The 1,153,433-nt window shown below is 43.1% G+C and overlaps 1 protein-coding gene and 2 non-coding genes across 3 annotated transcripts; all 3 read left to right on the plus strand.

Annotated features, from left to right (window-relative positions):
- The first annotated feature begins 109,057 nt into the window (after positions 1-109,057).
- LOC126471563 (neuronal cell adhesion molecule-like) lies at positions 109,058-870,876 on the plus strand. The gene is made up of 3 exons (XM_050099792.1): positions 109,058-109,176; positions 599,790-599,971; positions 870,748-870,876. Exons 1-3 carry the CDS (start codon positions 109,085-109,087, stop codon positions 870,819-870,821), a joined length of 348 nt encoding a protein of 115 aa, XP_049955749.1. The 5' UTR covers positions 109,058-109,084; the 3' UTR covers positions 870,822-870,876.
- Positions 367,285-367,361, plus strand: Trnas-uga (transfer RNA serine (anticodon UGA)). The gene has a single exon. It is a non-coding gene; the product is annotated as a tRNA-Ser (tRNA).
- Positions 426,053-426,126, plus strand: Trnas-cga (transfer RNA serine (anticodon CGA)). Its single transcript has one exon. It is a non-coding gene; the product is annotated as a tRNA-Ser (tRNA).
- Positions 870,877-1,153,433: the final 282,557 nt, after the last annotated feature.

Below are 1,153,433 nucleotides of genomic sequence, written 5' to 3' on the forward strand. Positions count from 1 at the left end.
TTCATTGGGAAACTTATCGACAATTATTTCCGTGCAAAATTCTCGAATGGAACATGAAGAGGGGAAGTGACAGTGCTTGTGGAATTCCCTTCCTTCTCACACCGAAAGATGCCCCGTGGCGTACAGATATAGATTGCTCAGGTTATCGACAGTCATATTGTGTTCCAATATTATATGCTTTCCTATAGTCCCATATATATCTAACAAAGGTGGGCTCTGAAATCTATATTTTTAAGAGCTGTGATCACGGTTTCATCTTCGTTGCTATGAATCAAATCTCTTCTACTACTAGCTCTTTGCTGTTAAGAATGACCTACGGAATACAGTAAACACATGACGCCACTGCAACAGTACTGGGTTATTAAATAAATAAAAGGTACCTGAAATTGTTGTTTTGTTTGCTATTCAGTCTCCACGTACGACTATGATAATTATAAATCAAAATAGTCAAAAAAGGCTCTTCCTGTGTTTCAGAATGCGTGAATGGTTTTTAAGAGTTGGCTACGTAAGTTTCTAGGGACCAAATAAACGCATTTGTCGTAATTACTCTTGAAAACTAGTCTCAAAAGGTTAATAATTAAAATTCGCAGGCAGGATTACGCTGTGAAAAATAATTAACGTTCACAACTCACGGCACTTCTGATTTAAATAAAACTAAGTTTATTATTCTATTTTTAATACTGAATCAAAGTAACGACTGTGCGAGAGCTTAAAATAAAGGAAAACCAGCGCAGTATCTCACTTGAACTAACGCATTAATTCGAGTAAAATCTCGGAATATGTTCACAGTTCATACAGTGTCTGTTTTAAATTAAATTTCCACATTGCTGGGCCGATTAATTCCACAAGTTCAAATTACTCTCAGATAATCGCGGATATCTTTCAGAGCTCTGCCCTGTTCACCTAAAGTGAATTATTCTGAGTTCGCAAGCTAGCTCACATGCTGCTATACACTCAGGTGACGAGAAGATGTGTTCAATACACCACACTGCCGTGTGTGAAGTCGAGACGCACTAATTTATGTAGGACACTTGCGGATAATCAAACCGGGAAACAGCACCAAACTGGCCTATAAAATCCACCTACGCTACAGTGCATACGGCCTGCAGGGCATTTTGCGTAAAATCGACCTTGAATATGTATAGATCATTGCTATTGCTCTTGCTCTTGCACTTACAAAATATAAAATTGACGTTAGCATAAACTTCAACTCAAAATATTGTGAATTTAGCAGCATAAATTTAATTGTTAAGTAGTGTTGTTTGTTTAGCCTGCTGACTACGAATCTGTTGTCCTTGGAAGGAATACGTTTAGACAGAATTGTAAACGTCTGGATAACATGAACGAAAGCATTTTTTCTTCCATTACTCTTAAGGGGAAATTTAAAGTAACCATGATAACGAAATAGCCCACAAAGTTGGTGTCGTAAGATAGTGAGAGGACAGTGAAAATCTCGCTCGGAGCGCAAGCGCTGTAACTTAAGTGCCTTTTGTTGTTTCTTTTGAGGTTATTTTCCATCTTGATATACTGCAAGTGTCCTATATCAAATTGTTCGTCTCGTCTTCCTCTACCACTCTCTGCTACGTTGTTAACACGTACCTTACCGCCCTGTTAGTGCACTTATAGATGGATCTAAAGGTCAATAACTTTACAGACATTGATAAATGTAGTCGCCAAGTACACACTGTGATGCTTGTGTAAACCCCCTAAAGGCAGGCTGAGGCACCACGTGCAAGAGATTCGTGGTTTGTGGACTTGGAACATTGAGAGAATAACTCAGTGGAAGGTAAGAATGGAGAGGAACTGATAACGTTTACTGTTCTTTGGCAGAGATATACAGTATTAGTGAAGCATGGTCTACGAAGAGATGTTGAGGTCGGAACGGTCAAAACAATAGGAAGAAGAACGACTGCAAACCGAAGAGAAGATAGCGCTATGATTTTAAGTTTGACGCTACAACAAAACTGAGAACGTTACAACGTATCAGAGGCTTGATTGACCTGACAGATTATTATGACAGACCCTTCGGATGAATGTCAATATGTACATTGCTGACCTTTGAAACTGCAACAACATGAAGGCGGCATGCAACAAAACGTCAAATTGACATGGAACGTACTACATGAAGGAATATTCAAATGACTGATATTTTAGCGCAGCTCCTCGTGTTAGGTAGAAGTAATGCCATCTGGATTTTTATACAGGGTGAATGACGTGAAACTCGAACCGCAAATATTGCAGAAATGGAAAAAGCTATTGATGTGCGATTTTCACAGCGTGGATTGGTAGTCAGGGGCTAAAATTGCTAGTTAATCAACAGTTGTAATAGTACTTACAGACTGTATTTTTTGTGGAAACATACAGTTTTTAATGGAACAATGTCTATTGACATTAACAAACGGAAAGTAGGGTACATTAGGATGTCGGTGGTGTTTGTTGGAGGATCCTATCGCGAGTCGTTTACGAGATACCGTATTTTACAAAGTTCCCACACAGACACTTGTATAATACAAGTGGTAGCACACAATAAATAACACCATAAGTGCGAACACTAATTATGTGGTTTCTGATCAGTAACGAAACAACGGATCATCAGAGATTGTGTTCAAAACGACCACCAGCAGCGGCAATGCGCGCTTCAAGTCTGGTATGGAATGACTGCTCCACACGTGTTAGCGTTTTAGCGGAGGTGTCCGAGTAGGCTGTAGTAATACGTCGTTGCTTATCATCGGCGTAGTTGATATTCCCCTGGAAGACAGCGTCTTTCAGCTTTCTCTACAGAAATAAGACTGCAGGCACCAAATCCGGCGAACAGACCGACCAAGGTACAGGTCCTCTACGTCCAATCTAACGACTTGGCAACAATTCACGAAGACGTGCTTTATTACTTCGTGCACTATGAACTGGACAGCAATCATGTTGGTACCACATGTTCTTCCTATTCTGCAGAGAAACGTCTTCTAGCATTTGTGGAAGATGATCTGTTAGGAGATAGCGATCTTGTGAACGTTCAGTGTACCGTATATGAATAATGGACCTACGAGGTGAGGGTTCATTATCCCACACCACACGTTTACACTCCATGGACGCTGCGATTTCACCAGACGAAACCAACGGGGATTGTCAGCATACCAATAGTGCGTGTTTCGGCGGTTTACCTGTCCATGATCAGTAAATGTGGCTTCATAACTAAACAAGATACATGATACATATGGAGTATCCTGTCTTAATACCAATGTAAAGATGTTAACACGATTCCCATGATAGTTTCCATGCAGCTCTTGATGCACAGACATGTGATAGGGATGGGAGCTGTGTCGATGGAGAAAACGTAGGACTCTTACCTGACTTATGCCACTTCCTCGTGCGATTGCGCGGCAGCTAACGTGCAAGAATATTAATTTCGCTCTCTTCTGCCGTCACTTGTTTCCTGCTGTTACGTTGTCTAGGTGTTACACTACCACTTTCAGTTAACTTCGGACTGTCACACACTAACTGGCTAGCAAGTCGCAAAGCACTCAAGGACCACACAAGCACGCTGAAAACAAACACAATAACATCGTACCTACCAACTAGGCAGGCTGAATGGCAGAAGCAAGCGTCGCTGAGGAAACTTTTCAAAATATGAGATCTCGTAAACGACCCGCACTAGAATCATGCAACAAACAGCACTGACATTCTGATGTAGCCTGCTTTTAGTTTTCTAATGTCAATAGACATTGCGCCATTTAAAAAAGTGTATTTTTGCACAAAAATAGGCTTTTTAAGTATTATTTCAACCTGTTGATTCGCTAACAATACGAGCCCCTTACTACCAATACACTCTGTGGCTCTTGAGACTTGATCAGTATTTGCAGTGCTAATTTTAGACAATTCACCGTGTATAAAGAAAGATCACACAGTATATTTGGCGTCCAGAAATCTGATCTGAATGTTGGTTGAAGCAGCATGGAATGACGTATCTGTATCTGGCATCGAAACTCAGTTCTACTCGTGATCGTCCCTACCCTCTAGTTGTCCAGTGTTGAAGTTAGTGATGTTTGGAGTAAGTTAGCAATTTGTGTGGCTTGTCACATTTTCACAGCACTTGTCACACTGAGATAGCGACACATTGCAGCGAGTGACTGTAACAGTCGAATTTTAATAACCAGTTCTGTTAATAATAAAAATACTCATCTTTTTTGTTGCACTTCTTTGTCGTATGTTGATGGGTCGTTGTTCTCTTCTTTTCTGTGGTTCAGCTTTTTTATAATTGTCTAGAGGATGATCGGGCTATTACTTCAATAACAATGCGAAATCTAGTGGACTTTCTGCACAATTACACATATTTTCCACTCATTTCACTTCACATTACAAAACAATAAAACACACATAACTCGCGTTCCATCCTCGCACTTCAGACGTGCGCAACGAACTGCACAAAAGAACAAAGATTTACCTCTAACATGTAGCAAACAAATTACTGTCATATATCGATCTATTTGTGCAAAATAATGTTTCGAACTGTAAGTGGGCTGTTTACGTTTTTATGTTGGCTAAAACGGCTCTGAGCACTATGGGACTTAACATCTTAGGTTATCAGCCCCCTAGAACTTAGAACTACTTAAACCTAACTAACCTAAGGACATCACACACATCCATGCCCAAGGCAGGATTCGAACCTGCGACCGTAGCGGTCCCGCGGTTCCGGACTGCAGCGCCTAGAACCGCACGGCCACCGCGGCCGGCTTTTATGTTGGTAACGTCACGTAGCACTCTGTATGAAAATCACCATATGAAACATCCTCTTAGAAAAATTTATGAATTACTGTGCTGGCAAACCCCTTACGTTATTTGATTTTGAAACAGCTGAGCAGAACTTTATTCTGATCAACAGTAAACTGACACACAATACCTTTCTTTAGCGCAACACAATCTGACTTTCAATAATCCCTACAAAACAATGGCCCTGACTAACAATAACCTATACCTTTCATGAATCACTTACCTCACAAAAATCTTCGTTACTCGAACTACCGCAATACAGCGAGCGCCAATACTGCCAACTGAATAAAGGATTCTAACTACTGAAGACACTAACTACTGATAGGCATAGTTAGCAAATGAAATATTTTGATAGAAAACAAACAATGTATTTACCTTAATAGTGTTCAAAAGTCATAATTTATATATCAGTTCATGACATCCAGTTTTACAAGTTTCGTCTTTCTGGCGGACACGCGTCCAGATCGTCCGCTCTCAAAACTCTGCCATCTCTCTCCCCACATCCACCAATGCTGGCGGCTCACCTCCAACTGCGCAACGCTACGCGCTGTTCACATCCAACTGCCCAACACTACAATAGCGAATATTCCAACAATGACCAGCCACAGACTACACACAGCACAGCCAGTGATTTTCATACAGAGCGCTACGTGACGTTACCAACTAAAAAACCTAAACAGACTATTTACAGAACATAAATTTCATAAATAAAATACAATTAATTCTATATCTTTTTTGATAATTCCATAATCATCACTGTAATTACATTAAGTATTTAGAAACGTTGACATTTAAACATTCTCACATACCCTAGTAGTAGTGGATTTTTGGTTTTTACGTCTTCACTGTGGTACCGTTCACTTCCTATGATCCAAGATCGGATAATACATACATCTCAGTATAGCCAGTTTTATTACAGACTCCATTCCCAGCCGGGTTAGAACAGTTGTTGTAGGTAGGCATGTGTGTATACTACATTTCGCATCCTGTATACCCCAAATTCCTAAAAAGTTTGTGGACTCTTCCTACGACTCACTGTACACAAAATAAGGAAAACTTCATTATTTGTTTCTATTTCTGGTGTTGCTATATTATTGGCCAGCAGTACGTCAGAACAGTAGTAGTGACTGTAGCAGTTTTTGGGTGACTGTGTCGGAGACTTTCATACTGACCGAGAAGACTCAAACGTTGTATGAAACTGCTGGTTAACACACTTCATTTCGCTTTCAACGAAGTGCGAAATGACTAGGTAAAGGAATTCCTTTCAGCTTGTGGAGGTAATTAGATGCAGATTGGCGCAGGCCGGACAACTTGCCGGGCGTAACGAGGCCGGCAGGGCTGGCCCTGCGGCGTGCATTGTCAGGCGGGCAGGCTGCGGCGCGCCACAGCCGCTGAGTCAACAGCGGACAGCGCCGAGTCGCCGGCGTCTGTACACAGCCGAAAACCGCGCTCTCGTGCTACTGCGAGAATATCCACACCGAGCTACATGTAAGCCCCGCACTAGCTGTACGGGAAAAAGTTAACGAAAAGGAAGACAAGTTTGTTCTAAAAGAGGAATAATCGAAAAATACGGATTACTGAAAACCCTGTGGACATTACATTCAGCAGTTTGTAAGCATTATTTTCAAAATGTATCTCACTCTAAACATAAACGGCTGTCCTTTCATAGAGATTACCAGTGAATTAGTCGTTGAAAATTTTCGCCCGTCGTGGGTGGACATTTTAATTCCAGAATGATATTTTCACTCTGCAGCGGAGAGTGCGCTGATGTGAAACTTCCTGGCAGATTAAAACTGTGTGCCGGACCGAGACTCGAACTCGGGACCTTTGCCTTACGCGGGCAAGTGCTCCACCATCCGAGCTACCCAAGCACGACTCACGCCCCTCACAGCTGTCCGCGCTTGTCCGCGAAGGGCGAAGGTCCCGAGTTCGAGTCTCGGACCGGACACAGTATTAATCTTCCAGGAAGTTTCACATCAGCGCACACTCCTCTGCAGAGTGAAAATCGCGTTCTGGGAACATCCCCCAGGCTTTGGCTAAGCCATGTCTCCACTATATCCTTTCTTTCAGGAGTGATAGTTCTGCAAGGTTCCCAGGAGAGCTCCTGCAAAGTTTGGAAGGTAGGAAACGATGTACTGCCAGAAGTAAAGCTGTGAGGACGGGGCGTGAGTCGTGCTTGGGTAGCTCAATTAGTTGAGCACTTGCCCGCGAAAGGCAAAGGTCCCGAGTTTGATTCTCGGTCATGCACACAATTTTAATCTGCCAGGAAGTTTCGCCATTTAATTAAAAAAAGTGTACTAAAACATAATGTTAATATCTGAATTATACACGTTGTTTCAGTAGATTCATTCTACTTCTCAAGACTATAAACTCTACATGAATGAAGATAGAAACTGGAGGTGGGTTTGAACATAAGCATAGAAACCATAATTTTACTTCGAGGCCAGGTGTGAGTTGTTTGTTCCTATGACTGCCGGCAAGAGTCTCCATGGTGTAGCTAATACGGTCGCTCGCTCTCCAGTCCAGGAGGCAATAACGCAGAAAGAAAACAGGTTCTGTAAATTCTGCTTGAACTGTTTTAATTCGGATGCAACTGTGCGGGGTAATAATACGGCACTGAATCTTAAGCCTAGTTTACACGACGACATCGGGTTGCGCCACTCGTTGCGTAGAATGAGTTGCACGAAAATCGTTTCGTATTTGATTGTAGACACGCCGAAGCCAGTATACACATCAGTGTCGTCGTTTTGTGGGTTCCTGAGTCGTGTCTGAAATGAAAGTTTTGGCAGCTGCGCGTCGCACGAGTTGTGATGGGAGTTAAGGTTTGTTGAGTGGAATCGCTGCACTAAAAAAAAAAAAAAAAATAGGAAACGTTTTTCGATTCGTGGCTGGATGAAGAAGTGACGTCAGCTCGGTTGCTCAGCATCCTTGCTGAAATAATTTGTAATGGAAGATCCAAGAAGTTCGTTTAATTATCCTAGAATGTCACCAGAACTCTTCACGTTTCATCTAAATAGAGTTCATTATACGATAAAGAATAAAGATAGTATAATGCATGAAGAACTTTCGCCAGAACTGAAATTACATATCATATTGCGTGGATTACAATCGAGAACACTCGGCATGCTATATGATGCGGTTTTAGTTGGTGGTGACGCTTTTTCATTAACACCAATAATTCTTTACATTAACAGTAATAATTATCAACATTAACAGCACTAATTATTCGAAGCAGGCCGCATTAAGAAGAGAATGGTTTGCAAACTACGCTCTTTGAAGATAGATCTGTACAGTGGCAATATTTCAAAATTCAAACATATGTGGATGGGGAGCACTGCAGCGACGTTTTAAATAGATGAATATTGAATAAGGAATGGTGCTTCTTGATTTGTGTAGCCTTCCCTCCTGTCAACAATATTCCTTATAAAGTCGGCCAACTCGAACGGTGGAATTTTAGTCTTGTAGACGAGAGAATTTCCACAGCTAGAATTGCACTTGCTTGTATCTTTCTTAATTCAGTTGTATATGTGCTCCTAATTCAATAAATTTTGCCCTGCAGTTCAGATAGTTTGACAGTATCTGTGTTCTGATCGAATGTGACCATCTCAGGAGCAGCAATATATTGCTTATTTTTGTAATCAGCATTACTGAAATCCCACAAACACCGATGCAAAGCATAGATATCCAAAAAACGAATATTATTCTACGTTCCGCACTCCATATTTCAGTTTGTCTACTCTCTACGAACACACATAACCTCAAAACTCATGCAACTAGTGTCGCCAAAGTTGGAACACGCTGAAAGTGTTTAGTTTCACCAACGAGTTGCGCAAACGCAGTGGCCGGTAGCGCAGTGTCATCGTGTAAACTAGGCTTTATACACACCCCGAGGGTCGTGCAGATCTCGCATTGCACCATTCTTCTCTACGGTCTCCTGATCTCATGGTATGAGATTTTTTCCCATCGTCTTCGAAAGACTCCATGTATGTGCTTCCCTTTCTCGTCGAAATGCGACATCGCATAGCAGCGGTACTGAGTAGTTCGCCAAAGCATGCGTCGAGTTCAACCCCAGACTGGATTATATGAATGCATGGTGTCTGTTCTTACGGACCTGAACGAAGGAACAGACACCTCTCATTCATATATTGAGTCACCTCGATGGGTTATGACCCCAGCACCTTCAGTGCGAATGTACAGTCACGTTCGAACCCCTGCGGGAATCTCAAAGCAGCGAGCATGGGAGTGCGGAGAGGGGGCGCTAGGTGGGAATATGAGTAGGTCGAGGGGCGTACCGAGATAACACGCGCAATTGGGATAAATGCTCCGTCCGGGTGGCGGAGTGGATAATGAAGCTGCCTAATAAGCAGGAGAGCGCGGTTTCGAATCCTTGTCCAGCATATATTTTCACTCGGCGCCGTTCATTAGCAAAAAGTCCCAGTGCAGCTGACATCATGAGTTCATTCCCTCTCATTTCCTTCCCCCCTGTCCCACCTTCAGTTTACACATTCTAGACTGGGTATCTGTCGTACGTCCAGTGGAGGTCATATGAAACATACGTGAAAAATAATGAAAACTTTGATCTTAAAAATAATTGCATAAAGTACTCCAGGGTTGTATGTGCATGCATGTAAGATATATACCGTCGTAAAATGATTATCTTGAAAATATATTGCAGTCTAGGCAAAAAGCCGTGTATGGCGCCGCATTTACCCACACGAGCCCGCCTGCGGTCGACCGCTCCGTTCTGTTGTGCGTATGACGAGTAGTCGAGCTCAGCTGCTGCGGGAACAGAGTGCGCGATCCGCGATGCGCCTTGGAGGCCCTACAATCTTTGGGGTACCCGGCGTAAGACGAGATTCGACAGGGCTTGGTGCAACAGGGAAACATATAGCGCTACGAAGGCCACCACACACGAGCGGATTTGCTTTCTGAATGGTCGGCACTGAGAAGCGTTGAAGCTTTGATATGTTAGAAAGATGTTCAGATGTGTGTGAATTCCTAAGCGACCGGAGGTCATCGGTCCCTAGACTTACACACTACTTAAACTAACGTATGCTAAGAACAACACACACACACACACACACACCCATGCTCGAGGGAGGACTCGAACTTCCGGTGGGAGGGATCGCGCAGTCCCTGCATGGCGCCTCAAACCGCACGGCCAATCCGTGCGGCAGGACGTACTTGATCTTCCATAAAGAAAAATAATTCGTAATACCACTAAAATAATGGATATAACACAGTAATCCTTAATAGAACGACACACATAGTACAAGCAATTTGAGCCCAACAGATAATTTAGTGTCTATATCGTACAACTGTGATGCCACGTAGATGCCAAGAGCATTAGTTTCGAACTGTGACCCCTTTTTACAGAAGTCTAATATGTGCGAAAAACCACTTCATAAAGAAACATACTTACTATAACATGCAAGTAAGTAAATTCCAAGAAGATAGTTTAACGGACGTAATTCTCTTATATGGTTTACACGTAGGTTGTATCGCATCAAGGCTGTATCACATGAAGGCTTCTGAACAATAAATAGATCTAGTATGCAATGGCCGGCCGGTGTGGCGAGCGGTTCTAAGCGCTTCAGTCTGGACCGCTACGGTTGCAGGTTCGAATCCTGCCTCGGGCATGGATGTGTGTGATGTCCTTAGATTAAGGGGCTCCGGAAAGGCTCAAAATCATGAAAAGTTCAATTTTTACTTTTTTGCGTTTTCTGAATCTGCAGACTATTACCTTTTAATAGATATATAATTTATTCAATCCCGAAGACTACAACTATTTTTAAATTTTTTTTGAAATGTGTTCTACATGTGCGTGACCCATTGTGGCGCTGTTAAACTGCTGTCAAATGGTGTTATTATTAACGTCCGTGTTCATCAGGTACATTTTAGTGATGTGAGATAAAGTATGTGTTGTGGCTAACCTGTGATGGTTCAATATATATCGCTGGTGTGATTGTCGATTGTTTCATGTTTATTTACTCTGTCGTTACCTCGAAAATATTCGTAATTAATTCTGTTTCTTGAGTCTCTGTTTTGTTGAAGTATAATAATGAGTAAAAGTAAAGTTATTAGAAATCCTCTGAAGGCTTTTAAGAAAAGGAGAAATGTTGGAAAGCCAAAGGTATGTGTTATTACTGTAAACAATATAGACGATAACCAAGTGAGTGAACCTAACCTCTCAAGTACACCTGCCCATAGCAGTCAAAGTTGGAAAGAAAATACTTCACAGAAGAAGCTTGGTTCAATGAGTGAAAACTATGAATGTTTTATGGGCGAATCGGATGTGAACGAAATATTTGATAAGTCGGTTCTCAAAGGAATTTTTTCAAACTGTGTAAGATGTATTCATTGTAGTGAAGTTGGTCTGGAACTCTCCGTAATAAAGCACGTAGGACTTGCTAGTGAAATACAACTGAAATGTGATAAGTGTTCATACATGACCACCTTTTGGAACAGTGTTGCAGTAACTGCAACTAAAGAAAATGGTAGCAAAATCTACGAACACAACAACGAGCGATGCTTGCTTTAGACAAGGAACGCCCTCGGGCTGCAGACAGGGCTGTAAAGAGTCTAGAAATACAAGCAAGAGTAAACAGGAGGAGGAACAAGAGGAAGCTGGAGGAGGAGTTTGCAGAGGATGAAGATAATCCATCCTATGGACCTGGAATGCACTAAAAAGTTAATCCAATCTTTGTCGCTCGATTCCCAAAACTTTTATTTTCTCATACTAATTACATGTTTTCTAAGGATCTTCCAAACATATTTGTTTCAAACTTTCAGTAAATGTTACACAGTACCGTCTGCATAATTTAACACAGCCTTTTTCCAAAAAACTGTATATTTTTGAATATATAAATAAAAAATTGTAAAAAAATGTTGTGAATTTTCATTACAATTGAAAAAAAATCATCTTTAATAACTGAACTAAAATTTTGTAAAATCCCTGTGTTAAGTTGTAGCCCATATTCCAATAAATAAGCTGTAAAAAGTTCAACTTCTTACCTCAAATACTTTGTGAGGGAAGATGTAATTTATAAGCGTTATTTTAACATTGCAAGTATAGGGCGTTCCGGAGCCCCTTAATTAGGTTTAAGTAGTTCTAAGTTCTGGGGGCTGATGACCTGAGATGTTGAGTCCCATAGTGCTAAGAGCCATTTGAACCATTAGTATGCAATGTTAGTGATTGACACTTTTCTGTTAGTGAGGTTATGGAAGGTACCGTCACGACTCACGTCCCATCCTCACAGCTTTACTTTTGCCAGTACCTCGTCTCCTACCTTCCAAATTTTACAGAAGCTCTACTGCGAACCTTGCAGAACTAGCACTCCTGAAAGAAAGGATATTGCGGAGACATGGCTTAACCACAGTCTAGGGGGATGTTTCCAGAATGAGATTTTCACTCTGCAGTGGAGTGTGCGCTGATATGAAACTTCCTCGCACATTAAAACTGTGTGCCGGACCGAGACTCGAACTCGGGACCTTTGCCTTTCGCGGGCAAGTGCTCTACCAAGGTTCGCAGGAGAGCTTCTGTAAAGTATGGAAGGTAGGAGACGAGGTACTGGCTAAAGTAAAGCTGTGAGGACGCTGCGTGAGTCGTGTATGGGTAGCTCAATTGGTAGAGCACTTGCCCGCGAAAGGCAAAGGTCCCGAGTTCGAGCCTCGGTCCGGCACACAGTTTTAATCTGCCAGAAAGTTTCAGCAGGGCCTTAGTTGGATCCGTTAAAGACGATCTACAATTGAGGAAGGAGGGTGTTTATAAAATTCCCTGTGAGTGTGACTCTGCATATATAGGTCAGACGACACAAACGGTCCACTAACGCTGTGTAGAACGCGGAAGACACACCCGTCTGCGGCAAGCTTTCAGATCAGCAGTGGCAGAACATTGCATTTCCGTGGTACATTCAATGGAATACAAATGGTTCAAATGGCTCTAAGCACTATGGGACTTAACATCTGAGGTCATCAGACCCCTAGACTTAGAACTACTTAAACCTAATTAATCTAAGGACGTCACACACATCCATGCCCGAGGCAGGATTCCAACCTGCGACCGTAGCAGCAGCGCGGTTCCGGACTGAAGCGCCTAGAACCGCTCGGCCACAGCGGAAATGGAATACAACAGCACCAAAATTTTAGCACCGGTTTCCAGCTTCTGGGGCTCTGTAATTAAAGAATCCGTGGAAATACATCTTGTTAATAATTTAATGAATCGTGACAACGGCTTTCAGGTTGATAAAAATTGGAATCCTATTATTAAAATGATGCGGTCACAACGTAATCGACATGCTCAGTCGATACTTAGCGATTAGTTTGTTCTTACTTTACCACTGAGGGCAGCACACACAACTTGGCTGCCTCGCGCATGCCCCCTTCTAGCGCATGCGCCGTAAACGGCCAGTACGATTTCGCATGCGCGGAATACGCTATGAATACCATCAGGTCTCTTCAGTACTTCGTCATCTCACCTGAGGATGGCTGGACGTCTCTGGGCCAAAATGTCGTGGCAGAATGTTGATGTGATGAAGAATTGCGCCGGGAAAATTTCGGAAGTCAAATGAAATGTCATGTGGCTAGGGCCTCCCACCGGATAGACCGGTCGCCTGATGCAAGTCTTTTGAGTCTGACACCATTTCTGCGACTTGCGTGTCGATGGGGATGAGGTACTAAAATACTCTATAGAAAAGACTTGATCACATAATAACACTTTTATTGTTCATACATGGTTACCGGTTTCTACCCGATGTGGATCATCTTCGGACTGATGACGTGTGGAGACGATGGCACAGAGCAGGCATTATGGATATCACTGACTGATATCGATATCGCGAGCGATAATCCACATCGGGTCGAAACCAGTCGCCCTATGAATCGAAGTGTTTAATACGATCAAGACTGGTATACGTAACATTTTACTATTCATATGGAAGATACGGTGCAGTGAAATCGGATAGAGAATTTCGTTAACTTTCATTTATTTTCCTTGGTTTTCAGGTGGGAATGAATGCATAATTATTTGCATGTTATTATAATCAACAAATCGTGTAACATTACTCTTAACTACTTAAACGTATTGAAAATTATGTATCTAAAGACTACTGTTCATTATTCATATAACGTTCAGATTCTGTATCTAGACAGTGCTGATGGTGGTGGCAAGTTCCTAGTGAACCAAACTACTGACGTCATTGGTCTCTAGGCTTACACTCTACTTAATCTAACTTACGCTAAGGACAACACAAACACCCATGCCCGAGGGAGGAGTCGAACCTCCGACGTGGGTGGGGGGAGGGGGGTGAGGCGGGTGAGGGGGGGGCGCGGGCGAACACTGGCGGGGAAAAAAAACACCTCAGACCGCACGACGATAGCGCTGATCTGGCGATCTCAGACGACACTTCAGTTGCTTTAATTCCGTACGGAAATTACTCATTTCGAAAGTTCAAAATGGTTCAAATGGCTCTGAGCACTATGGGACTTAACATCTATGGTCATCAGTCCCCTAGAACTTAGAACTACTTAAACCCAACTAACCTAAGGACAGCACACAACACCCAGCCATCACGAGGCAGAGAAAATCCCTGACCCCGCCGGGAATCGAACCCGGGAACCGGGGCGTGGGACGCGAGAACGCTACCGCACGACCACGAGATGCGGGCCATTTCGAAAGTACTAAGATACGTACAAGCATTACTCTTACTTTCGTCCTGCTGCCCTTCCGATAGCCGCGGTTACTTTGAGGACGGTACAGTGTAATAATGGCAGTGCCTCTAATGAGAGAACACGGCAGGAGCCATAACCCGATTTCCCAGAAACTTCGCCCAGTGGAGGAGGGGTCAAAATAAGCGAACACGTGTCTCGGCTTATCCGTAGATGTTGACCGCTTCTAAGTAAACGACGGTCAAGTTTTCGAGATACTTTATATGCCTCAATTATTCAACCGAAGCGGTGGCGTAGTGTGTAGCGTGGCGGCTTTACTGTTTTGCACTCCGTGTTCGAAACCCGATTATTATTTTCCGTTTTGTTTTCCGTTTATCTACACATGTCCGTAGAAGATAACTACACAAATATTTTGCATAGTGTACTGAAATAATGGAGTCCTTATCCGTCTACTAAACTGTATGTCTGGTGAATGCATTTAAAAAAGAGCAATAAATGAATGGGAAAGATATTTTAAGTTGTTTCCGACGAAATTCTTGTAGTGTACCTTTATCCATAATCAATTGCAAGCGATACTTTTCAGTAAAGTGATTCATTATGCGTGGTTTGCCACGAAATTATTGCCAACGCGTGAAATGTTCATCAATGTTAAAGGGCATTTCTTTCCCGAGTGAGGTTCATTCGAAGAAATGTCACTGCGCGGTGCTTGTGGTGTACCGAGTTTCTGTGTTTAGAATATTTCTACGATCTGTATCACCCAAAATAATGCACAAAATCTTCCTGAAGAATAGACATAAAAATAAAATATAAGAATTAATGTAAGAACTGATAAAGAATATGAGAATTTCTAAAGGTTGTAATCCCTGAAAATATCATCCACACATAGATAATATAATAAATGTATGACAATTATTGTCATAGCCAGCTGTACTTTTGCAGTTAATATAACGCCCTTGTATCCTCTAATTTGATCAGAAACATTCGTGTAGTAAACTTCTACGGACATGGGTAGATAAATGAAAAATAAAATAAAATAAATGAAAACAATAATCGGGATTCGAACACAGGGCACAGAAGTAAGACGCTGTAACGTTAGCCACTGCGCCACTATTTCGACTGAAGTTATCGTGCGCTAAAAGGAATCTAAATTACGTCGGAAACTTTGACCGTCGTTTTCTCAGAAACGGTCAAGTATTTATGCATATGATGGGGCACGTGTTCGCTTATTTTGACTCCTCTTCCATTGAACGAAGTTTCTGGAAAATCTGGTTGTAGAACTTGCCGTGTTCTCCTCGTAAGTGTCGCCTGGTAAGATCTGACAGCTCGCCATGACACCTTGTCGGGAACTCTGAGAGACTGCGCAGAGCGACTCGAGCAGCAGGCGTGTAATCTCGCTTCCACGTGAGGTGCGCCTGTCATCTCACAGTTAAACAATGGCCGAGGAGCACTAGTGGATCTGCCGCAGCTGGATGCCGCAGGACGTTCTATTCAGTCACATCGCCGTGACACCTGACTTCCATACATATCATCAACTACAAATGATAATATTTATGGTGTGCCTAGTGGACTTCTGAACGAAACGTCTTACCTGAAATAATTAAAAAATTTACGATGCTTACTCGAAGTGCATAAATAAAACACTGAAAAATAATAATTTGAAGCTATGAGTTGATGTTAGAGGCTAGAAAATATTTTATATGTGGAAAACGAAAGGTCTGTTCCGTTCAGCAAACGTACGATTGCCCTGAGATGCAATAGAGGGATGAATGCTGCCGCTGGTGAAACCATATGAAAGCTCCATGCAAATGGCACACCGATGTGAATGTTATCTGATCCCTGCATGGCATGCGTGTGGGAGAAAGACTTTGAGAAGCAGCACGACACCTCAGACAAACACAGAAACACGTTGTGAGCTTCTAGTTGTTAGATCTAACGGACGAGTCCATTGGGACCCTTGTTTATTGTTGGAGGAGTTAACCTATTCAACGAACCCTCTGCGTTGAAGTACAGGCAGAAAGAGAATTATTTTCAAAAACTGAGCACCAATGAGGTAATCACATAAATAATTTTATCAACTGAACAAACACTGATTTTGGCCTTGTTTCACAATTTTATTATTGCACGACTTTACAGTAATGTATTTGAAAATATTGGTGTAACCCGAAACCTTGTTCGTGCAATAATAAAATTGTGATACAAGGCCAAAACCAGTGTTTGTTTAGTTAATTTACAATGTTTCGCCAAGAATCCACAGTTGATTCAATTATAATAAATGAATTTATTAATAAAAATATGTCATAGTTCCTCAGTCTCTATGTTCATCAGGAAATTAACCACGAAGCGTGCATTAATTTATCGATCTTTTGACCTTGGCGAACAACGGATACTAGGCATGCAGTCGATGAATTTGCAACGAAGGAAAATTAGCGTTTAATAGAAGAATGGGTAGCTCGAATGGTAGAGCACTTGCCCGCGAAAAGCAAAGGTCCCGAGTTCGTGTATGATCCGGCACACCGTTTTTATCTTCCAGGAAGTTTCATATCAGCGTACACTACATTGCAGAGTGAAAATATCATTCTGGAAACATCCCCCAGGATGTGGCTAAGCCATGACTCCGCAATATCCTTTCTTTCAGGAGTGCTAGTTCCGCAAGGTTTGCAGGAGAGGTTCTGAAAAGTTTGGAAGATAGTAGACGAAGTACTGGTAGAAGTAAAGCTGTGAGGACAGGGCGTGAGTCGTGCTTGGGTAACTCAGTGGTAGAGCACTTGCCCGCGAAAGGCAAAGGTCCCGAGTTCCAGTCTCGGTCCTGCACACAATTTTAATCTGCCAGGAAGTTTCAGGGTTTAATATCCTGTCAATGACGAGGCCGTTAGAGACGAACTCGAATTGGAGAATGATGGGAAAGAAACTGACTGCGCGCTTTCAAAGAAAACACCATCCTCTCAGATACGAGTCCAGTGTCTTGCCATTGCACCATCTTGCTCGGTCAGTGAAGTATCAACAGAGCTAAGCTTTTCGGAGGCATGATATCTGCGTCCGGAGTCTGCGTATGTAGGATAGTAGAGAGGAATGGCGTAGCCTTCTGGTATACGGCTAAAGAATGACTCCCATACTGGGCATGTAGTCAGTCCCGTTCGGCACCTTACCTTGCAGGAGTTGTGCGACAATGGCTGATACTCCAAAATACCATGCATTAGATCGCAACAGATACCGGCGGCAAATGTCAACTAGTATTATGTGGCTGCTGAAGGCTTCCTTGTCCAGAGTCAAAGTGATTACGACTCGTCGAATTCGTTGCAGATTCAGAAGACTCTCATTCTCTTGCTTTTGAATGAGGCGTACATTTTGCGAAGTTCCATGGACGTTCAGTGCTGAACTCCGCTATCAGTATGAGGTCAATCAGACGAATATGACGAATCACTGGGTCAGCCCCAATCATACGAAATCGATGACTAAGCGAGATAATAGTGCTCTCCTCCAGTACAGAGGCTTACAATACCTCGATTCTAGTATCTCTGTCTGTCCTCTGTGGCATCGAGACGTATTTCGCTGGGATCGTTACGTTCCTCGCCATTTACGAGCATAATTACATCGTCTCCGCTGTCTCTTTCTTTCGCTTCGTTTCCTGGCGACTCGCTTTTGTGCTCTCGACTGGCAACTTCTTTAAGGCCGTTTGCAAAGTCCGTAATTCGTTCACACAGCCGGGAGTACCGAATGGTTTCAGGTGCATTCGTGTACATGAAAACATCGGTCATTTTGCGTGCTGGTCGTGTGCTGTAGACAGAGGGAGCAGCCTTAAGTGTTTCTTTCAAAAGCCTCCTAGTGGTTCTTCCCGTTCAAGCCTGGAACGAAATTTTCTTGATACTAAATCACTTCGTATGAAGGCTGTTTTCCAGGACTTACAAGTATATGTCATGTCGCGGGACAACTTCCGTAGGCGATTTTCTTCGTGTGTGGCAACCGTATACGAAGTTAATTCCTGCATATTTGCACCTTAATGAAGAAATGACTTATTGCCCGCATTAGGGCATACGTAAGGACATTGTGTGTCATCATATCAGACTAGCCCCTTTGGTGCATCACACGAGGCACGAGCTCTATGACACACACAGGACTTTGACACATCATTGATGGAAGATGACGATTTCCGGTATCGTGCCAAATGAGAAAGTCCTCTGAAAGTTTGCAAACTCAATCAGGAATCAGCCATGACGAAAACATGCTTCCATGAACACAAACATTTGGTTAGATATGTGAAACTTAGTGTACTGTAGCAAGTAATGAATGCTTCGCATGTAACTAGTTGATTTTCATACTTACCTTTTCATTAAGCATTCTGTTTCCTTCACTGTGTCACAGCATCATACGTGCTTTCGTTGTTAACCATTTTCAATACCAATTCTGAGGTTATAAAATACTAACACAATGTAAAAACAACATCAAGCATGTATTTTAAACACTTGGATACCTTCGTTTAAGGGGTATCGAATCTGTATTACGTACCAGTGACGACTGGATCTCAACGCGATTGGTTTTATTATTTTCCTTGCAGCCTGATTGTGCGAACAACATACTCTGGATCCTGTATCTATTTTAAGTTTGAATCCTCTGGGAATATATGCATGCTGTATTCTAACAATAAGCCTACCGTGATGCAAAAACCATCGGAGTTGTATGAGCACCTTCATGTTGTTTCAACACGTACCAGTCCGCAGCTCGTGGTCGTGCGGTAGCGCTCTCGCTTCCAACGACCGGGCTCCCGGGTTCGATTCCCGGCGGGGTCAGGGATTTTCTCTGCCTCGTGATGACTGGGTGTTGTGTGATGTCCTTAGGTTAGTTAGGTTTAAGTAGTTCTAAGTTCTTGGGGATTGATGACCATTGATGTTAAGTCCCATAGTGCTCAGAGCCATTTGAACCATTTGAACACGTACCATGAGGACTCACGAAGAAACACGCCGCTCTTCTTTGGATATTAATGCTACGTCACTGACTACTACCGTCCCAAGAAGAGTCACGCAACATATTACTTTAAGCGTTATATGCCTCGCAGCATTTCGTTGACGGTGAAACTAGAGAAACTAAATCTGGCATGGGTGTCTACTCACAGTTGGTCCCCCGGCACACAATTCGTGAATGGAACAGGAAGTAACGAAAATCACTGTGTACCCTCTGCCACACATGTTTGGTGATTTGTGGAGTATAGACGTACATGAAAATGAGGTGTAGTTGCACCTGCAACTATAAAATAATTACATCCTAATGCTATTCTGTTCCAGTGAATCTAATGCATACATCTCCATAAAATGCGATATGACATTCTTTAGAGCCACCATATGTGCTGCGCTACACCTTGTTTCTCGATGAAAAGGTGACACACTGAACCTACTGTAATAGTGAGAATGATAATATAATTCGCTGTCGAACTATTTTAGACGTATGAATGTGAGTAAAATAATTGTTATACGCATATGTTACCCAACTTCTCCAAGAATTACATTACTTCTGCACCATTTATGATGGACGACAAGACAAGAATCTGTTACCTATTTCAAAAAGTTTATTTTTGTATTCGGAATATGTTATACCGGTGATCTGAGTGTAACTCGTTCGAAACAGTGTGGGAAGAAATTCTACTCAGTAATGTTAGAGAGGCGCTGTAATACAACTTCTAGTTGTCATGGGGTGCACAAACGCAGTGGATTAAAAGCAAAATCTTTGTAGTATGTTGCGGAGTGGCGGTGTAGTTCTCTGTCCATGGCGACACACCTATCCGGAGTACTGATACCTACGGTTTATAGTGATGTTATAGAATACGTTAGCACACAAACTAAATTGACGATTTGTGTCAAACAAGGGAACAACATTCCTACCCAAACCACTGAATGAAATAACTCTTAATCCTTTCCACACTGCTGGTTTTCCACGTTCCAAAAATACAAATTGACTTTAATTGTGGCTTACAAATGTACATAACAGGCTGCCCTCCATCCTTTATCTATTTCCGTTTTCTCCGCTTTTTTACATTTACATCTTAAGATTCTAGTCAATACATTACATTAAACCCTAGGATAACTTGTTCCAAGCGAACCTACACATGAAATACAGGAGTTCACGTTTCTTATCACATCCGTGTCCCCTACCCTCGATTCTTGCCAACTGATTAATCTTTGAGAAGGTAGCGTCTGGTTTCACAGTATCCTCAGATAATCTTCTCCGATACGTTTCGGCAAATTTTGTCGTGAATCGTCTACTTTCCCCTGCGGCTTCTATGTTATAATAACGAGAAATGACAACAACATCCCGTTTCTAGGTCACAGACTGCTTTTAAAACGCCCAGAGCTTTCCCCACCTTACATTCCCTTAAGTCAATTATATTTGACAAAAATTTTGATACCATGAACTCCACCCTCCAGTAGGTTTTGGGCCCACAGTCTTCAGATCTACATTGTTACCATCATTCTTATCATTTAACACTATATAATAGAAATTTTCTAAGTAATTTATGTTGTACCTTAATAGTGTCTGGAGTGGAAAAAGTTGAGAGTTTCTTCGATTTTCGTCCCTGCTGAGCACTAAACGTACATGGTGACCTAAAAGTCTGGTAATATTTGAAAATTCAATACTATTCGGAATAATGTAGATAGAGAGGTAAATATTGAAATACATTCTTGAAACGACATGAGGCTTTATTGAAAACAAAGAAAGTGCTCAAAATGACGCTTCATACGACACAAAAGCAATAATTAGCACAACAATTAATTCTTAGTAAATACTATGTTCTTTATAACAAATGCTTAACATGTCGAATGGCATTCATCAACAAAACCTGTAGTCGAGGGACAATGTTGTGAACAGTAGACCCAGTGAAGTCGCGCAGCGGTTAGCACACTGGACTCGCACTCGGAAGGACGTCGTTTCAAACCTAAGTCAGGCCATCCAGATTTAGGCTTCCCGTGATTTTCCTAAATCGCTCCAGGCAAACGCCAGGATGGTTCCTACGACAAGCCACTGCCGATATCCTTCCCCATCCTTGACACAAATCGAGCTTGTACTCCGTTTCTAATGACCTGGATGTCGACGGGACGTTAAGCCCAGTCTTTTAGAATCCCTAATGAGGTCCTACGATTGCTGTACACTTGCGACTTCAGGTAACCCCACAACAAATAATCACACGGATTGAGGTAGGAGGGCCTGGGAGGCATGATGGAAGTGGTGGCTCAGCAGGCGATCCTCACCAAACAATGGGCGCAACTGATATTTCATACGTGTAGCAATATGCTGTGGAGTGCCATCCTACATAAAAACCGTCCAGCAGGTGATTATCAGTCAGGCTAGGGATTATCCGTCACGCTGACAGTTCGGAAAGCAGCGCACTGCATTTCCTCAAAGAAAAAGGGTCTGATGGGACAGATGACCGTAGCAGTCTGGTCCCTTTAATCCCATAAACCAACCAACCAACCAACCAAAAAAGGTCTGGTCACGACTGATGTGGTAAATCCACACCACACCGTAGCTTTCTCGTCATGGAATTGGGTTTCCACGACAGGTCTAGTATTTTTGGTAACCCAGATTCTGTAGTTATGGGTGCCGACGGACCCTCAGATTGTAAAATGGGCATTGTCGGTGCACAACATATTGGACAACCAATCGTCATCTTTCCCCATTTTTTTGAAGTTTCTTTTCTGATAAAGTCAACATGCCGCGATTGCTGGCGCGTCTGACTCTCTCTGATCCTACAGCTCATTTTGGACACGGTTCTCACGCAGCTTCACTGACGTGTTGCTGTCCAGGGCCATCAGTTGGCCAGTTTTTGCACTTTTTTTCCTTCCAATAAAATCTCATGTCATTTCATGCATGTGTGTCTAGTTTTACCTCTCTACCCACATTATTCCGTGAATTAGTGCATTTTCAAAACGGCGCTATCCAAAACCATTGCCGAGACAACTGCGATGCACCACGGACCATAGATGACAGTGTTGAACGACGATTGTTGAGACGTACGGATGGATGTGCAACTGTCGAGCAACTGACTGCCAGTTCAGAATGAGAATCACGGCTGAACACAATGGGGCGCCATTTATCAGCTGTCCATGCTTACCGGTCACTGCACCACTCCAAACGAAGCCGTTTCTCTCATGGTATTAACGAAAGCCAATGCAAGGGATCGCAATTTCCCGGTCCGGCTGCTGATAGTTTGCGACCAAACGTGTGGGAGGACGCAGAAGGTCGCACTGGGTCCACTGTCTGATGTCGACTGCCAGGCGCAGATGTGAAGGGGCTACGATGTTCCCGGTACACAATGCGCTGATCCTCTTTTGTTGAGGTCCGATATTGTCGATCGGAACCTTGATGAGGAGAATACATGCAGTCCAACATTGGGCCAAATTTACATCCCAGTGCCCAACATATCTGGATATAGCACGATTCGACCACCCAGCCAAATGGAGAACCGTAATGAAGCGCCTTTTAAAACACTGTAACTTGCTAATAGCACTGTCCGACATGAGAATGTGTAATTGCCTTGTGTGGTCACTTCACATCTGACACTGCTGACGCCCCTTATATACCTTGCCAGGCACCGTAACAGTACTGAACACGAACTACACAAACGCAACATGATGACCATTCTACCATCCAATCATTTGCAAATCCACTGATGCTGTGTAAGCGTAAGATGTTACATTTGCATCCGTACATGTGGTCTGATACTTCACGTTATTTGTTGCGATCTATCCGTTCTCGGAACTATTCGTCCTGCTAGTACCTTTAAAATGATTTGTTAATGTAACGGGCAGACAACATTCAAACTACAGAAGCGTGGGTTTACTTAGTCGGTGTGAGAGAATCACAGAATTGCTCAGAAACTTCCACTGGGCGACGCTTCAGGAAATGTAGATCTTTATTCTAAAAATACCGAGAGGCCTGTGTCGTGAAACAATGACTTCATCTTACACCTCACATGACCACCATGACGATAAATTTAAAAGAATTCCAGGGTTTACTGAGGAAAATCGACAATCTCTCTTACCTCATACTATCAGTGGGTGGGACAGGAATGAAGGATAATGATTCGAGTACACTGTTTATCCTCTGCGTGATAGCTTTCTGAGCACAGATAATCACTGATTAGGTGGAACATTATTCAAAATTCCCACAGTGGTTTGAAAGTAGTAAGAGTAAAGTTCAGTTTAGATTACTGGAATACCTGACTCCTCGAGTTAGAACCACCCTTGATCCAACACTAATCATATTTACGCAACGGACTTCACAACGCTAGTCATCAAACTATGGCCCCCCAGAAGTGGCCTTCAGATGGGAATTTTGGCATGAGATTCCTATTCTTTTAACGTCCTTTCGAATCACGAGAAAATTAATAAATTTATAAATGAACTGGAAGAAATAGGTACTGAGATGAATAATTTTTCACCTCAGACTTGTTTTATAACAATATCAGACATACAAAAACACAGGAATAAAACACTTGTCAAACAGATTCGGAAAACACGAATCAACTTTGACGCTCAGGCACGATATCGGCGGTTAAAAAAAATGGTTCAAATGGCTCTGAACACTATGGAACTTAACTTCTGAGGTCATCAGTCCCCTAGAACTTAGAACTACTTAAACCTAACTAACCTAAAGACATCACACACATCCATGCCCGAGGCAGGATTCGAACCTGCGACCGTAGCAGTCGCGTGGTTCCGGACTGAAGCGCCTAGAACCACTCGGCCACCGCGGCCGGCACCGGCTATCGGCGGTTCGAAAGGTTATTTAATGGGGAGGGGCTGTTCAAGTTAAAACGACGCCTCTGACAAAATAATAGCAATGTAAATGTTATCTGACTATTATGTATTGAATTGGCAAGAATTGTGAACCTCTAGTTGGCAGTTCAATACGATATACATTGGGTGAAATACATGTGCTGCAGATCGAATGGACTCGACGCATTGAGAACTCTACTCCTTAAAGGAAAATCCCTAATACGCACTGGTTGCAGATATTCTCCCCAATGAGCTGCTGAATGTGTGATATGGAGTCTATTCGTAGGTGCGTAACCGCTAAAACCGTAAGCAGTGCACCCTTTCACCAAGTGGAGTGGAGAATCCCAGTTGGCGTTCGTCAGCAAGCAAGACCGTTTTCTAATTGGGATCTATGCCTAATGCTGAGAAAAATCCTCCCCTGAATTCCTTCTCAACACCATCGCCCTTAGCTGCGTCGCCAGAAATTATCGTCTCCAATCGTCGTGCGGCGAGCTAAATAGCGCCAATGGCCCTCCTAGGCACGGTATAATGTCTTCTCCCGTTAGGGAAGCTTGCCGCTAAAAACTATGTACACCCACAAAACGTGTTCTGACGTCAAATGCGGTCCCGTTACTGCGCAAAGATCGTCCTGCCTGAGAAACGCTTTGGCGGCTATAGGCTCCCACGCTAGCCTGGTGCCAGCGATTCACCTAAAAATATCTCCCCGCGGCAGACAATGATCCTCTTCCGAGAGAAGCAAGCGCCGGAGTTCCGGAAACGACATCGTAAATGGCCAGCGTCGCCTGGGCCGGACAATACGTCCCGCAGCTTAACGCAAGGCCCTGGACGATGCCTTGCAGTCTACCGGTCGCTCACCTGGCCTCTCATGGGATCAGTCGGTCAAACATGAAAGGCACCGAACGCCACCAGTGTCCACAGAGCGGTCACCGCTTTTGTGGCTACCCGGGAGAGTTGGACGTACGTTCCGAGAATCTAATCGTGGGCCCATCTCGGCCGCGTGTTTCGTCGCACAGCGTGATAGAAGCATCTCACACTCGTACTCACCGATACGAATGAAGACTGACACACTAATTATCAGTTGCCTCCAGCTATCTATCCTAGCGGCATAAAAACTCTGTCATTTCATGTAACATATTCATTTAATTACCATGATGGGTCACTACAAAACTGATGTGGCGAAAATGCCTCTGTGCTGATTATTTAATTAGCAAAGATGAAAGGAAGAGAGCCCAGATGCCTACCTACTATCCAATTGCGGCCAGTGCCCGCCAGGGGCTAACTGCTGCTCCGAACATGTTACAGAGTGGACAATTTATACACAATGTGTACAGGGTGCTCAGCAACAGTCCAAAAATCTTCTAACGGTGTTGCAGGGTAGGCTGTGATGCGAAATAATTGTTAAGAAAAAGTTCGATATGTTGCACCCTTTGCGAGTTAATTAGCATTGAAGTTAACCAATCAAGGTATTGCGCTAATAAATTCAAGTCGCCCGCCAGAGACGGTGCCGCTAAACGTGTTCTGCGTTTGGTTTCCCGAACCGGAACGAGAGAGCCATCCAAAAGTTGGACATGGGGCGGTAGTAAGGATCGAACCTAGCCAAAGGCTGTCCAGTCTTGTGAGCTATCATTTACCCTATAAGAGACCGAGCGAGGTGGCGCAGTGGTTAGCACACTGGACTCGCATTCGGGAGGACGACGGTTCAATCCCGCGTCCGGCCATCCTGATTTAGGTTTTCCGTGATTTCCCTAAATCGCTCCAGGCAAATGCCGGGATGGTTCCTCTGAAAGGGCACGGCCGACTTCCTTCCCTGTCCTTCCCTAATCCGATGAGACCGATGACCTCGCTGTTTGGTCTCTTTCCCCAAAACCAACCAACCAACCAACCCTATAAGAACAACTGACACTAAGTTTATCTGGGAGGCCGCGTAGATTTGTATCCACAGCGGCCTGATTGGCTACCATCAGACTGGAAAAAGGCGCGAAGTATAGAATTTTTTTCGTAACAATTATTTCACAGTACAACCTGTCTTGCAATACCCTTGCGAGCTTTTCGTACTGTTTCTGACTACGCCGTATAAGAGTAGTAGAGACGAATGGTGAATGTGTCTAGTGACGATAAGGGCAGCGTGTCAGGATGTCTAATGACATTAACAACTTTGACGAAGGGCATATTGTTGCAACCTGGCACCTGGTAGCGAGAAGCTCGTGAAAGGCGAAGCTGGTTGGCTTTTCGTGTACTACCGTCGTGACCATCTATAGAAATTAGTTAAAGAACCGTGGAACCACGAGACGGCCACAAGGTGTGAATGTCCACGCCTCATTAACGAATGTGTAGGTCGGAATTATCCTCGCTCTGTAGCGCAGGACAGGCAGATGTGAAGACAAAGTATAGTGGTTCAGGCACGTATGTTTCCGACCACACCTCTCAGCACACGTTGTTGAACTTGAGGCGCAGCATCAAACGACCACTACACGCGAACATGTTGAGCAGTGTCATCAGCTATAACTGTAGTGGGTACGGGATCATCTAGATTGGACCGTGGATCAATGGAAACGTGGTTGGTACATTGGTACAGGGTATCCTCGCCACGCACCGTATGGTAGCTTACGGAATATGTATATAGATGTAGAAATAGATGTAAATGGATAAACTGGTAGAATTAGATGTAAATTGATAAATTTTGTTACAGTAGGTCCGATGTTCGTATCGGGATCCGTCGTCATTGAGGCTAACGACTGCTCGAAACGTACAGCGCGCCACAGACTCAAGCCCGAAAAGCAGGGTGTGTGAGACATTTACCTTGGCTTCCGTTGGACTTGTCGTAGCAATCGAAAGCCTCGCTACAGCTGTGTGCTACCTGAACATTATTGACGACCATCTGAATACCCTCATGCATGATCTTTTCACCGATAGCGATGGCGTCTTCCATCAGGATAACCGTTCGTATTACAAGGTCAGGATCGTGCTACAGCAATTACAACAGCACGGGAGTGAACTCATATTGATGTCTTGGCCACCAGTCCCGACGTGACACATGTGGGGTGCCCGTAATTTAGGGGAGTTGCGCGACTGACCTGTGCACATATATCCGGTGATACATACCTCTGTAATCCAACCAAAGATTTTTTGAATCCATGCCAGGCAGAAGAGCTGCTGCATTACGTTCCAGAGGTGGACCAGCAAGCAAATAAACAGCTGGTATAATGTTTTAGCTCATCAGTGTAGATGTAAGTCCAGACGGTCTTTGAAATAGATCGAACTGGTCACGTGCCTGTAAAATGTCAGCAGACAAAATACACCAGTGGTATCAGAGGTTATTGCTTTATAGTTTTAGTATATGCTATAGAATTTCACTCGTATTTCTGATTTATGTATGTTACGTTCCTTAAAGCGCAATGATGTCTCATGAATTAGCGATCTTCCATATTATGCCCAAGGATTCTCGAAACGACAACATGAGACAAAGACGTTTTCAACGAGGCTCTTTTATACGAGAATAGAAACTGTTATTAAAAGCAATGAATCGTCATTTATCAATAAAGTTAGTCTGCAGAAAGTAGAGAGAAGACATAATTTTCGGCGTGTCTGCTTAATTTGATATTTTGGTATACAAAACTGCAGGAAATTATCATCTTGTATGATTCTTTGGCGACAAAACTGCTTTGACAATTTTTAGCTCAAGTCATTGTTTTCTAAAGTAAAACATTGGAACGACCATCACAGGACGTAATAAAAAATTCCTGCACTAATGACAGAAATATTCCAAGCGGATCCATACATTTCGATTCATTCGAAATTTGCAGAAACAGATAAAGTACATAAACGAAAATAGTTTGAGAAATAATTATGATTGTATGGTGGAAGTACAATGGCGCAAAAACAACGTTCTAAGGATTGCCCCCATTAGGAGACGAACCATTAGGCACAGAAGCATGCCTTAAACGTTGGCCAAATGGCTATAATAGAGAAATCATCAAGGATGTAAAAAGCGGCTATGATATCCTGCATTGTATGAGCAAATCAGAAATATGATTGTATCGAATTAAAAGTAAATTAAATTTACAAAAAACAATTTACGTGAACTATCAGTGACTACTTATATCCCCGTCTAGTCGATATTCCATTGGTTCCCATTTGCGGAGTTCATTTTAGAACAGTTATGAAAATTATTTGATAATTCTGCTAATACAACAGCTATTCATGGACATAGCACAAGGTTATTGTCAAGTTACAGTCCCAGTCTTCATCTTAGAACACCAGTACTTGCTAACAAAAAGTATTAGTTACATAAAACGAATGTTAGAAATTTAATATAACCTCCACATTTTAGGAACATATTGCAGTTAATTGTTGTACGGATGAAAGAATGACATCAAGCGGCTAATACACTCCTGGAAATGGAAAAAAGAACACATTGACACCGGTGTGTCAGACCCACCATACTTGCTCCGGACACTGCGAGAGGGCTGTACAAGCAATGATCACACGCACGGCACAGCGGACACACCAGGAACCGCGGTGTTGGCCGTCGAATGGCGCTAGCTGCGCAGCATTTGTGCACCGCCGCCGTCAGTGTCAGCCAGTTTGCCGTGGCATACGGTGCTCCATCGCAGTCTTTAACACTGGTAGCATGCCGCGACAGCGTGGACGTGAACCGTATGTGCAGTTGACGGACTTTGAGCGAGGGCGTATAGTGGGCATGCGGGAGGCCGGGTGGACGTACCGCCGAATTGCTCAACACGTGGGGCGTGAGGTCTCCACAGTACATCGATGTTGTCGCCAGTGGTCGGCGGAAGATGCACGTGCCCGTCGACCTGGGACCGGACCGCAGCGACGCACGGATGCACGCCAAGACCGTAGGATCCTACGCAGAGCCGTAGGGGACCGCACCGCCACTTCCCAGCAAATTAGGGACACTGTTGCTCCTGGGGTATCGGCGAGGACCATTCGCAACCGTCTCCATGAAGCTGGGCTACGGTCCCGCACGCCGTGAGGCCGTCTTCCGCTCACGCCCCAACATCGTGCAGCCCGCCTCCAGTGGTGTCGCGACAGGCGTGAATGGAGGGACGAATGGAGACGTGTCGTCTTCAGCGATGAGAGTCGCTTCTGCCTTGGTGCCAATGATGGTCGTATGCGTGTTTGGCGCCGTGCAGGTGAGCGCCACAATCAGGACTGCATACGACCGAGGCACACAGGGCCAACACCCGGCATCATGGTGTGGGGAGCGATCTCCTACACTGGCCGTACACCACTGGTGATCGTCGAGGGGACACTGAATAGCGCACGGTACATCCAAACCGTCATCGAACCCATCGTTCTACCATTCCTAGACCGGCAAGGGAACTTGCTGTTCCAACAGGACAATGCACGTCCGCATGTATCCCGTGCCACCCAACGTGCTCTAGAAGGTGTAAGTCAACTACCCTGGCCAGCAAGATCTCCGGATCTGTCCGCCATTGAGCATGTTTGGGACTGGATGAAGCGTCGTCTCACGCGGTCTGCACGTCCAGCACGAACGCTGGTCCAACTGAGGCGCCAGGTGGGAATGGCATGGCAAGCCGTTCCACAGGACTACATCCAGCATCTCTACGATCGTCTCCATGGGAGAATAGCAGCCTGCATTGCTGCGAAAGGTGGATATACACTGTACTAGTGCCGACATTGTGCATGCTCTGTTCCTGGGACAATGAATTCACGGTGTTCTTATTTCAATTTCCAGGAGTGTATATCGGAGATTACCTGATGTCTTCTTGTCTTATAGATAAAAGTAATACTGACATATAGCTTACTCTTACCCGCAACTGTAGCAATAGGAATGATATTTGAATAAAATCGGAGCAATATCCGAACTAATATTTAACATTCTATCAGCTGCACATCACCTGTGGTGTTGTAATTGAACATTATGTATGCAATGCCTAGATATCTGTGTCGTGCGTGAACTGGCCTTGAATTAATCCTTTATATTTTGGTCGCGAAGTCGTATAAACTCCATTTCTTGAAATGAAATTTCGGCGATACAATTTTCGGCCATCTTCCGAGTGACCTGACAGATGAAAACGACATCAGTCACATTAATGGTTCAAATGGCTCTGAGCACTATGGGACTTAAAATCTATGGTCATCAGACCCATAGAACTTAGAACTACTTAAACCTAAATAACCTAAGGACATCACACAACACCCAGTCTTCACGAGGCCGAGAAAATCCCTGACCCCGCCGGAATCGAACCCGGGAACCCGGGCGCTGGAAGCAAGAACTCTACCGCACGACCACGAGCTGCGGACATTCACATTAATAACAGATGCTATTGCTAGAGTGCTATAATATCATTTGGAAGAATTTGGTTTCTGCTGCTGCACGCACGATATGTAATGGATCGGTCAATACGCCGCGAAAATGAAGATGCGCATGGCCTTGAATTGTTCAGGCATTCTGTCAGTAAGCTTTGTAACGAGAAAGACATGATTATGGCACCAGTTCCTGTACTACATTGAGGTCTCCAAAGCTGCAGAGTTATTGACATGCAGGCTTAGTTTTATTCTTCAGTGTATCGCACTAACAAGAATATTAGACATGTCACAGTACTACAGCTTAACAACAAAAAAACATAATATTTCTATAGAAGGATTTGGGTACCTACATGTCTAGTTTTACAAGATTGGAACAAATAGTCGACCGTGATCTTATATTAGAAGACATCTCGGCATTTACCTGAAGTAATTTAGAGACACCACGAAAAATAAATAAACCACGAAAACTGGATGGGGATTGGAGTCTCCATCCTCCCGAAAACAACACTTGTCTATTAAAAACAGTATAACTGCACTCGGTTTATCCACAATGTATTATACCGTTTTGTTTCTACTTCCTCCTAATGAAAGCTGTTTAACAATGTAAAAAGTTATTGACCCATTGTTCACACATTTTTCGACAGCAGGCGCAGCACACACAACAGACATTATCAATTGGCATCGGGACGATCACGATGATTTTTCTCTATCCATTTTGTGTACCGTAACTTCACATTCGTTTGCCTGACATGGAGAGACACCATCCGTCCGTAATGAGTAAGAAGCTGAACCCAGGAAGAAAATAAGATGTTAGTATGTACATTCCAGAAAAGAAGCATTGTAGTGAGAAAATGTGTTGTGAAATGACAAAGGTGTTTTATGATTATTTACTTGTGCCACATTTTTCACCAAACTCCTAATCCATGTTATATGAGTAATTCTCCCCTGGATAGAATGTAATACTAAACATGTGCATTTTAATGAGCTTTTTAAATAAATTCGTTTTAGTAATCTCTTCAGTCTTCTGAGATAGTTTATTTTGGAAATGCATTCCATAGTGGAAAAAATGTTTATGTTTATTCATTATTGATACGTTTTTCACTCTAGAGCTTGTTCTATAGTCACTAAACAGACATTTACAAAGCGTGCGTTTACTATTTCTGCTTATTATTCTTAATACCCTTTTCTGTAATTTTAAGACTGTGTTCTTATTTAGAGTATTCGTTCCCTAAGAACGAATTTCATTGCTACATACTGAGCGTATGTCTGAAGAGTATTTAGCTAAAAGGCCCTGGCTGTTACAAAGTAATGACAGGACTCTAAGAGGATAGCACGTTCATGACGTTCTGTTTCCAAGCCTCTTTTGTGTGTTCACACTAATTCAGTCGATATTCAATATTCATTCAAAGGAATTCTGCGTTTTGTACGCTGTCTATGAAGATAACATCTACATTTAATTTTAAAAAATATTTGTGAACGGTGCTTCCCGCGCAATCGCGTCCATATGTGTTGTTCTTAATGACAGGCCTCAGATGGAATAGCGAAACCACTGTAGGGCAATTGCAAGGCGTAGATCAATGGCAGGAGCAGATACGTGTAATGTACCCTAGCGAGACCAGTATCTGTTTCCACTTGGCGGGCACAAAACTGGTGGTGCTGCGGAGGCATGGGGCACTATATCTGCAAGCTACTTTTTTTGCTGTCGGGCTTGGCAGACCGCAAGGGCGGTAATGCCCTCGTGTGCCCTCTCCCTTCTATTTCAACACCACTGGGACATCAAAATAGCCAATGTATCTGCCAACTGGTCAGTCGGCAGCAGAATTTCGCGCAGACCCTCACTGTATACGTAACCATTCTACCTTCAGCGGTGGTGCTATTGCAAAGTACGTTTGCGAGATTTTTTCGTAATCTCACACTTTGGTAACCAACTATTTGATTACCCGTACACGTGATACCGTTAGTACCTCTATGAATAACCTAATACCTTATAGTATTAGAGAACATTGTGTTTGTCACTGTAAACGGTAGAATATATGCATGTACAGTAAGGGATCGTCAAGTTGTACAACAAAACGAATTACAAAACATGGCACATTTAATATCCAGAAAAGCGTATATAAGAAGTTGATATACAGACATTACATCAAGTAAAATTACAAAGTTACGCGCCAAATACCAGAATCTGTACATAGTTATGTAACAGTCTTGCAGGGACAAGTATCAGTCTATAATAAAGTACAAAAAATAAAAACTTATAAAGGATAGGAATACACCAGATCACTGTTTACGTAATGTACGTAATCATTCGAGCTCATAATAAATAGTGAAACATTAGCATCTGCGCCAAATCTTGAAATCGTGCTCAAACACTGTTTTCTTTTCGGGTAAATGATCTAACGTGATTTGAGAGAGTGAGCTTTGGACGCGAGTAATTTGCTCTCATTGATAAAGGCGAGGAAGGTCAGCGTATAATATTCGCTTTGACGCCTAAAAAGTTGTAAAAATATAAAATACTATTTGAGGATTGTAAGCCATAGGACAGTGTGAGAGTACAGTTGAAAGTAGTGCGGTATCATGTAAATATTTTTTTTTTTTCACTGAACGTTTGCTTCTTCCGTTTCTACGATGTACATTTTATGTAATTGTACCAAAGTTCTTCAAGCATGCCTTTTCATTCATTCCTCTTGCGGAACCTTTGAAAATGGCGTAAGCCGAAACGTGTAAGACAGAACAAAATTAATAACTATCGTCTCAAAACTAATATAACTTTTTGAGTGAGTTAAAAACGCCCGAAACATCTCATAGAAAACTTATGCAATTTGCTGCTGGTTAATAATTTAGAACAGTAATGATACTTTATTTTTATGCATCTTGTTTTTATATATTAGCCAGTTATCTTGTTCTAAGTTGTGAAATTATATGCCTACAAAAATGGGGTAAATACATTTACTAACCTTTTATAAAGTTAATTTAATCTACATATCGGGGAAAATTCGACAAAATAGGTTTCTAACAATTTAACAAGAAATAAACAGTGCTTGTTTCCTTGCAACAACCAGTCTATATTTATGTTTCCAATTTCTTTTTTTATAATTACGGGAGGTGCGCATTTACAGAAACGTGACCTAAGCTAGTTGGAGTTTGATGTATCTTCTAAATATTTGCAATTCCTCTTCTATCTCTCTGTAGCTTATACACTGAAGACCAAAGAAACTAGTAGACCTGCCTAATATCGTATAGGGGCCCCGCGAACACGCAGAAGCGCCGCAACACGACGTGTCATGGACTCGACTAATGTCTGAAGTAGTGCTGAAGGAATTCATACCATGAATCCTGCAGGACTCTCCATAAATCCGTAAGAGTATGAGGGGGTGGAGATCGTTGCAAGGGATCGCAGATATGCTTAGTGATGTTCATGTCTGGGGAGTTTGGTGGACAGCGGAAGTGTTCAAACTCAGAAGAGTGCTCCTGGAGCCACTCTGTAGCAATTCTGAATGTGTCGGGTGTCGCATTTTCCTGCTGGAATTGTCCAAGTACGACGGAAACCACAATGGACATGAATTTGTGCAGATGATCAGACAGAGTGCTTACGTACGTGTCACCTGTCAGAGTTGTATCCAGACATGTCATGGGTCCCATATAACTTCAACTGCAGACGCCTCATACCATTACAGAGCCTCCAACAGCTTGAACAGTGCCCTGTTGACATGCACGGTCCATGAATTCATGAGGTTGTTTCCACAGCCGTACACGTCCATCCGCTCGATACAATTTGAAACGAGACTCGTCCGACGAGGCAACATGTTTCCAGTCATCAACAGTCCAGTGTCGGTGTTGGCGGGCCCAGGCGAGGCGTAAAGCTTTGTGTCGTGCAGTCATCAAAGATAAACGAGTGGGCCTTCGGCTCCGAAAGCCCATATCGATGATGTTTCGTTGAATGGTTTGCACGCTGACGCTTGATGACCCAGCTCTGAAATCCGCAGCAATTTGCAGAAGTGTTGCGCTTCCGTCACGTTGAACGATTCTCTTCAGACATCGTTGGTCCCTTTCTTGCAGGATCTTTTTCCGGCTGCAGCGATGTCGGAGATTTGATGTTTTACCGGATTCCTGATATCCACGGTACACTCGTAAAATGGTCGTACGGCAAAACCACCACTTCATCGCTACCTCGGAGATGCTGTGTCCCATCGCTCGTGGGCCGACTATAACACCTCGTTCAAACTCACTTAAATCTGGATAACCTGCCATTGTAGCAGCAGTAACCAATCTAACAACTGCGCCACACACTTGTCTTATATAGGCGTTGCCGACAGCAGCGCGTATTTTGTCTTTTCACTATCTCTGTATTGGAATACACATTCCTATACCAGTTTCTTTCACACTTCAATGTAGTTCCGCAATTTGTATCACCACAGTCGTTTGTTTCCATGCAGGCCGTTGCAGTTGTAGAAATAGTTAATCAAGGCGGCAGCGCGTCAGAGCACAGCATTTCGTTTATGACTTGACACTAAGTTCTACCTAGAAACGTCTTATTTTGATTTGCTGTGTATCTTTTAGTTCAAATTCTTAAATTTTTTGGGTATTTGTGTATATAGTAGCCACAGTTCCGCGCTTTAATAACGGCTTACCGCAGCCAAGAGCAACCCGTGCGACGCGCGGGGCTTACTCAGATGCATTCGTAAGCTCGCGGACCCCTTCGTCACGTGACACGACAGCAGCGCTCCTAGCGCACTGTCAGAACAATAGCGTTCGTGAACCTAGTGTTGACGGAGTAACGCACCGAAATCAATGGCACCTGTTTCCCGACAAACCACGCCAGGAGTTTCCACTTTTCTGTCTAACGGCAGCCCACAAATATGACAATCAACCGCGTTGTTATACAAATCTTCATTCCCCTTCGATTTGGTCATGGGAATGTTGTCGCTATAAAGCTTATGAACCTCCCATGAAAATTTTTCGGGCTCAGTGAGCAGACAAACTGCAGGATTATCCCCTTCGAAAGATTTGTAGCAGTTAAGACTGGAATCATATTACGATACAGTTTGGTACGTTGCCACACATGGTACGTGTGTAAGTTATATGGGACCCATGACATGTCTGGATACAACTCTGACAGGTGACACGTACGTAAGGTGGCATGTGAGGCTGTAGGGTCACCTTCAGAGCGAGTCACAGGAGCGAGGAGGCATTCAAAGTCGGCGTATTCTACAAACGGGCATCGCTCCTGGTGGTGAACATTCTTAAGCCTTATGAATTTGTTGTCTTCAATAGACATAAAAATACGTACCGGGTCCTAGGAAGCACAGTCTACTAGATGCCACGTTAATAACTGGTCTTAGGAGAAATAATGGAGACACCTTAAGCAAATAAGTTTTACACGATGATCAGATGATAGTTGGGAGGAAAGGAGTCGCGACATGTCTTTGTTCCAAATATATTGATAATTATCACCTTGAAAGAAGAGCAGCATGTTTACATATAGCTCACGCTCACAGGCAGATTTTGAGAAAAGGAGGGAGCCGACGACATTATGCTTGCCTTGCTCATCTGACTTGCTTTTCTTCTTCTCCAGTCAGTAATCATTAACCGATATTCCGATATTCTGCTCCTCAAATTTAGATATGTCATGGATGTTGACGGGGAAATCGATACCATCAATGTTACAACACCCACGTGTATTATCACCTACATGGTATGTAGTGGGACGCTCAGGATGATCCCTTCGATCATACTTTCTTTCGAAAGCCAGGACTTACCATGCAAAACAAGCCTGATCTTTTCTTTTTTCGACATTAATACATGCATGCTTATTAGCTATTTCTTTAGGGAGCTTAATGTAGCTAGACCCTCCATTTACCGGATCGTAGACATGTGCATGGATGCGCAGGTGTCGTATTCAGCTGAGTGCTTCAGCTGGCCCTCTGACTTCCATCTCGGGAAACGGGGCCAGCATAGCACTCAAGGTGGATTTACGAAACCACTCAGCGATTGATGTGCTCCGCGTTATCACGCCATTTTCCCCCCAAAGATAATGAAGAGCTGTCTCTTCAACACCAGACTAAACTTTCGGGGGGAACGATAATGCGATGCATAGCACCACCACACTGCATTTAATGGAAGGATACCACGGATCATTGACTACCTTGAGGAGCTCCGTTTCCCCGACAGGAAGACACGCCCGTCGGCCGGTGTGGCCGTGCGGTTCTAAGCGCGTCAGTTTGGAACCGCGTGACCGCTACGGTCGCAGGTTCGAATCCTGCCTCGGGCGTGGATGTGTGTGATGTCCTTAGATTATTTAGGTTTAAGTAGTTCTAAGTTCTAGGGGACTGATGACCTCAGTAGTTAAGTCCCATAGTGCTCAGAGCCATTTGAGCCAAGACACGCCCTTAGAAATCCAACAGGGTCGCGGTACACTCCTGTTTCCCGATCCTGGTGAACGAGATTTGCTCCTGAAAAGCGTCTGCTATCACCGAGTACTCTAACTGCGGTATGGTATCATTGACCTGATGTCCTTCACTAACAGGGCGGGACAGGGAACTACCACTAGTCGTAGGATCTTCTCTATTACTAATGCTATAACTACAACTAGGTGGACAGGGGTGTGTGCTGTACCTCATGCGATCGACGAGGGCGTGATGGTGAAGGAGGAGATGCTGCGGAATCGGGCCGCTGCGAGCAGCCTGGTTGCTGCAGCCCTAGCCTGCTAGCCTGAGGGAGGGCGCACCGTGGACGCCAGAGCGATGCTGTAGCGGCCGCGGCTCGGGCAGGGCGGGGGCGGCGGCGGCGGCGGCGGCGGCGGCGGCCGCTTCCCGCGTGGCTACTAGAGGTGCCCTTACAGGTGAGGCGTGCCTTACCGGGCGCCGCTTTGATGAGGAAGACGGTTTAGCTGCCACCGGTATGCGCGCCACACCGTGTTGTGACGCGACCGCTGTAGAAGGAGAGATAAAATAAATAATAGTTAAGTGCATTGTTTACTGCTGCTGGCGCAGTGAAAGAAAGAAGTCTGACGTTGACATGGTTACAAGCAGTGTGAATAAGTACCTTTTTCGCTCTGGCTCCAGGTATATAAACAAATGATCAGGCGACTCCTCCGCACCCTCGAAAAAGTCATCATAATCATCATGTAGTAGAGCGAGATCTGAGCGCCTTTGTCGGACCTCGTCTGTCTCCCCTACAACAACAACAACAACAACAAACAAGATGTATACGCCGATTTGTTACAGAAAAAACTTCCTACACTAGTACCACCACTACCAGAGTTATGTATTTCTTTTTCTTGTTTTAACTTACATGTATGCTGCTTGGGCATCTCATTATTTGCTGGAGGCTGTTCCTGCATCTGATGATGAACAAACTCCAGCTGCCTGCCCAGCAAATCCAAGTCCTCTAGAGCTGTTCCTGTAGCAGGACGAGACATAATTTTATTTATTTTGAATGTCGAGTTACACTGAAAGATCACACACGGATGTTTTCTTCTATGCTTATGTGGGAGCTGTTGTCGGTTATCTACATCTGGGAGCTGTTCCATGTAGCGTTGCTGCTACTGTAGTAGATAACTTTTTCAGCCCCAGCTCTGTATCCAGCTCAATTTGCATTTGCTTCAAGTGATCTAGGAAAAAAGAAGTATGAAATAAAAAAAATTTGAATCGGTACTATACAAGAACAAATTACAATGAAAATTATACTCACAAGACAATTCTGGCTGTGAACCCAACACACGAGGCTGGACTTCCAGACTCTGTTGTGGTCCAGCCCCCTCCTGTCTCTCCTCACACTCCAAGAAAAATCCTGGAGATGTGAGACGGAGTTAATAACGCGAATTTAACATACACACGAAAATTTACACTCAAAATAAAATTATTTACTCACTTGGTAATACTGTCTCCAGAAATCTAAGCCTGTTCCCACTACACTCTGAGGTGTTGCTGCAACCACTTTTCTTCATCTTGGGGGTGGAGAGAAAAGAACTAGTAAACACACACAGACACGATAGGATACACAACAAGGCGGACTGAGGACGATGAAGGTTGCTTGTGGGATTATATATAGACCAATGAGAGAGCTTCATTTGAATGTACAGCCAATAAGAAGCTTTTATCCAACGTCACTATTTCTGGAAGGGCTTGATGTGACCATCATCATCTCTCTCCCTCTGTCTCTCTCTCTCTCTCTCTCTCTCTCTCTCTCTCTCTCTCTCCGAGTAACAAGAATGTCTTTATGATTAAGCATGCACATACATGAGGGAGGCTTTTAGTGGTGAGAAGTTTATCATTTCTGAGATGAACATTGAAAGCAGGATAATACAATTTCCAGGAAGCATAACACATGATGCCTCATTAGGACCATCAACAAGAATGCAATCTGTATTATTCTGGGCTGTTTTCGTGGACAGGCCCTGTTAGGATCTCGAGGCATAGAAAGCAGTAGATCAAATTCCTATAGCGCGAGCTGTGACATCGGTATCCAAAGGTTTCACGTGAGCGGGCTAGACGTGTCTCGCATGTCTCGTTAGGATTGCTAGGAACAATGCACCCTGTGATATTCTGGAACAGGGTTCTGTAGCACAAGCTGTGACGTCAGTACCCACAGGTACCGCATCAGCAATGGTAAACACATGGGCGCGCTGCCCAGAGGATGACTTGGCACTTATTTAGATATACATGTGACATCAGTATACCACTCGAAGAACTTTAACAGTAGACGTCAGTTTCACATGCTGTTGGCAGTGGCGCGACCCACCATTTTTCGCCCCTCCATGCCGCCATCTTGGATTACGTCATGGGGAGGGGGGGAGCGACAGAGCCCTCTGGTGGCTATACTGTGTGCTAGGTCTGTTGGACTCCAGACCTTGTGGTTAACACACTTGATGGTGGTACTGCCCCCAACTGCTTAAATAAAGACTGCATGTAAAATTAAGATTAACATCCATCCTATCCAGCAGCCCAACACAAGCTGAGTCCTTTTCCCGCCATTCCCCCCCCCCCCCCCCCCCACCCTGCAGACCGACAGACCGACATCATGTATTACGTCACGGGAGGGTTGATGGCGTCCTCTGGTGGCAGTGCTATTTACATGGTTAGTTGGACTCTGGACCTCAGGGTGAACACACTTGATGGTGGTACTGCCTCTAATTGTTTAAATAAAGACTGAAAATAAAGACTTATGTCCAGCACAGGCCGAGTCATTTTCCCGCCAATTCCTAGGAAGAGGTGGCAGCCGGGTGACTTGGTTAGTGGAGGTAGCGCAAGTGCCCTTTTGTCCCGCCATTTTCTTAGATTAGTGGAGGTAGCCATGGTGTGTTGCATGGTCCTGATGGAATTTGAACTTCCCACCATTTTCTGGGGGAGGGGAGGGAGCGTAGCACTTTCCCGATAGTGGTACTCGCATCATCAGCTGACGTCACGGCCGCCATCTTGGATTTCGTCATGCAGTGTTGCCAAGTCTACAGGCCGCCATCTTGGATGACGTCATCGCCGCTATATTGGATATATCTGGCAACAATGAAGAGTGGAGCAGAACAAAGTTTGCCCTACTACTAACATGGAGGTGGAAGTGATAAATTAAGGGTGTGTAGGTGTGTTACTTTTGTTCTTGAAAGCAAACCACCGTAATAGTTCTGGATACAGTTTTTGTTCTTTATGACAGGTTTTCAGTCAGCATACAGTCGAATGTTTGATTGTGTCCAGTGATACCCATTCCTTCTAGTAGATCTGTTTTTCTGGTTTTGTGTGTGGCTATCGTGGTCCTTCCAAGATCAGATAACGTAGCCCAAACACATAACATAGTAAGTGTATATATTGCCCATACCTGATACTAAAATTTCTTCCCTCTTGTCCAAAAGGGTAGCAGGGGCCGGAATTACAGTAATTAAGATTCGACTCTTCTGCCTTTGTGTATAGTTGTCAGTGTATTATTGACATAATATTGTTCTGTAGGATGTTATTTGTGGAGAAACTGGACTGCTTGGTTAGCTGAGTGGTACATGCTTGCTTACCATTCTGCAGGGCTGGGTTCGATTCCTTGGCGGGTTGGAAATTTTCTCTACCTGTGGGCTGGGTGTTGTGCTACCATCATCTCCGACACGCTAGTCGCCCAATGTGGTGTCACCTGCCATAGGCGATGGAATTTCCCCAGACGGGGCCAACAATGCCACTTGATCTTTCATTTTTTTTTTTTTTTTTTTTTTTTTTGCCAGGAAACTGTTTTAAAGTAGGTTTTAGGATTAAATTTTATGTTTTACGTAAAATTTTTCTCAAGGAAAGGATGCTGACATCCTTGGTCTTAGTTTGCGAGGACTTCAAGTAAGGAGTATAATTCAATATAGAAATTATCAGTGGATGCAAGTATTAGCAGTTATTTTCCTCAATAGTTTTTACTATGTCTATATCATGTTGTTGTTTCTGATCTAGTCGCATTTTTTATACTGTCAAGAATTGCTCCGAAGTATGTAAATTTATGTTGTCTCAGGTGTCATGACTATTAGTGGACTGCTAAATCTGTGGTGGGTGATTCACTTGAGAGCTGAAACATAACATTGCTATCTTCCGTCTTTATTTCACTATTGAGAAAACTAACCGCATTCTAGTTTTGGTTTTCTACACTTACGATGGTGTCACAGAGCATTTTGTTCGTCTTCAAAGGACTGAATTACATCTGCTGTGCCGGCAAAAATATTCAGGACTCTTCAAAATGTTTTCTCTAGTAAATAATGTTACTGTTTCCTATAAATTATTCCTAAAAGAGTATAACACAACCTAAAATTAGTTAATAAGCCAGCTTTAATCTATTATGGTGGACGGATGTTTGATTCCCAGCTCCATTTTCAGAGTTGTATCACAATGAAAGACGTTCCACTAAATTTATCTGTATGCAAGCTATGCTCAGTAATATAGTCATTGCAGCTGAGTGCAAAGTTAATCAAACGGCGGCCGTGTCGTTTGGCACTAAGAAATGAAATGAAATGAGAGACTCATTCGAATCCGCGTGCCCCGAAAAAGAATTGTGTAATGAAATCATCTATCATTTTAATTGAGCGAAACGTGTTTCTTGATGGAACATAAATAAAACGAAATGGCCTTTATTATCGCTTTGTCGCAGAAATGTGAATAAACACACGGTGGCTTTTGTTGCTGGTTCCACAGGTTCATGTTGCTAACAGCTGCCCACGCCGGCCGCGCTGTGTTTTTACCGGTGTTTCCCAAAGAGAAGGCGTTTGTTTATTCTTCGAGACGCGGCAACCCCGAGGCTGACTTGCAGCTCGTCTAGCCAAAAGAGACCGACACCTCGAGGGCCGTTTAGTCGAAAGCTAATCTACTGAAAACGAGACACATTTACCCTCCTCTCACAGAGTGGGAGGGTGTTGACGCAATCAGCAACGTCCTCTGTCGAAGTGTACGTAAACAAACTTACAAGCGGCCCGTATCGTCAGAATGGTTTGTCGATTACGATCGTAAAGCCCGCTGCACACAGGGACAGTAGTGGACCACTAGCCGGTACTGGCCGATATTACAGACAAATGTTACTCTGTACCTCTAGTAATTATCCCTCCACTGTGCCAGTGTGTAAGGCTACTGCCGACCAGCAAACTCGAGCAGGTTTGAGTTTAGTGGACACCAAAGAGTCAGTAACATGGTTACTTGGTCTGATGGCAACCGTTGCAAAGGTACTGGCCACCAGTAAGGCATTACACGCCCTTGAGGGAGGACTACTGTTGTGCGTATTATACTTTCATTGCGGAATGCCTTCAATATTCGAAGAAACGCAGTCAGAACCAGCTGTTAGTGTAAAATGGTGCGCGGATATTGTACATACACTGAAGCGCCAAAGAAACTGGTACAGCCATACGGTCGGCAACGCCTATATGAGGCAAAAAGTGTCTGGTGCAGTTGTTAGATCGGTGGCACGTTATGAAGATTTAAGTAAGTTTGAACGTCGTCTTGTAGTCGGCGCACAAACGATGGGACACAGCATCTCCGAGGTAGCGATGAAGTGGGGATTTTCCCATACGACTATCTAACAAGTGTACCGTGAATATCAGGAACCCGGTAAAACATCAAATCTCTGACATCACTACGGCCGGAAAAAGATCCTGCAAGAATGGGCTCAAATGGTTCAAATGGCTCTGAGCACTATGGGATTTAACAGCTGAGGTCATCAGTCCCTTAGACTTAGAACTACTTAAACCCAACTAACCCAAGGACATTACACACATCCATGCCCGAGGCAGGATTCGAACCTGCGACCGTAATAGTCGCGCGGTTCCGGACTGAAGCGCCTAGAACCGCTCGGCCACTGCGGCCGGCTGCAAGAACGGGACCAATGACGTCTGAAGAGAATCGTTCGACGTAACAGAAGTGCAATCCTTCCGAAAATTGCTGCAGACTTCAGTGCTGGGCCATCAACAAGTGTCAACGAAACGTCATCGATACGGGCTTTCGGAGCCGAAGGGCCACTCGTGTACCCTTGATGACTGCACGACACAAAGCTTTACCCCTCGCCTGGGACCGTCAAGACCGGCATTGGACTGTTGATCACTGGAAACACGTTGACTGGTCGGACGAGTCGGATGTACATGTACGGATGTGGAAACAACCTCATGATCTATGGACTCTGCATGTCAGCAAGGAACTGTTCAAGCTGGCGGAGGCTCTGTAATGGTGTGGAGCGTGTGCAGTTGGAGTGGTGTCGAACCCCTAATATGTTTAGATACAACTCTGACAAGTAATGTACTATTGTAATGTATTGTTGTCTGCGGATGACAAGCGAGGACAAGCTGAGTACACTTGATTCATTGGTTCTTCCATTGGGTCCCACGTGCGTATAGAAACTTACAATCAGCGTCTACCAATGTCAAAAGTAGAACACAGTAAACTCATTTGTAGTTGTGCAACGCAGATCAACTCCCAGACGTTCCAAAATATTTTTGTTTTCACCCATTCCTCCGATATATGAGGAAATATTAGTTACCAATAGAAATTTGCAAGTGCGTCCAATCACATTAACACAAACGTTGACAGTTGTGAGTGCTGTTAATTATTGGCAGTCTTTTAATTTCAGGTTGCACCATCTGCCTATGCTAAGAATGATGAAACTGGTGCATCTGATCCTTAGACTATTGACATCGTGCAGAACATCGAGGGGTCATCACAGGCCCCAACTGTGCCTACTATTCCAACACCCAATCAGAAAATAACGGTGTGTAGGCAAGTTGGCAAGAGCTGAGGGTGCCATTGAGAAGTTACAGAAAATATCGCAGAGTCGCCCGTTAGCTTCAAATAGACCTCAGCCCGACGACATTGACGTATTCGGAAAACATGTTGCAGCTCAATTGAGGGACCTTCCCTTGAACATAGACTTACGTGCCAGGACCACATTCAGTCAATATTGACAAAAAAGGGACTGAAATGGCTGGAAGCCCCACATCCATCAACTACTCCGATGTTATCCAGAATCTTGTACAACGCCGTTGCTTCATATGACGAATTTATACCTGAAGAGATTTTCTTCACAGACATTTACAGTAAAATGTGATTGTCTGACAAACAAGTATTGTTCTCTGTCAAAAACTTTAATAATAAATTGTACTAAATGAAATTTATATCTTTTGTTTAATCGCCTCTTTTATAGTTGTCATAACTGCTGGGAGTGACAGCCCTAAATGCATATCCCAATTTCTGCATTTATTTACTCTTTACGTACCAATGTTGCTAAGACTGTACTCCTCTATTCAGAAATTATTACATGATACAAGAGATTGGTCCACTCTTGTCTTTTCCTATGCTATAGGCTAAATGAACTAGTTAGCAAGGAATAACTTGTGAGATAGTACTTTCATATATTCTTCTAATACTGTAGTTATTGCTGTAAGTACTTCCGGCATAAAACTTGAAATTATGTTGGCTGATATTCGAAACATGATGGCTAGAATTTGGTAACTGTTTTCACTAACTAAAAATCGTAAGGCAGCTTCAAGTTTGGGACATGCAGGTGCTGCGTTTCTTATTAGAGTATCTATTTTTGATATTTTAGTTTCAGTCAAATTATATAGTTCGTTAAATTGCCCCAACTCATTCTCATAATTTTCTTGTATTCTAGAGGCTTCACCTTGGCAAGCTCCTGAAATATTGTAGACGAAGCTCTAAGCTGATCTCTGCGACAGACCAAGTCTTTAAGGAAACAGGTCCTATTTTTGGTTAATTTTTTAAGCACTTCCGTTTGACAATCCTCAGACAATGATTCGCTCACCAAGTCCACACACAAACTAGCTACTGGTTACCACTAGAAGAATTTCAGTGGAACCTTTTACTGTCTTCGAGTGTAAGAGTACTGTCCCTGCAGTGCATTGGCCACCAATACTGGTCGCCACTACTGTTCCTATGTGCAGAGGGCTTAAAGAACTGCACGGAGCGTGCTCGGGGACTCGGCACATATAATGATACACTGATGGCCATTACAACTTCAAGACTATGAAAGCGGCGTCAAACAAACGTGAAATTGGTATGAAGGATATGAAATGCTCGGGCGTGTAAATGATTAGTATTTCAGCGCAACCGCACAATTTATGTAGGTGTAAGACCATCTAAATTCTGCATACAGGGTGCCGCAGAAGGAACGATCAGTATTCAAGGATGTGAGAGGAATTATCATTTGAAGCTAATAACTTCATATTGACATATAACTTATTCCGAATGGTTTCCGAGACAGAAAACATTTATTGTACATTGTTATTTATTTTCTGTAATAAACCTTTCTACGAGCGAGCGGTTGTATGATATTGCTAAATATGGAGCTATTGTATCAGCATACTTTGAAACGAACGTGACGTACATAATGTGGACCTGAGGCCTTGCCTTTATCAAATGTTTTAAACTGTTCGCTACACTGAGGACATTTACTTCTAAGTTACTCATGTTGGTATTCTGGAATACTGAATTATTATTCTTTTGTGAAGGAATTTCGGAAAACCGCATTTAGTGACTCCACTTTAGTGGCATTTTCATCAACAAAACCACGATTGTTATCGCACAGTGAAGGTTTTGGCTGCGTCTTCCCGCTGGTGAACTTTATAGTCTACCACAATCTCTTACGATCTTCTGCCAGATTTCGAGAGAGATTTTCGTTGTGGAAACTATTAAAAGCTTCTCGCATTGACGTTTGAGCTAAATTTCGAGCTTCTGTAAAATTTGGCCCATATTTGGGATTTTGTAGCATGGAATGGTGTTTCCATATCTGTGATGCAAAATCAATTCGACTCCATTCTTTAGCATCGCATTCTATATAGCCCAAAAGCACCTATAAATTTATTGCCGTGTTCTTCCCTTCTAATGTACACATACAGTGAAAAACTCCGATTTTGCTGTCCTTCGCGGTTTTGTAATTTTATTGATCAACAATAGTTATAGGGCGCCCAACAGTGATAGGCCTTCAGTATTAAGTGACATTAAAGTGAGAGCTGCCTTTGAGAAAAGCGGTTGATCTTGATCTTCGCTTTGTCCTGGTGAAACCGGGTGGCCAGGATGAAGTTAAATTGTATCTGGAGAGGGCAACAAGTATGCCACTACGATTCACCAAAATATCTGTGAGCAAGGTTGGATCGTAGTCTCACATTCAAAGATGATTGTCAAGAAACAGAAGCAAAAGTATCTGCCCGGAACAACACTATCCGTAAACTTACTTAGGGCCCACAGTCAAACATGCTCGATATATCTGCTCTGTAACTGCGCTTCTCCGCAGCAGAACACGCAGCACGAATTTGGCGAAATTCCATACACCGGAACAGATGCATACGGCGTCGACTGAGACAGGACGCATTGTGACTGGCTGCTTACGGCCAACTCGTGTAACCGAAATTTATCAGATTATGGGTATATCGCCCCCTGACATCCGCAGGCGCAGAAGTGGAGAAAAAGAAGCAGGAAACAGAGTCCAGACACGCCCTGTTTGGATATGAACCACAAAAATCTAGGTTGAGGTAATGCAGGAGTTTCATGCGCACAGCATCAGCAACTCCATCGGTTCCTGTAGCTCACCGAACAGAGCTATGGCGAAATTGATTAACCGAAATGGTTGGGGAGAATATCAAATAGGAACGTGCGGGCTTTCATCTTCCCAATGCGACATGGAGGGCTCTAAACCGATTGAGGACAGGAGTGTCACGATGCAAGGCGAAGCTCAGGAAGTGAAGCTCCATGGCTGAAGATGCTACTGTGCGCGTGGTGATCTGCAGGACCCGCATCATCTTCTGGTCTGCAGAAGCCTGCCCGATCCTTGTGCCACAGAAGATTTGTATGCAGCGAGTGATAAGGTCGTCGAGACAGCAGAATTTTAGAGCCTACACTCTGTCTAACAAAAAATCAACAGCTCTGGCCGAATTTTGTTATTAATTTTATTATTTTCTATTATCTAAATTCGGGACACAATAAAAGTATACACAAGTGAAGAATATCCTGAACGAAATGAATATTTAGTTTTTATTGACGTGAACAGCTTGCACATTACAGTAATAATTTAAACTATAGGTATATTTTCAGTCTAAGGACCGCCACACTTTATGTGTGCCTTGCAATGGCGTATTGTGCGACAGCCTGCCAGACAGGCGAGTAGAACCCTTCCAGTCAGCCTCTACTTATCATTAGAGTCGTAGGACAAACTCGGATTGCTTCAAAGATATGGAAGGAAATCGGTCTTTCCCTTTCAAAGAAACCATCCCCGAATTTGCCTGGGTGATTTATCGAAATGACGGGAAACCTGTTTCTGGATGGCGGGACGCGGATTTGAAACGTCTTCCTTCCGAAAGCGAGTTCAGCGTGCTATAGCCAGTGCGCCACTTGGCTCGGTAGTGTCCACTGAGGACTGGGACCCTAATGGTTTCATGTAACCATCGCCGCCTTCCAGCAGACGTGCTGACCTCTCAGCTACGGAAGCACACATTTCCTATTTCCCCCAATGAAAAATCTTGCAGTAGTGAGGTCAGGTTAACCTGCTGGCTGGAAGATAGGATTTCCACTTCTAATGGAACGCTGGGCGTCTCTATTGTGATGTCGCTCACGGACATTAATATGGTGTGCCGTCGTTCTGTAATCACATCCTCTCGTGAAAAACAAAAGGTACAGTCATCAAAACCTCTGCCGGCACATTTAGAATGAACACCAAGTAATATGCAAAGCCAATGGGGTGGCAGAAAATAACCCACCAGCGTATCCGAGAGTGCTAATGCCCTGCTTCCTGGACTCGGGTAGGCGCGCCAGCCACGGATCGAATCCGCCTGGTGGATTAACGACGAGTGCCGGTGTGCCGGCCAGCCTGGATGTGGTTTTTAGGCGGTTTTCCACATCCCGCTATGTGAATAGCGGGCTGGTCCCAAAGTTCTGCCTCAGTTGCACGACTCACAGACATTTGAAAACGTTCGCTCTATTTCATGACTTACACTAGACGCCGACAGCTGGGGTACACTACTTCCGTCCCGGGGGATTCGGGGTAGCGCCAGGACGGCCATCCGGCCACCCTCTGCCATTAACACTGCCAAATCTGTACTAACAACGCCTACCCCGCGTTGGAGCGGGACAAAGGTCTCGAGAAAGAAAGAAAGAAATATGGAAATGGGGTGACAGAAAATAAGTTCCTGTTAGTTGACTATGTAAAATTACAGCCCACAAATTGATACAGAATCTTTGCTAGTTATCTGTAACGACCGTGGTGTGTCATTCCAGACATGACTGTTGCTGCAATTGAAAGCCGGCCGCGGTGGCCGTGCCGTTCTAGGCGCTCGAGTCCGGAGCCGCGTTGCTGCTACGGTTGCAGGTTCGAATCCTGCCTCGGGCATGGGTGTGTGTGATGTCCTTAGGTTAGTTAGGTTTAAGTAGTTCTAAGTTCTAGGGGACTGATGACCACAGCAGTTGAGTCCCATAGTGCTCAGAGCCATTTTTTGCAATTGAAAACGTCAACACTTTCTGATAATTCATTGGAAAATCGACTGGCAGGACTGAACTCTGGCTTAAAAGTCATTTATTGCTGTTGCATGAAAAAGTTGTTTATGACAGGTGTGTCATTTGCGCACGATAATCTATACCGTGCATTTCATGGGCAGGTTAAGTGACAAGGAGTGTCTCACGAAAATTTTTTTCATTTTTACGTGTGCCTATGAGCTTGGTGTATTGATCGAACAATGGAATATTAATTTAAGTCGACAGGCAAAGAACGTGCAAGGTGGCGGAAACGTGCGAACCACATTTCTCAATACTGACAGCTTAAGTGAACAGCTCTCCCCGCGATAGCCATCACAGGATAAAAATATGGAAAGGACGAAACTCGCAGTAAATTTCTCATTACTTCAGACCCCAGGAATCAAAATATCGCATGGCACTATGAGGTCACCTATTCTGAATCTTTCTCGCTGTTTCGGGATACCGATGAGAGAATGGAGACACATTCACCTGATAGCCTCACAATAATACATTAGCCACAGGTTGCCTGAAAAAGCAGCACACGGTATTCAGATCCACACAACTTTGATACAATACAGGAACGGAGTTATACCGAGCCTCGAATAGTTTTCGATCGTAATCCATTAAGAAAGAAACGTGAATATTACTTCTGCTCAGTATCTTTGGAATGTCAGTGTCGTTCGCAGTTGAAATGTGCAACACGGTGGAAAATGTGGTGAATCAGTGCGTTATATAGATGTATGTTTTCACTTAAAACCAATGTTACACAAACCGAGCGAGGTGGCGCAGTGGTTAGCACACTGGACTCGCATTCGGGAGGACGACGGTTCAATCCCGTCTCCGGCCATCCTGATTTAGGTTTTCCGTGATTTCCCTAAATCGTTTCAGGCAAATGCCGGGATGGTTCCTTTGAAAGGGCACGGCCGATTTCCTTCCCAATCCTTCCCTAACCCGAGCTTGCGCTCCGTCTCTAATGACCTCGTTGTCGACGGGACGTTAAAACACTAACCACCACCACCACCAACGTTACATATACAGAAGGACGCAGAGTGTTACAGGGTGAAGTGATGTAGTGCTATGTCGGGAGCTGCCAGGTCCTGTTGAAAATTCTACGTTTTTACTTAAACTGCTGAATGCAACTCAACATTACTGAATGCTGCTGAGTCTGCTGAACCTACTGTTACTTCACTCGTCGTTATCATTAGACTAAGCTACTGAATTTTCCCTGACAAATACAACTCAAATTTATCCTATTCATTTATGACCCACAAAATACAAACGCAACGCAATCTGACTGCAAATAATTAACACAAAAGAATGGCTCTGAATTAGAAGAAATCCTAACAATAACCTACACTTTTTTCATGTCTCACTTACCTTACAGAAAATCTTCATGACACGAACTACAGAAAATATAGCAAGCAGCAACTACAGCCAGCTAAATAAAAGATTCTAACTGCTGTAGGCTCTGACTACGAATAAGCATATGGTTAGCAAAGGAAAGATTTTGTTGCAGAGCAAACAATATATTTAGCCGATTTTACCTTAATCATGTTGCATCCAGTTCCAAAAATTATATAATCGTCAATAATTCCACATACCAAACATTCGCAAATACATCATCACTTATTTTACAAGCCATTTCCAGTCACCACTAAATCTCCAAGACGGACACACGTCCAATCCGCCCGCTCGCGCCTGCACTTCAAACCTCCATCACTGCTAACTATTAACTTCCAACTGCGAATCCGTCCAGCCACAGAGTCTCTTAACAGAGGGCGCACAGCGCTGTCAGTGATATTAATGCAATTTAAAGCGCTGCCAACCTAAAAACATACAAACAGGCTACTTACACAGTCTCCTTACCATCACCCTGGATTACGTTTTTTCTGGAATCCATACATCCTTTGAGGATTGCATGGATGAGTCTTGGAAACAAAGCTACATCCGTTCCCTTCTCCACCCTTATATACATGTGAGCTACCTTGCCATCTAAAACGACCTCTACGTCGACATCGATCTGACGTTAAACTCCAGCCTGCATGTTTCTGTAATGTATTCCACAATAAGCTGCAAAATTCATTTTAACACATTATCAAATATCTTGGAAAATTAAAATATCGGCAATAAGTTTCCACGAAGGTGAACGTACGCAATTTTTATACGACGGAAATTTTAGTTATAGAGCAGCATGTGACGTACAAAGTCTATCATCAAAGTGAGCCCTCCACGATAACTATATCAATGCACGCCAGGATGGTTCCATTAGAAAAAACACGGCTGTGTGTTCCGTAATCTAATCATCCGGTCGGAAGCGTGACATTAAACCCAAATCTTCCTTCCCCCTTCTCCTACAGTACGGTGAGGTGGAAATGGTCAGTGGAATAGATGTGTCACAAATGTCGTTTGTCGACGAAAATTGTGACCGCTTTTTCGAAAACTATTTCTCTTTACAAACTGTAAAAACTGATTGAGTTCGACGCTTCGGAAAAAAGTGGTGAATAAGAATTTAATGAAAACAGAAATGGATAAGAATACATAGAAGGGTGAATCAGAACCTATGTTGGCACCAGCAACCTCGATTTCTGCATGTCTGGCTGACTATGGACCGATATTTGTGTTCCTTTTTCGCCATTTCTTTAGATTCATAGCTCGAAAAGACAGAAGCGCTTCCAACAGCATCATCTAATGAAGGAGCTGGGTACGTTAGACGATTTAAGATTACTCACCAATCCGTGAACTTCACTCGAACATTGTAACCAAAAGTGACCGCTCTTAAATGCGCAATAAAGGTTCCGGGCAGAGTATTGTCCCATGCTAAACTGCTTGATAAATACATAGAAAATTCTGCACTGAATCTCGGTACGTACTTATTTATGAAATAATTATAGCTGTACCCCAGTTATGAAATTCTGAAAAAAAAGTAACATCTGCGCAACTCTCTACTGAAATTGCGATATATAGTTCTTTCGGCCTCAAACACGGCTGTATTTTCTTAACAACATTTCCCCCATGACTATGGCCATCTGAACTAATACCTGTGACCTTAATGCAGTAATTGTCAGATTAACTGCATTGAATGTCATGCTGGCATTGTATCAGTTATTAATAACTGTCACTCATTCATATGGCATCCTTCACTGTGTCCTGGACTGTATGCCTGGTAGTGAATGCAATAGCCGGAGTTATAAAATTAGTCCACTTTCCCACCTTCCCGAACTTCAGCGTGCTATGACTCTAAAACCTGATCCATGGCAGCGCTAACAAATGAGGACTAAATGAACTCCCTGATAATGTGCAACGATTAATGAATAATATTACGGCCTAGACAGAAATGTTATCATCTAACTGCGTAGAGTTCAAGCTAAAAGATCGTAACAGCTCAGAAATGGTGAAAATTGACACACATGGAGAGTATATAAATTCATAGGACTAACAATTGTCCCCACGAATCACATAATTAATCTCACTCAAAACAATACATTTCGTTAGATGAAGTTTCAGGCATTGTAAATTATAGAAGGATAATCAGTTGAGTAACGCAAGACTACAAATCACAAAGTCATTACTGCTGTCATTGAAGAAACTTTCACTGTCCACAATTACAGATATTGCGCCTCTTGAGTATCTGGCAAACCTTAGGTACCTCCGATTAATGCAAAATAAATGTTTGCCGAATGAAAGTCTGGCCCTGGCGTATCGATATTTTCAGGACACAATCCAAAATTTTATAAATTTGTAGTAAGGCGTTATGGGACCAAACTGCTGGTCATAGGTCCCTAAGCTTACACACTACTGAATCTAACTTAAACTAACTTACGCTAAGGACGACACACACACATATATGCCCGAGGGAGGACTCGAACCTCCGACGGTCAGAGCCACGGCGACCGTGACAAGACGCCCTAGACCGCGTGGCTACCCCGCGAGGTGACACAATCCAAACCTGAACTAAACATTAATGTGTAATACACTAGTTGAAAAATTGGGCATTGCTCGGGTGTCCATCTCGCCACTTTCTATTAGATACGAAAAAAAAATTAACTATGTCTATAGTGAAGTATCTAAAAAATGTATTTCCATGTATTCGTGAAAACGCTTTGCAAATTACGTAGTAGACGTACAAATAAATATGCAACATGTGCAAATCTATAAGTGCAGTATCTATTTAAGAAACGTGATATCGCACAGATTCTATACGTTGGGTGCAGCTGCTTCGCTTGTCAACAAAACGATTTTGTAAACCTCTCTATGGAAACGCCTGTTTATGGCTATATAGACGGCTATATTTTTCGTTTACACTCGCTTGCCCTACGCAGTTGAAAGCTGTCAACAGCACTGCCAGGTGTCAAGGATTTCCTCAATCCTTCCAGACCTCAATTTTTTTCTGTATGACAGGAAATTGTTCTTTATGATGTAACGGTCTTCGGTGATTTTTTAATGATTTTAGATGCAATATTTAGGCAATAATAAGTACCCGTTTTAAAATTACACGTTTCACACTTGACTTCATTTTACGTCTAAAATAATTAATTTTGAAATATTCACTGTTGTAATAAAAAAATTGAATATTCAATAATTACGACGCACAATAACAATATTGAATAATACACTGGACTGTGAGGTATTGAATAGGATTGGGGAGAAGAGAAGTTTGTGGCACAACTTGACTAGGAGAAGGGATCGGTTGGTAGGACATGTTTTGGGACATCAAGGAATCACAAATTTAGCATTGGAGGGCAGCGTGGAGGGTAAAAATCGTAGAGGGAGACCAAGAGATCAATACACTAAGCAGATTCAGAAGGATGTAGGTTGCAGTAGGTACTGGGAGATGAAGAAGCTTGCACAGGATAGAGTAGCATGGAGAGCTGCATCAAACCAGTCTCAGGACTGAAGACCACAACAACAACAACAACAACAACACTGGACTGTAACTAACGAACCACTTCAATATATTCTGATGGCCACAAACTGCTGCACGCCGCTGCGTTGACTTGTTGATATTTTTATAGTAATGCCCAACAGTTGGCAGCACTTGTGCACGATGAAAAGATCGAACATTCGCAAATGCTTACGTGAGATTTCCATTGGGGAAAAATATTTCTGTTGCAGCTGTAAGACACAGTAAAAGTTAACATACACAATTGTAGGCAGTGGGTCTGAAATGGTTAAGATGACTCGACTGTGAAAGTGTCTTGGTAGTAAAGAATAAATGTATTAAAACTTCGTGCATGATGAGGCATTTTTCACGTATTTCAGTGTTCATGACGTCACACGTCTCGAACTATATGGCTTACAATGATATATTTGTGTACATACATTTAGCGGCCTACGTTGATACTGCCTGCGAAAATTCTTGCGAATTCAGTCGTTTTTTTCTCAGGTTACGGGATTTCGGGACGTGCTGTAATGTCATTTATGACGATAGGAATGTGAGAGCAACCCAACATCCAGCCCCAAGCAGAGAGAAATCTTCAATCTGCCCGGAAATCGAACTCTGGCCCCTTTGTGTAACAGCCTGCGGCACTGACCCCGGGACTATCAGGGCGGACGAGAATACAGTTCGTGGTACAGAAGTAACACATTGAAATGTTTTTCACCCACTCATTGCTTGTGACGTCATACCTCCTGATGTATGATACGTAGGTGGTTTTTATCCCGACAGAAATTGTTAGCTGGCAGTAAGGGATATGTGTAACAAGTTTGGTTGAAATCGGTTCATTGGCTTAGAAGGAGATCTGGAACACACACACATACACACACACACACACACACACACACACACACACACACACACCGACTTAGATGGCGCAGTGGTTCGTACACTGGACTCTCATTCGGGAGGACGACGGTTCAAAGGCGCTCCCGGCCATCCTGATTTAGCTTTTCCGTTGTTACCCTGAAGCAATTCAGGTTTCTTTGGAATGCCACCGCCGACCTCCTTTCTCGTCCTTTCCTAATCCGAAGGGACCGATGACCTCGTTGTTTGTTCCCCTTCCCCGAATCAACAAACCAAACACACACACATTCATACATACACACACAGATATATATATATATATATCATAATACGGATGGATTATGTTTCACTTTCTTCAACCGAGGCTGCTGGGTGCTCTTTGTCTGCTGGTAGATTGTTGCCACGCCTTTCGGTACTAGCTGCTATTCATTCCACCACCACAATCGAAAATTGCGTGGCTCGTTCAAATGCAGAACTTCTGTAACATTGTTATCCCAATCATTAGAACAAATAAATTCCGTCACTTGTGGCACCCTTGTCCGCCCAGCAGTGATTATGTACAGTAACCTCCTATGATTAGGATATATTTTGAGATACAAGTTTGACTGTCGTATTAGGATTTCGATCACAACGGCAGACGTAATACTTTTGCTCATACAACAAGTGATGCCTTCCACACCCCATCTTCGTAGATGGGACGGTGATGATTGTGACAACCTGTGTAAGTGATATTAAAATATTCGACTTTTACGAAGAGTTGAATAATTCCTCATACTAAATGTTTTCCTAAGGTATCCTCCATATTTTTATGTGTCAGGTGATATATTTAGATCTTCCGATGAATCAGTTGCCGGCCCACCGCGGTGGCAGAGCGGTTCTAGGGGCTACAGTCCGGAACCGCACGACTGATACGGTCGCAGGTTCGAATCCTGCCTCGGGCATGGATGTGTGTGATGTCCTTAGGTTAGTTAGGTTTAAGTACTCCTAAGTTCTATGGGACTGATGACCTCCGATGTTAAGTCCCATAGTGCTCAGAGCCATCTGAACCATTTAAATCAGTTACCGAGGAATTTAACCACTGACAATATTTTGGAACGCCCAGACACCACACTGTGTTACATACGCTCATGCAAGCATCTAGTTGAATTAACAGTTCACATTGGCTGTGATCTTATGTGAGCAGTTTCATCCAGGGTCTTGCTTCGTGTTTCCAAAATATTATCAGTGCTGACATTCATATCTCGGCAATGAGTTCATAGAAATAATCCACATCTGATAATTTACGATAATGTAAGATACCTCCGAAACCTGTAGTGTGAATAATAAATCAACTAGTGACAGAGGTCGAATATTTCGTTACGATTGTAATATATATTGAATATCTGTCGTGGTTAAATCCATTTTAGGCATATCTGAAATATAAAACGTCAAATACTGTCTTCTGTAATGATCAATTTACACTTTTACCAATAAAATAATTTTAAGTTGATTGAAAATTGGAGAGGTGGGACAATTATTTTCAGTTGGGCCTAAGATTTTCAGAGTTAAATTTGTATGTATCAGGATTGACAAATGTAACGAAACGGTAATAAAAACATTTCTCCTCGTGCAATGAAAACATAAACTATCATATAAAACTTTTCAACAAATGACATGTAGTAGACTCTGACATGTCACACACTATTTTTATTATATTCTATGAAATTTGCTGGGGCATAGACGGATAAGTGACAGTCTATTGCTGGAATGACACGTATAGTGTTTTACTGTGATGCTGTACATAATTCATTTGGTTTTAGTTGAGTTGAGGCTAACTGGTGTATTCTCACATTTATAGAAAACAATATTCAATGATTGTAGTGAGTAGGTTGTCAGTTAATATCTTACGTCTGTCTACATATTCGTAATAGCATGCAAATCTTTCTGCAGTTTTCGTAAATGGAGAGTCCCAGGCCGAGGAACTGCCTCAGGATCTTTTTTTTTTTTTTTTTTTTTTTTTTCAGAGTGAAGTCAAGTCCCGTTTAGCACTCACGAAGAGAACACGCCAAGTGCAGCCATGCTATTTCCTAGAAAAGTAGCTCAGTGAAAGAGGGGTCAAAATAAGCGAACACGTGTCGGTTTATCCGTAGATACTCGCCGTTTCTGAGAAAACAACGGTCAATGTTTCGAGGTACTTAATGTGCCTCTTAGCCTGTAAAGAGCTTAACCGAAGCGTTGCTACGGTGGTTATGTCGCTGCTTCACACTTCTATATCCCGTGCTGGAAACCCGATTATTGTGTTTGTTTTTGTTTCTCATTTATCTACCCGTGTCCGTAGAAGATTACTATTCGAATATTCTCTAATGTATGTTGATTGAAACAACGTTCTCCTTATTCCTCTACTAATTATCCGTCTGGTGAATCCATTAAGGAAAACTACTGGAAACTGTTTTCGATTAAATTCCTGCAGAGTATCTTTATTCATAAACAACTGCAAGCGCCAGTTTTAGGAAAAATGATCCGTTATGCGTGGTTTACATCGAAATTATTGCCAATGCGTGAAATCTTCAGCAATATAAAAGACATTCCTCTTCAGAATGAACACAGGAAGAAATGTCACTGTTGCAAACTTGCCTTCTCACGATGCTCGTGGTGTTCGGAATTCCTATGTTTAGAATGTTTCTACGATCGGTATCATCCAACTGAATGCACTAAATATCGTTGAACAATAATGATAAGAATAAAATGTAGGATTTAATATAAGAATTGATATAAGAAGGAAGTATAAAAATACGAGAATTTAAAAAGATTGTAATCAGTGAAAATACCATACACTCCCCCCCCCCCCCCCCCCACACACACACACAAATGCACAAACTTTGCGAAAACCAGTTGTAATTTTACACTTAAAATAACGCTTTCCCATCCCCTCATTTGATAGAAGACATTCGTGTAGTAATCTTCTACGGACATGGGTAGATAAGTGAAAAAAAAACATTAAAATAAAAACAATAACCGAGTTCCGAACACGGGACGAGTAAGTGTGAAGCTGCGACCCTAGCTACTGTGTCATCGCTTACGGTGAAACCACCGCATGTTAAAAGGCATATAAACTACGGCGGTAGCTTTGATCGTCATTTTCTCAGAAACAGTCGAATGGTTACGGATAAGCTGAAACACATGTTCCCCTATTTTGGCCACTGTTCCACTCTCAGCAGTGTTTCTGGGAAATCAGCTGATGGCACTTTCCGTGTTCTCTCTGTTAGTAGCTAATGCCCTTCTAAGGTTAAGGGCCAGGTATCGGAAGATACAGCGCTGCCGAGCGTACCAGCCACTCACCACGGTATTGTCTGAGCATTGCGCACCGCCCACTGTGAAACCCAGTGGAGAGACTGTACTGTATTTCGCATTTGGTGTGGTCTGCGAGTCTTCCCAGGAAATCAAATAACGTAGAGGCAGGACACTTCAGTTCGGCCCACTCGGCGCGCTTAGCGATCCAGCGCATCCAGGCGTAACTGTTTAACAAATGAAGTTTGTTTCCAAGTTTAGAAGTCCTTCCCAGAAGCGAGTGGTAAGACATGGAAAAGCAGCTTGGAGAAGCGTGAGGAACGACGAGGCCCAAGTCTTCACATGGGACAACCAGCAATAATTTAGCAGAGGGGAGGAGCCGAACACTGATTTCCAGGAAGTACAAAACGTGGAGCCAGCCAGCATACTGGCTAGCAAAGGGGAACGTCAGGAAAACTTGCGAAGAGCTAAGTCCTCCCATAGATTAACATTGCAAATTTTTTATTTATTTACTTCCATGCCACTGCTCAGAGTCTTGTAAAATTGTCTGATTGATGCACCGAAAGGCGCAGAAGCGATAGTTAGTTTGGATTGCAAACACTGTTACTTCTGCGGCCGCCGAATAGAATATTTCTTCTCCGGCCGCTAAACAGAACACAGTTCTACCCCGAGAGCGATGAGAGATGACTTCCTCTCCGCTAGCAACTCTTAGCAGCGGATCATGACTTCTGATCAGCTACATGCGCAGTTAATAAGATGACGCTAGCTTAAGCAGACGAGTAAGGAGACTCAGAAGATTTTGCTAGGGGCGATGTTGGGACTGAGTAGTGGTTTAGGATTTTTTATTTCGTGGAGTGTTTGTGGCACATTCACTTTATTTCTCGATATATTAGCGTGCCTTAGTAAACCAACCCTTCGGCGTTACCACCCAATCACTGACGAGATACCTCAAGTTACTGTTTGTACAGATGATTTATAAGACGACAGCCTCAAGCGTCCCCCTAAATTCTGGTCTTTGCCAAGACTTTTGTATCATCCATGTTCAACAATTATTTAACCTGTCTCCTTCCGATTTCTGATCCTCAACCAGATCGTGTGATTAAATTCATGTCAGTGTTTTCTAATTGCAATTTGTCACCTATTAGATATGGAATTCGGTTTCGCTTGGAAATTCGATAACCTATTTGGCACTAATGAAATACCAGGTGATCAAAAAGTCAGTATAAATTTGAAAACTTAATAAACCACGGAAGAATGTAGATAGAGAGGTAAAAATTGACACACATGCTTGGAATGACATAGAGTTTTATTAGAACCAGAAAAGCACCCCATATTGCTAGACGCGTGAAAGATCTCTTGCGCGCGTCGTTTGTTGATGATCGTGTGCTCAGCCGCCACTTTCGTCATGCTTGGCCTCCCAGGTCTCCTGACGTCAGTCCGTGCGATTATTGGCTTCGGGGTTTCCTGAAGTTGTATCGTGATCGACCGACATCTCTAGGGATGCTGAAAGACAACATCCGGCGCCAATGCCTCACCATAATTCCGGACATGCTTTACAGTGCTGTTCACAACATTATTCCTCGACTACAGCTATTGTTGAGGAATGATGGTGGACATATTGAGCATTTCCTGTAAAGAACATCATCTCTGCTTTGTCTTACTTTGTTATGCTAATTATTGCTATTCTGATCAGATGAAGCGCCATCTGTCGGACATTTTTTGAACGTTTGTATTTTGATGGTTCTAATAAAACCCCATGTCACTCCAAGCATGTGTGTCAATTTGTACCTCTCTATCTACATTATTCCGTGATTTATTCAGTTTTCAAATTTATACCGACTTTTTGATCACCCGGTATATTACTATCTGAACAACCCAAGTCTCGAGTTTCTTTAGTGTCACCTTTCTTAAATACATTTTGTCCGTTGCACACAAATCAGTGAATTTACATGACCCTATGGAAGTTTAAGTCTTATGACAAACCACCGACCACTCGTTATACGCCCCACTGCGCCCACTGCAAAGTATTTACAAATCATCGGAAGGTTTCAAAACAGTATCTATGACGTATAAGGGCTCAAAATAGCCGCTTCAGACATTCTTGGAACGGAAAAGATGGTTATATGAGTTGACTCATCGTATCAAGCAAATGTTTAGGAACCAGAAGGACATTAACCAGCATCATTGCCTTTCTTGTAACTTGATCGTTACGAAGAAATGAACAGCAGTACATCTTTTCTTAAGTAGCACCCAACATTTTTATATGGTAATCCACTTCCTTTATAAGATCTGTTGAGAAACGTATCGCAATGCATCATCCAAGTAATCGTAATGTTGTTGAAAACGTTATACAAAGTTGACTTTGACGCCGTGGTAGCAGCACACGTTATCTCGTTCAATTGCGGAGTTGACAGTAAACATTTGGAAACAAAATGAAAATACTCTCCGGTCATTTAGTTAATATGCGTGAATAGCATCCACACCAACGAAGGGATAGTAGAAATGGTACTTATCTACGGAGAATGTAACAGGTATGGAAATGGTGACAGAAAGCGACCTACATTGGTTTTAGGAATGCCAACCTCCTGTTTAAGCTGTTGTGTGCTCCCATGTTGAGTCGTTGCAACAGAAGCGAGAACAGTGAATTCGGTGGTTTCGTCTGTGCGAGCTCTACGACGGTTGTGTTGCTGCGGTTGAAATTTCCCGTTTCCTGAACAAGGGGAGAAAACATCCGTTGGGAAGATGGGTTCTTCTCAGCATATCGCTCTGTGTAGATTTCATCTACCTGAGTAGCATTACGCCTGACTTCGACCACAATAAAAGGAAACTTACTATTTATGTAACATCTGATGGAGAACTCCCTGTACTGTAAACAAAATACCGTTTATAAATACTACACTGCTGTATGACATGTACCCGCATTGTAAAAAAGAAAATATTATTGCAATTACCGTTATGCTAATTTATATTCTCCATAGATGAGTGAAACTTCTACCTTACCTTTGTTAGTTTACGTTGCACTCACAAAAACCTTCATCTGAAGACGGTGGAAACTGAATAACCTGTGTGTTATTTTCTTGTGTTTCCCCTTGTTTACTGACACCTCGAACAAGTGGACGAGTTACGTTACCTCGGGTACATGCACACTGAGCTAATATAGGAAAGCTAAAATAAGTTTTTTATTACATTTCTACTAACGTCATGTTTACGTGAACGGTACACTTGATATGTTTTTGAACAGGTCTTCAGGAGAGGAAATGAATTGTCAAATAAAAAAATACAGGGTGATATTTAAAAAAGACGCACTGCAGTTCATTTATCTTCTTAATAAAGAACGTTACAAGAAAGACAAACGTGCTGAAAAATGTGTCCCGGTAGCTAAATAACATTTGGTTGACGCATTTTTTATCTTGTGTCTCGATAAAAAATTATTTGCCTGAGCGATTTAGGAAAATCACGGAAAACCTAAATCAGGATCGCTGGACTTGAGATTGAACCGCTGCCCTCCAGAATCCGAGTCCAGTATGATGCAGTGTCCTACGGACTACAGTAGCTGTCTAGCACGGCTATTAGAAATTTTAGTTGATCTTCATATTAATTTCTGTAAATTGCTATACGAAATTCTCCACGTAATACATACATCCCCAGTAAGATGCGTTGGCTCATGAGGATGATGATTATGGATTCTCCTACAAAAGTACTGAAAACTATTTTAAATACGCTGCTGGGAGACATACAAAGTTTGGGGTTTGATCTAAATCAGTTGCTCTTCTACAGACAGGTTATCCAGGCCGCTTAGAAGTGAAGTGGTCTGGTGACGCGACTCTGAAGAAGCGGGGAAGTCGTATCGGAAGAGTTTAAAGAACAAGAGTGGTTAGATATCGACATCGGGGCAGTAAAAGGGGCTGCTCGGCATGAAAACAAAGTTCCCGGCTGTCGCCGAATTCCGCAACGGCGTTCTTTGTCTGACTGAAACAAAAATGCCAAGAAGTTCTTGTTATATGTGACAGCAGTCGACAGAGCCAGAAAATTTCTGCCGTTTTTCATCGGCGACTGGCTAATCGACCGTGGTGTAGCAAAATCAGAAGTTCTGAACTCAATTTTCAGAAGTTTCTTCAGTGGGAGATATAAAGAAAGCATTCCCGAATTTCGCCGTTGTCAGGGACATCGTATCACTCGTCCGCGAATCGATTGAAACAGTTGGTATAAAATGCTCGACGCAGTGACACACTTTCATCTCTTTCAACAATCTGTAAGATCGTGATCGCCTCAAATAGATCTTGCAGCAAGCTCCGCACGTTAGTGCGAGTTCAGTGATAAATAAATACACTCATTATATGAAATCCGTAGTCAGTAACCTACCTTCTATACCGTGTTCACTACTCGCAACTTGTGTAGTCGCTATGTCTGGCCTGGACCCAATTCTCTATGAAGTACCTGATATTTAAATGAAGTCTATAGACAATCTGAGGAATTTGTTACAGTGAATTTCTTGGTGTTTAAGTAACATCAAGCAAAATACGGCACACTAGGTAGAGAGGGGTGGTGGAAAAGAAAGAGAGAGAGAGAGACAGAGATGGGAGGGGGAGATAGTGGAAGGTGCAGGGGCGGGATGGAAACAAAAGTATTGTTATTTTGCTTGGTGTAGTCATATGATTTCAAAAATGTAATTGACAATTTAGCAAGAATTTGGAACAGAAAATACCATGTTTGCAAGTATACTTGGCCACTGGAAGTCTCATGTGCAATTTTCGACTCTTTAACGTTATATACCTCGCAAATGTAGTTTAGTGTAAGATTCACTGGACAATAAAATACACCTTTCAAGGAAAATGTCAAGTGGTCTCAGTAAGCAATAATATTCCGGTTGAACGTTTAAGAACGCAAACTGTGATGACTTCTTACTCAGCCTTCAGCGAACTGTTATAAAAAAAATGGTTCAAATGGCTCTGAACACTATGGGACTTAACTTCTGAGGTCATGAGTCCTCTAGAACTTAGAACTGCTTAAACCTAACTAACCTAAGGACATCACACACATCCATGCCCGAGGCAGGATTCGAACCTGCGACCGTAGCGGTCGCGGGATTCCAGACTGAAGCGCCTTGAACCGCACGGCTACGATCTGTTATCAGCTAATAGTTGCCGAGTATGTAATGCGGTGACAACGTTTAATGAGGTCTAACGCATTAGAACGAGAAGCATATACAGGGTGATACAAAAAGGTACGGCCAAACTTTCAGGAAACACTCCTCACACACAAATAAAGAAAAGATGTTATGTGGACATGTGTCCGGAAATGCTTAATTTCCATGTTAGAGCTCATTTTAGTTTCATCAGTATGTTCTGTACTTCCTCGATTCACCGCCACTGGCCCAATTGAAGGAAGGTAAAGTTGACTTCGGTGCCTTTACAAGTACGACACAACATGTGGTTCATGCACGATGGAGCTCCTGCACATTTCAGTCGAAGTGTTCGTACGCTTCTCAACAACAAATTCGGTGAGCGATGGATTGGTAGTGACGGACCAATTCCATGGCCTCCACGCTCTCCTGACCTCAACCCTCTTGACTCTCATTTATGGGGGCATTTGAAAGCTCTTGTTTACACAACCCCGGTACCAAATGTAGAGACTCTTCGTGCTCGTATTGTGGACGGCTGTGACACAAAACGCCATTCTACAGGGTTGCATCAGCGCATCAGGGATTCCATGTGACGGAGGGTGGATGCACGTATCCTCGCTAACGGAGGACATTTTGAACATTTCCTGTAACAAAGTGTTTGAAGTCACGCTGGTACGTTCTGTTGCTATATGTTTCCATTCCATGATTAATGTGATTTGAAGAGAAGTAATAGAATGAGCTCTAACATGGAAAGTAAGCGTTTCCGGACACATGTCCACATAACATATTTTCTTTCTTTGGGTGTGAGGAATGTTTCCTGAAAGTTTGGCCGTATCTTTTTGTAACACCCTGTATATATTCAGTTTTTAGCTCATTATAAAATGTGCAATTTTCTTAGTAAAATGGTCTGCAAATCTCTTTTGAACTCACATGAGAAGTATTTTATTTATTTACATCAAGTATTACCTGCACACGTTTAAAATTTTAAAAATTATGCTTGTATTACATCAAGGGCAAATGAAGTCGATAACTTTTTGTATAAAAGGCTGCGGATTGCAGTGAAAAAAGCGAAATTACTTTGTTACTGTCGAAAACCATATCATAACTTTTCATAATTCTAAAACTTGTTGTATTGGGAGTTAGTTTATCTTTTCTTTTTTTAGAAAAATTGAAGATTCTAACAGATAGGAACTGTGAAGGAAAAATTGGTGGAAAGGAGTCCACTGCAGTTACTTCCATTTCCGGTTAATCCATGAATGGAAGGGGTATTTGTTACACTAAGTTCTTAGGTGATAAGGACTCAAAAGCATATAACACTGTAGCAGCTGCTCTGCCTTATGGTTACAAAGCTATCATAAAATTGGAATGTGTAATTCACTTACAGAAAAGAATGGGCACCAGCTGACGAAGCTGAAACTAAGTTTGAGAAATAAGAAGTTCTCTCATGGTAAAACCATAAGGGGTAGGCTGACAGACAAAATTATGGATGAATTGCAACAGTACAATGTGACGGCCATTAGGAATGACACTGCTGATCTCTTCAGAAATATTGGCTATATTTTTCCACAAACAGTCAGCAGATAACAAACCATTACATGAACTCTTTCGTCCCGGAACAGATTTGGTGCAAATGGTTCAAATGGCTCTGAGCACTATGGGACTTAACATCTGAGGTCATCAGTTCCCTAGAACTTAGAACTACTTAAACCTAACTAACCTAAGGACATCACACACATCCATGCCCGAGGCAGGATTCGAACCTGCGAACACAGAGGTCGCGCGGGTCCAGACTGAAGCGCCTAGAACCGCTCGGCCAGTCCGGCAGGCAACAGATTTATGGAGCAAATATCGCAAGGCACAGTACCCGATCACTTCATACACCCTTAATCATTCCATCCCAGCAGCTACCAAGGAACGCATAAACCCCTTTGACATAGGCCTGACACATCCTAAATGTGCACAACTTTTTAAATATCGAAGAGTCTTGATCGCACAGATTTTTATTAAGCGTTATACTTTTAAAAATTTCGTCATGTGACAGAAGCCGTGGGATAAGGTGCATAAAGTAATTAACGCTGAAAAATGTGAGTAGCGTAAGTGTATCTTTGCCAAGTTGTCCACTATGTTCCGGCATGTAGTTAGTCGTTATGTATGGTTTCTTTGTAAAGTTACCCTTTGATTTTATTCCTACGGTCAATACTCTCGCCAACTAGCGGCCTTTGTTTACTTCTTACAAAATTTAATCGCCAAAGTCAGTTTGGCAGTGGTTCTCTTCGAACAAACGGTACTGTCAAATACACGTGTATAACATGAGATATGTATTATATTCAATTTATATGCTCACTTTTGTGAATCTTTTACTAAAGTTTGATGTAAATGTAAGTATGACGTTAATTGATAATTGTGTATATGAATCACTAATATGCAGACTTATGTTAGTATGTATATATTTGCTATCGTTAATTCCATTGCACACTTTATCCCACAGCTTCTGTCTGACGATGAAATTGTGAGACGCGTAACGCTTAGTAAGAGCTGTGCGATCAAGACCTTTTCATCTGAATGGCCGCCTGACTCCACCATGTATGTATTTCTCCATCAAGGAGTGGAACATCCCAAATTAGTGAGGAACTGTCCACATGAACAGACTCGGAATCCAAATGAGTCTTTCAACAATCTCAAAAATCGGGCAAGGTGGCGCAGTGGTTAGCCCACTGGACTCGCATTCCGAAGGACGATGGTTCAAACCCGCGCCCGGCCATCCTGATTTACGTTTTCCATTATTTTCCTAAATCTCTTCAGGCAAATACTAGAATGGTTCCTTTGAAAGAGCACGGGGACTCCCTTACCCATCCTTCCCTAATCCGACGGGACCGATGACGCCGCTGTTTGGTCCCCTCCCCCAAATCAACCACCCAACCAACCAACCACTCACAAATGGACTCGCATAAAAACAAATGGTTTTCCTGGGAGGAAGGCACTAAAATGTGACGGAGAGGGGGGCTGAGATGCTGTTATTGCTATTAATGATGGCAACACTGGCAAGCCGGAAGAGTTACCATGTATGAGAGTTAATCCTGTACTAAACTGCATTAGGTAACTTCAACTGATGGACAAGGTGTGCACCGGAAGCACAGAATGCAGCAGGAATGGCTACTAGGGATCTCAGAAGTGATAAAAGAAAGAGATCCTTCGAAAATGATCAAGAGAATGAGAGGCAGTATGGCGCAGTCATTCTTCCCGCGCTCCGTACTTCAATGGAACGGTAAAAATCAGTTATAACTGGTACAACAGGACTTACCCTCTGTTATGCATTTGACAGTGGTTTCCAGAGTGTAGATGTAGTATACTTCATGCCATTCCGACGCCATCTTCATTAGTGGTCAGGATTGTATCTATAATGGGCAGTCAAATGAAAACGAGATGGATAAACAAGTTCTTAGAAACATGTTGACGGTTGCCTGCGGAACTATGATTCAATCTAACCGTGCTGCTCTTCGCTCGAAGAAAGACCAGGTCCACGAATCTGTTTCATCAGGGCTCCAAAAATATGGAAACGGAGGTGGAGAGATGGAATATGTATGGAGGATGCGTAAGGGCATCCCAGCGAAACTTATGCAGCGCAGTCGAAACAACCCTGGAACATAATCCCGGAAATTATCCTGAAACAAAATGATACCTTCTGTTCGCGGCATTTCGACTTGATGGCGCATTTCAGTTTTTGCAAAATGCCCATGTACCGCTACGCGTTAATTGTGGCGTAATGTTCCAGAAAGTCAATGAGCAGCGGGCCCTTCCAGTCAAAGAAAAAGGTTATCATGACTTTGCAGGAAATGGCGTTCCTGTTTTTGCCGACTGCACTGTAAAAGCTTCGCTGGGAAGCCCTTACACACATAGTTCCGATAATTCCTCATGCGATTTCCATACATTTGGAGGCTTGAAGAAATACATTTGTTGCCGATGATTTGCTTCGGACGAAGAGGTGCTCGCCTACGTACAGTCGTAATTCCGCAGGCCGGCCGCTGTGGCCGAGCGATTCTAGGCGCTTCAGTCCGGAACCGCGCTGCTGCTACGGTCGCAGGTTCGAATCCTGCCTCGGGCATGGATGTGTGTGATGTCCTTAGGTCAGTTAGGTTTAAGTAGTTCTATGTCTAGGTGACTGATGACCTCAGATTTTAATTCCCGTAGTGCTTAGAGCCATTTTGAACCAGTTCCGCAGGTAAACATAAACATTTTTCGATGAAGGCATTGACCGGCTTATCTCACAGTGGGATAAATGTATTAACAGCTATGTCACTTACTATTAAAAATTAAAGTTTGCCGACTTTCTTCTCTCTCTCTCGTTTCCATTTCACTGCCCCTCATTCTGAGATATGTTCCGCCATGCGCTCAGATTTTTGTCATATATGTTTCCTATGCGAATAATTCATTAGCCTCGTTATTTCGATTCTTCGATTTCTGGTTAACAAGCAGACAGCGATGTTTCCAACTTTTGTGCCCCGTCCAGCCAGCTGTGCGAGTGACATGTGCGAGGTACTTCATTCCTATGCGCGATAGCCGGCGCACCGACAATATTTCGCTTCGCCTTCTGTAATGTATCTCTTCCGATAACTTTATTTTTTCGACTGTAATTAATTAATGGCATTCATTATACGGAGCGTGACTGTTTGCGTAAATTAATGTGTGTTTTTTAAGCACACAAGTGGAAAAGAGAGATAAACTTTATTCAAAATTTTATTAGTATTTTCCCGAGAACAATGTATTGAAATGAGCCCATTGTGTGCTCGTTCCCGCGGATATCAAGAGACAATTCTAGTCTGCACCTGTGCGTCCGCGTAAAAATGCTATATTCCCGCTTTTGTTTTTGGAATCACGTAGGAAAAACTAAGCTTACCGAATGATAATCAGAAGCCCTCTAAGATATGCTCCCTCTGTTCATTCTCTCTCGTCAGCTATGTGGCAAACTTATTTACACTTACTCCTGGACAAAAAATAGAATTCGTTGGGAGAATTAAAGTCAATTAACCTGATTGCTAACAACGGTAGGTGTAAACGGTAGCCGGCCGGTGTGGCCGTGCGGTTCTAAACGCTTCAGTTTGGAACCACGTGACCGCTACGGTCGCAGGTTCGAATCCTGTCTTGGGCATGGATGTGTGTGATGTCCTTAGGTTAGTTAGGTTTAAGTAGTTCTAAGTTCTAGGGGATTGATGACCTCCGATGTTAAGTCCCATAGTGCTCAGAGCCATTTGAACCATTTTTGTAAACGGTAATTTTTCAAAACTTTGTCACCAACTAATTGTCACGAAATAAATACTTCATGAGATTACTACCAGTACAAGTAAAAGATTCTCGGGGTGCCACTTGATGTGTTTTGCAATATTGCATACAATCAGACTTAGGTGCAACTGCTTAGTTCAAGGGCCAATGAGATACAGAGTCACAAAAGCTTAAACAGGGACTGCAAATGGATATGCCTGATGGGATCTTGCAGTGCGACAGAGAAACCATGGCGTCTCTGAGAATCATTAGGGTGACTTTTACATATACACATTTTTTGGTAGTATTTCGTTCTGCTCAGTATTTTGTTAAATATGACGATATTTTGACATAATCGTTTCAAATTCCTAGCTTTTTGAAGCGTAATCTAGTAGTGAATTACTTCTTTTTAAATGTGTGTATGGCAGCCGGAGTGGCCGTGCGGTTCTAGCGCTGCAGTCTGGAGCCGCGTGACCGCTGCGGTTGCAGGTTCGAATCCTGCCTCGGGCTTGGATGTGTGTGATTTCCTTAGGTTAGTTAGGTTTAAGTAGTTCTAAGTTCTAGGGGACTGATGACCTCCGATGTTAAGTCCCATAGTACTCAGAGTCATTTGAACCAAATGTGTGTGTGTGTGTGTGTGTGTGTGTGTGTGTGGAATCTTATGGGACTTAACTGCTAAGGTCATCAGTTCTTAAGCTTACACATTACTTAACCTAAATTATCCTAAGGACAAATACACACACCCATGCCCGAGGGAGGACTGAACCTCCGCCGGGACCAGCCGCACAGTCCATGACTGCAGCGCCCTAGACCGCTCGGCTAATCCCGCGCGGTTCTTTATAATTAATAAAGGAAAAGGATTATGAATGTTCGTAGGTAACAATGAAAGATATAACTACTGAAATTAAATCAGCCTTATTGTTCACAGTTCAAGAAACAGAACAATTGATGACTTTTACTCCCCATACACGGTCAACTATTAAACCAAATGAATGTTCTTGCCTTGTAGCAACTGAGAAATCGTCGTAACGAATACGCTGTAGAATTTCTTCACGTCTCAGATGTTGTGGACTAATAACGGCTCGCCATGATGTTAACCATGGCCGTTGTTCATGAAGTGAAGTGCTTGTGTTGTAATTATTTCACCACAACACTGTCCGTAAATTCTTTCATCCGCGACTAATATTTTTTAGAGATGACTTATAATCGCGCAAAATGTTGCCAAACCACTTCGTAGACAATCTGGTTAACGTTTCGTCTCACGTAAATTCACGTGTCTTTTACTTGACCTTTATATGCTAGCCTCACTTACTCAACACAAATGGCATTTTTAGGTAGTCTCTGCCACCCGAATATGATACGGAAATGGTATTAAGTGGCTGATATTAGTATTTAAGAAAATATTTGAGTTGTAAGCATGTTGGCACTAGCGCATCCACGCGCTCCCTGCCCCAAGCTAGCTGAACGTCGTTTCTGTTCCTTCGTCGCTGCTGAAAGCTCACCCAGATAAACGCGCCAGGGGAAAAGACAACGTACTTCCACCTGCTTACTTAAGTGACTACTGTAAATTCAGATTTTTCAGATATCAGATAGTAACATAGTGCTATGAGCTTTATCTGCAAGATAGTATCGATTACATAATATCGATTTTTAAAGATGCAATATAAACAAGAAAATGTTTTAAATCTTTATGTTGTAGTCATGTATTTTGTGGCATTACGTGGGAAGTGGGTGCTTGAAAACCATTAGCTCCTCTACTTTCCCATTCGCAAGCTCTATTTTCTGTAGGTGCATGTACATACTGTGCAGCATTTAGTGGAGGGTGAGCTCTAGGGATTTTGTGACTAACTCTTTCTGTGAAGCACAACGACTTTCTTGTAATGTCTGTCACTGCAGTTCGCTGAACAGTTATGTGACACTATATGAGTCTTTCGTTTTTATTTGTATTTCGGGTGAACATTTTGTTTCACATCTTCGTAACTTAGAACTTGCACAGAGTTTAGTAAAGGCTGTACGTCTTTATAAATTGAATAGTGTATGTAGTGGCCTGGCAGTCTCGTGAAACTACTGATTTTCGCAAATAGAAAATAAGAAAAATATAACCTTAGTATAAAACCGTTTTCAGATATTTCAAGATATTTCATATCGATTGGATTTTCCAGGTAGTACTTTGTTAGTTACTTGTACACACTCGTGTTGTTTCAGCATCCTTAAACTTCGTGCAGGACAGCTAATTCCACGAAATATACGTTCAAGCTATGTCCCTATCTTTCCTTATGTCGAGTGACAAAAAGACCTAGTGTGGAAGACTCAAAGATCCATGCTTCCCTGCCCCGCCCCTTCATTAAAGAAAGGTCTTAGGGTTGTAGTCTCGGACGGCATCTTAGAAAGTAGTAAAATTTCGTCTTATTGTACACAGGGTGTGAAAGAGTTTCCTAATTTATCGACTAAGGACGACGTAGAAGCTTTGCAGGGGATAAGGGCGCGAGGAAACTACCCTTCAGCCGTCAGTGAGATACAATAAATTATAACAAGATAAGGAAAATGCAGAGATTGGACACTACTACGAGTATATGAACTGAATAGTGATCAACAAAATGTTTGTAAAGTCCTAAATGTTGAATAGCGCCAAGAATACTGATCGCATCGGCAAAGTTTTGGGAAAACATGGTGTTGAAACTATTTTAATCTCTCCTGTAAAACTGATGACTCCCTTAGAAGGGTAAAATATGTACGCCATCCATTGGCAACAGCTGGCGTGTGCGTTATTTTGTGCCGTTCTGGGCCAATATATTTCATAGACCACGAAACGAGGTATTATCGTCCGTCCAGCCACGCATGAGAGGAATTATAGCTTTCAGCATACTGATAAGTCGATCATAGCCCAACACACGTTATAGTGGGGAGACAGATACAAAATTTAATGGACTATCGTTTTAGCCAAGACAATGCATTTCATTCGCGCTTGTTTTGAGAGTAAATATAAATATGTAAATATCGTAATATTTTTAACGGAAAAGAAGATGGAGTTAAGTAAAATATGGATGTCGACCTTGCACAAAAAGAGAGATTCTAACGATCGATGACTTGTAATCAGGAATGATGTCACCGGTCAGAGATAATTATTCATTCGGAAACACGTGAGAAATAGAAGCGTCCTCTTCACTGAAGATGTCTCCCGCAGACAGGAACGAAACTTTAGTGAATAATTTGATACAGGAAGTGTGGCCTCTCAGCCCAGATGTTTTAACAGAAACGCGAAGCTTGCATGAAATCAGCACTAAAAGTCGGTGGATACTAATGCATGTCACAGATATGATAGAAGAGCGCGAGGCAGCCTTAATATCGATACGATCTTATTACAACGGTTTAAAAAATAAATCGGAATGCGAGTATAGCTTTACGGATACCGGTAAGCTCTTTCTGAGTGGGTCTTTTTGTTGTCGAACATTCGATCGACTAAGATTTTAACTTCTAAAAGCCGAATACAGAAGTACATATTGGTAACTAAAAAAAAAAATATGTACCCAGGATTGAAGATGTTCGTTTATTGCGAGCGTCGTGCAGCACATTTTCAGCTTTCGCAGGGATTCGCCTGCTCCAGATGGGAGGCGCTGCGGTGTGCATGGTGGTAATCGCGGCTTGGGTCCTGGAATTGATTCCGGGGTCAGCCACCCGCGACTGATAGCTCCCATAAATCAATGTGACCGGCTGCCGTGATGACTGCGTGAGCCCGTCTGTTGTCGATTCATTCCCACCATGCCATGGCGACCCTGTTTCCAAGGACCGTTCATTCATCTTATACGCTTAAGCCCTACACGCCTATGCACATTCCCAAAATTCATTTAGAGAACATGATTCTTTTTCTGGTGTGAACCTTCAGCTTTGTAGCGAGGTGCACTTTAGTTTCGAAAGTTGTGGACGACTAAAACTGAGTGCCCAAACAGGACTTGTAGAACAACGGTCTGGATTCGAGTACTAAATCAACACACCAATTTAATCTGGTAGGAAGTTTCAGTACGTTTCTTTACTTTTTCATGTACAGTAAATGAAGTGCAGGAAATTTAAATTTCTTATATTCACAAATGCGGTCACGGAAACTGACAACGGCTGGGAGAGCCCTCTATATCCGCATCCAGTGACGCCTATGGGCTGAGGAAGACACGGCGGTCGGTCGGTACCGCTGGCCCTTCAAGGCACGTTCACAAAAGCTGTACTTCTCAGTTTGTGTGAGATCTAACCAATCACTTATTACATGCAAATATGGATTAAATACGATTTTCTTTCACTTTACAACTATCAGCTATTTTATTAACGTGTAGGGGTGTGATATACTCACAAATTCTGCCGATACTCATTATTCTTCGCTCGACCGGCGCCATCTATGTGTAGCGACTTCTACACCCATACTTGGGAAGTCACCGTACGGTTTGTGGTGGAGGCTACATAATGTACCAATGTACCGATGTGAATGCCATTCTCCCCTTAGTGCTGGGGCGGCGGGGGGGGGGGGGGGGTGGGGGGAGGGGGGGGGGGTGAAGGTTCTCACTGCACTTAAGTACTAACTCAAATTTCTCTAAATATAGCGTCGTGGTTATTACACGACGTATTTGTTGGAGGGTGTAGGGTGTTCCTCGGAATTCATTCTTTCGGGAGTACCTAAGTCTCTCAGCGCTCGCTGCATAGCATCTTTCGTCTTAGTATTCCCCCCCCCTCTTCTCCCCCCCTCCACCCCTCCCTCACCCAGCAATTTATTGAGTGTTTCTGAGAGAATCTCACATCGACTAAACAAACCCGTAACGAGCCGTGCTACTCTTCTTTGAATCATTTCTACCTCTTCCGTAAACCCAAATTCAGTAAGAATTCCAGATCGACGAAGAATATTCAGTAGTTCGTCGAAAGAGGATTTGTAAGCGATTTCTTTCGTGCGTCAATTATATTCAATTACGATTATTCCGAGAGGTGTGAGTCTGTGAATGAGCGTTCCACAGGTATATTTATGTGGCTGTTCCAAATGAAACTGTTCCGAATCGAAACTCCTAGGTACTTTCAGATCGTGACTGATAAAACAGACCGTTGACGTAGTCGGATAACAAATATTTATTTGTGTTAATAGGCAACAGTCAGATCTGCACCAAGCATCTAAGCAGCGAAGATACCTTTGACAGGGATTTCTTCGGCAAAAGTAGTGGCAACTGGCATAAATCGACACAGACAACCAGACAACAAACGCGATGAGGTCGTTTTCTCTGGTGTTTTGGCACATATTTGCATCTTTGTTTTTGCAACGTATAGGTGGAGTTAGCCCAAACAAATACTTATCACGTCTTTCATGCGACGCCCATGGTTTGCTTCCAAATAAAAAAATTAAAAAAAGTGTTAAAAGTGGAATTTTATGTGCACATTCGACAGAGCGGTCCCAGATTAGTTTAGTGAGATATTCATTTTGCCGATATGTATTAACAAAGTCAGCAAAATACGAAGAATAAGCAGTACCCCGGAAGTGAGCGACATCATCGCGCAGGACCGGGCAGACTGCTAACGCCGTGGAGAACCGCGCCACTCAGTTGCTGCTGGAGTACTGGCTGTTCTTCGTGTTTTACTGTTCCTGTTAACACGTATCGATAAAACAAATATTGTACTAGACTTATACGGCAGCGCTGTATCGAATGGGCACGTAAAATTCTGATTTGTGAATCATTTTGTTCGAAACGGGAAACAAACCGATGCATTACATCGACGCCGGGCCTCATATGAAAGACGTGATGAGCAGCAGTTGTTTGGGCTAACACCAGCTATACGGTGATAAAGTGTAACAGCAAATATCTGACGAAACACGACAGAAAATGAGCCTGGCGACTCTTAGGAGAGACAGCCTTTATGTATATGTGCGTATATACATATGTATTGCACCGCAGATATTGCGGAAATGGAAGGTGGAAGTGATATGTGGTTTTCACAGAATGGATTGTAATCAGGGGCTCGTACTGTTAGCCAGTCAACAGGTCGCAATAATACGTAGAAAACGTATTTTTGGTGCAAACGTCCACTGTTTTTAAAAATGGAACAATGCCTGTTGACATTAACAAACTAAAAGTAGGATAAATTAGAATGTCAGTAGCGTTTGTTGCAGGAATCTAGTCGCTTACGAGATATCAGATTTTGAAAAGTTACCACACCAACACTCGTACAATACCTGTGGTAGTATAAAATAAAGAACAATATAAGTGCATACAATAGTTACGTGAATTCTGACTGCTAACGAAACAACTGGCCATCACAGGTTGTGTTCAAAAATGGTTCAAATGGCTCTGAGCACTATGGGACTCAACTGCTGTGGTTATCAGTCCCCTAGAACTTAGAACTACTTAAACCTAACTAACCTAAGGACATCACACACATCCATGCCCGAGGCAGGATTCGAACCTACGACCGTAGCAGTCGCACGGTTCCGGACTGCGCGCCTAGAACCGCGAGACCACCGCGGCCGGCGGTTGTGTTCAAAATGACCACCGGCAGCGGCAGTACACGCTTCCAGTCTGGTATGAACGGGGGAGATGTCCAAGCAGCTTGCAGTAACACATCGTTGCATATCATTGGATGTAGTTAGTATGTCCTTGTAGACATCGTCTTTCAGCTTTCTCTGTAGAAATAAGTATTCAGGTTTCAAATGTGGGGAACGGGCCGATCAAGATACAGGTCCCCAGCGTCTAATCCAACGATTTGGGAACCATTCGTGAAGACATGCTGTAGTACTTCATGCACTACGGGCTGGACAGCCATCATGCCTTCTAGTGCCTGGATAAGATGGTCTGTTAGGAGGCTGCGAAACCTGTGAGCGTTCAGTGTTCCGCCTATGGAAAACGGACGTTTGAGCTGATGGTTCACTATCCTACACCACAAATTTGCACTATATGGATGCTCTTGAAGGAGAGGGGGGTGTGGGAGCTGATTATTGCCATGTTATCCCAGATTTGGAGGTCGAAGATGTGAAAGGTGCTGAGGTCGAAAATGTGAGGACGGTGGAAAAAGTGAAGCACCGTGACAAGAATTGCCTTAATTGTAGATCTACACAGCACCTTTAAAAGGTATGTGCTGAGGATGGTGATGCGATCCCCTACGTACATGGTGAGGGCCTGTGTTTGAGCTTCGAGCCATGGGGAGCCAAGCTTTTCGAACATGCACCTATTGCTCATCGAAACGAAAGCCCTAGTACTCAGCTGGAACTCGACATCCCGATTACGAATACACAGATGAACAAAAAGTTTCTTTGGCTTTTTCAAAAACACACAGGGAGGCTGAGGGTGACTGACAGTTCGGGATGACTCACATACAGTGGAAATGCTATAGCACGCTTGAACCAGGAACGTCTCTTCAGAACCCGATCTGATGGGTATCCATTGCTTCAGAACCATGGGTGGCCATTTCAACGATGGAGCCTCATTATTTCCTTGAGCAAACGTCTTGAACGTGCCCAGTCTTCACGTAAAACAAACATTTGGATCGCCGGATGTGACAGGTGTTCCGGTCATGAGAAGGACTAAGCGCGTGATTGTGATTTGCCACCGTCACGCGCTTGCCGCGGGCGTACCGTAGGCTGCTTACGGTGCCCGGTAGAAAAAGAGACGCCACGTGGAGAAGACCGACCGGTGCCAAGAGCGGCAACCACAAGCAGCGACATTTACAGCTCTGCGGTTCAACCAATTCCTGTGCCTCGGTTATAGGACTGACATTCTCAAGCGAGGGGTCCTATAGTCTGACGACTTCCGCCCGAAGTCGAGAATCAATAACATTATGAAGAAGAGTGTCCTACAACATGGCATCCGTCTATGAGATACAAATTTGCAGGTGTGGGTCATATCCAGTAACTACCGATAGTACGGTTATGTGGTCGCTTTGTTTGAAAGAACTTAAACTTCGCAGCGGCGAACAACACCTAGGACTCGAAATACCTTTAGAGAGTGGCAATGACCTCCGCGAAACGAACTGATTCCGGCTGAGTAAGGGGCAAAGGATTAATGCAAATGAGCGAGATATCTACGTCAACCCAAGAAAAGAAATATGAACATTGAACATCACGCAAAAGTGTGAAATGGCGGCAGTTTGTATTCGACCCACTCCTCTGCGTCGACGTTGAACTTGTGGAATGGCAGAGCCACCGGTGTCTGCTGCTGTTGTCGTCGCCATGAGCGAGGCCTTGATACAGGGCTTGCTGCAGAACTTGTCAGTCCTCAACAGCAATGTGACCTTGTCCGTCAGTTGAGCGAATTGCATCGACTGAAACATAAAAAAGTTCGTACAATGACACAGGTTCCTCGTTTTGGGCGTCCACCAGGGTGAAAAAGAATAAGTGACAAGTTAAAACAAGGGTCACGAAAGAAAAATAGCCATAGAGGAACTCCGCAAAAGCTTAAAACTAAACGCCGTCTATTCCCGAAGAAAAAAGGAGAAAATGCACAATGATCCCCCATTGGAGGTGATTAGACACAGAACTGGATAGTGAGGACGTGCCACCGCTTCAGAAAATGGAAGCCAAAACAAGAACCAGCCCCTGTCGCCACCAGTTTGTTTTATCCATGAGTGGAAGTGCAATAAATAACAGAAGGCGTGAGTAATCAGCACACTTCATATCTTTACAAGCGAAGACAGAAAATGGAACAATACGAAACTTCAATGACTGTGCTAGCGATGCCACAGAGACGGCGATCAGCAAAGTTCGTGGTTGAAACCAATGGTAGGATTGGCGGGTAAAAAAATCGCAAAACAGGCCAGTCCCAAGCAGAGTTGAACTCCAGATGAGGGCGATACGGCTGGCGAAGCGTCAAGATAACAGCAATAGCATAGTCCAGGATAGGAATGCCCAAGAGCGGTGCAACTTGTGCTTATGAAGCCCTGCCGCCGTAGGAAAATGTCTGTCGGCGGTGAGCGTACAGTGGCGTGGCACAACAGCGCCGGCGTGCAGCTGTTACGCCGGCCAGATGTTGCTCTCGCTGTCTGGCTTGGCGGAAGCTGCTGACCGTAACATGCGTATAACGTGTGACATGGGGCAGGCGCCATGGCGTAGGCATTGAGTACTGCGCGTTCTTTCATGTATTTAATGTCCCAGTTCATACATACCGATTAAAAGAATATCGGACTAGACTAATTTGGGACCTCGTTAATTCCGTTTAAAAATCATTTTGTTCGTAGCAGGACATAAACCGACGCTGGCCGTCGCCACTTGACGTCACATTTAAGATGTGATCAGAAGTGTTTGTTAAGGTAACTCCAGATATAAAGTGCAGATTGCAGATATACACCGAAACACCTCAGAAAATCTATATGACGGTTCTTACGTGGGACACACTCTATCTCTAGCCGCTAGGACAGTTTGACCAGATAGTATGTGCTGCTGGAGGTACGTAATGTTATAACCTTTCCCACCTTCCTCCAGCAGAATACAAGGAAGTACTGGAAGGTATATTGTCTTCCCGACTTTCACGCCGGCCGGAGTAGTCGAGCGGTTCTTGGCGCTACAGTCTGGAACCGCGCGACTGATACGGTCGCAGGTTCGAATCCTGAATCAGGCATGGATGTGTGCGATGTCCTTAGGTTAGTTAGGTTTAAGTAGTTCTAAGTTATAGGGGACTGATGACCTCAGAAGTTAAGTCCCATAGTGCTCAGAGCCATTTGAACCATTTTGAACAGACTTTCACATCACATCCTTGGGACTCTCTCATACAGTGTCAACTAGTACGTGTTTGGATACTTCTGATAAGGTAACGTATACTATCACAGAACTGCGAGTGTAGTATATATCACAGCTGGCGTAAAAATGATCACTTTACAGGTACTGCTATATCTACAGCTGCATGGATACTCTGCAAATCACATTTAAGTGCCTGGCAGAGGGCTCATTGGACCACCTTCACACTAACTCTCTATTATTCCAATCCAGAACAGCTCGAGGAAAAAACCAGCACCTATAGTTTTCTGTGCGATCTCTGATTTCCCTTATTTTATGATGATGATCGTTTCTCCCTACGTAGATCGGCGTCAACATAATATTTTCGCATTCGGAGCAGATAGTTGGTGATTGAAATTTCGTGAGAAGATTCCACCGCAACGAGAAACGCCATTGTTGTTATGATCTCCACACCAAATCCTGTATCATCTCAGTGAGACTCTCCCCTATTTAGAGATAACACAAAACGCCACATTGTGTACCGTGATTCGTCACTCCGCAAAAACGTTATCCCACTGTTCAATCGTTCAATGCTTACGCTCGTTACACCAAGTGAGGCGTCGTTTGACATTTACGGCCGTGATTTGTGGCTTGTGAACAGCCGCTCGACAACGAAGTCCATGTTTTCTCACCTTCCGCCTAACTGACATAGTACTTACAGTGGATCCTGATGCAATTCGGAATTTTTGTTTGATAGTGTGGATAGATATCTGCCTATTACACATTACGACCCTCTTCAACTGTCGGCGGTCTCTGACAGTCAACAGACGAGGTCGGCCTGTACACTTTTGTGCTGTACGAGTCCCTTCACGTTACGTTTGCACTTCACTATCACAGCGGAAACAGTGGACCTAGGGATGTTTAGGAGTGTGAAAATCTCGCGTACAGACGTATAACATAAGTGACACCCAATCGCCTGATCACGTTCGAAGTCCGTGAGTTTCGCTGAGCGCCCCATTCTGCTCTCTCACGATGTCTAATGACTACTGAGGTTGCTGATATGTAGTACCTGGCAGTAGGTGTCAGTACAGTGCACCTTATATGAAAAAGTGTGTTTTTGGTGGTGTCCAGATACTTTGTATCACATTAAGAGAGTCTTGCATAGAATAGAGTTGCACAGATAGCTGAATCAAACTAGTCTTCGGACTGAAGACCAGAACGGCAGATATTATAAACTGATATCAAAGTTAATAGATCACGAGTGACTTACTTGGACTATCCATTGTTCCGTGTCTGTACTCGTATGCTACTGCATTTAAACACAATAATTTTCTGCGTGCTTATAACAGTAAACTGCTGGTAGTAAACAGTTGTCTTTACGATAAAATGAACTTTCCACAAAGGTCACACATTATAATATGGAGGCTAGTTTAATTGGAAAGTCATTGCAAATAACTTAAAGGAAGCAAATAAGTCCTTGCTTTATTACTGTTCTTGACACACAATCTATAAGTGAGCGGCTCTTGCAGTAGTATTGAGTCATTATACCCATAGTAAAATTATAGGCATCAATGCCCGACTTGCACTTTTCCACTACAAGTTTTCAGTCTGTGGCCTCAGCAGTGCCACTGAGTGTAGCTGAACCCCAGTGAGCCGGAAAGACACCGGACTAGCATTTGGGAAGATGGTGGTTCAGATCTCCGTTCGGTCGTCCACGTTTATATTTTCCTTGCGGTCTCTAAATTGTTTAAGGAAAATGTTGGAGTGATTAGACTGAAAAGATCACGGCCGATTTCCTTCCCCAACCCGAGTTCGAGGTGCGTTTCTAAAGGTCATGAACGGGATGTCGCACCCTAATATTCTTTTATTCTTTTAATTCCACTACTAGCCTCGACATAAAGATTCTGCACTTGCCCCCGAAAGGCGAAGGTCCCGAGTTTGAGTCTCGGACCGGCACACAGTTTTAATCTGCCAGGAAGTTTCATATCAGCACACACTCCGCTGCAGAGTGAAAATCTCTTTCTTGAAAGATTCTGTCATTTACAAAAGGCGGGATTTAATCAGAATTTGTTAAAAGTGAAGCAAACTTTAGTATCAATAAGGCCATGAGATTATGATGAACTGAAATAATTGAGTTGTATTGAACTATTGAGAAAGCTGTTTCTTTCATCATTAACAAGTGAATATGAGTTGGCAAATATTAGCTGAATGGTTCACATAGACAACATAAGGGCTCCTAACTGCGTATGGAGTAACGTATCATAGCAGAGTCCCTAGCTCCAGTATGTCCCTACATTTAATCGAGATATAGCGTATTTCCATACCTGACAATATTTTGCAAATTTCAGGGGGTGTCATATTCTGATGCGCATCGTAGTCGGCAAACACGGAACACGAGAGGAGGGGCTGGCTTAGACCGCCGGCTGAATGTGTGGATCGGCAGCGATCCAGTTTTCACGCAATTTTTCACGTTCATCAGTCTGAGTGGTGTAGGGCACTCTACGGTTCCTCTTCCCCCGCTTCCATCGAACTATGTCGAACACAATTTAGTTGCTTTCGTTCTTTACATGTTCCAGATCAAAGTGGCGCACATTGTTTTTGTACCATTGCTGCTATAAAGAACAAATTCTGCTCAGGTTTCCCTGGATAACTATTTGAAGAGTACTGCATACCGAAAGGGAAAAAAAGAAGATAGTTAAAAATACGGAGAGGAAACAGTTACTGTTGAATCACAACAGGAGAAATCTGGTAGAACAGTTTAAATATCTTGGAGAATGGATAGATCCCAACGCATCTAAAAAAGGATCCTTGCACTCAACAAGCGCTCTTGGTGTCAAACGTAAATATGTGACAGAAAGGGAACCCCCATCACCGAAAGTAATTGCTGTTGTGTGGTGGCTTGCTTGCACGCAGCAACTACACAGCCTCATCACACGGCGTAATAGGGTAAGGCATACGCTAAACGAAAACATATGCAACACAGGATACGAACAGCTTACAATAACTTATTAAAAGAAATATTACATAACTTAACTGCAATCTGAAGATGGTGAGTGTCAATAGTTTAAAGTCGACTTGGGCTAAACTGTCTTTAACTCTGTTCTACTTCTGAATTTAGTGAATGATAACTATGAACAATCGTAGAATTCCCAGTTGGGCTCTTCTTGGCATCGACTATAGACACTGCATCATAACTTGTTCCATAGATCAGGAATACGTCATTTCTTAATGATGTGGAACGTGTCAGTTTAACATAAATTTCCTTTACGTAATATAATTTAATATTTTTTTTACTCTTTCTGTAGTCTTCGCTGTTGTCATACTATACACTGGTTACAGAATATGAGTCATTTTGTCAGAATACGTTACCGTAACAAGTAAATGTGATGAATAGTGAGAACAGCCGAGATACCACATAGACGTCTACAGAAATGAAAACAACAAATAATCTGGTGTGAATTATATTACAACGAAGGAATTCAAGAGTAAAGACTTCAGAAACGGAACACAACTTCAAAAAGGTTAAAGACATAGGTTCTGACAGAGCACAGAGAAACTGATTGCTTCATATGTTGCAGCTTATGTGACAAACTATTATGTTTTCGTCATTTCCTTGGGAGTGTTCCAATTCACGAAACGATACGAAAACCTATATCGGGCTATGAGGCATATCTCACTCACCTACCAGTCGTACAAATTAGGTGCGTCGATAAGAGATTCCTATCATATGGCACACGTACTGTCACTAATGCCGTGTATGTCACACCAGACGCGTTTTCCGGTGGAGGATTCGGTTGACTTGTCATCACAAATTTGCTGTTCCCATTCGAAAGCCACTTTCTTTCGGCTGCTAATACAGTAGTTTTGCAGATTCAACTGTCATTATAGGTCCCTACCTTACACCTTACTGTTCGAAACGAACGTTACACGACGACACAGACACAAATTTGAATACAGCGAACAGCGGGGGATGGTTCAAATGGCTCTGAGCACTATGGGACTCAACATCTGAGGTCATCAGTGCCCTAGAACTTAGAACTACTTAAACCTAACTAACCTAAGGACATTACACAGATCGATGCCCGAGGCAGGATTCGAACCTGCGACCGTAGCGGTCGCGCGGTTCCAGACTGAAGCGCCTAGACCAGCTCGGCCACAGCGGCCGGCCGAACAGCTGGGGAAAACTATAATTAGCAAGAGAGAGGTCTGAGCACGGCTCGCCCGCTTCGCAGTCCAACACCAAAACCACTTATTCTCGACACCACTTCTCAGCCCGGCTGCTATATATTGGACTTCTTATTCTTGGACCGTTCACTACTTTTATTTTGCTTTTTTCCACAGTCCAGTATATCCTTTTCCACTTTTAATGATTGATCTGTGTTCAGCTGTGACGAGCTGTCCACTGGCCCTCTTGCCACCAAATCTGAGAGGGGTGCGACGGGGAGTTTCCTTTGTGAGTGCAGCCCTTGGTCGGCTTACATCCGCGTTGGGTGGATAGGTGTCCACTTGGGAACTGTTTGTCACTTCTGGGGGAAACATTAAGTAGTCAGTGTTATGTATACCTTCCATGGCGTCTGACCATAAATATGTTGCATCTCTCTGGAGACTGGTCCTACTGAATGGCACCCTCTCTGTGTATGGATGTTTACCGTATCTTCTGGCGGACATAGCAAATAACCTACAAACTTTCCAAAGGTACAGTCGTTGTTCTTCAATGCTATTCATTTTACTAGACGCTCTGCATCCAGCAAAATGCCTCATACTGAATAAGAAAGATCTAGTAGAGCAATTAGGGGCCAAATAAAGCATGTTTCAGAGAAATCTCTTTAGTCGAGTGAAATAAAATGAAGTTTGCAGAAGATAACTCAGTTATGATCTATAGCCACGTTTGGAGAATGTTAGACACAATTAGGGAAAAAAGAGGGAATTAAAGCAGTAAAATAACACTTGAATCGCAATCTAGAGAATGCCGGTTCGGTCTCCTGTCAGTGCTACCAGATTTAAGTTTAGCTTGGTTTCCTAACATAACTTAAGGTATGTGCTGGAATAGTTTAGTCGGAAACAACACGGCCGATTTCCATCCTCATCCTTCACCAAATCGAGCCCCTAACGTCCTCGATGTCGACGGGAAGTTAAACACATCTCTTCCTTCAATATGGAAATGATAACTGCTTTCAGCAGTCACCAGATATGAATGACATCAGAAAGATTGTGCACTCGGATATTTGTCAGCTTTTTGACTAACGCCGGCCGGAGTGGCCCAGCGGTTCTAGGCGCCACAGTCTAGAACCGCGCGACCGCTACGGTCGCAGGTTCGAATCCTGCCTCGGGCATGGATGTATGTGATGTCTTCAGGTTAGTTAGGTTTAAGTAGTTCTAAGTTCTAGGGGACTGATGACCTCAGCAGTTAGGTCCCATAGTGCTCAGAGCCATTTGAACCATTTTATTCATTTATTTTTTTAATTTTTTTTTTTTTGACTGACAGAGAAGAAGTCGCCTCTTTTTAAAAAATCGACGAAGATTTGCAAGATGTAGGCTTCTCACATGGCAACATCATGAAAAAAAGAAATTAGATGGACAAGGGAGTTTCAGGCAAGGAAAACAAATAAGCTCTTCGCAAGAGATAGAATACTAGACCAATTTTAAAGGTTTCTTTAAGAAACAAGGTTAAACTACTGGAGTCTTGGAGGAACCGTAAAAAATGTAGAGAGAAAACTTATTCTTCTAATGGTATAGTGTTAGTAAACACTTGTGACTTGTGGCATTATGAGCAATTCCCGTCTTTTAACCTTCCGTTAAGGTAAGAACTGATGGAGTTCTCAGCCAGAAATGAAATCTCAACTTTGTTCGAAGACCTTGTTTGGATACTCGTTACACAAGAACGCGATTATTTGCGAATACTCCTAAGCGAAAAGTAAACGGAAATACCGTTACGCGTCAAGCGGCACATTCTTCTTTTTAACTTCAGAAAGGTAATCAGGTTTTTATTGAATTTGTTTAGTGTATCGCTGTGAGCTGGATGTTTACTGAAACCAATCGATAGGGAGAGGCAGGGAGGAGGGTGACTGGCGTTGTGATTCACCCGTAGCGATGCCCGGGGGGCCAGTTAGCCAGCAGTGGTGGGGGTCGGCTGGCGCCACGCGGCTCTGCAATCAATCTGGTGGCGGGCGGCCCGCCGCCTCTTTTAACGCGACACTTCCTGCGACCGCCGGCTACACGCCCCCCGCTCCTGCTAGAAGCGCGTCTTGGCCGCTCATCCGTAATCGTATAACTCTCCAAAATTTCATCACGATCCCCTGCAAACTATCATCTGTAATCTGGCAAAGGTGACAGTTCTGGAGTAGTTTGGTTTGGTCTCGTTTGTGTGGCGCTGAACTGCGCGGTCATCAGCGAGCTCTGGAGTAGTGTAGAGCTAGAAGGACGATAGTGCACCATAGTTGACACCATCTGAGACTACGTGTCTATCCTCGAGATGCATGGATCTTTGTTTTCAAGATATTTAAAATGTAAATTATTAGTGAAATACTGTCATTCACTTTTTCTTCTGTGATACAATATACTGATCAGGACTCTGTTAGCCTGATATCGCATAACCAGGTTACGAATTTCTTGTTGCGTGATATCTCTATCGTTTTCTGCTCTTCCAAGTGTTTCAGTAAAGGGTCTAATCTGTATGGTAGACTAACTTTGTCTTCTTTATCTTCTGGTGTGGTGATGTCTATTACGTAGTTCCTAGCACTCGAGAATGCTGCGGATTCATTTGCATTCATTTGACATGTTGTGTATTCTGCACTCTAATGATATTAAACAGATTGTACTGCAGTTATCACTACACAATCATTTAATTATCTATGTTCTATTGTTATTTTATGCTAGAAACTATGCGCACCCAATTTTGCATCCTGCGTCTTTTCCTAATCCTAGCGTCCGTCTCGGTAATTAGCAAAGTAAATTTCTATTGTATGTCTTGATGAAGTTATTGTCAATCTTTGTCTCAATGTTTTGTAATTCTTTACATGGCTTTTGCCGATGGATAACACACTTTTTTCATTTCAAGTTGCTCTTACACACAGTTTTATTTTTCCGCAGATAAAGGATCGCTGAGAGGTTGTTTATTCCAGTACGATGTGCCCCCCATATATATTACCTAAACATATTGAGAATTTTGATCATTACTTTTGCCTCGATGTTTTAAAGTTGGAAATTTTGAGAGGACTGTAATTTGAGACGGTGGAACAGAAACAAGGGGCTGCCTCAGGTAAGGCTGCTTCTCTTTGAAGACGATGACTAGACTTTAACGTAGAAGCTAGAACAGATGTCTATTCACCGATATCTGTAATCCGACTAAGATAGAAGTCGGCCGTGCCCTCAGGAGCTCAGTTCATCAACATACCTGACGATGGTGACATGTCTGATCGCTGAAATATTGTGCCTGTTGTACTCTATGGACCGGCAGTACACCCTTGGAGTCAACAAATACATCGGGGGAGCTGAATAATCACAAACAAAGACGTATTTCGTTCATCATGATATTAGAACCTGCAGTATGTTGCGTAGGACCTTGCCGATCACTTATTGATGACTCAGAGTTATTGAGAGCTTCTGAATCTTTTGTATTAGTTTTCCGGTAGTTCCATATCAGGGGAAGAGTTTCTACTACTTCGTATGCTCCAGGAACAATTTCGTAACTGTCCGATGAAAAATATCGACGACTTGTTCCTACCTGTGTTCAAAATGGTTCAAATGGCTTTAAGCACTATGGGACTTAACATCTCAGGTCATCAGTCCTCTAGACTTAGAACTACTTAAACCTAACTAACCTAAGGACATCGCACACATCCATGACCGAGGCAGGATTCGAACCTGCGACCGTATCAGCAGCGCGGTTCCGGACTGAAGCGCCTAGAACCGCTCGGCCACAGCGCGCGGCGTCCTACCTGTGTAATGGATACATTCCAGCATCCGCATCTCGCACATGTTGTCTACAGATATTGTGGCTGTGAGTGCAGGGAAATCAGTGAAGAGATTTACATCACTATCAAGATTTGGGAAGTTTTTCTTTTCGTGGCATGTAGCTTCAGAATTATTGTAAATTACATAATCCACAGACGCATAGACCGACGAAATATTTCCGTCCAACGGAAACTGCAATCTGGATAGTATAGTGCCTGTTTAGGCAGTTTGTAATTTTAGTGTGATCCGAAGAAGGCCTGGTTATCCGCGCTGAAACCTAGGTCAACATCCGGTTTCTATTTGCAATCGAGGCGGATTCTTTATATTCATTCACTTGGAGGAAATGCTGGATTGATTGTGTTAGTAAGACATGGCGGATCCGTTATGCACTAGCACGTTGTCAGTAATGACCTACATACTGGAAGATTTGTTGAGATTATTTTCATCTTATTTTTTTAAATTATTACTTATACAACCTGATCAGACTAGGGCCATCAAGTTCTTCCTTATGTCTCCTCATTCTGAATAAATCCGAGTTGTTGTGCAAATGTTTTTCTCTGTAATATCTGCAACACCAAAGAAACGCGTCTCAAATATCAATAGTCTCATTGACCTGAACGGTACTGTCACATACAAGACACTATATCTACGGAATATAAAGACCATCATTTCGAAAAGAAATTTTGTAGAGGCATCTTTGTCCATAAAATAAGTTATACGTAAGTGTATCAGACAGCTGGTTCTGGCCCTTGACGGAAAATAGACGTTAGAAACATTTTTGTATCATCCTGGGAGTACAACGGAAGATGCGGCAGTCTTACAGTTCCACATCAACGAACTATAAATAACACCCTATGTAAAGCAAAAGCGATTCGTTCATCGTGCTCAGACAACAGCATAGGCATATCCACATGCTTTAGAAGCAGTGATTTATGCTGAAAAGCCAAAGAAACTGGTACACCTGCCTAATATCGTGTATGGCCCTCGCGAGCATGCAGAAGTGCCGCAACATGACATAGCATGTACTCGACTAAAGTCTGAAGTAGTGCTGAACGGAACTGACATGAATCCTGCAGGTCTGCCCATAAATCCGTAAGAGTACGACGGTGTGGAGATCTCTCCTGAACAGCATGTTGTAAGACACCCTAGATATGCTCAATAATGTTCGTATCTAGAGAGTTTGGTGGCCAGCGGAACTGTTTAAACTCATAAGAGTGTTCCTTGAGCCACTCTGTAGAAATTCTGGACATGTAGGGTATTGCAATGTCCTGCTGCAGTTGCAGAAGTCCGTCGGGATGCACAAGGGACATGAATGGATGCAGGTGACCAGACAGGATGCTTATGTACGTATCACCTGTCAGAGTCGTATCTGGACGTATCAGGGGTCCCATATCACCCCAACTGCACACACCCCACACCATAACAAAGTCCCTACTGGCTTGAACAGTGTCCCGCTGACATGCATGCTCATGGATTCATGAGGTTGTTTCAATACCCGTACGCGTCCATCGGTTCGATGCAATTTGAAACGAGACTCGTCCAACCAGGCAACATTTTTGCAGTCATCACCAGTCCAGCGTCGGTGTTGACGGGCCCAGGCGAGGCGTAAAGCTTTGTGCCGTGCAGTCATAAAAGGTACAACAGAGGACCTTCGGCTGCTAAAGCCCATATGCATGATGTTTCGTTGAATGATTCGCAAGCTATCACTTTTTTATGTGTTCGGTTGTGTCCGCAGCTCGTGGTCGTGCGGTAGCGTTCTCGCTTCCCGCGCCCGGGTTCCCGGGTTCGATTCCCGGCGGGGTCAGGGATTTTCTCTGCCTCGTGATGACTGGGTGTTGTGTGATGTCCTTAGGCTACTTAGGTTTAAGTAGTTCTAAGTTCTAGGGGAATGATGCCCACAGATGTTAAGTCCCATAGTGCTCAGAGCCATTTGAACCATTTTTTTGTTCGGTTGTTTTGGGGGGAGAAGATCAAACAGCAAGGTCATCGGTCTCATCGGATTAGGGGTGGGAGTCGGCAGTGCCCTTTCAAAGGAATCATCCCGGTATTTGCCTGTAGCTATTTAGGGAAATCACGGAAAACCTAAATCAGGATAGGAGGACGCAGGATTGAACCGTCGTCCTCCCGAATGCGAGTCCAGTGTGCTAACCAGTGCGCCACCTCGAACGGTACTGAAACCTAAATCAGGATAGGAGGACGCAGGATTGAACCGTCGTCCTCCCGAATGCGAGTCCAGTGTGCTAACCAGTGCGCCACCTCGAACGGTACTTGTTGATGGCCCAGCATTTAAATCTGCAGCAATTTGTGGGTTACTCTACTGTCGCGCTGAACGATTCTCTTCAGTCGTCGTTGGTCTCATTCTTGCAGGATCTTTTACCAGTCGTAGCGATGACAGAGATTTGATGTTTTACCGAATTCCTGATATTCACGGTACACTCGTGAAATGGTCGTTCGGAAAATCTCCACTTCATCGATACCTCGGATATGCTGTGCCCCATAGCTCATGTGCCAAATATAACACTACGTTCAAATTCAGTTAAATCTTAGTAACTTATTGTAGCAGCAGTAACCGATCTAACTACTGCGCCAGACATTTGTTGTCTTATATAGGCGTTGCCAACTGCAGCTCCGTATTCTGCTTGTGTACATAGCTCTGTTTAAAAAATGGCTCTAAGCACTACGGGAATTAACATCTGAGGTCATCAGTCCTCTAGAGTTAGAACTACTTAAACCTAACTAACCTAAGGATATCACACACATCCATGCCCGAGGCAGGATTCGAACCTGCGACCGTAGCAGCAGCGCGGTTCCGGACTGAAGCGCCTAGAACCGCTCGGCCACAACGGTTGGCCAAATCTCTGTATTTTAATGCGCAATCCTACACCAATTTCTATGGCGCTTCAGTGTATACGCTAGTGAAAGGCTCGTCCTCTCCCTTTCTTTCATTTCGATACTCTCTGCAACAATAACTATTACTCAGGACTAAAGAGGATGCGAGAGGCGAGAAGACCAAGAAAAACCACTTTTAGGTGAAAATTTTGCATTACAACGGATTGGGCCTCTCTAGAGCTGAATGAACACGTAAACGGATGTGCTGTCCTTTTTTATATATTTTTTCCCTTCCTTTGAAGCACCTGTTGTAGACATAAGGGTACACTCTAGAAACAAAGTGATTGCCGGTGAGAAAGAGAAGGCCGACAGAGAGTTTGTTTCAAGAAGTACGCTGATGGCCAGCAAGTGGCTACCTGGAGGCATCTAGAGATCGTGGACAAAGAGTATGTGTTTGCCAGCTTTCCAATCACATGCTCGTATTTACCGGTACCTCTGCGCGCTCCCTCGGCAAAGGAGGGCCTGCGACGAAAGGCCAAATTTGAATCGGGTGACGGGAGAGAAGATTTTCCGAAAACTTATTTGCAAACCGCATTGGAGAAGTGCCTCTACACAAAAGCAAAAAGGGGGAGGAAAAAAGCAGTGACTGGTGTCACCCCTGACATTTAGCGGGCGCGTAGCCGTGAAAAATGCTCGCAGCTGGTCCAAAAGCCTCTCTGGCGCATACTTGGCCAAGAAGAATGTTATTTAGCTGCTTCCGTTCCCTTGTTAACTGAGCTGTAAAATGAAGAGCTCGTCTGGGATGCACACAGGTATAACTCGCAGCGCGCCGGCCCCTGCAAAAGTGTCAGAACGACTTTCATTCTCGGCGGACGTTGTATTCCCGCGCATAACGCTTTGTCCAGACACTGGCGAATATAAGCTTTCTTTTCCAACTGAAGAACGAAGATCATTTTGCCTGTGGCGCCTGGAGTCATTCGTAAAACTCTTTACACGTCCTAATTCTGTGAACGGTTGTGGATTTCTCGAATTGTCTGACACGTGTATATAGAAACAGCATTATTGAATCAACTCAGATGGCGATAAAACTGTGTTTGCGAACTTTATGAACGAAAGTTTGGTTCATCATACATTCTGCCTTAACTGGCTGCCAAACTGAAACCTAATATTTAAGAAAGAATCAATCAGACTACCGCGTCGAATGTCACAGAGTTTCAAAAGCAATAAGCAAATTTGTATTGTACTACTCGTAGGAAAACGACGGTGTTTTGAGTTATATAACTGAAATTCACTGAATGCTCTCTGGACATGGAACTAACTGCATGATCCGAAAATTGTCAGTTGACCCTAAATAACGAAAAGTGTGAGGCCATCCACATGAGTGCTAAAAGAAATCTGTAAAACTTCGGTTTCACGATAAATCAGTGAAAGCTAAATGCCGTAGACTCAACTAAATACCTAGGAATAACAATTATGGCCAACTTAAATTTGAAGGAACACATAGAAAATGTTGTGGGGAAGAGTAAATAAAGACTGCGTTTTAATGGCAGGATACTTAGAAAATGTAACAGATCGACTAAGGGGACTGCCAACACTACGCTTGTCCGTCCTCTTTCAGAATACTGCTACGCGGTGTGGGATCCTTACCAGACAGGACTGGGAGAGATCATCGAAAAAGTTCAATGATGGGCAGCATGTTTCGTATTATCGCAAAATAGAGGAGAAAGTGTCACTGAAATGATACAGGGTTTCGGACGGACATCATTAAAATAAAGGCTTTTTTCGTTGCGGCGGAATCTTCTCACTAAATTTCAATCAGCAACTTTCTCCTTCGAATACTAAAATATTTTGGCGACAGGAAGGGTATCCGGCCGCTCTCTACGACTATTATTGACAAACGCAATAATTAAGATGCCGACACGGATACGGTATAAAGGTCAGGAAGAAGAAACTGTTACAGGTAACGCAATGCCCTCACTTCAGCATTTTGTGTCTTTAAATTCGTTGAATATACAGGACATACATTATTACAGAAAACAACAAGTTACTTTGTACTTGATCTCTATCATAAAACCAACCTTAAACTCTAACTATACTATTCTCTCCCTCCCTTTCCTCGCAGAATCATAAACTAAAACAAACTACAAGAGGCGTTTTCTTATCAAGAAGTTTCACGACGTCCATCTCCCCCGCGTGCGCTTTTGTTTTGTTACCACCATGTCAACTGTAGTAAAAGCAAAAGAGTATTTTCCCATTTCGTGCTATGCATGACTAAAAGTAGGTCTTCTCTTTCTAAGTTCGCGCACAGAGTGCATGTATCTATCCGTTACTTGAGAAGAAATCACAGGTAGGTGTAGTACAAGTAATTATTGGGTATTTTCGTCTTTTTCAGTCTTCACAGCCAACTTAGGCAGCTTCTTAGTTCTTGATGGTCACCACTCATGGCTTATTTTCCTATAAGTAATCATGTATTAGCAAAAAAAAAAAGAAAAGAATAAAAATGACTCTGAGCACTATGGGACTTAACATCCGAGGTCATAAGTCCCCTAGAACTTAGAACTACTTAAACCTAACTAACCTAACGACATCACACACATCCATGCCCAAGGCAGGATTCGAGCCTGCGACCATAGCGGTCGCGCGGTTCTAGACTGAAGCGCCTAGAACCGTTCAGCCACACCGGCCGAAATGCATTGGCAGTTTCAGTATTCTTCGATTACTATACTCTTTGCTTCCTTGTCGAAAGTATATTAAAACACTTCACTTTCAACTTGAATGACAAGAAGTATCTATGTATTTTATGTTTGCTTCGAACAAAATGCAAACATACTTCGCGCTCTCTATTCCAGATTCTGTATCCCATCTTCAGTGCTTTCAACACGGCCACTCTGACAACAACAGTTAAACGTTCATTGTTATTTTATTATTATGTTAATTTTCTCTGATACAATATTTGTCAACAAAAAGTTGAAAATCGAAAAGAATTGCACGATAGATCTCCAGCAGAAGTACGAAACAACAGGTTTTGTGCTCTTCGCTGTCTATCCTATCTGCGTCTATAATAATAAGAAAATCATGAATGAGATTATGCTGCCTGTGTAAACCTAGTGAGATGCTAGCACCATGATCAACACGTTACAGTCATGGAATGTGCGGCTGGTCCCGGCGGAGGTTCGAGTCCTCCCTCGGGCATGGGTGTGTGTGTTTGTCCTTAGGATAATTTAGGTTAAGTAGTATCTAAGCTTAGGGACTGATGACCTTAGCAGTTAAGTCCCACAAGATTTTTAAAAAATGTTACTTTCGTCACAGTTTAACATATAACTTCAGCGCATGATCTTATGCATGTTTACTCCCAGTTACGTGCCTGACTCGTCGTGCAGGTAAGCGCTACTACATTTTAATTTATGGTTTAATCAATTAGTTTGCGTTTCAGTGTAATTATAGTTGATTACTCTCTTGTCAAGATGTGACCGGAAATTACAATATATTTTTATCAAGTAACACTTTCTCGTAAATAACAGTATTATCTACTAAATACGCGGGATTGTTAACACTATGCACTTAAACGATATTATGTATTGTGAACGACTGAAATTACTTGCGTCACTAGATGATTCTTCGTCCAGGATAACGCGCTGATCACTGTCATGAAAATGACAGAGAAAATAACCAGTCACACTACACTTTTATGATATTTCAATTTACTTGCGGCTCAGGACTCACAGAAATAAATCATTAAGTTTATGAGGGTACCGAAAGTACAATACATATCCGTTACCACTTTCAAATAACGAAGGTACCATGTTCGCCGAAATACTGCATAAAAGATTTCAACGTTGCCCGTCGAATCGTTAACGCTAATTCTGCCACCTCTTATGAGAATTTCTAACGCTATTCTGCAAACGCACTATTGCTTTCCCCATTAGTTTATCATTTTGTCGATTATCTGCTGCGTGAAGAGTTGTTTTTCAGTGAATAACTGGACAATTGCTGACGAAACTATGTAGCCTGCTACAAACTTCTATTTGCTTTGGAGCATGAATCTCTCCCATTTAGAAGGTAAAAGCTTCTGTACTCTGTTTTGTTTTTGTTTGTTAGACTGACCATACAATTCTGATCGTTACAAAACAAGCAGAAACAAAAGTTTCTGTTCAATTTAGCAAACTCTAGATTAACGTAGTGGACTCGTAAATATAAATAAACGATTGACGTTACTTCAATTGTAATTTGTTTACACGTACGTAAATTACGAGTCTCTTGAGTCCAGTGTTTACCCCTATATACGGGAGATCTTTGTAACGGTGTTACTGGGTTGCTGTTGACCGATGTGAATGGATTCTGTAATGGTACAATCGCTTACCGTTAAAATTCTAGCAATTCCAGGCGTTGTTCTCATTATAATAACAAATTAGGTCGTGCAAGTGTTCAAATATTTCCTTAATGGAAACGTAACTAAAATGTGAAGTAATGTAAGATAACAGAAGGAGTTGAAAAAGTGGGGAAAACGTATGTCGAGTCCAGGGAATAATGCTGATTAAAAATATCAACAGCAGGCCCTTAGTGTAGAAATATCATAAAAATGAATTATTACGATTTTTGACGGAACAATCGTTGTATATTTTTACTTGCTTCTAGCAGTCGTTCTATCCAGACCAGCCACGGGTGACGTTTTGACTGTAGCTACGTGTCACTGTGTAAGAAGTGGGCCGCTATCTGAAGCTATGCTGTCGTGATGGGCAAAAACAAACGGCGAGCAAACAGTTCCTGAAACTTCTTATCTGAGGTCGATACCCAAAACTGAGTAAGTCATAGAAGTATGTGAGGAAATTTGGTACTGTCCTAACCTTTTGCAGTGATAAGCGGCATGAGAATTCAGAAGGCAATTCACATCACTGCGTTGAAGACAATTATATTCACAGGACATGTTGCCTAGAACTGAAAAAGTATTATCATGGGTTCTCTGTCGGCAAAATATTCCGAGTTGGTCCTCCATTCCGATAGTCGTCAGGGGACTGATAAGTGGAAGGTAAACATGAGGAAAAGATCGAATAACCAAAGAAAGTCTAAGAGTTGGAGTGTGGAATGTCAGAAGAATGAATGTGGAAGAGGAGCAAGAACATTTGGAAAGTGAAATACAAAACCTCAATCTAGGTATAGTGAGAATCAGCAAAGTGATATGGCAAGAAGCTAAAGGATTTCTTGTCAGACGACTATAGAGTAAATTCTTCATTTGTGTGGCCATATTGTCCGTAGTTGCCTTACAATTCTTGAGGGTATTTTGTTCTGTCGTTGCAACTAAATAATTAACTAAGTAATGAAAAAAACCAACCAAATAACACCAACTCATACAACTTGAACTACTACAAAAAATGGCATACAGTGACCTACCAGAACAAATTCACACACAAAATAGGTAACATATTCAAAACACAAGGCATAAACATTGCTTACAAAACAAACAACTCAATACAGAAGCACATCTAAAAACTGAAATCAAAACCAGACAGATACCAACAATCTGGTACCTACCAGCTCAGTTGTAGAGATTGTGAAAAGCTATACATTGGAATGACTGGTAGGACATTTAACAGAAGATATAATGAACACATCAGAACAATTAAATACGGTACGAACCATTCGGAATTTGCAGATCATCTGAAACAAGAACACCATAGACCAAGCGATACTGAAAAAGATATGAATATCACAAAAATCAATAAGTACTGTCGCCTCCTCCCTTTCCAAGTAAATTTCCAAATATGTAGAACATTAATACAAAATAAACAGTTGCTCAGTGACCAAATAAATGTTGGAAACCAGATTGCATATATAATAATTGATGAAATTACATGAAAAAGAGCCTTTTCTATACTTCACCCCCTCCCATTCTACCAACCCCCCCCCCCCCCGCCCCCACTCACAATTTCATTTCACTTCTTGCTCCTCACCATCTCCTCTACCTCACACTCCATCACACTACTGTACACTTACGACCACTGATCATGGTTTCTCCCTCCCCCACACCAAAAAGAAAAAAAAAAAGAAATAATCCCTCCATCATTATTCCTTCCCTACTCGTACACGGTATATAAATACACAGTAACATAATTAAATAGAATTACGCACTTAGAATAATTTAATAAAGAAAGAAAATAAGAAGTAGTGTTGTAGATCAAAGACAAAATAGTGGAAAGGTTATGTTGGAAACACTACAAAACACAAACCACAACACATACTTGAAGTACAAAAACAAGCAGAATACAGTTTGTTGTGAAAAACATAAGAAATGCATAGTGCTGCAGAACAACTAAAAATTAGCTAAAAATTATCAGTGCCTAATGCAGAAAAACAACGATATGCTAGCAGACGGCAATTCCTGATGTAAACGAGAAATCACGCTAAGATCACCGTAAGTACAAATCAACATACTCTTAACGAACTGTTTTTCGATCTTAAAGCAAATCAAAATGTAAATAACTTCATTACAGACCACTGATGATGCTTTACCTCAATAAAGCGTAACGTGTGGGGAAAAAAAATCACGCATTTTTGTAGCTGCAAAGACAGAAAAAAAAAATACCCTCAAGCCTATACAGTAATATAAAAAGCTTCAGAAAGTGGTATAACGGGACTACGATTTGTTATGAAAACATGAAATGTGTTCACAGTTGCGAATATGGACGGCATTCAGCTGTATAACAGAATGACGGCATTAAAAATTTGTTCCTGACCGAGACTGAAGCTGGATTTCCCGCTTATCGCGAGCGGTCACCTTACCGTTAGGATTTCCGATCAGAATTCACGGCCAGCTCCAAACTTCCATATGTCGTGAACTATGGGTCATCATTTCATGTTACAGCTGATGGCTGTCCATATTCGCAAGTGCGAATACATTTAATGTATTTGGTAACTGCTGTAGTCGCCGCAGTGCCTATCCCTTTGGACACGCACGCATATCCACAGAACCATTTCATCGTAATTCCGAATAACACAAGCACTGCAATATCGTATTGTTATGAACAGAATGGTACGACAGAGACTGGGTTACTGTGCGCCATTTAGTGGCAAGTTTGTTCTCATCAGAGTCGACAGCAAACCAATGCCAAATAAATAGTTCAGGTGTACATGACGACGTCACAAGCAGAAGATGAAAAGACGGAGAAAGTACATGAGGATATTGAATGAGTAATTCAGTACGTAAAGTGAGATGATCTAACAGTCATGGGGGGTTGGAACGCGGTAGAACGGGATGAAATTGAAGAGAATTGGGAGAATATGTGTTAGGCAGTGGAAACGAAAAAGGAGAACCACTAGTTGAGTTCTGCAATAAATTTCAGCTGGTGATAGCTGAAACTGCTCAAAAATCACAAGAGGGAGTGGTATACTTGTAAAAGTCCTAGGGAGACAGCAATATTCCAGCTAGATTACGTCATGGTCAGAGGGAGAGTCCAAAATTAGACATTGGATTGTAAATAGTATCCAGGGGCGGATATAGACTCGGATCACAATGCAGTAATGATGAAGAGTAGGCTGAAGTTTGACAATCATACGGAAGCTTCAATATGAAAACGAGTGGGATACTGAAGTAATGAAGAATGATGAGGTGCGTTTGAAGTTCTATATATTCTGCGATAGTGAATACCACAACAGGCAATTCGGTTGGAGAGAAATGGAAATTTCTAAACAGAGAAATCACAGAAGATTGACAGAGAAATCTGATCAAAGGTATCCTCAATAGCCGAAGCCAGAGAAGGTAGTAACCCTGTACGCTGGGGTCTGTAGTGAGGTTGACGTTCTGATCACCCTAAAGATGATCCATTGGATTTACGTCGGGATTCTGGGCAGGTCAGTCCATTTCAGGAACGTTACTGTCCCCAAACCACTGTCGCATACATACTACTTTAATACAGAGTGTTCTGTCACGAGGGACTGCTACGGTCACAGGTTCGAATCCTGCCTCGGGCATGGGTGTGTGTGTTGTCCTTAGGTTAGTTAGGTTTAAGTAGTTCTGAGTTCTAGGGGATTTATGACCTAAGATGTTGAGTCCCATAGTGCTCGGAACCATTTGAACCATTTTTTTGCTCTGTCACGCTGATACAACGAATCATCGTCTCCGGAATGTTTCTCCATTGTTGGCAGTACTCATTGCTGCAAAATGTGTTCATATCCTTCTGCATTTAGTGTTTTCTTAAGCGCAGCAAGAAGACCACACACTAACCGTGTGAAACACATCCACACCGTAATACAACATCTTCCGTACTTCACTGTGTGCACTACGTATGATGGCAGGTAATATTCTCCAAGCATCCGCCGAACCCACACCCTGCCACATGGTGTAGCGCGATTCATTACTCTGAAGCACTCGTTTCCTGTAGTTCACTGTCCAGTGCCGTCGCTCTGTACACAACCTCAAGATTACAGAAATGTGTGGCTCGTGCATTGTACCCCATTCTTTTGAACTCATTGCGCACAGTCATTATGCTAGATGGACTACTGGTGGCGCCTTTGAACTCACGAGTGATCAAAAAAAAATGTTCAGATGTATGTGAAATCTTATGGGACTTAACTGCTAAGGTCATCAGTCCCTAAGCTTACACACTACTTAACCTAAATTATCCTAAGGACAAACACACACACCCATGCCCGAGGGAGGACTCGAACCTCCGCCGGAATCAGCCGCACAGGCCATGGCTGCAGCGCCCCAGACCGCTCGGCTAATCCCGCGCAATCTGCTTGTACCGTGTGATCTTTTACAATCCCCTCAGAATGTTGAAGGGATCCCTGTCCGTCAGTAGATGAGGCCTGCCTGGTTTTGGATTACTTTTGGTTCTTCTTCCACTTTTCCACAATACATTCACATCACCAACATTCGACGTAGGCAGCTTTAAGAGGGTTGAAATGTCACGGATCGATTATTCAGGTCACTTCCGACGAATAGTCAGTGGGCTCCCCTGACCGATCCACTCTGCTGTTACTGATTCTCTACTGACAACACAACATTTCCCGCCTTCTGTTATACTGGCGGGTCCGTCTCTCGTGGCATCTAGTGGTCAGTTCCGCATTTCATATGTGTCCGTGTCACTTCTGATCAGATAATATAGGTACAAGGAAGAGAACTGCGAAGAAACGTTGGGAAACAAACGAAGTACTTCCGTTGATCAACGAAAGAAAAATGTACGGAAATGTTCAGGAAAAGTCTGGAATACACAATGTATTCCAGACTTACAACAATGTAAGTCACGAATGAAATAAATAGAAGGTTCAATTTAGTCAGGGCGAAATGGCTACAGGGAAAGTGTGAAGGAATCGAGAAAGAAGTGGTTACGGGAAGGATTGATTCAGTATACATTAAAGTCAAAACAACCTAAATTAAAAGCCAGCCGGGGTGGACGAGCGGTTCTAGGCGCTACAGTCTGGAACCGCGCGACCGCTACGGTCGCAGGTTCGAATCCTGCCTCGGGCATGGATGTGTGTGATGTCCTTAGGTTAGTTAGGTTTAAGTAGTTCTAAGTTCTAGGGGACTGATGACCTCAGAAATTAAGTCCCATAGTGCTCAGAGCCATTTGAACCATTTTTGAACCTAAATTAAAAGCATGGGCCTCAACAGTAAGAGTGCAGTGGAAATTCCACTATTAAACGCAGAGGAGAGAGCGGATAGGCAGACAGAATAAAACGAAAGCCCCTTACGAGGGTAGAAATTGTCTGATGACGTGACAGAAGAATAAATTTGGGTCAATAGGGAAGACAGGAGATCATATATGCTAAACACTGACAATAAAAAGCGACAGCATGGCACGGCAAGCTAAAACTGGCTGTAGGTAGGAAAAACTGTAGAGAAACAGAGAGACTGGAATACATCGAACAAATACACTGAAGAGCCAAAGAAGCTGATACACCTACCTAATATTGTGTAGGGTCCCCGCGAGCACGCGGAAGTGTCGCAACACGACGTGTCATGGACTCGACTAATGTCTGAAGTAGTGCTGGAGGGAACTGACACCATGAATCCTGCAGGGCTGTCCATAAATCCGTAAGAGTACGAGAAGGTGGAGATCTCTCCTGAACAGAACGTTGGAGGGCATCCCAGATACGCTCAATCATGTTCGTAACTGGGGAATCTGGTGGCCAGCGGAAGTGTTTAAACTCAGAAGAGTGTTCCTGGAGCTACTCCGTAGGAATTCTAAACGTGTGGGACGTCACATTGGCCTGCTGGAATTGCCAAAGTCCGTCGGAATGCACAATGGATATGAATGAATGCAGGTGATCAGACAGGATGTTTATGTACGTTTCACGTGTCAGAATCGCATCTAGATGTATCAGGGTTCCGATATCATCCCAACTGCTCACAACCCACACCATTACAGAGCCCTCACCAGATTGAACAGTGCTCTGCTGACATGCAAGGTCCATGGATTCGTGAGGTTGCCTTCTTAGCCGTAAGCCCGCTTGATAAAATTTGAAACGGGAGTCGTCCGACCAGGCACCACGTTTCTAGTCATCAAAGGTCCAATGTCGGTGTTGACGAGACCAGGCGAGGCGTAATGCTTTGTGTCGTGCAGTCAGGAAGGGTACACGAGTGGGCCTTCGACTCCGAAAGCCCATGTTGATGATGTTTCGTTGAATGTTTCACACGCCGAAATTTGTTGATTGTCCATCACTGAACTCCGCAGCAATTTGCGGAAGGGTTGCACATCTGTCAAGTCGAACGATTCTCTTCAGTCATCGTTGGCCCCTTTCTTGCAGGATTTTTTTCCGGCGGCAGCGATGTCGGAGATTTGATGATTTACCGGATTCCTAATATTCACGGTATCCTCGTGAAATGGTCATAGGGGAAAATTCCCACTTCATCGTTAGCTCGGAGATGCTGTGTCTCATCGCTCGAGCGCCGACTTTAACACCACGTTCAAACTCACTTAAATCTTTATAACCTGCCATTGCAGCAGTGGTAACCGATCTAACAACTGCGCTAGACGCTTGTTGTTTTATACAGGCGTTGCCGACCGCAGCACGGTATTCTGCTTGTTTACATATCTCTGTGTTTGAATACGCATGCCTATACCAGTATATTTGGCGCTTCAGTGTAATTGAGGATGTAAGGTGCAAGCGCTACTGTGAGATGATGAGGCTGACACTAGAAAACAGAAATGATCTTGAGAGGAAGTTCATACGAAAGTAGAGATAAGATCACATGTAAATTGAAGGTGGAAGAGGGGAGGAAGTAAAGGAAAGGAAACGGACGAGTGATGTCAGGTGCATCGGGACTTTGCGCGGAATCAGCGACGACGAGTGAAAATGCATGCCACACCAGATTTCGAACACAGGATCTACTGTTTACTAGGCATGTGCGTTAACCTACTGCGCTACCCGTGGACAGTGTTTAGCGACACTGCGCTGATTATCCCAATACGCCTCTCGGCCGATCCACATTCCCACCTAACGCCACCTATCCACAGACACTGTCCATTTCTTCCATGCTCGCTACTCTTGACATTCCCGGGGGTGGTCGAACGTATTTTCTCATCAGCACTGAAGAAGGTGGATTCGTTTCCCATCGAGGCTAATCAGTTATATGAATGTGTGGTATCTGTTCTTTCGGACATGCCCGAAATAACAGATATCACGCATTCGTATAAGAGATAAGACTGTAACATGAATTAGTATGTATTTCGTCGCACGGAAGTTTGATAAAAAATGTAGGATTTAAAAAAAAATGTGACATTTGAAAACGACTAATTTTCAAGGTTCAGAATTTGTGGGTTTTTGTGGTTAACGATAAAAATAAGTATCAAGCATTGTAATTGGCGCCGTTTGCTATATACCGTTATTGACATTTAAAAGACAGGTGTGTGAAGCGCGAATGACGAGGTTGGAGTGTTCTCAGCTGAATGCAGTAATCTTTGCTGAACATGGGCGCTTTGCAGGGAAAAAAAAGGAATAAATATATTGAAAGATGAAAGATGACGGTAAGGCTTAAGGCAGCCACACTACTTGACTTAAATGCCCAGTGACAATTCTTTCATTTATCTAATTTCTAAATTCTTTATCATTTCTTGCTTATTCTTGGTGCCCCGGCTGCTTTTGTCTACCTTTCCAGATGGTTTTGATAATTCTTTAATTGGATCCTACTTTTTGTTGTCCCCCTTCGAGGTTTTCCATTGCTTAGCTTCGCTTCCAACACATGACATCTTAATTAGGCCGTAATTCGTTGTGTTCAGCTCTCATTATCCAAAGACTGATTGATCAGTGTCCTTTCGTCAAAATTTTTGTTATGTTTTCTGTCCGATAATTTTTGCTCTTGGACTTCTGCAGTTATCTGTTGTTGACGTACGTTCATCTTACCTAAAAATATAATAATTCAACAGAAACGTACGACGTGTGTTTTTTTCGTCATTTAGTTCACCCCTTATATCGCTGTATGTTCGAGACATGGTTGCAGGTATCACACACATTCACACAGTTTATCATTACAAAAGTCACTGATGCTGTAAATCATCCTTTCCTTTTTTTTTATTTCAGGTCTGGGTACCCTTCGACCCACTTTGTAGTTTGGTTTCAGAGCTCCAGTGAGCTTTTTTTCGATCAAAATGTGTTCAGATTATTGCAATTTTACCTTCTCGTTTCCTTTGATAGAAGGATTCGAGGATTTTCCCTGTAACTGTATCTATGTTGAGTTTTTATCCATTTTAGCTCATGTACCGATGTGAAAGTTTTGTCGTTGGTACAACAGACTTCGTTCGCTCTTTTGGATGATATGTCTGTGGAATATCTACTTTCGTTTCCTCATGGTACCACACAGTTAATAAATATTCTAGTGTATACTCACATCACTTTCCTTCTTGTAAACACAATTTTCTTGCAGAGGTTCAAATGGTTCAAATGGCTCTGAGCACTGTGGGACTTAACATCTGAGGTCATCAGTTCCCTAGAACTTAGAACTACTTAAACCTAACCTAAACTAAGGGCATCACACACATCCATGCGCGAGGCAGGATTCGAACCTGCGACCGTAGCGGTCACGCGGTTCCAGACTGAAGTGCCTAGAACCGCTCGGCCACCCCCGTCGGCTTTTAGAGGTCTGAGTATATTACTGGTAATTTTTGTTTGTCTCCTTACCATCGCCTCGAACTTCTTTTTCTCTCCTTCTCAAGTCCACAAACTGGGCTTTATATATATTCGACGTTTACTAATGTGATGCTAAACTGTAATTTATCCACAGTTAAATATTTCTTTTCGTTTACTCTCTTTGATAGGTTCTTCACTCGCTGACTAGTGGCTAGTGAAGTAGGTCACACGTTGTTTGGTGATTTTCACAATACTCGTTGAAATGCACGAATTACAATGTAAAGTAGTTTTCTTTGCGGAGTACCCTTCGTGATCGTAATTTCATAACGCGTGTAACTCATAATTGAACATCTACCATTCAGCCTTCCTATGCGACAAAAACAGTGCTAAACGCGAGAATTTCCGGGTAGAACTGTACATCCCTTTGTAATGCATGGGGCCCGCAAGTCGCGACTCATGCGCGGAGGTAGGATACCTCATTCCACCGTGCTGTCGACTCTCCGGGGACAGCAAGTTAGAGAAATCGCATTTTTAGAGCTGCTCTTCCCTCGTGTCACACTTTACATTCTTACTGGGCACCGGGACTTGGCACGCCGGTCACGCGCGCCATATACGGAGAAACCTCAGAACACCTCGGCGAGTCGCTGAATTTTTACGGATGTCGACTGCTGCTGCCGTGGCCGCGCGGCGTTCGTCGATCCGGTCTGCTCCCCCAGCAGATCTTCACATTCCGTGGGAGTCCCAGCCTTTACCTCCTCTATCGTCTTATTTGTCCTCGGGGCGGTTCTCCAGTTAAATATTTTAGCTCCCCCCTAACACGATCACAGCGATTTTGTACAAGGACCAAATGGTTGCCCTTCCTCACATCCTGACAGTGTTTTAGAAATCATTTGCCGTTGCATAAATAACTGATAGCCGTTGTTTCTAGTTTGTACACTACTGGCCATTAAAATTGCTACGCCGGCCGCGGTGGTCTAGCAGTTCTAGGCGCGCAGTCCGGAACCGCGCGACTGCTACGGTCGCAGGTTCGAATCCTGCCTCGGGCATGGATGTGTGTGATGTCCTTAGGTTAGTTAGGTTTAAGTAGTTCTAAGTTCTATGGGACTGATGACCACAGATGTTAAGTCCCATAGTGCTCAGAGCCATTTTTAAAATTGCTACACCACGAACATGACGTGCTACAGACATGAAATTTAACCGGCAGGAAGAAGATGGTGTGATATGCAAACGATGAGCTTTTCAGACCATTCAGACAAGATTGGCGCCGGTGGCAACACCAATAACGTGCTGACATGAGGAAAGTTTCCAACCGATTTCTCATACATAAACAGCAGTTGACCGGCGTTGCCTGGTGAAACGTTGGTGAGAAATGCGTACCATCACGTTTCCGACTTTGATAAAGGTCGGCTATCGCCATTGCGGTTTATCGTATCACGACATTGCCACTCGCGTTGGTCGAGTTCCAATGACTGTTAGCAGAATATGGAGTCGGTGGGCTCGGAAGGGTAATACGGAACGCCGTGCTGGATCCCAACGGCCTCGTTTCACTAGCAGTCGAGATGACAGGCATCTTACCCGCATGGCTGTTACGGATCGTGCAGCCACGTCTCGATCCCTGAGTCAACACATGGGGACGTTTGCAAGACAACAACCATTTGCACGAACAGTTCGACGACGTTTGCAGCAGCATGGACTATCAGCTCGGAGACCATGACTGTGGTTACCCTTGACGCTGCATCACAAAAAAAAATTTAAAAAAATGGTTCAAATATCTCTGAGCACTATGGGACTATACATCTGAGGTCATCAGCCCCTAGAACTTAGAACTACTTAAACCTAACTAACCTAAGGACATCACACACATCCATGCCCGAGGCAGGATTCGAACCTGCGACCGTAGTGATCGCGCGGTTCCAGACTGAAGCGCCTAGAACCGCTAGGCCGCACAGGCCGGCCGTTGCATTACAAACAGGAGCGCCTGCGATGGTGTACTCAACGACGAACCTGGGTGCACGAGTGGCAAAACGTCATTTTTTCGTATGAATCCAGGTTCTGTTTACAGCATCATGTTGGGCGCATCCGTGTTTGGTGACATCGTCGTGAACGCACATTGGAAGCGTGTATTTGTCATCGCCATACTGGCGTATCACCCGGTGTGATGGTATGGCATCCCATTGACGGCACTTTGAACAGTGGACATTACATTTCAGATGTGTTACGACCCGTGGCTCTATCCTTCAAAGCAATGTTCAAATGTGTGTGAAATCTTATGGGACTTAACTACTAAGGTTATCAGTCCCTAAGCTTACACACTACTTAACCTCAATTATCCTAAGGACAAACACACACCCATGACCGAGGGAGGACTCGAACCTCCGCCGGGATCAGCCGGCCCTACCTTTCATTCGATCCCTGCGAAACCCTACATTTTACCAGGATAATCCACGACCACATGTTGCAGGTCCTGTACGGGCCTTTCTGGATACAAAAAATGTTCGGCTGCTGCCCTGGACAGCACATTCTCCAAATCTCTCACCAACTGAAAACGTCTGGTCAATGGTGGCCGAGCAATTGGCTTGTCACAATACGCCAGTCACTACTCTTGATGAATTGTGGTATCTTGTTGAAGCTGCATGGCCAGCTGTACCTGTACACGCCATCCAAGCTCTGTTTGACTCAATGCCGAGGCGTTTCAAGGCCGTTATTACGGCCAGATGTGGTTGTTCTGGGTACTGATTTCTCAGGATCTGTGCACCCAGATTGCGTGAAAATGTAATCACATCTCAGTTCTAGTATAATATATTTGTTCAATGAATATTTATCATCTGCATTTCTTCTTGGTGTAGCAATTTTAATGGCCAGTAGTATATTTGACACTGTAAAAGAGCCACGTATGCTGCAGTAGTTTAGATTGAGGTGATATAACTACAGTTTGTGTTCGACAGGCTTGAATGTTCCGTAGAGAAAGCTCTGTACGATTTCTTTTGCCATCCTTGGAATCTGTCTGCAGTGACTCGACATAGGCAATGATGTTAAACAATAACATTGATTCCTTTTCTTGGAGTATCTCCCGTGGGCGTGACTGAAAAGTAAATGTCTGGAATGAAAACAATGGGTGCAATATATTAATGAGAGACGTTGCTTGCATCTATCCTTTTTGGAACGCCAACCTTCGACAAAACTCTCAAACGTTATGGTAATTTATGTATCTGGATCTCATAGTGTTATCTATAACACAACATTTTCTGTTTAAACAGTCTTGTAGAGGGAAATTAATCTTGTGTGATGATCAGAAAACTGAATTTCAAGTTTTTATATTTTTGAATAAATCACGGATTGTCGATGTGAGAAAAAGTTGTTTCAAGCATATACCTTTTTCAGTTTTTAGATATGACGTGCTCAATTTTGAAATCGAATACACGTAATTAATAGAGTTTATCCGACTCCTTCCCTGGATTCACAGAGTGTATAATTTTCAGTTTAGAAAGTGACTATCGAAACCTGATTGCCCATAAATCTCTCTGAATTCACAGCGTGGATTATAAAAAGAGTTTAAAAAATTCTGCTTTGAAAAAACACGTTTTACCGTCGTTAGAGGAAACAGGTAGAAATTTCATGGAAATATCTACAGATTTTGGACTACAGATATTATGTACATAATACTTTAATTAAATATGTAGTTTAAAAGCATATACTGATGTTCGTGAAGTTGTCTGTCGTTTGCAATACAGCTGATACTGCGGTATAGTTGTAATCTGCAACTAATCAGAATATCACTACAGTACATTACTTACATCACAAGAAAATGTTGGGCCTAGAATGAAACTGATAGTGACTATTACTGCTATACTTTCTTACTTTATTTTGATAAATTCTACTGCCAACAGTGCTATGTTAATGATCTTTTTTTATTGTTTGTTGCTGAGTTATTGTATTTCTTTTCGAAAACGTGTCTGCTTATTGGTTGTGAGGACATGTTACTTGTAACAGACTTTGTAAATTACTGAGCGTGCAATGGATGGGGTGCGGTGCACGTAGTTTATTTTTACTTACTTTCGTGTTTTCCACATTGCCTTGGATCCATGGAAACTGATCTCGTATAGCGTCATGATAACATGGAAAACACAAAAAGTGAATAAAAACAAAAATTGTAATTCATAGATGAACGATAACTTAGATGAGTTGGAGCACTTGAAAATACCAAAGACTGACAGAGGATCCAAATTTAGTATGAAGACAGGACAGATAAACTACATAGCAACACGCAACGTAAATACCATCATGCAGCCAGGGAAACTCAAAATTCTGACAGATGAAATGGATCACAAATTGATTCTGATAACTCGACTTCGAGGAATAAGAAACACTGATTAGGAACCTATAGAATCACAGGTATATGGAAATTACAAGTGAATACAAGGAGCAAGGGTAATGAATCATGGTCCACAATTCGGAACTGGATATGTGGTCAGTCTGAAAATAACTGAATCCGTAACAGAAGTTAAATCACACTCTCCCATGCTATCAGTAATAATTATAAAAGCTCAAACAAAATACACGCAATAATGAATGCCCACGTCCCAACTAATGACAGAAATAATGAGACGACAACAAACATAAATAAAAATCACACCAACATTTTGATTGGAGTTTTTAATACCCAGTGAGGAAGCGAAATCAGATATAGAGACATAATAGGATAATGGCCAGTACAAAGAAGAACAGAGATGACATAAGACTGGTGGAATATTGCGGATGACTTGACCTCAAAGTTAACATGCTTCAAGAAGAGACCAAATAAGCTTAAAACTTGGAAAAATCCAGACTGGAAAAAAAGTGAATGGCAACTCGATCATATCTGTATGGATAAAAATTACCACAGACAAATCTGCAATGTGAAAGTTCTAAGAGGAACAGTTACACGATCAGATCATTAGACGATAAAAATTAAATTCACCCCACTGACAAAGAAAAAAATCCCAACCCAAAAAGAAGGGAACCAACGACCATCATAAATTGATGAATAGCAGGGAATATCAAGAACAACCAAGGAATATAAAAATAGCAGATGATACAGTGCTAATAGTTTCCCAACTGAAACAAGCAGCTGAACAAGTAGCCCCAATAATTCCAAGCAATAAACGCAAATGGTGGAATTATGAATGTCATAAAAAAGTGCCAGGTAGACACCAAGCCTGGTTAGAGTATCACAGTCATAAAGCACAAGACTCACGCTTCAGACTCGTAAAACGAAGTAAGATAACCCAAAAAAGAACAAGAAGGGTTAAACGCCACTACCACAAAGACATACATGTACTTCTAATTACAAATAAATATTGAGAAAAAAACTCAAGGGATTACTACAGATTATTTAGCAAGCAACTACAAAGAAATAATCCTCCAATATTCATATCAATGGATGAAAATAATAAGTAGACCCACAGCAACAGAAAAAATACAGAAATTTTAGCAGAAACATTTATAAGTTACTAAATTGCGAAGATTCCCCAGATCTATTGCAATACCCCCATTAAAAAACTAGCAGAAAACATAAATCCACCCACAGTGCATGAAGTCTACAAAGCTCTGAAGGAGCCCAAAAACTACAAAGCAAGTGGGGAAGCTATATCATTTGCAGACTGTAGGAAATATGCAGCAGAACCAGTGAAGATATCATTACCCAATGCAGAGTGAAATCTGGAGCAAAAAAGAACTACCAGAACACTGAACTATAGCTACCCATATATTTCATCCACTACATACAAAAGGAGACAAATCAAATCTAGACAAATATAGAGGATTTTTCCCATTTGGATGTCACATATGAGATCATGGCAAGAACTGTATATAATCGTTGTAAAGATCGCATTGGACTGGAACTACGAGAATATGAAGAAGGATTTCGGACCTGTAGAAGTTGCCTGGAACAGATAATCACTTTGAAAGTCGAAGTCGATTGCTAAAAATGAAGACAAAAGCACTAAGTCATAAACTTCGTAGCCTTCAAAAAAGCTTATGATTGTATCTATAAATCTTTAATGATGAAGATACTAAGTAATTTCGGACGCCGTCCCAAATTAATAAAAATGATAAACTTAGCTCTAGAAAACACCAGATGCAATGTAAAATTCAGAGAAGAAATACCTCAGTCGTTTACGATTAAAAGAGGCTTAAGACAGGGAGATGATTTATCGCCATTAGTTCTGAACTGTGCTCTGGAGTACGTGACGAGGGGATGGTGCGAGGAAAATCCTAAAAACATAAGATATGGATCCAAGAAAGAAAAAATAAACTTAAATTTCTTGGGATTCGTTGATGACTTTGCGTTACTAACTCATAACATTCAGGAAAAGAGAAATCAAATAACAGGCCTAGAAAATATAGAACAAATATAGGACTCCACACATCATTCGAGAAGACTGAGATAATAGTAGCAAATTTACTAGTAATCAACTGCCTAACAATAAGTAACAGCAAAGTAAAAATAATGGAACAATTCAAATACCTATGAGAAATATACACACAACTCGGACGAGAAACCTGCATGGCAAGAAAGAACTAATAAAACGATAAAAGCTCAAAAATTAACGTGGTTTACATACAATAAAAATGCCTCTCGCTAAAAACTAAATTGAAACACTACAAGACGGTGGTTCAACCAGGGGTGACATACGAAAGTGAAACTGTTTTCATTGTCACCCAGAAAAACAGAACTGACAAAATACTAAAAGTAGATAGAAAAATAGCTAGAACATGCTCGGACAGTGCCAAATGAAGTCGTGCTCAGCTAACTGGGATCTTTTACAGGTACTATACAGAAGGTAAGAATATCCTTTTTGGTCACAGTATGAGAACACCAAAAACTAAATTAGCAAAAAAATTACGAAGAAACTTTGGAACATGAAGCAACAAATCGTATGGATAAAGAAAATCAGGGAGGATATGGAAGGGCTAGAATTAACCCTAGACGATTTGCAAAACAAAGCAGAAAATATTAAAGAAATCGGAAAACATAAAAATAAGACCAAACAAAAAAACAGACAAACGACATGCAGTAAAAACGGTATTTACAAATGAGAAACGACAAAAGGGATCAGTACGAATGAATAGGTACTGGGCAATTCGGAAAGAAAACATATTGAATGAGATGACCAGAAAATGACTGACTGAAGTTGTCTAATGAGGTCGTAAAAGCAGAAAGATAAGAAGACGAAATTTAATTATACCAGCTTCCTTTTTGTAATGGAGTCAAGCCGAAGAAGTCAATAACTAAAGGTTATACATAACTAAAAGCGTTACGTGTCACTGCAGCTAGAACAAAGCGATGACATTCAACAACAAAGAAACTATTTATGTAGAGTGAAATTATATGTAAAAAATTATTATAAAAGGTATGGTGTGGATAAAGAAGAATTAAGGTTTTCTTTCATTGACAGGATATTGTATTATTTCATCTCATTTACAACTTCAAATGGTTCAAATGGCTCTGAGCACTATGAGACTTAACATCTGAAGTCATCAGTCCCCTAGAACTTAGAACTACTTAAACCTAACTAACCTAAAGACATTACACACATCCATGCCCGAGGCAGGATTCGAACCTGCGACAGTAGTGGTCGCGAGGTTCCAGACTGAAGCACCTAGAACCACTCGGCCACACGGGCCGGCATTCAACTTGTACTGAAAATGCTATATGTGATTCATGAAGCATGTATTTGTATGTTTGCAGATGTGCCAGACCCACCTGGTCGGCCTTTGATCATGGGATTCACATCAAGGACTGTCAATCTGTCTTGGGCGCCCCCACCAAACAACCACAACCTGCCGATCACACACTACCTGATTCACATGCGGTAAGTCGCCGTTGCCATCGCACTGCTTGCTTTATTTTCTATTGCTGATTATTTTCTCTTGTTTTTCGAATCACTACAGAGCAGCCCATAGCAAATTGTGAAGGATATCTGAAAAAAAAATTGCCATATTGTTACAGGAAACAGTAATGGTCAAAAAATAATTAAAAGCCCTGTAGACACATGTCCGGAAATAAATACTTCTGTCGAGAACGTTCAGTACTCAATACTTGTGGGACTCCCCTTGCCCAACTTAATTGAGAATATCACCTCTTATTTTTGGCGGTGATAAACATTTAGTTACTGGTGGGTAAAGTTCAGAAAGTATGACGGACTAAGATGCAACTGTTGATTTATTATTAACTTTGCGTAGTACAGTTATGAAATTAAGTAAGATAAAATCATGCCACGAGATTCTAGCAGCAGCTTGGGTGCAGAAGTCATTCTTTCTGGGACGACATTCCCTACATTCGCACGAACGTTAAACATTATTGGCGCACAGGGCCGAAAAAATATTACGGCAATATCATATCTACATGAAATTTTCACTCTGCAGCAGAGAGTGCGCTGATATGAAACTTCTTACACAACAAACTATGTGCTAGACCGAGACCCGAAATCTGGATCTCCCCCTTTCTCGAGCATGTGCTGTACCAACTGAGCTACTCATAACCCGTTTTCACAGCTCTACTTCGGCCAGTACCTCGTCTCTTGCCTTCCAAACTTCACAGAAGTTCTCCTGCGAACCTTGCAGGACTAGCACTTCTGGAAGAAAGGATATTGCGGAGACACGGCTTAGCCACAGCTTGGGGGATGTTTCCAGAAAGGTCGAGCTCGGGGTCTTTGCCTTTCTGGGGCAAGGGTTCTACCAACTGAACTACCTAAGCACGACTCGTCACTCGTCCTCGCAGCTCTGCTTCCTCCAGTACCTCGTCTCCTTCCTTTAACTCACTTGGTGCAGCAGCAGCGAAAGTCCCGAGTTCGAGTCACAGACATTCGACTCTAGCGGCCGCACGAAGCGGACGTGCGGTATTTCCGCTTGCGAGGCGTGTGAGCGAGATTTTGTTTACCTTTCTGAGTTCATCTGCGCGGGTGCCAGTCTCTATCTATCATGGCGAATAAATATAGGAATTCTACATTACGATTCAGCTTCTGCAAAAAATACGCAAGATCGGATGCTTTGGAAGTGGAATGCTTCCTCTGTGGAAATGTTAAGATCCTGGCAACGGAACTTCTAGGAATAAACCTTTCCATAGTTAGTACCACTGTATATGTTAAAAGGTGATTAACAACTCTGCGAGTGAGAGGATTCTGCTGACGACAAGACCCGGCCTCCGTTTTTGCATTCGGACGAGAACGTCGGTGTGGTCACAGTGGAACATGTGGGTGTGGGGACCCAGACCGGATGGGTGCTCGAGCTGCCTTTTGAGCTCCCGTCCGATGACGTAGTGGCCTTCCGGCCATACGGAACATACATGGGCACACGGCGGAACGATGGCCACAATTAAAGGACATTCTTAACGGGGTACGTCAAGTCACTATTAATTTCAAGAGCCATGTACCATCGCATCTGACCAAAAGCCATTATCTGCCGGGAGCTGCCGATTTACGATGGTCAGCCACGGACCTGTTCTGAATTTGGATAAGAAGGTAACCTCCGGCGAGTTGTACGCATCGACAGATTACTCAACTGCCTACTGTCAGGCAAGCACCGTCACCGGCGATGGCAGTGCTACCGGTCGCTTATGCGACGGTCCTCTCTGTACCGCCTGAAGATCGGCGGGAAGCGGACACGTTAGTGAGTCGGGACGGCCTTACCCAGGAAAACTCGGAGGAATGGGTGGCGGCGACGGGTGACGTACCTCATTCGATCGTTCCTCCGGCATCAGTTTAGTCTTTGGGTGATCATGCGACAGGTACTGCAACAGGAATCGATTGCCTTATTGTTCCGACGAAGGCTTTTTTGGCGGACAGGCGTGACTCCCTCTCATCCCATGAAACGGAGGAGTGGTCACTCAGATAGCGTTCCCCAAAAAGAGCAAGAAGTAGCGCCGTACGACGTCTGCACGGAATGTTTCCGAGGGCCCTGACGATGATCTGGCTGAACAACCGAACGACGCCTAGGCATCTTCGCAACTGATTGAGGCCATTAAACAACATCGGAACTCCACCTATCGGTGCCTCCATCAGCGTAGGCATGTGATGCCCATCTGGAAGGCTCAAATTCGGCCGGTATAACAGACAAGGCTGCTGTTTTGGTGCCAGCGAAGAGTGAGGACATGTAAACCGAAGCGCCACTGGTTGCTCCTGCATCGGGTGATGGCATTAAGGAAACTCCGGACCGCGTGGAGGGTTCGCCGGTGCCCGAGGCCAAGAACTGATGCTTGATGACGGTGAAGGGAGCTTGGCGGATGGGTGCCTCCACCAGACTGATCCCGCATCGATGCTGACTAATCCTGGCACACACTGCTAGGATGGGAAGCAGTGTCATGCCTGCCGAAATGCAAAGATGAATACTGACGATGTACGTTCACCATTCGAGAAACGTCTTCTAAAGGAGATGATTTGGGCGTATGATATAGGCATTTCATTGATGCAGGAGGTTCACTTCGCTGCGAAACCGCACGTCGCTAGATACCGGTGCTATGCATCTCCTGGGGATCATAATGGCGCCGGGGTAGCCTCTCACAACCGTGATGGGTTCTCCATCGATAACGTCCGGTATATTCTCTGTGCCAGAGGAATGGCCTTCACGACGTTGGAAACAAGCATAATTAACATTTACACTGTGCCGGATTCTTGAAAACGGCGAGACAGGGCACGCTTTTATGCAGAAGATATTACCTCCTCTTCCTTGTACGTCACGAACATACCGTCCTTGGTGAGGATTTCAATAGTGTTCTCAGCCAGAAGGATTAGTGGCGACAACCCAACATCTACCAGCACTCTGTCATTCGAGCACTTGCGCTTCGTGACATGTGGGAGGTGCTCCACGGAGATGCCCAAATGAAATAATTTGGCTAAAAGACTGGATCACATTTATACATCTATGAGCCTTGCCGTTGCTGTAAAAGATATGAAACGTTGGGTTGGTTATCGATGTTTCCCGATTACAGCGCCTACATCTGTAAGGTTCTCCCACGCTGGGAAGTGTGGAGGAGTCGAACCCTATGGAAGATCAGTGTTCAAAATCTCCAAGATCTCGACTGTCGGCAACAAATAGTTGTGACAGGCATGTGAAAGGCGAACAGGATTGTTTACGGCTATTCTTGATTGGTGGCTCGATGTGCCACACTGGCGATCCGACGTACATTAATCATATACAGAAGGGAGATAGCAGCATAGAACCGAATTCTACTCTGCAGCACTTAGCGACTTGGATGACTGCCCACCAGGACAGATTCAGGGAGTATTGGTGCGTGCATGTCACCAGAACGTGATATTGAATGAGAGTTCCTCGATATACTACGCTGTGCAAGAATGGAACCGACGACGTCAGCACTTCGTCACGGAGTTGATCACCTGCCGGCCACAAAGGGTAACACGTCAGGCAGAAATTGTCAGTGCATTTCTGAAGCACTATCAAAACTCCATCGGGAGGATGATAGCTCCATCGAGGAACCTCGATCCTACCGGCATACATGTCTCCTATGCCCTTATACGTGTGGATGCGGGTGCTATGATAGAAGATTTGAGCAGCGACGAAGTCTGTGAAGCAATCGCCATGGGTGCTATGTACAGATCGTCGGGAATCTATCGGCTATCTGGTGAATTCTTTGGAGCCTTACGAGTCGAAATGGCTCCGACATGGACAAAAATGGACAACGAACTGTTGTTACAGCCATATATGTCGATTCTACCAGCATTTATGGAAGGTATACCGGTGCGAGTATATAAGATGTCGCTTGGGGTACCGCCTCATCACTCTGCTTAACGCAGACTATAAGATTTTCGCCCGGCTCGTGTCTCTGCATTGTCGCTTGCACCTTAGTAGAAACTTTTCCCCAAAACAAACGAGTCTGGGTGGTGCGGCGAACGTCGAAACGGCCAGTAGAGACTGCCGAGATGTGACAGTAGTGGCCAAGGAGTGTCAGTTTAAAGCGGCAGTTGTGGCGGTTCATTTTGATAGCGTTTTCGACAGGTTGCGCAGTGAGTCCCTACACACGATTATGGCAAATATGCGATTTCTTGTCTGCATCATTGGGATGTATTCACGAAGGAGCACAGTGTTCGGTTCTGGTCGATGGACGGGTCGCAGAATCAGTCCCTATTCGCCACTCGCTCCGACGGGGTTGCCGCTATTATTGTTATGATAGCGGTAGCTCTGGAAATGCTCACTGGGTGGCTGACGAGCGCACTATCAGGGGTCGAACTAAGGTTCAAATGGCTCTGAGCACTATGCGACTCAACTGCTGAGGTCATCAGTCGCCTAGAACTTAGAACTAATTAAACCTAACTAACCTAAGGACATCACACAACACCCAGCCATCACGAGGCAGAGAAAATCCCTGACCCCGCCGGGAATCGAACCCGGGAACCCGGGCGTGGGAAGCGAGAACGCTACCGCACGACCACGAGATGCGGGCTCGAACTAAGGTTTTATACTTCCAGATGTCGAGCATACGTAGATGACCTGTTGCTACTTGATCTGTGCAAGGGAGGAGGTCGCAAGAGTACTTTCGGAGTGTGGAGCGGTGACGGGTAGTGTAATTATGGAAAAATGGCGGCAATGCAGAAGGGGTGAGTCCTCACGCTGGAAGAACTGGCACCTCTTCCATGCGTTCAACAATTTCCCGACTCTGCATTGATTTCACCCCATCCGAGTACAAATCCGCGGCGGTCAGCTACCGCCGTATCCTGCGGCTAATGCATGGACGATCTATCGACATTTCCTAGTCTAGCTCGACCGATAGCAACGTGTCACATATCTGAACACATAAGTGGCTTCTCGGATGATCCATATTGCATAGCTGCTGCCGCGGCCTACTGTGATCGGCCGGCGTCTACAGGCGGGCCTGGGATACTTTCTGACGGTTGGATCGCCCATAAAACTGAAGTACGAAACTCTTGCCCTCTTTCCAAGAGAAGAAGTGCTCCGACTCTGGAACGTTCGCAGCAGTGTGGATGCGCTCTTCATGACTGCCATGTTCAAACAGTGACGCGGCAGGGGTGAATCTTTTACGTACCACATACTGGACCTTCTTCCCTCGAATCTCTCATTCCCCTGATGGCGGTGCCTAACATTCCGCCGTCATTTATGCATGTGTCTTTCTCTATCGTGGCACTTAGCTACGTCCGCGAACGCTACCGCCCTTTCCGAAGGATTTTAAGGGATTTTTGTTATGAGGTATACACTGTCACGTTGTTGAACTCAAATGCCCCAGGTTGCGGTGCCCTGCGATGTACACCGGAGATTCCTCCCATAATCGGTAGGGGCCACGCGTTACTACATAGCCTCTGAAAAGTTCAACACCATTCAAACGGTTCACGATAGTGGACTGCGGGACACGCTGCTCTGCTCTGCATATCAGAATCTGGACATCGACAGTCACCACCTCAGTTGTGGAGCAATTGAGGTTGTCTCCCTCCTAGCACGCCAAATAATACACTCCTGGAAATGGAAAAAAGAACACATTGACACTGGTGTGTCAGACCCACCATACTTGCTCCGGACACTGCGAGAGGGCTGTACAAGCAATGATCACACGCACGGCACAGCGGACACACCAGGAACCGCGGTGTTGGCCGTTGAATGGCGCTAGCTGCGCAGCATTTGTGCACCGCTGCCGTCAGTGTCAGCCAGTTTGCCGTGGCATACGGAGCTCCATCGCAGTCTTTAACACTGGTAGCATGCCGCGACAGCGTGGACGTGAACCGTATGTGCAGTTGACGGACTTTGAGCGAGGGCGTATAGTGGGCATGCGGGAGGCCGGGTGGACGTACCGCCGAATTGCTCAACACGTGGGGCGTGAGGTCTCCACAGTACATCGATGTTGTCGCCAGTGGTCGGCGGAAGGTGCACGTGCCCGTCGACCTGGGACCGGACCGCAGCGACGCACGGATGCACGCCAAGACCGTAGGATCCTACGCAGTGCCGTAGGAGACCGCACCGCCACTTCCCAGCAAATTAGGGACACTGTTGCCCCTGGGGTATCGGCGAGGACCATTCGCAACCGTCTCCATGAAGCTGGGCTACGGTCCCGCACACCGTTAGGCCGTCTTCCGCTCACGCCTCAACATCGTGCAGCCCGCCTCCAGTGGTGTCGCGACAGGCGTGAATGGAGGGACGAATGGAGACGTGTCGTCTTCAGCGATGAGAGTCGCTTCTGCCTTGGTGCCAATGATGGTCGTATGCGTGTTTGGCGCCGTGCAGGTGAGCGCCACAATCAGGACTGCATACGACCGAGGCACACAGGGCCAACACCCGGCATCATGGTGTGGGGAGCGATCTCCTACACTGGCCGTACACCACTGGTGATCGTCGAGGGGACACTGAATAGTGCACGGTACATCCAAACCGTCATCGAACCCATCGTTCTACCATTCCTAGACCGGCAAGGGAACTTGCTGTGCCAACAGGACAATCCACGTCCGCATGTATCCCGTGCCACCCAACGTGCTCTAGAAGGTGTAAGTCAACTACCCTGGCCAGCAAGATCTCCGGATCTGTCCCCCATTGAGCATGTTTGGGACTGGATGAAGCGTCGTCTCACGCGGTCTGCACGTCCAGCACGAACGCTGGTCCAACTGAGGCGCCAGGTGAAAATGGCATGGCAAGCCGTTCCACAGGACTACATCCAGCATCTCTACGATCGTCTCCATGGGAGAATAGCAGCCTGCATTGCTGCGAAAGGTGGACATACACTGTACTAGTGCCGACATTGTGCATGCTCTGTTGCCTGTGTCTATGTGCCTGTGGTTCTGTCAGTGTGATCATGTGATGTATCTGACCCCAGGAATGTGTCAATAAAGTTTCCCCTTCCTGGGACAATGAGTTCACGGTGTTCTTATTTCAATTTCCATGAGTGTAGCTAGTAGCTATTATCTCCGTGTACCGCCGCATGTCATTACACCTGAGTCCTTCATTCACCCAGACGTAAAGTACTTTCCGACAACTAAGTCACGGGCTGTCATTTCGATCAAAGAGCGAACGATTAAGTATCTTTACGGCGATGATGACAAATGGCGTCTCTATTACCGAAATTTTCTACAAAATACTTATGACGATACACAAAGATGGTCCCAGTATTGGAAAACTTTCGCGAAGTTGGGGTGAGTCAAGTGCATATGGAGCGCTCATTTTTTCGTTTATTTTCCCATTCCCGCAGATATTTTGACACCTGGACGGCGCCGACCCTCTCTGTCCTTCATATTTTCAATTACTGGTCGGTTTTTTGAGGGGCACAGTGTTTATTTCCTCCCTGTATCGCCAACGATCGTGCTGATAGTGATGGGGACGCCGTGGCCAAGCCTCTTGTGTCTGACTGACCCCTGCCCACTCTGCCCCCACGTGCTGCTGCCACGACGGAGGGGTATCAGTTGGTTCTCCTCCATTTCTCAGCTATTTGTTACCCTTATATTCATCCTCCTCGCTTATAGTGATGCGATTCCAAAGCACTTTTGACAGCAGGTGCGATATATAAATGTTTGTCTTAATAAAGTTATACTTTCCTTTTCGTTGTTTTGGTTCTCCATGGCAAAAAAATAATTAAATAAAGAGGAAAAAAATTGCTCCGTACAGACGTGGTGAAATGTAGACACAAAGTCCCGAGTTTGAGTTCACACATTCCCTTACTTTTTAAACTGCATTTCGGTTGCTGTTGAAGTTATCAGTCCGATGTAACCTCAAAAGTAAAAAAAAAGTTAAAAAGTTAGTAGATTACTTACACGTGAAACGCAAAGGTCTCGAGTTCGAGTCTTGGACTAACATACAGTTTTGATTAGCCAGGAAATTTCAACAGCATATCTGATTGTTGTAGGCAGAGTGGTTTAACCACGTGTTTCCACTACTCACAAATGTTATATTTATTCTCCTAAAGATAGAGGCGCAGCAGTGGTAACCTCATGAAATGTAGGCTCTCTTCTTGCTAACATTCTTCGCTCGTTTCTTATTGGTTGTGTTTATCTCTGTAGCTTGTCTGCCGCGTCCCGGCATAGTTTCTGTGCACCAGTTCTTTTTCTTTCGGCTTCGGTGTTGCCTGCGTGGCGCAGTGCATATGTTAACGACAATGCTAACACCACCCCACACATTTGACTTCAAATTTGTATGTCGCATTCCAGAAGAGTTTCCTCTACACCAATTTTTTTTCGTTTGGCTTCGGTTTCATCAGCATGGTGCAGTCAGGACAATATGGGTTTAGTTAGCTTCAGACTTCATAGCAGAGATGAGAGTGAGGAAATCCCCTTGGTTGGGATGGGTGTTCGATTACAACAGGTTGGTAATTTTCTTGGAATTTGCAGGATTGATCTGCTGGAGTAGCAAAATATTAGAGTAAGTCAGTTCGTTTATTGTTATATCAATGCATTTGTTTATAGAGGTGTCACACCAGAACCCCTTAACAGAGTGTCTGATGCTTTCAATAGTCACTAGGAACGGCCTTTATTAGAGGCGAGTGCTTTCATTGCCACTCAGCCTGCTAACTGGTTTCAACAGTCACAAGGAAGGACGCTTATCAAAGACTGACCACATGGCCTAAACCGTAAGCCATGAATACTTTGAAATAATTCACTATCAGTTAGAGGCCACTTATCCTACAGCAAAAGAGACAAGTATCAATCAGTAAGCTCTTCCTGCTATTCACTGAAATTCTTCTAACTTAATTCTTTGAGATAGAGACAGATAGTCTCTGTTCAGTGTTATTCCAATGAATGCTGAAAATTGTTACTAAGCTCATAGTTGCCGTGTGTCCACCATGGTCCATCATCGTCCTCTCACAGTTGGAGTGTCTATTGCTGTGGAGCATTACTGCACTCGGCTGCTTGGATTACTCGCCGAGTCTCCTTCCACTCCACTACTGTCATCCCTGGTGTCACTGCACTCTAATCTGCCCCTCACTAAGCTTTTATTTCGGTCTACAGCGATCCTGTGTGTACACGGCCCTCTGCGATATCTGTCGGGCATATTCTCTCGGAAGCTTTCCTCGACATACCCGTTTGACCAGCCTCGGTTAAAGGCGCAACAGTCTGGAACCGCGCGGCCGCTACGGTCGCAGGTTCGAATCCTGCCTCGGGCATGGATGTGTGTGATGTCCTTAGGTTAGTTAGGTTTAAGTATTTCTAAGTTCTAGGGGACTGATGATCTTAGAAGTTAAGTCCCATAGTGCTCAGAGCCATTTGAACCATTTTTGAACCAGCCTCGGAGAAGCAAACACTGTCCAGCAGCTTTGAGGCACGTTATATGCCCCAGATGTCCTGTTTAATTTCCCTGTGTGAGTGAAAAACCAAGCGCACTTTTTCCGTTATGATCTGACATGCAATTAAAATTATTGACATTTTATGATCTGACATACAATTAAAATTAGTAACTTTTCTATGCTTTTGACATCTCCCCGCAAAATCACATTAATGTGCATTATTCAAAGTGCCGTTTAAATTTTCTTTTTACATCAATTGTCCGTTCTACTATACCTAAAAGAAAACATCTTACCGTAGTTACAAAGTCTTTGCATCCATTTGATCTTGTTCTATATCTGAAAGGAAACATCTTATTGTAATTAAAAGTTTTTACATCCATTTGACCTTATACTGCACTTGAAAGAAAACATCTTAAAATCTATTTGTAACTACCACTTGGTCATTTTGTTTCTCGGGTTTCTTTCATATATGACCGTTTCCTCCACTGTCTGTACTGCTCGTAAGGATATTCTGTTTATTTCCGGTGCTTGAACTACTATGGTCTTGAGAGAAATACATTGGCAGCGGTTCCCATTTCTAGGTTCGTCAAAAAATTTCTTGTGTAATTATTTGCAACAATTGTATTTTGCAAAGCATAAAGGATGTAGTAATACAAGTAATTAAACTTATGGTCAAATATGTGGCAGTGGAATAAATCTGCACCTTCTTTTCTCGTTTTTATCTATGAATTTATCAGTGTTTTCTATTCGTTTACCCGCTGCTAGTATGTCTTCTAAGTTGGATGTGATATGCTTTAAATGCAGTTCAGATTGTATTTCTGAGCTACTGATTTTTATTTCCACTTCGTTACAAAAATCTAAGTTCATATTCACATCTGATATTACTTCTGTCCTGGTATAGTTTGTCTGTATCACGTTGCCTGATCGTGTACGTATGATCCACGTCCTTTACAGTTTTTCTCAAATTTGAATATTTCTGTTTCATTTAATTTAATATCCTTTGCTGGATACGTGCTGCACAAAACAGTGATGTCTTCCTCTTTAAGTATTACATATAGCCACTTATTAATGCCAAAAGTAGTCCATGAACTTCTTGCTAATGAAATCATTTTTTGGCTCAGTTACTGGCTATGCGCTCTTTCAGAAATTTCACCACACTATCCTCCTGGTTGTACAGTGAACTAAACACATGTGTTCGTTAAATATCCTTCTTTGATTGTCCATTTCTTTACAATTTAATTGATCAAGTGGTAACTTAGTGCAGTTTCTTAGTGCCATCTACCAGCAAATATTCCTTCTCTGTTTCAATGTAAGCGTTTTGTTCTGTACCAGAACTTTACTTAACTGGAACCGGTAACATTTTATAGATATTAAAATCTTTGTTTTCAATTAGTTGAGTACTATTCAAATAGCCCAATATCCCATTATTTACAAATAAATCTAGATCCATAATTTTCAATAATTTATACTCATATTCTTCTACTAGAAGTGTAGGAAATTTTAATTCTCTTAATTCATTTTGAATTAACATTTCATATTTAACAATCTGTACTGGATTTACAATTTGAGGAGCAAGAATGACCTTTTCAGCGTGAATTATCGCACTTACAAATTGCTCGTATTCCATACTTACTTCATTAAATAAATCTGCAATTGCAAAAGTTTTTCATTGTTCGTCATGAATGCGGCAGTCCTGTTGAGCCCATGATCTGAGCTACTCAGAAAAAAATGGAATAAATTGGTCTAACATATTCATTCCATTTTTGAGTAATTGCCCATTGGCCGCGATGAATCTATGGTTTTGTGCAAACCTGACAATGTGGCTCGGACTACAGCCAGTTGTTGTTGTTTGGACAATTTCAGCAGCTGTTCTCATCTTGACACCATTCTACAGCTCTGCGTTTTGTCATAAGCAGCGTCTGCCTCGTCTAAGGTTCCGAATCAAATTTGACTGATTTACACTACAAAGTTAAGAATACGTCTTTTCTTGTTTCTTTATTGGCGTTGTTAATTGATTTATGATGGATTTGGTCTCCTGCAATGGTTCTAAATTGTACGTAAGCTCGTTAACTGGCATACTACATTCTACTTGGCTAATGTTTAGTTGATCCCGTCCCTGTTTACATTGTTGGATCATTTTTAATCCTGTGCTTCTTACATTTTGAAATTTTTCATCTAGTGCCCTCAAATTCACATAGGTTACCAATTTCCATGTCGTACTGGTTATCTTGATGTCGCCTTTACGGTGCTAGTATGTCCCAGGTGATATCTATATCGCGTAAATCTCCAAGATACCAGCCATCTTTCCGTACCTGTGATAATTATAGGTTCACCATCTGCTGATGGTAATCAGAAGCCAGGTTATTGCACTGGATGGCATCATGATGGGTCTGTAAGCGACATCCTAATCTTACATTTCTAACTTCATCTTAGTTATAAGGTTCCAATATATTAAAATTTACTTTCCAGTCTTGTCTCCTATTTGTCTTTATTACTATGTTTTTGGCCTCTCTCACTACTCAATGTGCTTCTTGCATCCTAGCTTTGAACTGATATAAATAATCCTCATAATCACTTCCTATCGCGGCTGTCTCCTTTTGTAATATTCTCTGTAAATTCACTGTTCTTCTAAAAATTAATTGAAAAGAATTATACCCTGTGCTGCTACGTCGTTTACTATCGAAAATAAAAGTGCTATAGGGCACCCTCTTGTCCCAGTTCTTATGATCGTCATTTATGAAATGCCTCAAATACGCCATCAGCGTCGGATGTGTGCTTTTCAATGCTCCATTTGTCTGCAAGTGGATTGCGGTTGTCCGTATCTTCTTTTTTCTCAGTAATCTGCGTACTCTTCTAAACACTTCATCTAGAAAATTAGAACCTTGATGTGTCAATACTATTGAAGGAATACCATACTTTAATACAATTTCTTCAATGAATTTACCTGCTACTGTGTCTGCGTCTTGCTTCTCTATCGGAACCGCTACGGTAAACTTGCACATACCATCCTGAAAAGTGAAAATACATGTCTTGTCTTCTGCGGTTGTATTTATTGGACTGGCTATATCCGTATGACATTTGTCAAACATGGTTTCTGCCATGTCCATAACAATTAATTTTATCTTGGTCTTACTTTGTGTGAATTTACTTCATTGACATTTATCACACTGTTTAATAGTTTCCTCGATGTCCCTTTGCATTCCCTTCCATGAACTATATTTATTTAGATGGTCCATGTTCCTATGAATCCCTTAATGTCCCCCCAATGAATTGTCATGTACTTCCTTCATAATTTCGGCTTTCTGTTCCTCACTTAGCTCTAACATCCTCAAACTCAGTAACCTCAGTTATTCTTCTAACTGGCTCTACGTTTTCGATCACCTGAGCTTATTCATCACTTTCTCACATTCTCCTTAATTGATTTGCACTGGTATTCAGTGTTCCTGGATTGTTAATCTTGTACGAACATTATTATAATTTCAATTTCCATTTTAATAAACGCGATGATGGTTCTTTCGCATTAAAAATAAATAAAAAAAGTAAAAAAGCCACGTTAGTGGCTTGTAGGCTGTTACTGTATTGAATTTCCTTCTGTACACGTGTGGTCTAAACTAAAGTTCCATAAAAATTCACATGTCTGGCTGCAACTTCAGCCTGCGTTCCGTTACTCTGTCAAATATCTCGCTTAATTTCTCATTATGTTCTCTTGAAGAGCTTCTGTAACAGATAATATGGTCCAAACATACTAAACATTTTTTTCCCTGTAATCCTGACAATGCGACTTTCATTGATCTCTGAAATCTACTAGGTGCTCCTTTCAGATCCATAGGTATACTCTTGTGCTCATACTGCTGATAATTAGCACAACATGCTGTTTTCTCCCTGTCCTGATGTTCCATCAACTTCTGCCGATATCCACTGGCTAAATGCAATGTGGAAAAGTACTTAGATTTTCCTATCTCATCGAGAATTACCGATATATCTCCTTTACCTTACGATAGTCACTCACCAACCAGTATTTTAGTTTTCTATTGGCATCGACGTTTCTGGGAGCTGATAATACTGGCGCATTCCATGGTCTTAGTCTTTCTACAATAATATCGTCCGCTAACACTTTTTTCTGCACGTTTACGTAATATCTTCTTTCGGGATTCTGGTATCTGATACGGACTGACATTTACAATCTTGCCTGTGTTCTCGTACGATTTCGAAAGTGTACGTTTCACTGTCTTTGTAAATGACAATCTGTCACCTTTTAAATGAAACACATCATAATATTCACTTCACAATTTTTTACTTAATATTTCTCCTTATCATTTGAGTTCTCCGTACCTGAGGCGTCTCTGCCTGCGCTATACAATTCCTGTCATCCGATGCCGGATCCAACGTTTCTGTTACCCTCCTCACTGTTGCTCCAACGTATACGGGCTTTGTAATTAAGAACACGGAACTCGCATCACACACTACCTCACTAGCGTTCGTCATACTAATATGCATTTACCCTGAGTATTTTGTATTCGAGCTTCTGATATCTGTACACCCAATGTCACTTCTTGTTTTGTCGCTATTATATTTTGACCTCCCAGAACCATCTTCTGCCTTCTGTCTTTTCAGTCAGATCCTCATGATGTGTTCTTCTCTGGGTCCTGTCGTTTCCTTTGATTCATGGCTTTTCCTTTCTTTTACCGGTGTCGTATCGCATCGTTTCCCCTCACAGAACTCGTTTAGCCTGTTCTCATTCTTAGTATCTCCTTGTAGTGATCCCTTTTGTATCTTACAGTTTCGAGGTTTCTACGCCCTTGCAGTACTTCCTTTTGTGGTACTGTCAATATCGAAATGTCATACCTGTTCTCTGTTATTTGTCTCCATTTATAATCAGTGATGACTCCCCGGTGTTGTAATACATCTCTACCTAATAGACCACTATATGGGACATCTGTCCCATTTTATAACACATGGAATGTATGTTTGCCTAACACCTTTCCCGCTATACTTAAATTCATTTTTGCTGTACCCATCGTATTCTCGTCTACATCTACATCTACATACACACTCCGCAGTCCACCATACGGTGCGTGGCGGAGGGTACCCCGCACCACAACTAGCATCTTCTCTCCCTGTTCCACTTCCAAACAGAACGAGGAAAAAATGACTGCCTATATGCCTCTGTACGAGCCCTAATCTCTCTCATCTTATCTTTGTGGTCTTTCCGCGAAATGTAAGTTGGCGGCAGTAAAATTCTACTGCAGTCAGCCTCAAATGCTGGTTCCCTAAATTTCCTCAGTAGCGATTCACAAAAAGAACGTCTCCTTTCCTCTAGACTCCCACCCGAGTTCCTGAAGCACTTCCGTAACACTCGTGTGATGATCAAACCTACCAGTAACAAATCTAGCAGCCCGCCTCTGAATTGATTCTATGTCCTCCCTCAATCCGACCTGATAGGGATCCCAAACGCTTGAGCAGTACTCAAGAATAGGTCGTATTAGTGTTTTATAAGCGGTCTCCTTTACAGATGAACCACATCTTCCCAAAATTCTACCAATGAACCAAAGACGACTATCCGCCTTCCCCACAACTGCCATTACATGCTTGTCCCACTTCATATCGCTCTGCAATGTTACGCCCAAATATTTAATCGACGTGACTGTGTCAAGCGCTACACTACTAATGGAGTATTCAAACATTACAGGATTCTTTTTCCTATTCATCTGCATTAATTTACCTTTATCTATATTTAGAGTTAGCTGCCATTCTTTACACCAATCACAAATCCTGTCCAAGTCATCTTGTATCCTCCTACAGCCACTCAACGACGACACCTTCCCGTACACCACAGCATCATCAGCAAACAGCCGCACATTGCTATCCACCCTATCCAAAAGATAATTTATGTAGATAGAAAACAACAGCGGACCTACCACACTTCCCTGGGGCGCTCCAGATGATATCCTCACCTCCGATGAACACTCACCATCGTACCTTGTGTTACTCCTTTTAACTTCCGTACTTCTTGATGATTTACTGATATTTAGGAGGTTTATGAGTCCTCTTGAGTATATTTATATGTGTGCCTGTATTTACAAAACTCTTCATTTCTGTAGAGAATTCCTTGCAATAAGTCCTCATCATATTATTTATTGCCTCGCGCCTTCTACTCTCACTTTGGGCCATTTAACGGTGGTTATGCACGACTGCTGTCTGTCTATTACCACCTGTTTAACTATTTCTTACTATTATTATGCTAATTTATTCCCCCTGAAGCCTGGTTCTGTTTTTTCACTGACATAATCGCGCCCTCTTCTTGTTGGGGTATCTCCACGGCCTCGCCTAAATTCAAGTTTTCACCTCAACTGCAAACAGTCGTTTGTATTCTGTCATTGGCTAATCCATAAATGAAAAATGCATGGCCTAGTGCATAAAATCTAGAGCACCTTCCAGCTGTTCCCCATCCGTTACTCTCGTGATGGCAACCATGAACGATTTAAATAGCTCATCTATCATATTTCCCCAAGTATCAATTGATTCACCTGTGTATTGACTGCCTTTAAACATACGACAAGCATAGAAATCTATAGTTCTTTTATCAGCTAGTTTCTCACTTGCAGCTAATTATTCGTGTTTTCCCTTACTTTAAAATTTGCTCTAGCATTTCCTGTTGTATTACACTTCACAGACTAAATTATAATTTTGTATCCTCGATTTTAACGACTTCAAAGAATACTCTCAATTGTCTCATGTTACTATCAAATGTCTTCGAAACCAAAACCAACGCATCCGCAGCAGGTACGTTAACGCTATTGGAAGACGTAATTTTGTTAAAACCCAAGGGAACTTATTCTTAGTTCCTCGCACTAGCTAGTCTGTTCTGCTGCTTTGCTATTCCCAATCTTCCTCGGGTCTGCTGGGCTCTGCTGGTCCACTGTGTCTCGGGCTCTGCCACTCATGTAGTCTACTGGGCTTTCCAGAATCTTGGGCGCAGCTACTCTTGTATTCTGCTGGGCTCATCAAAACCTCGGGCGCTGCTTAATATGTATTCTGCTGGTCCCTCTAGAATTTCGGCCGATGCTATCGTATAGCCTGCTAGGCTCTATTGAATATTGGGCGCTGCAACTCATACAGTTTGCTGGGCTTACCAGAGTCTTGGGCACTGCTGCTCTTGTATTCTGCTGTGCTCTTCATAATCTCTGGGCTGCTACATATGTATTCTGCTGATCACTTCAAAAACTCTGCCGATGCTACTCGCAAAGCCAGCTAGGCTCTGTGGAATCTTGGGCGTCGCCACTCGTGGTAGTTTTACGGGCTTTCCAGAATCTTGGGCGCTGCTACTCTTGTATTCTGCTGGGCTCTTCAGAATCTCGGGCGCTGCTACATGTGTATTCTGCTGATCTCTCCGGAATCTCGGCCGATGCTACTCATGTAGGCTGCTAGGACTATTGAATATTGGTTGCTGCCATTCATATAGTTTGCTGGGCTTTCCAGAGTCTTGCGTACTGCTGCTCTTGTATTGTGCTGTTCTCTTCAGCATCTCTGGAGCTGCTACCTATGTACTCTGGTGGTCCCTCCGGAATCTCGGCCGATGCTACTCGTGTAGCCTGATAGGCTCAGTGTAATCTTGGATTCTGCCACTCGTGGTAGTCTGCTGGCCTTTCCAATATCTTGGGTGCTGCTACTCTTGTATTCTGCTGGGCTCTTCAGAATCTCGGGCACTGCTACATATGTATTCTGCTGGTCTCTCCAGAATCTCGCCCGATGCTACTCGTGTAGGTTGCTAGGCTCTGTGGAAACTTGGGCGCTGCAACTCGTGGTAGTTTGCAGGGCTTTCCAGAACCTTGGGCGCTGCTACTCTTGTAATCTGCTGTGCTCTTCAGAATCTCGGGCGCTGCTACTTGTGTATTTTGCTGTTCTCTCCGGAATCTCAGCCGATGCTACTCGTGCAGGTTGCTAGGCTCTATTGAATATTGGGTGCTGCAACTCATATAGTTTGCTGGGCTTTCCAGAGTCGTGCGTGTTGCTGCTCTTGTATTGTGCTGTTCCCTTCAGAATCTCTGGCGCTGCTACATATGTACTCTGGTGGTCCCTCCGGAATCTCGGCCGATGCTACTCATGTAGGCTGCTATGACTATTGAATATTGGTTGCTGCCATTCATATAGTTTGCTGCGCTTTCCAGAGTCTTGCGTACTGCTGCTCTTGTATTGTGCTGTTCTCTTCAGCATCTCTGCCGCTGCTACATATGTACTCCGGTGGTCCCTCCGGAATCTCGGCCGATGCTACCCTCGTATTCTGCTAGGCTCTTCAGAATCTCTGGCGCTGCTACATATGTATTCGGCTGGTGTCTCCAGAATCTCGGCCGAGGCTATTGGCGCAGTGTGTTAGGCTCTGTGGAAACTTGGGCGCTGCAACTCGTGGTAGTTTGCAGGGCTTTCCAGAACCTTGGGCGCTGCTACTCTTGTAATCTGCTGTGCTCTTCAGAATCTCGGGCGCTGCTACATGTGTATTCTGCTGTTCTCTCTGGAATCTCAGCCGATGCTACTCGTGCAGGCTGCTAGGCTCTATTGAATATTGGGTGCTGCAACTCATATAGTTTTCTGGGCTTTCCAGAGTCGTGCGTGTTGCTGCTCTTGTATTGTGCTGTTCCCTTCAGAATCTCTGGCGCTGCTACATATGTACTGTGGTGGTCCCTCCGGAATCTCGGCCGATGCTACTCGTGTAGCCTGCTAGGCTCAGTGTAATCTTGGATTCTGCCTCTCGTGGTAGTCCGCTGGGCTTTCCAGTATCTTGGGTGCTGCTACCCTCGTATTTTGCTAGGCTCTTCAGAATCTCTGGCGCTGCTACATGTGTATTCTGCTGGTCTCTACGGAATCTCGGCCGATGCTACTCGTATAGGCTGATAGGCTCAGTGTAATCTTGGACGCTGCCACTCGTGGTAGTCTCCTGGGCTTTTCAGTATCTTGGGCGCTACTACTCTTGTATTCTGCTAGGCTCTTCAGAATCTCGGGCGCTGCTACATATGAATTCTGCTGCTCTCTCCGGAATCTCGACCGATGCTACTCGTGTAGCCTGATAGGCTCAGTGTAATCTTGGATGCTGCCACTCGTGGTAGTCTGCTGGCCTTTCCAATATCTTGGGTGCTGCTACTCTTGTATTCTGCTGGGCTCTTCAGAATCTCGGGCACTGCTACATATGTGTTCTGCTGGTCTCTCCAGAATCTCGCCCGATGCTACTCGTGTAGGTTGCTAGGCCCTGTGGAAACTTGGGCGCTGCAACTCGTGGTAGTTTGCAGGGCTTTCCAGAACCTTGGGTGCTGCTACTCTTGTAATCTGCTGTGCTCTTCAGAATCTCTGGCGCTGCTACATGTGTATTCTGCTGGTCTCTACGGAATCTCGGCCGATGCTACTCGTATAGGCTGATAGGCTCAGTGTAATCTTGGACGCTGCCACTCGTGGTAGTCTCCTGGGCTTTTCAGTATCTTGGGCGCTACTACTCTTGTATTCTGCTAGGCTCTTCAGAATCTCGGGCGCTGCTACATATGAATTCTGCTGCTCTCTCCGGAATCTCGACCGATGCTACTCGTGTAGCCTGCTAGGCTCAGTGTAATCTTGGATTCTGCCTCTCGTGGTAGTCCGCTGGGCTTTCCAGTATCTTGGGTGCTGCTACCCTCTTATTCTGCTAGGCTCTTCAGAATCTCTGGCGCTGCTGAATATGTATTCGGCTGATGTCTCCAGAATCTCGGCCGAGGCTATTGGCGCAGCGTGTTAGGCTCTGTGGAAACTTGGGCGCTGCAACTCGTGGTAGTTTGCAGGGCTTTCCAGAACCTGGGGCGCTGCTACTCTTGTAATCTGCTGGGCTCTTCAGAATCTCGGACGCTGCTACATGTGTATTCTGCTGTTCTCTCTGGAATCTCAGCCGATGCTACTCGTGTAGCCTACTAGACTCTGTGGAATCTTGGGCGCTGCCACTCGCGGTAGTCTGCTGGGCTTTCCAGAAACTCAGGCACTGCTACTCATGTAGTCTGCTGGGCACTCAGTAATGTCAAGCGTTGCTACTTATTTAGTCTGCTGGGCTCCCAGAATTCTGGGCGCTGCTGCTGGTAAGGCCTTCTTCTTCTTGGAGTGAGACTCAGTGACACAAGTGCTATATTTTATTCTCCAGCTTCCAATGTTTTTTGTTCCCATTATTCACCTACTTCATTACTTACCACAGTTCGCTAATGCCACTCCACACATCTGAAACCAAATTTGTACGTCGCATTCTAGAATAGTTTCCCTACACCAATGGTTTTTCTTTTGTCTTTGGTGTTACCAGCGTGGTGCCGCCAGGGCGTTAACGACAATATGGTTTAGTCAGCTTCTTTGCCAAACTTACAGCAGAGATAAGAGGAAGGAATCTCCTTGCTTGTGATGGGCGTTCGATTACAACAGGTTGGTAATTTTTTTTGATTTGGCAGGAATTAGCTACTGATGTAACAAATTATTACATTAAGTCAGTTCGTTTATTGTTCTATCAACGCATTTGTTTATTGTGGTGTCTGACCAAAACTCCATAACAGAATGTCTGTTGCTTTCAATAATCACTAGGAACAAGGTTTATCAGAGGCGTGTGCTTTCATGCCACTCGGTCTACTAAATGCTTCCAATTGTCACTAGGAGAGACCTTTATCAGAGACGAGTGCTGTCACTGTGACTCAGTCAGCTAACTACTGGACACTTGGCTCAAAACATAAATCATCAACGCTTTCAAATAATTCACTGTCAATCAAGGGCCGCTTGTGCTATAGTACAAGAAGAGAGTACTAATCAGTAACTTCTTCCTGCTATTCATGTGTTCTCGTTGTTAAAGTGTCTGTTGCTCCCTGAGGTGCTGATGGGCAGCGTTACATCACTCCGGTTGCTTGGATTACTCGCCGAACTCCTTCCTCTCGACCACTCTCACCCCTACTGTCACTTCACTTTAATCTGCCCCTCTCTGAGCTTTTATTTCCTTCTATAATGATCCTGGGTGCACATGGTACTCGACGATATTTATCGGGAATAGTCTTTCGGAAACTTACCCAGACATGTGTTCGTCTTAATGTTTGACTATCATTCTAAATTGTAGTCGTAATTCTTCCATTACACTTGTTGGAAAGTTCCCTATCATTTCACCGACCTCGACCCTCGGCGATGCCGGTGACGTGTCTAGTGCACTACTTGCAAGCATTTTTGACCAGCCTCGAAGAAGAAACAGTGTCCAGTTGCTTTGAGATTCGTTATCTGCCTCCGATATCCTGTTTAACTTCCCGGTTTGCGTGCAAAACCCGAGTGACTTCTTCCGTCATGATCTGACATGTAATTAAAATAATTAACATTTTGTACGGTCATTACAAGTCTTGTAACTGTGATGCTGTTAGGGATTGCGTCTCCTACATCAGCAATTATCGTTTTGAGATTAATAATTTCATGGAGTGTAAGCGAGGTATACAGTAAAATGCAGTCCAGATATTCAACGGCGGAAGTGGTAGACATGACATTCTGCTACACGTTAGCCAACGCAGTTAATCGGTAGCCATATGTCACGTTCGCTGAACTATATCATCAACGCTGCATTCCAAGTGACCGATGAAGTTCAGTATCGTGTCCTCCCCGTTCACACGGTATTAAAGCGCTGTATTTGTAGGTATGGGGACATTTGAAGGCATTGGTGCATTTTACACCCATGGAAAACATGCACACGTCATAGGAGCGTCTGTTTCATGCAGAGTTACTGCAAAAAAAAAAAAACGGTGGGAAGGAAGATTAGTATTCCACATGTAGTCAACAACCAGGTCACTACAGACAGAATACAAGCTGAGAGTTGGGAAGGATGTGGAAGGAAATCGCCCGTGCCTTTTCAAAGGAACCATCCCGGCTTTCGCCTTCAGTGATTTAAGGAAATCATGGAAAACATAAATCTGGATGATCTGAATGCTACCGAATGCGGGTCCAGTGCGATATCAACTGTGCCACCTCTCTCGGTACTAAGTACGCGGGCACCAGATGTGTTCGTACGAGTTGGTGACTCTTGGAAGAGGGGGCTTAAGGATAAGTAGTAACCGTACTGGGAAGTTACAGTAGTTCAACAGACAAAAGGTTATTATACGGCACGATGGCCTGTTTCCCAATAAATATTTTGACTGGGCTTTCTTCTAAGTTTGATCATTACTGTCTCGTGTAAGAATATGGGACAGTTTTCAACACGCTGTATATGACGCCAAATATGCACAATGGGTGACAACACGAATTGTGACTGGAGTTCTGAATTTAATTCCTTCAAAGCCACAGAACAGGAAGAGATCACTACGTTAAATAGGCACATAATTTTTAAAAATATCTAAAGCGACATTCTATTTAGAAAGTGAAAATATTGTTACATAATCATACAAATGCAAGAAGGGCCAAAAACTACAGTTTTCGAACGCAGTCTACTAAGATCTGATACAGCTGTCTCGGACCTCTGAAGCAAATGAAATGCACCAAATGTTTAGAGTCTGATGGCTTGGGGGGCCTGGCGCCTCCATAGTTAGCGGAGTAGCCTTCCCCTGATATTTCTTCTTTACAAACTTCCGATTTCATTCACTTCACGTATTATTTTAATGTACGATTTCTAACGGTGTGTAAATCATATAGTGTACGCAAAGAAATGGATGAAATAAATTTATTTTCATTTAGAGTAATAAATTTCATCCTCCAAATTCGAATAAATTTGTCACAACACATTCCTTTGCAAGCATCAAACGTTCTAGCGGACATCTGACTATTTGTTGAACAGTGTGGGACGTAAAAAACGTCAAGTTTCACTTTAATGTCGATTGAATGACTTTCCAGCGATATTACATCTTCTTTTCTGAGAAAGATGTTTAAACCGTTGTAGAGTCTAAAAGCGGCGTCAGACGTGCCTAACTGGGAACTTGTTCACCGAGATGTCGAGGTGTACTCCCCATATCGCGAACGCCTTGAACCACACATGCGCACATTGCCACGCATCAGATTACTCTGTGTAAAACGAATATCCGTCGTTCAGTAGCTCTGTAGAATGGAAACCCATTGGGCAATATTAATTAGTGCAGCTGAGATTGTGGTGTTGACGTGTGGCGGTATGTTAAGGAAGAAGAAAAAGAAGGTAGAGGACGGTGTCAGAGCAGAGATACGTGAGTATTATTAAGTTTAAGGAAAATTTCATTTAACAACCTGCTATTTTAAAACTTAACAGTATTGTTTAACATACTTTTCTATGTATTTGAGAATTCTATTGAAGTTTGTTGTCGTTGATGTAGGTATTGTATTGCATTGTATGTTAACCGGGGGCCTAGCAGCAGTGGATCACAGCGCCACAACGACTACCGTAGCTCACTTCACCCCTGCGCCGCCCCACACCGAACTACCCTTTCAGGGTTATTGTGGGGTTCGGTCCCCGGTGGAACCCCACGCCCCCCCCCCCTCCCCACGGCTAACTGGGCGGGCTTGACGTAGGTATAGTGTGGCACAATCATAAGTGGCAGTCTTGCTAATAGCACCATCTGGAAATTTCGAAAATTTCTGTAGAATGTCGAATAAAGACTTTTTCAACAATAATAATGTCAGTAATGACAACACAAGTATCACGAGAACCCTGTTACTTTTTACTTGAGACCAATTGTTTGTTCAAAATTAATTCTTTTTCAGTTTGTTTGTAAATTATTTAGATTAGGTATCTGCAGGGAGTGATAGCGACAGCAATTTCTTCCTCGGCCCTCGTTTATGTGGACCACAATATGGAGCACCGTCCGCCGCCCACTGTACAGTGGCTTGTTCAGTGTACATGTAGAAACATAGAATCATTCGGATCAGAAGATGATGAACGATAACTTCTAAAGTCAAAGAAATTATCAACGAAAGGAAATAACAAGCGAGGGAATACAAAAGAAGATTAATTTAATGACAGTTTATTGTATAAGTGTATTCTCACAATTGTTGTTATTGTTGTGGTCTTCAGTCCTGAGACTCGTTTGATGCAGCTCTCCATGCTACTCTATCCTGTGCAAGCTTCTTCATCTCCGGTACCTACTGCAACCTACATCCTTCTGAATCTGCTTAGTGTATTCATCTCTTGGTCTCTCTCTACGATTTTTACCCTCCACTTTGCCCTCCAATACTAAATTGGTGATCCCTTGATGCCTCAGAACATGTCCTACCAACCGATCCCTTCTTCTGGTCAAGTTGTGCCACAAACTTCTCTTCTCCCCAATCCTATTCAATACTTCCTCATTAGTTATGTGATCTACTCATCTAATCTTCAGCATTCTTCTGTAGCACCACATTTCGAAAGCTTCTATTCTCTTCTTGTCCAAACTATTTATCGTCCATGTTTCACTTCCATACATGGCTACACTCCATACAAATACTTTCAGAAACGACTTCCTGACACTTAAATCAATACTCGATGTTAACAAATTTCTCTTCTTCAGAAACGCTTTCCTTGCCATTGCCAGTTTACATTTTACATCCTCTCTACTTCGACCATCACCAGTTATTTTGCTCCCCAAATAGCAAAACTCCTTTACTACTTTAAGTGTCTCATTTCCTAATCTAATTCCCTCAGCATCACTTGACTTAATTCGACTACATTCCATTATCCTTGTTTTGCTTTTGTTGATGTTCATCTTATATCCTCCTTTCAAGACACTGTCCATTCCGCTCAACTGCTCTTCCAAGTCCTTTGCTGTCTCTGACAGAATTACAATGTCATCGGCGAACCTCAAAGTTTTTATTTATTCTCCATGGATTTTAATACGTACTCCGAATTTTTCTTTTGTTTCCTTTACTGGTTGCTCAATATACAGATTGAATAACATCGGGGAGAGACTACAACCCTGTCTCACTCCCTTCCCAACCACTGCTTCCCTTTCATGTCGCTCGACTCTTATAAGTGCCATCTGGTTTCTGTACAAATTGTAAATAGCCTTTCGCTCCCTGTATTTTACCCCTGTCACCTTCAGAATTTGAAAGAGAGTATTCCAGTCAACACTGTCAAAAGCTTTCTCTAAGTCTACAAATGCTAGAAACGTAGGTTTGCCCTTCCTTAATCTAGCTTCTAAGATAAGACGTAGGGTCAGCATTGCCTCACGTGTTCCAACATTTCTACGGAATCCAAACTGATCTTCCCCGAGGTCGGCTTCTACTAGTTTTTCCATTCGTCTGTAAGGAATTCGCGTTAGTATTTTGCAGCTGTGACTTATTAAACTGATAGTTCGGTAATTTTCACATCTGTCAACACCTGCTTCCTTTGGGATTGGAATTATTATATTCTTCTTGAAGTCTGAGGGTATTTTGCCTGTCTCATACATCTTGCTCACCAGATGGTAGAGTTTTGTCCGGACTGGCTCTCCCAAGGCCATCTGTAGTTCCAATGGAATGTTGTCTACACCGGGGGCCTTGTTTCGACTCAGGTCTTTCACAATAGCGAATACAATAACGAAAGGACGAGGAACGATTGCACAACCAAGACGGCTTGAAAGCTGAAGCGAGGTGTGGCCGGCGTTCAAGAACACGTCTAGACAAGTCTTCCACTTTGATGAGGCGCAAAATAGGCCGACGCGGTGCGGGAAATGGTGAACACGCAAACTCGGCTGTCAACCCGTCCTCACTATTCAGAATAGCTCGGTACTCGTCAAATGCGTGACCGAGTGTCGTCGGACGCTCAATACTTACTTAGCCTTACGCAATAATAATGAGCGCCTGAGACCGGTATTAACGGTGTGCGCAATATGTTGAAGACTGCAGAACTTATTAAAATTCTGTCGGCCTTCTGTCTATTGTGCAGTATATTGCACCGTGAAAGAGTGGATCTGCGCAGTCCCTGCGGGGACGGAGAGAAATGAAATGCGCTCCGAACGAATTTAGGCGAAAAATTGAAAAAAGTAAATGTCAAAAGATCAGGACGTGGGTTGGAAGATATATGTGAAAGCACCATACGGTACATCGTGTACCGAAATTCTTGATTAGTCAGGAAACTCCAGATGCCTCATTGTCTGCAATAGCAAAGGAGACTGAAAATCGTGATGGTATGACAGTAAGCAGAACTTTTTATCTCACCTGTAGCAGTTCTCGGAATTGATAAATAAGAATAGGTTATATTTCCGGTGAGTTGTTGTTGTTGTTGTTGTGGTCTTCATTCCTGAGACTGGTTTGATGCAGTTCTCCATGCTACTCTATCCTGTGCAAGCTTCTTCATCTCCCAGTACTTACTGCAACCTACATCCTTCTGAATCTGCTTAGTGTATTCATCTCTTGGTCTCCCTCTACGATTTTTACCCTCCACGCTGCCCTCCAATGCTAAATTGGTGATCCCTTGATGCCTCAAAACATGTCCTACTAACCGGTCCCTTCTTTTTGTCAAGTTGTGCCACAAACTCCTCTTCTCCCCAATTCTATTCAATACCTCCTCATTAGTTATGTGATCTACCCATCTGATCTTCAGCATTCTTCTGTAGCACCACATTTCGAAAGCTTCTATTCTCTTCTTGTCCAAACTATTTATCGTCCATGTTTCATTCCCAAACATGGAAGAAACGTCCATACATACTTCCATACATACTCACTTTTCCGGTGAGTAGACATGTTTATTTTTCTTGCAACAGTTGTCGCAACACATACATGGGGTCAAGTAAACTTGCTGTCAGTAGTGGAGACGGGAGCACATTTACGTGGGTTTCTTTCCAGAATTTTTAATTTTTTTTTTGTTTTCGGTTAGGTTCGTCGTGTTTAAAAATGTTTAGACTGATAACATGGGGATTGAAGTATAATTTGCTATGTACACTTGTTACTCAACATGACATTTAAGAGTGCAAAATAATTTTGTATAGGCTCTAGTCGAGTGCGTAAACGTGCTCCTTTTATACGGTAGGGTTACGCACCTTGGGAGGCACGTTAATGTACATCATAGAACACAGTAACTACTAAACAAAACACACTACTAAACTTTTCCATTTTTGTGGCAGTAAATAAAATTATAGTCTTAGGTGCACCAGTTAACATGGCAAAACACAACTATTTTACTGGTATTAAACAAATTCATTGGCGAACTTCACCCTGTTAGCATAACATGGTCTAGATGAAAGCTTGAATTTTAATTAAAGGCATATTCATCATCAATGTCCTAGCTACAATTTATGCCCCCAAAAAATAATGTGTCTCCTGTGGCAGAATCGTCGTGAGTCCACCTTTTACACATAAAGTACTGGACCTATTCTTGATTTATTTTTGATTTGTTGTATAGTTACAAGAATTAAATACCAAGGCAATTTTCATCCTCTTCACCAGACTACTGCAGGTTGTAAGAGAAAGGAAGAAGAACTATGACGTTCATTAAGGTGGGGGTGCTTGCAAACAGCCGCTGTTGAAGGACTAGTTTTTAGAGGAAACAGTTGATGGAGGAGGAGACACAAGATGATAGACAATATAAAGGGAGGTAGAAATTACGGGACCTGAAGGATTTGGCGGAAGACAGGAGAGCACAGAGAGTTACCAAGTGAAACCAGCCTTTGGGCAGAACATTAATGATATCAGAAGTAGGCCTATCAACACATTTCCTTGTTCTTGCTTTTAGCAGTTTCTTGCCCTTACGTGTGGTTCTGTCAGAAAATTATTTCTTTCTGTATAGGTTCAAACAGCTTTTGTAGCAGTTTCTACCTTTTGTTCTCCTGTGGCTCCATTGTTTTAGACAGCAATTCTAACAGCGGTTGTCTTTCCTTGACTGGGGTACCAGTGAGACTGGAAATGCTAAACAGAGCGTAAATGTGCCGAAACAGAACTGCATAAATGCGCCCCACTGTCATGTTTAAATTAGTTTCCAAACTACAGTAGTAACTTCCAGGTTTTCAAATTTTGCAAATGTACCATGTAAGATATAATAATCCCCTCTAAACGAACATATGAATATAATTATCTATTCTCAATTATTAAAGATATGCTGCCTAGGAGCTTCGATGTTTGAGTAACAAAATTTACTCACCTTGCACAAAAACACAAATATGTTCTTCGCTCTGACAATAGAAAGGTCCGATCCGACATATCGAAACCTACATTGGATTTTTTCACACGGGAATACTACACCGAAAGAAATAAACTGTCAAACTTTTAGCTGTTTAGGCGCACGGCAAATATTTTTAACAAATGTTGAAGCTACTCGTTTTTGCCGCACGAAGAACCGATTATAACAGCATTTTGTGCGGCCTCTCATTCCCAACGCGCAATTCGAAGACGCAGTCGTTATAAGAGAATGCACCGCCGCTTAGAGGGACGTCGAAAGTGCAAGCACGCGGATTTTAACACTTGAACCATACCATATATGTCTCAAATAATTAATTTTTTGAATAGCTTGAGTTCATATTGAGAGCTGAACTGTTGCAGATGTAATTATTATACAAGTGGCTAGTAGAGGAAACAGAATAAAGGCAGTCTCTGATGTTACATTAGAGACGACTTTCATCAATCGGCACTTTAAGTTGTTACTTTAAATATTTTGTAATAATTCCTGTATCACAATTCTTACGATAATTTTTGAATAATGATGTAGTCTTCTGACCGAAGACTGATTTGATGCAACTTTCCATGCTACTCTCTCCCGTGCAAGTCATCTTTGAATATCTACTGCAACCTACATCCCCCTGAATCTGCTTGATGTATACATCTCTTGGTTTCCCTCTACGATTTTCAACTCCCACACTTCCCTTCAAAACTAAATTGATAATCCCTTGATATCTTACAATGGTCCTATCTACCGATCTGTTCCTTTAGTCAAGTTATGCCACAAATTTCTTGTCTCTCTTCAGTACCTCGGCATTAGTTACGTGATATACCCTTCTTATCTTCAGTATTCTTCTGTAGCACCACATTTCAGAAGCCTCTATTCTCTTCTTGTCCAAACAGTTCATCGTCTGTGTTCCGCTTCCATACACTCAGAAAAGGAATACTAACACTTAAATCTATATTCGATGCTAAGAAATTTCTCTTCTTAAGGAACGCTTTTCTCGTCATTGCCAGTCTACATTTTATATCTTTTCTAACTGTCTTCAGTAGTTAATTTTCGAAACAATTTCTGCTTTTATTTTGCATGGCAAGCAACTCAATCATTATTCATGCGAGTTCCGCGTCGTCGAGTGGCGACATGTTATCTTTAGTCCACTCAGCGAAGGAAAATTAGGATGCGTGTCAGCGTGGGAGAAGAGGAACGTATAAAGATCACTTTTTTATGTTTCCTGTGAATTATTCGAAATCTGTGGATTTTAGCGAAAATGTTTCGTAGTAGAAAATTAAACTACATTAAATTTCCCGTAAAAAATGTACTATTCATTTTTTCTGTCGGGCTACGAGTTTCCACGGTCCAGGGAATGGAAATAGCAGGGAGTGGAAATATCGGAAATTATTAAAAATAGTGCTTTAACGGTATAAAATTAATGTTTATTGTTAAATTAAGTGGGTTAAAAGCAAATATTAAATGCGTGCGTACCATTTCTAAGTGTATTAGAGTCCTGTTAAGGGATAAAATGTGTTCTGGGTGTGTAACTGGATGGAGGGCAGGGGAGTGTAACGTAGAAGCGTGAGGGAGAGTAGGTTGCCAGATTACGGTCATAGCCTTTTCTTTTTCATAGGTCTGCAAACTGAGCGAGTATGCGAGTCTCCACCTTCCGTACCCCACTACGTCGAAAGGAGCAACTACATGGGATTTCAGGAAATTACACCGAACCTCCAGCAGCTCCTGTTATGAACCAGTGGCGACGCGGTGCGCAGACGTGTCCAGGGAATGTTTATTTACTACAAAGTGCATCAACAGTACATGGAATATAGATATGAATTACTAATAAAATTAACGCAAGAGATGAATATGGACAGATTATACGTAAAACTTTGTACAATATTCTACACTTCTAGAGGATAAATTGATTCTTAGTCATACTGTACGGCAACTGTCGCGTTTTTCTGGGAAAGACAGCTTCCCACACCACAAGAACTCTTCCCTCTTCAGTTTGCGGACAGCAAATTCTGTCCACTTGTCTCATTTGAGTACACAAAATACGAGGATTGGAACTTTAATAGTGGCAACTACTTATTTACAGCTTGTACAAAATAGATACGTATTTCAAAGTTTTACTGACTTTCAAAGTAGTCACCAGCATTGTGTATAACTCGTTGCCAGCGATGTGGAAGCCGTAGGATACTCTTAGGAGTGCCAGTTGTGTTGACAGTTCGAGCGGCGCGGTTTATTGCCCGACGAATTTGTAGCAGTTCTGGAGCGAATGCCGTGAAGTGTTTCCTTCAGTTTAGAAATCGCGTTGAACTCACGAGGGCTTAAGTCAGGGGAGTTCAGTAGGTGGTATAGCACTTATCAGCCCCATCAGTCATACAAATCAGTAAGAACTTGCACTGTATGTGCTTGCTCATTCTCCTGCAAAATGATGGCCAGGTCCTGCAGTAAGTGTCATCACTTCTGTCTCTATGCTGTTCATTTTTGGAACACAACCAACGACCAGCTCAGAGACAGAAGTGATGACACTTTCTGCAGGACCTGACCATCGTTTGCAGGACAATGCTCAAGCATGTACAGTGCAACCTGTTCCTGATTTGTTTGACTGATGGGACTACTAAGTGCTATACCACCTACTGAACTCCCATGACTTAAGCCCTCGTGAGTTCAACGCGATTTCTAAACCGAAGGAAACACTTCACGGCATTCGCTTCAGAACTGCTACAAATTCGTCGGGCAATAGATCGCGCCGCTCGAACTGTCAACACAACTGGCACTGCTAAGAGTATCCTACGACTTCCACATCGCTGGCAACGAGTTATGCAGAATTCTGGTGACTACTTTGAAGGTAAGTAAAACTTTGAAACACATATCTACTGTATTTTATACGAGCTTAAATAAATAGTTGCCACTATTAAAGTTCCAATCCTCGTAACTTCACTGAACTCGTGTTTACGTAGTGGAGTTAGTTTCAGATTATTAAATGAGTAATTATTCGCAGTTTTTAAGTGGGCTATTACATAAATAGTATGCTGCCAAACGTATTCGACCATGTATATTTCATTGTTTCCACTGTTAATAGCTGGAGTACTCTCCACAGCATGAGAGGTTTCAAATGCATCTACCCAGCCTCAGCTTTCCCAACATTTTAAGTGGCCCAGAGGCTTTAATTGGGTCCCTCTGCTATAGAAGTAGGTCATCTATGTGTTGCAGAACTTCAGATCAACCTAAGTCAGCAATGCACTACAGAAAATTACTGATCTAGATTCAGAATGATCAGCCCCATTTCGTCAGTCATATTCAAGACCGCTTTGCAAGATATACGGTGGACGTGTAGTAAATGGCTCCAGTAAGTGGAGACCACTCTACAAGTACCAGCAGTTTGTGAATGGAACAGATTTATGCAAGCTATCAGCAACACAATTAATGGTAAAGATGTGCAGTAACTTTGTAGTCGAAGAAGAGGGCTGCTTTCCTCTCTTGGCTGTTCTGATTGGTCACAAAAAATGAGGATACCTTCGGAAACTGGACTCATAAGACTGACAAATCGATTGTGGTATAACACTGATTTTTATGATATGTTTGATATACCTGTCATCACTGGCGATGATGAGGCGCAGAGGTATAGCGAAATTGTGCGTGACCCGTTGAAGTGTCGGAACATCGATGCTGTCGACGCCCTCATGAATGGTTGTTTTCCGCTCAGCAATGGTTTTCGTGTTATTACTGTGCACCTTGTATTTAATATAGTCCCAGAAAAAGAAGTCGCATGGGTTCAGATCCGGAGAATATGGCAGCCAGACCCAGCCAGTGGCCTGTCGGTACCTCAGAGCCAGAGTGCGGTCCCCAAAGTGCTCGTCCAGGAAATCAAACACTCTCCTTCTTCGACAGAGTCGAGCTCCGTCTTGCAAAAACCACATCTTGTCAAAATCAGGGTCACTTTGGATAATGGGGATGAAATTATCTTCCATAACTTTCACGTACCATTCTGTAGTCACCCTGCCATCAAGGAATATCGCACCGATTATTCCGTGACTGGACACTGCACACCACACAGTCACTTGTTGAAGGTCAAAAGAGTTCTCGATCCCTAAATGCGGATTCTCCGTTCTCCAAATGTGCCAGTTTTACTTATTGACGAACCCGTCCAAATGAAAAATGGCCGACAACAACACAATGCGTGCACATGTCCATACAATTCCCATCATGCCCCGCGGCCAACCGCGTAGTTTAAACGTTCTAACGCAAACCGCTCAGAAGTTATGACGATTTCATTTCATACAGTTCAACAACTGTCACTCTGTATTAACAGTTATGACGATTACTTTTAAAATAATAAACAGTGCACTTACATTTTTCCATTTGTCTCGTTTTCCTTTGAATGCCCTTTATAACTGTTGATGGCCGAAGTAGAGAGGATATAAATCGTGGACTGACAACGGCAACAAAAGCGGTTCTGAAGAAGAGAAATTTGTGAACATAGAATATAATTTTAAGTGTTACTAAGTATTTTCTGAAGGCGTTTGTCCAGAGTGTAGCCTTGGACAGAAAAGAAACGTGAACAATAAGCAGCTGAGGCAAGAAGAGAACAGAAGCGTTTGAAATGTCGCGTTACTGAAGAACGCTGAAAATTAGATGGGTGGATAGCGTAACTAATGAGATCGCACTAAATAACGTTAGGGAGAAAAGAAAACCGTGGCGTAACTTGACTAAATGAAGGGATCGGTCGATAGGAAAAATTCTCTTACATCGAGGAATCGGCAGTTTTTATTGGGTGGAGGGGAGCGGGGGGGGGGGGGGGGGGGGGGGAAAGTAAAAACTGCAGAGTGGGGCCAAGACATTGGTATAGTAAGCAGACTGAAATGGACATGGATTGCAGTATTTATTCAGGGACGAAGAGGCTCGTGGAGAGCTGCAGTAAACCAGTCTTCGTACTGGAGACCACCACCACAGCAACAACGTACGTATTAATGAATATACGTAGTCTTCTGAAAGTTCCTCGACCGAGCAAGGTAGCACAGTGATAGGACATCGAACTTCGATTTAGGTGGACGGTGGTGTAATTCAAATGGTTCAAATGGCTCTGAGCACTATGGGACTTAACATCTATGGTCATCAGTCCCCTAGAACTTAGAACTACTTAAACCTAACTAACCTAAGGACAGCACACAACACCCAGCCATCACGAGGCAGAGAAAATCCCTGACCCCGCCGGGAAGGTGGTGTAATTCCCTGCATGGTAGTCCAGATTTAGCTTTGTCGTGGTTTCCCTAAATCCCATAAGACCGATGTCGGAGAATTCGTTTGGAAAGTGTCTTGTACGTCGTCGCTTATGATCTAGTCGTCGACGGGACGATAAACCAGAAGGTTCCTTTTACCTAGTTCATTGATCTTATACAGACATTCCTCTATACTTCTGTGTAAATGACACATCCGTTTCGGTTCCTGGAAAAATAAGCGTAACTAGCTTATAAGTCACAGCACTCTACTCAATTGGTGCTGTAAATATGCTTTGGAAGTGGTAAGCGGATTGACGAGTTCAAGGGAGAAATTTAAAACCGTAGTATGAAAACCGGACACACCCAGTTTGCTGGAACTTTCCCGATGCAGTTTCTTTAGTTTCACTGCGTGGTTGCGAGAACATTTAATTCTCGATTTGAATACATATATAGTGAAAAATAAACTGTCTAAATAAAAAAGTGAGTGACGTAGCCATTCTGTGTCTTTTACTGCTGTAGCAAAAAATGACTCTGATTACTATGGGACTCAAATTTGAGGTCATCAGTCCCCTAGACTTAGAACTACTTAAACCTAGAGACATCACACACACCGATGCCAGAGGTAGGATTTGAACCTGCGACCGTAGCAGCAGCGCGGTTCCAGACTGGAGCGCCTAGAACCGCTCGGCCACCGCGGCCGGCCTGCTTTAGCAATCTCCAGTGGTTATATTTCCCTGTAATTTATGTAAAGAAATATACTATTACCTGTTGGTGCGTTACCATCAACACAGTTGCGTATTGTAATGGTAGCAGGTTATCATCTACCAGTACAATGTATAAAGAGTAATTCTTTACTACCAGAAATATATTTGGAGCGTCAATTAAAAAATTATCTGTTTCATGTGGCTCTCATTATATGCCTTATTAGTTTGACAGCCTTTTACAAGCTTTCAGACTTGCATCTTCCTTGAGCAACAAGAATTAAGCAATATCGATATAAAATTATTAATTCGCGCAATAACGGATTTGCGATTACCTTTATTTTTCTATTCAGATACCTGATTTAATATCTATAGTGGATATTACTGATCAGAGGAAATTATGCGATTGTAGAAGGCAGGAAATAAGACTAAAATAGGTGTACAAAACACAGACGCGTAAGGAACAGTGCTTTAATACACTATGAAGACCAAAATCAAATATGTTACAGCGTGTCCAGCGAGTTTGGCGCTTTCCTGTTTCCATACAATGCACTGATTGCTCATCACCCATATTTGTCATATATTGGGGCAATGATTATAAAAATGGAAGACCTTCAACTATAGGTGACGGATTTACATGAAATTTCGCAGAGATATATGTTACTAAAAAATACAATGGGGAACTTATTTTGGTTTTAGGTTCAGTAGACCACATATTTTGAGGAAATCGATACAGAAATTGATTCCGTTGGGTAATTACAGATGTCTAAAGGCATTTGCCGATCCGCTCGAATAGGCAAAACTTCTCTTTTCATTTAATAGTGAGAGTCGTGGCACATAATAATATTTCATGACTATTAATTGGGTTGATTTAACTGCAGGCTCAAGATGGTCAGTCAGAGTGAGTTATATTCATTGAAAAATGTGCTATACCTTACTGGAAAGAAGGCACGTTTGGGGGATTATGTTCGAACGAAGCTTAAAACAAAAAATCAGAAGAAAAAGACACTGGTGAACGCGTCATGCTCCAGATCTGTGGCTTCAGGCTCACGTCTATCCCCCAAATTTGATGGAACTTTATTGCTGGTAATCCTTTTCCTACTAAACAATCAGCATGTGAATATTATAAACATTTTATTTCACCTGTGTGGAAAAACTTTTACAATGGGTCATTCATTTGTAATATTTGGTAGAGAAAAGTATTGTTTTTCTCCTTTTTCTATGACTATTCCCAGCAGAACGCTTGCAAAACGAAGGAACGTATAAGCTAATATTAGGCTAAAGTTAGTGGACAATATTGTTTGGAGTTATTACGCTACAGAATTTCAGGATTAATGTAATATAGGCCTGTAGAATTAATCGGGTAATATAGATATCACGAATAGTTCCCATTGAGTTATAGGTGATGTAGCGATGTTTAAATGAAATTATAGTACGTAATGAGGAAAATAACTTACTATACCGACATAACCTTTATCTTGTCATAGTGCGAAATGTTGGAGCAAATATTTTAATTTAACTTTATTGTTCTATAAAATTTAGTTGATATGTTTTGGAAAGAGGAGTTCAGTGATACAGCGTTAGTTAAGATTTGCTTGAAATTTTCTAGAAATATTTTTCTAAATGTAAAATGGAATTGCCAAACGAAGTGACATGATGCTATTTGTCCTCTATTGAAGGCGTAAACATCGCTGAAAAGGGGCCGTACGAAATTCCCCTCACGATTTGATTCATATTGACAGGGGTGCAGGGTACGACTAGGACTTAACATGTAAACAGGAAGACGTAACGCTCAACCGTTTTCCAGGAAACTGAGTTTGAAATTTTTAAGAGTGCTTATGTACTTTGTAGGATGGGCAATTTGGAAAGAGTCTGAAACCGAGCGAGTAAGAGCTTATTTTCACAAGCCCGAGGTCTCTGGATCGAATGTTGCTGACGGTAAAACTTTTTTGTGAGGTATGTCCGGTGATATGGTTCGATAGGCGTGGTACACAGTGAAAATTTCTGAGGATCGAGAACCGTTTATGAAAGAAAACCAAGTTTTCGGCCAACATGAGATGTACTGCACCTCACAATAATCACTGTTTTCCATGTTTCTTCGATCAGTATCATCTTTATTTGGGCAGTGCTTCATAGGTTACATATTATACTTGTCACATTTGTAGATGCAATATCATGAATAAACTGACCATACTAAACTGATTGAAATTTCTCTTCATTTCCAACCTCTGTAAAAAGAAATATTTTTCTCCATTTCTAGAATAAAGTAATAGATGCATCATTAAATACTCATAATTCGAAGTCATAATAAATCTGTTATTAGGATTACGTGGGAAAATTCGTATCGGTAGTGATATTCGACCAGAGACTTAACGCTTATGAAAATAAGGCCTTACTTGCTCGGTTGCGGACTCCTTGAAGCCTTGCGACCCTAAAAAGTATATAAGGAGCCCAAAATTTTCAAACTCGAGTTTCTCGATAACGTTTGAGAGTTCCGCCGTCCTGTTTACATGTGTTGAAGTCGTCCTATTCTTGTCCTGCTCACCCTGTCAGTACGAGTAACATCGATGAGGGAAGTTCGTACAGTCTCCTCGTCAGTGAGATTCAAATAAGCCGCCAGGTCCGGACAGAATCCAACAAAGATTGCTCTACGTCATAGTCCTCTTACTTAGCTTGCATTTATCGCGAACCTCCTGCCACGCGCAAAGTCCCGAGCGACGGCAAAAAAAGTGCATGGATCTCCTGTTTATAATAAGGGTAAAAGAACGAACCCGCAAAATTACAAACCAGTATCCTTAACATCGGTTACCTGCAGAATTCTTGAACATATTCTCAGTTCGATTATAATAAATTTTCTTGAGACCGAAAAACTTATGTCCTCGCATCAGCATTTTCGAAACTCAGCCTTCCCTTTACTCAAAGATAAGAGCATATGAAATAGGTTCCCAGATATATGATTGGCTCCAAGACTTCTTAAGTAATAGATCCCAGTATCTGTCCTCGACTCCGAGTGTTCATCAGAGACAAGGGTATCGTCAGGAGGGCCCCATAGAAGTGTGATCCTAAAGCTGTTATTATTTACGTACATACATGATCTGGTGGACAGGGTGGAGAGCATTCTGCTGTGGTGTACGGGAAGATGTTGAAGTTGAGTGACTGTAGGAGGATATAAGATGAGTTAGACAAAACTTCTAGTTGGTGAGATGAATGGCAGCCAGCTCTAAATGCAGAAAAATGTAAGTTAATGTGGATGATCAGGAAAAACAAACCCGTAATGTCCGGATACACGATTATCAGTGTCCTGCTTGGCATAGTCACGTCGTTTAAATATCTGGGCGTAACGTTGCAAAGTGATATGAAATGAAACGAGCATGCTACGATTGTGGTTCGGAAGGCGAATGGTTTAGTTCGTTTGTTGGGGGAATTTTTTGGAAACTTTGGAAACTGTTGTTCATCTATAAAAGAGACCGTTTGTTCGTTTTGGGGAACACAAATGAAAAAATTTAAAGAACCAGCGTTTGAAATTGATTGCAGAACGATTTTCCTGCCACCGACATGCATATCTCGTAAGGACCACGAAGATATGACACGAGAAGTTAGGACACATGCGGAGGCATAAAGATAATTGTTTTCCCTCATTCTGTCTGCGAGTGGAACACGAAAGAAAATAAGAAGAGTGAATTTACACTATGTGATTAAAAGTATCCGGACACCCTGCTGAAAATGACTTAAAAGTTCGTGGCGCCCTCCGTCGGTAATGTTGGAATTCAGTATGGTGTTGGCCCACCCTTAGCCTTGATGATAGCTTCCAATTTCGCAGGCATACGTTCAATCGGGTGCTGGAAGGTTTCTTGGCAAATGGCAGCCCATTCTTCACGAAGTGCTGCACTGAGAAGAGGTATCAATGTCGGCCGGTGAGGCCTGGCACGAAGTCGGCGTTCCAAAGCATGTCAGAGGTGTTCCATAGGATTCAGATCAGGACTCTGTGCAGGCCAGTCCATTACAGGGATGTTATTGTCGTTCAAGCACTCCGCCACAGGCTGTGCATTATGAACAGGTGTTCGATCGTGTTGAAAGATGCAATCGCCATCATCGATTTACTCTTCAACAGTGGAAAGCAAGAAGGTGCTTAAAACATCAATGTAGGCCTGTGCTGAGATAGTGCCACGCAAAACAACAAGGGGTGCAAGCCCCCTCCACGAAAAACGGGAGCACACAATAACACCACCGCCTCCGAATGTTACTGTTGGCGCTACTCACGCTGGCGGATGACGTTCACTGTGCATTCGCCATACCCACACCCTGCCATCGAATCGCCACATTGTGTACCGTGATTCGTCACTCCACACAATGTTTTTCCACCGTACAATCGCCCATTGTTCACGCTCCTTACGACCTTACACCAAGCGAGGCGTGGGTTGTCATTTACCAGTGTGATGTGTGGCTTATGAGCGGCCGCTCGACCATAAAATCCAAGTTTTATCACCTCCAGTCTACCTATCATAGTACTTGCAGTGGATACTGACCCAGTTTGGAATTCCTGTGTGATTTTCTGGATAGATATCTGCCTATTACACATTACGACCCTCTTCAACTATCGGCGGTCTCTGTCAGTCAAAAGACGAGGTCGGCCTGTACGCCTTTGTACTGTACGCGTCCCTTCGCGTTTTCCCTTCGCTATCACATGGGAAACAGTGGACCTAGAGATGTTTAGTAGTGTGGAAATCTCGCGTACAGACGTATGACACAAGTGACACCTATTCACCTGCCCCCGTCCGAAGTCCGTGATTTCCCCAGAGTGCCCAATTCTGCTCTCTCACGATGTCTAATGACTGCTGAGATCACTGATATGCAGTACCTGGCAGTAGGTGTCAGCACAATGCACCTAAAATGAAAAATGTATGTTTTTGGGTGCTACTTTTGATGACACAGTGTAAGTTGTAGTGGTAAAGGGTAGCGTCCGCTACTCATCATACGGTGACTTACGGAGTATGAATTCAGATGTAGATGTAGATTGAGTGCAGCAGTATTTCACACTGAATATAGAATCTAGTGTTTGCGTTTGTGACAATGTGTGACAGGTACGCTAATGAAGAGGAACTTCATAACATTTCCGTTTGCGGTAAATGTGATAGGTTATTGAAGGAAGCCATCAAGCTGTTTAATGAAAAGTATTCTAATCAGCCGCTCACATCACAGTTAAACTTACAGGCCCATTAAAGCAAAATCTGCACAGAAGACCTTAAAAAATGTCATTTTGGGGAACTCCTGTTTCAAATGGTTTTTAATATTGTAAAGAAAGCGTAATCTCTCTATAAAAATAAACTCATTTCGATGTATCGACATGTCAAAATATACAAATACTAAAAATATAGAAAACTGCTTGTCCCATCGCATACTATCGTTTGCTGGAAACTTAGTTGCGATGCTTGAAGCCGTATATGAAGAATTAAACGTGTGATTTACTCTTTATGATCGTGGAATTAATTAAACAATAACTTCAAAAAATAAAACTCCGACATTTGTGTGTACTCACTATGAATGAATAAAATTTCTTTTAATATTGAAACGGATGTGCAGAATCTTACCTAAAACGCCAGAAGAACTTTAAGTCGACTCGGTAACAGCAGAACATGATGCGACCAGTAACACCAGAGAAACACACCAGCTGACTACAGCCATTTAGATCTAAGCAAAACTCGGAAATCTATTATGTCGATTTTCTTAGAGTTGCAGTGTTGATTAATAAGCGATTAATTTTCATGTGCAAAATCTGTAAGAAATTTAATTATATCAGTGGCCCGCAACTGCCGACCTCCCCTCTTCAGATGTAGTCATTGCCTGGCCGCCTAGACGCTACAGATGGAGTAACAGCTCTGGTTGCGGGCAGAAAGGGGAAAGGAATCGGCCGCATCCTTCCCCAAATCATCCTGGCTATTGCCTTAAGTGATTTAGAGAAACTATTGATATCCTAGCTCTGAGTGTCTGGACGGCAATCCAAATTGCCTTCGTCCAGAGCGCGAATACAGTACCTTACCAACCTTTGGTTGGTAGTCTGCTCTGGAGCCGAGGCATCGTACATTCCTCAGACTGCCGAAAACGACAACGCCAGTGGCATACGTCTTGTATTCTCAGCAAAAGTACAGCTTTGGCAGAATTCGTTAACCGTGGCAAATTGACAATCAGGTATTTGTAAACTATATTTTTATAATTTTATTAAAATTCCTTCCCTACATACTTCTCCTTGAGCTCAACAGCATTACTTATCCTTACAGAGTTATCGCTACCCACGACTTGTCCTTTAATTGTGTTTCTAAGGCGAAGACGGATGATTATTCCGGTATGTGCTAGGACGTGGCTTGTAAACCACCTAACACAATATTTAGTGTTGAGAGTTAACTAGATCGTTAACTGAGAGAGCATTTTCCATTCGTAACAAATACATCTGCTTCTTCCTAAGCCACCGCGTTTCGGAGCAGTAATTATTCGTCGAAACTGTGTGCTGAAATATGAAACTGGATGGACACTCATAAATATAACACCTATTTCTTTGGATGATTTTCGGTAGAATTCAGGTGCTCAAATATTCACCATACATCTTGTCAGAACATGTTTACAGTCATGTCAGTAACAGAATAAGGGCAAAGGTAACTGGGAAACTATTCTGATAGCTGTCAAAGCCTATAGACTGTAAATAAATTACCAACGTACGCAGTATGGAAATGCCGAATATTAAAGTGGCTTGTGGAAGCCCCGGGTGTGTTTGCCAGTAGTCCATGGATACAATAGTACTCTGCTGTCATAGTCAGCGTTTTAGAGTAACAACAAGGCACAATAGCGAAGGCAATACGATGCGATGCCACACAGCAATAGAGCCGCCAACTCTGTGAGTAGACTATCAATAACTGCCATCGACATCGCATTATCTGATTATCGCACGCGGCTCAGTTAGCAACAAGCACTTATTTCAAAACGAACCTTAATTAATCGATAGAAGCTTCTTGTTGGTTGCTATTTCAGCTCTCTACCGTTCCAATGTTTGACAGGTCACGAAATGTAGTTCTCTCCTATGTGTAAATTTGGGGCTGATTTTGCCCTTGCCCCAACAACTACTTCGACAACTTCGTCTGTTTTTTCGCATGCTCTCTTTTGAAAATAACACTGCATTATTTTTAAGATGAAATAGGTGAATTGTGTTTTTTCCCTAATCGGAAAAATGAATAGTCACTAAAGAAGCTTTTAAATCAGTAATGTTTTCCATAGAAAAAAAAATGGCTCTGAACACTATGGGACTTAACATCTATGGTCATCAGTCCCCTAGAACCTAGAACTACTTAAACCTAACTAACCTAAGGACATCACACAACACCCAGTCATCACGAGGCAAAGAAAATCCCTGACCCCGCCGGAAATCGAACCCGGGAACCCGGGCGTGGGAAGCGAGAACGCTACAGCATGACCACGAGCTGCGAACATTTTCCACAGAAGATGCATTGTCTGACACGAGTGCATTACGGATTTGTTCTGGGTAGGTTAGTTTTTCTTGGTATTCCACAAATTAGAACCTCTTCGTCTTGGGATGTTTCTAAGAAAACCGAGGAGATGGCTTTACTGGAAACGTAATACCCGAAACTTCATCTTTCTCTGTTGTCTATTTCCTTACATAACCAATATGCGTCATACTGAATTCTTCAGCCTCATTTAATTCATATTACGTAAGCAAATTGGTAGTGGGACATTGAAGAAATATGTCTTAGGAACACTGAGAATAATACGCTAGTTCAAATGTGCCAGTAATGAATGAAATTTGTTTCCTGTCAATCACTGATTGTTGTCAAAAGTTACGTATGAGAATAACATCTGTTTGGATCTCATATTGGCCTTTCCTACTGTCACAGTGCTGGAAGTTAAAATCTAAAGCTACCAGTACGTTACGAACAACTGTAATACGTTATGAAGTCTGTATTATTTTCAAAGTGCGCCAGTAGCTAGATGGTCTCTTTATAAAAATGTCATTCGGATGGCTTTTGTTTTTTGTGGTATTGTATCCAAAAACAAACGTGGCCTGACAATGTGGGAAACGAAGGTTTCTTCTCATAATCCATACTTGTTTTTAGATTATGATGATGAGGTCCCATACTCCAAGGAGCGTAGGGAACGATGAGGGAGACCCGCACCGCCGACTAGGCAAGGTCCTAGCGGAGACGGTTTGCCATTGCCTTCCTTCGACCGTAATTGGGATGAATGATGATGATGAAGACGACACAACAACACCTTGTAATCTCGAGGCAAGGAAAATCCCTGACCCCACCGGGAATCGAACTCGGGACTCCGTGCACGGGAAGCGACAACGATACCGCAAGACCACGAGCTGCGAACTTAGTTTTAGATACAATACCACAAAAAACAAAAGCCACCCGAACGGCATGTTCATAATGAGACTATCTAGCTACCGGTATAGTCTGAAAATCTGAAAGACTTAGTAACGTATTGCAGTTCTACGGGGGAATCTCTCATCACGGACCCTTATTTCAACACTGCCGTAATTTTCGGTGTTACGGGCAGATTATTATAAATTATGTGTACCTTTGGAAGTCATTCCTGGAAGCTGGAGAGATTGAATAAAAGTCCCTGTCCGTTCTTTCCACCAATCTGTCGTCTTTTATAGTCGTGTCCCGAGCGGAGGAGACAGCTTGTCGTTCGCGTGATCTTCTTCAGCGGAGGCTGCTACGCTGTCATTTCTAACCTGTGATCGTACCTTTTGCGGGATGCCACTTGCCCAGGTTAGTCTCTGTATCTACTGAGGACAAGATCTGTAGTACTGACAATCATGCTAGGCAACACTTCACGTTAATGTTGGTTATTATTCAAATATTCACAAATTTACACTATCATTTACAGCACTCGACATAGCTTTCTTAACTGTATGGTAACTTTTCCACCCAACTTCCGAAATATGATACACATTGATACACATGTCCGGCTCTCCGGCACGCACTAGACAGACTGAGTATTACATATTCACAACTAAGTTACGCCCGATATAGAGTACAACATGTCCGGCTCTGAAGAACACCCGAAACAGAGTGACTATTACATATTCACATCTAAGTAATGCACGGTACAGAGATACGTGTCCTGCCCTCCGGGACGCCCGAAACAGAGTGACTAGAGCAGCCGAAGTACATTAGTGGCCATTAAAATTGCTACACCACGAAGATGACGTGCTACAGATGCGAAATTTAACCGACAGGAAGAAGATGCTGTGATATGCAAATGATTAGCTTTTCAGAGCATTCACAGAAGAAAGGCGCCGGTGGTGACACCTACAACGTGAAGACATGAGGAAAGTTTCCAACCGATTTCTCATACACAAACAGCAGTTGACCGGCATTGCATAGTGAAACGTTGTTGTGATGCCTCGTGTAAGGAGGAGATACGCGTATCATCGCGTTTCCGACTTTGATAAAGGTCGGATTGTAGCCCATCGCGATTGCGTTTTATCGTACCACGACATTGCTGCTCGCGTTGGTCGAGATCCAATGACTGCTAGCAGAATATGGAATCGGTGGGTTCAAGAGGGTAATACGGAACGGTCTCCTATCACTAGCAGTCGAGTTGACTGTCATTTTATCCGCATCGCTGTAACGGATCGTGCAGCCACGTCTCGATCCCTGACTCAGCAGATGGGGACGTTTGCAAGACAACAGTCATCTGCACATTTCAGCAGCATACTGCACGACTGCATGTTGCAGGTCCTGTGCGGGCCTTTCTGGATACAGAAAATGTTCGACTGCTGCCCTGGCCAGCACATTCTCCAGATCTCTCACCAATTGAAAACGTCTGGTCAATGGTGGCCGAACAACTGGCTCGTCACAATACGCCAGTCACTACTCTTGATGAACTGTGGTATCGTGTTGAAGCTGCATGGGCAGCTGTACCTGTACACGCCATCCAAGCTCTCTTTGACTCAATGCCCAGGCGTATCAAGGCCGTTATTACGGCCAGAGGTGGTTGTTCTGGGTGCTGATTTCTCAGGATCTATGTACCCAAATTGCGTGAAAATGTAATCACATGTCAGTTCTAGTATAATTTATTTGTCCAATGAATACCCGTTTATCATCTGCATTACTTCTTGGTGTAGCAATTTTAATGGACAGTAGTGTACTTCGTCTCCCAGGCGCGCCAAAGCGATCCGAAGGTATCCGAAGCACTTCGGTTGCAATTTGTTATTCTTACGTTTCTCAAAACTAGTGAAATTTAATAAACAAAAACAATAGACTCTTAGGGTAACCATGAGAGATTGCCGTACTAAGAACAGGGTAAAATACAATTAAAAGTATATAAATAATTAATAAGAGAAGTTAGGCGTTTTGCCTCCTACCATCCGTACGTGTAGACCAATCAGAAGCAATTTCAGTACAGTTAGCGGAATCTCCAACGGGACTGGTACATACTTTATCATCTTTCGCTTGTATCTCACTCCACTTTCGTACCATGTGCTACTTCACGTGTATCAAGCTGCATCAAGGCGAGTTTCTAGCGAAATAAAAATCTAGAGGCAACAGCCAGGAATATCACGTTAGGTGTCGGACATTCTGAATGTAACCACGAATGTGGCTCATTTGCATACGCTTCACCTGCATTGTTCGCGCTGAAAATGCTTCTTGGTATATCTATCTGACGTCCGTAATATGCACGGGTAACCAGTTATTCTGTGTATGATACATGTAACATTTTATTGTCCGAAATATCTTAAAATGAGAATCTTAATTACTGGGAGGATATCAACGTTAGTATAAAAAATTCCTTAATTATCAGTTACGAAAAATTTTTATTTAGATAACATGGGACCCGTCGGGGCATAAATAAAGAGAATATGGTCCTCTTTAAAGGACTCTGACAGAAAAGAGAGGAATCAGCTGAATCCTCATTCCTCACCAAAACTCTTGGCACGCGAATATTTCATGCTCTTTTATCACATAACTTTGTAAATCCTTTTACCCAGTCATTTTCTGCTGTTAAGCCTTCATACTACCCTCGACCGGAAAACTTTAAAAACGTTGGTTTAGGGCGATGGGAGAAAACTGATCAAAGTGGACACCCTTCCCCGAAACCGGCGTGTTTCTTCCTATCCCATTTGAAGCTGTTTCCTCTGTAATTAACACTCTTCTGCCTTTCTCTCCCACTGCCACTATCTCCTGTCTGTCATTTACACTGTCTCCTGTGTTAAAGTACATACCACAATCAATGTATTCCTCCCACTTACACTGTCTCCTTTTGTGTTTCTTTCCCACTACTACTGCCTCCTTGGCATCTCAAATTTCCTCGGGGGGGGGGGGGGGGTCCAATTTATTTTTCTTCCTTTACTTAGGTGTTTAAAATTTCGCTCCAAAATGCTCCCTCGGCTATACTTCCGTTTAAAGATCGATGATCATCGGGGGGTGGAGGGGGAGGGGGGGATGAGGGAGTTTCAAGACCACTCCCCGCCCTCAAGAGGCCTATGCATGGTCTCCATTGTTCACACTACTACTATCTCCATCCATTTCTCTTCCTCTTTTACTGCTACTGTGTCTCACAGACTATCACTATGTCCTTTCTCTTTGGCTCCCACTGCTATGCACTTCATCCATCTTTCTTTCCCTCTCACTGACACTTGCTCTCTAGTCATCATTGTCTCCTCTCTCTTTCTCTCCCAGTGACACTGTCGCCTCTCTCTTCCACCGTCACTGGCTCTCATACACTCATTCAGCGCAAAAAGTATTTATGTGTTTACAAACCATTTTGTTAAGGGAGAGAATTGAGCATGTGAGAACTGTGATAGGGAAGGCGAATGGTCGACTTCGGTTTATTGGAGTAATTTTAGGAAAGCGTGGTTTACATGTAAAGGAGACCTCATATACGAGGCTGATGCGACCTATTCTTGAGTACATCGAAGCAGTTCAGAAGCGGGCTGCTAGATTTGTTACCGCTAGATTCGAACAACACGTAAGTGCTTCGGGAACTCAAATGGGAATCTCTGGAGGGAAGGCGATGCTCTTTCCGAAAAACTCTATTGAGAAAATTTAGAGAAACGGCATTTGAAGGTGGCTGCAAAACGATTCTACCGCCGCCAACTTACATTGCGTGTAGGGACCGAGAAGTAAGATTAAACAAATTAGGGCTAATACGGAGGTCTATAGATACTCGTTTTCCCATCGCTCTATTTGCGAGTGGAACAGGCGAGGGAATAGTAGTGATATGTGAAGTCCAGTCTCAGAAAGTACTGAAGGGATTGGGATACAGTTTGCACTGATGGGTTGACTCAGGAGGAATGTATGTGTATATAATTTAATTCCGCTTCACTAGACAAATCGTCTGGCCGGTAAATACAGTTAGTGATAGTCGTGAGAAGGTGGGCGTGTCTCTAGTAACTTACAAATTATTTGTTGCAAATTGGCACAACTATGATGAATTAAAGACCTCTGCCTCGTTTTACTTATTGTATGTGAAGGCTGATCTCAGGAAGTACTGGTAGATAGAATGATTCATGAGGAAAGTTTCTGTATGTAATTTATACTACTGAAGTCGTTCCGGCGTAGACACACAATGCTGCCCATACGAAGCAGGGGCTAGCTAGTTACGTATATTTTAAATTAATTGTTTGCAATCATTTCACTATGGAACTATCGTACCTTACATAATGCACTATTTTGTCGCTATGAAAGTACAGGAAGCTTTCGAAATCCCTGACAGGTAACACCTCTACGCCTGATCAGGACGCGGCCTAGGTGCCACTGTATGTCAAGCAAAGTTCTAACACCTCTCGCCCCACCCGATGTTTCGATCTGTCAGTTACTCGTTTCTATTTTTCCAACTCCATGTGTACGTTGCACGACTAACACTCCCAGACCAAGAGATTACACAGAGAAGTTGCTTATTCACAGCCTGATGATTATTCCCACAGTTAATTTTTCACACGTTATAATAACGTTGAAGTATATCCTGACAGTTCGGCAAACAGTTTTAATCTGTTAGCATGTTCAATAGCACCATATATTTCGCTAGAGAGTGAAAGATTAATTCTGGATAAAGAGCTTTACTGTAGCCCCTGATATTTCGCTTTCACAATTAATCCCACCCTGTAGTGCATAACTTTCTCCATTATGAATGTCGAAGCATTATATTTAGGTTTATCGCACAACCCAACGATACGACTGCATTAATATCAATATGGATTTGCAAGTGACGTGCTTCTGTGAAAGCCAAGCGATAACAGGTTTTTTTCCGATTATTTCTGAAAGTTAGCTGTCCCACTTATGTAACAGATCTCGCGCAACTCAGACTGTTCCTCGCGTTATGTTATTTCGTTATCAAGACAAGGCTCAAGATCCTGAAGTGGCACATGTAAGGCGCCACCATTCGTTAATTGTCGATTTAATTGCTAGTACTTTGGAGATAGAACACCCCAAATACTAAAATCTGCTAACGTTGTTTTTGAAGTACCACTTGGTTCGCGAAAGGTGGGATTCACAAATTTAACTCTATTGTTGTTGTTGTGGCCTTCAGTCCAAAGACTGGTTTGATGCAGCTCTCCATGCTACTCTATTCTGTGCGAGCCTATTCATCTCCGAGTAACTACTGCAACCTACATCCCTCTGAATCTGCTTGCTGTATTCATCTCTTGATCTCCCTCTACGACTTTTGTCACCCCCCCCCGCCCCCGCCGCCGCCAGCCCCCCCCCCACCCGCCAACCACCCCCCCACCCCCCACCAGCCCCCCGCCCCCGCCGCCCGCTCTCCTCTAGTACTAAATCGGTGATCCCTTGATGCCTCAGAGTGCGTCCTACCAACCGATCCCTTCTTTTAGTCAGGTTGCACCACAAATTTCTCTTCTCCCCAATTCTATTCAGTACCTATACTTATGTGATCTACCCATCTAATCTTCAGCAGTCTTCTGTAGCACCACATTTCAAAAGCTTCTACTCTCTTTTTGCCAAAACTGTTTATCGCCCTTGTTTCACTTCCATAGATGGCTACACGCAATACAAATACCTTCAGAAATAAATTCTTGACACTTAAATCTATGCTCGATGTTAACAAATTTCTCTTCTCCAGAAACGCATTCCTTGCCATTGCCAGTCTACATTTTATATCCTCCCTACTGCGACCATCATCGGTTATTTTGTTTCCCAAATAGCAAAACTCATTTACTACGTTAAGTGTCTCACTTCCTAATCTTTCTTCAGCATAACCTTATTTAATTCCACTACATTCCATTATCCTCGTTTTGACTTCCCTCCTCTTTCACTGGCCGTAGTGATTGCTTCGCAAAATATTATTTCCATAGTCCCAGTACGGAAGTTTCACTTCCGCTACAGCATTTACATGTACAAAGCTGACACCTGATTTATACATTTTCCTTAGTAAAATCTCATATTAAAGTGAAATGGAACAGCCCAAGAAGAGCTGAACACAAATACGTAGTAGAGAATGACAAAAGAATAGAAAACTATCAAAATGTAATTGACAACAAGGAAATAGCCGCTGGCAGTGCTTTGATAAAACAAACCGTAACAAACGCATGGAGTGAAACAGATACTGACAGCTGAATAATTAACTGAGTAATGAACGGTAACCTGAAACTGACAGACAAGTAAGCAAGTGCGACGGTCGGAGTACATAATCCGAGCCCATCAAATTTGATGGATCTCTGTGTGCGTACATGTCACGGTCATTTGATGAAACTGAATTTCCACCTTATTTAGAGTAAATTACCACACTCTCACAAAAGGGATCAGCTTATGAAGAACGCTACATTATGACGGAATTCGTGCTCATTTTACCTTATCTCGTGTAAGGTATAGCGTTCATATTGTCGCCTACATATGGCGATTGTATTGGCCTCTATCACACAGTGCATATATGAATCAGTATCCTTTCCGTTTGTCTTTTCACTAATTTAGTTAGAAATACAAGTTAATTCACAGAAAGGGGATATTCAAGAATTTAAATTTTGTTATGAAAAAATGCTTTATATACATATTTTATTTAAGTCATTTAATACCAAAAATCACGTCACTTTGGAATACATAAAGTAAATTTATATCTTTAAGAAGACACCTTGCAGGTGACTACCATTTTTGTGCAAACATTTCTGCAGTCTCTTAGATAAAGTATGCACGGATCGAAGTTACATATGAACTGGAATTTCAGCAGTTACTTCTCAGATCTTAGCTCTCAGTTCTTCTGTTGTACAAGGTCGACAACGATACATTTAAGATGACCACATAGGAAGAAATCGCACGTCGACAGATCGAAATTATTTGCAAAACTCGTTGCTAGCCCTAATGGTGACGTAAGGCACAGTCATTTATTGAATGGCCGTCCCATACCGTAGTCTCACTTGCAAGTTTCGTGATATGAAGTTTTGTTATAAGAAACCAAATGCAATAACATTTAAAATCATAACTCTATCGAAGTTTCTATCGTTTTCTCTTCATTTTCGCTAATAATACCGAGCTGTGCTCTTTGTAAAGCCGTACATCGGCTGCCTGACGTTTACGTGCATAGATTACTTTCAAGTTCTGAGGACAAGCGCAGTATATAAAAAGGAAATAAAATAAAGCTGTATAATAAATTCATGCAAACGACGTTTACTCTTTCCTGGTATACTCTTCCCTGAGGGCGAGATACCACATGGTGTCTGACAGTATCGACATCATCAGCCAATACAACCATATGCTGGATACTTTGATATTCACAAAAGATGTCTGCCAAACAGTTCTAAGCAGCTAGAGCGTCATGGGACAGAATATCAGAATATTTCCTGATGCCGTAACACCAGAAGCAGGTTTCACCACCTGATAGCGACAAGTAAATTTTCAGTGACTTATCCCCGGTGGTGATAAGAGGACGAAAGATGTACCGAAGTAGGTGGCGAGTTCGGAGAAAGAGGGAAGACCAAGTGTCCCATCACCAGTGAGGATAGTCTGTAGAGGGGGTCGGCAGAAAAGAGGCTGTCAGGATTGCCACAGAGACTAGAGCAGACAGCGTTCACAGAAGGAAGTGTTATAAGCGAAGGCAGCGAATGCACAGAACTGCGATTCCTGTACCGAAGAATTTACGCCGGCGGAAGTGGAAAGTGTTATACCACTAAGCTCTACCTCGATATATGGCAAACTTTGTAAAACGTTCATCACATTACGAGTATTAAATTGTTAAACACTCATTCCATTTGGAACTGATGCCCATCATCACCAACTTCAGTACGAGATAAGATCCCATAGGCTCGAATTCACTCTTTATGTGGCATGGAAGCAAACAGCTTCAAAATGCCATCTTGACGAATTTCTTGCCGTGCATAAAACACGTAAGTTTATGTTCCTAAAGGTTACTGGCTGGAGTCTGGTACTGAGGTACAAGTCTTATCATCACATCTCAGAAACGCTCTGTGGTTGACAAAAAGGATTCGTACAATCCTCAGGTGTTTGTGTTGAAACTTCAGAGGTAGGTCTTGCATTACGCTGCTAGAATATGCTATTTAGTACCCTGATCGTGTACAGTATGTAAAAAGGGTTTACCATTCCTGCCAAACACTGGCGAGAAGTCAACCTCCGATAAAAAATTACCAAATCAGTCCTGTTGTCATACTCCACAATTCCCCCGTATAAGGATTTCAGAAATTGTGGAGGTATGGGTCTCGAGAGTTGCTGCTTCCTGTGACCTTTCATCAGGTCAGCTGTAGACACACTGGTGTCGTCCTAATAGAAATGAAGCTAATTGCCGAACACCACAGACAGCCACTCAATATCTATGGCTGTACACAATGCAAGTATCTACACTACAGGCCATTAAAATTGCTACACCAAGAAGAAATGCAGATGATAAACGGGTATTCATTGGACAAATATATTATACTAGAAGTGACATGTGATTACATTTTCACGCAATTTGAGTGCATAGATCCTGAGAAATCAGTACCCATAACAACCACCTCTGGCCGTAATAACGGCCTTGATACGCCTGGGCATTGGGCAAACGGAGCTTGAATGGCGTGTACAGGTACAGCTGCCCATGCAGCTTCAACACGATACCACAGTTCATCAAGAGTAGTGACTGGCGTATTGTGACGAGACAGTTGCTCGGCCACCATTGACCACACGTTGTCAATAGGAGAGATCTCGAGAATGCGCTGGTCAGGGCAGCTGTCAAACATTTTCTGTATCCAGAAAGGCCCGTACAGGACCAGCAAAATGCGGTCGTGCATTATCCTGCTGAAATGTAACGTTTCGCAGGGATCGAATGAAGGGTAGAGCCACGGGTCGTAACACATCTGAAATTTAACGTCCACTGTTCAAAGTGCCGTCAATGCGAACAAGAGGTGACCGAGACGTGTAACCATCACGCCGGGTGATACGCCAATATGGCGATGACAAATACACGCTTCCAATGTGCGTTCACCGCGATGTCGCCAAACACGGATGCGACCATCATGATGCTGTAAACAGAACCTGGATTCATCCGAAAAAATGACGTTTTGCCATTCGTGCACCCAGGTTCGTCGTGGAGTACACCATCGCAGGCGCTCCTGTCTGTAATGAGGCGTCAAGGGTAACCGCAGCCATGGTCTCCGAGCTGATAGTCCATGCTGCTGGAAACGTCGTCGAACTGTTCGTTCAGATGGTTGTTGTCTTGCAAACGTCCCCATCTGTTGACTCAGGTATCGAGACGTGGCACGATCAGTTACAGCCATGCGGATAAGATGCCTGTCATCTCGACTGCTAGTGATACGAGGCCATTGGGATCCAGCACGAGGTTCCGTATTACCCTCCTGAACCCACCGATTCCATATTCTGCTAACAGTCATTGGATCTCGACCAACGCGAGCAGCAATATCGCGATAAGTTAAACGCAATCGCGATAGGCTACAATCCGACCTTTATTAAAGTCTGGAACGTGTTGGTACGCATTTCTCCTCCTTACACAAGGCATCACAACAACGTTTCACCAGGCAACGCCGGTCAAGTGCTATTTGTGTATGTCAGCACGTTGTAGGTGTCTTCACGGGCGCCAACCTTGTGTGAATGCTCTGAAAAGCTAATCATTTGCATATCACAGCATGTTCTTCCTGTCGGTTAAATTTCGCGTCTGTAGCACGTCATCTTCGTGGTGTAGCAATTTTAATGGCCAGTAGTGTATTATCTACGATATGTCGTCAGCGGTAACCGACGGCTGACAACTCGAGCTCTTCCAGTCAGCTTCCAGTGATATGTTTCCGATGTTTCGCTGTGAAACTTCACCCTTCGCGTCTGCCCTGACTTCATCTGTTGTCACCCCACAGTTCGTACAAGCCGGATGATTAATCCTAAGGTAAGCAAGGTACTGGAAACAGCTAGAAGTCGTAGTTAGTGTTTTTTATTTACGGTTTCACTCTTCAAATGAACAAGAGCATCATCATAATATTCACTGTAAAGGATAAAAATTGAGATAATTTAGAAAACTTACATTGTCGTTACGTAAAGTACATATCTATTACCAGTATAGTGATTTACGATTAAAGTTGACTGACAGCACTTAAGATTGCGTTTAATGTTGTCTGATGGCACTAAACGTTAAACTGGCTATACTACAGTACATACACTTACGTTTAAAGTACATTTAAAGTACAGTAGTAACTGACAACGCCAAAGCTGCCTGCTCTTGCTAAATCCTAAGATCTTCCCATGTTGTAGTCCTTCTGGAAGGACTCTTTTTGCCACAATGTTGCCATCAGTCCATCTCGCCACCATTCGTGCACTCATTGCTTTGTCTAACTGTCTGTGCTACCTATCGGTATGATGCCCCCATACCACATATTTCAATGACCGGACAGTTCTCAGAGTCCGAGACATGCGATAAACCGCAGGAGCGCGTCTTCTAGGGATGCTGTCTTGCGACATCCACCTGAAAATTCCCAGCAACGTTACATAGCCATCATATACACAAACATCTCTTCATTTGGTGGAATGGCTTTTTTTGGTAGTGAAAATAAGCTCCACAAGGGTGAAATTTTAATTAACTGGTCCCATAGACATGGAAATACGGGAGTATCAGTTTGGCAGTATTCGTTCAACGTGTTCACAGAGTAAAACTTTCATTTGACTCGAATGACGCATTACATGAGCAACTGATACAACATTGTATTACTCTTAGTCCCGCCACTAGATTGATAATTTGTGTAAGGTAAAAATACAGTTTTAATTTGCTTTACATAATCGTGACTTGTGGACCGCCGGGGAAATCATTCACAAAGTATGCACACGTTCGTCAGATGTGACATTTGTTTGAATCTGCATGTGTAAGTACTTCAGACGATCTCAGTTATGACTACTGTGTTGTTAGGAACGGGAAATCCTGAAATTTACCAAATTGGATTCTTCTACAAGCCACTGGTGCTTAAAACATTTCAGTATGAAAGGAAAAAAATCGTAATTTACAAAAGACAAAGCGAAATGGTTATGACGGGTGCATCTAAAAAATTCTATTTCGCTGTGTGTGTTTTCGACTCGCCCTGAAATGAACATTTTCGGAATTTTAACAGTAATTCACTGTGCTATGCACAACGACTCTCTTGTTGCGTCTGCCACTGAAATTTGATAAACATCTCCCTGGCACTATTGCAGCTAATAAACGAACTCGCCACTCTTCTATGGGTATTCTCCATTACCTCTATCAACCTGACATTGGAAGGGTCTCGGACTGCCGGGTAATACTAAAGACTCAGCCGACCGCGTGTTTTATAAGTTATTTATTTCATGTATGAGCTATATTTCCTTAGGATTGATCCAAAGAATCTGTCTCACATAGCCCTTTCCGACAAGTTATTTTATGTGGTCGTTCAACTTCAGAGGCCGCCGGATGTTTTATTGTTGTGACTGTTACAGCGATTGATCCCTAACTGTATAAGCAAACGAAAATGGGTTTTGCAACCATTTTATGAAAAGTTTATTACATTGGTTTAAATTGACCATGAAATGCTTGTCACTGATTTCGAGTGTTGCTATTTATCGGTGAAAGATAACTGTTCTTGCCGTTATTCCATCGAAACTAGAGATACAATTTCTTACCTGTAGAGTACATAGTATCATTCCATAATGAAGAAAATTAACTTGCCTGTCATTAAAAACTTCACCATTCCGACCAATCAAATCACCAGTCAATACATACTAATTAAAATTGTTATCTGATTTACATTTTGACTTTAATTAACATACCAGCACGTTGAAGTTACCATTTAATTCAGAATTTTGTAAATCGTTAGACTTTGGCTATAAACTTATGTAAAGTACAAGAAACTTACTTGGTACTGGTTTAGCGGAGACGTTACCTCCTTCGTAGAAGCAAAATGCCATGATACGTCCAACAATACACATATTGTTTGAGCTAATTGTAAAAGCAGATTGATAATTCGCAGTAACTGAATCACATCTACTTTCATATAATCCTATTGTGCTACCAGCAAGGAACATACTTAAAAAAATATAAAAAGTATTATAAGGTATATAAAGAAGTTATGTATATTACGTTTGAAATATATGACACATAGTTGTGATATATAAAAGTAATGGGCTAGTTTTCACATTTTATAGGATATGCTATACAATCAAAGTAGTGTCTATTTTAATACGAGTTGATTATTTAACAAATCTTCTGGATTTAGATGGGAATGTCTATATGTTTCAGATTCTTCTAAAAGTTCGTTTTGTTGTCTGTCGATTATGTGCAAAATTTTCATTTTCAGCAGAGATGGAGGACGAAGGGTGTGTTTCTCGATTTTGAGATGTTCTGCAAACGTTGACTTATATGACATTCTCACTGTCTTTGCTGAGTAAGTGCACACGAAGTAGGGTCTTAAATGTCCTCCCTGTCTGTCCTATATACTAGTACAACTTTTTTAAATGCCTTTGTTATACTTTTTATGTACTTTTATGTATGTTATTTGCTGCTAGCACAACAGGTTGACACGTATGTAGATGCGATTCAGTTACTGTAAACCGTCGATCTGTGTTTACAGTTATCACACGAAACATGTACATTTTTGGATATATCATGGTATTTTACTTCTCTGAAGGTGATGCTGATATATGTTAAACCAATAGTAGGTAAGTTTCAGTAATACAGTTCTTATACTTTACACAAGTATATAGCCGAGGTCTAAAGATCTATAACACTCCTAATTTTGTAGGCTTCTGAAGATCACAAATTAATTTCTCGAAACCGCTAAAGCAAAATAAAATCGTATTTGCAACTGACGACTGAATTTTTCTCTGAAATACATGCAGTTGCATAAAATTACAACCACGAATAACGTAGCAGCAATTATTTGTGCTACACTTGACATTCCCGTAACTTGAGCTTTTACCTCCCTTGTAATAACTCTATTGAGTTTATATCTATGGAGGGACAATTGTCATGGAAATTACGCAGACTGAATGTAAAATTGAAGCGAATTAAATCAATTATTTCAGCCACAACAAGCAAATAAAAATGAATTAATTCTCTTCCGTGTGGCAGAGCCGGACATGTATATAATTGTGCAACATTTACGAGAAAGGCCGTGAATATACTGGAACAACGCGGAAATTTCTGGATATTTCTGTTACACACACTCTCTCTCGTTCCAGCAGCCATCATCAACGGGAACGTCTATATTATACTGTTCATACCACCAACACTGTTTTAAGGAAATCGAATCATTTGCAAAGACTACTGGAATAGTTTTTGTTTAGGACGTGCCTCAGTGGCAATTTTTGACAATTGTGAGAAAATTCAAGCAGAATTAGATCGGGGCCAGTCTAGATGAGAACCTGAAACATTTAACTTTTCAGAGTCATGCCTCTGTGTTCAAGTTTTGGTATTTTCCAAACCTAATCTGGTTGGGAGTCTTTAAGTTGGACCTAATTTATTCTTTTTAGTGCCATGAGAAAGTTTATGCACTTCACTAATCCTGAGTCCTTTCTTGATTTCCTCGAATTACGCTAAGTACAGCCTAAGCTACTATATTTGTCAGTTGGCATCAAATCTCTTATTCCCATTACATCCTAAAATACAACAAAAATTCCAAACAAATGGGAAAAACCGACACATACGTAAAGGACTCGGGACAATTCAATGAAAAGACATAGCTAAAACATGGACCTCACGACATCCTGGTCAGCTCTGATGTTTCTCCTTTGTTTACCAAAGTGACACTCAGTCACTCTCTGGAATATATCAGTTCAGTTTTCCCACAGGCCATCACCAAACTATTTCATGTACTTTATATAGAACAGCGATCTCTATGGGCAACTAGAAAGCATCGCCTTTGGTAATCCATTTAGTCCATTTGTTGTCGGTTAATTCATAAGGCGTTTTCAAAGACAGGCGATGGATTTGGCACCTCGTAAAGGTAAGGTGTGGTACAGATACATTGATGACACTTTTGTCATGTGGAGCTATGGCGGGAACAAATCGGTGACTTCATAAGACACCTGAACGGTCTCCATGCCAACATAAGATTTTCTATAGAGGTAGAAAAGATCAACAGCTAGCATTTCTAGATGTGCTCGTTACAAGAAATGGTGAAAACCTGGAACGCAGCATGTATCGAAGAACGAAACAGGGACTAATGCCTGCACAAACCCGAGCCACAAATGAGGAACCATTAGCACATTAGTAACGCTAATAAGACGAATATGTGCGCCATAGCATCTCGGACTTAAGATGCAACATCTGGAATACATTCTGAGGTGCAATGGTACTATAGCAGTTGCATGAGACGTGGCACGATACCTGAAACTCGGCAAAGTGATAAGTCGGAGTGATATGTTGGGTACGATCTTTCTGGCATACATCCCAGGATGACGGAGAGAAGCGGCCGTTAGTGCACAAACGGTATTGCGTAAAGACTACTTACAAACCAACCAAGAAGATCAAAGTGTGTATCACATCGCCGAAGGTCGAAAGGGACCGACTTGCCATGTCGGGTATAGCTCGCACACTGTGTACATATGGAAAAGTCTATATTGGAAATACCAGACGATCCATCAGTACCAGGATTATCAAACATAAAAGTTATTGCAAGCTGGAAGCAGAGTTGGAGCAAACGCCATGTGATGCCGACTACATAGCTACTAAAATTTCGCTCACACACAGATTCTTGCTGTAGAGAAGAAAGACCTATCTGCCAGTTTGTTCAAGAAAGCTATAGAAATCCACTAACATGACAACACCTTTACCAAGAAGGAAGAAGACCACAAGAGAAACGGATCCTTGATTACTGTGCTGCAGCGAACGGCCGTTTACTGGCGTCATGGGAGGAACCACAGTGACTATGAAGCTCTCAGACGTTGGCGTGACGGGTAGGTACGAAGACATGCGTCGAGAAACGGGATAACCCTCAAATTTAAAAACTTAGAGAAATTCCATTATTAAACTCATGCACTATTAGAAAAATGTTTCATAATGATACGAAAGTTCTCTCTCCCATTTCAGTGTCACTAAAATAAGAAATGTGTAACCATTATCCGAATTTAATGCACGTTACAACTTTATACGGTGCGGGATCTAACTTCTATTCTATGACCGACAGCTCTCTTTCAAAGAGAGCAAATTTTGTGGTCGTTTTGAGTTAGAAACAACGGATGTGACAGTTAAATAGGCGTATTACAAAAGAAAATACTGCTGATTTGCGTGCTTATCACACAGATTAATTCCCTGTTTCACACAAATTAAGAATACTATATACTTTTTGTTTAAGACCGAGACATTTAAATGAGCTGAAAATCGTCATAGTCCAATGGACGATAAAAACTTGAAAACGTGTGAGTAACGTATGTAAGTGCGTTACAGTATTTTTCAATATTTGTGAAATATACTATCTAACAAGTAGCTCATCAATGTGCACTGCTTAAAGGCACCTGAGCCGGTTCGTCGATTGCCGCCTTTCGCAGCAATTGACACCTCGCAGCCTTTATCCCAATCTTGTGTGCCGGAACTTCTCCCCTGCCGATAGCAATCTCTTGCTGAATTAGCTACTGTAGGAACCCGAGTTTGGTCAGCGCACACCTGAAACTCACGAAGAGCCATTAATCAGAGATTGGTAAACTGGATTACAGTGTAATTTTTATCCATCCCCCAAGATTAAATCTGTTCACGAACAGATGATTCTCAGGATTTCAGATTTACGACAGTCCGGTTCTACACTACACATAATACTGTTTCACATCGGTAAATCGGTAAGCACTCACCAACGTGTGTCTCGAATATTATAGAGCTCGATTATTCTTTTATTTATTTTCAATTTACGATGTTCAGCGCTATGACAGCTATGGACATCTTTCCTGACACAAATCAAATATCAGTGAATCATGTTTCACAAATGATGTACTAAAAACTATCGAACTGAGAATTTTAAGTGAGATGGAAAAGAGTGGAAGTACTTTTTGCTAAAATCTGCAATGAAAAGATCCGTAGAATTACAGGCAATTATCGAATATGAACCATTTTTCTTAGTACGGAGTAGACGTACTTTATACTTAAGGGTGTTTAATACATTTAACTGAATACAAGTAAAATGCCAAATCCAAAAATCCCGTGGAATCCATTTTCTATTCAGGAACACTTCATACGCTGCACGTTGAAACGTTATATATGAATATTTACAACAGACCCTGGATTGCCGAACTCATATCGCGACAATAATTTTTGTTGTATCGAATCGGGAAGCTAACTACACTTTTTCAGACATAACGGCAAAGGCACTTGCTCAGTTGTCCTGAACACATTATCGAACAACTAGTCTGACAGCGCATACATTACAGAAATATTTTAAATAAACATTCTAGCTACAAATTGAACCAGTTTTTTAGACAAATTCATAAAAGCTACAGCGACTGGCTTTTCGAGACGGCGAGATGAATAATTTACTTGGCAGAAATTAGAAAATGGTCAATCTAGGCCAATTTTCGAGGAGTGCTCGTACGGCGTAATTGGCAAAGGCGATTTCCCACGATAGCCAGGACATCCGCCTTCAGACAAATTTTCAATTATCACGAAAGCTGCATAATTACGCGGCAACGTCGATAGCGAATTGATTTCATTTATTCTTTTCATTTAAATGTTTCTAATTGTATTAATACTTCCATGAATTGCGACTCCCAGCTCCTAAATAGACACGCTATTCCTTCGTATTTTATAATGCTATTCACCCACCTCCTCTTAGGTCGTCGACTTCTTCCTTTCTTATCTCTTAGAATCCAGCAGATAATGTCCTTGGTGCATCTGCCATCTATTCGCCTAAATAAATGTGGCGTTTCTCTCCGTTACAATTTTAATGGAGTCATGCTATAACGAAACGATCTTTTCAAATCGTAAATATTTCGTCAACTAAATTTCCGTTACTTCCGCGAGCGTCTACCTGAACTTGGCCCAAGAGCTTGTAACTCCACCATATGAGTTTTACACTCTTCGCTTTGCATTTTCATGCCGCTAGTGTTCTCAACGCGTTCAAAACAAACAGTAAGAGATACTTGAACATACTTATTACAGATGAGGGAAGGCAGCTAGGTACGGCTGGGGCCAGGAACAAGGAAAAACCACATTAAAATATGCACTGTTGAAGGTTTCTGTACTCTTCATGTAATGGAAATAGCAGTCCACCTACAACGACTCCTTAGGGCCTGCAAGCTGCAGCGTTGATGTATGTCATTAGGATTAACCTAGCTCTTCAAAGCACAAGTACTGCGTGGTGATGACCGCATTTCAGACAGAAATGCCTCCATCTAACTGTTTCAGTAGTTCTTCTCGGCAGAATTTGCTGCAAAAGTGTCTCCTCTATCACCAAGAGATTTTTTCTGATACCTGTGGAAGCTTCACTCGTTTAATTCCCTCCCAACCCTTACACCTCCTGCATCCCATCTTCACACCAAACGACACTGAATTGCTAATTTTATTATCTCAGCTAACATTAAGCCGGCAGCAAGAAGTATTTTAACTTGTCCTGCGGAACGCAGCATTATGCACGCCACGGTAATTCACCGGGCAGCTTTTACATGCTAACCTCTTAGGCCGATTTCACTCACCGCTACCCTATGTAAGCACCCTTCCGTGATTATGAGTTGAGGGCTAATTCCTTAAGTTTCTAGTAGCGTTATGACAAAACCATCGCACCTACTAAATAAGTAGCCACTTTTACTTTACATTGCGGTCTCCATCCGTTGGCATTTTTTCTACATATCTTCAGATATTGCAACTTCATGTCTCCCTATTTACGATGCGTCGATTGCATGTTTCGTACATACTGTAGGTACGTGCTTCTGTGTGAACTGTTCTTATTTGCTTTTACGCCTTCTTTCTATGTGGTAACACAAAATCACACTACTGCCCGCTATTACAAAATCCCTACCCATGAGCATCATGTCCGTCCGTGTCATGTCGTTTAAACAGACGTTTCATTGAATATCAAGCACGGATAATAGCGAGCGAAGCGTGAATGCTAACAGCAAGATACTTGAAGCCTCTAGAATTCATTTGTGAAGTGAATAGAATTCAGCACTTTACGGGAACGATTGTGTAAGGAGACCTCCTTAACATTTTGGGGAGCACTCATGGAAACGGTCGCCTTATTAACTATGCGCATGTGTTAACGTACATCGTAAATAGCGTGAGGGAACGGTGCAGAAAATCTGCAACGCTGGGCTAGTGTGTGTGTGTGTGTGTGTGTGTGTGTGTGTGTGTGTGTGTGTGAAGGGTGAGCTCTCACGATAACCGCTGCAGCGATACCTGGAAGACGCTAAAGCACTTCTGTTAGAAGCAGAATACCGTTGATATGAAACCTGATCCCAGGCAACCCAACTGAAAATTTAAAAGAAAAAAAAATCTAATATGTATCAGTACGTTGTTGTTGGCAGCGAAAGAAAAACAGAAAAGAAATTAACGGTGATTATGACCCAAGATAGCGTAATACATCTACATCTACATAGAAACTCCGCAAGCCACCGCAAGGTGCGTGGCGGAGGGTACCTTGTACCACTGCTTGTCATTTCCCTTCCTGTTCCACTCGAAATTCCTACCCTTTTGCACTTTCTTCAGTTTAAATCTACAGTTCGTAACCAATAAATTGTAGTCAGAGTCCACATCTGCCCCTGGAAATGTTTTGCAATTTAAAACCTGGTTCCTAAATCTCTGTTTTATCAATCTGAAACCTTCAGGCGTCTCCAGGTCTCTTCCACGTATACAACCTTCTTTCATGGGTCTTAAACCAACTCTTAGCTATGATTACATGATAATCTGTGCAAAATTCTACAAGGCGGCTCCCTCTTTCATTCTTTCCCCCCAGTCCATATTCACCTACGACTTTTCCTTCCCTTCCTTCTCCTACTATCCAGTTCCAGTCCTCAATGACTACTAAATTTTCGTCTCCCCTAAATGTCTGAATAATTTCCTTATATAAAGGGTATTGATGGCTTTATTCCGCTAATAAGAATGACGAGGAACCGCCTTCTCACTCCGTCAGGTTACCGTTCGTTTCTGGGGTCACTGACCGCATAAGCAGAATTTTAAAGAAAATGGTATTCAGGCATCTTTCTTTAGTCAAAACAAAATAAAAGCCTTTTTCCGACGGAAAATGGATGCACCTGAGTACCTCCACAATGCAGGCGTCTATCAAGTGTCATGTGGCTGCGGCAAAGTGTATATAGGCGAAACGGGAAGAACTGTTAAAGAACGCATTAAGGAACACGAACGGTACATGCGGCTGAAACGAAGTGCAAAATCGGCAGTAGCGGAATATCACGAGAATTGTGGCTCTGACATCGATTTTAATAACGTACGTGTACTGGCTAAAGAAACAAACATTTATGGAAGAAAGGTCCGAGAAGCGGTTGAAATTCCTAAGAATGCAAGCCGGCCGAGGTGGTCGTGCGGTTATAGGCACTGCAGTCCGGAACCGTGGGACTACTACGGTCACAGGTTCGAATCCTGCCTCGGGCATGGATGTGTGTGATGTCCTTAGGTTAGTTAGGTTTAAGTAGTTCTAAGTTCTAGGGGACTGATGACCGAAGATGTTAAGTCCCGTAGTGCTCAGAGCCATTTTGAACCTAAGAATGCATCTTATTTCAATAGAGAGGACGGCTATAGGCTTCCGGCATCGTGGCTCCCCGCCATCACGGAAGTAAATACGCGGCCGCGATGTGTGAGCGGTATGAACAACACACTGCAAGTCACCTCGGCGGACAATAATATTCTGGGTAAACATTCCCCCTCTCTTGCTCTGTCTGTTTCGAATCTAGCCACTGATGACGACTAACCAATAGCGGTAGCAGGCATTTCAACTAATAACCCTTCTCCAGCATAAATGTGCAACAGTGCCTTTCTAACCAATGACGATGGATCGCCAATGGTATCCACAGGAGATGAGCTACCAACGCCCCTTCTTCTGTATCAGAGCGGGAATATTAGCCTATGACTATGGTCCACCAATGGTAGCCATTTGAATTTTAACCAATACTATCATTTCTCCAGCACGAACGCCAGAAAACTCTCTTTATAAGTGGACGCGACACTCGTCTCTGACAGTGTTCTAGCAGTAATGGACACCAAAAGATCCTGAAGAAGATCCCAGCAGAGGGGTCGAAACGTCGAACATTTTAGGAGAAGCATGACGCGGCCTATTAACACAGAAGATTTTAACTTTAATTCCTAGTTACTTCTGCATGCTAATAATCTGCATATCCAGCCTGCAGTACACTTCATGCCAATTTGACGTTTACTGCTCGCTGCCTTCGTGGTGTTGCAATTTTAATGGCGAGCGGAGTACGCAAGCCATTAAGGCATGTCACGTCTCTTCAGACTCGAAATGTGCTTAAATTCTCCTTTCGTCCGCCATCTTGTCGCTCCGTGATGCGCATAATCAGGCGCAACAAATTTCACGTCAGATGTGCATCTCTGTACAGCGCCACTTGGGATCGGCTGCGCCCGCGGCAGCTTTGAGCATTATGGAAGGCACCGCAATACGCGTCTCCGAGCCTCGCCGCGGTAGTAGGTGCTTACTAATGGATGAGACGGCAACAGTTAACAATGGGGCACGTTAACAGTGTCGCGCCTGGCTGCAACTCCTCGGTCGTGGGCGGAGATTTATGGGGGCTGCCAGCTCCAGTCGCGTGTACAACCCAACTCGCTGTCATCAGCCTTTCAGCCCCTGTGACGCAATCCGCCGCTCGCCTCTCAGCCGTGCCAATCTCTTCGTTGTAGCATACTTGCCGCAGGCGGTATCTTGCGCGGCTTATTTGGGGAGCTGCCAGATGCCTCCCAGTGGTGGAGACCTGATCCGCTTGCCACTGCACTCTTCTGTTAATTAGCCTCGACTGACTGGCATTTTCAGGGTTACGTACCTCAGTCGGCAAAAACAGAACTTTTAGATTATCACTTCGTTGTCCGTCTTTCCGTCTGAGCGACTGGTAAGACTCCTTTATCTCAGGAACTAGGAGAGGTACTAAACTGAAATTTAAGTAACATACTAGGATCTACAGTCCCTTGGCAGTGTGAAAAACTTAAGTTTCTGAGTCCAAAGAAATTAAAAGGTGCGGCTATTTATATCACATATTTGGCTCAAATGGCTCTGAGCACTATGGGACTTAACTTCTGAGGTCACAGTCCCCTAGAACTTAGAACTACTTAAACCTAACTAACCTAAGGACATCACACACATCCATGCCCGAGGCAGGATTCGAACCTGCGACCGTAGCAGTCGCGAGGTTCCGGACTGAAGCGCCTAGAACCGCTCAGCCACCTCGGCCGGCATATCACATATTTCGATAGTCGCAAAGGCACCCATCAAAACCTACAGGGTGACAATAATTGAGCCGGCCGGTGTGACCGAGCGGTTCTAGGCGCTACAGTCTGGAACCGCGCGACCGCTACGGTCGCAGGTTCGAATCGTGCCTCAGGTATGGATGTGTGTAATGTCCTTAGGTTAGTTAGGTTTAAGTAGTTCTAAGTTCAAGGGGACTGATGACCTCAGCAGTTAAGTCCAATAGTGCTCAGAGCCATTTTCACCATTTTTGAACAATAATTGAACTATATGAAATAAAATATTCATGACTTCTGAACGGTTTGCGTTAGGAAGTTCAAACTGCTCGGTTGGCTGCATGGTATAATGGGAATTACTATGCGCCGTATGGTTTGGTTTAACGAGGAAGCCCACTTTCATTTGGATGGGTAAGAAAAATTGTCGCATTTGGGGGACTGAGAATTTGCATTTCGCGACCGAGGAGTCTCTTCACCCTCAGCTGGTGACTGTATGGTGTGCAATGTCCACGCACGGAATAGTTGATGCGATATTCCTTGATGGCACGGAGACTACTGAAAGTTACGTGAAGGCTTTGGAAGATGATTTCATCCCCATTATCCAAAGCGACCCTCATTCCGACAACATGTGGTTCATGCAAGACGGAGCTCGACCCTATCGAAGCAGGGGAGTGTTTAATGCCCGTTATGAGCATCTGGGGACTGCATTCTGCCTCTGGTGTACCCAGAGGCCTCTCGCATTGGCATCGATTGGCAGCCATATTCTCCGGATCTGAACATATGTGACTCCTTTTTGTGTGGCTATATTAAAGACAGGGTGTACAGCAATAACCCCAGAACTATTTCTGAACTGAAAACAGCCATTCAGGAGGTCATCGAGAACATCGATGTTCCGACAGTTCAGCGGGTCGCGCAGAATTTCACCATTCGTCTGCTCCACATCACCGCCAATGGGGGCAGGCATATTGGGCATGTCGTGACCTAAATCCGAACATCTGTAGTGACGGTTACATGTTGAATGAAGTGTGTGAAAGTCGTAGTTTGTAACTAATTTACGTTTGTTTCGTATAGTTCAATAATTGCCACCCTGTAGAAACCAGCTGTGGACAATGTACACTATACATGTATATTGGGCCTGGTGGTCTATCGATGAGTGAATGCCTGGAAACTGAGAGCTTAGGACCACGGATTATTCAGTCTTCGTTTTAACCTAGCCTTCACATACCAACGATGTGATGAGTCGCCAGAAGCAATACATATCTCGGATTCTACGTTAAACTGCAGGTCCCCTTTCCCGGTTGGATAACTGGGGCAGATTAAGGAGACGGAAGCAGCCCAAGTTGTGTCCAATACAATGACTGGTACCAGGCGTCTGAGCCACACGAAATTATAATTAAGTTTTAATGGTGCCCTAAGACCGCGAATCCTACTCGCTCTAGTCCTGTTTTTATCTTGACTCCGGTTATAGGTGTCGCAAAAGCGCGTTCGTAGAAAGGCGTACTAATATAGAATTTTTCTGATATAGCCCTTTAAATTTGAAATTTGTATTCTGAACTGTCGCTGGATAAGAAATAACTCTAACAAAGATAGGCGTCAGAGACCCTCAAACTTCTAGTTGGGTCTCAGTTTCAGAAGGTAAGAAAAAAGAAAGATTAGGGTTTAACCTCCCATCGACAACGCAGTCATTAGAAGCGGAGCACAAGTTCGGGTTGTTTGCAGGACGGGGAAAGAAATCGTCCGAGCCCTTTCGAAGGAACCATTCAAGCATTTGCCTATTTGCCTGGAGTGATTTAGGAAAATCACGGAAAACCAAAATCTGCATGCCCGGGCGCGTATTTGAACCGTCGCGTCGTCCTCCAGGAGGTGACTATTCCCGTGTGCTAACCACTGCGCCACTTCCTTCCTTTCTTTCTTTCTTTTTTTGTATTATCACTAGTGTGCTACAAAAGCTCGTATACTACACTATGACATGCTTCATAATATCGAGGGGAAGGTAAGTGAAGCCGGTCCTCTTCGGCCAACAACAGGAAGAAAAACAAAAGAGCTCGTCTCGTTACGACGTAAGGACACTCCATGTTGCTACTCGCTGCGAAATTATCGATGCACGTCTTATCGTAGCAATGTGGTCCTGTAGGTAGTTCAGTCTTAACAAAAGGTTTCGTGGTTCTGCTTCTACGCACCTCTGTCGGTGAAAATGAAAACGTGGCTTGACAGTACGGCATCTGCATGTACATCTATACTGCACAACCCCACGGCATGTTGTCGAGAGTACTTGGATACTTCTGACAACTCCAACGTGCCATTCCATCTCTGTTTACTGGTCCATTCTCGAAAAGTACGTGGGAGAAACAACTGTTGAAAATTAGCGTATCAGCGTATAGCGTATCAGCGTCACGGTCATTCGGCTGTTTTTGGAACATGGCCACTTTGAATTTCAACAGCAAACCTCGCAGCGACGACAAAGCCTCTCTTCCCATTGAAGATGAGTGGGCATCTTCGTAACACTCCTTTGCGTAATAAGCGACCCCGTGACAATATGCGCACCTCTTCTTTGGATCTTCTTTATCTCCTCGAAAAATCTGCCTAATGAAGATGCAGGCTCTGGGGAAATATTCAAGACTCGGTGAAATAGGTGTTTTGTAAACCACCTCCTTTATGGTTGAAACAAATATTTTTAGTATGCTTCCAACGAATTTCATCCTGACGTCTGACTTTGCTACTCGCTTTAAGAGGACGTTGTAGTTTATGACCCTCCGGACGTTGCGGTTGTTAGTGATTCCATCCTATATAGTGTAGTCCAACATGAATGGAACTTTCCGGTTATTTATGAGCAATACTGTATTTATATTTACTTGCATGTACAAGCTGACTATAATTAAATTCCTCTACTTGAGATTGCTCCCATAAAGAGTAAACCATTGAAAGAAACTCAATTTAATTTCCACATGAGAGGGTAAAATTTTTTAATTGCTCACTATGTTTGCGTTCCAAGCTACAAACGTTGCTCGGTGTGAAGTTTGTACGGATGCCATTCCACAACTATTCGCAGCATGTTTCGAACGGTGGACGATGGAATGTGACTCAGCTTGTGCGCTGTTTGAAGATCGCGCGTTGCGTCCAGTATTCTCAGCCACGGCAACAGTAACTTTTTCAACAATTATGGCTCAGTTAGCCGTTGGCCTCGCGCAGGGGCAATTCCCAGATCGCCAAAACTTCCGATTCATGTTCTTCAACCCCGGTACGGGAAGAGGACCTCTCCGTATTCGTTTAACGCGTCAGTACTCGCAAAGACACTTTAGGCAACAGACTGAGCAAACTGAAACACCAATTTTAAACCACCTTTGCTACTGTCCTTCCTCCATCAGAGTTATTGAACCATAACGAACTTTTTAAGAGATTCTTAGACTATATATCAGACTGGATATTGCGACAGTGAGCTTCTATACCCTCCCATGGACGTTCCCACTACAGTACGATATCTCTGTGTTGTTCAGTCTCTGTCTTAAGGAGACTATCGTATTACTAGAAAATTATGTCACCTAGGAGCACATTAGTTTGTTCGAACCACCCCTTACCTTTTCTGTCCCTAATAATTTAATAGAATTCACCTCGTTACCAATTACAATCGTGTGGTTTTATGATCCATTATCAGCTGTCAGGAGCAGGTGGTCTTGTGGGAGTCTGTAACACTTGTACGGTAACACACTTGTATGGAGAGGGAATGTGCACGGAGACCAGGACACTGCAGGCAGTGGACAGGGTGTTACAGAAGGAGGATGAACCGTCATATCCACCGCTACCCGCTAGGTATTCTGGAGAAGGCCAAAGTCCATTTCTTGCACCAAGTTCCCCGTCCTCGCACCACTTCTTAATGTGCGTGGCTTTCACCCAGAGTTCAGTACTGCAGTTGATCTCTGACAAGTACTTTGTTATAGTGCTGAGATAACTAAGTTCACCGAGACCACCAAAGGGAAGCCTTTACTGATACACACGTGCATCAGTATACAGAGTGTTACAAAAAGATACGGCCAAACTTTCAGGAAACATTCCTCACACACAAAGAAAGAAAATATGTTATGTGGACATGTGTCCAGAAACGTTTACTTTCCATGTTAGAGCTCATTTTACTACTTCTCTTCAAATCACATTAATCATGGAATGGAAACACACAGCAACTGAACGTACCAGCGTGACTTCAAACACTTTGTTACAGGAAATGTTCAAAATGTCCTCCGTTGGCGAGGATACATGCATCCACCCTACGTCGCATGGAATACCTGATGCGCTGATGGAGCCCTGGAGAATGGCGTATTGTATCACAGCCGTCCACAATACGAGCACGAAGAGTCTCTACATTTGGTACCGGGGTTAAGTAGACAAGAGCTTTCAAATGCCCCCACAAATGAAAGTCAAGAGGGTTGAGGTCAGGAGAGCGTGGAGGTCATGGAATTGGTCCGCCTCTACCAATCCATCGGTCACCGAATCTGTTGTTGAGAAGCGTACGAACACTTCGACTGAAATGTGCAGGAGCTCCATCGTGCATGAACCACATGTTGTGTCGTACTTGTAAAGGCACATGTTCTAGCAGAACAGGTAGAGTATCCAGTGTGAAATCATGGCGGTGAATCTAGGAAGTACAGTACATACTGACGAAAATTAAATGAGCTCTAACATGGATATTAAGCGTTTCCGGACACATGTCCACATAACATCTTTTCTTTATTTGTGTGTGAGGAATGTTTCCAGAAAGTTTGACCGTACCTTTTTGTAACACCCTGTATAATCGACTATACCAATTAACAAGAAGTGACTTACTGGCATTGTGTAAACTTCAAAAACAGTAAAGGCAAAGGAAGACTGTCCACAAAATAACACAGTTTTAGGGGAAGGTCGCCACGTTTGTATTCAAGACGAAGTAGTAAATGAAGTTCAAAAAAATTGATCAAATGGCTCTGAGCACTATGAGATCTAACATCTGAGGTCATCAGTCCCCTAGAACTTAGGACTACTTAAAGCTAACTAACCTAAGGGCATCACACACATCCATGCCCGAGACAGGATTCGAATCTGCGACCGTAGTGGTCGCGCGGTTCCAGACTAAGCACCTTGAACCGCTCGGCCACACCGGCCGGCGGAAATGAAGTGCGAAAACATTCTGTCAGCACAAAGAAGTGGGCAAAGGAAACAGACGCTACAGTTTCACCAGTTTACGATGAAGACTTTTTAACATTGTGCATCCCTTTCAGCAACTGTGATAATTGAACGTGTAACACGTCAGCATCAGTTGCAAATAGAAACCAATCATTACCCAGGTTTCAGCCAACATAATTTGGCCTTCTTCAGAAGCCAGTGACACCAAAATATTGTATGCCAACGTTTGGCCATGTCATGTACAAACCTGTAGCACCGTAGTAACCAGTCATAAATCTGCATTACTTGGGCTGAAGAGAAGCAGCAAGCCCCACTGCGCGGGCGAGGTCGGTAGGCCGCGAGAGCTGCGCCGGAATTAAACGCGGCGAGCAGCTGTGTACCGAGCATCGCTGATGGTCATGTGCATGCGCATGTGGATATATAGATACATAAAAGTAGCTACCTTTACCTTAGCAATTGGATTAATGTAACCATTAAAACCTTTAATGGCGTAATATGTAAAAGAAATTACTTCTGAGGAGAATCTGTTATAGGGGTATCGGTATAATAATTTCAGATCGTCGTAGCTGTGTTGGGAAAGTATCAGAGCTGCAAGTGCTAATAGAAAGCACTAATTCTCAAACAGTTACAGGCAGTGAAAGCTAGCTACAGCCGGAGATACGTTGAGCCACAATTTTTGAGGAGGATCTAACCATGTTCAGAAGGAATAGGCTAAATGCTACTGGCTGTGACGACTGTGTTGCTTTTAGAAGTAGTTTATCTTGTAGTGAAATTGAAGTAAATAGTTTCTCTGAGTTATTATGGGTAGAGGTCATTCTTGGCACCCGGAATAAAATAATAACTGAATCCTTTTTCCAGCCTCCCGACGCAGATGATAAAATTTGCTGAAAGGTTCAAAGATAACTTGAATCCAATTTCATACACGTACCCGACTCATATAATTATAGTTGTTGATGACTTCAAATTACCTTCTGTATGTAATATATTGTAAACAGCTGTGAAAACACACTTGACCCCTTAGAGAGAAGTAATCCTGGATCCAAAACAAACGAAAAATATATCTATTCAAAAAAGCTGTCAAAAATTCGTTTGACGCCTTCCTGAGAGAAAATCTCCACTCCATCAAAAGGAACAATGTAGAGCAGATGTGGCTTGAGTTCAAAGAAATATTATCGACGGCAATTGAGAGATTTATACCGAATAAATTGACAAAAGACGGAGCTGATGCCTCATGGTACAAGGAACAGGACAGAACACTGTTTGAGAAACAAGGATAAAAAAAATTACAAATACAAACGAACGCAAAATCGCCAAGATTTGCGATCTGTCACAGAAACTCGAAATTTAGCGCGGACTTCCACGCAAGATGCTTATAGTAGTTTCCAGAACGAAACTTTATCTCGAAACCTGGCAGAACATCCAAGGAGATTCTGATTGTATGTGAAGTGTGCTACTGGGGAGAGACAATCAGTGCCTTCTCTGCGCCATAGCAGTGGACATACTACCGACGACGCTGTTACCAAAGCAGAGTTACTAAACACAGCCTCCCGAAATGCCTTCACCAGAAGCCGAAGTAGATATTCCAAAATTCGAATCAAGAACAGCTGCCAAACATGAGTAACTTAGAAGCAGATGTCATCGGATTAATGAAGCAACTTAAATCACTTAGTAACAGCACGTCTTCCGGTCCAGATTGTACAGTTAGGTTCCTTTCAGAGCATAGTGATGCAGTATCTCCATACTTAACAATCATATACAACTGATCGCTCAACGAATGATCCGTACCCAAAAACTGGATGGTTGCACATGTCTCACCAGGGAAGGTAGTAGGAGTAATCTACTATATTTCAGACTCATATCATAAACGTTCTTATGTAGCAGTGTTTTGGAATATATATTGTGCTCAAACATTATGAATTACCTCGAAGAGAACGGTCTATTGTCACATAGTCAATACAGATTTAGAAGACATCGTTGTTGTGAAACACAACTAGCTCTTTATTCACATGAAGTGTTGAGTGCTATTGACAAGGCATTTCAAATTGATTCCGTATTTCCAGATTTCCGGAAGGCTTTCGACACTGCACCTCACAAGCGGCTTGTAGCGAAATTGCGTAGTTACGGAATATCGTCTCAGTTACGTGACTGGATTCGTGATCTCTTGTCAGAGAGGTCACAGTTAGTGGTAACTGATAGAAAGTCGAGTAAAACATTAGTGATTTCTGGCGTTCCCCGCTGTAGTGTTATAGGCAGTCTATTTTTTCTTATCTATATAAACGATTTAAGAGACAATTTGAAGAGCTGCCTTAGATTGTTTGCAGATAACGCTGTCATTTATCGTCTAGTAAACTCATCAGAAGATCAAAACCAATCACAAAACGATTTAAATAAGATATCTGTACGGTGCAAAGATTATAAATTCATTCTAAATAATGAAAAGTATGACGTAATCCACATGAGTGCTAAAAGGAATCCGTTAAACTTTGGTTACTTGGTAAATAAATCAAATCTCAATGGCCTAAATTGAATTACGTACGTAGGAAGTACAATTACGAAGAACTTAAATTGAAATTGGAAAGAACACGTTGAGAATGTTTCGGAGAAGGCAAAGCAAAGTCTGAGTTTCATTGGCAGTACATTTTGAAGATGCAACACATCTACTAAAGAGACTGGCTACCCTACGCTTGTCCGTCCTCTTTTGAAGCACTGCTGCGCGGTGTGGGATACTTACCAGATAGGATTGACGGAGCACATCGAGAAAAGTTCGTAGAAGGGCAGCACAGTCTGTATTATCGAGAAATAAGGGAGAGAGTATCTTGGACAGGGTAGAGGGCGAGGACTGGAAATCTTTAAAACGAAGTCGTTTATCGTTGTGGTGGAATCTTCTCACGAAATTTCAGTCACAATCGTTCTCTTCCGAATGCAAAATTATATCTTGTTGATGGGGGTCTACACAGGGAGATACGATCATCATTTTAAAATAAGGATAATCAAGAGCACGGACAGCTATACGTGTTCGTTTTTTCCGCGCTGTTTGAGAGTGGAAAATAGAGAATTAGTGTGAAGGTGGTTCGATAAACCCTCTGCCAGGCATTTAAAAGTAATTTGCAGAGTATCCGTGTAGATGTAGGTGTAGATGTAGATTTAGAGGAGATTTGAATCTGGGGTCATGTAAAGAGGAGAAATGTCACAGGATCCGTTGCTTTCATTGATGTATATCAATGATCTGCCACTAAACATGACAGATGACTCAAAAACCTTTCTCTTTGTAAATAGCACAAGAAAGATGTGAAACTTCGTATAAATGATGTAGCTAATAGAGTAGTAGATCGTGGCGTTCAGAGAACAGTTTGACCTTTAAATGCAACAAAGCGCAATGAATGCATTTTCTGATACGGAACTCTAATACAAAGGAAATTTTGTTTTCGAAATTCGGTGAAACAGTCTGCCAAGTCTACCATTTTAAATTCTTAGGCCTGAGGGTACACAGAAGCCTTTATCGGATGTATCACTTTAGGACTTTGTGCAGCAATGACAGCAGGTATTTTGACTGTAAAAATGACGTTCATTGTCCCAAGTTTACTTTGGTTACTTTCACTCTATTATCTGGTATGTTGTTCTGCTTTGGTGCACCCACCCGCAATATTCCTAGCCCAGAAAAAGATGCTTAGTCTGATCTACAGTGTGAGTTGGCTGAACTTCGTTGCTCAGTTTCTAAGTCGGCCATCCATGTACGTATGTTTCAATATGCGACTTGTTGTTGAAAATACTGTGACATTAATTCAGTGAACACTAGACGGAAAATCGATGCACACTTGGAGAACACTTCCTTAAGCGCTGTACATCAAGGTGGGCACCAATCAGCAGGTTTCATTTTCAATACGCTTCCTGCAGAACTGCCTTGTGGCAAAATCCTAGCCTGTAGAGATGCTTTTCGCAATATTCTATAAGTTTTGTCTGTAATGTATTATTTAGTTTTATACGGTCTCACAATTTTTATCGTGTTCTGTTAATTCTTTTGTCACCAAATTTTCTAATCAGCTTTCCGTACAGTATGTACTGACTCGTTTCGTGACCATTGCCGTGGTTCCATAGAATCTAATAAATAAATAAATGAATAATTGAGCATTTGATGGCAAGTGACAAGTTCTGGCAGACTTGGATGGGTGCTCAGATAGTATAATGGTTAAGACAACACCCCACGAATACCAGGAAATTCGGATTCGAGTTCGCGTGTGATCTCTTCTCCTAGTAGCACACGTAAATGTGCACGTGCTTAGTCGTTAATTATCAGGTTGTCGGGATGGCCTACCTCGCTTCTTTCATCTGGCCCTTTGTAATAAGCCCGTCCGTCCTCCGGTTCTCGCAGCGCGATACCGAATTTCAGCGGTGTGCTTCACCCCATAATCGCGCATTGCTAATGGACTGAAGCACTACATAGATGGGCAGCTAATAGCAGCAATGAAATTAGCTCACTGAGTCCCCGGCGAATCTTTTTGACCCCGTTTTAGTGAAGGGAGTGCGGGTGGTCGGTGAGAGACACAGGGCTGTAATGCACCTACCCGGCCATAATTTGGCCTTTCAAGCGCCGCAGCCTAACGCTATAGTCTACTACCCGCAGCCAGACAAATTTCATTACAGGTGCGATAATGGCTCTGCCGCAACATCCAGTACTAAAGTCCCTTGACGCCCGTACCACTAAGAGGACGGAAATAGAAGAGGTGCTGAGACATCAGCGTACTGGTTCACAACTGACTGCATATGACCTCGAATTTCTAGCTCAAAACGTTGCATAAACATTTGTTTTCTCCATAATCAAGCAACTGATCACATTTCTTCCTAGACATTAGTGAGTGACGTAATTTGGTGGGCTCGAAGGCTGACATATACCTCTGAAAACACGATTCGCGGCTTGAATAACGCTTCGGTGAGCCAGTTCTCTTCTCCCAATCTTTAGTTTTTAATTAGTGCACTCGTATGTGCTTCAGACTAAGTTGAGATATAATGCCAGACTTCAGTGTAATCTTTTCCTCGTCAAATGGTTAAAAATCGGGCGTCACTGAGGAGACTGACATATGTGTACCTGAACTAGAGACTAAAAACTCCTGGGTCCTAAAATAGCGAGATTATTTGTTATTCCTTAAATTCATGTCCTGCCAATGATATTTAACCGTGGGGCAATGATGCCACCTGTTACATTCTATTTTATGAAAAATTACAAGTATGCTTTGTATTATTTATCAGACGTGATTCTCCTTGTTCATGCAGAACAGTCTGACTGCTCAGCAATTAGTCCTACATAGCGTTTATCACACTTCTTATCGACTGCATCAAGCATTACAATGTAGCAAATGAATGCCGAGAGAAGTCGTGACATATGAAACAGAGCATCACTGCAAACTTAAACTTATAAAAAAGTTCACAACAAACAAAAACCAAAAGAAGCCTAAATTAGCGAAATGAGGCCCATGTGTGAAGTGTTAACCGAATTCGAAAGTACAATTCTATCTACCGACTTGACAGAAAATCCTAAGAAGTTTTGGTCTTCAACAGTGTACTTACTTTTTTCCACCTGTCTCGTTTACATTAGACCGCCCATTACAGGAGTAGGCGTTCGGAGCGATTTAAAGTGGAAAGACAACATAAAACTAAGCGCAGGCAAAGCAAATTCCGGACTGAGATACAATTGAAGGCTCCTCAGCAAATGTAGTCCGGCAACAAAAGGAAGTAGCTCACAAAACACCCGTTCCACCAATTCTTGAATAATACTCGTCAGTACTGGATCCATATCACATAGGACTGATAGAGGAAATATACACTACTGGCCATTAAAACTGATACACCACGAAGATGACGTGCTACAGACGCGAAACTTAACCGACAGGAAGAAGATGCTGTGATATGCAAATGATTAGCTTTTCAGTGAATTCACACAATGTTGGCGCCGGTGGCGACACCTACAACGTGCTGACATGAGGAAAGTTTCCAACCGATTTCTCATACACAAATAGCAGTTGACCGGCGTTGCCTGGTGAAACGTTGCTGTGATGCCTCGTGCAGGGAGGAGAAATACGTACCATCACGTTTCCGACTTTGATAAAGGTCGGATTGTAGCCTATCGCGATTGCGGTTTATCGTATCGCGACATTGCTGCTCGCGTTTGTCGAGATCCAATGACTGTTAGCGGATTATGGAATCGGTGGGTTCAGGAGGGTAATACGGAACGCCGTGCTGGATCCCAACGGCCTCGTATCACTAGCAGTCGAGATGACAGGCATCTTATCTGCATGGCTGTAACGGATCGTGTAGCCACGTCTCGATCCATGAGTCAACAGATGGGGACGTTTGCAAGACAACAACCATCTGCACGAACAGTTCGACGACGTTTCCAGCAGCATGGACAATCAGCTCCGACACCGTGGCTGCGGTTACCCTTGACACTGCATCACAGGCAGGAGCGTCTGCGATGGTGTACTCAACGACGAACCTGGGTGCACGAATGGCAAAACGTCATTTTTTCGGATGAATCCAGGTTCTGTTTACAGCATCATGATGGTCGCATCCGTGTTTGGCGACATGCACGACCGCATGTTGCTGGTCCTGAACGGGCCTTTCTGGACACAGAAAATGTTCGACTGCTGCCCTGGCCAGCACATTCTCCACATCTCTCACCAACTGAAAACGTCTTGTCAATGGTGGCCGAGCAACTGGCTCGTCACAATACGCCAGTCACTACTCTTGATGAACTGTGGTATCGTGTTGAAACTACATGGGCAGCTGTATCTGTAAACGCTATCCAAGCTCTCTTTGACTCAATGCCCAGGCGTATCAAGGCCGTTATTACGGCCAGAGGTGGTTGTTCTGGGTACTGATTTCTCAGGATCTATGCACCCAAATTGCGTGAAAATGTAATCAAATGTCAGTTCTAGTATAATATATTTGTCCAATGAATACCCGTTTATCATCTGCATTTCTTCTTGGTGTAGCAATCTTAATGGCCAGTAGTGTAGAAAATCCGAACAAGATTACTGCTCTCAGATAATCAACCAGCTGCAGTGACAGGCGCTGCAAGAGGAGCGTCTTACATACGGAACGGTTTACTGTTAAAGTTCCGAGAGCGTACGTTGCTAGAATAGACAACAAATTTATTGCTTTCTACTACGTATATCCTGCGAAAAGGCCACGGAAATGAGACAGAGAGATTCGAGTGCACTCAGAAGATTACCGGCAATCGTAATCATTCTCGACTGCAACAGGAAAGAGGGGAAGTGACCGTGGACGCAAAGTGTTCTCTGCCACAGACTGCGTGGTGTCTTGCGGGTTACATATGTAAATGTAGACACGCAGCGTTGAGTACTATGCTCAGGTTCAAACTCATATGGAGACCTACAGACAATCACTAGTCCCGCATCCCATTCGAGAATCCAACAGGAGCCGGCCGCGGTGGCCGTGCAGTTCTGGCGCTGCAGTCCGGAACCGCGGGACTGCTACGGTCGCAGGTTAGAATCCTGCCTCGGGCATGAGTGTGTGTGATGTCCTTAGGTTAGTTAGGTTTAAGTAGTTCTAAGTTCTAGAGGACTTATGACCTAAGATGTTGAATCCCATAGTGCTCAGAGCCATTTGAACCAATCCAACAGGAGTGGGAAGGGTGGGAGGGGATGGAGATAGTAGTAACCTCTACCACTCTCTAAATCTAAAATGTTCCTTTCCGTAGTACAGATAAACATGTAAACGATATTCTCGACGTCTTAACGCTGGGATCGTATTTATGATCTTTCATTGGTTATCATCTTCAGTACAAGATTAATCCGAAGAACGTGATGAACAAGAAATATATAAACTAAGCATTCTGCAGAGAACCGCCAGAATATGAGAAATACAAAATGAAACGGTACATAAGAAGTCTATCGAATAGGAAATATCAAAAGCAAGACAATCCAAAATATTCTCTTTGTCATTATGTAATGCACACCATTATCCTTCCTCTACTCAGGAACTTTTCCAGAAAAAAGTGAGGCACGTAAAGCAACTAGAGAATACGGGCTTTTCTGCACATCAAAGAGCTTTCAGCGAGAGTCGAAGTTGCTTGCTGTTTCCAAATGCCTCAGGTAAACATAATTGTAGTAGCCCTTTGGATCAGGACTTTGCTGTTCCTTATCTTTATAAAAGATTTGGGAGATAATATGAGCAGTCGTCTGTGGTTGTTTGCAGATGACGCTGTCGTTTAACGACTAGTAAAGGCATCAGAAGATCAATATAAATTGCAAAACGATTTAGAAAAGATATCTGTATGGTGCGGACATTGGCAGTTTACCATAAATAAAGAAAAGTGTGACGTCATCCACATGACTGCTAAAAGGAATCCGTTAAACTTCCGCTACACGATAAATCAGTCAAATCTGAAGGCGGTAAATGAAACTAAATACCTAGGAATTACAATTACGAACAACTTGAATTGGAAGGAATACTTAGAAAATGTTGTGGGGTAGGCAAACCGTAACAGATCTACGAGGACCCTGCCTACACTACGCTTGTCTGTCCTCATTTAGAATACTGTTGCGCGGTGTGGGATCCTTGCCAGATAGGATTGACGGAATACATCGAAAAAGCTCAAAGAAGTGCAACATGTTTTGTGTTATCGTGAAATAAGGGACAGGGTGTAACTGAAATGATACAGGATTTGGGGTGGACATCATTAAAGCAAAGGCTTTTTTTTTTGTTGCGGTGCAATCTTCTCACGAAATTTCAATCACCAACTTTCTCCTCCGAATACGGAAATAATTTTTTTGACGCCGACCTACAGGGGGAGAAATGCTCACCATGATAAATTAAGGGAAATCAGAGCTCGTGCGGAAAGATACAGGTGTTCGTTTTATCCACGTGCTATACAAGATTGGAATAATAGAGAATTGTGAAGGTGGTTCGATGATTCCTCTACCAGGCGCCTAAATGTGATTTGCAGAGCATCCATGCAGATGTAAGTGTTCTACGCATGCGACCGATTCTTTGTTTCTACATTGCACAAGCCATTTTAAAATAACTGTGTAGAAACATCGGAGGATGTAGTTTGTAACGTTATGCGTATGTAGGCGAGCTAACCCACCGCCTACAAGTGGTACGAGGTAAGATGAATTGGTTGTACAGTTGAACGCTAGTATGCAAGGGCTCAGGGTGAGCAGCGGCCAGCCGGGCTAGATCACCGTCTCCGGCCAGCAGTGCGCAGAGACAATGAGCGAGTCGCCAGAAACTGGTAAACCTCAGAGCTCGGAGTTTGGACGGCTGATGCTCGCGTTGCCTTTGTGCGGAATGCGCTCCAGGAAATGGCGGAGTCTTAGACACTCTTAAAGGTGGCTAATTAACAGCCCTTTGAGATTCGACAATAGCTCGCATCAAATATAAATGTAAATCTGAATACATCTCAGATAAATGAGGTGCATCCAGTGACAAAACAGCATTTCAATATATTTAAAAGGCAGAAGTTAATATTTCACAGTAAATAAACATTTGCACAATGAACCTCTGAACAAACAACTTTTAAATGCTTTGTGCGATTTCAGCATACGATATCTCATATGATAGCGTTGCACTATAGCTATCATTCCTGAAAGCTAGGTATCTGTATCTATTTTATTTCTTGATTTATTACGTCTTTTATGTCTCTTTTAGAACGCAAATGATTGTCAGAACACATTTACACAGGAAATGAATACTGTATGACAGCCTCACAAGCTGTCACACTTGTGTAGTTATGGAATGAACAGTTTACTATTTAGCCAGTGACTTTATTTAAATGCTGATTCCAAGTGCTATTAATAAACTGTGCTACTTTAAAAATGGTCATGGCTCTGAGCTCTATGGGTCTTAACATCTGAGGTCATCAGTCCCCTAGACTTAGAACTACATAAACCTAACTAACCTAAGAACATCACACACATCCATGCCCGAGGCAGGATTCGAACCTGCGACCGTAGCAGTCGGGCGGATCCGGACTGAACCGCCTAGAACCGTTCGGCCACAGCGGCCGGCAAAAATGGTCACTCCCATTTATTACCGGACACCACAACAGAAAAACGGACTTAGTTTTCGCGAATCTTTGATACACTACTGGCCATTAAAACTGCTACACCAAGAAGAAATGCAGAAATGCAGATGATAAACGGGTATTCATTGCACAAATATATTATACTAGAACTGACATTTGATTACATTTTCACGCAATTTGGGTGCATAGATCCTCAGAAATCAGTAACCAGAACAACAACCTCTGGCCGTAATAACGGCCTTGATACGCCTGGGCATTGAATCAAACAGAGCTTGGATGGCATGTACAGGTACAGCTGCCCATGCAGCTTCAACACGATACCACAGTTTATCAAGAGTAGTGACTGGCGTATGACAAGCCAGTTGTTCGGCCACCATTGACCAGACGTTTTCAATTGGTGAGAGATCTGGGGAATGTGTTGGCCAGGATAGCAATCCAGCATTTTCTGTATCCACAAAGGCCCGTACAGGACCAGCAACATGCGGTCGTGCATTTTCCTGCTGAAATGTAGGGTTTCGCAGGGATCGAATGAAGGGTAGAGCCACGGATCGTAACACATCTGAAATGTAACGTCCACTGTTCAATGTGCCGTCAATTCGAACAAAAGGTGACCGAGACGTGTAACCAATGGCACCCCATACCGTCACGCCGGGTGATACGCCAGTATGGCGATGACGAACACACGCTTACAATGTTCGTCCACCGTGATGTCGACAAACACGGATGCGACCATCATGATGCTGTTAACAGAACCTAGATTCACCGAAAAAATGACGTTTTGCCATTCGTGCACCCAGGTTCGTCGTTGAGTACACCATCGCAGGCGCTCCTGTCTGTGATGCAGTGTCAAGGGCAACCGCAGCCACGGTGTCGGAGCTGATTGTCCATGCTGCTGGAAACGTCGTCGAACTGTTCGTGCAGATGGTTGTTGTCTTGCAAACGTCCCCATCTGTTGACTCATGGATCGAGACGTGGCTACACGATCCGTTACAGCCATGCAGATAAGATGCCTGTCATCTCGACTGCTAGTGATACGAGGCCGTTGGGATCCAGCACGGCGTTCCGTATTACCCTCCTGAACCCACCGATTCCATAATCCGCTAACAGTCATTGGATCTCGACCAACGCGAGCAGCAATGTCACGGTACGATAAACCGCAATCGCGATAGGCTACAATCCGACCTTTATCAAAGTTGTAAACGTGATGGTACGCATTTATCCTCCTTACACGAGGCATCACAACGACGTTTCACCAGGCAACGTCGGTCAACTGCTGTCTGTGTATGAGAAATCGGTTGGAAACTTTCCTCATGTCAGCACGTTGTAGGTATCGCCACTGGCGACAAATTTCTGTGAATGCTTTGAAAAGTTAATCATTTGCATATCACAGCATCTTCTCCGTGTCGGTTAAATTTCGCGTCTGTAGCACGTCATCTTCGTGGTGTAGCAATTTTAATGGCCAGTAATGTATTTAGTTTGGGGATTTTGCTACCATTCTCGTAACGCTCTCGATGTAACTTTACAGTATTCGTTAAGGCTATTTTCTGACTGTATTTTAAATGAATATCTTAAGACCACTTTCCTTTTTTTTTTTTTTTTTGAGATGTCCTTTCTTAAATAAACATTATTCAACATAATTCCCTGTCGTCTTCATCAGTTACAGACGTTAGAACACAACCCTTTTTACACTCCTGGAAATGGAAAAAAGAACACATTGACACCGGTGTGTCAGACCCACCATGCACATGCACGGCACAGCGGACACACCAGGAACCGCGGTGTTGGCCGTCGAATGGCGCTAGCTGCGCAGCATTTGTGCACCGCCGCCGTCAGTGTCAGCCAGTTTGCCGTGGCATACGGAGCTCCATCGCAGTCTTTAACACTGGTAGCATGCCGCGACAGCGTGGACGTGAACCGTATGTGCAGTTGACGGACTTTGAGCGAGGGCGCATAGTGGGCATGCGGGAGGCCGGGTGGACGTACCGCCGAATTGCTCAACACGTGGGGCGTGAGGTCTCCACAGTACATCGATGTTGTCGCCAGTGGTCGGCGGAAGGTGCACGTGCCCGTCGACCTGGGACCGGACCTCAGCGACGCACGGATGCACGCCAAGACCGTAGGATCCTACGCAGTGCCGTAGGGGACCGCACCGCCACTTCCCAGCAAATTAGGGACACTGTTGCTCCTGGGGTATCGGCGAGGACCATTCGCAGCCGTCTCCATGAAGCTGGGCTACGGTCCCGCACACCGTTAGGCCGTCTTCCGCTCACGCTCCAACATCGTGTAGCCCGCCTCCAGTGGTGTCGCGACAGGCGTGAATGGAGGGACGAATGGAGACGTGTCGTCTTCAGCGATGAGAGTCGCTTCTGCCTTGGTGCCAATGATGGTCGTATGCGTGTTTGGCGCCGTGCAGGTGAGCGCCACAATCAGGACTGCATACGACCGAGGCACACAGGGCCAACACCCGGCATCATGGTGTGGGGCGCGATTTCCTACACTGGCCGTACACCACTGGTGATCGTCGAGGGGACACTGAATAGTGCACGGCACATCCAAACCGTCATAGAACCCATCGTTCTACCATTCCTAGACCGACAAGGGAACTTGCTGTTCCAACAGGACAATGCACGTCCGCATGTATCCCGTGCCACCCAACGTGCTCTAGAAGGTGTAAGTCAACTACCCTGGCCAGCAAGATCTCCGGATCTGTCCCCCATTGAGCATGTTTGGGACTGGATGAAGCGTCGTCTCACGCAGTCTGCACGTCCAGCACGAACGCTGGTCCAACTGAGGCGCCAGGTGGAAATGGCATGGCAAGCCGTTCCACAGGACTACATCCAGCATCTCTACGATCGTCTCCATGGGAGAATAGCAGCCTGCATTGCTGCGAAATGTGGATATACGCTGTACTAGTGCCGACATTGTGCATGCTCTGTTGCCTGTGTCTATGTGCCTGTGGTTCTGTCAGTGTGATCATGTGATGTATCTGACCCCAGGAATGTGTCAATAAAGTTTCCCCTTCCTGGGACAATGAATTCACGGTGTTCTTATTTCAATTTCCAGGAGTGTATTAAATTATTCGTTTATCTCTTATATTTCTGTGTATTTTATAAACGCGCAATTATAGCGAATGCATAGACTATTTGACTGCACGATCGCAGTTACAGCTTATTATCTGCAGTGAATTAGCTGCGCGGCATGAAAGCAGACGTGCGCGGCACGACTCTGTGACTGCATCGAACTGTTCTTTTTAGACAGAGCCGCGCATAGCCCCAGTACCTGAAGTACGAGTAACCGAAGGTGAACGCGCAAGTGGTTCACTCGTACGGGATGCTATTTAGAAAAGCAATCACTCAACAGTAAACGTTAGGTACCGTCGCCAAGTCCCTTTGATATCAATACTTGAAACTAGTTTACACCTGTAACAGAAGATAGCTGTTGACTTTCTAATCTCTTTTGTAAGGACTGTATTTACACAGGAAACGTCCAAGTCGAAAGAAGCATCCATTAGCACCAGATTCTGAACTATATTTTTAGTCTTAATTAGATCAGTAAACAATCAGTTTTTCGCAACACGACTCACACGTCACGATATTTTCGATGCTGATGAAAGTTACGATGACAAACGAATTTCCCTTATTCTGGCAGCACTCCATTACCATTTCTTTTCCAGGCAGTAAGTGAGAGACAGATACCGGGTGATCAAGAAGTCAGTATAAATTTGAAAACTTAATAAACCACGGAGTAATGTAGATAGAGAGGTAAAAGTTGACACACATGCTTGGAGTTACATGGGGTTTTATTAGAACCCCCCCAAAAAAAAAGTATTGCGAGACGCGTGAAAGATCTCTTGTGCGCGTCGTTTGGTGATGATAATGTGCTCAGCTGCCACTTTAGTCATGCTTGGCCTCCTAGGTCCTCACACTGGACTCGCATTCGGGAGGACGACGGTTCAATCCCGTCTCCGGCCATCCTGATTTAGGTTTTCCGTGATTTCCCTAAATCGCTTCAGGCAAATGCCGGGATGGTTCCTTTGAAAGGGCACGGCCGATTTCCTTCCCCATCCTTCCCTCACCCGAGCTTGCGCTTCGTCTCTAATGACCTCGTTGTCGACGGGACGTTAAACACTAATATACTCCTCCTCCTCCTCCTCCTCCTAGGTCCTCAGACCTCAGTCCGTGCGATTTTTGGCTTTGGGGTTACCTGAAGTTGCAAGTGTATCGTGATTGACCGACATCTCTAGGGATGCTGAAAGACAACATCTGACGCCAATGCCTCACCGTAACTCCGGACATGCTTTACAGTGCTGTTCACAACATTATTCCTCGACTACAGCTATTGCTGAGGAATGATGGTGGAAATATTGAGCATTGACTGTAAAGAAAGTCATCTTTGCTTTGTCTTACTTTGTTATGCTAATTATTGCTATTCCCATCAGATGAGGCGCCATCTGTTGGACATTTTTTGAACTTTGTATTTTTTTGGTTCTAATAAAACCCCATGTCATTCCAAGCATGTGTGTCTATTTGTACCTCTCTATCAACATTATTCCGTGCTTTATTCAGTTTTCAAATTTATACTGACTTTTTGATCACCCGGTAGAATCAGCGTAACTCGAGAACGAAGTGTTCATTTATGCCATGATCGATTTTGTTACCACAACGTTGCTTTACTGTAGAGGAGGTGTTTCTCTAATGAATTGTCTATTCCGATGACGAGGTGTCAAGGAATTGCACATGCAGGACTGTAAACAAACAAACAAACAAACACACACACACACACACACACACACACACACACACACACACACACAGGTGGAGCGAGAGAGAGAGAGAGAGAGAGAGAGAGAGAGAGAGAGAAATGGACTCATGACCCAAGCCCTACGCCCTGCAAATAAATATGGATAATTACATCTTTGTGCACAAAGACGGTAATTAATTATGTGACTGCATGCGTAACTGGCTGTACCACAGTACCACATTTTTTATGGCCTCCTTTACATGTTTCACATTCCTCGTAAATTACTACACAGAATAGTTAGTGTAGTTTTTCTGGTTTGATTATTAGTTTATTTTCAGCTCTAAATGGTCGTTCTGTTTATCAAACAACACACTGCCGACAGTACATCAAAGCTGACACTTCGATATTCCTAGTGATGACTACAGATATACAGTTGTTGCACCGATAACGGAAAATGGTCTTTCCACTGTGAAGAGATTAATCAACTGTAATGAGACCATATAATCATAATTGGTTTCTTTTGCGTGAGTTCGTCTTTGACGGGTTCAGTCTGTCTTCTTTAATTACATACAGAATTTTTTATTTTATCGCGTTCATATTGACGTGATCGTTCAGACAAATAATGCAACTCTGGAGCTCAATAGGTTTTAGTTCACAATTAGATTCACTCTAACTTCCAAAACACTAACAAACATCGGAACGGTTTTCACAGCATATCGTATGTACGAGGGAGTGCTGAAAAATAATAGTTCCGTATTTTTTATGGAAGAAAAGCAGACTTTATTAACATTCTACATCTTTGTTCTTCATGTCTACATATTTATTTCTCAACATAGTTACCATGGCGACGAACACATTTCTCCTAACGAGAGACCAGTTTGTTGATACCGTCACTGTAGAATGTTTGACTTCGTTGACGGGGCCACAACCTCAGTCTGCTTTCACCGCTTCGTCACTGTCAAAGTAAAGTCCTCTAAGGTGCTGTGTAAGTTTTGGAAACAGATGAAAATCGGATAGGCGGAAGTGACTGCGTGCAGGATAGTGGATGACAGTGAAACCAAGGCTTCGGATTGCTGCAGATGTCACAGTGTTCTTGGATGTTCTGGCGTTGTCCTGTTGAAGGAGAGGGCGCTCCATGTGTGGACGAACTCTTTCAATTCAGAACGCGATTGCAACACGCTCTTTCTCACGCACCGGAATAGCTACGCTACGCACCGCCATGTTGCCTGCTACTACACGGAGTTCTCTAGCGGCATGGGGTTACAACGTGCCTCAGCGAAGTGTGGAAGCAGACCGAGTAATATGCATGATATGTAACACCTGAACCGATATTGAGAACAGAACTGGAGGCATTACTTTTCAGCACGCCCTAATAGCCCGTTCTTTTCTTAGCAAACTCATTATTCCTAGTAACTATGGAAGGAGAATTTAAGCTGTTTTAGGTTCGTGGTTACCTCTAATAACTGTTCACTGACTTGTAATTTTTGTTTTCTTTAGTGGAATTTGTGCCACAATAAATACACGTGAGACGATGAAACTTTGTGCCGGACCAGGACACGTCTCTTTCACTTCGTTCCTTCACGATTCACGGAATCACGTAAAACCTCAGGTTGCCGTCACTTGCTCTCGTAACTTCCAATACTTTATTGCAAATAAGTATTTCAGAACTCTAACTGAAGTATGATGGGTTTACAGGATTTACTGGAAGTGTGAAGTTATGCAGTTGCGCAACAGCTGACTCTATGATAGGACCTGTGAAGCTGAGCTTGTGCAAAGTTGGACATCGAGTGTCATAATTCCTTTTTTTGTGCAGCTATTCTCAGATTCTAATAAGATATAATCTCTGAAGATTAAGCAGTAGCTTCTTGAAAGCTCACTAAGTTTGTGTCTTTCTCGAGTTGTAGTCTGAAAGTTGAAGACTGATTCTTACAGTGTCTGTCTCTCAGTGGCCTGCAGACAGTTCCCTTCTCCGACTCAACTCCAGGACTTCTTTCTCCCACATTCCATCTATTTTGTTTCTCACATGGGACTTAACATCTGAGGTCATCAGTCCCCTAGACTTAGAACTACTTAAGCCTAACTAACCTACGGACATCACACACATCCATGCCCGAGGCAGGAATCGGGCGACAAAACCTGGTCTTTCACCCTTTTCCTCTTCTTCCAATTCAAGCAGGTTTACTTACCTTGCCATATAAGGAACATTTCAGCGTTGTAGTTACCGAATATATGAAGTCGAGGAATCCAGGGAAAGATTTGAAGACTTAGTGTCCTCTTTATTGTGCAGATATACAGAACCATTTATGGAAACCAAGAAAAGACCCAGTGTTTGTACAAAGGCAGGAGCTTCCATCAAAACGTATAGGATGGCTTTCCTGCTGACGCAGGGGGAAATCGCAACAGAAGCTACAAGAGGCAGCTGGGGCCAGGGAAAGCGATGGCTCGTCATGCGTACAAAAACAGCCTGCGGTTAGGATAACAATTCACCGGCCCTCAGAGCTCTGCCATTACCACCGTCCCCGCAGTATCCTCAGTGCCGCCGCCACCGGCTAATTGCAAAATCACTCCCCAAGAATCATTGCTTAAGCTTGAGCAGTTCACTGCACAGACACTTGGGCGCTAACGCAGACGCAGACTACAGGCAACCTTACTACCATCCAACACAGTATAGAAATTAGCCTCTTAACTACTAAAGTCAGTTTCGTGTTTCCTATACTAGGTCAGTAAACAGGTCTCTCACACAGTCCTGTCTTTATATGCAGGGCTAATGTAAATAACCGCACGTTAAATAACCGAGTGTATGATATTTTTATTTATTTCACAGTTGCAACGCCTACAGAATATTGATCTTTTATATTTACATTTACGTCTGAAGATAAACGTACATGCACAAAACAATAGAAAGGATTTCCCTACAGACATTTTATTGACACTCGAACCTGGTGGTGTAGAGGTAAAGAGCTTGCGCGGAAATCAGGAGGTCGTGAGATCGAATCCCCGTAGCGCAGGGGCTGTTTAGGCCTGTATCATATCCCTGACAGGCGATAGCCAATTCTGTCGGCTCTCAAATGATGCTGTGGCGCTGTTGTCCTACGTGCCTTACAGGAGTGTTGCTGGAGCCCCTTACACCACGCTCTCTCTCTCTCAGCCACTACCCAGCTTTCGGACGTCCCGCTTCACTTCTTTTGCTTTCGTTATTCTTTCCTCGAATTGAGCTATGTTCGTACTGCGATATTATCAACGTGCTTGACATACAAATAGGCGAACTATGGCTTTCTTCAGCAGCATACGTCATCGAATATGGTTGTAGGGATGCATCCCCACGTCGACTGGGGTGCTGTCTGGTGATCAGTGTGCGCTGCTTATCTTGCCACTGACTTCCGCGTGGTACCTTACGATCAATGGGAAGCAAGTATGCCGGTCAGGCCCTCACGGGATTCCCCTTGGAGACATCCCGTTGTTTGTCTCCTGTGATGTTCTGAAGACGGAACATCGCCTTGTGTGCCGATGGGCGATGGCTCTGTGTCTGTTTCTTGGTGCTACTGTTACTGGCCCTAATTACCCATACGATTCATCAGATGCTTCCTCATCTGCTCCTTTTTACGGAAGCGGGATACTTCCCACAAACGAAGAGAAACTCCTTGAAGCCGGCCAGTGTGGCCGAGGGGGCTCTAGGCGCTTCAGTTTGGAACCGCGCCACCGCTACGGTCGCAAGTTCGAATCCTGCCTCGGGCATGGATGTGTGTGATGTCCTTAGGTTAGGTAGGTTTAAGTAGTTATAAGTTCTATGGGACTGATGACCGCAGATGTTAAGTCCCATAGTGCTCAGATCCATTTGAACCATTTGAAACGCCTTGAAGTGGATTTGTGGAGTGGCAGTTTACTATTTGTCCGCTGACGGAGAGAAAAATGTCCTTAATTTTTGGCACTACCTTAATGAACGCAATTGTGCAGTTATCTGGAATCCCAAATACAGATAAATTTTCTCCAGTTTCATTTGTAGTGTCACTTAATAGTGTCTTTCTTAACTCATCCCAGATTTGTCGTGTTACTGAAATGAAGAGTTGATCCGGCCCTTTTCCACTCTTGGGGCCGATTATTAAGAGATCATTAGATTGTTCCTCTCCGAAAAAAGATGCGTCGATAATCCAACCGAGTTTGGTGACTTGACGCTCCCTCCTCCTCGCGACGATTTTCACTGTTCTCGATAATATTAATAACAATTAAAAAAGGAAAAATAAATAAATGAATCAATCATTGATGTTCTTTGTACCTCTAATCCACGTTCCCTAAGCTTTCCTTGGTACCTGTAGAGAGGAGGAGGAGATTAGTGTTTAACGTCTAGTCAACATCGAGGTCATTAGAGACGGAGCACAAGCTCGGGTTAGGGAAGGATGGAGAAGGAAAGTACCGTGCCCTTTCGAAGGAACCATCCCTGCATTTGCCTTACACGGTTTAGTGTAATCACGGAAAACCTAAATCAGGATGGCCGGGCGCAGGATTGAACCGTCGTCCTCCCGAATGCGAGTCCAGTGTGCTAACCATTCGGGGTGGAGGGGGGAGGGGGGAGGGAGGGAAGGGATGGGGAGGGAACGGGACGTGTTGGCCATACCTCGGGTTGCCACCCCTGTCCACTTTGCCCCCACCACTCCCTTTGGGCTCCAGTAATTTTCCTTTATAAGAAAAATAATCTCAGTCGAACCACTGATTTTTCAGTTTGCGGTTTAACCTAGCTTTTTCCTATCAGCGGTGTGAGGAGTCACCACAAATTACCAAGCGCCTACCACGCCATAGCGGAGAAGTGAGCCACCTGTTCCCGAACGGAACCCGGCATTTGCAGGTACGACATGAATACTGGCCTAGTAATTAGAACGTTATGAGGAGCGACGACAGGAAAGCGAAGAACAAACTAAAAGTATGTTTAGTTCAGAGCTCCTACTGTATGTGTTGAAAAAATGTATTTTGCAATTTTATCAGGTTTGATTCCTTAGGGAAACAGTTGTGCACAGTAGCCATAGTAGTGAAGGGCACAGCAATTAAGTCGCAAATAATGTTTATCGCATTTCTAGATTTCGGTCATTGTGTGGTCACCTTCAGAGCTGTAAATGTAAGATAAAACATGAAAGATACATATTCCCAACTGGACTATTCATGTCAAAGGTTGAGTTCACAGTCAGTGAATCAAACCTGAAACAATGACGTTGGATACTCTTCACCATCGAGGGCAGGATTTGTCTGACCAGAATGATTGTCGTAGAACAATGTGCACGTCCCAGATATGTTGCGTCGTGGGTGGGTCAGCCATGTTATGAGCCGGTATCATTACGAATGTCTCACACATGCTGTCGATATAGAGGGTAATCTGATGGTTATTCAGTATCAGGACAGGAGCCACCAGCCTACTGTGCAGAAAGAACAGTCCTCATTTCGGCGATGGTTTCGTATTTCAAGACGATAATGCACGAGCGAGCACACTCTGCGCCCACTTCATCCAGGAGCCAAAAATCAACCGAATGGAATGACCTGTGTTATACGCCGACATGAATGACTGAGCATGACCGTTTTCATGTACCATGGCAGAACGCAGCCTCACATACTGATGACCTCAGCACAGAATTTTATCTTTTGCATAATCATTCTGTACCCAACACTTGAACGCTGGATTGAACTTGATTATACAGAGCTGTAGGCATTCTTTGGTCTACTAATAATAGCCGGTTTGCATAAGGCACGTGGGAAGCCTCTGAGTTAATTTTGGCCAGAATAGTCGAGCCACAGTGAGCTTTTCAAAATTTCCTGACATTTCGATGTGGCTCCGGGTCGATAATAAACTTACAAGGGAAGAAAGAAAAGCTGCATGTGGATCAAAAGGTGATTCTATAAGGGCTAGCCGACGCTGTGGAGCCCTACGAGAGCCACTTTGATTTATGCTCAGTTGATCAAGAGCAGACGACCAAGCAATTTCGCTTCTACTTCGTAGGGGGCTCGCCATTACAGACTTTGCCTTTGTTACTTCGATGATAGTGTGTCCAACTGCTAGCTTCGATACATGAACAGCTTCGCACCTACGTCCTCATCAAGCCTAAGTTAAGTGTATGTCTTTGGCTAATATTCTCTATTAAATGTGCCTTTACTTACTTGAAGTATCGAAGTGCTTTACGTCACCTACTCCTACTCGCTTCCTTCGTTCGGCCTATTTTGCAGATCACGGGAGCAGACCCACGCGCCGCCTTCCAGGCGGGATACAAAACTTCCAGGGGACTGTGTCCATTCAACGTGTACATTCCTTCGGAACCTGGAAAGTATGGGATAAAAGTGTGGGCTGCTGTAGACTATGAGACCATTTACGTCATAAACGCATAGGTGTATACGGGGAAATATGCTGAAGGAAGGGAAATAAGTCAAGGGAAATGAGTGGTACATGATATAGTTGATCACCTGAAGGAAATGGTAGGAACATCACCACTGATAACTTTTTTACAAGTTTCGATTTGGGACAAGAGCTTCTTGTTAATAAACTGACACTTGTGGGAACTCTTTGGGCCAACCGAAAAGAGATACGAAAGAAATTTTGCCATCAAAACAAAGGCGCCAATTATCAACCACTTTTGGGTGCGCACAGAATAGCTTTGTATGTTCCTACACAAAATAAACCATTCATTTTGTTGTCTACTCCACACCAAATATTTGATGTAAGTGTGAATGAGCACAAAAACCTGTAGTAACAACGTCCTACAACTCAACAATCAGGATTTGATACAGTTAATAAGATGGTTAGACGTTAGTCAGTGAAATGTGGAACATGAAGGTGGCCACTTGCTGTATTTTTTGATATACTAGATTTAGCATGTCTCCATGCTAACGTTCTGTAATGTAAATTTTTATGTTATATGAGAAGTAAAAATGCAAGAAGAAAATTCCTCTCAGAACTAGGGAAAGAACTAGTCAAACCTCACATTGAACGACGAATCCTGTCGCCCCAGTGCAGAACACAACGCATTCGTTGAGCAATGATATCTTCAGGCTTCAAGGTTCTTCTAAAGGAAAAACAACACGATAACCGGAAAGCCCATGTTCCAAATCTGAAAAGAAAACGGTGTAATTCCTGTCCAAAGTCGAAGGACAAGAAAGTGAATCAACAGTGTGATTTGCATCACAAGTTTTTCCGAAAAGAACATGCTATGTTAAGTGTGTTGTGTAATGATTGTTCATCATATGACACGGAGAGCGAGTAGGAGTGTATTTCTAATAAAATTCCGTGTAAATGATATTACACATAATACTAATAAATTACAGTATTGTTGCATAGTGTGTGGATTACGAATATTTTGTGTTAAAATAAGTTTTGGAACGAAACAAACTAAACAAAAAAATGTTTTATTGTTTCAAACAAATGTAGTAAATAATTACAAGTTATATACAACTTAATTATATTAAGAAACTATGGAGCTGTAATATCAACATCGGGAATATGTTTCTCAACAAATTATAATTACTTTTGTGGATATATTTCAAATTTTAACTCCATAAAGGGGTCAAAAAAGACCTCAGACATACAATATGTTTTTCCAAAGCTGATGCCATGCGAGGGGTAACTGCTCATGCTTGTCTGGCAAACTGCGATGCTCCAAAACTGCTTGTAATCTTGTTATGAGAGATTTTGTCAAACTTTATCCGATACAGTCGCTAGGTGGCAGTGTAATAGTACATGGCAGTCGTAATCTTGTCAGTGTGCTACATACTGTCTTCTGCCTCTTACAGACAGGAACATGAAGTACGATACAGGTTGACCACTCATATGACGTCATGTGAATGGGTTTCATAAGTAACCAGAAATTCGCTTGTACGCATCATAAAGAGCAATATCTCTCAACATCAGATACATGTAGCACTTACAAAACACATACTATATACACATAAGCCAAGTCCACTAGTCACCTTTCACACTGAATAATTCATCGGAGGAGAGACGTGGCAGCACTTCAGAGTACAGATTACCTTATAAGGAAAGGCACAAAGGTTGCCGAATATCACGGTAACAAAGCACACATCGCGTGTTGGCAGATGACGACTGCCAAGAATACAACCTGTCCAACTATCTTGTAGCTTAGGTGCATCTACAGCACTTCCTGGTCAAGGGAGATGTGTGCCAAACATATGTAATGGTGACCTCACGTAGATTAATTACGTCTCTTAACAAAAACTAAACAGTAACAACGATTGAAAAATGATATATTGCAGTGGCTGTGTTTTTCTGATTACGATGCAAAGTTCCTTAGGTCATGCAAGCATGTCGAAAGGAACTTTGCATCGTAATTAGATAACACAGGCACTGCAATATTGTATTTTTCTGCAGGTAACGGGCAAGCGACTTTCAAATACAACGTCTGACCTGTACGAGAATATACATAGTGGATGTACGAGTACAGGTCGTAGACGCATGGTTGACGACTTATGGAAGTTTGAGTCGTGCACGGACAGCCAGATGGTAAGCCGACCGCTCGTGATATGCGGGAAATCCGGGTTTGAGTCCAGGTCTGGCATAAATTTTCATTAACGTCATTCCATTCCACAACTGATGGTTGTCATTATTCGCAATTGCGAATACATTTAATGCACTAAAAATGAGGTCAGTTAAACGAGGAGCATTGGAGCTTGTAACTATGAGTAATTCTCGAAACATTCAAAGCGGTAACTGGTGCCTGTTTATTAAAATACTGTTCATATTTTGAAAAAAAAATGAGTTATCGAATCCGATAGCCTCTGTTTATTAAAAAAAATTTGCTCATTAGCGTGCATGTTACGTTCTAAAATATTGAGGAAATTTTCGTGAAAATCGTGAAGTCGGAAGACGTTTCCAGAACAATAGTTTAAGTCTCAAAGTCGAACAGCTAAACAAAGTTATGCATCTGAGTATCACAACCCATTAACCGACACTTTAATCGTCAAGACATTCTGAGTCTGAAATACTGCGGAAGATAAGCCACTTTTAAGTAAACTACATTTTGCGACCTTCCGCTGAACATTACACAAAACCAGTCTCAACGCTGAAACCGTCATTTCATCGTAGCCAGACGTTCACACAACTGTTCTCGAACGGCTCAGCGGCCAAGGAGCGGAGTTCTATAGTCGAGGAACTGAACTATTGGGAGAACGTTCAGACCGTTGTATACAGAGATTTGGTGAGTGTGTTCAAAAATAGTGCCACATATCTGTGTCACTTTGAAGTGTAGACCAGTATCCAGTAACAGTTACTTGGCCTGCCATAATAATGTGGAACTTACTTTCTGAAGTACTGTCGTATTTCAGTATTTAATCTACTACACACTATAGTGTGTTTCGGTGAACTCGCTCTGTTTGTTACTGCAATGGATTAATTAAGTACTTAACTTGGGTTTCACCTATAGCGGCTGCGTAATTCTTCAGTTCTGCAGTAATGAAGTAATATGATAGCGCTCGTAAGTTGCTATCCCAAAACGTCAAATTAATGATCCCTATTTGCGTATAGCTCTTGATAGTTACAGGACCAATGAGTCTGTCATGTACTTAATATGTCTTTCCCCTCTAGCGGCTGCGAAATTGTTCAGTTCAGCCGTAATGAAGTAATATGATAGCGTTCGTAAGTGGCTATCCCAAAACGTCAAATTAATGATCCCTATTTGCGTATAGCACTCGATAGCTACAGTACCAATCAATTTGCCATGTAATTGGATAGACAATGAAGTGTTTCCCATTTTCGTAGCATTTATGATTTAATTACACTTGTAATGGAATAGTACCGGTTGGTTATAATCAAACTTTCCCTGTTTAGCACGTTATAACACGGAAACTAATTACCGTACGAGTACCAAACTTGGTAGCATTAATATCCAGAACATGGGGTGCATGATTTCCATGCGTCACAGCGTCACCGTCCATTTCCAACTATGGCCTCCAGGTGCGGAGATCAGTCATCGTGTATCATAGTCTCACACACCTGACCAGTTGCAACGCACTTCTTCACGTGTCAACATAAGCTTCAACAAAAGGAGCAGGACATTATTGGCGAATCTCTAATATAAAAACAACAGTAATGCTGCAGCTGCACTTCGAGAATATCGCCTACTGAAAGGATTACGGAAGGGTTCAAATTCAAATGGCTCTGAGCACTATGGAACTTAACAGCTATGGTCATCAGTCCCCTAGAACTTAGAACTACTTAAACGTAACAAACCTAAGTACATCACACAACACCCAGTCATCACGAGGCAGAGAAAATCCCTGACCCCGCGAGGAATCGAACCCGGGAACCCGGGCGCGGGAAGCGAGAACGCTACCGCACGACCACGAGCTGCGGACATTACGGAAGGGTCCTCTTCCTCCACCTGCTGTGCGGAGCATGATGAAGAAGTTCGAATCAATTGGAGAACTGGGCGTCGAACCGAGAAGAGACCGACGTCCGGTTGCACCACAGGTGGCTGACGAAATCGGTGTTGCTACGGCAGACAACGTTGCGCGCAATTCCCAGTCGTCAGGTAGTGTGCGTGCTGTGTCACGACGGTTGAACATCCCGTGGTCACTGTACGGAAGATGCTTCCGCGCGCGTACACGAATGGAACGGGTGAATGAGGGAAGTTTAGAGTTTAACAGGTCGTCTACAGAAACATCATTTGAAACGGAGAAATGCTCGGACTGGACAAAGATGGGAAAGGAAATCGGCTGTTGCCCCATGCCCCTCCCCCTTTTTCCAGAGGAATCGTCATGAGACTTTCCATAAGCGATACATGGAAATCTTGCAAATACCAAATCTAGCTGACAGGACGAAGACTTTAACCCCGCACCTCCCGAATGTGAGTTTAGTGTCTTCTTACTCTGCTTCATTGCTCGGCAGTCACATGCGCCCAAGTTTATTGTGAGTAACGCCACTTCACAATGGAAAAGTCAGAAAATCGTCGCTTTCGTAATTTTAATAAAAATAACTGGTACCAACTGCCGAACTTTAAGGCTGGCTGTACGAAATTATTCGTTAGAGATCCTTGTTTACTACTGCTGACAAATTCTTTTGCAATGCAAATACAGATTTTGTGAGAGAACGGCATATACGGGTACGATAGATCTCGATTATCATGATCTAACTGTGGCCTAGAAAGAAAGGGTAAAAGTAAAGTCTGTGCGACGCAGCTCAGAGCAGGCTGTTTCAAGTCAGCTACGATATCGCACTGCCTGCGTTGTTAAGGAGTACAATGCGATGCTTCTTCGGACATGGATCCATGTCCGACGGAACAGGCACTGCAGCGGCTACAGCCGTCATTAAATATATGAAATGTATTTACAGTTGCAAATACGGATAACCATCAGCTGTAGAAAGGAGTGACGAGAACGAAAATTTTGTGCCCGACCGGGACTCGAACCCTTATTTCCCGCTTTGCGCGAGCGGTTGCCTTAAACGCTTTGGTTATCCGTGCAAGACTCACGGCCAGACCCAAACCTCCGTGATTTGATTGGAGGCGTAACATTGCCACGGGTAACTCCCTGCGATACACGCAGTAATCACCTGGTGCGAGAGGCGGAGTTTGCTGTTTCCGTTGGCTCTAATACGTCTAAGTGCGGAAACTGGTCATTGCCTCATTGCGCACTGCTTCCTGGTCGACCCTAGCTGCAGCTTTATTTCATATTAAGCCACTGAGCTCGTTCAACGACACCACAATAGCCTTTTAACCACAATGAAGTAATTCTGCCACTTGTTGAAGCATCTGATATACCAAATAGTTGCTGGCGTTGTTGTCAAGCTATGGACACCGTGGAGAACTGTGTGAATGTTTTAGGGCTACGTTGTTCACTTGTGGGGAAGAAATTACCTTGTTGTATGGAAATAAACAAGAGCTACAGTACACTAATCTCGGAAGGGGAGGGGCTGGATGCCGTAGCCTGCCGCGTTGATATTTCTCAGGAGAGCTTTGTGAGATTCCATATTAACTAGGCCTGGAACTACGGCCGTCAAAGCAATACTATCAGTTTCATACAAATGGGAACCAGGGCACGTGAAATTTCATACGAGTCTTTTTTATTTCTTACATTTATTTACGCTATTTATGCACCTAAGGGTAAAGATAATGTCTCCATGTAGCGCGCTTCCAGTAGTTAAACGTAACGTAGACTCCGTTCACAGGCGCTGGCGGGTCAATCGGTACCGACCGACCGCCGAGCCGTCCTCCCTCATCCGCTAACATTAGATGCGACATTGAGAGGGGCACCACTCTTTGTCATTTTTCGTGACCTAGAGCCGCTACTATTCGACAAAGTAGCTCCTCAGTTGTTATGAGGCTGAGTGTCACCTGTTCCAGTCCTCCCGCCAAGGAAAAATTTTTGGCAGGACAGTGAATCGAACCCGTGTTCTCCGCACTGCAGTCAGCCACTCTGACTGCTTAGCTATGCAGGGGGACCCACTGTCAGTACAACAAGCTTTAATCGCTTAATGCGGCTGCAGCAAAAAAAAAAAAAAAAAAAAATGGTTCTGAGCACTATGGGACTCAACTTCTGAGGTCATTAGTCCCCTAGAACTTAGAACTAGTTAAACCTAACTAACCTAAGGACATCACACATATCCATGCCCGAGACAGGATTCGAACCTGCGACCGTAGCGGTCTCGCGGTTCCAGACTGCAGCGCCTAGAACCGCACGGCCACTTCGGGCGGTCGGCTGCAACACCAAGAGAGTTCTTCTGAAATACGGTAACCATTTTGATAACTCAATTATCAGTTCCAAAGAAACTTCTGTAGGTTGCTTCTTTGTACCTCAGAACTCCGCAGTCCGCGCTGACATCTAGCCGTCCTACCAGCTATAGCTATAGCAACTATAAAGTCTCCTTAGTTATGACTGCAATACCTCTCCAGACACGTGACCGCACTATCGCCCTTTTCTGATCCAGCACCTCCTTGTACGTGGAAGATTTTTCCGTCCAATAACATCTAATCTGCTACCAGAATCGGCAGTTCATCCGTACTTTCATGTTCATCCTGCATTACTACCAACACGATGCTAACTGGGAGCTGACTGCTATGGATTTGCTGGAAGAAGCCACACCATCACCCTCGCTTCCCTTTATTGTAATACGATCAAAAAGGAGTGATTTCTTTTTTTTTCTTAATTACGTCCTATAAGCAACAACGGAGAGATGGGCAATGAAATCACCTATAATGAAGAAAAGTAACTTACGTTCGTCATGAATCACATAACCAATAATTACAATAATGGGTTTTACAATTCAAGCTGCAAATGCTTTCCATGATATATGAACTACAGAAACCCTTGTAGGTAATATTTACATTCATTACAATTCTGTGAATCTCGCTGTCAGCACCTGAAACCACGACTTTGGCTGTCCTCTATCTCCTGGAGACACCCACTTGTCTAAGAAAACAACAGCTTTAAATTCGGGAACCCCATTTCTTAAAATAAGTCTCACTTAATAGCTGGTGTGCATTGCTTCCGTGTGTTCCCAGTTGGGATAAGTAAGACTACACATTTGAGCTGTGCTTCGAGTAAGCTACGATTGCATAGTTACTAATGATCTTCTGGTCCAAAAAACTTTCGAAATATCAGGAAGAACTTAACTTGCGTCGTGTTTCATCCAAGCGAGGCATAATTCACCTTTTAACAGTGCACAGTGCCTATCTCGTGCTACTCTTTAGGATCGAGCACGGACAACGCGGAACATACTACTGTAGTGCACTACGTATTTCCGACCACACTGCGTGTAAATGATCACTGAGCAGTCATATTACAACTCTGGAAAACGACAAGCTTCTCTGTCCACGCGGTCTCGCTTCATTTCTTTACTTCTTGACGTCAAGGCTCCACATACGCAGCCTCAGAGTAATCTTTTTTGTTGCATGAAGTTGCTCAACCACCATCAATTTTTAGGATAAATTTTTTTTCAAAAGTGACTGAATATGCAATTTGTATATGGATGTTACCACAGTCAGCAAGTTGTGATACAATGTTGTCCTTCAACGATGTTAAACGGCCCGTACCAATTGAAGTTCTCTGCAGTTCATTTTCACAAAAATCCAAAGTAACTACTGTTGGTACAGAAAGGTATCCTTTACACAGGAACACACAATCTCAATAAGTTGCCAGCAGCCACAAAACCGTTAGCTAGCAACAAAGTTCAGTTTAAGAGGAGCCTAAGGGATTTTTTGGTGACCGACTCCTTCCATTCCATTGATTAATTTCTTAGTAGAACCAGCTCATGAGAACATGTTACTAATAATATGGAATAATACGAGTATTCGTGCCGGCCGGTGTGGCCGTGCGGTTAAAAGCGCTTCAGTCTAGAACCGCGTGACCGCTACGGCCGCAGGTTCGAATCTTGCCTCGGGCATGGATGTGTGTGATGTCCTTAGGTTAGTTAGGTTTAATTAGTTCTAAGTTCTAGGCGACTGATGACCTCAGAAGTTAAGTCGCATAGTGCTCAGAGCCATTTGAACCATTTGAACCGAGTATTCGTATAATCTGATCGCTGTACAAATTCAGTGCAGTAATGGGATGTTTATAAAAAAGTGTTGTAAAATGATGTTTCTGTTTAATGATGGTCGGCTATAATAGCCTAATAATTATCATGTGCATATCGGTGTATCGAATGTTTACATATTTTCTGTCAAGTTTGCTATTAGCTTATGAATTAATATATTCTTCAGATTTTTTGTCTAATTCCACATCCATGAGGACCCACTTATTTGGGATGTGTGGGAGGTACGTTAGCATATTTGTTTTTCTGACGTGTTCTACATCCTGGAGGATCTCCTCACTATGGGCCTATTGTAACGAGAAGTACATCTAATCCAAACGGTTAAGTCACGCATGGGTTCAGTGGACGCTTCTTGCGTTGTAGGGGTAGGTGGGGAGGGGTGAGGGAAGGAGGAAGAAGAGTGCGAATGTCACCCCTTAAATATAATTTCCCGTCAGTATCACTTTCAACGTGCCACAGGTGCCAAAAATGTTAATAATAACAATAAAGTATATTACATGTTTTAATAGAATGTTAATTATTTGTTTGCATCAACAGTTGGCTCGGATTACAGCAAACTGCAGTTCAGAGAAACACATCATCAGGAAAGTACTCGACCGAAAATTCAGAAATACATTACTTTTGCTACTCATTTAAGACCTATAATAGTGACAGACTCCCACAACTTTGAGAACGTCATGATTGACACTACATAAAACCGAAGTATGCACTTACCACTGTCAATATTTCACTTAGCACTGTAAATGTGAAAACAGCTGTGTGAGCGTGTAATTGTGGGTGGAAGCAGTTCCTTCCAGTTGTTTTCATTTACCTTCGTAAAAGCGAGTATTGCTGTTTTTTTTTTTTTTTTTTTTTTTTATTGAAACATCTATTCCCATCGATCCTGTCTCGTCTAACATCCTGTGATTTGCCTGTTCTACCTGCGGATTCAGTAACCGAGTCGTATTTGTTGTTGTCAGCATGTATGATTAGCTAGTGGACTGGTCCCCTTTGTGATTGCAATGTTTTCTGAAGCTGATCAGACCATAAATCCGTCCATGTAGGCAAGTACATTAACAATTTCCTTCCTTAAATGTAACTTGTGATTTTCTGGAATTGCTTGTCATGCTACTTCATTATCTAAAAATATAAATGCTTATATTTAAATGTTCTATGGGGACCTGTTTTAGATGACCACGTCACATGTCCACGTATCTACAGGAAAAGAAATAAATAACTGTATAGAAAGGTAAGCGTTGCTCGAAAAAAGTGAACTTGTGAGTTCGAATCATTTTTAGGGAGTTACTTCACTCTATAAGAAAGAATAGGAATATGTGGTTCGGCAGCCTCCGTTAGACAGTCAAGCTTAACAATAACAAGAAATATGTGTAGGCTCCCGCAGGCTGGTAAGCTATGTGTATGTAATAAATATATTCTCCTGGAGTTATTTATTTGGAATAGCCATAAATCGTGATGTAAGTGTCTGTAACCGGACGCCAGTTGTTCCGTAAACGCAGGCACCTCGTTCAGAAGGCTGCAATTGCGGTTTCGCTGAACTGATTCACTTCTGCGAAAGCCGAGCGATAACGGAATGGAAACCTGCAGTGAAAGTGCTTCGCAAATGGTACGTCAACAGAAAAAGTCTTTCTTTTTGCAAACGTAACTTCCTAAATATATTTGCTTTGTACCACTGGACAGCGATAAATTACAGCCTGAAAGTAAGGGCCCCGCAGAACAGAGGCTAAACTTCCAACGCCAACTACGGTTTAGTCTTCACTGGAATTACTGCTTCCTTTGAAACTCCATCGACTGTTAAAATTTATTCCAACAGAAAGAAGTCTGACGGCGAGGAGGCTCATTCACATTCAAGGCCCACGAAGATCGCCGCTGAAACAACATCTGCACGTTCGCCTTCTTGGTGTCACGTGCGACCAGTCTAGTTCTCTCGTTTCACAGTGGCGTGCGCTTCTGATCATACCGTGTGGCAGTTTCCTGTCGCGAATTGCCAATATTGAACACTATAAAACCTCCAACAGAGGAAGAAATATGAGGACAAAATTAAGGGAACACAGTCGAAAACTGTAAATCATCGTAAAACAAAGGAAAGAGGAGCCACTCTAGAAAAAAACTGCCAAAATGTAGAGAAGAGTATCGGTACGCATCATTGCACTTAAAACTGAAAGTCTTCTGTTGTTAGACACCTTTCATACCATTTATACGTGCGCACATTACTGAGCACTTCTCCGTCTGCAGAGGCCTTACTCACTTATGTGTCCGCTACTGTAGCTTATTTTTAGAGTGGGACTGTAAGGCATGACTTAAATGTTGTACCGAACAAAATAACATTGGTCGGTACTGTAGTGGATTCTTAGCTTTAGTCTGTGGAGGGGGATGGGGGGGGGGGCAGAGATGATAGTACAACACATAAAATATCAGATCACTTTATTACGTATTGAACAAGATGAAATACGTAATATTCTAACAATCCATGTCCACAGGAATGTCATGAAAATTCATTACTATCTCTGAACATTAATGTATCACTCGATATAGAACAAGATCCTAGTTTCCTCTCACTGAGTACAGTGACTAAACTTTTGTACAGAGTTCTGTCCAACACAAGTGTCGCGCTGCTGTTTCAGTAGAGAGGTGATGCTGTCGTCTGCGGCGATGATTATTGTCTGGGCTGAACGGTACTGCGCTTACACGTTAGGTAAGCGAGCTGATGCAGTGGCGTATGGGAACTCCTCTGGCGTGCCTACGCCACCGTCTCCTATTCGTCATAACTTCTGGCATCGAATATGTCTACTTGTGGTTCCGTCGTGAGGTACTAACCTTACCACGCTACCTTTCTTCGGACGACATCACATTCAGCCACTCGTCTACACTCTGAGGTGAACCAGACAATAAAAACGCTTGGTTTGCACAACCGGGTAGCGAGTGCCGCATGGTCAGTGGACAAAGGGGCACATACTATTTTTCCGGATCGTGCTGCGAGCGCACTGTTTTACCGGTTGCTTCTGTGACGATGTGCTGATATGTTTAGTCTAGACTCTTCGTTTTGTGGTTAACAAATGGGAATGACATCATTCTGGGTTATGAAATAGATGCTTATTTGCGTAGCTGCGCTTTCTGCAACACCAGATGTATTTCAGCGGGATACTTTGGAGTTGTATTCAGCGAGGGCAATATTATTTCTACACAGAAGAGTCAGAGAAACTGTTACACCTGCCTAATATCGTGTAGGTCCCCCAGAGAACACGCAGAAATGCCGCAACACGACGTGTCATGGACTTGACTAATGTCTACAGTAATGCTGGAGGGAATCGACACCATTAATCCTACAGGGCAGTCCATAAATCCGTAAGAGTACAAGGGGGTGGTGATCTCTTCTGAACAGCACGTTGCAAGGTATCCCAGATATGCTCAAAAATATGTCTGGGGAGTTGGTGGTCAGCGAAAATGTTTCATCTCAGAAGAGTGTTCCTGGAGCCACTCTGCAGCAGTTCTGGACGTGTGGAATGTCGCATTGTCCTGCTGGAACTGCCCAAGTCTGTCGGAATGCACAACTGACATGAACGGATGCAGGTGATCAGACAGGATGCCTACATACGTGTCACATATCAGAGTCATATCGAGACGTATCATAGGTTCCATACCACTCCAACAGCACACGCCCCACACCATTACAGAGTCTCCACCAGCCTGAACAGTCCCCTGCTGGCATGCAGAGTCCATGGATTCATTAGGGTGTCTCCATACACGTCTATCCGCTCGATGCAGAGTCCATGGATTCATTAGGGTGTCTCCATACACGTCTATCCGCTGGATACAATTTGAAACGAGACTCGTCCTATCAGGCAACGTGTTTCCAGTGATAAACAGTCCAATTGTCGGTGTTGATGGGCCCAGGCGAGGCGTAGGTTTGTTTCGTGCAGTCATCAAAGGTACACGAGTGGGCCTTCGGCTTCGAAAACCAATACCGATGATGTTTCGTTGAAATGGTCGCACGCTGACACTTATTGATGGCCCAGCATTGAGATCTGCATCAATTTCCGGAAGGATTGCACTTCTGTCAAGTTGAACGACTCTCTTCAGTCATCGTTGGTCCCGTTCTTGCAGGATGTTTTTCCTGTCGTAGCGATGTCGGAGATTTGATGTTCTACCGGATTCCTTATATTCATGGTACACTCGTGAAATGATCGTATCGGAAAATCCCCACTTCATAGCTTCCTCGGAGATGCTGTGTCCCATCGCTCGTAGGCCGACTATAACACCACTTTCAGACTTACTTAAATCTCGATAACCTGCCATTGTAGCAGCAGTCACAGATCTAACAACTGCGCCAGACACTTGTTGTCTTACATAGGCGCCGGCCGAAGTCGCCGTGCGGTTCTAGGCTCTGCAGTCTGAAACCGCGAGACCGCTACGGTCGCAGGTTCGAATCCTGCCTCGGGCATGGATGTGTGTGATGTCCTTAGGTTAGTTAGGTTTAACTAGTTCTAAGTTCTAGGGGACTAATGACCTCAGCAGTTGAGTCCCATAGTGCTCAGAGCCATTTGAATCTTACATAGGCGTTGCCGACCGCAGAATCGTATTCTGCCTGTTTACGTATCTCTGTATTTGAATACGCATGCCTATACCAGTTTTTTGGTGCTTGAATGTATGTTCGAGCTCACAGTTTCGTTGGAATACGTGGAAATCAATGGTCAATTTCTAGTCAGTTACCCTGGCGTGCAGGTTGCGTATCTCATTGCTTTTTTATTCATTAGATAGTATCACAGCAGTTAATACTGATATGGATGATATTCCTTGTCTTTTATACATGTATGTTTATGTGAAGACACATGCTCCACTGTAGAGGACTTGAATATGTAACATGAGATTCTGTTTTCATTTTCTGAAAAATACGTATTCAGTATTCATATAATTTGGGTTTATTAAGAACTTATTTTTCACCCCTTGATTTTTATTTAAATCTTTACATGTTTTCACTTAAGAAGTACTTTCTCGAACGAATTACGTTTTGCTTTCACTATACTTCAAGCAGAGAGGGTATAGCTGGCTTCTGCAATGAGTGTGCTTTGTTATTTTTAGTTCAAATTTGCGGCTAGCCAGGTATATTGGTTTTCATCGGAACTTGAAGGCTCGTAGTTACAGCGATTGAGTCTAGGATATTTTGCTGTCACACTAGCTCAGGTCTTCTAAATTGATGAGGTGCTGTAAGATTCAGAGCGCAAACAAATCTGCACTGCACGAATTACACTTACAGGATGTAATCCATAGACACAGATACTGACCAGCCGCAAAAGACCTGTTAAAAGAATTACTGTTGCAGTTTTGTCTTGGTTTAGCTTCTGTTAAAAGTCCGTTGCACTGCGAAAAGGGTACATGTCCCTTTTAAATCTAAAACAATCATATTGGATTTGTGCATTTATGGGGTAAGTTACGTATAAAGGAAAATTACTCAGGGCATTGAAAACTGAGGCCACAGCCTGTTATGAATTCGAAAGTTAATGTATAAAGCAGGGACAGGTATTCAAAGTACTTTCACCAAGGAAGTTGGCATAACGCTGAGAAACTCAAGTCGCATTCGGGAGGACGGCGGTTCAGATCGTTGTCCGACCATCTAGATTTCGATTTTCCGTGCTTTCCCTGAACCACTTAAGGCAAATGCTAGGACGACTACTTTGATAAGGAACGGCCAGTTTCCTTCTCCATCCTTCCTCAGTCCGAACTTGTGCTCCACTCTGATGACCTCATCGTCGACGGTACGTTAAACCCAACTCTTCCATCGTTTAACGTATTTTAACATTGTTTTTTTATATAGTCCCTTGACAATGCGACAAAAAGGTGAGAAATAATTCCCTAATATGGTATAATCGCTCAGGCCTTGAAAGTGTTGTAAGGAAGAGTCTACTTCCATAGAAGCAGGAATATAAAGTGCTCTATTACCAGTCTGTTATCGGAGAGAGAAAGCACTTCTGCAAGCACAAAATATAAAACAGAGTAAAATAATTGTAAAACGTACTTTAAACCGTCTCCCTTCGGCGTCGGTATGGTTTCAGATTCACGCAGAAATGTATACAAGTAGTGGAACTACTTTTAATTTGTGTAATGTATTGGTTAACCAAGTTAGAGCTAATTTCCTCTTTATATTTTTAGTTGTGATTGAAACTGTTCTGTGAAACATCATTATGTAGCGTCGGCTGGAAATTAATTATCTGTCTTGCTCTTCATTTACCAAGGAATTCAGAGCAACACCATGACTGCCTTGTACCTTCTTTAAGAGTTCACGTAACAGTTGGAAAAAGCGTGTAGTAAAGGGTTTTTAACTTATCTGAGTAATAAAACAGTAATTCGTCTAAAGCTACATAATAATATTATCATGTTGCAGTTATGTAGCAGATTGTGCACTCGCTCCTAGAATCACACAGAGCTTGCTTAATGAAGAGTAATGGAAGGAAAACAGCAGATGAAACAGATTTCGCGATATGCACGGAGGGAGCTTATAACAAGCAGAGCAGACCGCCGCTAACTTCTCTTATTTAGGAGGCGAAATTACTTCTGGACGTAATCGCTCTTCACATAAAGGCGGACGCTTCGTTAGAAAGAACCAATTAATAACATCAAAGGACGCTAACGTCCAATCGCAGTTGTCAAAATCCTACTGCACAGTGTGTTTTCCTGCCAACACAAAGACTGGTCAGGTAGAACAACTAGAGTGATATTCCATTATTCGAGCTGCCGTACATTGAACGTCCCGAAAGAAACTTTCACTGTGCGGAAGAGGCTGCGAAATAACGCTTCCTGGATGATTAAAAGCGCGTGCCAGCCAGGCTGAGAGAGCTAGGATCTCTAACTCTACTTTCTAAACTAACACGCAAACCTTAAGATCACGTGTTACCGAACTATAACAAAACTGCACAAATGGAGGAATGTCTCCATATCTCTGCGAACCAGGCATATGGGGATCTTGTAAACAATTAGTATGGCACTGTTGCTACCTTTCTTAATGTTCTCGTTAGACGACATTAATGGTCTATTTGAAATTTCCGTTATTTGTCGCACTGAAGTTATATGTCTACGTGTACACTCTACAAGCCACTACACAGTGTCTGGTGGATTGTTCTCCAGATGCCACTATCTTTTCTTCCATTTTACTGTTTCATTAGCGAATGATAAGCAAAGACTCCTATTGCCTGGATTCAGAGATCACCCTGCGTCTCACATCCATTGTCTTCTCTAGTTGTAGACATAAGTCGCTTCCATATCTCGAAAGTAAAGCCACAGTAGACATGCTAAGTACATTCTGGTCTTCCTCTTTGACCTTCCAGGTATTTCCCTCTGGAACTCTATTACTAACGCTCATATTCTCTGCAATCAACATACCCAACCTCTTTGCTCGTCTGGTCGTGCTTGAACAATGATGACCACAGGCCTAACAGGTGAAGCATCCCGTGTGGTTAAGATGTGCTCTGACGAATTGGTAGCGCCTTGTATCTGTTGTAAAGGCGTAATGGGACAGTCGTGCAAGCATTACTACAAGTCAGTTGCCAAACGGAAAATCGCGTCCGTCGTTTACCATCGGATGTGGATGAATCGGGCAGATCATGGTTATCGCAAAGCGAAGTGACGTAAGGCACCCCAGGGTACTCCAAAGGCACCAAAAGTGTCTCCGCCTTCTCCACAGGTCTCCCAATCCAGCTGCAGTCCAGAGTAGCAGTCAGAAGCTCTTCGACCGTGGCCAAAGCAGCTTACACCAGTTGCCGGTTAGCGATCAATTCCCTTACATCTGTATACAACAAGTCCAATCCCCAGCACTCTACCAATCTGTAATAAATACAGAACAACACAAAGGAAGATATTAACCCAGGCAAACCCCATAAGCTTCTGCTAACCCAAACAATAAGAGTCTAGCTGAAGTCTACCGGGAGTTCGCATAACAACCACCAATGTTTCTAGAAAGAAATTTCACTCTGTAGAGGACTGTGAAGTGGTTTGAAACTGGAGAATAAAACTGTGTGCACGATCGGGATTCGAAACTGGGACCATTACCCTTAGCGAGTAAGTGCCCTACTGACTGAGCTGTCCAAACACGACTCACGTCTCAACCTCACAGCTTGACTTTCGCCAGTACCTCAAGTAAATCTCCAAAGGTAGAAGATGAGGTGTGCTGGCGAGTTTTGAGTCGTGCTCGAACAGCTAGTTCGATAGAGCACTTTCCCCCGAAAGACAGTGGTCCGAGTTTAGAGTCCCGGTGTAGCGTACATTTGTAATAAGAGAGAAATATTCTTACAGTACTGTTGTGCTGCAGGCGGTGCAAAGCGTCACTGCTCCAATTTTGGACTGTAAAGAACGAAAACCAAGGCAGTAATTACGAGCTCTAGTATCTTTTGGACGACGATAATGCTAAACTCTTCAACCAAATTAGTAACTGTAGGTTACTTGATAAAACCTGACGCTGAGCATTTCCACAACGCATAAAAATGATAACCAAGCGATTACTACGCCCAGGAATGATTTGTAAGAGTTCAACTATCATGGAACCAAATTTTAAGTAATAAAAATCACCATTTGTAGTTTGTTTGGCGTGAAGTGGCATAGTATGAGAAGACTTCCCAGCAGTAGAGCGGGCGTAGCCTGTTTCTTGTAGTCAGGGAAATCGCTTATTGGCTTGTGCGAACCGTGGCAAGTAGACTGTTTGTTCACATCATAAATAGTCAACACAGGGTCATTTTACGTCAGTTTAAAGAACACCAACCTGAGAGGTCCGACTGGGGGGCAACGCTATACAGATTTTCTGGTAAGCAGAGGGTTTATATAGATGCAAGCACCCTAAGACACATTTGTAGAATTTACAGCAAAAAATAGCTACAGATGCGGTAATCCTTGCAAGGTCTCAGCAACAAACACGCAGCTTTCCATTCGATGGTCCATCGCCACATATCTGTTCCACTATGTGAATATGCCTTTAGGAACACCTACAGATCATCAAAAATTTCGCTTCCAGCAATGCTTACACCCCTATATTCATTGACAACGTAGTACAAAAAACTGAAATGCACCACTCCTCTATGCTGGCCAAAAGCAATCAATCAGTCAGTAGTTACGAAACCTGGTCCCATATATTGTCAACATTTCAGATAACCTTGAAAAAATAGTCCTGTAATTACTAATCTGCATTTTATAGTACAAAAAGAATATCAAATTTTTTACCCGATATTACAGACAAATTTCAACCCTTGGCTCAAGGTTGGCTCTGAGCACTATGGGACTTAACATCTATGGTCATCAGTCCTCTAGAACTTAGAACTACTTAAACCTAACTAACCTAAGGACAGCACACAACACCCAGCCATCACGAGGCAGAGAAAATCCCTGACCCCGCCGGGAATCGAACCCGGGAACCCGGGTGTGGGAAGCGAGAACGCTACCGCACGACCACGAGATGCGGGCTTGGCTCAAGGTGGTGTGAATGAAATAACATGCAAGCAGCATGAAAAATTATATACTAGTCGGTCAGTCCCATTCGTGGCAATTAGGTTATCTGAACATGACAGAAGTTCGAACGTAAGGAAGAAAGATTCAACCTTTGCTGATCATCTTTTACCAGAAAACCGTTCGTATGATGTAGAGTGTGAAGCTCTACATTCTGTTAAGAAATAGTGGAAATCAAGAAACACACGACACTGAATGCCAGGTTAATATGAAATGATCAGACTCAATTTCCTTCCTATCCCTAAATTAAGTTTTTATTATAAATATTATCTAAAAATTGTAAATTCATCTTATATCTTACCAATGGTTAAATGGATCTCCATATAAAACCTTTGTTTCCACCTTATAATTGTAGTTACTGTAATTACTTCCATGTGGCAAAAATATTTAATTTTTCCCATGTAAACACTACATCATTTTTGTACCTTCTGCACAAATAATGTGTGTGCAAGTCGTTTATAATTTTTATCTGTATTTTCGACATTCGATTGTCACCTGGAGATAGCCTCAGAAGTTCATGATCAAATAAATCTAATTTCACAGAACATTAGAATGCGTTTTCCCATTTAGTACTATTATCATCTTCTGCCAAGTTCCAATGGAAAATTCAATTAATGTTATGTTGTTTAAGTCAGAAATCAGTTATTAACAATCCTTTCACATGTTTGTGTAGTGTTACTTGTTGTTATTTCGCAGATTTCCGTACACATTTCATTGTGACGTCACATTTAGAGAGTAATTCCTGTACCTTAAGTACTACTTTCAAGAAAGCCAGTGTTTGGCTGCATCACCTTGACTATTCCTAAATTTCTCACGATAACGAAGCAATAATCAGGCTGCAGAGAGACATGTAAGTGATGTATTACGCAGAAAGAGTGTGTCCTACAACGCAGGAAACTATCTGAGATTTACAAATTAAACCACTCACACTGTACACATGATGACAGTAACGAAGCCAATACCCACCTCGGTGGCAGTACAATAAAAGAGACGTGTTTAATCATATGGCTAACTCTCGTGGTATGTGTAACATCTATAAAAACAAATTCCAAGTAAATAAAACCTAAAATGTGACTCTGCTATGATTTTCTTTCGGGAGAACGTCTCTAATAGTGCCCTTAAATTTATACGTACAGCACAGATAGGTGGGAAGCGCCCTACTTGTTCCTAAACAAAAATCAGACATCTACCATTACTATTATCAATGAAAAAACTTACTCGTCTACCTTGGTATTTTCCGACAGTAAGAAGAAAAATCAAGACTAAAAGTTCCGTTGCAAAAAGATACGGCAAGTGTAGCTCTAAACTGGATGCACGGTCTTGGGACCGTGAAAGAGAATCCTTGTTCATTCCAGCGCCTGCTACGGAATGGAAAAGAAATATTCCCTTTTAAAATAACTCCTCTTGTCGCAGCGATGCCCCTTACACTGTCAGAAATGATGAAACCGGTGCGTCTCTGGGCTATTTACTTTTGCCAGTCGTTTTGCACGAACAATTGCTTCTTCTACTGAGTACAGCTCCATAAAGCGATTCTGTTGTTATTGCTTCTCCTTTACATTCTCTTCTCTCAGAAATTCTTTTTCTTTGTAACAGCTGCTTCGATCTACAGACAGTCTCACTGAATATCATTTACTCTAAAAAAAATTTCATTTTAATTACTCAATCTAAAAATATTAAAGCGAAATAACTGTTATTCGGATACAAGGGAAACAGAAAAGAAAGAAACTGCTGGATTTGTAGCACAGCTACCTGAATTAACTTCGTGATTGTAGCTCATGTGGAAACAAAGTTGAAAACTACTTGCACAGCACTGATGATCTTGTCATAGCATATAGTAACTGCTATGAATGAGAAAGTTGATATTTAACGGCAGTTATCTTAGAAAGGGTCCGAAAACCTGAAAAACGGAGAAATTTTGAAAATTTTAAAATCGAGTTATTAATTAAGTACAAGTATATGTCCATAATAACTGACTTTCGGACTTATAATAAGACGTAGAGTTCTATTTTTTCGCTATTCTTCAGCAAAATACGCGTTTCAATTAGCATAGGCTTACAAAGAGACCGTTTCAACTCGACAGTACCAAGTACTGTCAAAGTAGCAACCGAACTGATTTTTATTTGCTTCTCACCTACCTATTTAACACATTGTGTTATAAGAAGGGAAGCTACAAAACTGTGAACGACTAATAATGAATTAAAAGTCGGAAAGTACGAAGAAATAGAAAATAAATAAGCCAATTAATAAAATGTTGAAATAAATTAGTTCAGTGTCGTTTGCAGTTGGATGACAAGACGCTATTTAACGACATGAATTTAAGACGAAATGCATGTCTTAAAAACATCAACTTCCTTTTCACTCACGAGACATATTTCTGGGATATGCGCCAAAAATCTATTTGTGTTTTTAAAAGAATCTTATTCATTTAAAGCTCACATTTTGAAAAAACACGATTACGCACTCACTGGTGAATTTTATTCTTATTGCAAATTTGCGCAGGGTCTATAGACAATATTAGAATGTTCCGAGACACGGGATTGGTGCACTTATAACGAGTAATTTGACTTTTTCTGTCTTTCGTCTCTACACAATATGCACATCTTTCCGTCTTCTTAACTGGTGGTTTCACTACTCCGCCTGGATCCGATGTTACTAGTGTATTCATTGACTTCCTTATCGCTGCTAAATGCTTTCACAAATTGATGAGGAACGTCCGACGTCTCATTTTTTTCCTTGGTAGCCGGCATCATCCAAATTATGCATGCATTCATTATGTTGAAGAATACCACCAGTGATTAGCGTCTTGTTTTTCTCTTCACACTGCAGCATGGTGTCTTCTGGTCCATGGTGTCAACGCCGCCCTTTGTGGTACTGTATGTCATTATAACTTCAGGCTTCTTTACTTATGATATAGCCGTTGGTTGGTCATGAAGAGAGCTAAGTACGGCAGCTACATTGCTCTTCTTAGGAACATAAGAAGCTATCATCACAACTCGTTGAAAACCAAATAATGTGGGGTATACTTCACGTCCTTAAGGTGTAATAAAATTGGCAGGCAGTTCACCATTGTTGTTTACGGATAGTACCGACTAGTGTCAATTCTTTTAACAACAAGTAATGACCTAAATCAAGAATTGTAAAAATATTATCACAGGTGATATTACCTCCAGACTTTTTAAGTTCAATCCCAGGGTTTGCACAATGTTCTCTCCAAGTCACACAACTCTGGTTTCTTCATCTTACACCAAATACGGTTTCGTCTTCCAACAGTATCTTGTTGTTCTGTCACAAATTTCCCAAAATTTTATCCCCCATCTGCCAGATTTGGATGAGACGTATTGTCGGAATGCAAAGCGACCTCGAAATGTGACCAACTGTTCATTCAAAATCATGCACCATCCTGGAATGTAGGCATCCCTTAGGATAATTTCCTACATCTCAAAAAGTTCTCTGATTGGTCCCAATTTGTCACTTGACCTATGTTCACGTCGGGCCGCTGCCTTGTCAAAGCGCAACACCCTCAGAATAGCATGGAAGCGGTTGTAAGACATAATTTCATTGAACAGTGGTCGGCCATTCTCAACATTCCGGAGTTGATTGATATCTTCATTTCCTGACCTGTAAACTTCAGTCAGGATGCATATCTATATCCACCCAGTCCTTGTTAACTATTCGACCTTCCTTGTTGGTCGATATACACACTTTGTCGATGAGGGGTACACCTAAGAAAAACATAAAACAAGACTCTTAGGTATCACAGTTCCTAACCGAATAATTTGTAGGTCCCTGGTCTTCTTTCACTACATCCTTTATGCTCCGTCTACCAGCTTGAGGAGTTGTAGCCAATATTTCATTCCTATTACGAGAAATTAATAAGTCACACTCAACAGAATTTGCACTAAACTGTTCTTCTCCATCTTCGTAAAGGCTTTCTTCATGATCATCAACTTCGTGTAGTTCTGAGTTTTCAAAGGTCAACATCGCTGGAAGATTCAAATTCACTATGAGGGTTTCCGAAACCAGAAGACTGCTCCAACATTTCCCTTATCTACTCGCTTGATAGTCCTTTTCTCCGTAACATTTTCCGTTTGTGAAACTGACAACTGTACGGAAATAAACGTGTGCTTATCACAAGGAGGACTGTTAAACGCTGAAAGAATAACAGCGCGAGTCATCAATGCAAATAACATAACAGACGCTGCACAGACAGACATCTGGTTGTTCAAACATTTCTTCTAACAGCGCCGGCCGCGGTGGTCTCGCGGTTCTAGGCGCGCAGTCCGGAACCGCGCGACTGCTACGGTCGCAGGTTCGAATCCTGCCTCGGGCATGGATGTGTGTGATGTCCTTAGGTTAGTTTGGTTTAAGTAGTTCTAAGTTCTAGGGGACTGGTGACCACAGCTGTTAAGTCCCATAGTGCTCAGAGCCATTTGAACCTTCTAACAGCGGGGGCTTCTGAGGTCTCTACGGGAGGAAACGTGCACCAACAATTTTTCATAAAAGCAATTGGTAAATTCTTATATTTTTTCCAAAATTGTGAGTAACTTGACTAATTAGGAAAAGTCATAAAATTTCATTAAAATAAAATGTATAGTTACTAATAGAGAAGATATTAAACATCACGGACGGACCTCTGAGGCCCAGTGGTAGGTAAAGCGTGAAGGTCGAGGAAATTTAGTGAACAACCTGCTAGCTCAACTGTAAACTGAATTTTCTTATGTTACGAGCTTAGAGGTTGCAGTAGTAGTCGTACCGGTCCACAAACACGGCACACCATCAACATATCAGAACCAGAACATTAGGAAGTGATTCCTATTTAATGTTATACAATACACCAAATCTACATCAACAGATCCATTACATTAATTACTCTTCCCTCAACACAAAAATCCAGATGCTGCAGTGGTAAGGCACTGGGCTCCAGCTTTGGAGTGCGGCGTTTCAAATATCCTTCTGGCCATCCAGATTCAGGTTTTCTACATCTATATCTAGATGGATACTCTGCAAATCTCATTTAAGTGCCTGGTAGAGGGTTCATCGAACCACATTCACAATTCTCTGTTATTCCAATCTCATATAACGCGCGGAAAAAGCGAACACTTACATCTTTCAGTGCGAGCTCCGATTTTCCTTATTTTATTATGGTGATCGTTTCTCCCTATGTAGTTCGGCATCAACGACAAATTTTCGCATTCGGAGAAGAAAGTTGGTGCTTGAAATTTCGTGAAAAGCTTCTTCCGCAAAGGAATACGTCTTTGTCTTAATGATGTCCACCCAAAGTCCTGTATCATTTCAGTGTCACACTCTCCCCTATTTCGTGACAAAACAAAACGTACTGCCCTTCTTTGAACTTTTTCGATGAACTTCGTCAATGCTATCTGCTAAGGATCCCACGCCTCGCAGCACTATTCTAAAAGAGGACGGAGAAGCGTAGTGTAGGCAGTCTCTTTAGTAGATTTGTTACATGTTCTAAGTGTCGTGTGAATAAAACGCAGTCTTTGGTTAGCCTTCCCCACAACATTTTCTGTGTGTTCCTTCCAATTTAAGTTGTTCGTAATTGCAGTTCCTAGGTATTTAGTTGAATTTACGGCCTTTAGATTTGACTTAATTTATCGTGTAACCGAAGTTTAATGGATTCCTTTTAGCACTCATGTCGATGGCCTCTCAATTTTCGTTATTTATGATCAACTGCCAATTTTGCACCATATAGATATCTTTTCTAAATCGTTTTGCAAGTTGTTGGGGTCTTCTGATGACTTTATGAGTCGATAAACGACAGCGTCATCTGCAAACAACCTAAGACAGCTGCTCAGATTGTCTCCCAAATCGTGCATATAGATAAGGAATAGCAAAGGGTGTATGACACTACCTTGGGCAACGCCAGAAATCACTTCTGCTTTACTCGATGACTTTCCGCCAATGACAATGAACTGTGACCTCTCTGACAGGAAATCACGAATCCAGTCATACAACTAAGACGATATTCCATAAGCACCCAATTTCACTACAAGCTGCTTGTGTAGTACAGTGTCAAAAGCCTTCCGGAAATTCAGAAATACGGAATTAGTCTGAAATACCTTGTCAATAGCACTCATCACTTCGTGTGAGTAAAGAGCTAGTTGCGTTTCACAAGGACGATGTTTTCTAAATCCGTAATATCCCTAAATCGTTAAGGCAAATATTGGATAGTTTCTCTATAAAAAGCACCATATTTTTCTAGTCGAGCTTATGCTTCGTATCTAGTGACCTCACTTACGGCGGGGCATTAAACGCTAACCTTCTTTCTGTTTTCTGTTCTCATAGAGTTTCATTAACTGAAGTTCTCAAATATCGCATCACCATATTCCCTTCGTCAGGCTCTCTTCACCGTGCTGTGAATCCAAGAGTGCTGGAAACAAAAGAACAGAGACAATTGTAGAAACAGCCTTTTACACAAACGCTTCGTAAATTTTCTCTGTTATTGAGATGAAATCTTTTATTTATTCTCGCACACAATCACTCAGAATGCAATAGGCGAAATATATGACGGGGCTATTACTGTACAGATGACGGTTCTAGAGACAAAAAAGTCCCTAGTGGTGGCCGTAACGTCATTTTTTTGTCTTCCATGAGTCGTGTCGCTGTTGGTAGGGCACGGTTACCCCGGCTGCCTCGTCGTTGCTGAATTACTGCACATTAAACCTGCATCCTTGCCTTCGTTTACGACTATGAAACGACATTTCCTTATTACGAGAAGATTCCCCCCAATGGAAAGCTTCTCATAAAAACTATTGCTATGTACCCTTTACATTTATATTATAGTGTCGAAATAAATGTGTTGTCTGATAGGTTGTTGGAAAAAAATTGTCCTGCATTTACAGTATTATCTTAAGATTTTTATTTTTCTTGCATCGTAACTCTGTATGTATCTGTTTCAGAATCACACGATTTCGATTTTAAGGTCATGACTGTTCCAGATTCATGTAGTTGGAGAACAGAGGACACATTAATTTCCCTGAAATTATTGGTATACAGACAAAGTGTTCAATCCATCTACTGTCTCTCATCCGCATCTTAAATAAGTTTTTTAAATGTACAATCTACAATAAAAAAATTTGATGCATGAATTTAGATCAGTTTATCGTAAATTGTTGACTTCCCACCAACGAGACCGGTATCAAAAAATTATCATAGTTCATTCCACGAAGAAGTTTCTGAATCTGTGAGATTTTCAGATTTGATAGTAATGTGTATAAGAAAACAACTAATAATTTATTGCGACTCTCTGTGTATCATTCTATTGCTCTACCTCTAAGGCGACACTTTTTACAGCATCGAAGCCTATTTTGTCACACCCCAAGTGTCACATTTTTATTCTGCCTTTCGTCATCCTGTAAGCTTCATCTCCCGCTATCTTTTCCTTAGTCAGTCTCCCTCATTTCTCTTCGCAGAGATCCATTTCCGTGTCACTTGTGGCAACCTAACCTCTGGTAACGATCTTGTATGACTATACCATGGTAATTGCTCCTCCTCCGTAGCATCACAAAATAATGTTTTTCCCAGTTCTCATTCGTCTCTTAATTTCTCTCACTCTAACTTAATCTCATAAAGCCCCCCCCCCCCCTCATTCCTCCACAGAACCCTCTCTAAAAAATATTTCCTTCATTTCACAGCCGGCCGGAATGACCGTGCAGTTCTAGGCGCTACAGTCTGGAACCGAGCGACCGCTATGGTCGCAGGTTCGAATCCTGCCTCGGGCATGGATGTGTGTGATGTCCTTAGGTTAGTTAGGTTTAATTAGTTCTAGGTTCTAGGCGATTGATGACCTCAGAAGTTACGTCGCATAGTGCTCAGAGCCATTTGAACCATTTTTTGAATCATTTCACAATCTTGTTTCTCATTTTTTATTCGAAACCTGTTAGTCCGACCTGTGGATGACACTACTCTCCACAAATGACTGGGGTATATAGATTTTTATCTTCTTCATGTTATTAGCGTTGAACAAGGTAGAATTTGGCGTTTTGTTATGATCTTTTTTAGTCCCACTTAACGAAGCGCATCGTTTTGGTATGTTCCCAGGCTAGCCACATTTTGAGTGAGCACCTTTGAGGTGAGTGGATAGTCTGTCAAAGTCATGACGATAATAGCTGTTGCAAGAGTCCAGTCTCGCCTAAAGTTCTTTTTTGTATTTTTGTCGTGTAAGTTAGCTTAACATGTAGACGGTTCTACTGTTCTATTATTTCTTGGAGCTAGTATTGTTTGCATTAATAAGAGATTGTTTGGACTACGAGCTAGTATTTTATCCAGGAACCCCGAGTGTTAACTACGCCGCGTAACCCACATGGAATTGATGCCACCAGGTTAGCGGGAAGGAGCCAATTCAGTGCTAACGACCCAGGAGCACGGAATGCACGATCGCAGCGGACGCATCCAGTCCTTGGGGAAACACGTAGCCAATCCCGCTTCACTAGAAAGTACACCTCAGACCATAATTTTCAGTTGCGTGTAGGGCCACCAAGCTGCCTTCTGAATGCACAGTTCAACCTCAACGCGTGTGACAACTGAAAGACCTGACATATAGCGGGGACACATCGAATGCTGTCAGAGGACGTGACTTCTAAATGATTGCTAATGAGGCAAAACAACACATATCAAACTGTAAGACATATTTTAACATTGAGAAAATTTGTAATAAAAACCCTGTGTTTCTCGAATGTTTTCTCCTTCGTATATCATACATTACACCATGTTTCTCATTATTAACTTCTGTGATAGTTCTACGAATAAATATTTTAACAAAAGGAGGTAAAAAAATATTTTAGTATCGACACGCAGGTAATGGCGGGGATGACTGCCACGTCATTTACTACATGCGTTTCTAGTTTAATGGCAACTACTCGCATCTAGTATGAATTACTCGCTGCAACTGATATTTTCTGGCTGAAATATGTTTAGGGGCATTTTTAATGATATAGTGAGTTGTTAACCGTACACTGCTCAGAATGGAAAATTGATGATCCAAAATGTATAAAAGGAGGATGGTACGAATTTAGTGCCATAAAACAGAGCTCTGGGGTGCACTCAGCCTCGTGATGCCAATTGAGGAGCTACTCGACAGAATAGTAGCGGCTTCAGTCAAGAATACCATCATAATGACCGGGGGAGCGGTGTGCTGAACCCACGCCCCTCCTATCCGCATCCTCCACTGAGGATAAACCGGCAGTCGGATGATCACTGTAGGCCACTCATGGCCGGAAGACAGAGTGCTAAAACAGAGCTCTAAAATCTTAACTAGTTCTCTGTACCTTTGTTGTATTTCGCACTGGTTCGATTGCGTGAACAAAAACTTGACGAGCTGAACAATGAGTAAAGAAAGTAACATTTCTTTCCAATAAAGTGTTTAAAGTTAACTCTGTAATGACTTAGTGATTAAAACACGTAATCTTGTACTTTTATTTATAAATGAACATTTTTTGGCATTTTGATACAACACAAATTACTGAACTTTACAATTAGAAGTAATATTTCCGTTTAGAAATTGTGATAAATCAACGCATTTAGCTGTTTTCGGTTTGCTGTAATAATTAGCCCAAAATGCCTTTCTTTTATTCTTAAGCACACTTGGGGCCAAACCCATTCCGCGCTTTGGGCGCTCAAATACATCTCAGATCGGAAGAGATCAGTATTTACATACCCTCCTCCCTTCATTCAAGCTGATGATGTTTTTATGAAGTCCGTGGTTGAAGTAGCTCAAGATTTATATAAAACGTGTGTTTGCGTGTATGTACGTGTGTGTGTGTGTGTGTGTGTGTGTGTGTGTGTGTGTGTGTGTGCGTATGTGTGCTGGGTGATACACTAAGGATTTTTTTTCACTATAGGCCAGTTTCAACCCTTTTCCTGTCTGAATCAATGTTGGGATAAGTAGGTAAGACAGAAGGACAGGGGAGTCAGCTGGTTTGCTAAATAGATCCTTCCTCCATCACTGCTGGGCCTTTGCGTTTATTTATTCACACGACGGGACTGTAAACATTCATCCTCCTTATCAGCAGTTACGTGAATCGCCGGCCATCCGACGGTGAGTCATGAAACATTTTACAGTGAGAATAAGTGTCTCGAAACCAGTCGTGTGAATAAATGAACAAATATGTTCCAACACTAACAGTGCAAGTAATTTCTTACATTTCTTCTCGTATCCCGCCTTGGATTCTTCCCTGCATCTAATGGTTCAAATGGCTCTGAGCACTATGGGACTTAACAGCTGTGGTCATCAGTCCCCTAGAACTTAGAACTACTTAAACCTAACTAACCTAAGGACATCACACACATCCATGCCCGAGGCAGGATTCGAACCTGCGACCGTAGCAGTCGCGCGGTTCCGGACTGCGCCCCTAGAACCGCGCTTCCCTGCATCTCTCGTTGTACAATGTTGATGCACAGTACCGCAAATGCATCATTACAAAAATGAAACCAAAATAGGGGAACATTTGTTGATTGCGGTGATCACATCACTGATCGTCAAATAACTCAGTGGGATTACTTTGTTTGAAGTACGCCTGGTCATTTACTAGGGAAAGAAGGCGAACGAACTATGTTGTGTTATATAAACAAAAAGCTTATTTCTAATAGAAATAATATTTTTGCGTTTGAAATAAAACAATACGTTTGTTTTATGATAGCCATTGTAGCTATTCTTGGCAAAACCGAGATCGTCATATGAATGTAAAACGTTGCGATAAAATTTGTCTACTGACGAAATCTTGTCGGGTTATCTGCCGAGTCGTGACGACACCTGAAGATGACGACTATCGTCGAAACGTTGCAACAGGGCAACGTCGATAACCAGAGAAAATGTCATTAAGTAAACTCGCCTAGAACGCCTGCTTCCCCAGAAATCTGTCTACTGTCTTCTCAATAGTATTTTTACTTCTTCATTATCAGTACACCAGAAACGCGTGTCGGCGAGCTTTGCTGGTTACTTATGTATAACATCACATTGAGATAACTTCCACACGTTCTTTATGCCGTTATACAAAAATACAGTTTTCAAGATGACATCACAATTAAGTAAATTTCACTGAGATTATTTTTGAGCGCCTTCTAGTACCCATGACTGACATTCGAATATAATTTGGATTAACGGCCATTTAGCATTATGGCAAGCATCTATATCATAGCGGAAACATAAGTTAACAAGCACGTAGTAATCTCCGAGTGTCGCTTTTTCCGTAATATCAAAGCTATTCCTGCAGTCGTTAAGAGATTAAAACAAATTACATGATTTGTTCAACTGTTTTTAATGTGAAGTTTGAGTATGAAACCCACCACGCCGAATTTTTTTTTAACCATTTGTCGTGTATACAAATCTTTGCTCTTCCAAAATTGTTTGCTATCCATACCAGATTTAATTTGCAGATATGTTTTTTATGATTGTAATCGTAGGTTCTATTATTAAACACATTCGACGGACGATAGTTACGTAAGTTGCTAAAACTTAATATTCGATATTTCAGTAGTAGTCACAAGGACTTTTGAGATATTCTTCGTATCTGTACATTGAAAATGACTTCGTGGCTTTCCGCTGCAGGTAAATTTGCTTGAAAGTCCGGTTGACAAGTAGTCGCTGTCGTCGCCGCCGCGACACAAGACTGGCATTACGTAACACGTATTAGCTGTAAGCTGATGACGGCTTTTGTGTGTCTGCCGGAACTAAAGGGTTTTAGTCTTGGAAACAGCTTCGAATGGTGTTCACTAGAGCGCTCTCGCGCCTCCATTATTTAGCTTCCTTACTGTTCCTCCGAATCACTCAGAGAGAATGTCTGGCACTCCTTAATGAAGACTGCGCTCGATATTGCCGCCTCACAAAGTCAAACGCGATGTATTCCGCCTTTAATACACGCGCAGCAAAGGCCTTCGGCTCTGAGAGCGCTAGGACGGAGCCGTGATTGAGGCAAGGCGGAAGCGTTGTCCACCAGCGATAAATACAGCGTGTTTCGCAGAGAGCTTAGCTCTTCGTAAATCTGCGAGATGAACGGAAACGGCTCCATGCATTTACGCACGAGTTTCTAGGCCACACGTAATTGCGTAATTTAGCCACGGCGAAGATAATTACTGCTACCAACCGACTATGAAATTGCCATGCAACACCAGTAGTGTCCACGCAAACGTTTGATCGATACTGCCGGTCGGGCCTATTTGACGTACATTTTAACCGACACGCCACAGGACCGAATGAATAGCGACTCTGTCAAATGAGCGAACCCAAAAGAGCATTTTATTTTCCTTATTTGAGCATATGTCATTATGAGAACAATTTGGTCGAAGCTAATAATCCGTTACGACTGTTGTAGCTAATGTGATCCTTTTATTATATCACAACAGCAACGTAACAGTGTGTCTTATGTCTTGATCCTACTGTTTTCCTGTGGGTGAAGACCATAACTAAGGTGCTTTAGCAATCCATATTACGTAAAATAACCCCGAAATGAAACTTCCTGGCGGATTAAAACTGTGTGCCGGACCGAGACTGGAACTTGGGACCCTTGCCTTTGGCGGGCAATTGCTCTACCAACTGAGCTACCCAAGCACGACTCACGCCCCGTCCTCACAGCTTTATTTCTGCCAGTACTTCGTCTCCTACCTTCCAAACTTTACAGAAGCTCTGCAAGTTCTGCAAGTTTCGCAGGAGAGCTTCTGTAAAGTTTGGAAGGTAGGAGACGAGGTACTGGCAGAAGTAAAGCTGTGAGGACGGGGCGTGAGTCGTGCTTGGGTAGCTCAGTTGGTAGAGCAGCTGCCCGCGAAAGGCAAGGGTCCCAAGTTCGAGTCTCGGTCCGGCACACAGTTTTAATCTGCCAGGAAGTTTCATATCAGCGCACACTCCGCTGCAGAGTGAAAATCTCATTCTGAACCCCGAAATGGTTTAACTCGATTCTTCGATATTAATTAGATTAACGTAATCTCTCTGTAGACCTGCTCTGCAGCTCGTAGACTCGAATAGTGGCGAAAATTATTTTATACACTGATTTTAAGGCAAGAAATCGATTCGGCATAATATGCTGTTAATAGGATGTAACGATGACTTTAGGGGTGGTGTACAGGAAGTGAGGAGTATCTTGTACGGCTTGTACAGATCAGTCAGCAACAGTCTCGCTAAAATTAATGTATTGCATAATTTCAGCGATAAGTGAGCGCCAACATAAAGCATTGCTTCTAACACACGCTGCCAAAGGCTGAAGGCACATAATCAAATAAGTGTCATGTGTTACTGAAGGAGATTCTGAAGAGCACATGAAACTGATAATTACTTAACACTACAGTAAGTGCGCGAGAAAACTGATATGAAATGAACATTAAACAGCAAAGAAAAGAAGGGACAGCAGAACGTCCTCATTGACTACCAACCGATGGTTATGTAAATTTTATGGCAAGTAACTGGCGCGTTTTTGCTAACTAATCAACAAACCCACACGAATAATCTGGTCAGATTATGAATGTGATTTCTCCAGATAAATATAAAATAGATCATCCCACATACGACAAGTATTGATATCACAAAACACTGGAATAACTCTTCCAGCACTCATTTTAGTTTCTCAATGAAGCGTAAAATAGTTTTCAGACATCATGACAAAGAACTGTGGGTACACTTGCTACTAGTCAGTATCCACTACATTCTCAGACTTTTTTCAAACTATTGCTGTACTGATTCGTGTCTCGGTCTGGCGCAGTAGTATGAGAATTTAGTTGGTGCAGATCGTTTTCTTTTTCCTTTTCTAGAAAGAGGTAGCTGCCGTTCCCTTCCCCTCGCTAATAACGCACTTATGTACAATTTGGCACGTTTATTTACGTTCACGGTCACTGACGTTCTTTTTATCACAAGTCTGTCCTCAAAAATTCTTCCTTGAAAAGACAGAGACAGAAGCATCAGTAGCGTCGTTTCATTCTAATTCAACACTTCCTACAAGAGAATGCTTAAACCACCTGCCTGGACTGAGCTCCGTTGGAAAGTGGGAGACATTATCACAAGTGCTTTTCAAAGTAACGCTATCGTGACATCTCATGGGCCGAGGCGACTTTTTTCGAAGTTGAGTGATGGTGTTTTTCGTCTGTGCTGATATATGTATCTCATGACGAACTGTGAGCGGAGAGGTGCCTCTGTAAGGCGATGACTGTAGCACTCCTAAGTGATGAGGTAATTCTGTGTGGTATGAGTACTTAGGTTTTGTTATTCTGCGGCACTGAAGTAGCAACTAATTTGCTGTCCTATGGTACGTCTGTCTGCTGTTACAATCCACAGTTTCCGACCAAGAACTCAGTCATCAACACGGCTCCCCCGACGGCATTTGACTCGCGGCTGGGTTCTCTAGATAGAAGTATCCTAGGCACAACTTTGATACAACACCACTTGAAATGCCCACTGCCTAGAGGACCTGGGAGATGTAGTGCCTCGTTCTCCACCGTCTGATCTGTCTGCTATCAAATGCATTGGTATCGCGCGTCTTGTCCGTCGTATCACCATGTCGACGGCCAGTTGAGAGGTTCATGAAGTCCAAGGAACGTAACACGCCCAACTATTGGATCGGCCCTGGATGCAGCAGCTACCTCTAATTAGATAAGACATGGCTGCACTTCAAAAGTATTTTTTTCTGTTTTGTTTTTGCCTTTTCCCTCCTTTTTTATACACCGAACGGCAAAGAACTGGTACAGGCATGCGTTTTCAAATACAGAGATATGTAAACAGCCAGAACACGGCGTTGCGGTCGGCAACGCCTATATAAGACAACAAGTGTCTGGCGCAGTTTTTAGATCGGTTACTGCTGCTACAATGGCAAGTTATCAACATTTAAGCCAGTATGAACGTTGAGTTATAGTCGTCGCACGAGCGATGGGACACAGCATCACCGAGATAGCGACGACGTGGTGATTTTCCCGTACGACCATTTCGCGAGTGTGCCGTGAATATCAGGAATCCGGTAAAACATCAAATCGGCTACATCGCTGCGGCCGGAAAAAGATCTTGCAACTGTGGGACCAACGACCAATGAAGAGAATCGTTCAACGTCACAGAAGAGCAACCCTTACACAAATTGTTGCAGATTTCAGTGTTGGACCATCAACAAGTGTCATTGTGCGAACCATTCACCGAAACATCATCGATAAGAGCTTTCGGAGAAGAAGGCCAACTCGTGTAACCTTGATGACTGTACGACACACCGCTTTACGCCTCACCTGGGCCCGTCAACACCTACATTCGACTGTTGATAACTGGAAACTTGTTGCCTGGTCGGACGAGTCTCGTTCCAAATTGTGTCGTGCGGATGGACGTGTACGGGTATGGAGACAACCTGATGAATTCATGGACGCTACATGTCAGCAGGGGACTGTTAAAGCTGGTGGAGGTTCTGTAATGGTGTTGGGCGAGTGCAGTTGGAGTGGTATCGGACCCCTGATACGTCTAGATACGACTTTGAGTGGTGACACGTACGTAAGCGTCCTGTCTGATCACCTGTATCCATTCATGTCCATGGTGCATTCCGACGGACTAGGGAATTCCAGTAGGACATTGCGTCACCCTAAAAGTTTATAAATGCTACAGAGTGGCTCCAGGAACACTCTTCTAAGTTTAAACACTTCCGCTGGGCAACAAATTTCCCAGACATGAACATTATTGAGCATATATTGGATCCCTGTTCATAAGAGATCTTCACCCCGTCGTTATTTTCCGGATTTATGGAGAACCCTGCTGGATTCATGGTGCCAGTTCCCTCGAACACTACTTCAGAAATTAGTCGAGTCCATGCCACGTCATGTTGCGGCACTTCTGCGTGCTCGCGGGTGTCCTACACGATATTAGGCAGGTGTACCAGTTTCTTTGGCTCTACAGTGTATATATCAAATCCAGGGTATCACAAAAATATTCATCTGATTTCACAGGACGATACCATCTACACTATATGATCAAAAGTATCCGCATACCTCTATGTAATACGGAATTCGCCACTAGATGTCACGAGAACCAACCCCGCCAGTATAAAAGGAGGCGGAGATTGTAATGTTGTCCATAGAGAAGAAGTAGCAGAAAGGGGAACTCAGTGACTTCGAACGTGGACTAGTCATAGGATGTTACCTGAGTGACATTTCTAAAGCTTCCCAAGTTGGCTGTTGGAAATGTTACTGTTAAGAAGAAACGAAAAGCAATAATTACAGCTAAACCAAACCAGACAGTCGAGGATTTCGGAAGGTGGTTGTAAAATGTCGAATGAAATCACCGGTAGGAATCACTCGTGAGTTCCAAAGTGCCACCAGCAGCCCAGATAGCACAATGACTGAACGTGGGGAGTTCAAATAATGGAGTACATTGGTCGAGCAGCTCCACATAAGCCAAACATTTCTGTACTTAATGTTACGCAACGCGTAAGATGGTGTAAAGAGCGACACTACTGGACAGTGAACGACAGAAGACGAATGATATGGAGTGTTGAATGACGCTATACCATGTGGCAGTTCGACTGAAGGGGTTGGGTTGGGCGATGTCTTCATAATGTTATCTGCTATTGTGTGAAGTGTCAACAGTGAAGTATTGAGGAGTTTGTGTTACGGTATAGGAGTGTTTCCTATGGTGAAGTTGTGGTCATCTTATTTCACTTAAGAAAAACGTAAATGCGGATAGATATGAACACATTTTACGGCAATGTCTTCTGCGTACAATGGAAGAAAGTTTCGGAGACGGTGATGGGATCGTATCTGTGTGAGAATGCATCCTGTCATAATGTAGCAAGTGTGAAGAAATGGTTTGTGGATAATAACATTTCTGAAATGTAGTTTTGAGATAATTTAATTTTCCGTGAGACATACGAGTCTCAGCTTTATCTACATATCTATGGGGTTGGATTGGAAAGTTTTAAGAATGGATCCGCTACTGCTTACTGGGTTGGCGGGCAAGTACGTGGAGGGTGGGAAGTGAGTCAGTGCCTTGTCCATCAACGCCCTCTGACAGGAAACTGCGTTTCTTTTATTCAGATCGTTGTGGCAGCTGCTTGAGTGCGGGCCAGTCAGGGCTTGTTGCCGGATTCTGTCTGCGTGAAAATGGAAGTAAAAACGGAGAAATGAGTTTGTGTGAAATTTTGTTTTAAAACCGAGAAATTAGCTTCTGAGACTTACGAACTATTAAAAACAGCTTTTGGAGATAATTGTATGAGCCAATGAAATGATTTTGTCTCGTTCAACAGATCTGAAAATGGCCACGAGTCATTTGAAGATGAACCACGGTCCGATCATCTTCCACCTCAAAGAAGAATGAAAATGTTGTGAAAGTTCGCGAGTCGCGCGGGATTAGCCGAGCGGTCTGGGGCGCTGCAGTCATGGACTGTGCGGCTGGTCCCGGCGGAGGTTCGAGTCCTCCCTCGGGCATGGGTGTGTGTGTTTGTCCTTAAGATAATTTAGGATATGTAGTGTGTAAGCTTAGGGACTGATGACCTTAGCAGTTAAGTCCCTTAAGATTTCACAAAAATTTTTTGTTTTGTTTTTTAAAGTTCGCTACTCAGCGCGCCCAGATCGTAGACTTACAATTAGGGAGACGGCTGAAGAACTTAATTTAAGTTTCTATGTAGTTCAGGTAATTTTTACTGAAGATCTGAACATGTGTCGAGTGTCCGCTAAATTCATTCCAAAAGTATTGTCAAGTGACCAAAGACAATACCGACTTGAAGTGTGCCAAGGATTGGTTAATTGGACTAAAAAGACCCAGATTTGTTAAACAGGGTAATTAACAGGCGAGGGATAGTGGGTATATGGATATGATCCTGAAACCAAACTGCAGTTTTCGTAGTGGAAGAGTCCAGGTTCACCAGGACCGAAAAAAGCACGGGAAAGTCGGTCGAAGGTGAAGACAATGTTGGTGGTTTTTTTCGCTTCTACCGGTATTGTGCATCATGAATTTACCCCTGGAGGACAGTCAATTAACCAGGAATACTACAAGTGAGTCATTGACCGATTGCGCGAAAAGGTGCGGAAGAAACGCCCTGCATTGTGGAAAGACAGGAGTTGGGTCCTACAGCATGACAATACTCTGGCTCATTGTGCCTTCTCCATCGTTGAATTTTTGACCAAATTCAAAATTCCTGTGCTTCCACAACCACCATATTCCCTGATTTTGCCCCTGCGGACGTCTGCCTGTTTCCTAAACCGAACCTGAAGAGGGAAGCGATTTGACTGGATTGAAAACATTCAGGCAAATACAGAGAGCGTCGTTAACACACTTCTGGAAAAAAAATTCCAGGAATGTTTCCAAATGTGGAAAGACCGATGTGTTCAGTCAGAAAGGGACTATTTTGAAGGAGATGCATCACAGTAGCATGTAAGTACCACCACTGTACAATTACAAGCCCATTCCTAACACTTTCCAGTCACCCCTCGTAACACTCCTGGCTAGTAAACTGGAGACCCAGGTTCAAGCCGTCGTTGTGGCACAAATTTTAATTCATTTCTTCAGCTTCTGTCACTATCGTAGATTTCTGATATGCACTGGCCTACCCAGATTCATGGCTTGAACACAATGGAACAACTCCGAGATGAGTTAGAACGCAGACTTTGCTCCATACCACAGCGTCCAACATCATTACCTTCTCTGGTTTCGGAAGAATGGACTTCGGCTCCTCCATAGATACTCAGCCACCCCATCAAAAGCGTTCCCAGCAGAGTTCAAGCAGTCGTTAAGTCGAATGTTGGACACACCCCATATTAATGTCCAGTAACTGGGTCTGGATACTTTTGATGAGGTAGCAGACGTGAGTGAACTCTGAAACTTGCGTAACATTTTAAATTACACATAGTCTTACAAAATTTATATATTAAAGAAAGCTGTACCTATCTACAAGGTTATATCTTTTACGCGCACGCAAATAAAACCCTGAAGTACTTTGTACCATTATGTTTAGGATCAAAATTTCATCTGCCATTCACAAATGCTCTTCGTACCCTCCAACAGGCGCACGACAAACGTCCAGACGATACTCAAATCCGTCCCATATTTATCGAATCTGTCTGGAGCTACCGCATCTACCACTGACGCTATGCGGCGTGGCAGTCCATCCAGAGTTGCTGGAGTGGGAGGCACTTAAGCGGAGTCTCGCACAAATGCCCAAAGAAACTAATCACATACGGCGAGATTAGGCGTTCTTGGAGTGCAGCGGTAACCTTAGACATCAGCACGCCCATTACGGTCGATGCATCGTTGAGGCAGCTCACTGGTAAGAAAGCCTATTTCATGCATTGTCGCTCCGTCCTGCTGAAAGCTTAATTTTGTGTCAGTTTTCTGTAGTTGCCGAAAAAGCAAAATATCCAGTATCTGCAGTTACTGTAACCGCCCGCTACGGGGAAAAAAGCGAGAGAGAGAGAGAATGTTGTTAATTTTTCCTCGGTAATCGGAGCTATACACAGAAAGCTTTGAAGGATCTGCAGTGCTCAGCTATAATATGTGGTTACTGCGTTCCCAACGCTCTTATGCTGTGACGTTTCACTTTTCCACGCAAACGGAACGTAGCCTCATCACTTTACGCTAAACGTGAAAGAAAGTTTGTATCTTCCATTGTGAATTTTCACTCTGCAGCGTAATGTGCGCTGCTATGAGACTTCCTGGCAAATTAAAAATGTGTGCCGGACTGACACTCGAACTCGGGATCTTTGCCTTTACCTTTAAGGCTCTTGAGTTCGAATCTCGTTCCGGCACACAGTTTTAATCTGCAAGGAAGTCTGATATCTTCCATATCCATTTCCAAAATGAATTCACGAAACTCTACACGTTGTTGTTTATCACCATCATGAATGGCTTATACTGAAACCTCTCTTGTGGAAGACAAACGTTGCCGCAACATACGCCAGACACACGCATGAGGAACGGCTAGCTCTTGGCTGGGACGACGAGAAGGTTTTTGTGGGCTAGGTGTAAAACTCTGCTACATGTGCTCTACGTATTGATCAATTTGTTGATTCCCTCTTATATAAATAGCCTGTGTCTTGAAATTGCTTGTACCATCGTCAAATGCTTTGAGCTATGGGAGGTGCAGTGCCGTACTCTCAACGATAACCACGCCACACAGTTGTAAATGAGCAGCCTCCGTTGGAACGGAGAACGAAAAACGCTTTTTGTTACTGTCTTATCGCCATTTCGACTCATTGCACACTGGATATCCAGCAACTGAGCGAGCTAGCTGGCTGCAGCAGGGAGTCTGGTATCAGAACCAGGCAACCATATGAACCGGCCACTTGCAACTGGTGTTAAGGTAAACTTTCACACCGCCTGACGAAAGAAGTTAAGCATCCACGTGTTGATTACAAAATCACGTCAAATTAACAAAGAATTTGGCAGTATCACTCAACATCTGAAGTTGTTACTGCCCCCTTATATACGCTTCCAGGCCTGCTGACAACAGTAATCACGAACAACACCAATGCCCTCTACCTGTCACAGAAAATGGCATCTCTAATCATTCAATTACCTGACGACGGTATGCACATGTACAAATTTACTTTTTTTCTATCAGGCAGTGTAGTTTCGGTGCGTAAGTTAAATACCTATCCACCATTCTACTTTCATTTATGCAGAACATGTAGTCATGTGAAATCAAATGAATCTTTCCTGAAACATAACGATTCACTGTACTTCCTAGGTGCACCAAATATTTTCTAAGAGCGCAACATTACAGCTACTAAGTCAAATTTACTTACGGGCTACACTTAGTCATTTAGGTCCAAGCAGAAATTCTAAAGCACCGTGACTGTTCTGGAGTGGCGATGAAGCCCAAAGCATCTGTGGGACCCGTTGCTCTGGGAATTGTGTGTGGAACTCGTGTGGCACAGCTAGTGTAGCGAGATAGAAGACAGAGTCGCAGCTGAAATACAAGTACGTTCCCCTACGTGGCGTCTGACAGGACGAAACACGCAACTGCAGAGACGTGAGGATATCAGCCACCAGCGACGCTTTGCAATCATTCTGGCTGTCCTGAGGGGTTTCTGCCGGCAACCCACCACACCTAGTACCTGCTCTGCTCTCTAAGGTTCACTCCGTACGGAACGCCAGCCTCAGGACAAGGATTCCTTACGGTAACCTCACTTGGATGGATATACAATCCTCCCTAATACCCAATTCAGTGCGGTTAAAATATGTTAGGGCAATGAATTTAAACGTTGTTTTGAAAATAAATGATTAAAATATTCACATACAGGAGTATCTCGATGATTTCAAGTGCTGTGAAGAGTGTCTGGCTCGAAAAATCTAGAAAGAAGAGCTTCAGTCAACAGAGTGAATTATGTACATAAGAAGGTTGAAGAAATGGAGATCGGAATTTAACCTAATGTCAATAACTAGGTTATTAAAGTTCACATTGAAGAAATATGAGACAAGACATTATCAAGATCTAACTATCAAGACTCCCGGGTAATCTCCTACAGTACGAGGCTCGTTCAGTAAATAATCTTACATTTTTGTGTAGCCATTATTATAAACACGAAGACGCGCTTTTAGGTGCCGCCAAACTAATGGTTGCTCTGCAAGTTTGTGAAGTTTCGAACAAAATCGAGCAGTAACGATCAAACAAAATATGGCATCTAAACAAAACACACGTTACGAGAAACATACTGTAATTGAATTCTTGGCTAGGTAAAAAGAAAACGTGGTGAACATCCATAAATGTTTATGTGCAGTGTATTGTAAAGATTCATTTCATAGGGGTAGTGTTGCAATATGCTTGGAGAGAGTTAAAGCTCTGCAGGTATTGGTGAGTATTGCAAGTGCGTGTGCAATAATTGAGAATCTTGCGTTTTCAGAGATGTGCTCAAGACGAATTCCTTGATTGCTCACAACAGACCACAAAATTCAAAGAAGAGCCGTTTCATCCGAGCTGTCGGAGCAGATGGAGGCCAATAGAGATGCCTTTCCGTCACGAATCGTTACAGGTGACGAAGCGCGTCAATTTGGACTCCATTGCCTCAACCATCCCGTAACCCACACCTGGTGGCCACGGATCTCCACCTGATTTAGAGAACTTAAGGATTCTCTACATGGGACACGCTTTGAAAACGATGAGAGCGCAATTCGAGCAGTGACAACATAGCTATGAGCGCAGGACAGAAGCGTTTACCAACAAGAAATTCAGGCTCTTGCTCTTACCATAGAATGAAGTAGAGACTACTTAGAAAAATTATACACGTAAAAAAATGTTGGTAGATGTTGTCACCAAATTTTAACTCTTAAGAATAAATATGGTATGAGAAAAAAATTATCGTATTACCTATTGAACGAACCTCGTAATTTCGTAATTTATGGAAACAAAGGAAAACCTTGGCTTTTATTGCTAGACGGGTATTCCAACTTCACATTACCCTACCATAAGTCCAGTGCCTACATCTGTTCGCACGGATTACGTTTATAGAATGTTAAACGATATAGTTCTTTGTTGTACAATTTAGTGTGGAAATGAGGCAGAAACATATCGATAAGAATAGGGAGATGGCACCATCCTTCTGATTATACAACCGTCCTTAAAGAGCAAATGTCGACGAATCACTCGCGTCTAATACCTCCAACATTTCATAGTTCTCTTATATTCACGCTAAAATCCAGTCCGGAAAAGTGAGCAAATCATTCGCAACTTGTGCCATATGCGGCAGTGTATTGTCCTGTAAAATGATATCCGGGTACTACAGATAGTGAGGCCGTTTCTTTGTTTAACCTGGTCGCAGGCTGTGGTTCAAAATTAACAGCTTACAGAAAGGAGCAGCCACAATTTCCGCAGGACCCTGACTCATTTTGCAGGGCAATGGACGGACACAAATGGCGCAAATTGTGATTTATTTCTTCGATTTGATACTGTATCACATCACCCATCACATTCCCGGACTTTAGCCTTTACGAATTGTTACAGAGATTCGTCAGGCCATAGACTGTTCCGCTCGAAATTTCAGCGCAACTGGCGCTGGAAACGGGCTATACGCAATTGTGATGAGTACTTTGAAGGACAGTAAAACTTTGTAACATGTATCTATTTAGTAAATAAATAGTTGCCACTATTAAATTTCAAACTCTCATATATTTCTATCTTGTGTGTATCAGGAACATAATTATTGTATGCTCTTTACCAACGAATTTCAGTACTCACATAAAGTACCCGCGTTTAAATACAAAACAAAAACACGATCAATTTCTAAATATTCTGAACAATTATCACAACTTTCTGTAACATCATTGAGTCCATTTACTCTGTTGATTTACAAATTCGCTTTCAAATGGTTCAAATGGCTCTGAGCACTATGGGACTCAACTGCTGTGGTCATCAGTCCCCTAGAACTTACAACTACTGAAACCTAACTAACCTAAGAACATCACACACATGCATGCCCGAGGCAGGATACGAACCTGCGACAAATTCGCTTTCAAACAAATAATACTTTATGTACGTTAAAAACGTTGTTTCTCTGATTAGCTTGTATAATTCTCTGTGATATGCACTCCTTTTTTGTTCACTTTTCGTTTTCTTATATATAAGATTACAAATAATGCTTGATTTTTCTGTTAATGTTTTTGCGTTTTTCTCAAAAACTATATTTAAGCATTGGTGCTTTGGTGCGATCGTATTTGCCCTCATTAGAATCACGCGCGACGGAATCCGTGACACGGCCGGACGTGTGTTTTAATTTTGGTAGACTTGTCAGTGAGTGGGACACTGTCTGGCAGCCGCTACACGGGAGGTATTTCATTTCGCCCTTACGACCTTTACGCCGTGCGCCATACGAGTAGCTGTCCTTTCCCTGTCACCTCGGTGAGGCCGCAGTTCGCAGTCGACACCACCATCTTCCAGAAAAGCTAGTGGTCGCATTAGCGAGATTTTTCCATACATGAGTATCTTCCATTCATTCTCCTGGACAAATGTGCCTCCCGCATCCTCTTGTTTTTAATTACAATCACAATTAGGTCATTAAAGAGAGAACACAGGCTCGTATTGTAAAGGATTGCGAACGAAATCAGCCGAGCCATTTCAGAGCAAACATTCCGGTGATTGGTTTAAGCAGTTTACAGAAAGCACAGAAAACCTAAATCTGGTTCAAAAGGCTCTGAGCACTATGGGACTTAACTTCTGAGGTCATCAGTCCCCTAGAACGTAGAACTACTTAAACCTAACTAACCTATGGACATCACACACATCCATGCCCGAGGCAGGATTCGAACCTGCGACCGTAGCGGTCGCGCGGATCCAGACTGTAGCGCCTAGAACCGCTCGGCCACCCCGGCCGGCCCTAAATCTGGGTTACTGGGATTTGAACTGTCGTCCCACCGCAGGCGAGTGCCTTACCAACGCACCCTCTCTCTCGATATCCTGAAACCAAAGTTTAAGTTTTAAGCTTTTTCAGAAAAGCGTCTCATTTCTGACTAAACTGTAGTGCTCCAGAACTACAAAACCTCTGAATCATTCAACTACGGAAATACTTGTGTCAGTACTCAAAACACATACACACACATTTGAATTTTCAAATGACGATCCTGAGGTACGACAGGAAACAGTACGGTTTTACGGCGGAGTGTTTTCGCACATGTGGGCGGTGGAGTTCTTCACCCGAAGGTGGCTACCACAGATGGCCCTCAGGAACTCGTTGTCTCGAGAAGCGCTATCGATTCTCGCTCCAAACGTCTTGATTTACGGGCCCCTGGATATTCTAAATCACTCCACGCGAATGCAGGTACGATTCCTTTATACAGCTCGCGGGCCATTGCTTTCGTTCTCTAACACAACGCGGACCATAAGCAATCTGTCTTGAGAAGGGCCTTACAACAAGATATCGACGGACAGCAAAACACGTGGTGCGTGTTCACCGCTATCATCACCTGCTACTGGAAACACATTTCGACAACCCGTATTCCACGATATACCAAGGAAAATAGTTTTCGTCATCTGCTACACAGTTTACAGATTTGACGTTCTATCTTCAGTAAACCACAATTGCAATGTGTACTTTCATAGCTGCTTGCGGCCTTTGTTTACATTTCCTTAATGTTATGCCACCCTGCTCTCGTTCCAAAAATACGAAACAACGTAATCCGACATTACAGGATACGGGAAATTAATATTGTTTCAGCGACGCAGACGGGTTCCACAGCCGAAATTAATACTGCATTAAGTTTCTAGGGAATACTGACGCAACTACCATTATTTAGAAAGCCATCAATTCAATAAGATTAAATGAAAGCACCGTGTAAACTGGTTTCTGTTTATCGTTCATCTTTCATCTCTTTTTGCCCCTGTATTTTCCCTGCTAAGCCGTCAGAGATCCTGCTATTGAAGTAATTGAAAGTTGTCCTCCATAGCTATTGTTGTTTATGAGTTGGCTTCGCTCAGTTTTTGTTCTCTTTTCGTGTTTTCATTATATATCCAGTCGCGCGATAAACAATAGTTCAACGTGAGTGCCGTACGATCTAGAATGGTAAAGAGGAAAAACGAAGGTCTGTACATACTTCGTGTAAGTTTCCAGTTCTTTCTGAAATATTCTTTTCCGAATGAGATGTTGTAACTGCCTTTTGAAATAAAAGCAAAAGTGGTACATCCGAGACGCCTTCGCTACCCGTTAAGTTTACAAAAAACAATGTAAAGATGTTTCTGAAAGCTCTTTTATCATTAAAACTGTTTTTTTTAGTTTCTACTTGACCGATCAAAAAAAAAAAATGGTTCAAATGGCTCTGAGCACTATGGGACTCAACTGCTGAGGTCATTAGTCCCCTAGAACTTAGAACGAGTTAAACCTAACTAACCTAAGGACATCACAAACATCCATGCCCGAGGCAGGACTCGAACCTGCGACCGTAGCGGTCTTGCGGTTCCAGACTGCAGCGCCTTTAACCGCACGGCCACTTCGGCCGGCGACCGATCACCATTTGTTGTTAGAATTCACTTCATACCTTGCTTACGAGTAGAAGTTCCTTACAGATTTTAACATTTACATTCTTCCCTTTCCTCTTCAGCAGATTTTTAATTACTCTTTCTTGTTGCAGAGCATTTTCACTGTTATTTCTGCAAAGTAACTGAGTGTTCATCAGGTCTAATGAGTGGAGATATGACGAGTGGTACTTCATAAACTGCAGAGGGTTTCTTGCTGAAAATATTACTTGTCGCTTGCCGTACGGTACACTTCTCAGTTTATTGAAATTTGGCAGTACTCATTTCAAAAATACTGCGCACTCTCCCGATACGCCATACCAGACAGACCGTCATACATAACATCGTAGCTTTCCAAGTAGATGTCACTATCCTTGTATACTCCTTCCTCTGCTTCATTTGTCCCACATTTGCGCATGGAGGGATTATTTCTTCACGAATTTACCGTTGTCCATGGGATGTCATGTGAATGTGCACGAAAGTTTTCTAAACGTCTGCGAATCGTGTAACTGAGGCGAAACTTGGGCACCAGTTCGGTATTCACCAGGTCGGTTGGGGGAAACAGTCTAAAAACCACATGCAGGCTGAGCAGTACACTGACCTCGGTCGCTAATCCGCCGGGTAGAATCGATCCGCGGACGTTGCACCTCCCCGTCCACGAAGCGACGCTATAACACGCACGGCTACCCGGCCGAGTCGATGTCGCTATCCTGGTACACCTTCACGTAAACCGTGATCATGTAGTTAAACTATAACAGATAATTAATAAGACAGACTTGTCGCACACATTTTTCGGCTCTAGAGTAGAAATCTGCATCACACTATCTCGAAAAACCTGCAATGTACACTTAAAAATACGCCTAAGTGTTGTAAGATCTGTAATTCTAAACATATCTTATTCATTAATGAGATGTACTGGGTGACAGTTATTGAACTACATGAAAAAAAAACGTGAATCGTTTACAAACTACGACGTGCACACCCTTTATTCAACATGTAAACGTCACTACAGATATTCAGATTTAGGTTATGCCAAGTTCGATATGCCTACCATCATTGCCGACGACTTGGCGCAGACGAATAGCGAAATTCTACATGACCCGTTGAAGTGTCGGAACACCGATGCTGTCGATGACCTCGTGAATGGCTGTTTCCAGCTTAGCAGTGGTTTTGGGGTTATTGCTGTACACCTTGTCTTTTACACAGCCACACAAAAAGAAGTCGTATGTGTTCTGATCTGGAGAATATGGTCACCAATAGAGGGCCATGCCAGTGGCCTCTGGGTACCCCAGAGCCAAAATACGATCCCCAAAGTGCTCCGCCAGGACATCAAAGTGTCACCTGCTTCGATGGGGTCGAGCTCCGTCTTACGTGAACCACATCTTGTCGGAATCAGGGTCACTTTGGGTAATGGGGATGAAATCATCTTCCAAAACCTTCACATACGGTTCGGTAGTCAGCGTGTCATCAAGGAATTGCACCGATTATTCCGTGACTGGACATTGCACACCAGACAGTCACCCATTGAGGGTGAAGAGACTTCTCGATCGCGAAATTTGGTTGCTCAGTCCCCCAAACGCGCCAGTTTTGCTTAATTGACGAACCCATCCAATTGAAAGTGGGCTTCGTCGCTAAACCAAACTATAAATGCGCATACTAATTCCCATCATGCCCCAGGGCCAACCGTGTAGTTCGAACGTCCTAACGCAAGTCGTTTCTTGGGGGGGGGGGGGGGGGGGGGATGGAACTGTAATGAGAGAGATAACGTTTACGGAATACAGAATAGTGTTACAAGACTTATATTTGAACTTGGTGCTAAGACTTCTCCGAAAATGTCCGGAAACATTAATGTCATCACCAGTCAAATGTCTGAATAACTACCTGAGAGACATGTACATAAACATTCAGTAAGATTCTGGAAGGAACCGACAGGGTGTGGAGCCGAGCCAACTCCAGTGCGTGGTTACCTGCGCTAGGTTTCTCAGCTGAGGATCCGTGCTGCATACAGACAGATCGATGTAGTCCCACTGATTCTCGACTGGGTTTAAATTTAGGAAACTTGGTGGCCAGTGGAGTACGGTGAACTCACGCTGGTGCTCTTCAAACCACGCACACATACTGCGAGTTGTGTGACACGTTGCATTGTCCTCCTGGTAGATGCCATCGTGCCGAGGAAACACGGACTGTGTGTGGGGGTGGACATGGTTCCCAAGGATAGATACATACTTACGTTGATCCATTGTGCCTTCCAGAATGACGAAATAACCCAGGGAATGACACGAAAGAATTCTCTAGACAATAACGCTTCCATCTCTGGCCGGCATCCTTCCGACAACTGTTGCAGCGTGTTTCACGCCGTGCACGTTAACTCCCATCCGTTCGAAGGAGCACCTGTCGCCAGTCAGTGGACTCCAGTTGCGGTACTGATGGGCAAATTTCAGCATTCGTTGCCGACGAACAGCAGTCAGCGTGGGTGCATGAACCAAGTGATGCTGTGGAGGACCATAGCCAGCAACGTTTGCTGAACGATCGCTGAAGAGACACTGTCGGTAGCCTCTTGGTTCAAAAATGTCTCTGAGCGCTATGGAACTTAACTTCTTTGGTCATCAGTCCCCTAGAACTTAGAACTACTTGAACCTAAATGACCTATGGCCATTACACACATCCATGCCCGAGGCAGTATTCGAACCTGCGACCGTAGTGGTCGCGTGGTTCCAGACTGTAGCGCCTAGAACCGCACGGCTACTCTGGCTGGCCGCCTTGGTATATTTGGGTGATCAGTTGCTCAACAGTTGCACATCTATTCCCCTGTACAAATCTCCGCAGTCGTCTTTTCACGCCTGTCATCTGTGGCCCGTGGTGCACCACAGTTGCCCAGGCGACGTTTTTGGTTAGGGTCGTTTGCCATTTACGTTATACTTCAAACACGGCGGCATGCAAACAGTTTACAAACTTAGCTGTTTCGGAGATGACTCCACCCTTCGCCTGAAAGCCAACATTCACACCAGTTATGTGCAGTGTCCCCTGCGCGCCCCTCCCCTCCTTCCACCATCCCCCCCCCCCCCCTTACGGGCACTCTTCGTATACCCTCCAGTGCTAGCGCTGCCCGCTGCCGTCAGTAAGTGATTATTGTACGTTGACATAGAACTTAGGCGGTGATCGCATTAATGTGACTGGACCGTGCGTTTCAACAACTGTATGACAGTGGTTAAAAACTGGCTCTGAGCACTATGGGACTTAACATCTGATGTCATCGGTCCCATAGATCTTAGAACTACTTAAATTTAAGCAACCTAAGGACATCACACACATCCATGACCGAGGCAGGATTCGAACCTGCAACCGTAGCAGCAGCGCGGTTCCTAACTGAAGCGCCTAGAACCGCTCGGCCACAACGGTCGGCTAGTGCTTAAAAACTTCACTGTTCCTCAGATGATACGAGAACCATTATTATAGGGCAAAGACTAAAACGAAGAACTGAAACAATATCAGTAAATAAAAATCTGATACATTGGTTGATTTGTACTGAAGAACCTGCCACAGTAATTTCAGTGGCTTCACCCTATTATAGAGGAGTTAAAAATGAAAAACTTTTTGTTGGCTAAATGTTCCTACTCAATAGAAAACAATCTCTATATTAATCCTTAAAATTAATCTGTTTTGTTACAATGTAATCTTCATTAGTAATGTGAGATTTGGTGTTTCTTGAATTTATGTCACTAACATTTTGAACTGTTTGTAGATCTTTGATTCATCACTTTCTACTTATGAATTAGCCGATGTCAGAAGAGTTCAGTCCGCAGGTTTTCTGTGTAAGGACACTGTCGACATAAAAGATCAAAAGACAACGATGCTCTTTGTATCACTGTCGCTATTAATCATACATGTAGTGTCTGTATGTCCGAAAATAATCTTCCCACCTATACTCCAGCTATATAGTCAATCCTTTGGCGACGAGTCCGTCTTTTGGTGAAGTCACTAATGCACATACACACGTTGTGAATCTTTTGACTCATTCCCCAAGGAGGCTGTAATCTGCCGAATGGAATATCTTGCAAGTCAGCATGCTCAGGACTTGCTGGAACTTAACAACGTGTTGCCGCATCAGCCAACTTCCATGACGTTTGTTTTTGGGGCGCTCAACTGCGCGGTCATTAGCGCCCGTACAAAGTCCCAATTTTTACGCAGTCCAATTTGTACCCAATCCAATCTAGCCACTGTCACGAATGATGATGATAATGATGAAATGATGAGGAAAACTCAAACAACCAGTCCCCGGGCAGAGAAAATCCCCAACCCGGCAGGGAATTGAACCCGGAACCAAGACCACGAGCTGCGGACACCAACGTCGATGAGTGACACAACGTTTCGATCCTGCAGGCAGCATGCAAACGAGGAGTCTGGTACGTTAAATGCGCCGTGTGAAGCAACACGATATTGAATGTTAGCAGCGGCATATTATGATTTATCAGATGTTCAATTACTTTCGGACAGACTGCTTCTATTTTTGTTATTGTTTTGTTTTTATTTCACAGTAAAATTAATTAGTTTTTTGTCAGTTAACTTCAAAATGCTGTAACTATAGCACAACTCATCTGTGTAACGTCCTGCGCGAGGAACCACGAGCAACATCCCATCACGGAATCTTGAAGCAGAACGAGGCAGACTTGCACAGAATGAGAGGGCGAACTCGGTGGGGTCGGTGTGCGCTAACGGGGCAATTTCTTTGAACGTCGTTATTTTGGACAGACGATAACGCGCTTTTGGCCGTGAGCCATGTGTAACCAAATTGGCAGCTGGCCAAACTTCATTAGGCATGCGGGCCGGCCGGCGAGCGGCGAGCGGCACGTAAATTAGCTGACGAGCGGCGTCATCGCCGGCCACAGCACGCATCCCGCCAGGTGCAATAAAATTATCACCCCGCCCACTGAAACCCAGCCCCTCCCAACCATTACTTACTACCTCCTATCAGTAGCTACGCCAAGTACTTGGTTTTCTGCAGTCTGCTTTTATTCGAAATGTTTGATGTTTTTGCTGGAAGAACAAATAATTTATTTTGAGTAGACTGGATTGTCTTGAGTCATGAGTGATATAGGAACAAGCCTCCAGTTCCTTCCTCAAGATCCTATCCTAGGGTCTGGAGCAGCGTCAGCGTTCTAACTCATCTCGAAGGTGTTTTATTGGGTTCGTGACGGGACTCTGGGCAGCCTAGTCCATTTCAGAAATGTTGTCCACAAACCATTGCCTGACATTCGCTGTTTTATGACAGGATGTATCTTCATCCCGACACAATCAATCGTCGTGTCCAAAACATTCACCTACTGTATGCTCTACATAATGGTGCAGAATGTGTTCATATCTATCCGCATTTAGCTTTTTCTTAAGTGTAGTAATGAGAGCACAACCAACCCACAATAAACATCCCCATATCGTAACACCAGCTGCTCTGTACTTCACTTTGGCACTGCATCTGATGGCGGGGAACATTCTTCAGGCATTTGCCAAACATACACTACTGGCCATTAAAATTGCTACTCCAAGAAGAAATGCAGACGATAAACGGGTATTCATTGGAAATCAGTACCCAGAACAACCACATCTGGCCGTAATAACGGCCTTTATTCGCCTGGGCATTGAGTCAAACAGAGCTTGGATGGCGTGTACAGGTACTGCTGCCCATGCAGCTTCAACACGATACCACAGTTCATCAAGAGTAGTGACTGGCGTATTGTGACGAGCCAGTTGGTTGGCCACCATTTACCAGACGTTTTCAATTGGTGTGAGATCTGGAGAATGTGCTGGCCAGGGCAGCAGTCGAACATTTTCTGTATCCAGAAAGGCCCGTACAGGAACTGCAACATGCGGTCGTGCATTATCCTGCTGAAATGTAGGGTTTCCCAGGGATCGAATGAAGGATAGAGCCACGGGTCGTAACACATCTGAAATGTAACGTCCGCTGTTCAAAGTGCCTAAATTGCGAACAAGAGGTGACCGAGACGTGTAACCAATGGCAACCCATACTATCACGCCGCGTGATACGCCAGTATGGCGATGACGAATACACGCTTCCAATGTGCGTTCACCGCGATGCCGCCAAACACGGATGCGACCATCATGATGCTGTAAACAGAACCTGGATTCATCTGAAAAAATGACTTTTTGCCATTCGTGCACCCAGATTCATCGTTGAGTACACCATCGCAGGCGCTCCTGTCTGTGATACAGCGTCAAGGTAACCGCAGCCATGGTCTCCGAGCTGATTGTCCATGCTGCTGGAAACGTCGTCGAACTGTTCGTGCAGATGGTAGTTGTGTTGCAAACGTCTCCATCTGTTGACTCAGTGATCGAGACGTGGCTGCGCGATCCGTTACAGTGATGCAGATAAGATGCCTGTCATCTCGACTGCTAGTGATACGAAACCGTTGGGATCCAGCACGGCGTTCCGTATTACCCTCCTGAACCCACCGATTCCATATTCTGCTAACAGTCATTGGATCTCGACCAACGCGAACAGCAATGTCGCGATACGATAAACCGCAATCGCGATAGGCTACAATCCGACCTTTATCAAAGTCGGAAACGTGATGGTACGCATTTGTCCTCCTCACACGAGGCATCACAACAACGTTTCACCAGGCAACGCCGGCCAGCTGATGTTTGTGTATGAGAAATCGGTTGGAAACTTTCCTCATGTCAGCACGTTGTATGTGTCGCCACCGGCGCCAACCTTGTGTGAATGCTCTGAAAAGCTAATCATTTTCATATCACAGCATTTTCTTCGTGTCGGTTAAATTTCATGTCTGTAGCATCTCGTCTTCGTGGTGTAGCATTTTAATGGCCAGTAGTGTAAATAGTTCGATCAGATTTCCACATGGTATAGCTTGATCCACGATTCCAGATTCCAGATTACTGGTTTCCAGTCGGACACTGCCCATTGGAGTTGGTGCTTATACCACCTCAAGGGTCACTTAATTATGACTACAGGAATGTGTGCACTATGGGAGCTGCTCAACAATTTAATCCCTTCTCTTAAACTCCTGCGCACAGACATTACGCTAGTTGGACTGTTGGAAGCACGAGCACGAGCACGAGCGATTCATTCCGCTGCTTTCATGCGATTTTTTACAACCACCGCCCGCATGTTCGACGATCCCTGTCGTCAGTACATGAGATCATCCTTGTCTCGGTTTAGCTGTAGTTGTTCCTTCGCGTTTTGAGTTCACACTCACATCACCAATAGTCGATTGTGGCAGCTTTGGGAGGTTTGAAATGCTCTCGTTGGATATGTTACTCAGATGACATCCAGTGACTGATCCACGTTCGAAGTCACTGAGCTCTGCTGTTACTGTTTCTGTACTGGCAATAAAATACTCCCCGTCCGTTTTTAAAGTATCGGGTCCGTCTCTGCTGATATGTGATGGTCCGTCACACATCACATACACACACTGGATACGTATGACCAGATCCTGTATACTGCATTTGTACGGCACTTTCCCCGTGGTACTAGAATCATACAATTCAGCTGCATCGGAATAAACACTCAATAACAATTACTAGTGTACAGCATTAATTATATGTGTATTCCTCGCTCCACTCGCGAAACGAGCAGCAGAAAAATGGCTATGCTCTAGGCACTTTGATCTCCCTTATCCCGTTACGGCGTCGTCACACAATACACACGTCAGCGGCAGTACAACTGTTTTACCGACCGTTTATAATATTAGTTCTTTATACCTACTAAATACAGTTCCGCAAAAATAGCTCGACCCTTCATTCGAAGCTTAATATAAAATCCCTGAGCACCTCCATGACGATTTTGCGTCGCATTAAACAGCTGGTTAGAAATTACGCGAAATAGCTCTGAGTTCTTTCGATTTCTTCTTGGAATAAGAGTTATTCTGGATCACAAATGCTTGTTCTGTATTCGAGAACAGGTCGTACAGTGAATTTTTATGAGGGATCCTTTGCAGTGATGCAACATTTTCGCATTTCGTATGGTATTTGGAACGTTATGAAAAGACTTTTAATTGAGGTGGGGGAATCCAGTGGGGTGGAACTAACTAATACCACACTAGAAAGATATTGCCTTTTTCCACACGCTTGTACACATTCTCTTGCATTTATTCACATTCGTGAAACGTTTAAGCTTGTAAGTCAACGCAGTCGTAACATACGGGCATTTATATCGCATATTTCGATAGTGGCGAATCACTCGTCAAAACGTATTGATAAACTGTTTATATACATCACTACGTTCGTTCGGAACCTTAGAGTGCGAATCCTACTCGCATTTGTCCTGTATTTTTAAAGGCCCTTAGTATATTTGTGTGTCATTTCTCTCTATAAATTGCGTCAAATGAAGAAAACGGTTATTTAATTTTCCATGGTATCAGTTAGTTGAACTGCGTCTTACAGAAATTTTTCTCAACACAGTTCGATGTAGGAAACATAAACCTATTTTCTGAGAACGATACGCTAGGAGGTGCATCATAAAACAGCTATGGTATTGTGTACTCAGATTTCTTACCTGTTTTAGTGTTTGGCACACGTGCGCGGCCTCTTAGATTGAGCCCGGAGAACCACTGGAGACAGCAGCCCGCATGATTGCTATGCCTCGGTCTCTTCAAGCGTGAGCACAAAGCCCAGCCCAGCCCGCGCTAATTCAGATTTCAATTATCTGATACATATGCGCTACGCGCTTGTTCTTCAGCTTCAGGCCTCGGTGATTCCATGCTGGTCGGATTATCCCTGCGCGTACAAACTTGGTCTGCGGGCGGCTGCTGTTCGGTCGCTTTTACGTAATGCTGCTGTCCATAACAGGTAGCGTTCCTCACGGCTTCCATAATAAACGGGAGCCTTTTAAAAATCCCCAACGAAGTATTAAAGAACGTTAATACGCAAAGGTACGCCAAATTAAATGCTGGGAGAACTTTCGGCTCCCGACACAGTCGCTACGTTTCGTTTATAGCTCTTTTTTTTCCTTTTACCTTTTTTGCAGCAAAGTAAAAGTTTGTTGCTTTCTATGTCGTTACAACTGGATTAGTATGCAAACTCCATCGATTTATAAGGCGAGTGGGATCAGCTATACCACCAACGCGTTTGAAACCTGTTTCCACGTTCGGGGATGCAAATCGTATTACGTGCTTCTGTGAGCACAGTAAGCGAAACGTGGGATGAGAATCTACTACAGTCCGCATTGGGGAAAAAAAACTGCACTAAAATGTGTAGTCTAGGGGGAAACACACTGACAAACGTAGTCTTTGATCAGTCTGCAATAACGTCGTCTCCATAGATCACCCGCTTAATGTGCAACTATATCACTAGGTCTCACTGTTGCTGAGTGATAACAGCACTTCATATAATAATGCTGCGCAATTCCGGCCCCAGACGATCCAATCCGTGCCGACCGACCACCATACTATCCCTAGCCAGTGACGTAATTTGGATGTGATATGGAGAGGCCTGTGGTGATCACAGCGCGATCCCTGTCATTGTCTGCTATGCAGGCCTCGAAACCGCTACTTATCATTCAAATAGCTCCTTAACTGGCATCGAAATCCTGAGAGGACGTCGTTCCTGTCCACCCACCAAGTAAACATCCTTAGAGTTGAACCCGGGTCCTCTGTATGGCAGTCGGCTAAGCTGATCACTCAGATACGGAGGCGGAAAACTGTACTACGTTATATACATAAAATTACAGTGATTATTTTGACAATACATCTGTTTATAGTATCTGAATTTTCAATGAAATATAAATAATTTCTGCTAATGTTAAACGGAGAAATGTGATACGTAGGCTCTAGATATGATGATCACTGCAGTGACAGGCCACGTCGATATCTGTTCCTAATAAGCTGCTTTCTTATTGTAATGGACGTGTCAAATTTTCCAGCACCTCAGTAAGTGGAGAGATAAGGGATATAAACAACCATTGTTGTGCAACGGATCTGACGCACCGAGGGTTCCGGCGTTCGGAATGGTTCGATATCTACGAACTTCCAAAATGCTGGAGTAATTGCAGGGCAGCAACTTGTGTTTATCAGTATATCGGAAAAACTGCCAAAACTGCAAATTTCACTATTATTTACTTCATGACTTGTTTCGGATCGGGACCCATTTACATATCATCCAGATAGTCAAAATTGCATTTCGCAAAATATAGGAACCTTATGAGGATAACGAACTTATACGTATAATACAGCGCAAATAAACAGTTACAGAGCATACAGATAACAGTTCTGTAACTCTTTAATCGCACTTTTTTATACGTATATATTTGCTATCTTGACGTGGTCCTTATATTTTTGGAAATATCATTTTAACTATCTGGATGATATGAAAGTGGGTCCCGATCCGAAACAAGTCACCAAATAAATGAAAGTGAAATTTGCAACTTCTGCAATTTTTCCATTGAAAGGTTCTACATTGCCTATTACTACAAACTCTGCAAGTGCCCTATTGATCACATTTAGAAGAAACAGTTGCAGAGGACACTCATTTTCGCTTAAGTGCTTGGGTCTTGGGGATACTAGGAAATATGTTAAAATGCTCGGTGTGGTTGGTTGGTTGTTTGGGGAAGGAGACCAGACAGAGTGGTCATCGGTCTCATCGGATTAGGGAAGGAAGTCGGCCATGCCCTTTCAGAGGAACCATCCCGCCATTTGCCTGGAATGATTTAGGGAAATCACGGAAAACCTAAATCAGGATGGCCGGACGCGGGATTGAACCGTCGTCCTCCCGAATGCGATGCTCAGTGTGGTGCCGGAATGAAAAGGCGAAGTTGTATTTCAATACAGGATTTAACACAACATCGACGGATGCTCATTACAAATGGACAAAGGTGGGGAAGGGAATGGACCGTGCACCTTAGCATCTTAGGGTAACAAAAATTTAAATATTCTAACGGGGCTCTGAACCCTCCTCTTCTCAAATAGGACCTGCATACATCCAATTCTCCCTCCCGAAACAACCGTACGTATCCACAGCCAATTTTCACAACTGGAAAACACCTCATATCAAGGAACGCTACGTGTGGATAAAACAGTTCTATGTACAGGATGACAATTATTGAACTATATGAAACACCATCGTCATAACTTCTGAAAGTTTTGCGTTAGGACGTTCAAACCGCATGGTTGGCCGCGGGGCATGATGGGAGTTAGTAGGCGCATGATGGTTTGGTTTAGCGATGAAACCCACTTTCGTTTGGATGGGTTCGTCAATAAGCAAAATAGGCACATTTGGGGTACCGACGAACCGAATTTTGCGATCGAGAAGTCTCTTCACCCTCAATGGGTGACTGTCTGGTGTGCAATGTCCAGTCACGGAGTAATCGGTGCAATTCCTTGATGACACGCTGACTACTGAATGGTATGTGAAGGTTTTGGAAAATGATTTCATCCCAATTATCTAAAGTGACCCTGATTCCGACAAGATGTGGTTCACGCAAGACGGAACTCGACCACAACAAAGCAGGAGAGTGTTTGATGTACTGGAGGAGCACTTTTGGGGACCGTATTTTGGCTCTGGGGTATCCAGAGGCCACTGGCATTGGCCTCGATTGGCCGCCATATTCTCCGGATCTGAACACAAGCAACTCCTTTTTGTGGGGCTCTATTAAAGACAAGGTGTAGAGCAATAACCCCAAAACAATCACCGAGTTGAAAACAGCCATTCAAGAGGTCATCGACAGCATCGATATTCCGGCACAGCGGGTCACGCAGAATTTTGCTATTCGTCTGCGCCAGACCATCGCCAGTGATGGCAGGCATATTGAACATGTCATAACCTAAATCCGAATATCTGTGGTGTCGTTTACATGTTGAATAAAGTGTGTACACGCCTTAGTTTGTAACTAATTTACGTTTTCTTTTCAGTAGTTCAATAATTGTCACCTATATTGCCCGTCAGCCAGCACTAGACAAATTTCGCTCGTCTCCCTGCTTATTTCCTTTTCTCTTCGTCCCTGCAGATGGATAAACTAACTGGAATTCACAACAGAAACAAGTGCCTGGTCACAGTGCGGTAGATCTCATTTACTAATTAAATTAAACGTCTGGGATGCCATTTTGAGAATTAATTTCCATATTGATCTTGCTACACTCAACAGACAGAAACAAAATAATATTGGGAGAAAAGTAAGACTACTGTCCACAGCCTGTGCTTCTATACACAATACCAAAATAGTATCCTTTCGAGACGTTGTATGGAGATCAACCTGAACCTGACCTCAACTGAAAACCAACACGTTGGCGTGCTGCAGAAAGATAAGCGCAAAATCCCCATCGGTTGACTCAGAATATCAATTCGATAGAGTGTTATTTTATAAATTACCAAGTTCATTGCACTTTTATTATGTCTTAACAATAGCTATCTCAGGGCAGATCTTCCCATCGGTCATCAGTGGTTTTATTTAAATTCTTAACAGAATGATTTGCGGTTTAATGTCGGACTATACTGTGTCATTTCAAGTTCAGAGTCACTCATCTCACTTTAAGTGACACAGGTAGGGCTCCCGCTGAAGGGATCTGCTGACTTGGGAACGCCCCTTCTGTTTGGCTATTGCAGTCCTGTCTGCCAGATCTCAGATAAACCTCTCTACAATTCAACATTATTCCTTATGAAAAAAAGCACATGCTTGTACAGTTTTATAGAAATGTTACTCCGTGACTTATATATTACAGTACTTCAGGAGATGTAGAGATGAAGTGATGTAAGGTGAAAAAGCGAACAACTTATTAGCAAGCGACCAGTGAACTATAGGTTGTTTCATTTGTTTCTGAGAGGGCCTAAGTGGAGGCTGTTAATTCAGTTATAAGCAGCCTTCCAGAGGGGAAATACGCACTTCACGCATCTAACCTACCAAATGGTCTCTGCTAGCTACTTCAGCTCATACTACTGTTGTGAATTTTGTAGCTGAATGTTACTGTTAATTCAACCCAAATACCCACAGTAGCATAATATTGTTCCTTAAAAGTGGCAGATTTCACGCTTATTATTTATCGGCTAAAAAACTTCCCAGAACTCAACAAATAAAACATTACCAATAATATTCATTAAGTGTATGTTACAAAATGGTACGAATATTTGTTACAGTTCGATGCGTGGCACCTGATGTCCTAACCCTAACACAATAAAATCTAAATAACTTAGCTGTCTCTTGGCAGCCTATGATATTGTATCATTGATAGTAATGTTCGCAGACATTCGGTTGCTGGTCCTAGTTCCCGATTAATTGGTGATTGCTATGTCGAAATGTAGACTTCAAGGAAGTGTACTGAGATGCCTGCAGGAACTGAACTGAGCTGTCTAATTGATGGTCTGTCTAGTGTCGCTGGCGCATAGCGTTTTGTGAACGTCGGCGGAAGAATTTCCATATCCGCCAGTACAATGTTGAAGCAATGTATTCCAGGGCTGTCCACACTATTGGTACACGTAGACACTGAAGAACGTGGCGTGGAAGGAGAAAGAGGTCCGCCTCTGTGAGTGCCATCTGGACGCTGCTGCACGGGACTCCAACAAACACCATTAGATGGCTTGCAGAGTATGACGTAGATGTAGATGTAGATGTAGATGTAGATGTGGAACTGAGAGACTGAGCCTGTGTGGTGGCGGCCTCTCATGCTATTTGCTCTGTACGTTTTGCTTGACACACAACAGTTCTATTATACTATTATCATACGTATAATCTCTGAAGAATAGGTCCTCTTATTCCTAATTTATTAAAAGAAGAAAAGTCTTCCTGTATGCATATGGATTTATAGCGTCTTGCAGAGTATGTTGAGTTGATGAATAGTATTTCCGATTGGTGTTCTATATGGGACAGTGAGAAGTGTTCAAGTAATCATCGTAGAAGGAGAAGTATCTTTCTTTGAGTAGCCGTAATTATGGAGTTATCCGAGCGAAGTGGCGCAGTGGTTAGCGTACTGGACTCGCATTCTGGAGGACAACAGTTCAAATTCCCAGCCAGTCATCCAAATTTAATTTTTCCGTGGTTTCCCTAAATCGCTCCAGGCTAATGCTGGGACGGTTCCTTCGAAAAGGGCGCGGCCAATTTCCTTCACCATCTCTCCATACTCCAAGCTTGTGCTCCGTCTCTAATGACCTAGCTATCGATGGGGTGTTAAACTCTGATCTCCTCCTTCTCCTCCTCGAAGCTCTAAACAGCTACGCTAAACAGAATAAATAAATAACTTCTTCATAAAGAGTTGCTGCCAATTGATAACTACTGCACGATCTTCCGTATGGCGAAAAGATTTGAGGGGGACGCGGATCACACACGGTTCTCGTTGGTGTTAATAACGTCTTCGGAATCTAAGGTTCGGTTCCATGATGTTGACGATCTTCAGCTATAAGAGGGCTGTTCGGAAAAGGTCCGATCGGTCGCGAAATGAAAACCACAGCTAAAATCAAAATATTTTTATTCGCAACAGTTAGCCACACACTCCAGCTACTAATAGTCGCCGCTCCGACTTAGACATTTATTGTGGCGTTGTACAAACTTTCCAGTACCCGCATCACAGAAAGTAGCCGCCAGTGCTTTCAGCTAATTCTCTACGCTGGTCTGCCTTTCGTTGTTTGAGGGAGAATGTAGTCTTCGTCGCTAGCGGTTCATGTGAACTGAGATGAAGAACGTAGGGGCTGCATTGTGAGTGGTCAAACACTTCCCATCGAAAACGCTGCTGGAGAGTTCATTTCCACTAAAAAAAAGAGTCGTATGACTAGGGCCTCCCGTCGGGTAGACCGTTCGCCGGGTGCAAGTCTTTCGATTTGACGCCACTTCGGCGACTTGCGCGTCGATATGGGGATGAAATGATGATGATTAGGACAACACAACAACCAATCCCTCAGCGGAGAAAATCTCCGACCCAGCCGAGAATCGAACCCGGGCCCCTAGAATTGACAGTCTGTCGCGCTGACCACTTTTTCTTCTTCTTTTTTTCTTTTCATTTTGTTCGGTATTGTTCGTTGCGTTTGGTCTGGGCGGACATCACAAGACATCCGTTAAAGTTGATCGTTGATTCCTTTACTCAGTTTTTTATTACAGAGGGCGAGCAGCTCTATGACCGAACACGATGAGCTACTGTGCCGGCGTGAGCTGAGATGAGCCACTGAGCTACCGGGGCCGGACTCATTTCCACTGCAGAATGCGGCTGAAAGTTGTCTTGAGGAAAGGAACGCATGATATTTATGTTATATGGGCTGCATAGCTTCAGGCGAAATCTCTCACCAGATCCACATACTTCGCGAGAGAAACTGTTGTTTTAGTGCTTTCTACGTGATCGCTTTGCGCTCTGAACTGAAAAGAGCGACGTGAAGCGATCGACAGGCGCGCTACTATGTAGGAATCAACATGGATTCCGGAAACAGCGATCGTGTGAGACCCAGCTCGCCTTATTTGTTCATGAGACCCAGAAAATATTAGATACAGGCTCCCAGGTAGATGCTATCTTTCTTGACTTCCGGAAGGCGTTCGATACAGTTCCGCACTGTCGCCTGATAAACAAGGTAAGAGCCTACGGAATATCAGACCAGCTGTGTGGCTGGATTGAAGAGTTTTTAGCAAACAGAACACAGCATGTTGTTATCAATGGAGAGACGTCTACAGACGTTAAAGTAACCTCTGGCGTGCCACAGGGGAGTGTTATGGGACCATTACTTTTCACAATATATATAAATGACTTAGTAGATAGTGTCGGAAGTTCCATGCGGCTTTTCGCGGATGATGCTGTAGTATACAGAGAAGTTGCAGCATTAGAAAATTGTAGCGAAATGCAGGAAGATCTGCAGCGGATAGGCACTTGGTGCAGGGAGTGGCAACTGACCCTTAACATAGACAAATGTAATGTATTGCGAATACATAGAAAGAAGGATCCTTTATTGTATGATTATATGATAGCGGAACAAACACTGGTAGCAGTTACTTCTGTAAAATATCTGGGAGTATGCGTGCGGAACGATTTGAAGTGGAATGATCATATAAAATTAATTGTTGGTAAGGCGGGTACCAGATTGAGATTCATTGGGAGAGTCCTTAGAAAATGTAGTCCATCAACAAAGGAGGTGGCTTACAAAGCACTCGTTCGGCCTATACTTGAGTATTGCTCATCAGTGTGGGATCCGTACCAGATCGGGTTGACGGAGGAGATAGAAAAGATCCAAAGAAGAGCGGCGCGTTTCGTCACAGGGTTATTTGGTAACCGTGATAGCGTTACGGAGATGTTTAACAAACTCAAGTGGCAGACTCTGCAAGAGAGGCGCTCTGCATCGCGGTGTAGCTTGCTCGCCAGGTTTCGAGAGGGTGCGTTTCTGGATGAGGTATCGAATATATTGCTTCCCCCTACTTATACCTCCCGAGGAGATCACGAATGTAAAATTAGAGAGATTAGGGCGCGCACGGAGGCTTTCAGACAGTCGTTCTTCCCGCGAACCATACGCGACTGGAACAGGAAAGGGAGGTACTGACAGTGGCACGTAAAGTGCCCTCCGCCACACATCGTTGGGTGGCTTGCGGAGTATCAATGTAGATGTAGATGTAGATGTAGACACACTGCCCAACACATCTGTGCAAAGTTTCATCCGATTTTCACAGTGGTTTCCATTTCGATCCTAATCGGACCTTACTTTACGAATATGCCTTCTACCTAAGTGCTAGTTCCGGAAAATATGAGTACAACCTCGCTGCATGTGAACACTGACTTCGGTTACCTTGTCACAAAAGACGCGGAACAGAGTTTTCAAACTGAACTGATCTGAAATGCAAGCAGCTTCATTTGCTCACAAGACATATTATCCCCTTAGCTCAGATGATTACTTCCATCTTCAATCCTAAACGGTATGGTAATAATATTTCTTTATCTAAAAATAATTTGGGCATAATTGTAAAACATGCCGTAGACTGGACTTAACACACAACTGCAGTCCGTAAGAAGATGTCCTTGTCTCTCCAACCACTGCAGAAATAAAAGAGAGTACATCCTCTCAGGTTTAAAAAGAAATTTATCTTTCAAGAACTCTCATATAAGGACACACGCCGGATGGAACTGGCGATTAACGCTTGAGTGGGAAACATTTGTGATGTTTCTTTTTTCGACCATATCACCCCCGTCTACAAACAATTATCGTGGCTATCTGCAGATAAGTACAGAGACTATCACACCTCCGTTTTCTCAAGCATCTGCTGAAACATTGCACTCCCTATAACTGCAGCATAGCAGAAATACTCGTTCTCAGTAAAGCATAATCTTCGCTCCTCCACCAATTATCACAGCAATCTTCTCAAAACAATTTTCTGTATCAGGAACGCGACTCTCGAGCGATATTACCAAAATTATCAGAGAAATTAAACTCCCTCTCAGCTTCAGTAGCCAACTAACGGTTCGCCTTCTGCCACAGTAACTGTTTTTGCCACATACTTGTCTGCAGACCACTGTAGTCACCTCCAACCGTTCCCTCTCCCTTGTCCACATAGTTCTCTGTTGAAACAGCCATCCATTTCCTAAGAGCTACTGTCACTATCACTGTCATTTCAATCTTCTCTTCTGTCATTGTCCTCGTAATAGTATCTCAGACTCTAACGGGACATCCTCCTCTAGCATTACATTTCCTCAACAGTAGTTGTCGATACCAGTATTACTTTTCGAGTTTTGGACAGGTCAGTATTATCTCAGCTGCTTTTCTGAAAACTTTCATATAATTTTGTACAGAATATGTTATATTTAAAGCTAAAATTTGTGAAAAGGAATTACTTTATTTTCGATGTTACAATCGATAAGTACTAGCTCTGAATGTATCGTTGAAATTATTTTTTAAAAAACATTTGAAATTACGAATTATTTGGCACACTTAATATTTACATGTGTAATTACGCAATCTAGTAGTGTTTACTTTCTGGATTCATTTATGAAATAATAATCGAAAGTAATAGAAATTCATGTGTCAAGAAAAACTGTAAACCCTTGGGAATATGGTTATTACCGCAGAATGAAATAGTAGTAAGCATGCCTCTGGTCTGATCGGATGTATTTTTGTACTTTGGACGGACAGTGTAATTTAGGCTTTGTTAATGTGAAAATTCTGAAGACTGTATGATATACTACAAGGTGTACAACTTTGCTTCCGCCTTTTCTTCCCCAACATTTGAGGCTTTAAGGGTATACGGAACGCCCTATGCTTACAATGTTAAATTGAGCTAAAAGTTAGGAACATTTTCTCATTTGTTATTTGGACGACACTCTTGATTTTTTCACAGAACGCAGAGATATGTTCTGCTTTTATGCTGAATTATTAATTTTGAAAAATAATGTATAGTTTTTCAGATATTTTATTTTTTGTAAATGTTAAAAAAAGTTATACATTTTAACAAGTATTTTAAATTTTACATCCATTAATACAATATAATTCCACATATCTTTTAATTCAGATATATTAGAAGGTCTTAAGAAACAACTACAGAAAATTTCATCTTTCTACTATAAACAGGCCCTGAGAAAATGTCCCTTATACACAAAAAACTAAAGTTACGGGAAATTAGCTTCAAAGTTTTTACTTCAGTACAAGCCTGCTCTATAGCATGTATCATCAGAATCGTCCAACAGCTTCCTCTTGATGGCTCTGCTATGCTGTCTAGCCATCTTTGAATATACTTTTATGGCATTATCTGAAGACCTGAGCCGTTCCTTGACCAAACAAAGCATAGCTGCGGCAGTTCGTAGTCCTACACAGAGCCCCAACTTCTGCAGAACTTTGCACTTTGTTATATTGCCCTGACTGAATGATGAAACAGCATCATAAACGCCAAAGTGAAGTGTGTTTATACCCACAAACACAGTTTTAGGTAGTCTATTCCATAACACATGGTTCACACACTCATTTGGATTTTGAATCCGGCCATGAAGACATTTCTTTAGTAGACTAATATCTGCGAGGTCTCGGAATATTGGTTTTATTTCATCCATTATGGCAGGTGGAGGGTGATGAGGGTGATTGTATTGTTTCTTAGTTATCTTGCCTCTGTTGTACTTGCACCAACTATCGTCTCCTTTTGGACATAGCCCATGTTGGGGATTCTCATTGTTTGAAGCTGTATGAAAAAACGGAGCCCAGACTGCTGTTCTCATTAATTCTGCATCTGCTGTATTCTGTCTTATTGCTAGACCATAGCACTTCTGAATATGATCTATTGTAGCATCTGTCAGTCTATTTTTTCCGTCTAAAGTTTTTCCATCGCTCAATTTCTTGCCTTCCAAGCTAGCCTTGAGCCGTCGAAGTCTTGATCCCATCCTTTTCTGAACATGGCCAACACACTCCAGTTTGGAAATTTTCACATCGTTACCATAGGGTCTCAGTTCCTCAATTTCTTTTAAAACCTTTGAGTCACCATCTCCAAGATAATTTATGTATCTAACGTTGTACCATTTTACTGAGCGTTGATAAATACTTCTTACATCAGCAACTTCCATACCACCACTTGGCCCATAGTAATTTGCCATGCACTCCTCTTCATGTTTAGTTTTCATTTTCTCCTTGCATCTGCAATGCTTGGAAAGTATTGCCACATCAACAAGTGTCCACACTTGTAGCTGTTATTACACCATTCAGAGATGTGTGGCCTCTCTTCTGCCAGCTTCCATCAAAAGCTATGGACAAGTCTCTGCTATTATTATTTTCAACAACTGCTTCCTCAACAGCATCTTTCATGTTTTCCTGTGCCACATCTTCTACAGCAGAGCCTATTGTAATTATGTGTTTTTAAATTTTGAAGGTGGAGGAGGGAGGTTCATCACACCACACAACATGGCACCTGCAGCCCTGCCCTTTCCAATACACCGTAATCCATAAACCAGTCCAATGTTTATATCGTATAAAATGATTCAAATGGCTCTGAGCACTATGGGACTCAACTGCTGTGGTCATTAGTCCCCTAGAACTTAGAACTACTTAAACCTAACTAATCTAAGGACATCACACACATCCAAGCCCAAGGCAGGATTCGAACCTGCGACTGTAGCAGCCGCACGGTTCCGGACTCCGCGCCTAGAACCGCGAGACCACCGCGGCAGGCTATATCGTATAGTTTACCTGTATCTGCCGTAACATGTGAGGAATTGAAGAAAGCAACACTGTGTTTGCAATAACTGCACATCAACTCTAATTCACAAGCAAGTCCTACATGTAAGTTTGTTTTCAATGAAACACCACATTTTCCACATTGTTTGCAGCACACATTGTTCTCCAAAACGTCTGATAATAAAGAGACGTTAATTACCTCATATTTTGTAGTCCCAGCATTTAGTTTCTTGTATTCTTCTTCAATTCCAACAAGTTTTCTTCTTGAAGCACTTTCCGGTGTAGTGGCAGCAGCATCACTCAATGTATCATTACCAGTGTTGAGGTTAGCCGCTACTGGGACATTAGATACTGATGAAGATGAATCAGACGAATTTTTAGTACACTTTACTTTCTTGCGCCAATGTACACGCTTTCTAAATACCTTCAGACTAGGTCTTGGCATGTTGAAGGAAAGAAAACTCAATGACTTCTCCACATACGACTTTCACAACAATGACATGGATGTACTCACAAAGGAAACAATACAAATGGTGCAGAATCTATTGTCAACTGTCTAGCAGTGTAGCCAACAGAAAAGCTAACTCTCTTGTGCTCAATTATATCTCTGGCAAGACTGTCTATATCAGGTATATTTCGCGTCTCATATGCAAGGTGCGGAACATCGTGTGTCGAAATTATTTAAAAAAAAAATATTTAAAATAGTTCTATTCACGTCATCCAAATATTTTATACATGGTATTAAACGGGAGAGTCTAAATTTTTCGAAAATGCATTTACCCAAAATTTGGTTTTTTCATCGAAAAACTCATTCCGTATACCCTTAATGAAACAAATTGGTTACACATGTATCATTCAAATTATTTTCCATCGCTGGCCCACTACTTTCTCCCATCTTTCGGGCAGTGTACGAATCCCGCGTTGAAGAAATTGTTCATCTTTTGAAGCGGTCCATGAATCGCTCCAATTTATGACTTATTAATTGTTCAAATGGCTCTGAGCACTATGGGACTTAACAGCTGTGGTCATCAGTCCCCTAGAACTTAGAACTACTTAAACCTAACTAACCTAAGGACATCACACACATCCACGCCCGAGGCAGGATTCGAACCTGCGACCGTAGCAGTCGCGCGGTTCCGGACTGCGCTCCTAGAACCGCGAGACCACCGTGGCCGGCCTTCTTCATGAGATCGGAAGTGTTGGTCAGCCAGGTCATGCGCCATTGATCTAAACAGGTGATAGTCAGAGGGAGCAATGTCTGGAGAATACGGCGGGTGCGGTAGGACGTCCTTTTTAACGTTTCCAAGTACGTTTTAACCTCTTTTACAACGTGGGGTCGAGCGTTGTTGTGCTGCAAAATCACTTTATCGTGCCTCTCGCTGTATTACGCCCGTTTGTCTTTTAATGCTCTGCTCAAACGCATTAATTGCGTTCGATAATGAGCACCTGTGATTGCTTCACTTGGTTTTAAAACCTCATAGTACACGACGCCGAGCTGTTTCCACCAAATGCAGAGCATAATCTTGGAGCCGTGAATTTCGGTTTGGCCGTCGATGTGGATGCATGGCCGGGGTAACCCCATGATTTTTTGCGTTAGGGTTATCGTAATGAACCCATTTTTCGTCCCCGGTCGCAATGCGATGAAGAAATCTCTTCCGTTTTTGCCTCTGAAGCAACTGTTCACAAACACACAAACGCCGTTCAATGTGTCTTGGCTTCAGCTCACACTGGACCGAACTTCCATCTTTCTGAATCATGTCCATAGCCTTGAGACGTTTTAAAATGGCTTGCTGTGTCACTCCCACTAATCGTGCCAATCCTTGAGTATGACGCGAGTCTTCACTCAGCAATGTCTCCACCTTCGAAAACATTCTCTCTTGCACCACTATGCCGGTCTACGACGTTAAAATCACCGTTCTTGAAGCGTTGAAATCACTCACGACACGTCCTTTCACTAATAGCGTCCTTACCAGAGGTACTTATGAGCATTAGATGAGACTCATCCACTGTTTTCTTCATACTGAAATTGTCGTGTCACCACCAGACACCACACTTGCTAGGTGGTAGCATTTAAATCGGCCGCGGTCCGTTAGTATACGTCGGACCAGCGTGTTGCCACTATCAGTGATTGCAGACCGAGCGCCGCCACACGGCAGGTCTAGTCTAGAGAGACTCCCTAGCACTCGCCCCAGTTGTACAGCCGACTTTGCTAGCGATGGTTCACTATCTACATACGCTCTCATTTGCAGAGACGACAGTTTAGCATAGCATTCAGCTACGTCATTTGCTACGACCTAGCAAGGCGCCATATTCTTCAAGAATGTATTCTGAACAGATAATATTGTGAATCATGTACCGTCAAGAGCGACGTTCATCATTAATGGATTAAAGTTAAGTATGAAACTAATTACGTCCGCTTTCTGAATTCTAATTCCTTGTCATGTTCCAGACCTCACGTCAGTATAGTCCTTCCATCCTCACGCCAGCCTGCGTGAGCCAAAACGCGTGAATTTCGGCTTCCTCTAGTAACACGGTGTTGGCTCTTCTGCCAACACAACAGAACCAAAACATTAACACCTCCCGCATGTGACGAGAATTAGGCTCGTAAACTGACATTTTCAATCAAGGACAACTTTATGATGCAGACACAAATCGACTAACGTTTGAATGAGGTTATGTTGACCGAAGTCTTATCTAACTGCCTGACATCTGCGATCTGTTTCTTTCGACCGCTACTTACGGTTGTCACCACCTATCGGCAAAGGGCGGAAGGCGGAAGCAAAGGTGTACACTTTGTAAAATGTGACAAAATATATTAACTTAACAAAAAATTCTGCAACTACAATCATCCAATTTATTTAAATCAACTCAACCATGAGGACCGAAAATGGGAGAATTTCAGCTTGAAGAATCAGACCCATAGACAAGAAAACTGGAGCCAGCTCTACACGAAAAGCAATGTAACTATAAAGTTTATTGTAATCTTCGCTCTTGTCCAATTGTTCACAAAAGACTTTGCTTATTGTGAACAATAGCTGCAAGTAGGAAGGAGGGGGTACACTACAAGGCGTACGTAACTCAACTACAAGTACGCATTGAAATTGAGAATGCTTTCTAATACTTTTTATATGTGTAGTTCCTGGTCCGCTGCAAGAGACAATATGAAGGATCGAATCTGGTGATGATAAACAAAAAAAAAAAAACAAAAAAAAACATAAAATAGTGTTTAGTTATAGATTCTTCACTTCAGTTAGGATAGCAACATTCTAACTTTCGTAATCGCAAAATAATTAATAACTCTTTTTTGACGCACGTTTTTGGCTTTTGCGGACGAGCAAGCAATGAAGTGAGAGAAATAAATTCCGCTTTAAGCAAGGGCCCGCGCATGGCAGCAACACACAAAAGGATGTAATCCGGAGCGCCCCTGGTTTCGGTGTGGCAGAGCGCAGCCTTAAACAGCGCTACCGGGGGACAGGACGACAGGCAGAATTCCTGCGGCATTAGCCGATGTTTGTGGTGTAGCCCCGCTGCAAACAAGCCTGCCTGCGCGCCGGCGAGCCCCTGCAAAGTAAACCACGCCGTGGAAACTCTTAATGGGTAAAAGGGTTTTCACTTTCCTGCCTCATTCTGTCTGCAGATTTTCTGTCAAACGTTTTTCCCTTCTTTACGACCGACATATTCGCCTGTCACTCGATAGTACGTGCCTGCAATACTCGACGTTAAGCGGGGACTCGCCGTACCTCCGATCAAATTGTAATCCTCCCGGAGCAGGTTTCAGACCGCTGTAGGGCTAGTTTGAACGTGTTTTCCCCCTCTGTTTGTCTGGCGTCTAGAGTCTAAAGGTAGGAGGGAAGACTGATTTTGTTTAAACTCCGATGTACAAGTGATATGGACACAGATAAGGTAAAAATACGGGAAATTAATTTATTTTCATTTTTACAAACGTTTTACACATACGATACCTGCGATTTATCTCGATACAAAGTCATTTATAGAAACTTAACAAAATATATTTGTAAACATTTAAAACAAAGCTCTTTGGTGACAGAAACTTAAACTCAGATTTACTTCCTATGAAAAAGAGAAAAGTATGTTCTCTCTGGTATGAAGCGCAGGAACATTTTACATGCGCTACACTGGACAAATGTAAGTACACTAAAACCCTATAATATGCATTTTGGTCTATTTTTCTGTTCATTGTTCAGCATTCGAGGCATATCTGCTTAGAAGTTATCACTCTGAATGCTACAGATGCTAAAGTTTTTCAACTCCCCTTTTGCTGATGGACTACCATCATGATCATCTTCATCTCATTTTCTGCCAACCCAAAGGATTTAAGATTTTGAGCAACATCAATCTTGATACCGCATGATGTCTTTCCGCATAAATTCATGGCTTTGTGCTGGTGTATCATGAGTACTGTCCAGTTGCTCTTTATGTCACTGGATACATTGCCACTACTTTATCTACGAGATCCACACCGTTCATGCATGTGTTGTATTTTCAGTTGCATTTGGCACACAAGTTTGCTTCTTGCAACTGCTTGCTCTGACATGTGTCTCCATTCTGCACCTTGTTGCTGGACCTCACTCAAAGGTACCCAATCGTATTCTGAATCAGATGACGCTTCATAAACTGCTGATGTTGGTGCTACGATAGCTGATACAGCTATCTGCAGAAGAAGTTGAGGTTGATACAAACTTCTTCTGCAGATAACTCAAATTCTGAAATATTTCGGTCCTCCACTGCCAATAATTACACTATTTCTTGGTCAGTTAGGCATCCACTTAAAATGGGATTATTGTGTTCATTTTTTCGTGTTACTAAAATAAAATAAATTCCTTACGACATGACAGCCACATGTTTTTTTATTATTTTTCTGCTCATTTTTGGCTATTTTTGAGGAGAGCACAAGGCTTGTTAAGAAACGAGCAGACCCATGCGTTCGTCCCATGGCCTGGTTTGACCACAGGAGGTCACTCACAGAGATTCTAAAGAAGGGAAGTGGGTCTCCAGGGCACTGCGGTTTGCGGAAACCGCTGTGGTAAACCATGCAACAAGCTTTGGCGGCAAATGCGGTTTTCTCCTTTGAAAGCAGCTGCTGCCAAGCCACTGCAACTCCCTAGAGTATAGCTGGGTGTGACAAATTCACCTTCTTATGCACAGATGAAAGAACGGTCACCGCAGTAGTGCTCGGCCACCGTGAGAAAATTCGTTGCCTTTTTCTCCAGATGTTGTTATCTAGTCAAATAAGTACTGCGTACAACAATGCTTTCTTAGGTGCAAAGCATTTGACCCATGAGCGGAACATGGCTAGCAGCTCATACCAACCTCTTACATGTGAAGATGCGTTCTGTGAATCAAGTGTGGGAATTTTCTTCGGGAGCTCCTGTATGCACATAGATAAAGCGAAATACTTGCTGGTCACTGCGGCAACGGCTGGGTTTCATTCCTTCTATGTGGAGTTTTTCTAGAAATGGGGAGTTATGTTTAGAGGAGGATAATTTTTGAGCTCTTCCAGACCTGCCGTGGAGGCGGAGAGACTTCTGGTTCTGGAGCTCATTGGTGCAAAGTTTTCCCGATTTTTGACCAAGGCCGCGCGGGGTAGCCGCTCGGTCTAGGGCACCTTGTCGCGGTCCGTGAGGCTTCCCCCATAGGAAGTTCAAGTGCTCCCTCGGGCATGGGTGTGAGTGTTGTCCATAGCATTAGTTAGTTTAAGTTAGATTAAGTAGTGTGTAGGCATAGGGACCGATGACCTCAGTAGTTTGGTCCCATAAGACCTTACCACAAATTGCCAAAATTTTTGACCAAGCGTCGCATTTGACATTAGCACTACCCATTTTCTGAGCAGCTCAAAATTTCGTAATTTGCTACATCATTCATTTTGCCTGATGAATTGCTTTCTTTTCTTTCTTTGCATTTGCGAGCTGCACAGATTGGGAAAGCTTGTAGAGTTTCCCAAGCAGTCTTCCACGTACATGAGGTACCTCCCCCAGAGTTAGAGGGATATACATGATTAAACTGAACTTCTAGAGAGCACTATGTTTTAAAATTTTTGGTGACGTTGTGCTCGTTGTTGGAGTAATTCCTCTGTCAGTTTTACGAGACTTTACGTTCATTTCGTTGGAAACTTATTGTCTGTAATTTTAATGTGGTATGTATCGAGATCTTAGAGCAAATAAATGTCTTATTAAACTCATAACTGATTAGAATTTCAGAACCAAAGTATTGTCTTACGAATGATCCTGGTTCGGCTACCTTCTAAAAGCGAATATAATTCGTGTACTCGAAATTTGTTTGTTTCATTGCGATTACGTTCCATTGCAAAGCTGGTGCCGATCCTTTTTATTTAAATATTAATTGTGACTACTTTGATCTGTGGTTATGATTGACGAGCACTATACTGAGCTTCTCAGAGATGTGATAAAGGCAGGCTAGAGAGTCCAAGAAAGATAGGCACGACAGGTTTTGTTCAGCTTAAAATATGCAAATGCAAGGGAACAACGTAATTTAACAGTGCAGAACGGAAACTCACAAAACGACATTTATCAAAAAGCGAAAGTCAGAAAACATGCCGCTGTAACCAACCAAACGACGACAGAAAATTTATACCAACTGAGCCTTGAGATATTAAGAATGATAACCACAGGTAAATAAAACATTTGATCATTAAGGACAGTTTCTGAGTAAAGATATTTATTTAAACGATAAATAAATATGTTTTAAATCTGTGAAACTGTAAAAGAAGACGAATATTTACCTTTCTTATGTCCCGACATGTTGCACACAATCGTTAACAGCTACTTTCTAGATTGTGTTGCCACCTATGGATGGCGCATGGAAGTTGTAAAAATGACGAACGGAATGCGTAATGTATAGTCTGCCATACTGGCAGGCGCTCTCGCCCCAGCGGTCGAGAAACAACCAAAAAATTTCACACCGTTGGTGCCCTGTGATACTTACGGACGATAGAGGCTTGGTGAACCCTGCGATAATCTTGTGTGTGGTTAACGGCTAGGACGAACATTCTGCGCATAAACCTCATCTCCAGCCGGCCGAAGTGGCCGTGCGGTTAAAGGCGCTGCAGTCTGGAACCACAAGACCGCTACGGTCGCAGGTTCGAATCCTGCCTCGGGCATGGATGTTTGTGATGTCCTTAGGTTAGTTAGGTTTAACTAGTTCTAAGTTCTAGGGGACTAATGACCTCAGCAGTTGAGTCCCATAGTGCTCAGAGCCATTTGAACCAAACCTCATCTCCCTGGACAAAATATGAGCCATCTCTTAAAAGATCTCACAGGTCCACATGGAGCGCTGTAGGTGTTATAGGACTAGTAGCAGCATACGTCGTGATCCTTAACGGCAATGAAGTGGTGTGTATGTGCCAGTCGGTTGTATGGAGTAGGATGGCAGAGAGGAGCTATCGTATTTGAAGGTGCCCATGTCCACACTGTGAGTAAACGTGGACTTTCAGACCTATCGAAAAGGAATGATGTACCACCGACAGCCATATAACACTCCGCAAAAAGATTCGTCGTTCTCGTAAAAAGTACCCAACCGAGAAGAGCCGGAGATGAGTGTCGTGCGTTATCAATGGCAACTGCATTCAAACCCAACAGGAACTGCTGCTGTCAGAGGATGCATGCCTGTTTCACGGTGAATATTCCGAACTGTATGGAACGGACGTTTGGAGTTGGCTAACTCGCTAAAGGCCATTACTCACAGCGACACATGAAAGTGTGTGTATTAATGGGCCAGACAACGTGGAAGCAAAGTATCTGCCTGGAGACGTGTGGTGTGATCCAGCGAATCACTATTTTTGCCTGTTTCTAAGTGACGCAAGCCTTGGGGCGCATCGCTGGCCAAATGAGGTGATAATCCGCAGTGTGTGAAGAGTTTATTTCAGGCCACAGGAGGTTCTGTGACCTTTGGTGGACATTTTTAGTACATTGAGTTGGACCCACTCATTCAGGTTGCCGTGAACACGAATCATGATGTTTATAACATCATCAATCGGTGGCCAGATATTACCCTTTATACGATATCTGCATTATGAGTATAATTTGGACTTCCTCGTCTGCTAAGATGACAAACTGCCGTATTAGTAGCGCTGCACGCGTATGTTCCTGGCTTAACGAACATTCACGACTGGTATGGCACCTCGACTGGCCCGCTATATCACCTGAACAGAAGATATGAAGATACTAACTGTGCTCGAAAGAACAGATACCATTGGTGACCGTGCAGCTTCTCTAGAATAAATTATAATTAATTGAAACCCTCAGCTGCCAACAGGTGTTGTTCATATACCGCGATGGGGACAGCTGAAAATGTGTGCCCCGACCGGGACTCGAACCCAGGATCTCCTGCTTACATGGCAGAAGCTCTGGCCATCTGAGCCACCGAGGACACAGATGAATAGCGCAAGTGCAGGGACTTGTCCCTTGCACGGTTCCCGTGAGACCCACATTCCCAACTGTCCACAATCTACATACGTAATGTTCCTAATAAATATTTGCCCATTTTCACCTGTCCCATCGAGGTATATCAACAACACCTGTCGGCAGCTGAGGGTTTCAGTTGATTATCATTTATTCTAGAGAAGCTGCACGGTCATCAACGGTATCTGTTCTTTCGAGAACAGTTGCTATCTTCATATGTAGTTAAATGGCTACCCGGCCATTGACCTTCGTTTGTGCCAATGCGCACAGGTTGTCCGAACTCTTACTGGAATCGTCACCTCGGTGTGCAAGAGTAATGAGTGGACGGGCAAATATTTATTAGGAACATTACGTATGTAGATTGTGGACAGTTGGGAATGTGGGTCTCACGGGAAACGTGCGAGGGATAAGTCCCTGCAGTCGCGCTATTCATCTGTGTCCTCGGTGGCTCATATGGATAGAGCTTCTGCCATGTACGCAAGAGATCCCGGGTTCGAGTGCCGGTCGGGGCACACATTTTCAGCTGTCCCCATCGAGGTATATCAACAACACCTGTCGGCTAGCTGAGGGTTTCAATTATTTATCATTGAACAGAAGATGTCTGGGACTCTTTCGAAGAGCGGGTGAACTGCAGGAATCACATTCTACTGGATCTAGTCATCAGTAAATAGTTTCAACGGAATAAGAAAGATTTGTACTCTCTTCCTCATCGAATTGAGGTCACTACCAAAGCTAGAGGCGGTAACTGATTATTCGCCCGGTGTGCTTACGTTGGTAACATATGTCGCGAGCAATCATGGGAATGAAATTGAACGGATAGTAGCTGATTTTTAGCAGCAATTAGCTTATTATTGGGACGGTTTTCATATAGTGATCATGGTAGAAGGAAATAGCAACTTGACTACTACTTTGAATTACTTGCGGTCAGAATGTAAGTAAATCTTACAGGGTGACAGTTATTGAACTATATGAAATAAAATCGTCATTACTTCTGAACGGTTTGCGTTAGAACGTTGAAACTGCACTGTTGGCCGCGGGGCATGATAGGAATTTGTATGTCATGGCTTAGCGACGAAGCCCACTTTCATTTCGATGGGTTCGTCAGTAAGCAAGACTGGTGCATTTGGGGGACTGAGAATACGTATTTCGCCATCGAGATCTCTCTCCATCCTCAACTGGTGACAGTATGTGTGCAATGTCCCATCAAGGAATAATCGATGCGATATTCTTTGACGCCACGGTGACTATCGAATGGTACATGAAGGGTTTGGAAGATGATTTCATCCCCATTATCCCAAACAACCCTGGTTTCGACAAAATGTATTTCATGCAAGAGGGAGCTCGACCCCATCGAAACAGGACAGTGTTTGCTGTCCTGGAGACCACCGCATTCTGGCTCTGGGGTATCCAGAGGCCACTGATATGGGCTTCGATTGGCCACCATATTTTTCGGATCTGAACATGTGCTACTCCTTTTTGTGGGTCTATACTAAAGGCAAGGTATGCAACAACAACCCCAAAACCATTTTTGAGCTGAAAACAGCCATTCACGAGGTCATAGACAGCATCGATATTCCAGAACTTCAGTCGGTCAGGCATAATTTCGGTATTCGTCTGCGCCAAGTCGTCGGCAATGATGGCCGGCATATCGAACATGTCATAACGTAAATCCAAATATCTGAAGTGACGTTTACATGTTGAATAAAGTGTGTGCACACTGTGGTTTGTAACTTATGTACGTTTTTCTTCATGTCGTTCAATAATTGTCACTCTGCAGTTACGGGTAATTCATCGTTTGCTGTAGCCAATTGAAACACTGAATGCATAGGAAATACGTTAGGACAACATTTTGATAGACGACACTGATCATTAGACAGCAGAGTTCCAGCTATTTGTGTTTTAAGCTTAATAGTACAACTTGCAGCAAATAAAAATATACTCTTACAGCAAAACAGGATTCACGGGTTACACTACAATTCACTACGATCCACGTTCCGTAACTACATTCGTTGGCTTCGTAAACTTAGAACTCAATTGAAAACTGATAGATGTATACAAATCTCGGTCTATAAGACAGGGCATTCTATCACCACTGCCAAGATTTCATATTGAAATCAGAGTTTCTTTTTACATTTGACGGGTTCGTCAGAGACTACCATACTGCAATGACTCAATTTGACCTAGAAGTCGGGTTGCGTTTCAGATTGTTTATTGTTTCTTGGTGAAAATGCTGCAGCCTTCATACGGTGGTATTGCTCTTACTTTTTGTTCTACAAAGAGGATAGTAATGAAGGTAGGCCATCCTTAGCGCACCAGTCAATATTTGCTCACCGCACACGAGCTATTTGCTCTGTCACTCTATCCCTCCCAAAAAAGAGTCATTAGAAACTCAGAAATATCAAAGGAAAAGGGAGAAAACCAGCCTCAGTCTTTCTCACGTTAAGTAATACAGGCGGTCCACGGTAAACCCAAATAATGACGGTTGAACTATGAGTGGAATGAATTCCTACAGTGAGCAAACCTAGTGTCCACATGGCGCATTATCCCAGTCGATAAGTCTTTTTTTTATTTAATGTGATGCTGAGAATCATTTATGCAAAACGTTGTAGAAGAAAAATATGTACCGACAGCAAGATGTGTCACAACATTAGTTATCAAGCCTGATTGACTTGAATCTAAGAATCAGAATAAGAGATGATAGTTGCTTCACTTGACACTTCCCTTGACAAAATTCATATAGTCTTAGAAAGGAATGCGAAAGAACAGGTTATGCTAACAAGGGAACCTCCCCATCGCACCCCCCTCAGATTTAGTTATAAGTTGGCACAGTGGATAGGCCTTGAAAAACTGAACACAGATCAATCAAGAAAACAGGAAGAAGTTGTGTGGAACTATGAAAAAAATAAGCAAAATATACAAACTGAGTAGTCTATGTGCAACATATGCAACATCAAGGACGGTGTGAGATCAGGAGCGCCGTGGTCCCGTGGTTAGCGTGAGCAGCAGTAGAACGAGGGATCCTTGGTTCAAGTCCTCCCTCGAGTGAAAAATTTAATTTCTTTATTTTCGCAGTTATGATCTGTCCGTTCGTTCATTGACGTCTTTGATCACTGTAATAAGTTTAGTGTCGGTGTTTTGCGACCGCACCGCAAAACCGTGCGATTAGTAGACGAAAGGACGTGCCTCTCCAATGGGAACCGAAAACAGTTGATTGCAAGGTCATAAGTCAACCGATTCCTCCACAGGAAAACACGTCTGATATATTCTATACGACACTGGTGACGGCATGTGCGTCACGTGACAGGAATATGTTGTCGACCCACCTAACTTGTACACTTGACGAATAGGTAAAAAGATTCTTCTACCTTGCCCGATTTAGGTTTTCCTGTGGATGTGATAATCACTCCCAAAAAAGTGATGAAAACATAAGAGTTTGTCACATAAACTGCAACAAATGACTGCAACAGTCGCACAGTTTTCCCTGTGCTCTGTCAAAACATATGTTTTTAACGTTTTCAAATTTTTCCGTGTGTAGACCGTCAAATTCTGCATTTGTCCAAGCAAATCTGAACACGTCCTGGAATTTTGGAGAACGAAGTTGATTGTGTGTATGTGTGTGCCTGAACTTTGATAATTGTCTGAAAATAAAAAATTAAAATTTTCACTCGGGGGGAAGACTCGAACCTAGGTCCTCTGGTTCCAAGTTGCTCACGCTAACCACAGGACCACGGCACTACTGAGGTACTACTATCCTTAATGTTACATATCTTGAGCATGGATTACTCAGTTTGTATATTTTGCTAATTTTTTTCATAGTTCCATACAACTTCTTCCTGTTTTCTCGATTGATCTTTGTTCAGTTTTTCAAGGCCTATCCACTGTGCCAACTTATAACTAAATCTGAGGGGGGTGCGATGGGGAGGTTCCCTTGTAAGAACATTTGTCTTCCGGTGCCGTTAGGTAGCACGTATCTGTTATCTTGCTCTCATCTTTCATCCTGTGTTTTCAGTTTCATTAAGACAACTGTATTACAACACTAGGTTAATATATTAGCTTACAGGAATGAAGCTGGTTGAAATCTCAGTTTGCTGCATTATTTGATCTGGCCTCAACACTCTACTCCGGCAAATGTCTCATTTGCTGTTCCAATACTTTGTCGTGAGAGGCTACATGAATCCGCCTGGTGAAGCGACGACGTGGTAAGGCACTGCAGAAGGTCGGCGACTCAAATCCCCGTTCAACCAACCAGGTTCAGATTTTCTGGATTTTACTAAATCTCTTTAGTCGAATACTGGGACTGCTTCTTTGGATTGACACGGCCTATTTCTTCTCCAGCCCGACTTTGTGCTCTGTCACTAATGGTCTCGTTGTCGACGAGTCGTTAAACCCTGGTCTCCCTTACTTTCTTTTTTTTAACTACATAAAAACTTGTATTAGGTGTGGAACATTAGGGAGACTGTGCTCACAGTGAAGTTTAAAAATCCAATGCAATGACTCTGTACAGAATTTTTGTTGCACAATATTGTTTTCGTGTAGCCGTTCTTGGAATGAACACTTGTATTGTACAGGGTGCATCAAAAAGAATCATCCGATTTGATACGTCTATATTTCTGAAACTAATAAACGTATACAATGAATTTATTTTTTTGATGAACGGGAAACTCAAAAAGCTTTTTGTACCTTTTCGTAGATGTTCAATATGCATCCCTTGAGATGCACGGCATATGCCAATGCGGTATTCAGATTGTCCCCACAATGCAGCCAGCATGTCTTGAGGCCGGCCAGAGTGGCCGAGCGGCACTAGGCGCTTCAGTCTGGAACCGCGTGACTGCTACGGTCGCAGGTTCGAATCCTGCCTCGGGCATGGATGTGTGTGATGTCCTTAGGTTAGTTAGGTTTAAGTAGTTCTAAGTTCTAGGGGACTGTTGACCTGAGAAGTTAAGTCCCATAGTGCTCAGAGCCATTTGAACCATGTCTTGAGTTACAGCTTCCACATCTGCTGTTACGCGATGTCTCAGTTCATTATTGTCGTTGGTAACGGAGGCACATAAACAGAGTCTTTTATAAAGCCCCACAAGAAATATCACATAGAGACAGGGCTCAAAAATGGCTCTGAGAACTATGGGACTCAACATCTGAGGTCATCAGTCCTCTAGAACTTAGAACTACTTAAACCTAACTAACCTAAGGACACAACACACATCCATGCCCGAGGCAGGATTCGAACCTGCCACCGTAGCGGTCGCGCGGTTCCACACTGAAGCGCCTAGAACCGCTCGGCCACTATGGCTGGCCATACAGTCAGGTCTGGTGACCTTGGAGGCCAGTAATGTAAGACTGAATCGATTGGTCCAGTTTGACAGATCCATCGTTCAGTAATCCTTTGATTTAAAAATTCCCTCACTTCCAGAAGCCAGTGTGGCAGTGCCCCATCCTGTTGATAAATGAAGTCATTCGAATCAGCCTCCAACTGTGGGAAAAGAAAGTTCTCAAGCATATCGCGATATGTGCTTCCTGTAACAGTGTTCTCGCCACAGAAAAATGGCCCATACACCTTATCTCAAATAAGATAATAATTTTTTTTTAATCGGATGATTCTTTTTGATGTACCACGTAATACTTAAGAGTTTGCTCATTTCAACAGTACGTTGTTCACGCACGTATCACAAATAACATAATAGATACGATTTTTTAAAACGGATTATTATTTTTAACATATCCTGTGCTATTAGGCTAGTGTTTATTCACGTACGCGTACCAGTTAAGCGTACTGCAGTGCTCCGATGAGACGAAATTTCTGTACTTCATGCTCAGAAAACGGCAGTTCTGAATTAAGCACAGTATCACGCGTGACGCTAGGCACGAGTGTCTATAGAACAAAAAGGGAAACAAAACATCATTGTAAAATATTTCTTTTGTTTCGACGGATCCTTTCGGACTCTTCCTGTGACGATTGCATATCTACTTTTCAGATCGAAGCCACTATTAAAGATACTCCGAGTAATGCTTACGGCAGTACCACTGAGTTTTGCAACGTAAAGAATAGTGCAGGCGACAAGTCGTTTGCTTTTATTCGTGGCTCTTACTCCGTTCGTGTTCGCTATTCTGCAAATGAATCGCTCTTTAGCAGACCCGATAATAGCTCCTCTCGACAATGAAATTATTGTCTGGGCCCTTTGACTCCTGTCCCCGTTACTGCTTGCGCGTATAGCGCCCTGCTGAGAACTTTGAACATGAATTAGCTAACAGTAATTAACCTTGCATCCGTTTCTGCTGCAGTCACCACGTTGTAACTTCGGAAGCAGCCTTCCAATGGCAATTAACGTGTTCGAATCGCGAGGAATGAAAGCATGTCAGTTTTGTATTAGTTTTCTGTAAGTTATTAGAAATAGTGTCATCTAGTTAGAGGTTAAACTGAACGTCAATACGTAAACCGTGAACATATGCTTCGCATCAAGGACAAACAAGCAATGATGATGTTGACGTTCGATCATTTGGCACAGAGACTTTGTCACAGATATCATGCATTCTTCTATGTATAATGATTTTCACTAAAATTATTGTCTATAAACAACAGCTGTCATTAATTTTAACGTCTTGTAACGCTTTTCCTTTTATCAAAGTTGCTCCTAACTGCTAACCAGAAAGTAATATGTGCTATTTTCAATTGTTCTTGTTACTTTCAGTGTGTCTTTTTCTAAATGTTACATACTTTAGATAAAAATTATCTCCGGCTGGTGTGGCCGAGCGGTTCTAGGCGCTGCAGTCTGGAACCGCGCGATTGCTACGGTCGCAGGTTCGAATCCTGCCTCGGGCATGGATGTGTGTGATGTCCTTAGGTTAGTTAGGTTTAAGTAGTTCTAAGTTCTAGGGGACTGATGACCTCAGAAGTTAAGTCCCATAGTGCTCAGAGCCATTTGAACCATTTGAACCATAAAGATTATCAACGAGATAGTGCCTCATTTATTTTGAAATCCGAGAATGGATATTACAGTCGTTAGAATTAAGAGTGTCGAGAAACAACGAAAGGGATCGTCAGGTTTCCGCTCCGCAATGTGGGTTTAGTGTTACAGCAGGTCCACTAAAAATTTAAGTGACATTAGAACCAATAAATTAACGAAACATCTTGAAAGACATAATTCACAAAATAAACGTTGTAGTCTGTGGCGAGTAATACTAACAAAACTGTGACAAATACGTGCTTCTTTTACTTACGCTAGTTGCCACAGCACACAGAAAAAATTACAAAATTACCTACAACATGGCGTAGCGGGAAAATAGTCCTTAACAAATTATTTTTGCAGGAACTTAGTTGGCCGGGGTGGCCGTGCGGTTCTAGGCGCTACAGTCTGGAACCGAGCGACCACTACGGTCGCAGGTTCGAATCCTGCCTCGGGCATGGATGTGTGTGATGTCCTTAGGTTAGTTAGGTTTAAGTAGTTCTAAGTTCTAGGCGACTGATGACCTCAGAAGTTAAGTCGCATAGTGCTCAGAGCTATTTGAACCAGACAGGAACTTAGAAATTGTCTGAAATGTACGAAGTGGACGTGTGAGAGGTAAAGTATCAGCGCGATAAAGCAGCATACGTAGCGAGACTAGGTACTTTTAATGATGGTGTCGATGGAAGTACGCAGTGAGTGACGTTAGTCAAGGATCAGATATTCGGCTCGTAATTACGAGAATGACTCGAGCGTTCTCCGTCGGGCCATCCAAATTTAAGTTTTCTGTGATTTAGCAAAGTCGCTTAAGGCGTATACTGGGAGGGCTAAGCCCGTTTCCTTCCCCTTCGTTTCCGTACTCCATCGCGATTGCAAGTTAAGTCCTGACCATACTCCCTCACTTATAACGAAAATACGGAGAGAAGTTGTCAGGTTGGCGCAGAACTGGCACATATGAAAATTAAACTAATATTTTTCTCTTACAGTAGTATGTGGGGGGGAGGAGATTAGTGTTTAACCTCCCGTCGACAACGAGGTCATTAGAGACGGAGCGCAAGCTCGGATGAGGGAAGGATGGGGAAGGAAGTCGGCCGTGCCCTTTCAAAGGAACCATCCCGGCATTTGCCTGAAGCGATTTAGGGAAATCACGGAAAACCTAAATCAGGATGGTCGGAGACGGGATTGAACCGTCGTCCTCCCGAATGCGAGTCCAGTGTGCTAACCACTGCGCCACCTCGCTCGGTAGTAGTATGTGATGTCTGCTGAATAGTTTTGTTTATCGGATGTGTCCTACATGAAAAGTCAACAGCGAGAGTTTTTTGTGCAAGAAGGGAGCCTCATTTTGACAACCAAACTTACATGCAAAAACCAGAAGTGCGAGTAGGTCTTGCGCTGTGAGCGCTCCGTACAAACTTAATTTCGTGTATTGGAAGTTCGTCTATAGTTTTTTGATGAATAAGATTGCGAGCATGAGAATTTGTTACATAAGTGGCTTTATCTTTTTAATGCATTGACGTAGAAGCTTATATTTCGTACACTGCCAAGATACCATAAACATTTGTATTTCATATACAGCTTGACAATTATTGAACTATATGAAAAAAAACGTAAATTTGTTACAAACTACGGAGTGCACACACACGATTCAACATGTAAACGTCACTACACACGTTCGGATTTAAATTATGACATGGTCGATACACCTGCCATCACTGGCGATGATGTGGCGCAGACGAATAGCGAAATTTTGCATGACCCACTGATGTGTTGGAATATCGGCGCTGTCGATGACCTCCTAAATGATTGTTTTCAGCTCAGCAGTGGTTTTGGGGTTATTGCTGTACACCGTGTCTTTAACATACCACAAAAAATGTACTCGAATGTGTTGAGATACGGTGAACATGGCGGCCAATCGAGGTCCATGCCAGTGGTGTCTGGGTACCCCAGAGCCAGAAAGTGGACCCCAAAAGTGTTCCTCCAGGACATCAAACGCTCTGATGCTTCGATGAGGTCGAGCTCCGTTTGCATGAACCACATCTTGTCGGAATTGGGGTCTTTTTGGATAATGGGGATGAAATCATCTTCCAAAACCTTGAAGTGCTGTTCGGTAGTTACCATGCCATCAAGGAATATCGCACCGATTATTCCGTGACTGGATATTGCACAACACACAGTCACCCGCTAAGGGTGAAGAAATTTCTAGATCGCGACGTGCGGTTCTTCAGTTCCCCAGATGCGCCACTTTTACTTATTGACGAACCCATCCAAATGAAAGGGGGCTTCGTTCCTAAACGAAACCATCATGCGCCTACTAATTCCCATCATGCCTTGCGGCCAATCGTGCAGTTTGAACGTCCTAGTGCTAACCGTTCAGAAGTTATGACGATTTCATTTCATGTTTTTCAATAATTGTCACCCCGTAAATTTCAACTTGATGCCACTGTCCGATCCTGGTAAAAGGTGGTCGTAATAGACGGACAGACAGACGGACAACAGAATGATCGTATAAGAGTTCCTTTTTTAACGATTGAGGTACGGAACCGTATAAACGAATATCCCAACATGACGTGAACATTAATAGGAATCCAGTCGATTTTTTTCGCTGATTTTCTACTCTCGTTAGATCTTAAGCCTATATCCACCACTTCACGCTAGCAACAAAACGCCATCAGTGCAGTGGATAAACGCCTGTGCCTTACATCTACATCTACGTGATTACTCCGCTATTCACCATAAAGCATCTGGCAGAGGGTTCAGTGAACCACCTTCAAGCTGTCTCCCTACTGTTCCACTCTCGAACGGCACGTGGGAAAAACGAGCACTTAAAATTTTCTGTGCAAGCCCTGATTCCTCTTATTTTATCGTGATGATCATTTCTCCCTATGTAGATGATGGCAACAGAATGTTTTCGCAATTGGAAGAGGAAATTGGTGATTGAAATGTCGTGAGAAGATCCTGTCGCAACGAAAAACCCTGTCATAGTGAGTAATTTTTTGTGGAACAACTCAATAACAAAGTTGAAAGTTACAGACAAAATGTGCACATGGTGGCATTTCTGCTACATGGTGGCTGAACAGCTAGACTTTCAGTACTCATTAGCAATTACCTGCGGCGAGCCGGCCGAAGTGGCCGTGTGGTTCTAGGCGCTGCAGTCTGGAACCGCGAGCCGCTACGGTCGCAGGTTCGAATCCTGCCTCGGGCATGGATGTGTGCGATGTCCTTAGGTTAGTTAGGTTTAACTAGTTCTACGTTCTAGGGGACTAACGACCTCAGCAATTGAGTCCCATAGTGCTCAGAGCCATTTGAACCATTTGAACCAACTTGCGGTGAACTGTGGACACCGCTCGAAGTTCGTTGCACCCTCACATGCAGTATGTGAGGAGCTTGCCCAGTTTCTTTTCAATTTGAAGCCACATCGCAGAGGCTGCCTTAAATTTTCATGTTATTCTGGGAACTGAGCCGAACTTTCCGCAATGTTCTATGACTTTTTTATGTTTCTGTTACTAATACGTGGGGTGCGTGTAGTATTTCCTTGACAAAGTTTCTGTTATACAGATATCAGTAAAAAGTACAAGTAAAATTGTTCCGAAAAATTTTGGTGACTCCCCAGTGAGTGCTGATGTATAATCCCATTGAACAAGGTTTTTTAAAGAACGAATAAATGGAAATGAACTTGAATATTCTTGTAAATCTTACGGATATGCTATACGTCAACATATGTGTAACACTTTTTGCGTCAACGGGAACGAAAAACTATGATATTCGTTAAAGTCATATTCAGAGTTATTGGTCATTAATCAGCATAATGGCAGAGTCTGACATTGGAGAGCAAAATACCTAGTTTACATCAGTAAACTAACTTTAATCACAGAGATATGAACATTCGCTATACTGAAGATCCTCAAGAGACGTACGTTATATTCAGGAATAAAATGAGGCGTTTAATAGGTAATACCGTTCTTCTTCTTCTTCATATTATTATTATTATTATTAGTATTGTTATTATTATGTGTAATCTGTCTGACTGAAAATGTGAGTCGCAGTAAAAGTGTAACACTTTTCCTACCGCGACCTGTCGAGTTCTTTGTTGCTGGTAAGGCTGTGATATTATTTAATGATGCCTACGTAACGAATAATAACAATTGCTGTTTTGTCAAACGCGTTTCCAGTCTATTTTAGGAACAACGGTGAGTGACAGGAAAACTTAAACACAGGGTATTCATCTTATGAGCCGTCAGACGTGTTTTCTCTGGCGTTTCGACAGATATTTACAATTTAATTCTTGCAATATGGAGATGGAGTCAGTTCAAACAAATATTACTCATCATGTTTCTCTTACGACGCCCAGCGTCGACGGAAACAGTCGGTTTATTCCTCGTTACAGAGAAAATGATTACTAAGGTGCAATTTTACATGCCCACTTGGTAAAACGGTTCGAAATTTGTATGGTGCGGTATTTATTTTCTAGGTATGAACTAGCTGGGACAGTAAAACACGAAGAATAACCAGTACTCCAGCAGAACTGAGCAGCACTGCTGCATTGCTTTATCAGTCAGGGCGGACCAGGGCGGCACGCGAGTCTTTGCTGGAATGCTGGTTATACATCGCGTTTTGCAGTCCCTTTAAATACACATCGATAACAAAAATATCGCACTAGACTAATTTGGAACAACTGTATCGAGAGGGCACGTAAAATTTCACTTTAAAAACCATTTTGTTCGTAAAGGTAAAGAAACCAACGGTTTCCATCGTCGCTGACATCGCATGAAAGACGTGATGAGCAGTGTTAGTTGGGCAGACTGTAGCAACACAATGCAAAAACGAAATTGGAAATACCTGCTGAAACACCAAAGAAAATGCGCCTGACGACTCATAGGAGAGACACCCGATATAGGGCGAACCCAAACTTCACCGCCAGGCTATCAGTGGTGTTCAGGGGTACCTTCTGACTATTGTAGATCGGTTAGTGCTGGTACAGTGACAGGTTATCAAGATTTAAGTGAGTTTGAACGTTGTGTTATAGTCGGCGCACGAGCGATGGAACACAGCATCTCCGAGGTAGCGATGAAGTGGGCACTTTTGCGTACGACTATTTCACGAGTGTACCGTGAATATCAGGAACTCGATTAAACATCAAATCTGGGACATCGCTGCGGCAGGAAAAAGATCCTGCACGGAGGGGACCAACGACGACTGAAGGGAATCATTCAACGTGACAGAAACTGCTGCAGATTTCAATGCTGCGTCATCAGCAAGTGTAAGCGAGCAAACCATTCAACGAAACATCATCGACATGGGCTTTCGGTGTCGAAGGCCTACTCGTGAACCCTTTATTAGTGCACGGCACAACGCTTTACGCCTCGCCTGTACCTGTCATCACCGACATTGGACTGTTGATGACTGGAAACATGTTGCTTAGTCGGACAAGTTTCGTTTCAAATTGCGTCGAGCAGATGGATGTGTACGGGTATGGAGACAGCCTCATGAATTCATGGACCCTGCATGTCAGCAGGCTATTGTTGAAGCTGGTGGAGGGTTTGTTTAGTAACTCTACTTTAGCAGCACTGTCATCGATAGTGTTTGCATTGATGTCGCGCAGAGCAGGCATTGATTTTGTCTTGCCGCTAGCATGTTTTATATACAACCAGAATCTTTTTGGATTTTCTGGCAGGTTAAGATATATTGCAATAATAATTATTATTATTAATGGTTAAGGAAGCTTGCTCTTAGTCTGGGCTCAAACGCACGTTCTGATATCTTCATTTAGGTAGCTCAGGATTTTTGCACATCGTTTGAGACGAATGCTGGAATAGGTCCGTCAAAAAACACACGGGTGATTTCCATACGCATTTTCGTCAAAGTGAGTTAGTGCTCCTTCTCTAATAACATCGATGTCGACGGGATGTTGTGGGCCCTATTCCTCCGTGCGTCGAAGTCCCAGGCGAGGCGGCGGGCGCCACTCTCACCTGCGGGCAGGATGAGTCGATCGATCACTCGCTGCGGATTACATAATTGCCGACCGTGTATTCAACACGCGCTTCTCGCCGCCAACACGTTAAACGCTGACCACATGGGACGACGGATAACCTGCCAACGCCTGCCCAGCGATTAGCCGTGCGCGCAGTATCAGATGCGCGGGCGCACGTTTCCTGATTCCAGCTTTGCGTGCCTCTGATTTCAGTACGCAGCCTAGGCGCCAGTTCCGTCGCCTCGTGTACCCCTGCCGACAAAGACGTGACTGACATAACGACATTTGCCCGGCAGTGAAACGTTATCACAGCTGCAAAAGCAGACGATAGCTGTCTTCATACATCAACAAGTGTCGCATCACTCCCATGTGTCGTGCTGGTGCGTTGCCGTTGTGACTGTCACTGTACCGATCGGAAGATCACCTCTGACGTTGTTTGTAAACACACAGTTACCGTGAGCGCTACCTATGGATTGCACACTGAGGCGTTCTGCAGCACTTCAGATTAAAGTAAAGCAGCACTAAAGACGCATTAGAGATTGCAACGTAGCAAATTATTACAAGTTGTTACCTTGCATTCAAAACAAAGCTTGCCGTGGAGCCGGTAGGAGAGGTAAGGTTGCTTCTCACACTCGCACAGCTGACGCTGGCAACAGTGCCAGGCGAGCGATGTACTTGAGTAATGCTGCGTGCATTACGTTACAGATACTCTGTTCGAATCTCAAGAAGTACTATTAAACATTAATCGATCTTTTTCAACCTTTGTACACCAAACTCTATGGATAACACAACCATACTTCTCAAATTTAAAATAAATAACTTCAGTACTTTCGGAGACACAAAGTTTTAGTCGGCCGGGGTGGCCGAGCGGTTCTAGGCGCTACAGTCTGTCACCGCGCGACCGCTACGTCGCAGGTTCGAATCCTGCCTCGGGCATGGATGTTTGTAATGTCCTTAGGATAGTTAGGTTTAAGTAGTTCTAAGTTCTAGGGGACTGATGACCTCAGCAGTTATCCCCCATAGTGCTCAGAGCCATTTCAACCATTTGAACAAATTTTTACCTAAAAGCCATTATAGTCGTGATGGCATTGTGAAACTGGGTTGGGAATGTAATCTATTCATCTATAGTATCAATTGAAACTACAACCAAGAGGATAGGTTCATATAATCTATCTTTCTGGAATTTTCTTTAGTTTCATTGCCACAGATTTGTGACGTAATTAACAGTACATTGGAAAATGATTATTTCGTTGGGTTTTGGTTGTGTGAGAGTTATGAAGAGAGTAAGAGAGTGAATGAAGGACATACGTGAAGTCAGAAAGCAACATTTTATTAAAACCGTGTAAATGCAAGCGTGAGAAAACCGAGCGAGGTGGCGCAGTGGTTAGACACTGGACTCGCATTCGGCAGGACGACGGTTCAATCCCGCGTCCGGCCATCCTGATTTAGGTTTTCCGTGATTTCCCTAAATCACTCCAGGCAAATGCCGGGATGGTTCCTCTGAAAGGGCACGGCCGACTTCCTTCCCCATCCTTCCCTATTCCGATGAGACCGATGACCACGCTGTCTGGTCTCCTTCCCCAAAACCAACCAACCAACCAACCAAGCGTGAGAAAGTTGTGCAATAGAGGAATTTGTGAAATATGTCCGAATGAGCTTGATTCTGTAAAAGGCAGCCAGAAGGGGCGTTGAGAATTAAATTTATCAGTAATTTATTTTGTGGAAAGGAATCTTATTATGTTTCCATTAAATTTTATCTAATTTCGGAATTATGAGGTTTCTAGTCTAAATGATGTGTGGTAATCTGATTGGCTAACAGTAGAAACACCACAAGTGTAGAAGTGCTCCAGATGATATGATTGGCTGTTTGACATACTAGCCAATAGGAATTCAGCATTTCCCACGCGTGTGAGTAGGGCTTGGTGGTTCAGAGCTATGAGTCGATATAGTCTTTCGGGAGCCGTCTTCTGGTTAACACCTATGTTAAATCACGCTGATCAAATTTGTACCAAAATGAATAAATCAACGCTTTTGATCGGTTCTCATGTAGATGATCAAAAACGACTTCACTGTTGAGTATTTTGTGAAAGTTTGAGCTTTGTATGTAACTTATTTTAGCAGATTTCACGTGTGAACGTTTCAAGTCGTATATACTGATGCGCCAAAGACACTGACTGGTATAGTCATGCGTATTCAAAACAAAGATACCTAAACAGGCAGAACACGACGCTGCGGTCGGCAACGCCTATAAGATGTTAGATCGGTTACTGCTGCTACAATGGCGGGATATCAAGATTTATATGGGTTTCAATGTGGTGTTATAGTCGGCGCAAGAGCAATCGTACATAGCATCTCCGAGGTAGCGATGAAGTGGGGATTTTCCGAATGTAAAGTGAATATCAAGAATCTGGTAAAACATCAAATCTCCGACATCGCTGCGGCTGGAAAAATGTCCTGCAAGAACGGGACCAACGGCGACCAAAGAGAATGTTTCAGCGTGATAGAAGTGCAACACTTCAGCGAATTGTTGCATATTTCAATGCTGTAGCATCAACAAGTGTCAGCGTGTGAACCATTCCACGAAACATTATCGACATGAATTTTCGGAGCCGAAGGCTGCACGACACAAAGCTTAACGCCTCGTCTAGGCCCCTCAACACCGACATTGGACTGTTGATGACTGGAAACATGTTGCATGGTCGGACGAGTCTCGTTTCAAATTGTATCGACCGGATGGATCTGTACGGGTATGGAGACAACCTCATGAACCCATGGACCATGCATTTCAGCAGGGGACTGTTCAAGCTGGTGGAGGTTCTGTAATGGTGTGGGGTGTGTGCAGTTGGAGTGATATGGGACACCTGATACGTTTACATACGACTCTCACAGGTGACAAGTATATAAGCGTCCTGTCTGATCACCTGTAACGATTCATGTCGATTGTGCATTCAGACGGACTTGAGTAATTCCAGCAGGGTCATGCGACAGTCCAGTTATACTGGCCACCAAACTCCCCAGACATGAACATTATTGATCATATCTGGGATGTCTTGCAACGTGCTCTTCAGAGAGATCTCCACCTCCTCGTACTCTTACGGATTTATGGACAGCCCTGCAGGATTCATGGAATCAGTTCCCTGCAGCACTACCTCAGATGTTAGTCGAGTCCATGCCACGTCGTGCTGCGGCACTTCTGCGTGCTCGCCTGGGCCCTACACGATATTAGGCAGATATACCTGTTTCTTTGCCTCTCCAGTGTATATGCAAATAAGCTCACTACATGAAGTTCTGGACCTATGATTTTCGATTTGGAATCGACGCGAATGTGTATTTGTGGTGAAGGGCGTCTTCTCATCATTTGGTACTTATTTAAACAATCACAAATCGGATGTATTAATACTGACTGTTTTCAGCGGTCTACTGAGATGAAGTAACATAACTGCGTAGTTTTCTTGCGACACAATTACTGAGGGATAGGACACGGACTTGAGTATTTTCAAAATGTACCAGTTATATGATGATTCAACATAAACACTTTTTGAGTTCAGCGACAAAACAAAGGGAAACACTGCTTATGGGATTAAATGGGACTTAACATCTATGAACTACTTAAACCTAACTAACCGAAGGACATCACACAACACCCAGCCATCACGAGGCAGAGAAAATCCCTGATCCCGCCGGGAATCGAACCCGGGAACCCGGACGTGGGAAGCGAGAACGCTACCGCACGACCACGAGATGCAGGCTTATGGGATTAAGAACTATGACTTTGCGTCTGAGGCTAGATTACATTTTACACAATAAATTAAAACTTCAGGTACAGAGTATCCTAAGCAAAGAAACTTACTGGCAAGAAGTTTCTGTCAGCCTTGCCATAACATAATTCACACACGTGCGGGTGACTTTACGAAGGTAACAGCAGTCTCTAACGAACTTGAAATTAACATTTTGCGGCAGAATTGCTTGTGAGTATGCGTCCTTGTTAGGAATCGGCGATCTTCTCAGACTCAAACATCCAAAGCAAAAATTGGTTCAAATGGCTCTAAGCACTATAGAACTTAACATCTGAGGTCATCAGTCCCCTAGACTTAGAACTACTTAAACCCAAATAACCTAAGGACAACACACACATCCATTCCCAAGGCAGGATTCGAACCAGTGACCGTAGCAGCAGCCCAGTTCCAGACTGAAGCGCCTAGAACCGCTCGGCCACAGTGACCGGCTATCCAAGGCATGTGACATAGTACAATTCAACCTTCAAAAGGACCTTGGAATCCGTTTATGGCAAAATCCAATTCTTGGATTTTGCTTACGAATTGCTACTGTTGGAGAAAACGGGAAATTAAAAGAGTAGATAATACAACCACAGTACTGCCACATGGTGGCAGAGGCTGAATCATTATTGTTATTCTTTCCAGACTTCTCATATTGCCGGCACTTTGTTAATTTTATGTTGTTCTACTATTCCTTCATGTAACAAACGAATCTCGCAAACCGTTACCTACAAAGCCAATTCAGCATAGATCTCCTAGGCAAGTGTATCTTTAATATTAGATCTGATTATTGTTTGTGGTTGTTCACCGCACCATGTACCTTTGAAATAAGGATCATTAGGTGGCGTACTTCCCTTCTTGCTGTGCGATGTTTTTAAAGCAAGTGTTACTGTGTTCGATTAGAATGTGAAAGGATTTCGAAACATTATTAGGCGGTTTAGGCCTTTGACGAAGGGGCAAATCGATTAGTGTAAGCGGAGTAGGAGGGATAATATTAGCACTGTCTAATCGTGAGCACATACATTCCGTAAATCTTGACCCGAATGGGGGCGCGAAGTGATGGCAGCGTGCGTAATTCAGGAGCCGCGCCACCTAGAAGGTGATTGACCATTTCGCGCGCCAGTAGGCAGAGAGGGTTAGTAGTGATACTGCAAGAGACTCAGGCTGCGTCTGCTGCTTGATGCTTACTTATTAACACAGTGCATGAAGACGATACATTCCAGGTTCGAGTTGCATTACTGTGACCAGCAGTTAGTGCCAGAGATGGGCAGCGTCCGCAACACACACGTAGGTTAGGGGGGGGTGACAGTTGACTCATCATGTGGCGGATGCCTGGAACTATATTATCTGGAGACCTTCCCACAGTTTCGTAAGCGGTAATTCACAGAGTGATCATAAATATCCAGGGGGTTCAACCGGTTTAATACGAGTATCGAATAGATTTCGACACTATAGAAATATTACATTACCGAGTATTCTTGGCATGTAGCGAGATCCATTATAGAGCGCCTAGAACCGCTCGGCCACAGCGGCTGGCTGACGGAGATTAATCAAACCGTAAAACTGTTTGTGAAAAACAGAACTAAAATCGAGTTATGCAGTGCTTTATCAGTTTTTCGTGTGTAGCTTCAGAAGCAATCGCCCACAAAACAAATCATGTATTTTTACATGTGATTTATTTTTATTAAATCAAAACAACCATGCATTTTTGCGATTTCTACTATCTGTAGAATTGTAAGAAACACACAAAGAGCTGTGACGTAACAATACACATTTAATACTTTTTAATATCAACATATTTTTAAATGAAAATTTATCATGAGTATGAAATCAGATCTCTGCATGTGTGCGAGGACTGTTAAGAAACGGAAGTTCAACAGCATGTTCAGGGTTTATTCCTAATCTTTCTACCTGGCTAATGTTACCTGCAATACTAAGCTATGCAGCGCTAGTAGTACAAACAGCAAAAATATTTTTCGCTACTTATGAAAGTTGTGGGAGTCTTGGGCACTTTTGCTTCCATCAATCAAGCAGTCGTTCGTCGTCGAGCCAGACGTGTCAACTTCTTGATACAGACGCACATCGCCGTAGCTTTGCGCATCATCTACGTCGTCGCGCAAAGTGTCGTAATCATTTCTGGTTCTCTTGAATTCTCTGCTCATTTCCTCGTCCAGTTGCTGGTTTTCATTTGCCCTTTGTGGCTATCTCCTGCAAAGAATTCTAGCTAGGATGTGATCTTCCTTTTCTGCTGGAGATGACATCTCTACTTTAAAAGAAAGGGGGAATGATGAAAATGGTGACCTTTCTATTCATTTGAACATTAGCTTTCATATGAATGTACTGCGAAGCTTTCGTTGCCAGTTTTTGCTTATTTCAAACTCGTCCACACCACTGACTACACCGGACAAGTGTTGCATTATTCTCGAGTAACTTACGAGGCAATAATACACGGCTGAGTCACATTAATATGACCATAGTCTATGAACCACGTCAACTTGCAGTAGCTACTCAAAGACGGGAGATGGCACCACTACCAGTGTCGGGGAAACGTGGACAACAGTGCAATAGTTGTCATAATGCGGAATCGCAGCGACTTATCTGACGTCCAAAACACCATCATCATTGGCTTTCGGCTTCAAATGGTTCAAATGGCTCTAAGCACTATGGGACTTAACATCTGAGGTCATCAGTCCCCTAGAACTTAGAACTACTTAAGCCTAGAACCACTCGGCCTCCACCAGGTGATGAAATGTTTCTTGGGGAATGGCAGCCCATCCTTCACGGAGTGCTGCACTGATATCGATGTCGGTCGGTGAGGCCTGTTATGAAGTCGGCGTTCCAAAATATCCGAAAGGTGTTCTATAGGATTCAGATCAGGACTCTGTGCAGGCCAGTCCATTGCAGGGATGTTGTTGTCTTGCAACCACTCCGCCACAGGCCGTGCATTAAGAACAGGTGCTCGATCGTGTTGAAAGATGTAATCGCCATCCCCGAATTGCTCTTCAACATTGGGAAGCAAGAAGGTGCGTAAAACGTCAGTGTAGGCCTGTGCTGTGATAGTGTCACGCAAAACAACAATGGTTGCAAGCCTCCTCCATGAAAAACACGACCACACCATAACACCATCGCCTCCCAATTTTACTGTTGCCACTACACACGCTGGCAGATGACGTTCACCGGGAATTCGCCATACCCACACCCTGCCATCGAATCGCCACATTGTGTACCGTGATTCGTCACTCCACACATCGTTTTTCCACTGTTCAGTCGTCCAATGTTTACGTTCCTTACACGAAGCGAGGCGTCGTTTGGTTTGTATCGGCGTGACGTATGGTTTATGAGTAGCCCCCGGGTTCGATTCCCGGCGGGGTCAGGGATTTTCTCTGCCTCGTGATGACTGGGTGTTGTGTGATGTCCTTAGGTTAGTTAGGTTTAAGTAGTTCTAAGTTCTAGGGGACTGATGACCGTAGCTGTTAAGTCCCATAGTGCTCAGAGCCATTTTATGAGTAGCCGCTAGACCATGATATCCAAGTTCTCTCACCTCCCGCCTAACTGTCATAGTACTTGCAGTGAATCTTGATGCAGTTTGGCATTCCTGTGTGATTTTCTGGATAGATGTCTGCCTATTACACATTACGACCGTTTTCAACTGTCAGCGGTCTCTGTCAGTCAACAGACGAGGTCGGCTTGTACACTTTTGTGCTGTACGTGTCCCTTCACGTTCACACTTCACTATCACATCAGGAACAGTGGACCTAGGAATGTTTAGGAGTGTGGCAATCTCACGTACAGCTGTATGAAAAGTGACACCCAATCACCTGATCACGTTCGAAGTCGTGAGTTCCTCGTAGCGCCTCATTCTGCTCTCTCACGAGGTCTAATGACTACTGAGGCCTCCGATATGAAGTGCCTGGCAATAGGTGGGAGCACAACGCACCTAATATGAAAAACGTATGTTTTTGGGGTGTCCGGATACTTTTCATCACATAGTGTACGTGTCCGGCCGTCCACAACGCCCGAAACAGGGTGACTAGTGCAGCCGAGATACGAGTACTTCGTCTCCCAGGTGTGCCAAAGCGACCCCAAGGTGTCCGAGGCACTTCCGTTGCAATATCGTTAGTCTTATGTTTCTCAAAACAAGTGAAATTTAATAAACACAAACGATAGACTCGTAGGATAACCATGAGAAATTATCATAGTAAAACTGGGTAAAATACATTGAAAAGCATATATAATTGATAAGAGAAGTTAGGCGTTTAGGCAACTAGCACCCGAACGTGCCGACCAATCAGAAGCATGTTCAGTATCGCTTGTACCCACTCAACTTTTGTACCATACGGTACTTCACGTGTATCAAGCTGCATCAAGGCGAGCTTCTAGCAAAATAATATACTGGCAGCCACAGCCAGGAACATCACACATTAAGATAGTTAATTCGAAGGTGACAGCTTTCTGGATGAATTTAATGAAGCTTAAACTCTCTTCAGCTCGAAATGGATGCACGTCTTGTTCTTCATGTTGCACAGTGGCTTCCATGAAACTATCGCGCACGTCCAGTGGCACATATGCAGAACTGCACGAAGGGTAAATGGCTCGCAATTGCTGTCGCTAATATTCATAAAAACATGCAAATTCCCGATGATACGCAACGAGATCATGAAAAAGAAACAGATGACATCTAGGGTAGATTTTATAGACATCATTCACGTCTATTTCACCTATTTTTAAGCAGCGCTTCTTCTGTTGGTACGCGCTAGTCTTCGCAGAATTTCGTGTGATCATGCCTAATCAAATTGCTATTTCCCGATGATGACCTGTATGACGGCCGCCCCCGGTGGCTGAGTGGTCAGCGCGACAGAATGTCAATCCTAAGGGCCATTAGTGCGGCTCTCGCAGCCGAGCGAAGCAGACGTGCGGTGTGTGCTCTCCGCTGTCAGAGAGAGCCCGCGCGCCTTGTTTACTTTCTTCGGCCGACACTAACGTGACGCCGTAGCGCTACAAGACCATGGCAAACCAATACAGAAGATCAACCTTGAAATTCACATTTCGGAACGACTTTACCCGACCAAAGGCGCTCGAAGTCGAACGCTTTTTAAAAGAGGAAGCCAAGATCCCGGCTGCCGACATTGTCGGCATTCACTTTTCGATCGTCAGTAGCACGGTCTATGTAAAGCTCATAAACGAAACTACATGCGACAAGGTGCTTCGTGAGATGAAACAAGAACTCCGCTTCTGCCACGCAGATGGCAATGTTGGCAACGTCGAGGTCGGTCATGCCGCAATGGGACTGCGGACTATCCGCATATTCGAACTTCCATTTGAACTCCCGGCGGCAGAAGTTGTAGCGGCGCTCCGCCCCTACGGCACGGTACACGAACACGTGGCTGAAAAATGGACCCAGTTTAAGACGTATCCAGTACACAATGTAGTACGCCAAGTGCGCATAGATCTCCAACGACACGTGCCATCCTATCTACAGATAGGAGGATGCCGGACCATAGTTATTTATGACGGCCAGCCGAAGACGTGTTCCGGATGCGGCAAAGAAGGACACCTTCGTTCCGAGTGCCTCCAGCGTCGGATCACACAACTCCCATCGAAGGACGTTGCACCACCAGCGGCGAAGACTATTCTACCCGTGACTTACGCGGCGGGGCTCACGACGTTCTCCACACAACAGACACGGCCGACCGCTTCAGCGGTACAAGAATCACTTTCCACGGACAAAAACCTGGATGATCCGCCGACCTGGCCAGTGGTGGAAAATAGTACTACGACTCTGGAGCTACCGACCGCGACAGACATTGACGCCGGCAAGATGGCAATTGATTCCCTTATTGTACCGACCGAAGCGTTTGTTCCGGCGGAGCGTAAGTCAGTGCCGTCTTCTGACAATGAAGGCCATGTACGGAAACAGCGATCACCGAAACGCCGAAAGCGCCGTCGTCGGACCGTGTCGGAACACAGCGGTTCGCATTCGGCCGGGGAAGAACAACTGACCACTCAAGAAGCCAGCCGCGAAGCTGAGGCTGTTTCCACTGACTCCAACCTTGCAGAACAGACAGAAAAACATGCAGCTTTCGAACATCAGCCCATTGACAGACACAGTGAGCAGCGGGAAGGTACCAGTGCAGGCAGCGAAGTCGCCCGGTCCCTTACTACCAAACATTTCGTGGCTATGGAACATGAACAGACATCCGCGCCCGGTTCGTGGGCCGAGGACGTCGAGACACAAGATCCCGACCCGCGGCCAGCTGAGGCGCCGCCGGACCATGCAGCATAAGCAGCCCAAGGAGGACCGCGTTTGGCGGGGGGTGACATCACTTCCGATGTTCGCTTCTCTCCAACTTCAACATGGATAACCTCGCCCAAACAACGTGTTGCCAGGCTTACCGCCTGGCGACAATGAATATCAACATGATCAGTTCTCCTGTCAAGATCCAACTTTTAAAAAAAACCATACGAGCCATGGGAGTTGACTTTGCTTTCCTACAAGAAGTGAAAACGACTGCACTCCCGCACTTTTACGGTTATGCCACACATGTGACGCCCGGTAGCCCTGCAGACACCGGAGTGGCAATATTAGTGCGTGAAGGTATAGAAGTTACCGACGTCACGTTTCTTCCCTCCGCGCGAGGAATAGCATTTACGGCACTCAACACCCGATTCATTAATGTTTACGCGCCGTCGGGTACCACAAGACGTCACGACCGCGCCAGATTCTACTCCACAGATGTCGCTCCCCTTTTCCTTGGACGATACGACCACAGCGTCTTCGCCGGCGATTTTAATTGCGTACTTCACCCCAAGGACCAAATCCCACATTACATGCCTTGTCCGGAACTGGGTGCGATGATCCAAGAACTTCACTTGTGCGACACGTGGGAAAAAGTCCACGGTAACCGCTCTGGCCACACTCATCTTACCAGTCATTCGGCCAGCCGACTTGACCGCATATATGTGTCACAAGATCTCACACAAGGTGTGGTGGACGCCGAATTATGGCCTCAAGCCTATTCCGATCACAGTGCCTATATCTGCAATATACACCTACGCCCCCAACAAGTCTGGCGCAGCAATGGCTTTTGGAAGCTCAACATAACTCATCTCCAGGACCTGGACTGCCGTCGGCAAGTTGCAGCAACGTGGACTGACTGTGAACGCCGCCACCCACGATACACCTCGACCCTGGAGTGGTGGCTCCTCTGTGCCAAACCAGCAATCCGTAGGACACTTATGCGATATGGCAAGGACGTGACTGCGTGGCATCGACAGACCCTCGATTTTTACTATGCGGCACTCAGGGACCTCGACGCCTTACCCCCTTCCCCGGAGAGACAACATGACCAAAGCAGAATCAAGGCTCACATACTATCATTGACGAAGCGTCGACTAGAAGGTGCAGTAGTCCGCTCGCGACGGCACGATCGAACGGTTGCAGGGGAACCCACTATGCACCACGTTGTGGCGGATAAGCGCCGACAACGCCAACATTTAATTACACAACTCAGGACATACGACGGTCGCTTATGTACGACCCAAGCAACCATAGTAAAGGCGGTGGAGGATCATTTTCGTCATCTTTACAAGGAAAGAACCGTCAATGACGAGGCCACTACTGAAGTGTTACAGCAGGTAACACGTACTATCGACGTGGCTACCGTGAATGCACTAACAGAGGAAATCTCACTCGAAGAAGTCGAAGACGCCTTGGACAAAGGCGCGGCCAATAAATCTCCTGGACCTGATGGATTGCCCATCGAATTCTACCGGACTTTCCGTGACATCATGATGCCTCGCTGTGTTATAATGTTCCGCGAACTTATGTCTCCAGACTGTGTTGTGCCGCCAGCGTTTGTAGAAGGTCTCCTCATACCAGTACACAAGCCAGGTGGAGGGCTATCGATTAACGACTATCGGCCACTTACAGTGCTGAATGCCGATTACAAGATTTTCACCAGGATTATGGCGAGCCGTATTAAGACGACTTTGCCGATGATCCTCGCTCCAGAACAGACGTCGCAGGGGGGAGAAGCCAACATACACATGGCCACCGGTGACTGCAGGGACTTAATAGCGATCTCTTCTGCGTGCCGTCTGAGAGCGGCGATCGTCTCCGTCGATTTCAACTGCACCTTTGATAGAGTGCACCACAACTTCCTCCTACGAGTGATGGACTGTATGGGATTCCCCCCGGGCCTCATCGACACCCTACGGCGTCTTTGGACCGCAGCCAGCTCACACGTCCAGGTCAATGGAAGGACGGTAGGACCAGTACCCATTAAGAGGTCTCTACGACAGGGTTGTCCCCTTTCTACCTACCTTTATGCAATCGCACTCGAGCCACTCCTAGGGGGCCTTAACCACCGCCTATCTGGCATCACGCTGCAGGACGTCACCTTTCGCTATAGGACACGCTGACGACCTGCTACTGCTGGTTCGTTCCAATGACGAAGTTCAAAGCGTACTAACCTGGATTGAGCGATACGGACAGGCCGCCGGTAGTCTTCTGAACATCAACAAGTCGGCGGCGTTGGACATTGGGCGTGGTCTCGGACCGGAAGCCCTCGCTCCCCTCCCACCAGTTTCTGATCTACGATATTTGGGAATCACGTTCAAGAAAGATGTACGTAAAACAGCTGCAGCAAACTACCGACGGTTATTACAGATCATACGCGCCATGGTGCGACAGAACCTGCTCCGGAACTTGAATCAGCTACAACGTGTTGAATACCTGAACCTCTACGTAGCATCAAAACTCCACCACGTGGCACAGGTCCTCCCACTACCGCTGCAGATAGGTCGCCGGCTTCAGGCGGCCTTCAGTTGCTACGTTTCCGCAGGTCATATCTTTAAAGTACGATACGACACTCTTACCCTGCCAGTGCACAAAGGAGGGCTGGGATTGGTCAACGTCGGGGCGAGAGCAGCTGCCCTTTACATGAGCAACATGAGGAAACGATGGAAAAGTCAATATACCTCTCTCACGGGTCGTTTACTACAGGTTCTGATGCCAGCCTCTAACGTCCCGCCGGTATCGGTTGCGCACGTCGCACCACAGCTCTCCCATGTGTCGACCTTCATTCTTGATTACAGCTATGTCAGCTCGAACCTCTCCGCCACACGTCCACCAAAGGCGAAAGATTTTTATACCAACCTTCTGCGGGCTGTTCACCATAACGTGGTGGAAAACAAGTACCCTACGGTTCACTGGCCAAGAGTGTGGAAAACGATACACCACCACTTTCTGTCATCCACGGTGCGTTCGAAGTGGTATCAGATCGCCAACAAAAAATATGCCACACGCCAGCGACTTCACACTATTGGACTGGCAACTCCCCTTTTTGCCCAGATTGTCACCTTTTGTACACCGATGAACATCGTTTTACTTGGACATCATCGTCCGGAGTTTGGCGACTAACACAGAAGATATTGGCTTGTTACCTCCGGGTCACACCTGATATGACTGACCCGCAGACCCTACTCTGTCCCGATGAAACTTACTTTCCGGCTGCAAAATATCATGCGCTTACATGGCTCAAAGGACTTACCGTCGCCTACATCTTGAGCGACGGAGAGAAAGAGCAGCTTGATTACTGGTGGTTCCTACAAAATGCTCACAATGCCCTCGAAAGCACACCGAAATACCGTACGCTCTTCGCAAATTATTTACGCAGCGTTTTCGTTAACCCCCCACTCAGCTGGGGAGTGCCAGGCTGTGATTAATGTGCTGTGCCGCATCACACTAACGGCTCAACGTTCTGCCTTGTCAGCCATGACCAAAGGAAGAGACAAGCTGCTGCAAGGATACTGTTTTCCTTGAGGCACTAGCGATGCAGAATGCCTCCGTTGCAGATGCCCTTCAAAGGCGCTATTGGAGATTTCAGATAACGATGGCGAGGCTCCAAGTGGAACCAGTTACATTATTGAAGAACCTTTTAGTTAGAATTACATCAGTGGTTTATATTTTTATTTTTTGATTACTCTTTTATGCCACCTTTGTTGTTGTAACACTTACTTGTAACACTTAGTTACTAGAATTCTCATTTGTACACGCTCCCTAAATGTAATCATATGACAAGTGGCGGTGGCACTTAGGTTTTTTTATTTTTTTATTTATTTATTTTTTTAGTTCCATTTTCCTAAGGGGCTTTTTAAGGGAAAAAAGTGGTCCAAAAAGGGGGTAGCGTCTAAAAAAATAAAAAAATAACAAAAAAATAAAAAAAGTTGGTAGAGCACTTAAAAAAGTCTCGGTCGGGAAAAAAATAAAAAAAGGGGCAGCGTCTTTTTATAATAAAAAAATAAAAAATAGAAAAAAAGGACTCGGGCTCGATTCCCAGCTGGGTCGGAGATTTTCTCCGCTCAGGGACTGGGTGTTGTGTTGTCCTGATCATCATCATTTTATCCCCATCGACGCGCAAGTCACCGAAGTGGCGTCAAATCGAAAGACTTGCACCAGGCGAACGGTCTAACCGCCGCGAGGCCGTCGTCACACGACGTTATTATACCTGTATGACAACACGTGCTTTCAATTCACACACTGAGCAAATCAGTAATAAGAGCGCTGTCGTGATTTTTAAGATTTTAATGCACTCGATGGTCATTTACGTCACATATATTAACTCTCGGAAACTCACTCTCCAAATCTTCAAAAAAATTGTTCAAATGGCTCTGAGCACTATGGGACTCAACTGCTGAGGTCATTAGTCCCCTAGAATTTAGAACTGGTTAAACCTAACTAACCTAAGGACATCCATGCCCGAGGCAGGATTCGAACCTGCGACCGTAGCGGTCTCGCGGTTCCAGACTGCAGCGCCTTTAACCGCACGGCCACTTCGGCCGGCTCCAAATCTTCGTATGAACTATCTACATTTATTGAAAAGTACGTATGGAGCCCTCACAGTGCGAGTCCTACTCGTGGTTATCCGGTTTTTCGTTTGATAACAACTGTGCCAAACTTCGCTTTTTGCTCTCGGTCTTGGGTTCTCGAGAGGTCTAAGTTCCCTCTGCCAAATCTGCCGTGTTATATCCTGCAATCTGGAACCGGATAACGCAGCCATTCCTTCCTAGCAGAATCAACAGTGAGTTCAGAGATCAAAAACAGCAGCTCACCGCAAATAATGAAGGGAGCTCCGCGAGCGCTAGCAAACGACGCAAGAACTGTCAGTTGCAGAGCTCCGCGCGAAACGCGTTATAAAGGCACTTTTCTTGGGAAGTTAACACTGTGGAGCCTTTTGTCCGTTACAGAGCCGCTCAGTCGCGCAAATACGAGAGATATCCAAATGGCAGCGCAGCGCGCACAGTTGTTCAACACACAGCGCGGCACGGCGGCCGACATTAGAGTAGCCATTTCGACGGACACAGGTATCCGACTGTACCGCTCAGAACCATGTATACCCGAGAGATCCGACTCGGCGGTGTAGGTGACCGCAAACAGGCCACGCTGCTGTCACGCATCATAAAACCCGATGCGCCGGCCTGCATAACTAGAGGCGTACCCGACCGTGCGGGCCGTGTGCAGGCCACTGATAAAAATATTGTTCCTCCTAAGAGTCGCAAGGCGCATTTTCTCCTGTGTTTCGGCAGATATTTGCTCATCGCGCCTTTCGTGCGACGCCCATTGTCGCCAGAACGTGTCGCTTAGTTTCCCGTCACAAACAGAATGATTTTTAACCGTAATTTTACCTGTCCATTCGATAGAGCAGTCTCAGAAATTAGTCTTTGCCATTTTCATTTTATCGATATCTATTAACAGACAGTAAAAAACGAAGACTAGCCAATACGCCAGCAGTGACAGCAATGCCCTGGCTGCTTTGACTTCTACCACCATGCAGCAGTGCTCAGGAGGTACTGGACTACTGATTAGGTGTATTTTGACACACGGTGTGCAACAGCATTTCTGATGCATATTACGTGACGTATGAAACATTCTGAAGACTTCCCATCAGCCGGCCTGTGTGGTCGAGTGATTCTAGGCCCTTCAGCCTACTGTCACAGGTTCGCATCCTACCTCGGGCATGGATGTGTGTGATGTCCTTAGGTTAGTTAGGTTTAAGTAGTTCTAAGTTCTAGGAGACTGATGACCTCAGAAGTTAAGTCCCATAGTGCTTAGAGCCATTTGAATCATTTTTGAACTTCCCATCTAGCAGCTGGTCATAAAAATGTTATTCGAGAATCTATTGTTCCTGATGTATATTAACGATATAGGAGACAATCTGGGTAGCCGTCTTAGATTGTTTGCAGATGACGCTGTCATTTACCGTCTTGTGAAGTCATCAGATGATCAAAACGACTTGCAAAATGATTTAGATAAGATATCTGTATGATGCGAAAAGTGGCAGTTGATCCTGAATGAAGAAAAGTGTGAAGTAATTCACATGAGTACTAAAAGAAATCAACTAAATTTCGATTACACGATAAGTCACACAAATCTGAAGGCTGTAAATTCAACTAAATACTTAGGGATTACAATTACAAATAACCCAAACTGGAACGATCACATAGATAATATTGTGGGTAGACCAAACTATAGACTGCGATTCATTGGCAGAACACTTAGAAGATGCAACAGGTCTACTAAAGAGACTGCTTACACCACGCTTGTACGCCCTATTCTGGAGTATTGCTGTGCGGTGGGACTGACGGATGACGTCGAAAAGTATAAAGAAGGGCAGCTTGTTTTGTATTATCACGAAATAGGAGAGATAGTCTCACAGACATGATACGTGAATTGGAGTGGCAATCATTATAAGATTTTACTTTGCGACGGGATCTTCTCATGAAATTTCAATCACCAGTTTTCTCCTCCGATTGCGAAAACATTCTGTTGCCACCCACCCACATAGGGAGAAATGATCATCGCGATAAAATAAGAGAAATCAGGGCTCGAACAGAAAAATTTAAGTGATCGTTTGTCCCGCGTGCCGTTCGAGAATGGAACGGTAGAGAGTCAGCTTGAAAGTGATTAATTGAACCCTCTGCCAGGCACTTTATTGCGAATAGCAGAGTAATCACGTAGATGTAGATATGTATATACAGTGTATATCGTAACTAGCAGCGAAAACTGGTGCAGGTGAAATTATCCGGTAACTACCAACTTGCCCAGCTTGGAACAGGTAGTACTATGTATCTACAGCTCGACGATTTCTCTAGCGCAGCGGTAGTAAATTATATACACAAACCATACTCCTGAATTACTCTATCTATAAGTGAAAACTGTATCGAAATCTCTACAGTAGTTCCTGCGATTCGCCCTCACGTACAGACAGAAACCACGGCGAGGGACTTTAATTCTATACATTCAGAAGAAGAATGTTCCAGTATGGGTTCAAAAACGAGCCTATTGCGAGATAAATGCGTATGTGTGATTACGAGCTACCACTGAAGTCAGTATGAAATATTTTCCTAGACGGTACAAATATATTAGAAACGTAAACTTTTAGATTAAGATTCCGTTTAATCGGTCTCGAATTTTACCCATGCTTTACCTTAGAAAGAAACACAATCCTTATTGAGCACGTTACAAGTCACAATTTACTCTTTACTCGTACTTGTCCTAGTCATCTCTCTCGCATCGGGATACAGTATAACACTTTCCGCGGCAATCAGTTACTAACCACAGAAATTAGACTAACAGGTGAGTTCAGTAACTAGGCAAGGGACCAGGAAATGTTACTACACTTTTCCTTGAACCACGACTGAGAACTAATCTCGTAACGCAACAGGCAAGTTACTGAACAACCTGAACGCCACAGAGCGCTGCGCCGAACCCAGGACGAGTTTCTGCAGGGCTCTGATATGCAACAGTTGGGCTAGCTGTCGCACCCTAGACGTACAGCTCAGCATGCAGATTCAGAGGACCCATCGTTCAAAATTCGCCGTTGTTGTCTTCATCTCTGACAAATACAGCCTCGATAATCAAGACGCGAAACAAGAATATCGTCCACGAATCAGTATATCAGTATATAACGGAAGAACTTCGGCTTGCTCTTTCTTTAGTGGAGAGAAACACAGGTTTTTTTCCGAGCACAATGTTTTCTCCACTAGAACGCTTCTCATTACCTTTAGCACAGTATGTCCTGAGCGCTTTGAATATTTTCACTTGGTTGATTTGAAACTTGTGAACTTTTGATAGAATTTTCAATTTGAAAACTAATTTGGCCGCTCTAATTGAGCTTTACAAACCAATGAATAATCAACGATGTCCCATGTCTTCAAATTGCTGTTTTTCAATTACACATGGCTCCACCACTCGTCTACACTGTTTACTGCACGAGAACAGACCATCTTAATGGTTTTGGGATGTAACCACTGTGAACTAAAGTTTCCTATGCCAGATGTCTGAGCCTTGATACACACACACACACACACACACACACACACACACACACACACACACACACACTTTTTACTAGAAAAATTTTAACAATATTTGACGACTGCAAAGCTTAATTGCATCACGCCGAGCATAATGCATGAATAAATTAGTGTTTTAGTGCCGAAGTGCTACAATCCTCAACAAATGGAAAAATAGTGTCCCTTGATATCTGTTACTACATTTGAGATATTTTTACCGAATCAGCTTCTGATAAAGCAAATGTGGTTTAAACTAGTATAGGTTTAAAATTATATAATATTCTTGAAAAAATATACACCATGTACTTAACAACAACAAAAACAACAATAATAATTATTATTATTATTATAATTACTAATTATAATAACAATAACAACAATAATAATAATAATAGCAATAATTCACGACAGTGATAACTACAGGAATATGAGTTCGGTGTCATCCTCATTGCAGTGGGGATAACACAGGGTGTCTGACATTATCGTCCTCCATAAAGAATAAGGGCACGTGACTTTTAATTGCCCATCTACGATTTTTGAGAACTTAGGAAGTGTGTCTTCCCGTCATTTGAGTATCTGTGGTGGTTCCTTCTGCGATGTAACGTACTGTTTGTGTAATACGGATTGGAATAAAATGAAGGGAAGAGAGGAAGACGATAATCGACACGGAACTTCATCTATACAGTGAGACTTGGCAGCAGCATTCAATGTCCACGCTCACACTCCACCATAATCTTACGTAACACCTCAGTTGAGGGAAAAAGTAAATTATTTTTTAATAGGTTGTAAAATTGTGGTACAAAATCTGAAATTTATTAATACACTCCCCATTTGAATCTGACTTTTTGTTTGGATGATACGAAATTTTCAGTCGAGCGGAAAAGGCAGAATTCAGAGAGGAACACGGAAGCCATGTTCGGCTATTGTTATGCAACGTAACGAGGCACGGCCGCTCTCAGGCGGAAGCCATGGCATACAGAGGGACACAATGTTCTAGAATACTGGTGTAGGCATACGTTCAATGAAAGCAAAAGACAAGGTGCAGTTTAAGTGGAGAGACTTTCCCCTATCCCTGCAGTGGGAGACACCCGATAGTCCTTGAGTAAAAATGCGGTTTGGTTAAGAAATACACATCTAAAAACTCTCGCAATTTTTTTCCGAGTGAATATAAGCGTCATCACTATTAGATGTAACCAAAGCATTTTAATTGGGGGTGTGATGAAAAGTTACGTATCTAACGTCACAGACTAGAAGAGTGTACAAATAGGGGGCCAATGCTGGTGGGGTATAGCTTGGAACAGATCATGTTGCTAGAGGTAGGACAACTTCAGTGGTGCAATAAGTTGAATTTGTACTTTATCTGATGTGACAAAGAAAAAAAACACGTACAGTTACATGGAAAGTGACCCTGACTGAGTCATAAAATTGTTATTTTGAACGAAGGAAAAAAGTATATATTTGGCCGTGGTGAGCTCAGATGAAAAAAGCGTACTGTATCACGACTCTCCACTATAGTGCTAAGTAGGGCGATGCTCACGATATTGCTGCATATGTGGGTATGTGTAATCACGATCGAGTGAGTAAGCATACACTGGTGTCAAAATTAAAACAACAAACGGAAATTTTGCAAGGTTGCGTTTATTTTGCAGCCAAACAATATAAACCGGTGATAGTAAAATAGAAACAATGTAAAGAATACAGAATGTAAATAACTGCAACACAACGGTAGACAAAAATATTACACGTTTCTTCCAGCTTAACTGATTTGCACACACATTCCGACAACTGGCTGAAGTGTTCAGTATGGAGTGAGACCATCACTGGCAGCAATACAGGTGTGACGACTACGGGATGTGCTGTGAATTATATCATCAGTCTCACGTTGAGGCAATAATGCCCTTTTTTTGTACAGAGCTGCTCACATGTTTTGGAGAGTGGTTGGTGGATGCTGGCGTGATGCATCCCGTCTCCCTAGTGCATATAAGACGTGCTCTATGGAATTCAAATCGGGTGAGAGAGTAGGCCACGCCATGTGTGCAGTATCTTCCGTTTCAATGAAAACATCAACCACCCGTGCTCTACGAGGTCGAGAATTATCATCCATAAGTGCGAAGTCAGGGCCCACAACACCACGCACCAACCGCACGATGTCCCGAGATCTCGTCACGATATGAGACAGCAGTTAAACCTAGGCGATTCACGGCTCTGAGCACTATGGGACTCAACATCTTAGGTCATAAGTCCCCTAGAACTTAGAACTACTTAAACCTAACTAACCTAAGGACATCACACACACCCATGCCCGAGGCAGGATTCGAACCTGCGACCGTAGCAGTCCTGCGGTTCCGGACTGCAGCGCCAGAACCGCTAGACCACCGCGGCCGGCTAGGCGATTCACGAGTACAGTTCCATGAATAGGTGTTCAGTGGTGAATATTATCACTGCCCCCACCATTGGGGATCCACCTCGATATCGGTCTCTTTACACAATGTTTGGGTCCCGAAATCGTGTTCCCCGTTCCCTCCACACACGAATCCGTCGAGAATTACTCTCCGGACCCAATCGGGACTCGTCTGTGGAAAGAGTATTGGCCCACTTTTGTCCTATCTTGTTGACATGTTAATGACTCCACTCTATACGTTCCATTTTGTGAAGACACGGCAGAGGTACACATACAGCAGGTCTTTGACAATAAAGACCACTCTGCCGAAGCAGTCTGCACACTGTTTACCTCGATACAAGACGTGGATGCTGCGAGGTCAGATGCCAACTACCGTGCAGTACTAAGGCGGTACCGTCGTGCCCTTACAGACAAATAAAGGCCCTATCTTTCTGATGTCACACGTGGTCGGCTATGACCTGGTCTTTGGGATAGAGGTTCGGTCTCTATAAACTGTCACCACGGTCTCTATAAACTGTCACCACGTCCGAGAAACAACAGAACGATTCACATTAAGCCATTGGGCCACATCAATTTGTGGCGGTCCTGCTTCCATTTCTTCCATGGTACTGCAGCACAGTGAAACTGGTAGCCGTCTTCTCTGTGACATAAGGCACCGGGCACCGTCTGTGGTTGTGGGACTACCCAACAAATATTATCTCGTTTGATAGGTACCATGACGTCATCGTTGGCGTGGTTGTCCGTTGACCAGAATGCCATTTTCAGTGCAGAACTCGTTCGTACAGACAGCTGTTGACAGTTTATATGATTATATAGTGAACGAGACGCAGGAGGTCGAAACAGCGGTTTGTTGCTTTATTTTTGGACACCAGTGTAATTTCAGGGGAGAATCTGTCCTGAATGATGCACAGCGGTATTTCAGTATTCTGACGTCTGGTGTAAAGTCCCACATGGCAGAATATTTGGTAAAAGTGTTGTTCGAATGAGTGGGTATAATGTGCACCTTTTACTTTATATTTCGCTGCTGTCGCTACTTCGTAGGGAGTATAGTGGGAATACGCTTACTCAGTATTAGTGACTCCCTTGAAGGCTCCTTGAATTCTTGTGTGGAGCACGTATCTGTTTTATCTCGGACATGACAGCTATGTCCACTTAACTAGAGAACACACGGCCTCAACAGCGTAGTCTTTACTGGCCAACCAATCTTTTCCTAGGCAGATCATTTCTTTCAAAGTGTAAACACGTGCGCCAGGAGCGCAAAGTAGAGCTTGAGCAGTCAAGGTCAGACAGGTGAGCTTTTGCAGGTATCAGCGTCGCAGAACGTGCCGACTCGCCGAATCATGTAGGTGGGTTCTCTCTAGAGCGTGAGTGTGCGCGGCTGCTGCTCAGCCAGCAACCACTGTATACAGTTCTTTTGCGTCGAGACGTTGTGTATGAGTAGCACTTTTCACCTAACCTGTTGAAATCGATGTGAAAATTCCAAGATAGGTGAAGAAATTGCAATACCAACCCGGAATTAAACGATGCCATCCTAGGTGCCCAACACACTTTCATGCCTACAACACACTTTCGTGCCCTCGTACCACCAGACGTTGCGAAGAGGGCGGGAATTCACACCGGAACGCTGGCACTCGAAATTAAACGAGTGCCCAACACAACGACTTTCGCGTGCCCTCATACCATCAGACGTTGCGAAGGGGGTTGGAATTCACGCCAGAACGCTGGCACAAAGGCCAGTTATCAGAAACGTCAAACTGGTAAATATAATTTTCTTTCCGGCGACGTTATTGTCAAAGACTTTAGCATTAGCAACAAAATTTTAATCTGCTGAGGTGGCTCGATGTATAACGCACAGGATTCGCATCCGGTAAGAGCGGGCTTCAGATCTCCATTAGACCATCTAAGTTTACGTTTTCTACAACTCTCTTACGTAGATTGAGACAAATGATGGATTTGTTCCCCCTGAAAAAAGGTGCAGAATTTTCTTACCCTGTTCATCCAGTCTGTGCTCCACCTCTTAAGAACGATTCGTCGACGGTAAGTTAAACCCTAATCTTGATCCCTTCTTTCGTCAACTGTTATTTTAGATTTCCTTGATGTATGATGATTTTGAACAGCTCTGGCGTATTATTCTGTTTAGCGTCGTCCAGGTTTCACCATGTTTCGGCAACGTGACAAGTTGACGAAACATCACGCACATCAATGGCTGTGAACTGTCTCCCTCCAACTCCATTTACAGCTCGCTGCGACAGTTTAGCAACTTCATGAACGTATACGGCACCATACTAAATAATTTTCCGCTAAGATATAACTTCAGCGTCGTGGAAATAATATGTAGCAATGAGTCAACGCTGTTAGAGAAATAAGTAACATACGAAGCACCTATTAGTGAAAATTATTTACATGATATCTCTTTATATCGGTTAACATAGCATAATAAACAATTAGAATAGCTGCACTAGGCAACTACTATCCTGGCTACGTGCTGGCTAGCGCATAGACTTCCATACCCTATGTCTTCTCTACTGTCTTACACTGAAGAGCCAAAGAAACTGGTAGATCTGCCTAATATCGTGTAGAGCCCCCCGAGCACGCAGAAGTGCCACAACACGAAGTGGCATGGACTCGACTAGTAGTGCTAGAGGGAAATGACACCATTAATCCTGCAAGGTTGTCCATAAATCCGTAAGAGCTGGTGCAGATCTCTTCTGAACAGCACGTTGCAAGGCATCTCAGATATTCTCAATCATGTTCGTGTCTGGGGAGTTAGGTGGCCATCGGAAGTCTATAAACTCAGAAATGTGTTCCTGGAGCCATTCTGTAGCAATTCGGGACGTGTGGGGTGCAGCATTGTATTCCTGGAAATGCCAAAGTCCGTCAGAATGCACAATGCACAGGAATGGATGCAAATAATCAGACAAGATGCTTGCGTACGTGTCACTTATCAGAGTTGTATCTAGACCTATCACGGGTCCCATTTCACCCCAACTGCACGCGCCCCACACTATTACAAACCCTCCACCAGCTTGAACAGTAGCCTGCTGACATGCAGGGTCTATGAATTCATGAGGCCGTCTCCATAACCGTCCATGCCCATCCACTCGATACAATTTGAAACGAGAGTCGTCCAAGCAGGCAACATGTTTACACTCATCAACAGTCCAGTGTCGGTGTTGACGGGCACAGGTGAGGCATAAAGCATTATGTCGTCCAGTCATCAACAGTACACGAGTGGGCTTTCGGTTCCGAAAGCCCATATCTATGATGTTTCGTTGAATGGTTAACGCGCTGACACTTGTTGATGGCCCAGCTTTGAAATCTGCAGCGATTGGCAGAAGGGTTGCACTTCTGTCACGTTGAAAGACTCTCTTCAGTTGTCGTTGGTCCCGTTTTTGCAGGATCTTTTTACGGCCGCAGCTATATCGGGGATTTTATGTTTTACCGGATTCGAGTCATCATGGTACACTCGTGAAATGATCGTACGGGAACATCCCCACTTCATTGCTACCTCGTAGAGGCTCTCTCTCATCGCCACTTTCAAACTCACTTAAAGCTTGATAACCTGCCATTGTAGCAGCAGTAAGCGATCTAATAACTGCGACAGACCCTTTTCGTCTTATATAGACGTTGCCGACCTCGCCGTCTTCTGCTGTTTGCATATCTCTGTATTTGAGTACGCGTACCCATACCAGTTTCATTGGCGCATCAGTGTATAACGTACACTGTTCCCCTATATGCCTCCCTTTAACGCTTTTGTATGAAGAACGTGCTAGAAACACCCGTTACCGTCGCAGTAGAATCTTTTCTGTCCTACTCTATCGTTCAGCCACTATCTAGAAGTCCGTCTTAGTAGCAAGAACCGGACTCTGTCATAACCTCCCTCAGTATACTAGGAAAATGAATAAAATCTCCAGCTTCAGAAGACAGTTAATGACACACAAACTATAGCAACAATGATCATTACCATTGTATCTGCACGCACTTGTTACCCGTGTAAAGCCTTCTTTCCAGCCAGATGGGCCGGCCGAAGTGGCCGTGCGGTTAAAGGCGCTGCAGTCTGGAACCGCAAGACCGCTACGGTCGCAGGTTCGAATCCTGCCTCGGGCATGGATGTTTGTGATGTCCTTAGGTTAGTTAGGTTTAACTAGTTCTAAGGTCTAGGGGACTAATGACCTCAGCAGTTGAGTCCCATAGTGCTCAGAGCCATTTTAGCCAGCCAGATGTTCCTCATTTTTAAGTAATCTTAGCTGGTGCAATCTCCTTAAATTTTATTTCCCCACAACTTGATATAGGACAGAACATCTATTTTCTACACCTGTAAATTTATTTTATATCTGCCACTGCCATTATTGGTATTATTGTCATTATTATTTTTATTGTTATTACTACTATCATCACTATTAGTGGCAGTAGCAGCAGTAGTACAACTACTACCTGTGTTATCACTGTTAGTTCATAGTCAGTATTACTTACACTGCTACTACAGATGCTTATATCCTTTTAGTACTACTTGGCATGTTAAAATTGGTATTTCTTAGGTAACTATGATGTAAAAAGGTACTCTATGTGTGCAACCCCGGTCCGTAATAAGAGAGGGCTTGATGGCTCTAATCAGATCAAGTTGAATAAATAAATAAAATACAGAAAATTGTATACCGGCCGCGGTGGCCGTGCGGTTCTGGCGCTGCAGTCCGGAACCGCGAGACTGCTACGGTCGCAGGTTCGAATCCTGCCTCGGGCATGGGTGTGTGTGATGTCCTTAGGTTGGTTAGGTTTAAGTAGTTCTAAGTTCTAGGGGACTTATGACCTAAGATGTTGAGTCCCATAGTGTTCAGAGCCATTTGAACCATTTTTGAACAGAAAATTGTATACTACATTTGAATTATTGATCTCTAATCGCAGAAGACATTGCAAATTCTTATTTTCTGTCCCCTGTGGTACTTACAGGGAATACATGTCCAACGCAGTGTGAACGACGATAGGATCTCCTTTTAGATATTTCATAACTGTCTACATATCGGCATCCATTACCAGCAGCGTCTAATGGTTGGTACAAAGCTCTAGATATGTCGACGAACAGTGTGTTTTTCGTTGTAGAAATAACCTCAAATTAAGCCAAAGCACGGGATATTTCAGGAAATAAGTTTACATAAACTACAAAATTTATAAGCTCTTATCAATGTGCAAGCTCTCGCATTAGTAAATAACTAATATAACGATGTAGTTAGTACCAGCTTATTAATGCTAACAAGAAAATTTAAAAATGAAAGATTCATTATATTGTATTTTTATCACACATTACTTTAGATCGATACCTACGTTTGAAGGAAATGTGAAAAAAAACCCGTGGAACTACAGCTCTGTGAACGAATTGCGTCAAATGTCGATAATTACATCACACACATGTCGTCAACTGTCTCGCAGAGGAATTTAATTTTCTCTGACAATGAGTTTGAAAGTTAATCATGTTGAGCTTCGCGTGTCACTTGTCAGTCAAAGCTGAAAGCTGACATATAAACATCGACATTAAGGACACGGATTAGCTTCGAAACGTGCAGAAAATGAAGTACATTCATCCCTGTGACAGGTAAGTACTTTGCAACATTTCTTTCCGGTTTCATGAAGTATACACCTTGAAATTCTATCAGTTTTGGGACAATCTTCAATAGTGTGGACTCTGAAGAGTCTTTCAAACACCGAAATTGCAAGTCAATCATTTATTAAATTTGGATAACTGGATTCGGAAAGACTATGTTAGCATCTTCGGATCTGTAATAGGACAGAGCCAAAATTGACAGGAAAAACAACTAAGTAGCATGATATAACACTGTCCACAAATATTTTCATTTACCACAATATATGGAACAACAACACAGCTGACTGAGAATCAGCGTAAACATTCTGTCATATAAGCTCAGGAGGTGGCACTGTGGTTATGTGAGCTGATGGAAGCTTGGCTATATTATTACATACAATTGTTTTATGTTAAACAAAGTCCAACTGCAATTTACGACTTATATAAGCCAAGTCCGGAAGCATACTAATGTTGAGATTATCTTTAGAGACTTTTTATAAAATAACATACTTTTAAGAAATTACATTATTTTATAATTTTAAAAAATTATACCGTCGAAAATTAGAAGACATTCGATTTAGGTTCTCTATGTATATCTAATAGTAATAGGAGTTAAGCTAAAACTTTATTATATTCAAGACTGCATCGATATTTACGAGTGCAATTAAATATGTCATGATTAAAATTAACACAGACTGCATCTAATTTCTTTTCTCACAACAAATCGAGGAAGTTTACGCTTATTGTAGTGTCTTGTGTAATTTTATTATCGTAAAAGAATGATGTTTTGATAAATTTTTATTGCAACATGACACCTAAATTTTTATTTCATTATGACACCTAATGTCTAAGTCATTTTAAGTACAAGTCATACATCGATTAGAAACGACAACCATCTTAGTTTCCATCACATACACACATTAAATTCATAATATATGACGAAGACCACGAATCAACATCTATATGCTACATTTATGTCATTATGAAAGTAATGCAATGTTCAGTTACATCCGACTCATCACCCGATGTCTATGTGAAATCTAGTAGATAATTTATTTTTGGACTGTTACAGTGTTAAAACCAGTTGAATGTGGTTTAGGCTACATATATATACATAATATAGAATAGCATGATGCTGAACCTATTACTATCCAAGGATAGCTTCGATATCAGTGTGTCAGCTTTTCTACGTTATTTGTGTTGTATACATGATGAAAATTAAGTTGTTTGTCGTTTCTACTGATGTATGGTGTTCACTTAATGTTCATCAAGACACCACGTGGTGATTACAGGTATATTAATATCTCATCCTTTTGCTTCACAATGATATTACATAAGACACAGTAGTAAGTGTAATTTGTTCCCTTTGGTTATGAGAAAATAAAGTTAGATATAATCTGCGTTAAATCTCTCATGACATACGGGCGCACTAAACCGTCTGGTTTGCTATGTGTTTTTGTGTTGTATCGACAAAGTGTAGTTCCCTAAGTGCCGCCACGACTCATTATCTTTTCGTAGATTTCAAAGATCCATTAAGGTATACCGCAATAAAATGTAACTTTGTCACACACGTATTTTTAGAAGATTATTTCTTGTGATCGTAGCAACGTAACGAAGTATTTACATCAGTAACTAATTTGATAATATCCACAGATTATCACAGATCCCGAATGCAAATTAATCTGGGTGAATTTAAGCATCAAAGGTAGGTCACAAATGATAATCTGATTCTTTTGTACATCGCCTGGGTCAGGAGCTCTAATGGTAGAGAGCTTCAGAGAGAACTGTCAGAATATTGTTACTAACTTTCCTGATCACGCCGTTGTAATAGAGGGTGAGACTTCAACTTCCAACCGAGCGAGGTGGCGCAGTGGTTAGACACTGGACTCGCATTCGGGAGGACGACGGTTCAATCCCGCGTCCGGCCATCCTGATTTAGGTTTTCCGTGATTTCCCTAAATCACTCCAGGCAAATGCCGGGATGGTTCGTCTGAAAGGGCACGGCCGACTTCCTTCCCCATCCTTCCCTAATCCTATGAGACCGATGACCACGCTGTCTGGTCTCCTTCCCCAAAACCAACCAACCAACCAACTTCAACTTGCCATGCATAGATTGGGAGCGTTATGCGATGAAAACTGGTGACAGAAACAGGGAACCGTGTGACATTGTTCTGAATGTCTTGTCCGAAAATTACTTCGAGCAGATAATTAGAGAACCAACTCGAGAAGATAAAGTCGTAGACCTCGTAGCGACAAACAGACCTAAAGTTATGAAATCGGTTAACGTAGGGGAAAGTATCAGTAATCATAAGGATGTTATAACAACTATGATTGAGGTTAAGAAAGGCAGAAAAATATTTTTGCTTAGAAAAAGTGACAGGACACAAATTGCAGAGTATCTGATTATCCCACATCAAATATTCAGTGCTGAGGACAAGATATGGAACACAAAGGAAAAAATTCAAAAGCATCGTTCAATATGTTTTAGGCAAGCATGTTCCGAGCAAGGTCTTAAGAGATGGGAAAGATTTACTGTCGCTTAGTAGCCGTGTCAGAAAACTGGTCCGTAAACAAAGGGGGCTTGATCACAGATTCAATAGAAGTCATAACCTAGCTGGCAAACAAAAACTGACCGAAGAAAAAATGAGCGTAAGGAGAGCAATGAGTGAAATGTTCAGTGACCTTGAAAGTAAAATTTTGCTAACCGATCTCACAACAAACCCAACTAGGTTTCGGTCTTAACTGAAACCGATAAGCGGTTCGAATTCATCTATTCAGTCACCCAGTCACTACACAGGCAGCAAAGCGGAAGGTAACACAGAGAAGCCGAAATACTGAATCCAGTCTTCTGAAATTGTTTCACTGCGAACGATTGTAATACGGCCCTTCCTTCCAGTCATCGTACGAACGTCGAAATGGCAAATGTTGAGATAACCAATCGCGGAACAGATGGGAACTTATCGACTGGAAAAAAGCGCAGGTCATACCGTTCTCAAGAAGGGTCGTTGGACGGATGCACATAATTATAGATTTATATCTTGTCATCAATGTGTTGTAGAGTCATTGAACATGTTTCATGCTCAATACCTATGACGTTTCTGAGGAACAAACATCTTTCTAAGAAAATCAACATGCATTCCGCAAACATATGTTGAGAAACTCAGCTCGCCCTGTTCCTCCATGAGATTCATAGGGCTGCAGCCAACGGCGCTTTGGTTGATGCCATGTTCCTTGACTTCAGGAAGTCATTTGATACCATCCTCCACTACCGTTTAGTGAATAAAGTAAGAGCTAATCGAGTATTGGACCGGTTTTGCAACTGGATTCAAGTCTTCCTTGCTGACAGAACTCAGCACGTCGCTTTCAACGGAACAAGATCGACAGACGTAAAGGTAATTTCCAGAGTACTTCAAGAAAGTGTGATACGACCGTTATTGTTTACAATGTATATAAATGTTGTTGTTGTTGCGGTCTTCAGTCCAAAGACAGGTTTGATGCAGCTCTCCATGCCACTCTATCCTGTGCAAGCCTCTTCACCTCAGAGTAACTGCTGCAATCTGAATCTGCTTACTGTAATTATCTCTTGGTCTCCCTCTACAATTTTTACCCTCCACGCTTCCCTCCGGTTCTAAATTGGTGATCCCTTGATGCCTCAGAATATGTCCTACCAATCGATCCCTTCTTTTAGCCAGGTTATACTACAAATTTCTCTTCTCGCCAATTCTATTCAGTACCTCCTTATTAGTTATGTGATCCACCATTCTTATCTTCAGCACTCTTCTGAATCACCACAGTTCAAAAGCTTCTATTCTCTTCTTGTCTGAACTGTTTGTCGTCCATGTTCCACTTCCATCCATGTCTATACTCCATACTAATACCTTGAGGAAGGACTTCCAGACACTTAAATCTATACACGATGTGAACAAATTTCTCTTGTGCAGAAAAGCTTTTCTTGCCATTGGCAGTCTACATTCCATATCCCCCCTTCTTCGATCATCATCAGTTATTATATATAAATGACGTAACAGAAAGCGCCGGAACCTCTTTAATACAAACAAAGTCGATGTCTTAATTCGACAGCTATAAACGTTAAAAATTACTTAAATATGTCAGAAAATTTGTTTCACTGTCCGTTATAAATTCAACGAAAACCACGGAGCTATATATTAACTCGTTTTGTACATATTTTGGATGGATTTTCTTTGCTGCCTCATCCTGTGTGTTAAAGACAACTGAGACGTGAAATACAGACCTCACTGTGTTGTATGGCAAGAAACAAAGGTACTGAAAGATTAGAGGGCAAATAAAAACTCTTGTTGCTAGCAAGTGTTTACCAGAGACAAGGGATTTGACGGATCAAAGTAACCGAACAGGTTCTTCGTCCAAGCAGAAGTGCGTTGAGAGAAATAGTCCCACTTGATTGCTCTGGGGTGAGACAGCGGTTTCACGTGAGGGGGCGGATGGACGCTCGGTGTGTTTAGTCCTCAGGGACGGGCCTCGAGTGCCCTGCGACGTCTTCCCGGCTCACTCCCTGTTCCATTTCCACCGCTCTGTGTGTGCTCGAGATAACAGCCTCGACTGAGCTCAAACGTTGTTCTTAACGGGCCGACATCGTCAGAAGTGAAAGTAACTTCGAGAGTGTACCCTGAGGAGGAATCATGGGCCTTTACGGTTCATATACAGTATGGTCAGAAACAGTCTAAAAGGATTATAAAGGTGTTGCAGGGTGGGTTGTGCTGAGAAGTAATTGTTAAGAAATAAATTCGATACAGTTTCCGAGTAAAGAGCGTAGAAGGTAGCCAATCGTGACATTGCGCGCGCAAATTCAAGCTCCCCGTCAGATATAGTTCATGTCTATTATTCTCTCACAGAACACGAAGCTGCTGAGACTTTGGATCGCGTCTGATACGTACTACCGTCCCAGGTCCTATTTCTTTATCGCTCACTTGTTCGGATTTAGGGAACCAAACGAAAAACACGTTTGGAGATACCGTCTCTGGCGGGCAGCCTGAATGTGTGCGCGCAGCGGCCTGATTGGATAACTTCAGTGGTACCTTACTTGGAAACGGCGCTAAACGCCGAATTTTTTCTTAACAATTTTTTCTCAGCACAACCTATGTTATGCTATATTATGTTAACTTGGGATCTAGAAACGATGGAGAGGCTGCGTCCCCGCCGCAGCCGCAGTGGTCCACAACTCCACGACGACTACCGCAGTCCACTTCACCTCTCCGCCTCCCCACACCGAACCCACGGGTATTGTGCGGTTTGGCCCCCGGTGAACCTCCCAGGGAACGTCTCACACCAGACCAGTGTAACCCCTATGTTTGCGTGGTAGAGTAATGGTGGTGTACGCGCACGTAGAGAACTTGTTTGCGCAGCAATCGCCGACAAAGTGTAACTGAGGCGGAATAAGGAGAACCAGCCCGCATTTGCCGAGGCAGATGGAAAACCGCCTACAAACCATCCACAGACTGGCCGGCTCACCAGACCTCGACACAAATCCGCTGGGCGGATTCATGCCGCGGACCGGCGCTCCTTCCCACCCGGAAAGCCGTGCGTTACACCGCACGGCCAACCGGACGGGCTAGCACAACCTAACTTGCAACACCGTTTAAGCTTTTCGAACTGTTTCTGACCACTCTGTGCAAATGATCCGGTGGATAAAGTCTAAAGCCCCAGTACGCTGTTCGTGGATGATGCTGTTGTAGGTGGTAAAGTTGCAGCACCAAAAGACTGTACAGAATTGCAAGAAGACCTACAGTGGGTCACAACTTGGTGCAAAAATTGGCAGTTGATCCTTGACGCAAGTAACGGTAACGTATTTCGCGTAATTCTGCGGAAAGCCTGTTCTCAGCCAAATACACGCTTTATGAATTGGTGATCAATTGCGGGAAATACTAACAACCATAAAATATCTATAAATGCGCGTCCTGACCGTCCAATGTGGTACAAACGCATAAAACGTGTAGAGAAGAAAAGAAGATGGGCCAATCCGAATTTAACAAGTGTATAATTTACAAAAACGGTGCTTCGGCACATTGAGTATTCCCAGAGCGTCGTAGAGTTATTCATAAAACTATAGTGGTGGACACTACAAAACTGGCACTGTCTGCATGTCAGAGATGCAGTGTTTCCAAGTGTTTGTATAAAAACTCATCAGTAATTACACTGAAACGCCAAAGAAACTGGTAAAGGCATGGGTATTCAAATACAGAGATGTGTAAACAGGCAGAATAGGGTACTGCGATCGACAACGCCTATATAAGACAACAAGCGTCTGGCGCAGTTGTTAGATCGCTTACTGCTGCAACAATGACTGGTTATCAAGTCTTAAGTGAGTTTGAACGTGGTCATATAGTCGGCGCAAGAGCGATGGGACACAGCATCTCCAAAGTAGCGATAAAGTGGGGATTTTCCCGTAAGACTATTTCACGAGTGTACCGTGAATATAAGGAATCAGGTATAACATCAAATCCCCGACATCGCTACGGCCGGAAAAAGATCCAGCAAGAACGCGACCAACGACGATTGAAGACAATCGTTCAACGCGACAGAAGTGCAATCCTTCCACAAAGTGTTGTAGATTTCAATGCTGGGCCATCAGTAAGTGTTAGCTTGCGAACCGTTCCACAAAACGTCTTCGATATGGACTTTCGGGACCGAAGACCCACTCCTGTACTCTTGATGATTGCACGCCACAAAGCTACGCCACGCCTGGACCCGTCAGCACCGACAACTGGACTGTTGATGACTGGAAATGTGTTGCCTGGTCGGACGAGTCTCGTTTCAAATTGTATAGAGCGGATTGACGTGTACGATTATAGAGACAACCTCAAGAATCCATGGAAAACTGCGTGTCAGCAGGAGACCGTTCAAGCTGGTGGAGGCTTTGTAATGGTGTGGGGCATGTGCAGTTGGAGTGATATGGGACCCTTGATACGTCTAGATACGAATCTGAGAGGTGGCACGTACGTAGACGTCCTGTCTGATCACCTGCATCCATTTATGTGCACTATACATTCCGACGGACTGGGATAGTTCCAGCAGGACCATGCGACACCCCACACACGGCTCCAGTAACACTCTTCTGCTCTTAAAACACTTCCACTGGCCACCAAACTCCCCAGACATGAACATTATTGAGCAAATCTGGGATGCCTTGCAACGTGCTGTTCAGAAGAGATCTCCACCCATTCGTATTCGTACGGATTCATGGTGTAAGTTCCCTCCAGCACTACTTCAGACATTAGTCGTGTCTATGGCACATCGTGTTGTGGCACTACGTGCTCGCGGGGGCTCTACACGATGTTAGGCAGGTGTACCAGTTTTTTTCGCTCTTCGGTGTAGCTTACAAGACTTTCTGTAAAAATGTTTCGACCCTCATCAGACGTCTTTCGTACACACCCAGCTTTTAAATAGTGATATATCATGCCTCCTAGTCACAATCCGACCTAGATGTTCATCTCTAATGATATTCTTACCAACGGGAGGTAAGCCCTAAGCCTTCGTTCATTTCCTATACCGAACAGTTTGAGATTATCGGAAATTTGTAGGGGTCGGTCCTCTGTCACGTACTCATTGCACTGTGCGACATTAATGGCTAGTTGACAATTTAACCCGCCGCAATGGCATGTGTACCAACAGTCTGCCGCTTAAAATACCGACACCAAACGGTCGACACAAAGCGGTTCACACCCGTTGCAGTGCTTAAACGTATAGGCCACAGTGTGATCGAAGCTGTACTACCATTTATAGCATGCTGCAGAAAATGTGACCAGCCGATGCTGTGTGGCCTACTGCCACTTCTCACTGACGTTTCCGCTATATCCGTTTCTAGAAGCGACATGCTCTATACACGCAGAAATGTCACCGTTTAACAAACCCATTTCACGGAGAATTATTATTCTTCCGTTTCTCAATTCAATGACATGCTGAAATTGTGCCCTTTGAAGTAAACGAGACTTTCACGTTTTCACACTGATTGACGGCTTTTCACTGCCAAACGAGGTGGTGCAGTTGCTAAAGGCACTGTATTTGGCAGGTCTGGAGTAGAAATCCCGGTCTGGATATACGGATTTGTTTTCCGTTGTTTTTCCGAAGCCGGTTAAGGTAATTGGTACCTCTCTAAAACAATAAAGAGAAAGGGGAACTGCCAATTTCCTTGCTTATCAAGTTCCAATTGGAACATGTGCCCGTTTCCGATTAGTTCTTTGGCTGAATTTTAAATTATAACCTTCGTCTCTTTTCTGGCACTTTAATAAATGATCCATGTCGTTTCTGTTCACCCTCGAGGTGCCGTGTCTGAACGCTTCGCATTTCTCTGCAGTTTTAATTACTTATTGGAGGTACACTGTTCTTTATGTTCACAGACCTCGAGTTCATTCGCAACGTATTTTGTGGTTAACACAGTTTCCACAGTTGTTAGTGTCTGGAAGTGTAAGTGCAGATTTGCTGGTAATGTTAAAGATAGTTGAAACATAAAATTCTATATGGTGACTGGAATCTTAAGTAGCCTACATTTAGAAATGAAATAAAAGACTAATATTTTAAAGTGCCCATTTTAAATTAGAGTTAATTGGTACTTCATATTAATATGAGCAAGCAGTGAAGGAAATAAAATAAAAATTTGGAATAGGAATTAAGAGACAGCAAAGGACTTGGAAGGGCAGCTGAACGGAATAGATAGTGTCTTGAAAGGAGAATATAAAATAAACATCAACAAGAGAAAAACGAGAATGATGGAATAGTCGAAATAGAGCAGGTGATGTTGAGGGAATTAGATTTGGAAATGAGATACTTAAAGCAGTAGATGAGCAAAATAACTGGCTATGGCAAGGAAAGTGAAGACGAGAAATTTGTTAACATCGAGTATAGATTTGTGTGTCAGAAAGTCTTTTCTGAAAGTATTTGTGTGGCACGTAGCCATGTGTCGAAGTGAAATATATAGAAATTTATATAAATGATCTAGTAGAAAGCGTCGGATGCTCTTTAAGGCTACTCGCAGATGAGGCAATTGTTTATACCAAAGTAGCAACGCCAGAAGACAGAAATTGCAGAACGACTTGCAGAGAACTGATGAATGGTGCAGACTCTGGCGTTTGACCCTCAACGTAAATAAGTGTAACATATTGCGCATGCATAGGAAATGAAATCCACTACTGTACAGCTACACTATTGACGACAAACAGCTGGAGGCAGCGTCTGCAGTAAAATATCTAGTCTAACTATCCAGAGCGACCATAACTGGAATGACCATATAAGACAGATAGTGGGAAAAGCAGACACCAGACACAGATTCATTGGAAGAAATACCCATGAAGGAAGTGTCTTACAAGGCGCGTGTTCGCCCGATTCTTGAGTACTGTTCATCTATCTGGAATCCCTATCAGGTAGGGCTGATAGAGGAGATAGAGAAGATCCAACGAAGAGTGGGCACGTTTCGTCACGGGATCGTTTAGCTGGCGAAAGAGCGTTACGGAGATGCTGAACAAACTCCACTGGCAGACGTTACAAGAGAGGCGTTGTGCATCACGGAGAGATTTACTATTGAAATTTCGGGACAGAACTTTTCAGAAGTAGTCACATACATCTCGCGTCTTGACCACGAGGAGAAAATTCGAGAAATCAGAGCCAATACAGAGTCTTACCGACAGTCATTCTTCCCACGCACTGTTCGCAAGTGGAACAGGGTTGGAGGGATCAGATAGTGGTACGAAAAGTATGATGTAGATATAGATGGACGATAAATACGTTAGACAAGAAGAAAATAGAAGCTTTAGAAATGTGGTGCTACAGAAGATTGCTGAAGATTACATGGGTAGATCACGTAACTAATGAAGCGGTACTAAATAAAAATGGGGAGAAGAGGAATCTGTGGAATAACTTGACTCGAAGAAGTGTTCGGTTGATAGGACACTTTCTGGGGCATCAAGGGATCACCAATTTAGTATTGGAGGGAAGCGTGGAGGGTAAAAACCGTAGAGGGAGACCAAGAGATGGATACACTAAGCAGATTCAGGCAGATGTAGGTTGTAGTAGATACTCGGAGATGAAGAAGCTTGCACAGGATAGAGTATCATGAACAGGTGCATCAATCCAGTCTCTGGAATGAAGACCACAACAACAAACAACTAATGTCTGCTCCGAATAATCCAATTCATCTGGGTAGTGGGGAAATTTTAATGCCTTTTTCTCCAATAAAATACTTACGCTGCTTCGTCAAAACATTTGTGAGAAATAGTCGAACACCAGCAATATAAGAAAAACAGGAGATAGGATCCTTCATGTGAAATTTCACACAAGAAGGTGTTGCCTGACCGATATAAAACCGACCTGACTATGTAGTGTGCGTATTTATGACGGCCTGCGAGTCGGCGTTTAACACGGTAAGTCTGCCCTGTTCTTGGCAGCGAGACGTGATTCCAGCGCGCTCCAACGAATTTATCTTCTCACCAAAGCAGCGGTCGGGACGTTGCTCCTTTGTAGTCTAGGCGCCCTTTAAAGGGAGAAGAGCGACTTCCAATCCCTTTAAGAAAGTCGCCACCTCCACTAAAACAGAGTTTCAGCCTGGTAGCCCCGGTCAAAGGCGATCTCATTCAATTAACGCACTTCCACCGTGACCTTAATGAATGTGCAAAAGCCAAGCACGCTTCAGATCGCGACAGATGGGAGTATTTTGGTGGCCTCCCGTATGAGACGTTAGTACGTCAGCGTGCTTCCCATTGCTCCTCGGTCATGATCCACGCAGTTAATAGTAACTGAACGTCTGCGTCGGAATTATGTCAGCAACGAAGCATCGCTTGCCGGATAAAATGCGTCATTATTCATCAAAAACGAACAGGAGAAAACCTCCAAATTAGAGCCACAAAACTATTCAACCATAAAAATAGTTAACTAGCCGCCTAGTGAATTAAAATTAGCTTTACATTCTTCACCTTTATGACAGAGTGTGTGGGTGTGTACTTAAAGAAATTTTGGATACGTGAGAACACTAGGAGCACAGCCGGTTTCAGAGCATACAGTTTCACTACCTAATGCCTACCATCAGCTTTAATGGAGTCACAAGAAAATTATGTGTTTCTTTTTTTATACATCAGCATTCAGTTTTCTCTAAATGGATAGCTGTTGTAAGTTACAGCCTATAGTATTATCTGTAGTTCTTATACTTGAATATTGTACATCTATAACGGTAACTCGACCATGAATGGATTATCGTAATAACCACCACTACATTCATAATGCAAACATTACGTTTCAAACGTTGCTGCTGAATTCTATATAGTCAACTTAAGTAAAAGTGCTAAACAAGAGATAGAACAGCAATATTTTGGTAATATATGTTTCTGATTTTTTTGGTTGTGAAATGTTACTACACCTGTTAACCTCTTTCCACTTTAATTAAAGGTTCTCACCTTAAGCTCCTACAGAAGTGTAATATTAACCCTAGTGGTACCAACGTATTTTTCATAACACGCATTTCCAAGGGGAGGGGGGGGGGGGGGGGGAAATTTATACCCACCAAAAACAAAACAAAAAATTTAAAAACTAAATTCGCTAATAGTTGTAGACTTGCATTAACAACATACTTTTTAAAGAGATACTGATGTGTAGGTGGTGTTCAGAACATGAAAATATCATTTAAGTTTTCATCTGTTGATCTTTCCTCACTGTTTCTCGCTTTTCCACTATCCAGTCAACTTCTCCATACTTGATTGCTTGTGTAGTGCTGCGATACATTTCTGTAAACTGTCATTCATCATATTCGATAAAAACATAATGAGGAAATTGCATAACACAACTTTAACAAGCAGGTTTTTCTTTAATTCCATACATTTTTACTATACTCGGATTATTATTATTATTATTATTATTATTATTATTATTATTATTATTATTATTATTGTATACTCCTCATATGCCACGCATATTATAACGTCGTGTCATGATATCTAGTTAGATCTAAGATAAATAAATAAATAAATTATTGTGGCATAGTTTGACATTACTTGAGACAATGCATACTTAGTTTTTAATTATTCAAGTTTCATGATACAATAAAGTAGTGCACTGCCATATTACCACATTCTGTGTGTTTGTTAGCACAATAGTTTCTCTTCAACAAGTTTCAAAGCTTAAATATACGAGGGCGTCCTGAAACGTAATACTTCAGAATTTTTTACGTAAAAACTCTAAGGTTTTGGAACAAAACAAACATTAGTAACATTCTATATCTTTAATTTTTCATGTCTACATACTTGCAGCTCTCTGCCGCTAGAGGACTTAGAATTGTAGCATTTAGCATTTAACACGCTGGTATGTAACGTAAATATGTCGGTGCATGAGAAGCAGTGTGCTGTAATCGAGTTTCGAATTCGAAGAGTTCGTTCACAATGGCGCACTCTTTCCTTCGTCATGACAATGCCGGAGTACACACGACTGCTAGGACATTCAGCAGTCCGACGCCTTAGGTTCACTGCCACCGACCATCCTCCATACAGTCCCGATTTGGCCACATCCGATTTGCATCTGCTTCAACAGCTTAAAGGACACTTTCGAGAATTTCACTTTAATAGTGATGAAGCTGTACCAGCAGAGGTAAGGTTGTGGCTGCGTAAACAAAGCCAAACATTCTACACTACTGGTCATTAAAATTGCTACACCAAGAAGAAATGCAGATGATAAACGGGTATTCATTGGACAAATATATTATACTAGAACTGACATGTGCTTACATTTTCACGCAATTTGGGTGCATAGATCCTGAGAAATCAGCACCCAGAACAACCACCTCTGGCCGTAATAACGGCCTTGATACGCCTGGGCATTGAGTCAAACAGAGCTTGGATGGCGTGTACAGGTACAGCTGCCCATGCAGCTTCAACACGATACCACAGTTCATCAAGAGTAGTGACTGGCGTATTGTGACGAGACAGTTGCTCGGCCACCATTGACCAGACGTTTTCAATTGTTGAGAGATATGGAGAATGTGTTGGTCAGGGCAGCAGTTGAACATTTTCTGTATCCAGAAAGGCCCGTACAGGACCTGCAACATGCGGTCGTGCATTATCCTGCTGAAATGCAGGGTTTCGCCGGGATCGAATGAAGAGTAGAATCACGGGTCGTAACACATATGAAATGTAACGTCCACTGTTCAAAGTGCCGTCAATGCGAACAAGAGGTGACCGAGACGTGTAACCATCATGATACGCCAATATGGCGATGACGAATACACGCTTCCAATGTGCGTTCACTGCGATGTCGCCAAACACAGAGGCGACCATCATGATGCTGTAAACAGAACCTGGATTCATCTGAAAAATGACGTTTTGTCATTCGTGCACCCAGGTTCGTCGTTGAGTACACCATCGCAGGGGCTCCTGTCTGTGACGTAGCGTCAAGGGTAACCGCAGCCAAGGTCTCCGAGCTGATAGTCCATGCTGCTGCAAACGACGTCGAACTGTTTGTGCAGATGGTTGTTGTCTTGCAAACGTCCTCATCTGTTGGCTCAGGGATCGAGACGTGGCTGCACGATCCGTTACAGCCATGCGGATAAGATGCCTGTCATCTCCACTACTAGTGATACGAGCCCGTTGGGATCCAGCACGGCGTTCCGTATTACCCTCCTGAACCCACAGATTCCATATTCTGCTAACAGTCATTGGATCTCTACCAACGCGAGCAGCAATGTCGCGATACGATAAACCACAATCGCGGTAGGCTACAATCCGACCTTTATCAATGTCGGAAACGCGATGGTACGCATTTCTCCTCATTACACGAGGCATCACAACAACGTTTCACCAGGCAAAGCCGGTCAACCGCTGTTTGTGTATGAGAAATCGGTTGGAAACTGTCCTCATATCTGCACGTTGTAGGTGTCGCCACCGGCGCCAACCTTGTGTGAATGCTCTGAAAAGCTAATCATTTGCATATCACAGTATCTTCTTCCTGTCGGTTAAATTTCGCGCCTGTAGCACGTCATCTTCGTGGTGTAGCAATTTTTATGGCCAGTAGTGTACATCTGAACGGTTGGCGTTGGGACGTTCAAACTGCACTGTTGGCCGCGGAATATGATAGGAATTATTATGGTTTGGTTTAGTGACGAAGTCCACTTTCATTTGGATGGGTTCGTCAATACGCAAAATTGTTGCGTTTAGGTGACTGAGAATCCGTATTTCGGGATCTAGGAGTTTCTTCACTCTCAACGGGTGACTGTGTGGTGCTCAATGTTCAGTCACGGAACAATGCGATATTCCGTGATGATTTCATCCCCTTTATCTAAAGTGACTCCGATTTCGACAAGATGTGGTTCATGCAAGACAGAGTTCGACCTCATCGAAGCAGGAGAGTGTTTTATATCCTGGAGGAGCACATTGGGGACCGCATTCTAGCTGCGTGGTACCTATAGACCACTGGCATAGGCCTCAATTGGTGGCTGTATTCCCGGATCTGAGTACATGCGACTCCTCTCTGCGGCGCTATGTTAAAGACAATGTGTACAGCAATAATCCCAAAACCATTACTGAGCTGAGATCAGCCATTCAGGAGGTCATCGACAGTGTTGATGTTCCGACACTTCAAAAAAAAAAAAAAAAGTTCAAATGTGTGTGAAATCTTACGGGACTTAACTGCTAAGGTCATCAGTCCCTAAGCTTACACACTACTTAACCTAAATTATCCTAAGGACAAACACACACACCTATGCCCGAGGGAGGACTCGAACCTCCGCCGGGACCAGCCGCACAGTCCATGACTGCAGCGCCTTGGACCGCTAGGCTAATCCCACGCGGCACCGACACTTCAGCTGGCCATGCAGAATTTCGCTATTCGTCTGCTCTACATCATCGCCAACGGCGGCAAACATATCGAACATGTCATAACCTAAATCTGAATATCTGTAGTAACGTTTACATGTTGAATAAATTGTGTGCACGTCGTAGTTTGTAACTAATTTATGTTTTCTTTCATATAGTTCAATAATTGTCACCCTGTACAACCGTTCTTCCTGAATATGAAATTTTATCATACAGATATTTAATTTTATTATATATGTATTTTAATACAAGGCGGCAGACGGTGAACACAACTTAGATTCCACAACGCTGCATTTTGAACATAAATAAATTATCTCATCACCATCTGAAAGACAGAAGTCTCACATTTGAACTTCATGTGAATGAAGGTTTAATTATGTAATTATTGCTTTCATTCACAGTAAAGTATATGTTCTGGATTACAACTAACGTGATGGCAAGTGCCCTTTACAGAAGACGTTAATATTTGTAACTTGCTTAGAAACATTTAAACCAAAGAAATAATACGTTTCCATCAGAAACCAATACGCAACTATTATAATACGCTCGTTCTATTTCTGGATCATTTTCCTGAGTGTTAATTACTAGTGATTATGTGACAAACAGAACACAGCAGTGAGTTTATTACTCAGGTATGTTAGTTCAGTTCATTACAAAATATCTATCAATATATTGTTGTTGTGGGTTGGCAGGAGAGCCAACACCGTTTTACTAGAGGAAGCCGAAAGGCACGCGTTTTAGCTCACGCAGGCTGCCGTGAGTTCTGGAACAGGACAAGGAAATTAGAATTTAGTAAAACGGACGTAGCTGGTGGAATACTTAACTTTAATCCATTAATGATGATCGTCGGTCTTGGCGGTACATGTTTCATAATATCAATAGTAACTGGTAATGGCGCCTTGTTAGGTCGTAGCAAATGACGTAGCTGAAGGCTATGCTAACTATCGTCTCGGCAAATGAGAGCGTATTTTGTCAGTGAACCATCGCTAGCAAAGCCGGTTGAACAACTGGGGCGAGTGCTAGGAAGTCTCTCTAGACCTGCCGTGTGGCGGCGCTCGGTCTGCAATCACTGATAGTGGCGACACGCGGGTCCGACGTATACTAACGGACCGCTGCCGGTTTAAAGGCTACCACCTAGCAAGTGTGGTGTCTGGCGGTGACACCACAATTGTATTTAATCATCTAGTGGCTTTCACATTGAATCTGCAGTTCTCTTATTGTGTGTGGGCTAGAATTTGTTAGTACTTTTCATTGTTCTAAAGTAAAGACCTCTTTTCCCACATTAAAAATATACAGTAATGTGCTGCAAAGTTGTAAAGTTATATGAGCCATAGACAGAGCTTTGGCTTTTCCATTGTGCACTCTCCTGCTAACAGAGAAGCGTGAAGTTCCTCCTGCATCTGGAACAATGCTCTTAATGCTCCAGGAATATCATTATCTGGTGAGATATATTATTTTCCTATCTTTGGGTCTTACCACTTATACAGACACATTTTATTCACGACTGCGAACTCGGACCATTTTTGTAGTGTTAGAGAACGTAGTAGCATTATAAACTGATTAAAGCTAATGTCTCATTAAATCGAAGTGAATTTCTTCAAAATGGTTCAAATGGCTCTGAGCACTATGGGACTTAACATCTGTGGTCATCAGTCCCATAGAACTTAGAACTACTTAAACCTAACTAACCTGAGGAAATCACACACATCCATACCCGAGGCAGGATTAGAACCTGCGACCGTAGCAGTCGCGCGTTTCCGGACTGAGCGCCTAGAGCCGCTAGACCACCGCGGCCGGCGAAGTGAATTTCTTATTTTGGTTCCAATGCAGCTGTTATTAAAGATAAGAACTAGCTACAGCATAAAATTTACGAGAAAATACAGTTGACGAAGTTTATGAAGGTAACCCACACAGCCACAGATCACGGATATCGGTGTGAAGAGCCACTCAGTAGCTGCAGTAATCATTAAAATCATTAAAAGAAGATTGAAAATAGTTCACATTTTATGTTTTTAGATTTCGGAAGAACATTGAAACCCAGCTTTAATTAGCGAATTAATTACAATGGACCCCTGAGTATTGCAACAACAGTTAAATACAAAAGTACTATTGGTTACAGCAGTGGCCATACATATGAATGTCAGCTATCATGGGAATATCAGTACCATTTCTTATTGACATACAGGTTACTTACATTGTGGCTGCCATTAAATAAATGTATTTTTTCTTCTTTTGTTAGATTTCAGTTCAAATAATAGATTACTACATCACAAGTAAGAGTGCAGGACAATTTAAAAAATTTTAATCAAAGTGATATTGCAGTCATTTCAATTTCTCTATTAACTATCTATTTTCCTATAAATTCTCAGATTTTCGTGGCTTTGACATATTAACTCTCTCAGGCACTGACAATCTGCTGGCGAGAATTACGTAGTAAGACGGAAAGAACTGGGGATGAGAACGACAGGAATACAATGCAGATAGTTAAATTACATTTCCCTTTCTATCAAGCATGGTGATCAATAGCTTCCTTTATCTTTCTTTCTGGCAGTTTTCTCAGATGATGCCTTTGATTCCGTCGCATATATCGATGTCAATTTTGCAGTTGTCTACGTGTCTCTGGTGTACATTCAACAGACTGTACTTCCCCAGTGCTTATTAGATCTCATTGGGTCAGATGCTTTTCCGTGATCTGGCAAATTTATTTTGATTTTAACGCTGTGGCCGGATGTCTTTCCTGTTACCATAGTCAGAGAGATGTAACGTGCACGTCCTGTCTGTCGTTTTTTGTGTATGTTATCGTATTTTTTAACTGTTTGCGTATTGTATTTTCTGGGGTGGAGATTGGAGCAACCCCAGCATTCACCTAAACGATTGTGAAAAACCGCCTAAAAGCACAGTTAGGCAGGACACCGTACCACACCAACGGCTGTTAATCTGCGCGACCGCTACGGCCGCAGGTTCGAATCCCGCCTCGGGCATGGATGTGTCTGATGTCTTTAGGTTAGTTAGGTTTAAGTAGTTCTACGTTCTAGGGGACTGATGACCTTAGAAGTTAAGTCCCATAGTGCTCAGAGCCATTTGAACGTTTTTTTTATTTATTTAATTACTTATTTTATTATATTGTTAATCTGCCGCGCATATTCTATCCGGATGTAGCTCACTTCACTGTCTCGCAAGCTAGCGTTTTACGCTATACGAACAGCTCACATGAATTTAGATGACTCGACCACTAACACATGCAACACTGTGTCCAGGTGATATTATGTATCATCGACATTCTAGATCAAAAAGAAAAAAATGAATCCTGTTTTGGTTAATAAGGAGTATCAGTGAAAATTTATAGCTGCCAGACAGTCATACAGAGCCATAACGGCTCTTTCATGTAAAAATAAATAGAGCAATGGATTAAATTTCAAAAGTGCAGCTGGACTTTGTTGATTTCTCTACTATTACCTTCGCCAATAAATTTATAGCCATCTTCCAAGTGATTAATAGAGCCGTTTAACGACAGACGGTGAAAGAGAATTTTTCGTTTTATGTGTCAAATAATGTGGCGATGTGCGCCAAGGACATTTTGAAGTCCGCAATTTCTACATGTTAGTTGTATGTCGGGCTGTTTCTCGACCCCATGAAAGACACAACGTTGTCTGCGGTTGCAACTGCATACCTACCATAACTTCTCTACTTGCTCCCACACGAGACAAACAAATCCACAGCTGGGGAGCTCACGTTAAACAGTCAAACCAAACCTCATACCCATTCAAATAGACAAAAAATTATTACGACCTTGGCAGATTTCGGAGCAAGTACATATTTTTAAATTAAGGCAATAAGACGTATGGGAAAAGCAATAAATATTTTAAAGAAATATGGAACATTTGAATTTCTAATGAAACGAGACTTAATTCTTACGGCAGATATACAGGAACGCTCTTTGTTACTTCAATTTTTGTTCGATAGTTACGGCATCATCATCGACAGGTGATAATGGGATGCACAGGTAAAGTCCTTTTCGGATATTCTGAAAAGTATGTCAGAAAGGTTATGCGAGATCTCCTGTTAGTGGTACAATAATGGATTTAAGTCCAAGAATGATTAGTGACTTACACATTTCTACGTACATGTGCATACCTGAAACTTGCTGGGAGATTAAAACTGCGTGCCGGACCGAGACTCGAACTCGGGACCTGTCACCGCAATATCCTTTCTTCCAGGAGCGCTAGTTCTGCAATTTTTGCAGCAGAGCTTCTGTGAAGTTTGGTAGGTAGGAGACGAGGAACTGGCAGAATTGAAGCTGTGAGGACGAAGCGTGAGTCGGGCTTGGGTAGCTCAGACGGTGGAGCACTTGTCCGCGAAAGGCAAAGGTCCCGAGTTCGAGTCTCGGTCCGGCACACAGTTTTAATATACTAGGAAATTTCACATCAGCCAACACTCCGCTGCAGAGTGAAAATGTCATTCAGGTACAGGCCTAGTTGTTGTGCAGCTGGTATATAATACTAGCTGTAAAATGTAAATTCTATTAGTAGTGTCAGCTATCATTCGTGTTATGTTAAAGGTCTTACCTTATTGGATATAAAAAGTATGGAAACCGTTTTAATGAATATCAAAACCGAAAAACGTCTACCGTCGTACAAAATGAAACTTGTACTCCGTCCGTCATACTACGACGATAGACACACAATTTTTGCAGTACAAAAATTTTAAAAAAGATAAAAAACACGAGAAACTATGATTTATTCTATAATCTGTCATTCAGCAACAGAAATTGTATATATTAGTTATCCATCTCAAATTATTATTCACTCGTTCCCTTCCTTAAGTTTAGAAAGTTTAATTTAAAATGCTCTAGTGTTTATGAGCATTCATTTAGACTACGCAGTTTGGTGCGCGACTGACTGAATCCGAGTTCAGTAGTTCAGTATTTGCGAACTGAAATATCTGTGTATTTTTTTCAACTTCCTGCATGGAAGCACGTAATATGCAGGATCATACGCAAAACTGAAGAACAAACTTTCAGTGATTAACCAGTTGTTTCTGTTTCAAGTACATTTCTATAATCGCTGCTACTGCCATATAAAACTAAAATAACGGCTTTCTTCTGCGGGTGAAATTTTATATCGCAGTTTATAAATGAGGTTTCAGTGCTGTCCAGAACGAATCGTAACTTCAATTCAGGTACATTCGCAACATTCTTTGCTATGAAATATTCTCTGTATATGCACTGAAGCTCGCTTGCGCTCGTATTATATTGTCAAAACTCTAAATTTTATAAAACATATGATAAAAGTACCCTCGTAAACCGTATCAGAGTTTATAAAATATCTTTTATGAAAGGTATTTGACAATGATCTTCTGTAGTGTACTACAGAACTTAGCGGCCTTTCTTTTCTACTACATTCGAGCCATACAACACCGAAACAGGCTACCTAGTAACTTGCGTATAATTCACAACCATACTGCAAATAAGAGGAGAGGAAAGCTTTTCTCGCTATCATCACGTAGCATCTCTATCGGCGTACACATTATCTTCCTTCTGTCCACCAGAAAATCAGTGAAATTGTGACATTGATGGTAATTTCCCAGCCTCCTGGTTCCTCTCTGTTTCTGTTCTTTTTTCGCTTCCACAGCATGTGGTACCTCTATCAAATTATTTCTCGCTCTTCTTCGGACCACTCAACATCTTCCCCACATCTATTTCTTTCTGAACTGATCCTATGCGTTTTTCTTAGTATGACACTACTGCCATTAGACAGGCACGTTATGTTTGGGAAAGTCACTTGCCATAATATTAATAACATTGACAGAACCTGTAGTTGTTACCACAACAATTATTATAATTATACAGATCGTGTTGTCATCAATAAGCACAGCAAATGAGTTCACTATTCCGGGTTTCGTATTACTAGTAGGACGCTTACCAAGTGTCTATAAATGCGTGATATATCGGCCGATACTGGTACCAGAAGGCCTGAAGGTCTTAATTATTTGCCTGGTAAAACAGATGCTTGAAGAAACCCGTGTAGTTTGTTTCTCATAAGACAGAGTAGGCTTACAACTGCACTTATTATTGTTATTCTAGTGTTAGAAACATATTCATTTACACAGTTAACAAAGATCTAGTACGTTCTCCGAGACTTGATATAAGCCATCGTTCGTGCAGTAGTAGTACTGATGTATATGTTTACCTCTCCACAGTCGCAATTGACGCTGTCTGCTTCTTCGTAGCCTCATTTTCCATATTAATCCTTTATCTGCCCACATATGATCTGTTAGTTGCAATTGGAACAGTAAGTAGCGAATCTTTCTTTTTTCAGAACACGTCAGAAATTTCAGCACATGCTCCTAGATAAACTATGGCGAGTTACCTTTACCGTCTGGAAAATAAATAACTTTCCACGTGTGTATCTTGACATTTTTAACAGCGTAACACATATTCCATGAGATTTCTGGGACAACAGTCTTGACCACGACGAAATCCTTTTTGGATTCGATTGTTGAGGAAATTTTGGAAGTATGGAATGCTGGCTTGGGCCTGGATAAAGAGGGAGACGCGTTCATTTCGTTAGTTAGCTCACAAAGACGAACTAATGCGTGCCACGTACAATGAAAGTTAGTTTGTTAAATCTGACCATAGAGTTTGAAACCCGAGAGCGCAAAGTCGGCAGGCGGTGTGTGTGCTGTACACTCAGGTGACAAAAGGCATAGGATGCCTCCTAATGTCATGTCGGACCTCCTTTCTTCCAGCGTAGTGCAGCAGCTCGACTTGGCATGGACTCAACAAGTCGTTGGAGGTCCTGTGCTCAAATACTGAGCCATGCTACCTCTAGGATTTTGTGTATGAACTGACCTCTCGATTGTGTCCCATAAATGTTCGATTGCTTCATGTCGGGCGTTCTGGGTGGCGAAACCATTCGATCGAATAGTCCAGAATGTTCTTCAAGACAATCGCGTACGATTGTGACCCGGTTACATGACATCTTTGTGTGGGAACATGAAGTCCATGAATGGCTGCAGTCTCCAAATAGTCGAACATAACCATTTCCATTCAATTATCGTTTCAGTTGGACCAGAGGATCCAGCTCATTCCATGTAAACACAGCCCATACCACTATGGAGCTACTACAAGCTTGTACAGTGCCTTGTTGATAACTTGGGTCCATGGCTTCGTGGGGTCTGTGTCACATTTGAACCATGCTATCAGCTCTTACCAGCTTTGGACTCATGTGACCAGCCACGGTTTTCGAGTCGTCTAGGGACCAAAAGATATGGTCCTGTACCGACGAGAGGCGGTACAGGCAATATCTTGTTGTTAGCAAAGGCACTCGCGTCGCTCTTCTGCTGACGTAGCCCATTAACGCCATATTTCGCCGCACTGTCCTAATGGGTACGTTCGTCGTACGTCCCACATTGATTTCTGCGGTTATTTCAAGCAGTGTTGCTTGTCTGTAAGCACTGACAACCCTGCGCAAACGCTACTACTCTCGGTCATTAAGTGAAGGCCGTCGGCCACTGCATTGTCCGTGGTGAGAGGTAATGCCCGAAATTTGGTATTCTCGGTACAGTCTTGACACTGTGGATCTCAGAATATTGAATGTCCTAACGATTTCCGATATGGGATGTCCCATGCATCTAGCTCCATCTACCATTCCGCGTTCAAAGTTGGTCGTGCGGCCATAATCACGTCGGAAAACTTTTGACATGAATCACCTCAGTACAAGTGACAGCTCCAGTAATCTCCACCAGTAAAATGCTGGTGAATATGGCTGCATTGTTTAAGCCGTCGCGTCGAGGACAAAACTCGACAACACCAACCAGCAATCCAGAAGTTTCGTGGAATTAATTTTTAAGCACGATTCTGTGAATACTGGAGCAAAGTGGCTCAGTGATAAGATAAAGGCCTCGTATTTGAGAGGATACCCCGTCCTGCCATCCAGACGCATTTTATCCTGAATGGATTAGGGCGAATTTCGGCGTGCAAACTTTGAAAAGGCGAGGCCGTTTCCTTCATCATCCTTCACCAGTCTAGGTTGTGTTCCGTCTCTAATGACTTTGTTATCTACGGGACGTTATCTGTTTCTTTTTGTTTCGAAAATTAACTGACATAAATTAGACCGAATGTTTCGAATCACTTTGAGTTCGCTGGGCATAACAACAAAAGCTTCAATTATCTCAGTACGTGGTGAAACAGGTTTCACAAACCACTTCTCTGTCCTTATTTCACGCTCTCTTCTGTCCCTCTGACGGAAATTTGATCCCTCATCGAAGTCATTGTAACAAGAAGCACCGCTAGATAAACGAAATTAGAAGGTGTCTGGAGAAATCCGTAGACACCGAGGAAGACGCGATTTAGAACATCCTACGTAATTTCTCCGAAATACGAAACTAGCAGTTGACCGCTGTTAGCCACGCCGCTCGATCAGGTTAAGTACGTAACAAGAGATTAACTGTGGAGAAGGTTAAAGGTCGAGCGGAGTAACGCGGAAAGCCGCATGAGGGTCGGGGAGGGATGGGGGGGGGGGGGGCGGAAGGGGGGAGTGGAAGGGGTTAGAGCCACACTCCGAAACACACGACTAGGAATTAATGCCTCCGCCCTATCCATCTCAGGTAGGCGCGTAAGAGAAGGGCTTGTTTGCAGCAGCGTGGCCGGTTGCCATCATTCAGGACGTATCGCAAGCCAACACGCCGGCCGCTCATGCCATCAGTAATTTGGCAGCCGCGGCGCCGGTAACTCCTCATCTAGAACGCTCTTGCCCGCTAATCAGTTGGCACACGCTTTCCCCCCTGTCCCGAACAGGTGGATCAGACTGCAGGCTCACACACAGAATGTTCTGCTTATAATACCTTTGTAAGTACTTCACACTATATTTTCCAGTCCAGCTAGAGCTTACAACTACTTCACAGCGGCTGTTATTTTCCTGAGTAACTATTCTCACTCATCGCTTCAGTTTATGAGATACATTTCTTTTTCTTCATTTTTATGACAAAAGAAGAAATTCCTGCACTAACAGGGTCAGGTGTTCGAAGGTCGTTAAGAAGATAAACCACTAAATTATGTTGGCTGTCTGATAAGCGTCGATAGTTCAAATAGTTCTTCCCCGTCATTTTACACAGCTCAACTCGAAGTTACAAGTTCCAGTAGTATTTGTACGGGGTGAAAATTACTGACCTATATAAAAAAAAACGTGAATTAGTTGCAAACTACGGCGTGCACATACTTTTTTCAACATGTGAACGTCGCTATAGATATTCGAAATTAGGTTATGATGTATTGGTTCTGCCTGCCATCATTGGTGATGAAGTGGCGCAGAAGAATTGCGAAATTCTGCATGACCCACTGAAGTGTCGAAACATCGATCCTGTCGATGACCTCCTGAATGCCTGTTTTCAGCTCAGAAATGGCATAGGGTTATGTATCTACACCTGTCTTTAATGTAGCCGCACAAAAAGGAGTCGTATTTCTTCAGATCCGAAGAATATGGCGGCCAATCGAGGCCCATGCCAGTGGTCTCTGGGTACCCCAGAGACAGAATGCGGTCCCCTCAAGTGCTTCTTCAGGATGCCAAACACTCTCCTGCTTCGATGGGTTCGAGCTCCGTCTTGCATGAACTACATCTTGTCGAAATCAGGGTCACTTTGGATATTAGGGATGAAAGCATCTTCCAAAACCTTCAGGTACTGTTCGGTAGTCACCGTGTCATCAAGGAATATCGCGCCGATTATTCTGTTACTGGACATTGCACACCACACAGTCACCCGTTGAGGGTGGAGAATTCTCGATCGTGAAATGCGGATTCTCAGTGCCCCAAATGATTCAATTTTGCTTAATGATGAAACCATCCAAATGAAAGTGTGCTTTGTCGTTGAACCAAACCATACAGCGAATACTAATTCCCATCAAGCCCTGCGGCCCACGTTGCAGTTTGAAAGTCCTAACACAAACCGTTCAGAAGTTATGACTATTTTATTTCACATAGTTCAATAATTGTCACCCTGTAGGTTGTCTCGAAACTTGTCTGACATTTCCTTAGGATGAGTTCCCTAAATCGCCACCGTAAATGCCGGAATGGGCCCTTCAAACAGGACCAGGCCGTATTTCTTTCAAGTCCTTCCTAAAAAAGAATTTGTGCTCGGTCTCTAATGACCTAGTCGGCGGCGGGATGTTAAACTCTAATCTTTCTGCCTTTTTCCGTATGCAGATAATATTGCTTATATATTGTTTTGAATATAAGTCCATGGATTATCCTCTATTTCACTCACGAAGATGAAGTAGCATTTCTGAGTCGTTCCAGAAGTCCCCTTCCCACGCTTCGTGGTGTAATTTAATTACAGACCACTGATGATGCTTTACCTCAATAGAGAGAAAATCGGCTTGTGAAAAAAATCACGAATTTTTGTAGTCGCACCAACTGTCCGCGAACTGTGTAGACGTAATTCTGTACCTGATCGTAATTTAGCTGTTTCTGTATCGTATGTTCTGAGGCGGAAACTGGGGACCAAACGTGCTTGGAGAACCGTCTAAGAACGATAGCCATGCTGGGCTGTGCATCAGCCACGGTCGCTAATACGCCACGCGTATTCGATCTGGGTATCGCTCACGTTCCTGCCTTGCAAGCTAGCGCACTACGCGTTGTGCTATACAAGAATGGAACTTTCGTCTTTCAGTGCTCTGACATATTGTTTTTGCAGTATCATGTCTCGTGTCTGCTTCATCTACTTCCTCTTCTCTTTGCATTATATTCTCATCAAGTTCGTTTGCCTTGAATAGCACTTCATATACAGGCTGATTCAGATGCCCCTACCGCTGTCTCTAATGCAACCCGCAATGCTGTTGTCGGCCTTCATAAACCACCCGCTAGATTTTCATATTGTCTCACTCACTACGTGCATGCTTTTAGGCCTACAGAAAAAATGAACAGAACATATTTGTAGGAAGTGTAATACAGTTAAATTTTGTACAAGGATACGTTTTCGCTGGAGGCAGTGGCGTTGTAATTACTCAAGATCTGATTACGAAACTACTTTGTTTGTAAGGCTAAAGTTTGGCTGAAATCGTCAACGTAATTATTGTTAGAGTAACGTTTACAAAAGTCGTTTTCACTCATTACCTTCAACGTCACTTTTAAATTAATAATAAATTAATATAAATATTAATATGAATTGTTATTATTAATATATTGTTATTAATATAAATTAATATTAATATTAGTAAATTTAAATTAACAATAAATAATTAAGAAACGAAGTAGCCGACTACCCTGATAGCCCAGTCAATCGAGACGAAAACAGGACGAATATCGAGTATAATTCGTCTACTGGGAAAATGTTGTGCATTGGTAGGAGGCAGTGGCACGAACAATATACAAGATGTCCTGACTGGGGAGGGGTGATTGTCGGGTGGAGGTGCGTTTGAATGTCATTTTTTACGTTTCTCTTGAATAACCCGAAAACCGTGGCCTCCGGCGAAACGCCGAAATTTAACTGCATTGAATTTCACACAAAAAGGTCCTGCTCATCTTGTCTGTAGGACTAATAGTTCCGAGTAGCGAGCGAGATAATATGATAATCTCGTGCGTGGTTTATGAAGCCCAGCTACAACATTGTGGTTGGCATAAAACGACAGCTGTAGGAGCAGCTGAATCACCTTCCTATGAGCCTTCCCTTCTTTGCGTAGCACTAGCTTGGCATATGGGCGCTTGATAAACACGCAGTCCTCTAATTTACCTTTATATATATTAGGATCTTTAGTAGGTTTTAATATATATTTATGTAATACTGTGACGTCGTCCTTACAATCATAGGACAAGAACTTGGTAAGAGAAAATTTACACAACCCCTCATAGCCCCAGCAGACAAGAAGTCGGAGAGAACAGATGTAAAATTGGCGCTGCTCCGTCAATGGAACTGTCTGGCGTGGTGGGGTTGTGGTGGTCAAAGGCCTTTCATCCCTAAACGCCTGCGGCCGACGCTATTCAAAACAAGCCGCTTTCACCTTCATAGCCGGACCATACTTCCTCTCTAGAGCTTCATTTCTCACCGCTGACTCGAAGTTGGAAACATGAGACAAACTGCTGGCACTTGGCAGTCTGAACCTTCATGTGGTAGCAGGTGTGGTTTTCTGATCCAAAAAATTACCGTGGCTGAGGAAAATGCTCATAGAAGAAAAAAAAATTTAATGATCGTATGGCATTGCTGGCTGGGAAGCCCTATCCGGAGAAGTTCGGCCTCCGAGTGCGAGTCTCATTTGACTCAACGCCGCATTGGGCGACTCGCGTGCCGGTGATGAGGATGAAATGATGATGAGGACAACACAGCACCCACTCCACGAGTGGAGAAAATCTCCAACCCGGCCGGGAATCGAACACCGGCGCGCTGAACCGCTGCATGGCAGGCAAGCACGTGACCATATTTTTTCTTTTAATTTTTCGTTGTGTTTAGTCGTAGCGGACATCACATGACATCCGTTAAAGTTCGTTATTCATCCCCTCACTCAGTTTTTTTATTGATTTGTTTTTTAATAGGGAAGAGTAGCCAGCTCTCTGACCGAACACGCTGAGCTACCGTGCCGGCACCATCCGGCTAAGCAGGTGGACTCATAGAAGAAACAGGGTGCATATTGATAGGAGGTATTACAAAATAGCGTAATTTTTAACAAGACATAGCGAAAAAATACTGGTGTATTCTTCATCACAAGTATCTGCGAATATAAAGAGGAAACACTGCCAGATAGAGTACTGTTCACTGTAAAAAAAGAATGGTAGTGCATTCTACTAATGCACGGGGATCATTTGCCGAAAACAAAATATTAATGGAAGTAAATTAGTATCTGTTCCTCTCGCATGTAATGTAGCGAGTTCTATAATCGTCGATATAGTCCGTAGCTGACGTTAGAATGAAACTTGGATGTTCTGGATTCCAATTTAACAAAGGCCTAAACTTCTTGAAATTGCTCAAAAGAACAAGGGCATGCTTAACAAAGATGAGGATTGGCATGGAGACGGAACTGCCGTTTTGAATTCGTCACCTGGCTTGGCCATGAGGTCCAGAATACAGACGACACCACCCCTTGAGTTTCGGTGGTTGCAGCGGTGGAGAAGCAGCTAATAATTTCGCCTCGCGGTTGTTAACATTGACGGTCCGAAATTAGTGGCTGAATTCGCTGCGGAATGTACGATTTCCTTAATTAATTAGTTAACGATGAGCGACTCATGTACCTCGGAATTTTATTCACAGTTCTTCTTTCTCTTGCCAACAAGATCAAATAGTTTGCCGACTCTTTTTCATTTTTGCATGTACATACTGATGAGAAATTCAAATAAAAGAAGCATATTACTTAGCTTCTTATTTAAATTCAGCTACTTTTGCTTTTCATATAACTGCTAGTCTTGGAAACCAACCAATCAACGTCCTGGCATATTTTCCATATTTCCACTCAATAAAGTCTTATGGAGTAATATTCTGGAGTAACTCAGCAATTAGAAAGAGAGTACTGATTGCGCAAAAGAGAGCAGTAAGAATAATATGTGGCGTTCAGTCACGGTCGTCATATAGGTGTCTCTTCAAGGAGTCAGGCATATTAACTTCACCATCACAATACACATATTCGGTAGTGATTATTGGTCATAAATAATCCATTACGATCTGAGAAGAAGAGTTATGTCTATACCTACAGCACTAGAGGAAAAAAAGTGTTCAAATGTGTGTTAAATCTTATGGGACTTATCTGCTAAGGTCATCAGTCCCTAAGCTTACACACTACTTAACCTAAATTATCCTAAGGACAAACACACACATCCATGCCCGAGGGAGGACTCGAACCTCCACCGGGACCGGCCGCACAGTCCATCACTGCAGCGCCTTAGGCCGCTTGGCTAATCCCGCGCAGCACAAGAGGAAAAATAACATTTATTGTCCATTACGGAAGTTGTCAGCGGCTCAGAAAAGAGCTCAATATACAGGAACAAAAATTTGTGTTAGTTTGCCCAATAACATAAAATGTCTGACAGATAGAAATGCAAGTATTAAATCTAACCTAAAATCACCTCTCCTGAATAACAGCTGTTACCGCATGTAAGGATTTTTATTTACAAACTTATAGCCGGTAAAAAAATCCTCGTGTCTTTCTAGAGGAGTTTCGGGCACGGCGGAACCTCGATTGGCTGCGGTCTTTCTAGAGGAACTCTCTGTGAATTACAGAAAGTGTGGCAAACCAAGCGAGATTTATACCTCGATCCTGTTCAAGGGAGTGCAGTGCCTTGCACTGAAATAAAAGATCAGCCAGAATGGCGAGAACTGAGTTACGATAAAATGCAGGTGTGCCTACACTCGCAAGCAACGGTGACTTATTGAAGACACTACTAAGGTCGTTTGTGAGCGGGCATGTACGGCATAACACACCGACGGGTTCAAATGGCTCTGAGCACTATGCGACTTAACTTCTGAGGTCATTAGTCGCCTAGAACTTAGAACTAATTAAACCTAGCTAACCTAAGGACATCACACACATCCATGCCCGAGGCAGGATTCGAACCTGCGACCGTAGCGGTCGCTCGGCTCCAGACTGTAGCGCCTAGAACCGCACGGCTCACCGACGGGCTAGGACTGGTTCTTTGTAGTGTGTTTTAACGATTTTCAGAATAATTCTCCTCAGAGAAACTTTAGTTTTAGCTTGTATACCTTGAGTCTATGGCTAATATAAATATTGTGTCTCGCACTGTTTGTATTTTTGTAAGTGTTCTTCATTTCATTGTCACACAAAGACAGCAAGGGTCACAGTGGAAGATGAGTTAAACCTTACCAACGCATGGACTTAAGAATGAATTGGATAACAAAATCATAATAATACACCGCGTATCGCCCAAAAACCACTGGAATTAGACCTGCCACGCAAATCGTGGGCCGGCCGAAGTGGCCGTGCGGTTAAAGGCGCTGCAGTCTGGAACCGCAAGACCGCTACGGTCGCAGGTTCGAATCCTGCCTCGGGCATGGATGTTTGTTATGTCCTTAGGTTAGTTAGGTTTAACTAGTTCTAAGTTCTAGGGGACTAATGACCGCAGCAGTTGAGTCCCATAGTGCTCAGAGCCATTTGAACCATTTTTTTGAGCAAAACGTGGCCATCGTTAAACAGAATTAGAACCCAGATGAGCATATTTTTCGTACAAATGAGGTAAGCAAACAACCCCACAGACTCACAGAACAGATCACAGAAGAACGACCCTCAAAATAATGTGATTGATTAGAATATTTCTTCCTGGTGACCCACAGTTCGACAAATTACGTAAAGACACTAGATGTTCGTTCGTAACGGTTTATATTACAGACCTAAATTCTGTTACTACATCTGTATACGTATTTGTAAAGTGTAAAAAAAAAAATACGATACAGTTAGTTGTCATACAACGAAAATGTATTCGAGAGCTGATCGGAACTATTTGACAGTCCCACCTCTGCGGAAAGTTGACAGCCTTGATAAATTATACATACGCCAATCGCTTTTGAAGTGGCTCCTCACTTATATAAGAGGAGCTGTATTTATTTGAATATTGAGTCGCTATTATTATACATGTTCCGTGAGACGATGAATGATGTAGAGCAGTTGCTTGAGTTCATTGAGGCCGAGATGCCTGGAGTTTAGGCCTATCGTAGAATCGCCAGTTGGACGAACAACCGTTACCCCGAAACGCGGGCGAAAGATGCCTGAAGACTCGCTGTCTTGGCGGCAGGAAAAATCGCTTGGGGCCTATTTGCCGGAAACATGCTTACGTAAAATCGACTCGAATTTCGCCGAGGAGAATGTGTGACAGCTATTGTCGTTAACGTCGAGGAGATTTTCTGACAAGTATTCTTGGTAACTTCTATAATTAGAGCAAAGTTTTCCATAAGATTTTCATTCTACTGAAACTCGTGCTCGGCTAGTGGCACAATTTGCATCTGCACCTTTCGGATTTTACGTGCAAAAACAGACACCCTCCTTCGGATTTTACGGACAGAGTCTGTCAACCTTAAACAGCTCTGAATTGGAACGAAACCTATTATTCACCGATGTATCGAACCTTGGCCTAAGATTAGTTTTAATGGATTGACAAAAGTCTCTTTTCGTTTGGATTTTACGTGCCAAAGACACGTTTTTCTGGGAGGTTTTCGAAGCGCACCACATGTGTGTTTCGAACTTGTGCGAATTGGTTCATATTTTGTAAGAGGTTAGACAAGTGCATGTATTTAATAGTCGTCCTGCTGCTTTTTGAAAGCATTAACCGTGTCCACGATATAAGCAACATGGTTCGAAAGAAAATACAAAAACCTGTATCGGATCAATCGTCATTCGAGTGAAGAAAAATCTACATCGGTTGCCAAGCGATGATTGTCTAATATCAAAATTATGGTAGAGTAAAAGTTCCTGTCGTGGCAAAAAGAAAAGGTTTAATCATGGGCGGAATTAGGGATGTAACAAGAATGGAACTAGCTTTTCGACATATAGAGCAGTTTCAAAGGCATTTAAATCAAATTTGACATATTTGCGCTTTTTTACGTGCTTACTCTACTTCCCCAGAGCAGTGAACTATCTTAGACCCACCCCCTGCTACATATATGGTGAGCTGTGTAAGAACAAGCAGACATTAATTTATGTCCTTCTAGAGAGTAGAATGCATCTACAGTAGAAAGTATACAAGACTGGGGGTGCATCGGTAATAGGAAGTATCCCAGAGTGGGGATGCATGCATCCTAAACTTAATGACACGTTGTGTTATATTGCACGGCATGACAAATGTCATGTTGGATAATATAGTGGCATGTGTAATACTATACGACATGACATCATCCATCATATTACCTTACTTGATAGGACACATTATATAACGTGACAGGGGTACTAACAGCAACAAGTAAAAATGCGCGAATATGTCAAGATATTTGGTTTGAAAGTCTTGGAAGCTGCCAGATGAATCGAAAAGTTAGTTCGCTTCTTTAAAATCCCTAACTCTGCCCAGGACACATTCGCCTTTATTTGTGCTACAATAGGAGCATTTTTCATTGTGATGGTCATATAGACAAGAATTACGGAGAACATTCGTAAAGAAATTTGAGTACATTATGCTGTATTACGATATAGCTTCATGTGTATTACAACTGAGTGACTTTTCCCTACATATTACGTGATAATTCATGAGATTTTTAAATTGACCTGAGAAGTGTACATTTCGTATAAATATTTATTTGGCTCACCAGATATAGAACGGCAGACAAATACGTCCTGCCAACCTACTACCATGATTTTTAATTCACTTCAACATCCTATCGAAACCACAATGTTAGTCCGACAAGGATGGGGAAGAAAATCCTCAGTGGGCTATTCAAAATAACAATATTAATATTCCCTGGACTCTTCTTGTTCTCGGTATCATTCTGTATATTCCCAGGATCGGCATGTTAATCTGGATTTGGCAATATTAGTGATAGCGAGTGGCAGAATGCCCTTCCTGTCGCCGTTCTTTCCGCGTCTAGTGTTATCTCACTTCAAAGCGTGACAACGTTTTCGAAATGTTTGCCAATTGTGTCACAGGACGTGGGTACCAACCCGGTATTCACTTAGTCGGCTGTGGGAAACCGCCTAAAGCCACATTCTGGCTGCCCGGTACACTGGATCTCGTCGTTAATCTGCCGGGCGGAATCCATCTGAGTCCGGCATGTCTCTCTGAAGCCCGGAAGCGGAGTGATAACACGTGTGAATATCCAGGTGCGTCGACACAGTCCCCTCAAATGGTACGAGGAAACCTGACGAAACCACACTTAGAATGGACAGACAAGGAGACGCACACCGTTTATTACGAATTCTAGTCTACCGTCTTATCAGTACACCACCATTTTTGAAATGCTAGCGATTTAAGTGGAATCGGAGAACAAACGAAAGGGAAATCGTGGTTTTCAGGACAGATCTTAATATTTCCAATTTAATTATCCAGCGATACAACGAAGCTGAAAGGTCTACATCTACATTTATATTCCGCAAGCCACCCAACGGTGTGTGGCGGAGGGCGCTTTACGTGCCACTGTCATTACCTCCTTTTCCTGTTCCAGTCGCGTATGGTTCGCGGGAAGAACGACTGCCGGAAAGCCTCCGTGCGCGCTCTATCTCTCTAATTTTACACTCGTGATATCCTCGGGAGGCATAAGTAGGGGGAAGCAATGAATTCCATACCTCATCCAGAAACGCACCCTCTCGAAACATGGACAGCAAGCTACACCGCGATGCAGAGCGCCTCTCTTGCAGAGTCTGCCACTTGAGTTTGCTAAACATCTCCGTAATGCTATCACGCTTGCCAAATAACCCTGTGACGAAACGCGCCGCTCTTCTCTGGATCTTCTCTATCTCCTCTGTCAACCCGACCTGGTACGGATCCCAAACTGATGAGCAATACTCAAGTATAGGTCGAACGAGTGTTTTGTAAGCTACCTCCTTTGTTGATGGACTACATTTTCTAAGGACTCTCCCAATGAATCTCAATCTGGCACTCGCCTTACCAACAATTAATTTTATATAATCATTCCACTTCCAATCGTTCCGTACGCATACTCCCAGATATTTTACAGAAGTAACTGCTACCAGTGTTTGTTGCGCTATCATATAATCATACAATAAAGGATCCTTCTTTCTATGTATTCGCAATACATTACATTTGTCTATGTTAAGTGTCAGTTGCCACTCCCTGCACCAAGTGCCTATCCGCTGCAGATATTCCTGCATTTCGCTGCAATTTTCTAATGCTGCAACTTCTCTGTGTACTACAGCATCATCCGCGAAAATCCGCATGGTCCTTCCAGATGGGTCCGCAGCATGAGTTATGTTAGTGAAAGACGTATTATATATTTTCCTGTTTTATGGTGCACAATGATTTTATTAGCTCGTTATTTAAATACACGATGGGTGTCGTTTCGCCAGTTTGCCATTTTCAAATTATCCTGCGATATACTATCTAATTCTGAAGGACTGCCACTCACGTGTAGGTGTTTCGTAATTTACCTAAATCGTTTAATGAGACTTGCGGGATGGTTCGATCGTAAGGACGAGGCCGATTTACTTCTCAGCCCTTCCCCAGTCCGAACTTGGGGTAGTCTCCTTGTCGACGACGGGTTGTTAAACCGTAATCTTCTTTTCTTCCTTAATTTACGGAGTGAAGGATTATTAAGAATTGAAATCCTACCGACACTGAGATGATTGAAGACGGAAGACTAGCCCATTTAAGGGAAAATAAATGGCCGTGACTAGCTGTAAAAACCATGCTGACATTCTTATTACGCAATTTTGAAATTCTAAAAAGCACAGAAAAAACAAATCTAGATCACCGGACGTGTATTTGAGTCTTACCCTTCTGATATGCGATTCTAGTGTTTTGACATTAATGCGCGAGTAGCGCAAACCTGATTGAGCATACATTCAGATAAGTAAATCCAACAAGAATGGATTTCTGTGGCAGAACATTTGCAGCATCAGAGAGCTTTTCTCTGCTTCCGCAGCATGAACGCGAGGTATTTTTGCGTGATTGACATCCTCGGGTGCGGAGTCACACGGGCGCAGACAGTGACGACTTGGCTACGCGGGTGAAGCGTCTTTCGGCGAGCGCGGATTTATCACGGCGCCATTCCCTTAACTGGGTAGTATCGGTCACAATGCGAACGGAGACTTCCCCGGGACGAAAGTTGTGCGCAGGGAAACAAGTCACGTATTAAGCTTGAATGGCGAAGTTTCTTGGGCCGGGCCGACGCGGGAAATGAAAGGCCCGAATAACTCACCGCAGACGTCAATGCGGCGGCCTTTGTACGCGCAGCCGCGCAGCCAAAAGGGAAACGCCGCGGAAGCGCCTTGTCGCGAAACAGGCTGCAGCTAGCAGCAGGCGCATCGCACCGGCTGCACTCTTTGCCGCCGCCACTGTCGCCATGCCATTTCAATTACCCACGTCGCGGAGTATATCACCCCGCCACCGACAATGCAGCACAAACCGCGACAAATTACAGCCGAGTAACATATAATATTTTTAAAAATTTTGTTCATATTTTGCATCTTCAAACGTGACTGTATTCAGTACACTGGAAGTATGAATTAAAAAAACCGCTTCCAGAAACACTTATCGCTTTCATTAAATAAACTATGAATTTCGGACCTGTGAGTCGATCATCAGGTATAATTTGTCTTAATACATGCTCTATTTTTTCTCTTGAATGAGCCGGCCGTTTTGGCCGTGCTGTTCTAGGCGCTTTAGTCGGGAACTGCGCGACCGCGACGGTCGCAGTTTCGAATCCTGCCTCGGGCATGGATGTGTGTGATGTCCTTAGGTTAGTTAGGTTTAAGTAGTTCTAAGTTCTAGGGGACTGATGACCTAAGGTGTTAAGTCCCATAGTGCTCAGAGCCATGTCAACCATTTCTCTTGAATGAGATCAAATGCATATTCCTGTTATGAAAAGATTTTATGTTAGGTTATGAATTTAGTAAGTCAAACGCGGAAAATATGTGCGAAATAGTCGAAAAATGAACAGTGTGAACTGACCACATAGTGCAATACAAGCGTTTTTAACTTCTCGGCCGCGGTGGCCGAGCGGTTCTAGGCGCTTCAGTCCGGAAACGCGCGACTGCTTCGGTCGCAGGTTCGAATCCAGCCTCGGGCATGGATGTGTGTGATGTCTTTAGTTTAGTTAGGTTTAAGTAGTTCTAAGTTCTAGGGGACTGATGACCTCAGATATTAAGTCCCATAGTGCTCAGAGCCGTTTTTTAACTTCTTAGCACCCCCATACATTCTTTCCTCCATCCTGTTCGTAAATATCGCCTCACTCAAGAGGCACATTTACGTACACATGTTTTTAAACACTACACAGATTTTTCTGCACATGGTGTAATCGAAGATGAATTTATTCGTAGTGCCAGAATCAATGGTAAATGAACAATCAGATTTCGCAAGCCACAGTTATTTCAGCAATTTGAAAGACCTATCCTAAAGTTACTGTTTAATAATTAGATCTCTGGCGCTACGAATAAATTCACCTTTGATCACACCATGTACTAAAACATCTCTGAAATGTTTACAAACATGTGTAAGCAATGCGCCTCTTGAGTTAAGTCATATGTACGAACAGGATGGTTCAAATTGGTTCAAATGGCTCTGAGCACTATGGGACTCAACTGCTGAGGTCATTAGTCCCCTAGAACTTAGAACTAGGTAAACCTAACTAACCTAAGGACATCACACACATCCATGCCCGAGGCAGGATTCGAACCTGCGACCGTAGCGGTCTTGCGGTTCCAGACTGCAGCGCCTTTAACCGCACGGCCACTTCGGCCGGCCACGAACAGGATGAAGGAAGGAATGTATGATGGTGCTAAGAAGTTAAGAACGCTTTTATTGGATTATGTGGTAAGTTTACACTGTTCATTTATCCACTATTTCCGACATATTTTCCGCGTTTGACTTGCAAAATTCATAACCTAACTCAAAATCTTTTCATGTCAGGAATATGCATTTCACCTCATTCAAGAGAAAAAATAAAACATGTATTAAGACAAATTACACCTGACGATGGACCCACGGGGTCCGAAATACATCGTGTATTTAATGAAACACAAGAAAATGTGTCTGAAGGCGGCTTTTTAATTCGTACTTCCAGTGCATTTATGCAGTGTTAGTTAGAGAGAACTCCGTGATCGTGGAAAACAGTTTTAGATATGTCGAATGTAGCCCATCTCGGGAAATGTTATTGATGAAAGATTTTCGGGATATCAGTCGAGTGACAGCGTCGTATTCTAGCAATGTTCCAACGAGTTTCAAAAATGGTTCAAATGGCTCTGAGCACTATGGGACTTAACATCGTAGGTCATCAGTCCCCTAGAACTTAGAACTACTTAAACCTAACTAACCTAAGGACATCACACAACACCCAGCCATCACGAGGCAGAGAAAATCCCTGACCCCGCCGGGAATCGAACCCGGGAACCCGGGCGTGGGAAGCGAGAACGCTACCGCACGACCACGAGATGCGGGCAACGAGTTTCCTACCCGTCATCTTCAGCCGAACAAACATTGTTACAGGACGACGCTGTCACGCGTCTGATATCCTGATAAGATTTTACCAAGATATAACTATTTATTTTCGTTGTATTGCTGTTAATTTATTACGCACAACTAGTTTCGAATAGGTAAGCACTCGTCGTGATTCAAGTCCTGTACTACGTTTAGTAGATGAACTGAAGAAGTTCTGCTACCGTGGAAGTTTAGTAATGAATGACTGGTGAACACATTCTTAAACATAAGGGCGTTCAAAAAGAAACGAGCAGGAAACATAATATCAGAAACCAGTACCGGTATGTCAGAAGTATTGACCCTGGTTGTTGAGATACTTGTCCCACTGTGACACAAGGCTGTGAATGGCTGTCTCATAAAATTCCCGGGAATGCGGTGTTCCACACGTAAAGCTGGACGTCGTCGTCCGAGGGGAATCGTTTACCCCTAATATCATTTTTAAGGGGACCAAAAATTGCGTAATCACAGAGAGAGAGGTCCGGACTGTATGGAGGGTGGCCGAGAAACTCCCATTTCAATTTCTGCAGGAGTGCCGGGACTGTGTTGGCCGTATGAGGCTTTACATTGTCGTGGAGCAGAATGACCCCACGGATGAGATTGCCTGGTCGTTTTGATTTGATCGCTTGGCGAACGGTGGTCAAAGTTTGCGAGGAACTCTGGGCATTCACTGATGTCCCATGCTGCAGGAAGTGAATAAGAAGGGGGCCATCTCGGTCAGAGAAGAACGTCGGCATAACCTTCGCTGCACACGTGTGGATGGCCTTGGCTTTTTTTGGTGGTGGTGACCCTGGATGCTTGCACTGGAGACTTTCTCGTTTTGATTCTGGTTCGAAGTGATGACACCATGACTCATCTCCAGCCACTACTCGTGTCAGGAACGCATTCCCTTCCCGAATATAGCACTGCAGACGAGCAAGAGATGTGGGCCATTCGACATGCTTCCTTGTTTGGTTGAAGACTGTGGGGCACCCATTGGGCACACACTTCGCGCATGTGCAGTCGTTCCTTCATGGTGGTGTGAACACTTCCGACGATCAATCCGACCACGGCGGCTGTGGCTTTCACTGTCACTCGGCGGTCCTGTGTAATGAGAGCGTCCACCAGCTGGACGATGTCATCGGTAATGCAGTGTGGTGAAGCAGACCGTGCATCGTTGGCTAACGACACCCGTCCTTCCCTGAAGCGCTTGACCCACGCCTTGACCCTTGCAAGGAACATGCAATGTCCGCCGTACACTTGTGACATTCGTCGATGAATGTCCGTTCGTCCTACTCCTTCCGCTGTCAGAAAACGAACAACACCCCTTTGCTCTTCTGCTGACGTCTCCAGGTGCAATGCGACTGGCAGCGTTGGACGACTGATGCATGCTGCTGCTAGCTCTGGACTATTATGTGAGGTGCACGCGTGCCCTCTAGCGACGGGCTGTGAACTTCCACGCTCTGGTCGGAACCACACCTCGTTACACAGGGCACGATATTACCCTCCTGTGACTAGTCTGCGCATTAAAGACTCCAGCTCATTTCTTTTTGAACGCCCGTTATATATGGAGACCATTTTAATTTCATTATACCCTTTTAATGTCTGCAATCTTTTTTCTTGCTGATATTCACAACAGTTGTATGGAGTCCTAATTTGTAATATAACAATACAGCGTCCATATGAAATCATCCCACTGACTGTGAGAGTATATTTAACAACAGATATGTTCTTACAAAGATTTTAAATCTTCAAGAAATACCAATGTGCTATACATGAAAAAATAAACGCTTGCTGCGTCACCCACACATTACTAGTTTTGTGATGTGATAGTCACTGCGTTAAACGAATGCGTTCTCCATTTGCTAGAAGCAATGAAATCACAACATTTTGCACCAATATTAATAAAATTTATGATGTCATAACAAAATACTCTAGTTTACCTATTTCGAAGACGCACTTAAATACGGTATATATCGTTGCTCCTAGCAGCAGGAGTTTCTACGAGTCGAGCCCGTTAAGTAGTCTGCCTTTAGGATATGCAACGTTCAGAATGCTGACGCATAGAGTGCGTGGAATCTGGCTGTGATCGACTCAGGACCGCAAAGACTGCTCTGGTCGACAACCCAGCAATGGTAAAAAAAATTTGCAATATTTCAATAACTTACGTGTAATCGTCCGCAAAGCGACACTGGAACGAAAGCAGGTACTCAGTGCGGGCAACGTTGATATCGGGAAACATGTCCCCTGAAACGCCAGCGGAGAGATGTGGATGTCTTAGCAGATAAGAGCCAAGCATCCCGCTCTCCTCCTCCCCTTTTTCTCTTGACCAATAAGAAACAAGCTCCCCCAACCATCCTCCTGTTAATACAGGAGGAACTGTGTGGATCACATCAGTCATAAGTTGGAGAAAAGGATACCAACAGCCACAGATCTTACTAAAAATTTTATTGTTTAAGCAACCATAGTCAATGTTTGATTTGCGCTATCTTCAGGCTCCTGTGCGAAAAACGAATGGAGACATCGAAACACTGGCGCACATAGAACAGATACCATAGACACTGAACCGGGTTCAGTGGACTTCTATATATTCGACGTGTAACCCCCCCCCCCCCCCCCAAAAAAAAAAAACTGTGAGAACGACGGTTGTTTGGGTTCTTCCATTCGTTTTTCGCATAGGAGACTGCAGTTGATGCTAACGAAGCGTCAAAACTGGTTACTTAAATAATAAGTTTTAGGAAGAATTACGGCTGTGTGTATCCCTCTTTTACGTGTTAGTGATCTGCGGCAGTCCAGCCTCCACATATATATGATCGATCTAGAAAGACGTGCCGGCCGGGATGGCCGGGCGGTTCTAGGCGCTACAGTCTGGAACCGCTCGACCGCTGCGGTCGCATGTTCGAATCCTGCCTCGGGCATGGATGTGTGTGATGTCCTTAGGTTAATTAGGTTTAAGTAGTTCTAAGTTCTAGGGGACTGATGACGCCGACCGAAGTGGCCGTGCGGTTCTAGGCGCTGCAGTCTGGAACCGCGAGACCGCTACGGTCGCAGGTTCGAATCCTGCCTCGGGCATGGATGTGTGTGATGTCCTTAGGTTAGTTAGGTTTAACTAAGTTCTAAGTTCTAGGGGACTAATGACCTCAGAAGTTGAGTCCCGTAGTGCTCAGAGCCATTTGAACCATTTTTTGGACTGATGACCTTAGAAGTTAAGTCCCATAGTGCTCAGAGCCATTTTTTAGAAAGACGTCAGTCATGGTCAGCCAGCGCTACCAAGTGGAACAAAAAAGAGTAGAAAGACAATTAAGTTATCACAAAACAATATTTCAAACAAATAAAGCATGCATTATTAGTGTGTGATGTCACCGTAAGGCTCCCAAACAACTACGAAAAATGCTGTAGTATATACATGTCACCACCACCCACTTGCAGCTGAGGAATTGCCAAAGTACAGCAAAAATAAACTATTTCAAATTTCCCAATCATCAAATCTCCTATGCCACAGACACCCCCGCTGAGTCACAATGGTCACAATGATTGTAGTTTATTGCTGTATTCATAAAAAATACGTAATAATGATTCCATCACGGTGGTCAGGCTGTCAACATGATATAGTATAATTGTCATCGCTAATGTCCCAGAATATCTTTTTAGTATGGTCGACTTAATAACCTATTGCTGAATGGGGAAACTTCGCTGTCACTAGAGGCATGACAAGGCGATTGAATGTTAAAAACGTATCATTAATGGAAATATTCTCGATATTTAGAGAGACGTGTAATAGAAAATTGTTAGACTGCTTTTAACTCTGATTCGTTTCAGTGTCCGTTGGTTGTTGGAATCTTGGGAAGATGTCGTCTTACAGATCCTCATATTCCGCCGGCGAGTGATAAGTTAGCAAACGCGTTACTGGCGTCTGCGACCGTTTGGCGCATCCGGAGAGGGAAGGCTTTTCAGAGCTATCGTTCAGTAGTTGCCCGCCATTACCGACAACCAGCGAGCGCACGGTGTCTGCAATGTGAATACCGTGAGCTGCATATACAGGGTGTTACAAAAAGATACGGCCAAACTTTCAGGAAACAATCCTCACTCACAAAGAAAGAAAATATGTTATATGGATATGTGTCCGGAAACGCTTCCTTTCCATGTTAGAGCTCATTTTATTACTTCTCTTCAAATCACATTAATCATGGAATGGAAACACACAGCAACAGAACGTACCAGTGTGACTTCAAACACTTTGTTACAGGAAATGTTCAAAATTTCCTCCGTTAGCGAGGATACATGCATCCACCCTCCGTCGCATGGAATCGCTGATGCAGCCCTGGAGAATGGCGTATTGTATCACAGCCGTCCACAATACGAGCACGAAGAGTCTCTACATTTCGTACCGGGATTGCGTAGACAAGAGCTTTCAAATGTCCCCAGAAATGAAAGTCAAGAGGGTTGAGGTCAGGAAAGCGTGGCGGCCATGGAATTGGTCCGCCTCTACCAATCCATCGGTCACCGAATCTGTTGTTGAGAAGGTACGAGCACTTCCACTGAAATGTGCAGAAGCTCCATCGTGCATGAACGACATGTTGTTTCGTACTTGTAAAGGCGCATGTTGTAGCAGCACAGGTAGAGTATCCCGTATGAAATCATGATAACGTGCTCCATTGAGCGTAGGTGGAAGCGTAGGTGACGAAACTAAAATGAGCTTTGACATGGAAATTAAGCGTTTCCGGACACATGTCAACATAACATCTTTTCTTCATTTGTGTGTGAGGAATGTTTCCTGAAAGTTTGGTCGTACCTTTTTGTAACACCCTGTATACAGGCTTGTCGGTAGTTCCCTAGGCTATATATTACATATCTATTTCTATGTTATATAAATATTAAAAATATATGGCCTAAGTCCGTCCGAATGTTCATTAGAGTATCTTATGAAAATTTGAAGTAAATTGGTAAAGAAAGTTTCGATATTTTTCGTAATAACGGTTTCCTGTTACATATTAAATATATTTTTTTTTATTTTCTTCATATATTTAAAATAGTTATATCAAACAATTACATATTCGAAGGGAACGTTGTGCGAAGATTTCAAGTCACTCGGCCACTACTTTTCGAGTTCGCGAGCACAAACATATGCTGAATTTTCGTAGATAACTAGCAACCCTGCCCGGTCTCGCACGGCTAGCATTAAGTATCTACGGCCAGACTACATGTGTATCGCAGCGTATTTTGTTTGCGGGCCGCTCCGTAGCGTTATGAATAAATTTCAGAAAACAACGTTAAGAAACTGAATATCATAACTTTCATATAACTTGCGTGATGTATGCAGTGCACGGCAGGAAAATTGTCTAGAGGTACGAATGTTGTGTGCTCCATATTGAATTCGCGTTTCAGAGGACACTAGAACATCATCAGCATAGAATAAAGTCCAGGGTGCGGTTTTCTGCAGATGTCTTGTGACGGTATCCGTGACCGTGATGAATAGGGGAGGCCAGAGAGCACATTCCTGACGCAGCACACGTACAGAAACAGGAAACTCGCCCTCAGTCCAGCAGTTGACTGTATTCGTTCTCTTCGTGTCATGGTAGGAGAGTCTGACCCATCTTACTAGTTTCTCAGATACTTCATGCTCCCTCAGGCCAAGCCAGATCAATTCGTGCGGCGCTCGGTCAAAGACCATTTCGAGGTCGAGGAAGGCTTAGTGTAGGGGCTTTGACTTATGGCGGAGTTTTTCAATAAGCAGGCGCCCGGCATGGATATTATCTGTTACCCACAGCTCTTCACAAATCGATGTTGATTGGTGGTGAGACTAATAATTTATGGGATCTTTTTGTCTTATACGTTCAAAGACCCCTACGTTGTATGTATTGGGCAATACTTGTCACATTTATCCGTATTATTCCGACTGCTGGCCTTCAAGTAAAGTACGACCTGCTATCACTGAAACTAAGATTCTCATGTGCAAATCTTGACTAAGAGTGCACGATCATATCACAAATGGTTAAGTTCGTCAGTTATATGGAGTAGCACCAATGGTAGACAAGATGAGAGAATTACAATGAAATGAACACCTTTAGCTGCTTACAGGCGTTGACATACGTCAACGGGGACAGATGAAAATGTGTGCCCCGACCGGAACTCGAAACCGGGATCTCCTGCTTACATGGCAGACGCTCTATCCATCTGAGTCACCGAGGACACAGACTGCAGGGATTTATCTCTGGCACGCCTCCCGCGAAACCCACATTCTCAACGTATTGTCCCGCACTACATTCGTAGTGCCCCGCCCATTATACTCATTACTCGCGGCGCGTTGCCGATTCCCGTAAGAGTTCGGGCACTGTTTGTGCATTCGCACAGAACAAGAAGATGGTCAAGTGCCCGGTGAGCCTTAACTATATATATACTAAGATGGTATCTGTTTTTTCGGACATGTCCGAAAGAACAGATACCATCTTAGTATATATAAGATGAGAGAAAGTCGTCTACTATGGTACAGGCATGTTCTTAGAACAAATGCAACAACAGTGACAAAGATTGATTTTAGTTTGAGAGTAAATCGAAAACGGCCAGTAGGAACACCTACGCAGCGATGGCTTCAAACCCTGCACAAAGATCTCTTGACCTCAGACCTGCACCCAGATCAGGCAGAAGGTGGGGTATAATGATGATGGAGCCAAAACAGTGGACTCCGCCAGCATACGGGGCATGGAAGTAGAAGAAGGCGAAGAAGAGTAGGAAGAGGAAGAAGAAGAAAAGACCGTAATAACAATGATATATGAAAGCAGAAAAAGTCATACCCGTTACCTATATCACAGTGTAAACAAGTACAGACCTACAAGAAAGATGAGAAGACAGAGCCCGGAGAGGGTTATGATGCATCACAGGCTAAATAATTTTCTTCGGTGATCCCTGGTTACCGTGATGCACGTTCCCCATTATTTGCTTATTTTATTACGAGTATGTCATTTTCATTTAGTTGCGGACGGTATAAAAGTAGCGATAGATGTCTACAAATATGAACGGAAGCGAAACGGCTGCAACATAAGAGATATGGGCACTGAATCATTTTTTGACTGCGTGAAACAAGATAGAATCTGACATTCACTATCTGTGAGAATTATGACACGAGGCAAATGATTTGTGGGCAAGTGCGAACGCTCACCTGAGGCCGTGTGTATATTCGCAGTGAAGAGAGGAGCGCTCATGTGTGAAAAATTAGAGAGAGGATTTGGAGCTCAGTATTGATACGTCACGATGATGACGCATGCACTCTCATGATAATTAAATAATACAAGGCATTGTCTCTAGCTAGTTGTTGCTTTATAAGTGATATGTTTATATGAGGAAATAATTTTAAAAAATCTAGTCCTTGCCTTTAAGTATATCAGGAATGGACAGAAGCCAGCTGCATGTGTAACCTCCCATCGACAAAAGAGACTGAGCACAAGCTCGGATGGGACAAGGAAATGGGCCGTAGTCTTTTCAAATAAGCATTGCCACATTTCTTTTAGGTGATAACTGAAACCACGCCAAACCTAACGCTGGATGGGAGGACTAGGATTTCAAGCCCGAACCGAATGTAAGTTTATTGTCGTCACCTCGCTGGAAATAGAGGTAATTTTGTAGAATCGTAATGATAGCCTCCTAGTTGGAGCTATAATGCGTTGTGCTGTTAACGTCTACATGGATGCAGTTATAACAGAGAATATCAATTACAGAATTTCAGGCAAATATCGTATACGACTGTCCGTCATGTCTTAGGTTAAGCGACGATCTGACGACAGAAATTGCGTCTGGGTAGGATAATTTTGTGGTTCCAATTTAAAATAAGTGGTGGGGTGCAGATCTTAAAAAAATGGGAACAGTGCGAAAGATACAGTGATACTGGTTTAATCATTTACTGCCGAATCAAAGCAAGGAATGCTTACGAAAAATCACAATTTGACCAGATAAGGTGAACTAGGCAAATAATTGAGTAAGAATTTTGCAAAAACTAGTCTATTTTTTTTAAATATATATACAAACGTCTCAGTTCGACGGTTACGAAATGAGCTGCACTACCTTCTCTGACAAAATTAACAAATAACGTTCCTTAATTTCGGTTCTTATGAACGGCATTATCGTCGAAAGAGCGCATCAGAGAAGTTGTCTGTTATATCTTGTAGCATATCCTGAAATGCGGTTTCGTCACTCCTAACATGTTACAGCTGTATTTCACTATTCGGATGATAACCTAAAGTTACCGAAAGTTCTACTACAGCAAGAATGATGCAAACCCCACTATCCTAAAGGAATGAGGTCCACGATGAAACACTGTAGAAAGATCACGGCTGAAATTCGTAAACCTCTTGCTACACCATTTTGATATGATGCAATTACGGTTGACCATGGTCCTTCTTCTACGATTGTCGAAACATAAAAAAGTTATTTGTCGCTCAAGACAATGCTAACGATGGGACGTTAGTCTACTACAGTAAGTAGATAACGAGAAATTTAAAAGGTCTAGACTTCGTTGTCCTAAATTTTGTTCTTTAATTCTCAGTAAAATGCTTCCATGTATGTACAGTACGCTTCCTGCGAACGTCGAAAAGATTCCACACATATTCAGCTAGTCTTGAAGACGATACATACGTCACATCGTGCCTCACAATCGCCTTCCTCCCTTCGCAGTATTCTATGAATTTTGAAACGATAATCAAGTTAAAAGCAGACACCTTACGCAATATCAATTGCTTTATAATTTCATATAGTGATCCACACATAATGCTGTTTAAACAAATGAAGTTTCAAGATAGTTTATATACGGCAAGATACATTCAAGGAACAGAATTAACAGCTTAACATAATTCCTTACGTGAACGGTTGGTGAACAGTTTGATGGTAAAAAAGCAGCTCTAAAAAAATTGCCTAATAGTGTCATAATATGTATGAAACGCAAGATACAAACGAAATACATTTATTTACATTCAAAGTACTCTCCAACGGTATTACACAGTTCTGGAAACATTTAATATCTTGCTGGAAATCACCAAAGAAACCTCCTTTCCCAGTGGATCAAAGCGCTGATGTTAAACGTCCTTGAATATTCATTACGTCTGCACAACGTATTCCTTTCAGAATTCATTTGAGGCAGGGTACAAAGAGGCGTCTGTAGGTATCACGTAACTGATGTACATCTCCATCTAAAGGCGTAAATTACCTTATGGTGTGTAGCACACGGTGGTTCCTGCACAACTGTCACCCCACCGACCCTCTCCCGTTCCATTCAAGAATGGTGAGTGACAGTTGACAAGCCTCCGCCTGAGTTGTAATTTCTCTGACTGTCGTCATGTTCCTTGTTCACCATACATTATGTTGCCTGACTCTTCATGGAATGTACGCTCTCGGAATTTTAGCAGCACTCTTCTCCGTGATGCATAACGCCTCTGTTGCAGCGTCTGCAGCTAGAGTTTGCAGAGCATCTCCGCAACATTCTCGCGCTTAATAAGCGAGTCCATGACGAAACACGCCACTTTCCTTTGGATGTTCGAAAAGAGTTAAGTAAGATTAGGCGGAAGGGGACGTTAGTTTGTGGGTGGCCAATCTCGTACTGTAGACTCCAGCTTCCCATTCCATACAACACTAAGCGGACAACAGCCGTTCCACAACTGCTTCGGAGAACATTGCGTTGATCGTTAGACATTCAGATATAAAGTTCCAGTTCATCACGTCGTTGATCCCGGGAAACATTACTGCATTTTTTCTATTCTGGGCTTTCCGGGAGTGGCTCTAACGGCGACATGGTGAACCAGAGAACAGCATACTATCTGTGTTGTGTTCTGCTCATCAACCAGTTTACGTTGCACAGTTATGTATAAAGTCTTCCACACACGTAAATATTAGTGAATTTCAGGGTTCACGCTCTCATTGTTAACATCCAGTTCGTCCGATATTAGCCTCACAGACAACGTCGCATTTGAGCCAGCCTCTGCCGCACCTGTTCCATCTTGTCCATAATTATACATGTAGACTGCATAGCGAATGATTCACTTCACCAGTGCGTTAGAGAACCTAAAAGTGTTTGTGCTATCCAAATACAATCGGAAGAATACGTCATAATTTACGGAACAAAAGGCGGTTGCAGCGTAAAAATGCAGTGGTTTAAAATATTATAAAGACGATGGTATAAATGTTTTAAACAAAATGAAGAAAGGTAAAAGAACGAAACGCTTATTCACATAGAAGTGACAACAAAAATTGGCTGTTTGCTTTATTTCTTCATGCAATTCACTCCACAGCCACGGAGCTCAATCAACAATTACACAGATAAATTAATCGAACTTCGGTTTCCATGCCTTACATATGTGAGTCATTTGAGTATATAACTTTCAACGTTCTACATGTAGGCGTTTAAAGCTTAAGACACCTTTAGACGCATTCAGCCATAGGAATTATTTCGTCGCCGAATAGCTTTATGTTAGTGTTCCACGCTAGAAGACGTATAATCTTTTCCAGTGAAAATGGTTCAAATGGCTCTGAGCACTATGGGACTTAACATCTGAGGTCATCAGTCCCCTAGAACTTAGAACTACTTAAACCTAACTAACCTAAGGACATCACACACGTCCATGCCTGAGGCAGGATTCGAACCTGCGGCCGTAGCGGACGCGTGGTTCCAGTCTGAAGCACCTAGAACCGCTCGGCCACTCCGGCCGGCCCGAGATGATCTAATTGGCTGCTTGACATACTAGCTAATAGGAATTCAGCATTTCCCGAGCGTGTGAGTAGGGCTTGGTGGTTCAGAGCTATGAGTCGATATAATCGCTCGGAAGCCGTGTGCTGGTAAACACCTATGTTAAATTGCGCTTTTCCAATGAACAACTGGCAACTTGGAAAGACATACAGGCAATGATTCTAGTGTTTCACTTCACTGTACTTATTCTCGAATAATAAAGAACAATAGTGAAAAAATTGCATTAGGCCGTTTGCTGTGTACGATTCCTAGCAAGTAGCTGACATTCATTTGCCGCGCCGGCATCTGCAAAAGAATGAGATCGTTTTCTGTGTAGTAGCCAATCGCATTTTATTTTATTTATTGTTTTATTTATTTACTGATTTACTTAACCTGGCAAGATTAGGGCCATCAGGCCCTCTCTTACATCTAACCAGGCATTCTACTTATTTTACATTCATATGTTTTAGAAGGTATATTAAACTACATCTAGTACCAAAAGTGAAATAAACAATTAGAAAGGTACACCTGGAAAAATACATACATATAGAGTTTATATTCGTAGATCATAAGTACTGTTATAATTAGACATTATTGAAGAGACAAATTTTAGATAGGAGTGCTGGCAGCAGGGAGTATGAGGGAGACTGATGGTGAAGGGAGGAGAGGAATAGAGAGACATGATGAAACATAATTAAGGAAATACAAAGGAAAAGAAGATTGCGTGGCTAATAGAGATAGATGAAGAGGAAGGCATCTCAGGAGCAAGATAGGAGACGCTAGCTTTGCTATTTGACAGATGAGAGAATTGGCCTGGTACATTAATTTTATGGAGACCTTTATGAGGATGATAGCAGGAAATGTTTCAATTTCTTCTTAAAAGCAGCAGGAGATTGAATTTTGCGCAAGGTAAGGGGCAGTTTGTTCCAGAGGCGGACAGCGGCAACTGAGAAGGAGTTTGCAAAAGTTTTTGTTTTGTGAGTGGGCACAGTTAGGATACCAAATAAGAGTGACCTCGTGTTTCGACTATGATGGCATGACAGGTTTTTAATCTCTGAAGCAAGGTACTGGGGTGCTTGCGCGACGAGGAGTCGGTGAAGTAGACATAGAGTGTGGTAGTCACACAATTTGTCCGGCCGCAGCCACCCTAGCTCGGAGTATGAAGCACTAACATGATCATATCGGCGAATGTTGCAGGTGTAACGCACACAGGCATTCATGGTTAGCTCTAGCCGTCTTTTGTTTTCACTACTCGTGCCTTGTTGAATCACATCACAATAGTGGAGGTTCGGTAGAACGAGTGCTTGCGCGAGCTGGCGTTTCAAGTCCTGTGGAAATATGTCCCGAATCTTTTTGAGAGCATAGAGACAAGCAGACGTCTTTCGGCACACTGCGACTGTAGTCTCCGCCAAGTTGAGATGCTCATCCAAAGTTGCACCCAAGTTCTTCACTGTTTTCTGATATGGTATTGGAGTACCGTCGAGCAGAATAGGAGGTAGCCGTTCGCGGAAATCTGAACTTATTAATTTCTGATGGGCTATTAAGATTACTTGCGTCTTTTTTGCATTTAGTTTAAGCCCCAGGTTTTTCGCCCATGTCGCTACTGAAGACAGATCATCATTCATCTGAGCGATTGCAGTGTTTACATCTTCAGGTCTGACGCTTAGGTAGAGCTGGAGGTCGTCAGCATAGAAATGATATTTACAGGAGGACAGAACCGACGAAATATCGTTGACATATAAAGAAAACAAAAGTGGTCCTAAGACTGATCCTTGTGGCACTCCCGAGGAAACATGTTTCCAGGAAGATTTTTCATTTACGCAGACAACACATTGCTGTCTGTCTTTTAAGTAGCTTTCAAACCATCGCATTGCACTATCAGAGAAATTAAACTGTTGCATTTTTCTGAGCAATATGTCAAAGTTAACAGTGTCAAAAGCTTTGCTGAAGTCCAGTAGCGTCAATATTGTTGCCTTTCGATTGTCGATGGCATATTTCAGGTCATCAGTTACTTTAATTAGAGCAGTGTTTGTGCTGTGATGTTTACGGAAACCGGATTGAAATTTGTCATATAGGCTGAATTCATGCAAGTGTTCAGTGATTTGGTCATGAAAAATATATTCAAGTGCTTTGGAAACAGCAGGCAGTATGCTAATTGGTCGGTAATCACTAGGCAGTTGCGGGTTTTCGATCTTAGGGATGGGTCGAATTATGCTTCTTTTCCATGCAGTGGGGTATATTCCGTTCACGAGGGAAAAATTAAATATGTCAGTTAAGACAGGTACTAAGATATCGGCAACATTCTTAATCATGGTTATACCGATACTGTCGTTGCCTATTGCATCAGAAGAGATTCTCATTATTGCTTTTCTTGCCGTATTTGTTTTTACATGTTTTAGATGGAAGGTATCGTTGTTAGTTATCCTGTTTGGGGATTCTTGTGGACGGTAATTATCAGCCGTGCAGAGAAGAATTCATTTAATTCGTTAGCTGACACATGAATAGTAGTTTCCGATTTTGCCTTTCCGACCCCTAAGCTATGGAGATTCTTCCATAGTGTCGAGGGCGTCAGATCGCTGCATACAAGGGAGCGAGCGTGCCTGATTTTAGCATTGCGAATGGATTGTTTCACTCTGTTCCGTAGCTTTCTATATTCTTCGAAACGCTCGGGTTTCGGATCTGCCTTGAAACGCCTGTGGGCAGCATCCCTATTAGTCATCATTTGACGTAATTCAGCTGTCAGCCATGGAGCAGGAGATTTTCTTACACGGATTGTGCGCACAGGTGCATGTTTGTCATAGAGGGCAGTGAGTTTATCACCAAGTTCATTAATTTTGCCGTCGATTGTAGGTTCTCTGATTATTTGAAGCCATGAGATTTCTGAGCAATCGGCTGTTAGAGCGTCAAGGTCAATACGTTTCATGTTTCTACAAGTTATGTAACGCGATTTGATCCTTGGGGGCTGCACAGAGTAGGCCAGGAATATTACATCATGTGCTGAGAGGCCAGGGGCCGATGTTTGACCAACATCTCTTACTTTGTCAGTCTGTTTCGTTGCGATTACGTCTATAAGAGTATGACTGTGCGCCGTATGGTGTGTAGGTTGTAATGGAAGAATGTCCATGCTATTGCAACTAAACAGTCTTCTTAGGTTTATTGCGGAGGGAGTGTCTCTTAGCAGGTCTATGTTCAAGTCACCCATTACGATGACATGTTCGTATTGACACTGAAGTGAATGTAATTCCGACTGGAAGGAACTCATTGAGTTTATTTTGGCGGCTTGTACACGACGCCAGTCAAGAATTTCCGACTTTGTATATTTATTTCAATGAACATGAATTCAGCCTCTTTTTCTTCAGCAGGATTTGACGTACATAAGACTTTCGCTTTGAGATCTGTTCGTATATATGCGCCGACCCCGCCACCTCGCTTTTTTTATCTGTCTGCCCCAAGAAATGTGTACCCTGGGAGATGAATAGATACAGAGGATATGTGTAGTTTCAACCACGTTTCGGATAAGAGGATTACGTGGTAGTTTAGTTGGTTGAAGAGGAGGCTAAGTTCTTCGTAATGTGCAGGTAAATACTGGATGTTGCAGTGAGCTGCTAAAAGCTCTGACGCGTTCCGCTGAGCAGCCTGGAGTAGGGTGGCAGACTGGTTTGTCCCTTTGTTAGGCACTACCTGCCGCGAGGGGCACTGGCCGGTGCTTCCGCCAGGTGACATAACACAGGGGTGTCCGAGATTTTGCGCACCCTGTTTGTGAATCCGCGAGTGCCGAAAGAAAGGCGACTGCAAGAGATTTCCTGAGGTTGCGGGAGTATAGAAAATGGATTAGTGGTATTCGGTGCAAGGAGAATATGACCAAAATAGTGACGGCTGTGTGTCACTGTGTATCCTATGTCGTAAGAAGAGAAATGTAAATAGCGTATTTGAAACAGGTTAGGGTGGAAATAAGGGAAAGGGGAGTGATTTAAGAGGCCCATGCTGCCAGCAGAGAGAAGTAAGCTTAATAATTAATAGATTATCGTAGGAAGCTAGAATTAAATTGAAATTTACTAAAGTGATACTGGTAGTGATTATCGTAGGAAGCTACAATTAGATTGAAATTTGCTAAAGTGATACTGATGGTGATTTTTAATATGAACAATTTAAACCGAAGCGATGGGTGATTAATGAACTAAAGGAGAGACTAATAATTGCAGTAGAACTATTACAGAATGGAAGAGAATAAACTGAGAAAATGAAAAAAAGTATTAGCAGTAACTAAAATTAAGTAATTGTTAGAGCTACAGACACAGAAAAAAATAGTGAAAAGTTAATACAGTTACAAAAACAATTAGTTGAAAGTACAAATATGGGTATAATTAAAAAGTTAATACAATTACAAGACTATAACTGAGTCTAGGGCTGTTACAATTTGCAAATGGTGTTAGGTTTGCACTTCTGGCTCGAGTAGCTTCACTTAATACTATTCAGTTCTGTCATGTTTGTGACTGTCTTCTGCCCAGCTGCTGTCTTAATGATTACTCTGCCATCCTGAGTCCACACATTCTGAAGACCGAAATGGGATATGGCACTGTTTAAAATCTTTAGCCGTTCGTGTGTCAGATCTTCTCTTGTTGTAAGCCCTGTCCTTGCTAACTTCTTCTTCTGGGTAAAGATCTCTGCCCTTTTTTGGTACGAGACAAATTTAATTATTATTGGACGAGATTTGGTAGCACCTGGTAGTTTTCGTCCCACCCGATGGCTTCTGTCAATGTCTGCCTTGGTGACTTCGACACCTAATTTTTCACGCGCAACCTCTATAAGCAGGTTGTCTGTGTCTTCTTGCCCGCATCTCCTGGTCGTGCGGTAGCGTTCTCGCTTCCCACGCCCGGGTTCCCGGGTTCGATTCCCGGCGGGGTCAGGGATTTTCTCTGCCTCGTGATGGCTGGGTGTTGTGTGATGTCCTTAGGTTAGTTAGGTTTAAGTAGTTCTAAGTTCTAGGGGACTGATGACCATAGATGTTAAGTCCCATAGTGCTCAGAGCCATTTGAACCATTTTTTTTGTGTCTTCTTCCTTATTTTCTGCTACTCCAAACAGTCGTAGACTATTTCGCCTTTGGTACTGTTCTAGCTCGTCTGTTGCGGCAGATAGTTTCACTTCCAACTCTCGTGCCTTTTTCTCGTATTCAGACACAGACTTTTTTAGTGCTGTAATTTCGGCAGTATTGGCCTCAACAGTATCACGCATTTTGGCCAATACTGCTGCCGTTACAGTATCTGATATAGTGCCTGCTATCAGATCGAGATTGTTTTTATCGCGAAGCGCAGCGTTTACCTCAGAGCGGACCAGCTCCGCTATACCGGGAGCCGCGGCCACACCTTCCGCCAAGAGCAGACCCGCCGCACCTGCTGCTGCCCCGCTGCTGGCCGCGCTGCTGTTGACTCTTCTGTTTACCATTTTCTCGAAGATATTGGCGGAGCACAGAAAAAAAATAGCACTACTGCACAGAACACTGTTGTTTACACGATTTCCACTTGTACTAGACAACACCACCTGCGAGAACACCTTCGAATTCAACTAAATTTCGCGAGCCGAACTTAACACGTGTTACACTGCAGCCGCCATGACACGTATCCACTCTTCTTGTTATTTTATGACACGAAAAGCACCGGAAATACAACTACATACTTAATAGTACAATACTATAGTGTGAAACATCATTTGTGTGTATTTGATACTTCAAAGGTCTAAGTGTATTACAATTTACCGCTGACATATCTCATTGGTTGGTAATCAGCAGACATACACTTCTCGATGTATGGAACTGTTACAACATCCAAGTCCTTGAACATCGGATTGTCGATTAAGAGGAAAGGAAATCTGGAATGTCCTACGAAAGAGAACCGTCCCCGCATTTTCCTTAAGTGATTCGGAAAACCACGGAAACCTTTCAGTCTGGACAGCAGAACGAAGATATGAATCTCCGTTGTCGCGGGTGTAAGTCCAGTGTCTTACAACTGCGACACCTCATACGGCTGCTGATCGAAATATTTTTCACTAAGAATTACGGAACGTATTAGTACGTGTGACAGTAGTGTAATACAGAGATTAGTCTGTAAAGTAATTCTAAGGTGTGTTGTATATTAACAAATCATAGGCTGCAGTTTCTTTTAAACATCTGTCGTATAGAGTCACAGTACAGAATATACTGTTTTCCGTCATTATCACAGCATCAACAAGAACAAAACGTCGGAAAGTGGCAGAATAATGTGATAACACATCTCACCTTATCAACGCTGTTTTTAAAGCAGACAGAGATAATTTTCGATCAAAGATGCAGACGTTGAAAATGGATTTCTGTAAGGTAAGAAGCTGAAAAATTACTCTGATACTGAATGAGTACTTTCAAGTTAAACAGCCATAAATTTAAAATACAATCGCCTCAAAAAAATGGTTCAAATGGCTCTGAGCACTATGGGACTTAACAGCTATGGTCATCAGTCCCCTACAACTTAGAACTACTTAAACCTAACTAACCTAAGGACAGCACACAACACCCAGCCATCACGAGGCAGAGAAAATCCCTGACCCCGCCGGGAATCGAACCCAGGAACCCAGGCGTGGGAAGCGAGAACGCTACCGCACGACCACGAGATGCGGGCACAATCGCCTCGATCTAACGTTATTTTGTATAGGTCAAATAAAGCAACACAGTTATTCAGAAAATAGCGTTGACACCAATACGTGATAAAACGGTTAATCGCACTGATCATTAAGCTTCGCTTAATTATGAAACGCATTTGGGCAGTGCTGCACAATACGTTGTGTGACTGGAATGAATAAAACATAATCCGTTTTGTGCGTGTATCATTTATCATCGCGGACTTTGCATCGAACTAGAGTTGCATGTTCGCAGCTTCAGTTGAATATTTTCTGTAGTGCTGTTACTTTACGAGCTCATTTCTGAGAGACAGTTGAAATGCTTGTTAGGTACATGGAAACGTGCATCTACCCAGCAGAAGGCGCTCTATGCATGATACGACTTACCTGTGTTCACATTAAATGTATTCGCAATTGCGAATAATGACAACCATCAGCTGTAGAATGGAATGACGACAATGAAATTTTGTGCCTCACCGGGACTCGAACCCGGATTTCCCGCTCTTCGCGAGCGGTCGCCTTACCATTTGGCTACCCGTGCACGACTCAACGACCAGCTTCAAACTTCCATATGTCGTCAACCATGCGTTTACGACCTGCACTCGTACACCCATTATGTATATTCCCGTACAAGTCAGACGAATCGTTTGCCCGGTATCAGCAGAGCATAGCGATATTGCGGCGCCTGTGTTATTCTGATTACGATGCAAAGTTCCTTTGGACATGCATGCATACCTGCGTGTAGGTTGCTCGGCTGCTTACGTGTCCGTGTTCAGAAAGGAGAACTCCTGTGCACTTACTATTGAAATTCTCTCCACGTGGCTCAGTTACCCGTATTAATGAATACTGACGCGACCGATGCAGAAAGTAAAAATTTTTGTCGCAAGGGGAAACAGACAAAACTTCGAATCGTTCACCTTACTTCACTGAATCTGTCACAGACGATCGTGTCAGTGTTGCGGATGTATTCGTCGACGCAGTTGTACCGATGTCACAATTTCGCTTCATAATTTTGAAAGTTATCGACACCATGGACGCTGCTGAGCATCATAACTGAAATACAAGGATTGGTAGGAAACAACGAATTTCTATTGTATGTATATAATATAGTAAGAATAAATTATGATTAAATTTTTTGGTGATTTGGGGTACACATTCCGTGAAATTTACGGTGCTGCTACCTCTGGCAGTAACAGTGTCTCTGGCATCGAGTCGAACTGAGGTTGAATGACAAACAGGGACACGTCATTCAACTTCTGGCTCCATGCACAGATTCGTCAACAATGATACTAAACGCAGAATCAGGACATTTCTGGAAAGACGAAATATCACCCCTCCTGAGTGCAATTTTATTGGGCGCACAGCTGTCTGTGCGCTGCTCTCAGCTGCAGCGTCAAGGGAAGCCAGATGAATAGTCACCCTGATGACAGCCTATGATGTTCCACACGTCGTCGCACTTGTTTTGCCGCAAACAGGCCCATTTCCTGAGCCAAGACACGTGACGTGGCTGTACGATGCTGCACTTCTGAGCGTACAACGTATCTATCCTCTCGGGCACTAGTCTCGTGAGGGCATCGAGATCCTTCATGACGTTCAACAGGGCAGTCGTGAACGCACCGATTCTATACTGGAATGAGCGTCGTGACACCTCAGCCAATGCGAGCAGCAATATCGCTGAATGATAAAGTGCAGTCTCGTTAGGACAAGATCCTACCACTATCGAATTTCGACATATATCGGTAGACATTTTTTATTCCCACACGAAGGAAAAAACGGTATTCTTACAAACAAACAACATTCAAATGCGATTTACAAACCAGAAACTCGATGTGTAACACTTCTTGTATACGGAACGGAGGCAGCATTACTTCTACTTACTTTGTTCGGTTGTACTGAAATGTTAATGATTTCCATATCCAAGCAAGAATTACACTTCACACGAGTTTCACATTTACACATGCCGACTTCAGGTCGTTACAGTTTTAACGACCAGCAGTGTATTTAGCGTAATTGTGCACAGAACCGATATGATGAGCGTTAGTACCTCTGCCCTCCGTTACAACTGTTGTGTGTGCCTCGTGAGTCATCATTTGGGATCTCTCTAGCAGTTTTATTGCTAGCCCCAAAGCATTAGAAATTTGAACGTCATCTGCTTCTAAGATCTCGCCAGTGTGGCAGGATGGTGGTGGCAGCTTTCTGCTTCCGGGGTGGTTAGCTCGTCGAGTATCGAACACGGCGCCCTAGGGGAACGAGGCTTAGCTGAAGCGGCTGTTAAGGCTAAATCCGATTACCGGGCTGCGGCGCCAGGGGAGGCGGCCGCCGTCCGCACGCCCTCTGTTCATAACGCCTCGCCATTTCTCTGTGCGAAACAACTCAGTTACTCCACTTGATTTGTTACCATGCCGGAAGGCCGGGCCTAATAAATTGGCTTTGATAATTGTTTCTTGCAACCGTTTACACGTTAAAATTTTGGCGTCTCATTGACACCAGCTGTCATCAAAGAAGGAAGGAACGTATTTACACAACGATGCACACCGCCACTTTAGTTATTGCTGAATTTTATTCTGCGCCTCGGATGTCAGAAGTAAATATGGAAGAAAGAGCAGTGTTTAACGCATCGTCAACGACAAGGTCATTAAATACGGAGCACAAAGTCGGATGGTGAAGGAAATTAGACGTACCCTTTCAAATACATCATCTCGGTATTTCTCTAAAGTGGCACTAGAGAAATCATTGAAAACATAGATCCGGATGGACGGCCGGAGCTTTTGAACGTCGTCCTCCCGATTACGAGTCGACTGTGCTAATCGTTGCATCGCCTCTCTCGATCGGGTATCTGAGATTTTAGCGACTACGACGCTACTGCAGTGAAAGACACTACCAAAGTCCACAAGAACATATTGTTGGATGACAGTAAGCAAATGCAGGAAGCCTTGGGCATAATTTCCACCCAGTGTGATAAATGAGAGCTCTCTTTAAATGTGGATAAACGTAGTGTAATGGATGCAATGAAGGCATAGAAACAGCCAGTACCTGAATGAGATTTTCACTCTGCAGCGGAGTGTGCGCTGATATGAAACTTCCTGGCAGATTAAAACTGTGTGGCGGGCCGAGACTCGAACTCGGGACCTTTGCCTTTCACGGGCAAGTGCTCTGCCAACTGAGCTACCCAACCACGACTCACGCCCGTCCTCACGGGACACTTGCCCGCGAAACACAAAGGTCCAGAGTTCGAGTCTGGGCCCGGCACACAGTTTTAATCTGCCAGGAAGTGTCATATCAGCGCACACTCCGCTGCAGAGTGAAAATCTCATTCTGGAAACATCCACCAGGCTGTGGCTAAGCCATGTCTCCGCAATATCCCTTCTTTCAGGGGTGCTAGTTCTGCAAGGTTCGCAGGAGAGCTTCTGTAAAGTTTGGAAGGTAGCAGACGAAGTACTGGCAGAAGTAAAGCTGTGAGGACGGGGCCTGAGTCGTGCTTCGGTAGCTCAGTTGGTAGAGCACTTGCCCGTGAAAGGCAAAGGTCCCGAGTTCGAGTCTCGGCCCGGCACACAGTTTTAATCTGCCAGGAAGTTTCATATCAGCGCACACTCCGCTGCAGAGTGAAAATCTCATTCAGGTACTGGCTGTTTCTATGCCTTCATTGCATCCATTACACTACGTTTATCCACATTTAAAGAGAGCTCTCATTTATCACACTGGGTGGAAATTATGCCCAAGGCTTCCTGCATTTGCTTACTGTCATCCAACAATATGTTCTTGTAGACTTTGGTAGTGTCTTTCACTGCAGTAGCGTCGTAGTCGCTAAAATCTCAGATACCCGATCGAGAGAGGCGATGCAACGATTAGCACAGTCGACTCGTAATCGGGAGGACGACGTTCAAAAGCTCCGGCCGTCCATCCGGATCTATGTTTTCCATGATTTCTCTAGTGCCACTTTAGAGAAATACCGAGATGATGTATTTGAAAGGGTACGTCTAATTTCCTTCACCATCCGACTTTGTGCTCCGTATTTAATGACCTTGTCGTTGACGATGCGTTAAACACTGATCTTTCTTCCATATTTACTTCTGACATCCGAGGCGCAGAATAAAATTCAGCAATAACTAAAGTGGCGGTGTGCATCGTTGTGTAAATACGTTCCTTCCTTCTTTGATGACAGCTGGTGTCAATGAGACGCCAAAATTTTAACGTGTAAACGGTTGCAAGAAACAATTATCAAAGCCAATTTATTAGGCTCGGCCTAATGGGGTGCCATAGGTTACACGTCTCGGTCACCTCTTGTTCGCATTGACGGCACTTTGAACAATAGCCGTAACATTTCAAATGTGTTACGACCCGTGGCTCTACCCTTGATTCGATCCCTGCGAAACCGTACATTTCGGCAGGATAATGCACGACCGCATGTTGCAGGACCTGTACGGGCCATTCTGGATACAGAAAAGGTTCGACTGCTGCCCTGGCCAGCACATTCTCCAGATCTCTCACCAATTGAAAACGTCTGGTCAATGGTGACCGAGCAACTGGCTCGTCAAAATATGTCAGTCACTACTCTTGATGAACTGTGGTATCGTGTTAAAGCTGCATGGGCAGCTGTACCTGTACACGTCATCCAAGCTCTGTTAGACTCAATGCCCAGGCGTATCAAGGCCGTTATTACGGCCAGAGGTGGTTGTTCTGGGTACTGATTTCTCAGGATCTATGCACCCAAATTGCGTGAAAATGTAAGCACATGTTAGTTCTAGTATAATATATTTGTCCAATGAATACCCGTTTATAATCTGCATTTTTTCTTTGTGTAGCAATTTTAATGGACAGTAGTGTATTTACCGCTCGCTCGTCGGAAAGACGCGAATTTCACACTAATCCCCTGCCTACATGTCGGTGTTTATATTCCCGCATCGGAGTCGCGCTATGTTGCGTATACGCTGCAGCAACAACCTCAAACGGAAACTTTTCGATAGACCCTTATTTTCAGGAGCAATTCTAAGGAGTAAATAGAACGACTACGTAAAATCTATTTTGGGACTTGCAGCACGTCTGTAAAGTAAGTCGCGTAAAAGACGGTAGTCGACCATTTGTAGAGCGTTTGAAATCATTAACAAGTAGGCATCAGAACACACATTGAACGAATTGATCGTTAAATATCGGTAGAGCTTATATGAAACTGCAGCAAAGATATTCTATAAACTGGGAATCTGTGCCTGTGTGGCCGAGCGGTTCTAGGTGCTACAGTCTGGAACCGCAACACCGCTGCGGTCGCAGGTTCGAATCCTGCCTCGGGCATGGATGTGTGTGATGTCCTTAGTTTAGTTAGGTTTAAGTAGTTCTAAGTTCTATGGGACTGATGACCTCAGCAGTTAAGTCCCATAGTGCCCAGAGCCATTTATTTGGGAATCTGTAGAAGGAATGCGCCGTTCCTCTCGCCACACGCAATTGTGTGAATTCAGAAAAGCCGTATTCGTGGTAAACGGTGATTCTGCTGGAATCATTGTACATCTCACGTGGGCATCGTACGAGTAAGAGAGATAGGGAGCGAATAGTACCATATGGACGCTCGTTTCCCCCTCGCATGGTACTCAAATGGAATACGACACATAATCGACAATAATGGTATGAGTCACACGCTACAATGCGCTGTACAGTGGTTTGCTCAGTATATTCGTGGATATATAGTAGCAGATAAGCCATTTGAGGGTGATGAAAGATACAAGGTCATAAAACCGTTACGTAAGTGAACAAAAGTTTGGCGGCGCGTCAGCATGAGTAGCATAGTATAGGATTCCTCATGGTCTTATAACCCGATACATTTTACAAATTTGCTCAGGTCCTTAATTTTCAAAAAGCACTGCTCATAAGCAACGTAAGCAGAACTTGCGCACTGAGAACAGAAATCTTACTTTGTCGCAATCCCGTTTCAAGCAAGACGCTCAGAGGGTATGACAGCTCTTCTTTACAGAAAAATGCATCGCCATTCAAGTGACTATGTTCCAGGAAATACCTTAATTGTCCGAATTCGTTACACATCAGTGGTTTCACCGAAAAGATTGGTTGAGACAACAGTCATCGAGTCCTGCTAGAAACAACTTGATTTGCCAGCTTCTCCAAAGTTGTTTGATACGTACCTAACATCCCACTGAAATCAACACATTTATTAACATCATGGTGCATACAGCTTAACTCTTCTGAATAGTCTGAATGTGAATTAAACAAGGCCGTTAATTATCATGTAGATGCTACGTCAAACGGTACAGTCAAATTATCACTTTTTGCAAAAAACACAATATAAGAGAATTAAATGGTCACTTAAATGCAAAATCTAAACTAAGAAAGTTAAAGGGTCACTTAGACACAAACTCAGAATTGCGGGAGTTTATTGACCAGTTAGACGCAAAGTTCATACCAAGATAATTAAATGTTTACTTAGATACAAAGTCAAAAGGCAAACACTTGTTGATGGTAAGAGTTGAATTGTCGGTCAATAGCTTCCTGGTGACCAACTGAGCTCGGAAATAAGTTGCTGAAGTGGAGCTGTTACGGAGGAACTTGTTCAGCAACCATAACTGTCAGCTTGGAGACGTGTGGCGTCCTAAGTACAGGGTGAGCAGAAAGCTGCATGTCCCGGTCTCTTTTTCGGAAATGTGATCGGCGTGGTGAAATAGTGCGGTCTGTGGCGACGTTGGTGCGACCGGTCTCAGTGGATCGTCCAGCAAGCTAGACTATAAAAGTGGTATTTTGAAGCTGAATTCCGGCGAGTAGGCAACCCAGCAGATCTGGCTGTATTGCGAGAAGGAATACGCCCCAAGACACAGCTCTTGGATAGTTATGTCTTTAGTATCTATCAAACTTCACTAGCGCCTCGTTCGTAATAACTGCTTTTCTGGCAGAGTATTACTTCTGTTCGAACATGGAAAAAGGAATGAACCAAACTAGATCACAAATACGGCTATTAATACCTTCATTTAAGTAAATGTAACTGCAGGTGTCTGTTACAAAGGTATATTTCTCGGGTCATATTTTGATGAACGTTTAGGAAAAAAAAAGTTGAGAACCACCTTCATCTCTAATGCCAATTATGTGACCTTCCAATATGATTCTAAAAAATAGAAACGGGCATTGTACATTTTACGTGTTGCGTCATTGGGCGTAGAGAAACGGTGGTTAGTATGCGCCAGCGTCATGTGTGGGCCACTTGTTGTTTCTCGAGTTTGCCGTTAGGTGGAGAACGTATGCAGTGCTTGGAAGATTTGATTGTTTGAGGGAGGAGACCAGACAGCGTGGTCATCGGTCTCATCGGATTAGGGAAGGACGGGGAAGGAAGTCGGTCGTGCCCTTTCAAAGGAACCATCCCGGTATTTGCATGGAGCGATTTGGGGAAATCACGGAAAACCTAAATCAGGATGGCCGGACGCGGGATTGAATACGAGTCCAGTGTGCGCTTGGAAGAAAGCGCAGACACTACTCCGCCATTTGCTACAACTTAAGTGATGTAGCTGCTGAATTCATATCACAAATTTTATTTGTTTTTGAATGTTAAGCTCCGCCATTTCCTAGAACTTGAGTGATGTAGCTGTTGAATTCGTGTCACAAATTTTGTTTGTTTTTGAGTGCTGAAGCAGGTGAACGCTGTAAGTTTCAGCCTCGGCTTGCACCATTGAAGGTTCGAATGTAGACGGTACTGTAAAGACAAAATCCCGCTCGCTCAAGTCGTTTTCTGTTTCCGCCACGTTTTAATATGTAGTGTCAGTCGGTTCGAATGGGCCATACCAAAGACGTGTGCTATGGGCCGTATAAATAAATCTCTTCTTTGTTTTTAGGGTACGATTACAAGTTTCAAGAAAAAGCCTGATATTGACGGTCGAAGTGAGTAGTTTGAGACTGCAATGAAGCAATCGCGTTTGGAAGGCGAAATGATCGAAAGGGCTGACGTTTGTTTTAATTTTCGTAGAACTACACTGCAAAGGAGATTAAAATTAGCTGCAGGGAGTCCGCTGGTATCTACGACACGTCAGCCGGCTGTGGTTTTCCAAATCAGCGTTCTTGGTGGGAAATTTGTTGAGGAAATTTGGATCCAGTTTGGAGGCTGGGGCATCAACTTCGTGCAGACTTTGAAGGTTCATTATATTACAATGAAAATATTTTATTTTACTTTCAACTTTGAAATTACACGTGATTTAAATTACTTGATAATTGACACGTCATGCATTAGAGCAGGTTTACTGTAATCAGAGCGCTCAGCGTCACTCCCGAACAGTTAGTTGTTGCCAAACTGCCAAAACAGTTACTCAGTTCCCTTCCAATTCCTTGTCCGTTTTTCTTTCTTTATGTGTTTGGATCCCGAATCCTGGGTCAGGCCCTTTTATTTCGTATTTCATCACACACACACACAGAGAGAGATAAGCTTCGTCTGACATTACGTGAGGCCGAATTTTTTGAAGGCGGCAATTAATCGTTGGACTGGGTCACCAGAGGCATAAATATAACGACGTTCCACTGTGCAGTGGCGTGGCGCAATGGTTAGAGTATAGACTTGACGTGTAGAAGGTCGTAGATTCGAATCTTGTCAAATGATGCAACATTCTTTTTAATTTCTAAATCTTACCAAAAGATGTTGATTGTTATTTTCATTTAATTAATTGATTTAAATATTTTTTATTTCTAATACTTTGTGGCGTCATTTTCAAAATAGTATTGAGTTGTTATTTGCTGTTATTTTTCTTCCTATAATTATTTTCTCGTTTGGAATCTGCTTGCGTCGCCTATAATCTGCAATCAATTGCCAACCAGGGCTGCTCGTCTGTAGGTAGTGTGGCAGCTCGTGTTGCAAATGTGAGGATAGTTTCAGGTAACCGATAATAGCGAGAAATTACAGATAAAGGTTAACCTTAATCGCTATGAACATTGCGACCGCGATTTTAGTTCCGCCGCAAATTGTCGGTCTCAGTTTTCTGGGATAAATTACATATCACAAGGTTGTGGTTAGGCTAGGACATGAGTTTAATTCGGGGCTACAAAACGTGTCGCCGGCCGCGGTGGTCTAGCGGTTCTAGGCGTGCAGTCCGGAACCGCGCGACTGCTACGGTCGCAGGTTCGAATCCTGCCTCGGGCATGGATGTGTGTGATGTCCTTAGGTTAGTTAGGTTTAAGTAGTTCTAAGTTATAGGGGACTGATGACCACAGTAGTTAAGTCCCATAGTCCTCAGAGCCATACAAAACGTGTCGTCTGCCCAGTTCAGTCATTGGTCACTTAAATTGAGCTGTCGACAGAGCATCTCGTATTTCCGTCCATCATGCCTCGCGGCGGCTGCTTCCAACATTGCTCAGCGTTACACAACAGCAGCGTTAGTGAAGTGATCCGCCGTGTTTTTGTTGCCTGCAACTGAGTGGCAGCCGGCAGCGATTGTGGAAAACACTGTAGCGGCAAGTGACAGACGTCAACTATCAAGCAATTTTAATCGGACTATGTAAATATTGGTTAGCTAATCTGTATCGTGTGAAAGAACCAAAATATTGGTTTACATAATAATATTTTCGCTTCTGTTGTAAGTTTTTACTTTTTTTTATTATACTGAACTTTTGATATATAAACAGGTTACATTCTTTGTGAAGCGCAAGACTTCATTTTTAATTAAAAGCCTACATTTTATTGTATGGCCCATACTACCAGACACCTTCATTAACATCTCGAATTGTGTCTTATAAAATCCCTTCTTGCTGTGTGCCGTTTTGGTTAGATTTTCTTTTTCCACCATTCACACATAAAAAAGTTGATAAATAAAGATTTTATGCAGTTACACCTCATTTCAAAATAACAAGAATTTTGTACCAATTTCGGATTAATTGGCGAATAATAGTGAGGGTTCTTTTTTTGAGTATTTCGGTGTAAGTGAGCCCTGATCTTCAGTGGCTCGTTACTTATTAGAGGGCGGCCCTGGTAGTGCAAATGCAGCACGAAGAAAGTGGCTCGTTAAAGATTAATTACATTTCATTCGATTCCCTAAGTCCATTTACTTTTGTATCTGTATTGCAGTGAATATATCTGCACGACACTGGTAAAGTTGAAGGTACGCACTGTGCGTCTTGTTTTGAAACATACTTGTTACAGTCTCTTACGCTACTTGCTGTTGAAACAGTAACGCTCACTTTATTGGTTCAAATGGCTCTGATCACTATGGGACTTAACTTCTGAGGTCATCAGTCCCCTAGAACTTAGAACTACTTAAACCTAATTAACCTAAGGACATCACACACACCCATGCCCGAGGCAGGATTCGAACTTGCGACCGTAGCGGTCGCGCGGTTCCAGACTGTAGCGCCTAGAACCGCTCGGCCAACCCGGCCGGCCTCACTTTATTCTATGCCCACAAGCTTGCATTCAGTACCGCTACGTTTTGTCCCTGGTCTGTTTTTCGATTATGTTAGTGGAACCTGAACAGCGATGCACAGCACTATGGATGGTTTACCTGATGAGAAGTTGGCCAATATGCACCTGATGTATGGGGTTACTACACACAGCAAAAATGTTTTGCATCACCCCGATTCCCAGAACTCCTGAAGATAGACGTTGACTGTGGATATTGTATCACAGACACAGTCCCTTTGACTGCTCAGAGATGTCACTAAACCCGCCCAAAGATGTAAACAACCATGCATGAGCAGCGCCTATTAGACGGAGGGGGTCCGACAGCCGATCAGTTCCAGTCATTCCACTAGGAAGGAGGTACACAGCTCGTGTTGTCTGTAGTTCAACCATGCCTAGACGGTCAATATCGCGGTTCGATGACGTCCGCATTGTTACTTTGTGCGAGGAAGGTGTCTCAACAAGGGAAGTGTCCAGGCGTCTCTGAGTGAACAAAAGCGGTGTTCTTCGGACATGGAGGAGATACAGAGAGAGAAGAACTGTCAATGACATGCCTCGCTCAGGCCACCAAAGGGTTACTATTGCAGTGGATGACCGCTACCTACGGATTATGGCTCGGAGGAACCCTGACATCAACGCCACAAAGTTGAATAATGCTTTTCGTGGAGCCACAGGACGTCGAATTACGACTCAAACTGTGCGCAGGAGGCTGCATGATGCGCAATCTCACTCTCGACGTCCATGGCGAAGTCCATCTTTGCAACCAAGACACCATGCAGGGCGGTACACATGGGCCCAACAACATAACGAATCAACCGCTCAGGACTGTCATCACGATCTCTTCACCGATGAGTGTCGCATATGCCTTCAACCAGACAATCGTCGGAGACGTGTTTGGAGGCAACGAGGTCAGGCTGAACGCGTTAGACACACACTGTCCATGATGAGTGCAGCAAGGTGGAGGTTCCCTGTTGTTTTGGGGTGGCATTACGTGGGGCCGACGTACACCACTGGTGGTCATGGAAGGCGCCGTCACGGCTGTACGATACGTGAATGCCATCCTCCGACCGACAGTGCAACCATATCGGCAGCATATTGGCGAGGCATTCGTCTTCATGGACGAAAATTCGCGCCCCCATCATGCACATCTTGTGAATGACTTCCTTCAGGATAACGACATCGCTCGACTAGAGTGGCCAGCAGGTTCTCCAAACATGAACCCTATCGAACATGACTGGGCAGATTTAAAAGGGCTGTTTATGGACGACGTGACCCACCAACCACTCTGAAGGATCAACGCCGAATAGCCGTTGAGGGGTGGGACAATCTGGACCAACAGTGCCTTGATGAACTTGTGCACAGTATGCCACGACAAATACAGGCATGCATCAATGCAAGAGGACATGGAACCGGTGTGTACAGCAATCTGGACGACCACCTCTGAATGTCTCGCTGTATGGTGGTACAATATACGAGGGTTATTCCAAAAGTAAGGTCCGATCGGTCGCGAAATGGAAACGACTATGAAAATCCGATAAAGCTTTGCACAGATGTGTTGGGTAGTGTCTCTAGTATAACCCCAGTTAGCATCACGTCGCTCTTCTCATTTCTGAGCTCGCAGTGAGTGCGTAAAGATGTCTAGAAAATAGTGTCTGCCGCCAAGTACGAGGGCCTGGTGAGAAATTTCGCCTGAAGCTATGCAGCCAACATTACATAACTGTCGTGCTGTTTCGTCTTCACGACAATTCTCAGCCGCATTCTGCAGGGGCAATGAAGATGCTCCTGCATCGTTTTCAAATGGAAATGTTAGATTACCCACAATACAGTCCGCAATTGTCTCCCCCTGAGTTTCATCTCTGGTCACATGAACCGCTGTCTTTGACGACAACATTTTGACACAGACAACGAGGTGTAGGCCAGCGTGGAGAATTGGCGGAAAGCACTGGCGGCTGCCTTCTATGATGAGGCTATTGAAAAGTTGGTACAACGCTATGACAAAAGTCTAAGTCAGAACGGCGACTACGTAGAGAAGTAGCTGAAAGGTGTAGCTAATTGTTACAAGTAAAACATTTCTGATGTTCACTGTGGTTTCAATTTGGCAATCAATCGGACCTTACTTTTGGAATAACCCTCGTACAATGTGTGGTTTTCATGAGCAATAAAAAAAGCGGAAGAGATGCTTATGTTGATATATATTACAATTTTCTGTACAGGTTCCGGAACTCTCGGAACCGAGGTGATGCAAAACTTTTTTGATGTGTGTATATGCAATGGAACAGCTGTTCCAGCAGGGATGGCAAGGATATCACAGCAATTGTTTTATAAGAGAATTGTTGCTTTACTCTGCGGTTCGTACTGTACGTTCTTGTGATTGCACTGCTGGCTTTTTCGTTGCTGTGTAGGTGTTTTCACAGAAACAAGGGTAATTAGGGTATCAAACCAAATAAATAATAATTCTATTCCTACTCCCTAACAAGCAATAGGATCTCATGCTTCCATATACCAAAATACTCAAAAACTACTTCCTAAACTACCTCCAGAATTTTTTCGGGATTCGCGTGCATTGTACATACCGAGACGGTTTCCACTGGAAAATTCAAAGCTCCTTTGAAACAATCGTTTACCGATTCTAGATTCCTCTCGAGACAAAGTCTAATCATGTCTCTCACTCACGTGTAGGCCATCGAAGAGTTGTTAAGTTTTCCAGCTACAACACATTTATGTAATGTTTTCCCCGTATACCATTTGCTGTCACACTACTTTTCTGTTATTTTCAACTGAAGATTTTAATCCTTTTTGTGTTTCATAATTCCTTCTTATTCGGATTTTTTGAGCAGTTTCGGGAAGGGCCTGAAATGTGCAACACAAATTACCCTAGGAAAAATCTACATAAACGGAGAACCTGGGGGACGTGAGCTGAACGCTGGAACTCTAAACTCTGCTGTAAAATTTGCGGTCTGCGTCTCGTAACAGTTATACCTGTACTATTTCGCCCCGATGCAAGATATATTATGAGTGTGAGTGCTGGCTATGTTCTTGCCCATTCGCAAAACACTTGCTACGCTTTCCGTCTAGAAATCCATAACAGCATGTATATGACCTGCTATCTGTTATTTCAACAATGGATTTTCTCTACTTGATTTGTTATATCGCGTTAAATTTGAGGTGTAAATTAACTTCGTCTGTGGAAGATTTAGAGATACACTTGAGTACTCCAAAGACATACATCGGATATGTAGACTATAGTTCCACAACCTGAGCCTGATTAGTAATGAATAGTTGTCGCTCTCCTCAAAGAATATTATTGTCCAACGTCTCGTTGGCGACGAAATCATTAGAGACAAGGCACAAACTCGAACTGGGGAAGGACGAGACCACAATTTATAAAGCCAATCTAATTGCTGCCTCAAGTTTTCCTTTAAAAATATTATCTTATGTTCTCCAAAAATAACCCATTATGGTCTGCGTACGAAGTAACATTGTCACCTCAGCAGAGGTTGTTCGTCCCGCTTAACTGCCTCCAACGAATATGCAGTCTGTGTACACGCTGCGTATAGCAGAGGAATCGCGTGTTGACCGCTGGCAGCCGCCGAAGAGTGTCGGCGCAATGCCGTAAGCTCCCAGTTGGACATGCTTCCTTCCTGACTCCTTTGTGGGCCTATTACCTAAATGTGCAAATTTACATTTCTAAGATCATCACATCTTGACCCCGCGAAGAGTGACTGGCGACTTTCCAAACCATCCTGCACGCAAGCAACTGTAACATATGCCAAAAATAAACTACTTATGACCTATGAAAAACCCGATCTTCCATTTGAACGTGTTTATAGGGTCGTTTCAAACGTGAAGGGCTGGCTCAGTGTAAGTTATGCGGATCCCTCAAGGGGTATGACTCACTACTTGATTGGACACGGGCCACACTCGAGCCATGAATATAATAATGTAATTAGAAAAATGCGGCCTGCAATAGGATGTAGACTGCAGCCTGTTCTAAGCTACGCAACATACCAGTGTTATTTGTACAGTAAGTAAACCCCACGCATTGATTAGGCCTTAGGCCGACTGCTGCCTACAAGGCAGGACGAGGAGTGGTCTATGACGGTGGTACCCATCATCAGCATATCGCCAGTCCCTCCAGCCGTAATTGGAAGTAGCTGAATCCTGAGGGTAGGGCTGCTTCTTTATTCAAACATCTCCTCATGCGCGCTCATCAGCCTGCGTAGACCCGTTCCAGACCTCTCTACCTCAGAAAAAATCCTGACGAGGTACAAGGAATCGAAACCGAGTCTTTCTGCAACGACAGCAAAGACGTTAGCGATTCGACCGCGGGGGCGATACAGTACGCTTCGTAAAACGCGTTATTGTAAAAATAAACGTCTGAACGAAGCTTAAAGATGTCTACATCTTGTTTATACTGACAAGAAAAGCTCTGCAAGTGTAGATGAGGACGGCTGCTACTTTTTGAAAGGAAACTGACCTGTATTTGCCTTAAGCTGTTTAGAGATACCTCAAAAATCATAACTGGATGGTCGACCGTGGATTCGAAATTTCGTTCTCTAGATTGGCATCTTCTCCTCGATGCCGCACCCGTGAACATTCGTCACCATCGCCAACCCCTAATCTACTGCCAACGCTAGACAAAATTTTTTTCATCCCTCCAGCAGCTTCTTCGACTTCGGCTCATACAACCATCTCAAGAGTAATGTCAATTACGACGATACTTACAGGGTGACAATTATTAAAGTGTATAAAAAAACGTAAATTAGTTACAAACTACAGAGTGCACACACTTTATTCAACAAGTAAACGTCACTGCAGGTATTCGGATTTACGTTATGACATGTTCGATATACCACTGGCGATCATATGGCGCAGACGAATAGCGAAATTCTGTAAGGCCCGCTGAAGTGGTGGAACATCGATGCTGTCGATGACCTCCTGAATGGCTAATTTCAGCTCAGCAATAGTTTTGTGGTTATTGCTGTGCACCTCGTCTTTTATATAGTCCCACAAAAACGATTTGTGAGGCGGGTGGGTGGGGTGGGGGGGGGGGGGGGTGGAATAATCTTCCAAGACCTTCACGTAACGTTCGGTAGTCAACGTGTCGTGAAGGAATATCGCATCGATTATTCCGTGACTGGGCATTGCACACCACACAGTTACCCTTTGAGGGTGAAGAGACTTCTCGATCCCGAAATACTGATTCTCAGTCGCCCAAATGAGCCAATTTTTCTTATTGACGAACCCATCCTAATGAACGTGGGATTCGTCGCTAAACCAAACCATACCAATTCCCATCATTCCCCGCGACCAACCGTGCAGTTTGAACGACCTAACACAAACCTATCAGAAGTTATGACGATTTTGTTTCATACAGTTCAATAACTGTCACCCTGTTCGTGAGGACAACACGAAACCCAGTCCCCGGGCGGAGAGAATCTGCGTCCCCACCAGGAATTGAACCTGGGCCCGTTCAGTTAGCAATGCGCCGCGCTGACCGCGCAGCTACCGACGCGCACGACGAGCGGCAGTGTCTGCGGCAGCAGGCTCTGCTGGCTGCAATCGGGCTTCTAATTTCTGCTGCGGCCGCCGTGCGGTCAGCACTGGCAGTTCGTCTAATGCTGGAAACTGTTACACCATCGGGCGTCAATCTGTATGTCATTTCCGGGGGCAAATAGACCGACTAGCTCGCGCTCTTCTTTTGGACCAGCAACACAAATGTCAACACGCAACTGCTGACCAGCCAACCTGAGATGCCATCCGTGAAAATTATGTCGGCTAGAAAGACCGTGTGTCTTATGAAACAAAGGTAGCGAAAAGCTTCAAATTTATGTATTTTAACAAAACTTATGGCATAAATGTCATAAATTCAGCTCTTTCCAACGTTCACTGGGTCGTTGGAAACATTCGATCAATTTCTGATTTATAGCTTCGCATTAGAAGCGTTTCGGCTCTCTTACCAAAATTTTAAGTTATTAAAAGTATTTTATGATGTAGTACAACATGTTCTTACGACTAAAACATGAGATTGCTTAAAGTTTCCTCTTCCCATTGCTACCAATCATTGTTCATATGTTTATACTCGTACAATCAGTGGTCAGCGATTGATTCGCTTCTTGTTTTCGTTTTAGAAATTAAACCTAATGTTGCTAACGTTTTTGTGATTGTAGAAAATTGTGATATACGGTTTCTGTTTATATTTATTTTTTCTCTGGTGGTCATACTGTGGAGATCATTGACAGTGTAAGTAAGTATATTTAAAGTCACTGTAACGTAAATTAGAGTTTCTACTAGCGCTTTTAATAGTGGTATCAAAATGAAACAACTGATGCAGCATGCACTTTTGATATAAATTTATTAAATTTAAGGCCCATTTTTGCTTGTTGATTAGGACTATAATTTGTTTTAGGCATTGTGAGTCTATGGGAGTTTCGAGATGTTGGATTGTGTCTAGGGAAAATGCGAAAGTATTTTCAAATACTTCACATGGAATGGTGGGTGATTGCAAACTGTCTCCCCCGGTGGTTACAAAGTGCCTTCTGTGAAGATATCATTACCTGATTCTACTTCTTTCTTCGTGGTGAAATAGTACAGCTTCGAATATAAAATCTGTCGGGCTGGGCTAGCACTTGGAGGTGTGACCATCCGGTCTGCCGGGCGCTGTTCGCAAGCGAGGTGCACTCAGCCCTTGTGATTCAAGCTCAGGAGCTACTTGATTGAGAAGTAGCGGCTTCGGTCTCGGAAACTGATATATGGCCGGGAGAGCGGTGTGCTAACCACATGCCCCACCATATCCGTATCAAATGACGCCTGTGGGCTGAGGATGACACGACGGCCAGTCGGTACCGTTGGCCTTCATGGCCTGTTCGGGAAGAGCATAGTTTAGTTTAGTTCGAATATAAAATATGTCTCGTGGATGTGACAATTTCGCGATATCTTCGTCTCTGTTTTTCTGTCATGGTTACGAATAACACCGCACTCCACTGCTGACGATACTTCACGAGGACATGCTGAGCCTCTTCATACACTGAAGCGCCAAAGAAACTGATACAGGCATGCGTACACAATTATAGAGATATGCAGAATACGGCGCTGAGGTCGGCAACGGATTTTTGAAACAACAAGTGTCTGGCACAGTGGTTAGATCAGTTATTGCTGCTACAATGGCGGGTTATCAAGATTTAAGTGACTCGCAACGTAGTTTTATGGTGGTGCACGAGCTTTGGGACACAACATCTCAAAGGTACTGATGAAGTGGAGATTTTTTCCGTACGATCATTTCAAGAGTATACCGTGAATATCAGGAATCCAGTAAAACTTCAAATCTCCGACATCACTGCGGCCAGAAAAAGATCCTGCAAGAACGGGACCAACGACAACTGAAGAGAATGGTTCAGCGTGACAGAAGTGCAAACCTTCCGCAAATAGTAGCAGATTTCAATGCTGGGCCATCAACAAGTATCAGCGTGCGAACCGTTCAACGAAACATCATCGATATGGGCTTTCGGAGACTAAGGCCCACTCGTGTACCGTTGATAACTGCACGACACGAACCTTTACGCCCCATCTAGGCCCATCAACACCGACATTGGACTGTTGATGACTGGAATCATGTTGCCTGGTTGGACGAGTCTCGTTCCAAATTGTATCGAGTGGATGGACGTGGATGGGTGTGGAGAGAACTTCATGAATCCATGGACACTGCAGGTCTGCAGGAGACTGTTCAAGGTGGTGGAGGTTCTGTTATGATGTAGGGCGTGAGCAGTTGGAAAGATATGGGACTCCTGATAAGTCTAGATACGACTAACGGATGACACGTACGTAAGCATACTGTCTTATCATCTGCATCCATTCATGTCTAATGTGCATTCCGACGGACTTGGGCAATCCCATCAAGACAATGCGACATCCCACATGTCCAGAATTGCTACAGAGTTGCTTCAGTAATACTCTTCTGAGTTTTAACACTTCCGCTGGCCACCAAACTCCCCAGGCATGAACATTATTGAGCAAATCTGGGATGCTCTGCCACGTGCTGCTCAGAAGAGATCTCCACCCTCTCGTACTCTTACGGATTTATGGACACCCCCGGAGATTTCGTGGTGTTAGTTCCCTCCAGCACTACTTCAGACAATAGTCGAGTGCATGCCACGTCGTGTTGCTGCACGACTGCATGCTCGCGAGGGCCCTACGCAATATTCGGCAGGTTTACCAGTTTCTTTGGCTTTTCAGTGTAATAGATGCACAACTGACCTGATAGTGCGATTCACTTTCCTCAGTCACCACTCTACTGCAACGTCATAGCGTTCTTCAAACAACGGCTAAGTGCAGCAGCATCGTGGTTGGGTGATACGATATCCACGAAAACAGAAAATTTGTCTATCTAAGTGTTTACATTCGTTAGGACAATCTGAACAAATGGTTCAAATGGCTCTGAGCACTATGGGACTTAACACCTGTGGTCATCAGTCCCCTAGAACTTAGAACTACTTAAACCTAACTAACCTAAGGATGTCACACACGCCCATGCCCGAGGCAGGATTCGAACTTGCGACCGTAGCGGTCACGCGGTTCCAGACTGTAGCGCCTAGAACCACTCGACCACCTCGGCCGGCGACAATGTGAACAACTTGATGTCTTCTGTTTAAGAAATCACTTTAGTACAGATAGGGGATGTACATCTGCACATACGATTTTTGCAAGGCAATAACTAAAAGGTAACAGCAGTAAATGAGTTCTTGGCTTCAGAAATATCTCGTGTAAAACGGGAAGACGAACACCCTGTTAACGTCAACGCGTCGCCCTTTTTTCTGGAGAGATAATAAGTGCGAAAGATGTTTGTTGTGATAAAGCCGTCGGTTAATTCGCGGCGCTTCAGTGTAGAGAATTGTGCTGTGGCGACTGAGGTAAGGAGGGCGCTTAGAGTGAGTGGCAGCTGGGTCATAGAAGAGCGCTCGAGATAAGGGATGAGGCGGGCCGGCCGCTCGGCGTGTCGGAGCCGCGCTGGCTGACAGGAGACACTTTCCATCGGCTGCAGGGCGCGGGCCGCAGCGCTCAGCCGCGGGTAATCAGCCGGGATAATACCACGTGCAGTTCTGCCCACGATCGATCCACGTGCGCCGCTTCCCAGCCGCCCTGCCGCCGCCGCTCCCGCCGCCCTGTCAGGAACTTCGTGGCAAACTCAAAATCGTCCGCCAACCGTCTTGAGGGGCCACCAATCTAGGCCCGATCCTCGCCTGCCGCACTCCTAGCTCCTACAGTGCCGCTCCAACTCTCTCGCCTTAAGTAATTGTTGCGTGTGCCAAATTTTTAAGTAATGTTGGAGACGACGAAAATCTACCTCCTTTTTATCGAGAGGATGGGCAGGACTTTAAAACTGAGAAGTGAATTATTAAAAACCAACTACTCACCTTAGCTTTGCACGGATAGCACTAGCGAGCGGTCTAGGCGCTGCAGTCATGGACTGTGCGGCTGGTCCCGGCGGAGGTTCGAGTCCTCCCTCGGGCATAGGTGTGTGTGTTGATCCTTAGGATAATTTATGTTAAGTTCCATAAGATTTCACACATATTTGAACATTTGAACGGGTAGCACTAAGCATCTACAGTGGTCGATTCGTCTGACATAGCGATAACAAATTTTATACACAAGCGTTCCTCGTGAATCAGTCTATATATTGGTGAAAACCGCATCAAGACTCCTATAGTAGTTCCTGAGATTGTCCTTCACATACAACCAGAAAAATGAGGCAGGGGACTTCTATTTATAATACTAGCTGAGTATCTGGTCTTGCCCAGGTAAATAAGTATGTATACCAGCTTTCTATTACTCCATCTTCTCCTCCCCCTTCCCTCTGTGGATATTCTCCTTTCCCATCTCTCTGTCCATCTCCTCCTAGCAGCCGGCCGCTGTGGCCCAGCAGTTCTAGGCGCTTCAGTCAGGAACGGCGCTACTGCTACGGTCTCAGGTTCGAATCGTGCCTCAGGCATGGATGTATGTGATGTCCTTAGGTTAGTTAGGTTTAAGTAATTCCAAGTCTAGGGGACTGATGACCTGAGATGTTAAGTCCCATAATGCTCAGAGCCATTTCAACCATTTTGAACCTCAGATGTTAAGTCTCATAGTGCTTAGAGCCATTTGAACCATTTTGAATCTCATCCTTGTCCCCCTCTCTCTGCCCATTTGGTCCTACCCCTCTCTCTGTCTGTTTTTAACTGCCTCTCTCTTTCCCTCCATCTCCTCCTACCTGTCTCCCTGTCTATCTCTTCCTCCTCCACTCTCTGTCCATATTCCCCTTCCCCTCTATCCATTTCGTCCTTCCCTCTCTAATTCCACCCTCCTCCCATCTCTCTCTGTCCACTTCCTTCTCTTTCTTTTCGGTGACCATCTTCTCCTCTCCCCTCTCCCTGTCCATCTCCTGCTCTTCCCTTTTTCTGTCCATTTTCTCCTCCACCTCTCTCTTTTCATCCGTCCTCCCCCTCTCTGTACCTGTCTCTCCCCCCCCCCCCCAACCTGCCTCTGCCCATCGCCTCTTTCTTATCTCTGTCCATCTCCTCATCTCCCCTCTCTCCGTTCATTTCCTCCTCCCCATCCCCCTCATCATTTTGTGGCGGTTGTCAGAGGAAATAGTCTCGTGAAGATTTAAAATTATGTGTAAAATTTGGCGCTCTCATTCTCAAATACTGGATGACTAAAGTTTTGGAATAAGCGCGTCGTGGGCTACGTTGCTTTTTCACCCACACTCCAACCCCTTTGACAGGTAGGTGGTTCTTACCCTCACAGCAATTCTCCCCAGATAGTAAGTAAACATGTGTCCCAAGCTTCGTTGATATCGGTCCACTGGTTTAGGAGGAGATGGGGAATACACACACACACACACACACACACACACACACACACACACACACACGTCCAGTATACATTATATGGTCGTATAGATATGTAATGATTGTAGTCATCCTACGCTGAAATATGGACTGTTTACTTTACGATTTTCCAGCCAGATACCACAGCTCTGTAGCTGGCCACGTCGTGGCTCCCATCGTTGCCACGCGATGTCGCACCAAAGACCAATTACATATGGAACGGATAGCAATACTTATAGTACACATTCCTCGTTTTTATAATTATCAATTAAAACATAAACGTTCCCCTTCAATCAATCTTAAACTGAAAACAGTATCAAAATGATTACAGTATTTCCTAAGATTATCGTTCACATAACGACACAAATACGCGACGGGGGCTTTCATTTATAATACAAGTAGAGACTCGCTGAATTTTCGGTGTAGAAAGAAAATCAATCGACGTACAGATTGTGCTGGAAGCAATCGGAAAGTTGCTCATCGCTTCTCACACAAACTATTATTTAAGAACAAACGCTATTTTTGTTTACTTCACAAAGAAAAACTCGGAAGAACATAACACTAATTAAATCATACGTAAAATGATCAGAATATAAAGATTTCACGGAGCTGGCTCGTTTAAACGAAGCACATTGGCCGTGAATTTTACGGAATGTTTCAGCTGTCAACGAAGATAAAGACGGTAATAACTTTGGAATCGCTGTACGTACTCGAGGCTCAGCTACTAGGTCTACGAGTATTTGCGAAATATTTTCCAGCAAATGTTGCACACTTATTTCCACGTACATATTTGTCACATATCAACACCAACCAATAAGTTCAAATATGGCTCTGAGCACTATGGGACTTAACATCTGAGGTCACCAGTCCCCTAGAACTTAGAACTACTTAAACCTAACTAACCTAAGGACATCACACATATCCATGCCCGAGGCAGAATTCGAACCTGCGACCGTAGCGGTCGCGCAGTGCCAGACTGAAGCGCCTAGAACCGCTCGGCCACCACGGCTGGCTCAACTAATAAGTCTCCCACTTGATACCAGCTCTGACACCTGCATACTGTAAACAGTATCAAAATGTCTACAGTATTTCCTAAGATTATCGTTCACATAACGACACAAATACGCGACGGGCTTTTTAATTTATATACATCTGCATTTTTGCTTGCAGACACTCTGTATGTGACTTTTCCGTGCACATCAAAAAATCATCCCGTATAAGGTAATACGTGTGTGTCAAACGAACAGTTGATGGAAGATGTGATCGCCGGCCGGTGTGGCCAAGCGGTTCTAGGCGCTTTAGTCTGGAACCACGCCACCGCTACGATCGCAGGTTCGAATCATGTTTCGGGCATGGATGTGTGTGATGTCCTTAGGTTAGTTAGGTTTAAGTAGTTCTAAGTTCTAGCGGACTGATGACCTCAGATGTTTAGTCCCATAGTGCTCAGAGCCACTTGAACCACTTTTTGAAGGTGTGATCAAGTTGGCAGAATAAAACAGGATAAGAAAACGATAGAAAAGGCAGCTATATCTAATTTTATGGAAAGACCGTATCTGAAAAGGTATAAAGAAGCGATTGTACAATAGTTCCTTGAAAAGCACTGTTCCATTTGTGGCAGAACCGCAGTCACTGACCAAAAAAACGTTAGAATACTCCACACAGTGACAATGATGTAGTGGAGAAAGCCTTATATAACCACAATGATGGACACAGTAAAGAATGAAGAGATCAAGCAAATGATGGAATTAGTTTCGGCATTGGAAACAGAATGGTACGGCCTTATGAGACGTGTGGACGGTAGCAGAATGCCTCAGAAAGTGTAGCCATGGAGACCTTCAGTAAGCCGGAAGAAAAAGGGGCCTAGCCTGGACTTAAGTACAGGATACAGAGGGCAGAAAATACTTGTACAAGTACAGAGGTGTTGATATTACATTGCGTTATAAAATACCAAAGTAACAGGATGTCCTCAGACTGAGTTTCGCCAGGAAGAGAATGTCAACGGAAGTTTCAGACTGATATCGCCCGTCTCGATTGTACTACACACTTTTCTGAGTATTGTGTTGGATACACACTTCGAAATATATGGATGATGGCGTCGTACACTGACACGATTAAGCAAAACATTTAGAAACTGCACAACGTCCTACCATTATTAGCGTTCACTAAACGAATCCTCTTCTATAGTACATTGCTAGAAGTAGTTTATGATTGCAAATTCTCGGCAGCCTCTATACAACGCATGCACAGTATGCAAGGATCGGATATGTTACAGGCTGTACGGCCAGTACAGAAATTAATGTTCTGTTGTTTTGTACATGAATGTAATAAAAAGAAAGATAGTACCCCACGTCTGACAATATTTAGTATTCTTATTTAGTGTGCACAGTATAGTAGGATGCAAGGGCAGATGCGGATGTACAATTAATGCACCCAAATTAATGTTAAAACTAGCCCGTAACTTCTGTAGCACTCAAGCACGTATGCTTTACTGAGTGGACTAAAATTACAACATCTCATTCTAAATTTTAATAGAGCGTCCGTCTTAAAAGCTCAGAGACTGATATTATTCCTATCGTATAAGTGACGTCAGCGCTGTAAGTATGATGGGAGCTTGAACTAACAGCGGTAAACAGCAGTCTAGCAGTCAGCTGAGAGCAGGTAGTGTGAAGTAGTGGACATACGGCAGTAGTGTGTCAACGCCACAAGTCGCAACAGAGAAACAAATTTAATAGATCTAAATCAAGTGTTCAAGACATTCTCCAGAATGTTTTGTCGAAGAGAAAAGTGTGTGCAAAATTAATCTCGCACACGTTTAGTCACCAACAAAAAACAACGGACTCCTGGACTCCTGCCAAGACTTCACTGAAATGAAAAACTAGGGGGGTTATTTTCTGGAAGAAATCATCACGGTTGACGTGACTTGGTTTCATAAATGAGCAACTACCACAAAACAACAAAACAGAGAATGAATCTCTGATGATTCGCCAAGATGGAAGAAGGTGCAAATGTGACGCTCGAGTTGAACAATTTACGAAAGAACAACTTTTCTGATATGGTTATATAAGGTTCTGTGCGTTGTATTCAGGTGATGGGAGACTATGTACAACACCGGAAGCATTTAAACTACCATCTTAACTTTTCTCTATTTCTTTTATGATCCAGTCTCGAAACGTTTTGACTGACGGGGATGTATTGACCACAACTGCATAGCATTACTCGACAATACTGCGGTAGTTAACTGCCAATCCGCTTGTAGTTTCACTTATTTAACAAAGAAAATGGTGCCTGGCAAAACAATGAAGCACCCTGCATAGGAGCAGAAAACTAATCTAAATTTCATGCGTCGAGAGACTACGTGGCGTTATTTCAGTGGTGACACATTCGAGTTAATTCTACAAAGAACTTGACAGCGTAAACCCACCTGACAGCAAGGCATTCTGGGTGCTTCAGTCAGGCAGTGTATAATACATCAATATGCATACGACACTCGTATGGCAGAGAACTAAAAGTCTCTTGTTTAGATATACGAAGAAAATTACGACGGTTGGAGAAACCGTTTTATATACTTCTCTCCTACAGGCAGGCGCGGATCTAGGGGGGGGGGGGGGGGGGGTGCAAACCGGGGTATCTGCCCCGAGTGGTAATTTTAGGGGGCACCAAATTCATACTCATGAGGAGAAAAACCTTGTTTCACAAAGCGCCTAGCATCCAGCGCACCCTGATCTGTCGATTATTCATATAATTTAGAAACGCATCTCTGTTGGTTTTTGAACCATTTCTAAGCTGATTTCTAAACGAAACATAAGTTGATTTTTGAATGTGTGCACAATGTACGTGATGTTTATGCAAGAGGCTGGCTGGCTGGCTCTGAGCACTATGGGACTTAACATCTATGGTCATCAGTCCCCTAGAACTTAGAACTACTTGAACGTAACTAACCTAAGGACATCACACAACACCCAGCCATCACGAGGCAGAGAAAATCCCTGACCCCGCCGGGAATCGAACCCGGGAACCCGGGCGTGGGAAGCGAGAACGCTACCGCACGACCACGAGATGCGGGCTGCAAGAGGAGTTCACGTCGCATCTAGAAATAAAAAGCTCTCTCGCAGACAAAAGGTGACGTGGCTGTACTGCCTGAGTCGAATAAACCCAAGCGGGTGCATGCCACTCGCTATTTGCTAATGTGGTTGATTGAGTGTCCGAACGGTCAGCGTTGTTATAATTACCAGCGAAATCCATAGATTCAGAGTACCAGAGTGGAAATAAACGACTAACGGGAATAACAGGTAAGAAAAATTACGTATTATCTTCTCGGTGTATCCAAGGAAATGAAATTTTGACAGAAAATTTTTACATGATCGCTACACTACTAAGGGCCAGTTCTGCAGTCCACGGTTAGCAGCTGCTGACATTCTGTTCTCGGAATAGCCGGGAAACGCATTGTACTAACACGTAACAAGGCCGAACCGGAGAATAAACGAGCGGTAACTGAACCGTTGATTCTGGCACGCTTAGTGGAGATAAATGGAGAATAAGTTTTGACAATGGCAGGAATAGTTAACAGAAGTAGTAATGACAAGATTGTTAGAAAGAGGAAGGAGAAGAAGTGCAGCGTTTTCAGTAATCGACAACGATATTTTGATTTTCATGTAGCAAAATGTTTGACGAATTTTAGTGAAGTAATAGATTCTTTCGCAGATGAGAAAGCACGCCGTCTACGGCTGTAGCAAGATTAGAGAGAAAAAAACGTTGGGACATAATAATAGAAGAAATGTGTACTGTCTTGTTTGTATCCTGTCTTTTCTGGTTTTATGTTTCCTACATTCACTTTTATGTCACACAGAAGAGAAAGTTATACGCTAATAGACAAAAAAGAGTGCAAATTTTCTGAAGCGTTCTTATTTTCCCGGTTACAAGTAATCCTACCCGGTATTAATTGTGAGTATTTTTTAAGGAGGGGAGGGGATGTCAAACCGGCCGACTGGGAGCAGGGGAGGTACCACAGAACATTTTACTTTCCACTACCCTGAATATGGGCTTCCATTACAAAATATACGCGTTCTAATTCCACAGAGCGAAATACAGTGACGTGCGGTAGAAGAATGCTGTGTAAAGAGGCATGGCACTGCACTTTGGCACTCTTAACATCAAATAACATGTCTTACATTTTCTCGAACGCATATGCTTTCATATATCAAACTCTTCAGAAAGATGTGCGCTACAAAATGAACACGTTCTTGAAAAATCTATTGTTTCAAAAATTTTTATGTCCTATGTCCAACGCTCGACGGGCATGGGGGTGGGGGAGGGAGGGAAGCAGGCACCTTTTTGCCCTGGTTCGGGAATATCGTAGATCCGGGGCTGTCTACAGGTGGAACAAATGGTACGGGCCATACGATAATACAGTTATATGAGCTTTCGGGCTATAACGACGAATTTCACTTATGAAATTTATCAGCCGAGTAACAGAGGCACTCTGATGCAAAGTTTCTACAAGTCCCCTCTCGTCATCTCTCGGTGACGTCCTGTGCTCCGGTATGAAGTCACTTTTTATGAGCCTAGCCCGATGGAATCCGCTGTCAGCCAACGTCGTGCACGGGGTGCGGTGGTAATGCAAATCCAGCGTGAACGCCCCAGCTGACGGCAACGCAAGCGGCGAGCCGACGATATGGACTCGACGTCTGGTTTCCCCCCTCCTTCCGCTGGCCCCACTACCGCCCCGAACTCTCATATCCGAGGGCACGCGATACGTTCGCCAGATGCTCCATCAGTGGAGGAGGTGTGCTGTCCAGAATCTATAGAAGAACTCTGCTACAACACACCGACCCTTCGCCGGAAGACACGAGGAGGAAACCCGTGGAACAATGGAGTTATTCGTCTGACTAACCGAAAAGATTTCATCGGCGATAGAAGTGCTACAGTCATAAATTTCGAGATCTCAGTTCAACAACCAGTCTGACCAACCTGATTCACATTTTATATTCTAAATCAGGATGATCTTTAGATTTAAGGTTCAGAAAATTTCTTGCACCGTTCAAGGTACTGAGAAAGCTAACCGATGTCTAACGCGATGCTAACTCGAATACACAGTGGAAATTTTGAAAGAATATTTAAACTGGTTCTGGTCGTTTTTCGTGCAGAGCTGTGTAATAACGCGATACTGCAGTGCCGGTCTTATTCTGATGACGATACACTGCGGCGACCACAGTCGTTACTAAACACATCAGATGAATTCGCAGTTGAGAATAATGACTATCATCAGCTGTAGAGAGGAATTACCACAATGAAAATTTGTGCCTCGCATGCGACTTTAAAGCACAATGTCTGATCTGTAAGGGAAATGATGTGCGAGTACGGATCGTAGGCGTATGGTTGACGATATATGAAAATTTGGATTTGGCTGTGTATCGTGCACGGATAGCCAAATGGGTCCACGAGTTCGAGTCTCGGTCCGGCACACAGTTTTAATCTGCTAGAAAGCTTCAAATCAGCCCACACTCCGCTGCAGAGTGAAAATATCATTGTGCACCATCCGCGATACCGCCAGTACTATGCCAAAATTTTGGGTAGTGCCTTCTCCGATCCACCCCTGCAGCTTGGGTGTCCTAGGTATGAGAAGGTGGTTTCAGTGAGATTGTGTAGTACCAGGACTCGATCCAATATATCGGCAAATGCAATATTCTTCGTGAAGACGTGCCCTGAACATGCCTGACTGCCTTGGGATTCAGTGTGCGTCTACCCACAAGTTGGCGGATGCCATTTTGTCTGTCCTGCCAGGAGGGCGTTTTCTTTAAATTCTATAATTCCCTTTTTATTTTGTTTGTTATTGATGGTAATTATACATAATTGTTTTTAGCCTTAAGGGCGTCCTATGTGATCTCAACACATATATAAAAATAAATAAATAAATTAGTATGATACACGATCTGAAAACAAAAACCTGATATCGCAAAAGTATACTTATTTACATTTTAAAGAAATATTTTTTTATTTTATGCAGAAGGCCGTCATTTATTTTAGAACACCAGAGATTTTAATTTTCTTTGTCAAAAAAAAATCCCTTGTTCGAGAAAAAAATGGGTAGGCGACCGCTCGCGGTAAGCAGGAAATCCGCGTTCGAGTACCGCTCCGGCACAAATTTTCACTGTCGTCATTCCATACTACAGCTGATGGTAGTCATTATTCGCAATTGCGAATTCATATCATCTGTTATAACGCTGTTTAACTCGAAAGATATAGCGAGAAATGGATAAAGTTTCACATGCGCAACGTAGTTTTCGCCGATGTTTCTGAAGCAAACTAGTTAATCAACCTTAGTACGGAATTCTGCAATGCTACTGAATACTGCGTGCAACGAGTCCCATCTTACAGATGGAGTCTCGTGCATTGTATATCGATTTGCGGTTTGTGCGATCTGAGTCTAGGTATCCAGAAAAATGAATTTTTAAGCCCTAATCGTTATCGACGATATCACGTACAGGACCGAACTGAATTCATGGGTGCCGGCGTAGCTGCATTCATTGATAAATTGTATCACTCATATTTACCGTGGAGCTGGAAATATTACACAAGGCAAAATATAGTGCGTGGTGGTACAAAGATTGTTCGTTTCTTGTTGAAAAAAAGTTGTTTAAAGTAACAAAGATTCGTGAGAAAACCAGTATTCGTCTTTAATAAGAACGTCCGCGTGGTTTAGTGCTCAAACAAAGGGAAATTTGAATTCCATGAATTGACGAATGCTGATACTTTTTCAAAAGTGATCTAATATAAAAAGACTTTGATTACGATTGCAAGTCGTCTCAGATTTTACACAACGGCCCTCATCTTTGTAATACTAATACAAAATTTACCAGTAATTGAGAGAGAGAGAGGAACTGATTGGCAAGAGGGCTCACTAATGTGAGAAGCACAACCAGACGTATATCCACTTTGGTTCTAAGACGAAAGAATCCTGTGTCCCACTACAGCTCAAATAAACACGACATGGAAAAAATTACTCCATGTGAAAGATAATTGCCGGCCACTGTGTGCTGTCCTTAGGTTTGTTAGGTTTAAGTAGTTCTAAGTCTAGGGGACTCATGATCTCAGATGTTAAGTCCCATAATGCTTAGAGCCATTTGAATTTGAAAAATGATTCAAAAGTATCACGTCCTCCACGAAATGTAAGTACACACGCGTGGAAACGCGGTTTCAACCTATAGGATGTACCAAACTCACCTGAATGTGTGCAGCAGCACAGTGAAACAACAGGAAAGCGTCCGTACGAACGATAAGAAGACTGAGCCCAGAGTAATGTCCCTTCCGGCAGACCATGCTCTCACTAACTGCAATTGGCGCGAAGCTTCTGATTTACTTTTACAAGGCAAAGTGCTAGAGCTCCAGAAGGTATATCAGATATGGCTACACAGATATGATGTGGCAGCGAATAGCCAGGCCAGCCTGTTAGAACTGCGATACTTTGGAAGAAAGCATATGACTGGCGAACGGCTTAGTTGCGCCCTAATGACACAGGTCAGCGAGATAGCCGACATGTTTCATCTGCACAATCTGTGATTAAAGAACACAGTGATGCACGTCTTTCTTTGATAAGGCCGCAGTTGGTTTGCCATTTCCTGCTTCATATTCTGAATACATTTTAATTTGCGTAGTCATATAGCTTTATATAGCTATGGAAATGACATTTAATCATTATAGAAACCCGTAACGTTGTAATACATTCCACATAGCTGGAAAAATAGCTTCAAAAAAAGTAGCAAAATCGGAAATGCGTTGATAGTTGCAACTACAGAATCATATCCATTTCTTCGAAAAAAAATGTATCTGGTTTACTATTTGTACTTCCAGAAGGCGTGAAATAATTCGCAGGACTCTGCCCCAAATCAGTCCCTCATGCTAGACAATGCTTTGAAATGCTCACTCACCATGGAATTCCATACACAGTAACCTTCCAGTTTAAATGCTGTCCTCATGACAACCGCGCTCAGATGTGACAGCTCCAATAGGCAACCCTCTCGCTACTATGCATGGGCACCTGCATCCGGACTCTGTGAAACTTGTGCGTTTTGGTCGTGCCTGTGATTTTACAAGTTATGCAGTGACATTTTACTTCCATTGTACATTCATTTGACAGAAACCCAATTGAAGTTACCAAAAGAGCCAGAGTGAACAGACAATTGGGTCTAGGATGTCACCTCTTATCAGTTTAGGGACTGATGACCTCAGTAGTTTGGTCCTATAAGGCCTTACCACAAATTTCCAATTTTTCCGTATCAGTTTTAGTTCTCTTTTGCTTCCCTATATGAAAATCGAGTAACACTTACTTATTTACCAAATTCTATGTTATTAAGTCTCAAAACAGTTAATTAGCTTGTTAATTCCATGTTGCATATGTGATTGGCCTGATTTGTACCTAAATGATATAGAATAGTCAACATTTCCTATGGCTAAACTTCGTGTCTCATCAAAGCCGTGGTTTCTGTTCAGTCGTTTACAAGGTGCAATGTACTGGTTACACGGAACATAAGTAAGAAATTGCAACCAAGTTCAGATCAGGTGCAGTCGGGTATCAGTTTTACATGAGAATCCGTCCGGCACAGTAATCCTTGCGAAGTCCAAGTATGTTGACGTGTTTGTCGTATAAATAACAGCAGGATCAGAGTGTCTGAGCGCTGATCAAGCATAACACGCGAGGGGGCCAAGGCATGTTGGCATCTATACTCTGAGTCGGAAGAAACTGATTGGCGCCACATGGGAAGACGGCGAAAACTAGACCACATTCATCGATATCTGAATCGGAGGCTCCTGCTTCCTCAAAAAGTTTATCATTGCCGATTGATAGGCCCCTCTTGGGACATAAACTTGGTCATAAAATGGAAACAGCGTGCGACAAGACTCATCCGACCCAATGACATTCTGCCATTGCACCACTGTCCACGTTTTATTGCTTCGGCACCACGTTTTCCTTTTACGGTCATTTGCATCACTTATGAGTGGTGTTGGAATTCAAACTCACCCTGCATTTCCCTGCTTATTGAGCTCCCACGGTATTGTTTTCGTGTTGACAGGAATCATGAAAGCGACATTCAATTCTGAAGTGACTTTTGCATCCGTTGTCCTCGTATTTTTCGTCACCATCTTCTTCAATGACCCTCCTTCACGATCACTCAACACACAGTTTCATCCGCGTTTTGACTTACCGAATGATGGTTTTCCGCTTTTCCCTATATATGGCATAAATCTTCGTCGCAGTACTTCTTGAAACACGAAACACATCTGATACGTTGTTTACAGAAGCACCAACCATACGAACACAAACAATATGCCCATTTTCGAATTCACTTAACTCCAACATATTGTACTCACAACTACATAGAACATTACTCTGACCACGCTTGAGACGTGCATCATATAGAGGACACTGCACCGTTGCTCTTCGTAGTCAAATACAATAATGCAACCTGCAGGCTTAGCTGGGAATTGCATTTATGTTCAAGCATGGGTTTCTCGCCGTGTTTCGCGATTTTTGCCCTCTCTCTGTACTGAATTCCACAACTATCAAATTGATAATTCCTTTATCCTGGATTTTTTTTAGAAGCTGCTATGCCATCTGTAGCATGCTCCATACGTAAAATAACTATATTCTTGTTAGACATTGCGTATACCTTGTTCTTATTAATGTGCGGCCTGTTGTTTAACGATAAATATGCAGACATTTTAATTTTTACCTACTCTATGAATTTTTAATTCAGTCTGTTCGTATTTTCCATTATTAGCCCCTTTCCTGCATCAGAGTGTGTTCATTGCTGTGTTCCCTAATGTTTACAACGTGACCTTCCTGTCGTTGCAACAGTGAGACGGTATGAAACCTGATGCATAATATTAAGTTGTGGTAGACAGAGCTCCTTGCTGAATACAGGAAAGGTTGGCTTCACCTCTTACAGATTTGATTCAGTGTGAAGGTGATATCTTGTGTGAAGACAGTTCTTCATTTCATTGTCCGAAATGTGTGTAAACCGAACGGACCTGAACAGATGTCTCTGCAAAAACACAGAGAGAGGTCAAATAAGAATGATACGATATGAAACGGAAAAAGGTGTTAGGGACTCATTCTGCCATGTCGACCGGCAATTGATGTTCCATCGATGGTTACTTCCCAGTCACGTGGCATACCGACCAATTCCATTCCCTTTGGTGACAGGAGCATTCTCACTAGAACACACTGGCTATACCGTAATATTTGAAAAGTATGGAAATGACAGAAATTAGTACAACTTACCGAATCAAAGAACAATTCTTGCGCTCAGTCCTTTGAGATATAAGTGATTTCGTAACCAGATATGGAATGGTTGTTTCTGTTGTGGTCTTGAGTCTAGAGAATGGTTTGATGCCGCTCTCCATGCTACTCTATCCTGTGCAAGACTCTTCATCTCCGAGTAAGTACTGCAACCTACATCTCTCTGAATCTGCTTAGTGTAATCATCTCTTCGTCTCTCTCAACGATTTTTACCCTCAGCGCTTCCCTCCAATACTAAATTGGTGATCCCTTGATGCCTCAGAATGTGTCCTACCAACCGCGCCCTACTTTTGGTTAGGTTGAGCCACAAATTCTCTTCTCCTCGATTCTATACAGAACCTTCTCACTAGTTACGTGATCTACCCATCTAGTCCTCAGCACTGTTCTGTAGTACCACGTTTCGAAAGTTTCTATTCTCTTCTTGTCTAAATTATTTATCGTCCATGTTTGACTTCCACACTTAGCTACACTCCATACAGATACTTTCAGAAAGGACTTCCTTTCACTTAAATCTATACTCGATGTTAACAAATTTCTCTTCTTCAGAAACGCTTGCCTTGCCATAGCCAGCCTACAGTTTATATCCTCTCTTCTTCGACCATCATCAGTTATTTTGCTTCCCACACAGCAAAACTCATCTACGGCTTTAAGTGTCTCATTTCCTAATCTAATTCCCTCAGCATCAAGTGATTTAATTCGAATATATTCCATTATCCTCGTTTTACATTTTTTGAAGTTCATCTTATATCCTCCTTCCAAGACACTGTCCATTCCGTTAAACTGATCTTATAGGCCCTTTGCTGCCTCAGGCAGAATTACAATCTCGTCGGCAAACCTCAAAGTTTTTGTTCCTTCTCCTGGGATTTCGATTATTACTCCAAATTTTTCTTTTGGTTCCTTCACTGCTTGCTCAATATACAGATTGACTGCTGAGGTAAGGTACAGCCCTGTCTCACTCTTTTCTCAATTTCTGCTTCCATTTTGTGCCCCTCGACTCCTTTAGGTGCAATTTGGTACCTGTACAAATTGTAAATAGCCGTTCGCTCCCTGTATTTTAAACCCCTGTATCCCTGCCACCTTTCGAATTTGAAAGAGGGTATTCCCACGAAGATTATCAAAAGCTTTCTCTAAGTCTGCAAAAGCTGGAAGCATAGGTGTGCCTTTCCTTAACCTATCTTCTAAGATAAGTCGTAGGGTCAGTATTGCCTCTCGTGCTCCAGCATTTCCATGGAATCCAAACTGATTTTCCCCGTGGTCGGCTTCTACCAGTTTTTCCATTCGTCTGTAAGGAATTTATGTTAGTATCTTGCAACCGTAACGTATTAAACCGATAGTTCGGTAATTTCACTCCTGTCAACATCTGCTTTCTTTGGGATTGTAATTATTATAACCTTCTTGAAGTCTGAGGGTATTTCGCCTGTCTCATACATCTTGCTCACCAGATGGAAAAGTTTTGTCATGACTGGCTTACCCAAGGCTATCAGTAGTTCTAATGGAATTTTGTCTACTCCCGGGGCCTTGTTTCGACTCGGGTCTTTCAGTGTTCTGTCACATTCTTCACGCAATATTATATCTCCCATTTCCTCTACGACCTCTTCCATTTTCATAATAGTGCCCTCAAGTACATCGCCCTTGTAGAGACACTCAATATAATCCTTCCACCTCTCTGCTTTCTCTTCTTTGCTTAGCACTGGTTTTCCATCTGGGCTCTTGATATCCATGTAGGTGGTTCTCTTTTCTCCAAAGGGTTGGGTTGGGTTATTTGGGGAAGGAGACCATCGAGATCATCGGTCTCATCGGATTAGGGAAGGAAGTCGGCCGTGCCCTTTCAAAGGAACCATCCCGGCATTTGCCTGGAGCTACTTAGGGAAATCACGAAAAACCTAAATCAGGATGGTCGGACGAGGGCTTGAACCGCCGTCTTCCCGAATGCGAGGCCAGTGTCTAACCACTGCGCCACCTCGCTCGGTTTTCTCCAAAGGCCTCATTAATTTTCCTGTATGTAGTATCTATCTTATCCATAGTGATATATGCTTATACGTCCTTACATTTGTCTTCTAGCCATCCATGCTTGGCCATTTTGCACTGTCTGTCGATCTCATTTTTGAGACGTTTGTATTCATTTTCGCCTGCTTCATTTACTGCATTTTTATATTTTCTCCTCTCTTCAGTTGCATTTAGTATCTCTTTCGTTACTCAATGATTTCTACTAGCCCTCGTCCTTTTACCTACTTGATTTTCTGCTGCCTTCCGTATTTCATGCCATGATACACGTGTATATTACATGGAGGGCGCATAAGTCGTGAAACAGCATTAATTTAGCGAAAAGCATGCTAAGGTGTTGTCACTGAGACTTCGACGTCCAACCTCTCATATGCATAGCCGTGCAGAAAGGTAGGAAGCTCTAACCAGAGCTCAGGAAGCTGGTGAGGAATATTGGTCCATTTAAACTGCAGTGCCACTTGTTCATAACTGTACGTGATAAGCTGCGTACTCTCAGGCGCCTGTAGCTAGGCAGCCAGGTGGTACATCAAACTCTCCCTTGAGACGGCCTGTGAACGACGGTGTACCGCTCTTGAGAGCAGGCCTACCTGAATTTGCGCAGCTCTGTCGACGCTGCAATAGTTTGTAAAAGAACTTCCGGGATTTCTGCAGAGACAGTCTCCTGCAGGTGCCTCACAGTGTGGGACTGAAATGGCGCAGCGATTGGAAACGTCTCCAAACTGAAGTACACTGGACAATACGATTCGTGTGAGCAAAACGTTTATTTTGTACACAAATTCAAAGTGAGATACTGGCGGTATATGAACCAAACGGGTTTCGAGTCTAGCCATTGTGAAATTGTGTCAACAATTAGATCAAAGCCGCCCAGACATGAGAGTTGATCATCAGGAAGTCCAAATTTTTCTCCACCGTATTTGCATTTTCTTGTCAATCTGAAAGAAATTTTGCGACGATGAGGCGTCACATAACAGTTCTCGAGTGGCTCTGTGACTAAGGGCGTGTTTTAATCGTCGAGGAATTGAACGATTAGTAGAACGTTCCAGCCTCTTTTTTTTTTTAAAAAAAAAAAGGTGCTTGCTAAGTATTTTGAAATATAGTTCCATATATCTGTGTCATTTTGAAGTGTAGCGCAGCAATCAGTAACTGTTACTTGGAAAATTTGTAGTAAGGACTATGGGACCAAACTGCTCAGGTCATCGGTCCCTACGCTTACACACTACTTAATCTAACTTAAACTAACTTAAGCTAAGGACCACACACACACCCATGCCCGAGGGAGGACTCGAACCCACGACTTGGTCTGCCATGATAATGTGTAATTTACGTTTCGATTTTCCCCTGTATATACGCGGCGGGAAGTCGTACACGAATACAGCCGAAGGAACTCCGTTACGTTGACTCCAATTCTTCGAAGTATTGGTTCTTTGAAGAATAATTGGGCGTCGTTACAGGTAAACATGTGTTCCACTGCGTTGTTATCACAGTGATAAGTACATTGTTTTAGGTGATAGAGAAATACCAGTGACATACTTCAGTCGGGAGCGTGTGCGTTCACATGCTATGTGACAATGTGCAGAAGCCTTCTGGTCATTGACTCCCCGTGCATGATACAGATGGCTTTTTCTCAGTTGTGTGTGTCGATCTGATGAAGTGAGAAACGAAGGAATCACACAGTGACAATCATTCCAGGTTAAAGTTTCACTTTGTGTCTGTATTACAACAATGTATGACTGGAGAAGCGCCGGCCGCTGGTGGCCGAGCGGTTCTAGGCACTTCAGTCTGGAACCGCGCGACCGCTACGGTCGCAGGTTCGAATCCTGCCTTGGGCATGGATGTGTGTGATGTCCATAGGTTAGTTAGGTTTAATTAGTTCTAAGTTCTAGGCGACTGATGACCTCAGAAGTTAAGTCGCATAGTGCTCAGAGCCATTTGAACCATTTTGAACTGGAGAAGCATTTCCGTACTATCATTATAATTTGTAACTTACTCTGTGAGCCACTGTTTATGGTAGAGTCGTTCGTGTACCATATTACCAGTATTACCTCACTCTAAAGGCATGGGAATTCAATATTATATACTTCGCACCACAATCTCACTCCTTTTCATTGCATTCCATAGTCTCGCTTCATTCAAGTGTACCAACGGCCTTACCTCATTAAATACACAGGTTCTCGTCAGATCGCCGAAATTAAGCAACGACGGAAGTAGCCAGTTCGTGGATGGGTAAACGTCTGGGTACAACAGGTGCTGTTGGCTCCTTTCCCTTTGCCGTTACGGTAAAAGGGAGTAAGGTTGGTGACGTAAAGCCCTTGATCACCAGCCTTGGCCCAAGTGACCTGGACTAAATTCCAAATTTCTCTGGAGTGTCTCATGAAGTGAGCCTACGTGATGTTGTTGATGATGATTCGTTGCCTGATGGGGACGATAAGATTCCCGGCGGGGTCAGGGATTTTCTCTGCCTCGTGATGGCTGGGTGTTGTGTGCTGTCCTTAGGTTAGTTAGGTTTAAGTAGTTCTAAGTTCTAGGGGACTAATGACCATAGATTTTAAGTCCCATAGTGCTCAGAGCCATTTGAACCATTTTTTGGGGACGATAAGCTACACTACACTACACTACACTGCACATACACCCGTTACAGTCATATATACTTACCAAATACATGTAAGCACACAACTCTCACACTTCACAAAGGGAAGGTACCAGTTGTCGCGAAGGTTAGGAAAAACCTATCCAGTTAGGCGCCTGAACTTGGCTTCCTGACTCTCCTAGCCAACAATGCCATACGACTTTACATTACTCTATCCAAGTGCTCATATTTTCATATACTGTTGCAGATATCAGGTATGATAAGAACACAAGTAAGGGGATTGCACAATGCTAAAAATTTCTACTGCAAAACGCTTGTACGTCTAGAGTAAATCACGTGAATAAATACATAGCTACTACTAAGTGTTTCATGCAACTTCCTCGATGAAATAACTTCTTATTATCTATTATGGAACATCACTCTAATATGGTAACTAAAGTAGAAATTGGTCTATTTTCCTGAGTATAGTTTTGTTGATGAACTGACTGAGTCTAGTTATGAGGAAACCTACAACTAAATTTCATTACAAACTACGAACCGAAAAGACCCCGAGGTAGACCAGCGTCTGCTCGTGGCAACATGAGAAAGCAAACAACAACTTTATCAACAATTTTATCGCATATGCATGTCTTCCTGTACGCAGAAGAGCTTAAATTTCCGCCACGCACCACAATTTTGCCACGTCCATTCAGCCTTTGCCACTGAGCACTGCGGTTGGTCCGTGCAAAGACGTCGGCAGCCTATAAATAAAGCACCAGTCGTCGTACGGCTTCCGGAGTTAGAGTGTACCGCGAATGTTCGGAGGCAGTTAGTACGGGTGGTTTTGAATGCTCGAGCAAGGGCCCGAGAACGCTGGTGCCGAATGTTCGATTTCCATGAAGCCTAGGTTTATTTATAGGGCTTCGCGGCGACAGCCGATGCCACAGTCACTTTTAATTATGTTCTCTAAATTGGTCAACTAGTTGTTCACGCCGCAGACTGTTAACGTTTTAGATTCTGTACCGAGTCGACAGAGAGAGAATTTTTGTGTCGGCGTCTATGTGCTCCGATGAAGCCATATTTCGTGTATGCGCCGCACGAAAGAGTCTCAGAGTTCGGGTGCCGGAGCTCCAGAAGCTGCAAATTACCATCAAATACGTACCGTGTATTTTTTTGTTTGCAGTAAAAATTTTCTATCGTTGTTCGTCCATGAGCACAGTCAATCCTTTCGGAAAACTTTCCTTTTCTTTGAAACCGTGCCCCATTGCATAGATCACTTGATGCATAAGGAGCGCATTATCAAAATTTTAGTTACGACAGTAGGAGCGATGGCCTCACAGTGGCCTCCATTAATTTGTTTCTGTGGGACGAAATTTACAGGGCTATGGTCGGATACTACCAAAAACTATGTTCTATGTATTTTGACCATTTTCAATGACATTGCGCCACATATGATTTTTATACATCTTACAAGCCAGAAAAGTTATTTACAGTCAGTGGCCTCGCTATTTTTATTAGCTTTATTCGTTATGCTATTAATGTGCGTGAATATACAGATCTTACCTTCAGTCTTTAATTCTTGAAAAACTACTCACATTAGGATATTTCGCCACAGACACAGTATAAATTTAGCTGAAAATCGATGTATGTACCTCCCTTGTAAGTCTAATTGTGACGACGTGAGCAATAACAGTGCTCTTTCTCTGGTGAGTTAGTCACATGGATGGTTTCTAATGATAACACACCTATTTCCTGATATCTTATCACGTAGAAAATCTGCAAAAGTGATAGGTATCATGTCCGAGAGGGAGGAGGAGGAGATTAATGTTTAACGTCCCGTCGACAACGACTTCTTTAGAGATGGAGCATAAGCTGGGATTAGGGATGGATGGAGAAGGAAAGCAGGGAAGCAGCCGTGCGCTTTCGAAGGAACCATCCCAGCATTTGCCTTAAGTGATTTAGGGAAATAACGGAAAACTTAAGTCAGGATGGCCGGATGCGAGTTTGACCCGTCGTCCTCCAGAATGCGAGTCCGTTGTTGTACCAGGTATCAAGTACACCACGTCAGCATCGCTGCTTGTAAGTGGGACGATATTCAATATCCGGGAGAGTACATTCCATCATGACAAAACTGTGCGAACTAATCTCTGAAAGGAAAAAACACTTTGCATTCTTGAAAGCCTAGTACGAGACTACTTAATATTGTTGAAACAACCAGTTTGAGGAGATGTGTTAGGTATGGTGGTAGTAACTGCGTCCAGGGTGCGTTCATCACACAGTATTCGAGAAATAGTAGAGTACGATGGGTCAGGGAAAACATTTGATGAGGACATTATGTGTCCTTTGTAGATTACGTTGCATCCACAGTCAGTACGAGGTAGGTTATAAGGTTCATTGTCACCCATAGCGTCATTTGATGACAGTAGTGAAGACGTCGTGTGAAAGGCAACGTTCAACGGCGGTACAAGTAAGTCCAACCATGTGCTACGTCCCAGCGATACGGTGGTTATCTGACAGCAAGTGCCGAAAGCAACGAACCAGATGAGTGCCTATTACTGAAACATGAGGTACTAAACAAACTTACATAGTGGGACGGAAAAAATAAAGGGACCTTTCACAAAGATTAACTAAAGGAAGACAAATTGCAAGCAAGATCTTTAGCCGTTTTAATCCAAATTACCCCTGTAAATGTGTCTCTCATCGTAAAAATGATACGTGTATGCTCACGTAACTCCACAATGTACATCCTAAAACCCAATGACAAGAAAATGATTAACTTCAATGGAAAGTTTAGAACCATTCATTGCTGCAGGACATGTCTTGACTAGCTCTGCAACTCACACTTTTCTTATTGAGCTGAAAATTGAACTTAAAATAAGTAAATACTGAACATAAGGCAGTTCATCGGATGTTCATTTCGATAAAAGCAGTTCATCGAAATACATCGACGGGAAAAAATAGCAACACCAAAAAGTAATTAAAGTTGAGTAATGAAATTTCGGGAACACATTTGTTTAGATAACGTATTTAAGTGGTTAATATTGCACGATCAGGGGTTAATGTAAGCGCGAGATAACGCATTGCAAATGTGAAATGCTCGTACGTTAATAACGAGTAAAACTGACAGAGTGTTGAATGCAAGCATGCAAACATGCGCGCATTGTGTTGTACAGGTGCCGGCTGACAGTTTGTGGGATGGAGATCCACGCTTCTTGCACTTGGTCGAACATTACAGGGACTGTTAATGCTTTTTGTGGATGACGCTGGAGTTGTAGTCCGGTGATGTCCCTTATGTGCTCGATTGGAGAGACATCTGGTGGTCGAGCAGACCAAGGCAACATGTCGACACTCTAGAGCATATTGTGTTACAACAACGGTATATGAGCAAGCGTTGTGCTGTTGAAAAACAGCCTCTGGAATGCTGTTCATGAATGGCAGCACAATAGGTCAAATCACCACATTGATGTACAGATTTGCAGCCATTGTGCACAGCATAACCATGAGAGTGCTCCTGCTGTCATACGAAATCGCGACCCAGATCATAACTCAAGGTGTAGTTCCACTGTGTCGAGTACACAGACAGGTTGGTTGCAGGCTCTCAATTGGCCTACTTAGAACCAACACACGGCCATCATTCGCACCGAGGCACAACCTATTTTCATCAGAAAAAACAACAGACCTCCACTCTGCCCTGCAATGTGATCTCTCCTGATACCATTGAAGTTGCAAATGGCGGTAGTTTGGGGTCAGTGGAATGCACGTTGCAGGGCGTCTGGATCGAAGCTGTCGTTGTAGTAACCGACTTGCAACAGTTCCTTATGTCACTGTGGTGCTGCTGCAGATGCGGTATAATGCGCCAGACCAATACGACGAACACGATGGTCTTCCCTCTTAGTAGTGCCACGTGGCCTCCCGGAGTCTGCTCTTCTTGCGACCATACCTTCCCATGACCATCGGTGCCATCAATCATGTACGGTGGCTACATTTGTACCAAGTCTTCCTGCAATATCGCGGAAGGAACATCCAGCTTCTCGTAGTCGCATTGGTTGGTTCAAATGGCTCTGAGCACTATGGGACTCAACTTCTGAGGTCATTAGTCCCCTAGACTAATCTAAGGACATCACACACATCCATGCCCGAGGCAGGATTCGAACCTGCGATCGTAGCGGTCTCGCGGTTCCAGACTGCAGCGCCTAGAACCGCACGACCACTTCGGCCGGCCGTAGTCGCATTACGCGACCTCGTTCAAATTCAATGAGGTGTTGATAATGGTGTCTTTGTCACCTTAAAGGCATTCTTTTCTAACATCAACTAGCTACGTCCAGTCTCAGAGGTGAATAACGCCCACGACCGTTGCAGCGCGTATTTAAAGTAAACCTTATTTGCATCCTCATACTGGCGCTACTGGCGCCACTCTTACGCAACTGGCGCTAAATTTGAATAGACATCATCTTTCAGGTGTAAAAACACGCGTACCAACTTTTGTTTTTGTCGCACAACTCCTTTCTTGGGTCTGTGATTTTTTTTCGGTCAGTGTATGCTGTGCTCGCGCCTTCTGTGGTTAGTATGAATATAGTTCCTAGGACCAAAAAATGACTTCAGAAGAAAAAAATTCGTCAAAAATTTTAATTTTACTTCAGTTATTATTCAAAAAGAGACACAAAAATTCATGGACGTTATAAGCGTGTATCTGCTAAGGAAACAGGTGCGGTACACACATTCACAGAAAGCATGAAAACTGGCCCATATGTTTTATAATCCCTGTAATACTATTTAAAGTGTTGGAAAGTAACGTAAGAGACGACCTCAACACGACCAGATGACTCAATGAAAATTAGGTACTGATCTTGGTACATTCAAACAAAGACGCGTTTCGAATACAGACATTGGCTTACTCACATGGATTCCCAGTTACTAAAGTATGCTCCCCAAACATACACGAAAAATCGCCAAATATTGAGTCTTACCAATAAAACGGAAGTCAGCAACGATCTCACGAATAATCCTGTACTCTGCAGCTTAGAAGTGTTCATCTCAATAATACATAAGCCAAATATCTGAACTTTACAAATCATAAGGAGACAGTACGACGTTAAAAGGTTCAGGCTGCAACCAACACATGAGTGTCTGGCTGTCCACAAGGCCCTGCCAAACTTGAAACCCTGCGCCAAGCAACCTGATTGACTGCGCTCAAAGCACAGCTTGAAGATCAGCTTTCTCCATTACTCAGACAAGACAAGACTTCCCTTATAGACGAAAAGCGTTTTCGAGTCATGTGAGTGACACGCAAATCGCGCACTGATGGCTAACATGAAAGACGTATAGCAGATGGCTTTCTGTATCTCACGAAAACCTAACTTTCAACAACTGTCTTATGGGGTGCAATCAAGATATATCCCTCAGCGGCCAGCAAGTCGCTCTTATGAACACTGGAAAGGTAAAATGAGATAACGAGAACTCCCACAAAGGTTTATAAACAATCATTCCTTTCGCACTCCATCAGTGGATTAATGGAAATAATCCTTAGTTTCTGGTCAAATGAAAAAAGTCTTTCACGAGGTACTTTATAGTTAACAAGCGCGTATAAATGTACATGTCTCATAATTTTTCGGACGAAAAAGCACGTCTGGGAATACTAATAGAATCACATATAAATGTAGACATATAGAGTGTTCACTTAAGTTAATGTAATACCTACAACTTTTGAGGTAGAAGCGATTTAGATCGATGAGGCCGATAGCTAGTCACTTGTCCATGTACTACGAGTATATGGACAACTACGAGTTATCATAGTTGACATACTATACTACGAGTTCTAACTTTTTTAAAGAACCAACGCCTTAAATAAAAGGGTATATGATATTTCGTTTCACCTAGGATACGTAATGTCATAATACGGGTATCGGTATGATAGTATGACCGCTGTCCTAAAGTTCTACTCTAGAAAACAACTAACCAAAAAAATTGCTGTGTTTGAAGAGTTTGCAGTTTGTACTTACTAATTTCAAATCAAATACCGAAACGGCAAATAGGGGATTGTGCGTTTCGTCCGCAAAACAAGCGATTAGCGGCGTGGACATCAGTTTTATCGAGTATATCGGCGGCGCGCAGATAAATGAAGCGGCCGTGTAACGAGTTCTGGTATCGCGGCGTTGTTCATCAGGGCCTGATCCCTCGGCCTCAACTTCTCTCTCAGAGCTAAAACTTTCATCTCCGGCTAGCCCAACCACTTCCACATTTTCGTCTCTCCCACTTGCCGCTTAGTTCCAAATTTTCACACAGTAGGGACAAAAAGCTCTACTTTCTCAGCTCCAGCAGCAAAGATTGTAATTTTTTACAGACTATTTGTCGCAGTGATAACTCTTATATCGTTACCGATAACGACTGTGTGAGTTTCTGTGGAAAATAAAACTTACGTAATATTCTGTCGTTCCATCTTGTGTAAATGGAATGGGGCTGCGGATGGTCAAAGATTTTAATAAAATAAATAAAGATAGCCGTAATTTTGTTAATTTTTTCATTTAACTATCAGTCTCGGTGCCCGAAAATGATGTCAATGAGTCACCTAAACTGGTAGTCAAATATAATAATTAATACAATTACCGCTGTAGGTATTTATTTTCTTCGCGTTGCCTAATATTTGATTACGTCAAAATCTGAGTACTTGGTACGTGACAGAAAAGCCACGTCCTTGATCTTCATCACGATTATACTTACTAAACACGTTCACCTGCCAGTACAATCATGAATGGTGACTTGCGTTCAATATCAAAATGATCTCAAAATGAACTGCAGATCGTTAAACTGAACCGAGAAGTAGTCTTTCAACATTTTCGTGCAGCAGTTACTTGCATTCTCGTCTATTTTAACCCACCGCTCTATCAGATCCTATCAAAAAACAGCGTAATGCTAGATGTATGTATAAAATCTGCGTCTACGTCTATGTCTACATCTATATACATAGATAATCCGCAATCCATCGCACGGCAGGTGGCGGAGGGTTTGGTGTTTCACTCGCAAACAGAGCGAGGGAAAGCGATTGTCTACATGCCTCTGTATGAGCCCTAATTTCTCGTATCTTATCTTCATGGTCCTTACTGGAGAAACTGTACAATGTAAGAAATACGTCTTGCCTTCATGCAGTTAAAAAATTTATGACATCCATCTGAAATAAAACGAAACTAGTCCACATACTAATCCTGCCAAATACCTATAACTATGATTTAGTTCAACAAGACACAAACAACAAAACTACAGACAACTCGAGATACCATGAATGCTTGCGTAAGATACGAGCATAATATTCGGATATTTCATCATGTAAGCAATTTTCCCAATCTCACTTTATTCGAGTGAATACGTGACGTGATACTCACGCACTTGGTTTTATTTACCGATTTCTTAGCCACTGAACTCCTCGGTGTCTATCTTTGCATGTCTAATGTCGATCATCATTCCGTAATTAGACATTATCTGATGTATCCAGTATCATGGCTGTACCTGTACGTAACACCAAATATTTCTCCATCCCAGTCTCCATTTCATTGAGTCATATCCGCCCAGTTACTACCATCAAGGGTCATTTCGATGTCCATTGCATCTCCATCATAACTATTCCAATGAGTGCTGCTTTCATGAGGTATGTGTACTTACATTATGATTTTCAAATCCAGTTATTTCATCGTAACATTCTAAAAATTACACCACTGATCTATAAGTGTAAAGTACAAAGGAAAGGCTGTCATTTGAAACCGGTGGGACTCGTCAGAATAATAATTGATGAAAAGTGAAAGTGCTTATTTACATGATTTCATCTAGTTTAAACACCGAATTTGCGGAGGACAATGAGTACAACCCTCAAGAAATTCTAGTTTCCAATACATCTCGTATTTGATTACGCTCAATAGTCAGTGGCCGTAAAAGTAACACCTGTTCCATTTGTGTAATAGCAAAATTATAAACTAAGGCAAAATGAGTATTGAGCTCGGCCTGCAGTCATTCTGAACTTTCAGTAGGGGGCCATATTACAGACGCTGTGCGTCATATAAACAGGTACTCTTAAAATTACGGGAGCCCACGTTCCAATATAAATCAGAGGCTACATAGCGTTCTGTTTCACACAAGGGCCGTAATAAATGTGACGGTAAAACTACAAGTACTCAGAATTACACGTCCGCGCATCATGTATGAATAGTGTAGGATGGGGCTATCGTGACAGCAGTGTATTATGAATCTCCTGTTACGCACCAAACGGAAGATTCCAGTGACCGACGGCCACCTGTGGATGTGGAATGCAAGTGTGACTTTTGAACAGACAGTACTTCCTAAGGGCAGTAAGTATAATTGAAGATAATATATTTTGAATAATTACTTTAACCGTACATGAGAATTACAGAGGCATTTCACTTTTGCCGATAACTTACAAAATTTTATCCCCGTGTCCTCCAAAGAGAACACGAAAACAGCTAGAACATACAATTTCAGGTTACCAAGCAGAGTTTCGACCTAATAGATCGTGGCGAGAACAGATCTTTAATCTTAAAACTATTTTAAAAATTAAAGCAATCAGGTCGAAACGAATAGTCTGCACATTTGTTGATTTTAGAAAAGCATACGTTTCTATAGATAATCTCTATGCCGTATCCTAGAAGAATGCGGACTACATACCAAAACTCGAAAACTGATCGAACAAACACAATCAAAAACCAAACCAAAAATTAAATTCATAGATGACATTTTGGAACCAGACTTAGTTAAAGCAGGAGAAAGACAAGGAGATTGGATCTCGTCACTATAAATCAACATAATTTTACACAAAGTAATGAAAAAATGGGAAATGGAACTACGAAAACAGAAATTTTTTAAGCCAATCGAACTAGGAAGAGGTCAAGGAAAATTGAACGTTCCATACTTTAGCATTTGCAGATGACTTGGCGATCCCAAAAAATGGTTCAAATGGCTCTGAGCACTATGGGATTTAACTACTGTGGTCATCAGTCCCCTAGAACTTAGAACTACTTAAACCTAACTAACCTAAGGACATCACACACATCCATGCCCGAGGCAGGATTCGAACCTGCGACCGCAGCGGTCACGCGGTTCCAGACTGTAGCGCCTATAACCGCACGGCCACTCCGCCCGGCACTTGGCGATCCCAACCGACAGTGAAGAAACAGCAGTAAAACAAATCGAGATCTGCAAATCTCCTTTGAGAAGACTGAATTCATGTGTTCCAAATTAGATATTCCGAAACTTAAAAAAAATGGTAAAATCAACAGAATCAAACTCTTTAAATATCTTGGTGAAATTATTGTACCAACAGGAAACCAAACAATAGCACAAAAAACAGTTTGCAGAAAATGAGGAAGGCGTCCAGACTTGTTACAGAATTGTTATAACAAAAAATGACTGTCAAAACGCACTAAAATCAGACACAAAGAAACAGTAATAAAACCGACAGTAACAAAGTAAGTGAAACACTCTCATTGAATCGAAAACTAGATTTACAAGAAATTAGGAAAGCAGAGAGGAGGATTATTAGAAAAATTCTGAGACCACGATACACACAAGGTGGGTACGGACTGCAAACCATCGAGACAACAGAAAAAGTATCAAACACCGAAATCGACCTCAGAAAGAGACGAATGAATTTCTATGGACACCTAGACAGGTTACCTGGAAACAGACTAACTAAACGTCTATTGGACTGTGTGACATCCCGTAAGGCATCAATACCTTGGGAAATGATGTTAAGAAGGATTTGACAAAAGCAAAAATTGTTGTCACAAACACGTCAGACAGGGATACATTCAGAAGCAAAATTGATAAGTGGAAGATTATTCCAGAGATGGAACTAAAACCGTTCCGACCAAAGTGGACCGAAGAAAGAAAGAAGGCCTTCTGTTAGAAAATGAAGAAATATTGGGAAAATAAGATGAACCCTAAGAAAGATTGAAACTCACCTGCTTATCCTATGGGGACATTCGCTAATAATAATAATAATAATAATAATATATGAAGGTTTTGCTACAATACTGTTTATCTAATACTCATCTTTTGCGACCATTTATTCATACAAATATATCTCATCTAGTTGTTTCGACCATCTCCCAGGTTTTTTTCTGTAGGTCCTTCTGAAATAAAACAACTAGAATCTGTAATAAAAAAAGCTCCTACATATGAACTAATCGTCATACATGTAACAAATCAGATATAGAAAACACTGAAGATGCCTAAAACAATTTGGTAACAAGTATTTGATTAAAAAGAAAACGAAAATTCAGTTGAAAAAGACGAGTAACAGTTATTTTTACATCCAAAATAAGCAGCATTGGACTATCAACTGATGGAAAGACTGTGAAAATATTAACAAAATAATACTATCGCAAAATTAAACTTTTCTTCCATCGTTCCCCTTAACTACAGTCCTCCATAATCTGTTATTCCAATTAAAAGAGCCTGCCTCGGTTTTTCCTCTGAGGCAATAACATGAAACGGAAATCACTTTTAGAAACGAAAATGTACAGCTCTTTGGTTGCAACAGCGACGGAAGGAAATCCGCGGGCTGGGAGAACACACATCTTCCACGGGCGAGCGCTCGCTGCAGCGTGATGAACCATCTGCGGCCCACGAGTTTAAAACCAACAAGCAAAACCACGACCGTCAATCTGCCATCGTAGGCAGATTTTTTTTCCACCTCCGATGGGAGTTGCAGCAGTTCGCAACGACCGCAAACACAGTGACAAACTCCAAGTGACGCCCAGTACAGCACCACACAACAGCATGTTTTGCGCCTTATTAACAATGTTTAAAGCTTTCTCCAATCTTGTGCCACAGAAATTGACTTTAGTCAGAAAATTCTGTTTCAGCGCACGTTCTTCCTGCACCACCTTGAAGGATAGTTCTTGACACTCGAGATATCTGGAAAGAGATGCCTCTGTCCGCAATACATCAATATACTCAAATATTTCGAAGCTGATCATCAGATTGCGAGCATACCTGACTAGCTTCTCTTTGTTTATCTGAAAAAATTTGAAGCAGTTAGCGTATTCCAATTCTTACTTTTCAGGATGTAAAATCTTCGCGCATTTTCTATCATGATCTACTTATGTACCGGTTTCGAGTGATTTAAATCGCTTTGATTGCGATTCTTTAATCCAGAATAAATAATTCTCATAGAAGCATCTAAACAATTGTTAACCCTTTAAACGGACTTAGCTGAGTTTAATACGTAATTTCAATTTCTCCTAGAACAATTTTAAGGCACGAGAAGTATAACAACAAATTTAGATCGTCACGTTAATCGCGCAACGTTTTTGGCGGTGATTTAATTACTTTACAGACGGCTCACAGTCTGGCACAAGTCCATCAACTGGACATTAGATCTTCCTGTTTGCGTGTCTGTAGTATCCGATAGTGAATTGCATCGTCTTGGTGGTTGTAATGTATATATTTGTACATACTAGCTCATACTAGTGTCGTGTTAGTGTTGCTAGTGGAAGAGACTGAAGAAGATGGAACCTATCGCCAGCATATAATGTACTCCTTTCGGTTAGCACCAACCTTAACATCCCCATCTCATGGACATATATCTTCAATAGAACCACATGCCCTCAGTGCACTTGACACTTCTTCCATGTTTGGAATTTAACTCAAGACACTGGTGCAATGATTAGTACAAAGGATGATTGGACCACTTACTCTGCTCCCATTGCCGGCCAAATACTGGCGATGAAAATTTCTTATACTTGCAGAAACGGAAACATCTAACACTGAGCTAATTTTGTGTGTTCATGTACTTCGTTGCTCGCTCTATGAACTGTTGATGCTGGCAGAATTTGGGGTCGTATTTTAGATGTCGTGTTTGAGATTCTAGAGTCGGTGGAGACAATGTGCCCAGATTGTGCTATCTTTATCTATTTGTTTTCGCTGCAGAATGAAGATATTCCCAAGGTTTCTCCAGGCATTTCGGATCTTAACTATATCGGTGCACGCTCTTTCTACATATCCTCTTATGTCATGTTCCCATTTCCAATAGATCGTCGTCTAAGTTGACCATTTCCTCAAGGCATCTACTATTCATTCGCCTGACTGCAAGTCTTGTGCACCTCTGTTTCATCTTCATTTCTGTCATAAATATCTCTTACAGTCCCAAACGTTCGCTGCTACATTTGCTTTTCTGTATCTTCTTGTACTTTCCTGCAAATACCTCTTCACTGCTCGGTGACCAACCATCACTATAGTATCGAGACTCCATATCTCACCGTCTTAAGTGAACACGACAATCACAAATTGTTCCACTTCAGACGCTTTGGAACTTGAGTTATTAAAATCCCGAAACTTCCTGGCAGATTAAAACTGTGTGCCGGGCCGAGACTCGAACTCGGGATCCTTCCCTTTCGCGGACAAGTGCTCTACCATCTGAGCTACCCAAGCACGACTCACGGCCCGTCCTCACATTTCGAGTCTCGGTCTGGCACACAGTTTTAATCTGCCAGGATTTTTCATATCAGCGCACACTCCGCTGAGGAGTTAAAATTTCATTCTCTTAAAATCCTACTAAATTTGCTAAATGAGCTCCAGGCCGTCTTGACTCATCTGTTTATTCTTTTTCTGTCCGTCCACTCACTGTCTTCAGCTGCCCTAAACAGAAAAAATCATCAATTGTGTCTTTTGTCTCATTGTCAGTTTATATTATTCTCTTTCCAATGTGTTGAACGAATATTATTTTAGTCTTATTATCACTCTGAAGAGGCAAAGAAACTGGTACACCTACCTACTATTGCGCAGGGCCCCCGCGAGAACAAAGAAGTACCGCAACACGAGTTGGTATGGACTCGACTAATGTCTGAAGTAGTGCTGGAGGGAACACACACCATGAATCCTACAGGGCTGTCCATAAATCCCTAAGACTGCGGAGGTGTGATGATCTCTTCTGAACATCACGTTGCAAGCAATCCTTAATATGCTCAATAATGTTCATGTCTGGGGAGCTTGGCGGCCAGCGAAAATGTTTAAACTCAGAACAGTGTTCCTGGAGCCATTCTATAGCAACTCTGGACGTGTGGGGTGTAGCAATGTCCTGTTGGAATTGCCCAAGTTCGTCGGAATGCACAATGGACATGAATGGATGCAGTTCAAAAATGGTTCAAATGGCTCTGAGCACTATGGGACTTAACATCTATGGTTATCAGTCCCCTAGAACTTAGAACGACTTAAACCTAACTAACCTAAGGACAGCACACAACACCCAGCCATCACGAGGCAGAGAAAATCCCTGACCCCGCCGGGAATCGAACCCGGGAATTGGATGCAGGTGATCAGACAGGAAGCCTACGTACGTGTCACCTGTCATAGTCGTATTTAGACGTATCAGGAGTCCCACCCATATCACTCCAACTGCACATGTGCCACACCATACAAAATGGTTCAAATGGCTCCGAACACTATGGGACTTAACATATGAGGTCCTCAGTCCCCAAGACTTACAACTACTTAAACCTAACTAACCTAAGGACATCACACATATCTGTTCCCGAGGCAGGATTCGAACCTGCGACCGTAGCAGCAGCGTGGCCCCGGACTGAAGCGCCTAAAACCGCTCGGCCACCGCGGCCGGCTAAACCATTACAGAGCCTCTACCAGCTTCAACAGTCCCCTCCTGACATGCAGGGTCCATGGGTTCATGAGGTTATCTCCATTCCCGTAAACGTCCATCCGCTCGATACAACTAGAAACGAGACTCGTCCGAGCAGGCAACATTGTTTCCAGTCATCAACAATTGAATGTCGGTGTTGATGGGCCCAGACGAGGCGTAACAATTTTGTATCCTGCAGTCAGGAAGGGTGCACGAGTGGGCCTTCGGCTTCGGAGGCCCGTATCGATGATGTTTCATCGAATGGTTCGCACGCTGACACTTGTTGATGGCCGAGGAATGAAATCTGCAGTAATTTGTGGAAGGGTTACACTTCTGTCACGCTGAAAGTTTCTCTTCACTCGTCGTTGGTCCTGTTCCTTCAGGATCTTTTTCCGGCTGCAGCGACGTCGGAGATTTGATGTACGAGGGCTATTCGGAAAGTAAGGAACGGTAGGTCGTGAAATGGAAACCACACTGAAAATCAAAACTGTTTTACTTGCAACAGTTAGCTACAACTTCCAGCTACTTATCTCCATAGTCGCCGATCCGACTTAGACGTTTGTCGTAGCGTTGTACCAACTTCCCAATACCCTCATTATAGAAGGCAGCCGCTAGTGTTCCCCGCCAATTGTCTACGCTGCCCTACAGCTCGCTGTCTGTGCCAAAGCCAACGGTTCATGTGAGCAGAGATGAAACACGGAGGGAAACAATTATGGGCTGTATTGTAGGTAATCAAACATTTCCAATTGAAAACGGTGCAGGAGCATCTTCATTTCCCCTCCAGAATGCGGCTCTGAATTATCTAGAAGAATAAGACGCACGACAATAATGTAATGTTGGCCGCATAGCTCAGGTGAAATTTCTCACCAGGCCCTCGTATTTGGCGGGAGACACTATTGTTCTAGGTATCTTTATGTGCTGCCTGTGTGCTCAGAACTAAAACTAACGACGTAACGCGATCGACAGGCATACTAGAGACACTGCCCAACACACCTGTGCAAAACTTCATCGGCTTTTCACTGTGGTTTCCATTTCACGACCGATCGTTCCTTACTTTCCGAATAACCCTCGTATTACCGGATTCCTGATATTCACGGTACATTCGTGAAAGGTCGTACAGGAAAATCCACACTTCATTGCTACCTGGGATATGTTGTTTCCAGTCGCTCGTGCGCCGACTATAACACCATGTTCAAACTCACTTAAATCTTAATAATCTGCTGTTGTAGTAGCAGTAACGGATCCAAAACTACTCCAGACACTCGTTGTCTTATATAGGCATTGCCGCCCGCAGCGCCGTATTCTGCCCGTTTTCATACCTCTGTATTTGAATACACATGGCTGTACCTGTACCTTTGTCACTTCAGTGTATTAACAAGCCTACTTTCAAACTATTTCTGTGAAGTTTTTCCACTGTTTGTGACGTCCGCATCCGTGGCTGAGCGATAAGCGGCGATTCTGCCTTGTTTGCGGAGTGGCCGCGTTGGATGGCAGCACTGCCAGGGATTACACCATGGTGGCAGGACGGAAGAGGACGTGCTAGCCCTACTGAGGTCAGCTGAAGAGCTGCTCGAATGAGAAGCAGCGGAGCCTCGTAAAGCTGACAACGGCTGGGACAGCGTGTGCTGACCACAAGCATAAAATACGCTATTGTGGATGATGACATCGCGTCCAGGCAGCAGCGCGTGGTCTTCAACGGAGGAAGCTATTTACGTTTTATTGATTCTTCAAGTTTATCTATACTAGAGGCGCACGGTACAGTGCCACCAGAGAAACCTGCGTAGTTTACGTACATTCCATTAACACGTATTACTTCTTTTTCCTTGTTTAGGGACCTGAAAACTACTCCTAGAATGCTGAGAGTTATTTTAGTAATATGGAATCTCCTTGTCCTAGTCCTCTTTTAATTTTTCGTTCCCACTGTTGTAGAGAAGTCTAGTGAAAGCTTTAGCGTTAGTGTTCATCAATGTGCACACTGAACATAAACTGAAACCTCACGTTTATACTGAGTGCACCAACTTCAGCCTGGATAATCGCCTCAGTTCGCCTATAAAGGTACCCAGGGTGTCTCTTCTCTGAGTCCATAAACAGCTGAAGCCACTGAATGTTCATTAGATTCCGTAGGACCACTAAATTGCTGCTGGACTCGCATTCGGGAGGACGACGGTTCAATCCCGCGTCCGGCCATCCTGATTTAGGTTTTCCGTGATTTCCCTAAATCACTCCAGACAAATGCCGGGATGGTTCCTCTGAAAGGGCACGGCCGACTTCCTTCCCTCATCCGATGAGACCGATGACCTCGCTGTCTGGTCTCCTTCCCCAAACAACTCAAACCTAAATTACGGGATTGTTGATTGCTACGCTTCACGCATTGCATTTTAAGGAGTTAAGACTTAGAGCAAGTGATTTAGGGGGTCAGTGGAGGTGGATGATAGTTTGTTAAACAAGAAGTAGGCGCGCAGCCCTGTGAATGCGGCTGTACTCTTTTTTTCTCAGAACATATTATTGTCAAGAGTCAGTATTTGGTGACAGTATACATCAACATGTCTTGCCCATGTTCTATTTTCGTATATAGTCTCGATCACGTTCTTTGGCCGTACGGCAACGTTGTCTAATAACATGTATTCCCTGCTGGTAAAAGCTCTTGTCTTGTAGGCGTAGCCATGTTTACACTGCATTACTGACACTCTCGTCATCTTCAATGTGTGTTCCCCGAAGAGGATCTTTAAGCGGCCGAAAGAGATGGAAGTCCGAGGGTGCCAGGTCTGGACTGTAGTGTGGATGAGGCAATGATTTCCAGCCCAGTTTAGAGATCTGTTCCCGGGTTCTCAGACGTGTGTGGGCGTTCATTATCGTGTTGGAGCAAGATTTCTGCTAGGTTCTTCACTAATCGAACACGTCTGAAATGGTTCGTCAGTGTATTCAGAGCCTTCACCTATGCCTCTGAACTGATGGTTGACCCTCTTGGCATCACATTCACGAAAACGACGCCATCACAATCCCATAAGACTGTCACCATTATTTTTCCGGGAAAGGGGGATGTCTTGAATCTCTTCTTTTGTGGTGAATGATTATGATGAGACTCGACTCTTTGAACTGCCTTTTTGTTTCCTTAGCAAAGTGATGCACCGAGATTTCGTCCTCTCCGCCGGTCTCAAAATGCCCCAACAATTCAGATGAAATGTGAAATGGCCTTTCTTTGAATTTTGTGGTCCACTGTGAACATTCGTGGAACCCATCGTGAGCACGTCTTTGATTACCCGAGAGTCTCGATCATTAGAGACGAACTTCCAATGCTGGTCAACAACTATAGAGAAAATTGTCGAGTTGTGATGCACCGGTCGGCATGAATAATGGCACCCACACGATTGAGCATGACTTCAGCAGTGGCTGTGACAGGACGTCGTGAGCGTGGCTGATCGTGGACCTCTGTTTCTGCATTTCCCGAGGCTGTAACTTTCTTTATCCATCGCCCAGTTGTACTCCTCTCAACTGCAGCATCGCCATACACTGTACACAAACGCTTATGGATGTTCACCACGGTATCTTTTCTGCACACAATAATTCAGTAACAGCACGCTGCTTGTAGCGTGATTCGTATGTAGACGCCATTTTGACGTTGTACTACGGCTCTGCCAGCTGCCAGAACGGTTCGAAACTTCACCAGCGCACAGAACAAACGTCAAATATGAAGCACCAATGAGGACATTTGTCTATGAATGTTACTGGCGTTTTAAAACATTGTGGGGCATTACTTATAGACGACCCTCGTAGCAGAACGTGGAACACTTGTTCACCAGCAGTGTTGAAATAAACATGTTTATGTTTACGCTAAACTGAATGAGTGGGTCGAAGTACTTGAAACAGAAATATTCCCAAAACATCACAGAAGTGCTTCCGACGAAACCTACACTCCGCACAAAGTGCGGGTTAAACGACGTCTAGGCCCATCGATGCACTCGCCGCACTGCGTCATCTGCAAAGGCGAAATGGTGATTCATCAGACCGCACTACACATCTCCAGCTAGCTACAGTCCACTCTCTGCGTTGCCTGTACCATTGCAAACGTGCTGTGCCACGTCGAGCAATTGCTATTTGCAAGATAACCGATCTCATTTGTCCACTGTACGCAACTCTCTTCGCATTTTCTTCTCGCACGGTGGTTGATACGGATTAGCAATGACTGACAGCATCAGTTGCTGTCGTGTTTGCAACCGTTTATCAGGGACAAGGTGGAACGGTGATCTCCGATCCCTACCAGTTCTGCTCTTTTAACGGGCACTGTTCTCACGTAACGTTACGTTGCTGCGAATGGTTAACGACCCGTGTAGAAACGATGGACAGTTCGTGTTGATACACCAGAAAATCGGGCTATTTTCTTCACGGTGTCGTCACGGGTACACCGAAACACGTTCACTGCTTTCCGCCACTCATCCGCGTCTCCACTTCAACCCGTATAACTGCAGTGACTCCAGACAACTGACTGTCACATACACATCACTTACATGTCAGTGGCTGAAAGTAACAAGACCAACTGCTACCAGTTCTACATCGTTTATATCGCTACAAAGCGAACAGAATGATCTTTCAAGGGGTGACGTATGCAGGGTGATCAGAAACAGTCTGAAAAACTTTTAAGGGTCTCGCAGCCTGGTTTGTCATGAGAAATAATTGTTAAGAAAAAGATCCGGTAAGTTGCGCTGTTTCTGAGTTAGTTATCACTGAAGTTAGCCATAATGCAATTAGTGTCAGTTGTTCCCATCCATAGGGCAGGTGATAGCGCACTAGACGGGTCAGTCCTTGGCTCAGGTACGATCCGTACTACCATCTCATGTCCAATTTCTGCATCGCTTCCTTGCTGGGTTTTAGGAAACCAAACAAGTAACACGTTTTCAGACACCACCTGTGGCGGGCCACTTTAATTTGCGTGCACAACGGCCTGATTGGCTAACTCCAACGCTAATTAACTCGGAAACGATGCAACGTATATACTTTTTATCTTAACAATTATTTCTCAGCGAAACTCACCTTACAACATCCTTACGTGCATTCTACACCGTTTCTGACCACTCTGCATTCTTCAGATAGCTAATATCGATGCTCTTATGTGTATTGTAACATGAATTTCAGTAATTTGCCATTAGAGGGTACAATGGATGGGTTCAAGCCGGCCGCAGCCCATTGAAAACTCGTGGAGCCAACTGAAGGTAATGAGTTCGTTCTATTATTCTCATTTTTCAGTTTTAATTTATTTCTTCATTTTTTATTCGTATAAAACTGTAATGGAAAGAAAAATAAACACTGATGGAAAAAACGCAACAACAACAAATAATAAATGTAGAGTAATGAAATTTAGGGAATACATTTGTCTAGGTAACATACACTACTGGCCATTAAAATTACTACACCACGAAGATGACGTGCTAAAGACGCGGAATTTAACCGACAGGAAGAAGATGCTGTGATATGCAAATGATTAGCTTTTCAGAGCATTCACACAACGTTGGCGCCGGTGGCGACACCTACAATGTACTGACTTGAGGAAAGTTTCCAACCGATTTTTCATACACAAATAGCAGTTGACCGGCGTTGCCTGGTGAAATGTTGTTGTGATACCTCGTGTAACGAGGAGAAATGTGTACCATCACGTTTCCGACTTTGATAAAGGGCGGATTGTAGCCTATCGCGATTGTGGTTTCTCGTATTGCGACATTGCTACTCGCGTTGATCGAGATCAAATGACTGTTAGCAGAATATGGAATCGGTGGGTTCAGGAGGGTAATACGGAACGCCGTGCTCGATCCCAACGGCCTCGTATCACTAGCAGTCGAGATGACAGGCATCTTATCCACATGGCTGTAACGGATCACGCAGCCACGTCACGATCCCTGAGTCAACAGAGGGGGAAGTTTGCAAGACAACAACCATCTGCACGAACAGTTCGACGACGTTTGCAGCAACATGGACTATCAGCTCGGAGACCATGGCTGCGGTTACCCTTGACGCTGCATCGCAAACAGGAGCGCCTGCGAACGGTGTACTCAACGAGGAACCTGGGTGCACGAATAGCAAAACGTCATTTTTTCGGATGAATCCAGGTTCTGTTTACACCATCATGATGGTCGCATCCGTGTTTGGCGACATCGCGGAGAACGCACATTGGAAGCGTGTATTCGTCATCGCCATACTGGCGTATCACCCAGCCTGATGGTATGGGATGCCATTGGTTACCCGTCTCGGTCATCTCTTGTTCGCATTGACGGCACTTTGAACAGTGGACGTTACATTTCAGATGTGTTACGACCCGTGGCTCTACCCTTCATTCGATCCCTGCGAAACCCTACATTTCAGCAGGATAATGCACGACCGCATGTTGCAGGTCCTGTACGGGCCTTTCTGGGTGCAGAAAATGTTCGACTGCTGCCCTGGCCAGCACATTCTCCAGATCTCTCAGCAATTGAAAACGTCTGGTCAATGGTGGCCGAGCAACTGGCTCGTCACAATACGCCAGTCACTACTCTTGATGAACTGTGGTATCTTGTTGAAGCTGCATGGGCAGCTGTACCTGTACACGCCATCCAAGCTCTGTTTGACTCAATGCCCAGGCGCATCAACGCCGTTATTACGGCCAGAAGTGGTTGTTCTGGGTACTGATTTCTCAGGATCTATGCACCCAAATTGCGTGAAAGTGTAATCACATGTCAGTTCTAGAATAATATATTTGTCGAATGAATACCGGTTTATCATCTGCATTTCTTCTTGGTGTAGCAATTTTAATGGCTAGTAGTGTGTTTAAGTGATTACCATTGCAACATCACAGGTTAATGTAAGCGCGGGAAAAGCCATTGTAAATGTGAAATAGTGGTACATTAATAACTGCTGTCCCGGCAGAATATTGAATGCAAGCACGCAAAAGTGTATGTATTGTGTTGTATAGTTGCCGGGTGTCAATTTGTGGGATGCAGTTCCATGGCTGCTGCACTTGGTCGGCCAATAAAGGCATGGTTAATGCTGTTTGTGCACGACCTGGAGTTATCTCATGATGTTCCACATGTTCTCGACTGGAGACGAATCTGGTGATCGATCAGATAAAGGCACCATGTCGACACTCTGCGTAGCATGTTACGTTACAACAGTGGTGTGTGGGCGATCGTCGTACTATTTGAAATCACCCCCTGGACTGCTCTTCGTTAATGGCAGCAGAACAGGTCGAATCAACAGAATGACATACAAATTTGCAGTCAGGCTGCGTGGGATAACCACGAGAGTGGTCCTGCTGTCGTATGAAATCGCAGCCCACACCTTAACTCCAGTTGTATGTCCATTGCGTGTAGCACGCAGACGGGTTTGTTGCAGGCCCCCAACTGGCCTACTTATAACCAACAGACGACCATCACTGGCACAGAGGCAGAACAGCTTTCATCACAAGACACATAGACCTCCACCCTGTCTTTCAATGATCTCTCGCTTAACAGCACTGTAGTCGGAAACAGCGATAGTCTGGGGTCGGTGGAATGCACGCTATAGGGCGTCTGAATCGGAGATGTACTTTAACTAAGAATTTCTAAGAGTTCGTTGTGTCACTGTGGTGCCAACTGCTGATCAGACTGCTGCTGCAGATGTACTATGAGCAACAGCCATATGCCGAACACGATTGTCTACATCTTTATCTACATCTACATCCATACTCCGCAAGCCACCTGACGGTGTGTGGCGAAGGGTACCTTGAGTACCTCTATCCGTTCTCCCTTCTATTCCAGTCTCGTGTTGTTCGTGGAAAGAAGGATTGTCGGTATGCCTCTGTGTGGGCTCTAATCTCTCTGATTTTATCCTCATGGTCTCTTCGCGAGATATACGTAGGAGGGAGCAATATACTGCTTGACTCCTCGGTGAAGGTATTTTCTCGAAACTTCAACAAAAGCCCGTACCGAGCTACTGAGCGTGTCTCCTGCAGAGTCTTCCACTGGAGTTTCTCTATCATCTCCGCAACGCTTTCGCGATTACTAAATGATCCTGTAACGAAGCGCGCTGCTCTCCGTTGGATCTTCTCTCTCTCTTCTATCAACTCTATCTGGTACGGATCCCACACAGATGAGCAGTATTCAAGCAGTGGGTGAACAAGTGTACTGTAACCTACTTCCTTTGTTTTCGGATTGCATTTCCTTAGGATTCTTCCAATGAATCTAAGTCTGGCATATGCTTTACCGACGATCAACTTTATATGATCATTCCATTTTCAATCACTCCTAATGTGTACTCCCAGATAATTTATGGAATTAACTGCATCCAGTTGCTAACCTGCTATATTGTAGCTAAATGATAAGGGATCTTTCTTTCTATGTATTTGCAGCACATTACACTTGTCTACATTGAGATTCAATTGCCATTCCCTGCACCATGCGTCAATTCGCTGCAGATCCTCCTGCATTTCAGTACAATTTTTCATCGTTACAACCTCTCGATATACCACAGCATCATCCGCAAAAGCCTCAGTGAACTTCCGATGTCATCCACAAGGTCATTTATGTATATTGTGAATAGCAACGGTGCTGCGATACTCCCCTGCGGCACACCTGAAATCACTCTTACTTCGGAAGACTTCTCTCCATTGAGAATGACATGCTGCGTTCTGTTATCTAGGAACTCTTCAATGCAATCACACAATTGGTCTGATAGTCCATATGCTCTTACTTTGTTCATTAAACGACTGTGGGGAAGTGTATCGAACGCCTTGCGGAAGTCAAGAAACACGGCATCTACCTGGGAACCTCGTGTCTATGGCCCACTGAGTCTCGTGGACGAACAGCGCGAGCTGGGTTTCACACGATCGTCTTTTTCGAAACCCATGCTGATTCCTTCTCGTTAATGCCACGTGGCCGTCTTGAGGCCGGTCGTTTGCGCCCATACTTTCTCGTGACCTCCGCTGGCAGCAGTCATGTACAGTGGCTAAATTCACGCCGAGCCTTTCTGCAATATTGCAGAAGACGCAGCCAGGTTCTCGTAGCACTCTTACACAACCTTGTTCAAACTCGGTGAGGTGTTGATAATGGCGTGTTGGTCGCCTTAAACACATTCTTTACTAACATCAACTCATCACGTTCAGCCTGAAAGGTAACAAACGCTCACGATCATTACAGCGTGTCTTTAATAAAGACTTATGCGACTGGCACGAAATTTGAATGGACATTACCTTTCAGATATAGAAACACGCCTGCCAACTTTCGTTTCTGTCACACAACTCCTTGGCGTTGTGATTTTTGTTCTGGCAGTGTAATTAGTAGTGTCATCCTAAAAATTTGAAATTATCAACTGCAAAAATTTATTACAGTATATCGTTTTATTAGTTATTGAATTCTAAGTCCCTGGCATTATCCTGTAGGTAAGTCACAGTAGTCATGTCAGGTACACAACACGCGAATAACACCGTGCCTTTGTCTGGCATACGTGGCCCCTGCTAAACGTCTGATACATCTCCGGCAACGCTGGTGCACAGCGAGCGACATAGGCAGCCATAATTACGTTGTCAGCCACACCTGACGCGCCGCACCCACCCGACTGTATCGGGCCAATCGTATTCCGGGCCCGCAGCGCATGCCTTCTCACACACTATGATTAATCTCCCTTTCCACCCATTGCTTTCGGTTTTTCTCGATCTACACCTGAGTGCATGTGACCTGTACATTTACAATGGTAAAACTGTTTACATAATGAAAAGTGATTGCTAATGTATAGTAACAAGTCTGTCAAAACTAGAAGTGTTTGTTGTTGGGCTTATCGTTTTTGTGTGTGTTTGCATATTAGACAAGAGGCCTAGTGCCCGGGAAACAGCTTCAAATTACTCTGTTCTTTGATTCCTTAGTCCATTTCACCAGTCTCAAAGTAATTCACCAGGTAATCAACATAATTTTTGTTCATTATTTCAGTTACAATGCGATCCAAATTAAACATATTAGTGTCAGGTAACTACTTTCCATTCATTTTCCTTCTCAGTCCTCACTTTACTGTCTTAGTGTTGGTTATGCTTTACTGTCAGGTATTATTTTTGTGCTTGTCATTTCGTCTTTGTTGAAATCCCCTGCTCTGAAACATGTACCCTGTCTTTGGAAAACGCACAGTATTCTTCTCTTCAACAATCGACGTCTACTTACGGTAAAATTTTATTATTTTGTAATTTAGGCTGTAAAATGTGAGTGACTGGCATGTGTAACAGTTTCTATAGCATCTCATATTGTTACCTCTGCAACAGATTAAACAATCATTTTCACAATCTCTGATCATTAATTTTTATCTTCCAAGTAATAATTATCATTTAGCATCACCCAAACCAACAGCAACCGCCTAGTCTCCTAAACTTTGAATATTATTCCCTGTTTTTTTCATTACAATTAAATCTCTCGATTTGTTTTTTCCATTAACTTCATGAGACAACGGAAGCATACATGCAGAGAAGCTAAACAGCGCTATATATTTAACGTTCTTGTTAGCAAAAATCAACATACAGAGAATTTTCACCGGTACATGAAAACCCCGGGGATTGTTTTACGCAACAATATTTTAAAAATATACTCTTCCATTTCTTTTCGTAATTCAGACAAAATTCTCTACGTTCAAGTTCAGGACTCGAAAATATTGACTAATCACCTCAAAAACATGAGTGTTACGTTTCACAAGTAGGAAAATAACTGTAATACTTTTCTGTTGAAATAGTCCCAGCTGCAAGGAAATATCATCTATTGTTTCAGATACGTATATCAGATGCTTGACGTACAGCGCACTTTGTTCCTCTATGGGAAATACGAAGATTCCGCAGATACACGATTTACAGGAGACACGATAAGTACGGCATATTCTGCGGTCTTAAAAGAACTTGAAGTCATTGCCTCTATTCAGAACAGTAAGAGATGTCGTGTTATTTTCATACCGCTGGAAACTGGGGACGCCAGCTGTGAGATATTTTTTGTTTTGGAGAATAAAGGTCATTATTTAACTGCTGTTCTTCCATTCACATGTATTTATCGTTCTAATTAATTTGCTATCGACTTCGAAGCAACATCGACTTCAATATTAATGCAGTTTCGCACTGTGGTCTGTGTGATACGCCGCCGCAACAATATCCTGTTGTTATACCGCAGCATCCTATAGTTTTGTAACTGTAAGACACCTTGCAGCCTAATTACCTACAACACTATGGTGCGATTACCATAAAATATACTGTCTGGCGAAAAAAATTAAGTACTCAGAGCACTTGGCCGTGAAAGGCAAAGGTCCCGAGTTCGAGTTTCGGTCGGGCACACAGTTTTAATCTGCCAGGAAGTTTCATATCAGCGCACACTCCGCTGCAGAGTGAAAATCTCATTCTGGAAACATCCCCCAGGCTGTGGCTAAGCCATGTCTCCGCAATATCCTTTCTTTGAGGAATGCTAGTTCTGCAAGGTTCGCAGGAGAGCTTCTGTAAAGTTTGGAAGGTAGGAGACGAGATACTGGCAGAAGTAAAGCTGTGAGGGCGGGGCGTGAGTCGTGCTTCGGTAGCTCAGATGGTAGAGCACTTGTCCGCGAAAGGCAAAGGTCCCGAGTTCGAGTCTCGGTCGGTGCACACACTTTTAATCTGCCAGGAAGTTTGACATCAGCGCACACTCCGCTGCAGAGTGAAAATCTCATTCTCGAGACATTATGATACTTGCAAATGAACTGAATTTCTTTAATGTCTTATACATTTGACCTGTTTCTAAAACAGATATTTATGTTAATTTTCAATAGCTTCGATTTCATAATGTATTTAACTAGTAACTGGTTTTTGATAACAATTCTGCTTAGTTTGGTTTCACTTACTAGTGTGTAGAAGAGTGATAATATAACAGATTGACTATTAAATATAGTATTGGCACGACTTTCCAACTGTAACGCTTTTAAAATCCAATAAGTTATTTGTTCCTAGGAACGCTTTTTTAGCACTTGGAAAACCTTGCTTTTCTGGAGTATTTTTCTTTTAATTTCTGAAGAATACTGCGGCACACCAAAAGTAAACACTGTCATTTAAAAATGGAATAAGAAAACTTGATAATCTTCTCGTATGGAATTGAAAAGTGTTCCAAGGTACAACACCATCCTCTACTTCATATTGAATGTACGTTATAAGGTCTTTTGTATCTGTATGTTCAGATGAACCTGACGCCCCCCTCCCCCCTCATTGTTATGGGAATACAGTATCCTTTTATGGCAGAAATAATAAATAAACGCATACGAATAACCGAATTTCTCTGCTGCCAGCTGTGTATCTCAGTAGGTTGCACGCTTCTCATATCGGTAAAGGATGTGTTATTTTGTACGGATGGCGAGCTGGCGGCTGCTTTTGCGCTGGCTGGCGACGTGAAACGCTGCACCGACTAAATGCGAACTGCGACGGCCGCCACCCCCAAGTGGCACGCGCGGGACATCAAAGGCCCCCCTCACGCTGTAAGAAATCTCAGCATTTTCCTACGGCACGAGTTACTTCACAGCCGTGTTTGACGCTCTCAGCATCCTTGTGTCGAACCGTTTTGCAGGTTCTTCTAAGCCAGAAAAACTCCTCAAGTACGCCCGTATTCTCCCAGTCAATCCGTAGCGCTTTGTGAATATCATTTTGTACCACCATTCTCTGCTTTCCTCTTTCATTAGAAAATGTAGCAACCCAAATATTGTTCGCACAGTGCAGGCCGGTATTTGCAGCTTGGGTGATTTGTGCTAGGCCTTGGTTTGAGGCATAATTCAGTGCCAAATGGCTCATCTCGTACTGGTGGAGGTATCATCACAAGCTATATAGACTCAGATAGCAGTTTCAAACTTAAACAAGCGCATTTGATACAAGTTCGTAGGCTTTCACGAATAGTGTACGTTTGAATAAAATCGTTTTGGGTATCAGACCGCATCATTATGGAACGCTAAAAACAACAGAAATATCGATGTTTCGGCTGTCTCTGCAGAGACTAACTTAAGGACGACTAATTTCTGGATCTAGTGATGACCTTCCCCTATACAGGGTGATTCACGAACATATGCAAATATTTTAATATGTTATTCTACAAGTAAAACTAAAGAAAAATGTTCTTATAAAGATAGGTCCGCAAATGTTTAGTTACGGAGTTACGTCTAATAAAAGATATTGCCTGAAATTTAGTTCAAATGGCTCTGAGCACTATGGGACTTAACATTTGAGGTCATCAGGCCCCTAGAACTTAGAACTACTTAAACCTAACTAACCTAAGGACATCACACACATCCATGCCCGAGACAGGATTCGAATCTGCGACCGTAGCGGTCGCGCGGTTCCAGACTGAAGCGCCTAGAACCCCTCGGCCCTGAAATTTAGTAACTTCGATAATATGAAGCCATTTCAAAACTGTATGAGGTTAAAGAAAGCACAATTTCAATTTATTATGTTGTTATTGATTTGGTGAATCTAATAAAACATGTCCCAGATGTGTATCAGCAGTAGTCTTCCAGAACATCCCGAGAAGCAAAGATTACTATAAAAGTAAATTTGTTTACTTTCCATATACATGCCGCCGCGAAAGACTCTGAGGACACTTCTCTAAATTTACAGAACAGAGTTTCGCGAGAACTAATTCGCCTCTCTTCCAAGCTTCCCCATTGAAGTTTACCAAATATCACTACAGCACTTTAATTAGGGCTTTATCTACTATTTACGATGCTAGCTCGGCGTAACTGAAATCATCAGACTTCCGTCGTCATGTTTACTAAATAACGATTCCGTAGGCTGGAACAATACTGAACAATTCGTCACACTAACGTCTTGCATGAGATTTCCTCTACAAATGCACTGCAATTTCCTATGGCCTTACGACTGAGTCTGGTTCTTCCATACATTTTCCCTAATAGTGATTTTACATGATTGTCCTATTTCATATCGCTTCATATCCTCTAAATATTTCTACAACGTAACGTACGACAGAAGTTCGCTAGTAATCATCGGGTTCCTTTTCTTTATTAGAGGTAATATCGTACATTGAAATAAGCTTACCATTCGCACACTAAACCATCTGACAGCGCCGCTGATCTTATTTGACAATTTTGTTTTGTGTACTGAGAAAATTAAAGCTCTTATTGCGCTCCCTTGGACCATGGTAGCTGTTCATTTCGTTTCTATTAAACGTTCGCTGCTCAGTGCAACAAACTGGGAGTACAGTATCGAATGCATTTCAGATATCTACGAAGGTGGAACTTACCTGTTGCGAGATATCTTGTTGGAATTAAGCAAGCTGTATTTGACACGAATCGTTTATCCTGAATCCGCACGAAATCTCTGAAGATCATCATGGTGAGTGCGTTTAGTGTGGTGTCTAGGAAGCCTGCATATTAGGTTCGATGGACAAATAATGAAATTGTCGTATTAATGAGTTTTATTAAATTAACAAAATTACAGTAGTTTGCTTTTCCAATTACACAGATTTGTCGCAAGCAAAGGGCGACGTGCAAGTAATCACTCTTCTTCAGGATAAACATTCCTAAGTCTGTGCTACATAGAGTGTACAAGCGAAGTGATCTAGCGTTGACGGTGCTATCGAAGTCTCTGATCTTGAAGCTGCTGTTGAACTGGGCCGTCATTCGCGGCGCTTGTGTGCTCTTTACATAGTGGCCGCTGCTGTCGCGTTGTCGTCCTGGAAGCAAATCAGGTCAGCGTGCGATTGGTTGACTTCTTTTCGCAGCCTTCTCTTCCCTGTCGTTTCCGACTAGCGTGCCGGAGCTTGACTTTACGCCGTAACACTTAGGATATGGTCTAATTTAACATTAGGCGGGCATCAGAAATTCCGTGCATGCAATTCACCGACTGCGCTCAGTTTAGAACCCTCTATCATTCATATAATTTGACCCTACACCTTTGAGGCACCCTGGGATAAATGACTGTAGTGACTCATTATCGATAGTAAACTGTCGGACAAAAAACAGTTGAAGCAACCAAAAAAGGAGAAGGACACGAAATGAAACTTTACGGGTTGGGACGATATTTCAAGTTATTCAAGTGATTACAAATAGAGTCAAAATCATGAAGAACTCACAGGCATGAGCCCGCTTATCAATACGACGCTGCACCGCGCCTGGCCTGAGTGCACGCGTTGATTCGGTTCGGAAGGGTGTTACAAAATCTCTGTAACGTCTCCCGAAGCAACGTGGCCCATCACTGTCAACTGGTCCATGATATACTGGCTACTGGGATGGAGTTAACGTCAGAGATGCTCCCACCACTGTTCAATTGGGATAGATCCGGCAATCTTGCCAACCACAGGAGTTTCTCAGTTCCAGTGAGACAGATCATAGGGAAACATGACATGAGTGGACCAGCATAGTCGTATTGAAAAATGGCATCACGAAACTGTCGCAGAAAGATAAGACGCATGAGGAAGCAGAATATCCTTGACGTATTCTTGTACCGTCAGAGTTCCCTTAATTACCACCAGCCGTGACCTGAAGTCAAACCCGATGGCTCTTCACGCCATGACACCAGAAGTAACACCCGAGAGCCCCTCCAAAACACTGGAGTAATTGAGTCTCTTCCCAGATAGGGAAGTACACAACTTCGATTCATCGCTGATCACAATGCTACACCAGTCATGAGAAGTCCATACTCCCCAGTCACGGCACCACTCCCAACTCAGCCGTTTATGGTGTGGCACCAAGCGAGGTGGGGCAGTGTTTAGCACACTGGACTCGCGTTAGGGAGGATGACGATTCAAACCTGCGTCCGGCCATCCAGATTTAGGTTTTCCGTGATTTCCCGAAATCGCTCCAGGCAAATTCCAGGATGGTTCCTTAGCAAGGTCGCGGCTGATATCTTTCTCCATCGTTGACACAAATCGAGTTTGTGCTTCGTCTCCAATGCCCTCGATTTCGACGGGACGTTAAGCCCAATCTTCCTCCCTTCCTTCGTTTTGGTGTATTGTGGTTGGTAGCCTACGCATGGTACAGTAATTCTCTAGTCTGTCTGCTGCTAGTCGTCGACCGATGGTGCGGAATGACACAGTTTCCAGGAGTCCATAAATTGTTCTCGGATGGCAGGGGTTGCAATGTGCTTGGGTCGCAGTTCGCAGATTGTGCCTTTTGGTGGTCAGACATGGTGGACCGGGAACTTGATGACCAGTCTGTCTGGCCACACCGCTGCAGTGTAACACCGGTCCGCCGTCAAATCCGAATTCCCCCTTACCCTGCTTACTTAGCGGTTTAAATTTCAACTCCCGTTCTTATTTTTCTACAAAATTCTAAAATTCGTCTACTGAGTTGCTAGGACTGTGCACTAGATCCCACTGCAAATTTTCCCGTAACCGCCTTTTCAACGTCCTAATTTCTGTAAGCACTCCAAATGGACGTTTCACATACATTAACCTCGCAAGTTTACGTTTACAAAAGTTCACGTTTACAAAATTCTTGCCGTATTTAAATGTTGGCCCATTCAGAAACTCAGTTTGGCGTCGCGTTTGCTTCGCTTCGTTAAAGAACTTGTTCAGAAAACTGCGTTCAGATATTTCGTTGGTAGTGAACGTATCACTGTGTATATTAGCCCACGATTGGGGCTCACCTTTCAAATTTCTTTTCACGAATTTTATCTTCACCTCGTCGGACATTCTCCTTATAAAACCATTTCTGCATGCTAGAAGAAAATTTACTCGGTGATATTTCCCGTCGTCTCCAAAACATTTGATCGTTCGCGAGTTCATCCACGGAACACTGATCACTGTAGAGATTTGATGTGCAGCTAAAGAATTCAAGTCGCTTTTTATTTCATTGATTTGCTTTTTAATTTCACCATTTTCAATTATAATGCCAGATTTTACTTGTCGGATAAGTTGCTAATAGCCTCTGTCGTCTCAACCATTACCGAGCGAGGTGGCGCAGTGGTTAGCACACTGGACTCACATTCGGGAGGACGACGGTTCAATCCCGTCTCCGGCCATCCTGATTTAGGTTTTCCGTGATTTCCCTAAATCGTTTCAGGCAAATGCCGGGATGGTTCCTTTGAAAGAGCACGGCCGATTTCCTTCCCAATCCTTCCGTAACCCGAGCTTGCGCTCCATCTCTAATGACCTCGTTGTCGACGGGACGTTAAACACTAACCACCACCACCGTCTCAACCATTACAGCATCTTGTCTACTCATACGATTCCTTACATTGCCTCCCAGATCTGCCTGCAATTTCTCCGCCTTATCACTGAAAATTTCCTCCGCTTGATCTACCTTAGAGTCAAGTATCCCAACTTAATCAGAAATTTTGCCCATTTCATCCAGAATGGTTTTTAATGTTCCATCTATCAATTTCTCGATTCCTCTAGCAATTTTACCTACTTCGTCTTTCACAACCGAAGCTATTTCGGATAGAACCGAATCAATTTTTGAATTTACATCACCCATATCGGTTTTAACAGAATCAATTTTGGATCCTAATCCTCTTACCTTTTGCATTAATTGCGACATCATGTCTCCCCCAAATTCATCTCCCTTGCCTGATTTTGGACTATTTACCCTACTAAATGCACCTCCGATCACGCTCTCCCGCTCCGACTTTGGGCTAAGCAGCTCGCTAGTATTTTCGGACGCACACAAACTGGCCGACTGCTTAACATTAGCGACGTCTATTATTGCCGATTACACTACAGAATCATACCTAATCTCGCTATCAGTGCATATACTTAGGTTTGTCGTGCTGGATTTTTCTTCCATGGAATTGCTGTCGATGTTGCAGTTGAAGCAGACGCTGAAGATCTCGATGAATCGCCGTTGAAGATGCCTCTGCTGGCAGAAACCACGTGCTTTCGATGTCGCCTCTTCTTCCACGTTACTTTTTTTTATCATTCCTAACCACTGCTAAAACTCGGTACACACAACTGTTGCAAAATTCGTAGCTCACAGCCCCCACGCAGACCGTCTCAACTGCCACAGACTTGGCACCTAGATCACAGAATGTCGCTAACTGTGAGAATTACAACTGTAATTCCACGACTATTAAAGAAATCTGATATTCAGTCCTGAAGCTATCTCACATTTAACTTTCGCGAGAGGTCCTGCCTATCGAAGTTTAGATAATACTTTTGGAAACACTTTTCAGAATTCAAATCCAATTCTAAGACTTTCCATAATTCATATACCGCAACTAACACTTTCGAAAATCCAAACCTGTTCCAACACTTTGCAAAATTCTTATCTCCCAACTAACACTTTCCAAATTACTATCCCAGACGAGTCCCCAATAGCGAGTTAACATCGCAAAGATGTTAGTGCTCACATGCAGTTCCTCTTCGTCGAAATGTCTCGGCTCAAACTCGGCTAGTGTTTGAACCGCACGTGTCGCATTACACGCCCTAAATTAGACACAAGTGACCCTTTGGGTAAATTGACTGGCTGAAGTCAAGTTTGCGAAATTGTATGAAACATACAACGTTAATATAACATATAACAACAGTAATAATAACATCGGGAGCTAAATAAAGGACCCTTAAATGATGTAGGCCACACAGTTGTTATTTGGTTGGAATAATGTCTATTCAGAAAGCAAACTCATAGAGAAAATGGCCCTATTTAGAATTAATATTACACTCGAGCCCATATCCATTTAACACAGTTCGATCATTCAAAATCTCATCGCGAATTACAAGGCCAGTTCACCACCTTGTTAGCTACGCGACAAGTTAGAGTTCACACCAGGCGAGTGGCTGCTCACCGTTCAGAGACTAAGTCCCGCGATACCACACAAGTCGTTTCACTTCCTAACTACCTAAAGGCCGACCGTCTGCTTTCGCGTCTCTACCAGCACTGTTGCTCTGCCCGTCCCCGGCCGCATTTCCCGCGCGCCAAACATTCTTGCACAACTGACTAGGGCAGTTCCCTTTTCTGAAGCCGTCCATCTGATTGCCTACAGCTTATTTTACATTTTAACATATTTAAATAATCAAAGCTTGTCCACTTTCACGTTCTAAATAAAGTAACAATAATATCCATTACATAATAAACGTTAAATTCTTTTACATAAAACCTATACAATTTCCTTCTTAACTCTGAATCTCACGGCCAGTAGCTTTGAATCAATGTGCTTTATGATAAATAAGTAAAGAACAAAACTAACAATTATGCGCTGAACTTTACAACAAATATTCTATTACCTAACGATTAAATAAGGTGTCATGCTGCCGTCGTTCAATGTGTTTTGTGTGGAGGAAATGATCATCTGATGCTTAACTGAAAAATCTGATAACATAAATTTACTCCATCTCTTAAACGAATAAAGTTACAGAGTTGATATTTACAACATTTGTCATTTTAATGATTCGCTTCCATACGAAATTTCGATCGTTAAGATCGACCAAAGCATTCAGATTTTAGCATTCAGGCCTCTGTTCCAAAACTTGTTAATTTCGCTTTAACAGTAAATCCTAAACTATTATAGATATGATCAATATTGAAGTTTTATTGGGATCACCATGAAACTTTATGGAGGATAGTAGGTTAAAATTACTATTGCTGCATTCCCTGAATTACTGCAGAATAAATAATTTTCATAAATGTTTCCCTTTATGGCCGATCTTAGATCCTCCATATGTAACACTTCTGCGCCTTCCTGCCCACAAATACCTTCTACGGAGTTTCTCTATGACGTAGGTTCCCGTCTGTCCCGCCCGCACCCTACAGCGCTTAGGCCTCATTCGGCACAATAGACGCCTGTGAATTTCCCTATTTCGTGGTGAATCTGCACTCTTTGTGGCACATGGCCCTGGATGACAGGGTTCGTTTCACAATTTCCGAAGGCTGTCTCTTTCGACCATATACAATAAATGAGAGGGAAATGCTCGTTAACGCACAAACTAGATACGAAACAAAAAAGAAATATACTCTCGCGTTGATGTTGACGTCCATCTGGACGCCCTGTACAGTTATGTTCTGGAAGTGAGAGAACGTTTTTACAAAGACGGCTGTATCATCCATAGGGTGGTACGCTGTTGCCATCTGGCTGTCAGTGCATGCGGCCGGCATGCTGGCTTACAAAGGGAGGACACGACGTTGAGATCACAGATTTACTTCAAACTTTATACACCCTTAGTAGGCGATCAGAACAACGTAACGTGCAAGTACACTACTGGCCTTTAAAATTGCTACACCAAGAAGAAATGCAGATGATAAACGGGTATTCATTGGAGAAATATATTATACTAGAGCTGACATGTAATTACATTTTCACGCAATTTAGGTGCTTAGATCCTGAGAAATCAGTACCCAGAACAACCACCTCTGGCAGTAATAACGGCCTTGATACGCCTGGGCATTGAGTTAAACAAAGCTTCGAAGGCGTGTACAGGTACAGCTGCCCATGCAGCTTCAACAAGATACCACAGTTCATCAAGAGTAGTGACTGGCGTATTGTGACGTGACAGTTGCTCGGCCACCATTGACCAGACGTTTTCAATTGCTGAGATACCTGGAGAATGTGCTGGCCAGGGCAGCAGTCGAACATATTCTGTGTCCAGAAACGCCCGTACAGGACCTGCAACATGCGGTCGTGCATTATCCTGCTGAAATGTAGGGTTTCGCAGGGATCGAATGAATGGTAGAGCCACGGGTCGTAACACATCTGAAATGCAACGTCCACTGTTCAAAATGGCGTCAATGCGAACAAGAGGTGACCGAGACCTGTAACCAGTGGCACCCCATACCATCACGCCAGGTGATACGCCAGTATGGCGATGACGAATACACGCTTCTAATGCGCGTTCACCGCGATGTCGCCAAACATGGATGCGACCATCATGATTCTGTAAGCAGAACCTGTATTCATCCGAAAAAATGACGTTTTGCCATTTGTGCAGCTAGGTTCATCGTTGAGTACACCATCGCAGTCTCTCCTGTCTGTGATATAGCGTCAAGGGTAACCGCAGCCCCCATTTGTTGACTCAGGGATCGAGACGTGGCTGCACGATCCGTTGCAGCCATGCGGAGAAGATGCCTGTCATCTCGACTGCTAGTGTTACGAGGTCGTTGGGATCCAGCACGGCGTTCCGTATTACCCTCCTGAACCCACCGATTCCATATTCTGCTAACAGTTATTGGATGTCGACCAACGCGAACAGCAATGTCGCGATACGATAAACCGCTATCGCGATAGGCTACAATCTGACCTTCATCGAAGTCGGAAACGTGATGGTACGCATTTCTCCTCCTTACACGAGGCATCACAACAACGTTTCACCAGGCAACGCCGGTGAACTGCTGTTTGTGTATGAGAAATCGGTTGGAAACGTTCCTCATGTCAGCACGGTGTAGGGTCGCCACTGGCGCCCACCTTGTGTGAATGCTCTGAAAAGCTAATCATTTACATATCACAGCATCTCCTTCCTGTCGGTTAAATTTCGCGTCTGGTGCACGTCATCTTCGTGGTGTAGCAATTTTAATGGCCAGTAGTGTAGTTATGTGCATTACTCAGGCAATTCCGAGAGAATAGCAAGAGAAATTTTTGCACTTCTATTATGTACCTGATGTATCTGTGAGTTCAAAAATGGTTCAAATGGTTCTGAGCACTATGGGACTCAACTGCTGAGGTCATTAGTCCCCTAGAACTTAGAACTAATTAAACCTAACTAACCTAATGACATCACAAACATCCATGCCCAAGGCAGGATTCGAACCTGCGACCGTAGCGGTCTTGCGGTTGCAGACTGCAGCGCCTTTAACCGCACGGCCACTTCGGCCGGCTATCTGTGAGTAGGTGCGTAGTTTACAGTTCATGATGGTCAGTGCTTGCCGGCACGGCTGCTCAGCGTGTTGGGCCAGGGGGTTAGCTGCCCTTTGTAGTAGTAGTAATAATAATAATAAAAACCCCTAGTGAATGGACCAAAGGTGAAGGGGTGTCATGGGACTCCCACCCCGAATATATGCAACAAACAATAACGAACAAAATTAGATGAAAGAAAGGTTAGCGTTTGAGCTACGTAATACGAACGTGTACGACGCGACGGTTCGATTCCGGCTTACATCTTTTTCATCACTGGTCACATTATTCAATTTATATGACATTTGAGAGGTAATATAATTTTTAAAAAACCACGTGTATTTGTATGAGTTTTTAGTGAATTTCGTGTTATTTCACTACTTACTATTTTTAATTAGATTTAATTATGAGAACAAACATATTTATAATTCTCGATAAATAAATGAAGGAACGCATAGTATTCCTGAAAATGTATGCCTGTCGTGATTTGCGAAATCCCTTACACGTGCAGTTTGGTACGGTACCTGGAAATACTTTGCACCTCGATGCCTCGAGCTGCAGACACACTCTGCAGGCCCCATTTGGCAGTTAACCTGCGTAGTGATGAGACATTGCTAATGTAGCAAGAACGAATAGTGTGCGTGATACATGATTTCCGCAAAGCCTTGGCAGGCATCCTCAACTTGAAAATGGCACCTGCATCTTTTGTGTAAGACCCCTACGAGCGTTTGCATGAGCACATGTCACTACAAAATTTCTGATTACTGGTTAACTTTAAGTTGAAAGTTTGAATAACGTAACTGGAATGGTAACGGAAATAAGACGTTGCTGTGAGACCAAGTTAAGAATTTTATATTACAACAACATTTTATTTAATAAAATCATGATCACTCACTTTACTTAATATTACGGTTATATGGAATGTTGGCCCGTCAAAAAAAAATAGTAATTTTATGCAATCTGACTATCTCTCTTAACTAAGATGACTGTAGGAGCCATCACGCAGAGCATCTATACTCACCAGAGTCTCAGCAGGGAATACCTAACCGTCTCCCCTCGTTCGGGGTCCACACACAGTGGCCGGAAGGACTCAGAGAGTCTGCACAGCGGTTAATTGCCGACCGAACGGGGCCTGCTAACGCGCGAGGAACTTACGTCTCTCTCGTCCAGTGCAGTCGCACTCTACCTAATACAACGGTTGGCTACACTGCATCTCCACATTCACTGAACCCACAGCAGACAGCCCACGCATACGTCAGCATTCACATCTGCAGACTATACTAAGAGTGATAATATAACATAATTCCGAATAAAAATTCCGTGAGTGTCAGAAGAGCACCCAGGTGTGTTTTGAGCATGTGACTGTAGCGACTCACATGGAGCCGTTACAAGTGTAGGTGCAATTTTTTAAATATCAGTAAATTTACACTTGTCCTACAAAAATGAAGGCTTGAGCGGGAGTCAAACCATCGCCCGATACAAGTACGTGTCACAAAGCTCGAACACCAACCACTTGATCACCATGAACTTTACATCTACATCTAAATCTACATGATTACTCTGCAATTCACATTTAAGTGCTTGGCAGAGGTTTCATCGAACCACAATCATACTACATTCCACTCCCGAACAGCGCGCGGGAAAAACGAACACCTAAACCTTTGTGTTCGAACTCTGATTTCTCTTATTTTATTTTGATGATCGTTCCTACCTGTGTAGGTTGGGCTCAACAAAATATTTTCGCATTCGGAAGAGAAAGTTGGTAACTGACATTTCGTAAATAGATCTCGCCGCGACGAAAAACGTCTTTGCTTCAATGACTTCCATCCCAACTCGCGTATCATATCTGTCACACTCTCTCCCCTATTACGTGATAATACAAAACGAGCTGCCCTTTTTTGCACCCTTTCGATGTCCTCCGTCAATCCCACCTGGTAAGGACCCCACACCGCGCAGCAATATTCTAACAGAGGACGAACGAGTGTAGTGTAAGCTGTCTCTTTAGTGGACTTGTTGCATCTTCTAAGTGTCCTGCCAATGAAACGCAACATTTGGCTCGCCTTCCCCACAATATTATCTATGTGGTCTTTCCAATTGAAGTTGTTCGTAATTTTAACACCCAGGTACTTAGTTGAATTGACAGCCTTGAGAATTGTACTATTTATCGAGTAATCGAATTCCAACGAATTTCTTTTGGAACTCATGTGGATCACCTCACACTTTTCGTCATTTAGCGTCAACTGCCACCTGCCACACCATACAGCAATCTCTTCTAAATCGCTTTGCAACTGATACTGGTCTTCGGATGACCTTACTAGACGGTAAATTACAGCATCATCTGCGAACAACTTAAGAGAACTGCTCAGATTGTCACCCAGGTCATTTATATAGGTCAGGAATAGCAGAGGTCCCAGGACGCTTCCCTGGGGAACACCTGATATCACTTCAGTTTTACTCGATGATTTGCCGTCTCTAACGTTCAGCACCTACGCACAGGTACATCAGTCGCGCAATAGACGCGTAATACTTCTCTTGCGATTTTTTCGAAATTGTCAGCGTAGCGCACCTTTCTACTTACACATTGTGTCATTTTAATGGCCTACTAAAGGTATACAAAGTTTGAAGCAAATCCATGATCCCAACGTTGTGGTCTCCCCTTGTTAGAGTTAGCGCGTTCAAGCCACAGACAACTGATGCAGCACTGACCATTCTCAATTACGTTAACTGCTCTCCCTGGTCAGTTTCTCTGCGGCTAAGTGCCGTTTGTTGCTAGCCGCGGTCACAGTGTTTAGCTCTATCAATGCATTTCAGGATATTACGTATTCATCATAATTTGGCGTCACTGGATTTTGGGACGCGGATCATTTTATAACAGCTTAGTGTTAACAAGCTGAAGTTGCAGAGGAATGCTGTCCTGGCAGAACGCTAATTAGATCTGCGTTAAATTCCTGCCTCGTGGCATTTCCACGCCCTGATCTCAATCGCAGCGTAGGTACTCATACGCACTAAATACTCCCGAGTAAATAGGCTACGCGTCATAATCTGTAACTGCCAATACGGATCGAACTTCGTGAAATGCTACGGCATTAACAGCTAGCGGTTCAGCAGGGCACAATTTGGCTGCCGTATGTAGTCGGTTATGTGCAAGGTCTCACAACGACTGGAACTCAGAACACAAATTTTCGGATACATTTCACTCACTGTCATCAGTCACTTTCGTAACTATGACAGATAAAGCTTCTCTCATTTCTGGTATGTCGGTAGGACTTTTAACACTAAAAAACTTGCCCACTTCTGAAATATGGGTACATGCTTTTTGGTCATTACAGAATTCTCTCGAATTTCTGGGAATCATCATCTGCGACTCGGCTAAACTGCAGATTTAACATTACCAACTGCGACAGAAAGTACTGTCGTTTTATCGATTACGATACATCTTGGCGTTTCTTGGTTGTCACGCTGCTCATTATGGTGATTCCTTGCTGCAGCTGCAGTTTCGTCGCTATTCTGTAGTCGAGCTGGATTCGATCCTCTACAAGACAGCCCGAAGCAGTGTTTTCAATATTTTCTGTCGTTTCATTGTTCAGCCCTCGCCGAGCTGCAGAAAGCTGCCGCACCAACACTCTGGTGCAAGGATCCCGTCTCTAATCCCCAACACACCATAAATACGTCACCAGTATATGCGCAAGTCATCCCTCGCCAATTGTCGTAAGGACGTCCCTCCTTGCTGCACAATGGAGTGACAACAGTAGTTTACCATTTGTCTGCGGGCAAGGAAAACCTGTAAAGCGTGCTGAATTTTTATTCAGTGCTACTGTAGTACACTCATAAGAACACGTCCATTCTATACTACAGGTGTGTACTTCTAATCTTAATCCCAAAAATATCAGCCCAGAAAAGAAGTATTTTTCTGCGCTGGAAGAGAAGGAAAAAGTGTGAACTTTGAATTGCGGCAAGATTTCCTCTCCAAGATTGGGAGCTTCCCAAAGTCTATGGGGTAACACAGCACCACATGCAGTCACAGAGATGATGTGGCTGCACAACAAAGTGACAAACTGGATATATGCAAATTACCTTGTTTCAGTTCTTGGCTCTTTAAAGCCGATTCTACCGGCCAGTGTGAGGGTAGTTTTGGAAGGTTTCCCACATTCATCATGTCGTATACTGCCACTGCACTACGTTTTACCTAACCAATAAGAAAATTGTAGCTTGAAAGACAAATTTTGTTCAAATTCAGTTACGCCACTCACAATAGAAGCTATGAAGCATGAATGTAATGTCATAAATTCGTTAATATGATCAGTTTTATAACAAAATAAATTTTTTTAGGCGGCATCAAAATGTTATAAGCCTTTTTAAAAATTCATTCCCATGTTTCTCTACCTCGAGAAAAATAAACATGGCAGTTTCTCAATCGAGTTGACTTTTTTACGTATTTTGGACTTCAAATTTTCATTTTCATTCTAACATTATGGAAATGGATTACATTTTTTGTGAATGTTTAGCGCTTCATTTCATAACACATATTCCCTGGATTTAATCATGTGAGTCAAAATATTTGCGAACATTCGGAACTGAGGGACATATTAAACGTTAACAAAATACAAATCATACGTGGATGTAACTTCAGATCGTTCAATCAAAAAGGTGGCATACATATTCATATTAATAACATAAAACATGTGCTTTGCATGTAATATTGAAGTATACATAATGTTTAGCTACCAAAGCAATCTACTTTTAAAATGTTAAGCAGCTATCGATCTTTTTAGAAAAAATAAGTTTTGTGTATTTCTTGTCACATTTAGTTTTTGAGACACGTCTTGTCACAGTTATGTGAAACTGTATGAAACTGACACTTTGCCCCCCCCCTTGGAAAAATTCCTGCGGTCGCCCATGATACTGGTACACATGCAAATCGCAGTCTCAGCATTGTACAGAAAACCGCCTCCGTAGGCAAAGGTCACTAACGCACGCTTTTGCGATGGCGCTCGATCCGAGGCCAAGCCGGTTCGAATTCTGGAAGTGATAAAAAGTTTTCACTGTTAATATTTGGCCGACGATGGGAGGAGAGATGGTGGAGTAAAGTTCCTCATCACCAGATTTTGCGCCAGTGTACTGATTTACATGCCTAACCTGTCTGCAGTGCCTCATGAAGTGAGGGCATGTGACACTGTTGATGCTGATCTGTCTGTCGGATGGGGACGTTAAGCTTTCATCATCATCTTCATACAACACAAACATTACGGTCGGGACAGGAAAACAGAATTGCAGTGGGGCAAATTGCAAATAAATAAGCAAAGAAACTGTTGTATAGAAGCAAGAACTTGCAGCCCACTGATAAAGCGAGTTCCTTAATCACCTTAACACAGTGTTTCTCAAGAATACGGCCTATCTTCGAGGAAATGGCACCCAGATAGGTGCACTTGATCTGAAGGATTACTATCTTCTTCCCCATCACGTACCTGCATTGAATGCTCTACGAATTTGTTGCGGAGAAAATCCATTCACTTTAAAAAATGCTCTTGAGGTATGTGAGCTCTTCTTGAAAATTATCTTTATCGGATATACAGTGCGCCCTATGCACTAAGGTCTTAAGGACACCTATTATCTGTGAAGGGTGATGGCAGCTATTGGCATGTAGATATAGATTTGTGTGCGTTGGTTACCGGTATACGGCATGTCCTAATGTGCCATCAGCTTTATAGCGAACAACATCCAAAAAGGGAAGGCAGACACCTTTTTTAATTACCATTGTAAATTTGATACTAGCGTGGATAGAATTCAAATACTCAAAACATCGATCTAATTCATCCATCCCGTGCGGCTATACCACAAATGTGTCGTCCGCGTACCTCCAGAAGACCGTTGGTTTAGAACTTGCTGAGTCAAGTGTCTTGTCCTCGAGGTCTTTCATGATTACATTAGCTACCAGAGGGGAGAGGGGGCTTCCCATAGCGACGCCATCAATCTGCTCATAAAATTCACCATTAAACTGATAATAAGATGATAAAAGCACATGTTCAAATAATGCGTAATGTTCTTATCAAAACGTTGCCCGATAAGAGATAGAGTCCTTTAAAGGTACCTTGGTGTATAATGATACCACGTCAAAACTAACAAGCACATCCATACTATTTATCCTGACATTGCTTAGTCTCTGAATAAAATCGTAGAATTACGAATGTGGTGACTACATTTTCCTACCAATGGTTTTAATAAGAAAGCTAAATATTTGGCAGAAAAATACGTTAGTGAACCAATAGTGCTCGTTATAGGTCTCATAGACAAGTCCTCTAGACGCTCATCCTTACCCATCTTGTGAACTTTAGGAAGACCATAAAATCTCGGCGGTACTGCACCTCGCACTTTTAAAGTTCTGATGACTTCCTTTGGTAGTGATGAAGCGTTCAGCAAGGCAGCAGTCCTTATTGTCACCTTGTTGGTAGCATTTTTGTTAATCTTCCAGTATACACCAGAGCTAAGTAGACCACATATCTTTTCCTTGTAGACTTCCTGAGGCAAAAGGACGGTAGCATTACCTTTATCAGTACGCAGGACGACTGTGTCAGTATCCTCACGCAGCTTTCGTATCGCACATCTTCTTTCCTTGGAAACATTACTTCTATTTGGACGATGTTCCGTAATTGCTCGACAGGTTTCACGTTCGATTTCTTCATCAGACTCCTCTGATAGGGGTCGGACAGCTTCTTCAATGGCGCTGGTGAAAGATAATATCGGCAAAGTCTTTGGAGTAGGGAAAAATTTAGCCCTTCACTTAAAACAGATAACGTAGTTTCGACCAGATCCTTACCCGTCAAATTTATGACAGGACGTCGTACAACAGACTCCACCTGAGAAGGCTGTCTTTTTGTAGCCACTTCGCGATCCCAGTCAGACTTAACCCATGTCGTGCCATCAATCCAGTCCCATTAGTCAGGATATAAAACAGCTGCTACCTTCAAATGCAGCTGATACAGGTATTCAGAAACAATGTCCAACTTCCGACGAGTAAAACGAATTCTTTCTCTGGATCGAGGATAGGAACCAGTTTCCGGAAACGTCATCCAACGACGATACAGCACGGCGTCAGCGCCTGCCATTACGGCACCCCTTCGGAAGCAAACGTCACTTCGTACGCTGAGGGACCGCAGGCGGAAAGTCTCGTAGTGTCGTTTGTTATTTAATGATCGCGACTAATGTCCACGATCGCCAGTGGAAAAGATTGAGATAGTTGCCGTGGAGAAAGGCCTTGTCTCCCATGTATGCGATGTTGTGTGTCATCCACCAAGGCAACACAACATCGCATTCACAGGAGATAAGGTCTGTATACACTGCAGGTAGCTCCATCTTCTCCACTAGTGATCGTGGCGATCAGTCGCGATCACTGAATAACAAACAACTTTGCGTGCCTTCCGCCTACTGTCCTTCAGTTTACAAAGTCACGTTTGCTGCCGAAGGGGTAGCCTAGTGTCAGGGGCTGGCGCTTACAACTTCGACGTTTGCTAGCGTCTTTGGATGGCGGAAACTGGTTCCTATCCTGATTTGTTCCTCGAGACACCCTCTACTAAACCTCGAACTTTTCGCAACATTTCTGGAATACCCTGTACTACAACAAAGACTTTATTCAAGTCATCCACCATAGGGAAAAATGTGTTGCAATCGAGGGTGAATATATTGAGAAGAAATAACTCCATCATCATGTTCGCCGGCCGCGGTGGTCTCGCGGTTCTAGGCGCTCAGTCCGGAGCCGCGCGACTGCTACGGTCGCAGGTTCGAATTCTGCCTCGGGCATGGATGTGTGTGATGTCCTTAGCTTAGTTAGGTTTAAGTAGTTCTAAGTTCTAGGGGACTGATGACCACAGATGTAAAGTCCCATAGTGCTCAGAGCCATTTTTTTCATCATGTTCCACGGTCGCTGCTTGCTCTTTTCTAGATGATAATTAAAATTTTATATCTACCCTTCGCATCGTGTTAAATGCTACACTCGGAAGGATTCTTTCCACGGATCAACTGTTCAGATATATCACTTGGAGTTTAATGAAGCTCCCCCGTCGGACAGAGATTCATTGTCCGAGCCCACGGTGGAAATATAGTGTGATGTGATCTCCGCCATACCTCACGACAGAATGCACTGCTGGTATGCGAGGGTAGGCGCTGCGGTTTCGAGCCCCGGCTGAGTTGAGTTAATGTCGTTTTTGCGCCGATGTCAGCGCGTGCGCGCATAGCTGCAATGCAAAACCCGCAGCGTGCGCATCGTGTTCAGCATTAAACTATCTGCCGCCACCAAAGCGTACATTAATCGTTTTAAGGCACTACGCACTGAATAACAACATAAATTTTACTCGAAACATTGTCCTTTTGGTTTCGGTCTATATCTACATCTAAATCTGTCCTCTGCAAATCACTGAAGCGCGTGGCGGAGGGCACTTTTTATTGTACCGTATATTTAACTTTCTCCCCGTTTCAGCGCGTGGGAGGAATGATTGCTTGCGCTCCTCTGTTCGAGAAAAAATATGATCTTTGCAAACCGAGCTCGAATCTTGCCCCGCCAATGAAACAAAGCTATCAGCTCACTTTTATTTTGAAGAAAGCCGAAACATGTAGCAGGTACTGACTAGTACACAGTCTGTCCGGAGCCATGGGCGAATTTTTGAGCTCAGTTAGATGGTGACCAAGTCGATGCGTTTATATTTCAAATACATTTCTACTAATAAGGAAAATTTTCCACACTGCAGTCAGTGGCTTCTCATAACCACCCATTCGGTATTATTTCACTAACGGCTCGTCTACAGAGCGGAGTGTACTGTAACGTTTTTGCTTCTATTATCGCATACGTTCCGCTGTTAATTAAGGTATACCATCTATGCTATGAAAACAATACACTCCCATGCGGCACATCAAATATATCTTAGGCATCTATAGATGCCTCCTCATGTAGGATAACGTGCTACGTTCTGTCTTGTAGGAAGCATTGGATCCTGTCGCAAATGTGGTTACATATTTCTTCGAAACGCACATTTTTTAGACAACGCCATTATGATACTTAGAGTCACCTTTGAATCTCTTTCCGTAAACTGTCACACACTTTGACTCAGAGGAGTTGCTTACTAACAATTCCTTAAACAGAACTTCCAGTTATCTGTCAGCGTAGCAACATAGTGTGACTCATCTCGATATTTACATATAAATGAGTTTCTTAGTCAATGTACCTAGAAAATTTTTCCTACCCATGTAACAAAACTACAAAGTTTAGTTAAAACTGAGATATTGACAAGGGAGAACTCCATTATTTACACAATGCTTAACAAATTTACTGTAAAACACAACATGCGTTAAAACTGATTCTCGGTAGTCAACAGCAGCAACCAGCCATAGTTCTGTTTGATTTACTGTATTAAAACAGCACCACTGCAGGTTTTGAAATATATATTCATCTTCAAACGGTCTGCATGATTTCATCAAAACACGTGGACGTGGACTTTAAGATAAGTTAGTGCGGGGTAAACGATAATTCCTAGTTTCAAAAGTGTAACAGTGCGGGTTACTTTATAACGACAACTTGTAGGGTCATAAGCATTGTCACATTTCTGAAACTATGTATTTTTCTTATCCCAGGGCAACTCATCTATAAACCAACGTCTATGTGTCTTAATAAAAACACTTAAGCAATTTGAAGATGGACGAATAATATGAAACCGGAACACACCATATAAAAGGTGGTTGCTGTTGTGTCCAATGAACATCCTGTATCACATAGCAGCCACGGTTCTCAAGAAGTATCATTATTTAATAAAAATGCAGAAGGTGGTTTTGTCTCTCAAGACAAATCTTAAATAAATTGTAAGTAGTTAATTTACTATGTCTTATAATAGTATCGCAATGGCAACACCACTACACACATTTTAATAATTTACTAATATCGATATGCATACTTGTACATCTACATCGTAACTCCGCAATCCATCTTACGGTGCGTGGCGGAGGGTACCCCATACCACTACTAGTCATTTCCTTTCCTGTTCCACTCGAAAACAGAGCGAGGGGAAAACGACTGTCGATATGAATCGGTATGAGCCCTAATTTCTCGAATCTTATCTTCGTGATCCTTGCGCCCAGTGTATGTTGGCGGGGGTAGAATGGTTCGGCAGTCAGCCTGAAATGCCAGTTCGCTACATTTTCTCAATAGTGCTTCTGGAAAAGAACGTCGCCTTCCCTCCAGGGATTCCCATTTCAGTCCCCAAAGCATCTCTATAGCATTCGGATGTTGTTCGAACCTACCAGTAACATAACAAGCAGCCCACCTCTGAATTTCTTCGACCTTTTCCTTTATTCTGATACTCGAGACGTACTAAGAAATAGGTCGCACTAGCGTCCATGCGGTCTCCTTTACAGATGAACCACACTTTCCTAGGATTCACCCAATAAACCGAAGTCGACCATTTGCCTTTCCTACTACAAACCTCACATGCTCGTTCTACTTCATTTCGCTTTGCAGCGCTACGCCCAGATATTTAAACGGCGTCATTGTCATCATAAGTGTTATGTAATACTTTTATAATTTTGTGAATATTCCCCTTTTATCCTTTCTGGAACAAGCCTGAAACATACAGAATTTCAAACCTGTTCCATACTCCCATACACTGTGCGAAACATTACTGTATGCCTTCTCTGAAAATTACCTACAACAGATAGTTCGAAAGCCAACTGATGATGGAATGTATTGGCTGTAATTGTAACAAATAGACCTGACATCTTTGAGGATGTTCTTACTGAAATTGGTAAGAGCAACCATGCAGCGGTAGTAGCAACAATGACTACCAAAGTAAAATAGTTCAAATGGCTCTGAGTACTATGCGACTTAACTTCTGAGGTCATCAGTCGCCTAGAACTTAGAATTAATTAAACCTAACTAACCTAAGGACATCACACGCATCCATGCCCGAGGCAGGATTCGAACCTGCGACCGTAGCAGTCGCTCGGTTCCAGACTGTAGCGCCTAGAACCGCACGGCCACTACCAAAGTAAAAAAGGCAACAAAAACAAGTAGAAGGATTTATGTGTTCAGTAAGCCAGATATAAAGGGGCAGTAGTGTTTTATCTCAGTAACGAACTCTAAGGATTTAGCTCTATAGAGGAGCATATAGCTGTCGCTCAAGTTCATAAGAGTAGTTAACCATTCGCTGGAAAGATATGTTTCTAGTAGAACAGTTCATGATGGGAGGTACAGTCACTGTAAACAAACCTGTATAGAGAAAACTACTTCTGTGTAATACGTGTGAAACAAAGCACAGGCCAAAGATGGAGGGGATGATGCACGAAACGCCTTTGGCTGTCGAGAGGGCAATACGTGAAGCGAATACCATAGCAGAAGATTATCGATAGATTTCTCAGAAAACCTAAAGAAATTCTGGTAGTATTTAAACGTTGTTTGCGATACGAAATTTGATGTCCATGCACTCATGGATGAAAAAGGAACTGAAACCGTGAGTAGTAAATCGAAAGCTTAAATCTGTAACTCAGTTTTCAAATGTTCCTTTAGAATAGAAGCTCGAGCAGTATTGTCCCAATTTACTTCCCGCACCACTGCAAAAGTCAGTGATACTGGTATTAGTGACAGTTGTTTTGAGAAACAACTGAAATCGTTAAAATCAAAAAAATCTCCTGGCGCCGATTGTGTCCCTATCAGATTACATACCGCATTTGCGCCTGACTTAGAACCTCTTTTAACAATTATCTACAGCAGATCACTCGAAAAAAAGCGTGGTCTGTTGTTGGAAGAAAGCACAGGGCACAGGTCACACCAGTCTTGGAGGTAGGGGAGGAGGGGGAGTGTTTGGAGGAAGAGACCAACCCGGGATGTGCCTGGAGCGATTTAGGTTGAAATGGCTCTGAGCACTATGGGACTTAACATCTTAGGTAATCAGTCCCCTATAAGTTAGAACTACTTAAACCTTTGTAACCTAAGGACATCACACACATCCATGCCCGAGGCAGGATTCGAACCTGCGACCGTAGCAGTCCCGTGGTTCCGGACTGTAGCGCCTAGAAGCGTACGGCCACCGCGGCCGGCAGCGATTTAGGGAAATCACGGAAAACCTAAATCAGGATGGCCGGACGCGGGATTCCACCGTCGTTCTCCCGAATGCGAGTCCAGTGTGCTAACCACTACGCCACCTCGCTCGGTCCACACCAGTCCAGATGAAGGGTACCAGTTTCTTTGGCTCTTCAATGTATAAGTTGCATTAAAAAGAAATGTACTGGAGGATGTCAAATGAAACCCTCTGAAGGGATCATAATGCCACTATCTACGGAAGAAGGTGTGGTCGCTATAATAGCTCTGAGATCCAAAATTCGTTGCTGGGGGGAGATGGGCACACACACAAGTGACAGAGAGTAAACGCATGCGTCGGTCGACTGTCCATTGCACTCAGAGGTGAAACCAGAGAAGTAGAAGCCTCGAAAGAAGTACAGACAGGTGTGGTGCGTCTGCTTGCAGTGAAATGAGTGTGCGGAACGGAAATTCATTGAAGAGTGGAAAAGAGTGCGGAGAACACTGCATGTACGTTGCAATTCCTACGCCCAATACGACCTCTGGGGCACCGTAACTCTCCGGCCTTCAGGAATGAGGACATCCACCTGCTGGACAATGGTATCGGTAATGCGGTGTAACGTTTCAGATTGTGCGTCACCAGCCAACGATATCCGTCCTTCCCTGAATCGCTTGTGCCACGCCATGTCCCTTACTACAGACATGGAGTACTCCTAATACGTTTGTCATGGTTCGATAAATTTCTGTTCCTAGGGCTTCTTCCGCTGCCAGAAAACGCACTACAGCCCTTTGCTCTTCTTCTGAATCTCCATTCACAGTTTTCAGCAGGACTGAGTGCGGTTGACGTTCATGTGGGTGTGCGTCCATGTCCCTCTAGCGGCGAATTTGGGGCCTCAGCGCTCTTATAGGGACCACACTTTCCTCGCAGGCAATGGCATTACGATCCCTTCAATGGTTTTCGTTTTACTAGCTGCTATTCTTTTCTTTCTGAATGACCCTTATATAATTCAGACGTTACGAGTTTCCTAAATCCACTACAATTTACCGCTTGTGCTGTGCCAAAATTACCTTTGCGTGTTAGACACGAGGGCTGTTCGTAAAGTAAGCTCCGGTGTGTCGCGAAATGGAAAACACAGTCAAAATCAAAAATTTTTCATTCGCAACTGTTAGGCACACCTTCCAGCTACCTCTCTAGATAGTCGCCGCTCCGATTTAGACTTTTGTAATAGCGTTTACAAACTTTCCAGTACCCTCGTCGTAGAAAGCAACGGTCTGTGCTTTCCGCCAACTCTACTCTGGTCTGCCTTTCGTTGTTTGTGCCAAAATATTGTCATCGTAGCCAGTGGTTCATGTGAGCAGAGATGAACATCGGAGCGAGACAATTAAGAGCTGTATTGTTGGTGATCAAACACTTCCCATCGAAAACGCTGCAGGAGCGTCTTCATTGCCCCTGCAGAATGCGGCTGAGAATCGCGCTAAAGAAAGAAACGCGTGACATTTATGTTTTGTGGACGCCATCGCTTCAGACGAAATCTCTCACCCTATCCACATTCTTGGCGGGAGACACTGCTGTTTTAGGAATTTCTACGTGATCACTTTGCACTCTGAACTGAAAAGAACGAGGTGAAGTGATCGACAGGCACGCTAAAGACACTGCCCAACACATTTGTGCAAAGCTCCATTGGATTTTCACTGTGGTTTCCATTTCGCGCCATATCGGACCTTACTTTCCTAATACGCCTCGTATATCACAACCAACTCAGTTCACAGTATATTTTTCTTCACTTCTCGGCACCTTATGGTAACTAACACTGAACAATCTCGTTTTTTTCTGAACACCTGTCGTTGCCACTCATATCTCTCAAATTTCGCCCTGAATTATGGCCAAAGGAAGGTTACGCTGTGTCACTGTGACGTCACATTACCGAGGAATTCGGAACAGACTTGGCATAACGACAGTTTGGCACAATGCTAATCACGTTATTTCGTGCAATTTCAGTTTTTTCTCGTGTGACTATACTGAACCGAGACCGAGAAACGAAAGATATACCGCAAGAAAATCCATTAAATTCGTGTGGAAACGAAGTATTTCTCTTTTCATCGACTCTTTGACGAGAAAGACTTCTGTATCAAATTACAGCTCCCTGAATTCCATCTTTGAAAGGAGTAAGAGATCACACGATGGTAAATTACGTGGCTTCTAAGAGCTAGACGTGAAAGCTGCTGTATTCTTCATTGAGTCAGCCTGAGCAGTAATCGGATTTATCAGCGCCACTGCGCCTTATGTAAGGGCCGGACGGTCTTTCTGGAGTACTGAAATCTTGTAAGCGTAAAATGTCTTTTGCGAACTAATAAAAGACGAGGGGATCGCCAGAAATTCACCGTTTGTCTCAATTGTTAACGAATAGCTTATGAACTTCATTTCTCCGTGAGTACTTCGGCACTTTCAGACTGGACCATATCGCAATGTCACCGTCACTGTAGCTGAGTGCAAGTATTAGCTAAAAGTTGTTTACCTGACGTAAAAATAATATGACAAGATACTAGTTTCCATAAATCGTTCTTAAAAAGTCTTTGAACTACTGATCAAAAAATGTTACACCGAAAAATGTGAGCGGGGTAAACCGAGGCTCAGAAGACAACTTTTCGCGGGAGATGTAAATTCGTCTTGTGGTACGAAATTCCTCTGTTGTTTCTCATTCAATATCACACATTTCTGTTAACTGGTACAACGCAGCATGTTTGTTCATCGGCCCAAGTAGTACTAGCTTATTGACAACTGCATTACGGCGCAATCAACTACTGACGACGTTTTGAGAGGACGGTTGAAAAAACTAGAAAAAGCTTAAAAATGTGTGTGTACGAGAGCTAGCGCCGTCTGAAGGTCAGTGCACCAGCCTCGCAACATTGTAGCTATACACACACTACGAATGAAGCTGATGCTGTGTTTGGTAGTGAAGTGCGCGTGCTAGCGGTAACGGTGAGCAGGGGGGAGTCCAATTAATCCTGTGAACTTTGTTAAGCTGCACGAAAAGGCACGTTCAATTTACGCAATGGATAACGAAGATGTAATTATATTGGAGGATAGGCCACTTACATGCTTTTTACATGATATCGTGATGCAAAAATGCAGTGGGGACTTTACAGAAATATATACTGGCATGTTAGAGAGGAACATTGGTTGTGAATCTGACGGCGAAGTACAGACAAGCCATGTATTGCCACAGGATGCGAAAATAATCAGCAGTGTAGGAAATTTTCAATTCTGGTGACTGAAAATTAATGCGTTGTTATCAATAACAGCAGATTTGTCATTTTTTTCATAAACTGGATGTTGCTCAAGTACTATTTTTCAAACGTCTCGGGATTCCAGTGTGTGTGTGTTTGAGGTTGACGGGCGCTAAACAGCGTGGACGGGGTTCCAGCTCAGCACTTCTGAAGATTCATGGTCTCATGGAATTTGTGATTAACGACAAGGACATTATACACATAGCACAAACCAAACAGAAAAATGAATTGTGGCTACATAATAATTCTCTCTCTGCGGTAGAGAAAGATATGCTCTATTCTGCAGGATACAGTTTCGACAGACTTTCAGCAGAACTGAAACAAAATTCAATGAAAGACCCCATATTTCCAAACCTGATTTGAGAGCCCTCCTTGCATCTTTCTCATTTTATTTTGTAAAGAAATACTTCTTAAAAGCCTAGCAAGTAATACTAAGTTGTATATTCTTATGCTTCTAAATTATTAATTAATGCTTAGTTTTACCTACTGCGATACACCCGTGATTCTGACAAATAAATGCATCCACGTATGAGGAATGTTCTTTTTACTTTGTTAGGATGAATTATATTTTCGGCTTGTCGGATTCTCTGCAGATGCAGTAAATTTTATTTTCACGTCTTAGTTTCCATGTTCGTTTATGTAAACATAAAGCATTTTTACGTGCAGCACAAGACATTAATTATAGATACAAACCAACAGGATTTATGTGCTAAACACAAACCAGCCGTCTATGCAGTATGATATTCATATTATTGTTGGCCAATTCGCTCAGTATAATACTAGGTTAGTGACGGGCAAGTGCACACAACGCGCTTTGAACGTAAACAGGGCAACGATACTACATAATGTACACATATGTTGAGTGTCAGCACCTGATTCTTATTCCGAAGCGCAGCATATCAATGAAATCAATCCAGAAATTCCTTTTTGTGTTAAAACACAGTTTTCTCTGTCAAAAACGCATAAAAACTGTGCTTGTTGAACTGCATTTTTCATCTGTAATTTTACAGACATATTGCTGAACACTCCAATTAAAATACAATAAAACCATGTTTGCTACATTGAAAGGTCCTAATTTGTGAGCTTTAAGTGGTAAATAATGAGATTTCATCATTAATTTATTTACAGTGTCCTGTGCTTTGTGCTTGAGTAGTGTTCACCAGGTTTTGCTATGAAACAACTCTGAATGTTGTATCCTCTTTATACCCCATTTATTTTTAATCCAGGCTATGTCTGTAGTTAACGAAACTGTATAGTATCATGAGGATAATGTTCATTATAAGTACGAACATAAAGTGCGATTAGCACATAACATGGAAATCCAGATTACAAATCTACAAAATTAGGCGCTTTTCAGTATAGGAATAATTTGATGTTTCTTCAGAAATATTTAAAAGCTGTGAACTGAACTGCATCTTCAGTTGGAATCCATGGAAACCGAACTGTCAATGTGCCCATGAAAACAGAAAGATGGTTATAGCTGAAGACACCTATTATCCGGAATATATAAATTGGTTATTTTCCATATTTGCACGGCACATTATTTTACATCTGAATAACCTTTCCGTAATGCATTTCACGTTTCGTTCTCAGACGATTCATCTAGATTCAGATGCATTATAACGGTGCTTTACTTAAACTCTGGCCGGCCGGAGTCGCCGAGGGGTTGTGTGCACTTGCTCGTCGCTAACCTAGTACTATACTGAGCGAAGTGGCCAACAATAATATGAAGATCATACTGCATAGACGGCTGGTTTGTGTTTAGCATACAAATCCTGTTGGTTTGTATCTATAATTAATGTCTTGTGCTGTACGTAAAAATGCTTTATGTTTACATAAGCCGGTCGTGGTGGCCGAGCGGTTCTAGGCGCTACAGTCTGGAACTGCGCGACCGCTGCGGTCGCGGGTTCGAATCCTGCCTCGGGCATGGATATGTGTGATGTCCTTAGGTTAGTTAGGTTTAAGTAGTTCTAAGGTCTATGACCTTAGAAGTTAAGTCCCATAGTGCTCAGAGCCATTTGAACCATTTGAACTTAAACTTTGTTGTTTCAGTTCATATTTTTCCGTGAATATACAGTTTAAGCCTACTGAAGCACCAAATCGACAGTGCTATAATTTTCACCATCGTATGACTGTGAAACAAAGTGTAGTAGCACTACTCTTATTTAGTTAATTTTGAGTTCAAGTTTGTGTAAACATACATTCCTTCTTAACAGCAATTCTTAATTCCTCTGATCCCTATTACTGTTGATGCTGTACTAGAGTATACTTTAGTAAGAAGGCAATCGTTAGGAAATTCATCATCTGCATCCCTGCTTCATTCATTTTCAAAACTCACTATTTTTTTTTAACGTGATACTATGCAAAGTTTCACTCTCTTCAAGGTTTCAGGCGCCAGTACGGTAGCTCAGCGTGCTCGGCCAGAGGGTTAACTGCCCTCTGTAATAAAAAGAAACTGTGTGAACAGATAAACGATGAACTTGAGCAGGTGTCATGGGACGGGCGCCCCAAACAAATGGAAGGAAAAACGACAAACAAAATTAGATTAAAAAAGGTCTCTTTTACGGTGCCTGGTTTCCGATATTCTACAGCTGTATTGGATATTAAACAGAAATTGAGAATTCGGAAATCAGTGATTCACGTTTCTTGAATACAACGTGAATTCTTTCAAACGAAAGTGACTTCATTTTTCTCTTAATTATGTTTTTTCCTAATTTATACGTCTATTTAAAACAATTTCACACCTGTCGTAGTGAGTTTTTGTCCACAGCTTGTAATACGCTGAATGGTACAGTGTTCCCGATAACAGTCGCTTTTAGTAAGAGCTGTGATCAAATGTAGCCTACGTACCAGGACCTTCCTGTGATCTTCCTGCAGCATTGTGGACGAATGCTGAATACTTTGTTGATTAGTTTCACAAACGGTTCGTTCATTTCTCGCTCGGGGAACGAAAATTATTTCTTGTTTCTGTTCTCTTTCCTATTTAGTTCATGCCTTTTCAACGCTCTCTGTTACATTATTTTTCGTTTCCGTTCTCTTTCCTATTTAGTTCATGCCTTCTCAACGCTCTCTGTTACATTATTTTTCTGATTTTTTTACGATATTTAGTGCTATAGCTGCGATAAAAACACTGAAACTTCTCGCAATGTCATCGTATGTACAACTTATTTATCCGGAACTTGTTTCGAGGCTAAGCCATTCGAGATGTTCCTTCCCTGTTATTTTTATATGAGGTAATTGCTGATATTTCTCTGCTAACGATTTGAAAGTGTTACATGTAAAAATAAAGCTCATCGGAGCGATGTAGAGAAGTTCCACAAAAGTAATTCAAAACAAGGTATATCCGCAGCTCGTGGTCATGCGGTAGCGTTCTCGCTTCCCGCCCCCGGGTTTCCGGGTTCGATTCCCGGCGGGGTCAGGGATTTTCTCTGCCTCGTGATGACTGGGTGTTGTGTGCTGTCCTTAGGTTAGTTAGGTTTAAGTAGTTCTAAGTGCTAGGGGACTGATGACCATAGATGTTAAGTCCCATTGTGCTCAGAGCCATTTGAACCATTTTGAAAACAAGGTATTTGGGTGCATAAGAGCTGGAGAACGTCATATAATCGGCCTTGGAGAAATTATTTGTGTTACTGATTTCTGTTTTGTAGAGAGCGAAATTCGTGTGGAAATTCGGAGACTTCTTCCTGTTGACTTCCTCTTTCTCACAATCAATTCGTTTACCGTACTACAGCTATCTCTCAGCCCATGCCTCTTAGAGCGTGATAGCTACGCTAGTTGGAGATGTTCTTGGCTCCTAGTCAGATTTCTCAATCTCACAAGGTGGTCCATCTGATACATACCAACAGGAAATGAATTTCATGACGACAGAAGATAACAACGTTTCCACAGGACCAGCCAGAATGAGCGCCAATTGGTGCGCAAGTGAATCTAGATCCAATTAACAAATCAGCATTTCACCAATCTTGTGATGTAAATCGTGAATGACTCAACCATAAACAGATATCAGTCACTACTATTTGTCTTTACGTATTTATTTTCTCGGGTGGTAGCTTTTATGCTGATGCATGGTCACCATCAGCATCTACAATGTTACTTTCTATGAGGCACTTTCACCACTCTTAGGTGCTGGATAAAAAAGTAATTAAATTTACATGAAACTACTGCAATACTGTTATAGTACCACGTGAATATCAGACGCGGTGGTCCCATAGCCCTTCTAACTACCATCACAAGTAAATAAAAATGCCAGTTATTATAATAACTTTACATCATATTTCGATACGTTCCTTACAAATTTGTGTTTACCAGCATCAACACTTTGGCGAAGATCTGACAATGAGTTACGAATTGAATTTTTTTGTAAATGTCACCATGTGATAACAAATTTGCAATTGTTTGAAAGCTAGCTTGTACCAGAATATATTTTTGGAAACAATAAAAAGTGATAAGTTGCATTTTCTGTCAGAATTGAGCTATGTGTAGTTTCTCTCGTTTATTTTCCAAAAAGATTCCAAAAAGAAATGAAAAGAGGAAAGAAGAATAGGAAGTTTGTTCCACTATATTAATTGCTTAGAATTCTGATATTTCTTGTAAATAATATTAGGGTATCTTTTGATGATTCCTGAATGATAAACTAATTCTTAGCCTTGTTGAAAGTAGTTCGCCTACTCTACTGACGAAACGTAAGACACCAGGGCATATTTATCTTAAGAAATATCTTCTCGATTTAGTTTTTCAGTTACTGATATACAATTAACCAATAGAAGTGCTTCTTATTTGACTCAACATTGGTACCTGTACAACACAGTAATACGAGCCCTTTAACCCAATTTCCCGGAGTAGTGAAGCATTTGTGCAATACTGAACTAAAGTTCGCCCCATATATTTGTTACAAGGAATAGTATGAGCACCCAGTTAAGCCCATCTTTAATACTACATACTCATTATCATCTTCTTCACAATCACGTATCTAGTATGCATTGCTGGATGAATGATTATTCCATGCATTACATCAGCAAAACGCATTCATGTTACTCTCGCATGTTTTCTTATGTCATTTGTTAACATTACATCCTGTGTTGCTTTACTCTTTACTTAATTTTGAAACCCAGAAATGAATTTTATACGATTTCTTCATACAAAGCTCACGTTTCGTTGGCATAAGTCAACACTTCTATAGGTTTTTAGTGCAGAAGGGTAAAGAGAATGTCAGTGCATCAGAAATCCGTCAGGCAACGTAGTAACATATATATATATACGAAGACGTACGCATTTATTACAATGTGTTCTATGAGTGTATAGTACAACGCGTGGCAAATTAAGAACTTTTTGTATCCTACAGTTTTTGGTGGTTGCTTGCTGTGTTAAGAGATGATACTGAAGTTGCAATACAAAACACTTTATTGACTGCACTCATTCACAATGATTTTGGTCTCAAAAACAACACCCGGCTTTTTGTGGGGATCTGCTCTACCCAGTACAACACAGACAAAATTTATGACTTTGTTCAGAGAATAATGGAACATGTTTTGTGTTCTCGTATTATGACGTTCTTAGATAATACAAATCTCCTTCATCATAACCAACATGGATTCCGCAAACAGAGATCATGTGAAACTCAGCTCGCCCTATTTGCCCAAGAAATTCACAGTGCCGTAGACACTGGCGAGCAGATTGATGCCGTATTCCTGGACTTCAGGAAGGCATTTGATACGGTTCCGCACTTACGTTTAGTGAAAAAAATACGAGCTTACGGAATATCGGACCAGGTTTGTGATTGGATTCAGGATTTCCTAGAAGAAAGAACACAACATGTCATTCTTAACGGTTCAAAATCTGCAGATGTAGAGGTAATTTCGGGAGTACCGCAGGGAAGCGTGATAGGACCTTTATTGTTTACAATATACATAAATGACTTAGTTGACAACATCGGTAGCTCCGTGAGGCTATTTGCAGATGACACGGTTGTCTACAAGAAAGTAGCAACATCAGAAGACTCGTACGTACTCCAGGAGGACCTGCAGAGGATTAATGCCTGGTGCGACAGCTGGCAGCTTTCCCTAAACGTAGATAAATGTAATATAATGCGCATACATAGGGGCAGAAATCCATTCCAGTACGATTATGCCATAGGTGGTAAATCATTGGAAGCGGTAACGACCGTAAAATACTTAGGAGTTACTATCCGGAGCGATATGAAGTGGAATGATCACATAAAACAAATAGTGGGAAAAGCAGGCGCCAGGTTGAGATTCATAGGAAGAATTCTAAGAAAATGTGACTCATCGACGAAAGAAGTAGCTTACAAAACGCTTGTTCGTCCGATTCTTGAGTATTGCTCATCAGTATGGGACCCTCACCAGGTTGGATTAATAGAAGAGATAGACATGATCCAGCGAAAAGCAGCGCGATTCGTCATGGGGACATTTAGTCAGCGCGAGAGCGTTACGGAGATGCTGAACAAGCTCCAGTGGCGGACACTTCAAGAAAGGCGTTACGCAATACGGAGAGGTTTATTATCGAAATTACGAGAGAGCACATTCCGGGAAGAGATGGGCAACATATTACTACCGCCCACATATATCTCGCGTAATGATCACAACGAAAAGATCCGAGAAATTAGAGCAAATACGGAGACTTACAAGCAGTCGTTCTTCCCACGCACAATTCGTGAATGGAACAGGGAAGGGGGGATCAGATAGTGGTACAATAAGTACCCTCCGCCACACACCGTAAGGTGGCTCGCGGAGTATAGATGTAGATGTAGATGTAGAGATATTTTGCTAAAAGAGACCAGAGGTCTCCAGTGTAACTATTTATTCGGTTCGGTTCCGCATTTACCCATGCTTGTGTGAAAATACCTTGACAAAGGTGAGCAAGTCTGTAGTATTCAGTTAACTCAATGTACAATACAAAAAAAGCGCAATACAATAAACCCTTGACGGAAAACATACACATTGATTACAAAGCGTTCTATGTGTTTTATGAGCGTATAGTACAACACACGACGTATTAAGAACTTCTTTATCCTACAATTTTTGGTGGTTGGTTGCTGTGTTAAGAGATGATTCTCAAGTTGCTGTACAAAACACTTTATTAACTGCACCAATTCACAATGACTTTGGTCCCAAAAACAACAAATGAAAGGTCGTTAGTAATCATTTGGTGTAGCAAACAGAGTTTACTGACGTGATAGCAGACCTGCGGTAAGCGTCATTCCTTATGGCTGTAGGACGGCTTTCATGAAGGGCCGTGTCGCGTGGAATAGCGTAGGCACGACGGCGTGCGAAGCAGAGCGGAGCTTCCTGGATTGTCCCGGGGAGTTCTGTTACATGGGCGACAAGGGTAGCAGGCTCCTGGCCCGGAACTGCGAGAGCAACTCAGTCGAACTGAACTGTACTGCACTGGAACTGGAACTCAGACTTGAACTACAAATGGCCTGCTGGAGGCCGCGTCTGGCCTTATGTATCCAGCAGGCGCAAGTGCGTTTGCATCCACGTGATATGACGTCGATGTTTGTTCTTCGACAGCAGCGTCGCCGGTTTCCTCGTTCGCGCGCTGCTCGGTAACGTAGCTGCTGCCCCCTGCTGAAGCCTGTAACAAACAGCGAGTAAACATTATGTTTGTATACATAACGGTGTTGTGAAATGTGCTGCTCGTCTTGCATGAAGCAGATGTGTATACACTCCGCTTTTAACTTGCCCATCCTTGCCTGTTAGACAGGAAGGCAAGATGCTGCACATTAGCGGGCGAACGGGCAGGCTGCGCTCAATCAAACCAGTCTAAACGAATCTTACTTTTCTGACCGTTAACCGCTGTGTTACGCTACGTAACAGTTTATTCTGTACGCTATCAATGCAGTATTAACAGTAGTTTCGGAAGTTGATGACTTTTTTTAAAATTCAGTGTATAATCAGACGAGGCTCAATGAAATAGTCATTCTGAGCCATTGTAGTCCAGATGATGGTGGATTTTGTTTGCTCTTTTTTTACTTTTCGGCGTAGAGTCGGGCTTATTTATTTAATTAGATTTGAACCGTTTTTTCTGAAAATTCACGCTTTTTCGACAAATACTTGCTGTTCTCAGCTCTAAACACTATCACGTCACGTCTAACACATATCTCTGTAGTAAGCAGAACCGTCTCTGGAAGTCGAGATCCTACGCACCTATGAGCGTGAAGATGTATATTATACCGTAACGCCCACTAAGTAAGGTTTTAAAAGTCTTGTTTCTGTAACATTAATGTGTTCCAACCAAATACGGTCCCAGTTACGCCAACTTTAATTACTTTTTCCGGATCTGTGTTGCGTGTATGCTGAATTCATTCTAATTGGATAAAATAGTTCATTATAAGTTTCCCAAATGCGTTTTAGCGAAGTCGATGTTCGTTTTTCATATTAAGTCAATCTAAAAAGCAAGTGTCTTTTCTTTCATACCACGCTTTCGTCGCACTACGTTGCGTACTACCAGAATGTGGTTTTTAATATCCACCGTGCCAAACGTTTTTTCCTGTTTCAATCAATGTTTGCTCTAAATTTAGAAAGCCTATATAATGCTAAATTACCCTAAGTCCCCAGCACAGCCGGTCGGAGTGGCCGAGCGGTTCTAGGCGCTACAGTCTGGAACCGCGCGACCGCTACGGTCGCAGGTTCGAATCCTGCCTCGGGCATGGATGTCTGTGATGTCCTTAGGTTGGTTAGGTTTAAGTAGTTCTAAGTTCTAGGGGACTAATGACCTCAGCAGTTAAGTCCCATAGCGCTCAGAGCCATTTGAACCATTTTTGAACCCTAGGACACATTTCCACACACTTGTCAGCCACTAAGCCTTTGTCTTCTTTCAAGATAATTTATGGAGCGAGGAAACTGCTGTTCAAATTTATAAGATGTCGTAACATATTCGAGGCTACAGAATCAGTGTTTAGTAACTTTTTACATGATTTTCGTTGCGAGACACTTACTGATTTGTTTAAAGCTGCCTCATACACACACAACTTTTCCCATGCTTGACTCTGCTTGGTAACTGGTATATGTTCCCCAGTTCCTAATTTCTCCTCCGTCTCATATACGGTTCATTTGCGCAGTTCTGCCCGCGCCGTTATGATAAGCGAGCTGTAGTGAAACTACGTACGCAGACATATACATTGGGATGACAGCACAACCGCTTGTCAGGTGCACCAGGCTCAACAAGTGCCCTGAGGCTTGACAGATTTTCGGGAAGTTGGCCTGATTTAATCACTGCGTTTCAGTACAATGTACTTTTGTGCCTACTTTGCGGCAAACTGAGCTGCTGTAATGGTTGTGGCGGAGATAGGGGTAGGCAAGCTGGAAGAAGAATTTGTACGCCTCTTAAATGGACACGCAATCGCCGAAGGAGAGAGACTTCCGGGCAACGGATAGGCAACTCTGCATGGCAGAGACATCGGACGGGTAGCGGATATATGCGGCCTGTTGGCGACGTACAACAGTTGTTTAAGGCGTCAACCACCATAATCAGGGCAGAGTGTACAGCGACGTACCACCGACTGACTTAAAAATTCAAGTACTATGACGTGGTTGCCGTCGTAGCGGGAACACCTCTCCCACTACATTCGGTGAACTCGTACACGATTCCGTCGACATTTGCGCTACTGTGCAGATACACTGAAGAGCCAAAGAAACTGCTACACCTGCCTAATATTGTTAGGGCCGACGAGCACGCAGAAGTGCCGCAACACGACGTGGCATGGACTCGAATAATGTGTGAAGTACTGCTGGGAGGAAGTGACACCATGAATCCTCCAGGGCTGTCCATAAATGCGTAAGAGTACGAGGGGGTTGAGATCTCATCTCAACAGCACGTTGCAAGACATCCCAGATGTGATCAATAATGTTCATGTCTGGAGAGTTTGGTGGCCATAGGAGTGTTTAAACTCTTATGAGTGTTCCTGGAGGGACTCTGTAGCAATTCTGGGCCTGTGGGGCGTCGCATTGTCATGCTGGAATTCCACAAGTTCGTCGGAATACAAAATGAACATGAATGGATGCAGGTGAGCAGATATTACGCTTACATACGTGTCACCTGTCAGAGTCGTATCTAGATGTATCAAGCTCCTACTACACACGCCCCACACCATTACAGAGCCTCCACCAGCTTGAACAGTCCCCTGCTGACTTGCAGGGTCCATAGATTTATGTCTCCATACCCGCACAGGTCCATCCGATCGATACAATTTCAAACGAGGCTCATCCGACCAGGCAACATGTTTCCAGTCATCAACAGTCATGAAAGGAAAGTCCGAAAGCCCATATCGATGATTTTCGTTGAATGGCTCGCACGCTGACGCTTCTTGATGGCTCAGCACTGAAATCTGCAGCAATTTGCAAAATGGTTTCACTTCTGTCACGTTGAACAATTCTCTTCAGTCACCGTTGGTCCCATCATTCCGAATCTTTTTCCGGCTGCAACGATGTCAGAGATTTGAAGTTTTACCGGATTCCTGATGTTCACAGTACCCTCGTGAAATGGTCCTACGGGAAAATCCCCACTTCGTCGCTACCTCGGAGATCCGTATCCCGTCGTTCGTGCGCCGACTGTAACACCATGTACAAACTCGCTTAAATCTTGATAACTTGCCATTTTAGAAGCAGTAATAGAGCTAACAACTACGACAGACACTTGTTGTCTTATGTAGGCGTTGCTGACCGCAAGGCCGTATTCTGCCTGTTTACATATCTTTATATTTGAATACCCATGCCTATAGCAATTTCTTTGGCTGTTCAGCGTGTTTTCAAATATATGTAAAATTACAAATCAGGTTACGGAATAGAATGAAATGCAGCTATTCTGTACCGATCCACCGGAGACCACGGGACCCCTATATCAAAACTCATATTTTTGAGCAAGCTTAAAAATTTTCTCGGCGGAGTTCTGGTCTTTCGTTTACAGGCTTACGCATAGGAGCCAATGTGACCTGAATAACATCCACGCTAACTAGGGAAACCCTCGTGTCATATGTGTTTGCTGCCGTAGAAAGTTTCACGGATGGAAGTTTGAACCGCGCAGTGATCAGAGTGATGCGAAGCAGAGTCAGGAACAGCGCGCCAGCGCCGGCGCGACGCTCAGCCTGGGGACCCGAGATCCCGCGAGACGGCTGCTCGTGAAAGCGAGCCGCCGGCCACGGTTTCTTAAGAGAGAACCTCTCCACCCTCCTCCCGATAATTAAAGTACGCGTCTAGTACGCTGCGTGTCAGCAGCAGCTCCTTCCCTATGTCACGGATTACTTCACCACGCAATTTTCTACTTCGAGTCAAGATTTCTATGACACCCGCTAGGAGTCTATCTCTGCCTGCTGCCTTTCCTGCTCGTTCTACGCTAATTAATTTTCACTCTACCATGATAAATCACACCACGTCATAACTTAAAGTGGAGTAAATTACCCTCGTCAGAAGTTCTTTGTAATATAAGCGTGTTTTTCCTTAGGTGAATGCAGACGTGCCTCTTCTGTTCTATGGAAAATACACTTTACTTTCAAGGACATCAGATCGATCATACGAGGATGAGTCTAATGAAAACCTTAAATACTTTTTTAAAATATTATTCAGTTTGCAGAAGTGGTACAAAGCTGTATCACTTTTCAACATAATCTCCCCCACGCTCAATGCAAGTCTTCCAGCGCTTACAAAGTGCATAAATTCTTTTAGAAAAAAATTCTTTTGGTAGTCCGCGCAACCACTCACGCACCGCGCGGCGTACCTCTTCATCAGAACGGAACTTCTTTCCTCACATTGCGTCTCTGAGTGGTCCAAACATATGGAAATGACTTGGGGCAAGGTCTGGTGAGTATGGTGGATGAGGAAGACACTCAAAATACCGATCTGTGATTGTTGCAACTGTTGTACGGCCAGTGTGGGGCCTTGCAGTGACATGTTGCAAAAGGAAACCTGCTGACAGCAATCATCCACGTCGCTTTGATTTGACTGCAGGCCGCAGATGATTTTTTAAGAGATCTGTGTATGATGCACTGGTGACAGTGGACCCTCTAGGTATGTAATGCTCTAAATTTTTCGTCCCAAAAGAGAGTGAGCATAACCTTCCCTGCTGAAGGTTCTGTTCGAAACTTCTTTAGTTTTGGTGATGAGTAATGGCACCATTCCTTGCTAGCTCTCTTCGTTTCCGGCTGGTGGAAGTAACGATTCTTGCAAGGGAGCTATCACCTTCTCGTTCAAAGCGCTGAAGAAGTTCTTCACAAGCATCAACACGTCGTTGTCTCATTTCAGGAGTCAGCTGCAGTGGCACCCGTCTTGCAGACAATTTGTGGAACTGGAGCACATCATGCACAATGCAGTGTGCTGGACCATGACTAATCTGTGAAAATGCTGCAGTGTCATTCAGTGTCACTCGGCAGTTTTCCTTCACTATGGCTTCAACTGCTGCAATGTTCTGTGCAGTCACAACTCGTTGTGCCCGACCTGGACGAGGAGCATCTTCTACTGAAATCACACCATTTGCTAACTTCCTACTCCATTCGTAGACTTGCTGCTGTGACAAACATGCATCACCGTACTCAACCTTCATTCGTCGATGAATTTCGATAAGTTTCACACCTTCACTACGCAAAAACCGAATAACAGAACGCTGTTCTTCCCTGGTGCAAGTCGCAAGTGGGGCGGCCATCTTTATACTGACACTGCGACGTTATGTGTGCATCTGCACTATGCTGCCACCTACAGGCCATTCTGCACGCTGTTTGTAGCATGCTTACAGACAACGGCGCGAAATCTCGATTTGTTATTAGATTTAAGGTTTTCATTTGTCTCACCCTCGTATGTACATACACTATCTGAACAAAAGTATTCGGACACCCAACGTAATGCGGCATTGACCACTAGATGTCACGCTAGTATAAAAGGACTCGGACTATCCATTGCATGTGACCTGAGCAGCATATCCATCAGAGATATTTCAACGCTTCTAAAGCTGCCCAAGTCGATTCTTGGTGATGAGGCTGTGAAGTGGAAACGCGAAGGAACAACAACAGTTAAACCAACACCAGGCAGAGCTCATGTACCGACGGACTCGGACTGTCCAACATCGCGGGGGGTGTTTGTAAGAAATCGTATGAAATCGATCTAAGGAATTACTCGTGAGCTCCAAAGGTCTACCAGCAGGCTGGCTAGCGCAAAGACTGTGCTCGTAGAGTTAAAAAGAACAGGGAAAAAGGATAAGCCACACAGTTCTGTGATCAACGCTAAGCGACGCTTGAGCTGGTTTAGGGAGTGACTCCACAGAACAGTAGATGTCTGGAAACGAGTGATATGGAATGATGAGTCACGTTATAACCTGTGGCAGTTCGACAGAAGGGTTTGGGTTCGACAAATACCTTGAGAACGAAACCTGCTATTACGTTTACTGCCGACGATGAAGTTCGAAGGAAGACGTTACGGCATCCGAATGTTTTTAGTAGTTAGGTTGTGATTCCCTCACTGCGGTTAAGAAAACTCTAAATGCGCAAGGATATGAATACATTTAACAGCGTTAGGACCAATACTGTTCCTCATATACATCAATGACTTTCCCAGTAGTGTTACTCATGGTGAAAAATCCTCTTCGCTGATTACAGCAATACTCTAGTCACTGAGAAAACAAGAGAACTCCTTGCCGAGAAAGCAAATGAAACTCTCAAGGAAGTTTATGATTGGTCAATAAGTAATACAGTCATATTGAACATAAAGAAAACTAATGCCATGAATTTCAGTTTGAAGAGGAAAAATGACAATGTTAAATTAAATGTAGGTGGCACCTCTATAGACTGTGTAACAAATGCAAAATTTCTAGGAATGAACATTGATTCTCAGTTGAAGTGATGTAAACACACAAAGGTACTTGCAAACAGAACGTCATCAGCATGTTATGCCCTTAGAATCCTATCATCAGTGTGTAACAGGCAGTGTCTTTTTCTTACATATTATTCATATGTACACTCGATTCTTAGCTATGGCATTCTTTTCTCGGAAACAAATGCAAAAAATATGAACACAATTTTCAAACTCCAGAAAAGAGCCATAAGAATAATAACCAAAACTACTAGTCGAGCTCATTGTAAAGATCTGTTCAGAACACTGGGGATTTTAACTGCTCAATGTAAATACATTTACCAGTCAGTTGTGTACATCAAAAATAACATTGGTAATTGCTGCACAAACAGCTCTGTCTGTGACCATGCAACAAGAGTTAGACTCAAATTACATTTACCAAGAAAAAATAAACATAAAACTCAAAACAGCATTTTCTACCAAGGAATAAAACTGTAAAATAAATTACCGAAAGAGATTAAAGAAACTGCAAAAATACACTTATTTAAAAAGGCAGCTAAAAAGTACCTGTTATGCAATACATTTCACACATTGAAGGATTACTTCGCTAAAACAGAGTAGGGGTTTGATAAAAAAATGTTATACAAATAAATAATAATAATAATGATTATAAAATATCCAACATTCCATATAACACCTTTTTTACTTCTTTTTTTCCTTTCTAGAAATACTTACCCCCAAGCTATGCATAGCACAATACTAACACCTCTGCCTCTGTCTGAGCTCAACATCTCACTCATTATGCAGGATAGCAAATGGGAAGTTGAGGTACAGAAAATGGAACAGAGATCACCAGAGTGTGTGTGTGTGTGTGTGTGTGTGTGTGTGTGTGTGTGTGTGTGTGTGTGTGTGCGTGCGTGCGTGCGTGCGTGAAATGAGTGAAGTGTTATGAAACAATGTGTGTACAGTGTGTGCAGTGACTGACAGTGAGATATGAGTGAACTCTGTGGCATTACATTATTTAATAAGTTATTTGTAAAAAAAGTATTTTATACCAGAAGTAAATCCAATGATTGTCTCAAACTATAAGTCTGTATGTATATGTGTATACGAATTAGCTTATTTTAAATTGATCTAAATTTGAAAATACTTTGACATGTCCTATATCATTGTAAAAAGATATCTACGGATGAATAAAGCTACTATTACTACTACTACTGTGTTCAGTAAAGTAACATTTCGTAGATGGTGATTGTATTTGCAATACAATGCTCCTTGTCGTAAAGCAGTATCAGTGAGGCAATGGTTTGTGGACAGTAACATTCCTGACCTGAACATAATGGAACATCTTTGAGGTGAATTACAACGTCGACTTCGCTCCAGCCCCAGAGTAAGACATGACTACCTTCTCTCGTTTCGGCTTTTAAGGAAGAATGGGATGGCATTCCTCCACATACACCTTGCTGAAAGTCCCACAGGAGAATTAGAGGTGTCATAAAAGCGAAGGGCGCACGCATCCGAACTAATGTCGACAAATAGGCGTCGAGATATTTCTTTTCATATAGTGTACGCACAAAGTCGACAATAGATTTAAGGCTCGAGCTCGTAATTATCTCAGTTTTCTGTTATCAGAGAGTGAACTCAATACATTCCTCCGTTTAGCAGGTTTATGTACACACCGAATTAAGCCAACGTTTACCGGAACGTCGTTCATAGTAACGTAACAGGCTTTTCAGAGGACTGTTTAATTTAACTAATCTGTCACACCCGATGTGGAAAGATCTGTATCGGTTGTATTTTATTAATACTCATGTTTGCAGTTGCGCTTTAAATACAAGTCACCGTGTCAATCTACGCCGCTGCTGGTAATAAAATGCAATTAAAATGCTATATTTGAATTAATTAAGAATTATTTAATATAACCTCATTAAAGTATTAATTACTCGATGGAACATTTTATTGCGAAAAAAATTTTTGCACCCAGAATGTAAGCGAATGAAATGCATCAGCAAGTTGTTTGTACAGTTTTATTTTTTAAGGGAAAATAGTTATTTTTATTCTTAAATGTCATCCATATTGTCTATTTTTTCAAACTCAGTCACATCAAATAACTATAAATAGCGATTCAAAACCACAACAACTGGAATTCTGCACACGACACCTCTGAAAATTATATTCTGTTTATTTATATATTGTGAAATCATATTACAACTGTGGTTAAAGTTCTCATTATTGTTCGTTTATACTTGAAACTGTTTCTCACCGAACAATAATGATAGTCATAACGGCTATTGGGACATGATTTACCTCGTAGATACTGCTCGATTTAAATACAACCGATTCAGACAGACGTGGCAGATGCTGCTTCGATTTCGTATGAAGCAGGAGTATCAGTTATGGTCATATGCTAGATGATCTTTCTTAGTAATTTTAAGTAGACGCCATACTATCCATGTTGGCTTGGACCACCGCTGTGATGTTTACTTGTTGTATATGAAATAACGAGTATGTAGTTGATAATCTTTCGATAAATTAGCAGCTTTACATCTAATACCGTGTAATTCTACAACCAGAAAACGCACAACCCTTAACGTGTAGCTGTTTCTCTATGCATGGTACTGGGGCTATGCACGGCTCTATTTGGAATTTACGCTTGATGTGGTTCTAGTGTTGAGCTGTACACCTCCGCTTTCATGCCAGCAGCTAAACCTGCTGCTAAAATGTAGTCATAACCTGTGATCCTGCAGTACAGTTATCCAAGCAAGTAATGCGAAATGTTAAAGAAAACAAGTTGCTAAATGTAGAATAATAAAAGTAAAACATGGAAGGGCTATATTCTACTGAATAACTGATGTAGACGACACCAAAAGGTGTAAGTGGAATGATCTGATTCATCCAGTCCTTCGGACATAGAACTGTGCAGAATGGTGGCCATACAGTAAATAATTTAAACACTGAATAAAAAACACTAATTGGCAAATGCAATGAAGCTTGCGTAAATACGTAATTAAAATGGTAGCAGAAACCCCAGATGCTATCTAAACATCACTGGTACGAGAGAAAGGCCCATTCCACTGACTAAGAACGACTTCTTCGCGAACTCATAAATGCTTAAAGTCCACTTATGGCGATCAGCGTATTATCACACCCGAATTCTCGAGCAGATTCTCATACCTTGTCCAGAATTAACTCCAAAAATTCAAACGAAATAAGTTAAAGTACAGTCTTATACCTTATCTTACGCCAATCTAACTCCCATTTGACTCGAATATTTTATAAGAACAAACGAATGTTAAAGTAATCGCGCGGCAGTCTGCCGCCCAAAATCTATCACTTCTACAAGCTTGAAACCGCACAATGAGCTCACCAACATGTAACCTCACGACCGAACCGTACAAACTCACCACCAGACAGAATGACCGGGAGCCTCTGCTCCCTAGCGTTTTAAGACCTCGCTTTCCCCCACTAAAATGTATAACATATTTCTACTTAAAATACAGAAAATGGACCACCGTTCGGAAAATAGTCATATAACAGATTTGACATATGACTTAAATAATATTTCTTTTTCTTGCAGTACCATGATGACCCAACACACTACTCTATATATAACAGTTAAGCATAACTAATTAAAGCATGAATTATGTGCATGCTAGTTTGTGACAAATAACAGAGGAAAGTTGTTAAAACATGTAAGACAGTAAATTTGGTTTGCTCAGTAGATGCGTCCTTTCACACATTTAGCGACGGCATCAAATATGAGGAACAATTTATCATTTTTAAATTACGAGTGTTTTTTAATATTGAACGAATTAACTTTTGACTACATTAATTAGAAAACAAATAATAATCTATAAATGGTAGGGAGAGATACAATAAATGCAATACTGCGTTCATTTGCTGTGTACCTATAGAGAATATGATGATCTGATGCATTTACGTAGTTAATAAGGTATGAAACGTAATAAATCAGAAAATAGAATATGTATGAATGTGTGGATTTCAGCGACGCTAGTTAGAGTCCTAAACTATCATATAATACCTACTTTGTTCAAATCACATGAAACCTTAATCAGTTATTAGTTTTTAAGATGTTTTTAAGAAAGTTCATTTAATGTGACTACCTAACTTCTGTAGTTTTCACTACATTATTAATGTTTCAATCGGTGCACCTCAGTGCTGTGACTACCCTTATATGATTGTATTTGCGCTACTATGAAACATCGAACTACTGAATTTCGATATATTTCAAAGGAGTCATATTGCGTCTCGTTTCGAATGCCACAATCTCTGGAGTTACATCCATCATCCACGTGCTGCCACTGAGATCAGCCATACTCTCCTCACTCCACCGTATTTGGGTAAAACACAGCCTCCGTTCCCATAACTCGGTATCTCTGCCTTGCGATCACTCCCTGCCCGCACGCTCTCGCCTCGGCCTGTACTTAAAACTCCCATGGTTTCAATGATTGCTCGCCAGCATATGAGTTACGTTGCAAATGGTATCGAATATAAATAAATATTTTTATTGAGGTGCTGATAGGTGTTACTGCATTGATTGCGTTTCATTGTTATATCTAGAGATAAAAACGTCTCGGAAAGGACTAAGAAAGGCAAAGGTCCCGAGTTCGAGTCTCGGTCCGGCACACAGTTTTAATCTGCCAGGGAGTTTCATATCAGCGCACACTCCGCTGCAGAGTGAAAATCTCATTCTGAAGAATGTTACAGTTTACCAATGTAGCCTAACAAACATAAAACTGAGATGCTAAAAGTTCGTTCACAAAGGAAAACCACGATATGCTGTCATTACTCGCTCGTCATACAGGTGCAAATATGGGGAATATTGCTGATATTGAAAACTGGCTGATACTGCTAAATTTCTCTACGCCTTGTAGCTCATGGGCTCCATGTACAGTAACTGATACACAGAAGACACCTTGACTGAAAAAGAGCACGGATCACACTCATCTATATAAAAAAAACGCAGACTTGATGCAGATAATGATCGTCTTGTAACATTTACACTTATCTATAGCAGAAGGTTGGAATTCTAAGTACGGACCTGGTGGCCAAAGAGACCTTCCCTATGGCGGCCAGCACACAGTGTCACAACTAAGTGCACCCACTTCATCCCAAGCATTCTCGCGTTGGTGACACCCCTGTGTCATTCGAATTACGTAACTATCTGATATTTATTGATGACACCAATTTCACAGTGTGTGAAATCAGCAACATAACAACCATCGATAGTAGCAGGACCAACCACATAATACAACAGAAACAAATTTCAATTTTTCTTTACCAGTGCATGATGCGGCAAGCTCTATTATATCATCACAGCTCCATTATTTTAATAGGAGGGGTAACAGGTCTCCTTTAGTGGGATTTCTTTGGAAAATAGGCTGATTACAGTACTAGATACGTTCCTCAGATCATTCTGAATTCAATATACCGAGAGCGTGATGAAATCCCCAATTATTCTATTGCACATACGAGGAGATAAGTTGGAGCAGTATCATTATCTGATCACCAAGATCTCTAAACCTCCAACCGATTTTTATTCATTGGGTTAAATGAAGACATAAGTATATTGTTTAGTTCAATGTTTCACACTTATTGGACGAAGAGTATGCACAACTGTTCCTAATACAATAAATAAATCACATTCGGTTTCGACCATTAGGCCATTATCATGTGTCCAGGAAGTAATTCGCCTGAACAGTTGAGATGACAACTGACTCTGAATAATGAAAAGTGTGAAGTCATTCACATTAGTACTAAAAGGAATTCTCTAAATGTCGGTTAGACAATAAATCACACAAATCTAGGGGTTGTAAATCCAACTAAATATCTAGGGGCTGTAAATCCAACTAAATATCTAGGGATTATAATCAGGATTAACTCAAACTGAAACGATCACATACACAATGCTGTGGATAAAGCAAACCAAAGACTGTGATATTCCATTGAGAAAGTTCAAAGAATGGCTGCTCGTTTTGTATTATCTCGAAATAGGGGATAGAGAGTCGCCGATATAATACTAGAACAAAGGCGTTTTTCGGTTTGGTAGGATCTTCTCATCAAATTTAAATCACCAGCTTTCTCGTCAGAGTAGGAAAATATTTTGTTGGTGCCAGCCTATATTGGAAGAATTGATCATTGTAATAAAATAAGAAAAATCAGAGCCCTCACAGAAAAATTTCAATGTTCATTTTCCTCGCGGGCTCTTCCATAGTAGAATGGTACAGAAATAGCTTGAAGTTGGTCCGATGAATCCCCCCACCATACAAATAAATACTTCAGTCCTTTTGTTGTGTTGAGCAACGTATTGCAGTCTGTAGCGAGATTTCGCTATAGATGAATGGTGTAGCGCTTTTACACAGTGGCTTCCAAGTCGTAATCCCTACCGCAATATTTGGCCAGTGCAGTGGGTAATGCTGCAACGTAGTGTCAGCCTCCTTCACTGCAAACAACGACTTCCCACCGGCCCTCGTAATAACACTGCCACTTCTGCTTGGTTGACAAATAGCTGCTTAATACTGTAGAATTATGTGTGGCAATAATTTCCCGTCCATCCGAGGTCGTTTAACAACGATTATGCTCATTTTAATCACCACCCAATACAGTACGTGGGCATCCCACCACACATTGCTTCACAACCTTTCCGACTCACAAATAGAACTGTTCTGGAACTTTCTGTCGCAAAGTTTCTCTCGCCTTACCCATCGGCGAGGAAGTCCCTTTATATTTTAACTTAAGCCTGAAGCCATGACTTGTACAACTTTAATTACAAAGTTTCATAATACTTTTAAAACTAAGATCTACTCAACAATATATAGATATTAATACAAAAACATTATTTACAGCTACACATTTAAAAACACTGGCCGAAAACGTAAATTTAATGAAAAAAGAAATACAGCAATAGACAGCAATTTACACCAGCAATAAGCCTCACAGACACGAAAACTATACAAGTAAAAGTAACATAGTACATAAAGTGTTCATCAGATGACTCTCAGAATGTATCTCCGTAGATACTATGTAACAAAGAGAGAAGCTTACAGAAGACATGTAGATAAGGAATATGAAATGATTGGTCACATCATGCTTAATGATGACCTTATAAGGGACCGCAGAAATGCAGTAGAAGGAGCAACGTAATACATTTTCCTGAGAGAGTACAAAGTGCACTGAAATTAGTGGTAGGCATTTTGAAAGTTTATTACAAAGTAATTGAAACTGATTCCTACCTGTATAATGCATTTCAAATTTCCGATAATGTATCGTAAACTGTTGTTTGTTTATTATGCTCCTTTGAAAATGTATTATAGCTTCACGATTAATACCAGTTACCAAATAAAAAATTTGCTAACGATAATAAGCCTTTGCGAGCATTTATCTCTGGAGCACATGTCTGTATTTGTTGCTTCAAATTACCATCTCTGCTAGTTACCGGAATAATGACTTTTCCTCCCGGAACACCATCCATCGTTTACTTTCTTAGAGGTTCGGTACAGTAACTTGTGGATTTTTAATTACGTATTTAACAACATTACGATACATCACTAGATTGTAGATAGCTAGGCAAGATGAGGGCAGTATTACGACTCAAACTCCTGCGGCAAAGCCTTGATAAGTGGGCAGCTTTGAAATCCAGTACGAGAACCAGACAGAGTAAGAAAGAGAGGTAGGGAGATTTTTGGAGAGAAATGGAGTGAGGAAGGGAGTTGGGGTGGAGAAACAAGAAAGGAGGCTAGAGAGAGGAGAAGGATGGGAGGGAGAGAGGGAGGGGAGGAATAGAGGGAGGGATAGGGAGAGGGAGGATGAGACGGGAGAGAGAGAGAGAGAGAGAGAGAGAGAGAGAGAGAGAGAAAGATTCACTTTATGCCTACAAAATTCTCTCAAAAGGCTCAAGTTCCCATTTCACTCTGAATGTTAAAATATGTCCGAGATAAATTTGTAAAAGAGCGTCAGCCTGTTCTGCAGTTGTCACGGAGCACGCTAAAGGTGTGTCAGAACTGAAACGATGCAGCAAAATTTAATGGAAATTTAACAAGTTTACGAGCTAGAAGAGCTTGAATAAAACCTGTGCTTTCTGCACTCGCTGAAAGCGATGAGGTTGCATTATACTAGGGAGAGAAACATAATAGTGACCATGTACCACAGATGGGACGTTATGTGTTGAGGTTGAGGCCATCGTATTGCCATCTAATGAGCCAATTGCCACGGTACATGGCGAATGAGAGTATATTTTCTACTGCTGAAAATCCAAAGGAGGAATTGTTCTCTTGCTTCATTAAACAGCGATCGCGGAAAGCGGCCCCGAGGGCTAACAACCTTTACATCCAAATGCGCTGCCGAAAATCGAATGAAAGTCTTCCAATTAGTGGCAATGCGTCTACACATTTTATTCCTTTTTTGTACTCTGCTTACACGAATTTAAAAATGATGGCACCACTGGCGCAAATGCTGCGCAATTATTGTGTACTGATTGCCATCGGAAATAAATATCCTTTATCTACCCAAAATCATTAGACTCGGACATTGCGTTTAGGCAGTTATTCGTTTCGCTACTTCGTGATCTTGTTTTGCATTGTGATGAATCTGGATGAATTCTAAGGGAGAGGGCTTTCATATCATTGAGTTAATTCGATATCTTTGTTCCATAGTTTACAACAAATGCAACTATTTCAGTAGCAGTCTCTTTCAGTGTAATATTTTCTTCGTATATGTTTCCTTAACCTACTGATTTTCAACACAGCATAGGAGAAGGAAGGAAGGAAGACGACAGTTTAATAATGTCCCGTCGACGACGATGTCAGTAGAGTGGAGTACAATCTCGAATTGGGGATGGATAGGGAAGGAAATCGTCTGTACCCTTTCAAAGGCATTCGACCTAAGCGATTTTAGGGAAACCGCAACCCTAAATTTAGCCCAGTTAAATGGAGACCTAATTGAAAAGCTTACATTTGCAAATAGATCTGAAGTAACTAGGTTAATACTTCATTCTGAAGCCTGTGACAGCTGGTAATCACGTCCCATCTGCTGCAATGAATGACTCCGTCGGCTTTAAATACTGGAGATACTGGTCAGGAAAGTGTCCATACAGGTACCCACATAGTTGTAACACGAAGATGCGCGTGGAAAACTGGACAGATCGGGGACAGGAGGCGGGGAGATTTACTGTAGGTGCTATCATGCTCTAAAGTATCCGAACGACCTGAACTGTGTTCCGCCTGTTTTTCATGCAGCCCACATAACGTAGCTCTCTTTCAGATTCTGCAATCTCTTTTCGGAGAGTCGTTTGGTTCAAATGGTTCTGAGCACTATGAGACTTAACTTCTGAGGTCATCAGTCCCCTAAAGCATAGAACTACTTAAACCTAACTAACCTAATGACATCACACACATCCATGCCCGAGGCAGGATTCGAACCTGCGACCGTAGCGACCGTGCGGTTCCAGACTGTTGCGCCTACAACCGCTCGGCCACTTTGGCCGACAGAGTCGTTGATTATACGTGCTTGTTACCACTAGAGAGCACCGTTCTTTATGTCAGCAAGTCCAGATATAGATTAATACCTTGATAATACAATATTGGGAAAAACATTCTTAGAGATGTAAACTCAAATTTATTAGAGCAAGTGGCATTCGTCATAGATTAGAATCTGAAACAACTAATTCTTGCGCATCAATCATTCAGCAGCCCTTAGAAAAAACTAAACATTTTTTTTAATAAGGGATTTAGACAAAATATCTGAACTCCGGAAGTCCTATGACAGTTCGAAGTATTTGTGCTCCATAAAAGGTTTTCCACCCACATACTAATGGTCGTTCCAGTAGATAGTTTTCTATAAACCAGTTTAAGAAATCGCTGTTAACAATGGCAAGCGCACTTTGGATACCTCAACATTAACAGCGTATCACCAGTAATTTAATTCGACTCATGATACATTACCGGATCTCTAACACGGCATGTACTGCCGTTGTTCTCTAGCCAGAAATAGACGTTGAACATCTATTGTTTGTTCGCTGGTAGCATGTTTGACTAGAAGTAGCGCGACTACAAGTTATGTGGTGAATGGGAGTCCAACCTCGCACACATGGTCAGAAAGACACGTTAACTAACATACTACTTTTCACCAGTAATCAAGAGAGGCATGTCTGAAATTGAAATGATGTGATGTAAAGCTCGTTGTCTCGCCAGGAGGCACCTATCTTTATTGTTTACAACACACCAAGAGATATTAAAAATAAAAATGATATTTCACAGTTACTTCGGTGTGCAAATACTAGAGCCTATAATGAAATAGTATTTCTGCTCTGGACCAAGAATCGATCTCATGTACGCACCTTTCGTGGATACGTCGAGGAGTTGGCAGTCTTGGGGAGAAAAACGATATGAAGGACCTATATCGTCGTGAGAGGGACACATCGTGCTAAACGGGAGATCCGAATTCGAATCCCAGTGCAGCACCAAAAATTTGAATGCCGTAAGTTGAAATAAAATATGAGTCCCGTGACCTTACATGACCATTGATTTACTAAATAAAAGTTCTAGTGTAAGAGCGCTTAACGATAACAGTTTCTGTTTGCTGCGACTTCCGTCTCTGTCATGCCGCAACTTGTCGAATAGATAGCGAAGGGATATCATGGTTAATATAGAATCCAAACTATGATACAACCTGACGTTCTTCACTTGGGATTAGCAGAGATTAAGGAGGTCCGTTCGTGCATTTTACATATGGACACCTGAAGTGGCACATATCAAACAAGACTCAGTCGACCAGACCACTCAGGATCACACATGATAGGCTCATAATTGTGTTGCAACAGAAGATGCGCGACACTATATGAGGGTTCTGGCTCCCTGGAAGTGGACTGCAGCCGGTTCATTACTCGTATGTCGGTCTAGGGATGGATGCTAAGGAGCAGGTCGGTGCTGACACAGAGAGCGAAATAATGAGAATCACACGTAACTATAGTTTACTGAACTTCACTTCAACAAGTGTCCGCCCCGACAGCTGAATGGTCAGCGCGACGGACTGCCGTCCTAAGGGGCCCGCTCAGGGACTAGATGCTGTGTTGTCTTCATGATCATTTCATCCCCATTCGGCGCGCAGGTCGCCCAATTTGGCGTCGAATGTAACAAGACTTGCACCAAGGCGGCCGGACCTGCCCCGTAGGGGGCCTCCCGGTCAATGACGTCAAACCCTCATTTCCATTACTTCAACAAGTCCAACTGCTTTCCAATACTTCCTCCTCACAAGTATTTTAGTCGTTGATAATAGAAACAGAGAGATGATGCTGTCTAGCAGACATCAAATTCGCCGAGTGAATTCCACTGTCAATGCCGCGTCTTCCTGTGTGCGATTGGTGGTGGTGCTACTCGCTCATGCAGCAAAGGGGGTACCTTCGAGCTGGCCGTGGGTAAGTGGTGCAGCCACCTGAGTTATTGACAACCTCTTGACATCCACTCCCTGGCATGGTGTCGACAGCATTCAACACCATAAAACATTCATTTCCTTGCTCCGTTGTAATTTGGTTCGGCCGCATAGACATTCACCGTCTACCCTGACTAATCAGACCGTTACTTCGACTCAATACTTCCACTAAGCCCAACGAAAAACGCCTCCTTTCTTTTAATGACTGCCACCAGAATTCGCGAATCACATCCGTGACACTCTCCCCCCTATTTCAAAACTTTCCCTAATCGTCGTTCCCTCCTTCTTACGATTTCTACGCCGATGCGATCACGAACACTAGTCTTCCTCTCTACCTTAATAAAGAAAATTAAATGAATTCGAACTATCATAAAGTTACACTGAAGCGGCAAACAAACTGGTATAGGCATGCGTATTCAAATACAGAGATATATAAACAGGCAGAATACGGCGCTGCGGTTGGCAACGCCTATGTAAGACAACAAGTGTCTGGCACATTTGTTAGATCGGTTGTTGCTGCTACAATGGCAGGTTATCAAGATTTAAGTGAGTTTCTACGTGGTGTTATAGGTACCGCACGAGAGATGTGACACATCTCCGAGGTAGCGATGAGGTGGGGATTTTCCTGTACGACCATTTTGCGACTGTACCGTGGACATCAGGAATCCGGTAAAACATTAGATCTCCGACATCGTTGCGATCGGAAAAAGATTTTGTAAGAACAGGCCCAACAACGACTGAAGAGAATCGTTCAGCGTGACGGAAGTGAAACCCTTCCGCAAATTGCTGCAGATTTCAGTGCTGGGCCATCAAGAAGCGTCAGCGTGCGAACCATTCAACGTAACATCATCGATATGGGCCTTCGGAGCCGTAGGCCCACTTGTGTACCCTTGCTGACTGTACGACACAACGCTTTACGCCTCGCCTGGGCCAGTTAACACCGACATTGGACTGTTGATGACCTGAGACATGTTGCCTGGTCGGACGAGTCTCGTTTCTAACTGTTTCCAGCGGTTGGACGTGTACGAGTATGGAGACAACCTCATGAGTCCATGGCCCTCCATGTCGGCAGGGGACTGTTCAAGCTGGTGTAGACTCTGTAATGGCGTGGGGCGAGTGCATCTGGAGTGATATGGGAACCCTGATACGTCTAGATACGACTCTGACATGTGACACGTACGTAAGCATCCTGTCTGATCACCTGCATCCATTCCTGTCATTGTGCATCCCGACGGAGTCGGGCAATTCCAGCAGGACACTGCTTCACCCTACACGTCCAGAATTGCTTCAAAGAGGCTTCAGGAACACTCTTCTGAGTTTAAACACTTCCACTGGCCACCAAACCCCAGACATGAACATTATTGAGCATACCTGGGATGCCTTGCAACGTGCTGTTCAAAAGAGACCGCCACCCCGTTGTGCTCTTATGGATTTATGACAGCCGTGCAGGATTCATGGTGTCAGTTCCTTCGAGCACTACTTCAGACATTAGTTGAGTCCATGCCACTTCGTACTGCGGCACTTCTGCGTGCTCGCGGGGGCCCTACATGATATTAAGCAGGTGTACCAGTTTCTTTGGCTCGTAAGTGTATATCTCGCTTCTGCTGTCCTAAGCGTACTGCAAATTACAAAAGATAATAATGCACCTGTCGAATTTCTGAGATGTTAAATGTCACACCAGTTTTTTTTAAAGTAATGTTCAGATACAAATCAGATGCAGTCCAAGAAAAATTGGATTTCCAAAAGTAAAAAAGAAAAAGTAACTAGTGATAGTGCTGTAAAGTTTTCGACTTCAACGTATGATGTTAACGACAGTTTTATCTTCAGAAATCATCTGGTGAGTGTCGGGATGGTTTCCTCAAACAGATTACGGCTGACCTTTTTGCCCCTTCATACGAACCAAATGATAAGTCTATAAAAGACCGCAATCTCTAAGAGACGCTAACCTGTACCTCTGTCAGCAAGATTAACGGCTTGTATTATCCAAGCAGCGTAGACAGAGGAGCAGACTCTCACAGTAGTAAACTTGCGACTGCGTTTCATGTGGAGTAGACAGGTGTCGGCGAAATTAGTTGCATTTGTGCATAAATGACAATTATGGTAAGGATGGCTGGTGTGTAGCATCACGAGAGCTGAGGCTGACATCTGCTGTAATAGGGTTCCACACGTCTGTCGAGCCCAGGTGTAGCCAATTTCCATCTCCTTCGAAGAGCGGCCGGGGTAATTGTCAGAGAGCGCTTTGAATGCTGTCTTGTAGGGAAATGAATCTCTTGCGCTCATGCTGAATGCTAATTATCTCCGTTTCCGGAAACTTAATTGAATTTCTCTTCTGATAGCTAATCGAAGCGTCTCGTATGCACTTCGGTGGAACAAATAACTATGGCTAAATCACGTTGACGGAACTTATGGTCTTTTGTCGTTGCCGTCATACAAAAAACTTTGTGGCCTCTGCTCGCGAAAAGCACGGATTAAGTAATGAATCAGCAGCGCTACTCCGTTTCCTATCTTCAGTCGACTTGTTGCTATCTACAATTTACTGCTATTGCTGCCCATTCTTACATGACGTATTAACGTGAATATCATTTTATTTATTTTAATTTGAAGTCGAATGATGAACTTCGCTTCGCCAGGAAGAGGGCATATGCGCCACTGATATAAGAACAGTTATTCCCTAATACCATTCTGCTATCATAGTGTTTAGATTTTACACCTTTATAATCAGTTCAAAAGTATTCCAGACAGATTAAAATTGCACGTTGGATCGGCAGTCGTAATCGAAACCTTGTCATTTGGACGACGAATTCTGTTAATAACTGAGATATCCAGGTACGCCTCAAGAACAGTCTCACTGCTAATAGTGTTTCCTAAAAACTAAACTCCGCCCGAATATGCCATGGAGACCCCAACGGGACCGACCGGCCGCCGTGTCATTCTCAGCCCACAGGCGTCCCTGGATGCAGATATGGACGGGCATGTGGTTAGCAGCGGCCGTATGTCAGTATACGAGTCCGGAGCCGCTACTTCTCAATCAAGTAGCTCCTCAGTTTTGCCCCTCAAGGGCTGAGTGCACCCCGCTTGCCAACAGCGCTCGGAATGCCGGATGATCACCCCTCCAAGTGCTAGTCCAGTCCGACAGCGCTTATTATAGTGTTTCCCACTTATCGCTAATATGGAGCCAGTCTCAGCATATCGTGGAACCTTCGTTAACCAGCACCATATATTATTCGTCTCCTCTCCAGTTTCCACACCCCTCCCGATAACAACTTCCTACTTTTCATCAGCATTTATGTTTCGGTAACTACAATATTGTGAATATTATATCTGGCTTAAATTTCTTAAATTGGATTTATAGTTTTTAATACTTACAACTGCAATTCCAGCTTTGCCGATTACTTGCCTAAAGTACCTGCTCCTACACGTTTTTGTTATACCTCGGTGCTGATACCTGCTTTGCGTAATTCACAGAGAGATTACAGCTTTTCAGGGCATCTAACACAGATAAGCAAATGAAATGGAATATAGCTCATTGTAATAAAACTGCACTTCCATCACAGATGTAATTAAAATTGCTCGGCATGGCATGTGAAGATATTTCGGCAGCCCTAGTTTTGACTGCCTGACAATGCACAATATCTTAGACCACCTGATCGTGACTAGGTTATCGGAATCAATGTTGAGGTCCCTCTGTCTTCGAAGCCCTGGAGGTACTGGGCTTTCGATGTGCCGCCAGTATTTCTAGTTAGCTGAAACCACCGTCTCCGGGTCACGTCCGTCGTGATAATCATCTTGATGACAATAATCGCGATCACTAACCTTGAGATAATAGCATTGGAAGATGAATCATAGTGAAGCAGACGACATACTAGTTCAATAGTGTGTAACAATACCATTCAGAATCTTCTGCCCCTACTCGACACGAGTAGCTTACATTAATGCCATCACGAGACACTTAAAATGGACTCTGTTCCACTGGTATTGGAAGTCAGGTACCTGGCAAAAGATTGACAGTGAGTGCATGTACCAGCTGGTTATAATTAAAGTGCTCACGTTGGGCCAGTGTGGGCCGTAATTATTGCATGGCAGCGAAACTTCGTAGATATGCTAATGAGTTAATGTGAAACCGATCTGCGCTAGGAAAAAATTAGTTCCAGGTGCTAATCTGGCGTTTTACACCATCTCGCCGACGTCTGCGGTGCTCATTTTGAACAAATTGTTTAAGCGGTAGTTAATAGTAAACTCAACATTCTGATTTTCTTACTTATGTTCCTTTTCTGCTGACGTCCCGTTCCTAATCCATTACGTATGGAAACATTTCTATACGTTTTTCTTGCATTCATAGCACCAGATGTGCACCCTGTAGCCAAAACTGGAACAGTTTATTCCTGTGTAAACTGGTTCCGCTTTAAGGCATTATAATGTCTAACCAGTTTCGTTTCCATACGATAACATTCCATTAGAACTACTGACGGCGTTGGGAGAGCCAGTCCTGACAAAACTCTACCATCTGGTGAGCAACATGTATGAGACAGGCGAAATACCCTCAGACTTCAAGAAGAATATAATAATTACAATCCCAAGGAAAGCTGGTGTTGACAGGTGTGAAAATTATCGAACTATCAGTTTAATAAGTCACAGCTGCAAAATACTAACACGAATTCTTTACAGACGAATGGAAAAACTTGTAGAAGCCGACCTCGGGGAAAATCAGATTGGATTCCGTAAAAATATTGTAACACGTGAGGCAATACTGACCTTACTACTTATCTTAGAAGAAAGATTAAGGAAAGGCAAACTTACGTTTCTAGCATATGTAGGCTTAGAGAAAGCTTTTGACAATGTTGACTGGAATACTCTCATTCAAATTATAAAGGTGGCAGGGGTAAAATACAGGGAGCGAAAAGCTATTTACAATTTGTACAGAAACCAGATGGCAGTAATAAGAGTCGAGGGGCATGAAAGGGAAGCAGTGGTTGGGAAGGGAGTGAGACAGGGTTGTAGCCTCTCCACGGTGTTATTCAATCTGTATATTGAGCAAGCAGTAAAGGAAAAAAAGGAAAATTCGGAGTAGGAACTAAAATCCATGGAGAAGAAATAAAAACTTTGAGGTTCGCCGATGACATTGTAATTCTGTCAGACACAGAAAAGGACTTGGGAGAGCAGTTGAACGGAATGGACAGTGTCTTGAAAGGAGGATATAAGATGAACATCAACAAAAGCAAAGCGAGGATAATGGAATGTAGTCGAATTAAGTTGGGTGATGCTGAGGGAATTAGATTAGGAAATGAGACACTTAAAGTAGCAAAGGAGTTTTGCTATGTGGGGAACAAAATAACTGATGATGGTCGAAGTAGAGAAGATATAAAATGTAGACTGGCAATGGCATGGAAAGCGTTTCTGAAGAAGAGAAATTTGTTAACATCGAGTATATATTTAAGTGTCAGGAAGTGGTTTCTGAAAGTATTTGTATGGAGTGTAGCCATGTATGGAAGTGGAACGCGGACGATAAATAGTTTGGACAAGAAGAGAATAGAAGCTTTCGAAATGTGGTGCTACAGAAGAATGCTGAAGATTAGATTGGTAGATCACATAACTAATGAGGAGGTATTGAACAGAATTGGGGAGAAGAGGAGTTTGTGGCACAACTTGACAAGAAGAAGGGACCGGTTGGTAGGACATGTTCTGAGGCATCAAGTGATCACCAATTTAGTATTGGAGGGCAGCGTTGAGGGTAAAAATCGTAGAGGGAGACCAAGAGATGAATACACTAAGCAGATTCAGAAGGATGTAGGTTGCAGTAAGTACTGGGAGATGAAGAAGCTTGCACAGGATAGGATACCATGGAGAGCTGCATCAAACCAGTCTCACGACTGAAGACCACAACAACAACAACAACAATTACAGCCCACAGTAGACCTCTGTGAGTAGCTGCTCTTTAATTATAAACACCCAGTATATGTCGAAATGCTACGACATGGTAAGGAAGTGTTATACTGGTATGACGCAAAATATACGTCTGTATCGACGGGGTGCCCCTTTTAGTCTTGGTTCCTCTAGCAGCGCGCAATGGTACAATGGCGCCAGGAGTTCAGACTGCAGAGATGGTGATCTTTTCGCGAGATTTACATAGGAGGAAGCAATACATAAGATGACGCTTCTAGTTAAGCACGCTTTTGGAATATTAACAGTAAACCAAACGATGACGCGTGACGCTTATCTTGTAGCGTCTTCCACTGGAGATGGATGGGCATCTCCACAACGTTTTCGCTCTCTCTAAAGGAACCTGTAACGAAAGGTGCAGCTCTTTTTTGGGATCTTCTCTATTTCCTCTTTCAGTCGTATCTGATAAGCGTCCCAGATTGGTGAGCAGTACTCCAGTGTCAGTCGAAAGAGATTTTTGTAAGCTATCTCCTTCGTGGGTGTCGTGTGGACTGTTTCCATGGATCTCAGTCTTGGATCTGCCTTACTTACGATTAGTTTTGTGTGGTCGTCCCACTTTTGTCACTATTTACGCATACTCTCAGATATGTAAAGCGCGTAACTGCTACAGTGATTGTTCACCAATCGTATAATAAACCAGTAATGGGTGTTAGCGTCTACATACGCAAAAGTCGTTACATTTGTTGATAATGATGGTTAGCTACCCATCCCTGCAACAAGCGTCCATCGATTGCAGATCTTCTTGAATTTCTCTGTAATTTTCTAGCGCTGCGACTTCTCTATTTAAAACATCCTCTGAAGCTGTCCACTAGACTGTTTATATACGTATTGAGCAGTTGAACAGTAGTGCTCTAGTAACACTCGCTAGGGATATTTCCGAAGCTACTTTTACGACATCAGATTTCTCTTAATTAGGAATGTCATTCCTTTCAGCCGAATCCCAAACCTGGCCTTTATTTCTGCACGCTTGTATTTTGTTCATCAGGCGTCAGTGTCGAGCACCTTCCGGAAACACATTAAAACAATTAAATTTTCAGTATTTGTGATGCGTTTTTAAATTTATAGGTGCTCTTGAGATTTTTCTGTGCTCCCTCAATGAGGAAACGGGTCACCTTAAGTAGGCTAATATTTTACTTAGGTGTTGCAGAATTTTTTTTTAATTTTGGTATTGGTTAGCTCATCTTTTTGTAGTACTGCGCCAAATGGGAATCATAAAAAAAAATAACTCCTCATTTATATACTCAGCATCTACTTCTTAGTTCGAATATGATAGCACATTGTAAATACGAGGTTTCATACAAAAGCCGGAGCTGCTACGGTATAAGGACGCCTACTCACAAAATGTCGCGTGTGGCAGGATCTCAGTGCTCCGTGCAGTCTAAAGCAAATAAATGAAACGAAACACAGAGGCCTCGTCTAATATTTCGGATTGCTTGTGGGTGGGCTGGTATCCGTTGTAAAGCTAACAGCGACCCCGAGCCGGGCTTTGTGCGTCAGGGAATTGCTGGGTGGTGACAGGTGCTTCTATAGGTGACCGTTTCCACGAAAGCGCGCTCCACCCCTCGCAAGCACAAATTACAGGCCGAGCGAGCGTCACCCCTCCTCGCCTGACATTTGCTGCTTTGAAGTTGCCGCCTCTCCTCTGCTGACAGTAGGCGACCTCAAAATAACCGGGTTTTTAGTTTCCATATTGATTGTTTAATCATTTACTTGCTGTATCAGTCGTGTGACAATTAGTAAATGCAGAAGTTTACACAGCTTCCGTAAAGCGTAAATCGACAAATTTGTACAGTCATTAAAACAGCGAGTATCAGAAATATGCGGCAGCTTTCAACAGCTTTTCCGATTTCCGACTTATTAATGATTAAAAGGTGGTAGTAGTCTTCGTCTTTTGAGTTTAGTACCTCTGTTTATTTTCCAGTATGGTTACCACTGGCGTGCAATGTCGTGTGATTTCGTAAATTGAAAATCGCTCATTAAATTACAAGAAAACGCAACGGAATTTAGAAATAATGGCTTCACACGACAGGCATGGAATCTATTGCCTCACAATTCCCTGTTCAAGCCACATTTTGAGTGATCTTAAAGTAGGAGTGGGTAAATGGCGTCTAGCACATGGGGAGAAAAAAGAGCAGTGAATATCCTTTCATCATATTTGTCATTTGTTAACTTTCAAACCCACCTTTCTCAACTCAGTCAGCAGGTATCAAAACAAAATAAACATAAAATTATGATTACGTAATAGACGGGGAAGAAGAATTTTCAACACACATCAGCATTGGTAAAGGATGGTAACATTAGTGCACTTGGGAACTTAATAAGCTCCAAGTATTCGCAATACCTTCATATTTACATCAAATAAGCAAGAAAAAATACAAGAAATGGGAACACAACTAATGGATAGTAGCATTACAGGTGAAGCAAGCTGGGCACAGAAACTACGTTCACCATGATCACCAATGATTCTCACAACTATTAAAGTTCTTCCATGGATTATCTAATGTCTCTTCAAAGACTGGCGTAGCAAACTGCGGCATGGCAGCATTTATCACCGAGCCGTCACCACAAAATCATTCCTCGAAATAAACAGAGAAGATTAGGTATGGATATCCGTATTCATTCTGCTCAGCCTCGAAAGATCTGACCAACCGTTAGAGTCATAAATTGATCCATGGGAAACGTTTATGCCCTGCAAGAAGAAAGGTAGCAGATCTTAGCAAGATTTTACACTGCACACGTCAGTAAGGAGTATTAATAGTATTCGAGGATGAATTCATGTAACTCAATGGACACCTGTATCGGATTTTGAAACGACTGAACCAATCGTGCCCAAATTCAACTAACAATAGGAGGAGGAGGAGGGGATTAGTGTTTAACGTCCCGTCGACATCGGAGTCGTTAGAGACGGAGCATAAGCTCGGATTACGGAGGGATGGGGAAGGAAATTGGTCTCGCGCTTTCAAAGCTCGGATTCAGGCTTTTGCCTGAAACGATTTAGGGAAATCACGGGAAACCTAAATCAGGACGGCCGGACATGGGTTTGAACCGTCGCCATCCCGCTCGGCTTACGATAGGAAAGCTCATAGAAACACGTCTTACTCACCTTCTGGCCACCTATTCTCTTTATTCTTTAAAAGTTGTAGAAAGTCACCTTAGTCCTCTCTTGACCAGTGCGTTTTATAAGTTTATCACAAAAAAAGAACATTCCGGCGGCTCCAGACACTCGCCCAATCTGGTTGGCAACAGGAAATCGCCGAGACCAATGTGTGTAGTTCCCACCGAATCCTACCGGACAAAATTCGAACAAGTAACCCAGTGGGACTTTCCCCAGCTTCTTGTGTGTGCTCTAAATTGGCCAATCGTATTTTTTAAGAGGACCGGCAAGTTTGTTACCCATGGCCAACCCAGACCACATGCCATGTTTGAAAAATAAGATTCAACTGAAAAGAAGATTCAACTGAAAATAAGGTAAAAATAAATGCCCAATTACTCATTCATTCACACATTACAGGGCTTACTCTTAAGGGGAAATATTGTATAAGGATGATGCAAGACGCTGACGTAAAATATAGTGAAATGAAATTTATGCACAATGGTTCCCTAGCCAGTCTTTCTTCCAGCTCTCATTTTATACACAGCAACACCAGCCTGTTAGATTAAGTGAACGTAATTTATATATTCCTGAGAAATACTGTGTGAAAGGGGGTTCATACAGTATCATTCCATTATGATAAGCTGCCTCAAAGAGAATAAACCAGCTATATAAGGCAGTGAGTCAGTGGGAGACGAATTTACTTTTTGCTGAATCTCTTTCATTGATGGTATCAACAAAATAAAATCATGAAAGAAGATCGTTTTTAAGATTCCGTAATGACCCCCGATCTAGTCAAAAGCTAGAACGAGCAGAGAATGACTACTACCATTTACTGCTTCCTGACACGTGATTGTATTTCTGCAACTAACTCATTCTTGGCCATTCCCCGAAAAGTGACTATATTTTAAAAATTAGTGCAATAATGGATCCGAGGCATTTTGCATTACAGTATCAAAAATATTCACATTAACAGAAAAACGTACCTAAAGTAGGCTGATATAATATTCCTCCTCCTTGAATCCGCATAAATTACGACGCATTACAGTGTTAGGCGTCTTAGAATGTTCATGAGTAGCTGAGTTCATAACTGCATAGTAGCGAGAGTTTGAATATTTTCTGCTAGATTCTAGCAATTATTGAATTTGCGAACAATTATGAACAGCTATAAGCGGATATTGTGGAACTGTAAGATGTTCAGTCAACACTAACTCAGAAACAAATAACTCTCAGCTACGTTCGCATGCTTTTTTCCTTATTTCTGTCAGACGAAACAGGCCGAAAATTTTGCACACGACCTATTGAAAGATCCCACATATTTAAAAGAAGCAGAAAGTAAAACTGGCTATATAGCTGAAGGTTATTGTTAAAGCTGAACAGTGAAAGTTAGACAAACTTGAAATTCCCATTTATAGCTGATTTCCTTAGACGCGAGTTTCTGTGATATTCACATCGTAAAACTTCACTATTTAATGGAATACGCTAAGTACCATTGGGCATTTAATTTGTTGAGACAACAAGCTGCACTGCACGGAGTACACTGCAAAAAAATGGCTCTGAGCACTATGGGACTCAACTGCTGAGGTCATTAGTCCCCTAGAACTTAGAACTAGTTAAACCTAACTAACCTAAGGACATCACAAACATCCATGCCCGAGGCAGGATTCGAACCTGCGACCGTAGCGGTCTTGCGGTAGTACACTGCAGTTAGGTAGTCAACATGTGGTAGTGTAAGGGACATTGTTTCCAAACCGAATTGAAAGATCACGTATGTAGGATTTCATTAATTTAGGAGACCATGAATGAACAGCTATTGTAACAAGTAGATCTGTAACAACAAACTGACACAGTGATGAAAAGGAAAAGAAAGACATTAAATTTTAGACACTCTTGCTTTCTCAGATTTAATTTTTACGGTAAATGCTCGAAATTTCTACCTCCAACCTCGTTACAGTCTTGAAATGATGGTAAAAATGGTTTCCTTGCCCCCTCAAAGATTCCTAGCATGTCGTGAATGACTGTGTCGACCTCGATTGTCTACCGCACCCAGGTCACTGATTGGCTGTCATTTTGCGATAGCTGCTCCACAACGGTGCATTACCTCGTAAACTCAGTTTATTTCGACGCCCCCTACCCTGATCTGCCTTTATTATAGAAGTTTTGTGCTCCCCCTACACCTTTAGATGGCGAATTTGTCGTTCTACCCATAAGGTACACTCATCAACCATAAAACCCATCTACGCATCAGAAGATTCCTCGATAATTTGATCACATTCTGCTTACAGCTGATTAAAATGAAAGTTTCAGTTATGTTCAACAATATTGTGAAGAGGAAAGATTAATAACCACCGTAAATATGACATGATCAGTTGCAGACAGGGACAACGGAAAGACTGTTTGTTACACATGAGCTTTCGGCCAGAGCCTTCGTCAGAAAGAATGACACACACATTCACACAAGCAAGCACACGTCACGCACACACGACCGTATTATGTTCAGAATTTTCATACTAACAAGCAGAATTATTTGTATCACCTGTGCCTTAAGTGAAACTTACAATATAGATGTCTTGTTACACAACAAATATTACAGATATTTTATATCTTGTCTTTTCATTTTGTGTGGTTACGTGGGTTTCTTTCGTGCATATTTACTTTTCGTCCTTCACCATAGGAGTTCCTTTATTACCTTAGAACCTCCCTTTCATTTCCTCATTGCCCCACAGATTGTTATATTACAGTTTAACTAAGGCACTGTTTCTAGTCAACAGGAGGTAACATTGGAATACGATAACTATTGAATAACAGGGATACCACTAGGCTTTCCTATCTAGAAAAGAAAGAAGAAAATTTTGCTGTCCATGTCTACCCCAGCGCAACGAATGAGTTTTCCTAAACGTATATTATCAACTGACAGAATTTAGTGATTATGACAGTTCCGTACCGTGAGGCACAGTAAACGTTCATCGGCGTTTATCGTACATAAATTTGTTACCGTGTATTGATAAAAAATCTTACAAATAATGCAGCGGGTAAATAAGCAGCAGCAAATTGTTTACACAGCTGATCGTAGACTCTTACTCATTCATGCATGCTACCGCCCTTTCTTGGAACGTTTACTCAGCCAACCCAAAAGAGGTCGTGTCCTGCGAGGCGTTAGACTAGTACCCCACCCCTAGCAATTCCACCTTTGTAAAATACTGACTCATTACATAATCTCATAAAACATTCATCTTTCTTTCAAAAGAGTCATTTATTTCAGAAGTTTTTATTACTTCAGGTCACTCACTGCTCGGTTCTTTGAGGAAAGAAAGAGCTCATCATATCTGGAATGTGCCGGTCCAGCTCCCTCTGGCTTCACAGATCGCTCCCCGTGCCATGTGCCATAACTGTCATTACCCGCTCAAAGACAAACATGACATTACAGTTTTCAAACTGCTGCCAAATCGATACCCTACATTTCGTAAAAGTATTAATATTTAATTTTTTATTTATTGTCAATTATTGAACATTTCCATTTTGCACATCCGTATCCGTTTTTGATAGATTCCTACTTTTATTTTAGCAGCCTTAAATTAAGTATCCACATAATTACTCGTCCATAGATCTCTGAAATCGCTAGACCGCTACTAACTTCTTTGTTTGATTACCGTTGTATATTTTGTCTCAACTTAACAACATTTATTTTTATTTTACTGGATTTAAATTGGATATACGTTAATAGATCTCTGCAGCCTCAGCGTTATTCTTTGGTATGCGTTGTATATTTGAACTGGCTTTTGCCGCTTTAAACACATAGACAATTTTTAAAAGGGTAACAGTAGCATTTCCACTATATTTGGAAAACATCACGAACGGGAACGCGTCAAATGAGTTAGCAGAGTGTAGCATCTTGCTCTGAGTAGCTGTTTTTCCGTTCACTTTCATCCTTTTGTGTTTCTACTTCGTACCGGCAATGCTGTGTGTTTCATGCACATGTAAACACTCGATAATGGATTCTTAAGGTGAAGATCACTAAGAAGAGATCTTAATAAATTATTCAGCCCAAGTGGACTGATGTCGCCTTCAAATCCATCAGGTTTAAGTAGTCCTAAGGTCTAGGGTACTGATGACCTCAGATGTTAAGTCCCATAGTGCTCAGAGCCATTTGAACCATTTTTTCAACCTCCAAACAGCCCCATTGTATGCAGGTTTTCTGGTAACACATGTTGACATCAACAGGGGTTGCACGAAGATACGGAAACACCGTGAGAAATGTACGTTTCAATATAAATGCAGATGCCACCCAAGCCTGCACGTTGCGATGTTGTATTTGACCACGAATGGCACAAGTGAAATGTATTCAATGCGTTTCAAGTGTCATTCGAGGTCAGGACAGTGTTCCGTGTAGTTGTGAATGCGTTATTTCGCAGCTAAGTGAAATAGAACTTGAGCATTGTTGATGATCTTATGGTGGGTAGTATAAGTTATCGTCTTTGAAGAGGCGCCGAATCGAAGGTTTATACCGCGTACGAGGAAAGTGGAAGAACATCATCTGCAAAGTCACGTCGCTGATGAAAATGTGTGTAGAGTGATCATAACGGATAGTGATTGAAGAGGATTATGACGAAAAAATTAGAGAACTATAGCTGCAAAAGTCACCGCAGAACTGATTGTCTACACTAGCGAACCCTGGCAGCAAACACGAAAAGAGCTCCGAGCTTCAGAAATAGGGAACTGTGGGGCGAACTGGATTCCGAAAACCACTCATCAGTGATGGAAACGTCCGTAACAGGAAAATGTGGTGCCGAAGACATAAAACCTGCGCTATCACTAATGGAAGAAAGATATTTACTCCAACGAGTGTTGTTTCACGGACCCGTCGGGTTGGCCGAGAGCGCTAATGCGCTGCTTTCTGGACTCAGGTAGGCGCGCCGGCCCCAGAGAGAATCCGCCCGCCGGCTTAACGACGAGAGCCGGTGTGCCGGCCAGCCTGCATGTGGTTTTTAGGCGGTTTTCCACATCCCTCTAGGTGAATACTGGGCTGGTCCCCACGTCCCGCCTCAGTTACACGACTCACAGCCATTTGAAACACATCTGCACTTTTACATGATTTCCTCTAGATGCAGACAGATGGGGTACTCTGATTCCATCCTGGGGATACGTTGTGGCGGCAGGAAGGGCATCTGGACACCACTTCAGATTAACATGCCAAATCCGATTTAACCACGCCAACCCCGCGCAAAATGCGGGACAATGGCGCAAGCGATACATAGATAGATAGTCTTGTTTCGCACTGATTCGAACTTATGGCCGAGAGTGAAACGTGATGGGAGTTCCGTGACGGTATTCCATATGCCCCATGATTACTTTGCAAGGTCGCATTACTGCCAAGGATTATGTGACCATTTTTGGAAATCAGGTCCATCCCATGGTACAATGTTTGTTCCACAATGGGTGTTCCAAGATGACAGAACCCCTGCTCACATAGCAGGCATCGCCTAGGATTGGTTTTGTGTAGATTAGGAATACCTTTCGTTCCAATTGATTCCTAGGCAAGAGATGGTCTACGATGTAGAACATATCAGAATACCAATAATACACAATAAATATTTACAATGAGAAAAAAATATGATAATTTACCTTTAAAAGATACCAAGAGTAATGATCGTCATGGATGTGGAACAAATACTAAATAGAAAAATCATATTTACAATGATCGCTTTATTGCACTGAATTTGTGCAGAAGTCAGATTATACTACCACCCGCGTTGTCTGATATTGTTAGAAACACGCACACATCAGTTTGCTCTGCTAAGAAATTCTTCATTGAAATACGAGCACGCGCTGTCGCATTTCCTCTGGGTACCACACCAGATGACAGTATCATCGAGCCTCTGTTGGTCTATTGGAGAGAAGGGTGCGAAATCTCCATCCACCTCCAGTATTGCCATGTTTTTCAGAAAGAAAGGTATAAGATTCCCTTGAAAACCATACGGGCATGCGGGACCTGTATTTATCCATTCCGAGCGACTGGGAGCTATTCGGAATGCCAACAGGTTTCCAGCGCCGTATATGGCATGGTAATGTGTTGTGTCTTTGGTGTTTCCGCATTTGTCCACCCCCTGTATCTGGAGCTGGTATTTAGTATATCAGTAGAGCGCCGATCAATGGTCTCTAATACACAATTGTCCGCCCCTGGTAGTTGAGCAGTCAGCGTCCAGGAATGTCATACCTCACGGCCCGGGTTCGATTCCCGGTTGGGTCGGAGATTTTCTCCGCTCACGGACTGGGTGTTGTGTTGTCCTTATCACCATCATTTCATCTCCATCGACACGCAAGTCGCTGAAGTGACGTCAACTCGAAGAGCTTGCTCCAGGCACACGGTCTACCCGACTGGAAGCCCTGGCCACACGGCATTTCCTATGCACAATTCTCATGAATATGCTTATATTTCCTTTTCATCCAGGGTTTCCGGTAAAGGTTTTTGTTTGGTGATTGTTATGATATTGGGGAGTGGGAAACAATCAAAACTTTGCGTAATGTTCGTTCCTTAGCATAAAATAAAAACATATTGCTTCACTTTAATATGGCCATAGATAGCACTGCAACTTACTAGAATCGAGTATCCACAACGTCATCTGATGACTCTGTCAGATGTGCTCACTTCCTGCTGAGGACGCTTCATTTATTACACTGCCATGAGATTGCACTGTTACTGCGTCAGCTACGTCCCATGTCGGAATTACCGTATCTCTTACAAAACGAACAATCATTAGTACAATTCCAAGTGACACTGCAGACCAGTTTTTAGTATTAGTCATTGACTAAAATAAAATTCTAGGACCCTCACAGGTCCCCGATTCTGTCATGTTTATAATACAGTGAAGAGACAAACAAACTGGTACACCTGACTAATATCGTGTGGGGTCCCCGTGAGCACACTGAAGTGCTGCAACACGACGTGGCATGGACTCGAATAATCTCTGAGGCAGTGCTGGTGGGAACTGACACCATGAATCCTGTCCATATATCCGTAAGAATACGAGGGGGTGGAGATCTCTTCTGAACATCAAGGCATCCCATATATGATCAATAATGTTCATGCCTGGGGAGTTTGCTGGCTAGCGGAAGTGTTTAATCTCAGAAAAGTGCTCAAGGAGCTGCTCGGTAGTAATTCTGAACGTGCGACTTGTCGCATTGTCCTGCTGGAATTGCCCAAGTACGTCGGAATGCACAATGCACATGAACGGATGCAGGTGATCAGACAGGATGCTTACGTACGTGTCACGCGTCAGTGTCGTTTACGACTATCAGAGGTCCCATATCACTCCCACTGCACACGCCCCACGCCATTGCATAGCCTCCACCAGCTTGAGCAGTTCCCTGCTGCCATGCAGGGTCCTTGGATTGATGAGGTTGTCTCCACACTCGTACACGGCCATCCACTCGATACATTCTGAAACGAGACTCGTCCGACCAGGCAACATGTTTCCAGTCGTCAATAGTCCAATGTCGGTTGTGACGGGCCCAGACGAGGCGTAAAGCTATGTGTCGTGCAGTCTTCGAGGCTACACCAGTGGGCCTTCGGCTCCGAAACCGCATGACGACGAATTACCGTTGAATGTTTCGCACGCTGACTCTTCTTAATGGCCGAAGGGTTGCACTTCTGTCATGCAGAACGATTCTCTTCAGTCGTCTTTTTTGGTCCCGTTCTTGCACAATCTTTTTCCTTCCGCAGCGATGTCGGAGATTTGATGTTTTACCGGATTCCTGATGTTCACAGTGCACTCGTGAAATGGTCGTACAGGAAAATCCCCACATCGTTGCTATCTCGGAGACGTTGTGTCCCATCGCTCGTGTGCCGAGTATAACACCAGGTTCAAACTCACTTCAATCTTGATGAACTGCCATTGTAGCAGTAGTAACCGATTAGTAGCTGCGCCAGACACTTGTCTTATATAGGCGTTTCCGACCGCGCGCCGTATTCTGCCTGTTTGAATGTCTCAGTATATGAATAAGCATGCCCATACTAGTTTCTTTGGCGCTTCAGTGTATATCGATGTAGCCCAGTGGGCATGGTGACGAAGGGGCTAAAAACCTACAAAAACTAACAAAAACTTCAAAAGAGAAATTAAACCAAGTTTGGTTGGTAGTCTCCATTTGACTTACAGATTCTAAGTATTTGGTAAGTTACTAATGCATTGCTATCGATTTTTTAATTAATTAACATTAATTAAACTGTCGAAAAGCAAGTTGAGTAGGGTACTCTTACAGACTTCGTGGGTAAGTCCATCCCCTACAGAACCTATCTTGTCACTTGAAATGATGGGGGGGTTCTGACTTCCAGTAGCCTACATGGTAGTAAAAATGGTTCAAATGGCTCTGAGCACTATGCGACTTAACTGCTGAGGTCATCAGTCGCCTAGAACTTAGAACTAATTAAACCTAACTAACCTAAGCACATCACACACATCAATGCCCGAGGCAGGATTCGAACCTGCGACCGTAGCGGTCGCTCGGCTCCATATTGTAGCGCCTAGAACCGCGTGGCCACTCCGGCCGGCACATGGTAGTAATGGTGCGTGTAGTATCCAAAACTCAAATCAGATGAGAAAACTCGAATCACATGAAGAAAGCTGGCGAAATACATACGAGTAAGAAAAAAGATTTACATTAAAATTGGCGCATAATTTCAAGCACTTTTATGTTTTAGACGAAAATATCCGTTTTGTTACACAAGAACCAGCTTTTACTACGCGAGAATGTAGGTTACGACGAACAAAGAGCATACCATCTCGACGATTCGAAAAAATATAATTTGTGTTTTTTCAATCGATATTTGATTTACAAAATGAGATGACAAACCAACAAAATTGAGAAGTGTACCAGAGCAGTTATTACACTGACGTGTATTCCCAAGTATACGAGACCGGATTATCAAGACAAACTGTGGGATCATTTCGATGGTGATGCCAACGCCGGAGTGTAGCAGAACGTACATGAGAGCAGCACAGAGCATAACGCTCTGCTAATGGAACCGCCGTCGTTCACCAGTTAACTGTGGCGCGGCTGCCGCGATACGGAGAATCTGGCTCCCATTTCCTCCGTCCGTCCTGGTTTAGTATTCCACAGCGTAACTAAATCAGTAGTAGCTTACCGGACCGGTCCCTCAATAAACGCTGATTGCTTCTTCGCTCGCTGCTAACCCACAGAAAAATAGCCGGACTTCTACTGGCTTGGCTATCAGCAAGTTGCCACAACTACCGCCAATCACTGGCGCGTCTCCGATTCCAGTCTTCGCCACTTTATCGCTATTCATTGATTCATAAACCTTCTCAATAATATGTGTTTACCTCACTTTTTAAAGCGCTCCATTCCCGTGTACTGCAACTGAAATTTCTAGAGCAGTGAAATAACTGTTTTGACGTTACGATAGTAACACAGAGCAAAAGCCGCCAGAAAAAAACTTAAATATGCGAAAGAATCACATTCAAAACACGCAAAAAAGCAAAACTTAAGGAGCTCCGTGTTACGAAAAGAGAGAATGTCACTTTTCTGTAACGTTACGAAAAGAAGAGCTACCGATTATTACATTTATTTCTGACAGATATTTAACCTGTTTCACTGCAGTCCTTCATAGCACAAGTTCCCGTGTCGGCTCCGCGTATCGCCATGGCTAATGTAATATGTCTTTAGAATGTTGAAAACTCATCTCCTTATCTTCACGGCTCTCATGCAAGATGACTCATGGCTTACACTTCACCGTGTGAGCTGCAGTTAATCCAACTATTAAATTAGCAAATTTATTGTATTTTTATACGAGTGACGTTGAATAAATTTCTACCCCATTAATTTTATTTCGAAGTTCTAACTGTTTTTGCTTACTGATTTATCTCTAATGTCAGTTTAACAAAAAAAAATGTCTCTGAGCACTATGGGACTTAACTTCTGAGGTCATCAGTCCCCTAGAACTTAGAACTACTTAAACCTAACTAACCTAAGGACATCACACACATCCATGCCCGAGGCAGGATTCGAATCTGCGACCGTAGAGGTCGCGCGTTTCCAGACTGAAGCGCCTAGAACCGCTCGGCCACAATGTCAGTTTAGCTCTTATGCCTGGAGCCTTCTCTTTTCGGGCTATCCAGTCGTGCCCCCCGACTTGATAAAATGGGTTTTTGAGATACAAACACCATTAAGCTGCGTACAAAATAATCTCAAAAACGAAAATATTAGTTGCCTCTTCAAGGAGATGCTTGTCACTTTTAGTCTCTATAGATGGTGTACAACATGTACCGGCCTGTCGTGTGATCCTCCACCGTTGACATAAGTCACGAAAGTGACGTGGTGCGAATGTGCCAGTCGATTGTATGGAATCAATTTAGTTAAGAGGGTCGACGTGGAAACGTGACAGAAATATTGACAGGAGCTATCTAGTTTGGACGTACTCGTGACCATACTATGAATTAATTTGCCCTGTTTGTTGATGTAGCAACGTGTACTCTCCGACGTGTCTGCAAGGAATGTTGTACCACGCGCAGCTATGTCACACTACATAAGAACAGTGGTTGTGAACAGATCTTAACTGACAGAAGCCTGAGAATGGGATCTTGTCCTGTCAGTGGACATGGGTTTCAAATCCGACAGAAGTTGCTGTTGTCAGTGACTGCGGATCCATATAATACAGTTTCGAACGAACATTGCGAAGGGAACTGCGTGTATTGGACATTTAGTATCGGGTACCTCACGTTGCTCCCATTGCCAAGTAAAGCTGCACGCCTTCGTTTGGCCAAACAGCACGATAACACGAGAGCAGCTGACTGGAGACACAGGGTGCTCCGACGAAACGCGACTTATCCCCCTTTCAAAAGATGGAGGAGGTCGAGTCTATCGGCGGTCCAATGAAACATTTAACTTGCAGCGTGTAGTTTAAGCCGGAGATGGTTCTATGACGTTTTTGGGATGTTTTTCGTACCATAATTAGGGCCACTCATTCAAGTTGCCATGGACTTGATGCATGATGTTTATCTCAACATTCTCGATGAATTTCTTATACATTTTCTTGACTAGTATGATGTGTACACCCTTTTCTTCCAGGAGGACAAAAGCCTTGATTAGAGTGCTGCACATCTATGTTCATAGTGTAACAAACACTCAGACACCCTACTGAACCTAAACGGCCCGCTAATCCGCCGATCATAATCCCAACGAATATTTCTGGGACAGTTTGTAATAGTGGGTCAAACGTGTAAGAAATAACATCCCCACCATATGGTAGGTCTACGTGATATAATCGACAATGAGTAGCATCAGCTGGTTACAGCAATACCTGTGCACTCTGTTGACTCTGTTCATCGCCGAATTGAGTCTGTTATCAAAGCAACAGACGTTATTATACGGTATTGGCGAGACGTCTTCTGCAGGGTGGGGTGGGGGGTAGGGTGATAATATTTTGTTCTCTGTATTTATTTAGTCTTCAGCTGGTGTCCGGGAACCAGCCTATCACCTAGTTGATAGCGATAGCTGCGACAACGTGTACCGCGGAGTGTTTCGGCATATGATTTTGTACAGTTGATATTCTGTTGGAAGGTGACAATGGCTTTTGATCCCATATCGTGATGCTAAGTTGTCACCATGTTTTTGCGTAGGTATTTTGCAAATTCCTTCTTACAATCTTAATGTTAACCGTTGCTAAACAAAGTACATTTGACCTACTTGGATCTGATCAACGTCATTGTAAGCTCCTTAAAGTTGGGCTGTCCTAACAACGATCGAAGAATAAACAAATATTTTACACGTGGCTTACAGGAGTTTCCTTCTCAAAACTCATTTACTACGTACACGAAATGTGCGAAGTACGATACATTCGAAATGTTAGTGGTCCATAGCGCAGGGAGCGAAATTGTGCTTTAAACGTAAAACTCGAGACACTTATTATATGTCCCCGTTTGACGGTGTATTGCGTCACGGACATTACGAGACATAAAAAGCGTTAGAGATTAATCAAACATTCACAGAAATTCCTGTTCCGTAACCCAGCGTGACTCGACTAACTTAGTATGGTCCTACATGTGTACTTCTTGCTCGATGGTGTCCCAGATGTGGTCAGTGTGACATGCCATGTAGTCTGGGTTGGTGCACTGTCTTGCTGAAGACACATGTTACCCCCCTCCCCCCCTCCCGTCCGAAATAGACAAATACACAAACAAAGGGACGCACATGCTCGGACCGCAGCTTCGTGTATTACTGACACACGTTGATAACGTATCTCACATGACAGCCGGTGCACACCGCCAGCTACGCAAGAAGCTACAGTTAAACCTGGAGTGTAATCCGCATTCGTTTTTCGTCTTCGTGAAAATCAACACCAGAGTTAAGAAAACATCACGCCATTGAGTAGACAACGCACCTTCAAATTTTTAGATTATTTCCTACATAGTGAACAAGAAAGGAAACAACATTTTCTGAAGACTCGAAATTCATACATCAGACCACGTCGAAGCAGTAGCAAGACGAAAGAGAAATATGTAGGTTGCATTTTTATTAACGTGTCGTGAAATAGCGTCTCATAATGATACCGTTGAGCTGTCTGTACAATAGTAGGGAAGAACATTACTTCAACACGAAACTGTTGTTTTGATTTATTGTAGATTTTTACGTGTGTACTCTAATTCGTATGTGTCTACTACTAGACTGTGTTTTACATGTCGAAAACATCAGCAACCAGCTGTAAAAAAAGAAATGTAGTTTCTTAACCGATCCTTGGCACTTATTCCCCTTCTTCGGAGGGCTGTACGGAAAATACAGTACAAAGAAGTAGAAGTAAGATAAGAATATCAAAAATGGGGAAGGAAAGTTTAATATTAGCTAATGATTGAGAATTGTCTCTCCAATTACTTTAGTCACAAGTTCCAGCCCCATGATGTGCTTCGCACTTTGTTTTTGTTAATAAGATCCCTACCAGCAAGCGATTGACCTCATTACAGCTGTTTCGAGGTTAGTTCCCAAATTTCCCATCCATAGCGACACTTATCGTTAATATTAACCTATTTTATTTATCATTAGGTTTTTATATTACTTATTTCGTTGCTTATGTCCACTTGCAGTTTTGTTTATGCCTTATGATAACTATAGTTGTGTACGGTTTTGTTTTATTCAAATGGTTCAAATGGCTCTGAGCACTATGGGACTTAACAGCTGTGGTCACCAGTTCCCTAGAACTTAGAACTACTTAAACCTAACTAACCTAAGGACATCACACACATCCATGCCCGAGGCAGGATTCGAACCTGCGACCGTAGCAGTCGCACGGTTCCGGACTGCGCGCCTAGAACCGCGAGACCACCGCAGCCGGCTTTTTGCTTTATTAACTTTCATCCTCACCCTGACACCTACTTCAAGATATGCACGTCATTAGCTGATTAACTCCAGTTCTGGCATGATGGCGGTTCTAGGCGCGCAGTCCGGAACCGCGCGACTGCTACGGTCGCAGGTTCGAATCCTGCCTCGGGCTTGGATGTGTGTGATGTCCTTAGGTTAGTTAGGTTTAAGTAGTTCTAAGTTCTAGGGGACTGATGACCACAGTAGTTAAGTCCCATAGTGCTCAGAGCCATTACCATTACATTCTGGCATGATGTCTGGTTTTACTGTTTGGCTTTTTTATACCATTTGTGCACAGGCACTATGAACCACATGTAAGCATCTATGAGCTCTTACTATATTTATGGATTCTGTGTGTATTACTTATTGCTCCTGTAATTTTTTAAGACCACAGTATTTTCCTGTTTGCATCTAATTGTTGACACTCGTAAATGATCAGGTAGCCATTTTTATCTTCATATTTTTACAGTTTTTAAACTTTTCGTCCTTGATTTTGATATTATATCCTGACCTCTACTTATTTGTGATGTATTTTCCGTATACCCACTGCTCGTGGTCTCGCGGTAGCGTTCTCGCTTCCTGAGCACGGGGTCCCGGGTTTCATTCCCAGCGGGGTCAGGGATTTTTCGTGCCTCGAGATGACTGGGTGTTGTTGTGTCGTCTTCATCATCATCGTTCATCCCCATTATGGGCGGAGAAAGGCAATGGCAAACCACCTCTACTAGGACCTTGCCTAGTAAGGTGGTGCGGCTCTCCTGCATTGTTCCCCTACGCTCCGTCACGGAGTATGGGACTTCATCATCATCATCATTTTCCGCATAGTCTTCTGAAGAAGATGCAGGTTAAGAAAATAAATTTCTTTTATCCAGCTGGTTGCTGATTGATTCGATATATACCACTACAGTCGCTGAGGATGGATAAAAAACTAAATTGTATTTTACCTAATGTTACGGCCCATCCATTCAGTCATCCAATCGAAGATGTATGAGTGCTTCACTTATAACGATACTTCCTTCGACACACAAAGAAGAGAAAATCAAGTATTCTTTTTCAATCTCTGTGTAGTTTCTCTGAGTAATGTGTTAGTTAAGAGGAATGCTGCAGAGCGGTTTTTCTTGCATTTCTCACAATTAACTTCAGTTGGAAAGAAGCATGGAGAATTAAATACGAATGCCATACAGCTATCGAATATTTCTGAGTCACAAGGAATTACGAACGCATACTTGGAAAAATATTTTCGCGAATGGAAGAGGTTATTTCGTTTCTGACGGAACTCATTAAGTCTCGATGAAATTACATTTTAGAAAGAGGAAGAAAATATTAAATCATTACACATAAACCGAAACTTCTGATACAGCGCTATTCAACTCAAAAATGTTCAAATGTGTATGAAATCTTATGGGACTTAACTGCTAAGGTCATCAGTCCTTAAGCTTACACACTACTTAATCTAAATTATCCTAAGGACAAACACACACACCCATGCCCGAAGGAGGACTCGAACCTCCGCCGGGACCAGCCGCACAGTCCATGACTGCAGCGCCTTACGCTGCTCGGCTAATCCGGCGTGCTATTCAACTATTTATCTACAAGCATTGCTTCTTTTTCGGTTAGTAATTGAGCATTATTTGCACAGTCCAAGCTAATCGGAAAATTAACGTAATACTTACCACAAAGAAGCTCAGTATCTGACTGACTGGACTTTCATCTGTACAAACTGAAATGCGAAGTGAATTATTTCCTTATGCTATTTTAGACAGCTTCAGTTTTCTGTTCTACATTGCAATGAAAAGTTACACAAAAATATCACACTTTTCGCTAGAAAAAAAAATGGTATTGATCGTATGGGCTTTCTGGCCGGGAGGCCCTGTCTAGGCTCGTTGGGCCGCCTGCTGCAAGTCTATCTGTTTGACGCCATTTTGACGACTTACGCGTCTTTGGGATGAAGAAAACGTGAGATGATTCGAACACCACAGTGTCGCTAAGTCTAATTGATGTGCGTGTTAAATTATACCCCTGTGTTGTCTGGAATTTGTATGTAACGAATTTCATTTTCGCCAATACAGTGCTGTTTCACAAAATAAATTTGGCAATTTGGCGAACTCTTTGTCAGTGAAAAAATGAAATCATACAGTTGTGTGAAAATTCTAATGTCGTCATGAATGCTCATTTAGAATGAATTTTTGACACTGCAGCGGGGGGCACGCTGATATCGAACTTCCTGGCAGATTAAAACTTTGTGCCGGACCGTGACTCGAACTCAGGACCGGTCCCGAGATCGAGTCTCGGTCCGGCACTACGTTTTAACCTACCGGGAAGTTTCACGAATGATTTTGCTTTGCATACTGTAGCGTTATCAAAATTTATTATAGTGTCTGGTAAATTCTCTGGCATGGGGAAAAACGTCGAAACTTACCAAGGCTATAAAACGAGAAGGCATGGAGTAATTTTGAGGAACATTTGAATGTAAGTATCGAATCTCACCGTAAAAGAAAATTACACTCCTGGAAATGGAAAAAAGAACACATTGACACCGGTGTGTCAGGCCCACCATACTTGCTCCGGACACTGCGAGAGGGCTGTACAAGCAATGATCACACGCACGGCACAGCCGACACACCAGGAACCGCGGTGTTGGCCGTCGAATGGCGCTAGCTGCGCAGCATTTGTGCACCGCCGCCGTCAGTTTCAGCCAGTTTGCCGTGGCATACGGAGCTCCATCACAGTCTTTAACACTGGTAGCATGCCGCGACAGCGTGGACGTGAACCGTATGTGCAGTTGACGGACTTTGAGCGAGGGCGTATAGTGGGCATGCGGGAGGCCGGGTGGACGTACCACCGAATTGCTCAACACGTGGGGCGTGAGGTCTCCACAGTACATCGATGTTGTCGCCAGTGGTCGGCAGAAGGTGCACGTGCCCGTCGACCTGGGACCGGACCGCAGCGACGCACGGATGCACGCCAAGACCGTAGGATCCTACGCAGTGCCGTAGGGGACCGCACCGCCACTTCCCAGCAAATTAGGGACACTGTTGCTCCTGGGGTATCGGCGAGGACCATTCGCAACCGTCTCCATGAAGCTGGGCTACGGTCCCGCACACCGTTAGGCCGTCTTCCGCTCACGCCCCAACATCGTGCAGCCCGCCTCCAGTGGTGTCGCGACAGGCGTCAATGGAGGGACGAATGGAGACGTGTCGTCTTCAGCGATGAGAGTCGCTTCTGCCTTGGTGCCAATGATGGTCGTATGCGTGTTTGGCGCCGTGCAGGTGAGCGCCACAATCAGGACTGCATACGACCGAGGAACACAGGGCCAACACCCGGCATCATGGTGTGGGGAGCGATCTCCTACACTGGCCGTACACCACTGGTGATCGTCGAGGGGACACTGAATAGTGCACGGTACATCCAAACCGTCGTCGAACCCATCGTTCAACCATTCCTAGACCGGCAAGGGAACTTGCTGTTCCAACAGGACAATGCACGTCCGCATGTATCCCGTGCCACCCAACGTGCTCTAGAAGGTGTAAGTCAACTACCCTGGCCATCAAGATCTCCGGATCTGTCCCCCATTGAGCATGTTTGGGACTGGATGAAGCGTCGTCTCACGCGGTCTGCACGTCCAGCACGAACGCTGGTCCAACTGAGGCGCCAGGTGGAAATGGCATGGCAAGCCGTTCCACAGGACTACATCCAGCATCTCTACGATCGTCTCCATGGGAGAATAGCAGCCTGCATTGCTGCGAAAGGTGGATATACACTGTACTAGTGCCGACATTGTGCATGCTCTGTTGCCTGTGTCTATGTGCCTGTGGTTCTGTCAGTGTGATCATGTGATGTATCTGACCCCAGGAATGTGTCAATCAAGTTTCCCCTTCCTGGGACAATGAATTCACGGTGTTCTTATTTCAATTTCCAGGAGTGTATATTAATACCTGATGCTGGGAAATCGTTAGAATGGAAATACTAAATCTCTCAACAAGCAACAGTGAAAGCATATTGTGTTGTATTCCTACCCACCCCGTTCAGTAATGCAGTTAATGTTGAAAAAGTAACATATATGTTTCGAATGACTTTTCCAGATGTCGTCGTAACGATTTACTACGTGGTGTCATAGGAAAAGTCACCTGCAGAACAGGAAGAATATTTATTTTATGAAAATGCTATCTAAGTGAACGACTGGAACTGATGTGTAAGTTTTATCCAAAGATGTTTTCCTCGAATATCAGTTTGGATCATTTATATTGTTCAGTGGTAACAAGAGATCCTTCTGGTGCGTTAGGCGGTACCGTTAAATTTATCTAGAACTGGTATATCATTTAAGCTAACTCATAACGCTAGGACACATATTTCTACAGTCTCACTAATAACAGCGTAAGCTAACTGAGATCTCAATAAGCTTTTTAACGGACCGCCAATAATTTAAAAAGCACAAAGTGCGTCACAAAAGCGACTTTTTTAAAAAATATATCTCAGTTCATTGAAGGAGACCTCGTGCAATATTTCAAGTACTCTTCATTCTGTTTGCTAAGTACAACGTCATGTTACAATGCTTCATGTAGGATTTCCATAACAGAGTGCGTGCATAACAAATGTTGCCCAAGGTAGAGGCATTTAGACAATCTGTTAGCATCACCTAGACGCTTCCGTACGCTACATAATTCCACTGCAGATGCAACTGCCGAGAAAGTTTTTCTGCTGAAATCTCTTAAGCGGCTCACGGTATGAGGCGAGCGCGTTACTTTCGGAGCTTGACGTGAGACGTGGAACGTGCTACTACGCTGGGCATGCCAATATTTTCTGGCGATATGAAGAAATTCGACGCGTTGAAAATGCGGCCCACATGGAACGACAGGGGGATTCTGCGCTCATTCGCGATGGCCTCAGGGGAAGTAGGGCGCAGATGTGATGCGCGGCAGCCGGGACTCAGCCACTGCCTTCCTCGTCTGAAATGATCCACTCCTAATGATTATTGGCAGCAGGCTTCGTAATATCTGCCACGTTTTGATTTGGTTCTAGTGGAGCTGAAAATTTTACTTCTTTCCTATTGTGGCGTCACCCTGTAAACTCATTATGAGAGAAAATTATGAAAGTATCCCCACTAGCTGAACTTCTAACTTTTCTGTTCAACTAAGAGAATGTCCTTAGCTCCACACTAGTAGGAAAGCGATTGAAGACGTAAACAAGAATCTTTCCACATGATTAGAGTGTGACATGTGTTGCAGCTGTGGCGATTGTCACTCCATAGTCACAAATTTAAGGAATGTGTGAATCGTTAGTTTCTTTTACACATAGAGCAATACCACATTGGATTATATATATGTTTTGGAGGTTAGCTCCTTCAGATTAAATATGTCTACACCATCTCATTAAACAATGGAAACTAGACTACTAAATATCTAAATACCTCGTTAATTCCATGTTCCAAACCCCAGTTGCACAATTATTAATGAAATGACATGAATGTGTCGGTTCAAAGGCTAAATATACACAATTCATGTGTATGGCTACATACTGACTATTTACAGAATATTAAAAACAGCAGCATTTCAAACTGAACAACAAACATTGCAAAATTCACTCTGATAGTACAAACATAATTTAACTAGCAAATGTAAATGCACAAGTGAAACATATATTAAGAACAAAGTTGAACCTAATTATACAACAGATCTAATAGTTTTTTAATTATGAGTTCGTCTGTACAGTACGAAGAGGGCAAAAAAAGGTTTTGTTATAGATCCAAAATATCCTTTGCTTCAGTCAGACATTTTATGTTCTTCAACAAATAATTTTGAGGCTGCGTATTTCACACGTTTTTCAGTTACTAGCATCTTTTATGGTAAGTAATGTATGTCGTTTGTTCAATTGATTTTATAAGTGAAGAGACTACTAACCTTGACGCCTGAATTATTCAAGGCGTGCATGCAAGATAACTGTAACTAAGCACTACAGTCTATTGAGACTGCTCGGTTTGTCCAACAAATAACTTCTGCAGCTACATTCAGATCACTCCAAATGGTGACTGGTATTTCGGGTACCACTATAATTTTCCGCTTTTCCTGTTCTATTTGAAAATAGCACATGGAAGGAAAAACTGTTTTTCATCCGGAATATCAGCATTTATTTTCCAGTAGGAGAGAGTTTTGTACTTAGAGGATAATGGACCTAGCAACACATGTTGTTTCTTCGTCGATACTTCAGTCTGTTGACTGAATTTAGAACGGCACAAAGGAATGCGCACTGGAGACCGCCATAAGCAGTTTCCACCTTTTTCTACAGTTTTTGTTGTTGTTAGGCATGAAATTGTGTTTTGTGCAGCATTAGCAAAAGTTTCGCGTTCTACACATTTTATTGTCGCGTAACAAATTGATGCTAGTTGGAAAATATTGTTAAAACTTTAAGTATAGAATTTTATGGTGAGTAAAACGCTACATATTTTTCGAACTTTTATAGATTTTGTGGACAGTTAAGCCACACTTTGTCGGTCGTACTGCATCTTGTACGTTGAAACAGGAGGTCTTTTGCCATGGGTGACACTTGCGAAAGAATTGAGTTTCTTTAATGTCCTAAGCGTTTTGCCTGTCTTGAAAATGGGAATTTCTGTTAGTTTCGAACAGCTTCTGTTTCAAAACATATTTAACTTGTATTTGATTACATTTCTACTTAATTTGGTTTCACTTGCTGGTTATTGGTATGTAGTAGAGTTATAATGTAACAGATGGACTATTAATTGCTGTGTTGAGAACATTCTATCGATTGCAACGCTTATAAATTTCAACTGAGTATTTGTTCCTTGGTCATAACCATTGTGTTCCTTGAAAAATGGTTTCAAATTTGGAAAAGCTTTAATTTTCCTGAGCAATTTTTGTAATTCCAGAAATGGTTGCATGCCCTCATTTACAAATGGAATACGCATACGGGTGAATGCCAATATTTACAAGTGGAATATGAAAGTATATTAAACTTCCAGAGCTGATCTAAGTAGAGGTAGAAGTATCAAAAGTGCATCCAGGTAGAACACTGTCCTCTACTGTCCTAATTATGTAAATTTCAAAGGTTCAAAATGTTCAAATGCGTGTGAATTCCTAAGGGACCAAACTGCTTAGGTCACTGACCCACTTACCCACTACTTAAAGTAACTTAAACTAACTTATGCAAAGAACACACACCCATGTTCGAGGGAGGACTCGAAACTCTAGCGGGAGAGGCCGCACAGTCCGTGACACTACGCCTCAAACCACGCGGCCACTCCGCGCGGCTTGTAAGTTTCGGAAACAGTTGTTGGTAATAATCCTTGATGATGAAATTGCTTCGGAATGGCAACTTCATTGCATTCTCTTGTGTCTTCACTTAAACTGTTTGACCTCATTTTCTCCCCCGTATTTAGGAAGTTATCATCAAAAGCATCTTGCAACTTCTAACTTATTTATTGAAACAACAATCATTCAGTTTAATAGTGATTGTGTCGTGGAACTCAATGCAGCCTGCTCTGGTGGTGGGGGAGGATTATCGGCAGTCAGTAGTTGTGAATGAATTCGGTTATAAATTAACCTTCCTAGTAGTTTATAATATATACTGCGCACAGGGGCGATAATGTTCTGGATGAAGCTGATCCTGATTAAGTGTTTAAGAATACCAATCAACTGAGGTCATCTGTCTTCTATTAAGCCCCACGACAGAAATAGTGTCGCCAGCTTGCGTACAGAATAAATTCTGTGTGCGAGAAAGTGTTCTAAACGTTTAAGCAGCGTGTATCTGCAGCATAACATGGGAACCAACCCAGTATTCAGTTAGTGGGACGGTGGGAAAGCGATTAAAAACCACATCCAGTCTGGCCGGCATACCCTGCTCTCTTCGTTAATCCGCAAGGCGGATTCGATCCGGGCCTAGTACACCTCGCCGTCCCGGAAGCGGTCGCGTTAACACGTGCTGCTGTTCGGGTGGGTTTTCTGAGTGAAAGCTAAGGTTCTTTCATTTTAGACCTGTAGCGTGTAGACAACCTCCAAGGGATGGTATATTTCAGGCAACGACCCCCTAGAACAAAGTGGCTGAAAGAGTACACAAATAGAGATCTAACTTGATATCACGTCTCTCCCGACCAGAATACAAGAAGAGAAAACCTATGAAAGTTCTTCTCAGAACGCATCAACAGCCAAAATACAGAAAACCAAATCCGCGTCTTCCATGTAAAAGCGGAAGGTATGAGCAAACAGAAGAGTAAACGTTTGGCCTGTTAGCTGCAGAGCACAACACGCACTGCTGTACGTTCTGCAGCTAATACGGATTCTTTGCTTCATCTCGCAATTACATGAAATTCATTTTTTTTTTGCAATACATATGTTTTTCTTTTACTTATTCATGAACGTCTACTCGTCTCTGAATTATCTTTTTTAATTTTGTCTATGTATTACAAAAAAATTGTATTTTTCTGAAGACGAAATTTAACGTGTTCTGTAAAGTACTGTATAAAAAACCGTAGTGTGAGAATCTTAAGCAAGACTTGCTGCAACCTGCCAACTTGAAAAGTCCTGTGACGTTCCATATTCTGTGTCACGTCGGAGAAAAATCACTTAAATGGTCCAGGTTTAAAAGGATTAACATCCTTTGTCTCACGCATCCGGTGTCAGTATTTGTAACTGAAACGCCGCTAAAGTTACGACGAAATCTAGGCTTCCTTAGCATTTTTATATGCTTCGCAAAAACTCCTTCTGTTACCACGGTGCATCTTTTCTTCTTCCACAACAGTTGGTGGCGCCGTGCAAATATGTATCCTTGCTCTTTAAATACTAGCTCTGAAGCAATTTGCAGAGGATTATACAACGGTGAAGACGCAGCGAGATTAGATAATGACTAAAGGGAGAAGCAGAAAAGTTAGAGGAAGGTACGGCGCGCAGGATGTGGACCACGGCCCGGTATAAATGGACGGTTTTAGCTCGCGTAATTAACAAGACGCGGATGTTAGCGGTCCGCCCCCGGGACTAGAAAACTTGCTGCAATCTGCGCTTCTACAGCGCTCCCTCCCGTACGGACAAAACCTCAGCCATGCGTTTATTCACCTCTCAGCGCTAATTTATCCGTATCAACAGAATTACCCGAGCTCTGGAGACCCACGTACATTTACGTGGCCATTTTTGCACCTAGTATTTTACTAGTCTTTTAGAGTGAGAACGGCGACGAAGTGTTCAAGGTATTGAATTCGCGTTTCGGAGGAGCAGATTCAAATTTCAAATCCCTGTCCAGACTCAGTGCTCCGTAATAACCTCGTTCCCGACAGCACGTTACTATCCACTCTTCCTTCGTTGTCGCAGCACATATGCGATTGGTGGTAGAATTTAATACGCCAGGAAAAATCTCTTCTGTTTCTAAATATCTGCTGCGTAAGTCGCCGTATAGAGTGTGGAGGAAAATGCAATTGGTTCTTCTTGTATCACCATCATTTCCTTCATTTTACTGTTTGAACCGTGAATGGTGTGCAAGCATAACGTCTATCGGCATGTCACCATACGAACTCCAACTCCTCTCATTTAGCGTTCCGGGTTGTTTCGAGAGACGTGCGTTGGAGAAAATAGTATGTTACTTGACTCATGTACTGTAGAAACGTACGCTTTCGGAGTTTTAACAGCAGTAGTCTCCGGATTGGAGTTTACCTCCCTTGCAGCGTCAACCAGTGGAGTTTGAGGATCGTCTTTGTAATGCTTCGTGCTTACTAAACGTTTAGAAATTGTCTGCCTCCTAATTAATCGTATATGCTAAGGGCGCTAAGAAGCCATACTAAAGAATCGCTAGAACGAGTTTTTATAAGACGCTTCGTTCGTGGAGGATTTACATTCCCTTACGATTTTCTCAATGAATCTTAGTCTGGCGTCTGCTTTTCTACATGTACTGTAGTTTTATAAGGTCTCTCCAGAGGGCTTCGTACGGGTATTTTAAACTCGTTGTTGTTTCCTGTGATTAGAGGTCAATAGTGTAATCGAACAGTGATGGATCTTCGAGGCTACTTACTTGCAATAATTTCCATTTATTTCCGTAGAGGGTCACTGACATACACTTATCTAAGCGCCAATCGTCAGCAGCTCTTAGTGTATTTCGCTACATTCTTTCGACAGTCCATCGAAGCTTCCGACACTATGCTCCAAACCACTTCTAATACAGTGAACAGTGATGGTCGGTCAACACTTCCTTGGCGCACATCCGAACTTCATAGACGTCTACCGATTTAGCGTTCTTAAGAACGTCAAGTTCAGCTCAAGAACGTCAAGTTGAGCTCTATCCGCTAAGGAGCCCTGCAACCTGTCCCAAAGCTGGTCTGATGTTCCGTAAACTCTTACTTTGTTTGCTAAACGTCAGTGTAGAACCGTATGGAATGCCTTCCGGAGGCCTAGAAACGCTACCCCAACCCGAGCAGCGTTAACTACAGCCTTCTGGATCTTATGGACGAACAGAAAGAAGTAAATCTTGATCAAATGGTTCAAATGGCTCTGAGCGCTATGGGACTTAACTTCTAAGGTCATCAGTCCCCTAGAACTTAGAACTACTTATACCTAACTAACCTAAGCCCGAGGCAGGATTCGAACCTGCGACCGTAGTGGTCACGCGGTTCCAGACTGAAGCGCCTAGTACCGCTCGGCCACACCGGCCGGCCGTAAATCTTGTAAGATCTCTGCGCATCCATGTTGATTCCTGTAAAGGAGATTTTCGCCATCCAAAAATGTTTTCTTAAATTTCACACTATATTTCCTCAAAGGAGTGGAATAGAGACGTAGATGGAGATGTGATTAGATTATTTCTTGAATTAGTTGTGTAACGCTTACAGTTGTACGCCAGATGTTGAAACACTGCGACTAGCTGACTATCGCCTAGTGACGCTCATTAATTCTATTACTGTTTCACGACACTTTCCGGGTAACTCGATGTTTCTTAGCCTTCTGGTGACACTATATCGCTTTGTGAGATACTTAATCTTTGAAGTTTCATCGAATCTGCTTGTATACGTTTATTGTAAGCATGAGCATTCAGAATGACAGGCCGGCCGCGGTGGCCGTGCGGTTCTAGACGCTGCAGTCCGGAACGGCGGGACTGCTACGGTCGCAGGTTCGAATCCTGCCTCGGGCATGGATGTGTGTGATGTCCTTAGGTTAGTTAGGTTTAAGTAGTTCTAAGTTCTAGGGGACTAATGACCTAAGACGTTAAGTCCCATAGTGCTCAGAGCCTTTTGAACCATTTTTTTCAGTATGACAGATATGAACGGAATCAGTGCATCCTCATATTATCATCTCAGGTGTGTACGGGGCAACAGTCAGCACGACGGAACATCTTCCTATTTCAGTAGTAGAAATTACCGTAGCTTGGGAAGAAGCTGTTGAATGAAGGGATGAACGTCAAGTTCTGAAGCATGTAGTACTTCAAGTTTTTAGATCCGTAGTTACTGCGAAAAAATCTCAGAAGGCTCTCAACAATTAGGACGTCACTTTGAAATCTTGCGTTCCAGTTGCTCTACTGCTACTATCCTCTGCGCTGATAACCCCGAATTTCAGCATCCGTAATGTCCAGCTACTGTCCTTAAGGCGCACAAAATAGCCTAAAGAGGGCGTAATTTAGGTCAGTTATGTAAAGAAAACAGCTGTCGGTGTTTATATTGGATATCATTTACCTACAGGGTGCTATATTCAGTATTTGCCTTAGTCTTGGTTTTAGCTGCTGGGAAGGGTAGTGTTGTAATAATTTAGCGAGAGAAAAAATTTGATTTCACGATAGAATATGGTTCTCAGTATCCATCAATGGTTCATTGTCATTTCTAAAAATATAATTAAAATTCTAGGCACTGACAGCGCATAAGATGCTTTAAACAAGATAGGAATAAAGGTAATAAAAAATTTGGCAATAAATCCTCACTTCCAACATCTAGAGGCCGAGCTGTATGTGAGATTTCCGAGAACAGTTCGTAATAATGGAGCCGATCCGTGATTTTATTAACCGTTCGGAAAGTAATAATTAATCTAGAAGATAATGTCAAACGAGCGAGAAAGCAGAAGACATCGAACTGGTCGTACTAGAAAATACCCTTGGCATATGTTGCAGCTGCAGGTCAACGGCTACATGCGATCTTGTCGTGACGTGTTGTTATAGTTTGAAGGTGACAGTTATGCAACAACTGACGCCTCGGTTTCTTTCAGCGAACCCAGTGACGTTCTTTCATCATACTTACCTAACCTCTCTCTGTGTAGGGATCGAAAATGCCCCTGCTAATGTGCTACTTCAGCGTACCAACAGAACATAGGTCGCTCGGGAGACCAGTGTTTAAGACAAGGGTTTAGAATACGTCCAGAAGGGTCTCCTAATTTGCCACCGACTGCCTGTTCCAACGGAGTGTGACTCAATTTTTAACCCGACGCAGGACACACAAATGGGTCCACCAAGGGAATCGGCGTCTTAGATAAATATCTAGCTGCTCAATCGGAAATTAACCTCGACATTCACTCTGGTCACCCTGCATAGGAACACATTAAAATTCGAATAAATGGTCCTACATGGCACAAAACACTTAATTGAACATACACACATATTTAGATTAACGTAAGTTCATGAGCTTGCAGGCCAAAAATAAAAAGTATTATTGCAAGTCAACAATGTAGAAAAGACAGATTCATGTTTAACTCGAAGAATTCACGTTAATTCGCAGACAGGCACAATTAAAAGACACATAAAGCTTTCGGCCGTAGCCTTCATCAGCAAAAGAGACACAGTTCACATGTACAAGCAAGCACATCTCATGCGCACAAGACCACCAACTCCAGCATCTCCAGATGATCTTAAAACGTCATGTATGATGTGGCAGTTTTTCACGCATCTCAATGTTTATGACGTCATATCTCCTGAACTAAGTGCACTGCATTAACATAATTTTGCTGCTACATTCAGTAATAAATTAAAACATGCGTAACGAAAACGTTGTAAGCGATATACCTTCGTCCTTTCATCAAATTTTGGGGTTAGTAAGTGAGAAAAAGTTTCGTAAAGGTTTGAAATTATGTGTAAAGTTTATTTAGTCACTAAGTTCTCTCATTATCAGATACTGGTTGACTAAAATGTGGCTATTATCGCGTCTTGGACATTTTCACCCCTCCCCCCACCCCCTCCTAGATAAGTAGGTGTTTCTTACCACTACAGCGAAAATTTCCATAAAATAAGTGACATGTGTACAACGTTTGGTTGCAATCGGTCACGTGGTTTACGAGGAGATGTGGTACATACTCACGCACATACAGGGCGACAGTTATTGAACTATATGGAAAAATGTAAATTAGTTACAGACTAAGGCATGCACACACTTTATTCGACACGTAAACGTCACTACAGATATTCGGATTTATGTTATGGCATGTTTGATATGCCTGCCATTATTGGCGATGATGTGGCGCAGACGAATAGCGAAATTCCGCAGCGGAATTGTCAGAACATCGATGCTGTCGATGACCTCCTGAATGGTTGTTTTCGGCTCAGCTGTGGTTTTGGTGTGATTGTTGTACACCTTGTCTTTAATATAATCCACAAAAAGGACTCGCATGTGTTCAGATCCAGAGAATATGGCGGCCAATCGAAGCCCATGGCAGTGGCCTGTGGGTACCCCATAGCCAGAATGCGGTCCCCAAAGTGCTCATCCAGGGCATCAAACACTCTCCCGCTTTGATGGGGTCGAGTTCCCTGTTGCATGAACCACATCTTGTCTAGATCAGGGTCACTTTGGATCACGGGGATGAAATCATCTTCCTAAACCTTCATGTAACGTTAGGTAGTCATCAAGGAATATAAAAAAAAAAGTGCTAAAGTCATCAGTCAAAAAAAAAAAAAAAAATGGCTGATATGGCTCTGAGCACTATGGGACTTAACATCTGAGGTCATCAGTCCCCTAGAACTTAGAACTACTTACACCTAACTAACCTAAGGACATCACACACATCCATGCCCGAGGCAGGTTTCGAACCTGCGACCGTAGTAGTCGCGCGGTTCCGGACTGAAGCGCCTAGAACCGCTCGGCCACCATGGCCGGCTAAGGTCTTCAGTCCCTAAGCTTACACACTACTTAACCTAAATTATCCTAGGGACAAACACACACACCCATGCCCGATGGAGGACTCGAACCTCCGCCGGGATCAGCCGCACAGTCCATGACTGCAGCGCCTTGGACCGCTCGGCTAATCCCGCGCGCCCACGGAATATCGCACCGATTATTCCATGACGTGACGTTGCACACCACACAGTCCCCCGTTAAGGGTGAAGAGACGCCTCGATTGCGAAATGCGGATTCTCAGTCCCCCAAATGTGCCAGTTTAGCTTATTGACGAATCCATCTGAATGAAAGTGGATTTCGTCGCTAACCAAACTATGCATGCGCATACTAATTCCTATCATGCACCGCGTCCAACCGTGCAGTTTGAACGTCCTAACGCAAATCGTTCAGAATTTATGACGGTTTTTTATTTAAGAAGTATACAATACTCTGATTTAAGTTTCGAGTTTGACCATTGGTTGTCAAGCTTACGTATCCAGATGCGACATGCTATAGCCCTGTACAATCAACTAGATGTTGGGTTTAAACAAATAGCAGTAATAACATACTGAAATACAAAAAACGAACATTGATATTACAAGCACTCAACAAAAATTACAAAGATTATTTTCAATGTTCTTAGCCTCTGTAATAGTAATATCCTGTCGGCTGTAGCGAACTATTATACTTGGTAATTTCTTATTGCGTGGTTTAGGGAGCATGATTTCTCATACTGTTTGTGTTCTGTAACATCCTGAAAGATGTTCCCATCAATGAGCATTGAGTGACGTGGCGAACTGATTAAATCGTGGTTCTCATGTTCGGGAGAAAAGGAAGCACTCATACTATTTAAAGTAATCCGTGCGACCCTAAATTATCAGAAGTGAATTTCAAGAGATTTAATATGCAAAGCAATGGCTGATCGCAATGTTCGCTCCACTCTGGGTTTATCCTCCACCTCTAATTACCTCGATATCGAAGGTTCATTAATCTCTAACTCTCCTTTAGCGGAAACACAGTTTATATTTACGTACTCTGTGAGTAGCAGCCGAACGGGAGGTTCCAAAGTTCAGTATGTCTAAATACAAACCCACACTTTGAGAATGAAACATCAAAGCCTTCGGTTTGAGTTATATAAGAGATGTTTCGGTGCGCGCTGTTCCAGCAATTTCTGTACCCGAAATGGAAATTGAGTCGCCGCAGTTGTGGTCACAAATGAAATACCGCCGGAAACAGGGTAAATAAAGACAAATCTAACAAAGCAATATTTTCGTTTGTGCGTGTGAGCTTTTCGAGATATCATTCGCGAGACAGTATTGTAGAGACCTGTTTTCGTGCAGTGTCGGTCGTATTTGTCAGCAGCTGGTATATTAAAACAAAGCCATACCTGAAAACGAAATACACAGGTCACATTTGGATTGGAAAAAAAATCCACGGAGGGGACCAAAGAGTACACTGATTGCGGATAGCACAGAGTCCACTTTATATTGTCCAAGGTCGTCTTCTGAACGTCCGTTGCGTGAACAATTCTTAGTTCTCGGTAGAAGTTTAAGGTGCAATTGCATCCTCAAAGCAACAGCATTTGATTTACGACTTGATTGATCATACTCCTTCATATTCACATATTGTAATGTATAACGATATCCAACGCTTCTAGCGTATTCCGACTAGATAATGTACTGAGCAGACCAGTGAATTGGTGTATGTGTGTTTATACTTATTACATTTATGCAGCTACAGGATTTTGATGCTACTAAATTATGAAGAGAACAAAAAAATCAAAATTTTTGTAAACAGTATGCCACTAACCAGTTTCCAGTTGCATAAGCTAGGACTAGAGCGATGGGTTTCAGATCAACACCATTCGTTGCCAAAGCAATAAACGCTCGCTCGTGCGATGGCTTTCGACTCGGAAATAACAGTTTAAGATCCTTTTGGTGGGATAAATTTTAACTAGCATTATTTGGCCAAAATGGGGAAGAGTGGTGGTAGCGTACTGTGTCCTGGGTTCAGTTCCAGACCTCTGCGCAGTGTCTCACGGAGTGAAAACATGTGACATTTTTGGCTCTGATCCTTTCCTCGATTGGCGACGTGGCAAACGTGGAGCGTTTCGAAAGGAAGAAGCTATGTGGTGGCACTTGGTTTCAATCTCTGCCGTCTCTCTCATTGACATCAACAATACAAACGGGGCAATAAACTTCATACGCAGTCACCACGTGGGCCGATAAACTTCAGAAACACCTCATGAAATAAAGACACCATTGGGATAGAAGACGGAAAACGTTGCACACTAGAGGGCTGAACCCTCCCTTTCAGGTCTTCTAGTGAACAGTGCATAGGACTAGGGCCGACTCCATCTTGAAGGTAAGCTGCACAGTGATATAAGTTGAGAAAATTAAGGTGGAGCAAAATTATTTTCTTTGGGTATCACCTAAGTACTCAGTAGTTTCGCCTCCTGATCGGCATTTAATAAACTGATTTCTATTCTCACGACGTGGCATCGACTCGACTTATGTCTGAAGTACTGCTGGAGGGAACTGACACCATTAATCGAGCAGGGCTGTCCATAAAGCCGTAAAAGTACTAGGGGGTGGATATCTCCTCTGGACAGCACGTTACAAGCCATCCCAGATATGCTCAATAACAGTCGTATTTGGGGAGTTTGGTGGCCAGAGGAAGTGTTTAAACACTAGAAGAGCGTTCCCGGAGCCACTCTGTAGCAACTCTGGGCGTGTGGCGTGCAGCGTTGTCCTGTTGGAATTGGCCAAGTCCGTCTGAATCCACAATGGACATGAATGGATGCATTTTATCGGACAGGATGCTGACGAACGTGTCACGTGTCAGAGTCGTATCTAGATGATCAGGAGTCCCATACCACTCCAACTCCACACGCCCCACAACATTACAGAGCCTTCACTAGCTTGAACCGTCTCCCACTGATATGCAGGTTCCATGGAGTCGGAAGGTTGTCTCCATACCCGTACACTACCATCAGCTCTATTCAATTTGAAACGATACTCATTCGACCTGGGAACATGTTCCCAGTCATCAACAGCTGAATGTCGTGTTGATAGGCCCAGGCGAGCTTTGTGTCGTGCAGTCATCAAGGGTACACGAGTGGGCCTTCGGCTCCGAAAGCCCGTCTCGATGATTTTTCGTTGAATGGTTCACACGCTGACACTTGTTGATGGCCCAACACTGAAATCTGCAGCAATTTGCGGAAGGGTTGCACTCGTAACACGTTGAACGATTCTTTCCATTCGTCGTTCGTCCCGTTCTTGCAGGATCTTTTTCCAGCCGCAGCGATGTCGGAGATTTGATGTTTTATCGGATTTCTGATACTCACGGTACACTCGTGAAATGGTCGTACGGCAAAATCTCCACTTCATCGCTACCTCGGAGATACTGTGTCCCATCGCTAGTGCGCCGACTGTAACACCACGTTCATGCTCACTTAAATCTTGATAACCTGGCATTGTAGTAGCATTAACCGATCTAACAACCGCGCCAGACCCTTGTCTTACATAGGCGTTGCCGACCGCAGCGCCGTATTCTGACTGTTTACATATCTGTGTATTTGAATAACATACCTATACCAGTTTCTTCGGTGATCCATTGTTGTAATGTGTAGCAATCGTGCTTAGCTATCTGTGGCGGCATGGTGCCGCCGGTAGGGATATTGCAAAATTTCGTTACCTCCCAGTTATTGATCTGAATGCATGTTTCAGGGAGCATTTCCTTGCAATCTGAGATTCCTTCCCGTACTTAAGCCTACTTCCTCGTTACAAACTGAAGCTCGTGGGTGTGCATTTGCGAGAGGTTAGCCTACGCCCGAGGATCGCGCGTGCATGCGTGATTGCCCTTTGGCGTCGCCGTCAGCTGGGGGAATCCGGCGAGGTTATGTTACACCTCAGGGAGCGATGCTTCTGCCCCGCGCGGTTGCAGCGGACGCCTCGCCGTAGGTTAAAGTGTGGCGTTGATAGGACCCGCGGGACCCATGAGGCCCCGACTCCGTCTGTCTTGGCACATCAGCGGCACAAGTCGCCGCTTACCAATAACAATAACAATAAAGTAATGATAACGGTCTTATCTGACGGAGAGCGGCCGCCTTTGGCCAGAAGTGCCGCTGCCAGGACAATGCGCGCCACACCGCCAGTCCACTTCGAGCTTTGCGACACAGCTCCCGTGCTGTACAATAAACGTGCTGCGCACTGTGTATCCATACCGCGTTGTTAAATACGCCAGTCGTTTCTTTGGATAAACGTGTAACAGGTTGTCGGGCGGCGGGTTAATAGTAAGAAATAGGAAACACTGTTCGCCGTCTTTTATAAGCTCCTTAAAACTATTTTTGTTGTCAGCCAGAAAGCGATGGAGAACATACGGACTATAGTTTCCAGTCTGCAAGTCCACGTGCTTGTGTTTCCCACTGAAAGAAATGTTTCTACTCTGCGTTTGCACAGCGAAATCAGGAACTGTGATTATAAATGAAAATTTTAAGCTCTAACTGACTCATATATTTGATAAAATTTCACACGCACGGCATAGTAATATTCCTGATACTAATAATAATAATAATAATAATGTCTCTATCATAAACAGCACTATGAGCAGTTCAGAGTCGATCTCTACTGTAAGTTCCCAATAAATGGTCTTTCGCCTTGGCGGCCGGAGTGGCCGAGCGGTTCTAGGCGCTTCAGTCTGGAACGGCGCCATCGCTACGGTCGCAGGTTCGAATCCTGCCTCGGGCATGGATGTGTGTGTTGTCCTTAGGTTAGTTAGGTTTAAGTAGTTCTAAGTTCTAGGGGACTGATGACCTCAGATGTTAAGTCCCATAGTGCTCAGAGCTACTTTGTGAAGTCATCCGAGGTAGTACGTGAGCCAGGGTTTGACTGACGCAGACTTACTTCAAATGGCTCTGAGCACTATGGGACTTAACACCTGAGGTCATCAGCCCCTAGAACTTAAAACTGCTTAAACCTAAGTACCCAAAGGACATCACACACATCCAAGCCCGAGGCAGGATTCGGACCTGTGACCTTAGCGGTCGCGAGGTTCCAAACTGAAGCACCTAGAACCGCTCGGCCACACCGACCGGCTCACGCGGACTGATTGGTAGCTGGGTGCGAAGTGAAGTTGTTGCCTCTCAGGCAGTTTTTACACACATCAAAAAAACTTTTGCATTACCTCGTTGCCGAGAGTTTCGGAACCTGTACAGAAAACTGGAATAGAGATTGATATAAACTTCATTTCCGCCCTTTTTATTGCTCATGAAAACCACACATTACATGTTGTACCACCACACAACGAGACCTTCAGAGGTGTTGGTCCAGATTGCTGTACACACCGGTACCTCTGATACCCAGCAGCACTTCTTCTTGCACTCATGAATGCCTGTATTCGTCGTGGCAAACTATCCACAAATTCATCAAGGCACCGTTGGTCCAGATTGTCCCACCTCTCAACGGTGATTCGACGTAAATCCCTAAGAGTGGTTGGTAGGTCACATCGTCGATAAACAGCCCTTTTTAAATCTATCCCAGGCATGTTAGATGGGGTTCATGTCTGGAGAACATGCTGGCGACTCTAGTCGAGCGTTGTCGTTAGCCTTAAGGAAGTCATTCGCAAGATGTGCACGATGGGGGTGCTAATTGTCGTCCATGAAGACGAATGCCTCGCCAATATGCTGCCGATATGGTTGCACTATCGGTGGGAGGATGGCATCCACGAATCGTATAGCCGTTACGGCGACTTCCATTACCACTAGTGGCGTACGTTTGCCCCACATAATGCTACCCCAAGCAGGGAACTTCCACTTTATTGCACTCGCTGGACAGTGTGTCTAAGGCGTTGTACCTGCGACACTCATCGGTAAAGAGAACGTGATGATAATCCTGAGCGGTCCATTCGGCATGTTCTTGGGGCCATGTGTACTGCGCTGCATGGTGTCGTGATAGCAAAGATGGACCTCGCCATGGACGTCGGGAGTGAAGTTGCGCATCATGCAGCCTATTGTGCACAGTTTGAGTCGTAACACGACGTCCCGTGGCTGCACGAAAAGCATTATTCAGTATGGTCGCGTTGCTGTCAGGGTTCCTCCGAGCTATGATCGGTAGGTAGCGCTCGTCCACTGCAGTAGTAACTCATGGGCGGCCTGAGCGAGGCATGTCATCGACAGTTCTTGTCTCTCTGTATCTCCTCCATGTCCGAACAACATCGTTTTGGTTCACTCCCAGACGCCTGGACACTTCTCTTGTTGAGAGCCCTTCCTGGCACAAAGTAACAATGCGGACGCGATCGATCCGCGGTACTGACCGTCTAGGCATGGTTGAACTACAGACAACACGAGACGTGTACCTCCTTCCTGGCGGAATGATTGAACTGATAGGCTGTCGGACCCCCTCCGTGTAACGGGCGCTGCTCATGCATGGTTGTTTACATCTTTGGGCGGATTTAGAGACATCTCTGAACAATCAAAGGAACTGTGTCTGTGATACAATATCAACAGTCAACGTACATCTTCAGGAGTTCATGGAGCTGGGGTGATGCAAAACTATTTTTTATGTTTGTTGTTAAGGTTTGAGCTGTATCCCCGTATAGTCCAGGTGCCAATCTCCTGTTACTATAGCAAATCTGATGCTGAAAAAGCCACTAAAGTCATAAATCTGTACCCCGTAAGTCACTGTGCGGTGTAGTGAACCAGTTATCATATCCCCCATCCTTGACCACACCAACAGCGGATGGTTGGCAAACAGAAAGGTTTACAGTACTTCTCCGTGTGAGTCCGTGATCAGTAAGGACTGTAGCTAACAAGAGGATGATTATTCATCTTTTGATTCAGCAGCCCTTGGATTTCTTTCCGTGCCTGCAGTTAAATTATAGGACAGAGCTTCAGCCTTTAGCGAAAACATTGTTTTTCTTTTCCTTTTTACCCAAACATGTTTCGGCACCTCCACGCCCTCATCAGTGGGTTTTGTTTGCTGAAAATTGTAAAGTGTGAACGTATTTCAGGTGAACGTATTTCAGGTTGTAACTGAGCTAACATAGTAAAGCCTAAAGAAAATTTATGTTCGTTTTGCTTCTTACCGTGTTTTACATAATACGGTTTTGCAAGACACCATACAGATAGTCCTGCAAAACCATATAAAGTAAATGGCGGAATCTGTATCCTATAACGATGATTATTTATGAGTATCTTTTGATTTTTATTCGTTCCTTCCCTCCATTCAGTCTATGCCTACAGTATTCCGAAAAAAAGACATTGCAATTACGTTTCATTTAAAAAGTTGTAAATTTTGACGGTGTAATATCGCTATGCTTCTGTTCCGTGTGGTTACGAGATATCCCTACATAAAAGTGGCAATATGTACCACCTAAGTCAGCATAATCCTTAAACCGCAGTGTCCCTGTGATATAGCGTTATTAGTGTGATATTCTCTTACACTTTATATTACAATCACAATATATCTTTAGCCCTGCTGTGGTAATCAGAATTAATTAAGTTATTCTTAACTGTTTTAAATCCTATGATGTTTACAAAAACGACTGGTTAAAGTGCGGGCAGAGAACGCGAAACAATAGTGCGCTAGTTGATTCCTGGAGCGAGGTGTTGCGGTTTGGCAGGAAGTTGGTAGCAGCGACCCTGGGGAGTGCCTAGCGGTGAACCGCAGCGGAGACCCGCCGGGATGCGTCAACTATTCAGCGGCCCCGCTCCCACTCGGCGCTCCCAGGGACAGGAAGCACGCCCCACCCACATCACCAAACAGACAATTTCTCGCCACCATCTCTTTAATCTTAATATGCCCTCTGACCATCTGCTCGAAAGAAGGGTAAGACTTGTCCTCCATTTCTCAGTGTCCTATATTTCCCTTTCGTTATTCGTTCCCTTTCCCTAAGTTCCCTCAATTGAGCCAGTGTTGGTGCACATCAATAGTCGCTGCAACCACTGTAGCAGATATGTGAGGAACAATTAGGCCGAAATGGCATCATTGCCGCGCAGTTTGTCATTAGTGAACTTTCGAGTTTAACTAGCGTAAAGTAGTCGACAGCATGTAGCAAGTGAGGCTACCGCAGCGCCTCTGTGCTGATGTCCGCTTGTCGTGAGTGGTCATCTCTGTTGACACTACGGTGCCCATATCGCTTGTATCTGTACAGTGTTCTGCCATTTAGAACCCGAACGATGATTCATCTTGAAGCACATTGGACGTTAATGGAACGGAACGAAACATCACCGTTAGTGTGTTCATATTACACGATATATCAACGTAACGTCACGCTGCTTAGCCCAGTACTGACCGGTGAAAGTGTCATTATGAGGATTGTCCTAGTTACAAAGAGGCTGAATAGAGTTACAGCATCAAGGAATTACAAATGGTCGTGGATTACGTTTTTTTCAGGACGAAAGCAAAATCCAAATATTTTCCATATTACTGAGAACTGAAAGAGTAGAAAAGAGTCAGCCCAACATCTCAAATATAAAACATTTATTTGCGCAAGAAAATGTTGTTGTAGTTGTTGTGGTCTTCAGTTCCGATGGTACTCTATCCTGTGCAAGCTTCTTCATCTCACAGTACGTATTGCAGCCTACATCCTTCTGAATCTGCTGCTTAGTGTAGTCATCTCTTGGTCTCCCTCTACGATTTTTACCCTCCACGCTGCCCTCCAATACTAAATTGGTGATCACTTGATGTCTCAGAACATGTCCTACTTACCGATCTAGTCAAGTCAAGTCTAGTCAAGTTGTGCCACAACCTCCTCTTCTCCCCAATTCTATTCAATACCTCCTCATTAATTATGTGATCTACCCATCTAATCTTCAGCATTCTTCTGTAGCACCACATTTAGAAAGCTTCTATTCTCTTCTTGTCCAAACTATTTATCGTCCATGTTTCACTTCCATACATGGCTACACTCCATACAAATACTTTCAGAAACGACTTCCTGACACTTAAATCCGTACTCGATGTTAACAAATTTCTTTTCTTCAGAAACGCTTTCCATGCCATTGCCAGTCTACATTTTATATCCTCTCTACTTCGATCATCATCAGTTATTTTACTCCCCAAATAGCAAAACCCTTTACTACTTTAAGATTCTCATTTCCTAATCTAATTCCCTCAGCATCGCCCGAGTTAACTCGACCATATTCCATTATCCTCGTTTTGCTTTTGTTGATGTTCATCTTATATCCTCCTTTCAAGACACTGCCCACTGCGTTCAACTGTTCTTCCAAGACTTTTGCTGTGTCTGACAGAATTACAATGTCATCGGCAAACCTCAAAGTTTTTATTGCTTCTCCATGGATTTTAATACCTACTCCGAATTTTCCTTTTGTTTCCTTTACTGCTTGTTCAATATACAGATTGAATAACATCGGGGATAGGCTACTACCCTGTCTCACTCCCTTCCCAATCACTGCTTCTCTTTCATATCCCTCGACTCTTAGAAATGCCATCTGGTTGGTTGGTTGGTTTTGGGGAAGGAGACCAGACAGCGTGGTCATCGGTCTCATCGGATTAGGGAAGGATGGGGAAGGAAGTCGGCCGTGCCCTTTCAGAGGAACCATCCCGGCATTTGCCTGGAGTGATTTAGGGAAATCACGGAAAACCTAAATCAGGATGGCCGGACGCGGGATTGAACCGTCGTCCTCCCGAATGCGAGTCCAGTGTCGTACCACTGCGCCACCTCGCTCGGTGAAATGCCATCTGGTTTCTGCACAAATTTTAAATAGCCTTTCGCTCCCAGTATTTTACCCCTGGCACCTTGAGAATTTGAAAGAGAGTATTCCAGTCAAAATTGTCAAAAGCTGTCTCTAAGTCTACAAATGCTAGAAACGTAGGTTTGCCTTTTTTTAATCTAGCTTCTAAGATTAATCGTGGGGTCAGTATTGCCTCACGTGTTCCAATGTTTCTACGGAATCCAAACTGATCTTCCCCGAGGTCGGCTTCTACCAGTTTTTACATTCGTCTGTAAACATAAACACATCGTGTTCTGTTTATAAATTGTGCCTTGTTTTTTTTCCTAAGTGCCAAATAAAATAAGAACAGTATTTTTCTCATTCAATAGCTCTGGCCTTCCCATAGTGGAAACAATTTTTTTATTAAAAAGCCCTTCTCACCAACACTGCAGATGTGAAATGCTCGTACTTTAATAACCGGTATAGCAACCAGAACGTAGAACGCAAGCATGCAGACGGGCATGCATTATGTTGTACATGTGCTGGAGGTCAGTTTGTGGGATGGAGTTCCGTGCCTGTTTCACTTGTTCGGTCAATGCAGGGGCAATTAAGGTTGGTTGTGGATGACGCTGGAGTTGTCGTCTGACGATGTGCCATGTGTGTTCGACTGGAGACAGATCTGGTGATCGAGCAGGCCAAAGCAACATATCGATACTCTGTAGAGCATGCTGGGTTTTAACAGTGGTATGTGAGTGAGCGTTATCCTGTTGGAAAACACCTCCTGGAATGCGGTTCATGAATGGCAGTGCGGCAGTTCGGATCACCAGACTGACATACAAATTTGGAGCCAGGATCCATGGGATGAGCACGGAGTGCTCCTCCTGCCATACGAAATCGCATCCCAGACCATAACTCCAGGTGTAGGTCCAGTGTGTCTAGCACTCAGACAGGCTGGTTGCAGCTGCTCAACTGCTATCCTTCTAAACAACACACGGCCACCTCTGGCACAGAGGCAGATCCACCTTTCATCAGAAAACACGACAGACCTCCACCGTGCCCCTCAATGAACTCACGCTGGACACAACTGTAGTTGAAAATGGCGATGGTTTGGGATCAGTGGCGTCTGGCTCGTAGCAGTTCTGGAAGTAACCGATTCTAACAGTTCATTGTGTCACTGTGGTGTCAACTGCTGCTAAGATTGCTGCTACAGATGCAACACTATGCGCCATAATCATACATCGAAAAAGATGGTCGTCCATCTTGGCAGTGCCAAATGGCCGTCCGGAGTTCCATCTTCTTGCGATCGAACTTTCGAGAGACCTCCGCTGTCAGCAGTCATGTACAATGATTAAATTCCTGTGCAGTCTTTCTGCAACATCGCAGAAGGGATATCCAGCTTCTCATACACCTATTACATGATGTGGTTCAAGGTAAGCGACGTATTGATAATGGCGTCTTAAAGGGATTCGTGTAATTAAAGCAAACCTGATTGCATCCTCATAGCGGTACGAGAGCCTCTCTTATGCGACTGGTGCGAAATTTTAATAGATGTTGGGTTTAAGGAATAGAAACACATCCACCAACTTTAATTTACATTATACGACTCCTTTTTCGTGTTGCGATTTTTTTTCGTCATTATATTTATGATATATTTATCGACAATGTAGACTTTCTCTTCGTGCAGGTTTTTTCAAACCAAAATCTTTGTTGTCTTTCTTATAGGAGGATAGTGACGGGAGAAATATTAAGGATCCCTGCAACTTTCGTAGTTTGTCACGTAAGCAAACCAAGCAATAATATAAATTTTAAGAAGAAACAAAAGGACAAACTGTATTATTGCAATATGAATGAGCGCAGCGGGAATAGTGTAACATCCGATTTGAGCAATCAACGCCGCTGTTCCCATCAGTACTTAGCCGTTTCTGCGCATGTGCAGTGTCCAGTATACCCAGCATTTTAGAACTCTCCACTCGAGATAATAAAGTGATAATTAATTCACCGACTCACTGACAGCGAGGTTGTCCGCTGATTTACACCCTGAAATGTATCGAACACCCAACACGCGTAAGTACGAGTTTCGGTGGCTTGGTTACGAACTTGGCAGTTACCTTCCGAAAGAGTCGAGAGCTATTGCTGTACAAGTAGTCTGCAAGCCGGACGTTTCCTTCCTCACTCAGAGAATACGTGCATTCGTTGTCGATATTAAAATTCCCGAGATGTTAATGATTGTGGTCAATGATACTGTTACCAATGCCATGGAACCTTGAAAGAAAGCTGCTACGCAATTTCGGTGAACTTAAATACACTTATAGGTCTTCCTCTGAATGAAAATATGGAGACAGCCAAGTACCGGCATTTATCAAGTTAGAATTTTCCAAATATATTAAAAAATGTGGTAAAAATTTAGATAATTAACTATAAAACTTGAGTTTTTTCTAAACATGAAGTTTGAAATGTAACGGGTAATTCATTCCTTTATAAATTATATAAATTCTAGAGTTTGATACACCTGTAAATATGGTTTGTATCTTGTGCAAAATTCATCGAGAATCTCTCTTACTAATGAAGAAAAGTGTACCTATAGCAACAAATGCAGCCCATAGTAAGTGAAAAAATGGTGAAATTTCACATGTAAAAAAAATTATTTTTTATGTTTTTGAACTTCCACCGCTATGGGTGTGAATCCTGAATCCTTTCTGCTCATGCTGACAAAGTTTTATGAATTTATTTGTAAAAGTATAGACAGTGGAAATTAAAATGTTCTGTTGTGCCTCTCCTGCTCCAAGTTGGCCCATTTAATGTCCTACCCCCTAAGTTCGATAATTAGGTCTTGATTTATGGTAAAAAGCATAAGATTTCCGATTCACATGTTAGGCGCTGAAGATGATCATATGGTTGCATTTGTGAAGCACTACGAATCTGCTATGTGGAATATCCAGCGTCTTTAAAATTATTTTTACGTGTTCCAATTCCTACTAAAGGCTACCACGCTCCTTGTTCGCCGAGGTTTGTAGGTTACCGGCGGTTTGAGGTGTTTGGTGGCAGTTCCATCGCTTAAAAATACAGGTCTGTATGTACCACTTATGATAAATTCGTTTTAGCGTCATACCAAACTGTCTCAAAAATAATAAGCAGCCGTCTTTCACTTGTTCCATGCTGAACTGGATATTTCCACTAATAGCGCTATAGTGGTATAAAACGCCAGTGAAGTACGCACCGCCGTGGTGTCATACTACAAAATGTTTCATAGTGTAATTAAGTAGATCATGCATTACATACGAAGGTGAATCAAGTAAAAACCGGAAATATTTTCTTCAAATATCGTTTATTGAGCAGACTCGACACATAGTTGTATTACTTTGAAACATAAATTGATGCACGCTCAAAAGAACTACCGCAGAGCTTACGGAGTACCTGAATTCCATAAAAATAAATTCGTTTCGGAGTTGGCGCAACTACTTGTGCACCGAATTGTGTTTATATTCATCGCACTGAAACTTCTTGCCGCCCAGTGCCTGTTTGAGGTGTCCAAACCTATGGAAATCAACCCTACTGTTAGTCTAACAGCTGTTGTCTGGATGTTACGAGAGGCACTCATAAGGTTCCAATTACCACCTCGAAAAAATCAAGCCGTGACCATGAAACATGCTAACGGTCTTTGTCATTCTCTACAGATTCACTTTTCAATGCGATACATATTTTCCATCCACGAACATGGTGGAGGCCTTGCTTGTGGAAATCTGCATTTTGGTTGTTGAAGAAACGCTGCACCTTGACAATAGTTAATCTTACGAACAAAATCTGTTAGTATCAACGTCATGCCAGTCCCCGCCCTTCTCCCCCCCCCCCCCCCTCCACCCCACAAAAAGAAGAGATGGGTTGCCACATTGTTCTTCGTCTTGAGATTTTTCGACAATACTGCATACAGTAATTTTTGAGTACATTCCTCTCAAATAAAACAACGTGCCTAGCTAAAATACGTTAATATGGATGAAAAACAGTCTTTACCGCAATAAAAGATTTCTTTTTAATGGTAACCGGCCTCGGTCAGAATGTAAACAGCTTCAGACCGTTTATACCATCATAGCAGTCGGTGGCGGTGAACGGAGCTGGTGTCGTGGCTCCATGAACGTCAACTGCTGTTCATCTTTCACCGCCGCCCCCTACCGTCTTGGTATAAATAGTCTGTAGATGATCACATTCTAACCCAAAAACGTTACTATCTATATAAATAAAAATGTAAATTTTTCTTTGTTCAAAATCGTAGACCTCTGAAAGTTCTCTACCGATTACTTCGAAATTTTGACACAACGCTGGATTCGGATACGTGAATGTTTTTAGATACCTAATTCAGCGCCATATGGTATATACACTGAAGCGCCAAATAAACTGCGACACCTGCCTAATATCGTGTAGGGCCCTTTCCAGCACGCAGCAGTGCCGCAAAACAACGTGGCACGGACTCGACTAATGTCTGAATTAGCGCTGGAGGGAATTGACACCATGAATCCTGCAGGGATGTTCATAAATCGGTAAGAGTACGAAAGGGTGGAGATCTCTTCTGAACAGCAGGTTGTAAGGCATTCCATATGTGCTCAACAGTGTTCATATCTGGAGAGGCTGGTGGGCAGCGGATGTGTTTAAACTCAGAAGAGTGTTCCTGGAGCCACTCTGTAGCAATTCTGGACGTGTGGGGTGTCGCATTGTCATGCTGAAATTGCCCAAGTCCGTCGGGATGGACAATGGACATGAATGGATGCAGGTGATCAAACAGGATGCTTACTTATATGACAGCTGTCAGAGAGGTATCTAGATTTATCAGGGGCCACACATTACTCCAACAGCACACGCTGCACACCATTACAGAGCTTCCATCAGCTTCAACTGTCCATGGATTCATGAGGTTGTCGGCATACCCGTACACGTCCATCCGCTCGAAGCAATTCGAAACGAGACTCGTCCGACCAGGCAACTCGCTGTTGCCGACCCCAGGCGAGGCGTAAAGCTGCGTGTTGTGCAGTCATCGAGGGTACACGAGTCGGCCTTCGGCTCCGAAAGCCCACACCGATGATGTTTCGTTGAATGGTTCGCACGCTGACATTTGTTTATGGCTGAGCATTGAAATCTGCAACAATTTGAGGAAGAATTGCACTTCTGTCACGTTGAACTATTCTCTTCAGTCGTCGTTGGTTCCGTTCTTGCAGGATCTGTTTCCGGCCGCAGAAATGTCGGAGAATTGATGTTTTACCGGATTCCTGATATTCATAGTGCACTCGTGAAATGGTCGTACGGGAAAATTCGCATTTCATCACTACCTCGGAGATGCTGTGTCCCATCGCTCGTGCGCCGACTATAACAAAAAATGGTTCAAATGGCTCTGAGCACTATGGCACTTAACTGCTGTGGTCTTCAGTCCCCTAGAATTTAGAACTACTTAAACCCAACTAACCTAAGGACATCACACACATCCATGCCCGAGGCAGGATTCGAACCTTAGACCGTAGCGGTCGCGCGGATCAACACTGCAGCGCCTAAAACCGCTCAGCCAGTCCGGCCGGCGACTATAACACCACGTTCAATTTCGGTTATATCTTGATAACGTGCCATTGTCGCAGCAGTATCCGCTCTAACAACTGCGCCAGACACTTTTTGTGTTATATACGCGTTGTCGACCGCAGCGCCGTATTCTGCTTATTTACTTATCTCTGTATTTGAGTAAGCATGCCTATAGCAGTTTCTTTTGCACTTTAGTTTACATTCAGCTATTAGAATGCAACACAGACGTACATTTACATCTATATAAATAAAAATGTAAATGTTTGTGTGTTTGGATTCGTAAATCTCCTACAGGTCTTCACAATTGCTTTGAAAGTTTTACACAAAGTTGCATTTGAATACGCGCTTATATATATCACAGCACAGCTTCTCCATATTGGAGAAGCTGTGATAGGAGGAGAAATCTCGAAAAGCTCTTGACCGATTTATTTTATATTTTTATACAATACTCTGATGAATGCAGAAAAGATGTATTTATGGATGATCGGCTTATAATTAGAATACTACTACATAAACTGAATATGCAATAAAAATAGGAAAAGGATCGGAGATGGACACAGGCGTGGGAGAAAATGGAGACATAAAGGTGAATGACGGAGATGGACACAGAGAGAGGGCAGGAGAAGATGAACAGAAGACGGTAGGTAGAAGATGGAGTTGCAAGGGGGGAGGAGGTGTTGGATAGAGAAGGGGGGAGGAGGAAGAGATGGACAAGGAGAGGGGTAGAGACACGAGGCGGGGAGTGGGAGTGGAAAAGGGAGATTAGAATTAATAGCAAATTCCCATACATATTAGAAACGTCTGCTTTCTCTTTCTTTCTTTTTCATTCAACTAGACTAAAACACAGCAACAAGTGTCCGGAAACAGCTAGTTACAAATAAATGTTTTATGGCGGTCAAGACTCTTTTTAATCCATTTTAAACACGGGAAGCGTAGCGTACCGTAACCTATGTGTCATATAATGCTTCATTGTCGCAGAACTCTTACAGTAGCTCTTTATGTATTTTTGCTGCTTTGTTCCCGACAAATGCAGAAAATAAATTACTGCACCATAGTCCGCTTTATCAGTGGGGTGCACCATTTTGTTTCAGAGCCTGTAGCGTTGTGCAACACTGCTGCGGGAACCACATTTCATTGTGCACCAGAACTGCAAGAAAGTTCCTGCGAACAAATAAAAATATGTTTTACGTCACTCTATTTATTTAGTTTTTTTCCGAGGTGATAATTATAACCACCGCTCGCAGTACCGACTGGCAGACACTAGAATTCGACATAAGGACTTGAGCCAGTACCAACAGCTGAAAGGCGCGGAATTTTGAATATTAACCTCATTCGCGGGAAGTTGTGGGGAGGCCATTTCTTCCCCAAATAGAGTGCAAGTATAACGAAGCAGATCTGCGAACTGCAGTGGTAGCCGCGCGCTGGCGCTGCGGAGGGGACGCGGCTGGTGGCTGGAGGGTGGAGGGAGCGGGGGCGGACATCGGACAAAGCTGTCGCCGCCTTTGTGTGTGGTCAGCTGCCTGGCTGCATTTCCTGGCTCGCCTTGTTCCATTATGCACACCCTCCCACGGTGGAAACTACATTTTAATAACGTACACCCTAACGATGGAGCCGTATATTATTCAAATACAGAAATAAGCGGCGTTATTAAGAAATGATTCGTTTACATTCCATACCAAAAAGGAAGGAAATGATCTGTATTCTCTAAATTTACACACACGGCAATTAGCAGTGCGGAGCTCTTGGCCGCAATGATTACGGGCGTTGGACTTTTGTTCGGGAATGTATTCCGTTCGAAGTGTCGCCCTCTCCTAATTTATGTCTCCCACGGTTTCCCTAAATAACTTGCGGTGAATACTGGGAAGATCCCTTAACAAAAATTATATGCTTCTTTTTCGACCGAACAGAAACAGCGCTATGTTTTCAGCGAAATCGAAATCGACTAACTTAGAGTTTTCTTTATATGGTAACGCTACAGTAGGAGTCAAAGCTCGTATTAGAGACCAATCGTGGATACACTGATATCGGGGAGCCGGCCAGAGTGGCCGAGCGGTTCTACGCGCTTCAGTCTGGAACAGCGCGACCGCTGCGGTCGCAGGTTCGAATCCTGCCTCGGGCATGGATGTGTTTGATGCTCTTAGGTTAGTTAAGTTTAAGTAGTTCTAAGTTCTAGGGGAATGATGACCTCAGATGTTAAGTCCCATAGTGCTCAGAGCCGTTTGAAATGACATCGGGGATTTTCTTAATAGCGATGTTTTTGGGTGCTTTTGCTCTGATAGATTGCACAAGTACATTGATACACCATAATGTATCCGACATTCAGAAAATATACCACATTATAATTTTGGCCTAGTATGCTCCAGATTTCTTCCTAAGTAATCATTGCCTTAGCGCCCCAGGTAACATAGGTGTCCCTAGTATCGCACTAACATTTCAAGAAATCGAAACAATCTTTCAGCAGAAGATGATCGTGAAGGATCGATTATTTTTCTGTGTGGCTAATAGTCTTAACTTGCTTTGGTTATAGGCATGTTAAGACAGTACGTTTTTAAACTGGCCTATGTTCTTCTTTAACGCAGATCTTGCAAGGCAACTACACTGAAATAGTGCCTCTTACGGTTTGTTGTTAAATTTTATGGTGAGAAAGTTGGAGCGTGGTACAAATGACAAGATCGACTGGCTGTTACACAGATTCTCCCACGCCAGTTCCACAGTCGGTTCTAAATACTGACGCACCGTTTACGGCAATTTATATTTCATTGTATGCTTCTGTACGAGTTGTTTCTTAGATTAAATCTATCTTAACATCACCTGTTGGTTTTCATATATCCCTGCCTGAAAACATTTTCTTCGAATATTCTTTTGCAGTGTTATTTTGTCCTTGAAAAAAAAAATGGTTCAAATGGCTCTGAGCACTATGGGAGTTAACATCTTAGGTCATCAGTCCCCTAGAACTTAGAACTAATTAAACATAACTAACCTAAGGACATCACAAACATCCATGCCCGAAGCAGGATTCGAACCTGCGACCGTAGCAGTCCCGCGGTTCCGGACTGAAGCGCCTAGAACCGCACAGCCACCGTGGCCGGCTTTGTCTGTGAACTCCATGACTGTTATATAACGTTAAAGATTGATGAAGGAACCATAATCACAAACGAAAAATTTTAAATTTCCTATATTTACGGGTTTAGGGTACCTACGCCCATCTTTCGGTAGCTACAGTTGCGTTTATTACGTAGTAATCGACGCATTCATGGGATCCAGAGAGCCACCCCAAGAGAGTGCTGTAGGGTCACTACTCTTTACAGTTTATATTAATAATCTGGCAATAGTGTTGAAGGCATGTTGAGGCTGTTAGCGGGCGATGCTGTTGCCTGTAGGAATTCTGGAACACCAGAAGACGGCAGCCACGTGGAGGAACACTTGTAGAGGATCGGCGGTTGGTACAAGTGATGGTTCAAATGGCTCTGAGCACTATGGGACTCAACTGCTGTGGTCATAAGTCCCCTAGAACTTAGAACTACTTAAACCTAACTAACCTAAGGACAGCACACAACACCCAGCCATCACGAGGCAGAGAAAATCCCTGACCCCGCCGGGAATCGAACCCGGGAATGGTACAAGTGACTCTGACCGTAAATATATACAATGTGTTGTTCAGAAGCAGGCGAAGAGATCCACTACAGGTTGATTACACTGCTTCTTGTGTTGACTCCGGTAAACTATCGACCACGTAGAACAATTTCTTAGAGGAACTGTTCTTTCGAATAAGATTCTCCTTACTATCTTCCCAGTACTTTTTCATTCCCAGCTAGGTTTACACTAGCAAGTCGCTTGCAGAAGTTATTGCTGCAAGTTATTGCGAGTGGCTTGCAGCTGTGTTTACACATCAGCGCAAGAATTAAGCAAGATTCTTTCCAAGTTCTTTGGCAAGAAACTTGCGTCAACAACTTGCTGATACTGTTTACATATGCTTTCAGTACCACTACGAGTGTCAGCCTAAGTTTAAAATTACAAGAAGGCGGGTGAGATATGCTGCAGCTCTTGTATTTATAATGAAAAACGTGAAAAAGAAAAAGAGAAGTATTTGGGTTAGAGAGTGGATAATGAGAAGATCGCAAAATGGTGCCTGTAATAACCTTTTGCAAGAACTTAGTATCGAGAGCATGGATACTTTTGAAAACTTTTGCAGAATGTCCTCAAATAATCTGGAGTGTTTGTTGACGTTAATAGCGCCCGTCATATAAAAACGAGACACAAACTTCCGTACTGCTATTACAGCAAAGGAACGTTTGCTAGTCACTCTACGATTTATAGCTACAGTTGAGCTACGAATAAAATAGGCCTTTTCATTTATTTATGTGAAACATACAACCAAAAACAGTTTGAATTTTGAAATCTTTTCTTTCTAGGAGACTCATACAAGTCCCTAATGTACTTGTTTCATATTCCCGTCAGCACGATTTCTCTGATCGTACCCGATATATTTAGAGCCATTTTTGACGTCTTGAATAGGGAAAATTATTTGAAGGTACGTGAAAACACAAATATGAAATTAAATTTTTATTGAAATAAACGGCATTTTACAGAATATGCTTATAAAAATGTTTTTTTTTCTAGTGCTCATAAAATGGAAAGTGACAAGCTAATTAAATAGAACATGTAATAATTACACATCGTCTTTTTCTAGAATCCTAAAACAACAAGTGAGTGGTTGAAGGTGGCAAAGGGGTTGTGTCTTCAAGTTATGCTACTTTCTCTGTACTTCTTTCACAGATGTGTCGAATATCGACGAGATTTCATTTACTGCGCTCATCCTCTTCACTCTATCATTAAAGTCCCGGTTATGCACGTTCCATATTTCGGGGTAGCTCTCCACGGCTTCAATAAAATGTTCTGTATCCTGCTTCATCCATTCCCGTTTTTCCTCCATTTCTGAAATTTGTTTATATATAATACGTAAGATGGTTGCACAAAATTAAGTCACCACGCTAAGTAAAATGCTAAATATGAGTGTTATGCAGACGACATACTTACTATAACTTGCGCTTCATACTTGCAGGAAATAGAAATAAATCCTAAAAGCTGCAAGTTACTTGCAGATACTTCTTGCATGGTGTTCACACTGGAAACGGAAAACGTGCAGCAAGTCACTTCCGCAATAAGTTGCTACAGTCGCAAGTCGATTTGGCGATATGTTTACACTCGCAATTCGCGCGGCAAGTTCCTCCGTGTAAGCAAATTGCTGCAATAACTTGCTAGTGTAAACCGAGCATTACTCTGCTATTGTTCTTTATAGTGGAAGAAGATTATTTCACTTTTCTTCTCTTTTTCTTGCAACACTTTGTTTTTTTTTCTATTTTGCTTCTGAATCATTCACTCTTTTGAGTGTCTTCTTCATTTATGCTTATGTCACCTATAATTTTTGAGTATCTTTGATGTACTGTTTTTTTTCTTTTTGTCATTGAAACTCCTTCAGTAATCTTTTCTTCTCTGTTCCTTTCACACGCATCTTTTCCGGATTGTGTCAGAGAGATGCCGGCCGCTGTGGCCGAGCGGTTCTAGGCGTTTCAATCCGGAACCGCGCTGCTGCTGCGATCGCAGGTTCGAATTCTGCTTCGGGCATGGCTGTGAGTGATGTCTTTATGTTAGTTGGGTTTAAGTAGTTCTAAGTCTAGGGGACTGATGACCTCAGATGTTAAGTCCCATAGTGCTTAGAGCCATTTTTTCATCATGTTTTGAGAGAGTTCTTTGTTGCTTCCTAAATTGTAGTTGCCACTTTCGCCCCAGGATTTCACGGATGATTCTCCGCCTCTCTTACACCATTTTTTCTATTACTTCCACTTTAAGTGTGGTATGTTACTGTCCTGCATAGAGCACTTGCAGTTATATAGCTGTTTCAAAATGTGTAGTTGTCGCATTAATGGCGATTGATTTTTATTGTATGTGTCCCAAACACTGGAGCAGTATCCAAGAGTAGGTCACACCAGCGTCCTATCTGCGGTCTCCTTTACTGGTGAATCGCTCTTTCCTAAAATTCTCCCAATAAACCTTCCCTACCACAGTTCTCACACGCTCGTTCCACCTCATGTCGCTTTGCAGCATTATGCCCAGATGTTTAAACGGCTTGACTGTGTCAAGCAGGACACTAGTAATGCTAAATCCGAAGGTTACAGGACTGGTCTTCCTACTTCTCCACATCAACCTACATTTTTCCACATTTAGAGCTAGCTGCCATTCATCACACAAACTGGAAATTCTGCCTAAGTCGTTGTGTATCGTGTCCCCCTACTTCGTCATCTCGCCGTGCGCTAATGCATCATCAGAAATTAAGCTCAGATTACGGCCCACACTGTCCCCCAAATCATTTATGTGCACAGAAAACAACAGCGGTTCTATCCCACTTTCCTAGGGCACTGCGACGATACCTTTGTCTCTGACGAACATTCGTCATCGGTGACAACATAATTGGTTCTATTACTTAAAAAGTCTTCGAGCCACCTACATAACTGTGTATTTATTCCATATAGTCGTGCCTTCGATAACAGCCTACAATGGGGCAACGTGTCAAATGCTTTCCAGAATCAAGAAATATGGAATCTGTCCGTTGCCCTTCATCCATTGTTGGCAGTGTATCGTGTGAGAAAAGGGCAAGCTGAGTTTCGCAAGAGCGATGCTTTCTAAAACCATGCTGATTCGTGGACATAAGCTCCTCAGTCTCAAGAAAGTTTATTACATTCGAACTAACAGTATAGTCAAGGATTCTGCAGCAAAGCGAAGTCAGGGATAGTGGTCTGTAATTTTGCGGGTCCGCTCTTTTACTCTTCTTATATACATGAGTCACCTGCGCTTTTTTCCCAGTTGATCGGCCTCTGCGCTGGGCGAGAGATTCACGACAAATGCAGACTAGGTAAGGAGCCAATGCCGTAGAGTATTCTTTATAAAATCGAATTGTGATTCCATCCGGACCTGGTGATTCATTTGCTGGAAACAAATTGCACTTAAGAATACTACGATAGGACGAGGAAGTTCGCCTTATGCAAGACACCTTTTCAGTTTCGTTTTACCCAGACATGTTTCAGCACTTTTTGTACGATCTTCAGTGAGTTATTTTATTTTCTTACTGTAAAACTGTTGTTACATATTAACATTTCGAGAAACTGTTGGTACAAAATATTTACATTTGTGTATGAATAATTGTTGTAAAATATTATACATCATTTGTTTACAATTCACAGTTGAGAAATGTACTAACGTATTGTATTTAACTGTATTAATTTTATTGTATTAATACGTAATGTGCTTAAGAAATGATGATAACAGACTGAAACAATTTTAAAATAAGAACATGAAATTATGGTTGGGTATACTTTCAATAGCAGAGTTAATTGACAGTAATCACCAGCTCAGTTTGAAAGTGATGTAGGAAGAACTAGACCCTCGCCTTGTCAGACAAACCATACGGAAATTTTGTCTAATTTATTTGAGGGAATAATAGAAAACAATAAAGATGGTCATGGGTGTGGGGGGCATTTCAGTTCCATTTCCTCAAATTATTTTCCTTAAATTATTTTGAAGGTGCAAAGTAATAAATTATCAGTGTCGACGGAAGAAAGGGAATACTAGTAAGAGAAAAGCACGAAATGGCATTGAAAATGTTTGGATGCCGAAACATGATCCTTGGTGATCAATAAAGAACAAAAAAGTAACTAACGAACTTAAATTTTACCGAATCTGTTGATTCAGAAGTAACTTCTTTGTTACTTTTCCATCCTGTTATTTATGCCATTTTCAATCGTCCGAAGTCATTAAGAAACACTGGGTGGCATTTAAAGGCCTTATAAAATGTTCCTTTTACTTCGTCGCCTAAGTGAGTAGAAAGGCCAGTGCTTGTACTTCTTCAGGCTCGGAGTGAAAATGTTTTATGCGAGTGTGAATTACAGGACTATAGCTGTTTTGCAGCTTCAGCCTTGCGCTCCATTTTTTTCTCAGACTTGCTCCTCTGAGACGGTGGCAAGAAAAGTTTGCAAGGGAAACGACTGTATGAATGTCGTCGGAAGAAAATAAAATCCACCACTGGGTTTATGTCCCTTTAATTGGATATTTATCGCTACCTTCAGGAACGAGGAAGTTTAAAGAAAAGTTAAATTACTCTGAAGCACTTCGTTAATTGGAATGTCTCTCGGCGGCGGCGTTTCTTTCATGTTATTGTCTCAGTACAAGAGGCATCTTTCACACCATTCAGTAAGAACTATTATATCCATACTATAATGCTATTGAGACATTTTAACTGATATCCTTGTCATACTGTGTAAAGAAACGCCAGTATGTTTCTCACAGAAAGTACAGTTATGCACATCTTTCTCAGTACCATTTAAATCTCTTTTCTTTCTTGACTGCCACAATATGTCGATTAATAATGAACACGTGAAGTTTTCAGTATTAATTACTAAAGGTTTTATTGGTCTTTAATCGATTTTGGCTCTTTTAGTTTTCTTTTTGAGTAACACCTAAATAATTTCTAAAGGTAAGAATCGGTAGTTTTGTTTGGTTCGGTATTTTTGTTTCAATATTTTCTATTAGATATACTATTCTTTTCATACACGTATAGTTATCAGGTCGTCCAAACTGTGTAACACGTCAGGAAAACAAAAATACCTGTATATTGATACGCTGATGTTCCTCTCACTGACTGTAAGCAAAATGCTCCTCAACAATTTGGAATAAGTGCAAAAAGTTAGAAATTTTTATTTATTTAAAAACTTACGTAAATATAAATATGTAATCGCATACATACAAAAAATCACATGATAATTCTACGCAAGTTTTGCCAAGATTCGCCAAAAGGAAACAGTTTATTATCCGACTTTCTCAGATTACATTACCGCACTGAATATGGCAGAAGTCAGGCATTATGTAGCACTCACATTACGTGATATTCATAGTGCATACATCAGTTCGGTCTCCTAAAAAGTGGAGTTGAAAGCGTTGACCACAAATAAATTATATAGGCTCTTCTTAAACTGTACTTTTTTAGTAGTTACATTTCTTATGCTTGCCGGCATCGTTTCGAAAATGTGGTTCCTGAAAAATAATCACGTTCATGGATCATAGTAATTGAGTACGTTTTCATGCAGATTGTTCTGATTCCTATAGATACTGTAGTGCGTCCTTTAAATCGTCGCACTAACGACAGAGTGATAGATATCGAAATTACTGACCAAGGGATATAGAAGGAGCTGAAATGGCGCAACAGAGGAAAGGTCACTGGACCTGACGGGATACCATTTCACTTCTACACAGTGTACGCAAAAGAGCTTGCCCTTTACTAACAGTGTACCGTAGGGCTCTTGAGGAGTGAAGCGTTCCTAATGTTTGGTAAAAAGCACAGGTCGTTCCTGCGTTCAAGAATAGTCTTCGAACAGATCCACGAAATAATAGACATATGTCTCTATAGTCGGTTTGTTGTACAATTTTTGGAACACCACACCACATTATTCTACACGCTTTTGGCTACAGTCCCCTATTTTTACGTAAGCTCCGTTCAATGCGGCAGCCTTATGCCACCTTATTGTGACGGCCTGTACGCCCGCGTGGTACCACTACTGGTCGACGGGGGGCACCAACTTCTTGCTGCATAAATAATCTCTCCATCGTCCATGTACTGCTTCCCACGCACTGGGTTAGACAGATGGGAGGTGGAATGTGCGAGACCGGGCTGTAAGGTGGATGAGGAAGAACAGTCCAGCTGTCTTGGGTTGTCATGGAGAAGGAGAAGTTAGTTTGCATTTTTGTAGCGACGAACACGCTGAAGTCGTTTCTTCAATTTCCTGAGGATACACAGTACACTCCAGAGTTGATCGTTGCACCATCAGGGAGGGTATGAAACAGTATAACACCTTCAGAATCCCAGAAGACAATCGCCATGACTTTACCGGCTTAGGGTGAGGTTTTGAACTACTGCTTCGGAGGAGAGGTGGTGCGGCGCCACTCACAAGGGGAGGCCGCCAATTGTGAAATTCAGATTCGATTCATACTGCGCATAATAAAAGTTCATGGCCAGGCCAGAGGTGTAATGTGGCAAAACACCAAGATGCACTTCTCAGCCGTTGTCGAGAAAATCGACAGTTAAAAGAAACCGTTGGGGTGAACTACTCTCTACGATTAATAATTTCCTACAGCGTCGTGGCGCAGAGGTAAGCGCTTCGGTTCGTAATCCGAAGGTCGCCGGGTCGAATCCCGCACCATGCAACTTTTTTTCATTATTAGTTTTTTGTAATTCAAATATATATATATATATATATATATATATATATATATATATATATATATAAACTATTGATGAATTGCTTATGCATGTTGGAGAAGGCGGATCGCTCTCCAATTGTACCGCCTCCATTTTTCCGTTTGTTTAACAGGGTGTACCAAAACTCTCACGTCCCCACTGATTTTCAACGATGTTATAAGTTGCGCTAGGGACCGCATCTACCTTCTTTCGAAGTTAGCATGCAACTACGCTGTTATGCGGCGGCTCGTTTCTGCCCATTCAACATCTGTCCATCAAGTGTAACGAGCGAGTAACGGAGTTTATATTTCATACCTGCCACAGCAAATTTGTGTTCGTGGGGTCTCTATTCTAATTCGAACGTTTTACTTACGCTATACGTATTCGTTTCGGAATATCGTTTCTATGTCTTCCGTCAACTATGCGTGGTAAACATTATGAAGACAATTCATAACATTTGTGAAATACAACTTTATTTGCGGAAAACATAATGATGTTCGAAGTCGCCAGTTATTCCACGACAAACGACTTTCAATAACTTATTATATGCATAATTGTTGCAACTGATTGCCGGGAATTATATATATATATGTGTGTGTGTGTGTATACACATTTGAATTACAAAAAACAAATACTAAAAAAAAAAGGTTGCATGGCGCGAGATTCGATACGGCGACCTTCGGATTACAAACCCGAGCGCTTACCGCTGCGCCACGACGCTGCAGAAAACTACTAATCGTAGAGAGTATTTCACCGCAACGGTTTCTTTTAACTCGGTTTTCTCGACAACGGCTGAGAAGTGCATCTTGGTGCTTTGCCACATTACACCTCTGGCCATGAGCTTTTATTATGCGCAGTATGAATCGAATCTGAATTTCACAATTGGCGGGCTCCCCTTGTCAGTGGATTGCGTTTTGTTTCCGGATCGAAGTGATGACTCCATGTTTCGTCGGCTGTGACGATGTTCGAAAACAAAAATTGCGTGATCAGCCTCGTAATGCGGAATCAGCTCCGCATAGATAGTCCTTCGTTGCTCTTTACGGTCTTCTGTTAGGCTTCGTGGAACCCACTTGGCACACACCTTTGAGTACCCTAACTTGTGGGTGAGTGTGTCAGCACTACCAACAGAGGCTCCAGTTGTGCATCGAGATGTTTGACTGGAGAGTGTCCACACGTTCAGAATTGCAGGATGTAGTGTTGAATGTGGCCGACCGATTCGCGGGAGTTCGAACAGGTTCCTGCGATCTTGTTGCAGTCGCCCACGACTCATCGTGCTTTTGTTCACCACCAGGCCTCCGTAGACATTTTGCAAGCGCCTACGAATAACTGCGATGCTCTGGTGTTCCGTCAAAAGAAACTCAGTGACACCTCTCTGCTTGTAACGCACCTCCGGTACAGACGCCATTTTGAAGACCACGTATAACGCCATCACCTATCGGAAATTCATGAAACTATTGAGGCTGAAGCGGGAATAGTTTTCAGGTAATCTGATGATATTATTAACAATGTTGATGCATTTTTTCATTAATGTGATTAGCAATGTAAACACCTCTCCAGTTCCTGTCACTGAGTAGTGTCCTAAAATAGTAGATTTCTTGCGTAGTTAACTGTACTATTGAATTTAGAGGTAGATTTATTATCCTGGTGACTGTTATCGCTTAACAGAAGGAACTGTTTTTATTTTGTTTCTTGTTTACTATTAAATAGGATAACAGAATATACATACATTTTCGAGTGGACCTCAACAATTTTCTCATTTACCGTCCGTTCATCCATCAATATATCGAACATTTTCCTGTTAGGGTTGACGTAGTTTTCCTCACAGTTTATCCTCTTGTCCAACAGATTACCTGTTACAAATTCATTATCCTCGTATCAGAAAATTTTTGCATTAAAATGAATGTACTCATTACAATACCTTTAGCACTAACATTATTCTAACAAGTAATTTTATTATTTCAACTAATTTCATAGCTACAAATAATGATAACGATATTTTATGCAACTAGTGTTATGCTCAACTTCTAACGCAGATAATCTCTAAGGAAGCCTAGTTAGATACGTGATCCTGACGGTTAAATAAATGTTCTCGTAGACGTACATTGATGAGTAGCTGACTCATAAATGACTGCCTAGCTGTTTTTAAGACTCTATATGACAGTGGTGATGATCCATCGTGACACTGGCACCGAGAAACGTTAAGGCCATTAGCGAATTTTGACCCACAGCTGCTTCACTGAAGCTCGCAACACATGGAGTTGGACAGGAGATGACTACAAGAAGAGTCCCTAATGTGTTCACTGGGATTAAGCTCAGATGCCATAGAGTGACACATAAGCTTCCTTATTCGAGCTTAGTGTTCCTCAGTCCGTTCTGACATACTTGAAGAGCTGTGGGGTGGTGTCTTATCTTGATGATGGCGATATGCAGGGTGGTCGGAAATTCCCGTTACAAACTTCTAGGTCTTGTAGAGGGGAGTGAGTACGTAATATTTTGCATAGGAACACACGTCCGGAAACGTACCGTTTTCGTGCTACAGCCGTTTGAAAACATGTTTGCTAGGTAGGTTTGCAACAGGATAATCATAGTGATGGGTGCTTACGTCAAATCGGCTGCTGTCATTTTTGACATCTTATCCTACGTCACTGACCTGGTTGAGCCTCATTCACGCGTCTGTCAGTGTTGGAGCAACATGGTTGAGTACAAATTTGCAGAAAACACCGACATAATCTTCCTGAATGGCGAAGCTCACGGCAATGGAAGAGCTTCTCGTCGCCTTTATCAAGGCAGTTCTCCACAACTTCAGACTACATCGCGTACCCTTTTCGCCACAATCACGCAGCGGTTTCGAGAAAGGGTATCTTCACCAGCAGCAGGCGTGACTGTGGCGCTTCAGAGACGCCCTACACGCCCGAACTGAAAGAAGTATTAGTGCATCACGTTGATGAGAACCCGTCAACAAGTACACGAGCAGTCTCGTTGTCTATTAACGAGTGGAACTGTAAAACAAGTGATTTACTGGATCACGCGGAGTCAACTACTTGTAAAAATGTTCGCATTAGCAACACGTTTTCAAATGGTTGTAGCATGGAAATGGTACGTTTCTGAACATGAGTTCCTGTTCAGAATATTATGTACTCACTCCCCAATACAAGTCCTAGAAGTCTGCAACGGGAATTCCCGACCACCCTGTAGATCGCCTGTAGATTGCAGTATTCGGATGTACTTTATCGAGTAGTACATACTTGTGTTCGTGGCAGATGTACAAGGGAATCACTTAGACACACATTCGGGTATACCCACACCAGCTATCAGGTCGATACCTTGTTGGGAACCATGACGCATGAATGTGGTTTCCGAAGTACTTTCTCTCTGCTGCAGCGTGTACCGACCTGAACCGTTATTCCAGGAGACTGATTTCCTTGCTTAGAGTCCTCTTTGTCATAGACTGCAATCTACATGTCTACTTTGTAACCAACGTACTAAGACTATCGATGGTTATTTTTTCCATAACCAAGTCCCAGAAACGTGTTTTCTCAAGATAATAATGTAGTTCTTATCATTGTCATGGGAGCGTCGTTCAACAAGGAACGATTTAAGACTCAGGAAGATGTAATAAATAATTTACAAACAGACCAGGGCCGTAGGCAGATGATAAAATTGCTCGTAGGCAGAAGTCGTGTGTGTTCTAACACGCTAAACTCTACATTCGCACCGACTAACGAACTATTGATTGACTGTGGCCTCATCCCAGTAAACGAATATGACAAAGGATTTCTGCTTCTGCCGCGTTTCGCTCATTAATAAAACGAATTGCTGGCCGAACTTCACACATGGCCGCTTCGTACTGTTCACCTGTCATCACACGTACACGGCTCACAACGAAATATAAACGGCGTTTGCTGCCGTCAGAAACAATAAACTTGGTGTGGCGCATTTGTGAAACAAAATGTATGCCGCAGCGTTGCCAGCGTACACCAATGCAACGTATTTTCAGTCAGACCTTTTGTCGTAATGCTGACTTAATGTGCCTTATTTGGTGTCCTCTAAAGACATGAAAAAGTTGTGTCAGATATCAGAAAAACGATTGCTAACTCAACTAAATTATATTTTCAAACCGCACGTTACCAAAAACCATCTCACAAACAGTTTGTACGGATATCGTGACCGCTTCCCAACAGGCAACGTTGTGTCTCACTCTTGCTGACTTCAGTCACTTTAGTCTACCACTAAGATCTCACTCTAACGAATTCTTCTACATCAGCGTAAGCTTGTGCCTCCTTTGCGGGAAAGATTCTTTATCCTCTGAGCTCACAGACAAAAACCCCCGTCTAAGTCATCTTATTCTAACACACATACTCTCCTACAATACTTTCCACCAATTACTTCTCAAATTGTATAGTTAATTATTATTCGTGAGACAATAACGCACACCGCTCATAGCACTACTTGAATTTAACCCATAAATTTCCAAAATCATTATCTTGCTCTGGTAAATTTGTAAAATCATATAAATTGCATTATTTCAGTGGCAGCTAGGAGAGACATCTGTGATATTAATAATATGCGGTGTACAGTACATAACTAGCTGTTGCCTTCACCACTGTCACTGTTAGCAGTCAACAGGTAGGTTTTAAGCACCAACCATAGCTATCCAGTGATACTAAAAAGACATACAGGAGATGTAATACGCTTAGTATAGTGGTCGAGCCGATCGACGTCAACGTAAAAGCAGCTGTTAGTATATATAAGCATTACCACTAGTCATACTAGGGAATGTAATATGTACGCGTGACATAAGGTATTGTATTATGTAAATTGGAGGTGGAGGGGGGAGGAAAGAAAGGAAAGGGAAGGGAGTGTTGATGCTTGCTGAATTTTTGCGGAATCAGAAGCGACGAGTGAAAATGTGTGCCACACCGGAATTCGAACGCAGGATTTCCTCCTTACTGTGCAGTTGCGTTAACCACTGCACCGCCCAGACACCTCTCGGCCATCCCACATTCACTCCTAGCGCCACCTATCTGCAGTCCCTGTCCATGTTCTCGATGGTCGCTATTCTCATACAGGGTGTTTCAAAAATGACCGGTATATTTGAAACGGCAATAAAAACTAAACGAGCAGCGATAGAAATACACCGTTTGTTGCAATATGCTTGGGACAACAGTACATTTTCAGGCAGACAAACTTTCGAAATTACAGTAGTTACAATTTTCAACAACAGATGGCGCTGCGGTCTGGGAAACTCTATAGTACGATATTTTCCACATATCCACCATGCGTAGCAATAATATGGGGTAGTCTCTGAATGAAATTACCCGAAACCTTTGACAACGTGTCTGGCGGAATGGCTTCACATGCAGATGAGATGTACTGCTTCAGCTGTTCAATTGTTTCTGGATTCTGGCGGTACACCTGGTCTTTCAAGTGTCCCCACAGAAAGAAGTCACAGGGGTTCATGTCTGGCGAATAGGGAGGCCAATCCACGCCGCCTCCTGTATGTTTCGGATAGCCCAAAGCAATCACACAATCATCGAAATATTCATTCAGGAAATTAAAGACGTCGGCCGTGCGATGTGGCCGGGCACCATCTTGCATAAACCACGAGGTGTTCGCAGTGTCGTCTAAGGCAGTTTGTACCGCCACAAATTCACGAAGAATGTCCAGATAGCGTGATGCAGTAATCGTTTCGGATCTGAAAAATGGGCCAATGATTCCTTTGGAAGAAATGGCGGCCCAGACCAGTACTCTTTGAGGATGGAGGGACGATGGGACTGCAACATGGGGCTTTTCGGTTCCCCATATGCGCCAGTTCTGTTTATTGACGAAGGCGTCCAGGTAAAAATAAGCTTCGTCAGTAAACCAAATGCTGCCCACATGCATATCGCCGTCATCAATCCTGTGCACTATATCGTTAGCGAATGTCTCTCGTGCAGCAATGGTAGCGGCGCTGAGGGGTTGCCGCGTTTGAATTTTGTATGGATAGAGGTGTAAACTCTGGCGCATGAGATGATACGTGGACGTTGGCGTCATTTGGACCGCAGCTGCAACACGGCGAACGGAAACCCGAGGCCGCTGTTGGATCACCTGCTGCACTAGCTGCGCGTTGCCCTCTGTGGTTGCCGTACGCGGTCGCCCTACCTTTCCAGCACGTTCGTCCGTCACGTTCCCAGTTCGTTGAAATTTTTCAAACAGATCCTTTATTGTATCGCTTTTCGGCCCTTTGGTTACATTAAACCTCCGTTGAAAACTTTGTCTTGTTGCAACAACACTGTGTTCTAGGCAGTGGAATTCCAACACCAGAAAAATCCTCTGTTCTAAGGAATAAACCATGTTGTCTACAGCACACTTGCACGTTGTGAACGGCACACGCTTACAGCAGAAAGACGACATACAGAATGGCGCACCCACAGACTGCGTTGTCTTCTATATCTTTCACATCACTTGCAGCGCCATCTGTTGTTGAAAATTGTAACTACTGTAATTTCGAAAGTTTGTCCGCCTGAAAATGTACTGTTGTCCCAAGCATATTGCAACAAACGGTGTATTTCTATCGCTGCTCGTTTAGTTTTTACTGCCGTTTCAAATATACCGGTCATTTTTGAAACACCCTGTGTTTTGCAGGAGGTCGGACGTTGTTGTGGATCCACACTGAAAGTGGTGGATTCGTTGTCCATCGAGGTGAATCAATTATGTGAATATGTAGTGTCTGTTCTTCCGGACATGTAAGAATGAACAGACACAAATCATTCATAAAATAAGGCTTTGTAATGCCTTCTTACCACAAGGAGGCCATTGTAAGTGGCGTGAATAAAAGGACGCTATGTGCAAGAAGCATGAAGCGCCCTTTGAATGTATCCTGATAGCTAAAAGAGCCACGCGCACTTTGAATAAGAAAATGCTATTTGACACTGAAATCAATATAAGAGATAGGGTCGCCACCAACTCTAGCCACATGACAAAGAAGAGGTAGCACTGAGTCGGAAAATTACTTAATTTATTAATAAGAAAACTCACAAAAGAACATTCATTGTAAAGTCATTGATAAAGAATGGGATGTAGTTATTAATATGATCCAGGCATTCTTCCCGTGAATCAAATATTGAGTAAAGTAAAGAGGGCGTGAACACCATGCGTAATTGCAGCCTGCAGCAAGATTCGTGAAAACACGATCTATTCCAGAGCATTTGTTTCAGATAAAAAAAAGGGACACTTATCACTACACCTGTGCACATGGAAACGCTCTAGGTGGGCCAACAAGGAAAACTACAAGGTAAATGGCGAAGGTAACGGCGACGTAACATCGGTACACAAGATAAGATTGAAGGCAAAATTATTTATTCCTTAAAACATTGATGTAGTGCATCTATAGACTGCTGTTGCATGCTAACTATGTACAATTGCTTGTGAAATGCTACACGTTTCCTAACAGACTCGCGTGCCCACTCGGTCCGCGGAGACAATTTCTATGAACCGTGGCCAAATTTTAATCACATGAGACAAAGAAAATTCACAAATACACAAAAATTACCAAGATCCGGAAAAGATTAGAAGCATACACACACAGTTGTAGGCACATAAACATTCATACTGAACCGAGGGCACTTCAACATATGCAACTCCTTTGTGCCGCGTTCCTCTCACGGATCAAAGTCAAGACTGCATTGGGAATCAAACTGAAAGTCTACAAAAGCCTTGCATTCCCTGCTGCAACCCAGCAAGTAAATCTTTATACGACGAAATTTGAGACCAAAAGCTAAAAGCTCCCCTCTCTATGTGACAACGCGCCACGCAGTCAGTCCAACTCACCCTTCTTCGACTGGAGCACAGCTGTGTACGCTTCCCGTACCGGCGGCAGACTGCCTCCCGCTTCTCCAGCCTCTTCCACGCTTCGCGTGAACCGGAAAACCCCAGGATGCCATTTCCGCTACCAACCTAACGCAGGTGGATTTCTCACAAGTAGCGGAAACCTCTTTGCCGACTTGACCACTACGAGAGTAGGCAATGAAAGGTGGCTACAGGACCCTTTCACCATGAGTTCAACTTCCATCGTGGGGATCAATTCTTTATGGACCTATCCATGCCCACGGCTTGCTTGACTTACGAAGAGACCTTAAATAACGAAAAGTGTGAGGTCATCCGCATGGGTGCTAAAAGGAACTCGTTAAACTTCGGTTACACGATAAGTCAGTCTAATCTAAAAGCCGTAAATTCAACTAAATACCTAGGTATTACAATTACGAACAACTTAAATTGGAAGGAACACATAGAAAATGTTGTGGGGAAGGCTAACTAAAGACAGCGTTTTATTGGCAGGACACTTAGCAAATGTAACAGACGTACTAAGGAGACTGCCTACACTACACTTGTCCGTCCTCTTTTAGAATACTGCTGCACGGTGTCGGATCCTTACCAGATAGGACTGACGGAGTACATCGAAAAAGTTCAAAGAAAGGCACGTTTTGTATTACCGCGAAATATGGGAGACAGTGTCACAGAAATGATACAGAATTTGGGATGAACATCATTAAAAGAAAGGCGTTTTTCGTTGCTGTTGAATCTTCTCAGGCGCTGCAGTCATGGACTGTGCGGCTGGTCCCGGCGGAGGTTCGAGTCCTACCTCGGGCATGGTTGTGTGTGTTTTTCCTTAGGATAGTTTAGGTTAAGTAGTGTGTAAGCTTAGGGACTGATGACCTTAGCAGTTAAGTCCCATAAGATTTCACACACATTTGAATTTTTTTTTTTTTTTTTTAATCTTCTCACGAAATTCCAATCGCCAATTTTCTCCTCCGAATGGGAAAATATTTTGTTGACACCGACTTGCATAGGGAGGAACCATCACCAAGATAAAATAAGGGAAATCAGAGCTCGTACGGAAAGATATAGGTGTTCAACCTTTCCGCGCTCTATACGAGATTGGAATAATAGAGAATTATGAAAATGGTTCGATGAATCCTCTGTCAGGCACTTAAATGTGATTTGCAGAGTATTCATGTAGATGTAAATGTAGTTGTAGATGTAGATACGTTCTGCAGTTTTCGTCCACAACTATGGTTTCAGTTTTAATAACTACCATGACAATCATGCTTAGATTTTTGTAAATTGTGAGAGTGAGAGAGAATCTGTAATAAAGCGGAAAGAAGTAAGAAGCATGAACTGCTAAATAGCAGCCATGACCATGGACGCCGAAAAATAGATTACTTCTTTGTTTACAAGTTTTTGGATATGTAACAGAGTTGTCACTTTCTGTTTACACGGTGTTCTCATGTTATCTTCGTCATCTGTCGAACCCAGACTTTGTTGTACGCTTTGTGGACCCCTACCCAACTATGAAGGTTGCCCTACTGATTGTCTATCGTCCAAAATGTGGTTGGAGTCCAAATAACCAGGAACGACATCTGGAGTTCAACATCTAAGATAACTACTGAAGTTGTCGAAATATCTTGTGAACAGAAAATGACAACTCGGTTGCGAACCCAAAAACTTGAATAACTTTGGCTTCGCTGAGAAAGGCAGAAGGATTAGATTACTCTCACTAATAGCACAAAAGTGATTATAAAAATGGTTCAAATGGCTCTGAGCACTGTGGGACTTAACATCTGTGGTCATCAGTCCCCTAGAACTTAGAACTACTTAAACCTAACTAACCTAAGGACATCACACACATCCATGCCCGAGGCAGGATTCGAACCTGCGACCGTAGCAGTCGCGCGGTTCCAGACTGCGCGTCTATAACCGCTAGACCACCGCGGCCGGCTCAAAAGTGATTATAGCCGCTGTTTCTGGTCTGAAGGTAGCGAAGTGGAAAGGCTGAACAATTAATAGGAGCTGCTCACACAAAAGAGATTTTATGTCGTATGGGAATGCAGAGTTTCTCAGAGAATTTCGTTGATTAAATATTCTCTGGTTATGTATCGAGTCGTGGCGTCGTGTCGTCACGACGTTTCGACGAGTTTCCTACTCTTCATCTGCGGGCGAAAATTATTTCATGAGTAAGAGACTCGTCTGAATGTTGAGACAACAAGCCGAGAAGATATCATCAATAGCTTTTATGTCGCTTTATTTAATCTTGCATCACACATAAGTCCGAGTCACGTGCATGCATCTTTGCCCGCTAGTGGTATCCACTGTCTGAATTAGCTGAGCCGACGTGCTGCCGTGATTTGCGGAAGAAGACACCAAGCCACAGTAACCCCGCCTGACACATTTATGACGGCCAGGGCTTTCGTCTTCAGCCCACACCGGCTGAACAATGGCAGGCGCCCTCACCACGGAAGAGCACTCTCCCTTTTCGCCGGTCAGAGACGACGACAAGACTCCGCACTCGGAGAGCGAGGAACATCTGTAACATATACGACAGCACTCGCAGCTGCATGCAGTGAATAACACAGGACAAAAAAATCTTATTACTTTTCGTCAGTTGATGGCTTACTCTCACGGTTTTGTGGGCATTGTATATCCAGCTTAAGTTTTTTTTCTTATCACATATAATTTTGTCACACTAGTATTATGGTATAAATGGGAAAACTAGAAACACACGTCACTAGAAAGGAAAGTAATTTAATTTTTCAGTATGAACAAAGGTTTTATTGAAATATAAATATGAAAACACCTCTTTATTATATAGGAATTACGTGTCCATTACCTACGGTTTTCTCTCTGTCTACACATTCAAGCAAACAGGGTGTGCCAGCACGAATGGTCAATATTCAGGGATGCGATAGGAACGATCGTTCAAACAATAGAGTCTGGTGAACATGGGCTCCAAACCTCATATCTTAAGAGCTATATGCAGTTGTTCATCTTCGATACCGTGAAAGATGTCTCTTAAGGTATATCTCTTAAGGTATGCATTTTAGAGCCCCAGTTTACTAGACAAGTTTTCTTGTATCGGTCCATACAACTTCCTCCTAAAATACGGAAATCAAAGAGCTTGCAGTAGAAGAGATTTGTTTCACAGTACAGAAGATGAAGCAGTGCTCATAGCTCTTAAGGTATGCGCTTTAAAGCGCACGTTTACTAGACTTCTCTGCTTCGAATGATCGTTCCTGTCGTATACCTGAATACTGACCATTCCTCCTCGCACACCCTGTATAATATAGCTCTTTGTCCGTTGAATTGCACGTTGGAAGTCTAGGTGAAGTGAATGTTAGTCTCCCACCGTCTATATATTAACGAAGGTCCTGGCCATTACCCTCACTGACGTCACACAAGCTTTCAGGGAAAAAATGCAGATTATTCGAAAAGTTCATATTGACGGTCATCAAACAGTTTAACTTCGTGAGCTCTTCCAGCATGTTGGCTACAACAACAAAAAATATAGGTCTTTTTTGTTGGCTAGGAATTCAGTAAAAGCCTCCTTGAATGATCCCTACACATCCTTCTCACTTAGTCATTTTTTGTTCAAAGTTTGAATCGAACATCAGTTTCCGAGTGACAGATCCAACAAACATGGCTTCTTTCAATTGCCCTTTTGATAGATGAACAAAGATTTAGCAGAGGTACATGCAGAGTTAATTTTAGGATAAGGCTTTACTTGTTTCATTAGATCCAGCTTCATGTGTAAATGCGGAAAAAGAACAGCCAGAGAGCTTGAAATAGTAGTTGCGATATTTACGTGCCAGTGCCACCACTGTCAATGAAATTTCCATTTCATGATTTTGTTAATTTAAACAGCAGTTCTATATCATGAATGATGAAACTCACAAAAAATACATTTCATAAATATTCAGTGTTAACTGCAAAAAAAGGGTGAAACGCCTTTTTTGTTATCATATTAAGCTTCAGCAACTGAAACCACAATTGTAAGCCACGCACATTAAAATTTTTTTCACTGTCGGACTGTGTCATTAATGTAAATTAATATTCCTCTCAGGCCAAAAGCTCTTAGCTGTAATGGGCTACAGTTTCATGTCATTATATGATTAAAACTGCAAATTAATAACTGAATTGCTTGTGTGAATGTATGTGGTCTTTCCTTACAAATTTTTATTTCATTTTCATTATCTACATCTCTCCAAATTTGTTCTTCGATTGTTTACTTTCAGTGATCTGGTAGCCACTTACAAGAAACTATCACTGAGTCATGCCAAACACAGTAAAGCAACAAGTTTCGACTGACCCTTTCCTGATTCTCTGGTATATAGTGACCTATCATCACACAAATGGCTTCTCAACCTGTTTAACGAAACCTTGTACATGGGTTAATTGATATCAGAGCCCACAAGGACCGAGATAATTTGAACTGCAGTGCCAGGTAAAGAAGGACTGCTCCGGAACACAACACAGTATCTAATGCAGACTGTTGGAATTTTTTATTTTGGTAAAGACCAAGGACGTCATAAATTGCTGAGTTCCAGAGGCGGAAGCTGCACAGAATACAAGTAGCTGCTACCAGGTGTTGTCCCCAACCTCACTGTATCTCAAAGGAAATGGAAAACTGGGGTTTTCTTCGTTGACCTATCAGCTGCATAACATACCATTAGCGTGAAGCACACTCCTCAAGTTTCTAAAATCAGCCTCTTGGAAGCTTCTAAATAAACATCTGAACATTACGTTAACAAACCGCTAGTAATCTTGTTACTTGAGGTTTTAAGTGTTAGGCCCTATTTAGGCCTTCATTTAGGTTTACCGTAAATTTCCTGAATCGCTTGTAGCGAATCTCGGGGAGATGCCTTACACAAGGCCACTTTCTTTCGCAGTACTTGTTCCATTTCAGATGGAAATTGTCTCCAGTAAGCTCAAAGTCGTCGGGCAGTTTAAGTTACCTTCCTACAACCGCAAAATTAAAAGTTGACACTACTGCTGGAATGTATATGATCAGCATAATTTCAGGTGATATGTGACAACAACCAGAAGAAATGTTGCGTAGAAGATGCTGGGAATGGAAATTACTAAGGAAAAGTGTAAATGCGAGCTCTTTCCATGTGAGTTCGGCTATATTGCATTGTTCGTAGTACCTCATGTAACCTACATGTCGCGACAAAGAATTTTGGGCAAATTAACATTCTTAAAATCCAGAGTGGCTCATATCCGTTGTTGACCTACAGCTGCACACAGGTAAATGTGGTCGTAACTGGCAGATCTTTCCTAGAGTGGTATAAGAAATACCGTATTGACACGCTTGATTGCCCGTCGTAACCATTAACACTGGGCGACACGTTAGAGACATAAATAGCAGAAGAGCTTAAATTTTTCATGTTGAAAACCAACGAGGTTAGAATTTCGTTTCAGATTCAGCGTTTCATCATACCATCATTTGCATTGTGTGCGTTGATACACATGTTAGCCAGAAGGAAGCCAGAAACACGAATTCCAATCTCATCTGTGACATTTCATTGCTTAATTCTGAGATCTGCCACTGTTAGGACAAGTGATCATGTCAGTGACATCCTTAATTAGGTTCAATTTGCTTTACATAAATCGCTCGAAGCGAATTACATTTGATAACGTTATGATATATTGTCTATCTGACCTTACTTAGCGTGTTCAAAATTTCCTCCAATATCTATGCTACCGTCTGGACGTCAAATATAAATTGAATAAGTTTATTTGGTATTCATTACAGAGATTTAGTAACCCTTCGTCATTTTAAGTAGCTGAAGCGTAACTTTGTGAGCGGTCTGGGTTCAGTAGTGCGCAATGAAAAGCACTGAACAGCTGCTGCCGAACGGAACGATAAATCACCGAGCGAGATGGCGCAGCGGTTAAGACACTGAACTCGAGGTTCAGATCTGAGTCAGGCCATCCTGATTTATATCTTCCTGAAATCCCTTAAGGCCAGTGACTTTGGAAAGCACCCGGCCCAATTTTTTCGGTATCCTCGTCCCCGCGCTCTGCCTCAAATGAATACGACCGAGCCTAAAACCGTATACGCACTTTTGTCAATAAATTTCAACGCCGAACAGTGCTAATGTATGTAGGCACTCAGCAAAGCCGTCCAGAATTTCAAATTTTTAAGAAGGACCCTACCATGAGATAGGTCCTACACAAAATCGATTCGCACAACAAATGAATGCCACCGACCATCACCATTGTACCTGCCTTCTACGCCCGTATAATCTATCGTACTTAAACAATGTACTTCTACCTATCACCACCTTGTCGATTAGAACGTCAGTTTCTCGTCCTTTTGGGAAATCATGATGATTCAAGTTGTGAAAATACGACTGACAGATAGACTTAATTTCAGCAACTTTTTTAATCTAGACAATATTTGAAATTTTCTTAGGTATTAGGCCTCAAAAGCTCAATGGCCTTTTTTACAGTAATTGGTTTTCTGATACCATCTGCTAGCTGCTCGTAAAGTTTAAGGCGCTGCTTCTTCGCTTGAGAGACAGAGAAGTTTTACAGACTCGCCCCGAACATCTGGGCAGGTACACGGCCACGCCACTTGGGCTGTTTTCTGTACTTGTTATTTTAAACTCCATCCGTCTCTATTCATAGCCAGATTGGGTACATAATTTAGCTCTCTCTGTGTAAATAATGTTCTAGAGACCGGAAAGGTATCCAGAATTGAGATAAAGGAATAATTTCCAGGTCTACATATGTACTCTCGAAGCCTCGTTACGATACCAGATAATAGAATATACATCGGATCCTGATATCTCTTGCCTCCTTTTCTGTAAAATTCACGAACGATGTACCCGAAGAACGACTGCTGATAAGCCTTCTTATAAGTTTGAATTTCTATGATTTCTCCGCCTGGTCAGTTCCTACACACAAAAAACTGGGTTTTTGGGTACCGAAACCGAGCCGTGGAGTCCAAGATGGCTAGGCACAGTAAATGGCTAAAATATTTACAAACTATGTCTGAGAGCCCGATGTCGAACAAACTTGAAAATTTTCTTGATATCTATATTTATTTTCGACGTACAGATTTTCCAAATTACCCTACATCTATAGGTAAAATCTTGTGTGAGGCGAATACGTAGTTTATAAAGTGACGTAGCGCGGAGATATGTGCTCTAAGGTGTCTCCGTTATAATCAGAAAGGTTCTGGGAACCCAATATTGTTGTACTGAAGCACAGGTAATTTTTTTGTGCGCGGAAGATCCGGTATGAAGTGTAAAATTAGTATTTTCGTTATCTCAGTTTCACATAAGTAAACTACAAAAATTTTACTAACTCTTAATGTTCTTTTCATATGAGTCACATGCCCAGCTGTAGCAGAGAAAGAAAGGGAACTAGAGGAAAAATGTTCCTACTGAAGCACAAAAATTGCAACATGCTCCTGTTTAAAGGACTGTGGTTAGAAAGTGGGAGGACTTGCTGCCTCATTCAATCTTCCTAAGCAACTTTAAAAATTTTCCCAAAAATATTGGCATGAGAAAGTATTAGTGGATATTTATGCTGAGAGAGGAGGAGGCAGTGGCATTGTTAAAGAGACGGAAAAGTAATAAATATTGGAAGATAGTAGACAGTGCTTGTTGCACAGAAAGAGCGAAGGAGACAATGGCAGTGTGAGAGAAACAGAGAGACACTGTGGCAGTGGAACATAGTTGACAGTGACAGAAGAGTGCTAGGATAAGAGTGTAGGATGCAGTGATTGTGGGAGAGGAATAAAGAGAAGGGGAAAGTGGGAGTGGGCGAGAGCCAGTGATAATGAGAGAAAGAATGTCAATGAAAACTAAGACGAGAGAAATAGTGACAGCGAGAAGAGACAGCAGTAGTGGGAAGGAAGGAATGTGACTGTAGTAGTAAAAGAGAGCAAGAGGGAGACAACGACAGTGAGAGGAGTCGGTAGTAATGGAACAGAACGGAGGCAGAGAGACACGAAGACAATGAGTTGGACTGAATGAGTGAGCGAGAATGGAAAAGTGAGAGTGGATGGGTATGAGCGACTTAACAGGGAATTACAGCGATGGACTAGTGGGTGTGAGCGAGTTACAGTTAGGAGAGGTTGTAGTAATGAGAGGTGAGTTGCATGTTAAAAAGCGCGCGAATATGAATACATGCCAAAGTTTTTGTGAAAACTCTTAAAGGTGCTGATGAAGGTAGAATCAGGCAGCTGGTACCTCTATTTCGAATCACAGTCTTTTAGACAGGAGCACATCCGCCTCTGTTGAGCTTCGATAGGAGATTTTTCCGCTGATAATGTGGACACTAGAACGCCAGTTTTCTACTTGCGTAGGAAGTGAATAGATGTTGCACGCGGAATCACCTATCTGACCAACGTTCGTGGAGCATCCGACTCTGTAGGAAGACTTCAAGAATATTTTGTTTGAATGGCAAAACCGTTGTTGAGTAGGGTAAGTTGGCGGCAGCGCGATTAGAGCCCCTGACGGGAGAGTGTAAGGCAACAACAGATCGCACCGTCACCTGCACATTCTCGCGGCCGCCGGGATTTATAGGCCCCGATACGGCTTACAGTCATTAGCGCTCTCTTATCGCGGCAACAAAGCGTGCTCGCCTCCAATTAAGCGTGCAATACTATCAAAAATAAAAATTATGGCCACTTTTGTGTGAGATATCTGAACGTCACGCGATCACTAATTTTTCAAGTAATATGTGTCTGGAAACCAAAAGCAGTGTCACATAACGTCGAGACGCCTGTGGCTGAGTCTTAGTGAACTCACAGACGCGAAGGAACAATTACTTAGTTGTTGTAGCCTCCCCCCACCCTCCTAATTCCAGTTATTGTCTACAATAAGCAATGTCCTTTATGAAAAATTTGAGAGGAAGAAAATTACAATAAACTTTCTAGTTTACTTAGCTTTTCGTGTAGAGCTACCTCCAGTTCTTCTTGTCTAGGAGTATGATTCTTGAAGCTGAAATTCTAATATTTTAGGTCCTCATGGTTGAGTTGATTTAAATAAATCTGAAGATTTTTGTTGCAGAATTTTTATTGTTACGTTAATATATTTTAGTATATCATACAGTCTTTTGAATTTTCACATTAACAAAGCCGAAATTACAGTGTTCGTCCAAAATACGAAAATACGCCCGATCGCATCACAGGCTTGCTTACTACCGTCTCACTCAGCGGAAATAACAGTATTCCAAAGGGTTTACAGTTTTTCTTGACAAATGAATTTCTGTTAAGTTCGATTATTATTCCATAAATGAATCCAGAGATAAACATAATAAACAGTACTAGATTATATAATTAATAATATCAATTTTAAGTGTGCCAAATAATTCGTAATTTCAAATGTTTCTAAAAAAAATAATTCTAACTATACGTTCAGAGCTCGTACTTACGGATTCTAACATCGAAAATAAAGTAATTCCTTTTCATAAATTTTAGTCTCAAATATATTGTCTATAAAATTATATTGAAAGTTTTCAGAAAAGCAGCTGACATAATACTGACCTGTTCAAAATTCGAAAACTGATACTGGTATCGACAACTGCTGTTGAGGAAGAGTTATGCTAGAGGATGACGTCCCGTTATATAGTCATGAAATGGAAACAACGGAGCCAAAACAAAAAAAGTAAAAAGGAATTAACTTAAATATATTGCACAGATTTCCAACATAAATAGCGAATTATTTTAAAGGAACATGTTAGAAGCATTTGAAAAATACATGGAGAGGATGTTTTCAAAAAGCAAACCCCTATCTCTTCCTCCCCCAATTCTACTGCATCTGATATGGTTTTCCATCTCTATCTGTTGTATCTCAACAAGATCTGGCAAACACTGAAAGAACAAGTTTATTCAGTGTTAACGAAGTTACTGAAGGTTTTAACTTAAAACAGGATGATGACTGCGGAATACCGATGAATACATGATCCTACGAACAAAACTATGGCTTGTTAGTGTCCATCATTACACTATTACCATTCGAGGAATTCTTGGCAACACTGAATTTAACACCAATTCCTCGAGAGGTAAAGATCTACCAACAGAGGATATGAAAATGTCTGCATCTCATAGATACCACGCAACTTAGATCAACATCGACTCTTAACAGAGAGTAATACTCCATCTTTTCACTCAAAATAAGTAAATACTTAAAAAGATGCCTTTACACTATAGTTCAATTAAAATTACTTGATAGTTGACACTTCACGCTTTGTAGCTAGTATCCCCCAATCAGAGCTCTCAACGCCACTCCCGAACCGTTGCCTGATGTCAAACTGCCCTAACAACTACTTCACTTCCGATAACTTGTCTGGCTTTCTCTCTTAACACTACTGGATCCTTCCGCACAAGATGGTTTACGTCAGATAAGTTTTGCGTAAAGCCCAATCTTTGAAGGCTGTAAATTAATAATTGTGACTGGGACATCAGAGTAATAAATTAAAATGCTTGTTTTATCAGCGTAAGGGCGTAGTAGAATGGTTAGCGTATAAAATTCCTGTGTATAACGTCGAGGGTTCGAATCTTGTCAAATGCACCGAAGTTTTTTATTTTTCTAAATTTAATCAAAATACTTATAATTTTTATTCAGTCAGCTGGTTTAAATGTAATTTTTTTTATTTCTAATATTTTGCCTCGTCATTTTCGTCATCGTACTGACCCTTTTACTTGCTCTTCTTTTTGTTTCTGCCAGTTTTTCCATTTGGAACCTGCTTATGTCGCCTATAATCAGCAATGAGTACTGCTCATCGGTTTGTAACGCGGCATCCCACGTATCCAGTGTGAGGGTAGTTTCAGGTGACCAATGACAGCGAGAAATTACGGATTGCTTTTACCGCTAAAACAGAAATTTGCAACTGTTAATCTGAATTTGAAATGGGCTGGAAAGTTATTTATTATGTGCGAGAAGTTGGAGGTGCTCTGCTCCCGACAGTTCATCTTCCAAGGGCAGAACGGAATATTTACGTCACAGCAAGCAAAAGTTGGAAAATCAGCTCAGGATAACTACAACTATGGTATGTGCACTTGTTTTGGCCAATAGCTGGTCAAAATAACTTGCTTTTACTTTATTCCCGGTCTGCGTTTAGAAATTATACTCCTTTAGAGTAAACTATCCCTCCTGAGAAGTATGTGACATTGCAATTCATACGACCTTGAACCACTGGACAAATTCAGCCTCTTGATGTTTGTTTTTTCCGTGACTATAAAGCATATTATCCCACTATTTGCAGCTACGCCTTAGGGGACAGCCAGTTATATAATAAGCTCCACGACAGATTATTTCGCATTCGCTTGCATTCCATCACATTATATCAGTTCTCGTCATCTCGTTACACCAATATGATTCTATATGCAATCTTTATGAGTGGATAGCTAGCTGAAAGTCCTGCGTGGCATGTAACTGCCAAGGAGTTCGCCTTCGATTTCGAAGCTTCGAACCTTTGTAGTCACTGTGTCGCGCCATTATTAATTCGGAAAACTTGATGCAAGTTATTGGTCTGTTTTGAAAATTTCTTGAATGTCGACGATGTCCATTTTGTGAAGTGCCCCATAGACTGTATAGAAGGTTAATCTCTGCAGCTGCTGGACATTATTTTTTGTCGTTTTCGCCCTCCTGATGCACATGGTGAAACATTAACAGCTTTTGTTTGCCAGTCGTAACTGTTAACGGAACACTTTTAAATGAGCCTTAGTACTTTGAAACTGCGACCTCGCACTCAAGGGGTTCGTTGTGATGACTACGTTCCACTAAAACTGTTTAGTACAGGTAGCTCCATAATCTTCCTGTAAATCTACTAAATATGTCATAAAGTATTTACTAATGGAGGAAGACTACTGATATTCAGAAGCTTCCATTTGGAAAGATGGTCATCTTTAAAGATTGTTTGATTTGGCTTGGGTTCTTTTCAAACGAAAATTGTACCTTCAACGTAAGCCATCTGGTGACTCGTCTGCTGCAGTCAGCTGTTCGTTGGTTGAGATAGAGTAATTTGGCCTAAACTTAAGAGAGACTGCTTATAATATAGGGAATCACCTGAAGATTTGATAATTTAAACTAAACTAAACTCCATCCGAAGAGGTCATGGAGGCCCAACGGTACCGACAGGCCGCCGTTGCAGCCTCAGCCCACAGCCGTCGCTGGATGAAGATTTGATAATAAATTTAAAACGATTATTGAAAAATACAGAATGACTTACTTGAACAACCATTTCGACTGCTTGGATTAGACTCCTGAAATAATTGGCTGCCTTGCTCACTCATAAAACACTGGAGACAAAAGAGGAAGCAGTCATTCACTTCTTCGAGCCACGTTAGAAGAGACCCAAAATGAAATGGAGTCAGATTCTCTGCAAGTCAGCCAAAGAGTCCTCATGTGAAACGTTAGAAGGTAGCGTGACATACTCCTAACTACCGTTAAAATCAGTGCTAAAACGTTGGTCATTAGCAATAGAGAGTAAGGTACACTTGATTAATATCCGCAAGAACAACTTCCAGCGCTTCAGAATCCGTTAGAAACGCTTGTAACTTCCAGACATGTTCCACAGTTTGACAACTCACATTTTGAAGAGCCTTAATATGAAACTGAAGTACGTTGCACTTTTATGGGTAGTACTAAAAGTAAAGAGTTTCAATGAACTCTGAATTACTCGTCTCCTTATTCACAAAAATTAATTCCTTTAGGTTTAATACACGAGTCGCAATGGTAGTTGTAAAATAGGGTCGCTTTCCCTTTCAATACGCTGCTCTAAAACCCACTAGTCTCCCAACCTAGTAATAATGTCGGTATATTGTACGTAGTCAGAGGAAACTAAGATAAAACGAGGAACTAGACTCAAGAACAGAGGGATCGCCTTAATCTTACAAATAACAGCGTGTAATAGATGGATGGCATAGTTCGGAATGCTGGACTCTGATCTGGGATAACAATAGATCAGATCATCATCCTATATCATGCTTCCTTTGGTTTTATCAAGTCAAATTATCTGCGTATAAATACAGCCATTCACCTAGCTTTTAATGATCCATCTGTTTCTAACATTTATCCCTGTTTGTTTTTTCCTTTTATTTGATATGCTATGAATATTTTTCTTTTTTGTGGTTTCAATTTATTGTGTTAACTGTCTAGCGTTGACAACAAATTGTACCATTTGCAATATTTATGTGAATCGAAGTACACAGGGTAGTCTGCGAGTACTTATGAAGTCACTGAATTAATCCTCTGATAGATATTCGATATGAAACGCTGTTTCTTGGAGTATTTAGGCACGAAACGTACGTGTATGTTTTTAGTGAACACTATGGAAAAATTTAATTCACATGTATCAGATAGAAATCGAATTGATATACGAAGTGGAAATACGTGCGCGGTTTAGCGAAGGGAGCGATCCTGTGTAGAAAATTTGACGAAACTAATGAGCTCAATACTTTTACAGAAAACATGGGTATTTTACGTGTTGTTAATAATCGTATAACAGAAGATTTCTTAACATTAATCTTACTGATGACCGCCCTTTTATCACTAGACAGTGAAACTATTACATTACAAAATCATTTCCTCAACTTTTTGATACTTTCAGAGTATTTGTTGTCTTCTGGAAAGTGTTACCTGGGTATTAGAAGTGACACTGGTGGCAAATAGAGTTAAGTAAATAATTTCGTAATAAAATATTAAACAGCAGACGCCAAATTGTGAGTGATACTCATCGATGTACAACCCACAGTAAAACAGAACAGACGTTGGTTCTGCAACACAGGTACTATGAATAACAATAAAGAGTGAAGCTGCGAGGAAAATTTTTGTTCAGTGAAGTCACCTGTAGCTGTAAACCTGCTGCTGTGTACTCCTTCTATAATGAAAAACAAAAACTGAGTTAAACTTTTCAAATTAATTGTTCAGGCTAAATGAACGTGCATGTCAGAGATTTTTACGGCCCTTTTAGCGAAGCACATCATATTCTGCGTTTCGGCGGGTCAGTTTGCCAACGCAAAACGCTTTGGAATGGATCACCTTCAGCGCTCGTTCCCCAGTCTCCAGATCTGCTTCATTGTGCTATGTCGTTCGCTCCTGCGGCGACTGGCTTAGCGGTGTATCCATCATGAAAAGGTTCGTATGAAAGAGCAGCGAGTTTTATGTCGCGGAGCTATGCAGAGAAAAAAGAAAAAAATGGAAGTTGACGGAATCGGAGAAAGATTCTGAACTAAAGTATGAAAGCGAAAGGTCTGAGAAAAGATGCACAGCAGAAATGCGGAGGGAACAAGAAATAGCAGAAGTGAATGGAGCGGGGCTGCATATTATACACCAACTGGAGCGGAGGTCACGGTAAACGTTTCAAAAGCAGAGGCTTAAAATATGCGTATGTAACTTCCTGCCTGCTACACAGCACTCGCCTCGGATCTGTAATGGGGGAAACAGTTGGATACAACCAAATGAAATTTCTGTGATGAAGCAGATAGGGTAAATACGAAGTTCATAGTTGGAAAGATAGAACTAGAAAAATATTTGTTTGTAAACGGGGCGAGCTGGAATCCAGGAGTACGGCAGTTGAAATCGCCTCTCGGGCATCCAGATTTAGGTTTTCTGTGCTATTACTGAATCGCTTAAGATAAATGTCAGGATGGTTCCTTTCTAAAGAACAGGGCCATCTTTACCTAAATCTGAACTTGCACCCCGTCTCTAATGACCTTGTCGTCGACGGGCCTTCGGACTCTAATTATATTTCTTTTGTAGGTAATACAGCGTAATTTTAAAAGTAGCTTTGAGTTGTACACTCGTATACTGATGGATTATTAGACACACATTCGCCATAAGCAGAGCCTTTCTGAGAACTACTGCAACATGTCATCACTGCTAATTGTGAAGGAATCAATAAAACGATAACCAGGTGAATTGGGATCAGAGTCTTACGAAGTATGCAGTTTTTAGATAAGAGGCTGCCCCAGCAGACTTACAAGTATAACCAGATTTCCAGCGAAATATTCGATTATCCAACTATACTGTCTACTCCTCATTGCTAGCTTCTTCTATTTCTCCAGAACTGCCTTCTGATGGTAGTCACCCCAGATTTGAAAAATTCCTAAATTGTCCTATTAAGCCGTTTATTATTCATTTGGGTAATATTATGAGAAACATTTCTCTGGGAAAACTGTATAATACGTCGGTTCCTGAGTTAAAGACTGCTTCAGCATTTCCTGGCACAAAGCTACGCCACACCACAACCGGAACCCACGTAGTGCATGGCGCATGGTATCTGGTAGGGTTAAAGTTTAAGCCAGTTCTTATCCCACTAACGGATATATGGCTGTATATTTCCCCTTATTGTATTTTCCAGAAAATTCGTTGGTCGTTTCTGTGCCGCTTTCGATTAGAGAAACTAAAACTGAAATGGAAAGTAACACTTTACATTAAATTTCATCACACTCATCCACGTTTGCTACTTATCAAAGAATTTCAGCTTACCAGCACTCAAACGTAGATAGTGTCAGCGTAATGTCAATGATTTCCCTCGCGGGTGATTCTAGTGAACTGAACTTTAACACTGGGACCACAAGATCATTTGGACCCTCTGTCTTCTAACGGTACCCGCGATCGTTCCTGTCGCTGATAATCCATTGATTTGTTACTGGTATGGCCGGCCGGGGTGACCGAGCGGTTCTAGGCGCTACAGTCTGGAACCGCGTGACCGCTACGGTCGCAGGTTCGAATCCTGTCTCAGGCATGGATGGGTGTGATGTCCTTAGGTTAGTTAGGTTTAAGTAGTTCTAAGTTCTAGGGGACTGATGACCTCAGAAGGTAATCCCATTGTGCTCAGAGCCATTTGAACCATTTTTTTGTTACTGGTATTGTCAAGTCATTCCATTAATGAAGAACTGCTTTTAGTGACGTGTCAGTGCGTGAAGTTTATCCTTACACTTCATTAGAATCGATCAACACAGTGGCAGTGGTCGAGTAGTTTATTGCAGACGTACTGTTGCACAACGCTGGAAGTACCTGCGTAACTTGACAGAGAACAGCGTGCGGAAATAAACTACCTGATCAAAAGTATCGGGACACTGGCATGTAATGCAAAATTGACAACTAGATGTCACGAGGGGTAGACGCGTCAGTATAAAAGGTGGCGGGGGGTGTTGCGTTGTCAAGAGAGAAACAGTAACAACAGAATGGGTCTGTCGGGAGTGCTCAGCGGCGTCGAACATGGTCTCGTCAGTGGATGTCACCTGAGCAACAATTCCATCAGAGGCATTTCAATCCTTCTAAAGTTGCACAGCTGGACGCTTTGTGATGTGACTGTGAAGTGGAAGCACGAAGGAACAGCTACAGCTAAACCAAGACCAAACACGCCTGACGTACTGACGGGCAGGGATCGCCGAGCATCGCACACAGTGGTTGTAAAAACTCGCATTAAATCAGCGCGAGAGATCACTCGTTAGTTACAAAGTACTACTAGCAGTCCATCTTGCACAATGACCGCACGTAGGGAGTTAAAAATAATGGAGTACAATGGTCATACGCCACACGTTTCTGGTGTCAGTGCAAAGCGACGGTTGATGTGGTGCAGACGACAACGCCGCAGGGCAGTATATGACTGGAAACCAGTGCTTTGTAGTGATGAGTCACGCTATTTCCACTGGAAATCCGACAGATGGGTTTGGGTTTGACGAATGCATGTAGATCGTTACCTCTTACATGTAGTGCCAACAGTGAAGTGTGGAGGAAGTGGTGTATACGGTATGGGGTGTCTTTCGTGGTTGGGGTGTAGTCCGCTTATTGAACTACTAACACAGAAGGCACGTTTTGCAGCATTGTGTACTGAGTACAGTGGAGGAAAATGGAGGAATAGTTCGGAGATGGTGATTGTATCAACATGAAAAGGTGTTGTAAGACGGCTATTTTTTAATGATTTTATTGGATATGTTAATATTTGTTAATGAAAATGATATATTTGAAGAATTGTGGTCAGAGAAACAGTTGTTAGGCAACAGTATCTGTGCCTGCGATGGCACCATTGTGGAGTAGTAGAATCTTTGACAGTCGGTAGTGAATATCTGCGGTGTGCAGCAGGCGGGGATTCGTTGAGTGTAAGGTGTAAGGCACGGACGCACTTTTGGAACTATGTGAGTTGTAGATTTATTACGAGGAGAAATGATGACTTACAACAATGGTTGGCCGGCCGAGGTGGCCGAGCGGTTCTAGGCGCTACAGTCTGGAACCGCGCGACCGTTACGTTCGCAGGTTCGAATCCTGTGTGTGTGATGTCCTTAGGTTAGTTAGGTTTAAGTAGTTCTAAGTTCTAGGGGACTGATGACCACAGATGTTAAGTCCCATAGTGCTCAGAGCCATTTTTTTGAACAATGGTTGGATAGCATACGGATATAAAAACGGTTTTAAAATGAAAAACGAGATATTATTTGATGAGGTAAAAAGTTTATTTTTATTTTTTTGGACTTGTATTGTTGGTCCACTTCACCTTCGTCACAGTCGAGATTTTGATAATTATTCTATTGATTGATCTCCCGAGTTGATTTACTGTACCATGGAAGTTATTAGTTTAAATGTATTTTCATATTAGAGTCTATAGTCGTGTTCTTTGATAAAGTCCTTCCTAACTGAAATTTCAGAACTTAAAGGTTGAGTCAAGTGTTTCATTGACATTCTTTGTCAACATTATAAACCCAATTTCCTTGGACCAACTGTAGTTAATTTTAGCAGTATTTGGTATCTGTTGCGGAGTCTTGCTAGTTTTGCTGTTTCTGTGAGTATTTCATTTTTCAGGTGAGATTCCTAATACGTGATTGTTCGTTTCCTTTGCGCAATGTAGGTTCTGTGAGTTTCTTTATTTTACCTGGGCCATACGTCTGTGCAGAAATTTTCGTGTGTGTCACGTTATATTCTCATAAAGGTCGACGTTGCAGTTCGGTACGTTTTATATACAATAATGTTTTTGTTTTTTTTCAGACAGCTCGCACTGACCAAGTCTACTGAGCCTGAAATTACTAATTTGCTTATTTATTTTCCTTATGACTGAAATCGGTTTTCGCACACATAGTATTCTTTTCAATTTCATGTAAGTGATGTGGCTTTGAGCTCAGAAGCACATTTAGGGTGTCAGTTCATATTCTCAAATTTGTATTTATAATAACACACAGACAAAAAATGGCTCTGAGCACTATGGGACTCAACTTCTGAGGTCATTAGTCCCCTAGAACTTAGAACTAGTTAAACCCAACTAACCTAAGGACATCACAAACATCCATGCCCGAGGCAGGATTCGAACCTGCGACCGTAGCGGTCTTGCGGTTCCAGACTACAGCGCCTTTAACCGCACGGCCACTTCGGCCGGCACACACAGACAAGTAAAGGCCAGTCACATACAGTATACTGTCACAGAGAAGCATTTATGAGGCAATGGTTTGCGGAGAATAACATTCCTGAATAGGACTTGCCTGCTGATAATCCCTGCCTTAACCCAATGGAATACCTTTGGTATGAGTTCGAATGTTCACTTCGCTCCAGACCGCTGCGTCCGACATCACTACCTCCCCTGGTTTAGACTCTTGAGGACGAGTGGGCTGTTATTCCTCTACAGAGAAACAGACTCCTGACTGAAGGTGTCGCAAGCAGAGTTCAAGCCATCATGAAGGCGAAGGGTGGACAAACCCATATTAATGTCCAGTAGTAGGTATCCAGATACTTTTGATCAGATAGCGTATTGTGAGCAGTGGAAGATACGACTGGAAACGTGTTTTGGACGTCACTATTATAACATATCTGATACGTACACAAATTGGCAGCAGCAGTTACCTTTCTTCTTTGTCAGCTTTCCTAGACAACATTCCACGTCAAAAGCCTATAACAAAGTAGGCCTACTTGTCTTCAGAATGAATGTTTCACTCAGCAGTGGAATGTACGATGCTTTTACACATGCTGGTGCATTTAACCTGTGCGCCGGACTGGGAATGGAACCCAGAGAGTTTCCTATCCACTGAGCTATCCATCTTCTATTCACGACCCACCCTCACAGCTTCACTTCTACCGTTATCTCTACCTTACTTTCCAAACTTCAAAGTAGTTCTTTTTCACACTTTGCGGTATTAGTACTCCTGGAAGAAAGGAAGTTGAGTAAGTGGCTTAGACAGAGCGTAGGGGATTTTTTTCCACTCTTCAGTGGAGTGTGCCCTATTTTGAAACTTTGGGACGGTAGTCGTGGACCTGGATGGCTCAGTCGGGAAGAGAATTATCCGTGAAAGACAAGGTGCGTCACACAGTTTTAACCTGTAGGAAAGTTTCAAACTGCTCTTTCATTGGCAATGAATTAATTTAGCACAATGAAATTTATCACAGCTAAAGGACACAATATAGAGTCGTTTATTAGTAAAACATGCTGAATAGACCTTTGATAATACGAACAGTGTCCGTTTGTAGCTCTATTCGCGTTACATGGTGTTTATTCGTGGGCTAATGCTCATTAATTTACGTACGTGTCAAGTTAAGTCGCTGAAGTGTATACGATCCGTAAGTATTCTAAGAGTTGACAGCAAGTTTCTATGCACAGCGCACAGTATCGTCTCTGACAGCATGACGCAGTCCATCCTGGCTCTTGGGTATTACGTTATTAGCTGCGGCCATCAGGCGCTTCCCCGAGGAACGCCTGACTCCACACTCGTTTCCGATAATGACTCCCTGTCTAGAGCGCGCTGAGGCGACGAGGGGAAGGGTGCGAGGACGTCGCAGGTCGGCCTCTACGTCCAGTGGCCGACTTTTCCCGGACCAGCTGCTGCCGTTTTCTCTCCAACCTTCATACCATCACAGGGTTTTCGCTAAAGACTATCTACAGGTCGCTCACGGTTCTAATGGGAAGCGGATACGCTTCGGGCACGGATCAGCTAGTCACGATAACAGTCAAAAGCGGGTTGTACTTCAGGCTGTTCATAATACAGGGTTACCAGATATGATAGTGAAAACTGACGCTCTTGAAAGTATACGATAATAGAAGGAAAATCGTTGTAGTAAACATAGATTTGGAAACTAGCCGTTTCCGAGATAACTGCATGTATATGCTTACCAGACTCCTCTGACATCAATATTGTCCAAGCTGTTATAGATATATGCTGAAGAGCCAAAGAAACTGGTACATGTACCTAATATCGTATACGGCCCCCGCGAGCACGCACAAATGCCGCAACACGACGTGGTATGGACTCAACTAACGTCTGAAGTACTGCTGGATGGAACTGACACCAGAATCCTGAAGGACTGTCCAGAAATCCGTAAGAGTACGAGAGGGTGGAAACCTCATCTGAGCAGCACATTGCAAAGCATTACAGATATGCTCAATAATGTACGTTTCTGGGGGGTCTGAAGCCCACCGGACGACTTTAAACTCAGAAGAATGTTCCTGGAGCCACTCTGTAGCAATTCTGGACGTGTGGGGTGTCGCATTGTCCTGTTGGAATTGCCTGACTCCATCGGAATGCCCAATAGATACGAACGGATGCAGGTGACCAGCCAGGATGCTTACGTACGTATCACCTGTCAGAGTCGTATTTAGACGTATCGCGGATCCCATATCACTCTAACTGCACACATCTCACACCATTACAGAGCCTCCACCAGCTTGAACAGTCCCCTGTTGACATGCAGGATCCATGGATTAATGAGGTTGCCTCTATACCCGTTCACGTCCATCCGCTCGATACAATTTTAACCGAGACTCAACCGACCAGTCAACATGTTTCCAGTCTTCGAAAGTCCAATGTCACTGTAGACGGGCCCAGGCGAGGCGTAAGGCTTTGTGTCGTGCAGTCATCAAGGGTACACGAGTGTGCCTTCGGCTCCGAAAGCCCGTATCGATTATGTTTCGTTGAATGGTTCGCACGCAGATGCTTGTTGATGGCTCATCGGTCTAATCTGCAGCAATTTTCGGAAGGGTTGCACTTCTGTTAAGTTGAAAGATTCTCCTCAGACGTCGTTGGTCCCGTTTGCAGAATCTTTTTCCGGCCGCAACAAAATCGGAGATTTGACGTTTTACTGGATTCCAGATATTCACGGTACACTCGTGAAATGCTCGTATGAGAAAATTCTCACTTCAGCGTTACCTCGGAGATGCTGTGTCCCATCGCTCGTGCGTCGACTATACACCACGTTCAGACTCACTTAAATCTTGATAACTTGCCGTTGTAGCAGCAGTAACCGATCTAACAACTGCGCCAGACTCTTGTTGCCTCACATAGTTTTTGCCGTCCGCAGCGCCATATTCTGCTTGTTTACGTATCTCTGTATTTGAATACGGATGCCCATACCTGTTTCTTTGGAGTTTCAATGTATTTGAAATCTAAACTTTCCATTAAATTCTTATCTAATTCTGCTCGAATTTCACCCATTACCCTTGTATGATGAGTGTGTTACATGAGGCCGCCCGGAGTGGCCGAGCGGTTCTAGGCGCTACAGTCTGGAACCGCGCGACCTCTACGGTCGCAGGTTCGAATCCTGCCTCGGGCATGGATGCGTGTGATGTCCTTAGGTTAGTTAGATTTAAGTAGTTCTAAGTTCTAGGGGACTGATGACCTTAGCAGTTAAGTCCCATAGTGCTCAGAACCATTTGAACCATTTTTTGATACATGAGATGGAGGCACAGGCACATTTGGCTACTGATTTAAGACTTCAGCTGAAGCTCTGTTACGGCCAATAGTCGAGCTGGGTCAGTTTCTCCACGTACAAAATTACCTCCCCTCCAGTTGGTACGGTTCAAGAACTGGAGCAGAGAAATGTACAGTCTCGTCAAGTTTTATGAAATGATCCGGGATTGCTGGAAGGCATTGGCAACTCACTGCAGAGACTAGTGTAGCATTGCATCCAAATCCAAGGACACCTCATATAACAGATACGAGTACACAGTGAACTGCAACATGTTACATGTTGAAGTAATCTTGTATTCTTTCTAGAGTAGGCCACGGCTGAGTCCAATTAAATGGGAACTTAATCGAATATTTTGTATTTCGAATACCTTTATAATAACTAGGACAGTATTTCACGCTGAATTCACTGTCGGCACTTGACAAAACATTCGCAATTGTCTCGCAGCGGTTCGTTGGCGGATCCATGTTCACCGGTATGAGTTTGCCTCTATTATCATATACTTTCACCCGTGCCAGTTGCCGCTGTTATTAATGAAACACTCTGCGTCAGTCTTTGATGGAAGCATTTTCTGGAGTGTAGCCTTCTATGGAAGTAAAAAGTGGACGACACATAACACAAAGAGAAACGCGGTGTTACCGAAAGAAAGAAAGAAACAAAGAATGCGTCGTATGGCACTGTTTCCTGGGAGACCCCGAGAAGTAGATTCAGCCGATTAATTTGATAGGGTTTCCTCCCTCCATGCACATTGGGTAATTTCCTCGCGCTGTGCGAGAATTGTTTCTTAAATGTACCTGTTGAGTGGATGCGCCGTGAAGGCAGTTTATATTGCTTGATGACTAAGTCACTGTTTCAGTCGGCTACGTCGTTAGCGTCATCAATTTAAACTAACGAAATGTATTCGAAAATTGTGGATACGATTATACACCAGCTGTATAAATGAATAGTGACAGATGAAAGTTTGTGTCCGAACTAGGCTCGAACCCGAATTTCCCACTTAACATGCGCGGTCGCCTTAACCACTTCGGCTATCCGTGCACACCTCACAGACAGGACTTCCGTATGTCATAGTGTCCATGTCCCATGCTCGCACGCATTCCTGTCATTGCCGCACAGGGAGCCACATTGTTATTCTCGTCGTTTTTGCTTTGCTGTGGCTTGAAATACAGATTGGCGATGTCTGAACTGTCCAGTGTTTGTACTGTCTAATATAATGTCCTTCAGATATGGAGGTATGAATGTCTGAAGGACATAGCATTAGACCATACAGACACTGACAATGCAGACATTGCCTGTCTGTACTAATTTAAACTTTCCCGTGAGAGTAATGAAAGAAAAAAACATTTTATGAGGTAGAGCAAAAACTAATTACTTCTACAATTTCTTCTAAAATTAATCCTCACAGAACCAGTAGTTTTATAGTAGGAAGGCCAGATAAACATACGATTTATTTCGTAATTTTATGCTGTTGAAATTCACAAAACTAACGGGTAAAATTAAACAAACGTCAAAATTACTATTTGTAAGTGCACGAAAAAGCTGTTGGCGTAGTAGCTTAGACAATGAAGACCAATAAAGATCGTATAACGGAAATAATTCCTGTAGTTGTAAATTTTTTACAGTGGTAGGAAAGAGTGCCATGAACCACAAACTGAAAATACTGATCGATAGGAATTCAGTGTGGGGACGGGGCGCGTTTAAAGATCACTTTTGTACATTTTTCTCGACTAACTCAAAAACTTTAACCAAAACATATTTTAGTACAAAATTAAAATATATTAAATTTCCTATGAAAAACCTATTTAATGTTTCGTCTAGGACTAAAAGTGAAGAAGCGGAGAGTAGTTTGAAAATTTCTCGCGATGCACAATCACTGTTGCACAGGTGGATCTTGTAGGGCAGTTGAGGTAGTCTCCCGACTTCAAAGATTACACCTGTCGTGTATCCAGATGTTTGTCTCGACTTCCTCTACACCACTGCGGCATGTTCTAAACAGTTATCATTGGAACCCTATGTATAAATATCAGGTTCTAAAGGTGGGTGGCAGTCAGCGGGTGTCCACAGTCACACGGCGCCTGTTTGTTCGTACATATTTTCTATAGACCTTGCAAATTCAGGGCACGGTCTGAAGAGAGATTTTTAAGTCATCTATTCCTCGGTGTGTTAGATAGTATTCAATAGGAAAATGTACAACACGCTGGCCGCTGTAAATGCTGATTGTAAGCGGTGTACGCTATCAATATAGGCTGACGCTGTTCTGCATGCATATTTCCTCATCATCTGCTCACTAATATGCAAACGACGTAACATGAAGCAAAAACGAACAGTTGTTAGCCACCACTCCGTAATAATTATTGATTTACACTTGATTATTAATTGATGTAGCCTTGCTGGTTGGAAGTTAGCCGTCAGACATTCATAAGCAGAAAGTTTTGGAGGTCGAACTGAGGCCCAAGAGTCATTCTCCGATCACTAAAATTCTAACCGTGGGCATATGACATATACCCTTTCTATTCTCCCACACTGTTCTATAGTTCATTCCCTTCCAAAATATTGTAATAATGATGAAAATTTCACACAATGAGAACACTTTTGAACGAACAGTTAATTTATTTTACTTTAAATTGAAGTATCCCGTCCCTATCTATTCTGATTGCATACACACTACAATTACAATCACTTACCTTCACAGGTTTATATGAGTTTACCATTCTTGATTTATTACCGTACGATATCCTTTAATTGTGTAACAAATCACTCGATACGAAATTAATTCTGGGTTTCAAAATTATTATTTTGACCACGATCGCTTCTCTCACACACGTACGCTTCCTACTCGTGTGATGGCTCTCACTCCTTCGCGCAAAGTGATCTCTAGGAGCCAGTCTGTCCCTTCTAGAATTATGGACATCCCCAAAAGTGATGCCGCTGCACTGTGCCAAAGAAGTGCAAGGGTAGAGGCAATCCGTTAAGGGCAGGATCGACATCTGTACCCTTACACAGTGTAAAAAATGCAAAGATGGCAGTTTGGCTAGAGCGGATTAGTACTAGATTTATAAGGGAAAAGTACGAAGAGAGACACGAATGCTATGTTACATCCACCGTAGAACAATGATTGTTCTTACTATTAACATCTGAGGATATTACACATTCTTCTATCCCAGCAAAATCAAGAGGCGATTCGAATGTCTGCCGACGCTTATCACAACCTATTCCTCTGCCAATATCAGGGATGAATGCGAAACAAATCATTCTCCTGGAACCTTCCCCGATTTCATATTAAGAATATCAATTCACCATGTACACGTACTTCAGGTGTATCAGTTTGATTTGGGACTGTCAGTGTCACATTTAACGCTGGGACTACGAAACGAGATTATAAGGATTATGGCAGCTGTACGCGTGCAGGTATAAATCTGACTCTACAAACCAAACGAGAGATCAACCAACGGAAGAGGGCAACAGCAGGGATGTGATAGAGCCAATGGCTTTATTCCTTACCCCGAGGGTGAATCAAACAAAATAACACGATACAGGATTGGTACATCGAACAGCAGTAGTACGCCCTCCTTCTTTAGCAAAATAAATTCAGCGTGGCTGATAATATTATTTTCACACACCACGCAAGGAAATAAGACGAAATGGAGCCGCTGGCCAAAGCCTCATCTTTTTAGGGGTTGAAGGTGAAGAAAGAAGTTCAAATATGATTGAGATGAGGGTTGCCTTTAGCACAATCCATAGAGTCAGCTGATATTCCATCTTCGCTGTAACAGAGGTTACAGTGCCTAGACTTTGTTATTTAATAATACCGACGTGTGCCTACAGTTTGCACGGCAACACGCCAATCACTTAAACACGGAGGGACACACGGCTTCTCATCGACTCGGGAAGTGTTTTCCCCAACAATTCTCGTTGTTTCATCTTTGATCTGGTGCTATCAAGCTGCATATGTTTGCGTGCATTAGATGCGCGATTTAGCTTCATTGTTCCATACGCTTTGAAATTACAAAAGCGCATCTCTGATGCGCACGTATTGACATCTCAAGGAATAAATAACCTCGAATTATGCTCATTTCTCTACACTATAGACATCTTCTTTTTAAGTGCTTCAGATATATTTCTTCTCACAATTACTTTCCACCGACAGCGTCCTTTCTGACATACCGTCTCTCTTTTGTCACTATCTACCATTCATTTTCCGTTCCTTTCAGTCATGGCTAACGATGCTTCCATCCACTTGCTCCAGTCTTCCTCCCTTGCCTTACGACAATCTTACCAAACATAGCACAGGTCCCTCCAGATCGAACTCAATAATCATATATATTGGAGTTAGCTCTCACATTAAAAGCAATTGGTAAACTATGATCCTAGGACGCACCACACTGGGCTTTCGTCTCCTTCATTGCTACAACATCCACGTAGCTGAACCGCAACGTGTTTTGTGATATCTTTCGACCGTAAATTAACCTTGCTTCACCATCTCCTATCATATCAAACAGCTCACAATAGAAGAAAAGCAGTGGAACTGGAAACAGACCAAAGATGGTGATTACAAGCGTTCACGAGCTTCCACACCATGAAAAATCGTACCCGAAGATTTCTTCCCTCCACCATTATTGCCTGATTCCTTGCATCCCTAAATCTCATATTGGTTACAGTAACGTGTAGGCCATGCACTCCACTTGTACCAGCTAATCAAATTCTCTCATCTCTTAAAATTCCTCGTAGCCCCCTAAAAAGATTATAGGTTCTAGGTATCCGAAATCCAAAACCACAGCTTCTTCTCAAAATTTTCATCCTTGTACTGCTGTCGCAGCCCAATCATCAGAGACCATCCCTCTTTTATACTCATTCTAACAAAACCAAGACGATTTAGACAAAATTTCCGCGACCACTGTGGCCGAGCGGTTCTAGGCGCTTCAGTCTGGAACTGCGCGACCGTTACGGTCGCAGGTTCGAAGCCTGCCTCGGGCATGGATGTGTGTGATGTCCTTAGGTTAGTTAGGTTTAAGTAGTTCTAAGTTCTAGGTGACTGATGACCTCAGTTGTTAAGTCCCATAGTGTTCAGAGCCATTTGAACCATTTTTTTATACAAAATTTCCAGTTGGTGTGATGAATGGCAGAGAACCCTAAATGTGGAAAAATGTAAGTTAATGAGTAGGAAGAGAAAGCCTGTAATGAAATCTTCACGGGTTATCAGGCGAGTGGCGTCGTCTTCAAGTCGCAACGTTTCACTGGATTGCTTATCCATCATCCTCAGGCGACGACGTCACTCGGCTGATAACCCGTGAAGATTTCATACCTGAAATACGCTGAAAAGCGTGCAATCGCAAAAAGCCTGTAAATTTTCGGATACAGTATTACTAGTGTCCTGCTTGACACAGTCCTTGGGGGGGGGGGGGGGGGGGGGGAAGGCGACGTTCTTTTCGAGAAACACTATTGAGATAATTTAGAGAACTGCTATTTGAAGCTGACTGCCGAACGATTACTGCCGCCAACATACAATGTGCGTAAGGATCACTAAGATAAGATACGAGAAATTAGGAGTCATACGGACTCATACAGTCAGTCGTTTTTCCCTCGCTCGATTTGCGAGTGGAATAGGAAAGGAAATGACAAGTAGTGACACAGGGTACCATCCGCCACGCACCGTACGGTGGCTTGCGGAGTATCTATGTAGATGTATGGTTCAAATGGCTCTGAGCACTATGGGACTGAACATCTGAGGTAATTAGTCCCCTAGAACTTAGAACTACTTAAACCTAACTAACGGAACTGGTGTGTAGGAAGTTTGTATTACATCTAGATCGTCGCGTTACTTTCGTTTTTAAGCTTTGACATGTGCTTCGTATGCACGGTATTTTTCGCACCCGACTCGCACGTTCGCAGACATACGGGGAATGGCGTGTACGAGTCCGCGTGTTGCAAATGGCCACACGTATAACAAATATTATATGTGGCAACGAAAAGCATTTTGATTTATGATACTTTAGCGCTGAGCAAGTAAATGAATTGGTAGATATTTTATCTCTCATTTCATATCAGATTTTCTGCTATTCCACTGCAAACATCCGGAAAGTAGGAGGGAGATGCCAAATTTTAAGCCTTACGTGTCATATGTGAGACATATTGGAGCGATCATGATACGAAGAATGTTCCGTGGAAACCCCGTTGTAAGTTATCTGACATCCAGCCGAGGTCATGAGCTTAATCATTTTCAGAAAACACATCAACTGAATACAGTTTGAGGTAAATGACCTTCCTCTAATATTTGAACTACCTTGTCTAGATCGGCCATTGGGAGAGGTGCGCTGATTTCATACTGTGAGCAGATATAAATCTGATTCTCTTAAACAGCGTGGTATTAATCCCTAGTTAATAAAGAAATGTGTCCGTAAAAGTCTTCGTTTTGGTGTCCTCTACATAGATGAGTATTTCAATGAGTTCCAGTTGTCGTCAATGCTTGTCCTGCTCCTGTCATACCTTAGTCTGTGAGTTACTTTCCGTAGTTAGAGTTTCGCATGTTTTCATGCAGTTTAGTTTATGAGTTTTATCTCTACCAGTAAAGGTTATTGAATAAGTGGGACACGTGAAAACTGTCTACCGAAGCGGTATTGGCAGCCAGACTGAATCAAGGCTCCAACCTGTTACGGGATCTTACCTTTTCCTACGAAACTGTGCCGCAGCTCTCTCACGGTGCTGCGCGAATGGCACTTACCAGGCTTTTGTCTTGTCCTCCATCTCAAGTTTATTGCCTGTGAAACAGAAATTTAAAACCGTAAAAGTATTTGCTGTGTTGAGAGTCTCTACAGTTTTTGAGAGAAAGGAGAGAAGCCACTTGAAAGGTGACGCTGTAAGTCGTCTCTGAGGCATACTCAGATGGCAAGATTAGGGGAGCGATAGTCACGGTTCCGGGTTCGAAACGCAGTCTGCCGCGTACTTTTAAACTGCTACAAATATTCATCACTGTATATTCTTAGCAAGGGGTTTCTTTCTCAGTACTCATCTTAAGCCTGTACACAAGTTAAATCTCGTCACTGTACTCTTTCCTCCGAAGGAGCTAGTGTCGCGGTATCGTGGCAGGGGGTCTGCAGCGTTTGGAAGGAAAGTTGAATAACGTGTGACAAGATCAAGGTGTGAGTCGGTTCGGGAGGAGAGCGCAGATGGAGCGTTTGGCAGCGTACAGACCGCCAAAGGCGAGAATCCGGCATCGAGATTCGCTCTGGCGCATTGTTTTACCTTACCACAAACAATAAGCGCAACGTATACTCAACCACGAGTGTGAGATTTATTACGCATCAATGTTTTCTTCAGAACAATCTGGACTCAGACGTGTCCGCTGGTCCTTACCATTGAGGGCGAAATAATCTTTCCGTACCATGTGCGGTTCACTGCGCGGCCGTAGCCAGTTTTCATAAACATTGTATCCCTTAGTGGTAGTTCTTGGGAATAAAGCCCATCTTTTCCTACATAACGCTTCCCCTTTTAATACATATACAGGGTGTCTCACCTAACTCTGCCACCTCAAATATCTCTGGAACAACAATATATATTCGAAAATTGTTTTCACCAGCATGAACGTACGGCAGGGGCTTAGGAAACCAAATACAATGCGAAATTTTAAAATGTAAACAAATACTATTTTCAACACTAACTTGTATGTTATTAAATGGACACCACTTGATATTTTGTAATCAATAGAATGAAAAATCACTAAAATAATGGCGTTGGTCGCGTCGCAGTACGTCAGTTACATCCAGAGAAATTGCGAAGCGAAGTTGACGCTTGAAATAAATGACGCGCGCAGCTACCGCACGTCCTGAGACTCAAGCGTGCATCTCACGCTGCCGGTAATCGTGATGTGATTGACGTTCTGCGTCAGTGGAGTGTTAATGTATGGTGTGGTATTGTATGACAACACATCATTTGCCCATATTTCATTGATGGCACTCTTAAAGGGGGATATTTTAGTCCCTTCTTGAGCTATACCTTACTTGAACCGGTCCACCTCTTATAATGAGTCAAACTATGCGGCATGACAATGATGGATGTCCTGTGCATAATGTTTATTGTTGCGAAATGACGACTAGAGGTATAATTAGTGGTCACACACTTGGTTTCACGTTTCTAAACCTCATAAGTTCTGAAATATGTGGCTTGTAAAGGATAACAACGGTGTCACAGTTTCTGACGTAATGCATCGCCTGTAGTCCTGTGGTCAGAGAAGGGGCTGCCTGCACTGGCGCCTGTATCACCACTGCACGCTCGACCTTCAGCGTACAAGTGTCTCCTAATCTGGACTGCTGAACTGCTCTCATACTGTAACGTAATTCACATACGTTGCCACATGAAAACCTGTTTTCTTGTGGCTTGTTACATTTGCCGTCATCTAGTCGATATGCCGGCCTTCAGTAATGAAGAAAAACTACATATTACTTTAATTAGTGTATGCTGAACGCTACCCAGATCGACGGTGTCCGTCAAGTCGAACCATTGGCAACATCTGCAAGGCACTCACTGAAACAAGGAAGCTGTGCTCCCACAAAACGTCGACGTAGAACGCCAGCGACTGGCAATGGAAACGAAATTGCTCTTCTAGCTGCTGTAGCGCATAATCCTCAGGTGGGTGAACGAGAAATTGCACAAGGTGTAGGAATAAGCCACAGTAGTGTCTGTAGAATCTCGCATCGGCATTGGTTTCATCCGTTCCATATCTCACTGCACCAAGAACTGTACGGAAATGACGTTGAATCCCGCATTTCATTGTGTCGTTTTGCACTTCAGCAGTTGCAAGGTAATCCACTATTCCTAAGCAGTAAGTTGTTTAAGGACGAGGCTTCATTTACAAATCATGGTAATGTGAAACTGCGGAACATGCACTACTGGTCCGTGCAAAATCCCCACTGGATTCGCTCATCAACGACAGTGGAGTGTCAATGTTTGGTGCGGTATCATTGCTAACTGTATTGTAGGTCTCTATCTTTACCGTGGAACATTGAATGGACAGCGATGTGCATCATTTTTTCAACACACCCTTCGCTCCTCATGGAGGATATATGATCGGAAACTCGTACATCAATGTGGTTCCAACACGATGGATGTCCCGCACACAATGCAAAAGTTGCCAGAGATGTTCTAGGTGCGACATTTCCAAATAGGTGGATGGGGCGGGGAGGTACTGTGCGATGGCCAACACGGTCCCCCGACTTGACGCCATTAGACCTCTTTCTTTCGGGCGTAGTGAGAGATAGAGGGTATCAAGAACCCCCAATGACAGTAGAGGATATGCAACAGCGTATTACTGCGGCGTGTGCGGCAATATCTGTAGAAACTCTACAATCTGTGCAACACTATCTTGTTACCCGTCTGCAAACGTGTATTGATGCAAACGGAGGGCACTTCGAAAATATGCTGACGTGACACAGTTTCATTGGTCAAGATGTGGCTGTGTTTTCTATGCTGGATGTAATGCACAACAATACAGATTCTGTGGGTGACGGGGCACTAGTAAATATGTTTAGAAAAGTGAATTCAAGCGTGTTATCTCTAATTGTAGCTCTAGTTGTCATTTCGCTAGAATAAACATACATTTACAATTTGAAAAACGTAACTTTGCATTGGACGTGTTACTTGTTTATTTTTGTGGATTGTGTATACCTTCCCATTGTGTGAGGCCCTGATACAGGCAGCGTGAGGTGCACGCTTGAGTCTGAAGACGTGCGCTAGCTGTGCGCTTCATTTATTTCAAGCGTCAACTTCGCTTCGCAGTTTCGCGGGATGTAATTGACGTATTGCGATGCAACCAACGCCATTATTTTTGTGATTTTTCATGCTATTGATTGCATACGAAATAATAGAGGGTGCCCATTTAAAAACACACAACTTTGTGTTAAAAATAGTATTTGTTTACATTTTAAAATTTCGCATAGTATTTGGTTTCCTAAGCCCCTGCCGTACGTTCTTGCTGGTGAAAACCGTTTTCAAATATCTATTGTTGTTCCAGATATATTTGAGGTGGCAGAGTTAGGTGGAGACCCTGTGTATTACGTATATAAAAATAGCGTTCCGGTAGGTACATAAAAATACGCTTATATTTGAATATAATGTTGCGTCACAACTTCAAAGCAATCCGTCAAGAACTTTGGGATATTTTAGATTTTGAAGAAACGAACATCATGTGTGTGTGTGTGTGTGTGTGTGTGTGTGTGTGTGTGTGTGTGTTGAAGAAATAGGAACCTAAAACACGCCTGTATTAGAATGCAGTGTCGTATCAAAATCTCAGAACAATCGCTCAAGAATTTTCGTAGATACACGATTCTGAACCAACGGACATTTACATTTTTGTTTATATAGATAAGAAGAGGGCGTAAGGCTTTTCAGAGTATGACTGATGTTGCTGACTCTGGTTACTATTCAAACTCTTATATGATCAAAAATAATCGAAGAATGAATAAGAGCAATCAAAGTACTAATGTTTTAAGAGTCCCAGATGTTCTGAATACATACTGGAGCACTCTGCTAAAAATCGTGAACATCAATGTTGTGACCCAGTATGTAGAGACATACACGCGACATAGCCCAGCCGCTTGTGAACAGAGTTGACTCATCAATATTACATGAATGAGTTCCAAACGGTAAGACTTACAATAGATTTCATGCCATCCCTGACACGCGATGTACGTGTATTCAGATGGCTGTTCTGCGTGTGAGACATCGGCGGAAAGGCAGCATACTGCGGTACTGCAGTGTTTGCTTCCACAGCACGCATCCAGTTACGAGTGAATCACCGTTCAGTCCCAGGCATAATTTCTTGGCGAGCAGCTCGTATCACCTCCACGCGAAACTTCAAGTGACAGTATTGATCTCTAACTATTCTCAGTTTTAGTGTTTCCAAAGTGTTCTCACAAATGGCTCCGGGCTTTTAAAAGGTTTCATGATGCAGTTTCGTGTGCCGTGGATTTTACGACCTTCTTTCGCATGGAAGGCTGAGATTTACGGCTGAAAATACTCTGTGTGGTAAATGGGTGTCTGGTCAGCACTACAAGGTCGACAATATAAAGTCAGTTCGTAGTCAAAATGTTTCTGTTACTGATAAGTCAGATATATGTACAATATTTAACAATCACTTTCTGAGCATTGTTGGTGAATTAAATAAGAACGTAGTTTCTGCAGGGAATCATATAACTCTCTTGCAAAATACCTTTCCGAGACTGATGTCTGAAATATTCCTCTGTGATACTGATAAGGGGGAGACTGAGTCAATAATGAAATGACTGAAGACTAAGAACTCTCATGGATATGATGGAGTACCAAGCATAATGTTAAAGAAGTGTGCTGCACATGTTAGCCCAGTACTTAGCCACATTCGTGATTTTTCCTTTAAGAATGGTCCGTTTCCTGAACGATTAAAGCACTCAGTAGTAAAGCCGCTTTATAAAAAGGGAGAAAGGGATCATGTAGACAATTTTAGACCTACTTCTGTGCCATAAGAGTTTTTTAAAATTACCGAAACGGTTGTGTATGTAAGGACAATTAATCATTTTATTTCACATAATTTGCTGTCAGATGTACAGTTCGGTTTTGGAAGTGGTTTAAAAACTGAAAATTCTATATTCTCTTTTTACTGTGAGGTACTGGATGGATTAAACAAAGGGTATCGAACCCTAGACGCACCTTTTTGGATTTGAATAAGGCGTTTGATTGTGTTGATCACCAGGCGCCATTAAGGAATACGAGGAGTAGCTCACAATTGGTTCATCTCTTACTTTAACAACAGACAGCAAAAGGTCATTATTCACAGTGTTGAGAATGTATGTGATGTAGGGTCTGAGTGGGGTATGGTCAAATGAGGAGTGTCTCAGCGATCAGTGTTGGGGCCACTCCTGTTCCTTGTTTATATAAATGATATGCCCTCTAGTATTACGAGGAACTCTAAAATATTTCTGTTTGCTGATGACACTAGCTTGGTAGTAAAGGATGTTCTGTGCGACATTGTCGCCGTTTCAAATATTGTAAAATGGCACTGAGCACTATGCGACTTAACTTCTGAGGTCATCAGTCGCCTAGAACTTAGAACTAATTAAACCTAACTAACCCAAGGACAGCACACTCATACATGCCCGAGGCAGGATTCGAACCTGCGACCGCAGCGGTCGTTCGGTTCCAGACTGCAGCGCCTAGAATCGCACGGCCACTCAAATATTGCAGTTCATGGCAGAAGTTCACGGATTGTAGAAAATAAACTATAAAAGTAAGACTCAGTTTGTACAGTTTCTAACACACAATTCAACAAAACCTGACGTTTTAATTTCACAGAATGGGCATATGGCTATTGAAGCTGCGAGGACGGGTCGTGAGTCGTGCTTGGGTAGCTCAGTTGGTAGAGCACTTGCCCGCGAAAGGCAAAGGTCCCGAATTGGAGTCTCGATCCGGCGCACAGTTTTAATCTGTCAGGAAGTTTCATATCAGCGCACATTCCGCTGCAGAGTGAAAATATCCTTCTGGAAATAAGTGGTGAATTTCGCGAACCGCTTGTCGACCCTTGTTCATTAGTCTGGGTATTCTGACATTGCCATCTCAATATAGGTATTCTTTACTGTCGTTTCTTGTTAACAATATCAGCTTATTCCCAAGAACTAGCAGCTTTCACTCATTTAATACTGGGCAGAAATACAATCTGCATTTGGATCACACTTTCTTGACTCTCGTGCTGATAGGGGTGCAATACACTGCTGCATCCCTTTTCAGTAAGCTACCACAAGAATTCAAAAATCTTGGGAGTAGTTCACGCACTTTGAAATCGAATATGAAGAGTTTGCTCATGGGTCACTGCTTCCATTCTGTCGAGGAGTTCCTTGAAAAATTAAGCTGATTCCTGTGTTATATGCTTGATTGCGTTTACATAAACTTATGGCTTGTCTTTTTTTGGGTTCATAAACATTTTATTTTACCTGTTATCACTTTTATGTTGTAATATCATGAACTGACACGTTCCATGATCTTGGAGATTTGCTCATCAGTTTGGTCCTACAGAAGAAGATGTGTCAAATAAAAAAATGAAAAATACCCGGTCACGGTGCCAGCTGATACTTCAGTACCTTCGACGGCCTCGTATATAAATCTGCAAAGATAATATAATACACTATGTACAAATTCTATATTTTTTATAAAATATCAATGAACTGCTTTCAAGAAGTTTTAATTGATTATAATAAGCTTTGCGTGATTTTCAGAAAATGATGTGTTAGTTCACCATGCACAATGAGTTTGCGTACTTGGAATGAAGTGTATGAAGTGTTTTGTATTTATAGAAAGTTTAGATCCCATTGCAAGCCAGCAGTGACGGAATCAGTGCCGCACGAATTAAAAGTGAAACAAAGGTATTTTCACGAATATTCGGTGAAGGCCTATTTTTTCATAGCCAACATTTCCGATTTCCAGTCTGATGAGTTTATTTCTTTCTAGCTTTGTGTATATTGTAGCACCATGTTTCACCAAAACTTGAACTACTGAACTCAGAAAGGTCAGTAGTCGAGGGCTACAGAAGAGCAGTTATATGGAGTTAAAGTTCGTCTGAGAGAGAGAGAAAAACCGCATGGAAGGCAGCGATATTTCTTCTAGGGTTTCAGACTTGAGAGAGTGGAAGGCGGGGGATCTGACAAAGATACTGGCAAAAACCATTATGAACACGCAGCTGTTACTCCGCGCTTCAGGCTTCGTTCTGTAGTTTAGCGAAAACTTGCCAGCAGTTTCTTTGCGTTTCTGTTCATGGGTTTTACACCAACTTAATTGTTATACGGTTCTGCCAAGATACGTAGGTCTCTTAGGTATCCCCGAAAGTTTCGTATTCTTAAAACATGGCAGCACTCTTGGTACTAAATGAATACCAGAGTTCATGTTTAATATTTCAGTTTAGTGCTACTCTATCGTGTTGTATCAGAGGCATTAGAGAGACTTGGTATTGAACCGACGTAGTTTAGCATTTAAAAGGATGATCGCTGGAATTTTGGGTTAGTAAATTTAAGAGCACATAGCTCTTTATTCGAGATTTTAAGTAGTTTCGCTAGGGAAAGCGGTCACGGAACATTTCGGCGCCACGGTGATTTATTTTCTGTGAAAAAAAAGCAGAGGTGCATAAGTTATTGCTTTATAAATTAGGTATGAATAGGTTGCAAAGCTTAGACGGAAAATGCGTTCGTCCTCCAGAGACTTATCAGCCCATTGTTGATCACTTTTTCACTCAAAATGGTTCAAATGGCTCTGAGCACTATGGGACTCAACTGCTGAGGTCATTAGTCCCCTAGAACTTAGAACTAGTTAAACCTAACTAACCTAAGGACATCACAAACATCCATGCCCGAGGCAGGATTCGAACCTGCGACCGTAGCGGTGTTGCGGTTCCAGACTGCAGCGCCTTTAACCGCACGGCCACTTCGGCCGGCTCACTTTTTCACTGTTCCCTTATATTCCACGTCTACATCTTCACTCTGTATAGTACAGTATGTTTCGTGACGAATGGTACTTTTCATTGCAATGCATAATAAGTGTTTTCACGTCCACTTCACGAATAGTGAGTCGGAGAAGTTGCTGCTTATGTTTGTATGAGCGAGATGAAGTTACTTATTTTCATCGCTATTACTTAAGAAACTTCACAATATTACTTGATCCATCACGAAATTCCATTTCGCAAGGGGAAATAGAATGTCACGAATTAAAGAGCATCCCTCTGCATTGCAATATATTATGATCCGTTGGTGAAACAACTAGTTGTTTCAACAAATATGTCTTCAGGGGTCGTCAGATACGTAGCCAAATATCGAAATCATGATTCGAACATGAAAATAGCATTCAGGTCTCAAAGAATCTCTCACTTCTCATTTATTAATATTTCTCTGAACATTACTTCTAATGAATCAAAGGCTTCTACTTGCTTTAGGAATAATGAAATGTATGTACTCATTCCGTTTCTTACTGCGAGACACTATTATTCTTAGATACTTATTTTTCGTGTAAATGAATGCAGCGAATTTTTAATTACAGTAGATTTTTCTTCCGATGCTAATCTTTGCATTGAAAGCGAATTCTTGGCAATCACACAAAACAGTCGTGCAATATTCAAAGGTAATTTCGTAATCAGAACAAGAATAAAATAATCCTGCAACATTTTTGCAAATGAAGGTCATAATAATATTTGGGTGTATTGGTACTTTCCATTTAGGGTAACAAAAATTACGTACTCTTTATACTTGTCTTGATTCGCCGGCCGGAGTGGCCGAGCGGTTTTAGGCGCTACAGTCTGGAACCACGCGACCGCTACGGTCACAGGTTCGAATCCTGCCTCGAGCAAGAATGTGTGTGATGTCCTTAGGTTAGTTAGGTTTAAGTAGTTCTAAGTTCTAGGGGACTGATGACCTCAGAAGTTAAGTCCCATAGTGCTCAGAGCCATTTTTTGTCTTGATTCGTTGTTCTTTTAGAAAGTCATACTAGAAGAGCTCTGTACTTTCACGGGCGGGGAATTCTTATTGTCCATTGTATCACAGAAATGGTTCGAAATCCGTGCAACAGCCCACACTTATATTTAACAAATCCTGGCTGTGCCAGAAGTAGCTGAATCTAAGGTCCACGCCTTAGAAGCATAATATTTTAATGGGAGTCGTACTAAAGTAAAACTGGCCGGAAATTTGTTGAGAAAAACCTGAATTCGTGGGGTAATATCGCAATCTCTTTTACCAATTCAATTAGGTACGTCAGTTTTTATTCTGTTGTAGGGGTCTCACTTCCCGTCACGGGCCATTAAATAGTTTCTGTGAGTTCAGATTTTGCAGTAAAATATTTGGCTTTCATGCTTTGAAGTTCATTGTGTGAGACGATAAAAGAACGTTTACGAAATTCGGCTTCATAGCTGACAAGCTATACAAATAAATTCCGCTGAAAATGTAAGCGTTCCCTCTTTCAGTGCATCCACTTGATTTTGTACCAGCGACTTTTACTTTGCAGACAGACCTTTAGCACATTAGGCCCTATTTTCTTTTGAAAGAAACGGCGACGTCTCCTCATTTCGTTATAAAAGACACTGTAATCCTACAAATGGGTTTAATGTTTCGTCTGAGGCCTGACAGAATTTTTTTCAGTATCGTTCTGTCCTTGCTATATTCTGCAGTGTACACTTGGTATAGAATTGGAAAACAGAAGCCTTATATCGTTGCCGTTGCGTGATATGAATCATACTAGACTCTTGCATTGTCTGATTCGACGGAATAGTTCCACCCCCGAGCAACCACGTTGATGGTATTCCTGAAGATGCCACAGCGAGCGTTATCCTGCCTTAGTTTATCAATTCCGGTAAGTCTGCTTCATTGTAAAGACTTTTCCCGCTTACATACCTGGCTTGAAATCAAGTGTTTGTCCGAAACCACGGAACAGTTACTTAATCGTTGTAAGATCGAGAAGCTCCACCGCGACTTGCTCATGAATACAGTTCTCATCCTATTTAGGCACCAAATTTGTCCAATTACTTTATGGAATTCAGATGCGTTGATCATTTACATGATTTCTTAAAACTATTAAAAACAAATTTCAGCCAAATGTTTTTAACACCGGATATCAAACTAGAAAGGTAATTTTTGAATATCCGTTCTGAAATAAGCACAAATGTACCATAAATAATTTTGGTCGACACATCTGTTGCAGGGTTTAAAGAATGTAACACAGCATCAGTAGACATGTGAAGTACACTGAAATATTTTCCAGATACAGAACCAGTGGCTGTAACTAAATCAGTTGATGTTTTGAATATTTGTATAGAGCTGAAATAGAGAGTACGACAACTCAATTTTTAAATGCACGGCGTTCACGAACCCTGTGCTGTTACAGAGAATCGATGAAGAATTACGTTCGGAAATCCACTCGTCAGCTTTATATAACGGCGGATTACGTCCAGATGGGAACAGAATTTGCTGAAAGAGGTTTATGTGTTCCAAGATGCCGATAGCCTGCTCCATAAATCTGTCTAGTATTTCCAAGCAACACTGCTACAGAAAGAGTATTTGAGCAGCAATAAACGCTTCCCGATTTTGTAAATAAACTCTACGGGTGAGGCAAGGTCAGTTTGAGAGCTCGCACAAATGACAACGGATGAAATAACGGCGGCTGGTGCCCATAATGTAATTCCCAACAACCTTGAAAGAAAGTGTGAAATCTTATTTCCTCCTAGCACTCATTTCAGAAATAAACTACTACGAAACAAAAGAAGCTATACGAGGAACAGCTAAATTAACTGGATGTAGCTAGTCGCAAATCCAAGTTGCTTACTGCACGAGAAGTGTCTGTCGGAAAGAGGCCGGAAATATTCTACTTTTATTTCAGAAAGTGATGATGAACGGAATTTTAAAAATTGCTTCTGGCGCCTTTCAGCAAATAGTGTGGTACTTTTTTGTATTAATCTGGTACAATGTCTTAAGCACCAGCCACTATTTGTATCTTTTAAAAGGCAGCATATCTTAATCTCTGTTCTGCCTTAGCGCAGATCTTCACATTTCACTCTCCATTCAGTCCCGTCATTTGCTATCCTCTTCATTACCTCATAATTGTTTCCTACCCTGATACTACCCAGCATCTAGTATCTTCTGCGTCCTTCTCCTCCTCCGCTTCTTCTTCTTCCACTCACCGTTCCTTCCATAGCATCCATCAGTAAGAAATCTCATCCAGCGCGCAAGCCAATTGTGTTTCCTCTTCCTGATTACCTTTAAAATTTCTCTCTCTTCCTCCACTCTTCTCAATGCCTTATTTCTCACTTTGCCTACTCATTTTATCCCTTCCTGCCTCCTCCAAATCCACATCTCAATTGCTTCTCTTTTTTCTTTCTTTCTCTTTCCTCAGTGTGCATGTTTCTGCTCCGTATAATGCCACGCTCCATATGAAACTTTCGCCAGTCACTTGCTCAGGTCCCTGTCCATGCACCCACATAGAAGCCTCCTCTTCTTATTAAATGCCTCCTTGGCAATTGCTATACTTGTTTTCACCTCCTTATGAGTTCTCTTGTCGTCCGTAATAATGCTTCCCCGATAATCTAAAGCACTAACTTGCTCTACATCCTCCTGCCCTAGCTTCATAGTTGTTCTTACTTTTCCTGATTTTATCACCATACATTTTGTCTTTTTCTTATTAATTCTCATCCCAAATTATTTAATTGTTTTAACATTCCAGTTATAGTTCGCTCTCTGCCAATAACACCATATTATCAGCAAATCGAATACTTTCGTTCCTCCTACCATCTGCTTGCACTACTCTATTTTGTTTTAACCATTTTTAATAACATGTTCCAAAGACATGTTAAAACAGTATCAGGGAGTGACAACAGCCTAGCCTCACTCCCCTTCCCATTGTGATTTCCTCTGTCATCTCATTCCCAATCTGTACTTCTATTTCCTGTTGTGGCTATAGATTTTTAGTCAGCCTTCTATCCCTCCAATCGACACCATTATTCTTTAGAATATTCATTAATTTGTTACAGTGTACTCTATAGAAGGCGTTCTCCAAGTCAATGAAAACGTATAAACTTCTCTTTCTCTGTATCTCTCACCTATAATTCACAGCAGTGAAATTGCATCTCTTGTACGTTTCCCTCCGTACTGTTGCTCTACAATACTTTTTTCCAGTCTTCCGTGAAGTCTTCCATTTACCACCCTTAATTTTTGGTAGTAAGGTCCTGTGAGATCAAACTGCTGAGGTCATCGGTCCCTAAGCTTACACACTACTTAAGCTAACTTAAACTAACTTACGCTAAGGACAACACCCAAACCCATACCCGAGGAGGGACTCGAACCTCCGACAGGGAGAGCTGCGTGAACCGTGGCAAGACGCCTCATACCACGCGGCTACCCCGCGCGGCACCACCCTTAATAATACCCTTGCTGCATGAGAAATAAATCTTATAGTTCTAAAAACCTCACATTTCTTGTCAGTCCTTCTTTACTCAATCGTTATCATTACTGCTGAGATAAAGTCATGCGGCCATTCCCATTTTCATATATCTTATTGCATAGATATGTTAATTTTTTCACGCCACTACTCCCAAGGCTCTTAAACAATTCTGCTGGTAATCCATCAGTTCTAGTTGCTTTATTATTCATCTCTCTTAAAGCCATTTCTACTTCTCCTTAAAAGATATAGCATTCTTTGTCCTCTTCTATAATTCAATATCTTTTGGCTTTTTGTTATCGTCATATAGCCATTCTACGTATTCTTGCCACTTTCCCAACATTACTCTGGTTTTTTAGCCATAGAACCGCCACTTATTTCTATTCACATACTTGTCCTTCTTTCCTCTGCTTCAAAGCCACGGTCAAGGGCTAATCTATGCATCATTTCATATTTTCCTTCCTTTTATAGTTTCTCTGTTACTTTACATCTCTCTTGTATCAATGTTTTATTTGGGTGTTCCATTTCTCTCCTTAATTCATTATTCAGCTTTCTGTATTTGCTTTTTCCTTCGTCAGTTCCTACTGTCTTACATTTTCTTCTTTCTTCCATCATACCCAGAATTGTCTTTCTTACCTTATTCCTACAATCTTTCTCATCCCTACTCTGCAGATTCCTCAAGGTTTAGTCTTATCCTCTTCCATTTCTCGTTTGCACTCTCTTCATTGGGACCTCTATCCCATTTTGACAAAAATGTAATTTCACACTCAGAATCCTTACCTTCTTTCTTTAGTCCCTGTAAGTCAAATTTCTCTCTTGGTTTTCTTTCTCTCACTCTTCTCAACCTTACTTGGAAGTCCGTCACCACGAAGGTGTGGTCCGAATCTATGTCTACTCTGAAGTATGCTCTGGATTTTTTAGGCAGGTGTTGTACCTGTTCTGAACATGATATAATCAGCAGGTAGCACAGACACAAGGCCGATAACACTCCCCATAGTCATACAAGTTTTATTAAATGGTTTCATTAGGAGTCACAGACTGTTCGGTGGCATTGCTACTGTGTACAGAAATGTATTTTCGCAGGGCGATCATCATAAAAATTAGGAACAACGAAGATAACGAATACGATTCATGGAATGCATAGCGGTCTCGTTAGAGAACAGTTAAATGATAATTAAACCCACAGAAAAAAAGTTCGGTTCAAATGGTTCAAATGGCTCTGAGCACTATGGGACTTAACATCTATGGTCATCAGTCCCCTAGAACTTAGAACTACTTAAACCTAACTAACCTAAGGACAGTGCACAACACCCAGTCATCACGAGGTACAAGTTCGGTTTTGTCTTTTTGAGCAGCTAACATTAATTAACTATCTGGCAGCAACTTGAATCGTTGCGGAATGGCATGAACGAGTGAAATCAGAAATAGAGAAAATGAGTGGAAGAGAGATGTTTTAGGAGGGTTCTGGGAGAGGGCGGAGTATGTGTAAAATAAAAGGCGCTAGTAGTACATTCTAGTGCAGGGCTTCACAACATACGTGCTCGGGAGCAAGCTGTGAGCAGCAAGGCGCGAGCACGGAGCAGCGCGAGCAGGGTACCCCCACTACCGGACCAGAGGACCAGAGCGGAGAGTGGGGAAAGTCACGTGGGGAACACAACAGCTGCCGCCAGTCAATGTAAATCCGCGGCCACCTGCAGGGATATCACTCACGAATTATTACTGCGACAAATGAAACAAATAAAGGAGAATGTACACATGCCACATAATTTTATTAGCTTAGTGTATGCCTCTACATTCGTATTAATTTGTCAACTGTTACACAATAAAAGGTGTCACTGAAGTGTGGGATTCTCGGTTATCTTGTACTTTTTGCCCTTTACAATTGCGTCTATGTTCGGAGTAATTGTTCTTGTGCATCGTAGGCGCAGCGTGCAGTTTAAATTTCGATCAGACAATGCGTTTCTCAGGCGCGTCTTGTTACATTTCATTGCAGAGAACAGTTGTTCACAAACATACGTGGAACCGAACATTGATATTATTGTAGCCGCCAGTTTGTGCAAACGAGGAAATCTATCCTGAGGGAAGTGTGTATAGAATTCCAAAATGTTTTTCTTGTTCTGAAATTTGTCTCTGTATTCTCGTCACACTGCAGGTCAATAATTTCTTGCTACAGCTCAGGACGAATCTCTTAAATATTCGCTGAATATGGAGAGAACAGATCAAAATCACTGTCTAGTGCTGTCAGATCTTGAAAGCGCTGATCAACTAAACTATGTGAATAACGTTCACAGTCTTTGTTAACATCTTGCATGGATGATAATGTAGGAAAATGAGCTAGGTTTCCTGTTTCCAGCTGACTCACCCAAAGTGTCAATTTCATTTTAAAAGCTCGTATTCGATCTATGAAATGAGTAATTAGCAGATCTTTACCTTGTAGTAAAATGTTCAAAGCATTCAGATGGCTAGTTAAATCTGCTAAGAACGCGAGATCACATTCAAACGTGCGCGCGCATTTCCCCTCCCTCCCCTCCCTCGCTACTCCGCGACCTTGCACCTGCTCGCGAGCACGTGCCTGAGCAGACGCGAGTACTCGCGCTCAAAACCGGCCAGTTGTTAAGCCCTGTTCTAGTGTACTGCTCTAGTGTGTAGTGACTAAAGTGGGTGTGTTAGAAGACATTGACGGATTTTAAGTACGTTTTGTTGTGGTATTAAGTGGTCAGTACAGTCCGCACAGTGGTGATATCTGTAGTATGGAAGATTATCTGAAGATTTAAATTCTGTTCTTGTTCCATCTTAAGTGAGAATAAGATATGAGAGATTGTAGCACATGCATAGAAAGTCATTTCTCCCTCGCTCTTTGCGTGAAAGAAGAAGCAAATAAAGCCCCACGTATTGGTATTACATGCTGTCTGCCATGCACACTGCAGATGCTTGTGAAGTACACATGTTGTCCCAGGACGAATGGTCGAACTTCAGCGATATGACAGGAACGCATATTTGAAGCCAAAACGTTCAGATATCCCCGTGTCATTTTCCGAATGGTTTCCGAAATATATCACATTTAACGTCCATTTTTTATTGGGCTAGTGACACACACATATAGGTCTTACTAGCCCAATCTCCTTGACGTTTTTTTCTAGACCAGGCTGTCTTGTTGCTTTCAAACTTTTTACTTGGACTGTCTTTCTGACAAAAGAATACGAGTGGCCGAAAACTCAACCACGTAGGACGCCTTTAGTGATTTCTCCCCGGTCACTAACATTTTCTGTGTTAAAAACATTGTTTCAATTATTTAGCTTAAAATTTTTCATTCTGTTTGCAGTGTACGATTCAAAATAGTTGTGTGTGAGCGTTCTGTGTGGGTACCATAAATAACAACGTGTTCTATCTTGGAAACATTTCGTAATAGGGCGTATGTCCATATGAACGTTTTTTCTTCAAATGAGCATTCCTATCATCTCCCTGAACATTAACCATTTCTCCTGGAACACCCTCTAGTGTAGATGTGGATGTCTATTCGTGTGTGCCCCACTGAGCGAGGTGGTTAGCTCATTGGACTCGCATTTGTGAGGACGAAGTTTTAAACCGACAACCGGCCATCCAGCTTTCCGCGTGCTCCAGGAAACTGTCGGGATAGACCCTTTCAAAGGGCACTGCAAATTTTCTTTTCCATTCTTGAAACAATTCGAGCTTGTGCTCCGTCTGTAATGATCTTGATTACATGGAAACGTTAAACACTAATTTCTTTCCTTTTTTCGTATTTCTCACTCACTTTCCCTCCCCAAGCGACTGTCTCTCTCTCTCCCTCTCCCCCCCCCCCCTCTCTCTCTCTCTTTCTTTCTGTCTCCTCTCGAGACTGCCACTCTCTTTCATACACTGAAGCACCAAACAAACTGGTATAGGCATGCGTATTCAAATACAGAGATACGTAAACAGGAAGAATATGGCGCTGCGGACGTCAACAGCTGTATAAGCAACAAAAGTCTGGGGCAGTTGTTAGATCGGTTACTGCTGCTACAACGGCAAGTTATCCAGATTTAATTGAGTCTGAACGTGGTGTACAGTCGGCGCACGAGCGATGGGACACGGCATTTCCGAGGTAGCGTTGAAGTGTGTATATTCTCGCACGACAATTTCTCCAGTGTACCGTGAACATCAGGAATCCAGTAAAACATCACTTACCGACATCGCTGCGGCCGGAAACGATCCTGCAAGAACGGGACAACGACGAATGACGAGCATCGTTCAACATGACAGAAATGCAACCCTTCCGCAAACTGCTACAGATTTCAGTGCTGGGCCATCAAAAAGTGTCAGCGTGCGGACCATTCAACGAAACATTATCGATATGGACTTTCGAAACCGAAGGCCCGCTTGTGTACCCTTAATGACTGCACAACACAAAGCTTTATACCTCGCCTGGGCCCGTCAGCACCGACATTGGTCTGTTGATGACTGGAAATATGTTGCCTGTTCGGACGAGTCTCGTTTGAAATTCTATCGAACAGATGGACGTGTGCGAGTATGGAGACAACCACGTGAATCCATGGACCCTGCATGTCAGCAGGAGACTGCTCAAGGTGGTGGAGGGTCTGTAATGGTGTTGAACGTGTGCAGTTGAAGTGATGTGGGATCCCTGATACGCCAAGACACGACTCTGACAGGTGACTCGTGGATAAGCATCTTGCGTGATCACCTACATCCCCTGTCCGCAGCTCGTGGTCTTGCGGTAGCGTCCTCGCTTCCCGCGCACATGGTCCCGGGTTCGATTCCCGGCGGCTCAAAGAATGGCTCTGAGCACTAGGGGACATAACATCAATGGTCATCAGTCCCCTAGAACTTAGAACTACTTAAACCTAACTAACCTAAGGACAACACACACATCCATGCCCGAGGCAGGATTCGAGCCTGCGAGCGTAGCGGTCACGCGGTTCCAGACTGAAGCGCCTAGAACCGCACGGCCACACCAGCCGGCGATTCCCGGCGGGGTCAGGGATTTTCTCTGCCTCGAGATGGCTGGGTGTTGCGTGTCTTTCATCATCATTTCATCATCATTGACTCGCAAGTCGCCGAAGTGGCGTCAGCTAAAAAGGACTTGCAATTTCGGCGGCCGAACACCCCGCATAAGGTCTCCCGGCCGACAATGCCGTACGATCATTTCATTTCACCTGCATCCGCTCATGTCGATTGTGCATTCCGACGGACATGGGCAATTCCAGCAGGACAATGCGACACCCCACACGTCCAGAATTCCTACAGAGTGCCTCCAGGAACACTCTTCTGATTTTAAACACTTCCGCTGGACGCCAAACTCCCCAGCCATGAACGTTATTGGGCATATCTCTTACGAATTTACGGACAACCCTGCAGGACTGATGGTGTCACTTCCCTCCAGCATCACTTCACACATTAGTCGAGTCCATGCCACGTCTTGTTGTGACACTTCTGCGTGCCCGCGGGGGCCCTACGCGATATTAGCCAGGTGTACCAGTTTATTTGGCTCTTCAGTGTAATTTGCAACGATATTGATCTTAGTAGAATGAAATTTTCACTCTATAGCGGAGTGTGCGCTGATATGAAACTTCCTGGCAGATTAAAACTGTGTGCCGGGCCGAGACTGGAACTCGGGACCTTTGCCATTCGCGGGCAAGTGCTCTACCAACTGAGCTACCCAAGCACGACTCAGCCCCGTCCCCACAGCTTTAATTCCGCCAGTACCTCGTCTCCTATGTCCAAACTTCACAGATGCTCTCCTGCGAACCTTGCAGAACTAGCACTCCTGGAAGAAAGGATATTGCGGAGACATGGCTTAGCCACAGCCTGGAGGATGTTTCTAGAATGAAACTTTCACTCTACAGCGGAGTGTGCGCTGATATGACACTTCCTGGCAGATTAAAACTGTGTGCCGAGCCGAGACTCGAACTCGGGACCTGTACTTCCCGAGTTCGAGTCTCGGCCCAGCACACAGTTTTATTCTACCAGGAAGTTTGATGTTGATCTTATCATCAAGTATCATCTCGAATACGCTAAGAGTTTCGAGAATACGTTGAATTCAACAGACTTATTTTTGTCGTTAATTGAATACAGTGTTTCAAATCCGATAACCCATGAACACTACCTTAGCTTTTTTAAAGTGAAGCTGCTGACTTACCATTATGGTGGCAAGACAAGAAAGAAGGATACTGTTGCGAGAGAAATATGTTTTTAAGTGAATAGATACACTTCGAGAGGCTTTAAATCATTTCAGACGTGCGAAGCCGTTCTGCTATGCTACAGCACGAGCGGCGTTACCACACTGTGGTGGGCGTCTCGATTGTTTTGCTGAAAGTAGCGAGGCACATTCTTCATGACGGCGGCGCGGCTGTAGTGATTGTGGTGCTAAATTCCAGGACAACCGCCGCTAATTACATGGCCGCAACCGCGGGCAGAAACTTGGCGCTGTGATTAAAGGCCGACTGGGCCACCTGGCGCCTGACTTGGGATGTTGCGGCCGGGCTCTGTGTGCGCCTCTGGCCACACCACGTGTCCACACAAGCCAGCTACACTCTCTTACCTCCCACTGCTCTTTCCTGGATATTAAGAAACTACCGAGGTATAAATGGTTGTTGTAAAACAAGCACACCGCAAACTAATTGTCACTCGCAGCAGACATGACGCTAAAGTCCCGTGAAACCGCCTCTAGTCTTCATAATGACCTCATTCCGCTGACAAACCGAGTCACTATGTTCTTCGGGTGTACTGTATCCAACTGAAGCCATTGATTGATGAACAGATCGAGTAGAGCTACCAAATTTTGGGGACTATGATTGGGCCGGCCGAGGTGGCCGAGCGGTTCTAGGTGCTACATTCTGGAATCGCGCGACCGCTATGGTCGTAGGTGTGAATCCTGCCTCGGGCAGGGATGTGTGTGATGTCCTTAGGTTAGTTAGGTTTAAGTAGTTCTAGGGGACTGATGACCTCAGAAGTTAAGTCCCATAATGCTCAGAGCCATTTGAACCATTTGACTACGATTGCTACGTTCCAAAGAGTTCCAGACGTCTTATATGGTGCGAAGAGCAGGTGATCCAGCGGACCGGTCGGAGAGAGTTAATGTGCAGGAGTGTTCGTCTAACCAGTAATGCATATTTGTGCTTCTGTGTGAGCGGGTCCGTTCTCATCTTGGAAGACGAGTTTTTCCACATTATACGCATTATGAAGATGTAGAAGAAAGGACAACTTTTGGACAGTATTATTATAGACAACCTCATTGAGTGGCCGGTGCACTCCACGTCTTGTTTCATTCAGTTAGAGGCAAAAGGGCGAGTCGCCGGACCAAACAACACACCTCAAGTCAGCTACTGTCCAACTGCTGTATCGTTTGGCGCATTAAGTACGTGCAGCTTTAAGCGCTGCTACGAACATAGGCTTTTTGCGAGGAACTCGACACTAAACTCCCATTGCAAGCAGTTCCCATAGCAGTTTTCGCCAGGAAACTTGCTGAGCTGGACCTCCATTCGTTGACAGCAGCAATTCTTGCCGGATTTGAAATCGATCGCATTGCCAGTGTTGAGAAATGAAAAATTGTGCACTTCACAAAACGAAAAACCGTAGTGCCCTATTAATATAAAATCAGTTAGTCACTGCTGGACTGGTCAACTCATATAAATACCTGGGCGTAACACTTTGTAGGAATATGAAATGGAATGATCACATGGTCTCAGTTGTGGGTAAAGCAGGTGGTAGACTTCGGATTATTGGTAGAACACAGGGAAACTGTAATAAGTCTACAAAGGAGATTGCTCACAAATCGCTCGTGCGACCGGATCTAGAATATTGCTCCAGTGCGTGGGATCTGCACCAGACAGGAATAACAGCGGATATTGAATGTATACAGTGAAGGGCAGCACGAATTGTTTCTGGTTTATTTAATCCATGGGAGAGTGTTACAGAGGTACTGCAAGGATTAAACTGGAATTCTCTTGAAGGTAGACGTAAACTATCCCGTGAAAGTCTGTTAATAAAGTTTCAAGAAGCGGATTTAACGACGACTCTAGGAACATATTACAACCCCTTCGTATTGATCAATAGGGATCGTGAGGATAAAATTAACGCCCCGAGGCATTCGAACATGCATTCTTCCCGCGCTGGATACATGAACGCAATGGGAATAAACCTAATACCAGTAAATGGTAAAATGGAACATACGCCCTACCATGCCCTTCACGGTGTTTTGCACATTATAGATGTAGATGTGAATGTAGATGTAGATGTAGACAAGACGTGACACTCCTCTTCGGTCCCTATAGGTTAGGATGTTTTTACGACCACTGCTCTTACGCCATCTTTCTGAGAGAATTATCGCAATAGGTTATGAAATTGTTCTGACTTATGTTTTCTCTAGTTTCTTTAATTCACTTAAGGGAAAAGACATAACATAAACAGTTTAACACTGTTTTGATGCTGAAGTCGTCAAAGATAAAGTAAGAGCTCTAATTGGATTAAAATGCGGAAAAAAATAGGCTGGAGCCATTGTGACAGGACGACCACAATATTTGTCTTGAATAAGAAAGGAAAGTTTCAGGAAATCAAAACCTAAATAGCCTGACATGGTCTGAACATCGCTCTTCGCAACCATTACTCTAGTTGTGACCTTTGTGATTTACTGTATATTTTATTCTCGCTGCTGCTGTGTACGAAAGGTTCATGTTCATTCGCCGATTCGGCTTTTCAAACAGCTGTCTGACGTAAATGTCCACAGCACTGCGCACTTTTCCGCTTTTAGTAGCCTTACGGCGGTAAACGAGCAAAATGGAAAGTGCTGGATTATTTTTCACGTCGGAACAATTGCAACTCCGAAATGTAGACATGGCGTGACATTGATTGCGCAACGCATGTTGGAAGTTGTCACTGTTGTTAATATTAAAAATCAATCAGCAAACGCGTTAGCGTAATGGTTAGTGTACAGGCGTTACCCCACGTTGGGAATTTATGTGTTTATTGCAGTATCGTGAAGGGATCATGCAACAAATGTCGAAATGGTATGATGTGTAGTATACGTTTATACACTCCAAGACAAAAAAAGTGACAGACCATGAAGGAATTATTCGAAAAGGTCGGAAATCGGTGAATGTGATGTACATGTCGGACAAACAAACGATTCAATTTCAGAAAAATTGGATGATTTATTGTACAGAAAGACCTTCATAAATTGAGCAAGTCAGTAACGCGTTGGTCCACTTTTGCCAGTTAATCTGTTTGACATTCAGTAGTAGAGTTGTTGGATGTCCTCTTGAGGGATATCGTGCCAAATGCTGTGCAACTGACGTGTCTCCATACACATCTTCGCTGGTCTTCGTGCCTCATCACTGAAGACAATTCTACTGCACTCAATGACATTCCAGGCCGAAGACGTGTCTGGTGACACCCCAGACAGCGGCGGGATACCAACCTATCACCTGCTTTACGTCCCGACAACCGGGAGTGATTGCCCGAGGCCTCATTTTTTTCCATAGCACGACTTCTTTGGTTGTTATACGCGCCTCCTTACAGCACACTGATGCATTGACGATATGCATGCGTTGACGATATGCAACGCCCAGTTTTGTTGCCCTTCATGGCAAGCCATTCTGGACTTACATTTCAGCAAGAAAATGCCCGACCGCCCACGACGAAAGTTTCTTCTAGTTATCTTCGTGCTTGTCAAACCCCACCTTGACCATCAAGGTGCCGGATCTCTCCACAGTTGGCAACGTTTGGAGCAACAACTTTATCAGTCAATAACAATCCGAATAACTGTTAGCATAAGACGTAGACGTGCAGCGACACGATATTGACTTTCTCACTGTGTAAAGCTCTTTGTCTTGAATAAATCATTCAATCTTCCTGCAATTATAATCATTTGCTTATCTGTAAATGTACATCACATCTGCCGACTTCCGTCCCATTGAGATAATTTCTTCGTGGTGCCTGTTCTCTTTTTTTCCCTTAAAAGTGTATATGGAAAGGAATAGCATTTTGCCATTTACATTCGCTGTATAAAGGAAGATTACGCAAGGGATTTCTCATTCAGAAATCGCGTTCCAGTATTAGTTGCTCTTGAGAAGATAACATTATGCTTCGTACAAGAAGGAGAAATGTCTACCACTACTAGTACGGGTCGGAATTCGACAACCTCAGGATTGTGGCCTATCGAGAAAGTAGTTCATTGTTCCGCGATATCGCTGCTCGCGTTCGTCGGAATCCCAGGACTGTCACTTGAATATCGAATCTTCAGGAGAGCCATACTCATGCCTTAAGGGAGCTCAACTACCCCACGCGACTATGGCACCAGAGGACAGATATACCGTCGAATGGGCCGAGCAGAGTCATGCAGCCACGTAACGTATCTGGAGTCAGGAAGTGGGCTTGTTTGTAGTGATAAAAGTCAGTGGAGCGGCTCAGCGGCAACATTGTACACAGGAGTGAGAGCACGTCGTCTTTTCAGAAGTGTCCCGGTTCTTCGTTCAGAATTAAGACAATCGTATCATTTTACGGAGGCTCCGAGGTGAACGACCGTTGGTAGAATGAACTCGTGATCGTTATACGGGCCCAGTGCCTATGCTGATATACGGGATGCTACTGAGTAGAGAGCACCATTACCTTTGGTTCCTACAGCCAGCCACGTATTACATTTCTGACGTGCCAAGGCTAGTTGCTCAGCTCCATTTTTGAGGTCTCCGTGACATTACCTTCCAGTAAGACAACAACAGACTGTCCAGATCTCTCACTGAATGCGAACTTCTGGTCACTGGTTGCCGAGAGGCTGGCGTGTCACTCGCCAACATTATGGCTGATCAACTCTGGCATAAGGCTGAAGTAGCGTGTCTCTCTGCGGCTCGAGCCCCGCCCGTTTAGGGCCGTTTTTGCTGCCACAGATAACACATCCCTAATACGTCTTTTCAATTGGCACCCTGTATGCTCTTACATGACCTGAAAATTTAATCTTTTTTTTCCCTACTACACTAAGTACGCCTAATAAGTAAAATATCGTTATTTTCTGTCTCTTCTGTTGTTTATATTTTAATCTCCAACAGGTTACCTAATAACATAAGTCTGACGCGTTTCAACCAAAATAATGAATAATTTGAATTTTCAGAGAGCTGTGTGCTCGATTTACAATGATGTGACAAAAGTCTGGGGGTACCTCCTACCACCGTATCGGGCCTCATTTTTCCCGCCGTTGCATAGAAAATAGACGTGGCATGGACTCAACAACTCGTTGGAAGTCCTCTGCAGAAGTATTGAGCCATGCTGCCTCTATAGCCGTCCGCAACTACCAAAGTATTGCCGGTACAGTACTTTGCGCAAGAACTGACGTCTCCATTATTTCCCACAAATGTGCGATGGGATTCATGACGGGCGACGTGGATGGCGAAATCGTTCGTTCGAATTTTCCAGAATGTTCTTCAAACCAATCGGGAACAGTTTTGGCCCAGTAACATGGCACGTTGTCATGAATAAAACTTCCATCGTTGCTTGGGAACAAGAAGTTCATAAATAGCTGCTAATGACCTCCAAGTAGCCGAACATAACCATTTCCAGTCAATGATCGGTTCAGTTGGACCAGAAGACCCAGCTCATTGCATGTAAATATCGCCCACGCCATTACGGAACCACCAGCAGCTTGCAAAGTGCGTCGTTGACAACGTAGGTCCATGGTTTCGTGGGGTCCGCGCAACACTCTAACCGTACCATCAGATCTTACCAACTAAAATCGGGACTCATCTGACCAGGCCTAGGTTTTCCAGTAGTCCAGCGTCCAACCGATATGGTCACGAGTCATGGAGAGGCGCTGCAAGCGATGTCGTGTTGTTAGCAAAGGTACTCGCATCGGTCGTCGTACGTCTCACACTGATTTCTGGTGTTATTTCAAGCAGTGTTGCCCGTCTGTTAGCAATGACCACTCTATTCAAACGCCGCTGTTCTCGGTCGTTAAGTGAAGGCCATCGGTCACTGCGTAGTCCGTGGTGAAAGGTAAATGCCTCATTTGATATTCCCGGCACACTCTTGACACAGAGTACCTCAGATTATTGAAGTACCTGGCGATTTCCGAAATTGAATGTCCCATGCGTCTAACTCCAACTGCCATTCCACGTAAAAGGTCTGTTAATTCCCTTCGTGCGGCTGTAATCACGTCGGAAACCTGTTTACATGAATCACCTGAGTACGAATGACAGTTTCGCCAATGCATTGCTCTTTTATACCTCGTGTTCGCGATACTTCCACCATCTATGTAAGTGCATATCGCTATACCAAGACTTTTGTCGCTTCACTGTAGACCGGAACCCAGAAACCTACTTTTCGCGCCGGCCGGTGTGGCCGAGCGGTTCTAGGCGCTTCAGTCTGGAACCGCGTGACCGCTACGGTCGCAGGTTCGAATCCTGCCTCGGGCATGGATGTGTGTGATGTCCTTAGGTTGGTTAGGTTTAAGTAGTCCTAAGTACTAGGGGACTGATGATCTCAGATGTTAAGTCCCATAGTGCTCAGAGCCATTTGAACCATTTGAACCTACTTTTCGCCAGCCTTGCTGTCACCTACTTTTGGTTAAACTGCAGGGCTGCATTCTTTTCAGGTTGACGTTTTGCGTCTTTGCTTAAGTGTATCTTGTGTTGTTGTTGCAGCGTGGGCGAAAAGGGGCACTGGGACTCCCGTCACGGCATTATAACCCGTGACAATCGGACTTACCAGCAAATTATCAACCTGCTGCCATTCACCGTGTACAGTTTCCGCGTCTTCGCCGTGAACAAGATGGGTCGCAGCCAGCCGAGCATCGAGTCCTACTACATGGTCACACTGCGCGAGGGTAAGTCTTATTAGCCTCTTCTTCCATCAGTTACCATAGTATTTACATTGTTAGGATGCATCACACCTTTGTTGCTTCTGTATACTGCACATGGAACGGGTAAGACTAACGTCGTACTGAAGTTTTTTGATGTATTTTTGTCGGAAGATTCATCAGTGAAGACCGCAGCCCTTTTCATGGTTCCTACGATACTCTTTATCCGTTTTGCCCCACGGTCGCTTGTGGAACCTCTTCTCCTGACGACATAACGATAATTATTAACAATTTTTTAAGTAAAATACTTTTAACGCCGAGACCGCAACGTTCCTATCACAATTAAAGTAAGATAACTAGTTTCGGTTCCTATCTGCATCCATATTCAGTTCTGTAACACATGAAGGAAACATAGCCTAAGAAAATTATGTAAAATCAAGTACAATACAAAACCGCTGTACAAAAGCTGAACAAAAATAGTGCGGAGCCGACTCTAAAACTAAAAGTGATTATTTGACAATTCCATTTAACAGTGTAGTACAAAATATGTTAATCTTTGAAATGTAATATACCGTTCAAAGTGTGAAAATTGGGTGAATAAGCATTGGAATTGATCATTAGATGCAGTCATGCAGTAACATGCATTCGTAAATACCAAAACAATAACAGTACGTAGTTCAAAACATCACAATGAGAAAGCCAGGTTGTAGACCTGTCGAAAGAATTGTACACCAGAAATCTCAAAAACTTTAGCACCACATCGAAATGAATTTTAAAATTACAAAGGTAACAATAGCATAAAATTAAAATTAGAAGGAAGGAATCTGTATTACGTCCTTTAAAAGGCAACATGACGTTTGTAGGGTGCAAATCCTGCTTAATTGGTATTAACTCTAGAATAAAATTCAAGAAGATTGTGCCTCAGTCTAATTAATTTCAAAAGTATAAAAATAACCGCCCTCCATGAACCATGGACCATGCCGTTGGCGGGGAGGCTTGCGTGCCACAGCGATACAGATAGCCGTATCGTAGGTGCAACCACAACGGTGGGGTATCTGTCGAGGGGCCAGTCAAACGTGTGGTTCCTGAAGAGGGGCAGCAGCCTTTTCAGTAGCTGCAGGGGCAACAGTCTAGATGATTGACTGATCTGGCCTTGTAACACTAACCAAAACGCCCTTGCTGTGCTGGTACTGCGAACGGCTGAAAGCAAGGGGAAACTACAGCCGTAGTTTTTACCGAGGGCATGCAGCTTTACTGTATGGTTAAATGATGATGGCGTCCTCTTGCGTAAAATATTCTGGAGATAAAATAGTCCCCCATTCGGATTTCCGGGCTGGGACTACTCAGGAGGACGTTGTTATCAGGAGCGTGGAATGTCAGATCCCTTAATCGGGCAGGTAGGTTAGAAAATTTAAAAAGGGAAATGGATAGGTTAAAGTTAGATACAGTGGGAATTAGTCACGTTTGGTGGCAGGAGGAACAAGACTTCTGGTCAGGTGAATACAGGGTTATAAATACAAAATCAAATAGGGGTAATGCAGTAGTAGGTTCAATAATGAATTAAAAAAATAGGAATGCGGGTAAGCTACTACAAACAGCATAGTGAACGCATTATTGTGGCCAAGATACATACGAAGCCCACGCCTACCACAGTAGTACAAGTTTATATGCCAACTAGCTCCGCAGATGACGAAGAGACTGATGAAATATATAATGAGATAAAAGAAATTATTCAGATAGTGAAGGGAGACGAAAGTTTAATGGTCATGGGTGACTGGAATTCGAGAGTAGGAAAAGGAAGAGAAGGAAACGTAGTAGGTGAATATGGAATGGGGGTAAGGAATGAAAGAGGAAGCCACCTGGTTGAATTTTGTACAGAGCATAACTTAATCATTGATAACACTTGGTTCAAGAATCATGAAAGAAGGTTGTATACACGGAAGAAGCCTGGAGATACTAAAAGGTATCAGATAGATTACATAATGGTAAGACAGAGATTTAGAAACCAGGTTTTAAATTGTAAGACATTTCCATAGGCAGATGTGAACTCTGACCATAATCTATTGGATATGAACTGTAGATTAAAACTGAAGAAACTGCAAAAAGGTGGGAATTAATGGAGATGGGACCTGGATAAATTGAAAGAACCAGAGATTGTAGAGAGTTACTGTGAGAGCATTAGGGAATGATTGATAATAATGGGGGAAAGAAATACAGAAAAAGAATGGGTAGCTTTGAGAGATGAAATACTGAAAGCAGCAGAGGATCAAGTAGGTAAAGGGACGAGGGCTAGTAGAAATCCTTGGGTAACAGAAGAGATATTGAATTTAATTGATGAAACGAGAAAATACAAAAATGCAGTAAATTAAGCAGGCAAAAAGGAATACAAACGTCTCAAAGTGGCCTATATAACATTAGGGGTAAGATAGATACTGCCTACAGGAAAATTAAAGAGACTTTTGGAGAGAAGAGAACCACTTGCATGAATGTCAAGAGCTCAGATGGAAACCCAGTTCTAAGCAAAGAAGGGAAAGCAGAAAGGTGGAAGGAGTATATAGAGGGTCTATACAAGGACGATGTTCTTGAGGACAATATTATGGAAATCGAAGAGGAGGTAGATGAAGATGAAATGGGAGATACGATACTGCGTGAAGAGTAAGACAGAGCACTGAAAGGCCTAAGGCCCCGGGAGTAGACAACATTCCATTAGAACTAGTGATAGCCTTGGGAGAGCCAACCCTGCCAAAACTCTACCATCTGGTGAGCAAGATGGATGAGACAGGCGAAATACCCTCAGACTTCAAGAATAATGTAATAACTCCAGTCTCAGAGAAAGCAGTTGCTGACAGATGTGAAAATTACCGAACTATCAGTTTAATAAGACACGGCTGCAAAATACTAACACGAATTCCTTACAGACGTATGGAAAAACTGCTAGAAGCCGACGTCGGGGAAGATCAGTTTGGATTCCGTAGAATAGATTAAGGAAAGGCAAACCTACGTTTCTAGCATTTATAGAGAAAGCTTTTGACTATGTTGAATGGAATACTCTCTTTCAAATTCTGAAGGTGGCAGGGGTAAAATAAAGGGAGCGAAAGGCTATTTACAATTTGTGCAGAAACCAGATGGCAGTTACAAGAGTCGAGGGGAATGAAAGGGAAGCAGTGGTTGGGAAGGGAGTGAGACAGCATTGTAGCCATCCCCGATGTTATTCAATCTGTATATTGAGCAAGCAGTAAAGGAAACAAAAGAAAAATTTGGAGTAGGAATTAAAATCCATGGAGAAGAAATAAAAACTTTGAGGTTTGCCGATGACATTGTAATTCTGTCAGAGACAGCAAAGGACCTGGAAGAGCAGCTGAACGGAATGGACAGTGCCTGAAAGGAGGATATAAGACGAACATCAACAAAATAAAAACGAGAATAATGGAATGTAGTCGAATTAAATCGGATGATGCTCAAGGAATTAGATTAGGAAATGAGACGCTTAAAGTAGTAAATGAGTTTTGCTATCTAGGGAGAAAAATAACTCATGATGTTTGAAGCAGAGAGGGTATAAAATTTAGACTGGCAATGGCAAGGGAAGTGTTTCTGAAGAAGAGAAATTTGTTAACATCGAGTATAGATTTAAGTGTCAGGAAGTCGTTTCTGAAAATATTTGTATGGAGTGTAGCCATCTATGGAAGTGAAACGTGGACGATAAATAGTTTAGACAAGAAGAGAATAGAAGCTTTCGGAATGTGGTGCTACAGAAGAATGCTGAAGATTAGATGGGTAGATCACATAACTAATGAGGAGGTATTGAACAGAATTGGGGAGAAGAGAAATTTGTGGCATAAAGTGACCAGAAGAAGGGATTTCTTGGTAGGACATATTCTGATGCATCAAGGGATCACCAATTTAGTATTGGAGGGCAGCGTGGAGGGTAAAAATCGTATAGGGAGACCAAGAGAAGAATACACTAAACAGATTCAGAAGACGCATTAGGTACTGGGAGATGAAGAAGCTTGCACAGAATAGAGTAGCATGGAGAGCTGCATCAAACCAATCTCTGGACTGAAGACCACAACAACAAAAATAAAAATAACAGGGGAATGAAGTTAAAAACTACCAAACAGATAAGGGGCCGTATACTCGTGTAGCTAACTCGCAACCTGACGTATGTGAAAGAGATCGTATGTGAGAATCAAATGATAAAAGCATCAAAGTACTGCTTAGCGCTAAAAATATGAATAACATACCGTCATTTCGCGTATTGACGGAAGCATATGAAAATATCCTTTGCAGCACTATACGGTAAGCTTACGTCAATGTTTGTAAATGCAAGCGCTTTCTCGCCACCTATCGCCCGTGTTGGCTGCTTCGGAAGGTCGGTTGGAGTCCTTGCATAATTCACTTGGATTTGACGCATCTTGTCATGCTTTTGGGCGTGCAGCGTTTTTCTATTATCCTTCAACCTGTACACATTTCATAAAGATGTCTACTTTAAAGGCAATGTAGGGTCATTCTTGTGTAAGCCAAGGTCTAGTATTCCCCTCTCATTTTATGGCTGTTGATTATGTAGCTTTATTATACAATTGCAACAAAATATTTGACTTGTATGTTTACAGCTACGGAACAGCTGACGATTCTTGGGACCGTTGCATATACTGTTCTCGCGATAATACCTGCTAAGCTATTGCAAGTAATCAGTTTTTGAGCCAACGTTTAGTAATTCAACTGTACATTTTCCTAAATTACCGTAATCCTGAGAGATTATGGTGTATTATGCATACTTTTAGCGCTACGCTGTACTTTGACGGTTTTATAATTTGACTCTGACGTATGATCCGTCTTTTACATATGGCACGTTATCAGTAAGCTATATAAGGCGGCTTTCCTGTTTTGTAGTTTTCAACTCTTTTCCCCTGTTATTATTCTTGAATTAATGCCAGTTACAAAGGATTTGCCTCCTACAAACGGCATGTTGCAAATCAAAGGACGTAATACAGATTTCAGTTTTGTAATTTTATTTCATGTCATTGTAATACTTGTAACTATAAAATTCTTTTGGATGTGGAGCTAAGCTTTTTGCGGTTCTGGTATACAATTCTTTTGACAGGTCTACAACCTTTCTGGCTCACTGTCATGTTTTTAAACTACATACTGTTATTGTTTTAGTATTTACGAATGCAGGTTATTCCATGGCTACAGCTAATGATGCATTTCCAATGCTTATTCACCGCATTTTCACGTTTTGAACGGTGTATTATCATGTACTCATTAACATATTTTGTACTACACAGTTGAATGGATTTGTCAAACATTCCCTTTTACTTTTAGAATTGGCTCCGCATTATTTCTGCTCAGATTTGTACAGTGCTCTTGTATTCTGCTTGATGCTACATAATTTTATTAGGCTACGTTTCCTCCATGTGTTACACATCTGAAGATGGTTGCGGATAACAACTGAAACTAGTTGTATTTTAATTGTGAGAGAACAATTGCTGTCTAGGCATGAAAACTCGTTTATATTAAAAGAATTATTTTTTAATAAATAACATTAACATCACCGTCTCCTACCAGACGGTATCAGGGTTCACCGATGGTTTGTGGCATCGCTTTCTCGTTATTGTTTGATCAATTTCCACGAAGTTTATGTCGTTAGAGTCCCCCTCGAAGACACTTTCTAACGTCACAGAAAAAGCATGAAGTTTATTTAAAATAAAAAAAGAACCGTCACTGACATACCTCGGTAGCTACAAATGTTAAAACTTACTTGGGAGTCTCAGAGAACTCATCGCGTTGTCCAATATAACTTATAAAAGACGAACCTCGATATACAGGGTGGTCCATTGATCGTGACTGGGCCAAATATCTCACGAAATAAGCGCCAAACAAAAAAAGTACAAAGAATTCAACTCGTCTAGCTTGAAGGGGGAAACCAGATGGCGCTATGGTTGGCCCGCTAGATGGCGCTGCCATAGGTCAAACGGATATCAACTGCGTTTTTTTAAATAGGTACACCTATTTTTATTGCATATTCATGTGGTACGTAGAGAAATATGAATGTTTTAGTTGGACCACTTTTTTCGCCTTATGATAGATGGCGATGTAGTAGTCACAAACATATGGCTCACAATTTTAGACAAACTGTTGCTAACAGGTAGGTTTTTTTAAATTCAAATACAGAACGTAGGTACGTTTGAACATTTTATTTCGGTTGTTCCAATGTGATACATGTACCTTTGTGAACTTGTCATTTCTGAGAACCCATGCTGTTGCAGCGTGATTACCTGTAAATACCACATTAATGCAATAAATGCCAAAAATGATGTCCGTCAACCTCAATGCATTTGGCAATGCGTGTAACGACATTCCTCTCAACAGCGAGTGGTTCGCCTTCCGTAATGTTCGCACATGCATTGACAATGCGCTGACGCATGTTGTCAGGCGTTGTCGGTGGAGCACGATAGCAAATACCCTTCAACTGTCCCCACAGAAGGAAATCCGGGGACGTCAGATCCGGTGAACGTGCGGGCCATTGTATGGTGCTTCGACGACCAATCCACTTGTCATGAAATACGCTATTCAATACCGCTTCAACTGCACGCGAGCTATGTGCCGGGCATCCATCATTTTGTAAGTAACATCGCCACTCTGCCATGCACTGAAACATCTTGTAGTAACATCGGTAGAACATTACGTAGGAAATCAACATACATTGCACCATTTAGATTGCCATCGATAAAATGGGGGCCAATTATCCTTCCTCCCATAATGCCGCACCATATATTAACCCGCCAAGGTCGCTGATTTTCCACTTGTAGCAGCCATCGTGTATTTTCCGTTGCCCTATAGTGCATATTATGCCGGTTTACGTTACCGCTGTTGGTGAATGACGCTTCGTAGCTAAATAGAACGCGTGCAAAAAATCTGTCATCGTCCCGTAATTTCTCTTGTGCCCAGTAGCAGAACTATACACGAATTCAAAGTCGTCGTCATGCAATTCCTGGTGCATAGAAATATAGTACGGGTGCAATCGATGTTGATGTAGCATTCTCAACACAGACGTTTTTGAGATTTCCGAATCTCGCGCAATTTGTCTGCTACTGATGTGCGGATTAGCCGCGACAGCAGCTAAAACACCTACTTGGGCATCATCATTTGTTGCAGGTCGTCATTGACGTTTCACATGTGGCTGAACACTTCCTGTTTCCTTAAATAACGTAACTATCCGGCGAACACTTGATGTTGTCGTCTAAGTTACCGAGCAGCATACATAGCACACGCCCGTTGGGCATTTTGATAACAATAGCCATACATCAACACGATACCGACCTTTTCCGCAATTGGTAAACGGTTCATTTTAACACGGGTAATGTATCACGAAGCAAATACCGTCCGCACTGGCGGAATGTTGCGTGATACCACGTACTTATACGTTTGCGACTATTACAGCGCCATCTGCCACAAAGCGAAAAAAGTGGTCCAACTAAAACATTCATATTTCTTTACGTACTACACGAATACGTAATAAAAATGGGGGTTCCTATTTAAAAAAACGCAGTTGATATCCGTTTGATCTGTGGCAGCGCCATCTAGCGGGCCAGCCATAGCGCCATCTGGTTTTCCCCTTCAAGCTAGACAAGTTTCGTTCTTTGTAGTTTTTTCGTTTGACACTTATTTCGTGAGATATTTGGCTCGGTCGCTATCAATGGACCACCCTGTAATTTCTCGTTGTGAATAGGTGGCATCTCTTAACAGCATCACCCTTGTAAAAAATCCATTAGTGCATTAATGGAGTAAAAAAGGCATTACAGAAATGGCTATAATAGGAAACGTAACACAAAATAAAATTCGACACCAAATTCCAAGAAAGAAAATAAGGGTTTAATATCCTGGCGATTACTATGTCATTAGATAGAATAGAAGCTCGGATTGGAGAGCAACGGGGAAAGGAACGGCCGTGTGTTTTTGAAAGGAATCTTCCGTCACTTCCGTTCGACTACGGAAAATCTAGATAGCAGGACGGGGATGTGAACAACTGCCCTCCAAGAGGCCAGTCAGTTGCGTTAGCGACAACCCCTCTTGGCTCACACCAAATTTAGATCAGGGAAATACAAAGAGAAAGTGTGATAGATGAAAAGGTCTGCATCTACGAGGGTTTCCCAGAAAGGAAAGCACCGCACTTTTTTTCCTCAGCAGTCATGTATTGAACATAAAGAGAATTACACACACGAAAGAATGGTGTTTTATCTACACACCTGATTTTTCCACGTAATCTCCATCACGTTCTATGGCCTTCGTCCAGCGCATAGCAAGGGCGTGTATGCCTTGTTGGTACGAATCCTTGTCCTGGTGGCGGAGCCAGTGCTTCACTGTGTGAATCACCTCCCCATCGTCCTCAAAATGTCAAAATGTCATCCTTTAATGGCCCAAACAAGTGCAAGTCCGAGGGGGCTAGTCCAGGGCTGTAGGCTGTATGGGGTTACACTGTCCAACCCTGTTTTCCGATGTGTTCAACAGTCAGACTTGTTTGGGGCCGAGTTGTATCGTGTTGCAGCAAAACATCTCCTGGGTTGCTGTGGCGCCAAAGTCGCCGGAAGCGCGTCTTGAGTTTTGTTACTGCTTCTGAATTAATGGTACCGCCTCTTAGCATCACATCAATGAGATTCACACCTTCACAGTGCCAGAACACGGTGGTTATGAACTTACATTGTACTGTATTGTATGTTAACCGGGGGGCCTAGAAACGACGGAGAGGCTCCGTCCCCGCCGCAGCCGCAGTGGTCCACAACCCCACGACGACTACAGCAGTCCACTTCACTCCTCCGCACCGAACCACTCTTTCAGGGTTATTGTGCGGTTCGGCCCCCGGTGGGACCCCCCCCCCCCCCCACCCCACCCCTCCTCCCCAGAGAACGTCCCACATCAGACGCCGGCCGCGGTGGTCTCGCGGTTCTAGGCGCGCAGTCCGGAACCGCGCGACTGCTACGATCGCAGGTTCGAATCCTGCCTCGGGCATGGATTTGTGTGATGTCCTTAGGTTAGTTAGGTTTAAGTAGTTCTAAGTTCTAGGGGACTGATGACCACAGCTGTTAAGTCCCAAAGTGCTCAGAGCCATTTTGAACCACATCAGACAAGTGTAGCCCCTATGTTTGCGTGGTAGAGTAAAGGTGGTGTACGTGTACGTGGAGAACTTGTTTGCGCAGCAATCGCCGACATAGTGTAGCTGAGGCGGAATAAGGGGAACCAACCCGCATTCGCTGAGGCAGATGGAAAACCACCTAAAAACCATCCACAGACTGGCAGGCTCACCGGACCTCGACACAAGTCCGCCGGGCGGATTCGTGCTGCGGACCAGGCGCTCCTTCCCACTCCGGAAAACCGTACCTTAAACCGCACGGTTAACCGGGCGGGCAGTTATGACCTTACTGGAGGCAGTAGTTGCTTTGAATTTTTTCTTATGTGGGGAGTGGGAATGGTGCCATTTCATAGACTGTCGTTTTTTTTTCGGCCTTAAAATGCTGAACCTAGGTTTTATCACCTGTCGCAATCCGAAACAAGAAGGCCTCCCCCTCATCTTCAAACCTTTGCATCAAATCAAGACAAATGTTTTTCTGTGCGATTTGTGATCCACCGTTAGACACTGCGAGACCAATCTTGCAAATACTTTTGAATATCCAAGAGTGCGGATAATTGCATCCACACTTCCTTTGCCGATTGACAGACGCAGTGCCAACTGCCGAGTCGTAATGCGTCTGCCCTCGCGAATGACAACATTAGCTCGCTGCAACATGTCGGGTATGGCAGCTGGGAATGGTCTCCCCGACCGCTGAAAATCATGCAGTTCAGCCGAAAAGCCTTCTGATGACCTCACCTTCCGTGCCCAGCGACTAACTGTACTTCTGTCGACAGCAGATGCTCCGTAAACTTGGCAGAAGCGTTTGTGAATATTCCCCCCAGTTTCTTTCTCTGCAGTGAAAAATTCAATGAGGGCACATAGCTTGTAACGTACGTCACTTACAGACGACATTTTTAAACTGTCTTGCAGCTACGCTATCTTTCGGAAGTGACGGAAACTTGGCGCGCTCACTCAGGAGATTTCAAAAAATACACACGTAACGTTTCGCATTCGCAGCGAGAAAAGAAATGCGGTGCGTTACTTCCTGGGCAACCGGCGTAGTTATTATACAGGGTTATTACAAATGATTGAAGCGATTTCACAGCTCTACAATAACTTTATTATTTGAGATATTTTCGCAATTCTTTGCACACACATACAAAAACTCAAAAAGTTTTTTTTAGGCATTCACAAATGTTCGATATGTGCCCCTTTAGTGATTCGGCAGACATCAAGCCGATAATCAAGTTCCTCCCACACTCGGCGCAGCATGTCCCCATCAATGAGTTCGAAAGCATCGTTGATGAGAGCTCGCAGTTTTGGCACGTTTCTTGGTAGAGGAGGTTTAAACACGGAATATTTCACATAACCCCACAGAAAGAAATCACATGGGGTTAAGTCGGGAGAGCGTGGAGGCCATGACATGAATTGCTGATCATGATCTCCACCACGACCGATCCATCGGTTTTCCAATCACCTGTTTACGAAATGCCGAACATCATGATGGAAGTGCGGTGGAGCACCATCCTGTTGAAAGATGAAGTCGGCGCTGTCGGTCTCCAGTTGTGGCATGAGCCAATTTTCCAGCATGTCCGGATACACGTATCCTGTAACGTTTTTTTCGCAGAAGAAAAAGGGGCCGTAAACTTTAAACCGTGAGATTGCACAAAACACGTTAACTTTTGGTGAACTGCGAATTTGCTGCACGAATTCGTGAGGATTCTCTATCGCCCAGATTCGCACATTGTGTCTGTTCACTTCACCATTAAGAAAAAATGTTGCTTCATCACTGAAAACAAGTTTCGTACTGAACACATCCTGTTGCAACCGCGCCGAAAATTCAAAGCGTTTGACTTTGTCATCGGGTGTCAGGGCTTGTAGCAATTGTAAACGGTAAGGCTTCTGCTTTAGCCTTTTCCGTAAGATTTTCCAAACCATCGGCTGTGGTACGTTTAGCTCCCTGCTTGCTTTATTCGTCGACTTCCGCGGGCTACGCGTGAAACTTGCCCGCACGCGTTCAACCGTTTCTTCGCTCACTGCAGGCCGACCCGTTGATTTCCCCTTACAGAGGCATCCAGAAGCTTTAAACTGCGCATACCATCGCCGGATGGAGTTAGCAGTTAGTGGATCTTTGTTGAACTTCGTCCTGAAGTGTCGTTGCACTGTTACGACTGACTGATGTGAGTGCATTTCAAGCACGACATACGCTTTCCCGGCACCTATCGCCATTTTGTCTCACGGCGCTCTCGAGCGCTCTGGCGGCAGAAACCTGAAGTGCGGCTTCAGCCGAACAAAACTTTATGAGTTTTTCTACGTATCTGTAGTGTGTCGTGACCATATGTCAAATAATGGAGCTACAGTGAATTTATGAAATCGCTTCAATCATTTGTAATAGCCCTGTACATGATGGCTGCAACCAAAGTAAGGAGGATGTAGGGTACCAACATTTCCATGTTAAAAACTGTTGGCGTAGTCTAGTGATATTAAAATCCGTATCATTTACGTAAAACAGCGATCTGATAACATCTTATACAATCTAACCCCAAGAAAATCGGCTGCTGTTTTTTTATTAAATTACGAAGTTACTAGAAGAGGAAGAGGACATTTTGGTTGCGACTGGCAGACTGCGCCTGAGGTTCGCAGACCGGTGGCTGTGGCGCGCCGTTCTCCCGTATCCTCCGCACGTAAGCCCCTGGGCTGCGCTATGTAAGCGAAATGCTCCCAGCGCCGCTCGCGAAAATCCCGGGAGGTACACTCGTATATACACAGGCTAAGTAAGATATCTTTTAGTTCCGCTGGGAAGGTGAAATCACAGCCACACAGAAATAAAACGCCCCGCATCCCACATCCACGTCCACATTCGGAAGAGAATTTGGCCGGCTGCTCCTCGCTGGTGCAGATGCGCAGTCCCGCCAGATCGCGCTTCTGGATACCCTCGTGTCGACTCAGTTTTACGCAGATTGTGCCCCCTTATACAGACCAAAGTGAAGGTTTCTTTGTCACATGCGACACACACACATACTTTCCGCGACTAGAAAGACACAAAGTTTAAGAAAAAAACTTTCTGATTGACTACCATATTGGACTTCGCCTGCGGTAAGAAATAATGATTCTGCAGGAAATAAATGAAAAATTACGGTGCAACACTCCTTGTCCGTATATTCTCAGTTCAGCTACAAATCGCCTCATTTTGCTGTCGTAAGCACCCCCGACCAGGAAACCAATCATATCGTTGCCTGAAAAGGATACTGCAAGAATCATGGTACCTGTCCCCATTGAAAAGGCGTATCACCTCCTGAAACAGTGATGGCGGTAAGGTGAGGGGAAAATATACAATATATACGTTATGGACCCTTCAACAAACAGCGTACGGTGACTTTCTAGACAGGATGTTCGGAAATTTTCGTTACAGTCATCTAGGACTTGTACAGTGCAGTGAGTAGATAATATTTTAAATAGGAGGCCATGTACAGCCGTTTGAAAACACATTTACTATGAAGGTAAGCAACAGAGTAGTCATGGTGGACGTGGTTAAATCGGATCGGCTGATGTCGTTTGAAGTCTCTCTGACCTGGTTCTGGCCTCATTCACGTGTTTCTTGAGTGTTAAAGCAACGCGGTTAAGTACGCGTCTACACAATTTACTGACATGATACTTCTGATACCGAAGTTCACGGTAATGGAACAGCTGCTCGTCGCCTTTATCAACTTCTGAATCTATTGCATACCGGTGCCCTTTTCGCCACACTTACACAACGCCTTCGAGAAAGGTACTTTCACCGTCAGCAGGCGCGACTGTGCTACATCAAGGAGACGCTGCATAACCGATTTGGACGAGGCTGTACTGTATCACGTTGAAGAGAACCCCTCAACCGGCACTCGAGCAATTTCTTTGGCTACTAATGAGTGGAATTATAAAACAACTGATGACTTACAATTACATGTAAAAATGGTCGCGTTACCAACATCTACATCTACATCTACATGGATAGTCCGAAAATCACATTTAAGTGCCTGGCAAAGGTTTCATCTATTATTCCAATCACGTATAGCGCGCGCAAAAAACTAACAAATATATCATTCCGTGCGAGCTCTGTTTTCCCGTATTTTATTATGGTGATCGTACCTCCCTATGTACGTCGGCGTCAACAAAATATTTTCGCATTTGGAGGAGAAAGTGGGTGACTGAAATTTCGTGAGAAGATTCTGCCGAAACGACAAACGCCTTTGTTTTAATGATGTCCAGCCCAAATCCTGTATCATTCCAGTGACACTCTCTCTGCTATTTCGCGATACTACAAAACGTGCTGCCGTTCTTTGAACTTTTTCGAGGTACTTCGTCAGTCCTATCTGGTAAGGATCCCACACAGGGCAGCCGTATTCTAAAAAGAGCACAAGCGCAGTGTAGGCAGTCTCTTTGGTAGATCTGTTACATTTTCTAAGAGTCCTGCCAATAAAACGCAGCCTTCCCCACAACATTTTCTATGTATTCCTTCCGATTTAAGTTGTTCGTAACTGTAGTTCCTGGGTATTTAGTTGAATTTACGGCCTTTAGATTTGACTTACGTACCGTGTAAAAGAAGTTTAAGGGATTCAATTTAGCACTCATGTGGATGGCACACTTTTCATTATTTAGGGTCAATTGCCAATTTTCGCACCATACAGATATCTTTTCCAAATCGGTTTGCATTTTGTTTTGATATTCTGACTACTTTACTAGTCGATAAACGACAGCGTCACCTGCAAACAACCTAAGACAACTGCTCAGATTGTCTCCCAAATCGTTTACATAGTTAAGGAACATCAGAGGGCCTATAACACTAGCTTTGGGAACGCCAGAAATAACTTCTGTTTTACTGGATGACTTTCTGTCAATTATTACGAACTGTGACCTTTCTGACAGGAAATCATGAATCCAGTCACATAACTGAGACGGTATTTCATAAGCACGCAATTTCACTGCAAGTCGCTTGTGTCGTAAAGTGTCAAAAGCCTTCCGGAAATCCATAAATAAATCCATAAATATCAATTTGAAATCCCTTGTCAATAGCACTCAGCACTTAGGGCGAGTAAAGAACTAGTTATGTTTCACAAGAACGACGTCTTCTTAACCCTTGTCGACTGTGTGTCACCGCCGCTCGGTGTGGCCGTGCGGTTTGAGGCGCCATGTCACGGACTGCGCGGCCCCTCCCCCCGGAGGTTCGAGTTGTCCCTCGGGCATGGGTATGTGTGTTGTTCGTAGCATAAGTTAGTTTAAGTATTCTGTAAGTCTAGGGACCTCTGACCTCAGCAGTTTGGTCCCTTAGGAATTTAGACACATTTGAACATTTTTTGAACTGTGTGTCAGTAGATCGTTTTCTTCGGAGTCGTTCATAAAGTTCGAACACGATATATGTTCCAAAATCCTGCTGCATATCGACGTTAATGACATGGACCTGTAATTTAGTGGATTGCTCCTACTACCTTTCTTGAATATTGGTGTGACCTGTTTTCAAATGGCTCTGAGCACTATGGGACTCAACTGCTGAGGTCATAAGTCCCCTAGAACTTAGAACTACTTAAACCTAACTAACCTAAGGACAACACACACATCCATGCCCGAGGCAGGATTCGAACCTGCGACCGTAGCGGTCGCTCGGTTCCAGACTGTAGCGCCAGAACCGCTCGGCCACCAGCGGCCGGCGTGACCTGTTTTGTGTTAGCAGTGGAGGCCGGGCGTTTTAGCTCACGCAGGCTGGCGTGAGGAGGGAAGAACTATATTGACGTGAGATCTGGAACATGACAAAGGAATGAGAATTCAGAAAGCGGACGTAATTAGTTTGATATTTAACTTTAATCAATTAATGATGAACGTCGCTCTTGACGGTACATGAGTCACAATATCATCTGTTCAGAATACATTCTTGAAGATAGTACATATAGGAACTGAATATGGCGCCTTGCTAAGTCGCAGCAAATGACGTAGCTGAAGGCTATGCTAAACTGTCGTCTCTGCAAATGAGAGCGTATGTAGACAGTGAACCATCGCTAGCAAAGTCGGCTGTACAACTGGGGCGAGTGCTAGGGAGTCTCTCTAGACTAGACCTACCGTGTGGCGGCGCTCGGTCTGCAATCACTGATAGTGGCGACACGCTGGTCCGACGTATACTAACGGACCGCGGCTGATTTAAAGGCTACCACCTAGCACGTGTGGTGTCTGGCGGTGACACCACAACCTGTGCAACTTTCCCGTCCTTGGGTACGGATCTCTCGCCGAGCGAACGATTGTATATGATTGTGATGTATGGAGCTCTTGTATCAGTCTACTCTGAAATGAATATAACTCGTACACAATTTGGACCAGAAGGCTTGCTTTTGTTAAGTGATTGAAGTTGCTTCACTACTACGAGGATATCTACTTCTACTTTACTCATGTTAGCAGCTGTTCTTGATTCGAATTCTGGAATATTTACTTCAGATTCTTTGGTGAAGGCGTTTCGGAAGGCTGTGTTTAGTAACATGTTTTCAAATGGCTGTAATACCGAAAAGATACGTTTCCGACATTAGTTCCAACTCAAAATGTTGTCTAGTCACTCCCCTCTGCAAGTCCTAGAAGTTTGTAACGGGAGTTTCCGAACACCATGCATATTATCATACCCCAACTTACAATTTACCCATCTGTATAAGATCTGCCAAATATCCATCCAGCCAAACTTACAATCAAATGACAAAAGCCTGATTTAACGGCCCCATTCATCTTATCGACAAACAGTTCCAGCCTAGCAACACCCAAACTCTTGCGCCCACCACTGAAGTTACAGTTAAAAAATGTTCCTCAAAAATCTAGCTCCTTGAGTGCACTCATATCCTCCGATAAACGTCACTAGCTGCCCGCTCCATATAACACTTGAATTTCAATTCCTGATACTCAACAGAATCATTTCTACACTGCGCAACACAATTAAAGAATCACTGTTCCTAAACTTCGTGATTGTCTTCCATTGCGATCCAGAAGTTTGAAATTTGGCTCAAAGGTTCTTGGAACCTTCCCCAGTAACGATGCATAAGCGCGGCGCCCTGCGACTCACCCTCAGGCTCTGCGCGGCTTCAAACAACTCGGTGTCCAGATATGCGAAAAATAGGTCCGAGCTCAGAAGTTCTTGTGAGGTGCGAGGTGGGTTAATGATGTCACATTGGCACCAAACTTCAACTAAATTCTGCCCAGCGCCACCGCGAACGTGTCACTCGATGAGAAGATCGTCACACACCCCCTTACCAACATTATGCCCCTTCTCTTGAAGACTTTGAGATGGAGGTGAGAATCGCGACGTCCAGCGTTGAAATCACTCTGGCTTCTTCTGAGTGCCAGCGGCAAACAAGGCAGCTCAGAATCGATACAAGAAGGCCATCGAGAGTGGCGTAAATGGGGGGAGGGTCAATGAAACCACCCCTTCACTTGAGACGTCGATTCCCACATATTTCGCAGTCGAAAACAGTTCACAGTGTCATTAGGAACAGTACGACGTTCTTGACCGCGCTCGACACTGCTGACACCCCCAGATGGTTCAGCCCTTCTCTAAGGACATTGTGGAGCTGCAGCCCCACTGAAGGCGATCGCACTCTAGGCGGCGGGGAGAAAGGCATCCATTTCGACACCCCTTACATTTCGCATGTGGTCAGCAGGCGCTAGGTCAGAGACGTAGCGCCACTCAGCTCACGGATCTCGACATGGTTATCTGTCACACTGTTGCCTAGTAATCAATGACTGGCTGTGTCTGTACAGGAATATTTTGAAGTCCTCAACAAAGGTGGGCCGACGACATCGACGGTGTTGCCGTTTGGGTGGCCTTAGAGAGACTCTTCACTGTTTATTAACGGATCACGAATGTGTCGATGTCGCACACCATCCTCCCGTAATCACGACACAGGAGTGTGCAAAACAGGAGCGCTGAAAAAGCATAGACACCCTTTGCTGTTTTGGATCACGGTTCGGAACGGTTCCCATTGGTCCCATCCTGCACAACAGAGCAAAACTTGCGCTTGTGTTATGCTCCAAAGGGGTGCGATCCCTTTCAGCGGGGATAGAGAAGAAATGCTAAGCCACGTCACCGTTCAACTCAGGACATTGGACACGTCATGCACATCAAGGGAGTTGACGCCAATCTGCTAAGAGATAAACAATCTGTTATCCAGCGTTGGACAAACTATTTTCATAACATCAGCAACAAAGAGTTTACGCATCCACCAATTACTAGTCCTGATCCTACCTTAGGACCCGTCCCCTAAATTACACCTGAGAATGTATGCTTGCCATCAGGAAGATGAAAAATGGAAAAGCAACTGGCCCAGACAACCTACCAGCGGAAATCTGGAAAATGCTCGGAAAGCCTGCTTCAGAACTCTTTGCTTTACTCTTCAACCGAATCATCGCCGGAAAACAACTTCCACAAGCATGGACAACTAGCACAACAGTTCCAATCTGGAAGGGGAAAGGAGACGTGAACGATTGCTCGACTTATCGCCCTATTCGACTGCTGGCCGGGGTGGCCGAGCGGTTCTAGGCGCTACAGTCTGGAACCGTGCGACCGCTACCGTCGTAGGTTCGAATCCTGCCTCGGGCATGGGTGTGTGTGATGTCCTTAGGTTAGTTAGGTTTAAGTAGTTCTAAGTTATAGGGGACTGATGACCTGAGAAGTTAAGTCCTATAGTGCTCAGAGCCATATGAACCATTTTGAACCTATTCGACTCCTCTATCATACTTTAAAGATCTTTGAACGGGTACTTGATAGCAGACTAAGGAGTATTGTCTCTGTAACACCAAATCAGTGTGGATTTGTTAAGGGATGCAGCACCATCTATGCTATCCATGCCACGCGCCTTTTCATGGAAAAACACAGAGAGAGACAGAAGAGTGTACACTTGGCATTTCTGGATCTAGAAAAGGCTTTCGATCGTATCCCACATGATCTTATTTGGCGAGCTCTTCGCTGGCATGGCGTCTCTGAAGAGTATGTAGGCTGGGTGCAACTTTTGTACCATAATTCCACTAGTGTCGTTCGGAGTCCTGTTGGAATTTCTCCGCCCTTCCATATCACTGTGGGTGTTCATCAGGGTACTGCCCTTTCACCATTGCTGTTCCTCCTTTGCATGGATACGCGACAGTTGACTTAGACTTACAGACTTCACATCCCTGGACCCTTCTTTATACAGATGATGTGGTACTTGCTGACCAAGCCCGCCCTGAACTCCAGCACCAGGTTCAAACGTGGAAGGACAACCTGGCTGAAAATGGACTGCACATCAATGTCCAGAAGACAGAGTACACAGAATGCGGCCCCCAAACCAGAGGCACCATAAGTATCGGCGAAGAAGACCTCCAGAAGACCATGCATTTCAAGTTCCTAGGGTCTGTCGTCACGTCAAACTGCGACACAACTCTTGATACTGGGATGAGGGTGAATGCAGCTTGGCTCAAGTAGAAACAGGTCGCTGGAGTCCTCTGCGATAAAAAGATGCCTCAGGATCTAAAGGCAAAAGTATATAAGACCATGGTACGCCCAGCAGCAGTAGAGTGTCGCTCATGGCGAAACAACAAGAGCTAATGTTACACACCATGGAGATGAAGATGCTTCGATGGTCCATGGGGCTGACACGCTGTGACCACGTAAAAAATACAGAAGTCCGGCAAAGGTTTGGTGTCACGCCGATCACCGAAAAAGTGAGGGAAGCGCGTCTTCGCTGGTACGGCCACGCCATGAGAAGGCAAGACAACTCAGTCGCAAAAACAACGCTCCAAATCAACCCAGCAGGAACAAGACCACGAGGAAGACCGCGCTTTATGCCACCTCCTGAGGCCTGTTCGTATCGATGCTGGGCGGTGGTGAGTCTGAAATGTTTTCCTCGGACATTCATGAGAAACTCGGTTGATTTCAACGTTGGGCGTCGCGGTTCTCACCATCACCGCAGATGCGTCAAAAGAAGGGAGTGACGTACGTCGCAGCGCGTGACACACGGTGGCGTCGGATGGAAATGTGTTGAAATTTGGTGCCAACGTGACATCGTTTACCCCTCTTACACCTCACAAGAGCTTCTGAACCCTCGCCTTTTTCTTCGCTTCTGTAGCTTCGCCGAGCCAGAGGGTGACGTCACAGGGCGCCATGCTTTTGCAGCGTTCCAGAGGGAAGATTTTAGCCACCTATGAAGCAAATTTTAAATTTCTGCATTTTAGTGATAGACAGTTACAGGGTTTGGAAGAAGTGACCCTTTAATTGTGTTGCGCAATGTTGTTGTGCTGTGTACCTTACGTCCTCCTCCACCCCCTACATACTCTTCTTTAATCTCAGTCCTACCCATATACAATCCTATTGCGTTCTGTCCGCAGCAAAAGCATTGCCACTTCCTGTCCATTACATCAAATCTAATTTTCTCTCTAAACAATTTCCTTCCGCGTCCCACATCTAATCATCAGCGACAAATCGCCTTCAGCAGAATCATAGCAGCACTAGCGAAAGCATTCTTAACAGCCACCAACATTGCCATCGTTACTTTCACATCAATAACACCGTTCTTAGCTCAAGAAATCTACATTTATTAACCTATTAGTCTTTATTTTCTACTCTCATGTACAAAATCTGTAAGGCTGAAGAACATATAGCTTACTGCTACCATCCCATCGTAAGAGGAGAAAAAAGAAAACACAAAAGAGGGATCGAAGATATACGAGGGTGAGTCAAATGAAAACCTTAAATATTTTTTAAAAATATTATTTATTGTGCAGAAGTGGTACAAAGCTGTATCACTTTTCAATATAATCTCCCCCACGCTCAATTCAAATCCTCCAGAGCTTACAAAGTGCAAAAATTCCTTTAGAAAAAAATTCTTTTGGTAGGCCGCGCATACCACTCACGCACCGCGTGGCGTACCTCTTCATCATAACGGAACTTCTTTCCTCCCATTGCATCTTTGAGTGGGCCAAACATAGGGAAATCACTTGGGGCAAGATCTGGTGAGTATGGTGGATGAGGAAGACACTCAAAATGCAGGTCTGTGATTGTTGCAACTGTTGTACGGGCACTGTGGGGCCATGCAGTGTCATGTTGCAAAAGGACACCTGCTGACAGCAATCCACGTCGCTTTGATTTGATTGCAGGCCGCAGATGATTTTTAGGACCTCTGCGTATGATGCACTGGTGACGCAGGTCCCTCTAGGCATATAATGCTCCAAAATGACGCCTTTTTCGTCCCAAAAGAGAGTCAGCATAACCTTCCCTGCTGATGGTTCTGTTCGAAACTTCTTTGGTACTGGTGATGAGGAATGGCGCCATTCCTTGCTCGCTTTCTTCGTTTCCGGTCGGTGGAAGTGAACCCAGGTTTCGTCCCCAATAACCATTCTTGCAAGGAAGCCATCACCATCTCGTTCAAAGCGCCGAAGAAGTTCTTCAAAAGCATCAACACGTTGTTCTCTCATTTTAGGAGTCAGCTGCCGTGGCACCCATCTTGCAGACACTTTGTGAAACTGGAGCACATCATGCACAATGTGGTGTGCTGACACATGACTAATCTGTAAATAAGCTGCAATGTCATTCAGTATCACTCGGCAGTTTTCCTTCACTATGGGTTCAACTACTGCAATGTTCTGTGGAGTCACAACTCGTTGTGCCTGACCTGGGCAAGGAGCATCTTCCACTGCAGTCACACCATTTGCGAACTTCCTACTCCATTCTTAGACTTGCTGCTGTGACAAACATGAATCACCGTGCTGAACCTTCATTGGTCGATGAATTTCAATAGGTTTCACACCTTCACTACTCAAAAACCGAATAACAGAACGCCGTTCTTCCCTGGTGCAAGTCGCAAGTGGGGTGGTCATCTTTATACTGATACTGCGACGGTATGTGTGCATCTGCACTATGCTGCCACCTACAGGCCATTCTGCACGCTGTTTGTAGCACGCTTGCCAACTTACAGGATAACGGCGGGAAATTTCTATTTGTTATTACAAAGTTAAGGTTTTCATTTGACTCACCCTCGTACTTATGCTCCCAGTTGTGATTCTGTTAGGCTGTTATTTCATTAAGTAAGTGAATAATTTAACGAGAACTGTGCATGTTCACTTTCCAAATATTTTCATTTACTTTATCTACTCTAGTTCACTATGCTGTTAGTTTCTTAGTGACGTTGTGCATTGTCACTCATTTCACTATGAGCTCTGTATCTATGAATGCTAAGGTTTGAAAGAGGGTAACAGTGTAGTTTTCATGTGTGCAGAGTCAGCCGCCTATATTACATTTCGACTTTAATTTCCATACCATCAGATGTTGGCTTGACCCGGATGAACTGTTACAAACTGAGCCTGCGGTCTAGATGAAAAGTGCATGGATATTTGATATGACTGCTAGCAATGAGCGCTATTTGGTATCCAGAATATCAAAGGATAACTAGATAACTAAATAGAGACTGTCACTCGTTTTTTAGATTACTAGATAACCATGAAATTGTGTTATCTAAGTGATCTCCCTAGATCACATAGGTTCAAAAACTCAACTGAAAATTAAACGTAGTGTAGTAATGAAATGATATTACCATAATAAACTCTTTTAGGACTGGTAACGACGCCACAGAAGCCTAATCAATACAGTTAAAATCGCCATAGTGTCATTGAGAACCCCATGGTTTCCCCACATTATTTAAGAATGCCAGGATGATTCGTCCTCGAAGTCCAAAGTTGGTTTCCTGCTTCATCATTCTGTCCGGTCCCTACTCTAAATCCTAATCATTCTTCTTCCTTAATTTTATGTGAAGGTGTATGGACACTTATCGTCCCACTGACCCATTGGACTCTTGGACAGTTTTCTGTAAGCTTTCCAGACCTACAGTGGAGTCTCCATCACCGCCACCTTTGAGTTTCAGTCGTAATTTGCGACAGCTTTGCCTAAACACTGAGAAGTAAAATCTTTCATATTCCAAGTTCAGCTTTTCGGAACCTCCGCCTTTCATTGTGCTTCTACTCTCTGATCTGGCCAGTCTAATTCCAGTAGCAGATCTCTCCTCATTGTCCTGTTGTAATTATTGAAGTTATGCGATGCAGTTTGGACAACGCGATCTGCCTAAAGGGACCATAAGCACTGAACCCCGAGTGGGGCCTCTTTAAATCTTCTGCTAAGTATTTACTGTGACATGGGGTTTATTATGGGTCGTAGAACACAATATTCCGAACTTATTTCATAAACAATGTTTAAGTTTACTAGCAATGGATATTAATTATGCACAATCTCATCTCAAATAATATATGACAGTCTACATTAACAATAGTCACTGTTGGTTGGCAAGGTCTGGAGTTGAGTAAAGATATTAATCAGGTTATGACGTGATAATACGATACTGACAGACGTGCGAAGTCCTATGGTACATACGAAGTGACTGTATGGCGACGAACTGACAGCGAATAAAGGTAACTCTCCTATCAGGGCAGAGCGACCGTTCTGGAGTCCGCCGCTTCCATTCAAGCGAACAAATAAGTTTGCCTATCTGTCCCTGGCGCCGTGTAGTAGCAATACAATCTTACCGTGAGCTGTGCTGGCTGGAACCGGGCGCGGTGGCCAAAGCGGTTCTATGCGATTCAGTCCGGAGCCGCCCGACTGCTACGGTCGCAGGTTCGAATCCTGCCTCGGGCATGGACGTGTGTGATGTCCTTAGATTCGTTAGGTTTAAGTAGTTCTAAGTCTAGGGGACTGATGACGTCCGATGTTAAGTCCAATAGTGCTCCGAGCCATTTTTGTGCTGGCTGGTGTCAAACCATAGTAATTCGAGGTGACCCTACATCACTGCCGGTCGTGCGTGCGCTCCACTGAAATCCTCCGACTCTGAATGTTGCTTAGTCGATCGGCCGATCCTGCATCTATGTACTTCTTATTTATTCGTCCGCTCGGTTCCCAATTTCGAAATTACTTTCTCTCCCGCTGGATCCTGAATCCTAAAACTGACTGTCCGTGTCTCTAGAAACTGCAGTCCTCCACTCTGGGCTATACCTTTCTTCACGAGCTTCAAATCTGCTAACCAGTCTTCCGATTTGCCAGCAAGATTGACCAGTATTATAATTTTACAAGGTCTCTTCTCCCACCGTCGGTTCCAGAAAAAGTTGTCACCCAATCGACTTATTTAGCGCGCGTCTCTGCTCAAAAAATGAAACTGAGGATGGACATCGCAAACCGCCTACCAATGGCAAGGCGTGTTACTTCCGCCAGCCTGAACTTGCCACCATACGAAAGAAAGAAAAGCAGGTTGGAGAGTCACTTCCCCTGCAATAACGGCACCCACCGTGGTGTCTTTTTGGTCAGCTTTCTAAAGATGTTCTCTGCAGCCACAGTGTGTAATCCTGTGCGTCAAGAGTAGCATTTTTGTGAATTCCCTCATGCCACCGGCGTATTTATCTCGCCCGCCTGCATACGCTCTATGCTGTCCGCAGTCTAGTCTGCGGAAAAGTGGGGCTTCGCATTTTTACCTTCATAATTGCATATTACTGCATTGCTCTAGACTGTGAGGAACAGTGGTCCGGTGTCTAGCAGTTTGCTCGCACAACGCTCGTTCTGCCACTACCTCCCTGTTATAATTTCGCGACCCAGGTATGAAAAAGACACAGTGGCTTGCATCACACGGGAGCGACTCATGTGGTGGATCCTCGCTGCCTCGTTATTGCCTGCCCTGGGTGGCTCAACGTCCAACTTTTACACCTCCAGATATAGAAATCCCAATAAAGAAAGGGCAAGAATAGATAGTTAGTAGCCGGCCGTTGTGACCGAGTGGTTCTAGGCGCTTCAGTCTGGAACCGCGCGACCGTTACGGTTGCAGGTTCGAATCCTTCCTCGGGAATGGATGTGTGCGATGTCCTTAGGTTAGTTAGTTTTAAGTAGTTCCAAGTTCTAGGGGTCTGATGACCTCAGATGTTAAATCCCATAGTGCTCAGAGTCATTTGAACCATTTTGATAGTTAGTACTGCCTGTGTAATCACTACTACATATGACTTCACGATTTCAAGTACCTTTGTCATATTCTATCTGTCATTATCATATTTCTCGGTTCTATATCTCTTCAAGGATGAGATGTGGCTATCCAGAAAGGGTAGCATGTAATCCTACACACAATCCTGTCTTAGCGAACTAGAATCAGAGCACAGGGCCTTGCCCCTAGACTAATACTCTTACTAGCTGAGCTATTCGAGGGTTGAGGCAGATCATGAGCCTTTCTAAGATATGTGAGATGTAAGAGAGTTGTTTAATATGGCCGAATGGGCCCTGTTCGTGTCTCGGCCTGTTTCTAGTCTTGGCCAAGTACATAGTTCAAGCCTTTCTGTTTAATTACAGCAAACACGCAGTGCAGAGTGGAAGATATATTCTTTTAATTAGAATTTCCCTCATTACATCTAAAAGCAATTAAGTTACAGCAATTGCTTCTTGTTGCTTTAATTATAACCATCTTTCTGGTTGTTTACTCCACACTACAGAATGGCAGATTTATCATCACTGTCTCTATTGGCATAGATCATCCACCAGAAAAAGAATTCCATCATGATGGCCGCGTATGTGAAAATTCTACATACCGGGTGATCAAAAAGTCAGTATAAATTTGAAAACTGAATAAATCACGGAATAATGTAGATAGAGAGGTACAAATTGACACACATGCTTGGAATGACATGGGGTTTTATTAGAACCAAAAAAATACAAACGTTCAAAAAATGTCCGACAGATGGCGCTTCATCTGATCAGAATAGCAATAATTAGCATAACAAATTAAGACAAAGCAAAAATGATGTTCTTTACAGGAAATTCTCAATATGTCCACCATCATTCCTCAACAATAGCTGTAGTCGAGGAATAATGTTGTGAACAGCACTGTAAAGCATGTCCGGAGTTATGGTGAGGCATTGGCGTCGGATGTTGTCTTTCAGCATATCTAGAGATGTCAGTCGATCACGATACACTTGCGACTTCAGGTAACCCCAAAGCCAATAATCGCACGGACATAGGTCTGGTCACCTGGGAGGCCAAGCAGGACGAAAGTGGCGGCTGAGCACACGATCATCACCAAACGACGCGCGCAAGACATCTTTCACGCATCTAGCAATATGGGGTGTTTTTTTTTTTTGGTTCTAATAAAACCCCATGTCATTCTAAGCATGTGTGTCATTTTTTGCCTCTCTATCTACATTATTCCGTGGTTTATTAAGTTTTCAAATCTATACTAACTTTCCGGTCACCCGGTACATAAGACTAATTTTATTCGGAAGAAATGGTTGTTCAGTTTCTTTTCCCGAGTGAAAAAGTGATAAATATTTCATGTGGTTTATTAATGGAGATTTCAAGTTTAATCTGTAATGTCTGCTGCAATATCCCAAGGTATGCTATTTGCACAACAGCTGCAGCTATAAAGTGCCGTAGTTCCTTTGGTAACGGAAACAAGGGTGGCCGGTACTATGCGTATTCATTTACTCTACACTTCATGGAACATTCGAATGTGATTAATCATATTACCGACAATACCCTTTTCTGAACTAATGGAGGCGATAAAGGTATTTCTTTCCCCGTGTCATTTGAAACGAATGAGTTCTTTCACTTCCGTGTTTAATCTGGCACAGGGAACTGGCCTGAGAATCCCCATGGCAAAGTGTAAATAGTTTCTTTATGCCAATTTTTAAGGATTAATTCTCATTATTTATTCGCAATTATATTGCAGCTCCCACCTTCCCTCACCCGTCCTTGTGTCCCGTGTACCCACGATGCCCTCAATTCATTGAACGGAATTTTTCACGCTGGTATCTTTCCCAGTCTGTGATTATCCTGTTGCATATTTTTCCTTGCAGGTTTGTTTTTCATTCGAATGAAATGATTGCACTAAATCGAATCTGCAGTGTCAGAAGATTAAAACAGAGTGGCCCGCTACGCGAATGGGATAAACATTCTGTATTTGACTTTCTCTGCACTGGCAATTGAGAAATTCAACCATTCCACGCGACCCAGCACCCAGTTTCACATTGTGTTTGCTGTGTCAGCAGCTATCAAGTTTGGTTTCGGTTGGCAATTCAAAGATCAAACGTTTGTTTAGCACTAAATTCACGTTATGGAAATTGGACCATCAGTGTGGTAGTGCATCCCAAGATAGATACACACATTAATTTATGAAAAGTCCTTTTAACTTTGGTTTGTTTAGGATGACGGTCACTATGGACTTAAAATATAATAATCTATTTAGTTTTCTTATTTTTTTCTGTTGCTATTAGGTGGTACTGTTCTCCTAATTCTGATTTCGGGAATACGCTGGCAGACAAAAAAATGTGAAGCATGCAGGAGATATGGTTGGATGTCACTGTAACTTCGTACATAAATTATTGGCGGATATGTAAATCATTCGAGGTGCTATTCTCGGTGGCGAGTAGAGCGATCATTAGTGCCCCTTAGCGTTGTTCGTGTTTCATGTTGTTACTAGCCCTGTTAGGGTATATAAACGGTGTGAGCGCCGTCAGATGTTGAAGGATTACTATGGAGGACACGAAGATGCCGCTTGCTCATGCGAGACAGTATTATTAGACCGTGGTGACCGACCTTGAAAGAAATCTCAATGTGTGTTTCCATTTGGCCGGATGGTCGAATTGAGCGACATCTATACTGAAGAGCCAAAGAAATTGATACACTTGCCTAATATCGTGTAAGTCCCCCGCGAGTACGCAGAAGTGCCGCAACATGACGTGGCACGAACTCGACTAATTCTAAAGTAGTGCTCCAGGGAATTGACACCATGAATCCTTCACGGCTGTTCATAAATCCGTAAGAGCACGAGAGGGTGGAGGTCTCTTCTGAACAGCACGTCTCAAGGCACCCTACATATACTCATTAATGTTCTTGTCTGGGGAGTTTGGTGACCAGTGGAGGTGTTTAAACTCAGAAGAGTGTTCCTGGAGCCACTCTGTAACAATTCTGGACGTGTGGGGTGTCGTATTGTCCTGCTGGAATTGGCAAAACCTGTCGCGGAATGCACAGTGAACATGCATGGATGCAGGTGATCAGACAGGATGCCTACGTACGTGTCACCTGTCAGAGTCGTATCTAGGCGTATTAGGGGTCCCACATCAATCTAACTGCTCACGCCTCACACCGTTACAGAGCTTCCACCAGCTTGAACAGTCCCCTGTTGAAATGCAGGCTCCATGGATTTCTGAGGTTGTCTCCATACCCGTATACGTCCATCCGCTCGATATAATTTGAAACGAGACTCGCCCGACCAGGCAACAAGTTTCCAGTCGTCAATAGTCCAATGTCGGTGCTGACGAGCCCAGTCATCAAGGGTACACGACTGGGCCGTCGGCTTCGAAAGCCCATATCGATGATGTTTCGTTTCATATTTCGCACACTGACACTTGTTGATGACCCAGCGTTGAAACCTGCAGTAATTTGCGGAAAGGTTGCACTTCTGTCACGTTGAACTATTCTCTTTAGTCGTCGTTGATCCCTTTCTTGCAGGATCTTTATTCGACCACAGCGATGTCGGAGATTTGATGTTTTACCGGATTCCTGATATTCACTCTACACTCGTGAAATGGCCGTACGCGAAAATCCCCACTTCATCTCTACCTCGGAGATCCTGCGTCCCTTCGCTCGTGCGCCGACTGTAACACCACGTTCAATCTCACTTAATTCTCGCTAACCTGCCGGTAGCATTAACCGATCTAACAACCGCACCAGACACTTGTCTTATATAGAGGTTGCCGACCGCAGCGCTGTTTTCTGTCTGTTTACATATCTCAGTATTTGAATACGCATGCCTATGCCAGTTTCTTTTGTGCTTCAGTGTAGATCTGTGGGGCTTTTGGATGTGATAGTGGTACGAATTTGGACGGCATGGAAACATGTCTTGTCTTCAAGGTTCCGGTCGACCACGTTAGCCCACCACAAGGGAAGATCGTGGTACTGTGCGCCTAACACATCGTAACGCTTTAAAAACTCTGCCTTTCGTCCGAGAACAAGTAACTGAGTCCCTGCAACATTTTGTATTATCCCGCACCATCTGACGGACTAGGAAGCTACCGTCCCGTACGTAAGCTGCCGTTAAGACCACAACACAAACGACTATAACACGTCCAGTCTAGGCTGGTGCCGTGACCAAAAAGCTTGGATAACTGATGGCGTCGCGTTGTTTTCAGTGATGAATCTCACCTCTGCACTACCCCAGTTGACCTCCGTCGGAGAATGATGTGCCGACCTGGGCAGAGGTCCCATTTCTCCACCGGCTGTAGAGGCACCCCGGTGCTGCTTCTCGTGTAATGGTATGAGGAATCATCGGGTATGACTACAGGTCACAGCGTGGTGCGGTTTCTCAACAGGACAATGCTCTTCCACGCATTGTACCTGTCTTTATGGACTGTGTGCGAGGTGTTGAGGTCCTCCCGTGGCCAGCAATATCCCCAGGTCTGTCCCTGATAGAACATGAGTGGGTGAGTGGGATCAGGTGGGACATCAACCCTGTCCCAGTGTCAGTATCCAGGATATCAACGACTTGTTACAACAGTTGTGGTCCAGCTTTCTTTAGGAGAGTATACACACCGGAAGCAGCTACTAGGGTAGCAGAGTACGTGTGGCGTGCACACGGGGGTTTTTTAGGTTAGAGGGACCCCTCCTTGGGCGAAACGATAAAATACCTGACGGCTTACCAGAGAGGACATTATCATCGTTGATAAAGAACGTCCGTCCTCAGAGACCAAAAACAGGAAAAGTTAACGTAATATTGGTAAACTGCAGGAGTATCCAGGGCAAGGTTCCTGAATTAGTATCTCTTATTGAAGGAAATAGTGCGCATATAGTATTAGGAACGGAAAGTTGGTTAAAACCGGAAGTGAACAGTAACGAAATCCTAGACACAGAATGGAATATATACCGCAAGGATAGGATAAACGCCAATGGTGGAGGAGTATTTATAGCAGTAAAGAATTCAATAATATCCAGTGAAGTTATTAGCGAATGCGAATGTGAAATAATCTGGGTTAATTTAAGTATCAAAGGTGGGTCAGATATGATAGTCGGATGCTTCTATAGACCACCTGCATCAGCAACCGTAGTAGTTGAGCGCCTCAGAGAGAACCTGCAGAACGTCGTGAAGAAGTTTCGTGATCATACTATTGTAATAGGGGGAGACTTCAATCTACCAGGTATAGAATGGGATAGTCACACAATCAGAACTGGAGCCAGGGACAGAGACTCTTGTGACATTATCCTGACTGCCTTGTCCGAGAATTACTTCGAGCAGATAGTTAGAGAACCAACTCGTGAAGCTAACGTTTTAGACCTCATAGCAACAAATAGACCGGAACTTTTCGACTCCGTGAATGTAGAAGAGGGTATCAGTGATCATAAGTCAGTGGTTGCATCAATGACTACAAGTGTAATAAGAAATGCCAAGAAAGGAAGGAAAATATATTTGCTTAACAAGAGTGATAGGGCACAAATCGCAGAATATCTGAGTGACCACCATCAAACGTTCATTTCTGAGGAAGAGGATGTGGAACAAAAATGGAAAAAATTCAGAAACATCGTCCAGTACGCCTTAGATAAGTTCGTACCGACTAAGGTCCAAAGCGAGGGGAAAGATCCAACGTGGTATAACAATCATGTACGAAAGGTACTACGGAAACAAAGAAAGCTTCATCATAGGTTTAAGAGTAGTCGAATCATAGCTGATAAGGAAAAGCTGAACGAAGCGAAAAAGAGCGTAAAGAGAGCAATGAGAGAAGCATTCAACGAATTCGAACATAAAACATTGGCAAACAATCTAAACAAGAACCCTAAAAAGTTTTGGTCATATGTAAAATCGGTAAGCGGATCTAAATCCCCTATTCAGTCACTCGTTGACCACGATGGCACCGAAACAGAGGACGACCGAAGAAAGGCAGAAATACTGAATTCAGTGTTCCGAAACTGTTTCACTGCGGAAAATCGTAACACGGTCCCTGACTTCAGCCGTCGCACGGACGCCAAAATGGAAAATATTGAAATAAACGATATCGGAATTGAAAAACAACTGCTATCACTTAGTAGCGGAAAAGCATCCGGACCAGACGAGATACCCTTAAGATTCTACAGTGATTATGCTAAAGAACTTGCCCCCTTTCTATCAGCAATTTATCGTAGATCGCTGGAAGAACGTAAAGTACCTAGCGACTGGAAGAAAGCGCAGGTCGTTCCCATTTTCAAGAAGGGTCATAAATCAGATGCGAATAATTATAGGCCTATTTCGCTTACGTCAATCTGTTGTAGAATAATGGAACATGTTTTGTGTTCTCGTATTATGACGTTCTTAGATAATACAAATCTCCTTCATCATAACCAACATGGATTCCGCAAACAGAGATCATGTGAAACTCAGCTCGCCCTATTTGCCCAAGAAATTCACAGTGCCGTAGACACTGGCGAGCAGATTGATGCCGTATTCCTGGACTTCAGGAAGGCATTTGATACGGTTCCGCACTTACGTTTAGTGAAAAAAATACGAGCTTACGGAATATCGGACCAGGTTTGTGATTGGATTCAGGATTTCCTAGAAGAAAGAACACAACATGTCATTCTTAACGGTTCAAAATCTGCAGATGTAGAGGTAATTTCGGGAGTACCGCAGGGAAGCGTGATAGGACCTTTATTGTTTACAATATACATAAATGACTTAGTTGACAACATCGGTAGCTCCGTGAGGCTATTTGCAGATGACACGGTTGTCTACAAGAAAGTAGCAACATCAGAAGACTCGTACGTACTCCAGGAGGACCTGCAGAGGATTAATGCATGGTGCGACAGCTGGCAGCTTTCCCTAAACGTAGATAAATGTAATATAATGCGCATACATAGGGGCAGAAATCCATTCCAGTACGATTATGCCATAGGTGGTAAATCACTGGAAGCAGTAACGACCGTAAAATACTTAGGAGTTACTATCCGGAGCGATCTGAAGTGGAATGATCACATAAAACAAATAGTGGGAAAAGCAGGCGCCAGGTTGAGATTCATAGGAAGAATTCTAAGAAAATGTGACTCATCGACGAAAGAAGTAGCTTACAAAACGCTTGTTCGTCCGATTCTTGAGTATTGCTCATCAGTATGGGACCCTTACCAGGTTGGATTAATAGAAGAGATAGACATGATCCAGCGAAAAGCAGCGCGATTCGTCATGGGGACATTTAGTCAGCGCGAGAGCGTTACGGAGATGCTGAACAAGCTCCAGTGGCGGACACTTCAAGAAAGGCGTTACGCAATACGGAGAGGTTTATTATCGAAATTACGAGAGAGCACATTCCGGGAAGAGATGGGCAACATATTACTACCGCCCACATATATCTCGCGTAATGATCACAACGAAAAGATCCGAGAAATTAGAGCAAATACGGAGACTTACAAGCAGTCGTTCTTCCCACGCACAATTCGTGAATGGAACAGGGAAGGGGGGATCAGATAGTGGTACAATAAGTACCCTCCGCCACACACCGTAAGGTGGCTCGCGGAGTATAGATGTAGATGTAGATGTACAGCGTCACTATGAAAACCTTCCGAATTGAATCAGTACACGGATCCAGGCCAGAGGAGGTGTAATGTATTACTGATAAGTGGGCTCACTACCCTGTGTTCTGTAAGTTGGACCAGATTTGTAATCGCTGAAATGTCATCAAATGCCCTTTCAAAGTGATAAATTTTATTTCGTTCAAGAAATGGCTCTAAGCACTATGGAACTTAACATCTGAGGTCATCTGTCCTCTAGCCGGCTGCGGTGGTCTAGCGGTTCTGGCACTGCAGTCCGGAACCGCGGGACTGCTACGGTCGCAGGTTCGAATCCTGCCTCGGGCATGGGTGTGTGTGATGTCCTTAGGTTAGTTAGGTTTAAGTAGTTCTAAGTTCTAGGGGACTTATGACCTAAGATGTTGAGTCCCATAGTGCTCAGAGCCATTTGAACCATTTTTTTGTCATCTGTCCTCTACACTTAGAACTACTTAAACCTAATGAACCTAAGGACATCACACACATCCATACCCGAGGTCAGATTCGAACCTGAAACCGTAGCAGCAGCGTAGATCCGGACTGAAGCGCCTAGAACCGCTCGGCCATAGCGGCCGGCTTTTTATTTCGTTTCCACGTTCCCTTCTGGGTGCTTCACTTTTTTTGTCAGGTAGTGTAACTGCAAAACATTTCTTATTTACTTCTCATAATTTCAGGGTGACTTAGTACGCGTTTCCAGTAAGATCACTGGACGTCGTTTAACTAACTAAGCCAGTACGAAATCACAGAATGCAAGGTACCCTTTTAATCCTGGATCAAGTAACATTCTAATCATCATAGAAGAAGTTGGAAGTACCACTTCGTTTATCTTAATTACTGTGAGCTGAAGAAAACTTTTTCCTTCCGTGTTTGCGTGATGACAAATATACTTTTGAGAATTTCACGCAGAGCAAAACACATTTCTTTCATTTGTCCTAAAGGAGAAATTCTAAAAGTATATTTAATTTAATTACTTATCCCATCATTATGTTACTCCATTCTTTTTTCTAAAGAGTGGCATATTTTTTATTTTTTTTAATTTACCTTAATAAAACTCATGGAAGGCACGTAGTCCCATTTTTCAAAAATATAATAGCATTAGTTATGGAAGCAATTTTATCAACGCCTTAGACAAGAGCAAACTCTTGACTATGCATTCGTTTAATGAAAACACAAGAAAGCTGAAATTTTCTGGAGAAAGTACAGTATTTTAAAGGTTCTGTCAGCTATCACGTATCGTCTCCAGTCTGTGATGCTACATCTGCATCTACATGACTACCGTGCAGTTCACACCTAAGCACCTGGCAGAAGGTTCATCGAACCGCCTTCAGACTATTTCTCTGCGGTTTTCCGGTAGAATAGAGCGATGGAAAAATGAACATTTTAATCTTTCCGTGCGACCTCTGATTTCTCTTATTTGCTTTCGATTATGATTGATCTCTACCTAGGTTGGCTTTAGAAGAATATTTTCGACTTAATGCTAAGAATACCGTTCATGCGTACTAATGATATTTGGTTGCAGCTCCAGAGTATTAAGGTTTTTCTTTTTTTCTTTTTTACTCTTATTTTATTTTATTTCGTTTTTGTAAGTGTTCATTCGACGTTTCGCAGTGTTGCCCTCATATTTAAATAAAGTTCTTAAGAAAGGTGCATATTGTATATTCAGTCAGTAAAGTCATAGCTTTTCATGGTAGACATCCTGTTACCTAAGTTTCTGAACAGCTCGTTCGATGTGTAGACTGAAAAGGAGCCATAACGGCAATATCGTGAAATCCATAAGGAGAATGGCTGGGCGTCAGATCCCGACCTAACATGCAACTACGATCTAGTCACAGTGTGTCTGTCATAGGTATAGTAAGGGTAAACATCATAATGCAGTCCATGCCAAATGGGAGAATCGGATGAAACTGTTTACCCGTTAATAAAATGGAGTACTACTATCATGTGTCAACCGCCAAGGATCATACGGTCTTCCGTTCCCACAAATCTTACACCTACCATAGATAGGTATATTTGTCGCATGGGAAACCTTACGCCATTCTTTGGTTATAAAAAAACCAAGGGCCATGCAACCTTATCTTTACCATCAGTCCTCAGATGCCATCCAAACACATCAATTTGTTTCACTTCAGTATTTTTATTAATGGATTCACAGCGTTACGGTTAAATTCACAGAATGCGAAGAGCCAATTTCTATCACGTGACCCTTACAGATTTCACACCTCAAAGAATGGAAACACGATAAGAGTTTTATTTAGAGCTTTTCTAAGCTCTGTCCACACCATCTGTCAGTGGATGGAACAGTAATTTTTCTGTTTATCTTCCCAGATATGTCCAGTGAAAGTTAATATGAAAGGTGAATTGAAGACTAGATCATCAGCTTGGATTAGGAAGTATGAGGAAAGAAATCGGCCGTTTCCTTTTCTAAGGAAGAATCCCAACACTCAAGTGATGTAGGGAAAAGACGGAAAATCTCAACCGGATTTAAAACGCCGCCCTTCAGCCTGTTAGTGTTTCATCACAGTGCCACCTCGATCACTAAATGAGCGTTGAGACCACACTTTTTCACAGAACAGCTCTGTCAGGGTAGTTATAACACACTGAACCCTAAAAATTACTTCGTAAGAAACGAACAGAAACTCCTGTTTAGAATGTGGAAGTCTAAAATTAAGAGTTTTATGAATCCGTGACAACATGTTAATTGTAGTAAAGCACCACAGTAGTTAAAGCACTAGGCTCACATTCGAGAGAAACGTTTTTGAAATCGCCGTCGGAGCGTCCAAATTTCGGCTGTCTCGGTTCCGTAAACCTCTCCAGGCATACACCAGTACTTTTCCAGTGATATTTCCACAGCCGATTTCTTACTCTGTTCAGTTCCAACCTTCCTTCTTCCCTACTTCTTCATGGTGGATGAGGAAATCTACAAATGTGAATAATTGCATTAGACATATACAAGGTCTTTCTTGGCCACGCAATGTTATTGCTGTAGCGTGTTCTTTGCATTTTTACGTGCAAAGTGCGACGGTTCGATTTGTGATTATTTTATGATTTGCGTTTTACAGCCTGAAAATACAAAGAAGACTGTAATCATATATTCAGATTGTTCTGATAGGATTAAAGGAAGAAAGGGTCATATGTCGTCGACTTCTATTTAACTCAGGTGGACATATACGGGGAAGGAAATCAACCTCATTTAATATAGAGAAACCACTGAAAACATAAACGTAGCAAAATGGGTATAGGAACGTTGCTGTCAACAAAATTTCAGCTTATTAACCACTGTGCCACCTCTCTCTAACGTGATACAGTGTGGTACAAAAAAAAAGTAGTAACCAGTACTACTTTTTCCCCGACTGAGATACTTTCACTGAATCTCAAATCTCTACTGTGGTGAATAACGTAACCGTGAATTCAATAAGAAAGAGAGACGCTGTGAAAATGTTTTCTATCGGGTCAACGCCAACATCCTGAATGGCAATGCAACTTTCGTTCGGGGCATTGTATGAAAAACGTACAGCATCAGTTCAGGTAGCGCTAGAGGTAACACATGCAAAGCAGAGTTTCCACGGATTTCTATTTAGCGTCAAAGAAACTGCCACGAAATTGCCAGGCAGTGACAGCTTGTTAGGGGGGAGCCTTGTTAGCTAGTTCACATGCATGCGTTCTGCCACTCTGACTTCACCCACCTGCATTCATTGTTGTACGGTCTAAATGTTTTAGTGAAGCCGATAACTGGATTGGAAATTTCAACACTGAGAAAGTATTTTACCGGAAGTAAGTTTTCATCGGAATAAAAAGGACATCATCCCTACTCTTCCTACACTTCCACCCCGAAAGCAGATTATCTATGAATTTTAATTATAAACATGCATGCGAGATGCTACCGTGTAATTAACTTTAAAATTGTCCTGTTTACGTTTAGTAAATTCATTTAAAGAAATAGAGTCAATGGATGATAATCTGGTACAGCCTGGAAATGAGAACGATGCACTTTGCTCTTATGGCTGCTGATAACTGACGATGATGCACTCATGACGTGGCAGCGGCGGCTCTGTAATAAGCCAGTCTGTGTGTGCGCTGATGGGCCATCTCAGCACTGCTCCAATTAATCCAGTCATCTACGTCTAATGCGATATTCGACAGGCTTAGCAAAGGCTGGAAAGTGCCCGATTCATCTCCAGCGCGGAAACGCGCTTACGATCGATGGTCACATCTCAGCTAGCCTTATGCTCTTTAACCGGATTTCCATACCGAACTGTGTGAATGCGCTCCAAGTATGAAAGTTTTTTTGGAAAGCATATAGGACTACAGTAAAGCAATCACCAGGGATTGTTTTTACACCATAGTTCTTTGCGAAACACTGTGCGGTCGATGATGGTATGTCTCAACTTACTCCGATCTGAGAACTGTTTCCCCATCAAGTTAAACAGACACTTATAGATTTTTCACATACACAGCACTACTGCCAGGAAGGTCTGTACGGTGTGAAAATTGGTAGTTGACCCTCGATAATGAAAAGTGAGAGGTCATCGACATGAGTGCTAAAAGGACTCCTTTAAACTTCGGTTACACGATAAATCAATCAAATCTAAAGGCCCGAAATTCAACTGAATACCTAGGAGTTACAATTACGAAAAACTTAAATTGGTAAGAAAACATAGAAAATGTTACGGGGAAGGCGAATCAAAGACTTCGTTCTATTGGCAAAACACTTAGAAGATGCTACAGATCTCCTAAAGAGACTTCCTACACTACGCTTGTCCGTCCTCTTTTGGAGCACTGCGGCGCTGTGTGGGATGCTTACTGGACAGGATTAACTGAATTTATCGAGAAAGTTAAAAGAAGAGCAGCATGTTTTGTATCATCAAGAAGTAGGGGAGAGAGTGTCACGGACATGATACAGGATTTGGGGTGGACGTCATTAAAACAATGGCGTTTCTAGTTGCGGGGGGATCTTCTCAGGATATTTCAATCACCAACTTCCTCCTCCAAATGCGAGAATGTTTTGTTGACGTCGACCTACATAGAGAGAAACTATCACCATAAAAGAATAAAGGAAATCAGCGCTCGTACAGAAAGAGATAGGTGTTCGTTTTTTACGCGCGTTGTTCGAGAGTGGAATAACAGAGAATTATTGTGAAGTTGTATCCACGTAGACGTAGATGAAGGTAATATGTCTCACCGAGAGGGGTGAGATGCGTCATGGCGGAATAAAATATGAGGAATATGGTCTACTAATTGTCACATCGACCATTCGAGCTACAGAACCAAATAACATGGTTCACACCGATCTAGCAGGTACCACTACATCTCAGGAAATTACCTGATCGACGCGCCGTATTAGAAAATAAGCGATCTGGCACTCTGAGTAGGTTATTGGACTCGCATTTTGGAGAAGAAAGCTTTCAGTCCGCAGTAGACGCGTGGAACTACGTAACTCAAATAATTTTCGTATCCGGAAAGCAGACTCGTCACGGATGTGAGCGTTTGAGAAAGGGGTGTCATGTATTTTGTCGCAGACAATATTTGGCGTACATTCGAAGGCAATAAGTCAGGGATGCGGTATCTGGATAACACAATAACCCAGAATCTGTACGAGGTATCCATTCATACAAGAATGTTTTTTAATTTACGAACTTAGGAAATTCTGTACCTGAGTCTGACAAATTATACGAACAGTTCCCTTCTGGGCAACAGTAGGTCTGAAGTGGAAATTCACTAAGTTCGGTATAATCATTCACCTTACGTAGAGGATACACTGTATTTGCCTTCACACAAAAATGAATGGAGAACACAGATTACTATCACCCGAAAACTTAAATTCAATGTTTAACGACTACATCATGTGAAGAAAAACATCCGTTCATCAATTTCTATTCATTCCAGTGACGCCATTCATGTAACTAACAGCGGTAGGACCTACTTTAACTGAAAATTACACAGTTTAATCATCGAGAAAGGCATTGTGCTAAACTGTAACACGCGGACGATAGAATATGCACTATAACCTGAATTCTGATGAGTAGCTACTTTCAGATTTTTAAAATAATCATTCTGCCACGCAGTCGACGTTCTGTTGCATCCCATAGATATTTCTTGAGTTCAATCCGGAGCTTTCAGCGTTGCGGTCCAGCAAACAAATCTAATTTCCTTGAAGTCATAATGCAGTGCGGAGCACAAGATATAATTGGGGGATGATAGGGAGGCAATTTGCCATCCCAGAATTTGCCTTAAGCGATTAATGGAAAAAGAGAATAGCTACATCCGGGTTTGGAATAAAACCGTCCTCGTCTGGAAAATGAGTGAAACGTCTTACTACATACGTTACCAGGCACTTATTACCGTGTGGGAAGCACGTACTTGCATATGTTATCACCGATCGAATCTAATAACCATCACAGTCACATTCAGTACATGAGTTCCGTATTCGCAGAAACGCTTTTCTGCTTATCATGTTAAGGCCCCGCCAGACAGGTCATTCCTCCTGATGGTCCCTATGAGGTATGCTAGTTCTTTATCCTTATTTCACTTTTGTAGTGTTGGTCTGTAGCAACAGTCAGTAATATTAGCTAGATGGATGAATGAGTTTTGCTCGCCAGCAGATGTGCCTACGTAGAGACATCACGGCGCTGCTGCCTGGCCTCCAGGTTGCATGTGAGTACTTTGTGACGTTTTGCATCACTTTTCTAAACCTCCTCCGGAGCTAACATACGAGGTCTGTTCAAAAAATTCGGGAACATTTGTAATTTCACGATAATGGTGTGTTGGACCAAAATGCGCTTGGCATCCCTGCACACGCCTGTGGTTAATGTGTTACTGCGGAAAGTTTCTTTGTTGTACGTCTGTTAGTTATTATTCAGTGATGTATTGAGTAGAGCGTTGTGTCAAACAGTTTGCGAATTTCGATATGGCAGATTTAGAGGAACAACGCGTCTGCGTTAAATTTTGCGTGAATTCAAGAAACTCATTACAGAGACACACCAAATGATGCAGGAAGCCTACGGTGACGAGTGCTTCAGGCGTACTCGGTGTTAGAAATGGTTCACGTAGTTTAAAAATGACCGGACGGAATTTAAAGATGACCCTCGTTCAGGACGCCCATCGACATCTACCGACGACACTCATGTCAGGAACGTCTACGAAATTGTGTTTGCCAGTCGAAGACTGACTGTCCGAAGCATTACAGAAGAATGTAACATTTCAGTTGAATTATGCCATGAAATCCTGACACGGCATCTTGGAATGTATCGTGTTGCCGTCAAGCTCGTCCAACGGCTCATGAGTCAGGACTAGAGAGACCTTCGCCTTGCAATTTCTAAAGAGCTTTTGGATAGCGAAAATGAGAACGATATGTTGCTTGAGAGAATCGTAACTAATGATGGGTCTACGATTATGATGCTGAGACCATGATTAAATCTTCTCAATGGGTCAGAAAAGGTTCTCCAAGACCAAAGAAAGCTCGTCAAGTCAGGCTGAAACGTCCCCTTTCAACGAAACGTCCCCTTAGAAAAATTACAAATGACTGTGCTTAACCTGACACACAATATTTTTAGCGCAACGCAATCTATCAAAGATCCCTGCAAAAGAATGGCCCTGAGTAACATTAAACTATACCTTTCAGAAATCACTTACCTCACAAAAATCTTCATTACTCGAACTACTGCCATACAGCGAGCGCCACTACTGCCACCTAAATAAAAGATTCAAACTACGGAAGGCACTAACTACTGATAGGGATAGTTAGCAAATGAAAGATATTAATAGAGAACAAACAATGTATTTACCTTAATAGTCATAATATATATAGCAGTTCATGACAAATTACCAAACTCCGCCATCTCTCTCCCCACATCCACCACTGCTGGCGGCTCACCTCCAACTGCGCAACGCTACGCGCTGTTCACAGCCAGCTGCCTAACACTACAATGGCGAGTATTACAACAATGCAAAGCAGCCACAGACTGCACACAGCACAGCCAGTGATTTTCATACAGAGGTGGCGTTACCAATAAAAAAACCTAAACAGCCTACTTACATAGCCCCCATGCTCCCCACAAAAAATTTTACAAATTGTTTTGGGCAGTGGCCAATAATGATTTGATAAAATTTTTCATAATTGCAATAACAAAGATATCAAATGCACACACTTATTGATACAATGTTGGTCAAAAGCTAAACTTTCTCACAGTCCATAAAGACAGTCCTAATCGTTCATCATAATAGTAATTACAGTTTTTTTTCCAAAGTCTCATTAGTAAAAGAAATTGCACACGGAAGTAGTGGATTTCCATGCAGTCTTGAAGAAGTAGTGTTGTCCTTCCAATGGAAAGACAGTGCTGACTCTTGACATGCAGACAGGTAATGGGCCACAACAGAGCAAACCCACAGCAGAGTCAGTTGACGTTTTGAAGAATATTGGTAGGTAGGTCATCACAGAGCAGACCCACTGTAGTCCTGGTAGAGATTACGGTATTGGTGGATCATCAAAGGTGCAGACCCACTGCAGTCCTTGTAGAAGTAATGGTATTGGTGAGTCAGCAAGGGTGTAGACCCACTGTAGTCCTTGTAGAAATAATGGTATTGGTGAGTCAGCAAGGGTGTAGACCCACTGTAGTCCTTGTAGAAATTGGTGGGTCATCAAAGATGCAGACCCACTGTAGTCCTTGTAGAAATGGCCAGCAGCCATCTTTTGTGACTGTGCAGGTGCACAACCACCATTGAAGAGTCTTGCGGATAATATAGCAAGTCCATAACCACCACTTGTGCACTTACAAAGTTTTTGGAATTGTCCTTAGAACCAGCAATGCTGTTATCCAGTCCCTTGCAGAATTATTAACACACGTGCAAACACTAACAGTCTCTACTTCTCACATATTGTCCATATACTATGACCAACAGAAACGTGTGCAGTGAACTGTAACTTACAAGTTAATAATATGATGAACTGGTGTCAATTACAATATTATAACATAAGAATACAATTACAAAGGTACAAAATACATCATTAAAGAACATAACAATACAGATAACATTTGTAGTAACACAGGCTTTACAAAGGAATAGAAATAAACATATACATCAGTGTTACAAAAATAATGACATAAGTACATACATAAAGATCAGAATAACTTTTGAAACATCACCTTCCCATATGAGCAACAAAACAGAATGAATAATGTCTCAACAACTTTACAAAGTAAATAACATAGTATTAGAAAAATTCTACAACATAGCTCTCATCAGCTAAACACATAAAGACAGGAAAAACACAAATACACAGGGGTACACAAACATATAGAGGGATGACACAAAAGGAAAGGACAGGGTTTGTTTTACTGCAGTATTTTGCATGGAGATCTCCCTTTGTTCATCATTATTCCCAAAAGTACTATCTAAGCCTGCTTTCTGTATTCTGTTCTTATTTCTTTCAATATAATTATTTCTCAGTGTACAATACTCATTTTGGCCCAAATCTTTTTCATATAACTTCGCAACACATTCTTTACCTATTCTCCATAGTCAGTTTCTTATACAGTCTACCCCTCTTAAGCTAACTTAAATCTACTGAGCTCAGATGCTAAACTAAGGGACGAGGCAATGCAGCAGCACAAAACAATTAATGCAAACAGCAATGAAAAAAAATGGAAATTTGCAAAGCAAGCTACAGTAAATCTAAATTACCAAGCAATTCAACATTACAACTAATATGAGGCAATGCGCAGCAAACAATAAAAATAAATCTGGCTTAGCAGAGTAACACAAATTGAAATTCAGTAGCACTATGCCTGGCAACCAACAACAGAAAATGAAATAACTTATACCTAAACATGACAAAGCTCAAGCAGAAAAAATAGTACACTAAAAATGGCCATGTCTAATACCTATGTCACATCTTAATACTAGAGTGATGCATCACAATTTATTCTACAAAAGAAATTACCAAGTACTTGAAAAGAAAATTATGAATGGAGTTCCTGTGAAGGTAAATGTCGTTTTGTGCTCCCTCATTTTTTTGAAAAAATTATTATTTACTCGATCTGTAAACAGAAAATATTTATATCAGTACATCTATAAAATTTTATTTTAACCAATGCTGCAGTGCAGCTAGAAACTAGATATCAAATGAAATAAGCAACTATGTACAAAGTAAAGCATAAGAACATCATTCAGTAGTCATTAGGCATTTCATAAGTTAGTAGAAAAATCTCTCAACTAGAGAGACAGTAGTCATAATCAGGTGTATAGACATAAAAATATTTCTCGTCATTTCATTAGGCATTTCAGTAAATCATAAATTAAGAGCTCCACAGTGTAATCATATGTTACCAAGTTTGACCGTGTCGTTTTTCCGATGCTGTCTACAAAGGAACGTCAATAGCGAGCATAATAGCCTCCCTTTTTTTTTCACCTGTGCCTCTGGAAGGCACACGCTAGTGGCTTTTTTCAAGGCGACTGTCGCCCAGCTGGGTCACCACGACGCATTACGTGCAGGTGGTCACTTAACTTTCTTACCGAAATATTTACGACACCAGTTTCCGCTACAGTGACAGTCTCATATGAAAAAAAATCACAGGTTGAGAATTTGCGTTACAAATGTGTAGAAACAAAATCCTATGCATATAACAGTGTTCAAACAATTTTCGCCGGCATTGTGATACATTCACGCATTTACACACATTTCATAACTCTTAAAGTACGATTCTTGGTTTCCAACATCCTTTTTCACAAGTCAGAGTCCCTAACCACTACTCATTATTCCTTACCCTATTACACATATACATATTCGTCATCGTAAAAATAACATCAAAACACCTCAGTCAAATCTCAAAAACGTCGTAGCTTTATGCAATAATTTCAAAACCTAAAGAAAATTCTCTGCTCATTTCAATAGTGTCATCTACCTCAAACGTACTTTAAAAATCATGATCCCTTACCAAATGCGACATTCAAAGCTCTCGTAGTATCACAATGTTTCGGAAAAAATATGAGCATTTCACAAAGTACAGACAAAATACAATTTCATAAGTGTGAAGTTATCCAACGGTGTAATTACCTAAACATCTGTCACTGATGTAGTAAAAAAAATGTTTATCTCTCAGTTAAATGATCAGATATCTGTGTAATTTGTGTGTTAGAAAAATATGGTACCGATGTGTAAAGTTGTATAAGCAAATACCATATTAGCTAGGGCTCCTTGTGCTTGCCAAACACATGGTACACAAAGTAAGCGTGTACCCCCCTGAGGATTAATGTAATTATACCCTCAGGTGTTACAAATTACAGCAATGGAATGAAATGTATCACGGAAAACCTTTGTATCATTGTACTTCAAATATCTTTAAAAAAAATAAATGTTTCAAGTACAAAATTAATCACTCAAATACGTGTACTGTAGCGCTAAACTGTGCGTCTTGTTGTAAGATAATCTCTGTGGAAGTGTCGTAGTTATCGTCCTCCGAAAGCTAAGTTCTGCAGAAGCCAATGTACTTACCTCATGATACACCAAATTTCAAGTAAACCAAAATGTTGCATTAAAATCTCATTAGCAGTACTGGTAAATGTTCTATGTATGTAAGCCTGATAGTCGTTACATAATCGTGCAACTAACAAGCAAGAATGTACAAATAACAACACTGTGTCGTCTGTTCACTATAACAATGCATTCGTAATTTCTGTTTAAATAAGTTCTCTTGGTTCTTGACTGGATATTTAACTTCAAACACTGTTGTATATTAACAGATTCTAAGTCTGACAAAGCATACTAGTAATGTAAAGTCAAAAGCTATATGGCAAAAACAAAGTTAAAAGCAGATTATCTTTCAATAAACGGTTTTACATGTGAAATGTGGTATAAACCTTTACTCTTCTTAGTACGCAGAGTTTCAACTTCAACGCAATTATCATGTGGTATACGTCGGATTCTGTAAGGTCCATTGTAAACTAGAAAGAATTTGTGACTCAAGTGTTTCTTCTTATGTGACAATGAATGAGCTTTAATGAGAACTTTCTGACCAATATATAATTTCTTTGCATTTGCTTTACCGTGTAGTTTTCTCCTTTTGTCTGCTGCAGATTTTATATTTTTAAGAGCCAAATCAATTATGTCTTTGTGTCGAAGTTTACGTGTATTCGGGAAAGGTACAAGCTCTCTGATTCTGTTCGGTGGTTCTTCATTCTTTAGTACAAGAGTAGGTGGTGAAGCAGTGGAATCATGAGGCATTTCATTCAGCACATTTTGAAATAAGTGTAAATATCTGTCCCAATGCTGATGCTTTCTGTGACAATAAAGTCTGCAAAGCTTATTGATTTCTTTCATAATCCGTTCGGAGGGGTTACAATGTGGTGAATACAATGAAATAAAAACAGGTTTGATTTTATGGTTGCGAAGCATGCGTGACCAAACAGCAGATCTGAATTGCGGTCCGTTATCTGAAATGACTTTACTAACGTGTCCAACTTCACGTAAGAAATTTTTAACAAAGGCGTTGGATACAGACCGTCCAGTGGCTTTACGTAACGGTGTGAAAGAAACAAATTTTGAAGTAAGTTCAACAGCGACTAGAACGTACGAAAATCCATTAGATGTTCTGACAAGCGGTCCCAAGAGATCAACAGCAGCAAATTCTTTTAATTTAGGAGGAATGATAGGAAACAGCGGAGCACGATGGGAGATAGTAGATGGTTTTGCCTTTTGACAAAGTTTACAAATAGACAAGACTCTTCGAATTCTCTTTTCCATATTGTTAAAATAACAAGTCGTTCGAAGAATATGATAACATTTCGTGGGCCAAAATGTGCATAGCTGAAATGAATGTACCAAATGAGCTTATTAACAAAATCGTCAGGAATGCAAAGTACCCATAGCTTGTCATCAACAGTGCAGCGTTTGAAGAGTATGTTGTTTCTAACCAGGTAATAATGCCGAATCTGTGTGTGTGTCTTTCCATGCCATTTGCTCTTGATGTCTTTCCAAATCGGATCTTTATCTTGTTCATGAGCAATGTCCTTTAAAGATGTGGTGATGAAGTTTTCAAAGGCGACTTTCTGAATGTAAAGAATACTGAAATTTTGCTCGAGGTTGCCTTCTGTGTTACTTTTCTCAAGCCCAGCCGGTGCGCGTGACAGTGCGTCCGCAACAATGTTCTCCTTGCCGGGAATGTAGACTATTGTGAAGCGGAATTCTTGCAGAAACAATGCCCAACGTTTTAACCTGTCATGATTTAATTTTGAAGACATAAGAAATTGTAATGCACGATGATCACTGTATACTTTTACGTGCTTACCAGAAAGAAAGAAACGGAATTTGTTAAATGCCCAAACGATAGCTAAAGCTTCTAATTCAGTAACGGAATAATTTTTTTCAGATTTTGTTAGCACTCCGCTAGCAAAAGCAATGGTTTTCTGAACAGTAGTGTCATTTTCTATGGCTTCTTGAAATAAATGGGCACCAAGACCGACTTTAGAAGAATCCGTGCTAAGGCAGAAATCTTGTGACAGATCTGGATGAGCTAGTATTGGCGCGTGAAGTAACGCTTCTTTCAAAGAATTGAATTCCAACTGTGCTTGTTCGTCCCAGTTCCAAATAGTATTTTTTCCAGTGAGAGAACAAAGTTTTGGTGTAACTAGAATTTGCATATTCAGAAAACGACGGTAAAAATTTACGAGACCTAGAAAACTGCGGACTTGTCTTTTTGTGGATGGAACTGGAATGGCTCTGATTGCTTCTAACTTTTCAGGATCCGGCTGAATGCCTTCAGAAGAAATAATATGTCCCAAAAACCTCACCTTTGACCTACCGAATTCAGACTTTTCCAAGTTAACTGTAATTCCAGATTCTGCAAAAATACGTAACAAACTGTTGAGGATGCGATTATGTTGTTCCCATGAGGCTTCTGCTATTAGAATATCGTCCACATATAAGGTGATGTGACGTTTTAAGAACTCAGGTAATATGGAATTTAGCCCGCGAATGAATGCTGCCGGAGAAATATTCAAACCAAAAGGAAGTTTCCGAAACTGATAACAAACGCCGAAACAAAGGAAAGCTGTGTATTTTCTACGTTCTGGATGAAGTTCGATCTGATAAAAGCTGGATCTGAGATCAATGGAAGACAACACTTTTACACCATTAAAATTTTGAAGAAGTTCTTCCAACGTTTGCGGCCTGTCTGTTTCAGGAAATATGATAGTATTGATTTGTCTCGAATCTAAGACAAGCCTGATCGATCCATTTTTCTTCTCAACAACATGTAACGGATTGTTGTATGAGCTTACTGCAGGCTCAATAATGCCTTCGTCAAGCATAGATTGTATTTCTGTTCTAACACGGTCCCTATAATGTGCTAGAATTATGTATGGTCTAACACAAAATTTTGTATGCTCACGAACACGAAATTGATATTGAAATCCCTTGATTGTTCCTGTTTTGTGAGTAAAAACTGTGGAATGCGCTTGTAAAATCTCAAAGAGGTCCTGCCTATCAGTGTCATTACAATTCTCAATTGTTTGAATTTTGTTCTGGATTAACTCATTAGTTTCAAATATGCCGTCGATATCATCCCTGTCAGTACTTGCAGAGTGATTGTTAGTGTCTAGTTCCATAGAAAATTCCGAACTGTTGTCCAACAGAAGGTAAAGCCGATTAATTTCTTCGTCATGGTTTGAGAGCCAATCTTCAAATTTCAAAGCTATTGACTTACCTTCCTTCTCTAAACTTATTTCAGCATCGTGAAAGTTTAAGATTGCTTTGTATTCATTCAAAAAGTCTACTCGCAATATAATTTCCGTCGACAATAATGGAACAATAAGAAAGTTCATAGAGAAGCTGTGGCTTTGGCAAAAGAATTCTAAATTGGTTTGTTGGCGTACATCTACACTTCTTCCAACGATTGCCACATGTAATTCAATCTTACGTAACGGAAGTGTGGGGCAATCGTTCGATTTGTTGCATTTGCTAAAGGCTGTTTCACTAATTACTGAAATGGGACTGCCAGAGTCAAGTACTGCCGTAAATTTTACATCATTTACTGTAATGTGAATCACAGGATATGCAATGTTGTTATGTTTTATGTCGTGTTCCTGGAGTAAGATGTCCCTAATGTCTTCCATTTTTACGTAATTACTAGCTACGGCAGCTGCGTCGTCAGTTTCATAAGTACGTTTTGTGGCTGCCAGCGGTGTGAGTCATTGCCTATTGTCTCTTTGTTGGCGCGCGTCGTTATTGGGATTTGGAGACCTAACTTCTACAAATTCACCTCCTCGAGAGGGCCCTGCTCTGTTTGAATCCCGCCAGTTCTGATGCAATTCAGGTCTGTCGTTACGATCATATCGTCTGTCGTCATGTCGGTAGATGCCATAGTTTCTTTCTTGTCGGTCACGTGGTGGAGAATTTCTCCCTGAATCGTAACTGTGCGCTGGACCGTTGCGTCTAAAGTTATTCTGTCTCCCTTGATAATAATTATTTTGGTTCCCAAATTGTCTGTTTCTCTGATTGTCTCTGTGATAGTCACTACCGCGGAGAGGTGATCTTTCCCTGTAATTATTACTACTCTGCCAACGGTTGTCATACGGGTGGCGTCTGTTTCGGTCACGATTTACGTTGAAAGAATAGCCTTGTCGTATATTATTTCTGTCATGGCGGAATTGTGACGGATGTGATCTGTAATTGTTGTGCTCCTGTTTCCGCGTTCCCCGATTGTCAGTGTCAATTTCCAGTTCTTGTAACAGTCCCTGAAAAGCCTCAATGTCTTCTTTGCAACGTCCTGCTAAAATAATATGTCGTAAATGTTCAGGTAATTTGATTAAGCAAATGCGGATGAGTTCTGAGGGGCTGTATGGGTTTGTCAGGTACTGATTCTTGTGCAACATGTCTTCAAAATATTTCACAAGACTGGAAAATTCAGATTGTTCGAAATGTTTCATCATTATGATGCTATGTTTTTCTCGGTCTTGTGTAGCTTGAGACCAATATGCTGAGAGGAAGGCATGGTAAAATTCTCCTTCACTGTGACAATCGTGAATGACCGATCGCATTCTTACAGCTGGTTCATTCTCTAAATAGCCACACAGAAATTCTAATCTGTGTTCTAATGACCAGTTGGGAGGAAAACAATGAGAGAATTGATGGAGCCACGCTTGTGGATGAATGTCGTTGCCAGAATTCTTAAATGTTTTGAATTTACATGTAGTAATGAACAGCTTATAGTCAAAGTCATCTTGTCGGCAAGTCGCATATCGGTCATTGTTACGTCGTGTCGGCGGTTCCATCTCAAAATTCGGTGCACCTTGCCAATTTCTTTCATAATTTCCGAAATGCCCTGTGTTATTATTTTGTGGCTTTTCCGTATTTCTAAGTTCCTCTTCCCGTGTTGGAGCGCGAGTGTCCTCTGAAATACGTAATTCTTGTATTACATGTGTCAGCTGATCTTGTACTTCCCGGATTTCTCTTTGGTGTTGTGTATTAATTTGATTCTGATTTTGTTTGAATTTCCTAATTTGTTCGTACTCTTCTGTGTCATTAAAGACTACCGGTCTTGCGTCAATCAGATTATCATCTACCTTCGTAGATAAATTAGTGAACTGATCCGAAAATTCGGCTACTTTCTCCGATAGTGTACTTATTTCCTCAGTGTGTTTTTCTGAACCAAGTTTCAGAGTATCTACTGTGTCCTTTAAGTTTTCCTGAGTTTTTGCAAGTTGCGTAACTGAATCGGTAGATGCAACTGAGTCAAATTTAGCTTGCAAGGTCTCATTATTTTCATGAACAATAGTTTGCAGTTCTTTTATGGCTGCTTCGTGATTCTGTAATGCATTTTCATGACGCGAAAAAATAGGTTGGAAATGCTCACAAATTTGTGTTTTTACGTCATTACAGACTTTTTCACATTTCGATTCGATTTTATGTAACTCAGTAGTTAAATCTTCACGTGTTTGTTCAAGTGTGGTGTCTAACTTTTGAAGATTTTGTTCCATTGCGTCTAACTGTTGCTGTGTTTGTCTCTGGTATTGTTCCATTGTGTCTAACTTTTGAAGATTTTGTTCCATTGTGTCTAACTTTTGAAGCTTTTGCTGTGTTTGTCTCTGATTTTGTTCCATTGTGTCTAACTTTTGAAGCTTTTGTCCCATTTCTTGCATTAATTGTAATAACAATGCACTGGTGTCTGAAACATGTTCCTCAGTGCTTTTCGGTAGTGAATTTGCACCGGCAACATTCACATTTTGACAAGCAGAAAATGTGTCTTGACTTATTTGAGAAAATGGTGAAGACGCAAAACCTGAATCTACAGTATTTGGAAAATTGTGTCCTGTCATTTCGGATTCCTGAGGCGAGCTGTTGCCGAGCGAGCGATCGATAATGCTTCCCTGTTTACTAATTGTTTCATTGCCTATGTCATTGTTTGCCGCCCGCTCCATTTCCCTATGCACAATTACCAAGTTACTACTTTGAACATTAGTTATTTCATTACTCGGTGGCGCTAACACACTGCTTTCGTCTTCACTGTCATTTCTCAGTTTACTTTGGAGCCTAGTATTACGTTTTTCACACGCCATTATTGTCACAATATTTCACACGATAACACAGAAAAACACAATTTGAAGAGCAACAATAAGAGAACACATTAACACAGCACTGAAAATAATATCTAGTTAATTGCAGCTGCGAAATACTTGGTGCAAATCTACATGCATGCCACAGCTGTTTTACTGCAGAACAATGAAAGACTGCAACTACAAAGGAGATTTTCTCTACAGTTACGCGCTAGCAATAAACAAAAGCTACACTAATTACACAAACTACAAGAAAAAAATCAGAATATTCCAGTGAAGTATCCTCGGCTAAGGGTCGACATATGAAACGCCCCCTTTCAACGAAACGTCCCCTTAGAAAAATTACAAATGACTGTGCTTAACCTGACACACAATATTTTTAGCGCAACGCAATCTATCAAAGATCCCTGCAAAAGAATGGCCCTGAGTAACATTAAACTATACCTTTCAGAAATCACTTACCTCACAAAAATCTTCATTACTCGAACTACTGCAATACAGCGAGCGCCACTACTGCCACCTAAATAAAAGATTCAAACTACGGAAGGCACTAACTACTGATAGGGATAGTTAGCAAATGAAAGATATTAATAGAGAACAAACAATGTATTTACCTTAATAGTCATAATATATATAGCAGTTCATGACAAATTACAAAACTCCGCCATCTCTCTCCCCACATCCACCGCTGCTGGCGGCTCACCTCCAACTGCGCAACGCTACGCGCTGTTCACAGCCAGCTGCCTAACACTACAATGGCGAGTATTACAACAATGCAAAGCAGCCACAGACTGCACACAGCACAGCCAGTGATTTTCATACAGAGGTGGCGTTACCAATAAAAAAACCTAAACAGCCTACTTACAAGGTCATATATTAAAGTCATGCTGATAGTTTTCATTGACTTTGAAGGATTATTTCATCATGAATTCGGGGCACAGGGACAAATTGTTAATCTATGGTACCGTCGGGACGTGTTGCGACGCCTGCAAGAAAATGTGAGAAAGAAACGGCCTGAAGTGTGGCGAGACAATTCACGGGTCTTGCTTCACGATAACGCACCCACACATTCATACCTGTTGGTGCGCGACTATTGCACAAAAAACGAAATCACTGTGCTGCCTCATGCTCCGTACTCTCCTGACCTGGCCTCTGCGGCCTTTTTTTGATTTCGGAAGTTGAAAATCACGTTGAAAGGACGAATATTATCACCGACAGAGGAGATAAAATTCGCAGAAGGCGCTTCACGCACTCCAACAAGAGGCGTTTAGAATGGTTCAAATGGGTCTGAGCACTATGGGACTTAACATCTGAGGTCATCACTCCCCTAGAACTTAGAACTACTTAAACTTAACTAACCTAAGGACATCATACACATCCATGCCCGAGGCAGGATTCGAACCTGCGACCGTAGCAGTCGCACGGTTCCAGACAGAAGCGCCTAGAACCGCTCGCCTACAACGGCCGGCAACAAGGGGCGTACCAAGACTGCTTCCGGAAGTGGAAACGGCGTTGGGAGCGGTGTATGAATTACGGAAGAGAGTATTTCGAATGAGACCATACACAATAAGTCAAACGTAAGCCCAGTAAAATTTAGTGGACAAAATTCCGGAATTTTTTGAACATACCTCGTATTTCGGTTGCTTGATGGAGTTTCGCCAATGGTAAAGCCTAGGTAGCTGCAAAGCGAGATAAGTACCTCGATATTTAACCATCTGTAGGTCATGAATACGTGATCGGTCACGTTTTTACTATTTTTATTAGGTTGTTGCGTAAGGTAGCAGCGTTTTTGTTACGCATGTTGGTATTCCGGTTGCTAAGGGTTTATTTATCGTCCGTCATTCTTTTGTAGTTCACTGTTACTATTTGAGTTTGCATGTTGTTATTTTGGCATTTGGAGACAGTAAGTAGAGGCGCAGACGCTGGAAAGTGGATTGTCAAGTGGAGAAATCGGAATATTTCTGTCATATTCTTGGCTTGGCTCTAAGCACTACGGGACTTAACATCTGAGGTTATCAGTCCCTTCTTATTATTGTGTTTCAGTTCAGCAGAGGGGTGACAGCAGCGGAGCAGCCAGAAACATTTGCACCATGTTTGGGATTAACGCCACTAGACAGAGCACGACAAGAAAATGGTTTTCTCGTTTTAAGAAGGATTGTTTTCACATTAGTGACCCTCCCTCTTCAGGAAGACCTCCGGGGTTTGATGAAGGTGGTTTAAACGCATTAATCTAGCAATGAACCCCGTCAGTGTACTCGAAAGTTGGCAAATTTGATGAACTGTTCAAACATGGTTCAAATGGCTCTGAGCACTATGGGACCTAACATCTGCGGTCATCAGTCCCCTAGAACTTAGAACTACTTAAACCTAAGGACATCACAGACATCCATGCCCGAGGGAGGATTCGAACCTGCGACCGTAGCAATCGCGCGGTTCCGGACTGAGGCGCCTAGAACCGCTCGGCCACCGCGGCCGGCCTGATGAACTGTGATCATTCCATTATCGTGCAACATTTGCATGCAATGGGGAACGTTCAGAAATAGAATGTATGGGTACCGATACTCCAAGTCATGATCACAAAAATCGGATACATGAAAGCTTCACCCAGCGAGATTTGTACCCAACTAGAAATCTATAAAATGTTCACCGATTTTGCCTGGAAACTACCTGTTCACTATGTCACAGCCCACGCTTGCCGTGAGTCCTGGCTCGCCCGATCCCTTCAGCGGCAATGGGGTGCTACGCGGCCCTGTCCGAGCCGCCATGCAAAGACCAACGTGAACAAAATATCCCACCGCCCGAAGAAGAGCAAAAGCGCCCCCAGTTGCCTACGTAACACTCTACGATGTTCCCTCTTACATAAGCATATGACACTTGTTCTACTTGTTTTAACTTTTATATCCTACTTTTCCTTCTTTTATGATACGTATCTACATCTACATCTACAACCTGTAACTCACACTTAAGTCCCTGGCATAGGGTTCATCGAACCACTTTCACACTGTTTCTCTATCGTTCCACTCTCGAAGAGCGCGGATGAAAGACGAACACGTAAGTCTTTCCGTGTATGCTCTGACTTCTCTTATTTTATTACGTTGATCTTTTCTCCCTACATAGGCGGGCGTCAAGACAACATTTTTGCAATCAACTCACGTACCATATACGTGACACTCGCACCCCTATATCGCGATAATACAAAACGCGCTGCCCCTCCGTCAATCCTGTGTGGTAAGGATCGCACATCGCATAGCAAAACTCTAGTAGAGAACGGACAAGTGTAGTGCACGCAGTCTCTTTAGTAGACCTATTGCATCTTCTAAGTGTTCAACCAATAAAACGTAGTCATTGGTTTGCCTTCCGGACAACGTGTGTGTCGTTCCAGTTGAAGTTGCTCGTAACTCTTATGCCTAGATCCTTAGTTGAATTAACATCCTTTGGATTTGTGTGATTTATCGTGAAACCGAAATTTAACGGATTCTTTTTAGTACTCATGTGGATGACCTCACGCTTTTCATTATTTAGCGTCACAGTTGCCACTTTTCACACCATACCGATATTTCGTCTAAATCATTTTGCCATTGGTTTTGACATTCTGATGACTTTACTATACCATGAATGACAGCATCATCCGGAAATAATCTAAGTAGGGTTGTAGCCTCCCCCTTCCTAATTGGCCTATTGGATAGCGATATAACTGACCGTGATCGCATAATAATCAAATTTTACAGTGAGTAAGGCTATCGTTACAGAAGGAAAATAGCCCCGGTTAGTTGGAGGGAAGAGTACAACAGACTCTTCTGAAGGAAGAATCTATTCTATACTTAAATACTGATGATAATTTTGAAATGGGTGGAATGTAGTGCAATCGCGCACGAACCGCACAGGGGGAAAAATCACTGATAATACAAAGAAAACACTGATTAGCTACAAGAAGGATAATTAAACGGTCACCAGCCCACTAGGGCAATGAATCTACAGAATCTTGGGAAAGGCAATGCCAAAGAAATTATAAGCAAATAATCACTGGCGTGGCAACAGAAGGTTGTCACTCTTTTCCGCAGCACAACATTTCACGAAAAAAATAAATGAATCGGAAAGCACTGAGTTTGCAGTTACTTATTCTGAAATACTAAATTTTGAAAGGAAAGTTAAATGAAATTACTGGTTTAATAAATGACTGGCTTAACTTAAACTTTGTTATGTAAAAAATAACTTTCAGTAACCTCAGTATAACGTAACGCAAAATTTAGAAAAAAGCAAACAACTTACTTTTGATTATTGAAAGATTGAACTGAATTTAGTTCAATAAAATGAGAAATTGATTTTATTTTCAAAATAACAGCAATAAAATACATAACAAGTCAACAGAAGTCACTCCCTAAGCTAAATACAGAATAAATGAAATTGCGCCGTGTTAATTTGTGCTATATCTTTAGTAATTGGTCTTGCCAGTGAAATTTTACTTTACTTTAAGTAGCCTCTGTCATGAAATACGAGAAAGATCAGTAACTGAGGCAGAAAATTTAGACCGAAACTGGTCATTAGCAAACACACAAAATTGGCAGTAAATATTTAATCAGTTTTCATATTCTTACGACACTCGGTGGTTGCATGGAAAAGAAAAGGGACCCTTCTTGGTAATAATGTCAGAGGACAATGATAACACAGGTGCCCTACCAGTTTTAACTATAGCAGGTTATTATTCAGGTTAGAAATACTTTGTGACAGAAACGTTGCTGAGTAATGCCTACGTAAATTTATAATTTTTCACTCAACAGTCTTACGATGTTGTAGCTGTGCGGATGACGTAGAATGTAGCCGACGACTATGCTGAGCTGCCGTTGTTGCTGCTGCTGGTGTTAGATGAGAAACCCGAGTCGTCTCCAGAGCCACGGCTAATTATGGGACAGGCAGCAGTCGGAATCGCAGCTTTCTCCGCCTGTCCACTCGTACCGTGCCCTCCATTCTCATGGGTTAACGAATCAAGCGCCTCTATACCGCGTCTGCGGGAGTGCCCAACAAACATTTCCGCACTCTTTCTTTACTCAAGCTGCTCTGCCTCTTCTCTGCTCGCAATGCGACAGAGACTCTCCACACGCAAAGATAAATAACGGCACAGCTACTGCCATTTCATCGTTGCTATTACCGAGCAATCTTCAACATTTTCATTATAATTATAATCAATTATATACAGTCAGAAATAAATACACTATTATATCGATTATTTATTAAATGTAGTTTCTGTAATACAGCTTACAGCTTCAGAATCACAGGTACAGTACAAGTTATCAACGGATATAAAATGGCGAAATTTTTGATGGTGCAGAAGGTATTTTATCTGCATTTTCGGTGTTACAGGCTGCTGAGATTCTCTCCTAAACGATTTATGCAGATTAAGAGCAGAAGAGGGCCTGTAACACTTCCTTGCGGAACACTAGATACCATTTTTGTTTTACTAAATTATTCTCCGTCAGTTACTAGGAACTGTGACCTTTTGGACAGGAAATCACGAATCCACTTGCACAACTGATACAATACTCCATAGGCACGCAAGTTGATTAGAAGTTGCTTATGAGGAACGATATCAAAACCCATCTGTAAATCTAGAAATGCGGTATCAGTTTCAGGTGCCCTGTCGATAGCACTCATTACTTCATGAGAATAAACAGCTAGTTGTGTTTCCAAGAACGATTATGCTGAATCCGTTCTGACTATGTGTCACTGGATCATTTTCGTAGAGGTAATTCATAATGTTCGAACACAGTACAATTATGTTCCAAAATCCTACTCCAAACCGACATCCGTGACATGGATCTATTATTCAGGGGATTACTGCTACTTCCTGTCTTGAGTATTGGTGTGATCTGTGCAGCTTTCCAGTTTTTTGTCACGGATCTTTCGTCGAGCGAATGACTGTATATGATCGCTAAATACAGAACTATGAAATTAGCATTCTCTGAAAGATATCTAACTAGTATACAGTCTGGACCGAAAGACTTGCCTTTATTTAGTGATTTGGGTTGTTTCGCTACACCGAGGATATCTCAAATGGTTTTCAAAAGGCCCTAAGCACTATGGGACTTAACATCTGAGATCATCAGTCCCCTAGACTTAGAACTACTTAAACCTAACTAACCTAAGAACATCACACGCATCCATGCCCGAGGAAGGATTCGAACCTGCGACCGTAGCGGTCGCGCAGTTCCAGACTGAAGCGCCGAGAACCGCTTGGCCACAGAGCGCGGAAAGAGTTAGTGCTAAGGACCTTAGTGGGAGTTGTAATTAGTCTAAACTGTCCTCGCGATCCCTACGGTACCGATGCGTAGGGACTGTATTATATTCTTAAATTCATCATTTTAAACTGGTCCTTGAAACTTATTAACTAGGCTTTCTCTGGATGGCTCGTGTCAATCTTCAATCGTCTGCCACTTCAGTTTCAGTAGAATCTCCGTGACACTCTCCCATTGGTCAAACAAACCTGCGACCATTAGTGCTGCCTTTATTTGTTTCTTTGAATATCCCCTGTTAATCCTATTTCGTATAGGTCTCACACACTTGAGCAAAATTCTACGATGGGTCTCTTTTGTACACGGATTGTATTTTCTAGTATCCTACCAATGAACCGAAATCTGCCTCCTGCTTTACCTAGGAGTGAGTCTATATGATCGTTCCATTTCATATCCCTGTGAAGTGTTACACCCAAGTATGAGTTGACCGACTCCAATTGTGACTTGTTGATGTTGCAGTCATAGTATGCCACTTTTTTTCGTTTTGCGAAATTCACAATTATACATTTCTGAATATTTGATGAAAAGTTGTCAGCTTTTTCACCACTTTTTAATTTCGTCAAGATCTAACTGAATATTTTTTCAGTTTCTTTTTCAGACAGTACCTCATTATACACTCCTGGAAATGGAAAAAAGAACACATTGACACCGGTGTGTCAGACCCACCATACTTGCTCCGGACACTGCGAGAGGGCTGTACAAGCAATGATCACACGCACGGCACAGCGGACACACCAGGAACCGCGGTGTTGGCCGTCGAATGGCGCTAGCTGCGCAGCATTTGTGCACCGCCGCCGTCAGTGTCAGCCAGTTTGCCGTGGCATACGGAGCTCCATCGCAGTCTTTAACACTGGTAGCATGCCGCGACAGCGTGGACGTGAACCGTATGTGCAGTTGACGGACTTTGAGCGAGGCGTATAGTGGGCATGCGGGAGGCCGGGTGGACGTACCGCCGAATTGCTCAACACGTGGGGCGTGAGGTCTCCACAGTACATCGATGTTGTCGCCAGTGGTCGGCGGAATTTGCACGTGCCCGTCGACCTGGGACCGGACCGCAGCGACGCACGGATGCACGCCAAGGCCGTAGGATCCTACGCAGTGCCGTAGGGGACCACACCGCCACTTCCCAGCAAATTAGGGACACTGTTGCTCCTGGGGTATCGGCGAGGACCATTCGCAACCGTCTCCATGAAGCTGGGCCACGGTGCCGCACACCGTTAGGCCGTCTTCCGCTCACGCCCCAACATCGTGCAGCCCGCCTCCAGTGGTGTCGCGACAGGCGTGAATGGAGGGACGAATGGAGACGTGTCGTCTTCAGCGATGAGAGTCGCTTCTGCCTTGGTGCCAATGATGGTCGTATGCGTGTTTGGCGCCGTGCAGGTGAGCGCCACAATCACGACTGCATACGACCGAGGCACACAGGGCCAACACCCGGCATCATGGTGTGGGGAGCGATCTCCTACACTGGCCGTACACCACTGGTGATCGTCGAGGGGACACTGAATAGTGCACGGTACATCCAAACCGTCATCGAACCCATCGTTCTACCATTCCTAGACCGGCAAGGGAACTTTCTGTTCCAACAGGACAATGCACGTCCGCATGTATCCCGTGCCACCCAACGTGCTCTAGAAGGTGTAAGTCAACTACCCTGGCCAGCTAGATCTCCGGATCTGTCCCCCATTGAGCATGTTTGGGACTGGATGAAGAGTCGTCTCACGCGGTCTGCACGTCCAGCACGAACGCTGGTCCAACTGAGGCGCCAGGTGGAAATGGCATGGCAAGCCGTTCCACAGGACTACATCCAGCATCTCTACAATCGTCTCCATGGGAGAATAGCAGCCTGCATTGCTGCGAAAGGTGGATATACACTGTACTAATGCCGACATTGTGCATGCTCTGTTGCCTGTGTCTATGTGCCTGTGGTTCTGTCAGTGTGATCATGTGATGTATCTGACCCCAGGAATGTGTCAATAAAGTTTCCCCTTCCTGGGACAATGAATTCACGGTGTTCTTATTTCAATTTCCAGGAGTGTAGATAACTACATCATCTCCGAAAAGTGTGAGGTTAATAAAATATTGGCTGCTAGATCATTACTTTACAATATTAACAGCAGGATTCCCAACACACTTCCCTTGGGTACACTCGAAGTTACTTCTACATCCGTTGACAACTCTCCATCCAAGAAAACTTGCTGCATCCTCCTTACCAGAAAAATCCTCGATACAGTCACAAATTTTGCTTGGTATCCCATACTACGTACTTTCGATAGTAAGCATAGATGCAGTACAAAGTCAATTAATTTTCGGAAATCAAGAAATACTGCAGCTACCACACTGCCTTGATGCATGGCTTTCAAAATAGCATGTGAAAAACTGCGAGTTGGGATTCACATGATCCATGTTTTCGGAATCCATGCTGTTTGACATGGAGGAATATCGCATTACGTTTAGGCTCAGTATAAGCCCTAAGATTCTACAGAAATGGGTCTCAAGGAAAATGGACGTCGTCAGTTTTATGGTTCATTTATGATACGGTTCTCGTAGTATACGGTGCGACCTTTGCTTGTTTCCAAGCATCGGAATCTGTCTTTCTTTCTTTTTTCTTTTTAGGGATCTATCATAGATTATGGTTGAAAGGCGGCAAACTCAGCCGGAAATTTGGTATAGAATTTGATAGGGAATCCATCGGGTGGTGAAGCTTTGTTATATTTTGGGGGTTTCCGTCGTATTTAAACCCATTGACACAAATATCTACATTTAAATTGTGGGCGGAGGGGGGGGGGGACAAAGGAATGAAAGTGGTTCACTGCTGTCAGCTGCATCGGGACGCTACGTGGAATCAGCGACAACGAGTGAAAATATGGACCGGACCGGGACTCGGTCCCGTGATCGCCTACTTACTTTTTATTTTGATCATTCTGTTCGTTCTATGTCATCATTGAGACAGTTTTTTTTTTTTTTTTTTTTTTTTTTTTTTTTTACTACAGGGGCAGCAAATCCTCAGACCGAACACGCTGAGCTACCGTGCCGGCAAATACTACGTAGGTGCGTTAACCATGCACCACTCGGGAAGCAGTGTTATCGCAACTGCACGGTCTGTTATCGAGACGCCTCACAGCCGATCCACAATCCCATCGAGCGTCATCTGTCCGCATTCCCTGTCCATTTCCTCCAAACTCGCTACTCAGAGATTCCCACAGGAGAACGGACGTATTTGTGCATCCGAACAGAACAAGATAGATCCATTGCCCTGGTATGCGATTTAATTATTTGAATGCGTGGTGTCTGTTCTTTCGGACACGCATGGCAACTCCGGCCCTCGTCGTCAGTACACCACGCAAGGACTGGCCGAGGCGCGCCCTCGGCTCTTCTACCTGCCGGGTAAGTCACCGAGTTGGGGCAGAGGGCTTAGTACGCCATTCCTCGACCTTTTCTGGGCGTAAATTTCACTGGATGCAGTTTACAGCGACTCAGAAGTAAAAAAATGGTTCAAATGGCTCTGAGCACTATGGGACTTAACTACTGTGGTCATCAGTCCCATAGAACTTAGAACTACTTAAATCTAACTAACCTAAGGACATCACACACATCCATGCCCGAGGCAGGATTCGAACCTGTGACCGTAGCAGTCGCGCGGTTCCGGACTGCGCGCTTAGAACCGCTAGACCACCGCGGCCGGCGTCTAATAAGTAATCGCGTGGCCATATGTGCATCTCTGCTTGCACGTCCTCAATTGGCTCGTGAACAAGACTAAACATCCCTGTCTTCCATCGTTACTGGTGACGATAAATGCTAACATAAGGAAAATAACGAGTGGTTGAGCCAAAAGGAAGCAGCTACTCTCCGTACAAAGACCTGCGCGGATCCACAAAAGATCATGAATCTGGTGAAACAGCGACGGTGTGGTGTACTACAAATTATTCCCCGAGATGTATCATCATTGGTGTCATTTATTGTCAATATCGCAGACGTATTGCCGACGCAGTCGGAAACACAACGACCAGGAAAAAAGCGTTTGCCAAATTGACAAGAAGCACTATACAGGAGTCAGATTGCGAAATATTAAACTTATTCACCTGATCTTGCGTCCTCAGATTTTCATATTTTCCGATCTCTATCAAACAACCTTCAAGAAACTTCCCACCCGGATGAAAATGCGCTCCGATCATTGTCGATGAGTTCTTCATATCAAAACCACGTGAGTTTTACAATCGCGGAATCGAAAAACTACCCCAGCGTTGGCAGACTGTTGCAAATAGGGAAGGAGGATATATTATTTATAAATAAAGTCTTTGTTATGTTCATCTGTTGTGTTTATTAAACTTATGGAAAAAAATTCCAAAATTATGCACCAACGTAATAAACACATTCTAGGTAATCCTCCCACCAGACGGTCATCGCATCCACAGACACCCATCCTAGAGCAACATGTTGTACCGTGATCCATCGCGGAAATTGACGTCCTTCCCGACAGGATGTTACACCAGATCTTCCTTCCTTCTTTCGTCAACGCCAGATTATTTTAGAACACTCTCTTCCTCTGTTCCATCGATCAATGACGGCACTGTTTCTACAACTCAAAGTGACATCGAGCTTCTTTTTGCCTTCTATAGCTTGTGAATAACAGCACGAACTGAAAATTGCCTCTCGATGGATGCTCTTCACACGAGCTGAAACAAACGTTCTCTGTAATAATTTACAAAGATGTCTAACGACTGCTTGGTGCAACACGCTTTATCTGTTAAATTCTTAGGCCGAGCAGAGATACGATAGGTTTCACCGCATTTCAGACGTTCTCACTCCATAATAACGTCTATGAAAGTGTACGTCTACATCTGAAACAAACGTAAAATTTCTTTTACGAAATTTTTATATACTACAACCATGCCAAATTCGGGGTCAATCTTATTCGCTGACACTTTGAGGCACAAAATAATTCAATAAGCCAGCACTTTTCCAGAGCCTCCCAAACTTTGTTGTTAAGATTATAAAGACAGTAGAGGAATCAAATGGCCATTTTGTAATAAGGAATTAGTTTGAGGAAATGGAGATTCTAGTCGGTACAGGGTGTTATGTGACCCATGAGTGCGAGTCACATGTTTGTAAAACCACAGAGTACTGCTAAGGTTGTGCACAAAGAACTGTTGGTGAACTAGAATTTATGGACATGGTGTTCAAGTGGGTATACATTCGTCAATAATTACCCGTCAGTTTGCCCTTGAAATTCCAACATCTAAGGATACAGTGTTGTGTCAAATAATTTTGAGCCTAGAGATCAGTTCCATCGTTGAATTATCTAGGTCAGTAGTAGAGCGCGGAACTTCCAAGAGTTTGTATTGTTAGTGAATGGGGCTCCCTTAAACCGAGGATGTGTTTTCAATTGCAGCATTAGTCGTGTATGGGGCGTCGAACATCAATAACGCCAGCCTTGTCTCCTGTTAGGAACAATGATTCTCCGTGAACTTGTGGGATTGAATTGTGTGCATCAGTTAACGCACACTGTGAACACTTGGACAACGTATACCCTCGGCAATAAACTAAAATGGTATACCGTGTTCCACGGCTAAAAGCTCGGTCTATTTAAGTCTCAGGCAGTCTATGTAGAACTACAATACTACCTAAGCACTTATCGCAGCAAAGAGCCGCAGTTGACTTGTGTTGGGGTGCTGGATAATGCAGTGCCACACACTAGTTAGTGTGTGACCAAATATAAAAAGTAGGGGGCACAGGCATTAACATGCATCACAATGGTTTCGATGGATATTATGTTTTATTAATTTATTTTTATTTATTAAACCTGAACTGATTATGGTAAGCAGGCCCTCTGTTAAATCAGACTAGATTTCTCACATACAGTAACCTTTTTAAATCGTAGTTACCTAAGAAATAACAATATTAATATGAGAAATAGTATTTAAGTGACTGGAGTGTCTGAAGTGGCAATGTGAGTAAGTAGTACTGACTACGAACTAATAAAGTTAATATTGGCAGTGCTTGTACTACACCAGTTGCTGTCACTAATAGAGGTAATAGTAATAATAATGTTAATGACAATAATAACAATAATGACAGTGAGAGATATAAAAAGAATTTGAAGGTCCTCAAAATAAATATTTTCTAATATAGCGAGTTCCAGGAAATGGAAATTTAAGGAGACTGAATCAGCCAAGAATACTGGGAAATGGGGAGGATCTGGTTGGAGAGAAGGATGTACAAGGGTAACGAGTGCGTACGGTGACAATGGTAATCCTTACTGTTACTTTAGCAGATAGGTTATTAACAATTTTCTGAAGATGGGGATATTATCCAGTTCTCTAATATATTGCGGGAGGTTACTAGAAGGATTTCGACAAAGTGGCAGAACGATAGAGAGGGACAGAAACGATTTTTCTCTGATGGGAACGGGTGTTTCTGGTTCGTTGTTCAGACAAGAGCGTTATGGTCGAGGAGAGATATGAGGGACAGTGTTCGTCGATCAGACAGTATAGATGACAGAGGGTATAGAAACCTCTGTGCTTGCCTGCACGCAACCAGGGTAGGTGTGCATATGATGGTGTATCTAGTTATAGTTGTACCTTCTTATGCAGTGTTAATTATATATTCGACGTGTGCTGGAATCATGAACACACAATTGACACCAGTCTGAGATCTAAAGTAAATAATTGTGGCGCAGTGGTTAGCACACTGGAATCGCATTCGGTAGGACGACGGTTCAAACCCACGTCTGTCCATCTTCATTTAGGTTTTCCATAATTTTCCTAAATCGCTTCAGGCAAATGTCGGCATGGTTCCTTTGAAAGAGCACGGCCGATTTCCTTCCCCGTCTCTCCCTAATCCCAGCATGTGCTCTGTCTCTAATGACCTCGTTATCGACGGGACGTTAAACACTAATCTCCACCTCCTCCTAAAGTAACTAATGATATAATAAGACAATTATTTTAAATATGTCCTCATTTTCTTTCAGATAAATTCCTATGCTCTTATTATTTATTTCGTCCAGGTTTGCCACGTGTGGACGCGAAGTCAAAGCTACTTGTAGCAGAGACTTATTATTAGTACCATCTAGAGGTTGTCCATAAACAGTGTCTTACATACAACATATCGAAATTGTGGAGCACAATTTGAACATACAACTATTGGTTCCTGAATCCAACTAGTGGAGTAAGCTTAACAGACCTGAACTGGGAAGCAATTTTCCGTACAAATACAAGCAGGTGCAACTATACGATAAAGTGAATGGTATCACTCACGTCCTTTACTTTGACAGCCACATAAATACTTCTTCGTCAGTGCTTTTACTAGCAAATTAAAGCACACAAAAGTCTCGATAGTGCAAAGTCAAAGAGCAGCAACGAAAAAGAGAGTGGAATATAATAATAGGCTTTTGATAGAGACACAGTGATAAAACATGAAATACATCTAGGCCGTTATAACGTGCGGTTAAGTATTCGCCGCGCACGAGAACGCAACCGGAATCAAACCCAGATTTTACAGAAAGCGAATCCCTCGCGTTCGTGAATGAAAAGCTGTGGAGCGGTTCCGTTATTACTTCACGCCTTGAATTTCAGCAACACAGAATTGCTTTTAAATTCAGTCGCTGGCTTTTGTGGCTGGCGATCTCATTCGAGCCACAAACGCATAAAAGCTGATAGCGGCAGCTGAGCGCAGCTCACTGTACCTTTGTGTTGCCACTGCTCCCCGACAACTTACGCGCTCCCCGCAGACTAACAATATGCGATCAGTATAAAAATGATTCAAATTCAAAACTTTTATGGTCATTGTACAGCAAGAAAAAGCTATACGATGCCGTAAAGGTCAGTAACGGTTTTCTACATCATGTGAAGTGGCCCTTTCTTCCATTCTCACTGGAGGCGTCTTTGTTATTCTTCAACGCAGCGCCCTGTGAACATGTGGCAGCTGACATGTTAATTATTATCCTGAATTATGCGTGGTTTCTTTTACGTTAACCTAATCCAGTCGAGTTCATTTTCTAATCAACAGTTCGTAGTCAGGACGCCACCCATAGTAAAATAAAATTTGCGGCTATAGTGGAGTTACAAGGGCAGCCAAGTGAAAACGAAACAGATGAAAAGAGGGAAGTAAGCTGTATCTTATTTCAAAAGTAATCGCCATAACTGTTAATACATTTATGCCACTGTAAGACAAGCCGGTCAGTGCTTTCATGGAAAAATATTTTCAGCTGCCTACGGAACCAAGATCGTACCCAGACATGCAACTCTTCGTCCAAAGCAAATCGACGGCCACGTATATCTTCGCTCAGGGCTCCAAAAATATGGAAATCGCATGGGGGGGGGGGAGGGAGGTCGGGACTCTATGGAGGATGTGTAAAGGCTACCCAGCAAAACTTCAGCAGAGTTGTCAAAACAACCTTGGCAATATTTGTGCCCGCGGCTAACTACCCTGCTAGAAAAAAAGTTAAGTACCCAGAAATGGAAGATGAAGCCAAGTGAAACTTCACGGGTTGAGATGGTATGTGATGCTGTTTCAGTGACTGCAAAATCGAGTCAAATTTACAAAGAAGTTGGCAGTATGACCCTACTTATCAGTATAAAGCTACGTCTCCGCTGACCTGGGCACATGCACTTACTCGGTTGTGAGCACCTGTCACAAAGCAAGCTGGCATAAAACAGTTACAAGATGACAGTGGTCATCTGGGGTAGTACAGAAAATCGGGTCATCATTGAACACAATCCAACGCCGTTCATCAGCAGTCAATGTTTCTCAGTCATGAAACCACTGTAAACACAGCCGTTAAGGCAACCTATGCTTGGGTTGGTAATTCCCTAATCTGGTTACTAACAATTTGCAATCAGTTGTGAGGCATGACACGGAAAGTTGCAGGGTGTCAGTTACTTGTTCTTGGACTGGCAGGCACAGTTGTGAAAGGGTTACAATGTACTTCGTGGACATTACAGCGATTCTCCCTTATGGTCCTCAGGCATGGTCGACTGGAACCTTGACAAACAATATGCCTGTTCTCACATTCAGTCCACAATTGGGCTACTGTCACATCTGACTACCCCCCAGTCTGGATTTTGTACTATTTCGCCAGAAGACTGAAAGGTAATTCACAATCAGGCGCCTCTCAGACTCTTTCAGGTGTTCACAACGCATTCTCTAATGAGAACGTGGCACCTCCGTATCCTTCACACCGATCTGTCAACATCTGAAATTTTTCGTAGTTCTCATACACCCTACCAGGTCTGGTAACAACACTAATGTTCTCTGGGGGCCGCTGTACATGTCACAGAGAATTACGTAATCATCGATGGTGTGTACATGAACGTAGTTACATTGGATTCCTTCGTGTCTTATGGGTGCCTCACTGTGTTTGTCAGGCAGTGTATGTAATCGAGAAAGATAAAGAAAGAGCAGAGATCAGAAACGGAACGAGTACGAATACAATGTTGCGGGTTGCATAGTTTACAAATCAGTGCTATGTCGCCCTGCGGTGTCGGTTGTTTTTCCATCCCTTGTTCACGTATTTCGACATCTGTCACTCTGTTGTTCATGCGACGATTTAATGTAGGTACTACAGAGCGAGCTTTCAACAGTGAAACAGTTTAGGAAATAGACGTTAAGTATTTCTAACTTCTCTGTGCCATCTTACGTTTCGATCCCTGTCTGGACAGATGGCTAAGATCCATTCACTGATTCAGCATCAGACCAACACTTTGTAAGATTTTCTGTCAGTACTGTGGGCAGAACTCTACTTTCGAGTTCGGTGAACGCTTCTCGCACGGTTCTCCTTATGATAATTCGGGCTTCGTTTAATTTTCGACCACGTTTAAACTTGCAGTGGAGTTCTCTTTCTGTCCGTAGAAGCTTCCTTACACGATTGTTAAACGGAGGTGGTCGTTTCTCATCCCTCACAGTATTTTTCGGGACAGATTTGTCTACATGCATTTGACGATTTTCTTTAACTTTGTCCGAGATGTACTTCTCGTGTCGATCTGCCAGATATTCTGAAATCTCTCTCCTCTCGCTCTTGCTAAACACAAAGATCGTCGTGTCTGTCTTTGTATTCCTACTTACGACTGTATCCAGTGATCATGTAAAGGTCTTATTAAAACTGATTCCCTGTTCCATACTAAGTGCGGCGAAAGGTTCTGGTCTGTTTGTCACTAACAGGTCTAAGATCTTACCTTCACCTAATGGGGAACATGGTAACACTGATGCAGCGTGGTATTTCAGTACATCTTACTCGAGTTTTATTTGTATTAATCAGTAATAAGCAAATGTTACTCGAAGGTTTCCTTTGTAATTAAGAAATTCAAGATCACCTCAGTCACGAAAATTGATCCGTTGACCTGTAACCCTGGACAACGTATGACCTCAAGATACACTGAAGAGCAAAAGAAACTGATACACCTGCCTAATATCGTGTAGGACACCTGCGAGCACGCAGAAGTTCCACAACACGACTTGCCAGGGACTCGACTAAAGTCTGAAGCAGTACTGGACGGAACTGACACCATGAATCCTGCAGGCCTGTCCATAAACCCTTAAGAGTACGAGGAGGTCGAGATCTCTTCTGAACAGCACGTTGCAAGGCACCCCAAGAGCCAGGCGGTTCTAGGCGCTACAGTCTGGAACCGGGCTATCGCTACGGTCGCAGGTTCGAATCCTGCCTCGGGAATGGATGTGTGTGATGTCCTTAGGTTAGTTAGGTTTAATTAGTTCTAAGATCTAGGCGACTGATGACCTCAGAAGTTAAGTCGCATAGTGCTCAGAGCCATTTGAACCATTTTTTTTTAGCGTTGCCGACCTCAGCACCGTATTCTGCCTGTTTACACATCTCTGTATTTGAATACGCATGCCTATACAAGTTTTTTTGGCCTTCAGTCCACGTATATCCATAGGACATGTAGAGTTACGTTTCCGTATTATCAGTGGGACATCTCATTAATGCTACAAACAATAAACTATAGTTACGTCTCAGTGCGCAACGTTAAAAATTGACGCCGAGGAGGAGAACTTCCTGTTTTGATCTGATTCCTCCGGTGGCTGCGGTCCGGTGTACCTGTAAGCGAATATCAATATCTGGCGGGTGCGAACGGGGAAATTGACGCTGACAATGGTCGCGAGCATCTGAGGAATCTGAAAGGTTTTATTAGGTGGCAGGCACGCGATATGAAGCGCGGCTTAGGCAGGGTACGTGGAATATCAGTGGAGCGGCCGCCGGCTTACGTGTCGAACGCCACTCACCGCGTCTGGGCTTGCAGGTGGCGGGAGGCGCGGAATCCTCGTTTCGCCGGATATCGGCAGGGGCTGTCACGTCCGATATCCGCGGCCGGCACTTTTCAGCTCTGCGCTTCGCCGCCCTTTATTTCCTGCGAGCCCCCATTACACGCTGCTGCTGTTTCTTTTACGTCTGTCTTTCATCCCTTCCTAACCTTTTTTTATATACAGGGTGTTTCGAAAATACTTTTCAGACGGATTCCTGGCACCGAGACGAGGAAAGTTGTCCATACTATCACATTTCCGAAAATTTTTCCTTCAGCAGTTATTAAGGGGCTCCGGAAAGGCTCAAAATCATGAAAAGTTCAATTTTTACTTTTTTGCGTTTTCTGAATCTGCAGACTATTACCTTTTAATAGATATATAATTTATTCATTTCCGAAGACTACAACTATTTTAAATTTTTTTTGAAATGTGTTCTACATGGGCGTGACCCACTGTGGCGCTGTTAAACTGCTGTCAAATGGTGTTATTATTAACGTCCGTGTTCATCAGGTACATTTTAGTGATGTGAGATAAAGTATGTGTTGTGGCTAACCTGTGATGGTTCAATATATATCGCTGGTGTGATTGTCGATTGTTTCATGTTTATTTACTCTGTCGTTATCTCGAAAATATTCGTAATTAATTCTGTTTCTTGAGTCTCTGTTTTGTTGAAGTATAATAATGAGTAAAAGTAAAGTTATTAGAAATCCTCTGAAGGTTTTTAAGAAAAGGAGAAATGTTGGAAAGCCAAAGGTATGTGTTATTACTGTAAACAATAAAGACGATAACCAAGTGAGTGAACCTAACCTCTCAAGTACACCTGCCCATAGCAGTCAAAGTGGGAAAGAAAATACTTCACAGAAAAAGCTTGGTTCAATGAGTGAAAACTATGAATGTTTTATGGGCGAATCGGATGTGAATGAAATATTTGATAAGTCGGTTCTCAAAGGAATTTTTTCAAACTGTGTAAGATGTATTCATTGTAGTGAAGTTGGTCTGGAACTCTCCATAATAAAGCACGTAGGACTTGCTAGTGAAATACAACTGAAATGTGATAAGTGTTCATACATGACCACCTTTTGGAACAGTGTTGCAGTAACTGCAACTGGAGAAAATGGGAATGAAGATAGGTTCTAACATGGTACGAGCGATGCTTGCTTTAGACAAGGAACGCCTTCGGGCTGCAGACAGTTCTGTAAAGAGTCTAGAAATACAAGCAAGAGTAAACAGGAGGAGGAACAAGAGGAAGCTGGAGGAGGAGTTTGCAGAGGATGAAGATAATCCATCCTATGGACCTGGAATGCACTAAAAACTTAATCCAATCTTTGTCGCTCGATTCCCAAAACTTTTATTTTCTCATAATACACTCCTGGAAATTGAAATAAGAACACCGTGAATTCATTGTCCCAGGAAGGGGAAACTTTATTGACACATTCCTGGGGTCAGATACATCACATGATCACACTGACAGAACCACAGGCACATAGACACAGGCAACAGAGCATGCACAATGTCGGCACTAGTACAGTGTATATCCACCTTTCGCAGCAATGCAGGCTGCTATTCTCCCATGGAGACGATCGTAGAGATGCTGGATGTAGTCCTGTGGAACGGCTTGCCATGCCATTTCCACCTGGCGCCTCAGTTGGACCACCGTTAGTGCTGGACGTGCAGACCGCGTGAGACGACGCTTCATCCAGTCCCAAACATGCTCAATGGGGGACAGATCCGGAGATCTTGCTGGTCAGGGTAGTTGACTTACACCTTCTAGAGCACGTTGGGTGGCACGGGATACATGCGGACGTGCATTGTCCTGTTGGAACAGCAAGTTCCCTTGCCGGTCTAGGAATGGTAGAACGATGGGTTCGTTGACGGTTTCGATGTACCGTGCACTATTCAGTGTCCCCTCGACGATCACCAGTGGTGTACGGCCAGTGTAGGAGATCGCTCCCCACACCATGATGCCGGGTGTTGGCCCTGTGTGCCTCGGTCGTATGCAGTCCTGATTGTGGCGCTCACCTGCACGGCGCCAAACACGCATACGACCATCATTGGCACCAAGGCAGAAGCGACTCTCATCGCTGAAGACGACACGTCTCCATTCGTCCCTCCATTCACGCCTGTCGCGACACCACTGGAGGCGGGCTGCACGATGTTGGGGCGTGAGCGGAAGACGGCCTAACGGTGTGCGGGACCGTAGCCCAGCTTCATGGAGAAGGTTGCGAATGGTCCTCGCCGATACCCCAGGAGCAACAGTGTCCCTAATTTGCTGAGAAGTGGCGGTGCGGTCTCCTACGGCACTGCGTAGGATCCTACGGTCTTGGCGTGCATCCGTGCGTCGCTGCGGTCCGGTCCCAGGTCGACGGGCACGTGCACCTTCCGCCGACCACTGGCGACAACATCGATGTACTGTGGAGACCTCACGCCCCACGTGTTGAGCAATCCGGCGGTACGTCCACCCGGCCTCCCGCATGCCCACTATACGCCCTCGCTCAAAGTCCGTCAACTGCACATACGGTTCACGTCCACGCTGTCGCGGCATGCTACCAGTGTTAAAGACTGCGATGGAGCTCCGTATGCCACGGCAAACTGGCTGACACTGACGGCAGCGGTGCACAAATGCTGCGCAGCTAGCGCCATTCGACGGCCAACACCGCGGTTCCTGGTGTGTCCGCTGTGCCGTGCGTGTGATCATTGCTTGTACAGCCCTCTCGCAGTGTCCGGAGCTAGTATGGTGGGTCTGACACACCGGTGTCAATGTGTTCTTTTTTCCATTTCCAGGAGTGTAATTACATGTTTTCTAGGGATCTTCCAAACATATGTGTTTCAAACTTTCAGTAAATGTTACACAGTACCTTTTGCATAATTTAACACAGCCTTTTTCCAAAAACCTGTATATTTTTGAATATATAAATAAAAAATTGCAAAAAAATCTTGTAAATTTTCATTTCAATTGAAAAAAAATCATCTTTAATAACTGAACTAAAATTTTGTAAAATCCCTGTGTTAGGTTGTAGCCCATATTCCAATAAATAATCTGTAAAAAGTTCAACTTCCTACCTCAAATACTTTGTGAGGAAAGATGTAATTTATAAGCGTTATTTTAACATTGCAAGTATAGGGCGTTCCGAAGCCCCTTAATCAAAGAACAATTCAGATAGTTCTCATTCAGAAACGCGTACAAATGTTTAAATCATGACTGGTACAGTGGGCTCATGCGGACACCAGGAAATTTTTTTTTGTTTACTTTGAATGTTTGTAACACTGTAATGTTTGAGGTCTCAATAATTTTTCAGACAGTATGCTATGATCTCCTCAACAGAGTGCTTTATAGCAGGTACGTTTGTGACCGTAGACCAGTTTTTCTTTTTTGTTGACTGCATCATAGAGAATATGAGACATTTTTCTAAGGAATTATTATGCGCTATCCCAGATGTCACTCAATATTGCTGTGGTGTGAACTGTTATGTTCGCCACACAACTGAAGGACATTTTAGAAATTTTATTAAGGCCGAATTGGCGTCAGAGAATCAGTTAGACAGCGCTGCCTAATGCTTGGATGCAGAGATGAGTCAAAACGACAGGACACGTGAAACGATACTGATGGCTAGGCACAAGTGAATGGGAAGCATAAACCGGTAACACGGGAGACAATACTAACAGATCTAAATATTTCGAGAAAAGAAATGTTCTGCCACTGTCTCGAAATACACATGGAAGAATACCTTGAATGTACTAGATTATGATTAAAAAAGTTAATATGTACTTCATTTAATAAAACTAGAGCATTACTAAAATATGACTAAAATGATGACGACTAATCACGAATAAACACGAAAGAGCACGATGTCTGAGTCTATTGAACAGTAACATATTGGTCGAAAAACATTTCTGGATGGGCCATCAGACAATTTTAGACATGCCTTTCTGCAAGTCAGGATAGTTGGTTTTTTTATTTCACATAATTTGCTATTAAATGTACCATACGGCCTTAGAAGTGGTTTAACAATTGATAATGCTATATTCTCTTTTCTCTGTGAGATACTGAATGGATTAAACAAAAGATTTCGAAGGCTAGGCATCTTTCTTTATTTAGCTAAGGCGTTTGATTCTGGTGATCACATAATATTGCTCCAGAAGTTGGACCATTATGGAATAGAGGGAGAAGCTCACATTTGGTTCACCTTCTAATTTAACAACAGACAGCAAAAGGCCTTTATCCACAGTGTTGAGAACGGCTGTAATGTGGAGTCTGAGTGGGACACTGTCAAATGGGGGTGCGCCAAGGCTCAGTGCTGGGGCCTTGTGGAGTCTGAGTGGGACACAGTCAAATGGGGGCGCGCCAAGGTTCAGTGTTGGGGCCACTCCTGTTCCTTATTTATATAAATGATATGTCCTCTAGTATTACAGGTGATTCTAAAGTATTTGTGTTTGTTGATGACACTAGTTTCGTAGTAGAGGATGTTGTGGGCAACATAAGCACTGTTTCAAATAGTGAAGTTCATGGCATACGTTCACGGCCTGCAGAAAATAAACTAACGCTAAATGATAGTAAGACTCAGTTTTTACAGATTCTAACACGCAATTCAACAAAACCTGACGTTTTAGTTTCACAGAATGGACTTATGATCAGTGAAACTGGACAGCACAAATTTCTAGGTGTTCAGATAGATAGTAAACTGTTGTAGAATGCCCACGTTAAGAGTCTTGTTCAAAGACTTAATACTGCCATTTTTACTATTTTTGAACGGTATCTGAAGTAAGTCATAGATCGACTCAAAAGGAGACTACTTTGCTTATTTCCATTCGATTGTGACATCTGGTAATATATTTTGGAGTAAGGATATTTTTGGCTCAGTGGGCAATAAATGGCGTAAGTTCCCGAAGGTCTTGTCGACTCCAGTTCATTCGTCTGGGTATTCTGACATTGGCCTCTAAGAATATATATTCTTTACTGTCGTTTCTTGTTAACTGTATCAGCTTATTCCCAAGAATCAGCAGCTTTCACTCAGTTAATACTAGGCGGAAATCCAGTCTGCATTTGGATCGTACTGCCTTGACTCTTGTGCAGAAATGTGTGCAGTATAATGTTCCTTCCATGTTCAATAAGCTACCACAGGAATTCAAAGATCTTAGTAGTAAGGAGGAGAAATGCATACTATCACGTTTACGACTTTGATAAAAGTCGGATTGTAGGCAATCGCGATTGCGGTTTATCGTATCGCGACATTGCTGCTCGTGTTGGTCGAGATCCAATGACTGTTAGCAGAATATGGAATCGGAGGGTTCAGGAGGGTAATATGGAACGCCGTGCTGGATCCCAACGGCCTCGTATCACTAGCAATCGAGATGACAGGCATCTTATCCGCATGGCTGTAACGGATCGTGCAGCCACGTCTCGATCCCTGAGTCAACAGATGGGGACGTTTGCAAGACAACAACCATCTGCACGAACAGTTCGACGACGTTTACAGCAGCATGGACTATCAGCTCGGAGACCATGGCTCCGGTTACACTTGACGCTGCATCACAGACAGGAGCGCCTGCGATGGTGTACTCAACGACGAACCTGGGTGCACGAATGGCAAAACGTTATTTTTTCGGATAAATCCAGGTTCTGTTTACAGCATCATGATGGTCGCATCCGTGTTTGGCGACGTCGAGGTGAACGCACATTGGAAGCGTGTATTCGTCATCGCCATACTGGCGTATCACCCGGCGTGATGGTATGGGGTGCCATTGGTTACACGTCTCGGTCACCTCTTGTTCGCATTGACGGCACTTTGAACAGTGGACGTTACATTTCAGACGTGTTTTGACCCGTGGCTCTACCCTTCATTCGATCCATGCGAAACCCTACATTTCAGCAGGATAATGCACGACCGCAAGTTGCAGGTCCTGTATGAGCCTTTCTGGATACAGAAAATGTTCAACTGCTGCCCTGGCCACCACATTCTCCAGTTCTCTCTCCAACTGAAAACGTCTGGTCACAGGTGGCCGAGCAGCTGACTCGTCACAATACGTCAGTCACTACTCTTGATGAACTGTGATATCGTGTTGAAGCTGCATGGGCAGCTGTATATGTACACGCCATCCAAGCTCTGTTTTGCCCAATGCACAGGCGTATCAAGGGCGTTATTACGGCCAGAGGTGGTTGTTCTGGGTACTGATTTCTCAGGATGTATGCACCTAAATTGCGTGAAAATATAATCATATGTCGGTTCTAGTATAATATATTTGTCCATTGAATACCCGTTTATCATCTGCATTTCTTCTTGGTGTAGCAATTTTAATGTCCAGTAGTGTAGTTCTAAGTTCTAGCGAACTGATGACCTCAGATGTTATGTCCTATAGCGCTCAGAGCCATTTTGAACCATTTTTTGAACCAAAATGATCATGAAACTTCCTGGCAGATTAAAACTGTGTGCCCGACCGAGACTCGAACTCGGGACCTTTGCCTTTCGCGGGCAAGTGCTCTTTGCCCGCGAAAGGCAAAGGTCCCGAGTTCGAGTCTCGGTCGGGCACACAGTTTTAATCTGCCAGGAAGTTTCATATCAGCGCACACTCCGCTGCAGAATGAAAATCTCATTCAAAATGATCATGTTCAACAATGCTGGACGTGTCTTCATGCGGCGAGAGGTAGGAGCACTTAGTGCAACCAGGAACATTGTCGAACCTATGAACACAATCTGACCTCAGACTTTATGACCTGGTTCAAAAATGTTCAAATGTGCGTGAAATCTTATGGGACTTAATTGCTAAGGTCATCAGTCCCTAAGCTTACACACTACTTAACCTAAATTATCCTAAGAGCAAACACACATACACACCCATGCCCAAGGTAGGACTCGAACATCCGCCGGGACCAGCAGCACAGTCTATGACCGCAGCGCCCCTGACCGCTCGGCTAATCCTGCGCGGGTATTCGGCAGATTACCACATCAATGTCTATTAATGGAAGTATGATCATATGCATTTCAAGCTAAATTTGTGATCGGAATGAGGATTTATTTGTAGGGAAGGCGGAGCATATTATCTTGTATATAGAGTCATCGACACGTATAAATAACTTGAAGTGTGATTCTGGGAAGTGTTCAAAATGGTTCAAATGGCTCTAAGGACTATGAGACTTAACATCTGAGGTGACCAGTCCCCTAGAATTAGAACTACTTAAACCTGACTAACCTAAGGTCATCACACACATCCATGCCCTAGGCAGGATTCGAACCTGCGACCGTAGCAGCAGCGCGGTTTCGGACGGAAGCGCCTACAACTGCTCGGCCACACCGGCGAGCTCTGGGAAGTGTGTTCGGACGCAGCCGTTCCTACTGTTTATTAATGACCTGGCAATCAATATTCATAGTAACCTTAAACATTTCGCTGATGATGCAGCCCTCTATAGGTTACTGTGTAAAACGTGCTGCACACACATCATATGTAGGTTCTAGTATAATATATTTGTCCATTGAATACCCGTTCATCATCTGCATTTCTTCTTGGTGTAGCAATTTTAATGGCCAGTAGTGTAGTTCTAAGTTCTAGGGAACTGATGACCTCAGATGTTATGTTAGGTTGGTTGGTTGGTTTGCATAAACGATATGCTCCCCAGATATTCACAGACGAAGCTGAGCTTGTACGTTCACTGTGCACTGCTACTGCCAGTTGAATCCAGTGTTGCCTGATAGAGACAGGTTTCCCGCGACATCCAATATATGGCCATTTTAAAGATTGGCGGGGATGTTAAACCAAACACTGGACGTTTATATATTAATTTCGAGTATAGGACGCACCTGAATTTTGGAGGCTATTTTTGTAAGAAACAAGTGCGTGTTATAGTCCGTAAAATACGGTAGATTGTTGTCAAGTCAGAAACTCATTACAAAAGTACTCCACTTGCTTTCACACATTGTTGGACTCGTGAGCTCACAGACTTTGGCACCCTATCAAACACCCGTGGGTGATATCGAAAGTTTTCCCAAGCGCCACTGATATGCTAGTGAAACGTTTCTACATTATAAATTTCTGCTTCAGAAAGCTTATAAATAATCCAGTGGATTGAGATCGGGGCAACGTCTGGGCCATAGTAGTAATTCTGCTTCCAACCAGTATGTTGTGGTAGATGCCATATAGTTTATCTCTGAAAATGTTATATATAGAACTGCCAGCCCATCTTTGTGAGATAGACAGACGCCGAAAGGCGCGCGCCGCAGGCGACCATAGCAAGCGAGGAAGTAGGGCGTCGAGCTGTCAGTAGAGTGCAGACGGCACCGCAGCCCCTGCTATTGGCGAAATATACGGACAACGATGTAAGCTAGCTGTCAAATGGATAGCAGCTAAATCGAGTGGTTTTCCCCGGGCAGGTGCCACGCACAGCGTGAGGGTGTCGCCATGGCGAAAATTCAAAGGTCGAAAATTATTCCACGGCCACCGTGGAAGTAAAATTGACACTAATAAAGATAAAGAATAGGCAATGGCACAGTATGAAAGAGTAAACTGAGGCGCACCAACTATGTAGTTGTAACAGGATTTTAGACATTGACGGTGGAATATATAACTGTACCTATTACATTTAAAAATTAATAACTTGTAACGGATTCCAGCTATCTTAACGGACAAAGTGCCAAAAGACAGCGTTTGAACAGACATACACGCCCCGTAATGTTAATTTCAAGCGTTGAAAACGCATTATACTACAAAATAAATTGAAAACAGTGTATAGCGTCAGGATCAGTTAGCAGTAGCTATCTGTGTATCTTTGACTCTCTTAGGTTTAAAATAAGCAGTAATAAAGAATGGTAATTTTTACCATTTCACTTAACAAGGTGCAAATAACCTAAAAACTATACACACAAGCAAAAGCTATTGACTGTTATCACCATGGAAACGCCATTGAAATTCTATCCCTAATTCATGTGTAACACTTATAGTAACGATAAGTTTCATGTAATTCTTATTTTTTCCAAACTTGACGCTCAACCAACGAAAGACAGTGTAATAGGGTTACCGATAAAAATCAATAAAACTAGTATTTTTAGATCTCAAACGAGTGCGTACAAGTCCAAGTCACGTAACGCATTGAGATGTGTATTGTGCGATTTTATAACGACAGATCGAGGCTATTTAAGGGTCCCAGCTTAGCTGGTTGTACGAGATGAGTAATTCAAGAACTGTGCGGATTAGCGCCAGGTCAGAAACGATTAAAGTGGTAGAAATTTTTCTAGCGACATGTCTGAGGAGTAGCAGAATCTCTGCAGCAGTTCCGGCACCAACAGATATTCTCGACAGTCGCGTTCGTAAACACTCTTTCTGAACAGCAACGTGGTGCTGAAGACTTGAAAAATTTCTTTATAAGCTCGTGGACTCAGAAATGTTATCCACAACGATTTTTAGAGCTTTAATTCTGAATTCCATTGTCGTGTCCCAGGCTTAGTGCATCCACCATCGAGCTATCCGGCACATCTGGTTTTACAATTACAGTATTAAGCAAAGGTTACATTAAGATTTCAAGTACGGAACACTATCCAGCTTGTGTTCCGGATATTCATTTGCTTCGTCAAACAGTTATTCCTGCAATTTAGTGAATTTATTGTAAGTTAACAAAACCGTAATAGGGTAACGCGGTAGGTTGGCGTGCTCGTCCTCCAGACACCAAAAGCAAAAGGACTTTAAAATAGGTCGCGCACATAACTAAGCACTTATACGCGAACAGAGAGTGTAAAAGGGTAGAGAGAGCCTTAAATAAAGCACTTGCTTTTCCATTATTTTCAGTGGAACATACTGCAACAACTGTGGAAAATTTGGAATAAGAGGGGGAAAATCAGTATAAATACGTCGAAAAATACTTGAAAGGACTTTTAATGATTTTTCAATATTGTCGCCGCTTGCTTTTACATACGCGTTCAGTCAAAACCTTTCAGCCTCCCTCCGACTGTGTTGGCTGATTGCACAAGCGTCCATGAAACATTGATGAGGCGTCTCTCCATCAGGAATGTCTCCTGCATAAACCATGTTAGGCTCCCACCGCAGATAATGATCCGAAGAATTGAGGTCGGGTGTTCGTGCAGACCATGTAATTGGTCTTTTCCCCGTCACTATATCACACAGAACTGTGGCTCATTATTCATATACATGAAGGGTTACGTTTCACGTTTAACGAAACGCCGGACCAGTTGCAGGTCCCGAAGCTAGAACTTCGAACACGTAACGAGATAAACTTGCGTATTATTATTCGTATTTGAATTGTAGTTTGTCGTTGCTGTGTTGTCTGATAGTTTATTAATATTAAAGGTAAGAGATACCTGCTCTGCCACATAAACCTCAGATCTCTTTGATCTCACTTTTGTGTTCGTAATTCCACCTTCACGGTCGATTAACTGACACGGAAAGCACAGAAGACAAACTTGTTTGTAGTTGTTCCTAGAGGTGGATAATATGCTGCTTTTCCAGGTACTGAAATCTCTAGTTCATTTATAGAGCGGATACATATGTCATGCTAGTCATCATCTTTACTAGAAGAGTCATTTTACTGAGCGACACAATCTCGAAAGTTGAATTACACTGAATATTACTTGGCGCCATTTCCACAATCCTTGCTAATCACTATGGATAAGCTTTCTGGGACAGAGATTTATTCAATAAATTCTAGGGCTCTGCTACAGGTGGATGTCGAGGAGAATTGTGTAAATCACTAGTGCTCTAGTAACGTTTCATGGTATACTTAGTCAATGTTTTACTAGCAGAGTTCAATCGTTTTTGTTTTATTACAACAACACCTATAGCCTGAGTTGTATGCAAGCGCTATTGCGTGCATTTTACATAAAAGACAACACCGTATTCGATAATGATTTTTCAAACGTAATGGTGAAACGGAGAGTCCGTGAACATAAAGTCTGTAAAATATTTTTTCGATTGACTCTGCCATTTCACAGTTCCACATCTTCATATCGATTTAGATCAATCGTTAGGTAATTCTCAGAACATAGCATACAACACAGCTTGCTAAAACATCTTGTAACAGCAGGAGCCGCGCGTTATAGATCACATTGTGACCGACCCAGATACCACTGCCTTAACCCGTGTCTCTGAATCGCAGAAAACCGATACGATCGTAACGATTTAGGCTTAGGCTCTCCAGTAACTCCTCCATACGTTGCAAATTGAATTGTTTGTCGCCCCTCTTAAACATGGCAGCTTTGCGAGGGCTCTTTTCTCGTTGTCGTCTCTGCTTCCGATGCAGATGTCACGGCGCCGCCGACGTTTGGAAAAAGTGTGTCCCCTCATCTTCGATTGAAAGTCAGAAGAGGCTCTTCTCGGCCACTCTGCGAGATTTGATTTCCGTAGAAGTCCGGGACGACTTTGGCCAGTTGATTCACCAAGGAATCCTTCGCTCTCTCTCAAACTAAGTGTTGTCCTTCCTTACAAAAAGTCTGCCTTTTAATTTCTTATATGCCGTGTCCAGACAGAGGTACTTCGTCTCCAGCTACTTCAATGTCTTCCGAAAATAAAACACAGAAGTTCCCAGAATTAAAACAACGAGGATTAAGTGATTGGTGTACAAACGGTCTCCCAGTATTCTGTAGTCATTTTTCCAATTAATTTTATCCTCGTGAAACAATCCTCGACAGCGTTACACTATATTTTACAAATTCTCACACCCCTCAATTTTTCAGAATTTGTGTGAATAGTTACTGACGTCCTTGAGTTAAGATTATAATTATATTTTTCCAGCAGACAGGAGTTCAAGTCCCATTAGTGTGAAGCACTTTATGTTGCATCCCCATCCTTAGGAATAGGGTGTGACAGAAATAATGGGCTGCTCTGACTGGCTATCTGATGGAGCCAAGCTCATCATTTAAAATAACATTCACCTATAAACTGCAAACACACAAATCAAAAGGTTATTTTTAAGCGCAAATGTCATCAAGGAAAGTATAATTACACAAAGAAATCGAATTATTTAACCTCAGCCACAGATTATTTCTTCACTTTGGCGAAAAGAGAAATTTTACATGAAATGGAACGGAAATGAAATGCTAGACGTCCACTTTCTGCTTATGAGGCCACGGAAATAATACTGAAGAAACAACCATTTATACACAAACTGCCTGACAAAAAGAGTGAAGCACTCAGAAGGGGTGGAGGAAACGAAACGTATTTTTACGGGTTGAGAGGCTATGTGATGTTACTTCAGTGATTACAAAATGTAGTCAAATTTACAAAGAACTTGGAAGTATGAGCCCAGTTATCAGTATGACGTTGCACCCCTCTGGCCTGAATGCACGTACTATTTCGGTTGAGAAGGGAGTCGTAAAGCCGTTGTACCCTCACCTGAGCCAAGCTGCCCACATGTTGCCATAGTTGTTTCAAGTACGCTGCATAACTTTCGCTGGGAAGTCCATACACATCCTCCATCAGGCCGATCTTCCCCCCCCCCCCCCTCACCCCGCCCCGCCAATGCGATTTCCATATTTTTGGAGCCCTGAAGAAAGACATTTGTGGCCGTCGATTTGCTTCGGAAGAAGAGAGGCACCCCTGATTACTGATTGCAATCATTCTTCCGTAAACAACGGCATACACTTTTCCACGAAGACATCGAACGCCTTTTCTCACAGTGAAATAAATGTATTAACAGAAATGGCAATTACTTTTGAAATAATAAACAGTTTACATAAAAAGCTCCATCCAAAACTTGTAGCTAACTGCATGTCGATACAATATCGTAGAACTACGGTTTCACGTCTATGTGGATAGAACTGGTGCCAACTGTATAACAGTGGAGGAATCTTAATGACTTAGTTATCGCGGATATATTTTAATAACCCTTAAAGAGTTGCATTCTTATGCGCAGTTAGAAAGAGTACATTAACAAATACTAGTCACATATGATCTCTTGCATCTCCTGCAAGCAAATTTAAACCTTGAACTTTATCGATATTTCAATTTCCTGCACGGTAAAATCATTATTAACATGTAAGTTAACTGCTAGTTCCTCGATAACTTCAGAATTCAGAAGGAATATGGTGGTCCGGAAACAATATCGAAACGGATATCAGAGCAAGTAACTTACGTAGGTGACATTATAACAAACTTCCATGACATTTGAATCTCCAGTAATAGAATCATCAGTTGCCATTGTCGTAAACTTGAAGATGTGGTACGGACATAATACGTAAGCTGGAGCTAATAAGTGGTACATCGTTTTGCTGACTGCATACCACTCCATACTGCCATCTATTAATTCGTAATAAGAGGAAGAAGCATCAGTTTACCGTTATACCAAGTTCTTAAATGAACTACACCACCAACCATGTTACAATGAAAAGTCCATGAAACTGGCTGAACTGCCTAATATCGTGCAGGGCCCCGGCGGGCACGCAGAAGTGACGCAACACGACGTGACATGGACTCGACTAATGTCCGAAGTAGTTCTGGATGAAAGTGACACCATGAATCCTACAGGACTGTCCATAAATCCTTAAGAGTACGAGGGGGTGGAGATCTCTTCTGTCCAACACGTTGCAAGGCATCCCAAATATGCTTAATAACGTTCATGTCTACGGAGTGTGGTGACCAGCGGAAGTGTTTAAACTGAGAAGAGTGTTCCTGGAGTAATTCTGGACGTGGGAGGTGTCGCATTGTCATGCTGAAATTGCCCAAGTCCGCCGGAATGTACAATGAACATGAATGGATGCAGGTAATCAGACAGGATCCTCACGCACATGACACCTGTCAGAGTCGTATCTAGACGTATCAGGGGCCCCGTATGACTCTAACTGCACACGCCTCACGCCATTACAGACCCTCCACGAGCTTGAACAGTCCCCTGCTGACATGGATGGTCCACGGATTCATAAGGTTGTCTCCATACCTGTACACGTCCACCCGCTCGATACAATTTGAAACGAGACTCATCCGACCAAGCCACATGTTTCCAGTCATCAACAGTCCAGTGTCGGTGTTAACGAATGCAGGAGAGGCATAAAGCTTTGTGTCGTACAGTCATCAAGGATACACGAGTGGGCCTTTGGCTCCGAAAGCCCATATCGACGATGTTAATTCGTAACGTGTTAACGCACTATGTGGAAAATAAAAACCCTCGTGTATGTCTGCACAATGGGTCGCTAGTGATTAATAATGCGCGCCGTGGATGGTCGGTATAACTTTGGGAAACACCCTGTAGTAGTTCCTTCTAGTGCAGTTGGATAGACAGAGTGTGGAATCATCTGCTTGATCTTCAGTTTCCAGACCTGTGAAATAGGAAAGTGCATAACCATAATCGGCGACCTACATTCCTACGCGCTTCTACCCGATACATCCGCCCCACCCCCCCTCCCACCCATTTACACCTCCGGTACACATATTTAATCTAGCGCATTTCATTGAAAGATAAACATTAATTTTATATCATCAAAACAACATTTTTATTCCCATCAGCACCATGATGATGGTGGAACTGTTGTCCACAAAAACATCGTGGGCTTTCGACGATCGGATCAATCATTATACCTGAGATCCATGGAAGAAGTATATACGACGGGAAAGTCTCAGATTTTTAATAATCTGTAGTTTTTCCATTCCCTGAAACGCGGAAACGATTAGTCCTAGAGAAAAAATTTATGGGACCTTTTCTGTAGGAAATATAATGAAGTTTAATTTTGCGCTGGCAAACAGTTTCGCTAGGAGCCACGGTTTTCAAAGGAAGGTTGGTTTTAGCGTCCCGTCAACATCAACGTCATTAGAGACGGAGCAGAGGCTCGGATTGTGTCTAGGATGGGGAAGGAAACAGGCTGTGCCCTTCAAAGGCACCGTCCTAGCATTTGCCTGGCGCGATTTAGGGAAATCATGGGAAACCTAAATCTCAATGGCCGTACGCGGGTTTCGACCGTCGTCCTCCCGAATGCGAGTCCAGAGTGCGCCACCTCGCTCGGGGCAGCTATTCAAAGTAAACATAAATAAGTTACCCATAAATGCCACTGCATCCCAACGCTCACACCCCATCGGTTAGGAGTTTTAGTGTGTTGTTCATTGTGCTCCCTTCTACTAGTGTACAAAAAATTGCGACTACAGCACTTTTTCCCCCAGTCGACTTCATTTGGTCTTCTTTGGCTAAACCAAGCGTATATCTTGCTCATATTTAGCCTTCAGTCCATAGGATGGTTTGACACATCTGTGCTGTATTCGATATTGTTACATTGGAAGTGATATGCTATTGCCTTCTTATGATAGACCTGACAGTCAATTATAGCGGAACTCCTGTTTAATCTGGGCTCCACGTTACGGTGCCAACACAAATATTCAACTATACAAATGATAGCATCATATATAAGATGCGACAAGCGAAAGAATACTTTTTTAGGATCGATGTAGAACGGAATTTCCTACACCTGGATCTTTACTGCGTTTATTTAAGCGCCTCACATTGGCTTTGGAAGTAATGGCAAATAATATAGTAATGTATGACATGCATACTAAACAGTCAGGTAGATGCAATATTTTTTTTACTTGTGAAAAGGTTTGGGCTCAGTACCACAACTACTCTTACGGTCTGACGTACGATCGTGTTGGGTCTCAAGTGAAATTTATGACTGTACTGAGGACGCAGAAAGCTACCTGGGCTGGTGAGTCATCGTCAGATGTATTAATAAATTTAATTTTTTCCAAACAAATAGTGTTGGTATCTTTACTGTTTATCTTGTATATTAATGACCTAGCAGAAAATAGTAATAGTGACTCCAGACTTTCGGCAGATGACTAATTCATCCATAAAGAAGTAGTGTCAGAATGAAGCTGCACAAATATTCAGTCATATTTTGATAAGATGGGCAGCTTTAAATTTTCAAAAATGAAAAATTTCGTAATTCACAAAACGAAAAATGGTAATGTCCTAAAGCTACAAAATCAGTTCATCTGAATAGGAATCAATCGACTCCTGCAAATACCTGGTTATGACAGTTTATGGAGTTATGAAACATAAAATAAACTCGTTGGTATAGCAGGTGGTAGACTTCGGTGCATTGACAGAGTATCCGTAAAATGCAGTTAATGTACAAATGAGATTTCTTACAAAACACTCACGCAACCCATCCCAAGATATTTTTGAAGTATGCGGGACATACATCAAATAGGACTAAAAGGTGATTCGAACGTGTACAGAGAAGGGCAGATGAATGGTGACAGGTTTGTTTTACTCGTTGACGACCGTCACGGATATACTGAAAAACGTGAGCTGACTATTGCTCAAAGATAGGCGCAAACTAACAATCAAAGGCCACTTACAAAGTTTCAGGGAACAATTTTAACTGAAGAATATAGGAATACACTACAAACCACGTACATGTCGTTCGTGTAGGAAACGGCAATAGAGGCACAACGGGACATAGCCTTTGCGCCATGCACTTTTGAGTTGACTGCAGAATATGGATTCAGATACAGATGCAGATGCAGCTCATTAAATTGCCACGTAACGCCGATGTGAGCACAGGCTGCTTCTATCAGAATCCCACGAAACCACCACATTCTCTGGCTTCTTTGTGCCTCCGAAGGAGCCTATTGTAGATATGGCTACGTCGTCGTACGCAGTTGCTAGGTTCGTAAATTCACGCGTTTTCGTGGCTGTATCGATGCACCGCACGTGCGATATTTCCGATAATTCTGGGAAGGGACAGGAAGCAATAGACGAGGTGAGGGCGAGGCACATGGTGGTAGCCTTTTAAAATATGCACCGCACCGGAGAAACTAATTATAATGGCCCGTCGCCTTCGATTTAGAGGAAATGAGGCGCGGGTTCGCCCCTGGCAGTTAGGCACGCCCGCCCACCAACAAACGCGGCCACGTACCACCGGCCCCGTGCGTGGCTACGGTGTGGCGACGCCGCTCTAATTACACCTGAATCAAAGCGAAACGCTTATTTGCTACAAAATTTCGCAGAACATTAATGCCGAAGATTCATACACTTTCTGCTCATATCTTAACATAGCCACTTTTATTGCTCAAGCACAACTGGTACCTTGGAACTAGGTTCTGTAAACCTTCCGGACACTTATTCTTCCACAACTAAAGTGCGCGTCATTTACAACGGCGGCCGAGTTTAGGTTCGTTCTGCGCATCTGACGTCACAAAACACAGTCAGCCAATGAACAGAGAACGACGTTGCCAGAGCTCGGCTGCAGTGCAGAGCATGGACTAGTGTCTTCAGTTTTAGAAACGTTCAGTCATAAATAAAGTAATTGAACAAAAGCAAGTCTTGATAGCAGACCTTCTTTTATATAAAGTTTGGAAAAAGCATTCTTTATACCAATTGCTTCATATTCTGTTAATTATTTAAACCAAACAAGCAATAAGCCTCCTAATTCAGGCAACGGCAAGGAAATGTGTTTTTTTATCATTCTCACAAACCGCTTTTACGCAATAAAGAACAGTGGGAATTGTTTATTTCCTATTGTAATTCGACGAAACGTGAGTAATTCATAGTCATACCAACAGTGTTTATCGGTATTTTGCGTAATATTTTAAAGTCCTCCAGGAAGGCTGTTGAATGGTGAGCTGCGTTAGCGTAATGGTTACAGCGTTTAGCTGCTAAGCGAATGGTTCTTTGTTCAAACCTTCTTTGGTGCTTAATATTTTCTTTATTTAAAAACAATATCGAAGTGTCTTACTTCATGAATTTTATTCGTTTGAATGTAATTTTTTGAAATTTCTAGTGGCAACGAAAATCGACCATACGGAAAGTATACGCTATGGACTTTTACCTCTGAAACTCTTCAAAATTGCGTGCAGTGGTTACGTGTATGAAAGAGAGGCGTAGAATCGCATATCACGACTGCTGTTTTTCGTTTTGCAGTTTTGCTGTTCACATTGGTCAGGATGCCGTGTCTGTCATGTGAATATGGAATCACGGGTTCAGGAGGTCCTTACGTAACGCCCTGCAAGTTCTCTCTGGCACCATGTGGCTATCGCCCGTTAGGAGGGACATATTGTTTGCCTGTCACCTTGAATTAGGAGATGGGTTTCTTTGAACGGACAGTGTGACGACATCTGGAGCACTGTTAATTGACAGCATAGTCATATGACAGCAGAGACATATGACCATCACTTTGCCGGCCGAAGTGGCCGCGCGGTTCTGGCGCTGCAGTCTGGAACCGCGAGACCGCTACGGTCGCAGGTTCGAATCCTGCCTGGGGCATGGATGTGTGTGATGTCCTTAGGTTAGTTAGGTTTAACTAGTTCTATGTTCTAGGGGACTAATGACCTCAGCAGTTGAGTCCCATAGTGCTCAGAGCCATTTGAACCATTTTTTTGACCATCACTTTAAGCAGATCATATCATGAACGTACGTTTATAAACAATTTTTTTTATATGCTGTAATGCAGTAAACGTCATTGGATCCTTTCTTTTCTGAAAGTACTCTAAAGTATAGCCACTTTCCACCGTTATTTATAGTAAATGTTGACGTCTTGTATTCCTCAGCCATATCCAGATATTTCCGTGTATTGTGCTTAAAGTAATCTGCGAGCTTTTCTTACACAACTGCAGTGGCTTGTCCTTTTACCTACAGCAGTTTATATTCTTCCTTCATGGTGATAATTTTCGCAAAATAATCCAGTTTGCATTTTTTGACTTTGATCTATTCCATTTCCAGTTTACTTCTGCAGGCACATAGCACATTACTTTAACTTAAAGGAGTAATTTCAGTAATAGGGACTCGTTTAAATCAATTTGATACATTTTATTTTCTTAAAACTTGTGGTATAATGTTGTTAATTTCAGTCAATCGCAATTCAGTATTAACTGTATTTGACAGTTTAGAAAAAGTCCTATATTAAGAGAAATATGTCCCTACAGCTTGAACGTGTTGAGACTGTGTTGACAATTTACACACAGTTTGTAGGTAAATAATTAAAGCTATAGGTAAACAGAACATAGTTTATAATATTTTCTCAATATTGATTGTTTGAAAGGTTTACTTGTACACCAGTCAACTTTTATATATTCTTATTGCCTCTGCAGACAACATGTAAAACACTGCTAAACACAGTAACTGTTCCATAAGCAATCTGATAGTTTACACTATTTAGAAGGGATTGGCATAAATTACACACGAGAAAATTGTACATAGAGTTTTTTAGCATTTACTATACTTAAACAAGGTACCACAGGGTCAAAAACATCATTCATTTGTAGTTGTAAATCGTACTTTCCCATTTGGTAACACCAATTTCTGTGGTCAAGGAAGCCATTAAAGTACCTCGTACTTGCATGTCAGGGCACATCATAAAAATGATACAGTGATTACTGATATTGTTGCTCACTCCTTGGCTTGTGATCTGACATATAAATTTGTTATACATCTTTATTCTACAGTTGTAGCCTCTCTATTTAAAAGTCTCTATCAGAACTGTCTTATGGTTGTTGTGAAGGAATTTATAGGGTAGAGAAGCAAATCCAGGCTCTGTTGCACCGCGTATGAAGGAATAACGATGTGGCAGGAAAATCGTGTGTAGGCGAGTCACGTGCGAACAGCATATGGCGTGCGTTGCGTTATGGGAGTGTAATGCCACGACCTAGCCGTGCTAGTGCGTGCAGAATTCCATCATCTCCGGATTCCAGCTGACCAAGCCTTGCTTAAAATGCCCTGTTGCACTTGTTTCCAACCATTCCTTCCACATCTGTGTCCAGTTGCACAACGGACACACTCAACATTCTGCTTCACTACACGGCATTGTTCACAATCACAGTGCTGTTTCTTTTGTAGTCTTTTTGCACACAGAGTCATCTTTTGAAATTAGATAATGACATTTATCCATTTTGCTAAAAATCACAGCAGAATCTCAGATTATATCCAAATCCATAAGGTAATACTTGTCTGCAAGCAGACCCCAGTCCGTTCATCAATACGTTTTAACAGCAGCCAATACGATTTCATATGGTATAGCCATAGGATTTTTATATTTACTCGAAATAATTTCCAGAGCATCCATGCCAATTTTCTCCATTATTCCTCCTGCTGTCACATTGTCATCCTCATGTAGGAGAAATGGTAGTATCGCCTTCAAAAAAGTTGTTCAAATGGCTCTGAGCACTATGGGATTTAACATCTGAGGTCATCAGTCCCCTAGAACTTAGAACCACTTAAACATAACTTAACCTAAGGACATCACACACATCCATGCCCGAGGCAGGACTCGAACCTGCGACCGTAGCGGTCGCGCGGCTCCAGACTGAAGCGCCTAGAACCGCTTGGCCACACCGGCCGGCCAGTTTTGCTTTCACACTGTGTTTAGCCAAGATGAACTTGAAGAATTTACCAGATAGATAAATGCTAAATGCACCGCACATTTACTTCTTTAGCATTACGGACTGTCTTTTTTTCCCTAAGGACAGTGCCATTTTCAGTGCAATTTGTGGTACCGATGTTAGTAACAAGTCTGTCTACGTTCTCCATGAATAACATGACGTCACTTCTGGTCATGCTACCTATATTTAGAAGGCTGTTGGGTGCTGTCCCTCATGTGACAGTATGATAGTGTATCCGGATTATGCGACGTGGTGCCACCCAGATTATGCGTTGCAGGACTAGAGGTCTTCAGGAAATCCACCGCATAACCATATTCAGTCGCAAATTTGCTGCAGCTTCCCGTTTGCTGATTTGGATAAATTTCCCACCATTGCATAACAAACATTGTCAACTCCTGGCGCTCTGTTTGCTGTGCATGTTGAGGCAGTCTACATTTCTTCCTTTTTAAATGGCGTGCAAAGAAAATTGTGTGATACTTATCAAGGAGCACTCAAAGGTCTTGACCGAGTGAAGAACGTGCTATTTGTTCCTAGGGATGTGTCTGCAACTTATGTACCCTTTTAAAAATGGTAGTTCCTTGGTTCCTATGCCGAAGGCCTCTAATACGTCTCACTGTCTCTGTGACATTAGTATTTCTATGTAAATTGATACAAAATTCTGTGCAGGTATCCTTCTTCTTTTTCTTAAAAATACACTTTATATGGGAATTTACTTTCTTTCATTGTAACAAATTATCGGGTGACTCGTTAGCACGATATTGTCTCAATGCGTTCTTCGTTGCCATAACTGTTCTTGAACGTTGTGTATCCCACCAAATGGTTGGTTTTTTCCTTTAGTTTCTTCTACATTTTCTCATGAGGATTGTTTCGAGAGTTTCTTTCTTTATTATTTCGATGCTTTATACTCGTCCTGTACGTTGTGCCATATTTTTAGGTTTGAAATTAAGTTCCGAAACTACATGTTGTATTGTTCCAATTGCGCTTCTTTTACTCTCCATTTCCCACTTACCTCTACTCCATCATGTGACGTAGTATTTATTTCTAGTTCGGTTTCAATTGGCAGGTGATGTGATCCCACTGTCACTTTGGACAGTCCAATGAGTTAAAGCAGCCGCTTCTGGAGAACATATGGATCGGTCTACAGCTGTGTTTGTTCCATACGGACTAGATACTACGGTAGATTTTCCGTCATTAAATAGCACTAGCACACTCTTCACTTATTTCTTTCAGTTTCTATTTCACTTTACAGGTTCCGCGAAATTAATTTGTCATTTTCAGAAGCTTAGTATTGGTTTAACAGATGCCAATATCTCCTTCACAGAAGCATAATACCCTGATACGTCCAAAACTGTACATATAGTGTGTGATTATTGTAAAGCCAGGTTAACAAATTGTAAATTTACAGTAAATGAGTTACATTTACGTACACTTCAAACTGTTGTTCCAGCAGCAAGGAACATATATGTATGAAGTGAAAAAAATATCTCTGCAACTCGTGACTGAATTTTATTCTGATATGTCTACTACAGTTCCTGAAAAATAACAGCTATGAGTAAAATAAGAAATATTCCTCTGGGTAAGAATCACTACTTTTCCAAATCAATCCATCTTATCTTTCCTTATAGCTTTTTATGCAGGAAACACTATACCTGAAGTAGGCTTAACCCATGGTTCCGAGAGCGCTGCGTCTTGCTTCATTTCGGTGTAATTCTTGTAGCAAGTTTCTTGATTAAATACTGCTGATCGCCCATTTTACCGTAAAATTTTAAGCAATATATTGTTGTATAAGGTATTCAGTGACTTTCCTGGTAACTTACAGTAGCAAATTTTCATCTCCCGTAGATTTCACTTGCTCCCTTATATCCAGCGTTATAGTGAAGACACCGTCCACTGATCTGTGACCGTATGTAGTTCGGCTCTTAGCGAAGTTTATCCTGTGATGCGAAGGTGTGTGTTGGTTGCGAGTTATTGGCTGTACTGTACTATCCTGGATGTTGGTTCTAGGTGAGTAGTATACGGAGATTAATGAGAAACTATTCTTACGTGAATGAATTCTAACTGCTACTATTTGCAGCTCTTCACCATGTATCAGCAGTACTAGTCCAGCTGAGATGAGCAATATGCACTTCAGTTAGTAGGAGTCATTTCGTTGCTGAGTGGCATGTTCATTTTCGTATTGCGTCGTGGAATGAAATGGATTGCTGTCGCCCGCGGTTGATTGTTTACATTCACTTCCTGGAGCGCGTCGCCCTATCCCTTCAGTGGAGGAAATTCTTCCTTGATGTTTATCCGGTAGTTCATCACAGCCGTATTGTTCAGAATATTCTGATTAGTCAGTCCTAATGGATGATAAACCTGATTGATGTAACAATGTAAATTTTATTGTACGACCTCTCGATGTTAGCGAGACACAGCGATCAGTCTTTTTATTATAAATTTTAATGGTCTTGATCGGAATATACTCTGTGACGTAAGTCATGGGATAACGATATGCACATGCACAAATGACGATAGTATCGCGTACAGAAGATATAAAAGGCTTCATTTCTACTGGGGTGATTCAAGTGAAAAGGTTTGCGACATGATTATGGCAGCGCGGCGCGAATTAACAGACTCTGAACGCGGAAAGGTTGTTGGAGCTAGTCGCATGGAACATTTCGTAAATCATTAGAGAATGCGATATTCCGAGATCCACAGTGTCAAGAGTGAGCGGAGAATACTGAATTTCAGGCATTACCTCTCACCACAGGCAAAATAGTAGCCGACGGCCTTCACTTAACGACCGAGAGCAGGGGCGTTTGCGTAAAGCTATCTGTGCTAACAGACAAGCCTTTGCTGACAGCACGAGATGCCTGTAGTGCCTCTCCTAGGCCCGTGGCCATATCGGTAGGACTCTCGAGGATTGTAAAACCGTAGCCTGCTCAGATGAGTCCAGATTTCCGTTGATGAGATCTGATGATAGGGTTCGAGTGTGGCGCAGACCCCACGAACCCAAGTTGTCAACAAAACACTGTGCAGGCTCCTGATGGCTCCATAATGGTGTGGGCTGTGTTTAGATGGAATGAACAGGGTCCCATGGTTCAACTGGACGGATCAATGACTACAAATGGTTACGTTCGGAAACTTGGAGACCATTTTCAGCCATTCATGGACTTCATGTTCCCAAACAACGATGCAATTTTTATGGATGACAATACGCTCTGTCATCGGGTCACAATTGTTCACCATTGGTTTGAGAAACATTCTGGACAATTCGAGCGAATGATTTGACCAGTCAGGTCGCCCGACGTGAATCCCATCGAACATTTATGCGACATAATCGAGAGGTCAGTGCGTGTACAGAATTCTGCACCGGCAACACTCGCAATTACGGACGGCTACAGAGGTAGCAAGACTCATTATTCGTGCAAGGGAATTCCAACGACTTATTGAGTCAATGCCACGTCGAGTTGCTGTTCTATGCAGGGCAAAAGGATGCCGACACGATGTTAGGAGTATATCATGACGTTTGTCTCCTCAGTGGTAATGGAAAAACTGCAGGATGATACGCGGTTTCGGTAGCCTAGCAAACATCCTCAGATGTTGTTCACGCTATGGTCGATACCTAAGCACCTTGTTGTCGAAAGGGACATATCTATTAAGCGTAACTTCATAACATCGAAAGACGGGTCAAATCATGTCCGTTTCTGCATGAAACTAGTAGATTACATTGCGAGCGACACTATTAAAATTTATAATATGAATTTAATACGTTGTTATAGGCAACCATTTATTGTATTTGTTTCCTTCTGGTAATTCTGCAAATGGCTAAATGTTATTCTTGGCATTAGCTGCACTATGTGATCAAAAGTATCCGGACACCCCCAGAAACATACGTTTTTCGTATTAGGTGCAGTGTGCTGCCACCTACTGCCAGGTACTACATATCACCGTCCTCAGTAGTCATTAGACATCATGAGAGAGCAGAGTACTATGACAGGTAGGCGGCAGGTGTGAAAACTAGGATTTCATGATCGAGCGGTTGCAAATGAGCCACAGATCACGCCAGTAAATGCCAAACGACGCCTCGCTTGGTGTATGGAGCGTAAACATTAGACGACTGAACAGTGGAAAAACGTTGTGTGGAGTGACGAATCACGATACACAATTTGGCGATCCGATGGCAGGGTGTTGGTCTCTGACTCCTAGATATAGTGTGTTAATTTATATTCAATACTCCGTTCTACAATTTCGTTCACGATCAGTAAATCGTCCACTGAACAATGTACAGTTATTCAGCCAACTACTAACTTTGCCTAATTCAAATCCTTAAACTTTTTTTTAAATAAAGGAGACTTATGTCACTTCTTCGCAGTTTCATTCCGCCTTCTCGGTTGATTTCAGAATTCCTATAAGAGTGAATACCGCCTCCACAGCTGAGTGGGTAGCTTAGATAGCTGTCATGCAGAGGACCTGGTTTATATTCCCAGTTTTGCCCTGGATATTTCCTCTATAGGAAGACTGGTACGGGATGCACTCATCGTCTAATGATAATTGAGGGGCTACTTGACTGAGCTCCACGGCTCCAGGTCTGGAAAATCTGCAGAGCGACCTGGAGAGCTGTGTGCTGACTACATGCCCCTCCGCACCGCAGTCCCATGACGCAACAAGGTAAAGGATGACCCGGCGGCCGGTAGGCGTCCTTTGGGCCTTCACGGCCGGTACGAGGAGCACATGGAACGTACCCTTTGTGAACAGAAGTTGCTATGTTAAGTAAATCTGAAGTAAATAACGTATGTCTGCAAAATTCACTAACTCCTGAGCTATCGGTTAATAGCAAACAGTTGAGACCAAAACATACCCCTTGTTAGTTTGTCAGTAAGCAGTTTATCGTGATAAGAAAAAGGGCCGAATAATCCTATCTCTTTCTCCGATTGTGTGGACGGATTGCAATAAAAATAGCACTCTCTGAACCTGTGAAGATTTGACGTTACGTTTCTACTTTTTAATATCAAGCTTATTTTTGATTTTAGACCAGGAAGTAATTAAATGTAAATAATGCATCCGAACTTTCTACATTATCGAGTGATATTAAGCTCTGCCTCACTGAGCCCGATATTTCTTTCCTACGAACGCGCTAGATGTCACAGCAAAGTACAGGTATGTCATAATGAAACTTTCGCTGCATGAGGCAGTGTAGATGGAAAGCCATTCGTCGCATGGGAATCCAACTTTACAGGAATGATATTCAGACTGTGCGCTGCAGGATTTGTCTCGTTAGTACGTTAGTGATATTATTTGTCGCTAGGCGCCGGTACTGATACGGCGATCCAGAGTTGAAACACAAGAATTAGTGTGAATTACAGGTTTAGACAGTCAACATGGTTTTGGACAATGTGAGCAGGGCTTTAGTCGTAAAACTGTTTTATCAAAACAACAGCAAGAGTGCTGCCGCTCTTCATGAATATTGACGCATTAAAGGACTACGGAGAGGTATTCCGTCCGCGCTGCGGTTGAGTAACATGATTCGGAAGTTCGAATTAACTGACGATCTGCGAATTGTTCCTGGGAGAGGTCTTCGGCTAATTGAGCCACAAATTGTTGAAGAAGTTGCTGCTGCCATGACTGAGAATGCTGGGCGCAATGTGCGATCTTTAAGCTGTACACGAGCTGTGTCGCGACATCTGAACATTCCGTGGTCCACCATTCGAAAAGTACTGCGAACTGTGAAATGGTATCCGTATAAACTTCACATTACTCACACTGATCAACGTTTGTAACCTGCAGTGTAAATATAGTACACTATAAAATGTTATCCTCTCATGTGGAAATTAAAATGTGTTTCTTTCAGCCGGCCGCGGTGGCCGAGCGGTTCTAGGCGCTTCAGTGCGGAACCGCGCGACTGTTACGGTCGTAGGTTCCAATCCTACCTCGGGCATGGATGTGTGTGATGTCCTTAGGTTAGTTAGGTTTAAGTAGTTCTAAGTTCTAGGGGACTGATCACCTCAGATGTTAAGTCCCATAGTGCTCAGAGCCATTTGAACCATTTTGTTTCTTTCAGTGGTTTATTCGTTGTTTCTCTTACGCATGTACTTACAAATATTTCCACAATGTTTCATATTCCTACAATCACTCGTTTTTCATGGGGACCCTCTCAAGAAGCGACAATTTAATCATAACCATCCTGAACACAGCAAAAAATTATAGAAACGGTGACGCATCGGAATTCATTATTAATCAACTTTATTACAATTAACAACTCTATCAAGGTTTTCACGTTGTTTAAAACCTGTGTTATTGTCTTTCACGAATTATTTAACATAATCAACGTTTCCTTTAGTTGTCTTTCCGCGCTTCTTTAATGGCACTGGCTAATCAGCACACGCGTTTTGTTTCATGCTTGGCGTGCACCTTATGGTAACAAAGTATTAACTCTTAATTTTCTGCGAAGAAAATAATGTCATATCAATATTTGTGGAATCCAAACACATTCTCAACAGTGAATACGATATTCAGATGCTCATCCTATGTAAACATTACAATTCTAAACTCAAATGGATAATCTCCTTTCATACAGAAATATGACACAGACTCCTTTACGGCCAACATGGTTCAAATGGCTCTGAGCTCTATGGGACTTAACATCTGAGCTCATCAGTTCCCTAGAACTTAGAACTACTTAAACCTAACTAACCTAAGGAGATCACACACATCCATGCCTGAGGCAGGATTCGAACCTGCGACCGTAGCGGTCGCGCGGTTCCGGACTGAAGCGCCTAGAACCGCTCGGCCACACCGGCCGGCTAGCCAACATGAATTAGATGTTTCACAGGTGCTCTAGATGGTGAGTCACCTAACATTACCGCTGGATATATTTCGTAAACCACATCAAATACTGACGAATCGATTCCACAGACCGAACGTGAGGAGAGGGGCTAGTGTAATTGGTTAATACAAACCATAAAAAAATGCACGGAAGTATGTTTTTTAACACAAACCTACGTTTTTTTAAATGGAACCCCGTTAGTTTTGTTAGCACATCTGAACATATAAACAAATACGTAATCAGTGCCGTTTGTTGCATTGTAAATTGTTAATTATATCCGGAGATATTGTAACCTAAAGTTGGCGCTTGAGTACCACTCCTCCGCTGTTCGATCGTGTGTATCGGAGAGCACCGAATTATGTAGGGATCCAAAGGGAACAGTGATGGACCTTAGGTACAGAAGAGACTGGAACAGCAAATGACGTCCACATGCTGACACCTTTTTATTGGTCTTTTTCACTGACGCACATGCACATTACCATGAGGGGTTAGATACACGTACACACGTGGTTTCCGTTTTCAATTACGGAGTGGAATAGAGTGTGTCCCGACATGTCAGGCCAATAGATGTTCAATGTGGTGGCCGTCATTTGCTGCACACAATTGCAATCTCTGGCGTAATGAATGTCGTACACGCCGCAGTACATCTGGTGTAATGTCGCCGCAGGCTGCCACAATACGTTGTTTCATATCCTCTGGGATTGTAGGCACATCACGGTACACATTCTCCTTTAACGGACCCCACAGAAACAAGTCCAGAAGTGTAAGATCAGGAGAACGGGCTGGCCAATTTATTCGTCCTCCACGTCCTATGAAACGCCCGTCGAACATCCTGTCAAGGGTCAGCCTAGTGTTAATTGCGGAATGTGCAGGTGCACCATCATGCTGATACCACATACGTCGACGCGTTTCCAGTGGGACATTTTCGAGCAACGTTGGCAGATCATTCGGTAGAAACGCGATGTATATTGCAGCTGTTTGGGCCCCTGCAATGAAGTGAGGACCAATGAGGTGGTCGCCAATGATTCCGCACCATACATTTACAGTCGACGGTCGCTGTCCTACCTGTCTGAGCCAGCGAGGATTGTCCACGCACCAGTAATGCATGTTCCGTAGATTCACTGCCCCGTGGTTTGTGAAACTCGCTTCATCGGTGAACAGGTAGAACTGCAACGCATTCTCTGTTAATGCCCATTGACAGAATTGCACTCGATGATTAAAGTTATCACCATGTAGTTGCTGATGTAGCGACACATGAAACGGGTGAAAGCGGTGACGATGCAGTATGCGCATGACACTACTTTGACTCAGTCCACCAGCTCTCGAGATGTCCCGTGTACCCATGTGTGGGTTCGTGGCAACAGCAGCTAACACACCAACTGCACCCGCTTCTCCTGTGACGGGCCTGTTACGGACCCGTTTGCGTTCTACGACCATACCTGTTGCATACAGTTGGCGGTAGATGTTTTGCAATGTGCGGCACGTTGGATGCTCTCTGTCCGGATACCGTTCTGCATACACCCTGCAGGCTTCAGTTGCATTTCGTCGACGCTCGCCATAGATGAGTATCATCTCCGCCTTTTCAGAGTTCGAATACACCATGGTCACAGTTCCTACAACACTACACTATCACAGACGTCTGGTAACACAGAGTACTACAGTTGGTCTGCGTGCGGAGACCAATGCAGAATAACAATAGCAGCAAGCGCTACATGCGGACACTGCGAAAGCTAGACCAAACCACAACAGTGCACTACAGCCACACTCGTAAACTCGGTCGTCATCGTAAACATGCTGCTCGCCGACCGTGGCCCGTATTTGTTACAACACGCAACTGAACGTCGGAGGTTTCAAGCGTCAACTTTAGGTTACAATATCTCCGAATGTAATTAACATTTTACAATGCAACAAACGGCACTGATTACGTATTTGTTTATATGTTCAGATGTGCTAACGAAACTAACGTGGTTCCACTTAAAAAAACGTAGGTTTGTGTTAAAAAACATACTTCCGTGCATTTTTGTATGGTTTGTATTAAACAATTACACTAGCCCCTCTCCTCACGTTCGGTCTATCTAATCGGTTCGTCAGTATTTGATGTGGTTTACGAAATATATCCAGCGGTAACGTTAGGTGACTCACCCTGTATATGCAAAGTCATAACCGATAGTTCGCTGATTGTTTTTCGTTTCTGCTGTGTACAGTTAACATGAAATCCATTTAGTACAATTCCTAAAATTATGGACTACTTAATGACAGTCAGTTTCTGTCACAATTCTTTGTTACTGGAGATGCGCTGAAAACATTTCTTTCCATAGACATTGCTTTTGTCGTCTAGAAAAGATAGATCTAGGGTGAAAGTTCCTTCTGGGAGATGACTGTCAGAATTATTTCATTCTTACCTATGCACCTCCAGAGGCACTACTGAACTGTTGAAAATATAAATATTGCAATATTTCATCAGCATTAAAGTCATGTAACGAAGTACGATATTCTGGGGTGCTCTTGATTTGAAAATTAATTTTCTGCCTGCTCTTTCCGTAACTTGTCTAGAAACAGCCTGATACCTGCAGTGATTGTAGGACCTACTTATTCCACAGATCTCCGTTTTGAATGGTTGCTTAAGCTGTAATTACTCAATGTTTCGCTCACGACTATTTTCACAGTGAGGCGAACGGGCGTCCATGCACACCTTCCTATGTGGCACCCTGTCTTACGGAATCTGAAGGTGCAAAACGTGGTTTGTAGCTGGAACAAATTTCTTATTACTTTTTTCCTTGTAATTAGAAGGCTATAAAATGAAACCATTACAATCATCACAATATTTAATACAACTGAGGCTATTTAGAACACACACAAATAAGTTTTTCGGTTTTTGCGAGCGGTGCATACGCGTGTGTACTGGTAGTTAATGCAAGCGGCAAAAACCAGAGAACTCGGAATTGGCGTGCTAATAGACAAAGATGCCGAACTCGCGCAATGGCAAACAACAGCCAACAGCCAAATATACGCGATAGTACAATACGTATGCTAATCAAGTATCTACTGCAAGCTGATAGCTACGACTACGCATTCTGTCAAATCCCCCCGGTCTCTCTAGCAATTGAGATGATGTTCCGACGGGGAGATCAAAAGGGGAGACGCACTGGCAATAGGTTTGAATGTTTTTAGGGAAGATACCAACATAATTAATAATAGTTGGTGATTTAGGAATACAGGTTAGACATTATAGGAGTGGGAATGCCTATTTCTTCCGACAAAGATATTGTGTGTATCGAGGTCGAAACTGAGTCTGGCTGCAAAGTTATATGGACGCAAGTATCCCGATTAGATGAACTCAAGTTTCTCGTCGGATGTTTTTACCGGCCACCTAATTTCGGTGTAAAGGTTGTAAAATCATTCAAAAAAGTCTACTCACGGTAGTGGTAACACAATAGTACCCCAATGACGCTGTGTTATTTAGAGGCGACTTTAAACTAATGAATACCTTCTAACAAGGGAGTTCTCAACGCTTTCTTCGAGACTGTCTCGAGCACTTATTTCGGCAACCCATTCACAGTGGGAATATTTTTGACCTCGTAGCTACAAAAAGGCTCGAACTTACCTCCAATGTCAGCGATCACGAGGTCATGATAGACGCAGTAGTTACTAAAGTTAATAAATCCATTACTCTGAGTCATGGTCTTTTATGAGGTACCAGACTCCAAATGTCCACTGCTTGTAGTTCTACTCGAAGTTGCTGGGAAACTGGTTGAGTTCGATATGCACTCACCGACAGAAGCAATTTCGATCGAGTAGGTTAGGAGCTTCTTACGCCACGCCACGCCACGCCATGCCACTAATTGCACCCCCCCCCCCCCCCCCCCCCATGTTCGAGAGTCCTCTCTTCGGGCATGGGTGTGTGTGTTGTTCTTAGCGTTTAAATAGTGTGTAAGTCTAGGGACCGATGACCTCAGCAGTTTGGACCCTTAGAAATTCACACACATTTGAACATTTGATCTTCTTACAACCATTGCTATTTCACCCCGTTATAAGGTTGCGAGTAGTAGACTGTTTGAAGACAGTTCTTCTGTAGACAATCGGGCAACTTCAGTGATGGTCGTGTCCAAACACGATAGCTGTTATGTGCAGTTCTCTCATGTTTCCACGTCCACCCTACCTACAGCGCTGATAACATACAGCGGTTTGTCACGCACACACTGCTTCACTCTCGTGACCAAAACTATCACTAGGGGACAGAGTGACAGTCTGGTAATTTTTATACACCATTACAGTACACCAAAGCGACCAGTGCGCTGCTTTTATGGGGTCACAAACATTTTGTCCTATGAGCTTACGAAATCATGTTTCAGCCTCCTGTCGTATCTGAAAAACGACAATACAAAATAATAACAATTTGTTAAAGGATGTGTAAGATCTGTGAAAGAAATTGAAATGTAAATAAGCTAATAACGTAACTAATTAATTTTTGTACATTGTCACATAAGGCACGATGCTGGTGAAAATAAGTAAGGTTTCTGTTGTGTTCTATATCATCTATGATGACACACCTGCATTTCAGCAAATCACAAAGATCCCAAAATTACTGTAACTCATAATGAATCAAAAGCAGAGAGGAGTGTGCTCTTCTTAATATTTCGCTGTGAAACTACAATGACCGTGAATCACAGAAAATGTCGTTTGTATAGTGAAATTTTATTTAAATCGCAGTGACTTAGGTAATTGATTAATATTCATATATGCAAGCGTTGGAAATGATAATGATCCCGAAATGGGGAGCAATAATATTCGCAGCCAGCCTTAGTGTAAACAGTTGGCAAGTTATTTATAGGTTGAAGTTCGGTATCGGTGATGTTATTCGCAGTAAATATGACTTAATGATATCGAAACGGCAGGTTCGATAAGTCAGTATCTGTCTTGGTACAATTACTATAACCGTCACTTATATCAGGCACGTGGCAGCGGAAAACAATTTGTGCCTCTAGATTCATTTAATTACTGAAGTCGTTTTTGTCACTGGTATTAGTGGCATCAGACTTCAACTTTGAATATCTGGCTTGTGCATTATTCGTCACATCACCATACATGCTCGTGGTGGAATCGGTTGCTCCTAAACAGCCGAAATCTGTTATTATCGTTTCACGTCTCTATAAACTGAATGTTTTTTTTCGATAAGACGGAAAATACAGTTCATTTGGTTGTTCTTGTGTATCAGGTCTTGCGAACACTATATGATCCAGACATTCACTTGAGAACTTTGTAAGAGACCTAACGCCTCAGGAAAATTTAAATTTGTCTGTCTATTGCCAAAGCTCACTCACATCATTTTTGAAATACAACCGACATTGCCTGATTTTGATACAAATTAATGAATCAGGTTTTTCTAAATAAAGAGCTACGACATTCCTCTTCATTTCTAATTATAATATTCATAATTCTGTTAGTAGTGGAAGAGTTGCTGAAATACTGTATTCATAAATGTATTCTTGCTTTGCTGTGACAGTTGACAGTTTTAAGAGATATACATATTTTATGGCCAACTGTAAGCAGAAAGTAGTATACAAATTATCTTATAGATGAGTTTCAGCATGATAGCGCTAGCTTTCAATATTGTAGCGACTTCATATGTACAAAAAGAACAAAAATAGCCTTACTTTCGTACTGAACGTTTTCAGATGACTCTAATGACGTTAAACCGTAATCCTCCTTCCTTCTTCCTTAATTTTTTTTCAAGTCCGGCAAAATGGCCCACAACAGACGCGCAAATACATTTTGTGAAACACAAGTTGATCCGCCCATCAATCGCAAACGTTATATTGAATCCAGTTCGTCTCACAACTGTAACCACAAACAACAGAAGTTGATTCTCATGTGGCAGGAAATTGATTCTTAAGCATGGATGAGAATTCGGTCAGCTCGATGTTTTATGAATTTTTCAGAACATCTTAAGCTGGTAGAGTGCGTTTCCCAGTTGATTAATACCAGCTGTCTTCTCATAAATCTTCTTCTTATTTTGCTTGTGTTGTTGTCTCGCAGTTTCGCAGGGTCGATAGGGTTAGTGTCGGATTTGGCGAGGTTATTTTTAAGGGGTGGCCGGAGGCCCTTCCTGCCGCCACCCCGTACCCACCTTGATAGAATTAGTGTACCCCAGCTGTCTATGTCTAGTGTAATCCATGGAATAGCGCAAACGTGTTCAGATGTCTGCGAGTCGTGTAACTGAGGCCGAACGTGGGGAACAGCCTAGTATTCACCCAGTGGGATGTGGAAAACCGCCTAAAAACAATGTCCAGGCTGGGCTGGCAGAACGCCCTACGTCGGTAATCCGCCGGGCGGATTCGATCCGGAGCTGGCGCGCCTACTCGAATCAAGTAAGCAACGCATTAGCGCTCTCGGTTAACCTGGAGAGTAGCTGTCTTTTCACATAGATATTAAGTGAAAATCCTGTCCAGGTACCTTTTTTTCCTCGTGTACTAATTTAAACATTCCCACAAAGTAATGAGCAATTTCACACTTTCTTACCGTGATACTGGGTCTAGCTATGCATTCTAATCTGTCTAATGTTTTACAAGCATTTATGTCTTTCCTCAATCGTTGGTTTGAAGTGAGGTCTCAAGTCCACTTATGCTAACAAATCTCCATCGAAACGTAGTTATTAGCACGTTGTACCGTTTTTCTAATTCTTACGGAGTTTTTGTTCTCGGAAACACTTTGACTGATTGAATATATGTTTTCTTCTGATCATTTATCTTGGCCATCTGCTCTCTGCATAAATACAGACACCATTCACTAAATAAAAATAATAATCTATTCACCTTGCCCATCCTTTCCGAAACTTGTGAGGGCCTATATTACCCGACTGAGGTTATAAACGAAACCATGATGCACTATCAAAATAAATGGAAATATTTGTTCAAAATTTTGATTGCGAGCTATAGACACAACTAGCTGTTCGACAGTGTTAATCCCCCCTACCTGCTTTTCATGTTATGGGTAACGGAACGGAACCCAAGAAAACAACTTATAGGCAGAAAGACACGGCACAACCAAAGTAACCTGGCCCAGAATATATTCCGCGTAGTACAGCAACACTGGCGTTACTTATGAGCTCTTGTACTACCTGCTGCCGAATTCTAATATCGCTCAGTGGACGGTACTAAACGCTAGGCCGTTATACTTTCTCCTAATCGTGTGTAGCATTTATTAGAAGTGCAAACGAAAATCAAACAAAACAGTCCTGATACTTGTAGGTTCTCTTCATTCAAATAAGCAGTTCTGTGTTTCATTGACTGCTGATTATTTCAAAACAATATTGGGAAGGTATATCCGCAGAGCGATATTTTATTAAGAGAACAGAGTTAAAGGCTGTTACGGGAAAAGTAGTGTAGGTTTGCCACAGCTTTACACCCGCTGCTTATCCACCTCATACATCTCTCGCTTCCATCGAGCGACGGACCCCCTTGAAGATGTCTCCCGCAGTCGGAGACGAAACGTTGGGAATCGACACAGAATTCATCAACCGACCACGGAATAACAGCCCGGATAATTATAATGGACAAGATTGCGTACCTTTCACAGAATTAATTTTTTTCGAATATTATTTTAGTAATTATAATGATTTGCTTAAGTCTTCTGAACAGGGAGAGTCCTTCAGAATGTTTCAACATTTTTATCACTTTCTATTGCATCCACTTCAAAGGACGGAACAATGCACCAGATAAAATTGTCAGGTGAACATTTATTCACAGTGAAGTTGATTGGAGCATCCAAAGAATTAATTTCATCTAGAGAACGAGCGCACACACACGTAATAAAACTGAGAATTGAGACAGAGATATCATAAAGAAAGAAATTGCTAGGTTTTAATCGGTTGAGTGTACCGGAATAGTTTCTCTGTTGCTTGAAATTAACCATTTTATGGTGGAGTAAGTACGCTACGAGATGGCAGAAAATAGTTGGCCGCATCGTGTCGCGGCGACCATGTAACTCAGGCTGATTGCATTACGCATCTGAATGAACTGAACAGCACGGCTTCACTTGATACAGCCATCTGAATAAACATGAGGCTACGCTGTGGGGTGTGTGTGCTGCCACCGCGGACAAAGCCGTGCGTCTGGGCCACCACCGCCTTGTGGAACCTCGTCAGGTACAGAAATTATTCCCTTTATTAGTTGGTTTACTACTGCAGCCCAGCGCGGCTAGGTGATTAGTTCACTAATGTCATCAACGAGTCGTGCGCGCCAGTTGCATCGAAAGAAAAAGGATTGAGAACCTGACAGCGTCATAGGTAATTAAACACGTTGCCAAATACTAATAATCGTGCTTCAGATGGTTTACACAGGTGGAAAAATTGTATCGAGAGAGCCAATGTCATTTCAAATAGACGATCAAGTTTCCTGAAATAGCCTATTAAGGTGAAATTACATGTACTGATCGAGGAGATGTAGCAATTTGGACGTTTTGGAACTCTAGACCAATGTATAGCAAGCTCAGTCCCTCTAGTTCCACTTTTGTTTACATTTCTTCCCTAAACGTACATAACACATAAGAATGACAAAAGGGATCTGCGCTAACACCTTTTCTAATTTTTGCTATCTTTTCCCTCCCATTTACAGTTACTTATGTGAACTGATGATGATATGCGTACCAAAGATAAACAAAAAACACAAAAAGTGGAGAACAAATCCATTGCATAAGTTTCGCTGATTACATTGCTCCATCCTCAGACTCACGCAAGGATACGAACAGGATGCTGGTAGAACTAGGAGCTTGTCTCACAAGGTGGCAGTTTATGATAAATGGAAAGCAGGGGAAGCTCCGAGAAGTAAGCAAGAGCGTCCAGATTTCTGCTCTGAATGTAAAACTGCATAACACTGGCGGTAATAGCATTTTCCGTTGCAGTTAACGTTCCGGTTCTTGATTCCCGGTACAGTACACAGGTTCAATCTGTCGGGTCAGCGAACACCCAAGTGCAGGGTGAAATATTCTTCATCTTTTGAACCCAGAAATCTATCAAGTAACATATTTTTGTTATTTTGTAATCACGACTTCCGAAGGCAGCAGATCCGACTTAGAGATTAATACTTAGCTCTAAACGCAGCTTCCAGAACACACTTAAGACCCAAAGAAACTCGTACACCTGCTTAATAACATTTAGGGCCCCCGCGAACACGCAGAAGTGCCGCAACATGACGTCCAATTGACTCAAATAAGGTCTGAAGTAGTGCTGGCGGGGGCAGACACATTGAATCCTGAAGGGCTGTCCATAAATCCGTAAGAGTACGAGGGGGTGGAAATCTCTTCTGTACACCATGTTGCAAGGCATCCCAGATATGCTCAATAATGTTCATGTCTGGGGAGTTCGGTGGTCAGCGGGACTGTTTAAACTTAGAAGATTGTACCTGGAGCCACTCTTTAGCAATTCTGGACGTTTGGGGTGTCACATTGTCCTTCGGGAATTGCCCAAGTCCGTCGGAATGCACAATGAACGTGAATGGATACAGGTGATGAGACAGGATGCTTACGTACATGTCACCTATCACAGTCGTATCTAGACGTATCAGGAGTCCCATATCACTCTAACTGCACACACCCGACACCATTACAGAGCCTCCACCAGCTTGATCAGTCCCCTGCTGACATGCAGGATCCATAGATTCATGAGGTTGTCTCCATACCCGTACACGTCCACCCGCTCGATACAATTTGAAACGAGACTCGTCCAGCCAGGCAACACGTTTCCAGTCATCAACAATCCAATGTTGGTGCTGGCGGGCCCAGGCGAGGTTTAAGGCTTTGTGTCGTCCAGTCATCAGGGATACACGAATGGGTCTGTGGCTCCTAAAGCCAATATCGATGATGTTTCGTTAAATATGGTTCGCACGCTCACACTTGTTGATGGCCCAGCATTGAAACCTGCAGCAATCTGCGGAAGGGTTGCACTTCTGTCACGTTGATCGATTATCTCCAGTCATCGTTGGTCCTGGCCATCGGGACACCAGAAAGGTGAACATGGAGAAAAGTAGCCAAAACGATCTTGAAGCAAAAGTAGATGAAAGAAGATCTCTCTTTAAATAGACGAAGCAAAGGAAGACTCTCCTCTCAGGCACAGCAACATCCCAACCAACATCTTTGAAGCAGAGTACTGTATCAGACACAATGAGGTAGAACCACAATATGTTACTTTGAAGAACGCAAGGAAACGATAGGATTCAGAAACTATTGTGAAATGAAAATTTTTATCGTAGGATTATTTTTTGTTTGATAGTATCAATCTTGTCAGCCATATCAGATACCAAATGATTCTCCGCCTGTATTAAAATATTAACTAAATTCAAATAATTAGTGATGTCGACCATAAAAGATGTTGTCACTGCAATAATTATCTTTAACTTAGATTTTTTCGTAATGAGTACCTTCACTTCAGCCAGCATTCACTTTCGTTCATCACAGCAGAAGTTGGTCATGTCACCTTTTATCGCTGGTGTTGTAATGATGGCTCTCAAATGGCTCTGAGCACTATGCGACTTAGCTTCTGAGCTCATCGGTCGCCTAGAACTTAGAACTAATTAAACCTAACTAACCTAAGCACATCACACACATCCATGCCCGAGGCATAATTCGAACCTGCGACCGTAGCGGTCACGCGGTTCCAGACTGTAGCGCCTAGAACCGCTCGGCCACTCCGGCCGGCTGTTATAATGATGTTCCACAAATGTTTTTCCAGCACGTAATTGTGCGATGGCACACTAAGCACGCTGCATGGCCTTCAAGACATTACGAAAAGTAAGGTAATTTCCTTTCAGCGTTTCAGAATCAAATGATACGCTTTCCCCACCATGTTATGAATTTATTTATTTACACTGAAGCGCCAAAGAAACTCGTATGGGCATGCGTATTCAAACATAGAGATGTAAACAGTCCCTGTGGTCGGCAACGCTTATATAAGACAACACGTGTGTGGCGCAGTTGTTAGATCGGTTACGGCTGCTACAATCACAGGTTATGAAGATTTCAGAGAGTTTCAGCGTGTTATTATAGTCGGCGCATGAGCGATGGGACACAGCATCTCCAAGGTAGCGATGAAGTGGGAATTTTCCTGTACGACTATTTCAAGAGTGTACCGTGAATACCAGGAATCCGGTAAAACATCAAATCTCCGACAGCGCTGTGGCCGGAAAAGATCCTACAAGAACGAGACCAACGACGGCTGAAGAGAATCGTTCAACGTGACAGAAGTGCAACCCTTCCGCAAATTGTTGCAGATTTCAATTCTGGGCCATAAAGTGTCAGCGTGCGAACCATTCAACGAAACATTTTCGACATAGGCTTTTGGAAACGAAGGCCCGCTCGTGTACTCTTGATGACTTCACGACCCAAAGCTCTACGCCTCGCCTGGTCCCGTCAACACCGACACTGGACTGCTGATGACCGGAAACTTGTTGCCTGATCGGACGAGTCTCGTTTCAAGCTGTATCGAGTGGATTGACGTGTAAGAATATTGAGACAACCTCATGAATCCATGGACCCTGCATGGCAGCAGAGGACTGTTCAAGCTTGTGGAGGCTCTGTAATGGTACGTGGCGTGTGCAGTTGGAGTGATGTGGGACCCCTGATACGTCTAGATATGACTCTGAAATGTGAAACGTAAGTAAGCATCCAGTCTGATCACCTGTATCCATTCAAGTCCAGTGCGCATTCCGACGGACTTGGGCAATCCCAGCAAGACAATGTGACACCCCACACGTCCAGAATTGGTACAGAGCGGCTCCATGTACACTCTTCTGAGTTTAAACACTTCCGCTTCACACTGAACTCCCCCAGCATGAACGTTAATGAGCATATATGGGACGCCTTGTACCGTGCCGTTCAGAAGAGATCTCCAGCAGCTACAACGGATTTATGGACAGCCCTGCAAGATTCAGGGCGTTAGTTCCCTCCAGCACTACTTCAGACATGCCACGTCGTGTTGCGGTACTTCTGCGTGCTCGCAGGGGCCCTACACAATATTAGGCAGGTGTACTAGTTTCTTTGTTTCTTCGGTGTAATCCTTTTATGTCTGACAACTGCGTGGGCGCTATGGTATTCCTAATGCGGAACGTAAATCTAATTTGGTATTGTAAGCAAACTGTGACAAGCTGAGTGCTTCTCTGTAGCGGCGCCCGGATGCAGCCTTCCCGTTGCTTTCCTCCTCGCCCCTCACTCAGCGGCATTTGCCGCAGCGCTCGGAACATTGGGCAGGTGTGCGGCCGGACCGCTCACTCTCACGGAGCGCCATTTGGCCAAGCCTGCGCTGGAGCAAGTTCTGACCGTGTCCAGGAAACGATCGTATTCGTTTGAGATTGGACTGAGCGCCTGAATTGCATTAACTAACGGCCCGCCTGTTGTGTTGGCAGAAGAGCCAACACCGTGTTACTAGTGGAGGCCGAAATGCACGCGTTTTACCTCACGCAGGCTGGCGTGAGGAGGGAAGGACTATACTGACGTGAAGTCTGGAACATGACAAGGAATTAGAATTCAGAATGCGGACGTAATTAGTTTGATACTTAACTTTAATCCATTAATGATGAACGTCGCTCTTGATGGTACATGATTCACAATATTATCTGTTCAGGATACATAGTAACTGAACATGGCGCCTTGCTAGGTCGTAGCAAATGACGTAACTGAGGGCTATGATAAACTGTCGTCTCGGCAAATGAGAGCGTATGTAGACAGTGAACCATCGCTAGCAAAGTCGGCTGTACAACTGGGGCGAGTGCTAGGGAGTCTCTCTAGACCAGACCTGCTGTGTGGCGGCGCTCGGTCTGCAATCACTGATAGTGGCGACACGCGGGTCCGACGTATACTAACGGACCGCGGCCGATTTAAACGCTACCACCTAGCAAGTTTGGTGTCTGGCGGAGACACCACACCGCCGAACTTGTCACAGCTGGCCTAAAATTGTATCTCCCACAAAACTGCGCCTTTTGTGGTCATATAGCCAGCAGCATTTGGCACATAATTGGTCGATGTTGCGTGTTCAGAATAAGAGGAAAAAAAAAAAAAAAAAGGAAATACTGCAGGGCTACCACCTCATTCACGGAAAGGAGGTCATGTTTGTATCCACGGTGTCATCTTCCGCTGTCGAAAGACGAAGGAGGCCCTTTAGTCCGGAACTGCGCTCCTGCTACGGTCGCAGGTTTGAATCCTGCCTCGAGCGTGGATGTGTGTGTTGTCCTTAGGTTAGTTAGGTTTAAGTTGTTCTAAGTTTAGGGGACTGATGACCTCAGATGTTAAGCCCCATAGTGCTTAGAGGTATTTGAACCATTTGAAAGACGAAGGTAGTTTGTTTTCAGGAATAATTCAAAATCGATTGGTTTCTGCCCACGTCAGCACAGTTTTGCCATTTTGGTCTTCTTGCGTAGTATCTGACGTAACTGTGACTGTTAAAATAATGAATGGTGGAGGATGCTATTTTGTTTATCGAGATTTCCTGGTGACTTAAGGCTGAAATTATATTTTGAAGTCTTGTAGAGGTCTCTTGGAACACCTGAACTCAGCCGTGACGAACCGAGTATTGTTCTCCTCAGTGTGGCATGTGATTCTTGCTTGGAGGTCTCGTTATGAGAGGTTTGTACTCCTATATTGCGTGTGTGATTTTTCTGCGTCCAATTTTATCCCTCGAACGCTCAAACGTCGGTGACTGTTGTCCCTATGCCTTTCTTACAAGCAGAAAGGGAATGTAATTAATCCACTGAATTACAGACCCGCATCAGTAACGTCGATTTGCAGTAGGATTTTGAAACATATATTGTGTTCGAACAGTATGAATTACCTCGAAGAAGACGATTCATTGACAAATAGCTAATACTGGTTCACAAAATATCGTTCTACTGAAAAACAGCTAGCTCTTTACTGGCACAGAGCAATGAGTGCTATCGACAGGGAATGTCAAATTGATTCCATATTTTTAGATTCCCAGGAGAATTTTCACATCGTTCCTCACAAGCGACTTCAAATAAAATTGTTTTCCTATGGGGTATCATCTCAATTGTGCTACTGGTTTTGCGACTTCCTGTCAGAAAGGTCACAGTTCATAGTGATTGACGTTGAGTAATTGAGTAAAACGAAGTAATAAACGATTACGAGATAATCTGAGCAGTCCTCTTAGATTACTTGCAGCTGATGCTGTCATTTACCACCCTATTAAGTCATCAGATGCTAAAACAAGTTGTAAAATAATTTACACAAGATATCTATTTAGTGCGAAAAGTGGCAATTTACACAAAATAATGAAAAGTGTGAAGACATCCACATGAGTACCACAGGAATTGCGCTAAATTTCGGTTACACAGCAAATCACACAAATATAATGCCTGGAAATCCAACTAAATACACTATGTGATCAAAAGTATCCGGACACCCACAAAAACATACGTTTTTCGTGTTAGGTGCATTGTGCTGCCACCTACTGCCAGGTACTCCATATCAGGGATCTCAGTAGTCATTAGAGATCGTGAGAGAGCAGAATGGTGCTCTCCACGGAACTCACGAGCTTCGAACGTGGTCAGGTGATTGGGTTTCACTTGTGTCATACGTCTGTACGTGAGATTTCCACACTCCTATACATACCTAGGTCCACTGTTTCCGATGTGATAGTGAAGTGGAAACGTGAAGGGACACGTACAGCACAAAAGCGTACAGGCCGACCTCGTCTGTTGACTTACAGAGACCGCTGACAGTTGAAGAGGATCGTATGTGTAATAGGCAGACATCTACATCTACATCTATAGCGAGATATACGTAGGAGGGAGCAATATGCTGCTTGTCTCCTCGGTGAAGGTATGTTATCGAAACTTTAACAAAAGCCCGTACCGAGCTACTGAGCGTTCCTCTTGCAGAGTGTTCCAGTGAAGTCTGTCTATCATCTCCGTAACGCTTCCGCGATTACTAAATGATCCTGTAACGAAGCGCGCTGCTCTCCGTTCGATCTTCTCTATCTCTTCTATCAACCCTATCTGGTACGGATCCCACATCGGTGAGCAGTATTCAAGCAGTGGGCGAACAAGTATACTGTAACCTACTTCCATCCACTCTATCACACAGGAATTCCAAACAGCATCAGGATCCACTGGAAGTACTGTGACAGTTAGGCGGGAGGTAAGAAAACTAGGATTTCATAGTCGAGTGGCTGCTCGTAAGTCACATAACACGTCGATATATGCCAAACGACATCTCGCTTGGTTTAAGGAGCGTGAGCATTGGACGATTGAACAGTGGAAAAATGTTGTTTGGAGTGGCGATCCACGGTACACAATGTGGCGATCCGATATCAGGGTTTGGGTATGGCGAATGCCCGGTGAACGTCATCTGCCAGAGTGTGTAGTACCAGCATTAAAATTCGGAGGCGATGGTGTTACGGTGTGGTCGTGTTTTTCATGGAGGAGGCTTGCACCCCTTGTTGTTTTGCGTAGCACTATCACAGCACAGGCCTACATTGATGTTTTAAGCACCTTCTTGCTTTCCACTGTTGAAGAGCAGTTCGGAGATGGCGACTGCATCTTTCAATACGACAACAACATCCCTGTAATGGATTGGCCTGCAAGAGTCCTGACCTGAATCCTATAGAACACCTTTGTGATGTTTTGGAACGCCGACTTCGTGCCAGGCCTCACCGACCGACATCGATACCTCTTCTCAATGCAGCACTCCGTGAAGAATGGACTGCCATTCTCCAAGAAACTGTCCATCACCCGATTGAACGGAAGGCTGCGGGAGTGGAGGCTGTCATCAAGGCTGAGGGTGGATCAACACCATTCGAATTCCAGCATTACCGATGGAGGGCGCCACGAACACGTCAGTCATTTTCAGCCACGTGTCCGGATACTTTTGTTCACATAGTGTACTTAGTAATTGGAATAACGATAACTTAAATTGGAATGATCACATAGATAATGTTACGGGGAAAGCGAACCAAAGACTGGGATTTATTGGCATAACAGCTAGAAATTGAAATAGGTCTAACTAAGGAGACTGCTTACCCTACGCTGTCCACCCTCCTCTGGAGTACTGCCGTGCAGTGTGTCATTCACTTCACATATCACTGTCGGAGGACACCGACAAACTTCAAAGAAGGGCTGCTTGTTTCATATGATCACGAAGTAGGCAAGAGAGTTCCACAGATATGATACTTCAGTTGGGCTGACAACCATCTAAACAAAGGTGTTTTTATTTGCGGCGGCTCTTCTCGTGAAATTTCATTTACCAACTCTTTCCTCCAAGTGTGAAAATATTTTGTTGGCGGCCACCTACATGACGTGGAACGATCATCATAATAAAATAGTACAAAGCTCACACAGAAAAATTTAAGTATACGTTTTTCTCGGCCTGTTTTAGAGAGTGGAATGGTAGGTAAATAGCTTGAAGATGGTTCGATGAACCCTATGATAGTCAGTTAATTGTGAATTGCAGTGTGGTCATGTAGATGTAAATGTACAGATCCTCACATTTATTTAACATAACTTGTGTAGCATAAGTTCTTTCCAAGACCAAAAACCTTACGTTTTCGTAGAGGTAATAGAGGAGGTTCCGAAAAAAATGTTCAAATGTGTGTGAAATCTTATGGGACTTAACTGCTAAGGTCATCAGTCCCTAAGCTTACACACTACTTAAACTAAATTATCCTAAGGACGAACACACACACCCATGCCCGAGGGAGGACTCGAACCTCCGCCGGGACCAACCGCACAGTCCATGACTGCAGCGCCTTTAACCGCTCGGCTAATCCCGCGCGGCGGAGGTTCCCATGTGAACCTTATAGGTTACTTGCGAAACACTTAAAATGACTCTACTAACTGCGATGTTAGTAGTTGAAATGAATTAAGCACCTGTAGTCGTTTCCGAGGGAGTCCGCAGCTCGTGGTCTAGTGCATAGCGTTGCTACCTCTCGATCACGATATCCCGGGTTCTATTCTCGGCCGGGTTGGTGATTTTCTCTGCCCGGGGATTGGGTGTTTGTATTGTTCTCATCATTTCATCATCTTATTCATGACAGTGGCTCTATTGGACTGTGTAATAATGGCTCCATTGGACTGTGTAATAATTGGGACGTTGTACGGGCGCTGATGACCGCGCAGTTGAGAGCCCCACAAACCAAACATCGTTGCCGAGGGACGCCCGAATGTAGTAACACGTTCTGCGGGGACGTATCTTTCATGCCGTCGCGTTGAATTACATCTGTTAGGGAGTCCCGCATTGTATCACAAAGCTCGCATTTTTGCAGTCTAGGAGGCAGTGTGTAATTGTATCGAATACTTTCCGTCAGCCTGGTCACGGCGTATTACTGGTAGACGTTACCTAACGCCACGCTCAAATCAACGGACTTTGGTTTGTCCCCTGCACCGTATCCACTTTGTTCGAAACAGTGATACAAAAAGATGGCGTCGATGCTATTGTGTCACTGAAGAGAAGCGTTCTGAGTCTGACATAGCCTTTCAGAAATACCCTTACAATGGTTAGCTGTCGTTGTTCCCGAAGGACTTCTGGTACTTATCTCCACAACAGGAGCGGCAAGTTAAGAGGGCTTCCGTACAATAAGCTTATCGCACACAGTCTGTGGCGTAAAGACGAACCAGAAGCAAACCTTTCATCCTTTTTCACTGGTGGCGTATGGGTAGTGATTGCAAGACGACATGTGCAAGCAAATGGAACACGCAGTGTCACGGCTGAAAGCGTGCCGTGTCCCGTGAGTTTAGGTAACAGCTTTTTTGGCTTAAACAAACAAGTTGTTGGTAAATTTTCAGTACTTGCAGTCCACATTACTTGCAGTTATTAGCTATGAAAAGTTAGTAGTTTTCAAAACCAGCAAAAGATCAGCATTAACCAAAATATCAGTTTTAGTAGACATCTATCTCGGTAAAATATAAATTTTGAATATGACAGGGGTTTTTTTCATGCAAATATGCAAATTCTACATATTTTTTGAAGCCTTTGGCTCGTCCAAAAAGTAGTTAAAAAAGTCTCTCGTCTCTGTGTGGTCTATTCGTATATCGTATACGTTGATAGTTGATAGTCCCTTCCTTTCGTTTTATATATATATATATATATATATATATATATATATATATATATATATATATATATATATATATTAGCGAGGTTTCTACGGCTGCCGCCGCCTCTCGCATCCCAATCTCCATCGCTCACGGTCATTCCAGTCTTCTTCATTAAGACCTCTTGCCGCCGTTGCTTCGTTGACGTCGTCTTTCCAGCATCTCGCAGGTCTACCGCGCTTTCTTCTTTGATGTGGAGTCCATTGCCATACACTTTTTAGCAATATTGTATCTGGCATGTGCTGTAAGTAACCATACCAGAGTAGGCGTTTCCTTTCTATGTAGTCTTTCGACATTAGCTACCATACACTATAACAGCCAGTTATCCTGGAGGAAACTTTCAACTTGGTGTTGATGAAATGCTTCTTACGTGTAACAGATGTATTGAGTATCGTTCCATGGTAGTTTGGCTATTACTTACAAGGGAACCTCCCCATCGCACCCCCCTCAGATTTAGTTATAAGTTGGCACAGTGGATAGACCTTGAAAAACTGAACACAGATCAATCGAGAAAACAGGAAGAAGTTGTGTGGAACTATTAAAAAAATAAGCAAAATATACAAAATGAGTAGACCATGCGGAAGATAGGGAACACCAAGGTTAGTCTCAGCCCATGAGCGCCGTGGTCTCGTGGTTAGCGTGAGCAGCTGCGGAGCGAGAGATCCTTGGTTCAAGTTTTCCCTCAAGTGAAAAGTTTAATTTTTTATTTCAGACAATTATTATCTGTCCGTCCGTCCGCCCGATGCGAGGTAACTGCGCCGTAGTATGGAGACGGTACAAAGAAACGGAAAAATTTGAAAACGTTAAAAACATATGTTTTGACAGAGCACAGGGAAAACTGTGCGACAGTGAAACTGTTGCATTAATTTGTTGGAGTTTATGTGACAAACTCTTATTTTCATCACTTTTTTGGGAGTGATTATCACATCCACAAGAAAACCTAAATCGGGCAAGGTAGAAGAATCTTTTTACCCATTCGCGAAGTGTACAAGTTAGGTGGGTCGACAACATATTCCTGTCATGTGACGCACATGCCGTCACCATTGTCGTATAGAATATATCAGACGTGTTTTCCTGTGGAGGAATCGATTGACCTATGACCTTGCGGTCAAATGTTTTCGGTTCCCATTGGAGAGGCACGTCTTTTCGTCTACTAATCGCACGGTTTTGCGGTGCGGTCGTAAAACACAGACACTAAACTTCTTACAGTGAACAGAGACGTCAATTAACGAACGGACAGACCATAACTTTGCGAAAATAAAAAATTAAAATTTTCACTAGAGGGTAGACTTGAACCAAGTTGCATATCTTGTACATGGACTACTCAGTTTGTATATTTTGCTTATTTTTTTCATAGTTCCACAAAACTTCTTCCTGATTTCTCGATTGATCTATTTTCAGTTTTTCTGTGCCTACTTATAACTAAATCTGAGGGGGGTGCGATGGGGAGGTTCCCTTGTTAGTTCCAGTTCAACCGCTGACAAAACGACATTCAATTTCCGGGTCGAAAATGGTAGGCTCGAAAAACTTTCTTCTATCATTGCTTTGAGTTTCTGTGGATAGAGCCATCCAATATCTTTATCATCGCTTGACGCCTCTCCACTTTCTACGATGCTATGCCAATTACAACGGCTTTTTAATCGGCTAAACCAACCGCTATTAGCGTTAACATTTCATGTTTGCCCGCCGCCCTAGCTTCTTCTTTCAGTCTCTCAAATATCAGCGTAGCTTGAGAGAACAACGTGTTCTGATCAACTGCACAATTGTTCTTCTTACTTTATTATCACACCATAATTTTAATACTGTTTCCATCTGAGCGATAATACCATGACGTTTACGAAAGATGTTCAAATGTTTAAATGTGTGTGAAATCTTATGGGACTTAACTGCTAAGGTCATCAGTCCCTTAGCTTACACACTGCTTAACCTAAATTATCCTAAGGAGAAACACACACACCCATGCCCGAGGGAGGACTCGAACCTCCGCCGGGACCAACCGATCAGACCTTGACTGCAGCGCCTAAGACCGCCCGGCTAATCCCGCACAGCTTTACGACACATACTTGAATTCAAATACTGAAATTTTTCAAAGCTTAGAGAATTTTCTGTTTACCTTTTACAATTGTTCCGACTGTTGACTCCGGTGGATTAAGCTAATTTGCCAATTAACAAACTTTAATTTTTATATTAAAGTATTGATACAAATGAATCAGTTCTGCTTCGTTTGGGTGATATAGAATCTATCATTTAAGCCAGCTTCGTGGGTAAAATGATTCTGCATTAAACATTTCAGAACCTGTCGTAAGCGAAACATTGTGTGCGCGGAGCGGGAGAATAGGGGTGCACGACGCTCTAACAGACGAATCGCGTAACTCGGAAACAGGGTAGCCTAAGTCGGGGTATTACTGTAGTGAAATTCTAGTGCACCTTGATTTCATTAAAAGTTACTCAAAAATATTTTGTCCCATTTTTACGGAACCAGTAAACAGGAACACACTGTAAAACCAAGATATATTTGTGGGTTTGTGAGCAGTGCGAGGAAAATCGAACTGCGTCGTATACAACCTAATTCACGACATTATCAAATTCCATCGTTCTACACCAAAGAAGCAATCTACAATTTGCTCTTGACATATGGTACTCGAACCGGAACCGTCTCTTCGAGGTGTTTAGATGCGATACTAATTACAGGTAACTCTAAAACATTTCTGTTTGCTGATGACACTAGCTTGGTAGTAAAGAATGTTGTGTGCGACATTGGCTCGGTTTCAAATGGTGCAGTTCATGACAGAAGTTCACGGATTGTAGAAAATAAACTATGACATTAATCCTCAGTTTTTACAGTTTCTCACACACAATTCAAAGAAACCTGACGTTTTAATTTCACAGAGTGGGCACATGACTAGTGAAACTGAACAGTTCAGATTCGCAGGTGTTCAGATAGATAGTAAACTGTAACGGGACGCTCACGTTCAGGATATTGTTCAAAGACCTGATGCTGCCATTTTTACTACTCGAACGGGATCTGAAGTAAGTGATAGTTTGACACGAAAATTAGTCCACTTTGCTTATTTTAATTAGCTTATGTCATATGGTATTATATTTTGTGGTAACTCTTCACATTATAAAATGATATTTTTGGGTCAGGAACGAGTGGTTCGGACAGTAAGTGGTGTGAGTTAGCGACCTTTTGTCGACCCCAGTTCCGAGTTTGGGTATTTTGACAATTGCCTCTCAATATATATATTCTTTTCTGTCGTTTCTCGTTAAAAATATCAGCTTATTCCCCAGGATAAGCAGCTTTCACTCACTTAATACTCGGCAGAAATCCAACCTGCATTTGGATCAGACTTCCTTAACTCTTGTGCAGAAAGATGTGCAGTATACTGCTACATCCATTTGCAATAAGCTACCACAAGAATTCAAAATTCTTAGCAGTAATCCTCGCCCTTTCAAATCGTAGCTGAATAGTTTCCTCATGGTCACTCCTTCTATTATCCTGCGTACTTCCGTGAAAAATTAAGCTGATTCTTATGTTATATTGTTGACTGCGTTTACTTAAACTTATGGCTTGACTTTTTGGGTTGATAAACATTTAATTTTCTCCTGTTGTTACTTCTATGTTGTAATTTCGTGTATTGACACGTTCCATGACCTTGGAGATTTGCTCCTCAATTTGGTCCTACGGAACATAACGTGTAAGTAAAAATGTAAATAAATAAAAAACAGGTGACGGAAAATATTTGTTCCTAAACTCGTCATTCTGGAGCCCCTTACATATTTGTAAACAAACCTCCCAAAATTATTCATTATTGTCGCACCTTGCGACACCCTACGTATTTTGTTAAAAGTTCATGTTTCAGGCGGAATGCCTCCACCTTCTGATTGCATGATGAAGAAGCTTTCATTGCTGTCACACAGTGGACTTTGCTGCGTAGTTCACACACAAATAGAGCAAAAGCGAAATAAATGTTGACTGCAAAAGAACACCAGATGGCTGTATTGTAAACAGTGTGGGCGCTTTGTTTGACAGTTTCCTGTCTGTGCTGCGTGCCGCGTTTTAATCAGCACGTGTCAGGACCACTGCTGCCCTCTGTGGCGTGTGGTTTGATTCTGCAGAGGCTCCCTCTGAACTTTGCCTGTCTGTCCCCTGCCCTCTATTACTTCGGTATTTCCGTTTAGAAATTCAATTTCACAATGAAATCACAATTTGACTGGTTCGCCTGTACGAGACGGACACTATGGAAATTACTGCCTGTGTTTTTTGGCCCTGCAATGCACTTTTTCGATCAGGTTATCATTTTCTGCTCTCCAGAGCTCTGTATATCAGTATGTTTGTGTTTTCCATAAACGAATCTGCATTTAGAGCCGCTTTCAACTTCAAATTTTACGTAAAAAGAAAGGACGTTCAGTAATCGCTGAGAATTCCTATAACTTTCTGTTTGTGGTTTACCTGTTTTCGAGTACGCGTCATCTAACACCCTGTTAGAGAAAGTGTAGGAAAAACATTATTTGCCGAAAGTTATGTAACTACAAATCATCGTAATATTCTAGCTCTGGAAGGGTAATCCTTACCTACAACGTACTGGAATGAGCTCATGCTATGAGTAAAATCAGCCGGGTCTCCTTTATGGCTGAGTATGGGTAAGGTCAAAGCCATTGCGGTAGCCATTACATTTTTCATGACGCATACCTGCCTTCTCTTATGCTACGAGCGCCATTTTTATTTCAACCTCCGAGCGGTCAAGAAATGGAAACCACAGTGAAAAGAAAGAAATGTTTTATTTGCAACATTTAACTATAGCTCCTAGCTACACTGTGTGATGAAAAGTATCCGGACATCCACAAAAACATACGTTTTCCATATTAGGTGCATTGTGCCGCCACCTACTGCCAGCTACTCCATATCAGTGACCTCTGTAGTCATTAGACATCGCGAGGGAGCAGAATGGGGCGCTCCGCGGAGCTCAAGGACTACCAACGTGGTCAGGTGATTGGGTGTGACTTGCGTCATACATCTGTACGCGAGATTTCCACACTCCTAAACATCGCTAGGTCCACTGTTTCCAATGTGATAGTGAAGTGGAAAACGTGAAGGGACACGTACAGCACAAAAGCGTACAGGCCGACCTCGTCGTTTGATTGACAGAGACCGCCGACAGTTGAAGTGGGTCGTAATGTGTAATAGGCAGATATCTATCCGGACCATCACACAGGAATTCCAAACTGCATAAGGATCCACTGCAAGTACTATGACAGTTAGGCAGGAGGTGAGAAAACTTGGATTTCACGGTCGAGCGGCTGCTAATAAGCCACACATCACGCCGGTATATGCCAAACTACGTCTCTCTTGGTGCAAGGAGCGTAAGCTTTTGATGATTGAACAGTGGAAAAACGTTGTGTGGGGTGACGAATCATGGTACACAATGTGGCGATCCGATGGCAGGCTGTGAGAGTGGCGAATGGCCGGTAAACGTCATCTGCCAGCGTGTGTAGCGCCAACAGTAAAATTTGGAGGCATTACGGTGTGTTCGTGTTTTTCATGGAGAGGGCATGAACCCCATGTTGTTTTGGGTGGCAATATCACAGCGCAGGCCTACGTTGATGTTTTAAGCATGTTCTTGCTTCACACTGTTGAAGAGCAATTACGGGATGACGATGTCATCTTTCAACACGATCGAGCACCTGCTCATAATGCACGGCTTGTGGCGGAGTGGTTACACGAAAATAATATCCCTTTAATGGACAGGTCTGTACAGAGTGCTGACCTGAATCATATAGAATACCTTTGGGATGTTTTGGAACGCCGACTTCGTGCCATGCTTCACCGACCGACAACGACACCTCCCCTCAGTGCAGCACTCCGTGAAGAATGGGCTGCCATTCCCCAAGGAACCTTCCAGCACGTGACTGAACGTATGCCTCCGAGAGTGGAAGATCTCATCAAAGCTGAGGGTCGGCCAACGTAATATTGAATTCCAGCATTGCCGATGGAGGGCGCCACGAACTTGTAAGTCATTTTCAGCAGAATGTCCGAATACTTTCGATCACATAGTGTACTTCTTTACACAGTCACCGTACCGACTTACACGTCTGTCTTCGCGTAATACCAATTTTCCAGTTCCCTCCTCACAGAAGGCAGTTTCTTGCGATTTCCGCTAATTCCCTGCGCTGGTCTGCAGCTCGTTGTGTGTGCCAAAATTCTGCCGTCAAAAACAGTGTTTGACGTGAGCGAAGAGACGAAAGTCAGAGGGAGCTAAGTTCGGGCTGTGTGCTGGGTGATCAAACACTTCCCATAGAAAAGGGAGCACGAGCGTCTTCGATCCACTTGCAGTGTGCGACCCAGAATTGTCATGAAGAAGGAAATGAGAGTTACGTAATGTGGGCCGCATGCAATCAGGCGAAACTCCCGAGCAAGACTTCCCGCTTGGTGAATGACACTATTTTCTAAGCATCTTTATGTGCTCAGTGTGTGCCCAGAATTGAAATTGCGACATGGGAGATAAAAGAATATACTAGAGACGCTGCACAACACTTCTGCGCAAATCTTTGCCGGATTTCCTTTGGTCTTAATTTCGCGACCGACCGGTGGTTGGAATAAAATAGGGCTCATATAAAGCAATATACCCTACTAAATGATACAAGTAGCTTAATTTCATTTACTCCTAGAAATGGTAGCCCAAAATGTTCTGAAATTATAGACCAATCACTTTCTTGCTCATAGACTCTATAGTTTCGGATTATATATTTAGTTCTTAATCGACAGACTACTTTAACATATCCACAGAAAATACACGTTTCAAGAAGCCTACAAGACAACTCAACTGATTAGTCTAAGTTTGTTAGCGATGATCTCCTACACGTAAAATCAAAACCATGGTTTTGAATCTACTTTATTTCGTAATACTATTTAAGTTTAGAATTTTTAATCTTTCGAAAATTCTGCTATCGGCGAGCAGCAGCCTGTGAAGCATACAAAAATATGTCGTCAGTCGAACGGAGATTGTGTCTTGAAAACATACATTCTTCAGGACTACCATAGGCGTCCCAGAACAGTTCCGTTTTTTTCTTGGTGTCAATGATCTGTGCTTTCTTCTTGTAAATGTGAGTTATACTATGTCTCAAAAACTATGACAAATTTTGGAAGACATTTCCTTTTACCGGAAGTAGGAAAACTGTCAGCTCACCATATTGAAAAAGTATATATACCGGTAGCTATTTTTGTCCTGAGGATATAGGAACAGAGAGAGTACGATTCTAATGTCGCAGGGTGCGTACGCTAGAAATCAAAGCGCCGCTGATACGTCAGTGCTGTACAACCTTCTTCCTTCCCGCTGTTACTCCAGACAAAAAATATCAAATTAGGGAAATAATTTATAAAGTTTTGAAGTTTCGGGAAACTACTCATATGGGTTGTATGTGTAAAAAGCAAAGAAGTTCCCCACATTTGGAGGGTTTATTGCCCCCTCTCACTTTTTTGAGCCCAACCTAACGTCAGTTTCCTTCGCTTTTAAATTTTTCCACAAAAGGTTCAATTTTAGAAGACAACACCAATTACAAAAAAATCTCCTCGTAAAATTCTGCGCTAAAAAGATCTTGCTCATATTTTAAGTCAGACCCGAATAGTTTTAGAGATATAGGGGTTGAAATAGGAAGCTGTTGATTGATAATTTCTACAGTTTTTGTAGCTTTGTCAGTTATGTAACTGAAAAGAATTAAGTCTGTGGAAATCTTTTTTGTACTTTCAACTTGATAGAGTTTCTTTTATGTTCAGTATTGTTGAAATCAGGACTAGGTAACCAGTAGTAAAAAAGGCAACTAACAGAATTTAAGCCGAACGGTATTCTCGTCATACGCTGAATGTGAAACTGGTACAATTTTTCTGCATTTAATGTTCGCCGTACAATACTTCGTTGGACACTCATACCTGCAGAAAGTAGTAGGACTAAGCTACACCGTTTCAACAAACTGTTTCTATTCCTGCACAGGTTGTTGGACTCCGTGTTCAGAAGAATACCTGTTCAACGCAATATGCTAAAAACTCTGGTATAGAGGAATGCGACGTGTCTGAAAGCGCAGGCGGTATTCTTCAACAGCAGTGGCAGCACTACTACTGGAGAAACCCTAAACGTACACCACACCTGTATATTCTTTATTAGTGCAGATTTCTGGTATTTTAGCCAGCGCGCGTACAAACACAGGTAGCCGAAGCTTCTCACCGATACTCTCTCAGTATCTCGGTCAACAACACTGACAACACATCTTGGACAACTGCCCTGTCAACGGGGAAGTTGAAAGTAATGAGGTAGATTGGACTTAAAAAGAAAAAGACTTTGGGTGGACAAGACACATATGTGCACACCACTAACCCAAAAACAAATGTACATTAAATATGTCCTATCTCGGAAATCATCTGGGATAACTCATGTACATCTGAAGTTTTCCGCTTCAAATGAGCGTTCCTGTCATATCCCTTAATACTCACCATTCATCCTGAGACACTTTGTAGATGGCGTTTAGACTTTCTCGTCTGACGAAAGAGTTATTTTGTAGGGATCAAAAAAAAGTGTTCAAATGTGTGTGAAATCTTATGGGACTTAACTGCTAAGGTCATCAGTTCTTAAGCTTACACACTACTTAACCTAAATTATCCTAAGGACAAACACACACACCCATGCCCGAGGGAGGACTCGAACCTCCAACGGGGGGAGCCACGTGAACCGTGGCAAGGCGCCTGAGACCCCACGGCTACTTGTAGGGATATGAGACTGCTTTTTCGCTTAGTTTCGTCCCTATCCCAACTGGGAGAACTGGTCCATCTCTTTCATTTATCAACCTTGAGGTAGTCAGCGTGAAGTAATATGGTACAATATCAAAGGTCTTATATCATACTCCGCTTCACCAGCTGGTTTACAATCTAATTTGCCAGATAATTATGCGTCTAGGGGGGCTCCGTTTCTTAGTTTTCATTGGAAGAGTATTCTACAATCGCGCATTATGTTTTCAACTGTCATAAGAAGTATTTAGTCAGCAGATAATAACGGACGGTTTTTCGAGCCTAAGACACATCGATAAAGCACCTCTGCAGTTCAGTTTCCTTTGAGTAATATCAGTATGAATATCCTAGAGGTAAATATCAGAAGGACGGGAAAATGTGCGGGTCATGGAACTGGTCACCTCTTATTCATCCATATTAATGCTGTGGGTATTCTATGTGCGTCTGGAAGAGTAAATAGGAAGATCACATTGCTCGGTAACATCGAGTAAAAGGGTTCTTTCAGTAGTTTATGAAAAACGAACCATTTAGGATGTAAATGTAATTGATATTTTTATATACTTTGGCTCGAGCAATGTGCATCAGAAGTTTGTCGCTGTGTCTTTGATGTATCCTGAATATGACGGCTGTAACATCTCTACTCATAGGCGGAACTGACAGTCTACATTCTGCGGGTATTTAACCTATATATCAGACCGAACGAACAGAAGCCGAAAATGATGAAAATTTCCTCCCATAATCTAGTCAATCAGCATTTTCTTGAAAGAAGTTCTATAATTGTTCCCGACAATACCCTTCTACTTTATCCATAGCAGTAAAATACACCGACTTAAAAAATCGCAACACCAAAAATTTTAACGTAGAGTTATGAAATTTTGGAACTATATTTGTTTAGGTAACGTATTTAAGTGATTAACCTTGCAAGATCACAGGTTAATTCAAGCGCGAAATAAGCCACTGCAAATGTGAAATGTTGATGTATTAATAACCGGTGTAACCAACCAGAATGTTGAATACAAGCATGCAAACATGCATTAAGTATGCTGTACAGATGCCGGATGTCAGTTTGCGGGATGGAGTTCCATGCCTGTTGCATTTGGTCTGTCAATACAGAGACGGTTAATTCTGTTTGTGGATGATACTGGATTTGTCGTCCGATTATATCCCATATGTGTTCCATTGGAGACAGATCTAGTGATCGAGCAGGCCAAGGGACATGTTGACACACGGTAGATCATGTTCGGTTGCAGCAGCGGTATGTGGGCGAGCGGTATCCTGTTGGAAAACACCTCATGGAATGCTGTTCATGAATGGCAGCACATCAGGTAGAATCACCAGACTAACGTACAGATATGCAGGAAGGGTGTGTGGGATAAGCACGAGAGTACTCCTGCTGCCTCACGATCATACGAAATCGCACCCCACACCATAACTCCAGAGTGTCTAACACGTAGACAGGGTGGCTGTGGGCCCTTAAGCGGCCTCCTTCTGATCAACACACGGCCGTCACTGGTCTCGAGGCAGAACCAGCTTTCACCAGAAAACACAAAAGGCCTCCACTCTGACCTCCAATGAGTTCTCGCTTTACACCACTGAGGTTGCAGCTGGCGATGGTTTGAGATCGGTGGAATGCACGCTACAGGGCGTCTAGATCGGAGCTGTCCTTGCAGTAACCGATTTTTAATAATTCGTTGTATCACTGTGGTGCCAACCACTGCACAAAAAAATGGCTCTGAGCACTATGGGACTTAACATCTATGGTCATCAGTCCCCTAGAACTTAGAACTACTTAAACCTAACTAACCTAAGGACAGCACACAACACCCAGCCATCACGCAACCACTGCACAAGTTGCTGCTGGAGATGCAGTACGATGAGGCAGAGCCATACGTCGAAGGCGATTGTCGTTTCTCTCGGTAGTGCTACGTGGCCCTACGGAGCCCGATTTCCTTGCGAACGTACACTTTCGTGACCACCGTTGCCAGCAGTCATGTACAGTGGCTACATTCCTGCCAAGTGTTTCTGCAGTCTCTTGTAGCCCTATTACACGACCTTGTTCATACACAGCAAGGTGTTAATAATGGCGTCTTTTTCGTCATAAAGGCATTCTTGACTAACATCAACTCAGTGCGTCCAATCTGAAAGGTAACTAAGGCTAATAGACGTCATGCTTCAGATGCAGAAGTACGCCTAATAACTTTCGTTTATGTCGCACAAATTCTTCTTGGTAATGCGATTTTTTTTTCCGTCAGTGTGTTTTTTGATTATTTTCTGTAGTGGGGCCATAAAGGTACACACATCAAAAACGTTTTTCGTCACCTCGCTTCGGAGAGTTCCGGAACCTGTACAGAAAATTGGAATAGAGATCTACATAAACATCATTTCCGCCCTTGTTACTGCTCATGAAAACCACACATTGCGTGTTGTACCACCATACAGCAAGGCCTTCAGAGGTGGTAGTCCAGACTGCTATACACACCAGTACCTCTAATACCCAGTAGCACTACACTTGCACTGATGCATGCTTGTATTCGTCGTGGCATACTATCCACAAGTTCATCAAGGCACTGTTGGTCCAGATTGTCCCACTCCTCAACGGCGATTCGGCGTAGATCCCTCAGAGTGGTTGGTGGGTCTCGTCGTCCATAACCAACCCTTTTCCGTCTAACCCAGGAATGTTCGATAGGATTCGTGACCGGAGAAGATGCTGACCACTCTAGTTGAGCGATGTCGTTATCCTGAAGGAAGTCATTCACAAGATGTGCACGATAGGAATGCAAATTGTCGTCCATGACGACGAATGCCTCGCCAATATACTGCCGATATGGTTGCACTGTCGGTCGGAGGATGGCATTCACGTATCGTACAGCCGTTACTGCGCCTTCCATGACCACCAGCGGCGTACGTCGGCCCCACGTAATGCCATCCCAAAACAGCAGGTAATCTCCACCTTGCTGCAGTCGCTGGACAGTGTGTCTAAGGAGTTCAGCCTGACCGGGTTGCCTCCAAATACGTCTCCGACGATTGTCTGGTTGAAGGCATATGCGACACTCATCCGTGTAGAGAACGTGATGCCAATCCTGAGCGGTCCATTCGGCATGTTGCTGGGCCCATATGTACCGCGCTGCATGGTGTCGTGGTTGCAAAGGTGGACCTCAGCATGGACGTCGGGAGTGATATTGCGCATCATGCAGCCTATTGCGCACAGTTTGAGTCGTAACACAACGTTCTGTGGCTCCACGAAAAGCATTATTCAACATGGTGGCATTGCTGTCAGGGTTCCTCCGAACCATAATCCGTAGGTAGCAATCATCCACTGCAGTAGTAGCCCTTGGTCGACCTGAGCGAGGCATTTCATCGACATTTCCTGTCTCTCTGCATCTCTTCCATGTCCGAACAACATTACTTTGGTTCACTCCGAGACGCCTGGATGCTCCCCTGGTTGAGAGACCTTTCTGACACAAAGTAACAATGCGGACACGATCGAACCGTGGTATCCACAGAGTAGGCATGGCTGTACTACAGACAACACGAGCCTTGTACCTCCTTCCTGGTGGACTGACGAACTGATCGGCTGTCGGACCCCCTCCGTCTAATAGGCGCTGCTCATGCATAGTTGTTTACATCCTTAGGCAGGTTTAGTTCAAATGGCTCTGAGCAGTATGGGACTTAACTGGCTCTGAGCACTATGGGACTTAACATCTGAGGTCATCAGTCCCCTAGAACTTAGAACTACTTAAACCTAACTAACCTAAGGACATCACACACATCCATGCCCGAGGCAGGATTCGAATCTGCGACCGTATCGGTCACGTGGTTCCAGACTATAGCGCCTATAACCGCTCGGCCACACTGGCCGTCTTGGGCAGGTTTAGTGACCTCTCTGAACAGTCAAAGGGACTGTGTCTGTGATACAATATCCACAGTCGACGTCTACCTCCAGGAGTTCTGGGAACAGGGGTGATGCAAAATTTTTATGATGTGTGTATTCAAAGCTTTCACTTACCTATACTCTATTCAAGATGTAGGACTGTATTTCCACTTCAGGTGAATGAGAACTTTATCTAGCCTCTAATCCAACCAAACGTGTAGCGGAGTGCAATAAGTAATTCAACACATTATTTCCTGGAAGCAGGTTGGATTTGTTCAGGATTCGTATATGCCATACTATTCCCCACTCTTCTGGCCATAGTGCACTGTTTTTCAACATAATCTCCGTTCAATGAGACGGACTAACGCTATCTTACTGGAAGGGCTCACATGATACCATTCTACTAGTTGACGTCGAAGCCAACGCCTTACTGCATCAACAACCTTCTCATCATCCACGTACTACATCCCGCGTAGAGCATCCTTCATTGGTCCAAGCAGTTGGAAGTCGAAAGGTGCGAGATTCAGGCTGTAGGGTAGATGAGGCAGAACAGCTGCATAAAGATTTGTGAGCTCCTTTTAGGAGCGCAGATTTTTGTGAGGATTTGCGTTGTCGTGGAGAACGGAAAATTCGCTTGCATTTTTGTGGCGACGAACACGTCAAAGTTGTTTCTTCACTTTCCTGACGGTATCGCAATGATGGTAGCATCATGATGGAGGACATCAAACTGAATAGCACCTTCATAGTCCCAGAAGACCGTTGCCATGACTTTACCGGCTGACGGTTAGGCTTTTATCATTTGCTTCCGCGGAGAGGTTGTGTGGCGCCACTCCATGGATTGCCGTTTCGTTTCCGGTTCGAAGTGATGAAACCATGACAAACTTCCATTGGCTTCTGTCTCGGGTTCTTCGGCCGACGTTCATCTAATGATTTTACTGACGTTTCGCCAGCACGAGTGGCTGGCATTGTCAAAGCTTAACTCTCCATTGTCGGTGGTGAACTGGAGCCGAGCTCGCGGCCGCGGTTCTAGGCGCTACGGTCTGGAGCCGAGCGACCGCTACGGTCGCAGGTTCGAATCCTGCCTCGGGCATGGATGTGTGTGATGTCCTTAGGTTAGTTAGGTTTAATTAGCTCTAAGTTATAGGCCTCAGAAGTTAAGTCGCATAGTGCTCAGAGCCATTTGAACCATTTGCACGAGGAGTATTGTAAACTGAAGTGCCGATCAGAGTTTAATTGTTGAGTTATGCGAGGTATTGGTGTGTGACATGTAGCACGTGACAGCACGCCATTGGTGAGTGTCGCTGTTAGAGTACAACTAATGCCGCCGGAGAAGAAAACCGCAGACCGAATCGGGCAGTACTGAATGCTAACGTGAGATTGAAGAGTGAAGTGGGCATTACTGTTTTTAATAGCGTGTACCGCCGGGGAACGGAAATTTTTCTGCCAAACAACAGACACAGCGCATAACCATCTAAATTTGCACTGTTGTGTGCAGATACTTTTAGTGCAGTACAAATACAAATACAAGTAAGAAATTGAACGAAATGCAATTACTCTGTAAGAGCCGCCGGAGGCAGCGGATCTGTTACACAAAAATACCTAGAAAATACGCTGAACTATATCCGAAATTTTGGGTGTGGAATTCAGGATAATCAGTCAGAAAAGAAACTGTAGTGGGCTTGGCGCGGATGACACAACCAAAAGCGAAACTCCTGCTTTTTTTTTTTTTTTCGACGTCTCAGTGTTGTCTAAATTTGAGACAACTGAGGTTTTCAGCCCGCATCTCGTGGTCGTGCGGTAGCGTTCTCGCTTCCTACGCCCGGGTTCCCGGGTTCGATTCCCGGTGGGGTCGGGGATTTTCTCTGCCTCGTGATGGCTGGGTGTTGTGTGATGTCCTTAGGTTAGTTAGGTTAGAGTAGTTCTAAGTTCTAGGGGACTGAAGGCCATAGATGTTAAGTCCCATAGTGCTTAGAGCCATTTGAACCATTTGAGGTTTCCATTCAATGCTGCTGCAGAGTTTGGCACGTAGTGGTAACGGCGCTACCAACTGTAAGGAACCTGCCATCTTCAGGCCCCTGACCGACGTGTAGGAAGATCCCACCTCGGTTCTGATCAAAACAGGGGCCAGCCATACTGGTATTAGGAGATTTCTACTTGCTATAGCGATACCTTCAACCATCATCTTCCTGCTGAGAGGTTTTTAATTTGACGTCCTGTATCGAACAGCCGAGTTTCCCAACCACCTATGAAAAGATGGACATACAGAGATAAGGCACCTTCTGACCCGTGGAGAATAAGAACACTATATTTTAATGTAGTATACTTATATTTTAATGTAATAAAATGATATCTGAATGGTGCGAAACGTGGCAGTTGACCCTAAATAACGAAAAGTGTGAGGTCATCCACATGAATGCTAAAAGGAACTCGTTAAACTTCGGTTACACGATGAATCAGTCTAATCTAAAAGCCGTAAATTCCACAAAATACCTAGGTATTACAATTACGAACAACTTAAATTGGAAGGAACACATGGAAAATGTTGTGGGGAAGGCTAACCAAAGACTGCGTTTTATTGGCAGGACACTTAGAAAATGTAACAGACCTACTAAGGAGACTGCCTACACTATGCTTGTCCGTCCTCTTTTAGAATACTGCTGCGCGGTGTGGAATCCTTACCAGATAGGACTGAGGACTGACGGAGTGCATCGAAAAAGTTCCGCCGGCCGCGGTGGTCTAGCGGTTCTGGCGCTGCAGTCCGGAACCGTGGGACTGCTACGGTCGCGGGTTCGAATCCTGCCTCGGACATGGGTGTGTGTGATGTCCTTAGGTTAGTTAGGTTTAAGTAGTTCTAAGTTCTAGGGGACTTATGACCGAAGATGTTGAGTCCCATAGTGCTCAGAGCCATTTGAACCATTTTTTTGAAAAAGTTCAAAGAAAGGCAGCACGTTTTGTATTATCGCGGAATATGGGAGAGAATGTCGCGGAAATGATACAGGATTTGGGCTGGAAATCATTAAAAGAACGGCGTTTTTCGTTGCGACGGAATCTGCTCACGAAATTCCAATCACCAACTTTCTCCTCCGAATTCGAAAATATTTTGTTGATGCCGACCTACATACGGAGGAACGATCACCACGATAAAATGAGAGATATCAGAGTTCGTACGGAAAGATATAGGTGTTCATTCTCTCCGCGCGCTATACGAGATTGGAATAATAGATAATTGTGAAGGTGGTTCGATGAACCCTCTGCCAGGCACTTAAATGTGATTTGCCGAGTATCCACGTAGATGTAGATGTAGATGTAAATGTATACAGTGCTCAAAGGGCAACTTCATCAGCTAAGTCGGTAGCGGAAGACAACTCTTGAAATAGGTTTCCTGCAACAACTTTAGAATGAAAATATCGGAATTTCATGACAGACAACTTGCGGCAAATGAGTTCCCGTACGTAGCGATTCTGGGACACTGTACACTATGTGGAAAAACGCTCTGTATATAACTTAATTTACAAAAGTAACGATACTGCTTGTTTTCAGTAAAACAGTAGTCGTACATCCAGGAAAGTATGCTCGACGGGAACCGGCCGTGTTTGCGACCTCTGTCTCTCCAACCACGAGAAAGATCCAACGGCTTAAAAATAACACGCTGGCCGTACCTCTGAATAACAGCTTGACATATAAATCTTCTCCTACGTTCGTCACTATTGACACAGGTCATAAAAATACATTGTGAGAGCGCTTGTTCTATTGGCTTTTTCTTCGTATTATTCGGACGCAGTGATGGGAGGAAATGCCCGTCAGAGGGCCCTTCCGTCAACAGTATCTCCTCCACGCTCTTATTTCAATTCCAGCAGTAAAACAGAAAAAGAAAACAGGATGATGAAGCGACGCACCTTGTCTGTGGACGCATTACTCAACATCACTCTATACGTTTCCCAGATGTTCCATTTCTTCCTTAACTGGCTCTGTTTTACTGAAAGCATGCTTTGTTGTACAACCACAGTCTCGATCGATTCCAGATTCTAGAAATATGAGGATAAAGGCTCCGTGCCTACAAACTGTGTAAGATTAAATAATGTGAGAAAAGTCCTAAAAAGTTTTCTGATCAAACCAATAACATTACGCGTGAGAAACGTACGTGTTTAGAGTAGTATGGTTGATAAAAAGGTTGTATTGAGGTGGGTCATCTGTAGGTTTGTGAACTAAACTATAGGCCGAAGCAATGAGTATAAATTTGCCTGGAATTAATTAGTTCCGGGAAAGCTTTTGAATCCGTTTCAAATAAATCTGCACTGATAGCCTCAGACTAAAAAAATAACATTGATACTACATGCTTTAGTTTACTGACGATTATGTAGGCCAGTACTGCAGCTTCGAATAGAAGGCTTCATCACGCCAGTGAGAAATTCATAATTATAACGAAGGTAGGTAAGCAACTTCCACAACACAAAAACTCTTCTCAGCGCCCTAAAATAAGTTTTAAAATCCCTAAAATGGGAAAACGAGGAAGAAATGGAACATCTGAACAACCTTCGTTTTGCTGATGACATTGTTGGGCCTGCCTCTACTGCAGAATAGGTCGTCAACTAATACAAGAACTTGCGGAGAGGAAGGAATACTGGGATTGGTCGTTCGGTTGTCGAAGAGACCGTTAGAGACGCAGGATATACTCAATTCGGGAAGGACAACGAAGGAACTCTGCGGTTCCCTTTCAAAACAACCGTCCCGGTATTCGGGAAGGACAGCGAAGGAAATCTGCCGTTCCCTTAAAAAAAAAAAAAAAAAATCCCGGATTTGTGAAAATCTGCAACTACGTTCACACACCACAAAACACCATGCGGTGCATGGCGGAGGATACCTTGTAGCTACTACTGCTAATCATTCCCTTTTTTCACTCGAAAATGGCGTGAGTGAAGAACGACTGTCTATTTGCTTACGTACGAGCCATGATTTCTCTTATTTGCCTTTTTGGCCCTTACACTAGATGTACATTGGTGCCAGCAGAATCATTCAGCAGGCTGTTGCAAATGCCGATTCACTGAACTCTCAACAGTATTTCGCGAAAAGAATGTCGTCTTCCCTGCAGGCATTCCCGTTTGGGCTCACGGAGCATTTCTGTAATACACGTCTTAATCAAACCTGTCGGCAACAAATCTATCAGTGCGCTCCTGAATTGCTTCGACGTAACGATCACGTAAGGTCAGTTGTAGGGAACTCGAATGGTCTACTTCGGTTTATTGGGAGAATTACAGGACAATGTCGCTCATTTATTAAGGAGACAGCGCGCGAGTGTTTGGGATCCCTAGCACGTTTGATTCGAGGAAGACATCGAAGTAATTCAAAGGTAAGCAGCTACATTTGTTAACAGAAAGTTTGGTCAGCACGCCAGTATTACGGAATCCCTGTTGTGGAGATGACGCGTTGGTTTCGTGAAATGCTGCTGACAACATTTGGACAACCGGTATTTGCGTCAGAGCAAGGAACGACCCTACGCCCACCAACAGACATCTCGCATGAGGACCGGGTAGACAAAATAAGAGAAATCAGGTCTCAAACGGAAGCATGTGGACAGTCATTACTGCATCGCTCCGTTGGCTAGTGGTATGAGAAAGGGTGTAGCTAGCAGTACTACGAGGTGCTTTCCAACATGCAGAGTACTTTTTAATCCGATTCTGTATGGATCCAAAACACTCGAACAGTAGGCCGGCCGGTGTGGCCGTGCGGTTAAAGGCGCTTCAGTCTGGAACCGCGTGACCGCTACGGTCGCAGGTTCGAATCCTGCCTCGGGCATGGATGTGTGTGATGTCCTTAGGTTAGTTAGGTTTAAGTAGTTCTAAGTTCTAGGGGACTGATGACCACAGCAGTTAAGTCCCATAGTGCTCAGAGCCATTTGAACCATTTTGAACTCGAACAGTACTCAAGAATTGGTCGCTCTAGTGATCTATATGTGTTCTCCTTTATAGATGAGCCACACTTTCCTAGAATTCCCCCAATAAACCAAAATCGACCGGTCGCCTTCCCGACAACCGACTTTCCGTGTTTGTACTATTTCACTTCGCTTTGCAAGGTTAACACTTAGACGGAGTCGCTGTGCCAAGCAGTACACCACTGACACTGTATTCAAACATGACATGATTGAAACTTCCTGGCAGATCAAAACTGTGTGCCGGACCGAGACTCGAACTCGGGACCTTTGCCTTTCGCGGGCAAAGGCAATGGTCCCGAGTTTGAGTCTCGGTCCGGCACACAATTTTGATCTGCCAGGAAGTTTCACATCAGCGCACACCCCGCTGCAGAATGAAAATCTCATTCTGGAAAGACAGGATTGTTTTTCCTGCTCATCTGGATTAGCTTACAGTTTCCACACTTAGAGCTGCCCTTCATCACACTAAACACAAACTCGGCGAAGTCATCCTCTGTCCTCCTACAGCCGCTTGACGACACCTTACCGTACACTACCGTGTCATCAGCAAACAGTCACACTGTAAGCCTAAATCCCTATTGTGGACAAAGATTTCAGCCGCCTACGAAGTGCGAATCCAGTATCTCTTCAGTTCTCCACATCGCCCGTAGTACAATGACGTGAAAAAAAAATGATTGGATACCTCCTAATACCATGTCGGACCTCCTTTTGTCCGGTGCAGGGCAGAAGCTCTACGTGGCATGCATTCAATAAGTCGCTGGAAGTCCGTTGCAGAAATATTGAGCCATGCTGCCTCTACAGCCGTCCATAGTTGCGAAGCTGTTGCGAGTGCAGAATTTCGTGCACGAACTTACCTCTCGATTATGTTCCATAAACGTTCGATGGGATTTTAGTCGGGCGATCTGTGTGGCTAAATCATTCGCTCTGACTGTCCAGAATGTTCTTTAAACCAATCGCAAACAGTTATGGCCCTGTGACATGGTGCACAGTCCTCCAAAACAATTCCATCGTTGTTTGGGGACATGAAGTCCATGAATGGCTGAAAATGGTCTCCGAGTAGCCGAACATAACAGAATACCTAAAAAGCAGGAGCTATATCAACAGGCTAATATTAGTCAAAGGATCAAGAGGAGGACACTGAAGTGGGCGGAACATCTAATTAGGACGGAGGAGGAACGACTACCTAAAGTAGCATTCTCTGGATCCATAGGGGGCAGAAGGAAGCGGTGAAGGCCACGAATCAGATTGAAGGATGACATCGGCGAGGACGCGGTGGTAGTGGGCTTGAGTAAAGGAGAATGGACTACAAAAGTTAGGAACAGAGAGCACTGTAAGAGGAATGTAGAGAACGAGTATGGTCTCCAAGGCCCAAGCGACAGTTACGAAGAAGCAGCTTCTATTTAATTGCAAACCAATTCCTCTGAGGGATTTGAATAAGAACAGGGTGAACGCTGTAATTTCTCTCTTATTGTCATGAAATGCAGCAAGTAAAACAGATAACGTTCTAGCAAAAAATGTTATTGTTGATATGTAGACGATATCGGATGTATGGGAGGTGATGATAAGGATTAATTTTGAAACAAAAATAGCAAAACATCAGTGGATAAAAAGTAATGTGAAGGTTATGTAAAATGTACCAAACTGAATGATGCAGAAACTGAACAAAAATTTGCAGAACATTTAATACACTACTGGCCATTAAAATTCCTTCATCAAGAAGAAATGCAGATGATAAACGGGTATTCATTGGGCAAATATATTATAATAGAACTGACATGTGATTACATTTTCACGCAATTTGGGTGAATAGATTTGCGTGAATAGTACCCAGAACAACCACCTCTGGCCGTAATAACGGCCTTGATACGCCTGGGCATTGAGTCAAACAGAAGAGCTTGGATGGCGTGTACAGGTACAGCTGCCCATGCAGCTTCAACACGATACAACAGCTCATAAGAGTAGTCAGTGGCGTATTGTGACGAGATAGTTGCTCGGCCACCATTGACCAGACGTTTTCGATTGGTGAGAGATCTGGAGAATGTGCTGGCCAGGGCAGCAGTCGAACATTTTCTGTATCCAGAAAAGCCTGTACAGGACCTGCAACATGCGGTCGTGCATTATCCTGATGAAATGTAGGTTTTCGCAAGGATCGAATGAAGGGTAGAGCCACAGGTCGTAACACATCTGAAATGTAACGTCCACTGTTCAAAGTGCAGTCAGTGCGAACAAGAGGTGACCGAGGCGTGTAACCAGTGGCACCCCATACCATCACGCCGGGTGATACGCCAGTATGGCGATGGCGAATTCACGCTTCCAATGTGCGCTCACCGCGATGTCGCCAAACACGGATGGGACCATCATGGTGCTGTAAACAGAACCTGGATTCTTCCGAAAAAATGACGTTCTGCAATTCGTGCACCCAGGTTCGTCGTTGAGTACACCATCGCAGGCGCTCCTGTCTGTGATGCAGCGTCAAGGATAACCGCAGCCATGGTCTCCGAGCTGATAGTCCATGCTGCTGCAAACGTCGTCGAACTGTTCGTGCAGATGGTTGTTGCCTTGCAAACGTCCCCATCTGTTGACTCAGGGATCGAGACGTGGCTGCACGATCCGTTACAGCCATGCGTATAAGATGCCTGTCATCTCGACTGCTAGTGATACGAGGCCGTTGGGACCCCGCACGCAGTTCCGTATTACCCTCCTGAACCCACCGATTCCATATTCTGCTAACAGTCATTGGATCTCGACCAACGCGAGCAGCAATGTCGCAATGCGATAAACCGCAATCGTGATTAGCTACAATCCGACCTTCATCAAAGTCTGAAACGGGATGGTACGTATTTCTCCTCCTTACAAGAGGCATCACAACAGCGTTTCACTAGGCAACGCCGGTCAACTACTGTTTGTGTATGAGAAATCGGTTGGAAACTTTCCTCATGTCAGCACGTTGTAGGTGTCGCCACCGGCGCCAACCTTGTGTGAATGCTCTGAAAAGCTAATCATTTGCATATCACAGTATCTTCTTCCTGTCGGTTAAATTTCGCGTCAGTAGCACGACATCTTGGTGGTGTAGCAATTGTAATGGCCAGTAGTGTAATTTCGAATATACGACAACAGATGGAGTCTAATAGAAGTGAAGTTTCTTCAGTCATTAACAATGGAACAGGATATAAACACTTTTCAATTACTGTTATAGAACACATAAGGATAGATATTGTGGTGAGGCATATTTACTAGAGATATGGTGTACACGCCACAGTGAAAGCTGACATAAGCCGATCTTATAGTTTGTATCTCTCGTATCTTGTAACGAATGGAGACAGCAGAGGCGTGCTGGCAGTCGTCACTTGGAGTGTCGAGCTTACAAAACAGGTAGGCACGCACGGCTGAGGCTGCTGGCTGCCGTCACACGGAGCCTCGATTCGCGTTGCCGCAGATTCATTGCAGCCACGGCACGCTGCGGCCGGCCGAAGACCTCCAAGTTTCACCGCGATAAGGCCCGTACTTCACTCCAAACTTGTAGCGCGCTGTAAATCTGCTGTCGTTGTTATTTAGTAGTTTCCCTGACCACCTACAGCGCGCTGCTTTAGTTTACAGTATGTATTCAGAATCTGGGGATCGCGGGTAGAAATACTCCAGCGACACTATTACTTTAAAAAACCCAATCGTTCGCTGTCGACGCTTCAGTGAATAATGGAAAGCAAAATCTAACGTTTGGTGAAGTAAAGACACCTAAATTATGTTACTACCTCCATTATCTTTATTCAGTCATATTTTTAACGTTTGAGCTCTCTACCGACTATGTGATTTCTAGTATAAAATTCTGTCAACGTTCACGCTGCGTCATGTCTGAGATAAAACTCGAGCTGTAGAAGATATTTATCACGTTCTTCGTCAAAATTTGAGTTCTACCTCAGACATAGCTTGGCTACAATGGCTAGAAAACAGAGGAAATTTTATGGAAGGATGACGCAGCGGAAAAACATCATTGGGTTTTCACATTACTTTCTTCGTCAGTGAGCTACCTTCCGAGCTGTAGTACATGACATCTCTCCATCTTTCTATTTCCAAAAGCTGTTGGCTGTGAACTCTGTTGACCGTCAACCAATTTTCTTAGAGTGTCACTAGCCGACATGTAACAAACCGAGGTCTTATAATTCTTTTTTCCAAACCCCACGTGATTTAATAAATCAAAACGTGAACAGAGTTTCGATCTAACACCTTTTTTTACTCTGTCCATGTCAAATGATAAAAAACAATTGCTTCTGAAAAGGCTACTGTTAGTTTCCGCATGTGTGAGAATATCTTTATTTTAATTTGTTTTCTTTCAGGATAATCCTATTCTTTATGCTGCCTCAGAAATCGAGTATTTTCTTTAAAAGCTCCAACTTTATCATCGGTCACACCACGACTAGGTCTGCGATTGATCACGCATACTGAAAAGGAAAGCAACAGTTCTACGTACTATCGACAACCCACGATCAAGTCCGTCCTGAAATACCACGCTGATGAAAGCAATGCTTCGGAGAAAGACGTTAATTTTAGTTTTTCAACATTGGTGTGTATTTGCTTAATGTTTATTGCACTGTGTTCTATGTGCATACTCCTTTAGACAATAAACCACTTTTTCCCAACAGAAGCACTTATCAGAACAAATGGGCAATGGGGACAGATTTTTTCCCGAATCGGACGCGATTTAGTTAGGATACCAGCTATGATTAAAAATGTAAAATCACTCTCGGCATGTATCTCATCTAGAGATAAACTCTTCTAAAACAGGTTGGGGGGGGGGGCTATTGGGATGCTTTCCGTGTTTTTAGCAAGTGATGTTTCTATTGGTGGAGGCACTGGAGAAACAAGTCAATCTTCATAGCGGAATGATCAGCGAAGGTGGCTGCTATGCAGAGGACCAGGAATTGATCCCTGGAAGTTCCAAGGCTTTTTCCATAGTGGAAGGTCTGGTACGGGGTGCACTCAACCTCGTGATGCCAATAAAGGAGCTACATTAATGAGAAGCAGCGGCTCCACGATATGGAAAGCAGGCGAAATGTCCGGAAGAGGTGTGCTGACCACACGTCCCTGCATTATGCATCTGCATGACGCCGCAAGGCAGAGGATGACACGGCGGCCGGTCTACATCCATTCGGACTACAAGGCTTGGAGAAGGGGTTAGTTACTGGAGGCGCAGACTCATCGGGCAATGCCGCCACAGGTAAACTTCCAGAAGCTATTGTATACATGGACAGGACAGTCACTTGTTTCGCCTATGGGTCAAGGACGCCAATGCATAATCGAGGAGCCCGTCCAAACAACCTCACGAGATTCACGACGCGAAACGACATGGGTATGGCATATTCTGATGAGATATATTAGTAAAATAACTATTGTTCTTTTTGGAAAGTATACATATCTTTTAACGCTACCGACGGTTCAAACCCGCGTCCGGCCATCCAGATTTAGGTTTTCCGTGATTTCCCTAAATCGCTTCAGGCAAATGCAGGGACCGTTCCTTTGAAAGAGCACTGCCGACTTCCTTCCCCATCCTTCCCTAACTCGATGGCACGATGAACTCGCTGTTTGGTTCCCTCCCCCAAATCAACCAACCAACCTCTTAACGTGGGGTAAAGATGGCGTTACAGAAAAATAAGGTTCAAATGGCTCTGAGCACTATGGACTTAACTTCTGAGGTCATCAGTCCCCTAGAACTTAGAATTACTTAAACCTAACTAACGTAAGGACATCACACACATCCATGCCCGGGGCAGGATTCGAACCTGCGACCGTAGCGGTCGTGCGCTTCTGGACTGTAGCGCCTAGAACCGCTCGGCCACTCCGGCCGGCGAAAAATAAGGAAACTTACTAAACTTGATTTACGAAAAAAGAATCAGAGCTGTTTAACCAGGCTGAACTTTCGAGAACGCCAGTGGACAACAGACAGAGAGAGATAGTGCAATTGCTAGGCCTGAGGTGAGGCACTTAAATGTCTGCTTGTCTGAGAGCCTATCTCTTAGTTTAAACCAATAACAAACAGCCAGAAAAGTGACCCTCAGATCCTTGTGTATGTAACAGCCATCTATTTTTCCTATTTTTTCTTATTTTTAACAACATGATATTAAGGAATTTTGTCCATGGTAACTCGAATCAGTTTGATTCAAAATAGCTAAATTTTGTGGAAAGAAGCGTTAATAGATGTGTCAGTTTACACCTACATCTGGCACACACAATTTTTTGTGTTTGTTGATTGACAGTAAAGAGCTTCAGCGTATTGTTTATATAACCATTAATATACAGTACATAACAGACAATAGGTAATTACCTTGTCAAAAAACGATTTATCGCAAAGCTCGATAACGAATTTAACTACTAATGTGACTGCAGTTTCACTGTAGGTAATTGAGAAGAGTGAATGTCACTGAGGATGAAAGAAAAGTAAGAGGGCGAAGCCTGTACTGGCAGATAGCTTACTTTCATCGAGACGGGTCAACATAGATAATATCAACTGCCTTCAACACAGTTTGTTTGTATGTAATTTAATCCAAGACTTTTCAAATATATAAAGTATACAGCCAACCAGCTTGCATAAGTTTAATGCTAAAACCTTGACCAGATTTCAATACCACTAAGGCTATCTTCTTCAAAAGGAAAGTCGCCTATAACGTTTTAAACATATTACAAAATAAAAGTCTAAAATACTTAGTACCTGACAACACTGAAAAGGCGTACATACAATAGGAGCGATACTTACATAATTTACATGGCGCTAAAATTGTGCCGGCCGTTGTGGTCGAGCGGTTCTAGGCGCTTCAGTCTGGAACCGCGCTGCTGCTACGGTCACAGGTTCGAATCCTGCCTCGGACATGGATGTGTGTGATGTCTTTAGGTTAGTTAGGTTTAAGCAGTTCTAAGTCTAGGGGACTGATGACCTCAGATGTTAAGTCCGATAGTGCTTAGAGCCATTTGAACCATTTTTTGCTAAAATTGTAAACATACATGATGGACTAAGGAGCTCAAGTCAAACAGCAGAAAATGTGGAATAAAGTCTTCTATGGAACCAGTAAAAATTCTTACACACATAATAACTTATTGAAAGAGCAGACATTGGACTGAACGTGTGACAACTAGTAACTATGCTAGGTAAACATGGAATAATGTTCAACTGTGTGTGAATTTCTAAGGGGCCAATCTGCTAAGGTCATCGGTCCCTAGACTTACACACTACTTAAACTAACTTATGCTAAGAACAACACACACACCCATGAGCGAGGGAGGACTCGAACTTTCGACGGGACGGGCCGCGCAGTCAATGACTTTGCGCCTCTAACCCCCCGGCCACTCCGCGCGGCTAAACATGGCATAGAGCGCTGCATTCACTGGGCGCTAGTAGCGTGATAAACCCTAAATTGTAAGAGTTGCACTACTGTGCAGCAGTATGATACATATTTATCTGTTTTAAACAAAGTAAATTACTTTTAGTATAAAAGAAATTGTGTATAAGAGATAAAATTGAATAAAATATTTTTTTATAAAAATGACTACTACAGTCTGTAAAGTGAAAAGATAAAATGGTCAATTACAAATGCGTGCTGAGAATAACGAACGTTTCCCTCCAAATCCACCTCAGTCAGCTTACCTCCTGGTGTAAGCAATGACTCCTTAAGATTATGACCTCCAAAACCTTGGCAGTAGTTACAGGGCGCACCGGCCGCCCCTTCTGTCTCCACAACTTCTGCCTCATCATTTATGACAGTCCCATCCAGCTAACTAACACAGTAAAATACCTTTGACTAACCTTCGACCGGCGACTAACGTGGAAACCTCACCTTCTGAACATCCAACAGAAAGCCCATAATATACTAAAACTACTAATACTGATCGAACGTGGGGACTACATCCCCCTCCTTTGCTATGCAAATATTGCGTGAATATCAGCTACTCCCACGTTCTCTAAGTCCCTCCAGATCCTGAGACGCCATGCAATCCTCTTCGCTTTCCGCATCTCTTTACCTTTCCACACAAGGATCCTTTACCAGCTCATCAAATTCGCGCCTATCCCCACAGATACTGAACACTTCCGAACAATCTACGCCATCTGCACACTCGACTCCAATAATGCTGTCGTTTCCCGCTCTACTGTCCAGTCCTCATATGCTGCCGCGCCTTCACCAACACATTTTGCATCCCTTGTACGCACACACCCTCCCTCCACCAACCTCCCAAAGGAACTTCAACCATCTCCCCTTCAAAGATCGTGAACTCCGCCCTGGCATTTACCCATCCTAGCTATAAGTCCACCCCACCTATTCTACCTCACAGGGCTTTCTCTCCCTCCCATCCCCACATTTCCTTACCCTTCTTTTTTCCACCACCTAACTTTCTTTTCCCATCCCCTGATTTCCAACGACTGTTAGTGTCGCCAGTTCCTCCTCTACTCCACCCCTTCTCTCCCAACAGCACCTCCTACGCCATTGCAGCTATGCAAAAGTCCTCCATCCTTATACCACTACAATCCTACCTTCGTCACCACCCAACATTTCCCCCTTCAACAACAGTCTTCACAACCCAGGGCAGGTCCTTCCGGTTCGTAGTGACAGAAAAGTACTTATTTGAATATCAGTGTTTCGGTATCAGGCTATAAATGTTTTTAAATGTGCGCTTATTGTGTTTCGTTTTACCTCTTATTATCATTCTTTTTAATTACCAGTGCAAGTGGTCGTATGTCTCATATATCTAAAAACTTCCATTTTATTTTTCTCCCTCAAAAATCCCAATTCAATATAAATATCTCCCCTATTTGTTTCTTGTTTTTCTTCATCTAATTAAATTTTTACTGTCAGTTGGCTGAAGAGCGGGTTGTCTGTACCGCTGACAGCCGAACCTCTCCCCCACCCCACCCATATGGGGCGTGCAGGAATGAAATAATAATAACGAAAAAAACGAACGTACTTTAGCAGGACTTGATCAAAAAGTTACAATAAGCAAAAACAGGCAAAATATGCTTTACACAAAATCTGCAAAACGAATGTGGTACCCAGTGCCGTCTGATGTGCAATCAGTAAGGAAGTACAGAGTTCATAATTGAAAGTGGGGACAACGTTTCCGAAATGGAATCGAACGAAAACATGAACCGAAGCATCATACAGTTGCAAGCAATGGCTTAAAGAAGCTTTTGTTTCGTAACTGTAGTTGTTCGTTTAAAATGAGTCCGTCGTTACTGCTCATATGTGTAAATATCTCAAATTCTACCAGTACATCAAGTTTCCACCTTTTCTTCTCTCCATGTAGAATCATAATTTTATCTACTTTCTTTGGACTGTGACCTGATTTTAATAAATGCTCAGCGAAAGTAGAATTATGAACATTAGCACCTTTCTTCCCTAGTATGTGCTCCTTATATCTTACGTTAAAAGCCCTACCGCTTTGTCTGATATAAACCACTGGGCGCCGGCCGTTGTGACCGAGAGCTTCTAGGCGCTTTAGTCAGGAACCGCGCTGCTGCTACGGTCGCAGGTTCGAATCCTGCCTCGGGTATGGATGTGTGTGATGTCATTAGGTTCGTTAGGTTTAAGTACGTCTAAGTCTAGGGGACTGATGACCCATAGTGCTTAGAGCCATTTGAAAACATTGGGCACATACCGCAAGTAATTATGTAAACTGAGACGCAGAAAGATTCCTTTCAAGTCTATAAATTATGGATTAAATACTTTTGTGAATTGTCATTCGTGGAGAAAACAACCTTGCAGCCATTTTTTTTTACTAACTGTCGCTGAATCCTATGCGATACACAACATAAGTAAGGTAGCGAAATACATTTCCTTTTATCAATATCCTAATTCAGAACCTTACCTGGAGTAGTGACTCTTTTATTAGTTTTCCCTTCGAAAATTTTACCATTAATGAGAGTTAATAACCATTGTATGTGCCGTCACTATAGTGCAACGAATAGCTGAATGAAATAAAGCTGTCTTATGGGACTGAGTATGTGGTGAACGGCAGGCACAATCTGATCAGTATTCGTTGTCTTACGGAAGATATCTACTATGGCGCCGGCCGGAGTGGCCGAGCGGGCAGTCTGCTTTCGGCTGCGGTGGGCCGAGGACGTCCGTTGCACCCCGCCGTGCGCGACCGTGAGCGCTTGCTTGTGTTTACCTTTTCGCGGCGCGAGTTATATTTGTTCCAAGTTCAGTGCGACTATGGCACACACATGGCGCCACGATACGATCAAAATTGCTTTCCAACCAGATCACGCGCGTCCTCGAGCCTATGAATTAGAACAGTTCATACACGATGATCTACGTTTAGATCCGGCGACTGTCGTCGGAATACATTTTTCTATAACGGCGAGCGTGGTTTATGTTAAAATGACCATTGCAGAGGTCTGCGCGACTGTGGTGTCTAACTACTCGAACTCAATCAGATTCAAACATTCTGACGGGAATATCGGTGCAGTGACGGTGGATCATGCAGGCATGGGCCTAAGGACTGTAAGGGTTTTTGAGCTCCCCTTCGAGGTCCCAGAGGAAGTTGTCAAGGACGCCTTCCGACCATATGGCAATGTCATCAGCCACGTTGCAGAAAAGTGGCAAACTTTCTCGACGTATAGGGTCTACAATGGTGTGCGCCAAATTAAACTTGAGCTCAAGAAACATGTGCCGTCCTATTTGAACATCGGTGGCTGTAGTGCAATCATAATGTACGACGGTCAACCGCGTACCTGTTCCGGATGTGGACAGGAAGGCCATGTTCGATCGAGCTGCTTACAACGTAGAATTACGCAGACACCAGTGGGAGACTCCATATCCCCGACTACGACAACAATCCTGCCCCTCACGTACGCTCAGACGACGATGCGCACCATAGTTGAGGACGACACGGGCGATCGGGCACACCCATCGACGTCAGAAGAACCAAGAGAGGAAGTGGAAGGACCCCAGATGCCAACCCATGTGTCGCCTCCTTCGCGGCAACAACAGCAGCAACAGTTCCACGGACTCGAGACGCAACATAACAATCAGAACGAGATGGACGTGGACGCGAACATTGTCCCGACCGCGGCTTCCCTAGCGGAAGGTGATACGACGCTGGACTGCCTCCCACATTCGGATACGGATGTCCACGTTCGAAAGCAACGTTCGCCTGGACGACGCAAGGGACGTCGGCGGACCCCTTCTGACGATTGCCTCCTACACACGGCCGGTCAAGAAGGTGACATCTCGTCAGACGGCATGGATGCTGCGCCTGCTGAGCATCTAAGTGGTGTAGACGGTTCACTTGCCCATACTACGAGTGCCCAGTTACTTCTTGCACCACAGACGCAGAAGGTCGCGTCGATGGATGGCGCTCCGTCTACCTCTACCAAAGACGACGTACGTGAGAGAGATTTAGGTGCCGATCAGCCACACAGCATCGTGTTGCACCCACTGTGGTCGGACGATGTTGAGGAACTTCCCGGAGAGGGCACGGGTGACAGGGGAGGGGGTGGCATTGAGGATGCCACTCCTAGCGTGAAAGACATAAGTTGTAACGGGTTCGGTGGGTCCGACATCTCTTGCGGTTATCTTCGATTGCCATGGCGTCTACCCTAGGAGAAGAGGCTAGGCAGCACACGTTTCGCCTTGCCACAATCAATATCAACGCGATAAGGGCACCACACAAACTGACAATGCTACAACGCATGCTCGATGCGGCGGACATCGACGTGGCCCTCTTGCAGGAAGTATGTGTCGCTGGTTTCCCTGACTTCTACGGATATACCGCCCACATCTCCCACGCCTCTTCTACCGATTGTGGTGTGGCTGTTCTGCTACGGGATGGCTTGGCAGCTACGGACGTACTGTACTTACCAAGTGCAAGAACCATGGCAGTAACTGTCAATGGTGTACGACTCATCAATGTATATGCCCCTTCAGGGTCAGGGAGACGGAGAGATCGGGCCCGCTTTTTTTCGGAAGATATTACGCCTCTATTTATGGGCCACATAGACGATACGGTGATCTGAGGAGATTTTAACTGTACATTATCTCCGTCTGATCAGCAGCCACATCACGTCCAGTGTGTGGAATTGGTAATGCTAGTGCGTGATCTTCACCTGATCGACACGTGGCGCCACATCCACGGCCCAGCTCCTGGTTACACCCATTATACAAGTCATTCATCAAGTCGGTTAGACAGGATTTACGTCACAAGCACCCTTTCGACGGCGACGAGAGGAGCAGAGCTCTGGCCCACTGCATTCACCGACCACACAGCCTATATTTGCACCATTGTCCTCCAACCTGCACGTGTGTGGCGCAGTAGGCCCGCCTGGAAACTGAACGTCGCCCATCTGGACGAGCCGGCATGTAAAGGTGCTATCGAAGAGTCGTGGAACGCGTCCTTACAACGTCGTGGTCGGTACCGATCGACCCTCAGTTGGTGGATTGAATGTGCGAAGCCTGCTCTTAGGCGCACCTTCATGGCTCACGGCCGGGAAGCAGCGGCATGGAGGGGGAGCACGGAAAACTTTTATTACACCGTCCTACGGGAATGTTTTGCTATGGAGCCCTCACCTGACAGGCAGATCATAGTCAATCGCGCGAAAGCGCAGCTCGTCTCCTTAGCACGCCATCATTTACAAGGTGCTGCTATACGGTCGCGTGCTCCAGACACGATACAATCAGAAAGGCCATCTATGCACCACGTGCTCCTAGAACGCAGGAGGCGCCGTAGGGCACTGGTAACCGACATGATAACGGACGACGGTCGACACGTGGTAGAACAAGCAGATATAGCAGAAGCCTTCTATGGGCATTACACTCAACTTTATTCAGCAGTGCTCCCTGATATGGTGACGGTAGACACCGTTTCAGCACATGTCCACGGTACAGTTCCACCAGACATGGTACCGACTTTACTGGGAGAAGTGACAGAAGAGGAAGTGCTCGACGCCATTGGTAAAGGCGCTCCCCATAAATCACCAGGAATCGATGGATTACCATTAGAGTTCTATCGAGCTTTAAACAACTGTTGGTACCGTGTTTTATTGAAATTTGTCAGGAATTGATGTCCCTGGGTACACCGTTGCCTGCACCGTTCTTGGAAGGTCTGATTGTCCCCATCCATAAGCCGAAGGGACGGAATCATGCCCGCGATTATCGCTCCTTAACGTTATTGAACAGCGACTTCAAGATCTTTTCGAGGCTGCTATCAGAACGTATTCGCGGCACACTATTGCACGTCCTGTCCTGTAATCAGACGTCCTTGGGGGGACCCAACAACATCAGAACTGCGTTATGTCGTTACAGAGATCTCATCTCCCTTGCAAGGGTGAGGCGTTTGCCGGCAGCCCTGGCGTCTATCGACTTTAGCCAGGCTTTTGACCGTGTGGGCCACACTTTCCTCACGGCCGTTCTACGCCGCATGGAATATCCCGACCCCTTTATCACAGTGTTGACACGCCTTCTACATGGTGCTACTTCTCGAGTTCTTGTTAATGGAAGACTGACGGCACCCATGCCGATCCGCCGATCAGTACGACAGGGATGTCCATTATCAACATTGTTAGTTGCATTGGCCTTAGAACCTTTGTTGTGTGGTCTCCGAGACAGGCTCACTGGGATACAGTTCGGCGGCTCCATCTATCGTTGCACCGCATATGCGGATGATTTGATGATCGTCATACATGGAGCTGACATGGCCGCGGCTTTGGACTGGATTGCAACCTACGGTACAGCTTCTGGTAGCCAAATCAACGTTGACAAGCCCGTCGCCTTGAGCATCGGGATTGGGCTACCGCAGGAACACATTGCCCCCTTACTCTTCAGTGATACTGTACGCTGCTTGGGCTTAGATTTCATGAACGACATGCGACGCGCGACGACGCTCAATTATCGACGCCTTCTTAACCAAATTAGGACCGGAATTGCAAATCAGCGCTTGCGATCCCTCAACATCGTACAGCGGGCGTATTATGCCAATGTATACCTTCCGTCCCGCATACCGCATGTCGCCCAAACGCTACCCATTCCGAAACCCTTGGCTCGTAGCATTATGGCAGCGCAGGGATACTTCGTCACCGCTGGTATGTTACTGAAGATCAGATACGTATCTGTTACCCTCCCCAAGGAAAAAGGTGGTCTCGGCCTAGATAACGTCCATGATAGGGCCATTGCCCTTTATGTTAGCTCACATTTACATCTGCTGCGCCGTTGTCCTACGCGCCTCACGAGTCTGCTTCTAACGGCTCTACGACCTGCTTCACTAAGGGCGCCAGTGCCGTTACAGGACATTCCAGCGCCCCTCTTTTATATAGGACGTTTCTATTTAGAACAAAGCTATTGCAGTGTAGCGCTTACGACACCGCAAATGGCCACAACTCGACGCCTATATCACGACATGCTGCAACGCCGCCCCCAAAATGTGGTCGAACTAAAATATCCTGACGTACGGCGGCGCGTGGTGTGGAAGACTGTACACGATGCCATGCATGATTCCGATGTTGTTTCCCAATGGTACGTAGTCGTTAATGGGAAGCTGGTGACGCAAGAACGTCTCTACAATATCCACATGGCAGAATCTCCCAATTGTGTGGGTTGCAATACAGTAGATTCTGACGAGCACCGTCTGAGCTGTGGAGAGGCGGAACCGGTTTGGCACCTTGTGCGGTAGATGCTGGCTTATCACTTGCGAGTTAGGCCGGAGCATATATTTGCACGCACGTTATTGTTTCCGGATGAGACATTTTACCCTACGACTCGAACCAACTCTGTCACTTGGATACGTGGACATGCGGTCCATTACCTCTGTCGTGACGGACACAAGAACTTACTTGACTTGTGGCTCTATTTGCAAGAAAGACATCATGCTATTTCCGGGCATACCAGATATCGACAATGCTTCGCAAACTACCTCTGGAGTGCCTTTCACAGCCCGCCGTGTAACTGGAATGTTCCAGGCAGTGGTAGATGAGGTCAGAACGAACTGCAAACGATCATATATTGAACAATCCTTATCAGTGGGCGCAGTCGCTGGGAAGCCTAACTACGAAGTGGTGGCTTTATTTTAATGTTATTTATGTTTACTATCTTCGATGGTGTCTTCATTCTGTTTTAGTTTTCCAGGCTTGATTAACTATGACTGTTCGCACATTGATATCTATATAAATTAATGAAAAAAATAAAAAAAATAATTAAAAAAATACCTTCCGCATCCTACTAGAAATACCCTTCCCCCATTCCTTTCATCGTGTTTTTGTGGGTTGATGCACATTTTCGATGGGGGGTGGTTACATATAGTTAGGAAAGCAACGCCTGAAGAGGTAAGAGTTCATTTTTGTTTGGCAGGGACACAAGTGGCGGTGCCCCGTAGGGATGGCTATGATTTTGTTTTATTTCTTTTGTTAGGAAGGAAAAAAAAATTCTGACCGAGAGGGCCTGGGTTCAAATCTTCCCTCGAGTGAAAAGTTTAGTTTCTTTATTTTCGCAAAGTTATTGTCCGTTCGTTCAAAAAAAAAAAAATAAAAAGCGATTCTAGAGGCTTCAGTCTGGAACCGCGCGACCGCTACGGTTGCAGGTTCGAATCCTGCCTTGGGCATGGATGTGTGTGATGTACTTAGGTTGGTTAGGTTAGTTAGGTTTAAGTAATTCTAAGTTCTAGGGGACTAATGGCCTCAGCTGTTAAGTCCCATAGTGCTCAGAGCCATTTGATTTTTTTGTACTATGGCCAAATTTAGACCCAAATAATTTAGCTATTGTTTTTCCTTTTGTAACTCGCAAATGAAACTACTTTTTCCATGGAGGTTATTAAATACGTCAAACAGCTGATTAACTCCTTTATTAATTCCATTGTATATAATCAAACTATTATTCGTATATCAATAACTTTGGTTCATGTTTCTGTTCACTTCCATTTCGGAAACGTTGTTTCCCCCTTTCAAACATGGACCTGTACTTGCTTACTGATTGGACGCCAGATGGCACTGTATTCCACATCCTGTTTTGGAGATTTATATAAAGCATGTTTCCTTCACTTTTGCTTGATGTAACATCTTGGTAAAATCCTGCTACGGTACGTTTGTTGTTCTCAGCATATATTTGTAATTAACCATTTTATTCTTTTACGCTACATATTGTCGTAGGTCATTTTTATAAAAATTATTTTATTCCTTTTTATTTTTTATACATCTTTTCTTTTATACTACATATAATTTACTTTGTTTAAAACATATAAATATGTATCATACTGCTGTATGACTGTAACAGTTGAGTGTTTCGTACAGTTAGCGTTTATGGCGCTACATTCACCCAGTGAGTGGCGCCCTCTGCACCATGTTTACCTGGAATCGTAACTGGTTGTCACACGTTCAGTCCAATGTCTGCTCTTGTAATAGGCTGTGTATGCGCAAGAATTTTTTTTGTTTCAATGTAGGACTTTATTCCATATTTTCTACTGTCTTACTTAGACTCCTTAGCTCATCATGTACGCCTTCAATTTTAACGTCGTGTAATTTTTATAGTCAATAAAGATAAAAAAATAATTGTCAACTGAAATTGAAATATTCTGCAGCTGTTGGACTACAGCTATGATCAAAATCATAATTTATGTACGTATCAGTTTTACTCTATGTTGTGTACATAGTTCCGCGTAGTCAGCGCGTACACAACTTTCCCACTAGAGCGCGCCCCGCTAAGCACAACTGCGCAGGCGCAGCGCTCGTCCGTCTCCGCACTGCGAGATGGCGCTATCTTAGAGACGGACCAAATTCTGCTTCCGCCGATCCGCGTATTAATATGTGACGCAGCCAACGAGACTGCTGCTAACGTAGAACCTTTCCTCCGCGCGGATCACACTCGCGCAGTGATACCTGAACGCTCGAGGTATTATAACGAGTGTACAGACCACCGATTAGTCAGTCTGCATCAGTCTGCATTAGTCTGTGCCAGTCTATAGCCAAGTTTCAGTCTGCACCTAATAAGATTACCATATTCCTGTACATCGCCATGAAGAGAAATGTATAGACACTTTGTCAAGTATCAGAGATATGTGAGAATAAGATTACCGTACCAACACCAAAGGAACTTCAGATTGTCCATTGTAAATAGCATCCAGAACCAAGTTAAGTTATTTTTATGCTTGTTATTATTTTAATAAATGTGTGAAAATTAATCAAGTTCTGTTTAAAGTTAGTCACCGTCAATCTGCTACTCTAAGCGTACAAGTGGCATTTCTATCGTCTGACCTAACGGCAGTAGATAAACACGCCACGATAAGACCACGAGACATAATGCTGACACTCGCCTACTTCGTTAGAGCGACAAGTCAAATAATCTGATGGTGTGTGTACCGAAGGTCTTGCAGTACGCACACCACACTCCATGTACTACGTTTCAACGCTGTGAAGTATTAAGTATCAAAATGGTTCAAATGGCTCTGAGCACTATGGGACTTAACTTCTGAGGTCATCAGTCCCCTAGAACTTAAAACTACTTAAACCTAACTAACCTAAGGACATCACACACATCCATGCCCGAGGCAGGATTCGAACCTGCGAACGTAGCGGTCGCGTGGTTCCAGACTGTAGCGCCTAGAACCGCTCGGCCACCCCGGACGGCTATTAGGTATCTTAGACTTTCATTTTGTAATATGTTTAAAACATTATAGCTGACTTGCCTACTGAAAAAGATACCCTTAGTGGTAACTGAAACGTGATCAAGGTTTTTACGTGGAACGTACGCAACCTGCTGGCTGTATACTTTATATACTGAAAATTTATTTACGGTTGCTGCTGTCAGCTGTTTTTAAAATTGTATGCCCGCATCTCGTGGTCGTGCGGTAGCGTTCTCGCTTCCCACGCCCGGGTTCCCGGGTTCGATTCCCGGCGGGGTCAGGGATTTTCTCTGCCTCGTGATGGCTGGGTGTTGTGTGCTGTCCTTAGGTTAGTTAGGTTTAAGTAGTTCTAAGTTCTAGGGGACTTATAACCACAGCAGTTGAGTCCCATAGTGCTCAGAGCCATTTGAACCATTTTTTTTTAAATTGTATAAATCTAAGACATAGGCACCAATTCTCACGATCAGTCTCTTCCGCTTACCAGCCAGTCATTGGCGAACAAGCATTCTTGTGCCATTGGGATTTGAAACGGCTGCTGCCGAGCCGAGCGGTTGTTAGCGGCCTTGGCTGTGACTAAATAAATATGGCACTCTGTACATGTGACTCATATTGCGGCGTGTTTTAATCAGTTTGTCCCATTACAAAAACATCATATTTGATGTCAACTGGTTAGAAATACGGACAGTTCCTATAACGTCGACTGCATCAGGCAGTTTCAGGGCCTGAAATAACTTTGTCTCACTCGTTCCTAGACCTGTTTTCTTACAAGACGCTGATAGTCAACATTTTGCAAGAATTATCATGCTTTATTTTCAGCATTTTCCAATAACAATGTGCTATTATATTTATTACCTGGTTCGTGAGTGGTTTAGCGCCCACTTTTGGAGCTTTTAGTAGCTACGAAAGGAGTTCACTGCGAAGCCACAAAAAAATTTATCACTAGCCCAATAACATACAACATCTGTCAGAGCTTTTCTATTATCGACCAGTATTTAGATTCAAAGTCTGTCCAATTACATGACTTACAGATCATATTATCAGCATGATTCCCCAGGTAACAATTGTTTTAACATGTAATTGCTTCTTTATAGCATTTTAAACATATAGGTCACATATCTAAATCAGCAACATACATCTTAAGGACGTTTTTGTAACTCTGTCCACTGTTTATACTCTTGAGTCTTCGGCTTACGACGTTGATCAATCGCCACGTAATGTAATAATGCAATAAACTCCACTCTTTGTAGTTTTCGACTGTATGTCTCTACAAAATAAAATTTAATGATACCTATTCTTACTGCCAATAATGAAACCCGAGATAAATAATTAAATTTATTTATAGTTTCAAAAGATAGAAGCTTTGCGAATTTGCTGCCCTTGTGGGCATCATTTGTACATGTATATCATTCCCGAGGCTGTCTCTTTCTGTGCGCTTATTAGCCTTGGGGTAAGAGTTCTTTGAGGTTTCTCAGTTAATTTGTTCTTCCATTAAGAACAAAGCCAGAGGCTACCATCCCCGCCAACGCGCATGCGCAACACAGATACGTTTGTCTTAGTCTGGCGCGTTCCCTACAGTGCTGCTGGCTGTCTCAGCTTCATCTTTCTACTTGAGCGAGTGCAATGAAAGACGCCTACAGTGAACAATATTTTATTCCAACACGCCCAAGACCAAGCGCTAGGACCGCTCCTGGCCTTCATACGCAGACACGATCTGTCGGAAAGCATGGACAGCAAATTGCTGTTGGCACCCCTGGAAACTGTTGTCGTTGAGGGCCTGTAGTCATACTCGGGACGTGAATTAATGGGTACGGATGAAAGAAACATTCTTATAATGTTGTAAATCAATATTAATGGCACGATTCCTGGTTCAGTCACTTTGATTTCTTATGAGTCAAAATGGAAGGAGCACATAACGCCAGTTGTAAGGAAGGCGAATGGCCGACTGCGGTTTATTGGGAGAGTTCCGGGAATGTGTAGTGCACCTGTTAATGAGAGCGCGCACAGAATGCTGGTGCGGTTCTTGAATACTAGCCTAGTTATTGTACACTGCCCGAAGAAAGTAGAAAGGCACTCAAAAGGAGAGAAGGAAACGAAATGAATTTCACCGGTTGAGAGTGTGTGTGATGTTATTTCAGTGTTTACGATATCAGCAGTTGTCTTGTGACAGCCAGAGCGAGAGCACCAGCAGCAGCGAGTACTGTTTGTATAAAGCGTTTATTTTGCATTTTGTTTACGACCTTCCACTAAGGAAGGGATTCTATTTGTGTTTATCTGCTCTGCATAGTAACTAACAGTTCTTGATAAAACTTTACGTAGTTTTCGTGTTAGATTTCTTAGTGTTTTCTTGATCGTTTAGAACAGAAAGCGCCCTAAAACCGTCTTTTGTTTGTTTCGCGGCCGTTAGCCACTAGTCACTTGAATCAGCAGTTGTCTTGTGACAGCCAGAGCGAGAGCACCAGCAGCAGCGAGTACTGTTTGTATAAAGCGTTTTTGTACTTATTTGCTGCGCTTAGCTTTTAAATAGTTTTTCTGGGAAAACCTAGCGTAGTTTTCGCGTCTCGTATTTCAGTGAGTGTTTCTTGATTATCAGAGTAGCTCATCAGAAGATTATCTTGGGAATTTGTCACCGTATAGAGTAGGGTAAACATAGTCATGTGTAGGGACTGTGGTTGTTGTGAGCGGACGCAAGGAGAATTGGCCACTCTTCGGGGGCAGGTGGAGGCTTTGTCTGTTAGGCTCATCGAGCTCGAGGCGCAGGCGTCGGCTCGTAGTGGCGTTGGGGCAACTGTGGTGAGACCTATGCCTACTTCTGTGGCCTTGGAATCACATGGAACCCCTGATGTCGCTGCGTCTTCCGGCAGTGAGCATCTTACCGGTCAGCCATCACTCCAGGGTGAATGGCGGACAGTGGTGGGCTCGCGCGTGCCTGGCCGAAAGGCAAAGGTGGGATCTGGCCGCGTGGCAGCTGCCTTACCCCTTTCCAACAGGTACGGGGTGCTTCCTAGTGGTGATGACATCGTTTCCGAGCCACCACAGGATGCCTCGCCTGTTGGGCCAGTGGCCGATTCTCCGGCAAGGTCCCGACAGTCACAGAGGGCGGGCCTATTAGTTATAGGGAGCTCCAACGTTAGGCGGGTTATGGAGCCCCTCAGGAAAATAGCGGGTAGGTCGGGGAAGAATGCCAGTGTGCACTCGGTGTGCTTGCCGGGGGGTCTCGTCCGTAATGTGGAGGAGGCCCTTCCGGCAGCTATTGAACGCACTGGGTGTGACCGGCTGCAGATAGTAGCACATGTCGGAACGAATGACGCCTGCCGCTTGGGTTCTGAGGCCATCCTTGGTTCCTTCCGGCGGCTGGCTGATTTGGTGAAGACAACCAGCATCGCACGCGGAGTGCAAGCTGAGCTTAATATCTGCAGCATAGTGCCCAGAGTCGATCGCGGTCCTCTGGTTTGGAGCCGTGTGGAGGGTCTAAACCAGAGGCTCAGACGACTCTGCGACTATAATGGTTGCAAATTCATAGACCTCCGTTATTGGGTGGAGAACTGTAGGGCCCCCCTAGACAGGTCAGGCGTGCACACTACACACCGGAAGCAGCTACTAGGGTAGCAGAGTACGTGTGGCGTGCACACGGGGGTTTTTTAGGTTAGAGGGACCCCCCCTTGGGCGAAACGATAAAATACCTGACGGCTTACCAGAGAGGACATTATCATCGTTGATAAAGAACGTCCGTCCTCAGAGACCAAAAACAGGAAAAGTTAACGTAATATTGGTAAACTGCAGGAGTATCCAGGGCAAGGTTCCTGAATTAGTATCTCTTATTGAAGGAAATAGTGCGCATATAGTATTAGGAACGGAAAGTTGGTTAAAACCGGAAGTGAACAGTAACGAAATCCTAGACACAGAGTGGAATATATACCGCAAGGATAGGATAAACGCCAATGGTGGAGGAGTATTTATAGCAGTAAAGAATTCAATAATATCCAGTGAAGTTATTAGCGAATGCGAATGTGAAATAATCTGGGTTAAGTTAAGTATCAAAGGTGGGTCAGATATGATAGTCGGATGCTTCTATAGACCACCTGCATCAGCAACTGTAGTAGTTGAGCGCCTCAGAGAGAACCTGCAGAACGTCGTGAAGAAGTTTCGTGATCATACTATTGTAATAGGGGGAGACTTCAATCTACCAGGTATAGAATGGGATAGTCACACAATCAGAACTGGAGCCAGGGACAGAGACTCTTGTGACATTATCCTGACTGCCTTGTCCGAGAATTACTTCGAGCAGATAGTTAGAGAACCAACTCGTGAAGCTAACGTTTTAGACCTCATAGCAACAAATAGACCGGAACTTTTCGACTCCGTGAATGTAGAAGAGGGTATCAGTGATCATAAGTCAGTGGTTGCATCAATGACTACAAGTGTAATAAGAAATTCCAAGAAAGGAAGGAAAATATATTTGCTTAACAAGAGTGATAGGGCACAAATCGCAGAATATCTGAGTGACCACCATCAAACGTTCATTTCTGAGGAAGAGGATGTGGAACGAAAATGGAAAAAATTCAGAAACATCGTCCAGTACGCCTTAGATAAGTTCGTACCGACTAAGGTCCAAAGCGATGGGAATGATCCACCGTGGTATAACAATCATGTACGAAAGGTACTACGGAAACAAAGAAAGCTTCATCATAGGTTTAAGAGTAGTCGAATCATAGCTGATAAGGAAAAGCTGAACGAAGCGAAAAAGAGCGTAAAGAGAGCAATGAGAGAAGCATTCAACGAATTCGAACATAAAACATTGGCAAACAATCTAAACAAGAACCCTAAAAAGTTTTGGTCATATGTAAAATCGGTAAGCGGATCTAAATCCCCTATTCAGTCACTCGTTGACCACGATGGCACCGAAACAGAGGACGACCGAAGAAAGGCAGAAATACTGAATTCAGTGTTCCGAAACTGTTTCACTGCGGAAAATCGTAACACGGTCCCTGACTTCAGCCGTCGCACGGACGCCAAAATGGAAAATATTGAAATAAACGATATCGGAATTGAAAAACAACTGCTATCACTTAGTAGCGGAAAAGCATCCGGACCAGACGAGATACCCTTAAGATTCTACAGTGGTTATGCTAAAGAACTTGCCCCCTTTCTATCAGCAATTTATCGTAGATCGCTGGAAGAACGTAAAGTACCTAGCGACTGGAAGAAAGCGCAGGTCGTTCCCATTTTCAAGAAGGGTCATAAATCAGATGCGAATAATTATAGGCCTATTTCGCTTACGTCAATCTGTTGTAGAATAATGGAACATGTTTTGTGTTCTCGTATTATGACGTTCTTAGATAATACAAATCTCCTTCATCATAACCAACATGGATTCCGCAAACAGAGATCATGTGAAACTCAGCTCGCCCTATTTGCCCAAGAAATTCACAGTGCCGTAGACACTGGCGAGCAGATTGATGCCGTATTCCTGGACTTCAGGAAGGCATTTGATACGGTTCCGCACTTACGTTTAGTGAAAAAAATACGAGCTTACGGAATATCGGACCAGGTTTGTGATTGGATTCAGGATTTCCTAGAAGAAAGAACACAACATGTCATTCTTAACGGTTCAAAATCTGCAAATGTAGAGGTAATTTCGGGAGTACCGCAGGGAAGCGTGATAGGACCGTTATTGTTTACAATATACATAAATGACTTAGTTGACAACATCGGTAGCTCCGTGAGGCTATTTGCAGATGACACGGTTGTCTACAAGAAAGTAGCAACATCAGAAGACTCGTACGTACTCCAGGAGGACCTGTAGAGGATTAATGCATGGTGCGACAGCTGGCAGCTTTCCCTAAACGTAGATAAATGTAATATAATGCGCATACATAGGGGCAGAAATCCATTCCAGTACGATTATGCCATAGGTGGTAAATCATTGGAAGCGGTAACGACCGTAAAATACTTAGGAGTTACTATCCGGAGCGATCTGAAGTGGAATGATCACATAAAACAAATAGTGGGAAAAGCAGGCGCTAGGTTGAGATTCATAGGAAGAATTCTAAGAAAATGTGACTCATCGACGAAAGAAGTAGCTTACAAAACGCTTGTTCGTCCGATTCTTGAGTATTGCTCATCAGTATGGGACCCTTACCAGGTTGGATTAATAGAAGAGATAGACATGATCCAGCGAAAAGCAGCGCGATTCGTCATGGGGACATTTAGTCAGCGCGAGAGCGTTACGGAGATGCTGAACAAGCTCCAGTGGCGGACACTTCAAGAAAGGCGTTACGCAATACGGAGAGGTTTATTATCGAAATTACGAGAGAGCACATTCCGGGAAGAGATGGGCAACATATTACTACCGCCCACATATATCTCGCGTAATGATCACAACGAAAAGATCCGAGAAATTAGAGCAAATACGGAGACTTACAAGCAGTCGTTCTTCCCACGCACAATTCGTGAATGGAACAGGGAAGGGGGGATCAGATAGTGGTACAATAAGTACCCTCCGCCACACACCGTAAGGTGGCTCGCGGAGTATAGATGTAGATGTAGATGTAGATGTTGATCGAATCAAACTTACAAAGAACTTGACAGTATGAGCCCAAATATATGTATGACGTTGCGCTCAAGCCGTTGCGTCCTCTCATGAGGCAGGCTGATCCACAACCGTTGCAACAGGTCATTGAGACCCATGATACTGGCACTGGAACGCAGATGACTTGTAAATTAGGCCCACACATGTTCTATAGGGTACAGATATTGAGATCTTGCTGATCACACTAGTATCATAACATCACGCTGACATCATTGAGACAAGATGGTTGGTTGTTTTGGGGAAGGAGACCAGACAGCGTGGTCATCGGTCTCATCGGATTAGGGAAGGAAGTCGGCTGTGCCCTTTCAGAGGAACCATCCCGGCATTTGCCTGGAGTGATTTAGGGAAATCACGGAAAACCTAAATCAAGATGGCCAGACGCGAGATTGAACCGTCGTCCTCCCGAATGCGAGTCCAGTGTCTAACCACTGCGCCACCCATTGAGACAAGAGTCGTGCGCTGATGAGCATTTAACCGTTGAAAAATGTAGCCACCATAATGTCACATGAGGGGTAACACATACAGACGCAAGATGTCCGTGATGAACGGTTGTGCCACAGAGTTCTCTCAGTCTCTGCGAGCTACGACCTGTAGTCACACCATAACAATCGGAGTAACCGCGCTGTGTGTGTCCAAAACATTGGACCACTCCTCAGATCACCGCCGCACTCGCGTACTATGGTCATTCGTGGTAGTGCACAACCGCGATTCACCGCTGAATAAAATGCGATGCCATTCACCAGCAGATCATACTTCTCGCACATGGCAGTGTTCACTGATTGCATCTACATCTACACGTATACTCCGCTAGCCACCAAGCGGTGTGTGGCAGAGGGCACAGTTCGCGCCAAAGTCATATTCCCCCCTCCCCTCTCTGTTCCACTCACGGATCGTGCGAGGGAAAAACGACTGTCTGAACGCCTCACTAGGAGCTCTAATTTCCCTTATCTTTCAATGGCGATCATTGCGTGATTTGAAAGTTGGTGGTAATAATATATGCTCTACATCCTCGGCGAAGATCGCATTTCGGAATTTAGTGAGCAGCCCCTTCCGTTTAGCGCGTCGTCTATCAGCAAGTGTGTCCTGCTTCAAACTTTCAATGAGGTTTGTAACGCAGAGGCAGATGTGAAGAATTACTATGTGTTTGGCATACAATATGTCGATACTCCTTTGTGATGTTCAGACGTGGTCTTGACGACGAGAACGGCTGGTCTCGGGTTCCAAAATCGGTCCACTGTCACATCAGACTGCACCACAAAACACGACATTGCACGATTCTACCAGCCGGCGAAATGTAAAACCACAATGAGGCCCATTTTAGAATCCGAGAGGTGCTGATAACGCTGCCTCATATTGATACACAGTATCTCCGAGTCCTTCGCAGTGATCAGTAAACATCTGTTCACGCCTTGTAACAGGAGTAAACACGAACACCGCTAATGCAGTCTGATGGTCTTTCTGGCACAGAGAATTGTAACTCCAGTCGTTTACATACGCACCGATGCTGTGTACATGCACGCAGTTACATAGACATCCAATCACCTCTTCGGAGTGCGTCACGTTTTTGTCTGGCAGCGTATTTACATAGCGTACAGCACACAGTACATCCTCCACATCTAAGCGTTTCCTGTTTCACATGCCCATCTTCTGGCTGGTCGTGTTTAGATTGTTAACCAGAGTTACTTGAGTTTAACGAAGTTAGAGTCTTGAAATAAAGATAAATAGTCCTCGTCTTTAAGATTTACAACTCACGTACCACCTTTCCGACGTATCAGACGTGCCCTCGTTTACCAGTCCGTACCAGTGTAGACCCTTTTTCTCAGCAGTGCCTGCGACTGTGCTCACTCGCCACAGCGTTTGATTTTTAGTTGACTGGTTTGTCCAGTGAACTTCAAGTATACGATGTCACATAACTGCAACAAGTCATCAACTCTTCTTTCCTATCTCTGGTAAAACAATATGTGGTTATGGTGAAACTAATTTTTAAATAACCTCTTTAGAAAGCGAAAATCTCCTCTATCAAAATTAAACTGGATTCCACAAACAGAGAAATTGCGAAACTCCGCTCACTCTGCTCCCTCGCGAGATCTATAGCGCTGCAGACAACGGCGGTCAGGTTGACGCCGAATTCTTTGACTTCAGGAAGGTATTTGACACCGTCCCGCACTGCCGGTTAGTGGAAAAATAAATAAAAACCAGCTTATAGAGTATCAGACCAGATCTCCGACTGGATTCAAGACTTCCTTGCGGATAGAACTCGACATGTCTCTGTATACCCATCTTCGTACAGATGGTTGCGGGACCTCGGCTGCTCACTAAGAACAGTGAATCAAAACACCTTTCAGCCGTCTAAATTTCAACTGTTATTTTATTGATCAATAAAAATTGATATTTAGACGGCTGAAAGGTGTTTTTATTCGATATTCAGAACTCAACGCGTCGCCAACTTCACCGAATGGGTGCTCCCGGCCAGCGATTCCATACGCTCATTTCATTTCATTTGTTTCTGTAAATATGTTACAGATATTTTTCTAGTTTTCACCAGTACTCCGTCGTATAAGAATAAAGGATAGCTTTCTTATTAAGCACTCTGTTAAAATACTGTCCAATTCAAAGAGAAGATAAACACATGCAGTACGCGTGTAGTTCGTAGCTGGTGACGTGAGATAAGAGTTTGTACTGTATAATGACGAACCCAAATCTCGTCACCAAAGTTTGCTGGAAAGTCTGAAGACAGGACCTGTGTTAGCCTCATCTGAGATTTGAACCACGCGTATTTGAGAACTCAGAAATCATTACGGGAAGTTGGAGTTGCAACTTATTAGGGAACCGGAGGATCGCTTCAAATTGCAAACTTTAAGTAACTTTACACACTTGAGTGAACTCAGTTGAATGTCGACCGTGATTATTTTACAATATGCCAGAAACGATTTTTCGTGATAAATTTCAGTCATCAGTTGCAGATAATACTACAGTTGCTGAAAATTACAGCTATGAATAATATAACAGAGCCGCGCGAGGTAGCCACGCCATCTGAGGGGCTTCACCACGGTTCGCGCAGCTTCTCCCGTCGGAGGTTTGAGTTCTTCCTTGGGCATGAGCGTGTGTGTTGTCCTTAGTTTAAGTAAGATTAAGTAGTGTGTAAGCCTAGGGACCGATGACCTTATCAGTTTGGTCCCGTAGCAACTTACCACAAATTTCCAAATTTCAAACATAACAGAAAATTCTTATGTACGTTGATAACCGTTCTTAAACAGCCAAGACATCTTTTTTCTAGACAGTATAGCTACTTTTATACGCATAACTGAATAACACATTGAGGTCCTGTAAATTTATGATTGATATTCCCACGAAGATCATTTAAAAATTCAGTTACGTCCACCATAACTTTTACTATATTTCGTGCGTTTGACTAACAGTTTGACGATTTGTATAGGTGTGTGGTCACCCAGGGACACCGACCTTAGCTAGCCACATGTGATGCAGCAAATGGACAGCTCCATGCTAAAAATATCGCCTTAAGAACCGATGATTGGGGGATACCGTTGCAAAGACTGTTATTTCCTTAAAGGTGTAAATAAAACAAGGAAGCGTGTTTTCTAAATCCTCGACATACTCATTGAACATGATCGCAGACTTCGTCTCACTAGGGTGTTACTGGCGCGTGGAAGCTGTGAAAGGAAGTGTTACTTAACTGGTTTCTAAGTGGTTTGCGAGAAGAGAATCAGTCGACCATCTGTGTGTAAGAAAAAAAGGAAGGTTGTCACCAACCCGAAGGTTGATTTGAACACCACAATCCTTTACTGGGTATGGTGCTATTGAGAGTAGTAAGGCAAGCCAGTTGTAACAGAAACCACAGTTAAACGCGGCTTCCGAACCACGCTGCATCTCGTCATTTCTCACATTGACAAACATTATCGGAGATTAAAGAAGGGATAACTAACAAATAAAAATCTTATAACCGACCGGAAATCGAAGCCTGTTCTTATATCCATAGTTTGTCACTTAACGGACGAGACTCCAAGCCCCACTACTTGTCTGTATTGCTAGTAAATTACTTTGGTAGGGATCGAATACTGGTCGGATCACGGATTTTTCATTCTGCGTTTCAACGTAGCTTTCACCTCTCGACTTGTGGAGTCGAGCATATCGCCGAAGTGGCGTCTAATTGAAAGACCTGCACCAGATAATTGAGCCGGACGTCTTCCTCATTAGCAGGCTTTGATGCATTTCCAAAACTGTCTTTCACATGTTGTCCTGTGTACTTTTTGCGCACATATTTTCATTTTTCTATGAGAGGAGAGCGTCCTAAAAATGTGATCTTTTCTGTTATAATCATTCAATCGCGGCGTCGTTTGCTTCTAACCTTCACGCTAGTAGGTAATTGTGCGTACTTCACTATACATTGTAGTAAACTAGTTGTTTACTGAAATTTCCAAGAGGAGCCTCTGATGTTCATAATAGTGTCCTCCGGGCCACACTAGCGCTAAGCCACGTCTGTCCATTTTAATCATTAAAGGCGCTGTTTAAACGGGCCCTGTATAAAGCGGTGTCGGAGCATTGTCACTAGAAGTAGTTATCGGCACTCAAACACAAGTTATTCTTGTTTTGGATCATGTTCCTCAATTTATTCTTCCAGGTTCACTTTACAGTATTTAGAATTTTTCAAGATCAATTCGCGAAAGTTTGAACTAGGCTACGTTTTGTCTTGAGGTACGAGCTTTCTTGTATTTAGTGTGTAATTTATGACTACAGGGTGTTACAAAAAGGTACGGCCAAACTTTCAGGAAACATTCCTCACACACAAAGAAAGAAAATATGTTATGTGAACATGTGTCCGGAAACGCTTACTTTCCATGTTAGAGCTCATTTTATTACTTCTCTGCAAATCACATTAATCATGGAATGGAAACACACAGCAACAGAACGTACCAGCGTGACTTCAAACACTTTGTTACAGGAAATGTTCAAAATGTCCTCCGTTAGCGAGGATACATGCATCCACCCTCCGTCGCATGGAATCCCTGATGCGCTGATGCAGCCCTGGAGAATGGCGTATTGTATCACAGCCGTCCACAATACGAGCACGAAGATTCTCTACATTCGGTACCGGGGTTGCGTAGACAAGAGCTTTCGAATGCCCCCATAAATGAAAGTCAAGAGGGTTGAGGTCAGGAGAGCGTGGAGGCCATGGAATTGGTCCGCCTCTACCAATCCATCGGTCACCGAATCTGTTGTTGAGAAGCGTACGAACACTTCGACTGAAATGTGTAGGAGCTCCATCGTGCATGAACCACATGTTGTGTCGTACTTGTAAAGGCACATGTTCTAGCAGCACAGGTAGAGTATCCCGTATGAAATCATGATAACGTGCTCCATTGAGCGTAGGTGGAAGAACATGGGGCCCAATCAAGACATCACCAACAATGCCTGCCCAAACGTTCACAGAAAATCTGTGTTGATGTCGTGATTGCACAATTGCGTGCGGATTCTCGTCAGCCCACACATGTTGATTGTGAAAATTTACAATTTGATCACGTTGGAGTACATACTGACGAAACTAAAATGAGCTCTAACATGGAAATTAAGCGTTTCCGGACACATGTCCACATAACATCTTTTCTTTATTTGTATGTGAGGAATGTTTCCTGAAAGTTAGGGCGTACCTTTTTCTAACACCCTGTATAGACGACTTGTATGAATACAGATACAAGTGTAATATTGGTTTATTATTTTATTTGTTGCTCGTTTTGTTGTTGACGCTGAGGCTACAGATGGATTAAAGGAGATTCTCAAGCATATTAAGGGAAGAGTAAAAAATTTGTCGAAAATAACAGAGAGATATTTAACTAAGCAAAGACTGTTTTTGCCTTGTTTCACACTTTTATTATTAATGTTACAGTACTACCTAGGTTTCGGGTTATAAGCCCATTTTCCGGTAAATTACTGATTCTCAAAGATGATAATGCACAGATAAACATGATGACAAGCAAAGATAATAATGTCAACTTCTTAAGGTATCGATCAATAGTTTAATGTAAAATTACGTCAGCGGCCATTTTTAACAAATTACGTTATTACACAGGTCAGCAATTATACTAACCTGACAGGACTAAAGTTATGCATCAGCCAAGAACTTTTAAACTACGATGGCCTGGGGCACAAAGTTTTGCTTCTATCCTGGGGTTGTGATCTCATCAAAAAGAGGTGAATAACTGAATTGGGTTTACTCGTTTAATAATAGGTGTGCGGATGTATAGATCTATCCTTAAATTTCTAAAATTTCTAATTGGTTGAGTTTAGCCCCCTCTTCCCCTGGGTGTAAGACTTGTACATCTATTATGTATTTGTGGTTATTGTTCAAGCAATGTTCTCCAAAGGCTGAATCAGGCTACTTCAGTCTCCAGCTACTGTGATGTTCTTTAAGCCAGTGTAGCAAGACTGACACTTAGGGTATGTCGTTTTATGAACTCCACTTTTTGTGATGGCTGGTTGTGTGTCTTTTGCATTGAACAAGCAATTACTTATTGTCTGAGCGACATAGAAAAACACAGAGAAACCCTTTGCCTTCAAAATGTTACTTATGCTATTTTATGTTTTCCTATAAAAGGTAATCTGCACTATTACTTTTCCAATAGGGACCTGGCTTGCTTCTTCACCTTTTTACCAAAAAATTTTATCAATGATTTTGGGGTTAAACTTATTATTTGAGGCTATTATTTTTGTTGTGCTAAGTTCCTGGTCAAAGCTTTCTTGGGACATAGGGATAGGAAGGAGAATATGAATCATGTGGTGGAATGCTGCATGTCTGCAGGTTGTAGGATACTGTGAGGAAGCCGGCATGAATGTGCCAGTGAAGCAGTCTTTTCGGTAAATTTTCAATATAATAATAAAATTGTGAAACAAGGCAAAAACAGCGTTTGTTTATTTAATTTACAATGTTTCACCAAGAACCCACAGTTGATTCAGTTTAAAAGAGATATTTTGTCTTGCCGTTCCTACTCAATGGTTGCAATAACCTGTGCAAGGAGAACGTTCCCTGTTTCAAACCATTGCATTACAGTGCGGTACCTTTAGTTACCGGGTATATTAGCGTGCGCAGAATTTTCTACAACCACAAATGAAAACATTTCATTCTACTCCAACTGAAAATAAAGTTTCCGTGGAACACGCGTGTTTGCAAACACCTGATTTGCAAAGTAGTATCTGTTTTATATACCTCCACGAAAAAGGGATAGTATATTTCAGTCACGAACTGATCGATTCACGACGAAATATTTAATTCTTGTAACCGGGGGAGTATTTACAGTTCTGTAGCTAAATCCTGAAATCTTCTGCATGCAGCACACTTATGGGTACTTCCAGCAGGCAGCACGAGTTTAAAGTTATTCACTTTGTTTTCCTCAGAACTTTATTTCACACTTGCGCAAACTAATATAAACCCTCGTATAAACGTTCATCGTACAAAAGCGTATTTATACCCTACTGGCCATTAAAATTGCTACACCAAGAAGAAATATAGATGATAAATGGGTATTCATTGGACAAATGTATTATACTAGAACTGACATGTGATTACATTTTCACGCAATTTGGGTGCATAGATCCTGAGAAATCAGTACCCAGAACAACCACCTCTGGCCGTAATAACGCCCTTGATACGCCTGGGCATAGAGTCAAACAGAGCTTGGATGGCGTGTACAGGTACAGTTGCCCATGCAGCTTCAACACGACACCACAGTTCATCAAGGGTAGTGACTGGCGTATTGTGGCGAGCCAGCTGCTCGGCCGCCATTGACCAGATGTTTTCAATTGGTGAGAGATCTGGAGAATGTGCTGGCCAAGGCAGCATTCGAACATTTTCTGTATCCAGATAGGCCCGTACAGGGCCTGCAACATGAGGTCGTGCATTATCCTGCTGAAATGTAGGGTTTCGCAAGGATCGAATGAAGGGTAGAGCCACGGGTCGTAGCACATCTCAAATGTAGCGTCCACTGTTCAAAGTGCCGTCAATGCGAACAAGAGGTGACCGAGACATGTAACCAATGGCACCCCATACCAACACGCTGGGTGATACGCCACTAAGGCGATGACGAATACACGCTTCCAATGTGCGTTCACAGCGATCTCGCCAAACACGGATGCGACCATCATGATGCTGCAAACTGAACCTGGATTCATCCGAAAAAATGACGTTTTGCCGTTCGTGCACCCAGGTTCGTCGTTGAGTACACCATCGCAGGCGCTCCTGTCTGTGATGCAACGTCAAGGGTAACCGCAGCCATGGTCTCCGATCTGATAGTACATGCTGCTGCAAACGTCGTCGAACTGTTCGTGCAGATGGTTGTTGTCTCGGAAACTCAGGGATCGAGAGGCGGCTGCACGATCCGTTACAGCCATGCGGATAAGATGCCTGTCATCTCGACTGCTAGTGATACGAGGTCGTTGGGATCCAGCACGGCCTTCCGTATTACCCTCCTGAACCCACCGTTTTCATATTCTGCTAACAGTCACTGGATCTCGAGCAACGGAGCAGCAGTGTCGTGATACGATAAACCGCAATCGCGACAGGCTACAATCCGACCTTTATCGAAGTCGGAAACGTGATGGTACGCATTTCTCCTCATTATACGAGGCATCACAACAGCATTTCGGGGTCTGGACCCGTCCACCATCCTCCACACCTATAAATCCGTCATCCGCCCTATCCTTTGTTATGCCCATCCGACCTGGGTCTCCGCCCCCCCCTCCTACCTTTTATAAATCCCTACAAATCCTTGAACGCCATGCTCTCCGCCCCGCCTATCGCATCCGTCTCCCCACCCCCATGCGGATCCTGTATGATCTCATCCCCTTTCCCCACCTCCTCCTTTTCCTTGAGATGTTACGGATCCTGTACACCTCCTGCAAACTCGATCCTCCTCATCCACTTGTCTCACCCATCCTCTCCCACCCCCGCCCGCTGCCGCACCTGTATTCCCACGTCCCACCCGGTCTCCATCTCTTCACCCTCCTTACCCTCTCCCAAGGTGGCTTCCGCCAGCTCCCCCTCCCTGATGATGTCCTCCTGCCCTCCATGTACCCCACCTATCAACTTTGATCCTGCCCCCCCCCCCCACATCTGGTGTCATTTCCTTTAGGCACCGTCCCTCCCTTATCTTCCCTTCCCTTCCCTTTCTTTTCCCCCATCTCCTCCCTCCACCCCTCTTCCCCCGGGCTTCCCCTCCCCCTTCCTCCCTCCCCCCATCTCCCCTGCCCATGGCATCCCTGCTCTCCCCTCTCCCTCTCCCACTCCCCTTCCTGCTCCTCCTCTCTTGGCAGGTCCCCGGACCCGCACACGCTCAGTGAACAATCGCGCGCCAGAGATCATCGCCGTCAGTGTCTCGTGTGTGTGCCGTCGTTTGTGTTTAGTGTTTGTTCGCCGTCATGCCACCACTGTTCATGTGTACTGTCGCCATCATCCGTGTTATATGCGCCATGTCAACTAGTGCTAGTGATGTTTCTCGTCCAACGTGAACGGCTCCATGTTTTTTTGTTTTTTAGTGTCCACATTTTTTGCCCGCCGTTTTTGTCTTCTCTGTGCCACCTCTATGTTTGACTTCTTGTAAAACTAAAGGCTGCAGCGTGGCGTACTCTGCTGCTGACAGCCTGCCTTGTGTAAGGTAATCAAAATCACAATAAAGGAAAAAAGAAAAAAAACAGCATTTCACCAGGCAACGCCGGTCAAGTGCTGTTTGTGTATGAGAAATCGGTTGGAAACTTTCCTCGTGTCAGCACGTTGCAGGTGTCGCCACCGGCGCCAACTTGTGTGAATGCTCTGAAAAGCTAATCATTTGCATATCACAGCGTCTTCTTGCTGTCGGTTAAATTTCACGTCTGTAGCACGTTATCCTCGTGGTGTAGCAATTTTAATGGCCAGTAGTGTATTTAGAGATCGTGTGTCTTAGTATCTAAGTATACTTGAAAATGTAACTCTACTGTTTGCTATTAAGTTGCAATGGCACTGTTGATTTTGCTAGTCGTACAGAAAGTGCCATCTGACTTTGTGGTGATTTTTTTCTTCTGCATTCCAGAACACATGCCTTCCTTGTTAAAAACGGCTATGTTCATCTACTGGAAAAGCTGTAGTAGAACCTGTAGCACTATACGAATCCAACGGGTGCCAGAAATGTTTCTCAGTATCAGATTAGCTGAGCTATTAATTGAAAGGTAGTTTGAGAGTGAAAATTTCAATGCATTGTCACTTGTTTGTTACAAAAAACACTGTCAGGCCCGTGCTAATGCTAAGTTCTACTTTCAATACTCATACGCAATCACAGTCATTCGCAATAGCCAGCTTACGGTAATAAATCAAACCCGTTACCAAAAGGATTAACAAATGGATTATCTTCGAGAGAATGCTACGAATGTCCAGTCTACGATCGCGCCTTGTATAACACCCCATTCGGATTTTAGTTATTGAAAAGTTACAGTTTACATGTTAAAATCTAAGTTTAGCATGTTCGTCTATTGCACACCTTCGCATCCACTTTACGGTACTCCACGGTCAAGTTTTAATCATTATTTTGCAAAACATTCTCATCTATTCAGAGCTGTTTGCATCCACGTCCGGACATGACCACGGCTGGGATTCGAACGGACTCTTTAGACTTCACAAAGCAGATCTTTATTCCACAAAATACGCGCGAACGTTCTATCCTCTGACTGGCTGATATTCATCGTAACCAATCCAATATTATTATTCAACGACGCAATCCCATGTCTTCTACATCTGACCAATCACAACTTGATAGCTTTTAGGAACAATTTATCAAAAAAAAATATAAATTCAACAAATATTAAAATAACTCCCTCTTTAAATAACAAAATTATCGTAAAATGTATCTTGTTTTCTCAGTCCCATAAACTGGCTAGTTGCACTTTCCGATTTCCCCAGAGTATGATTCACTCTTTCAGTACTCAGTTCTCTACGAACATGTACTCCGTTAATAAACATAACAGTATTCATTTATTAAACACTTCGCATTCACACTAGTAATTAAAGAAATTAGCAATAGTTAATGAAAATCGGATAAATTCTGTTTTGTTTCCCAAATATACAGTAGTGACTACTTGATAATTTCATAGTCCCTTTCTGCCACAGCCAAAATTACCGGATCCGTGGACATCCGTTATGCTAGACATGACTACGTATGAAACTGTCTGGCTGCTACGCTCTCTTACCTGCAAAGGCGCGATGCAAGACGCAACGCTTCAAAGTGTTAATTGCTGTGAAGATCTGCTTTAGCGCCGAGGTCTCATTATGACGACATCGATGTTGTTAGACTGTGATATGTGTCATTTCACCATAAGAAAATACGCAAAGTGAGATATTCCTCGAGCGCAAACTCTTATATTTTGCCTAAAGGTGACTGTTGAGATGCCGGGCAGGGAAAGGAGAATGTCTTAGAAAGGGCTGATATGAAGCACACTAAGCGCATGGCGTGTTTCACACTTTTATAAGGTGATTTACATTATCATCTTTGTGGGACTGATTGTCGCCTGGTAGCGTCGCGCGTACGTGACACGGTAAGAGAAGTATGTAAGCGGAGGAGAGTAGGATGGACTATCATTCTAGTAACGATACGGGTTGTAAATGGAGAAATCCACTGGAATATACACTGATATAAGCGAGTTTGACAAACTGCAGATTGTTATGCCTCTTCGCTTGGGAAACACCATCTCTGAAACGGTTAAGCTTATCGGCTGTTCGAGTGCTACTGTCGCGAACGTCTATGAAAAGTGGTTGGCAGATGGTGAAATCACGAGTAGGCGACAAGCTGATGGACGCTCCTGCCCTGTCAGTTAACGTGGAGCCGCGCAGTGGTCACGCGGTTTGAGGCGCCATGTCACGGATTGCGCGGCCCCTCCTGCCGGACGTTCGAGTTCTCCCTCAGGCATGGGTGTGTGTTTGTTCGTAGAATAAGTTAGTTTAAGTAGTAAGTAAGTCTAGGGACCGATGACCTCAACAGTTTGGTCCCTTACGAATTCACACATACTTGAACATTGAACAGTTAACGTGGAGATTGGAGGCTTCACTGGATACTAAAGCAAGATAGGCGGCTGTTTGTAGCTGGTCAGGCGACAGACCACAATGCTGGTGCAAGCACAATTGTTTCAGAGCACACAGTTCAGTGCACATTGTCGAAGACAGTGTTCTGTAACAGTCGACCGTATGTGTCCCCATGATGGCTCAGCAACATTCGAAATTACGACTACAGTGAGCACTTGAGCATCGAGATTGGACCGTGGCTCAGTGGAAACCTGGTTGGGTGAACCACGTTTCTTGTTATACCAGGTCGACGGTCGTGTTCGGATATGCTGTTATACAGGTGAAAGGCTGATCGTAACATAAACCGCACTGTGAAAGAAATCTAATGGGGCAGTGTTGCGCTGTAACGACCATTCATCTGGGCTTCCGTGCAACCCGGGGTAGTAATCGAAAACACTAGGACAACTGTGGACTGCGTGACCATCTTTACGGACCCCCAGTATCCCTTGATGCTATGTCTCCCCCGACTGCGATGCCATCTTTAGCAGGATAACTGTCCGCCTCACAAGGACAAAATGCTGCAATAGTGAGTTGAGGGGCACCACAGTGATCTCACGTTAATTTCTTGAAGCCCAAATTCGGTAATCTGAATCCGATGGAACACATTTGGAATGTCATCGGGCGTCATCTTCGTGTCCACGAAACAATGGTCCTTATTGTAAGGGAACTGCGTTACATGTGCGTAGACATTTAGTGCCCCCTAACACTGGAGACCTACACCGTCTAGTAGAATCCATGCACACAGAATCGCTGCTGTAGTGCGGTGGACTAACACTCTGTCATTCAGATATTCGTCATGTTTTGGTGCATCTGTGTATATCTCATCGTACTTTTAAATACGATAAAAAATTTACACTGGATCCTAACTGCCACTATCAGTCACACTTCAGTTACATACTTTGGTTTCCTAGTAACGCCTTTCGAGTTGCTGCTCATGTTAAGTTATCTTTCATAGCACATAGAGAGGAAGTACAAGTAACTATTCCGTTATAGTATGTCGCACACTGCTCTCTCGATAACGAGACTGAAATCAAAGTTGAACAACGTGTTGTGGTAATATCATTAACGGTAAGACACACTTCTTTCGATCTACACAAATATTAGCAGGAAAGATGCGTAAAGCTATAGCCCCAGGTCATTGACAGCAGTATCTTGTAGAATTACGAACCATATTTTATGTAGTATGAAGAATTTTATGGAGACCGAATATTTTTTCTTCAATTGCAGCCAACTTGGACTCCGCAAGCACCAGTCGTGAGAAGCTATTTGCTCTGTTCTTTCATCAGTTTCACAAGGGAGTAGACAGAGGAGTTCTGACTGACGATTCGTTTCTTTACCTCTGGATAACCTTTGGTACACTTCGGACTGATCCTAGCACCACGCGGAGTGGACACGCGGTTTGAGGCGCCATGCCACGGATTGTGCGGCCCCTCCCGCCGGAGGTTTGAGTTCTCCCTCGGGCATGGGTGTATGTGTTGTTCTCAGTGTAAGTTAGATTAAGTAGTGAGTAAGCCTAGGGACCGATGACCTCAGCAGTTTGGTCCCTTAGGAATTCACATATATTTGAACATTTGAAGTGAGCCTAGCAAAAACAAAATTACTTCCATAGACTATAGAATAAAGGAACAGATGGAATGGAAAACATCCTAGCAAACTGCAAGCTGGCTCCTATACATACCGAGGTAGTTGTATTCATTTTGCCCTTAAGGTAGTGCTATGGGAGCGCTGTTGCTCATGATATAAGAAATACGTGACCTGCCAGATAACTTCTATGCTACTATAAGGCAGTTCGAACACAAAGTGGTTGTGTTCCGGTAGTGATATAGTTAGAAAATCGTTACGCCATGCTGGGAGACTCTGAGATGGTAGGCACCTGGTGGAAAGACTTACAGCTCACTCTCTCGATAAATCCAGATAATTTAACACCCGTAAACAGACGGAAAGATCCGCTATCTTTTGCTTATACATTCGGAGATCTGTCACTGCAATGAGTCAAAACCGTCAAATGTCTACCAGGAAATGGCGAGAGCGATGTAACAAGTCGACTGGCGACCACTATGATCGGATTGCATCCGTCCCATCTTCGATGGCCGCGCATTTTCCACGGAGAGCTGAGTCAGCTTTGAAAATGCATCGGTATGAAGGCAGCGTGGACTGAATGTGGTTGTTAGTCTTGCTGCACTATTGACAGACATTTACTTCAAAACGTGATACAGTTTCTTAGCGTGATTTCTCATTTCGAGAGTACATTGAGACCTTTACAGTAAATAGGGACTTAAGTGCAAATTAAACACATACTGTTATTAAAATTGTGTTGACTGTAGATTAATATTGTTTGAATCAATAGCATTAAAGTATTCAGAAAACAATCAGTGACTGCATAAGAGATTTTTATGGCTCCAAAGAGGGCTGATTTAGGTCAGACTCGAAAGAAGATACTGTGGAGTGTGTTAAGCCTCGAGTACCCCAGAACAGTCATCACCAAATAAGCCACCTACAAAGAAGCAAACTTGTCCGGTCATAGCCAGTGGATTAACTCAGTTTCCGTGAAATAATTTACTTAAAAAAAGAGACAGCTACTGGTATCAGTTTCACCCGACAGAAAACTTTCACCTTTTTTTCACGCGATAGTTATTGATTTTCTTCGTATAGCAGTTGCGAAAACGGACAGATATATTTTAGAAAGTTGTAGAATCAGAATTGAGTGACTGCTAATGTGTTATTACACAGCATAGTCAGAAACAGTCTGGAAAATTTGTAAAGGTGTTGCAGAATAGACCGTGCTGGGAAATAACGATTAAGAAAAAAATTCGATACGTTGCACCGCTTCCGAGTTAATTAGCACTGAAATTAGCCAGTCAGGCCATCGCGCGCCCAAATTCAAGCGACCCACTAGAGACAGTGCCACCAAGCGTATTCTTAGTTTGGTTTCCTAAAACCTAAAAAGAGAGCGACACGAGAAGTAGTCATGGGACGGTAGTAAGGATCGAAACCGAGCCATAGGCTGAGCAGGCTCCTGCGCTATCATCTTCGCAGTGAGGACAACTGACACTAATTGTAACCGGCTATCCGCGCAACCGCCTAAGTGGCTGACTTCAGTCCTAATTAACCCGCAAACGCCCAAACGTATTTCATTTTTTCTTAACAATTATTTCTCAGCTCAACCTAGCCTGCCACACTCTTACAGTCTTTTCAGACTGTCTCTGACCACCCTGCAGATGAGCGTGATCTGATATCGTCTGTGGAAGCAGTGGGCTTACCTCCACAGGGGAGACGTTTCCTTCTCCTTGCTGAGATAAGGCGAGCAAGTAGTCGCCTTACTCGCAGGCAGGCGTAATGCTTGCCGTATCTTTCTGCGTTTCTCCACCAAGACTAATTCTCACGAAGCGTATGCAAAAAGTGAGTGAGACGAGTCTTTTTTTAGCTCTGACAAGTTTGGTTGCGATGCCATCACCAGCAGCAAGCACAGAAATGTTCGTTTTGTAAATAAAAACCGTCGCTTCTTGCTCCAGTGTATTTTATTTAATTTTATTTCTTCCAGACGCGTTTCGCCTATTAAACGGTGCCTTCGGTGGAATCTAGAATGATAGAGTTTTGTTTTTCTATGCGATTTTTGTAGGTTATAAAACAATTCTCCTCTCGATTTTCTAACATTCTGCGTGGTGTCTGTTTGTTCTATATCGTGTCTCCCTACCACTTTCGCGCAACGACGCTCTGAGCGTGTTCTTTAGGGAACTGACTAGTTTGAACCTGGGACCTGTTGCTGGTAAGGAGACGCCAGACCACACATGACATGTAGAGTTCAGAAGAGTTCAGTGATACTAGCGATAATATAACCAAATACTTAATGATTTCAGCGTTAGCTCCACTGCACTCCCTGTAAAAGAATCTTAATACTAACTAAATTTAGTGGAAGGGGTTCAAGGCTTTCCTATTTTTAGTTAGCTGCTAAAATAACGTCGAAAAAGCAGTTACGTTTACCATTGGAAATTTTATTCTACTCACAAAACATTGTTCAAAAATTGCACTATTGATAAAAGGAAATGTTTTAATACAGGATGGTAAAAACCAACCACGTTCAACAAAAATGTGAACGAATATTCCCTGAATGGGTTTCCAAATTCTACAATGGATCGAAGGATGACCTATGCCATGTCACATCTATAATCTAGGTTTAAATTAAGTTTCACAAAAGATAAAACTACCAAAATGGTCTGCAGTGACCCTTAATTATCTTTAATTACTTATCTAACTTGTCGTAAATTACAGTGGCTGATGTGGCTTCTCAACAACTATATAACAGAAAAATCATCGCGTTTCAGATTTTTACTTCAAGTGGCAAATGTGAACACCATGAGCTTTAATTGACGATCGACACTAGTATTACGCAAAAAGGGGGTGTAACAGATGAGACTTCTGCAGTTCTGAGTGAAGCTTTATGCGCTGTTATGCAGCATCGCGTGCGTTCATTACCTTGTCGATGTTCGTCAGGGGGCGGCGGGCAGCACAGCTCCGCTCACTTCACCGTACCGGAAGCAACTCCCTCCTAACTTCTCCTTACTACAATTTACCGAAGTTTGTTTAAAGAAACTATCTGGCTGTGTTTTCATCTGACCAATCAGGATCTCAATGTTAACCTTAAGCTCCACCTACAAAAATTCTGTCTATCCAATGAGAAACGTTATACTTTTCGTGGTGGGGCAATGTTTTTAAAGTTTGCAACGTAACAGAGACGCGAAAAAGTCTCACGCTGAAACTTGCAGCTGGTGTGGTCCTTTTAGTGTTATCGTAAGATCTACACTGTTCTTCTGGAGGGCTCTATCTTTTAACATGGGCTGGGGGGTGGTCCTGACGTAACAGAGGCGCGAAAAAGTCTCACGCTAAAACTTGCGGCTGGGGTAGCCCTTTTTGTGTAATCGTAAGATCTATACTGTCCTTCTGGAGGGCTCTAGCTTTTAACATGGGCTGCGGGGTGGTCCTAGCGGATAGCTGGCGACGTAGGTGTCCGTCCTTTATCGTAGGGCCTTCCAGCTTAACACGGTTCTGCTCTCGGCTTCTGTTCTCGCTTCTCCCCTCGGAACTGCGTCTGTCTCACGGTGGGATGGTATGACATGCATTTAGGCATTCTTGTGTTAGTCTGTGGTATTCCATTTGCTCACTCGTTACTCGTATTACTTTGGTTAATTTAATGTCACAATTTATTTGGAGCTATGTGACATACTACTGGATTTGCTTATCATGTCAGGGTTTTCATGGAAGGTGTCGGATTTGCCTGACACCTTACATATCACCACCCTTTGAACTTAATATTTGTACTGAAGGAAGGCAATGGTTGAATCGTTGTCTAAGCCAGTCAAAAATTATTCCATTATCTAAATTTTGTTGCCTACTGTTCAGCCACGTTATTCTATTCTATGCTAGTTTGTATTACTAATTTATATTTTTATATTCTTCCACATTATTATCAAAAATATGTTTATATTGACAAGGGAAGAATATTTTTATTCTATTATAATTATTATTTTTTAATTATTTTCTTTCTTTATTTAATTGTGAAGTTTTTTGTTTTTAAGAAGTTTGTTATCGAAAGTGAGGAGTGTTTCACATCGATTTTCTTAGAAATATTGTTTTTATAAATGTAGTAATTAAGTAAAATCTATTCCTAATACATTTCCTAAATATCATGTACAAGTTAAATGTTTTTGTTTCTAGATACTCATTTCAACATTGTTACACTAACAAATAAGAATTATTTCCAAGAATTGCTTTGACAAAGAAATAGACATACACAAGTATTGAGATATTATCCTAAGAAATGGTACAAATGTTAAAACAAGGGAAAACATCCAACAAGATAATTTTTTATTCTTTGTTTTTATAAGGAGAAAGTAAGTAAAATATAGTTATTCTTTTATTTTTATGAGGACAAAATAAGTGGCATATAGTTTTAGTGTTTGTTATGCCTTACTTTTGTTCTTTATATACTGTCCATTTCAGAACTAATGACTTATTTTTATCGATAGTCTATTTTTTTTACTTAAGTCCATAGTCAATGACTGTTATTTTGTAGTTTATTAGCTGTCTGGTGTGCTTAACTTATTTAGTTTCTCACACTTTTCTTTTGCACAATTCCTACATCACATAATTTGATTTCACACATTCACACAATCCTATGAATGTTTAAGCATGAGGTTGGCGAATGTTTTTTGCATGAAGGTGATGGACTTGAGCGAGATGGATGTGGTCAAGTATTTGATGTACAGCTTCGTTCGTCGTTCCTCGTTGGCTTTGCAAGTGTGTGTTGCTGTTGTGGAGGTCCCATAATGGAATGTAGCTGTGAGTGCAGAATCTCGTGGTTTACTGGCTTTTTATGCGTGAAAGTCATTGTTATGTGTCGCTGAAAGCGGTCGTTTTTCGTTGTAATACTTTGCAGACGACCAGTTTACAATAGGATAGGGATTTGGGAAGGTATGTCGTCTATTCTTCACCCATCTTCTTTCTTGGTCTCAATCTTGCGAATCTTCAACTTCTGTTCTTCCTGCTTTTTCTCTACTTCTTACTTGCTTCTTGGTTCTTCTCTGGGCAGGATATGGAAATATTTATTGATAACTAGTCGCTTTGAAGTTCTCCTCTTAGTAACAGTTTGATAAATTGTTTGGGCATATCATTTTTACTTTGTGAAAGTTTTCTTCAGTTTCATGCATCAGCGTGCTGTTTAATAGCAGTAGTGTGACTTTTACTCATATTTTTTTTTTGCCAGTGGTGGCTTGCCCAAGCGGTCTTCTCGTCGGGCCATTTTTTGCTTGCTCCGCTAAGTCCGGGCGTTTGGAGACCTTTCTGGCGTTCGGTGTCCTGTCGTGTCTCTGCAGGGCTCCGCCACTGTGTGGTTCCATGTTCTGTCCCAGCAGGGTTCCACCACCCTGTGGTTCAGCTTGGCAGCAGATTTATTTACTGCCCACTTCGGCTACAAGGGCTTTCTGTTGGTCTCACTGTCCTTTCCCTTCTCTTGACACTTCTGCCTTGTAGGAATCGTGTCTTGCTAATTACGTCCTTTCCTTTCTTGATACTTCTCGCGTTGCAACTTGTGGGTCATTGCATCTTGTCCTTGCTGGAGTTTTTACAATGGTTCTTACAAAAAGTTTTACTTATAATCATCTAACATATGTCTAGTATCTACATTGTTTTATGCCTTCTTAAAAGCTTTACAAATTTCGGCGCCCTTTCCATGTTACAATTCTGAGATATTTTGAGTCTTAACTTCTAAAAGAATTCTCAAATTCGTTTTTTTTTGTGTAGTGTCGTTGTGTATAGCATTTTAGTATTTCATGCTGTTAGACTATCTACGTTTTATCCCTTCACCTTAATCTGTGGTACTATTGGTATTATTTTTGTTTTTGTTTTTATTGAAACTACTTTCGTTTTCCCACCTTCCTCTCTCTTCATTCTTCTTTCTCCTGACGATCTTATCTGCAACATAATCTTGAAGTATTGTGCTGATTATTTACCAGTAATAAAATTAATCTTCAAACTTGTACTGAAAGTGTTTAATACTGCCAGTCTTAGGTAAAAATACCTCTGCTTTATCTCGTAAAATACCCTCTCTTTTACTGTGTTCAGAAATACCTTGAACTTCTTGCAATTTTTCGTCGATTTCTTTATGGACTTCTAACATGAGTTGAGGCGATTCCCCCTTTTGTGCATACCATTCTAATTCTTCATCCTCTTTATCTCGAATCATTCTTAATTGTTTGTTTATAACTGGTATTTCTTCTAATTTTAGCTTTTGCTCAAAGAGAAGTGTGACATTCCCGAATGTTACGCTACCTTTCCCCATATCTATTATCGCTTGTCTCTCATTTAAAAAATCTGCACCTATGATCAAATCTACAGTTAGTTTTGGTATAATCACGAAGTTGGCTTCGATCTTTTGACCTTGACACGAAAGAGCTAACCTTGTTTGTCTCGTAAGTTCCGCAGCAGCCGGCTGCGGTGGTCTCGTGGTTAAGGCGCTCAGTCCGGAACCGCGCGACTGCTACGGTCGCAGGTTCGAATCCTGCCTCGGGCATGGATGTGTGTGATGTCATTAGGTTAGTTAGGTTTAAGTAGTTCTAAGTTCTAGGGGACTGATGACCACAGAAGTTAAGTCCCATAGTGCTCAGAGCCATTTGAACCATTTTTTTTTTCCGCAGCATTGTTTCTAATAGGACCTCTTACTTTAATCTTATGTGTTTTCAGAACTGGCAATTCCTCATTGGCATTACACTGCATGAATAAATTTTCTGAGATCGCAGTCAGTTCACTTCCGCTATCAATTACAATATTGACTGGGATATGCTTTACCATGGCCTTCACAATTGGTTGAATTTCAAAGGGTTGGTTCTGTTCTTCTTCTTCTTGCATCAACGAATCCTCCACTGAATCATACATGAGTCTTTTTAGGAATTTCCCTTGTGAATTCGAACTTTCTGTAGGATAAGCTTCGACTGCTACTTCTCTCTCTTTTATTTCCTCTTCTCTGTTTCTTCCTTCATTTACGCTTTCTTCAACATCCTCTACTTTTTCCTCATCCTCGTCTATCTTCTCCTTCTTCGTCGCTACTTCCACATAATCGAATCTAAATGTTCTAATTATCGCTTCGTAACTTCCTTCATTATATACGTTGGGTTGTGTGCCCACTCGTAACTTATTTTCAACTTCTGTCGACTGTGCATTATCCTCATTGAATTCGTTTTCCCTGGTTTCCATCTCAAATAGCTCTGCAATACTCATTACTTCGTCCTTTCCTCCTACATTCGTTGTGCATGCCTCTGGTAATTCATCTTCCTCGTCAGTATTCTCCCAATTGGCTCTGAGCACTATGGGACTCAACTGCTGAGGTCATTAGTCCCCTAGAACTTAGAACTAGTTACACCTAACTAACCTAAGGACATCAGAAACATCCATGCCCGAGGCAGGATTCGAACCTGCGACCATAGCGGTCTTGCGGTTCCAGACTGCAGCGCCTTTAACCGCACGGCCACTTCGGCCGGCATTCTCCCAATTATTTCGTCCCAACACGAAATTGTTATTTTCTTGTCTTCGTTTTCATCTGGTCCCTGCGGATATGTTTCTTCCTTCTTCTCTTCTCGTGATAAGATTTTTACTTCTCTGTTCAAGGTGCTGCAATTGTCCTGGGTCGGTGCGTCATTCTCTTTGGCATGGGCGCTTAGCTGTCAATTCGAAAGTTTATCGGGACTTGGTGGTTTTATCTCCACCTCTTCTATCTGTATTCTCTTTTCTTGTTCAGCTTGTTGATAGTGGTTTCTTTGTTGATAATTTGTCGGTCTATTGGTTCTCAAGTACCCGTTCCGGTTGTCGTTACTCCCTCTGTAATAGTTGTTGCCGTTCCTGGGTGAATTATAGTTATTGGCATATTCTCTTCTAAATCCATAAACGGTTCTTTGTTGAAATCTATTGTCGTTTCTTGGTGCGAAGTTATCACGTGGTTCGTAATTATTGTTTCTTCGTACTGTGTCTTGTGGATTCCACTGCTTTTTGCTTTCGTTTTCATGTGCGCTTCGTCTTCTTCTTGCGTCATCTTCCGAAAATATGAACTCTAGTTCCCTTAGAATACCTTTAAATGCTTCGACGTCATTGCCTCCTCGACCTACTAATGATTGCTGGTATTTCAATGGTAGCTTCATCGCGCATAATTTAATCAACTCTCCGTCACTGTATGGTACATCTAAGCATTGATTTTTCTTTGCCATTAATTCGAAAAATTTCACAGGACTCTTCTCTCCTGAATTTTCAAAATATGGGTTCTGTAATAATTCGTACTTCACTCCGTTCTGTGCTTCGCTGCACCAATATCGTGAGAGAAACGTCTCTCTGAAATCTTCGTACGATCGGCATGTCGCTGCAACATTCTGCATGGTTGCTGCGACTGTTCCTGACATGTGTGCACATATAAAGTCTAATTTGTGTGCTAGCGTCCAGTGTTCTCGTAATCCTACTCGGAATTGATCAATAAAAGTTCGTGGATGTAATGAGTTTCCTTCTCGAAAGTGTTGAAGTTTCCTGACTGTGAGGAAATGATCGTTGTCGTCCTTCGTCATAGTTCCATATGAAATACGCGATTCTTCGCCACTTTTGTTTGTGATCATTTCTCCCGTCGTTCTTTCCGGTTGTGGTAGATCCATTGGATATTGTCCACTGTAACTTTCGCCTACCCTTGCGTAGTATCGTTGGAGTGGTACCCAATAATTTTCTTCCATCGGTTGTGAATGTGTAGCTGAATGCATTGCACTGTACTCTTCGCGACCTGGCTTTCCATTGTCAGGTATTGGTTCGGTATCTTGTCTGGCTAACCTTGCTGCTTCATTGCACGATCCAAACTGTCTTGAATCATACATTTGTGGTTCCGCATATGTTTGTGATGACGTTTGTTCACCAAGAATTTCGAAACGTGTTTGTTGCTGTGCAGGCTGTCTGATTTCACTTATGTTGCTTTTCGCCTGTGATTGGAATCGCAAATGCGTAATATCTTCGTTAATTGCTTGTTTTTCCGGTGCTGTTACAGATACGGATGTGGTTGCAGACTCTGTGCTTGTTCGATCCTGTTCACTACGCTCTTCAATGGTTTGCAACAACTCTGTTCGCAATTTCTGAAATTGTCGCTTCGTTTGCGCTTCTATTTTGACTATGCGGTTATCATATCTTTTCAGCGCTGCTTTTGTGATACGTTTGTGTAACACACTGTTTTCAACAACTTCACGCGCTGTACCTGCTGCTTGTCTAGTAATTTCGTTTATCTGTTTCTCTAGTTTCTTGACTTCTCCCTGGGTGTTGTTACGTAATGTTTTGATCTCGTCCTGAATGTCATTACGCAACGTTTGTACGTCCGCTTGTACCTTGTCAATGTCTGTTCTCAATTGATTGTGGCCTGTTATTAAGTTTCCTATCACTTCTCGAGATTCGTTTGCCTCGTCTTCAATATGACTTAGGTGTAACTGAATTTTTTGTTTTGTTCTTTAATCTCACGCATTTGTCTCGTGGTTTCTGCATTCTGAATTTGAATTTGGTTCGCTATGTCTTTATTTTTCCTTGTCATGGTTTCCGTAATTTGTTGTAATAATTCTGCCAGATTGGTGGGTCCTATTGCGTTTTCTTCCGACGTCCTACGCTCTGTGTTTTCGCCCAAGTGTTGGTTCGCAACAGATTGCATTGAACTGTGTGGTGACACGTTTCTGCTCGCATTCCACGTACTCTGTGGTGAGGGAGCTCTGATTACTTGTACTATGGGTTCTACGTATTCAAGACGCAAGTTAGAATCTCCATCAACTATCTTTCTACTTTCCTGTTCCTCTGTCGTATGCTGACTTACGTTTTCTATGCCTTGACGTACATTATCCTCGTTATGGTGCGTTATATGTCCTATTTCCCGCGATACTGCATCGTCTGTTGTACTGTCCTCTATTCTCTGTCCATCTTCATCCTGGGTCTCTACCTCAATTCGGTCAAGGTCTCGATCTGCCATTGCTAATCTTTCCGAATCCCTTATTTTCTGTTTTAAAAGCAATTCACGCACCCTACTTCGAGTCAACATGCGCTCATACAATCTCACGCGTTTCATAAACTTTTTGTTCACACGACTTGACACTTATTATACCCATGACTGACAATCCATTCACTTACTTGTTGGGTCAGAACCAACTTGTCAACGACGTATCCGCCACCTGTGCGCTTGCATTGAGGAGAAAACTTAATTCTAACAATTTTTAAAATTCATAACTTAATTATGCTATTGCCTCTGCTAGAATGTCTCACTATCTATCGCTGCAGCTACTGTTTTCAACTATTTATGCCTTTCAAAAAAAAATTTTTTTTATTACGAAAATTTTCAACAGCATATTTTCCTGACCTACTTAGGCATGTGGTCGACCTTCAATCATGGTATTTTACCACCCTGGCAAGGTCACCATTTTCTAACATTCTGCATGGTGTCTGTTTGTTCTATATCGTGTCTCCCTACCACTTTCGTGCATCAACACTCTGAGCGTGTTTTTTAGGGAACTGACTAGTTTGAACCTGGGACCTGTTGCTGGTAAGGAGACGCCAGACCACACATGACATGTAGATTTCAGAAGAGTTCAGTGAAACTAGCGATGATATAACCAAATACTTAATGATTTCAGCGTCAGCTCCACTGCACTCCCTGTAAAAGAATCTTAATGCTAACTAAAATTAGTGGAAGGGGTTCAAGGCTTTCCTATTTTTAGTTAGCTGGTAAAATAACATCGAAAAAGCAGTTAAGTTTACCACTGGAAATTTTATTCTACTCACAAAACATTGTTTATAAATTGCACTATTGATAAAAGGAAATGTTTTAATACAAGATGGTAAAAACCAACTGCGTTCAACAAAAATGTGAACGAATATTCCCTGAATGGGTTTCCAAGTTCTACAATGGATCGACATCTATAATCTAGGTTTAAATTAAGTTTCACAAAAGATAAAACTATCAAAATGGTCTACAGTGACCCTCAATTGTCTTTAACTACTTATCTAACTTGTAGTAAATTACAGTGGCTGATGTGGCTTCTCAATAACTATATAACAGAAAAATCATCACGTTTCAGATTTTTACTTCAAGTGGCAAATGTGAACACCATGAGCTTTAATTGACGATCGACACTAGTATTACGCAAAAAGGGGGTGTAACAGAAGAGACTTCTGCAGTTCTGAGTGAAGGTTTATGCGCTGTTATGCGGCATCGCGTGCATTCATTACCTTGTCGGTGTTCGTCAGGGGGTGGCGGGCAATACAGCTCCGCTCACCTCGCCGTCTCGGAAGCCACTCCCTCCTAACTTCTCCTTACTACAATTTACCGAAGTTTGTTTAAAAAAACTATCTGGCTGTGTTTTCATCTGACCAATCAGGGTCTCAATGTTAACCTTAAGCTCCGCCTACAAAAATTCTGTCTATCCAATGAGAAACGTTATAGTTTTCGTGGTGGGGCAATGTTTTTAAAGTTTGCAACGTAACAGAGACGCGAAAAAGTCTCACGCTAAAACTTGCAGCTGGTGTGGTCCTTTTAGTGTTATCGTAAGATCTATACTGTTCTTCTGGAGGGCTCTATCTTTTAACATGGGCTGGGGGGGGGGGGGTGGTCCTGACGTAACAGAGATGCGAAAAAGACTCACGCTAAAACTTGCGGCTGGGCTAGCCCATTTTGTGTTATTGTAAGATCTATACTGTTCTTCTGGAGGGCTCTAGCTTTTAACATGGGCTGCTGGGTGGTCCTAGCGGTTAGCTGGCGACATGGGTGTCCGTCCCTTATCCAGCTTAACACGGTTCTGCTCTCGGCTTCTGTTCTCGTTTCTCCCCTCGGAACTGCGTCTGTCTCACGGTGGGAAGGTATGACATGCATTTAGGCATTCTTGTGTTAGTCTGTGGTATTCCATTTGCTCACTCGTTACTCGTATTACTTTGGTTAATTTAATGTCACGATTTATTTGGAGCTATGTGACGTACTGATGGACTTGCTTATCATATCCGGGTTTTCATGGAAGGTGTTGGATTTGCCTGACACATAACAGTTTTTTGCGTAAATAAGTGATTGCTTGTCCATGAACCCCTCTACAAAACATTTAAACCAAACCTCATTTCAGCTGAACACCAAAACTTTCAACCACTCTCTGACAACTATTACGTTCATATTCAACTTTCTACAGGTCGCACTGAATAACCACCGACACACACACACACACACACACACACACACACACACAGAGAGAGAGAGAGAGAGAGAGAGAGAGAGAGAGAGAGAGAGATTGAGAGAGGGCGAGAGGGAGAGAGAGAGAGAGAGAGAGAGAGAGAGAGAGAGAGAGACATAAACAGAACAGAAACATGAATAGACATTAGTTTTCACCACCAACTTCGTTAGGTCGGCACGGCAACATGTACGTAAACAATCCAAACAGGATGAGACATAAAGTGAGCTCACAGCAGTCACGACCTTAAATCACAGTTTTCGATCAAATGCATATAACTAGTGACAGAAGACAAATAGTGCTACACAGCAATAAACGCAAACAATATGAGAATTATGAAGAAAAAAGTTCAGAACATGAAACCGTGATTATGTTTCGTAAGTGAAATTATAGTGCCACCTACCGCATGTGACCAGATGAGAGGAAACACTGATGTCAACCAAAAACGCGAATAACTGTGAGTAATCACTTGTTTAGATAAAGAAACGAGACGTGGACTGTTTTGAAATCTAGAAATACGTATATAAAAACAAAACTGTATCATTCTAGATTCCCCTGATGATGCCTTAAAGCAAGGGGCGAAACGCATCTAGAACAAAAAAACATACATTTCAGCAAGAAAAGGCGGTTTTTATTTACCAAACGAATATTTTTAGCACTCCTTCCAAAAAAACAGGCGACTCTCAAAACCACCATGCTATCAACCCTCTGTCGCCGCTAGCACCAACGCCTGCAGCTACCCACCGTGAGCGGCGGAACTGTTGCAACTGCATCAGGTTCGTACAGACTGTGCGTGGGGTACGGAAACCTGAACGAAGTAACCGCATGCAAACGAACAATCGCCTGCTTCTCACTGGTCGCCATTATGCTTAACGGCTAATGCCATCAAACTGAAACTTTGGGTACCAGAGACTTCTGTACCAGAGAACGTCACTGACAACAATCCTTGTTCAATCCAACGAAACTAAATATACAAAACTCGGCGAAAAGTTTGCTGAAATCGAAACTAATCAGCACATCAATATATAAATTACACGAATACACCTCTTTCATCATAACAGTGAGAACCTGCTCACTTCGTCATGGGTTTTTGTTGTCAGCGTAACAGAAATGTTCAACAAGAAGCACTGTCAGACGTGACAAGAACGGCGTACAGTTTCTTGTAGACTACATACGTAAACGTAGAAGATCTCAGAATTAACCTCTGGTGATGCGGGAGGGTAGAGGAAATTTCAGTGCTCGGCGTGTGATTTGAATCGCAGTGCACCAGCGCGACAGACCCGCACTTAAACGCAACTGCAGCTCACAGCTCACTCCGTCCATCGAGAAGCGGGGTTACGCTCATAAGCGTTTACCACACACCACGTAATGCCACATAGTGCAGTTCTTGTCACTCGAAAAGCAGTTCGTAATTCAATGACAAGTAGTATTCCAATCTTACTTTCATTGTTTCTATTGCATGCTTGAAGTAAACGTGTGGATTACATATGGCGAGCGACATATCTACATCTACATCATACTCCGCAAGCCACCTAATGGTATGTGGTGGAGGGTACTTTCGGTACCACTGTCTGATCTCTCCAATCCTGTTCCACTCGCGAATAGTGCGTGTCACGAATGATTGTTGGTAAGCCTCAGTATTGGCTCTAATTTCTTGAATTTTCTCGGCGTGGTCAACACGTGAGATGTATGTGGGGGGAAGTAATATGTTGTTTGACTCCTCCTGAAAAGTGCTGTCCCGAAATTTCAATAGTAAATCTGCCCGTAATGCACAACGTTTCTCTTGTAACGTCTGCCAGTAGAGTTTGTTTAACATCTCCGTAACGCTCTCTCGCCAGCTAAACGATCCCGTGACGAAACGCGCCGCTCTTCATTGGATCTTCTCTATCTCCTCTATCAGCCCTACCTCATAGGGATCCCAGATAGATGAACAGTACTCAAGAATCGGGCGAACAAGCGCCTTATAAGCCACTTCCTTCGTGGATGAGTTACGTTTCCTTAAGATTCTTCTGATGAATCTGAGTCTTGTGTCTGCTTTTCCCACTATTTTATATGGTCATTCCACTTAAAGTCGCTCTGGATAGTTGCGCCTAGATACTTTACGGCAGACGCTAACTCTAGCTGTTTGTCATCAATAGTGTAGCTGTACAGTAGTGGATTTCTTTTCCTGTGTATGCGCAGTATGTTACATTTATTTACGTTCAGTTTCAACTGCCAGAGTCTGCACCATTCATCAATTCTCTGCAGGTAGTTCTGCAAATTCTTACTATCTTCTGGCGTTGCTACTTTGGTATAAACAACTGCATTATCTGCGAATAGCCTTAAGGAGCATCCGACGCTTTCTAGTAGATAATTTACATATATTGTGAGCAGCAACGGTCCTGTCACACTTCCCAGTGGTACTCCTGATGTTACCTTTACATCTGTCGATTTAGTTCCGTTAAGAGCAACGTGTTGAATTCTATCTGCAAGAAAGTCTAGAATTCAATCGCAGTTCTGCTCCGATACTCCGTAAGCTCGTATGTTTTTTTCATTAAACGGCAATGCGGGACGCTGTCAAATGCCTTCCTGAAGTCAAGGAACGCGGCATCAGCCTGAGCGCCGTTGTCCGCTGCGCTGTGGCTCTCATGGAGGAATAGAGCGAGCTGAATTTCGCAGAATCTCTGCTAGCGGAAACCATGTTGATTTTTATAGAGGAACTGTTCATTTTCCAAAAACGTCATAATTCTTGAGTATAATTCCATGATTCTACAACAGGTTGATGTCAACGATATAGGTCTATAATTGTGTGGATCTATCTTACGGCCTTTCTTAAAAATGGGGAATGACCTGCCCTTTTTTCCAGTCGTTAGGTACCTTTCGTTGCTCAAGCGATCTATGATAAATTACTGCTAGAAGGGCAGCAAGTTCTTTCGCATAATCTTTATAGAATTTTATAGGTATCTTATCTGGTCCTGAAGCCTTTCCAATACTAAGCGATTGTAGCTGTTTTTCAATTCCGCGATCGGTTATCTCAATATTTGCCATTTCGACTTTCGCGCGACGATTGAAAGGAGGGACGGTGAAACAACTTCGAAAGACCGAATCAGTATTTCGGCCTTCTCTCTGTTATCTTCCGTTTCTGTGCCGGTGTGGTCGCTGAGAAAATGAATGGGTGATTTTGACCCACTTACTGATTTTACGTACGACCAAAATCTCTTAGGGTTTTTACTCATGTCGGTTGACAACGTTTTACTTTCGAAATCATAGAACGCTTCTGTCATTACTCTCCTTACGCACATTTTCGCTTCGTTCAGCTTTTGTTGGTCAGCTACTTCTGTTTAATCTGAGGTGAAGTGCTCTTTGTTTACGTAACGCTTTTCTAACACGGCTATTAAACCATGGTGGCTCTTTCCCATCCCTTAAATCCTTACTCGGAACATACTTGTCTAGGACATATTGAACGATACCTTTGAATTTTTTCCATTTGTTCTCCACACCTGCGTTCTCATTACTGAATATTTGATGATGACTGCTGAGATATCCTGAAATTTGTATCCTCTCAGCCTTGCTGAGCAAATATATCTTCCTACGTTTCTTAACATTCCTTGTAGGACCCGTCGTCATAGATGATGTCCCAGCCATATGATCACTGATACCTTCCTCTACGTTAACTGATTCGATGAGTTCAGTTCTGTTTGTTGCCAGGAGGTCTAAGACATAAACCTATCGCACATTTTCTTTCGTAAACGGTTCGAGATATCGAAACGACGTTTTCGGAAAATTATAGTAGGCAGAGGGCGACTTCATGTTGTTGCATGGGTAGTTCTGTTACCTGTTGTATCAACGGAAAAGCAAGTGTGTTCTTTTCTAACTAGGCTGAATCTTTTTAACAGTATTCGGATACCCCTGAAAAGGTGAGTACAGTGATGTAAAATTATCTGACAAATCTGCCGAATTTGAAAAGCTAGGCTGCCGAAACCGGCTACTGTAGTGTAAATTCCGCCAGTTGAGTTTCGGATGCCAGACTCCGTCGTTTTTTGCTACAGGAAAATACGCCTACACTACTAAGATAAAATTTATTTCCCATTGGCCCTACTTTATACGGCATAGATGAAGGGTCAGCTCCGGCTGTTGCAAATGAAACTATTGATAGCTTCGTGTTAGAAAGGACCTCGCTACGGTCGCAGGTTCGAATCCTGTCTCGGACATGGACGTGAGTGATGTCCTTCGGTTAGTTAGGTTTAAGTAGTTCTAAGTTCTAGGCGACTGATGACCTCAGAAGTTAATTCCCATAGTGCTCAGAGGCATTTTTAGAAAGAACCTCGGTAAACTATGTTAGGTGTGTGTGTGTGTGTGTGTGTGTGTGTGTGGGCGGGGGGGGGGGGGGGGGGGGAGGAGGGGGGAGAATGAGGCGTACACACTCAAAAAGGCTGGATACAAAGGTGGAACCTGAAATGAGATCTATTTCTGTTACCAAGGGCTTTCGAATGACGATAAAGAAATGTATTGTTCCATTAAAAAATTATTACTGAAGCATATCTTAGCTGGTACAAGAATTGCACAATTTTGTGCTCCTCTGCGTATTATCATTTGCCGAAAATCTCTTTTCGATGTATTTAACGGTGCTCGAAATAAAAAGGGTGCAAGTCTTAGGTGATTTTATCTCTCTCTCTCTCACCACCACGCTAGAGAATGTGTGTATGTGTGCGTGCGTGTGTGTGTGTGTGTGTGTGTGTGTGTGTGTGTGTGTGTGTGAGAGAGAGAGAGAGAGAGAGAGAGAGAGATGGATGTGTATGTGGTGTAGGACGCATGTGGTGGCCGGAGGTAAGAGCGGGTTGTGTGAGAAATGTTTGTGGATATGATATGTAAATTAATGCGGAGCCCGGCCTGCGGGGGTTAAAGGAGCAACTGCGCTCGCAGCCGCAGGCTGGCTCACGCACGTTTACTTCCGCTCGGACTGTCTCTTCTGCTACCTTTCCATTAATACCCCGCAACCTCTCCAGACTGTCGCCGATAACAAGTCATATTTTGCGTTTATGCTGTCACATCTTACGTCGAGTTGCCAGAGGGTCAATAATAACCGAGTCTTCAAACTTAGCAACTCACAGCCACCGAAATCAGGAAATGCGGTGACTTCCCAATACGCACAGAAATGTCGCCTACAGAGAGTACACTTACTTAGCAGACGAAAATATAGCTTCTGTTTGTTTTCTTGTTTGGCCAACGGTTTAGTCAATAATTAAGGATAACGATTGTGTACATAAGAACAAACTTCGGAAATATTCGTGGCCGGAACAGAGAGGAGACTTACTGCGTCGTGTTGAAAATCTGCGGACGATCAGTGCAGGGAAAAATGTGCTGTGTTCGTGAAGTGGCGCTGGCGGCTCACTAGATGTGTCCTTAGTTCCCACTGTCTTTCATGTGGTCCACTACTAAAAGTTTTCGTGCAGTTTGATACCATAACGCTTCATTTCCAAGCGTTCTTTTTAATGCTATTTTTTCGGATAAAGCTGGCCAGGTTTATGTTTCTCCGACATGTCATTTGTGATCAACAGAAAAGTACCGATTGCTCATTACATTTTGGTTTTCTTGGAAACTGATACATAACCTTCCTTCTTATTTGCACCTTGTTTAGTTTTCTTTACAATTAAAGAGTTACAGAGGATAGGCAGTCTGCAGCTCGTGGTCGTGTGGTAGCGTTCTCTCTTCCCGCGCCCGGGTTCCCGGGTTCGATTCCCGGCGAGGTCAGGGATTTTCTCTGGCTCGTGATGACTGGGTGTTGTGTGATGTCCTTAGGTTAGTTAGGTTTAAGTAGTTCTAAGTTCTAGGGGACTGATGGCAATACATGTTAAGTCCCATAGTGCTCAGAGCCTAAAGAGGATAGGCATAATAATGTGAACAGTGGTAGTAATTGGATGGTTGTGTTTAACGGTCAACAGTGCAGGTAAGGCACGTGTCGCGCTGTACTGTGTGTGTTCAGTATGAACTAGAGATCAGTGCAGGTTGTTTACGAGTAATGCACACTTCGTATTTGCATTTAAAGGCAGAGGTCGACGTACAGTGAAAGACCTAACAGAGTTCCAATGAGGGCAGGCTGTGGGGCCCTATTAGCTGGAGCACCAGTAGCCAAGACAGCCAACTAATTTAAATGTTGCAAGACCAACTGTTTCAACAGTCGTGACAGCCTGCACAAAACATTGAAAGGTATCATCGTGTAAACATAGTAGTGGGTGCAAATCAAAACTAAATGAGAGAGATCGTCGTACGCTAACACGAATTGTTTCAAAACAACGTAAAACTACGGCGGCTAAAGTGACGGCAGAGCTCAGTGGCAATCTTCGAGACCCCGTATCTATCGACACTGTACGCTGGGAACTCCATAAAGCGAATATTCATGGACGAGCTGCTATACCGAAAGCATTGGTGACGACAACCAATGCAAAGAAGCGTAAAACATGGTGTCAGGTGCATAAATCCTAGACGGCTGATCAGTGAAAACACCTCATATGGTCCGACGAGTCAACGTTTTCGTTATTTTCAACGTCGGGCCGAGTTTACGACTGCAGAACGCCTAAAGAAGCTTACAATCCTGATTGCTTGATTCCAACGGTTAAGCATGGAGGTCGAAGTGTGATGGTGTGGGCAGCCATATCACGATATTCTGCTGGTCCCATCATTACTCTCAAAGGCCGTGTTACAGCCAACGATTATGTGAACATTTTAGGTGACCAGGTGCACACCATGATTCAAACGTTGTTCCCCAACAATGATGCCATATTTCAGGACGATAATGCACACATTCACACAACCAAGACAGAGGAGCAACTGCTGCAGCGTCCTCCCTGACCAGCACAGTCCCCGTACTTGAACATTGTCGAACCCTTGTGGGCGATATTAGAGCGCAGACGCCGGAGCAGATTTCCGCCTCCCTTGTCACTACAGGAGTTAGAGAAGGTTGTGATCGAAGAGTGGCATAACATTCCATTGCAGACTATACAATCATTATACGGCAATATTCCAAGAAGAATCGCAGCTATATTACTGGCAAATGGGGGTCCAACCACATATTAGTAAATGTAGGCGCCCGGTGGTCCCGGTCGCCTACGGTGGACTGGAAGCCGAGCGGTGACTTCTCCAGTGGTCAGGATGCTAGGAAATGACTGTGAACGCGTCAGAAACATTATTAATTCATGACTCCTTTATTCCTGCCGAGTACAATGTGGTCCGCGTAACACAGGCTGGCTGAGCTTGGTGATATCAACGACCTTCCCCGAGTCCTCGCGGACTGAGCGATGACATCAGCTCCGGGCCGCACCAGTCTTGCTAGCGCAGCGCCGCGTGCCGTGAGGTAGCGGAGGAATGCCCTTACTTCGGCCGGCGTGGCTGGCGGCGTCCGGCTGGCCGGTCGGCTCGGCGGCGGACAACAGGAGGCTCCGGGTTGGAGTCCCGGCACTGTCGGCACGAGAGGCGTTCTCGTAGTGCGGAGTGTACTCTACCCCACCCCGTGTTCTTCCCTGCTCCTCCTGGTGGCTCGTCCGCCGTGGACGGGCGGAACGGGCTGCAGTCGCCCAGCGTCGTCGGCTCACCCGGTTGTGACGGCGGATGCACAGGACCTAGGCCCCGCACGGTCTCGACGACGGCTCACTGATGTGGTCAGCATTGGCGGCGAGCAAGTCTGCCGCGATGTCTGCTAATCCTGGGTTGATGATTGACAGCGGCAGCAGAGAGGACCAGAGCTGGTACTGTCCCCTCACGTCTGCTGCTGGATGGGCCGCCCTTAGTGCAACATCTCCTTAATAAAGATTAACATGTCCATCACCGAGCTGAGCGCTACGCAGCGACCCAGTACACATCTAACTGCAAGTCTAACCGCGAGTGCCTTGTTGCTATCAAAGCTGGTGTATTTAAAGGAAGCACGAGCGACGTCCTGACGTCGTGCTCGTTTGTAATGAACGCATTCGTTCCACTTACACTGCTGATTCATCTGTCGTACTCGCCCCTTAGGTGTTCTTGTGACAGAGTTACGTGTTGTTACGGCAGACTTACGCGAAGTTATGAAATGCAGTACAGCTGACGCTATACCTCTGTCTTACACTCTACGAAAGTCTCCGTCTAACACAAACCAGCGTGCTTAGCAATTCTCTCTCGCCTGTTGTGTGTAACCAGGCCACTGCCCCTGCGTGACGACATATTCCGGTACACGTGCAATCCACTTACATCTTGGCTAACCTACTGCCTCTGGCTCTCAGCATAGGCAACGAAACTTTGACAATATTCCACGTTTCCAACTTTTTGCTATTTTGCGGCACTACATAAACAATTCCCAAGTAAGTACAGGTGTTCACATTAATTTTCCTATCCCCTGTACTTACAGACGGCCAACTCACAGTAATAATAATACCTCATATATAAGAAGTCGACGAGCAATAACCATTCACAGACGACAGGGGACAGTACTAGCAGTGGAGGGTAGATAAAGCGCGTCAGGAGATGTCCAAAACCGTGTAGTCGTGTCGTAATACGGAAACGGAGCGATTATGTTACGTCCAAATGGACGTTATCATTGGGTGTCCGGTCAAGGGTGGAAGCATTTCCGAAATGGGTAAGTTTGTAAACTGATCGTATGCCTCCACGCTTAAAGTATACCGTGCATGGCAAAATGGCGCAATCCAAAACTGGCGCCGAGGGAACTGTTGTTACCTCTCTAGATTGTCGCACAGATGACAAAATGGTAGATATCGAAGTAGACGACAGACGGATAGAGAAACAATTAAAATCGCTCAAAGGAGGAAAGGTCGCTGGACCTGATGGGATACCAGTTCGACTTTACACAGAGTACACGAAGAAACTTGCCTCCGTTCTTGCAGCGGTGTACCGTAGGCCTCTAGAAGAGTGTAGCGTTCCAAAGGATTGGAAAAGGGCACAGGTCATCCCCGTTTTCAAGAAGGGACGTCGAACAGATGTGCAGAACTGTAGACCTATATCTCTAAAGTCGATCAGTTGTAGAATTTTAGAACACGTATTATGTTCGAGTATAATGACTTTTATGGAGACTAGAAATCTACTCTGTAGGAACCAGCATGGGTTTCGAAAAAGACGGTCGTGTGAAACCCAGCTCGCGCTATTCGCCCACGAGACTCAGAGGGCTATAGACACGGGTTCACAGGTAGACGCCGTGTTTCTTGACTTCAGCAAGGCGTTCGATACAGTTCCCCACAGTCGTTTAATGAACAAAGTAGGAGCATATGGACTATCAGACCAATTGTGTGATTGGATTGAAGAGTTCCTAAATAACAGAACGCAGCATGTCATTCTCAATGGAGAGAAGTCTTCTGAAGTAAGAGTGATTTCAGGTGTACCGCAGGGGAGTGTCGTAGGACCGTTGCTATTCACAATATACATAAATGACCTTGTGGATGACATCGGAAGTTCACTGAGGCTTTTTGCCGACGATGCTGTGGTGTATCTAGAGGTTGTAGCAATGGAAAATTGTACTGAATTGCAGGAGGATCTGCAGCGAATTCACGCATGGTGCAGGGAATGGCAATTGAATCTCAATGTAGACAAGTGTAATATGCTGCGAATACGTAGAAAGAAAGATCCCTAATCATTTAGCTACAATACAGCAGGTCAGCAACCGGAAGCAGTTAATTCCATAAATTATCTGGGAGTACGCATTAGGAGTGATTTAAAATGGAATGATCATATAAAGTTGATCGTCGTTAAAGCAGATGCCAGACTGAGATTCATTGGAAGAATCCTAAGGAAACGCAATCCGAAAACAAAGGAAGTAGGTTACAGTACGCTTGTTCGCCCACTGCTTGAATACTGCTCAGCAGTGTGGGATCCGTACCAGATAGGGTTGACAGAAGAGATAGAGAAGATCCAACGGAGAGCAGCCCGCTTCGTTACAGGATAATTTAGTAATCGCGAAAGCGTTACGGAGATGATAGATAAACTCCAGTGGAAGACTCTGCAGGAGAGACGCTCAGTAGCTCGGCACGGGCTTTTGTTGAAGTTTCGAGAACATGCCTTCACCGAGGAGTCAAGCAGTATATTGCTCTTTCCTACGTATATCTCGCGAAGAGACCATGAGGATAAAATCAGAGAGATTAGTGCCCACACAGAGGCATACCGACAATCCTTCTTTCCAGGAACGATACGAGACTGGATTAGAAGGGAGAACCGATAGAGGTACTCAGGGTACCCTCGACCACACACCGTCTGGTGGCTTGCGGAGTATGGATGTAGATGTAGGTAAACCACTGGCCTTAGACGACAGGATTAAACTTCGGCTGCGGAGACGGTTACGGGAGAGAAAAAGTCCAACCGTCGAGCAACTGATCGGTAGGATGGACCAAGGGGCTACCAGTAGTGTCTCCTCAATGACCATTCAGCGAACGTTGCTACGTGTGGGCCTCCTTCGCAGCAGCCACACTGTTCATGCACTCGTACCCACTGCTGTTCATCGGTGACGAAGGCTGGAATTTGCACGACAGTACCACAAATGGATGTCCATTGAGTGGCGACACGTGGCCTTTTCACATAAATCACGTTTTATGCTCCATCGGCGTGAAACGTCTGGAAGAAAACACACTGCAACAATCGTCTGAAGGATCCAGGCCTAAGGAGGGAGCGTCATTGTCTCGGTAGTGTTTTCGTGACATTCCCTGGGTGATCTCGTCATTCTGCAACGCACAACGTATCAACACAAGTATACATCTATCCTTAGAGATTGTGTCCGCCCGTACGAGGTGCATTCAAGTTCTAAAGCCTCAGATTTTTTTTCTAATTAACTACTCACCCAAAATCGATGAAACTGGCGTTACTTCTCGACGTAATCGCCCTGCAGACGTACACATTTTTACAACGCTGACGCCATGATTCCATGGCAGCGGCGAAGGCTTCTTTCGGAGTCTGTTTTGACCACTGGAAAATCGCTGAGGCAATATGAGCACGGCTGGTGAATGTGCGGCCACGGAGAGTGTCTTTCATTGTTGGAAAAAGCCAAAAGTCACTAGGAGCCAGGTCAGGTGAGTAGGGAGCATGAGGAATCACTTCAAAGTTGTTATCACGAAGAAACTGTTGCGTAAAGTTAGCTCGATGTGCGGGTGCGTTGTCTTGGTGAAACAGCACACACACAGCCCTTCCCGGACGTTTTTGTTGCAGTGCAGGAAGGAATTTGTTCTCCAAAACATCTTCGTAGGATGCACCTGTTACCGTAGTGCCCTTTGGAACGCAATGGGTAAGGATTACGCCCTCGCTGTCCCAGAACATGGACACCATCATTTTTTCAGCACTGGCGGTTACCCGAAATTTTTTTGGTGGCGGTGAATCTGTGTGCTTCCATTGAGCTGACTGGCGCTTTGTTTCTGGATTGAAAAATGGCATCCACGTCTCATCCATTGTCACAACCGATGAAAAGAAAGTCCCATTTGTGCTGTCTTTGCGCGTCAACATTGCTCGGCAACATGCCACACGGGCAGCCGTGTGGTCGTCCGTCAGCATTCGTGGCACCCACCTGGATGACACTTTTCGCATTTTCAGGTCGTCATGCAGGATTGTGTGCACAGAACCCACAGAAATGCCAACTCTGGAGGTGATCTGTTCCACAGTCATTCGGCGATCCCCCAAAACAATTGTCTCCATTTTCTCGATGATGTCGTCAGACCGGCTTGTGCGAGCCTGAGGTTGTTTCGGTTTGTTGTCACTCTATGTTCTGCCTTCATTAAACTGTCGCACCCATGAACGCACTTTTGACACATCCATAACTCCATCACCACATGTCTCCTTCAACTGTCGATGAAATTCAAATGGTTTCACACCACGCAAATTCACAAAACGAATGATTGCACGCTGTTCAAGTAAGGAAAACATCGCCATTTTAAGTATTTAAAACAGTTCTCATTCTCGCCGCTGGCGGTAAAATTCCATCTGTCGTACGGTGCTGCCATCTCTGGGATGTATTGACAATGAACGCGGCCTCATTTTAAAACAATGCGCATGTTTCTATCTCTTTCCAGTGTGGAGACAAAAAATCGGAGGCCTTAGAACTTGAATGCACCTCATACATGAAGTTTGTTTCTCCTCGATACGATGGCATTTACCAGCAGGACACTGCAAAGCTCTCTGTGCACGTGCGTGGTACGAAGAGCAAAACGATGAGTTCACCGCAGCCTCCTGGACATTGAACTTCCCAGATTTAAACCCAGTCGAAAATCTGGCTGTTCGTGACGTGGCTCCTCAACTGAGAAACCTTGCGCAGCCACAGCACTGATTGGTTCAAATGGCTCTGAGCGGTATGGGACTTAACATCTTAGGTCATCAGTCCCCTAGAACTTAGAACTACTTAAACATAACCAACCAAAGGACATCACAAACATCCATGCCCGAGGCAGAATTCGAACCTGCCACCGTAGCAGTCACGCGGTTCCGGACTGAAGCGCCTAGAACTGCTCGGCCACCGCGGCCGGCCACAGCACTGGCTTCGGCATTATTCCACACGCGAGTCGGTACCTTCCAGAAACTCATTGACTACTCTCTTCCTTCACGTCTCGCAACTGTCCGCCCTGCAAAAGGTGGTTATTCAGGCTTTTCACAGGTGGTCACATTAATGTGACTGGACGGTGTACTTTGGCTACGTTCACCACAAACGGTATTTACTTTTTTGGCTTTTGTATACGTTGTGAATGTTTCAATAGCTTTGCGAGTAAGTTACGTGATTGCTACAACAGCAGAACACAGACTGAGGACCGTATCTGCGTTCGTTTGTGGAACATCTCTAACGGGGAGGCAGTGGTTGTCGGCATTGTTATCTTTTCGCTGAAGTTCTCATAGAAGATATTTTCGGTTATCATATATGAAAGAACGTAGTCCCACTACACAAAAAAATCTCGTGTCGTAACTCGGCGACTATAAAAGAAAAAAGCTTAAACAAAACATTTAAAAGAACCCCGACATCAGAAACCTCTAAAATGTAAAAAAAAAAAAAAAAATGTATTGCCTCATTCATGTAGGTAGTCATATTTCGATCAAAGCGTCATCGCGTGGAGGGACCGGTCTGTAAATATTTTTTTAAAAAAAGTTAGCAGCAGCTATCCTTTCTAGAACAGCATTTTTTCATTATTGCTGGCTATAAGACTCTTCCGTTTGGCATCATCTCTTCCAGCTCTGTGCGTCCCGTACCCACACCCCTAAAAAGCTAGTGAAGTTATAATTACTTATTATACAAAATATGAAAACCAATCCGTCTTTTACTAGCCTAACACTATTAAAGCATAGAATTACCTCTTTATTTTATATATATTTTTACATAATTACGTACGAACTTAATTTCGTGCATGCAGGAAGATCTGCAGCGGATATGCACTTGGTGCAGGGAGTGGCAATTGACCCTTAACATAGACAAATGTAATGTATTGCGAATACATAGAAAGAAGGATCCTTTATTGTATGATTATATGATAGCGGAACAAACACTGGAAGCAATTACTTCTGTAAAATATCTGGGAGTATGCGTACGGAAGGATTTGAAGTGGAATAATCATATAAAATTAATTGTTGGTAAGGCGGGTGCCAGGTTGAGATTCATTGGGAGAGTCCTCAGAAAATGTACCCATCAACAAAGGAGGTGGCTTACAAAACATTCGTTCAACCTATACTTGAGTATTGCTCATCAGTGAGGGACCCGTACCAGGTCAGGTTGACAGAGGAGATAGAGAAGATCCTAAGAAGAGAGGCGCGTTTGTCACAGGGCTATTTGGTAAGCGTGATAGCGTTACGGAGATGTTTAGCAAACTCAAGTGGCAGACTCTGTAAGAGAGGCGCTCTGCATCGCGGTGTAGCTTGCCGTCCAGGTTTAGAGAGGGTGCGATTCTGTATGAGGTATCGAATATATTGCTTCCCCCTACTTATACCTCCCGAGGAGATCACGAATGTAAAATTAGAGAGATTCGAGCGCACACGGAGGCTTTCCGGCAGTCGTTCTTCCCGCGAACCATACGCGACTGGAACAGGAAAGGGAGGTAATGACAGTGGCGCGTAAAGTGCCCTCCGCCACACACCGTTGGGTGGCTTGCGGAGTATAAATGTAGATGTAGATGTAATCTATCTTACGAGGCCGATGCCCTGCAGTGGTTTGATAACAGCGTGCTTACTCACACTTGATTAAACCGTGAGCGCAAGTCGCGGGGTGTGCGGTATGTGGCAGGCGGGGCATGACCAAGTTCGGCGACCCGAACGGGTGTCTTGTGAGGGCACGTGTCGTTGACTGCTGTGTCTACATTGCGAATTGCTCGGAGTGAGTGAATTAAGACTTAGACTCAACAATAAGATATTGTTGTTTTGCTATTTATCTACGCTGCCTATGTACACTATGTGATCAAAAGTATCCGAACATCTGGCTGAGAATGACTTACAAGTTCGTGGCGCCCTCCATCGGTAATGCTTGAATTCAGTACGGTGTTGGCCCACCATTAGCCTTGAGAGCTCCCGCTCACGCAGGCATACTTTCAGTCAGATGCTGGAAGGTTTCTTGGAAAGTGGCAACCCATTCTTCACGGAGTGCTGCACTGACGAGAGGTACCGATGTCGGTCAGTGAGGCCTGGCACGAAGTCGGCTTTCCAAAACATCCCAAAGGTGCTCTATAAGATTCAGGTCAGTTCACGTCAGGACTCTGTGCAGGCCAGTCCATTACAGGGATGTTATTGTCATGTAACGACTCCGCCACATATTGTGCATTATGAACAGGTGATCGGTCGTGTTGAAAGATGCAATCGCCATCCCCGAATTGTTCTTCAACAGTGCGAAGCAAGAAGGGGCTTAAAACATAAATGCAGGCCTTAGCCTGATAACGCCAAGCAAAACAAGAAGGGGTGCAAACCCCATCCATGAAAAACACGACCACACCATAACACCACCGCCTCCGAATTTTACTGTTGGCACTACAGACGCTGGCAAATGACGTACACCGGGCATTCACCATACCCACACCCTGCCACCGGATCGCCACATCGTGTACCGTGATTCGTCACTTCACGTAAAGTTTTTTCATCGTTCAATCGTCCAATGTTTACGCTCCTTACACCAAGCGAGGCGTCGTTTGGCATTTACCAGCATGATGGGTGGCTGTTGAGCAGCCGCTCGACCATTACATCCAAGTTTTCTCATCTTCAGCCTAACTGTCATAGTACTTGCAGTGGATACTGATGCAGTTTATAATTCCTGCGTGATGTTCTGGATAGATTTCTGCCTATTACACATTACGACTCTTTTCAACTTTAGGCGGTCTCTGACAGTCAACAGACGAAGTCGGGCTGTACGCTTTTGTGCTGCCCGTGGCCCTTCACGTTTCCACTTCACCATCACATCGGAAACAGTGGACGTAGGGATGTTTAGCAGTGTGGAAATCTCGCGTACAGACGTATGACACAAGTGACACCCTATCACCTGACCACGTTCGAAGTCCGTGGGTTCCGCGGAGCGCCCCATTCTGCTCTCATGACGTATAACGACTACTGAAGTCGTTGATATGGCGTACATGGCAGCAGGTGGCAGCACAATGCACCTAATATGAAAAACGTATATTTTTAGGGGTGCCCGGATACTTTCGATCACATAGTGTACCTTACTTGCATCTAAATTTCATACCATATCATTTTCACATGTATTTTACTTTTATTTTATTTTCTTAGTGGTCACTCGACGCTACGAAGCTTGGATATAAATATTACTGCTTATATTAAATTTAAAGGAGCAATACATACTTTTTTTAACTTTTTATAGCTTCTTTTACGTCGGAGTTTTTTTAAATTTTTAATTTAAATTTGAATTCATGCATTTTAAACGGCGTATTTTACTAGAAGACATTCTACGATCGACATTCTATCCGCACATTCACACAAATACTGGCGGACACAGAGTAACGGGAATTTTTGAAATGAGTAGTGACAGCCATTAGCAGGTGGCAGCACTGCAAGTTCGTGACAATAAGCGAGTAAAAAGTCCGCCATTTCAGTAATCATGGATTAGTGGAACGGACAGCAGCGTGCGTTAGCCATAAAAATAATTTATAAAAACAATGATAGTTTGGTAGCGGCGCAGAGGTTTCGACGTTTTTATAATTTAGGACGTCATGGTGCCGTTCCGTCGTAACACGCGATAAAATGTTGGATTAATAACTTTGAAGAGACTGGATCTGCCCTCAAGAAGGAACCAACAGGACAACCAACCAGGGCCACAGAACCTCATACCTTCCACCTACCCCCACAATCCTGACTCTTCCTCCGAGAATCCCATCGGTTGTACCGCTCCTTCTTGCGGATTCGTGACTAGGATACAATCACGCGTCAGCTGCAAACTCGAAGAGATATCAGGAATTTATTAAATGCAAAAAAAACAAAAAACAAGACTGGCGTCAGATATGCACCAGTCTCAAAGCAGTCCATCGACTCACTGTCAATATCGCCACTACTCGCTCCTTCACAACAACCATCTCTTACCTGTCAACCTGAGCAACGCTGATCACGTTACATGCTCTCTCTCTCCAACGCCCTTTGCATCCCTGATGACTCTCATTTTGAGTACTCCCTGTTCCCTATCATCAATGAACGCAAAAGCACTGCTATCCCACCTGCGCCTGCCAGCTTCAGTATTTGTACAACAAATCACAAACAGAATTAAATACACCAACACAGCACATGACATAAAACAAGTACTCCACAAAAAACGCAACACTTTCCCTGTCACGACTGCATTACCTACCGACGTCTCAAAGAACGCTCAGTCTCCTATCTCGTGACACTTACAACCACATTCAGCATTATCCTCCCGAAAGGCTACTAACCTCATCAATGAGAAAACCCCTGAAATACTACTTCTTCCCAAGCCGCACAAACCAGCTACTGGTACATCCTCCTACCATGCTGGCTGCCTCACCTCAGTGTTTATGTTCAAAATGGTTCAAATGGCTCTGAGCACTATGGGTCTTAACATCTGAGGTCATCAGTCCCCTAGAACTTAGAACTACTTAAACGTAGCTAACCTAAGGACATCACACACATCCATGCCCAAGGTAGGATTCGAACCTGCGACCGTAGCGGTTGCGCGGTTCCAGACTGAAGCGCCTAGAACCGCTCGGCCGCTGCGGCCGGCCCAGTGTTTAGGAAAGTATTCGAATCCATCGTCTCCCAACGCATCCATCAACACCTGAACCAACACCACCTCCTTCCCACTAACCAGTGTGGCTTCTGTGCCAACTTCTTCTTTGGTGACCAACTCTACACCTCAACCATCTCCTATTCCACCAGCTTAACACCTAGCCGTCTCCAGATAGGTATTCGGCCTGGAATCTCATTGATTGGCATAGAATCGTCTTCAGAGATAAGTCTCCGTCTCGAACTGAGCCACGATGATCAGCAAAGACGTGATTGAAGGCTTCCCGCCAGTGACGGCATACCAACCTAATTGTCGCCTGCTGTACTGCCCAACAACCAAGATTAGTGGTCTGGGGTGCCATTTCTTCTCGTAGCAGGATCCCTTTGGTTTTCATCCACTGCACCCTCACAGCACGCCAGTACGTCGACGATATTCTGCGCTCCGTTTTGTTGCCCTTCGTGGCAAGCGATCCCGGGCTTACGTTTCAGGAATATAATTCTCGCCCGCTCACGGAGAGGATTTCTGCAGCTTGTCTGAATGCTTGACAAACCCTACTTTGGCCGGCAACGTCGCCAGATCTCTCCTCAATCGAGAACATTTGGGACATTATGGCTAGGGCCCTCCAACCAACTAGGGATTCCGACGATATAACGCGCCACATCGACAGAATTTGGCACGATATCCCTCAGGAGGCATCCAACAATTCTGTCAATTAAAGCCAAACTAAATAACTTCTTGCATAAGGGCCAGAGGTGTACCAACGCATAATTGACTTGCTCAATTTATGAGGCTTTTTCTCTTGAATAGATCATCCAATTTTTCTGAAATTGTAATCATTTGTTTGTCTGTATATGTACGTCACATCTTCCGATTTCCGTCCCATTCGGATAATTCCTTCATGGTGCATCGTTTCCTTTGTCTTGGAGTGTATAAGAGACAGGCGGAATACCGTTAGACTTCAAGAAGAATGTAGTAACTTCAATTCCAAAGAAGGAAGATACACACTACCGTGAATTCTGCCGAACCATCAATTTAATAAGTCATGGTTGCAAAATCCTGACATGAATTATTTAAAAAAATGGAAAATCTGGTAGAAGACGACCTCGAGGAAGACAAAAGTATCCAAGAAGATGAGTTGAAGAAATGCAAGTATATGGTTTTAGCTTTTGCATATTTATTGAAAGCCTTTGAAAATATACACTAGATGACACTCTTTGTTACTATGAAGGGAGCAGCGACAAAATACTGGGAGCGATAGGTTGTTTACAAATTGTACAAAAATCAGTCTGCAGTCATAAGAATCTCAGGATATGAAAGGGAAGCAGCAGCTGAGAAAGAGAGTGGTAGTCTTTCCCCTGCGTTATTGATCAAGCTGTGAAGGAAACCAAGGAGAAACTTGGACAGGGAGCTGATGATACTATTATTATTCCGTCAGAGACGACTGAGAGCTTGTAGGAGCAGCTGAAAGGAATGGTTTGTGTTTTGAAATGAGATTGTAAGATGAACATCAGTAAAAGTAAAACAAGTGTTCCGGAATGTATTCCAATTAAATTAGACAATTCCGAGAGAATTAGATTAGCAAATGAGACACTAAAAGTGGATGTTAAATTCTGATATTTCGGCAGCAAAGTAACTGATGATGCCCTAAGCACAAATGATATAAAATGCAGATTTGCAGTAGGAAGAAATGCATTTTTGAGGAACAGGTATATTCTAAGATCTAAAATAAATTTAAGTACCAAATTGTTGCCGGCTGGGGTGGCCGTGCGTTTCTAGGCGCTTCAGTCTGGAACCGCGTGACCGCTACAGTCGCAGGTTGGAATCCTGCCTCGGGCATGGATGTGTGTGACGTCCTTAGGTAGTTAGGTTTAAGTAGTTCTAAGATCTAGGGGACTGATGACCACAGATGTTAAGTCCCATAGTGCTCAGAGCCGTTTGAACCATTTTGAACCAAATTGTTAGGATTTCGTGGACACTTGTTGACAAATTGCCTCTTAGCTTCTGTGTAGGGTTCTTCGGTCAATGTTTGACAATTTTGGTAACGTTTCGCCAGCACGAGTAGCTGGAATTGTCTAGGCTTCACCCACCATCGCTGGTAGACTACAGGAATCGAGCTCGCGGCCGCAGATTGTATGTATCTGGCGCGCCGAACTCGGAGGGCATTTCCGTTGTCATTACTGCTGTGGCGCTCCCCTTGTTACCTGCAACGGTCGTTCGCTGCAGCTCGGGAATACAGTATCTGTTCACCTTGAGGGTTTCCCCTTTCTTGTTGAAGTTATTGTCATTTTTGTGGATTTGTGTAGCTTTCCTGAAGAAGTGGGTGTGTTCTTCTCCATACAAAGAACTCCCGTGTCGGGGAATTTTATTATGTTGTCGGTTCCATACAACACGTTCTCCGCCGGCCGCTGTGGCCGAGCGCTTCTAGGCGCTTCAGTCTGGAACCGCGCGACCACTACTGTCGCAGGTTCGAATCCTGCCTCGGGCATGGATGTGTGTGATGTCCTTAGGTTAGCTAGGTTTAAGTGGTTCTAAGTTCTAGGGGACTGATGACCTCAGATGTTAAGTCCCATAGTGCTCAGATCCATTTGAACCAACACATTCTCCGCCACAGCCGATTTCTCCATTTGTCCCAACCTGCAATGGCGCTTATGTTCGGTGATTCTGGTGTAGATTGATCGTTCAGTCATTTTAACTTCGACTTTTCCGCATCTACATAGTGTGCAGTATACTCCTAACACTGTAAACTGGTTCTTATTCTCCTTCACCGATCTGGAACACACTTTGTTCCTCTTTGTCGGTTTATAAATAGTCTTCACATCGTGTTGGCGCAATATAAGGCCGTTTTTATCCATAATTCTGGGGAAGTATGGTAAAAAGGCTGTACCCGACAATTTTTCTTCCGATTTTGTGTCACTTCGCCTAGTGTTTGGTTCCGTGACGCTTCTTATGTAACTGGTACCCATTTCTCCTCAGAACGCTTCCTAGGTGTTGCATCTCGCATCTGAGGCGCTGCGGCTCACATATTCGTCTTTCGCACGTTACAAACGTATTAATTATGCCTTTTTTGGCCCAATTGGTGATTTGACAGTTCGTTCAGGTATTGGTTCGTATGTGTGGGTTTCCTGTACGCGCTATATCCCAAGTTTTAGTCACCCTCGAAAACAGCACATCTAGAAAGAGTAGCTGCTGATTCCCTTGTCTGTTGGCAGAGAGACTGTTCAGGTGTCGTAGGAAGTCACCGAGCTGTTTCTCACTTTAACTGCAGGCAATAAAGGTAACGTCGGCTTATATACGAGGGTCGTTCAATAAGTAATGCCCACGTTTTAAAAAAAATCCGTTAATATACATAGACAAACGTCCTTGTTGGTGCTTCACAATTGATGTTTGTTCTGTGCGCCGATGAAGTTTCGAACCCTCCTGGCAGATGGTACAGCCGTAGTACAGCGTCAAAGTGGCGTCTACACACGACTCACGTTACAAGCAGCGTGCTGTTATTGAATTCTTGTGTGCAGGAAAAGAAACCGTGGTGAACATCCATAAACGTTTGTGTGCAGTGTATGGCGACGCTGCAGTTGATTGATGTACAGTTGGGCGATATGTAAACAAAATTACAGCCTCAGGAAATGCAGAAACAAAGTTTTATGTTCAGCCACGCTCGGGAGGTCCTGTCACAGCCACTGTTCCAGACATGCTGAATCGTGCGGATGCCATTATTCGTGCCGACCGGCGCATCACAACTTGACAATTGGCTCTACAGTTGTCTGTCAACATTGTAAGTGCGTCTGCAGTGATCGAGACTCTCTGATATTCAAAGAGCTACTCACGATGGGTTCCACGTAACGTCACATCGGACCACAAGAATCAATGGAAGGCCATTTCATGTGAATGGTGAATCTCGGATTGCCATTTCTTTGGGCCGGTTAAAGATTATCTACAGGGAACACACTTTGAAGATGACGAGAGTGTCAGTCACCCAGTGAAAACATGGCTAAGCCTACAGGACAAGAGCTTTTACCAGCAGGGAATACATGCTGTTCCACAACATTGGCGTATGACCATAGAATGTGATGGAGGCTACGTAGAAAAGTAGAACATGGAAAAAACGTGTTGATGTACATTGTCATCAAATTATGACTCATAACGATAAAAATATTCTAAAAAAATGTGGGGCATTACTTATTGAACAATCCTCGTATAATACATCTTAGGTTTATAAGCTGTCAGTTCCAGCGCCTGGCCGGCCGGAGTGGCCGAGCGGTTCTGGAACCGCTCGACCGCTACTGTCGCAGGTTCGAATCCTGCCTCAGGCATGGATGTGTTAGTTAGGTTTAAGTAGTTATAAGTTATAAGGGACTGATGACCTCAGATGTTAGGCCCCATAATGCTCAGAGCCATTTGAACCATTTTTGAACCAGCGCCTGTTTTTCGAAATGTTCCAAGAAGAAGTTCGATACCACTGGATTAAGGCTACCCATGGGGTCGTAGAAATTGCCATTCCACATGAAATAGCTCGTGGTGAGACATGCATGGAAGAGCGTGACGATGGAACCGACATACACCAGAGTATCATTGAGTGTCACATTGGTAAACAAAGAAACAACATCAAAGCTGACTAGGATATCACTTGTTCCAAGTTTTAGTTTCTTCAGTGAGTGTTAATGTTTCAGTCTTTTACGATTAAACGACAAAAATGGCTCTAAGCACTATGAGACTTATCTGAGGTCATCAGTCCCCTAGACTTAGAACTACTTAAACCTAACTAACCTAAGGACATCACACACATCCATGCCCGAGGCAGGATTCGAACCTGTGACCGTAACAGCAGCGCGGTTCCGGACCGAAGCGCCTAGAACCGCTCGGCCACTTGGGCCGGCTGATTAAACAACAGAATCATCGGAAATGCACAGAATTTGTATACGGAAGGAACCGAATTCACACCCTGGAATCGACTATTTCATTGTGATATTATGTGGTTAATTTACGTCATTTCAGGATGAAGGCTTAGCAGTTCCATCCTCGTATTCTATTTTCAGCGTTAACAACATGATGGCAGTACTGTACTTGACTGTGACGATCCTTATAGGTGTAGAACCGGAATGAATAACAAAAAGTGCCGTATGAATGAACCCATGTGAGATGTCGCTATCGTTTCGGAACGCGTCACACGCAGAAGTAACGCATCGCCATTGTTTTATTATGACAATTGGTTATTTGTGGCCGCACGCGCCCCATTTACGACATCGAGTCACATAGATCACTTTGCTTTGAGGAAGGACACAGTAACATTTGAAATGAGCTGTTTCTGCGGGATAATTAATTTTGTATTATCGGCTGCTCTTTCGTTCATTGTCAACGCGTCGCACTACTATGCGTTTCGTTTGTGGGCTTGTCCGCCCGTTTTCAGTCGCAGCTGTCCCTGTTCCCATAAACAAAAATCGCTTAATCGTTTGTCAGTGTGAGTACAGTTTTATGTATCCGTAACTGTTCACGCACGGAACGAGCTCATACAGAGCGACACCATGTTTCACACAAGAGAGGAGCTTTTATGCGCTGCTCTGCATTTGAGAGGGTCTAGGCGTAGAAAATAAAGACTTTATCGGAACACTGATTTTTACACTCAACAGTAGACGCTGTCGTAGGCTTTCGCGACCACCGTCACCTTTGGTACGACTTTTCCGATTTATATGACATGATTATCTCGTTGTTACATATCCCAATGTTACGTCCACTAACGCAAGGATGATGTATCTATCAATGGAGTGTCATGTCCACACATCGTTAAGTGTTATTGCATCCTGCTCCTAGAGCCAGATGGAACGTACGTTTATAGAGACGGGGTCGATGTTTTCGGTGATCCGTGCTTTCTAAAGCCCTCTATACACAGAAGCGAACTCAAGCGAATGCGCTTTCAACCCGCATGGGATTCCGGGTAAACTATTTTTATTTATCATGAAAATTCTCCAACATAGCAATGATACATTACCCACTGAATTACAGATACCACGATCATAAGCAACGGAAATGGTCAGTTTTTTCGTATATTTTTAAATTTAATAAGCATAACAGATGTGAACTTCATCTTGTTTACATCCGAGGAAATTTATTACGCTTTTTCTGGCTTAATAAAAAGATTTACGGGGCTTGTGTTCATTTATTCCTTTCCCGCCCGTTGAAAATAATGTAATGAATTTATTGTGTTTCTCATATCCCTAGTAGGACTTTTGGCTTGCTAGGCGATTTCCTACCAGTCATATTTCTTTTTCAATGGTATTTGTGCTGTGGATGTCCCGGATCCCAGAAGCACATATGATATCTACATTCATCCAACAGCAACACTACATTCATTTCTCTCACACAAATAATGTCAACGACTACAGAGGTAGACGAGATAGCAGATGAAAGCTTTCTATACTGCTAGCGCCGAAGCGATAAGGACGTGAACATCCTTTGATGGGTCGCTGAAAAGCCGACAACTAGCGGAGCACGAAAGATCAACTGCGAATGCGAACAAAGTACGACATAATGCCGTCTGCGCACACGCGCCTGGCGCTTTCACCAGAAATAATTCCTGTTCGCTGCTGTCCGTGCGCTTGCGTTCGTTTCGGTTACGAGTGATTAATGCGGGGGTGGCACATTTCTTGCCTCCTGCTCGCCCCAAACATTGAGCTCCGTTTCTAGGTAACACAAAATAGGAATAACTGATAGAGCTAAAGGGCAAATAAACCCTTGTTGAAGAAAAGAGCCAGCGTGATTATGTGAAGAAAACACTCAAAGGCTCAATGTGGCAAAGGACAGTTAAGCAAATATATAGAAAATATTTTGCATGTGGATATTGTTTTCCTTTATTCTTGCAACTGGTAATAATCAACCAAACTAACATATTACCGACAAAGGGAAATTAAAATTAATAGAAAATTAAAATAATTCTGTCCTCGGCAGTACAGGTCTAGTACGATAATAGTAGCCTGCTACGATATGCCTCTAACATTTGAAGTTGGTTCTAAATATAAGGGCGTGTATTCTAGCTCTAGTTCCCGTGTGCTACAAAGTTGTTCCTAGAAATTTCTTGTAGCTATTCAGTCTTACATCCACCCTCCGGTAACTGCAAATTTTCTGGAAATTTGTGGAATACAAGCGCAGTTTCTAGAGTATTGTCTGTGGGCTTTATTTCACTTTCAAAGATTTTCTGCATAGTCAAAACTGATTTGCCAACTACCGAAAAACATTTTCCACCGCACGTTGTACGCACCACAATGATAGCTGAATACCTACCATACTCATCAGCAACCGGCCGTTGCAGTAACTGTAGCATTAGATTTTAAAATAATGGAAATGCCTCACCCCCCGTAGAACTTGCGAAAAATTTCCCTGTAACCGCCTTTATGACCTGAGATATGCAATTCAGCTCCTTCATTTCTTATGTTTGCAACTAATAAAGTAATTACGAATACATTTCCATCGACATATTTTATTTTTGGTACACGTTTCTGCTGCATTCCTGATTGATTTGCTCGTAGTGGTTACAAAGTTACACGACAAGATCGCGTCGCCGGTTTGCCATTATAAAGCGTCCAGATGGTATAATATCTATAATATTGTTTCTTACGTCTATGTTAGTTTTTGCGTCTACGTTGGGTACATTACACTTACGTCTTAGCTGGTACGATGTGGCCATATTGTATCTTGGAGAGTAAGTGTCGGATATCCTTTTATGTTATGATCACGTAATTTCTATATCTTTTTCTCGGTACAATTGTTTTTGACATCTTCTTGACAGCTCCGGCTCCAGCAGTGCTTACAATGGAAATTATATTTCGCGGAAAGTCAGTGACTAAGTTTCATTTTCAAAGATAGTATATTTTGATTTAACGTAAATAATATTCTATTGTTTTGCGATAGTCCTGATAACTTACCCTCTGTCTTTGTTAATGTCAATAAAATGTTCTAGTTTTTTTTACGTTTTAAATCTGTTTGTTCATTAAAGATGTTCCCTGGGTATTTTTCTGTAGGAGCGTAAATTTCCATTTCTTCCAAAATGCTCCTTGTATGTACATTCTTTAACTGTAATTCCGAAATTCCTAAGTGTATGTCCAACAGAAAATTTATTGCAGTTCTCACAATAAAGTACGTTGACGCATGGATTTGAAAAAGTGGATATATTACTTTTTGATTATCGATTTAGGCCGTCAGGATGTTATTCGTACGAAATGATAATATTATTTTTTTTTCTTTTACAAATTGTTCGTCTTACTCAATAGCTGACCCCTGCATTAATCTGTCACATTGGTAGGTTTGTTTATGATTCTTTCTTACCTCTTTAATGTTATTTCTTTCTGTGCGCTATATGTTTTGTTGTATGCTGTTCATATAATTTCAGTAATATTTTGGGGTTGAAGTCATTTTGTTGTGCTATATATTGTAGCGCTTCTATTCCATTTTTCATCGTATTATTATCTAGAGGCAGTTTCAAAAATCTGTTAATCATTGATTTGAAATAAGCTATTTCTGCGAATCTGGATGACAGTAACCATAATGTACCATACAAGCCGAAACGAGCTCGCCGTGTAACTTTGTTACCACTACAAGTAAATAAATCAATAGTGCAGCAGAAACCTGTACCAAAAATAAATATGTTGTTCTTCGAACTCATGCTTGCTACGGGCCCATTGGGAAAGAAGTTGTTGTATATAACATTTCCATAGCTAAATGGAACCATTACATCAGTTGCTGTAGCTCGATATTTCGGATCAGCTGTTGCCGCAAGTACTACTGAAAATGTTTTTTGGAGTTATAAAATAAGAGAAAGATGCTGATTTAGCACGTTTAATTAATGTTTACTTCAACATTAGCAGGCTGCTTCCCAGCCTCTATCACCTGTCGTATCTGTCTAGTGAAGGTGCAAATTTCTCGACCTCCGCTATCGGATGGAGAAATGTAGGGTCCCCCTGTATAGGTCAGGCGTGCACTACACGCCGGAAGCGGCTACAAGGGTAGCGGAGTACGTGAGGAGTGCACATGGGGGTCTTTTATGTTAGAGAATTCCCTCCCTATGCTCGACAAGACGCCTCCTGAGACGCGGCAAGGTAGGAGTAGGCAAAATGCAACAGGGAATAACAATATTAATGTGCTAATAGTAAACTGTAGGGGCGTCTATAGTAAGGTCCCAGAACTGCTCTCATTAATAAACGGTCACAACGCCCATATAGTACTAGGGACAGAAAGTTGGCTGAAACCAGACGTAAACAGTAATGAAATCCTAAACTCAGATTAGAGTGTATACCGCAGAGACAGGCTGGACAGTGAAGGGGGAGGCGTGTTTATAGCGATAAGAAGTGCAATATTATCGAAGGAAATTGACGGAGATCCGAAATGTGAAATGATTTGGGTGAAGGTCACTGTTAAAGCAGGCTCAGACATGGTAATTGGATGTCTCTATAGGCCCCCTGGCTCAGCAGCTGTTGTGGCTGAACACCTGAAGGATAGTTTGGAAAATATTTCGAGTAGATTTCCCCACCATGTTATAGTTCTGGGTGGAGATTTTAATTTGCCGGATATAGACTGGGAGACTCAAACGTTCATAATGGGTGGCAGGGACAAAGAATCCAGTGAAATTTTTTAAGTGCTTTATCTGAAAACTACCTTGAGCAGTTAAACAGAGAACCGACTCATGGTGATAACATATTAGACCTTCTGGTGACAAACAGACCCGAACTATTTGAAACAGTTAATGCAGAACAGGGAATCAGCGATCATAAAGGGGTTACGGCATCGATGATTTCAGCTTTAAATAGAATTATTAAAAAAGCTAGGAAGATTTTTCTGTTTAGCAAAAGTGACAAAAAGCAAATTACAGAGTACCTGACGGCTCAACACCAAAGTTTTGTCTCAAGTACAGATAGTGTTGAGGATCAGTGGACAAAGTTCAAAACCGTTAGATGAGTATGTGCCAAGCAAGATCGTAAGAGATGAAAAAGAGCCACCGTGCTACAACAACCGAGTTAGAAAACTGCTGCGGAAGCAAAGGGAACTTCACACCAAACATAAACATAGCCAAAGCCTTGCAGACAAACTAAAATTACGCGAAGCGAAATGTAGTGTGAGGAGGGCTATGCGAGAGGCGTTCAATGAATTCGAAAGTAAAGTTCTATGTACTGACTTGGCAGAAAATCCTAAGAAATTTTGGTCTTATGTCAAAGCGGTAGGTGGATCAAAACAAAATGTCCAGACACTCTATGACGAAATGGTACTGAAACAGAGGATGACAGACTAAAGGCCGAAATACTAAATGTGTTTTTCCAAACCTGTTTCACAGAGGAAGACTGTACTGTAGTTCCTTCTCTTGATTGTCGCACAGATGACAAAATGGTAGATATCGAAATAGACGACAGAGAGATAGAGAAACAATTAAAATCGCTCAAAAGAGGAAAGGCCGCTGGACCTGATGGGATACCAGTTCGATTTTACACAGAGTACGCGAAGGAACTTGCCCCCCTTCTTGCAGCGGTGTACCGTAGGTCTCTAGAAGAGCGTAGCGTTCCAAAGGATTGGACAAGGGCACAGGTCATCCCCGTTTTCAAGAAGGGGCGTCGAACAGATGTGCAGAACTGTAGACCTATATCTCTAACGTCGATCAGTTGTAGAATTTTGGAACACGTATTATGTTCGAGGATTATGACTTTTATGGAGACTAGAAATCTACTCTGTAGGAATCAGCACGGGTTTCGAAAAAGACGATCGTGTGAAACCCAGCTCGCGTTATTCTTCCGCGAGACTCAGAGGGCCATAGACACGGGTTCACAGGTAGATGCCGTGTTTCTTGACTTCCGCAAGGCGTTCGATACAGTTCCCCACAGTCGTTTAATGAACAAAGTAAGAGCATAAGGACTATCAGACCAATTGTGTGATTGGATTGAAGAGTTCCTAGATAACAGAACGCAGCATATCTTTCTCAATGGAGAGAAGTCTTCCGAAGTAAGAGTGATTGCAGGTGTGCCGCAGGAGAGTGTCATAGGACCGTTGCTGTTCACAATATACATAAATGATCTTGTGGATGACATCGGAAGTTCACTGAGGCTTTTTGCAGATGATGCTGTGGTGTATCTAGAGGTTGTAACAATGGAAAATAGTACTGAAATGCAGGAGGATCTGCAGCGAATTGACGCATGGTGCAGGGAATGGCAATTGAATCTCAATGTAGACAAGTGTAAGGTGCTGCGAATACATAGAAAGATAGATCCCTAATCATTTAGCTACAAAATAGCAGGTCAGCAACTGGAAGCAGTTAATTCCATAAATTATCTGGGAGTACGCATTAGGAGTGATTTAAAATGGAATGATCATATAAAGTTGATCGTCGTTAAAGCAGATGCCAGACTGAGATTCATTGGAAGAATCCTAAGGAAATGCAATCTGAAAACAAAGGAAGTAGGTTACAGTACGCTTGTTCGCCCTCTGCTTGAATACTGCTCAGCAGTGTGGGATCCGTACCAGATAGGGTTGATAGAAGAGATAGAGAAGATCCAACGGAGAGCAGCGCGCTTCGTTACAGGATCATTTAGTAATCGCGAAAGCGTTACGGAGATGATAAATAAACTCCAGTGGAAGACTCTGCAGGAGAGACGCTCAGTAGCTCCTTACGGGCTTTTGCTGAAGTTTCGAGAACATACCTTCACCGAAGAGTCAAGCAGTATATTGCTCCCTCCTACGTATATCTCGCGAAGAGACCACGAGGATAAAATCAGAGAGATTAGAGCCCACACAGAAGCATACCGAGAATCCATCTTTCCACGAACAATACGAGACTGGAATAGAAGGCAGAACCGATGGAGGTACTCATGGTACCCTCCGACGCACACCGTCAGGTGGCTTGCGGAGTATGGATGTAGATGTAGATGTGGATGTAGAAGGTAAGTGGCTGCCTTACGATGTGTGGCGAAGGGTTCTTGCTTTCCCAGTGTCACTTCCCCTTTTTTCTGTTTCGTTCGCGAAAGGTTCGCGTTAAGAACGATTGCTGGTAAGCCTCTGTATAGGCTCAAATTTCTCTAATTTTATCTTCCTGGTCTTTTCGCGGGATATAGGCTTCGTAGGCGGGAGTAATACATTGGTTGATTCTTCTAGGAACGTACGCTCTCGGGACTTTAACAGCAAAAATTACCGTGATTCTAAACGCCTCTCTGGCAGCGTCTGCCACTGGAGCTCGCTGAGCATTTACGTCATGCTTTCGCGCTTAATAAATGAAACTGTAACGAAACGTGCTCCTTTCCTTTGGCTCTATCTACTTCCTCTATTAATACTACCTGCTTCAGATCCCAAACTGACGAGCAGTATTCAGGTATTTGTCGAACGAGTGTTTCGTAAACTACTTCCTTTTCTAATGGACTAAACTTCCTGAGGATTATTCCAGTAAATCTGCTTTAGACGCGATAAATTTAATCGTTCCACTATAGTACGCGAGATTCGCAGAACTTAGTAGTTTTGTCACACTCGTTATGCTGTTTAGCTAAAGCTCATTGAAAGGCATTCCCATTATGTGAAATTCCCAATTGTTCTCGTGTGTTTCGATCCTGTCTCGGTGTCCTCTTCAGAAACACCTACGTAGTAAGCGACGAATGGATAAATAGTAATGTACAGTTATTTAATTAAATAGTTGAATAAAGGACAAAAAAGTAGGTAAAAGCAGCATATAATATAATTAATTACCTAAATGAGCAGTTTTTGTTCAACTCTTCTGTATCGTAATGGTTATTATTTATTCATACATAATTAATTCTTTCACTTATTCACGCTTCGTTTTAGTCACCGCTGTGACGCAGGGTCTTCGGGGCTGTGGGACGAGTCTGACTACTTCAGCGAAGTATGCCAACAACAAGTAACGACTGCTGATAACCTGGGAAACAAATAGCAGCAGGAGCTGCAATTTTACTTTCTGACACTAGGCTCATAACCTATAGAAGTTAGCCTTAGTGGCTGAAACCAGTCTTGGTGTCAGAAAATAAAATTGCAGCTGCTTCTGTTATTCGCTTCCAGGAAATTACTACAGTAGCGGACTATGAACCATCATGTTCCCCATACTGGACTAATCTTCCCACATAGATAATTATTGGGATTAAAATTCAAAAGGCTCCAAGCACTATGGAAGTCATCAGTCAAAAAAAATGGTTCAGATGGCTCTGAGCACTATGGGACTTAACATCTGAGGTCATCAGTCCCCTAGACTTAGAACTACTTAAACCTAACTAACCTAAGGACATCACTCACATCCATGCCCGAGGCAGGATTCGAACCTGCGACCGTAGCAGCCGCGTGGTTCCCGACTGAAGCGCCTAGAACCGCTCGACCAGCTGATAAGTGTCAGCCTGCGAACCATTTCACAAAACATCATCGATATGGACTTTCGGGATCGAATGCCCACTCGTGTACCCTTTATTACTGCACGACACAAAGCTTTACACCTCACCTGGTCCCGTCAACACGGACAATAGGACTGTTGATGACTGGGAACATGTTGCCTGATCGGATGAGTCTGGTTTCTAACTGTATCGATCGGATGGACGTGTACGACCTCATGAATCCATGGAAACTGCATGTCAGCAGGGGACTGTTCAAGCTGGTGGAGATTCTGTAATGGTGTGGGGCGTGTGCAGTTGGAGTAATATGGGACCCTTGATACGTCTAGATACGACTCCGACAGGTGAACACGTACGTAAGCAACTTGTCTGATCACCTGCATCCATTCATGTGAACTGTACATTCCGACGGACTCGGGCAGTTCCAGCAGGACAATGCGACACAACAAAATGCAGAATAGCTACAGAGTGGCTCCACTAACACTCTTCTGAGCTTAAACCACTTCCCCTGGCCACCACACCCCCACACATGAACACTATTGAGCAAATCTGGGATACCTTGCAACGTGCTGTTCAGAAGAGATCTCCACCCTCCCGTACTGATACAGATTTATGAATAGCCCTGCAGGATTCATGGTGTCACTTCCCTCCAGCACTACTTCAGACATTAGTCGAGTCTATGGCACATCGTGTAGCTTACAATAATTTCTTGGGTCTCAGCACTATGGGACTTAACATCTGAGGTCATCAGTCCCCTAGAATTAGAACTACTTAAACCTAACAAATCTAAGGACATCACACACGTCCATGCCCGAGGCAGGATTCGAACCTACGACCGTAGCAGCAGCGCGGTTTCGGACTGAAGCGCCTAGAACCGCTTGGCCACGGCGTCCGGTGGTAAATTAGCACCTCCCTTAATTCGAAAAATCGAAGTGCAAAACTCAAACACGAAACACAAATACATTTTCCTTTCTAACTTTCACCATAAAGTCTCAAAAACCTTCCGTCGAATGAGGTCAGTGACGTCAGTGAAGCGTTCTCGGGTGAACTTACATCATCGAAGTCTCTTGATAGTGCCGTTATACAAGACATTGTATTTCAAGTCTGCTGATTTTGAATATTAACAGCCACTTAATCCCTGACTTCGTCACTGATTTTGCAGCACTAAAAACTTGAAGTAACTGCGTAATTATTATTTACAGGCGCCACATCTGATACCATTAACAGAGCTTACGGACGTGGGAAAGAGGGGGTGGGGAGGGCTGGCAAGTTCATAGTCGGTTGAACAGGGCCGGTTGGTTATTTATCTACTGAGGTTATTGGCCTACGAAGTATTTTTGTTATTTCTGTTCTACATAGCTTTTCTTGTTGTGGTATTCAGTCAGAAGAATCGTTTGATGCAACTCTTCATGCTAATCTGTCTTGCGCAAGCCTCTTCATCTCTGCATAACTACAGCAACCTACATCCACTTGCACCTGCTTACTGTATTCAAGCCTGAACACTAAATAAATTTTGTATATCTCACAGTTGTCTAGTAATTGAGCCTTATCTTCGCTATTGAAAATACACTCGCGTATAGTGCTTGTCACATAAACTCCTGGAAATTGAAATAAGAACACCGTGAATTCATTGTCCCAGGAAGGGGAAACTTTATTGACACATTCCTGGGGTCAGATACATCACATGATCACACTGACAGAACCACAGGCACATAGACACAGGCAACAGAGCATGCACAATGTCGGCACTAGTACAGTGTATATCCACCTTTCGCAGCAATGCAGGCTGCTATTCTCCCATGGAGACGATCGTAGAGATGCTGGATGTAGTCCTGTGGAACGGCTTGCCATGCCATTTCCACCTGGCGCCTCAGTTGGACCAGCGTTCGTGCTGGACGTGCAGACCGCGTGAGACGACGCTTCATCCAGTCCCAAACATGCTCAATGGGGGACAGATCCGGAGATCTTGCTGGCCGGGGTAGTTGACTTACACCTTCTAGAGCACGTTGGGTGGCACGGGATACATGCGGACGTGCATTGTCCTGTTGGAACAGCAAGTTCCCTTGCCGGTCTAGGAATGGTAGAACGATGGGTTCGATGACGGTTTGGATGTACCGTGCACTATTCAGTGTCCCCTCGACGATCACCAGTGGTGTACGGCCAGTGTAGGAGATCGCTCCCCACACCATGATGCCGGGTGTTGGCCCTGTGTGCCTCGGCCGTATGCAGTCCTGATTGTGGCGCTCACCTGCACGGCGCCAAACACGCATACGACCATCATTGGCACCAAGGCAGAAGCGACTCTCATCGCTGAAGGCGACACGTCTCCATTCGTCCCTCCATTCACGCCTGTCGCGACACCACTGGAGGCGGGCTGCACGATGTTGGGGCGTGAGCGGAAGACGGCCTAACGGTGTGCGGGACCGTAGCCCAGCTTCATGGAGACGGTTGCGAATGGTCTTCGCCGATACCCCAGGAGCAACAGTGTCCCTAATTTGCTGGGAAGTGGCGGTGCGGTCCCCTACGGCACTGCGTAGGATCCTACGGTTTTGGCGTGCATCCGTGCGTCGCTGCGGTCCGGTCCCAGGTCGACGGGCACGTGCACCTTCCGCCGACCACTGGCGACAACATCGATGTACTGTGGAGACCTCACGCCCCACGTGTTGAGCAATTCGGCGGTACGTCCACCCGGCCTCCCGCATGCCCACTATACGCCCTCGCTCAAAGTCCGTCAACTGCACATACGGTTCACGTCCACGCTGTCGCGGCATGCTACCAGTGTTAAAGACTGCGATGGAGCTCCGTATGCCACGGCAAACTGGCTGACACTGACGGCGGCGGTGCACAAATGCTGCGCAGCTAGCGCCATTCGACGGCCAACACCGCGGTTCCTGGTGTGTCCGCTGTGCCGTGCGTGTGATCATTGCTTGTACAGCCCTCTCGCAGTGTCCGGAGCAAGTATGGTGGGTCTGACACACCGGTGTCAATGTGTTCTTTTTTCCATTTCCAGGAGTGTAGTATATGAAATCCTATAGATGCAGGATTTCAGACGTATTGCTACGCTTTGTTGTACTGGTCCTTGGTATGGGCTTGTGTACCGCTTACTGCAGGTAGTGGAAGGAGCAGTAGAGGGGGCGTAAGGGAGAGATATAATTTTCAGTTTGTTTCCTATGCAAGATGTGGTCAATCAGGATTATAGCCACTGGTTGAGGCAATAAATTTCATTATGTCTAACTCCTTTTTGAAATCTTCTTTGGACAGTGGAATAGATATGAGACGGTGCTCTATTGAGTGGAAAGCTGCTTGTTTGTGTGTTACTGGGTGTTTTAAGAAAGAAGGTGATACTACGTCTGTAGTTGCTGTTTTTCTAGAGATTTTGAAACAATGTGACAGTGTACTGATATCAGTGGTTAGATCTAGGAAGTTTATGGATTGTTGTCGACATCCATTGTCCGCGCGGTTTGAGACGCCATGTCACGGATTACGCGGCTCCTCACGGCAGAGGTTCGAGTCCTCCCTCGGGCATGGGTGTGTGTGTGTCGTTATTAGCATAATTTATTTTAAGTTAGTTTAAGTAGTGTGTAAGTTTACGGACCGATGACCTCAGAAGTTTGGTCCCTTAGGAATTCGCACACATTTGAACATTTTGAACATCCATTGTGAAATGAATGTTTTTATGTTGAAAAAATGTGTAGAGCTGTCTTCGAGGGCCTGTCCACATACAGAGAACATCATTTACGTATTTGAAGCAGCATTTAATATTTGCACTCAAAGGTGCTTTATTAAGAAAATATTTTTCAAAACATTCCATAAGTATTTCAGCTAAAAGCGGTCGGTTGACATTAGGCCTATACATCAACTCTGTCAGAATATCAACGTATTTCCCGACTAGTATGTTGGAAAACAAACTACAGACATCAAATAATACTAATTTAGCATTGTGGGAGATAGATCTACAAACTTATTTTCGTTGTCTACTAGATTTGAAATACCATGCTTTGATTTGAATTTTGTCTTACTTTGATTAGAGTTTATAAAATGAAGTAGTGAATGATGATATAACTGGATGGATGGGTACACCATAGTTGAAGTAGTTTTGGAAACCATACAATCTAGGACTCTCTGGGCCAGTTTATAGCCAGTTTATAAAATGGAGCAGTGAATGATGATATAACTGGATGGATGGGTACACCATAGTTGAAGTAATTTTGAAAACCATACTATCTAGGACGCTCTGTGTTCGTATTAGTTAATATCCAGAACTCATCTGACAAATCCACGACTTCGTTTCACCTAACTACTTACACATCTACATTTATACTGTACGATCTTGTTTCACGTGCATGGTTGAGACCCTTCAGGACCGACCTACATCTACGACATTATACTGCAAATCGCACTTAAGTATTTGACAGAGATTTCATAGAATCGCTTACATATTATTTTTCTACTGTTGCACTGTCGAAAAGGACGTGGGACTAATGAACACCTCCGTGAGAGCTCCTTTTTATTTATTTTAACACGACTGTCATTTCTCCTTATGTATGTGGGAGACAACAAAATGTTAACGGAAATTTTTTAGTATTCATATGGAGGACGTAACACTTTTTTCACATTGCAGATATCTTGTCTAAATGACCGTGAAATTTGTTTTCATCTTCTGATGACTATACTAGACTAAACGACAGTATCACCTGCTAGCAGTCTAAGAGGGCTCCTCAGATTGTCTCCAAAATCGTTTATATAGATTCAAAGGGCCTCTAATACTACCTTAGGGAACACCAGATAATAACGTCTATTTCACCCCATGACTTCTCATTAGTTATTGCGAGCTATGACCTTACTGACAGGAAATCGTAAATCCAGCCCTGGCGCTGGGACGATATTCCATAGGCACGCAGTTTGATTAGAAGCTGGTTGTGAGGAACGGTGTTAAAAAGTCTCTTGGAACTCTAGAAATCTTTAATCATCTTGAAAGCCCCTCTCAATAGCATTTTATTGCGTCTTGTTAATAAGGGCCAGTTGTTCATAAGAGCAATGTTTTCTGAAGTCGTCTTGGTTAACATACAATTGTGTTTCTTGAAGTTTTGTAACTCGGGTATCGGGAGGTATTTTGTGTCTGTCTCCGACCTTCTGTCACTTCATATTTTTCAGTATTTCCGTCACAGACTCAAGCGAGTAAATAGAAGCTGTAACCATTCGTGTTCCACCTGTGTTTGATATTACGCGCTCAGGAGGGCCACCGTTAATCTTAGGATATTTCTCCTTGTCGTGGATGTTGTCCTGTATTCATTCGCATTCAGAAAGAGCTCTCAATCACTGCACCAAGTGAAAATTAAGGGTTTGAAACTCGGTTGTGGTAGTATAAAATACAGTTACTGTCAAAGGATTTGTTGACACGATATCGTAAAATTTAAAGTACCTTTCCGGGGGAGAAACTGAGCTATTGGACCAGAGGCGTTGCAAGCATGCGACTTTTCTGTAAACAGGAATGAATGTCCACGAGAACTGGAGAAACGGGCGCGGGGCGTCGCCTACCTTCCCTTGGGCCGCCTTTCATTATGGCGCTTACCCGGTCGATTTTAATAAAGACACGGCTATGCTACGACCTCCCCTGCATTTTAGAGCAGAAATGGAGAAGTTTTGCGAAACATATTACTAGACGCTCTCCGGGAAGGCGCACGTCAGGGAACGCTGATTTTATACAATGAAGGAGGAATCTGGTACACATCTTTAATCTTCTCCTTGCTGATCGCAGGTAGAGTATTAAAAACGAAAGGTTGCCTCTGTCGTGGCATCCAATGCTCTTTCATGTCACACGGAAGTAGGCATATTAGTTGTACTGTGTATCCAGTCGCTCTTTTACTTAATGATGCCTTTTATTCGGTTACAAATACCTGAAATCTCGTGTTCTAAGATTTGAAACAGTCTTACCTCTGTTCATAGAATGAATGTTCCAGTCTGAAGTTGAGCGTACACTATTTAGAAACTTGCAGACAGTTTAAAATTGTTTATCGAAATGGAAATGAACGCAGGACTTTTTTTGTACGGGCAGCGTTCTTTCAGACAGAGCTTTCCACGCACGGAAATCTATCTCGGTAAGAGCAGTTACCAAGAAAGGCAATGTTCTGGTTTCGAATCCCAGTACAGTACAGGCTATTCCACTTCAAATCGGGCGAAAAATAAGAAAGTTGAGGTGATATTATTTTAGAATAAGTAACTTCTATGTGTGTTGATTTCTCTAAAAGAAAATTACTTTTATAAACTTATCTATTAGATGTGTACTAGCTTTCGAGTTAAAATTAGGTAATTTTGAGTTATTTTCCGAAGTAGGCAATTTGTCTGCCGTGTAACTCAAGAATCTAAAATAGGATTTCAGTGAGCTATGACTCATTTTGAAGCTGAGTGTCTGTTGTTGATTGTGGTAGACAACAATAACAGAAGGAACATTAATTTCATGAACTGAGCTTATATACAGTTCTCATAACGATTAAACTTACGTAAGCTTTAACCCCTTTTTATTTCACTGTGACTTCATTTATCAGTTTTATGGAGCCCTTGTCTGAAACTCGGAAAAAGTAACTAAAGAATGACTATTACGCTCGCCCTGTACTTAGGTTGCTATGAGCTGCCGTCTGATACTCAACATGAGTAGAGGCCTCGCAGGTAGTCAGGGTTAACAGCAGGTGCAATATTACGCATCGCAGCCAATGGGCTTTGCCGCTGTAACCATTTACTTTTTAATTTTTTTCGTAGCTGTACATTCAAGGCACTATATAAATATTTACTAATACTACTTGAAATCAAATTCTGAATAATATGGCATAATTTTTATTCCATTTAAAATGTGAAACATGATGAAAATTAAATAAAATTTAAGATCTAAAAATACTGCATCAGTACAATATAAAACTATACAATACTACCTTCATTCTGAAATTTATTTGAGAATTTTACTTTGAATAGTTTCTGAAATACGAGTCTCAGAATCGTGTGAATTTATTAAATTACCGTAAGCTTGAGCCCTAAAAATCCGGGAAACGTTTGTTTTGCACAGCTACCATTTTGGAAAAGATATTGACCTAACGTCTACTTTAGGTAATAGAACACTGTATCCCCACAAAAAATGTGAACTTTCCTGCCGCCCGAATTGAAATGGAACAGCTCCTACAAAATTTTAATCATCAAAGAAGTTTAATTGAGTATGTTGTTTGTGTGCCGCTTGTAATCAATTTCGTCTACATTGTCGATGTCAGATGTAGTACTTGACATCATTTCTGTAGGCACTGAACACAAATAATTATTAGGTCACGGATTCTTGAAAACCTTTCCAGTTTATTTAATTCGGGATCATAGTTAGGACGATGGTCTATTTTGAGGAAGAAAAAAATTAGAGATGTCCATGGTCATACCACACAGTCTTGTTTACACTCTTCACTCGTAGCTCGGGGTCAGTGTATACACTACGAACAGCGGAGTCATCATAGGCTAAATCAACTCTCGGTATAATACAGTTCCAAGGAAGTCCACAGCACAAGTTCAAATGCAGAAACCAGTCAAAGAAACGGAATCCGCAGCGAAGATAATTAAACTGGTTCATTGTGAAGATATACGCAGTTTTCGATGATGAATATAATGTTGGCTGTAGAGAGATTCTGCACTTCGTTGCTTTAACCCATGGATGTTATAAGGACTAAACCTATTAGTTTTACCGCTGTCGTGCTTCTTCCGTTAATTAAACCGTCGTCGTCGATAACTCAGTTTACTGAGAACAGTGACGGTCCTTTTGACCGTATAACGTAGCCGGAGGCATTTCCCAGAAGTCGCGCCGTGACCGGTGCTTACGCCCAGATCCGGAATTTGGCGCCGGTGGAAATTTCAGTGATTTCGGTAAGTAAATAAAAGAAATGACGAATAATAGACTGGAGGTGGGTACCATAACGCTTTCAATGCACCTTTACAGCCACCTGCAACTGCAGTGAGACTCTACTCGGAGATAACCATTTCACTAGTGATGGAGGAAATTCCCATCATGACCATACATTCCTGATCACGAGAGTATGTACCAGTTATCTGGCTTAGATGCCACACCTCTCTGCATTGAATTATTTCGTTTGTAGAGGATACTAAACTCGGATGTTACTAAGTAGTAGGCGATTCATCCTCTCCTTTCCCTTCATTACATACTTATGCATTGTAAAAAGAAAGCACTCCGTCTTCAGGCCACAAGTGGCCCATCGGGACCATCTGACCGCCGTGTCATCCTCAGGGATGCGGATAGGAAGGGTGTGCGGTCAGCACACCGCTCTCCCGGTCGTTATGATGGTTTTCCTTGGCCGGAGCCGCAACTATTCCGTCCAGTAGCTCCTCAATGTGCATCACGAGGTTGAGTGCACCCCGAAAAATGGCAACAGTGCATGGCGGCCTGGATGTTCACCCATCCAAGTGCCGGCCACGCCCGACAGCGCTTAACTTCGGTAATCTGACGGGAACCGGTGTATCCACTGCGAAAGGCCGTTGACCTATGCATCCTAACAGAAAGAAAATACTACAGTACACACTTCCGCCAGTACTTCAACATTCACGAAGTCTCTTGCATACCTTCACACAATTTCAGTCTGTCAGGAATTTTCAGTGTAGACATCGTGTATTGAACTGGGGACCTAGAAACGATGGAGAGGCTTCGTCCCGCCGTAGCCCTCAGTGGTACACAACCCCACAACCGGCCACAGCAGTCCCCCACCCCACCGCCGCCCCACACCGAACCCAGGATTAATGTGCGGTTCGGCCCCCAGTGGACCCCTTCCCCTCCCCATCCCACCGGAAACGTCTCATACCAGACGAGTGTAACCCCAAACGTTTGAGTGGTAGAGTAATTATGGTGTGCCTGCCGTTGTGGCCAGCGGTTCTAGGCACTTCAGTCCGGAGCCGCGCTGCTGCTACGGTCGCTGGTTCGAATCCCGCCTCGGGCATGGATGTGTGTGATGTCCTTAGATTAGTTAGGTTTAAGTAGTTCTAAGTTTAGGAGATTGATGACCTCAGATGTTAAGTCTCATAGTGCTCAGAGCCATTTGAACCAATTATGGCGCACGCGTACGTGGAGACAGCGTTTGCGCAGCAGTCGCCGACATAGCAATGAATGCATACATACTACAACAAATAACAGATCACATTTGAGAAAAGAAACTCTGCTGGATACACAACTGGCTGTAAAATTACTACGCATCAATGTTCCTCGCAAATTAAAACTGTCTGCCGGTCAGACACGAAGAATTCTGGACCTTTGCTTTCCGTTGGCAAGCGCTCTACCGTCTAAGCTAACCAAGCACAACTCACGATCCGTCATCACAGGTTTACTTCTGCCAGTACCTCGTGTCCTACATTCCAGAATGGACAGAAATTCTCCTGGGAGACTTGCGGGACTAGCACTCCTCGAAGAAAGTATATTGTGGAGACACGGCTTAGCCACACCCTGGGTGATGTGCGGAAAGCAAAAGTCCCGAGTTCGAGTCTCGGTCCGGCACACAGTTTTAATTCATCGGGAAGTTTCATATCAGCGCACACTTCACTGCAGCGTGGAATATACATTCTGGAAATATTCCCCAGACTCATCATAGTGTGTAGACTTACGCGGCCAACGTCCTCATTGGTTAAAACTTCCAGGCTGAGAGGCCGCGGTCGATCTGTAAAACTACTTCTTCCAGACGTTTCGTTGCCAACTGCGGGCAACATCTTCCGAGCTGAGTCAGCGACTCCTCCCACACATCCTGAGCCCCCTACAGAAAGTGACTTAAGTCAACAGATATGTCCATGCCTCCCAAGCACTCCCTCTACCATCGATCCTGCAACGTCAACTCCAACAGGTTCTTGGGTATTTCGTTTCAGCCGGCACCATCTTCAAAATCCGATATGCAATTCTCACACCCTCTCCCACAATATATATATGTTGAGATCTTGACTGGAACCTTCACTCTCCCATAAGAAATGCATCTGGGAAGCCCTCATTCCAGACTCACATGCCCCACCAATCAGTGCAGAACACGTTGCTCCAGTGTTACCTCACAATTCTACCTATTTCATCGAACTTAGTTATGCACTCGACGCTCTTCCAAAAACGCACCACCGAGAGCAAAGGATTTTTATAAGTTGTTGATGCACAGCCCCCACAACACGATGGAGGTACAAGTAACGGACGTCCAGTAGTCGACGGTCTGAAGCTTTCCTTCTGTCTGACATCAGGACGTTTTGATACCACAATATCAACGGCAAGTTTCCCATCAACCAACGGTACACAGTACCAGTCTGTCTCCATCACCATTTGCACAAGTTGCCTGCATAAGGACACCGATGATCACCGCCTCACATGCACTACGAAACGTGATGTCTGGATCCTAACACAATGTATATTTACGGTTACCTCCGCATCTCGGCAGCGAAGGTCCACCCCTATCTCCTAGAATTCCCACACAATTATTTTACTGCAGCGAAGCACCACGCTATCACGTGGTTCCGAGGTTATGTAATCGCCTACCTTTTCCGTGATCCGCCGTACCTGACCTTTAGCGCCATATACTGGAAGCTCATAATACGCTCTAACGTTCCTCAACATATCGTCGGAACCTTGCCAGCTGTTTGCGCAGTGTAATCAACTTCTCCCTGCCTCCTCCCACCCCCCTCCCCCCCCCGTTACCTCCCTTCGTAGTTGTGGAGTATCCAATCTCCGCCTTTCGTGACACGTGTACGATTGCTCTAGAATGGTGCGCCGTACCAAGATGTCCAAGCGGGCGACCTGAACGTGTGCAGTGAGATATTTTCAGTTTTTTTTCTGGATTTAAATTTTAGCTCATGTGTTTGCCCGTGATGTCGAGGGCCTCGCCCCGTATTGCTTCCACCCCCCCCCCCCCCTACTCCTCTCCTCCCACCTCCCACGAACGGCCTGATACGCCGACCGAATCTCGTCTCGTAGATATGTGTTGAAAAGTAAAAAAGAAATAAAAGAAAAAATAACATAACAAAATAAAAGTAGAAAACCATTGTTATCAGTTACCTCGATTTAATTCCTTTCACGTCACACCCGTCGTAGCGGGTACGGGGGAAGGGGAAGTCGCGGCCAGGTCTTGGATTGCAACTCCTGCCCTCTTCCCGTCCTGCCCACCCCGTCACGACTCAGTTTATGCGATCAGGTAAATAAAAAAATATTGGTAGAGCACTTGCCTCCAAAACGCAAAGGTCGCGGTGTCGAGTCTCGGTCCTTTACCCTGCCAGGAAGCGCACGTTCTGCTGCAGAGTGAAAAATTTATTGTGGTTACAATACACAACTTTGCTAAAGTATATGATGCTTGCCGATACAGGACTGCTAATAAGAGCGCACACTCCCGGAGCTGTAAACGTCACGTCATGCGTAAGGGAACTGTGGAATTTCGTGCGCAGCGTGATGTCTCGGGCGGCCTGTGTGGCCGAGCGGTTCTAGGCGCTACAGTCTGTAACCGCGCGACCGCTACGGTCGCAGGTTCGAATACTGCCTCGGGCATGGATGTGTGTGGCGTCCTTATGTTAGTTAGGTTTAAGTAGTTCTAAGTTCTAGGGCACTGATGACCTCAGAAGTTAAGTCCCATAGTGCCCAGAGCCATTTGAACCATTTTGTGATGTCTCGGCACTTGGTACTGCCAAGCTCCTGCTAACTTTTAACTAGCAATCAGATAAATTCCAACCACGAATAACACCCTGCCCTCGGAGGGATACTGTACCCGCCAACAGCTACTTTTACGGTTGCCAAATGGAACTCTAGGGCTGCCTATTCTGGTATCTAGTACGAATGATGTTTGTTTTTTTCAAATTACTAAAAGAAGAAAAACATTGTAATATGAATTGAATGGTTTTTTTCTCATGATTATTAAAAAGAACACTTCTCTCTTAGTGCATTTTACTCCGTTAAAAGTTTAAAAGGATCCAATGTGGAACGTATTGATCGCTCCAGCCCAGTAACGGTATTATTTTAAATCTACATCTACATCTATATTTATACTCCGCAGGCCACCCAACGGTGTGTGGCGGAGGGCACTTTACGTGCCACTGTCATTACCTCCCTTTCCTGTTCCAGTCGCGTAGGGTTCGCGGGAAGAATGACTGCCGGAAAGCCTCCGCGCGCGCTCGAATCTCTCTAATTTTACATTCGTGATCTCCTCGGGAGGTACAAGTAGGGGGAAGCAATATATTCGATACCTCATCCAGAAACGCACCCTCTCGAAACCTGGATACCAAGCTACACTGCGATGCAAAGCGCCTCTCTTGCAGAGTCTGCCACTTGAGTTTGCTAAAAATCTCCGTAACGCTATCACGCTTACCAAATAATCCTGTGACGAAACTCGCCGCTCTTCTTTGAATCTTCTCTATCTCCTCTGTCAACCCGACCTGGTACGGATCCCACACTGATGAGCAGTACTCAAGTATAGGTTGAACGAGTGTTTTGTAAGCCACCTCCTTTGTTGATGGACTACATTTTCTAAGGACTCTCCCAATGAATCTCAACCTGACACCCGCCTTACCAACAATTAATTTTATAGGATCATTCCACTTCAAATCGTTCCGCAGGCATACTCCCAGATATTTTACAGAAGTAACTGCTACCAGTGTTTGTTCCGCTATCATATAATCATTCAATAAAGGATCCTTCTTTCCATGTATTCGCAATACATTACATTTGTCTATGTTAAGGGTCAGTTGGCATTCGCTGCACCAAGTGCCTATCCGCTGCAGATCTTCCTGCATTTCGCTGCAATTTTCTAATGCTGCAACTTCTCTGTATACCACAGCATCATCCGCGAAAAACCGCATGGAACTTACGACACTATCTGCTAGGTCATTTATATACATTGTGAAAACAATGGTCCCTTAAAACTTCCCTGTGGCACTCCAGAGGTTACTTTAACGTCTGTAGACGTCTCTCCATTGAGGACAACATGCTGTGTTCTGTTTGCTAAAAACTCTTCAATCTAGCCACACAGCGGGTCTGATATTCCGTAGGCTCTTGCTTTGTTTATCAGGCGACAGTGCGGAACTGTATCGAACGCCTTCCGGAAGTCAAGGAAAATGGCATCTACCTGGGAGCCTGTATCTAATATTTGCTGGGTCTCATGAACAAATAAAGCGAGTTGGGTCTCACACGATCGCTGTTTCCGGAATCCATGTTGATTCCTACAGAGAAGATTCTGGGTTTCCAGAAATGACATGATACGCGAGCAAAAAACTTGTTCTAAAATTCTACAACAGATAGGTGTCAGAGATATAGGTTATGCGTTAAACATCGCCCATCAACACAATGCGGTACCAACAACGCACTGCTCTAACATTTATTTACCTTTTTACAACGATTATTGGGAACGCAGTTTCCGGTTTAAATAATTGAAAAAAAAGTACAGGCCGTTAGGATTCTTCAGACTATTTTCAGTCAGTAGAAACTCTCGCTCGTTCCTGCGACCCACGGTAAGTTGTTGCTAGACGAGGACAAGTTATTTGGATTTTCGACACAAAAAGGTCACCCTGTCAGGTCCTGTGACCTTTCAGCTGTCGAGCGATTTCTACATCTACATATACATAACTGCACTGGATTCACAAGTAAGTGTCTGGCAGAGGATTCACAGAATCAACTTCAAGCTATTTCACTGCCCATCCATTCTCGAAAAGCGCGTGAAGAAAACGAACACTTGAATCTTTCTGTGCGCGCTCTTGTTTATTTTATTTTATTACAATACCTATAAGGGTGCGCGCCAACAAAATGCTTCCTCATTCGGAGGAGAAAGTTGATGATAGAAATTTCATAAGAAGACTCTGCCGCAACGCCCTTGTTTTAATGTTTGCCACACCAATTCGAGTATCACATCCCTGGCACTTTCTCCCCTGTTTCGCGATAAAGCAAAACGAGTTGTCCTCCCCACATAATTGTCTATGCTATCATTCCAATTTAAGTTATTCGTAATTATAATCCCTAAGTATATAGTTGAATATACAGCGTTTAGATTTGTGTGATTTATCGTGTAACTGAAATTTAGCGGATTCCTTTCAGTACTCCTGTGGATGACTTCACGCTTCTCATAATTGTCACTTTTCGCGCCTTAGATACATGTTGTCTGTATCATTTCGCAATTGGTTTTGATCATCTGGAGGAGGATATTAGTGTTTAACGTCCCGTCGACAACGAGGTCATTAGAGACGGAACGCAAGCTGGGGTGAGGGAAGGATGGGGAAGGAAATCGGCCGTGCCCTTTCAAAGGAACCATCCCGGCATTTGCCTGAAGCGATTTAGGGAAATCACGGAAAACCTAAATCAGGATGGCCGGAAACGGGATTGAACCGTCGTCCTCCCGAATGCGAGTCCAGTGTGCTAACCACTGCGCCACCTCGCTCGGTGTTATGATCATCTGATGACTTGATAACACAGTAAATGACAGCATCATCCGCAAATAATCTAAAAGGCCTGCTCAGATAGTCTCCTAAATCGTTTATATAGATCAGGAACAGCAAAAGGCCTAAGACGTTTCATTGGAGTACGTCAGTTTTTACTTCTCTTTCTCTCGATAACTTTCTGTCCAATACTACTATGTAGGCACGCTATTTGATTAGAAGCCGCTTGTGAAGGACGAACTCAAAACCCTTCTGCAAATCTAAAAATATGGAAGCCATTTCAGATCCCATGTTGATAGCATTCATTACTTCGTATGAATAAAGAAGTAGTTGTATTTCGCAAGAACGATAAATCGTTATCTTCGCAGTAATTCATAATGTTCAAACATATTATACGTCCCCAAATCTTACCGTAAATTGACGTTAGTGATATGGATCTGTAGTTCAGTAGATTGCTCCCATTTCCTTTCTTTAGCATTGGTGTGACCTGTGCAAATTTCCAGTCTTCAGGTGCAGATCTTTTGTCTAGCGAGTGGTTGCACATTGTTTTTCAGAAAAAGAAACAGAACACCTTGAACGACTAGAGATAGAACGTTCGTATCTACAGGACATATACATTAGTATGTTCTGCAGAAATGTTTCAGTCACCTCGGTTCACTGTGTGTCCTGTTGCCTAGTAGGCACAGGGCCCGCCATGACGCCTGATAACTTGTTCCATGCATCGAAGCGTATAAGGAGCAAATGGCGTCCTGTGGCATAGCCACGCATCTACATCTACATCTACATTCATACTCCGCAAGCCACCCAACGGTGTGTGGCGGAGGGCACTTTACGTGCCACTGTCATTACCTCCCTTTCCTGTTCCAGTCGCGTATGGTTCGCGGGAAGAACGACTGTCTGAAAGCCTCCGTGCGCGCTCTAATCTCTCTAATTTTACATTCGTGATCTCCTCGGGAGGTATAAGTAGGGGGAAGCAATATATTCGATACCTCATCCAGAAACGCACCCTCTCGAAACCTGGCGAGCAAGCTACACCGCGATGCAGAGCGCCTCTCTTGCAGAGTCTGCCACTTGAGTTTATTAAACATCTCCGTAACGCTATCACGGTTACCAAATAACCCTGTGACGAAACGCGCCGCTCTTCTTTGGATCTTCTCTATCTCCTCCGTCAAACCGATCTGGTACGCATCCCACACTGATGAGCAATACTCAAGTATAGGTCGAACGAGTGTTTTGTAAGCCACCTCCTAATGCATGCTGCATTCATCTCGTTCCAAAGTTCATCTGTAGTGGTTGGCATTGGGTCACAGCGCTGCAACCGTCATTCCACCATATCCAACACATTTTCTGGTCATGCATTGTCTTGCTGAAGAATGGCGTCTGGAGTGTTGTGTTGACATGATATGGCTGCAGGTCGCAGGATATCATTCACGTAGGTCACACTGGTCACAGTGCCCTGGACACCCACCGACTGTGATTTGTCATTCTACCCAATAGCACCCCACACTATAAGGCCTTGAGTTGGTGCTGTATGTTTTATGCGAATGCAGTCACCATTATGCCGCTCCCCCTATCTGCGGCGAACAAAAATGCGGCCATCATTTTCAAACAAACAGAACCTGGATTCGTTCAAAAACGCTATCTGATGCCATTTCTGTCCTCAGTGACGTCGCTCAAGACACCATTGCCGTCTGGCATGTTTCTGCACATTCGACAAAGATAGACAGAGAAGTAGACGACGCGCACGTAACCCATGCCGTAATAATCGCTGACGGACTCTCTCATTGACAGTGTACGATGTGTTACGCTGTTCCACTGTTGCGCCATAGCCTGGGAGAACGCAGATCTGTCCTGCATTGACATTCGGATGATATGTCTATCTACTCCGCGGTCAAGATAGTGCGACCTGACCCATCTCGCCGTGTTCTAGTGTTCTACGGCCTTCCGTGAACCATTCTGCACACACCCGTTTCACTGCCGAAACACTTTGTCCCATACGAGCAGCAGTGTCCCTGATGGATGTATCACATTCTCTTATGCCAGTAATGGGCCCTCTTTCAAAACTCACTGATTCGACGGTACGGTTCGGGCATTAGTCTCCGAGGCATACTGCATATCTGCTCAAGTCACGCTGATCCATTACCCTCGGCTAACAGTGTCAACGAGAGCCGCAGCCACATTTTGCGGGTAGGGCCGGCCGAGGTGGCCGAGCAGTTCTAGGCGCTACAGTCTGGAACCGCGTGACCGCTACGGTCGCAGGTTCGAATCCTGCCTCGGGCATGGATGTGTGTGCTGTCCTTAGGTTAGTTAGGTTTAAGTAGTTCTAAGTTCTAGGGGACTGATGACCTCAGATGTTAAGTCCCATAGTGCTCAGAGCCATTTTTTTGCGGGTAGGTGGTGGTATGCCACAATATCGATGTTGAACGTGAACCGGCCAGCCGACATGGTTCAGACGCTAGTCATTTCTGCAGAACATATTGACGTACACGTTCTGTGAGTATGAACGTCCTTTCTCTAGTTGTTCGTGCTGTTCTGTTTTTTCTGAACATGAGTGTACGTTCTTGGTAAGTACGGATCTATTGTACCAGCATACCCTGAAACGAAACTAACTGGTATACTATGTGGACCTCAGGCCTTGCGTTCAGTAAGTGGTTGATGCTGCTTTGCTAGACAGGATAGCTACTTTTTAGTTACTCATGTGGGCAGTTCGTCTTGAATCGAACGTTGGTATATTTATTTCGTCCTCTTTGCTGAAGGACTTTCGGAAACTTGTGTTTAATAGCTCTGATTTAGGGGCGTTGTCATCAGGAAAATTACCATTGCTTTCACGAGGTGAAGGTATTGATCGTATCTGACGCACGACCAGAACCTCTTTGGATTTTCTTCCAGATTTCGAGATTGTGGAAACTAATAAATTGCTTACATTACTTGAGGGTATTTTTGTTCTGTCATTGCAACTACAAAAATGAGTGATTTTTTTTTACCAGGCGCGTTTCACTTTGTTGAGGTCATCAGTGGTCTGTAATTAAATTATTTACATTTTGATTTGCTTTTGGATCAAAAACAGTTCGTTAAGAATATGTTGATTTGTACTTACGGTGATCTTAGCTTGATTTCTCGCTTACATCGGGAAACCCCGTCTGCTAGCATACCGTTGCTTTTCGGCCTTAGACACTGTTAATTTTAGTCTAATATTTAGTTGTTTTGCAGCAGTATGCCAATTCAAATCAAGAACTGATTCACATTAAGTCATCGGGCCACATCAATTTGCGACTGTCCTGCTTCCATTCTTCCCATAGCCCTCCACCGCAAAGAGAATCGTAGGCGTCTTCTCAGTGCCATATTGCACAGACTGTCACTGTGCATACAGCGACTGTGGATCTGGGACTACCCGGCAAAAACAACCCCGTGTGACAGGAGCCTTGACGCCATCGTTGGCGGTGTTGTCCGTTGACCAGAATGCCATCTTCGGTGCAGGACACGATCGTACGGATATCTGTTGACATTTTGTACGATTATATCGTGATTTAAACACAGGACACCAGTGTATGTGCGACGTTACTTTGATATCCGACCGTTTCTCCTGGAAGTTTTACTTTTATTGTCAGCTAGTATAATAAAATCAGTCAGGATTTATTCGAACAAGGAGTCGGCATTACCATCAGCGGCATTATCATCAGCAAAGGAATACAGCAACATTTTTACGGATACTGTCAGTGAAGCGTCGTGAGCAACAAATGTGAATTATGCTGTACGTTCTGTTTCCGTTCTTGTTCCAAACTGGTAGTTCTCTCAGTGGCGCCCACAGATGCGTAGCGTGTGACAGCGCTCCAACTACAAGAATACTGAATTGTGCGTTATCGCTCCTCTCGGTTTCTCGGGTGTAAAAACGACTGTGCTGACACCGTAGTCAGGTCTTCAGTTCGCCGTGACGGGTACTGCCATTGTTTTTCCTCAACCTCTATACAGGATGCAACTAAATTCCTTTACGCACCTCCAGGACAGTTCCTTACACCGAAAGAATGAAATAAGTCTAATAAACATTGTCTATAAAATGCATATCTTCAGAGCTATGAGTACTTGTTAATCTTATACACTGTGAAACACGTCTCTTCCACTGTAATCCCTTTGGTATCCATATTTTGGAAGGTGGTACTATGGACCAAACAGGAAATAAAAGTTCCATATATATATATATATATATATATATATATATATATATATATATATATATATGGGCTCTAAAATGCACACCTTAAGAACTATGACAAGTTGTTAAGTAGAAGCAATGTAGGCCCCTCGCGAGCAACCAGAAGTGCCGCAACACGACGTGGCATGGACTCGACTAATGTCTGAAGTACTGGTGTAGGAAACTGACAACATGAATACTGCAGGGATGCCCAAAAATCCGTAAGAGGACAAGAGGGTGGAATCTCTTCTGAACAGCATGTTGTGAGGCATCCCAGATATGCTCAGGAATATTCATGTTTGGGAAGTTTGGTGACCAGCGCAAGTATTTAAATGTTGCAGATTCTTTCTGGAGCCACTCTGTAGCAATTCTGGACGTGGAATTGCCCAAGTCTGTCGGAATGCACACTGGACACGAATGGTTACAGATGAGCTAGCAGGATGCTTACGTACGTTTCACCGGTCAGAGTCGTATCTACACGTATCATGGGTCCCATATTACTCCAATTACACACGCCCCACGCCATTCGCTTCAGTCTGGAACCGCGCGACCGCTACGGTCGCAGGTTCGAATCCTGCTTCGGGCATGGATGTGTGTGATGTCCTTAGGTTAGGTAGGTTTAAGTAGTTGTAGATTCTAGGGGACTGATGACCTCAGATGTTACGTCCGATAGTGCTCAGAGCCATTTGAACCATTTGAACCCACGCCATTACAGAGCCTCCACTAGCTTGAAAAGTCCCCTGCTGACATGCAGGATCTATGGATTCATGAGGTTGTCTCCATACACATACACGTACATTCACTCGAGAAAATTTGACACATGTTTCCAGTTACCAACAGTCCAATGTCGATGTTGACGGGCCCAGTTGAGGTGTAAAGCTTTTTGTCGTGTAGTCATCAAGGATACACGAGTGGGACATCGGATACGAAAGCCCATATCGATGATATTTCGTTGAATGGTTCACACGCTGACACTTGTTGATGGCCCAGCATTGAAATCTGCAACAATTAACGGAAGGGTTGCTCTTCTGACACGTTGAATGATTCTCTTCAGTCGTCGTTGGTCCCGTTGTTGCAGTATCTTCTTCTCCCCGCAGCGATGTCGGAGATTGGATGTTTTACAGGATTTCTGATGTTCACGGTACACTTCATCGCTACCTCGGAGATGCTGTGTTCCATCGCTCATTCCCAGACTATAACAACACGTTCAAACACACTTAAAAAAAATGGCTCTGAGCACTATGGGACTTAACATCTTAGGTCATCAGTCCCCTAGAACTTAGAACTACTTAAACCTAACTAACCTAAGGACATCACACAACACCCAACCATCACGAGGCAGAGAAAATCCCTGACCCCGCGGGGAATCGAACCCGGGAACCCGGGCGTGGGAAGCGAGAACGCTACCGCACGACCACGAGATGCGGGCAAACACACTTAAATCTTGATAACCTGCTGTTGTAGCAGCAGTAACCGTTCTCTCAATTACGCCAGACATTTGTCTTATATTGGCGTTGCCGACCGCAGCGCCTTATTCTGCCTGTTTACAAATCTCTGTATTTGAATGTGGATGCCTATACCAGTTCCTCTGAGGCTTCAGTGTAGCTCTTCAGGTGTGCGTTTGAGAGCCCATGTTCACTGGACTTGTTTTCGTTCGTACAACCTCCTCCCTAAATGTGCTAAGTAAAGGCTTTGCAGTAAAAGAGCTGTGTTCCGCAGTATGGATAAACAGCAAATGCTCATGGTTCTTAAGGTAGTCATTTTAGAGCCCATTTTTACTAGACATTTGTTCTTGTTTTGGTGTAAGGAACCTGTCCTCAAAGTCTGGAAAGTGAATTTAGTTGCACCCTGTACAGGCGGAAGTCCATTCATCTCCCATTCGTTGTTCATCACTTAATTCTGCACGATGTAATGTTGTTACATAATTTTAAGATGGTTTACGATTTACAGTTAACGTGCCACAGGTGGTAACATGCAGACGGCAGTAATGCATTGTGCGGCGTGTGGCATAGCGGCGGTCACCTAACTGTGGCTGCTCTCTCACGTGCGTCAGGAATGTGCTGCGGCATGTTGCTATGCTAACAAGGACCGCCCTGTGGCTGCCACTGGACAGTTCTGTTGTTTCTAACAATTCCACGTAAAATTCATGGTTAGGTCCAGGCCCTGTCGCGTCACTGGACGTAAGTACGGTGCGGCTTGTCGTTTCCGCACGGACAACCCTGTCTTTAACACTTTTGCCATCAATTTTTTCTCCTAGTGAAAGCCATTAATGAAGAGTTATTTTACTTAATGTCGTCGTCAGAAGTAACAATACGAAAAAAATAATAATTCCCGCCGTTTCGTTTTCCAACTCGGGGAGGAGTGAGACATATGTATCCCACTCGTCTTTTGACGTAAGACCTAAGTGTCACTATGGTAATTTTCAGAAAAGGACTTGGATCGTATTTATGATTACACTAAAATAATTTGACGATTCAGAGGCTACCAGGATACAGATTAGCTGGCTGTTTTTCAGCAAGTTACTTGCGGAGTGGGAGACTGGCAATGTACTTAAAAAACAATATTCCGTTTGAATCCATAGATGTATCATGCCACTGCACTGAACAGATATTTGAATATTGTGCAGGGGCAGTAGAATTTAGCGAAACTAAACTTCAAGTTGTTGTTGTTTATAGATATCCTGACTCTGACTCCAGAGCATTTCTGCTCAAGCTAGAGAGGGTTATTGGTTCACTTTATAGGAAGTGCCAAAATTAGTTATACGTGGGGACTTCAATATTAATTTTGTATATGATTGTGCAAGAAAAATGGTGTTGGTAGATCTCGCAAACTCATATGATCTGATGCAGACTGTGGTTTTTCTAACTAGGGTGCAGGGAAACAGTAGCACAGCCATAGACAATATTTTTCTTCATTCTTCATTACTAGATGGGCATTCTGTTAGTAAAAGGGTGATCGGCCTTTCATACCATAATGCACAAATTTTAACACTAAATGGCTTTTGTACTCAAACAGATGCAGTATATAATTACAAACTATGTAGGAAAGCTAATCCAACGGCAATAGGGAGTTTTTTAAATCTCGTTAAGGAACAAGAGTGGCAGGATTTGTATAGTGCCGATAACATAGATGACAAATATAATGCTTTAATTAACACATTTCTCATAATCTGAGAGTTGCTTTCCATTAGAACGTTCTAAACGGGCTACTAGCAGTAAACGACAGCCTGGGTGGCTGACTAGTTGGGTAAGGATATAATGTAGAACAAAGCGGGAATTATATCAAAAAGTTAGAAGTAGTCACAATCAAGCTACTGTGGCCTATTACAAACAGTATTGTAAGGTGCTTAAAAATGTTATTAGGAAGGTAAGGGGTATGTGGTACGCAAATAGAATAGCTAATTAACAGGATAAAATTTAAACTATTTATCAGTTGTGAAGGAAGCGTCTGGTCAACAGGACTTAATCGACGATATAAAGTCAGTTCTTAGTAAAAATATTTCTGTTTCTGATAAGTCAGATATATGTGCAGTATTAAGCAATCATTTTCTGAGCGTTGCTGGTGAATTAAATAAAAACTTAGCTGCTACAGGGAATCATACAACACCCTTGGAAAATGCGTTTCCGAGACTGACGCCTGAAATACTACTCTGTGATACTGACAAAGGGGAGATTGAGTCAGTAATTAAAACACTGAAGACTAAGGATTTTCAGGATATGATGGAGTGTGTAGCAGAATATTAAAATACTGTGCTGCACATGTTAGCCCTATATTCCTTTAAGAATGGTCAGTTTCCTGAACGATTAATATACTCAGTAGTAAAGCTGCTTTATAAAAAGGGAGAAAGAGATAATGAAGACAATTTTAGACCTATTTCCATGCCATCAGTGTTTGCTTAAGTTATTGAAAAGTCTGCGTATGTAAGGGTAATTGATCATTTTATATCTTGTAATTTGCTATCAAATGTACAGTTCGGCTTAAGAAGTGGTTTAACAACTGAAAATGCTACATTCTCTTTTCTCTGAGAGATACTGGATGGAGTAAACAAAAGGTTTCGAACGCTAGGCATTTTTTTCGATTTAACTAAAGTGTTTGGTTGTGTTGATTACAAAATATTTCTCCAGAAATTGGACCATTACGGAACACGGGGAGTAGCTCAAAATTGGTTCACCTCTTACTTTAACAACAGACAGCAAAAGGTCATTATTCACAGTTTTGAGAATGGCTGTGATGTTGTGTTTGAGTGGGGCACGGTCAAACGAGGGGTGCCCCTGGAATTAGTGTTGGGGTCACTCCTGTTCCTTATTTATATAAGTGATATGCCCTCTGATAATACGGGTAACTAAAACATTTCTGTTTGCTGATGACACTAGCTAGGTAGTAAAGGATATTGTCTGCAACATTGGCTTGGCTTCAAATAGCGCAGTTCATGACATAAGTTCATGGCTTGTAGAAAATAAACTAATGGTAAATCACAGTAAGATTCAGTTTTTACAGTTTCTAACACACAGCCGGCCGCAGGGGCCGAGCGGTTCTAGGTACTTCAGTCCGGAACCGCGCTACTGCTACGGTCGCAGTTTCGAATCCTGCCTCGGGAATGGATGTGTGTGATGTCTTTAGGTTAGTTAGCTTTTAGTAGTTCTAATTCTAGGGGACTGACGACCTCAGATGTTAAGCCCCATAGTGCTTAGAACCATTTGAACCATTTTTTTCTAACACACAATTCAACAAATCCCGACATTTTAATTTCACAGAATGGGCATATGATTAGTGAAACTGAATAGTTCAGATTTGTAGATGTACAGATAGATAGTAAACTGTCATGGGAAGCCCACGTTCGGGATACTGTTCAAAGACCTAACGCTGCCATTTTTACTATTCGAACGGTATCTGAAGTAAGTCATTGTTTGACACGAAAATTAGTCTACTGTGCTTATTTTGATCCGCTTATGTTGTATGGTATCATATTTTGGGGTAACTCTTCCCATTCTAAAATGATATTTTTAGTTCAGAAATGGGCGGTGTAAGTTCCCGAATCCTTTGTCGACCCCTTGTCACTAGTGTTGGTATTTTGACATTGGCCTCTCAATGTATATGTATTCTCTACTGTCGTTTCTTGTTAAATATCAGCTTATTCCCAAGAATTAGCAGCTTTCACTCGGTTAATACTCGGCAGAAACCCAATCAGCATTTGGATCGCACTTCCTTAACTCTTGTGCAGAAAGGTGTGCAGTATACTGCTGCATCCATTTTCAATAAGCAACCTCAAGTATTCAAAAATCTTAGCAGTAATCCACGCCCCTAAAATCCAAACTGAAGAGCTTCCTCATGGGTCATTCCTGCTATTCTGTTGAGGAGTTCCTTGAAAAACTAAGCTGATTCTTATGTTATATTGTTAATTGCGTTTACTCCAACTTATGGATTGACATTTTGGGTTCATAAACATTTTATTTTATCTGTTATTACTTTTATGTTGTAATTTCATGTACTGACACGTTTTATGACCATTGGTATTTATCGAGGGAACGCTAACCAGCTCTCAGTACGTACAGAATGTTGCAGTTCTTGCAACAGGAAGGTGATGTGTTGTTCCAACAGGATAACGATCGCCCACACACTGCCCTTGAAACTCAACGTGCTATGCAACACGTGAATGAACTCCCCTAGCCAGCACCATCACCGGACTTGTCTCCAATTTTGTACGTGTGGGATATGATGGGAGGAGTAGTGACTCGGTGCGACTTTTCCACCAAGAACTCTTGCAGAAGTACATGAACAGGTAGAGCAGGAGCGGTATAGCGTATCCTTGGATGGTATCGTACAATTGACTGGATGCCAGTCAGCGCCTGCATTGCCACCCGCGGAGGCTACACCAAGTACTAATATATGTTTCAGCGTGGGTCGACAGCTGATACCTCAGAATCGAGTATGCTACTGATCTGTAAATGCTATTGGTCTGTAAATGTAATCAATATACGTACTCCATATGCACTGTTGCAACAATAAATCGTGCGTGAATTGGAAACTTCTAAAATGATGTACGAATTTTTTTTCCCGCGCATCGTTTGTCTGAGGCAGACCTTGCTTTTCGTGTCAGTTGATCGTAAAAGTACGAGGCGTATTCCGAAAGTACGGTTCGACGGGTCGCGAATTGGAAACTGCAGTGAAAATCCGATAAATCTTTGCATAGGTGTGTTGGACAGTGGTCGGCCGGAGTGGCCGAGAGATTCTAGGCGCTACAGTCTGGAACCGCGCGATTGCTACGGTCGCAGGTTCGAATCCTGCCTCGGGCATGGATGTGTGTGATGCCCTTAGGTTAGTTATGTTTAAGTAGTTCTAAGTTCTAGGGGACTGATGATCACAGCAGTTAAGTCCCATAGTGCCCAGAGCCATTTGAACCATTTTTTGTTGGACAGTGTCCCTAGTACGCCTGTTGATCACGTCACGTCTGTCTTTTCAGTTCTGAACGCATAGTGAGCACGTAAAGATGCCTAGAAAACAGTGTATCCCGCACAGTATGAGTGTCCGTGAGAGGTTTCGCCTGATTTGATGCAGCCCACATAATAGAACTATCATGCATTTCCTTTTTCATGACAGTTCTCGGCCGCACTCTGCAGGGGCAATGAGGACACCGCTGCAGTGTTCTCGATGGTAAGTGTTTGATCGCCCTCCATACAGCCCGGACTTTACTCCCTTCGATTTTCATCTCTGCTGACATGTACCGCTGGCTATGAAGTCATCGTTTTGGCACAGACAACGAACTGAACGTCAGCGTAGAGAATCGGCGAAAAGTGCGGCCGCTTGCCTTCTGTGACGAGGTTATTGGAAAGTTGGTACAAGGTTACGACAAATGTCTCAGACGGTCCAGCGACTATGTAGAGACGTTGTTGGAAGGCGTGGCTAACTACTGCAAATAAAACACTTTTCATTTTCACTATGGTTTCCATTTATCGACCGATTGGACCTTTATTTATTTCTAATTGCTGCTACCAGTCACTTGTTTATTTTATGTTTAATCTAACACAATGCAACGCGTTTCGAACATGTTCTGTTCATCTTCAGGCGTTTTTACATACATACATACAGACAAATGTTATTTAAAGAGAAAAGGTCTTAAACTATATTAATTTAGAACTGACAGTACCACCTCAAGCGAAGCTTCTATCCCTAGATATTGTAAACATTTACGGCAGTATACCTGTAGATGAAAAAGTTGAGATAATAAGAGTGAACCTATTGAGAAACAAGACAATGAGCAAACCAGAAATCATAGAACTTGTAGAAGTACTTCATTTAGCGCTCTCACACAATGACTTCTCTTCAAACAATAAAATTTAGAAGCAGTACCAAGGACTAGCAATGTGAAGCGCTCTCAGTGGCCTAATAGCTGAAATATTTATCATCCATATAGAAAATAAAATTCTAACACTAAATGATAACATCACAAGCAAAGTTAAATTCTATAACAGGTATGTAGATGACACCCTCATTCTATTTGAGCCGGCCGGAGTGGCCGAGCGGTTAAAGGCGCTACAGTCTGGAACCGCACGACCGCTACGGTCGCAGGTTCGAATCCTGCCTCGGGCATGGATGTGTGTGATGTCCTTAGGTTAGTTAGGTTTAAGTAGTTCTAAGTTCTATGGGACTTATGACCACAGCAGTTGAGTCCCATAGTGCTCAGAGCCATTTGAACCATTCTATTTGATGGCACAGAGGATGAAGTGACAAACCCTTATAACAAATTCCATAGCCTACATAAAAATATTCAATTAACCCTTGAACAGGAAGAAAACAACACCATACCTTTTCTTGACATAAAAATATCAAAACAGAACCAAAAGGTAGCTTTTAGTGTTTACAGACAACCTACTAGCACTGACACCACTATACGAAACTCCTCTACACATCCCTCCTCACACAAAAAAGCTGCTTATAAGTCAATGCTATACAGAGCACACAAATTTCCACTTCAACATTCAGAACTCCAACAAGAAATAGAAACCATAACATACACTGCAATAAACAATGGGTATGACCCTTCTCTAATTAATACCATGTCACAACAGATAAAAAATAAACTAAACAAAGAACATCAAATTACACTCACAACTGACAGTGCCACAGCAGTCAAATATGTAAAAATGCCGTACCTTGGAATAATATCTGACAAATTAGCAAGACTATTCAAAAACGCAGAAGTAAAAATCAGCTTCAGCACCAACAACACCCTAAGTAGGAGCTTATTCACAATATAAAACCACCCGATACAAGTCTTGATACATATGGCATTTGCAAAATTACCTGCAGCCAATGTAATACACATTATATCGGCTAAACGGGCAGAAATTTCAAAACCCAATTCACTAAACATTTAGAGTGCTACAGGATTGATAAATGCAACAAATCAGCAGTAGCAACTCTCATTAAAGACACAGGCCACCCTTTGAAAATCGAAAACAACCTCGAAATTTTACACAAAATAGGAAAAGTAAAAGAATGGATATCATGGAAGAAATGGAACTTTTCATACATAATACAAAGCTTTAAGATAACATTCTTAATGAAATAACCGAATTCAAAAACTCAAAATTCTTCAACAATCTTAAACCTGTTCAAACTCAACAGATTCTAGATATGTCAATGTAAATAATTGACTACAAATCTGTCAGTACCAAGGATATCGATACAAAACCTCGATAATCGATACAGACTCACATGCTACAGTCCGCCATCTTATGTTGTGTGCATAACGTCGAAGCAATCTGTGCAGTGAATTACGATGGCAATCAGTGACAAAATACAATGTGCAATAGTGTAACGTCAATCAACAGCTCCATCATTACACCAGTGATGCAAGTGAAGCAGCAAGATAATGAAATCGTAAGTGATCAACCGTCATATAAAAGCCTTTCACACTATTTCGTAACACATAACTGATGCAAATCTATCTGCATCCTACACAGTCAACCACAAGGAAGAAAACCAGCAGAAGACATCACTGATTTCGATTTCTAGCCATCCACTGCCCCCCTCCTCCCCCTCCACCCCCCAAATGCCACACCAGCCACTACAGTAACAAACAATGGACAAAGAGTTCTAGATTAATCTAACTTAAGACTGTTTCTTTTTAAGTAACATTTCTCTTTATGTATGTATGTATAAACGCCTGAAGATGAACAGAACATGTTCGAAACGCGTTGCATTATGTTAGATTAAACATAAAATAAATTAGTGACTGGTAGCAGAAATTAGAAATAAATAATTATCCCACACACTCACGGTTCACAAACATAGCCATTATGGCCGAAAATAATTACGATCGAACCTTACTTTCGGAATACGCCCCGTGCCTGCGTTACCTCGAGACTTTATTCCAATGTTGCATCGAAGACGGCTGATATTCGTCGATCTTGAATAGAGGCTGACGATTCCATGTAGATTATTCATCCGTTTGAAGCAGAATTCAGACACGAATACCTTTCTTGTAATAATATCTCAGTATCTAGACGTACATGACTCAACCACACGCCACATAATCGACCGCTCAGGATAAATTGGCATCCACTATCACAGTCCGTACTTACTACGACGTTATAACGGTTTATTTGATTATAAATAAAAGTTGATTCGCAGTCACTCACAGTTTATTTGTTGTCAGCGTGCAATTCATATACATGTCGCTCACGCGTTGTTTCAATTGCAAGTTAGCGCTTAGCGTCTGTAGCACTAGCAAAAACGTCGTTGCCTTTAATGTCACTGTTCTTTGACTATTTGCCGTTAACCAATGCCCACTAACTGAACTGTTCTCACAGTAGTGTCCACATTTTAACCGGATCGCGTAACACACAAAACCCGAAAGTAGCTCTCGCCCTTAATGAACAAAGCCGTGACGACATGCACCGCTGTTCTTTCGATCTTCACCATTCCTCTCTTAATCCCACCTGGTAAGGATCCCACACTGACGATCACTACTGAGATACAGGTGGAAGTAGGGTATTGTAGGAGACTTCACTCGTCGTAAATTACATTTACAAACGATTCTTCCAGTGACTCTCAGCCTGGCATATAAATTTCCTGCAGGTGGTACTATTGAGTCGTCCGTAATTAGGTAGCTACAGATACTCTTAGAAATTTTATGGTTGTCACTGTCTCAAGGGAACAACATGTTAATAATTTTGTCGACAACGAGATAACTAGATGTAGCACAGAAGTTCACATTCAGGAGGAATAGAGACGGAAGCCCTCCACGTCCTTTGCCAAGCAACCATTCCGCAACTTTAATCAACAGGCTAGATGAAATTAAATGTCCCGGAAAATATTTCGTGCTCCGTGAGGCATGCAACCCAACTTATATAATCCACCTCAATTACAGATGATGTATAACTTGTGTTTCCTTTCTTAATGCGCATGTAATATTTGTTGGGCCACTTTCACTTTGCCCGCCTTGTACTTCAAAGATCGTGGAATACCTCAGTCTGGATGTCCTGACGAGTATTTGAACACTGGTTCTCCCGAATGTGAGTCCAATGTCTCCAGTACTACATCTCGCTTCAGAAAAGAAATTCTCATATGTGCCCGTTATTATGAAAGTAAGTGAACACTTATTTTAGCAAGTGCCTCAATGTTGCGTAGTTTCTACGTAGATTTTTGCCGGTGTTGCTCACGCCCTAATGACTACAACGGGTTGCCGAGCTAATCCCATAGTGCTGACGAAGTCATCATTCTTTGAATTTGCGGAGCCGTTTTTAGGTAGGCTTCCTAATATTTTAGTTGCTACAGAGTCCAAAGGTCAAACAATTTGTCTGAATATACCGTTCTGCCACACTGACTATCATTCATAGGTATTCCGAGTCTTCGATTCTTCAAAATAAAGAAACGTATATTTTCATAAAAAAATTAGTATTTCAATATTATTATAGCTCTCTTACATTCCATAATTATACATATAATCCTGGTATTTGCGAATATAGAGCATATCGTTGAAAGGGTTCCCCGTGAGCAAAAGACTGTCAGTTATGTACAGTGCAGTTGGTGCTGCGTGTATATGGTCTGCAGGAGTGTATCCTTTATTTACTTGGCGCCGTTTGAATAATGGTTCAAATCGCTCTAAGCGCTATGGCACTTGACATCTGAGGTCATCAGTCCCCTAGACTTAGAACTACTTAAACCTAAGTAACCTAAGGACATCACACACATCCATGCCCGAGGCAGAATCCGCACCTGCGACCGTAGCAGCCGCGTGGTTCCGGACTGAAGCGCCTAGAACCGCTCGGCCACAGTGCGCTGTTTGAAAGGACAACGTTATGTGCCCACGACGAGGTACACCGTTTCCGTCTTTCAGCAACTTAAACAAATTGAACATAGTACTGTGAGCTACACCCACAGCTATCAGTTAAGCTGATACACTTTTGAAGTGATGGCATAGCCTCCAGCAACTGTTGACAACACGGTATCAACCGTGATGGGAAATATTGCCATCTTGGCCTCTTGTGCTGTCTTAGATGGATGAAAGTCTATTACACTGAAACAGAAAAGAATTTAGAAACAACAGTTATACTGCTCGAGATAAACAGAGAGAGACAAAGAGAGAGAGAGAGACAGAGAGAGAGAGAGAGAGAGAGAGAGAGGTGACTGGTTGAAAACCACCTCAAGTAACGGATCTGTAACTACCCACTTGATTACAATAATCAAATGCGCCATATGACCTTACTTCCTCGCTCCACGTAGCCTCAGGTAAAATAATATCACTTAGTTAATTAGTGACTTAAATCCTTCGTATGCAACTGCAGAGACCTCTGTAGGGTATGACAAGCCTTTAGGATAAAAATTATAGGGACGGTAGAGGATCCTAAACATTACAATAATCAAATGCGCCATATGACCTTACTTCCTCGCTCCACGTAGCCTCAGGTAAAGTAATATCACTTAGTTAATTAGTGACTTAAATCCTTCGTATGCAACTGCAGAGACCTCTGTAGGGTATGACAAACCTTTAGGATAAAAATTATAGGGACGGTAGAGGATCCTAAACTGTGATAAGGAACCAATGGTCGGAAGCGAATTTTTCAACTTGCACGAGGCCTTCAGTGAGCAGTGCATTTGAACCACCGCGTTGAAAAACAGTAAACGAACACCTCTGATGTGAAGTTTACTAACTACTGAGACTGTCGAAGATGGAGCAATCCTCGTCACAGGAACATTCAGACACACACTGACTGTGAATGAAAACCTCGTGCCACTTCGTAGGGTATAATGCCCGGAAAGCGTAAGAATTTGCATCGGGTGCCATTGTAATTCGAAGAAATGTTTCTCCATGAGTAGAAAGTTACGAGAACCTGGCTAGTTTCAACCTAATTGTTCGCACCGTAGAATTTGGGAGCTGGTGTTGGATCTTGTGGGAGCAGATTCGCCTATGACCACTCATCACTTGCCTGAAAATTGCACACGCATAAAATAATGTATTATTTTATTTATGACTGGATATTTTTCTACGTATTCGCCTATGTTTTTTATCTTACAGTAACATGGTTATCGATTATTACAAAGTATCTACCTATAGTGGTCGTTGTAGACGCTACTGCCTGTAGTAATGTAGTATGTAATTGTTTTACTTGTTTCTCTGTTAACATATATTACATATTCATGTCCAATATTCACCTGTAGCTTACATGTTACGCATTTTAATATTTGAAAATGGCAGTTTAAATTTGTCGTAACTACTCAGCACTGTACAAACAGTTGTGATCTTGGCAAATAAAGTGTTCGTATAAGAAGATTCAGCATTTATAATAATAAATAATTTTTTTCGATAGTAAGTTGGAATCGTATTGTAACCCAGTCATCAACGAAAGTTTACGAATATATACAAAAAGCAATTCTAAGTTTGTGTTCGTAAAGTATGTTGAGTTAGGGCTTCCACATGTAACGGACTTAATACAGTAGACGAGTGCCTCACCTCGGAATTGGATGCAGTGTAATTGAAATATTACCCTTAGGCAGTTTGGTCTTTAATATGTTTGCACAACTAAGGTTAGACAAAGAACTTCGTACGTCGCTTTAGTGGTCCATTGATGATGAGCCTGTGTATTTTGTGATTTAAACTTATCTTTGATACTGAGCTGCCATCAGCATAGGATGCGATGCAAAATAAAGATGTTGCCTACAATATTGTCGTTGTAGTCTTCATTCCGGAGACTGATTTAATGCAGCTCTCCATGCTTCTCTAACCTGTGCAAGCCTCTTACTCTCTGAATAACTACTGCAACTTACATCCTTCTGAATCTACTTACCGTATTTTTTTCTTAGTCTCCCTCTGCAACTTTTACCCCCCACAATTCCCTCCAGTACTAAGTTGCCTTGATGCCTCAGAATGATTCGTATCAAACGAGCCTTTCTTCCAGTCAGGTTGTACCACAAATTTCTTTTCTCCTCAATTCTATTCACTAGCTCCTCATTAGTTATGTGACCTACTCAGCTAATCTGAAGCACTCTTCTGTAATACCACATTTCAATAGCTTCTATTTTCTTCTTGTATAAACTGTTTATCCTCCATGTTTCACCTCGCCACGTGGCTATATTCCATATAAACATTTTCTAACACTTGTGCCTTTATTCGATATTAACACACTTCTTTTCTTCTGAAGCGGTTCTCTTGTCATTGCCCGTCTACATTTTATATCCTCACCACATCAGCTATCATCAGTTATTTTGGTCCCCAAATAGCAATCTCATCTACTACATTAATTGTGTGTCATTCCGTAATCGAATTTCCTTAGCGTCGCCTGATTTAATTCGACTACACTCCATTATCCTCGTTTTGCATTTGTTGATGTTCATCTCACATCCTCCTTTCAAGACACTCTTCATTCTGTTCAGCTTCTCTTCCAGGTCTTTCGCAGTCTCTGACAGAATTACAATGTCATCAGCAAACCTCAAAGTTCTTATTTCTTCTCCCTAAGCTTTGATCCCTATCCCAAATTTTTGTTTTGGTTCCTGAATGCTTACTCAGTGTACAGACTGAATAATGTTGTCGTTAGGATACAAGCATGTCGCACTCATTTGTCAACAACTGCCTCCCTTTCATGACCCTCGACTCTTATAACTGTCGTCTGGTTACCGCACAAGACATAAATAGCCATTCTATCCCTGTATTTTCTGTCTTCTATCTGGTCCGCCCCGATAGCTGAGTGGTTTTCTTTAGGGTGCCAGAGGTGGCCCCACTCTGACTTCGTTGTTATTTCACGCTGCATGGTAGGACGGCAGCGAGGTTCCTTCCACGACAGGTATAATGTGTAAGGATGTATTATGTTTAATTTGTGAGTAATAAAGGTTTCTGTTTCTCCTACCTTCCTTAAAAAAAATAAAAAGAAAAAAATATAAAAGTGGTCAGCGTGACGGATTGCCGTTCAACGGGCCCGGGTTCGATTCCCGGCTGGGTCTGAGATTTACTCCGCTCAGGGACTGGTTGTTGTGTTGTCTTCATCATCATTTCATCCCCATCTAGCCCGCAGGTCGCCCAATGTGGCGTCGAATGTAATAAGACCTGCACCAAGGCGGCCGGACCTGCCCCGCAAAGAGCCTCCCGGCCAATGACGCCAAACGCTCATTTCCATTTTCTTCTATCTTAAGAATATCAAAGAGAATATTCCAGTCAACAGTATCAAAAACTTTCTCTAAGTCTACAAATACTATAAATGTAGCTTTGCCTTTCCTTAACTACTCTTCTAAGATGAGTCGTAGGGTCAGCATTGCCTCGCGTGTTCCTTCATTTCTCTAGAATCCAAACTGATCTTCTACGAGGTCAGAATCTGCCAGTTTTTCCATTCTTCTATGAAGAAATTGTGTCAGTAGTTTGTAACCATGACTCACTAAACCCAAAGTTCCAAAATATACACAGCTCTAAGCACCTTTTTCTTTAGAATTGGAATTATTACATTCTTCTTAAAGTCTGAGATATTTCGCTTGTCTCGTACGTCTTCCACTCCAGATGGAAGAGTTTTGTCATGACCGGCTCACCCAGAAGTGTCAGCAGTTCTGACGGAATGTCGACTCACGGGGCCTTGTTTCCACAAACGTCTTTCAGTGTTCTGTAACATTCTCATCGCAGTAGCATATCTTCATCTTATCTTCATCTACGTTGTGACGGTATAGCCCCCAAAAAGATTTCCATAAACTTTGAAAGAGGAAGCGACTGAGCCCGCTAGATTTGTTTTGGGCTGAAAGATAGACGTAGCCGCGCGACCGCGAGTTCGACAGTAAAGCAGGGTGGAAACGGGCCGCGTGGAGGCCGTACTGAGCTGCACACAGCGGCACCAGCTTCGAAGTTCCACCAGTAGACAGCGGTGCTCTTTGAGGTTCTGCTAATGGGTCGATATAGAAGTATGAAAAATCCTGGTGATTAGCAAACATTCAGGATGCTCTGAAAACACGTGGCTCGCTGGCCGTTGGGGGCAAGGAATGGTTTAAAGACTCCCACCACTAGCCAAAAGCATCAGTCAAAATGTTGAATATAAGATATCTCAATAAAGAATTGAACCTCTTCGCATACTGGAAAGCCAGTACCATACATAATTAAGACACTGGAAAGCCAGTACCACACATAAAAGGAGGAAACTACGACGAGTGCGAGGATTTAGATGGCAGAGCGGTTCTAGGCGCTACAGTCTGGAACCGTGCGACCGCTACGGTCGCAGGTTCGAATCCTGCCTCGGGCATGGCTGTGTGTACTGTCCTTAGGTTAGTTGGTTTAAGTAGTTCTAAGTTCTATGACCTCAGCAGTTGAGTCCCATAGTGCTCAGAGCCATTTGAACCATTTTTGAGGATTTAGACTACCCTTGGTACGATGTATGGCATCTACGTTATTTTATGTTAAATACTTTGTGAACAGTATTAACTTTAAAAATGAAAAAGTTGACAACTCCTTTAGCAGTTTTTTTTAAAATGAAGTGTTTTTGAATAGGTCTCGTAGAGATCCAGCAAAGAATGAGTTGTTGTAGACATTACTACACTCCTGGAAATGGAAAAAGGAACACATTGACACCGGTGTGTCAGACCCACCATACTTGCTCCGGACACTGCGAAAGGGCTGTACAAGCAATGATCACACGCACGGCACAGCGGACACACCAGTAACCGTGGTGTTGGCCGTCGAATGGCGCTAGCTGCGCAGCATTTGTGCACCGCCGCCGTCAGTGTCAGCCAGTTTGCCGTGGCATACGGAGCTCCATCGCAGTCTTTAACACTGGTAGCATGCCGCGACAGCGTGGACGTGAACCGCATGTGCAGTTGACGGACTTTGAGCGAGGGCGTATAGTGGGCATGCGGGAGGCCGGGTGGACGTACCGCCGAATTGCTCAACACGTGGGGCGTGAGGTCTCCACAGTACATCGATGTTGTCGCCAGTGGTCGGCGGAAGGTGCACGTGCCCGTCGACCTGGGACCGGACCGCAGCGACGCATGGATGCACGCCAAGACCGTAGGATCCTACGCAGTGCCGTAGGGGACCGCACCGCCACTTCCCAGCAAATTAGGAACACTGTTGCTCCTGGGGTATCGGCGAGGACCATTCGCAACCGTCTCCATGAAGCTGGGCTACGGTCCCGCACACCGTTAGGCCGTCTTCCGCTCACGCCCCAACTTCGTGCAGCCCGGCTCCAGTGGTGTCGCGACAGGCGTGAATGGAGGGACGAATGGAGACGTGTCGTCCTCAGCGATGAGAGTCGCTTCTGCCTTGGTGCCAATGATGGTCATATGCGTGTTTGGCGCCGTGCAGGTGAGCGCCACAATCAGGACTGCATACGACCGAGGCACACAGGGCCAACACCCGGCATCATGGTGTGGGGAGCGATCTCCTACACTGGCCGTACACCACTGGTGATCGTCGAGGGGACACTGAATAGTGCACGGTACATCCAAACCGTCATCGAACCCATCGTTCTACCATTCCTAGACCGGCAAGGGAACTTGCTGTTCCAACAGGACAATGCACGTCCGCATGTATCCCGTGCCACCCAACGTGCTCTAGAAGGTGTAAGTCAACTACCCTGGCCAGCAAGATCTCCGGATCTATCCCCCATTGAGCATGTTTGGGACTGGATGAAGCGTCGTCTCACGCGGTCTGCACGTCCAGCACGAACGCTGGTCCAACTGAGGCGCCAGGTGGAAAAGGCATGGCAAGCCGTTCCACAGGACTACATCCAACATCTCTACGATCGTCTCCATGGGAGAATAGCAGCCTGCATTGCTGCGAAAGGTGGATATACACTGTACTAGTGCCGACATTGTGCATGCTCTGTTGCCTGTGTCTATGTGCCTGTGGTTCTGTCAGTGTGATCATGTGATGTATCTGACCCCAGGAATGTGTCAATAAAGTTTCGCCTTCCTGGGACAATGAATTCACGGTGTTCTTATTTCAATTTCCAGGAGTGTAGTTTCGAAATGAAGGCTGCAAAGCTTATTCCGTGTTTGAAAATAGTGGATTTTAGCCATAAAGTTAATTAATATATCGTAAGTATAGACAGTACTGTAAAATAAATATAGTTATTGAAGTATGAGTATGGTTACTGCTAATTGTTTATATCTGTTAAATACAATGTAACAACAAATAACATTTTCCATGATAGAATTAGAAGTTACGAGAAAACTAGTGAATGGAATGAAAAAGTGAAAGCAGCTATGAAAATCTGAGAAAAAGTTCATACAAAATCATGTACCTCGTACAATACGTATGTATAGTCAAATATTTATAGTTTTTATACGTTCCATAAGAAAGAAAGTGTATGTTTTAATTCATGTTACAATTCGAGGATATAAATACTGGGCAGCCATCTTCGTGCAGACAGCCTGATAATGGCGGCGCTAAAAGGCGAGTAGTCCAATTCTGGCAGTATTCACAGGCAGTCGTTTTGGTGTATTTTTATGTGCAGCAGGACAGTCGGTTCGTGAGAGTGCTGGAATTTCCTTAAGTGTCTAAACGTGGACTTAAAAAATTTACATATGTATCACTAGAAAACACAATATTTTTCGTCAGAGAACGATTCAGAACTTTGAATCTTCACTGGCGACCGTAACGAATGGAATTTTTTTTAATCGCGTAATTTTTGCCATTTCGCAACTGAGGAGCTTTAACTTGAAATTTAAGCGGATGGGCTCAGAATTGTTACGAGATTTTGGAGCGCACGAGATACTGCCTGGCTTTATTTAAGTTCTCGCAATGGCGTAGTAACATTCTTTATTGATAGTACATAAACTCGTTACTGTGAGAATAACATGACATAAACTTGTTACTGTGAGAATAACAGGACGTGAATTAAATGTTTATACACTTCCATCCGTGAGTGTAGTGAACAAATTCCTGCCTCCATTTCATTGGAAGTACCTTTTTACTTACTCGATAATTTTGGGGCGAATGCGATGAGTGATTTATTGGGCTCTTGACTTAAACGTAGCCAAATTAAGTAAAAAACAAATAGTGTGGTCCTTTGTAGAGTGCTACTAACTGGAACATTAACTTGATGATACTCTGCAGAGTAATGCAGGGGGCTCTTAGCTAATTCAATTGTTTTTTGGATGTAAGCTTTTAAGAGACAGTTACAGTTTCTTTTTTATTATTATTTCTTTTACAAGTTAGTGTGCACCCGAACTGAACCTTGGAGATGGATTTGAAGTCTTGGTCTGGTATTGTTCATGCTGAACTGACCCGGAAAACAGCAGGGTTGCGAGGGAGAACAGTGCTACAAACCACGAGGAACACCGTACCACCACCAACAACAGCAGCAGCATCAACAGTGGCGTGAGTAATAGCTACGCCTATCACCTAACCGGGGGTCGCGGCCTCGTTTGGAGAAGGTTAGCGCGGCGTCGGACAGCATCATGTGGCTTCGCAGACAGCAACCGGTGGGATGCAGTCTACAGAGGTTCCACACACGCCTCTCCGCAGCAGCAGCCGTATTCAGCGTCGGCAGAGCCTTAGCAAGCATCAAAGTTAAGTTCCGCAGCAGGCGCTTTAAATGTTGTTTGTAATTCCAGTGCTCTTGCCAACCACAACGATGGAGCTGTTGATAAAGAAGTCGTCCAGTGATCGTGATTCGAACGGAAATGGGAGTGAGCCTCAGAGCCCACAAAGACAAGAATTAGTGAAAATGGCTCAGGAGGATATGCTTACTAGTTTGTTGATTTCGGTGGGGAGTTAAAAAATTTAAATTAAATCCGATCAAGAAAGTTCTATAGGGGACGTGGATAGCAACACTGGGAGTTTAGAAAATTCAGTGAGTAAATTAACAAATAAAATAATGGCTAATTTAGACAAAATTTGGAAGATCTAATGGGAAAATTTGGGACAGTGGAACAGTACCGGCTTACCAGAATTTTGGCACTGTCGAGGCTGAGATGAAGCGTGAAATTGACTCAGGGGAACAGATGTGTGATGTTAGGAATTTAGAGGCAAGGTATGCTTTAGTTAACGTGGATAAGAAGATTGTGGCCAGCCGTGATGAGACCAAGACAATGCTGATATGGTTCAAATGCCTCTGAACACTATGGGACTTAACTTCTGAGGTCATCAGTTCCCTAGATCTTAGAACTACTTAAACCTAACTAACCTAAGGACATCACACACACATCCATGCCCGAGGCAGAATTCGAACCTGCGACCGTAGAAGCCGCGTGGTTCGCCTAGAACCGCTCGACCACAGGGCGTTGTTTGATCAATGTAAGGTTAAATTTGCAAAGAGGTTGTTAGAGGGTTCTGCTCAAACATCGGCAAATCAATGAACTGATCAGTTAATTCACTTCAGGCAGTTGAAAAATTGTTTTTGAATAGGTGCTGGAGCAATTAAAGCAAAGTAGATTGCAGAATAATTTTCTGAATGGTCCAGTGTACAGGTTGGGTAACTTTACCATTAGAAACTTTTGCCAGGAAGAGTTACGAAAGTTGGTGCATTTAGGCAGGCCATTGCGGGTACCCACTGAGGTTTCTGATTGGAGAAGGAGATTGCCAGAAAACTTGGAGTGGGAGATGATGCATTGTCCAATTGATTCTATTGAAAATTTTCTATATCTTATTGAAATGACGGATGAGGCACTGTCCCACTAACCAAGTTATGGGAGGAATAATCAAGTAACCAGTCAGAGGGATCAGCATGATAACAGGAGTATCAGCAACTGTACAAACTGCCTGCAGAATCATAATAGAAAGAGGGATATGGATTAAAGTTGGAGAGAGAACAGGGGGAGATTAGGTGATGAGGATAGGTAACAAAGGGGTCCGTGGGAAAATAACAGAACTGAACCAGGCCAGTGGAAGAAAATGGAAACAGGAGATGGGAGCAGAACAACAGAAGACTACAGGGTCACAGATCGAAAAATTACTAGTTGTTCCAAATGGGGTCCATTTTGGGACGAGGAATGATCCATGAAATAAGACCAAGGCGGGATAATAATTACAGGAAGTTCAGCAGGAGATATTTCAGGAATAATAATAATAACCATAATATAAGTAAAGAGATAAGGGAAGAAGGAATTCTCAGAATAGATGCATTTCTGGGTAATGGAAGTTTGTTTGGTGGTTGGTATATGCAGCATGATAAACGAAATGTAAACAGATGATTTTTATGACCAGGCAGTGGGATCTGTCTCTAATTTTTATGGGGAGAGTGAGTGCTATTTGCAGGATGGAACTGCATATAATGTCTCTGTTGTAGGAGCTGTATCTGATTCAAATAGAGCCTAATGATGTAAATTCTGTTGAGATTTGTGTGAATAAGGTTGGACAGCCAACTTTATTATTAGTTGAACCATGGAAGAATAAAAAGGAATGTGTTTCTGATTTAAAGGATCGGGTAAACAGGGCCAAGTGGATCCAGAAGTGGGCGCCAGAACATTGGGCACTTAGCAAATATGTTAAGCAGTTGGGGGAGTGAGGAGAGAGGGATGAGGCATACTACGATGCTCTTACAGAAATATTTGATGGGGATAGAGAATTTGATGTACTAAGGAGAGTTTGTGTGTTAATGGAGGGAGAAGATAGGATGAGGAGTAATAATGTACAACAAATAATTGTTCAGATAGTGGAAAATGGGGTGGAGATGATTAAATTCATAATTTCTTGATTTGGAGATAAATTAAAACAACTATGAGGCCAGTCACTGGGTAAATTTTGGAAAGTACATTCAGAAAGTGGAACCAAATATATGGCACAAAGAAAAATTTAGTTTTCGCAGGAGGCTAGGGGGCTGAGTGTAGGGAATACTGAATTTCAAAACGCATTTGAGTTAATATTTGCAGGGGATGATGAGATAGAACCATATAGTGGGGGTCAGGTGAGTACCATGGTGAAATATTGTATACATAAAGTAGTGAGGACCATTTAGCTGAGACTGAGTTACAGCATGAATACACTGAAAATGTGCAGGCCGGCCGGTGTGGCCGAGCGGTTCTAAGCGCTTCAGACTGGAACCGCGCGACCGCAACGGTCGCAGGTTCGAATCCTGCCTCGGGCATGGATGTGTGTGATGTCCTTAGGTTTAAGTAGTTCTAAGATCTAGGGGGCTGATGAGTCCCATAGTGCTCAGAGCCATTTGAACCAAAAGGTGCAGCCAATAATTAATGTTAAAGTGGGAAAAGTATGTGAGACTGCTGTAGTAGACATTGGCACTTCCATTAGGGGAATAACAGAAGGTTTTTATGATCACATCAGGGCTGATAAGACAGTTGAATTTCCAGTCGTAGGGGTGATTAGAAATGCAATCAGAAATTATAGCAAACAAGTGAGGAAGGAGTCTCTACTAGATATAAACATTGGGGGTGAATTGTTTAGTCATGCATTCCTCATGTTTAAAATATACTTAAGTTTAAATCTGGTAATGGGCATTGATTTTTGAGTAAGAATAGGGCACATAATAACTGTAAAGATAAGGTGTAGGAATCTAATGTTCTAATGTTGGGGGAGGCATGAAGTGCAATAAATGATGATGATTTAGTGCAGGCTTGCATGGGTCTCAATGTTTATTGGATGAAGTAGAGATTGAGGAAGAGATAAGCAGGAAGGTAAATGACTCTACGGGTATTGACGACACAGAAAGGAGAGAACTATACAACCTATTAAGTAGAAATAGAAATGTATTTTCAGAGATGCCAAGGAAGGTGACCAATTTCGAGTGTTCTCTCAGAGTGAAACCACATGAACGTATTAGGATTATATCATATGCCATTGCAGTGACAGAAAGAGAGGATGCTAGAACGGAACTGCAGCTTATGCTTCATGTGGTGATGTATTTGTAATTAATTACAGGGGTAGTATTATTTTGCTGTTATATGTAAGAATTTTGGAGGGGCTGACTCAGAGTAAATATGTGTAATTGTGTCAAAATTCTGTGAGTGAGTTAAGAGGATTGGCAGATGGCAGAGAAGAGAAGAATAATGATATTATAAGTGCCAGTAGCTACAGTCCAGTTTAGCAATTAATAGGTAGTCGATCTGAACTTAAAAGAAGGCTATTAATCGAAATGTAATATGGAATTGTGTTTAGAGCTTTTGTTTTGGTTTGATATTTGTCATATGCTGTTGCAGCCATGCAGGTATAGATATTTTGTTTTGGACCAACACCATATATTTCTTGGTGTGTAAGTGGCCATGTGGAGGCCATATTTTTAGCAGCTAATCAAGAGCAGAGTAACTTAACAGTACTTTTAAATCACTGTTATCGTATTTGAGGGATTGTATTTCTGAACAAACTAACATTTTGGTTTCCGTTTCTGAATGCCAATGGGTGTTATTGGCTCCATGTACAGCACTGATTAATATCTTCCTATGAATTAGGATATCTTTGGGCTCTGTGGTAGTAAGCTTAAATTAAGATGTTAAGTAACATCACTGGAAATTTGGATTGTTATTCTAAATAGGGCTTGTTTGTTTGTTAATACTTTTTCATGACACGAGTCACTTGAACCGTCTTCTTTGAGCATTAATGATTGCAGATCATAATTTCATTTTTATGGGAGAAACCTTGTCTCAGTGTAGTACAGTCGCAATGACTTGGATCCTTCCGTTTCTGAATGGCGAAAGTTGTTATGGCAGAAATGTACTTAGCACAATCTCCTTACAAGCACTAGAATCTGTTTATTTCCATCAGGCGTCGCCCTGAAATTCAGTGTTGATTGTGTCAAGTCTGAATTGCGGATGGGGTGGCATTCGATCAGACCGGTCCTTGGTGTTCAGACAATCGGCAGTCGCAGAAAGCTCGTTGGGCTACTTTCGTTTCTTGCCAATGTCATGTCAGCTGGGTGGCAAGTGAGCTTGAAACGGCGCCTCTGACATGCGTTGCCTTATTGTAATGACGCTGGGCAGCTCATCGTAAGACTACAAAACGTGTAGCGAATTTATTGTCTGTGATCCTTTAACATATAGAGAAAAGTAAATTGCCAAAACTAGAGAATTTTTTAACAGCAAAACGAATTGGGAAAAAATTACTACTTGGTAGTAAACTTCAGTTTTCTTAACAGTGGAATTGTGTCCACGGGAATTTTGATTTCAGTTGTCTTTTGTTTATTGCGTTTGCCAGACAAAATTGTATTTCACATAAATATAGGAAAACGTGAGGTTAGCCGTTGGTTTTTAGGAGCTGTTTAATTGTTACATGTTGTCTAACGATTTGTAGTTGAGTATTTTTTATGCACAGTACTACTAATATTTAGATATGTGATTGGGATAGGCTTAGGGTAGTAAGTGCCGGTGCATCAGTTAGTTTTACTTTGTCTATACTTAATGAGTGGGCAACGGCCTTGCCGCAGTGGATACACCGGTTCCCGTGAGATCACCGAAGTTAAGCGCTGTCGGGCTGTCCAGGCCAACAAGCGCTGTTGCCATTTTTCGGGGTGCACTCAGCCTCGTGATGCCAATTGAGGAGCTATTCGACCGAATAGTAGCGGCTTCGGCCAAGAATACCAACATAACGACTGGAAGAGTCGTGTGCTGACCCCACGCCCCTCCTATCCGCATCCTCCTCTGAGGATGACACGGCGGTCGGATGGTCCTGGTAGGCCACTCATGGCCTGAAGACGGAGTGCTATACTTAATGAGTTGGGGAGATACTATGTTGATGTGATACTATACTTACTGCTAATTGCGACACCCTTCACTGTGTGAATGAGTCGCAAGTGGGGTATTGTGACGGTACAGCCCACAAAAAGATGTCCGTAAATTTTTAGACCAAACGCGACTGCCTCCGGACTGTTGGTTTTGGGCTGAAAGACAGACGTAGCCGAGCGACCACGAGTTCGACAGAAAAAGAGGGATGGAAACGGACGGAGGCCGCGCTGAGGTGCGCACAGTGGCACCGGCTTTGCAGTTCCACCAGTAGATGTTGGCGCTCTTTGAGCTTCTGCTGCTGGATAGATATGGAAGCATGAAAAATCCTGGTGACTACCAGACATTCAGGATGCTCTGAAAACACATGGCCGGAATTCCTCGTGCTCGCTGACTGTTGGGGGCAAAGAGTGGTGGAAAAGACCGCCATGACTGGCCAGAGGGGCCAGATAAAATTCTGAATAAAAGATCTCAATAAAAAGGTGTACCTGTTAGGATACTCGAAATCCAGTACCATATATAAAAGGAGAACGTGATGACGAGTGCTAAGGGTCAGACGCGCCTTCGGTTCGATGTATAATTTCTAGGTTATTTTAAGTTAAATATTTTGTGAACAATGTTAACGTTAAAAATTCATAAGTTGATGACACCTTTACTGATTTTTATAAACGAAGTTTCTGTGAACAGGTCTCGTAAAGAGCCATCAAAAAATCAAGACAGAATTGTTAGATTACCAGTTTTGAAATAAAGGCTGGGAAGGGTATTCCGTGTGTGGATGATAGTGAAATTTTGCCGCAGCATTAATTAATATGTTGATAGTACAGACAGTATTGTAAAATAAATATAGTTATAGAAGTATGAGTATGGTTACTGTTAATTTTTTTTATCTGTTAAAGACAATGTAACAACAAATAACGTTTTGCATGATAGAATTAGAATTTACAAGATAACTAATGAGTGGAATGAAAAGCTGAAAGCAAGGATGACAAGATAATAAAACGTCCATGCAAAATCATGCATCTCGGATAATAAATATGTATAGCGATGTATTTATATGTTCCAGAACAAAGAAAGTATATGTTTTCACTCATGTTGCAATTCGAGGATATAAATACAGGGCAGCCATCTTGGTGCAGACAGTCTGATAGTGGCGGCCCTAGGAGGTGAATAGTCTGACTCTGGAGAATTTGCAGGCAGTTGTAGTGGTGAATTATGTATGCGCAGTATGATAATCACTTCATGAAAGTGTTGAAATTTTCTTAAGTGTATAAAGGTGGACTTGAAAACACAATATTTTTCGTCAGGGCACGATTCAGGACTTTGAAATTTCACCGCCGACCTTAACGAGTGGATTTTTTATCTTGTAATTTTTGTTATTTCGCATATGAGGAACTTTATCTTGAATTTTAAGTGAGTTGGGTTCACAATTGATGCGAGATTTTGGAGTGCGCGAGATACTGCGTGGGTTTATGTAAATTCTCTCATTTACTTAGTAACATTCAGTATTGATAGTTCATAAACTTGTTACTGGGAAAATAACAGGACAGAAATTCAATTTTGATCTACTTTCTTTATTGAGCGTAGTGAGCTCTCTTTACGAAAATTTCTGCAAGCATTTAATTGGAAGCTCCTTTTCCTTAGCTGACAATTCTGGTGCCAATGTGACGAGTGATTGATTTGCCGATAGATTCAAACGCAGCCAAATTAAGTAAAATAAATACAAGCATTCACTGCACCCCTTGATAGAGATCTACTAATTGGAACATTAACTCGTTGATAATCTGCACAGTAGTGCTGGGGTCTCCGAGCTAATTCAGTTATTTTTTGGACGTAAGGTTTTAAGAGGCAGTTACAGTTCCTTTTGTACAGGGTATTGGAGTGTTTTCTGGAAATGGTCTTAAAAGATTAATTATGTTTAGATTTGGATGAATTTTAGGTAATGCTGATAACAATGAGAAGGAACTATACCGTATCTGATTACGAGATTAGTGGTTATCTTCAGCACCACACATTGTAGAAGCAGTTACGGGTAATACCTATACATTGTAAAATCTCTGTCAGCAAAAGGAAAGGAAGACTTAAATTTGTGGAATGGGTTCTTAGAACACGCAACACATCTGTAAAGGAAATGGTACTTAATACGCTATTGCGACCAGCTCTATAATATTGTTACCGTGTTTGGAGTCCGTATCATACATGCGTAACAACAGGCATTGAACTTATTCAGAGACGCGTCGCAAGAACCCCAAAATGTCGGTATAGCTCACTCGACAGTGTAAAGGAAACATCCGGGGAACTTGAATGGAAGTCCTTGAAATGAAGACGATCTCGAAAATCTTTGTCTCATAAATGTCGTGCTGCCGCCATTGTACGTCTTGTTTAGGGATCATGAGAACAGGGTGAGATGGATACAGAGGCATGTAGACAGTAATTTCTCCCTCGCTTAATACACGAGTGAAATAGGAAAGAAAATCGATAATATTATTAAGATGTAACTTTCACGATGCACTGTAGGCCTACATCGGCCAGAGGAATACGTAGATGTACAGGGATCGCACAAAAATATGGAAACACCGCGAGAAATGCATGCTTGAACATAAATACAGATGCTAGCCTAGTCTGCAAGTTGCGCTGTTGGATTTCACCACGAAAGGCAAGTATGTAATTTCCTCAACATGATGTAAGAATCAGTCGTGGTAAGAACAATGTCCTGTGTAGTTGCAAGTGCACTATCTCGGAGCTAAGAGAATTTGATTGACGGCAAATTTTTGGTATCTTATGGTGTATGCTTCCGTAAATAAGGTAGCCGAGGTCTTTGGTGTGAAAGAGGCAACGTGTCGAAGATTTATACCGTATACAGGGAATGAGGAAAAACATCACCCTCCAAATCACATGGCCGACGACAGTGTGTATTGTGTGATGGTGATGGACGGTCATTGAAGAAGATTGTGACGAAACATAAAAGGACGACAACGGCAATTGTCACTGCAGAACTAAATTTCGCATGCGCGAACCCTGTCAGTAGAAAAATTGGAAATTTGTGATAAGTTTCTATGGGACCAAACTGCTGAGGTCATCGGTCCCTAGGCTTACACACTACTTAATCTGACTAACTAACTTACACTAAGGACAACACACACACACACATACACACACACACACACACACACACACACACACACACACACACCCACACACACACATATATATATATATATATATATATATATATATAGTCCTCCCTCGGGCATATATATATATATATATATATATATATATATATATATATATATATGCCCGAGGGAGGACTCCAACCTCCGACGAAGGGAGCGACGCGAACCGTGGCAAGGCGCCAGAGACCGCGCGGCTACCCTGCACGGCGCCTGTTGAGCTTATGGCCGGAGAGGCCATGTCAGTTCTGAATGTCTCCGACGTAGGCTGATTCAGACGCCGATCGGAGTCGTCGCTGCGTTACCTCTATCTCATGCGTCTGCGGCGGTGCTGCCTGCTGCATCCCCTCTAAATCCATCGGCGTCGACTCCTCTCGACGACGCGATGGATGTATCGCCTGTCTCTCCTACACCCCTGTCAGAGGCAATGCAGAGGAATTATGACCGCAGCAGGTACATGCTGTCTGTCCCGACCCATGGTTGTTGCTAATGGAGCTGTACCGGCCTCCGCTTTTCTGCCATCTGGCCACATGTCGGACGATAGCCTCCCGCTATCCGACACGGAACAGCATGTTAAGAACCAACGGTCCTCGAGGAAAAGGAAGAGACAACGCTGTACCCCTTCTGAGACTGCCTCCATGCCTCCATCGGATGTGTGCACAGATGACGACCCTGCTACTGATGGCGCGCTGTCCTCTAACGCCGTGACGTCTGTATACAGGGTGAGTCACCTAACGTTACCGCTGGATATATTTCGTAAACCACATCAAATACTGACGAACAGATTCCACAGACCGAACGTGAGGAGAGGGGCTAGTGTAATTGTTTAATACAAACCATAAAAAAATGCACAGATATATGTCTTTTAACACAAACCTACGTTTTTTTAAATGGAACCACGTTAGTTTTGTTAGCACATCTGAACATATAAACAAATATGCAATCAGTGCCGTTTGTTGCATTGTAAAATGTTAATTACATCCGGAGATATTGTAACCTAAAGTTGACGCTTGAAACCTCCGACGTTCAGTTGCGTGTTGTAACAAACACGGGCCACGGTCGGGGAGCAGCATCTGCAGAACATGTTTACGATGACGACCGTGTTTACGAGTGTGGCTGCAGTGCACTGTTGTGGTTTGGTCTAGCTGTCGCAGTGTCCGCATGTAGCGCTTACTGCTATTGTTATTCTGCATTCGTCTCCGCACGCAGACCAACTGTAGTACACCGTGTTACCAGACGTCTGTGATAGTGTAGTGTTGTAGGAACTGTGACCATGGTGTATTCGAACTCTGAAAAGGCGGAGATGATACTCATCTATGGCGAGTGTCGACGAAATGCAGCTGAAGCCTGCAGGGTGTATGCAGAACGGTACCCTGACAGAGAGCATCCAACGTGCCGCACATTGCAAAACATCTACCGCCAACTGTATGCAACAGGTATGGTCGTAGCACGCAAACGGGTCCGTAACAGGCCCGTCACAGGAGAAGCGGATGCAGTTGTTGCGTTAGCTGCTGTTGCCATGAACCTACACATGAGTACACGGGACATTGCGAGAGCCGGTGGACTGAGTCAAAGTAGTGTCATGCGCGTACTGCATCGTCACCGCTTTCACCCGTTTCATGTGTCGCTACTTCAGCAATGATGACTTTAATCATCGAGTGCAATTCTGTCAATGGGTATTAACAGAGAATGCGTTGCAGTTCTACCTGTTTACCGATGAAGCGGGTTTCACAAACCACGGGGCAGTGACTCTACGGAACATGCATTACTGGTCCGTGGACAATCCTCGATGGCTCCGACAGGTAGAGCGACAGCGACCGTGGACTGTAAATGTATGGTGCGGAATCACTGGCGACCACCTCATTGGTCCTCACTTCATTGCAGGGGCCCAAACAGCTGCAACATACATCGCGTTTCTACCGCATGATCTGCCAACGTTGCTCGAAAATGTCCCACTGGAAATGCGTCGACGTATGTGGTATCAGCATGATGGTGCACCTGCACATTCCCCAATTAACACTAGGCTGACCCTTGACAGGATGTTCGACGGGCGTTTCATAGGACGTGGAGGACGCATAAATTGGCCAGCCCGTTCTCCTGATCTTACACCTCTGGACTTTTTTCTGTTGGGTACGTTAAAGGAGAATGTGTACCGTGATATGCCTACAACCCCAGAGGATATGAACCAACGTATTGTGGCAGCCTGCGGCGACATTACATCAGATGTACTGCGGCGTGTACGACATTCATTACGCCAGAGATTGCAATTGTGTGCAGCAAATGATGGCCACCACATTGAATATCTATTGGCCTGACATGTCGGGACACACTCTATTCCACTCCGTAATTGAAAACGGAAACCACGTGTGTACGTGTGCCTCACCCCTCATGGTAATGTACATGTGCGTCAGTGAAAAAGACCAATAAAAAGGTGTTAGCATGTGGACGTAATGTGCTGTTCCAGTCTCTTCTGTACCTAAGGTCCATCACCGTTCCCTTTGGATCCCTACGTAATTCGGTGCTCTCCGATACACACGATCGAACAGCGGAGGACTGGTACTCAAGCGTCAACTTTAGGTTACAATATCTCCGGATGTAATTAACATTTCACAATGCAACAAACGGCACAGATTACGTATTTGCTTATATGTTCAGATGTGCTAACAAAACTAACGGGGTTCCATTTAAAAAAAACGTAGGTTTGTATTAAAAACATACTTCCGTGCATTTTTTATGGTTTGTATTAATCAATCACACTAGCCCCTCTCCTCACGTTCGGTCTGTGGAATCGATTCGTCAGTATTTGATATGGTTTACGAAATATATCCAGCGGTAATGTTAGGTGACTCACCCTGTATAAGAAGGGCAAAGGACGAATCCTCAAAATTACATACCAATATCCTTAACATCGGTTTGTTGCAGGATTCTCGAACATATTCTCAGTTCGAATATAATGAATTTCCTTGAGACAGAGAAGTTGCTGTCCATGCATCAGCACGGCTTTAGAAAGCATCGCTCTCTCGAAACGCAACTCGCCCTTTTTTCGCATGATATCTTGCGAACCATGGATGAAGGATATCAGACGGATGGCATATTCCTTGACTTCCGGAAAGCGTTTGACTCGGCGCCCCACTGCAGACTCCTAACTAAGGTACGAGCACATGGGATTGGTTCCCAAATATGTGAGTGGCTCGAAGACTTCTTAAGTAATAGAACCCAGTATGTGTCCCTCGATGGTGAGTGTTCATCGGAGGTGAGAGTATCATCTGGAGTGCCCGAGGGAAGTGTGGTAGGTCCGCTGTTGTTTTCTGTCTACATAAATGATCTTTTGGATAGGGTGGATAGCAACGTGCGGCTGTTTGCTGATGATGCTGTGGTGTACGGGAAGGTGTCGCAGTTGAGTGACTGTAGGAGGATACAAGATGACTTGGACAGGATTTGTGAATGGTGTAAAGAATGGCAGCTAACTCTAAATATAGATAAACGTACATTAATGCAGATGAATAGGAAAAAGAATCCCATAATGTTTGAATACTCCATTAGTAGTGTAGCGCTTGACACAGTCACGTCGATTAAATATTTGGGCGTAACATTGCAGAGCAATATGAAGTGGGACAAGCATGTAACGGCAGTTGTGGGGAAGGCGGATAGTCACCTTCGGTTCATTGGTAGAATTGTGGTTCATCTGTAAAGGAGACCGCTTATAAAACACTAATACGACCTATTCTTGAGTACTGCTCGAGCGTTTGGGATCCCTATCAAGTCGGATTGAGGGAGGACATAGAAGCAATTCAGAAGCGGGCTGCTAGATTTGTTACTGGTAGGTTTGATCATCACGCGAGTGTTACGGAAATGCTTCAGGAACTCGGGTGGGAGTCTCTGGACGAAAGGAGGCGTTCTTTTCGTGAATCGCTACTGAGGAAATTTAGAGAACCAGCATTTGAGGCTGACTGCAGTACAATTTTACTGCCGCCAACTTACATTTCGCGGAAAGACCACAAAGATAAGTTAAGAGAGATTAGGGCTCGTACAGAGGCACATAGGCAGTCATTTTTCACTCGTTCTGTTTGGGAGTGGAACAGGGAGAGAAGATACTAGTTGTGGTACGAGGTACCCTCCGCCACGCACCGTATGGTGGGTTGCGGAGTATGTATGTAGATGCAGATGTAGAACGCGACGTCTTTTCCCACCTCCATCTCCAGTCAGCGTTCTGCTCGTGACACCGACATTCCTCCCTGCGTCTGACGCGGTTGCCTTCCTTTCTGTGTCTGGCGCTACCTGTGGGTGTACCTCTGGGTGTTCCATTGAACCGGTCCGGTAACAGGTCTGCCTCCTGCGCAGACGTCGTCGATGCTGAGATGAATATTCTGGAGATGTACAGAACGATGGACCTCCCCTCGGTCGGATCGGCTCCCTCTCTGTCACAGTGCCCTTCCACAGGGGCCTAACAGGGATCTCCCTGTGATTCCCCATTGTTTGAATCGCCTGTCCTCATGGCGATGCCACCTTTCCAGACTCATCACATAGCCACGGTCAATATCAATTCCATTCGCATACGCCACAAACTGGCTTTAATCCATGACATGCTGTATTCTGCGGACGTTGACTTTGCTCTCATTCAGGAAATGCACGTTGCAGCGTTCTGTTTACCCCATGGTTTTATAACATGCGTTTCTCATGCTTCACCTACTGGTAGTGGAGTGGCGATCCTCTTACGTGACGGTATCTTCGCTGATGCAGTTGCCTATCTTCCTGATGCTAGAAGTATGGCTCTCACGTTTAGTGGCGTCAGGATCGTCAATGCCTATGCGCCATCTGGTTCGGGTCGCCGCCGTGAACGTTTCATGTTCTTCTCAGAGACAGTCACGCCTCTATTCCTGGATCGGTAGGATGCATTGATCATGGGAGCCGATTTCGACTGCTCCCAGATATCCAAAGACCAATTACCACGTAACTTCCCGTGCACATCGATAGTGTCAATATTCAGCACTCCAGCCTTGTGGGTTCTTAGGAGCATGTTCATGGTGATCGTCCGCGGTTTACAAATTTCACTAGCCATTCTTCCAGCCGCCTCGATAGTGTTTACATCTCCCGCGATGTTGTAAGTGGCGTGCAGGCTGCTGAAATCAGGCCCATTGCGTTCTGTGACTATGACGCATATATCTGCGCCATCAGTGTCTGCCGCTGACTATGGATCACGGGTCCTGGGTTCGATTCCCGGCCAGGTTGGGAATTTTCTCCGCCTGGAGACTGGGTGTTTATGTTGTCATCATTTCATCATCTTTCATGAAAGTGGTGAGATTGGACTGATTAAAAATTGGGAATTTGAATGGGCGCTGATAACTGCGCAGTTGAGCGCCCCACAAACCATCGTCATCATCAGTCTCTGCCACCAAAAGGTGTGGCGCGCCCGTGGACCGTGAAAACTGAACATGATCCAAATTACTTCACCCGACTGCCGGCAGCTCATCGAGACCACGTGGACAGCTTGTCGTCGACGCCGTGATGCCTGTCAATCTTCCCTGTCTTGGTGGGTGCTCTGTGAAAAGCCTGCCTCTTCGCAAGGCCTTGATTGGTTACGGAAGGGAGGTTGCGGCGTGGCGGCGACAAACTCAGGAATTCTGCTTCACCATTCCCGGGAATCTACTATGATGCCGTATTCGCCAGAGTGCCAAGGCACAGATTACATCCCTCTCTCATTGCTACCTCGAAGGAGCTATGTTCAGGGCGCACACAGACGAGGGGTTAGTGCAGCAGAGTCCATTTATGGTTCATGTCATAGCGGAACGATGTCACCCTCGGTGGACTTTGATTAATGTTCCTGCGACCGATGATGGGCAGCGTTGGATCTGCTTGCTTACTAACGTCAGAGAGGACGAAGTCCATGATGATATCCAGGCGGGTTATGGGCGAACAGGTCACCTGGGCCAGATGGCCTCCAACTGGAGTTTTATCGTATATTTCTTCCCCTTCTGGCGCCAGTGTGGACGGAAATTTGTCAGGACCTTATGTCGCCTTTCGTGCCAATTCCAGACGGTTTCCTCGATGATTTCCTCATTCCTATCCATAAGCCTCTGAGTACCTCATACATATGCAATTACCGCCCCTTGACGTTACTCTGCAATTACACAAAGACCTTCAACCGACTGTTGGCTACGCGGCTTAAAGTGGCGGCTCCGTACTTGGGTTCCCCCGATCAAACTTCTTTGGGAGGTGCCAATGATATCCGCACTGCCTTCAGTCACTATCGGGACATAATGGTGCTCGTCGTTTCCGTGGACTTTTGGCAGCTCTTGACTTCGGCGTTCCATCGGGTCGATCACGACGACCTGGAGGGGCTGCTCCGGAATGTGGGATAACCTGATACTACCGTCGACGTCGTAACGCATGTCCTCCTTGGAGCTACGTCTCGTGTACTCTGTAATGGCCGTCTCACTCCTTCCATCTCACTCCGTCGATCAGTGCTTCAAGGCTGCCCGCTCTCTGGACTGTTGTATGCTTTCGCCATGGAACCGTTGCTCTGCGGCCTCCTTCAACGCCTCTCTGGGATTTCTGTGGGTGACCATGTATTCAGCTGCACTGCATATCCAGACGATCTCTTCAACGTTATTCGTAGCCGTTCTGAGGTCAGGGAGACACGCGCATGGGTTACCACCTACGGCGAAGCTTCTGGTAGCTGCCTTAACGTCCAAAAATCGGACCTTATGGCTATAGGTGCGGGGTTCCTGCGGACAGCGCTGCTGCTATGCGTGTAGCTGATAATATCAAAGACATAGGACACGATTTCGCAAGTGATCTGCGGCGCACGATTACCCTCAACTGCCGGCGCCTTTTTTCCCAACTAAGAGCTGGGCTCGTAGATCACCATTTACGAGCACTCGATCTTCTTCAACGGACACAATATGTAAACGTATATTTGGCGTCACGTATCCCCCACGTGGCACAGACACTTCCTATTCCGCCATCTATGGCCCGACGCATACTAGCGACACTGGATTCATTTGTTTGCCACGGCTTGCTGTCCAAGATAAAGCACGAGACCCTCGCACTCCCGCAGTGCAGGGAACGTTAAGTTCAAATGGCTCTGAGCACTATGGGACTTAACTTCTGAGGTGATCCGTCCCCTAGACTTAGAACTACTTAAACCTAACTAACCTAAGGACATCACACACATCCATGCCCGAGGCAGGATTCGAACCTGCGACCGTAGCAGCATCGTGGTTCCGGACTGAAGCGCCTAGAACCGCTCGACCACAGCGGCTGGTATATTAATGTTAATTTAAAATAATAGGAAAATAAGTAGATAAGCCATTGACGTTCATTGTACCTCTGCTCCACGTTCAGTACGCTTTCCTTGGTTCCTGAGGGTTGGGAACGGGACGTGGTGGCCAGGTCTCGGATTGCAACTCCCGCCCACTTTGCACTACCGCTCCTTTCAGCCCCAGGAAGATCCCTAAAAGCGGCGACCGCTCGCGATAAGTGGAAATCCAGGTTCTAGACCCGGTCGGTCACAAATTTTCATTGCCGCCATTCCGTTCTACAGCTGACGGTTTTCTGTATTCACAATTGGGAATACATTTCACGTACTACATAGCTATATAAGCCGTAACTGCACCCTTAATAATCCAACTTGGTTTCTGTTTATAACAAAATATGAGCAACCTTCTACAACCCTATACTATGTACCTCTAACCATAGCGATTACTTTTTCTGAGTTTCCAGTTCGTAGGAGCGAAGTAGATCTGTGGGGTCTTTTATTTAATACCTTTCACGGCATGTTATCTTATTGTTATCCGTATTTCGTCGCGTGTAATTAGTATCTCTCTTAAGCTATTTTTTGTTGCTCAATCAGAGAGAGTAACGTTAAATCAACTATCTGGCAGTCTGCCAAGACCTCGATTATTGTAATTATCTATGGCTCGCTGTCTGTCCAGGGTGACAACAATCTACTAAAATACTTTCCTAAAATTTGATATCTACAGCTATCTGAGCTGTAAATTAATTTATGGAAATTTAGGATCGTTGTTGACCGGACTTTAGACGACTTAATCTTCAATAAGTCAACTTATTTCCACAAACAATATCATATACCACTGATGGAAAATGTTGAATTGCGTATACAGTGATAAATAATTACGAGTGTGTCCTCGCAGAAGCGCATTAGTACGGTTGCCAAACATGACTTAGTAATGCACAAGTTCCAACATATATTTTACTCGTCGAACGTTTCAAATAACTTATGTAAGTGTTATAGGCCTTATATTATTCTTAATCTGTAGAAAACACTTAATCCAGCAAACAGAAGAGCAAAAACCCCTTCATATAACAAATTATAACAGCCCCTATATAATTACTGCACTACTGAATTTATTATTGAATTATTATTGAACTTTATTGTATTATTGAATAACAACGACCTGCATGAACCTTTGTATAGTTGACTAAATTCGTCCAACGAAGGCCACAAAATAAAAATAGTAGAGTATCTGAGTAGGCCTCTCAGAATTTTTCCATTTGATGTTGTCATTTAGCGTTTAATAAAGTCATCAGAAGACCAAAATAAACTGCAAAATTATTTAGACAAGATGTCTGTTTGTTGCGAAAAGTGCCAAGTGCTTCTCAACGATGAAACGTGTGAGGATCTCCACACGCGCGCTTCAAGGAATCCGTTAAATGTCGGTTAGATGATAAATCACACAAATCTAAGGGATGTTACTTCAGCTAAATACCGAGGAATTACAATTACGAACAACTTAAAATGGAAAGAATACGTAGAAAATGTTGTGAGAAAGTCGAACCAAAGAATACGTTTTATTGGCGGAACACACAGAAGATGCAACAAATCTACTAAACAGACAGTGCAACAAGTCTACTAAACAGACAGCCTCCACTCTGGTTGCCCGTCTTCTACGAGAGAATGCTAAGCGATGTTTAATCCTTATCAGATGAGATTGATGGAGGACATCGCAAAAGGTCAAAGGAGGGCAGCTCGTTTTGTTTCCTTGTGAAGTAGGGAAGATAGTGTCACGGATATGAGATCATAGTTAGGGTGGTAATCATTAAAACAAAGACGTTTTTCGTTACGGTGACATGTTTCACGAAATTGCATATTTTGTTAACTCTCACCTGTAAAAGGAGATTGACCATCGTAGTAAAATAAGTGAACTCAAAGCTCGCTAGGAAAGATTTAAGTATTCATTTTTCCCGCGTGCTGTTCAAGAGTGGAACGGTAGAGAAATAGTCTGAATGTGTTTCGATGGACCCTCTGCCAAGAACTTAAATATGAAATGTAGAGCTGTCATGTACATTTAGATAGAGATGTAAGTAAGTTAGTAAGTAATGGGACATGTGAATCGCTAAAATATTGCTAAATCCGAAGTAGCTTCACTTGATTCAAATTCTGTGTCGCCGACAGCACATAAAATGGTAAAATCTCAGAATAAGCATCTAAGAGTAATCCAAAGACTACCGACTACGGACACACCAAATTCTATCAGCTGCAATATTCTACCACGGAATTTGCTTTTTAACTACAGACGACACTTTTCGCAGAAAATCGTTACACTCCACAACCGGAATTCGCCCTAAATGCAGCAAACACTTGCAGCTTTCTCACTCTGACTACACCAATAAGCCATCTGCATTATACACACGCCTGGCAGGTAACTTGTGTACCTACGATATTTTGTCCCGATTTTTGTGAAAATCATTCCTGAAGTGCATTATGCTCAATAATCGACTCAGAATTGGAGGAATGGATAGATGATGGGAAACTGAACATTTTTCATCATCATATGTGGATGGAGCAGACGCTTATTTTCCGAGAAATCGAGGAAAGAAACTTTGACGACTACCGCTTATGTAACCATAAGGTAAACAAGGAAAGTGACGCTGCAGACCGGAGAACCGTGTTCGATACCTACATGCATTCTGTAGTAATTTTTTTCGGATATATTTTTCATCGTATAAGATTTGCTGGTAATAGTGAGTTAATTTGTTAATAAATCAACAAGAAATAATAACAAGGTCGGTAAATAAATGTTAAATCTTTATTAATTCAATCTATTTGAGACATATACTTACCTACCTTGTAATTATTTCTGATTTATTTATTTACCTGATTCACCCTACTATTCCGGCAAAGTTTGATCCGTGGAAAAAATACTGCAAAGTGCATGTAAGAATCGAACAGACAGTTTCTCAGCTGGCCAGACAGAGTCCTCTGTTTTCTGCCGCTTTCCTTGAATGGCCTTAACCTTACTGGTACATACGCCAGAGTCATAAAAATTTCTTTTATAGCTTTCTCTGAAATGTTAGTGAACACCATATAAGATGATAAAGAATCCTGTCAATTTTGTGTCAATTGTGTGTCATGAACATTGGGCTGGTTTGCGCAAAAAAAGGGAGAAAGGGAGGGGAGGGATATATCTGCCGAATATAAGCCGAATCGGCTGATGGTGTCTCAGGCTTTCCCCTTGTTGGTGAGATTTTTTGCAAAATAAAAGAAATTTGTTTAAAACTGCAGTAGATACGCCTACAATATGATATCCAGTAAATATTTTTCGTCACTTTTGCTGTGATGCACTTAGAAGTAACATTGCGTCGTTCAATCATGAAGTTGTGGTCATAAATATTACACAGCGTCTGGAGTAATTAATTATTAAACACATATAAACAAGTAGACCTATAAATCGAAAGATATATTGTTATTACTATATACTAACCCGACTGCATGCTGCCTCCTGTGTGCATGTGTCTATTGTTAATTACTTGGGAATCGTGACTGAAGTACATTAGCAGTTTGCAGTGGGTGCCAGATAATTAATATAGTTCACTGTAGATAAATGTACTGCGGTCCATATCACTTAAGAACGGGCATCACTTTTTGTTTAACAGATATTAATTTTCTACTACATTACTTCATTATGTACTCGTATTTCTAAGCAAGAATAACTCTTAAAGTGTTCATCATATCACTCAGCTCTTTATATGAGAAATTCCTGCTTGAAATATCCTTTTCAAACGTTGTACTTTGCTTTATTTTGGCTCACCTGATACTGGCAATGATAATTCATCCAGACTCTGTATACTACCGATTTCCTGCCATTTTCGGTATTAATTACAAGATCAGATTAATTTTCAGTATTACCTAGTATGTGGTCCGGAAAATTGCGTGCGTACCACATGGCTACCTGTTTATCTGTGAAAACTTGTTTCCTAGTGCCCTCTGCCTTCCACCGTCCCTGCCCCGGTGGCAGATGAGAAGTACATCGCACTGACGGCCGGATCTAAAACCAATTACTCCCACTCCTCTGCCCTCGACATGTCATGTAACATCAAGTTACAACTATGTCAGTTACTTTGCTCAGATTCGTACTAATAGCGTTTACTGATGAGAAACCCAAAGGTGTGTCACTAATGACTGAAGTACGAGATTCGCTCTTGCTCTGTACGTTTACTGAAGTAATCTGATAACCTTCATTTGATGAAACGTGGAAGGAAAGAATTTACGCGTATATTTTTAATTTTTTATTTTTTAATGAATGTAAATTTATTCTTATAGTTCTCTTTTACGGCATTACTTCTTCTTCCTGTAGATGCTTATAATACGTCCTTGAGTTGCCTTCCGCAAATAGTGTTAGCGGCCAGGCGTCACAGAGGTATGTCGCTCCAAACTTTTCGTATCGTAATACTTCTGTTTCGGTGGCAGTTCCTCTTTACAATCTGATGACACACAGTCGCTCTTTAGTGTGGCCTAGTACTCATATATTCGGAATGTTCTACTTTAGCTAATCGTTGGCGAAATGAAAAGGTAAGGGAAAAGCGTCTTTTTTCTTACATTAATAATTACTAACCCTGGGTGGCTGATTGCCTATCATCTGCGGGTATCGAAACCGAAAATAATTTGGATAGAGAGAGAGAGAGAGAGAGAGAGAGAGAGAGAGAGAGAGAGAGAGAGAGAAAGGATTTACTTTAGTATCAGAATAAGCAAAACTGAAAGCTGACAGAGAGGAGGAAAATGAATGTCGGCTTCTTTCTTGAAATTCATTCCGTTTGCGCCTATATGAAACATGTGTTTTGCATTATGAGATAAGTATAAATGAAGCGTTTTTTTTCATTTTTCTCCTTGAATATGTTTTGAACACCTTCAGAATGACTCCATCGCTGGTTGTCACACTGATGATATTAACATTACCACAGCTTCCAATTTCAAGTTAACGTTACATGTTTAAAGAGGTACATAAAAATGTCTTACTCCACAACGTTTCATTTCTCAATATTTCTTCAAAAGTGTTAATCTTTTATGTGCCCTTCAGAATGTGTGTTGAGTTTCAGGAGGACCGAGGAAATTCATAGGATACATTGTATCGCATTTATCAATGTACAGGTAATGAATTATTCAATTCTAACGTGAATATCTTTTATAACCATAATATTAATATTTCTATATTCCTTTAGGTAACAATTGATGCAACATGTTTGGCAGAATATTAATAGAGACGGTATTTACAGCCAATGCGAAACAATAAACAGGGTGGCCCGTATTGAAGATACACCAGCTAATTCCTGTGAAAGTCTACTAGATTTTCATTTTTCGTAAAGTGTCATTATAACCTTAGGGGAAAATGTTACTCAAGGCTAGTGACTAGATATGACAGCACTGTTAAAAAAGGTACACGTTGCAGTGAATATTGACGTGACCGTAAATCGTTACAGTTCCAAGTGTTTCAGTATGTCAGTCAGGAACTGGTGAACAAGTAATGCTGGTACGTCTAATCCCAATACATTATAGCACACTATTTTATGATGAAGATGTGTTGACAGATTAAAACTGTCCGTCAGGCCGGTAATCGAACCCCGCCTGTAGCTGTTCCCATAAAGCAACCCACTCATTATGCACTCGTTTTTTCCCTACCAAACAGCCATCCAAAGCCAGAGATCAAGTCCCAATTCCCGGCCCGACGAACAGTTTTAATCTGGTAATCTGGTACTAATGGTTGATTTCGGCGCACATTTCGCTGCTGAATGAAAGCTGCTCATTCAGAAAACGTATTATTTACTTTCCCTTTGTTTCTCTTTAACTCCCGCGGTCTCTCTCTCCACACACACACACACACCCACACACACACACACACACACACACACACACACACACACACACACAAGCGCTACACAAACGCATATGTGAAACACATACAAACGCGCACTCGTGCCAGTGATAATAGATATTTCTATTATGATTTACGGGAATTGATAGTTAAGTCCAATAAACATCTGTCACATACAAGGATATTTTGACAAGTGACTTGTGTTTTTAAATGAAGTCATTCAGCTTTAAGCTGTTTTTGTTCTTTATTTGCGTATATGTTTCGATTGCAATTTTGTCACATGGTCACTTTCAGGCTGAATGATTTCATTTAAAGATTTCGCGAAAGCTGCGGACACAGTTCTCATCAAAAAATGTCTTGTTTTGCTTAAAAGCTCTTTTTGTGTTATCTGAAAATCTTGTAAGGCTGTTGCAGAGTAGGTTGTGCTGAGAAATAATTGTTAAGAAGGAATTCGATATGCTGTGCTGTTTTACAGTCAACTAGCGTTGAAGTTAGCCAATCAGCCCGTCGCGCACGCTTATCGTAGCGTAGATGATAAGATACTGCACTGTCTTTGGCTCGGGTTCGAACCTTACTACCGTCCCATACCCAAGTTTTTTATCGCTGCCTTGTTCGATTTTAGGAAACCAACCAGAGAACACGTTTGGCGCAACCGACTGGCGCGCTGCTTGAATTTTCGGCCGCAGCGGCCTGTTTGGCTAACTTCAAGGCTAATTAACTCGGAAACGGCGCAACCTATCGATATTTTTTCTTCGCATCTACCTATTTTTCAGCACAACCTACCCTGAAACACTCTTACAAGCTTTTCGGACTGTTTCTCACTACTTCCCATGTTCAATTTTTGTATTGCTCTCTTGTTTGGTTCTAGGAAACCAAACGGATTATGTTTTTGGCGACACCGTCTTTGGCGCTCCAATAATATTTGCACGCCAAAAGACCTGAATGGCCGAATTTTTTCTCCACAGCAATTTAGAGGCACAACCTACCCTGAGCACCTTTACAAGCTTTTTAGGCTGATCTTCACCACCCTCCATATGTCATGAAAACAGCTTTGCAAATTATTGTGTATAAGAAGAAACAGCTTTGTCAAGAAATCAAATTGCTGCAAAAAGTGTCAATAAATGATACTTTAACAAACTGTATCGCAAAACATATGCTTAATAATAAATAAATAGCTATTTGATGTCATTGTTATTATTTCCAGATCCTTTGGCCATATAATTATTGTTGATAATAATTTATTTGTGACAGATCTAAAACTCTCCATCATGACACATAGACCTCGAAACAAGAGGCCTTCACAGTTGAATTGGTACAGCATTTCAGTGTTACTTATAGAAGAATCAAATCATTTCTAATTCTGTCCTTTTTGTTTCTCCTCCACGTAAAATATATCGAAACAGTTTAGGTGATTGTAGAAGTTAGAGTGTTCTACGACAATAGCCACGTATTAGACAGTTAGGTGTAGGTGTGCCAAGGATTTGAAAAGCAATTTGTGCGTATAGTGGGAATGTGCTCTATTAGTAAGGCAACTGAACCCCAACAAAATATTATTGAAATGAAAAAAATATTACAAACACTACTTAGGTTCATTAACCCTAGTGACCATGCCATTGTTTGCAGTGAATATATTTCTAATTAACTGGTCAATTACAGGTCTCACCTCACTGTTACAGCTGATGTAGTTTGTGCCCACAGGTGTCGTGGAAGCCAGCGCTGCCATACAAAAATTGCAGAGTTTTAACCAAAAATTTACTTTCTGTCAAATATAGAGAGGATCTGCATACTATTTTCATCGTACGCTGTAAGTCTACGTTTACATACAAACTACAAGGTACCTGGAGTAGATCAAATTCTGACACAAATTCCTTGATAAAACTAACACTGACAAGACTCATCGATATGACACCCAGGATGTATGAGCCAGGGCGCAATACCTCAAGCTTCAAAAAGAATGTAGCAATCCTAAAACCAAAGAAGACAGGTGTTATATTTACGGAACCATCACCTTAATAAATCAGGGTTGCAAAATACTGTTAACTGCAGAAGAATTAAACGACTGGTAGAAACCGACATGGGGAACATCAATTTGATTTCAGAGGAAATGTAGAAACACACGAGGCAGATAGACTGAAAAAAGGCAAATTCACATTTGTAGCAATCGTAGGTTTCCAAAAGACTTCCGAGAATATCTTCTGGAATACACTTTTAAAAATTCCAGTGTTATCACGGATAAAATGCAGGAAGCGACAGGATGTCTTCGGCTTGTACAGAAACTTGACTCCAGTTCTACGAGTCGAAAAACGCGAAAGGGTGCCAGTAGCAGAGAAAGGTTCAAATCATATCCTCCAATTCATTTCGTCTCTACATAGATCGAGCAGTAAAGGAAACTGTGGAGAAGCTCGGAAAAGGAATTAACTTTAAAGCAGAACAAAACGCTGAAATATTTGTGGAAAACATTGGAATCGTGTTATAGACGAAACAGTGCTTGGATTAACAGATAAGTATAATGTATAACGTCTTGAGAAGATACTGTAAGGTGAATATAAACAAAATTGAAACACTGGTACTGGACTGTAATTGAATTAAATCAGATGACACTGAGTCAACTGGAATAGGTAATGAAATACTAAAATTAGTGGCGATTTATATATATTAGAGAAACGGGCACATAAACGGTAAAGAGACAAAAAAATAGAATTTTTGAAATGTTGTGCTTCGAAGAATGCTGAAGATGAGAAGGGCAGATCGAATAATGTATTAAGAAGCCTTGAGTCAATTTTGGTAGAAAATAGCTTTGTGGCACACTGATTTTATTTGAACACTGAGGTAAAAAGCAACATCAGTCCTAGTCACTACTGCCCGCACCGAAACAAGGTTTATTGTAACCGTATCACTTCCTGCGATTCTATTAAAGCCGACCAATACCATTAAGGAGTATTAGGAGGCCATATACTAGTTATGTACATGCTACGATCTTTACAACGCTTACGCTAAACTCCTCTGCCCACACTCTGATAGCGGATATTTCCGTCTGGAATACCCTAATGAGATTGCCCTCTCTACATTAGGCTATATCCCGTATAGCCCAGTTCCACTGTCTTTTTCAGATTTCGACCCGTCAGAAATCAGACAGTGTCTCCTGCACGGTGTCTTGGTTCGTTCCTACACTGCTCCTTACCTCCAATTGTTAAAATAGAAGGTTTGCTGTTGTAGCTGGAAGTTATTGTATAGTCATGCGACATTTCCCAGACAATTCCTATGTCTACCACATTTCCTATACTGATGTGTAGTTAAGGATATCATAAAAGTTTGCAGTTATTTCCGTCTTTTAGCCTGTATGCCCCTATCACTGATTCCACTTTAACCCACAGGCGTAATGGTGGATGGCCAGTATGGTTTCCATCCCAGGAGTGAGTGCGTTACTAATTCCGCCAGTTGTGGTTAAGAAGGTCGGTCCTGGATCTTGCCAGCCTCCTGTTCTACTTTTTTCCACCATACTGTGGCTCCTTAAATTATCATAGGTCTTACTACAGTGGTGTATATCCAGTATATACTACATCTACATTCATCTACATTTATACTCCGCAAGCCACCCAACGGTGTGTGGCGGAGGGCACTTTACGTGCCACTGTCATTACCTCCCTTTCCTGTTCCAGTCGCGTATGGTTCGGGGGAAGAACGACTGTCTGAAAACCTCCGTGCGCGCTCTAATCTCTCTAATTTTACATTCGTGATCTCCTCGGGAGGTATAAGTAGGGGGAAGCAATATATTCGATACCTCATCCAGAAACGCACCCTCTCGAAACCTGGACAGCAATCTACACCGCGATGCAGAGCGCCTCTCTTGCAGAGTCTGCCACTTGAGTTTATTAAACATATCCGTAACGCTATCACGGTTACCAATTAACCCTGTGACGAAACGCGCCGCTCTTCTTTGGATCTTCTCTATCTCCTCCGTCAGACCGATCTGGTACGGATCCCACACTGATGAGCAATACTCAAGTATAGGTCGAACGAGTGTTTTGTAAGCCACCTCCTTTGTTGATGGACTACATTTTCTAAGCACTCTCCCAATGAATCTCAACCTGGTACCCGCCTTACCAACAATTAATTTTATATGATCATTCCACTTCAAATCGTTCCGCACGCATACTCCCAGATACTTTACAGAAGTAACTGCTACCAGTGTTTGTTCCGCTATCATATAATCATACAATAAAGGATCCTTCTTTCTATGTGTTCGCAATACATTACATTTGTCTATGTTAAGGGTCAGTTGCCACTCCCTGGACCAAGTGCCTATCTGCTGCAGATCTTCCTGTATTTCGCTACAATTTTCTAATGCTGCAACTTCTCTGTATACTACAGCATCATCCGCGAAAAGCCGCATGGAACTTCCGACACTATCTACTAGGTCATTTATATATATTGTGAAAAGCAATGGTCCCATAACACTCCCCTGTGGCACGCCAGAGGTTACTTTAACGTCTGTAGACGTCTCTCCATTGATAACAACATGCTGTGTTCTGTTTGCTAAAAACTCTTCAATCCAGCCACACAGCTGGTCTGATATTCCGTAGGCTCTTACTTTGTTTATCAGGCGACAGTGCACTTAGACCGCACATTTTTTCACAGGACCTTCTATTGCTCATGCGAGTGCTTTTCGTCTTGGAGCATATAAAGGGTGAGTCAAGAAGATAGGTACATGCTTCGATGGATGATAGTATTAGTGCTTCTGAACAAAACACGTCAGCTGAACATATGACCTATTCTGAACAGTTTCTGAGATAGAACACGTTTAATGTACATTGTTATTTATTTTCTGTATTTTAAAACATAGTCATTGTCTACAATGTATCGCCGTACTGTAGACGAAGCGCTGGTCGCGGTGGTCTAGCGGCTCTAGGCGCTCAGTCCGGAACCGCGCGACTGCTACGGTCACAGGTTCGAATCCTGCCTCGGGCATGGATGTGTGTGATGTCCTTAGGTTAGTTAGGTTTAAGTAGTTCTAAGTTCTAGGGGACTGATGACCACAGATGTTAAGTCCCATAGTGCTCAGAACCATTTGAACCATTTTGTAGACGAAGCTGAGACGAACATTGTGATACAGGACACTTGTGGTCTATTAAATCGGAAAACTACCTCTAAGTGGCCTACAAGAACGACCTAAGTAACAACTCACGCCTGTTGTGCGCGATTTTGAATATCCTCGTTCTATCTTCGCAAACACTATTAGTTCAAAATGGTTCAAATGGCTCTGAGCACTATGGGACTTAACATCTTTGGTCATCAGTCCCCTATAACTTAGAACTACTTAAACCTAACTAACCTAAGGACAGCACACAACACCCAGCCATCACGAGGCAGAGAAAATCCCTGACCCTGCCGGGACACTATTAGTGCTAGAGAAAAAAATATGGGTAGGCCCTTTTTTGAAGAAAACTGGACATAGTTTAATTTTGTGCTGCGACACATTTTCGCTGGAGGCAGAGGTTTTCGAGTTACTCAGAGAAGATGTACAAAAGTGATATTAAATGTGTTCTACCTCGTAAACCATTCAGAATAAGGCATATGTCCACATAATATTTTTTGTTCAGAATCACTAATACTATCACTCCTCAAAGCTCCTGACTCATCTTGTACTTCTTATGTGAGTGGTCGATGATAGTTTCTCATCTACGGTTACCACTATATGCTCCATTAGCCTCTCTACAGATAGAGCTTCATCGAGAAGCTTGATATTCTAGCTTCCTCGTAAAGAGCACTACAACAGTTTTCTTGGAGCTGACCAGTTTTGTGTAACGTTAAATGCACAAAGTGCCAATGCTCTAACAATACTAGCAAATTCATCAGGTCCAGGTTATTGTTCCACCAAGGTACATTCGTGTTTGTGCACTTCTTAAGGATTGGGCGGTTTTTTTTTAAATAATAGGTCACGAAAGCGGACGTCACTGGGTCTGACATTTCCTCGAAATCTACTGGATTCCTTATCGAAGTTCTGACTTTAGAGAAGCCTGACGTGATATTTTTCATGTGAGTCCCATTTTGTTTTCGTATGACTCATATAGCCCATGGTCTATTCAAAACCGATTTTAACTTCAAACTAAATATACATGTGGTCAGATAAGGATGGCTCCAACGTTACGTGACACTGTTTGACGTAACTGCCAATTATAATGGGCCCGAAAGTTTGTCTATTACGTATTGCCTTTTTATGTTCTGAACGTAGGTTCCCTGCCCCTATTCAGGATCTTCAGACTGCTTTCGAATAAAAATTCCAGAAAGTATTCGCCTCTGTTGTTGGTGTCGCTGCTTAACCCCTCCCCCTCCCCGCTACTCCTCCACCCCCCCCCCCTCACACCAGGGTGGGGTATCACAACCAACCAGCAGTTGTTCATTCTACTGTGAGCAGCCGTCTACCAGTCCACTCGCTTCCTGGGATGGAGCAGTACTATCTTTGCAAGGAAGGTAAGCAGAGGCCACTACAATTCCCTTGTGCTTCCTCCCTCAAACTGTTGCGGCCTGCTGCTCACTAAGTTTCTGGAACACAAGGGTGCCATTGGCATGAATGAAATTCCACTTTCCGACTTAAATGCATGTTCTGGAGTTCCGTAGATTTCTAGCAAAGATCTACTTACCTTCAGTTCCTCCGACGCCTGAAACGCCCGTTCACCTAGATAGGGTGCCTTGATCAGGGCCACGTCCACCTACCGGCTTCTCCGAAAACTACTAAAGGCGGCAGTTGCTCCTTTATTGTAATGTAGATTTATCTCCAACACTTGCTGCCGTGGTCGCTTCCGACGTCTCTGATTACCCTGACGGTAACTTGCGAAAATCCTAAGTACAATATCAGGTGTTATTGTGCATTGCCCTCAGAGGATTTTCACTGACTACCACCACAAGGGTTTGGCAGTCCGGCACAACCTTTCGGTTGATTAACCTACAGTCGTCTGTGAAGATCTTCTGGTTCTGAACCCTTATTTTCTCGAATACAGTCTTTGAAGAATTATCCTTAACCTTTCTGCCACGGGCGACGCGACGTGTGCCTTCATTTCTTTCTGGACAATTTTGCATGGCACGCAGTTATCGTGTCGGAGCTAATTTCTGCTCTGTTTGCACTTCGGAAGTCGTAGTTTTCCTATCGAAACTTTTCTGTTGCTTTGTAACATCGTAGAAGGCTCTTTTTTCGTCAAACCGTTTTCTGTTGTTCCCGAACATCGGAGGTCGCTATTTTCTCCAGCTGAAACATAATAGGACGCGTTTTCCAGGTTCTCTACTCCCAATCACATTCTTATACATATACCTTCTCGTGGCATCAGTTTTGTATCTATAGCAGCGAGCTTGTGTGTCCAACCTTGCTTTAAGATATGCAACACTCGGAAAATTTATCAACAATTTTGTTCCGGTTTTATATATTTGCAAGCCATTTTAGCGTTTCCCGCATTATTTACGTTCAATGTAATTTAAAAATCAGCCCTAAAGTAAGATTTTGGTTTTCTTGTTACATTCCTATAACTATATCCTTACAACTATCCCGATTATTGAATAAAAATGCCCCGCGATTTTGGATGAAAAAATCTGAAAATCGTCCACGGTCAATGTTAAGAGCCTTGGTAACGAAACTAACACCTTTGCGATTTTGAAAACATCAGCTGCTGTCTACACCAGCAGCTTCGCCTCCCCTCACATAGATATCTTGGGCACCATATCCTTAAGCCACTCTATCGTTAACATCCCCTCATAGAGAGACCTTCCTGAATTTGGGTCCTAGACATTTGCTTCTCCCGCACTCTTACCAAATAGATCCATCTGAACTAGCTTCATTCGCTGCAAGGTAACGTTGACCAACGGATATCGCTGTTGTATAACAGCCATCCTGAGAAGTAGGCGTGTTTGACCCTCTCCTCTGTTCTCTTGTTTTCTATCTTAGTGGTGAACAGGGTCTGTTCAACCCCTCCAGTTGTTTGGAGATCTTAGGATCAAGACTTTTTAGTTCCCCCCTTTTTTGTTTAGAAAGCCATTGTTTACCTTCCTTTTGCTTTTGTTCTTTGAGAATTTTTCTCCTCTGAGCCCCACACAGGGATTTAATCTCGATCTGATCTAACTCCTCGGTGGAAATTTTCACTTATTGGACTCGTCCATCACCCGATCCAGTTGCAGAAACAGTTTCCATCGGTTCCAACCACGATGCTTGCGTGTTTGCGGTTTCATCTCCCTCAGCTTTTCTTTTTACTTGTTGCCTATTCTCCATTTCGCTCCACGAGAATTGGGGATTTATTCAGTCGACACCACGGAACTCCATGGTGCAAGCATAATTATTAAGGAAGTGCGCTTGGTATCCCTGCGGCTTCATTAATGACACGTCTTCCCATCTAACACGCACACCTCGGCATCTTCGGTTCGACTGGGAAAGATGTTTTGTTGTTGGACACTCTTCATCTGGTTCATTCGCTAAGGCCTGTCTGGCATGTGATTCTCTACGACTAGCTCTGCTACCACTGACATAGCGCTCAGCTTTTTGCGAAGAAGCAAGTCTCTCTGCCCGCACGGACAGTGTTTCTACATGGAGGTGTCCGCCAGACAGATTGTAAGCTTTCTCTGTAATTTATCTACGTATAAGACACAGAATATTCTTTTTCAAAAACTTTCTCCTCGTGTAACATGTCCTAAGGATATCGTATTAAACTGCTGAGCAATACTGACTGTTGGTTGTCCCTGTATTGCGCTTGTGAACAGTGTCGTGAGTCAAAACTTTAATCTTAGTGAAATGCTGAATTTCCAATAATGAAAATTAATCTAATTGAATCACAAAAGAAAGAGAAAATTTTACATCACTTAGCACCAATGAAGATTCTGTTTTATGTGTCTTGTCATTAACTCAGACGCAATACTGAAGTACATTGTGAAATTTATGTAGCATGAAGTGCAATATCTGACTAGAAATATCCACGAAATGAAATACTGCACATCTCGGAAGAAAATAACTGTCCAAGATAACGTTCACTGTTCACTGTAAATTACTCTGCTTGCTTAGGACAACACTTGAAACTTCTGGCTACATACTGTTTGCTTACAAGAATGCAAAGTGATATCTGCCATGAAAGAAAAGTAACTTACCTCTTAACCAGCATGCTATTTTGTGTCTTGTGTATTGACGTGCTTGAAAGCAAATTGAAATGTTCAAATGCTGCAGATAAAGAAAAATAATATACTCCCTACTAAATTTTTCTTTGCTAGTCACAAACAGTTTGAGCCTACATGTGGCATAAAGTGCAATGCACATACAAGAAAATATTTAAAACTTTACTAAAAATGATGGAGAGTTTTACTCTACAGGAAAACGTTCTCCAAAAATTAGACTCCAATTACTGACAAAAAAAGACTGTACAACATAAGATGACTATAACAATTACGAAATAATCTCATCACAAAAATTACAGACAGTTACACCATTTCTTTTATTAGTGACATAATGAAAAGAAAGAGATCAAATTAACACTGATGCTGAAGATCGTTAGTTATCTAAGGGACAAAGATTTCCTTCAGTTATTAGTTCTCACAAGCAAATATGTCATTCTTGAAAGTGAATTGGATATCCTGAATATTCCTCGAAATCTCTTGTTCATCCGAACAGCAAAAAAATATCATTACAAAGAAGTTTTCGTCTCCATCATAAGGTGTTCCCACTAATTTTATCCAGATTCACAAATATCAGATCTCCTTCTCTAAAACTCAAGTGCTCGCTACCACATCTCTAATAAGACTCTCCTAATGCAGAACAACCGACTGGCGACCAAGCGCAAAACAGATTGCATTAAACACAGAGTCAAAATCTTATCCACTACTCGTGCAGTATGCTCATGATTCTTGGTTCCAGTAGACTAAAGATAAAATATTCACAATGGCAGAAAACATATTAAACCCATACATTATTGCCTGATCCCCCCCCCCACCTCCCAGAAAATAAATCATATGGATTGTCTTAGCTACGGTAAGGCAAGAAGAATCATAGTAAAAAAAACTACAAAGAGGTGAGTACAATAAGCTAGAATTATGAATAACATTACAAATTGTATGATTTCAGGTTACAAAATGTACAACAGACTGTTCTCAGTTGTGTTTCACATACGAAGATTGTCTTTGCACAGTAGGGAGTACACACTTTAGTTGCCGAATTCTACACATTGTGGGTAAATATTGCATTATTTATAACCACCGAAGATTTTCTTTAATATCTCATTTCATCAGTCCTGAGGCTAGTGTGGGAACACAGTTGAAGAAAAAAAATTTGCGTCACTTAGCACCAATGAAGATTCTGTTTTATGTATCTTGTCATTAATTTTGTAGTTAACAAAAGGAATGCATCTAACACAATATCGACAAATCTCCTAAAGCACTGATGAAATCATATCTGAGATAGACTCAGTAAGGTAACTAATTACCCATCGCTGGTAACACACTGAAGATTGGTAGTAAATGTAGACTCAAATATGAGCAGACTCAGGAAAGTAATTTTCCACTAGCATCTCATATGTCCATTTGAAATCTCGTAGACATCCTCAGTATGTGGTATGCCGTTTCGACAAATGTTTAACAGTCTGTTCTGTGTGGCACTCAGTGCCACTAAAATTATCACTCCATATTTCCTTCAAGAGTGTGCAAAAATTAGTTAAATACCTGGCAACTGCACTGAGTTTGTGGTTTTACAATACATTCAAAATTAATTATGAAACGAAAAGCAGAAAAGTGTATTACATTACAAAAATCTGAACTGTATTAGCAGTATTGTTTCTCTAAGAAATGACTTATGGATATCTATGTCAAGGAACAAAAGAAATTAAGCTTTCATATACAGTAAAAATATGACCTTCTTCCTAGCAAATATGTGAAATGGTACAAGAGTGTTACATGAAAATATAATACGAAGCTTATGTCTAAAGCAGCATTATCTATGGATTACCACAATCGTTGTGATCAGCATACATCTATTTGTACAAACAGTTGTGAAATATTCTGCGCAAGATGCAAAAGTAAAGTTTAACTAGTGGAGCAACTGAAGAACCATCAGTATCTTAGAATAGTTTCAAACCGCAATGAAAATGTACAAGAAAATGTAATGTACACACGGTAGAATAGCTTGTGTTGCATAATCACTCAGAAAATGTTTGGTTACATAGAAAATGTAGGAATAGTGGTAGTAAACATACATATGTGGGAAATGCATACATGAGAAATACACACGAACAACGTAAGAGCAAGAAGGTACATTGACCACAAAGAAAGGGTAAACAGACAAATGTATCATGGTTCACATAAAGGTAAGAGGAATGAGAACTGTGTGCACTTCAGAAACAGTCTGTCAATCAATGTCATATATGACTCTATTGTACTGATCAGCTGTTTAACTTCTTTATTGTGTGTATGCTTCATGAATTTCTAATTTCGCTTGGATCTCATTCTTTCCTCATAATACCTTCCATCTCAGCTCACTTGCCAAAAGCATCATATTCACATAATAATTCCTTTCATTTCAATTTACCTGCCAAAAACATAACCATATTTCCTGAAAATATTTCATTATCACACTATTATAACCACAAAATATAACGATTATTCAACCTGCCTATACTCATTTTTATTTCGACATTACCATCAACCTCTTTCTTCAAACATAGTGTATATGCAACTTCATTCAACTGGTCTACTCAAACATATTACTACTTCCATATATCTGTATTAATTTCTTTCTCTTTTCTAGCTGCGCGTGGTACAGTCTCCATTTACTCTCTTTCTACACCCATTATCATAATTCACTCATTAGTCATGACACTTACCTTATTTATAGATTCCAACAGCAAAGGATTATCCTAAATGCGCTCTTGTAAAACTATGTGCACCACGATATACACACATTCACAAAAATATTTCATGAGGAAAGCAAAAGAGCCAAATTCATTATCTTACACTTATGAACACAAAAAATATTTCATCAGAAAGGCAATGCAGCGAAGTCTCTTATCATACGCATATGCAGCAAAAACATTATGGTGAACCAGTAAACAAAATGAAGTACACATTCTCAAGTTCAGGCAACTCATAGACAAAAAATTTCATTGTAAAAGCAATGGAGAAACTAAAGCAAAGTATGTCATCACATAAATGCAAGATAACAGTGTCATTATAAAATGCCAGTAAGAAATCGGTGTGAAAAGGTATGTTGGTGCATCAATAATTGAGTAAGGCATAGCTATGTTAACCAGTAGTCATATTACGCAACAATAATTATGTACATTTCACAAAACTAATCTAAGCTATGGCTAGGAAAGTAATCAATATATCCTCAAAGCCAAAAACGGGAAAAACATATTCGACTGATAACACTTTATTAATTAAAATACTAATTTTCACCACAAGAGTATGTTTGTGTTTAGACACTCGAAGTTCGAAAAGAGAACAAATATGGTCAAAAATATAGTTGGAACACCCATATGTACCATCTCTAGGGAAACTTTTGCATATCAATAGTATTCCCATTCACGTTTTCTATCTCTGCCTGGTATCATCATATAGCAGTGAGAGATTTTTGAGTTAGTAGTGCATCCTATGTGCAATGTGCAAACATGTCTCATAACTCTGGAATGTATGCACAGTAGCCAAAATAATTTTATATAATCCGTCATAATCTAACCTGAAGACTAAAAGAAGTACATTTAATTACAAAAAAATACAAATTTCAACAGTATAATCCTCTTGTATATCATATACAGCAAAATCAGAAAAACTGTCACAAAACATCATAATGAACATTATATGAAAGAAAGATATGCCATAGAAATAGCGATTGAAGGATGTTTTCAAGACAATCATTTCTGAAGGAAATATAAAAATCACTATTCTACAAACAGTTTGATTTTTGCTGCGTAATGGAGTGCTTTACTCTTTTTAGCACGTGTTTTTCTGGCTTTCTTTTCCATATGATTGAAGTGACAGGCTGGGCGGAGTTTATTAAAGCACTTACATGGCCCATAATGAGTGTACCTGATATGTGTGCGCTAAATGATTTCGTTTACTGAATCGTCAGGTGTTTGCATGACCCAAAGTGAGTTGTTGATAGTATGTCTCTTAAAGACAATCTTGTTCTGTGGTAGGCAACACTGTCTTACCTCTTTGTATATTTTGCTGTGCCACTTATTTTTAAGGTATCTCCAGATGGGATCCTTATCCTGTTCCTGTGCGATATGTTTTAATGAGGAAGCAATGAGGATCTCAAAGGCAACTTTCTGTGTAGAGGGAATACTGAAGTTTTTCTCAAGACTGCATCTACGCATATAAATTTTTGTTTAGCCAATGGGGGACGAGGTAAAGTGTCTGGAGCAACATTTTGTGAGCCAGGAGTATGAACTATAGTAAAACTGAATTCATAAAGACACAATTCCCAACGTTTTAGCCTGTCATGATTCAGTTTTGAAGACATCAAAAATAGTAGTGCATGATGATCAGTGTAGGCTTTAGTGTTATTGTCAAACAAGGAAAACCGAAATTTGGAAAATACCCAGATGTTTCCTAGTGCTTCTAGTCTAGTCACCGAATAATTTCTTTCTGATTTCGTTAGGACATGGATAGCAAAAGCTATACTTCTTTGCACAGTGATACCATATTCCTCAAGTTCCTAGAATAAATGAGCACCTAACCCAACTTTTAGAAACTCTGTGTCAAAACAAAGACCACATGACAGGTCTAGATGAGCAAGAATTGAGGCATTCAGAAGTGCATTCCTTAAACTAGCACTACCATATTGTGTCTTTACCAACAACAGAACAAAATTTTGGAGTGGCAAACATTTCCATACTCAAGAAGTAACGGTAAAAATTCATTAATCCAAGAAAGCTACGAAATTGTCTTTTGGTGACAGGAAGAGGAATGGCTTTGATTGCTTCAGTCTTTTCAGAATCAGGCTTTATGCCTGATATGAGATGATAATGGCTAGAAACCTTACTCTGGTGTTGCCAAATACTGATTTTTCCAGAGTAATAGTAATTCCTGATACTTGAAAAATGCATAGCAAACTATTGAGGATAAAGTTATGTTGTGACTAAGATTTTTCAGCTATGAGAATGTCATCAACATATTGTAACGTTACGCGTGTTTGGTCAATCTAATCGGCCGCCTAGAACTGCTGCGAGACAAGATGAATTTGTTGTACGGCTGAACATAAACAGTCACAGGACACGCCTTAGTCAGCCCGGCTAGTTGACCCTTTCCGGCAAGCTACGTACAGGGACAACGAGCGCGTCGATGGAAACGGGTAAACCCCACAGCTACGAATTTGGACTGCTGATTCTTGCATTGCCTTTGTGCAGAATATGCTCCAGGAAATGGAGGAGTGTCATAAAATCTTGAAGATGGCTACGTTATAGCTCTCTGAGATACGACAATAACTCACATCAAATATTAATACAAATCCGAATAAATCGGCGATCTCAGATGAATAAAACGCATCCACTGACACAGCAACATTTCAATATCCTTAAGACAGAAGTTAATATTTCACAATGAATTAACATTTACACAATGAACCTCTGAATTAACAACTTTTAAACGCATTGCACTATAGCTATCATCCCTGAAAGTTACGTATTATCTAAATTATTTATATCTTCTTCATTAAGGAAATTTTTATCAAAACGTCGTATTCTCCACATTTATACAACAAATGAATACAGCATCAAAGCCTCAGATATTGTTACACTTGTATTTTTATTCAATGAACAGAATTCTTACACTAATTTTATTTAAATGTTGATTGCGAGTAGTGTTAAAAATCTTTCATTAATCAACAATCCTTTATTTGTAAGTATTGCGAATAACATGTGTAACAGCATGTTTGTGATATTTCTTTATTTAAATATTTTTGTATAATGTTAGTTCAGTCCAGGAAGTGATCATGTTGAGTGAAATCATGTCTTTAGAGCCTGAGAATGACGTATTTTTGATGGGGACGGTCGTAGGCCAATGAGAGTTCGACGGTATAGGAACACAACGGGGGTCAACTGGAGACTGGGAATTTTCGGCTGAAGAGCCCAAGGGAACGAGTCTGGAATCTTTTATGTCGAGAGCTGGAAGAAAGCAGACCTACCTGTGGTAACGAGCCTGATTCAGTAGTATAGATGAGTGATTCTGGGTGGTGAACGCCCATTACGATACTTTTGAAGGTACTTTATACATATTTCGAGAGGTCTGAATGTGCTCCAGAGCAGGACTCTAAGTTTTCCGTTTGTATTAAGGAAGTGAGGATAAACAGAGTATGCGTTACTATTCTTCTTATCGTCTGTGTTAATTTGTGAACCATGACGTCGAGCTCTGAACGATTTTGAGTTGGTGAATCTTTCATGTATTGTGATCACGAAATGGGCTTATATTCTGCAATTCTTTCACAACATTGTCTGGGGACTTCGCTACCATCCTCGTAACACTCTCAACGTAACTTTCCTGCATTTGATAAGGGTCCTTTCTGTCTGTATTTTAACTGAATACCGCTGCGGGCTTTAAAAAAAAAATGGTAGCCTTAAACTGACTTAGAGTTCCAATATTAAAAGTTTTGGCTGGTTTCGTTGTCTAGTGGCTAGGATACGTAGTTGCCACATAGATGCCAAATACTGCTGAGTCTACAGTATACAATATGAATATACACATGAATCGAATGGTCGAAGGTTACCATCACTCGGAAATTGCGAATTTTGAATGTATCATAGAAATTTATAAATGAAATATTGCAATTAAATAAAATCTGAAGGTTCTATTTTAACGACTTTAAATTATGAGTACGATAGCAGAAGTACCTTTAAGAACGCCATTTATTACTGTAAAACACTTATTGCTGTCAATGGTCCAGCAATTGAATAAAATATAAGTTCAATAACAGGGAAAAAATAGATTCCTACTTCATGTAATTAGGTATGAGTAACAACAAAGCTCACGAGGTATTCACTTCTAAACGCAGAAGCCATGGAAATCTCACAAGTGCACAAGAAGGCACTAGAAAATATTTCTATCTACTGCGACCACGCGAAAACTGCTCAACACTCTCCAAGTATTTCCTGCGACCGTCGGTCGCGCCTTCCCATCCAGCACTCCACCCATGTCTTCTGCGACCGCATACTCCCCCACTTCCATACGGTCTCTCAATTGACTTCGGTAGTCGCCTACAGTAGAAACGAGCGCTGTGACTGGCTAGAGCGCTCTCGCCATGTCTCCAAGCCAACGCACACTCACAAACATATTGAAACACACACGAAATACTGGATTTGCATTTAAATAACTTGAAATTCAATAAATATTCCTACGGCTGGACCATAAACACGCTCTCACAGACATTATTAAATACATGAACAGATTAAATAAACATATATCAAAGGAATAGAAACAGAAGTAGGCCATTAGCCTAATGCCTCTGTGCTTTCTGAAACACAGTAAATATTTGACCAGTTTCTTCATGAATAGTGTATATCGGATATAAACAAAGACATAGACGAATAAATATATTTATAAGCATGCTGCTAACATTTTTTCGCGTAGTTGTGGAGTACTTATGGCCTGATGCGATCAATAGTGATCGGCCACTTTGACCTCCAATAACTCATGTACTGTTCAAGTTACATGCCTGTAATTGATACCAATTTAGAGTTACGCTAATATCTTTCTAAAGACATGTTTATCGACAAAATCGGATGAACCGTTTAGATTTTGGAAATTAGTTGCTGGGTGTTACTTGTATAATTTAGAGTCAGATACTAAACTTTAAACTAATAAAGATATTGAAAATCTGATTACACCATCAGAATCATCGTGCAAATAATTGTAATGTACATATTTCTTTTTAAGGTATCTTGATCCCTCTGGCGATTATTAACTTCTACATGAACTGTGAAATGTCTTCCATTATGGTTTCATGAAGTCTGTCATCTTTGCCACTCCCGGCGTGCAAATCTCCTTCATCGACACAAAGCCCAATACTCGACACAGCGCCAACATAGAATTCCCAGCCACGCAGTCAGCCCGGACCACGCCGTAGGGCTACCCCTCTTGCTCCTGCTGATGGTCGGCACCACATGGTCGCTGACGAGCTCCGGCTTGCCGAGCCGCCCGTGTGGCTACGCCTACTCCGAACTTAGAATATTTTCAGGGCGCCACAACTCGCCCGTTACCTCACACACCTCCACTTATTACATTCTGGCTTGCCAGAATCTTCAGAAGTAGCACCCTTCAGTTCATACAAGTACATATAAAACAAATTGCAAAGAACAGAATTAAATGATTAAAAAGCCGCACCAATAGCGTTTACAAAATTTTTGTAGTGGTGTGGGAGCAGCATGAATTTTGAAATAAACTTAAACTAACACAAATTATGAACGAAACGGGATGTTAAATAAATGCCTGCATTTCAGTTATGCATAAACAATTTTTTGGACAAGAAATAAAAATTTTTAAATGCACTCTCACTTATGTGCGATTTTGTAAGCACTTCTTGTGCCACTCACTCAGCACTAAGGCGCCTTCTCTCACTAATTTTTCCGTCGCACAATACACGCTCATGCAGATTTTAGTATAAAGTACTGACTAACTCACATCAGTCGTTTGACCAAGTGCCTCGCAGAAATTGTATCTGCCTCTGAATTCCGAGCTCCACCATTTATCGTAACAAATCTGTCTACAACGAAAGCCAAAAGCACAAACTCGTCAACAAACCGTTTCCAAAACCCCACCAGGATCCTCGCTAAAGATTCCCCCAGTGGAAAACGATACTTTAGGAACAAAGGCAAACGACTGAATCACAGTAAGCTCAAATTCCCACAAGCTCTATTTAATTGACTTTAATAAATCCTTTCTGCCTCCATGCACCAAAAAACGGGTGCACATACAATCACAATTTTAATACCCTTCAAACTGACCACTAAATTCTTTGCCACACTCTTATACTAAACATAAATCAATATACAGGGTGATTCAAAAAGAATACCACAACTTTAGGAATTTAAAACTCTGCAACGACAAAAGGCAGAGCTAAGCACTATCTGTCGGCGAATTAAGGGAGCTATAAAGTTTCATTTAGTTGTACATTTGTTCGCTTGAGGCGCTGTTGACTAGGCGTCAGCGTCAGTTGATGCTAAGATGGCGACCGCTCAACAGAAAGCTTTTTGTGTTATTGAGTACGGCAGAAGTGAATCGACGACAGTTGTTCAGCGTGCATTTCGAACGAAGTATGGTGTTAAACCTCCTGATAGGTGGTGTATTAAACGTTAGTATAAACAGTTTACAGAGAATGGGTGTTTGTGCAAAGGGAAAAGTTCTGGACGGCCGAGCACGCATACAGCAATCATTTGTTCGCAGCCCAGGAAAATCGACTCGCAGAGCTAGCAGAGAGGATGGAGCGCCACCACATTGGCACTTATCTGTCCGTAACTACCTGAACGTCAACTACCCGAGGCGATGGATCGGCCGCCAGGCAGCCCGTGACAGAGCACTTCATGACTGAACTCCAAGAAGCCCTGATCTTCCCCCTGCGATTTTTTCTTATGGGGGTATGTTAAGGATATGGTGTTTCGGCCACCTCTCCCAGCCACCATTGATGATTTGAAACGAGAAATAACAGCAGCTATCCAAACTGTTACGCCTGATATGCTACAGAGAGTGTGGAACGAGTTGGAGTATCGGGTTGATATTGCTCGACTGTCTGGAGGGGGTCATATTGAACATCTCTGAACTTGTTTTTGAGTGAAAAAAAAACCTTTTTAAATACTCTTTGTAATGATGTATAACAGAAGGTTATATTATGTTTCTTTCATTAAATACACATTTTTAAAGTTGTGGTATTCTTTTTGAATCACCCTGTATATTTTACTTAAATGCACGAGGTCACTGACCTCCACGCACCCTCAGTGCCTAAACTTCCCTGTCTTGCACAAGTGCAGTGCCACAATAAACTAACAAATTACTGATGAATCCCCAAGTAAAACATATAAAATCATCCCTCCAGAATTACTACCTCTAATCAAAAATTAGAACAGCTTTTCATTTCTCCTATTTCTCTATATATAACCTCAACTCCGTCACGTTTCTTAGACCCAGAGGTTTTCCTGAGACAGGGTATTTTAAATGGTATGCAATTGGGTGAGGGCACTCTGACACAACAAATGGTCCATAGTACAACTTGAATAATTTCTTAATCTCCCCGTCCACTTCGCTGGAGCGCTCTTTGGTGCGTACGAGCGCTTTGTCCCCCACTTTGTACTTCATCAGGTTCTATCGCCCATCGTGTAGCCTAACTTTTTTCAGGTGGGCCGTTACTGCCTGCTCTCTTTCAGCAGCCGATTCAGCTTTTCGCAGCGGGAATTCTACCGTTCTGTGAGTAGAAACTCTGGTTTCACCGCAGTCATGACTTCCAAAGGTGAGTACCCGGCTGCCTTACTTTTTACGCTGTTGAGTACGTCCTCAAACGCGCTCACGCACTGCACCCACTTCGAATACCGACTGCTGGCATACATCCTACATAAACGTCCTTCTTCCCGCATATACCGTTCACACGGGTTGCTCGCTAGGTGTTAGACGGATATACGGATATGATGCTCACCCTTGTCGTTCATGAAGGTGTTCCAATCATTCGAAGTAAACTGTGAAACGCCCTCACGTACTCCACCCACTTGGAATGCCGATTGCTGGCATACGTCTTACATAAACGTAATACTTCCCGCATATACCGTTCACACAGGTTGCTCGCTGGGTATTAGACGAATATACGGATATGTTGCTCACCCTGGTCGTTCATGAACGTGTTCCAATCATTCGAAGTAAACTGTGAAACGCGCTCACGTACTCCACCCACTTGGAATGCCGATTTCTGGCATACGTCTTACATAAACGTCCTACTTCCCTCATATACCGTTCACACAGGTTGCTCGCTGGGTGGTAGACGGATATACGGATATGTTGCACACCCTGGTTATTCATGAACATGTTCCAATCGTTGAAAGTAAACTGTGATCCGTTCTCATACAGCAGCCTTACTGGTTTTACAATATTCTGGAAGAAATCCTTCTCCAGTTTGGCGATCAGGGTTTTAGTATTCGCTTTCCGTATCGGATATCGTTTAATGAACTTAGAGAACACGTCCACCGCAACAAAGATGTACTTCATGCCGCCGCGTCCTGTGGCTAGTGGGCCAAAATAGTCCTCAGCCAGTAACTCGCGCACTTTGGTAGTTACAATGCTTTGCATTTCCCCCTGTCGCGCGGTCGTGCAGTATTTGACCCGTTGGCAACGGTCGCACGCCGCCAGCTGCAAACAGACCCGTCTGGCCAGGTTATTTACGGGGGCGTATTCCTCGATGATTTCAGTGCACTTTTCGGCCCCGTAATGTCGGTGACATAAATGGACGTAGTCTATTAACTGTTCCACGCACCTATTGGGAAAACACAATCTTCATTTGTCCGTCTCTTCATCTTTCTGCCCGAATAACACTCCCTTGTGTATCATAAAATATTTGGGTACTTTGTCGTATCCCTTGCTGTAGAAATTCACCTTAATGTTTTTCAGTTCAGGATCATCGTTTTGTGCTCGGCACGTATCTTTGCACACTGCACGGATTTGTTTCTCCCCCGCTACCCCCTGCATATACAGTAGCTTAAATTCGTTCGGGTCCTCCCTTCCATCGTCTTCCGCCCCCACTGGTAATCTGGACAGAGCATCAGCATCACAATTTTCTGTACCCTTGATGTAGTGGACTTTGTATTCGAATTACTGCATGAACATTGCCCAACCCATTAAGCGGTCGTTCTCTATCCTGCAGTCCTGCAGATAACTCAGCGCCTTGTGGTCCGACAACACTGTCACTTTTCTGCCCTCTAAATACATGCGGAATTTCTTAAATCCGTGAACGATGGCAAACATCTTCTTCTCCGGTATGCTGTATCCCCGTTCGTAGCATGCGGCTGGAGAATTACTCACTACGGTGTTCAATTTTTCCATTGACTAGCTTTCCCTGAAATAGCTCACAACCTATTCCATAGTCCGAACTGTCCGACGCTAAACAGAAAGGAAGATTCATATCTAGGTAGTAAAACATATCACTATTGCACAATTTATCCTTTATACCCCGGTACCTTTGGAGATAAGAGAACGACTTGTATGAATATCAAGAGCTCAGATGGAAACCCAGTTCTAAGCAAAGAAGGGAAAGCAGAAAGGTGGAAGGAGTATATAGAGGGTCTATACAAGGGCGATGTACTTGAGGACAATATTATGGAAATGGAAGAGGATGTAGATGAAGATGAAATGGGAGATACGATACTGCGTGAAGAGTTTGACAGAGCACTGAAAGACCTGAGTCGAAACAAGGCCCCCGGAGTAGACAATATTCCATTGGAACTACTGACGGCCGTGGGAGAGCCAGTCCTGACAAAACTCTACCATCTGGTGAGCAAGATGTATGAAACAGGCGAAATACCCTCAGACTTCAAGAAGAATATAATAATTCCAATCCCAAAGAAAGCAGGTGTTGACAGATGTGAAAATTACCGAACAATCAGTTTAATAAGCCACAGCTGCAAAATACTAACACGAATTCTTTACAGACGAATGGAAAAACTAGTAGAAGCCAACCTCGGGGAAGATCAGTTTGGATTCCGTAGAAACACTGGAACACGTGAGGCAATACTGACCTTACGACTTATCTTAGAAGAAAGATTAAGGAAAGGCAAACCTACGTTTCTAGCATTTGTAGACTTAGAGAAAGCTTTTGACAATGTTGACTGGAATACTCTGTTTCAAATTCTGAAGGTGGCAGGGGTAAAATACAGGGAGCGAAAGGCTATTTACAATTTGTACAGAAACCAGATGGCAGTTATAAGAGTCGAGGGACATGAAAGGGAAGCAGTGGTTGGGAAGGGAGTAAGACAGGGTTGTAGCCTCTCCCCGATGTTGTTCAATCTGTGTATTGAGCAAGCAGTAAAGGAAACAAAAGAAAAATTCGGGGTAGGTATTAAAATTCATGGAGAAGAAATAAAAACTTTGAGGTTCGCCGATGACATTGTAATTCTGTCAGAGACAGCAAAGGACTTGGAAGAGCAGTTGAATGGAATGGACAGTGTCTTGAAAGGAGGATATAAGATGAACATCAACAAAAGCAAAACAAGGATAATGGAATGTAGTCTAATTAAGTCGGGTGATGCTGAGGGAATTAGATTAGGAAATGAGGCACTTAAAGTAGTAAAGGAGTTTTGCTATTTGGGGAGCAAAATAACTGATGATGGTCGAAGTAGAGAGGATATAAAATGTAGGCTGGCAATGGCAAGGAAAGCGTTTCTGAAGAAGAGAAATTTGTTAACATCCAGTATTGATTTAAGTGTCAGGAAGTCATTTCTGAAAGTATTTGTATGGAGTGTAGCCATGTATGGAAGTGAAACATGGACGATAAATAGTTTGGACAAGAAGAGAATAGAAGCTTTCGAAATGTGGTGCTACAGGAGAATGCTGAAGATTAGATGGGTAGATCACATAACTAATGAGGAAGTATTGAATAGGATTGGGGAGAAGAGAAGTTTGTGGCACAACTTGACCAGAAGAAGGGATCGGTTGGTAGGACATGTTCTGAGGCATCAAGGGATCACCAATTTAGTGTTGGAGGGCAGCGTGGAGGGTAAAAATCGTAGAGGGAGACCAAGAGATGAATACACTAAGCAGATTCAGAAGGATGTAGGTTGCAATAGGTACTGGGAGATGAAAAAGCTTGCACAGGATAGAGTAGCATGGAGAGCTGCATCAAACCAGTCTCAGGACTGAAGACCACAACAACAACAACCCCGGTATCTCGTTTCACATTCCTCGTTCCACCTCCAAGCTGCATTTTTCAACAATTTGCCTAAATTTGGAATATTCATTCCTCCCTCCCCCAAGAATTTTCTGTAGAAACCGCACAAGCCCAAGCATGACTTCAGTTGTTTCCTACTTTTGGATCTATTACATTCGGCAAAGGACTTTAATTTTTCGGAACTAGGTAAAATGCCTTCCGAAGCAAGGATATGCCCCAGGAATTGAATTTCTGCTCGAAGAAACTCACATTTTGCGAGCTTTAAAGTCATTCCACTTCGTCTCAGAGCCGTGAGTACCTCCTCCAAAACTCGACAATGGTCATTCCACGTTTCTGTAGTGATCAATACATCATCTACGTATATCACGAGTTTGCTCATTAGACTCTCCTCCAGGGCATGACTCAACGCTCTTACAAAAACTGCCACAAAAATTATAAGTCCGAATGGTACTACCCTAAACCGGTAGCTCCGCTCTTCAAAAAGGAAAGAAGTGTACCGTCTGGTTTCCTCTGCCAACGGTATCTGCCAGAATCCCGAGGTCAGATCAGCAATGGACATTAAACTGATATTATTAAAATTATGCAGCAGTTCCTCCATATTTTCAAGCTGATCTAATTCCCTTACAATTACTTTATTTATTTTTCTCGCATATAATACAATTCTGGCCGAGTTATCATGCTATTTTAACAATAACGACAGGGTAGCAGTAATTGGACCTACATTGTTCTATACCCCAATCCAAAATTTGTTTTAATCGAACTCTGACGGAAACCCGATCAGCTATAGGTATTACATACGGTTTGCACTTTATTGGTTCGTGAGGTTTCACTTTAATGGAGTACTCGAAATCGGTAACCTTACCAGGTCGATCCAAGAATACGTCCTCGTAGCGGTACAAGAACCCACACATCTCTTCCTTTTCCCCTTCTGATATACCCTTGACTGCATCAATCACTTCCTTAATTCTGTTATGCATATCGACTTTCTTACTCCATCCCTCAGTAAATATGGCATGAGCAATCTGACTTTCACCTGCTGAAAGTCTTTTAAATTTTACTTACCTTCTTTCATTCTGAAACTGAAATTCTAGGCATTTCTCTACATAATTAAGGGAAGCATAGTATTTGCACAGGAAGTTAGTTCCTGAAATTACGTCCTTTACAAGACCACTCACTACAAAACATTCTATCTCGAATTTATTTTCTCCACATTTAAATTCTAAATGTATTTGTTGTCTTATTGGCCTACTCATACCACCAACTGTCGTTTGAATCTGCACGCTAGTGACTAGGAAGATAACTTGTTTCCTATTTTTGAACATGTTCATAAAACTTTCCGACACCGCTGACACATTACTATTTGAATCTAAAAGTGCAACTACCATTTCTTTGCCAATTTCAATTTCAACAATTGGCTGTACATTTACCATTTCCTTTCGTTCTAAATATTTCTCCCGTAATAAATCATTTTCTATGTCTCGTCCCTTCTCTTCCAATTCTAGCGCACACACATTCTGTTCTATCTATCCCTCAATCTCATGTTCATCCCAAAATAATTCATTAAATATTTCCTTCGTCCCAAATTCCTTCCTTCCCTTTCCTAAACCTCTAGCAATTTTAAACTTCTCTCGTTTCCACATATGCGGCAGTAACGACCGTAATGTTCTAAAGTAGCAACGCCAATCACACTAAAATCACACTCCTCCTTCATATACCAATTAGTACTAACTTCATTACACAAACTATCCCCATCTATACTATTTACTTCAGCCATCTCTAAATTTTCTGTTAGTTCTTCCACACATTTCGCCGATTCACTACCCACAGCATGCACAACTTTACTGTTTTTCCCCTCCAAAATATCGACACTTGCAGCTTCAACAAAATTACATATCAATTCACTGTTAAACACTTTGTCTCCCTGAAATAATTCACTGATGCCCAAGTTATCATCACCATAAATATTTCTCTCAGCAACCTTATCTGCTGAAACACCATTTAAATCAATACATAAATTCACATCAGAAACCTTACTTTCCTCCGTCGACAAATTAACTTTAAGTGAATAGTACACAACTTTATCCTCCGCCGCTACACTACACAAATTGCTGCTACCTTGTCGTACCATTTTGGGACTTCCAGACTTGCTACATTCCGCCGTGATTGGACAAAACTCAGCACACACTGCCATATCTACACACTTTCCATCCAGGTTAGCCCCCGATCCTACTTTACATACATTCTCACATTCATACACCGACAAACGTTTTAGATCCACAGATTCATCAATAACTTTCGTTTCACCTTAATTCGTTACTAGAAACGCGTAAATTACTTCCTCCGAAGTATCAATACCAGAAGCTTTTACATCATTACATATATTACCAGTACTCTGTTCCTTCAAACAGAAATCATCTACCTCCGCCGATACATTTTTAACTTCAACTGGTGGCAAGACCAATGCTAAACTTCCATTAGTAACATTGACGCTTTCCGCCGAAACACAGTTACCCTCATTTGCAGCTGTCGAGACCAAAGCTAGGCCACCTTCACTAACATCGACGCTTTTCGCTGACTCACAAATACTTGCTACTACAACACCTTCCGTACTGCAATTGCTACTATTTGCTAATACCTCTTCAGGACTCTCCACACAATTTGCTTTCACGAAATTCATCTCCTCTTTAACTTGTTTTTGAACCACTGAATCTTTCCATTCATCATCATTCACACACTCATTCATTACACATTCATAACTTACATCATTCCCCGTAAATTTATTCCCATTACTTTTACTTAAATCTCTCACAAATCTATGCTTCCGCCGTTCGCGCCTGCTTTTGTTGAAAGAGCCACCTATACAGCTCTCCTCTTTAACATACTCCGTATCACATATTTGTTGCCTTTCTCCAAACACATCAACATTTCTACCATTACCATTGTCTACAGTCCTTTTCATCACCTGTTCAGATCGCCATCCCCGGACATGAGATGTGGTGAAAATCAGTTTCTCGACCGGTTGTTAGGCGATTGCACTTCGTGCAAATTTCCCCCGTCAAATCTGCGTTCTTTACGTGGGTCCCGTTCACGGAAGTTATCAGACCCGTTCCTTCTGCTCATTCCAGCTACTATCTCCCTGAGAATTCCTTTGATTTCTCTCACGATCATTATTTTGGTGATGATTAATTGGATTCCCATTTTGATAACTACCACCCGGTTTGCTCTGAGGTTTGAACTTCAAAGCCCTCTCTAACTTTTCTACAAATTCTAGAAATTCGTCCACGGAATCACATGGACTCTGGACAAAATTCCACTGCAGATTTTCGGGTAATCACCTTTTTAACGTGGTGATTTCCTTTAAAACCCCAAACGGATGTTTTGTCTCACTCCAAAATTTATTCAAAAAACACTTTTCGAACTCTTCGTAAGATTCGCACGAACTACATTTAACATTTGCCCAAGACTGTGGGTCTCCCTCCAAATGCCACTTAACGTATTTTAATTTCGCTTCGTCCGACATGCCGTGAACAAAAGCATTTCTACACGCAGCCAATAAAATTACTGGGTTACATCTTCCGTCATCTGTGCACCATTTCACAGATCCGGCATTTGCCCAAGGGATATTTATAACCAGCGTGGCCTGTTGGGAGGCTAACGAATTTAAATCACTTTCTATCTGCTCCATTTGTCTTCTAATTCATTTTCACTAGTGATACTTGATTGTATTTTATCTTTAATTTTGCCCACTTTTTTTCTCCCGCTCACCTACACGATTGGCAATGTCACTAATTGCTAAATTTATATCGCTTTTATGAGCATCTTGCCATTTTATACAGTCGCTTACCTTGCTCCCAAGTTCCGTCTGTATCTTATCCATTTTTTCCCAATATCTTTTTCCATTGATTCGATATTAGGTTTTACTATTACAGCTTTGTGTGTAATTTTCCCCATGTCCACTCGGACACATTTTAATTTATCATCAGTTCCTTTTTCAAGGTTACACATAATATTTCAACTTCCTTTTTCATAGCGGAACCTCTTTCAGTTCGAAAAAAATGGTTCAAATGGCTCTGAGCACTATGGGACTTAACTTCTGAGATCATCAGTCCCCTAGAACTTAGAACTAATTAAACATAACTAACCTAAGGACATCACACACATCCATGCCCGAGGCAGGATTCGAACCTGCGACCGTAGCGGTCTCGCGGTTCCAGACTGTAGCGCCTAGAACCGCACAGCCACTCCGGCCGGCCTCTTTCAGTTCGCATTGTACCCATATCAGTCCGAATTGTATCCTTAACTGTTTGCAATATGCCCATATCTGTTCGTAATGTACCTATATATCTTCGAATTGTACTGATATTAGCCGGCCGGTGTGGCCGAGCGGTTCTCTGCCTCGTGATGGCTGGGTGTTGTGTGATATCCTTAGGTTAGTTAGGTTTAAGTAGTTCTAAGTTCTAGGGGGCTGATGACCTCAGATGTTAAGTCCCATAGTGCTCAGAGCCATTTGTACTGATATTATTTGCCATTGTATTCATATTCTTTCCCAATCCCTGGATCATTTGGATTAGCTGGAGCATCATATCTCTTCGACATTCATTCCCCTTGCCTGAATTCCTACTACTTACAATTTCGCGCTCTGATTTCGGACTAACTGGCTCACTTCCGTTTCCAAAATTACACATGCTAGGTGACTGTTTTATATTAAGAGATCTATAAGTGGAGCTTGAACTTCAGAGTGAAACACTATATCACTATTTGCGCAGGCACTTACCTGATCTGAGATGGTTACCTCTGCCATGGTGATGCTGTCGGTTGTAGTGGACCTCGACATTGAAGACTGCCCTGGAGTACTTGAAGACGCTGCTGTCGTACTGTAGTTGATCTACGTCCGACACTGGAGACATCGCCTGATGTAACTGTAGCTGCTGCCGGTTACGGCATGTTCCAACCATCTCCATTACCGCAGTCTGTTAAATGCGCTAACCACTACCGTTCCCTGCACTGAACTTATTTAGACTCTGAGCCCCCACGCAAATTGCCTTTAATGTGATAGATTAGGACTTGTATCTATAGCATGTGTTAGTTGTAAATATTACTGCATAATATTTGCCGGCCGCGGTGACCGAGCGGTTCTAGGCGATTCAGTCCGGAACTGCGTGACTGCTACGGTCGCAGGTTCGATTCCTGCCTCGGGCATGGATGTATGTGATGTCCTTAGATTAGTTAGGTTTAAGTAGTTCTAGGTTCCAGGGGACTGATGACCTCATATATTAAGTCCAATAGTGTTCAGAGCAAGTTTGAACCATTTGAATAGACTATTTCCAGAAACCTGCTTGTGGGAACAGAAACCGATCTTACGCAGTGTTTAGTGAGAGGTTCACACTACAGAAATCTCTATTTGTTTTGCAAAGATTTTAAACTTCACATAGTGCGCTAAGTAACAAAGAGCAAAGAAATTACCACTTTGCAGGACACATATCCCGGACGACCCCCGAACTGCGGGCTTTCAAAAAAAATTAATGGTGGCCCTCAACTATGTACCCTCAGACTCAGAGTTGAAATATTAAAAGTTTTGGCTGGTTTCGTTGTCTAGGGGATGGGATACGTACTTGCCTGTATTACATATCAAATACTGCTGAGTCTACAGCATACAATCTGAATATACATATGAATTGAATGGTCGAAGGTTCCTATCACTCGGCAATTGCGAATTTTGAATGTAACATAGAAATTTATAAATGAAATATTGCAATTAAATAAAATCTGCAGGTACTATTTTAACGACTTTAAATGATGAGTACGATAGCAGAAGTACCTTTAAGAATGCCATTTATTACTGTAAAACACTTATTGGTGCCAATGGTCCGGCAATCAAATAAAGTATAAGTTCAATAACAGGGAAACAATAGATTCCTACTTCACATAATCAGTTATGAACAACATAGCTCGCGAGATATTCACTTCTATACGCATACTATGTCTCCATGCAGAAGCCATGGAAATCTCACAAGTGCACAAGTCGGCACTGCAAAATATTTCTATCTCCCCCGACCACGCGAAAACTGCTCAAGACTCTCCAAGTATTTTCTGCGACTGTCCGTCACGCCTTCTCGTCCAGCACTCCCCCCTTTTCCTCTGCGACCCGATGCTCCCCCACTTCCATACAGTCTCTCCATTGACTTCGGTAGTCGCCTACCATAGTAACGAGCGCTGTGATTGGCTAGAGCCAGCGCATACTCACAAACGTATTGAAACACACACGAAATACTGGATGTACATTTAAATAACTTGAAATTCAATAAATATTCCTACGGCTGGACCATAAACAAACTCTAACACAAATTATTAAATACATAAACGGAGTAAATAGACAAATATCAAAGGAATAGAAACAAACGTAGGCCATTAGTCTATCGCCATTGTGCTTCCTGAAACACAGTAAATATTTGACCAATTTCTTCATGAATAGTACATATCGAATGTAAACAAAGACATAGATGAATAAATATATTTATAAGCATGCTGCTACCGTTTTTTCGTGTAACTGTGGAGTACGTATGGTCTGACGTGATCGATAGTAATCAGTCACTTTGACCTCCAATAACTCATGTACTATTCAAGTTACATGCCTGTAATTCATACCAATTTAGGTTTACACTAATAGCTTTCTAAAGCACGTTGATCGACCATATCGGATGAACTGTTCAGATTTTGGAAATTCGTTGCTGGGTATTACTTGTATATTTTACAGTCAGATTCATAAACCAAGTGTTAACTATGATTAAATTACGCTCTGTGCAAAATTCTACCGGGCGTCTTCCGCTTTCATTCCTTCCCTCAGTCCATATTCACCTTTATCATTTCACAGCCCTAATTTTGACGAAAGTATAGACTCTTTGTGAAATTGATGGGCAGTTAACTACAGACATCACAAAATGTCGTGTAAGGCATGAAAAACAGTTTGTTAGTAATGCAAGATGTTTGGGATATTAGGTTGCATTCATAGATTAGATTTTCAGTTGTTACTAATTTCCAGCAGAAAACGCAAACACTGCAGTTTAGAATAGATTCGCTCTCTTGGAAGCTCCAAGTACTTAATTTGCAATGTACTTTAAACGGTTTATTCATTATCTGTCCTGTTCCAATTCAATGGGATCCGTGTTCCTTTTCATATCACCGCACCATCTGTTCTGGGGCCTCCCATTCCATTTTTTATGTCCTCTAGATTTAAAATGAAACATCTTATTCCACCATCTGTTAGGATCTGGTTTCGGTTTGTGGCCAGCCCACACCATTTCAGGCCGGTAATGTGTTATGTGTTTTCTATTCCCGAGTTCTTACTCCGCTGACCGCGTTCCTCATCTTGACCCTGAGACAGACGCCCAGACTCCGTATCTCCTTACCCTTCACGCACAGTGTAATTTATACGCTCTGAACTTTTTCAGAATCAATGTTTCTAGACTGTAAATTGTTATTGATAGGACTCAGGTATTGTAAACTTTTGGTTTTAGAGTCATTGCAACGTCTTTGTTGACCAGGATGAAGCGAAGCGTTCTAAATGCTACGTACAGCAGATATCCGTAAATTCGTAGGGAATTCTTGTTGGTTGATTTGGAACAGGGAACCAAACAGCGAGGTCATCGGTCCCATTATGTTAGGGAAAGATGGGGAAGGGAATCAGCCGTGTCCTTTCAAAGAAACCATCTCTTCGCTTGCCTGAAACGATTTAGGGAAATCACGGAAAACCTAAAGCAGGATGACAGGACGCAGGTTTGAATCGTCGTCCTCCCGAAAGCGAGTCCAGAGTGCTAACCACTGCGCCATCTCGCTCGGTGGAGCATTCTGGAAAATGCTTCTGTCCAACAGTAGATTGTGAATGACAGATATTTAAAGTGTTGTCAACTCCACTACCATTGTCTGATTTTCATGTTTACTGTGATATTTTTTGCATAATGCACGCGTTGTCGGCCATAATTCCCGGAAATTTCAACGTCAAATACCTGTTCATAGCGACGCTCCATTAACCGTTTCATTCTTTCATCGATGTGCTGCCAGGGACAACGATTTTGCTATGCAGAGCAATACAAGCTTCCTTCACTCAAAGGCACGTTCACTTCAGCGGCAAGAGAGTTGTGTTCCCGCAAAAATGAGAAAATAGCCTATATTAGTAGAACGCACAGAAAACGAAGGAAATGGTAATCAAAAGCGTCTCTTTGCTTTTCCACAACATTCCTTTTCGAATGTTTGTAGGGTTTAATATTGGTTCTTCTATATTATGGCACTTTGTCTGATTACTCCAGAAACTCCGAGACGAAAGGAGCTGAATGCCTTTTCTCTGCCGCGGACTGAGGGCGGGGCATTGCTGGGAAAGGTGGTGTGTGGTGTCGAATAATACCGCGCAACGTTCAGCCCCGACAAACATTATCATTCAATTTTTGTGGGCCGAGTAATAAAGGTCTTGCTTTTTAAATAGGAGTTGGTGTAACATCTGAAATAAATGTCTAGTGTTCTAACATAAGTACAGAATGTGGTAGGAGCGTCGTTACGTCGTCTACTTCATTGAGAGACCTCAGAAATAAATATCAGACCGTAAGGTTTAATATACATTATGGTTAGTAAATATATACCAGTCTCAGCACACGCCTATATCGTCAGTGTCTAAAATAATTAAGCAGATCTACAGTTGCTTTTAAAAATGGAAGTGTAACTGTAACACAGGGCTCAGTAGTGACAATTCCCGAAAAAGTGACGTATTTAATTTTTGATACCTCAGCACCAGACAGATATTACATCCGGAAGACTTTAGCATTGGCACCAAAGGTTCAATCCAAATATAGGGTTATAGGTTCACTTATTTCTGGAATCAATTCTCACTTGTGGTATTAAGTTCCTCTAACTTATGTGAGATCTTTATTCATTTTTTTCCCACTCAAAATGCGCTAGAAACATAACTGTGTTTACACGCGAGCATCATGTTGATTAAGAGGTGATATTTTGCATTTATGATGGAATGTGGCGGGAGTGCCGCAGATCAGTGTCTAATAATCATTTAGTTGCCAATAATTCCCATTCAGCTGTGCTCTGTACGTTTTCCAGTATGAATGGAGAATTCCAAGAGTTCAGAACAAAACGTGCTTGTGTGTTAAAATAATGCATACTTTAGCTATAAATTGTGTTTTTTGTTAGCGGAAATGCGTCACAATTTTCATATTGATCTCACTAAGCAGAAAAGCGTTTGCTACTCTTATCTCGATCTCATGTCAGCATTAACAGACTATAGCATGATCATTTCTTACCGAGGCAGGGTAAACAATTATTTACTAGTATGTAGTGGGAAGCGTTACACACATTCAATAGAGAAATGAACAAAACCATACAACTTACATTTTATACTATCTAACTCAACATAAGACGACCGCAATGGAAGGAAAAGCCTATCAGTGGTTTTTATACAACATTTTATACAACAGTAGATGTCAAATTGCGGGTGGTGAGTGTTCACTATTTATAATTTTTAAATGCGCTGATGGGTTCAGACCCCCTCTGTGAATATCGTATACAGCGTAAGTTGGCTACTGTCGAAAATATTTAAATTTAATACCAACGAGTGAAAAATACCACAATTTTAGACAGTAAATATCGCTTCAGACTACTGAAACGATGCGATTAGGAGAAGTGACATCGACATTAACCATTCCCACCTACAACGACATAGAGAGAGAAATTTTCAAAGAAACTAAACTAAAGAACTTTCTGAAGTTCGGAATAGAAGGTGCAGAAGCCGCAATGTTGCAGCGAAAAGACGTAGCGCTCCCCGTCGTTTCAGTGAGGGAGCAACAGGTGGCATTGTATCAATAGCGAAACAAATCATTTAATTACTGAGCCATTTTGTGGCCGCTGGAGCAGCTCTCAGCAGGAAGCAGGGGACAGCACTTGTGTTGGTGAGCGTGCTCATATTTACACCCGGAGGCCCGACAAACGCCGCCGCTATTGCCACTGTGCAACCATATCAGCTCTAATGTTGCAGAAGATAGTCCACAATATCTCATTTCATTCTTTTGGCTGCCACTGAGAACTGTTTTACACAGATGACAGAGAACTATGGAATCGCTGTCGCTTTGCTGCAAAGAGACCTCTCATTTCTCCCTCACATTTCGGAAATATTTTTGTAAAATTTACGTTACAAAATATAGCTGCAGCAATGCACACGTTTCGTCAACTTTTTTATTTTCATGACGTTCCCGATTACCACAATTCATTCGCCCATCTTGGAATTCCGTAGTTTTCTTTTTCTTTTATTTCACATCAGTGATCACATTCAGTGCTCTCACAACACCCTCATTTTCAGAAAGACGCGGCCGACCCCCTACACGTACGTGTGACCAAAATCATTCTCAGTATCGTTGGGGAATTTTTGTGTCCTGGAATAGGAAAGCGATGAAGCAACATTTCTTAATGGAACATGTATGACACAACTCAGTTCTGTTGGAAACGGAGTACTGTATGCCGCTAGTAAGGTAGAGGCCTAAACAACTGGAACTATTTAACTAGGTAATCTTGAGAGTGAGCCTGAAAATCAATTATAATAACCAGTACACTGAAATTAAACCGAATAAATTAACAACTGAGAGTAAGAAAAACTTCTTTAAAATTATTTCTCTGGAGTACCGCCTTGTGCAGATGAAGGACATAGACGACAATCGGTACAGGCAATAAGGGAATAGAAGTTTTTGGAATGTGGTGCAATACAATAATACTAAATATTGCATGGGTATATTGAGTAACAAATGAAGAAGTACTGAATTAAACTCGGGAGAAAAGAATTTTACAACTCAGTTTTGCTAAAAGGAAGAATAGTTCGATAAGACACAACGTGAGGCACCAAAGAATAGTTACCTTCGTGACGAACGGACACGCAAGGAATAAATATTATAGAGGTAGATCAAGGCCTGAGGAGCTTCATGTTTATGCAGGAAAACCCTCTGTGGCGACAAAATGGAATAACCACACAAGACGATTTGTAGAAAAAACAGACGCCAGGCTGAGATTCATCGGAAGAAACTTATGGAAATGTAATTCATCCACGAAAAAAGTGGCTTACGAAACGTTCGTTACTTAAATTATTGAGTATGGTTCGTCACACTGAAGCCCTTACCAGCATGGATTAATAGAGGAAATAGAGAAAATCCAACGAAGAGCGGTACGGTTGGTTGGTTGGTTTTGGGGAAGGAGACCAGACAGCGTGGTCATCGGTCTCATCGGAGTAGGGAAGGATGGGGAAGGAAGTCGGCCGTGCCCTTTCAGAGGAACCATCCCGGCATTTGCCTGGAGTGATTTAGGGAAATCACGGAAAACCTAAATCAGGATGGCCGGACGCGGGATTGAACCGTCGTCCTTCCGAATGCGAGTCCAGTGTCTAACCACTGCGAGAGCGGTACGTTTTGTCACTGGACCGTTTAGTAATTGCGAGAGCATTAGAGAGATGCACAACAAACACCAGTTGCTGATTCTACAACGTAGTCGCTATGCACCACAGAGTGGATAACTGTGGATATTCCGAAAGAGAATAGGGTAGCTGACCGCGTAGATAGGCAACCCACCCATACATTCTGAGTTGTCTACACTATCGGGACACAAAACTTTCATCTTAGTGAAATGCTGAATCTGTAATAATGAAAATGAATATAACTAAATCCTAAAAGAAGCTAATTGTGTGCCCATTGAGGACTATTTAACTGAAACTCAATACTGAAATACCTTATGAAAGTTACGTGACATGGAGTGCAATGTCTGGCTTGGAATATCCACAAAATAAAATACTGCTCAACTCGGAAGAAAATAACTGTTCAAGATTATCTTCACTGTAGATTGTAAATTAATTTTTCTATGCTTTTCATAAACACTCTGTGGGTGCGTGTGGCGTAAGGTGCAATGAGCTAGCGACAGAATATTTAAAACTTCATTAAGAATGATAGAGGACGATTCTACTTGAAAGTAAGGCGTTCTCCAAAAATGAAACTCCAATTTCTGTAAAACAAGAGACTGTACAACATAAAATGACTCTAACAATTACGAAATTCTCTCTTTCCAAACATTATAGACATTTAAAACGTTTGCGTTATTTGTGACATGATAAAAATAAAGAGATCAAATTAACACTGATCACGAATATTATCAGTTATCAAAGGGACAAAGATTCCTTCAATTAATAGTTCTCACAAACAAAATTTCATTCTCTCACATTCACTGGTTACCTTGAAGTATTCCTCTAAAAATCTTCTCGAACCACACAATCAATAAAATACTTTTGCAAACAAGTTTTCATCTCCATAATAAACTATTCCAACTAATTTCTCCCACATTCACAAATATCAGATCTCCCCTAATACTCAACTGCTCGCTGCTATGCCCCTAATATGAACGCCCTAACGTAGCACCACTAATTGGCGACCAAGTGCACCACAGAGTCAAGGGCTCATCCACTACTCGTGCAGGGTGCACAAGCATCTCTGTCCTATTATAGTAAAGATGAAATGTTTGCAGTGGCAGGAAACATATGAGAACCTTAAATTATCACCTGCGCCTCAGAAAAAAAATTCATACGGTTTGCCTTATCTGTGGTAAGGTAAAGAGAACGAAATTTTCAAAGAAAGAAAGTTACAGAGAAGTGAGTACAGTAAGCTAGAATTATGAATAGCATTACAGATATTATGACTTTAGATTACAATATGTACAATAGAATACTCCGATTTGTGTTTCACATGTGAAAACTGTTTTTTGCAGAGGGAGGTAATACACACATTATATGTCGCATACTGTCCATTGTAGGTAAATACTGCATCACTTCCAACCATCGAAGATTTTCTTTAATACCCCATATCAATCCTGTGGCTAGTATGCGAATACAATTGGAGGTAAAACGTTGCATCACTTATCACCAATGAAGATTCCGTTTAATGTCTCTTGTCAGTAGTCCTGTGGCTAAGAAACGAAATGCAGTACCACTAAATTGACAATCGATGTGCCCTTTACGTGTGTACAAAAATTAGTTAAACTTGTGGTTTTATAATGCATTGAAAATAAACTAGGAAGCTAAATGTATAAAAGTGTGTTACATATCAAAAATCTGGACTGCACATACATTTTTGTGTCTCTAAGAAGTTACCTTTGAATAGATATGAGAAATAACTAAAAAAGGATGCTTTTATACACAGTAAAAATATTACCTTCTTCCTAGCAAATATGTGAAATAGTACAAGAGTGTTGCATGAAAGTGTAAGATGAAGCTTACGTACAAAACATCAATATTTGTGGGTTACCATAATCAGTGTGATCAGAAAACGCCTATATACACAAATCATTATGCAGTATTTTGTGCAAGATACAAAAGTAAAATTTAACAAGTGGAACAACTGAAAGAAACATCAATATCTCAGAATGGTGACAACCGGCCATGAAAACGTACAAGAAAATCTAGTGTGCACACAATAATAGATCTTATTTTATGTAATCACTCAGAAAATGTTTGGTTACACAGAACTAACGACTAACATGTAAAACATAGGAATAGTGGTAATAAAAATATATACATGAAACGCACACACACACACACAACTTAAGAGCAAGAATATGTAGACCAGAAAGAAAGGATAAAGAAACAAATATATTATGGATCGTGTTACGGAAAAAGGAAAGGGAATTGAGTGTACTTCATAGTAGAAGTCTGAGTCGCACTGCGTGATATTTTATCCAAGTGTCATACAACACTTTAATGTACTGATCAGCTTTCTAATTTCTTTACTGCAAGCGTACTACTGAACTTACACTTTCGCTGAAACCTCATATTTCCCTCATAATACTTTTCATTTCAATTTACGTGACATACAGTACCTTTCATTTCAATATAGCTTTCTAATGCATCATAACCATGCTTCCTCCAAATATTTCATTATCACGTTATGATAACCACATAATATACAATATTATTCAACCTGCTTATACTGATTTATATTTCCACGTTACAACCAACAGCATTCTTCAACCATAGCATATATGCAACTTTATTCAACCTGCCTACTCACATATTATACCATTTCCGAATATCTATATTCATTTCTTTCTCTTTTATAGGTGCATCTGTTACATTCTCCATTTACTCTCTTCCTGTACCAATTTTCATAATTCTCTTATTAGTCATGACACCTATCTTTCTTACAACTTCTAAGAGTAAGTGCTTATCCTAAATGAATTCTCATAAAACTATGGGAGCCTCGATATACATATATTCACAAAAACTGAGAAAAGCAATGCATCCAAATTCATTATCAAGCAGATATGAACGTGAAAAATATTTCATCAGAAAGGTATGTTGGTGCACCTAGAATTGTGTAATGCATAAGTTCACATGAGGCGGTGGCGACTGGGTGGCTAAATGACCCAGAAATGAAGTGCAGATCCACAAGGTAGGCGGCCTCCAGTCGATGGAAGTTAGCAGGTGGTCCCACCGGCGGAAGGCAAATAAAGGGACGCAGACTTTCGGAGACAGCGTCTAGCGGCGTCATCCATTTCAACGTGTTGAACGACGTCGTCTTCCCCTCATGTTGACTCCTATCGGTGTCTGATTCTGCTTGTCTAAAATGGGCAGTATTTATGTGAGCTCGGTCTACTGCTATTACTGAAACGGCAGCGCTTTCCCACAAGCAGAACCAAATGCGACGCGTAGTCATTGGGCAATCATGACTTCACCGCCTCAGTGACGCAGTCCTTGCGCTGTGTCAGTGGTACAGGACGTGCTGTGACGGTGCTGTAACTTCACTTTTTTGGAGCCCTGGATGACGACTTCAGCAATGTCAGAACAGTCTGATTACGGCTTTTTGCGCTGGAACATCTGCCATTGAGACTTCTTGCTACTCCGCGCCAGACTTCTGTCTGCTAAATCAGTCACGGGTACCTCCCGCTATGCTCACCAGAACCAATGCACTACATTATTTCTTAAATTAACATATTGTCTCGATGAAGGATAATTGCCATATTAGCGGGAGATGCTTGATGATAAATGGCTCGCCGTTGTAAGAAATCAGTTTGCAGGTTTGCAATCAAAGGAAATGTGATTTATGTCTCCTGTTGCTCAGTCATTTATAGTATGGGGTGTTTCGTTCTATTACTGCTACCGCTCGAGGCTTCTTCAGAGGCAATGGAGATGTAGATGCAAATGGAGTTGATGTTGCAACGAAAGCTGCTTTAAAAGGAAGGGCTCTGACATATGGCTTAAAATAGGGTCTATTTACCAGAAAACGATTTCAACAAGATGGAGGTTCTACGAATCGAGCCTTTGTCTTGTGAGTAGAAGGGGCCCCTCTCAGCCTTGGTCACATGCAGCAAACGTCGTCCGACGCCGAGCACCTTATCGTTTTCCATGTGAGATTGAAAGAGAATTACTTTTGAATGCATTATGGGAACAGCAGTGATCAATGTCTTATAAATAATTACTATTAAAAACAGTCTTGATCACGATTTATTTAACAAGGTGACCGGTTTCGACCACTTCTGTGGTCATCTTCAGACCATTGAGTAGGAACCTCTTTCTGTTGGAGAAAGATCGACTATGGCTGATCACTACCGCGACAAACCTAAATTTGGGTGACTGGACATAGATAAGAACCCCATTCCTTTCCTACCAGACTACCAAAACGGATTCCCCTCCCTCCTTCCCTCTTCCCTCCCCCATCCTCCCACGTTCAGTGAAAGACTTACAGAGTCACACCTTTTTGATGCTGAGTTAGTTCTAGTATTTCCTTTAGCAAATGGGAAAATTTCTTCTAGCGCTGAGGGACTGAATCACAAATAGTGACTTTTCCTAAGAGATTCTCGTACTGCCATCACCACTCATAGACAAGTACTGCATGCTTCCACTCTACTCATTCAATGGTAACGTTATCCTGCAAGTGCATCAAGGAAATAAAAAGTTAGATGAAAACCAACTAACTAATACTGAGATCGCAGAAAGTAGTTGAAAAGGACAGAGAAAAGGGAGATCGTGTGACACAGAGGAACAGAATATATCAAGTCCAGTTTGTTTTCGTGGAACTGGATGCATCCGACTGTAAACCTACGAGAATTCCGCCTGTTAGTTTACACTGATGCTTGTCTATGCTTACATAGTGCTCACAATATGAACACGACTCTGTCTGAGGTAGCTTTCCACACACACAGAACCCACACACATGGGAGCGAGGAGGCGCAAAGGTACCTTAGACACAGCTGTCTTCGATTTTGTGGATGATGCATAATGAACCGTCGCTGAGAATCAGTGTGAACTAGACACAAATTCTTTGAAGTTCCTAATGAAAACAACCCGTCCATCACATCAAGCGAACAGGAGGACGCTTCTGTGAACTTCATTCGGTACGCAGGAAGATTTATCTTTGGAGCTTGGCAGCTTCTTTCCTGAACTGCGACCGCCAATATCTACGAAACCTCTCTAAATTCGGAGCTTTGGTCAGATCGGATGTGTCTCACTCCTGCTTATCTCGGCCGTGAATCACGGGATCACCGATATGCAGGCAGCAGCAAGCCTAACTCCTGCCCCACTCCTCCCCCCCCCCCCCCCCCCGCCAATTCCTATCCAACCACACCTCTAAGTTTCTTTCGCTTTAGTTTTCGTATCCTCCTATCTCAGCCAACTTTGCGTGCGAGCAGTGCGCTAGTGTTTTGAGGAGAAAGAAAGTTCGGCGTAAGGTGCCAGGATTGTGTTTTAGTTTAATTCGAAAGTACTGTTGAAAACCTATTATCGGTAGAGAATGTAAGCAGTTTTCCACATTAGGTGCATAGTTGGTGTGTGTTCGGCTACAATTTAAGCAGTTAGGGTGCGGGCGGAAAGTACAAAAGGGTTAATTAGTTGTAATTATTTAGCGTTAAATTCTCGCCAGGCTGTAGTTTAGGTTCAAATGGTTCATATGGCTCTGAGCACTATGGGACTCAACTTCTAAGGTCATCAGTCCCCTAGAACTTAGAACTACTTAAACCTAACTAACCTAAGGACATCACACACCTCCATGCCCGAGGCAGGATTCGAACCTGCGACCGTAGCGGTCACGCGGTTCCAGACTGTATGTAGTTTAGGTAGTACAAAGGACTGTTTTGATGCGCTCAATATACACACTGTTAGTGGGTTCTTCGTATACGCTGATTTCGTGCGACGTGTGATGGTTGCCTAAAATGGAAAACTACGTTCAGCCTACATGTTCCTATATTGATGCTTACAATCATATATAGATTATAAAGACTATAAACTGCGACTTTAAGGAAGATAGTTCCACTTCATCACTTTTTTTCTTTTTCTTTTTTACATTGGATTGCATTTTGATTTCAAGGGTAATGCCATAAATTAGAGTCAAGATTTTCTGATAACTGGGAATGACTGCATGATTGCTGAACTAAACTATCGGTAGCTTTCCAAAAGAAGCCTTCTTGTACCCCCTTAAGCTTTGTGGGGAAAACACGGCAAATTTAGTTTACGTCAGCTTGAGGAACGAATCTCAAAAAGACGAAGCCAACGCTTGAACCCACTAAGACTCTGTTTATTGTCTACAGTCAATTGATTTAGAGTACGTCCCAAGTAGGAATGACATTTGTAAAAATCTGAAAATGTCAATTGTACATCTCAAGATCATTACAAATTAACCGTGTTGCTTAAATTACGAATGCTGGAAATGATGATCTAAGTCCTCCTATTGCGTGTTGCCCAATAGGTATTCGACAGTGCTATCGTTGGGCAACAGTATTTACACGTTGCGTGCAGCGTCCAAGGGAAAGAAGGTTCAAAATGGCTCTAAGCACTATGGGACTTAACATCTGAGATCATCAGTCCCTTAGACTTAGAACTACTTAAAATTAACTAAGGACATCACACACATCCGTGCACGAGGCAGGATTCGAACCTGCGACCGTAGGAGCGTGGGGAAAGAAGGAAGAGTACGGTTTAACGTCTATGAAACAACAAGTTCAATACAGATGGGAAACGAGTTCAGATACGATGTGGTATGAGAAGTAAATTTTCAAAAGAATTAACCAGTAATTTGCCCCAGTCGATGTAAGGAAACCACGGAAAACATAAATATGAGTGTCCAGGTGGTAATCTGAATCCCGCCCCTCCCTAATGCCATGGCATCACCTCTCGAAGTATCCTGCTGGCGTTTGGGGACGTGCCGAATGGGTGTGATGGATCGTCCCACAACCAGCGAAGACAAGTCACATCTCACAGATTTAAGGGACATCCAATACGGCGAATGTGTTCATAGAAATACTTATGCAAAGACTGCACATGACGGTGTCGTCATGACAGAGGTTAAACTGTGTGGGAAAAAAAAATTGGAAGCGTAACATTCTTGTTCCAGTTTAGCCTCAGTGTATATTCAGTTATGACTTCGTTGTTTATGACATGAAATTATTCCCCTATGCATGAAATTTTACCCATGAGCGATCAACAACGTGATCCGACGACATTTAACGAAATATGAAGTAGTGACCACACTCTCATAGCGCAACGAAACAATCAAGTAAATGAAGACAAATAGTAACCAAGATTTTCAACTGTCGTAATACAAACTTTCAATGTAAATGCGTCCCTCCTTGTAGTAGAAAAGTGTGCAATGCAGGTGCAACTGCGCCCTGCTTGTTCTAGCACGTATCGGAAGGAAAATGTTAAATTTTAAAGCAAACACTCAAAGTGTTTATTGCTGCAAAACATGTCTCGAAGTTCACTGCGACTTGCATTCACCTTAACTGGCTGTAAATCGTGAATATAATCGTAAAATAGTATAACTACCGAAGGCATATTATAGAAAAATTAATTCTGCTCAAGGTAGTTCATTCTAAATACGTTGGGCTCATACCTGCTATGAGTATGCTCTACAGTCCACATAATACTATTAGGGAGTGTGATACACAATTGTCCTTGGTGCACATGTATCTTGTGACAGTACAATTATTACTGTAAAAGAGGTAAATGTTATATTTGTCGCCGCGTGACAGGACGTTTTAGTGGGTACTATCTGTATATTTGTTCAAAACATTCGTCAATGATATATTTTTCATAACGTGACACATTTTATTAAACAAACACTGAATCCAGTACAAAGGTAACAGAGCTGCAAAATGTCTAGTGACACTAAGGTAATTAGGAAAAAAATAAAGCGAGAAATTAAATTAGTACATGTGGTTCAAATAGTATTTAAAAATGGAAAAGAAAAGGCAGGCAAAACGTTCAGAAGAAACCAGGGAGATACGAGAAGAAGATAGGAGGACAGAATCATCAGCAAGTATTTATGATAATCATTATACGTAGGAATCCATAATACAGCAGCAAACTTATGTAGGAGGTGTTGAAAACAGGAGTGAATATTTAGATATTTTGAGCCCATCACAGATCAAGAAACAAATTTTAGATTCAGAGGACGAAGAAGCAGCTGAGGAAAACAGTCCAGAATAGAATAGACAGGCACAGATAGATGTGTATAAAGTGCTGAAAAGTTTACTAGCACGAACTAGTAATTCGAATAGACAACATCAAGCACAAGCAAGTAATATTAATAAATAGCTTAAAAAACCAACTAGTAATATAAATGACCAATTTAAAGCACAAACTAAACATATGAGGGAAAAAGGAAGTAGACAACAAAGTAGGTGTTTAACTAATGAAATTAAAAACACGAAAAATAGAGACTGACGGGATAAAGAAATATTTTTATACTAGACAGGGAGAAATCAATAATATCAATGAAAGATTTGATACTAAAATAGAGAAAAATCCAAGAAAAATTTAAACCGTACAAATGAAAGTTCAGGAAAAGATTTCAGGTTTAAAAAGGGCAGTTGCTACGGGCAATGAAGAACATATTTTTCAGTTGAGAACTATTGTTCACGAATCTGAGAAAGTACTGTATAAAAGAGTACAAGGTTGCGAAGGAAAGAGTAATAGCAAAACTTCGGGTATTCGCGGAAAATTTTGTGATCTCGAAAAGAACATCAAGAGCGCAACTACATACATAGTAGACAGGGCTGCCCACAACAAAGAGAAGAAAAATTTGACCTTTACCTTTATCTTTGGAAGGTTTTACCAAAACTGTGAAAAACACATGGCTCAGGAAAATGTAAATATGTTATTACTGGTTTAGCAGGAAATGTTAAACGGTGGGAGATCAACTTAAGCACTGAAGAAATGTCATTCAGTGAGCTTCCACAAATGTTTTTGAACGGATATTGATTCGAAAAAAATACAGAACACTCTTTGGAGAGACCTTATCAGTGTGAGGATGTTCGTAGAAAGTGGCCAAATGACTCTGAAAGAGTTTTGTGGGTAATGGTATAGGAAATTGGTTCATTTACGGAATCGAAGATCAGGTTGCGAAATAATTTGGGTTTGGAAAAAGTTCTCTGTAGGCTTAAAGAGATATGTTAGTAGCAACCATAAATCCTTTTCATCGTTCTTGGAAAGACTGATCGATGAAGATCAGTAGCATGAGAATCACAATTTCCACCAGAATGAATACTATAAGAAGCATAGAAACAAAACACACGATCATGATAACGACAGATACGGGGTAAATATGGTTCAAAAGGGGAGAGAAGAGGCAGATTTACATCAGACAATCACCGTAAGGGAAATGTATCTCGTAATAATTCTACAAATCGTGAAGTTAAAAACTAAGATCTGCGAATGTTAAGAGGCCAGACGGACGCGGGACATGATGTACGGCCCAGACGTAGAAATAATGGTCGGAATAGACAGAGAGATTTCAAAGCACAGCAGTAACGTGCTAATGCTTTGCGAGACAAGGAGACGGCCGCAACAAATCGTCAGCAGAAAGAAAGACGGTCGACTAAGAACAGGAGTGCGAAAGAAGCGGAAACATCGGTGTCATTAGCTGTGCAGGCTATGTGTGATGTCCCAAGAGCGAGCGTAAGTCAACCTAGAGCCGGTAACAGCTGATCTTTAAGTAGGGCGAGTGGAAAGTGATCCACTCGTAGTGACGAAATTCAAGCCAAACGACAGTAAATACAGTAAACAAATATTAAAGGAACCAAAGGAGGAGTTGTTCGGAATTGATGATTGACGTTTACAGATGGATTACCTGCATAGCGGTTTAAAGTAATATAATGAGGAAGATTGTGGCGTTGAAACGATCGAAAATTTTGGGGAAAGAAGAGGTGATCCCGAGAGTAAGAGATTATTAAAAGGAGTCGCGCAGAGTTCGTGTGCTGCCGATAAAAGTAAAAGTTTTAGCAGTGAATTAAATCGTGCAGCGCAGAGATCGCGAGCTGCACTCATTAGGGAAAATAATAAATGGTTCAAATGGCTCTGAGCACTATGGGACTTAACTTCTGTGGTCATCAGTCCCCTAGAACTTAGAATTACTTAAACCTAACTAACCTAAGAGCGTCACACACATCCATGCCGGAGGCAGGATTCGAACCTGCGACCGTAGCGGTCGCGCGGTTCCGGACTGTAGCGCTTAGAACCGCTCGACCACTCCGGCCGGCGGAAAATAAATAGATGCTGTGTAGAGGATAAAATGATAAGCATTGCAGAAGAAGAATTCCCTAATAACAAAGAAGGAGAAGATGAAACTGTCGTTTACAAACATGAAAAAGTTGTTAAGACTGAGTACATCCGAGCTATAGAAAGCCATAAGGTCTACAGTTAGCATGAAGTGAAAGTCATACGAGGACATCAAGAAGACAGTCCGGATGACGAACTGATCATAAATGAAAATAATGTTGCTGCTTCAGAGTAAGAAGAAGAAGATGTAGTTACAATAGGACGCATTCAAAAATGCGTGAATTACAAAATCAGTAGTGATATAGAGTTTACGAAGAAGATCTTTTATGCTGGAACCAGAAAGCGAGTACGAAGATGCTGACTCATAAGAAAATGAAGAGACCGACAAGATACGTAAAACAGGAGAACAAAAAATTTATAAAAATTTCAGTTCCGTAGAAATGTTAATACAAAAGGAAGAGCTTACTCTGTGTGAAAAGTTGCCAAAATAAGGCATGAAAAAAGAAGAGGAAGTATATGAAGGAAAAGTGATTTATCAGAATGTGAAAGAAGTAAAGAATATGGTATTTCTACCCAGCATCCAGAAGACATTACGGATCTAAATAAGAAAAATCCTCGTGCCGTAAATTTCAATAATCAGCAACGAATGAATATCATGAATGATTTCACGGTAGAATGGTGGAACGGGATTTACTGAGGGAAGATCAAGAAGATACCGATGTGAGAATGACTAAACAGACTGTTATTCTTGTAGAAATTTATGATTATAAACTAAGAGCATTGTTACGCACAGCGTCACAATTAGCACGTTATCTCAGTCATTTGAGGAATATGTAAAAGATAAACCAGAATTAGTAACTATATCTGTTCAAGGAGTCAGAATTAGAGGAGCTGCAGCAAAAGAAGTAAACCTATTAAAACCAAAGTGTTATTGCAATTCAAAATAAAACGTCAAACATTTACGCTTGATTTCTTAGTGATTACACAATTGAGCACCGATGTAATTCTGGATATTGAATGGTTATATAACAGAAAGTAACCTTTATCAGCTAAAGAATGAACAATAAATTATGAATGTAGATTTTGAAGAAGTAGAAAAGAGTCTAGAACAGAAACATACCTCCATGACATTAAAAATAGATGTGGAAAACTGCGGATTATCTGAGGTATTTGAAGGTTACCACTTCTGAAGCACTAAATGCTTAGACCTAATGCTAGAAAAATTTAGGAGGATTGTCAATGAAATAGCTGATATAGATTCAGTGCAGAGAGATTGAACTATAAATTCTCGAATAAAATTATAGAACCTTTCCGGATAAACCTGGAAGGCTAAAGAATTTTGAATAGCGTACGGAAATACTACCACATGAACTACTTTTTTGTCCATATTTAACACCGTCAGTGGAAAAACAAGTTTTTCAAGAAGAAATTGACGAAGTGATTGAATGGGGAGTCATGGAACGTGATAACAGTGAATACAATAATCAACTGATAACCGTCAGCAAGGAGGATGCAGGCGTGAGAATAGTCATTGACTTGAGGACAGTGAACAAAATTGTGAAAAGAAAAGTAGAGCAACCAGAATCGTCCGACAAAATATTGAAAGGACTTTATAACGATAGATATTCAACCAGTCTGGATCTGACAGCCGAGTACTGGCAAATGGTCTTTGATGCTGAATCTAGAAAATATACCGCTTTTCTCTTTGCTGGCAAGTGTTTCCATTACAAAATGATACCGTTCGTTTTAAATACGGCAGTTTTTGCGTTTACACGTTCATCAGATTGGGTATTAGTAAGAGCTTTAAGTACAAAACTCACAATATATGTAGTCGATCTATTAACAGTTATACACCTATGGAAAGAACTTTGTGAATTGTTAAAACAAGTATGCATTGCTCTACAAAAAAAAATTTCGTTTTGAAACTTAAAAAAAAGTGTCAGTTAGTGAGGAAAGGAGTAACATTCTTAGGCTATATCATTACCACTGCTGGGACAGAAGAGGACCTTGAGAAACTTAAAGCCACAGTTAAGTGTCCTCCTCCGAAAAACAGGAAACAAAAGCATTCCTGGCATTATATAGATTTTATAGAAAATTCATAAAGAGGAAAGCGTTTAACAGTTAAGGTTTCAACTATTTAACGAGAAAAAACAGCTCATTTATTTGGACCACTAAGTGTCAAAAGGATTTGAAGAAATAAGGCGAGAATTGTTAACAAACAACAGTCTCCATCGTCCTGATTTAGCTTTACCATTTCTTATGAGTACTGACAGCAGTAATTATGGAGCAGGATTAGAAATCTCTCAAGAAATAGAGAACCTGGGAGAAATAATCCACAAAACAATAGCTTCCGCGAGCCGACCTCTACCGAAGTGGGAACGAACTACAAAATTTCTGAAAAGAAAACGTTAGCCATAATTTGGGGATTGAAAAAATTTCGCAGTTATTTACGGGGGCACAAGATAATAATATATACAGATCATAAAGCACTTACCTTTTTGAAGGACAGAAGGATTGTCGACTATTAAACCAAAGGATATATCATTAATAAAGCAGTATCGGGTTTCACGTCGCGTCAATTGATTAACTGCCCACGAGAGATCTCCTCTGCCATTGCCAAGTGGTTGACTGTCGTGTGAATGGTGCTGCCGTGCTTATATAGCCGCGCCACTGCCAGTGAGTTCACTGGTGCCAGTCCTGCTCCATATATGGCAATTTTTTGGTTGCGCGACCATCGCGCCCACCACAACTCCGCAATCACAGGATCCCAGAACGTACTCAGCTGCAATCCACCGTCTTTATCGTGGGTGCTATCCGGTATTTTGATCTCTATTGCTTCATTTATTACGCTATTCCAGAAGCCGTTGGTCCGTTTAATAATAGAAGTATCGTCGAATGCAATTCTGTTATTTTTCCAGTGCATCAACGGCTTCTAGGATAGTGTAATAAATGAAGCAATAGAGATCAAAACATCGGACAATACCTTCAATAAAGACAGTGGACTGCAGCTGAGTACAGCTTGGGATCCTGCAATTGTGGTGTTGAGATGGGCGCGGCGGTAGCGCCACCAAGCTGGCACTAGCGATGGCGCAGCTACACACCATAAGCACGGCAGTGGCATCCATTCGACAGTCAACCATTTGACAATGGCAAGGGGGGGGGGGAGGGGGGAGATCTCTGCTGAAAGCTCGTGAGCAGTTAATCACATGATGCGGCTTAAAGCCCAAGGATATTTTATTAACGGACATCTCCGCGAGAGCCGGCCCCGAATCGAATCCGCCCGGCGGATAAACGACGAGGGACGGTGTGCTGGCTAGCCTGTGTGTGGTTTTTAGGCAGTTTTCCACATCCCACTAGGTGAATACTGGGCTGGTCCCAACGTCCCGCCTCAGTTTTACACGACTCGCAGACATCTGAAACATGTTGGCACTATTTCATGACAGCTATAAAGGTTATATCGTTGGGCTTGTATCACCAACAGTTTGCTTACGAAACCCATTACATAAAGGCAGGTTTCAGATGCACTTTCAAGGCTCCTAGAAAATAAACAATCAACTTATCCCAGAACACCATGAGGAAGAAACATTAATTTTTTTTTTAATTTAAAAGGAGTACCATGAAGCGATTCAATAGAGAACATTTGTACGAACATATAAGGTTTAAGAATGAAGATGATGTCTTTAAATCTGGTGAAGTGAAATTTGTTAATCCAGAAAGTCCTCAAATACACAAATATTATGAAACTTTTAAAGGAGTGTTTATAGGAGCAAGGGAGGTAGTAGCAAAGAATGGCAACTTTGCTGCCATCTCAATTTGAAGGAGAACATTGGATTATTTTCATCTAGCCTTTAGACATAGTGGACCAAAAAAGTGCAATGAGAAAACAGTAAGTGTATTCAGGATGTGAAATCTTGTGACAGTTGCCAAAGAGCCACGGTAACTAAAAACTCTAACAGAGGCACTATGCAGAGTTTAAGACCAAATGATAATCTTGAGGTGCTATCAGTGGACTTATATGGATCACTTCACAAAACTTTTGGAAATTTCACTTATATATTAGCAATTTTGAACGTATTTTCAAAATGTACAAAATTATATCCCATCAGAAAAGCTACAGCTAAAGCAGTGTTTAATAAAACGTTACAATATTTTAATGAAATAAGAACACCGGAAAAGAAACCTTACTGTCACACAAATCGTAGAAATTGGGACAAATTTATCTCAGATTTGATTTATACCTGAAGGAATAATATTAAGCTACAAAAGTAAAATCTTAATCGAAGAAATACTTGAATTTTCACGCAGCGCAGAAGTAAGTATGGACAGAAAAAAGGAACTGGTAATGGAACTGACAAAAGGGAAAGCAGAAGATAGAGCTAAAAGACATGATGATAAATTAAACGCAGTAATATTCACTATAGGCCGATTGGTTCTCATTAAAACACACAGGAAATACAGTGATGTAAATCACGAAATTTCAAAATTTAAATATGTTTATTACGAACCTTTTGAAATATAGGGGATTCCACACACAAATACGTATTTCTTAGTATACCCTAGATCGAAAAAATCGTTGGGGGTCAGAAATACAGTCGACTTGAAAAGATATGAAAATAGAACTGAACAGGAGAGTGTAATATTTGATGATGATGATTGTATAATTATTGGGTTATGTTATAATGCAAACCTCTAAAATTCGCAAGAATTTCAGATTCCGAAATATATACTGCTCTGGCTGCACAAAACATTGCTCAGCAATCCACTATGTGACACTTTGGGATTCTGTACAACATATATATACATTACTAATATATATAGGGAAGCCACTAACTATTGCCACCTAGAATAACTCCGAAATTATGATAGTAGCTGAAATGTTTGTGGGCTAAAAGTTGCATTGGACAACGGAGGCCACAATATGACGTCGGTTTTTGGTTGCTAGATGGGGTCGATTTAGACATATGAAGGTCAACTGTTTTTTTTTTTTTTTTTATGGGATGCCATAGCTTGGTGCTTATTTTCTGATAGCGGCTATCGAAACGAATCCAATGATGTGCAACAGTAAGGTCATTGAAGGTCAAAGAAGGTCAAAAAGGTGGCATGAACGTCCATGGCTGTATTGTATGTAAATAATGTTGTTCATTAAGTTTAAATTTTTGTGTGATCTTAAAATGTAGGTAAATATGAGGATTTTAGTATATCAGGGAATGAACAGTTTTAATGAATTTTCAGAGTATATGTAAAATGTTTTGGAACTTATGTTGAATAATGCTGTGTGTGATGCACAAGAACGTTATTTATAGCTAAAGATATGAGAGCTGTAGTTTTGCGTTAATGTTTCAGTAATGATTACCTGTTAGGAAACATCATGGAAATAGGCTCCTATGTAACGCAATCGCCCCTAACACATATTTAATTACATTTTTTTTCACAACCTGTCTTGTAAGAATCGATCGCAAGTTTTATGGATTATCTCTGAAGGTTAATGGCTTTCAACAAAACTGCTATAAAGCATACTTATTCTAAATTATAATAACATGAACCTGTAAAAGATATTTGTATAACATTTTCTGAAAAAAATTATTTCTAAACAAAATGAATGTGTTAAAAGAAATATTGTCAACCTTAAAACTGATTCATGCTGAGGGCACTGACGTTAAATAGGTGAAATGTAAAAAAGATAGTAGTTTCCATCTCAAACGGAATGGAAAGCGGGAAGGCAAAAAGATGGAATGATATGGCGCGCTGCAGCTAAGCAGAGCAAAGGAGAGTGAAGTTAGTCTGCAGGCAGCAGTGATAGAGGCAACATCTTACACTCGGAGGGAGCGTGGCTTATGCATGAATCATTGCGTGAATAGCGTCGGATGGAGAATGCTGTTTTATACTTACACGGCATTTACAATTATACTATATTATATATCAATCGATGCTAAGAAAAAAGAATTTAAGCCCAAAAACATGAAGAACAATGGCTCCTAAGGCATGAGTTGTGTTGTGTAGTCGCCACACTGAAATGCCACACCCGTCGCCTACAAAAAAAGGGTTAAGAACTTTATTTAGAACTGTAATAACAGCTTGAACCGGTAACTTTCTGTGTGTGCTTTTGAAAATAACAATTTGTTTTTATCATACACTGGTTCAAAGAACTTCATTTTCCTCAGACATATACCTAGACAGTGTCCTATCCTAGTGAAATATTCCGAGTAACCTAAAATTATAAAGATCTATGATTTTTCAAACTTAATCTAGTAAAATATTTCGGAAATGTTTTTTGTATAATCAGTAAATGTTGTTTGAGGGGCATTAAAGTTAAGGTTTTGTGGAAGTTACAGTTTTGCAACTCTGTGTTTTACTTATGAAATGAAAGGAAAGAGCTGCTTAACGAAAACAAAAACAGGAAAAAATTATTTATTTAATAACAAAAGATCTTGCTGTTTTGATACGCAACTTTGAAAGCAGCTTATTCTGACCTCACAAAGAAAAGTAGTATACTGAAAATGGTTACAGTAAAAGATACTATACAGTTGTATAAAAGATTTAGCTGCTTAAATCAAAATAGAACTTAATCATTTAGATTCGTTTTATTTGTCTAACAGTGTTTATTGGAGATTTCATGAGTTGAAAGTTTTTACCATTCTCAGACAAAATACGGTTTAAGAGCCACCATTTTGTCAGTTGGTGAGATGGTCCATGAATGAAAGAATGAAAATTTCAAAGTATATGTTAATATTGTGTTAGTATCGTAACACAGTAATTTTGCTAAGCTAACTCAGTATAATAACTGGTTTTTCAAATCTCAGATACAGAGACACTTCATGATCGATTTTTCTTTGCCTACACTTGAATAATATTATCTACACAAAGAGTAGAGAAAGTGTTAATGTATCTGAGTACTGTAGTATAATTCCTCTGGAGATGACAAAGTAAGAATGAAAGTTAGCTGTTGTACTGCTCATGAGAAACTGGTTCTGCTTTCCTAAATACAGTAAGGTACATACAAAACAGCAGTTCATAATTATACTTCAGACTAACCACATTAAAGCATTAAAGTAATTACGTACCTAATTGGGCTGGCGACCGTTCGTAAATAGTCTCGACTACTTAAAAGGCCTGAAACCAAGAAGTTACTGGTTCGATTCCTGATAATCTGTAATATTACTCCATACTGGAATCCCTTCAGGATATGAAATGATAGTCTGATAGTTGTATCCAATAGACATACTCTACAAGGTCAAAGAAACTTTTGAAATTTCTGTAAAAGCGGTAACCTTAACTTAGGGAATGTAAGGTCCAGAATCTCCTTTGGGAGTAACTTTTATGGGAATTCTTAGAGAAGGTACTGATTCGAACACTCCGACAGGAGGCCATTATAGAAGAGAAGATTACAGTTGTGTAGTGTTATACTTGTACCTCCGTGACAGGACGTTTTAACGTTAAACATGTTTTTTTTTTCCTGTGATGCTACTAATAATACTGTAAAAGAGTTAAACGTTATAAGTGAGAAGGTAATGTGAAGGAAGACTTATATCCTCAGATGACTCAAAGAAAAATCGACATTGATCCTTCACATTCAAATAAAGACGCGATCTGAACAAAGAGCTAACCTTGTTCACACAAATACACAAATTTCGATAGCATGTCGCATAGATGCACCTGAAAAATCATGTAATACTGCATTACCCCACCGCAGCGGAAGTAAACAACGGCCGCACCAATAATTTAGGACGTTACAGCTTTGAAATGTCCATCTCAGCAACACAAAAAACAAAATGTTAGAACTTAACAAATCGTCATCAGGCTGATCTATGTTAAGTACTGTTTGAAGACAAGCTTTTTCGCTACTCAGCTAAAGACCTTTCTAGCCGAAGAAAACATGGACTATAGCCTCTTTGGGCCATGCGAGTGAGTTGCAGCTCGCACGTTTCTACATTACATGAAAGACTTTCATAAGAGACGACTTTCACCATGAACCACTGTCAGATAAACCCTGCTGTCAGCATATCGTGACACCGAAAACCAACTTATCGTCGCCTCCATTAGGCTCACAGTTTCATGGTAGTACTGCGAACTTCACACACGACTTTGTATTCCATTAACTGGAGAGCAATTTGAGTGTTGAGGTCAACGAACACCTTTCAAGTTGTTAGCCGTATATGAAGTCGGCATTTTCCCATTTATGCTGTTTTTATTTTAATCTCTTCTTTCCACAACTATTTTCTACTTTTTAAGCCGTTATCGAAAGTTTAACTGTATAAAAAGCACATTACATTACTGCCGCGAAACGGGAGCACAATAGTGTCAACGTTAACTTCACGGAAAAATGGTTACCCGGAACAAGGCTCCATACGCATCAAAATGGAAGTGTAGTGACATGATGCTCTTTCGTATACTTTGGTTTACAAATTGAGCGGTTTGACGTATAGTTTTTGCACTTTGGGGGGGGGGGGGGGGCGGGGAGGAGGAGGGGCAATAGATGTAGAAGGTAAGGATGGAAAAGTGAGCGAGACTACACTTTTTGAAAATAAAATGTGAAGTACCTGAGTGTTTGGTGGGTAGAAAGACGTGGTGTGGGTGTTATATGACCAGGAGACAATGAAAATTATGAAGCTTGAAACAGGATTCTGAACTAAGCTGTTGAATAGGACAGGACAAGAACCATGACATGGAGAAGAAAAGGGGGATATGAATGTACGTTATGGCGAATTTCGGAGTCTGGTAGAGTCACACCTTTAAAGTTGGCCTGAGAGATGTTTAACTGTAGGGTTGGGTGTATGTTTTCGTGTATGCGTGGTAGAGTACTGTTTCTGAGGAAAGGAAGGATACAAAGGGTTAGTTGGTGTCGATTTCATGAGACGTAAAGAACATTCGCAGGTGTTCAGTGCCACAAAAGAGGTAGGAGAAATTCATTATCTCGTAAAGGATTCCGGTTGAGGAGCATTTTGTATCGTTATACTTAATGCACCACCTCCATGAAGCATCCCAGAAGTTGAGCCATTTTAGAGGCATAGGGACAAACCCGTCCGACCACCAGGGTGGGTACTTCAGCAGAACCTTTAGTTCCTCCACCAATTTCGTACTGACTGTTCTAGAGAGTGTGTTTTGTGGAGCAGAGAACGACTCGTGGTACCAATACATGTTGGCTAGATGGCTAGATGGGTAGCTGCTTTCCCACTGTAACGCATAATTATTTATATAAAGCGCTGAAGTTCGTCGTAGTAAATGCCAATTAAATGAAAAAATACCGATTTCAGCGCCATCTTATCGTTTGTCTCACTACAGTAATAGAATTGAGATTAAAAGTACCTCACGATTCTGAAGCGTGAAGAATGAGGAAACATCGTCTTCACAAAACAATTTTACTGTTTGAGGCATCATGTTGTCTGCTGTTGCTCTCACGTGAAAAGCAAAAAATAATGTATGTAAGATGAATAAATTATATACTGTTTGTCGGTCAAGGATTTCAACATACAGTGCTTAATAAGTGAATGTAGCCATCCGAAACCGGTTAAGATTTGAATAGAGAATTAATCCTTTGTAAAACTGTGACAGCTGCCTTCCGAGTTTCTTCCTACATAAAACAACTGTCTCCCTTTCACCAAGCAGACGACATAGTGTGAAACATGTGCTGTAGTGAGATACCTCACAAGAAGAGTTTGCGACAGTTGATACCAGAAGTACCGCGAACGTCCGTCCGCATCAACATCGCTGCGCGCAAACTAATCACACTCGCTGCAAGAATCACACCCACTGGAGCGGCAGCGCCAACAGGAAGTGAGACTAGCGCTTAAGTAACAGTACACGAGAAGAAGTTGTCAGTTGCAAGTTGTAGGTCAGTCCGAGGCTTAGTAGGGAATTACTGCAAAACAAGCCAAGTGAGATAGAAGCAGTGGCCGATAGATAGTGGCTAGTCTTCAGTAGAAACAGAACAGTGCATAGGATTATCGATTATGGAAGGAGACCGCCTGCCTAGAGATTCGACTGAGTACTGTTAGTTTGGAACTGTTCTTCAAATACTACATGAAGACAGGAGATAAGCTTTCTTCAGTCTTTAGTTCAGAGAATATTATTTAGTTCTTGTTCACGCAATTGCAGTTAACGCAGGACAAACAGACTAAACCTGCATTCCACAATTGATATAACCAGCGTTACCAAAGTTGAGTAACACATCTTACTATTCACTACTCTGTGTTACTTTTTCTGTGTGTGTGCTGCCCTGGAACTCACGCATCCGTCCTATCGGGACACCTTATTAGTCTTTTTCAGCAGCAGCGAGATTTTCATCAAAGTGGACGCCCCCAGTCCGCAACAGAACACGTTACCCACCAGGTTTCTTCTTGCAGTATTGCAGCACGTAAGTGGTACAATACGTTTCCAAACTATGTCTCTTGTACAAATCACCATCTATCCGGTGCCTGTACTTAGAAACACTCGTTTAAGTTGTTACCTGACATGATTAGCAAGTGCAGGACTCGATCTGTAAATTTGTACTGTAAACTTCTTATGAAAACTCTTATTTATATGCCAAAATCGCTATGTTAATACGTTAGGGGATTAGTAGTTTTGCCCCGCGGGATTAGCCGAGCGGTCTGAGGCGCTACAGTCATGGACTGTGCGGCTGGTCCCGGCGGAGGTTCGAGTCCTCCTCCGGGCATGGGTGTGTGTGTTTGTCTTTAGGATAATTTAGGTTAAGTAGTGTGTAAGCTTAGGGACTGATGACATTAGCAGTTAAGTCCCATAAGATTTCACACACACACACACACACACACAGTAGTTTTGTCAAAATAAATTGTCATCTTAAGATTCATAAAACCGGGCAGTGGTAGTTATATCATAAAACGATTTAAAACACTCTTGTCACAAGGAAAACATACAATATGTATAAGAATGTCGAGGCGTGTGATTGCACATATGGCATGTTATTGTAATGAATCGCCTTTATTACGCACTTAGTATGTTCTTCTTGTGACAATACGCCCTGTTTTATGCATTTCAAGATGGAATTTATATTGCCGAAACTAGTAATCCACTGATATGTTAATATAGCGATCTTGTCAGTAAATACAAGTTTTCATAAGAACACCTATAAAAAGCTGCATCGTGAATGGTATCATATAGTTTTTGCTGTGATATATGTCCCTTTACTCAATTACAGCATTGTTGGTATACACAAACACAATGACTTTTATTAGTTTTAACCGAGGCAAATCTAAGCGTATTCTTCTTTAACATTTGCACATTAAAATTCTAGTACGATTGGTGCCTATTTAATCACATTGCTGTGTCCAAGAAGAGAGTCAGTGATGGGATGCAAAAAATACTTACCGCGATTTCTGAGTGTTTATTCTTATTCTTATCGGACTATCTTGTAAAGAGATTTCGTAGTGTTTTGTATCTTGCTAAACGTAAAGAAAAGTAGTTTCCCCACTGTTGAGGATTCCCCTCTCACACGCTCGATTAGATTGTCATATAACCGTCCTTTATTGGACACGTTTCAGTTACATCTTTTCTCGATGCTTCTCGGGTGTGGTAATTGCGGTCCGCCGCTGTATTCGATAACATGATAAATTTGCATCATTGAGCATTCTAATCAGTGCTTCGCGCTTCACGCCCTCTTTTACGGGATATGTAGCCGTTAAAGGCGCTTTGTGCAGCACCATCAGTTACTGGATAATATTTAAGTGACTTTTCAGCAAGGTGGTTGTCATCACTGTCATATCAAGCAAGGAGGCCGGTGTTTAAAGCTCTAAATTCGCATTTAACAGCTTTAAAATTTCATTCCCTGCCCGATCGTCTTGATTTACCTTTTCCGTGATTTCCCTAAATCACTTAAACCGAATACTGGGATGTTTCCTTTGAAAAGGACGCGACCAACTTCCTTCTCTATCCTTGCGCTGCCGAAGCCTGTCCTCCCTCTCTAATGACATCGTCTTGCCTTTTCATCTCTCTGATTAGCGTTACCTGAAAGGAAATTAAACTAAATTATTGACACAGTATAATTATCTAATAAAAACTGTAAGATATATAAACCAAAGAACTCATCATATATAAAAAGGTCGTCAGTTGGAATTTTACTTACAGATTACTTGTCTCCATGTCCAATGACAATAAATATTGGTGCTGTTTCTAATATTATCGAGTACGAAACTGAGCGGTGGAAATAATTTTGATGGTCAGTTCGGGTTGAACGTTCCTGGTTCAAATGGTTCAAATGGCTCTGAGCACTATGGGACTTAGCATCTGAGGTCATTAGTCCCCTAGAACTTAGAACTACTTAAACCTAACTAACCTAAGGACTTCACACACATCCATGCCCGAGGCAGGATTCGAACCTACGACCGTAACAGTCGCCCGGTTCCGGACTGGAGCGCCTAGAACCGCTCGGCCACCACGGCCGGCGAACCTTCCTGGTCATCAGCTTTTGCATAATAGGGTAAGTTCTACACCTCAGTACTGTAGTGTGTGTCTCATGGACATGCGTAGTTCAGTGTGGAGTGGCATTAAAGCCAATTCATGCCTTGGCTCCAATAATCGCAACAACCAACGTCTGCCCACATGATTTCACATTTACCTTTTCTTCATAGGACTCATACTTAAACTGAAATCAAACTCACTGAACTGTAATGAATGTAATCTACTGGAATGAAATCAGTTAAATCCAGTGACATAGAATAATATCAGCAAAATCTGTTCAGAAATGGTGAATCATCATTGTAATGAATATGTGGTAACAAACAGAAAGTTTTATCTAATTGGGGTTTGAACAAGGATCTCATAAGTATCGCCCTTACCAATTGAGTGATCCGAGCATGTCTCCCGGACTGACGCAAGCCTTTTAGGTACTGATGGTTCCGCCGGCCGGGGTCGCCGAGCGGTTCTAGGCGCTTCAGTCTGGAACCGTGAGACCGCTACGGTCGCAGTTTCGAATCCTGCCTCGGGCGTGGATGTGTGTGATGTCCTTAGGTTAGTTAGGTTTATGTAGTTCTAAGTTCTATGGGACTGATGACCTCAGAAGCTAAGTCCCATAGTGCTCAGAGCCATTTGAACCATTTGACCTGATGGTTCCCTCATATTACTTCCTGCCAGTACAAGGAGAGAGTCTCTCACAAGGTAGCGGGTAATAGCACCACCACAGTTACGGTTATGATAGAAATACGATGGCCAATACTGGCGTTAGACAAAAATATGGAAACACCAAAAACACGAAACATTAAAATGCCTAATACGGTGTAGCAAAACCGTTGGTATTCAAAAGAGTTTCCAGTCGTCTCGGAAAGGATTCAAGGGAATCTTGTACCACTCTTAGCCGGCCGGTGTGGCCAAGCGGTTAAAGGCGCTACAGTCTGGAACCGCGTGACCACTACGGTCGCAGGTTCGAATCCTGCCTCGGGCATGGATGTGTGTGATGTCCTTAGGTTAGTTAGGTTTAAGTGTAGTTCTAAGTTCTAGGGGACTGATGACCTTAGAAGTTAAGTCCCATAGTGCTCAGAGCCATTTGAACCATTTGATTTTGTACCACTCTTCCTGCAAAATAATGGCAAGTTCAGGTAACGAAGATGGAGGTGGATAGCAACCACGCACCCAATTAACCGAAGTAGATCACGAAGGCTCAATAATTTGTGATCTGGTGACATTGATGGCAAGTGGAGATGCGACAGTTCATCCTCGTGCTCACAAAACCAGTTCTGGACGGTGCGATCTGGGTGAACAGAGGTCGTTTCGTCTTGGATCATATTATCACTATTGGGGAACAGAGGTTGTACCCTGGGATGGACTTGATCAGCCAAAATTGTTACATAATCCTTGGCAGTAATGCAAATTTGCAAGAGTACCCATGGGGCCCATGTAATACCGCAATATGGCTGCCGAAATCATAACCGAACCCCAAACTTGTTTCACTACTAGGACGTCAACGTGACCAGAAGTTGGAAACAGTGTTCAACGAGGTTCATTCGGCCAAATGACTGTCTTTCATTGCCCCATAGTTCAGGTGTTACGGCTTCGGTACCACGTTTTCCTGTTGGTTGCATTTGAATTCCAGTTCGCCCTGCAGTTTCTTGTTTATGGAGTTCCCCATTCGTGTTGTTTTGATGCTGACAGGGTACGCGAGTGCGATATTCGGCTACAGAGTGACTTTTGTAGCTCTAGTTCTTCTGTTTTTGGTCCCAGACCCCTTCAATGAGCGCCTCTCACGATCACACTACACACACTTTCGTCCGCATTGTGAGCTAGTGGGAGGCGTTTTCCCACTTTTCCTGCATGCTTTATAACTCATCGACATAGTGCCTCTTGAAATATCAAACACTTCGGCTCCCTTGTTAAGATACCTTGGTTACGGAACCACCCATCCGCCAACGTTTCCAGTTCACTTAGCTCCGACATAATGCACTTCAAACTAGAGAGAACACTGTTCTCACTACGACTGATACTTGCAACGTACTGAGGACATTGCACAGGTGCCGTTCGTGATCAAATACAACAGCGCAACCTGCAGATTTGACAAGCATCTTTTTTTATGGTCAAGCATTCATTTCTCGCGGTGGGTCCATATACACTACTGGCCGCTAAAATTGCTATACCAAGAAGAAATGCAGATGATAAACGGGTATTCGTTGGACAAATATATTATACTAGAACTGACATGACACGGGTCGTAACATCTGAAATGTAACGTCCACTGTTCAAAGTGCCGTCAATGCGAACAAGAGGTGACCGAGACGTGTAACCAATGGCACCCCATACCATCACGCCGGGTGATACGCCATATGGCGATGACGAATACACGCTTCCAATGTGCGTCCACCGCGATGTCGCCAAACACGGATGCGACCATCGTGATGCTGTAAACAGAACCTGGATTCATCCGAAAAAATGACGTTTTGCCATTCGTGCACCCAGGTTCGTCGTTGAGTACACCATCGCAGGCGCTCCTGTCTGTGATGCAGCGTCAAGGGTAACCGCAGCCATGGTCTCCGTGCTGACAGTCCATGCTACTGCAAACGTCTTCGAACTGTTCGTGCCGATGGTTGTTGTCATGCAAACGTCCCCATCTGTTGACTCTGGGATTGAGACGTGGCTCCACGATCCGTTACAGCCATGAGGATAACATGCCTGTCTTCTCGACTGCTAGTGATACGGGGCCGTTGGGATCCAGCACGACGTTCTGTATTACCCTCCTGAACCCACCGATTCCATTTTCTGCTAACAGTCATTGGATCTCGACCAACGCGAGCAACAGTGTCTCGATACGATAAACCGCAATCGCGATAGGCTACAATCCGACCTTTATCAAAGTCGGAAACGTGATGGTACGCATTTCTCCTCCTTACACGAGGCATCACAACAACGTTTCACCAGGCAACGCCGGTCATCTTCTGCTTGTGTATGAGAAATCGGTTGGAAACTTTTCTCATCTCAGCAAGTTGTAGGTGTCGCCACCGGCGCCAACCTTGTGTGAATGCTCTGAAAAGCTAATCATTTGGATATCACAACATCTTCTTCTTGTCGGTTAAATTTCGCGTCTGTAGGACGTGATCTTCGTGGTGTAGCAATTTTAATGGCCAGTAGTGTAGTTGTCCTGTCCCTGTAGGATAATGCGGCTGCTCGCAGTAATCGGGAGATCCGGCTGGTGCGGATTTCCACTGGTCTCAGCATAATCAATAATTAACAGCTATGCCTAATGCTTCTCTTAGAAAGTGCTCAATACAATCCTCGGCAGTATATTGTTCTCACTCAAAAAAGTAAATGAACAGAAATTTGTGGAATTTACTGAGTTGAGTGACGAGTACTGAACGATTTTTACAAAATCGCGATACGCACTATAGCTCCAGATCTCTTACCTTCCACAATGTTGTAGGAGTGTCAGATGTACTCCAAACGACGAGGCCAAAGTGTATATGTGCAGATGTCCAGACGCAAGTAGTGCTTGGTATGAGATCCCAATGTCGGTCGATGTTACTCAGGTACAGTCACACTGTTACCCACAATATTATGTGGCTAGTGTCCAGTCATTTACAGAATAGACAGGATGTTCAGCAACGATTCCAAGCTGGACTACCAGAGTGTATATTATACAAATTACAAAAAGCACGCTCTTATATAAACGGGAAGAGAAATTAAATTTTACTTGTAATGTGATGTTTTTAACACGGATATTGAAGCCAAACAATGCTAGAAAAGTTTACAACGCTCACTGATAAGGGGTACGGATATTAGATAGCAATCACTTAATGTGATGACGATAATAATAACGCATACTTCGGTTAGTTCCCCTGAGAAATTTGTCAGTGGAGTTTAAGGAGTTGACTATTGTTTTACCCATTGGGCATGAAAATTATTGAAAATGAGTGCTCTTGAAGAATGGACGCTTTTCAGGACCACAGAAAGTAATTAATATACAGGGTGGTTCAGGAGGAACGTCAGGTGATGTGTGATGTGATTCTACCTGTGAAAATAGACCGAAAAAGTCCTATGAACATGAGTCCGATTTTCGATCGTTACGGATATGGAGCGAATTGAAAACTACACACATCCATGAATGATTATGAAAGCAAGTGTGAATATTACTTACCGAAATGCTGCGTAGGCGCTAAGATGTACAGAATAACAGTGGGACTGATGACAATTCCATCTTACAAGAGGTGTGGGGGTTCACCAACAGATGCCAGCCCTGTGATGTTGCACCTAGGCCACAGCTGGAAGGGTTCCTAGTGTGTAATCATGAGTTGGATCAGTGAGCAGTCGTGTGCGTCTAGTGCTTGAGTGTTGTTTAACTGAGCAAGTCCGTTGTGTTCGTGAATACCAACATGTTGCATACCTTCACCCATGCAGAATACACAGACATGTAGTCTGTGTACGAGTACCGTGATGGCAGTGCCCGTGCGGCTGTGACACAATACCAGAGACGTTTCCCTGATCGACGAACCCCCTGTGCAAGGTTATTTCCCAGGGTTTTTCAGACGTTACGTGAATCCAAAACACTACCCATTGCGCACTAACATCGGAACTTCAGGTTGTCCGTTCAGTTTAGGAAAGGGACGACAATATTGCAATGTTACAACAGAGTCCCACCACCAGCACACGGCGCATTGGCCGTGAGCTCGATATTTCACAAACACAAGTGTGGCGTACGTTACATTCCGAGGGCTTGTACCCATTCCATGTGAAGCCCGTGCAACATTTGCATCCAGGTGACTCAGTAACCAGACAACAATTCTTTGAATGGCTGACTACAGAGAAACATCGTGCAATACACTTTATTTACAGGTGACGCTACATTTACACGTAATGGTATCATGAATACAAGCAATTATTGAACGGTCCCCTGCTGACATGCAGGATCCATGGATTCATGAGGATGTCTCCATACCCGTACACGTCCATCCGCTCGATAGAATTTGAAACGAGACTCGTCCGACCAGGCAATGAGTTTCCAATCATGAACAGTCCAATATTTGGTGTTGACGTGCCCAGGCGAGACGAAGACTTTTGTGTCGTGCAGTCATCAAGGGAACACGAGTGGGCCTTTCGACTCCGAAAGCGCATATCGATGATGTTTCGTTGAATGGTTCGCACGCTGACACTTGTTGATGACCCAGCACTGAAATCTGCAGAAATATGCTTGAGAGTTGCTCTTCTGTCACACTGAACGATTCTCTTCAGTTGTCGTTGGTCCCGTTATTACGTTGAACGATTCTCTTCACTCGTCATTGGTACCGTTCTTGCAGGATCTTTTTCCGCCAGTAGAGATGTCGGGGATTTGACACGTTTTACCGGATTCCTGATATTCACGATACACTCATGAAATGCTTGTCCGGGAAAATCCCCACTTCATCGCTACCTCGAAGATGCTGTGTCCCATCGCTCGTGCGCCGACTATAACAGCACGTGCTTATGGAATATCGTCTCAGCTACGTAACTGGATTCCTGATCTCCTGTCAGAGAGGTCGCAGTTCGTAGTAACTGAGGGAAAATCTTCGAGTAAAACAAAAGCAAGCAATTTCACTACTAGCTGCTTCTGTGAAAGTGGAAGTTGGTTGTGGGGAGGGGACCAAACATCGAGGTCATCAGTCCCATCGGATTACAGAAGGAACCTCTAACCTAAAAAAACCACCCAGTCCACGCCACACAGCGCCTACTGCCCGTGTAGCCGCCTCCTGCGTGTAGTGGACTTCTAACCTATTCAGCGGAACCCGAAACCTAACCACCCTATGGTGAAAGTCGAGGAATCTGCAGCCTTCACGGTCCAGAACCGTCTAAGCGTCTCATTCAGACCCTCGACTCGGCTCTGTAGCAGAGGACCGAAATCGATCCTATCGACTATGCTGCAAATTGTGTACTCTGCTTTCATCTTGCAAGCACAACCGGCAGCCTTTATCACGTCTGCTAGCCGCTCGAAACCCAGATCATTGGTACAGACGTGAGCCACCACCTGCAGCTGGCTGCACCGTGTGCTCTTCATGGCATGCTGAAGGACCCGCTCCATGCTGGAATCACTCCACCCCGTATGCACACGGAGTGCACATTGGCTTTCTTCCCCTCCTTGGCAGCCATGCCCCGAAGGGGCTCCACAACGTGCCTAACGTTGGAGCTCCCAACTACCAATACTCTCATCCCCTGTGAATGTACAGATCTTGCAGGCTGAGAGGTTTCCTCCGAAACAGGCGGCTGCATCTGGCTGAGAGACAGTGTCAGCTGCAGACAGCTCCTGGAACTTGTTTGTCAGAATAACTGGGGAGGCCTTAGTGCGCCCCCTGGGAAGTCTTTCGCCACCTGCCACGCCCTTAGGTGACCTCCCACTCGATCATGTGTCAGGGGTCAACCTCAGTGCGATCAGCAACTGGGCCATCTACCGGTGCGGACCGATGGGCAGACCCAGACGTTCTGGACGTCCTTTGGGCCCCCACAGCCGGCCCACAACAGTGACGCCCATCCACTGCAGTTTCAAGCTGTGTAACCGAAGCCATCACTGCCTGTAGCTGAGAGAGAAGTGTCACCAACTCGGCGCACATCGTCACAGGGCACTCACAGTCCCTCTCCATACTAAAGACTGGCCGGCCATTCTGAACGAGCGGTTCTAGGCGCTTCAGTCCGGAACCGCGCTGCTGCTACGGTCGCAGGTTCGAATCCTGCCTCGGGGATGGGTGTGTGTGATGTCCTTAGGTCAGTCAGGTTTAAGTAGTTCTAAGTCTAGGGTACTGATGACCTCAGATGTTAAGTCCCATACTGCTAAGAGCCATTTGAACCATTTGAACTAAAGACTGTGGAAAACTTCACTACACAGACAAACGGACTATCGACACACGCTGCGGAACTCTACCGTAGACACTGAGGAAAGCGCAAGAACTGTGCCCAATAAAATAGATTAATAAGCAGAGATTCAAAAACTGAATTAACAAAATACTAAGTTGAGACTAAATAATTCGCTCGTGATTAGGAACTTGTAATATGTCGCGAAATGGATTTACCTTCTGACTCAAACGAAAAATCGAGAACTGTGTCTATTAATATTAAATTAACAAGCAGACACTCAAGGAACTTTACTAAAGTACACAGATGAAGCATAATGGTTACGAACTCGTAAAATGTCAGAAAATTGTTTACTTCCCTGTTACTGCTTGTGTCACAAGCGGTTGCTGGTGCCTGACTGGGCAGATAGGATTAACGGAGTACATCGAGGAAGTTCAAAGATGAGCAGCACGTTTTGTATTATCGCGAAATAAGGGGGAGAGTGTCACTGACATGCTACAGGATTTGGGGTGGACATCGTTAAAAACAAAGGCGTTTTTAGTTTCTGTGGAATTTTCTTTCAAAACTTCAATCACCCAGTTCCTCCTCGAGAATGAGAAAATATTTTGTTGACGCCGACCTACATAGGGAGAAACGATCATCATCATAAACTAAGAGAAATCAGAGCTGACGCGGAAAGATATAGATGTCTGTTTTCTCCGTGTCCTGTCCGGGACTGGAAGAATGGGGAATTATTGTGAACGTGGTTCGATAAACCCTCTACCAGGCACTTAAATCTTCAAAAATGGTTCAAATGGCTCTGCGCACTATGCGACTTAACATCTGAGGTCATCAGTCCCCTAGAACTTAGAACTACTTAAACCTAACTAACCTAAGGACATCACACACATCCATATCCGAGGCAGGATTCGAACCTGCGACCGTAGCAGTCGCGCGTGTCCAGACTGAAGCACCTAGAATCGCTCGGCCACCGCGGCCGGCTCACGTAAGTGTGATTTGCGGTGTATCCATGTAGGTGCAGATCTATTAAAGGAATAAAGTTAGCTACTGGTAAAGTCATTAATGTGACAAAACACGTAATTCATTCTCAGTCAGATAGGGAGGAAGGGTAGAGAGAGAGAGAGAGAGAGAGAGAGAGAGAGAGAGAGAGAGAGAGAGAGAGAGAGAGTATTCTACAAGCTCTACTTACCCGACAGCAGGGACACAGTTTTTAAATTCCTCTCTTCGTGCAACTCGCTATCATAAAATATGATATTAGTGTTAGTGACGTAAATCTGAAGGCGGCTACAGGAGCACAACTGCGGAGTAATTTTTGCTACCCGTATCTTTTATAAAACTCCTGAAGCACATGAAACATTTTTGGATTAGATAAAACGCGAAAGGAACGCCCACTCCAAATCCACAGAACTGCATGACGAAGTACGAGGTAGAAAGCTTTTCAAGGGAACAGTACAGGAAGACAAACACCAGTCATGAACGATGAAGAGCTCTTTAAAAGTTTTTTAGTGGATCATATTCCAATGAGCAGTACTTTCCAAGTAGCAGAGAATATATAAATAACTAAGAAAATTGTGTGTCAGTGTGGGTTTTATAACTGTCACAGGACCCATATCGAACAAAACTTTAAAGGTTCCCAGAAACACACTGACTGACATCGGATGTCATATGTATGACTGATCCAACATTTAAACATACTTTATACCGAAACGATATAATTGTGGACATGTATTCCGTACCAAACCTTAATCCTCTAATTCCCCTCTACAAAATCCTAGAGCCTGGAATAGAAATTGTGAAACATCTTGTATATCCTTTTGTTTGCATTCGATTGCGTCGTTCGCAATAACACGTTAGCTCTGAATTGTGATGTAATCAGAATTACTTAATACGACAACTTATCCTACCGAGACTATATGTCCCACAGCACATTTATGAGGTTGCAAGCCTCCAACTCGCAATTGCAATTAAGGATTTAACGAAAATGGCAAAGGTAATGAAATCAGAAAACTGGGAGGAGTTTTGGTGTAAATAACAATATATTTATTCGTTCTTAGCATCACAAGACAAAAAAATGACTAAATAAACGTCACACAAACATCTTTATTTGACAAACGCTTTCACTAATATATAGTCTATGTGAACAAAGTGATCAGCTGGGGATCATCACACTACACTAACTAGAACTAATCTCTTTACCTGGCTTTATACCTGTGAATCCGTGTGTGGCTCAAAAACTACTCTACTCTCAAGAAACTATACTCTACTATTCCACATAAAAATATGGTTCCAAAGAACAGGGTGCTGAGAAGCATATATTGGAGCCCTACGCCGTGCCAGCGAACACCCTTCCCTCCTGCTGGTCAGCGCAGCACATCACGATGCGCTCGGCGACTGGAGTCATGGACGGCAATAATCTGTTACTAATCGCACGCGCCTGAAAAAAATTGTAAATGCAAGGTCTCGCGTTCGGCTAATTCGGAATGCAGGTACTTCCCTATGAGCCTCTGAAACTCCAGTGGATTCCAGTGTACAGGTGGACCCGTTTGCTGGTCTGCCAAACCAATTTGACTCGGTGCCACGACTATGTGTGAGGGAATATGTCAAATGTTTAGACAGCCAACACAAGACAAATAAGTACACCCACGCATCACTCGTTGTGTGCATGATGCTAGAAGCAATACCTCTGATGGATCAGATGGTGACTGGCACGAGCTCTAAGCGGCACACTAGCAAAGGACGCAAGTCTCACCATTTAGGTAAAGACCTGCAGTTCTTTACTAGCGAAGCGCCAGTACAAGAGTGTCCTCTTCTCTTTCTCTCAGCTTTCCTCACCAGCTCGGTAGCCAAAATGGCTCTGAGCACTATGGGACTTAACTTCTAAGGTCATCAGTCCCCTAGAACTTACAACTAATTAAACCTAACTAACCTAAGGACATCGCACACATCCATGCCCGAGGCAGGATTCGAACCTGCGACCGGAGCGGTCGCGCGGTTCCAAACTGTAGCGCCTAGAACCGCTCGGCCACCCTGGCCGGCTCGGTAGCCGAACACTCCCACTGTAGCCCAAGCCAATCACGAGTTGTAGCATGGCACTCGAAGTTGGGAGACAGCCCCTAGCTGTGCATACACAGATTTGACCAATCATCGACTTTAAAAATTAATTGGGAGAAAAGGAAAAAAGACTCAGCTTCGCAGCCTCTTTCCCATGCGTTTACGCTGTGTCTTTTGCTAAAAGCATGACCTGTATGGAACTACAGCCCTCCATAAAGAGATTGTTATCTCCCCAGTTGCGTCCATATCGAACTTTTCAAAGAACGGCCATAAACTCGCTAAAAGTCTCGTGCCTTCACAAGTATGTTTTGTAGCAGAGTCTGGACGTCTGGGTGCCACTGACCCAGCCCACGGAAGTTCGCAGAAACACACAGTGGTCTCATCGGCTTCCTGCCTAACAATGGCCCATCCTCTGCTTTACTGCCGTTCATCAGTGCTCTGCCCATAGGACTGGCGACTCCTTGGCGCTAGTCAGCCTACCTGGACACGGCCGCCGACCGACCAGCGCCATCCAACGTGTCTGCACAATGACACCGAGGGACTGGACAGTCCGAAAGTGTTTTCACCCAAGTTCCGCCGAAAAAACACTCCCCTCGGCCCTCAGCCACCGTACGCTTTTACTGCAGTCATTTAAATCGGCGCCCTCTTCCTTTGAACGCAGGTAAAACTTACCTCTATTCCTTCACTAGAGCACACAGAATAAAGCGTTAACTACTGACAACCACTTCATCATACGAATGAAGTCAGATCGTATCCAGGTATAACAAGTAATAAAGATCAACTTCGCTAAGAAATATTATGCAGCATAACACTGTATCAGAAGTGAGAGTGCCCTGCAGTCTCTCACAACCTCCCTGTTGCTCACAAATTTTTTCTTGGGGACTTTCACACTTTAAAATGGCAAGTGTAACATGAAACAGAATAAAATATGACACTTTAGTTGCCTCATTGTCAAAGAAATAAACATGAATCAATCTTTGTTCACCATAAACCCCAGCACAATGTTATATCATGTCCTTACCACATTCAAACAGGGGTCTCTGCTGCATTCCTACAAAATTAAAATGGTTCAAATGGCTCTGAGCACTATGGGACTTGACATCTTAGGTCATCAGTCCCCTAGAACTTAGAACTACTTAAACCTAACTAACCTAAGGACATCACACACATCCATGCCCAAGGCAGGATTCGAACCTGCGACCGTAGCAGTACCGCGGTTCCGGACTGCAGCGCCTAGAACCCCACGACCACCGCGGCCGGCTACAAAATTATAGTGAGAAATAAAAATGTGATGGGCATACCATCAGGTCATATTCCCAGACTTTCATGACAGTTACTAAACGGTTACATGTTCATGCAGACATTTATCTACTCATTCATCCTGAAACTGGGCCCAGAGAACGTTATTTCGTTAACCAGAATATAACAATGTTGTCTTGAGGATTCTTTGCCCCATGGAAAATTACTTGCCCTGCTCAATTATACACATGGCCACATTCATTCCTTGCCAGAACATCGATCGCAAATGTTCTAACATTCACCCAATATAAAATGCTCCTAATGTTCATGTGGCACGTGACATCTGTTCAGCATGAAAAATAAAACCTGAGTTCATTACGAGAGAATAAAACTTGATAAGAAAACACAGAAAATATATGCAATCTTTTAAAAATGAAATCAGGAAGGCATATATAAAACAAATTAATCGAAAACAACAAACACCTCCTACAGTTCCCTTCTCAAAGGTCTTTAGGGAGTACGATTTTTAAATTTACAATTGTCACAAGAATAAACACAGTACTGCACATGTCATGTAGCAGATTAGATGTGACAGCTACGCGGGATGAGTTTGCCAAGGTGGGTTACCCCTTTTCCTCGGCATGTACAGGCGGCACCCTCGGCGTGGCAGGACCTTGTCTGTGGCAGCCATCAGTGGCGTCTCAATTACTGACTGTCTTGGATGATGTGCTAGTTGCAATGTTGCAATGCATTGCCGTTGGTTAAGACATTCATGGGATGACCCAGGCAGCATATGGACACAGGTTTGAGGTGAATCACCTCCCACCGTCGCCGTCTACATCGATACGTGTCTCGAGACACGTAAGAACCTCCATTCAGCACTTTGCAGCACGCCCCTGTGGCGCGCGCTCGCCCTTCCATTCAGCGGCAGGTGCCCAGCACCTTGCAAAAAATTGGTTCAAATGGCTCTGAGCACTATGGGACTTAACATCTGAGGTCATCAGTCCCCTAGACTTAGAACTACTTAAATCTAACTAACCTAAGGACATCACACACATCCGTAGCGGTCGCGCGGTTCCAGACTGTAGCGCCTAGAACCGCTCGGCCACCCCGGCCGGCAGGACCTTGCAAGTCGGAAGCGGCTGTGAAAGTGCTCGTGTGCCGCCAGGGCACCAGCCCTTCGTTGACAGCTCGTGGCGTGAAGAGGCTCGTCCACAGATGCCTCCAATCACGTAGCCCGATGACGTCATGTCAACCAGGTACCCTGCAGTCACTATGTGGGTCATCACCACCTGGAGAGAGCTATGTCCCCTCCGTCTCACAGGGCTGTCGGACGTCCTTGACTGCCCTTTCTGCCCAACTGCTATAGCCGCTCCGGTGTCAGCGACCTCTCCAACTGCTTGTTACGTCACCATCCACTCAGCTCCCATAGTCTGCACAATGCTTACATGGGGACTTAGTTCTGTGTTGTTACAAATATGTTTACAGTATAAATAGAGTGAAAATTATAACGTAATTGTAAAGGATTGCCTTACACAATTACTCCAAGAATAAAAAAAATAAAATTGTTTACAGAGCTCTTTTCACAAAAATAAAATCTTATTCTATTCTACAAGTAATCTTTGATTTTATTACAGCAATAATTTTAAATGATTAATTTTCTGTGTCTAAACCTCTATAATCATAAACAGTTGTAAGGTGTTGTAATGTATGATATTGTAGTGTTAATTTCCCACAACCTTCCATGCAACTCAGAGTACTAAGCCAGCTTAGACTACACATTAACTTCAATCATTCTCACACCATCTAAGTATACAACTTATTAATGCAACCCTACTACTAAAACAAAAGATATACGTTATGGTGGCACTAACGCTGGTGTAAGGCATGAATCTCGATGAGTGCCGATGTCACTAGTCTGCTCTCTCTCCTATGTGGCAATATATTTATTCTGCAAAATTATCTTTTTGATGGAACTGACACAAAATTTTCTCAGGTTGGTGTACAAGTTTTCCACTCCAACCCCTGAAACAAACATAAAAAGAGCAGAAGGTATTATTGACATTTGCCTGCAAAGCTACATTTCTTTCGTTCTTCTCCTTCTCACAAATTGATGGTGTGCCTCACTCACTCTGCAAACACATACCAAAGTGACTCGCACATTCCGTGCTCACGCCACATAGTGCAAACTGCCGCCTAAGATCTACCACTCAGGCACTCACGAACTACTCCCGAAAGCCCACACGAATATCATCGCACAATAGTGTGGAAAACCACATGCTAAAATCACAAGCGAATAACCACAGAGAACTAAAATCGCATAAGAAGCCATAGCTCATCTGTGTAACCACACTCGAATAAAATATCCCATTCAAGAGAAACATCGCACCAAAGACGACATCCATAGACAGAAAACACAACACAAATACATCGCGCCACTGGCGATGACAATAGTCAGCCCACAGTGAAGACACACTGTACTGGGCAATGGTCACAAACCACAGCCAAACGCACAAGAAAGTCAACACGCCTCTCACGTGGACAATACACGACCATCCTGCAAAATACCTCCACAGGTCTTGCAAACTAATCTCAACGACGCCCCTCTCACACACTATACCACGAATTGCATACTGGATCGTACAAGAGCGTTTAGTGGAATGCACACACAATAAACAGAAGAAATATGATTGTAGCTGAACTCCAGGATGTTATGAGAAGAATTCCGTCCCCAATACTCATGCACTTGTTTCGGGCTCGAAGACATAAAATTCTATCGTTGTTGTGAGACGTGATATTGTCGTTCCATGCAAACTACAAATCTGCTATGAGAACATATTAACTCGCTCGAAATAGGACTCAAATTAATAACGAAGTTTTCATCATGAAATCGGCACAGTTCTACTCTCAACAACTGTAATCAGTCAGCTCTGGGATGACCAAGTGTACATCTATAAACTTGATGCATGTCACGAAGAAATACATGTACAGTGAAATTCTAACAATGCCTAACTCTGCTGGCCGGGGTGGCCGAGCGGTTCTAGGAGCTACAGTCTGGAACCGCGCGACCGCTACGGTCGCAGGTTCGAATCCTGCCTCGGGCATGGAGGTGTGTGATGTCCTTACGTTAGTTAGGTTTAAGTAGTTCTAAGTTCTAGAGGACTGATGACCTCAGAAGTTACGTCCCATAGTGCTCAGAGCCATTTGAACCATTTGAATATAACTCTTATGACAAGCAGTAACGGGAGAAGTTTCTTATACGAATTATCATAGCGAATCACAAAAAAGTCTAAAGAAATGATTGTTGTCTTTAAAGCTATTATAACTAAACAGACTTATGCTACTATGCTTATGTTCGACTGTCACCGACCATTAAGCTATCTGTGGCTTGTTCAGAATAGGATATTTCCAGCAAAGTTTCTTCTAGATCGTCGTATCTAATAATATTGATGAGGCTAGATCCGAGTTCAGTTGCAGATGCATTTTGTGCCTCTTCTGCCTATTCAACTAATCATTGACGTTGGCTGACATTTCCTCGCTCCCTTCGTCCTGGGTTCGGTCCCCGAACCTTAATTTCCTCGGCCTGACCTATATTTCCGTTTCCTCCGTTATCATTCGCGCACCTCTTCCATTATCGTTGAGAACGGAGCCATGGTTTCGCCATCCGTTGTTTTGTGGTCCGTAGCCTTCATTCCTCCTTCCATTCCAGCCTCTGTTGCGTAGTACATAATTATTGCGGTTCCCATTCCACTCCCTTCGTTGTTCAACTTCATTACTCCCGAAATTTCCCTACCGTAAATGGTTTCCGTAAGATGATTCATTCCGTACATTCCCGTTCCTATTATTATAATGGTTAATATTGTGGACGCGACTTAGGGCCTGCGACGTATCTGTCAGACTTTCCTCTGTGCTCTCTGTTATTCTCTGCTTGGAATGAGTACTCTAATTCGTAAAGTGTTACGGAAAGTACTGAGCTCCACTTACACCTGCCAACTAATACTTATTGGTATGCAGACAAAAATGTAGTGTAACAGTGACATATGATTTCACTGGTAGAGCATGTTACGTCAATCTTTGCCAACAATCATCTGGTACTTTATGTGCTCTTGGGTCTCCTTGGAGCAGTAGATATTTAGGAAGCTGTCCAATTCCTGGTAACTTCTACACGTCGTTGATATTCCTCGCATTTTCTCCACAACTGACCCTTGCAAGTGTCGGCAAATAATGTCTAATTTGTATTTTAAAGGCCAATTTGGAGGTAAAAAAATGGTTCAAATGGCTCTGAGCACAATGGGACTTAACTTCTGAGGTCATCAGTCCCCTAGAACTTAGAACTACTTAAACCTAACTAACCTAAGGACAACAAACACATCCATGCCAAGGCAGGATTCGAACCTGCGACCGTAGCGGAAGTGCGCTTCCAGACTGTAGCGCCTAGAACCGATCGGCCACACCGGCCGGCCTTTGGAGGTAAAGAGAGGTCACATTGTGATATCCAAGTGCATGGGTGGGTAAAATTACCATCATCTGGGAAATTTTCGAACCTTCGGACTTGTTGAAAATCAATTGGCGTTTCGTCGACAACTTCCGTCCTACGGAATATATCAGTCCTTTGGTTGTCCTCGTTCGACGTCTCCTCGTTTGTGCTGCCTCCACGGCTTCGAGAAAATGCGACGTTCATCTCACCATGTCGTCTGCTCGCTGCTAACGGTATGCAGATATCTATCTCATCCGAATTTGTATCTGGTTCCGTCGCGTTCGCGCTTGGCAGCATTTGAAGTTGTTTCCTTTCCACCTCATCCAGTTTCTTCTCCGTGCGCGTGTTGATAGCCTCCTGTTGAAATTTGAACGAAATAAGAGTCCGGATCTCTTCAGTCTCGCTCACTGGAGTTGCAGTTGTTACATCCGAACCAGTCCCTAACTTGCGCAGCTCAGATTCTAATTTGTACATGGCCGCTGTCGCATGAAGATCCGTGGCTTCACGTATTTTCCTGTCAAGGCGCTGCTCCGCGTCATTTTGCCGTTTTTGCACGCTTTCGACCTTCTTGTTCAAATTGACTACTGCCTTTCGTCCTTGCTGTTATGTGTGGTTACTCGCTTTCGATGCTTCAGCTGCTACTCGTCTTGTAAAACTTCCAACAAATACAATAGTAAACACCGCAAAAATAATACGACAACGCCATTAGCAACGATGGGAAAACGGTCGACAAATGTCACAGAAGTCACTGACACAAATGCACTGTAAATACAACAAATAAACACCTAAACAACACAATCAGAGAAAGATCCTGGCAGCAATCGCCAATTGAAAGCCTCCAGCTTTCAATTGTAATCAAGACATTAATGAAAATGGCAAAGGTAATGTTAATCAGAACACTGGGAGGAGTTGCGATCTAAATAACAATAGATTAATTCATTCTTAACATCACAAGACAAAAAAATGGCTAAAGAAACATTACACAAACATTTTTATTTGACAAACGCTTCCACTAACACGCGGTCTGTGGTAAACAAAGTGATCAGCTGGGTATCATCACACGACACTAACCAGAACTAATCGTTTCACCTTTCATACATGAGAATGCGTGGTATGGCTCAAAAACTAAGCTACTCTCAAGCAATTATAGTCAAATACTCTATAAAAAATATGGTTCCAAAGAACAGGGTGCTGAGAAGCATATATTGGAGCCCTACGCCGTAGCAGCGAATACTTTACCCTCCTGCTGGTCAGCGCAGCACACCACGATGCGCTCGGCGACTGGAGTCATGGACGGTAGCAGTCTGTTACTAATGGTGAGCGCCCGAAAAAAATGTAAGTACACAGTCTAGTGTTCGGCTAATTCGGAATGCAGGTACTTCCCTATGAGCCTCTGAAGCCCCAGTGGATTTGAGTGTGCAGGTGGACCCGTTTGCTGGTCTACCAACCCAATTTGACTCTGTGTCATGACTATCAATAATGATATATGTCAAATGTTTAAACGGCTGACTCAAGACAAATAAGTACACACACGCATCACTCGTTGTATGCGTGATGCTAGAAGCTATCCCTTTATGGTTCAGATGGTGACTGGCACAGGCTCTAAGTGGCACACTAACAAAGTACACAAGTCTCACCGTTTAGGTTCAAATGGTTCAAATGGCTCCGAGCACTATGGGACTCAACAATGAAGGTCATCAGTCCCCTAGAACTTAGAACTACTTAAACCTAACTAACCTAAGGACAGCACACACATCCATGCCAGAGGCAGGATTCGAACCTGTGACCGCAGCAGGCGCGCGGTTCCAGACTGAAGCGCCTAGAACCGTTCGGCCACATCGGCCGGCACCATTTAGGTAAAGACCTGCAGTTCTTTACTAGTGAAGCGCCAGTACAAGAGTGTCCTCATCTCTTTCTCTCAGCTTTCCTCGGGAGCTCGGTATCCTAGAAAATTTACATCTTAGTAGTCTAAGATGTAAATTTTCTCCCACTTTAGCCCAAACCAATCACGAGGTGGAGCATGGCACTCGAAACTAGGACACCGCCCCTTACTCTACATACACAGATCTGACCAATCAGGGACTTTAAAAATCAATTGGAAGAAAAGGAAAAAAGATTCAGCTTCGTGACCTCTTTGCGACACGTTTGTGCCATGTCTTTTGCTAAAAGCATGACCTGGATGGAACCACAGCCCTCCATAAAAAGATCGTTATTTCCCCTGTTGTGTCCATTTCGAACTTTCCAAAGAACGGCCATAAACTCGCTAAAAGCCTCGTGCCTTCGCAAGTATGTTTTGCAGCAGAGTCTGGACGTCTGGGCGCCAATGACCTGTCCCACGAAAATTCACAGAAACACACAGACGTCTCATTGGCTTCCTGTTTAACAAACGCCCATCCTCTGCTTCATTGCCGGTCATCAATGCTCTGCCCATAGCACTGGCGAGTCCTTGGCGCTAGTAAGCCTACCTGGACGCGGCCGCCGACCGACCGGCGCCATCCAAGAGCGTTAACTACTGCCCACCATTTCATCACATGAATGGTTAAGTAATAAAGATCAACTTCCCTAAGAATAATGCGCAGCATAACACCGTATCAGAGGTGCATGTGCCTTGCAATCTCTCAAGGTATCCCAAGAAAAATTGATGAAACTTTAGTTCGATTCCCGGCGGGGTCAGAGATTTTCTCTGCCTCGTGATGGCTGGGTGTTGTGTGCTGTCCTTAGGTTAGTTAGGTTTAAGTAGTTCTAAGTTCTAGGGGACTGATGACCATAGATGTTAAGTCCCATAGTGCTCAGAGCCATTTGAACCATTTTTTTGATGAAACTTTAAAAAAATAGCATATATGATGCTCTGTGCCCTACATTCATTCGACGACACTTTCCCACAAATCCTCAGCACACAGTTTCTGGTAGCTCCCCAACCTATTCGAAAGATCATTTCTGAACATGGAGAAGAGGAGCGGCCATATTACACTTCCATGTCTCATCTCGGACGTTATCTTCTGTCTCTGATTAATACGAGGTATCCAGGACAATGTTGAAAGTTCTGTTGTTAAAAAAGTCTTCGAACAAGTCAAATATTTGAGAATCTATCCTGTATTCTCACATATCTGCTTACAGTCCACTGTGTCGTACAGGGTCGAACGCTTCCCCAAAGACGGCCTGCAAACATAGCTCAGAGGATATCAAGTGTAAAAAGGGGGAGCTGTGATTCACATGAGTGATTCTTTCTAAATCCATGCTGATATATGGAAACAACCTTTTGTCTCTTTATGACACTCATTATAATTGACGACAATGCCTAATTCCTGTAACTGCCACGTTGTGGTATAATCAAACAATATCGAATCTTTTCGCTTATTTCCCGCCTGATCATTAAATATTTCAAGAAAATTGTCTAAGCAGCTGTTCAAGATAATTCTCAGATGTAAGTCTTAACACAAAATCGCATTAAACTCTCCCGCTCCCACCCATGCTAAACGTGAGTGTGACCAATTCCATTGCTAGCATGTCCTATCAATATTACGTGATCGGGAAATATATGTACGACATACTCTAAACTTTCTCGGAAACGTTCAGATACTCCAAAACCTGATGCAAGCATTTGTTATGTACAACCAGTTACTACACTCTAAGATAAAAAAAACGACACATCAAGAAGAAATTATCCGAACGGGACGGAAATCGGCAGATGAGATGTAAGTGTACAGAAAAACAGATGATTTCAGTTTCAGAAAAATTCGATGGTTTATTCGAAGGAAAGAGTTTCACAAACTGAAGAAGTCGATAGCAAGTTGGTCCATCTCTGGCACTTATGCAAGTAGTTATTCACCTTGGTATTGATTTACAGAGTTGCTGGATTTCTTCTCGAGGGACATCATGCCAAATTTTGTCCAATTAGCGCGTTATACCGTCAAAATCACCACGAGAAGGTTGGAGGGCCCTGCCCGTAAATGCTTCAAACATTCTCAATTGGGGGCAGATCTGGCAATCTTGTTGGCCAAGGGAGAGTCTAGCAAGCACGAAGATGAGCATTGGAAACTCTTGCCCTGTGCCAGCGGGCATTACCATTCTGAAATGTAAGTCCAGGATGACTTCCTATAAAGGGCAACAACACGGTTCGTAGAATATCGTCGACGAACCGCTGTGCTGTTAGGGTATCGCGAAATGACAATCAACGTGACCCTGCTATGAAAAGAAATGGCATTCCATACCATCACTCCTGGTTGTCGGGCAGTATGTCGGGTGAGAGTCAAGTTGGTATCCCACTGCTGTCTGGGGTGTCTCCAGACATGTCTTCACTGGTCATCGGGCTCAGTTTGAAGTGGGACTCATCGCTGAAGATAATTCTACTCCATTCAGTGAGATTCCGGGGCGAAGACCTGGAGAAGTCCCAGGCAGTGGTGAGATAGCAACCTGACTGTCGCCCGCCTTAAGGCCCGATAACTAGGCGTGAAGGTCTGGGATGTCATTTCATTCCATAGCACGACGCCTTTGGTTGTCATCCGCGGCACCCTTACAGCACAGCGGTACGTCGAGGATATTCTATGCTTCGTTTTGTTGCCCTTCATTGCAAGCCGTCTTGGACTTGCATTTTAGCAAGATAATGCCCACCCGTAAACTGCTTGTCCTTGTGTTTTCCAAACCCCACCTTGGCCAACAAGGTAGCCAGGTCTCTTCCCATTTGAGAACTTTTGGAGCGTTATGGGGAGGGCTGGTCAACCATCTCGTGATTTTGACGATCTAACGAGCCAATTGGACAGAATTTGGCACGATATCCCCCCGGAGAACATCCAACAACTCTATCAATCAATGCCAAGCAGAACTGCTAGCAGCGTAAGAGCCAGAGGTAGAGCAACGCGTTATTGACTTGCCTAATTAGTGAAACACTTTCTATTAAATAAATCCAATTTTTATGAAAATGTAATCATTTGTTTGTCAATACATGTACATCACATCTACCAATTTCCACCCCATTCTGGTAATTCGTTCGTGGTTCATCAAAAAAAAAAAAAAAAAATAGGGAAGAGAGAGTAGGGCGCGCGTAAACAGTCATTGATCTACCACAGTAAAGAAATGGGATAGGAAAGAAAATAAGTAATATTAGTACGATGCACCGTCCTCCATGCACTGCGCAATGGCTTGTGGACTGTGCGTGATGTTTCACTTTTACTTTAATCGACCACAATATTAGTGCTGCTGGGAGCTTATCGTGAGTTTTTATCATGATATTTCACGAGGACACTCTGAATAACTTGACAGTATTAGGACGTTGTGCCTCCGAATTTTTAATGTGAAAACATTATTAATATTCTAAATCTTTATTTTTCGTATTTGGAATAATTGAAAAGCCACGATCGCTTCAATATCGTTTACTAGATGACCGATTTCAGCACTCTGAAGGTGCCATCATCGGATATGAAACGTGGATTAACATTTATAAAACCATATGTACATCATGGCACATGAGGCAGACCATCTGGTTGTGACAATCATTTTTATCAGATGGTCTGCCTCATGTGCCATGATGTCCATATGGATTTATAAAAGTTAATCCACGTTTCATATCCGATGATGGCACCTTCAGAGTGCTGAAACCGGTCATTTAGTAAACGATATTGAAGCGATCGTGGCTTTTCAAATATTTTAAAAACAGAGTGATCGCCCCACGACACACCATGTGTTTATTTTTCATGTCTACATATTTGCAGCCCTCTGATACTAGAGAGCTCTGAACTGTAACATGTAACGTGGTGGTGCGTAACGTAACTAAAACTATGCGTGAGAAAAAGCGTGCTGTAATCGAATTTCGGATTCTAAGAGCTCATACACACATGAAGCACCCTCTGCTTCAGCATGACACACGAGCGCTCCGACATCTGCAACAGTTCGACGCCTTGTGCCCACTTTCGTCCATCATCCACTGTACAGTGTCGACTTGGCCACATCAGCTTTTCACCTGTTTTCAGAACTTAAAGAACACCTTCCAGGACTTCACTTTCATAGCGACGAAGCAATGCAAGCTGAGATGAGTCTATAGCTCTGTCAACAATTCAAATTTTCTACAGTGACAGTATCAGCAAACTGGTGTTCGTTGCAAGGTGTTAACGTTGAAAAGAAATATGTAGACATTAAGAATAAAGATGTAGGATGACAATATAGTTTGTTTTATTCAAAATGCTATAAGCGTTTTCACATAAGTAGTTAGGAGGCATTACTTTTTAGTACGCCATCGTATATGCACAACTGTCTAAATCATTCATAGTGCGACACGATTTTCTTAATCACCCCTGTATTCGTCTACTTTAACGTCACCGAGTGTTTCTAATAACGGTCACGGTAGTCCAAGTGCACTAATATCGCGGTCAGGTAGAAGGTATAAACGAAAGGGCGAGCAGAGGACAGTGAAACAAGCAAATACTTGCAATAAACACAAATACGGAAACCAATGGTTTCCCCGATACTACATATTATGCTAAGCACCTAAACACCCTATACAAGAGTTTCTGAGGACAAAACTCAAGATATGCACTTCAGGGCAAACACAGTTCTACAAGTGTTCCCATGACCACCCTTCACGTGAAGGCAGGCTTCAGAACGTCTCCTCATAGATGCCTGTACACGTTAAAAATCACAGGAGTATTCCAAATACACCGACTACCGTCCACAATGAGTTCCAGGAGTTCATCGACATCACAAGCAGGGCTAGAATATACCAGAGCTTTCAAATCCAAATGGGTTCAAGTCAGGGGACATAGGAAGCCATGTTATTAGCAACCCACGATCGATACACATGTTGCCAAAACGATATTTACCAGTTGTTGTTGTTGTGGTCTTCAGTCCTGAGACTGGTTTGATGCATCTCTCCATGCTACTCTATCCTGTGGAAGCTTCTTCATCTCCCAGTACCTACTGAAACCTACATCCTTCTGAATCTGCTTAGCGTATTCATCTCTTGGTCTCCCTCTACGATTTTTACCCTCCACGCTGCCCTCCAATACTAAATTGGTGATCCCTCGATGTCTCAGAACATGTCCTACCAACCGATCCCTTCTTCTACTAAAGCTGTCCCACAAATTTCTCTTCTCCCCAATTCTATTCAATACCTCCTCATTAGTTTATGTGATCTATCCATTTAATCATCAGCATTCTTCTGTAGCACCACATTTCGAAAGCTTCTATTCTCTTCTTGTCCAAACTAGTTATAGTCCATGTTTCACTTCCATAAATGGCTACACTCCATACAAATACATTCAGAAGCGACTTCCTGACACTTAAATCTATACTCGATGTCAACAAATTTCTCTTCTTCAGAAACGCTTTCCTTGCCATTACCAGTCTACATTTTATATCCTCTCTACTTCGACCATCATCAGTTATTTTGCTCCCCAAATAGCAAACCTCCTTTACTACCTTAAGTGTCTCATTTCCTAATCTAATTCCCTCCGCATCACCCGATTTAATTCGACTACATTCCATTATCCTAGTTTTGCTTTTGTTGATAATCATCTTATACCCTCCTTTCAAGACACAGTCCATTCCGTTCAGCTGCTCTTGCAAGTCCTTTGCTGTCTCTGACAGAATTACAATGTCATCGGCGAACCTCAAAGTTTTTATTTCTTCTCCATGGATTTTAATACCTACTCCAAATTTTTCTTTTGTTTCCTTTACTGCTTGCTCAATATACAGATTGAATAACATCGGGGAGAGGCTACAACCATGTCTCACTCCCTTCACAACTGCTGCTTCCCTTTCATGTCCCTCGACTCTTATAACTGCCATATGGTATCTGTACAAATTGTAAATAGCCTTTCGCTCCCAGTATTTTACCCCTGCCACCTTCAGAATTTGAAAGAGTGTATTCCAGTCAACATTTTCAAAAGCTTTCTCTGTCTACAAATGCTATAAACGTAGGTTTGCCTTTTCTTAATCTAGCTTCTAAGATACGTCGTACGGTCAGTATTGCCTCGCGTGTTCCAATACTTCTACGAAATCCAAACTGATCATCCCCGAGGTCGGCTTCTACCAGTTTTTCCATTCGTCTGTAAAGAATTCGCGTTAGTACTTTGCAGCAGTGACTTATTAAACTGATAGTTCGGTAATTTTCACATCTGTCAGCACCTGCTTTCTTTGGGATTGGAATTATTATATTCTTCTTGAAGTCTGAGGTTATTTCGCCTGTCTCATACATTTTGCTCACCAGATGGTAGAGTTTTGTCAGGACTGGCTCTCCCAAGGCTGTCAGTAGATCTAATGGAATGTTGTCTACACCCGAGGCCTTGTTTCAACTTAGGTCTTTCAGTGCTCTGTCAAACTCTTCAAGCAGTATCATATCTCCCATTTCATCTTCATCTACATCCTCTTCCGTTTCCACAATATTGCCCTGAAGTACATCGCCCTTGTATAAACACTCTATATATTACTTCCACCTTTCTGCTTTCCCTTCTTTGCTTAGAACTGGGTTTCCATCTGAGCGCTTGATACTCATACAAGTGGTTCTCTTTTCTCCAAAGGTCTCTCTAATTTTCCTGTAGGCAGTATCTATCTTACCCCTAGTGATATACACCTCTACATCCTTACATTTGTCCTCTGGTCATCCCTGCTTAGCCACTGTTGATCTCATTTTTGAGACGTTTGTGTTCCTTTTTGCCTGCTTCATTTACTGCATTTTTATATTTTCTTCTTTCATCAATTAAATTCAATATTTCTTCTGTCACCCAAGGATTTCTACTAGCCCTCGCCTTTTTACCTACTTGATCCTCTGCTGCCTTCATTACTTCATCCCTCAAAGCTACCCATTCTTCTTCTACTGTATTTCTTTCCCCCATTCTTGTCAATTGTTCCCTTATTTTGTCCCTGAAACTCTGTACAGCCTCTGGTTTAGTCAGTTTATCCAGGTCCCATCTTCTTAAATTCCCACCTTTTTGCAGTTTCTTCAGTTTTAATCTACAGTTCATAACCAATAGATTGTGGGCAGAGTCCACATCTGCCCCTGGACAAGTCTCACAATTTAAAACTTGGTTCCTAAACCTCCGTCTTACCATTATATAATATATCTGAAACCTGTCAGTATCTCCAGGCTTCTTCCATGTTTACAATCTTCTTTAATGATTCTTAAACCAAGTGTTAGCTACGATTAAAATATGCTCTGTGCAAAATTCTACCAGGCGGCTTCCTCTTTCATTTTTTCCCCCCAATCCACATTCACCTACTACGTTTCCTTCTCTTCCTTTTCCTACTATCGAATTCCAGTCACCCGTGACTATTAAATTTTCGTCTCCTTTCACTATCTGAATTATTTTATTTACCTCATCATACATTTCTTCAATTTCTTCGTCATCTGCAGAGATAGTTGGCATATAAACTTGTACTATTGTAGTAGGCCGCTCCTATTATTTTATTCATTATTAAACCTACTCCTGCATTACCCCTTTTTGATTTTGTATTTATAACCCTGTATTCAACTGACCAAAAGTCTTGTTCCTCCTGCCACCGAACGTCGCTAATTCCCACTATATCTAACTTTAACCTATCCATTTCCCTTTTTAAGTTTTCTAACCTAACTGCCCGATTAAGGGATTTGACATTCCACGCTCCGATCCGTAGAACGCCAGTTTTCTTTCTCCTGATAACGATTTCCTCTTGAATAGTTCCGCCCGGAGATCCGAATGGAGGACTATTTTACCTCCGGAATATTTTACCCAAGTGGACGCCATCATCATTTAACCATACAGTAAAGGTGCATCCCCTCGGGTAAAATTACGGCTGTAGTTTCCCCTTGCTTTCAGCCGTTCGCAGTACCAGCACAGCAAGGCCGTTTTGGTTAGTGTTACAAGGCCAGATCAGTCAATCATCCAGACTGTGGCCCCTGCAACTACTGAAAAGGCCGCTGCCCCTCTTCAGGAACCACACGTTTGTCTGGCCTCTCAACAGATAGACCTGCGTTGTGGTTGCACTTACGGTACGGCTATCTGTATCGCTGAGGCACCGAGCCTCCCCACCAAGGAGAGGAGAATGTCAATATAGTTCGCTTTATTCAAAACGTTTTAAGCGTTTTCACATAAGTAATTAGGAGGTATTAATTTTTAGTGCACCATCGAACATGCACAACTGTCTTTAAATCATAGTGCGACAAGACTTTCCTAGTCACCCCTATATTCGTTTACTTTAGCGTCACCGAGTGTTTCTAATAACGGACACGGGAGTCCAAGTGCACTAACATCGTGGTCAGGTAGAAGCTATAAACGAAAGGGGCAAGCAGAGGACAATCAAACAAGCAAATACTTGTAATAAACACAAATACGGAAACCAATGGTTTCCCCAATACGACATATTATGACTGAGCACCTAAACACCTTATACAAGAGTTTCCGGGGACCCAACTCTAGATATGCACTTCAGGGCAAAGATAGTTCAACAAGTGTTCCCAAGACCACCCTTCACGTGAAGGCAGGCTTCAGAACGTCTCCTCATAGATGCCTGTACACGTTACAAATCACTGGAGTATTCCAAATACACTGACTACCGTCCACAATACGTCCCAGGGGTTCATCGACATCACAAGCAGGGCTAGAATATACCAGAGCTTTCAAATCCAACAGGTTCAAGTCGGGGGACATAGGAGGCCATGTTATTGGCAACCCACGATCGATACACTTGTTGCCGAAACCAGGATTTTTGAGGAATGATGAGAAAATCAAACGAGAGCAGTTTATCACTTTGCAATTTGCACCTCAGTTGCGGTTTCTCGAAATAAGTGTAATGTAAACATTCACAGGACTCGGATTCAAAAGTGGGTTCTCTGAGGGAGAGGATGGGGAGGAGTGTCCACGGATGGGTTCTGATGAAAGGATAGGTCAGCTGCAAAACACTGGTTGTTGGCTCTCTGGGCGAGGTTTGCTTCCGCTCGTAATACTCTCGGCGTCAACGAAAGTGGCCGACAGACGCACGCACTTGCGCCCGCTGCTGCGACTGTAGCTGCGCTGGCGTAGCTCGAATCCAGTGCTTCGGCAACGGCGCCACGGCCCTGTTGGGTCGTACCGCGACGGGTGGAACCTCATGCCGATTGCTTCTGTTACGATCGCGGCTGGAGGGCGTGGCGGCGACGGTAGCCGGACAGGTCAGTACCCCGTCTCAGCGACCATCCCCGGTGATGGCTACCTGGCGTCGGGGGGACAGGATCCCTGCTTCCGCCCCGGTCATGGTGTTTGTGGAGGCAGCGTCCCAGGACGATGGCGACAATACGTCACCACAACGCACCTCAGGCATTGACTCCCATTACTGGTGGCTGCCTGCTGACAGCGTCCGACTACAGTGACGGTGATGACTACCGTGGCGGCGTCATTCTGGCGCCTCTTAGGAGACGACATGAATTACGATGGTGACTATTATGGTTCAAATGGCTCAGAGCACTATGGGACTTAACATGTGAGGTCATCAGTCCCCTATAACTCAGAACTACACTACTGGCCATTAAAATTGTTATACCACGAAGATGACATGCTACAGACGCGAACTTTAACCGACAGGAAGAAGATGCTTTGATATACAAATGATTAGCTTTTAAGAGCATTCACACAAGGTTGGCGCCCGTGGCGACATCTACAACGTGCTGGCATGAGGAAAGTTTCCACACTGATTTCTCATACACAAACAGAAGATGACCGGCTTTGCCTGGTCAAACGTTGTTGTGATGCCACGTGTAAGAAGGAGAAATGCGTACCATCACGTTTCCGTCTTTGATAAAGGTCGGATTGTAGCCTATTGCGATTGCGGTTTATCGTATCGCGACATTGCAGCTCGCGTTGGTCGAGATCCAATGACTGTTAGCAGAATATGGAATCGGTGGGCTCAGGAGGGTAATACGGAACACCGTGCTGGATCCCAACGGCCTCGTATCACTAGCAGTCGAGATGACGTTCGCAGCAGCATGGACTATCGACGACGTTTGCAGCAGCATGGACTATCAGCTCGGAGACCATGGCTGTGGTTACCCTTGACAGACAGGAGCGCCTGCGATGGTGTACTCAACGACGAACCTGGGTGCACGAATGGCACAACGTCACCTTTTTCGGATGAATCCAGGTTCTGTTTACAGCATCATGATGGTCGCATCCGTTTTCGGCGACATCGCGGTGAACGCAGATTGGAAGCGTGTATTCGTCATCGCCATACTGGCGTATCGCCCGGCGTGATTGTATGGGGTGCGATTGGTTACACATCTCGGTCACCTCTTGTCGCATTGACGGCACTTTGAAAGGTGGACGTTCTATTTCAGATGTGTTACGACCCGTGGCTCTACCCTTCATTCGATCCCTGCGAAACCCTGCATTTAAGCAGGATAATGCACGACCGCATGTTGCAGGTCCTGTGCGGGCCTTTCTGGATTCAGAAAATGTTCGGCCGGCCGCGTTGGCCTTGCGGTTCTAGGCACTTCAGTTCAGAACCACGCTGCTGCTACGGTCGCATTTTCGAATCCTGCCTCGGGCATGGATGTGTGTGATGTCCTTAGGTTAGTTAGGTTTAAGTAGTTCTAATTTCTAGGGGACTGATGACCTCAAATGTTGAGTCCCATAGTGCTCAGAGCCAGCCAGAAAATGTTCGACTGCTTACCTGGCCAGCACATTCTCCAGACCTCTCACCAATTGAAAACGTCTGGTCAATGGTGGCCAAGCAACTGGCTCGTCACAATACGCCAGTCACTACTCGTGAGGAACTGTGGTATCATGTTGAAGCTGCATGGGCAGCTGTACGTGTACACGCCATCCAAGCTCTGTTTGACTCAATGGCCAGGCGTATCAAGGCCGTTATTACGGGCAGAGGTGGTTGTTCTGGGCACTGATTTCTCAGGATGTAAGCACCAAAATTGCGTGAAAATGTAATCACATGTCAGTTCTAGTATAATATATTTGTCCAATGAATACCCGTTTATCATCTGCATTTCTTCTTGGTGTAGCAATTTTAATGGCCAGTAGTGTACTTAAACCTAACTAACCTAAGTACATCACACACATCCATGCCCGAGGCAGGATTGGAACCTGCGACCGCAGAGGTCGCGCGGTTCCAGACTGAAGCGCCTAGAACCGTTCGGCCAAACCAGCCGGCGGTGACGATTATTATCACTACGATGACAGTACGATGACAGTCCCCCCATGAACCATGGACCTTGCCGTTGGTGGGGAGGCTTGCGTGCCTCAGCGATACAGATAGCTGTACCGTAGGTACAACCACAACACCGCAAGACCGCTACGGTCGCAGGTTCGAATCCTGCCTCGGCCATGGATGTGTGTGGTGTCCTTAGGTTAGTTAGGTTCAAGTAGTTCTACGTTCTAGGGGACTGATGACCTCAGATGGTAAGTACCATAGTGCTCGAAGGCATTTGAACCATTTTTAGCCAACCACAACGGAGGGGTATCTGTTGAGAGGCCAGACAAACGTGTGGTTCCTGAAGAGGGGCAGCAGCCTTTTCAGTAGTTGCAGGGGCAACAGTCTGGATGATTGACTGATCTGGCCTTGTAACAATAACCAAAACGGCCTTGCTGTGCTGGTACTGCGAACGGCCTAAAGCAAGGGGAAACAACGGCCGTAATTTTTCCCGAGGGCTTGCAGCTTTTACTGTATGATTAAATGATGATGGCGTCCTCTTGGGTAAAATATTCCGGAGGTAAAATAGTCCCCCATTCGGATCTCCGGGCGGGGACTACTCAAGAAGATGTCGTTATCAGGAGAAAGAAAACTGACGTTCTACGGATCGGAGCGTGGAATGTCAGATCCCTTAAACGGGCAGGTAGGTTAGAAAATTTAAAAAGGGAAATGGATAGGTTAAAGTTAGATATAGTGGGAATTAGTGAAGTTCGGTGGCAGGAGGAACAAGACTTCTGGTCAGGTGACTACAGGGTTATAAACACAAAGTCAAATAGGGGTAATGCAGGAGTAGGTTTAATAATGAATAGGAAAATAGGAATGCGGGTAAGCTACTACAAACAGCATAGTGAACGCATTATTGTGGCCAAGATAGACACGAAGCCCATGCCTACTACAGTAGTACAAGTTTATATGCCAACTAGCTCTGCAGATGACGAAGAAATTGAAGAAATGTATGATGAAATAAAAGAAATTATTCAGATAGTGAAGGGAGACGTAAATTTAATAGCCATGGGTGACTGGAATTAGAGTGTAGGAAAAGGGAGAGAAGGAAACGTAGTAGGTGAATATGGATTGGGGCTAAGAAATGAAAGAGGAAGCCACCTGGTAGAATTTTGCACAGAGCACAACTTAATCATAGCTAACACTTGGTTTAAGAATCATGATAGAAGGTTGTATACATGGAAGAATCCTGGAGGTACTAAAAGGTATCAGATAGATTATATAATGGTAAGACAGAGATTTAGGAACCAGGTTTTAAATTGTAAGACATTTCCAGGGGCAGATGTGGACTCTGACCTCAATCTATTGGTTATGAACTGTAGATTAAAACTGAAGAAACTGCAAAAAGGTGGGAATTTAAGGAGATGGGACCTGGATAAACTGAAAGAACCAGAGGTTGTACAGAGATTCAGGGAGAGCATAAGGGAACAATTGACAGGAATGGGGGAAAAAAATACAGTAGAAGAAGAATGGGTAGCTTTGAGGGATGAAGTAGCGAAGGCAGCAGAGGATCAAGTAGGTAAAAAGACGAGGGCTAGTAGAAATCCTTGGGTAACAGAAGAAATATTGAATTTAATTGATGAACGGAGAAAATATAAAAATGCAGTAAATGAAGCAGGCAAAAAGGAGTACAAACGTCTCAAAAATGAGATCAACAGGAAGTGCAAAATTTCTAAGCAGCGATGGCTAGAGGACAAATGTAAGGATGTAGAGGCTTATCTCACTAGGGGTAAGATAGATACTGCCTACAGGAAAATTAAAGAGACCTTTGGAGATAAGAGAACCACTTGTATGAACATCAAGAGCTCAGATGGAAACCCAGTTCTAAGCAAAGAAGGGAAAGCAGAAAGGTGGAAGGAGTATATAGAGGGTCTATACAAGGGCGATGCACTTGAGGACAATATTATGGAAATGGAAGAGGATGTAGATGAAGATGAAATGGGAGATACGATACTGCGTGAAGAGTTTGACAGAGCACTGAAAGACCTGAGTCGAAACAAGGCCCCCGGAGTAGACAACATTCCATTGGAACTACTGACGGCCTTGGTGAGCAAGATGTATGAAACAGGCGAAATACCTTCAGACTTCGAGAAGAATATAATAATTCCAATCCCAAAGAAAGCAGGTGTTGACAGATGTGAAAATTACCGAACAATCAGTTTAATAAGTCACAGCTGCAAAATACTAACTCGAATTCTTTACAGACGAACGAAAAAACTAGTAGAAGCCGACCTTGGGGAAGATCAGTTTGGATTCCGTAGAAATACAGGAACACGTGAGGCAATACTGATCTTACGACTTATCTTAGAAGAAAGATTAAGGAAAGGCAAACCTACGTTTCTAGCATTTGTAGACTTAGAGAAAGCTTTTGACAATGTTGAATGGAATACTCTCTGTCAAATTCTAAAGGTGGCAGGGGTAAAATACAGTGAGCGAAAGGCTATTTACAATTTGTACAGATACCATATGGCAGTTATAAGAGTCGAGGGATAAGAAAGGGAAGCAGTGGTTGGGAAGGGAGTAAGACAGGGTTGTAGCCTCTCCCCGATGTTATTCAATCTGTATATTGAGCAAGCAGTAAAGGAAACAAAAGAAAAATTCGGAGTAGGTATTAAAATCCATGGAGAAGAAATAAAAATGTTGAGGTTCGCCGATGACATTGTAATTCTGTCAGAGACAGCAAAGGACTTGGAAGAGCAGTTGAACGGAATGGCTGGTGTCTTGAAGGGAGGATATAAGATGAACATAAACAAAAGCAAAACAAGGATAATGGAATGTAGTCGAATTAAGTCGGGTGATGTTGAGGGTATTAGATTAGGAAATGAGACACTTAAGGTAGTAAAGGAGTTTTGCTATTTGGGGAGCAAAATAACTGATGATGGTCGAAGTAGAGAGGATATCAAATGTAGACTGGCAATGGCAAGGAAAGCGTTTCTGAAGAACAGAAATTTGTTAACATCGAGTATAGATTTAAGTGTCAGGAAGTCATTTTTGAGAGTATTTGTATGGAGTGTAGCCATGTATGGAAGTGAAACATGGACGGTAAATAGTTTGGACAAGAAGAGAATAGAAGCTTTCGAAATGTGGTGCTACAGAAGAATGCTGAAGATTAGATGGGTAGATCACATAACTAATGAGGAAGTATTGAATAGGATTGGGGAGAAGAGAAGTTTGTGGCACATATTGACCAGAAGAAGGGATCGGTTGGTAGGACATGTTCTGAGACATCAAGGGATCACCAATTTAGTATTGGAGGGCAGCGTGGAGGGTAAAAATCGTAGGGGGAGACCAAGAGGTGAATACTCTAAGCAGATTCAGAAGGATGTAGGTTGCAGTAGGTACTGGGAGATGAAGAAGCTTGCACAGGATAGAGTAGCATGGAGAGCTGCATCAAACCAGTCTCAGGACTGAAGACCACAACAACAACAACGATGACAGTGACGACTCTGAACTGGTGGCGGCGCTGAGTGACGTAGGCGCTACCTCACTCCAACTCATCATGATGGTTGTGATGACAAACTGGGGACAAGTCCTTAAATAAGGCTTTATGCCGCTGATGTTTGCGGTTCTTCCTCCTAAGTGGGTCGTGCAATATTCTGGTGTTGCTCGGCTGGCGTAACTGACTGGATTACCACCCTCGATATTGACACTCTGGCGTGCGGCGAGCTGCTTCTTGTCACATCCCCTGATGGTCGGTAACACAGTGTTCTCCTTCGTGTTGCTTAACTCGGCGCTCCAAAAAAATGGTTCAAAGGGCTCTGAGCACTATGCGACTTAACTTCTGAGGTCATAAGTCGCCTAGAACTTAGAACTAATTAAACCTAACTAACCTAAGGACACCACACACATCCATGCCCGAGGCAGGATTCGAACCTGCGACCGTAGCTATCGCTCGGTTCCAGACAGCAGCGCCAGAACCGCACGGCCACTCCGGCCGGTAACTCGGCGCTCCGGCGACCCACTTGCATCACGGTACCATACGACTGAGCTGCGCAACAGAATATAATACACATACGACATCTCGCTCCCTATATTCCTTCACATTTTAACAAACTTCATTACTGTAAGACTCCTACCTTTAACTAACTTGATCGCTCTAATCATTCGATCCTCTACAGTAGTGTTAGTCATTAACAATGTAGTAACACTGGCATGACTGTATCGGGGAAACCGGTGGTTTCCCGGCCAATGTTTATTACAATTATTTGCTTGTTTCATTGCCGTCTACTTGCCCCTTTCGTTTTTGCGTACAACAGTCAGTAAGCAGATGTAGATGTGGAAGTTTAGCATTATTTCTCAACTGGTGAAAGCTTGTATGTGTACATAATATGTAAGTACAAGTTTAATATTTTACTTTATTCTTTTTTACTACTATTCTTTAAAATCTTTCTTCTAAATTTTGTTACAATTAATACTTTTATTATTATTATTGCTATTGCATGAAGCTGAAAATGCTGATACTTTTCTAAAGAAAATCTTACTACTATTCTCATGGAATGTGTACCAACGTGTGATATAGTTAGGAGGAAAATTATGTGCACAGTATCAGTGTCAAGCGCAAAGACTGCCAGTTGAGCATCATTATAGAAACAATTGTAACGTATTGCACATATCGTCTTCAGCATAGTTGGTGAACAGTTACCAGAATCAGTCACAACCTTCAAGTATGTAGGAGTCCGCCCCCGATAACTGAATGGTCAGCGTGACTGATTGTCAATCCTCTGGGCCGGGGCTCGATTCCCGCCTGGGTCTGGGAATTTTCTCCGCCCAGCGACTCGGTTTTGTGCTGTCATCATCATCCTATCGTCCTGATCGACTGCAGGTCGGCGAAGTGGAGTCAAATCGAAAGACCGGCACCCGGCGAACGGCCTGCCCGACGGGGTGCGCTAGCCATACGGTTAAATAAATAAGTATGTAGGAGTTCCGTGCGGTGAAGCGACCGCATAAATCTAGCTGTGTGGAATGCAGATGCTAGACTCAGATGTACTGGAAGAACCATAAGAAATTACAAATCGCACACGCAGACGACCACCTAAAAAAACATTCGTTTCACCGATCTTAGGTATTGTTACTCAGTCTGGGACCCTCACTAAATTCGATTAACGAAAGAAACAATTAATATTGAGTGAAGAGCTGCACGATTTTTCACGGCTTTGTCAGAGTGAATGACTCTGAGATACTGAATAAACTGCAATGGGAGACGCCCCAAGCAAGTATTGAGCATAGCAAGAGCCTTACACAGTTGCGAGGTTCCACATTCCAAAACTAGTCAATAAATACACTGAAACTTCCTGGCAGATTAAAACAGTGTGCCCGACCGAGACTCGAACTCGAGACCTTTGCCTTTCGCGGGCAAGTGCTCTACCAACTGAGCTACCGAAGCACGACTCACGCCCGGTACTCACAGCTTTATTTCTGCCAGTATCTCGTCTCCTACCTTCCAAACTTTACAGAAGCTCTCCTGCGAAACGTGCAGAAATAGCACTCCTGAAAGAAAGGATATAGCGGAGACATGGCTTAGCCACAGCCTGGGGGATGTTTCCAGAATGAGATTTTCACTCTGCAGCGGAGTGTGCGCTGATATGAAACTTCCTGGCAGATTAAAACTGTGTGCCCGACCGAGACTCGAACTCGGGACCTTTGCCTTTCGCGGCAAGATGGTAGAGCACTTGCCCGCGAAAGGCAAAGGAGACGAGATACTGGCAGAAATAAAGCTGTGAGTACCGGGCGTGAGTCGTGCTTCGGTAGCTCAGATGGTAGAGCACTTGCCCGCGAAAGGCAAAGGTCCCGAGTTCGAGTCTCGGTCGGGCACACAGTTTTAATCTGCCAGGAAGTTTCATATCAGCGCACACTCCGCTGCAGAGTGAAAATCTCATTCTGGAATAAATACACTGATTCACCCAATGCAGGATCCGGAGTAATGACTATGACAATTTAATAACATCTACATCTACATCTACATTTATACTCCGCAAGCCACCAAACGGTGTGTGGCGGAGGGCACTTTACGTGCCACTGCCATTACCTCCCTTTCCTGTTCCAGTCGCGTATGGTTCGCGGGAAGAACGACTGTCTGAAAGCCTCCGTGCGCGCTCTAATCTCTCTAATTTTACATTTGTGATTTCCTCGGGAGGTATAAGTAGGGGGAAGCAATATATTCGATACCTCATCCAGAAACGCACCCTCTCGAAACCTGGCGAGCAAGCTACACCGCGATGCAGAGCGCCTCTCTTGCAGAGTCTGCCACTTGAGTTTGTTAAACATCTCCGTAACGCTATCACGGTTACCAAATAACCCTGTGACGAAACGCGCCGCTCTTCTTTGGATCTTCTCTATCTCCTCCGTAGAGTTATTCGCTCTCATACCGAGGGAACCGACAGTCTTGTATCCCACATGTGGTCTGTGAATGGAGTAGAACTGGAGGAGAATCACACTGCTACATTATGAACCTTCCGCCAATCGCTGTACGGTGGCTTTTGGGGCACAGATGTAGACGCTGTTATATCAAGAGAAATATACCGTATGCCGATACGTCATAGAAAAATATTTGACGGGACATCTAGAAGATAGTTGTGGATATTATGTGCTGATACTGAAAGCTGATCATTAATCTGCGTATTAGACAGAGAAAGCGAACATAGTGAACAAGTCACGACTGTGTTAGAAATGATTCTACCCATGGGAATTGTAGGGGTTTTGTGCATTCTGTCTGACGTACGGACAACTGCCGTTTGCTTCATATGTTAAAATTTAAGATGTAGCCTTTAGTACGTTGCCGGATCACTCTTTCACGCCAACCGTTGGAATCTTCTGGTGACCCGGCTGTCGCTGCATCTTCTGATACGCAATATCTGACCGGTCCTCCCTCACTCGAGAGTGGGTAGCAGACAGTGGTGGATTCACGTGTCACTGGGCGGAACGCGAAGAGGGAGCAGTATCTGACCGGTCCTTCCTCACTCGAGAGTGGGTAGCAGACAGTGGTGGATTCACGTGTCACTGGGCGGAACGCGAAGAGGGAGCAGGTCGCATCTTAGCAACAGGCACGAGGTGCTACCAGGTGTTGATCGTAACTCTGAGCCAGCACGGCATGCTTCTCCTGTTGGCCCGGCGGCTGGTTTCCCTGTCCAGACTGGACAAGCGTACAGGGTAGGTATGCAGGTATGCTTGTCATTGGGATCTCCAATGCTAGGAGGGTGATGGAACCCCTCAGGGAAATAGCAGGCAGGGCGAGAAAGAATGCCAGCTTGCTCACGGTACGTATGCCAGGGGGTCTCGTCTGTGATGTGGAGGAGGCCCTGCGGGCGGCTATCGAGCGCACAGGGTGCAATCGGCTGCATATAGTGGCACATGTCGGCACCAATGACACCTACCGCTTGGTTTCCGATGATATCCTCGCCTCCTTTTGGCAGATAGCTGATTTAGTGAAGGCAACTAGCATCACACGCGGGGTCCAGACTAAACCGCCTACTTGTGGCATCGTACAAGGGGTTGATCGCGGTCCTCTGGTTTGGAGCAGAGTGGAAGGTGTCTAAACCAGAGGCTCAGACGACTCTGCGGCGGTACCGGACGCGAATTTCTCGACCTCCGCTGTCGGGTACAGAATTGCAGGGTTCCCCTTAATAGGTCAGCCGTGCGCTACACAGAGGAAGCTGTTAAAGGGGTGGCTCACGTCGGCACCAACGACGCCTGTCGCATGGCTTCTGAGGCGATCCTCAGTTCGTACAGGCGGCTGGCGGAGGTAGTGAAGAATGCTAGCCTCGCGCATGGGGTGCAAACATATTTGCAGCATCGTTCCAAGAGTTGACCGTGGTTTGGAGTCGAGCGGAGGGTCTCAACCAAAAGCTTCTTCGACTCTGTGACGGTCTTGGCTGCAGATTTCTAGATCTGCATTATTGTGTGGGGATTTGTAGGGCTCCCCTTGATAGCTCAGGGGTGCACTACACAAAGGAAGTAGCTAATTGGGTAGCAGAGTACTTGTGAAGGCCACATGAGGTTTTAGGCGGTAGTTCGAGGTTCTCTGATGAACTCTCATCACTTGATTCACAGCAAGGGAATTCAGAATAAAGACACTTGGACTGATACAATTTTATCTATAAACTGTCGAAGTATTCGTAATAAATTCCTCGAATTTACTGCTCTCAAGGAAAGCTTTTCCGCTCAAATTATTTTTGGGACAGAGAGCTAGCTGAAACCCGAAGTGGGAAGCTCTGAGATGTTTAGCGACTTGTGGACCGTATATCTAAAAGACAGATTAGAGGCCGTAGGAGGGAAAGTGTTCATTCCAATTGACAAAAATATTGTCTCTATTGAGGTCGAAGCCGAGTGTGGCAATGAAGTTATCTGGTAGGGTGTAACAGGTGTAAGTGAAACTAATTTAATTGTTGGATGTTTTTACCGGCCACCCGATTCTGCTATGACAGTCCTAGAGTCATTCAAAGAGAGTCTACGGTCAGTAGCGCGTAAATACCCACATCATGCAATACTGGTTGGAGGCGACTTTAACCTGCCAGGTAGAGACTAGTATGTCTACGGATTCATTTCGAAGGGGTGGGGGAGGGGTACGGACAGACAGACATGCGAAATACTTCTTGAACACGTTTCCTGAAAATTGTCTTGAGCACTCAGCTCGTGTGCCACACGCAATGGAAATATCTTAGACCTCGTAGCTACGAATAGGCCGGATCTTACCGACAACGTCAGTACAGAAAGGCAGATTTGCGATCAGGATGTCATTATAGCAAACTATGATTACGAAAGTTAATAAATTAGTCAAGGAGGCTAGGAGAACTTCATCTCAGATTCAAGTGAAGTAAAAACCTAGCTAACAAACAAAAACTGAGCGAAGCGAAAATGTGCGAAAGGAGAGCAATGAGAGAAGCGTTCGATGGCTTTGAAAGTAAAACCTTGTCAACCGATCTGAGTAAAAACATTAAGATATTTTGGACGTATGTACAATCAGTAAATGGGTCAAAATCATCTATTCATTCACTAAGCCACCATACCAGCACCTAAACGGAAGATAACGGAGAGAACGCCGAAATACTGAATTCTGTCTTCCGAAATTGTCTCACCGCGGAAGATCGTAACACGGTGTCTCCTTTCAATAGTAGTACCAGCGTCGAAATAGCAGATATTGAGATAACCGATAGCAGAATACAAAAACAACTACAATCACTTAGTAGTGGAAAGGCGTCAGGACCAGATGAGATACCTATAAGATTCTACAAAGATTATGCGAAAGAACTTGTTCTCTTTCTATCAGTAAGGTTCGCAGCTCGTGGTCTTGCGGTAGCGTCCTCGCTTCCTGCGCACGGGGTTCCGGGTTGGATTCCCGGCGGAGTCAGCCATTTTTCCTGCCTCGAGATGACTGGGTGTTGTTGTGTCATCTATATCATCGTCATTCATCCCCATTACGATCGGAGGAAGGTAATTGCAAACCACCTCCACTAAGACCTTACCTAGAACAGCTTTGCGGGTCTCCCGCATCGTCCCCTACGTTCCTCGGAGTATGGGACATCATCATCATCATTATCATCTATCAGTAATTCATATTAGATCGCTTGAGCAAGGAAGGGTAGCTACCGAGTGGAAGAATGCTCAGGTCATTCCCGTTTTTAAGAACGGCCGTAGGACAGATGTACACAATTACAGTCCTATATCGTTTACGTCAATCTGTTGTAGAATTTGGAGTATGTTTTATGCTCAAGAATTGTGCCATTCTTGGAGAAGGATACTCTCTCTGTAAAAATCAGCAATGATTCCGCAAACAGAGATACTGAGAAACTCAGCTCGCTCCAATGGCGCTCAGGTTGATGCTGAGTTTCTTGACTTCAGGAAGGCATTTGACACCATGCAGTGCCGTTTAATGAAAAAAAATATGAGCTTATCGAGTATGAGAGGAGATTTGCAACTGGATTCGAGACTTCCTTGCAGACAGAACTCAAAATGTCGCTCTTAATGGAACAAAATCGACAGATGTGAATGTAATTTTCGGAGTACCCCAAGGAAGTGTGATAGGACCGTTGCTATTTACAATATATATAAATTATCTAGTCGAAAGAGTCGAATGCTCATTACGGATGTTGGCAGGTGATCCGTTTGTCTATAACAAACTAGCAACGCCGAAAGATAGGGTTTGCAGAATGACCTCCAGAGGTTTGATGAATGGTGTAGGCTCTGACAGCTGACCCTGAACGTAAATAAATGCGTATACATAGGAGAAGAAGTCCACTACCGTACAGCTACACGGTTCATGTCAAACCTCTGTACAGCCGCGCGGGGTAGCCGCGCGGTCTGGGGCGTCTTGTAACGGTCCGCCCGTCGGGCTCGAGTCCTCCCTCGGGCATGGGTGTGTGTGCTGTTCATAGCGTAAGTTACTTTAAGTTAGATTAACTAGTGTGTAAGCTTAGGGACCGATGACCTAAGCAGTTTGGTCCCATAAGATCTTAACACAAATTTCCAATCTTACCTCTGTAAAAAGTTTCTACCGTAGCATATCTAGGAGTAACTATCCAGAGCGACCTTAAGTGCAATGACCACATAAAACAGATAATTGGAAAAGTAGATGCCACACTCAGATTCATAGAAAGAATCTTAAGGAAATGTAATTAATCTACTAAGCAAATGGCTTTTAAGGTGCTTGTCGACCTATTTTTGAGTATTATTCATCTTTCGGGGAAGTCTACCAGGTAGAACTGATAGAAGAGATACAGAAGATCCAGCTAGAGCGGCACGTTTCGTCAAGGGATCGTTCAACCTGCGCGAGATCGTTACGGAGACGCTCAACAAACTCCATTGGCAGACGTTACAACAGATATGTGCACCACGGAGAGACTAACTCTTGAAATTTCGAGAGAGCACTCCCCCCCTCCCCACATATGTCTCGCGTAATGGCCGCGAGAAGAAAATTCGAGAAATTAGAGCCAATAGAGAGACTTACAGACAATTATTCTCCCCACGTGTTATTCGTGATTGGAACATCGTTGAAGGGCTCAGTTAGTGGTAACAGAAGTACCCTCCGCCACGCATCATTAGGTGGCTTCGGAGTTTGATGTAGATGTAGGTCATGGCTAACCTGATGCTTTGTGCCTCGAGAAGTAGCTGACGTTGGGACTTCTATCAACATAAAAGCAGTGGAACCATGAAAGGTAGGCACAGTACGTATCAGCGCCTCGTTGATAATCAGAGCTCGGCTGCTGTCTCTTAATTAGCAATATCGCCGTCCTAAGAGGATGTCGCATCTACGGATCTCCAGGCACTATGAGCACTGCTATAATACGAAAATAAAATATGCTTAAAAAAAGTGTCGCATATTCCAGCAGGAGGTAGTATTGGTCAACAGCAGAAGAAAAGTTCCTACAATTCTGTTCCCGGAAACCAACACCTGTTGAGATATGAAGACCTCGGCTGTAATCAGTGGGAAGAGTTAGTAGATGAGAAACAGATTTATTGCCTGTAAAACAAAGAAAATGATGTGCTTTATTCATGTTAGTTGTTGATTCCACATTAATCCGAGATATGGCAACTCTATCTCAAATTTCAGACTCTCACTAATGGCAACTTTGTCAGGCTTTGCGCACGCAATAAGTGGCAAGTGCCCAAAAGATGATTGGCTCAAAATGGCTCTGAGCACTATGGGACTTAACATCTGAGGTCATCAGTCCCCTAGAACTTAGAACTACTTAAACCTAACTAACCTAAGGACATCACACACATCCATGCCCGAGGCAGGATTCGAACCTGCGACCGTAGCAGTCGCGCGTTTCCGGACTGAGCGCCTAGAACCGCTCGGTTACCGCGGCCGGCAAAAGATGGTTGCCAGTAGCAGCAACGTATGCAGTGTTCGTGCCAGGAAACTGATTTTCAGGGACAATTTGGATGACTACTACTCACAAGGAGACTGTCAGACCTGTTAGTCAGGGATTTTGATGAGTCTTGTGTCTGTTGTAGAGGGACCTGCCCTCATTACCTGAGTAGCAGCTTTTTATGTGCCGGCCCCCGATTTCCAAGAAAACTGAGGATGAAGTTTCATGTGCATCTCGTACATCCGTAATATTAACGTCCTGTTTCCACAAAGAGAGTGTAGCGCAGTGGGTAAGGTTCGCGGTTCGCCGCTACTAAGCCGGCGGTAAGTGTTCCAATCCTGCCTGTGTACTTTTTCTTTTCTCTTTCAAATTTTATCGTACAGAAACTCATTAAATAGTATACATCGTGCAAAATTATTCCAAAATTGTCATTTTTGCCATGGTATCATTACAGCACTTTTCTTCAAATGCCGGCCAGTGTGGCCGAGCGGTTCTAGGCGCTTCAGCCTGGAACCGCGCGACCACTACGGTCGCAGGTTCGAATCCTGCCTCGGGCATGGATGTGTGTATTGTCCTTAGGTTAGTTAGGTCTAAGTAGTTCTAAGTTCTAGGGGACTGATGACCTCACATGTTAAGTCCCATAGTGCTCAGGGCCATTTGAACCATTTTTTTCTTCAAACTGCAGAATCGTCTTGCTTGCATCGCAAGGAGTTTTAAACCATAGTTCTATAGTATTTGTCATAGAAGCAGCCACAACACAAATTCAGGGGAACGAAGCACATTTAATGAAAGCTAGTGCGTTGCAGGCACATGGAGTTTTCAGAAGGGACACTGGCAACACAGTTCATAAACTGACATAGACTGCTGTTTCTTCGATTGACTTCGGTGCGAGCCACGCATATTTGTTCATTCCTCAGAAAGCAAGTGCACAAAATTGATGCCGAATTAAACAAAATGTTCAAATATTCAAATGTGTGTGAAACCTTATGGGACTTAACTGCTAAGGTCATCAGTCCCTAAGCGTACACACTACTTAACCTAAATTATCCTAAGGACAAACACACACACCCATGCCCGAGAGAGGACTCGAACCTCCGCCGGGACCAGCCGTACAGTCCATGACTGCAGCGCCGTAGACCGCTCGGCTAATCCCGCACGGCCCGAATTAAACACTGTATTTTTATGAAATCTTCCCTCGAAGTTCTTTCTCTATTAGTCTTTAGCAATTTTGAATATTGTTCGTGAAAATTTTAACCAGCCTGTAAAAATGAACATAATAGGTATGGAAAAGTGAAGTACAACTGGATGGGATAATTTTTACTGAGCAGAGTTTTTCTTTCATCTACAATGATTTTATCATATAGTCTCTGATTAGTCTGCCCTAGCCGCGCGGAGTGGCCACGTGGTTTGAGACGTCATGTCACGGATTGTGTGGCCCCTCTCGCCGGAGGTTCGAGTCCTCCCTCCAGCATGGGTGCGTGTGTTTGTTGTCCTTAGCATAAGTTAGTTTAAGTTAGCTTAAGTAGTGTGTAAGTCCAGGGACCGATGACCTCAGTAGTTTGGTTTGGTCCCTTAGGAATAAAAAATAAATAAAAAGTCTGCCCTTCCCATTTATGTAAAGAGTAAAGACATTTTCTTGTCCCACGAACAGGAGAAAGACAAATTTTAAAAAACTTTTCGTATGCTACTTTCATTAACTTTCCCGATTTCGTGATGGTCAAAAATACATTTTTTAATTTGTGAATCAACTCTTCAACTCTTTTTTTGAACAGTCCGACCAAATTTTCCGGATGGTTCTTCCGTACATGAGAAAACGTAACTTTTTTCTTGACGCAGTTACAATATACTGTACTCGGGAACTGTTACTAATCTTGTTGCAATCTTTTTTCTGCAGAGGGACATCTTTCTCTCGTTGTTGCGCAAAGGATATTTTGTACGTTGATTGGTGGTTCAAATGGTTCAAATGGCTCTGAGCACTATGGGACTTAACATCTATGGTCATCAGTCCCCTAGAACTTAGAACTACTTAAACCTAACTAACCTAAGGACAGCACACAACACCCAGCCATCACGAGGCAGAGAAAATCCCTGACCCCGCCGGGAATCGAACCCGGGAACCCGGGAACCCGGGCCGTTGATTGGTGCTGGCAACCGGAATGATCAGTAATAACTGGAAAATCGAGGTCAAAATTAGGGATGAGTACTTTCGTCGGTATCTGGAAATTCTCCCACAGCTGCATATACTATTTAATGGTGTTCTGCACTAAGCTGAAAGAAGAAGTACACAGGGAGGATTGGAACTCGTACCGCCAGCGTGGTAACCGTGAACTTTAGCCACTGCGTTACCCTCCCTTAATCGAAATACAATCAACGCTATGGGTAGAGGAGGTACGCATAAAACTTTAACTACGATTTTCTTCGGTAACTAGAAGCCGTCGCATGAGAAGCCGCTAGCCGGGTTCTCAGTAAAGGTCGCTCTTCAATATAATTAAGGCTCTTTAAAATCAGTGAGTGACAGGTCTGATGGTCCCTTTGTCAGATAGAAATTCTGAATATGTTCCTGAACACAAATGAAAGTTCATGTTAATGTGGATATTTATTTAAGAAAGTATACAATATAAATTGTATCCCTAAACTTACGGTTAGTTTACGTGAATTTACGTGACAATGTGATGGTAGAAACGTTAAGGGTCATCCATAACATTAGTCACGATGAGGTGACAAATGTCATAGGATAGCGATATGTACACACATTAGCCAAAAAATTATGACTGCATACTTACTAGCTTGTTTGTCCGACTTTGGAACGAAATACGTCACTGATACTGCGTATCAGGGATCCGACATTTTGTTGGTTGGCTTGTGGAGATAAGTGTCATTAGATGTCATGTATGTAATTCGCGTAAATAACGGCCCCCTGATTTGTGTACGCGGTGAGCTCAAAAATGGTTCAAATGGCTTTGAGCACTATGGGACTTAACATCTGAGGTCATCAGTCCCCTGGAACTTAGAACTGCTTAAACTTAACTAACCTAAGGACATCACAAACATCCGTTCCCGAAGCAGGAGTCGAAACTGCGACCGTAGCGGTCGCGCGGTTCCAAATGAAGCGCCTAGAATCGCTCGGCTACACCGGCCGGCTACGCGGTGATAGCAGCCAACATCTATTCAGATGAGTTTCATAGGATTTACATCAGGCGAATGTGGTCGCCGAGAAATTAGCGTGAGTTCACTTTAATGCTCCTCAAACCATTGTAGCATGGTACTGGCTCCGAGACAAGGACAATTATACAGCTGAAAGGTGACATCGCCGTCGCGGAAGATATCAAGCATGAAGAGATGCAGGTGAGTTGCAGTTGTCAGCGTGTCTTCGGTTGCTACCACAGGTCCCATGCAAGCGCAGGAGGATATCTCCCATAGCATAATACTGCTCCCACCAACCGGCGTCCGTGCCGCGCTGCACGTTTCGAGTCATCGTTCACTTCGATGACGGCGTTTGTAGAGACGGCCATCGATCTAATGTAGCAAAAATGTGATTCACCTGAACAGCCGACACGGTAGAATCCCAATGGTCCTGTACCCACTGCAATCGTAACTGACGATATCGTTGGATCAACATGTGAACACGTAGGGGTGGTCTGCTGCGGAGCTCCATGTTCAATGAACGCTGTGCTCCGAAACACTTGTGCGTGCACCAGCATTGTGCTCTTTCGGCAGAGAAGCTACAGATCACCATCTATCCTACTTTACAGAGCAGACAAGCTTCCGAGCCCCACGTTCTGGCAAGAGTCGTGGACGTCCAACCATTTAGTTCCTAGTGGTAGTTTCACTGTCCATCTACCTCTTTCCGTAGATGCTCACGACAGTAGCACGTGAACATTCGACCAACTTCGCCGCTTTCGAGATACACGTTCACAGGCTCCGCGTCATAATAATCTGACCTTTGTCAAAGTCGTTTATCCCATTTGTAGTCCATACCTTCGCTATAATTACCCCCGTCCGTTTCTGCTCCGCTTACATAATTATGTTACCCCGTCGTAAGCCCACGATGCCACCAGGTGGCAACCAACGTCGCGGTGGGCGTTGCTCATAAACGTTTTGGCTAATCATTGGAAATATGCAAATGGCAGTAGTATCACGAACACGAGGTATAAAATGATGGTGCATTGGTGAGCTGTCATTTGCACGCGGGTGATTCACGTGAGAAAGTTTCCGACGTGATTATGGCCGCACAACGGCAATTAACCGACTTTGAGCACGGAATGTAAGTTGGAGCTAGACGCATGGGACGTACCATTTCGCAAATCGTTAGGGAACTCAATATTCCGAGGTCCACAGTGCCAAGAATGTGCTGAGAATAGCAAATTTTAGGCTTTACCTCGCACCACGGACAACGCAGTGGCCGACGGTCTTCACTTAACGACCGAGAGCAGCTGCGTTTGCGTAGAGTTGTCAGTGCTAACAGTCTACCAACACTGCGTAAAATAACCGCTGAATAGAATGTGGGACGTAGACGAGCGTATTCGTTAGGACAGTGAGGCGGAATTTGGCGTTGCTATGGCAGCAGACGACTGAGGCGAGTGCCTTTGCTAAGAGCACGATACCGCGTACAGCGTCTTTCCTAGGCTCGTGACCATATCGGTTGGGCCCTAGACGATTGGAAAACCGTGCTCTGGTCAGATGAGTACCGATTTCAGTTGGTAAGAGCTGAAGATAGGGTTCGATTGTGGTGCAGATTCTACGAAGCCACGGACCCAAATTGTCAACGAGGCACAGTGCAAGCTGGTGTTGGCTTCATAATTGTATGGGCTGTGTTTACAGGGAATAGACTGGATCTTCTAGTCCAGCTGAACCGATCATTGGCTGGAAATGAATATGTTCGGCTCCTTGGAGACCATTTGCAGCCATTCATGGACTTCATGTTCCCAAACAACGATGGAATTTTTTTGGATGACAATGCTTCATGTCACCGGGTCACTACCGTTCGCGTTTGGTTTGAAGAACATTCTGGACGATTCTGGCGAATGATATGGCCACCCAGATCGCCTGACTTGATACCCATCGAACACTTATGGGACATAATAGAGAGGTCAGTTCGTGCAGAAAATCCTGGGTCGGTAACACTTTCGCAATTATGAACGGCTATAGAGGCAGCATGGGTCAATATTTCTGCAAGGGACTTCCAACTACTCGAGTCCACCCCACACTGAATTGCTGCACTGCACCGGGCAAAAGGAGGTCCGACACAATGTTGGGAGATATCCTATGGCTTTTAAACCTCAGTGTACATGACGTAGCAAGGTGATTGCTAAAATTAATTTTATATCGTACTAAAATACAGAGTAATCCTTGCGGTTGCTACACGTAATTATTGCGAAAATTGTGAATGAAAATGTGATTATCAAACAATGAAACAATTCTGATCTTTGAAAGTTGTATTTTTGAGCGCTTTCGCAGTGAAGTTTCGTTAATTCGCCCAGAAAGTGACCAGCGGTAAGTCAATACTAACGCATATCAAGTGAACTCAGTTTTCAAGTAAACAATGTACAGTTCCCATTGACGAATTTTGATGAATAAAATTTTGGATAGAATTTAGCATTTTAGAAATACGTGGTTATTGGACTTATTTGAATAAATAGATCACATTTTATATACTTCAGATATGTTATTTACGAGATTTTATTGAAACTTTAGTGCGTAATTCTTCAAAACAACCCGTTCGTTCATTATCATTGGTCTTCATATGATTCGTTATACTTGTGATAAATATTGTGTAGTGTTTGGTGACGTAGGACGTCACAAGAGATGGCATTGTAAACTGTCACAGTACGCCAGTGTGGGCAGATGCAAATCATCTAGCAGTCGTGGAGCTGAGGCATCACCATCACTTCATTGTCAATGTATAGGCAGGAACTGTCGGTGACAGACTCATAGGTCCATAAATTTCACCAAATAGGTAAAAGGTGCTGTGTATCACTAATTTCCGTGCGATGAATTACCAGTGCTGTTGGAGAACATTACCGTTGCAGAGAGATAACGATTGCAGTTCATGCACGATGGGTACCAGCCTGTTTTCTGCGGACCGTGCGACAGTACCCCATCGCAACGTTTCATCGGTGATGGATTGGTCGAGGAGGTCCGTTCACGGGACATGAATCTGCTGAATTTCTGGCTATGGGGGCATTGAAAGGCCTTGTATATGTCCAACCCATCGACAACGTGCAGACGTTAAAGGAGCATGTGACAAATGCTTGTGACGTAATCCGAACGGAGGCGGGTGTATTTGAACAAGAATGTGATGCACTGCAACGAAGGACCGAAGGTTGCGTGGTAATCACATGGGACACTGTCCGTACTGTCTACTTCTGAGTAACGGTTAGATGGGAGTGAGAGGACAGGCTGGCCCATAACTCAATAGTTATAGGCTTCCGGAAATATCACTGTAGGAAGTTCATTCTAGTTTTGACCTATATTATCTCTTGTATGACCCTGTATCCCGTCGGGCGATTGCAAGCTTTCCGAAACGGCAGATTAGCACAATTGTCCTGTGTCAGCTGCGTATTATTCATCAAGTCCCCTCAGATTTCCCTTATTTCCCTTATTTTACTCTATAACTGGTACGCTGCTCAGCACAGTTAACCCATTTAGGTGCAGAGCTACTCAAGTAAACGTGTAGACAACAACACTCTAACTGCGGAAAAAGCTTCCAGTTCGGGAGTAAATTTCTCGGCCCGGATATTGGGACTAGGTTTGCTGCTAAGTGATTGGAGTGGGCGGTGCAGACTTCGGTCTGCGATCTGTGTTGATCGCATTCTGTCCTCCCTCGCGGATGGCTGGCTCCGTGAAAATCCCACAGCTGGTTGTGAGATTCTAGAGCCAGCAGCGCCCTGGCGATCTGACTGACAAAATGGCAGTTTCTTTTCACTGAACACTTTCAACGTGCTATGCTGAGAGTCTGTTATCTCTCATTATGCGACACTATGACATTGTTTTTAACTTTAGAACAGCTTGACACAATTGAATTAATAGAGAATCAACATATTAGCCACATTGTTTGACAGCAGTCATCTTAAAACTCATTACCTCTTTTGATTCTAAGAAACATCATACGTATATCGTAGAAGTTCCTTTTAAAACAAATACTATACAAATATCACCCTGCCCCCCCCCCCCCCCCCCGCCCCCAACTCTTCCCCAGTTTTCTGTATCCAATTATATTCATAGTATACGGGTTCAGACCAGGGATATTACAATCTTGGTTACGATTTAATATATCATGTTTACTCTCAGCAAATGCTGCTTTACTAGTGGGACATTATCGTAAAATTTCCACACACCGATCTTTCAATGGATAGTGGGACAACAGCTGTTTTATTTATGTGTAGGAACGGTAACACCATTCCCTGCGTGTGTCAGTTATATTTAATTGGAACCGGTTTCGGTGATACAGTCCACCATCTTCAGGTCCCTAGTTAAATATCACATAGTTCGTGAAGCCAGTTACACTGCACCAATTTAAATCATGTATGTGCCTATGAAAAACATCGTATTAAAACTGCAAAAGACAACAGCTACAGAAACTGCTCCTCTGTAACATATTTGTAATAGCTGCTAAAAACGAAATAGCCTACACAATAGGTGTATTATTCAGTAATAGCATACATACATATAAATGAGAAGATGTGCATAGTTGTTTTTTGGACCCTACGCACCTACTGCAACTCCACCCAAGTGGGACGAAGTCCTGCTGTTATTATTCGCAGTTCAAACGATCGCTTGCAAGCCGATATGGGCAAGAGAACACTAGTATTCCCGTATGAACGCAAACGTAAAACGCCACTTTCGGACATACCAAGGTTCTTCATTACTTTTCAGTATTTTTGTTGTTATTCTTGTTGTTGAGATCTTGAGCTGAAGATGTTTCATGCAACCCTGTACGCTAGTCTATCCTGTGCAAGTCTCTTCATTTCGGGCCGGCCGCAGTGGCCGAGCGGTTAAAGGCGCTACAGTCTGGAACCGCACGACCGCTACGGTCGCAGGTTCGAATCCTGCCTCGGGCATGGATGTGTGTGATGTCCTTAGGTTAGTTAGGTTTAAGTAGTTCTAAGTTCTAGGGGTCTTATGACCACAGCAGTTGAGTCCCTTAGTGCTCAGAGCCATTTGAACCATCTTCATTTCGGTATAACCGGTGCGACCGACATTCATTTGAAACTGCTTACAGTGGTGGAGCCGGCCGGTGTGGCCGTGCGTTTCTAGGCGCTTCAGTCTGGAACCGCGAGACCGCTACGGTCGCAGGTTCGAATCCTGCCTCGGGCATGAATGTGAGTGATGTCCTTAGGTTGGTTAGGTTTAAGTAGTTCTAAGTTCTAGGGCACTGATGACCACAGATGATAAGTCCCATTGTGCTCAGAGCCATTTGAACCATTTTTTTACAGTGGTGGAGCAATGCAAACAAGTCGCCGCCTCCTTCCGTTACCAAATTGACGATTCGTTAATGCCTTTGGATATGCATCTGTCCTATCAACCGAACTCTTCTTTTAGTTAGGATGTGTCAGAAATTTCTTTTTTCCCTAATTCCATTCTGTAAGTCCTCATTAGTTATTCGATTTACATAGCTAATCCTTAGTAGCCTAGACCGATGACCTCGCTGTCTGGTCTTCCCCAAAACAACCAACCAACCAACCTTAGTAGCTTCCTACAGCACCACAGTGCCGAAACTTCTGTTTATTGATATTGCCGAACTGCATTTACCTCTTTGCATGTCGTCTTTGTTTCGACCATCATCAGTTATTTTGCAGGCCAAATAGTAAAACTGAAACAGTATCTCTAGCGTGTCAATTCCTGATCTAACTTTAGCCGGCCGGAGTGGCCTTGCGGTTCTAGGCGCTACAGTCTGGAACCTAGCGACCGCTACGGTCGCAGGTTCGAATCCTGCCTCGGTCATGGATGTGTGTGATGTCCTTAGGTTAGTTAGGTTTAATTAGTTCTAAGTTCTAGGCGACTGATGACCTCAGAAGTTAAGTCGCATAGTGCTCAGAGCCATTTGAACAATTCCTGATCTAACTTCCTATGCATCGATGGTTTAATTTGACTACTTTCCATTAACCTTGTTTACTTTTATGATGCTCAGTTTATATCTCCTTTCCGAGACAGTTTCCATTCTGCTCAATTTGTCTTGCAATTCCTGTCTCTGACTGAATTCCAATGCCACCGGTAAATCTCAAAATTTTTATTTATTTCCCCTGAACTTTAATTACGTTTCCAAATCCCTTCTATGTTACTTTCACAGATTGTTCAGTGCAAAGAATGAATGACATCTGGGATAGGCTTCAACCCTGTCTCATTGCTTTCTCAACTACTGGTTCCCTTTCATGTCCTTCGACTCTGATAGCTGCAGTTTGAAATGACTTTCACTCTCTGTATTTACAGCCCCGCTACGCTCAAAATTTCAAAGTGTGTAATCCAGTCAACATTGTCAAAGTAGTTCTCTATAGCTACAAATTCTACAAGTTCGCTTTGCTTCAACCTACCTTCTGTGATAAGTAGTAGGGTCCGTACTGCCAAACGCAAAGTTGTCTTCCCCGAATTCGGCATCTACCAATTTTTCCATTATTTTGTAAATGATACGTATCTACATTTTGCAGTCAGGACTTACTAAACTGACCCTTGTCAGCACCTGCCTTTTTCCAAATTGAAATTATTACGTTCTTCCAGAAGTCGGCGGGTATTTCGTCTGCCTGCTATAGTTTGCTGATCTGGTGGAATATTTTTGTAATGGCTGGCTCCCCCAAAGATCTCTGTAATTCTCAGGGTATATCGCCTATTCCAGGGACCTCCATTAATATGTATAACTGAATCTGTAACTTTTATTTCACTTTACTCTGATTTTATTTTGTCTCCACTGACTTAAAAATGACTCGGAAATTATTTACTTTGTTATTCTAGTCTGGCAACACAACTCATATTTATGATTTCTAAAATAAATTGAACAATACTACTTCCATTTTCGACATTTTGTCATTAGACAGAAAATCGTAGCTGGCCAAAGTTCTTAGCTATTTATATGGAAGACTACATTTTCTTTTCATTTAAGAAATATGTATGAAAATACAAATATTTTTACGACACTCAACTGGATAGCGCATGCGAAGGCTTCCAAAAGCAGACTGTTGTTACGGCAGTAATGAATGTGGAAAGCATATGCGCCACCGGTTCCATCATGGGCCACTTTAAGTTGGCAGCACCAAGTCAGAACTCATACCCGGCAGGCTAAACGTTGTGTTGATGTCTTGATCTCTACATCAGTTTGTGCGTTTAGAATGTCGTTTATTTAAGTTTTAACGAAAATGTGAAACTCAATAAACGATACAGTCAAGCTATATTACATGGGAAAATATTCCTTTACTCTGCCAACAATGTTGCCACAGGAGCCAGTTTGAAGATATATATACCGTAGCGCCCCGTTTCGTAGTATTTTCGTCATACATATGTTGAAGTACGCATATTATTTCTGAAAATAGAGGCGAGTAATTTTACAACCTGACTCGGCACAAGAGACACTCGTGTAGCCTCAACGGTTGACATCCCACCGAGCGGAGTTAAGAGGCAAGAACGAGTTTAGTGAAATGCCAAACGTATTCAGTTGATCACGTCGTCACAATTCTTCTGCTGCTCTGCAACAATATGAGTACCCCACTGTTCTAAATTTTTAATATCTTCTTCTTGAAACACCAGGCGACATATAAGATTAATAGACATACGGTTAACAGCCTCAAGAATCTATTGTGAGAAAGCATCGAGAAATCAAGTTATTTTCTGTTCTTCTTTGAATCATTTATAACTGTCTTACATACATTTTTTCTGTCATTAATAGCTCTATTTACGATTTTTGGGGTTGTTGCTGCTTGTATTAATGATTTTTAGTTGTCACGTCAATGAACAGCTAGGTTGAATCATATTTTAATCACAGTAACGAATTTTTCGGACAACCTATTTACGCGAGTACAGAAAAGCTTTATATTTTATTATTAATGGCTTCATACGTAGAATGAAATAATTTCATGGGGGTATTGCAAACAACAGCTAATAACACATTGTGATCTGAGTTTACGTAATAGCATGCTAAAGCTGATTAATGTGGTAATGAGTCATTAAATTCTAACGATTATTCGGATAATAGATGAGCTAAATGGCAACAGAAATTACGAAGAATTATTCGTGAGCTGTACGTCAAGATTCCCTTGTGACCATTATCATCGTCAGTAGCAGCAACCATTTCATGTCCAGTTTCCTCATCGCATTTCGGTATTCAGCCATGTGCATCCATTTTCATGTGCATATTTCTAATGATAATCATACATCTTGTATTAGATTGTCGTCTATGTTTTTCCTAATACCTGTAAATCCAGAAAAGAATTGGTCATCTGCCTGTACACATGACTTCAACTCCTATCCAACCCCGTTTCATTTTCTTGAGCCGCCATAAATACAAAAAAAAATCTTGTTCTCGTATGGTTTCATTGTTAGTTTGAAGAAGTTTGTCTTAGATGTATTCTTTACTTTTTAATTATTCCTAGTGAAATGTGGGGCTTTTATCAGACTTGCACTGTTCGTTGAATTTTATCTGCACTTATATCAACCAATCAGCAAAACGAAGGAAATTCTACTTTTTATCAGTTTGAGAGTTTGAGAATCTGAAAACTCGCTGTTGAACTGCTGAGTAGAGTTTCGGTGACATCGGTGACAGGTGCAATCGCTGCGCTCCAGCGTATCCATGCCCTTGGCTTCAGTGATTACTCAGTGCTGTCTTCTCCGGATATACCGGGTGATCAAAAAGTCAGTATAAATTTGAAAACAGAATAAATCACAGAATAATGTAGATAGAGAGGTACAAATTGACACACATGCTTGGAATGACATGGGGTTTTATTAGAACCAAAAAAAACAAAAGCAAAAATTCAAAAAATGTCCGACAGATGGCGCTTTATCTGATCAGAATAGCAATAATTAGCATAACAAAGTAAGACAAAGCAAATATGATGTTCTTTACAGGAAATGCTCAATATGTCCACCATAATTCCTCAACAATAGCTGTAGTCGAGGAATATTGTTGTGAACAGCTCTGTAAAGCATGTCCGGAGTTATGGTGAGGCATTGGCGTCGGATGTTGTCTTTCAGCATCCCTAGAGATGTCGGTCGATCACGATACACTTGCGACTTCAGGTAACCCCAAAGCCAATAATCGCACGGCCTGAGGTCTGGGGACCTGGGAGGCTAAGCATGACGAAAGTGGCGGCTGAGCACACGATCATCACCAAACGGCTCGCGCAAGAGGCGTCTAGCAATATGGGGTGGTTCTAATAAAACTCCAAGTCATTCCAAGCATGTGTATCAATTTTTACCTCTCTATGTACATTATTCCGTGGTTTATTAAGTTTTCAAATTTATACTGACTTCTTGATCACCCGGTATACAATCATTACTGCTTCACTAGTCCGCAACGCCACCAAGCGGATATGGGCAGTTGTCATAATCTTTTGGCCCACTAGTGTGCATAACATCTGTCATTACTAAGTGTTTGTCTTTCCATTCATTGATAGTATTTAAGTACTTGGTTCATCTCTTGAGCTACACAAACTTCCGGTACTTGTAAAACTTTCTCTTTATTGCTAGTTTCTGCGCTATTTGTGATTTTAATTGATAAAATGTCGATTCTGCTAAATGTGTGGTTTTTTCCCTACATCCACATCTACATAATTACTCTGTAATTCATGGTTAAAGGTCTTTATGGGTTCATCGAAGAATCTTCGTAATCTCTCAGTTTTCAAATTTGTTTCTTATTCAGTTTTCATTATATCTTGTCATATCCAGTCGGAAGACATATCCAAATTGTTCTCGTTAATTCAACACACACTATCGTGCTTTTTTTCATACCGCGAAATGGAACGATTAAGTTTCCGAGTATATCCACACGTTCGGGATCCCTTAAGAACTTACTAAAACAGTCTGTGTACTCCACATTGCGTAGAGTGGCAAGCTGATTTGCAGAACTTGACTCCAATTTCCCAGTAGCAGGTGTGCGCAGTTTGCGATCACCGGAAATTCTCTGACGGCGTAGGTAACTCAGTATAAAACAACTTTATTTGGGAATGTTTAAGATGGATTCAAATGGTTCAAATAGCTCTGAGCACTATGGGACTTAACAGCTGTGGTCATCAGTCCCCTAGACTTAGAACTACTTATACCTAACTTAACCTAAGGACATCACACACATCCATGCCCGAGGCAGGATTCGAACCTGCGACCGTAGCAGTAGCGCGGTTCCGGACTGAAGCGCCTAGAACCGCTCGGCCACAGCGGCCGGCGTTTAAGATGAAAAACATCCTTAGTGATGCCTTCACCAAGTGCTCGGAATAATAAAAGAAAAATCGAAAACACACCGTGAAGCAGATTCTCTAACAAAAATAAACCATAGCACAAAGGCCCTTACTTCTAAATGGCTTTTGAACGACATCTGATTGTTTCTGCATGTCACTGCTGTTGGTCGCGTATTGATTTGTTATACAACTGACTGACGAACGATGTCCACATTGCATTCCTCTATGTCTCCTGTTTGCTCTACACGACATGTGATGACCGGGAAACGTGTTACATTGAGCGACTTTGCATGTCGAGTTACTGGTAGCGATGACAGGGCTGCAAACGCTAACTGTTTCGCATTCACAGAACAGTATTTTAGCATAAATCTGTACATATTTTGACTTATTTTTCGTAAGTTGACTGACTGTACAACAATGCGATATTATTGACAAAAATTTTGTTCTGCTTGTAAACACGGTAAAGAATCCATTGAATCAAGGATTTCGTGTGCTGTAAGAGCGAAAAGTAGGGTGGGGAAATAGCGGAGCATTAGTGGAAAAACACGAGAGCACTGTATCTCTGGCAGTCTGGTAAGTTACTGTAGGGCTCCGTCATACAACCATATAACTGTGTAGTTTGTACCTTCGTGTCTGTATCATAATGGAGATCATAATGCAGAGCGTTGGCCGTGGACCCTTTATTGAACCTGGTAAGATTACGTTGCACATCTGTTGTAAGCCTTAAAAAATTAATATAATGTACTTCCGCTCTTTACTAACTTGTGATAAATCCGTTTGGAGTAGATTCCAAAACCATGAATCACTATCTGTTTTTAACATGACTAACCAAATATTTAACCGAACTTCGCACAAGCAATGTCTTGCATATTTACAGCCTATGCGGCGAAAACTGGCTGAAATGGTGTTAATGTCGTTGAGAGATGTGATATGAATCATGATGCGTAGTATATAATCCATGGTGTACTTGCAAACAAACGTTGTTACTATATTGTCAAGAAAAAATTAGTTCCAATGTAGTTGCTTATGTAAGACATCCTCGTGGGAATATATCGAAGGACGTTATCCCATGTGCCTAGAACAAATGCTCCATCGTATATCTTTTCCTCTGCAACTTCTGAGAACCGAAGATATGAGCCACCCGGTATTTTAAAATCTGTGTCAGCACTTGTATAAAATTATCATCACCCACCTACTAGCAATATTCTCTGAACATGTTTCACTACGATTGTGGCGTTTCCAGTGGGCGTTTATTTATTTCCAAAGTCATACCTGACGGGTCCCTACACAATGAAGGCAGGAGTAACACCGCTACGTCTCTCAAAACACTGGAAGAATGGGACCTATCCCCAGGTCGAGTCCATATTCGCCGGCGATTGTCACAGCGGGTAGTGCACAACAGCGATTCATCGCTGAACAAAGTGTGACGCCATATATAAGCATTCCCTGCTTCCTTGTTAGGTCACCATTCCAGACACAGTTCGTGTTGTGGTGTTATCGGCAGCCTACGTGCGGGACGGTAATTCCATAGTCCTCTTGCTGTAAGGCGTGACACAGAATGTTGCAGCAAGTCAATTACTTGCCCTGGGACGGCGGGTGCAGATGTGGAGGAGTTGCCATGTGTTCGGTGCGCAATGCAGCGCTCCTCGCTTGTGGTGATCAGACGTGGTCTGCCCTGGCGGTTCCATGCGGTCCAACATCGGGAAACTGTCGCATCCTAATGCCCCACAAAGCTAGATATTGCAAGATTCAAACCAGCCGGCCAAATGGCGACCTGCGGTGAGTCCCTCACGAAACTCTGCCAGCTGCTGACAACTCTGCCTCAACGAGTACGCGCCATCTCCGTGTCCTTCAACATCTGACGCTGTTCACGGCCCTTATAATCCCTACCAGACCTGGTAACAACACAAAATGCGAATAACGCTAAGGCCCTCTGGGGGCCGTTCTACGTGTCACGGAGATTACCAACTCTATCATTTACATTTCCTCCAATAGCGTGTATGTGTGCGAAGTTGCATTGACATTCGAATATGTCGCCTAGGTGCTTCAATTTTCTTTTGTCGGACAGTGTACAGCATTTAAGTAATATGGTACAGCGTATTTAAAAAAGATTCATACGATTTCACAAGGCTACACCTCCTGCATCAATGAAAATAGAAAATGTGGGTGATACGCCCGCTAAACCCGCTGGGCAGAACAGGTAATAGGATTGTGGAAAGGGCCAAAGTTTGAGGTCAGTTTCTCCTTCTAATTGTCATTTATTGTAATTCAATAATCTTTACAACCAAAGCGGCGCATAGCCGGACCTTTACCGAATGCAACTCTTTGCGGGCTGAAGGCCTCCAAACAAGAAATCTTAACAAATTAACAAGATAAAAATCCAATTAAGATAGCAATAAAATAATTTAAAAAAACAGCCATTATATGCAAGGTGCAATACAAATGACTGAGGGCCACAATTAAATTTCAAAATTTTAGAATTTATTACTATAGACTTTTAAAGGCAGAAGGCCGCATTGTTTGAGCTTGAAAGATAAATTTAAGAATTAATTTGTGAAATTTTTAATAAAATAAAAAATAACCATAAGCCTTCAATTTAAAGTAGCTGACAACAGATAATAAAACACCGGTGGCACTCAGAAGCCTCCAGGGAGGTCGGTCTGCCCTCGTTCACTTAGGCGAGACAAATGGTGAGCCCAACTATACTTGATCCGTCGGAACCCAACCAGGGGACAGCCGCGGACCGACCGACATAACGACTTACATGAGAACTCAAACCGGAAAGTTTACAAACGTGATAATCCACAATGGAGTATGTATTAGCTGTCAATGTTACAGACCATGTTGGACAGCGACAACAGGTGAGGAAAGGACGCTGCCTGAAATTACGTTAGTGGCCAGGGCAGGTAACCGGAACACTAACGGCCACAAGACAGAAAATTCCACTGGTGCACTCAGATTGTAGTAAACCAAAATAGTTAATTGCACCACATGGCGGCTAAACTTCAGCAGTAGAAACACTCGGTGTTGCTCACAGAAAAACCTCCCCAACAGCAAACCACAGAAACGAACCACCACAGTATGAATGGACGTGGCTAGGATAGTTGAAACCACTACTCAACTTTGACGTCCTGGGTCGGTGAACCACGAAGCTCGTACCGATCGGACAGCTCCACACACGCTCCGACACTGCGCAGGACTGCCAGCGGCTCCAGCCGACTGCACCGTGCGGAGATAACTTCCCTCGTCCGCAACAACCGACCGGCTGCCTGCTGGTCCGTCCGCGACTGCACTGCTGGTGCGTCTCCTACTCACTTCCAGACACACGACGGCGGAAATACTAGCTCGGACCCAAGCATGCAGAGGAAACACGCCCACTGGCTAAACGACATACCTGCATCAGGAAAGGAACGACCCAAGCTCCACAAGATGGTAATTGAAGAGGCCCAGAAGCGCTCTGAGAACCAGTTACATGTCACCTGATGAGACGGCCGACCTCTCAGAGGCAATACGCCGACAACATTTAAAATAACTTGTCAAAGGAAATAATGCCAACTGAATACACAACCTGACAAACACTTGCACGAAGACCTGAACGATGCGCAACAGTCACTAAGCATGCACGAGGACAAATCGGGAGTCGATCGATGCGCACACATACACACACAACTGACTCACGAACGATCGGCGAGCCAAAACGCGTCGTCCGGTGGGACGACCGACCGACGATCCACCAAGACCGTGGCCCGGCTCAAGTGATGCGTGGCGGCAATGGTCGGGCGAGCCATGCCGACGCAGACCTCACTGCTGCTCCACCCCGACTGCACTAGTGTCACATTACAACTCCCCGACTGGCAGGCCCGGACTGCACTCCAGACGCGTTTCAACCGACTGGCAGCCCGAACTCGCGACCCGAACTCCCGACACGAACTGCTCACGACAGACAACGAGCGGGAAGTAATAGCCGTCGAGCATAGACACTACGAGAGGGGATACATCCATACGCGCTGCTAGCGCCGGTCACGGTCAGGCAAAGCAGCAACTCAGTGACAGTAGTAATTTAAATTAACGTAGTGAGGTGGAAGTACGTTAAAAACAGGGTGTAAAATACATGATGGCGGGAACACGAGCCACGCACGGCTCAGTGGGCACATTTCAACGTATACATATTAGTACAAAGTTTGTAATTTCAAAAGAACATCCGATTTCACAAGGTTAATCTTTTATATGCACGCCCATGCAACCGTGGGGTACTTCTTACAGTCACGTGTAGGAGCAATGTTTCCATTTTCCCTTCAGAAATACTCAGGATGCCTTACTGCGTACACACGAATAACATCCAGACCCTACTAAAACCCGACCCGCACTTTTCCCAGCACGTCTTGAGTTCGTGCATTCACTGCTGCTGCCACGAGGCTTCGTATGTCTGCCAAAGATGTGGGAAGGGAAAGCCACAGACCAAGTCTTTCAAACATCCCACCCTAACAAAAGAAAACAAAGAATGATATCCCATGAGATCAAGTTATCTTGGAGGCCAACGGTGTAAAAGCGATGTTCATACGTCCCTTATGGCCGATCGTTGAGGCAGTGAGGCGGTGGAGTATCATACTGTGGATGAAAATGCCGTGGCACACCTGTAAATCAGTTCTACTTATTGAAAGGGAGCACGCTTTTTGTTACTGTTATGGACTTGGCGCACATTGTGTAATAGAAAGGTAGGAACACTAGGGTTTAACCCAGTCGATAACGAGGTCATTAGAGACGAAGAACAAGTTCTGAGCGATTTAAGGATGGGGAAGGAAATCAGCCGTGCCCTGTCAAAGGAACCATCCCGTTGTTTCCCTGGAGCGATTTAGGGAAAGCACGAAAAACCCTGGCTGGCAGGACACGGACCTGAACTGTCTTCCTGCCAAATGCGGGCACAAAGAGCTAAGCATTGCGCCCCCTCACTCGGACATTAGGTAACAAGTGCTAGGGCGAGTGCGACAACTAGCTAACTGCCCTACAGGAAACCAAATAAACTGGCAGCATGCAACTGTCGCCAAGCTAAAATTTTAGTTTCGATGCGTAATTTAAAATGCACAAGTTTTTATCGTCATTTATGTAGAAGATATACTCTTGTGTAATTGGAGAACTCTTTTTGAAACACCCTGTTCTGTAGGTGCGGCGGCGGATCCAAATCACAAATGCTTTCATGGCTCGCAAAATATTAGGAGGCGATTGTAACATGTAAAGTGAAATTTGTTGTTTAATGAGTGTTCTACCAATTCCATCTGAACCAAAATAAATCCTGTCATGATATTTAAGCTTGCTTTTCTTTCCAGAAGCGTAGTGATTTGTAACATTTTACACGACTTGGTTTTGAGTGCGGGTCGATTAGTTCGCAGTAGCGTGTATAAATGTAAGACACAGGGGCTTAGGTTCCCTTTTTATTTCTCAATCGTAACTTTTCAGCAGTAGTCTTCGTTTTGTTCGAGATACAGGATGCTTAGTTGATAAACTTTTCCCTGTAACTTGCATTCTGATTTACATTTTTCGCCATCCGAGCATCGTTTTCACTTTACCCCAAGTCTTCACGCGTTTCAGGCAGGCCAACTGGTTTATTCACTAAGTTTATTTCATCGACTAGTTAAGTGACAGAAATAGCTTCGGTGATGCAGCATATGCCCTCCCTGTCACAATTGCTTTCATCACTGGAAAATTGCAGTTATGTTTTCCAGCGTACGCCTCGGTGCACAATTTGTCAATCTTATTCCACTAGGTGTTTATATGGTGCTACATTGAGAAAATAATGCGCATCATATAGGAACAATGAGTCGAACATCTGCTATGCACCCATGTTTTACAGTCAGGTAAACCGGAAGTTCTGTGTATACTGGTCACTTCCATTAATTACGAAGAAGTTAAAATATTTACCTCCATGTCACTATTTTTGTGGGACGACATTTCCAAGAGAGTCACTCAACTACTGCTGGGCGCCGGGTAAATATTTTTGCCTCAGTACATGCAGAACAACACTTTCCTAGATATGCACTCACAAAAGGCATTGCTTCGTAAGTTGCTGCTTAAATCGGTATCTAGATGCCTGTTACCAAGTCTAACCCACAGACAGATTTTACGGTGGCACTGCACTTTGAGTAGACCTTTGACACCAGCAGTACATCCGTTGTTTTAATATCTGTGGCTGCATGCTCCTCCCACTTGTGTGCGCGTCTCAAATGTCTTTACACAAAGACGGATGGTTTCTCATTCACAAGAAAGGTGGAAGGTTCGCAAGCTAAACACGAGTAAAAAATATAATGTTGCAACATTTATGGCTTCTCATCCATCACATATGTCAGTTCCTGCAACCAGCATGTCACCGTATGGTATGTGGCGGATGGTAAGTAGTGAACCACAATGATTTCTCCTTTTACTATTCCATTTGCAGATAGTGCACTGGAATAATCTGTCAACACCTCAGTATCACTGACATTTTCTAATCTTACCGTAGTAGCATATTATGCGAGTTGTATCTGTCAGTAAGTAATATTATTTTTGTCCCCATTAGCAACATATGCTCTGAACCTTCGTGAATAATGCTCTAAACAACGCACCACGCCATTCTTGTAGGCTCCTGCTGCACTTTAAATATTGCTGTGACACTCCGAATTTCACTAATTCAACCCCTAACGAAGTTACAAACTCTGATTTGAATCTCGTATATCTCTTCTGTTAATCCAACTTAGTAAGACCAAGAATGACGAACAGTACTGAAAAATTGATTAATCGACGATTTTGTGAGGGACGTCTCGATTGCGTGAGTTGAATATTTTACCATTCTCCCAATAGATCAAAGCCTGGCATCTGCTTTGTAGTTGTCATTTTGTTGCATTCACTTTAGGAAGCCAGTTTTATATGTGCAAATGGATTTATTATGTTACCCAACAAAAAGAAAATTTACGATATTCACATTTATTATCTGGAAGTGTTGTACTTGAAATGACACTTGTGAAGAATATCAAATATAACAGTTGTCAGTTGTTGGAATGCATTTACTTGCAATGAATATCAAATAAAACAAGTAGTTGTCATATGCTGGGATGTAAATAAGGTGTATCATAATTGCTTTTATTTCCACGAAACTTATGTTATTCTGGACCACAGTTGAACTGAATACAGTCATTCTGTACAAAACTTAATCTGAAACGACTTACAGCTTTCAATCTCACACCAACATTCAACATAAAACAATAACATGCCCACGGCGATAGGTTTGTTGGAGGTATTGTTCATTTTAAGGTGTCTCACCAGTAAATTGTCTCACAGTAGGAAAATAGTTCTATCCCTCTCTCTCACCTGATGTTTTGCAAAATTCGTCCTAGAAGCTTCCTTTCATTTAATTGGCCAGATCAATGTCATTGATCCACCGGTTTAATTATTTCTTAGCTAATTTCGTTGCTGTTATGTAACATCACCGTTTTTAATGCTGAAAGGAATAATATGCCAAAATAATCCATTCGATAAGCTTTGCATTCCAGATAAAATTTAGTTTCCCGATATCTCTCTAAATCTGCAATCCATTGTGTACTGATGGGTTATAAATTTTCTTGTTCTCAGGCTCGTCCACTGTGTACCGGTCACTGTCAATTCTGGGCCAAGAAAAGGCCTTTCGTCTGGTCCCTCACACCTTTAAGGAGATTCTGGGAGGTGCTTGCAGGATCATCGTCAAACAAGACGCTTACGCCTTGCGCCGAAGAGGGGTCCTGAAAAATGCGAACACGGCGTCTCTGGTTGTCTAATTCGGTGATGATATTTCGTCTTCACACCCCTCCCCCATTATTTGCTTTTAAAATAAAATAAATTAATAAATGCGTCCTTGATGTAATTAATCAAACAGACAAATGGTTACTACGTTTTACACAGTTGCAGTTTACGTTGCATAACGAGCCGCAACTACAATGTTTACAGTTTTACCGATAAAAGTTTATTGTCATAAAATGACCACTCATCAATTCGCAGACTGGTGGAAGCAACTGAGCGATTAAATGTTTTGAAATAGCTCGAGCCCCCATATAGTGGTTAGCTAACTCACTGTACATAAAATATTAATAAAATAAAAATAGCTGGAAAAGACGGACAGCGTTCACAGCCAAAAGTTAACTGAAGCTAAATATCATACTAAACCACGTCTAATCAGTGTCAAACTGACACACAATGCACAAACCTAAGTGTCGATTAGTAACAGAAAATATTATAAGTCCCTCACTGGCAAACTGAGTTAAAGTGCAGACTCAATGCACAGATTCAGAGTCACAAACAACTTCACAGGCGAAAATACAAGTTTTGCCGAACTGCTGGCAATAATAAAGAGGAGTTCGAAGTAGTGTAGAATAATTCTAAGTCCCAATGAGCTCTTGCAAAATATTCTACGTGTCGCGACTGACAACGTAAAAAATCTCTGTCGCCGAAAATGTACACTCTGGATCACCACTCATACCAGCGTAGACGTTGCCCTAACACGTACCGAAACGTCTCTCTGCAAGATGGTCGCCATCCGTTTAAGGTCTTGAACCTCCCGTCCACGGCAAACCGTGCATCTGCGTCAGATAATGACTCTGTGCTCGTATTTTCACCAACCTGATTCCTAGCTTTTTATATGTAAATGATAACCAAAACAGCATCTGACCTGAACCATTAGCTCCACGCTACATTTATAACCAAAATTGATACCTTAAACTTAATTTTATATGCTGCAGTTCACCCAAAATTTAAAATTAAACAAATGCAAAGTTTTGTTGCAGAGTTAAAAAACAGTTCATTCTATCTGTGCCGCCAATTATTACAATAAATATGAACATGCAAGATTCAGAATTATATAGTACAATAATTTTCAAGTTATGGACGAAATTACACGTATTAACCAAATAAAAATATAAATCATAAGAACTAAATGTTGATGTGGTATTGTAACAACGTTCGCCAATGCATACTGCCTTGCTGATTGTGTATATGCCTCGTATCAGATGTTATTTTGACTTTTAAAAGTTCAGTTACGAAGCGTCTCACAGCTCAATTGCATTACAAAAAACGCGATTATCTCAATGGATGTGCGTAACTGACAGCTACAGTTTGTGAACTTGATCTCTTTTCTATTTTAAATAGGGTAAAGTTATTGAAGATTTGCCGAATTTCGGTTACAAAAAACTTCTCGGTGATATATCTTCTCATCTCACGTATGTTAATTACAATTTATATCTGCATATTGCCAGAATCTTGTTGCTCCTCTCCTTAATTTGACATATCGTCCTTCACTTTATCTACTACGGTTTTAGTTGTATGTGGCCAAGCAAGAATAGTACACACATCAAAAAAAAGTTTTGCGTCACCTCGGCTCCGAGTGTTCCTGAACCTGTACAAAATGGTTCAAATGACTCTGAGCACTATGGGACTTAACATCTATGGTCATCAGTCCCCTAGAACTTAGAACTACTTAAACCTAACTAACCTGAGGACATCACACAACACCCAGTCATCGAACCTGTACAGAAAATTGGAATAGAGATCAACATAAACATCATTTCCGCCCTTTTTATTGCTCATGAAAATCACACATTGCATGTTGTACCATCATACAGCGAGACATTCAGAGGTGGTGATCCAGATTCCTGTATACACCGGTACCTTAATACCCAGTAGCACGTCCTCTTGCATTGATGTATGTCTGTATTCGTCGTGGCATACTATCCACAAGCTCATCAAGGCACTGTTAGTCCAGATTGTCCCATTCCTCAACGGCGATTCAGCGTGGATCCCTCAGAGTGATTCGTGTGTCACGCCGCCATAAACATCCCTTTTTAATCTATCCCTTAGCATGTTCGACAGAGTTCATGTCTGGCGAACATGCTGGCCATTCTAGTTGAGCGATGCCGTTATCTTGCAGGAGGTCATTCACAAGACGTGCACGATGGAGGCGCGAATTGTCGTCCATGAAGACGAATGCCTCGCCTATTTGCTGCCGATATGGTTGCACTATCGGTCGGAGGATGGCATTCACATATCGTGCAGCCGTTATGGAGCCTTCCATGAATACCACCGGCATACGTCGACCCACATAATGCCACCCCAAAACAATAAAGAACCTCCACCATGCTGCACTTGCTGGACAGTGTGTCTAAGACGTTCAACCTGACCGAGTTGCCTTCAAATACGTCTCCGACGATTGTCTGGTTGAAGGCATATGCGACACTCATCGGTGACGAGAACGCTATGCCAATCCTGAGCGGTCCAAATGGATCTGAGCACTATGGGACTTAACTACTGAGGTCATCAGCCCCTTAGAACTTAGAACTGCTTAAGCCTAACTAACCTAAGGACATCACACACATCCATGCACGAGGGAGGATTCGAACCTGCAACCGTAGCGCTCGCGCGGTTCCAGACTGTAGTGCCTAGAACCGCTCGGCCACTCCGGCCGGCCTGAGCGGTCCATTTGGCATGTTGTTTGACCCATCTGTACCGCGCTGCATGGTGTCGTGGTTGCAAAGACGGACTACGCCATGGATGTCGGGAGTGAAGTTGCGCATCATGCAGCCTATTACGAACAGTTTGAGTCGTAATACGACGTCCTGTGGATGCACGAAAAGCATTATTCAACATCGTGGCGTTGGTGTCAGGGTTCCTACGACCCATAATCCGTAGGTAGCGATCATCCACTGCTGTAGTAGCCCTTGGGCGGCCTCAGCGAGGCATGTCATCGACAGTTTCTTTCTCTCTGTATCTCTTCCACATCCGAATAACATCGCTTTGGTTCGCTCTAAGACGCCTGGACACTTCCCTTGTTGAGAGCCCTTCCTGGCACAAAGTAACGATGCGGACGCGATCGAAACGCGGTATTGACCGTCTAGGCATGGTTGAACTACAGACAACACGAGCCGTGTACCTCTTTCCTAGTGGAATGACTGGAACTGATCGGCTGTCGGACACCCTCCGTCTAATAGGCGCTGCTCATCCATGATTCATTACATCTTTGGGCGGGTTTAGTGACATCTCCGAACAGTCAAAAGGACTGTGTCTGTGATACAATATCCACAGGAACGTCTATCTTCAGGAATTCTGGGAACCGGGGTAATGCAAAACTTGTTTGATGTGTGTATATAAAATCTCTTTGTGCGCGCAAACGGCGCAACTCATGTCACCTCCGCTAGTTTGAATCTGATAGGGAGCACATGGCTCGGCCAACCGGCCGCCGGTGGTCAGAAGCAAGGCACCGGAAGCCGCAGCCGACACGGTCACCACGGAAGCAGTGCGTGCGCCCTGCCTCGTCTTCCCACGAGTGTCGTTCGCGACCAAAACGCGTCACCTACGCTCAACAGTCCGTCGGATCACAGTCTCACTGTCTCCAATAAAGACACGTCACAGCGTCTGATACAGCGAGAGTTGTGTGAATACTTCAACTCCACTCGCCTTGGCCAGTTGCAGATTTTTAATAGCTCTGGCTGAATCCTGTGACTGTTCACCGATTGCATAGTCAATGGTACCGGATCTTTTCGCCTATTGACGCACATTGCACTATATTCATTTACATCAGTCTGCAAATTTATCTCCACATTTCAGAACAATGTCAAATCCCTGTACGCAGCTGCATTGTCCACAAATAGCTTCAGAAGTACTGACGTTTTCTGGCAGGCCGTTTAAATGTGTCATCAGCAGTAGTGGGCCTCTAAGACTAGCTCGTGACACACAGGACGCTAGTTTAACTTTTGACGATGCCTCCCCACTGAAAACGACGTACTGTGTTCTGTTCCTTAGGAAATTTTCAATCTAATCCCGTTCTTGGTTCAAATGGCTCTGAGCACTATAGGACTTACCTTCTGAGGTCATCAGTCCCCTAGAACTACTGAAACCTAACTAGCCTAAGGACGTCACATATATCCATGCCCGAGGCAAATGGTACAAATGGCTCTGAGCACTATGGGACTCAACATCTACGGTCATCAGTCCCCTAGAACTTAGAACAACTTAAACCTAACTAACCTAAGGACATTACACAACACCCAGTCATCACGAGGCAGAGAAAATCCCTGACCCCGCCGGGGCCCGAGGCAGGATTCTAAGCCGGCCGGAGTGGCCGAGCGGTTAAAGGCGCTACAGTCTGGAACCGCACGACCGCTACGGTCGCAGGTTCGAATCCTGCCTCGGGCATGGATGTGTGTGATGTCCTTAGGTTAGATATGTTTAAGTAGTTCTAAGTTCTAGGGGACTTATGACCACAGCAGTTGAGTCCCATAGTGCTCAGAGCCATTTGAACCATTTGAACCAGGATTCTAACCTGCGACCGTAGTGGTCGCGGGGTTCCAGACTGAAGCGCCTAGAACCGCTGTTAGGATATTTAGTATAACATATTTTGTATAGGCCTACTAGGCGAAACTATGAATCTGCATCAAAATATTTCTGGAAGTAAATAAGCACAGCATCAACATGGGGTGTGCTATTAACTAGCTGCTTTGTATCAAGAATAAACACAGCAAGTTTCACACAACAGCAGCCTGTGAAGACCATGTTGATTCCTACGCAGCAGGAAAGTCACGTTACACGAACCCAAAATAAGTTACTGAGTTCTGTAAAATACTGACTCCAACGAGATAGGTCTACAGTTGTGCGCACCTGTCTTCTAAGTCGTATTATTGAATTAAACGACCTGAGGTATTTTCTAGTGCCGTGCTAGCCCTGTAGTTCTCGGGACCTGTTGCTAACAATGTGGATAGTTCTGATAAAAAATTTAATGGGCATCACATGATCGCCAATGGCCTTTACTTTGTCGGACGATTCGAACTGAAATTCGGTACTGCACTTATTGTTTTCTATTTAGGCGAGTTTTTGGCTCCCGAAGATAAGAATTACATAATGAATTGTTCGGTGAAGCAGATTCGGAAGACACGTTAAATAGTTCAGCTTTCACTTTATCATCTTTGTTGATGCCACCACTATCGACGAAACGTAACCAGGAGATTTTTTCCATTGACTGTTTTTAAGTAGTGCGGCGGCGCGGTTCCTTTCGTCCATTACCCGCACCTACCTGTGAACTCGTTGCAGCAGATCGCCGGTAGGAAAGCCGAGCAGAAACTTACCGTACTGCAACCAGCACTGGGATTCAAACAACGTAACTATTCTAAGAATCGGGAAACGGTATTAATTTTGAATGAAAGGTGAAATACTGGCAAAACTTTGGTATATGCTGAACCTTGATAATGTACACGTTCAGTGCCAAGCCCGTGCTAATCTTAACACAGTCATGCACAGACCCTTTCACTCTCGTTGTCAAGCAAATGGTAACGTATTTCCCGAAATCTGAACAGCTGCTAACCACGGATTGTCCTTAAATGAAAATGCTCGCCATACTATTAAGTTTATCGGTATCTAATGCACTCAGATCTTTAGTCACCGCCCTGCTCAATATGCCACGCGAAATTACTGAATTTTCTCATACACAAAATTACTTAAAAATCCGTACTTTCTAAAAAACATACCGAAATAAATATACTTTCACTTTAAAACACTTTTGAAACATATAGCACAACTGAAACCGGCAAATTAGAACTTTCTTCGGAGCTCATACTACACACGACCGTACCATTGAAAGGCTGGGCTCCGACTCCTTTAGACTGCTGTAAGCATTCTATATCTCCAAGAGAAAAGGCGCGCGGAGAATACTCCGTTCGGATTGGTCAGTGTTCTTTAAGGCCAATAGAAAAACATTATTCTCTCACGTTATTCGGTGCTTTCCATAACTAACTAATCAACAAACAACACACTTTCGAACTGTACTTTTTCCCGAAATAAATATTTAACATTCTGATATTTTGTTTATACTTCACTTTATTAACTATATTCATTTGTACTCGAATTAGCTTTCCTTTTACCATAAACTTACTTAACACATTATGATACAAAATTCCCCGTCGTCTACATTCACACTGTCTTAAAACTTTCTGACACTAGTTCGTACAGCGTTCATCAGTAGAACAATGATCTACATATTTACCTTAGACGACATTCACGCATCATTAACATTACTAAAAGCATATACAAAACTGTAAAAACATAAATAAACAGAAAAGCCTTGAAGAAATAAACAAAACAATTCACAAAAACATTCCCTTGACCTGTTTCTTGAATGTCTCTGTGCACTACTGTTCTCTAGCAGATGAAACCTAGAACTATGTACTCGAGTGAACCCGCTTCAGACCATCTGTCAATGTGCACGCATGAGTCATTCTCCCAATACACCGGCTCTAGACACGAGCGATATAAGGCGCCACGCCTTAGTAGAACCCAATTTTTTTGTCCTTTTTGATAACACGGATATGATCTTACTTTCGAATACAATGAAAGGTTGTAGAGTAGCTGACTTTAAGCCAATTTTGAGTTCGTGAAGATTTTGCTTGTCAACAAGGATTCTGTTTCGTTTAAATATGGCATGCTCCTTTTGCAGAAACTGCAGTTGATACATGTATTTTTTATTTACAGTAAACTTGGTGATGTATCGCATTATCTTCCTGAAATACACTATTGGCCATTAAAACTGCTACAGCACGAATATGACGTGCTACAGACGCGAAATTTAACCGACAGGAAGAAGATGCTGTGATATGCAAATGATTAGCTTTTCAGGGCATTCACACAAGGTAGGCGCCGGTGGCGACACCTACAACGTGCTGACATGAGGCAAGTTTCCAACCGATTTGTCATACACAAACAGCAGTTGACCGGCGTTGCCTGGTGAAACGTTGTTGTGATGCCCCGTGTAAGGAGGAGAAATGCGTACCATCACGTATCAGACTTTAATAAAGGTCGGCTTGAAGCCTATCGCGATTCCGGTTTATCGTATCGCGACATTGCTGCTCGCGTTGGTCGAGATCCAATGACTATTAGCATAATATGGAACGCATATTGGAAGCATGTATTCGTCATCGCCATACTGGCGTACCACACGGCGTCATGGTATGGGGTGCCATTGGTTACACGTTTCGGTCACCTCTTGTTCGCATTGACGGCACTTTGAACAGTGATCGTTACATTTCCGATGTGTTACGACCCGTGGCTCTACCCTTCATTCGAAACCCTACATTTCAGCAGGATAATGCACGACCGCATGTTGCGGGACCTGTACCGGCCTTTCTGGATACAGAAAATGTTCGGCTGCTGCCCTGGCCAGCACATTCTCCAGATCTCTCACCAATTGGGAACGTCTGGTCAATGGTGGTCGAGCAACTGGCTCGTCACAATACGCCAGTCACTACTCTTGATAAACTGTGGTATCGTGTCGAAGCTGCACGGGCAGCTGTACCTGTACACGCCATCCAAGCTCTATTTGACTCAATGCCCAGGGTATCAAGGCCATTATTACGGCCGGAGGTGGTTGTTCTGGGTACTGATTTCTCAGGATCTATGCACCGAAATTGCGTGAAAATGTAATCACATTTGTCCAATGAATCATATTTGTCCAATGAATACCCGTTTATCATCTGCATTTCTTCTTGGTGTAGCAATTTTAATGGCCAGAAGTGTACAAGCCCATTCTGCGGATGACAAGCAACAGGGTCCTGCTATGAAGAGAAATGGCATCCTAGACCACCACACATGGTTGTCGGGCCATGTGGCAAGCGACAGTATTCCAGCACTGGGCTGCACGTGTCCAGACACGTCTTCGCTGGTCATCGGCGCTCAGTTCGAAGTGGGACTCATCACTGAAGACAAGTCTACTCCAGTCAATAAGATTACAGGCCGAAGACCTGTCTGGAGACGTCGCAGACAGCGGTGGAATACCAACCTAACTGTCGCCGGCCGTAGGGCCCGACAACCAGGAGTAATGTTCTGAGGTGCCATTTATTTTTATAGCAAGATTACTTTGATCGTCTCCCGTGGCACCCTTACATCACGGCGGTATGGAGGCAGTATTCTATGCTCCGTCTTGTTGCCCTACACGGTAAGTCATACTGGGCTTACATGTCAGCAAGATAATGCCCTCTCGCACTCGGAGAGAGTTTCTTCTACTTGTCGTCGTGCTTGCGAAAGCCTACCTTGACCACCCAGGTCACTGTATCCTTCCCCAATTAGGGAGCAATATGGGCAGGGCCATTGGATAGAATTTGGCTAGATGTCCCTCAGGAGGACATCCAGCAACTCTATCAATCAATTCCAAGCCGAATGATTGCTAGCATAAGGGCAAGAGGTGGGCCAGCACATCATTTACTTACTCAGTTTTTTAAATTGTTATCATTTGTTTGTGTGTACTCACATCTACCGGTTTCCGTCTCATTCGGATGTCTCCTTCGCGGTGCACATTTTTATTTTCTTTTTCTTGCATTGTGTTTTGTGGATGGTAACTGTTTTCAACAATTGTTCTGCAATAGTTTAACCATACAATAACGCTCCTTCCACCTCTTTATGCACAGAACGTTGCATTTGACTGCTTCGCGCCAACTGCCAATCCCAGGACCAAGTGTCGATCCTTTTCAAGTTTTCCGGTATTTTGCTAGAATTTTCCAGCGTTGCGACTTCTGTATGCTACAATATCAACCCGTGAAATGCGTTGTGAAGTTTCCTATGTTATCCACTATGTCATTCATATATACAAGTTCACAAACACACATGACAGCACATCAGGCAATTGGGAACGTTCTGTCCGTACTAGTTTTTCAGCTCCACACTCAACAGGGCAGTGAGTTGGAGCACCATCATGTAGTAGAAATATTACTCTTTGTACCCAGACCTGTGAGAGGAGGGTGGAGGCGGCAAAAGCTCCAGAGTCCAAGCCGCATAGGGGCCCAAATCTCCAAGGGTTCGGATCCCTGAGGGAGCTCAGTTGGGAAATATAATACCAGACCGCTATTGTAAAATAGATTAAGTATCATATAATGAATAAAAGAATATTATCACAGCACCAGTATAGCCAGTCTAGCACTTGCTTTTTACTTCAGTTCTTCACATTTACGTTCTTACAGGCCTATTGCATACAATTCTATTCTGTGTTTAATCTTGGAGACACAATATTTTCTTTAGACATAATGACATAGGCCTTATGATGGAGTCGAAAATGCACTTTCTTCAAATTTTGGAAATCTTAGAAAGACATTTCCCCAATACTTGTACACGGCAAGAGCTGTGAAACATCGTTATAATGTGGTAAGATTTCCAACAACATTCAGTGATTAGACACTTCTCTTTCGACCCCTAGGTGATTTTGCATGAAATACACAGAAAATATTTTGCATTCAAAAGTAAACAGAAAATAAAATGTTTCTACTTGTACGAGGGGCTTTTGAAAAGTCCATGCAAAAATAGAAACTACTTACGTGTTTGGGGTAAACCTTTTTTTATTTGTCGACATAGTCTCCTTTTAGACTTATACACTTCGTCCAACTCTGTTCTAATTTGTTGATCCTTTCCGAATAATGGGAATTGTCCACGTCTGAAAAATAGCTATTAGTTGCTGCAATCACCTCCTCGTTTGAATGAAACCTTTTTTTCCCGCCAGTCATTTCTTCAAATTGGGGAACAAATAGTAGTCCAAGGGAGCCAAGTCTGGAGACTATTCTCCAGACTTGGGGGATGTGAAATGAGTTGGAATCCTATTTCGATTAATTTTGCGACCACAACTGCTGAGGTGTGTGCTGGTGCACTGTCGTGATAGAAAAGGACTTTTTTGCTGTCCAATCGCTGGCGTTTTTCTTGCAGCTCGGTTTCCAAACGGTCCAATAACGATGAATAATATGAACCTGTAATACTTTTACCCTTTTCCAGATAGTCGAGGAGGATTATCCGTTGCGAATCCCAAAAGACAGTCACCATAACCTTTCCGACCGATGGAATGGCCTTCTCCTTTTTTGGTGCAGATTCTCCCTTGGTAGCCCATTGTTTAGATTGTTCTTTGGTCTCAGGAGTGTAGTAAAGTATCCATGTTTCATCTACAGTGACGAAACGATTCTTAAAGTGCTGCGGATTCTTCCTGAACAGCTGCAAACCATCCTTGCAACACTTCACACGAATCCGTTTTTGGTCAAGCGTGTGCACTCGCGGAACCCATCTTGCGGATATCTTTCAAATGTTTATGCAAAATATTATGTACTCGTTCATTAGAGATGCCCACAGCACTAGCAATCTCATGCACCGTTACTCTTCTGTCATCCATCACCATATAATTGATTTCATCAATGATTTATGGAGTCGTAACCTCCCCAGAATGTCCAGAACGTTGAGCATCACTTGTGCCCATATGGCCACTCCGAAAATCGAAGGTGCAGAATCACCGTAACGTTTATCAAGCTTCTCTTTAGTCTCCTGAGGCGTTTTGTCTTTCATAAAGTAATGTTTAATCACCACACGAAATTCTTTTTCGTCAATTTTTTGACAATCACTCGACTTCCTTGATTCACACGAATGCCAAATACAAAGAAATAGATCAATATGGCTGAAACTTGGTGTGCGTTCTTACCAAAGATGCTACTAACTAAACATGGCCTCGACACGTGCCAGTGGTGCCATCTCTCGGACTTGCACGGACTTTTCAAACGCCCCTCGTAATAGTTGCTCTGGAAGAATCGTAAGGGTGAAGAAATGAAATTTCATGAAAGAGGTACACTGGCCATGCTGATACTCAGAAGTAAAGAGTAATGTTCTTATTTTGTTCGCCTGTAGATTACCCAACTTACATGTTACTTTATGTGACATTATTTCTTGGCCAAAGAGGCTTGGACTTCAGAAGTTCATCTCAGAAAAGTTGGAGATCCAATTAATGGAAATTTCCTCGAAATATTAGCACTCTTGAGTCATCACTATCCAGTTCATGTAAAATATGCATAAATAGTTTTTACAAGAGCATTATCTGTTAAATAATATTCTAAATGAATTTATTTCCAGCTCTTCCCACCATGTCAGAACAGCCATGTTGAAACAGTGAGAAAATGAGCAGTATTGTTTAGTTATTATCGATGCAGCTCTTGATTCAAATCACGCTAAATAGACAACATTCTTCCTGTGTTATATTTACTTCAATAAGGAAATTGAAAAATGTGAAATAAATGAAGGGGTTTGGGAACTCGTAGATTGCAATCAGAAAACAAGAGTTCCTATTGCAGATTGAATTCGATCAGTACTTGTGTAATCATCAATTCCCATCAGTGCATGCAGTGGACAAGTTTATGATAACGGAAGTAATTTGTGAAGGTTTTATAAAGGAGCTCAGACGCACTTCTCTGAGTGGAGCCCTCTTGTAAAATTTTCTCTATGTGCTTCTCATGGCCTTAATTAACAATGTAAGTGTAGATCAGATGTGGCTTGAATTCAAAGAAATAGTATCGACAGCAATTGAGACATTTATACCAAGTTAATTAACAAACGTCGGAGCAGATCCCCCTTCGCCCACAAAACGGCTCAGAATACTGTTGCAAAAACAACTAAAAAAGCACGCCAAATTTAAACTAACGCGAAATCTCCAAGACTGGCGATCTACAGAAGCTCGAAATTAAGAGCCGACGTCAATTCGAGATGCTTATAGCTTAATAGTTCCCACAGAGTATGAGAGTCGGTTAGACCGTCAGCGAGAGCGCACCGCTAGTTCCTGCTACTAATAAGGCGAGTACACCGTTCGCTTGTTGCATATTTTTAAGAGCTTCAAACAGGAGCGACTGCAGTAATGGATAGGAACTGTGATTGTTGTGAACAGATGCGAGCTGAGCTGGCGACCCTTCGCTCACAGCTTCAGGTTGCGTTGGCTTCCATCACACAGCTTGAGGCTGCTGCCAAGGGGCATCAGTGTGAGGGATCGGACGCGGGGATGCGAGGGACGTCGAGCACGTCCCACGTGTCCTCCGATCGGTCCACTGCTGTAACCTCCCCGGGTACTGCCTGCACTGAGGTTGACCCCTCACCCGTGGTCGAGTGAGATATCATTCTAAAGTCTGGCAGGCAGCGAAAAACTTTCCGTGGGGCCGATCTTGGGGCCTCCCCGGTTCCTTTGACGAACAGGTTTCGGGCGTTATCTGGGGCTGACGATGTCTCCGAGCCGAATGCGGTCGTCCACCCTGTTCCAGAGGAAGCTTCTCGGCCCGCAAGTTCTGGGCGTTCACAGAGGGTGGGTTTGCTGGTAGTTGGGAGCTCCAATGTTATGCGCGTTATGGGGCCCCTTAGGAACATGGCTGCCAAGGAGGGGAAGGAAGCCAGTGTGCACTCCGTGTGCGTTCCGGGGGGAGTCATTCCGGATGTGGAAAGGGTGCTTCAGGATGCCATGAAGAGTACAGGGTGGCTCATGTCGGTACCAATGACGTGTGTCCTTTTGGATCGGAGCAGATTCTGTCTGGTTTCGGGCGGTTAGCGGAAATGGTAAAAACTGCCAGTCTTTCTTCCGAGATTAAGGCGGAGCTCACCATCTGCAGCATCGTCGATAGAACCGACTGTGGACCTTTGGTGCAGTGCCGAGTTGAGGGTCTGAATCAGAGGCTCAGGCGGTTCTGTGACCGTGTAGGCTGCAGATTCCTTGAATTGCGCCATCGGGTGGTGGGTTTTCCGGGTTCCGCTTAATAGGTCAGGAGTACACTACACACAGGAGGCGGCTACACGGGTAGCGGGGGCTGTGTTGAAGGGAGTGGGCAGCTTTTTAGGTTAGAAGGTCTCAGGGAATCACAGAAGGGGCGTCCGTCTAAAAGTGGGCAGGTAAAACACAGTAAGGTATTCGTGAAACGATTGGTATTGTAGTTGTAAGTTGTGGTAGCTGTGTTGGGAAAGAGCCAGAGCTCCTAGCCCTAATAGAAAGCACTGAAGCTGAAATAGTTGTAGGTACAGAGCGCTGGCTAACAGTGTTCAGTAAGGATAGATAAAATACAGTTGGTGGTGGAGTATTTATTGCTATCAGAGGTAGTGTGCCTTGTAGCGAAATTAAAGTAGATAGTTCACGTGAAATAGTATGGGTAGAGGTTATATCTGAGAATCGGACTAAACTATTAATTTGATCGTTTTACCGACCCCCCGACTCAGAAGACATCGTTGCTGAACAGTTCAAAGAAAACTTGAGTCTCATTTCAAGTTATAGTCGGTGGTGACTTCAATCTACCATCGATATGCTGGAAAAATTATACGTTTAAAGCCGCCGGCAGGCATAAAACATCATGCAAAATTGTACTGAATGCTTTTTCAGAAAATTATTCTGAACATTTACTTAATGAGCTCACTCGAAGCGTAAATGGTTGCGAAAGCATACTTGACCTTTTAGCAACAAATAATCCTGGACATATAGTGAGTGTTGTGACGAATACAGAGATTAGCGACCACAAGGCAGTTGCTGCTAGGCTGAATACCGTAACACCTAGAATCATCAAAAAGAAACGCAAAGTATATCTATTTAAAAAAGCTGTTAAAAATGCTCTTAACGCCTTTCTAAGAGACAGTCTTCTCTCCCTCCGATCTGATCATGTAAGGGTAGAAAAGTTGTGGAATGTTTTCAAAGAGATAGTATCAACAGCAATTGAGAGATATACACCACATAAATTAATAAGTGATGGTACTAATCCCCCATGGTACACAAAACGGGTCAGATCGTTGTTGCAGAAGCAACGAAAAAACATGCCAAATTTAAAAGAACACGAAGTCCCCAAGATTGGCAAAGTTTTACAGAAGTTCGAAATATAGCGCGTACTTCAATGCGAGATGCTTTTAATAATTTCCACAACGAAATTCTGTCTCGAAAACTGGCAGAAAACCCAGAGAGATTCTGGTCATACATAAAGCACACCAGTGGCAAGACGCAATCAATACCTTCACTGCGCAGTAACAACGGTGAAGTCACTGAAGACAGTGCCACTAAAGTAGGGTTATTAAATACGGTTTTCCGAAACTCCTTCACCAAATAAGACTAAGTAAATATTCCTGAATTCCAATCAAGAACAATTGCCAAGATGAGAAACATAGAAGTAGATATCCTCGGTGTAACAAAGCACTTAATAAAGGCAAGGCCTCCGGTCCAGATTGTATACCAGTCAGGTTCCTCTCAGAGTATTCTGATAGAATTGCTCCATATTTAGCAATTACATACAACCACTCGTTCACAGAAAGATCCGTACCTAAAGACTGGAAAATTGCTCAAGTCACACCAGTACCCAAAATGGGAAGTAGGAGTAATCCGCTGAATTAAATTCCTATATCACTAACGTCGATTTGCAGTAGGGTTTTAGAACATATACTGTATTCGAACATTAAGAAGTACCTAGTAGAAAACGATTTATTGACATATAGTCAGCACGAATTCAGAAAATATCGTTCTTGTGAAACACAACTGGCTCTCTATACTCATGAAGTAATAAGTGCTATCGACAGGGGATGTCAAATTTATTCCATATTTTTAGATTTCCAGAAGGCTTTCGACACCGTTCCTCACAAGCGTCTTCTAACCAAACTGTGTGCCTACAGTGTATCGCCTCAGTTGGGTGACTGGATTCGTGATTTCCTGTTCGTAGTACTAGACGGAAAGTCATCGAGTAAAACAGAAGTAATATCCGGCGTTCCCCAAGGAAGTGTTATAGGCCCTCTATTGTTCCTGATCTATGTTAACGACATAGGAGACAATCCGAGTAGCCATCTTAGATTGTTTGCAGATGATGCTGTCATTTACCGTCTTGTAAAGTCATCAGATGATCAAAACGACTTGAAAAATGATTTAGATAAGATATCTGTGTGGTGCGAAAAGTGGCAATTGATCCTGAATAAAGAAAAGTGTGAAGTTATTCACATGAGTACTAAAATAAATCAGCTAAATTTCGATTAAGCGATAAGGCACACAAATCTGAGGACTGTAAATTCAAGTAAATACTTAGGGATTACAATTACAAATAACCTAAACTGGAACGATCACATAGATAATATTGTGGGTAGAGCAAACCGAAGAATGCGATTCATTGGCAGAACACTTACAAGGTGCAACAGGTCTACCAAAGAGACTACATACACTACACTTGTCTGCCCTGTTCTGGAGAATTGCTGTGCGGTGTGGGATCCGCATCAGGTGGGACTGACGGATGACATCGAAAAAGTACAAAGAAGGGCAGGTCGCTTTGTATTATCGAGAAATAGGGGAGATAGTGTCACAGACATGATACGTGAATTGGCGTGGCAATCATTAAAATAAAGGCGTTTTTCGTTGCGACGGGATCTTCTCATGAAATTTCAATCACCAGTTTTCTCCTCCGATTGCGAAAACATTCTGTTGGCACCCACCTACATAGGGAGAAATGTTCACTACGATAAAATGAGAGAAATCAGGGCTCGCACAGCAAAATTTAAGAGCTCGTTTTTCCCGCGTGCCGTTCGAGAGTGGAACGGTAGAGAGACAACATGAAGGTGCTTCATTGAACCCTCTGTCACGCACTTTATTGTGAATAGGAGAGTAATCACGTAGATGGAGATGTAGATGTAGAAAGAAGCTTTAACTCGAAATCTGGCAGAAAATCCAAAGAGATTCTGGTCGTATGTAAAGTATACTAGCGGCAAGACACAGTCGATGCCTGCTCTGTGCGACAGTAATGGAAATACTATCGACGACAGTGCTGCGAAAGCAGACTGTGTACCAGTCAAGTTCGTTTCAGAGTATGCAGATGCAATAGCTTCATACTTAATCATACACAACCGCTCGCTTGACGAAAGACACGTACCCACATACTGGAAAGTCTCACAGGTCACACCAATATTCAAGAAAGGTAGTAGGAGTAATCCACTAAATTACAGACCCATATCAATAACGTAGATATGTAGCATGATTCTGGAACATATATTGTGTTCGAATATCGTGAATTACCTCGAAGAGAACGGTCTATTGACACACAGTCAACACGGATTTATAAAACATTGTTCTTGTGAAACACAACTAGCTCTCTTCACACGCGAAGTGTTGAGTGCTATTGACAAGGGATTTCAAATTAATTCCGTATTTCTAGATTTCCAAAAGGCTTTTGACACTGTACCACACAAGCTGCTTGTGGTAAAATTGCGCGCTTATGAAATATCGTCTCAGTTATGAGAGTGCATTCGTGATTTCCTGTTAGGGAGGTCACAGTTAGTAGTAATTGACGGAAAGTCATCGAGTAAAACAGAAGGGATTTCCGGCGTTCCCAAAGGTAGTGGTAGAGGGCCTCTGCCGCTCCTTATCTACATAAACGAGTTAGGAGACAATCTGAGAAGCCATCTTAGGTTGTTTGCAGATGATACTGTCGTTTATCGTCTAGTAAACTCATCAGAAAATCAAAACAAATTGCAAGACGATTTAGAAAATATATCTGAATGGTGTGAAAATTGGCAGTTGATCCTAAATAACGAAAAGTATAAGGTCATCCACATGAGTGATAAATGAAATCCGCTAAATTTCAGTTACACGATAAATCATTCTAATCCAATGGCCGTAAACTCAACTAAGTACCCAAGAATTACAGTTGCGAACAGCTTAAATTGGAAATAACACATAGAAAATGTTGTGGGGAAGACAAAACAAAGACTGCGATTTAGTAGCAAAACACTTATAACAGATCTACTAAGGAGACTGCCTACACTACGCTTATCCGTCCTCTTTTGGAGTACTGCAGCGCGGTGTGGGATCCTTACCAGATAGAATTGACGGAGTACGTCAAGAAAGTTCAAAGAAGAGCGGCACGTTTTGTATTATCGCGAAATAGAGGAGAGAGTGACACGGACATGATACAGGTTTTGGGATGGGTGCCATTAAAACAAAGAGGTTTTTCGTTACTGCGGAATCTTCTCACTAAACTTCAGGCGCCAAGTTTCTCTTCCGAATGCGAAAATAATTTTTTGACGCCGACTTACAAAGGGAAAAACGTTCACCATAATAAAATAATGGAAATCAGAGCCCGCACGGAACGATATAGGCGTTCGTTTTTTCCGCGCGCTGTTCGAGAGTGGAATAATAGAGAATTATTGTGAAGGTGTTCGATAAACCCTCTGCCAGACACTTAAGTGTTATTTGCGGAGCATCGATGTGGAGTATATGCAGCTGAGGGTTAACATGAAGCAGATATTTGTTTCAGAGTGATTCAACATCTTTACAACCTGATAATGCAGGATTTCTCGGCGAATCTTGATGTTAAAATCTTCTCTGGTTGACAGCCGAGTCAGTGGATTGTTCTCCGGCAATGTTTCAGCAAGTTTCTTAGTTGCCATCTTCAGGCGAAGCCTGAAGCCTGAAGATGGGAAGTAACAAACTTTCTGAAACGTTACCGGAGAAAAACGCATTGACTCTGCTGTGAAACCGAGAAGGTGTTATCATCCTTACAACATGTTCGGCTGCAAGTTACAACAATGGGAAATACTTAAACAGTGTGTTGGAAGTTCCTTATACCCTATGCCGGATAATAACTGGTGTGATAATCCGCTGCTATAAGGCCAGCTCACTTGGATAAGATTGCCATTGCTACTGAAACTCTCAGCTGAAACACGTTCTGTGGTATGGGTTTTATCAGTAACGTGAAATCTTTCAAGTGTTTAATCATGGCACCAATTTAGTTAAGGTTGATGGTACGAATTAATTACAGAAGCAAATTACAACAAGCTCGAAATACTACGATTGTTGTTTAGGTAACACGTTTTTAGTGCTCATTAAATGACAAATTATCTCGTGAAAATTGGGACACCATTCTCCCTGAGTCTAAAGTCGTTACTTGTACAATTAACATCGATCCTCAATTTCCAGAGGTGCCCAGCGCATTTAGAAGAGGAAATTATTTCATGAAGAAACCAGGAATAAAGTAACAGAAATGAATTGAGACGATTTAATCTAGATACATGTTTTTACGTGATTATTGACAGTCTAGGTTCTGTCTTGAAACCCCGATATGATACATCGAAGATTTTAGATGGAACATTTAGTTTCTACCGAAATATTAAAAAATTAATGATGATCATGACGCTGAGGCATGTAAGTTATTGCTGTGTACATAATTCCGCGTCGTCAGCGCGTACACAACTTTCCCACTAGAGCGCGCCCCGCTAAGCACAACAGCGCAGGCGCAGCGGTCGTCCGTCTCCGCACTACGAGATGGCGCTTTCTTAGAGACGGACCAAATTCTGCTTCCGCCGTATTAATATGTAACGCAGCCAATGAGATTGCTGTTAACGTAGAACCTTTTCTCCTCGCAGATCACACTCGCGCAGTGATACTTGAACGCACGAGGTATTATAACGAGTGTACAGACCTCCGATCAGTCAGTCTGCACCAGTCTGCATTAGTCTGTACCAGTCTATAGTCAAGTTTCAGTCTGCACCTAAGAAGATTATAATATTCCTGTACATAGGGATTAGGTAAATGTATAGACACTTTGTCAAGTATCAGAGATATGTGAGAATAAGATTAACGTACCAAGACCATTGGAACTTCAGATTGTCAATTGTAAACAGCATCCAGAATCAAGTTACGTAATGTCTATACTTTTTATTATTTTAATAAATGTGTGTGAAAATTAATCAAGTTCTGTTTAAAGTTGGTCACCGTCAATCTGCTACTCTAAGCGTGCAAGTGGCATTTCTATCGTCTGACCTAACGGCAGAAGATAAACACGCCACGATAAGACCACGAGACATATTGCTGACACTCGCCTACTTCGTTAGAGCAACAAGTCAAATAATCTGATGGTCTATGTACCGAAGGTCTTATAGTACGCACACCACAGTTATTTATTAATTAAAACCATAATGTCACAATAGATTAAGAAGAAGAAATTCAATATCTGAAAACAAGTCACACTTAACTTTTTGAATACATTACTTGGGAACCATTGGATGTCTTGAATAAGTTGCACGAGCTTAAAAGTTCAAGCTTATTTCCGAATGTATGTGTAGCTGTGTGCATCATTTACCCTGTACCAGTGACTGTAGCTGAAGTGGTCATTCAGGTCTCTGGCTCATGTTAAAAATTGTCTCCGATCAACTATGCATTAACAATACCACACAGATTTGGGAACCTTGGCAACTGAATATAATCTGGCAAGGTAACTAGACTTTGATGCTGTCATTCAAACATTTGCTGAACGAAAGGTTCGCAAAGAGCCATTGGCAGCGCTATATGCATGAAAGTCGGCAATACGGTATCTATTGCAGCAGTCATTGCGGTTTACATGCGAGCGCGCTGACGTCTGTGTCCTGAAATGTGTGGGCGTGTCAGGGAACGATCGAGGACAGAACACTCTATATTGCAGCGTACAGGCACCAAACATTTCGTCAATGTACCAACCAGTATAATCTTTAGTCTTTTGTTTTAAAGAGAAGTGAAAGTAAAATAAATCAATTTAAAAAATAAAATTAATTGGAGCGCTCATACATTTTACAATAATTCATTATTTTGTAGCATCTGAACTCGAACATGTAATTCCGTCAGTCGTTTCAGTTTTCTCTCTTGCTGTGTAGGTGTCGATCGAGCTATCATCCAGTTCTCTAGCTCTGGTGGTCTTGGGTTCCTAATAACTGCCTTCACCACTAGATTTCAAACCAATGTTTATTAATATACTTTCACTCTCCTATTCCATGAAAGCGTCATGGTGCTGATTTTCTTTCGCAATACATTTAACCGTTGTACATTCATGACTCGTCCGACTGCTAAGTTAGTTATTTCAAAGGCGCGGTGGGAAACTTCTTCTTTTACTACATTCCAAATGATTTCGATTGTAACAGAGCATTATACAACGTGTATCATAATAATTACTTTTATCTGAAATAACAGAGGGCATGAAATTAAACCATTTTCTTAATAAAGCAATTACTAGTAATGCGCTGTTTTGAACTTGTACTGGGATGAAGGAAACAGTATATTGAAATAAAAGTGCTGGAAGGGCTTCATTGCAAAACGAGTGTGAAATCTAGAGCACGATATTAGCAATGACATCACGCAAGTGTGCTACAGACTGCTTTCGTTCTACCAGATTATTAAAATTAAGTGATATCAGGTGTTCCCCAGGGAAGCGTCCTGGGACCTCTGCTGTTCCTGATGTATATAAATGACCTGGGTGACAATCTGAGCAGTTCTCTTAGGTTGTTCGCAGATGATGCTGTAATTTACCGTCTAGTAAGGTCATCCGAAGACCAGTAGCAGTTGCAAAGCGATTTAGAAAATATTGCTGTATGGTGTGGCAGGTGGCAACTGACGCTAAATAACGAAAAGTGTGAGGTGATCCACATGAGTTCCAAAAGAAATCCGTTAGAATTCGATTACTCGATAAATAGTAAAATTCTCAAGGCTGTCAATTCAACTAAGTACCTGTGTGTTAAAATTACGAACAACTTCAGTTGGAAAGACCACATAGATAATATTGTGGGGAAGGCGAGCCAAAGGTTGCGTTTCATTGGCAGGACACTTAGAAGATGCCGCAAGTCCACTAAAGAGACAGCTTACACCACACTCGTTCGTCCTCTGTTAGAATATTGCTGTGCGGTGTGGGATCCTTACCAGGTGGGACTGACGGAGGATATCGAAAGGGTGCAAAAAAGGGCAGCTCGTTTTGTATTATCACGTAATAGGGGAGAGAGTGTGGCAGATATGATACGCGTTTGAGATGGAAGTCATTAAAGCAAAGACGTTTTTCGTCGCGGCGAGATCTATTTACGAAATTTCAGTCGCCAACTTTCTCTTCCGAATGCGAAAATATTTTGTTGAGCCCAACCTACATAGGTAGGAATGATCATCAAAATAAAATATGAGAAATCAGAGCTCGGACAGAAAGGTTTAGGTGTTCGTTTTTCCCGCGCGCTGTTCGGGAGTGGAATGGTAGAGAGATAGTATGATTGTGATTCGATGAACCCTCTGCCAAGCACTTAAATGTGAATTGCAGTGTAGTCATGTAGATGTAGAAATACAACAAAAATTGCAAATATATTTATAAATATTATTTTAATACATAGCTACCACAATATATTCTAATTTTGACTGAAAATGTATGTGAGGATCATAAATGTGAATGCAGAAAATGTGCTCGGTTCAGAGAAAAATTACGTACTGTAGGCAGGAAATTTAACAGTAATTTTTGAGGACATTTCCAGTGGAGAAAAGCGGTTTTTCTTAGTATTTTAAAATAAACATAAATAGTCTTGAGCACAAGAAACCTTAATATTTGTGGTTGAGCAGTTGATGTTAGTGGAGTTCGTGGCTCCTCTCCGTTCTCCGCCACCCCCTATCATCACGGTATGACATCTGAAGATGGCCAGTAACCGACCGAAATCGGTAACCACAACAATAAAAGATTCTTGCGGTAAACACTGTTTATGTTCATTTTAAAATAAATTTATCTTTCCGTGTCATTTCTTAAATTAGGAATTCTGTCATTCCGCACTTTCGTACAAAAGCAATGAGTATATACACGAAACTAAGTAAGCAACTGTCACAGAAGTAATCTGTGACTTATAATAACAAACTAAATTCAGTTGATAAGTTTTTCCATAGTAAGAATAATAACTGAAACTATAGTAACTACAATTTGAGTGATGAGCACTGGCTTTTGTATAGAAAACGAAGCATTTACGGCCGCTGTATTATTTATAAGTAATATATATGTTCATATCCTCCACTACAGCAGAAAATTAGGGGTAGTTACTCTGATACATCTATATAAAACCTTTCTGCTGTGCATCGGAACATTTCTTTGGGGGGCAACTGCTTTCAAAATACAGTGCAATGGCATGTCACAGTCTGTATAATTTCCTCGAATGTTAACAGGCTCTGTAATACAGGCTAACACTGCATCCAACATGCAACCGACCTTAGTGCTGTTAACAGTGGTTCGATGATACAAGTGTGTATACTACTGTGAGCTATGATTCAGCCTGTTGTGTCATGAACAGTTGTTAATTCACTTTAATTTCGCCATCAATATCTCGTCCATCGTATACTACCATAGTATAAAGTTCATTTGTGGACATAAGTTTAGTGATTAATAAGAAAATATATTTATTATGTATTTCATCTGAATGAGTATTTTTGTGTATCTACAACGTTTACCGAATTGTGCTATATTCAAATCACATCAAAACATCTTCAAAATAACAATAAAATTGGATTGTTGGATTGCTGTGTTTGGAGATGAGGCTCAATCACACATCCTGCCCCGGACCCAGTCCTGGCTCTCAGCACCCCTGTTGGTACCATCAAAAGGCACGTTTTTCATCAGGGGAGACAGGGTCCCCCACCGGAAGTGCAGATATGCCTCGCTTGTGAGGTGTTGTGGAAGGATAACTGGGCTACCAGGCCGTGGCCAGTACGCAATTGCCGCCGACATGTTAAGGATGAATTGGTGCTGATGGTTCGCTGCCGTCTTCTGTAGCCTACGGGTGGGTGCTTTGAGGGTTGCCGATACTGTTATTCGTAAAGGTAGTTTCATCTGCGAACAGGATGGTTGAGAGAAATACCAGCACGGTGGTGGCCTGCGCGACGAACCAGCGGCGGAACCGTCGCCACACAGGCAAGTCCATAGGTGATTAGGCCCGCTCGCGTTATAAGTGATACAGGTAGTGGCAGCTGTCATCGAGAATGTTCCACACGGTCGTCTCGCTTATTTCACGTTTGGCGGGCCACATGCGTGGTGTTGACATCAGGGTCGCTGTCAAAAGTATTTCATCTCCACCTTCAAATGGGTGTATCTCACTTGGAACGCATATCCGGCCGTATGTTCGCATGAAGTTTCTTTCTTTCTTATTCCCTCATGGATCTTTTCCTGCAAAATGTCTCCATTTAGCAAAATCGCACTGTATTTTCAAGGGTGTTATAGGTGAAGCTCCATCTTGGGTTGGAATGAGGAGCGATCTTTTACAAACGAACTGTAATATCCTTTGCTGAGTGACGTAGTGACATTCACTATTTAAAATAACCACTGTTTATCACAAGAACCAAACTAAGTACAACTTCTGGGAATAAATGTCTATAAAACTTGAGGACAGTAAAGTCTTGAGGAGCAGGTAATATTAACAATGACCCTCACCCAAGAGTATATAGGGTGAAAAGTATTTAAACCGACAAACTCTGGGAGGTTGTAGGGGACATCAAAACGAATATTTTTCCCTAATGTCATTTTTTTCCTATGAGGAGTATTTAAACCAATAGAGGAAGATTTCTCTGGCTTCAAATCAATTAAACCAAGAAACACTTTTCCATTTTTTTATGATCAAGAAATAACAGATTAACACAACCCAGTTTCAATTACAGTAGATTTTCAAAAATGCCTCCATTGACACGTAAACAAAGGTTACACTGTCGGATCATGTTCTGTCTGACACGGACAAAAACCCCAGGAGTATCCTGAATTGTTCCTTCTGCTGCTACTATCCGGGCAACCAGATCCTCTTCTGATGAAACAGGAGTTGCAGAAACATGCTTGCGCATCTCTCCCCACACAAAAAAGTCCAGAGAGGACATATCTGGGGATCGAGCAGGCCATGTTACAGGACCACCTCTGCCAATCCACGTTTCTGGGAACCGTCGGTCCAGCAATCGACGCACTCGACGGCTGGAAATGTGCCGGCGCCCCGTCATGTTGGAACCACATGCATTGTCTTAAAGGGAGCGGGACGTCTTCCAGAAATTCTGGCAACGCTCTGACGAGAAAATTGTAACAGTGCTTGCCATTTAATGGCCTAGGTAGCAGATACGGCCCAATTAAACAGTCCCCAGCAACACCGACCCACACATTAACGAAGAACCGCACTTGATGAGCGCTAGTAACTGTGGCATGTGAGTTATCCTCACTCCAAACATGCGAATTGTGAATATTGAAGACTCCATCACGCCCGAACGTTGCTTCATCGGTAAACAACACAGAGGATGGAAATGTAGGATGTATTTCACACTGTTCAAGGTACCACTGCGAAAAATGTGCTCTTGGTGGATAATCAACTGGTTCCAGGTTGTGGGCACGCTGTAAGTGAAATGAACATAACAATTTCTCTCGAAGGACTGTTCTTACATTCGTCTGATTCGTCCCCAAGTTACGTGCAATTTTACGAATGCTGATTGAAGGCTCCCGCTCCACATGTTACAAGGCAGCTTCCTCAAATTGCAGCGTTCTTACCGTGCGACGCCGTCTCTGTCCAGGTAATCTGCTAAATGACCAGGTCCCACGCAGCCGTTGGTACACAGCAGCAAAGGTCGTATGATGCGGGATACGGTGATTAGGGTATTGTTTTTGATAAACCCGTTGTGCACCAAGTCCGTTGTGGTGCGCTACGTAGTACGCACCAACCATATCAGTGTACTCACTCCAGGTGTATCGCTCCACTAGTAAACAGAGACAATGCACTACTACACTGGTGGACAGCAGTTGCCTACAACTAAAGAGCGTAATACGCCCTCTAACAACTGAAGATCGTAATACGACCTCTAACAACCGAACTGAAGAACCGGTTTAAATAATCCTCATAGGAAAAAATAACATTAGGGAAAAATATTTGTTTTGATGTCCCCTACAACCTCTCAGAGTTTATCGATTTAAATACTTTTCACCCTGGTGAAACTCCTGATGAGCAGCAGGTGCTGAAACGATACCGCCCAACGACGCTGGGAGTTCGTAGGCAGTCTTTTGGTACATATACGGCCCTACGAGGCTGGGAGCTCGTTCGCTGTCAGTCGGGGAGCAGCGAGACAAGATACTACGAGACGACGAACTTGTGGGCAGTCACAGCGAATACTGCGAAGTGGTACCCTCCGGGCGGCTAGCGGAAGAGCAGCGTCGGACGTCGCTCGGGACGCGGCGGCACCTCAATGGGCACCGGGAGCGCCAGCACCAGGCGTGGTCTGCAGACGAGACTTGAGTGGCTGTTGGTTGTTAGGAGCTCTCGAGATACACAGGTGGCGCCAGGTAGTGTGTCGCTAAAATTGACATCTACGGCAGATGGATGGTTCGTTGCGACCTTCATATGATTCAAGACGCATCTCGATGCACAGGAGATACCTGAGTTGGTAGACACGTTCGACATCTTCTCTCCTAATAAGGGAGACGACATGAGTTGGCAAAGGAGTTAACTTCCAGGTGTCAAGGTCCCTTTTGCTGTATTGGTGGACCAAGGGGTCCAGGACCTTGAGTCGGAGTAATTCATCTCCGACGTCTGTTTCCGTAACTTCGGAGGGAAGGTCTTTGATTATAAATTTTGCTCTTCTGTCGTCGGAAGCCTGATGCGTGTAATAATTCATGGTCTTTGACTTCCCAAAGTTGAGGACTGTGAGGTAGTCGTCCTCCGTTTCAAGCAGGTACTTGAAACGGTCTTTCTCGTAAACTGCCTGCAGTTGGCCTGTAATAAGGCATTGCAGGTCATTGTTCAGTTAAATGTAATTCATGGGATTGTAAACCACGGTAAGATGTATTGTCTCCTTCTTTGGTGGTGTTGGAGGCGGATTCTGAGATTTACGGTGGGGAGGGGGACACATCTCCTGGTCCATGTGGCACCAACAAGTGTGGTTTCCTCTGGTAGGAAGGCATCCAAATCACAACTGTGGTTGCTGGGATGAGCGTGAGCGTTTGACCATTGGGGGTGGCGGGGGGGGGGGGAGGGGAGGGAGGGGAGGGAGGGGCCGGGAGGGAGGCGAGAAAGGCGGAATCTCCAGAGATGGTGTAGACGAAACAGCACTCGATGGTGCGTCCACGTGGTGGTCGGTTGCATCAGTGTTTGATTCTGACACGGCAGGACAGTCGATGAGTGAGAGGTCTATTACCAGGCGGTCATGGGAGTCGTCGGTCCCTTATGCAGGGCTGTGGACAAGACTCTGGCGAACCGGCATTACTGACAGTGGTTACAGGTGAATAGTGACGAGAGCGCTCTGTCTTTGGCCCTGGAGAATACTCAGTATTGTAGAACACTCAGTACAATGTCGTTTATTGAAAGTAAACTACATTTCTCGAACAAGCACTATATACACATAAAAACAAATAACTTGTAGACGACCATTCATCAAGAGCGACGGTGAGGTCCGTCGGAGCTGGTCCTAGCTCGGCGAGGAACTGGCTGTACTGCTGCTGCGCTGGCCTTATAAAGCCGGCGGAGTACTCCAACTTTCCCTGTATCTGTGAGGCGACCTCTGCAGAAAAAGGTTCGCATTAGTCTCTAGCAAGTTCTGTTTGTTCTGAAGAATCGTTTTCCTCTTGGTTGCTCCTGCAAGTGCTTGTGTATTTTATATGGTACACAGGGGTGTCTTGAGTGTAGTCTGCCTGGCAGGGGCCGTCTGTGGCAGACGTAACAGGCCCGTTGGGTGGTGTCGGTATCGGCGCCTCCGACATTATGCCAGGATGGGCGTCGATCGGCACGTGTCACATTGCCGCGTGGAGGGGCGGCGGAAGATTCGCTTAGCTGCGGATTCTTGATGTTGGACCTATTCATGGTTGGCCTCGGTCCGACTGACGTAGCCTGGGCCCAGGCATCCTAACTCCTGTTGTCTATAAATCCCACGTAGTCCGGGTAACTTACGAAAAACAACAGTGACTTGAAGGTAAACAACAGATCACCGTCACCTCAGGCACTATGACTAGCAACTCGTAACCGTTACGACTATACGCACGTACTCGTAAGTAAACACTGTCACGAGGCCCATGAGAAAGACAGGCCATGGCGCGTAGGCCTACGTCATAGCTCGTGACACTGTAGGTCTTACGAGTGACAGCATCCGTCTCCGGCGGGGAGCGAGTAACTACTTCAGGCGAGTTTAATAATTACTGACTGCGTGTTTAAAAGCATGCAAGTCTAGATAGCACACGACAAAGTAAGGCCTTTAGCGGGTACCTTTTCAATTAGATATTAATTTCCTCACTGTTCGGAGCCGAGGATTCACGAAGTGTGGCGGACAAGCTGACTAGTGTGACGTCACAGGTTCGTTGCAGAGTCCATATACCCCGTTGGCCCCGACACTGTCAGGACTCCAACCTGACTGACGGTCTCCATCGGCGGAGTGCCGACCTAAGTACACGCTTACACATGCGCGGCATCACGTGAGCACGTGACAGTGGCGAAGCTGGCGCTTTTGGAATGCTGTGGCTGCTGCTGGCGGCTCAATTGCACAGTACGTTGCCTCTTCTATTTACAACTAACCTCCTAGTTGAGGCAGCTGCCGGACCTGGCCCGCGAAACATGTACGTAATTGTGGTAGCCGAAATATGGAGGGAGCAGACCTGCATACACCGCAGAAAATAACGTGCAATTTTCCTTGAGTGATGTAAGGAAACCACGCAAAACCTAAATCCGGAAGGTAAGTGGCGGTTTGAACCACCTTCCTCCCAAATATGCGCGCGGTTTATTACAAATGTACCACCTCAATCGGTAATGGACATACGATTTGTTCACTCACCGATGCATGGGATTACTTGATACGTTGAGTACAAAGAAGCGTGCTCCATTGTTTTTATCGTGATGTGAGTCATGATGAAATGGAATACGTATTGCCGGTGACGCCACTGAAATGTGTGGTTGCTGGGTCACCATTACAACATTCACATTCGTTGATTCCTGCCGTCTCTGTGACAGTCAGCTGCTTGCGTACCTAAGATAGTGGAGGAAATTGTTGAAAATTGAAAATTAGATAAGTTTTTGTTCAGGCAACCTGCGATAAACTATTTCTTACGATTTTGGGATTTGGAACACTAGTTAAAGACTACACTCGTATTTTTGGAGGAGCGAGGCAGAAATCTTCGCCTGATCTTCTTGATTTAGTTTTCTATCAGTCTTCGAAAGCTAGTTCGTGATGTTTCCCACAGTCCCTATCCTTCTCTACCAAAGCAAGTACTCAGTACTCCTTTATAATTACTTTCGTGTCCACAAGAGATCAACGATTAACCTTTTTTCTTGTTTGCCACTTACAGTGACGTTTTGAAAGTCTAATGTTCAATAAATTGTATCATTCCTAGTTACTTCATTGAACGTGAAAATCGCATGACAGTGGCGTCTGTATGTTAAATCTCAAAGTTATCTTTTTTCTCTATATCGTATTACAAAATTTATGTTTGTAACTGTTATGTTTAAGCTTGCATCCGCTTCTTACGTCTTCAAAGTCATTCATTTGTTGCATATATACTATCAGCCGTACACCTATCCGGTGAGAAATACCTTTTGAACGTGCTTTATGAAGCATGGATTACTTTCCGCTCCCGTTAATAGGTCCAATGTTCCTATATTCCCACAAGTTAGGAAACACGTTAGACGTGATGATTTCAACAGATGGTTCAGCAGCCGGCCGCTGTGGCCGAACGGTCCTAGGCGCTTCAGTCCGAAGCCCCACTGCTGCTACGGTCGCCAGTTCGAATTCTGCCTCAGGCATGAATGTGTGTGATGGCCTTAGGTTAGTTACGTTTAAGTAGTTATAACACTAGGGGACTGATGACCTCAGATTCCCATAGTGCTTAGAGCCATTTGAACCATTTTTGGTTTAGCAAATACCTTGTTGAAGCAGGGTCATATAACAAATTTCCTATCAAATATTCTGGGTAGAGTGAAAATCTTTCATTGTAGCAAATACTCTGTTTTCACGTTTTGCACTATGTGGAAGGCTTTATCACATAGAAACGATACTTTCTGGATGACACTTCATGTCAGATTTCATCATTTGGCAAAACCACATAATACAAAAGCGGAATTTTGAGCAAACCAGTATTACAGAACAAAAATACCTACAGCTCTTATGCAGAACGAATTTTCACTCTGCAGCCGAGTGTGCGCTGATTTGAAACTTCCTGGCTGATTAAAACTGTGTGCCGAACTGGCACTCAAACCTGGCAGCTTTCCTTCTGACAGGCATGTGCTCTACAGACTAAGCTATCAAAGCACGACTCACGGAACACCCCCCCCCCCCCCCCCCCACACACACACACGCATTTGCTCCCTCCAGTAACTCATCTCCCACCTTCCAAAATTCGCAGATCTTCTTCTGCATATCTTGCGGCGCTCGCAACCCTGTAAGAAGAGAGATTGTGGAGACATAGCTCCATCACTTTTTCCTCTACTCATGATTCCAAACCTCATTATAGTAAAGCATATTTATGTTGCCCATATACAAGGTGACAATAATTGAACTATATGAAATAAAATCGTAGTAACTTCTGAACCGTTTGCGTTAGGACATTCAAACTGCACGTTTGGCCACGGGGCATTATGGGATTTAGTATGCGCACGCGCATGGTTTTGTTTAGCGACGAAGTCCACTTTCATTTGAATGGGTTCGTCAATTAGGAAAACTGGCTCATGTGGGGGACTGAGAATTCGCATTTCGCGACCGAGAAGTCTCTTCACCCTCAACGGGTGACTCTGTGGTGAGCAATGTCCAGTCACGGAATAATCGGTGCGATTTTCCTTGATGGCGCGGTGACTACCGAATGGTAGGTGATTTCATCCCCATTATCCAAAGTGACCCCGATTTCGACAAGATGTGGCTCATGAAAGACGGAGCTCGAGCCCATCGAAGCAGGAGAGTAGTATTTGATGTCCTGGAGGAGCATTTTGGGGTTCGCATTCCGGTTCTGGCATGGGCCTCGATTGGCTGCCATATTCTCCGGATCTGAACACATGCGACTCCTTTTTGTAGGGCTGTATTAAAGACAAGGTGTACAGCAATAACCCCAAAACCATTGCTGAGCCGAAAACAGCCATTCAGGAGGTCATCGACAGCATCGATGTTCCGACACCTCAGCAGGTCATGCAAAATTTCGCTATTCATCTGCGCCAGGTCATCGCCAATTATGGCAGGCACATCGAACATGTCATAACCTAAATCCTAATATCTCTAGTGACGATTGCATGTTGAATAAAGAGTGTGTACACCGTAGTTTGTAACTAATTTACGTTTTTTTCATATAGTTCAATAATTGTTCCCTTGTATGTCTCTTTACTCTTAGCTATTGTTGATTTGCTCCAGATTATGTCAGGCTTATCTGTAAAAACTTAAAGAAATTTACGTTTTCGTAGAGGCAGTTCAATGGTAAACAAGAAGACCAATTACCCAGAATATAGTGAAAATTTGTAAATTGTGTAAAAGCAGATTTTACGTAGAAACTGTTAACTTATATCTCTTAAGGTGCATACTGTAGGTAACTTGTTTTTGAAACGGAAATGTATCGGCAACTAAACTGGAAGGATTGAATGCAGTTTATATAGTATACCGGACCCCTACTATTTCAAATCTTTATCGGCGAGTCGACCGCAGACGATGGCCATAAGTCGCATAAAACATTAACAACCCATAAAAACCATTTAACGTCAGCAGATAGCAAGAACGCTCTTTATTTATGGTCTGTTATGTGGAACTGCTATCTTTCATTGCCGACTCCTAGCTGAATTTTATCGGTTATTCACTTGCTAGCGAGAAATAAATTCGGGATGTCATCGAGAGAGTAATGACTCTTTGCAACACTGTCGTGCGATCGTGTTTTGCAGATACATCACGCAGAGTCATGCTCTAGCGGAGACGCCCTTGGTATTTAGTTGCGGACAGTTAACGAATGGTGGTAGGTGTTTCTAAAAATGAACAGCCCCATCTTGTTTGTATTACGTACTACTTCCTGTTTTGATTGTGCAGAACACGACAGAATAATCTTGCGAGGTTTAGTCGAAAAAAGCGTAAACGAATACATATTTTAAGATGTTCAATCAAAGTAGAGAAAGTTTTTACGTCTAAGAGTTTAACTTATAACCGTCAATAATGAGCAAGTAGTTGTACATGGGGGTATTTGCGATTTTGTGTGTGTGTGTGTGTGTGTGTGTGTGTGTGTGTGTGTGTGTGTGTGTGAATTCCTAAGGGACCAAACTGCTGACGCCATCGGTCCCTAGACTTACACACTACTTAAACCAACTTATGCTAGGAACAACAAACACACCCATGCCCGAGGGAGGATGTGAACCTCCGGCGGGAGGGGCCGCGCAATCCGTGATATGGTGCCTCAAACCGCGCAGCCACACCACGCGGTGTTTTTTTGGTTCAAATGGCTTTGAGCACTGTGGGACTTAACATCTGAGGTCATCAGTCCCCTAGAACGTAGAACTACTTGAACCTAACTAACCTAAGGACATCACACACATCCATGGCCGAGGCAGTATTCGAACCTGTGACCGTAGCGGTTGCGCGGTTCCAGACAGAAAGGCCTAGAACCGCTCGGCCACACCGGCCTGTGGTTTTTTTTTTGTTTTTTTTTTGTTTTTTTGTTTTGTTTTTGCAGTAATAGAACAGGCCATTCAAAATAGGATACATAAGGGCCATCATCAATAAATTCTCACCAGCTGCCTCTTTGTTTTTTACTAAATCGCATGGTAAAATTAAGTTCCGGGTGACTGTGACACAGCAATGACACGAAAACGCCGAGTTGTCTCATTACATTTGTAGTAAATGAGAGCATGGCTTCTCTGTAAGAATGAGATGTGTCCTTATATTGATTCTAGATATTTCATTAAGTATTTGGTCATTTAGTGTTTTTCAACGTTTTTGTTTGCTTCCTGTGGCACATTACACTTTCGCTCAATCAAAAAATTGAGTTACAACACGTGACAACACACGATAATAGCAAACGTCTCCTTAGAAAAATTATTGAATTTCTGTGCTGATAAACCTCTTACATTATTTGATTTTGAAACAGCTGAGCAGAACTGAACGTACTCAGACATTTCGCTCTTTACCTATTCTGATCAACACTAAACTGACACACAATATTTTTTAGCGCAACGCAATCTGACTTTCAATAATCCCTACAAAAGAATGGCCCTGACTAACATTAACCTATACCTTTCACAAATCACTTACCTCACAAAAATCTTCGTTACTCGAATTACTGCAATACAGCGCGCGCCACTACTGCCAGCTAAATAAAAGATTGAAACTACTGAAGGCACTAACTACTGATAGGCATATTTAGCAAATGAGAGATTTTGATAGAGAACAAACAATGTATTTACCTTAATAGTGTTCAAAAGTCATAATATATATAGCAGTTCATGACATCCAGTCTTACAATTTTACTGTCTCTGATGGACACACGTCCAGATCATCTGCTCTCAAAACTCCGCCATCTCTCTCCCCACATCCACCACTGGTGGCGGCTCACCTCCAACCGCGCAACGCTACGCGCTGTTAACAGCCAACTGCCCAACACTACAATAGCAAATTCCAACAATGCAAACCAGCCACAGACTTCACACAGCACAACCAGTTATTTTCATACAGAGCGCTACGTGGCGTTACCAACATAAAAACCTAAACAGCCTACTTACACAGTGTCTTCCTCATTTCCTTTGATATTTCTTTTCTCGCAATTTTTCTGACAATATTTCTAGTATTTTCTGAGACCAGAATGTATCTACTTTCCTGGATAGCAAAACATTCACAGCCGGAAAATGAAAAGGAAAACTGTCAATGCCATAGCAGGGATTAATAAATACTCGTAAATTGTTGGTAGTTTATGTCGGAATTTAAAAAAAGAAAAGGGCATGAGATGCGGGCAACCAAAGAGCAGACAGAGTGGAACGGGAACTGCCATACACATAGACTCAGGACCAAAACGAGAAAATCCTGAAGGTACTGACATACTTGATCGTTTTTTTTTCACCATATGAAACCAATTTCAGTGTCGGTAAGAAAACACTGTACTCTTTTTACAATAAGTACACCCGTTATAGAACCAAACAAATCTCGAACACGTACAGTAAAAGACAGAGGAAATAGCAAGTAAAAACCTGAAGAAGCTAAAAATGAGGGCATAAACAGAATACATTTAAATCGTTAGTGCTCGTAGTGCCGTACCCAGAACAGCACTTACGCCAACAGAGAAACAAGCGCACATATAATGCAACTTTAGAATAACATAATTTATATTGAGCCAAAATGTGCCAGAACTGTTCAAAATCGGAAAATCCAATGCTGTAATATATGCAGGAACAACGCTGTTTTTTGTGTGAGATTGAAAATACCCTCCTGGAAATGGAAAAAAGAACACATTGACACCGGTGTGTCAGACCCACCATACTTGCTCCGGACACTGCGAGAGGGCTGTACAAGCAATGATCACACGCACGGCACAGCGGACACACCAGGAACCGCGGTGTTGGCCGTCGAATGGCGCTAGCTGCGCAGCATTTGTGCACCGCCGCCGTCAGTGTCAGCCAGTTTGCCGTGGCATACGGAGCTCCATCGCAGTCTTTAACACTGGTAGCATGCCGCGACAGCGTGGACGTGAACCGTATGTGCAGTTGACGGACTTTGAGCGAGGGCGTATAGTGGGCATGCGGGAGGCCGGGTGGACGTACCGCCGAATTGCTCAACACGTGGGGCGTGAGGTCTCCACAGTACATCGATGTTGTCGCCAGTGGTCGGCGGAAGGTGCACGTGCCCGTCGACCTGGGACCGGACCGCAGCGACGCACGGATGCACGCCAAGACCGTAGGATCCTACGCAGTGCCGTAGGGGACCGCACCGCCACTTCCCAGCAAATTAGGGACACTGTTGCTCCTGGGGTATCGGCGAGGACCATTCGCAACCGTCTCCATGAAGCTGGGCTACGGTCCCGCACACCGTTAGGCCGTCTTCCGCTCACGCCTCAACATCGTGCAGCCCGCCTCCAGTGGTGTCGCGACAGGCGTGAATGGAGGGACGAATGGAGACGTGTCGTCTTCAGCGATGAGAGTCGCTTCTGCTTTGGTGCCACTGATGATCGTATGCGTGTTTGGCGCCGTGCAGGTGAGCGCCACAATCAGGACTGCATACGACAGAGGCACACAGGGCCAACACCCGGCATCATGGTGTGGAGAGCGATCTCCTACACTGGCCGTTCACCACTGGTGATCGTCGAGGGGACACTGAATAGTGAACGGTACATCCAAACCGTCATCGAACCCATCGTTCTACCATTCCTAGACCGGCAAGGGAACTTGCTGTTCCAACAGGACAATGCACGTCCGCATGTATCCCGTGCCACCCAACGTGCTCTAGAAGGTGTAAGTCAACTACCCTGGCCAGCAAGATCTCCGGATCTGTCCCCCATTGAGCATGTTTGGGACTGGATGAAGCGTCGTCTCACGCGGTCTGCACGTCCAGCACGAACGCTGGTCCAACTGAGGCGCCAGGTGGAAATGGCATGGCAAGCCGTTCCACAGGACTACATCCAGCATCTCTACGATCGTCTCCATGGGAGAATAGCAGCCTGCATTGCTGCGAAAGGTGGATATACACTGTACTAGTGCCGACATTGTGCATGCTCTGTTGCCTGTGTCTATGTGCCTGTGGTTCTGCCAGTGTGATCATGTGATGTATCTGACCCCAGCAATGTGTCAATAAAGTTTCTCCTTCCTGGGACAATGAATTCACGGTGTTCTTATTTCAATTTCCAGGAGTGTAGAATTTTATAGGTATCTCATCTGGTCCTGAAGCCTTTCCAATACTAAGCGATTGTAGCTGTTTTTCAATTCCGCGATCGGTTATCTCAATATTCCAGGAGTGTATTTGACGGTGCTAAGTGATTTTTAATAAAATCGTGGTGGCAAAATAAAAATTGCATTTGATGAATTGCCCAGAAGAATAAATTCAAAATCATTAATTTAAGAAAATAATTGGTTTCACGCTCGTTTCTGACAGCGGAAAAAACAAATCACGCAGGCACTGTTGGTACTTGCTGTAACGTAATTATTACAAGTAAAAAACTTTTTTTGTCAGTGTTTCTTGAAGCAGTGGTAAATTATATCTTTAACTGCAGTCATTCATCTCTTGAAGAGCTTCCATCAACAAAGCCTAAATGAATTATTTCATGTATTTATTTTTGCAACACTCATTCACGCACATACTTTCCTCTTTCTGAAGTTATGCCTGACAGTTTTTTCTGTATAGCTTGTACTGGAACAATATTGCACGCTTCTCAAGTATATGGCGACGTGGTTACACCTTTTATGAAAGTCAGTTTAATCCATAACCAGTGACTTCGGAAGTAAATTTTGTCTTCTACTGTGCTGTGACTACTTTGTGGATTTGTGCCCCATTGTAATCGTGGCAAATTAATCTATTAATCCACAAACTCTAACGTAGCACATAATCTCTCTCAGTATTTTACGAAGATGACAAATTATCTACTTTTATTGTTTCTCTGAGTTTAATATAATTCGAAGAAAGGAATGCGCACGGCAGGAAGGACGAAAATCAGTGCTGCAGAATAACAGAAAAAGTAAGGCATATGGGAAATTGTCAGCCACTTTCCCGCTCAGAAGTGTTGCACACCAATCGGAAATTTCTAGAGCTTTCCTAGAATAATATGGTCTCCGTTTTACCGCCTTTACGTTACGGAATCGCACAGCATGTAGGATCCTCTATTCCAGCCAATTAAACGCTGCACAGCAACGAAAAGTTTCATTTCACGACTCAGAGCTCACCGTTAAAGAACTCGTTTGAAACGAAGCGGTAGTTGTTTGTGAGTGCATGCCGTTTAACTTTTAATTTCAATATGAGAACAGCAGATACACCTCTGCAAGCGATTATATTTAATCTTCCTTCTTGTCATGTACCGCAAATGATACGATTTGCGAAATTTCAAAGAAAGCATAAAACCGAATTACTGAAGCTAAATAAAAGTCATTGCGCGTTTCACGAAATTGCAGGTTTCTCTGTGTCAATTAATATACGCGAAAAGGAGGGTCGACTGTAATTTATAGCAAACGAAGCGATTAAACACTTTAGTTCCGAGAATAGATGCTGTATCAGAATAATAGAGTGCGGTACTTTAGTGCTGACACGTAGAAATAAAGGATTTTCTACGTTCATTTGTAACAAAGTAGATGTAGAATCCGTACAGTTCATTTTCAGTACTTGTTCCACTTTGCAGTGAAATTCAAATTAGTACACCGAAGCTTTCTCTTGGGTTTACAACTATGTACACATGAAAAGAGCAGTGCCCATAAACAGATACAGGAAGAGCCGTGCAATTGAAATTAGTGGATTACTCAAATTATTTCTGTATTTCAGGAATCTGCTGAAAAGTTTACCACATCAGTTTGAGCTGTACACCTACTTGTAAATATTAACATGAGAATTACATGGTGAACAATCGGTTAACTGTTTTGTATGGATTTTTTACCGCCCACGGTGTTCTACCTTCTTAGTGTGTTGCGCTATACGGACTGCAGTAACACTGTGTTATTGCGAACACATTTCTGCCAGCATGACCGAACGAAGTAGGGCTGTGGTTAGCACACTGCACCTGCATTCGTGAGGACGCCTGTTCAGATCTCCGCTAACCAGATTTAAGTTTTCCATGAGCTCCCTAAATCACTCCAGGCAAATGTCTGGATGGTCCCTTCCTGTCCTTTCGTACGACAAGCTTCTACTCCACGGCTAATGACCACACTATCGACGGGACGTTATACGCCCTTCTTCCTTTTTCTTATACCATCACGTTTTTAGGCAGCAATTCCCACACTGAAAGATGATTATCCATTTATTTTGCTAGTTCGTTTTGAGAAAGGTGTTTTAATTCCAGTATATAAGCTTTGCAGCTGAATGAAGATGAATGCTATTACTTTAGCCTTATGCAAAGTATTACATGAACATGGCAAAAAATAGCGAAGTTGTACATCATGGGGATTTGTAAATTGGATTTGACGAATTTTGAATGAAGTATTTTCGCGCCCCAATAGAGGAGTTGTACAGCATAGTACATCAGTAGTGGAATGTCACAAATTTCAGTTTACTGAAATACCGGTAGCATTTCTATTCCATTCTCTTAAGTCTAATAAGAGAGCAATAAAGACGCGTTAGGCGTACGATTGTCGCGTATTATAATACAACGAGGACGGGTGATATTTTCCTCAATGTTTTTACTATTACGTGTTGCTTACAGCTTTAGTCGACGGTGACGTACAAGTGAAGTTTAGTTACAGTTCTGCAATTTTATTTCATAATTTCCTGTGTACAAGCATTATTCAAGTACTTTAAGTGAAAGTAGTCAGAGAAATGCACCGATTTGACACACGTATTCCGTGTGCAACAGTGGAAAGTAATCTGCTGTTGATGAATTATATAGCATCTCATCTGTCAATTGCTGTACGGATTTTGTTCCTGCAAGTTTATATCCGAAATGCGACACATTATTGATTTACTACATTTTCCGTACTTTATTTTATTCCCATGGGGACAACAGCAACACAATTACTACCATTGTTGCCTCATTCCTGATCACTATTGTATATGAAACGTTTACACGCATTACTAAACGGCTACCGTTAACAAGACAAAATATATTTCCTTCCTTTTTCAATAGAGTATGAAACCCTCTCCGTTTCATTTTACAAACTTTAGGTTAGGGTTGGTTTGTCACTGTCTTTCATGATGCGGTAATTTGTCGCCGGCCCGGCTATTTCATAATATTCAGGTACAACTGAACAACAATAAGCTAGCCTCCATTACTGAGTCCTGAACATTATCTACACAAATAAAATGACTCGTTATATATATATATATATATATATACACAATGGATTACGCAAATAAAATACATATGAGCTTGTAATCAACAAAAAATTTTTGACTTACTCTTGGAGACAACTTTGTAGAGTCTAGGCTACTATTTGGTGTGATATACATCGAATGCAAGAGGAAAAAACATGTAACTATCGTTTTTCTGTTTCCCCTACGGTCTTTCACTTAAGTCTTCCTTTGTAACGACTCCAAAATATGATATTTACTTTTGCAAGGTATCATCTGAGACATCCTTAAGTGGAGACATTCTCATTGGAGCTCTGCCCCATCATCAACGGCAAAGGATCGTTGAATGCAGCGTGGGGACTGGTTCAAGAAGCCAAAAAGGACAAAATGGAAAACGTAGCAGGGTTCTCTGTAAAAGATTTTTGATAACCTTTGCTCTGAGATCGCTGTCGATAATTGTACATATTTCATCTTGCCTGCTTGTAGCTTGAAATAGCAATTAAGTGTATCCTTACCGTCAACAGTTTAAGTACCAGTTAACTGCGGAGCCAGATTTCTCTAGAGGACACAAAAAATTACTTCTTGTTTCATATATGTTGTCGGAAAATCGCTGTTTGCAGTTAGCGACGATGTGTGCTTTAGCGTCTTATATACGCTGCTGCTACGGATCTTTTTTAACAGCTTCACTGAGTCTCTGAAGGTGGGAAGGCATGTTGATAAGACGCTCCGATACGTTCCAGTACCTTCTGTCTTAAAACTGCCCCTAGTCAGTCATTAGTCGCACACGTTTACAGCCTCAAGACTTCTGCGTTAGCATGTAAAGGATGCTCTTGCATACTGCTTGCATACTTGTAGGACGTGTAGAAGGGTGCAGGCCTAGATAATAATTGAAACGGCAAACTATATCAGGAAAGCAATGAGCGCAAAGCAATGTGTAGCATTCTCCTTCATCCTCTAGTTGCAAGGACAGTACTCAGGTGTCATATTAAACACTCAGTGTCGTTTCTACCTCTAACGGTCCCACTTTCCGGTCCACCATCATGGCACGTGAGAGCATGGATTCTACACTACTGCCCATTAAAATTGCTACACCATGAAGATGACGTGCTACAGACGCGAAATTTAACCGACAGGAAGAAGATGCTGTGATATGCAAATGATTAGCTTTTCAGAGCATTCACACAAGGCGACACCTACAACGTGCTGACATGAGGAAAGTTTCCTAACGATTTCCCATACACAAACAGCAGTTGACCGGCGTTGCCTGGTGAAACGTTGTTGTGATCCCTCGTGTAAGGAGAAATGCGTGCCATCACGTTTCCGACTTTGATAAAGGTCGGATTGTAGCCTATCGCGATTGCGGTTTATCGTATCACGACATTGCGGCTCGCATTGGTCGAGATCCAATTACTGTTAGCAGAATATGGAATCGGTGGGTTCAGGAGGGTAGTACGGAACGCCGTGCTGGATCCCAACGGCCTCGTATCACTAGCAGTCGAGATGACAGACATCTTATCCGCATGTCTGTAACGGATCGTGCAGCCACGTCTCGATCCTTGAGTCAGCAGGGGGGGACGTTTGCAAGACAACAACCATGTGCACGAACAGTTCGACGACGTTTGCAACAGCATGGACTATCACCTCGGAGACAATGGCTGCGGTTACCCTTGACGCTGCATCACAGACAGAAGCGCCTGCGATGGTGTACTCAACGACGAACCTGAGTGCACGAGTGGCGAAACGTCATTTTTTCGGATGAATCCAGGTTCTGTTTACAGCATCATGATGGTCGCATCCGTGTTTGGCAACGTCGAGGTGAACGCACATTGGAAGCGTGTATTCGTCATCGCCATACTGGCGTATCACCCGGCGTGATGGTATGGGGTGCCATTGGTTACACGTCCCGTTCACCTCTTGTTCGCATTGACGGCACTTTGAACAATGGACATTACATTTCAGATGTGCTACGACCCGTGGTTCTACCCTTCATTCGATCCCTGCGAAACCCTACTTTCCTGCAGGATAATGCACGACCGCATGTTGCAGGTCCTGGACGGGCCTTTCTGGATACGGAAAATGTTCGACTGCTGCCCTGGCCAGCACATTCTCCAGATCTCTCACCAATTGAAAACGTCTGGTCAAGGGTGGCCGAGCAACTGGCTCGTCACAATACGCCAGTCACTACTTTTGATGAACTGTGGTATCGTGTTGAAGCTGCATGGGGAGCTGTACCTGTATACGCCATCCAAGTTGTGTTTGACACAATGCCTAGGCGTATCAAGGCCGTTATTATAGCTAGATGTGGTTGTTCTGTGTACTGATTTCTCAGGATCTATGCACCCAAATTGCGTGAAAATGTAATCACATGTCAGTTCTAGTACAATATATTTGTCCAATGAATACCCGTTTATCATCTGCATTTCTTCTTGGTGTAGCAATTTTAATGGCCAGTAGTGTACTATAACGTTAGATAATTGTTCGCAAATGTAAAGCTTACCTAAGTCATTGTACGAGAGTCGTTCAATAAGAAATGCCCCACTTTTTTTTAAAAAAAAGATCATTAATATAGATCATTAATATACATAGACAAACGTCCTTGTTGGTACTTCACATTTGATGTTTGTTCTGTGCGCCGGTGAAGTTTCGAACGGTACTGGCAGATGGCAGTTGCCCGCATCTCGTGGTCGTGCGGTAGCGTTCTCGCTTCCCACGCCCGGGTTCCCGGGTTCGATTCCCGGCGGGGTCAGGGATTTTCTCTACCTCGTGATGGCTGGGTGTTGTGTGCTGTCCTTAGGTTAGTTAGGTTTAAGTAGTTCTAAGTTCTAGGGGACTTATGACCACAGCAGTTGAGTCCCATAGTGCTCAGAGCCATTTGAGCAGATGGCAGAGCCGTAGTACAGCGTCAGAATGACGTCTAAATACGACTCACGTAACAAGGAGCGTGCTGTTATTGTATTATTGTGTGCAGAAAAAGAAACCGAAGTGAACATCCATAAACGTTTGTGTGCAGTGCATGGCTATGCTGCAATTGATAGGAGTGCAGTTGGGCTATGGGTAAAGAAAGTTACAGCCTCATGAAAGGCAGAAATAGAGCTCCATGATCTGCCACGATCGGGAGGTCCTATCACAGCCACTGCTTCAGACGTGCTGAATCGTGCTGATTACATTATCCACGCCGACTGGCGCATCACAACTCGTCATTTGGCTCTAGAGTTGTCGGTCAGCATCGAAAGTGCGTCTGCAATGATCGAGACTCTCGGATATTTAAAGAGGTGGGTTCCTTGATTGCTCACAGCGGACCACAAGATTCAAAGAAAGGACTTCCTTCTCTTTGGGCCGCTTAAAGATTGTCTACGGGTAACACACTTTGAAGATGACGAGAGTGTCAGTCATGCAGTGAAAACATGGCTACGACTACAGGACAAGAGCTTTTACCATCAGGGAATACATGCTCTTCCACAACGTTGGTGTACGACCATGGAACGTGATGGAGACTACGTAGAAAAGTAGGACATGGAAAAGACGTGCGCCGGCCGAAGTGGCCGTGCGGTTAAAGGCGCTGCAGTCTGGAACCGCAAGACCACTACGGTCGCAGGTTCGAATCCTGCCTCGGGCATGGATGTTTGTGATGTCCTTAGGTTAGTTAGGTTTAACTAGTTCTAAGTTCTAGGGGACTAATGACCTCAGCAGTTGAGTCCCATAGTGCTCAGAGCCATTTGAACAATTTTTTGAAAAGACGTGCTGATGTACATTGTCGCCAAATTCTGACTTAACAATAAATATTTTCTGAGAAAAAAAATGTGGGTCATTACTTATTAAACGGCTTTCGTACATTATTGTAACTCTTTTTGCCACTAAGCTTTAGAAAACAGAATACATTTTTTGTATGTTTATACCTGTTTTCCATAATTGTGTTATAATGGCATAAAATCTTACGTAATCTAAATTATAATTTTTAAGTGTTATCTGTGAAGATGGAGTCGAAATTGTTGCCCAAGAAAAAGAACTTTAATTCGGTCTTATACTCATCCGTATTACCGATAAGACATTTAATGCGTTTTGGCCGATTGGCGAATAGGCGTTTACTCGTGTATATGAGACATTTCTCTAGTCCCTTGCAGACGTAGTAGATGTTGGTTTTGGTTCTCGTATTAAATCAAATTTTTGCACTACTGTTTTTGACCAAAACAGTTGATAACTGCAAAGGACATTACCGGTAATGAATACAACAAAATGGTTCAAATGGCTTGGAGCACTATGCGACTTAACTTCTGAGGTCATCAATCGCCTAGAAGTTAGAACTAATTAAACCCAACTAACCTAAGGACATCACACACATCCATGGCCGGCCAAAGTGGCCGTGCGGTTAAAGGCGCTGCAGCCTGGAACCGCAAGACCGCTACGGTCGCAGGTTCGAATCCTGCCTCGGGCATGGATGTTTGTGATGTCCTTAGGTTAGTTAGGTTTAACTAGTTCTATGTTCTAGGGGACTGATGACCACAGCAGTTAAGTCCCATAGTGCTCAGAGCCATTTGAACCATTTTGAACACATCCATGCCCGAGGCAGGATTCGAACCTGCGACCGTAGCGGTCGCTCGGCTCCAGACTGTAGCGCCCAGAACCGCACGGCCACTCCGGCCGGCAATGAATATAACACCCACAGAAAAATAGTACACCTAGAAAGACGACGTCGATTTTGATCTGTTGACAGCATATGGAACCTGGGTGATAGCAGATGTACTGATGATGGTTGCAAAGTCGTCCACCAACAGATAGCGTAGTGGCATAGCTATCACAGCGTCGTAACTGCCGTCTGCTTCACATCTGCTGTGCAGCAAGTTATGTAAATTTAAGTATTAACTGAGTTTTTCATACTTGTCACTTCTTTTTCCATGTGTTTTTGCTTTTATGAAGCTTTAATTTTCGAGTACTAGTAATAGTGTTCCATAGATTTCGTGTTTGTTTTGAATACAGTCCAGAGACAGGTAGTGCTTACTTTGTTTCCAACAAGAAGTGTCTAGTAACCACAGTTTAGTCAGCTATCAGCCACCTTCACTGAATTAGCAATCTAGTTAAAAGTTGATTAACTCTCTACAGTAAATTTTTGATTTCTTAGGATGGATAGGATGTGTGACTGCTGTGTACGGACGCAGGAGGAGCTGGCCACTGTTCGCAAGCAGCTGAACGTGTTGTTGGCTGCTGTCAGCCGTCTTTAGGCCGCTGCCTCGGAGTGTAGCGGCAGTGGGGAGTCTGGTGCGTCGCATGGTACACCCCAAATGTTACATGCTTCACCCACAGTCCCTGCTGTCGAGACATCTTAGCGGGTACCGGGCGCGGTTGGGCCACCCTCTCCCCAAGGGAGTGGCGGGTTCAGCGGCATTCGTGTCGGACGAGGCTGTGGGTCAATGTGGAGGCTGGCCGTGTGGCATCGCCCTCTCTGCCTGTGAGTGGACATGTGGCCGCTCCATCAGCAAGGTCCGAGCAGGCACACGGGGGGAGGGGTTTATTAGTGATTGGGAGCTCCAATGTTAGGCGGGTGATGGAGGCCCTTAGGGAAATAGCGGAAAGGTCGGGGAAGAAGGCCAATGTTTACTCTGTCTGCTTGCCGAGGGGTCTCATTCGAGATGTGGAGGAGGCCCTGCCGGCGGCGATAGAGAGCACTGGGTGCTCCTGACTGCAAATTGCTGCTCATGTCGGCACCAATGACTCCTGCCGTCTGGTTTCAGAGGTCATCCTCAGTTCATACAGGCGGCTGGCGGAGTTGGTGAAGGCGGAAAGCCTCTCTCTCGGGGTGAAGTCTGAGCTAACTATTTGTAGTATCGTTCCCAGAATCGATTGCGGTCCTCTGGTTTGGAGCCGAGTGGAAGGCTTAAACCAGAGTCTCAGTCGATTCTGCGGAGATCTGTGGTGCAAATTTCTCGACCTCCGCAATCAGGTAGAGAAATGTAGGGTCCCCTGAATAGGTCAGGCATGCACTACACACAGGAAGCGGCTACAAGGGTAGCGGAGTACGTGTGGAGTGCATATGTGGGTTTTTTAGGTTAGAGAATTCCCTCCCTAGGCCCGACAAGACGGCTCCTGAGACGTGACATGGTAGTAGTAGGCAAAATGCAACAGGGAATAACAATATTAATGTAAACTGCAGGAGCGTCTATAGAAAGGTTCCAGAACTGCTCTCATTAATAAACGGTCACAATGCCCAGATAGTACTAGGAACGGAAAGTTGGCTGAAAGCAGATGTAAATAGTAATGACATTCTAAACTCAGATTGGAATGTATACCGCAAAGACAGGCTAGACAGTGAAGGGGGAGTCTTGTTTATAGCGATAAAAAGTGCAATAGTATAGAAGGAAATTGACGGAGATCCGAAATGTGAAATAATTTGGGTGAAGGTCACGGTTAAAGCAGGCTCAAACATGGTAACTGGATGCCTCTATAGGTCCCCTGGCGCAGCAGCTGTTGTGGCAGAGCACCTGAAAATTTGGAAAATATTTCGAGCAGATTTCCCGACCATGTTATAGTTCTGGGTGGAGGTTTTAATTTACCAGATATAGACTGGGAGACAAACGCTTACAATGGTTGGCAGGGACAAAGAATCCACTGAATTTTTTTAAAGTGCACTATCTGAAAACTACCTTGAGCAGTTAAACAGAGAACCGACTCGTGGCGATAACATATTAGACCTTCTGGTGACAAACAGACCCGAACTATTTGAAACAGTTAACGCACAACAGGGAATCAGCGATCATAAAGCGGTTACTGCAGCGATGATTTCAGCCGTAAATAGAAATATTAAAAAAGGTAGGAAGATTTTTCTGTTTAGCAAAAGTGATAAAAAGCAGATTTCAGAGTACTTGACGGCTCAAAACAAAAGTTTTATTCAAGTACAGATAGTGTTGAGGAACAGTGGACGAAGTTCAAAACCATCGTACCATGTGCATTAGATGAGTATGTGCCAAGCAAGGAGGAGGGCTATGCGAGAGGCGTTCAGTGAATTCGAAAGTGAAGTTCTATGTACTGACCTGGCAGAAAATCCTAAGAAGTTTTGGTCTTATGTCAAACCTGTAGGTGGGTCAAAACAAAATGTCCAGACACTCTGTGACCAAAATGGTACTGAAACAGAGGATTACAGACTAAAGGTCGAAATACTAAATGTCTTTCTCGAAAGCTGTTTCACAGAGGAGGAGGGCACTGTAGTTCCTTCTCTAGATTGTCGCACAGATGACAAAATGGTAGATATCGAAATAGATGACAGAGGGATAGAAAAACAATTAAAATCGCTCACAAGAGGAAAGGCCGCTGGACCTGATGGGATACCAGTTCGATTTTACACAGAGTACGCGAAGGAACTTGCCCCCCTTCTTGCAGCGGTGTACCGTAGGTCTCTAGAAGAGCGTAGCGTTCCAAAAGATTGGAAAAGGGCACAGGTCATCCCAGTTTTCAAAAAGAGACGTCGAACAGATGTGCAGAACTTTAGACCTGTATCTCTAACGTCGATCAGTTGTAGAAATTTGGGACACGTATTACGTTCGAGTATAATGACTTTTCTGTAGACTAGAAATCTACTCTGTAGGAATCAGCATGGGTTTCTAAAAAGACGATCGTGTGAAACCCAGCTCGCGCTATTCGTCCACGAGATTCAGAGGGCCATAGACACGGGTTACCAGGTAGATGCCGTGTTTCTTGACTTCCGCAAGGCGTTCGATACAGTTCCTCGCAGTCGTTTAATGAACAAAGTAAGAGTATATGGACTATCAGACCAATTGTGTGATTAGATTGAAGAGTTCCTAGATAACAGAACGCAGCATGTCATTCTCAGTGGAGAGAAGTCTTCCGAAGTAAGAGTGATTTCAGGTGTGCCGCAGGGGAGTGCCGTAGGACCGTTGCTACTCACCAATTGAACCTCAATGTAGAGAAGTGTAATGTGCTGCGAATACAAAGAAAGAAAGATCCTTTATCATTTAGCTACAATATAGCAGGTCAGCAACTGGAAGCAGTATATTCTATGTTTTGGCTGGCAGGAGAGCCAACACCGTGTTACTAGAGGAGGCCGAAAGACACGCGGTTTAGCTCACGCAGGCTGGTGTGAGGTCTGGAACAGGACAAGGAAATTAGAATTTAGAAAAACGGACGTAGCTGGTGGAATACTCAACTTTAATCCGTTATTGGTGAATGTCGGTCTTGACGGTACATGATTCAATATCAATAGTAACTGATAATGGCGCCTTGCTAGGTCGTAGCAAATGACGTAGCTGAAGGCTATGCTAAACTATCGTCTCGGCAAATGAGAGCGTATTTTCTCAGTGAACCATCGCTAGCAAAGTCGGTTGTACAACTGGGGCGAGTGCTAGGAAGTCTCTCTAGACCTGCCGTGTGGCGGCGCTCGGTCTGCAATCACTGATAGTGGCGACACGCGGGTCCGACGTATACTAACGGACCGCGGCCGATTTAAAGGCTACCACCTAGCAAGTGTGGTGTCTGGCGGTGACACCACATTCTATAAATTATCTGGGAGTAGGCATTAGCAGTGATTTAAAATGGAATGACCTTATAAAACTAATCGTCGGTATATCAGATGCCAGACTGAGAGTCATTGGAAGAATCCTAAGGAAATGCAATCCAAAAACAAAGGAAGTAGGTTACAGTACACTTCTTAGCCCACTGCTGAATACTGCTCACCAGTGTGAGATCCGTACCAGACAGGGCTGATAGAAGAGATAGAGAAAATCCAACGGAGAGCAGCGCGCTTAGTCACAGGCCAGTCACAGTCACAGACAGTCGTTCTTCCCGCGAACCATACGTGACTGGAACAGAAAAGGGAGGTAATGACAGTGACACGTAAAGTGCCCTCCGCCACACACCGTTGGGTGGCTTGCGGAGTATAAATGTAGATGTAGATCATTTAGTAATCGCGAAAGCGTTACGGTCATGATAGATAAACTCCAGTGGAAGACTGCAAGAGAGACGCTCAGTAGCTCCATACGGGCTTTTGTTGAAGTTTCGAGAAGATACCTTCATCGAGGAGTCAATCAGTATATTGCTCCCTCCTACGTATATCTCGCGAAGAGACCATGAGGATAAAATCAGAGAGACTGGAGCCCACGCAGAGGCATATCGACAATCTTTCTTCCCACGGACAATACGAGACTGGAATAGAAGGGAGAACCGATAGAGGTACTCAAAGTACCCTCCGCCACACACCGTCAGGTGGCTTGCGGACTATGGATGTAGATGCAGATGTAGATGCCCTTCAATAAGCAATGCTCACAGCCAGAAATCTCAGTGTGGTGCAAAAGTGTATTTCACTGTAAGAGCAGTGTTATTCTGTGAGCAGTACGGTACTGGATGTTCTGAATGTTATTAAACTTAAATGTTGAACCACTTGCCCCGAACCTTTTATGATATTTTAGGTATTTTATTAGCTGACTTTTAGTTAAGGAAAATGTGTTAATTTGATTCACTGTGGTTATAATTTTTATTATATTACATCACCTTCGGACGAATTTGAAAGACACTTCTGATCGATTAGTCACCTCACAGTCTATCTGTTTCGTGACGCAAATATATTCAGCGAAACGCAAAACATTTTGTGTTGACTGTCACAATGTTACAACAAAGAATTTATATCACGTTAAGTTTCGGAGAACACCCACATTTCAGTAACACTTTTTTGTGCACTTTGCTGCTGTAAAATCGAAAATACAACGTAACGAAATGATGTTGCAGTGCCAAATGGGAAACCAGTGATCAGGACAGCGCACAACATAAGCGCGACATCGGTGCAGCTGACCTGGCATGCGCCCCCTGACGAGACCATCCACGGCGAGTTCCTGGGCTACAGACTGGAGTACCGGCCGCGCGACCAGGGACCGGAGACCGTCCGCGAGACCTACATCCGCGACTCCAACGTCAACGTGAGTACCCTGGCTGCACGTCAAGGCTCAGCTGCAATCTGCACGGCACAGCTCAGCTCTAGCTGCATCCTCGGCGACAATTCTCGCCTTCCAAAGCGGCAGCTTTGTTTCAGCCTAGTCGTAGATTGCTTCCCTGGCAGAGAATCTCAGCTGGGAGACACTTTTCAGGACGGTATCATCGGAACAGCTGAACTGGATCGCTCACCTGCAGACGTCTGGCTACGGGAAATTCTCCGAACTGCAGCGTATACCTATGTGTTAGGTCACGTAACTTCAATTTCAACGAAGATAAAAAAAGGATATGGAACTATTCTTACTTCTGTTTCGTTTATCATCTGTAAGTTCATCATATTGCTTATATTTAGAATATCTGCACTTAGTTTACATTACATGAAATTCAGTTTTACCGTGCTTCTTAAGCCAGTTACAGAATATAAGCAAGCTACAAAATATGCCCGTTTCATTCAGTTCTCAGGTTGTCTCTTATCAGACGTACTGACCCCTTTTTTTTTTAGAAATATATACGCCCAGTCTTTCGTTGTCTAGAAGCTGGTGAAACATGGAAATAACAAACTGAACTTCAGAATTTCAAATGAGAACGTGGTACGAAATTAACACCGTTAATGGTATTCTGAAAACTATTTTATTTTATTTGGACAGAGTCCTTGATTTTTTTAATTACTGAGGTTTTCCTTTATACAAAGATTTCTCTCCAACATAACAAATACCCGGAAATTATTACATCTTGTACATGAGATCTTAATTTATCCCCTCAGGACGTCCCTCCAGGTGTTTCGATGTTGTCTATCTTCTTCCTCTGCGCCAACTCTTCTCATTGTCCCCAGGTTTTCATAGGGCTTCCTCTTCTCTTCTTTCCCTCTGGTTCCCATTCCAGGATCATTGTCGAAATTCTGACTTCCTCCATTTTCTCTTACATGCCCGTACCATTGTAACTTCCTTCTATCCATCACATCATGTATTGTTTCTCTTACTTCCATTCTCTTTATTATTTCGTCGTTTCTTACTTTCTCTTTTCTAGAAATTCTTGCTGATCTTCTCCAGAAATCCATTTCTACTGCTTGCAGTTTTTTTAAGTATTTCAGATTTGTAGTCCACGTCTCCATTCCATACATAACTACCCTCTCTAGTATCGATTTATATATGATATATCATAAGACTGAGTTGAGCATCCCAGTGACCTTCTTTCCACTGCCAATTCTTTTATTAATTTCTACCTCTGATTTTCCCTCCAGCTCTAAAATGTATCACAAATAACAGAAAGGGTTTACCTTCTTCATTTTCTTTCCCTCTATGTATAAGTCATCTGGATCAGTAGTGACGTATTCTGTCTTCTGGTAATTAATCTTCAATCCCCAGTTTCTATATTCTGTTGCTAGTTGGTTACACATACAATTTGCAACCTCCCCGTCTTGTTCTATAACTACTCGATCGTCAGCAAATAGTAGGTGATGTCCTGAAGCTCCATCTTTAATTTATAGCCCCCATCCCATTGCGTTTATGAAACGATGTCTGAAGACTGATATCTATAGAGATTTTAAGTAATACAGAGTCCTTGATACCATCGAAAAACTCTTCCTGGATCTGATGATGTGAGCAGTTTTTAACAGGAAGAACAGGTAGTTTTGTAGGCTATTGGACCAGTGGATGACTTTTCTTAATGTTGGAGTGAGGGGGAAAAGCCTCTTCTTATATGTTCCGTGTTGAATAATCTCTTTTTGTCGCATTAAATCTTATAAATATTGCTAGAAAAGGATGTATGTTTAGGTTTACGGTAATAGATATTCATAAGGCTTTTCGTCTTTTCCTAAGCACAGCTGTGGCCGCCTTTGTGCACCCCCTAGAATTTTTGCAGCTAGGAGCGAACAAAATGCTTTTCGTATTAGAGTTTTCATATCATCCTTCATTGTAGAACTTCAGTGATGCGTAGTGTTTTTGACACTCCCCTAAAAGAAATAATTAAGGAGTGCTAAATCTGGCGTCCGTTGTGACCAAGTCATTGGTCTTCTCTAAAAATCCATAGACTATGAAAAATTTCAATCTAAGTACTACTGACCGCCAAGAAAATGCGCCGAACATGTATCTTTCTGCTGCTGCTATAATAACTGTGCTGCTAATGGAACATCTGCTAGTAACGCTGTCAGTGCGTGTCGGAGAAATTGAGTATTTCACTCGCCATTGCACTGTTCATAAAAAGTAAAGTCCGATAGCTTCATCACGGATCAGTTCGCAACAGTCAGCTTCAGACGTATTTGGTTGTCTCCCTGACGTAACCAACGTTGGATTTTATCTTCCCAAGAGAGAAAAACTGAATATTTAACTCTCTATTTGATATGAAAGCAGCCACAGCATGAAAGTTGAAAGTCCATGTTTTTAATTAGGAAACAGATGCAGACAGAGATGCTGGCATGGAAAACATCTTCGCTTAGTGTCTGATGAACATGAAGTGAAACGAACCTAAATCATCATTATCTTGAAACTTTCAGACGGCGTTTCTCCTCATCACTCTGCGCTTCTATTGGCTCGATCGCGTCTTTTGACTTGATTGTTACGACTGTGAGTCATTTGCTTATGCCACTAATGCGAATCTGTGCTCAAAATCATCAAAAACACGTAATGACCTGTGGGGACAATCTCAGTATATCTCTGCATAAAGCCGCTCTGTTTCGAGGTAATTCAGGCATCATTCTCGAAGTGAAATAATCAAACCAAATGCCTGTTCGTTGGAATATGCCATTACTGAAATAATAACAAAATACATTAAATTCCATTACAAAACCCTTTCACGGTGTAATACCAAAACTCCTTTTGTCAGACACAAGTAGTGGCATTGCTGGTGAGGAAATGCGTTATAGGATGCTACTTATCACTCGCTTCCGTTGAATGAGCTGGCGTTTCATGGCTTGGAGCTTTGCCAGGAAGAGTATTACAATAGGATCAGACAATCAGCGCGAAATACAAAATAAACTTTCAAGGCAAAAGTGTTCGATTTCGACATTAGTATTGAACGGTGGTAATTTTGTACCATTCTCCAGTTTAAAGTTCTGAAGCACAATCAGTTTCCTCCATTTTCAAGCGGTTTCCAGGTCGTGTAAGGTTTACCATTCAATTCGCCCTAATCGGTCTGCCTAAACCGCATTTTACTGCTAAGTGATCGGACGCGACATTTTCGAAAAACAATGCCGGCCAACTGGGTGGAAGCACCCTGAACGTAAGATCGTTATATAACTCAGCAGCGTGTACTGGTAAGTTGCCATCTTTCCGATAGCTTGAATTTCTTACGTGACAGGATGCAGTACAAAGCTTGGAATCAGTAGAGATTGATCAAGCGCAAACCAAACATTGTTCGAGACATAATTTGAGAGTTCTGTATGAAACAAACTGTCCTTTTGGTCTATGCAGCAAATCATGCATCGATTCATAACGTATAGGGAACTTTTCACTTATCGTGATATTATTTTTAAGTACATATTTACGCCCCGTTTTCGAAACGTACTACGTTCTATGAAACTTACAATGCGTTCACCGTGGTGTGTGACAACAGATTTTAATCGAGAAACTATAGCATGTATGTCGGCAGAGTAACGTTTCCTCTACGATGTATTAGACGTACACAGATAATTTTAAAACACATAAGGGGACCTGCACGCGAACGGGCTGCATTTTTATACCTCGCTCTCAGTGCACATTACTCTTGATCTACAATGCGGAGGAAGTTGTGATTTTTTACCAACAGTGAATGACATTACCCCGAGCTGTAAAAGGAAATTTATTGAAGTATCTTTTATAGTTTAAGAATTACAGGATTTTGCCTAACAGATATTTTTGTAATACACGTTCCCATTCTGGTACCATTTTCTGGTCCATCATCATCAAACTGTGGCAGGCTGCTGTCAACATTCATAGGAACATATTATGTCTCTCGTTTTGTAGCGTGGAGTATATCCGAGGAAACAGGAAAACCCTTATTATACTACATTACTATTTTGTCTAACAAATACCGATAAAATTATATGCAGAATGACAAATATAGATCATTTCTGCGATGTATTAGGCATAATACAAAGATACTATCCCATTCTGCACTTGAGAGAAATTTGGTGAACATGGATAAAACCATTGTGAAGTTATATATACCTAATGTTCTGAAAATGTAGTTTCGAGAAAATGGGAAAAGAATGTTCACAGTGTTTTTGACTCACCGTTTGCCTCTTTCAGAACATTCCAGCAGCATAATCTTGCTAGCCAGCTGCTTCTTTATCCTCTGTAGACTTCTTCAGGAGCCTTTTCCTTACTCTGGACTCTTTAGTGGTGGCTTCCACAGCCCTTTCAGCTTTAACTAGTCGCTGACGATCTATGGTACTCAGAGCAGCTATCACATTATTTCCTGGCTGGATGCCTAACTAGTCCATTACTTTTGTCCTTCTGATTACACCATCATTGAAACACATGACAGCATCCATCACACCCATTTTGAGTACTGTCCATTCAACAAACACTGTTTTTGGTACTCGTTGCCATACGCAGCTGTTGAAACTCTCATTAGGGTTTTGTGTACGGCCATGTAGACATTTGCGAAGTAATTTTTTATCTGCAAGATCCGTGTATATTGGCTTTATTGTTTCCATGACTGTGGCAGACATGGAACGTTTATGGTGATATTCCTTGCCTGAAGCATCACTCACCCAGTACTTGCACCATGAAGTTTCGCATTTAGGACATGGTCCATGCTGTAGGTTCTCATCAAAAGAAATTTTGTGAAACCAAGGTGCCAGAAGGCTTTCCTCATATTCTCGAAATCTCCAACATTTCGTGTAATTGGAAGTCCATAATATTGAGACAATTTGTCTATTTCACACTTTGTCAGACGACCGACCCCGCCTATACATTTTTCGTCTGAGTGTTTCTTACCACTCAGGTTTTTAAACAGGTTACTCAGCCTGGCTCCCATTTGTTTCTGGACATGTCCTATACATTCCAGCTTCTGTATTTGTGTATCACCATATATCCTGTCATTTGCTACACTTTCATGGCGTTTACAATCTCCATGCCCAAGGTAACCTACATACATTACACCAAGAGAGGCCACAGACCTCCTAAACATATTAATTACGCATTTCCACGTTGCCACTGGCGCCTTCAAAATTCTTTACACTCAAATGAGTGCCAATATTTTTGTTTTCACAAGCATTCAAAGTCCAAAACCTTGCCAGTTTCTATAAATATTGCTGACACAACACCGTTTAGAGAGGTATGCCAAGAAAACTAGGCTTTTGCGTGTCAAGCAGCGACAGTGAACTGACAGGGGGCGTAGCCAGTGTGCAGAGTTTTGTTCAACGACGAGCGTTTAAGACTATAATAACAATTTAAAAGTTAGTAAACCATACATTTTTATAAATGGGAGAAATTTGTCTTTCTCATGGCGGCAAAATTTGTTTTTAGATTTTTCAGTCATTTTCGCGTCCAGGTCCCCTTAAGGACGTGCAAAGAGAATCCACTGCAGAAAAAAAAGAAAACAAAACATGCGAAAAGAAGTTGTCGGCGCTCCCGTGTTAACTGGATGAAAGAGCGGTGGTAATTTGCCGTTTTTATGGTAACTGCTACATCTGTAATCAATTAACCATAGTGGTAAGAGTGCCCGGGGTCAGAGACGGTTTATCCACACAGCACATACTATGGACCTCGCACTGCCCACCCACCCACTAGTGCTCCTGAACTGAAACTAAACTACTGGCCACTACAATTGCTACACCAAGAAGAAATGTAGATGATAAACGGGTATTCATTGGAAAGATATATTATACTAGAACTGACATGTGATTACATTTTCACGCAATTTCGGTGCATAGATCCTAAGAAATCAGTACCCAGAACAACCACCTCTGGCTGTAGTAACGGCTCTGATACGCCTGGGCATTGAGTCAAACAGAGCTTGAATGGCGTGTACAGGTACAGCTGCCCATGCAGCTTCAACACGATACCACAGTTCATCAAGAGTAGTGACTGGCGTATTGTGACGAGCCAGTTGCTCTGCCACCATTGACCAGACGTTTCCAATTGGTGAGAGATCTGGAGAATGTGCTGGCCAGGGCAGCTGTCGAACATTTTCTGTATCCAGAAAGTCCCGTACAGGACCTGCAACATGCGGTCGTGCATTATCCTGCTGAAATGTAGGGTTTCGCACGGATAGAATGAAGGGTAGAGCGACGGGTCGTAACACATCTGAAATGTAACGTCCACTGTTCAAAGTGCGTCAATGCGAACAAGAGGTGACTGAGACGTGTAACCAATGGCACTCCATACCAGCTCGCCGGGTAATACGCCAGTATGGCGATGACGAATACACGCTACCAATGTGCGTTCACCGCGATGTCGCCAAACACGGATGCGACCATCATGATGATGTAAACAGAACCTGGATTCATCCGAAAAAATGACGTTTTGCCATTCGTACACGCAGGATCGTCGTTGAGTACACCATCGCAGGTGCTCCTGTCTGTGATGCAGTGTCAAGGGTAACCGCAGCCATTGTCTCCGAGCTGATAGGCCATGCTGTTGCATACGTCGTCGAACTGTTCGTGCAGATGGTTGTCGTCTTGCAAACGTCCCCCCCTGCTGACTCAGGGATCGATACGTGGCTGCACGATCCGTTACAACGATGCGTTTAAGATGCCTGTCATCTCGACTGCTAGTGATACGAGACCATTGGGATCCAGCACGGCTTTCCGTACTACCCACCGATTCCATATTCTGCTAACAGTCATTGGATCTCGACCAACGCGAGCAGCAATGTCGCGATACAATTAACCGCCATCGCGATAGGCTACAATCTGACCTTTATCAAAGTAGGAAACGTGATGGTACGCATTTCTCCTCCTTACACGAGGCATCACAACAACGTTTCACCAGGCAACGCCGGTCAGCAATTTTAATGGCCAGTAGTGTACATCATGCACAAAGAGGACCAGCCGTGTCTCGCATGACCGCTGTTTCCTAAAACCGTGTTGGTTTCTACAGATGAGCTTCTCAGAGTCTAGAAAGGTAATTACTCTGAACACAAAATATATTCCATGATTCTACAACAAACTGATGTCAATGAAATTGGCCGGTAATTATGTGCATCCGATAATCGTCCCAGCACAGTAAGTTGACTCTACCTATAGATAATTAGAAAATTATTCCTACCCCATCACTCCGGTTTCCGTAATTGCTGGAAATATGAAATAAAATATTCCACAAATTTAATTAAATTTATCCATGAACTATAATCGTCTACTGCTTTGGGTTATTTAATGGTAAAGTTATAAATACTACGCACAGCGAACATTGATTCTTTTTACTGCAAATGCAGTATGGACACAATTTTCCCTACCACCAATTTTCATTACAAAATTTAAAAAACTAGTAACTCTTAAGCGGTTATTATCAAATTAAATTAAATTTACGTCTGTTAAATAAATCACAATTCATCGGACAATTTTCTCTCTTATTTCAACCCTCACCTTTCTATCTAACAATTATACGTCACGCACAAGACTACCAACAAAAATGATATACTTTTCGCATGTTTCATAATTGATAAGAGACGACGACGATTCAATGTCCTTTCAAGTTATGTCAAATCACATAACGCTTTTAATACTGATGACGTTAATTTTATGGGATATCATAAGGAACTAGACTTACGATTGTGCTGGACGGTGTGGCAGAGCCGCTCTAGGCGCTTCAGTCTGGAACCGCGCGACCGCTACGGTCGCAGGTTCGAATCCTGCCTCGCGCATGGATGTGTGTGATGTCCTTAGGTTAGTTAGGTTTAAGTAGTTCTAGGGGACTGATGACCTCAGATGTTAAGTCCCATAGTGCTCAGAGCCATCTGAACCATTCGAACTTACGAATGTACTACTTTTTAATATAGATTTATACCAAACGCTTTTAGATAATGGTTTTGTACTCAGCGAATATTCAGCGAAGAAAACTTAAGCCACAGGTAATTTACTTTTTATAGTCTTTCGTCCTTGTCAAACACAGGTTCGTTGTGGTATTTTGAACTTCATGAAAAGCAGGTTAATATACCGTGGCAAATCAATATAGTCTAATGGCAGCAGTAACTGTCTACCTTGGAACTCACAGTTTCTGGCATTCTGCGTACAATATTTAGTGCGTGATTGTTGATTAAATTTTTAATAACCTACAATTTGAGTACTCTTCAGGGATAACCTTAAGGCACGGCTTACTGAGAAACGTCAGAGAGACCCTGTCAAAAGGTACAGCTACGAGATATGGCGCAGAGCAAATCTACACATCAGTAAATAACAACACGTAAAAACGGCTGACAACAGAAGCTGTTCAGCGAAGATACAAAATAGTTAAAACACTAGACTCATATACAGCAAGATCATGTTTCTAATCCTGGTCTCGCTATCCCATTTAGTTTTTCTGTAATTTCGCGGACTCAGTTAAGACGGTAAGTTTCTAAATTATCACTATTTTTATTGTTAATGAGGTTCTTCATGTCTAGAAAAATCAGAAAAATGCCAACCTCCAATCAAAGGAGGATACTTAAGATTTCTTGAGGCGCAGTCTTCCTTCCTCGCACTCTAGTGACTGAAAAAGACTACAAACATTGTTGTTGATAATTCTTCCGGGTTATATGGCCGTGGTCCATGGAATTTTTCTATTCCTAACGTTTCGTCCAATACTACGTTGGACATCTTCAGAGGTATGGTTGGTCCTGCTGAGTCCTGCCGACCAGGAGGACCAACCATACCTCTAAAGATGTCCAACGTAGTATTGAACGAAACGTTAGGAATAGAATTCCATGAACCACGGCCATATAACCCGGAAGAATTATCAACAACAGTACCATCCGGTCGTGAAAGTCTTCATTGTATGACTACAGACATTAACTTTATTGTAGGAGGATCACTATGACTAACTAGTTCCTTAATATTATATTTTGTAATTTCTTGGTGTAACCTTGTTTAAACGGTACCCTTGATCTACTGTCCGGGGCCAGGGTTCGATTCCCGGATGGGCCTCAGATTTTCTCCGCTCAGGGACTGGGTGTTGTGTCGTCCTCATTTTCATTTAATCATCACCAGTGGAAGGCAATGGGAAACCGCGACTGGAACCACTTCCCTAGACGCTCATGCGGTGGACCTCTCTGATGAGGCTTCCCTCATGACAAGAGCTGCCGCAAGGCAGAACACAAAGTCTTGATCTACTGTGCAGATACCGTTTCTTACTTGACGAATACAACACGGTCCAGTCAGATCAATGTGATCACCACATATGTAACACGTAACTGCTCAAAGAGGGAATGTGGCACGCTAGCAGTGGAGGGTACATAAAAAGTGTCGGGAAGGCACAGAAACAGTGCAGTCGTTGTTGTAATGCGGAAACGAAGCTATTTATCTGACGCCCCAAAGCGCGTGATCATTGGTATTCTGGCCAAGGGTGGAAGCATTTCCGAAACGGCTAAGTTTCTGAAATGTTCACGTGTCGCTGTGGTTAAAGTATACCGCGCATTGGCAAACTAGCGCTATTCCGACGCTGAGACAGCTGTGATGCAGCACGGGCCACAGATGACAGGGGTGAAAAACAGCTGTGGAAATGCGTACGGGAGAATAGACGAGCAACTGTTGAGCAGCTGACTGCCCGCATGAACCAAGTGGCTACCAACAGCATCTCCTTAACGACAGTTCAGCGAACGCTGTTGGGCGCCGATGATAACTACTGCTCATCGTCGACAAAGGCTGGATTTGCACTCCAGTGCCGCAACTGGACGTCCACAGATGGGCAACAGCTGGCCTCGTAAGATAAATCAGGTTTTATGCTCCATCGGACAGATGGCTGTTGGCGTGTAAGACGTGAAACGTCTGTAGGAAAACACCATGCAACAATTGTCGCAGGGTCCAGCAGGGAGGAGGGAGCGTTATCGTCTGGGGAATGTTTTCGTGACATTCTCTGAGCGATCTAGTCATTCTGGAGGGCACAGTTGATCAACACAAGTATGCATCTCTCCTTAGGGATCATGTCCAGCGTTATATCCAGTTTTTTTCCTCAGCACCATGGCATCTAGGCCGGCTGCTGTGGCCGAGCGGTTCTAGGTGCTTCAGTCTGGAACCGCGCGACTGCTACGGTTGCAGGTTCGAATCCTGCCTCGGGCATGGATATGTGTGATGTCATTAGGTTAGTTAGGTTTCAGTATTTCTAAGTTCTAGGGGACTGATGACCTCAGATGTTAAGTCCCATAATGCTCAGAGCAATATGATGGCATGTACCAGCACGACAACCCACCGTGTCACACAGCTCGTAGTGTATGTGCGTGATTCGAGGAGCAGTAGATTGAGTTTAGAGTACTCCGCTGGCCACCAGACTCCGAAGAATTAAACCAAATGTTGTGTACATAGTTCTGCGTAGTCAGCGCGTACACAACTTTCCCACTAGAGCGCGCCCCGCTAAGCACAACAGCGCAGGTGCAGCGCTCGTCTGTCTCCGCTCTACGAGATGGCGCTGCCATAAAGACGGACCAAATTCTGCTTCCGCCGATCCGCGTATTAATATGTAACGCAGCCAATGAGATCGCTGCTAACTAAGAACCTTCTCTCCTCGCGGATCACACTCGCGATGAACGCTCGAGGAATTATAACGAGTATACAGACCTCCGATTAGTCAGTCTGCATTAGTCTGTACCAGTCTATAGTCAAGTTTCAGTCTGCGCCTAATAAGATTATCATATTCCTGTACATAGCCATCAAGAGAAATGTATAGACACTTTGTCAAGTATCAGAGATGTGTGAGAATAAGATTAACGTACCAAGACCAAAGGAACTTCAGATTGTCAATCGTAAATAGCATTCAGAATCAAGTTAAGTAATTTTATGTTGTTATTATTTTAATAAATGTGTGTGAAAATTAATCAAGTTCTGTTTAAAGCTGGTCGCCGTCAATCTGCTACTTTAAGCGTGCAAGTGGCATTTCTATCGTCTGACCTAACGGCAGAAGATAAACACGCCACGACAAGACCACGAGACATATTGCTGACACTCGCCTACTTCGTTAGAGCGACAAGTCAAATAATCTGACGCTGTGTGTATCGAAGGTCTTACAGTACGCACAACACATCAAATCGTGCATTTGTGTGACCACCTCGATCGGGCTCTACGCGCTATGGATCCTTAACCGAGAAACCTAGCGCAGCTGGTCACGTCACTGGAGTTGTCATGGCTTTATATCACTCCCTGTACCTTCCAGAACGTCACTGACTCTCTTCCTGCGCGTGTCGCAATGGGCTGTGCTGCAAAATGTGGTTACTCTGGCTTTTAGTAGGTGGTCACTTTTTTTTTTTTACAGTGTATTACCCTTTTGATCCTCTTCTTCATATTTATAGTCTGCATCATGACACCAAATAGCAACAGTTGAGCATCGTCATCATCAGTGCACCATTTCCTACAGAATTTACACGATAACAGTACAGTATCCAATGGATTATTGAAACTGCCCGCAACAGCAGTGCTGTTGTTTCCCATAAATCTGCTTACATATACTCTGAAAGAATGTAGATTATATGAAATGGCAAGGGACTCAAGTAAGACTCTAGAATCACTATAATCTGAAACAGTTTAAACTTAATTCTCCATCTGATGAAGGTTCCTCTGGTTTCCAGCCGGGTGGTAGCGTTGGTACATCGCGAAGTTCCGTGAAGTGTCATACTAACCATCTTCTGGCGAAGTGTCGAGATTCGCGGAGAGCGGGGTATTTACATGCGCGGCCACCCCCCACCACTAGACCTCGGGATGGTGAGGTGGACCGGCAGCGTGACCGCGGTGCTGGGGGTAACGGTCGCCCCCGGCGGCCGCGTTCGATTCTCGGTGTAAGCATCCTGTCTGCCTCTGCGGCGGAGGACATTGAGGGGCGCGCTCCCGACGGATTGCCGCTGTCGCAGGGTTCCATGCTGCACTGAGTTGGTATCCCTCATCCCTCTTGACCAGGTTGTCGTGAATCCTTATTTCTATGGATTCTTCGATAATACTTTCCCAGAAGTCAGATGCTCGGCACAGCACCTTCGTGTTTTCGAAGTTGAAGGTGTGTTCTTCATTTATGCTGTGTTCTGCCATGGCTGATTTTTCTGTGTGACCTAGTCACACACATCTGATATGTTCTTCACAGCGTTTAGATATACAGCGTTGTGTTGGTCCAATGTATTGTTTACCACTTTTGCATGGAATGCTGTATATTCGTGGTGTGTTAAGCCTCAGCTTGTCTTTGGCAGAACCTAGGAGCTCCCTCGTCTTCGGTAGTGGGCGGAGAACGGTTTTGGTATTGTTTTTGCCCAGAAGTCGTGCAATTTTGGTCGAGAGCGGACCCACGTATGGAAGTAACGCGAGTCGTTTGTCTTCTTCTTCTTCTTCTTCTTCTTTTCCTGGGGTCACTGCTTCCTTCTTCCTTTTAAACGCCCTGTTGATCTGCGGTTCACTGTAGCTATTTTGGTGGAAGACTTCCCTCAGGTGTTGCAGCTCAGATGGTAGGATGTCTTTGTCGCAAATGGCGCGCGCCGTATGTACCAGGGTGGCCAGTACTGTTTGTCTTTGTGCTGGATGGTAGCATCTTGTTGCATGAAGGTATAGGTCTGTGTGTGTCTTCTTCCTATGTACTGCATGGCCTAGTGGACCATCTGCCTTCCTCTTAATTAGTATGTCAAGGAAGGGGAGGCATCCATTTTACTCCATTTGCACCGTAAATTTGATATTCGGATGGATGCTGTTGAGGTACTCCAGAAACTCATCTAGTGCCTGTTTGTCATGTCCTCACACGACGAAAGTGTCGTCGACATAGCGGAAGAAGTGCTTTGGTTTCTGTCTGGCAGTTTGAAGGGCCACCTCCTCGAAATGTTCCATATAGAGGTTCTCCCATGGCCACACCGTCGATCTACTCTTAGAATTCCCCGTTGCACTGAAAGTAGGTTCAAAGTGCTGAGCGACCGCTATCCCCACCACCGTGCGCACGCTGCCGGCGAGATCTAGTGGAGGGGGGTGACCGCGCCTGCAAAAACCCCCTCTCCGCGAATCTCGACACTTCGCCAGAAGATGGGTAGTATGACACTTCCCGGAACGTCGCGATATACCAACGCTACCACCCGGCTGGAGACCCGAGAAACCTTCATCAACAGTTTACGTCGGGAAAGCCTACAGTCAAATTCTCCATTTATTCCACCCCGTTTCGCTTAGAAATTAAAAAGTGTAACAAAACGTCAACTTTTTTAATAAAGTATTCAGAGTTTACCATATGGTGACCCATGTACTGTGACTATTACCAATAGTTTTCTATAAATTTTTGATTGTGTAACACCATCGTCAAATAGCTTATCACTACAACAATCTGAAAACATCGTTGTTTTTAAATTTGTGTCCCTTCCTAATCAAAAAGGCAATTTGTTTCTCCATGTTTGGCATACTGTGGTTGGATAAAAAGCTACAGCCATCCATACTCAGTGTTTCTGCTTCTGAGATTGCATAATATTCAATAATACGTGTTATATTGATATTATGTTTAGGCTATAGTTCGTACAACAAATCTATTGTTCATTAAAGTTAATTTTGACCCTCCAATGTACTTTGACTTTTACAAGTATTCGGATTAAAACTATATGTGTCTTTTAGCGCTGTCAGTTTGAACTCTGACTTCGATCCATGGACGATGCTGCCCTCATACCAATGCCTATAAGGATGAGTGTCATAGTGCCAGCTGACAGATTCTGTTGTCATCTCAATCAGTGTATTGTTCCCTTTCCCTCTGAGATGTAGGACATAACTCGTGAAACCTGTCACTAACATTGACAGGAGTCAGAGCTATAATCAGTCCATAAATGACAGAAGCAATCCACCTAGTTGCATGTTTACCCAGCTCGGTGAGCTGTTCAAGTAGAACTCAACACAACGCCTCAGAATAGGAACAGCCTCAACATTGTTATGCGTCTTTGCTGAATTTTTATTTTCGAGATAAATCGCGGTACTTTAGCTTTGATTCTTGTCAGTACTGTATCCTGTCCTACTCACTGTTGCAAAACTATTGTAGCTAAAATCCTTGTACAAAGATCCTATGTCCTCTACAACTTATTAAGGTGTCTTGATGGAGTTTGTTACTTGGTACACGCAGTCTTCCATACCATTTCAAGAAAATGTGTGACTGCGCACATTTACAGCTACCACATTATTACCACTAATGTACAGCTTTATCATGGAGCAATAAGAAATGATTTCAATATAGAAGATGATAATCGCTGAACTAGTCGTATTGCTGCTCCACATAATCACGCACGGTATTGCGTTTACTGACGCTGTATCAAACTGATACATCCATTTGATATATTTTAGGGAGTCTCTGGGGTGAAACAGAAACCCCTTGTCTGGGGCTGTGTGCACATCCTGAGTTATCGTGTTTTTGTGGTTTAAATGATTTTGGATAGGCAGCATACCACTGCTCCGGTTTTAACTTTCATTTCTCAGTAGCCCATTTTAGGTAACTGTTTAGACTCACGAGTGTCTGAAGTCAGTTTTCAATAACTACCTTTCATTTCTCTCTGTCACGATGGTACTGCCACCGCTCATGAGTCTATAGTCACACGGCCAGGAACACGGACATTTTGTCTAATTTTATTTCCTCCTGTTTACTACGCGATATTGAATAACGCGGGCGAGTAAATTTTCACTCAGGGTAGCTTACATTCTGCTAATTTGTTACACTTAGTGTGGGTTACGTAACTTGTGAGTCACTTTAATTTTGGCGTTTAGGTGCACGAAAACGGAAAGACTGTACCACCATTTGTTCAGGCATCTTATTTAGTAAACTAACTTGCGTCAAAACGCTTCTTAATTAATGAACAGATTTTGTCTCACTTACATGATGTGACTTTCTTTCGAAAATAAAAGACGTGAAAAGTTGCGAGGAAAACAGTTCAGTTTTGCAAACACGACTGCAGCCTAGAACTATACAGCTGAAAGAGACTGGTTCAAACGGCTCTGAGCACTATGGGACTCAACATCTTAGGTCATAAGTCCCCTAGAACTTAGAACTACTTAAACCTAACTAACCTAAGAACATCACACACACCCATGCCCGAGGCAGGATTCGAACCTGCGACCGTAGCAGTCCCGCGGTTCCGGACTGCAGCGCCAGGACCGCTAGACCACCGCGGCCGGCTGAAAGAGACTCACTCACACATAATAAAAGACCATTCATGTTACGAGCACCTGCATTACGCAGCCGCAGTATATATATGCCCATCAGCAGTTTCGTTTACTGTCACTTATTACCGTAGCGAGCATAAATAGTGTGCACACCCGAATCTGGTCTAGGAAGTGCGGCGGAATGCTATTGTCACAAACATCAATGAGATACACACTGTGGTAAATAAATAAATACTCCTACTGACATAGTACCTCTCTGGTCTCATTTGTCATCGCAAAATAGATTGAAAACTATGAATAAATTACAAAATAAACAAAATTTTATTTAATGGTACTCTTTAAATACAGAAAAATTTAGCTAAAAATATTTCCGGAGCCGTGTAAGATGTAATTATACCGGGTGATCAAAAAGTCAGTATAAATTTGAAAAATGAATAAATCACGGAATAAAATACATAGAGAGGTACAAATTGACACACATGCTTGGAATGACATGGGGTTTTATTAGAACCAAAAAACATAAAAGTTCGAAAAATGTCCGACAGATGGCGCTTCATCTGATCAGAATAGCAATGATTAGCATAACAAAGTAAGACAAAGCAAAGATGATGTTCTTTACAGGCAATGCTCAATATGCCCACCATCATTCCTCAACAATAGCTGTAGTCGAGGAATAATGTTGTGAACAGCACTGTAAAGCATGTCCGGAGTTATGGTGAGGCATTGGCGTCGGATGTTGTCTTTCAGCATCCCTAGAGACGTCGGTGGATCACGATACACTTGCGACTTCGGGTACCCCCAAAGCCAATAATCGCACGGCCTGAGGTCTGGGGACCTGGGAGGCCAAGCATGACGAAAGTGGCGGCTGAGCACACGATCATCACCAAACGACGCGCGCAAGAGATCTTTCACGCGTCTAGCAGCATGGGGTGGAGCGCCATCCTGCATGAACATCGTACGTTCCAGCAGGCGTTTATCAGCCAGGCTGGGGATGATGCGATTCTGTAACATATCGGCGTACCTCTCACCCGTCGCTGTAGCAGTTACAAAACCAGAATCACGCATTTCCTCGAAGAAAAAAGGCCCGATAACGGTAGATGTGGTAAATCCAACCCATACCGTGACTTTCTCGTCGTGCAATGGAGTTTCCACGACAGTTCTAGGATTTTCGGAAGCCCAAATTCTGCAGTTGTGGGTGTTGAGAGACCCTCGGAGCGTGAAATGAGCTTCGTCGGTCCACAACACGTTACTCAAACAATCGTCATCTTCCGCCATCTTTTGAAACGCCCACATTGCAAATACCCTCCGCTTCACTAAATTTCCAGGTAACAGTTCATGACACCGATGGATTTTGTACGGATAGCATCGTAGGGTACGCCTAAGTGCCAACCAAACAGTAGTGTATGGAATGCCGGTGCGACGTGCGACTGCACGAACGCTGACTTCCCCGTGCATAGACGAACCCACTACAGTCTCCATTTCTTCCTGAACTGTCTCAGCAGCATTACGCCTTGTGCTCGGTCGGCCACTACAGGGTCTATCGTCTAAACAACCCGCGGCTTCGAACTTGGAAATCATTCTCGCCACAGCTGCATTTGTCAACGGACCTTTAATCGTTCGAATCCCCTTCCTATGGCGATAGTAACGCTGAACTAGCACATTCCCTATTCTGATAATACAGCCTCACTAAAAGCGCCTTTTCAGGTAACGTCAACATGCTGCGACTGCTGGTGCATCTGATTTTCTCTCTCATTACAGCTCCTTTTATACACGATTGTCATGCACAGTCACTGACGTTTTGCTATCCAGCGCCATCTGTCGGACATTTTTACCTCTCTATCTACATTATTCCGTGGTTTATTAAGTTTTTAAATTTATACTGACTTTTTGATCACCCGGTATCTTGACCCAGATCAATAGTGTGCCCTCACTATACGGCGTACAGTCCCTTTTCACAGCTATATTAATTACAGGCATGTCGTTATGAATTTCGCTTTTTGAAATGCAAATGTAACAATTTCTACTACCAGTATCGTAATTCCAAAAGAGATGAATACAACGGCGTTTCACTGTTCAAACACCGATTACTAGTTTCGTATTAATTACAATACTAAGAAATCAGTACTTATCTCTTAGAAACCGATTGCTGTCTCATGCGGAAGTTCATGTTCTTATAGGGAAGCGAAAATGATACCAGTATCTCTGTTATCAATATCGCCATGGAAAGACACGTTGTGTCATTTAGCGAGGACATTTCACGGTTTATTTGGGTGAAAGAAGAATTAAGCTATCCTAAACGTTCCAGGAAATATCTGATGCGAGCCACAAAGATGAATCTTTCTGTATACTGATACACGTTTTTTTTTTTTAATTTCGTCAGTCATAACTGATTTATTTGGAAGGCTGACAAATGCACCAGCAGTTTATTTTTCCATGCTTAGCACAACGCGTTTCTAGAATTTATTCTCATTTCCAACCGCATTTATATACACAAACATTTGTTTAATATTTGCATGTGTGATTTTGTGCCTCTTTTGCACTGTAGCTGTCTCTTTGAAGTTATAATGCAATCGGGAAATCGAACAAATCAGTACTGGTATGTTTTTATATCATTATGTTAGAGACGGTGTTTTTCTTTTTTTACTTATAAGTATCCACTACTCAGAGTATAAAACACACGCAAATCATCAGTTACACTTTTTGTTTGGTAATCAAACATGCTACATAGATATTACTACAGTATTTCAACGAAGTACAGAACACACAAAATGGTTATGTACTTGTGAACATTCACTCTCCAGAGGCGGATCTCACAAATCAGGAATCCTAAAAATGCAAACCTAAAATATTTACACCACCTTCATTTATATTTTGAAAAGAACTGCGTTGTTGGCAGAGATGTCTCTGCTGAAGAGCCAACCGTCTTCTGCAAACTTACTTATAGTCCTGTAAAGTCGCAGCAGTTGTTCTGAATAACAGGATTCTATGAATATTTATACATACATTTCTTACCCTTCAGAATATGAATATGGTCACAGAAAAGAAACATTAGGCATCCAGAAAGATCAGTACAATGAAGCCTTCTTTTTACGCATGTTATCTTATCTGCCTTCAGTCCGAAGACTGGTTTGGTACAGCTCTCTATGCTAATATACTCTGTGAAATGCTTTTCATTTCTGCAGGACTGCTGAAACCTAATTCCGTTTAAATCTGATTGGTATAGTCAAGCCTAGGTCTCTGGCTGAAACTCCCACACCTGTCTCCTCCCCCCCCCCCCCCCCCCCCCGCCTCACACACACCCACACACCCACACACACACACAACACTACAAGTACTACTACTTACCTCTGGTAGCAAATAGCTATTCTTTGAAGACTCTGAATGTGCCCTATCAACTTATCCATTCTTGAAACCAAGTTGTGCCGTAAACTTATTTTCTCTGCAGTTCAATTCAGTACTTCTTCATTAGTTTTCCGATCTACGAATATAATCTTCAGCATTTTTCTGTAGCGCCATAGCTGGCCGGTGTGGTCGAGCGGTTCTAGGCGCTTCCCTCTGCAACTGCGCGACCGCTGCGGTCGCAGGTTCGAATCCTGCCTCGGGCATGGATGTGTGTGATGTCCTTGGGTTAGTTAGGTTTAAGTAGTTCCAAGTTCTAGGGGACTGGTGACCTCAGTAGTTAAGTCCCATAGTGCTCAGAGCCATTTTTTGTACCGCCATATTCCAAAAGATTCTATTCTATAAAATATTTTGAGGAAAGATTTACTGGCACTTTAATTTATATGACGTGTTAAAACATTTCTCCTTTCTATAGCGACTCTGTATTTTATGTCTTCCCACCTTTACCAATTGTCAGAATTTAGCTACCCAAATAGCAAAACCCGTCTACTACTTTTAGTGACCCATTTCCTAATCTAATTTCTTCAGTACCCCAAGATTTAATTCGCCTGTCCCCCAGTATCCATGTTTTCCTTTTGTTGACGTTCGTCGTACAATCTCTTTTAAAGGCATTATCCGTGCCAGTGCAGTACTCTTCCGAAACCTTTGCCGTCTCTGACAGAATAACGTTGCCAGTAGTGTATAGTAAATGATTCAGCTTCTATGGCCTACGCGGAGCATGAAGCAGTTAGGCTTAATGGAACAAAGAGAATGTCTGGTGGGCGCGTTTACTGGAAGCGTCAAAGTGGAACCACGGTGTAGCTGTGTGTGGGGCTGGACCGTCGAATAGCGACCAGCGGCCGTGTATCGCAGTGGTGAAGTCACGTGCACGCGCCGTGAAGTTTCCGATCGACCAACCCCGACCGCGCAAAGCGAAGACCTCCTATTGTGCGCCTCACGCTGCGCAAACTCATCCTTCCTGCGCCTGACGCACCGAATGGACACAGGTACTGCTCTCTATCGCATTAAACCTGTCGTCATCCCACGCTATTAAACGGTGACCAGCCCAGCAGAGCCACGATTGTACCATCCTAAGCGATGGGTGTTGTTAATGCAAGAGAATATACGGCTGCGTCTGGAGCAGTACCGTAATCGAGACAAACGGCCTGCTCATGAGTTTTGTCATTTGCAGCAATAGATATCCATCCGGTGTTACCACTGATGCCCATCCGATATGAATACGGACATACTGGAGGAAGGGAGTGCGCGCATAGAAAGCCACACGCTCGTAACGTCTGACATTTTCTTCTTCATCAGCTGTCTGGTGTGTTGAAACGTCCCCTTAAAAAAATTATACATGACTGTGCTTAAACTGACACACAATATTTTTTAGCGCAACGCAATCTGACTTTCAATAATCCCTACAAGAGAACGGCCCTGACTAAATTAACCTATACGTTTCACAAATCACTTACGTCACTAAAATCTTCGATACTAGAACTACTGCAATACAGCGAGAGCCACTACTGCCTAAATAAAAGATTAGAACTACTGAAGGCACTAACTACAGATAGGCATAGTTAGCAAATGAAAGATTTTGATAGAGAACAAACAATGTATTTACCTTAAAAGTGTTCAAAAGTCATAATATATATAGCAGTTCATGACATCCAGTCTTACAAATTTACTGTGTCTCTGATGGACACACGTCCAGATCATCCGCTCTCAAAACTCCGCCATTTCTCTCCCCACATCCACCACTGCGGGCGGCTCACCTCCAACTGCCCAGCGCTACGCGCTGTTAACAGCCAACTGCCCAACACTACAATAGCAAATTCCAACAATGCCATACAGCCACAGACTGCACACAGCACAGCCAGTGATTTTCATACAGAGCGCTACGTGGCGGTGGCGTTACCAGTATAAGAACCTAAACAGCCTACTTACAGTGTGCCAGCATCACTTTCGCGTATTACCATTTCATTCGAGGATGTTACGAGGAAAGAAAGACTGTCAGCACCCCTTTCTATTATTCAGAAATTTCTCTTGTTCAGTGTCTTGGCCATTACACGAGAGGTACGAGGGTCACTCCAAAAGAAATGCACACTATTGTTTTAAAAATCCATCTTTTATTATAAATGTTTGAAAGTTTTATAGTGTGTAGATACATCCTTTAGGAACAATATTTTCATTTCTCCACATAATTTCCATCCCTCTCAACTGCCTTACGCCATCTTGGAACCAGCGCCTGTATACACGCACGGTAAAATTCTGGACCAACTTGTTGGAGCCACTGTTTGGCAGCGTGCACAAGGGAGTCATCTTCTTCAAACCTTGTTCCACAAAGAGAGTCTTTCAGTTTCCCAAAGAGATGATAACCACATGGTTTTCTGACTGACATGTGGCCATGCATTGTCGTGCAACAGCAGAACATCCTGCTTTTGCCGATGTCGTCGAACACGACTCAGTCGAGCTTGAAGTATCTTCAGTGTCGTCACATATGCATCAGAATTTATGGTGGTTCCTCTTGTCATGATGTCCACAAGCAAGAGTACTTCGGAATCGAAAAACACCGTAGCCATAACTTTTCCAGCATAAGGTGTGGTTTTGAATTTTTTTTTTTTTTTCCTTGGGCGAATTTGCATGATGCCACTCCACTGATTGGCTCTTCGTCTCTGGTGAAAAATAATGTAGCCATGTTTCATCACCTGTCACAATTCTTCCAAGAAATTCATCTCTAACATTCTCGTACTGTTCCAAAATTTCGCTGCATACCGTTTTTCTCGTTTCTTTGTGAGCCACTGTCAACATCCTGGGAACCCACCTGGCACTAACGTTTTTTAACGCCAACACTTTCAGGATTCTGCAAACACTTCCTTCCCCTATCCAAACGTACCGTGACAATTCGTTCACTGTGATGTGTCTGTCAGCAGTCACCAATTCGTTAACTCTCTGCACATTGTCTGGAGTGTGTGCAGTACGAGGCCTGCCGCTGCGAGGACAATCCTCAATACTGCCGTGCCCGCTTTCATCACGTAACCTGCTTACCCATCGACTAACTGTACTGCGATCGACAGCAGCATCTCCATACACCTTTTTCAGCCCCTTGTGTATGTTTCTCACTGTCTCGTTTTCACAGCACAGGAATTCTATGACAGCACGTTGCTTCTGACGAACGTCAAGTGTAGCAGCCATCTTGAAGACATGCTGTGACGGCGCCACTCACGGGAACAGGTTGAATTAAGTTTGAAAACAAGCGGGAAGGATGTATCTACACATTGTAAAACTTTCACAAATGTACAATGAAAACTGTATTTTTACAAAAATAGTGTGCATTTCTTTTGGAGTGACCCTCGTATTTTGGAGGAAGCAGGAAATTTCTTTACTTGTTTTGGAGCGTAGGTTGTTGGAATTTTGAGAATAAGTTTCTCCGTACCTCCTTTTCAGTAGCGTCTCCGGCTGCTGTTCTTGTGTACACCTGTGACACTGACGAATGTTGCTGCTGTTCTATCCCTTTCGTTAACCCAGCTACACAAAGGTCCAGACCAACGAACAAAACCCAAGTACTGGAGGGTGTAGTAAGCTGTTATCTGGTTGAGCTAAACTTTCCTCGGATTATTTGAATAACTCTTAAATCTAGCCTTCAATGCGGCCACGTTCATGTGATCGTTCCACTTTAAATATCTGCGTAAAGATATTCACAGATACTAGAAAGTTGTGACCGCGTGCTCAAACGACACCGGATATTTTCATGTATTTATGCCCGTTACATTGATGACGTGGAACGCAGTACTGATACTGAAATAAAGAAGACGATAGATAGTGAGACCTACCTAAGAACTGACCAAAACAACAACGTCGCACATATTTCGGCACTTTTCAGGGGTGCATCCTAGATTGTATTATTTATTCTAACGATATTTCGTTTGGTAACCTTGCAGCCATCTTCAAGGTAAGTCGTGCGCAGAATTGGAACCATTAGTTCACATTATTGTGTCGAGTGGTTTAAATTGTGCCCGTAACTCGTCTTGAAGCTGCCTGTAAAGATATCAGCTGAATACTGGAAAAAATTGTAATACTACAGCCGGAAGCACGCCAGAAAGGTGTGGAATATTCTACCCTCTGGGAAAACTTCAAGAAAAACATTACTTATGTCTATCTTGTAAGTCAGCAACCACCAGACACTGATCTCCGGCAAGTGTCCCTACATTTCGAAACAAGTCTTTCTGCAATCAACAGCTTAGTCTGCGATCACTCTTGTACGTTCAAATCGCTCTGAGCACTATGGGACTTAACATCTGTGGTCATCAGTCCCCTAGAACTTAGAACTACTTAAACCTAACTAACGTAAGGACATCACACACATCCATGCCCGAGGCAGGATTCGAACCTGCGACCGTAGCGGTCATGCGGTTCCAGACTGAAGCGCCTAGAACCGCACGGCTACACCGGCCGGCTACTCTTGTAGGCCTAAAGTCGTTTACCGCTAGGTCCTTTGTACAGATCATGGACAGCAGCGGCCCTGTCCTGCTAGTTTGAGGCACGGCTGAACCTACATTAAATTCCAAGCCTCTCCGCAGAGATTATGAAGTGAGGGTATGTGTCATTGGTGATGGTGATTCTTCCTTCGGACGTTAAGCTCAGCCGTTCCTTTGGAGCTTTTAGACAACGGTAGGCTATGAGTTGGCATCGGTATCACCCGGTGCCGTTTCTCATCATCATTCAACCCAAACATGACAACGTGTTGTACACGCACCCATTATAGTCACCTACATTCAGCAGGTACGCTTAAGGGGCAACTCTCACACACCACGAGGAGAAAAGCAATTGTATACGGAGGAAGAAAACCCTTTCTGAATACGTGACTGAACCTGAAGCAAGTCGGTCAGTAAAGTGACCGACTGGTTTCATACAATGCTTCTTACGCTACCCTGGCAGGGAAAGGATGATAACAGTAATAAGAAAGGACACAAACAATTGCACGAGATCGATGAATAGCCCCTTACAGCACCCCATTTTCCATGTAGTTATGATATATCTGAGTGAAGCAATGGTTGAGAAATTGTAATCTTTCGTAACGTAAATAGTTCACGTTCTCTCGTAGGATTTTCGTATGGATGCATCCGGTCTGAGTGGAGACGCTTTCTTTCGTTTCAACTCACTTTAAAATAGTCGTGGGCACCTTTTTGTCGCCTGTTCACAAAAGGCCGGTTACGCCTACAAGACTGGAGGGGCTGACCATTTACAAATGCAGCGACTTCCGCGGCGTATGTGGAGAGTTGGCGCAACGACTGAGCGGGACGCTACGTCGAGAGACGCCTTCCCATTTTATCTGCCCGGGAACAAGTCAGTTACAAATCTACGAACCGTTTTCGTTCAACACAGCTGGCGCGATGTGCTCGCTCGGTCACGCGGTAATCAGAACACTAGGAAGTTCGTGTGGAAGGGGACAGCAACTTCTCGTTTGTCTCGCCTGACCGACCGTACGGTGTTTATACGATTTTGATTGCAAGAAGCAAGCTACGTGTCTTCTTAGTAGAGGTTAAGTGAAACTGAGATGGGAATTACGAAAATTATTTTTGGAGCGAAACACCGAGTGGGGCAGAAGAGGTGCATGACGCTGAGGCTTCAACCTTGACAGCCCATCCCGAGTGGCTGAGACTCCGAGTTTCAGGGAGCAGGAGCCGAGTTCGTCAAGCCTCACGGAACCTGTAGATGCGCAGGTTTCACTTATTTTCGTTCGTTCTTTAGCACGTGAGTGGACGAGAGATGCTTGGTTGTTTATCCATTGTCGCGCAGATGTGATTTCACCTCATGTATGCTGAACTAACATTTCTGTTGAACAATATGATCGAAGCAATTGTTTTGTTCGTAAGGTCTCGTAGTTTATGGCCGAAGTCATTGCAAGTAACATACGAGGCTTTTTCGTAAAGTAAGGTCCGATTTAGCGCAAAATGGAAACTACTGTGAAAACCCGATGGAACTTTGCACAAGTGTGTTGGGCAGTGTCTTTAGTGTGCCTGTCGATTGCTTCACGTCGCTCTTTTCACTTCAGAGAATGAAGTGATAACGTAGAAATGACTAAAACAACGGTGTCTCCCTCCAAGTATGTGGAACTGGTGAGAGATTTCGCCTGAAGCAATGCAGCCCACATAACATAAATGTCATGCGTTTCTTTCTTCAAGACAATTCTCAGCCGCAGTCTGCAGGAGCAATGAAGATGCCCCTGCAGTATTCTCGATGGGTAGCGTTCGATCACCCAAAATACAGCCCTTAATTGACTCCCTCCGATGTTCATCTCTGCTCACATGTACCGCTGGCTACGAAAACATTGTATTGGCACAAACAACGAAAGGCAGACCAGAGTACAGAATTGGCGGAAAGCACAGGCGGCTGCTTTCTGTGACGAGGGTACTGGAAAGTTTGTGCAATGCCACGACAAAAGTCGGAGCGGCAACTATTTAGAGAGGTGGCTGGAAAGTGTGGCAAACTGTTGCAAATAAGTAATGTTAGACCTTTAGTGTGGTTTTTATTTCGCGACCTATCCGACCTTACTTTCCGAACATCCCTCGTATTTCATTCGGACTTGCTAGTTCTCCTTCCGGACAAGTCACTGAAGTAACAAGTCAATTTCTTATGTTCTTTGAAGATGTTAATTAATATTCAGATATCTCTATAAGCTGGAAATAATTTGTAAAAGTCTTCGCGCTTTTGTCATGTTTATGAAAAACATTAAACAATCTAATGTATCCTGGACTTACAGTTTTCTTTAAGTAGTTAGAAGGAGCAAACTGATCGCTTTCAAATCTAAGCGTCAGGGTCTCCCAGCCAAAAATGCCAAACAACTATTTTTTTCTACTTCATTCAGTGAAGCGTCAAAGAACATGTGAGCTTGTCGAAAACTATTCACAGTCCGAAATGTAACATCCTCGTTAGTTAATTTGTAGCTCCATGTCCATCTCCGTATTTACTGTGAAAGGGCAATATACGGAACAAACTGAAAAAGTAGGACAACTGCATATGCACAACTGAAATTTGACCGACATAAAATTCTTTCCTAATGATTTTTGCTGTTGGGGAAGTTTGTTGCATACTTTAATCTGCTGTCAGAAAGCCCACCACTTCTAAAAATTTCTTCTCGCAAATTTTTAGGACTGGGTTGGGTACTTACGACAACCGGCATTCGACGAAGGAAGTACGAGAATTCTGTGGCCACTACCGTATATCTAGCGTGGGGATCACAAGATGAAGATAAGAGATTCCAGAGGCATATACGCAGTCATTGTCCCTAGCTCGGAACGGAAATTGCACAGGAGAGAAATCGTTAACATTGACACAAGACTCTCCGTCATGCACTGTGCAATGGATTGTTGTATACAGTATATGCATATGTAGATACAGTACTAAATTATTAAACATATTTCATTATACGCCACTAAATTGGAACTACGATAAACGCATCACTCACATGATATCGACTTAAAACATCATAATTATTCAGGAAAAGTGTACAAATGACATAATCTAAATTCTCAGACTAGAACAGCAAGGATATTATACAGACTCCTATTGCCGGAGATGTTCACATGTAACAAGATTGTTTCGATCGTTCTGAAGAACTTCAGAAATGAGAGGCGAATTTCTTGGTAAAGGTGTTTTAGCAAAGTTTATGTACATCCACAACTTCCGTCGTTGTCATTTCCTAAGCTCCTCAACTAAAATGTTAAACGCGCTGAAGTTTGCTGCTCAGTAGTTTGAGCACACGTCACCGCTGCATGCAACTTAGGCACACGCGCTTCCGACACGGGTTGTACCTACACCCTCTACCTGCTGTGCACACGGAAACAGGCAACTACTGTTTCTCTAGGCTGCTATAAAGCATGAAGTCTCTACTACTGCACTGCAAATCGTTTGCTTCAGAGCAACCGTTTGTACGCCAGAAATAATATTTGGTTTCCTGCAAGCCAGTATCTCGAGCCATACATCGCTACAAGTCCCTTTCAAACTGTTACAATCACACTATACATCACCCAGGAGGGTCTGACTGCTCCACCATTCAGAAAGGATAGTATATAAACGAGTATCAAATTTCTTACCGACTGTGATCGAAGGCTTTATTTATTTCCCAATGTGTGGATGCAAGATATGTCCGTGTAGTTTCCAATTACAGTTAGAGTTTCTTTGTGAAGCGTTTTGAAATGCAGTTCGACAATAATTCACCAACAGAGATATCATCGTACGACTAAACTAGATAACTGTAGGAAAAGTAGATGGCAGGCTGACATTCATCGGAAGACTCTTAGCGTTAAGTAATTTACCAGTGAAAGAAGTGGCTTGCAAAATAAACTAAAAGTTATTCGTTTCGGTATTTAAAAGTCAATCTGAATCTGTAGGTAGCTTACCGCTGACTGCTGCTGGTGACAAAATTCACCTGCGACGAAGCACAGATAAATCTAGCTGCGAGAATCTTAAGAAAATCATGCCCTGTCTGAAAGATGTTGTAATCACAAAATCTGACTATGGCTCTGAGCACTATGGGACTTAACTACTGTGGTCATCAGTCCCCTATAACTTAGAACTACTTAAACCTAACTAACCTAAGGACATTACACACATCCATGCCCGAGGCAGGATTCGAACCTGCGACCACAGCAGTCGCGCGGTTCCGGACTGCGCGCCTAGAACCGCTAGACCACCGCGGCCGGCAAATCTGGCTATGAACTTTGATAAAAGAAGACTGATTACTTTGAATGTAAAACTGATCCCTGTGAAATTTAATTAAAGAAAGAATCTGTAATCTACACAAGTTGTCTTACCTGGGTGCAAATTGCTCTCGTAACTACAGCGCGCCTCGATAATAGAGCTGCAAAATCTAACTACAGAGATACGAAAAGGTGCAATGCCTACTCTAAAAACATTGCTAGCATACTATACTCTGAAAACATTGCTATCATAATTTTTTGATAATGGTTTTTAAATAACTGCAAATTAATTGACTCTTGGTATGTGGGCGATGATTCCTGTTTAAATTAACTCAATTCCAGTTTTATTTCCTTAGACATAATGACATTTAATGAAACCTCAAAAATATTTAAGATTTCTCTGAAACACCATAGCAATAATCCAAGAATTACAAAACCTAATCTTCACATGTATAATCCCTCTTCAAAGAAAATTCCAAAATCTAATTCTTAAACCCAAATTTTCTCGACAAATCCCAATAAAAAAAAAATGAAAAGCAAATAGACTCCTGATGTGGATGTCTGACGAACCAAGAATGATGCATTATCAAACCGCTGCCTCAAATAAAACTAATTTAATCATTACCTGTAATACATTCTTCACAAATGTTGTAGTACTAATGTAAAAATCAATTATTTTTCTCTCCAGAATAAGTCGTCTATTGATTCATAGTATAATTCCAAATATCTCCATTAGTGGTCCCTTGCTGCTACATAACTGACATACGTCCAGTCAAACTCCTTCTCTCACTACTACACATTTAGTTAGTTAGTTACGCGTTCCATTGATCAATATTACCGTAACCGTTATGATGTGGAACGTTTCAAGTGCATAAAAAATGCATACATGAATTTTACAATTTTTATTACCTACCCCATTCCCTTAAATGGTACAAAATGCATATACACTCCTGGAAATGGAAAAAAGAACACATTGACACCGGTGTGTCAGACCCACCATACTTGCTCCGGACACTGCGAGAGGGCTGTACAAGCAATGATCACACGCACGGCACAGCGGACACACCAGGAACCGCGGTGTTGGCCGTCGAATGGCGCTAGCTGCGCAGCATTTGTGCACCGCCGCCGTCGGTGTCAGCCAGTTTGCCGAGGCATACGGAGCTCCATCGCAGTCTTTAACACTGGTAGCATGCCGCGACAGCGTGGACGTGAACCGTATGTGCAGTTGACGGACTTTGAGCGAGGGCGTATAGTGGGCATGCGGGAGGCCGGGTGGACGTACCGCCTAATTGCTCAACACGTGGGGCGTGAGGTCTCCACAGTACATCGATGTTGTCGCCAGTGGTCGGCGGAAGGTGCACGTGCCCGTCGACCTGGGACCGGACCGCAGCGACGCACGGATGCACGCCAAGACCGTAGGACCCTACGCAGTGCCGTAGGGGACCGCACCGCCACTTCCCAGCAAATTAGGGACACTGTTGCTCCTGGGGTATCGGCGAGGACCATTCGCAACCGTCTCCATGAAGCTGGGCTACGGTCCCGCACACCGTTAGGCCGTCTTCCGCTCACGCCCCAACATCGTGCAGCCCGCCTCCAGTGGTGTCGCGACAGGCGTGAATGGAGGGACGAATGGAGACGTGTCGTCTTCAGCGATGAGAGTCGCTTCTGCCTTGGTGCCAATGATGGTCGTATGCGTGTTTGGCGCCGTGCAGGTGAACGCCGCAATCAGGACTGCATACGACCGTGGCACACAGTGCCAACACCCGGCATCATGGTGTGGGCAGCGATCTCCTACACTGGTCGTACACCACTGGTGATCGTCGAGGGGACACTGAATAGTGCACGGTACATCCAAACCGTCATCGAACCCATCGTTCTACCATTCCTAGACCGGCAAGGGAACTTGCTGTTCCAACAGGACAATGCACGTCCGCATGTATCCCGTGCCACCCAACGTGCTCTAGAAGGTGTAAGTCAACTACCCTGGCCAGCAAGATCTCCGGATCTGTCCCCCATTGAGCATGTTTGGGACTGGATGAAGCGTCGTCTCACGCGGTCTGCACGTCCAGCACGAACGCTGGTCCAACTGAGGCGCCAGGTGGAAATGGCATGGCAAGCCGTTCCACAGGACTACATCCAGCATCTCTACGATCGTCTCCATGGGAGAATAGCAGACTGCATTGCTGCGAAAGGTGGATATACACTGTACTAGTGCCGACATTGTGCATGCTCTGTTGCCTGTGTCTATGTGCCTGTGGTTCCAATACTTTATTTATTTTTAATTCCAAAACGTAATGTACTTTGTGGATAGCCCTCGTATTATAATAGAACTGACATGTGATTACATTTTCACGCAATTTGGGTTCATAGACCCTGAGAAATCAGTACCCAGAACAACCACCTCTGGCCGTAATAACGGCCTTGATACGCCTGCGCATTGAGTCAAACAGCGCTTGAATGGCGTGTACAGGTACAGCTGCCCATGCAGCTTCAACACGATACCACAGTTCATCAAGAGTAGTGACTGGCGTATTGTGACGAGCCAGTTGCTCGGCCACCATTGACCAGACGTTTCCAATTGGTGAGAGATCTGGAGAATGTGCTGGCCAGGGCAACAGTCGAACATTTTCTGTATCCAGAAAGGCCCGTACACGACCTGCAACACGCGGTCGTGCATTATCCTGCTGAAATGTAGCGATTCGTAGGGATCGAATGAAGGGTAGGGCCACGGCTCGTAACATATCTGAAATGTAACGTCCACTGTTCAAAGAGCCGTCAATGCGAACAAGAGGTGACCGAGATGTGTAACCAATGGCACCCCATACCATCACGCCGGGTGATACGCCAGTATGGCGATGACGAATACACGCTTTCAATGTGCGTTCACCGCGACGCCGCCAAACACGGATGCGACCATCATGATGATGTAAACAGAACCTGGATTCATACGAAAAATTGACGTTTTGCCATTCGTGCACCCAGGTTCGTCGATGAATACACCATAGCAGGCGCACCTGTCTGTGATGCAGCGTCTAGGGTAACCGCAGCCATGGTCTCCGAGCTTATAGTCCACGCTGCTGCAAACGTCGTCGAACTGTTCGTGCAGATTGTTGTTGTCTTGCAAACGTCCCCAACTGTTGACTCAGGGATCTAGACGTGGCTGCACGATCCGTTACAACCATGCGGATAAGATGCCTGTTATCTCGACTGCTAGTGATACGAGGCCGTTGAGATCCAGCACGGCGTTCCGTATTACCCTCCTGAACCGACCGATTCCATATTCTGCTAACATTCATTGGATCTCGACCAACGCGAGCAGCAATGTTGCGGTACGATAAACCGCAATCGCGATAGGCTACAATCCGACCTTTATCAAAGTCGGAAACGTGATGGTGCGCATTTCTCCTCCTTACACGAGGCATCACAACAACGTTTCATCAGACAACGCCGTTCAATTGCTGTTTGTGTATGAGAAATCGGTTGGAAACTTTCCTCATGTCAGCACGTTGTAGGTGTCGCCACCGGCGCCAACCTTGTGTGAATGCTCTGAAAATCTATTCATTTGCATATCACAGCATCTTCTTCCTGTCGGTTAAATTTCGCGTCTGTAGCACGTCATATTCTGGTGTAGCAATTTTAATGGCCAGTAGTGTATTTAAGTGGTTAACATTCCAACATCGCAGGTTAATGTAACCACGAGATAAGAAATCGAAAATGTGAAATGCTGGTACATTAATAACCGATGTAACCGCCAGAATGTTGAATGCAAGCATGCAGACGTGCATGTATTGTGTTTCAGAGGTGCCGTATGTCAGTTTTTGGGATGGAGCTCCATGCCTATTGCACCTCGGCGGTCAGTACAGGGACGGTTAATGCTGTTTATGGACGACGTTGGAGTTTTCATCCGATGATGCCCCATATATGCTAGATTGCATACAGATTTGGTGATCGAGCAGGCCAATGCAACATGTCGACACTGTGTAGAGAGTGTTGCGTTACAACAGCGGTGTGGGCGAACGTTCTCAGGTGGGAAAACACCCCTCGAATGTTCATGATTTGCAGCACAATAGGTCGAATCACAAAACTGACGTGCAGTTTTGCAGTCAGGGCGGGTGGGATAACCACGGAAGTGCTTCTGCTGTCATACGAAATCGCATCCCATTCTATAACACGAGGTGCAGGTCCAGTGTGAGAGACAGGTTGTTTGCAGGCCCTCAACTGCCCTCTTCCTAACCAAGACACGGCCATCACTGGCACCGAGGCAAAACCAGCTTTCATCAGAAAACACACAAGACCTCCACCCTGGTCTCACTTGACACACCCTTGAACTTGCAAATGGCGGTGATATGGGGACAGTGATATATATGGGACAGGGCGTCTGTCTCGAAGCTGTCGTTGAAGAAATCGATTTTTAACAGTGCGCTGGGTGATTGTGGTGCCAACAGCTGCAAAAGAAAAAAAAAAAAAGAAAATGAAGTGAGCGTATGGCATCGTTGGCCGGAAGGCCCCATCCGGGGAAGTTCGGCCGCCAATTGCAAGTCTTATTTCAGTCGACGCCACATTGGGCAACTTGTGCACCGGTCATGAGGATGAAATGATGATGAGGACAACACAACACCCAGTCCCAGAGCGGGAAAAATCTCCAACCCGGCCGGGAATCGAACCCGGGCCCACTTGCATGGGAGCCGAGCACTTTACCACCCAGCTAAGTAGGCGGATACTGCGGCAAAAAATTGGTGCTGCAGATGCAGTACGATGCGCCAGAGTCATACGTCGAACACAATAGACTTCCTTCTCGGTAGTGTCACGTAACCGTGTGTATTCCGGTCTTCTTATGACCGTACATTCTCGTGACAACCGTTGTCAGCAATCGTGTACAGTGGCTTCATTACTGCCAAGTTTTTCTGCCATGTCGCAGAAGGAACATCCGCCTTCTGGTATCCCTATCACACGACCTCGTTCAAACTCAGTGAGGTGCTGATAATATTGTCTTTAATGGTATTTTTAATAACGTTAGCTCACCATGTCCATTGTCCACCTGCTTAGCTGGGTGGTAATGTGCTCGTCTCCCAAGCAAGCGGACCCGGGTTCGATTCCCGGCCGGGGTGGAGGTTTTCTCCGCTCGGGGACTGGGTGTTGTGTTGTCCTCATCATCATTTCATCCTCATCAAGTCGCCCAACGTGGCGTCGAATGAAATAAGACTTTCACTTGGAGGCCGAACTTCCCCAAATAGGGGCTTGCTGGCCAAAGATGCCATACGCTCATTTCATTTTTTACCATGTCCATTCTTAACTATAACTAACGCTCACGATCGTTACAGCGTGTATTTAAGACAAACATGATACGCATCCTCATATGGCGCCACTCTTATGCGACTGTCCCGAAATTTGAATGGAAGTCATATTTCAGATGTAGAGAGACGTCTACCAACATTCGTTTATGTCGCACAACTTCTTCTTGGTGTTGCGGTTTTTCTGTCAATGTATTTGACATAATTGGTCGTTTTATTATAGAAGTGAGGTAAGGTAACCACTATGAAGGCTTCATAATAGAATTTTGAAGGTGGGGTCAGGGAGCAAATAATACATCAACTGGTGCTAACACGAGAGTCAATGTTGAACAGTACGTGTCTTCACTGCAAGCAGGAACTGTGTTGTTTCCGATAGAATTGGCATTGCAGTTACGGGAGCGAGACATTTAACTGAGCCGACGAACTCTGCGCTGAACTGGAGTTGGCAGTGGTAGAGGCTGGGAGCAATTAGGCACTGCCTGCCGGCTCGGGCCGGAGCATTGCCCCCGCTGGCTTAGCCATGCCTAATCTGGCGGCAACTGCGAGTTGGGTGGTCGTCCATCCGGCAGAGAGCCGCGCCCAAGTTCTGCCGATCACCTGCAACACGTTCGCATGCTGCGGCTGTGTGCTTCCCGACAACAGGCAATTCGGGTACTCCCGTGCGCCTTCGTGCTCGCTCCCCGACTATCGATGCTCATATTCCTTCGTTATATAGAGAGTTGGTATTGGGACGCGCTACAAGCTTCGTGTATTGACAGTCACACGACTCCTCAAACTATTCTTAGGAATACAACCATATTTGGTATGACTTACCAGTCTATTCTCCAGGGACGTGAAGGAGATTAAATAACCTTAAACAAATATAAGCGGACTACTCCTGGACTATAAAGACAGGGAGGGACAGGATCAGATGATGGAAAAAAATCTTGTTTCTTTTTCAGCTAGCTAAAGAAAAGAGTGAAATGAATGATACGTGAGCTTTCTCGGTATACTAACGCAAAAAATTAACTAACAGGTATCACAAAAATATTACAAAATTTTGTCGGGCTTCCAGCCGCATCAGGTCGTTAGAAACTACACGAGTTTTTCTTCAACTTCTCCTTTGCCATTGTGAAATACCGAGAAGAGCCGGCAGTTCGTGTGATTTCAACCACTTGTGAGCCTGGAAGCTCGAGGACATTTTATAAAAAAATAAAAATAAAAAAATGTTCAGATCTTATGGGACTTAACTGCTAAGGTCATCAGTCCCTAAGCTTACACAGTACTTAAGCTAAATTATCCTGTGGACAAACACACACATCCATGCCCGAGGGAGGACTCGGACCTCCGCCGGGACCAGCAGCACTGTCCATGACTGCAGCGCCTTAGACCGCCCGGCTAATAGAGCGCGGCGAGATTTTATTAACACATACTGCAGTGAGACCATGCAGTCCTACTTCGGAGACATTTATTTGGTCACTGGTTCTTAATGTAAGGTTTTACTCAACCCGAAACTGTATTTGAACACCACACTGCTCTGAATTTGTTGTCATTTATAGCGGTGTAGTACTCGTCTTCTTCAGCCCAGGGCTCCCCCTTATTGGGGAACCGACACTTCACATAAAATCCGACCCAAGGCGCAACTCAGTTTTTATTAAATCGCCAAGGCAATGCCAGAGATGAAACTCAAGCTACCTGCAGAAACAGTCTTTATATCATTTGAAGACATACAGCAACCAGCCACTTTCTATATAGCTTTATTTATGCCAAGACGTTTCGGTGTTTCACCCACTTTCAATTGGCGTAATACATTTATAGCTTCATCAATATTACACTTCTGTCGGCTGCGTTTTGAACCCTGCATCCGCATCTTATTGCTATATCAATAAATGGGCGAATTCGATGGTAGGGGAAATCCCGAGAAATCAAAAATCGGTTACTTAATAATGGAAGTAACACTTGCTGGTAAAAGTCGGTGATACCACTATGCTGAGTATATTAAAGAGATATCATCTGTAATAAGACCAAGATCGGAACTTATGAACTAGGGCTTCTGCCCATGTTTCCCCACTTACATTTTTTGTGGTTTTAGTCTATCAGTATTGTTGGAGGACTAAAATATGTGCATAACATATTGGTGGGCATATAAAAGTGCAACAATGATACAAAGAATATTGCACATCATGGCGCTATGACGCAGATTTGCTTGGTGTGTACACATGGTTCAGTCATATTTATGTTGCCCCCTGTCAGAAACCTGAATCTACATATACAGCTAATCTGTTCCACTCGCAGATAAGGCGAGAGGGAAACGACTGCCTATGAGCCCCTGTACGAGCCACTAATTTTTCTCGTCTTATCTTCGTGGTCCTTATGCGAAATGTACGTTGACGGCAGTAGAATCGATTTGCAGACGGCCTCAAATGACGGTTCTCTAAATTTCTCTCGCGAAAATAACGTCGCCTTGCCTCCAGGGATTCATATTTGACTTCATGATGCATTTCCGTAATATCTGGGTGCTGATAGAACCTATAGTTAACAAATTTAGTAGCACGCTTCTGATTTGCTTCGATGTATTCCTTTAAGCCGACTTTGTGGGATCCGAAACACTCGGGCAGTACTCAAGAATGGGTCACACGAGCGTTCTACGATGTGCGACAATAAAGTAATCAGACTGATATGAAAAAAATGTTGCTTACCGTTTTAGTCAAGTTTAGTGTTGTCTCCTTCAAAGTAGTTCCCTTCTGATTGCACACACTTTTTCCAGCGCTTCTGCCATTGATGGTAACATTTCTGGAACTCATCTTCTGTAATATCCTCCAAGACTCTCGTCACAGCTTTTTCGACATTTTGTGTTGTTTGAAAATGGTGTCCCTTGACAGCCGTTTTGACTCTTGGAAATAGAAAAAAGTCGCATGAAGCGATATCTGGTGAATAAGGTGGCTGTGGTACTACTGAAATTTCCTTTGAGGTTAAAAATTTCTGTACTGGCAGAGCAGTATGAGATGGCGCATTATCATGATGCAGAATGCAATTATCGGCAATGTTGGTACGGACACGAAGAACTCTTTAACGAAGTCTTTCAAAAATTTCTTTTTAGTAATATTGGTTAACTGTTTGTCCAGGAGGAACCCACTCTTTATGAACAATTCCCTTGGAATCAAAGAAGCACACAAGTATGCATTTCACTTTTGATTTTGACATGCGAGCTTTTTTTGGTCTGGATGATCCCTTTGAGCACAATTGCGAATTTTATCGTTTTGTCTCTGGATCGTACTGAAAAAAACAACTTTCATCAGCAGTGATAGCACGGCTCAACAATTCTGGATTGATTTCCGTTTGCTCTAACAGATCGGCTGCCACATTTTTCCGTGTTTCTCGCTGTTGTGGTGTAAGATTTTTGGGGACCATTTTTGCACAAATCTTTCCCATACGAAGATCTTCAGTTATTATTAGTCGAACCGTTTCTCGAATAATGTTCAGTTCTTCTGCAATCATTTTCACGGATAATCTTCGATCAGATCGTACGAGTTCACGCACCCTGGCTAAGCTGACATCCGTCCGTGAGGTTGATGGTAGTTCACCGCAGTCTTCATCTTCAACATTCGTTCTGCCTTCACTAAACATCTTATGCCAACGAAAAACTTTAGTTGTTGACATAACCTCCTCTCCAAAAGCCTTCTGAAGCTTACCGTAAGTTGCCATCGTGTTTTCACTCAATTTAACGCAAAAAGAAATGGCATACCATTGCGCAATATTATGCAGTTCTATTTCCGTGACAAGAGACACAAACATGTGTTAACTTATTACAGCACAACTCACGACTGAGCAGTTGCATCGATTTGCCGCTTGGACTAGAAGGAACTTGTAGACCAAGGTCAAAGATATTGTGCCCTTGCAAGCTCGCAGGGTTGCCACATGTTGCGAAGAAAATCAGTCTCATAACTTTATTGTCGCACCTCGTATACGCAGTCTCCTTTACTGATGAGCTATACTTCCCCAAAAGTCTCCCAGTCAAACGAATTCCTTCATTACCCTTCCCACCTACCAATGTGACGTTCTCTTTCCATTTCATATCGCTTTGCAACGTTACACCTAGATATTTAATCGATGTGACTGTGCCAAGCTTCACATTACTAGTGCTGTATTCGAACATTATACGATTGTTTTTCGTAATCATCAGCATTAACTTAATTTTTCTACATTTCGGTCAAGCCGCCATTCACAACACCAACTGTCAACTCTATCAAGTTATCTTGTATGCCCCTATAGCCACTCAAAAACGACACCTTCCTGTACACCACAGCGTTATCAGCAAATAGCCGAAAATTCCTACTCACCTTCTTACCTGAGCATTTATGTATATAGCGAATAGGAGCCGTCCTGCCACACTTCTGTTAGGGCACTCCCGACGATACCGTTATGCCTGACGAACACTCATCGTCGAAGACAACGTATTGGTTTCAATTACTGAAAAAAGTTTTGAGCCACTCACATATCTCAGAACCTAATCCATATGCTAGGCTCTTCGTCAACAGTCTACAGTGGGGCACCGCGTCAAACTACACTCCTGGAAATTGAAATAAGAACACCGTGAATTCATTGTCCCAGGAAGGGGAAACTTTATTGACACATTCCTGGGGTCAGATACATCACATGATCACACTGACAGAACCACAGGCACATAGACACAGGCAACAGAGCATGCACAATGTCGGCACTAGTAAAGTGTATATCCACCTTTCGCAGCAATGCAGGCTGCTATTCTCCCATGGAAACGATCGTAGAGATGCTGGATGTAGTCCTGTGGAACGGCTTGCCATGCCATTTCCACCTGGCGCCTCAGTTGGACCAGCGTTCGTGCTGGACGTGCAGACCGCGTGAGACGACGCTTCATCCAGTCCCAAACAAGCTCAATGGGGGACAGATCCGGAGATCTTGCTGGCCAGGGTAGTTGACTTACACGTTCTAGAGCACGTTGGGTGCCACGGGATACATGCGGACGTGCATTGTCCTGTTGGAACAGCAAGTTCCCTTGCCGGTCTAGGAATGGTAGAACGATGGGTTCGATGATGGTTTGGATGTACCGTGCACTATTCAGTGTCCCCTCGACGATCACCAGTGGTGTACGGCCAGTGTAGGAGATCGCTCCCCACACCATGATGCCGGGTGTTGGCCCTGTGTGCCTCGGTCGTATGCAGTCCTGATTGTGGCGCTCACCTGCACGGCGCCAAACACGCATACGACCATCATTGGCACCAAGGCAGAAGCGACTCTCCTCGCTGAAGACGACACGTCTCCATTCGTCCCTCCATTCACGCCTGTCGCGACACCACTGGAGGCGGGCTGCACGATGTTGGGGCGTGAGCGGAAGACGGCCTAACGGTGTGCGGGACCGTAGCCCAGCTTCATGGAGAAGGTTGCGAATGGTCCTCGCCGATACCCCAGGAGCAACAGTGTCCCTAATTTGCTGGGAAGTGGCGGTGCGGTCCCCTACGGCACTGCGTAGGATCCTACGGTCTTGGCGTGCATCCGTGCGTCGCTGCGGTCCGGTCCCAGGTCGACGGCCACGTGCACCTTCCGCCGACCACTGGCGACAACATCGATGCACTGTGGAGACCTCACGCCCCACGTGTTGAGCAATTCGGCGGTACGTCCACCCGGCCTCCCGCATGCCCACTATACGCCCTCGCTCAAAGTCCGTCAACTGCACATACGGTTCACGTCCACGCTGTCACGGCATGCTACCAGTGTTAAAGACTGCGATGGAGCTCCGTATGCTACGGAAAACTGGCTGACACTGACGGCGGCGGTGCACAAATGCTGCGCAGCTAGCGCCATTCGACGGCCAACACCGCGGTTCCTGGTGTGTCCGCTGTGCCGTGCGTGTGATCATTGCTTGTACAGCCCTCTCGCACTGTCCGGAGCAAGTATGGTGGGTCTGACACACCGGTGTCAATGTGTTCTTTTTTCCATTTCCAGGAGTGTATTTCCGGGAGTCTAGGAATATGGAATCTGGCGGTCGCCCTCCAACCGTGGTTTATAGGATACCATGCGAGAAAAGAGCTAGCTGAGATTCGCACGAGCGATGCTTTCTATATCCGTGATGATTTGTTCACAGAAGTTTTTCTGTCTGAAGGAGCGTACAGCGTGCAGTCGTCAGCAAGTTGTAGCTCGCGTCGGCATCAATGACGCCTGCCGCATGGGTCCTGAGGCCACCCTCAGTTTTGAAAGGTGGCTGGCGGAAGTGGTGAAGACGGCTGGTCTCTCACGTGGGATAAAAGCAGAGATCGCAGTTCGGGAAATCGTTCCCGGAGTTGACCGTGGTCCTTTGGTTTGTAATGCTGTGGAAGCAATGGCTGTTGTACTCTTGGTTCAAAAGAGGACGTGCAAATGACGACAGGCAAAGATTACTAGAGATTTTTGCATCTGTGAAAAGATCTATGCGCGAAGCGTACAACAGCTACCATCGTCACTCCTTCGCTGAAGACATGGCGGAGAGCCCGAAAAAATGCTGGTCCTATGTAATATCGCTAAGCGGGTCTAAGGCTTTCATCCATCGTTGACCAGTCTGGTTTAGCAGTAGAAGTTAGCAAAAGTATGGCCGAAATTTTAAATTTCACGTTTAAGAAATTGTCCATCAGGAGAATCGTACAGACGTACCGTTGTTTGACCATCTCACAGAGTCCCATATGGATGACACAATAATAAGCAACCCTGGCGTAGAGAAACTACTGGAAGTGTTGACAACAAACAATTCTCCAGGTCCGGATGGAATCCCAGTTCGGTTTTACAAAGAGTACTCTACGTCATTGGCCCCTTACTTAGTTTGCATTTATCGCGAATCTCACGACCAGCGCAAAGTGCCAAGCGACTGGAAAGAAGCGCAGGAGACTCCTGTATACAAGAAGAGTAAAAGAACGCACCCTCAGAATTACAAATCAATATCCTTAACATCGGTTTGCTGCAGAATTGTAGAGCCTATTCTGGGTTCGAATATTATAAATTTCCTAGAGACCGAAAAACTCGCCTCTACGAATCAGCGCGGCCTTAGAAATTATCGCTCGTGCGAAACCCAGCTTTCTTTTTTCTCACATGATATACTGCGAACTGAAGATAAAGGGCAACAGGCTGATTCCATATTTCTAGATTTTCGAAAAGCACTCGACACGGTACCCCACTGGAGACTGTTGACGAAGGTACGTGCATACAGAATAAGCTCCCTGATATGTGACTGGCTCGAAAACTTCTTAAGTTGTAGAACTCAATATGTTGTCCTCGACGGCAAGTGTCCATCGGAGACAGGGGTAACATAAGGAAGTGTGATAGGACTGTTGCTATTCTCTATATACGTAAATTATCTGGAGGCGGGCTGAGTAGCAATTGCGGTTGTTCACTGATGATGCTATGGTGTACAGGAAGCTGTCGAAGATAAGGGACTGTAGGTTGATACAAGATGACCTAAATAAGATTTCTAGTTGGTGTGATGTATGGCATCTGGCCATTAATGTAGAAAAATGTAATCTAATGCAGATTAGTAGGAACAACAAACCCGTAATGTTCGGATACAGCATTAGAAGTGTCCTGCTCGACACAGTCACGTCGTTTAAATACATCTACATCCATTCTCCGCAAGCCACCCAACGGTGTGTGGCGAAGGGCACTTTACGTGCCAGTATCATTACCTCCCTTTTCTGTTCCAGTCGCGTATGGTTCGCGGGAAGAACGACTGCCAGAAAGCCTCCGTGCGCGCTCGAATCTATCTAATTTTACATTCGTGATCTCCACGGGAGGTATAAGTAGGGGGAAGCAATATATTCGATACCTCATCCAGGAACGCACCCTCTCGAAACCTGGACAGCAAGCTACACCACGATGCAGAGCGCCTCTCTTGCAGAGTCTGCCACTTGAGTTTACTAAATATCTCCGTAACGCTATCACGCTTACCAAATAACCCTGTGGCGAAATGCGCCGCTCTTCTTTGGATCTTCTCTATCTCCTCTGTCAACCCGACCTGGTACAGACCCCACACACTCAAGTATAGGTCGAACGAGTGTTTTGTAAGCCACCTCCTTTGTTGATGGACTACATTTTCTAAGAACTCTCCCAATGAATCTCAACCTGGTACCCGCCTTACCAACAATTAATTTTATATGATCATTCCACTTCAAATCTTTCCGTACACATACTCCCAGATATTTTACAGAAGTAACTGCTACCAGTGTTTTTTCCGCTATCATATAATCATACGATAAAGGATCCTTCTTTCTATGTATTCGCAATACATTACATTTGTCAATGTTAAGGGTCAGTTGCCACTCCTTGCACCAAGTTCCTATCCGCTGCGGATCTTCCTGCATTTCGCTGCAATTTTCTAATGCTACAACTTCTCTATATACTACAGCGTCATCCGCGAAATGCCGCATGGAACTTCCGACGCTATACCTGAGCGTTACGTTGCGAAGAGATATGAAATGAAAGGAGCATGTGGGGGATTGTGGTAGGGAAGGTGAATAGTCGACTTCGGTTAACTGGGAGAATTTTAGAAAGTATAGTTCATCTGTAAAGGAGACTGCATATAAGACCCTAGTGCGACCTATTCATGAGTACTGCTCGGGTGTTTGGGATCCACATCAAGTCGGATTGAAAGAAGACTTCGAAGCATTTCAGAGGCGAGCTGTTAGATTTGTTACCGGTAGGTTCGATCAACATGCAAGGGTTACGGATATCCTTCGGGAGCTCAAATGGAAAACCCTGGAGGAAAGAAGACATTTATTTCGAAGAACCCTACTGAGAAAGTTTAGAGAACCGGTATTTGAAGTGACTGCACAACGATCCTATTGCCACCAACATACATTTCACATAGGGGCCACTCAGATAACATACGAGAAATTAGGACCCATACTGAGACACATAGGCTGCCTTTTTCCCTCGATCTATCTGCGAGTGGAACGCGAAAGGTAACGACTAGTTGTGGTACACGGTACCCTCTGCCACGCACCGTACGGTGGCTTGCGGAGTATGTATGTACATGTAGATGCAGCTGAAGTTTACTGTATTCTAACTCAGAATGTGTTCAAGTATTCTACAACAAACCAATGTTAAGGATATTGGTCTGTAATTATGCAGGTCCACTCTTTTACCTCTATTGGATACAGGAGTCACCTGTTCTTTTTTCCAGTCGCTTGGGCTTAGCCGAGCGCAAGGGATTATCCCCGTAAAAGTGAACTGGGATTCTGCCTGCATCTGGTGACTTATTTCTTCCCAATCCTTTCAGTTGCTTCTCTACGCCAGGGATGCTTATTTCTATTTCCTCGTGCGGGAGTCTGTGCGCCAGTCAAATGACGGTATATTTGTACGATCCTCCTATGCAAATAATTTCTTAAACAAAAAATTTAAAACTTCGGCTTTCCTTCTAAAGTCTTCTGTTGCCACACGAGGCTGGTAGACGAGTGACTGGATAGAAGCCTTCGACCCGCTTAGTGATTCTGCGAATGACCAGAATTTTCTCGGGTAGTCGGCATGATATTTCACTGAGGTATGACGGTGGAAGTTGTTGTATGCTTCGCGCTTTGATATTCTCGCGGTTGCACGAATTTCTGCTAACTTTTTCCAGTCGACATTTGCGCCTTCCTATTTGAACCGAGAGTGTAACAGTCAATGTTTTCTCAGCATTTTACGAATCTGATTATTAAACTAAGGTGGGACTTTTCCATCCTTAATCCACTTACTTGGCACACACGTCTTCAGGGCGCGATTAATAATTAGTCCAAGCTTTGTCCATAATTCCTTTACGTCCGTCGTATTGGAACTAAATGATGTCCATTCATCTTCCAATTCGGATGCTAACAACTGCTTATCTGCTTTTTGTAACATAAATACTCTCCTAGTCTTCCTTATGGATTTATTAACATTAGTAACCATCGTGGCTACGATGACGACCTGATCACTAACCCCTGTCGCTATAGTGAGACTGTCCATAAGGCTAGGCCTGAAACTTCCTGGCAGATTAAAACAGTGTGCCGCACACAGACTCGAACTCGGTACCTTAGCCTTTCGCGGGCAAATACTCTACCATCTGGGCCTCCCAAGCACGACTCACGCCCCGTCCTCACAGCTTTACTTCTGCCAGTGCCTCGTCACCTACCTTCTATACTTTACAGAAGCTCTCCTGCGAAGCATGCAGACTAGGTCCCGAGTTCGAGTCTCGGTCCGGCATACAGTTTTAATCTGACAGAAAGTTTCATATCAGGTCAGACGCCGGCCGGTGTGGCCGTGCGTGTCTAGGCGCTTGAGTCTGGAACCGCGTGACCGCTACGGTCGCAGGTTCGAATCCTGCCTCGGGCATGGATGTGTGTGATGTCCTTAAGTTAGTTAGGTCTAAGTAGTTCTAAGTTTTAGGGGACTGATGACCTCAGATGTTAAGTCCCATAGTGCTCAGAGCCATCAGGTCAGACTCCGCTGCAGAGTGAAAAACTCATTCTCAAGTCTAGGCCTGTTTGTTGGTACAAGATCTAATGTATTTCCTCTGCGTGTGGGCCGTCGAACTAGTTGTTCAAGGCAGTTTTCGAGAAACGTGCTCAAAATTACTTCACAAAAATGTGTACCCTGCAGTGAAGCCACAGACGACCCAGTCTGTACTCGGTAGATAAAAGTCGCCTGCGACTAATGCTGGATAATCTGTGTACTTCCACACTACTGCGCATACACTTGAGCTGAAAGACTCTACAACTGCTAAGGCGAAATCAGGTGGCCGGTAAAAACAATCGATAATTGACTTGAGTTCATCTAGACCTGCTATTCATGTTCAGATAACTTCACAGGCAGTGTCGACCTCGGCATACGCAATTATTCTGTCGGCAGAAATAAACACTCCATCTCCTATGGCGTGCCTTTTGCAGTGCTGACGTGTCCGCTCCGATAGCTGAGTGGTCAGCGTGACGGATTGCCGTCCTACGGGCCCGGGTTCGATTCCCGGCTGGTTCGGAGATTTTCTCCGCTCAGGGACTGGGTGTTGTGCTGTCTTCATCATCATTTCATCCCGATCCGGCGAGCAGGTCGCCCAATGTGCTGGCGAATGTAATAAGACCTGCGCCAAGGCGGTCGGACCTGCCGCGCAAGGGGTCTTCCGGCCAATGAGAGAAGCAGTGACGTACTGAAAGGCACCGAGAGGGATGTCGAGCCATGTTGACTCCAGCCATGGCCACCTGGGCTGGGTTTCTCGGTTCAGGACCCGTGGCGAGAAGTCCGCAGCTTGTGGTCTCGCGGTCGCGTTCTCGCTTCCCCAGCACGGGGTCCCGGGTTCGACTCCCGGCGGGGTCAGGGATTTTCACCTGCCTCGAGGTGACTGGATGTTTGTGCTGTCCTCATCATTTCATCATCATTCATGAAAGTGGCGCGATTGGGCTGAGCAAAGGTTGGGAATTTGTATGGGTGCTAACCACGCAGTTGAGCGCCCCACAAACCAAACATCATCATCATCATCATCATCATCATCCGTGGCGAGAACAGACCTATCCAGGTGGTTCCACAGATTCTCAACTGGGTTGCAATCCCGGGGTTCTGTGGTCACAGTGTATGGTAAACCCATCCTGGTGCTCTTAGAACCACGCACATACACTGAGAGCTGTGTGTCACGTTGCATTGCCCTGCTGAAAAACCAAACTGCATGTCGTGGTGGACATGGCCCCCAAGGATAGCTGCATTGTTCATTCCAGAATCACGAGATCAACCAGGCAACGCCACGAAAACATTCCCCAGATCATAACGCTCCCGCATCCGACCTAGACATTTCCGGCGATTGTTGCAGAGCGCTACACGGCAACAATGATCTGTCCGATGGAGCATAAAACGTGATTTATCTGAAAAGGTCACCTGTTGCCAACCAGTGGACGTCCAGTTGGGGTATTGGCGCGCACATTCCAGCATTCGTCGCCGATGAGCAGCAGTCAGCATGGGTGCATGGAACAGGCGTCTTGTGCGGATGCCCATACGCAACAACGTTCGGTGAACGGTCGTTTGCTGAACTGTTGGTAGGCCCTCGGTGCATCTGGACGATCAGTTGCTCAATAGTTGCACGTCAGTTCGCTCGTACACGTCTCCGTAGCCGTTGTTCGCCCCTGTCATCCATAGCTCGTGATGCACCAGAGTTGCCTCGGCGCCAGTTTTGGATAGCGTCATTTTTTCATGCGCGGTATACTTTAACACGAACAGTGTACAAACATAGCCATTTCGGAAATGCTTTGGACCGAAATCCATTGATCATGCCCTTTTGGATAAGACAGATAAATTGATCTCTTTCCACATTAGAACGAATGCACTGATTGCCGCGTCCCACTGATATGTTTTTGTACCCTCCACTGCTAGTATCTGTGAGCGGTTATTGCACGTTGACCTCGGTGGTCATATTAATGTGACTGGACCCTGCATATCTATTGAGAAAGAACGCTCATCAGCTATTAAAATAGCCACTTGCATAGCAATTAATAATATTTAAACCTCCAAAAGACGATAAACTCACTAAAGACAGCTAGAGATAATTCAATAGGCAAACGGTCCGTTAAGTTACGAATAAACAAAAAACGGGTGATTCTTGAAAACACACATGCGTGAGTATGATAGTAAAGGAAACAGACGTTGAAGTAGATATAGTATAGTGCCTCATATAGCGTGGGTAAGACAGGAAGATTTGAACTGATCTCGAATTTGGAGAAGGGAGTATTGTCGATTCGAGACCTGTCCAAGGTATCCTCCGGATTCCAAACGGCTGTTCAAAGCAATCGAACTAGCACATTGTTCAAGACTTTATAATGTAAACGACGCTGGGAAATCTGATGTTTTTAGATTCTTGAAAACTCAATACAAGGTGACTGGAAAAGGCATGAAGCGCTTTCTTGCTGCCTATAATTTCTGACAGACGAGAGGTCAGAAGATGTGTAAATAACTTCGAAAATATATGAGTCCTGAGAGGAAGAGCAACATGTCTGCGTTTAATTTTGTCCCTCCCAACTTCGAAAATCTTATTTAGAAGTTATGCAAAATTCATAAGCAAGTACATCTTTTCTCTCGGGGAGGTAGAGGTCGGTGCGCGACTTACGCCTGCTCTTAAGACGGTGTATGTTGGTTGCTCTTCCTCTTAGTTCATTAATGTTATCCCTATAGGCGGGAAGAGGTCTTCCTCGAAATTAAATTTCTTGTCACTGCAGAAGCATGGAAGAATTTTATTAAGATCAATAGGATCGCAACGCGATTTAGGTTCCTGTCAGCCGCAGAGTGTCGAGAAGTAGTGTACTTTAGCTACAGCTGCATGTGGCTGCTTAAATAATTATAAGTTGCAATTTTCTCTGCCTCCTTGCATATGTGAGCTCTTGAAAAGCCGCGTTTCTTCACAAACAGATCCCCTAAAAGGAAGGATGTCGACGATGAGAATGGGGTGGAGTGGTAGAAAACGAAAAGTATACAGGGTGTTTGAGGAGGAAAGGTCAATATTTTACACAGTGATAGTATAAGTAATTCTGAAAAAGAAATGTTATATGAACATAGGTCCACAAATGCTTTGTTGGGGAGGTATGGGTATTGAAAAGGAACTTTAATTCTGCAAACTGATCTGCACAACGTGAAGGTATACGTAATACAACTGGACCGTAACGTGATTTTCTTGAAAACAATGATACAGAGAAGGGCAGTTACGTTACACATATTTACATTATGTTTATTTACTCTGTATTTAGTACATAATGCATTAAAACATGCATGTTACATGTATTCAGTTGAAACAAAACGTGCCACGTGTTCTACAAACGGCCTTAACACTTATCGTACGGATGTTGTACGCTTCACAGAACAGGTTCGAATATCCCACCATGGACGTCAACGCACTTTTGCACTCTAGCGATAGCATGTTGTGTTGCTTGTTCAGATGTCTGTGGTTGGTTCTTAATCAATTCAGCAGCGTCAATGATGTGACGAAGCAGTTCATCTCGTGTCTTTACTTCACTTTGTGCACCTCTGATTTCATCCAAACCCATAAACAGCAATATAAAGGTGTAAGGTCAATTGATCTTGGAGGCCAGTTAATTGCACCGCCACGGTCAATCCAGCGATGAGGGTAGGTGCGGTTCAGATGGTCCCTCACATGTAAGATAACATGTGGAGGGGCACCGTCATGAAACTACATTCCAGTTCGCTTGGCTAAAGGAACGTCTTCCAATAATTCCACAAATGAATTTTCCAAAAAATGCAGTTACCTCTCTCCCGTCAATCGCTGATTGGTAATAAATGGACCTATCAAAAGGTTACATATCATTCCGCACCAAACATTTATGGCAAAACGACCTTGGAAATTGCTATCCAATGAAGCGTGTGTATTTTACCATGACCATCGATGATTATTGCTTGTGTTTTTCATTCCATGTAGTGAAAACTGTGCTTCGTCAGTGAATAGTATGTATGGAAGCAAATGACTATTCTCAATTACTCAGTGACAGAACTGAAGTCGTTGGGCATTGTCGCCAACGTGGAGATTTTGGACACGCTGTATGTGAAATGGATACAGGTTTTCCCCATGTAATGTTTCCCATACACGTGTCTGTGGGACATTCACACGTAGGGGCATTCTCCGTATGCTCGTACCGAGACTTCGCTCAACACTTGCGATAATTTCTTCCTGTTCTTGCAAAAATTTTTGACGTGAATGCTCGGATGAAAAATGTCTGCTTGGAAGGGAACCTGTTGCACGCAGAGTGATAAACTCTTTGGTAAACACCCTGCGATCAGGTAATCGTAGAGTCGGAAAGTGCATGTGGTATTCTTCTCTTGCAGCGGTAGCACTACCGTCGCAGAAGCCATAAACACATACCATATCTGCGTATTCCTCATTACTGTAGACGCGTGGCATTGTTAGTAACGCTTGTACGAACACAGTTAACACTATACACTACACAGCTAGCTGATCCGTACACTACACAATGCGGCTTACACGGCACAACTGCGCAAACAACGGGTGATTGTACTACGTACGTCACAAGACCATAATACGTGGTAGGTTGCATAGCATGGCATGTACCAGTGCATTGTTTGCAAGAAAATCACGATCACGATACGATCCAGTTGTATTGCGTATATGTTCACATTGTGCACATCAGTTTTGCAGAATTAAAGTTCCTTCCAATACCAATACCTCCCTAACGAAGCATTTGCGGACCTATGTTCATATAACATTTTTTTGTTCAGAATTACTTATATTATCACTGTGTAAAATATTGACCTTTTCTCCCCAAACACCCTGAATAACTAATAAGCAACTTGAATAGACGTCTGCACTAAACCAACCATAGCATTGATGAATGATATCACAGCACACTACGTCTTCAGGGCAGTAATCTTAAATTTTCCAACTATATAGCGTCTGGCAGATTCGCGTATATGTGGGTCCACTGTGCATTTCCCAGCAACAACAGAACTCTCACTCGGTATGAATGAAGTTAAATGAAAACATCGAAACCAAAATTATCTTCCCTGACACCGTTATTACACTGTTATCGCCGTTAGGGAAATTATCATGGTCAATTTCCTGTTATTCACCGGTCAAAATATCGATAGGTTTCAAACATTGTAAACACTCCGCTCACAGGGGAACTTCCTGAGATTTAGTGATAACATGGCCCAGTGGATAGCGTGTCAAAAACTGAAGACAGATCAAACATGAAAAGAGAAATAAGGTGTACTGATCTGTGAAAAAAGAAGCAAAATAGAAATACTGAGCAGTCCGAGCTCAAGATGGGCAACATCGAGAGAACTTCAAGAACTATGCCGTCGTGGTTATGTGATCACGGTGATGGACTTCGAAAATGAAGATCCGTGTTCTAATCTCCCTCATGTGTCTTTTTCTCTCTCTCTCTCTCTCTCTCTCTCTCTAGCAACGCTATGAACTGTCCGTCCGGTCATTGACGAGCCTTTTCGCTGTATTCGGATCTGTCTCTTTGTCGTGCTGTAACATCCGTTTGCAACAGCGGGGTGTAAGGAAGGGACATTCAGACGTACGTACTTCCTATTTGTTCTACACAAGTACCACATGTCACAACTCTCGCACTCCATTTTGGAAGTTTTGAATTCCTTTGTTGTGACATAGTTCATACCCGTTTATTTATTGTTTTCATTTATGTGAGAGGCCTATGCAGCATCTCGCTTGCACTCACAATTAATCACATTTACTAGCGACGGTAATATATATCCTTAATATATGACTGATGTTCTCTAACCAATGTGTAGTATGACAATCAAAATATCCACTGGTGTACTGCCGGTCTACAGTGTCCAACGGGCACAATATTTCGGCGATCATACATGTCGCCATCATAAGATGAACTGACGGACTGAGCTCCTGTGAACATGCCGCCACGGAGATCCGTACGCTATGGCTACTCAGGGGGAACTGGCTTCGGTCGCTGACGCTGACGCTGCACTGGTGAGGGTTGACCCTCGGCTTGAGACGGAAGTTCTAGCGCCGGGGCGTTTCGCCTTCCTCATGGCGGTGTGGTGAGTGGAGTCGCGGCGGTAGAGAATGTCTTGGTGGTGTGCATGTTGTTTTTTTTTTTTAACCCAAAGAAGACAGGAGAGAGAGAGAGAGACAGTAGAAGTGGTGGAAAACGAAAGGCCTCATATGGCTGGCCTGGTGTGGTTTTTGGTTTTTTTTTTTTTTTTTTTTGTTTAAGAGAAAAGGATAGTAGAAGGGACAGTAAGAGAAGCAGGAAGACGAAAGGCTCAATTTACAAGCCGGTCGTTGATGAGATGGAAGAGAAGAAGCAGAAGTGAGAATGACAGATGAAGATTATAAACTGGAAGACCAGCAGAGCCGGTTGGCGACTCTGACGGTGAGGCAGACACTCGCAGATGGAGGGGTCGCAGGCAAGGAGCAGTGGGCAGGGAAGGGGGAGGAAGAAAGGAAGGGGACACAGGGAGTGAGGAGGGGTAGGGAAAAAAGGGGGGCGACCAGTGATCAGGCGGCAAGGAGGTCAGGCCATCGGGTGGTGGCCAGACGGTGGAGGCGAGTGCCGAGAGAAAGGATAAGAGGATTGGCAGACTGGCGGGAGTGGTGATAGAAGGAAATAGCAGAGGAGCAGACGCGTTCGTGAAGGAGGGGGATTCCAGCAAGAAAATGAAGTTCACGGGTGGGGAAACGGTAATGGAGGCGGAGGGCAAGGCGGAGAGCACGGTTCTGTACCGTTTGGAGACGGTGGAGATGTGTAGGGGCGGCATTGCCCCACACAACGGAAGCATACTCAAGGATGGGGCGGATCAGGGATGTGTAGAGGAGGACCCCAAGATGCCAGGGAAGGGAGGAGGATGGGTTAATGAAGGGATAGAGCTGACCGAGACGCCCCAAGGCCTTGCGCCGTATGTCCTCGATGTGGGGACGCCGTGACCCCCAGATATTTGGCGGTCCTAGCCCATGGGGCAGGGGTGCCAAGAACAGTGACGGGGGGATAGTGGATTGGCCAACGGCGCCGACACATGATGAGAGCCTGCGTTTTAGCAGGGTTATATGCCAGGCGCCATTTTTTGGCATACTCCATGAGAGAGTCGATGGCTGATTGGAGATGCTGTCGGAGGAGGGCCTTGCTCCGGGAGCGAGCGGAATGGCGTCGGTCGCGGCGGCGGCTGATTTGATATACCCTCCGCCCGCGGCACACTCACTCCGCCGTCCGCGCCCCGCGCCACGGTCGCGTGGTGGAACAGATTGCGACGACGTCTGAGATGACGTCGGTGTGATGGCTCTGTCCGCCGTGGTCGTTACAACTATACGTTTGCGTGATTTACTCTTGATTAACCCAATCGCTGGTTCCCAAGACTTGCTAAGATTATAGCCACAGTCACGGTTTATGAGGTCGTCATTGGTGCGAATTTCGATGGCCTCTCTAACAACGCTGTCCCAGTATCTCGACGTCTGTACCAGAATCCTCGTGCGTTCATACTCCATAACGCGATTTTCGGACAAACAATGTTCAGCGACCGCCGACTTGCTCGGATACATCAGTCGAGTGTGCCTCTGGTGTTCACGGCATCGATCCTCGACGGTACGCATCGTCTAACCAATATACGACTTGCCACATTGACACGGAATCTGGAACACGCCTGCCTTCCTCAAACCGAGGTCATCTTTGGCACACCCCACCAGTGGACGAGGTTTATTCGGAGGACAAAACACAGATCCAAACCGGTGTTTCTTCAAAATGCGGGTGATTTTCCCCGACAGTGCGCCTGTATATGGAATAAACACAGTGCCTACCTCCTCCCTCGTGATTTCATCCATCTCCACAGGTTGTGCTGTAGTGGTTGGGCGGGGAGCACGCTGAATCTGCCACTCTGAGTACCCATTTTTTCGAAACACAGTTCTCAGATGTTCCAATTCCTGGGGTAGACTCTCTGCGTCAGAGATAGTGCGCGCCCTATGTACTAGTGTTTTAAGTACCCCATTCCTCTGTGAAGGGTGGTGGCAGCTGTCTGCGTGCAAATACAGATCGGTGTGCGTTGTCTTCCAATACACCCCATGTCCTAGGGTGCCGTCAACCCTTCTCTTGACCAAGACGTCAAGGGAAGGTAATTTACCCTCCGTTTCAGTCTCCATAGTGAATTTGATGTTGGGGTGTGTGGAGATTAGATGTGTAAGGAAGTCAAGGAGTTTATCCATACCATGTGGCCAGATGACGAACGTGTCGTCCACGTAACGGAAAAAGCAAGTACCACAGCATGAAGAAATTTGAAATGACAGTTGGCAAGTCTACAGAAAGTGAACAGACACGTCAAAGACCGGATAGACAGTTCATAATTTTGTGAAAAAAAAAATGGGGCAAAAGAGGGATTTGAACACACATCTCGCTCTTTGCAGTCCAACGCCGTGATCACACAGCCACGGTAAAGGTTCTGCCAATTCGCTCAAGGTTGCATTTCTTGAGGTTGAACCGTTCACTGTACCTATTCTTCTTCTTTTTTCATAGTTCAGAACACCTGCTTCCTAATTTCACGTTTGAACTGTGTTCAGTTTTTGACGGGATGTCCAATGGGCTTTAGTCTGGAACCGCGCGACCGCTAAGTCGCAGCTTCGAATCCTGCCTCGGGCATGGATGGGTGTGATGTCCTGCATGATGACAATCGAGCTGACAGCTCTTCTCACATGCGCTGTGGTCCGAATGGCCAGAAAATTTACTCTCTATGTGAGAAAACCACTATAGCATCACAGCGACATTCATACTTTTCAACATCGGTTTTCCAGCGACAAATTATACACTGTAACGCCAAAGAAACTGATACAGGCATGCGTATTCACATACAGAGACATGTAAACAGGCAGAACACGTCGGCAACGCCTATTTAAGCCAACAAGGGTCTAGCGCAGTTGTTAGATCGGTTACTGCTGCTACAATGGCAGGTTATCAAGATTTAAGTGAATCTTCCTGGCAGATTAAAACTGTGTGCCGGACCGAGATTCGAACTCGGGACCTTTGCCTTTCACGGGCAAGTGCTTTACCAACTGAGCTACCCAAGAACGACTCACGCCTCGTCCTCACAGCTTTACTTCTGCCAGTATCTCGTCTCCTACCTTCCAAACGTAACAGAAGCTCTCCGCCGATCCTTTCTTTCAGGAGTGCTAGTTCTGCTGGGATCGGAGGAGAGCTTCTGTAAAGTTTGTAAGGTGAAATCTCATTCTGAAGATTTAAGTGAGTTTGAACTTGGTGCTATAGTCGGTGCAAGAGCAATGGTTCAAATGGCTCTGAGCACTATACGACTCAACTGCTGAGCTCATCAGTCGCCTAGAACTTAGAACTAATTAAACCTAACTAACCTAAGGACATTACACACATCCATGTCCAAGGCAGGATTCGAACCTGCGACCGTAGCGGTCACGCGGTTCCAGACTGAAGCGCCTTTAACCGCACGGCCACGCCGGCACGAGCAATGGGCCACAGCATCTCCGAGGTAGCAATGAAGTGGGGATTTTCCCGTACGACCATTTCACGAGTGTACCGTGAATATCAGGAATCCGATGAAAAATCAAATCTTCGACATTGCATGTCAGCAGGGGACTGTTCAAGCTGGTGGAGGTTACGTAATGATGTGGGGCGTGTGCAGTTCGAGTGATATGGGACCCCTGATACTTCTAGATACGACTGTGACAGGTGACACGTACGTAAGCATCCTGTCTGATTACCTGCGCCCATTCATGTCCATTGTGCATTCCGACGGACCTGGGGAATTTCAACAGGACAATGCGACACCCCACACGTCCAGAATAGTTACAGATTGGCTCCAGAAACGCTCTTCCGAGTTTAAACGCATCCACTGGCCACGAAACTCCCCAGACATGAACATTATTGAGCATATCAGGGATGCCTTGCAACGTTTTGTTCAAAAAAATCTTCACCCGCTAGTACTCTCACGGAATTATGGACAGCCCTGCAGAACCCATGGTGTCAATTCCCTCCAGTAATACTTCAGACATTAGTCGAGTCATTGCCAGGTTGTGTTGCGGCACTTCTGCGTGCTCGCAGGGGGCCTACACGATATTAGGCAGGTGTACTATATCTTTGCCTCTTCAGAGTACAATCTTCAAATATACCTCCTAGAAAACTGTCTACTTCATTGAAGAATCAACTGTTATGGACTAAAATCTGTGCACCCCAGTGATGGTTCAAATGGCTCTGAGCACTATGGGACTTAACATCCAAAGTCATCAGTCCCCTAGAACTCAGAACTACTTAAACCTAACAAACCTAAGCACATCACACACATCCATGCCCAAGGCAGGATTCGAACCTGCGATTCCTAGCGATTCCACACTGAAGCGCCTAGAACCACTCGGCCACACCGGCCGGCTAGCCCAGTGATGCCGACAGGCACTAAAGAAATGTAAAAAATCAGAAAGAAGGATCTGAAAGAAAATGGCAACATTATCGTGTTATGTGTAGTGTCATAATGTGACTGCTCATATCGTGTGCATATTTAAGTGATAGTGCCAAGAGATTTGAAAAAGGTGATTAGTATACTTGGACGGTATTGCTGTTGTTTTTAGGCTGTTTCCCGTACTGGTCGGTATAAGATAAATATTGATTATACATTTTAGACTCAGTTATCGAAATATCAAATAGCTATAGAACAATAATTGCTACTTCACAGATGAATTTTCGTTTCCTACTTTATGACAACGCTATGGGTACAGGATGGGCAATAGGTTAGAAAAACAAATCCCGGACCCAGAACGGTCAGATTCCCATCATGTGTAAACAAAATATCGTGAACAACGCCAGCAAAATAATATGGTGTTTAACAGAACAATCATATCGACTTCGGTGCTGATGCTTTAAACGTGCAATGTAGCTACGCATTGCAAGCCATTAGTTTTTATGAATTCAGTGTGTTCCCGTTTTGCTACAGCACTGGAGAGGCCCAGGTGACACTTTTTAAAGCTATTTTACACAGCTATCCATACCGCTGCGCAAGCTGTTCGCTATGCAGATTTCACGGCTCATATTATTTTTTCCGTTGTAAACGACGTTATGTGCCCTGAACAAAGTTGTAGCTTACCGTGTTCCCACCTTGTGCATACATGTTCACATTTCGTCTTCGTACATATTTAACATGCGTCCGTGCTCTCGTGCAGGCACGCATTTTTGCTGTAGAAAGAGACGTATTTTCTTACCCAGTTTACGTCGCTGCGTGTAAAACATTGTTAGCGGCGAAGTTCTCTGCTGTATTACAAGCCATTCTTGCCGCTTACGATCTTTTCCGGACAATTCTAGATTAACATAATTTAACATGCGCTGATCTTTTGGTTGTCTCGCCCTCCTCCCCCGCCACTCCCCCACACCAAACATAGCGTTTTCTATGTAAAAACATAGTATCTACCTCAACATCTACATGGATACTCTGCTAATTACACTTAATTGTCGGGCAGAGGGTTCATCGAACCTCCTTCACAATAACTATCTATTATTCCTCTCTCGAACAGCGCGCGGAAACACCTATATCTATCCGTGCGAAATCTGATATCCCTTATTTTATTATGATGATCGTTTCTCCCTATGTAAGTAGGCGCCAAGAAAATATTTTCTCATTCGGAGGAGAAAGTTGGTGATTGAAATTACGCGAGAAGATTCCGCCGCAACGAGAAACCCCTTTGTTTTAATGGTGTCCATCCCAAATCCTGTATCATGTCCGGACATTCTCTCCCCTATTTCGCGATAATACAAAACGTGCTGCTCTTCTTTGAAATTTCTCAATGTATTCCGTTAATCCTAACTGTTAAGGACCTAAGAACGTGCAGCAGTACTTCAAAAGAGGACGGACAAGCGTAGGCTAGGCAGTCTCTTTAGTAGATACGTTACATTTTAAGTGTTCTGCCAGTAAAACGCTGTCTGTGGTTTGCCTCCTCCACAACATTTTCTATGTGTTATTTAGATTTCCTAGGTATTGAGTTGAATTTACGGCGGTTAGATTAGACTGATTTACCGCGTAACCAAAGTTTAACGAATTCCTTTTAGCCCTCATGTGGATTACCTCACTCTTTTCGTTATTTATGGTCAATTGCCAATTTTCACACCATACAGATATATAATCTAAATCGTTTTGATTTTCTGATGAGTTTACTAGACGATACGCGACAGTATTGTCTGCAAACAATCTAAGACGGCTGGTCAGATTGTCTCCTTCATCAAATAGTTGAAATGGCTCTGAGCACTATGGGACTTAACTTCTAAGGTCATCAGTCCCCTAGAACTTAGAACTACTTAAACCTAACTAACCTAAGGACATCACACACATCCATGCCCGAGGCAGGATTCGAACCTGCGACCGTAGCGTTCGCGCGGTTCCAGACTGTAGCGCCTAGAACCGTTCGGCCACCTCAGCCGGCTCTCCTTCATCGTTTACATAGATAAGTAACAGCAGAGGGCCTACAACACTACCTTGGTGAACGCCAAATAACTTGTGTTTTACTCAATGACTTTCCGTCAGTTACTATCAACCGTGACCCCTGTAACAGGAAATCACGAATCCCGTCACATAACTGAGACGATATTCCATATGCGCGCAATTTCACTACAAGCCGCTTGTTTGGTACAGTGTCAAAAGCCTTTTGGAAATTTAGAAATACGGAATCAATTTGAAATCCCTTGTCAATAGCACCCAACACTTCGTGTGTGTAAAGACCTAGTTGTGTTTCACAAGAACGATGTTTTCTAAATCCGTGCTGACTATGCCAACAGACCGTTCTCTTCGAGGTAATTCATAATGATCGAACGCAATATACGTTCCAGAATCCTGCTGCATATGGACATTAATGAAATGGACCTGTAATTTAATGGATTACTTCTACTACTTTCCTTGCATATCGTTGTGACCCATGCAACTTTCCAGTATGCAGTCAGGACCATAGCACTAGCTTTTATTAAGTGATTTAAAACCTTCACTACTCTTATTATATCTACTTCTAAGTTACTCATGTGGGCAGCTGTTCTTGCACATATCTTAAGAACTGAAGAAGCATGTCACATTTTTTTAGGTTCTTCCGTCGAGTCACATTTTGAGCTTTTGCCCGTTAATGGAGTTACGTAATTACCAATCTTTTATTTACTAATTTTACAACCCTTCGTTTGTCCTACACATAATAACATTATCTTTAGCTACCGTGTTGTAGAATTACTTGTACACTACATTTAAGGGGAGTTAGAACGGAATTTTTTTCACATTTTCGAATTTTTATCTCATTATAAAATTTGCAATTTTCCAAATAAAATGATGTATATATCACTTATAAACTCACATTGGAAGTATTTTATTTTATTTTTTTAAATATAATATACACCGGTTGAAAATGTTAAAATTTTTACGTGCATTACTTCAAGATCTAATAAAATTGGTAATTTTTTATATACAAGGCAGTGGATTGCTTTTATAAAGGTTAACAGTGTTGGCCATGTCCAGAAGATGATGGGCACCAGGTTGAGGAAGTTGAAACAAAGTCTGAGAGACAAGAAACTTACTGATGGTAAAACTATAAGAGGCAGGCTGATAGACAAAATTATTGATGAACTACAGCAGTATTATGGGATGACCATTAGAAATAATACTGAGGATTTGTTGAAAATGAAGCAGGTGGTATGGGCTACCTTCTTCCACAGACTGTCAGCTGATGAAAAACCGGTACACCACCTTTGCCCTCCTGGACCTGATTCATGGTGAAATTACCACATTGGTCAGTACTCAGACAGTTCATACAGCCATAAACATTCCATCCCAGCAGCAGCCATAGATATCATAAAACCTATTAGAAATCTGGCAAATCCTTAATAACTGAAGAAGTGTTTGCATGGTCAGGTTCAAAATCCCAATGAGTCCAATAATCTTATATGGACTCGCTTACCCAAAAATATTTTTGTTGGAATGAAGACACTAAAGAGGGGAGTCAGTGATGCTGTTTTTGTTTTTAATTATGGCAACATCGGTAGGGTTAAAGTGCTACAGAATATGGGAACAGTCAGTATGGAAGACAGGATTTTAACGTCCTGTCGACGGCTGGCGCCGAAGGGAAGTGGATCGGGATGAAAAACGACCACTTCCTTTGCAAGGAACTAATCCGCACTTCACTAAAATTAATATACTCATAAAAACTTGAAAAAAAGCTCATATGGTGTTGATGGAATTTTAAACAGAATTCTGAAAAATTGTTCTAACTTCATCTGTAATGTGCTTAATGATACACGTAACGCGTCACTTCTGCAAGGAATTTTTCTAAAAAAATGGCTCTGATCACTATGGGACTTAACTTCTGAGGTCATCAGTACCCTAGAACTTCGAACTACTTAAACCTAAGTAACCTTAGGACATCACACACATCCATGCCCGAGGCAAGATTCGAACCTGCGACCGTAGAAGTCGCGCGGTTCCAGACTGTAGCGCCTAGAACCGATCGGCCACACCGGCAGGCGAATTTTTCTAGACATATTAAAATATGCAATAATTGTGAAGCCTCTTTATAAGGTTGGTCACAAGAAAGATTTACATCCTTACCGTCCAGTTTCCATACTGATGTCTTTTTTCAGATTATTCGAAAGAGTAATGTACTCAAGAGTAGTCTCACATTACTTAGAACATCAAATTTTGGTTTCAATAAGGACTGCTCGACTGACAAGTGGACCACTCGGCGATCGGATTTTTATAATTTTTTATGGTTGTATTACGTTAAGTTCAGACATCAAATATACCTCTCCAAAAGCAGTTCAATGCAACTCACAAAAATTCTCGTGAAAATCGACTTTGAAGTTTTCCGAGCGTGTTCAGTATGCTAAAACAAGGTAAAAACTTTTAGACTCTGCGGTAAAGAGCTCGGTCGCTAACTGCCGGGGCTCGGTTAGAATCGTGGTGGAACCAATTTTTAAACAGAGGTGCATGTTCTCTGAGCATTTACGTGCAGTGTAAAATTCGAAAATACGGGAAAAAATTAATCAGTACATTTTTAATTATTCAATCTTGATTAACACTACTCCATACAAGTTCAGTGATTAAGAACTTTTTTGTAACGAAAACTCGATTTCTGCATGCAATTTATGATTATAAATAAGAAGACGTGCATTTTTTATAATGATAGCTATTAGGTGTGTTAATAAGCATATATTTGATCAATTTTATATTTAAATGACGTATATATACTGGCTGAATGGTATATTTTAACAAATGCTGCACTGAGACCTAAATTTCTCCCGCCGAATACAACGTTCGAATGACTTTGAGGAATGGAGCGGATGCTACTGTTGGCGACGTCATTTGGCTGCATTGCCGTACGTTATTTGAACAAATGTTGCGCTGGTAACATTGTGGCGTCGATGTGCAGTAGGATTTTGGAACACGTTCTGTGTTCGAACATTATGAATCACTTCGAAGTTAACGGCCTATTGACACACAGTCAGCATGTATACAGAAAATATCGTTCTAGTGAAACATAACTTGCTCTCTACTCGCATGAAGTAATGAGTGCTGTGGAAAGAGGATCACAAATTGATTGCTTATTTATAGGTATCCAGAATTATTTTGACACCGTTCCTCACAAGCGGCTTCTAATTATATTGTGTCCCTATGGAATATTGTCTCAGTCGTCCGATTGTATTCGTGCTTTCCTGTTAGAGACGTCACGGTTCGTAGTAACTGACGGGAAGTCATGAAGTAAAACTGAAACGATATCTGATGTTTCCCAAGGAAGTGTTATAGTCTGTCTGTTGTCCCTAAACTACATAAATGATTCAGGAGACAGTCTGAGTAGCCGTCTTAAGTTGTTTGCAGATGATGCTATCATTTACCGTACATTAAACTCATCAGAAGATCATTATTTAGGGTAATTTGCCACTTTACGCACCATACAGACATCGTGTCTATTTAAAATTGCAAATTAAATATACACGATGTCTGTATGCTGCGTAAAGTGACAAATCACCCTAAATAATGAAAGGTGTGAGGTCATCCATATGAGTACTAAAACGAATCAGTCGAATTTCGGTTGCACGATAAATCACACAAATGTAAAAGCTATTAGTTCAAGTAAATACATGGGATTAACAACAACGAACTATTTAAACTGGAACGATGACACACGGAGTGTCCCAGGAGGAATGGTCAATATTCAGGAATATGATAAGAACAATCATTCAAAGCGAAAAGTTCAATCAACATGGATACCTGAAGACCTATAAACCCTTATTCAGTACAGAAGGTGTGTTTCACAATAGCGAAGATGAAGAAGTACTCGTAGCTCTTAAGTATACATTTTTCAGCTCATGTTTACTAGACGTTCTTGCTTCGCATGATTGTTCTTGTCATATCCATGAATATTAACCATTCGTCTTGGGACACCCTCATACAGCGAACCAGACACTGCATGTTATTGGCAGAGCACCTATAAGACGCTTCAAATTCACTAAAGAAACAGTCTACACTATCCGCTAATCCGTCCTCTGCAGAAGTACTGCTGTACTGTATGGGATCCTTACCAGTTGCGATTGACAGAGGGCATCGAAAAAGTTTAAAAAAGAAAGGCAGCTCATTTTGTATTATCGTGAAATAGGGGACAGAGTGTCACGTACGTTATACAATAGCTCGAGCATTAAAACAAAGGCGTTTTTCATTGTATGGAGAGCTTTTCACGAAATTTCAATCAGCAACTTTTCCCTCCGAATAGGAAAGTATCTTGCTGACACCCATCTACGTAGGGAGAAATGATCACCGTAATCAGAGCTCGCACAGGAAATTTGAGGTTCGTTTTGCCCCTTGCACTGTTCGAGAGTGGAATGGTAGAGAAATGGTACGAAAGAGGTACGATGAACCCCCTGTCAGGCACTTAAGTATGAATTGCAAGAGTATTCCTGTAGATGAACACACGTTCTCGATTTGTTGATATTTTATTCATTCTTTGCATTTTGGTCATTTAAATTTTTGGAGGACTGTTTGGACATGAAATTTAAACCTGTAAAAAATTAATTTATCTTGCAGAAAGAGTTAACTGGATCTTAATTGGCTATAAACCTGAACTCGCCAATCAGCTCACCTAGAGTTCCAAAGAATCTATCAACTTTTTCCTTCCTGAAATATGCTACTCGCTGCAAATTCGTAGATTCAGCGGGCGTCAGTTTTAAGTCTTCAAGTCCTTTCATAAAAGCATAATCGTTCGTCTCATTCAATCGATTATTTATTCCCATTTGCTCTGCATATTTGTGCACTATATTTACAGCTCATATTTTCGTAAAGGCATAAGCTGGTTATATAAGTTTTTCATATGGTCTTACAATGTTGTTTCCTGTTCTTCACTAAATGTTCTCGATAAGAAATTTTTATACGTTAGAACAGGTTTTCTGGCTACCTCTTTGTTTCCTGTAAAGCCTTAAGTCTGCCACCTAGTACCTATTGGAACTGAATACTTCTCATTCGCTTCCTTTATTATCATTTCAAGAAGTCTGACTTTTTCAATTGCTTTCTTCGTGTTATTTTGATCCTGCTTACGCTGATCAGCCAGAACATTAAGATCCCCTAACTAATAGCCGGTACGTCCACTTTTGGCACAGGTAACACCAGCGACTCGTCGTGGCATGGAAGCTATGAAGCCTTGGTAGGTCTCCAGATGGAGTGGCACCGCATCTGCACACACAAGTCACCTAATTCCCGAGCATTCCGGGGAGGGAGAATGAGCTCTGACGCCACGTTTAATCACACCCCAGATGTGTTCGAACGGGTCCAGATCTGGCGAGTTGTGGGCCAGTACATAAATTAGAACTTGGCACTGGGTTTCTCGAACCACTTCATCACACTCCTGGCCTTGTGAAATGGCGCATTATCATGTTGAACAATGCCACGGCAGTCACGAAACATGATCGTTATGAAGCTCTGCAACCAGTGTACGATACTCCTTGGTGGTCATGGTGCCTTGCACGACCTCGACTGAGCCCACGCATATTCATGTGAATATTCCCCAGAGCAGAACGGAGCCGCCGCCAGCTTGTCTCTGTACCGCAGTACAGATGCTGTTCACCTGGAAAGCAACGGATTCGCACCCTCCCATCGGCATGATGAAGTTAACGGATTCATCAGACCATGCACACTCCGCAACTGCGCCAGCGTCCAATGCCGATGGTCACGTGCCCATTTCAGTCGTAGTTGCTGATGCCGTGGTGTTAACATCGGCACATGCATGGATCGTCGGCTGCGGAGGCCATCGTTAGGAGTGTTCGAAGCACTGTGTGTTCAGACACACCTGTACTCTGCCCAGCATTAAAGTCTGATCTTAGTTCCACCTCAGTTCGCCGCCTGTCCTGTTTTACCATCTGTAATGAGCGGTGGCCGCCCAACACACGACGTTTGGACGTGGTTTCTTCTTGGTTGCGCCATGTGTTTGCGACACCCACCATAGCACTCCTCGAATACCCGACAAGTTGTGCCGTTTCCGAAATGCTCGAGCAATCACAGTCTGCCCTCGGTCAAACTCTGATACATCGCACGCCTTCCCCATTCTACACACTGTTACTACACTCCTGGAAATTGAAATAAGAACACCGTGAATTCATTGTCCCAGGAAGGGGAAACTTTATTGACACATTCCTGGGGTCAGATACATCACATGATCACACTGACAGAACCACAGGCACATAGACACAGGCAACGGAGCATGCACAATGTCGGCACTAGTACAGTGTATATCCACCTTTCGCAGCAATGCAGGCTGCTGTTCTCCCATGGAGACGATCGTAGAGATGCTGGATGTAGTCCTGTGGAACGGCTTGCCATGCCATTTGCACCTGGCGCCTCAGTTGGACCAGCGATCGTGCTGGACGTGCAGACCGCGTGAGACGACGCTTCATCCAGTCCCAAACATGCTCAATGGGGGACAGATCCGGAAATCTTGCTGGCCAGGGTAGTTGACTTACACCTTCTAGAGCACGTTGGGTGGCACGGGATACATGCGGACGTGCATTGTCCTGTTGGAACAGCAAGTTCCCTTGCCGGTCTAGGAATGGTAGAACGATGGGTTCGATGACGGTTTGGATGTACCGTGCACTATTCAGTGTCCCCTCGACGATCACCAGTGGTGTACGGCCAGTGTAGGAGATCGCTCCCCACACCATGATGCCGGGTGTTGGCCCTGTGTGCCTCGGTCGTATGCAGTCCTGATTGTGGCGCTCACCTGCACGGCGCCAAACACGCATACGACCATCATTGGCACCAAGGCAGAAGCGACTCTCATCGCTGAAGACGAAACGTCTCCATTCGTCCCTCCATTCACGCCTGTCATGACACCACTGGAGGCGGGCTGCACGATGTTGGGGTGTGAGCGGAAGACGACCTAACGGTGTGTGGGACCGTAGCCCAGCTTCATCTAGACGGTTGCGAATGGTCCTCGCCGATACCCCAGGAGCAACAGTGTCCCTAATTTGCTGGGAAGTGGCGGTGCGGTCCCCTATGGCACTGCGTAGGATCCTACGGTCTTGGCGTGCATCCGTGCGTCGCTGCGGTCCGGTCCCAGGTCGACGGGCACGTGCACCTTCCGCCGATCACTGGCGACAACATCGATGTACTGTGGAGACCTCACGCCCCACGTGTTGAGCAATTCGGCGGTACGTCCACCCGGCCTCCCGCATGCCCACTATACGCCCTCGCTCAAAGTCCGTCAACCGCACATACGGTTCACGTCCACGCTGTCGCGGCATGCTACCAGTGTTAAAGACTGCGATGGAGCTCCGTATGCCACGGCAAACTGGCTGACACTGACGGCGGCGGCGCACAAATGCTGCGCAGCTAGCGCCATTTGACGGCCAACACCGCGGTTCCTGGTGTGTCCGCTGTGCCGTGCGTGTGATCATTGCTTGTACAGCCCTCTCGCAGTGTCCGGAGCAAGTATGGTGGATCTGACACACCGGTGTCAATGTGTTCTTTTTTCCATTTCCAAGAGTGTACATGAATCGTGAGTGCGTCTGACTAGCAGTCAATTCTTGCCAGGTGACACTGCTATCGCCTGGATGGATTTATATCGATATTAGGTCGGTGGTCACACTGTTCTGGCTGATCAGTGTATGTCCTGAATAGGAAAAAAGAATCTTAGAAACTTAAGAATTTTTTCAGTACATCCCTAAATTGCTTTGTGCGATGCTATACGAAAGTGCGACTGTGGTAGCTTAACATTTCTATTGATATTGCTTGGTATACACATTGTCACAGAGAATAATAGCAGTTCTATCTAATGATACAATAAATATGTAATATTTTTTACTTACAAACACAACACTCCAAAGGTATTCCGCGCACTCACTAGGAACGCATAACTTCTTGTCATTCCAAGCTTAATTGTCGCTTTCAGTCAGAATCGCGTGAGTGGTGTTGATCCTCCGTAGTTGACACTGCAGTAGTGCGACGGATGCTATCGGTAGAGCTAGAGTTTAGAAAAGCTCTTCTCCGATGCACTCCGATGTTCGATACTACCCAACCATCCCCCAACACTTTTCCTATCCTCTCACCATAGATTCTGTAATGTCCCTTCTGAATACGATGTCCTTGTTACGTACTAAGTTAAGAAACTAAAACACAATTACTGATTCGATCTTAAGAATGGAAAAAGGCACGACGCTAGTGTAATATTCTATAGTGAAACTTCCTGCCAGATTAAAAGTGTGTGCCGGACTGAGACTCGAACTTGGGACATTTGCCTTTCGTGGGCAAGTGCTCAACCAACTGAGCTACCCAAGCACGACTCACGCCTCCTCCTCACAGCTTTAATTCAGCCAGTACCTCGTCTCCTACCTTCCAAACTTCACAGAAGCTCTCCTGCGAATCTTGCAGAACTAGCACTCCTGGAAGAAAGGGTATTGCGGAGACATATCCATGCCCGCGAAAGGCAAAGGTCCCGAGTTCGAGTCTCGGCCCGGCACACAGTTTAAATCTGCCTGGAAGTTTCAGAGCAGCGCACACTCCACTGCAGAATGAAAATCTCATTCTGGAATATTCTATAGTATTTATTATTTTACAAACCGATTTTCATCTGTCACGCCATCGTCAGGTACAAAGATAAATATGTACGGCTATAAATTTTTTTGTAGGATTAATGATTTTTACATAGCGAAATTACAGTGTATCTCAGTTGGTTTCGGAAGATGACAGTTGTTCATGTCTGATATAAGACTAAATCGAGAGGGATTATTTCAAAACATTCAATGTAAAAATACTAATGTTAGATCAAATATGTGACACATTAAATGATGAAGTATATAACAAATTACAATAGCTGTTACGAGAGGAAAAATGAGTTGAAAGGTGATGATGTCTTGCAAGGGCGTGAGTGAACAAGATAATCTTGTCCTAATGGCCAAAATTACGAACAGGTACAATATAATAAGCGAGAGTAGAAAGGTAAATAAAACAACTGTAAGAGTACAAAGTAAAATTTTAACGGGCAAATGAAACTACAGTAACTGAATTAAAGAAGAAGTGAGCGATGTGTAAACTTTGATCATTCAATACCAAGCTTGAGCAAGTGGACAAATGTTTATTAATTTCAATTCAAGGTAGTTCATCTTCTTTCCTTTTTGCATATTACGTAAGACTTCATGCTGCAATTTGAGACTGCGGCCATCTTTAAGCAGGTTGTCTACAGTAGTTATGTCTCCGTTTGAAAGTCTCCAGCTTCTGTGCTGTTCCTTCACGTGGGTGGATATTACCCTGCCAGACTGACCTTTATAGAATTTATCACAGTTATAAGAATAAGTGTTTTGTACATTCCACTCTTTTCCAAATCCAGAGTCTTGTCTTTACCATTGGAAAAACAGTGTCCATTAGTGTTATGCAAATAAAATGATGTTTCAAACTTCCTGGAATTAAGTTTTCTGGCAACCTTCAAAGAGACATTTCTTAAATGTGGAACGGTGCACCATTTGTTATTGTCTTGAGGTAATGTGTTATTTTTCTGCATTATGGAGTCTACCAACGCAGGAGTGCAGCCTTGCCGGATGTTCTTTGTTTGATTGTAATTAATTACGTATTGTTTTTGCACTATGTTAAAGTCTTTGATACCACAAAACCTTCACAGCCAAAAGTATTTGTTTCTCTACCTGACGATCACGTAACAGCCGGAAACTGGCTTGTAGAATAAAAAGTATTGTAGAATTTTGCACAATATTACATCACTGTCGTCCATAATGTGTGAAATATTCTAGCAACCGAACAATGAAACAGGCAGTTAATGCGATTCGACCTCAGTTAAAAATGTGGTCGACTGTCGTGGTCACTCAACGGTACCAGCCAATGGGTTTTTCAAGTGATTTTGCAGGAAACAAACACTTTACACTAATCTTATCTAAGTTTTTCATGTGGGGTTTTTTTGTTTATGAAATATTAGAAACGTGGCTACAAAATACGACACGTATGCTTTAGTAATCGTTAGCCCATAGTAAAAAATCCCACTGATTTTATTTTTTCAGTGATTTGTTTTGCATAGAAACAGCTATAAAAATTATTTTTCGTTCGCAGACGCAATGTCAGCATCGGACGCTGACATATTTGTGGCTGTCAATAACAATGCTGTAGATGTATTTAATGTACTCTGTTGTAGTGTTTGACGAGTCTGTTTTAGAACGTCAGTATCCGAAATAGTTTCCTATACACCCCTACGGGCGTATTCCTATTTATACTTAGCTTTGACGATGGCAGAAATGCGAGGCCGAATATTCCTTTGAATGTTGAAATCACCGGTACCCGTTTCACGCCCGCAAATATTTCGGGCATCCAAAGCGTAGTCGCAGTTGTTAGAGATGCACGGCTCTTTGGAGTGCTTCATATCAACCAACAATTTTCTATTACAGGAATGTGAGAGAAAATAAAAACGAGTCCCCAAACAGCCGCTGTGGTGCAGCCCTGCAGGAAAAAAAAAACTGCTGCGATCATATTGAGCAAAATGAACACAGCCAAATAGTATGGACATCTACAAGCACGGCTAAGAGAAATGAATAATAATATCGTCAGTCACAGTCATCATCATCATAACCATCATCATCATAATCACCACCATTAATTTGAGGTCCAGTACTGAATAAAGACGCTTTCGGAATTCTCCATTACGGTCTTCCGTCACAAGCATCCACGTTGCTGACTCGTGTTATTTATTTCCGTTTCATTACGTCTCCCATTCCACTCCGTTCCTTGATCCATGTTTCTTCTATCTCTCCTTGCAATTCTTAATAGACATATCTTCATTGCTCTCTGAGCAACAGTGAGTTTTTGAATAGTTTTCACATGAATAGTCCGTAAGTCAAAAGTTGTAGCCGCACTGTCTAGGGCGCATTGCCACGGTTCGCGCGGCTCCCCCAGTCGGATGTTCGAATTCTCCCTCGAGCATTGGTGCGTGTGTTGTCCTTAGAGTAAGTTAGTTTAAGTCAGGTTAAGTAGTGTGTAAGCCTAGAGACCGATGACCTCAGCAGTTTGGTCCCATAGGAACATACCACAAATTTCAAAAGTTGTAGTACACGCTGGCTGTCAACTTTACTTTCCAAGCACGTCGGAATATTCAATACTAAGCAATCCATTACTTGTAAACGGATTGTATAGAGAACGATAATAATTTTTTTTTAAATTCTAATTCAACGATTTTACGTCAACGCAATATTAAAGTATACTGAAGCGCCAAAGAAACTGGTACAGGCATGCGTATTCAAATAGGAAATATGTTGTAAGTCAGAATACTGCGCTGCCGTCCGCAACGCCTATATAAGACATCAAGTGTCTGGTACAGTTGTTAGCTCGGTTACTGCTGCTTCAATGACAGTTTATCAAGATTTAGAAATGTTGGAAATTTGTGATAAGTTCCTATGGGACCAAACTGCTGGGGTCATCGGTCTCTAGGCATACACACTACGGAATCTAACTTAAACTAACTTACTTTAAGGACTACACATACACCCATGCCCGAGGGAGGACTCGAAACTCCGACGGCGAGAGCCGCGCGAACCGTTACAAGGTGCCCCAGACCACACGGCTACCCAGCAAGTTAATCAAGATTTAAGTGAGTTTGGACGTGGTGTTACAGTTGTCGCACGAGCGATGGGACACAGCATCTCCGAGTTAGCGATGAAGTGGGGATTTTCCCGTACGACCATTTAAAGAGTGTACCGTGAATATAAGGAATCTGGTAAAACATCAAATCTCCGACATCGCTGCAGTCGGAAAAGATCCTGCAAGAACGGGGTCAACGACGACTGAAGAGAATCGTTCAGCGTGACAGAAGTGCAACCCTTCGGCAAATTGCTGCAGATTTCTGTGCTGGACCATCAACAAGTGTCAGCGTGCGAACAATTCAACGAAACATAATCTATATGGGCTTTCGGAGCCGAAGGCCCACTCGTGTACCCGTGATGACTGCAGGACACAAAGCTTTACGCCTCACCTGGGACCATCAACACCCACATTGGACTGTTGATGACTGGAAACATGTTGGCAGGTCGGCCGAGTCTCGTTTCAGATTGTACCGAGCGGACGGACGTGTACGGGTATGGAGGGACGTTTCAAGCTGATGGAGGCTCTGTAATGGTGTGGGGCGTGTGCAGTTGGAGTGACACGGGGCTCCTGATACGTCTACATATGACTGACAGGTGACACGTTCGTAAGCATCCTGTCTGGTCACCTGCATCCATTCGGGTCCATTGTACGTTCCGACGGACTTGGGGAATTCCAGCAGGACAATGCGACACCCCACATGTCCAGAATTTCTACAGAGTGGCTCCAGGAACACTCTTGTGAGTTTAAACACTTCTGCTGGCCTCAAAACTCTCCAGACATTGCCGGCCGAAGTGGCCGTGCGGTTAAAGGCGCTGCAGTCCGGAACCGCGCGACTGCTACGGTCGCAGGTTCGAATCCTGCCTCGGCATGGATGTGTGTGATGTCCTTAGGTTAGTTAGGTTTAAGTAGTTCTAAGTTCTAGGGGACTGATGACCACAGTAGTTAAGTCCCATAGTGCTCAGAGCCATTTGAACCATTTTTGATTGCCGACCGTTGAAGAGGGTCATAATGTGTAATAAGCAGACATCTATCCAGACCATCACACAGGAATTCCAAACTGCATCAAGACTCACTGCAAGTACTATGACAGTTAGGCGGGAGGTGAGAAAACTTGGATTTAAATGTCGAGCAGATGGTCAGAAACACACATCGCGCCTGTAAATGCCAAACGACGCCTCGCTTGGTGTAAGGAGCGTAGACATTGGACGATTTAACAGTGGAAAAACATTTTTTGGAGTGAAGAATCACGTTACACAATGCGGTGATCCGATGGCAGTGTGAGGGTGTGGCAAATGCCGGTGAACGTCATCTGCCAGCGTGTGTAGTGCCAAAAGTAAAATTCGGAGGCGGTGGTGTTGATGTGGTCGTGTTGCTCATGGAGGGGCTTGCGCCCCTTGTTGCTTCGCGTGGCACTATCACAGCACAGGCCTACATTGATGTTTTAAGCACCTTCTCGGTGCCCACTGTTGAACAGCAATTCAGGGATGGTGATTGCATCTTTCAACAGGATCGAGCACCTGTTCATAATGCACGGCCTCTGGCGGAGTAGTTACACGACAATAACATCCCTGAAATGGACTGGCCTCCACAGAGTCCTGACCTGCGTCCTATAGATCACCTTAGGGATTTGGGATGTTTTGGAATACCGACTTCGTGACAGGCCTCATCGACCGACATCAATACCTCTCCTCAGTGCAGTACTCCGTGAAGAATGGGCTGCAATTCCTCAAGAAACCTTCCAGCACCTGATTGAACGTATGCCTACGAAAGTGGAACCTGTAATCAAAGCTAAGGTTGGTCAACACCATACTGAATTCCAGCATTACCGATGGAGGGCGCCACGAACTTTTCATTTCAGCCAGGTGTCCGGATACTTTTGATCACATAGTGCATAATAGCGATGGTAACACTATTATTAGTACTAGGAGAAGCTTTATCATGAAAACATAGCACCAAGCTGATAACTGAGACATGAGATAACCATATCATGAATGAAGGAACTAAGATTAGGGTTGAACGTACCACCGATGACGACGTCATTACATTTTTGTTTCCCAATAGACACGGAGCTAGAACTCGAACTGGATAACTAAGAGAAAGGAAATCTGTTGGCACATTTCAAAGGAGCCATCTTCCCAGTCGTCTTAAGTAATTTCTTAACCACTGCATCACAACGCTCCGTTCTTTTGACGAAGATATTCGTGTTACGTGTCTACTGTCAGAAACTCCCAACTTTTATACACTGTAAATTGCCACCTGAACTTGATTTCCATTTTAAAAAATGTTTCCTAGGTTACTTTGCATGTGTCGTCTCTAACATCGTCTCTTCCATCATGCCATCTGTGAAGTTCAAGTCGAGATACTGCTTGACAATAAATAACGCATTTGTTGAAAGTCCTGATGTTCGCCGTTGACTGTAGAAAATTATTTATTTCAGTTCAGTACAGCAATTTCGGCCTTTCGGTCATTATCAAATGGTACTGCGAAAGTAAAAAAACATACAAAAATTTAAGCACAAAGCGTATATACGGAGACGTACAAACATGCCATTAAACAGCGGTACGTTGCACGAGATTGTGAAAATAACATCAGTTACATTCTGCTTCAGCACATGTCAGACTTTTAAAATCTTCGTCGTCAAAGCTAAGACTTTTCACTGTAGGAATACAATAACATAAAACTAGCGTGAGGCTCTGTACATCGTGAAATGGTGTAAATTACCTAAACTGTTACCAATGTTAACATCCTTCACACAACTCGTCACAAATCAGTGTTCTAACATACTGTTTACATGGGAACTGAAGCCTTTGGCGCGAAAGTTGATTCACTGGTAATATTTTCTGCGCACTTAGCAAAGACAATAATTCCAGCAATAACGGCTCTAAGCTTTATATCATAACATAATTTTACATCTGTTGGAAACACAAGCTTTCTATGCGATGATATAAGTCGTAAAGTACAAGATGACACGACAGGAAAATGTATTTATAATGAGTTGGCTTCAAAATACACTACTGGCGATTAAAACAGCTACATCACGGAAATGACGTGATACAGACGCGAAATTTAACCGACAGGAAGAAGATGCTGTGATATGCAAATGATTAGCTTTTCAGAGCATCCACACAAGATAGGCGTCGGTGGCGACACCTACAACGTGCTGACATGAGGAATGTTTCCAACCGATTTCTCATACACAAACAGCAGTTGACCGGCGTTGCCTGGTGAAACGTTGTTGTACTGCCTCGTGTAAGGAGGAGAAATGCGTACCATCACGTTTCCGACTTTGATAAGGGTCGGATTGTAGCCTATCGCGATTGCGGTTTATCGTATCGCGACATTGCTGCTCGCGTTGGTAGAGATATAATGACTGTTAGCAGAATATGGAATCGGTGGGTTCAGGAGGGTAATACGGAACGCCGTGCTGGATCTCAACGGCCTCGTATCACTAGCAGTCGAGATGAAAGGCATCCTATCCGCATGGCTGTAACGGATCGTGCAGCCACGTCTCGATCCCTGAGTCAACAGATGGGGACGTTTGCAAGACAACAACCATCTGCACGAACAGTTCGACGACGTTTGCAGCAGCAGGGACTATCAGCTCGGAGACTACGGCTCCGGTTACCCTTGACATTGCATCACAAACAGGAGCGCCTGCGATGGTGTATTCAACGACGAACTTGGGTCCACGAATTGCAAAACGTCATTTTTTCGGATGAATCCAGGTTCTGTTTACAGCATCATGATGGTCGCATGCGTGTTTGGCAACATCGCGGTGAACGTATATTGGAGGCGTGTATTCGTCATCGCCATACTGGCGTATCACCCGGCGTGATGGTATGGGGTGCATTGGTTACTCGTCTCGGTCACCTCTTGTTCACATTGACGGCACTTTGGACAGTGGACGTTACATTTCAGATGTGTGTTACGACCCGTGGCTCTACCCTTCATTCGATCCCTGTGAAACCCTACATTTCAGCAGGATAATGCACGACCGCATGTTGCAGTTCCTGTACGGGCCTTTCTGGATACAGAAAATGTTCGACTGCTGCCCTGGCCAGCACAACCTCCAGATCTCTCACCAACTGAAAACGTCTGTTCAATGGTGGCCGAGCAACTGGCTCGTCACAATACGCCAGTCACTACTCTTGATGAACTGTGGTATCGTGTTGAAGCTGCATGGGCAGCTGTACCTGTACGCGCCATCCAAGCTCTTTTTGACTCAATGCCCAGGCGTATCAAGGCCGTTATTACGGCCAGAGTTGGTTGTTCTGGGTACTGATTTCTCAGGATCTATGCACCCAAACTGCGTGAATATGTAATCACATGTCAGTTCTAGTGTAATACATTTGTCCAATGAATACCCGTTTACCATCTGCATTTCTTCTTTGTGTAGCAATTTTAATGCCCAGTAGTGTACATACACAGATGAGCTTGTCTGTCCGACTTTGGAACGGAATACATGACTGATTCTGGATTCAGCGTTGGTTCAATTTGTTGGTACGTTCGTCGAAGCATGTGGCATTAGTTGTCTACGCAGAGGTTATGTAATTCGCGTAAATAACGGACTGCCGATCTGCGTACGCTGTAATGGGCCCCGATAGCGACCAAGATGGGTTCCACAGGATTTACATCAAGCGAATTTCATCGCCGAGGCATCAACGTGAGTTCACTATAATGCTCCTCAAACCAGTATCACACAGTTCTGGCAGGTAGACACGGACAATTGTACTGCTGAAAGGTGACATCGCCGACGGGGAAGACATCAAGTATGAAGGGATCCAGGTGGTTTGCAGCTGTCAGTATGTCTTCAGTTACTACCACAGACCCCATGCAAGCGCAGGAGAATATCTCGCATAGCATAATGCTGCTCTCACCAGCTTGCGTCACGGCGCGCTGCGAGCAGTCGTTCACCTCGATGACGGCATTTGTGGAGACGACTATCAACCTTGTGTAACAAAAATTTGTTTAACCTGAAGAGCCGACACGTTTCCATAGACTGACGGTCGAATGCCGATGGTCCCGTGCCCACTGCAATCGTAACTGACGGTGTCGTTGGGTCAACAAACGATGAACGGTGTACTCCGAAACATTTTTGCGTGCACCAGCACTGTGCTCTTTCAGCAGAGATGCCACAGATCACCATTTATCCTACTTTAAAAAGCAGGCAAGCCTCCGAAACCCACGTTCTGCGAAAAGTCGTGGATGTCCACCAATTTAGTGGCAGTTTCACTGTCATTCTACCCCCGTTCGTAGATGCTCACAACAGTAGCATGCGAACATTCGACCAGCTTCGCCGTTTTCGAGATACTCGTTCTTATGCTGTGCATAAGAATAATCTTCCCTTTGTAAAAGTCGCTTATCGCAGTGGATTTCCTCATTTCCATGTCCGTGTCTGCTCCGCTTACATACTTCTCTTACCGCGTAACGTCACCAGGTGGTTTCCCATGTCGCGGTGGGCAATGATCATAATGTTTTGGCTCCTCATTGTACTAAAGGTCTTACAGTCGTTTGGGCGCTCATGGTAACGGGAATCTTATCGTATCACATTGTTTGCGTAAGCATTGTCATTGATGAAAAACACAGAAGGCACAAAATTCTCGCCCATGAAACAACCTACACTTTAGCACAACAAATTGTGAAAATGCATGACAAGAATAATGATGGCATTTCATGATATCTTTAGTGTGGATGCTCTGTAGATCCAACCTTATCGTCACTGAATTATTTCAATGTCCTCGTGCCGCTAGCGTCAGTATTTCTCTTTTATCATGTCTGTTGTGGTTCCGTTGTTTCGGACAAGTCCGAAAAAACAGACACCACACATATAATATTAATGTAAACCCATCTTCTGCACGAAAGAAATATTGTGACTCTGACGATAATTATTATACTCGAAGACAACAAACTCACGTCGTATGATTATAAATTATTGAACGCAGGCAGATTTTTTTGCCGTCTCCATGACGTCGTGATGATCTGTGTCAGCAACCTCATCTGATTACTGATCATAAAAAGAAATGGGGGCGGCAGCAGCAGTTGCGACAGTCAACTGTCCCTGAGGATCGTGAGGGCGGAAGACACCCGAAGTTTCACTCAACTTTTGACATATCAGAGACGTCGGAAACTTTTTAGACAGTAACAGAAACTGTTTCCATTCCGATTATTTAGAATTTGTATTTATGCATCTTTACAGCTATTAAATAACTTGATTTTTATGTTTTATATTACAGGATGGACATATATCTAGTCATTCATTGCCATCCACTTTCACTATCTTCACAGTCAGAAATTTAAATATGTATTTAGTAGCCACATATTCACATGCTGCAAACGGAAAGAAAACTTGTATTGTTGCTTTCAGAACCCTCACATTGCCTCTCCAATGAATAAATGTCATCTTCTTTGGTCCTGTAACCTCAGAAGAAACATTACATGGTATTTTTTCGTTGATTCTTGTTTCATTCGGCACAGACCTTCACGTGTAAAAATTTCACTTTTAGAAACCACTGTCTTCTAAATCCACTACTAGGCGATCATAATTTAAATTTAGCGTATTACGCAAGTCACTTAAGACCGTTTTCGCAGTTAAAATATCCTTTTCAGTACTTTTTGATTGACTATTTCGTAAAGGAATTTTTCATCTCGAACGTATAAGAGAACCGTCTTTCTTGAGTGTACAGCAACCACTTTCAGTTTATTTCTTTAAATCTGTGGATTATTCTTTAAGGTTTATATGTGTCATTAGCAGCCGGCCGCGGTGGTCTCGCGGTTCTAGGCGCGCAGTCCGGAACCGTGCGACTGCTACGGTAGCAGGTTCGAATCCTGCCTCGGGCATGGATGTGTGTGATGTCCTTAGGTTAGTTAGGTTTAAGTAGTTCTAAGTTCTAGGGGACTGATGACCACAGCTGTTAAGTCCCATAGTGCTCAGAGGCATTTGAACCATTTTTGTCATTAGCATCACAACTGTACATTCATTATGACGATTATGTAGTTGTTTTCACGTAATGTGCTATGCACTGACGGAAGAAATATTCGGCGATCTTAAAGAACAAAGTTTCACCGTCATTTAGCGAAATGAATGTTCAAGCTCTCTGATGAGTTAATGTTTGAAACATGGTTCTGTAACTGAAGATGTCAGTGTAAACGCAGAAAATGTAGTATGATTAACGCCATAGGTGTTAAAACCTTATGAAAGTCGTGCTTCTAATACATGTTTTTCACCATTAATAATTCTTCCAAAAATCTTCCAACATTCTTCCAAATATCTGATGCAATTATATTTACCCAACTGCTAGTGTCGAAAATAATATACTGTTCATGAATGAAAGACGCTGGCTGTTAATATTGTTTTCTATCACACTCGCAGTGTATATCGCCTTCTATAAACAGAAATTGTCCCCATTGCGGAATAACATTACGAAATTTAATACTCTTGTACATTTTGAAGGCTATCAGAGTTCCTGTAACAATAAATGGTGGAACTGCTGCAGAATATATTTAATTTCGAATCATTTGTATTCAATTAACTGTCATCAGGTTGCTGTTTGCTGTTATTTTCGTGGCTGACGAGAAAATAGCAACACAACCTTTTACAAAAAAAACATTACGTCGTTCCAATTGTTTTAATCGTACCCGTAATTTGGAAACATGAGCTGAGGGTTAATTACGATGGACAGCTGTTTCACAAATTGCTGCTGTCACCGAATCCTGAAATACTGGTGCCTCATATTCCTCTGCATAATTCAATCAGTTAGGCATAACACAGTTAGAAAATCTTTTAGTACCTCACTTACATTCGGAGAGCACTGATAACACAATGGAAAGAAAATGTGTATTTTTGGCATACGCTTGGGACGAGAAGACAGGTAATTTGAGATACTCTTTTCAACCATTTCTTTTATTAACACCATACTCCTCGACAGTTAGACGGAGGTAATTCTCACTCATGTTGAATAACCTCTATTTCTTCATCAGGAAATACATTGCAATAATAACAAACTTGTTCCAGCCAATGGAGTGTCGATCTAAAGAAAAACGGACTTTTTAGTTTCTCTACTGAATCTCTGAAGAATTTCTCGGCGAGAAAAGTGACTTTTCTATTTTGATTCAAGCCCCCTCCTCCACTCCAGTCTCCTTACACCCCCCCCCCGCCCCCCTTAACAATCACACACACACACAGTTAAGTCAGTAGACCAGTAGAGACTATGAAAGTCTAAGAACAACGAGTGGCGGAGGGGGTTTGGGAGGTTTGCAAACCGATTCAACCTCAGAGGAGTAAAGGGGTTAATGTTGTTGTTGCTGTTGTCGTCCGAAGACTGATCAGATGCAGCTCTCCAAGCTACTCTATCCTGTGCCATTCACTTCATTTCAGAATGACTACTGCAATCTACATCCTTCTGAATTTGCTTATTGTATTTATCGCTTGGTCTCCTTCTACGATTTTCACCATCAACACTTCCCTCGAGTACTAAGCTGGTGATCACATGATGTCTCAGAATGTGTCCTACCAGCCGACCCATACTTCTAGTCAGGTTATGCCATAAATTTATTTTCTCTCCAGTTCTGTTTAGTGCCCCCTCATTAGTTACGTTATCTACCCATCTGATCTTCAACGTTCTTCTGTTGCTCCACATTTCAAAAACTTCTTTTCTTTTCTTGTCTAAACTGTTTATCGTCCACTTTTCACCTCCACACGTCGCCACACTCCAGACAAATACCTTCAGAAAAGACTTCCTAACACTTAAATTTAAATTCAGTGTTAGTAAACTTCTTTTCTTCAGAAACGTTTCTCTTGCCACTGCCAGTTTACATTTTATATCCTGTCTATTTCGGCCATTTGTTGTAGAACAGCAAAACTCATATACTACATTAAGTGTCTCTTTGCCAAACCTAATTCCCTGAGCATCACCTGACATAATTTGACTACTTTGCGTTATTCTTGGTTTGCTTTTATTCTCCTTTCAAGACACTGTCAATTTCGTTCAGCTACTCTTCCAAGCCCTTTGCTGTTTCTGAAAGAATTATAATATCATCGGAAAACCTCAAAGTTTTAATTTCTTCTCGCTGAACCTTAGTACCCACATTAATTTTTTCTTTGCTTTCCGTTAATGTTTGCTAAGCCCACAGACTGAATAACATCGGGGATAGGCTAGAACCCTGCCTCACTGCCTTCTCAACCACTCCTACCCTTTCATGGCCTCGACTCTTATAACCGCTAGATTGTTTCTGTATAAGTTAAATAAATGTAAATGTCGTGTGACTAGGGCCTCCCGTCGGGTAGGTCGTTCGCCGGGTGCAAGTCTTTCGATATGACGCCATGTCGGCGATTTGAGCGTCGATGGGGATGAAATAATGATAACAACACAACACCCAGTCCTTGAGCGGAGAAAATCTCCGATCCAGCCGGGAATCGAACTCGGGCCTTTGGATTGACATTCTGTCCAGCTGACTACTCAGCTACCGGGGGCGGACTCTGTACACGTTATAAACAGCCTTTTCCTCCCTGTAATGTATCTCTGTTACCTTCAGAATTACAAATAATGTACTTCAGCAAACATTTTCAAAAGCTTTCTCTAAGTCTACAAATGATAGAAACGTAGGTTTGCCTCTCCTTACCCTATATTCTAAGATAAGTCGTAAGGTGTTCCTACATTTCTCCGGGATCCAAACTGATCTCGAGTATAATTTATAAACGTCAGTTTCCGGAAAAAATGCATTTCCATTCAGAAAAACACATTTATACGTCTGGTCTTCAATGTTTAGCACGAATCAATGCTACACTATACTGATACAGCTACAGTGTGTTATTAAATTTTCCTTACCAATTCTTCGGATGCTTAGTTAATAGCCCAAGAGAACCCTTTTCGTGAGTGCTTACAGTGCGGGTGCGACGGGAACAAGTATTCAAAATAAGAAGTCTCATTTTTCCAGATGTACTGGGCCAATGATCTGTAACAGTATTCTCTGGTTCTCGTAAATAACACATTTGTAACCAACTATCCGATCCGGTAACCATGGCCAACACTAATTGCTGTTCTAGTAGTGGAACGTGATACTGACTATAGGCGGAAAAACAGAGTTCTATATAGTATAGAACTAAGTTCTATATGGTGTCTGGTGCCCGAAGTTATAGGTTTTACTGAGTTTCATTTGTTTGTTTGAAGGCTTTGGAGGGCCTAATAAAATTCAACTTATGTTTCGGAGACGAAAGAGCACGTAGCACCGTATGCTGTAGAAGCACATAACTTTTCCTCTTCCTTTCCCATTTGTTTTCCCGTTTGGCAGCTACCTCGTTTCTTCTTATCCATCCTGCGGGTGGCCAGTAGCCAGGGCTTATGTAATCCTTGCTTATAACACCTGTATATGAATGACTTTCATTCTGACTCTTTTTCGTGTTTTACATGTGGTGAATAAACAATCTTAATAAAATCATAATCCACAGGCACGAACGCAAGTAATCGTGGAGAATCATACGGAAATCTGAAACAGTTCGTTGAAAATCTTGTCCTAATTCAATCTGAATAATAAAATTTGTCACCAGTTTTATGACAAGCATATACTGCCAACGGAAATTGGCAACCAGTGTCCAAGCGTATGTATGAGAGCTCCCAGCTACGTTAAAGAAACCTGTATAATTCACAGTCCAACACAGGCCACTAGGTTAAGTTTAGAATCAATATTTTGTGTGTGATTACTGATGTAATTCTAATCTGCTGACGGTCACACAATTAGCTACTTACCCGGATAGGCGAGTGCGCAGTCTGCCCTCGTCGGAAGTGCTGTGCGGACGTCCTCGCTGTGGCGCGCGCTTTCGAGGTGTTCACGTGCTGAAGCGTCTCTCGCGCAGGTGGGTTTCTTTCGAAGTAAATGGCTAATTAGTATCGGAAATCGACACTGAAATTCAGTTTCTCAAATGAATGTGCGGGTTCCGAAGCGCTTGAAATGGAACGATTTCTTCGAGACGATATGAAGATTCCTTGTACTGAACTTGTTGGAATCAAATGGTTCTGAGCACTATGGGACTTAACTTCTGAGGTCATCAGTCCCCTAGAACTTAGTACTACTTAAACCTAACTAACCTAAGGACGTCACACACATCCATGCCCGAGGCAGGATTCGGACCTGCGACCGTAGCGGTCACGCGGTTCCAGACTGAAGCGCCTTGAACCGCTCGGCCCCATCGGCCGGATTGTTGGAATCCAATTCTCAATTGTGAGCAGCGTGGTTTACGTAATATTAGTAACTGATGCTGCATGCGACGCGATTCTAGAGAAGACGAGAGACGGGCTCAAATTCTGAACGCAACATTGGTCCATTGACTGTGGATCATGCGGGTCTCGGACTCAAGACGATCCGCATATTTGAGTTCCCATCGAAGTGCCGGCGGACGAAGTGGTGGCTGCACTCACGCCCTGTTGGACGATCCACAGCCGCGTCGCGGAAAAGTGGGCACAGTTTACCACCTACCCTGTATTGAATGGAGTGCGACAGGTACGCATTGACCTCAATAAACAGGTTTCGTCCTACTATTATGTGGGGGATGCAAAGCGATAATTATACATGACGGCCAGCAAAAGACCTGCACGGGCTGTGGAAAAGAGGGCCACGTTCGATCAGAGTGTCTACAGCGGCGGTCTGTCCAGCCGTGACCAACAGATCTGACGCCTTGTAGCACCCCGACATCTTTACCTCTCATGTATGCAGTGGCGCTCCAGACAGATTCCAGCCAGATGCGTAGGCCCGACACCAGAGAGGATCTTACGCAACCAGAGATGTCAAGACAGAACAACGAGGGGCTGTCGACGCCTAACATAGTCCCCCCTCACGCCTCGCCGACTCTAGAAGGATGAGAAGAGGTGCCCTATGGTGGTTTAGAAGTTGCAGTGGTTGCGCCCACGGCCGACTTTGTGCCTGGAGTCGGGGTTCAGTCCCGTCATCTGACACAGAGACGCACTCTCCGGAAACAGCGGTACTGAAAGAGGCATAAAAAGCGAAAGATGACTTCCGCCAGTGTGTTCACGATACAGTCGCGAGACGATGCGATCTCTCACCACCACGATAAACTTTCGATGGACGCCTCCACACCGGATTCTGACGTGTGTCCTTCCACCGTATTGGCCGCTGACTCACTCTTGTCGAACCTGCAGCAGCTGATTGGCGATCAACATGACGAACGATGCCGTGTGTCATGTGAAGTATCCCAGCAGCCACCACGTCCCAAGGGGAGGCCCCTGAAGACCTTACCACTCACCCGTTGGCATGAGCGTATGTTATTGACCCCGAATCTTGGCCGACACTGCACAGGCGACTATTGCCTTGGCAGCACAGGAAGGTTAGTATGTGTTGTACAGTCGAGGGGTGGATCGGTTTGGTTAATCTGGTGCTGTAGTTACCCCTCCTCTCACTGTTGTTATGAACGTCCTACTGCCTGCAGACCAGATCCAAGCATATAAGATAGCCTCCATCAATCTCACCCTCCCAGACTTCTATGGGTTTACTGCTTACGCCACTCCTGCTGCGACGGGCGGTATTGGAACGGCTTCCCTTGTGCGAAATGGAATAGAGGTAACTAGTATGATAAATTTGCCATCGGCTCTAGGATTGGCGTTAAATACACAGGAGACTAGAGCTGCTAACGTTTAAGCCCCTTCTGTGACAGATAAAAGGCGAGACGAGTCACGGATTTATGCGGAAGAACTTACACCTCTCTTCTTGGGTCGCTATAACCACATCATTATTGGTGGAGATTTTAATAGCCTGCTGTCTCAGAAGGACCACGACCAAACTACATTCTGTGCACCAAACTGTGTCTATTAGTGCCGGCCGAAGTGGCCGTGCGGTTAAAGGCGCTGCAGTCTGGATCCGCAAGACCGCTACGGTCGCAGGTTCGAATCCTGCCTCGGGCATGGATGTTTGTGATGTCCTTAGGTTAGTTAGGTTTAACTAGTTCTAAGTTCTAGGGGACTAATGACCTCAGCAGTTGAGTCCCATAGTGCTCAGAGCCATTTGAACCATTTTTTGTGTCTATTAGTACAACACCTACATCTTTCTCATACTTGGAAAGTATTACATGGTTACCGCCCTGGCTATACTTATGTGACCAGTCATTCCACCAGCAGACTCGATCGCATCTACGTCTCCTCTGACCTTGCTGAGGCGGTTCTAGCAGCAGAGCGCTGGCCCACGACTTTCTCAGACTACAGCACATACATATGAATGGTCAACCTTCGGTGGCAGATGGTGTGGAGAAGTAGGGGGTTATTTAAACCCAATGTGGCACTCGTAGAGTAGCAGAAATGCAGGCAACACATCGTGGACCTCATGCGAACGTCGATTGTTGCGGTATCTGTCAATGCTTCAATGGTGGCTGGAATTGTCAAATCGGCTTTACAACGTGCGCTGGTTGGTTACATCAGAGAAAGATTTCTCTGGCACCGACAAACGACGAATTTCTGTTATACGCTTCACCGAGAACTTACGGCATTCACACCATCCCCCGATCGCCAGACGGAGTTCCATCACTCGAAAACGAAGACCCTTGACCGCCATAGACTTGAAAGTGCTGTGATGCGAACGAGATGCCAGGACAGGATCAGCGAAGAACTTCCATCCATGCACCACAATACCTCTGAACGACAAGAAAGACGTCGAAAACTGGTACACACTCTGAATCTCCCAGATGGTAGCAGGGTGATATACACGGCCAGCAGATAACGAAATATCCTCGTAATGTGGTTGAAACAAGCCACCTAGGAGTGGCGTGGCCTCCATTACCGAGAGCATTCCACCAAAGATATTTTACGACGGATGTCTCCGCCACCTGATACCTCTTTGTCAACGAAAATTTTTGACTAGACGAAGACTGCACAACATTGCTTTAGCTGACACTCCAATGTGCATGCGGTGTCGTGTGATAGACACGAATGAACGTCGCCTTGAATGTGGACCTTCCGCAGATGTGTGGCTTCTAATTCGGAAGATGCTTGCCTTCTATCTCTGAGTGCCGCCCCACACAATCGCCCTGTAACGTCGCCCTGTTACGGCCTACTTTCCCCAATCAAAGACACATGTGATTACCTGGATCCCAGAACTTTCTGTGTACTATCTCTCTCTGGACAGTCTAAAATAGGTGCTGGAGTTTTGGAAGTTCTTGAAGGAACGACACGATCAACTGCAATCTATTTCCAGACATCGTCAAACCTTCGCTAATTACTAAAATGTGTATTCAAGGGCCCCCTTCCGCATCTAGGTAGTACTGGTTAAGAGAAGTTGGTTCTGGAGGGATATGATCTGACTCTGCAAAGGGACAGTTGAAAAAGAATGTATTCCGCGAAGACATATCTGTTCTACACTCCTGGAAATGGAAAAAAGAACACATTGACACCGGTGTGTCAGACCCACCATACTTGCTCCGGACACTGCGAGAGGGCTGTACAAGCAATGATCACACGCACGGCACAGCGGACACACCAGGAACCGCGGTGTTGGCCGTCGAATGGCGCTAGCTGCGCAGCATTTGTGCACCGCCGCCGTCAGTGTCAGCCAGTTTGCCGTGGCATACGGAGCTCCATCGCAGTCTTTAACACTGGTAGCATGCCGCGACAGCGTGGACGTGAACCGTATGTGCAGTTGACGGACTTTGAGCGAGGGCGTATAGTGGGCATGCGGGAGGCCGGGTGGACGTACCGCCGAATTGCTCAACACGTGGGGCGTGAGGTCTCCACAGTACATCGATGTTGTCGCCAGTGGTCGGCGGAAGGTGCACGTGCCCGTCGACCTGGGACCGGACCGCAGCGACGCACGGATGCACGCCAAGACCGTAGGATCCTACGCAGTGCCGTAGGAGACCGCACCGCCACTTCCCAGCAAATTAGGGACACTGTTGCTCCTGGGGTATCGGCGAGAACCATTCGCAACCGTCTCCATGAAGCTGGGCTACGGTCCCGCACACCGTTAGGCCGTCTTCCGCTCACGCCCCAACATCGTGCAGCCCGCCTCCAGTGGTGTCGCGACAGGCGTGAATGGAGGGACGAATGGAGACGTGTCGTCTTCAGCGATGAGAGTCGCTTCTGCCTTGGTGCCAATGATGGTCGTATGCGTGTTTGGCGCCGTGCAGGTGAGCGCCACAATCAGGACTGCATACGACCGAGGCACACAGGGCCAACACCCGGCATCATGGTGTGGGGAGCGATCTCCTACACTGGCCGTACACCACTGGTGATCGTCGAGGGGACACTGAATAGTGCACGGTACATCCAAACCGTCATCGAACCCATCGTTCTACCATTCCTAGACCGGCAAGGGAACTTGCTGTTCCAACAGGACAATGCACGTCCGCATGTATCCCGTGCCATCCAACGTGCTCTAGAAGGTGTAAGTCAACTACCCTGGCCAGCAAGATCTCCGGATCTGTCCCCCATTGAGCATGTTTGGGACTGGATGAAGCGTCGTCTCACGCGGTCTGCACGTCAAGCACTAACGCTGGTCCAACTGAGGCGCCAGGTGGAAATGGCATGGCAAGCCGTTCCACAGGACTACATCCAGCATCCCTACGATGGTCTCCATGGGAGAATAGCAGCCTGCATTGCTGCGAAAGGTGGATATACACTGTACTAGTGCCGACATTGTGCATGCTCTGTTGCCTGTGTCTATGTGCCTGTGGTTCTGTCAGTGTGATCATGTGATGTATCTGACCCCAGGAATGTGTCAATAAAGTTTCCCCTTCATGGGACAATGAATTCACGGTGTTCTTATTTCAATTTCCAGGAGTGTATATTGTTTGCTAATCAAGCGAAAAGCTGTCACCAAAAAAAAAAAAGAAAAAAGGATAATACCATAATTTGTTAATATAAGAGTCTCTGGTTCGCATCTTCTTAACAGAAAATTTTTGTTTTCTCACTTTCATTTAAATTGTACGTTTTTGTCAAATGGAAATTATACTAAACTAATATGAATCATTATTTAATAACAAATAAAATAAAAATAAAGTAAAATACAGTACGCTTCTGCGACACCGTAGACGAGCTAGCAGCGGTTCAAATCAGCCTCGTGGATTAGCGACAAGGTGAGCCGGCTAGTCTGGATGTGGTTTTTAGGCGGTTTTCCACATCCAGATAGCTAAATGCAAAGCAGGTACCCGCTTTCCGCCTCAGTTACACTTTACACAAACACTCAGAAAACGTTTCCGCATTTGTACATGAGATCTACACTAGATGCAGACAGATGGCTACACAGATTCCTTCCTAGGAGGAGTGGTGGCGCCAGTAATGGTAATCGGCCACCAGCTGCCAAAACCCGCATAACAGTGCCGACACTGTAGTAAAGAGGGAAAAGGCGAAGAAAAAAAGAAGAAGATGAAGACAATGAGCTGGCTGCAAGAAGTATGACTTTTTTCATTTTCGTGTCCATTCTTTTCTAGTATTTTGTTTTATATCGAGTTAACAAAATCCCAGTCCAGCACAAACTCGATGGTAACTTGGCTGCTACTTAAATTATTATCTCTAAATAATAATCGATAGACTCTTGGTCGTACATCCTGTTAAAGACAATTTGGCTCGGTTGCAGTCGTAAGTTGACTCGAGCGCCGCGGGAGCTGAGAATACCAATATCGGTAAAATGACAACTCTTGGGTCTGGCCAGAATGCGAGTATCATGGTCCGCAGAAACAAGCTGTATCCATTGTCCTGCAAAAGGCCGCGCCTGTATTATTCCCTTAATGTTTTCGGTACCTTGACGTAGCCCGACCCTCAAGGCATGAAGCGCCCACGCAGCCACTAACAGCCGCTTCGCTTGCACCTCCGAGACTGCCGTAGCACCGTCTCGTTATCCACTACGACAAGAGTCAGCTTGTTAATTCTCTGGAGTGACTATCGAACCAGCGTTGTGGCTATATCAGGACTTCCCAGCGGATAGAAGGCAACACGCCGTTCTTAACAGGACGGAATCGTCAGATATAAAAGTTACTCCAGGAGTACCCGAAGGTGGTGTTACTGGGCTGCTAATGTTCTCGGAACATATAATGGGCGGTTTTCCAAATCGCAGACGTTTTTCCACGAAGGCATTAACGTCTTGCTTCACAGTGGAATAAAAGTATGGCCACATCTAGGTAGTATTTCCGACAAATCACTCAATGTTCCAAGAATACAAAATTATACACCAGTTACAAAACCACTAAGAATCTACAACGATTATTGAGACGCATACCACATAAATCAGAACCGTTTTAAAACTAGGAATCTAAAAAATTAACTGTGAAAATGCCTAAAATTTTATATTGGACAAGCAGGAAGAAAAGTTAGTACACGATTTAAAGAACACGTGACTATAAGCGACAATAACTCATCTACATTTGCTGCACATTTAAAAGACACAAACGACGAAATACCTAATATAGACGGATGATTTCAAATATTACATAAGTCACAGAAAGTTGTCATGGATGTAATGGAAGAAACTGAAATTTACTTCCACGTAATAGATCAGTCAGGCAGAGTTTTAAATGAGCAAAAAGACCTGCGAAATGGGAAATTCCTAGACAACTTCCTACCAGTTCTACGGTGAAGCATTACAGAATCATAGAATGTAAAACTTTCGCTTCACTCAATGAATATGACTAATGCGAAACATCACGCAGCCATAAAGCAGTTTTAGTCGACTCTCGTAGTTCTCAGTACTGTTTCATTAGAGTACTGTGATAGATTTCATATATAAGATCTTTGCACCACCTATTCAAAAATGACGTACTCCCACAGTAACAGAACAAATATTTACAAGTTATTTTAAAGAAATTACATACAGTTATATTTACACTAATGGCGAACGATAGTTAAATGTAACTGAGAACAGAAGCATAAGCAGGTTAAGTTGCAAATTTCTGTAAAATAATTATAATCTTCCTAGTGTTAAGTACGTTAAATCATCGACCTTATATATAAGAGCTTTTCAACGACTGTTCCTAAAATAGCGAGAACGTCTCGGATTTATTTTATGAGCATAGCATGGTGTCATAGGAGCAACGACGTACACGACATAATTTACTATTAAAAAATCATCCATAATATGCGCCTAGTATATCTTCAGATATGACTTGTCCCTACATTAAAATCACAAGTGTCACTAATGTATCCATTGTATGATACATCTGTTTTAATTATTTGAAAATGGTCGAACGCAGAAATTGTACAATCGTACGCAGGCCGAAGTGGCCGAGCGGTTCTAGGCGCTTCAGTCTGGAACCGCGCGACCGCTACGGTCGCAGATTCGAATCCTGCCTCGGGCATGGATGTGTGTGATGTCCTTAGGTTAGTTAGGTTTAAGTAGTTCTAAGTTCTAGGGGACTGATGACCTCAGAAGTGAAGTCCCGTAGTGCTCAGAGCCATTTGAACCATACAATCGTACATGAAATAAAGAGAATGGAAGCTGAAGGCATCAAGAAATTTTTCAAAAAATATATCAACAGTTATGGCTATTACTTTCGAAATAATAGACAGTTGTTTTTCGTTTTCACTTGATGATACAATAGATATCCTCGGAAGCTTTTCGAGTCTGTAAGTTGCAAATGCCGTATAACTGGCGAAATGCGGAGGATCACCGTCTGATGCTCGGACTGGTAGCTGATCCACGACGCAAATAGGAAGAGGATAGGTCCATTACTGATCGACTGAAATATTGGCAATAAATCGCTGGAAAAAGTAATAAACGTAAAATTACTAGGCGCAACTAACTGGAGCGACATAAAGTGAAACGACCGCATGAAACTAGTTGTAAAAAATACAGCCTAAGCTGAGATTCTTTGGAAAAATTCTAAGGGCATCTAATTAATCCACAAAACAAGTGGCTTGCAAAACACTCATTCGAACGATGTGTTAAATATTGCTTATCAAGCTGGGAGAGGAGATATAATAGCTCCTTAGTAGAGCGGCGCTTTTCGTGAAGAGTTCTTTCCGTAATTGCCACAGTGTTACATTAATGCTCATTGTGATGCAGTGGCCTACGCTAAACGAGAGGCGTTCTGCATTACGGATAGGATTAGAGTTAAGATAATGTGAGCATACCCTCCAAGAAGATTCGGGCAATACGTTAATTTCTTAGAAAAATTCAGTCTCATATGGAGACATACAAAACGTTGCCTCCAGGCACCATTCGAAATTGGAACGGAAAAGGGGGAAATGATAGTCAAATAAGAAGCATTATCCGCCACAAATCTCAACGTGGCTTGTGGAGTATCATCAGAGTTAAGACGTTCACAATTGGTACTTACTTTAAAACATCCGCACAGAAAGATCGTGCTACATGCATAAAACTATCTACTAACGTTTCGTTATCGTCTGCAGAGGACATCTTCAGAGATGACAAGCAGCAGCTCTGAAGCGGAATATGCTTTACGGTGTAAAGAGCGTGAGCTAAGATTTCATGAGGCCAACTTTTTATCCAAGACAACGAATTTATGTTGCGTGCTTGTATAGAGTGGCGGTAGAAATTTGTAAACGTCATAATAATTTTAACAGTAAAGAAGTGGGAGCCACACAAAATTTTAAAAATATTTATATGTAGATGAGAAATTTGAACAAGAAGAGAAATTCTAATGATCGATTCGTAATAATTGAGAATTATGTCGAATCTCAGAGTCAATAATGCGAGTATACCTACATAATGACAAGAATTCGGGGCCTCTTGAGTTTATCATTCTACACAATTACCACTGTTTTCATCTCTGAAGATGCCGCAGCAGAAGGCTGAAACATTAGAGAATAGTTTTCGGTATCAACCACAGACTCTGAACCAGATTTTCACTATTAGATTCTGCAGTTGAAAATATTTTAACTTTACGCACTTTGACCTTTTATGTGGGGATACGCACAACACTGAAAGATTTCCTGCTGTGGACGTACGATCTTTAATTTGCAAACTATTTTTATATAAGACTGATCTGGCTTGTTAGATATGGAACATGGTATTATTACTGTAACTAATTATGGAATAAAACAATGCCCTTCGCTATTTTCATCTCTTGAATGCACAGAAAATTACTTTTATTACCTGTACGGAAGTTACAGTATGTTACGTTCACTAAATATAAAAGCTCCAGTGGATTTTTTTAAATATATGAAACCTATTAGCTACCACGACTAACATGAGAGCGTGAAACTAAAAAAAAAATGAAATTTGATTATTATGTTTTTAGCCAGAACAGGTTCTGGCGCAGCAGTCTCTGATCACACACAAGTAAAATTTCATCATTCATGAATTACTTACGTAACTGATAACATAACAGCAGCTGCCCATGTCCACCTAATTATTCTCTACTAACTATTCGAAATGGTCAACTTGTTTGATATTTGTGTCTTCACAGAGCCTTTGTTAACTGTAAATGCCGAAAATTCCTTTTGAAACGCGTACATCGCCAAGCACTCCTACAGCATTTGCGGAGGTGTGTAATGAAAGCGTGCATAATTGCTAAATGTCAGCGCTCCAGAATAAGCTCAGTGAAGCAGAAACGGCTTTTGTTAGAACGGATTTGCGAATTCCACCGTGCGCTACGCGCTAGGGGGGCCAGTTTCTTTAGTGGAAGGTGTGAAAACACAGAGGGCACCTCTTGTAAAATTCCAATGGTAAGGATCTACAATAGGTGACGATTGTACCGCAATGCAGTGATATAAGCATCTCGCAGCTGGCGTCCAATAACAAAGGTGCGTGGGATGAAGTTAATAGAAGTAGAGGGACTAATACAGCGAAGTGCAGGCTGCATGCTGCATCCTGCTCCATTGTGCGCGTCACCGCGGGGCACCCTTTGTCAGGCGCCCTTTGGCCGCCACGGCTGCCTGCTGGGCAATGCCGCCGCACTCTAGAATTTAATTAAACGCCCTCCCATATCTTAAGGCTCGCCACGTCGTCGAACATCACTAAGTTCCGAGTATTCCATCCTTTTATACTCAGTTTACTTCTACACGGGTGGCCATTAAAACTACAACACCAGGAAAGATAGCAAAAGACGGTATTTTACTTATTCTTGCGAACACAGTACCTGATTTAATATGTAAGTGATTTGTGGGTATACAAGGTGCGACATTTAGTGCTCAGCGCTGCCACCTTTGGCATCTCAAATACACTCCTGGAAATTGAAATAAGAACACCGTGAATTCATTGTCCCAGGAAGGGGAAACTTGATTGACACATTCCTGGGGTCAGATACATCACATGATCACACTGACAGAACCACAGGCACATAGACACAGGCAACAGAGCATGCACAATGTCGGCACTAGTACAGTGTATATCCACCTTTCGCAGCAATGCAGGCTGCTATTCTCCCATGGAGACGATCGTAGAGATGCTGGATGTAGTCCTGTGGAACGGCTTGCCATGCCATTTCCACCTGGCGCCTCAGTTGGACCAGCGTTCGTGCTGGACGTGCAGACCGCGTGAGACTACGCTTCATCCAGTCCCAAACATGCTCAATGGGGGACAGATCCGGAGATCTTGCTGGCCAGGGTAGTTGACTTACACCTTCTAGAGCACGTTGGGTGGCACGGGATACATGCGGACGTGCATTGTCCTGTTGGAACAGCAAGTTCCCTTGCCGGTCTAGGAATGGTAGAACGATGGGTTCGATGACGGTTTGGATGTACCGTGCACTATTCAGTGTCCCCTCGACGATCACCAGTGGTGTACGGCCAGTGTAGGAGATCGCTCCCCACACCATGATGCCGGGTGTTGGCCCTGTGTGCCTCGGTCGTATGCAGTCCTGATTGTGGCGCTCACCTGCACGGCGCCAAACACGCATACGACCATCATTGGGACCAAGGCAGAAGCGACTCTCATCGCTGAAGACGACACGTCTCCATTCGTCCCTCCATTCACGCCTGTCGCGACACCACTGGAGGCGGGCTGCACGACGTTGGGGCGTGAGCGGAAGACGGCCTAACGGTGTGCGGGACCGTAGCCCAGCTTCATGGAGACGGTTGCGAATGGTCCTCGCCGATACCCCAGGAGCAACAGTGTCCCTAATTTGCTGGGAAGTGGCGGTGCGGTCCCCTACGGCACTGCGTAGGATCCTACGGTCTTGGCGTGCATCCGTGCGTCGCTGCGGTCCGGTCCCAGGTCGACGGGCACGTGCACCTTCCGCCGACCACTGGCGACAACATCGATGTACTGTGGAGACCTCACGCCCCACGTGTTGAGCAATTCGGCGGTACGTCCACCCGGCCTCCCGCATGCCCACTATACGCCCTCGCTCAAAGTCCGTCAACTGCACATACGGTTCACGTCCACGCTGTCGCGGCATGCTACCAGTGTTAAAGACTGCGATGGAGCTCCGTATGCCACGGCAAACTGGCTGACACTGACGGCGGCGGTGCACAAATGCTGCGCAGCTAGCGCCATTCGACGGCCAACACCGCGGTTCCTGGTGTGTCCGCTGTGCCGTGCGTGTGATCATTGCTTGTACAGCCCTCTCGCAGTGTCCGGAGCAAGTATGGTGGGTCTGACACACCGGTGTCAACGTGTTCTTTTTTCCATTTCCAGGAGTGTAGCTCTCACCCGGCCGTGAGTCGAGTCGAATTGAGCGAGCCTGCAGCACAGATACGGGTATATCATTCCGTGCTGCTTCAGTCGTAATGGGTAACGAGTTTTGGTTTGCCAGTATCTCGGCAGCCCTCGACCAGATTTTTCCCTGCAGATCTGGAGAACGTGCTGGACAGGACACGCTCTGCATCGTGGCAGGACGGAGCACAGAGGGGAACATCAGGTTGAAAGCTACCGTCGCGAAGATGTAGAAGATAGGGCACTGTCACCAAACTTACAAGTCAGTTAACTAGTGACATATTCCATAGATAATTTGAACGATTGTTTTATCGAAATGATGTGGAACGACTCAGTTTACAGTATATGTAGACATGATTAGTGTTAATATTAGTGAACACATTAACAATTTATTCCTATTCCTGCAACTACACTTAATTATTTGTTCTACCAGTTTTTAAGTAGAAATTCGTCAATGAAAAGGAGTTGTCCCGGAGAAAATTAGATTTAAACCATGCTTCGCTACCTGCCAAACATTTTATGTCATTCGGAAAGTGATGAAAAATTTTTATTCCATCGTATTGAACTCTTCTCAGATTCGCTGGTGGCTATAACAGTAGGTAATGAAGATCATTATTCCGTCTAGTGTTGTAGGTATTTACATCACAGTTCTTCTCAAACTGTGTCGGATTATGTATGACGAATTTCACAAGCGACAATACGTATTGTGATGGCGCAGTTAAAATGCCTAGCTCCTTGAAAAGGTGCCTGCATGACTTCTGTGGGTGAACACCACCTATTCTTACTGCTCGCCTTTGTGCAATCAATACTTCCTTTCTAAGTGAAATGTTACAACAAGAAATTGTTCCGCACAACATTATTGAGCGCAAATACGCAAAATATGACAGTTGATACTTTTTTATCGAAGATTAGCAGTTACACGAAGACTAAAAGTAGTTGAACTTAATTATATGGGAAACTCCGTAATACGCTTCTTTCAGTTCAAGTTTCATCAGTATGTACACCCAAAAATTTGGAGCACTGTACACTACTTAGCTCATGTGCTACATCAGTTGTATGGAACTGAATGTATGGTTGTTTTTTTTTTTCAAAATTTAAGGAGAGTCCATTTTCAGAGAACCTCTTAATAACTCTTTGGAAAATGTCATTTAATAACTCTTCTGCTGCATTCTGTCTAACGAGAGTTGTTATAACAGGATCGCCTGCAAAAAGAATCAAGTTTGCTTGTTGAATGTTAAGTGGAAGGTCATTCACATATATAAGGAGTAGGAATTGACCCGAAATTGAAACCTGTGGGACCCCCTTTGTGATTTTTACCCCAGTCACTAAAATTTTCTACTTTTCCAACATTGCCTGAATTATTCAGTACAACCTTTCACATTCTGTTTGTCTCAGATGTGACGACTGCTGTCCAAATTATTGGCTATGGGAACCAGAGATACCGTGTTGCCTCCCCCATACCATTCCGTCAGGTGATAGGCCCGTATAACGATGACGAACGCGATTTTGCAACGTTCATTCTCCTCGGAGCCAACACTGACCTAGAAGTCTATCGTGATGAACGCAGAACCGGGTTACTTATGTGTCCAGTGTTGTTGGGGGCCGCACTGTCGACGCACCTCTCTCTGCGAACAACCAAATGGACACAATTCAGTCGCTTGCTGGAAAACAGTCGACACATTCGGTTGTAGTTTCACGTGTCTGAGTAACTGAATGAAAACAATCGATTCAGTCGGTTGTAGTTTTACATATCGGTTGGAGTATTCATTCATTCATTTCTTTCGAGTGAAACCAGTTTTTGGAAGCAAGTAAATGAAAACAGTCGACACAATTTTGCATACTCATTGGGTTATTCCTTCCTTCTTTCCAAGTGAAACCAGTCTATAGTTTTTCTGTCGTCTGAGTCACGGATTTTATTCGTTCTTTCAACTGAAACCCGATGACTGAGCTACCCACTCTTCTGAATCGGTACGTAGCTCTACCCTGGGACTATGTAAAGAAAGCACGGGGGGATAGGGTGCACGAAAGTTAAAATAAGCTCTATACGAATGAATTCAATTATATATTGAATAGAGAAATTCTTTTCTGGCCATTTAAAACTAATAAATACACTGAAGCGCCAAAGAAACTGGTACACCTGCCTAATATCGTGTAGGGCCCCGCGCACACGTAGAAATGCCGCAACGCGACGCGGCATGGACTCGACTAATGTCTGAAGTAGTGCTGGAGGGAACTGACACCATGAATCCTGCAGGGATGTCCATAAATCCGTAAGAGTACGCGAGGGTGGAGATCTCTTATCAACAGCACATTGTAAAGTATCCCGGATATGCACAATAATGTTCTTGTCTGGGAGGTTTGGTGGCCACCGGAAGTGTTTAAACTCAGAGGAGTGTTCCTGGAGCCACTCTATGGCAATTCTGGACGTGTGAGGTGTCGCATTGTCCTGCTGCAATTATCCAAGTCCGTCGGAATGCACAATAGACATGAATGGATGCAAGTGGGCAGACAGGTTACTTACGCACGTGTCACTTGTCAGAGTCGTACCTAGACGCGTCAGGGGTCTCATATCACTCCAGTTACACACTCCCCACACCATTACAGAGCCTCCACCAGCTTGAACACGCCCCTGTTGACATTCAGGGCTCATGGATTCATGAGGTTGTCTCCATACCCGTACATGTGCAATTTGAAACGAGACTCGTCCGAGAGGCGTAAGGCTTTGTGTCGTGCGGTCATCAAGGGTGCACGAGTGGACCTTCAGCTCCAAAAACCCATATCGATGATGTTTCATTGAATGGTTCGCTCGCTGACACTTTTTGATGGCCCAGCACTGAAATCTGCAGCAATTTGCGGAAGGATTACACTTCTGTCACGAACGATTCTCTTCATTTGTCGGTTGCAGGATCTTTTTCCGGCCGCAGCGATTTCGGATATTTTATGTTTTACCGAATTCCTGATATTCACGGTACACTCGTTAAATGGTCGTACTTCAACATTGTCTCGGAGCTGCTGTGTCCCATCGCTCGACTGTAACACCACGTTTCAAACTCATTTAAATCTTGATAACCTGCCATTGTACAGGCAGTAACCGATCTAACAATAGCATCAGACACTTATTATCTTATACAGGAGTTGCCGATCGCAGTGCCGTATTCTGCCTGTTCACATATCTCAACATTTAATTACGCATGCTCATACTATTTTCATTGCCGCTTCAGTGTGCATTGTTGTTCTGGATTGTGGTGCTATATCGTTGGCGGCACAAAGTTGAGCATAATAACTTCCTTGGGGGTACATGAAGAAGAAAGGAACATTGCCAACTTTTAGCGACTGTTTTTGCATTCCGTTTCACTGAAGAGGTGTGTGTCTACCAGGGTATCATCCGTCACGAGGAGGTGGCCAGCTAGCCCCGTCCGAACATCTCGGCAGTTCACCGGTGGCCACGCCACCTGCTTGTACCGCGTATATCCTGGCCGTCGACGTCTGCCGGCGGTCAGTGACGTCGTCGGCCCCGGACGGAGGAAGTCTGAAAAAGAAGATGATAAATCACTCGAACGCAGAGACTGACTGAAAAGCATTCTCATAGGAGATGTAACTGTTAGAAGCACGTCACATTAAGCGAAACCACTCAAACCCAGAGAGTTAGTGATAAGGATTCATGTGGCTGACGTGACCAAGAGACTAGTTTCATTTGGTGGTTGTTTCATTCTACTGAAAAAAAAAAAACAGCTGAACGAAATAACAGTAGACCTATTTCTCGGTTGTTAGGATCAGCCAGCTATCCCACCAGTACCCCTCTCTGTTGCAACGTCGAGGAAAACCGAAAGAGTGGACGGCGTGTTGACAGATCGTGACGCACACGCACACTCTGTGTCGCTACTTGTCTTGGTGCAGACAAATCCACTTCATGACTCGAGGTAAATGACGAGGCTGTACGTTCCTGCACGGCCAGGCAAAAATTTGTCTCAGCTCTCGCTCGCTGGGAGCGTGGCTTCATTGAGATCCTTTGACAGTCGTTTCTAAATAGGGCAGCAATATCCCAGACTGATGAATCGTATTCTCAATAGAACGCAATCCTGGCGCTGACGTATTCCGACACTTGCTGGAAGATGTTTAACCATCCTACACGAGGCATAACACAATCTTCTCACAAACTACTTTCAAACGTGATTTACGAATGAAAAGCACGCTGCGCAATCTTTCCTTGCAGAATGTGGATAGCGTTAGACCAACCTACTGTGTACAGTTGCTCTGAAACTCTAGTCAATTTGCAAGCATGTAGTTCGACGTTTGCTGCACGTCACATTCGTTGTCCTTCAATTTTAATGGTCAATAGCATGTGCACAAACAAATTGTTCCGAAGTTCTTCGAGCAAATTCACACAGGGGGTTAACCACAGCAGAATAAATATATGTAGTTATGATACATATGGTCCCTGGCGGCAGTACCTGATGCTATGGACGATTTACACAAAAGTCAGTTTAGCATGCTAATTACAGCAGTGTCATCCACAGGAACTGATCGAATGTGCGATCATTGGCCTGTATGCAGACCATTGTGTGTCGTGTCCGTTCGAAGATTCCTGGAATGTCCGCAATAGTACCACCAACGACGGCAATTCTAGCGACGACATCTTCTTCTGTTCCGTCAACGGTTTCACACACCAGCAGCTTCATATGCCCCCAGAGGAGGAAATCCAGTCGCGTGACGTCAGGTGGCCAGCCTACAGGGTCACCTCGGCCGATCCATCGACTCCCGAAGGTGGCTCTCAGGTAATTCCTGCAGCAATGCTGACGTGGCTGGCGCCCTCGTACTGGTAGGATCTCTTTTGTTTCGAAACATACCTCTGAGCCACCCATCTGACCTCATAGCAGTTTCGAATGTCAGTACACATTATCAGTCAGTGACACCGGCAGGACAACGTAAGTCAGCACGATAGCTGGGCACAACACCGTTAATCTGTTAATCGTTAATTAACGAAGCTAGCTTTTCGCGTAACAGATCAACTTTTAAGTTGATTTTCAAAACAACTTTTACAGAGTCTTTAACTTCCGTTAACTGTTTTTGAGTGCGTTAATCACTAATTAGGTACCCCCTATTTATGACAAAAATGACACCGGTGTGGCCGAGCGGTTCTAGGTGCTTCAGTCCGGAACCGCGCCGCTGTTACGGTCGCAGGTTCGAATCCTGCCTCGGGCATGGATGTGTGTGATGTCCTTAGGTTTGTTAGGATAAGTAGTTCCGAGTTCTAGGGGACTGATGTCCTTAGATGTTAAGTCGCATAGTGCTCAGAGCCCATTGAACAATTTTTGGAAAATGACGCTGGGCAGCCCGCGGAAATCATGTTTTGACAAGTTGGGTTCAAATGGCTCTGAGCACTATGCGACTTAACTTCTGAGGTCATCAGTCGCCTAGAACTTAGAACTAATTAAACCTAACTAACCTAAGGACATCACACACATCCATGCCCGAGGCAGGATTCGAACCTGCGACCGTAGCGCTCGCTCGGTTCCAGACTGTAGCGCCTAGAACCGCACAGTCACTCCGGCCGGCGACAAGTTGGGATCATGTAGGTGTGCACGTAAGTGGGGTGTTAGCAGTAGATGAAAACAATCCAGTGCAAGCGAGAATAACTAGCTGTTGGCTGTTTATGGTTATTTGTCAACTAAATTCGCGCTAAGTACTACAAACGGCGGTGTATCCACTGCGGCAAGGCCGTTGCCTTGACAATTATTGAACTATAGGAAAATTAGCTACGAACTACTAGGTGCTCACACTTTACTCAACATGTAAACGTCACTACAGATATTCGGATTTACGTTATGACACATTCAATATGCCTTCTAACATTGGCGATGATTTGGCGCAGAAGAATAACGAAATTCTGCATTACCCACTTAAGTGTCGGAACATCGATGCTGTCGATGACCTCCTGAATAGCTGTTTACAGCTCAGCAGTGTTTTAGGGTTGTTGCTGTACACCTTGTCTTTAGTATAGCCCCACAAAAAGAAGAATGTGTTCAGTTCCGGAGAATATGGCGGCCCATGCCATTGGCCTCTGGGTCCCCAAATTGGTCCTCCAGCACGTCAAACACCCTCCTGCTTCGACAGTGTCGAGCTGAGTCTTGTGTGAACCACATCTTGTCGAGACCAGGGTCACTTTGGATAATGAGGATGAAATCATCTTCCAAAACCTTGACGTACCGTTAGGTAGTCACCGTGCCATGAAGGAATATCGCACCGATTATTCAGTCATTTGTTGAGTGTGAAGAGACTTCTCTATTGCAAAATACGGATTCTCGGTCCCCTAAATACGCCAATTTTGCTTGTTGACGAACCCATTGAAATGAAAGTGGGCTTCGTCGCTAATCCAGACCATGCGTGCGCGTACTAATTCCTAATTCTCCCCGTGGCCAACCGTGCAGTTTGAACGTCCAATCGCAAACCGTTCAGAAGTTATTATGATTTTGTTTCTTATAGTTAAATAACTATCCATTTTATATTGGCGTCGTTATTTCGTTTGCTTTTCTGTAAGAGTAACTTTGTGGTCATTTGCCATAGTTTCCAGAAAATTTTAAGCCACTTCCTAATTTTTAATGTCTTAATCTTGAAAAACTATGACTCCCGACTGCCATTGTTACACGGAAAATATTTTTTTTTCCTTAGGTTGTGGCTAGAAGGCGAACGCTAACAATTCAGAATAAAAGACTCAGAGCTGGAGAGGCACAGAACTGACGTAGAGGAAGGAAGATAACTATAATGCATCTGTTTTACTGAACAATCGTAATATTAATATGTGAGCATGGAAAAATCAAGTACCGATTTTTAAAATTAATTATACGAGGAAACCAAAGAAACTTATATAATTTGAAAGATACTTTGGCATAGCTGTGCACAAATAGAGCCGTGTGTGTACATAGCCATTAAGAAAGGCAAATGGAAACAGACATACGCACATAATAAAAGCTTTTCTCTGTCTTTCACATTGCTGTCAACTTCTACCACACGTACCGATCAGATGGTATGGTAGAAATGATACACAAAAATAATAAAGTTTCGTGAAATTGCATTTTAGGGACGTACATGTTTAAACGTTGCAGATGGTTCATTTTCAAAAACACACGCATACTGGGCAGCTACAATGCCGCAACTGCTTTCTCGTCAGCAGTTTATTAGCGTACATAGAAAAAACTTTGTGTTCGTTAGCTGCCGTGACCATAAAATCTGAAATCTTTCTAATTTTCAGTTTCTTCATTCTGAATAGCTACGACTTCCCTTATTATACGGAAACTATATTTGTTTTAGGCTATGCCTCGAAGATGAACACTAATGGATCGGACTGAAAGACGAAGAGCTACAGGGAGATAGACAATTTTTATGTAGAAGAAGTAACAGAAATAATGTGGCGTTGCTTCTATTGAAAGATACATTTAAACGTGCAGTGAACGTAATTCCAAATAATTTTGAAAGTTATAATTGCGGTCTGATAATTTACAGTGCAGCTTTTGTAAAGCAAATAAATTGGCATCTGAGGTTACTTTAGGCGATACAACGGCATTCACATTGTGTTGTCGTAAGTTAATCTGCCGCCGTCAACACAAAATGGTTCAAATGGCACTGAGCACTATGGGACTTAACATCTGAGGTCATCAGTCCCCTAGAACTTAAGAACTACTTAAACCTAACTAACCTAAGGACATCACACACATCCATGCCCGAGACAGGATTCGAACCTGCGACCGTAGCGGTCGCGCGGTTCTTAGACTGTAGTGCCTAGAATCGCTCGGCCACCTCGGGCTTGGCCGGCACTTGTGTGGGTGACCACACAGGCTGCCATGTGCTGTCGCCATTTTCCGGGGTGCACTCAGCCTCGTGATGCCAACTGAGGAGCTGCTCGACCGAATAGTAGCGGCTCCGGTCAAAGAAAACTATCATAACGACCTGGAGAGCGGTGTGCTGATCCTCCTATCTGCATCCTCAAGTGAAGATGACACGGCGGTCGGATGGACCCGATGGGCCACTTGTGGCCTGAAGACGGAGTGCTTTTTTTTTTCAAATGGTTCAAATGGCTCTGAGCACTATGGGACTCAACTTCTGAGGTCATTAGTCCCCTAGAACTTAGAACTAGTTAAACCTAACTAACCTAAGGATATCACACACATCCATGCCCGAGGCAGGATTCGAACCTGCGACCGTAGCGGTCTTGCGGTTCCAGACTGCAGCGCCTTTAACCGCACGGCCACTTCGGCCGGCTTTTTTTTTTATTTTTTTATTTTTTTTTTATTTTTTCAATAATTGTCACCCTGTACAACGTTATTTACAGATTTTGTTACTAAGACGTTTTGATTTCCGCTGCTGACATCATCGGCCTGCCAGCACTGCAAATGACAGAAGTAAACATGAACGTCCCTATGATTGAATCGCTTGGGTGTGTTATTTCTACCATAGCACCTGATCGCTACGCAAGGTAGCAGTTGGCGGCACTTCAATTGTCGATGTTCACGTATTGGAGATTTTAATGCGTGGTAGAGACAGTATCACCAAAGTTGTGAATGCTGAAAATGTACTTTCATTTACCACTCTTAATGGCGACGTACATGCACGATTTTTTCTTTGTGCACATCTATGGCAAAGTACCTTACGAACTGTGTAACTTTCATTGGCCTCCTTGTTTAACTAATACGGTATTGAAAATTGGTACTTCAGTTTTCGTATTCACATGTTAACATTGTGATGGTGAAGGTTCCAGCCTGACGAAATGTTCTCAAGAATGGGTTGAAAGACAATTTCTTTAGCTACTTTCTTTCCAGATAAATTGCATTCCCTTCTCAGTCCGGCATCTGTCTCTCCTAGAACTAAGTTTGTGTGGTCGCTCCACTTTAGGTTGCTCTGGATAATAATCTCAGATTTTTATGGTTATTATTGTTAACAGTGATCATTCGCCAATAGTGATTCGAATTATAACCTATCTATAGCTGGTGTCAGTCCTCAGCAGATCCTCCTGCATTCGCATTACACAATAGCTTCGCGGGACTTACGGCACTAGCCACCTGATCATTTAGACTGGCTGTCCCATAAAGACAACGACAAATTTTGGGGGCAGATTCCTTACATCAAAACAAGAAAAAAAGTGTCTAGTAAAGATGGGGTCTAAAGCGCATCCCTTAAGAGCTATAAGCACTTGTTCAGTGGAAGAGATGTGTTTCACACTAGCGAAGACGAACAAGTGCTCACAGCTCTTAAAGTATGCGTTTCAGACCAATGTTTAGTTGACTTTTTTATTCTTGTTCTGGTCAATACTTCCTCCACGCAAAATATGGAAAGCAAAGACCTTGCAGTAGAAGATACCTGTTTCATAGTACCAAGATGAACCAGAGCTCATTATTCCTAAAGTATACATTTTATAGCCCATGTTTTCTAGAAATTTTTTACTTATTTCTCTATAAGGAACCTATCCATAAAGTTTCTAGTGTCTTTTTTCTTTTTTTTGGGGGGGGGGAGGGGGGGGGGACACCCTTTACATACCGCGAACAGGAACTTCTCTATAACATTCATTTGGGGTACTACCCAAATTAGTTCTAGATCCGACATTTTCAATTTGTGTATTTGTCTTCAGTGACTCCACGGACGAATTTTCCACATGCAGTGCATTCTACGGTTGGAAGGCGACGGAGTTGAGTTGCACACTGCTTCCGTGTTTCTTTTTTCACGTCATCATATCTGCAAAGTTACACTTCAGAGTCAACAAGAGCCGTGCTGCCAGCTAGACGCCATCAGCTAAGATCTCTCGCCGAGGATCGTGGAGTAAACATTTACTAGCATTACCGAGATATCTTTACTTTCACATAGCATCTGTAAAGAAGATAATAATCAGTTACAAACCCAAGCTCAACGTGCCATCGTGGACTACCGCCGGCCGAAGTGGCCGTGCGGTTCTAGGCGCTGCAGTCTGGAACCGCGAGACTGCTACGGTCGCAGGTTCGAATCCTGCCTCGGGCATGGATGTGTGTGATGTCCTTAGATTAGTTAGGTTTAACTAGCTCTAAGTTCTAGGGGACTAACGACCTCACAAGTTGAGTCCCATAGTGCTCAGAGCCATTTTGTGGACTACCATAATACGATCGAAATTGGCCTCCACTGTGCCACTTATTGCCAGAATTTAATTATCTCATCATCACTCATGAAACTATATTACATTCACAAAGCCAAACAACTACAAGTTAAAAGTCTAACTCAAACACGCACTAACTCTAAAAATGCATGCATCAAAAAATGGCTCTGAGCACTATGGGACTTAACTTCTGAGGTTATCAGTCCCCTAGAACTTAGAACTACTTAAAACTAACTAACCTAAGGACATCACACACATCCATGCCCGAGGCAGGATTCGAACCTGCGACCGTAGCGGTCGCACGGTTCCAGACTGTAGCGCCTAGAACCGCTCGGCCACTCCGGCCGGCTGCATGCATCACAAATACCTCGAATTACTGCATTGAACCACAGCCACGTGATATCGTTATCCACGTTAAAAGACGTGTTTCTAACAATGTCAGAAGCTTGAATGTAGTAATTAATGTTATTAGTAATGTCTAAAAGTCGTTACCTAACGTCTATGAAAGTAGACAGTCTTGAAATGAATGTATCACGATTCCCAATGTTACCAAAATTTAAAAGAGCCTCACAAAAACATACTTTAACTAGTTCATATACACTTGGATATGAGTTAATATACTCTGAAAAGCCACAGAAATAGTACACCTGCCTAATATCGTTAGAGCCCCCACGAGCAGGCACAAGTGCCGCAAAAGGACGTGACATGGACTCGACTAATATCTGAAATACTGCTGGAGGGAACTGACACAATGAATCCTGCAGGGCTGACCATAAATCCGTAAGAGTACGAGGGGTTGGAGATCTCTTCTGAACAGCATGTTGCAAGGCATCCCAGATACTCTCAATAATCTTCATGTCTGGGGAGTTTGGTGGCCAGTGGAAGTGTTTGAACTAAGAAGAGTGTTCCTGGAGCCACTCTGTAGCAATTTTGGACGTTTGAGGTGTTGCATGGTCCTGCTGGAATTGCCCAAGTTCGTCAGAATGCACAGTGGGCATGAATGGATACAGGTGATCAGACAGGACGCTTACGTACGTGAGACGTATCAGGGGTCCCATGCCACTACAACTGCACGCGCCACACACCATGCCTTTACCAGCTTGAACATTCCGCAGCTGACAAACAGGGTCCATGGAATCATGAGGTTATCTCCGCTCGATACAATTTGAAACGTGACTCGTCCTAGCAGGAAACATGTTTCCAATCATCAACAGTCCAATGTCGGTGTTGACAGGCCCAAGCGAGGAGTAAAGCGTTGTGTCGTGCAGCCATCAAGAGTACACCTGTGGACCTTCGGCTCCGAAAGCCCATACCGATTATGTTTCGCTCAATAGTTAGCACGTTTACACTTGTTGATGGCCCAACATTGAAGTTTGCAGCAGTTTGCGGAAGGGTTGCACCCGTTATTGCAGGATGCTTTGAAACCATGTCTTGTAACCAGCAATAAGATAAGTAGTCGCCAACAACTGTGGCAGCACTCGTCTAGTGAGCGCCAGGTAAGTAATATCCTTCGTATAAGGGTAGCAGCAAGTTACTTTCCAGGAACTTAACACCTAAAACATTCGACGCAGACCAGCTGTTGCTGATTTCAAAATACTAATTTTATGATCAACTTCTGTTACTATGATTTTGACCCTAAAGTCTTGCAGCACACTGTATTTAAGCTACGTTAAATGAAGAGAGATTACATAGAAATACTTCTTGTTTCATGTTTAATTATGTTGCGATTTTGTTTGAACAAGCAGAGAGGTAATGAGAAGCAGGACTAATGGTTAGCAGGTTAATTCCAAATAGCGTGAGGGTTTCGTCAGTGCATTCAAACAGTCGCTGACAGTTGTGTATGGCGAATGTTTGGACTGCAAGGTGCTCCCGCTGTTTGAGAGAGCTTTTGTGCCTAGCTGCCATTTGACCGTTCTCCCAGTGCGCGTATCTTTCCATTCAGAGGAATGGGGTCCTTGTTTTGTGCTCAGCTGTAAATGAGCGCCCGGTTGCCGAGACAATTGCCGGCCACCTGGGCGTGCCGTTGCCAGCAACAGGTCACGCCGGCCCGCTGCCATTACAGTCAACATTATTGGCTCCCAAGAGCAAACACTGCGCCGCACGCGCTCGTCAAGAACATTTCAGCCGCTCTCTCGGCTGCTGTATCAAGAGTACTTAGATTCACTGTAGCAGGCACCTGGCCTTCTACCTTTTGTTCAGATCGGCCATTGGGTCTAATTATCATCTCTAGTTTCTATATAGCATTTGTGTAACTTATGGCCCGTGAAAAACAATCTTTTAATTGAATGCTCCCTAAAGTAGCCTACACCCTGTCTACACTACACTCTGCACTTGCACTTTTCTTAAACGGTGAAAAGAGATTAATCGCCTACATCAATGCACGCAGTCTCAGCCTGTCATGAAAAACAGCGATTCTTTAAAAAACTGTTCTACAGATAGTTCGCTGATGTAACATAAGATGATGACGTACTGGTAGTAAACATTGAAGCGCCAAAGAAACTGGTATAGGCATGCGTATTCCAATACAGAGATATGTAAACAGGAAGAATACGGCGCAGCGGTCGAAAACGCCTATATGAGACAACAAGTGGCTGACGCAGTCGTTAGATGGGTTACTGCTGCTACAATGGCAGGTTCTCAAGATTTCAGTGAGTTTGAACGAGGTGTTATAGTCGGCGCACGAGCGATATGACACAGCATCTCCAAAGTAGCGATGGAGTGGTTTTTTTTTTTCGTACGACCATTTCACGAGTGTACCGTGAATATCAGGAATCCGGTAAAATAGCAAATCTCAGACATCGCTGCTGCCGGAAAAATATCCTTCAAGAACAGGACCAACGATGACTGAAGAAAATTGTTCAATGTGACGGAAGTGCAACCCTTCCGCAAATTGCTGCAGATTTCAATGCTGGGCCATCAGCAGCTATCAACGTGCGAACCATTAAACATCATCGATATGGGCTTTGGGAGCCGAAGCCCCACTCGTGTACTCTTGATGACTGCACAATACAAAGCTTTACGCCTCGCCTGAGCCCATAAACACCGACATTGGCCTGTTGATGACTGGAAATGTGTTGCCTGCTCTGACGTGTCTCGTTTCAAATTGTATCGAGTGGATTGACGTGTACAGGAATGGAGACAACCTCATGAATCCATGGAACCTGCATGTCAGCAGGGGACTGTTGGAACTGGTGGTGGCCCTGTAATGGTGTGTGGCGCGTGCAGTTGGAGTGATATGGGACCCCTGATACGTCTAGATACGACTCTGACAGGTGACACGTGCGTAATCATCCCGTTTGCTCACCTGCATCCATTCATGTCCATTGCGCATTCCGAAGGACTTGGGCAATTCCAGCAAGACAATACGATACCCCACACGTCCAGATTTGCTACAGAGTGGCTCCAGGAACTCTCTTGTGAGTTTAAACACTTCCGTTGCCCACGAATCTCCCCAGACACGAGCATTATTGAGCATGTTTGAGATGCCCTGCAAAGTGCTGTTCAGAAGAATTCTCCAGCTTCTCGTGCTGTTACGGATTTATGGACAGCCCTGCAGGATTCATGGTGCCAGTTCCCTCCAGCACTACTTCAGACATTAGTGGAGTCCATGTCACGTCGTGTTACGCCACTTTCGCGTGCCCGCGTGGGACCCTACATGATATTAGGTAGGTGTTGCAGTTTCTTTGACTCTTCATTGTACCTATTTTTCCTCATTAACTTGTTCGACGAAATTTGCTCATGGCACGTTAGCATCTAATAATGAAACAACCTATATGTTGTTGTTTTGTTGTTGTGGTCTTCAGTCCTGAGACTGGTTTGATGCAGCTCTCCATGCTACTCTATCCTGTGCAAGCTTTTTCATCTCCCAGTACCTACTGCAACCTACATCCTTCTGAATCTGCTTAGTGTATTCATCTCTTGGTCTCCCTCTACGATTTTTACCCTCCACGCTGCCCTCCAATACTAAATTGGTGATCCCTTGATGCCTCAGAACATGTCCTACCAACCGATCCCTTCTTCTGGTCAAGTTGTGCCACAAACTTCTCTTCTCCCCAATCCTATTCAATACTTCCTCATTAGTTATGTGATCTACCCATCTAATCTTCAGCATTCTTCTGTAGCACCACATTTCGAAAGCTTCTATTCTCTTCTTGTCCAAACTATTTATCGTCCATGTTTCACTTCCATACATGGCTACACTCCATACGAATACTTTCAGAAATGACTTCCTGACACTTAAATCAATACTGGATGTTAACAAATTTCTCTTCTTCAGAAACGCTTTCCTTGCCATTGCCAGCCTACATTTTATATCCTCTCTACTTCGACCATCATCAGTTATTTTGCTCCCCAAATAGCAAAACTCCTTTACCACTTTAAGTGCCTCATTTCCTAATCTAATTCCCTCAGCATCACCCGACTTAATTAGACTACATTCCATTATCCTTGTTTTGCTTTTGTTGATGTTCATCTTATATCCCCCTTTCAAGACACTGTCCATTCCATTCAACTGCTCTTCCAAGTCCTTTGCTGTCTCTGACAGAATTACAATGTCATCGGCGAACCTCAAAGTTTTTATTTCTTCTCCATGAATTTTAATACCTACTCCGAATATTTCTTTTGTTTCCTTTACTGCTTGCTCAATATACAGATTGAACAACATCGGGGAGAGGCTACAACCCTGTCTTACTCCCTTCCCAACCACTGCTTCCCTTTCATGTCCCTCGACTCTTATAACTGCCATCTGGTTTCTGTACAAATTGTAAATAGCTTTTCGCTCCCTGTATTTTACCCCTGCCACCTTTAGAATTTGAAAGAGAGTATTCCAGTCAACATTGTCAAAAGCTTTCTCTAAGTCTACAAATGCTAGAAACGTAGGTTTGCCTTTCCTTAATCTTTCTTCTAAGATAAGTCGTAAGGTCAGTATTGCCTCACGTGTTCCAGTGTTTCTACGGAATCCAAACTGATCTTCCCCGAGGTTGGCTTCTACTAGTTTTTCCATTCGTCTGTAAAGAATTCGTGTTAGTATTTTGCAGCTGTGACTTATTAAGCTGATAGTTCGGTAATTTTCACATCTGTCAACACCTGCTTTCTTTGGGATTGGAATTATTATATTCTTCTTGAAGTCTGAGGGTATTTCGCCTGTTTCATACATCTTGCTCACCAGATGGTAGAGTTTTGTCAGGACTGGCTCTCCCACGGCCGTCAGTAGTTCCAATGGAATATTGTCTACTCCGGGGGCCTTGTTTCGACTCAGGTCTTTCAGTGCTCTGTCAAACTCTTCACGCAGTATCATATCTCCCATTTCATCTCCATCTACATCCTCTTCCATTTCCATAATATTGTCCTCAAGTACATCGCCCTTGTATAGACCCTCTATATACTCCTTCCACCTTTCTGCTTTCCCTTCTTTGCTTAGAACTGGGTTTCCATCTGAGCTCTTGATATTTATACAAGTCGTTCTCTTATCTCCAAAGGTCTCTTTAATTTTCCTGTAGGCGGTATCTATCTTACCCCTAGTGAGATAGGCCTCTACATCCTTACATTTGTCCTCTAGCCATCCCTGCTTAGCCATTTTGCACTTCCTGTCGATCTCATTTTTGAGACGTTTGTATTCCTTTTTGCCTGTTTCACTTACTGCATTTTTATATTTTCTCCTTTCATCAATTAAATTCAATATTTCTTCTGTTACCCAAGGATTTCTACTAGCCCTCGTCTTTTTACCTACTTGATCCTCTGCTGCCTTCACTACTTCATCCCTCAAAGCTACCCATTCTTCTTCTACTGTATTTATTTCCCCCATTCCTGTCAATTGCTCCCTTATGCTCTCCCTGAATCTCTGTACAACCTCTGGTTCTTTTAGTTTATCCAGGTCCCATCTCCTTAAATTCCCACCTTTTTGCAGTTTCTTCAGTTTTAATCTACAGGTCATAACCAATAGATTGTGGTCAGAGTCCACATCTGCCCCTGGAAATGTCTTACAATTTAAAACCTGGTTCCTAAATCTCTGTCTTACCATTATATAATCTATCTGATACCTTTTAGTATCTCCAGGGTTCTTCCATGTATACAACCTTCTTTCATGATTCTTAAACCAAGTGTTAGTTATGATTATGTTGTGCTCTGTGCAAAATTCGACCAGGCGGCTTCCTCTTTCATTTCTGTCCCCCAATCCATATTCACCTACTATGTTTCCTTCTCTCCCTTTTCCTACACTCGAATTCCAGTCACCCATGACTATTAAATTTTCGTCTCCCTTCACAATCTGAATAATTTCTTTTATTTCATCATACATTTCTTCAATTTCTTCGTCATCTGCAGAGCTAGTTGGCATATAAACTTGTACTACTGTAGTAGGCGTGGGCTTCGTATCTATCTTGGCCACAATAATGCGTTCACTATGCTGTTTGTAGTAGCTTACCCGCATTCCTATTTTCCTATTCATTATTAAACCTACTCCTGCATTACCCCTATTTGATTTTGTGTTTATAACCCTGTAGTCACCTGACCAGAAGTCTTGTTCCTCCTGCCACCGAACTTCACTAATTCCCACTATATCTAACTTCAACCTATCCATTTCCCTTTTTAAATTTTCTAACCTACCTGCCCGATTAAGGGATCTGACATTCCACGCTCCGATCCGTAGAACGCCAGTTTTCTTTCTCCTGATAACGACATCCTCTTGAGTAGTCCCCGCCCGGAGATCCGAATGGGGGACTATTTTACCTCCGGAATATTTTACCCAAGAGGACGCCATCATCATGTAATCATACAGTAAAGCTGCATGCCCTCGGGAAAAATTACGGCTGTAGTTTCCCCTTGCTTTCAGCCGTTCGCAGTACCAGCACAGCAAGGCCGTTTTGGTTATTGTTACAAGGCCAGATCAGTCAATCATCCAGACAGTTGCCCTTGCAACTACTGAAAAGGCTGCTGCCCCTCTTCAGGAACCACACGTTTGTCTGGCCTCTCAACAGATACCCCTCCGTTGTGGTTGCACCTACGGTACGGCTATCTGTATCGCCGAGGCACGCAAGCCTCCCCACCAACGGCAAGGTCCATGGTTCATGGGGGGGACCTATATGTTGTGGGTTGTAATTAGATGGCCCAACACTGGACGCCGTTTAGGTAATGCACAATTTGTTAAGCCTAGCACTGTGCACAGTTTTGTGAGGTGGTGGACTTTGTTAGTCTCTACGCGAGGTATCATTTAGACAGTGAGTAAACCAACTTTCAGAAGCTAATTAAAATTAATTACGTAGATTTAATGCAGATATTTTTGCATTTGAGTGCAGTATCTGCAGTTAATAACAAATAAAAGGAATTTAAATAAATAGTATTTTAGTCATTTCATTTCCACTAAATATAAATACTTTGGGATGGAGTTGACGTTATATTTGGTCCCATGCATGCTATAGTGGGTACGTATGGATTTATTTTCCTGGCCAAGAGGTCCTCCGACATTACGCTAGCAGCTCATAGACATGTGTCGCCTGCGGACGATGCCCTGTAGATGGTGGTATCAGAATAATGTCTACTGAAATGTGGTACACGAGAACGCTGCACGTTCGTTGCACCAGTGTGCCTCCAGAGTTCCCTGAATCATTACCAGAGGTGACCCAACGTCATACGCGAGACGGCGCTCCACGATATGGTGCTTACGGCAACACTGGTGTGCTTCCCAAAAATATTGTCAGAATGTGTCACGACACCTCGTGGCCGCCATGCTTGCAGATGATGATGTTCTGAGGTAGTTCAGAACCGAGCTTCATAGCTATTCAGCAGTCCATACCTCCCTGGTACGGCACGACTCCAAAGGCTTCCATCTGTCTTCTGGTCTTAAGGGCAGCCGACGCGCGGGACGATCGTTCAGTAGCTCATAGTCAGCCTCTCTCCGTCTAATAGTTGTAGCGAGTTCGTTACCTATGCTCGGATGGAAGGCGCAGAATTGAAAGACTCACAAAGTGTTTGACCCGCAATACGGCGATTTTTTCTTGATGTGACCAACGATGGACTCAATGGGAATGCGAGGGACGTTACATATGTCGTTAACATTCTTGTCGATCAACGTTGGACTACTGTCAAACCCGAAAGGCGCACACGCGTACGTTGCACATTCCAGATGTAGACTCATCGTGAAACCCTTTGAAAACTCTGCCATGTTTTGCCAACGCTGCCTCACTCAAACACACCCTCTCCGTAATCCTTCATCCGCCCGTATAACAGTGCGCGTTAAAGTGCCGCTACTGGGACGCGGAGAAACACCGGCCTCGGACTGATTCCACCCGGTGGATTAACGACGTGAGACGGTGTGCCGGCCAGCTTGGGTGTAGTTTTTAGGCGGTTTGCCACATCCCACTAGGTGAATACCATGCTGGTACCAACTTCCGCCTCAGTTACACACTTCGCAAACATTTAGAAAACTTCTGCTCACTTTCACACCAACAACACTACACTTAGGCAGTCAAGTGGACTGAAAGTGTCCACTGTCTTGTACACTGGTAGTCTGCTCCTCCTATAGTATTTTCTGCGTCGGTACGGCATGGCTGTGTGATCGGTGCGGCTGCCTCAAGTCGAATGAGCCTGCTGCTGCCTCAGAACAGGACGTACTTCCTGCCCCCCACCCGTGCGCGCAGCGCCAGTGCGCCTTATCAGTGTTGCGCAATCTTGATTTTCCAGCAACACGGGCCTAGTAATACTAGGGCCCGTGTTGCCCAGCTGCCTCGCTCAGCGGCTAAGTCCCCTTCAAGGTCACGCGCCTTACACAGCAGCATAAAGCAAAGTCACACAGCCCAAACATTAATTCTTTCATTAGCATTAACACGTCTCCTGTTTCTTGTATATAATGAAAATGGTTTATTAGTGTTGCGCAATCTTGATTTTCCAGCAACACGGGCCTAGTAATACTAGGGCCGGTGTTGCCCGGCTGCCTCGCTCAGCGGCTAAGTCCCCTTCAAGGTCACGCGCCTTACACAGCAGCATAAGGCAAAGTCACACAGCCATGAAATAAAACCCACCCACCTCCCCAGGGGTCGTAACCCCTGCAACCCACACAAGAGAAAGATGCTTCAGTAGCTGATAAGAAATTTTTTTTGGATAGAATGGTAATACACAGTAAGGTCACCTTGTACTTTAATATAATTTGCTAAAACACCATCAATCTTGGCCCAAACATTAATTCTTTCAGTAGCATTAACACGTCTCCTGTTTCTTGTATACAATGAAAATGGTTTATCAGTACGTACGACGCCTGTACCATAATTCCTATCACCTTGTACACCAACAGAAAAGGTACGATAAGAAATAATGTCTCTGTCATAGTACGACTCCAATCCTTGTAATGCCTTATCACTACCTCGTACTATAGCAAGTGTTAACCATGAATTACCAGGAACAACTGTATATAAATATATTAAAAAAAACAGCAATTGTTAACCATGAATTACCACTAACTACTTCTGTTGAAGTACAAGAAAATTGAATCTTGCAACCAAAAATTAGCCTTATGCTGCTGTGTAAGGCACGTGACCTTGAAGGGGACTTAGCCGCTGAGCGAGGCAGCCGGGCAACACGGGCCCTAGTATTACTAGGCCCGTGTTGCTGGAAAATCAAGATTGCGCAACACTGATAAGGCGCGCTGGCGCTGCGCGCACGGGTGGGGGGCAGGAAGTACATCCTGTTCTGAGGCAGCAGCAGGCTCATTCGACTTGAGGCAGCCGCACCGATCACACAGCCATGCCGTACCGACGCAGAAAATACTACAGGAGGAGCAGACTACCAGTGCACAAGACAGTGGACACTTTCAGTTTTGTTCCTAATAATGTTCCTTTGGTGTCATATTAAAGGTTACACAATTGTCAATCATTCAAGATCACTGGCAATGCGTGTCAAGGTTCCCAGAAGAGTTAGGGGTGAGGTGTAGGACAGGGAAGGGCACACATATTCCGACCGTCCAGGGGGAATGTTGAAACGGATTGGCGACAGGAAGGGCATCCGCCAGCCTCCGCCCTGCTCCCACCCTTTAAATTAACCCTGCTAAATCCGTAAATAACCTTGCCGATCCTGTGATGAAGCGGGAAAATGGCACAAGAGAAAGAAAAATACTCTCCACAGTCCTTCATAATGACACTAATCATATATCGCAGGGCACGTCCATGATATACCCTGTCAGGCTCATAACCTGGTCTCGTGGCTGCTCCACTAATGCACATAGGTGGTCATGCTAGCTGTGTGACTGCCCCCCTGTTCTTTTTAAGTTTCATTAAGGTTTGCAACCCCACCTCTTAGTTCAAGGTTTTGTAATTCGACTGCAGTGATTCGTCGCTATTAGAAACCAAAACTAAACCTGCTTGGAAGTATTAATTTAATATATGACGGGGTGCCTAGAATACGCATTTGACTACCCTTACCAACGTTCTACTGCTATTGGCGCGGCTATGCTCCAAAGAACATTGAATGACAGAGTAAGAATAAATAATGGTCACAGCATCACGCAGAAATTAATAATAAAAAGTAAATACAAAAGTCAAATGGTTCAAATGGCTCTGAGCACTATGGGACTCAACTTCTGAGGTCATCAGTCCCCTGGAACTTAGAACTACTTAAACCTAACTAACCTAAGGACATCACACACATCCATGACTGAGGCAGGATTCGAACCTGCGACCGTAGCGGTCGCGCGGTTCCAGACTGTAGCGCCTAGAACCGCTCGGCCACCCTGGCCGGCTAAAAGTAACTACATACTCTGCAGTTAATTAAAAATAAGTCATATATGTCAATTAAGTAAAATAAACGATTGATTGCTCAACTAGAAATCCGAATATAATCTGAAATTAATAATGCAGGTACTGCACCTCGTAGAATTAAACTTCCGAAAAGAATTTTAAATCACTAATTAAGTGCATTAGTCCTAGCCTGGCACAAATGTGAAACACGTCTGTCCAAAATGGATACAATACTATGACTGAGGAATTCATGGTTGAATTATCATCGGTTTCCTTTTCAGAATGGCTGGCTGTGAGTACCGTTTCTCTTAGATGCCTGCACCTCTTTCATCTCACCCATCTGTGTTCTACAGTTACCAGAAATTCAATTTATGGTTTTTCTGTCGTCTCCCTAAATCGCTCCAGGCAAATGTCAGGATGGTTCCTTCGAAAGGGCGCGGCCGATGTCCTTCCTCATCCTCGAAACATTCCGAGCTTGTGCTTCGTCTCTAATGACCTCGATGTCGACGGGACGCTAAACTCTGATCGAAGCTAGGCGGTGGCTCGTAAGTTATCTGACGAAGATATGTACACATCTTTCCACAAATCATTAATAAAAATTATTTTTGCCCACTTGCTGCTATTCTCCCATCACCCGGCAACCATTTTAAGTTAATATTTTTCCTCGCTTATGTATGAAACTAATACCTTAACGGGGAATAAGAAAATGTATGTAACTGGACCATTAGTGCCATTAAAGATTATTGCAATTCTAAATATTTATATACCAGATTTTGGTTCGTTTATATATGGAATAGAGCCAACATCACAGCATTCTTGTTTTAATACACTTTTCAGAAACTGAGCTAACAAGAAACATGAATTTATTTAAAATCCATCTGATGAATTCATTCGGAGAAAGGTGCGTGAGAGCTGACATTATTTCGTGCGTCACAAAACGATACACAGCTTAAGGAGTGTTTTCCACCTGGATGCTAGTAAGTGCACAAAGTCAAACGCTCCGCGCTGTGGACTGGTAATGTTAGTGTGCAGTGTTCTGTGGAATGTGTACAAGGCACGGAATTTGTAGCCTCAAACTGCAGTTCAGTTGCAGCACTTTAGAGGCGCTGCGTAACCTGTTTGCACCAGCAATCGCTTCAATAAAGCGCGCGCGTGAACAAATGTCGTGAGCAGTGTAATTTGTTGTTTGTTGAGTAACCCTATGGCTTCAAGCGAGGAAGTCTGTAGGAAACAGGTTACCGAGCAGTTTCCTCTGCAACTGTACAGCTAGCATACAAAACATGATAAACTGTGATGAGCAGAATGTTTTTCTACTCTTTATTGGCAGCGTGCCCATAACAGATGGAGCTCTGTTTGGGCAGGCGATTCACACGGGTGGTCTAAAGGAGGAAATACTAGCAGCAGCTAACCTCAAATGGCTCTAAGCACTATGGGACTTAACGTCTGAGGTCATCAGTCCCCTAGACTTAGAACTACTTAAACCTAACTAACCTAAGGACATCACACACATCCATGCCCGAGGCAGGATTCGAGCCTGCGACCTTATCGGTCGCGCGGATCCAGACTAAAGCGCCTATAACCGCTCGGCCACTCCGGCCGGCTAAGGTACTAATGAAAATATTTTCCGTGTACATTCTGACTCAAACTACCCTGTAACTTACTAGAACACACAGTATACCATCGCTACTGGTTTCCATGGATTTCCACCAGTGACAATACATAATGGTAAAACTACGACAATTTTCACGCGGAATCCGAACCTATGCACGCTTGGCATTTTTCACATTAGTAAATCATTGTAAGACATGAACGAAGCGACAAATTACAGAAAATAATCCTAGGAGACATACATAAGGGACGGTCAAATGACAACGAGATGGATGAAAAAAATAAATAAACTGTTTACTGTTTCAAAAGTAATCGCCGGTAGTGTATCACTGCAAGTTCTGTGCAGAAAATCGCTGATGTGAGCATCAACATTGCTGAAATCGCTGACCGCAGCATCATTCCCGGAATTGTCTCCCCCTCACAAATTTCCTGAAATTACCGCCCCTTGCGCCTACCTCCCCCCCCCCCCCCCCCCCGCATCCCTTGGCCAATAGCGCCACATACGCATGTGGACGTGATCATGTTCTCAGCCAGTTACGTTGGCTCCCTGTAGTACTGACGTTTCAGGCAATGGCGTGCAAACTCAGCCCCTCATCCCTCTAGTAATTTTAGTTTTTATAATTCTAGAGAGCGCCATCATTTGCTGTCTGCACTTTGTAGTGAGATGACGAGTATGAAAAGCCACCAGCAGCAGCATTCAGCTGGAAAGAAGTGGACTATCGGCATGTATTTTCTCCATCGATTTCTTCTTCTTATTATTATTATTATTGTATGCGTATTTTCTTATATTTAGTACTTTGTTGTTATTACAGCCTGGCAAAACTACTATTGCCTGAACCATCACAACATCCACAATAGTCCGCAGCGTAACAGGCAACACGGTGGTGTTCACATCATCAGCCTCTTACATCAAAAACTTTTTCCAGGTGACTGTCAACAGCATCAGTATACTTGAAGAAATGCATGATACACACTGTGCTGTCTTACGGTATATTTATTCACAATCGGTTTCGATCATGGACAATCTTCACAGTGGAAAAATATCTATTGTGACAACTTCACATGACATACACGCTATTTAATCAGAAAATTATACGCCATTGCTGACTTTAAAGCGTCAGAAAATGACACTTAACGCCATAATACGGCTTAAGCAAGCAGAAAACATTGAAAACACGAAGACATTGCCTGATCAATGGTGCTGTGCACCTACTGCTGTCCTCCAATTGTTTTGGTGGGTACAACCAACCAATTTTACCAATTTCCCGTTTTGTGTTCTAACCATTTGCCAATTCTACCAATTTCCAAATTGGATGTCCTATCTAACTGCCAATTATACAACTAGTTTTACCAATTTCAGAAGCTGATATCCTACTGTTTTGCCAACTGCACAGTCAATTTTCCATTGTTCAGCCAATACAGCCTTTTCTTTAAATAACTAATAACTTAAATTTCCTTTCAAAACTAACACCTCTTTCTTCCTAAGGGTATGTTATTATTTCATTCATGGCATTTTAGAAGAATGAAAATTATGTTCTGACTGTATCTGAGATAAAGGAACTAAGCCATAACTGTACATAAACTAGAGTCTTCCTTTTAACTAGAGACTTTCCTTTTAAAACATCCTTGTCTTTATAAAAAGTGTGTGTATGATTTTTCTTGTCTTTGAAGCCGGGAACGTTTGACATCCTTAAATATTGCCTTCTTGGTGTCAATTTCAGCCTTTGTTGCCTTTAATAGCATTGCTCATTTAAATTGTCCGCTTCCAGAAGCCTAGGATTCGTGAACAGCCTACTGTTCGCTGTGTCAATCAAGCCACAATGTTCTCAATAAGTGTTCCCCGGCCCGCATCTCGTGGTCGTGCGGTAGCGTTCTTGCTTCCCACGCCCGGGTTCCCGGGTTCGATTCCCGGCGGGGTCAGAGATTTTCTCTGCCTCGTGATGGCTGGGTGTTGTGTGCTGTCCTTAGGTTAGTTAGGTTTAAGTAGTTCTAAGTTCTAGGGGACTGATGACCATAGATGTTAAGTCCCATAGTGCTCAGAGCCAAGTGTTCCCCGGGAGTCTCAGATGGTGTTACCTTGATGCTCTCGAAATCAAATCGTTGAAGAACATGTAAGCAGCCGAGCACAACGTTGAACTTATAGTCGTATCCGAAAACTTAGACCAATCTAGCTTCCAGTTACGATCTTTGTTCGTGGAGGGATGTACCGTCTATGCAGCCAAATGAAGGCAGTTTGTTTATTGCCATACGCGCTTCGCTTCTTTTATTTGGAAAGCATAATCAGAGGCCTGAAATTCATGTTTCCTTTTATACATACAATAAACATACATTATATTTACCACATAATACGTTTATTGTATGTTCCTTGTTCGGTTTGATGACACCATCTCTGGCGGGCCGCTTGAATTTGCGCGCGCAGCAGCCTGACGGCCTAATTTCAGTGTTAATTAACTCGGGAATGGCGCTACGTATCGATTTTTTCTTAATAATTACTTCTCAGCGCAACGTATCTTGCAACAGCCTTACGATATTTTCAGACTGTCCCTGACCACCATGTATACACTGAAGTGCCAAAGAAACTGGTATAGGCATGCGTATTCAAATACACACATATGTAAACAGACACAATAAGGCGTTGCGATTGGAAGTCCTATGTAAGACAACAAGCGTCTGGCGCAGTTGTTAGATCGGTTACTGCTGCTACAGTGCCAGGTTACCAAGAATTAAGTGAGTTCTAACGTGATGTTATAGTAGGCGCACGAGCGATGGGACACAACATTTACAAAGTAGCGATGAAGTGAAATTTTCCCATACGACCATTTCACGAGTGTACCGTGAATATCAGGAATCCGATAAAACATCAGATCTCCGTCATTGCTGCAGCCGAAAAAAGATCCTACAAGAACGGAAGCAACGACGACTGAAGAGAACCGTTCAACGTGACAGCAGTGCAATCCTTCCGCAAATTACTGCAGATTTCAATGCTGGGCCATCAACAAGTGTCAGCGTGCCAACCATTCAACGAAACTTCATCGATATGGGCTTTCGAACCCGAAGGTCCACTCGTGTTGGCCCGTCAACACCGACATTGGACTGTTGATGACTGGAAACATATTGACTGGTCGGACGAGTGTCGTTTCAAATTGTATGGAGCGGATGGACGTGTACGGGTATGGAGACAACCTCACGAATCCATTGACCCTGCGTGTCAGCAAGGAACTTTTCAAACGGGTGAGGCGCTGTAATGGTGTGTGGCGTGTGCAGTTGGAGTGATATGAGACCCTTGATACCTCTAGACACGTCTCTGAAAGGTGACACGTACGTAAGCATCCCGTTTGAGCGCCTGCATCCATTCATGTCCGTTGCGCATTCCCACGGACTTGGGCAATTCCAGCAGAACAATGCGACACCCCACACGTCCAGAATTGCTACAGAGTGACTCCAGGAATACTCTTCTGAGTTTCCGCTGGCCACCAAACTCCCCAGACATGAACATAATTCAGTATATCTGGGATATCTTGCAACGTGCTGTCCAGAAGAGGTCTCCACGCCCTTCTACTCTTACGGGTTTATGGACAGCACTGCAGGATTCATGGTGTCAATTCCCTCCAGCACTACTTCAGACATTAGTTGAGTCCATGACTCGTCGTGTTGCGGCACATCCGCGTGTTCGCGAGAGCCCTACACTATAGCCGGCCTGAGTGGCCGAGCGGTTCTAGGCGCTTCAGTCTGGCACTGCGCGACCGCTACGGTCGCAGGTTCGAATCCTGCCTCGGGCAGGGATGTGTGTGATGTCCTTAGGTTAGTTATGTTTAAGTAGTTCTAAGTCTAGGGGACTGATGACCTCAGATGTTAAGTCCCATAGTGCTCAGAGCCATTTGAATTTTTGAACCGTACACGATATACAGGTGTACCAGTTTCTTTGGCTCTTCAGTGTATGTACATGAAGATAACAAGGGATACTGAGCCTAAAGGATTCCGTCTAAAAACGGAATAAGAACGACCGTTAACTGATTTCAAACTGGACGTGGAAGATGTACGGTCATACTATAAACATAGGACAAGTTCCTTCCAGCTGACTGTAGTCGTGGATAACATGAACCTGTGTAATTAATGACATAGCTCGTATCTGCACTCTCTTACCCGATTCGAGCCAGAATTTGGAACAGACAGTATAATAAACGTACATCTCATAATTGTAATAAAAATCGCTAACTTCCTGGCAGATTGAATCTGTACTATCCAAACATGACACGACCGGTCCTCACAGATTTGTTTCCAGCAGTACCTCTTCTGCTAATTCGTAAACTTCACAGAAGGTCTCTTACATATCTTGCGACACTAGCGCTCCTGGAAGAAAGGATAAGGTGAAGACGTGGCTTAACCACAGCCTAATGGATTCCTTCCAGAATGAATTTTCAGTATGCAGCGACGTGTACACCGATTTGGAACTTCCTAGCAGATTAAAACTGCGTGACAGGTCGAGACTCGAACCATCGTCCTTTGCCTTTGCTGGCAAGTGCTCTGCCGACTGAGCTACCCAATCCCGCAGCTTTCGTCAAAAAATTCATTTGACTACTGGAAAATAGAAGAGAATATTTTAAGAAATGTAGCACTGTTACCATTGTGACGAGAATCCATGTCGAAAGCCATGCGCTTAATAACAAAAAAACAGAGCGATAAATGATTATATAAGTAAGTTCTGAATTTTCATTTTTGGTTGATTGCACTTGAGAATAGTCGCATTGTACCATACAGACCGACGTTTGCAAGCTGTTGTGGCGCAACACCCAGAGACAAGTTCACAACCGTGTTGGTGCTGTACTTTTGTGTATGGAGACACTAATGTTGCGCACCGAGTATTTTGAAACAGGAGCGCGAAGTATACGGCTACCTCAAAGAATATGCACCATCAGAGAGAGCAAAAACTGCTCGACATAACTTAAATATTGAGCTGTCTCTTCCACACTGTGATTTTATTTGGCAGCAGAATTGAAAAGCTGGCACTGGAAGCGATACGGTATATTTTCGAGAGAACGAACAGCGCGAAGTACTGCTTCAAACACAGAGCGACAGAGACGGCGTGCCATACACGGCAGAAATTGGCAGGCAGCGCGAAATTTCACTTTAGGAGTATCTCTGTGGTACAGTTATTTCCCCACGTTTTTCGTTTAACTTCGATTTAAGATAGCCAGACTGCAGAAAGAAACTCTCCCTCCGAAACACACACACACACACACACACACACACACACACACACACACACACACACACACGCACGCTGCGTACTAACCTTAGAACATTTGTACAGCGGAAACGCTAATGTTTCTCTGTTTTTGTTTTTGTAGATC

The sequence above is a fragment of the Schistocerca serialis genome, chromosome 3 (genome assembly GCF_023864345.2).
Source record: "Schistocerca serialis cubense isolate TAMUIC-IGC-003099 chromosome 3, iqSchSeri2.2, whole genome shotgun sequence".
Classification (NCBI taxonomy): Eukaryota; Metazoa; Arthropoda; class Insecta; order Orthoptera; family Acrididae; genus Schistocerca; species Schistocerca serialis.

Coding starts and splice junctions, on each gene's coding strand:
- LOC126471563 (XM_050099792.1), top strand. CDS start 109,085: ATGGGATTCACATCAAGGACTGTCAATCTGTCTTGGGCGCCCCCACCA. Junction 109,177..599,789: donor CACTACCTGATTCACATGCG/GTAAGTCGCCGT, acceptor TTGTTGTTGCAG/CGTGGGCGAAAAGGGGCACT. Junction 599,972..870,747: donor CATGGTCACACTGCGCGAGG/GTAAGTCTTATT, acceptor GTTTGGTTCTAG/GAAACCAAACGGATTATGTT.